This window comes from Leopardus geoffroyi, chromosome A2 (assembly GCF_018350155.1).
Source record: "Leopardus geoffroyi isolate Oge1 chromosome A2, O.geoffroyi_Oge1_pat1.0, whole genome shotgun sequence".
Taxonomy (NCBI): domain Eukaryota; kingdom Metazoa; phylum Chordata; class Mammalia; order Carnivora; family Felidae; genus Leopardus; species Leopardus geoffroyi.
The window spans coordinates 30,003,760-31,157,192 of NC_059331.1; the positions used below are offsets into that span (position 1 = coordinate 30,003,760).

The 1,153,433-nt window shown below is 41.3% G+C and overlaps 2 protein-coding genes, 6 long non-coding RNA genes and 1 other non-coding gene across 41 annotated transcripts in view; 2 read left to right on the forward strand and 7 right to left on the reverse strand.

The window, feature by feature from the left end:
- Positions 1 to 10,375: 10,375 nt before the first annotated feature.
- Positions 10,376 to 492,265, reverse strand: CADPS (calcium dependent secretion activator). Of its 29 annotated transcripts, XM_045496956.1 has the most exons (35): positions 491,111 to 492,185; positions 381,317 to 381,430; positions 367,695 to 368,027; positions 275,910 to 275,990; positions 258,896 to 259,129; positions 254,402 to 254,523; positions 206,982 to 207,093; positions 198,137 to 198,276; positions 186,548 to 186,614; positions 175,364 to 175,472; positions 167,783 to 167,995; positions 163,011 to 163,022; positions 154,652 to 154,788; positions 150,735 to 150,922; positions 148,551 to 148,709; positions 132,505 to 132,606; positions 130,718 to 130,781; positions 130,179 to 130,302; positions 127,773 to 127,841; positions 126,884 to 126,901; positions 113,751 to 113,857; positions 112,716 to 112,724; positions 108,457 to 108,477; positions 107,096 to 107,252; positions 105,891 to 106,032; positions 97,916 to 98,062; positions 94,371 to 94,526; positions 90,162 to 90,309; positions 83,105 to 83,119; positions 82,141 to 82,215; positions 81,164 to 81,247; positions 57,516 to 57,548; positions 50,542 to 50,649; positions 14,911 to 15,015; positions 10,376 to 11,622 (listed from the first exon to the last, which is right to left on the reverse strand). In XM_045496956.1, the coding sequence occupies exons 1-35, from the start codon at positions 491,558 to 491,560 to the stop codon at positions 11,443 to 11,445; spliced, it is 4,335 nt and encodes a 1,444-aa protein (XP_045352912.1). In that variant the 5' UTR covers positions 491,561 to 492,185; the 3' UTR covers positions 10,376 to 11,442. The 29 variants fall into 29 exon arrangements, with proteins under 29 accessions (XP_045352912.1, XP_045352911.1, XP_045352917.1 ...); XM_045496955.1 differs by lacking the exons at positions 126,884 to 126,901; positions 127,773 to 127,841 and adding an exon at positions 117,163 to 117,255 and having other exon boundaries at positions 491,111 to 492,188; XM_045496961.1 differs by lacking the exon at positions 126,884 to 126,901 and having other exon boundaries at positions 491,111 to 492,184.
- A 52,525-nt stretch (positions 492,266 to 544,790) lies between these two features.
- On the reverse strand, positions 544,791 to 609,036 carry LOC123605809. 2 transcript variants are annotated; one of them, XR_006715897.1, is made up of 7 exons: positions 608,858 to 609,036; positions 608,097 to 608,424; positions 601,947 to 602,070; positions 597,618 to 597,742; positions 595,206 to 595,707; positions 590,999 to 591,094; positions 544,791 to 545,363 (listed from the first exon to the last, which is right to left on the reverse strand). It is a non-coding gene; the product is annotated as an uncharacterized LOC123605809 (long non-coding RNA). The 2 variants fall into 2 exon arrangements; XR_006715896.1 differs by lacking the exon at positions 544,791 to 545,363 and adding an exon at positions 572,722 to 572,970.
- A 371-nt stretch (positions 609,037 to 609,407) lies between these two features.
- LOC123605811 lies at positions 609,408 to 654,645 on the reverse strand. 2 transcript variants are annotated; one of them, XR_006715898.1, is made up of 4 exons: positions 654,126 to 654,645; positions 650,683 to 650,764; positions 629,198 to 629,288; positions 609,408 to 609,511 (listed from the first exon to the last, which is right to left on the reverse strand). It is a non-coding gene; the product is annotated as an uncharacterized LOC123605811 (long non-coding RNA). The 2 variants fall into 2 exon arrangements; XR_006715899.1 differs by lacking the exons at positions 650,683 to 650,764; positions 654,126 to 654,645 and adding an exon at positions 637,033 to 638,139.
- Positions 654,646 to 785,669: 131,024 nt separating this feature from the next.
- LOC123605813 lies at positions 785,670 to 867,152 on the reverse strand. The gene is made up of 5 exons (XR_006715901.1): positions 867,076 to 867,152; positions 856,924 to 857,030; positions 848,048 to 848,143; positions 803,392 to 803,516; positions 785,670 to 788,197 (listed from the first exon to the last, which is right to left on the reverse strand). It is a non-coding gene; the product is annotated as an uncharacterized LOC123605813 (long non-coding RNA).
- Positions 839,938 to 852,111, forward strand: LOC123605816. Its single transcript, XR_006715904.1, has 3 exons — positions 839,938 to 839,969; positions 845,402 to 845,406; positions 852,004 to 852,111. It is a non-coding gene; the product is annotated as an uncharacterized LOC123605816 (long non-coding RNA).
- Positions 867,153 to 867,289: 137 nt separating the features above from the next.
- Positions 867,290 to 1,153,433, forward strand: part of SYNPR (synaptoporin) — a 320,817-nt gene continuing 34,673 nt past the window's right edge. Inside the window, exons 1-4 of one of the 3 annotated variants that reach the window (XM_045493415.1) lie at positions 867,290 to 867,532; positions 867,643 to 867,708; positions 1,060,585 to 1,060,709; positions 1,138,850 to 1,139,048. In XM_045493415.1, the coding sequence (XP_045349371.1) occupies positions 867,515 to 867,532; positions 867,643 to 867,708; positions 1,060,585 to 1,060,709; positions 1,138,850 to 1,139,048 (408 nt within the window). In that variant the 5' untranslated portion in view covers positions 867,290 to 867,514. Of the gene's footprint in view, positions 867,533 to 867,642; positions 867,709 to 1,023,918; positions 1,024,306 to 1,060,584; positions 1,060,710 to 1,138,849; positions 1,139,049 to 1,153,433 lie in introns of those variants that run through there. The other 2 variants (XM_045493416.1, XM_045493417.1) reach the window with 2 other exon arrangements.
- On the reverse strand, positions 1,051,027 to 1,059,677 carry LOC123605814. The gene is made up of 3 exons (XR_006715902.1): positions 1,059,161 to 1,059,677; positions 1,058,482 to 1,058,638; positions 1,051,027 to 1,053,479 (listed from the first exon to the last, which is right to left on the reverse strand). It is a non-coding gene; the product is annotated as an uncharacterized LOC123605814 (long non-coding RNA).
- Positions 1,067,573 to 1,070,645, reverse strand: LOC123605815. The gene is made up of 3 exons (XR_006715903.1): positions 1,070,105 to 1,070,645; positions 1,068,289 to 1,068,334; positions 1,067,573 to 1,067,882 (listed from the first exon to the last, which is right to left on the reverse strand). It is a non-coding gene; the product is annotated as an uncharacterized LOC123605815 (long non-coding RNA).
- On the reverse strand, positions 1,149,490 to 1,149,552 carry LOC123607784. Its single transcript, XR_006716922.1, has one exon. It is a non-coding gene; the product is annotated as a small nucleolar RNA Z39 (small nucleolar RNA).

Consider the following 1,153,433-nt stretch of genomic DNA (forward strand, 5'->3'; position numbering starts at 1 on the left):
TGAGCCCCCCAGGTGCCCCTCAGGTTGGTGAGTTTGAGTCCCATGTGGGGGGTATTTTTATTTTTAAAAACAACCAAATGAAACCTTAATTTCTATAACAAAAAAGAGAGAGACAATAGGTAATAGGTAAAGCAAGGAATGGGATGAGGAAGTGAAAGATGAAGAGATCTGGCAGAGGTTCTCAACCTTTTTGTGTGAATTGGCAGGGGGAGCAGTGGCAAACATATACCATAGATGCGGACCCCTTCTCAGAATAAAGCTTTTAAACGTATAAGATAACATATGCACAGTTCCAACGGAGACCGTTCATATTGATATACAATTATCAAAACCTTTTTTAAAAAGTGTGATATAGTGATATATATATACTTTTTTCTTAATGCTTCAAATAAGATCAATGGCAGGTCTAATAACTAAGGTAATTTAGAAGTACTGATAAGTGATATTTCAAGATATTGCAACAACTATAATGTGATATGAAAAGTTCTAAGATTGGGGCGCCTGGGGGGCTCAGTCGGTTAAACATCTGACTTTGGCTCAGGTCATGATCTCGCGGTTTGTGAGTTCAAGCCCTGCATTGGGCCTGTGCTGACAGCTCAGAGCCTGGAGCCTCCTTCAGATTCTGTGTCTCCCTCTCTCTGTCTGCTCCTCCCCGCCCTCAAAAATAAATAAACATTAAAAAATTAAAAAAATAAGATGTTTGTTTAAAAACTAGAAGAGTTCTAGGGGCGCCTGGGTGGCTTCATTGGTTAAGCATCCACTTTGGCTCAGGTCATGATCTCGTGGTTCACGAGTTCGAGCCCCACATCAGGCTCTGTGCTGACAGCTTAGACCCTGGAGCCTGCTTCTGTCTCTCTCTCTGCCCCTCCCCTTCTCATACTCTCTCTCTCTCTCTCAAAAATAAACAAACAAAAAAAAAAGGAAAAGGTCAGAGATACTGCAGATGTTAATATGGTTTGCTACCCCCTTTTCCCGCCCCCCCCCCCTTCAAGGTCCAGACCCCCTGAATTCTAGACAAACACTCTGGGTTAAGATTCTCTCCCTGGTAAGAGCACCTGAGCAGAAGGGAGGGTAATACTTAACCTTTCATCCTGTGCCTGTGACTGGAACTGAAACCAGATTCTCCATGTCCAGATGCTGCTCTCTTGGGACACTTTAAAAAGTAAATTATTTAAAAAACACTCCTTTACAAAATTTTTAATTTGAGGGGCACCTGGCTGGCTCAGTCAGTACAGCGTGTGACTCTTGATCTTGGGGTCATGAGCTCCAGCCCCATGTTGGGCATAGAGATTACTTTAGAAAAATAAAGTATTTTTCACTTGAAAAAGTAATAAATACACGTGGTTAACGTAATCAAACAACGGAAAACGGCATGTGCTAAAAATGCCTCCTTTCCATCCAAAGTCGGCTGTCCCCTTCCCCAGAGGTAACCACTCTTCTCGGTTTCTTCTGAGACCCTTCCATGTTGATCAGTGTTCTTGGTCACCAACAGAAACACGACAGAAAAGGAGTTTATGAATTGCTCATAGAATCCACTGAGGGCTGGGAAAACAGGCTCAGGGAGGAACCAAGGGACGAGTGATATAAGGCACAGCCAAAAGAGCCACAGACACAGCTGTGTGTGGGCTGCAGCTCCCTCTGGCTCTGCTGCCCCGTCCTCTGGGTGCCCTGAACGGTCCTGCAGCCCCAGTGGGAGTCCCCTCGTGCTGCCATGCTTTTGGGTCCTTCTTAAGAGTCAAAGTTCTGAGCTAGGGAACTCTCAGCCACATCCTAGTAGTCAGGGGCACACAGAGGGAACATTTCTTCCCCTTCGATTTCCATGGATTTTTGGATTTGGATTCTGGGAAGCCAAAATGACAAATGTCCGGGGCGCCTGGGTGGCTCAGTTGATTGAGCTTCCGACTTCGGCTTAGGTCACGATCTCACCGTCTGCGAGTTCGAGCCCCACGTCGGGCTCTGTGCTGACAGCTCGGAGCTCGGAGCCTGGAGCCTGCTTCGGATTCTGTGTCTCCCTCTCTCTCTAACCCTCCCCGCTCATGCTCTGTCTCTCTCTGTCTCAAAAATAAAATAAAACATTAAAAAAAAATTTAAAAACAAAATGACAAATGTCCATTGAATCTTGTGAAAATATGTGTGTATACAAATACACACACATATTTGGATAGCTTTGCCTATTACTTTTTTCATTCTTTTAAGTGCTGGTCTGTTTTTGTTTTTAAAGACCAAACTGTGTATCTTGGACATTCTACAGTATCAGCGCAAATAAACATACTTTATTTTACCTGTAAATACTGAGAATAAACTGACGGCTGCCGGAAGGGAGGGGAGTGGGAGATACAGGCTTGCTTCCAGCTATGACGTGAATAAGTTACGGGATAAAAGGCGCAGCATGGGGATTATAGTCAGTGGTATTGTAATAGTGCTGTTTGGTGACAGATGGTGGCTACACTGTGGCGACCATAGCATAACGTGCAGAGAAGTTGAATCACTATGTTGTACACCTGAAACTAACGGAATGTGGTGTGTCAACGACACTCAAGTAAAAAAAAGAAAAAGAAACCTGTACGATGAGAGTAACTATTACATGAAAATCAAAACAACCAACCCTACTTGATTCTTTTTCCTGACTCCATTGTATTCCACTGTAGTAAAGGCAAGAATTTATTTCACTGCTCTTAAAAGGCTTCCAGGTCTAGCCTGGTGAGGCGGTGTTCCTGGCGTGAGAAATGCTGATTCTGTCTCGCTGTCCTCGGCACCAACACTGACTACAGTCTCTGCCCTGGGTAGCAGAAGGGTGATTTTGTAGCAGACGATGTTAGTGTCCTGCCCGCTCCCCGTGGTCCTTAACCCCTTCGTTGAAACCAGGCCTGATTTCCTACTGCCTTTCTTGTGTTTATTTGCCTGAAGGCTTTCTGCGAGGACCAGGGGTTTTCTTTGTCCGCTGGCCCTGCAGGTCTGAAGGGCCGGAGAAATACCCTTCCCTATCCTCATCTCCCAGCTGCCTTCAGCCAAAGGCAACCAGGATTTGGGCTAGCAGCCTTCTGCCAGCCCTCACACACCTCAAGGGGGTAACTCTGAGACGTCTGTTCTGTGCTGGCTCCTGGACTTCTCCAGGCTGATCAAACGCCAGCTCCCCTCAGTGGCTGACCCTCCTCCCCATCTCCCTTCCTCATTTGCACTGGAATCCTTGTCTCAGGGTCTGTTTCTAGGGAAACCCAGATTAAAGCAGTGATGATGAAAAAGGGGAGACATGGAGAGAAAGTTATTTGTTCATTAATTAATTCCTTCAATAATTATTTACTGAGGTCCAGAGTCAGAGGAAAGTAGAGAGTGCAAATCAATGCAGGCAAGAAAGACAAATCTTCCTTTCCAGGGCACAGAAGTAAATGCTAAGAAAAAAGTGGGTCGTAAGAAGACCTTGTTCAACACACTGCTGCGCAATCCACAGCTGATCAGTTGTTCTGTCCACCAGGAACAGGTAGTAATGGAACCCATCTTCTAAAGGGCAGTGACCCACCTAGCCATACCCGAGATCTGTTCAGAGCCTGAGACGTGGCAACCTCTTAAGAACTTAAGAAATTAACAGTAAAATCTTAGCTAACATTTATTGAGCACTTAGCATGTATGCTGTTTTCTAGTACTTGACACATTTTGTCTTGATGGTAACCCAGTGAGCTTCTAGCAGTGGGTAAAGCTTACGGGATTCTTCTGGTTCTTTCTCTTTTACAGTTGAGAAAACTGAGGCCTAGGGAAATTCGTAATTGGTTCAAGGTCACATGGCTAGCGATGACCACCAATCGTCTGAAATCTGGACCAGGTTCAGCCTGACTCCAGAACCTGTTTTTTTTCCACTTGGCTACATTTTATTCTTTCTTTGCTCTGGAGGCTATTTACATCTATCGCCTCAAATTGGCTCCCAGCACATCTTTTGGAAAGCCCGATGGGCCGCTGAGTCGTCCTTCTCTTGACGGCAGGCATTGTTTTGTAGAGCCCATGCCTGCCTGTGTCTTCTCCTGGGAGGCCACTTCACTTTGACACTAAATGCTCCATCAACGAGCACCTTCCCACTGCTGGGGGCAAGGGGCCCCTCCAGGGTGCACGTGCAGGAGCACACTCCGAGGTCTGCCTTCTCCAGGTGGGAGGGGAAGGAGGTGCCCCAGCCTCCCTGGAGGGCTTGGCCAGCTTCAGCCACCCGAGATGGAAACCTTCAATGTGGAAGGGACCAGAGCCTGTGCCTTGAGCTCCACCTTCTATTCTGTTCTGTTATCCCTGTCACCCATTGTCGACAAATCCGAGGCTCCAGCTTCCACCTTTAACATTTAACTAGGGTGGTTCGAAGCCCCTTCCTTTGTAATACCAGACCTTGGTCTCTCCCCACCTCAGGATGACCTTTCTTTTGTGTATTGGGGAGAAATGGGCACTTCTTACATATCCACCCGAGTCAGTTCCTGGTTCTGCCCCTGTTCTCAGTTCACTGTGTCGAAGGCTCTTCCCTTGCATTGTCCACAGGAATGTTACCCCGAGACTGTGTGCACAGCAGCCTCATTACAGAGGTGGATGGTGGCAACAGAGATGTTAAAACTGAAAAGAAAAAAATTTCTTTTGTCTGAGAAGCAATGACGTATGGTATCAGAAGTGATGACTCAAAGTTGGACAAGAAATGGATGGGGGATGGTTTTGCTTGCTGTCAATGCAGAAAGAAACCCATTGCCTTGATTGGGAAATCACTAGTCTACGTTAACCTGCCCACGATCATTTTCTCATAACTACTCTCTGAGTTTCGGAGAGAAAGAGTTCTCCCTGTCCTGCCAACAATCATCTCATGGGAGCTCAGCTTTCGGTATCGCAAAAGTGGAGGTTGTCGTTTAATCACAGTGGCCTCTGAGAAGTTCAACTTTCCAAATACATTGTGACGTCAATACTCTCCATATGCTCTAGAATTTTTAGTCTATAGTCTTTATGCTTGATTTTGTTGAAGGGTACTTTGTATTCAGAATGAAAGTAAGAGCACCAAGGAATACTGTGGAGGAACTTATCCTGCTCAAAGCCCTGAAACTGTAGCTGTTTGAAGGTGGGGGTGAGGGATGGAGGGGACGGGAGGGGCGGGGCGGAATAGTTCAGCTGTCCTGCTTACAATACTATAGTGACATTAGAATTTGAAACCTTGTCATTGCTTCCACATAAACTGTAGTTTTCTTTGCACCAAATACCAGCCGTATTTGTCTTCTCCTGTGGCCCCTGATTTCCTTCTAAGTACATCCCCAAATTTCCAACACTTGCTCTGAAATTCGTACTGTCTTCAATTACATTTCCTGCTTGGATATTTAAGCAAAGCCTTGTTTATTCTTTGCAATTGTATTCACCAGCCAGGAAGCAAGCCAACTTGTTCTGATGGACAGAGGGAAATATGCCAACTTAATCATGTTTACAACTCTTTGTACCATTGCACCAGCAATTCTTAGGGAACAAGAAGAAAATTTATTTGTGTACTTTTGGCTTATTGTTTCCTTTGCATTCCTGTTATGTTGTGGTTGGTGTATTAATTGTGATCACTTTATCCCCCTGTGAGCTGGTGGCTGAGATGATCAGGGCAGAGGGCTCGCTGGCAGATTGCGCCATCACGGCCCTTTCCTTGTGTTTTGCTTACTTACAACAAACGCAGATTTACAACTTTAGATGAAATGCATGGTTTCATAAGAAGGAAAACAGATGATAATTTTAGGGTTTCGATGACGAAGCAAAACAACCTGGAATAAAAGATGAATATTGATTTTTAAAAATTTGTTGAGGAGATACGGCATGATGGTGCATAATTTGATTTCATTTCAGGTTCGGTTAATCGTTAATCGTGTACCGAGAAGCCCAGGCCACAAAGAGCATGCTTAGTTTGGACTCTAAAAAATGTAAGGAAAATAAACTTCATTAATGTTTGCGCAGAAGCACTAATGATCCAACTCTCGTTGGTTGACTTCCTAAAATTCCCACAGAAAGCCAAATTTATGACAGTGTGATTTAATGCCTGTGCTGGGAATTCAAGTCCCGTTAGTGGTGGGGTAGATGCTTTTCCTAAAGCCCTTGAGATTCTTCACCTTATTTAGTGATTCTTTCTTTCCAGGCAGAGTATATTGCAGTCCATTTAGTTTATGCTTTCTTGGCCCCGATCATACTCAGGTGTAATTTTCTGATGCTCATCCATTCAATTCAGCCAACATTTACTGAACGCCTACTAGATCCCAGGCACCAGACTGGCACACCCAAATGGACACAGTCCCTGACTTCAAGAAGTTGGCAGTCTAGCAGAGAGAGAGACACCTAAACAGATAATTCTAATACGGTTCAGTTAGGCTGCGATTAGATCGGGGGTGTTTCAGAAAAGCTTTAGCCACTTATTTCAAACAGTCCCACGGGTCACTTCTACAGATGGCTCATTTCCTCCAGTATGTTTTGTCCGTCCGCATTTCGCCCTGGACTTTCAGTTTACCTAACTTCACTCTCCATTGGCCGGAAAACCTCTTTAAATACAGTACAACCATTAAAAGTAATACAGAAAATCTCTATGTGCAGATACAAAAATGATCCCACACTGATAAATGAAAAATGTGATTTGCCTTAGTATGCTCAGGATGAATCCCACTTGTGAAAATATATTTTAAAAATATATAAATATATAAAATATATAAATATATCCAATTGGATATTGGATATGATTTGAACATATTTGGAAGAATATATGCCCATCTGTTAGCAATGGCTACTTTGGGGAAATGGGTTGGGGAAGGGAGAGGCTTCAACTTTTTGTTTCATGAATTCGACTTTATTTGATTTTTTTTAACCGAACAAACTTCTTTAAATATTTGGAAAAAAATAAAAATACTGCTTAGCCCTGTTATTTAGCCCAATAAACCCAAGCTAAACGAAAGTAAAAGTCCTTCTTTGGAACCTTAATCCACTCTTCCCATCTTATTCTCTCCACACCCCCTGCATAAATGTCTTTATGAAACCAGGCTCCCCTAACATACCGAGCATATCCATTGATGTGTTGCGTCAATATGTGTTTGTTGAGTGTTTACTGTGTGCACTGGGAATTTATCAAGAGAAGAAAAGAGCATTGGCCAAGGGGCACAGCCCCCTCCCCTCCCTCTGCTTTGGTCCATGTCCTTTCTCGTCCTCTCTTTGTGCTCTTCAAGGCCCACCTCCTCCAGGAAGTCTTCCCTTTCTTCTCCCTCCTCTGCATCTTACAGGATACAGTCTATACAAAGCTTTTGAAGATTCGTATCATCTAGACTAAAGGTTTGAAGAGAACAGTAAGCACATCATCTATGATTTGTGTGTTCAGTCCTCACTTATGAACCATATATTTAGTGAATACAATAAGGATAGAATAGGGAAGATGGTGCAGACCACAGCCTCCCGAAGTGGAGAAAAGCTGCAAAGAACCCATTCATGAGTAGTGAGATGAATACTAAGGAACGGAAGTAGAGAGTGTTATGAGACTATGTACCAGGGACGTGGATGCTGAACTGAGGGTAGGGTTGGGAGGGGCTTCTTTGGGGAAGTCAAATTTAGCTGAGATTCGAAGGGTGAGATGAGGTGCTTGGCGGGAGGCCCCCAAGGGGACAGAACCGAGGTGCACAGGTGGAAGTGAAGGTTGGCAGGTGTAGCTGAAACCCAGGGAGCCAGAGGGGCAGAGTTAACAGAGGAGGCTGGAGGGCTAGGTGAGGGTCAGGTCGTGTATTGCCGTGCATGGCACCTTAGAGAATTCGAGCTGCATTCTGTGACCAAGGGGAGCCACTGGATGCTATTAACTGGAGGAGGAACAAAATCACACTTGCCTTTTGGAAAAGTCCCCCTGGCTGATGAAGGGGAAAGCACTAGAGAGAGCCTGGGTGTCTCTAGCACTGCTTGGCCAGTATGTACTCAACTATTTGTGGGCTGATTGATAATACAGTGAGTGCTTTTCCATCAGGTTAACATTTCTCTCTACGTCTCCATGTCTCACCATCCATCTGGCACTTCTTCCTATGGCCTCTTCCCTACCAGTCCTTCAAATAACTCTGGAATTTTCCTCTTGTAAGAAAAAAGGAAAAAAAAAAAAAAGATTTAAACACGCACTTCACAAGAGAAGCTAACCAAATTGTCAATACACATGTTAAGAGGCAATCAACTCTATTTTTGTAATCAGCGAACCACAGTCATAAACCACTACACCACTTAGCAGAACAATGTAGATTAAAAGAGTGGCCATACCTGCTGTTTTATGGGATTCTGATACTCTGCTGATGAGAGTAGTCTGTGGTTTACCCTCTGTGGAAAACGGGCAGTTTTTCCCAAAAGTGAACATATATTTACCCTATGACCCTGCAACTGTGCTGAAAGATATACACAAAGAAATTCATGGTAACATTATGAATGTGTGAACATGTTGAACTAAATACATGTGAACATGGACAAATCGTGGTATATTCATACTATAGAGCACTGAAAGGAAATGAACTATAGCTACACCAACAATATAACGTAGAGCAAAAAGAAGCCAGACTTGAAAGAATAAATACCGTGATTCTAATTACATAAGGGCTTCAATTCAATTGACACTGTGAGAAATCAGGATAGTGGTTACCTTTGTTGAGTTAGGGAGGAGGTAGAGACTGAGAAGGGCCACAGGCATGGGTATGTCTGGAAGTGTTCCTTATGTCCTATTTCTTGACCTGTAGGCTTAGGATTTGTGCGCTCTTCTGTATGTTTGTTGTGTTTTAATGAAAAACAAACAAACAGGAAGGAAGAGAACACTTAAGATTCTATCCCAAAGAAGTAAAAAAAGAAGGCTCAAGATATCAAAATGGTCTCCTTCTCAGCTTTAAATGTGTGGCAAGGATAACCTGAGACTTAAAAAACTTGGGGAGTTCTCTCTTTCTGATCTTACCTGATATCATTTCCTTCTGCATAGCCTTTCCCCCGGGGATGCACCTGGGGGATACTGTTCAACAGGATCCTCAGCGCTAGGCTGCGCGGGGGGGGGGGGGGGGGGGGAGGGGGGATTCTCCTTTTGAAGGAATCTTTTTTTTTTTTTTTTTTTTAACCTTGGTTTTGAAGGCACAATCTTTTCATACTTGCTTCTTTCTCTTTCTGCCTTTTGGGTCATGCCCTTTCATTAGTTCTCTAACTCACTTAGCACCCCCACCCCCCCCCCCCACCCCTGCCCAGGGCTCTGGAGCATTTCTTCCTCTTCTCAACTATACTATACACTGGGCAGGCTCTCTCTCTTTACTTTGCACATTTCTGAATTGTTTGTAATTGTTGCAAAAACTGTATCATAGCTTTGGAATTAAAACTGCAAATATATTTTTCAAAAATGCTGGCTTTGCCACGCGGACTTATCTTGGTGCCATTGGGCAATCAAAGATATCTCACACCCGAATGATATACCCCCACCATCTGTATTACCAACTCTATGCTAGTGTCTCTGGAATATTGTTTCCGTAGGGAGATGTGTAACCACTGGGCAAGTGGCCTTAACCTTTCTGACCTCAATTTGTTTGTTTCTAATGAGGATCATAACAATCCTTTCCTCTTGCGGTTGTTGTGAGATTTGAATGAGGTATTATATAGAGAATGTCTGGGGCAGAATAGTTGCTCAATAAATGGGAGTTATCCTTGCAATCCCACTAAGGGCAGGAAGTACTATTGATTTGTACCTGCAGACCTGAAGGATTAAAAAAAGTAGGACGTACTATTTAGAGGAATTCATTTGTAGACAGCCACTGGTCTACCTGGTCCTAATGAAAAAATTCGTCACTTCTCTAAAACGCCCGTCAGCCCCAAGGAAAGGTCAGCTTGATTTAGTGACAGATGCAAATAAGACAGGTAAGGCTGCAAAATGTTTGATTTCTTTCACACCTACGTGATTATATCTGCTGACAAGAACTGGGGGGCAAGAAGGGTGCTCCGTATCTTAGAGAATCTTGTAAGATGCTTTAACAAATCTATAAGAATCGTATATAATTGGCACACGCTTTGTTTGGATGCAAACACTGCTGTTAAAGTAGCGCTTAAAAACAGTTTGTTGGCCTTCCTTTCGTACAGGAGAAACATTTCTCTCGTTTACACTCCTCTCTTGCTTAGCAGACCCTTATTTATCCTATAATGGAAGCATAATCTGCCCAACATGTCCAAATGCCCACTGTTCTGAATGAGTGGAGTCCGACTCAGTGGGACTTTGGGCTGCCTTTTGTGGAGACAAGCATTTGAAAACCACCCCTCCAAGAGTTTCAAGGAAGTGACCTCTTGCCTGTTCTTGACCTCCTCTGCCGGTTTGTGTGTGTTTCAGTTCTGGCTTTCCAAAAAGACAGAGGAAAAAAGACTCGGAGGCGTGTTCTGAGGACATTGAATGGTTATTTATTGAGAAGCCACAGTCTTCCACACTTTCATAACTGTAGGCTTTATATAAGGCAAAAGCAAGATGGATTCACTACTTTACACAGAAAGAAACTGCTCTGCAGAGGACCCCGGGGTCATGCAGTTATAGACCAAAATGCAATGTACATGACAGATATAAAAACCAGTGTGGAACAAAATATTTTAAATTATGGTGACAATCTACTGAAGGAAATATCCATATCTTATTATAAACACATTTATAGTCTAGGGTTGTGATTTAAATATTCCGGTTTTTTACATACACGGTTATCGAAACATAAAAGCAAAATGTGACGTTTAAGAGGGTAAACTTGGACAGATGACAGTTGCTCTGAACTGTGCTTGGTGTTTGCTCATGGGAGGATCACCCTTGCCGTGGCAAATGACAAGATCAATCCATTGGTATCTAGCCGCCTTTTTTTGTTTGTTTGTTTGTTTGTTTGTTTTTTGGCTAACTACATGGATCCGTGAAAGGATGAGTTAACAAGGAAAACGGGGGTTCAGTTTTTAGTTTCGGGGGAACACAAAGAACCAAAAAGGTGGCTTGCTGGAGGCTTGCCTTTGTTTTCCAAAAACCAAAGCAGATCTATGTGTCTTACGTTAATTTATTGTACTCGTTTAAATAACTGGCATCCACATAACGCGAAACAGAGAAGTGAAATACTTGGTGTACTTGCCCTCACATCTGTTTACCATCAGTGCATACACAGTATATTAATGAAGCATCATTTAACTTTGCTGAGAACAGGAACACACCTAGCAGTTGGACTATGTATTCTCCATGAACAGTTTTTAAAGAATGGTGCTCCATATTGCTTGTAAACATACAGACATGGAATCAGGAAATCAGTGGGGTGGAAGGTCATTTGCTAATCTTGGTACCACATAGCTAAAATGGCAATTGTATTGGTAAACATCTCATGGGCATGGTAGTTGACAGAAAATTCCCTACTGGGGTTAACTAACAGACTAAGGACATGCATTGATTACAGGACTTTGTCCCAAAGGACTCCAGGCCCTAGCCTTCTAGTCATCTTCCTCGTCTTCCTCGTCGCTGTCCTTCATGCTGATCCCCTGCAGGCCCCCACCCTCGCTCACTGATGCAGTGGCTTCCTCCACAGTGAGCCGGTTCCGGATGGTTTCATAGGTCTTGCTGTTTAAGGTTGAGTCCAGGACCCCTTGCAATCGGAAATCTCTATAGGTTTTCTAAGGAGGGAAAAGATCAGTGATAAGCGAGATCTCATCTCCACGAAGGGAGGGAAAGGGCACAAAGCATGTGTGGGTGTGAGAACGCTGACCTTCGGCTCAGTGTCTCACTTAATGCATTGTCAAATGAAAAGCCACCGTACTCAGATTTCACTTGTACTGAAAACTGAGATTCTCTGAATGACAGAAAATGAGAAATTGTGGCAGGATAAACTGTATTAGCTGAGACAAAGCAAAGAACATAAGCTTGTGTTTATTCAGTTCCATAAAGGGAAATGTTCCATAATTGTTTTGATTCATTTTGGTGTTTTTTTTTTTTTTTGGGGGGGGGGGAGGGGTCTGGTTCTTTCTCTTAGGTTGGTGTATTATAATATGATAGACTGTGTAAGGGGCCATAACACATAAATAATGGATCAAGCGATTATGATATTTTGTGATTTCCTTTGCAGTCTGGTCTTTAATATTTTTGAGGCTCGTAACGGCACATCCCTCTGTCTCATTCACAAGACAGACATATGCATGTTGGTATATGAAACCTATTACGGGCAGCAACAATTATGGGGAGACGGAGTGCTAATGCCTCATCAATATGTTGCAGGCATGTGATTCATTTCTTATCTCCTTGGGAAAGAAGCGTATCTATTCCGTTCACAACTTCATGGTCTCGGGGAAGAAATTTGGCTCTTTTTCAAGAACAATGGCTTGGTATTACTGTACCACAAAGTCTTTCTTTGTTCCTTCAGGCGATCTCTCTCGGATTTCCTGAGGTATCCCAGGGACTGTTTTTTTCTAGAAATCCCTTAGCGTTAATTGAACATGACCAGAAGCATCTGGCTGTTGTCTACTTCTTAACATTTTTTTTGGAGAAAGGTCTCTCTCTAACAACTTTTCTCATCACACTGCATATCATTTCAGCTACTGATTCTGCCGTGTGTTTCTTCCATTGATATGGGACAGCATTGATATGCCGAAGGAGCATGAGGAGGAATGTTACCCTTCAGTGCACTCCTGTTTGTGACTTCCTTTTCTTGTCATCCATCTAATGAATCATATTATCAACAATCACAGTGTCAACCCCTCTTGAAGGTTACATGTTGTAATGACCGCAGAGTTAACTAGTGAATGAGGCTCAGCTCAGTGAAGTCCGCTAATATCAGATTGTGGATAGGATGACCGTGTGTCCCCCTTTCCACTTTGACACTTAGTTAAAAGGTCCTCCTAATTATGGGCCAAGCTGCAAGGCTCTCCTAGGTAGCTAGGTAGCTACCTGAATTGTCTTCATCTTGACGGGAAAGGGTAGGAGGCTGAGTAAATTCTAGGCATGGTGTAGACCAGGTATCCAGAAGATTCACTTTTTTTTTTTTGTACTTTTCAATTGTTTGTTCTCTTTCCACTTAGGATAATATAATTGGTGCCAGAATATGATGGGAAAAAGAAAGGTAGAAAGCAGCTGGATATTCTCCCCTTTATTCAAATCCCAGAGCGGCATTCCCCAACTCAACTCTAGATGCCTACAAACAGGGACTATATCCAGTCATTTTTAAATTCTCCATCTTGTAACAGAAGGAGGAGCTCAACTAATATTTATCCACTGTTGGATGAATGAATAAATGCTTGGTGAATAATCAATGAACGGATGGATGAAGGGAGTGGATGGGAAGGCAGGAAAGAAAGCCAACTATCTTTGGAAATTCGTCTCAGAGAAGGAGGCCTCTGGTTAAGGTGCTTGGTGAAGAGGCCTCTGGTGAAGGTGCTTGTGCATTGTGCTTCTCACCTCTGTGCAGCGACACAAGTTTTGCTGGGCCTATCTCTGGCAAAAGTGAGGGAGTTCTTTTGGCAGTGACATTTGTGTCCCTTCGCTGTGGTTCATGGCTCTGTTTTGGGGTTTTTTTTGGGCAGAAGGCTAAGACTAAGCCTCCTCTCGGACTTACATTTTTTCCTTAATTACATAGTGCTAATTCCAATATTCCCGACATAGATTCACTAATATCAGTCATGGGAAGGTATTTTAAAATATTAAAATTAATCTCTTCTTTTCATGTCCACCCAGTCAGTGTCAAAAAAAAAAAAAAAATTCCCCCAAAGAAGAGTACTTATACCCGGGAAATGGAATTTAAGTGCTGAGGCAATGGCTAGTGAGCTTGCCTTCAGGAAGTGAACTTTTAAAAATATGAAAATTAGGCTGGGTCTATACTCCGAGTGCATACATTTCTTTTAAGAGCTGTAGTACATGGCTGTCGGTAACCTTCCCTGGGCAGACGCTTTGTGAGATCAAATGTAGATGATAATAATTCTCTTTAATTACACTCAACGGAACAGTAATTGGTTTTAAGTCAGCACTGGGGTGGAAGAACACCTTCAATGAAATGGTGCTAATCCTAAAGAGACTAAGAAATAGGGCGGGGGTGGGGGGTGGGGGCTGAGGGGCTAGGGGATAGAGCTGGGGCTGGGCGGTGGGGGGGACTTCTGGAAAACTGCTAAGAAATAGAAATTCAGCTACATTTTATTATTAAAATATTTTTACAGACACTCTGTGCTTTGAATGAGATTTTTGCATCTGAGTGTTTTAAACCCTCTATGGTGAAGCATCAAATGGAAACTGAAATGATCAAAAACGTATTTACCCCCTTCTGTGATCTTATTATTTCATGTAAACCACTGAGATTTCACGCTGAAATAATTATCATTAGTCCAAGGCACACACACAAGAACAGGGAAAAAAGCTACTTTCAGGGTATGTTATCTCACCTTTGTGATCCTTTCCATTTGACTGTATACACGCATTGTAAGAGAAACTAGTTCAATTAACTATGAGAACAATAATGATTTGCATCCTGATAATGATCACAGGACATATTTAGAAATAGCTGGAGGTAAATATTTCTATTACATTAATTGTGGCAAAATTTTATTTAATTAAACCATAAATGAAATTGGTAATTGATGTGATTAGCATAATGGTACCAAAAGCCAGCTTTTGAAAGTCTAATGCACAGGGCACGATGGCCGCTGCAGTATTTTTGCATGACAGATACATAAAGTATTTTTCTGGCCTGGATAAAATGTCAAATTCCTTTTTATTAATTTTTCCTTTGATGTCTGAGTAATAAATTAAGCATGCATCCCAAAGTGATTTCAGAGGTTTTTCTTGCCCGAGATGCTATTTTAGAAATCGTCTTGTTTTCTATGCAAACCAATATTCTTTGTGTTAAGGAAGTTCTGCAGCTTGACAATGAAATGTATTTCAGTAAGCTATTTGCAAAAAAGAATAATTATTTTTTCTTTTACCTTTACCATCCTAATTAGTGTTTTCAATTGATAAATGTGAAGCTGCAAGTCCATCCGGTCTGTCAACCAGGTGCAGATCACGTTCATGGAGCTGTTGTACCATTGCTGAAAAAAGAGACAAAAGTTCTCCAGCCAACACATCACGAAGCATTCAAAGAGTAGAGGGAACAGGCCACGTTTGAGCACCTGCTCTGTTCCAAGGAGAAACTAAACGGTTAAAGAGAATTGGAGAGCATAGACATCGTGAACATTAACTGACACAAAATCACAAGGTACCAGATCGGCCTGAAAGAAATGGGTTCGGACTTAGCATCTGACACAGAACTCTCCCGCGACAGACATCTCCTATACGATCGATTCATATAGACCATCTTTTGCTCTTCTGATTCTCCTTTTTTGTTGGTTAGTTTCACTCAGTTGAGATTCAAGTCACTGTCTATTTCCTAATGCCACCATTTCAGATGCCCAGGGAGATGGGGCTTCTCCACTGGACAAACGGATGTCACCTGCTACTTACCTTTTGAAAAAACCCGGACCCTGTCTGCTTAGGACAATTCTGGGAATCCGGCTGAGAGCCTTACGAATTGAGGGTGAAGTTTACCTTTAATGACCCTATTGGCATTGGGATAGAGACAATGAAGGTTTCTCTTTAAGGGCCAAATTACACTCTGGGCAGCATATATGCCCTTACGTTGGCTGTGCAATCTGTTTTAATCTTAACACCAAAAAATTATGGAAGATGAGAGAAAAAAAACATCTACAAATGAGCTCATTTCAAGCTGTTGAAATCATACTTCCCCTTAAGGGGGTTAAATTTTGCTTCTTGTCTGTGAAAAATGCTTGAAGCTGTGTCACTTTAGACTGCCACCCCTGTGGTGCAGGAAGTCTCTGGTGCGGTATAATTTTGCAGTACTGCTCATATATTCATAAATCTCACTCAGAGACATATGAACAGTGTTATGAAGTGTCAGTATGAAAAAAAATCTAATCTTTTAAACTTCACCAGGTTTCATTACGCATTGCCGCTTATACCAAACAATTTACAAATAAAATGAAAAGGTGTGGATGGACCTATATATTTATTTATAGGGCATCTATATGAACTGTGCACAGCAAACATGTAAGAAAAAAAGAGTAGTTACAGAACTGAGGCGACGCGTGCTCTCATGCTAACACACACACACACACGCGCGCACGCACACACACACGCACACACGTGCGCGTGCACAAGCACACGCGCACACACTGCGCACCAGTGGGGATTTGAAAAGCATAAATAAAAACATGTTTCTGATGGTAAACTCCACCCTTTCTCACCTAAAGATCATCCAAAATCAGTTTATGCCTAACACTCACAGTTTTTCTGAAGCCTTGTTTCTGACTTAATTTCTTTTAAAAAAAATTAATTTGGGTTTTTACTCGCAAGGTAGAACTGCCAAGTTTCACCTTGTAAGAAACGACACAGTCTCAGCCATGGCGTTCAGAAGCCCTCTTTGCAATCTTTCATTTCTAGGCTCCTTCCTCATCAGAGCCAATTGTGGCTCTCTTTGGAGCCCAGCCGCAAACAGAGACCACACTACCCCAATCAAGGCGGTATTGCAGCCTCACAGCCAACTTCTGCTCTTTTAAAGATCATGGAGGCGAAACCGTCAGTTTTAGGAACCTTCTGTCCCTCCCCAGGGAGCAGGCGGGGTGGGGGGTGGGGATTTTTTCCCTTGAGATTCACAGTTCACTCCATGTAGGAGGGGGTTCGCCCGGGGTCAAGCTGCTTCAGGCGTGGACAGGTTTTCCCCTCTAGGAGTGAGAATATCTTACTGAAACTTTTTTTTTGGCGGGGGGGGGGGGGGGGGGGGGGAGGGGAGAGGCAGTGATTATTGGGGAGTGTTTTTGGCACCTCCTGCCTTGGGATTCTGGAGCTTTTGCTGTCACTGCATCTGGGTTTGTTAAGAAGGGGTCTGGAGACAGAAATATCACCAGGTTCCTGGTGTTTCTGCAGCCCTACCTTACTCTCAGCAAGTGGGGGGCTCTCTTGTGTTCACCTCAGCCCTCAAATGCCATTTGCTGGCTTTATCTGACATGCAATCTGGGGACTCAAATAATGTAATTTGAGAGTCACGAGCATTGCTCCCCCCTCTCCTGTACCTCCTGGGGTTGGAAGATGACCTTCGAAGAACATGGGGACCTCCTGGCCAAACCTACACACCCAGGGCCACATGATGGGTGCATCTCAGGGACACAAAAGAGGAATGTGGCACTCTGGCTCCTAGGCAGAGGTGGCATTTTGCTTTGGCTGTGACAACAGGCAAACCGGCGCTGGCTTCTATCACTGCCAGCAAGCCTTGTGCAACATGCCTTTTTCTCTTTGCTGAGAGACGTGCCACCTTTCAGGGGGAAAAAAAAAATAACGACCCTCCCCACCCTCCCCACCCCCGTCCTCATTTTGTATAAGTGATTCCCATTCTTGTCAAATGGCTTTTAGAGAGCAAACAATAAAAACAAAAGTAAAAAGGTAGAATACTCTCAATACTCTGTCTCTGCTGCTGAAAGCATAGGGAGGTAGGAAATGCATACAGCGATGGCTCAGCGTGTCACGCTTGCAGATTCCCACCCCAGGAGAACAAGCAAAGCCCTGGAACATCCATGCCTTTCCTCCTGGATCTCACATCTAGCAAAAGAAGTGTAAAAAATGTATGATGCCCCATTGGCTACGCATTTAAAGAGGCAAAAGGGAGTAAGTCACTCCTTTCCAAACCTTATGCTCAGTAGATGAAGTTGGATACAGCACAGCGCTAACTTGGTTTTCCAGAAAGGCGCTTAAAGGCATTTGGATGTCGGAGAAAGCAGGAGTCACTGCCTTCTAGAACTTTAAAATGTTAGAGGTGAAAAACAGCTTCCATATTATCGTTTGTACAGGACGAAACAGAGGCCCAGAGAGGTGAAGCGACTTGAGCAAGGTCACACAGCTAGTGAGTTCAGAAGAGGCAGTTCTTCAGGATTAGGCACTGCCCTGAAACAGCTGATCGTCTAATTACTCCTCCCGAGGATGGTACAATAGTGTGCCGGTCATGAGAGCCGGTTTGGAGCACCTCTTTCCAACTCCACATTCAGGATATCACATTGACAGCTAGAAATAGGCCTTGGTGGGAGTTTTTACACCGTGGAAATTGGCAAACACCACAAGCCAGGGCATTCTCCCTCCCAGAAAGCCAGTTGTTACACGCTTACCAGCCCATTGCTGGGTATCTGGGTTCCTGCTCGTCCTCGCGTGGTCCTTATTACTCAGGTTTGCGTTATTTGAGATTGATGCTAATAAAGCAGATTGGTTATGACTCTTCAAAAGAGGAAATAACACATTTTAAGGCCTCCTATTTTGTTTCGTCTTGGGTGCAGATGTGCCTTTTCCAGAAATATCCTAACCCCGGGACACTGAGATTTTGGTAAAATGCACTCTAAACCCTTAAGAATAAAATCGTGAACTGACAACATGGACTAAGTAAGGATAATCGCGACTCCTTTGCCAGCCTCCCCTTAGTTCAGGTGTATTCACTGGGAACTCCCTAAATAAGGTCACCTTAATCCTAAAAATGCACTAGAGAAATAAAATCCTAGTACCCAGGGCCCCTTTAAAAGAAAGGGGATAATTATGTGGAGGTTTTGGAGCTAAAGCCCAAAAGGTTTCCCATCTAAAGGAAGTCCCTGGGAAAACTGGGGACTCCTCTAGGAGTTGCAAACGGATCTGAAAGTTCTAGTTAGGAGGACCTGGAAGGCTGATCGGAGACTCTGCCTGTTCGTCTTTCTTCTTCCTTTCTACAGTGTAGTCATTAACAGCATAGGCCTTACTCGTCTTTCCCTGGTTTTGTAATCTTGGGCAAATTACTTATGGTTTCAAAGACTCAGTTTCCTCTTCAGAAAATGGGGATTCATCAGCCTTTCATGGTCTTTTTGAGGGTGAGAGGAAGTAATCCTAGTAAGGCTCTCGGCACAGTACTTGGTACTTATTAAGGCTTCAATTAACGTTAGTTCCTGCCGTCATCACCACCATCACTAACCTCTCCATCACCATCACCATTATCAGCCCGTGCTTCTCTGTCTTTTTCTCACACTAAGAAATGCCACAGAACAAGGGAGAAAGGAGAGAGCAAGTGAACACAGAAACCCTGTGGTGGTGGAAAACACTGCTCGTCTTAGAACACCTCTGGAATTGCGTGTCTAAGTCTTACAGGACACAAACTCCATCTTCGCAATTCCACCGTAAAGTTGTTCAGTGGTAGATCATCACCCAAACCCATACAAGCATCCTGGGTGCATAAAGCACATTTTAAACTATACTGACCTAGATTTAATAACAGATTAAAAGGATTCAGACAAATAACGAGTGATTTTTCAACTTTGTGTGGATAAAGTACAGCTTCAGCTTGGGTTGGCTACTTATTAGCTGGATAACCTTCAAACAAGCTACTTAACTCTCTGACCCTCAGTCTCCTCTTGGGGTTAAAACCACTACCTACTTCATAGGATTACTGTGAGCGTTAAAAGAGACAATTATGTAAAGTGACTAGGAGAGTGACTGTCACATACTAAACACTCAATAAAATATCGTGACTATTATTATTACTCATAGAAACATAAAGCTGTCCTTTCCACATACAACACAAAGGAATTTTCTTGATTCATTTCTAGTAGGAGCTTAGATAATTAACATGCAGATATACTCAGGTATTGTGCCCTGTAAGCACACCGACTTTGTGCAGAGAAATCCTTATATACAACATCCCTTCTGTAATATTGGGGTGCACAATAGCCAGGATTAGGGTGAGGCTAGTGAGGCGGGGTCTTGCCCATTGCAGGATCCATGGATATTGTCTTTAATATTCTGATATTTCGTTCATCTTGGATTATTTGCCTCGGTTTTGATTTTTTAAAGATGCATTAAAATATTTTTGACCTTGACTGCTATATTTTTACAACCAAGAGGTGACTCATTACAACCAAGAGGTGACTCATTCACCTCTCCCTAGTCTCTGCCCTTGGGTTCACTGTTCCCCGGGGAAATTTTACCGCCAGGAAACGCTGCAGGATTGAGAGCAAAAATGGATAATTCACACCTCGCTGGCCAATAGAAGGTTCGAACTTCCACTTTAGATTGGGATAGTCCCTAATCAGCAAGCAACGGTGTGATTATATGGTGGCGTGGCTTTATGTTGCTTTACCTCTGCCGCCCTCAGGGCCACCTCGACGAGTCTAAATTCCTACACGGATGAGGATCTGAGTTCTATTGTTAGATCATCTCTAAATATGTATTGCCTTTGAAACTGGCATTCCCTGCCTTGATGTTAATTCGATGTCCTAAAGAGACCTCACTGTCAATGATTCGTTTGTTTTCCGAGCTACCCACATATCACGTGAGGGGCAATGACAACAAGGAAAAGAAGCCCAACGGAGAACTCTTCAGTGTGCTTCCCTTCGCACTAATCACAAGGGTAATGTATGTCCTTCACTAAGCAACCCCCTATCACACCAGACTGCGTATAAGACCTTGGAGTCTACCGTCTTAAATGAAGTACTATTGGGGCGCCTGGGTGGCGCAGTCGGTTAAGCGTCCGACTTCAGCCAGGTCATGATCTCGCGGTCCGTGAGTTCGAGCCCCGCGTCAGGCTCTGGGCTGATGGCTCAGAGCCTGGAGCCTGTTTCCGGTTCTGTGTCTCCCTCTCTCTCTGCCCCTCCCCCGTTCATGCTCTGTCTCTCTCTGTCCCAAAAATAAATAAACGCTGAAAAAAAAAAAAAATGAAGTACTATTTCGCACACGATTCGCCAACACACACACACACACACACACACACACACACACACACACGGGCACAATGAACAAAGGTAAAGGTATCCATCCCCCACTTCTCCAAAGTTTGCCTTAGGCCACTTCCCTTTTACGAAAGACCTACATTAGCACCCGTTTTTGCTATCAGAAAGAAATTGGAAGAGGACTTTGGCTTTAATGAGAAAAGGCAAAAAGCAAAAGCGGCATTCTGGGTTTGTGTTGCAATGAATTGTTATACAGGGAGCATGTGCCCTGGGCAGGGAGAGTGGCCCCACCAAACTCCTTCCGCGGGCACTATACTCAGCATCTCAGTCTCAAGCTGCCACAGGTCTGACTTGCCTCTGTGAGCATCTGTGCCTTGTCTCCATTTATTCTATGCATCCTTCAGCCAGATGTGTCCTAACGTACTAGAAGAGCCTTGGGGCGCCTGGGAGGCTCAGTCGGTTAAGCGTCTGACTCTTCAGTTTGGCTCAGGTCATGATCTCGCAGACTGTGGAATGAAGCCCCACATCGGGCTCTGCCCTGGCAGCTTGGAGCCTGCCTGGGATTCTCTTTCTCCCTCTCTCTCTCTCTCTCTCTGCCCCTGCTCATGCTCTCTCTGTCCTGCTCTCTCAAAATAAATAAATGAACATGAAAAGAGGATTAAAGAAAAAAGAAAAGCCTAAAAAAGGTTATGGTTTAGGTCTGAGAATGCTCAAAAAGTTTTCCATACAAACTAAATGGTGTTTCTTTACACCATTCCAGTTCAGGATGGTTTTCACAGGAACGCTCTATTGTTGGATAGCAAGGGAAACCTATAGTTACCTATGCAGGGAACACCGAGCCTTTACGATGTCCAAGTGCTATGCACAGCATTCTACAAGCAGTTTATCATTCAGTCATTGAGTTGAACTTTTAAGAGGTTGACACTATTAACAGCCTCATTTTGTAGAGGAGGAAAAAGCACATAGGTAAATTAAATAAGTACTCTGGGGTCACAAAGCATTAGTACGTGGTAGGATAGGCTTCAGGTTGGTTATTTACCACGACATCTGTATGAGCTGTCCCATTCAACTCAGTAATTAAAAAACGTAATGGTTTGTTTATATAGACACAACTCCAGTTCTAGGTATCTCCTCAGCAAAGCCATTCAGCTCCAAAACTCTCAAAGGAGAAGTGTGTGGGTAGGATAATGTTGTTGAACCTGATTCCCTCAGAACCTGAGCTTGACTTGGTATTGAAAAGATTCTACTTTTTGTGAGCTTGGAACATTGCTAAGCAGAGTGTGGGAAAACCACTCAACAACCTTAAAGGACTAGTGGACAGAGACCATCACTGCTGAAACTTAATGGAAATGATTAGAAAAAGCTGTATGGGAATGAGGCCATGCCATTTCTTAGCTAGAATCCATGTAATTTTTTTTTTTTTCTTCTCCTTTGTAGCCCTATCTGATCTCTTCTTTTCTTTTAGGCTAGTAACTCAGCAAATGCTACTGGGAGAAAGTTCTCACGGTGGGCAGGTTGAGTTTCCAAGGTGAAATGCAATTAGCAAAATTACCTTTATCACAATGGATCGAATTTTCTTAAGAGTTTGGAGATACAAAAGTTATAACACTGATTACAACTTCAGTGCGGAAAAATTATACATCATAAACTTTAAGGTCTTCGGTGAGTAGGGACAGTAAAATAGTAGAGCCTTGGGGAAATTTGGTTTCACGTGAAATTGAAGAGGGCACCATCAGAAAATGTTATAGAAGAAACAATTTTAGGCAGAGTCCCAAAGCCAATGAAACCAGTCTAGTGCAAAACTCAGTTCTTCCTCTGTCGCTTTTCTCTTTAAAGAAAAATTTGATTGGGGCACCTGGGTGGGCTTAGTTGGTTAAACGTCCGACTCCTGATCTCGGCTCAGGCCATGATCTCACGGTTTGTGAGATCAAGCCCTGAGTCAGGCTCTGCGTGGGCACTCTCTCTCTCAAAATAAATGAATAAACGCTAAAAAAAACATTGTACTGAAGTATAACATGCATACGGTAGTGTCTCGCTTTAAGTAAAACATACACACATATATACACATGCCAAACAAGACATGTTGTCCCAGGCCTATAACTGAGGGTAATATTTCGCCCAATATTGTAAAAATGAGCTCTTTTTGAAATTACGGTATTGGGCCTAAGGTACAATAACCACCACGCAGAAACTTCACACACCTTCTTGTATTAAAAATTTGTGACTCACTCTAATATATCCTAGGATAAATGATAGCTGAAATCTAAAAGGATTGGAGTTCTATCGTTAGTTCATTTCTAAATAAATATTTCCTTTGAAACCAGCATGGTCAAGCCATATATGCTGGGCAGACACAGCACTAAAAGCCTGGGCAGTCTGTGGCTAACTTCTCAACAGTTGAATTTCTCCTATCAGTTGTAGTCTCGTTTCACAGGGGACGAAACTGAGACTCGGAGAAGTGACCTGGGAGCTAGCAAGAGCCGGAGCACAGGAGGCTGAGAGGCAGTGCAGCCTAGTGGCTAAGAGAATGGACGTGAACCGGGCTTTCTTGTGTTTGAATCTTGGTAAGGCCCTTAACCCCTCCGAGCCTCGGTTTCCTCCTCTGCTAAATGGGGACTGTAATAAAAACTACTTAGGGTTGCTCTGGGGATTAAAAGAGTTAATAGGTCTGGAGGACTTACCACAGTGCCAGGCACATGCTACAATGTTAGCTGTTAAAACCACAGCCACGCCATCTCACCCCGCGTCACAAATAAGGAATCTTTCTAAGTGCAAGCTCTGTAGGGTTGCACAAAGCATTCTGAGAAACTTCCGTTCTTCTAAAAATGTCTGTGTAAACAGACAATGTGTAACCTCTTGATAACCATCCTGTATTTCTGGGCTGAAGAAGCATAACGAATGCTGGAAGGTTTTAATTTTTTCTTTGGAAAGTACCCTTTCTCCAACTCCACACAGCCACGCTTCAGAGAAATTGCCTCAGCACCTTGCCTAGAGTGTCTAAAGAAGGAAGGGCATTCTGTTGGTTGGCAATGAGTCAAAGAGGAAGATAATACTTTGACCACACCCATGTGACTAAGTTCTTCACTTTGCTTTTTGTGACAAAAGTGGCTTATTATTAGTTAGGGGGAAAAAACCCGCAACCTATTTAAACTGCTGTATTGAAATACTGTAATGAAATCTTTTACGTTTGAAGCTTTCAGTGCATATTTCTTCCTTACAATATGGGTAATTTAAGAGCATGTGAAAAGCATCATCCGGGGTTTCTTTACACTTCTACCAAAGTACCCATAGCTTTGTTAACCCAAGCCACAATTCCACAGCCCCGTGGGTCTCTCAGGTCTGAGGATTGCCAGGGATCTGGCTGTATTCAGTGTTCTATTCCAGATTCAGAGAGGGTCTGGTAAAGAAACCTTGGCACATTCAAGCCATGTATGCCGAATGGGCAAAGCAGTAAGCATCCGCATGCAAATTTCAAGATTTGTCAAAGTTCCCCAAGGGCTGAAGCCACATTTCCTGAAGGGCAGATCATCTGAGTGCTTTTAAAAATGGGTACGTAGTTGAAAGGCATCATCTTTCGCTTTACTCGAGTGTTACTGTAATTCAGGATTTGATTCACCAAAACAACCGTACCTAGAAATGGGTATTTCCCAGTCCCCGCTTCAGGACGCTCAGCTAAAAAAAAGCACAGAGACACCAAAAAATAAACAGACATCGAAGTCAGAGGATTTGGGTAATCAGAATGAACTTCCAGGCTGTCTCAAAAGTCCTTTTTAGTGGAGTTGTCGTTGTTGTTGCTTTTTAAAAACTATATAATTCTTTGGATGTCTAAAAACCCATTTCATTGAGGTCTTTGTAAAGCTGTCTTACTGCTGTGGCTCTTCAGGGTACTAAACTCTGGATTACCTGGCCCCAAAGTCTGATGCAATCCAGACTGATGGAGAAGTCAGAAGCACCTTGTTGAAACCAAGGCTCCAAGACCCATATTTACCCACAACCTAGTCCCAAGACCATTCACCTACTCTTTGCTGTACTGTCTTCTCGTAACGAGGATATAGTGCAGTGAAACAATTTTTTTTTTTAAAGCTTGATTTAAGTTGTCACTGTTTAAAACAGTTGAATCTTCAATAGGAACATGTATAGAACTTAGCATTTGGGAGCAACATTATTTTAACCTCCTTTGAAAAGGCCTAAATATTACCTTAATATTCTTTTTATTAAAATAAGCTATAACCTTTTCAAGACAAAATTTCACCTTTAAACCTGAAATGTGGAGAAATATCCAGCAACAAGTGTCTCTAGCACCGACATTTCAAGTGAATCATCAAAATCGTACTTGGATCCTGACCTGTACTTGCATCCTGACCTAACACACTGCCTCCTTCTCACCCAAGTCAGGCCTGTTACCACCATTTGCCTGAGGGAAAATACAAGGGAAGTAAGAGTCCTGAAGGATCCTTTCTGAAAGCAAATCAAGCAGGAGAGTTTAATTCAAAGCTAAGCTTACGTGGACTATACATTCAGTGTCTCTCTGGAAGACATTCTTTTTTTTTTTAACTTTTTTTTTTAATGTTTATTTATTTTTGAGTGAGAGAGAGACAGAATGTAAGTGGGGAGGGGCAGAGAGAGAGAGAGAGAGAGAGACACAGAATCTGAAGCAGGCTCCAGGCTCCGAGCTGTTAGCACAGAGCCTGATGCGGGGCTCGAACCCACGGACTGCGAGATCATGACCTGAGCCAAAGTCAGATGCTTAACCGACTGAGCCACAATCAGACTGCATGAAACCCCATGAATTCTGCCCAATCCCATGTCTCAATATGGCAGGGGGTAACGTGCAAGCAGACGTGACAGTCCCCAAAAGGTTTTCTTTCCTAATACCTGTAAAATATGGCTGGCAACAGTTCACCTTCTCTGAGTGAGAAAACCAGTAGATAGGTACCTACTGACAGGAAGGCATGTGATGGCAAAGCGGAGGCACTAATGTGAATTTTCAGTCGTGAATGCTATCTCAACTCAAACACAAATGCCACTCTGCCGCCAGTTCCTCAACCCAAGCAAGCACTATTATGAAAAGATAGACACCTAGCAATTCTGCTTTTTAGCACAGATGCCAAAAGATTGAACGTAGGCTCTTGAAGAGACATTTACACACCCGTGTTCATATTAGCGTTATTCATAAGAGCCAAAGATCCGTCGACAGACAAACGGATAAACATAGAGTGGTACAGACGCACCGTGGAATAGTATTCAGCCTTTAAAAGAAAAGAGATACCGTCACAAGCTACAACTGCGTGGAAGCTTGCAGCTACCAGGCTAAGTAAAATAAGCCAGTGGAAAAAAGGACAAATATTATACAATTCCACGTATGGGAGATATCTAGAAGAGTCAAATTCATAGAAACAGAAAATAGAATGGTGGTTGCCAGGGCCTAGGGAGGGGGAGATGGGAAGTTACGGTTTAATGGGTATGGAGTTTCAGTTCTGCGAGATGAAAAGGGTTCTGGAGATTGGTTGCACAATAATGTGAATGTATTTAACGCTACGTGACTGTATGCTTTGAAATGGTTAACATGGCAAATTACGTATACATATATGTGTGTGTATATATATATGTTTACTTATTTATTTATTTTGAGAGAGAGAGAATGCGTGTGTAAGTGGGGCAAGGGCAGAGAGAGAGAGAATCCCAAGCAGGCTTTGTGCCACCAGCATGGAGGCCAGTGAGGGTCTCGAACCCATGCACTGTGAGATCATGACCTGAGCCGAAATCAAGACTCAGAAGCTCAACTTACTGAGCCACCCAGGAGCCCCAACATGGCAAATTTTATGTTATATTTACTTTGCCACAATTAAACCCAAAAGATGGGAAATGAAAAAAATCACTTCCTATACCAAAAAGGAAACTTTCCTTAAGAAAGCTCAGATATATAACAGTATACATATTCTAATCTGAACACCCAACCATGTTTGACAAAAAGCCAAAAAAAATTCTTTGTAAGATGAACATGGGCATTTCACTTAATACCAGGACTGAGACAATTTCTCAAGGCCGAGTTTTGAGACTGCGAAGAACAAAGAACAAATCTGGTAGCATTTGCTCAGTCATTTATTTGGTTTATTTAAAACACGCCACAGGGCCAACATTTCTAAAACTGTGAAATAGAATTAAATGAAGCCCAGAGACGAGAACTAAGAAGGCTCATAGAGGATTAGGTCCAAACAACAAAAAAGATGCATTTGTCACAAAGCATCCTCGTATGTGTTCACAGAGACTCCCCCGTCCCCTCAGCGACCCCCGTCCCTGACTTTCCAAGCATGGATGTGATCAAGCAGCACTCCGCCCTGACACCCTGGTTCTTCTGCCCAAAAGGGCAGCAGCGACCCCATCCAGAATTACTTGCAGCACAACAGACTTATTAAGGTTTGGAATGCGTGTTCAGGAAGCCCTTATTTTAGGAAACAATTAAGTAGAATTAGGCTAATAATGCAAGGCAGGCAAAGCTTTTGCCCTTTGCTGAGAAATAACTCCTGCATGGAACAGCTATACTCATAAAAATCATGTATTTCTTAAATGCCTCAAAATGATCTTTGCACCAAGCTCAGCAATTAACCCTGCCCCACTGAGGAGCGTTTATTCCCCAGGCTAAGGAGGATTAATCTCCATGTTTGCCCGACCAATGTCTTTGGTTGGTGAAAACGCAGTCTGAGGCTTTGGGCTGGGAACAGGAATTTCTGTATGTGGGAAGTGTGCAGAAGGGCGGCAAAGTGGACACGAGGGGCCGGATGCCCCCTGCCACGGCCACATGGGGGCCAAGGATCTTCTTGGGCCTGCCTGTTCCTAACCCGAGGGAGGATGGAAGGCCTTGAGGTGGCCTGAGCCTGGTCTGCCGTGGGGATTTTCTCCACCCGCCCCACTCCACTCGGTCCTCACGGTAGCCATTCATGGGCCTTCTTCTGGGCCAGAAGCAATAGATTTCCCACCTCCGAGCCTGGGCAGGAAGTGACCGCTGGGCGAAAGGGGGACACAGACCCTCCTGTCCAATGCTTTGTCTCCTTGACAACACCCCAGCTGGTGGCCCGAGGAACAGACTTAATTTCTTTTCTTTCTTTGCCCACCCTCCTCCCCGCCCCATACTTCGTTCCCTCTTTCTCTAGACGCAAACGTACGGCATCCAACATAAAGTTGCCGAAATAGCAATCTTGTCTCTGAATATATAAATTGCAAAAATTGATATGAATAAATCTGCAAGTAGCACACTGATTGTGGCACATTTTATCAAAAAACGGCGCTCGGTCGCTCGGTGGCTGGGGAGGGGGTTGGTGTCATTACACATACAGAAAAACATCTGCAAACTCCCAGTTTCTTTACTTAGAACTGAATGGAGGCATGACCTCCTGTTCCTTGCCATGAACCCTGAGTTCACACTCATATTTTACATGTTACAGGAAGCCACAGCTCGCCCCAGGGGTGCTGCAAACAGACACGCAGAAGCCAGATGTAGCTCCCCCCCTGCTCCTTAATGCACCTGAAGAAGCCGGCAACTCGACATTCAAAAGCTGACATGCTCGTAGCTTAAGGTCACTTCAGATTTTGTAAAGAGGAGGACAAAACCAGGAATGCTTCTGGGGCTGGGCTGTCAGCGGGGAGGCGGAGGGATTACAAGAAACCTGTGACTCTGCCTCTTTCTGCCTTTGCTGGTAGTTTTTTTGTGTGTGAACAAGTGCCATACAACAGATTGAGCCTCGTATAAAGGCCTGAGACTGTGCAAGGGCCCCCCGCTGGGCCTCAGCTGTGCTTGCAATTAGCAATAGGCACGGAGTGATTATTGTTGCGGTAGCGGATGGCAATGCGAAGTGACAAGTTTTATGGGGGAAGTTGAGAGTGGGGATGCTCTGCAAGTTTCTCTTTCTTTCTTTTTCCTCTCTTTTTTTCCTCGTTCTGCAAAAACCCTTCCTCGGGAGGTTGCCACCTCCCGTTGCAGGGAAAGCTATTTCTCTCTCTCTCTCTCTCTCTCTCTCTCTCTTTCGCTTCATTCAAAAGAGCCTTAACAAAATTGGTGAAAGAATATTTTTCTCGCTGCTTCAGCATGCGGCCTTTCTGGGTCAGGGCTGCCTCGCTGCCCTATTTAATGTCAGAAATACCCATTTGCCTCAAATTAGCAGAGATCTTCGAGTGGAGGGCAGGAGATTAAGCAGACAAAATTACTCAGCAGGTGACGGTGGGGTGGATTGGGGGGTTGAGAAGTCTTTAAAACTGACTACAAGACATTATATACTTCTGACAAAAGAACATAGTAATCCTACCTGCTTGCTTTAACCACTGTTGTTTGCCTATTATTATGTGCTTTAATGCTCATGAGAGCAAAAGTGTTGCTGACAGTACTCAATTACCATAGTAACTCACACCAGTGACCTCTTATCGCGGGCTCCCAGCCCAGCTCGACCAATCCAAAGAGTCTGTATCTTTTTATTTATTTCCACGGTGACACATACTTGGACTGGAAAGCTCCAGATACAGGCCACTCCTCTCTTTGTCCGGGATAAGAACTTGTTTTGAAATTTTGAGTAAGGGCCTTTCACCTTTTCAATCCAAGGAGGGTCTGAAGTTTACGGGTGTGAGGCTGTGGGACGCCTTCAAATACATGATGAAGATACAGAACAATGCCCAATAAAAAGAAAAGAACACGTGGGCACCAAAGGCCAGCAGCCTCCCAGCTGCAGGGACGGTCGTGTGCCTCCTTCGGGCCTCTAGCTATCGGGTCTGAGGTTTGGGAGGAGGAGAACGGGGGACGCTTCCCCGGGGAATGTCTGCCATTTTATCATACCAGTGGAGCGGACCCTAGACAAAAAGGCTACCCAGAGGGAGTTAATTGCAAATTTTTAAAAGGAAATAAAAGTAATACAGGCATAGGCGTTTTCAGCTTCGCATTTTCACTGGCCTATGAATGTGTCTGTGAATCCACATATGTACGCTGTACCCTCTGTCTAAATGCCATCGGCGAGTCAGAGTCGCAGGGTTCCAGGAGCAAACTAAATGCTCAGACAAGTCCTGCAGGAAAGAAAGGCATTTCACCCTGCTTCAAATTTTCCAAACGTATCTGACTGAAGTACCACTTTCTATGACCCACCTATTAATGCCCTTCAGGGTGCTTCTGTTCTACTGAACCCACTTTGAGAAAAAGTTCTACAGTGACATTAGTATTAATAAACATCAATAACAATAACAATAAGGAGGAGAAGAAGGAGGAGGAGGAGGAGGAAGAGGAGGAGAAACGCTTAATGAGCATGTATGGGTCAGGCACCGTTCTAAGCAGTTTATGTGAATTAAACAATGTCAAGAAATAGTTCCTTTTTAAATCTCATTTTACATTTCTATCGCACATATCTGTATGAATTCATTCTCTATGAAAAAGGGAGAAAAGGAAATGTAATGAGCCATACGTAATAAATTGGCTTTTAATTTTCATTATATTTTTCCCGCTTCTGACTCTCCAGAGATCCCCTGGGGCTCTCTAAGTAAATAGTATTTTCTATAACCCCATGCCCTATTTAATATAAAGTAAACTGGGGAGTGAGGAAGAACTTCCCGCAAAATTCTTCCACCTTTGAACTTAAGGTACCCAAATGGCAAAATCCCCCTCTCTTTCGATTAGCCTCCAAAGCCTCGCTGTCCTGAAAGAGAGAATCCAATTGAACTACCAAAATGAGATCTGGGCTTGTCTGTACACAGCATGACTTCTGAAACTGCTGCTCGTCTAAGTAATTGAATAAAAACATAACCAGTGGTCAAACCCTGAATCAAAGATGGACCATGTGCCCGACAGCAGCTGTTCCAGCCCCCCCTCCCCCTCTCCCAGCTTGATGGGCAGGACCCATCACAGCAAATCAGGGTGAACTCGAGTTTCTGACTTCTGGTTATAGACAAGTTTTTCTGCAAATGTCAGAGGCTGATACCGAACTTTCAGCAAGTGGAATGGGGCGCTGTGACAGTTAAGAGAAAAAAGAACAGCTCTCTTACGTACCTGGATTTTCTCACTTCAGGCTCTTTCTTTCTCCAAGAGATGTAAATAATGAGTCTGAAGTGACTGAGCCCCGATCAGCTTCTAACCAGGCCTTTTCTGCCACCTGGGCCGTGCAGGGCAGGTGTGCAGTTTGGGCATTAAGAAACTGACCACGGATGGGGCGCCTGGGTGGCGCAGTCGGTTGGGCGTCCGACTTCAGCCAGGTCACGATCTCGCGGTCTGTGAGTTCGAGCCCCGCGTCAGGCTCTGGGCTGATGGCTCAGAGCCTGGAGCCTGTTTCCGATTCTGTGTCTCCCTCTCTCTCTGCCCCTCCCCTGTTCATGCTCTGTCTCTCTCTGTCCCCAAAATAAATAAACGTTGAAAAAAAAAAAATTTAAAGAAACTGACCACGGTTAACAATACCTTTTCCTGGGCCTATTTTCCTGGGGAGACGTTGGGGATTTAGTCCTAGGCCTCCCTGTGCACTAAGAAAATGGACCCCCATGCCTTCAGCCTCTGTCCTCTCAAAGGAACCTACTGTTTTGACAAAATGTATAGTTATAATCCAAATTCACACTTTCAGAGTCATCTCAGTCCCTTAAAGCTCAATTATGTCGAAGACCAAATTCTAGTTTTGGTGGCATATCCTACCACCCATTATCTGTGTGAGAATTGCGAATAATTTATCTGAAAACTATGCTTTGATATGCATACAAGGACTTCAGAAGTAGGAGAAGGATTCATCCTATGAACTGAATTCAGATTATTCACGAACGGCATCTGCCCACTCCCTGATTGCTTCTTAGGTACGGGAAGTGCATTTAGAGTTAAATGCATTAATTTGCAAGCAGATTGACGTAAGCAACTGAATAAGAAATTTGCATACCATATAGAAATGATTATAGAAATCATACTCTAAAATAAGGATTGTAACTCATGTACGGAACAGAAAGATAGAATGGAGTGCCAACTTTGTCATTTTAAAACCGGGTTGGTTAATCACATTAGGGGTAATTTCATAATTTGCACATATTAAACTTTCTATAGTCATGAATCATGAGAGTTCTGTGAGTCAAAGTTGAAGTTCTTATGCAGGAAAATTTGCACTGGCTCTAGCGAGTTGTTTTCCTGGACTGAAGTTGTTTTAATCATTACTCTCAATATAAAAGAGCCTGACTTTACATTAGCATAAGTTCCATGCTATTACATGGAAAACGTTCAGATAAATAGGCAAATGGGATGCTTTAGGTCAAACCACACAGCTACTTTCCAGGCAGATGAGGGAGAGAAGGACACTGATGCAGCAGCACCAAGAGGCACTGTCTAAACAAAGCTTCACGATTCTAAGGCAACCAAAGTCAACAACTGTAACTGGGCCCAGCACCTTTGTCCAAAGCCCTCCAAACGATTAAAAAATTAGACCTATGTCAACTTAGTGAACCTGGGCTCTATGGGAAGTGATTTCTCATAAGGAAAGGGTACGATCCTTTTAGGAGCCAGAGATGGCATTGAGCGGTTTCCAAAAAGCAGTCACTGAGGAAGGCTGGGGTGCAGGGGCGGGGCTCAGACACTAGTCCCGGAACTGGAAGGGAGTGCTGGGTTCCAGAGAGGGCAGGGTGGCCTGGATGCACGAGAAGAGGTGGCGGGAGACCAGGCAGAGCACGGCAGCACAGGCGAATGGCGAAGGCGTCTTAAATTCCCAGGAGGAAACATTTGCGCGTGCATAGCAACTGCCCCTTGCTACGAGGCCAGAAACCAGGTTTGGAGGCCGGGGCTCAGGCACAAGGAAGAGAAAGGCAAAGTGCTGCTTTTTAAAAGTTAACATGTGTTTTCCCCATGTGCAGCTGGGCGCTGCCTCCCAATGGCGCCCCTTCCTCTTGCTTTATTTTTAATCTCTGGAAACCATAGCCCCCTCTTACTACTTTTCACTGCGTGTGACTCTAATTTTTTTCTCTTTTTCTGGGAGGGAGCGGTGGGGGGAACCCCACATTTGCCAGATCACTTACCCAAGACTTATCCTGGGGAGCCCGCCACCCCATCTCTGGAAAAAGCATCGACTTCAGACCATTGTCCTTACACAAGACAGACCCTCGACCTTGCCGGACGCCCTTGGTATCTAGATGGTTTTGCATCCAGCAGCCAGGAGATAGGAAGCCTGTGTCAGTGAAAGATGCGGACGGGTCTGGGGCCTGAGCACATGGAGTTAAACCCTAAATTAGCCATGAGTTAATGTGTGCGGCCCGGATCACCCTGCCTTGCCATTAATGCTTCCCGTCCGCTTCGTCTCCACACCCCCCACCTTTTTGAGGCGACAGAATAAGAAATTAAACACTTGTGGGTTCATTCGAAAGAGTGAATGAAATTGAATAAGCTCTCAGTACTTGAGGCGCACAGCAAGCGCCTGAATGGGGCAAACCTCCTAAGTTGAATGGAGTGTCTTTTGGGACCAATTTGTCTCTTTTCACTCTTTATTCTTCCCTTTTTGCTGACAGATGTACAAAGGCGGAACTGCGCCGTGCAGCTTTATCCGCGTGCACCCACAGCAGCTGTCACTTTTGTCGAGCAAGTTAATCAAGCAAATGCCACCATATCCCACTTTCTATAAGGAACAACATGTTATAGACAGTAGTCTTGCTAGAAAGAGACTTTATTTTAACTTTGATTGGCTTGGTTCCCCCACCCCTCCCAACACCTTCCCCTTTTTTTCCCCCAAAAAGGAGGGAGGAAGGGGGGGGGGGTTGTCCCCCAGCCGACGATTTGGCTGTGATCATGTTAGATTTAATAATAATATTGTGCGTGGGGCTCAAGACACATTTGCAGTTCTTTCCTAAGACTGAGGGGATGCCCCAGGTCTGGGTTTTTTGTTTTTTTTTTTCTTTTTCTTTCAGTGTGCTATTGTTTGTGCTGAACTGTTAGGCTGCACGTCTCAAGTTATAAAAAGAAAAGCGGAGGGCAGAAAATAGTATTATGCCACGGATGTCTTGGATTAATTTTATTCTCTTTTCTTTTGTAAAGCAGGTTGTGTTATTTACATATTTCTTTTGATAAACCCCCTTGCCTGGCTAAGCTTACAAAGACTGTGCTAAATACATAATAGCATTTCTTTGTGCATCTTGCCGTCAGTGAGTTCTTTAAGCTGAATGCCCGAATTTATTTCTAATGTACACCAACAAATGCAAACAGGCCTCCATTTCTCTAATTCTGTGTAAAGCCAAGTAGGGAGCCTTTCAAAGAATTCCCTCACGTCCACATCCCTGTCCCCTGTGCCTCAGTCACCACAGAAGCCACAGGCAGGAGCCAGCTTCATTAACCAGTGCACGGTGCTGACCTCAGCCAACACCCCTGAGCCCCCACTCACTTAGGAAATTGAATGCCAAAAGCAGACATATTTTGAATAAACAAACTCTTTAGAAACAATGCAGAGACCACTTTCCACTGGCCAAGGGATTTGCCACTTTCAAGGATTGGCTAACAGCTAATGATCGCTCTGGTAAGCTCTTTAAAGCTTCGAGATAAAAAACAACTCTTGCTCACTCTTCCTTTTTTTCCTTCCTTCCCTTCCCTTCCTCCTTCCTTCCTTTCTTCCTTTCTTCCTTCCCTCCCCCCTCCTTCCTTCCTTCCCTCCCCGCTCCTTCCCTTCCCTTCCTTTCTTTCCCTTCCTTTTTCTCCCTTCTCTCTTCTCCTCCCTTCCTCCTGCCCGCCCTTCCTCCCTCCCTCCCCCTCCTTCCTTCCCTCCCCCCTCCTTCCCTTCCTTCCTTCCCTCCCCCCTCCTTTCCTTCCCTTCCTTTCTCTCCCTTCTTTTTTCTCCCTTCTCTCCTCGCCTCCTTTCTTCTGCCCTTCCTTCCTCCCTCCCCCTCCTTCTTTCCCTCCCCCTCCTTCCCTTCCTTCCTTCCCTCCCCCTCCTACTTTTCCCTTCCTTTTTCTCCCTTCCCTTCCTTTTTCTCCCTTCCCTTCCTTTTTCTCCCTTCTCTCCTCTCCTCCCTTCCTCCTGCCCTTGCTTCCTCCCTCCCCCCTCCTTCCTTCCCCCTTCTCTCCCTCCTTCCCTTCCCACTCCTTCCTTTCCCTTCCTTTTTCTCCCTTCCCTTCCTTCTCCCTTCTCTCCTCTCCTCCCTTCCTCCTGCCCTTCCTCCCTCCCTCCTCCCTTCCTTCCTTCCTTCCTTCCTTCCTTCCTTCCTTCCTTTCTGTTTTCATCACTTGTCACATTGTTTATTGTAAGCTTTGGCTGGAAATAAATCAAGGAAGGACTTTCAGGATACCTGATCACAAATTTTCACATCACTGACACTTTAGGCATTATTGGATAATGACCATGCAATGATTTAGTTGCAAGGGCATTTGTATTATGCAGATTGTATAACTATGCTATTCTGTATTTTTGGATTACTTTTCCCCTCCTGTAAGGCAGTGCTGATCTGTGAAACCTCATCATGCCATTGAAAACTTAGCTATGTGGTAGATGAAAAGAGTCAACAGGCCTCGTAGGAAAATCTTTGGCATTGTTATTTAATAATACCACTGTGTCAAGCTTTGCTTAAGGAACTTAAGCTGCTACCCTAAACCATTTATCAACTGTCTGGGATGTGATGGTATTGTGTTACCATCATTCCCTCTGCCCCAAAATATACCACAAAACTTGATTCTTATGGGATAAAAGATCTTAGACAGAACACAGAGGGAGATATAGACTGAAAGCTAAAACCCACCCCTCAGTTGGGCCTAGGTAGAAGTGGTTTTTGCAGCACATATGGCATGTAAGATTCCCCACTGTGCTGTGGTCCCTCTCTGCTGAGGATGGGGTTTCACCCTGAAGTGGGTACAGTAGCACTTCCTGGGGTCTCTCACCTTTGGGTCTAGGTTCTTGCTGGTGTTCATGGAACTCAAGATCAGCGACAATGTCCTCACGTTCAGGAGGACGCCTGCCCTGGCAGAGTTGAATGTTTATTAGGGGGTCTGCCTGATTAGCTCTGCAACTCCCCACATTGTAAGTGGACAAGCCGTGACTAATAAGCCACTTTCTATCAGCAGTCTCGGGATTGCAATTTCTGCCTTGAAGAACTGCTGTGGTACATGCAGGAAATAGTGACTCTCTTATACTAAAGAATTTGGAAAAATTTGGGACATAGGACAGTCAGCGGAGTGGGAGTTTGGGGCACATGTTTGAGTACTGTAGGGTTTTGTTTTGTTTTTTTTTCCTAAGGCATTATGGCTAGGTGTCTACACCAGAAAGAGAAGAGTTTGATCTAGAATTGATCACTTCACAGGCTTGTGAATTAAGTGAGTCAATTTACCTTTCACTGACCCAACTTCTTTATGATTTTTTTTTCTGAGGTTTATTTAGAGAGAGAGAGAGAGAGAGAGAGAGAGAGAGAGACAGACAGACAGACAGACAGAGTGAGCAGGGGAGGGGAAGAGAGAGGAGAGAAAAAAAATCCCAAGCAGTCTCCGCCCCGACACAGGGTTTGAACTCACAGACTGAGATAATGACCTGAGCCAAAATCAAGAGTCGGACGCTCAACCGACTGAGCCACCCAGGCACCCTTACTGACCTAGCCTCTTGATCGGTAAAAACCAACCTCCCAAGGAAGTTATGAGAATGTGAATGATCACATTTAAGCATCTAGAATGGTACCTGGCACATAGATAGTACCCAGGAAATATGGGTTCAGACCCACCCTCATAGCTGTAAGATGGGAAATATACATAAAAGTAACTCTAAATAATTACTCACTGTTGTCATTAAACGGAGATTTATTAAAACCGTCAATTAATTGGAATTATTCCACCTGTTTGCATTTGCCTTTTAGGAGAAAGCTGCCCCTTTTCCTCCCCATAAAAGTCCTCTTTAGGGTTAAATCAAGAGAGCAGCTTTCAGGTGCGGTTGGGCTAATAAACATTTGAGCTCCACCTTCCCGAGGCACTGGGGTATGACAGAAAGAGCACTGTTTATAGAGTCTGGGAAGTTATGAGTGGTGCAATCCTGGATAATTCACTCTGTTTACATCTTCACGACTGGATAGTGAGACTTGGGATTAAGTAGGGTAAAGCCTAAAAGGACCTTGATCAGGAGAATTAGACTCTTGTCTCAAAAAAGGCAGAAAATGGAACTAAGGCATTATACAAAGTGTTTCAAAATTAGAAACAGAAATGGTGTCCCAATGAATCTTCAAATTAACCAAAAAATCAAATGGACCCAAACAATCAATTCCTCATTAAATTAACCAGAACATTATATATTCAAGGCTTCTGGAAAAATCAGGTGACAAGTGTAAACATTCATCGTGAGACACTTAAAGACTTGGATTAGTATTTTTAGCTTTAGAATTGTAAACAGAAAATATCCTTGACAAGATACACAAGATACTATGAGGGGGCTGGGGATTCATCAGTACCTGTTTAACAAAGAGCTGTTGAGGGCTCACGTATGCCACCGACAGACGCGATCACTGCTCTCAGAGGTGGGGATGGAAAAAAATCATAGTTTCAGGAGTTGGGGCCCCTGGAATCTTGAGGTTCTGGGCAAGTTCCTTCAGAACCGTAGGTTCGTGTTTTAAAAATGGAAATAATAGTACCTTGACCTACCTCTTTGTACAGTTGCTATAGAAAAAAATTTTTTAAAGGTTATGAAGTCGTTTTGTAGGATACAAAGCAGAAAAGGTATTGATAGAAATAGAAACGAACATGTCTTTCAGTATCTTTTATCTCGTAAATCAGGATTCACCAAGCTTTCCACTATCAACATTTGAGGCCAGATAATTCCTTGTGGTGGGGGGCTGTCCTGTGCGGTGCCGAATGTTTACCATTTGTTCATTACATGTCAGTGACATCCATCTCTCGCTCAAGTTGTGACCATCAAAAGCGTCTCCAGACATTTCCGAATATACCCTGGGTGACAAAGTCATCCACAGTGGAGATTCACAGCTCTAAATCAATGGTTCTTGATCAGATTAAATCCTTGGACTTAAAAAAACAAAGAAAAAAACCCAGATGCCTGAGCCTTATCTTTGATCGACTGACTCAGAATTTTTGGTATACAGCTGAGATGAGTACATTTTTTAAAAATTACATAATTCTGATGTATATCCCAGGTTAAGAAGCATATATCAAAAAAAAAAAAAACCCCACATTAATATAAAAATAATTTAGCTTTTAAGGTTATGGAGCGGTTAATGCCTACAGAGGAAATATCCAGATGCCTAGATTGGAGTCCTCATAACCTGGATGAAGCCATCCTTTGTCTAAATTTGAATGGGCTTCTTTAAAAAGAAGCTCTAGGGGCGCCTGGGTGGCGCAGTTGGTTAAGCGTCCGACTTCAGCCAGGTCACGATCTCGCGGTCCGTGAGTTCGAGCCCCGCGTCGGGCTCTGGGCTGATGGCTCAGAGCCTGGAGCCTGTTTCCGATTCTGTGTCTCCCTCTCTCTCTGCCCCTCCCCCGTTCATGCTCTGTCTCTCTCTGTCCCAAAAATAAATAAACGTTGGAAAAAAAAAATAAATAAAAAAATAAAAAGAAGCTCTAAGGCTAATGATGAGAAGATGGGGGTGAGCCAGAAACGTTCCAGAGAATGAGACACTGTCTCCTTCCTTGTGCCTGAGCACAGAATCCTCTCCCTTTCTCTTTCCCAAGCCTTAGGCTTCTAGATCCAGCCCAGTGCTGTCTCCCCTGAGGTCCCATCCTACTGGGATCTTGCTCTCCGTTGGAAGAGATTTTCTTGAGGGATCCTGCAGCACGACAGGGCTCTTTGTTATTTGCTGTCACATTCTTGGACCTTTTCACCCCTGACTTTTAATGTTCCTCTTGGCATGGAATGTATCACTACCTTTCTCTCTGCTACAAAGCCACTACCCTAGCATGAGGCAAGGCTGTGTATTATTTCTATACCGGCACCACTACCGATGGAGGTAACAGCAAGGAGAGACATATGTGGAGTAAATTCTGTGCACCGAGACTGATTTATGCTGAGTGGCTTCTGCCTGTAGGCATTGCCTCATTCAGTCCTCCTAATCGAAAGAGTTAGATACTGTTTTTATCTCTGGTTTTACAGAGGAAATTGAGGCTCAGTAAGGTTAAGTTACCCAAAGTCACGCAGCTAGTAAGCGGCAGACCCAGGCATGGAACTTGGGCATGTCTCATTACAAAGCTTATGCTCTTAAGGTCTGCTTGATGTAAAAGAGCCCGTCCCTTAAAAACTTCAAGGGACATCTTCCAGCAGAAGAAAGCTGTCCTGGTTCATTTAACTGACAAGATTGGACTTTTTGTGGAAGCACGGAAGCTCCCTCGCAACTATACATGGATGAACGTTAAGTTCGAGCCAAGAAAGGTAGATGTTAAGGATTCCTTGGCTTTTATTGTTTAGATCCTTGGTTGAATCTTATCAAAAGGATTTTTTAAAAATTTTTCATTCTTTTTAAATGTTCAGTAGGCTCCATGCCCAACATGGGCCTCGAATTCGTGATCCGGAGATGAAGAGTCGCTCGCTCTACTGACTGAGTCAGACAGGGGCCCCAGGATTTTTTTTAAGTTTATTTATTTTTAGTAATCTCTATACTCAACGTGGGGCTCCAACTCATGACCCCAAGATCAAGGGTCTCATGCTTTTCCGACTGAGCCAGCCAGGTGACTTTGTGAAAAGGATTTTTGAGACTAGTTTCTGAGATGTTTGCCAAGTATCCTTGAAAAGGTGATATTGCTCATGTATGCCAAAATTTAAACTCAAACAGCCCATATCATTAAAGACACAGGATTTGTGTAGGTGGACGTATCACCTAGAGAAGGTCTTCTTAACCTCCACACTACTAGCATTTTGAGCTGGACACTTCTGTGTTGTGGGGGGCTGTCCTGTGCGTTGTAGGATGTTTAGAAGCACCCTAGAGGCTAAAAGCACTTTCCCATTTGTGAGAGCAAAACATTTCCAGAAAATGCTGAATGCTCCCTGTGGGGCAAAATCACCTGTGGATGAGTGGGACATTGACTTAGTGCTCCCCAAAACTAGTGGGGTACCTAATAACTGGATTTTTTTCTATTTCATAGGATAGTTTCCTAGACCAAATAATGAATTTTGTGAGCAAAAAGGAGTGATAATTATCTTCCTTAAAAAGTGATTTAGAGAATTTCATTAAAAAACTCATGAACTTACCTTACTTTACATTAAAAAAATTTTTTTTTTAACATTTATTTATTTTTGAGCAGGGAAGGGGCAGAGAGAGGGAGAGATAATTTGAAGCAGGCCCCAGGCTCTGAGCTGTCAGCACAGAGCCCGACGCGGAGCTCAAACCGATGAACTGTGAGATCATGACCCAAGCCGAAGTCAGGCGCTTAACCGACTGAGCCACCCAGGAACCCCTACATATTACTTGTTCTTAAAAAATTTCTTTTTACACCAAAAGTGAGAGGGGCTTTTATATCCTGGTTGGCATACAGGTCCGGGAATTAACAACACCCTCATCCTCTCACCCTGGCAAGCCCTGGAGGATTGTTGGTGTAACTGGAATTGTACCAGTGTGTATGGATGGTTGGAGTAAAAACTTTTGCCAAATGCAGTCAGGGGAAACCAACATAGCAAGTGATACTGGCGTTGTAAGCCTTCTGATACAGGGATATTCATAGAGGAGGCGAATCACTAGACTCTATTAGCTGGATTTTTATTCACTTGGCAAGAGTTTAACAGAAGAACAAGAGGCTATTAACTGTTCTCTTCTCAATTGGGAATTTGGAATGAATGAAGTATTCAAGTTGAGCCTTCTTTTCAGGTTTTTGGACACACAGAGATAACTTGTAGCCACCTGGTAGAAGCAATGACTTTTTTTTTTTTTTTTTAAACCAAGGTCTGGGTGGAATTATAAGAAGAAAAGCAATTAGGGAGGCCAAAGCGGGAATCTGTACTGCTGATCTAACACACTGCTCCAGATCCTTCTGCCAGCTCTGAGTGGACTATTCTGGGGGAGACAGTAGGAGGGTGAGGAGTTGTAGATGGCTCACAGCTTTTCCTGTAGATGCATGAAGCCCCCCAAACATAATCTACTTCTGGGACTGGCACAGCTCCCAAGCAAACTCCCGGGGTTGACAAATGGACTCTTGGTTGTTGTTACTATAACATATTCACCGTGTATGTGGTGGCGGCGGCTGGGGGACATCTGACATAAAGAAAGCAAGGGCTCCCTGCACGCACTGCACACCAACTCCTTTTCTGGTTCGTCCAGATCGGTGGCTCTCAAACGGGGGTGATTCCCTTCCCCGCTCTCCGCAAGGACACATTTGGCCATGTCTGGAGACATTTTTGGTCACTACAACTGAGAGGGGGTTGCTACTGGCATCTAGTGGGTGGAAGCTGGGATGTTGCTCAACATTCCTCAGGAGACAGACTAGCATCTAGCAACATACAGTCACTTGCCTCCAAGTGCCACTCGTGCCACAGGGGACAACTTGGTTCCAGGTATGTTTCTAAAACTGAGGGTTGTGACCTATTAGTATGTGATAAAATCAGTTTATTGGTTCCCACCACCCATTCTGAAAGATGGAATAGAAAATATCAGACTGTATCACATAGAGGGTCAATATTGTTGCATGAACTTTTGTTCTCTCTCTCTCTCTCTCTCTCTCTGTGTGTGTGTTCAGGTACTGGGCTGAAATGTTTCTTACTGTGAGTTGTGAGAAAATAAGGTAGGAAGTCACTGACCTTCCCCAGTACTTCTCAAACTTTAACGTGCATTTGAATCAACAGAGGATCTTGCTAAAATGCAGATTCAGATTCATCTGGGCTGGGGTTAGGACTGCGATTCTGCACCTCTTACAGACTCGCAGGTGAGGCTAATGTTGACGGTCCATGAACAGCACTAGAGGACATTTTAAATTCATTCATTAAAAAAAAGTATTAGAGCAACTGATTAGGACTCTGGGTATAAAGAGACAGTGAAATCTTTTGATAGTAGCCTTTTCAGAGCCCGGCAGGGAGAAAAATCGTTGGTTAATTAATGGGAAGTATTTAAGGATTTAGTACATCTCGTATCTTACAACGCAGTGTGATAATATTTGTTCCACAAAATGTGCCTTGGCTACTCTGTGTGTTTGTGTGTGTGTGTGTGTGTGTGTGTGTGTGCCCGCATGCGTGCACATGTGTGGTGTGTGTAAGAGTCTGTCGCTTACTGCCTCCATGCCATAAGTCTGCCATAAGAAAAAAAAAAAAAGCCCCGTTTCTAAGACACAAAAGTATTGTGTGGGTCATGTTAGCAAGGATACCATGACCTTAATATAACAGAGCAATCAGCCTGGCTTCTTAGAATGATTATGGGAACATTCTTCTCTGGAAAAGAAAACAAATTAACTGTATTCACCAAATGTCTCCTGGAACACAGAAAGCTGTTCTGATAAAGACACTTAGCAAAACTCTTCCCTGAACACAAGCTCCAGGGAAAATTCAAGACTGGTTTTATATAAGGTTTGCCGAAAAGTAAATGAGACCTATTTCTATGAATGGCTTCAGGAAGCAGCTAGATTAGAAAAGAACTCCTTGAAGACCTGCACTGAAATATAAATCTGTAAGGATGATGCTAACAAAAGCATAAGCAATTACTTTTGGATAGTAATAATCCATTTGACACAATTAATCCAAATAATCCAAATCTATTAATGCCCCTTTATCTTTTCTGCATGCAGGACCGCTGAAACCCTCCACCCAGGCATGGTGAGACGCATTCCTATGTCCATGTGGAATGGAAATGTGTTTCTATATCTAAGACTCCAAAAGAAAAATAATTAATTGTTATCATTTACTTGTTATGCTGAAGGCCATGCGGCAAGAGACGATTCCTACTTGAATAGGAGAGTCATGGCAAGAGGGCATCAGAGCCCTCAAAACATTCTTCTGTCCACCCCCTCCCACCCTAATAGAGCTTGCTTCCTGTCGTCTCAAAGGTTAAAATTTCTATTGTTAGTGCCTTCTTTTGGCTAAATAGTTTGTTAAAATTGCAAATATCCCAACAAAGGGAGCACTAACTCTTTACCGGAACAGAGGAAGAAATAGCAAATCTGTCAGAGGCACATTTGGATGGTGGGAAGTAGGAAAATCTAGAAGACATTCGGTCTTTGAGGGGCACTGGAGGAGTAAAGTCATGAAGATGAACTTGGAGTGTTCTAGAGTTCCCACTGGGAGGCTCTTGGGTCTGAGGTTCACGTCCACGATCTTAAATCCTGATCATTTGTGTGTGTGTGTGTGTGTGTGTGTGTGTGTGTGTGCGTGTGTGTGCGCGCGCGCGGATGGTAATATAATAATGTTGCAAATCAAGGTGAGAGGAATAGGCCCTCTACTCCTCATTTCTCTCTGACTCTGTGTCCGGTTTCCATAATCTTTGTGGGAAGGGACTCTCCTTTGTAGCTCTGCTGCAAGGCTCAGGACAAGGCTTCATTGTCAAGAATTTATTTCGGGGTTCAAAATCAGGCGGAAAAAAAAAACAATTGTTTCTCCTTTCCTGACTGCTTTTCCTAGTACATTTCAGATTTGTTTTTCTTTCCAATATATATCATCACACAGATTCTAAAGGATGTCCTTATAGACTGGACTATATGCTCTTTAGCCTCATAATTGAGGATGACAAGGACAAGGCCACAGTTCAATTAAAATTTGATCTGAAGAGTATTGAAAGCTCAGCCTCTGACTGATTTGGACGGCTTAATTTCAGATTGATAACCTCAGGGAAAATCCTAGCAGAATTAACGAAGGAACCTTCCTCAGGGTCTGGAGGCACGCATGTCAGTTACTGGTCCAGGATTGCACCGAAGAAGTCACAGGGACACAAAAAATACTGGACCACGGACCTGGATTTACCACCCCGCTCACGTATCTCTGCCTTCATACATCAAATAAAATCCCTGTAGCTCCTCACATAGCCAACTTGCATCCGGGCCTCTGACGATTTCTTGCTGTTAAACTGCTTTTGTTTTTGTTTTACAGAACCAGCATAAAAAATTCTCCTTATACAAAGAACAGCTTTAAAAATCCTTGGTTGAATTATGCTGAGATACTAATTTATGTCTAAAAGAAATACTTGGTTGAATTCAGCTAGATTTTTTTTTTTTCCTCCTTAAATCAGTTCTATGTTTAGCTAGTAATAAACTCCTCCAGTCTGCAGAACAATTGGCAGGGCGGTCCCTTTAACAAGTCAGGGCCATCAGAAAAGGGCCAGTGCAGATAAAAAGGAGTTTAAAGTGCATCACCACCAGATGTGATATGTAGCCCTGTATCCGATCCTGGTTTGCACAAACCAGATGTCAAGAATATTTTGGGGATAGGAGGGGGATTCTGAATATGTACAGTGCATTAGAAGAACATTTATAGAACAATTTTTGCCTACTTATTTTGTTAAAAAAAAAACAACAACAAAACCATAATGTATATAAGCACCTCGAGAAAGATCCCAAAGAATAAACACTCAAGTAATGATCTCTGGGTGCGGGGGACACAGCGTTTTCTTATTTTTGCTTAGCTGTATTTTCTAAAAGTCTCCGATGCACATTTATTGCATCTGTAACAATAAAAGGGATTAGTCATTTCTCCATGCTCTAAAAAAAAACTCTTCATGTTCAGAAGGTCAAATCTGATTAATATGCCAACGCAGTATGGTTTTGTTTAGGGGGTAGGGCTCAGTCATTTTAAAATCACTTAAAAGAACCAAGAATTCTATGAGATGATAATGCTGATGCTAAAAGGCTTCTTGAATGTGTGACTAGGCCAGTCCATAGCCATTACGTTATTTTGTCCTCACAACTACTGTAAGAAGTCAGTTTCGTTACAGATGGGGAAACTGAGGCCCAAAGCAGCTAACGAAGTCACCTGAAGCTAGCTCAGCCACGGCAAAACCAGGATCCCTACTCCTGCCTGGCTCACTTCAAAGCCCCAGTCCCGACTTCCGTTGTTCTGCCGGTTTCAGAACTATGTTTACCCAAAGTAGAATGGCACCGGGCTGCTGTATATCAAGCAATCTAAGCAAGTTTGGGGTTAACATCTTTCGACGGATACGGAGTGTTGTTCGACAAGACAAGAAGAGATCTGGGAAAAGCGGTTCCATTTCAGTGATGACAATGGCGAGGTGGACGTGACGATGATGGTGGTGGTGGCGGCTAACACTTACCAAATGCTCGCCCAGGGCCCGACGCTTGCAGCTGTACACGGCATTTCACCCCCATAACAACTCCACGAGAAGGTTCTGCTTACTTTCATCTCTGTTACATAGATGAATCGGCTGGAGCTCTGAGAGATTAAATACCTTACTGAAGGTCACCCAGCTTGTGAGGATCAGGGTGAAGTCTGAAGGCTCCGCATCACGGCCCATGATCACTACACCGTAGCTCCTATTCGGGGCAGTCAAACCTGCTTACTGCTTGTGGAGGAGAGAACCCACTATCTCAGTGCCCAGACGCCATATGCCTTGCCGCTCCCCACGCTGTACCTTTGGAAGTACGTTTCCCTCACCTGGACAGCCGGTGATACACCTTACATACCTAACAGAATAACACAATGCTTCCTTAGAGTCTATTCAGCCCTTACTTCCTCGAGCAGGATGACTCCTAGTTGGATTGATATCTGTTCACAAACATAGCGCTTGTGTAATTTAATAAGGTTATGGAAATAAGGTTATCTGTGGTTTCCTATGTAAATATAGCAAATGCGTTTTAATAGGCAAAGGTTTCATTTTGCAAATTACCCCTTTAATGGGAAATATTCGCACTCAATTATTGTGCTGACACAGAGAGTGGACAAATATCCGATTTGATAATGGAACAGCAAATTAAAATCCGTGCAAGGCACAGAGCACAGAGCAGCGGCCCCATCCGATCCTGACGGCGCTGCCTGATTAAGTGCTCACGAGGCGGGTTTGGTAAGGGGCCCTTTCCTGATCTGATAACTGCCAGAGAGAAGCCAAAAGCAGAGTCAATCTGCAAATACTTAATCCTCCAGAAGGCAGATTAAGTGTATAATTGACCTATATAATCCATGTATCATCCCCAGTCAAATGTTCGCCGGGCCTGGTTCACAACGGCACGGGGGCCCGAGGAACGCCAGTGCGGATCGGGCATTACCACCAACGTGGATGCCTTCCAAGTTCGAGATGGTTTTTTAATCACTCATCTCCGAGCCTGTGAGGTTTAAGCAGATGAATTCACCCTAAGCACATCTCTTTTAATCCCGATTTTCTTCTCAGTCTGTGTCTTCAAGAAGTACAAGGAGGAAAGAAAATAAATTAATTTTTGTTTAGACCTTGAAATCTTAGGTGCTTCTCCTGATGATCTGATCTCTAATTTCAAAAAGCATGTTTTTGTTTTGGGGGAAGATATTGAATTAATCACCCAAGTGGGGGGGTGGGGGGGGAGCCATCTGCATGATTTATGGACACTCAAGCTTTAAATCACTGTCTTCAAGCTATTTCTTGGGTTTGTGTGTTTCTCCTCAGCAGCTGCTTTAGGAATATAGAGATTATTTCGTATCTATGTTTTATATTTTCTTTAAAAGTCAGCAATAATTTTCCAGGAGGCCAAGCTTCCATTGGAGTCTGACAGCAATCTGATTCTCCTTTAAAAATTCAGCATCTTTAATAGAATTTAAATTCATTGCTGTTTTACGTATTGGAATATTCTCTTGCTTTAAATCGCCCAATCTTTTATTTTGAAATATTTTAAACTGTTATTTTGCAGCAACTGAAACCAGTTTAAAATCCTATGTCCTACTTTTAGGAAAATTACAAAAATGCAGATGAAATGTATAGTTGTACATCTGAAACAGTATGGGAGGCTGCATGAGGATTCTTCCCCAATCAGTCCTTGATTTGTTTTTTATTTTAATTTCTTAAAGCTTATTTATTTTTGAGAGAGAGAGAGAGACAGAGAGAGAGAGAGAGAGAGAGAGAGACAGAGTGTGAGCAGGGGAGGGGCAGAGAGAGAGAGAGGAGACACAAAATCTGAAGCAGGCTCCAGGCTCTGAGCTGTCAGCGCAGAGCCCGATGCGGGGCTCGAACCCATGAGCCGTGAGATCATGACCTGAGCTGGAGTCAGACGCCTAACTGACTGAGCCACCCCGACGCCCCAAACAGTACTTAATTTTGGACTGGCATGACTAAAAGAGTTGATAGTATTTAATAGAATCTGGACAGTGCAAATCAATTACTAATAAACAGGGAAACTTTCACTGCATTAGAAAACCTGGTTAGGCAACGTTATGTCTGATGTATTGCTTCAATAAGCCTAGAGAATGCCTGTTTAAAAAAAATGTTGGTGAAGAAGAATTTGGAACACTGTTCTTAAGTTACATAATAAAATAGATAAAAATGCAGAACATTAAATATAGAGCCCCAAATGCTATGCCGATAATCTCCCACAAGCACCCAATTCCAGCCAAAAGTACAATGACAAGGCAGAGAGAAAGCTAGATCCGAGGGAGCCCGGTTAAAACGGAAGATGCGCTCATTAAATGACCCACTATTAGTCCAAATATTCTCAGATGCAAACACACACTAATGCCATCCAGCCTTTTCTACAAGGCACATTCAGAAAGGCAAAACCAAAACATCACAACAACAACCAAAAAACCGCGTCACAAAACTAAATAGCAAGAACTTAAAGGACTTTTCAGGTAAATAAAACGGAGACTTTGAAACACAGCTGAAAGCACAACAGGAGCTCTGAGACATGCCTCTGAATGACAGATGCCAGCAGGAACTAAAAACCAGAGAATGACACCACAGTCAGAATCAACAACCCCCAAACAGCAAACAATCTCGGAGATCTGTATTTTTTTCCTCGTTCAAAATGCTAATTTCCTATTATTCATTTCTGCCATTTATCAAAATGCAACAATTTGGAAGAGCCACCTCTCAGATCAACAAGTTTTTCTCCGTAGATTTCTGCCAATTGTTTAGAAACCTGCCCCAGGACCACCATCAGTAAGGAACAGAGTTTAAAGAACAAGTTCACTGTGGCAAGAAACTGAGGGTGGTCGGTTTCAGAGACCCTCCTGTCTTCACATTTGCTTCCCCTTAGCTCAGTGGACACAAGAGCCTTGCAGAGCGTAGATGCAAAGACATAAACACCATGCTTGAGGAAACAGAAGCCGAAAATAATCAAACATGTTGGTAATCTGATGTTTTGCTGCTAGATTATAGAAAAACAGTAAGTACTGAATTAAATTACCGAGACTGCATGGTAATGAAGCTTTTTGAGAAGCTCTGGGTTTTTCAAATGACAACTGTTTTAAATCCATGACAGATTCAATAACTTTTTTTGCACTACATCAGTTAGGTTGCTTAGCACCGATATTCTGTAAATTAGGGGAGCAGGTTATTTGGAAAGTAAGAAAGTAAAAGGCAAGAGATTTATTAGCTCCAAATAAGCTATAAAAAAAAATTTTTTTTCCCCACAGGGGTGGGAGTGAGGTTCAGCGAATGATTGTAATGGTGAAGTCTTTAAAATCAGATACTCTGGGGAGTGAAATAAGACTCCCTCAGGAAACATGATTAGCACACTATGAGAGTAAATTGTGAGGATTCTCACAGAATTAAGGAGGCCGTCTTACACAGGTCAGTGTAATTCGACAAGGGGCTAGAAATACTTGCGAGTTTTTGAATGACCCTAAGCATAATTTACTTTCTGAGCAGCATATTCTTAGTAAATGTGTCTTTTCATTATTAATTCACACTAAAAGCCAGAGGGCTTGAATTTGACTGTGTTCTACAATGGCCGGACAAGTCTAGCTTTACCATCTGTGTTAGCCAAGGCTCTACTCTTATTTTCGAATAACAATTCAGTTGCACTTTCCTTAAAAAAAAAAAAAAAGCCACAGAAAAGGACAATTTGTCTTGTTGCCTTCAACAAGGCTACCTTAAAATTTTTTGTGCCCCTTGTCATTTTAATAAAAAAAAAAAAAAAAAAAAAGAAGAGGTGGCTTATCTGTGAGAAAGCGACAGGCTAAGCTGCAGATCAAACATCAAATTCATTACGAGATGTTTTAAAGTGTTAGAGAGCACAAGGTTATTCGCACACACACTCGCACAGGAGCGCACACGCACACGCACGCGAGGGCCACACAAAACTGAGAATCAGAAGATACTGATCAAAGGAAAACAAAACAAAACAAAAAAGGCAACCTAGGCATTGAAAAGAACAATCCACAGGCTTCTTGGAAAATTTGCGGTTTGGAATTTAATTCGGTGGAGATGGGCAGACTCTCCGCACTCCTAACTGCCATCTGAGGCGGCTGCCTGTCTCTGTTTTCAATGCCTATTGGATGGGTGATTGTGCCCTGGGCATTCTAGGCTCAGTACTTTCGTGAAGGCACACATGCAGAGAAGGGAGAGAACCCGCTGGTGAGTTTTATGTATGTATGAGGCATTCTCAGTGGATGTGGGTCATGCTAGAAGATGTACACAGGAAGATTATTTGATTCTAATTCATGCCACTTGATATAATGTGATAAAACATTTGACATGAGAGATAAGTTCCATTTTAATCCGAGAGAGAGGACGGGTGGGAATTAAAAAGTAAGAAAGGTTTTTCTCGAGGAAAGGTGATGCAGAGGAAAGAGCGATATTGAGCACGGAGAGGGGATGATTGGAAAAGAAAAAAAGGAAGGAGCCTTTTCAACACACGAGGAAAGCAAATGAGCTGGAAGACAAAGCATGTAAAAGTCAGAAGCTGGAGAATCCTGAGCACTGCCAACAATGAGCTCACTTAGCTATGGAACAAAAACACGCGCGCACACACACGCACAAACTCAATGTAAATTGCTGAACACAATCACAGAAAAAATATAGAAACACGGATTCCATAGTAGACCAAAACATTAATGTTCGGGCTGGCACTAAAAATATACGAAAACCTGGACAGAAGGCGCTCACGCTTCACGAGACAGAAGTAGGCTGCACAATTAGAGCCACAAGGAGACAAGTACGTCAGCTTCCATGCACTCTGGCCGGGTCTACACTGGCAAATTCAGTGGAAACTTGAAGCAAAATATCTGGCTAAATTAGGCAGCCCCATCTGCTTTGGCCTGAAAGAGGCAGGCAGTTTGAGACCAAAGCAGATTCCTTTCCCCCCCCCCCCCCCCTTCTTTTTGCCTCAGTGGCTTGCTTTGGAAGTGCAGATGTAGTCACAATGGAAATAAGACTGCTTGATAGCTATTAATCCTCAGAAATCTGCATTTTCTCCAGTTCGGTCTGGGTCCGGCAGCCTGATATACCTGCTCTTTGTATAGCCGCTTCTTCTCCCGAGTTTTCAAGTGGGTGGGTGGGCAGGGGGCGCCCCAGTTTAAAACCACACTGACTGAACAAGTCTAGTACAAGAGTTTGCCCAAAGCCAGGGCTAACGAAGCATTTCCAGGCTTCCAGAAATGGAGTTCTCTTGGAAGGGTAACAATGCACCACGTACTGTACATCTGCAAGCCACGGCTGGGGTCAGGGAGGCACCACCCCCAGAAGAGGGAGCCGGTGTCAGCCTCCCCGACGACAACACATCCCTAAAGCAAGGCCAGATTGCGAGGAGGACCATGACCAAGAAAGGTCTCTGCCAGTTACAGAGAAGCTGCCTCACAAGCTTCGTGCAGAAACGAGGCTGCTTGCTGAGAGAGGCTGTGCGTCGTCCTACGTATCACACAGATTGGGACTGAGACACGGCCACGCCAGAGTGGGTTCGGAACAGACACACGACAGATAAGAGCCTAAGGCAGAGGGAAAGGAAAAGACACTGCTCGAATCAGGACCAATCCATTTTCTCAAAATGTGACTTATCCTCCTGTCTCTTATTTTGTCACATTTTGGAGGGTCTCCTCCTTGGTCTTCAAGGAGGAGAAGGCATTTACTTACATCAAATAACCTTTCTATATACATCTCCTCATTGACCTTATCACGGAGGACATCCTGAGAGTGACGGACGAAAGTCACATAGGCGTCGGCCACGTCCATCCCGGGTTTCTGCAAAGAAACAGGAAAACATGAAAATGGAATTTTCAGACAGTGACTTCCTCGGTGACTCATGCATTTCAGTCTCCCCACCCCACCCTACCCCACCCCACACTGCCTGTGCTGGAATTTGAAGCTATTCATAATATACTGTAGAGCTATCCACAGCCTGGACTGCTAAGAACTGATATTTGAGCCTCCTGCTCTTTCCAGGAATCAAACCTGGCTAAGAAAGGGAGCTGGGATTACACGGTTTTACAGTTATTTTTTAAGCTATTAATTTCTTTTTCTGCTATAGATACTATAACAGATAAATCATCACTGGATAACCCAGAGACATCCTCTGGCTTTTCTTTGGATTGAAATCCCCATTTAAGAATACCCAAACAGACTCTGTCTTCCACTGTCTGTCCTTAATATAACATTGGAAAGGTGACAGCCTTCCTCGATCTTTTTTTCTTCTTTAAAAAATGGAGAAAATGCTAAGTAAAGAAATTATATTTTAGCGTACATCTCCTCCTACTGAAGCCACATTTTTTTTTGGGTGGGTGGGTGGGTGGGGAGGAACACTTTAACCTGAGTATGTAGTGAATATTTCCTAATCGGTTTACTCAGAGGAGACATTCAACCTCTTATCTGTCTTTGCTTCCCAGCGCAGCCTTATGGCCCCCAAATTTTAAAAAGCGGGAATTGAGGAGGAGGGCAAAGGACGTGATTTTTAAATAAATTAGATTTTCTGGAAAGGTAAGCAGGTGGTTCATCCAGAGTTAAGAAATAATTTATTGTGAGAAAATACTAATAAAAAAAAAAAAAAAAAGAGAGGCTCGGGGTGCACACTGCTTGAGATGTCGCAATCAAAGATACGTCCAAAGAAACCTATTAAAACAATGTAATATGGGTCATCAGGAGAGCTGCAACAAACCGCTTAAATTTCCCCAGTAGACATGTATGTTTGCTAATAACTAAACAAGATTAGTTTTCATTACTGTGATTTACCTTAGATCACAAAGTATCATTTCTCTACAAGACGGGACTGTCAGCCACTGCAAATTGAAGTTAGTTAACACTTCTGTGTAATTTCCAGGGTGAAAATGAGGAAGGTTTGGAAACAGTAGGACTGTATTTTTTTTTTTTTTTCATGATACAAAGCAAACAATTATCAAGGAAAGGGCCAATGCTTTGGCCCCTGGGATGCTAGTAACATTTCTTAACACCTGCTGGAACAATGACAAGGTATTAATTTGAAAAACAATGAGGACAATCCAAAGCCACAGTAGTCAACTGTTACACTTTCAAGCAATTTTCAGTGAATGGATTGAGCAGGTTCCGTGATGGTCCTATAATTGTGGCAGTTTTATGATACGAAACAATAGAGGTTCTCCAATGAGATGTGATACATATCAGTTCTAAACTGGCACCTCGCTAGGCTCCTTCTCTCCCTTTGGCAGCCGCACATCAAAGGGCATTCTCAGTAGGGATGGGGACCCCCCCCATTTGGGGGGACTTGAGAAACTTATTAGTATTGTTTCCATTTCTTCCCTGGTGATCCTGGAGGCAGATATGGCCTTTTCCTGGACTCATGCAGCCACCTTAGAGCTAAGATTCAAAGCTCAATTCAGCAGCCCTGTTAGTAACCGGCAACGTTAGTAACCTATAAGAAGGGTTATTTTCACCCACTCCTTCTCTTTCCACAAAATTTGCTGTCGTCAAAGGGCGTTTCATTTAAGTTTTAAAAACTTTGACCAAAAAAAAAAAAAAAATCAGGGTGGTTTATCTTACCTAGGTAGTTAAAAAGCTCCATGGTTCTCTACCTTTTGACCCTTCTTTTTCTTCATCGCGTGTACCAATAGCTGACATTTACTATATATCTGCTTGTTTGCTCTCACTAGAACACAACTCCACAAATATAGGGGCTTTATTTTATCTATTTTCTATTGTATCCTCAGCACACAGAATGATGCCTGGCACAGAGCAGGTGCTCAGTAAATATATGCTGAATGAACAAACCCATGAATGAATAAGCCCCTTCCCCACATCTTTTTTTTTTTTTTTTTTTTTGAGCTCTTTAGTCACACTACCTGGATTTTTATTATATTCCCCCACCAACTGGAACTTGCAAACATCATTTAAATTTCTCTGGGTCTTAGTTACACCATCTGTAAAATGGGATTAATAATAGCTCTCCTACTTACCTTCAAGGGTTGTTATAAAATAATGTAGGTCAAGATACCATAAAAGCCATAAATTGATATACAAACATGAGCCACTATGACTCTGTTCCCCCACCCTGCCCCACAATATTGTATCACTTCATAGCCTTACCCACCTTTGGAATCTACTTTGGAACCAAGAAGAAAACGGGGCTTGAGAGAAACCAACATCAAAATAAAGACGATAGAGTCTCTGCGTGCCAATGCATACAGTGTTCTTATGATACAGTCCCCAGGCCTCCACTCACCACCTTCTTCCTTTCTCACCAGCTTTACATCCAAAGCCAACAAGTTTGTCTCCCTTCCTTCAGTGGACCAGGAAGGGGCAACTGTTTGAAACGGGTGGGCTGATAACAGAGTGCCATCACTTTTCCTGACACCCTTAGCAAACTGCAGCACCAGACAGGTAGACCCAGCAACCACTGGGGTCTGGGATTATCAAGGGCAGAGGTAAGCCGCCTCTATACCTCTGGAGGCCCTGTGGGTAGCAGGTTACTACATGGCTACGGGGGAAAGACAGTCACAGTGGTGATCCTTTGTCATTGAGGGAGGGTTGAAGTACAGTTTTCTGTTTACACAGGCAGAGAAGGATGTGTAATGAAGTCTAGGTAGATTTCCAACCAAAATGGTTAAAAGAAAGACTGTTCACAGACAAGCTAACTTGCAGTTGTGCATGGAAAATATTCTTGGCTAAATGACTGATGCTATTAGATAAATGAGGCTTTATAACATTGCTTTCCTTTCCTTTCTTTCTTTCTTTTTTTTTTTTTTTTAACATTTATTCACCTTTGAGAGACAGAGACACAGCACGAGTGTGGGGAAGGGCAGAGAGAGAGGGAGACACAGAATCCGAAGCAGGCTCCTGGCTCTGAGCTGTCAGCACAGGGCCGGATGAGGGGCTCAAACCCACAAACCATGAGGCCGCTTGACTGAGCCACCCAGGCGCCCCTATACCATATTGCTTTCTAAACACAGTGGGGAAAGCTTCAGATGATGGTGTTTAGTATCTCGTACGTTGTTTATTTCAAATATGGCTTGGACAGGCCGAGGATGGAGATTTTAGCAAACGTATAAAACAAACAAATAATCTCTGTATAGTTGACTCCCTCCACCTGTGGAAGGTATCATTTGTGAAGAAGCCACTCTGTGGCTTAGGAAAAATAGGACATTTTATTCATAGCTTGCCCCTACCAGGTACTTCTGAGCTTGAAAACAAATTCAAATTTTCAGTAACTTAAGCAAGCCCTAGTTAGAAATGCAAATCTGTCATGTATATTCGGAAGGGTCAAATACTACATCTAAGACAAAGAGATAGGCTTTGGGGATTACGCAATGTTTTGAATGACTGGTAACAGCATTTCTCTCCATTAGTGCGGATAATTAAGAGACAAATCTCTAATGTAACTAACTACTAGTCCCCACAAGGAACTAAACCAATAAACCATGTGCCAAAAACCTCACAGGGCAACACAGATGAACTCGGAGACTTCAGAGCCAGAAACACCTCGGAAGATGATTTCACCCAGAGTTCTTAACCCTGGCTGCAAATGAGAAGGATCTGGGGAGCTTTGGGCAATACTATCACCAAGACCCCTCACTCCAGAAATTGTTTTAATTTGGCAAGCAACCTGGCTCTAATGCTCGTAAGGGCTCCCCAGGTGTTTCCAATACGTAGCCAAGGTCCAGACTCATGGGTTTAGCCCACTGGTTCCCAAACCTGCACTCGCCCAGATCAGCTCTTTGGAAAGAGATTTCCAGGCTCCGCACCCCTCCCCCCCTCCCCGCGAACTATTGAAGCAGAATCTCCGGACACAAGGGGCCTGAAATCTCTACTTAAAAAAAAACAAAAGACAACCCCCCTCCCCAAACACTGCCAAGTATTAACGCTGCACATTCTGGGGTGAGGACACGTGATTTAATAGGTGATCGTCCCCGGTGTGCCAGGACACTGGCTCTTCAAAATAGAAGACAGAAACAACAAAACAGAACAAAACAGCAAACCTTGACTGGTTACGCCTGCCAATCTCCACGGTGTAACTATTCCCTCCTTGGCTGAGTTCAAGCTACCCATGTGCCCCGACTGAAGGCAGAGTTGGAAAAACATGCACACAACTGACTCCTGGAAGGCAGGGCTAGCAGGCTTTCCGGAGTCAAACTGCTGGCACTTAAACCCTCACGCCCTGATTTACTAGCAGGTGATGCTGGACTTGCTCTTAACCTCCCCGTGCCTCACTTTCCTCACCTGTGAAGCAGGGTGATCCCATTTCCCTCCCATAGGGTTTCTTGGAAAAGCACACAATTACTGTAATTTACCATATGTAAACATGCACAGACAGTACGCCTGTGTATTCTGTGCTATTATTTTCCATAACATTGTTTATTTACTAAAACACAATATTCTTGCTATGATATTATGTGCAATAAAAATAGATGTTAATCAACTTGATTTTAAAGGGTATCTTTGTCCTGAGCGATAACAATTGGTGAAATCATGGGTTTGATGTGCTAACCACATTTTTTTCTAATACTCCTTAAATAATTACTCAATTATCCCAATAAAGATGTCGGTCTATGCACGAACTAAAATCATCTTGCAGATGGCATAGTGTTTAAGGGGACTGGTTTAAATCTCAGCTCTGCCACTTACCAGCGGTGGGACCCTGAGCAAATGACCATCTCTGCGCCTCAGCTTCCTCATCTTTAAACATTTGAAGTGCTTACCTTAGAACAGTGCTTAGCACACAGGGAATGCTTTATGAGGCTTGGCTGCAATTGCAATTATTATTATATTATGTATCAGCAGTGGCAAATGTACCACAGTTTGGAACACATTGCATCATTGTCTTCTGTCTCCCTAGAGGGTGCAAATTCTGCTAATTCACTTTTGTTCCCTTTCGTGTAGATGAGAGCCCCCTTTTCTTCCCCCTTAGCTTTACAATAAATCTAAACCTGGTCTGTAGGAATTAGGTGGAAACCACATGAAATCACTGATGTTTGACTTTTTGGACCCCCTCCCCAAAATAATTTGACCTCCCCAATAACTTCCGGTGATAGCGATGATTGCCAGGTCAAGTTTCTCTGGGTATTTGGAGCTTGCCTGCTGGGCACCTGTTTAAACCTCGCCGGGGAGATCACCCCTTGACTTGGAGGCCTATAGACACCAGATCTTCAGGCTGGGTGCCTAGAATTTCAGTTTCTATTAGGGCTGCAGACCCGTGCAGGTCAGGACTGCTGTCAGCAAATTCATCCTCTCTCCCTGCTCCCCTGTGCAATACAGTGCGAGCACCCCCTTATCCGCCTGCCCAGGGGCTCTGCTCCTGCTGCTGAAATGTCTAGGGAGTGCCAGGTATAGTGCTGAGAGTTCCATATATGTGTGTCATTTAATCTGCACAGCAAACCTGTGACTTGGGTATTATTACCTCTCTTTTAAGGGTGGAGAAATAGGCCCAGAGAATTTGAGTAGTTCGCTCCCTGTGAACTGAAAGTTTATACTTTGGGGCTTGGAAAAATAAATTACTTAACGCCTCTCCTGGCTGCGGTTGCGTGTGAGCTTTTTCTCTTCTCCATTATAAAGACTCTCTACGTGAAGGAGTCTGAGGTCCCTCGATGAGAAGTATTATATAAATTCAAAGCATAATTATTGATTGTACATTCTCTCATTAAACAAACAAAATGTATGCTAATGCTAGATTCACTCCAATTTTCCATTTTGCCATCCTTTGCGAAATAAGCCAATAAACGATTACACACTTAGCTTCCTGGGGAAATGAATTTAAATGTTAATATAAATCCTTTTAGAAAAAAACAAATTTTAACAAATAAGTATTTGAACAAGGAGGGCACTTAACCACGTTCAGAATGAGAAACGTTCAGTACAAGACCCTTGGTGGCTGTTGAGATAAGCTCTCTAAATTTAATATTTTATAATAGACTCACACCTCTTTTGTTAGAAATGGAGAAACAGAATCATTTTCTTTTCCCCTTTATTGGAATATATTTAAATCTCTCCAATTTTATTTTGCTAATAGGCAGGGCAAAGTCTGTCGATAAATGTATCCTGACTTATCACAGGTAATCCCACACTCCAGCATTCATGTGTAGTACTTAACCTCAATTTAAATGTAAATTTTGGGCAACCACAAGTGCTTTATCTGTGAACTTTGAGAGCTCTCTTCATTAATGAGGTCTGCACTAATTATAAGCAGTTCTGTAAGATTTCCTTAAAACAATTGCAGAATTGACCCCAAAATGAACAAATTCAGAATTTATTTGTTTAAAAAAAAATACTGGCACCCTTGTGCAAATTTCTAGCTCACAGAGACTCCCAAGGTGTGCATACAGGAGGGGAGGGGAGTAGGCCAATAGAGAATGAACTGTACCAGAGAAACCCAGGAAAATGAAACGAAAGGCCACTGGGTTTACTCTCAAACAGGATCTCTCCTCTGGATGAAAGAAACGATACCCTCTTTTCATCTAAAAAAAAAGTTTTACCATGAAATACTCTTGGCTTCTCTCTTTCTGGTGATTCAAGTCAGGAATATGCAATTTAGTAGCAACTAATGAAAACAGCATCATTAAATTTCTCATGAAAGCAAACACATACACACGCGCGCGCACACACACACACACACACACACACACACACAAAAGCAATTTTCGAATACTCACAGGTACATCCACATATTTGGAAGCTGCCTTCACCTAAGGAGGAAAGAAGAGGGCAGAAGTGAGGCTGGTGTTTATGCTTCATTGTCCACAGCTCAGTGCTGTGTCACCATCAGTTAATACAATACACTGGCACACGTAGCTGACCAGGAAACACAGAAAGGTACTAAAAAATAAAATGTGATGTCTATTCTCTTTCCCAAGCTGTAGCTACCGCTTTGGAGAGAAAGAGAGAAAAGAGAGAGGGAGAGAGAAAAGAGGGAAGAAAGGTAGGCAAAAGGGAGAGGAAAGGAAGGAAAGGAAAGGAAAGGAAGGGAGACAGGAAGAAAGAAAGGGAAAAAGAAAGAAAAAAGAAAAAGGGAAGAAAAGAACAAGAAAAGAAAGAAGAGAAAAGAAATGAAAAGAAAAGAGATGAAAGGAAAAGAAAAGAAAAAAGAAAAGGCAAGCAAATATTTACTGATTAGGATCCTGTGGCTGTTGTGGGAATTTTGCATGCTCCTCTGTCCCTTTAAAAAGTAGAAAAGTAACTAGCTAAACCGAAACTGATTAGTGGAGGGCTTGCTAGTCTAGAAAAGCAACTAAGGCCGCTGTTACTTCCTGTATTTTGGGTCTTTTTGTCCTGTGGCCACAGGTTTGTCCTAATGGAACCCTTGAGTTTCAGTTAAGAGTCTTAAAGAGGACTCGGTGTGGTGGGTGGGCATCCTTAACCCAGAGGGTGACAGGTGTCTGTGGGTGGGGTTGAGAGTACCAGAACCTCTCAAAGCCTGTCCCAAGGCTGTCGTTGTGTCTCCTGGTTTTAAATACTAACAACCCCAGACAGGAAGAGCAGGAAGTGGTTATGGAATTTATTTTCAGTTTTCGGGGAGAGAGTGCGATATAGTATCTGAGAGCATGGAATCTGGAGTTGGGTGTAGGTTCAAATCCCAGCTCTACGACTTACGAGCTGTGTGACCTTCGGCAAATTACTTCGTCTCTCTGAGCCTCAGGTTCCACATCGGCCAAAGGCAGAGATGCTAATAGATACTTACTTTAGCGGGTGATCTAAAGGTCAATGTACACAAGGTTCTGGGACGTAGTAGGCATGGAATGAATGGTAGGGAAGGTGATCAATTCATAAGCACATCTGGGGGGGGGCGCTCTGCGTGCTGTGGGAAGTCAAGAATGGCGAGGTTGGAGGAGTAAAGCCTAAGGGACTTATTTCCTTTTGACTTGGCTCTTGTTCCTCGAGGCACAGGTGAGACCAGGGGGCTACGTTTGGGGTCAGAGAGGGTTTTGAGTCTTGTTGGAAACTACAAAGACGGATGCACACAGAACAGTTAGGACGTCTTTCACATCACAGGTAGGGCTTCCTCTTGTCACTTGGCTGAGGCCACTATCAGGAATCACAGCTTCTACCCACATGTCGCCCAGTAAAGTGTCCAGGGGAGCATTTTCCCCAATTGCTCTTTTCTCAAGGCTCCTTTTCAAAATACCAACTCCCAAGGGAGAAAAGCCAGCGAACCAAAAAGGTAGGTTGGCAAGAGCCCAGGATTAAGAGTGGACAATTCTCAAAGTGGCAAAACTAGTTGACCCTGAGACAGTCATGTCAAGTCCCACAGACTTGGTCTCTAGAACTGGGTGATGATTCTGTGTTCTTCGCAGGGTTGAGAGCCTGACCCAGTGAAAAAACATATGAGAAAGTGTTTCAGAAACTTTAAAGGGCTGACCACACACATCGATGAGTTAATTCTTGAGAGGGCAATGCATCTGAACACCCAGAATCAGCACCAGCACCCAAGGTAATTCCTAGATTCTCTTGCTAAGGATGCTCTTAAAACCCTACATTTTTCTTTGCAGTGTGGACTGCAACTGTAATTCCGTAATTTTGTGCAATGTCTGTCTCCCACAGAATGTCTTGTCTTGATCACAGCTGTCTCTCTAGTGACTCACTTGGTACCTGGCTTAGAAAGGGCGCTCAGGGAAAATGCACAGAAGGAAGGAAGGAGAGAAAACAAGTGACCAGCGATGGCTTCAGGGTAGTTCAGGAATGAGCAGGGAATGGCCAGATTGAGAAGCCATTGCATGACTCAGTCTGAAAGCCAACATTGTGAAAGCTCATTCCTGCAAAGGCTGCTGGGTGAAAGGAAAATGGCCATTTGGGGCCATTAGAGGGATATGAGGAGGGGCGCCTGGGTATCTCAGTCTGTCAAGCATCCGACTTCGGCTCAGGTCATGATCTCGTGGTTCGTGAGTTTGAGCCCCGCGTGGGGCTCTGTGCTGACAGCTCGGAGCCTGGAGCCTGCTTCGGATTCTGTGTCTCCCTCTCTCTCTGCCCCTCTCCCACTCATGCTCTGTTTCTTTCTCTCTATCAAGAATAAATACACATTAAAAAAAAAGCGATATCAGGAAAGCTTTCCAGATTTTGCACAACTAATGTTTCTACTAAATGATCCCCAAAACCAAATTTCTCCTGTCCATTCTGGATGTAGAATTTAGTTTGGGCAAAAAGTTGGTTTTCCTTTCTTTCAAGTCTCCCTCACCTACAATACCTAACACTTATGCGATGTTTTTCACTTGGCAAAACACATTCATGGACAGTTTCTTCTTTCAGCCACTCTGCAAAATGAGGGCTAGGAAGCATCTCTATTTTACAATTCAGAGCACTAAAACCCTCAGAATTTATTTGCTCATAATCTAGGCCAGAAGGCAGAGATGGCAGGACTCACATGTGGTCTCCTGAACTCCCAATTTTCCCTTTGGAACTCCCGATCTCCTCACCCATTGTAGAAATGTCTGAGGGACTCAAGCATCAGTGGTTGGGGCAGGTGCTGGTAAAATCATTCTTCTCAGCTGGAAACTGCCTCTTTTGCTCTGTGGAGTCAGTGCTTGGCAGTTGGTAAGAGTTTTGCTACAGCTGAAATGATCAACCTTTAAACACGCCTACTCTCCATTTACCACTAACATGCAGTTTCAATCCAGAGAATGACACCAGTCAAATTCTTTTCCTTTCGAGGCAGTTTGGGAAGATAAGGCAAGCTGTATGTCATGAATGAAAACCATCCACTCTCCTACACACACCAGCCTTCAGTTTTTCATCAGATAACTGCTGACTTATACCTTGTCTTGTAGATGTCGCTCCCATCCCATAGTGATAGGAAAAAAACAGCTCAGAGTAAACTGTGGTCCTATTATTATTTAGAGTATTGTTTTGGTGTATCGTTTTTGGTTCTGGCCACTGAACTTTAAGAAGGAGGTTGACGAGGGGCGCCTGGCTGGCTCAGTCGGTTGAGTGTTTGACTTTGGCTCAGGTCATGATCTTACGGTTGGTGAGTCTGAGCCCCGCATTGGGCTCTGTGCCGATAGCTCAGAGCCTGGAGCCTGCTTCAGATCCTGTCTCCCTCTCTCTCTGCCCCTCCCCCACTCACACTCTGTCTCTCAAAAATAAATATTTTTTTAAAAAGTTAAAAAATAAAAAGAAGGAGGTTGACAATAAGGATCCAGGAGAGCCTTCTATAAGGGAAGTGAAAGCAGAGACATCTTGCCTAGAAAGGGAGGGCTAATGTGGCCTTAATTAAGGAGCATCCATGTAGAAAGACTAAGCTTTTTCATGGTGGTTTCAGAGCATGGAATCAGGATGGATGAGTAGAATGAAGGGCCCCCAGAGAAGGTTCAAACAGCTCTCTCAGTCCATCCAAGCACTGGTCGTCTCTGACGGTCGAGCAGCTCAAGCAGAGGCTATATAGGGTGCTCTGGATGGGAGCCTTCCCCTTGTGACAGGTTACATCTAAGGCTGCTTCCTGTTCTGACTCTAGTCTCCTTAAGAGGTAGGAAGCTTTCATCAGTTCTATCTTTTTATAGTAGATGTTGAGGTATAGCAGAGCGAATAAATTGGCAAAGCGAGGATCAGAGCTCTGGTTCCTGAACCCACTCCTGCCTACCGTCAACAGCGCTGCCTTTAAACATCACATTTATTTTCAGTATCCGTAGAATATGTTTTTGCCAGCTACGTTCTGAGAGGAAGGACCAGATCCTCCCAGCTCATGAGGGCTTCAGAATTATTGCCAAGGGTCGGAAAAATTCAAGAGGCACCAGACGCTGCCTCTAGATTAAATAAACAACAGGCCTTACAATGTACACAAGACACTTTTCCATCATATGTAAATATGATTTTAATGAATAGAACACACGTTTCTTTAAAAGTACTACCTGCTTCATAGAATTTTGTCATTCTGTATGTTTTCCCATCAGCGGTTCTAAAACATGTATGTGTGTGTCCATCGGTGTGTACAATTTTTTCTTCTTTACCTTTAAATATTTTTTAAGTTTATTTATTTTGAGAGAAAGCGCGAGAGCTTGCGAGCAGAGAGAGAGGGAGGGGATCCCAAGCAGGGTCCGAGCTCTCAGCACAGAGCTCACTACGGGGCTCAAACTCACAAACCGTTAGATCATAACCTGAGCTGAAACCAAGAGTCAGACACTTCACTGGCTGAGCCACCCAGGCGCCCCTCTTTTTTAACTTCAGAAGAAATCTTCCCAGTGAAGTGGCTAAGAGGATGAATTCGGGATTGTTGGGGTCAGAAGTCTGGCTTTGCCATTTTCTAGCTTGTGACTTTGGGCAAGTTATTTAACGTCTCTGAGCCTTCTCTGCAGATGGGACGTTCTAATAGTACTCAAAGGGATACTGTATGGATTGAATGAGATAATCCATCTAAGAGTGTAGAACAGTATTGGCATGGGGTAGAAGCTATTGAGGGTGACTTTTCTTAGTGGTTACCGCAAATACTAGCTTATTAGTACAGATGGAGTGCATGCACCTTGTTCTGGTGATGGTGGTGACAGTTTCACCCCTCACCCCCAGCCCGTGGGCCATTTCTTGCCATAAAAAGGATGCTGGAATCTCCTCAGGTTACCAGCAGGTATCTGGGCTGACTCACAGTCTGGTATACTTTCTGCCAATTTAGTGACCATCCTATGTACTGGAGAAAACCTTGAGGCACACAGCAAAGATCTGTTCCCTAATTCAGGATGGCTGAGTTTATGCACGAGTAAGAAGGCAGCTTCCCAGTCCAGGGCACTCACTTATGTTCAATAACACATACCTACAGCTCTCCGGGACCAAGCCGGGTCCCTAGGTGCTCTGGGACGCAGGAGATAAGGTTGGGGAGGTGGAGGGGGGGGGAAAGGGTTTGCCCCACAGACCGGTCTGGCACCTTTTCTAAGCAGGCACTCAACTGCCCTCAAGGGAGAGGCAAGAACTGTGACTTCAGCCAGATCTCATTTCCTGAAATCCTGATGGTCAGATGGCACGAAGAATACGCCTTCTCTAGCAGTACCATGGGCACCCACCCTCTCGCCCCTGACTGCCCAGATAGACTTTCCCAGTTCTGGGTTAGGATGTCAGAAAAAGAAACACAAGGTAAGAGAGGCTGAGGGAGACCTCAGGAACCAGAGGCTGAGGGAGACAAGCTGTCAGTGAACAACTTGTTCATGTTCTCATACGCCCGAAGCAAGGAACACTTACTATGTACAAGGCACCAGGTCAGGGGCTGTGCTCCATCAGAAGGCATTTGCTCCATGATTCCTGACCCCTTTCTTAGAGGATGTCTAAGTGCACAATCCCTCCAAACACAGAATGAGTCATGTCCATCCAACAACTAGTAACTATAAGTAACATTTCAGAGTGCTTATGACTTGCCAGGCAATGAGTCAGGGATACCACATTTGTTATACTGAATCCTCACGACAATACTTCGAGGGGGTCCTATTAATTATTCCCTTTTACAATTGAAGAAACCAAGGCCCAGACAGATGAACTTGGCTTAAAGTCGTACAGCTAAGAAGTTAAAGCTTGAGACCTCCCATCTCCTCAGCTGCCCATTATTCAGTAAAATAAACCAAACAAATATTAAACCACCTTCACTGACCAGTCATATTGAAGTCTTGTTTTGTGTGCGTGTGGGTGTAGACACAACATAAAATGCTTCTCTGGGAACAATGTATGAGGGATTTGAATAATTATCTGCACTGACTCAGGACAGAAGGTCCAAAACGGTTTCCCTGGCCTGAATGTCCCAGCTAATTGCCTCGACCCTCCACCTGACTTAGCGTGTGTAGACAGGCTTAATGGTTTCTCTATTGAGCTCTTCCATTATTTTTCAGGTGCCCAAGGTAATCTTTTCATTGAACATTCACCATCCTGGGATTTTCACAATGCTGATGACTAAGGGATTTTCTTCTGCCCCGTCCTAATAAGGGGACCTGAGTTAATCATTGTGTGGCTTTGATAGGGAGCACCGTGGGGGCTTAAACCACTTCTCTTGCTTCATTAGGGGAAAAAGCAACCCAGGTGCAGACCACGAGGACCTCAGGGTTTGATACTATTAAATCAATGCACAGACAAAAAAAAAAAAAAAAAAGTGGATTAGGCCCTTTTTGCAAACAGAAATCTGGTGGGTAAGATTCAAAGATGGAAGAAAAAAGAAATCTGAACAGATACCACTGCATTAGTGACTGCCTGAGCCCTCCTTTCTCCCCATGGTCTCTTAAGAAAACACCCACCAAGGAAATGATTTATTCTCTGCACAAGCTGACGCTACCCTGGCTTGTTTGACTTCACAAGCGCTTCGAGCTGATTTCTCTGCCTTTGCCTAGAAACTGCCAACCACAGCATCGCTTCAAGGGGCTAGCAATATTGACTTCAACATTTGGCTTTTGAGATTACTGCTGTAAAGAAAATTTTGCTGTCTTGTACCTTTCTCCATTTCTCTAATCCAGGTGATCATTAGAGATCTGGAGTATTATTATTATTTTTTGCAACTTGAGGCAGTTCAGTGTGTAAAAATGTTACATAGGGCCACCACCATCCAGAAAATGATCACATCTCTCAGGGTGAATTTTATCATCTATCACCATCCTTATGTCTATGGAAAGCAAGGACCTCTGTCTCTCTCTCTTCAGTACCTACACTGCCTGATATATGGCAGGGGATTGATAAAAATGTGTTGAATGCATGAACTTCTGGGTATGGCCCTCTGTTCTTAGAACCCAGGATAGAGATTTCTAGTATTTTCTTGCAGTTGGTGGTTAAGTTACAACCGTCTTAAAGGACATTGAAGAAAAGTGTAGGCAGGCGCCATCAATTCAAAAGGAACTGGTATTTGTTGCCTCTGTGCAAAGAGCTGAAAGGGTCTCTTGTTCCTGTGTACCACGGGCAGTCTGGTGCAGGAGTGAAGAGTGAGGGGGCATGAGTCCGACACAGAGACTGGCGTCTGGTTCTGTTCACCACCAGTTGTGTGCCAGGTAATTAACTTCTCTAAGTGTCAGCTTCCCCATTAGAATAGAGAGAGAGCGATAATAATACCTCCGGATGGGGTGGTTGGATGAATTATTAATAAACAAAGACAGATTTTAAAAGCATTTAACATGTACAGGGAACTAGTCTAAGCATTTATTCTGTATAGATGTGTTTAGTTCATGTTAAGGATTAAATGGGTTAACGTATGCAAAAACCTCTGCACAGGGCCTGGCATGTAGTGTGCGTTCAGTAAACGTTGGCTATTATTTTTACACTCTCTTTTCCTTCCGCCTCCAAAGGGGCTGATTTGATTGGTCAGGTTCTAGGGCACTGCTCTGAGGTATGTTTCCTAGCTAGCCATATATCTGCACACTTAAATGAAGTGCTTCAGGTGAGAGGGTGTGACCTACGTTGCAGTAAGAGGCCTGGCTGTCTTACTTCTCTTCTCTGCTGGCTCAGTGCCTAGACCCTCTTTCTGATTCTATTTCTTCCTCCTAGAAGGAGATCCCAGGAGAAGAGAGTGACTCTCTCTAGACTTCTCTGCATTGGAATGCGGACCCAAAGCCCAGTTCACAATGTGGTTGCTTGTTCGCAAAGAAGCTTGCCATCATTTATTTTGCTCCCTCTATGGACATACCATTTCCTCACTGAAAAGTGGAGTCTCTTCCTCTACCCCCTTGAGTCTGGGCTGGCTTGGCCTGTGACTGCTCTGACCAACAGAACATGATGGAGATGACACCATGCCAGTTTCAAGACAAGTCCTGAAAAGGGCTGGCAGCCTCTACTGCCTTACTCTTGAAAGTCAGCTGCCACAGTGTGACCCCCCTGACACCACCATGCTGCAAGAAGCCCAAGCCATTTGGAAAAGGTTGGCAGGATGAGATCCATATAGGTAGAAAGAAGTAGTATGAAGACACATCAAATTGGCAGCTATCCAGCCCCAGCCCAGCGTAGCTACCTGCTGAATGCAGCCCAATGAGCGACCCCAGTCAAAGCCACATGAACCACAGAATCTCCTAGCTGAGCTCTTCCCGGATTCCTAATCCACAAATTGCGAGCAAAAGAAAGTGATTGTCTTAAGCCACTAATTCTGGCGAAGTTGGTCATGCAGCAGTAGACAACCAAAACTTAATAAGGTGGTCCTTTATCTCATATTCCCCTACCTTTATCCATTGCATGTATTTCCCTGGAGGATGCTGTGGGGTGGTCCCTGATGGTCTAGGACAGGATTTGGGTATTTCTGGCTCTCCTGGCTATAAACACATTAATGACTAACCTGATTTTCACTTGATACTTAGTGATATTTGTTGAGCACATATGGGTGGGGTACTGTACCAGGCACTTTATGAATAATTAGTTCAGTCATCACTGTAGAACCCAGGCAGGCCCATTTCACCATCCCTGCTTAATAGAAGGATGCTGAGGCTCGACACGGTTAAGCAATTCTCAAGAGGTGAACCAGTAACTGGTGGAGCTGGAGTACAAGCCCAAATCTGGTTATAAAGTGCAGAGCCCTTTCATTATATCAAGTTGTTGCTGTTCTGAAAAGGATGTGTCATTCTAAAACCACTTCTTACCTACTGACCACCCTGGATCTGGGAAAAGGAGAGCCTATTTTGTGGAACGTGGAGAGGCTTTGGGTCACGTAGATCTTGGTTCGATTATGCTCTATCACTTATTAGTTCAATGACCTTGGGGAAAATTACGAAACCTTCTATGGCTTCTATAATCTCATCTGCAAGATGAGGATAGCAATAACAATTCAGGGGGTTCTTCTGAGGTTGAACATGTTAACACGTCAAGTCAACAGTGCCTGGTACAGGGTAAGAGCTCAATAATCATTAGCTATTATTGGTAGTAGTGTTTTTTTTTTTTTTTAATTTTTTTTTCAACGTTTATTTATTTTTGGGACAGAGAGAGACAGAGCATGAACGGGGGAGGGGCAGAGAGAGAGGGAGACACAGAATCGGAAACAGGCTCCAGGCTCTGAGCCATCAGCCCAGAGCCCGACGCGGGGCTCGAACTCACGGACCGCGAGATCGTAACCTGGCTGAAGTCGGACGCTTAACCGACTGCGCCACCCAGGCGCCCCTATTGGTAGTAGTGTTTAATTCACTTGTGGTTAGCTGGGAGTTGACTATGCCAAGTGTGTTCCCATCCATAGCTTATAGACTAAAGCTGGCAAACTATGGTCTGTGGGCCAAATCTAGCCTGTTGCTTGTTTTTATGTGGCCCATGAGCTAAGAATGGTTTTCACATTCTTCAGTGGTTGAAAGAAAATCCAAAGAAGAATAATAGTTCCTGAAATGTGAAACTTACAGGAAATTGACATTTCAATGTCTGTAAATAAAGTTTTATTGGACCACAGCCACACCCACTCATTTATATCTTATCGATAGCTGCTTTCATGCTACAGGGGCACAGGCTGAGCAGCTGTGACTGAGACCACATGGCCTATAAAGTAAAAACTACTTACTATTTTGTCCTTTTGAGAGGTTTTCAGACGTCTGGACTAGAACACGCTTAAGTGAGAGATAATGGAATGGAGGCGGGAAAAGAATCACAAAATGTAAATGCCTAATCTTAATGTGACCATTAACTAGTTGACTGATGTCAGCTACTTGCCTAACCTCAGGTCCTTATTTATCATAATAGGGTGCCAGGCTGAGGATTTTCTTTTGACTCCTTCTAGAATTAAAAAATATGTCTTTCGGATGGTACAAGGCAGGGTGGTTCTAGGAAGAATGTGGGATAGAAGTACTTCCCACACCTTGAAAAAGTTGTAAATACTCTAGTAGTAAAACAAGAGGCTTATTAATATTGTAGTATTAATAAGAGCTCTGGACATGAGGCTCCAGGAAAAATATAGTGCCCTGGAAAAGGAAAAGTACTTGAGATACATAAAGACCACCTACCTACACAAGTACCAGAGAATATAGCAGGGCCCAGTGGGTAGACTTGGCAAAGAGATAAAAGGATTACCATAGGTAGCTTGTGCTAAGTATCCACCCTGTGCCAGACCCTGTTTTCTGCGTTCTTCATCCAATGTAATATTCCCAGCACCCTCTACCTGCAGCCCTCTTCATCTGCATCACTTTGGGCTGTGGGGAGGATTCACAAAGATAATATGCATAAAGAGGCACAATACAAAGATGCGGCAAACACTCAGGGTATGCTAGCTCCTAGACTGCTACTGCTGGAATGAACAGCCCAAAGGAACAACCTTTCTGTGGCCAAAGAGTAAGCCCCTCTGTGAACCTACCCCGAGTCCCGACATTTGCCCATGTCCTTCCTCAGCTTCCGGTTTTCATTTTCTTTTTTGAGGCAGAAGTGCAGTCAGAAGGGTTGACACCTAAATGCATATGGCCCCATGAGAAGCATCGTTCAGGCCAGTGATGTGGGAGAAGCTGTGACCACATCATTGATCAGCAGATTGGAGACAGCTGGGAAAAGATATGGGGGTTTCTAGAGGGGAGCAGAGGCAGTAGAGGGAAGTGGTTGAAAGCAGAGACTTTGGAGTTGGGTCACATGGGGCCAAATTCTAGTTCTTCTCCTTACTAGACAAGGTCCTTGACTTTTCCATGGCTTGCATCCCTCATCTATAAAATGGGGATAATACTACTTTTCATAGAGTTGTTGGGTTTTTAACTGAGTTGGCAGATCAGTTCCCAGAGCATAGTAAATAAGAATTATGTGTCTGCCATTATTATCCTTCCTGCTGAAAAAACCAGCTGGTTCTCAGTAATTATATTTGTGTATTAAGCTTGCTCTGGCCCTGCATTATCCAATAGCTACATGTGGCTATTTAAATTTAAATGACTTTGGGGCACCTGGGTGGCTCAGTCAGTTGAGTGTCTGACTCTTGATTTCGGCTCAGATCATGATCTCACAGCTCATGGGTCTGAGCCCCTCGTCAGGCTCTGTGCTGACAGTGCGCAGCCTGCTTGCGATTTTCTCTCTCTCCCTTTCCCTCCACCCCTCCCCTCCTCATGCTCTCTCTTTATCTCAAAATAAATGAATAAACATCACAAAAATGTAAATGAATTCGAACAAAATACAATTAAAAATTCAACTTTGTAGTTGTACTAGCCACATTTCATGAGCCACATGTAGCCAGGGGCTGCTGAATCAAAGCAGTTAAACACAGAATATATCCACCACTGCAGAAAGTTCTATTCGACGGTACTGAGAGACTCAAGAGACATTCATAATAATAAAGGTTATTACATTTTTAAATGTTAAGAATGAAGAGATGTGCCATTCAATCCTAAGTTGACAAGAGGACAAGAGATCAGTTGGAAGAGGAAGCAGGGGAAGGAAAAGAGCACCGGTGTCAACAGCCTCCTTGGGTGGATGAAACAGGAATTAAAAGTAGGTGGGTATTATTTAAAGTTATCAAGATGCCAAGAGAGGAATGGCAATATTAATAAAACCATGACAGGAAGAGGGAGGGGGCGGGGTGTAAAATAACAAAGTGAGCAAAAGCCCCATCTATAGTAGGGAGTCAAATAATCTCTCAGACCACTAAACCAAGAAATAGCAGCATAAGAACAGTACTTGGAGCTACGATGATAAAAAGAAAATTGTTTCAAGGGGCTCTTCTGGAGTCAGGGATTAAGGCTACAAAGGGGTAGGACAGAGAACTGTTGTTTCTTTAAAAAAAGATATTGCTATGAGTGACTGTACTATTTCATTTTTAACCCTCTATGTATTCCTTCTATAAAAAAATTCCTGAAAAAAGAACAAAACGAGTGGTAGAATTTTTAACATTCTGGTGGAGAATGGCATTTTGCAGGAGGAATTTGTCTCCTCTAGAGTAACTTCTTCAAGGTTTTTGGTTGACGGGAACGGGATTCCGGGTTATGTCCTCTACAAAGGCAAAAAAAAGCAAAACCTAGCAACCCCTCCCCCTCCCCCCCATACATAATCTGGATGCTCTAAGTGCATCTTGGGAAGATGAATACATTGTTAGTGCCAACCGAGGGACTGACTGCCTGGGGGAGACAGAATGTACCAGTGGGTGGATGTACTGGGACTCTGTGTGCGGGTGAGCATTTGAGCAAACCTCAGTGGCTCCTGCTTGGGGCCAAGTGACAATCATGGTGAAAGCCCCTTACAACATTTTCTAAGGACTGGAGGAAAGTATGACCCTTGAAATATATCTGGAATCATGGACAGCATGATGGATTCCCAAGCTGTGTCACCAAGGGGATGAAACACCTCTGCTGGCCGAAGATCAAGGGTGTTTCTGGCCAATTATGAAGTGCTGTGTGCACATAAGCGCCATGTAAACGCCACAGAGAGGCACATACGTCGTGAGGCCATCTTCCCTTACTTTCCTTTTTAAGAGGGCCTGAGTTTATAAGTGCTGTTTTTACAGATGTGGGAACTGTGACACCGACAATTCTTTACGGGTAGCTCACCGGGTGGACATTGCTCAGAAAAGCGTGCATTTAAAAGAAAAGAGTGAAACACTGAAATGTTTAAAAATAAGGTTTCCCTCTGTTGCTTATAAATGGAACCAGTGTTTGAAAAAATTTTCAGATAACAGAAAGTGAATACTGGAGTCCAAGTCTGGACTCTCTTGCGATCTCAAATACTGGCTCTGTGAGTTTGGGAAAAGCCACTGTTTAGTTTTCTCAGACAACATAGAAATACCTAATACCCGATATACATGGTCATATACAGAAATATGGATGTATTTACCAATGACTGAATGCCTGACACCGCCTTATTCAATTCTTATCACAACCCGACTTCTCATCATACAAATGAAGGAACTGTGGCTCAGAGTAGTTAAACTGCTCTCCTCGCGGAACACAGGTAAGAAGTAATAGAACTAGGATCTGAACCCTGGTGGCTCTAACTTCAAAGGATCCGCTACTATATTATGCCGCCCCCTCTGTTGCCCTACGTTATTCACAGGATAGTTTACTGAAGTCTGAAGATAAAATCCAGATGATGACAGTGGAGGTGCTTCAAAAAGCAAGCAACGTCCTATAATGCTGATATTCACCTGTTACCCTGCACGAGACCTCATACATCACTATCGTGTAACCATCATGCATATTCTGAAATGACCTCTGGGGACCTCTGTGGGGCTGGAGGAAGGTGGGAGAGGGCCCAGGCTTTCCTGGAAAGCGTCCTTAGGCAAGATCACGAAAACCTCAAATTGTAGGGCTGCTGGTTGATTGCACGGCTTCTGTGCATGTTCATAAATATTGATTGTGATTAAACTATTATCATAGTAATGAGGCTAATAATGCCTCCTACAGCCCATCCCACCACACTACTCAAAGTCCCTACCTTTCATTAAACAAAGAGCTGCTGGCACTGCTGGGGAGTTGGGCAAGAGGCAGGGAAGTGATCTCTATTAAGCAAAAGCATTCTGTTTCATGCGCTGATTAAGAGCCGCAGCCCTCATTAACGAGAATTGTTCGGATCTCCTGTTGCTCAGGGTACTGTGCTCCGAGACTGGGTCCAGGAAGTGTATGTTCTCATCTCTCTTCCCCCCTGGGGCTTCCGAACAGATGCCCTATTGAAGTAGACATGTTTTTCCTTCCAGTTTCCCTCATTTCTGTCCCAATCCTTCATTCCCAGAGAGGATTTCGGCAAGGCTCAGGGCCTCCTTCAAGCCCTCCCTTTTAATGCTACTAAGACTTAGCAATGGTTGCATGCTTATTTATTATTTGCCTGGCATAAGGCTAAGCAATTTATAAGTAATTAACCCTGACAACGGAGGGCAGGATGGTGATTATCATTTATGGAAGAGGAAACTGAGGCTCAGAGAGGTTTAACAGCTTCCTAAAAGACACAAAGCTGGAAGTATCATGTGGCTTCCTTGGACCCCAGGGTCTGACCTCTTAACAAGGCTGTCCTGCTTTTCCATTTGTCTATTTACTTGGCATGCTCTCAGTTTAGGAGAAACTTGGAAGTACAAATCAGAAAATTTCAATTTTATAAAATCTCCAAGCAAGGGGGAGCCTGGGCTGCTGTGTTGGTTGAGCATCCAACTCTTGATCTCAGCTCAGGTCATGATCTCATGAGTTCAAGCCCTGTCCTGAAAAAAATAATAAATAAAATAAAATCTCCAAATAGGTACAAAGGCTTTTTATTTGATGGTAAGTAGGGGCCTCTGCCCACTTCTGGCATTTTTGGGTTTTGCTCTGCCTTTGGAACACTAACAGGCCCAACGGAGTGCAAGCTAGAAGAGGGTAAGGACCATATCTTACCTGTGTCCCTGGCTTCTGCCCGACCTTGGTGCTAAGCAAATGAGGGCCGTGCTGTCATGACACGACAGTCATGTTTCTGCACGAGGGCATCACCTGGCGGCCTGATGTCCTCCGCTTCTCCCCTAGCAGCCTCAGCCTGAACTTGAGGGCACACGTTGTTTATATCACCACTGCCAGTGACAACCTATCAGTCAGTGTAGGTCCGCTACACAGTGGAGAATTCGTCTTTTTTCTGCTTTGTCCTCATCTCAGGTAAAGAGTGGGCGAAAACGAATGGACGGGTTTTGCGTCTAAACCAGAGGTTCAAGTCGTTTTCCTTCTCTGGTCTCAGTTTACACAGCTGCAAAATAGGGCAGCGAGAAGGTATCACAAGTTCCCAAACTTCTGGCACCAACACCGCTGTCCTGATTTTGGCTATGGCCCATGTGGCGTCTGTACTATATTTTCTTATGTACTTAATTTCTTCTTTAAATTGACTCACTTTTTAAACACTTAATTATAAAGAGAAGATGGGTATCACTGCCATACACAGAAAATCAACAGTAAGGTAAAATCAAGAGCAGAAGGAGGTAAGAGTAAAAGTACACAAAACACAAAAATAAAATGACGGCATTCTAGGTAGACACGGTTGCCTGTAGGGGGTGCTGAACCCAAGGCCTGCTCGTTCTTTCTCTTTGTTACACATGAATATGTGATATTTTAGGGAAGTGTGAGAGGCAGATTATTACTCACTGGAAACTTTCTCCTTGATATAAAGATAAACATGAGAAGAAAATTAAAGAGGGGATAATTCTCTTACAATGGGATTGGTGCTATTTCATGTGGCGTTTTTGTGGCGTCTAATATCATCTCAGGTACCAGGTGGTGTATCTCCTGTGCTTGGGAAACACTCAGGGATATGTTAGTAGAAAGGAAGAGGGAGGAGGAGGAAGAGGAAAAAGAGGGAGGCAGACACCACGCCGTTTGGTAGCCTTTGCCAATTCTGTGGTGCAAACGATTTGACCATGGTCAGTTTCAAGCTCCCGGTGGGGCATCACTAAATGCAGAGCTGCGAAGAGATGTGGAGAAGTGGCTGTGCCCAGCAGGTAGGAACGGAGAAGATTCTAGTACAACACTGGAAACGCTGGACCAGAAAAATCTCAAACGTTCCTTCTGTTGTATGCCCTCTAGACAGCAACTTCCAGACAACAAGAGATAGGGTCTTCAAAAGAAGATCTCCCTATCGTTACTACTCCTAGCTTAATAATTTACATATAGCAGTCATAGAAAACATGGTAGCAGGTCAAGTGATTGGTTCTAGTACTCAGCACTCAGTGACGTAACCACAGTAATAACCACAATAACAACAAAAGCTAACAAGTATCAGATGCTTGCCTCATCCCGGGTATATAACATTTTCTCACTTGACTCTAACAACATCGCATAATTTAACTCTCATTATTATTCCCATTTTATAGGTCAGTAAGCTAAGACCAGAGGTTAATCTGTCCAGAATGATACTCCAGTAAGGGACAGAACTGGACGAACAAGTAACCTAGCTGTATAACAAAATAAACCTGATTCGACCTAAAATATGCATGGGGGATGGGTTATTCAAGTCTGGTTAACTGAATATTTTGATTCATAGGTATTCTAGAGGCTATGTGTGAATGAAAAATTCTGGAAGAATTAAAACAAAACACTAAATGCTAAAATACACTAAACTTAATGGAAAACATCTCTGATGAATCCAAGTTTTGAGTATCAGAATGTGCCGAAATAGAAGCTACAGGAGAGTCTTGGTTGATCCTGTTCTGAGTTGTGATTTGGGTTGCTTAGGAGAAATGGTTAATAAGCCAAGGACTAAACAGGTGAGAAAATGGTTGAAAGTGCTAGATCGGGTGAACCTTCTTACAGGCGTAGGCTGAAGGTAAGACTAAGAAGGGGTATTTACTGAGCTGCCACAATGTGCCAGGAGACTGCTCACTATAGTTTTTTTTTTTTTCATTTTAAAATGTTTACTTATTTTTGAGACAGAGAGAGAGGGAGACAGAGCGCAAGTGGGGGAAGGGCAGAGAGAGACACACACACAGAATCCGATGCAGGCTCTGGGCTCTGAGCTGTCAGCACAGAGCCCGATGGGAAGCTCGAACTCATGACCTGAACCGAAGTCGGATGCTTAACCGACTGAGCCACCCAGGCGCCCCTGCTCATCGTGGTTCTAATCATCTCATCTGCTCCCAGACATAGGCCCTAGCACCCCCACTCAACAGATGAAACAACTGAGGCTCAACAAATGGCCAGTAACTAGCCCGCATTTCTGTTAGCCTGGGCTTCACAATCTTCCCTCTCCCTCTCACTTTCTGGTGACCGGCGTCCCCCTGCAAGTGGTTTGGAGGTTAGGGCAGCATCTCCGACTTTTAATTTCAGAACAATTATCTCATGTTTGGAGCCCCACGTGTCTTCATTACGTCTTTCTTTCATGGCTGTCGGTTCTGTGACCTCATCACTCAGCACCTGACGGTCTGAAGAAAATACCATGTCTGTCTTGTGTTCATCTGTCTACCAAAGGATTTAAAGGGGAATGGTTAACTTTGGATGCTTATTTTTTTTTTTTTCTTCTTGTGAAAAAGCTTCTGAAGCGCTGCTTTGGACAGCAGGGTATGTTAATTGTCAGCTGTGTTTTCAAGGCATGGACTGGAAAGGAGGAGGATGTCCTACTAGGTGATAAAATTATCTGAAATAAACCCCAAAGTGGATGTCAAGTTCTGAGCCATTGGGGAGTGGCTGATGAAAGAAGTCAGTAGAAGGCATGGCAGATCGGTGCTTTACAGTTCTTGAACATGTCAGGGCATGGTGCTTTTTTGGTCTATGCGAACAAAAACCATTAGACAAAATAAGTCTTGCCTTCCGATGGTGGCCCAATGCTTCAAAACCAGACTACAAACACGACGTCAGCCGGTAACAGTAGCTGGTCTCTCGGGGACCTCTCTTCCCTTCTCCAGCTAAATTAATTTTGATAATGTCCCTTGGCAAACCCTTAGATACCATAACCATGGGCAAGTTGCTTCATGAACAGGCTCCAGACTAGCTGCTCCCTAGCTCTATCCCTACTTTAGTCTGACATTTACCCGAGTCACAATGAACTTCTGGTTCCCACAATGCATGGGACCTTCCCTTCCTCCTCATTGTCTTCGTGCCCTGCAACACTCCTTCTTCTCTTATTTGCTACACCCATCAGACCTCACCTCAAATGCCATGGCCTCCCAGATGATGTTCGGTTCCTTTAGGCTACCGCCCCATTGTATCAGCTACTTCTCCCTCTCTCTGAAAACTTGCCACGAGTGTGACTTACTTGTTGAGACTGTATCTCCCTAATAAGAATATATACTAAGAGGCATTATCCGTCTTGGTCATTGGTAAGCTCCCAATGCCTAGCAGCAAGTAAGTACTTAACAAACGTGTGTTGAATGAAGGACTAATGTGAAACTCAAGATTATCTGGAAAGCACAAAAGAACTAGGGGGATTTTGAATGTCTCTTCCTTTGGTTTTATTGCAAACCATGTGGCGGGTAAATTACTTCCAAAATACTTTTACTGGTAAGGTGTGAAAAAAATAGAGGACTCTTTCCCTTAGAAATGGTATCGGTAAGTGGATTGTTCCTGGGAGAGTCACGAATTGATTCCATTTATGAGTTTCTGTGCTTCTGTGGGGAATAACATTCTGAAGATAATAAAAGAGTAAATCTAAGGTGGAGTCTCAGTAGTTGTATGACTTTGGACAAAAAACTCAACTCTCTCATCTGTAAAATGGGGATAATAATTGTATCAATTGCATAGGGTGATTGTGAGAATCGGATGAGAAAATGCATGTAAGTCACTCAGCACACTGCCTGGCACATAATATATGTTCAATAAAGGTCAGCTATTACCAACATGGTTGGTGCTTCTGTCCAAGGCAGGCACCTCCACTCTGAAGTGGGGAAGTCAACTGACTTGACTCACATGAATTCAGTGTCTGATAATCTAAGGATGTTGCCTTCTGAAGGTAGACCAAGACCTCTCTGTCTACACCATCATCACCAGCCCATAGTATAAAAAGCCATGTCTCCTCTGCTGGGCATTCCCTGACGCCAGAGCAAAAATGGGACATCGCTGGAGATAACAGTAACAATTACGAACACTCGCCCCATGCTAAAATTTGAACTGCTTCCTGACCAAAATAGTCTGTGCACAGAAGTGAATTCTTTTGATCCAGTTCTGGCTTTTGACCAAAGTGGCAGTCTTGTTCTTTGGCATGACCTCAAGAGCTCTGCACAAAAGCCGTCTACGCTGCTGGGTGATCCGCACTAACACCAGTCCTAGTCTCCGATTCTAGCAGGAAGAAGCACGTCTACTTTGTTTCATGTCTAAGTGACAAACCAATTAAAAGGCTGGCAAATGAAGAGGGAAAAAAGGTGGATGAGGGTAATTTGAGACCTAGGGGATTGTGCATGCCGTAGTGTTTGGGCCCTTGACGGCTTTTCATAGGGCTTTACCCTGCCTGACCAGAGTGGCTCCATTGTGACCATCTCAAATGGCTGGCTTGATGGGGGAACCTGGAGTGAATTCTTGGGGCCTTCAGAGGATTTGAGGTAATTATTCTGTCTGCCAGGGGAGAGGGTGTGGGCTCCTCCTACATCATCACCCTTCCTTAAAGGCTCCGGAGGTTAGTGGGAGAGAGCATGCTGGTCGAACTAGAGGACTTAACCTCTCCGAGCCTCCGTTTCATTGTCTGCAGGCAGAAGAGCGTTGTTGGAACGGCAGCGTTCAGAGGATTCAATGAGAAAAATATATTTAAAGCACTTAGCCCTGTGCCAGGCACTTAGCAAGTGCTTAAAGAATAGCGTTGCTCCTGTAGCTATTTTAGACTTTGGAATTCATCTAATAAAACCATCATCATATTATGCCGAGGGGAATTGAAAGCCAAGGTGGGATCCCATGTTCCAGGTCACACCGCTCCGGGGTGAGGGGCAGGGCTGGGGCCCCAGCCTGGGTCTCCCCTCTCCGGGCTTTTTGCTGTGTGCCACTGGCCTCTCAGGACCACTCGGCACAGCGGAACTCTTCAGGACCTCACCGTGAGGGACCTTCCACTTTGCTCCTTCCGTTGAGTCTCCACCCCCAGCAGGTGCTCGATCTCTAAGTCCTGTCCATGCTACTTCCAAAATATGCTGCAAAAATGCCTCCTGCTTTCCTGCCTCCTGGTCATTGCAATTGCTGCCCTGTCTAGAAGATTCTCCCCTCTCTTCAGCTGTGGCTGGCCCCTCTTGGTTTCAGTCCACGTCTCCTCCTTAGAGACCTTCCGTGACCATCCTAGCTGAAGCAACACTACCCCCCACCTCCTCTCTCTCTTTCTCTCCCTTTCTTTCCACTTTGTGGCCTGTATAGCACAACCCCTACCCTATACCTTTTTTTCCCCCTTTTTTATTGTCTGTCTCTCTTCCTAAATGTAAACTCCAAAAGGACAGAGAACATGTGTCCCTTGCTCACTGCTGTGTTCCGGCACCTAGCACAATAGCACTTGGTAAATACATGCTGGGTGAACGAGTGAATGAGAGAATGAAACAGCCAGTGGATTCCAGAACTGGCATATTTGTTAACACCTGGATAGGCCCAAGGAAAGGATTTTAATTTGTTCGGAGAGGGTCCTAGGCACCTGCTTGTCGCCCTCCCTGGCCTCCTAAAAGAACAGCGTGAGGCTACCCACCAGACAAGGACCCTTCCAAGCAGGCAACCCACACAAAAGCACATCTTGCAGTCAGGGGAAATGGGCGGATAGTTGCTAATTGCGACTTCCAACTGGGCTGATCTTTCGAAAGTTCGAAAGGCGCCTGCCTCCAGAAATCCCAGGCTGCTCCTGCTGCTGAGGCTGCGGAGGGAGGAGAGGAGGGGCGCGCCTGGACGCCTCTTGGGCTGGCACGAAGAAGCCACATCTCCTCCTCCCTCCTCCCCCCCCACCCCCCAGCTCCTCTCCAAGAGAGGAAGCAATGCAGATGGAGACGAGAAATAAATATTCCTGCCTGCTCCGTGCCACTGCAGACGTTTTCCAAAATGTCTGGCTTGGACCATGAAACCAAGCCCACCCAGGAAAGGAGGCGCTCAGCGGGAGAAAGAGGGGGAAAGGGTGGCATATTTGTCGATACTTGTCAGCTTTCCGGGGGGCACAGCACATGGCTCAGCCTTGGCAGCCCCGCTGAGGTGGGGACGTGGTAAGTGCACAGTAATACTTGAAAGATTGAATCCGAGATGGGAGCAGTGCTAAGGGAAGCCTTGCCAGGGCGTCGGCACCTTCTCGACGCCTTTGTCCGGGGTCCCGGGACTCACAGCTGGCTCTCTCATCGTTGGTTCCCAGGCTCTTCCCACGACGCCTGCTGCCCCTGCTCAGCTCTTTCCCTTCCCCTCCACTCCACTCTGGCGTGAGTCACACAACTGGGCCACAGGAAGTCTTCAAAGGCCCCTTGAAATTTGGGCAGGAGCTCAGCATCCACGTGTGCAGATGGATATTCCTGCCACTTCTGAGCACAGCTCATGTTCTCCAACGCTGGAATACCAGCAGGAGATGAGAACAGAGGCTGCAAATGATAAGTGGGTGCTTTTGGCCGTGGGACGGCCAAGTGTGTGGGAGAAGTGTCACTAAGGAAGGGAAGTCACAGGCCCAGCAACAGGCACCCAAGTGTTCTGCAGTTACGGGGACTTCACTAGGCATGCTGCGAGGCTGCAAAATGTCTCCGAAAAGGGAGAGGAGAGCATGAGAATTTCAGCTTGAAAACTCCTCAGAGGATATGCTAGGCCTTCTTTGTGTCTCACCCTCTCGTGAGACTCCCCCTGGTACCCCGTCCTGCACGGCTGCCATGGACCACCTTCCGCTAGTTCTCTGGGTAAGTCAGTCATTAGGGTGGGGCCTAACGGATGGGCTGAGTTCTGCTCCATGAAGAGCAGAGGGGCTTTCCCGGTTTGCACTGGTTCGAGTCCAGGGCGGTAAAAACACTTGCTCGAAATGAAGACTCAAAGAAAGTGAAAGCTTTTGTGGGTGTCAGGGGAATGTTTTCCAGAAGAATTCTGCCTCTTTCCACCATTTCCATGACTTCACTGAGGGATGAAAGATTATCGAATATTTCCCACTCATCTGCCCATCTGCCTTCCAGTGCTAAGGCAACTGCCAGCTGAATCCCACTCTCTCCAGGAAGTTCTTCAATGGTTGGGGGTTGGGGGGGGGCGCGGGGGGAGCTGGCAGAAGACCTGGATCCCTGTCTCCACTCTGCCCGTTGCTGTGTGACCTTAGACAAATTACTTCCCCTCTCTGGGCCTTGTTTTTGTTGTTGCTGTTGTTTGTTTGTTTGTCAAAGAAGTGGCCGGATTGGTATCCTTTCAGCTGTGACACATTGTGGGTGGTTCTACGGAGTGATATTGGGTAGATTTCCTGTTGTTACCATCCTCTGGCCCGCCCCACCGTTACCACTAGATTCTGGGAACTGGGGCCGCCACACTTCTGGGGTTGAGTTCACTCCTTACACGTGGCAAGTTGAGAGCTGCTAAGTAAAATATCCTGGATATGTGGATACATGGATACTATCTAGAATTGTTTTAAATGTCTTCTGTCTACCTGTCCCTTAATTCCCAGAAAATCTAATGCGCGGGAAATACCAATGTAAGGCATATTTAGGAAGAACTTGTGTGCATGTTTGTTTGCACTGTATAATCATCATGTTTTATCATCTTTTATTAAAAGTAGCCTCCATTTGTTGAGAACTTACTTCGTGCTAGGACTATGCTAGACTCTTCACTTACATTATTATCTCCCCAACAGCTCATCCCAGCAGATGTTATCCACTCCTCACTCCCATACATCATGGTAGTTGGCCATAATTAACACACATATGCCAACACCAAAACCAAAATTATATAATAGCGCCCCTCCCCAAGGCCAAAAGCAAACCCAAAGCACAAGTGAGATTCGGAGAGGATGAGACAGCTACTCAAGATCACATAGCTGGTTAATCCTGGCAACAGGATTTGAAGCCAGTTCTGCCAGATCCCAAAGATGATGATGATATGCTACCTCCTACCCCGTGCTGGGCCTCGTCTTGGCATTCAATGCCTTTCTAGGAGATTCTTCATACATTAATGCTGTTTTAAAGATGCAGGGATAGTAGGTCTTAAATTGATTGCCTTTCTTATGTCAGAGGAAAACAGCTGGCCTCAGAGCGAGCAAAAACCCAGCTATCAGAAACGTCAAGAAAAGATACAGTTGTCATCGCCACCGAGCACAGAAGGTGGGAGAACAAGGCCCCCAAAGCAGCCCCTTTACGGTGACCATCTCCATTGGTCATTGACCTGCAGAGAATGAGGCTGGCTTCCGCCCACAGCCAAACTCACTTCTACGCCCATGCCCGATCCTGGTGCAGAATTAGAGCCCCTCACAATCTGTACGGACCCAGTCATGTGCTTCAGAGGTTGTAGACTCCGGTGTTCCCAAGCCCAGGCAGGTACACGAATGAGCAAAACAGCCAGGTGCTACAGGAAACTGGCAAACGACTGTCTGGTCAATGGGGCCCGCGGTGACCAGCAGACCACTGGTCTGAGATGCTCAGAGCTCTTAAGTGTCCCTTTTATAAAGAAAGCCTGGAATATGGACATCTCCGTGAATCCTCCCGCGTTGTAAACATAGGCAACTAATTCAGTTAGGAAAAGTGTACCTGACCCAGTGAGGACCAAATAAAACGTATTCGAAAGCTCTGTCTGACCTGTAGGTCTCTATTTGCAACGTTTAAATTTTACAGACGGGCAAGTGGTGACCCAGAAACATTAAGTGATTTTCCTGAGATAACTAACACGGGCTCGGGCCAGCAACTCTCTTTTGGATGTATACATATGGAGACGTATGTGTATGTGTGTGTACATGCATATACATAGCATACATATTGTGCATTCTCAAGTGAAAGAAATGATTTTGGATTACCTGCGGTTATGAAAGGTCCTGCTTATTGTCATGTTATATTGGCAGCTGACCTTAATTCACATGCACACACAAACCAACACCAAAATGACACATTGGCACCCCTCCCCTAAACCAAAACCCAAACCCACACTAAAACAAAAACCAGGCAAGGAAGAAGCTCTTTACTTACGGTAAATGACAAAAAAGAAGAAAACAAAGTCCCTTCGTCATATCTGGATAATTTTGCCAGTACTCCTTCCAAGATAGTAACGAACTAGTAAAACAGCAAAAAAAAAAAATAGATATACATATATTATTTCAAACTCTAACTGTTCACACTAAGGAGCAACATTCCCAACCAGCCAGAGACTAGCAGTGACCTCACTTGCTTTTGCGTTCTAAAATATTATTTGATTCCCGCTTTTGGGGAGAGGAATAGATTGCTTTCACAGAGAAATATTTGACTTATCCGGCTTTCTCTTCATTATTATGTGATTGCAAATACAGAGTGTTACAGAAGTACAAAGTGACAAAATATTATTGAGTTGCATACAGCATGCGATAATATTAAATGCACTTTTCAAAATCCAAAACTGCGCAAAGCAGTTTTTACGTTACATATTAGCACTACATTTAATCCAATCTATTTTTATTTGTATTTTATCAGTAATTTGGGGGAAACAGAAGTTTAGCACTGGCAAATATAAATGTCTTCCCATTCAGCATTACTTAGTTAAAATTCTATAATTCATGAGGGTGACTGAAATAGCTTTATCTGACTTTTATGTTTTATTATGACTCTCACTGCATGAGAAACGAGGGAAAAGGGGGTTTTCAGGATGGCAGAATTCCTTATTACCGTTTAACTTTCTGTATTTAAAATCTAACTTTGTCAGCGCTGAAAAACAAAACAAACACTTTTCCTATAACCTAGTCGGGGGACAATTTCTTATTAAGTTAACACACGCCACTTCATCAATTCATCTTCACGCGGCTTGCAATCATCAGAAAAAATCATTCTGACTTGAGCCTGGGTGATGTACGATCTTGTTTCCTGAGAAATACAAGTATCCAGCTGAACTTTTTAACGTGTTACATTTTAATGGGAATGCAGATCTAACAAAGCAATGTTCGCAATGAAACATTTCACCTGAAGCTGAAGGTTACCTTTGCAACCAAGAGTGTTATCATTTCTTTAACAGCTTCTTCAATTAGTTCATCTATTTTTGAATGGTATTGATGCTGAGGAACACAGAAAGACAAATATTAGCATGTTTGGGAGGTGAGGGCATTGCATCCGTCAGTAATTTTTAGAAAACACAATTTATAAAGCAAGCCTGGCCCGTAGACCCAGTTCATTTCCATAGTCCCAGACGCAGCCGTAAGATTCTGACTCCAGGTCTTTGATGAAGAGAGATCTGAAGCTCTTAAAAAAAATTACCAGCCACATGGCTGCTCACCCAAGGCTTTGGATGGCTTTGATATGTGTAGATACATACACACGATTACAAACAGCACGCATGGAATGGCTTCATGGCCTAGCGGTGTATTGATCTGGAACTTACAAAATAAGATAGCACAATAATTTAATACAGGGGATGAAAAGTTATCTTTGGAAAACTGCCGGGGGATGTGACTCAGAATTTGACCAAGACACTATTATGGATTTCTCAAAAACTGTTCTAAAACCCTCTGATACTTGGGGTTAACGCCTCAGAGCCCACTGGTTCTCTAGATATTGACTCAGTGTGGAGGCAACGTTTTTTTTTTTTGTTTTTTGTTTGTTTGTTTGTTTGTTTTCTGAGCCCTTGCGACAGCCACTCATTTTCTCCATTCATGGATACAGAGATCCAGGTTTAGAGCCTCTGCTAAGACTCCTGTTAAGTTTTTCAATTTCTCTAACGGCCGCTGTCGATTAAATTTAAATAGTAATGTGAAAACAAACCCCCACACAAACAAAAATCTGCTGTAAATGCCAGGAAAAAAGGAAAAGCGATTTCAACAGAAAATACTGTATGCCAGTTCCTTGACATTTATTAGATCATTTTAGTATCCATTCGAATTATTCCATATTCCTTAATAAAAAATAACAATGCAAAGCACTGCTATTTGGAAAGGAAAATGCACTTACCCACTCTTTAGCAAACTTTCAGAAGGATGATTAATTAGGAATAGAAAAAAAAAAAGGAACAGTGCAAATAAAGATTAGGACAAAAGGACACATGAGAAAACGAAAATTAAGCAAACCATTCAAAAAGCTATGAAAACATACAGAAATAATAAGCCACGGGAACGTGGTTTGATATTCTGATAACTGGCAATCAGAATTAATGAAAGTGAGTGAAGGGATATGAATTCAGTTAGTTCATTAAAAGTCACAGGGGAATTTTGTTTGTAATTGGAAGACCTAGATGAAGTCCCAGTGCAAAGTTGGGGAATCATGTAGCCTAAGAAAATGTAGTTCAGTTTCCTCATCTGTAAAAGAACAGATTAATACCACTAACTGGTCGCAACCAATGTGGGGGGTAGAAGGAGAACCAAGTACAAACACTGATCTTGGAAAGAGAATGAAGAAAACCCTGTTTAAAGATATTTAGCAGGTCTGTTCTTTTATTTATTATTTATTATTATTATTATTTAAAAGACATTTCCTGGCAGTTCTGCTCTCAGATTCAGAGATCTATTTTTTAAATGTTTATTTATTTGTGTGTGTGTGTGTGAGAGAGAGAGAGAGAGAGAGAGAGAGCGAGCATGGATGGGAGAGTGGCAGATATGGAGAGGAAGACACAGAATCAGAAACAGGCTCCAGGCTCTGTGCTGATAGCACAGAGTCCGACTCGGGGCTTGAACTCGGGACAGTGAGATCATGACCTGGGCTGAAGTCAGATGCTCAACCGACAGAGCCACCAAGGTGCCCCTCAGAGATCTATTTTGAAGGTCAAGTGAGGGTCTAAGCTGTGAAAACACGTCGTAACCATAATTGCAACTCCAATACTATTTGTTCAATTTCATAAAGTAGAGGCCAAGGGTAGGGTGATATGGTCCTTATTGCTCAACTCTCTCATTTTCATTCCCTTTCAGTTGATTAGAGGAAAAACAATAAAGCAAAAAGGGTCCATGTTGCACAGCCCTGATGAAATCAGGACCCACGCTGGCTCTCCCGCTAGCTTCATGAAGGGATTTACTAGTAAGTGGCATAAACCTGAAGCTGAATGCAAAAAACTATCTGCAGAATTCTGCGCTAGAAACACAAAGAAAGATGTCAGAGCAAAAGAATTCAGGAATATTGACAGGGCTCCAAATTCATTTTTAGGTCTTGAGATAAGATCCAGTATCACATGCTTACTTTCCTCCTCATGTGACTGTCTCACTCTGCTTGATTTTCTTTGGATTACTATAAATGATCCACGTTGATTAATTATGAGACTTAACTAACTCAGAAAAGCAAGTTGTAGGCAAAATAATACAATCTGAAATATGAAGCGGGGGGCTTCTAACCCAGCAAAGAACATCAGTGAGAATAGAAACGTTCTCTTGGAACACTTGGCTGACATGGTGAGCAGAGACCATCGTAGTTGTTATCCATGTACCGGGAGAGATACAGGCTCATGGTCTGAGGTGTTAGTAATGCCATTTTTTTTCTTGAAAAGCAAATATGCTTTCTCTTCACAGGTGGGGGAACCTCAAACCTTTTCATTCTGGAAGGAGTCCACACCGAAGTATATGGAGACATGGTGGGTGTTTGGAACCTCCTCCCGCCTTCAATTTTTCCATGACAAACTTGCCCTGACCTCCCTGCAGAGAATTCCACTGTCTCTCCCTTTCACTCTGGACAAATACTGTTATCGTTACTCTTGTCTACGTTCCCCCCCCCCCGTTATGAAAAGGTTGTTTTGATAAATAAACAAAACTTAGTTTGGGAAAGATAGTCCACCAGGGTCATATCCGCTCTGCTTAACATGCACTAAAGGGCTGGATATCAAAGCAGTCCCCATTTTTAGACAAGTAAGTACAAAGTGCACGCATTTCTTTTTACCAAATTCTCCCCAAACTTATTGATTAACCAGCTTTTCCAGGGCAGCAGTGAGCACTTCTTTCTGCTCTTTCTGGGGAGATTATCTGTTCCACGCAGATGTGAAGCTCCGTGAAGGGGAATAAATACCACTGGGGCATCTTTTAATTACCATCCCCACAATAAGATTATCTTGCCACAAAGTCTCTTGAAGTCTGCACCCCAATATGGGTACAAAGAGGGATCCTTCCTATTTTTGCATTTTCCAGTTCCCTCTCCCGGCATCACTGGATTGGCTTTACCCTAGTAATAATAATAATGATAATACCCATAAGTTATATTCTGGGGCACTAGATCATGATAATACCAAGGGAACCACTAATCTTCAATGGTATGGAAAGTTTGGAGTTTACTTCTGCTTCTGATGAGCTAGGCTGCTGCAAATTCACAATCACTTTGTAAAAATCATTCCACTTGACTTCCTGTACTGCACATTTTGCCTTGTCATGGAACAGATTGTGTGTATGTTGTCTTTCTGTTAAGACCATCTGACCTTGGAAATGAGATGAAAACACACTAGACCAAGTGAGAAACTATTTAATACACAATTTCCTTTCTACTGGTGCTTTGAAAATTTTAATGAAAAAATAAATATTTAAGATGGAAATGTATGGTTAACAAATGCTTCAACAGCTGTTTTTAGATGAGACTTTACCCTGGTGATGAAATTAAGGAAGTGATCTTAAAATTGGAGGATACTGTATCACCTGGCCAAGTCACTAGTCTAAAACACTTTGAGGGAGTTGGAATCCAGGTGGAAGCAGGTATTATAACTAGGTCTGGAATGTGAGCTTAATATCCCAAACTCACAAAGTGAAAACTACACAAAAACGTTGAACTTTCTGTCTGTTCTCCCAATTTCCAGTCATCTTTGGCCAATCTCATTTCTATAATTCTGGTGACTTTGGAGATGAATATCCCAATCCTGCAAAGTGAGAAAAATTAAGGAGAGGCTATTTGCATGAGACTTCCCATGCAAGTCTCAAGGTCACAGCCAGCAAGGTCCCTCAGAGGAAGTATAGATATACTGAAAACGGTATCTGGCTTCGTTCAGACTATTCTCGGTCATTTGGTATCCTAAGGTCAGCAGAGCCCTCTAGTCCCATGAGCTGGTCACTTAGGTGTCTCTGATTCAATTATACTAAGGAGAAATGGCATAGCAGTTCTCTCTAGAATGGTCTGGGAAACTGAGTCTAAGGATAAGAGCCAGAGACTAGAATGCAGTATTGGATGAGCCCTTAATAAAGATCATTTGGTCTTGGAGGGGGATGTGGGGGTTCAGAAAAAATAGGAAGTGTTAACCAGCCTCAGTTATTGTTTTCATAAAAAAAGAATGTTGAATTGTTTGAAAGGGATACATGATGTGTTTTCTACTTTATCAAATAGAATACTATCCTGGAAGAAGTAGGTACTGCTGTTTAACCTCAAAAATGTTACTATTTGAGCATATCCCAGACAACGTTCTAATCTGACATCCAGAAATTAGGGAGCTTTATCCTCAGCTTTTACAAGCTACATATCTCTCAAAGGCTGTGGGTTGCATGCTATATCTTTCATTTGATAAATGATGACAGTTAGGTTGTAACAGTAAGGGACTTGATCAAGGTCACAGAGTTTGGCAGCTAACGTATAGCACCCATAAGATGTACTTATTAAGCCATTGGACAACTTGTTCTTCAAGAAAACCAAGACTCCAAGGTTAAGCCAAGGTCATTTTACTGTAGCACAGAAGTGATTAGTGGTAATGGTAAGAACAGGGTCCCCTTGTGACAAAACCTACTTGCTATTTTTTATCATATATCTCCAACTGGGGTCTACGGTTAGACCTAACAAGGTCGTCATGCCCCCTGAAATGTGAAATTGTGTGAAAGTATTTTTTCCCCTGGGAATTGGTTCCATAAATTTCATCAAATTTTCAATGGAGCCTGTGACAACAACCCCTGCCCTCCAACATACACTACTGTCCCCAAGCCCCAGTTCAAAAAAAAAAAAAAAAAAAAAGATAAGCTCAGAGTGACTTGGCTTATTTGGAAGGATTACTTAGCATCTGGCCAGGTATGTGGAGTTCTTTACATGTGGCCACAACTGAGTTGATCTGAAGTCAAAAGAGCTGCTGAGGGAAAAGGAGGCCAGTCTAGTGCAACAACCCTTCTCATCCTGGAATGGTGTCATCCTTGTGAAACTCAGTTGAAATGGACATCTCAGGAAGCTCCAAGGGGAAAGAGATAAATGGGACTCCATCAAACTTAAAACAAAACAAAAACAAAACTACTGTGTTTTAAAGGATACTACCAAGAATGTGAAAAAGGCAATTGGCAGAACCAGAGAAAAGAGTTGCAAATCCTATGTTGCAAACAAAAACAAAACTACTGTGTTTTAAAGGATACTACCAAGAATGTGAAAAAGGCAATTGGCAGAACCAGAGAAAAGAGTTGCAAATCCTATGTATGATAATGGTCTAGTGTCCACAATACATAAAGAACTCTAACAACTAAACAATAAAAAGAATTTAATTTTTTAAATGGGCAAAGGATTTGAATAGATATTTCTTCAAAGGAGATACACAAATGGTCAGTAGGCACATAAAAGTATGACCAACATCACTGCAAATCAAAACCACAGTGAGATACCACTGCACACACACTAGGATGGCTATAATAAGACAGACCACATGACCCAGGAATCTCAATTCTAGGTAGATATTCAAGACAATTGAAATCATAGGTCCACACGAAAACTTGTACATTGAATGTTCATGGCAGTGTTACTCGTAGTAGCTAAAAAGTAGAAACAACTCAAAAGTTTAGGGGCGCCTGGGTGGCGCAGTCGGTTAAGCGTCCGACTTCAGCCAGGTCACGATCTCGCGGTCCGTGAGTTCGAGCCCCGCGTCGGGCTCTGGGCTGATGGCTCAGAGCCTGGAGCCTGTTTCCGATTCTGTGTCTCCCTCTCTCTCTGACCCTCCCCCGTTCATGCTCTGTCTCTCTCTGTCCCAAAAATAAATAAACGTTGAAAAAAAAAATTTAAAAAAAAAATCAAAAGTCTAACAACTGATGAATTGGTAAATATGATGTGGCATAACCAAGTAATAAAACATTATTCAGTATAAAAAGGAACAAAGTGCTGATGCCTTGCAACAACATGAGTCTTGAAAATACAATGTCCTACGAAAGAAACCGGTCACAAAAGGCCACACGAGATTCCATTTATATGAAATGCTCAGAATAGGCAATTCTTAGAGACAGAAAGTAGAGTGGTGGTTACCCAGGGCTGGGGAGGGAGGGTTGGGCAACTATTATTAATAAGTCAGGTGTCTTTTTAGGGTGAAGGAAGAGTCCTAAAACTGATAGTTGTTATGGTTGCATAGCTTTGTGAATTGAATTGTATACTTTAAAAGGCTGAAATATATGGCATGTGAATTAATGTATGGCATGTGAATTACATCTCAATTTTCAGAAAAGGAGCGCAAGGGGAGAAAAATTCATGAGGGACAGAATTTTGGAAAGTTTGAACTCAAAGGGATCTGAATGAACATGAAAAATCACCAAAAGCAGGGTTTTTCAAGTGGGATCTGTGAAGCCTAAGAGAATTCAGGTGGGGAGCAAAGAAATGCAGAGGTGGAAAGGAACCTGGTAGTTTGAGCATGAGGACCCTCTTCTTTGAGCCCCTGCCCTCTGCTTTATCCAGAGCAGCTCTAATCTTATTTGTTTCACATGCTGGCCTTTTTGGTAAGGTTTGAAGAACCGATTCTGCAGCTCAAAATAGCCTGAAATAAATTAGAATAGGGTCATCATTTTACAGATGAGAAAACTGAAGTTCAGATAGGCTGAGTGACTTAACGAGCCTAACCCAAGCCTTCCTCAGGAGGCTGTCCTTCACGTGTGACCCCTAATCGTAACTCCTCCTTGGATCCAAGCCTCCAGACCAACGATTCTCAAACTGTGGTCTCCAGACCAGCCAGCAGCATCAGCATCACCATCACTGGGAAATTGGTTAGAAATTTAAATTCTTGGGTCACACCCCAGACCTACCAGAAACTCTTGGGGTGAGACCCAACCACTGGGTTTTAAGAAGCTCTCTCAATGAGTCTGATGCCCACTGAAATTTTGAGAACCACTGCATTTGCCCCCAGTGCCTAGAACATAACCCCCAAGGAAATGTCCCTCAAAAGGAAGTCAGTTGGGAGCAAAAGTTAACAGGGGTGGCTAAGGAAGCTGATTTGTAGGGAAAGAAGGTTGGAGATGATTTTGCCAGGAAGAGAATATCACCAACCCACGTTTAAAAATGGAAGGTGCCGAAAGAGAAAATAAATAACGAATAAGGAGCAAATATAATTTAGTAAGAATTCTGAGCATGTAAGGCTGGTATCGAAAGATCTGATTTAGGAGCAATTTATGCCAATTGGCAACAACATGAGAGTTGCCAGAAATGTTTCTGAATTAATTCTAAATTGGTATATGAATATCTAGCTGGCTTGAGGCCATCGGAGAAAAATGATCATGATAGTCTTTAATCAAGCCCAAGTTGCTGCTTCTCTCTCCTTTACATTTTAAATACCACTTTGGAATTGGAAACTTAGCAAGGACTAACCTTTTGGTCACAATCAGCTCAATCTAAGGAAACTGGAAAGTCTGTCATTTCTTAAAAATTCAGAACCTGCTGGCTGGGGTTGGGGTAGCAGGGTGAAATAACATTATATATCCTGGAAGTTGCTTGATGCAAGGAAGCGAGCTCTCCTGCTGACCAGATGTTCCAAGTGATAAAATGCACTGCAAATGTGAAAATGACTTACACTCTGGCAAACAGATCTATTGGAGATACCAGCTTAATAAATAAGGTCATCCCACATCATGTGACTTAAAGGAACTTTACGGCCACTCCAACTCCAGTCAAGAATCACTTCCAAGTGACTGGCATTCTTATTAGCACGTGCCTTAGAAATTGACTTAACAAACAGATACCACACATTCATCTGTAGCTTAATCCGCAAATGTTAGAGAATATTTCTGAAACTAGCACACTGGTATAGATGGAAGGAATTTGTGAAGTTTTCTTTTACATGATCAATGGAGGGGGGAAAATGTGTATTTTTTTTTTTTTTTTTTTTTTTTTTTTTTACCTCTTGGCCCATTTCCATGCTGCAAAGTTTTGTTGATTGAGCTTTGGCATCAACCATAACATTAAACATGGTGCATATTGACTGTGGGACTCGAAAATCTGTTGATCGACTGGTTTTTTGCAGCTTAACTTCAAATGCAATCCTGGTTCTATTAAAACAAAGTAGGAAAAGACCAATTCAGCATTCGTGGCGGCAGGTGGAGGAGACATTTTCTGAGAGGTCAGTGAAAAAGAAAATTGAAGGCTGTAATCAGTTTCAATCGACAATGACTTCACATGTGTTCTTTTAAAAATGACTTTCCCAACTAAGGAAGGCCTATTCACGCAGACAGCCACGTAAACCCTTCCTTTCTCGGCAGAACACGGAACACCTGTAGCTCAGGGTATTTCTGTCTATAGTTTACATGCTATGGAGAACCCTAATTGCAGGAGAATGAATGAATGAACAAAAACCCAATTATAGCATTATAGCATATGTAACTTCTCTCACATTGGCAACTGCCTACCTTGAATCACTTCATTAAAAAAACAAAAAACAAAAAAGCAGCTTCTAATCTTCAAAATCTCATGGTGGGGGAAAAATCTTAAATGACATTTGGTGTTTTTTTTTTCTTTTGGTTTTGAAAGAGACCGAAGTAAAAAAAAAAAAAAAAAATCCAATTATTATATGGCTTTAAGGACTAAAAAAATAAGATAGGTAACTTTGGGGAGGAAAGTTCAATTAGAAGGAGTGATATCAGGGGACTTCCAGTATATTTGTTTGCAATGTCTATTATTCTGCAGTATGAGTATATATTTTTTACAAGTGAAAATGGCATAATATACTTACCAATTCAATAATCGTGTAATGGCAAAAGCTTAGAGTGACATAATTTTGACACAGGTCAAATTCTGATCCCAGCAATGTGCTTACTGCTCACAGGAAAAACCTAGTCTGCCGTGGCCAGCTGGTAATACAGGTGTGAGATTTAATCCTTGGTATCAGCATTGTAAAGGGGACCAGTTATATTGTAAAAGGTTTTAGAGAAGTGGGTCACATCATCACATGTCTTGAAAGAAAAGCGCCTGGCTAGTAAGTGGTTTTATTAAAGCTCCTTTCGTCCAATGTGTCTTTTCAGTATTGTTCACGGTCAGGTTCTGGAGATCATGCAGCCACCAGGAAAGCATTGCTTTAGGAGGTATTTGTAGCAGTTTTCTAACAGTGCATAGGAGGACCACACAGCTAGTTAGCTCGGGAAAGGATGCCAGCTTGCTAACACACCCTGAGTGCATGCAGGGAAGCCAAGTATAATTTCTAAGGTTGGAAGCCTAGTTCTTAAGAAAAAAAACTTAAAAAAAAAAAAAAAACCTTAAAACACTCCTATATATTATATGATCATGTTAAAGATAAATGTATCTTGGCTCCTAAAGGCTCGGTGCACTGAAGTAGCTTTCTAATCATGATGATCATTTTAAGCTACGCTGAAAATACATCCTTTTCTGGTTTTGTGAAAAGGATGTCTGATGGGGACTGAGCTGGACAGGTCCCTGTGCTGATCTGAGGCCTGCATGCCAGTTCCGGCCCAATTTGAGAAGGGGAAGTGCTAAATCGCTCCCTTACAAGGAAGTCACCGGCTTCTGTTTCCACAGGAGAACTGTGCACGGCCCTGGGAGGGTGGGGCTGTGCAAAGGGGGAAGCCAGAGGCAAAGTTAATGTGACTTACAGGGCTCCATAGAGCAATGTGCCAGGGACGGTGCAGTCACTGAATCTACGTGACTCTCCCCTCAGGGTTAGGGGGCAATGTGTTGGTGAAATACGGTATCTGATATAGACTAGACTGCAGGCTCTGTCACGCCCATCGAATGAATGATTTAAACTTCTTAGAAACTTGGAAATGAAGAGCACCTGATTGAAACTTTTGGATGTCATGGGGCGCCTGGGTGGTGCAGTCGGTTAAGCGTCCCACTTCAGCCAGGTCACCATCTCGCGGTCCGGGAGTTCGAGCCCCGTGTCAGGCTCTGGGCTGATGGCTCAGAGCCTGGAGCCTGTTTCCGATTCTGTGTCTCCCTCTCTGCCCCTCCCCCGTTCATGCTCTGTCTCTCTCTGTCCCAAAAATAAATAAACGTTGAAAAAAAAATTTTTTTTTTAAATAAAAAAAAGAGAATCTTTTGGATGTCGCATATTTGCATCTATGAAATCATGTCCTTATGTTGATGTCCTTCTAGAACGAGGGCCATCGATTCTGTCCCAAAGAGGAAAGAAAGCCAAAGATCTAGGCTCTACTCATGTAGATTCTATGTCTTCAAATATCCAAGGACTTTTTCGTATTTTACCCTCTGCATCTGGAGGTTGGGGGGTGATATTTGCACTTATATTTGCAGTTGTCTGCTTTTGTCTGGGGCCTTAATTGGAAGGGACATCCAGAAATTTAAGCATCCATCGCCGATGTGCAGGTGCAGTTGACTAACTTTTGTTAACGAAAGGTTACTTCACAGCTATGTACCAAACATGATGCTGGGACCCGGAGGGCCAGGAGCTCAGAGAGAATCAGATAGACTCCCTGCCTGAGAGTGCTCCACACTCCTTGGGGTGGCTGTTCCCCAGAGATTTGCAGTAAGGGAGTCACCGTCTATCTTTCACATCCACATGTCTTCCTGTGGTCTCCCTACCCTACTCCAAAGACTGGCTTCTCAGAAGGGCACGCACATCTTTCTGTACAATCGTGTGCACAGACCGGATGAGGGTAAGTGTTCATTCTAATGTGCCGTAGCCCTGAGTACAGATCAGAAGAGAATTTTTCACCACAGGGGAACTGCCCCACAAGAAGGTTTTGGCGGAATGCTTTGGCCACACGAAAGGAGTTGCTCTTCCTAAAACCGATAGAGGCCATGTAGGAAATGGCAGAATTTGAAATTCTCAGGAAACGTTTTGACCTTGGGTTTGAACAGTAGGTCTGCCTTTGGTTCTAAGAGTGTGAAGACAAGAATAAAACACAAAATGTGGGTCGCCAGGACTGTAAGCTTCCAGAAGTGCCATCAAACACCTGCCCAGATTCCCCACAGCATGTGGCTCCTTTTCTCATTCTTGCTGAGATGCTCACGTGCCTAGAACCATGCTGTTCTTTTGCCCTTGTGGTTCCCAGTTTTGATGCTATTACTTCTCTTTTCTTCCTCCAAGATATAAAACGCAGATCACTCCCAGACAAACCCAGCCCCCATCACCCACAACTGATCCATCAGCCAAACAACACAACATCTGGAGATCTGGAGTGGCCTAGGCTGCTTGTGGTCTCTCCTTTTTGTTTTGAATGGAGGAAGAATAATGGAACAATTATGAACTGGAAAAGGAACTTGGATGTGTGTCTGGGGACAGACAGGGTGATGATAACGATGTTAAACCAGAGGAATTTCATCTCTGTGTCTGATACACAGATATACATACTCCAGGAGGGACGGGCTGTGGTGTCTTATTCTTCGATGGTATGCCAAGAATGTAGCACAATGCCTGGCAGATAGGAGGAGCTAAACAATTTTTGCGGAATGGATGCATATTGTTCTCGTTTTCTTCTCTTCACTTTCTCAGAACATTCTACCTGGGAGCTTCAAGTGCTGCATGCTCACCTCAATCCTATATGCCGCAGCGACAAAACAGGCAATTTGTAGGAAATCAAAATGGCCCCTGATGGATATCTAGTTAGATTTGGGGCAGGACAACTAACAGCTGGCACACAGTAAGTGCTCAGTTCATGTATATAGACCGAATGATGTTGCTGAGGTCTTGCTCACGTTTCTTAAAAGGCATTCGATTCCCACTACCTGTACTGGATATGGCGGCTCCAGAATGACGTGTACTTCTCTTTATTTCATCTAGTTGTCCCCTCCCACATACACTTGTACCTTTAACAAATATTTATTAAGTAAATACTTTGTGTCAGATGCCGCTAGATACCAGGGACACAGAGCAGAATAAGAACACACATGGATCCTTCCCTCAGGGAGCTAAGTGAAGAAACTGGCTGCCATATTGTGTTGGGTTTGGGACAGATGGGTTTGGGGCGGGTGAACAGGAGCTAGACTTGGGTGGCCACCACTCTGGCTGACTTTGACGAGCAATCGCCTTCTCCCCTCAAAAATCCAAATTGCGGCCAATCGAATGAGTGGCCGCCTACCATTCCCCGAGTCAGAGGATAGTGGAGAGGGCATGCAGAGCCTGTCCAGCCACTAGGCTTACCTTTTGACACAAGATTCAATCATGTCACTTGCCATCAGCTTCAGCCGTTGTTCTAGGTGCTTTCCAAACTCTTCTTCGGGCCAGTGCAAGTCCCGAATGAAGGTCTGAAGGGCATCGAGTTTCCAGAACAGATCTTCTGAAGTGCCTGATCCATTACTGGCAGGATAAAAATTAGAAAACAACAGTCACCCACTGGCCTTGGGTTCTGGAAAAGCTGACACAAAGACGACTAGGCGCTAGAAGGCTTAAGGCAAACAGTGGCTTCAACATACAAAACGACGCATGTTGGCGGTGGAGGTGGGGGCAATCTCCACCGGCAGATTTTGAGTTTTACCATACATGACTTAGTCTGCTTTGTTCGGCCAATCATTCCAGACCAGTGAGAAGTCTGAGGAAAGGTGTTGCCCCACCATGACCAGGAGAAGGGTGTATGGTAAAAATCAGCCTTCTTTTAATAACCACATTAACACATGTGATGATTTAGATGAAGGCCACGAACCAGAGGGAGAAGTAAGTCTCAACAGATAATAACTACATGGCAACATGCAGTTATTAAAATTCAGGGTTTCATGCATTTCCCCAGCTCCCCTCCAGAGTGGAGGTCTCTTGGAGATTGCACAAGACTTTCAGTTTTAAAAGGACAGTGCTAACAAAGTGGTGAGCGAGGACCTGCTTTCTCTTTTGAAGAGCTGGAAAGAAACTGGGGTGACTCAAATCAAGACGAGTACACCTGGATACCTTGAGTCCAAGATTCTTGTTCGGTTTGGTTATTATTCCAATTATCATCGACCAGCCTGTTGCATAGACAGCCCCAGGACGAGGTGAGGTGTTGTGGGGGGAGGGGGCGATGAGTGGACACGGGATATTGGCAAAGCTTTAGGGCTCAAGACCTGAGCTCTTTTACCGTTGCACCACCTTACCCAGTCTCCTGTACAGATGGAGAAATTGGTCTTGATTCCTTTCTGTACAATGACGTGTAAGAAACTTTTACCTGGGGCATCCACGGAAAGCCTGTGTATGGGAAATGCTCCGCCTCTCACCCTCTTGCCCTTCTCTGGCTGGCTTTCTCTTTGGTAACAGTCCCGTTTGGAGCTCTGAGGGGTGGCCACCCACCCCCCCTTCCTCGCATACCACTAATGCTAACACGGTAATTTATAAAATGTCCAACACACCATGCATTACCACTTGTTCTGACATCGTCTATAGAAACAGATGAGAGTGGGTGTTTCTATTGTGACAGATGCCAGCTGCATTGAATTAATGCTTCAGAGAGAAATATAGCTAGTGCATAAACGCATACACAGCTACTGTGGGGTGGGGAGGGGGCAAACTCCCAACATGCCAAGAGGGAGCCTACGGCCTGGACCAACAGGGTAATGTTTCCAAGGACAGACCAGTCTGAGGTCAGTATGTAGATGTATCTGACACGAAGGAGCAGGTAACATGGAAACACGTCCTTAAAATGAAAGGTGGCAAAGGAAGAAACCGGAATTATGAAAAGATATAGAATCAGGCATTTCCTGGTGAGCGATTGAGGATCTACGCCTTCTACTCAGATACTGCCGTAAGCACTGTTCAAAAGTGGGGGAATGCATTGTTTCTCCGTGAAAGTTCAGCCTTCCCCCTGCCCCATCCTATGCTTGGGAAAAAGAAACCCCAACTTGGTCTAGTCTAAACCCCGTTTTGGAACTGCATGGTTGTATGTTTTAAATCATTAAGTACATATGAATGCAATAATTGGTATTTATTACAACAACATTTTGACACCCATCTGGTTTCAGAGTTTCAAAAAATTCTTCTGGGTTTTTTTTTTCTTTGAAGAGCTTATTATTAAGTTTTGACATGAGGAAAAGAATATTTTCTTTTTATTTTTAAGATAAACTGTTAATGTTAAGGCAATAGCACCAAGATTATTTTGATTGCTGAGCAGTTACCAAAATGTGTTCCCACTCATGCCTTAATTAATTGAATGGAGACCATTATCTGCTTTATTACAATGTCTTGATTCATATCTTTTCAGAAACAATGCCACGGAGCATGCACAAAAGAAGGTAAGAAAAGCTTTCAGATATTTATGTTTTAATTTTTAACAGATACTACCTAATCTAACTTTTGATAGAGTCATCTTAGCATGAATATGATTTACTTTTTGTAGAAGATTTTTTTTTCAGGTATAAATTTTTGGAGGTCTTAGTTCATCGTTAAAAGAAAATCAGACACATTGACCATATGATTGCATTGTGAACTTGTGAACGAACATAGGTTTTTAAAAATGTTAGGCAACTCTGAAGCAGCCAAGTAGAGCGGTCATTGAACATCCAGTTTCTACCTGGATTATTGCAAAAATAAAAATGCTGAGGGTCATCTTGATAAATGTGATTTCAACATTTCAAAACATCACTGCCAGTTTCAGATCATTTTTTATTCCTTTGATACTAACACTTCCCTTTGAAAATGTGCCAATTTATTCTTTCAAGAAAAAGCTTATCTGGCCTATAATTAGCTGTGGTCTAAGAAAAGGATCAAAGGACGGTATAGAATCACTAAACTCTATTTCACTTATTAAATCATGCACATGGTTTTAATTTCTCTGAGATAGAATTTAGGGGTGTTGGATCTTCTTGCAAAGGGAAAAAAAAGAGAGCCACTTGCCAAGCTAGAAGTGGCTGCATAACCTTGACCCTCTGAGCTGCTGCCTTTAAAGGGATGGCTAGGCCTCCAAAAAAAAAAAAAAAAAAAGACAAAAACAAAAACAACAACAACAAACCCCATGCATTCCTGGCATTTGTATGGATGAATGTAAAGAATGGTCCTATCCTCAGACCACAGATGATACAGCTACCAAAAAATTTAATTATCTGTTTTTCGACTCTTGCATTCTCAAATTTAGATAGCTTCTTGCTACCTAGATCCCAATGCTCCATATTGTATTTTGACCTTGGAAAGTATCTTTACATAACATATACATTACTAAGGCTTGATCCATTCAGAAGTTTTCATTTAGCCCTGAACATACTGTTACTATATCCTGCCATTTGCTGACACCCGAAATATGCTTTTCGGTTTAAACAGACTCTAGGAATTTTTTATTTAAAGAAAACCCCAGCTTTTAGGTAAGTGTGCTTCCCTCTTAGATTTGGATCAGGCCAGAGAGGACTGGCCAGCCCATCAGAGAGGTTTCTTGGACTATTTTTGAACGGATAACTCCCAAAGTCATGGCACTCTAATTTAAAAAAGAAAAACAACAACAACAACAACAACAAAAAACATGGGCAGAATCTTTTCGCAAAAGAATTCAGGAAGTTAAATGTAGTCCTCAAGCGTTCAGTGGGCGTAAGACAAATTGTTAGTGCTGTATATATAGCAAACGTCTTACAAACACGCTGTGTGCCAGAAATAAACAATATTGTCTCCGTATGATCAGCAAAATATGTCTAATTATCCATCTCCATCTCTGTTATATAGGATGTATAGAAATAAACAATACATATCCATGCCAAGATCACTTAAATTTAAATTAGATCTAATGTGAACTGAATACACACTCAGCATCATATATAGCAGCCATCCATGACGGTGCCGAAAAAGTAGGCATTTGTGGGATGCCTAGAGGGATGTTAACTGGTAGATTTGGTACTTTGGGAAGGTTCACATTGGGTAGGTTCACATTGGGTAGGTTACTGGTTAAACTCCTGTGGAAGAAACAGACAGAAAGAAAAAAATACCATCACAGTGACAATGCAGATGCGGCAGAAGCACATGACAGTTGTAAATAAATTGGCCAAGTTCACAGCAAGACAACAGGGAAAATGCAGGCCACACACTTCAGAAGACAGCTCACGGATGGGGCGTTGTGGTACAGCTCAGTAGTCAGAGAGAAATGACAAAAGTTAATGGGAAAAAAATTAACTACAGAGGGACTTAAAAGTGTGAAAGCTCACAGACACCTATACACAATGATCACATTATAGAAATGTCTTTGTGAGGGGGCTCTGGTTCCCAAATGCACTGCCGTGACAGTCCAGAACTTGTCTGATACTAAGAACATGAAGTGCATGGAATACTTGGCATTGGTGGGGTGGGGGCTGCCGGGGAAGTGACTGAGACTGATACAAATGGTGGCGTACTTTCCTTTTCTTACTTTTATTCGTAAATTATTTTTGAGGGAGGCACATTTCTCAAGTCAGATATTAGATCCAAGGCAGAATGGGAAATTGACCCACTTGAATGCATACTTCCCAACTGCTACTTCTGAATACAGGTATATGTGACATGGGGTGTCCTAGTTGAAAGCAAAGACGAAGGGATTGTACCAAGAAGAAGGATTAGCTTTGAGTCACTGTACAAAACACTTAAAGAAACTTGCTCTCCCAAACTAAGTCCAACTAAAATGGAGAAATGTTTACACACCTAAAAAGACACCTAGGAAAAGAAAGTTCACCTCTAGTTCTAAATTCTTGGACCGTAAGTAGATTTGAAATGTGGCCTCATGGGGCACCTGGGTGGCTCAGTTGGTTGAGCGTCTGACTCTTGATTCAGCTCAGGTCATGATCCCAAGGTCATGGGATCGAGCCGCACAGTGTGCTCCATGCTGAGCATGAAGCCTGCTTGAGATTCTCTCTCTCTGCCCCTCTCCCCCACTCACTCTCTGTCTCTCTAAAACTAAAAAGAAAAATGTGGCCTCGTGTTAGAGCGGTCGCACTTGGAAGTGAGGTAAAAACTGGAAGAAAGAATGCAGGGGTTTGGGGGGGCACTGGGGATGTTCTGTTTCTTTGTGTGATTATTATAGGGGCATGTTCAGTGTGTGAAAGTTCACCGAGCAGCGTGTTTTTCTGCAAACTGTTAAAATTAATGGAGAGTTAAAAACGTGACCTTGCATCAGCTTCTTGTTTTTTGAACGGAGATTGATCAACTGACATGATGAAGGAGAGACGGATGACCTTACGAATAAAGAGAGAAAATAAAACAAAACAAAAACCCCAACTCGAGTCAACCGTATCTCTGTGGAGGGACTGTGGCATTTACTGCTCTTCGAGCTGGCACCGTGTGCTTCTGTAGTGGCATTTTAAGGGTGTTCCATCCAGCCAAAGTCACTGGCACGGTAGAGCCCAGCCTAACTCTGCATCTGAGAGGAGCCTTCCTGTTTAAGTGGAGTTGACAGAACTTTGGCAGAGGAGTTGAGGGTTTCTTTTTGGATCTTGCAGAAAAGCAAGTTTTGCCAAAGCAGATCTGCCCTGGGCAAGCTGTGTTTGACTAACAGAACCCTTGCAAGGGCTGGGGCTGCCTGGGGGCAAGCCTCCTGATAAGTCAGAAGTCCTGCGCCCCACAGAGAGTCAGGACATCTGCCTCCCTCTAGAAACAAGTTACTCTCTCACAATGGCAATCCGGATGGAAAAACCTAGAATGCAAAATATCAAGCTAGCGTTCTTTTCCTTAAGGGAAACAGGTTTGTCTCACAGGTTTGTCCTCTGCACTTCACGTTTTGGGAAAGTTAACTCGCTTCTTTACTTGGAATGAAAGGGTGCCCTTCTAGGAATGGTCAAGAGAAGAGTAGCTAAATATGACTATTAGGTAGAAGGAACAGTGGAACTTCTTCCTCGATGCTTCTCTGTTTAACAGGAGAATCTGCCTCTGAAGTCAGTCCCTGGTGGCTCTCAGACTTAAACACTGCCATGTAACAAAACCGTTGGCGATTTCCATTAAGACATGTGTAAGCCTACATAAGCAAATGTGATCATTAGATGATACACACACTGAATAATGATCAAGGAATTAGGAGATCTTTAGAGATGGCAGCCTGGCAAGTTAAAATGTCAATTCTAAGCAAATTAAAAGTAGCTAGAAATGAATAACATACAGATGTATGCAAAAGCAACTTAATTTAAACATATTAGCGGATGGTGGGTACACAAATTAGAAATGAGCTTTGTTTTGCATATGCAAATTTGAAAAATACTTATATTAATCAAAGCATATTGTATTTGCAAAATATGACATTTTGGCTGGACTACTGCACTGGACTCGTAGAAACATTTCCTTCATGTGACATACTAGAATGCTCTACTTTTAAAAGACTGAAACATGCTTGATATTTCTGCATTCAGCAAAATAATATAGTGTCGTATTAATGTTACTAATATTTCACTTGGATATTAATAACTTGTATTAATAGTCAAAGAGGCAATTCCAAGCATAACATACATGAGAAAAGGGAGAATTTTCTAGTAGCACTCAGGTCAGATCAGGCTCCAGGAGCCACTGATGGGGATAACAAATTGCCCTTTAGTAACTACCTAAAAACAAGTCCATCACAGGCCTCTCTGTGAGAATCATAATGGGACATCTCTGGATACTATAAGAGGTGTGAATTGTAATCACAACAACTGATATATGTCAAAAATCAGACTCATTCTGGGGCATCTGTCTGGTTCAGTTGGAGGAGTGTGCAACTCTTGATCTCAGGGTCATGGGTTTGAGCCCTGTGTTGGGTGCATTTACTTGAAAAAATTAGACTCATTCATTTTAGGGACTCTGCTAAAAAAAAAAAGGGTAGCTCCCATTCAGGTTAAAGGGACTGTCCCTGGATCACTGGATTAAAAAAAGTATCATCTGCTCTCTCTCTTTCACATGGATAAATGTCACAAATGTGCATGCCTCATTTCTATGGATGAACAACCAGAGGTAGAGACATCTCTTACTTCTGGAATAAATTCTAATCAAGACTGTGTCTCCATGCAGAGAGGATATGGTTGGGTCTTCTCTCAAAGACTTCTGGATGGGGTTAGACTTGAGATTCAGAATGCCTTCCACTTTATGAGCCATTTGTTGCATGAATCTACATAGTACATCTTGTCTTCTTTTGGTGCTCTGGACACTAAAGCCTTTCTCCATGATTATCCTTAGGTCTAATCCCTGGCTTGGGGTGTGGGCACTCTTTGATACCTTCCTATAGTTTAGAATGATGTTTCCCAACCTTTTATTCATTATCACCACCAGGCCCCCAACTGCCTTCCCCGTGAGAATTTCATACCACCAATGTACTGTGTATCTGTTTATGAACTGTATGTAGACCTGTGCTTTATACATATACATAACAAGAGTAAAAATTTTTTTGCCCCTCTTCCCTGCCAAGAACCAATTTTTACCAGTCTGGGAGCTATGAAGCCCCTGTTTGAAAAGTATGACCTAGAGAATAAATTTCTAAACTTCATAGGATTTTAGAACCTCCCAATCAACTTTCCAACCTTATAGCTTGCTTCCTTCCTAATCCATGCTGGCCAAAATCAAACATTCACCGTTTCTACTTCCCCCATATTTCTGCATTTGCTTATGCTCTTTCCCAGCACTTTCCCCTCTGGAAATCTTACTCTCCAAGCCATTCCCTTTGTGACTCCTCAATTGAGATTTGTTCCCCTCTATTCCATGCTTTCATCACACTTTGTTATGCTATTTCTACATTGGTAAATATTTAAAGTCATTTTTTTTGTGTGTGTATGTTGCTCAGACCCAGCTAAATTGAGATCCCAGACCAGGGGATTATATCTTTCTCTCTTTCTCATCCCCACAGTTTCTCTATTGTATCCTTGTAATTTCCAGGCTGTATAGTTCCTTAATAAATGTCAGTCAATAAATATTTATTGAGCACCTATTGTGTCTCAGGCTCTGTTCTAGGTGCTAGGGAGGCACTGGTGACCAAATGTGGATATGGGGTGAATATGGAAAATCACATTTTCCAGAATGCTTGAAAAAGTCTTGGGTATTCAAAGTCTTTGTTTTACAAAGGAGGATAGTGAGGCTCAGCAAAGTCATCTGACTTGCCCAAGGTCACCCAGCAAGTTAATGGCAGAGTCAGGAGTTCAGTCTCCTCTCAGTCTAGTACTTTTGTATTTCATCCCAGGTCACCTACATGTCGCTAAGGTGCCTTTGGTCTGACAGTTCTTTAAGATATTGATATCTTTGACAATCTGGAAAATGAGGTTATTTTCAAAATACCTTTCATATATACATCTCAGGCAGAGAGAGGTAGAGTGCATTCTGAGAAATGAGAAACCCAGATTTTTCCGTGTGCATATGTCAAAAATAGTGTCTAGAGCAACCATTCAGAGCCCTTTTAACCTGAAATGGGTAACCACGAAGTGTGGATTCCCTGTACCTGGAGGTGTTTAAGTGGAGATTGAGACATGATCTGTCAAGGAAAAGGTGGTGTGGAGCGGGTACATAGTAGTCCTGGGGAGCTTCGGATTACTTGCTTTCTAAGTTGGCTTCCATGCCGAAGGCCACAATGACTTGACTAACAAGGAGCAACTCTGAAGAGCTGGTAGAAAGGCTGCCCAACGTTAGTGAGAGCCAAAAGCTCATATTCAGGGCTGCAGGGAGAGTTGGGGACAACCTTCCCAGCAATGGCCCTATGACCTTTCCTAATGGACACCCATGAGGGCGCTATGGGCTCTAGTTTGAGCCTATTCTTGACAGGCTGATGGCCTTCTGCTGTGGTTATAGAAGCAGTACAACGACATTTTCCACAAATGCATTGAGATGCTGATCATGACGGTTATCTGGCTTAAGGGACACAGAGATGCAGCGACCCATTCTCCCTTGCAGAGATGGAAGGCCATCTTTCTAGAGAAAAGCAGCACTAGAACTTGGCCATGTTACTCTATCAAGTAGCTTCAGTTGTATCAAGCTCAAAGGATTATATTTATGGTTTATTTTGCAGGTCTATATTTTGAAATAAGAAAATCTGAAGAAGAAAGAATACTTCTGTTTTTAGCAAACTCAATATATCAGTAGCATTTTCTTTTCAGAGTGCTGTTTTTCTTTAATAACTTGAATGCTAGTTTCTCTTGCAATAAGCTTTACAATGCATTTCTCAGTCATTTTACCTATAATCAGGTGCCTGTAATCACAACTTTTGAAAAATGGAAGAACAGAGCTATTTGAATATAACAATTATTTGAGGGAAAGGCGGTGTGTATGTATTGTCTGTGTGTGTATGTGTATGTGTGTGTGCACGCACGTCTGTGTGTGTGTGTGTGTAATGGAGGAACACGTGGTAAGATTAGAGAAGGTTGTACAAACTGAATCTATTTACCTAAGTCAGTTTCTTGTTCTTGAGTATGCATAATAATAATAATAATAATAATAATAATAAACATTCCAAAAAGAGCATTCTTTACTTGGGAAAAAAAATACAAAAAGGAAAATGAATCTCTGCTTCTTCACTAGTGGTCAGATAAGAGTTTGTACTTTCTCTTCACGTGATAGGAAGTATAGAGAGACTCATTGTTAGCACATAAAAGGAAGTCCCAAGGTCTTTTTACCCTTCATTTTGTGCCGGCCATTTCTGCAAATCTGTCATAGCACCCACGTTCTGTTTACAAATCAGCTAATAAAATGTGTGTGGTTTCAAAGAGTTGTAATTTCATGTATTTTTTAGTTGGCACTTCCAAATGTGTCCATATACTCCAAAAGGCATGTACTATTTACCACGAATTGAACAGACCACAATCACGGTCACTAACCAAGAGCACAGTTTGACCTGCAAAAAGCTACTTGAGAAGAAAAAAAAAAAAAATCTACATAAAACATTCCCAAGCTATTATTCACAACTATTCATGCTTCCCTAATGGTCAGATCTTTAAATTACTGATCCAAGAGTTCAAATTTTATTCTTTTAATCATTCAAAAGAAATCCCCAACAAAACCTTCCCTAACACGTCCATTTGTGAAAGTCATTTTGATTCTACCTTTATTTCTGATGTTATCGAGAATATTTAATGCTGTAAGAGGAATAACAGATATCTGCTTGAAGAATTTAACAGATTATAAAATGACGTCAATGACATTCTCCCAGAGCTTCATGACAATTCTCAGATACCGGGTAGGGACATTTTAAAAAGTCAGTTTTATAGAGGAGAAGTTCAGAGAGTTTCAAAGTCTTGCCTTCTGGCTGGTAAGTGGAGGGCAAGGCCCTAACCCCAGGGCCCTTGAAGAAATAGTGACGGATACCAACCATTTCCTACCGTGTTTGGTAGTAACAGCATCCACATTTAAACCCAAGTAAGTACAAGCTATTTCAAGACCATTACTATTTTGAAAATGTGAATATTACTCATTTGAACCCTTCCCTTTTCTCAGCTGTTCTCCACAGCACAAGTGTCTTGAATATAATGAGCATTTACAAAAAAAAATACAGCCCCTCGTTCACGCTTGATCATTAAGGGACCCAGTTTAACTCTCCAGCGTTAGAAGTCAGCAGGGCCATATTAAGAGAAGGTTATAAACCTGAGAATAACAAGCCAAGATTTCGATTTCTTGGTACTTGCGAATGAAGAGCAACTACCTATTAACTTGCTTTCAGTAGGGTAAGTCAAGAAACTTCTCCTGTGGCTTAGACGTGGGGGAGGGGGGCAGGTGATGTGTGGCTGAGAAAGCTATTTTGCACTCATTTCTTTGTCAGTTAGAGTCGTGCAGTGTAATATGAAGAGGAAGAATCTTAATCCAGAAAACTGTGTAGAGACAGGGCACAAGTCAAGTCCTTGAACTTGAGGGAAATGTTTTAGATATTTGTTCTGAAGTACCTCAAAGTGTGCTGTACCTACCCCCATGATGCTCTATACTGATTGTTACTTCTCAAAGATGGAAAGGACTAGAAAGAACAAAATGCTTTTCTTACAGAAAAGAAAAAACAAAAAGGAATCTGACAGGGCAAAATTAATACCAGGCTTTATTGGAGCTTTTCAAACCATACCAGAAAATTCTCAACACCTAGCGGCCCTCTACTTCTCTAGAAAGGGGAGCCTAAGACTGACCCTCCAGCATTCTTGAGTCACAGCCCTCCTTCTTGCTGGGGACACAGGCGGCACTGATTCTGCCAGACATTTCCAACGGGATCTAAGATTTGCTAAGCAATTGTGGAAATTGCCAAATTTACACCCTACAGGATTTCCGGTCGTTGGTCCTACAGGAGCGATGTCCCATTGACAAAATAAGAGGTCAAATGCATTTAGGAAGCTCCAGGTTAAACAGAGTTAAATAAGGGTCTGTATTACCATGCTCTCAGAGTTTTCAAATACGCCGCTGTGCTTTCTGCTTCTCCCTACAGGGGTGGGGTGGATGAGTGGGGTAGATGGACTTTCCTAAACATATCTGGCCACAGAGAAGTCTTCTCTCAAAGTGCGAGTTTGCTTGGCTAGACCCCTATGGAACACACTGTGGGAAACGTTAATTCCTAGGGGTATCACCACTGGAGTCAGCTACACAGTACTAACATCACAGCCAGGTTTCTCTCCCTTATTTCTTGTTTATCTTGTGCAATAAAACAAAGATTTCACTTCATAAAACATTTCTCAACCTCCTTCTCCCTCCCCCATTTGTGGGTGAGCATCACAGTTAGAAACATGTAGTGTTTGCTCTCTGTCCTTGCTAATGATAAAAGCTGTGACACCGTTAATCCATTTTTGTATGACCGTCCAGCCATTTGCACCCAAACTCCGATGATATCAAAAGAGGCTTCCTTACTTGACTGGTTCCCATGACTCCCGCTCAAAGCCCCTGTGAATGGATTGTGCAATTGAGGACTCCATCAAATCCACATATCTAACCACAAGTGGGGCAAACAGGTCTTGCAGGTGTTTGTGAAATTTTCCATTGCACAAATTATCTAGAACAGATAAGCAAAAGCTTGGTAAGAACCCACAGTTGGTTTATCAGCATACAATGTACATACAGAAGGGATTGTCTTCTATATTAAATATACCGTTTCTGGGGGAGGCGAAAAAGAAGCAGGGGGGAGGTAATAAAAGTATATGAATGGCACTGAAGCTCATGATTCAATCTGTGCGGGAGGAAAATGGAATTCAAAAACATTTTACCCGTTTGTTTTGTTCTTCTAAAAAGGGAAAGCAATCACGCTCCTTTAAAAACACAGTGAGGGGCGCCTGGGTGGCTCAGTCGGTTGAGCGTCCGACTTCGGCTCAGGTCATGATCTCACAGTTCGTGGGTTCGAGCCCCACGTCTGGCTCTGTGCTGACAGCTCAGAGCCAGGAGCCTGCTTCCGATTCTGTGTCTCCCTCTCTCTCTGCCCCTCCCCCACTCACACTCTGTTTCTCTCTCCTTCAAAAATAAATAAACATTAAAAAAAAATTAAAAAAAATTAACTCTTAAAAACACAGTGAAAACAATAATCGACAACTGTTTTTCAGGTTTTCCTTGCACCCACTCCCCTCCCTCCCGTGACATGCCCAGAAAGAAAGAGCATTCTGTCCCCCTCCCCTCCTTCTGATGAAGGAAGGTTTATTTTATGGCTATGTGTTGCTGTAAGGTACTGAAACGCTTGGGGTGTTATTTAGCTGGAAATTGTTTTTCATCTAGAAAACATCTTTCAATAAAAATTTCAAAATGTGAAGAGGTTAAGTTAATTAGCTTGTTCAAAAGCAAATAAAACACACAGGCATGGGTCCCGCTTATCACACAGCTCTTGAGTTCCCCTGCCTAGGGAAGAGAGGGCTTTCCTGTAACGGGACATTTGTTGGAAGAACGAGAATGGCCATCAGCTGTAAGCTTGTGTTGTTTTTAAAGTCATAAGAAAACTACGAAGGGGGTTCACGAGCCTGTAGTCTGTCTGGGACAGAGGAGACATCTCATTGATCTGTTTATTTACCTATTATTGATCTATTTATCTGCACACTACTTAGGAAAGTCAACCAGTCGAAGACGATACGTACAATCAGTACGGAGAAAGTCATTCAGCAGCTGAAACAGTGGAAAACTGTCCCATGTGTCTGGGGGCTGCACCTCTAACGCCGCATCCATATCCACTGCAAAGAGTGACAGGAACGTCTCCGCATGCTCCACCATCAAGTCTGACCACCACGCAAAGGCCTTTGAAATTTGGCAGAAAAACAACAGACAAAGAGGCGATGAGCTTTTCTCTCCCACTGAAGATAGGAAGTCAAGTCCTCACTGGTCAAGATTAATGGTGCATCAGCAGGGTTTGGTGACCTTATTGTAAAAAGAACAGCATTTTTCAGACAAGTGGGCTTTTACGTGTCCCGAGGCAATGCTTTTCATAATTCCAGGCCTGCCTTCAAACGTATTCTGATCTGCTGGTCAGAGGACGCAGCCGGAGGAATGGCAGACGTGGAACTTCTGTTCAGTTTACAATAATCCAGTACGTTTTGAGTCATGCTCTTTGTCACTGCCGTTGGCTAGCTCTTGCTCTAGGGTATTCAAATTTGGGAGTTTCTTCACTGTGTTTATGGGTTTTCTGCTGGTCTAACTTGAAAATTTGCAATTATTATTCACTTACATCTATACATCTGGGCTTAAATGTCTACGGTCTCATACAAGCTCAGCAACTCATTATTTCTCTATGCATCGGTAATGTCACTCCTATTTCATACCAAGGCAAAGGAAACCATTGTTGCAATTGTCACCAAACTTTTGAGTCAAAATCTCTTTCAGCAGGGAGCCTCTGGTTTTGCATCCTGCCTGTAGGGAAGATCAGGCTTACGCTAGGAAGCACTCAGTAAGATCAGGACTTACTTTTCCGGGGGTCGGACACGTATGTACATTGAAAACCAAAAAATATCAGTGAAGTAACTCATTTTCATGCACGTGGGTCCTTGGAAATCATTGTGCAGGGTCTCAGGGACCACATTCGCATCGGACGAGGCCAGATGTGAATGCCATTCAAAGGCATGCATGCATGTTGACTAATCATTTCTGGCAGGGAGCATGCAGAATGAGTGGCGGTGTCAACAGCCCCCCCCTTTTTTTTCCTGATTTCAAAGAGAGCAGAGAAACAAAAGCAAATTGGCTGCCCGTCTTGTCCCCCAGCCCCCAACCCGATGCCGTAAAGTATTTACATTGGAAACACTTTCCGGAGCATTCACCAAAAAAAAAAGATGGGAAGGCGTTTGGAAACATGAAAGATGATTATGGAAATAATTCCATAAATGAAAAGAGTTTGTTCAATGGCCAAGCTCTTCTGTGATTCATTAGTTATTTGGGGATATTCTAACAGCCACTAGGAGGCAGAATAGGGGTCCACCTCTCTTCTTTCATGAGATTTCATTTTACTTACTTCTCCTTTATCAACATGTGGCTGGTTTGCAAATTAAATGGAAAAAATCAAGTCATGGACCATTCTGCAAGGTCAGCGTGGCTGGAAATTGACACCTGCTGTTTCCATTTTAACTTACAGTAAAACCTCACCGACTCAGAGTAAGGAGAGAAGAGAGATGCTCGCCTGTCAGCAAAAAAGCCTACATTATGGGGTTTTCTAAAAAGAGATATCATTTTACTGCTTTCAAATGCAGTCAGTACTTGGGCACGAAAGTCAAAGGCATTTGCTGGTTGCCATATAAGTGTCTCATAAATGTAGAGGTTTTTTTTTTAAACTTCTAATGACCATAGACCCACTGATGCTTAAAGTGAAGTCAAAGAGATAGAAGCTTTAACTTCAGAGGTCCTGGGATAAAACTTGTGAGAAGAGCCGTTAGAATTTCCAGAGAAAGTTGAGATCATGTCAAACATTCCACTTCAGAAAAATGAAAAGAGCCACATCTGCAGTTGAATTGCCGCAAGTATTTGTGTCTGAATCGATGAGGTTTTATTGTGGTTTTCCTGCCTGGGCACGAGGGCCCTGGGGTGTGGGGCTGGCTCCACACTACCTGGCTAAATCCGGCAGAGGAAGAAATCCTCCGCCCCACCCCCGGAGCTCTCCCAGCCACCTGTGTTTTGGGCAGAGACCTTGAAAATATTGGAACTTGCTGGAGTCCCACTCCCACCCCCACCCCTAGATGGCGGGATGACTCTCATTAATCCTGATGCAGGAGATTTGCAAACTTCACAAAGACACGCCAAATGTTGGCTGGTACTTCCTCATTAGTTATTTTATGAACTTTATAGCTTCAGGGTGAGTCCAAGTAAACAGTTACTGGGAAGACTGAGTTGCCTACTCAGATATGATTTTGCTCTAGGATGACGGGGGCGGGGGGGGGGGGGGCGGGGTGTGGAGAAAAAGAAAGAGAGAGAGAAAAAAAAGAACAAAAAAACAATCCTAAATGTCTGAAATTCCAAATTTCTTAGCCCAACTTCACGCCTGGTTCTTACTAGGTTTATTGAGACGTTGCAAACCAGAGGCCCAAATAAGCACCCACTTCTATCTATAGAGAGCCTAGTCTCTCATTGGAATTTCATAAAATTGAGCAATTATCTATAGCTGTTGCATGAATAGGTATATAGATAGGTAACCCTACAAAGAACAATGACTACCATGAGATGAATGATCACTATTGAAGTCTGGCAGAGAAACTTTGGATTCTAAAGTGAAGATCATTTAAATATAATAGCTGTAGGAGAAACGAAGACCAAATCTATTTCTGTCCACCCAAGGTAATTCTTCCAGAACCACATCAGGAGGTTCTGGAGAAAAGATTCTGGCAAGGGCAATCACAACCAAAAAGCCATTATCATAATTTCAATCAAATGAACAGAATCCGTGTGACTGGGTTGGGCAAGGCAAGCTTGAAAATTTTTAAAAAACCACCAAAACAAGACCTAACAACTATATTTATCTCACACTTGTTCATACAGGTGAATGCTACTTTGGTACACGACTGAACTCAAAGTCTGTGGGCATCCGAAGCCTTTGGAGATCTTTTCCAAAGATAATAAGGAGTTGTGCTTTGGCTTCTAAATACTTACCTGCTCATTTCATTATTTAAAGGCAAAGATGTATGCTTTAGGAATACAGTCCACCACACTGAACACATTGTCTATTTTGTACACAAACTACATGTATATATGTACCCCTTCGTGTACCACAATACATATATACATATACATACGTATACATAGAGAGAGATTGGAAAGGGAGAGCAATGATACGTGAAGGCATTATTCGTGTGTATGTGTGTGCGTGCATGTGGGAATAACTTCAGCTCTCAGAGCAGAATTAAGCTGAGATTAAGAAATAAATGTGACAACTACTACCGTATCGTGCATGTGTGTATGTGTGACATAGTTCCAGCTGAGGAGAATGTTTTCTCTTGGGGTATTTAATTACTTTGTACTGGAATTAAAAATGATTCTAAGGATTGTTGGTTTTTTTTGGTGAGGGAGGCAAGTCTACTTGTCACATTCGTTTGTGTAGAGCCACGAGACGCCGTGGCTCCACGGCCGAGATCCATGCTTAGGGTTTAGTGACTTTCTTGAGTGTATCTGAGCGATCAGAGAGGATGCAAGGAGGACTGGTCAGTAGAAAAAAAAAATCTTCATACTTCATTCTTTTTGGCAGCCAAACCTCGTCTTAAACATATCAGAGCAAATTCTACTTCGTTAGCTGTAGTCCAGGGGGCTCTCGACCCAGCTCTACTTTGAAATCAGCTGGGCAGTTTTACAAATTACTAATACTCAGCTCCTCCCCGTGAGATTCTGACTCCTCGAGCTGGCTGGGGTGACACCCTGGCATCAGTAAGTTTTAAGGGCTTTCCAGGTGATTGCAATCTGTAAGTGAACGCTCCGAACAAACAGTGCCTTTCTGGATGCTTCCACCTTGAAAAGAGCCCCTTCTTCTTTCCACATATTCTGTCTGTACCTGTCACTTGACACTTTCCACATAGGTTTTGTCCTTTTTCATGATCACATACTCAATATATTTGGCTTCCTTAGCAATTCGTCCCCAAAAATGCAACAGCCAAGCTCGGCTGAGGACTTAACTACGTGCCAGGCATCACGCCAGACACTTTACTTCATGTGGACTTCCATCCCCAAACGACCATCTGAGGTAGATTCTATTATTCTCTCTCATTTACAGGATAAGAGAGGTCACGTAACCCGGTCGAGATCATAAAGCAAGGGGCAGGTAAAGCTGGAATTCAAACTCAAGCTTCTCTGACACAGAACCCGAGCTCCTGGCCACTATGCACTGTATTGTTTGAAGGTCAAGACTGCCTTATGTTTCCTTGTTCTCCCAAAAAGCACTGAGGTAGGTTGCCTCGGTGCTTAGCAGATAGGTAACTTTGGATCCATTCATGAAATTCTGTGATTGGGTGAAATTACTAATTCAGGAAATGATCCTGCACATTTCTCTAAAACCGAATCAAGTCTCCCAATTCCAAAGTGTGCTGAAGTTTTCAGTCTAACTTCTCATGGAAACAGAATTGGATTTATTCCTACCCTATTTACTTACCCCGAATGCCTTTTCAATGCATAAGATTAAAATATTTTTATGATGATGGTTATTAGGGCAGTTTAAGATGATGATTAGTGCTTACTGAGAAAAGTGCTTGTTTGGAAAAGCAAAACAAACAAAAACGTCTTCTTTGTAATATCAGCTTCCCTTTGGTACCTCTTTTGAGTAATTTAGGAAAATATCCATCCTTCCTTAGCCTGTAGCAGCCTGAGAGTATCACGTGATTACAAATGAAGCATGTCTGTCACTTTTGTTCTTCTTTTAGTTAAAAGGACAGCAGCACAGCTGTGACTGAGGAAAGCCATCCTCTTCGTATCCAGGTCTTTAGAAATGTGTAGATTTGGTTTGGCATCATGGGAAAAGCCTCAATATCCAAATCAGGGGAGGGCAGGCCAGAACCCCTGCGGAGCTCTGGAAACGATTCGGTGGACACCCAGAAAGAACGTACTTACCGTCACTTAAACCCCCAAGGCCCCCAATCTGAAAAGGATGTCCTCTAGGAGATGGAGTCGAAAAAAAAAATTATCCTAGCCCAACTTAATTTTATATGTCTGGAGGTAGGTCCTAGTTTCCAGGTTTGCAGGGGGTTGATTTGGCCCCTCTTCTCATTCCTGGCTGTGCACCGCTTGTAGGAGTTAGTTACACTCGCCTCAAAGGGTCTTCACCCCGTTCTTAGGAGGGTTTTGGGGGGAATCATGATTCTTTGACACTCTCTCTATATATAAATACTGTATATATGATTCACATACAGACAGTTGTAGAGGAAGATTAGTATCACTCTGGCTAGCTACTGGTTACTACATTCGGTACTCAACTGCTGTGGTAAAGGTAAGTACAGACGGACGTAGGAAACTAAGACAGGCTAAGGACAGGATCCAGGCAGGTAGGAGGCGCGTGTCGGGATGTAACTGCACTTGTTGTTAAGTATATCACTCGCTTCATGCACGCACAAGAGAACCCCCACATTTACCCTGCCGTGGAGGGCCATTTCACAAGCAGTCCACTGGAAGTTGCCGTTACATTCCTCGGGTCAGTGTTAGGAAGCAGGAGCACCCAGGAAAAATCCCAGTAGAAGACATGATACTTGGAAGGGCATGCACAGACTATGACAGCAGGTGGCTGGCTCATTCGGCTTAGTCACATACCTCTTTTCCCTGCCACGATCAGCCATGATTGAGTGGAACAGTAGAAAAACAGGGAGGAAATTTAAATATGCAATCAGGCATTAGTCGGGACGATTGGATTTATGGTGTATTATATATTATGTAACTATACTGTCAATTTTCCTGTATCATGGGAATGATCATTTTAAGTGCTTGAGAAATTGCTTTTATGGAGTGCCTTGGTTCCCCTCTTGCTGCAGAACTGAATGGAGAGGAAGAGCGAAAATTAGTGCAATTTTCAAAAAGGTTATTTTAAGAGCAATTTTAAATCTCGGTTTCTGAAACAGGAAGTGACAAAATAGTTTGACCATAATGGCATCTTGGTATCTTTTTTCTTTTGGAAGAGTTGGGTTAAGTCCTTGCAGTTTTGGGATTTAGTTAGCCTTGAAATCCCTTAGTTTACAGTTATTATCAAAACGATCATTTTGACAGTGGTTCGTAAAAGAAAAAGAAAAAGTAGGCTGTATTTATTCAGATGTATGTTGGAGAACCGACAAGTTGAACAACACAGAATAATTTGCTTCCGTCACTGCATTTAGCAACCTAGGTCATCCGAGATTAACCAGTGAAGGCTCTCGTGCGAGCGGAGTAAGTTACAGAGATAAATTCAAAAACATGGCCTGCGATCCACACACCAAATAAAATAAATAAAAACAACAGTGGTGGCGACAACAACAACCACAAAAGACCAAAAAGTATCGTGTGTGTTCCCGACGATAACCTTGTGCTGCTGGAATACATGTTATCTTTAAAATACACTCACCTCTTTTGCTTGTTGTTACAAACATCTGAAAACTTAAAGCTGAAATGTATAACATGTAGCCACTTTTTGTTTGTTTTAAACGACCTTCCAAGGGCTTCTCCTTGCAAAACTTCCACTCGCCTTCTCTTTGCAAGGCCAGTTAAAAGAACATGTGTGTTAAGGCATCTCGTTGGTTTGAATTGCTGGGAGGATGGGGTCTGCACTTTCCCGCTAAGGGACACCCAGAGAAACAACTTCCCACCCGGCCCGCTCACCTCCGCGTGGTGCTCCTCATTCTGTTGGAGAACCTCAATGACTAGTTCAGCAAGACGGATTGTGTCTTCGAGCTTTTTGGCAGGAGTGATTAATCGGCCTACATTTTCTGTAGTACAAGAATTGGTGTTAAAATTCAGTGAGAGCTTCGGGCTAGTTTTGCGGCCATTAGAACTAGTGGATAAGACATTTCAAATCATCACCAATTTTTTTTTTTCTCTAAAGGTTCATGCAAATGTTCAGTGCCACGTAATTAGTAGTGAGCAGACCATAAAGCCATTTTGTTATTAACACCATCCTCATTATAATACATATTAAGAAAAAGCAGTGCTCCAGCTGCCAATTTTCATAGTAAGGCTATATTAAGTTTATGACAGCCCGTTTCCAATTGAGTGACATTTTGTACACACGTTCTTTAAAGACAGCATAAATGCACTATCTTATATCACTCTCTAGACTGTGTTCGCGCTACCTGAGGCAGGACTCTGACCCCTGACTGCTGTGACGTTTGTTTCCTGGATTTGTCCCTGAACGTTTGGTACTTCAGCTTTGTTTTTCATGTTTAACAGGTATTGGAATGTTCATTTGGAACAAACAGAGTCAAACGTCTGGCTGTTTGAAGTTGTCCAGGGTTTAACAGGTATTGGATGTTTAACAGGTATTGGAATGTTCATTTGGAACAAACAGAATCAAACGTCTGGCTGTTTGAAGTTGTCCAGGGAGGAAACTGAAAGCTAACGGACATTCCTGAGCTATTAGGTAGAAGACAGGATAGAATCATTAAAAGGGCGTTGGGGGTAGAGGACTGGAGGAAGGGATGGTAATCTTTGCCACTGGTTGGTAGGATTGAAATTTTATTTGGGGGGTGGGGGGGGTGGTGGCAACAATGTACTCAAAACTGGTTCTTTGTTGTTAGTTTTTATTATGTTGAAAGCATTGTGTTTTGATCTGACCCAAGACCAAAGGGAACCCTGGTTCAGGGTGAGTCTTTCCAAGAGCGGATTCAGGAATGTTTGGTGAAGTCATTATGTTACCAAAAATGAGAAACTTTTTTTTCCTGGGGGAAATCTTTTTATTTAAAATGTAATGATGTTCCTAGCCAATGAAATTGCTTGAATTCAACCAGTCTGAACCCACAGGGGATCCTCTATTCCATGTTTAAACCTTCGAACTCTGAAGCCTCGGAGACGTTGGGAGCACACGGGGTGAAATGGCAGTAGGACCCGTTAGTGTGATTCCACAGCCAGGTTATATATGTTCACAAAAAGACTGCCAGAACTTGTTTTTATCCCCTCCTCTAAAGCAGATATATTTTGGCGTCAGGATTTTTCTAACTAGAGAAAATTACTTAAAACTTCACAGGAAGGTTTTCTTGTTGTTTATGCTGTTGTTTGGCCGGGGGGCGGGGGGCAGGGGGCGCGGAGCTGAGGTTTAAACAAATAGGTGACTGCGAATTTACAAAAGAAATTTAAAAGGGTCGTCTCATTTTCCACTGTACGTTTGTCAGACAGGCAATGAACACCAGACGAGTAGTCATGTGGGATTTAATAATGAAAAACAAATTCAGTGAGCCACTGTATAAAGGGTATTTCAGCCAATGGGAATGAAGAATGGTAGATGGGGTTGGGGAAGACTGTCGAGGTCCTGGGAGTTTCAGTCCAACAGAGTCCCACAACTGGAGCGAAAGTGGGCTTTCTGGATTCAGGCCAATGGGACACTCCATGGTTTGTACCGCACACAGGTGGAAATGGCTGGGTAGGGTTAGGGCATGAGGGGGTAGCAGGGGACATAAGTGTGCAGATCAGGCAGGGAATATCTGACACTCAGGGTGAGGACATGTGAAGAGTTTAGGGTTGATAGCTCATCGCCTGGTCCAGAGCAATGACTGTATGGAGAGACAAAGAGTGACAAGGTTGATTTCTGTGCTTTGGGGGCACCAGGTCCGTTTATAATTTCCTAAATGGGCTATCATAATTTCATCAGGAGACTTTCAGGCATTTCTACAAACATACTGTGTATATATGTTTGAGTAATATGTGTAGAATGAGGTATTTGCATTTTGATAGTAAATATGCATAAGCTACTATTTTTTATTAGTTGATATTCACATTTACACATCAATTTGCAAATTCCTCATCCTATGCTTATTACCCATTCGACACATACACCCACATACACACATCACACACTTACAGACATTTTCTAGTAACCAGACAAGCCTGCACATTAATACAAATCTGCAGGAAATCCCACTTGGGGCACATCTTTGAAATCTCTAGCTTTAAGAATAAAGAACATTGTCCTTTTGGGTGGAATACTCACCAAATCTAGGGGGAATTCTAGCTGTACGTGACACATGAGATAGACATGAAATAATTCCTACCAACATTTGTATGTACTTTTATTTAAAAAACTGTGAATGATTTTCATGTCTGGAGAAATCCAAGATGCTTAAGCTAGGACCACCTGAAGATTTGTTTTAATATGCAGTACTCTTAGATTGACTACAATATATATTGATAGATACACATAAAGTGTATATGTGCATGCAGCCATTCTATAAGTGTGTGCACATGTACACAGATATGTGTATGCCTGATGTATATATACAAACAGTATGTTTAATAAAACCTTTTGCAATTTTACTTTAACAGGCAACCATTAACATAAGCAGGTTAAGGATCCTTTAATCTAGGATGCTTGATCTTCCAATTAACCCATGGAGCAGATTTTCATTTACTATTAATTAGCTGCAATTCCATTATCTGTAGATCAAGCCACTTTGCTGAGACAAGATACTATTTTCCTCTTCATTTGCGTAGCTAACTGACTAGCTAAATGGCAAAAATTGTACTGGAAACAACTTGTCTAAGATGTTGTCTTTAAAGAAAATATTGTGCAAAATCCTGTAGCACGTCCTCCCTCCCCCCTCCCCCAGCAGAGGTCAAGGAGAAATTTGCGCTTAAACGTGACTTTTTTTTTGTCACTTCCGCTGTCTTGAAATGTATTGCAACATTCCTATCTCCCAATCGTGTACCTGCTGGAGCACTGAGGAAAGGCAACTAGAACTACAATATACTTAGTAAACATTTCATACAACAGAATTGAAGCTCATAACATATAAAAAAAAATCATCATGCAAAATGTTATGCAACAATGTTATTTTGTGCTGACATTGAGGTTTGAAAATGTTGCATATGTCAGACATAGCTAGAGACAAAAAAAAAATGTGGACATTTGGAAATAAATGCTCTCTTTCGACTGTCTCAAAACCTACAGTGTCACACTCGAGAGCCGGAGCCGCACGCAGCTCAGTATTCCAAACCGAAACAAAATTTCCAGAAGAAAAATGAACGGAAAAGCAAACTAAGCTAGAAAGCTGCTGAGTACAATAACGGTAGAAGTTTACAGTACTTGGTTTTGGCCTAGGCATGCCTTTGAGCCTCTGAGATAGCATGCTGGTCTGCGTTTGGGAGGGTGGAGGAGGCCCAGGAGGCGCTGGGGGGGCTGCTCAGGTAGGTGAGGAGAGACAGTAAAAAAAGTAAAGAGACAAAGTGACTTTTTACAAAGGTGACAAGTAAGATGACAAACTCTGAAAAGAACAACCAAACAAGCAAATGTGATAAAACACAAATGGAGAGCTGCTCCTTTCTAGGAGTCACGGCAACGTTACAGAGGCGTGACATTGTGCGACAAGGGACAGGACTCTTACCAGCGTCACCAGCACCACCCTACCGAGACACTCAGAGGCTGAATGCAAATACTGGATGCCCTTATCCAGACGGATACACATGAATGATGGTGGCAGCATCATTGGCAGAGAGAAGATACACTTTTGTTCAATGAAGAACGCCTCTGTGTTAACAGCTGCTTCCTTTTTCCAACGATCAGACTTATGGGTTCACAGCTGGAAGATCTGGCTTCTCCCCTTCAACATGCTTCCTAACCTTCTTAGGCAACCTTACACCTTCTACTTAAACCTCCCTGTGCTTCAGTTTCCTCAGCTGCAGAGTGAGAATGTTAATATCTTTCTTATGTACCTCGCAGGGATGATGCTAAGAGCAAATGAAACAATGCTGGACAGATCTCTGTAAAGCCTAAGGTGCCTCAAATGTTTATTGTTATCTCCGACACTGTGAGGAGGCAGGAATGAATTGCTCTACAAAAGCAGATGAAGGGCCATTATTAGTTCCAGTGAGGTAGGGAATATTCTTGCTCCCTTTGTGGAATTTCAACATGTCAAAATCTGTCATTTTTTTTTGGGGGGGGGGGACGGAAATGTGTGGTATCTGATTGTTTCCAGCTCATTTAATTATTTTCAGTTTGGAATTCTCGTGGCTTTTATATTGTGGGTTGAATCATATATAAAAACTTGCCAGCTTATCAAATATGTTACTTGCTATTCCAAATGTTAGAATACTGTAATCAGCACTTGACCCATCTGTCATGTGGTTTACAATATCAGCACAGCAAGCATCCTATAACAATAGCCTCTCCTTCAATACAGGCACAGAGCACTGTCAGCTTTACAATTCTCTCTCTTTAATGAGTGTCTCATTAACCTTAGACCTGCTCCTTTTTAATAGTTCCTCATTTATAAAGCAATCTGCACGGTGAGGGGGACATACTCCATTGCCAAGTGCGCTTCTGGGTTTGCTTAAATTTTCAACTGGGAAAATGAATTTTACTTCAAGCTTATAGGAAATGTAATGCTAGCAACATTAATAAAAAAACATGAGAAATAAGGATAAATAAGAATATTCTGGTGAAACCATCTATTAAAAGCAGAAGTTGATGAGGTCTTTTGATCGTGGGACCACCTCAATGTTTTGAAGGCAGGACTAAAAAAAAATTATTTATCAGTCTCTCCTCTTATTTAAACCTTTTGTTTGGAAAAGATTGTGCATAAACAGAATTTGGAAAAAATCAGTTTTGAATTAAAGCTATTTAAAGGAAGGCCACTGTGGATCCTTGCTTTAGGAAAAAGAAAAACCACTCCGTATTTTAAAGTTTTGTTAAAATCTGGTTTTCTACCCCCAGCTGTGCTGAAAGTTAGGTACGTCGCTGGTAACACACCCTCATGGCTCTTTCGATGAGTGTGTGTTACCTGAGTGTGTAACTTCTTACTCTTTTCCCCCAGGTAGCCGAACCTATGTAGAGAAATACCTAACCTGGTGGTTTATAAAACAATGAATTGTCCCTGGGCTGATCCATAACCCCCGAGGGAGCAGAGACACATTTCAGCTCAGTGGGTCTTGATGAGAATTCGTAAAGGGATTCCCTCTTGCCAAGTGCCTGTCCAGAATTCTGACAGTGAGGTTTGCCACCAGAGAAAAACAAGCTCCCTATTTTTTTTTTTCCTCACAGAGCAAAACAAAAACATCATACCTTGGTTTCCAACTTCATTTACCCAATTACCATTGCTCATGTTTACACAATTAAATCTGCTTGGCTTCCAGAGAGAGAGTTAAATGTGACTGCAGAAAAACAAAAAGACAATTCCTCCACATGCTCAGCTAAGCCAAGGAAGAGAAGCATCCAGGAGAGAGAGACGCTCCAATTAGCCCTTAAATAACCTGACCATTTCTGCTTCCAGTGAACTCATTGCCAGTCCCTGAAATACCAAATGAGAGATGGATATGGTTGATGGAAAACCCACTTACTACCAAGTTCCAGCCTATTGATGTGTTGGTGCAGGTGCCAGTGGTAGTATTATGCTATCACTGGAAATAACTAGCGGGTAGCAGTTTGCTATGATTTGGGAGCTGGGGAGACCAGAGCTAGTGTAGGAACAGAATAAGCAGATAGACACGTCCTGCTTTCCAGAGGACCCTGCCTCTCTAAAATGATCACTCCATGGACCATACATTGAACGCACGTTCACAAGTCCACATGATTTCTTCAGTGACGCTATCCATTAATACGTTTCATGTCTTACATCTTCATCACTCCCTTTCAGAAGATTTCGTCGCTAGCACAGCTTGAAGTACATGGTGGTAAAGAGGTGGGTGAATCATGCATCATTTCCTCTACTCTTTTCATTGTAGCCATTTTGCCTCTCCCCTGTAAGGACAGGATGGCGTGGCCAGTCCATTCTACCTCCAAAGTATCTCCTGATTTTATCTCCCACTGTATAACGTCATGTGCCCACACTCTTGCCAAGGGGATCGACATGCAATTCACCTCATCATCTCTACCTCAACTGTCGCCAAAGACTGCCAGCCTGCCTTCAGTACCTCTCCTCCTCTGAAGTTCATTGTCCATGCTGCAGCCAGAGTGACCTCCTAAAGCCTGTATCTGAGCCTGTCCTACTCCTGCTCAGAAGCCTTTAAGAGATTCCTTCATAACAAGAGTTATACTTTCATGTGTCATAACAAAGAGAGTGCCTGCCTTCATAACAAAGGTCCACCTCCTTTATTGGTACCTTACTGAGCACATACGGCCCTTAAAAATAGCAAATTACATTCAACATCAGTCTCTCCCTATCCCATTGAATTCTGTATTTCTAGGGGCTAAAGCAGTGCCTAACCCAGGGCAGGTCCTCAAATATTGCTGGAAGGAAATCTTCAGTGGATTCTGCCCAATGCAGTGCTTTCATGGAAGAAGAAAGATTCTGTAGTTGCAAATGCATATAAACTATACAGTAACTCTATCTCTTACCAAAAGCCTCTGGTTACTTAACAAATATACTAAACTGAATTGCTGAATAGTAAGCATCATAACTGAAACTTCCAAACCAGAGAACAACTTCAGATGTCTTGATGCAATTAAAAATGATTTAAGGGGCGCCTGGGTGGCGCAGTCGGTTGGGCGTCCGACTTCAGCCAGGTCACGATCTCGCGGTCCGTGAGTTCGAGCCCCGCGTCGGGCTCTGGGCTGATGGCTCGGAGCCTGGAGCCTGTTTCCAATTCTGTGTCTCCCTCTCTCTCTGCCCCTCCCCCGTTCATGCTCTGTCTCTCTCTGTCCCAAAAATAAATAAAAACTTTGAAAAAAAAAATTAAAAAAAAAAAAAAAAAAAGAAAAAAAATAAAAATGATTTAAGATAATTTAACTTAATTTTTACCTAAATTACGTTGTATCAATAAAGAAGAAATAATGCTATTATAATATGTTTCTTCTCCAACTTGGTATCTTTGTACCCCAAATCAGGCTTTGTCCTTAAGACTGGACAGTTGCACCTAAGAAAAAAGAACTGGGGGCGCCTGGGTGGCGCAGTCGGTTAAGCGTCCGACTTCAGCCAGGTCACGATCTCGCGGTCCGTGAGTTCGAGCCCCGCGTCAGGCTCTGGGCTGATGGCTCAGAGCCTGGAGCCTGTTTCCAATTCTGTGTCTCCCTCTCTCTCTGCCCCTCCCCCGTTCATGCTCTGTCTCTCTCTGTCCCAAAAATAAATAAACGTTGAAAAAAAAAAAAAAATTTAAAAAAAAAAAAAAAAAAAAAAAAAAAAAGAAAAAAGAACTGAATTCTGGATAGACACAGTAGTGGACATCTGTTACTCTGTTATGTACAGTAAGCTTCCTCAGGAGAACTGCCTCTTTACTCCACATGGTTCTGGTGGGAATGTCCAGTAATGTCCTACAAAGGAAGTCATGTGACCCAAGCCAGGCCAACCAAAGCACCCCACACCATCTGGGCAATAGGACTGGCTGAGAGATGAACATGTCACTCAAGCTGGGCCAAGAGGCCCTTCTCTAGAATGTCAGACAATTGCCTGGAAAGGCAAATTCTTTTTCCTCTAGGGTCATTCACTAGGATAAAAAAAATTGGTGCTATCTATAACCATGCTGGTCTCAACCCCTTCTATTGTGACTCCCACTCACATTGAAGAAGTCTGTCAGCAGTCGGAGAGATCAAAACGCACTAAATTTTTTTTATTCCTGAGTCCAGGCATTTCTTAGCTATGTGGGGCAAGAATTCCCTTTTCTGACTCAAGCTTTTTGAGTTTTTTACTTTTGTTTCGTGTGTGTGTGTGTGTGTGTGTGTGTGTGTGTGTGTGTGTCACTTACTATAGCAAGAACCCTGATTCAATAGTACTATTAAATATTCATGCAGTCCCCAAATAAGCCTTTATGTACATGATCACAAGCTCACTGGGGCAGGATGTTGGGCATCTGAAAAGATGATCAACAGAAGTAAACACTTCAACAAAGACAGGGAATACTCCAGACAGTTCCTCCTGGGGAACCAGCCCTTGACTTCCTGGACATCTCTTCCTGGGAATGCATCAAAGACCCTGGCTTAGGTAAAATCTCCGTGTGCTGCATTCCTGCAACAGTGCCTTACGTTTCCCTTTACCATAGTCAGCAGAATGGAATTACTTGTTATATGCCTGTGTTCTCTACCTTATCATAGGCTTCCAGCTAGGGACCATGACTGCTTTTGCTCATTGCTCGGGTGCCTGGCAGAGCTCCTGGAACTTAGTGAGTAGTTAACAAATGTATGTAGAGCTATACTGCAATGTTTTATTTTGACATTTATGATAAAAGGGTATTTTGACATTTATGATAAATCAGCTGCCCCCTAGATTCCATTGACATCCCAATCACAATCCCCTGATCAGCAGCTTCAGCGTCAAGTAGGAGCTTGTTCGAAATGCAGATTTTCAGGTCCCACCAGAGACCTACCAAGTCGGAATCTACGTTTCAACAAGATCTTCAGGGAATACTGAAGTTTGAGAAGCACTGTTTTATATCCCATTTCTGAAATCAAATAATGTGTCTACACTACACATTTGGATTTAGAAGTTTCCTTTTATTTATTTTTTTTTAATTTTTTTTTCAACGTTTATTTATTTTTGGGACAGAGAGAGACAGAGTATGAACGGGGGAGGGGCAGAGAGAGAGGGAGACACAGAATCGGAAACAGGCTCCAGGCTCTGAGCCATCAGCCCAGAGCCTGACGCGGGGCTCAAACTCACGGACCGCGAGATCGTGACCTGGCTGAAGTCGGACGTTTAACCGACTGCGCCACCCAGGCGCCCCTAGAAGTTTCCTTTTAAATAAAATACACAAAGAATGACAACTAATATATATAATGAATATTTACTATGTGCCAGGAAGTGTGCTAAATGCTTTATTTAGGATATGTGTTTTGATCTTTCCAACAGCCCTCTGGGGGGAGGAACCATCATCAGCCTCTTTTGTAGAAAATAAAAATGAGGGGCGCCTGGGTGGTTCAGTCAGTTGAGCGTCCGACTTCCTCTCAGATCATGATCTCGCGACTTGTGAGTTCGAGCTCCACGTCAGGCTCTGTGCTGACAGCTCAGAGCTGGAGCCTGCTTCTGATTCTGTCTCCCTCTCTCTCTGCTCCTCCCCTCTTCACTCTCTCTCTCTCTTTCTCTCAAAAATGAATAAACATTAAAAAAAAAATTTAAAGAAAATAAAAATGAAGCCTAAAGAGATTAAAAACCCATAGGAACCAAAATTGTGATTTAACTTTTTGGTGTAACAAATCCTGAGTGCTCAGGCTGGTTTTGAAGTAGTGTTTTTTTTTGGAGCTGTACATAAAAGATGTACATAAAAGAATGCTGGACAGCATCAGCTGTCATGTTGAAAACTCGGGCCACTAGGGGCACCTCAAGTGGCTCAGCCCGTTAAGCAATCAACTCTTGCTTTTAGCTCAGGTCATGACTCACCATTTGTGAGTTTGAGCCCCACATCAGGGTCTGTGCTGGCGGCGTGGGGCCTGCTTGGGATTTTCTCTCTCCCTCTCTCTCTGCCCCTCCCCTGCTCTCTCTGTCTCTGTTTCCCTCTGAAAATAAATAAATAAACTTAAAAAAAAAACTCAGGCCGCTTAATGGATTGTGGGTGGGGCCATTATCTCTTGGCTGACAGATAAAACAGCCCAGGGGTGGGGTGGGGGCTCCTGAATATGTACAGGACCTTGGACCTATAGGAAGTTTGACTGGAGATAGGAAAAGATACAGAATCTCAACCCTACAGAATCTGCTTGGCAATCCTTTGGATGCATTTGGCCTGCTCTAGCAGGTTTCTGTCAGTTGCAGACAAAAACAAGTCCTCATTTCTTTGGCAATCTTAGGGCATCTCAACTGCCCTCAGGAAGACTTCCCAGTGAAAGGAGGTGGGCAATGATCTAATCCCAGAAAGGAGTCCTCTTGTTTTTTGTTTGTTTGTGTGTGTGTTGTGGTCTTCCTGGATCAAAAGTTGTAGATACTTTTGAACTTGGCCACTGAATGAATGGAGATTGTCCCAGTTGAAAGGGCTGCATGGTAGAAAAAACAAAAAGGGATGGTGTTTGAATTTAGAAAGATCTGAGTTCAATTCCTGCTTGAGAACGTCACTTATCCTCTCTGAATCCATAAAAGGGGTAATAATAAAGCCTTATTTATAGGACTAAGGGACAGACTGAATTATCTATCTATCATCTATCTATCTAATTTTATAAATCCTTGGCATATTTGCAGGAAAAATTGTTTTATTTCGAGTTCCAGTCGAATCCTTATGATGCTCAGAAAATTATGCAAGTATTTAGCCAAGAACTGAGGCAAAACACCAATAGTAGTATAGACTTTCTCAGAGCTTGCTGGGTTCAGAATGTGTGACGGTTTAAACGAAATGTATTTAAAATGATAGAATTCATTTGCAGGAGTCACAGCTTTTCTTTTATAGAGTAGCAGCCTTTTACATGTTTTTTTTTTTTTTAAGATACTGTAATTAAATAGCACATTTAATTTCTAATAATGCCACCAAACAGAAAGCGTAAGCCCACCGAAATGCCATGTGCAGAGTCCTGTAGCCTACTGAGGCACAGCCTGACTGAAGGACTCTGTACCTGTCCACCCCAGTTTACATAGGTGACGCCAGCTGTGCCCAGCCACCTCTGTTGGTTGGCTTTGCAAATCTGTGTGTTTGTGCTTTGTTCCCTCTCGGGAGCCTGAAGAGGGAGGGGAAGGATAAGAAAAAAGATTTAAAGATCAGGAAGGAAACAATTACAGCGATGATTGTGATTTAGGTCTGTTTTGCCTAGAAGAGGCCTTGGACATACCAAGCTTCAAACCCATCTCTGCTTTGACCTTAACTCTTCTTATTTTTATTTTTATTTTTATTTTTTTTAACGTTTATTTATTTTTGAGACAGAGAGAGACAGAGCATGAACGAGGGAGGGTCAGAGAGAGAGGGAGACACAGAATCGGAAACAGGCTCCAGGCTCTGAGCTGTCAGCACACAGCCCGACGCGGGACTCAAACTCACGGACCGCGAGATCATAACCTGAGCCGAAGTCGGCCGCTTAACCGACTGAGCCACCCAGGCGCCCCAAGACCTTAACTCTTTTTAGGTCTCGTTTTATTCTCTTGCTGCTACCCAGTCCTTTCTGCCCATCACTGTATGGGCAGTATGATTTTTACGGAGTTCAAATTGCCAAGCTGCCCCCCTTGCTTAAAAAGCTTTCACCTTTGGAAGTGAGAGCTGTGGATCTTGTCCCTTGAAAAACCCATATGCATATAAACATTGGCATAGATTCTAGGTTAGGAACCTCTGGACCATGAGATACAGTCTGAACTCTATTACTAAGATGGTGCCTCCTGCCTACATTGCAACTTTCACCCATTACTGCTATGATTTCACCTTGCTTAGCAATCACACTGAATTACACAACATTTAAGAGTGTGACGTCTGGCCTCGGATTCTGGCTCTATCACTGACAGGTGACAACAGGTGTGTTATCTAACCTGTGTTTCAGATTGCTCATCTCCAAAATGGGAATGATAGTAGGATCTCCTTCATAAGGGGGTTTTGAAGATTAAATGAATGAATACATAAAAAAGCACTTATGGTCATACCTGGCACATAATACACATGGAATAAGGATTAGCTACTTTTTTAAGGATTAGCTATTTTTGTTAGCTGTACGGTTTCACGCATTTGCACATATTATTCCCTCTATCTAGGATGCCTGTCCACTTGCCAATGCCAGCTTCCTTTCACCGATTCTACTTTAGTTTTCAGGATGTATTCAAGCTCACCACCCTCGTGAGAACTTCCATGGTTTTCTGATAATGCACTCTTGCACGTCACTCTGTTACTCGGTGTTGCTGTGTACTGAGTTTGTAATTTCCACTTATACGCCCATTTGCACATATGCTCCGTAAGGTTAGCAGCTACGTCCCTCTTGTTTACTAGGCCCTGGCTTTCACAACTGTACCTGGCATATGGTAGGCTCCCACTAAGCACTTGTGGAATGAATGGATGAATGAATGAATGAATGAATGAACGAATGAATGGATAAATACTTTCTCTTTCAGGGAGAGAAAGGCTCATGTGTCTTGAACACAGGTTTGTGAATCTTCAAAGACCTATTGCCAGCGCGGGGCTTGGCACATGCACAAAACCGCTTTCTGAGTTGATCTGAGATGCAATCAACTTAGATTCAATGAAATATGTTTAGCGTTGATTGCATGATCATTACCTTTTGAGGATTTTTTCGACTTAAGAACAAGAACAATGATCAAATATAAAATAAATAAATATAAAAAAAGAGATGAGCTTTATTTATTAAAAAGTCTTAAGTTAAAGCTTTCCTCAAAATACGCTCAGATGTTTGGGGACCAAACAAGACGAAAATCTCCAAAGCCAGAGAACTTGCTAAGACCTGTCCTCCCACGACCCTTCCAGCAACAACCCCCGCTCAGCCACCCTCTGCACGCATCCTGTCTCACCACACGATACATACAAGAACAACACGGACACAACTTCTCTCCGTCTTGGCTGATAAACATTCATCAAAGAACACAAACTTCTCAATAGGGAAGGGAACAGAAAAAAGAAATGAAAAACAAAGAGGAAGAGTAGTTTGGTTCAGTAACGTATTTTTTTAAGCACGTGAGGCCAAATCACTGAAATCCTGAAACCGAAGATGAAATGGAGCTCCGCAGCTAACCAGAGTTCTGTTCCTTCAAAGCTTATGCCTTTACGGAAACTCTGCTCTACAGAGGTCAACATCTAATGTGCAAGAGATATAGTCAGACAGCACAAATTAACTCCTTAAGTATCATCGCAACTCCACATCGGTCTTTGGGAGTTCATACGTTAAGGAGCTCTTAAAAAACAAAAACAAAAACAGAAACTCAATAATAACTCCACAGTCCTGACAGTTTATAATGCATATACAGTTGGTTCACCTGCATCCTTTTGATTCTCTATTTGAAAGAGAGAGCACAACAAGGAGAGAAGAGAGAGAGAAACAAGAACACATATGCAGGATTAATGAGCAAATGGACCAAAATGCCCCCCACTTGTGTGTGATACATGATATTGGAAGGAAAAGGTTGCCCTTGGGTTCCCACCGCCCCGAAGTGTGGGGGCCAGCAAAAAAAGGCTCCTTCACAGAGGTGGAAAATGCTGCACAAATAGAAAATTAGTAAAATTAAGTTTAATGTGAAATCAAGCTATGAAACATACACGAACTCTCCAAGTGACAATTAAGTCAAATGTTCTAGCCAGAGCTTAGAGGACAGGGACAAGTCAAAATCTCCCGAGAGAATAAGGAAAAGCTTCCCAGCTTGAGAGAGAACAGACAGGAGGCATACAAGATCTAATTTTTACACAGGATGGACCACCTTGTGTGATCTTATACCCGTAATAGTTTCACATCTTCAACATGGAAAGGAAGGCATGATTTTGCCTCAGCTATCCCTTTTCTGACACCTAACGCATTGTTCCCGGCCTAGCGGCTACCTTTTGATTGTGTACCAGTGACAAGCACTTTACAAATTGGGGTTACACACAAGCAAAGTAAAAATGCATTCAGGTCACAGACAGAGAATAACTGAAAAACTTACGGACAAATCTGAGTTTATCACAAACAAATGGCTTAATTGTCTAACCTGTTTGAGGCTGATAAAAAGTGACTGAACTTCTCACACTGGGTTTCACAGACAGAATCAACAGACAAGCCAATGCTAAAAAACTTGAAGCAAGGAGAGTGAGTTGGTTTGGATCTGGATTTTCTTGAAATAATGAAAACGGAAAGAGTGAAGACAGCATGGCGAGGAGGCGGTAGGTACTCACGAATGGTTAAATCCATCACTTGGGAGGCCAAGCAGAAGACAGGATGCTCATACATTTCTCTCTTTTTCCCTATAAAAGAGGATTTGGGCATGCAAGAGGCTTAGGTCAGAGGTAAAGAGGTTAAAGGTCATAGGTTAGAGGAATACGTTACATTAGCTCAAAGGAAAATAGCCACAGAGTATTTTGGGATAAACACGGGATAAAAGAAAAAAGGAGTTTCAAAATTGGAGATCTACTGGATTAACCATTCAGCATGCCGTGAGTCACGAGAGAGATTGTGACCATGATTTTACACGTCTCTTTAGAATTGTTGGCAAGAGTACAATGACCAAAAACATCATGAGTAAAGGGAAACAGAATTTCATTGATTTAAGGCTCCAAGATACTAAGGATTTCAGACTTTAGTATCTAAGGCTCTTGAGGTATTTCTTCATAAACATAGTCTCCAGCGATATCACTATAACTTCATTCCCAAATTCTCAGGGGACTAAGCTGTGGCTCAAATGTAAAAACGTAAGATTTCTTTTCTGAGCATAGGATCAGAACCTCGTAAAAGAAAGTTGTTTGGTAGTAGCATCTCCAAAGCTGCAATGTCTCAACCTACGGTGGACTATGTTCATGAAAGAAAACCTGATACATGCAGCCAGAGGATGTTGGGTTGTCTGAATTAACAATCCCAGCATGCTTTGAAATTGGTGTCACAGCCACTTTTGCAGAGGTAATGTCAAAAAGTGGCTGAGCCAATCACGGACAAGGAAGGAGAGAAGCGGAAGAGAGCAGGTAGTGTGGAATGAGGTACTTCTCTGAAAAGAGAGTTGGAAAAAAAAGATTGGTTTCTTCAAAGAATCCCCAGACCTAAAAGTCACAGTGCAAAAGATAATTAACACAACCAAGAAGAATTGAGGCACAAAAGGAAATTACAGATCAGCTGATCTACTTTGGAAATGAATGCATTTTTACTTACAGATCTTAAAGTTTGTTTTTGGATATATTTATCTGAAAGAAGAGAGCAGATCTTACCGAAAGACTAGTAATAACTAGACCAAGGCCTACGAGGCAGCAGCCATGGCGACCGGACGTTTCTTGATCCCATCCCATCTCTGGCCTTGCCTAGAATTATTAGGTACCTGGTTGACTTTACCAAATACAACCAATCATTACGTCCTGGGAAGGTAAATGCTAGAATAATTATTTGCTAATATAGCCCTTTAATGATCTTCTTGTTCCTCTATTTTTGTCACTCATTACCAAGTCAAGAGTTGATAAACATCCTTTTAGTGCCCAATTCTTAAGTGTTTCTCCCTGGGTGCATAGCAATGAATTCATTACCACTGGTACACAATTTGCATTGTCAGACAGACAAAATTGAGAGAGGGAGGACATGTAATGTACAGAACACTGCGATTTGACATGACCTTAACCTAATTCTCTAAGGAAACAAGGACTTCGGCAGGGTAAGTGATAGGGATTTGGTGGTTGATTAGGTCTTTTTTTTTTTTTCCCCCAGTCAAGTCCTGAAGGCAGACAATGGGCATTTGCTGGTTTTAGTCAGGTGTTTCACATGTGAGAGAACATCAGATTCCAGAATGCGGACACACTGAGTTTTGCACACAGAACTTCCACATTTATACACTTACACCACTGGTCAAGTTGGGTGTGGTTTTCAAATCACCCTATAGCAGCCAACAGGGTAACAATGAAAAGTGATTAATACCTTTGCAAATGAATAGGTCCCAAAGAACCATATCTTCTCAAGTAGAGTTTACTCAAAGTGCCTTTTGGGTGATTACTTGGTCATCAGTGCCTGCTTCCCTAAAACTTGAGAGGGCAGTGGTAACAACCATCCTAGGTCTGGAGCAACAAGAAGGAATGAGATCTAAAGCAAACCAGGAGCCATCAGAGACAGCTGGACACCAACCTGCCATCAGGTTTGAAAATGTTACCCAAAGACAAGATATTCTCAAGGGGCAAGAAAGAGTAAGCAAAAATCTTGATGTTGTTTTGTTCAATGCTCGTTTTACCTCCAAGGCTGTCAACAACGGACAACAAAGTGCTTTGTTTTCCTCTATTTAAAGAAGGTAGCAGTCCCACAGAACCTCTTCTTAGGAAAACATTACTCACAGAGCAAAGTGAATGCCGACACAGACTCTCAAAAGGACCTTCGTTATCGGATAACATCCTATATTCATATTCTTCCCCTCAAAAGACTGCTGCCTGAGCCCCTGTTCTTAATTCATTTATTTGGCCGCAGCCAAGGAAGCTTTCATATTTCAAGTGCTTTCAGGTTTCAATTTAACATATTCAGATGGACCATTGTTTTCTGGTGCCCATTAGAAAAGACAGACTCTTCCCCAGGGAGGCATACCAAAATTTAAAGAAGTAACTGGGGGCAGAAGGGAGCCTTACCTTCGATTTTAGCATATTCTGAGAGCCGGGAGTAGTTGACTAAAGCAGCCTGCTCTAGACATTTCCGGATGACTGTTTTTACCTCCTCTTGTGGTACGGGGGTAACAATATCTTTCATCAAAACCTTTAGGTGGGAAAATAAAAGATTATTAAGATGGTTCAACCAAATGTGTTACTCATTTATGTTTCTTAAAGAGCTCAAATTTAAAACGAGCTGTGAATGCCTCCTTGTGACTTAATACTGATTGAGAGCCATCGCTAAACAGAACACACAGAGTTGTAATGCACAGTTAGGATGGCAAAACCCATCTATGAATCAAGGAAGGGCCAGGAACATATCTTCAATATATGCTAACTATTTGGGAGTCTGGAGATAAAATATCTAGAATTTTGACAGTTTCCCCACGTTTATTCTGGTATTTGATGAATGGTAAGTGAAGCCTTGAAAAATGACAAACTAGGTCATTCAGCCATAATATTTCATTACAATCATGTTCATGTCTATATATATGTAATCTGTCTTTTACTTCCATTCTTACCCTTTCCAAGAGTGATAGAGTAGCTTTTAAAGCCCCTTCAGGTCGACCGAATGGAAAGCAATACCTAAAAAACAGAGAACATTCTTCAGGTTGCCCAAATACATTACATTTCAGCATGAAGTATGCTGCAATTTGATTCCTATAGCAACTCTTTCTGAGGAACAGAAAATGCTTTTTATTTTGTCACGTTGTGTTATGTTAATCTGAATTCACACCATATATGTGTGTATATAATGTATATATGTGTATGTGTGAATAATGACTAAAGAGGGACTCTGCAAGTGTCTGCAGCAGAAAAGAATATTTAGAGTCATGGCATAAGGCTCTGTTTAGATTTCTATTGTGAAGGAAAACCATTTGTTAGCTCACATGTGACCTTATATATTATTATAGAGACCAGGAGTAAAAAAAAAAAAAAAAAAATTAGTTAAGACAGGCTAAAATCCTAACATATTTATTCACATCTCCAAAGGCTTTACTAGAGGAAATGAAGGAGTGTATTTTGAGCAAATTCATGCTTTTGCTAGATGTACTCTTTGACTGCAGTTTTTAATTGTCATTGGGTCTTTTGTTACTGGCAATACATCTTGCATATAGCGAATAATCAATAAAAATTTATCCCAGAGGATTTTGATGGCACACAAAGAGCTAGGTCCTGTACTCCTAAGAGTTCCATTGACTATTTGGGGCTGTCACAGGCCTTTTGAGCCACTGTTCCTCATGGTACCAAGGGACCAGCAGAGGCTACTTAAATTCAAACTATCTCCTAGGCGTGTGTCCAGCTGAGCGGTCTGGGGCAAGTTCCTTAACTCTCTCAGCTTTGGTTTACTTTTTATTTGAGACTGTGACAACGACCTCACAAAGTTGTTCTGGGAACAAAAAATCGAGTTAATGCCTAACCAGCCGTGAGTCCTGTATCTTGACCCCTAGGAAATGTTTAAGAAAAAGGATCAGTGTATTATTATAAATGTTCTTACTATTTTTGAGTTACTATCTCAGGATCTCTAGTCTACAAGCACCAGTGCAGTGATAGAAATGTCTAATTTGCTGCAAGGCAGAAGCGGGCTATGTGGTGCAAGGCTGGACTTGGACCTGCTCGCTGTGTCAAGGGCGCGGGGTAGAGTCAATCTGCCAAGGCAGATCTAAGTTTCCTTCTTTCCCTTAGTAGACGGCTAGCCCTGTTTCTGAGGTAAGAGAGAAGGTGGACACTCTCATATGGATTCCACTGCCTTCCTTCCCTGTTCATGTGATCTGATTCACAGGATTTTTCACGGGTTTAGGAACCTTGTAGAAATTTCACATTCAGCTTCTTAACAGAGATGTAAAAAATGGATTGATGACCAGGGTCAGCTTGCAAAAAGAGGGCTCTGTTCTTTTAGTGGAAGTAGAATGAGCTGAAGATGTCAAAGTCTCCTGGCTATTGCGGAACCCTGTCCTATTGGTTTTCATTTCCATTCAGTTACATTTTTTTTTGTTTTTTTAGAGGGATGGAGAGCACAAGGGAGTGGGGGACAGGTGCAGAGGAAGAGAGAGAGAGAGAGAGAGAACGAACCCCAAGCAGGTTCCATGTTCCTGACATGGGGCTCGATCCCACAACCCTGGGATCATGACCTGAGACGAAACCAAGAGTCAGATGCTCAACTGAGCCACCCAGCTGCCCCTCAGTTCAGTTATTTCTAAATATCCAACGTGTCACTGACAGGTTAACAGTTTTAGAAAGTCAAGCCCTTTATTTGCCCCACCCCAGTCTCACCCTCTTAATTAACCCCTCAACCCCAGATCCTTACCTAAAATGTGTAATCTGATTTTCCAACAGAACTCGGAGTCTCTCTTTGATTTCTTCAAAACGTTCCTTCTCTTCAACAGTCACGGTTCCGATTCCATCAGGCCTGAAAGAAGACATGTCATGAAGTGACGGGAACCTCATACACTGACATCGTCAAATCACATCTCTAGCAGGAGGAAACTGTCCACTTCAGAAGAACAATTACAATGATCGATGTGACCTTAGGAGAAGTCCTGCTTTTCAGAGGTGGCTACTAAAGGGCACGGGGTATGCTGGGGTTATCTTTTGGAGACATTTGTAGTACTGTCGCTCATGTATTGTGAAGTGGTAAAATGTATAAACTGGTGGCCAGAAAGTCCAGTTTCTAGACCTTTTGCTTGGCTCATAGCTTCTTAAGATTTTTGAACTATTTGCCAGCATTTTTTTAAAGTTTGTTTGCTTGCTTGTTTATTTAGAGTGTGGGAAAGGGGCAGAGAGAGAGCGAGAATCCCAAGCAGGCTCTATTTGCCAGCATTTTTAAAAGTGTATTTATTTACTTAGAGTATGGGAGAGGGGCAGAGAGAGAGAGAGAGAATATCCCATACAGATTCTATTTGCCAGCATGTTTTAAAGTTTATTTATTTATATAGAGTATGGGAGAGGGGGAGAGAGAGAGAGAGGGAGAGACAGAGAGAGAAAGAATCCCAAGCAGACTGCACATGGTCAGCACAGAGCCCGATGCGGGGCTCGAACCCATGAACCATGAGATCACGACCTGAGCCGAAGTTGGACACTTAACTGACTGAGCCACCCAGGTGCCCCAATTTGCCAGCAATTTTTAAAGTTAGGAAAGTTCTACAACACAATTCTTTTGAAAATTTGGAACAACTGGCATTAACTGGTGAGTAACAAGTAATAGCTTTTTAACAGGGGCAGGCAGTTAACTGTCCACATCTCTCAATTGTATTAAATATCTCTCTTGTAGGCACTTAGGTTTGGGACTCCTGAATTACGCACACAAACTTCTAGAAAAAACAGGTGCCTTGTAAATATCTGTCGTTTGTGGTGTTAAATGTTCCTAAGTGACTCAATATCTAGCTTATATTACAGATGTTCAGATTCTCTTAAGCACTAATGTATTAACTGAAGAACAAATTATAAGACATTGGGGAAAGTGAAAGACATTGATGAAAGAAATTAAAGAAGACACAAATAAGTGGAAAGATATCCTATATTCATGGATTGGAAAAATTAGTATTGTTAAAATGTCCAAACTACCCCAAGCCATCTACAGATTTAATGCAATCCCTATCAAAATTCCAATGGCATTTTTTTTACAAAAATAGAAAAAAAAAAAACCAATCTTAAAGTGTGTATGGAACCACAAAAGACCCAAAGAGCCAAAATAATCCTAATAAAGAACAAAGTTGGAGACGTCACAATTCCTGACTTAAAAGTTTATTACAAAGCTTTAATAATCAAAACAATATGGTACTGGCATGAAAACAGATGCACAGACCAAGAGAACAGAGCTGAGAACCCAGAAGTAATCCCTGCGTATACGGTCAACTAATATTTTAGACAGGGGAGCCAAAGATGAACAATGGGAAAGAATAGTCTCTTCAATGAATGGTGTTGGGGAAAACTGGATATTCACATGCAAAAGAATGAAACTGGACTCCTATGTTGCACCACTCACAAAATTAACTCGAAATGGATTAAAGACTTAACTATAAGACTTGAACCTGTAAAAATCCTAGAAGAAAGCATAGGGAAAAAGCTCTTTGACATTGGCCTTGGCAACAATTTTTTTGGATATGACACTAAAAGTAGAAGCAACAAAAGCAAAAATAGACAAGTGGGGCTACATTAAACTAAAAAATTTCTGCACAGCCAAATATAAAGGTAACCTATGGAATGGGAGGATATACTCCCAAACCATCTATCTGATAATAGACAACAGAAATATAGAAGTCATAAAATTCTATAGAAAAAACCAAATCATTCAATTAAAAAATGGGCAGAGGACTTGAAGAGACAAATGGACTTGAACAGTCTTCCAAAGGAGACATACAAACGGTCAAAAGATACATAAAAACATCACTCGTCATCAGGGAGATGCAAATCAAAATCACAATGCGATATCACCTCACAATGCCTAGTATTGAAAAGACAGCAAGTGTCGGCAAGGATGTGGAGAAAAGGGAGCCCTTATGCACTGTTGGTGGGAATGTAAACTGGTGTGGCCACGGTGGAAAACAGTATTGAGGTTCCTCAAAAAATTAAAAATAGTACTATCACATGATTTGGTAATTCCACATCTGGGTATATACCTGAAGGAAAGGAAATTACTTTCTTGAAGACACATCTGCACCCCCATGTTCATTGCAACATTATTCACAACAGCCAAGATATGGAAACAACCCAAGCGTCCACTGATGGATGAATGGATAAAGGAATTCATGGAAAAATATATATATGATGGAATTATTTTTATATGATGGAATATTATTCAGCCATAAAAGAAAGGAAATCCTACCTTTTGAGATGACATGGATGGAACTTGAAGGCACTACACTAAGTGAAATAAGTCAGACAGAGAAAGACAGAAACTTCAAGTTCTCACTTACATGTCTAATCTGAAAAAGTCATACTCATAAGAATACAGAATAGAATGGTAGTTGCCAGAGCCCAAGGGCTGGCAGAAACAGGGAGCTGTTAACTAAAGGGTACAAACTCCCAGCTATAACATGAGTAATGGTACTGTATTTATATACTTGAAAGTTGTTAAGTGAGGAGATCTTAAATGTTATCGCCCACACTAAAAAATGATAATTATGTGAGGGGATGTAGGTGTTAATTAACCTTGTCATAATAGTGATTTCACTATATATATATATATATATATATATATATATATATACACACACACACACACACATATATATACACACATACACACACACACACATATATATATGATCAACACATTAGATACCTTAAACTTACACAGGTTACATGTTAATATCTCAATAAAGCTGGGAGAAAAGAGAACAAACCACATATGATGCGTTTCCATGCTAGTGAACTACTGGTCATTTTAATAACAAGAAGGACCCTAGCAAATATAAGTAAATTCCAGTTTAAACCCAGTATTCTCATATTTCTAAATCGCCATCAGGTTTCCACACATTTTTCCTATTTGCTTTGGACTGTTCAAGTTGAAAATACAAAAGGAAGCTGCATATTTATAGCCCAAATTTATCTGTGCCAAATTAGACGTGGGATAATCTGACCCATTCAAAGACTTCAGCTTCCCAGATCCCGTAGTGACTTGTTGTGACTACTGGCTGAGCCAGTTTGCGGATTGGCGTGTCACCATGAAACTTCTACTGGAACATTCTTCAGTTTGCAAATGGGAAGTCATCTTGAGACCAAACAAATGGTCTTATTTATAGGTCTTCTCAAGGATCCAGCATAAGTTGGGAAAATCCTGTATACTAGACCAGTCTGACTGCACAAAAGACTTGGCAAATGACAGCAATGTACCTCCTGTTAGGGGTTAATTGGTCAGCTTCCCTTCTTTATAAATACTAAAAATTCCCCACTTGGAAAAAAAAAGAAAGAAAGAAAGAACAAGAAAACTTCCCCTCCCCCACATTATTAAAAACACCCCTTAACAGTAAAATTCTATAAAATCCATTTCTTCACACTCCCCTGAACTGCCCTGAAGAAGGCCAAATGGTAAATATCAGGTAGGATGTTGGAATATGAATATGTCTTTATTTTCATGTTTTCTTTTTTTTTTTAATTTTTTTTTAACGTTTATTTATTTTTGAGACAGAGAGAGACAGAGCATGAATGGGGGAGGGACAGAGAGAGAGGGAGACACAGAATCGGAAGCAGGCTCCAGGCTCTGAGCCATCAGCCCAGAGCCTGACGCAGGGCTCGAACTCACGGACCGCGAGATCGTGACCTGAGCTGAAGTCGGACGCTTAACCAACTGAGCCATCCAGGCGCCCCTATTTTCATGTTTTCTAGATAAATCCTAAATGTTAATTTACAAAGTTTATTTAAATTTTTTTCAAGTTTTTTTTTTCAGTAATCTACAACCAATGTAGGGTGAGAACCTAAAACCCCAAGATCAAGAGTCGTATGCTCTATTGACTGAGCCAGTCAGGTGCCCCTATTTAAAATTTTTTACATATGAAATGTCCATATGTAAATCTGCCCATATGTGAATCTGTAGCTACATCTCAGGATGAATTCATTGGCCTCCACAAAACATAGGTGATGCTTTTGGTGTAGTAACTTCTTATGTTTATAATCTACAACTTTCTATAGCTGTGGTTTTTATATCTAGACTTTGTTTACACAAAATACAACTCGCAATTGCACTGAACACGTTTATCTGATTGGTGTGTGCACATACTCGATTTGGGAAAGTGGGAGACATTTTAAGCATTTTGTTTCTTAGCAGGGATTAGCCCAGAGATAAACGCTATTAAAATATAATTTACAAATCAGAAAGGGGCTTACAGATCACAGGAAAAAGCATGGAAATCATTTAACATGGGAAGCCCAGAGACGCATGTGGCTAGTTTTAGGAGATAAACCTTCCTGAAGAAAATCATTCCTCACTCAGCAAGACTTCTAAGGCAATTATTAGGCAATAAGAAAGTAACTTTTAGATTCGTGTTTGAGATGATAAAAACTAAGCATTGAGGGTGTGTCTGGCCTTCTCAGTTAATCCTCACTACAAAGGGTATTATTACAAACATAAAATTCAATTATGTTTCTTTCCCTTTTGTTCTGATGATTCACAGTTGTGATTATTTAAGGTATCAGCAGCTTCCAATTCCCTGACAACCTCCGACTACTTTCTCAACACTATTAATCTCACTATTCTAAAAAAGTAAATGACAAAAAGTTATTTTTGTAGTCTTTCCTTAAATTTGTTTCTTGGGGCCCTTGGGTGGCTCAGTCCATTAAGTGTCTGACTCTTGATTTTGGCTCAGGACATGATTTCACACTTCGTGAGATCGAGCCCTGTGTCGGGGGCTGTCAGCACAGAGCCTGCTTGAGATTCTCTCTCTCTCTCTCTCTCTCTCTCTCTCTCTCTCTCTCTGCCCCTTCCCCATTTGCACTCTCTCTCTCTTAAAATAAATAAATAAACATAAAAAATTTCCTTCTTAATTGCCTATGTCAGTGCAAATAGTTTTTTTTTTTTTTTTTTTTTTTTTTTTTTTTTTAACGTTTATTTATTTTTGGGACAGAGAGAGACAGAGCATGAACGGGGGAGGGGCAGAGAGAGAGGGAGACACAGAATCGGAAACAGGCTCCAGGCTCTGAGCCATCAGCCCAGAGCCTGACGCGGGGCTCGAACTCACGGACCGCGAGATCGTGACCTGGCTGAAGTCGGACGCTTAACCGACTGCGCCACCCAGGCGCCCCGCAAATAGTTTTAACTTAAAATGAATGCAACTAAGTTTATGTCTGTAAGGTAAATAGTACAGAATTGACCAACAAAAATAGGTGATTTAAAAAGTCATGATTTTGACATCGAATGCAAATTTCTTTGTAACTGCCAGAATTGCTCTGAAATGGTACTGGGGACAGACAATGTTATTTTACAAACTGAGGAAGAGACAGGCAGGAATAATACAATTTATTAAAGATCACAGGTGGTAACTCTATCAGTTGAAAAGTAAAAATATCCTTTTTTGTTTGTTTAATTTCACTGCATTTTTTAAAGTTTATTTATTTTGAGAGCAAGCTAGCGTGAGGGAGGGGCAGAGAAAGAGAGAGAGGGAGAGAGAGAGAGAGAGAGAAAGAGAATCCCAAGCAGGCTCCACACTGCCAGCTCAGAGCCCCAGGAGGGGCTCAAACTCATGGACCATGAGATTGTGATCTGAGCCGAAATCAAGAGTTAGTTGCTCAACTGACTGAGCCACCCAGGTGCCCCTCATATCATTATTTTTGGAAATTCTGTCAAGTACCAATTTCTTTTCTGTTGTTCCCTGTAATTTGTCAATGGGAATTATACAGGCTTAGATTTCTATGGGTTTGGCTTATCACATCAGAGTCACCAGTTGTGGGTTTGGCTTATCACGTTGGGGTCACCAATTGCGGGTTCGGCTTTTGGCTTTGTCCAGCAAAGCCAAGGACAGCAGAAAGGGTTACTCAAGACTCCACAAGTCAAGAGAGGTGAGAGGGAGGCTAAGGGAAGTCTCCCCAAACTGCTCTCAAGCTCCCGTATTTATTAGGCATAAATTATAGGGAAAAAACATTGCGCAATATGACAGTGGTACGGACCAGTAAGAAGTATAGAAACCATGTAAAACAACAAGGCCTTCCCAAGACTACACAAGCGCAGATGCCTAAACCAGGATGGAGGACAAGATAAGATATTCCATAGATAACATGGTCTAAGGAATTCATGAGCACAGTAGGGACCCAATCCCTAAAGATACATTAACTAGACATTGGTCAGCTGTTTTCAGCATGGCCAGAATTCAGTGTAATGGGTTCCCTATAATCTCCTCAGCTAGGACATAGCTAATTTGATTTCTCACAAATTTCTTATTTTTTTATTTAAAAAGATTTTTTAGTATAATTTATTGTCAAATTGGTTTCCATACAACACCCAGTGCTCATCCCAACAAGTGCCCTCCTCAATGCCCATCACCCACTTTCCCCTCTGCCCCACCCAATTTCCCACAGATTTCTATGGAGCTACTAACTGAAAATCCTGGCTCAATATTTTAGGGAACACTGTTTTCAGACAAGCAATAAAATACTTTGCCTAGAGTAGTGGTCCTCAAACCTGAGCATGCCTCAGATTACCTGGAGGATGGGGCTGAGAGTTTGTTTTCTAACAAGTTCTCTGATGCTGCTGGTCCAAGGAGCCCACTTCGAGAATCTCTGCTTTAGATCAAGAAAATATCTTGTGGGTGGCTCTTCCAGTGGTTGAAAGGGTAGGTTTGATTCAGGATTCCCCAATTCCTTTGGATTGGAGTGAATCTGGAACCAGAGATCTTCTCCAAGCAAGAGGGTCCACTTATAAAGCTACGATCCCTTCTGGAAGTGGTGTATGTGCTATTTCAAAGTGCCATCCCAGGCAGTGCTGGTTGCAAAATAAGTAGAGGAACTGTATTGGTGTCTCTCAGAAGCCCTGCTTGTGTGTGTGTGTGTGTGTGTGTGTGTGTGTGTGTGTGTGTGTGTTTCTTTTCTGGAAACATTTGGAGGTGATTCTATAATTGTCATAAAACTGGCTCTGCATGGTGTTCCTTTCTCCATACTTTTAACACTTAAGGAGTCACAAAGAATGAGAGAAGAGAGATAAAGCTGGATTTTAAATTCCAAACGAGCAAATCCCAGGCTGAGATGTGTCTTTACTCAGAACATGTGTTTAGGAATCCTGAATTTCCCATTCTTCTGTGTCCTGAAGGGCGCCTTTCCTGCCTTCTTGGTTTTTGGCTTCTTAGCACCCACTGTCACTTCTTAACACCTGAATGTCCTTCGGAAGAATGACCTTGCCCACACTGCGCGTACCCTTGGGGGGAAGAGTAAACTGGGGTCCTGTTTCCTGCTGTTTATATACTGAGGGCCTTCCCACAAGCCAGTCCCCCCCTTTTATGGACACTGTGTGTCTAAGCTGGACTATGACCTAAGCTCAGTCAACTGGACACACTTTTCTGGAACCTTTATGTTGAGTAAATAACGCAAAGATAGAAGAAACAGGTGGAATTGGCTCGCCCTAGCAGCTGTGCCCTGACCAGACAGACTGTCCTCACAGGTCAGTAGTTCTTAATCTCTGCCTATACTTTGGAACCATGTGACAGCTTTGACAGTCTCATCCTCAAACTCTGATTCAATTCACCTGCAGGGGGATGTAGACATCCCCAGGTTGTCCTAATGTGCTGTCAAGGGTTGAGAACCGCTTGACAGCGGTTCTGTTTCCTGTTTCCTGTTTCCTACATTTCCATAGCTTCCTTTTTTTTTTTTAATGTTTATTTATTTTTGAGTGTGAGCGGGGGAGGGGAGAGAGAGAGGGAGACACAGAATCCGAAGTAGGTTCCAGGTTCTGAGCGGTCAGCACAGAGCCCGACGCAGGGCTTGAACTCATGGACCGCGAGATCATGACCTGAGCCAAAGTCGGACGCTTCACCGACTGGGCCACCCAGGCGCCCCTCTGTAGCTTCCTTGACTCCAGTTTTCACCTCAAAAACGGAGAGGATCCAGACTTAGTTTTTATTACTTATACTGATGTGAGTTAATAAAGCACTATCTCCTTTTTCCTAGAAGGAGGGGATATGCACATCATATAGTAAAATTGTTTGATGCCTTTGAACCTAGCTTGAGAATCTCTCTCTCTCTCTCTCTCTCTCTCTCTCTCTCACACACACACACACACACACACACACACACACAGCGACAAGGAAATGTGGTCCTGGGCCTCCGGGTCCACCTAACTGCACACTGGCTAACAACTCACTTCTAGTATATCATGACCCTGCAAACTTGAGACAAGGTGCAGGTCCAGTGCAGTCATTTTTGGAACCCCATGAGGGACAGGAAGCTGTCCCACCTGCAGGCCACCACTGCCACCAGAAGTAGGTCTCTCTGGCCACAACAGACTATATCACTTCTGACACAACGGGCATCTCCGGAATCCACCTTTCAAGTTTTCGGCAAACCATTTTCTCACTGTCCTTCACAAAGTTGACATTTTCGGCTGCACGACAGGAAAGATGTCACGTCGGCTGCTCTTCAAGTCCTTGTCACCGTGGTCAGTACCAGTTCTGTCACCTTCACTCTCCTCACACTCGCCCATCTTGAGCCATGTCACAAATAATAATTTATCTAGAGTTGTGTCTTTTTTTTTTTTTTTTTTTGTCAGACTGAAACGACCACAACCCAGCCACCCGTCTTTCAAGTTACTAGTTACGAACATTGTTCTCCCTCTCCCCAAATGCTTCGGAGCTAGACCTTGTTAATGGATGACTTTTATAGGAGGGATCTCATATGATTAAGAACTAGGCTTTTCATGTGAAACGTTTTATTTTGAGATTTGAAATTAGGGGCGAAGAATCCAGTCAAAGAAATCAAGCGGCAATGTGTTTCGTGAAAGTGACCTCATCTCCTTGGATCGTTCAATTGTCCCCCCACACCCAGGTAAGCACACAGATTCCTAGCATCTTGTCACCCTGCTGGTACAGTTCTCCACATTGTGTTGAAAGCTCGGCCGCAAAACCCTTGTTTGGAAGCTGAGCTATCTTTTCAAGAAGGTCAGAGGACTAGATTCATTCAAAGCTTACAGCGAGGGATGTGTTCTGGTATTGCATCTGTTTAGTGATCAAGTGTAGAACCCAGGTGTGAGAGAATATGTATGGATTCAAAAGACAGAAGAAGGTCTGGTCCACTTCTCTGCATACAGCCAGCTTTAAGCTCCAATCACTACCAACAAGGGGTAAAACTCCAGCTGAAGTGGGAATATACTTTCTCTCCAAATGCAAATGTCCACATATGCTGGTGCAGGCACCGTAAACATGATATATTCTCTCTCTCCAAATGGATGCATGCCTGCAGACCGCATTATGGATCCCTGAAAATGTCCTTAAACAAGCATGATAACTGAATCCTACTTGCTACTAAATTGTTCCAGCCCAGAAACATGAGAGCTTAAAGGGCCAGAGTGGGACAGAGTATCTTAGATGGTTCTTGCAATGCTCCCTAAATAGAACATGTAGACCAAAACACTCTCTTAACCTCTCTCTCTTTTGAAACGGATTTCCCCTAGCAACTCTTTATCCTTACAACTTTTAGAATGATACCTTTGAGTTTAATCCAAGAGCGGAATATTTTCTTTTGTCTCTTTCAAGTGACTAGTAACTACAAATTCAAGATAACACCAAAGCATTATCATCTCAAAAGAAGACATCCCTGCTTGCTCATCTGGATGGCTTGTATAATCTCTAGGTTAATTATACACTGTAATTAGGACTCTCACATCCAATAGTCACTGCTTCATTATGAAAGCCCAGCCTTTCCCTTTCCTCCCCTCTCCCTCCAGCCCAAGCCCCTTTTCTAATTATGCCCTGATGCCCTGGGGCTCAGACACGCTGCTAAAACAAATATATCAAAGTGTTTGTATCACAAAGACTAAGATAGGAAGCAATAGCAAGCAGTTTCTACAACCTTACAATTGAAGGCATTGAAGCTTCTTGAGGTTGGGTATTATTAATTTTTAAAAACAGGGTTGGAGGAGGCAAAAATGTATCAGTGAGATCTTCTCTGACTTGTTTCCTGTTTTTCTAAATATGTAGCTACAAGCCAAAAATATCACAAAGTATCTTTGCTCTCTATAAATATGGGGGTGATTGAAGTCTCTCTCTACCGATCAAATCTCAAAGAACATGGATGCTATTGATACAAGGACACTAGTTAAGGGGATGGTCCGGGTGCTGAATGAAGGGAGAACCCAAGAAGTGACTACAGAAGTCATATAAAATATATGCTTTGTGGGGCGCCTGGGTGGCGCAGTCGGTTGGGTGTCCGACTTCAGCCAGGTCACTATCTCGCGGTCCGTGAGTTCGAGCCCCGCGTCGGGCTCTGGGCTGATGGCTCAGAGCCTGGAGCCTGTTTCCGATTCTGTGTCTCCCTCTCTCTCTGCCCCTCCCCCGTTCATGCTCTGTCTCTCTCTGTCCCAGAAATAAACAAACGTTGAAAAAAAAATATTAAAATAAAATATATATGCTTTGGAGGAAAGCATGTATTTCTTACCCCAGAGAGGGACCAATTTCCAAAATTGGTACCACATAGATTTTTCTCTTTGAGGAACAAGAGAAGAGATGGGTTTCTTTGTTTCTAGACAAACAGAAAATTAGGCTTTGGATTCTATCCTCAACTCCCTATGTATAGACTTCTGAGTGGTCAGATCAGTAACATGTGTGGCGTTTTGGTATCACACCCACCCTGGAAAGGATGTGACATCTGAAAATATGCTTTTGCTCCAGTGAATTCAACGGACATAGGATGAGGACACATGCTGAAATTTTAGAAGGGAAATTCATATTACTTGACGGTTTGCCAGGGGACAGAAAGATTGCTCTGATAGGATAGTTAATTCAGCACATTTTACAAGATTTTATGTCTGAGTTGGAAAATCTGCTCTTCTCACGGGGAAACTTTCCTTTAGGAATGGAGTCACATGGGTTAGAATTTAGAATAATCTAAAAAGAATTCCTCCTAGGGGTGCAGACTTTTACTTGAAATGTGTTTGGATTTCCTCCCACCCCTTCTCTTACAAGTACTTCCACTTGGTGAAGCTGCTGCTTTAGAATTTAGAGAGCATGACTCAGTTACATGCAAGGCCAACACCTGCTCAAAACTGGAAGGGTGACGAGCCACATATATCTGAGTACACTAATGTCATGTGTAAGTGTGTAACATTATATCAATAACGTGGGGGCCACTGTCATCCCCCATCCACGCCTGCCTGCTACTCAAATGCCGTATTCAGAGGTCGGTAAAACAGAACTATCCCTGCTACACAGTCCTCTCTCCCTCCTTTGGGGACAGAGAGTTAAAAAGCACTAGATATAATATCATAAGGAGCGTACATGTGTGACAGACAGAGGGAGGAAGGGATAGGAAGGTGAGATTGGAGCTAAAGAGAGACATTTACATGTGCAAAAATTATGGATTTGCTTCCAGGTAGGCATTCACAAAAAAGGAATGAAAGAAAACATTATGCAACATGGCTTGGGAGTGAGGGACCAACACTGGGCATGGTGTTGCTGTGGTCCACAGGAGAGAAGATAGACGCTTGAACTCGGTAGTGGCAGTGAAGAAAAGGAGAAGTGGGTGGGCTTAAGAGATACCTAAAGGCATTGATAGGGCATAGTAACCGAAGCCTTGTGAGGTGCTGAGGGAGAAGGAGGAAACAAGGACAATTACTCACTGCCTTAGGGACGCTGGTGGGATAACAGAGGAGAAAAATGAGCTAACCGGATTGTTCAGTACTTCAGATCTAACCCAAGGGATCGCACAGTCTCTGCACACAGGCAGCACTGTGGCTCCAGATACCTCTCCCAAAAGAATCCTGGGACATGTTTTCAAAGATTTTTAGAACTCGTACTCTCTTACATCTGCTTGCAGACTCATTAATCTATGCAGCTTACTTTGGATTGGGGCGGTTGGCATTATGGATTTGTTAATTGCTGATACAATGTACTTTCTACACAGGCCATATGTGAAGAGCAGCACTGGCATTCAAGAAATGTTAAATAATAATGTAAATGAGAAAAATTTCCAATCCCAATAATAAAGGGATCCAAGGAACATTGACGCAACTTGCAATCATCGGAGCTGTTTGATTGCCTTGTCACTGTGGGACAGTGACCAAAGTGATGCTAATCTAAATGTCATCTAGAAAGAATACTAAAAATATTATGGTGAAAATTAAGTACTGCAACCTTAGGAGCTGATTTAAAAATTAGAAGATATAGAGATTTACATCTGTGGGTTTTATGATCGCCAAGTGCAACCAGCTGAACATACTCACATTTTCCTTTTCTTTCCCTCTCTCTTTGAGAAAATGGGTTGTTTTTTCTAAAGAGCTGGCCCAAACTAATGTTCCCTCAATCAGCAGTTCTTAAACGTTGCTACATATTAGAATCACTAGGGGAGATTTTTAAAACATGATACTTCGGCCACATCCCAGATTAATTAAATCAGAGCCTCTGTGGGTGGGGCTATGGCATCGGCCTTTTTTAGGCTCTCCAAGTGATTTCAGTGGTTAGCCAAGTTTGACAACCAAGGCCTTAACTAAGTGAGATCTGAAGAACAAATGCCTTAGAATTACCTGGGGAGGAAATGATTAAAAGTACAGAAGCCTGACTCCATCTAAGACTTGCTGAATCAAATTATGTCAGGATGGGATCTAGTATTCTCCATGTTAACAAGCTCCCTGTGTGATTTATATGCACACTACAGGGTGAGAACTACGGCACAAGGTGAAAATCAGTGGTGGCAACTCTTATGCCTTTAGACACAGGACAAGTTCGTGTAAAAGAAACAAAAGACCCAAGTAAAAAGGAGAAACTTAAGCCCATCATCTGGGAGTTTGGTTTTTTGGACTTTGTTTACAGAGGGCTGTCCTGTGCATTGTCAGATATTTAGAAACATCCCTGGCCTCTAGTCACTGGTGACAATAGTACCACCCCTTCCCTAGGTGACAATTAAAATGTCTCCAGACATTGTCAAATGTCCCCTGGGATAAAGGATCAAGTCAAGAACCACTATTCTAAAAGATGCCAAACATGTGGATGGTTCCATATCTTCCAGTGCCTGGAATTATAAGTAGCAGTGATCTTCCTGATTGACCAGATGTGTCTACTTTTGATTCGATGTTGCAGATTCACATAGGCATAGTTTTTCCCAAAGATGTGGCTCAGGTTTCCAGAGAAGGTGGGAGAACCTGAGTCATCAGCAGATGAGTGGCCATTAATGATTTCCAACTGCAGCAGGAAAGGGCTCTCCCTCCACCTCTGGGTATGCTGCGTTATTAATAGGTAAAAAGTTAATGATTATGTAAAAAGCTATATTTTACCTAATCTAAAGCTGCTTGTGAAATGGCAACAGGAATGGCTTCTATTGTTCAGTTAAATTCAATTAAAGGGCAATTTGTTTCCATGAGTCATGATTGCCTTCTTAATCTGGGCCAAAGAATAGATAACCTTCACATGCAAATAGTGTTCATCCTGGTTAAAAAAAAAAAAAAGTTGGGAAAATGGGTTCCCCACACCAAAAGGTTGTTCATTAATGCTCAGAGGAGACTCTGCTCTTACGTGGTCTAAAACTCCAGATACACTCTGGCTTCCTTCACAAGGCCAAAATTACCAGGTAAGCCATATTGATTTTGGACATCTTTAAGACAAAATTAGAAAACTCTTTAGTTAATTCAGATGACTGTGATAGTATCCAGCCCGGAAATGTTGAAACTCCTCTCAAATGGCTGAATTTGGCATCTTACACCGGACACAAATGCAAGCTCCAAAGTCAGACTATGTGTTTTGAACGGGGATCACACACTTATTTGCAACAGAGTAAGTGACTGAACTTATCTGAGCCTCAAACTCCTCATCTGCTACTCATCTGCTAGATGAAACAAATACTAATATTTCCCTGGGATGTAATAAGGATAAGATGAGATAATAAATCTAAACAGCACTTCACACAGTCCCTGGCATAGAGCAAGCACTTACTAAATGGCAGCAATTATCCTTAATTTAATTAAACTTTACTTATGGAATATGACAGTGGCTTATTTAATTTGTTATTATAATCTATAGAAGATAATTTTAGAGTTTGACAGGATATTACTGGTGCTATGATACTGCATGCTCATCTTGCAGATGAGAAAACTGAGGCACAGAATTAAGATACGCTAATTCTGGATTTATGCAGAACAGACTCCAAACTCAGATCTTTAGAACCTCCACACGACGCTGATGTGGTGCAAAGAGGAAGAGCTTTGGACTCAAGAATATCTGAGTGTGCCACTTAAATTTGTAGACATTCAGTTTCATCCTCTACAACATGGATGTAAAAAGTAACCTGAAGATGTTACAGCGAATGAGACGGAATGTATAAAAGGATAAACTGCAGAATGCTACATGACTGGTATTTGATACTATGATTTCATCTGCATCAAAACCTGCAATATACACATAGACCCTGGAACACACATAAGCTCATCAAAGTACCATTCAAGATCCTTTTGGATAGTTTTTCATGGCACAGGGCAGTCGCAATCAAGTGTGGCGGTTTGCTTTCGGTTTCAATGCCGATCACTCAGCACCTTGGACAGCACCCAGAGAGGCTTCTTAGGGTACCTAGGCAGCATTCTCTGTGTGCTTTCTCACTGGCTGCAAGCTACCATTCATTGCTTTGCAATCTGACTCTCGTTAGGGCAACACAAACAGAAACTTCACCTCCATCCTTACATGCTGCAACTTTGAAAAGCAGGTGTCCACATGGAATCGGGGCTTTCTTTGACCTTCCCTATCAGACCGATACATGTTGATTGACAGCCTGCCACATTCTCTAGGAACTGAAGCTGGTATTTTCATTTAGTCTGCCTACAGGTGAACTGTATATATTTCAGGACTTAGAATTATTCCAGTGAACAAATTCATACCGAAAGCGTAAAATATACCTGCTTATGAACTTTGTGTCTCTTGGTAATGCCAGGTCAGAATATCAGTTTCAAAACCACAACAACAGAACTTTAAAAGGACAATATTAATTTGTGGTGAGGATAGGGAAGGTGAGGAAGGACATAAGGATAACACTGGAAATAACTGCAGGTCTAGCTTAAAGGGGGAAAAAGCCACCAATTTGCCATTTTTATCAATTCACAATGAGAGCAGCCCTAAAGGACAAAGAAAACAGAAGAGGATAAATACAATTTTAGAACTTGCAAGTGGCTTCAAGGTGACCTCATTCTATAAGTGATTCTACTAAGAGCCATTCGTTTGGTGATAGGTTTTGCTTTGTGTTATTATAAGTCATTATCTAAAGATAGCTTTGTTTCATAAGATCAATGTGGAACTGAGAAGGGTTTGCTAAAAATGATGTAGCTACTATAAATGTATAGACCCGTCTTATGACAACCCATTCTATTTGCTCCTTAAACATAATTTCAAAATTACAAAGCACGGGTTGCTTATTATGAATGACTTGGTAAGGTACCAGGTCCTTAACTGGATGCCACTAAAAAAGCAATCTGATTCACGATTCTGTTTACACATTGCTCAGTTTTTTCAATATGAAAATGTTCTAAGAGTCACTAAACACCTGACTCAAATTCGGTCCTAATACATGGTATTTTGCCCATGCCTACGATTTTCTTTTAAAGTATACCTTTGAAGAACCTTAAAGGAACAGAGACTTCAGATATACACAAAGCTTGTTGTCTGCTAAGGTGGAAGTCATGGCGTGGACAGGGGGAACGGCATAGACATTGCAAAACACAAGCCAATAGACACGTTAACTTCTTACCTTTTGGGCCCTGGATTTGCCTGGGTTTTGCAATCTTTTCTTTTTTTGGATTCCTTTTTGGTATCTTTTTTGGCCTCTGGTTCAGATGGGGAGGGAGTTTTGCTCCCTTCAGGGTCTGTATTTGGTAGCAGCCCACTAAGATATGCATGCATTTGTTGACTTTGGAGAGGGGGTGGTCGCATGGGGCATGCACAGAGTGTGGCCAGCCACAGGAGAATCAAGAGCACACACACATGCACAAACAGAAGAAAGAAAAAGAAGGATGCATCAAACAGCAAGAGCAAATGCATTCAAACTAAAATAATAAGCAAAAAAAAAAAAAAGATGCAAACTTGCATAAGGAAAATCGGAACTGAAAAGAAAATAAGAAATCCAAAACTGTTTCCATGACAAGATGTATAAACCTAACTGTGAATCAAGTGGCAGTCTTACAATATGAAATCCAGACAATGTGTATCATAATTCATGATGATGTTTACCAGGGAGTTTACAAAAACACTTCATTATTTTATAACACTTTCTTATTCAGTAACATATGTAGAATACAGTGTGACAACCCAGAGAATATAATGCAACTTCTCTCTCTCTCTCTTTAAAGAACTCAGTCCAAGAGGCTGTAACAGACAGTCATCAAAGTGTACATATTTATAAAAAGCAGAGTTATGCACAGATACTCCCCAGGTATCAGAGTTTTCATAAATATTTTTTATGTAAATAAAAGGTCACGTGTGGGGCTAGCAAACCTTATAACAATGGGAGGTGATGAAAACCTCGTTGCCTGTTAAATATTCAAACCTACAATGCTATTGTTACCTAGTTCTAAATGTTGAGGTTGTATCTCATCAAACCTCCCAGCACTAGAGACAGGAAAAGCACACAACAAATCCCACAGATATTTCAGAGTCCTCTAGCTTGCGAAGATGAAGATAACTGACGGTCTGATTTAAAATAAATGCAGCACCAACTTTTTCGGGGTTCGGAAGCCACCTAGTTTTTCCTGGATGTGCCTTTCCTGGCTACCGGTTGAGGTGGTGCTCGAGGGAACGCAGGCTTGTCTTTATAGCAACGTGAGGCTACATACATTGGGATAGTAAACTGGCTGTGGCAATGTGGAAATTTATTCCATGTCTTCAGAGCCAAATGGTAATGTTCTTAAATTATTTGCCGCTTTGCATTATTCAGAACATGGATCTTTTCCTCCAGGAGCTGGGCAACGTCTAAAGAAAGAGAGTACTTAGTGTGGAGTTAGGAGAACTGATGTTCTGGTCTTGTCTAGAAAACCTATAAAATGAGGGGGTGGGTTACACTGTGATCTCTAAAGTTCCTCCCAGCTCTATGGTTAAACTGTAAGTGTTATGAGTATCTAGCTTCCAGCTTCACCTAGCTGCTTTCAGCTCTTGAAGTGTGCTTGGCTTTCTCCGTCTGCAGGGCATTTGTACACGCTGTTCCTTTTGCCTGGAAGCACTCAACTTCTACATGTGCTTCAGTTCTCAGCCCAATATCTCTTCCTCAGGGACACCCTCCCTGCCGTCCTCACACGCCGTCTGAGCTGTCTTCCTTTATCAAATGCTAGTAAGGAATATTACTCCTTTCTTTCAGAGCCTCACTCTCCCTGTAACCCTGCCCTTGTTCGGGGCCTTGTTTTGCTCACCATGTACGCTGAACGTATACCAGAATGCCTGGCACTCAGTAAATAATCACTAAATATTTATGGAACGAATGATAGCAACAAGAAAGGTAAACATTTATGAGGCTCTTGCCATGTACCAGGCATTGTGCTGAGCCCACATGCATCCTCTTAAACACCCCATGAGGACACTATCATCCCTGTTTTACAGATGAGACAACTGAGGCATGGAGGGTTCAGTTGCCATCCAGCATGTCTGCTAGTAAACGGAGGAGCCACGATTTGAACCTAGATTGTTCTACCTTCAGAGACCACTTTAGAAGTCCCATTTGCCATTTCTTTTAAGTTTCTTGAACGGAGAGGAAACTAAGATCTGTGTGTTCTTGTGTGTGTGTGTGTGTGTGTGTGTGTGTGTGTGTGTGTATACTACAGAAGAAACAGGAAGGGATACAGAGTTAGAGACAATTCTAAAAGCAGGACAAGTCATACACCATTGCCAGTGCCTTAAAAAAAGATCTTTTTTTTATTTTGAAGAATACCTCTGGACAAGTGCTTACCTGTTCCCATGGACATGGGACGCACAGAAGGCAAAGCTGTAGTGAAGGAGGGTGGGGTCAATCATGGCGCCATTTTCTGCCCGTTCAAGCAAGTCTCTGAGGTAGCAGAGATGTCGGTGACACCCTCGGACTCCGTTTCGGGCGCAATACTCGTCTAGGACAAACACCTGGCCAGGACTGAACCAGCCCTGTTTGGGGAATAAAGGAGAGACTTTCTTTTAAATACAGGTTTTTTTTGTGTTGCTGTTTTGTGTTTTGTTTTGTTTTGTTTTGCTTTTTGGAGAGCTGCTACAGTCGGAAGTAACTAGAAAAGGGGGTTTAAAAATTCCCAGAGCCAACACTTGCTGATTCCTTCTAAAGTCCCAGCCACTGTGCTAACCGCCTTGTGTGTGTGCTGGCTCCTTTGACCCTTGGGACAGCACTATGGGGTAGGCCCTGTTTTCCCTGTTGGATGGGTGGGAAACTCAAGGGAAGACATGGAATTTCCCTAGCATCCCAGAACTAGTAAGTGGTGGAGTCTGGATTAGCAGACAGTATGATTCCAGAAACACAATCGCACTCGCTGCTCTAACACTGAACCTTACACCTTCTAAGAATGTTGGGGTGGAGACATGGTGAGAGCTTGGTTACTGATACGAGAAAACAGTAACATGACGTCTTATATTGGTACTGTGCTTTATACTTGACAAAGAACTTTTGCTGAAGCCCCACAGCAATCCTGTGAGGTAGGCAGGGCAGGTGTATCTCCATCTCACAGATGAGGAAACAAATCAGGGCTGTCCAGGGACTCACAAATAATATAAAACAGAAGTAGCCCTGGCTTATTTCACCTCTTCTGCTTTTCCTACTCTGAAGCACTAAAGATTTTAGGATTGGTTGACATACATTTAGGACTTCATACATTCTTTCCCTCTGAAAGGAAATCTTTTTAAAATTTTATAATGAAGATACTGACCAAACTTTGCAAAGAGAGCATCGCGACTAAGTTTTCAAGTTGTGAACCAGACAGGATACAATTAAACTCCAAGGTGCTTCTTGGGCCCTGGCTTAGCATTTTGCTTTATTTTTTTTCCCCTGGCAATTATTTGTTTTCTTATTATTTGCTTGCTGTATGACCAGATGAAACGCTGCTATAAAAGAGAATCTGGATGGAATCTCTGATTCAGAGCAGTTGGGAAGCATGATGGCATAGAAATTGCTGCCTCCATGATGCCCTTAAAAAAATAGATGCTCAGGAAGGCTGAGAGACTATCCACTCAAGGTCACCCGTCAGCCAAGCCTGAAAGCAAATCACTTCTTTTGGTTTTGGTACTTTTCCGAAGCAAAAATAAAAATAAAAATAAATAAATAAAAATTAAAAAAACCCACAGGTTTCCCTCACTGTCTGAAAAAGGAATGTTCCCGTGAAACCTTTCATAAGCCAAAATGGTGTATAGTGGAGAAGCAATAATCATTTTGTACAAGCGAAAAATCCTCTTTGAATTCCTTTTGGTTATTGAAAACAAGTACTAATGGAGGTCTTTCGCAAAAGCAAAGTGGCTTAAAGCGAACTTTTCGTTAGTGGGGAGAAACCTGTGAACCAGCTTAGGTGGTATGTTGTAAGCCAGGAATTTAGAATTCTTTGAAATATAAATCTAATTTTACTTTGCGGGTCCTAAGTCTTTCGAATATTGCTCTCCGCCTTGGGAGAGAAGAGGCAAGAGACAGTGACAGGGGGCGGGTGTAGGCCACAGAAGTGCAGAGAGGGAGGCCTCTGCAATACTCTGATCTTGTATCAGTGATCTGGGGAATCTTCGATTGACAACACGCAGCTTAGCAATGCATCCAACGAAAGACGGCATCTTTCCTATTTCAAATTATAAGTTACTGCAGAGGGCGGGAGAGTAGTCGAGGCAGTGGGCTGCCCCTATAGGCAACTTCTTTGCCACTCCATCTGCTACCCCAAATGCTAAATCTTAGAAACAACACTGCTGTGAAAGATTAAAATATATTTTCTACGACTCAGATGACACCAAGTCTTTTGTAGATGCCAAAATAGCTGCTTTGAAAAGAGTTGAAGAAATATCAATTAGGAACTCAGTCGAAGACACAGAAAAATTTATGTATCCCTGCTGGTCGGTCTCCAAAACTAACTGAAAAAAAAAAAAAGATTGTAATAATGAGAAAATGAAATATATAGAGGCAGGAGATAAGGTCCTTTTAATTGCTGTTATGTTCTGAAATTTGGGGATAATGATTAATAGATACAGGTATACAAATGCAGAGGGAAATGATTTTATGCTATTCATAATTAATTGTGGGTTTTGGAGCATATTTTTAAGCCTATATGTGATTAATGTGAAGCAAGTTTCAAAATTTCACTTCTGGCTTAATTTTTTAGAGCATTTACTAACTCTTCTTAGTGACAAATCTCTTGGTGAAAAAGAAAATTGTTTTAAAAAAATGATGATGTGAAAAAAGTCTTGAAAATAAAACACTTTAAAAAATTCCTCAAGAGAATAGGAATTATACATAAAAGGGAATGATTTCAGCTCAGCGGCATATCTTACAACTTTCATGAATGCAATTTATAATTATGTGAATAATCACATAATCATAGGAAACACATTTGGGAAAAATTGCCTTGCAATGCAAGGTAAGCTTTTTTTTTTTTTTTTTTTTTTTTTTTAAAGTCAAAGTGATGTGTTCCTTTCCAATTTGGCAAAGTTCAGATTCTTCTGATGAAGTGATTCTAAACCCGAGATCATCAATGAATCTTTTATGAGACGCAGATTAATAAATTATTCCATATAATCCCGTTTCTGTTTTTAAGACTATTTTATCTACTATTTTTAATAGTTTGGCTCCTGTTTATAGGAAAAAAAACAGAATTTAAAATAAAAAGTAGTAAGAATAGATTGAAGAAATAGCGTGTCATAGGAAAGAAACACATTTCATCCTATTTATATTATCGTCAATAATATGTTAACGTTAGTAAATTATATAGTATTATAATATACAGACACATTAACCTTAGTGTGCAGAGTCAGGGATGAGGCTTTTCCTCTTTGTAAAGTCATTTCGTTATGTCCCCTCACCTTTCCCATCTATAAAGTGGGATTCATATCATTTACCTTTAAGAAATGAAGTAACAATTTATGGTTTATAGAAGGAAATAAACCGGGTCTTTTTTAGGCTTCTGAATTTGATTAGTATAAAGCCCAAAATATATCTTCAGGAATCCAATAAAGACAGAATTTTTAAAAAGACATAATAGTTGTCCCTTGAATTTAAATGATTTAAATCTAGGCTCAGAGCAGGATTTCAAGAAATGTTGATGCTCTTGCTGGAGAGCTGGACTTCCAAATGTCTAAAGCGCCATAAAAAATTCCCCCAAAGGGTGAAAAATGCTTCGAATACTATGACTAACAAGAAGCCGTCCAAACAAACAAATCCAAACCAGTTTAGCTTCTGAAAAGTGAAGTGACATTTATTTACAAATCATTTTAATTTTTGAAAAATAAACAAAAAGAACACATCCATTTCTGAGACCGAAGCACAGGGTCTTATCATCTGAGAAGGGGAGGGAGGGGGAATCTTAAAGTCTTAAGAAACCGAGGCAATTTTTACAAGTTCTCCACAAGCAGGTGCCAAACTCGATTACCCTCTTGGGAATATTTCTCATGTAGCAGCTGAAAAGGGGGAAGCTTAGATGGGGAGGCTGGGGAATTGGATCTGTCTCTACTGATAACTGCCTCCCGCTCTGTCTTCTTTGGTAAGTAAAACTATCTCAACCCAGGAAATCAAGAACACATTTACCATTGTTAAAGGGGCTCTGTAACAGAGAAAAGAGCTTTTGATATAAAGGTAGAGAAATACCGCATTAAAAAAAAATGTTAATCGTGTTTAAACTGCTGTAGACCAAAGAATATACTTGCCAGGCAAGAATAGGAATCATTAAGTCTGTGATCCAAAGTAAGGCGTTGCACCATCTCAAAGAGGGAAGCGTGGTCAAAGTTACAGGGGTTGGAAGAGATAAATTCATCCATGCCATGTTTTTGAGCTCTATCTGCGTCTGTTCATTTATACATGTAGAGAGAGACACAATTTAGAGAAACACATCACATTTTCTTTGACATTTCAAATACACAGGAATTCACTAGGCATTATGAATGCTAGCTGTTTCCCCTTTCCCTCCCACCAACATCCGCAAGATATTCTTTTTACCTCCCATTGTCAACTTGCATCACTTACTGGTGAGTTTATTGCATTTAGGCAAAAATATATTGGCATCAATATGTTTATCAAATGATCACAACTCCAGTGCATTTATGTTGTTCTTTAAAAACTAAGCACACGACCGTAACTTCGCCTGCAATTCACCAAACACTGAAAGCAGATCGGATCTTTGCTTATAAAAGCCTAGTTAGCTTTTTTAGGTTTTTAATAGATTCTGCCATTCCAGTGGTTATATCTAGAGCAATTTCTCTACAATTATTGGGATTATCTGGAAAAAGGGTTATGCTGATTTTCAGCCAAGTGACAATATTTGTATCCTCCCCTTCCAAATCCCCATTGCCAATTTGGTTTCACAAAAGATTTGGGTCCCCGCCCTCCAAAACTAAAAGAAAATAATAATAACAAAAGATTTTCATTGAAACCTGGAGAATAAGTTAAGTGGGAATTTAGTTTGTGATAGCCAAGGTCATTGCCTTATAGTGTGCTTACAATTAGCAAAGCTTATGAAAGAGACAAACAGATTTACTCAGCAAGGGCTATGATCTGCCATTTATTGTGAATTAATAGTCTCAATGTATTCACACTTTTTCTTACAGGGTGAAGGCTGCAAGCAAAACCTCCTAAGGGCTAACTAATTAATCTCAATATGTGTAACTAAAATACTCTATATTCAATCGGCAAAATAACTCAGAATTCAACTCAAGTGAGAACAAGTAAATCCCGGAGAGGTAGGAATGAAGAGCCTACACATTAAAGGAATCAGCTCACTCCACCTCATGTTCACTCACTCTCCTGCTATGCTCACTGCAAAGAAGAAGCATCGTATATCAAATTAAGCAAGAGTTTATTCATCCCCTGGTATGCAATATTCTACCGGAAGGAAGAGGGGGGACCTGCCTGGGACCAGCAATGCTGTCTGGACAGGAGGAAAATCAATTTCTGATTGAGAGGGTGTTTGGATAGATTTTCATACATGGCCCTTTATCGCAGGCAGCTTCCCGCCCCCTCCCCCCCACCTTCTATGCTTGGGGTATGACTGAAAACTTGAATTTTGGTAGCACGCTGGCTTTAAGCTGAATATTTCTCATTGCATTATAGATTTGGTGTATCATTCAGACCTAAATCCACGGTATGTCAGATGCTTGCCCTCTTCCTGTTAGATTTTCAAAATCTCTAGTCATTTTTCATAGAAGCAGCAAGTGGTCAGTGTTTGAACGGGATGTGTTGCTTATGCCCTAGACACACAGAAGCAATGGCTTCCAGAAGGCAAGTTGAAGAAAGTGTATTTTAATAGCCAAGTTGCTCCATTAAGATGATAAAACACAAGCTTTTGGAAGGAATATCACCCGCGTGAGAATTATATTAGATTATCTGAAAGAATTCTTTGCTGTGTTAATTGCCTCGGATTTGACTTCAAGAAAGTGCTTTCAGTGTGAAGTCGGGTGCTTTATCTATGAGGATTCTTTTGTTGGTTGTTTGGGCTCCAAGCTGTATTTCTCCTTTTGACTCAGGATGGCTACTGAGACAGGTGGCCCGAAGTTGATGCTGGGGAAAAAGCTAGCTGCTTCTAGACTATGTCTGTGTGAGATTCCTCTGGCCCGAGGCAAGCGTCTTAAACCTGCTCCAACTTTAAATCTCCGCCCCCCCCACCCCCACCCCTGCAGGAGGGCAAACCTGTAATCCAGATGCCACCTTTCCATCCCTCAGGACAGATGATGCCCTCCCACCCCCTTCGGGTCAGTCCCAGGTCACTTTAGTCGAGGAAAAATAACAGCGGAGCGCACTAATTGCCCATCCTTATAAAAAGCCTCACCCATCTCGTGCCTCCCAATTTTAACAGAGAGATGAGGCATTTTGGCTAGCACCAGCTTCTTGCTCTCGGATTTCTCAGAAGAGGCTGCAAGCTGACAAATCGGCCCGGGGCCTTACTTTGCCAGTTTGGCTCGGCTATTTTACTGCTCTTCCATTAGGATGGCGGAACCGGTCATTTAGCTCGGAGAGAAGGGGGCTCTTTCGTAGCTGTTAAATGTAGGACACAGGTCTCAAGTCTCTTCTTCTTTATTTGTCGAACCTCTTGAAAACTTTGCGATGAACTATTTCACCTTGCTGCCTGCCCACTCAGGAAATGCATCTGAAAAGGCAACTTGGCTCCTCCGTGGAGACCTGGATCCGGATCCTACTCCCCGCCTCCCCGATACATCACAATACAGCTTCACCGGGCTAAGTCCTGGCTTAGAGTACATCTAAAGACCAATTTTGCCTTCACTTATGTTTTAAAGGAGGCTTACAGAAAAATGTGCTTAAAATCAGCCTGTTTTCCTTCTCAGAAAGCCACTCTGTCAACATAAAAATCCCTTTTCCCTTCTTCCTTTCTTTCCTCTCTCTCTCTCTCTCTCTCTCTCTCGGTCCCAATGGAGATGAGCCTGGGACTCCTTTAGGAGGTCTGGACTCTAGTTCGAGCTCTATTTTTAAAGAGCTGAGGGATCCCAGCTTGTTGATCTCTGAGACTCAGTTTCCTTGGGCGTAAAATGAGCCGGATTTTGACTGCCCTTGCTGAGGTCACCTAAGCTCTTTGCACACCATCTACATGTATAAGATAGAGCCTAACACAGTGGGAGTTTCCAGCAGGTTAAACGAACAGCCTCTGGATTTTGCTTACTCAAAATCATCATTTACCCAGATTTAGCCTCTTGAGTTGTTGGTTCCAACCACTCAACAGCGCTTGAAAGGGGGACTGTCTACCATGAAATCTTTGAGAGTCTCGCTGAGCTTATTTTCTTCAGAAAAAGAGGAGTGGGGTGGGGAGGGGAGCAGGAACACTATTTTAAGGTGTCAGGGGAAGGGGTCTGATTTTTCAGCTCTGTCCCAGCAGGGATTGGGTACTTTTGTTCTCTGCTATATTCCCAGCACCTAGAACGAACAAGCATCTCTCAGTACCTGGTGCACAGCAGGCACTCGAGACATAGGTGTTAAAATAATGAATTTATTTCATCAAAATAAATAAAGTCACTCCTTCAACAAATATTTTCTATTTCTTAATGAAATGGTGATAGACTAAATTCAATGCAAACAGTTTATTTGAGCTAGGGTAACAGGTGGTTAAGTGGGTGGGCTTAAGGGGTCACAAAGACTGAATTTGAGGCTAGCCCTGCCATTACTAGGGATGTGACAGTGATGCAGACTGATTAGTGTTTCTGAGTGTCCTCCTCGTATGTAAACGGAGAATAGTGTTTGAGTCTATGGGGGGAAGGTTGCTGAGAGGTTCTGCTGAGAAGTACCTGGGCAGCTGGCACACAGTAAGTGCTCAATAAACCTTAGCTATGAGTGGGCAAATTTCTTAGTGCTCCTGAAACCAGCTTGATCAAAGTTTTCAGCGAGCCAAGGATGTCTCTGTATTTATGGCTAATGTTAGTTACAGGTTGTTTCTTAAACCATATTGCTTCTAGGAAGCTGGGAGCCTTCCCAGTCTCTCTGCATTGTACTTCTCCTCTGCCCCTGCACAACGAATTCGCACGTCCTATCTCTGTGTTTTTGCTGGTTTACGTTCCAATTTTCCTGTGGTCAGAACACCCACATACAAGTTGAATCCCTTGCTAGATAATATGTTCCTTGAGGGCAAGTTTCTGATCTGTTCTTTCCCCCGTCAGCTCTCAGAGGAGGCAGGTCCTGAGGAGGTGTTTATTAACTGACTTATTCTGACACTTCCATCCCAGGAAACTTCCCATTGACTTTATTAAGGAGTCACACACATGGGGATTCAGATGGCATCTTGCAAATCCAAAAGTGGGAACATGTGCTGTTCGGGGGAAAAAAAATCTTATAGAAGGAAACAGAATTCTAGGTGCAGGTGTCTTTGGATACCATTCAGATTGTCTGCCTGTGTCTCCATACATGTCTAGGACCATATGCATTACATATGTTGTCTATTTTAAAATAAAACACTGCAGTGGTCCAGCTGTTCCAAATTCTGTTTCAAAGAACTTGTGGGTGCTTCCCAAGCAACACCATATAGTCATTCTTGCACTGCCCCAGTCTGTTCTCCTACAGTGCTGAACATTACAAAATAGATGCTCCTTGCAACTCCATTTTCCCCTGTACAAACAATTGGAACTGGTTGATTAAAGCAAAACGAAACTCCAATGCTGCCGTTAGCAAGGGGAAAACAGCCCGGAGCAAAATATGAGAAAGTTACTTCCTGAATTCAGGACACCTTGGGATCGCTTCCTTTGCCAATGTTTGCCTTGTGTCAGGAGAATGAAAATGAATCCAAACATAGGGTAAGCAAAACAGAATCTGGAGGCTAAAGTGGCGGCTGAAATCTCCAATGATGTTTGGATTATCACGTGCTTTGGGAGATACATACCAATGCTCTTTTTCATTAATACGTGGGTTTTTTGTTTTTTGTTTTTTTAAGAAATCAAGGATTGGCTGCATTTTAAGAACGGACTTCAACCTTTGCCTTTTCCAGACCTGGTTGAATGGTTCCTAAGTTTTCCTTGGTCTGCAAGGGCTCCAAACGTCCTAAAAACTGGCCGTGTAATTTTATAGGCTCTGCAGGTAGGGCATAATTCAACACATCTTCCAAACAATGCTACTTGTGTTCCTTCTGGGGTTTAACTGCATAAAGATTTTGAAGTCCTGTATAGCATGGGCCTAGAGATGACTTCAGACTAATCTTCGGCGAATAAAGTTGATATACCTGAGCTACATTAAGAAATTTCAAGCACTATTAATGGCATCCATGACACAAAAGCAGGCTGATGGACACAAAGACTTCTGGAAGGCAAGTACACTTTCAAGTGGAAACTAATCAAAACTTTACCCCAAGTTTGCTCAGAAACAATTGGGTTTGGCATTTAAGGAATGTTGGGAAAATTCTGGTTCCTAAAGTGATATGATTATGTGGATTTTATACTCTCATTTAATCTACTTCATTAAAATCCAAGTGACGTCACTAATTGGTGACCCTACTGGCGATGTTGTTCTTTGATCATGATGCCTGGGTTTATTTCATGTTTGATATCTGTTTCCTTTTTCTTCCTTACAATGGAAAACATATATTTTTCATGATCTCTTGGCTTAATAACAAGCATATGTATGTGATCTTGTTTCAGACATACCATTTTTTAGATAAGTTTGCAATAATGTCTACCGAATAAAGGTAATTTTCTTGGACTAATGCAGCGTTCAAACCTTCATTTTATTGAGATTTTCCTATTATTCTAACAGCCAAGGGAATGAAGACAAAAGGTCATCTCTCTTTTTATTTTGTAATATTACATTTTGGAACATTTCATACGCTAGGAGAAAAAAAAAGTCTGCCGTTGAAAATAATTATTGTATTATTAATAAATTGTCTGAGAGAGGCTCCTTTCTCTAATGAATTCCTTTTATAATAAGCTAAAGGTAGCTGCTTTATCGCTGAAATTTCGAGCACAGTTATAGCTGTTGTTACTCCTGATGGATGCTAGAGGCAAGAGAATAGCTAATGTGACTCTAAAGTCATTGTGAACCCCAACTGCAAATTAAAAGGTGACTTTGTATCTTTCTTATATGGAAAAATGTGTGCTTGTCATATCTGCTTGACAGTACAAGAGTGAATGTATGGTTTGGACAATAACGAACAATGACAGTAGTCAACCTCATCAGAAGACATGAAATAGAGAAATGACAATGATTGATGGCAGCTGGCTGTTTACAGATTTTTCTAGAAGAGTTTTTCTTGGCATGATCAAGTAACGAGGGGATGTTGTGCCCTGACTGAGCTCTGCATAGCAAGCAAAAGATTGGTCTTCCCATGACTGCTGCCCTTGAGAAACAACTTAATTCCTTCATGGTCCCCTTGACTCAGTCAAGCTAACTTGCATGGCCAAGAGAGCATGGCTTCTCAGGAGCTATGAAGGCCCACATTGCACTTTGCAAAAATCTTGACTTTAAAACTACTATGGCAGTATACTTAAGGGGATAAACATGTGATGTTTATTTCAAGTTAATTTTTAGAATTCTTTATAAGACAGTTGCTTTGAGTAAAAAGCATAGTAGAGATTTTGTCCATGATCTCAAAATGAATAAATAAATGATCTGTAATTTCCCCTGCTGTAGTTATTACATTTTCAGTGAATTTACAGAGTGCTTGATGACGTCTTTATGTTCCCTGTGACATGAGCAAAAATAAACTTTCTGTGGTTGGCTAATTAATAATGTATCTTACTGTACATCACTGTATGACATGAGTGTGCTCAGCCGATTAATGAATAATACATTTTAAATGTGCCTGAAACACTTAACAAAGAAACGAACCTTCATTTAACATGCACTATGTAGATACTATCATGGTGTTGGGAAAATTTTTGACCTAATTGAGGGAGTCTATTCTTTTTTAAAAAGTCATTTACCTTTGCAATGAGAAGGAAAGTGATTTACAGTGTGGTTTGGGGTCATGCGAATTAATTTGGCATTGAGTTAATTCTTTAATATTGCATTCCTGCAACGTAGCAACTGCAAGTTGACAATATAAGAAGATACAGCAAAACTCTCAGTGATAAAACTATAGAAAGGAATAAAGGCAAACGACTATTTGGAAATCTACTAGGATAGCAATGCGTTGTTGTGCAAATATATGTAAATTCGCTCAGAACAGAATTCATTCAATCATCTATTCATCCATCCTTTCTTTCATTCTTTAAAAAAAAAAGTAGAGCAAAATCCTAAATTCCCGCTATATTCACATTCTACGGTAAGCTTTTAAAATGCCTCATCAGACATTCAAAGTAAAGTAAAGTTAAATTAAGTATCTGCTTGGAGTGGTGAAAAAAAAAAATCTGTCTGCTAGCCAGGGGTACATTTATGCAAAACAAAAGAAAAAAAGAAAGAGAGGGGTAAAGAAAGCAAATTAAAGAAACAGAAAGAATTAGAAGAAAGTACTGTTATTAAATGGGCAGGAGAAATGATATGACCTACGGTTTCTAAATCAGCATTCAGAATACTCAAGTACATATTTGCCTGCTCTCTTGACTGATTTATCTATTTCCTTCTAAGGTCAAGTCTTCCCTCAACACATTGGGTGGACAGCTTTACCTTCTATGAATAAAAGAATTGTAGATTCTCTTTCATCGTAACTCAGCGAAGAGAAAGGTTTTTGTAAGTTTTAAAGTTTCTTTTTTCTCTTACAGGTGTATATTAAGAGAAATTAATACAAATACAAATGATGTCAAAACAGTTATTGCTATCCTTGTTCTTGGGGGTGGGGTGGCTGGCGGAGAGACATTAGAGACCAGAGGTCCAAACCCTCTGGTGGGGCGGGGGGAGGGGGGGGTTGTGATTCAGAAGCTTTTGTGGATCAACTATATGGACTCAATCACGTCCTTAATTTCCTGTTTTTGTGCGTGGCAGTCCCATGTATTAGAGCTGTCCTTTCAAAATGAATCCTCTTTTGGGTCTTACTTGGATCACACCCTCAAGTCAAGTACAACGACCTCTTTAGTGTTCAAATAATGCATTTACTTTATCAATTGTATTCTGCACTTTCTTGAAATCTTGTTCAGCTAACCTTTTTGGGTCTCCTACCCCACCTTTCTATTTGTTACGGTATCCATGGCTACCGCCCCACAGGTACCGCTGACCATTCTAATCTTTGGAATGGGAGAGGAGAAACACCACATTATCAGAGTGCAAAATGATCTGTTTTCAGGCATTAAGCAGTCAGGTAGCTGTAAATTCCACGAAGCAAAGGCATTATTTGCCATTTTGTTGTGATGCTAATTAATATTCTTGGAATGAAAAAAATCAGGAGATGTTAATGGTTGGCTTTACTCAGAGGATCATTTGATGCCAATATGAAAGCCAAGGAGAGGAGGCAATTATGCACACATCACATGCATCCTAGTTTCGGTATGGAAGCTTACATTTCAAACCTAAGGTCAGGAAAATAACATGAAAAGTTTTACTACAAAGTCTAGACATGAGGGAGATTTAAGAGGATAGGGAGGAAGCACATTGCAGGTGTCAGATAATCTAGTCTGATTATCTGAGCTGTGCTAGCTATAGGGGAACACTTACCCTTCAGTCCAGCTAGAAGTTAGCAGGGTAAGAAGGAACAAACCAGAATAACATAAAGACTAGCAACAAGGCTCAGGAAAGCAGACAGGAGTTCTAACCTAGCAGCTAAAGTTCTTGGGTTTGAGCAAAGATTGAACAAGAAAACGTAAATGATACAAAATAAAACAAAAACCAAAATCAACCCTCCCTCCCAAACCAACAGTTACCAAGACCCCACTAACTGTTGAAGGCTGTTAGGGTGATAGCAAAAATAGAACAGTTCTCAAAAACATCCAACTTTGGGGATGTATGATGTGATTAACAGTTATTAGTTGAGAAACAGACATTAAAATGAGACTCATTTCAAGTGATATATCAAGTAATCATTGACCAAAGAGCAAAGCTTAAAATCCCCCCTCCCTCCACCCCACATGAGAACGGAGGTACTGATTGTTACTGTTCCTCTAACACAGACTGGACAGGAATCAGGTGTCTCAATGAGAGGCCACTTGGTGTAATAAATTGTGGCAACCCTCAACAACCGATTTGGACGTAGTTTCCAAGGTGAGCAATATTGGCCTTCAAAATTGGAACATTGCACATATTGATTCAAAAATATTGGACAGCTAGCCACTGACTTCATTTCTTCACGTTGTAACCAAAATGAAAGGGGAAAAATTAAATCAATGACAACACACACCAAAAAAACCACAAAAGAACAAAAAAGTTTTAAAGTTTGGTGGAACCCTCCCCAGATCATTGTAGAGTCACATACAAACGAATGAATAGCAGGATCTATTTTTTTCTTCGGTTTTTACAATTCCATGGAAATACTCCACTCCACTCTTTCTTAGACGTGTCTTTTCATTTTGAAATTGCAAAAAATAAAAACTGTACCCAGAAGTCTGTCAAACTGAATTTAGAAAGACCCAAATAAACTCATAATTACTCCCAAGCTTCCCAAACTGTAAGATGTTCTATTCTCAAGTTACCCTTGAGCAGACAGCGACAGGACAAGACTGGAGTGTTTATTTTTCTCTACCCAAAAAAACCTCTCCCATTTTTCCATAGCTTCCCTTTGCCAAGTAATACTAATAAAGTGATTACAAAGTTAACTCGCTCGAACGTTGTTCCTAAAAATTATTCACTTGCAAGAATGGCAAATATTTTGAACAGATATTGGATTTGATGAACTGTGTACAGAATTAGGTATTTAACAATGACCCTTACCTTTTGGAAGTCAAGGAAACCTTTTTAAAATGCAATACTTGATTGGTTTTACTCATTTTGTTCCAGAACCGGTGCCTGAATGTTTGCGACGTGACAATTTAGACTGAGAGCCAAATATCAGTGAAGGATCAAAGTTTGCTACTTAGTACTATGCTGTGATTGTTTTTCATTTTTCTAGAACCTTGCTTTGTAGTGCCAGGTGACCAACCTGTCCCAGTTTTCCCAGGACCAATGAATTTCTGGGGACACAGAACTTTCAGAGCTAAAACCAGGGAAGTCGTGGGCAAATCTGGGTAAGGCGGTGACCCTAAGTATGAATCGACAATGTGAGTATGACTGCTACCCATAGATCAGGCCCGATCTGTTTCATAGTGATGGTTTGAAATTAACAAACTAAGTGTAGCTGTAAAGTAATTGTGACATAATCCCCATTTTGTGGCAGATTCCACTAAAAATTATGATATATTCTCCAACCCCCAGCGAGTTTTTGGTTGTTATGCATAACTACTCAGTGGCAGTACTACAGAATGTAAAGTTCCTTATTCCTTTTTTTTTTTTTTTAATCTTTAGCATTGGTGTTATATACCCCTCACTGCAAATGATCAGGTGTGGTGCAAAAGGCTGGGTCGGTTAAAATCCTGACTGGATTCCTTTGCTAAATTATGGGAAAAGAAGCCTCACTTGCTGGTACTCTGGCTGCCGTTTTTATTAAGTGCCTAAACTAGCGATAGAAAGAATCTGGAGGGGTGCTGAGCGTCTGTTTTAGTAGTAAAGGAACTATGGGATTATTGGGTTCGACACTGTTGGATTGAAGCTCCAGGTAAGGACTATCATTTATTGGAGGGTCATGGTATACAGTTGTGCATATTGGGCACCGCACAACTCAACAGGCACCATTCACATTTTTGTCTGTGTGCAAAGTGACTAAGGAAGTGCACAATCTGCATGGATGAATGTGTTTGCTTTGTTCTTATAGAACCTGGAGGTGTAGTAGGGCCTCACACCCTTTGGAGAACCCCTGTTCCTAACAGTGATTAAGAAGACACTAGAGAAGGTGGTTCTGCCACAAGGTACGGACAAATTCCAGAGGCATGAATTACATTACCTTCTCACATATCTCTCAGTCTACCTCCCATGCTCCCTAGGGATGATATTACCTATTAGCTCCCATGCTTACCTAGGGATGATATTACCCATATTCTAACCCTTAGAATTTTGCTTTGGATTCTCCATTTAATACAAGTTCCCTATGTCAACTAGGGTGGTGACATACATCAAGCTCCTGTGCACTCAATTAAATCTTCCTGCTGATGCCTAATGACTAGCACTCTAATTTTCTTGCTAAATGAATCTTACCCACAGAGGAAAATCTAATCAAAAGCCCCTGCATATTTCCATGAGGAGACACTCATTGCCTCTTCAGCAGCCTCCACTGGTGGTCTTTTTTTCTTTCTTTTCAATCAGTACCTGGTTTCCATTGAATTTTACTCCTGAATTCCTTCCTCTTTCCTACCCTAGTGAGGAAAAAATGAGGCTAATCACAAATGAAGCAGTGATTTCTTGATCTGGGCAGATGATAGAACATAAACACTGAAAGGTAGGTGAAATGACTTCAGAAGAAATTGAGATTCTTTGGAAATAAAACCAACATTTTCCAAATACCACTGAATTCAGATACACGTTCTATGAGGTTGATCTGGATGGTGATTACAATTAGAAATTTTCTCCCCTGATGTGCACATAATTCTATTTCAGAGGAACATGATAGGATGTGTTGTTTCTAAATTTATTAAAATGGAGCCTGTCAGGCAGGGTGAAAGGAAGGATTCCATCACGGAGTGTTTCTTTAAAACAAAGTAAATAAATATTGGGTATGCTTGATCTCAAATCATGACTAAACCAGAGAAAGAGATGTTGCCTTCTCTCTTTATTGATCTCAGATAAACTTAAGTGTCACAAATGTTAGAGAAAACAAGAAGAGAGTGGGGAAGATGGTGGTGGTTACGTTCAGGAGGGCTGTCCCTTACCCCAATGTCCTTCCTCAACTTCGTCCTCCTTCTTTCAGGGTTTTCTGTATGGAAACCCATAGTGATGGTGTGATTATCCATAATGTTCCATGGGTAATACATCTTTCTTTAAGAAACCATTGGTACTGGACAGGAATTTCTTGGAGCACCTGATGGGTAGTGTTTCTCATCCAAAAAGAGTTTTTGTTTGTTTTTGCCATAAGCAACGGTGTTACAAGAACACAGAAATAGACATGGCAGTGGAATCTATTAGGAAAGAAAATTCACCTCTCTTTAGCTGTGTAGCTGTAAAATCATTCGAATCATATGCATATTTTGCTTAAGAGTGACAGGGAGAGATTATGTAGAACCACTGCCTTGAAGACCAAGTTTCTGCTGTGGGCTTTTGCACCTGCTTTCCTGTCTGCTGGGAAGGTATTTTTGAGCTGACTTCCTATCATTTGGGCTTGAGTTCAGATCATCTCTCTCTACCCAGTCACCACTGCATTATATTCTTTTTGTATTTTTCAATGTCTGCAAATATCTTATTTATTTTTTTGATTTGTGTGCTGGGATGCAGGTATCCTGAGAGCAGGGACCTCGTCTGCCTTCCTCATTTGTATGTCTCCTGGCCTGGATGGTTGTCTCTGTGAACTAGACTGAGTAGGTTCCGTGCTAAAGTAAGGAATCATCATGATGATTGCTGAAAATGACTTGTACCTGAGTGATCCCTGAATGACTTGATATTTGGGGTATGGCACAACTCTCTATTTATAGTTGATGTTTGTAACTAAAATGAATTACTTTATTTGGTGCTTTATATTTCCAGTGTTTCCACTGCCTTTGTTTTAATAAACGTCTCCAAGTGCATGCTGGATTTCACCTTGCCTCATGTATAAGAAGTGTTGGGAGAGGGAAAAAAAATCTCCTAGGTAGCAAAAAGTTATGGCAAAAGGGCAAGATATTAAAACGGATACAGAGGTAAGAGGAAAAGGAACTGGAAAATGAACCAGCAACATTTAAAGAAATAGCTTCATTGCCGGGTCCTGGTATATTTGCTCAGAATGGGATTTTAGGTACCATTTTTTTTTTTTTTTTTGTTTTTTCCACTGCATGTGATAATGTCATCATTTATTTTTAAATGGTTCTAAGTTGCAGCTTTAAATTTACTTCAAATCAAGCCCTATTTTAAAATTACTTTTAATAGGAAGAAATGAGTCAAGGACGTACATAACCTACTATATTTGAAGGACTCAAACAAATACAAGCCTGGCTGTGAATTCCAAACTCTCACCAAAACAAAGAGATAAAAATATACCTAAAATATATTTTCCTCTGTTTAGTCCTTGGGGGGAAATGTCAAGTATTGCACTTTAAAATTACTTTCATCTAACATTTTAGTTCCAACTTTTTCCCCCTGAATTAATCTTTTTTTTCCCCCCAGCAAACATAATTTTATGAATCCTTAACATTAAAGCAACTAGATTTTCTAATTCAACTTTGGAAAATTTGCTTTCCTCTACAGAGCTATTTTTAACAAATGGCATATTTACTTACAAAATTGGGAGATGGGGGCGTCCAGCTGAGGCACGTTCCCTCCCTTAGCGTTGAGTTTCTGGACTTGGGTCGGGGGCACTGGCTTATGTGACTGCCCAGTGGCCCGATACATGGCTTGGACCCACAAGATCCGATCTTGTTCGTCATCACTTGCAAATATCACGGTGTCTCCTTCTTTGACTGCATTAAAGAAGGCTCGGCCACCCTCTAACCCTGGAATAAAAGGGAATAAACACTACTAAGCTGAGCCACCATGTTCTGGGCAGAACCGTGCCCAAGAAAGGCCATTTCTACTGCTTTTCCTCAGGCCAGAGAAGGGAGGAGCAGTTTATCGGACTCTAAGATGGGAAGTCTGATACCCACTTGGCCACAGAGTGAAGCCATAATGTTAAAGAGACATTCTGAGACTGGCTCTTGTCTCTGTCTTTGTCTTCCTAGGGACAGAAGTGTCAAGCAGGCTGCCTACTGGTTGGGTAGATATCTGCCTATAAACATACTATTGTTTTTCTTATCTTTGGAAACAAACAAACCACCACCACCACCACCACCACCAAAAAACCATCTCTTGACCCCACCTCTCCCTTCGGTTACTCCAATTATTCTCTTCACAACATAAGGGGAATCTGTACCCTGGGTTCTTTTTCTTTTTCTTTTTTTCTTTTTTCTTTTAAATTTACATCCAAGTTAGTTAGCATATGGTGCAACACTGATTTCAGGAGTAGATTCCTTGATGCCCCTTACCTGTTTAGCCCATCCTCCCCGACACACCCCCTCCAGCAATCCTCTGTTTGTTCTCTATATTTAAGAGTCTCTTATGTTTTGTCCCCCTCCCTGTTTTTATATTATTCTTGCTTCCCTTCCCTTGTGTTCATCTGTTTTGTATCTTAAAGTCCTCATATGAGTGAAGTCATATGATTATTTGTCTTTCTCTGACTGACTAATTTTGTTAGCGTAATATCCTCTAGTTCCATCCAGGTAGTTGCAAATGGCAAGATTTCATTCTTTTTGATTGCTGAGTAATACCCCATTGTATATATATATACCACATCTTCTTTATCCATTCATCTGTCGATGGACATTTAGGCTCTTTCCATACTTTGGCTATTGTTGAGAGTGCTGCTATAAACACTGGGGTGCATGTGCCCCTTCGAAACAGCATACCTGTATCCCTTGGGTAAATATCTAGTAGTGCAATTTCTGGGTCTTAGGGTAGTTCTATTTTTAATTTTTTGAGGAACCTCCATACTGTTTTCCAGAGTGGCTGCACCAGCTTGCATTCCCACCAACAATGCAAAAGAGATCCTCTTTCTCCGCATCCTTGCCAACATCTGTTGTTGCCTGAGTTGTTAATGTTAGCCATACTGACCGTGGGTTCTTAAATTGTAGCCCACATGTGAATCCTGTGGGCATCTTGTTAGAAGGCAGCTTCTGATTTGGTAGGTCTGGGGCAGGAGCCTGAGATCCTGTACTCCTAACAGGCTCCCAGAGGATGGATGGTGTTGATCTGAGGACCACACCATCAGTAACAAAGGTCTTTCTCTTCCCATTCAGCTTTAAAGCTTCTCCAATAAGGCTGCTGCCCCATGGAAACTTGTCAAGGTCACCAACGACTTCCACATCACTGAATCCAAAGATCAGTTCAGAGTCTACATTTTATTCTATCCATCGACATATCAGCCACACTTGACACTCTATTCTCTTTGAAATAGACACGCTTTCTCCACTTGGTTCCAAGTCTCCCAATTTCCTCCTCCCTCCCTGACTGCTGCTTGTCAGTCTTGTTTGCTGGCTTCTCTTCCTCCTCCTGACTGGTGAATGGTGTAGCATCCTGGCGTTGAGTCCTCGGACCTCTTCTCCTCTTCCTCAATGATGCCTTCCAGTCTTAACACCATGAATATGCTCATGGTCCCTACATTTCTATCTTCACCCTGGACCGCTCCTGTGAACTGCAGACCTGGACATCTAATGGTTTCCTTGACTTCTTCACATGGATGTCTGATAGACACTAGACACCCCAAGCTTATCATATGCAATAGTGAACTCCTGGTCTTTCTCCCAAACTCTTCTCCATCTCAGTAAAGCTGAGCTCCCCCCTCTAGCTGTTCAAGCCCTCAACCTTGGGATCCTTTCTGACTCCTCATTTTCTCGCACCACCCACTTCCAATGGAATTCTGATGGCTCTGCCTTCAGAACATTATACCAAAATCTGACCCCTTCCTCCACCTCCAGGGCTTTCACTCTGGATCTAGTCATGCTCATCTCTCACCTGTACTATTTTAATAGCCTCCCACCTTATCTGCCCTGCCTCATCCTCACTCCCTATAGTCGATTCTCAATGGCAGCCAGAGTAATCAGTTTAGCGAGAGTCGAGTCATGTCACTCCTCTGCTCAAAACCAGCCAGTTGCTCCTCATTTTGCTCAAAGGAAAAGTCTAGGTTCTGACAAGGCCTTCAAGGCTCCACGAATTGACCCACCACTACGTCTACCCTTGTCTCCTCCTCCTCCTCCTCTTTCCTTCGTGCAGACATGCACGTTCTTCCCAGGAGCCACACTTGATCTCTTGCTGTTCCTGGAACACTCCAGGTATGTTCTCACCTCGAGACTTTTGCACTTGCTCCTTCCTGTGCCTAGAACATGCTTCCTCAAGATATCTGCATGATTCACATCATCACCTCCTTCATATCTTTGCTCAAACATCACATTCTTGTTGAGTCCCTCCTTGACCTTTACCCCTCAGTCACCATCTCTCTTGTCTTGCTTATCGCTTTCCAACAAGCTATGTAATTTACTTAACTTTATAAGGACAGGGAATTTTTGTCTGTTTCGTTCACTGCTGTCTCCCTAGTACCTAGAACAGCGCATGGCATAGTGTAGGTATCTAGCGAATACTTATTGAGTGAATGAATGCTCTACAGACCCATCTTTTTCCACAGGCTCTTCTCAAGGTTAAAATTCAGAGAGAGAGGTGGGTGGAAGCCTCTTTGGGCTCAGACCAAAGCTACATCGTGTCTGTCGACATAGTCCAGAAGACTGTGTATGCCAGTCACTGGCTGGAAATAAAGCTTCATATTTTCATCATCCTCCAAACTCTCAGTTTAATATGGAGAGGAGAATGAGCGGGAATATTTGGGAAGAGCATCCCCAAGTTTCCAACAAGGCCCAGTCACTAGCCTGTTTGACATTTGCCAATGGAAAAGATTTCTGGTGACATTAAGACTTCTCCGTTGTGTTGATAATGTTAATTCAGGTGTCTATTCAGCAACAGTGGGTGTGTGTTGGGGAGTTCTGCACTTAGAATTGCCAGGGTTTCTAGAACCATAAGCAGCTACTTCTTTATATGGAAAGTCTAGTGCTACAGCACTTTTAACAAAAGCTTTTTTTTTTGTAGTTATGATTATGAGAGAGTATTTTGCCTAATTCCTTATGGAGGGTTTTTAAATGGGTGATTTGGATAGGATGATATACAGTTAGCAAGCTGGGAAAACTTGATGAAATGAATGGATGGCATGATAAGAAGGAAAATCTGGAAGGGAAAGAAAGAAGAGTTCTGAGGGATGCCCGAAGCCCTGAAAAATGAACACTAAGGAGGTAAAAGAAAGAGTGAGTCAACAGACCTTCTGCAGCCCAGCCTCATGGTAACTTTTGGAATAAGCCACTTTGATACTGCCGGTGAATGCCAGGCTAGGCATCACCGGCGGGTACTTTCCCTGCCCCAACCCCCACCCTCCAGGGTGTTGGATCCCCACCCTCCTGGACTTGGGAGGCTGTGTTCCTGGAGCCACCATCAAAACATCAGTTCATGGAGTTGCTTTGGACAGTGGAGAGGTAGAGGTAGAAAGATACTAAGAAGTTTTCAGATGTTTATTTAATCCTCTCAATGGTCTTCCTATGAAGGAAGCCTTATTATTCCCATTTTATAAATGAGGAAACAGTCACAGAGAAGGCGATAACTAGGCCATGAACACAAAATAGGGCTGTAAGTATCCGCGCTGGGCTTCTCCCCCCACCGTCTGGCTCCAGAGCTAACGATCGTAACCCTTGTGCTATACTCCTGCAAAGCTGAATAGCGTGGCCTGACGCAAAGTAAAAGCTCTCTGAGAATTAGTTGTTAACAACAGAATGAAGCCTCATCGTGCACAGAGTGGGGCCCAAGGAGAAATCTCTAAAGCAGCAGAAGCCATGGCAATGACAGCAGCGGAGAGCAGCGGAGCCTTTCCAGAAAGCATGGGAGACCAAGGGCACACCAACGACAGTGAGGAGGGAGCAGAGCAACCCAGCTGAAAGGATCCCAAGGGAGGAGAAAGCAAAGTGAACATCGACACATGCTCCGAGGCAGCAGAGTTTTAGATCAGGCAGAGCAATTCCTGGGGACGGAATCTGTGGGACGTGTCGTATGGAAGTGCATGGGCGCTTCAAGGAGAACGTGGAGCACAGCCCCACAGGTATGGACCTGTCAAGAACGAGAAAACACGTCTGGGAAAGGACAGAGGCAGCCCAGGCAGGGAATAGTGGCCAGTTCCCTGCAGGGTGGAAGGGGAGCTGCTGTTCCAACAAACTGCTTGGATGGACATGGTCTATTTACTTATTTACTAAAAGTTTATTAATTCAGTTTTGAGACACAGAGAGAGAGAGAGAGAGAGAGAGAATCTCAAGTAGGCTCCACACCATCAGCACAGAGCCCGATGCGGGGCTCGAACTCACAAATGGTGAGATCATGACCTGAGCCAAAACCAAGAGTCAGGAGCTTGACTGACTGAGCCCCCCAGGAGCCCTGACATAGTCTATTCCTAACGGCAAAGTTGTCTAAGGCTTGATGTGCTTGTTTAAATTGTGCCGTTGAATTATTCGGAATGTCCTTTTATTTAGACGTAATTACTTAATCTCATAGAACTTGAGAGATCACTGTATACTCTCCAAACCATACCCAGGGAGAGTTGAAGTGAAGCATTTTCCATTTTTAGGTAAAGATGAGCACCCTGTATGTAAAATTCACACACAATGATTTACTAATTCCCCAAGTTAACATTTCAAAGATACTAAACAGGTAGAGTTGACGGGGCACACAGGCTTGTGTCTAGGTGCCCATTTCAATCAGAGCCTGGTGCAAAGGCAAGGACACGGACCCCTACGACGCTATCTGCCCCATAAACAACCTCCACCTGTTGGCTCCACTTGTGCCCTGCATAAAGCCAAGAGCAGGAGAAAGAGGAAGTACTCAGATGTCCTTCCCCATTTGCACGCTCACCTGTCGGGGGCAGTTGAGATTTTCAAATCTCTGAGGACAGGGGCTAAATTGTGCATGACTCCCTCTCCAGCTGGCAAGCGGGACCGTACATAGGGATCCTTCTACACTGCTTATTTAACTATGAGGATTCTGCCTTCCGCCCCTCTGGTTCATAGGTTAGGAGTGGGGCCCAGGAACTTCTACTTTTATTATTTATTTATTTATTTATTAAAAAAAATTTTTTTTAATATTTATTTATTTTTGGGACAGAGAGAGACAGAGCATGAACGGGGGAGGGGCAGAGAGAGAGGGAGACACAGAATTGGAAGCAGGCTCCAAGCTCCGAGCCATCAGCCCAGAGCCCGGCGCGGGGCTCAAACTCACGAACCGCGAGATCGTGACCTGAGCTGAAGTCGGACGCTTAACCGACTGAGCCACCCAGGCGCCCCAGGAACTTCTACTTTTAACAAGCACTCTTTAAGCAGTTCTGAGTTAGACTTCTTCTGACAAGTGGGAGCCTTTAAATCTCCATTTTCAGTCACACATCACTTTGGAAATACATAGGACTTCGTACACGGAAGAGCAGAAAAGAAGTGGCTTCTTATTCTCAAGAACATAATCCGTTTACTTTCCGTTTACACCTTTGGTGGAGGAATTTATAAATGATATCCCGTGGGATCAATGTGGAAAAAAGAAAAGAGGCTTTCAGCATATATGTGCGCGGCTAACTTTTGCATGTGTACAGAACAGCTTTCTCTCTGCTCCTGCCCTCCCCAGTGTAGGAAGAGAATTCTGCTTCCCTGGGCTAAAATAACAATTCGAGCTTTGCTCTAGCGATACGCATCGCTGTGTTTTCCTGCAAGTGCCAAAGAATGACGTGGGCTAGACCCTGAGTTCCAGCTCTTTTTCTCTCTTTTCAAAATGGGAAAGATGATCCTGGTCCTGTCTCCTTGGTGGGATTGTGTAAGGTCCAAATGCAACCGTGTGGGAGAAAGGAGCAGCGAACGGGCGTGGAAGGAATTACTGTCAGAAGAAGATGCTAGTGTATTTCCTTCTCAGGTGGGGCCCTTTTGCCTCCCGCTGGAAAACGCAGGTCTCTGGAAAGTTGGAATCTATTTTTCTCAAGGGAACGCGATGGTTTGAGAAGAATGCAGACTATCACAGAACCCGTGAGGCTGGTTTCTTAACTCGGGAGCCACATCCTTTCAGTGAGATGCATGCAACTGTTTCAAACCCGTAGTCTCCATTCACTAGGAAGGCTTTCCAGGCGGAAACATTCGCCTTCCGTGGTCAGCTCCCTATCACGCTCTGGCCCGAAGCAGATTACCAAGGCGGGAGGTGGGCGTTGGTCCAAATTACTCAGGGTGGCGATTCTGAAGGTGCTCATTTTCCGAGGCGGGCTGGGCCTTCCCCCGCCGCACCTTTTCAGGTTAACATCCTATCTTTTCTCAAACTCTGTTTTTCTTTTATGTGTATTTTGTTGCATGTGGAAGAGCAATATGGGAGTAGAAAAAAAGGTTTTGGGCCAAATAAAGCAGTATGGTTGGAAATGTTTCCCTTGTGCAGATTTGGCATAAAAATAAACTTCTCTGGGAGAGGGCTGTTGGTGCTTGTTGTTCATTAATATGCTGAAATGATTTCGCACCCCCCCCCCATTTTGAAGGTTCTTTGAGGCTGATTTTTATTCATTTTTTCCCCCCAGGAAAAAGATAAAACTGGGGGGGGGGGAAGAGGTGTGAGGGGGCAGGATGTAAAACTTATGAGAAATACTACCATTTGTGTGGTTCTTTTAGTTACATAAGGCTAGGAGCTTCGGTGTCTATGCTGGGGGACTGGTGTCTTCTTAGGAAAGAAGGGCTTTCTTTTCAAGTGCCATCAGCTACCCCTGAATTGTAGTTACCAGACAGAGATACACAGGACGGGCTCCCTTAGACGTGGAGACGCAGACCCTGCCAGGCCCACACAGCACTCGTGAAAAACAACACACACTGACATACACACACATAGTCCTGAGAGCGCCGATAGGACTCCCCGTTCAGTCATGTCCTTTGTAGCATTCTAGGTGGAGTGCACGTTTCCCATGCCACAGCTATGGAAAAGAAAAATGTATTATGTTTTCTGTTTGCTTTTATGAAGATCCGTTGGGTAAAACCAAAGCCCTTGATTGAGACGGCGTTCACTTAACCGGGATGGAAACTCCATAACATCAGGGCCTGTGGCTGTCCTGGTCACCTGTAAGACCTAGTAAGTCGGCTTAGTGCCCGGCACAGAGGACGCGCCCAGGAAATGTGAGCTGACCCGTGACTGGTGTCAGGGGAGAGTTCTGTGGGTGCAGAGCCTGGAGGGTGGGTGGGTACCTGGCTGGGGGTCGGTGTAATCCACAGTGTAGCCATCCAGCTGTAGAAGTTCCTGAGGCTCCGCTTTTTTCTCCCGATAACTGCACATAGCAAACGTGTATTGACTGACCTGGGAAGGAAAAGCAGATCGTCAGGTTGTTACCCGGGTCCCTGAAGAAACCCTCTCCCGTCAACCATGTCCTTGTCCCTGAGGCCCTGTACTTCGTAGCTGGGTTCAGGTTGAGGTTTGCTACCCGCTGGCTGTGTGAGTTAGAGCAAGTTACTCAGACTCTCTGGTCCTTTGTTACCCCACGTGTAGACTGGGATATAATGTGAGGACCTACCTCCCCATTGGCTTATTGTGAGAGCTGAATGAGTTCACGTGTGGAATGGACTTAGAATTTATTCCTGACACCAAGTGCTTGATAAAAGCTAGAAGTTATTATTGCTGTTTGTTATTTTAATGGGCTAAGCCACATGCAAATTGCCATTTCTGTAGCTCAAAACTGGTCGAATAGTGGAAATTTTATAGGTTTTACCTAATGTAACCTTGGCCCTGGCTGAGACTGCCCTGTTTGTACAGGTCTTTTGGTCAGCAGTTAGGGACCAGACGCTCGTTTGCTAATGCCCCAACTATTTCTTGTTACCATTTTATTTTTTGCAAGCCAATTCTCAGAGTCAAGCCACACATTTTTGTTTCCCCCTCCCATCTCCCACGGAAGGAGGGCTTCTGGTTGCTTTGCAAAGTCCTCCCTACATCTCAGACAAGCGCAGAAGTGACATGCTGTCACAAGCAATGAGCCCTTGATCACTAGGTGCCAGTCACAGTAGAGCCAGCCTCGGTCCCTGATGGCAGGGCCGCTGTCCCTGGGCAGCCCTCACCAGTGACACGGGCATCTATGCCAATGCCGGGCAAGGGCTCCACAGCTGCAGGCCGGCCTTCAGGACCCTGTCGCCATGGTGTGCGTAGACCCAGCACGGAAACTTAGCAATTCTGCATCGGGCTCATTTGCAAGGTGCCTGTGGGAGAGCAAGCACCCCTCAGGGTTTGGGCTAAAAGCTTGTGGGCCTATTTACCATCCACAATGTCAAACGTCTTGGAGAAGGAGTGCCACATCCCTTATCTCTAGTTCCCTTTATTAAGAGAGACATTTTCTAAGTGAACTTTGATCCTTGCTGGGGACATTTTTAGCCTCCTCCATGGTGAGATCTTTTTTTTTTTTTAATGGCAATTAGAAATTGGTGCTCTCCAGCCCTGTACCCATCCATCACCCATCTCCCACATCCTCTGGGGCCTGAAGGTCCTAATGGCAGATAAAGGACTGTGACTGGTTTATCTACTGCTGCCCTCTGTTGGTTCCTAGTGAAAACTTTCTTCACAATGCATATATATGGTTTGCAGAACCTGTTCCTTATATGGCAAGGCCTTGAGGGACTTCAAGGAAACCAGAAGGCCAGATCACTAAGAGTATTTTCATAAGTGGACGTTCATTATTCTTTGCAATAAGCAGAATAACCAATAGCATCTCTTTTAGGGCAAGCGTGGGGGTCACATTGGCCAAGGGGTCCATCCCAGCTCTGATAAGCTTCACCTACCTAAGTCTCAGCGTCCTCGTCCGTATTTTACTTGCATCTTACTGTTGCTGGGGGGATTAACTGAGCAATAAAGATCTTTACATACTATGTGTGACAATCACATAACAAATGCTCAATCTGTACATTTAAATAAGCAGCTTCCTTGCATTTACTGCTACCATTCTAATACAGAGTAGTTGAGTAGGTATAATTGCCTCCTAGATTATAAATCCATTGAAGGTAAGCCTAGGGAGCCAAACGTCTTGGTTATATTTGCCTCCTTATAAACAAAGTTTACCATATAAAGGGCATTTGCTGATTGAGTCTGATTGGTTCTAAAAAGTCAAGTATGTATAATCTAATAAAGATATTGGGGGGGGGGTTCCAAATTTACATGTTATCCTAAGCACAGCACCAGATCTTTCCAACTCATTGCTTGTCTGAATAAATGATCTCCCGGGTCCCCAGCATGAGACTGACCATACATATTGCCAGAACGGTTCCACAGTGATTTTTACCTGTCTCTGGCAACACAAGAGACGATGCAGTTTGTTAACGTGATTATTAGCCAGAGCGTCGCAGACACTAACTTGAGATCAGAAAAATATCACAACAGAAGGGCGTCACTTCAAGATTCATGCATTTACTATTGCTACACACCTTGGGTTTTTGATTTCCCTGTTCTATTTCAGGTGCCTGCTTCCTGGAGCGCTGTGCTCTGCTGCCCTCTTCTGGTAATACTGCAGAAGTTGTCCTGACAAAATTCGAGCTAATAGAAACTAGAATCGGTTTATTAGAAGAAGCATTTTAATTGGGAATTTGGTGACTTACTTTAGGAAGTAAAGGCAGGAAGAAGAAATTCCAATTTTTGCAAATGTGAGGGGGCACCTCAGTTTTTCTAGCGTGTTGGAAGGGTGGGGGAATAGCAAAAGGTTTGGGAATGTTTTGCTTTTTTTTTTTTTTTTTTTTTTTTTTAAGCTTCTACAAGACATCACTAAGTGAAAGGTATTGCCAATGAAATGAATGTTTCTCTGCCTCAGTAAAATTCTCTTTAAACTGAATTTTGATAAGAAGTTAATGAGATGGTGAGCACTCGTGTAATGATGGCACAGAAAGACCTAGAATGTCACAAGTCAGAGAGTTGGCCACCCCTGCCACAGCGGCTGGCCCAGAACAACAGAAAACAGAGACCCAATGATCGGAAATGACCCGCAGACATCTGAAAGTGCCCTTTGGAGAGAAAGGCTACAGGACTGCAATGTTTACATCTTTGGAATTTTCACCTGGTGCATACCTTCATATGGAATCGTGGGACCAGATGGGCTGTTGGGACCTCTGAGGGTACAGCCTTCAAGGTTTGTTTATAGGCGGCCGGACCTCCAATTTACACAGCCACCCTCAGCCTATTTTCAGGCACTATTTAAACTAGGAAATGGTTTATTAACAGCGTTTCTTAAAGAGTGGGTTGAGGCCACTTTCATTAGAGCGTGCGTATGGGAGGGTGGGGTATCAGTTATAAATATGTATATTCTTTAAGACAGAACAACAGAATCTCAGGTCAGGCTGGGTCTCAGGGATTGATATTTTTCATAACTGCTCTAGATATTTCTTAAAGCACACTGAAGCTTGAGAACCATCGTTTTAATATACAGGAACTGTCCAGAAACTTTCAGTCCCTGACTTTCAGGTATATTTAACAACTAGCACTCAGATATGAGATAAAAGGGTCAGTGCTTTCTTTTCCTTGGACTCTCCCTTCTCCTTCACCCCATCATCCCTTGAAGACTTAAGTCCTTGCACATACAACTAAAGATAGAATACATTTTGTCTAGCCACCCCCCACCCCCCTTCTTGCCTTTACCACCATTTCTTATGAATGCCTCAGCTGTTATTTTTACTGAACCCCGGTCGCTCGCCCTTGCCCAAAGTTCACATACATCCATTTTAGAAAAGAGTTCTTTATTTATGGTAGATTCATTCATTCATTTAACAAATCTTTAGGTAATACGTTTGGTGCTAGGAATATATAGATGTATTAAACCAGATATGACTTCTGCTCTCTTGCCTAGTGTGAAGGCAGACATTAATCTCATTACCTCAGAAATGTGTAACTTTAATGGGGACAAGTATTTTAAAAGGAGATACATGGTACTATAAGAGCTTAGGAATTTGGTCTAGTTGGGTGGCCACGGAAAGTTTTCACGAGGAAGCACTGACTGATGGAGCCAAGATCTGAAGATGTAGAAATTTTTATGATACGAAGAATAGAATTCCTGGGACCAATGACCATTTCTATTTTATTTTTAAAAGATGCTCAACTTAAAAATCTTTTTATTTTTTAAACAAAAGTTGATTCATTTTTGAGAGAAAGAGAGAGAAAGAGAAGAGAGAGAGAGAGAGAGAGAGGGAGAATGGGGGAGGGGCAGAGAAAGAGGGAGAAAGAGAGACTCCCAAGCAGGCTCTGCTGTCAGCCCAGAGCTGGAAGCGAGGCTTGAACCCACAAACCAAACCCCGAGATCACGACCTCAGCCAAAATCAAGAGTCAGATCTCACCTGACTGAGCCACCCAGGTGCCTCCAAAAAATATTTATTTTTAAGTAATCTCTATGCCCAATTTGGGGTTCAAACTAACAACCTCAATATCAAGCTGACTGAGCCAGCCAGGCACCTCAGGACCATTTCTAACGTGACTTGGTTGTAAATGAAGGGTCACAGAGTCTAAATCCTAGACTCCTGATTGACGTTAACATGAAGGCCACCTGGTGGAGTAGAGGGAGAATAGGTTTTGGAGCTATACAGACCTGGATGTGATGCTCAGATCCGCTATTTTCTAGGTGTGTGTGACCTGGGGTAATTCAGTTAACTCTGCTGGGACTCAGTTTCATTTTCATTAAATGGAGCCGATGATAACAACTGTGGAACATTTCTTATGTTTGAATACAGAGCATTAATTTCTCCGGTAGCTGAATGCTGATTTTACTAGACGAAATCACCATCTTTCCCACTTTCAGTCTATTATATAGCTCCTGTAGGGGTATTTGCCCCTCTAGCCAGAGGTAGGGTGGGTGGGACATACGGCCCGGCCTAGCCAATCAGCATCACATCTCCTTGGCTACAGTCATTGGTAGGGAGATGAGCACATGACCACAAGGGCCAATAAAAGCTCAATGAACTACAGAGAAGAAAAGCTTTCTTTCTTCTGGGGCTGCTAAACTGGTGTAAATCCTGACCCTTCCCAGTATTCTGCAGGGAGAGAATGTTGTTTGAGGGTGATACCTGCTCATCAGAAAACACAATCAAGAGATGGTAATGATAGAGGCTCAAAGCCGTGATGGCTTTGCCTGAGCCCTGGACCTAGCCTTGCCAGAAGAGTCTTTATTCAATTGCTAATTTAATTAACTAGCCAATACAATTCTTCCCACTTTAAAACTTAAGCTAGTTTGGGTTGGTGTCGTTTGCAACCAGAATATAAATACATATGTTCTTTAAGGCAACTGTAAATTTGAGTGGGAAAAATGGACAGAGAGTTAAAAATCACTCAACTACTTATAGGTCTTAAAATTCATTAAAACAATTTTTTTTAATGTTTATTTATTTTTAAGAAAGAGACAGAGTGCGAGTCGGGGAGAGGCAGAGAGAGGGGGAGACACAGAATCTGAAACAGGCTCAAGGCTCTGAACTGTCAGCACAGAGCCTGACCTGGGGCTTGAACTTGTGAACCGCGAGGTCATGACCTGAGTTGAAGTCGGAAGCTCAACAGACTGAGCCACCCAGGAGCCCCAGTCTTACAATTCATTTGTGGGGTTGACTTATTTAATATGGTTTCCTGAGCGACAACTACTATATTCCAAGGCACTTTACATTATCAGACAATATTTTATCCTTTTCAGATTTAGTGATTTTTCTGACAGCTAGAGCAGAGTTTTTAGTTTTTATATTATACATAGGGAATCAGCAATAGGGTAGCACTGGTTCTGTCTGATGCAAGGTAATTTAATTCTAGAACATTGTATAGGCATAAATCTCTTGGGGACTGGTCCCATCAAGTGCTTGGAATCATGGAAAGTATTTGGAGTCAGAAGACCTGTGTTAGGTTTCACATTGGCTGACTATTAGCTGTTGACCATGGGCACGTCACTTAACCACTCTGAGCCTCACTTTCCTCAAATATGAGATGGGTTAAGACTTGTCTTCATTGTATTACAGAAAGGTTGTAAAGACCAACTTGATGAACACTTTGCAAAGTCTAAGAGGCCATACAAATATGAGCAACTGTCAGCATTATTAGAAGAGCCACATAATATTATGGCTTGTATGGTGCTAGAAAGGGAAAAAATGGCTCAGAAATACGTTGCTGAAGACCAATCAAAAACTGATTCTGACCTGAAGTCTTCTGGGCATAGAAGAAAAATATTTTCATTGTATTGTATTGTATTGTATCTTATCTTATATTTTTAGTAAAAATATTTTTAAACTAAAAGGATCATAGTGATGAGACTTCCTAGCCTGGTCTGGGTGATGAGTTGGCCACTTCCATTCCTCCCCTCACCCACCCAAGCTGGAGAGCTCTAGGGAGGGCTCTACGGGATTGGCACCTTTATCATTAGCATTGGTTTGGTCAGAGTTCCTAACAATGGTAACCAGTGTGTTTGGTTCTTCCCATGGCTTCCAGGGTTTCAAATGAATTTACCAGCAACTTCTTGACTTTGGGTGCTGAGGACTCATTTCCCCTTACTCTTTCAGTTAGAGTTTGCAGCCATGTTTTTGAGACATCTATTGGAACTTAAAGGAACATGGCTGAGGAAGCTTTCTCATGTCATTTGCATATAATCATCTGTATCGATATTCTGATGCTCAGCTCCATGGGGGCATAAACTCTGAGATGGTGTGGTCTAAAGGGGACGGCAGCTTTTGCTTTTTATTTGTTTGTTTATTTATTTAAGTTTTTAAATGTTTATTTATTTTTGAGAGAGACAGAGTGCAAGTGGGGGAGGGACAGAGAGGGAGGGAGACACAGAAGGTGAAGCAGGCTCCAGGCTCTGAGCTGTCAGCACAGAGCCCAATGTGGGGCTCAAACCCATGAGCTGTGAGATCATGACCTGAGCTGAAGCCGGACGTTTAACCGACTAAGCCACCCAGGCACCCCAGGAGCCTTTGCTTTAAAAAGGACAACGACCACTGAGGCAATAATTCTTTAAAGGTAGTCTCTGGGCAACCAGCAACAGTATCTCCTGCTGTGCTTGTAACACACAGGTTCCCCAGTCTTATGCCAGACCTACTGAATCAGAACCTTCTGGATGGCACTTGGGATGTGGATTTTATTTTTTAATGTTTATTTATTTTTGAGAGAGAGAGAGACAGAGCACGAGCGGGGAAGGATCAGAGAGAGAAGAGAGCACAGAATTCGAAGCAGGATCCAGGCTCTGAGCAATCAGTGCAGAGCCTGATACAGGACTTGAACTCATGAACGGTGAGATCATGACCTGAGCCGAAGTCAGATGCTTAACCTACTGAGCCACCCAGGAGCTCTGGGATGTGGATTTTAAATAGTACCCAGAGCCGGTGGTCCGGGCCTGTACTGGAGAACACCATCTCATTGCATAGGAAGACTTAAGTCTGTGGCATAGAACTTCCCAGGTTGGGGGCAGCGTCCAGCCACATCCATCCTGATTTTAGTCTCAGTCCTTAAAAATGGGAATCGCTGCTTTGGTACAGAAGCCCTCTGAGGATACCCTTTGTCCCTGGCTAGTAGGAAGTCCATTTACAATCTATCTTTTGGTTCCCCCAAAGTAGTAACACTAAAAGGAAATCTCATTTAGGGAGAATTTTAATAGTTCTTCATTACAGACAAAAATGTAGACTCTATGTGCTTGTCTGTATGTGTGATGGGGGGGGGGGGGAGGAGAGTTGGGGGTGGAAGGGAGAGGATTTTGAGGAGACTGGTGTTAGGTGTGTTCTCTTCCTCTTAGGTTTTCCGCACTGTTTTCCTTGAAATTAAATTTAATGGAATTCATATTTGTGTTGGGAATCATGTATTACAAACTCTCTGTAAAAATACTTCCTGAGACCTAACATGAGTAGAAAGGAAGAAATATTCAGTAAGTCACTCGAGTAGCATATACTTCCTATGTGTGGTTTGCACGCTGATGTCCTTGAAGCTTGTTCCAAGGCTGCCTGGGGAGTGGGGGGCAGGCTGAGGGGAATCTGCTTCCCTCCCCAGCTCCTTCTGGCCACATTTGGCCAGAGTGGGTTCTCCTGGTTTCCCTTCTGCATTTTGAGTTTCGATGGCAGGGTTTGGTGGCTAAAAAGAAACTGGTGATCGTTTATACCTGTGACTGAAATCAACATGGCATGCAGCTCTTGGGTGCTGATTGTTACTACTCGTCCCATCATCCTTCTCTTCCAGCAGCCTCAGAGATTTTGCTTCCCTTGAACTGGGCCAGACCTGGCGCTCTTGCAACTATGGTGGCACTGGGGTTGTTTCAAAGGGGGTGAGCTTTTGGGTTATCATTGTGATAAAACACTTGCAAATGTGGTCACTTAGACAACGGAGGAGAAAGAGTGGGAAGAATCCAAAGACAATGCAATATTTTCTAGGTAGGATCAAACTGCTTTTAGACATTGTTGCCGTGAACAGGGCTCTGTGACAGTGGGCTGTCATGTCACCTGTGTTGGCCACAGAGGTTGTTAAGGGAGGAATCTGATTTAAGTTGAAACTGAAGGTTATGTTTGGACGATCGACGTCCCCAACGCACCCCAATGGCTCTTGAAAGTTATGAGAATCATGTGTAAGTGAAACCTATTGAAATCCCGAAAGTGTTCTCTTCAGCTGTCCAGGAAAGATGTGGAACTTTACACGGGCTATGTATGTCCTCTGCTGATTTTCACACGTGAGCGCGGAACTTGGCTTTTAGCGACTGTGCGATTCATGTCTTCTCATGGTAGAAAGCTCAGCGTGAAGGCCCCGAGATGTCTGTGTTCCAGTTATACCGCCTAACACAATCATTCTCTCCTTTTCAGTTCAGTACAGACAGGCTTCACTGATATTTTGGGCACATTTCCTCGTGTTTTTTTCCCTCTGAAATCGCTTGCAAAGCGAGAGGTCAGCTATTTCTCCTAAGTACGTCATCATTTCAAAGATTTTCAGAGAAAAGTCATGTGTCCAGTGGACCAATAGCTCAGAGGAGGAGGGGAGATTGTGTATCATGGTGAGAGGGCCACCTGTCCCGCTTCCTCTGGGAAGTTGTCACCGGCCACTCTCCAGGCCGTTTGATCTTTCCTTTCTCAGAACCACTTGAAGCCTAGCCTAGGTCCTTCTTCTCTCTCTTTCTTTTCCTTCTTTATTTCACCAAACGTTTTCTGGATGCCCATGCCAGGTACTGAGCTAGACGATGTGTATGTGTGTGGCGGGGGAAAGAGGGAAGGACACTAAGATAAATTGGAAACCAAACCAGCCCTGAGACAGCACATAATCTACTGGGAAAGGCCGGGCAACCTCACAAGTGATTCCAAGAAAGGCCGCTCTGCCCAGCGAGAAGCGCTGGATGGGGGAGAACTGTCCATAATCTTGCACTGTATTTTTTGGTGCACTTTGTCTCTCCATTTATAATGCCCTCTCTTTAGAGAGGACACCAGATGTTTTTGCTTGCCTAGCATCCATTTCTCCTTCTGGTCATGGCATCCTGGTTTTGCACTGGAGACAGCCCAGTGGGACTGTTAAACCAAAGTGCCATGGCCTGCCCCTGCTAAAAGCTGGGTGTGTGACCCAAGCTGAACTGATCTCTCTTTCATATTCGGCCACTGACTGGAGATACAAGGGTAGAAAATGTTCAGAGCAGACTTTGTCTTAGGACCACATCGATGACACAGCCAGGGTTCCCTCCACCTGGATTTCTGGCACTACTCTGGGTCCTGTCGTAGTAAGGATGGCTCATTCAGCTTTTTCAACATCCTGTTATTATTACCTTAATTAGCTTGGGTCTGTTTCTGCTGTTTGCATATATAAAGCACTTCTAACAGATTCCTTTCGGGGAGTGAAAGATCAGGCCTCATAGTTCTCTATGACCTACCAAGTGCCCTACACAGAGAAGATGCTCAATAAATACTGGTCAGTTGATAGGTTGAAGAAATGTATCTCAGGATGAAATATACTCCTTGCCTAGCTACGGATTATTTAGGAGTTTGGGCACAATTCCAAAGTTTTCCTTGGGCTAATTTATTCTAAGATTTTGTTCTACCCCATAGCAACCACAAAAGCAAAAATGACCTCTTGCTTATAGCCAGAGAGATGCATTTTGCCACAGTAGCACAGCAGAGACTTGACTAGGTCTACAGGAAGTCACATCTTAGAAGGTCAAGGCCATCAGGCCTAAGAGGCAGTTGCTTTATAGTTAAGATTTAGAATTGGAATGGCTCTAAATACTAGTCAATGCCTATAGTGAACATAGTAACCCCATGAACACTTTTAGCCACTAAACCACAAGTTGCCTTGCTTTGTGGCATCTTCCAGAATACAGCATATATGAATTTTTTTTTTTTTTGCAAATTAAATTACAGTGTATATGCTCTGGTGGAGACCGCAAATTAAAAAGAGGCAATGGCAGGTACCCTTATAAACTGAAAAATCCTGACGCAAGAAGCAGATGAACCAAATTTTAAAAAGGGCGGGGAGATTATCAAGGACAAGCAGCACTATTTCTGGACATTTTTTCTTAAATAGACAAGAGAGCAAAGGTACTATTTACATATTACTCATGTATTATTAATACCAATATCTACATCCACATCTGTATCTATATATAGATAGATGTTCCTTGCTGCATGGTTAATAATAGTTCCAATTGGGGAAGCCCACAAGTCCTTCAAAAAGGAAAATTCTACAGATACGTGAGCCAGAGCTATCTATGCAAACGTGGAAAAATGTCTATAGTGATTTATGTTAAAAAAACAAAAAGCGAGCTGTAGGATGACACAGAGTTTGGTTATATATATATATATATATATATATATATATATATATATATATATCTGGAAAGATATATTCCAGACTTTTTTAAACATAGTTAAAGGAGGTCAGTTAAGACTTTTGGAAGCCCTACGAATCAAGGGAGTGGCGTACTCCCCCCACCCCCAAACACCAAGGAATTCAAAATCAAACATACCGAACAGTAAAAGAGATGTCAAAAGTCTAAGTAAATTCTGACTCTTTTTTTGTAATGGTATTAGAAATAGCACATTCTTCTAAAACAATGTCACTGTTCCTAATGGCCCAACCAGGCACACGCTTGCTTCCTCCCTGGGGCCCTGCGTCATGGGCAGCTCACCTCTCCCACTTATCTTACGTATTCCTGCATTCGAGGATTCTAAAATAACGAGCATGCCTTAATTTTTCTAATTTTAAAGTGATGTAAAAATAGGGAAAAGCAAAGCAAGGGAGTGCTGTGGGTAGCGGAAATTTCGATGTCCCTCTGAATTCTAGTCACATGCTTATACAATGGGTAAGAATCCATTAAGCTAACTGCTTGAGCACTGTGTGCTCTAAGTTATACCTCAAATAAAAACCATTAATTAATCCTTAATCCAAGTCTTTAATACTGATGGCTCTTAAGACAGACAAAGTTGAAGAGTTACCTGGACCAATACAAAAAACCTCTTCTTCCATCTCTTCCAGACATTCTTACCGATGGCCCATAAATACCTAAGGAAAAAGAAAAAGACCAGAGTTGCATTAATGCTTGAGCGACCGCACTGTTTAATTCACTTGACCGTGAAGCTTGGTACTCATAAACGAGGAAATGCACATGGCTCAGAAAAAGAACACAGATTTTGGCGCTGTGTGACTGAGGATAAGGAACAGCAAGCCAAAGTTCGCTTCCACTCCCAGAAGGAATTGTGGCCCCTCCTCACACTTGACTAATATTCTTTGATTGATTCCAGAAAGCACCTTGGAAAATGTTACATTGAGACTTAATTTTTGTATGTGCTGGAAGTCTATTAGATAGGGAAACTCCTGCCAAAGCTGCACGAGAGAAAAAAAAGAAGGCTAAATCCTACAACCAGCCCCTATGCCTCATGTCGAGGCTCAGCCAGGAGCCGCCCCCCCCCCCCCACCTTTGCTCTAATTCTGTCAAATGCAGGTATATTACAGGGAAGAAATTTCAAGTCAACATAGAAAGTTCTCCCTATACCTCTCCCCTTTCCCCAAATGCTCTTCTGTTGATGGAAATTAATCTTGATACAGAAAAGTGAAATAAAAGGAGAGTTAAGAATTACAGAGGAATAACTCAAAGCTATCTGGAGATTTTACAAGTGGTCTTACTAATTCATTCGCGAATTACTCCACTGGCCTTGTGGATTGCCGCACACTAAACTGGTACTAATCAAGGAACTGAGGCCCCTGATTTTCAGGCTCTACTGAACCAAGTGAGGAGAGATCTGGTCATACTCAAAAACATTCAAATACTCAAGTTCCCAAACTGGCTTTATCTGCTATAAAAATCAACTGGACAACTTCCAAATCCTCACTTCACCTGGAATCAGACAGAATTTCCGCTTTGGAACATAAAGAAGAATGCACCTAATTAAAATTTATACCATTTGACAAATTTCAGGGGCTCTGAGAACTGGCTGGTGGCCAAAATGTGCTTAGATCTTTAAGCCAGAAACCCAGGAGTCACCCTGGGTTCTTCTGTTTCCTCCTCCTTACTCCTTCATTGCCAAGTGCAGCTGATTTTTACTTCCTGCAAAGTTCATCACTCTGCTCAGTCTCTACCCCTCACACCCTCACTATTTCAGTCCCACCCCACAGCTTTGCTTCCATGGACAATGGTAGAGGACACTTTTAATGGGTGTCAAGGACACCAAGAATGATTTTCATCCCCCTCCTGGCCATGAGATGTGGCCCACCATTTGCAGATGCTATCACACCTTTCCCTGATGAAACTCCTTCGGTGGGTCTCCCTTGTTTACATGAAGGGAGCCTCAAACTTTGGCCACTCACATTCCACTTTCATGATCTATCCTGTATCTGCCCACCTATTCTATGGTTTACTTGGCATTTTCCTTTAAATTAACTTATTTAACACAAATACATGTATTTTGAAAGAAAACTTTATATTATAGCCTTGATACACTAGTTATATATTACGTGGCTCACATGAAAACACATACATAAACATTTAACGAACATACGCTTGTCTGTACATCACTAAGATGATTGTGTGTGCCATCAGTGATATAAATCCACTCAGGGAAACTGTAGCCTATAGAGATAAAATCCAGCATCTTGACCTGGCCTGAAAACCTGTTCATTCTCTGGCCCTGCTCGACTGTCTACACTCAGCGTCTGCACATTACATTACCCGTAATCCCTGACCACACCAGGAAGTTTCACACTTGTGTAATTTTGCACGTGCTTCACAGCCTGGAATTGTCTACTCTCAGCTCCTTATGTTCAAACTCACATTCTTCCTAAGTTTAAATCCCTACCTTGATGTCATCACCCCCCCTGGGCCTTGTGGATGGCTCCTCTGTTACAATGATTACACTACTCTAATTTGTCTTTATATTTATTGTTCCTACTGGATTGTGAGCTCTTTGAGGGAAGGAACCTTATTCCTTCTTTCTAAATTCTTATTTCTAAATTCCTAGCACAGAACCTTGTTGTGCTTTTTAAATTCCTAGGATGGTTCTTGATATGTAGTAGGAGGTCAGTATATATTTGTTCTATTTCAATGGGTTTGGAAGGCCATGATCTTGGGAAACTAGAGCAACCTTTGTAAATGTTTCCGATGAGGTTTTAAAACACTGCATAAAGACATGCAACCCATCACCAAGTTCTTTGGGTTTTCCATCCAAAATATATCTCAACTGTTTCCATCCCCACTGCTGCTCCCCAGTCAAGCCTCCAAGATGTCCACCTGGGCCACAGCAACAGGCTCCTAACCCGTCTCCCTGCTTCACTCTTGCCCACACTCCACGCACTACACAGCAAAGAGAGTGACCTTTTTAATGGCTAAGTCAGATTGTTAATACACTCATTATAAATCAGGATAGGAAGCGATGGAAGGGTTTTGACCAGGGCAGAGACATGATCATATGGCTGTTTAAGATGGTTCTGGGGGCTGCTGGATGGAGAAGGCACTGTGGATGAAGGGGGCAAGAGAGAAGGCAGGGAGATCAGCAAGGACCTGGTGGCAGTGGTCCAGGTGCAAGAGACATGCTGTCTCCAGGACTGAGGCCATGGCAGTGGTTAGAACCTTCTCAAAATAATATATTCACATATTCATGGCAGACATTGACATCAAAAGGAGGTGTGGCCAGGGCTAAAGAGGAAGAGGGTTCACTGGCCCGTAATTGCTAGTGTTATTGTCTTCTGGTTCTCATTATGATGGTTACTCTGAGATGCTGGGCAAGGCGCTTAACTGTCTGGTGCCCTGGAAAAGGGAATGGTTCTTCTCCTGAAGGGTTGTTGTGGGGATTAAATGAGACGATTCTTGTGAAATAGGAGCACGAGGCACAGCAGAAAGTAGATACACAATAAATGTCAGCCTTATTATAAACTATCTCTGTGTACAGAGCAAAGTGTATCATTACTAGTAGTAAATAATAGCTAAATATGTGAAAAGAAATCTCCTCGGACATATGGACATAGGAAAACAGATGAAATGAAAATCATATGAAGAAAGTGCGTGAAAACATTTGTATTTGTAGTAATGACTGGCAAGGTTATAACAGTCTCCTACTTTTCTGGAATTATATCTGGCAGCTACTACCCATTTTCTTTTTCCCCTTTACTTGAACTCACATAGAGAAATTCAGAACAGTTAACACAGACACTACATTCGAAGTTTGTAATTTTTTTAACACTTTTTTTTTTTAATGTTTATTTACTTTTGAGAGAAAGAGAGCGAGACGGAGTGTGAGCAGGGGAGGGGCAGAGAGGGAGACACAGAATCCGAAGCAGGCTCCCGGCTCCGAGCTGTCAGCACAGAGCCCGACGCGGGGCTTAAACCCACGAACCATGAGATCATGACCTGAGCCGAAGTCGGACGCTCAACCGACTGAGCCACCCAGGTGCCATTGAAACTTATCATTTTAGTTGATGGAAATGAAAGCAGGAAAAGGAATTCACTAAAAGCCACAGAATATAACTCAAACCGAAGCATAATAAAATACTAGCTACTGCTTGATGAAGTTTTACTAGTATGCTGTGCTGTCTCAGGCACTTTACTCAAATTTACTGTACCTACCCTGAGGGGGTAAGGCCTGGAGTCTGGAGCCGTGTCGCCTTGGTGCATGGACCCGACACAAAGTACATGCTTATGGTTAGGTACTTCACTACATTATTATTCCTATTTTACAGGTGAGGGATCTGCACTCCAAGTAACCAGTTCAGGATTCCACAGCTGGTGAACGGAACAGCCAGAACTGAAACCCGGAACAGTCTGGTTCTAGAGAACCCTTTTCACTGCACTATTCTTCATTCCATTTTAGACGAAGGACTTAGGTTTCTTTTTTTTTTTTTTTAAGTTTCTTTATTTATTTTGAGACAGAGAGAGACAGAGAAATACAGAGAATTTATTTCTGTATAAATAAATGGGGGGAGGGGCAGAAGAGATGAGAGGGAGAGAATTCCAAGTAGGGTCCGCACTGTCAGCGCAGAGCCTGACACGGGGCTCGAACTCACAAATCTTGAGATCATGACCTGAGCCGAAATCAAGAATCAGCTGCTTATCGGACTGAGCCACCCAGGCGCCCCCACGAACTTTTGTTTCTTTCCTGAAATGAGAACACGAATTGCTGTTCCAATCGGACTTTTCCGGTGAAAGCCTTCTGAATGGGAAAGCTGAGTGGGATCGGAGAAAAAATCAACAATCCTCCTTTGCAAAGTATCAGTTGGTTTGCGTGAAGGAGGGGCTTTCCCTCGGAGGTTTTCCTCAGAATTTATTGCTAATTTGGCACATACCAGAAGGTGTCAAAACCGAGAAAAACTGAGGGCTGCACTGTATCATTTCTGTCTAGTCAGCTCCGGCTCTGTATTCTCTTAGGCTGAAACGCGCTCAGGAGACAGGACGCAAAGTACCTGCAGCAGATGGGAGTTCTGTCATTGCAGATGCACAGGTGGCCTTCCCCTCAAGCTCCTCACACTACAGACAGATCTATCTGCATGGGCATTAGTGGCCCTCGACTCTCTCTTCGGGCCATCGGGATGGTGGCAATCTGGATTTACAAATAAATCAGCGTTCCAGAGTCGGGAGCCAAAGTTTAGCCTGGTGGTTGTATCTCAGACTCGGGGTGGAAACACCTGTATGGGAGTTTGGACCCTGCCACCAAGTGCCCTTTGGCTTAGCTGCCTGTGCCTCCGTTTCCTCGGCTGTAACATGGGGACAGTGTGCCAAGGTGTTGTGGGGGCTGATGGGGACCATGCACGGTGAGTGTTTAGCACAGACTGGCGCATAGTAAGTGCTCGGTGACGTTAGGTAATATTGTGGCTTGTCATTATCCTTAGTAGTAGCAGTGGCCGTAGTAGAAATAGTAGTCTTAGTAGAAAGACGTCCCTGTCAGTTTCACTCTATGAGAGGCCAGAGTGAACTACAAACGACAAAACAGAGGAAAGAGAAAGATGCTCTTGGGTCTTCCATGGCCCCCTGGCTCCAGCATCCCTGGGTCTTGGGACTACTTGGCAGGGCAGCACCCATGGTGATGCTTGTAACTTGTCACTTGTATAAAAAACGGGACAGTCTTCCTTCCTCTGATGTTTGTGAGTGTCGATGAATTAGTAACTCAGTTCTATTTATTAAACATCCCCTGGGTTTAGCACTAGGTGTACGAATGGTGGGTGATCCACAGCTATTCATGGGGAAATATTTTATTGTATGTCTTCTCCCAGGATGCCTGGGGAGGAGCAGCCAGGGCAGGGAGAAGAGTACGGGCTCCCCTCAGGACCTCGGCCGGAATCACTTGCCCCTGGACCCCTTACGAAGGGGTAGGGATGGCAGAGAGGGACATGGAGACCAAGGATAGGTTGAGGTTTCAGTTTGGCAGGCTGTGGAGCCAGAAATTACACGTCTGACTTCGGCTCAGGTCATGATCTCACAGCTGGTGAGTCTGAGCCCCACGTCAGGCTCTGGGCTGACAGCTTGGAGCCTGGAGCCTGCTTCGGATTCTGTGTCTCTTTCTCTCCGCCCCTCCCCCCTTTGTGCTCTGTCTCTCTGTCTCTCTCTCTCTCTCTCTCTCAAAAATAAATAAATGTTAAAAAATTGAAAAAAAAAAGAAGAGAAGTCACATTAAGACAAAACCAAGATTCTTTCTGGAGGCATCTCTCCCTTCCTTGGAGAGTGAGTGAGAGCATGGAGGGTGCAAAGACTCCAGATGCCTGAGGCTTCTTGCCACGGCCCAGCAGGAAGATGCATGGACTGGGGAGAAGCACCATAAATGAATGATAGCAAACACTGGTAAGAATAACCTCCACCACCAGCTGTTCCACAGCTGTAGCCCTTACCATGTATCAGACCCTGTTCTAAATGCTTTACATGTAGTAACTCATTTAATTTCTCACAACCTTATGAGGCAAAACTATCGTGACTTTATGCCGAGCAAAATGAGGTCCACAGAGGTTAAGCAACTTGCCTACAGCCAGTAAGTGGTTACTGCCAAGGATTATATCCTAAGTAATTGACCTAATTGGTATTTACAGACAATAATACAACAAAGAACATAAAACAGAATCATAAAAATATTCAGTTCAAAAGAAGGCAAAGAAAAAAAAGGAAAAAAAGAAAAAAGAGGAAAAAGGAACAAAGATCAGAGAGAACAAACAGAAAAAAAGCAAGATGACAAATAGCATTTTTTTTAGTGTATGTTTATTTTATTTATTTTTTTTTTTAATTTTTTTTTTCAACGTTTATTTATTTTGGGGACAGAGAGAGACAGAGCATGAACAGGGGAGGGGCAGAGAGAGAGGGAGACACAGAATCGGAAACAGGCTCCAGGCTCCGAGCCATCAGCCCAGAGCCCGACGCGGGGCTCGAACTCACGGACCGCGAGATCGTGACCTGGCTGAAGTCGGACGCTTAACCGACTGAGCCACCCAGGCGCCCCTAGTGTATGTTTATTTTTGAGAGAGAGAGTGTGCGCACACACGAGTGGGGGAGGAGGAGAGAGAGAGGGAGGCACAGAATCCGAAGCAGGCTCCAGGCTCCCAGCTGTCGGCACAGAAGCCAATGCGGGCTCAAACCCATGAACCACAAGATGATAACCTGAGCCAAGGACAGACACTTTACCAACTGAGCCACCCAGGTGTCCCAACAAACAGCAATTTAATTTAAACCTAACTATATCAATAATCACAATAAATACAAATAGGCTAAATATTCCAATTCAAAGGCAGAGATCTTCAGATTGAATTCAAAAGGCTAGAGCCAAATCCATGCTGCATACAAGAAATGCACTTTGACTCTAATGGCATAAATTAAAAATAAAAGGATGGAAAAGATTTACCATGCTAACATTAGTCTTTTAAAAAAAATTTTTTTTAACGTTTATTTATTTTTGAGACAGAGAGAGACACAGCATGAACAGGAAAGGGGCAGAAAGAGAGGGCGACACAGAATCTGAAACGGGCTCCAGGCTCTGAGCTGTCAGCACAGAGCCCGATGCGGGGCTTGAACTCACGGACCGTGAGATCATGACCTGAGCCAAAGTCGGGCGCTTAACCGACTGAGCCACCCAGGCGCCCCTAACATTAGTCTTTTAAAAAGCTGGAGGGGGGGCTGTATTACTGTCACACAAAGTAAATTTCAGGGCAAAGAATATTACGAGGGATAAAGAACAGTTCATAATGATAAAGGGGTCAATTAATCAAGAAGTTACAATAACCTTAAATGTTTATGCGTCTCATACTAGAGCTTCAAAATAAACGAGACAAACATGGACAGAATTGTAAGAGGAAACAAATCCACAATTATACTCACAGATTACAATACTTCTCTCTCAATAATTGATAGAAAATCAGGAAGTATTTAGAGGATTTCAACAACACTATCAGCCAACTTGATTTAATCGGCATTTATAGAAAATAAGCCAACGAAGGAGATAAAATGGGACCCTAGAAATATTTAATTAGGTCAGTCATGGCAGTCTTGTTTGAGAGTCTGCACCAATCTGAGCAGTGTCTTAGAGACTTACAGGGAAGAGAGAGGAATGTGATAGTTGGAAGAACAAGACGTCTAAAGCAACAGCACAGCTAAGAAAATGGAAGAGGAACGGGGATTTTAAGAAGCATGGCTGAGACATATAAACTGTATCCCTTGCAAGTTCTGTTAAAGCATAACAGGAAAATCAGATTTGCTGTAAATTACTCCAGGTTGGGGCACGGCAGTTCACTGAATGAAACCAAAATGGAATCAGGGGAGCTCTCTATTTCATTCAAGTTTGGGTCCTCCATTTAAGGTTGAACCAGAAGGAATAATGTAATTCTAGACACAGCTCCAATGCTTATTCTCACTTGGGCAAGACTGTTCACCACCCGCACGTCTGTTTTCCATATATGTAAAGTGGGAATTCATTCATTCACGTACTCATTTATGCAACAATTAGATTAATTTATTGGGCTTTTACTACCTGGTAGGCCCTGTAATAACTACTTTGAACAAGGGAGACAAAGGTCCCTGATGACAAGGAACTCGGTGTCTAATGGGGAAGAGAGATGACAAACTAATAAACAAAGAAATATGTGATGTGTGAGTTGATGATGAGTGCTCTGCTGAAAATAAAGCAGAGTAAGAAAGAGAGAAGACACAGGTGGGCCAGGCATTCTGACATGGCACACAGACATGCAGAAATCAGGGTGAATCAGGTGGAAAGTTGGGTGAGGGAGAAGAGGCATCCAAGGCAAAAGGCATCCAAGGGAAAGGTGGGGCCAAGGGCCCTGAGGTGGGGGTGCACGTGGAGGTGGGGAGGAGCAAGGAGGCCACTGTGGCTGGAAGCGTGATCAAGGTCATATAGGTAGTGGAGTTTTTATCAGATAGGGCCTCGTAGCCATGGTAACAACACTGGCTTTGACTGTGAGATGGGGAATCATTGGAGGTTTTCCAGCATTTGAGTGGCAGGATCTGACTTGTGTGTTAAAAAAATTACTCCGACTTCATGTTGGGAGACAGACTACAGGGAAGGAAGGACAGCAGGAGGGGGGCTGCTTAATCAGTAAAGGCACAAGTGAGGGAGTTAGGGTTCAAGGCTTAGATCCAAATGGTGATATGGTGGTGGTGAGGAGAGGCTGAACTCTGGATTTCTCTCAAAGGTACAGTGAATAGAATTTGCTGATGGATGACATGAGGGGGTGAAATGTCAAAGATGACCCCAAGATTCTTGGTCCGAGCAACTGGGTGAAGGGAGAGGCCATTTATTAAGATGGGAGGATAATGATATGTAGTCCTTGTGAGGCTGTTTCAGGGAAGAAATGAGAACATGCGTGTGAATGCACGTGCTGAACTTGAAAACACCATATGGATGTAAAATATGAAAAATAACTCTCTGAGGAGCTGCTTATTGTCAAATAGGCCCAGATACTCAGGTCTTAAGGCCCCAAAATAGTGTTGACTTTCTCACTAACATTTTTCTGCTCAATAAGGAAAGTTATTCTGAATGTCCCAGTCTACCAACAAGGACTAATTTACAGTAATTCTGATTTTTCCTTTTATGTTTTAATAAACATTAAAGTAGATAAAATTTATAACCTCAGCCATGCTTCTTGAAAATTCCTTTCTTTCTACCATTCTTTAAGCTGTAACACTATTCTGATATTTCTTTCCTTCCCTACACAATGGGGCTTGAGAAAGCTTTTTTAAGTTTAAATGAAAAAAAAATTGTAGTCCATAAGAAACTCTTTTAATTTCCTTGGGTCATCCCTTGTGGAACTAATTTTGTCCACCCCTGATTTAGGCCACAATGGGTCTCTGGCAGTGTTGTTAAGAAAGCTATTGCCTACTTTTCAGGGCTACTTTAGGCTTTCCTAGTATATTTCCTGGCAGATGGGTAATTTTTACATGGGAGTCTAGAAACACGAAATAGCTGTGGAAACTGTCAGAAGTTGAGTTACATATTTCTTCTGTCATCTGCAAGGTCAAGATAGCTTGAAATGTCTCAATAATTTTACAAATGAACCAAAAGAAAAAAAAATTACTGAATTCAAATCAGTTAGTTCAGTTCCCAACAGCATAAATGAAGAGAATGTGGGAGATGGGAGTGTGTCCCCTGGGGAAATTACTCGGTATGTAGTTTGCTGTGGGAATTAGGGAGTGCTTGTAAAACTCCATACTAGGTGGGGTGAGCTGCTGATCCTATAAGGAAGTTTTTTTTAAAAAACTGAACTTTTGAGGACAGATACATCCAATCATATTTTTGTTGTCTCTCTCTTCAGTCTGTCCTACCCTCCTCATTTCTCTCTCTCTCTCTCTCTCTCTTTCCCTTGCTCACTCTATCTGCTCATGCTCCTGTTCCTTTAGCAAATAGTTACTGAGCATTTATGAGCAAGTATTTTTGCAAAAGATGAAGAATGTTTTCCTGTATGCTATAAAGACCTAACAGAATTCTCTGACCCTTTGTCTCGCAACTGGGATGTTTACATCAAGGGGGAGAAATTCCACTTAACATTTGGAATAGATGCCAGGAGTATGATCAGAAGGAGGAAAAGGCGACTTCACAAACATTTCATGACACATCTTCATGAGATGCTAACGTAACTGGGGAGAAGCTAGCTGCCCTTCATCATAATGGTGGAAAAAAGACGAAATGTGTAGCAAGGGTCTGGCTCACTCTCCCACAGCTGTCCACTGGCTGCAGGCAGAACAGCTGTGGCAAAATCCCATCTCAGTCTCTAGAAACAGCTTGGTCTCAGGATAATGCTATCCAAATTCTTCAAATCTGTGCCAGAGCTCAAGGGCAGTACGGGGTCTCCAGCTTGTTGGGAAACCTTTTCTTTCTCTGGGGTTCCCCATGCCTGACTCCCTCTGGTGCCCTGACTGGGAGGTACCTATCTTTTCTTGAAACCTTGAGCTTTCCATGTTCCTTGGAATACCAAGGCACTAACTCCCTACAACATCATTCTTTACTTCCTGATCACATGCTGCTGTGGTCTGCTCATGTGCTGGGGTGTATACTTCCTGTCCTAACCGCTCTCTCCTGGACCTCTTTAAATGCTTCTATTTGAATGTGTCTTACTCACTGGCTAGTCCCTGGGTTTGGGTTTTTGTAGCCCCTAAACCTCTAGCACTGTAGAGCACTAAGCCTCTAGAATTATAATTAATTCTCAGTTTTCATTTCCATTTTATGACTTTAAACCATCTCATGAATGCATACACCCCAAAGGGAATTAATGAGATGTTTCTAGAGGAGCTAAGCAGAATGATAGCCGGTGGCAAACGGTACCCGCAGAATAATTGAAAAACAATCCATTCCCTTCTGTTGGTTAGACATTCCCCTCTTCAGTGATATGGCCCAACTCCTTTCTAAGTGATCGCATTTACTGAGAGAGTGGTGTCCAAGCAGTTTAATTGAATAAACCATGGCATTACCCAGTTGTCAATGAAGATTTCCTGTACAAATCATTGGTTTGATCTGTGAAATGAAACTTATTTCGTTTATTCTTTTTATGCTACTTGAAATAACTGCTCATGCCTCTCAACCTTAAGAACTGAAAATGATCATATATTTCCTATGTTTTCGTCATTTTTTTAAAAGACTTCGCTGAACAGTACACTCTAACACTGATTTAACGTTAATTGTTTGAAAGTCGCCTATAGCACCTGCTCATGTCTCTTGGACGTGGTTGCTAAAGAAGGTGAGAGAGGATGAATCATAGAGTCTGAAAGATCTAGATGCCACTGAAAGGTACACAAAGCCAATGAAACCTCCTAAACCAGAATCACTTAGCATGCTTGAATTGCACTGGAAATCCTATTAGAAAAAAAGAAGGAAATCAATCTATTTTGGCAGCACAAATGCACATCCAGTAATCATAAGAATTGAGGTTTTATCAAGAAGTTTTATAAAAGTTTTATAAAAACTGAAGTTTATAGTAAATATAAAAACCAAGAATCTCTCATGAATCCTTTATATTTCCTTCCATGCAGTTCTCTGAAGATCAGCTTTTCTTTTTAAAATTTTTAAGAAACGGATAAAAACCTCTCCCAAACTACCACTTGGAGAAGAAACACTTACCCAGAATGCTTCATGTTTTGAGGCTTATCCATTCGGACAGCAAGTTTGATTTTGAGGTCTTGATCGGGGCAGTTTTTGGAGACTGTCATTTTGTGCCACTCTGACTGTTTGGGGCTGTTTGGGGTAGGGTGGAGAATAACCTGTAGGCGAAAAGGACATCCATCTTAGCCAGAAAGCGGAGACACTGTTACAGGCGTGTTGTTTTCAACGAGAAACTCTGCTGCTGAGAAGCTGCGCGTCTTGCCCAGCTCCCAGGGAGGCATTTAAATGAAACAGAGGCTTGGCCACCGGACTGCAATTCAAGGCTTCATCTACCAACCGTGGCTGCCTCGTGCCAAGCAGAGACCAGCCAGCGGGCAGAAATGGTGTTCTCCTGCTCTCCTCTCTCTCCCTGGCTAATTCAGGAAAAGTAATCATGATTTCGGTCACTCTGCTTGTGCATCTTTCTGAAATTTCGAAGTCCCAAAGCAACCCAGGACAGAGACTCAGGCTCATCATCCATATAAGAAGGCGGATGTATGAAAGAAAGACGTGAGAGATTACACAGTAGAGCACCTCTCATCCGCTCATTTTTCGCTCCTCAGGATTCCTTCCCCTGTCTCAGGAGGAGGAAATCTCTCAAAGGCCATGGGGAATGCGGAAGGGACTATATGGGATGGGTGAGAAATGAGAGGCCTAGGGAAGGGAGGGATCTGGCTGACAGTCACGCATTTACATAGACGGTCACACGCATGGGGCATCTCCTCAGGTAACAAACACCGAAATCTGTCCGGGTTTGAAAGGAAGCCCACACAGCAGGAAGGATGGGCTCTCAGAAAGCGTCTTTTTGACCCTGCGCTGCCGAGATGGGGCTCCAACGTGAGGTTCTGTCTCGGAGGCTGCAAGTGAGGCAATGAGTGGATAACTCGGGACATCCGCCTCTTCATTTTGTGACCGGAGTTCTCAGGAGCCACGTGGGGCCTGAAGAACACGCACAGGGGCAGGAGTGGAATATCTGGAAAATCCCCTGGACTGAGGGAACAGGAACTAAATGCAGGCGCGACAAAAGCTGGGCCTGCTAAGATGTGCTTTTGTGGTGGCCAAGGGCCCCGATTTGTTGCATGCTGCTCTGGCAATGTTTTCAAAGCATCTCCTTTCTCTGGGTGCAGGGGGAGGCCGCCTCTCTCCTGGGCTTCTTTCACCTCTGCAGGGGAGGGGAGGGGTTCGGAGGCTCAGAGGCGGAACCTGCGGCCTTCCAGAGGCTGCCAGCCTCACTGCCCTCATGCGCCCGGCTGGCATGTACAGGGTGGGAGCATATTGCTTCCCGTGAGGCCGCACAACAGGACCTCAGGGCAGAGCGAGCGGGTGCAGCGGAAAAGCAGAATCGGCCCGCTCTGATAGGCCTCGTTGGTGCTGAATTTTCACCTCTTTTCCCTCCGGGCCTGACCCCTCCCCGCACCCCCCTCCCCCATTAAATTCCCTGACTCTGATAAAAGAAAATTCATCCATTTTTGCTAAACACAGAATTTGAGTTTTCCCAATGTCTTACGTATGACATGATGGAAATACCAGGCCTGATTTTTCAGACCAGAGGCTGCTCAAGTTTTTCTGACCATGCCCTGTGCCCATAAAATATACTGAACAAATAGCCCAATACCTGTAAATATATTGCTATTAATATAAAAATATATCACCATCAATATATAAATATATAAAATATCATTATATATCTATGTAAGTTATATAACTAGATATCATTATATTTATATTTTATGTTTACATTATATACATTTACTTCGTATTAATATATTAGCTTATTACATATATCATAAAATACACACAAATATAGAAGTCTTAAAAATGAGCTACAGATAAAAACTATGTATATATATATATATATATATATTTTTTTTTTTTTTTTTCCCCTTAAGTTTATTTTGAGAAAGAAATAGCATGAGTGGGGGAGGAGCAAAGAGAGAGGGGAGAGACGGAATCCCAAGCAGGCTCTGTGTGGTCAATGCACAGAGCCCAACGTGGGGCTGGAACTCTCAAAACCGTGAGATCAAGACCTGAGCCGAAATCAAGAATCAGATGCTCCACCGACTGAGCCACCCAAGTGTCCCAAAAACTGTATTCTTACATGTCTCGCTAATTGTGGCGGCTTGGAACTATTATTAGCTATATTTTAGGTATCATATATATTTAGGGCAAGGCTCATTGTTAATGATACTAGATGTAAGTCTGCAGTTCACGTAGTCTTTTGTTTTTTTAAATTTATTTATTTATTTTTAGAGAGAGAGAGAGAGAGAGAGAGAGGGAGAGAGGGAGAAAGAGAAAGAGAAAGAGAAAGAGAAAGAGAAAGAAAGAGAAAGAGAAAGAGAAAGAGAAAGAGAAAGAGAAAGAGAAAGAGTGAGCATGAGCAGGGGAGGGGCAGAGAAAGGAGACAGAGAATCCCAGGCAGGCTCTGCTGTCAGAGCCTGACATGGGGCTCGATCTCACCACCCTGAGATCTCGACCTGAGCTGAAATCAAGAGTCAGACACACAATTGACTGACCCACCCGGGTGCCCCAAGCAGTTCAAGTAGTCTTGTAAATAATTTCAGAACATCTTGCCTGACACCTGATCTTATCTGATTACACTGGCAATGACTTGATCTCATGATGTGGGTGACAGAGGTCCTGCTCAGTAAGGCGATGTCAGCTCCACCATTTTTTTGTGTGTGTTTTTGCCAGGCTTGCAATAGTAGTATGTTAAGATTATAGCACTTTTTGGGGCGCCCGGGTGGCTCAGTCGGTTCAGCGTCCGACTTCGGCTCAGGTCATGATCTCACGGTTTGTGAGTTCGAGCCCCGCGTCGGGCTCTGTGCTGACAGCTCAGAGCCTGGAGCCTGCTTCAGATTCTGTGTCTCCCTCTCTCTCTGCCCCTCCCCCGTTCATGCTCTGTCTCTGTCTCAAAAAATAAATAAATGTTAAAAAAAATTAAAAAAAAAAGATTTTAGCACTTTGTAGTAATCTTTTTTAGACCATTTGTTCATTTTGTGAGGGTTGCTTTAGTTAAAATTGTATCGTAAAATGTATAAATTCATGTAACTGGTGCCAGAAGAGTATAATATGTTGTAGGATGCTGAAGGAAAGTACGTCAAGGTGCCACTGGGGGGTGGGGGTGGGGGTGCACCTCTCCCTCCCCTCAAGAGAACGCCCGTCCCTATAGGTCACTCCATATCCTGTTCCGTTTCCGGGGACCCCAGCATTTGGGAGATGGAGGGAGGTGCCGCCCTTCCTAGGGAAGCTGACCCTCTCTCCTGAGCCAGTCTGGCCTGCGAGGTGAAGGGGGTGATGTGCTGGGAAGCAAGGAGGGGGAGGGGCTGGGAAAAGAAAGCCCAGCCAGGGCCAGAGCAGCAGCAGGCAAGCCCCCGAGCCTCCTTCTGCTCCTGCCCACTTGGCAAAATCAAAGCAGGAGCCTCGCTCTGGGCGCCCGGAGCTCGTTAACAGGACTTCCACCATATGGATTCTGGGCGTGTTTCCCACCGGCAATATGGCGTCCATTCGCCGACACGAATGACCACAGCTGATTACTGGCCGCTCCACAAAGACTTCCTCCGTGTGGTGGCTCCCCGGGGAGACTTCCTCTCCAGGGTGGATGGAGAGGTGAGGTCACTGCTGTTCTTCTCCATCTTCACCCCCACCCCACCATGTGCCCGACGGGTCGACGTCTCCTTTGTATGTGTCAGCCCTGCTGAATTATTAGGGTCCTCCTGGGTGCACGTGAGCCCTGAGCAGTCCAGACACCTCATCTGGACATTCCAGGCTGCTAATCAAGCACTTTGTCATCTCAGCCGAGGCCCATGTGTGCTGCGCTTTGATGTGGTGATGCCGATGTGGGAACACAACCCACTCTGCGCAGTAAGCAGCATGCCGGCCAGCCCCAGCTTCTCTTAGTTACCTGGCCGCACAGGCAGGTCCTTGGAGGGGGGGGGGGGCTGTTTTAACCCTGAGCCTTTTCCTGGCTGATCGTCTCCGAGCTTCAGCCTGTACATCCTTCCCTACCTCCGTATCCACTTGACCTGACCCCAGGAAGGCATCCCTGACCCTCAGACTGGATTGCGTCTCCTAGCTATGCCATTCCCAGGTGTTCTTCCTCTAGCAGAGCACTTACCACATTGCAGTATAATTTCTGGTTTGTTTGTTTTTTAATGTTTATTTATTTTTGAGAGAGAGAGAGATCATGAGTGGAGAAGGGGCAGAGGGAGAGAGGGAGACACAGGATCTGAAGCAGGCTCCAGGCTCCGAGCTGTCAGCACAGAGCCCAATGCGGGGCTCGAACTCACGAACCGTGAGATCATGACCTGAGTCGAAGTCGGATGCTCAACCGACTGAGCCACCCAGGCGCCCCTATAATTTCTGTTTTTTTAGGTCTATATCCCTTATGTTCTTTTGAAGTTAAAGATTTTTGCCTGTCATTAGTCCTGTTTGCTCCCTGCATGCCACAAATGATGGGACACCATGGGCTCGCAATCATATCCAGTGAATGGAAGTTTGATAATATTACAGGGTTGGCAAGGGTGTAGAGGAACCCTCACTTTTGCCTTTTGTGGAAGTATCAATTGGCGTATACTCTTTAGGGGACAATTTGGTAGAATCTGTCAAAATTCAGATTTCATTCAGCAAAATATTTTCTGAGAAACCATCCTACGCGTATACACACATATGCGCCAAGAAATAAATTCAAGGTTATTCATGGAAGCATTGCTTACACAGCCAAAGACTGGAAATAATCTAAGTATGTTATGATACATCTATACCTGGAATATTACACAGCTATGAAACAGGAAGCAAGTCAGTACGGGCTGACGTGAACTAATCTCTAAATACACTGATATTTCAAGCAAAGTACAAAACAGTATGTATACAGTAATTTCCTGCCGTCCGTTCATTCATTCGTTCTTTCTTTTTTAGAGGGATATGTACACGTATGCTTGTGTATGCTATGCTTATACAGGCATAGAACACTAGGGGAAGAATACACAATAAATTGAAAACAAGGCTTTTCCCTGGAGAAGATACTAGGGCAAGGTGGGAACGATCACTCATTGTCACTATTATCCATTAACTTCTTTTTTACAATGCATGAATTTTTTTTTTTAGTTAAAAAGGTCGATGAAAAGTAAAACATAATGAATACGGCACAAACGAAATGTTGTTGAATGAATGAATGTAGCACTGGGATTTCAAATGTGGTTGTGTCCTGCTAAGCTTGAGAGCAATTAGAGCATAGAAACACTCCCCCAGGGGTACAAGGAATTGCTTCACTTAAAAAAAGAAAGCAGTCATCACCAGCTGCGGCCTGTGGAGGTGCTTCCAGAGGAGGGCGCCCCAGCTGGAACATGGACCTGGCAGGCCAGTTCCACGGCAACTGTTAGAAAGTGTCTCCGGTAGGAAGAGTCAATTCCTATCTAGGGGAACATCTATGGGGCTGGAGAAGAGAATGAGTTCTTAAGAAATGAATAACTACAGGGTTGTGGCAAGCTCGTGGCATTCGTCATAGCAGCAGAGCCCAGGGTTTTATTTCTGCACAGGGACGATGTGATACAGTGGGAATGGTCCTGGAGATGAGTCAACATCATTCCTGGCAAGTTACTTACCTCCTCTGGGCCCCAGCGGACTCATCCGTACAAGATGAGTAATAACTCATCAGGGTTATTATCGGTGAGATAATATAGCATGCTATAACAGGGTTATAGCATCGGTGAGAGACCGCAGAGCCTCGGGGCAGTGCCCTGGCCAATGGCAAATGTACAGGGCATGGGAACCATCCAACTGGGTGGCTCTAGGGAAGCTTCCTGCCTTCGGTGGGAATCTGTTTTCTCTTCTATAAAACAAAAGGTTTGACTAGCCCAGTGGGGTTAACTTTTCTGAGTGGAAACAGCTTTGAGAAATTGGTGAATGCTTTGGACTGGCAAGTCCAGAAAAATGTACATATGCCCCCTCGCTACCTCAACATTTGCAAACAATTTCATGGGGTTCCTGGATTCCAGGGAACCTTCTGTGGACTCAAGTTGAGCATTCCTGGACTTGTCTCTCTGAATACTAATATTCTGGTCTAAATCCTAGTAATATGATTCCAGGTCAGCTGTATAGATGAAAGCCAGATTAAGGAAGCAGGCAAAAAAGGAAGAAAAAAGAAAGCACACTTAATGTATTCTTGCTGGCGTTGTTAGAAGTGTGTGCCTGTGTGCTAGTCTCGAGGTATTCTCTCATTTTTCCATAGATGACACATCAGAGGGTTAGAGAGGTTGAAAGTTTTGGCTGAAGTCATACAGTTTTCAGAAGGGATTATGTAATCAACCAGTACAAAATGAAATGTATTGGGAGTCTCTGTGCCGGCCTCTGGGTATATAGGGTAGTGAACAAAATAGTTTAGGCTTCTATGCCCACGGGGTTTTCATCATCCAGTAGGGGAGACAGAAGCCAACATTTCTGTAAATTCTTCTCTCTTTCTCTCCTTGGCGAGAAGTTTAGTAGAGAGGGGGCTGAGGCAGTGAATGAAGGAAGATGGGCAGTCAGGAAAAGTCTCTTAGGAGAAGGCATTGATGCAAGGAAGGAGGCAGCCTTTTGAAGAGCTGTGGACAGTGGGGAGAGCGTTCCACTCAGGGAGAAAGCCCTCTGATGCAGGAAAGAATGGTTTATGTAGCAGACTGAAATTTGGCCAATGAAGCTGGGACATAGTGGATAAGGGGAAAGGTAGTCACAACTGAGGCCGAGGAAGTAGGCAGAAGCCCGATCACATGAATCCTTGTAGGCTATACTACAGAGTTCAGATTTTTATTATAAGCAGTATGGGGTGATGGAAGCATTTTAAGCTAGCAAATCTAACTTACGTCCTGAAAATACAGGCTGTTTGGTGTAGAGTCAATAATTGAGAAGTAAGAAGAAATGTCTCTATTATCTCAGGGGTGCTCAAAGGGATTGGTACCACCCTTTGGGATGTTTCAGAAATCTGGGGGACATTTTTGGTTGACAAAACGGTGCTGGGCTCTGTTGGTATTGAATGGGCGGGGCCTGGGGATTCGACATGCCATACGATGAATGAGACATTCCTCCCCAGGGAGGAATTCTCCTGAATCTCACCTAACTTCTAAATATTCCCACTGGATACGAATGGAGGTGGAAAAGCCTGTCTATAATTAATTGAGTCCAGATCTTAAATCTTTTGTTTACATATTGTTAAAAAGAAAACCAGAGGCCCAAAGTGGTGTCACTTAGACCTTATTCCCAAACCGGTGCTCAGTATGTAATCTACCTGCAGTTCCAACCTCCCCCAGAAACGTAGGCCTAACATGTCAGTCAGGAATTTTCCAATCAGCACCCATGCGTCTGCCCTCTCCATCCTCCTGCAAAGAAAGATGGGGTAATTTGCGAGATAAGACCTCTCAGTTTCACCCTGAAGGAAAGCCACCTTGCCTAAAACAATCCTTTTCTTTTTTTTTTTTTTTTTCAACGTTTATTTATTTTTTGGGACAGAGAGAGACAGAGCATGAACGGGAGAGGGGCAGAGAGAGAGGGAGACACAGAATCGGAAACAGGCTCCAGGCTCTGAGCCATCAGCCCAGAGCCCGACGCAGGGCTCGAACTCACGGTCCGCGAGATCGTGACCTGGCTGAAGTCGGACGCTTAACCGACTGCGCCACCCAGGCGCCCCAACAATCCTTTTCTTTTGCTAATAATTTTCTTGCCCCATTGGCACATCTCTTTGGAGCCCCCTCTACTTGCAGACGGGATGGAATGCTGCCTTATCCACGAATCATTACCAATGAGAACTTTAATCTTTACTCAGTTGAATTTCTGTAATTTGGAACAATATACACTCAAAGTAATTTTGGCACTTTTCCAGGGAAACCGAGGAAACTTTGTTTCCTTGGTTGATGGTTTCAGGAAATCAGTTCACTGATATGTCAGTTGTTCAGCTTCCACCCTCCACAGCGGATTTTGTGACTGTCACCTGCCTAGTGATTCTCCATATGGGAAAAAGGAAAGCATTCCTTCTGTAGGTCTTCTAGTGCAATGGTGCCTGAATCGCTACATTTTTGAAATTATTTTATTATTATTATTTTTAAGATTTTATTTTAAATAATCTCTACACCCTATGTGGGGTTTGAACTTACAACCCTGAGATCAAGAGTCACATGCTCCACCAGCTGAGCCAGCCAGGCACCCTGAAGTTATTTTATTATTAATTCCCTTTTATTTCTCTTTTATATTATGTCACTGTATCGATTTTTAAATTGTCAGGTGGTTAGGTTGTTAAATTGTCTGAGGGGCGCCTGGGTGGCTCAGTCCGTTGAGCATCCGACTCCGGCTCAGGTCAGGATCTCACGGCTCACGGCTGGTGAGTTCAAGCCCCGTGTTGGCTCTGTGCTGACAGCTCAGAGCCTGGATCCCGCTTCGGATTCTGTGTCTCCCTCTGTCTCTGTTCCTCCCCCACTTGCACTCTGTCTCGCTCTCTCTCAAAAATAAAGACAGACTAAAAAAGAGAAAAACTTAAAAGTAAATAAATAAATAAATAGTCTGAGAGTTTCACTTCAAGACAGAAGGGGCATTACAAATCTCTGCTCTAACGGGTGTCTGGGTCTGAGGGTGTTGAGAACCCCTGCTCTGTCTTCTACAATGTGCCCTCCTGGTAGCCCAGATTTAAAGAGGGGAAACTGAGGCTCGGAGAGGTTGAGGGACTGGCCCAGGATCACAAAACCGATGGAGAGTGGAGCCCGGGACTCAAACCTGAAATCAAACCTTTGAGGACTTCGCAGTGCTATCCCATGGGACTGGGGGACACGGCTCTCTGGAGCAACGTGTGATGGGGAGCGCTTACCCGTCCGAGCTCCTTGTCCTCCAAGGCCAGGACCCCTGTGCTCTCTGTGAACAGCTTCACCTTCACAGCGGGCAGTGCATGAGTTGTCGAGAAGTCGCCCTGGGTGCCCCAGCTGCAGAAAGAATCAGAGAGGTCAGTGCGGAGACCTCTGCCTTGACAATGCTACACTCAGCTGCCTTCTCCCTGCGTAGGGGGAACGCAGGGTTAACCCGAGGCAGCACTGGCTGTCGCATCCCTCCTCCCCCTCACCTCTGCTCCAAAGCTGCCAGAGTGACAAAAAGTGTTAATTAACTTGTTAGGCAAATGCAAGACAGACGCTCAGAAAGTTGCCACCGGTCTTCACAGAGCTCTACGAGGAATCACTTGGAATTAGCATGAAATCGAGTTGTGGAGAACTTTTCCCATGCATTTGCAGATACTCACAAACTATTTCAGGGTAACCACTAACACTTCCTTGCATCCTTTGAATCCCTAGTTCTTGGAAACAGTCTTAGAATTTGAGACCAGGCTTCATTTGGACAAAGCCAACACCTGACTTTAAAATGGGGGGAGGTGGGAGACCCCATTTCTTCTGGCATTCAAAGATGAGTTGTATAGAGGGATGGGTGTAGCTCGAAGAGGAGCGGAAGGTAGAAGAAGGGGGAAATGACCTTTCCCACTGGTCTGTGGGAATCTGAGTCTTAAGATCTCTTCAGAGGAGAGCCTGGCTCACCTAGCGTCTGGGTAGGGTGCCAGACTGGGCTGACAGGAGCTGCTGATGGACCCTCAGATGTGGCCTTTTCATCTACTCCTCACTGTTCTCACAGAGCCACAGCATCCATTCTGCACCTGAAATCACTGCGATTTTCCAGAAGTGTTTACTGGATTGCACTGAGCGCCTGCCCTAAAGCCTTCCGTGGCACCTATTCCATTGCACTCAGGGTGCAATCCAGACCTCGGGGTGCAGCCTCCCACTCATCTGCTCCAGTGTCATGGGCCTCCTGATGGCACCACCTCAGGGCTGTGGCAGGCATGGTTCCCTCTGTTGGCAATGGCTTCCCCCCACCTGGCTACCTCTTCAGAGCTCTGCTTCAAAAACACTTGCCCAGAGAACACATCCCTCGGTCTCCCAGTCTAAATTTGGTCCAGAGTTAAGCTCTCTGGGAGGTACTGTTTTAATTTTCTGTCCTAGCAATCCCTGGATTGGTAATTATTTATTTTTGTGCAATTGTTCAATAGCTGAATCCTCTGGGTGTTTGTTTGCTTATATGCATACCTACTACTTAGCATAGTACTTACACATAGAAGACACCTAAGAAATATTTGTTGAAAGAATAGGTGATGCCAATTATACACTCTTTTCCAGAACTAGAAGACAGGAATAGATACAGTTTTGCATAGAGATTTTTTTCACTTTGCCTTATATGATGGCCAATTTCCATAATGGAGAAGATTCATTAAAATATTATTATTACTTTTAAGTTTATTTATGCATTTTGAGAGAAAAGAGAAAGACAGAGTGCACACATGTGAGCAGGGGAGGGGCAGAGAGAGAGAGAGGAGAGAGAGAATCCCAAGCAGGCTCCCAGCTGTCAGCACAGAGCCCGATGCAGGGCTCAATCTCACAAACCGTGAGATCATGATCCGAGCCAAAATCAACAGTCGAAGGCTTATGCAACTGAGCCACTCAGGCGTGCCTAAAATATTATTTTTTAATGACTCTGTACTATAACACCTTTTAGATATGTCATAATTTATTTATTTAACCAATGTTCTGTTATTGACACTGGGCTGGACATTACTTTTTTATTTCATCTTTGATTCTTTCCTTGGCATAGAGAGCTAGATGGGTGTAAGGGATGCTCCTCTTAGAATGCTTCCAGAATTGTGCTCATCAACCAAACTTTCAAGTCTTGGGGCACCGATTCCCAAAACGCTTTCCCCAAAAGTGGCAACCATCCTCCCACCGTCTGGAAATGAGTGCAAATCACAGTGCCTCTTGCCTTCATGGGGCCTCTATTCACTTCTTCTTCTGGCTTACTTTGTCATTGCTGTTTTCATGGGTACTCCTTTGACTAATAGCAGCCTTGAATATTTTACTTGGTGGTGGTTGTTTGTATTTCTTCTTTTGTTTATGATGGGAATGACTTCTAGTCTCCATGTTGCACTCAAATAAATCCTGTTAACTTAAGGACATAAGGAATCTAGAGAAAGCGGACAAGACAGCGCCAGAAAAATGGAAGTCAAGGGGAACCCAGATGGAGACCCAAGGGCACAAAAGTCACTGAGGAAGCACACTAGTCACGACAGAGAAAGGGAGAAGACATGTGAAAGGAGAAGCGACAGAACAAGAGGCAACAGGTTGCAAACACAACAGTGCAATGTTAGATGTACAGAGAGAAGTTCTGAATTTTGGTCATCAGCTGCGGCAAGCAATCTCCTAAGACAGGGAAGGTATGTACTAGCAAAGGCAACACGACAGGGCGTAGGGTTTTGAATCAGACACCCTTAGTTCAAATCCTGGTTAATCACGTATGAACTGGAGGACTTGGGGCAAGTCATGAATGTCCCTGAACCTCAGTGTGCTCAGCTATAAAATAGCCTCATTTCACAGAGTAGTTAAATAGTAAAGATAAATAAAAGTAGGGGTGCCTGGGTGGCTCATTTGGTTAAGGTCCGACTCTTGGTTTTGGCTCAGGTCATGATCTCATGGTTCATGGGTGTGAGGACTGCATTGGGTTCCACGCTGATAGCAAGGGTTCTACTTGGGATTTTTTTCTCTCCCTTTCTCTCTGCCCCTCCCCTGCTCACACATATTCATGCGTGCTCTCTCTCTCTCTCTCTCTCTCTCTCTCTCTGAAAAAAAAAAACAAAACTAAAAAAAAGATAAATAAAAGTAAGGATTAAAAAAAAAAAGCAACTAGCAGGCTTGAAACAGCATGAGAACCCAAAAGATTTTGGCTACATTCCCTTCCCAATTAGGATATGTAAGATATATTCTAGTAACATGATGATCACTTTTGTGTTATCGATTCGACACATATTTATTAAGAATGTACTAAGTGTCCAACCCTGTGCTGGGCAAACAAGATAGACATTGACCTTCCTACTATACAAGGTAAGCAGTAAAACAGTTATCATCATCCCCATTTCACAGATGAGAAAACTGAGAGGAAACTCAAGATCTTGCCCATTTTATTCCAGTGAATTTTGACCAAGCTGGCTGGAACCCATATCTCTTAATTGCCATGTTATAGCTTTCACTGCTATTACTGTCATAATTATCAATAACAAGCATTATTAATAATTAGCAATATTGGCAAAAAACACGATCACTAATTTATTATTTGTGCTTAATTGTGTTATAAATCTCTTTGGGCAATTATCATGATTGGTCACAGAGATAAAGAAGATTCCTCCTGGAAACCAAAAGAGTTCTGGAATGAGATGCATTAATACCAAGCCACAGTGAGGCCTTGATCTCAGTGCCCCGGGGGTCCCACACACTCTATCCCTATGATACTGTTGCTGGGACTGGTTTGTAGGGCTTTTCTGGCCTGCTCAGCGGGCACTAAGTCAGTTGGCCTGCAACCCTGCAGCTATCCAAGGATGCTCTCAGCTCATTGACTGTTCAGCATGACTCAAAGTGTGGGACAGAGTGAGGCCTACAAGACCCTGTCAAGCTGGATGAATTCAAGCCTCTGGATGCTGCCTTGCCAGCCCAGTCCGTTGGGACACTGAGTGGCTTTTCCTTCCCACCAGAGCTGTAGCTGTGCTTTTGGCTTCTTCCCACCATGACCCTTGGCTCACCTCAAGTTTTTAGGTCACTGCTGGTTCCCAATTTACCCATCAGATTTCAAAATGGCAACCCAGCCCAGGGAGAAGGCCAAAAAGTCTCCAGTCTGATCAGGATCGGCTATGTCATTTTCAAGGCCTGTGCAAAATGAAATGTTGGGCTTTCTATTCTAAAAGCAGGAGAAGGTGCCACTAAAGGTACTAAAAGATCAAATGTTTTCGTTTCTCAGAGGAGTTCTGCTCAGATGCATGCTCCATTGTCCCATCAAACTTCACCTAACAAACACAGGTTCAGAGATAAAACAATGAAGAATGTCAAGACAGAAATGCAGAGCATTTAACCAAACATAGGTCTGAGCATGAGGCCTGTGCAGACGCATGGGTCACAAGCCCATGAATAAAGTTCTGAGTCCAATGACACCCAGTCTGACGACAGGCCATGCACTGATGATAGGCCATGCAGTGGAGACTGGCTATCACTGGCATTGACGTGAACCTTCACCCCTCACTATAGTTTTTGGATTTTGTAAAAATGACTCGTGACTTGTTTTCGTAGATGCTTCCTACTTGTAGAAGACCAAGGGAGATTTAGTTATAAGCACCCTTCCCTCTCCCTTTCCCCTTTTTTCCCAAAGTCATGGAAATGTCCGCTTTTTGTCTTTTTCCAGCCACAGAGAGGCCTGAATATCTTTACGACAAAAAGCTAACATTTATTCAGAGATTACTATGTGCTAAGCCCAAATTCTTCTCTTAAACGTGTTATTTGGTCATACACACATTTTATTCTTTTAAGTTGTCTTAGCCACCTTGTGAAATGCTTATAATTATTACTCTCACAGTTAGAGATAGTAAACTCAGACTCAGACCAGCTATAATGTGTCCAGGATCACACACAGGGAGCAAATGGCCATCTGACTCCACAACCCAGACTCAATGATGGCGCCATATTGCCTCCCTTCCCCGTTCCACCATCTTGCTGCTCTGTGTCTTGATCCAGTGAAATCAGTTACCTCTGTAACTCAAAGGAAGAGTTCTGTTTCAGGATTGACGGGGCCCTAGGCCACTGCGGCTTCTCAGTTTAGATTTATTTCACATGTTCAATATACCTCACCGAGTACTACCTAACCCATAGACAAATTAGCCAGCAGTGGAAGCATCAAAAGCCTTGGCCTTTGGGTGGGTCCACACATCATTAAATGAATCTCTTTCTCATTGTTACATTCTTCCCTGCTCATTTCTTTTGCTTTGCTGTGCACTGACTGTGGTTATTAAGATGAATGCGTCTTCTTAAACAGTTTCCCAGAACGGAAACACAATTGCACTTTGATTTGAAAAGACCAGAGGCTGATAAAATGTATTGCAAGCAGTAGCTGGGGAGGTTAACTAACTTCTCACTGAACACAAGGCAGATAAAGGAAAGTGGGTGACTTATCCCTCTGTTATGACCCCATCATATCTGCCACTATAATCACACTGTGTGGCTAGCTCACAAAAAAGCTAAAAATAGGCACCAATTAGCAAATGCTTAAAGTCTGCCAGGCCCTGGGCTGAGCGCTTTTCATAGATTATCTCATTTAATCCTTCTGATTGCTCTTTGAGATGTACTCTGTTATTATCCCCACTTTATAAATGGAGAAACTAGGACTTGGGGAGGTAAAGTAACTAGTCCAGGGTTTTGGGCTAACACAGAGCCACACTCCAAACTCAGAGTTTCTGACTCCAGGGCCCACGCATGAAACCATAGAGCTTCACTGCCTCTCAGTAACTCATAGCACAGTATTACAGTGTAGTTCAACTATCCGTGTGTGTACCTGTCTCTCTCTCTAGACGATAAACACCTTGGGGGGCAGGGAACATGGCATCATTTTTTTTTAATCTCTTGTACCAAGCACAGGGCCTGGCACACAACAAATACTTATTTAATGACTAGGAGGAAGTGATCAATTCAGAATAACCGTGTCACCAAATTCAGGGGATTGTGGAGATGCGATGTTTGAGATACCCAAGGGTATGACTGCCTCCTTTAAGCAAAACTGAGAGCTTTGTCTCCTTGGAGATTAGATGATTTTTAGGAGCACACCAGCTCTCCCAAGTGTACATTGTGGCTGGCAGCACGCGGTGGAGACCCAGCATACGTGGCAGGTAAGACAGCACTCTGAGGAGCAAGGTGTACATCCTTCAAGGCCAAGGATGGTCAATGCCCATTGTTATAATGCTGGAAAGGGCCACAGGTTACAAAATGAACTGTTGTTGCCACTTAGGGTCTTTTTAGCCATAAACACACAAGCATACACTATAGAATGCAACTACTCAGAGTGAAACCTCCAAATACACAGCAATGTGTATTGAGACAAGTGAGTCCACTTCAAACCAAGTGCCTTTTGCAAGAGGATGGGGGCTAAATATTTGAAAGGTCTAGCTGACTAACCTACATGCCCTATGTGGCATCGGGTGAAGCTCTGACTTCCCCCGCTGTCAGGATCATACCTCTAATCAGCCCTTCATTTCTCCCTTCATTTAGAAAGCACTTCCTGAATGTCACCACGTGCAAGTTACTGTGTTGGGATCTGTTGTGGATCCAAAGGTGAATGAGGTATCAGTACGTATGGATATTGTATTTTACCTGCAGTGTCACATGCAGAAATGATCACACTAACTAGATGTGAATTTGAGCCTTGATTTTCACATCTTTAAGATATCTTTAGGTTAAAGATAAGTTAAGAGAAAGATAAGTTATCTTTAAGAATAACACTGACCCCAGAGGATTGATGGAAGAATAAGTAGGAAATGAGCTATTGCGTATACACTGTTCAATTCAAACACTAAAATAATATGTCTTCCATTTTAGGATTACAGACCAGGTGTTGGCAAACTATGTTCCGTGGGCCAAGTCAAGCTGAATATCTGCTTATGTATGGCTGATGAGCTAAGAATGGTTTTTACATGTTTAAATGACTGAAAATAATCAAAAGAAGAAGAATATTTTGTGACACATGGACATTACACGAAATTTAAATTTTAACGCCTGTCAATAAAGTTTTATTAGGACACACTTACGTTCACCCCTTTACACATCGCCTATGCTGCTTTTGCGCTTCAAAGGCAGAGTTGAGTAGTTACGACAGAGACCATCTGGCCAACAAGCCTAAATTATTTACTTTCTGGTCCGTTGTAGAAAAAGCATGCTGACCCCCAATAGACACAGTTAAATCGCTGGCTCGATCTAATGGGAAGACTTTTATTTTCGTTAGCAGATCCGAAGGAAGTAAGCTCACTAGAGCACATCCATGAATATCAACTGTAAACACGCACATACAAGGACAGCTCAGCCCATGGTGATTCGATTTGCTGCTCTAAATTCTTCCTGGAGCTCTCACCAGCACTCTTGGTGTACTCGAAGATTGGGGATTGTGTCTCATAGCGTTTCAGACACGTGGTGCCCAAATGCTCCTTGCAGATCTACTGGAGCTGGCTGACTCATTTGGCCACACTACATCATTATTAATATCAAATAATAAACATGAGTAGCAGATAATTCATATTTGGGGGGATGGAGATGACTTTTAAAGTCACAGCACATTATTTCTCCAAACCTATGCCACAATGCCATGGCTTTGAAAGTAAGCACTTTGATCTGGGGGAGAAAATAAGGGAGAGGAATACGCTCGGGTGGAGGGAAGGAGAACTCTACTGCAAAGCAACCTTCTACTGTGTGTTTGGAGAGCATCTGCTTCACTGCAGTCACATCTCTGTTTACTATTTAAAGCCTCTTATTTGCGGAAGCCTCCTCAGACCATATGTTATCAACAAATGTTGCTAATCAAATACACACAGTAATTTTCATTAGAATTTCCTCCACCCCACCCCACCCCCCCATGAACAAAAAACAACATTTGCCACAAAGGGAATATACCTCCCAAAATGACAGTAAACATCCACTGCAAACCTTTGACAACAGAGTGATATTTACGAATGCATATGTGAATAAGCCAAGACAACACATCCACTTTAGGCAAATAAGGACCCTTGGAGAATTGGATTTTGTGCAGGTTGGTCTTGGGGGATGATGTCACTAGTTGCCATGGCAATGCTCAGCATAAGGCCATAATTCATGCCATGCAGACTGGATTTGCATTTACTCAAGGTATATGGCTCATGTGAGCTGGGTGTTAAATTGGTGTGGTTCTTAAAAATTAACTGTGAGCTTTAACAAGGGAGAATTGTCATTTCAGGGAAGGAAAGTGCCTTGGTCCTGTTGCTAAGAGGGAAAGTTAATAATTGCCTGGAGACAACTGTATTAACATCTTCTGGCCTGCCTTTCAGGCAGACGGCATGATATTCCATGCCAAGCGAATCAATTGTGCCATCGCAGTGTGTCTCATGCAAACTAATTGATAGGATGTGATTCGGGGCCTTTAATGTACCAGAAAAGCTAAACCACCTCTTATCTACATAAACGAAGCATTTGCTTTGTAGAAACTGGGTTGTCTGCGAGGCAGAGAGATGTAGGCTCTGGTTCACCTACTTGACATTTCCCCTGGAATGTCTCCTCTCCAGGAATCTGAAATCAAATATATCCAAACCTCAGCTTTAGCTTTCTTCCCTCACATCTGTGCCTCTAAGACTTCCTCAGCTTAGCCAAAGCAACTGCCAGACGGCCGGGCATCATTCTTCTTTTCTCCTCTTCACCCCATGTCCATTTCGTCACCAGATTTTTCATACCTCTTACGTTGATCACACATTGCTACGGAAGAAAATAAATCAAAAAAGGGAGGGTGGAAGTGCCAGAAAAAGGGTGGGCCAGTGGGGTATTAGCAGATGTGATGGAAGCAGAGGCTTGGAATGTGCTTGAGTGGTTTGGCTTACTCTCCAGGGCCTCTGTCATCACCATGAGCAGAGCTTACCCCAGGTAGCTGTTTTCACTCCAACTTGCATCCAAGATGCAGGGAAAGGGCGTGAACCCAGCCCACGGTGAGGAGCCAAGACTAATCAGACCCACATCTTGAAGCAGAGCCACCCAGGCGAGCCTGGCATGAATTAGCCAACCCAGTAATTTGCAGATGAGTGGATGAAATAAATGACTATGGTTTTACGCCATTGAGTTTTGAGACAGTTTGTTACATAGCAATAGCCAACTGATACAGTGCCTTTATTTGGTACTTAATCACGTCATCCTGGTTCTACTCTATGTCCTAAAGTTTGCTCTGGAGTCATCAGGTAGAATAGCATATCCTGGAGAACCCAGACACAACTTATAGTCCTTTCATACTGTTAAAAAATCTATTGCAGTCACTCAAAAAACACCTGCCGAATGACGTTGCTGCCTTGGAAAAATAGTTCCCAGCTCATACATATGTCCTCAGAAAGCAGCCTCCCTGTTTGCCAGTCTCTCCACAGTATGAGAACTGGACTGAGGCCTGATTGTGCTGATTAAGGCTGCCAAAAGCACTGTCCAGGTTCCTCTAATGAGCAAGAATGTCAACACCTCCCAAGACCAAGGCAGGCAGCCAATGTCTCTCAAACCACTTGCGGTCAAGTGCTCCCAGGGGAAGCCCTCGCCACATCAAAGGTGCCCCCGATTGAGCCTCCCACATGGAAAGCAATGACCATGAAGACAACCTCAGCAGCACTTGAGTGCCCCCAGTATTTGTGGCTCTGATTGAGTTGGCCCCCAAGCTGGGGGGGGAGCACACAGAGGCAGCACTTGGGGGGTTCAGTCATGACCATTCAGAGGTTTGGCTGCCCTCCATGCAGCCAGCCCCATCCTGGGAGACCTCCCAGTTGCCTTTGATGGAGGGGATTATGGGAACTGTTGTTGGTTTTGCTTTCATGGGCTGGGTTCCCATCATCCCACAGAGAAGGATCCCTGAGGACACTGTTGTAAGCCATGCTTGTCTTTTCCCCTGGGACTGCCTTGTGGATTTGTTCTCCCCCCCCCCCCCCCCCCCCCCCCGTTTAACATTTATGAGAAACCACTGGGAGTGGTCATGAATGCCAGGAGTCTCAAAGGGAAATGGTGAATGGGCCAGCTGGCCAAACGCCCTTCAGTACAGACTGAGGTCTGAAAGCATTGGGGAAGTTGCTCTTGAAGCCAAATGCATGGCATCGGCCCCATGTGGAGCCACAGAGTTGTCCTTCAGAAATGACAAATCTGAGTTGTAGAGAACTATCACCACTACTCAAGTGGACCATGGTATATGACACCATCTCAGTAGAGTGAAAATACCGCCTACGTTCCCAGTCAAACCTGGCTCTCCTTGCATTGGCCAGCAGGGTCCTCCACAAGGCCTTGCTATTCTTACTTTGGGACTCCCACCCAAACAACGTTAAACATGCTGAAGGGACTCCAAACCACCTTGTAAAAAATGTACAAAAACCTGGAGGAAATTGAATTTAATCGCAATCGACTAGGAGACGTAGGTTAAATTTAAGAGACATTTAATTCAAGGTTATTTTTGATTTTGCAGTTATCTTTATTTAAGAGTAAATACATTTTCTCGTGAGGTTATTTAGTTTCCTAGGCTCTTGAAAAACATCGAGCTAGGCACTGTACCTACTGGAATCTAGCAAATAAGATGACTGCCAGGCTAGATGTCTTGGGCCCAGATGTTATCTAACGTATCATGACTGACATCGGTTTTCACTCTGAAATAAGAAATGTGAAGGCTCAATGATTGACTGGAACCAAAATGAACTCTAATTTCCTTTACTTCCAACTTGCGTATGTTCCTAATAAAATCAGTTTCATGCCCTTTGCCTGGGTAAAGTAAGTGCACAGGTATTATGCTATACACTTCTGCCTGTAAGGTCCGTGCGTTCCCGTTGTCTCAATGCTAGGGAGACATAAACTTACAAGAGAGTGCTCAACCCCCCGTGCCTGGAATACCCAATGCAAAGGCCCATCCTTCAGCTCTGGACTAAGTTTTCTCACATGCTAAGGATTTGACAGTAACAAAACTTGCTTCCTTTAGCCCCCTGGGTAGATAATGGTTGTAAAAGCCTTTTAGTGCTTCTAAGGCCCTTACAAAAGTTAGTTATCTGCTCACAGTGGAGACTTTGTGGTTTGGTGTTTTTTTGTTTTGTTTGTTTTTTGTCCCATCAGCATGCCTGCTCGCTTCCTGCACCTTCCCTTCCTTGTTTAGAGAGGTGTGCAAGGCATACAATAAAATCAGCTTCGAACTCGTCAGATTCTGAGTGCCCCTCGATTCCTGCTGTTCTTGTGAGGTACTCAGTATTGCTTTTTATGGTTTCCACCTCATTTAGGCTGAGTGCTTGGAAAGTCAAGTGGCAGAAAAGAAAGCCAGGTGCCCCTTGTGAGAAAATCTGAAGATACTGTGGTTAGAAATGTGGGCCTCTCTACAGTCGTATGGAATGGTTTGAATCTTGGCTCCTTCCCTGAGGAGTTGTGTGATTGTAGGCAAGGGGCATAGCCTCTCTGAGCCTCAGTTTCCTCATCTGTAGGCTGGAGATAAGCAAAATTTATTTAGATAGCTAAATAAAAGTTAGCTGCTGTTATGAACAGGGTGGGGTCCTCGAGGCGACAGGGGTTCAAAAGGAAATTTAGAAAGCCTAATGGTCCAATTTGGGGGCTATCTCAAGTTTAGCCATGACTGAACTTGTATGACTGAACTTCTAAAAAAGACCCTTTCTTTGGCATAGCCAGGTTGTAGGACCAACCACAGACCATTAAATTCTATGCACGTCAATGGACATGTTTACAGAGGTTTATTAGCAGGATAACTATTTACGATCATTCAAATAGCAAGTGTAGTGTGATTACTTCTCTGGTTCTCCTCCCACCTCACTGGCCATACCTCCCCAGACCCCTTTGCTGCTTCTCCTCCTCTTCTCTCTAAACTTTATTACACCCAGGCCTCAGTCTGCAGACCTGTTCTCCATCCACAGCAGTGGTTCTCAGTGGGGGCTATTTTGCTCCCCTTCTCTTCCCCCAGATACAGGTGGCAATGTCTGGAAACATTTTTTCACAGTCATGACTGTGGTTGGGGGGGGGGGTGAACTGCCACTGGCATCTGGATAGGAGCCAGGGATGCCACACAACATCCCACAGTGAACAGGACAGTCCCCAGCAACGCAGAATTGGCCAGGTCAAAATGTCAAGAAGCTGAGGTTGAGAAATCCTGGTCTACGCTGACCACTCCAGTGGTGTCAGCAGGTGCTCCAACATAACATGTTTAACACTCAACTTTTCATCTTCACCCAAACTCCAAATTGGTTATTCCTGGAGTCTTCCTCAGATCGGCAATTGGCAACTCCCTCCTTCCAACTGTTCTGGAGTCATCCATGACTCTGGCGAGTCTGTTGGTCCTATCTTCAAAGTATAGGCATAATCTGACCACTTCTCACTGCTCCACTGACCCCCTTGCACTGATGGTCCAAGTCATATCATTTCTCCCTTGGTTTATTCCAATAGCCTTCTGACTCATTTTCCTGCATTTTCTGTGTGTCCTGCATGCCCCCAGAAGCTGGAGTGGTCCTTTAATATGTAAATCAGCTATGATCACTCTTCTGCTCAAAACCCTCCTGACACTTCCCCATCTCAGTCAAAATAAGTGACAAAATCCTGACGACGTAAGTTGGATCTTCACTGCCTCTGACCTTGTCACTTTCATTGTTGTTCACTCAGTTCCAGCCACACCAGTCTCTTCATTGTTCTTTAAAAAAATTCTAAACATACTTCCACCTGAGGGTCTTTGCACTTGAGGCTTCCTTTGTCTCAAATGCTCCTCGTCCAGTATTCTGCAGGAGTCAGTCTCTCAGCTTCTTCTAGGCTGTGCCCTTCTTTTGAACTCTCTCCTGACTGTCTTGAATAAAAGAGTATCCCCAGCAATCCTTAGTCTCCCTCCCTACTCTATTCTTCTCCTGAGCACTTACTGCCATCCAACATGTATTTTTCTCTTGTTCTTGTCTGTTTATTGACTGTGAAAAAGAAGCCAAGCTCTGTGAAGGCCACAGGCTTTTGTCTGCTTTTGTTCTCTGCATATCTGTATCTAGACTTATAACTGGCACATCGCAGGCATTTCATAAATATTTGTTGAATCAATAATCAATTTTGAGATGGTGATATTTGCGAGTTTTAACGTCAGAATAATTTTCACTCAATATAAACAGAATATTCCAAGTGTATTAGGCCAGTGGGGAATCTGTTCTTTGCCACTTCTATGTTGGGTAACCATGGGAGGCTATTTAAAGTCTTTGGGCCTCGGCTACCTCGCGTGAAAACTCATCAGAGTTTCAATTTCTAAGTTGTTCTGAGGTTAAATGAAATAAAGGCATATAAAGTATTTGGTATTGTGTCTATAATACACAAAGCACTGAAAAACTAGTAACAGGTGCAGTGGTGGTGATGGGGCTGTACGTGGGATTTTCTCCAGTCTGTACAGAAACCCACCAAGAATTCCCCCTCTAACTGCCCCGTTTCACAGACTCTTTCTGAATGTCCCCATCTGCCTCTTCCTTATCCATCCACAGCTAGAATTCTAGGCTAGGTCCAGGGTCCTCCAGGCTTCTGAGCCCTCTGATGCCACTTATTTTAATCCGAAGCAATTCAATAGATAAGGGACCTAAGTGCTGAAGGACAGTATTATATCTATAATGGAGATGGGTCAGTGGGTGCTAGGCAAATGACTTTTGCCGTGTACTTGGAAGATGAGAGGCGGGAGCAATAATACAGAAGTGGGGACAATAGAAAATTGATGGGGCAGCTTCCCTTGCTGATTTCTTTGAGTTTCCCAGTGCATGAGAGCAGGTTTATCGATTTAGCTTCAAAAGGGCTCCTTTGTTGTTGTCGATGTTGTTGTTTGTTGCTTTTTTTCATCTGTTCATTCATTCACAAATTCACTCACCTGCCCAATCTATGTTGAGCACCCTATGTGCCAGGTGCTGTTCTGGACTCAGGGCAAAGCCCAATGAATAAGACAGAGAAGGTCGTTGTACTCATGAAGACAACGTTATCAATAAGCATGGTGGTATCTGAAAACAATAGGACCTATGAATACAGTAGAATGGTTCGTGACCTAGAAAATGGCAGGGGCAGGGCTGTACTAGGTGCTTGGTCAAGGGACATCCTGTCTGAGGACGTGATGCTTGAGCTGAGACCAGAGAGGAGGAATCTCCATCAATGTGCTCAATTTCTCCTTGGTTCCCTCCTTTAGCAAAGTAAAGGGAGGATGGGGTTGGGGAATCACAGCTTCAAACCAACAGAAGGGAGGGACCTAAATTCTCAGTGTGCACTTTACCTCTGGCATCCAGCATCCTGAAAATATTCATTGGGTAGAAGAATGAGTCTGGTTGGATATCCACTCTCCCTTCCTCATTCCCTTTCTCTCTCTCTCTCTCTACCTGTCTCTCTCATGCTCTTTCTCAGTCTCCAGAGGTCCATGGGAGAAGATGTGAGCATGAGTTTACTTAGCAGATGTTATAAGAAAGGTCTCATGATGAAATCGGTTCAGAAAACACTGGCTAAAACAAAAACTGGTTCCTTTCTGCAGGATTTCTCAGAGCTTTTATTATGCTAATGTATATTCTGAATCTTTAAGAGGGGCCCTAGCATACAACATTTCCCAAACTTATGTGACTATAGAAACTTTTTCCCAAAGAGGTTCATGAATGGCTAGCGGGTAGTGGTAATATCTTGAGAAACTGCACAAAACTGACCAATACACCAAGGAAATTCTTGCTGGCTAATAATGTCGTTTTGGATTACCAACGTCATCTCCTACGAATGTTGGGGCCAGAATGTCCTCCTCTTGTCCTAGTATTGGTGTCCTGGTACAAACTAGTTATTACTATGTAGCAGAAAGTAATGAAACCACTTAAAAGGCTTTGTTAGAAAGACGGAAGGCAGGCCATTCAATGTGCTGTGGGTGATACTGCTGGTAGAAAAAGAGAAGATAAAGGAGAGACCTCTCTCTATTTTTTCTCCCAACTCTTCTCTCTCCTTCCTGAGTTAACACCGATCACCATGACCATGAGAGAACACCCTTTCCCTGCATCCTAACTCCCTACCTGCCACAGGGGCAGGGCTTGGGGGAAATCTCAAGTTGTTATATTCTACGCTGCACAATGCAACCATTTTAACTATTAATCACCACCATGGTCATCAGTTCAACCCCAGAGCTACCATTTACTGAGCACTCACTATGAGCCAGGCAATGTTCTGCATGCTTTCCACTATACTGTCTCATTTAATCCCTATAGTGATGCTGTGGGGGTGGTGAGTAAGTCCTGTTTCACAGATGAGGAAACTGAATCTTAGAAATATTAAATAACTTGACAAAAGTCACATGTTTGCTAAGCAGTACATGTGACTTCTTCTTCCTGATGTTTGAGTCCCATTCTTAGCCATTTTACTCTGATGACTTCATTGTAGGATCTCAGGTAGGGTTAACAGACCCTAGAGTGCTCCACACATGTGGGTAGGTGGGGAGGTGGGCAGGCAGTGGTCAGAAAACCAAGGTGAGCTGAGTTCCGTGAGCCCCTGCACCTTTCAACTTCTTCTCCAAAAGGTAAACTTTTGACTCCTCTTTGCAACGTCAGTGTCTGAGCTATGATACAGAACTTCTCATAATTAAGAAGCACAGATCTCAAAAAGAACAGTAAAGATCACTACTTTAATGAGTGATCCTTGTTGATCATGTTGGCGATTTCCTGAAGGTAAAGAGCCAAAGATCTGGCTGTTGTTTGCAAACGCTTTGTACCTCGGTAGGCATGAAGCTTAGCTCCTATTCCTCATCTCCATCATTTTCTCAGGTCAGCATTTGTTGCCTGACCTTTGTATGCATTTCTGTTTTTGATTCCTTACAGGGAGTCTCTGGCAGAGGAGTAATGTAATGATTATTGTATATGTATGTGTGTAATGATGTAATAATTATGACGCAGCGTTTAGGATCTGGAGCTCTGAAACCAGGCCCACCTGGGTTTTGTGTATCAGGTATTGATCTACACACAGATATGGCAGACCACTACCCAGCTATGTGATGCCGGGTAAGTCTTCCAACGCCTCTGAGCCTCAAATTTCTCATTTGCAAATGGAGAAATAATAATGGGTGTTGTGAAGATTAAATGAGATGATGAATGTTAGGGGCTTCGCATAGTGTCGGGCACCACTGAGAGTACGCAATAAATGTTAGTTGATGTGTAACCGAGGACAGTAACTGGTCGAGAATGTACCGAATAGATCGGAATAAGGAGAGGCCAGGGAGCATATTAGAGTTTAGATGGGACAAGATATGGGTGGCAAAATCATAGGTTGGGGGGAGGGTGGATGAGATACTGAAATAGAGATTTCTAGGCTCTATCCCATACTTACGGTATAAGAATTTATAGAAAGAATAGCCTGTCTGGGAGTGTTGACTTATTTTTTTTTTAAGTTTATTTATTTTGAGAGGGAGTGCTGAAGTGGCAGAGAGAGGGAGGGAGAGACAGAGAGAGAGAGAGAGAGAGAGAAAGAGAGAGAGAGAGAATCACAAGCAGGCTCTGTCTCATCAGTGTGGAGCCCAATGCGGGGCTTGAACTACAAACTGTGAGATCATGACCTGGGCTAACATCGAGGGTCAGGTAACCCACTGAGCCACCGAGGTGCCCCCAGGCATGTGTATTTTAAATGATCTTCTTTAGTGATTCTGCTGCTTGGCTATGTTTGAGAACAACTGCAGACAGCCTACGGCAGAGTGCTGGACAAAAGGCAAACAGGCCTACAGAAAGTACATGGAGGGACTTTGATCGCCCAGTCACAGATTTCCCCTCAATATTAGGTGGACCTCGAAGGGAGGAAAGAGTAATTACTCAGTTTCCTTGAAATAATGACCACAGGTAAACGGTCTTTTTAAGCTGGTGAGTTGATAATGAGCACACTGGAAACAGAGGCTCTTGGAACGGTGACTTTGTAAGAGTTACTACAATTGTGACTCTTGGTAGGAAGTTACAGCACGACTTTGCCACTCTCTAGCAAATAGTGATGATAATCACAAAGCTGTGACTGAATGCTTACTATGCATCATTATTCTAGGTGCTTTTACATGGAATATCTCATGAAGTAAACTAAGAACTACACCTGAGTTGAATGAACGTTGACTATCACGTGTCTCAGTTGGACGAGGACAGCCAACGTCAAGATGGTTTGATTGGTGAAGCATGTCTAAGACACCAACTTGCACTGCATTCCTAGAAAACAGATTTGGATGAAGAAAGAATGGTCTGCCTTAATGTGACTGTCTCACAATATTGTGGGAATATCAAGCAAGCAATAGATAGGAGGCCAACCTCAGAGAGAGAAGGAGAGGGAGAGGAGAAGGAGAAGAAAAAGAAAGAGAAAAAAAGGAGAAAAAGGAGGAGGAGGGGAGCATTGTTTCTGAGTAAAATGTTGCGATGAGTAAATTTGTTGAAAGACAGAGCTCAGGGACCATTAGTGTTTTAAATTCTCCCCTCATTGCCTTCAGATTTACATAAATAAGAACTTCATGGCCTTCTGAATACTGCCAATATTTTCACCTCCCTTTCCATGATGGAGGAGAGCAGAATGAACACTACACTCACTGCTTTTCAATTAAGCTCTAGCCTACATTGCCCCAAAGAAGTGTATGTGTCTTTTTTTCTCTGCCTACAGATGCCTTTCCTTCCTCCGACCTGGCTCTCAGTAGCTCAGGTTCTGGCAGTTCATTATGAGCACAATAAAATCACGTTTATTCCTTCCATCAATCATCCAAGAAAATTCACAGAACTGTGGTCATTAATTTCATCACTTTAAGTGGGGAATGATAATTTCATTATCCATTACGATTGCTTGTAAATTTTTATGAATTATTTGCATCATTAAAAATTCAACACGTGCCCAACATGAAAATGTAGAGCTGCTTGGATCACACAGACTTTTGTTTTTCTTCTCCTTCTGTCTTATGTCAGGCACAATTATTGGTGATGTTTAGGGTGTTAAAACTTCTCTTCTTCATAGAGGATGGCAAAAACAAAGCTATGTTCTGGGGCAGAGTGATAGAAAATGCCAAAAAAATCAGATAAATGACACAAATGAGGGACTGATATACGATCTAGCCCTTCCTACAGCAGTGGTATTTGTAGGGCAGCTGAAATGTTTGGCATATATTCATACCTTACCGTTAGGAGTTAGGTTACAAACTGATGGTCATACATAGGGACATTGGCTTTGTCAACGCTTTATTTGTAATAATGGATCATGTCACAGCATATCTTGCCTGTAATTACACGTCTTTGTATATTGTCAATAACATTTATGCTTACTATGTTTACTGTGTCCTAGACATGATGCCCCACACCGTATAACCATCATCTGCTTGAATCCTTGCAATGAACCTACAAGGGAGGTATGACTACTTCTATTTTACAGGTAAGGTATCCTAGCACCTCACCAAGAGTGAGGGCAGTTTTTGAATGTCTAATACCAAAGACAATTTATCATAAGATATGGTCTATCTATATATCGTTATTATGCCCACGCTGTATTCAAATCATTGAAGCATTTGAGCAACTTTAGCCACATATTTTTTACAAATAATTTTTATGCAAATGTCCCGTCAACCCTGTAAAAAATCCTGTAGAAAAATATAGACATCTTACATTTTATGGTTTTATGGTACCCTGCCACCCTAGGAAAAGATGTATGATCAATCTCTCCACAAATATTAATTGATCATCTAGTCTCTGTCTACCACAGTGTTAAGTTTTGAGGTGCTAAAAGGATATCTGGCTCCCATTTTCTGCCTTAGTTCATTTGAAGAACTGAGTAATTACCTGAACAATTAAGGAACTGCAAAGAACTAGACAGTTTAATATAGTTCAAGACATGTCCCAAGGCAGAATACAGTGAGCTAATAAATGAATGATAGAGGTAATGAACACTTTGGTTCAGGAGAGAATGAAATTGATGTGGTGGCAGTGATTCAGGAATCTGTCGTGGTGCATGTGTGTGTGGAGGGGACAACTAGAATGGATCCTAAAAATGGATAAAATCTGGATAGACAGAGAGAGTGAATTGGAGAGGGGAAGTTGAAAGCAATTGTTACTAAAAATCCTTCAGGGGGTGCCTGGATGGCTCAGGTGGTTAAGCATCTGACTCTTGGTTTTGGCTCAGGTCTTGATCTCACAGTCCTTGAGTTCAAGCCCCACATCGGGCTCTGCTGACAGTGTGGAGCCTGCTTGGGATATTCTCTCTCTCTCTCTCTCTCTCTCTCTCTCTCTCTCTCTCTCCCTCCCTTTCTCTCTCTCTCTCTCTCTCAAAATAAATAAATAAACTTAAACAATCCTTCAGTATTGTCCTTCTCTCTCAGGATAAATTTCAAATTCTGTGTTTGTTTCTTCAATTAATAGTTATCCAGCACCTACTGTGCTTAGAAACACTACACACATAGTCCCTGCTTTTATGAGCCCCCAGACTACTGGAGAAGCCCAAATGGAAGGAGGGCATGTATGGTATTTATGGAAGGGAAAGCAGAGGGGCTGAAGGATCACATAATGCGGGAGAGTATTTAATAAAGGGATAAGAGAGGGGAAGGCTGTTTAGTAACTCTGTAATAGCATCTAACACACATAGAGTCAGTTATTTACTTTCACAGAGAAGTGTTGAGAGTTATCGAGGATGATGATTCAGGGTGCTGGCTAAAGGGTAGAAATCTGTAGGTCTGGTATGATAAATGAGCTATCTCTGGACAGGCAGAGTTGGTCCAGGGAACATTGGTGATGTAGGTGAAGCTCACAGACATCTGTTATTTTTGCCTGTTCAACATCTTTGCCCCTGCTTCTAGGTACAGCATTTCAACCCTTCCTTGGGCACCATGTCTCCTTGACCTTGTTCATACGGTTCGGGTGAAGCTGACCCCAATCCTGAACTGAGACGTGGTCATTCCTGACACTGCATTTCCTAGGTTCTGATGACTAGTTCAGGGGAGGATACCTGACTCAACTGATTCAGTAAGAGTCAGCCATATGACTTTGGCTAAAACCATAGGGAAGGAGAAACATCTTCTGTTGGGGCTACTACACTCACAGAATGGAACCCATGAACTCTTGGTAGCAGACAATCACCATAAGGTATTGGCAGCCCTCTTTCAGTTACATGGAATAAAGAAATCTTTTCTCAGTCTAAGCTAGTGAGAATTAGGGTTCTGCTAACTGCCACAGAAGAAGGCATTAATAAAAGCAAAGCCCCATCTCTCTGTATTTCTTCAGCTGCCTCCTCCTTTCTTATTTACACTTCCTTTATTCTACATATCTCTTCCTCTCAGATGCTTGCTGCCTCTTACTCAGAGCCTGACCTTTGACTCTTCCAATTACGTGGGCACTACTCCATTTTTTGGACATTTCTTGAGAACTCCTCTTAATCAGACCTTACTTATCCTGAGTTCTATTCCTTCAGGTAGAAGGAGTTTCTTAATAGAAACTTCAGGTTCTTTTTTTTTTTTTTTTTAATTTTTTTTAAATTAAAAAAAAATTTTTTTTTTAATTTATTTTTGAGACAGAGAGAGACAGAGCATGAGCAGGGGAGGGGCAGAGAGAGAGGGAGACACAGAATCCGAAGCAGGCTCCAGGCTCTGAACTGTCAGCACAGACCCCGACGCCGGGCTCTAACTCACAGAGTGTGAGATCGTGACCTGAGCTGAAGTCGGACGCGTAACCAACTGAGCCACCCAGGCGCCCCAGAAACTTCAGGCTCTTAATAAAGTTCCAACTAGTCTGAAAACCTTTATTCACTGATAGATTATTGGCACCTCGTGCCCACGTGCTGTACTAGATACTTTGAGTATTAGATGGTAAAGGTCTCTGCTCTCATGGAGCTAGAATTCTAAATTAGTTACAACAATCTATGCTGACTTAGGTATCGATGACTAGGGATAGTCTAGCCCAGAGACTGCCGAAGGATGTCCTGTCGGCCAATGCCGGCCGACTGCCTGGTTTTGTAGAGACAGATGTACTGGGGCCCATCCCTGCTCATTTATCTGCACAGCATGTATGGAGGCTTTCACACCAGAAGAGCAGAGTTAAATAGTTGTGACAGAGACTGCATGGCTTGCAAAGCCAAATTATTTGCTTTCTGGCCCTTTACAAAAAAGTTTGCTGACCCATGGTCTAACCTATGTGTCCTCACAAAGATATGCGCAGCATAAATGGGATCCCAAGAGATCTGGTGTTTCAACTCAGTTCTTTCTAATGGTGGCGGGACATACAAGGTAAACTTGAATTCTCAAGAGAAATGCTACTCTGTAAGCATCACATTTATCCATAGTATTCCGATTTTAAACACCCTACACATTTTACATTCTACCCCATCACATGGTTGTTCATTCAGTATAAAAATACCGTTTCAGATTTACTAACGCGTTGATATGACAAGAAGATGCCCCCTTTGAACCCTTGTGACTTTGCGCTCCACACATGTCCCAGCTTGAAACTCATGCTCTGCATTCAGAGTAATAGATCTTTAATGTGGGAATTTTCAAGTCATAGCTTAGAGGAGGGGGGTTTTCTCGAGCCCCACGTTCCCACTTCCCCCCATTAAGGAGATGACAACAATCAGGAAAGGTCAACGCATCTAGTTGATAATTGGTGCCAGCACCTGCCCCTCGTTCCTCTTTAGAATACTGGCAATTTACAAGGATGTGAAAATGTTTTTGGTGTGCTCTATTTTTAGGTTTTTCGAAGCATTACAATTTCCCTGACAAGAGGAGACATGTTTTATGTCCTTCCCCCTAGTGACCTCTCTTAGAGGTGCTTTGTTGGAGCCCATCAATACATTATTTGTGGACAGAGGCTGCTTAAGTATGCATCGCTTGGTCTGAGGTTACACTTACGGATTCTTTTGTTGCCTTTATTTACTTGTTTGGAACGTTTGGTGGTAGCAAGATTGTTCTGTGTGGTTGGAGCATCGTCGTTACCGGTGTGCAAAAAAGGCATTCATTATTTATTGGGTGCTATTGACTTTTTTTTTCTCTTGGGGAACTGGGATCTGTTCATATTATTAGGTGTTATTCAAACATATCAGAAAGAGAATCATTCAGCTGCACAGACTCGGCCCCTTCCTCTTGGCAGAACATGGATGGTAAGTGGGGCTGTTATCATTTAAGGATATTTAGTGGTTCACTCATGAAAGACACTGACTCAGGGGCTACTGTGTGATCGGTGCTGAGCACTTTGCCTGAAGAATCTCACTGAATCAGTCCCACAATCTATGTAAGGTGACGCTTTTGCTCCCATTTTACAGACAAAGACACTGAACTTTACAACCTTTAAGCAACTTGATCAAGGTCACTCAACTAAAGGGCAACGATAATATAAATTAACATTCACTGAACACTTAATATGCGGGGCCCCATGCGAAACACTTCGCACACAGCGTCTTGTTTCGCTGTCACAGCAGCCTTACAGAGCAGGTACGCTCGTCATTGCCATGTTACACAGCAGGAAACTGAGGCTCAAAGATGTTAGAGAGCTTAATGAAGGTTGCCGGACCAGGAAGGAGAAGAGCTGAGATTCAAGCCCAGATAATTAGACTTCAGAATCATTTTCTTAAAAGCCTGTACTGGAGCACCTGCTTTTTTTTTTTTTTTTTTTTTTTTTTAGGTTTAATATTTTGCAACTTTTATTTTCTTTCTTAACACGTCTGAGGAATAGGGGACACCCTTGTCAATGACTCAGGCTTACTATACCATATCGATGGGGAGCACCTGCTTTTTTAAAAAGCAACGGGAGACCCAGTTGGTTAAGCGTTTGACTTTGGCTCAGGTCATGATCTCACAGCTTGTGGGTTCCAGCTCTGCATCAGGCTCTAGGCTGACAGCTCAAAGCCTGGAGCCTGTTTTGGATTCTGTGCCTCTCTCTCTCTTTCTGCCCCTCCCCCACTCACGCTCCGTGTGTGTGTGTGTGTGTGTGTGTGTGTGTGTGTGTGTGTGTGTGTCTCTCTCTCTCAAAAAATGAATAAACATTAAAAAAAAAAAAAGCCTGTACTAACAGCCATGCCCCTATAGGTTGGAAGCGGAACTGGGATCCAACAAAGGCAGTATGTCCCAAGTCCAATGCCCCTGGCTCTCCTATTAGTGCTGGACCTCACAACCTGCCAGAGCCGGCCCCAGGGCCACTTTCCTAACTGACCAGGAACTCCAGAATGGAAGAATTCCCCCTCCTTGTTCCTCTCTCAAGAGGCATGTGGGGAATTAGAAGGAGCACTGGAGTGAGAGTTCAGAGGCCCAAGTTCCAGCCCCTGCTGTAGTCCTGTGCAACCCAAAGCAAACTCGATGCTTTCTCTGGCCAGTGGCTTCACCTGTATAGTGAGGGGGCTAGGCGGAATGAACTCAACGCTTCTTCTGGGTCCAGCATCTTTGTTTCTGTCATTTAATCTCTGTCCAAGGCATTGTAGATTTTCCTGTGAATCCTGTGTGAAAACAATGTATAGACAAATCTCTGGCTGTGGAGGAACCAGAGTCTTCTGGGAAGAACGTCTCATTCTGGGAATCTCAAGGGACACATCTCTGTGTCCAGAGGACTTTATGTGGATGGAGGGATGAAAGGCAGGTGGCCGAGGAGCCTAAGGAGGCTGCTGGTGTGAGAAGCGGCCTACAGGAAGTCAAGAGCTGTGGATGTCACTTGGGCAGCTCATGGAAGTGCTTGCTGGATTGGCAAAAATCCCAAAGGCCCAAACTCCCTTTTCCTCACTCCTAATGGTAATCTCATTCTCCCCAACCCCCAATGGTCCTACTCACTTCCGAACCTTTCCTAGGGCTGCTTTCTTCATCACTAATGGCTCATCATTCTTCTTATACAAATCCCACTCACCCCTGCCCCATGTAAGGCTCATCTCTTCTGTGTACCTTTCCAGACAATTCTAGCCCTCATTCATCTCTCCCTCTTTCTGCAGTCACCTCTACTGCATAGAGTTTCTTTAATTCGTTCCCTTGTGTTGTTTTCAGCTTGGAGTTGGAATATCCCCCAGGGAACATGTCTCAGGGCTGTATGCCGAACAGCTCCCCCTTGTGCCCCCCCCCAATCTCAGACGGTCTGGGGTATAAACATGGGATGAAACGGAGTTAAATGTACCTGACTTCTACATACCTCCCATCGTAAAGAAATAAGTATTTAATATTTCTTGCATTTCAACAACGTGCCAGGTTGGGTTCTTGGCACTATGGATATACAACAGAACACAAGACAAACACAACATGGTTACTTGTGTACCAGAACTTTGTTCTAGTTTTCTGTGCCATTCAACTTCTTCCAAAAGCCGCACAATCAGGCCTAGATGCATATGCACATCTGATTTGTTTTCCAGAACATGATAATTGCAGACTTTCCTCTTTTAGCTAGGATTTTAAAGGTAGGGAGCAAACCTTGATTAAGAAATATGAACATGTCTTAAAATGGAATGAGCCAAACGTTAGCTATTGGCATTTTTAAGTATCCTGGTTCCTTCTTATGTAATTTTTTTGCTGTTTTTCCATGGACCGGGCTAGCAGGATACACTGGCCCATTTTATCATTTGTTCACCAATAAGACACTTTGAGACACACAAGATTCTTGAAGCCCCCCAAAAAGAGAAGTAATGATAGCATTTAGCCACTAGATGGCAATCCTGGGCTGTAAATGCTTCCCCAATTTTGTGACTATTGGACTTTCAAAAAGAGCGTTGGTAAAATTCAGCTATGGTACATTTTTATCCAGTGTTCCCAAACACATTTCCCTTTGCTGCAGAAATATTTCAGTTGAGTTGGAAATGGTCAAGGACACACTAGGTCCTTTGCATTCTTAGCTATCTTGTTAATTCATCCAAGAAAAGTTAATTAACTAATAAAGAGGATCTGTAACCAGGGTTGACTTTCAGATGGAATTTAAAAACACACCTGGATTAATTGAAACACTGGACTTAGATTCTACTTTACATGAAAACATAACAATGGTATGGAAGATAAATGTATCTCAAGAAACTTCCATCTCCTTTCTCTGGGAGGAGGCCCCTATACATGGGGTAGAGATGGGACTCATGGTTGTGTCTATACCATGTGGCTATGCCCCTTGTCTACAGCTGCCTGAGCCCAAGAGAGACCCCATGGCCAAGCAGAGCCATTCCTGGTCTCATACTTTGGAGAATCTGAAACTTAGATCAGGGAGACAGAGAGGTGGGAGTTGAATCTTTGAACGGAAAGTGCCACTTGGTTTTTCTTTATTGGGGAGGGATAACGCCTTAGCATTTAATTAATAGTGAAACACAAATCCCTCCATTTCCTCTGATTGAATCATCTGAATCGCGTTCCGTCCCTGGACACCACCAGGAAATGGACTAGACTGCAATGGATTTCTATTTATTTTTGGCTTGCAAGAAGATAATATGACTTAAATAAAGAATAAAGCCATAAATTGATGTATAATAAATGCCTAGCCTTCTTGCCTGCTAGCTGTACCTTGGTCACCATTTGGCATTAAGATGAGGAGGGTAAGATCCTGGACTAACCTTTTTTTTTTTCCTGAGTTTATCACCAGGCAACCAGACTCTATGAGATAGTCCTTAAGTGATGATATTGCCTACAAGGGCAATGGATACAAACTGTAACTCTTCAGAGCTGAACTATTCTTTTCTTAAACCACTGTTTCAGTCTGTGGAAATAAGTTACCATGGTTTGATAGCACAGATAAAAAGGATCATCAGCTAAGTCAGTGCTTCTCACCTGGGCTGATTGATTTTACCCTCCCCTTCCCGGGGGACATTTTTTGGTTGTTACACCAGGGATGGGGATGTTACTGGCATCTACTCAACACATCCTTACAGACTTCATTCTCTGGGTAGGACACAGTGTTTGGTGTCCTCCCCACTCTTCCTCCCAATCTTCATCCCTTTGCAAACCCTTCCCAGATCCACCTGTTGGAGAACTGCATGAGACCATCCGTCTCCAGGAAAAACCTAATCCAAAAACGTTTGCAAATGACTTACTCGATGCAAAGTACACAGCTGTGCAAAGAACCACTTAAACCAGGGTTGGTAAATAATTTTTTTTAAGAGGAAACTATTCCAAAATATCTCTGGCCCCTTAAAGAGTTCTTTAAAAACAAAACAAAACAAAACAGGGGCGCCTGGGTGGCGCAGTCGGTTAAGCGTCCGACTTCAGCCAGGTCACGATCTCGCGGTCCGTGAGTTCGAGCCCCGCGTCGGGCTCTGGGCTAATGGCTCAGAGCCTGGAGCCTGTTTCCGATTCTGTGTCTCCCTCTCTCTCTGCCCCTCCCCCGTTCATGCTCTGTCTCTCTCTGTCCCAAAAATAAATAAACGTTGAAAAAAAAATAATTAAAAAAAAACAAAACAAAAAAACAAAACTCTTGTTGAGAGATACAGTTGCCCATCTCTTCAATGAACTTGTTTTCTGCTTAAAGGAGACTTTGGGACTTCCTAGAGATAGATTTGTTTATCATCTTCCCTTTGTATTTTCAAGTTCCCTTCCATTCCTCAGGGCAGATCACCCAATGGTACCAAGTCTCAGTTTTTATCTGTAAAATGGGGATGATACCACCTATCACACAGAATTGTTCTGAGGTAGGTGCAGACTAGTGCCCAGCTCAGGACAACCCTTTCTCTCCAGCCCCACCTCCACACTGGTTTCACCTCCAGGGGCCATGTTTGTGGTATGTGATCTTGTCCTCCTAGCCACACCTGCTGGGGCAGGGACGAGCACCTGACCCAGGCTGTGCCAATCAGATTCCCTTACTCCAAAATTTGAAACTTAGAAGGGGGAAACCTAGAAACAGGTCATTGCTGGAGCTGGGTCTCTCTAATGGCATTTGCCAAGCATTCTTTCTCCAGTTACCATGTTGTGTCTTCTAAATGTACTTGTTCTTTAAGTTCCCTCTCTTGAGTTTAATTTTCAAGACTCCTTTTTTTTTTTTTTTTGCCCCAACTTAGCCAATATTCGTAGATTTTGTTCTCTTCCCTTTCTCTTTTTATACCTTTTTAGAACCTACACTCCCCACACGGTCCTGCTCTTCCAATACTGTAGGCGTGTGATGGACAATTCTTCCTTTTGCTGGAAGGCTTTTTCCACCTTGCAAGTGCTTCATAGCCAAATTCAAAGGCCATTTCAAAAGCTACCTCCTCCAGGAGGACTGTTTGGCTTCCTCAAAAAGAAGGAATCTGCAGTTCACCTCAGAACTGTTTGATATTCACTATCAATATGCATCACTTATTTTCCTGGGAGTGAGCATGCCTCCTAAGGGCAAGGTCTTTGCTTTTTCATTTTTTTCATCTTTGGCGTCTAGTAATGTTTTACACATTGTAGATACTCAAGTGAAATTTAACAAATTAATGAATTATTCATTTTATTTATTTGAGGCCTGGGAACTTCTTCAATAACAGCCATCTCATCGTTTTCAAGGCTGTAATAAAATGCTAATGTATATTAAAACAAAGTTCAGAGAAAAGTAAGGGCCTATTTCAAATGCTTTCTTCTCCGTGGAGCTTTCTTTGGTTCCCCCTCCCCTCCTCAAGAATTAACACTTTCATTTGGTATTTTAGTCAGATAATTCAGGGGATGAAGCCAGCTGGGGAGAAAAATGTTTTCTCTCTTTTGTCATGACTGTCCACATTCAACAGTATCACTAATTAAGTGTTTCTCATTCACTTCACTTTGCAAGCCGGCGGGGAAAGATTCACTAAGCAGAAGAGAAACGATGGAATGTTCTAGAAAAACCACCCAAGTGGATAAATGCAAACCAGAGAAATTTAGAGTATAATTAAACCATTCAACAGAGATCGAACACTGTGATTCTCAAATGTCAGATCCTGTATCTTGGAGGTGACGATTTTAGGTGGTACAAAGGTGGGGCGTCAAACAGCCTCGTGAGACAGTCCTTCTTTTCCATTCCTTCTGATTACCTCGGGAAGAAAGGCTCCGCGTGGCGGAAGAATGTCTTAAATTGGCTCATCCTCTCGTCTTAAAGAGAGGGCAGTTTTGTTGACATTTGGAGCCTCCTTCTGCAGGGAATGGTATCAACCTAGAATTTACTAACACTGTTTTATTGTCACTGAAGTTATTCTTAGGGCTACTCTCTATTTACAATCAGATAGAAAAGATTCCCCTTAAAAGTCTAAGCTTAAAAATGAGGGTAGAATTAAAGAAAACTGTAAAACAAATACCAGCACGGGCAGCATGCAGGCGTGGTGTGAGGGTGGGGAAGAATGACGGAAGATGCAGAAAGCTGTAGCTAGTGCTGCATGTATGCCGGGTGTTGAACTGCAGTGAATGTTAAAAATGTGTCGGATTTGGAAAAGGGAGGGTGACTTACAAGTAGATATATGTCCTAATTCTCCTGGAAGCCACGTTTGGAATCGATTTCTCTATGGAATCTCATCATTAATATGTATATGTGGGGATTTATTTTTACATAATGTGAAGTCCTTAATTCCTCTGAATCACTTCCATGTAACTTTTCACTTTCTTTCCAGGTCGTGTGTGTGTGTGTGTGTGTGTGCGTGCGCGCATCCTGCCTTCCACCGAACAGAACGGCAAACATTAACTGTCACATTCTGATTCTGGCAAACTAGGCAAACCTCTGCCTAATCCAATTATTCTGTATAATTAAAGCAGTTTCAAATGACAACTGAGCTCAATTTTCAGGGGGAAAAAATAAATCTCTCTTTTTAATTTTCTAGTGCCTTAGTTTTATCCAGCTTTGCAAATTGTACTTATGGCCTGTATATAAAAATAAACCTAAATGTAAATTATGATTTAAATCCCCATGGGCAAGCTGTTCTGCTTTGTTTGTTAGAAAGCAAATAAGACCTACTTCATGGACTGTTTACTAAACTGAAAATTTCAAACTGAGGGATTTAAAAGATATCAACTATATTGATGTCGTAACTAGAGAAATTGCTCAGTGGAGTAATGCTCTTAGGATAATCTGAGAATCTTTAAAACAAACCATTGTTTGATGTTTTCCTGCTAAATTCCAAAGTGATAAGGAAATTAAAAAATGTGTGTATGTACATTCTGTGTGCTTACCATCTATGCTACTGTTTAAGCAATCTAGAGTCGAAAGATCCTAACTTGTGAGTCCTGTTGTAAATTAGTTTGAAGGCAGGAGATCATTGGAGTATGCATTTATTCTCCTCCCTTCCCTATCAGGACTGCTTTGCTATCAACACTTTAAAAAAAACCAATGGGAAAAAAATAAAAATAAAAATAAAAATAAAAAAAACAATGGGAATAAATCTTAAAAAATTTAAAAAGCCCTCTCCTTAAAAAGCCATAATTATTGGAGGTCGCAAATATATCAGCCTCACACTGTCATACAAAATTCTGAGAAACCCCAGAGTAAACAACATGTTCATAAATCCGTTGAGCCATCCCTTGCCTTGAGGAAGTTTTTGCAGGTACAATCTCTTGTGCTAACAATGCCTAAATTGTTAGGGCTTCTCTGATGTAGGTGAAGAAGAGTGTTCCTCCTTCTCCATTCAGATTCTCAAATTAGGAAGGTGTTCTGCTCTGTGACTCCCTCCCATGCGCATAACCCAACTGGAAAGAAACGCTTCCTGACAGACGCAGAAGAAGAAAGCACTAGACCGGTTGTACGGCAGACCGGTTGTACGGCTACGGCAGGGAATACCCCCCGAGTCGCGTTCACGCCCGCAGGGTCATGACACAGAGACAGCAGGATGCAGATTGGACACAATTTCGTGTGCCTATTAGCCAAGCAATCATTTTCTTACAGACTCAAAACAAGGAGATAACAACACAAGTGAATCAGAGAGCTATGAATACAGGGACAACTCCAAATCCTCTACATTCGACCACGTTCTCGTGCGTGTGCAAAATTTCCTAACTAACTACCAGCAACACGCTTCCTATTCGTGGTGACTTACTTACTGGATGTAGCGACAGGTGATTAATATGCTCTCCTGCTACTCAGGAAACGGCACCACGGCTGTCTGCTCACTCCAACCACAGACCTAGGCTCTGTCCGGGATTCCTCTTCTGCCCCAACTACTTCCGCACACACGTACTTAATTCAACCGCGTCTCACAGTCTCACTCTCCAAAACAGATCTATTTTTCTTCATTGTCAATCCAGTCTAAGCTATTTTCATCTCTTGCTTTGGACAGCTCTCTACTAGTTCTGTAATGTCTGCTTTAATAAAATATATATATATATATATATATATATATATATATATATAAAATTTTTCATATATATACATAAGAAAAATTTTTTTCTCCTAATAATTCTCAAGATAAAGTTTTTTGAAGTACAACTTACATACCATGGAATCTGCCCTTTAAGTTCAGTGACCATTAGTAACTTTACAACACTGTGCCGCCATGACTATAATCCAGTTTTAGAATATGACCATCACCCTAGAAAGATCCTTTGTGCCCATTTACAGCCAGTCACACCCCCATCTGCAAACTCAGACGACCACTTGTCTCTTTACTTTCGTTATTATTTTCATTTCACTTCATTACTTATTTTATTGGCTATTCTTGAATTTGCCATGGCACCAATTCAAAACTTTCTTGTCTCCATAGATGTGCCTTTTCTGGGTATCTCATACGAGTGGGTTCACATAACATGTGACCCTTTGTATCTAGCCTCTTGTACTTATCATAATGTTTTTGAGGCTCATCAGTGCTTTAACATGCATAAGTACTTCATTCCTTTTCATTGCCAAATAGTATATGCCAAAGCACGTGTGATTTCTGAAGCATAGTAATGAAATAAATACCCAGGAAGCCATCGCTCAACTTCAAACTAGACTATTACAAAGATACTAAATGCTCTCATTTTGCCTCTCCTTCCGATCCGTTGCCCACCTAGTAACTGGCATCATGGCCATCCTTCACTTACAGCTTTCTGATGGCTCTACCTGATAAGAGCCTTGCCTGTCTCACTTATTCCTTACCCCTCATTCACATACTCCAGATCTAATGTTCTTCCTTCTGTCCCTTGAATATCGCAGCTATTCCTACCCTGAGGATTTTAAACCGGATCTATTCTCTTTCTTAAATGTTATTCTTCTTGACCTTCAGGTAACAAGGTGATTCCCACCATGGAAATCTCAATTCCAACAATGCCTCCTCAAGGAGGGATTTCCTGACCAGCCAATCTAAAGGGAATTTCTCCCAACACAGTAATTCTCCATCATATCACCCTGTTTAATTTTTTCGATCGTACCCACTGCTCTCTTACATGATTTTACTTGTTTATATACTTATTTTATATCTTTTCTCACTAGAATATAGGCTCCTTGGGGGCAGGGACTGTGCTTGTCTTGTTCATTGTTGTATCCCTTGTGCCTAGAGCAATATCTAATTCATATTTTTATGTAAACAACTATTTATTGAATGAATAAGGAAACAGGTATGAATCAGGATGTAGAAAAAATGGAATAAACCAGGATGCAAGGTGAAACCAGAGATATGAAATAGCCAGACAAGACAGTATAGCTTCATGAAAACACAGTCTTTGTTTTGGTTGGAAGGACAGTATTTTTGGATCTGCGCTTTCCCATTTTCTTTTTAAAATAAGTATTCCTATGAAGAAATTTTAATTACTTGTCCCTTGATTGGGTTTAACCTCATGTAAGGAGAGTATGTACTTCTGGTTTTCACTTGGATCTAAAAAATCAGTGCAAATACTGCTGGGTTTTGTGTGATTTACCTCCACTTTAAAAAATTTTTTTTAACGTTTATTCATTTTTGAGACAGAGAGAGACAGAGCATGAATGGGGGAAGGTCAGAGAGACAGGGAGACACAGAATCCGAAACAGGCTCCAGGCTCTGAGCTGTCAGCACAGAGCCCGACGCGGGGCTCGAACCCACGGACCGCAAGATCATGACCTGAGCCGAAGTCGGACGCCCAACCGACTGAGCCACCCAGGCGCCCCTTGATTTACCTCCACTTTAAATAAGGTGTTTCACATCAATTTCAAGAGACTTAGGGTTTCAATCATCCTGGAAACCTAGGTTTAGAATTAAGCCCTACCAACTGCCTGTCTTTTAGAGTGTCCTCAAGGTTATGTAGATTTCTTCTCTTACTTCTTAAGTGTCTGGGTGTTTTGTATTTCAAACACAGCTCAAACCTTTTTATTAGTTTACTTATTTTAAAAAGATAATAAAAGCCAAAAAGAAGAAAGAATACTTTCCTCAAATATATGTATGTATGTATGTATGTATGTATGTATGTATGTGTATGTGTGTGTATATATATATATCGTATTTATATATATAGTCTCTCAAATTATATTCATATTTTATTTTGTATTTATATTTATACATCCATTTGCTTTCTATATAATACTTTTTCCTAGACTGTAGAAAAGTTTAGGTATTAGGCAACGAAGTTAGTAGCTGATTTTATGTTACTTTAACTAACGCCAGTGGTATTAACCTTAGTCCTAAGAGTTGCTTGGCAGACATGTTTTCTCTCGAATTTGACACCCACAATATGGATATGGTGTCCTGATCCTTGGTAGGTAACAAGGACTAGGTTAGTTACAAGAAACTAAAAAAAAAAAAACCTCCATTCAAAAAAGGATTTATATTGTTAGTAGTTATTGCAAAATTCCGGCAATGAGTTTTCTGTATCTTGTGCATTGTTTCTCCCTCTAGTTTAATCTAGGACTTTGTCTCCTCCTATAGCCACAGGAGCTCCTACACAAATGTAAGGAAGGTGTCCCTTGTTTTCACTTCAATGTACAAATTCTACAAAGTAATCTGTTTACATGGAGTTTCACTCTGCTGTTTACATAATCATTCTAATTGTGAAGCTATTTATGTATCCAGACAAATGGAGCAAATTGAGATTGCTCAGTGAGGCCGGAGCATGACCTTCGCATGAGCACAATGACTTGTTTGCTGTTTGTATACAAAAAGCTCCAGTGAATGCTCTGAAGGTTGCCGGAGACAAAGATGGTATCCTGATGGGGGAAGCTGAAGAGACAGAGGTCTCCCGACAAATTCAGCAGGCGACTATTAGTCGTACACTTTCCCCCACTATGCAGGATGACGGAGGTGGAACAGAAATGTTCACTCACATAGGATGACCCACTGTTCCACTTTGCCCCAGGGCAAAGGACTTTCAGTGCTAAGCCTGGAAAGCTCTGGGCAAACTGGGATGAGCTGGTCACCCTACTCACCACTCACCAACATGGAGGAACTACCTGTGAACGAACAATACCATTTCCAGGAATTTCTCCAAGATAAACAATCATAGATGAGCAAAAAGATTTCCATACAAGCTTATCTATCATGTGCATTTATCTGTAGGTACGTAAGTACACACACTCACAGATACAGAAAAGCAACCTGGAAAGCAACACCGTGCTATTTACAATCATTGCTGCCAGTATTGGGATCATGAGCAATTTTTACATTTTTCCTTACAATCTCCCCCAAATTTCAGCAATAGACATATTAAATTTTTGATCAGAAAACACCATGTCTAATTTTAAAAACTAAGCCAATAATAAGACTGAGCACAGTGCCTGACACAAAATAGATACTAAAAAATATTATTTGAAGTATATGCACAAAATATGTATTTTCTGCCCAGATTTTTCAGCAGCTGCATCTGTTAGCGGAGTCCTGGGTCTAAGATTTGCACCGTGAAGTTGGAGTCAAGCCTGATTTACTTAAATGTAATTAAACATTATCCTCATGAAAGACTTCAAGTACCCAACACTCACATTATCTACAGAAAACTGCTCCCTTGCTCTGTGAGATTGGACCCATTGTAGGTTATTTCTTGAAATCCTTTCACATTAATACCTCCCTACCAGCAGCGAGTATTACCACAAGCACAGTGCAATCTGACTTTTAAACCAAGCACAAAATGAAACCTTGAGGGGAACGTGAATTCATTAATTTTCTTTTTTGGTCTGGTGTCAATGTCACCCTAATGTCAGCATGTAACATTCTGTAAAAGACACGTCTTTGCTAACGTGGAGAAAGAACAAATTTGGTACAGCTGTAGAGTAATCTTTGCAGGGAAGAAAAGGCCCAGCGAGAGAATGGACTGTCCCAACTCCCGGGTGTACATCCATCACCCACAAGGCTGTAAGCAACGCCAGGCTGGCATCAACTCCCCCAAGGTCATTCACCAAGACACAGGAATTACACCTTACAAATCGGCAAGCAGTGTGTACAAAGCAAGGTGGGGTGATAACGAAGAACTACACGGTCGTGAGGGAAGAGTCCAGTGTTGTATGGGGTTAGAACGTGACCTCCAGAGGGTAGAGCACTTGGGAAGAGTGAAAAACCAGAAGGCTTGGCTTGGCATCCCCATGGGTCTTGAACCCGTCCCTTTTACTCCCCTTCCTTTGCAACCATCAACCACCATCTTCTCCCACAGGGCTGTGGCAGACTCCCAACTAGTGTCCCTGCGTTCATTCCTGCCCGTTCCCCATGTAGTCAAGTTACTACACACAGCAGCCACCAAGTTACTTGCTGGCTTAAAATCCAGACTAAGTAACCTTGGTCTCCAGATCAGTGTGAAATCTGGCTTCAGCCAGCCTCACCGACTCACCTCCAACTTCCTTCCCCCTCATTCTTCACCCGTTTCTCTAGCCTTTTGTCTGCCCCTCACATGTGCCAGATTCCTCCCTATGCAGGGTCTCGAAATCTCCTTTGTCTCTGCCCAGCACGCTCTTTCCTGGACTAGCTCCTTCCTGTTTACATTTCAGCTCAATCATCCCTTCTTGGGGATACTTTCTGACCAGTCTAATTACAACAGCTTCTCCTCAATGTGGCTAATCCCCACAGAATCGTCCTCGATTCACAGCAAAGGCCCTTAACCCACATTTCAGCTGAATGCTAAATAGACTGAGGGATACAATAAATATTTGGAAAAGGCTAAGCACGGACATCACAAAATAAGCTTCTGAGAATACAGGAGTCAAATAAAATTATTAATGATTTAGTTATTATTTTATTATTGACATTTTAATAATCAAAATGTAAACTTTCGTTATTATGCTGTAGGAACAAGAATTTCTTAGCATTCTGTTTCGGTGCCTCTATATGGCATGTTAAGGTTGGACGCTAAGTAGATATTTGCTTTGAGGTTGGTGGAGGAGTGAAATATTTGGGGACCTGCTCTGCCAGTGTGTGGAAATGTCAACAGTGACAGTGACTTATTAAGCTTTTCTTTCTTCTGGATAGAACAGATTAAGGTAAGCTTTATTGTATCTTGTCTTATGTGATGAAGGCTGGTACACCAAATGGGTCTACAATGATTAGAATTCTGATACAGGCTAACCTTTATTTTTCTGCCTTGTACTATAATTTAAATTCTATAGATTTCTTAGCTCAGAAGGGATAGAATGTTCCTCCTAAAGGTATCAAGTTAACCCATTCTTTTAATAGTCATCGACTTATTTAACCATTTGAAAAGTCATTTGTTTCATTTAAAATAAACAGTTTTAGGGGCGCCTGGGTGGCGCAGTCGGTTAAGCGTCCGACTTCAGCCAGGTCACGATCTCGCGGTCCGTGAGTTCGAGCCCCGCGTCGGGCTCTGGGCTGATGGCTCAGAGCCTGGAGCCTGCTTCTGATTCTGTGTCTCCCTCTCTCTCTGCCCCTCCCCCGTTCATGCTCTGTCTCTCTCTGTCCCCAAAAAAATAAATAAACGTTGAAAAAAAAAAAAAATAAATAAATAAAATAAAATAAAATAAAATAAACAGTTTTGTAATCGTAAGGGATGACCTCTGTTCACAATTTGATAACAAGTACGTGTGTTAGTGTGTGTGCAGAACCAACGACTGACGGAATTCAACATAAAAAGCACACATAAAGATCTTGACTCTAATGTGTATTTGTAACGTTCACTTACATTTTAAAATGAGTATTAAGATATGAGCAGCAAACCTTGCCTATATTATAACATTATCACCTTGACTGGCGATGGGGTTATTTATGTGATTACATGATCACTGAGCACACGCAAATGCAGGAATGACAGAAATGACTTTGAAATAACATTTGACTATCAGGTCTTCCAAAGACAAAGCTGAAGCAAAGTTACTAGATTCTGACTGAAGAGTAAGGCCAAACCCAAACTTTGATGCAACTCTACCCAATGATCTAAAGTGGTCTTATCTAATGATTATCTGTCCCATTAGACTGTGGGTGACATAATGGCAGGATTTTGGATTTTTTTAAGTTTATTTATTTATTTTTTGAGGGAGAGACAGAGAAAGAGGGAGGGAGGGAGGGAGGGCGGGAGGGAGAGAGGGAGGGAGGGAGGGAATCCCAAGCAGGCTCCATGCTGCCAGCATAGAGCCTGATATAGGGCTTGAACTCACAAACCATGAAATCATGACCTGAGCTGAAGTCAAGAGTCAGAAGCCCAACCGACAGAGCCACCCAGGCATCCCAATTTTTCATCTTTTGTTCCCTGCTCTGTCCTCAGCACCATGCACAGTGTTGAGCATGCTGTAGGTACTCACACACAAGAAAGGAAGGAAGGGTTGATTGAATGAATGAAGTATAGTGAACAGCATCTTGTGTTTTTCTCTCTACAACCTGATGCTCCCCTTGACTTACAGATATCTGTGAGATCAGCAGGTGGCAGGCCCATGGTATGAATTCTGGTCACAGTTGACCAAAATAGCACAACGAGTCCTTCCAGAGGCTGCCATTTCTGGAGGCCAGGCTGGCTTTGAGATGTGTTTTGTGTGGGGTCTTCTAAGTAGGAAAGTGCAAAAGAGAGAAGCATTTTCCAGGCCCCAAGTCTTGATATATACTTGGCTCAACAGAAAACCACCAAGTTCTGCTGTCGGAGTGGATACTTTGTGTGATCTGATGCAGCAGGGAGAAAAACAAGGTGACAACATGGCAGGGCAGAACTGGGACTTCAAGTGCCAAGATCCCTGCTTCCAATTCCTCTTTCCTAACAGTTCTCAATTATTGATACTGCAATTCTATTGTACCTATTGTACCTATCAAAGACTTGATATGTAAAGTAACGGTAGACAAGAGCTCTCCTTTTATTCCTTTTGTCTCTCTAGTACATTTACAAAAGAAAAAAAAATCCCAAACAACAAAACCATGGTAGCCTGTTTGCTAAATGACAAGATACACCCAACTTTACACAGATGTACTTTAACTGGTGATGCACCTAGCAATTCTTTGGTGTGCATGTGTGTGTATACATATGTGTACTGTGTTCATTACTCGAAAAGTGATAGTGGTTGGATGTTTAAAAGAGTTCACGCAATGGGTTCATTTGATTTTTCATACTTTTTCTGTTCTTTTAGATATTTTGCAGCCATTTCTGTTCTTTCAGATACTTAGTACTCATTTCAGTACAGAAATCTCCACCATAATTATTGTTATGACCATTAGTATTCTAAAGAGGGTTCAAGTCCATCACAGGGACCTTCTCCTTAGCCTTTCCCAGAGCCATGTGCCATTAAGGCTTAACTTTGAGTCGATCAACATTTATTGATCATCTATGTAAGGTATTATAAGAAAGTCAGCCTGATATACAGATTTTTCCAAGCACAAGTACATAATTTACGTATAAATGAGCGCAGTCCAAGGAAAACTAAAAACATGCATCTAAACCATAAAGGGCACCTGACTGATGGCCTTTGTTACCTGTTTCCCTTTCACCCTGGCTCCACTGAAGGCAATAATAAATTACAAAAATAAGAATACCAATTCTTACACTTGTCCCAAGGGCTTTGCATATATTATTAAATTTGAAGGCTCATCAACAAGCCTATATGTATCATTAGCCTCATGTTATAGTTGCAGAAACATAGGTTTAGAAAGATTTAGTAACTCATCCAATGTAACAAGGTCCATGGCATAACTGGGATCCAAACTAGGGATGGTCTTACCCCAAAGCTTTGCTCTTATGCCTACACTGAACCTTTATTTTCCATACTATCACCAAAATGTTTCCAACCAGATTCCAGCTACGAAAGCTTCCCTGGAATAGCTGCTTCAGCCCAAATTCTCTGAACCAGAAGCTGTGGGGTGGGGTGAAAGTTTTAAGTCCTTGCAAAGGAACCCAGGGAACTTTGGGACTCTAGAGTTTAAGCACTGGAGTCCCAGAAGGTCCCAAACACCTCGATGATTGGCATTATGACAAGAAGAGCATCTGTGTTCCCCAGAGGCCCCACACTCATCTGCAGACCTGCAGTGAGGTGAGCTCTGTATCACAGCACAGGGCACTTTGCCGTAAAACGGATAACACACAGACAAAGACGATCTCCACAGCACTGTGGCCTCTCCTAACCCTTTGTTCAACAAAGGCTCTGATCCAGAAAGAAGCTGGAAGAACGGGCGTGTAGAGACCCAGGTGTAGGGGGCTGAATGATTTGGCATGTTGTGACCCTGGGTGGGGATTCGGGAAGGACTCCTGCCCTTTTCTGTTCCTCTTGCCTTTGGGAACCAGCTCTTGTATCATCCAATTGATGGCAGTCTACCCTGGGGGTCTGTCCTCTGGCTCTGGAAAGAAGTTTGGCCACCGTGCCCTTTCTCCTTAGGCAGATTTTCCCACGTGTGTGGAGTCATACAGCCTACATTTGAGGAGTTGTAGGATTTTATGGCACGCCTCTTCTCTGAACTGCTTCTTCCTTATGGGTAACGAGGGCATTAGTGGGTACCTCTTTCTTAACAGTGCCATGTAGGATTCAGCGGGATCACAGTCTGTCTTTGGCTATTATTTCTTGAAAGGTTACACTGTGTCGTTCATTGAACTCAGCTGCTAAAATGGATCATATTTTTCAACACCGAGCCCACGGGGCAGGTTGTATTGTTATCTCCACTTCAAATCTGAGGAAAGGAAGCTCAGGAAAGAGGATCCACTTGCCCAAGGTCACCTAGCAGGTGAGCGGTGGAGCTGGGATTTAAACCCAGGGGCTGTGTGACTCAACCATATGATATCAGCTAGCTCACTGGCTGGCATCTAGCAGACTTCAATGAATGGTAGGGGCAATTGTTTTTGATACTGATTCTGTCAGGAGAGATGACGAGCATTATCATTAGTGGCTCCTTCTGGAATCTGGTAAGCACCTTGAAGGTCGGGGCCACCCCAGGTTCATCTCTGGCGACTCACACAGACTCGTGTGGGTCAAATTATGCCTGCGGAGCTGAGTCTCACACAGACTCGTGTGGGTCGAATTATGCCTGCAGTGAGTTGGAGCACCCGTGTTAGTGCTGATGTGTGATGGCACATTCATCACCTTGTAAGCAGGGGCACTGATTTACCCCATAAAGTAACTGCGCTTATGGGAAAGGAACGAGCCCTGTTAGACACCTTTGCTGAGTAGTCAATGCTAATGAAAAAAATGCCTGTTTTTAGTGGCATGATTTCTTTCAGGAAGTGGAGTGGCAGCATGTATTAAAGGTACAGGCTTTGGATTTGGCTCCTGGCTCAGCTATTTCTTATCTGTGCAACTTTCACCAAGTTACTTACCCTCCCTGAATCTCAGCATTTCCATCAGTAAAATGGAATCATAACAGTACCTATCTCACAGGTGTCAGTAGGGCATTAAATAAGACACTGATTATGAAATACTGAGCACAGGACCTGGTCCCTAGAAGGTGTTACATTACTCAACAGTTAATTGCTATTTTAGACCTAGCCATTTTTTTCCAGCTCTCTTTCCTCCCTCCAAAGAAGAATGAAGTCATGATAATAATAGCCAACATGATAGGCAGGGTTTTAAATTTTTTTTTTTTTCAACGTTTATTTATTTTTGGGACAGAGAGAGACAGAGCATGAACGGGGGAGGGGCAGAGAGAGAGGGAAACACAGAATCGGAAACAGGCTCCAGGCTCTGAGCCATCAGCCCAGAGCCTGATGTGGGGCTCGAACTCACAGACAACGAGATCGTGACCTGGCTGAAGTCGGATGCTTAACCGACTGCGCCACCCAGGCGCCCTGATAGGCAGGGTTTTAAATAGTCTGCATATGTTAATTAATTTAATTTTCACAAGAACGTGGACACTGAGGCACAAAGAGTTAAATAACCTGCTCAATGTCATGCAGCTGAGATATGGACCCAGTGCTCTGGCTCCCGATTCTGTGCTCTTATCCAAGATGCCATATTGCTTCTATGCATTGATGAATCTAAAGCAAGCGTCTCTTATTTTCTTACTATTGAGGATAAATTAAGTGCTTGGGCTGCATTCCACTATTACATGTAAGAAACAATATTCCATTCCTTCCCATATTCTCCCTGGTCACTAAGTGATAAGTTCAGTGGTCTTCCACACTTGGGGAGAAATGCATTGCATTGGATTTCCACTAACCAGTGATGGGCAATCAGTCCCAATCTCAGATTACTCTAGCATCAGGTATAAGTGATGGGTAAGTTCTGGCAATGTATTTGAGGAGCTGAACCAGAAAGTAAAAGAACCTTCTGTCCCTTGGTCCCTAAAGGGCTAAGAAAAAAAAATACATCTTTGTTATATACCTGCCCTATGTTGGACTACTCATGAAATCAGAATTTTCATGAATTTTTTACATTAGGATGGAACATCATTGTGTAACTTGTCAAACTTCAGCCGTTACTCGATCATCCAGTTCTGAACTTCTACCAAGTCTAGAAACTTCACTACCTCAGTGTTACTTGAAATTCCTGAAAACTCTGTCTTAAAGTTCTGCCATTATGGCTCTTCTCTGGATCAAGTAGATGAACATCTTACAGAATTGCCCGGGGGAAAGTGGTCTTGGATACCACTCATCAGAACACGGTGAAGCTGGAAAGCTTGGTAACCTGAACAAGATGGGGTGACATATTTATGGAAGAGTCGTGTGTAATGCTCGGAGCTCTGTCTCTGAAGCTTGGTCTCTAGAACTCCATTCCTTTCTACCTTTTACAGTACTGCTTCTTGTTTTTATCAGCCGGCTTCCTTTCACTACCCAAGCAAGCCAACACAAGCAAACACAAACTGGTTTTCAATAAAAGTTGTGCTTCTGGACAAATCTTTCTGGTCTGAGAGGCAGGGCAGTCTCTGAGTATCCCAAACTGTAATTATAATTTTGCTTCTTCCCAACCCACACATCTTCTGGGAGCCTAGCAAAATTGAATTTCTGGGTCAGTGTTGGCCTTTACCATTTATGATTTAATTAACTCTGAAAGAAGCTAAGCATCCCTCTCAGTAAGAAAAACAAGAGAAGTGGTAGCCAAGTTCCCACTCAGGTACGACATAAATGCCTCCTGGACTGTGCCTTTGAGCATGGAGTTCCTCATGACAAAGGAGTGAGGCCTCCTAAGAATCACCTCCTTTCAGGTTTACCTCCCCAGGACTTTTTACTACAGCGGGCCTCTTCATTTCCTTTAGAACCGAATTACAACCTGCTATTATCTTAAACAATTATTTGTTCATTCATTGCCCATGTCCTTCACTAGCATGTACACTCTATGAGGCCAAAGCGTGATCTATGTCATTCATGGCTGTAGCCCCAGCCCAAGTTGGACACAAGGAGAGCATCCCATGTACCCTTGTTGAGGGAATACCAGGGCCCACCCTTTATAGCCTTCTCTTGCATCTAAATTTCAAAGAAGCTATTCAAGAAATACATCCTGCTTCCATTTAAATCATTCCAAGGTCCAGTATACTGAAAACATTTTTCGTTATACTGAGAAAGGAAGTACCATTAAGATGATAATATGAGTCAAGGAATTGGTGGCACAACTTCCTTTCCCCACTTTGGAACTGACTTACCGTGGGGGCGATTTAATGCAACTCCATTTGTATGAGTAATTTGGACATAATAAGCCTGGCCCACTTGGAGTTGCCATTAGGACAAACAATATATTTCACAGAAGAGAAGTGTTACAGGAAGTCATTGCATTTTGTGTTCGTGTTTTGCTTTAATGTGGTCTCATTAGATAAGGTGCCACTGAAAAATGCCAGGGCTGTAGCAAGACCTACCAATGAGGGCATCTTATTTTCTTCTTCCCCTGGAAAGTGGAAGGAAACAGTCTGGTTGTGTTTTCTAATCCGTGACAATAATGAAAGCCATCGGTCACGAAGCCCATGGCTTGTCAGGGAATAATAAACTTGTTAAAGGATCAAAGGTCAAGTGGCATCCTTGGTTTCCATTCAGAAGAATATAATTTTGGATAATTGAACACAACATTAGACGGCTAACTAAAACTGCCTTTCTTTTTAGCCCAATTACTTAAATTTCTGTGATATTTAATCCACAGGGCTTGCTTTTCTTTAGAGAGTAATTTGCACCATACAAATCCATGAAGAAAGTCACTTTGGAGTGTATCTTCTACTCAGGGAAGATCTTAGAATTCCTTACATCAATTTTCCTAAATTAATTTGCATACCATCTCCCCAATCTTTGCTGTTCCCACGTACCAACACAGGATACTTCCGTGATTATTTTTTACCATTATCTAGGCACCACCTGTGCTATTATTTACTTAATATATTTTATTTAAATCATTTCACATTTAAATGTTAATATAGTTATTTAAAAGAGAAAACTTACATCCCTGATGCAAAAGACAAAGCAGCACCACCGGCCGTAAATGGAAGGTGACGCAAATTAGAAATGATTGTTATCTTACGTGTTTCCTTGTTCATGTGTTTCCTGCCTGTGCCCTTTATGAGAATGCACACTTTGTGGGGCCAGAGCTTGACGTGTGCCATTCAAGGCTGTAGCTCCAGCACCAGGAGGACGCAAAGAAAGCATCCCCTGTCCCTTGTTGAGGGAATACCAGTCCCCACCCCTCCTATCAGCCCCTGACATCTACATTTCAAAGGAGACATTCAGAAAAGATATTCTCTTTCAATTTAAACCACTTCAAGGCCCAGTATACAAAAAAACATTTCTGGGTAAATGAGATCTAAACAATGCTGTGAAATTCTAACTGGAGGTTCCTGTTTGCAGATGACTCAGAGCCTGAGGCCTCTGGTGGAGTTAAATATCTACCAGACCCAAATAAAATCGTTCTTGACCTGATCAGAAGAACTGACACACAAATGGAAAAGCAGTTACTTCCTAGTCCCATGATTTGATTTTACTCCACGTCCTGTCTTGATAAAAACATACATAATCTCTGTTATCAGTAGAGCTGAGAGTGCCGGGCTTTTTGAAAAACACCTCGGGGTGACAAGAAAAGTCTTCTGCTCTGTTCCATGGGAGGTAGACAAATGTATCTGAGTTCTTGCATCCGCAAAGTATTTCTCTCCTCCACTCCCTTGCTTTCCTGAGATTGCCTGCCTAAAAAACACCATTTCAATTACTTCTGCCTCAGCACCTCCATTGGTTTCTCACAGAAGGAGAAACAATGTATTACAAACGGAGGCAAAAGTCTTTGAAATAAACACATTGCTTGAAAATTGTGATAACATATTTTGCTGGCTTTCCATATTAAAAACCCAGGACAGGAGGACAAGTGAATTGAGAGGGCATATAGTCTGCTTGAAAATAATCCCACAGGTAGCACACTAAAATGAAGGATGAACAGAGGACACACAGACGCATGCGTGCAGACGCCATTTTTTCCAATCAAAAAAATTCTTTAAGTCATGAACACAGCAGTCTTATGTTACACACACCGGATCCAAAATGATCATGCGGGGCAGGGCTCTGGTTGTAAGTAAAGAGACAGCACTGGCTGAGGAGGTGAGGGAGAGTTTGGAAACTCCGTGACTAGATTTGGACAATATAGACCAGCATTTCCAAAGGATGCTAATAGGTATTAGGTGAAACAAGTTTGGGAAACTCATGAACAAACAAAGCTAAGTAGGTTCATTTATATGGTTGGAAATCTTCCAAGTTTTTTAAATGCCCACGAAGATTGAATAACTCAGATTTAATGTCTTGCATTTTCCAAACTTAATCATTCTCCCTGCAGGTACTATTCTCCTGCCCTTGCTTTTATCGGAATTATCTATACACTGGAGTTCCAAAAACCTACACCCTTGGACAAAGTGGGTTATGTGACGTACTCCTCGATTCATGACTGTACTTGGTAACAACAACAACAACAAAAGACAAAAGTCAAATTCCTTGTAGACACATGAAGGATAAGATGTGGGTTTCCAGTTGCTGAGTGAAAATACTTATTAGCAGCAACAATAGAATTCAAGAGTAATAAAACAGGCTTGGATTTAATTTTGATTTTAGAATGTATAAATAAAGTATGAGGATATGCTGGTGGTAAGAATAGTCAAAGACAAGATGCAGAGGATGAATAGGGCAGGAAAAGGGCTAAGCTTGTCAGATAATGAAGTGGAGTTATTAGGACACATAGAAGATAACCCTCCAAAGGATACTTTTTGGGGTAATCAAAATCAAGGAGCAGACATGATAACTGGAGATTGGCAATGGGAAAAATTAGAAGTAGAAAAAAAAAAAGGAGAAGAAATATAAGCTTCAAAGGAAAAAAAAAAAAAATGGTAGAGAGGATTCTGAATAAGTCCACACCAGGGAGGGAGGAAGAAAAGGCCCCTGTACCAACGGGCTTGCTCCTAGTACCAGGTACCGCCAGAGGCCGAAAAAAACCTTCCAGAACTGAACTAGGACAAAGAAACTGGCAAAGAAGAGAGTTGGGAAAAGAATTATTGATTTACAAGGAAGATGATAGAGGTTGTAAACAGAATTGATACAGGAATGATAAAAAAAAAAAAAAAAGAGGGGCACTTGGGTGGCTCAGTCGGTTAAGCATCCGACTTCAGCTCAGGTCACGATCTCACAGTTCATGGGTTCGAGCCCGGTGTTGGGCTCTCTGCTGTTAGCACAGAGCCTGTTTCGGATCCTCTGTCTCCTTCTCTCTCTGCCCCTCCCCTGCTCGCATGTGCTCTCATTCTTTCTCACTCTCTGTCTCTTTCTCTCTTAAAAATAAATAGCCATTTTAAAAAAAGGATCAAAGAAGAGACAGCAAGAAACACAAGCATCGCTACATTTCAAACTCTGGGTTTATCTCTTTGGGGTGCTATAGAAATGGCAATCATGAGGTTCTTAGACCTCTTCCTCTCCTATGGCAGACATTCCAATTCCAAGTTCGTCATGCGCTATTTTCCTCTGAGTACAGATTTGGCCTCAGAACCCTTCTTAACACAGTGCTGCAGTTAGCCACTGCTGACTGATTTGACTTGACCCTAGACCTGAAATCTGCACTCTTACTGTATTTAAAAACAAACAGGCAAACAAGAAAATCCTCTGTGAGGTTTTAGTAGTACCCACTCACTGATGGAAGAGAAATGAAACTATCATACTTTTGCCTAGAAAAGCAAAGTGGTTCAGTGTGAGATGTTTATTAATATGGACATAATAATGCACATGTGGGGATAGGAGTAAATATGTATGTGAAATACGAGTATGTCAAGTAGAAAGACTGAAGTATTCCATATTTAGTTGTAAGCTGAAACTCTGTTTTGAGCATTCATAAACACATGAAGATCAGCTCATCATTTACCCTGGCAGCTAAAACCTTTTAACCCAATAAACTGATATGAATTATGTTTTAAGCTACCATAGCTCATATGAAACAACAGCCAGTCAGAATAATCAGAGCTTTCTCCTTCCTCCTCTATCTTATGACACCATATTGAGCCCAACACCTAAAAAGTTGGCAGAAACACCGAATAGGTTTTTCATCCCCCACATAACGACACGTTTTTAAAAGCATGCATAAATAATGCAGCATAACATAATAACATTGATAATGATCAGGCCATGGTGACAGGTGTGGGGAAAATTGGGATTTGTATCAAAGGCAGGCAGTAAAAAGGAAACTGCGTTCATCTTCAGTTGAAAACTAAGTTTAAAAAAAGGGAGGAAGGATCGTGTGTGACAAGTTGTATTGGTTTCCATTTCTTCTTGCTTACGTTCATTAATTTCGCCCAGCTTCCGAGCTTATTTATGCAAAGAAAAACTTGAAGGCATACAATGCCCTAGATTTTCTCTAGTCTGGGAAACATGCAGTGCTTTCTTTGAACTATTTTGTTTCAACATCCTGGTAAACTATTCATGTTCTGCTAAGCAGTTCATAATGCTTTGCAGGAGGAGAAGCAGGGCATTGCTATCGGGGGTCATCCTTTTTATGACTTCTATGAATTAACAACAATAACAAAACAAAGGTCATTAGTCTGGTTGGCATAACTGAGATAGAAAAGGAAGGGAAAGAGGCAGTGGGGTGGGAGGGAAATAGTAGTGACCTGTCAAGAATCTTTGAGGCCTGACAGTCTTCTGACCCAAATGAATTGATCATCATCACTCTTGTGAACGATTGCCACAGAATCCTAGCTGGTCTCCTGCATCCCTCCACTGCAGCCATCGTGATCTTTTTAAAACACATTTCTCTTTTTTTTTTTTTTTCAACGTTTATTTATTTTTGGGACAGAGAGAGACAGAACATGAACGGGGGAGGGGCAGAGAGAGAGGGAGACACAGAATCGGAAACAGGCTCCAGGCTCTGAGCCATCAGCCCAGAGCCTGACGCGGGGCTCGAACTCACGGACCGCGAGATCGTGACCTGGCTGAAGTCGGACGCTTAACCGACTGCGCCACCCAGGCGCCCCTAAAACACATTTCTAATCACCTATCTCCATGTTTTCCTCTCCATAGTCTAGCAAAGCCCTTCATTGTGTGGTCCCTTCCTGCCTCACTGGCAGCTTATGGCATACCTATTCTCTGAATTCCATCTCCACTGGCCTTCTTTCAGTTCTGCTTTCCTACAAGGCCTTTGCTGGCCACAGGGCCTTTGCACAAGCTGACTCTGCCTGGAATGTTCTTTCCACTCCCACCTGCTTCGCTCAACTTTTGTAATACTAGCCCAAATGTCTTGTAACTCCTAAAGAAGCCCAACTCTGACTCTTTCCCCACAAAGTGATTTGAGTCCTCTGCTGTCACTTGTCAAAGCACTCTTTCTTTTTCAACATTTATAACTATCTGTAATTATACATTAACATGATTATATTTCTGATCCTCCCACTCAATGTTAAGTATAAGATCTGTAGAACTATAGCAGTGACTACCTTCCTCTCCCCTGGGCACCTCTACCTTGTACCCACAGAGTGAACGTTTGGCAAATATGTACTGACTGAATGAATTAATGTATCTAATATAATACATTGCTTTACTGAAATAGTCATAACTGCTTTACTGAAATAGTCATAACTGTGGCACATAGAGAAAGCTTTTGAACAAATTGCTTATACCATAAACCAAATATTATTTAGTAAATCTAATAAAAGAAATTTTGTATGAAACTCTCCGGTACATTGTATCAAAGGATTGAAGATGTGACTGAATTCTCTAAGATTAATACATAAAGCCTCCAGAATGGAGATTATTTCTTTAAGTTTCCTCTGTTTTCAGCTCTTAAGGAAATGGAATCCTTACACACATTTTTTTTTTAAAGAGCAAGCAAGTGAGTGAGCATGGGGTTCCATCCCCAAACCCTGGGATCATGACCTGAGCCAAGATCGAGAGTCGGGTGTTTAACTGACTAAGCCACCCAGGAGCCCCAGGAATTGGAATCCTTATTACGGCTGCTGAATAAGAATGTAATTGAGTCATCCTGTATGGAAAATAATCAAAATATATGCCTTCTAGAACCTTCTGGGGAAACCAGACCTGTAACTTGGACAAAATGGTGGCAATGAGAGCAACCTTCTTCTGGAAGATGAGCTGTGGAGAAATAGGACTTACGTTGGTTTAGAAGCCTCGGCCTGGTCGGTCTGTAGTTTCTCTCCTCCTTCCACCTCCATGGTGCAATACACAATGCGATTGGGAGCCAAGGATTTGAGGCCTTGGACTTCCATGATCACCACCTGGAAGGAGAACCACACATGGCAGAGGTTATCCCAAGCTTGTACCCAAAGCCATGGGAAGCATCACCCAGAAGAAAATACACAGATGGGAAGAAGCCACCAAAATACCCGACAGGTATCTGGTAGCTTCTATCAGTTTTCTAGCAGCCAGCCTGGTACCAGTCTTGCGTGAAGATGCAAATTCTTCATAGTGTAACTTAGTGCCTCTCAGGTGGAAAGACAACCTTCACTACCTCAGATGCTCACAGGGGCCAGACAGGTAAGGGGAAACGGCTGCTTTTCCTGGGTTCAATGCATGATTATTTTTTCCTTTCCACAAAGAAACAGGGTCTCTCTTATCTTCTTTCAAAATAGTCTAGCTTTTAATTCAGCACTCAGGAGAGACAAAGGCCCAGAAATTCACTTTTCTCTTTGCAGTGAGGTAAGTGCTAACACAAGTGCTAAGAGCAAAGGCCATTCAGCATTAGAGTCCGGGACACAAGAGGGAGTGGTGGGGCCCATGGCAAAACGGAGGGCACGTGCTCCACGTACACAGAGCAGTCAGGACCCAGGCACACCCCATTGTTGCCTTGTCAGTCCTTAGTCCACGGCTGCCAGATACGGTGATTTTTCCTCCCAGAAAATGGAAACCTGAATCAGAACCAAAGTCAGAAATCTGATTTTGAAATTTTGACAATAATCCCCAAAGGGAGGAATAAAATACACAAACTGTGCAGGTCAGCATTGTGGAATCAAAACAAAAACATGTCTGCAGCTGCGTACTCTCTGTTCTACACTGAGGAGAAAAGCTGGCGTTTTGCTGGACCAAAATGTATCATTTACAATCCCTGGCACTGCCCACCACTACCCTTATACTCCATTCGATCACCTGCTATTCTCTGATTCATTGGGGACGCCCTGTCTTATATAAGAGGGGAGGATAGGGCAGATGCATTGATTTAGAAATCTGAAACAAATGCCCTGCATCAGGGATCTATAGGAAGCCAGGTATACAAAAGTATCACCCAATCGTACTCCAAAAGAGGAAATGGCATCACACAAGGAGAAGGGTATGGTTGTGCAAAACATGGACACTTCTTTAACGGGCTTGATTACTAGAGTTGGCTTTGAACCAGGATGTACAAGTCAGTTTTGCTGATTAATAGTCCTGTGGTTCTCAAACTTAGTATAAATCAGAAATATCTGGAAGGCTTATTAAACCCAGACAATGCCGGGCTCCACCCCCAGATTTTCTTTTCTTTTCTTTTTTTTTTTGAGTTTATTTATTTAGAGAGAGACAAAGACAGCACGAGTGGTGGCAGAGGGAGAGAGAGAGAATCCCAAGCAGGCTCCGTGCTGTTAGCATGGATCCCAACGTGGGGCTGGATCCCACAAACCCTGAGATCATGACCTGAGCCCAAATCAAGAGTCCAACACTCACCTGACTGAGCTACCCAGGCGCCCCCATCCCCACAGCTTCTAATAAGCAGGTCTGGGTGAAGCCCAAGACTTTTTATTTCTACTCATTTCCCTGGTGATGCTGATGCTGATATTGATGATCTGGGAGCCATCCTTTGAGAACCACTGGATTACTCATGTGCTACTGGGCAAATGACTTGACCTTGAAGTCCCTCCACTTTTCTGTCAAATCTCCTGAGGCCCAGGGTCTTCATCTGTAACGTGTGGACAATAACGTATATCCTGTATCCGTCTGTGGCTGTTGTATGAGGCCCAGATAAGATGATGTAGGTCATAGAAAATTTTCACACTGGTAAGAACCATACCGGTGGAAAGAAATGGGAGGCACAGTAGAAAGAACGCAATTTTTGTGATTTAAAAGATCTCCATTGAAATCTTGAATCTGCAACTTCACCAGCTGTGTAATCATTTGCCAGTTTCTTAACCTCTCTGAGGCTTGGTTTTCACATATGCAAATGGCTCAGAAGACTGTTAGGGGGATTCGCTGAGTTAACGATGGCGGAGCAGGCAGAGGCACTCCCCATATGCCCATTCTGTTTCACCAGAGTACTCCCCTGGTATAAGGCCAAGCCAGTCAGGCATCCTGGACCTCAGATCCTGGACCTCAGTTCTCTCGCTGCCGCTACCTGCTCTAGAGTGTCCTTTGCGGTCACGCAATTCTGTAACTGTCTAAAACCTGTCTTCCACCAACCTGCAAGTTCAAACCCAGTCTACCCCGATAAGATGACAGTTCCCTATCTCCCTCTTCGTGTCCCCCTGACCGTGTCACCCAACACACACTCACAAAGAGACGCACCATGATGCTTGCGGGCAGTTTTAGTATGTGCACAATTAGCGTTGCAAGTAAAAAGTATTTGGGGACGAAATGAGGGCATTTCGTTCTGTACTTGTGCTTAGAAGTTAAAGCCTGTTTGAATCATGTACACATGGGAGTGTGGCTGGGGACTCACTCACAGCTAGATTTCAGATAATCACCTGTATAATATTGAGTACTGATGAAGAATTAGAAAATTACGGATTTAAAAGCTTCATGAAAATCAATAAACCACTTTTCCCCCACTTTCTGTAGAAAGACAAGAGGCAGTGGGGGAATAAATTGCCACCTCTAATAGGCAGTAATCAAATTCAAAGACACCTAAGAAAAAGCATTCAGTACCTCAGGTGGCAGCATTAAAAAAAGAAAGAAAAAAAAGGAAGTTTCTGTGAAATTACACCGATGGTTTTTTCACACACCAAGTGCCCTATATTTAACTGAATACTGCTTCTGCCAACTGCAAAATAAACGTTGATCACACTGTAATAGGACTATCTTGATCTGAACTGAGCACAGTAAAACAAATTACAGGCAGTTAATTCACAGGAAGCCTTAATGATGTTCTAGAAAATTAATTTAGTCTTTACAAATTCTAATTAAATCTACAGAAATTTGATCTATTCTCTTGGTCTCCACAAATCTAGGGCCATCATAAAATCCTTGTGGGGTTCTGAGCTTCAATAAGTGACGAACTGTTCTCAAACTTTAGAATGCATAAGAAGCACCCGGGTGGCTCATTAAAATGCTTATTTCATGGTGTACTCCACCCAGAGATTTTTTTTTTCTGACACCATTGAGGCATATTTTACATATCATATAGTTAACTCACTTCAAGTGTACAATGCGGTGAATTTAGAAAATTTACTAAGTTGCATGACTATCATCATCAGTTAGTTTTAGAACATTTTTATCTCCCAGTAATGTCCCTCCTGTCCATTTCTACCCCCTGCCCCAAGAACCTAATCTGATTTCTGTTTCTGGAGACTTGCCTTGTTTAGACATTTTGTAGCAAGGGAATCAAACAGCATGTGGCCTCTTGTGTTTGGCTTCTTTCAGGAGGCAGAATGTTTTTGACCTTCATCTAAATCAAAGCATGTATCTGTAGTTTGTTCCTTTCCATTGCTGAGTAGTAACCCGTTGTACGGATGTACCACATTTTGTCTATCCATTTTCGAGGGGATACACACTGAGGTTGTTTCCATTTTTGGCCATTAAAAATAGTGCTGCTATAAACTTTGAACGGGAGCAAGATTTTATGGGGATGTGTGTTTTCATTTCTCTTGGGTAGATATCTAAGAATAGAGTTGCACTCTACATGTGCTATTTTTATGTTTAACTTTTTGCAAAACCACCAAACTCTTTTCCCAGGTGACTGCACCATGTTGCATTGCCTCCACCTTGAGATTTGGTCTGGGTGGTGCCAAGAATCTGCATAGAGAACCAGTTTTCTGGGCAATTCCACTACAGCCAAATCAGATCCACTCCCTCTATTATACGTATGAAAAACAAACATGTGAGCAGAAGTTATAGAGAAATGTACTGACATGTGGAGCTTTCTGCCACAGTCCTGGTCTGAAGAGTTCTTTCTTTGGCTGATGAAATAAACTAAAAAGGCTCCCCAGCAACAAGAGGCTCTCCTCTTGTGTACCCAACAGGAGAGACAACAGGAAAGAAAATCTACAACTCACCAAATGATGCTAGATTGCTTCTCTCCTAACTCTGACACAGGATGGCAACATTATAAACTTTCTCTGACACAGAATGGCAACATTATAAACTTTCTCCGACACAGAATGGCAACATTATAAACTTTCTAAATTGCGTAAGGGCTTTACAAAATCCTTGAGCAGTGCTTTAAGATGGAAAATAATGCAAGATTAAATTCAGTAGATGGTTCTTAAGACTGCATTTCCTTCAGAAAAGCATGGGCTCCTGGAGATGGGGAATCACTTGCTGATTAGCTGACCTATGCTTAGCAAGCTGTTATTTTAATAACTGCTCCTGGGGTGCAGGGAAGAAAGCAAGCTGATTGTGATGCATCTAATCACCCACGTCCTGCTGGCTGTGCCAGGAAACTTTCAAGGGTTTAGGGCTTTTTACCTCCAGGGAGAAAGACAGCACGACATCTGACTTGGAGAGCTGGTTCTCACTCTCCTCACCCATGTCGATGATGGAAGCGTTGTGGCTGCGTTTGAGTTTCTGAAGTTTGAACTCTCCACCTTTGGACACCGGCATGCTCTCCAAATTGGCCATGAGCAGGTTGACAGATGACTTCAGCTCCTCAATGTACATGTTTTCCATCTCTTTGGATACAAATTTGGGAAATTTGCGCTCCTTGTAAAGGAAAAGAAAAGTATGAGCAGAGGACTAAAAAGGGACCTGATTTACATAGAAGGTTTACATCTTACAGCCCAGAGTTACAATAACATCTACCACTGGTGAAATTTTGCCCAGATATTGTGACACTGTGCTAGAAAAATGTTCAGCCTAGTTGAGTAGACAGCTGTCTGCCTTCTAGTTATTTACAATCTCTAACAGGTAAGAAATACATACATAAACATATAGTAAGAACGAGTCAAATGTTTTATTATAGTTCAATTTTTTCCCCCAGTTTTCTCCGACAAATTTGATTTGTGGAAAGAAAAATGGGGTGATATTTTTAAAGTCTGGTTTCAGCTGAAACCGTTTTTCTTTTTAGCAAAATGCAATCCGTTGTTTTTAAGTTTGGAGACAGAAAGACACCCTATTTCTGGATACGTATAGAGATTTTCTCACATGAATAATTCAAAAGGAGCTCATTTGAGATGTTTCAAACATAGCCTGTAGCTATTTCTAAAAGAATAGTAGAAAGAATTGTTACTGTTTTCAAGAAAAATTGAAAAAATTAATGAAGTGATGAAAAACATGATTAAAATTCTTTAGAAAAGAAGATAAAGCAATTCCATATCAGAACTGACCTCTATTTTTTTTTCCTTCCTTGCTTATGAATTCAGTTGTAATAGCAACATGGTTAGCCATGCTCTTTGTTTCCTCATTACCTCTAAGTTGTCCAGGTGCCTTGAATATACTTTGGATCAATCACCTTCTCAAAGAATCATTTCCTACTTGAAACAGGAATTGCCCTCCTTAGCCTTGGTCCATACTGATCAGGTGAGGGGCAAGCCAGATGGGTTTGCCCTTTTTTGCAAGAGACAGAAAAATCCAACTCGAAACTCGCTTAAACAATGGAGGGAATTGATTGGTTTGAAATGTCCTGGGGTAGACCAGCTTCCAGCAAGGCTGGAGTCAGGACTCGGATAATATCACAACAACTGGTATTTTTCCAAATCTTAATTTGGGTTCCTCGGAGGTGGCTCCATACTCAGTCTGGCTCCCCTTAATGTCACAGAAAGGTTGTTAAAACTCATAACATCATAGCATGCAATCTAAAGGAAGAGTGAATATCTCCCCCTATAATGTCTTTGATTCCAAAATTCTCAAAGTCTGACTTACGCACATAACCTGAACAACCTTTTATGGTTGGTGATATGTTGTGTTGAGTTGCTTAGGCATGAATTATTTCCTCCATCCCTGCGGCTAAGGGTAGAATTCCACCAGGATCACATGGGATGTGAATTGGTTTGCCAATTAGGGGTGGCAAAAAAAAAAATAAGATGTTTCATACATGGGCACCTGACCCAAATCAACCAACTAATTCAGTTAAATGGCCAACAGTCAACCGGATTTACTCTCACAAGCAATTGAACTGAGAGATATTGAGATTGCAGTTAGCAGCGGAATTGAAATAGCAAGATCATGTCTACTCATGTCGACTGCCATATTGGAACAGCTGAAAGAATAAGACACTTGACGAAGAGAGAGAAAGAGGTATAGGGATAGAGGTAGAGACTAACAGATGGAGGAAGGAAAGGAGGGAAGGCAGAAGGAAGGGAACAGGAGAAAAGAAGCTATGTAGAGTCATAGAAAGGAGCTCTGACTTTTATTGGTTTTCTAATTCTTATAAAGCCCAGTATCTCTCCTTTTGGTTCCTTTGAGATTCTCTTATTTTCCTTTCAATAATTCCCTCCCACCACACATGCACACATACTACTTAACTAGAAGGGTATTTCTTTCTTTCTAACATGGAAGTTTCACTAAAATTCACATAGTAAATCCTCTGTATAGAGCTTGGAGATGCCTTTGCGCTGTGTCAGTCTTCTTCCTACCTAGAGGAACTATTCCCCTTACCCCCTTGCCTCCCTAGATAATTCTCAGCCATCTTGTCATCTTCTATATTTCAGCCTCAAAATTTATTTCCCTAGGTCGAATCTCCTTGTTCTACTTTCTTAGAACACCTAGCTCAACTTCTTGGTAACATTTACCATAATTATAATTAATGGAAAATGGTGAAATTTGTTTCTCTTTCCTGCTGGGCCATGACGTCTATCTTGATACCCTTGGTGAATTCTTATTTTCTAAAATAATCTTTGGCACATAGTAAGGATTCAATACTTATGAGTTGAGTGAATGAATGGATGGCTTGTCAAAATGTCCATGTTAAATATCAACATAGCTAAAACTCAGTCATGAGGTGGAGGTGGAGAGATGATGAAATAGTTCTGGAAGGACATTGAGATTCTGCTTTTCCAGGTAAATGAGCATGAGGGTCTGAAATCCACTCAGCAACCTTTGAGTACTGGTTCCTTCCAGAGCCTCTTACTATAATCACTTCCTGCTTTACCGTTGGGCTCAGCCCACCATGTGGTGCTTTCTAAACACACTGAGGAGCAGCAGGATGGATGCCTCTGAAACGTGATGATAGGCTGATGAGCTCAACAACAGCTAGTAATGATTCAAGGCAAGAATCCTACCTTAGTAGGTAAGTGTTAGGGAGGGATCATGATGAAAGGCTGTGGACTGTTCCCATGAAGCTTATCAACCAATGGGGAGAAAGATCTATTGAAGAAATATCAAGGTAGATACTGTAACAGCAGTGTATGAGACATGAACTCTTGCTGAGAGAGTCAGGAGCGGCTTTCCAGAGGAGGTGACCTGTGAGCTGAGAGTCTGATGGATGAAGAACACTTTACCACCAGGTTGAGTTGGCTGAGACAGGATCATTGTTCTTTCCTCCCTTCCATGGAAAATATACTAGCAACCATGAATCTAAGAAGGTCTGTATAACTGTACATGGCCACATGTATTTCCTCATCTTTTGAACATGGCCCTTATGGAGAGCAAAGATGGAAAGTCAATTCATGATCAAAGAGTGGTCCCCAAGGCCATGTTAGAAGACACCAAGCGGCAAAGGTTACGTATCATTAGCCTAAAGTCTGTTACACTGACCTCTTTCTTTCTCATGTTGGGGCCCGAATCTTATAACTACGTGGGATTCTTGGGAAGCTGGGTAAATGGTATCTCTGAGTTTTTACTGGAAGCTGCTGGCCTTGTGGTTGCCATGGAGATGAAGAGAAAAACTGTCTTGTCTGTGAAGTGGGTTCTTTCTGGCCATCAGCCTTGAGACACCTTATCATCAAGTGCAGTCCCTTTTATCACACCCACCTTTGGGACTCACTCAAGGCCTCACAACTCCACAGCCTTGACATTGTGCAAGAAGATCCAGTGGTTACAGACAATACCGCTTTGGCCCAGAGTTAGAGTACAACAAACTTTATGCAGCAGAGTATTGGAAAAATCCAAAGAATGATCACTCCTCTCAGAACTTGGACAGTTTCTAATGACATCATAAAAAGAGGCTCATAAAACTGAAGTCTGCAAGGGAAAACAAGGCCATTTTTCTGCCCTGTGTACTAAAGCCTTGAGAAGAAATAGCATTCTGTCAATCTAGGCTGAGGTTCTTGAGGGGAGTTTTTAGCAGCAGACCCATTACAAACACATTTCAAAGCTGAGGTTGTGCCAAAAACAAGGAAAATGTAGTCGTCCATTTCGATTGCTACTTTCCCAAGCATTAAAGTAAATTAGCCTTGACAAAAGCATTGTTTATTCATATCGCTGTATGAAAGACATAGCATATGGATGGAGAACGTCTTCCAAAGAAAATTTCTGCTGTCCATTAATTTTGTTTTGGGCTGATAACACTCCTCAATGGGGATGGCCTCCCAAGGACAATTCCTAACAGGGTTATTTGTGCTCGGCCACACTGAGTGATTTTTGAAACATCTTGAAAAATGGCATTTGAAAGTGCTAACAGCTCTGTCAGCCATTTACTTTTCTTTTCTGTCTTTTCATTTTTATCCATAGAGGATGAAGAGTCACATATAAAAGCTGACAAGGGTACCCCCACTCAGCGGATCCTTAGACTCCAGAGGCTCAAATGGCAAACCGATAGGTGACCAGAAGGAAGGATGTGGCAGAAGGACACCTCGTAGACACAGAGCTCACTGACAATGTTGTACTTAATACAATCCCTCAAAAAAGTCCTGGGCTCCTATGATGTGTCAGGTGTATGGATGTCATTGGGATGAAAGAGTCAGCCAAGAGGTGATGGTATGGGGTGAAGGGGAATGCCAGAAAAAAAAAAAAACCCAAATAGATGCCCTGTGACACATGAAGTAACAGAGGCATGTGTAGAGTACAAAGTTCACCAAGGGATCTTATCCAGTTCACATGAGTGAAATCAACTTGACTTTGAATCCTGGGTCTACTACTTACTAGTTGGGTGACTTTAGACAGGTTTCTTCCCTGTGAATTTTAGTTTCCATATTTGAAGTAGGGATAAGAAGCCTCGTACAGTTATTGTGAAGAGTAAAAGGTAATGACAAATACCAATACTTCTTGGCTATATATAATCAGCATATATATACCACATGTATGTACATACACATATATGTATACATATATACATACACATATACATACATGCACACACACATATACATATCCATATCCATCAGGTACCATGCTACCACCACTGCTGCTGACAATAACATTACCAATCATAATGACGGTGACTATCGTAGAGATCATGATGCTAGTTGGCTCTCACAATTGTTGTTTGTGTCCCAGACACTAAGTAAACACTTTGCATGCTTTACCTCACTTAATCCTTCCAACAACTGAGGCTAGTGCTATCATTTAGTCCCAAATTCTGGAGGAAAATGATGCATAGAAGTATATTCAGTAATCAGTAGCATGGAGTGTGAAACCTCCATTGGGCTTTTTTATTTTTAGCTATATTTGTAGCTACCATACCATAGAGAAGAACTATCTGGCTCCAAATGGCAAAGAGCCAAGGTAAACCCTAGGGGGCTTCTCAGCATCGCGTACCCTCTCGGCGTTGCTTTATCTCAGTGTTCAGCATAGGACCGATAAGAGCCGAGCCCTCCACGGCAGTGACTGTTCCACTATGACCAGTCAATGTGGACTGTGTGTTGGTGGGCATGGGGTGAAGTACAGGGAGTGATGAAGAAGGGAAGGCGTGTTAAATGAGAGAAAGAAGGTCTTGGTCAATAATTTGTGAAAGTCAGCATGACGCACATTAGAAGGGGCTTTGGGCATAGGTATGATAGCTTCCAGGACTGGCTTCTTTCCCCAAACCCGTCTTTAAGTGGTTTGGTGTTACTTCCTCAGCTTTTATGAATTAGATGGACTTCCCTTCAGTTAACGAACTTCAGAAGCTCTCGTTGGCATTTAGATTTTTGCTTGGACTCAGATTTTCCTGCGTGGTTAGCTACCTGCCAAGGTCAGAGTCAGGGAGATGCTCCCCACACACATTCTTTTAGGTAGAAAAATCAAACTAAACCCTAGTGTGTCTGGGCACTGTATTAACCTCATGACTTAGGGTGAATGCCAGGTACAAACAATTAATTTGTAAGCTGGGGGGTAGTATCATTCTCTGGTAGGAGAAGAATCCATTTTTATCTGATTTTTGACAATGCATGCAGCAGAACTTTTCCAAGAGGGAAATATTCGGATAGTGTTTCCTTCCTGGGGGCACAGTCTCATCAATGTTTGCAGCAGGACCATGGTATGAGATGATAATTTTGCTCTGTGGAGAATAGGGGTTTAAATGGCAACTCCACATTTAAGTGATAGTTTGAAAAACCAATGCTGTTTCACTCCCACACCTCTGCCATGAATACTATAAAAACTATATTATTGATCGTATATAATTAGCTCACGAATTCTGGAATTTTACCTCAAAATGTGGCCAAAAGAATTGGCAAATATCACAGGACCGCTAATGCCACAATCTGTCTGTTTAAGCTCCAGTGTCAACTTCTGACGACACAATTTAAATAACGTAGACTTAATTCCTAGGTGAAATTTGGGGACATTTTAATATCACCATGAGAGGATTTGGGAAAATGTTTGAACAGGGATTAAGAAGCCTTTTCTACCACATTTAAAAAAAAAATGCATTCAGATCTCCTCATGGAACTTTTAAGGCAGCATGTCTGATGTTCACAGTGACAGCTCCAGCAGCCATCTCTGGTGATTTGTGGGACGTTAGTGTGACTGATTCGACAGATTACAGTGTAGGGTTGCGGTGGAGGAAAACTGCCCTGTATTGCCTCCCTTCTCTTCTAGGAAGAAGGAACACACATAAGCCTTTTGTACGCGTGTGACAATGACAATGCTGCCAGCAGAAACACCAGGGTCCTTACCACCTCTTTTCCAGATTCCAACGGAATCAAAGCAAAAGGATACAGAACTCCAGGAGCCAGTTTCGCCTGACGCTATTGCTTCGTTCGGCCTTCTGGATAAACTGAAGGAAATCTAAAGTTTAGTGGAAAGAGAAGGTAGTTGACTCGAGGGGCAACCAGTCCTGTCCTGGTGTAACTAGCTTCCTGCCTGTCATATGACTACTAAAAACAAACAAAACAAACAGACATGATACTTGGAATTAGAGCACTCAACTTTCTACTTATGAGCTAAGTGGCCTTGGGCACATCACTTAAACTCTTCCATGTGCTGAACTGGGGAGAATCACTGAAACTCCCAGGATTGTAACTGATCTAAATGAGAGTTCACATGAAAATGTACAGCCAGTGTGCATAGCATTTAATGAAGGCTGAATGAGCAGAGAGAGAGAGAGAGAGGCTAGGATGAGGTAAGGTAAAGGCCTGGTTGAAAGGCATCTTGGATCTTCGCAAAGATTGGGGTGATGGAAAAAATGAGGATCTGTATTGGTGAAATTTTTTTTATCGAAGCATGTTGACATACAATATTCTATTAGCTTCAGGTATACAACATAGTGATCCGACATTTATATACATTACGAACGGATCACCGAATAAATCTATCATCTGTCACCATACGGGGTTATTACAATGTTATTATAATATGTGCTGTATATTCACCCTCATGTCTTATTTATTTTATAACTGGAAATTTGAACCTTTAAATTCCCTTCCCCTATTTTCCTCTCCCAGCAATCACCAGATTGTTCCCTGTATCCATGAATCTGTTTCTGTTTTGTTTTTTTGTTTTTGCGATTCCACACATATGTGACATCATCATATGGTGTTTGTCACTTAGCATAATACTCTCTAGGTCCATCCATGTTGTCGCAAATGGAAAGATCTCATTCTTTTTTAGGGCTGAGTAATATTCCCTTATGTATGTGTGTGTATACATACATATACATATATGTATATATACATATACATATACATAGGTATATGTATGTATGTGTGTATGTATCCACACACAACATACACACATGTATATATATATATATATACAATATATGCACACTACACACATATACCATATCTTCTTTATCTGTTCATCTACCAGTGGACACTTGGGCTGCTTCCTTACCTTGCCTATTGTAAATAATGCTGCAGTAAACATAGAGGTGACTATATCTTTTCAAATTAGTGTTTTTGTTTTCTTCAGGTAAATAATTACCCAGAGGTGGAATTGTTGGATTGCATCATAGTTGCATTTTTATTATTCTGAGTAACCTCCATACTGTTTCCCATAGTGGCTTGACCATTTGCCACCTACAGGACACAAGGGTACCCTTTACCCCACATCCTCATCAACACTTTTATTTCTTGTCTTTTTGGTGATAGCCATTCTAACAGAGAGGTGATACCTCATTGTGATTTTGAATTGTTTTTCCCTGATGCTTAGTGATGTTGAGAATCTTTTCATGTGTCTGTTAGCCATCTGTGTGTCTTCTTTGGAGAAATGTCTATGCAGGTCCCTCTACCAGTTGTGTAGTTGGGTTGTTTGATTTTTTGATATTGAGCTGTGTGAATTTTTAAAAAATATATTTTGGATATTAACCCATTATCGATTCTATCATTCACAAAGATCTTCTCCCATTGAGTATGTTGTCTTTTTTATTTTATTGATGGTTTCCTTTACTATGCAAAAGGTTTTTTAGCTTGATGTACTCCCATTTATTTTTGCTTTTGTTGCCCGTGCTTGAGGAGTCAGATCCAAAAAAATACTGCTTAAAATGATGTCCAAGAGCCTTGTGCCTATGTTTTCTTCTAGGAGTTTTATGGTTTCCAGTCTTACATTTAAGTCTTTATCCGTTTTGAATTTGCTGTTCTATATGGTATAAGAAAGTGGCTCAGGTTCATTCTACTCATTAACTATCCAGTTTTCCCAGCACCATTTATTGAAGAGACTGTCTCTTCTCCATTGAATATGCTTGTCTCTTTGGTTAAAGACTAAATGACCATAAAAGTGCGGGGTTATTCCTGGACAATCTATACTGTTTCATTGATCCATTGTGTGTGGTTTCATGCCATACTGCTTTGGTTCCTGTAGTGTTTTAGTATAGTTTGAGATCAAGGAGTGTGATACCTCCCGCTGTTTTCTTCTTCTCAAGACAGCTTTAGCTATTTGAGGTCTTTGTGGTTCCATACAAATTTTAGGATTATTTGTTCTAGTTTTGTGAAAAATACTACAGGTGTTTTGATAGGTATTGCACTGAATGTGTAGACTGCTTTGGGTAGTATGGACATTTAAACAATATTAATTCTTCCACTCCATGAGCAAAGAATACCTTTCCATTTATTTGTGCCTATCTTTCATCGATGTCTTATAGTTTTCAAAGCAACAGGTTTTTCACCTCCTTGACTAAATTTATTCCTAGGTATTCTATTCTTTCTGTTGCAATTGTAAATGGGATTGTTTCCTTAATTTCTCTTTCGGATAGTTTATTATGTGTGTATAGAAATGCAACAAGTTTAGGCATATTAATTTTGTATCCTGCAACTTACTGAATTCATTTATTACTTCTAAGTTTTTTGGTGGAGTCTTAAGGGTTTCTACACACAGTACTATGTCATCTGCAAATAGTGGCAGTTTTACTTCTTCTTTCCCAATCTGGATGTTTTTTATTTATTTTTCTTGTCAGATTTCTGTGACTAAGACTTCCAATACTATGTTGAATAAAAATGGTGAGAGTGGACATCACTGTCTTGTTCCTGATCTTAGAGGAAAAATTTTCAGCTTTTCACCACTGAATAGGATGTTAGCTGTAGGTTTGTTATATATGACTTTTATCATATTGAGATATATTCCCTCTGTACCCATTTTTTGAGTGTTTTAATCACAAATGGATATTGAATTTCATTGAATGCTTTTTCTGCATCTATTGAAACGATAATATAGTTGTTCCCTTCTTTTGGTCAGTGTGATATATCACATTCATTGATCTGCAGATACTGAATCATCCTTGCATCCCTGGAATACATCCCATTTGATCATGCTATATGGTCCTTTTACTGTACTATTAAATTCAAGTTGCTCATATTTTGTTGAGGACTTTTGTATCTATGTTCATCAGGCATAATGGCCTGTTATTTTCTGTTTTTGTGGTATCTTTGGTTTTGATATCAGGGGACTGCTAGTCTCACAGAAAGAGTTAGGAAGCATTCCTTTCTCCTCAGTTTTTTGGAGTAGTTTGAGAAGGGTAGGTATTAACTCTTCTTTAAATACTTGGTAGAATTCACCTGTAAACCATCTGGTTCTGGAGTTTTGTTTTGGGAGTCATTTGATTACTGATTCAATTTCATAAATAACAATCAGTATATTCAGATTTTCTATTTCTTCTTGATTCAGTCTGGGAAAATTGCATGTTTATAAGAATTTATCCCTTTCTTCTAGGTTGTCCCATTTGTTGGTACATAATCATCTGTAGTAATCTCTAGTTATCCTTATTATTTCTGTGGGTTCAGTCGGAGCTTCTCCTCTTTCATTTCTGACTTTATTTGTTTGGTCCCTCTCTCTCTTTTCTTGATGAATCTGGCTAAAGGTTGTCCATTTTCTTTATTTCCTCAAAGAACTAGCTCTTAGTTTCATTGATCTTTTCTATTGTTTTGTTTTAGTTTCTACTTCATTTGTTTCTGATCGATTTTTATTATCTCCTTCCTTCTATTAACTCTGGACTTTGTTCTTTATCTAGTTTCTTTAGGTGTTACAGTTGGATTGTTTATTTGAAAATTTTCTCATTTCTTGAGGTGGGTCTGTATCAGTATCAACTTCTCTCTTAGAGCTGCTTTTGCTGTGGTCCATAGATTTTGTACTGTTGTGTTTCCATTTTTATTTGTTTCAAGGTATTTTAAATTTCTTCATTCACCCACCGGTTGTTTGGTAGCATGTTGTTTAGCCTCTATGTGTTTGTGTTTTTTAGTTTTCTTATAGTTGGTCTCGAGTTGCATACCATTGTGGTCAGAAAAGATACTTGATGTAATTTCAATCTTAAATTTATTGAGACGTGTTTTGTGGCCTAACATATCATCTCTCTTGGAAAATGTTCCATGTATCCTTGAGAAGAATGTATATTCTGTTTTTGGAGTGGAATGCTTTGTATTCATCTATTAAGTCCATCTGATCTGAGGTATTTTTTAAGGTCAGTGTTTCCTTATTGCCTTTCTGTCTGGATGATCTCTCCATTGAGATAAGTGGGATGTTGATCTCCTACTATTATTGTATTACTGTGTTTCTCCCTTTATGTCTGTAAATGTTTGCTTTATGTATTTAGGTACCTCTATGTTGGGTGCACAATTATTTATAAGTGTTATATTCTCTTGTATTGATCCCTGTATTATTAGGTAATGCCCTTCTTTGTCTCTTTGTTAAAACAAAGAGACTTTGTTTTAAAGTCTCTTTTGTCTGATATAATTATTGCTACACCAACTTTCTTTTCCTTTTCTTTTGCATGAAATATCTTTTTTCCATCCTTACATTTTCAGTCTGCGTTTGTGTTTAGATCTGGAGTGAGTCTCTCGTAGGCAGCATATAGATGGGTCTTCTTTTTCTATCCATTCAGCTACCGTATGTCTTTTGATTACAACATTTAGTCCTTTTACATTTAAAGTAATTACTGATAGATATGTACTTATCGCCATTTTGTTGATGGTTTTCTGGTTGTTTTTGTAGCTCTTCTCTCTTCCTGTCTTCTTCTCTTGCTCTCTTCCCTTGTGATTTGGTGACTTTCCTTATTATTATACTTGCATTCCTTTCTCTTCATTTTTGTGTCTACTATAGATATTTGGTTTGTGCTTACCATGAAGTTCATATATAACATCCTACGTATATGGCACTCTATTTTAAGTTGATGGTTGCTTAAGTTCAAGCACATTCTAAAAGTACAACATCTCCTCCTCCCCCCATTTATGTTTTTCACATAATATTATACATCTTAATATTTTGTGTATCCTGGATTAACAATTGTAGGTCTGGACAATGTTATTACTTTTCTCTTTTCACCATACTCGCTATGCAGGTGGTTCATCCACTACTTTTACTATACGTTTACCTTTACCAGTGAGATTTTTTCTTTCATAGTTTTCTTACTTCTATTTATAAACTTTCTTTTCCATTTAAAGAAATCTCTTTAACACTTCTTGTAAGGCTGGTTTGGTGTTGATGAACTCCTTTAGCTTTTACTTGCCTGGGAAACTCCTTACCTCTTCTTCAATTCTGAGTAATAATCATACTGGGTAGAGTATTCTTGATTATAATTCTTTTCCTTTCAGCACTTTGAATATATTGTGCCACTCCCTTTTGGTCTGTAAAGTTTCTGCTGAAAAATCAGCTATGGTCTTATGGGGGTTCCCTTGTATGTAACTAGTTGTTTTCCTATTGATGATTTTAAGATCCTCTCTTTGTCTTTAACTGTTGACACTGATTATAATGTGTCTTGATGTGTGTCTCTTTGGGTTCATCTTCTTTGGGACTCTCTCTGATTTCTGGACCTGGATGCCTGTTTCCTTTGTCAGATAGGGAAGTTTTCAGCCATTGTTTCTTCAGATAGGTTTTATGTCCCTTTCTTTCTCTCTTTTCCTTCTGAGATCCCATAATATGAATGTTAGTACACTTGATGTTGTCTTGGAGGTCCCTTAAATTATTAATGTTTTTCAAATTCTTTTTTCTTTTTGCTGTTCTGATTGGGTGATTTGCACTACCCTATCTTCCAGGTTATTGATCCATCCCTCTGCATCATCTTATCTGCTGCTAAGTCCCTTTGGTGTATTTTTCATTTCAGTCATTATATCCTTCAGCTCTGATGGATTCTTTTTTATATTTTCTATCTCTTTGTTGAAGTTCTGGCAATGTGCATCCATTCTTCTCCTAAGTTGGGTGAGCATCTGTATGACCATTACTTTGAACTCTTTATCTGGTAGATTGCTTATGTCCATTTCATTTAGTTCTTTTTCTGAGGTTTTGTCCTATTCTTTCAGTTGGAACATATTCTTCTGTCTCCTCATTATGCTCAATTCTCTGTTTATTTCTATCTCTTAGATCAGTTATGCTTCCCAGTCTTGAAAGAGTGGCTTTATGCAGAATGTGTCATATGGAGCCCAATGCAAACTCCCCTAGTCACTTGAGATAGGTGCCCTGGGGGTGGGGGTAAGTCTATACTCTCCTGCTGTGACTGGGCGATAGCCCACTGTTGTGCATCTGATCTGAAGTACTGGCTGTCGGCCTAGATGTCTGTAAAGTCTGGCTCGAGGGCTGCAGGTATGTTGGTGGGTGGAATTATTGTCCTTTTGGCTGTGAAGTCCTGCTGAGGTGCAGGGTTGTACAGGGCTCTCAGTGGGGCACATCTCCTGACATAGCAGTCTGGAGGGAGGATTCCAAATTGCTGCCTACCAGGACCAGGATTAGCACAGCAGAACGAAATAGGAAAATTGGCTGCAGCCAGTGTCTCAGTCCCCAGGGAGAGGCTTAGATGTCTCCTGCCTCACTGTCTGATGTTCCAGGATTAACAAAAGTGGGTCTCCTTTACCTGTGGTCTACGTGCTTATCAATCTCATGCGTTTTGTACTGGTTGCTGGGTTGAGTGAGTCTGTATGTAAGCCCTTTAATAGCAGTTTTGCTTTCTCTACAGTTCTATAGTTTTCCTGAGTGAATTCCCTGTTGGTGTTCAAAGCCTGGTGTTTTGGGGGCCCATCTACGGGTTGGGGTTCCTGATGTGGAGCTCAAATCTCTTGCTCCTCAGTGATACTTTCTACATGGCTCAGATTCTTCTGATTTGAGTGACATGCCGCACCTAGGGAGTAGTTTCTTCCTTAGTGAGACTGTATCTCTGCCCCTTCTACCTGTGTTAGCGCTGTCCCTTGTTGTGGGGGCTCTGCTCATCCAATTTCTAGGCTCTCTTCAGACGGGACAATTCCACATACAGTTGTAGATTTGTTGTGTCTGTGGGAGGAGGTGAGCTCAGGATCTTCCTACGCCACCATCTTGCCTGTCCCCTATCCAGGAATTTCTGGTTATGATATTTACAGGAGCTGATGTTCAGCCATATGGGTTGAATTGCACACTCTCACTAAAATTCACTGTGATGCCAGAAATAGAAAAATCAGGGTATGCTAAAAAAAAAAAAAAAAAGATAAGCAGGGGTGCTTTGCTGGAATATCCCTTCACGAACTAGTCAATATCTAAAATCTCGATATTTTGTTTTAATTTTTGGCAGATACTGTTCAATTTTCCTCTGTATTAGCCAGCCTAGTTTAGGCAAAAAGAGAATTTATATTTCTCGGAACCCAACTAAACCGAGGGAAAAGCAGTTACACAGCTGAGGCTCAAGAATAAGTGTAACCAAGGACTTGAACATCCTGGGAATCTCAGTATATTCCCTGTCTCCGTCTCTCTCCGTATGTTGACTTCATTCTTTCATCTTCTTTTCCCTAATGGAAGAATTGAACATGGCTGTAGACATCTTTCTAGCATGAGAAGACCCAGCCCTATTGGCCCACAGCCCACAGTCCCCAGGGAAGTAGTTCATTGGTTTAGTTGCATCAGGGATCCATTGCTGGACCAACCAGAATATGGTCATGGCAGGCTGGGAACTGTGATTGGTTCCATGTTAGTAAAGAATGCATTTCCAGGACTAATTCGTTGTGGCAAGGAGACCATTGGCATGAATAAATGATGAAGAAGAAGACAGTCCATTTCTACAAGAACAGGAGATATTGGTGGGCAGACTCACTCATAGAAATCCTCAATACCCTAAATGTTTGGGGGATACTCCATATACTTTGAAATTATTCTCCATTCTCTATAAATAATGACCAAGATAGATTTACTTTAATTGCCTATTTCATTGTCTAAGAAAGGCTAGTTCTAAGTTGTCAATAATATCCTACTTGGGATCAGAATATCTAGTAGTATGGTCTGGGGAGAGAGTTCTTGGACCTACTGTTGTTCATAGATGAGGAATTTGGCTCACTAGATAACAGTTGTTCATGGTCTTTTAAAAACTGAAATTAGCCTACACTAGGTTCTTAAATTATCACGTGAAGCCTCAAAATAAACAACTAAAATAAAGGTGCCATGGCCTTGTTTTTGAAGTGTGTGTGTGTGTGTGTGTGTGTGCGTGTGTGTGTGTAATTTTCTTCAAATGAGATGAATACTTAGTAGTTTGGTATGTAATAGGCTAAGAATGGACCAAATGACCTCTATATTCAGCATAATCTGCTGAGGAGACACTGAGTTTACAAAAGTAAATTCTGAAGCTTTATTGATGTTTTTTCTCTCATTAGGCAGGGTTTTCCAACATAAGAGCCTTTTACGCTACCTTTCGGCAAATCCATAACTGCATCTTATTTTTATCCGACAGACTGACGCTACTATAAACTTTGAAGATGTCCAAAAACAAAATGCAAAATATTTCAATAAAGCTGCTTAAGCCCAAACGGGGATTTTCGAGCTTTTTGGAATCTCATTTTGGTTTCTCTTCCAGTAGAAGTCCTTTCCATGTGTCCAAGTCCTTAGACACTTTTCTTAATACTTTATTTTCATTTTTGAGAGAGACAGAGTACGGGGGGTGGGAGGGGCAGAGAGAGAGAGCAAGACACAGAATCCGAAGCAGGCTCCAGGCTCTGAGCTGTCAGCACAGAGCCCGATGCGGGGCCCAAACTCGTGAATGGTGAGATCATGACCTGAGCCAAAGTTGGATGCTTAACTGACTGAGCCACCCAGGTGCCCCTAGACACTTCTTTCCATAGACAAAAAGGGTAAAAGCCAGGCTCTACTAATTGGCATCCTCCTAACCATCCCCACAGCCTCCTACCCTCACAGAGACATATGTCCTGTGGTTACCATAGGAACAAGTAGGATACCATTGTTTAAAATTTTGATATTTTACTCTTCATGGGTTTTTGCATTAACTATGCTTTAAAAATATTTCATTAAAATGGTATTTACCATGCTTATGCACTTGTGGCCCCCCACGTTTAAATTTTGTACCTTACGTGAGTACCAGGCTCACCCTTGTCCCAGCCCTCGTATTTAGACAGACTTGAATTAAGGCTCCAGGGTAGTGCCTTAACCAGTACCTATCCTGCTCAGTCTTGATTTCCCCACCTCTAAAACAAAAATGATAACTGAAATATACTTAGGGGCTGTTTTAAGGGTTAAATGAGATGTACATGTAAAGCATTTAGTATGCTTGAAACAGTCAGCACTCAATGAATTCTACTAACATCACTACTGTCGCTAATAACACAAATGACAGCAACAGCAATAATAGTGGATAACTTTCAGGTTCACAGACATCAACAGTTAAGACATAATCCCAACTCTAGAGAAACCCTGTCTACCAGGAGACTCAGAAATGTAAAAAAAATAGTCACCATTCAATGAACTGTTACAATAAAGGTCTAAATGTGGTGTGAGGCCTCTCTCCGAGAGGAGAACTAGCTAAGCTCTCAGAGAAGGGGTTTTAAGTTGAGCACCAAAGGCTGAGTAAGAGGGTTTGCGAAAAGGAGAAGAAAAGAAAGGTCACTCCGGTGGGTGCACAGTCATTGAGGTGAGAAAGGGCCTGCTGGACCACTCCGAGGGAGATAGTCTCTGTAGCTGAAATGGGGCGTTCTGATGGGAAAAGCTGTGGGAGGTGAGTCTAACAAGAAAGGATCTAGTCTGTCGATGAAGAGCTTGGAATATCATTCTGAAGAGATTAGATTTTGTTCTGGGGGCAGTGAAGGATTCTACTGAAGGATTCCAAGGCTCTGTTTGTGAGATGTTCATGCGTGAGGTTGAGAATGGCAACCGTGTGGAGGACAGACTGGAGAGGGCAGGAGTAGAGCCAGGGATACCCACGAGGAGACTATCGTGAGATCTGGGCAATGAGGATGAGGGCCTGAATCAAAGCACTAGCCGAGGTGCTGGAAAGCAGTCAAGAGATCTGACCCACATTTTGGAGGTAGAATCAATGAGCTGGGCAGCTGACTACGTGTGGGGTGTTATGGGGAGGAAGGAGGAACTGAGAACACCTAGGAAGTCCCATCTGTAGTAACTGATAGAGAACACGTGACGAGGAGCCATTGCAGGTCTGCATACACAGTGGGAAGAAGAAGAAAAGGAGCTAGATTTTGAACGCATTTAACTTGGAATGCAGGGGACTATCCAAGAAGAAATGTTCTCAATAGACAGTTGGAAACATAAGGCAAAAGGAAAAGGAAAGGTGGAAAAGGGAAGGTGGGGCTTGAATATTGACTGGAACATAGAAAACATACATGCTATCTGGGAGAATTGCCCTGAGAAAGGAGGAATGAGGGCTCAGTCAAGTGATTGTCCTCATCTTCCTTCCTCTCTGCTTCTCACTTGTATCTTTCCATGGACCTTCATAATAATCAGTGTGCTTCCTGTGTGGAACTTTGGCCTGATCCCCCAGCAAATGTCCCCAAAGCTTCCTTACCCTGGCTATTTGGTCTGCCATTTGGAGACGTCCATCCAGCTCTCGTCTGATCTGGGCTGCTTGCTCATCTGGATTGTCCAGCTGCACAAAACCACAAACACGGGAGATGTTCAGTTTAGATCGCAAAAGCCAATAAACTTGTGACTTTGCATTTTACACGCCCCAATCTCTGTCCCCATGGACACATTTCACTAAAAGTTAAGAATTCTGTAACAAACAAATCCAATTTGAGTGAAGTCTTAAATGAAATCCTTGCAGGCAGAGCATCACGTGGTAGACAGTTGCTAGGAAAGACACGAGAATGAGTTTGCACAAGAATCACTTGAGAACTGCTGGGCAGGAGTGCTTCCAATGAGGGCCCAATAGTACCTCTGTTTTGGTCCAATCAACAAAGTGTTTACATGACAGACATACAAAGAAGGAGACAGTAAAATAACTATTAGAAATGTGTGGAGCAGACACAGTGCCTATCTGTAGCGTCTCCATGGCATATATCCCACAGCTGTCCCACCCCCAGACCGTGGGAGATTAATCAATCATTGCGTTCCTTCTTTTGAGCCCTGAGACTTCCTCAGCCAGTACTCCAGTTGGCCACTATCACTGAGTTGGTGCTGACATCTAAGTTGAAATCTATCCTAGTCTTCCCTGGAGTTGGAGGTTTTAGGACATAAGATTCAGCATAACTAAGCAGAAATAAACTTGGACAACTCCCTAACTTCTCTGGTTTTCCCACCTATAGAATGAAGGGGTTGGTTACATAATCGCCATCCTTACCACATCTGTCTGTGAATCTATGAAAGAGGTTGGTAAACATTTCTGTAAGGGGCCATATAGTTAATCCTTTAGGCTTTGAGAGTCATAAGATCTCTGTTGCAATGACTCAGGTCTTCGAAACAAATGTGAAAACAGACATCGTCAATCCATAAATGAATGAGCATTTCTGTCTTCCAATAAAACTTTATGTGCAACCGTAGGTGGTATGCCATAGTTGTTGATCTTTGCTCTATGAATTATGTTTCTGTCATTCAACAAACATCTTCTTTCATTGAAACACACACACACACACACACACACACACACACACACACACACAGGAATATTACTAAGCCATAAAAAAATGAAACCTTGACATTAGCAACTAGATGGAACTGGGAGATGTAGTATGCTAACCAAAATAAGTCAGTTAGAGAAAGACAAATACCATGTAATTTCAGTCATATGTGGAATGTAAGAAACAAAACAAATGAGCAAAGGGAAAAAAGTAAAAAGTGAGAGGCAAACTAGGAAATGGACCCTTAACTATAGAGAACTGAGGGTTATCAGAGGGGAGGTGGGGGGGGCATGGGCACCAAAAAATTAAGGTTCTCTACTTATTTCCAGGTAAGCCTACAATTATCCTTCAAACTGTAATTGAGTCTGTTTTGTTCAGTGATTTATGACTAATTTTATTCACAGAAAAGTGTAATAAAGAGGGAACAGTGACATTCAAATAGGATTTATTCCTCTTTATAGTACATATTAACTCACAAAAAAAGTAGCTTAAGAAGTATCTGAATTTTCTAAGTCCCTTAGCTTTATTAGAAAAAAAATTTTTAATGTTTATTTATTTTTGAGAGAGAGAGAGAGAAAGAGAACGAGCAGGGAGGGGCAGAGCAAGGGGGAAGACACAGAATCCGAAGCAGGCTCTAGGCTCTGGGCTGTCAGCACAGAGCCGGATGCAGGGCTCGAACTCACGAACTGTAAGATCATGACCTGAGCTGAAGTCAGATGCTTAACTGACTGAGCCACCCAGGCGCCCCTAAGTCCCTTTCCTTTAAAAGCCATTTTTATTTAGAAATTTTAAAATAAAAACCCAGATCCATGCTTAAAAAAAAAGAAAGAAAGAATCTCATCTATGGTACAAAATGGCATAGAAAATAAGTTATTTTTAATATGATGTAAACAAGAACACTAAAAAAATTATGGTCATACTTTTGAAGCATTGTGCAGTCTTTTTTGGTTGTTTTATAAAACACATAAAATCCATCTAGTTTTATGCATTTTTATCACCTTATTCAATTCATGAGTTGCCTTACCTTCTCCTTTCCACAGTTTTGAGGAGCAGGACTATTTCCTAGATCATAAAGACTGGATGACAACTTTTGGCCATCTATTCTTTTTTTTTTTATTATTTATTAAAAAAAAGGGGGGGTTTAAAAAATGTTTTTACTTATCTTTGAAGGAGAGAGAGACAGAGCATGACTGGGGGAGGAGCAGAGAGAGAGGGAAACACAGAATCCAAAGCAGGCTCCAGGCTCTGAGCTGTCAGCAGAGAGCCCGACGTGGGGCTCGAACGTACGAACTGTGAGATCATGACCTGAGCCAAAGTCGGATGCCCAACCGACTGAGCCACCCAGGCACCCCTGGCCATCTATTCTAAAAGTGTTCTGCTGAACAACAATCCTATCAAACAGAGTTTAATAAGGGTTCCAGAAGGCCTCCAAAAGAACGGTCAGTTGAATTTGGCAAATGGTACGTCAAAATGCACAAAATCTCCGAGAAGTTCTGCAGTAGGGAAATCTGCTAGACTGTGACCAACTTAAATATTTTTAAATTGACACTAAAATGTTTGTTTTTTGCACAGTACAGTGCCCAGAGAATGAACTGGAAAACCTGTTGTTTTTAAGCTCTAAGGAGCTGCTTTTATTCTACTCCCTTGGGAACCCACCACTTCTTCAGCTCCAGGTACAAATCCACTGGGAACATTCAGAAATGTTTTGTTCAAATACACAGGCAGACCAAACGTCTGCCTTTTTCACTGAGAAGGAGAAAAATGATTTGGTTAAAGGATAAAGTTGGGAATTCTGTCAGAAGATACGGTGTTCACAGAGATAGAAATGAAAAAGACAAAACACATCCTATAGAGCCGTCCCTATTACTAAATTTTGCAGAGACATCTGGCCCTCATCAAACGTTAACTAGAGACAGCAGAGAATGTCATCAATGAAGACAAGCCGGCTAGGTCTACTCTAGGCTTCATTCATTAATTCATGGGTTCTTTCATTTACTCATTCATTTATCAGATTTTTATGGAATGTCTTGATATGCCAACAGTGGAATACAGAAAGGAACAAGGCAGACTTAGTTGGTGCCTCCATGGAACTTAAATCTAGCAAGGACAGATAAGGTTATTTGAACATTTTGGGCACAAAAGAGAGAAGACTAGCACTTACTGATGCCTAAGTCAAGCCCTGGTATCCTATAACCTATATTTCAGTGTTTTCTAAAGGGTCTTAAGAAATAGATATTAATATGCATTCTTCCAGGAGAAGGAGTCTGGGGTCAGGAAGTGCTGCTCCCTCCTGGAACCGTATAATACATGATTAAGATTCTGAGCAATTCTAGGGGCGCCTGAGTGGCTCAGGTGGCTAAGTGTCCAGGTAAGTGTCTGACTCTTCATTTTGGCTCAGGGCGTGATCTCACCGTTCATGAGTTTGATCCCTGTGTCGGGCTCTGCGCTGACAGTGCTTGGGATTCTCTCTCTCTCTTCCTCTCTCTCTGCCCCCCGCCCCCCCCGCCCCCCCCCGACTCATTCTCTCTCAAAATAAAAATAAACTAAGAAAAAAAGAGATTCTGAGCAATTCTAGAATAAATAAGCCTATTGAACTGCATGCAATTTGTCTTTTACTCAATTATTTGATTGAAAAGAATTCCACCGTGCAGTTTGTGAAAGAGCTTTAGGAGATTGGTACCACTATTACCCCCTGTTACAGATGAGGAAACTGAATCTCAGTAAGGTTCAGGAACTTGCTGTAGTTCACACAGCGGGTCAAGTGGTAGGATCCATTAGAAACGGAGTCGGTCTTGCCTCAAACTGAAGCTCTTTCGCTCTGCCTTATGTTGGTTTCCTTCTTAAGCGCCTTGTTTGGTTTCCTAATTGGTTCTGACAATTAACTAACTTGGCGGCCTCATTTCTGTTCCTTGTATACATGAGACAGTTTACCACACTGAGCCACCACTGTGGGGCAGAGAAATGTCTACCCTTCGTCCGCTGTCACGACTGGCTGATTTCTGCCAGGGAGGCTATAGCAGTGCCAGGGCCCTCTTGAAGAAATGAGAGCAATGGATGTGTCCTTATCCTGGCTCTGCCCCTCAGGAGCTGTGTGACCTTAAGCAAGTGACTCAACCTCTCTGTGCTGCAGGCCTTTTCCTCTGAATAATCAGTGTAATAAATCTACCTAAGGTTGTCGTAAGGATTCACTGAGACAGTGGATATAAAGTGCTTAGCCCAGGGCCCGGCATGCGGTTTCCTGAACGAATCTTCAGGAAACGGTGGCTGCTGTTTGTGTTATTAAAGAAGCCTACGGTGGCTGTATTTCTGACATGGGCCACAGTGGGGCGTCAAAGATTCAGACAAGAACGTACCAGACGGGACAGTGTCCCTCTGTGGTGTGGATATAGGGATTTGCTCTGATAGTCTGCACCGTGGAAAGGAAGGGTTCAGGGGCTCCCACCTCTTGACAAATTTCCCTGGCTTCCCAGGGCTGCCAACATTCTCTGGGGTCAAATCCCTTTGCTCTGTTAGATTTTAATTAGGAGAGTGACCGGAAGGCAGACACGGCTGCCCAACAGCTAATGATCCCAAGGTGGGGGATGGAAAAGGAAATGCAGCCAAAGTTCCCTCAAACAGCCTGGTATAAGAGAGACGGCCATCCTCAATCGAGAAGCTTGACAGCCCTACCGTATGAAACCCAAAAATACAGAGAGAAATCAAGTAATCACCTTTTCAAGTGCCCGAAAGAAAAAACCCCGAGAGTGAGCTTCCATGGAAACAACGTTCTGTTCACTGCACTGGCCTTTTCCACCAAGGGAAGGAAAGATCGGCTGGCCAACCAGGCCAAGGGCAAACCTTGCCGCTGACAGCTCATTAGGGTTAAAATATGTACATGTGTATGAAGGCTCTTTACCTAATTAGACGAATAATCTTCCTACTAGCAGAGGTCAAGCAGAGGCAGCGTGGTGGCTGTTAGGATTTGCCTGCCGAGCGAAGGGACTGTTTCCCTGAACTTTTCTCTTCAAGGGATGGGGAGCTGGGCTCAGCCTTGCCCAAGTGCTCACAGGTGATCACCTAAGCCATCAGTTCAAGCCCATCCCAAGGCCTGGGTTTCTCTGCAGCTCATGCTGTGCCCCTTCAGTAAATGCAGAGACAAGAACTCAGACCAGCGTGGCTGTCGGTCGGCCCGGTTTACACCTGCAGGGAGAGCACGCGGCAGAGGACGCAGGCCTGAGAATAGGGCCGAGGGAGGTCTGTGCCCAGCTATCCCACTCCCTGGTTCCACGACCTTGTCAGGTTTCTGAGTCTCCGAGCCTCAGTGTCCTCAACTGCTAAGTGGGGATCAGTTTCATCTTGCGAGGCTACTCAAAGGACTAAATGGGACAACAGGTGGCACGTTTTGAGAGAAGTCAGGCAGACCTGGGTCCAAATCCCGGCTTTGTAATTTCCTTCCTCAAAGGGATCGAACAAGTGACTGGACCTAAGCCTCAGTTTCCTATTTGTAAACTGGGGTAAGATACCTGCCCCAGTGTGTTCTTAGGGTTCAATGAGATTGTATGTGCCAAGCACCTAGCATGGTGCAGGCACACAGTAGGTCCTATAGTTTAGCAAAGAGTTTCTAGAATTGTCCCGATTCTAGGGAGAGCACACGTCAGATGTCAATTCCCCTCCCGGCCTGTTGTGATTTATGACAGAAACCAGACACGGGGGTGGGGGAGCCCTTGGAGTGAATGAGGAGCCTGTGTTCTGGTCCTCAATGTGCCCTTAGCTGGGGGGCTTTGGGCCCAAGTCATGACCCCTCTGTCCACAGTCCCTTCACCTGAGAAAGGACAAACCCTCGCTATTATGTCCCAGGGGTCTCTGCAAAGTCTAGACGAGCACTTGTCAAAGGTATATTCTGGGGACACTAGTCCCGTCGAGAAAGGGGTATGTGGCCAGTTAGAGTCGATGCCCCCTCTCCCCTTCCTGGATCGCTACATGACACATCAGTGAGAAGGTAAACTCAGGTGGCCCTACATTTCCCAATCCTATCCCACCCTGTGTGTAAGTCATTTAAACGCCCAGCGGCACATTTTGGGATAGTCTCTCCGAAGCATTTTTTTCATGTCCGTGGATACGTCCAGCTGTTCTGGAGGGAGGAGACAGGGAGGAAGCTACGTCACTACGCACGTGGATCTATATGTCAGTTACGAGGAACCCACCTGGGAACACTGACCTCTGCGACAATGGAGAAATCATCACTGGGCTGAGGCTTGGAGCCTCCTCATTAGTCCCACAGGCCCTGGAAGATCGGCCTTGACCGTGTGCCTGGGAGACATCTCTGGGTATCACCTTTCCCTAGGGTTGCCTGCATTCTTTGGGCTCACACATTTGGGGGCAAGTCCGACTCTGGAGTGTTCCAAACCCATCATTATTACCGCCGCCAGGCAGTCTCCAGTCAAGCAAAAAGCAGACATGATTCACATAGGCGGAAAATGTAAACGGAAACAGGCAGATTACTTCATGCGTTATTTGAATAATTGTTCTACTTTCTGGAAAAATCTGTGGTATTCTGCCTCAGAATGAATGGACCAACTCGGCCTCAGGACGACAGTGAAGATGATCCAGCACTGTGGCTGCAAGGAGCATTAGAGATGATGAAGTAAGTTCAGGAGGAGGTGTAGGCCCTGCTGAGCTCTGTGGCCCGTCGGACATCACATCGCCCCCCTCAGCACAGGCCTCTGGGCTCCTCGCTGAGGCCTCTGGGAGGGGTTGTTTTCTTTGCTGCCAGGTGCTTGCACGTTTCCCACACCCGGAGCATTCTCCCCTGTCTCCTCCTTGACTCGTAACCGGTTCTTCCTCTCCATCCTTCAGCTTTGCAGCAAACTCTTCTCTGACCCCTCCAGACTTGGTGGGTTTCTCCTGCCAAGTTCTCCTAGCACGACGCACCTCTCCTTTTATTAGCATGTTTCACAGCTGTAATTTCACCTGCACTCACGTGATGCTGGGATGTCTACCTACTACACTGTTAAGCTCCTTGAGGGCAGGGACACGTGTGACCTTGCTTACCTCTGCGTCCCCAGCACCTCACACGGTGCTGAACACACAGGGGCCTCTGATACTTGCATGACCAAGTTAATTAACTGTGACCCAAAGAGGGAAAGTGACCTGCCCAAAAGTCGCACCATCATCAGCGAGGGAGCTGGGACCAGGTTCCCAACCTGCTAACTTCTAGCTTGCTTGCTGCTTAGTGACTGTCCTGGGAAGTGCCATGCTCCGCAGAAACAGGTAAAGACTGAACTTTGCTAGCCTGTCAACCCGTTTACAGTCCTAACGAAGCATCCTTGATTCCGGGCTTTGGGGGCTTGAGTCGGGTGCACCTGTCACTGGTGACAGGGAGTGCAAGCCAGAGGCTGACCTGGCTTCCCTGGATCCGTTTCCCTGGTTTCCTCTCCACTTCTGGCCCCTTGGTTCCCAGGGATTAGTGTCTGAGCAGGAGGCTGCCAAGAGCTACTGCAGAGGAGGGCGGAGGCAGCTCCCTGTAAAGTACTCCTGTCAGCTGGCACGGCCCTCCTTTTCTCCACAGCCCCGTGTTTTTTTTATCCTTCTTCACAAACTGCTCCAGCAAATGCCGCCCTCCTGGCACACTGCAGTCTGGAAAGTTACAGCCAGGACAGTTCCCCTCCAGGGGACGTGGGTGCCCAAGCTCCTGTCTCAAGAATGTACTGAGGTTGGGACTGTGGCTACAGCACTGTACTCAGGGCCTGCCTGCCACCTCCGAACTCCTTTCCCGCCAACCTGTCTCCCCCTCGTCCACCTCCGACAGGGCTGGAGAACGTGGGCAGCAAGCATTCCCTCCCTACTGTCCAGGTTCAAATCCTGACCCTTCCACTTTGAGGCTGGTCTGTGCTGAACACATTATGAGACCTCTCTGAGCCTTAACTGTAGTTTTCAACTCCCGGGACTTGTAGCAGAATGCCTGGCACACGGTCACTTTCAGAAAATCTCAGCAGCTCATTAAAAAAAAAAAAAGGTGGGGAGCACCTGGGGGGCTCAGTCGATTAACTGTCTGACTTGATTTCAGCTCAGGTCGTGATCTCACGGCTTGTGGGTTTGAGTCCCCCGTCGGGCTCTCTGCTGACAGCACGGAGCCTGTGTGGGATTCTCTCTCTTCCTGTCTCTCTTTCTCTCCCCGACTTGTGCATGTGCCCCCCACACCTCAAAAATAAATAAACATTAAAAGAAAAAAAGGAAAATCTCAGCAGCAATTACTACTGCTCTAGCCTGCACATCTCATCCTTACACCAATTCTGATTCTAATAACACAAATGGCAAGACAGGTTTTCCCTGCTTTGAGTAAAGAAACCAAGTTTCAAAAGATTAAGTAGTTTGCCAGTAGTTTTAGAGATAATCGGCCCTTCGCAGAGGGGACAGGCTTAGAAAATAGGGCATGGATTTTAGAATCAGAAAACCTGAAGATCAAACCCAACCTGTCACATACTCACTGTGTGACCAGCCCAGGGCACTCAACCTCTCTGAGCATCTGTACCCGCAGCTGTAAAGCCAATACCCTCAGAGGACTATTGTAGTGATGATCATAAGAGACATTTTCACACTGTAGGGGTTCAACACATTGCAGGTTTATTGTTCTATTTTTATTCCTGGGGGTGGCTCTCATGCAGTCTGCAGGCTTGCCTCTGATCTGTCTTTACTAGGGCTCTGTTCCAGGGTTATTTCTAGAGAAAACGTGAAATTTGGTGTCCTGTGCATACTCAATGACGTTCCGTTTTTATAAAAATCACCCAAGGAGATAGTACCTCATTTGCTGAAGAGTTAAAATAAGATCGTTAGTGCCTTTCGTTAGCATGTCTTACTTCCTCTCCAAGAGAAGACCTTGCGAAGGGTCAAAGTTCCCATCTGAGGGATGTACTTCTCTTTGACTGCAAATGCAGGGTTCAGCTCCTAGAGCTGGCCAGCCAGTAAGAACATCCTCTGCATTTGAGTCACCACTTTTATGTCTTTGCTGGCTTCGGGCAACGCCGTAAATATAACACAATAGCTCCAAATGCAGTAATTCTCTGAACGAGCACTAAAGAAATACATAAAAATACCCCAAACAGAAAACCAATTTATTCCTTTATGATCGTGCAGGGTTCTACCAGTCTTGTCCCATAATCCTCCAGGCCTGGGATGACCTCTTCTCTCCTTTCTATTTCAAATCGGACATGTCGTTCAGGGTCTGGTTTCAGATCTGCTTCCTTCAGGGAAGCCTTCCTTGATTACTTTCACCATGTAGCAGCTTGGCTTTCCAGGTATCATTAGCTGGTCCAGTATCTAAACCCTCTGTTTGACACAGGTCTCAGATTTCCCTTCCCCACCAGAAGAGCTGTAGGCCACAGAGATCGGGGACCCAGGAACCGGAAACAGTCAGATCTGGGCTCAAATCTTTGCTCTGCCACTTACCAGCTCTGTGACACTGGAAGATATATGGAACTCTCTCTGTCTGAGGCCTCTTCTGCAAAGTGCGAGTCCTAATAGTGCCAACAGCAGAGGCTTGTAATGAGAATGAAAAACAGTACTTGGAAAGCACTTAGCATGATCCCTCGGAGAGGAGGCGGGTCTGCAAGTTCAAGGCTAATAATTCAGTACTCTTCAGGGCAGACACTGGTTTTATCCAGCATGAGGGACACAGCTGTGTTTTTTATGGATCCTCTTAATAACCTTCACAGCTGGGGCAGGGAGATGGTCCGCTTCACCTGCACTATGCTGAGGACACAGGGAACTGAAGCCATTCAAAGAAGAGTGGGGCACGTTCTTCCCGGGGGGACTCGTGGCAGCTGGAGGCCAGGGTATTTTGTGAAGCAGGTGGTTTTGTTGAGGAGAGGATGTGTGGAACTAGGTTGGTTTATTCCTTCGTAATCGTGCAGTCCCCTCCTAAATATATCTTGACTCTGTCTATTCTGTTTACCTACTTCCTTAGGCCAGGTTGCCCTTGTCCCCATCCTGGATCGCTGACCTGTTTACTTGCATCCTCTCTGACATGGCAGTTCTCAGTCCTCCCTGCACATTGGAATCCCCTGGGGGAGATGAAAGGAAATCCTGATATCCAGGCTGCAATCGAACCAGCTAAATGAGACCTTTGGGTTGGGCCTGGGCATCAGTATTTTATTTTTTTTTAAATCTCCGTGTGATTCCAAAGTGTAGCAAGAACTGAGAACTTCTCTACCAAGGGCCAATGGTTCTGTAACTATGGTGCATGTGAGAATCAACCAGAGAACCTGTTAAAACGCAGAGTCGTAGGGGGGACACCAGGGTGGCTCAGTCGGTTAAGCGTCAGATTCTTGGTTTCAGCTCCAGTTACGATCTCATGGTTTGTGAGATCGAGCCCCGCATCAGGCTCTGCGCTGACAACACAGAGCCTGCTCGGGATTCTCTCCCCTCTCTCGGTACCACCTCCCCAACTCGTGTGCATGCTCTCTCTTTCTTTCTCTGTCTCTCAAAATAAATAAAAACTTAAAAAAAAGAGAGAGAGAGACTTGCTGTCATAAAAATAACAAAAAGAAAAACAGAGTCATAGGGCTCTTCCCCAGAGAGTTTTGATTCAGTAGGCGTGGGGCGAAGGCCAAGAATGTGCCTCGGTGATGATGGTGATGCAAACCACACTCAGAGAGCGAGGATTGAATCCCTGATCCCCATTGGCATCCTGCTCCTGCTTAAGACCTGTCAGGAATGCTCCCTTTTCCTTGGCAGCAGGAGTCTGAGGTCCTTCTCAAAGCCTAGGGAGTTACTGCCATCTGGTTCCTGCACAGCTCTCCAGCCTTATCAGCCAACACTGGGTCTTGCCCTCCAGGCTTGAGTCTTTCTATGCTGCTTCTTTTAGGTTCTTGAACGTGACATATTCTTTCATGGCCCCAGGCTGCTGCACATGCTTTCCCTTCTCTGCTATCTTTGTCTGGCTAACACTAACCCAGGTTTCAATATCCATGTTGCTTCCTTAGAAGCCTTTTTGTTCCTAGGCAAAGTCACTTCCTCTAGGATCCCACAGCATTCGGACCTCCTCTTTTATTGCTTCTATCACATTTGCATTATTTGCTCATGCTATGTTCTCTGCAAGACTATAAGTGCCTCCAGGGCAGAGACCTTATCTTATGTTATTCCCTATAAGGTTTGCAGTGGCTGATGTTTGGTAGGTGAGCAAGGAATATTTGCAGAACTAAATCTGAGATGGAGCTAATAATATCTACTGGGCAAGGTTGGGTTTTTCTTCTTAATTAATTAATTTATTTACATCCAAATTAGTATACAGTGCAACAATGATTTCAGGAGTAGATTCCTTAATGCCCCTTACCCATTTAGCCCATTCCTCCTCCCACAATCCCTCCGATAACCCTCTCTTTGCTCCCTATATTTGAGAGTCTCTTATGTTCTACCCCCCTCCCCGTTTTTATATTATTTGGGGGCAAGGTTGTTTTGATCAGTTTCTAAGAAAAGTTTGTCCAGGCACTTAGTGTGGTTTCTGATACTTAACAGGTGCTCAAATCATGACGTAAAGAGAAATCTGAGTGCAAATGGTTTAGACTTCTTAAATTCTTGTTGAATGTGGAACTGAAATTAAGTATTTAAGAGTAGAAGGAGTGGAGAATAATGGACGAAAATGTGGTGAATGATTGAGGTGTGAACCAATTAAACTGTGGGAGCCTGTCTCCTCATCTAGGAAATGGAATATTAATATTCAACTCACCATTTAAAACATTGTCATTAAACGCTTGCTTTGTACCAGACATTGTGGTTTGAGCTGTCAGAGTAGGACAGGCACAGACCTTGCCCTCTATGAGCTTACGGTCCACAGGAGACCTAACAGATACCGAATCCTGAGTACACCCTGTGGCCTGGCACCATATCAAGTATGGCATTCACTGTCTTGTTTAATTGTGAGATACGTATTACCATTACAATCATCACCACTTTAGAGATGAGGAAACTGAGGCTCAGAGGGATTCAAGTAACATCTCTGAAAAGGGGTAGAGCTGGGATACAGATTCAGTTCTGTCTGAATCTAGAGTGTCAGTTTTTAAACAGTTCACTGTTGGGGCCCCTGGTGGCTCATTCGGTTGAGGGTCCGACTTCGGCTCCAGTCATGACCTCGCAGTCTGTGAGTTCGAGCCCCGCGTCGGGCTGTGTGCTGACAGCTCAGAGCCTGGAGCCTGCTTCAGATTCTGTGTCTCCTTCTCTCTGCCCCTCCACCTCCTCCTCCTCCTTCTTCCCTCTCTCTCTCAAAAAGGACTAAACATTTAAAAAAATTTTTTTTAAACAGTTCACTATTGTAACATTCGGTGGGCGTAACCTTCAAAAAAAGGGTTATTTTTCAAAATTGGTAAAGTATAGCACGAATGTAAGTTATTATTTTTGTCATTAGCCGTGAATTTAGTTTTTACTAACGCCTGAACTTCTGCTGAGGCAGCTAATTTGATGGAAAATGGTCACTTTTTCAAAACGAGTCACAGAAGATTTGACATAAATATTATAGGAAATAAAATGCCCTTTATACTGTTAAATAATTTTGATATCACACTGTTGAGTCATGGTGGAAAGCAACTTATAACTGGCAAACACAATGACATCAGCAGGAAATCCAGAGAACATCCAATGAGGTCTAAAGTACCTACACGCACTAATAAAAGTGAATGTTTTTGCTAAAAATGCTCACTCTTTATTTTAGGAGGAAGCGAGTTTCATTTTCAAATATTGACAAGGTAGTATCAAAGTTACTCACAAGGACAAAAGAAAATCAAATTTTCCAGCTTCTGCAATTACGGTTTTAGTGAATGCGTATGTTCGTGCAGGTAAGTGTACGTGTGTATATGTATAATAGAGATCTTGAGCCGCAGAAAACATTCAGAGCTGTAAGTCATAGAGTAGCTCATGTCAATTAAAATTGAGGCAAAGCAGCATAATTTCTAGGGTACATGGGAACTGTCACATACAGCTCTGTTTCCTTTGAGTGGCATGTCACAAATATAAGATGTACTTAATTTCTAGTCCCAGCCTGATCATTCACAGGTAGGAATTGGGTCTATTCACGAATCTACCCACATATATCATTATCTCATTTTGCCTGCCCTCAAGAGTGTGTCTACCGTGGTGACACCATTGTTTAAAGCCAAAAATATTTATAAAAAGTGTGTTTCACCTTGATGAACACCTGTCAAAGGAACAGTTAGTTCCCGGTGTCAGATTCATAATCAAGCAGATATATTTTCTATTAGTTATTTTAAAAGTATCAGTGGGCAAGAGGAGGGGGCAGTATTAAAAAAGAGTGAGGTTCCCAGGGCCACTGGGTGGACCAGTCAGTTGAGTGTCCGACTTCGGCTCAGGTCATGATCTCATGGTTCGCGAGTTCGAGCCCCATATTGTTGTCAGGGCAGAGCCTGCTTCAGATCCTCTGTCCTCATCTCTCTACCCCTCCCCCACTTGGACTCTTTAAAAAATAAATAAACATTAAAAAAAAAAAGAGTAACAAAATGGATGAAAGACCTCAATGTAAGACAGGAAGCCATCAAAATCCTTGAGGAGAAAGCAGGCAAAAACCTCTTTGACCTCGGCTGCAGCAACTTCTTACTCAACATGTCCCCGGAGGCCAGGGAAACAAAAGCAAAAATGAACTATTGGGACCTCATCAAAATAAAAAGCTTCTGCACAGCAAAGGAAACAATCAGCAAAACTAAAAGGCAACTGACGGAGTAAGGAAAGATATTTGCAAACGACATATCAGATATGGGGTTAGTATCCAAAAATCTACAAAGAACTAATCAAACTCAACACCCAAAAAACAAATAATCCAGTAAAGAAATGGGCAAAAGACATGAATAGACACTTCTCCAAAGAAGACATCCAGATGGCCAACCGACACATGAAGAAATGCTCAACATCACTCATCATCTGGGAAATACAAGTCAAAACCACAATAAGATCCCACCTCACACCTGTCAGAATGGCTAACATTAACAACTCAGGCAACAACAGATGTTGGCAAGGGTGCAGAGAGAGAGGATCTCTTTTGCACTGCTGGTGGGAATGCAAACCCCTGGTGCAGCCACTCTGGAAAACAGTATGGAGGTTCCTCAAAAAATTAAAAACAGAACTACCCTACGACCCAGCAATGGCACTACTAGGTATTTACCCAAGGGATACAGACAGGAATGCTGTTTCGAAGGAGGTACATGCACCCCAAGGTTTATAGCAGCACTGTCGACAATAGTCAAAGTATGGAAAGAGCCCAAATGTCCATCGATGGATGAATGGATAAAGAAGATGTTGTATATATTTACAAAGGAGTATTAACTTGGAAATCGAAAAGAATGAAATCTTGCCATTTGCAACTACATGGATGGAACTGGAGGGTATTATGCTAAGCGAAATTAGTCAGAGAAAGACAAATATCATGACTTCACTCATATGAGGACTTAAAGAGACAAAACAGATGAACATAAGGGAAGGGAAGCAAAAATAATATAACAACAGGGAGGGGGACAAAACAGAAGAGACAAATATGGGGAGCAAACAGAGGGTTACTGGAGGGGTTGTGGGAGGGGGGGATGGGCTAAATGGGTAAGGAGCATTAAGGAATCTACTCCTGAAATCACTGTTGCACTATATGCTAACTAACTTGGATGTAAATTAAAAAAATAAATTAAATTAAAAAAAATTAAAAAAACTAAAAAAAGAAAAAAAAAAAGAGTGAGATCTCCAATTTTCCAAAAGATGGGAGAAATGAAATGATTTAAAAACACCAAATTACATGTCAGCATTTATTAAATGCTTTCTGCTTGCAATAAATCATCCGCTACAGATGAGCACAGCCATTAGAATATCTATTCTAATATATGTGACAACTCTTAATCTCTTTGTGGGAACATATATATGCCTACTCTTGTCATGTTCAATAAGTTGGAAGTGGTTGGGGGAATTTAGAAGTAGAAGAGTTTTTATTTTTTGATGAAGTTGGGGTCAGTAATCCCATGTTAATCACAATTGTTAATCACAATATATATGATATTATATAATATGCTCATATATGATTATATATACTAATTGTATTATTTATTAAATAATAACAAATTAACCCTGAAATCTCAGTGGCTTAAGATGACAGTGGTTTACTTCTTGCTTACCCTACATGTCCAATGTGGACTCTGAGGGACTCTCGTACACATAGTCACTCAGGAGCCCAGGCAGATGGAAACACCACCATCTTGTGGCTTTGCCATCTCAACATGTGGCTTCCAGGCTCACTGTGACAGGAGCACACAGAGCATGGACATCATGGCCTATTTGCTGGAATTAGTCATATGTCCTTCCCTTAACTGTAAGAGAAGCAAGAACATGTAAGGGAACACAGAGAATATTTTGTTAGCATTACCGCCTCTTCCACAGAAAACCACTTTGGATTCTGGGTAAAAAAGAGTAAGTCTTATATTCTAACAGAAAATCTATTTTGAGTATAGGGAGACTGCTCAATACTTTAGTTTACCTGACCTGTGTGGACAATTCTACATCAATGCAAATTAACACAAGTGAACATGGTTTGACATAATTAAATTTTCATTGTTAAAGGCAAATATGGCTGTGGCTGAGAGGAAGGAATTAAAAAAAAAAAAAAAAAAAGAAGTACTCTCCTCTGAGAGAAAAACTGCAAATAAAGACTATTTTAAGCAGTATAAATTAAAAAGAATAAAATTAAAAAGAATATTGGCAGAAATAACCAATTTTGGCACCAGAGAAGGTTCAAAACATGATGGCCCTAGGCTCTCATGATCTAATTTATTTCCGACTTGTTTACAATTGTCCAGGCTAAGAAACACTTTGAATGGTGGGCCACCATCAAGACAGATGATTTCTTGTTCCTGGAAATTTTATTTGCAATTCAGTCACAAGACTAATCCCCTGTGAAACTGTTTTTAAGATTATATAGTTCATTTACTAATGTTGCCCTTTCATATGGGCAAAAGCACTTGGGTGGAATTTTCTTAGAAAAGGAAATGCTTTATAGGGAATTTTAGAGAAACAAAACGTTGTAGCAGTTGTAGTAAATTTGACCCCATCTCATACATTACTGTAAAATCTCAAAGGGAACAAAAATTTAGCCAGGAGCCTCAATTAACCACCTTAAAAAACAAAAAAAACCAAAAAAAAAACAAAAAAAAAACCAAAACTTACTTTCACAAGTAAATTCACAACAGGATTGCGTTTTTAAATTTTTTTTTAATGATTATGTATTTTTGAGAGCGAGAGAGACAGAGCACAAGCAGGGGAGGGGTAGAGAGAGAGCGGTCAGCACAGAGCCCAACGCAGGCCTTGAACTCGTGGACTGCAAGATCATTACCTGAGCCGAAATCGGATGCTCAACCGACCAAGCCACCCAGGCGCCCCAGGGATTGGATTTTTAAAAAAGCAATACTAAATATATGTATCAGGTCAATACCCTGCTTTTTATGTTAGCATTCCTAGACACAGAATTGATTTGTAAAATGATGCCTTTCAACAAGACGTTTGTTGTATTCTAAAGCAAGAGAGTGGAAAAATACGTTTTTGAGCAATGGTTTTAACATGAAGTAAAACCCAAATGATTTTTAGGTTAATAGCTCAGCTAGTGCCTGACATAAAACGGGTGTTCAAAATATATTTATTGAGCGATTGCCCATAAATATTTTATCTTCCATGTAACAGGGAACTCTCAATATTCTAAGCTGATCTATGGGCTTTCTAAAATTAAAAAATCATCCCTTATGTTTTCTATCATAATCATGGTTATCATTAGGAACTCCATTGATTAAGAGATGATTGGATCAGCTACCTATCCATTATATTTGATAAAAATAAGGGAATGATCTAAAACTATAGGGTTCGGAGTAAATGAGATACCCAGATAGTTATGAATATCCTTTAAATAGTTGAAAGGACTGTACTGAGATTATTATTGTTGTTGATGATGGCGTTTTACCCCCGTTTAAGCCCTGTAGGCATTTTGCTGACATTTCAGCAAAATGTGTACTCCTGTAATTTCTTATTGTAAAATTCTGCCATAGAGATATCAAATCATGATGCCACAAGGTCCCTGCTGGTTTCAGACGATGTTTAATGGAGTCTGTCTCTACAGTTTGACATGTGCAGTTGAGTTGGAAATGGCTGATTAAAAAATTTGGAGTCAACATATGCAGCCAGCCTGCATGGAACAAGATAACGCCCCGGGTGACAGCCTGTGGCTTTGATGTAGGACAGTTGGAGCGGATCCTACACCCCTGATAGGAAGTCAGACTGCTTCACCCAGCGAGGAAAAAATTCTGAAAAATTCATAAGCTTCCCTATCATTCATAATTAATCTCTAAGTCAACAAGCCCTGGCAATTTATACTGGCCAGCACTGGGGAACAGCCAAGGATTGGAGCTATACTTCCTCCTGCAAACTGCTCTGAAATGATTCATTTCATGGCAACCTTTACTTTCTTATCAGGAAAGCAGGACTGCAGAAATTCAGGAGACGATCTTCAACATAAACTGTGATACTAGCCGTCATAATTTATAGGAAGAAGGCATCAGATCTCCCCTCAACAAAAGTCTCCTGGAAAAAAAAATGGTTAGATTCCCTAGAGACCCAGATTGGGATTTTTCTGACAAATTCTATGATCTCTATAGGCCAGGGGTTCTTAGCCAGGTGGAGGGGGGAAGTTCTGTTGCCCACCACCCCACCCCCACCCAGGGAACTTTTGATAAAGTCTAGAGACATTTTTGGTTGTCACAATTGAAGGAGAGAGTGCTAATAGCATCGAGTGGGTAAGAAGCCAGGGACGCTGAGAAACATAGTATGATGCCCAGGACAGACCCCACAACCGGAGTTACACAGCCCCAAGTGTCAATAGTGCTGAGGTTGATAAATTCTGCCAAAGACATTTGACCTCAGGCGAGCAAGGTGTTTGCCCTGACAACATTTGATGAAGGAGGCAAAGAGATGCTGTGCTGCTAAACTGACATGGAAGGTTAACTTCATCATGTTAATCCTCTAGCTGTTAGACACATCCCAGTATTACCAGCTGGGCTGAGATCTGAAATAATTTGAGGAAAGAAAGCGGTAAGAATGGGAATTTTGGCCACTCATGCTGTGGTTAGGAAATGTGCTCAAGAAGGTGCCAGGTTTGGAGAAAATCATCTGGACGGGTATTTGATTTAAAATCCAGAGGTGCCTCCCAGGGCCAAATCGGAACACAGAGGTAGAAAATGGAGGGAAGGGGGTGGGAGAGCAGGAGGGTAAGGAGGAGGGTGTCTAGGTAGGTGATCTTTTGATGCCTTCAACTAATCCACCTACAGATGAAAGCAGAACAGTCCCACTCTGTTTCCAATCAGGGAAAAGTCGTTGCCCTCCTTCCTCACTAAATTCCATCTACACTAATCTTCGTAGGTTTCCCAATGTCACTATTTCATAAGGAAGAAAAAAAAAATTAATGCTCTATTCTAACATCTGTGTTTCCGGGGATTCTTTCACTGGAATGAGAAACCATGCTTACCTTATAGAAAAGAAAGAGCTTTTGCAGTGAATTCATTTTAACCAAGAACGTCTTAAGCTAGTTTCTCTTCCCTAATAAGCTGCACAGCGAGCGTGAAGTTGAGATTTCTCGGGCCCAGGTTCATATCATTCTTCCCTTGTTAAAGAAATTTTTAAGCATAAATGTATGCATATTTTACATATGATTTCTGTATGAACAAAGCTGCAAAGGAGAAACACACTGACCCAAGGAACCATCTGCAACAGGCTGTCAAATGCGATTCTTCCTGCTGTTCAGGAATTGGAGACACAAACTATAGGGTAACATTCATACCCTCTGGGGTTTACTGAGAGCTGTCCAGCTCTGTCAGCTCAGATTGACCTGCTGGGTCTAATCATCATCTCATTGACCCTCCCCACCAGCCTTGCCCCATGGCTATAGAAGCAGAAGACCAGGAAAGGAAAGGAAAGGAGAGGAACTGACAGAAAGAAAGAGAACCATCCGGGCTCCTTAGCAAGTGGCGATGGCCAAGACTTTTCTTTATTATCCCTTTCACTGCTCCTCCTTCAAGAAAATAACAGAGAGGGGCGCCTGGGTGGCTCAGTCAGTTAAGTGTCTGACTCTTGATTTCGGCCCAGGTCATGATCTCATGGTCATGAGACTCAGCCCCGCATCGGGCTCTGTGCTGGGGGCATGGAGTCTGCTTAAGATTCTCTCTCCCTCTCCCTCTGCCCTTCCACACACGCACCCTCTCTCTCTAAAAATTACATAAATAAAAAATAACAGAGAGACTGGGACACCTACAGGAAAGTGAGCATCCCATTTCTCCTGTGGGATGTTTGCTCAGCAGCCAACTGGTTGGCTTCATTTAGTTGAGCAGATCTAAAACACAAAGAGAAATGGAGGAAGACAGCACAATAGGGGGAGCACCTACAGCCTATTTGTACTACCACTATTTGGTGTGGCAAAGATGCCTGGTTTTTCATGGGCCAAGTGCACACTGAGAAAGGTAGCTGAGCTACAGGCATCCTGTTGGAACTTCATCATGGTGGGTGGATGCTGGTCCAGGGAACCTGCGCAATAGGAGGCTCTGGAGTGGAGCCCTAGGGATGGGAGCGGACATGTGACTGAAAGATAAGAAGCTGAAGAAGGTCTCTCTCGTGAGAAGACCCCTCTGTATGACTAGGACCCAGAACCCATTTCAGATGTGCCCTGTCTAGAATGTTCCCACCACACTCGACTCAAAGTCAGTCCCTGCCATCTTTCCTCTGTCGGGCAGGACTCCCACTACGTCCTGTCTTCCAGACTTTTTTCTCAAAGGCTCACATAAAACCATGTACTTGCCAGCACAGAATTCAGGTTAGTCTACAATTGTACATCCATTGGTGTGATTGCTGAGTGATGTCTGTTTCTCCATTATATTGTAAGTCCCATGGTTTTTGCTCCAGATGATAATCTGAGAGAAGAGCATAGAGCCTGGTCTGTTTGGTGCTTAAATTCTCGTGGAAAGAAAGAAGGGAATGAGCCTTCTGTACATAGCATTCCTGGTGGCCCTTTCTCATGGCATTTACCACTATAGAACTTGGTATTATTATTATTATTATTATTATTATTATTTGCACATATATCAAATGCTCCTATCAGACTAGAAACGTTTGAGGGCAGGAACTGGTTCCTCTCCTGATCTCCCATTAAACCTTAAAGAAAGTAAGAAATTGTGGGCACAGGTTTTGTTGTTTGACAAATCCAGAGGAACAAAAACCTAGACTGGATTCTTCTTGTTCAGGGTTGACCCTCAGAGTCCCTACTATAAAATCTTGTTTTGAAGAATGGCGGTTCTTTAATCGCTGAATCAATGACTTCAATACGTCTACATGATCGGCAAAAATTCCTCTGCTCTGTTCTAAATTCTGTTCCAGGCTGACTGATGTAATAGGTAGGGGGGCACAAAGGGTTGCTGCCTGTGGATGAAAAGAGGAAAGAATGACACTGTAGACCTTTTGTTCTCCAGAGGGAACCTAGCTGGGGGAAAATCATATCGAAAGAGACACACTATGTTGGCACCTGGAGAGGAATTAAAAAGTATTCATTGCAGGGCTGCCTTATTAACTAATGGATTCAAAGACAGTAAGAAGATAATCGGAAGAAACGCTAGTGAGCTATTTCTGGTAGCACAAGGGACGAAGGCAATTCTGAAAGGTAGAGGCTTCCTTCTTCAATAATTGAAATCCTATTTCACAGTCCACAGATTTTGTGGCTGTGCCTTGATGCCACAATAAAAGTATTTCTGGAATCAAGGAAAGAATTCAGCTTGCTTTTTTTTTTTTTTTTGACGTTAAAGATAAGTGCAGGAGCTTTTTTTTTTTTCTTTTTTTCCCCCGCTGTTTATTCTACTTTAGCATAGGAAACCTATACCCCTAGGAAACTGGTGAATCACTAAATGACCAGAAAATGCCGGAACAGACCCACTCAGTCTCAGTTATGTGCGACACTTAAATCCTAAAGGAGCTTATGTGGGAATCCTTGCAAGGAAGCCCCGAGCACTGGGGATGTTACTTGTTCGTGACTGCCCATGTACTCCTCTAGAAGCACTCTTCCCCCACTCGGAATGTTAGTGCTTCAGAAATCATCTCTGAAAACTGTTAGTGTCCAGTGAGTCATAGGATTTTCAAACCTGTCCATTTTTATCCCCTCCCTCACTTTGCCGTTCAACAGAATTGGAAGCTGAGAGGTCAGAAAGCCAGTTTAATATTTCGCAATTCTTATTTAAGAACTCTGGACCTCTGGGAAAAAAAGGTTTCTAAAAGGGATTGTAATAGAGGCAGTTCATTCTTTCCTTCCTTCCTCCTTCCCTTCTTTCCGTAAGTATTTATTGAATATAGGTTGTACCAGGCAATGTGGTAGGAGCTAGGCACACAATGATAAACATAAATGAACTAACTGGCCATTCTTTTTTTTTTTTTTTTTTTTTTTCAACGTTTATTTATTTTTGGGACAGAGAGAGACAGAGCATGAACGGGGGAGGGGCAGAGAGAGAGGGAGACACAGAATCAGAAACAGGCTCCAGGCTCTGAGCCATCAGCCCAGAGCCCGACGCGGGGCTGGAACTCACAGACCGCGAGATCGTGACCTGGCTGAAGTCGGACGCTTAACCGACTGCGCCACCCAGGCGCCCCTAACTGGCCATTCTTTTGTGAAACGGATGACCTAATGAGGGATGCAGACATTCATTATGCACATTAATATGAACTTGCAAGTGGATTATTGCTCTGAAGGATGAGAACAAGATTCTATGAAAGAAATTTGACCTAGGGGCTCTTGAATTGAGAACAAAAGGTTAAGCAGAGATCAAACTAGGCAGAGTGGGAAAACACATTTCAGACAGGCATAGTATATGCAAAGGGCCTGTGGCAGAAGAGAATTGGGAAGCAGATTCACATGTAGCTGGAGTACACGGTGAGGAGGGGAGTTGTAATAAAATAGAGCTGGGGAGAGATACAGAGGTCAAGCCATGCACGGGGTCATGGGAAGACTGTGAATGGCGTCTTGTGGATTATGGCAGGTTATTCCTCTTTATCCTAGAAGCAGTAGGAAAGCACTAGGAGTTTTAAAGCTGGAAGGTAGGGTGAGAAATACGGCGAGGAGGGATGAGAAACTCAAATTAGCATTCCATATGGCTTATATGGAGAGTGGATTGGAAGGGTTAAGGGTGAATGGTGCTGATGGTAGCCAAGTCTCCTAAATAAATACCAAGTGCCTACATTGGGTTCGGTGCTTTCAAGTGTCCCTAAACTTCTTTAATTGTGTTTACAATCCCATAAAGAAGGACTTTTCTTTTTAAGTTTATTTATTTATTTTGGGGGGGGGGGAGTGAGCGAGCATGAGTGGTGGGGGGGGGGAGAGAGGGGAGAGGGGGAGGGGGGGAGAGAGAGAGAGAGAGAGGGAGTGAGTGAGCATGAGTGGTGGGGGGGAGAGAGAGGGGGAAGGGGGAGACGGGGGGGAGAGAGAGAGAGAGAGAGAGAGAGAGAGAGAGAGAGAGAATCCCAAATCCCAAGCTGGCTCTGGGCTGTCAGCACAGAGCCCAACGCACAACTTGATCTCACAAAATGTGAAATCATGACCTAAGCTGAGACTAAGAGTTGGACACTTAACCAACTGAGCCACCCAGGTGCCCCAGAAAGGACTTTGTCATATTTAAATAAACTTTTAATTTTAGAATAGTTTAGATTTACAGAAAAGTTGCAAAGAGAGCACAGAGAGTTCCTGTATATTCCACACCCAGATCCCCCTATTGTTAATATCTTGCATTACCATGGTGTATTTGTCAAAACTAATGAACCAATATTGATACATTATTATTAATTAACCGCCACAATTTATGTGGACTTTCTTAGTTTTCCCCCTAATGTTACTGTTTTCTGTTTCCAGGATCCCATCAAGGATACTGCATTACATTTTGCCTTTATGTTCCGGACTCCCTTGGGCTGTGTGAGTTTTTTGGGGCGTTCCTTGTTTTTGATCATCTTTGATTATCTTTGATCATCTGGACAGCATTGAGGAGTAGTGGCCAGCTATTCTTTAGAATGTCCCTCAATTTGGGAGTTTTCTGATGGTTTCTGAGGATGAACAGCACAGAAGTGAACAGTCATTCTCGACATTTATTGAGGGTACAAACTATCAACGGAACTCATCAGGGATATCCACCTTGGTCACCTGGCTAACGTAATATTTTCCAGGTTTCTCCACTATAAAGTTATTTCCACTAGACCTCTCCTCTTCATACTGCTTTTTTGGGAAGCAAGTCACTAAGTATAGCCAAACTTTTTGATAGTACTCTTGAGTAGTATCTACAGAGTTATTTGGAATTTTTCTGCATGGGAGAGTTGTCTCCCATTTGTCTCTTCTCCTTTATTTATTTAGTCATTTATTTATTACCATATGGACTTAAGGATATTTATTTTACACTTGACATTATAATAGCCCAACGTGGTATTTAATATGTTGCTCTAATTGCTACAGATTAGACCTTCAGGAGTTCTTTTTGTTGGCTCCTGTGTACTTTTTACATACGCCCATTATTTTGTGGGTTTTCTTTTTAAAGCGATTTCTTAGTTTTGGGCACTATATAATGCTCCAGGTTCATCTTGTAGAAGGTCTACTCTACCTCTAGAATTAGTCATTTCTCCAAGGAGCCCTGGTTACTTTTACGGGAGAATTGTATTAGAAACCAATTTATGGGCATTAGATGTTCTCATTGCTGCTGGGGAAAAGGATTTTTAACCTCAATTCAAATGAGAACACTAATGATTAGGAAGGTTAAGTGACTTGCCCAGTAAAGGACATAGCCAAGATTCAACCAAATGCCTTTCCTTCATTCTCCTTTGTAAGAACACTAAATTTCATTCCATGCTTACCATTTCCCTAAGCGACCCATGCACTTTGGGGAAAGGTGACCCTAGTCTCACCTCCAGGTGAGGGTCCTCCCTGGCTTAAGCCATTTAGCACGTCCCATGTACCTGGCCATAGTGACCGTATAATGGACAGGATATCTTTCATAACATATATGGCAGTTAGACACAAGATGACATTCTCTAAAGGGTTTCTGGGTAAGAGAGGTCCTAACCTTTCTGAGAGAGATGCTGGGAGAAAATTCTCTGTTCCAGCTGGATGTAAGTGAAATTGTAAACACAAACAAACAAACAGACCTGTCTTTTTCGAGGATAAGATGCTGCAGCACATGGCAAGAGAAACAGAAGGCGAAGATTTTGTTCCTGAACTCAGTAGTTTACAGCCAGAGTAGGGCATAAGCCGTACACAGTTGAGGATTCTGCTACCAATTAAAGATGGTAGGTGATTCACCTATTCTTTTACTTATAATTCATAATATACTTTGCTTCCAGAAAAGAACTGGGTGGCTTCCAATAAGGCGTGGATGCAATAAACCTCTATAAACAAGGCTAAAAAGGACAAGAATTGGCTGAAAAACTGGCAATGGTAACTTCACTCAAAAGCCGAGGCTAAGGAAACGTATTGAAATTGAGCAAAAAATAGCACTCTGAATTCCTAATCGTGAAAGGCGAAATGAAGAAAGTGACGGATGACTTTGTTTTTATAATCAAATTACAACACTGCTCGTTCTGAGCTCTGAGAGGAGCGTGTCACTGGACAATCTGCAAAGGACACGCTGAACGCCATTAGGGTCGGCATCAGAGCGCGTGGTTTCACAATGCGGGGACATTCTTCATAAGACCATTTCTTTTTTTTTTTTTTTTTTTTTTAATTTTTTTTTAACGTTTATTTATTTTTGAGACAGAGAGAGACAGAGTATGAACGGGGGAGGGTCAGAGAGAGGGAGACACAGAATCCGAAACAGGCTCCAGGCTCCGAGCTGTCAGCACAGAGCCCGACGCGGGGCTCGAACTCACGGACCGCGAGATTGTGACCCGAGCCGAAGTCGGCCGCTCAACCGACTGAGCCACCCAGGCGCCCCCATAAGACCATTTCTTATATCCACTCTCAATGAAAGCCAAGGGTATGAAGGAAATTTCTGTGAAGGCTTCCAAAAAACCTAGGGTGAACTCCCAAGTGGGTAGCCCGTTAGGGAACTGGCTCGGTATGAGAGGACGTTCTAAAGAATCTCAAGGAATAAAATAGTTAACCTGTCCCTTGGCTTCTCCAATCAACTATCAGTTGTCTTCGTTTCATTTTTAACTGGAGATTCATAGCAGATAACCTGGAAATGAAAACTGGCTTTGAGGTCAGCAGAGCATAGTTAAGAATTCTGACTGGAGTCAGAGACTTGAGTTGGGCTTCTCATTATTGTGTGTGTTTTATCCCCATTCATTGGTTTTCAAACTGTGTTCTACTGAGTCCTGGGGTCCCCTGCAGGTCTTGTAGGAGGAGGGCTGCACAGAGACCCACGGTAGGCTCCAGATTTTCCACCCGCACCTCAGACAGAGCAGCTTTAGACTTTAATCCATGAAATATTTCATTTGAAAAGAGGAGTCTGCTGCTAAAACAACTGCGTGGCAGTAACAAAATCTTTTTTTTTTTTCTTTTAGAGAGAGAGCACGAGTGGTGGAGAGGGGCAGAGGGAGAGAGAGAATCTTAAGCAGGCTCCACACTGAATGTGTAGCCCTACGTGAGGCTCAACCCCATGACCCTGGGATCATGACCTAAGCCAGAATCGAGTCGGACGCTCAACTGAGCCACCCAGGCACCCCCAAAACCTCTTTTGACACTGATATATATCCATGTGCATGCAAAAGGCAGAGAAGTAGTGGGAATACAGATGTCAAAATGTTAACTGTAGTAGAGTCTCCAAATACGTTCTCTAACAAGCCCCTCCTCCCTCTATTCGTGTGCCCCTCCTGATACAGCAAGTGCAATCTATTTCCTCTCTCTTGGAATTTGGGCTGGCTCTGTGACTGCCCTTGGCTGTCAGGATGTAGCTCAGTTACACTCTGGTGCGTCTGAGTCCATGCTTTGCATGGACTAGAAGCTTCTGTTTCCTGGCTCTTGGTGCCCAGGGCTGTGCTACGTGGAGCCCAATACACATGCAGAGGCCGTATAGAGAACTGGGACACCCAGGGGAGACCGTCAGCATTAAGTGTAAGCCGCTTGAGTGAGCCACGTTCCATGTTCCAGCTTGGTGGATGTACAGATGACCACAAACCAGCTGATACCGCACAGAGAGAAGCAGCACCCGTCTAATCCCTGCCAACACGTGAAATCATAACAGATCATAAAATCGTTCTTCTTTTGGGGGATTAGTTTGCTATACACTCAAAGATAACTGAAACAGGGGTTGGTTGTTTTCTTCCATTTAGTTTTCTGATTCTTCAACATGTTATTTTGCAACAGACATGTTATTTAATCCCGTTCCTTATTTAAAAATGAACTACGGGGTGCCTGAGTGGCTCAGTCGGTTGAGCGTCTGACTTCGGCTCAGGTCATGATCTCACGGTTTGTGAGTTCGAGCCCCGCCTTGGGCTCTGTGCTGACAGCTCAGAGCCTGGAGCCTGCTGCAGATTCTGTGTCTCCCTCTCTCTCTCTCTCCCCCTCCCCTGCTCATGCTCTGTGTCTCTGTCTCAAAAATAAATAAACATTTAAAAAAAGTTAGTTAAATGAGATATAAATGTGTATAAGTAAAGAAATGGACATGTTTTGCCTTCATGATTACGTCCTTTGGCCAGTTTTTATAATCAATAGCATGGACACTAGCCACCAAGGCATGATGTGGTCACAGAGCAGAATAGAGCTAACCAAATCTCACAGGTATTGAAGTTAACCTCCCAACACACACACACACACACACACACACACACACACACACACACCTGGCACATGTCTGGTGAAGTATAAACATACCATAGTCAAAGTAGTGATAATGTTAACGTATAGAAGAGAAGGGGGGCTTCGAACTAGTCTAAACCTAACATTTCAGTTTAGGGGTTAGTATGTGAAATGACCCATTCACTTAGCTAGGAAGTGACAGTCAGGAGAAAACTACAAATAAACATTGATGCTAAGAGAATAAATTAACTGCATTCCAGTGAATAAAAAAAGAAACCCCTATCTATTTCTGGCAAACAGAAGAGCATTTTTACTTTTCTCTATATAACATTTCAGAAGCATAATATACCTGTGCCTTCTTATGGCATGGAAACAATGGCAAATAAAACAAAACCAAGAACACTTATTCCAAGTTATTTCAGAAACTCAGGTTGGGGAGGAAGTCAGTGGATGAGCCGACATCTGCTAGCAGGAAAGTGTCTTTGGTTCCAAACAACGTAAATACATTTACGTGTTAACTGTGAACCTGATAGATATTTCTCTTCAATTTCTGAAGCTGTTGTGGGTTTTTTTTTTTTTTTTTGCAATTGGAGTTAATGTATATTACAAGTCATAATGTAAGAAAAAAAGTGATTCATCTGCAGACAAGAAGAGGCAAATGAAGGCCCAGGTGTCATCATGGTGTATGCTTGAGGGTTTACCAAAAAACACCTTTTGTGTTTGCTTTCGTCAATGTCCTGTTTATGGAGTATATTTTGTAAAGTCACCTTTGCCTATCTAGTATGGGTGGCTCATAGTAAGTGAGGTCCAACTTGGTATTTTATGTGTATTTCAAAACAACCATTGATTTAATCTTATGCAATTTGATAATACTTTTCACTTAGGGAGTGTCCTAGGATGCACTGGGTAACTAGGCAGGGATGGATTCTAAGCCATCAGGGACTAGCGAATTTGCGATCACTGCACATTCCCTGTGGTCTCACACTCCTCCCCCCTACAGAGGTGCCCAGGAGATGCTGGCCTCCTGTTAGCTCTTGGGGACACAACTGTGATAATGGTGATGGCTGCAGGCAGCCACCAAGCAGCAAAACTATAGCAGCTGTCACCACAGCCTGGGAACCGCCATCAGGAATGGGTTTCTTCCTTTATGGTCAAAGGCTTGGAGCTCCAAACAGCATGAGGAGCTTTATTTATGGCAGAGAAGAGGGATCAGCAGTCCTGTTTGTGTAGATTAGGGTTGAGGGGGGACTAAAATGGGGGCGGGAGGCTCTCCCATCTGTTCTTGTTTTTCTAAAGGGCTGATGTCAGTGAACAATTTAAAATGGCTAAAATTCCCCACTCACTGCCCTCAATATCAGTTTATCGGTTTTGAAATTCACACTGACCTCCTCGGGGAATCTGTGAAAAAGTCCCAAATAGGGCAGGAAATACTGCAAAGTGCCGTCTCAATCGAGGAGAAATCATTTCTATTAATAGCCAGGGGCATTTTATTGGGAGACTGTTAATAAATTCTAAGGAAAAGCACTTAACTGTTGCCAACTAAAGGAATTTCTTCTCGGTTTTAATTAAATGACAAGAAGGTAAATAATCAGAAAGGGAGGACTGTAAGACCCTAGGGGACCAGGAATTTAGGGCCAGGATGGATTGGCTTGACCATTTTCAATGTTCGGGAGCATGTATCATGACTGCATCTTTCTCTTACTATTATCCATTGTGCATTTTCAAATCTTGTCCTTCCAGTTCAACATGTGCACGAAGGGTTTTTATTGCTGCTTCCCCGTCACCTTTCACATTGCTTTTTGCTTCCACCTTAACATGTCTATGGCAAAATCCCTTATTATTAGTTTTTTTTTGTTTTTTGTTTTTTTACCATTTACAAAGAACTTTCAAGGACATGATCTCACCTGAACTGCACAACTGTGCAGTAGGTGGAAATGGTAGGTCTGGGAAGCACTGAAATAATTCATACCCATTTTACAGTTGAGGAAACGGAGACCCAGAAAGGCAAAGAAAAACTCCCAAAGCAAATAATTCCTCTAACCCTGTCATGAACTCATTCAACAACTGTTTAGTGACATGCTATGTCAGGTATGTCATTGCATTGGTGAGGGGCTCAAGCGCTGTGGTTAGAATATGCTTGGGAGTAGATATCAGGATTTAACAAAAATTTCCATCGGTTCATCAGGGTTTCTCAATTGCAGCACCACTAACATTTTGGAGTGGATAGTTCTCTATTGTGGGGTCTGACTTATTCATGGCAGGGTATTTCACGGCACGCCTGGCTTCTACCCAATGGAAGCCACTGGTACCCTTCCCCCCACCGTGATCACCAAAAACATTTCTAGATAGTCACAAATGTCCCCTGGGGGCAAATCTGAGAACCAAGGAGAACTGAATTTTGTGGTCTTCAGTGCCTCATCTCTAAAATGGGTACATGTATCAGTCTCTCCCTAATTGCACTGTAGAGGTTAAGGAAACGACCGGAAGTCATCAGAATGCAGGAGATGTTTCTGTGTTATCATTCCTGTTCAGATCGTCCAATATTTATGTTGTGCCCACTGCGTGCTGATGCAGACAGGAAGGTGGAGGCAGATTCGGGCCTAACTTCTAGGCCGTGCCTCCCACATACAGTGCTCTGTTTTCTCCACTGGCTGGCAACTCTTCTAAGCTCCCACCCAGCCAAGTCTCATTTTGTTCTTGGTCTCACCATCTGTAAACATCTTGTCCTAGTTTGTTACCATCTCTTGCCATCTAAGTTGTAAGGAAGCTTTCAGGTTTGGAAAGGTTTTTCTCAGGCTGACATTTTAGAACTCGCCATGCCTGGGCTTCGTGTTATCTTGCTCTCCTATCTCGTGATCAACCCAACAAAGTCCATCAGTCCTTGATGTCTGTCATCAGAAGGAGCTGGAGATACGGTAATCCACTGTCCCCAAAGTGTCCGTGTGAGCAGCGAGAGGTGGTAATGGGAAGAGAAATGAAGTTGACAGTGTGAGCAATTTTCTCTAAATGAGCCCCAGAATGTTATTATTCTAGAATGTGAATGACAGTGTGACGAATAATTTTTTTTTCACTTTCTTTGTTACTAGGCTGTGATCTGACAGCTTTCAAGAGTTTTAGTGGTATTTATTTGTAGAAAAATTTCCTAGTTCTAACAATGAATACTTCTTGAATAAGGAATGGCTGACGTTTGATTTTTTTCCGAGCCGTATTTTCTCTAAGCAAAGCAGTGCAATTAATTTTTCCATGTTGCACCTGAGCTGAGAAGAAAAAAAAAAGATAGCATTCCTCTATTCCATTTTTTTCTACCATTACCTTAGGGGGCTTATAAACAGTTTCTTTATAATAGGAAATGTGAACCTAAAGAGACTGTATATGATGAACTTTAAAATCATAATGTAAACATAATTAAGACATAATGCCAAGAGAATAGAATGTCATCTTGAGGTGATGACCTCTAACCGCTGTAGAAGTATGGAAGGAGAAGAAAACTGATGCCCAGAAACACAGGTTGGGTGTTAGCCAAGACCTTCACTTGAATGTCATTGCCCTAGGACTCCCTGAGTGATAATTGAATCATTGCTTTGTAAAAAAATATGGTCGATTCTCCATCATTCTCAGGAGAGGGAATGTAGGGCATTAAACAAAACACAACATATTAATTTGTATTTGGATGACGTATTTGCATAATCCTTTGGACATGAGTGTACTTGACATTATAGAATTTCTTTCTGCTAAGTCGCCAAAATTTATCAGACCCTTATCGTAATCTTTCAAAGCCTTAGATTTGGCTTCCGGTTGGTGAATCACTTCAGGCAGATGTGCTAATAGCTTTGCAGGTCGTCTTTCCCAGGAAATACATTTCCTTTTTTTTTTTTTAAGTTTTATTTATTTTGAAGGAGAGAGAGAGAGAGAGAGAGGGAGAGTGGGAGAGGGGCAGAGAGAGAGAGGGAGGGAGAGATAGAATCCCAAGCAGGCTTCACATCCAGCGTGGAGCCCAACACAAGGCTCAGTCTCACAACCGTGAGATCGTGACCTGAGACAAAATCGAGCTGGCTGCTCAACCGACTGAGCCACCCAGGCGCCCCTACATTTCCCTTCTAGTAACAGGAAAAGCTTCTAGAAAGAAGGAGCTCCTAAGGTGGGCGGGGTGGGTAAGATTTCAAAGAGTGGCAACGGGAGATGAAATAAGATGGCATTCTAGGTGGAGGAAACAGTATAAACAAAGCTCACAACAAAGTTTAGAAGGATGACAACTAGGTTGGTTTGACCATAGGGAAAGACCGGTAGAGAAGAATAACAGATATTTTAGCTGGAAAGAGTACTGATTCTTCCTTAGAATGGAGTCCCAAATAGGTTCCTTGTTTGCCAGGTTTAGAGTAAAGATGGGCTTTGATTGTCTCGAGCAATACACACACACACACACACACACACACACACACACACACACATCTAAATTGACTTTTAGCTTCTTCTAAAAATCTGAAAGATCTGTCGGCAATGGGCCTATGATCCTGCTGGAGCTGGTGCTAATTAGCAGCTATCCTCATTAAGGAGGCATTCATTCTCCAGTTGGCCAAAGTCCTCACCATTCCCTGTTTGAGTTCCCAACACACCAAGGGAAAATGGAAGTTGTGATTTATTGTTGAATTTTTCTTATGGTAGAGAATCACAATCTCCAATATAATGCAAGGTTGTATTGTTCTTAGAGTAGGTTGTATTTGTTCTTACACTGAGGATCGTAAACAATAAATTTGAATTTTCTTACACCAAACTCATTCCATTCGTTTCCAGTGACTGTCAGCACTTGAGATGATGACCCCTGCTTTAAATCGGGGAAGAATTTCAAAGATTTTTGGGGTAGGCAGTGACGTGATCAAAAGTATATTAATTTGGGCATGAGAAACCACACAAGATGGAAAACAAAGAGTGCTCAAAGACAAAGAAATGAATTAGCAGTTGTCTATAGCACTAGAAGCTCAACATCACAAGGGTTTGAAGCAGGCTAGGGGCACATGGACTGGACAGTAACTGAGAGGTGGGGGTTAAAGGGATGGTATTTTGTGGTTCTTATTTTAGCTTCCTTAATATATAACTTTAGAAATCAGAAAGCTGGAGGGAGGCTGGGTGGCTCAGTCAGTGGAGCCACCAACTTCTGATTTTATGTCTGTGAGGCTCCACTTCCTAGTTCACAGATGACCATCTTCTCGCTGTGTCCTTGCATGTCAGAAAGGACAAGGGAGCTCTCTCAGGTCTCCCTTATGAGGTCACTAATCCCATTCATGAGAGCTACACCCTCACGACCTAACCCCAAAAGGCCTGACTCCAAGTGTCATCGCTTTGGGGACTGGGTTTCAGCACGTGAACTTTGGCAGGGAGGACACACACATTCAGTCTGTAGCAAAGGGTCATGAGGATGCCACCAAGGAGTCAGAGAGGGAGTAGCCAGCCAAAAGGAGTAAAATCAAGAGAGCAAAGCATGAGAAATGGCAGGAAGCAGAGAAGTTTGAGATGGAAGGGTATGACCTGTGGTGTCAGTACTTTTCCCTGAGGTGGGACCAGGGAACGGGAGGACTCCACGAAGGTGACGCCAGAACCAGAGGGGTAGAGGAGAGAGTGGAGGAAGGTTATATTTAATAATCTATTAAGTGACTTACATAAAGGCTTACTCACCAGAGTTTATGAGTATCAGAGGATAAGAAGCAGAGAGTACAGAAGCTAAAGGATCAGAAAGAGTTGTTTTAAATCATCCAGGACACTTACTAGAACATTATTACAGGGAGTGACCAGTCCTTCTCGTGGCCATCAGTGACACTCAGAATCAGGCATACAAACATCCATATTTTTAAAACGAGAAAACTTGTTTGGGACTGTGTGTGGATGTATGGCTTCTGTTTTATAAATCCATCCTGTCGTTTTGGCATCAACCATGTGAGCCTCTCAAACCACTTTCACATTTCTGCATGATACAGAAGATAATGCGTACGGTGGAAAGCTGTTATTTCTTGCTTGTCCTACAGTGGTATCCTCTTCTCTGGAAATGGTGCACTACATTTCCTTTAGTGAACTACCACACCCTAATTTCATCTTGTTCTGGTGGAACAGCAGTCTCAAACAAGGTATGGCCTTCCCACCCATTGTCCCCATTCTCCTTCGTGGGCCAAAACATGGGCATAAGATGCTATAAAGCCAAGCAGACTCTCCCCTGAGAATCTTCATCATAAGCAGAGGTGAGCAAGGGGCAGAATGAAGTCGGAGTTGTGTCATTCAGGTGGCAGGACCTTGAAGACACTGCCCAACTGCACCTGCTGCTGTTACCCTCAGAGGTGTCCTGTTCCTGTCATTCCTGAGGTGGGAACTCAGCCGTGCCCTAAAACGAAATGCTGCTGTTTCAGTTAGCTGGGACCAGTTTAAGTTGCTTGCTACCCAAGTATTCTCATTGCTAATATCTGTTTAAGCAGACCCTATTGGTGAATTTTACCAACGATAAGATGCTGTAGCTCAAGACGAGAGACCTGGAGATTTGCATGATTAACTATAAACATGAATTAGAAACATACCATTACCAGTAGCTGCCATCAGAAATCCTCCTTGAGACACTCTCCTCTGGCATTGTGGGAGCAGGACCAGCGTCTGTTCTTCACTGCTATAACACCAGCGCTTGGAACGGAGCCTGGCACACAGTAGGTGTCATGCCGTGGAGGAGTGACTATATACAGCCTTAGGACCTCACTGCCATCATGGCAGTCATGCAGAACTTTATATCTTCTTCCTCATAACACTCCCCCAAGGTGACAAGCAGGTGCCTTTCTTTATGGACCAGGAGACTGAAACTCAGTCACTAAACAACTTTCTAAGGCCACAGGCGATGTCAGTGCCTGACTCGGCAATAAAATGTAGCAGCTCCAGAGGCCATTCTCATCTTTGTATATATTAAAAGAAGCATCTGAGCTGTCTCTCTGTTCACTGTAGCATTGCAGTGAGCCAGCTTCTACCCACCAAATTCTGGTTGGTACCTATCAACCTCGCTGGACCCTGGACCTTCGGGCTGCAGGCTGGAAATCAAAATCCACAGATTGGACTACTGCACGAGTCAGAGAGAAAGCAAGAGTGAGAGCAAGAGACAGAGAATCCCACCTGCCTTCTTACAGAATTTCTCAAATACATAACCACCTGCACACAGAGTAAAACACACCTCAAAAGTGATTCTTCCCAAAGCAGCCAGTAATGGTATTTCCTCTAATGGAAGTCCTTGGGTTAAGATAGCAAATGAATAGAAAGCATGATCCTTTTGACAATGTGGTCTTCTCTTTTGAAATGTATATCTAAGTGCAGATGCACGTGGATTTTTTTTTTTAATATAAACATCGTCACGTAGTGTCCGTCATCTGAAATTCTTAACCCCACTGTCTTTATAAAACCTGCCAAGGCCACGCCTTTTAGAATACGGATGATGGCATATAAGACTAGCTTGCCAAACTCTAGTATGTATCAGAATTATCTGAGAGTTTGAAAAGAAATATAGATGCTCAGAACTCATCCCAAATCTTCGGATCAGAACTTCTAAGGCAAAGGGTTCCTGCTCTTTTGCCCTACTTCAAAGAAAATTCTTATGTTCAACAAAGTATAGGAACCACTAGGCAGAAAGGAACCATCTGATCCTGAGAAGACAAATACCTGGCACACTTACTACCACATTTTTCTTCTGCATCATAACAGACATCACTAATCCATCTCTGCACTATTTCCCATCGAGCCACGAAATTGCTGACCACAGCTACAATGTGATCAGAGTTGGCTCAGGAGATAAACCTATTTGTTGGCTCAGGAAATAAAACCCACATTTTGTTCTAGTCTTATGAAAATGGGTTGGAACCAGTAGGCCCACATCCTGTTGGCCTATTGTAAACATGAACCTGATTGTGTAAGGATGTCATTCTTTTCTTTTTATTTAAAAATTTTTTTTTTAATGTTCATTTATTTTTGAGAGACGAGAGAGACAGAGTGCCAGCAGGGGAGGGGTAGAGAGAGATAGAGACACAGAATCCCAAGCAGACTCCAGGCTCTGAGCTGTCAGCACAGAGGCGAACGGGGGGCTTGAACTGACGAGCCATGAGATCATGACCTGAGCCAAAGTCAGACGCTCAACCAACTGAGCCACCCAGACGCCCCTCTTTCTTTTTTAAACTGAGGTATAATTGACAAAATTGTAATACATTTAAAGTGTACGATGTGATGATTTGATCTACACATACATTGTAATAGGAATCCCACCACTGAGTTAATTAACACAGCCATCACCTCACATATTTACGTTTGTTTTGTTTGTTTTCATGAGATCACGCAAGTTCTACTCTCTTAGCAAATTTCACCCATACAATGCAGTATTATCAACTATAGTCACCATGTGATACACTGGATCCTTACTAGGGGCGGGGGGATACGGAAATAAGGAGAGGCTGCTGAAAGGGCACAAACTTTCAGTTACAAGATGAATAAGGCTGCCGTGCTTTTTAATTCCTAAGGCTGCCATCTTGTTCCACACCACCATGATCGCTAGCCAGGACTGTCTATTAGCGTTCTACTTGGTCTCCCAGCTTTGAGTCTTGGCCCCTATACTACAGTCTCCACATACAGTTGCAAGGAAGCTTTTTTCCCTTTTAAATAACAAAATCTGTTAGTGATTTTATTAAGAGTATGTTGAATTTGTTAATTAATTTAGGGAGAGTTGATGTAATGTATATGTTTATAATGTAAAGGTCATCATGTCATACTCAGATTAGGACACATCAATGTCTCTTCTCACTTGTCTCTAGAATAATCATAGTCTCTCATAGATGGTCTGATCTCTACTAACTTGTCTAATGGCTCCTCCCCCCTCACCGAATATTTTTTCCCCATTTCTGAAATATCAAGTGTTTACCCATCCTGTAGCCCTACACTTTCTCTTTTTTCTGTCAGAGATACTCAGCCCCTTTATGTTTCCATACTGGTTCCTCCGTATCATTCAGATCCCAGTTTAAATTCACCTCCTCAGATCAAGAGGTCCTCCTGATCACTTTATCTAAACTAGAGCTTGTTACCTCCGGCCCCATTGTTCTTCATCTCATCAATCTGCTCGTCTCCCCCTGGGCATCCTGACAAGCCAGGATAATTTTGTGTATTCACTTGTTTTAGTTTTTTACTATCTGTTTCTCACCCTAGGCTCAAGCTACACTCTATAAGGACAGGGACAGATGTGTTATTCTCATCAGTGTTATCCCCATCACTTGGCATCATGCTTGGCACAGGGAAGACTCTCAACACATATGTGATGAATAAACGAATGGGGATAAAATATTCAAAATTCCATTTCCCTCCATTTCTACCACCAGGAGGAGCTATCAGGAGAATACCCAATTTTCTTCATTTGCCATTTTAGGACCACAGCTGCTAATTTATGTTCATCGGTTCTAATATGAAATGCATCCACATTTCATTCATGTTTCATGTGATGATCCGTCAAAAGACAACCACAGGAGGAGGCCATCATTGACGAGGTGGACAAAAGCACACGTTCTGTCCCTGTCAATCAGCGTCTTCCCCTGGCTACAAATGCGCACAGTGGCCATGGTGGCAGGGATAAATGCTGCACATGGCTCAACAACCGTGGACTTTCCCTCGTCAAGGCTAACCTGGCTAATGTTACTGCTGAGTGGCTAATCTCAACAATAGCAGAGACCAACACTGAGTCCTTAACATTACGCCTGAGAGGACCAGCCAGCCACCAGGGAGCAGGTTGACTATATTGGATCTTTCCATCATGGAGGGAACAAAAATTTCTTCTAACTTGATGTACATATATTGTGGATATGAATTCTTCTCTGCCCATGTTATACTGCCAGCACCAACATCCGCTGATTCCCAGAATGCCTGATCCACCATCAGGATGTTCCGCCCCAGCACTGCATCTGAAGGAGGAACTCATTTCACAGCAGAGGGAGGAGAACAACGGATTCCTGCCCGTGAAATTAACACATCTCACCACATCACCCTTACCCCTTATCTGGAAGGCACTGACCTAACTTATAGCTGGAATGGCTTACAGACTCAACCTGTAAACCTGTTTTTTGTGCAGGAGTAGGTACCTGAAAAGAATGGGGTTCTGTCTTATAGAATGTGGTAGATGCTTTCTATCAGAGAGTGAAATGGTGTGGTTTCCCTCAGCACCAGAATTCAGGGGTGTGGGAATCCAGGGAGAAAATGGGGCTGTCTCCTCTCACTGTTACTCCCCCACAGCCTGTTTCTTCCTGTCCTGGAACTTTGAGTTCTGCTGGTTTCCAAGTCTTGGTTTTTTATTCCCCTCAGTCATTTTATATGAGTTTGTTAGAGGTTAACTTTATAATTTAGTCTTTATCTAACAGAAAACACAGACGAGACTGTGGTTGAATTTTACTAGGAATTAACAGAGCCCGGAGATGGATATGATGACTGGAGTTTTGTATCCCTTCATTTTGGGGAGAAGATGAGGATTTTTTTTTTTTTTTTTTGTATGAAGGATCATTGCATCTTGTGAGATGGAAAGAGCATAGTTCTGTTATTGTACAGAAATCAGAATCATAGAAGAGTGCATTTAGGTGTTCGATAGCCAAAGAGGTGAATCAGGCCAATAATTAAGAGACCGTCCCTCAGCTCTAAACCAATTCTACACTCTGCTGTGTGATGCCGGGGCCGCGAGTCTGCAGACCCTCTTTTCTGCTTTGCCAGCTGCACCCTATGAGGTTCTGGCAGCAGCGGGAGGCTGCAAGGTGGAAGAGGGAGAAGGTACTTCCTCCCTCCTGTTGCTGCCTTTACCGTGAGTCGCACTCCAGCAAAACATCTTCTTCCTGGCAGCAACGGTGCCTTCTCTCAGCAGCTGCCGAACCCAGTGTGCGATATTTTCAACACAGGCAGAACCCATCTCCTCCCCACACCTGAGCTCCTCTGAGCTCCGACCTCAGAGACACCAGCATTGGCATCGAGGACCCTCTGAGCAGCAGCTCTGTGCGGCCCCTGCCCTTAGGCTTCTAAATCTGCGTAATTTTAACCCATTCTCTTTGTTCCTCCAACTCTAGGGGTGTTGGATGCTCCCGGCGGCCACTGTTTCTTTCTTTCTTTTTATTTTTTATTTCTTTTTACCTTTGTTTATTTAGAGACAGAGAGAGAGCATGAGCAGGGGAGGGGCAGAGAGAGGGACAAAGAGAGAATCCCAAGCAGGTTCCATGCTGTCAGCGCGCAGCCTGATGCAGGGCTCAAACCGCGAACAGTGAGATCATGACCTGAGCTGAAACCAAGAGTCGACGCTCAACTGACTAACACCCAGGCGCCCCGCAGATGCTGTTTCTATGAGATCTTAAAGTTTTTTTTTTTTAATGTTTATTTATTTCTGAGACAGAGAGAGACAGAGCATGAGTGGGGGAGGGGCAGAGAGAGAGAGGGAGACACAGAATCCAAAGCAGGCCCCAGGTTCTGAGCTGTCAGCACAGAGCCTGCTCAGAGCCCGACATGGGACTCAAACTCACAAACCGTGAGATCGTGACCTGAGCCGAAGTCGGTCGCTCAACTGACCTAGCCACCCAGGAGCCCCTAGAGTTTTGTTTTTGGTTTTTTGTTTTACCTTTGCAGTTACTTATTTAACAACTTTATAAATAGCTAGTCATCTTTTCTATTAAATCCTCTCTGCTCAAGTAATTGGCCAGGTTTCTGTCTCCTGATTGGCCCTGACTGATCCAGGCAGACAGAGGAAGAGCAGTGGGTACTGTCACGGCCTGGCAGAGCAGGTCTCGGCCCTGCGTACAGGGCAGGTGACAGCGAAAGGAGGGTCTCCTGGCAAAAGGCGTCAATTTCCTTAGTGAAACAGTATGGATATGGGGTGAAAATCCTATCAGAGACAGGGAAGGCAGATACAGCCACCTAGAGGCAGAACAGCCCATACTCATTAGCATTGCACTGTGAAGATAGGGGCCACACCTCTGTCTTTGTGCAGGGGTGAAGAGAGGCGTCCCCATCAATCGGGTGTGGGGGTGGGGCACAGGGCTGACTGACCAGAGCAGCGCTCTGTGCATGTGAGAGTGTTCTGATGGATTATATATTCTCAGGGCACCTCTCACTGATATCCTTGAATGTGAAAACTGACGTCCTATAATATATGCCGAACGTAAGTACAGTGCTTTAGAGCTTATAACCCATTTTTATAGATTATCTGATTTGATCCTTACAAAAAACCTTCAGAGAGATAGCAAAGCAGTCAAGCGCCTGGGCTTTGAAGACGCAAAGACTTAGATTGGAATCTTGGCCACATCACTTCCTAGTTACGGGATCATGGGTAAGTTACTTAAATGTTCTCCTCCTTCGTTTCCTTTTCTTCAAAAATGGAGACCCTAACATCGTCCACCTCATAGGGCTGTTCTAATAGCTAAAGGCAGAGAAAGAATACCAAGCATTTGGCACATTGCCTCATAGGATGCATTTTCAAAATGTTACATCTTGGATGAGGAAAGAGGGAATTGAGAGATGAACTGACCCACCAAAGTCACTGAGTGGTGAATCCAGGCCTCATACTTGTCTTGGATTCGAGTTTCTTCACACTTTTTATCAGCTGCATAGTTCTTCTGGAAGCCCCCTGCAAGCGGCCCAGGCCCCTGGCCTACCCAGGTGTGCCCTGTGCAGCAACATTCACACGGGGTTTCTGATGTGTCAAATGGAGCAATGGGACCCTCTTTCCTCATGAGTATCAGCAAGTCCTAGCACTGATCCAGTGTGGGTGTGATTCATGGCTCATCTCTTCACTCTGCTGGGCCTCAGTTTCCTCAAGTAGGGCGGTCACCTCCTATATCGGCGGATCGTCTTAACTCTGGCTGCACTTTGGCATCACCTGAGGAGCTTTAAAAAAAAAAAAATACTGATATCTGGGTTCTCACCCCCCAGAGATTCTGATTCAGTTGAACTGGGCTGTGGCCTAGCCATTGATCATTAAGAAAAAAAACATCCTTGAGTCTACTGTAAAGCCAGGGTTGATAAACATTGTCTAGATAGAGAGTTGACAAATGACAGCCCATGAGCCAAATCTGGCCAATGGTCTGTTTTCATAAATAAAGTTTTATTGGAACACAGACATACTTGTTTGCTGGCGTATTGTCTCTGGCTGCATTTGTGGAATCACGGCAGGGTTAAGTAGTTGCAACAGAGACCATATGGCCCATATAGTCTAAAATGTTTATTAACTGACTTTCTATAGATAAAGTTTGCCAATCCCTTATTCTAAAAGTCTGATTTCTATGGGTCTTCTGCCTCTACTATACTATGGATCCATGATTCCTATATGGTAAATTAGATAATACAGTCAAACTGGAGAAGTGACTTTCAAACTTTTTAGACCACTATCTAGAGTAAGAGATACGTTTTATATCTGTTGGTGGTTTTAAAAATGTGTCTAAAAAGTCTTTGACAGTCTTCCTTTCTAGAGGTGGAGACTCATTTTCCACCTTGTGAGTGTGGGCTGGACTTAATGACCCACTTCTAAGAAAGCGAATTCAGCAGAACTAATGATTTGTGACTTAGGAAACTCAGTGGTAAAGAGGCATTGTGGTTTTCATCTTGGTTGCTCTCTCTCTTGGATTCCTCCAGGGATTAAATAAGATAATGCAAGTCGGGCATTTGGACTACTGTCTGTTCCGTGATAAGCACTCCTTCATAAATCTTAGTTCTATTACAATTATCATAACTCATTCCCTGACAGGGGCTCACTTCTGTGAGGGGTGATTCTTGCATTTTAAAGGAAGGAATTGGGAAGCTAATTCTGCGACTCAGCGGTGTCACGAAAGTAGGCATTCTAAGACCAAGACTATAGTCTCTATTTAATTCTTACTGTGCCTCAGGCAACGTGTCTATACCTCACATGCTTTGTCTCCCTTAATGCTCAGAGTAACTCTATAAGGGCTGTACCATCATTATCCTTAGTTTATCATGGAGAAAACGCCACATGGGACTTTTTAAGCACGTCCCCAAAGCTACACAGCTAGTAAGTGGTAGAGGCAGCTTGCAGACCCTTAGTTGGATCCCAGAAACTAAAGTTTAATTAACATTATTCTTCTAGGACAAGAGAGGAAATCTACTTGGGGGAAACACTGTTAATATTAGTCTTGTGGCTGTGCGGAATGGGTGTCCAGGGCTGAAAGATCCTAGCACGAGGGCCCAGATATGCCTACCAGATGGCACAGGTATGAATTAGAATGTGGTCGGGAGCATAGCTCCTGGCCTCTGTCGGGGGACCATAATGCCCTAGGGCAAAGCGATGCTTAGATGAGATGTCTTGCTTGTCATCTGATTTCCCAGGAAGTACCCACAGGCTCATACCTGCAGGCATTCCCTTGGGGCACAAAAGCAGTTCAGAGAAGAGGGCCTTGCAGAATGACTAGGAACTACACACAGCCCATTCCCAGGCAGAGGAAGAGCTGTTCATTTATTCATTAATTCATTTGGTTATGTGAACATTTAAATACCTGTTACAGGCACAGGACTGTGGGAGACTCAAAAATAAATAAAACGTGGTCTGTGCCTTCGAGGATCATGAAGGATCATGACCAGTCCCGGAGCGATGGGCTGAGCCCAACACAGGTGGAACGAGGGAGGTGCCACAGAGCTCAATCTGGGAAGCTCCGGACCATAACAGCGAGGATGAGAGACATTGGGAGACTAGCTGACCAGTGCCATCAAGGAATCAATGGATGATGAGAACAGAAAGGGTACACACGTGAAAAATATGAACTCAGGAGTAGCTGGTGACTGACTGGATGGGAGCAAAGGAAATGCGCGAGTTACCGGGATGATTTAAAAAAAAATTTTCTTTGGGGCGCCTGGGTGGCGCAGTCGGTTAAGCGTCCGACTTCAGCCAGGTCACGATCTCGCGGTCTGTGAGTTCGAGCCCCGCGTCAGGCTCTGGGCTGATGGCTCAGAGCCTGGAGCCTGTTTCCGATTCTGTGTCTCCCTCTCTCTCTGCCCCTCCCCCATTCATGCTGTGTCTCTCTCTGTCCCAAAAATAAATAAAACGTTGAAAAAAAAAATTAAAAAAAAAAAAAATTTTTCTTTTAATGTTTTTTTTTGAAAGACAGAGAGACAGAGCATGAGTGGTGGAGGGGCAGAGAGAGCCAGAAACACAGAATCGGAAGTAGGCTTCAGGTTCTGAGCTGTCAGCACGGAGCCTGATGCAGGGCTCGAACTTAGGAATCATGAGATCATGACCTGAGCGAAAGTTGGACGCTTAACCGACTGAGCCACCCAGGCGCCCCTACTGGGACGATTTTAAGGCTGTTTCTGGTCATTGCTGTCCAAAAGAACTTTCTCCAATGATGGAAACATTTTATCTGCATTGTTCAGCATTAGGCACACATAACTACTGAACACTTGGAAGGTGGCTAGTGCAATACCCTTAGCTGTACTTCATGGATGAAGAAACCAAGGCACAGAGAGGTGATGTCACTCGACCAGGATGACACAGCCAATAAGTGGAATCTGACCTGAGACATCTTGGCCCCAGACCCCATGCTCACAAGCACCCCACCATTATGTCACAACCTGGTCACACCAATCTTTTCGTCAAAACAAACTCGAGATTCTGACAGTAGAACTTATTTACAAAGTATTAAGGCAGCTTGCTCTTTAAATGAATTCAGGTGTGAACATCCTGATTCAACTTTTTGTAAATCTATAGGCGTTTGTTCAGATGGTTCATACTCCAACGGAGTGACTCTACTTAATGAACTCTGAAAATATATTAAACGGCTTACAGGACGCCAAACCCTTTTCTACCAGAAGTCACTTAATCCAGGGAGGGACCTCTTGGTGGGAATGGAGGATGGTTCTGTAGTTAATCTGAGAGAAATCAGGGGGCAGTTTTTTGACTTCCAGTGTAAGGAACTGGCATTAGAGCTCACAGCTGGAGATGCTGTCGTGTGGATTTGAGAAAGCTCCCAGGAACACCTTTCTATAGTCCTCAAAGATTGCTGACATTTGGCCTGTCCCACCAGGAAGCTGAAATTGAATTCTGACGCCAGTTTTTTTTTCCCCCCAGTGGGATTAATGGCAAGTTGAAGAGAGAAATCTTAGAAGTGGCAGACCCTAGGGAGGAAGGAAGAATGAATGATGGGGCTCTGAGATGGATTTGAACTAGCGGCTGCTAGGGTAACGTGGCAGAGCTACAGGAGACTGGCAAAGGTCACATGATGTGTTACTCTAAGACGAAAAGCAGGCAAATCGCACGGAGATAAAATGCCAGATCATATTTTCTTCTTAGCTGCAAAAGGTGCAATTTTAAAACATGAGTAAAGACTCACAACGAGCCAGGCAGTATGTGTAACAGTGTTCAACCCAGCTGACCCATTGTTATAGCAAAGTCCCTCCCTCTGCAAGTGCCCTCATCTAGAATTAGGTGTCCATACGTGAACTCCTGGCAGCACTCATTCCTTCTACCCATTTTTTTCTTCACCTACTTCATGTCAGGCAAGATTTTAGGTCCTGGGGACATAGCATTGAAAAAATTAACGAGGTCTCTGCTTATTTGGAGCTAACATTTCAGTGGGGAAAAGAAGGCCATAAACAAGAATGTTAAACAAAGAAGACAATTTCAGATCATTATATTTGAGCTGCAGAAAATAAAATAGGATGTTATGATACCGGAGTCTAATTGTCTGGGGACATTTCTCTTGGCCTCAGTAAGAAAGGGTAACTTCATTCTTTACTCTCAAGAGAATATTGCTCTCTTGCTCTCTGAATCTGGTCTACCAATCACCACTGGCAAATTGTAGCTGTGAGATGCCTGACTTTGCTGTACTCATGGGAGTGTACATCTGACTTCTGTTTGATGCGCATATGATTTAATGACATTGAAGGAAATTTGCTGGTAATCTTTGGGGTTCTATTTATTTAAACAACTGTTTTCTTCAAATTTTGCCCCCAACTAAGGTCCCTAATTTGGCCACTCATCTGGCAGGCTTTCTTTCATCTGCCCACACTGAGTTGGACTTAGTCCTAATGATGATGGATTGGCTACACGAAAATTAAAGTTACCATCATTGACAAGCGCTGGCAATTACCGAGGATGATTTCTTCCTCTTGTACAAAGCTAATACCGGACAGACAAGGCACTCTTGAACTTTGAAAAAGTGCCATGAAATTTTAGCAGGCATAGGAGGATCTAGAATCAAGCACTCGATACTCTTTTCACAGAATTTGTGGGTGTTTTGTAGACTGACAGCCTTTCAATCAGTTTGCAAACCACAGTGTGAAAGGACTCTTTTTACCTCTTCATGGTACCCCTTCTGGAAAGCCCAATACGGGGAAATACTCCGAATGGACTCAGCAAAGCAGAAGTATCAAGAGTACAGAAAAATCCCTACGTAAGTTAATCGGGCCCAGCATACATACACTTAGATGCTGTTTGGGATTCCAGATGGGGAATGAAAATAATTTCAGACAAAGGTAGTATGCACGTGAGATGGAAGCATTGCTCGGGGAGAACACCGGGAAAACCAGCCTCCGTTGCTATGTTGTCTTCCTTACCTCAATGATAGACTTTGCCGGATTCCTTCACCATTTGTGTCACATGCTCTAATTCTGGAAAGGTAACAGTAGCTGGGGGGAGGTCATTTGGTCTCCTCTCTCCCAAGGCTTCCTATCCCTCTAGGTAGCTGGTGCAAGAGGCACACCGAGGAATTCTTCTCATTTGCCCACGAATACACACCTCCCCCAGCGCACCCTTCCTTCCTCAGCTACTTCTAATTTCCCAGTAGGAAGGCATAGAAAGGGGCCTTAACTCCCTCCCAATCCATTCTGCTGTCAACAAAATGTCCTCCTATGGCATTCTCCCTGCGTGTCTATCCAAATTTCCCCCTTTTATAAGGACACCAGTCATGCTGCATCAGGACCCACCCTAGTGAGCTCATTTAGACTTGATTACCTCTGTAAAACCTCAGTCTCCAAATAAGGTTATATTCACTGGAGGTTAGGACTTCAACATACGAGCTCTGGGGGGATACAATACACCCCATAACAAGAACTATGTCATTTTACATCCATAACACTCAACACAGTGCCTGCCACATAGCAGGCACCTAATAAACACTTTCTGAATGAGTGAAAGAGTCCAAAGCTGATAATGGGCCCCAAAGGAGAAATCCTGGATTGGTAAGTTGTCATAAAGGAGGGTGATGGGACAAGGCCTTGCTGTCAGTGACCTTGGCGCCCAGCCCCAAGTGGCTGGTGACCGATAGGAATATGGCTAGTCTAAACCGAGCTGTGCTGTAACTGCAAAACGTATTCCAGATTTCAAAGACTTAGAAAAAATGTTAAAAAAAAAAAAAAAGAAAAGTAAAATATCTTTTTAAAAAAATTAATATTCATTACATGTTGCAATGTGTTGGCTACATTGGGTAAAATAAAATATATTATTAAAATTCATTTTACCTGCTTACTTTTACTTTATTTAATGTGGCTACTAGAAACTTAAAATAACACATATATGGGGGGGTGCCTGGGTGGTTCAGTCGATTGAGCGTCTGACTTCGGCTCAGGTCACGATCTCATGGTTGATGAGTTCGAGCCCTGCGTCGGGCTCTGTGCTGACAGCGTGGAGCCTGGAGCCTGATTCAGACTCTGTGTGTCTCTCTCTCTGCCCCTTCCCTGCTCATGCTCGGTCTCTCTGTGTCCCCAAAATAAAATACACATTAAAAATTAAAAAAAAAAATAACATATATAGTTGCATTATATTTGTATTGGATAGCACTGATATAAAGAGAGCTTGGAACATAGAGAAAGTGTTGACATGGGGAGAGAAAGGAAAATGTAGCCAGGAAATAATATTTGTTTATTTGAGTGTTGGTATGCCTGTATATATGTTCCCTGTATATAGATCTATGTGTGTTTGTCTGTGTTTATCATTATGCATTCATCATTGTGCTAAGTACTCTGTGCGAAATTTTATTTAATCATCATAATCTGCTGTGGGCTGTATTGTTGTTATTATTATTACCTCCATTTCACAAATGAGGAAAGGGAAGTACCTGGAGGTCAGGTAACTTGCCCTTATTATAAGAGGGGATTTAAATGCAGCCGTTCCGTTAGGGCCCACTCCCTTGCACGTTTCTTTGTTTTCATGAGAGAACTATTTACTTGGAGAGGTCAAAAGCACTGAGAGGAGCCAAAGCCTGAGCTGGACATGTAGAACCCTACAGGGAAATGTTATTCCTTCCTGGTCTTTATTAGGATGGAGCCTAATCAGACATAATGAAGAAACCCAGCCGAATCACTTGTAACCCTGCTGTTACTGCCTCCACCGTTAGATCAGTGATGAAGTCGAAAGATGAGGAGCTGTGACATCTGCAGTAGCCGAACGGGATGAAGAAAGGGGCAGCGGCTTAGTAAGCGCATTTCTACTTTCAGGCAAGCTTCAGAGACTAGAAGTTCAGTGGAAAGCAAATGCAGACAAGACAATTAGCGCACAGTCTCTCTCTTTGCCAGGGCTCCACCCCAGAAGACAGCTCTTGTAGGATGTGAGGAAGCGAGCTCCCACACCAGAACACCTTCCTTTTCACTGCAAAGCCATTTGAAGGTACTTGCAAGAGCCAACTCCTAGCTTCCAGACACCGTATACCAGCCTCTTACAGTTAATATTGGCTTCAATTAGGGCATCTCCAGCTCCCACTTAAAGAGAAGGGTGTGTCAAAGCAATAATCTAATGAATCAGGTCAACCTCTCCTCTTCTCTTCCCCGAAGGCTAGTCCCTCCCTCTCCCCACCCCCAAGGGGGGAAACAAAACGTGAGGTCATTATGAGAGGCATGTGCTTGAGCCTCCGTTCTCCAGGTTCTTAGCTCTTGGACCTAACACAGATTGCTTAATGTCTCCAACTGCAGTTTCCTTTTGTGTAGAACTGAGTTTTATTGAATGCATTCCATCAGAGAACCATTGCTTATTATGAAATTAGATACTGTATATGAAGCACTTGGTCCAGGAGCTCATAAATTCAATAGCTAGTTATTGCTCTCCTGCTGTATGACAGAGCTCACATTATTTACTTTCCTTAAGCATTTTACATAGGCGTCAGTCCACACTTACTGAGTCAGAATCTCTGGGGTCCCGCCTGGGAGTCTTATTTGCAACATGCTCCCCAGGTGATTCTGAGGACAGACTCTGAAGCTGGAGAACCCCTAAGTTACAGGCTAACATCTCAGTAGCCATCACTATTACTTTATTTCACTTAATAAAAAGTCTCAGAACAGAGATGATCTCTGTCTCTATCCAAACTCCTTGTTAGCACACAGCTACTTCTGGACTGAATGACTGAATGCATGATTCTGCCCTGTGATGCTTCTAGGTGGTTCTCAATCTTGGCTGCCCATTAGAATCAACTGAGTGGTGCGGTGGGTGGGGAGCTTTAAAGAAAATACTGATTCCTGGGCCCTACTCCAGATCAACTTAATGAGACTTTTCAGTGGTGGGCTTGAGAATTGCTATTTTTAAAATTAAGGTATAAGTACCTAAATATATAAGTTAAATGTATGTATGAGTTAAATGTATAACTCATGTAAATGTATAAGTTAAATGTATGTATGAGTTAAATGTATAACTCAATGAATTATTCTGTATGGATGTACCCATTTAACCATCACCTAACTTAAGACATGAAATATTTTCACCTATCTAGAAGGCAGGGTCCCTCATCCTCTTCCGGTAAGTAACACACATTATCTCTGTTCCTCTGTATTGATATTTTTAAAAGGCTCTCCAAGTGATTCAAATGTACAGCTAGGTTTGTGAATCACTGATTTAGATTCTAGAACATTTGACTTCCCATCTCTGCTCCCTCCCTTCACATTTGTGAAATTCTCTTCAGGCACTTTCTTCATGAGGTGATAGAAAATAGAAAATAATGGGATGAATCTTAATTCATTATCAAGGCAAAGAAGAAACGAAACCCTCTCGGTCTAAGTCACGCTTATCATCGCTGCCTCTCCAGGCTTATCACTTCTTTCAATTCCTGATTTATGATCTCTGTGCCTATTTCTTCATGCCGTCAGGATCCCTCTGTGAAATACTACCTTTCTAAAGTCTTTGCCCCTTCTCAGAAAGTGAGTCACTCATTTCTTGCTGCAGTGGGAAAGCAAACAAGAAACAAGGTAGAAGTTCTTAATTTCTTTTGTGCCAAGTGATCCTTGGCCACAGAGTGATGGAGCTATAGACTTCATCATAACGCTTTTAAGTGCATATAATAAGATATGCAGGATCATCAAGGAAGACATCCAGATGGCCAACAGACACATGAAAGGATGCTCAACGTCACTCATCATCAGGGAAATGCAAATGAAAACTACAAGACATCACCACACACCTGTAAGAATGGCTAAAATCAACAACACAAGAAACAACAAGTGTTGGTGAGGATATGAAGAAAAAGGAACCCTGTACACCGTTGGTGGGAATGCAAACTAGTGCAGTCACTGTGGAAAAGAGTTTGGAGGTTCCTCGAAATATTAAAAATAAAATTACCACATGATCCACTAATCGCACTGCTGGGTATTTACCCAAAGACTACGAAAGCACTAATTCAAAAGGATGTATGCACCCTGATGTTTATTGCAGCACCATTTACAATAGCCAAGTTATGGAAGCAGCCAAAGCGTCCATCAATAGATGAATGGATAGAGAAGATGGGGTGTATATATATACAACGGGATATTACTCAGCTATAAAAAAGAATGAAATCTCGCCATTTGCAACTATGGACAGATGGATGGAGCCAGAGAGTATTATGCTAAGTGAAATAAGTCAGGGAAAGACAAATACCGTATGATTTCACTCATATGTGGAATTTAAAGAAACAAAACAAATGACCAAAGGCCAAAAAACAGATTCCTACCTATAGAGAACAAACAGATGGTTAGCAAAGGGGAAGCAGGTAGGAGGTGGGTGAAACTGGTGAAGGGGATGAAGAGCACACTTATCTTGATGAGCCCTGAGTAGTGTATAGAATTGTTGGGCTACTATATTGTACAGCTGAAACTAATATAACACTGTATGGTAAACCATACTGGAATTAAAATGTAAAAATAAGAAATACAAAAAAGGAAGAACAGATATAGGATTACAAAGACAACTAATTATGTTGATACACAGATATCAAAACAATTTTAAGCATCACTTGAAATAAATGTGCTTATTTAATAATTCATTAAATAACAAGACCTAGCAACAAATCTAGTATCTAGGGTACTTTTGGGATAGTGATGAGTGTAGACACTATTTCAAGGTACCTGTAGCAGCTATGAAGACGGTATGAAAGTATCTGTTAATATTATTATAGTTTCTTGTCTACATTCTTTTTTAAAATATTTTTTAAATGTTTATTTACTTTTTGAGAGACAGAGAGCACGAGCAGGGGAGGGGCAGAGAGAGAGGGAGACACAGAATCCGAAATGGGCTCCAGGTTCTGAGCTGTCAGCACACAGCCCGACGCGGGGCTCGAACTCACGAACCTGTGAGATCAAGACCCGAGCTGAAGTTGTACAGTTAACCGACCGAGCCACCCAGGCGCCCCTGTGTACATTCTTAAGTGAATGAAATGTTAAGTTTCAGGTAAAGACTAGTAAAAATAAAGATACATTTTTCCCCCAGTTGAGTTCATAGACCTCCCAAATGCAATTAATAGACTCCCCCTAAAGTCTCCCTAATCCCCTGTGTGACAGGTTCAAATCTATTCTTATTGTGACTTTCTGGATCAGAAGCCAGGAGCTATTCAGGGCGATTAGCCTGGCCACCTCAGTGAGGTTACCTGCAAGGAAGCTGAGATACAGAGGGCTGAAGTGCTGTCCAGCATCACCCAGTTGGTCAGTGGGACTGAATTTCAGGTCTCCCCCGTGTCAACACTCCTAGCAGCTTGGAATGACCTGACTGTCCTCCTGGTTTACACCAGGTTTGGCCAGTATTCATTATTTATTTTGCTATGTATTCAGAGTGTTGCTTTATATTCTAATAGCTACATGCATGCCTATTATTTCTCTCCTATTATGATTTAAAGCCCGAGACCAAGGAATTCAGTCTTGTTTTCTTTTGTGAACTTACTAGCCTGTAGTGGCTGCTCAACAGCAACTTAGAAGACCAACAGACTCTTGAGTAATAGCTTTTCAGTCCCTCTAAAATATCTAAAGCGGCATATTTTTGACTGCAAAAAAATTGTGAGAGTATGGTTATAGCAAAACTTTAAGCAATTCCTCAAATGATGGCATTTTGATGGCTTCTAAGTTTAGCTATCAAAAACAGTGTATATCGATGCATACTGTTATTTTATCTCATACAGGACATTCTGTGAAGGTGGATTACTAGAATGAAAGTATTGGATCAAAGGGTATTGAATGATTTAATTTTGACAGATATCATTTATTTGTCTTCCAGAAAGGTTGTGCCAATTTATATTCCTAACATCAGGTGTTCCAACACAAGCTATTCGTAGTCTTTATTTTTCCTTGTTGTCAATAGGAGAGGTAAGAAGTCTGACACCTGCTATCAGATACACGTTCCTTTGATTATTGAGACTATTTTCATACGCTTAATGTATTTTTGTATCTATTCAGTGTTTATGCCCTTTGCTCATTCTCTTGTTGGTGTTATAGACATGTTTCTTAGATGATGAGTTAAAAATGGAGCCCTAGGGGTGCCTGGGTGGCTCAGTCGGTTAAGCATCTGACTTTGGCTCAGGTCATATCTCACAGTTTGTGAGTTTGAGCCCCGCATCAGGTTCTGTGCTGACAGCTAAGAACCTGGAGCCTGCTTCCGATTTTGTGTCTCCATCTCTCTCTCTTTCTCTCAAAAATAAATAGACATTAAAAAATTGAAGCCCTGGGACACCTGGGTGGCTCAGTTAAATGTTTGACTCTTGATTTCGGCTCAGGTCATGATCTTGCAGTTTGTGGGATTGAGCCCCGCGTTGGGCTCTGCGCTGACAGCATGGAGCCTGCTTGATATTCATTCATTCATTCTCTCACTCTCTCTCTCTCTCTCAAAAATAAATAAATGAACAACAAAAAAAATGAAGCCTTGTTGCTCAGCCTTTAATTTCATTTCAGCAGCTTGCACCCTTAACTTGACTGGTCATCACTACTGATAAATAATATCAACAGCCAAAACTCCTTTTCAGAATGAGGTGGGCTTATAAATAAAAGACACTTTAAAAATATGTAAACTACACTGTATGAAATGTACCTCAGTTCCTCTCTTGGACTCCACCAGCGGTGTTTGGCCCTCTCTGTTTCTCTGAATCCTTGACAACTGGTCAGAAATTCTCTACCACTGTTCTCTGACATAACCTGGTATTATGAGCATCATTTTGTACAAGGGGGAACTGACCAGAAAGGTTAAGACTCAAGGTCATAAAGTTAATGGTTGCCAATGAGCCAACATCAAACTTGGCCAGTTCTGAGCACTGTAGTATTATCATGTCAGGACGTCTCTTAGTGAAGGAATTGCTAATGATTGTGTAGCTTTACATCATGACTGAAATGTTGTTCGTCTTCTCCTTTACATTAGTGAGCTCTTAAAAATGGCTACCGTTTATTGAGCTCTTAAAAATGTCAGACACCGTAAATTTTATATGTGTTCTCTTCTTAACCCTCATCAAAGCTCTGTGAGATGTATGACTGGCAGTTGTTGTGTTGTGTTTCTGTTGTCCAGACCAATCCTCTTCCTCCTGGTAAAGGACTACAGTTTCCTTAGGGGATGATCTCTTCCTCACTGTCTTTAGTTGTGGTGGAAACTGCCAATCAAGGAACCTGCCAATTAAGGAGGGATATTGTGACCCAACCCTGGCCATTATCACTCTCCAGGGACTTGGAATCTTTCTACTTAGAGATGATCCTTCTCAGGGGTTATGATGGGGGGGGGGGGGGCAATGAGGAGGGGAGGATCATTAGTTCCTGCTACTTAGATCCCTATAGTCACCGGGCTTTCAGCTTTTTCTGAACCTAGTTTCCAGCTATTTCTTAGATTATCCAAATTTCCCATATCTTTCCAATACCTTCTCCTTTGGTAAGTCGGCCAGAGTATTTATATATATTTTATTCCCATTGTACAGATGAAGTGATTGAGGCTTATCCAACTAGCAAGTTAAGGAGCTGCGAACTACCAAAAACCTGTTCTATACCAAAAAGCCCTTAAACATTGATATGCAACCAAGGTCACAGTTAGTTGGTACATAAGGAAAAGGGAGCAAGCAAACAAATATACTTTGGAAGTTTCTTTTAATTTCTCTGTTACAAAGTAGTTGAATTTACAAAGCCTTTTTGTAGTGAAGGAGTTGTATATACAGTAATAAATAGCTTTATATAATGGTTAATTGCTCATCTTGTTCATTTTTGCTACCTAATACTGTACAAATTCCTAATTTTGGAGAGATCTTTGGGGAAACGTGAATCCTCATTAGGCCAATTTTGGGGTCCTAACAACGGAGGTTTTGCCTTCCCAGTTACTGCTTTGAAACTGTGGTTTAGCTGGTGAATGGAGGCCAGAAGGGAAAGCCAGTCACTGCAGGGCTGTGGTCCCAATGGCAAGGGGAGGGAGCAGGAGTACGGGGGGTGGCAGGTGGTGGTGGAGAGGACTGCTCTGTGTAAAGCAAGAGCCTTCAAAGACAAAAAGGCTCTTTTTGCAAAATATCAGGTGGTTCAAAGAAACCAATTAGATGGGTAGAAAAAAATAAATTAAAAAAAACCCAGTATTTGACAACATTTATAGATATAAATAACACATGATTAGGCCAGAATCCTAGAGAAGATGCCCAAGAGCACAATATTCCTGCCATTTTAACTTTTGCTGATGCAAAACTTCCCACCACGTAGGACACACACATTTCCTGGGGTCAGCAAAACTTTTATTTCCAACAGTAGAGTTTCTACTTACAGATTAAAAAGAGGCTGGAGAGGTATAGTGCCCAATCACGATATATGGACCTCATCTGCATAGCAATATGAACAAACTGTAAAATAAATGTATGTACACACACACACACACACACATACACACACACAGGGAACTGCAACCACATTTGACATTCCATGATAAGAACAATTTGTAAATTTGTTTAAGGTGTGATGATAGCTTTGTGGCTATGGTAATTGGTTTGGGGTTTTTTTTTGTATTTTTATTTTTTTAAGTTTATTTATTTTTGGGAGAGAGAGAGAGAGAGGGAGTGTGCATGAACGGAGACAGACAGAGAGGAGACAGAGAATCCCAAGCAGGCTCCACAATGTCAGCTCAGAGCCAAATGCAGGGCTCAAACTCATAAACTGTGAGATCATGACCTGAAATGAAATCAAGAGTCTGGCGCTTAACCGAATGAGCCACCAGGTGCCTCTATGGTAATTGTTTTTTTTTTTTTTTTTTAATTTTTTTTTTTTCAACGTTTATTTATTTTTGGGACAGAGAGAGACAGAGCATGAACGGGGGAGGGGCAGAGAGAGAGGGAGACACAGAATCGGAAACAGGCTCTAGGCTCTGAGCCATCAGCCCAGAGCCTGACGCGGGGCTCGAACTCATGGACCGCGAGATCGTGACCTGGCTGAAGTCGGACGCTTAACCGACTGCGCCACCCAGGCGCCCCGGTAATTGTTTTTTAAAGAGCTCCCATCTTTTAAAGATATGTAGTGAAATAAAGACAGATGAAAACATGTTTGAGACTTGCTTCAGAATAATCTGAGGTCAAGGTTGTGGGCAGGGAGGAAATGAAACAAGAATGGCCATAACTCAGTGGGTGACAGGAGATAAAGGCTGAATAATAGCTAGATGGGGGCTCATTATTCCGTTCTTTTCACTTTAGGATGTGAGAGAGATTTTCCATAGCAAAAATTTAAATTAAAGTGGTGAAATGGAGTTCTTAAATTAGGTACAGGTATTCATTTTATTGTTATTCTTCAAATTGTTCATAAACAGGGCATATACCATGTTTATATGCATGGTAGATTCACGTCACAGAAATTACTTTTTTTTACTTAGCTAAGTCTGTGATATTTATTAGGCTTTGAATGTCCCTTGCATGAGTCTCACTTCTACTCAGCTACGGGACAAGTCGCTTCAACCTCTGTACCTCTGTTTTCTCATCTTTAAAATCGAGATAATGATAAAGCACACCTTATAGGACTTTTGTGAATATTACACTGATAATCCCTATAAAGTTGTTAGCCTAGTGCCTGTAATGTTACAAAAACTCGGCAAGTTAAAGAACTACCATTACAATTATTAATAATATATCTAACAAAAATGTTGAGGTATTTATTCATTCAACATGCCCTGGATGCCTGCTATGTTTTTGATATGTTTGTGGGGCTTAGTTTTTCTCTGCAGAATACTGTAAACAGAGGAGCTTAATAAATATGGGCATTAAGCATTGTATTACACTTGTTTTAGTTACAAAAGATACCATACCCACCCTATATTACAGTAAAAGATCATGTAGCTAAATCTTAGGAATCACTGCCACCTTTTAACACATGCATATTAAATATCATAAATTCTACTTAAAGATATATAACGTCTTATAAAAATGAAACGTGAAGACATTATGCTTAATTTAAAATTCAGTATAGCATTTAGAATACTCTCAGAAGATGCAAATTCACATTTATCTCTTCTTTACAGATAAGAAAACGATAGATTACAGCATGTGGTACAACATCTCAACTTATACTGTTGTAAATCTGGGCCAGGAGAGAATGGCAAGAGAGGTTCTGGAAAAATCCAGAAGTCTTAGGGTCCAGGTCTCTGATAGTTTTTTTAAACGTGAAGTCAGAACTTTATGCAAATTCAGAACATTCTGTATTATTCGCTTTCTGTATAGTCTGAGAGATCAAAGCACTCTGCCACTTTCTGAAGGTGGCATTCCATCAGATACTGTCACCCAAATGAGAAGACTTTACTGCTATTTTCTATCACTTGTCTCTATCAAAACCAAACTTTCAAAAATGACAGAACCGGGGCAGAGAGACGACACGATCTTTACCTTTCACCTCGGATTTATGGATTATCAGGCAGTTAGCTGAAGATGGTCCTTCCTCATCCGCTTGCTTTGACTATCTAACCTCTACCAAGCAGCTTGATTGAGCTTTTGGCTGAATTAGTGGATATTTTGGAGAGGCAAAGCCTCACACACTCTTGAAAATCTAGTGTTCGTGTCCCAAACGATTCTTTTTTTCTAATCTCCTGGCGGTACAAATGCCAATCCTAGAAATGTCCATGGTTCCTAAGACCAACTCTAGGTAGCCAGAGGCCATTAAAAAACTAGTGACATCCTCAGTGCAGACATCCAAGCCGGCTCTTCAGCTTCTGATTGTTTTAGAACTTCTCGGTGGCAGAGCAATTTACTCTTGCAGCAACAGCTATAACAAGTCTGCACACTGGAACTGATTGATTTCGTGTGTGTGTGTTTTTTTTTTTTCTCCTATATGCCAATATCTCCAATTCATTCGCCTATCTTTCAATGGGCCCATCACACTGAGGACTAGACAGGCAAAACAATCAATGAAGAGCTGTATTACTTGCTTATCACAAACCAAGGTGAGATTGCATCTGCTCTGGAGTTCAGCACAGAATCTCTCACATGTTGTAGCAAACACATTTTTGTTAAATGAGAGAACAGAGAAATGTCAAATGTTCTGGTAATGATGCAAATTAGTCCTGTGGCACTTGGCATTTATTATACAAATGAATACCCAATTACATCTCCAGCCCTGCATTCCATACATATTTGTATGCCTCTCAAACATGGCCACTTAGGTATCTAAGAGAAGTATGAAGGTTAATTTGCACAAAAGAAGAAATCTTGGTTCTATCTACCTCAAACCTGCTCTTTTCTCATCTTTGAAAATTACATCCATCTCATTGCTCATGTTTCAAGGCCTGGGGATCATCCTTATTTCCTCTTCTCACTCACTGTCTATATTTGGGCTAGCAGTAATTCTTATGGGTCCTAAATCTGTACTCTCTGCTGAACCTGACAGCTTTTTAGTATCTCCAGACCATCACCATCTCTCACTTGACCACGGCTCAGATACCTACCCGCTATCCCTACATCCATGCTTGCACACCTCACTCTCCAGCCCACTTTCCATAAAAAGCCAAAGTGATTGGAGCGCATGGATGGCTCAGTCGGTTGAGCGTCCGACTTCGACTTGGGTCATGATCTTGCGGTTTGTGAGACTGAGCCCCGCGTCGGGCTCTGCGCTGACAACTCAGAGCCTGTCGCCTGCTTCAAACTCTCTGTCTCCTTCTCTCTCTGCCCCTTCCCTGCTCATGCTGTGTCTCTGTCTCAAAAATAAATAAAACATTAAAAAAAAAAGCCAAAGTGATCTGCTCAAGCCATAAATGAAATCTTATTACTACTGTGCTTAAAATTCACCAATGTGTCCCATTGCAGGTAGGGCACAATCCAAACTTATTATCGTGGACTAGTATATCCTATAAGATCCGGGCCTTGCCCAGTGCTCTGACTTCATTTCTTACCATCTTCCTCCCTGTCCTCCATGCTGCTCCAACACCCAATAGCCATTTCCTCCTTGCTCTTCCTCTTCCGGAAACTTGGCTCCATCTAGCTCATGGCTGCTTCCTTCTTATTATGTAGTTCTTGTGTCAAATGTCACCTCTTTAAGTGATTTTTCTCCTGGCCACCCTAGCTAAAGAAATCGCTTCCCCTCTCCATGATACTCTATTCCACCCTTATTTTGCTCATAATACTTACTACCATCTGCAATTATCTTAATTATTTACTTGTTTACTGTTTTCTCTCACCAGAATGAAAGCTCCATAGAACTGAGAACACATCTGCCCTGTGTGTGCCTGTCACGTTCCCAATGCCCCATACAGTCTCTGGCTCACTGTAAGTGCTCAATAAATGATACCAATATAAATAAATGAATTAATGCATTAAAAATCCATCAAATACTACTCGGCAATGAAAAAGAATGAAATCTTGCCATTTTCAACAACGTGGATGGAACTGGAGGGTATTATGCTAAGCAAAATAAGTCAGAAAGACAGATATCACATGATTTCACTCATATGTGGAATTTGAGAAACGTAACAGATGATCATAGGGGAAGGGAAGGAAAAATAAGATAACAACAGAGAAGGAGGCAAAGCATAAGAAACTCTTAAATATAGAGAAAAAAAAACTGTGGGTTGATGGGGGTGGGGGGTTTAGGGAGTTGGAGTAAAAGGGTGACAGGCATTAAGGAGGGCACTTGTTGGGAAGAGCATTAGGTATCATATATAAGAGATGAATCACCAGGTTCTACTCCTGAAGCCGAGACTACACCGTACATTAACTGACTGAGTATAAAAAAAGGAAAGAGAGGGGGAGATTATCCTGGATTGTACAGACGGGTCCAATGTAATCACAAGGGTCCTTTAAAGTGGAGGAAGGAGACCAAAGGGAGGTCAGAGCCAGAGAGTGAGAGGACAATGCCATACTGCTATCTTTGAAGATGGAAGACAGCGCCAGGAGCCAAGGAATGCAGATTGTCTCTGCAAGCTTGAAAAAGCAAAGTAACTGATTTTCCCCCAGGGGCACCAGAAGGAATGCAGTCATGCCAACATCTTGATTTTAGACTTCTGACTTCCAGAACTGTTGGACAATCAATTTATGTGGTTTTTTTTTTTTTAATCCATCCATTGAGATGTTTGGGGCCCACTATGAACTGGAAACTTTTTTCCTAGGGTGCAAAGGTTAAAAACAGTGTCCACCCTTACAGAGTTTCCAGTAATTCTATTTTTCAACCCAAAGGGAAATGACCAGGGAACTGGCTGTTTTTCTGTCCAAGTTTAGGAGGCCACATCCAGGCTACTAAGATAAGCATGACAGGTGTAATACTAGTTTGAGAATCCTGGATGGTTCCCAGTTAAGTAAATTTGCTCATTTCTTCTCATCCATCTAGACACACAGACGTGAGCCTAGGCGGGCTCGATGAGTCAAATCAGTTTTGGCAGGAGATCTGGAAACGCCAGTCCTCAAGGTTAAGGAGGTGACACGTTCCAATCCTACCCGTCTGAAGGACTGAGTACAACCCACATTTCTGGGAGGGAACAGCAAACTGCCCATCACATCAGGAGCGTTTTGTTCCCTGAAGGCAGTTGTACTGCTGTGTGTGGGTATATCATTTCCCTCTCGGAGTTTATGGGAGGCCTCCTTGAGCGTGAGATGTGCAAACAGAAAGGGACACATTTGTTGTTCAAAAGATGGCTGTGGGGTTCAGGTTTGAAGAGAGGCTCGGAGTATTTGCTTTAAAATGCTGCAGGTAAAAGTATGGACCTGGGATTTCAGAACATGTCTGATGAGGGAAAGGAATCAGGAACTTTCAAAGCACAAGGACTCCACTGTAAGTTCAGAGTCATGGGCATGCCATCTGGGCTCACATGCTGACACTTGTATTAAGTCTTTCAAATCCGACAGCTCACAGTGGAGACAAAGAACCAGATACTGACCAGACCTCACTGGGAATCTGCATGGCCTGGCACCTGCCTGCCTTCCCAGTCCCATTGGCCACCATGCCTCTCTTTTGCCTAGCTCTAGCCAGCCACACAGACCTGCTTTCAACCCCTCATAATTTTAGGTCCTCTCCTGGCCCAGGGCCTTTGCATGTACTTTCTCCTTGGTCCTAAATTTTCCTCACTCCCTCCCTAGTTCACCTGTTGAATGCCTACTCATTCTTTATCTCTCAAACTGAAACATCAGTTAAGATAAGCTACCTCTGGCCCCCTAATCTATATCGGATTCCCTCACAGAGCTCTGTTGCTTTCCTTCAGAGTTTTTTTTTTTTTTTTAACGTGTATTTATTTATTTTGAGAGAGGGAAAGAAAGAGAGAGCATCTACAGGGGAGGGGAAGAGAGAGAGAGGAAGAGAGAATCCCAAGCAGGTTCTGCACTGCCAGCACAGAGACAGACATGGGGGTCCATCTCATGAACCCTGAGATCATGACCTGAGCTGAAATCAAGAGTCGGATGCTTAACCAAATGAGCCACCCAGGCACCCCCCTTCAGAGTTTTATGCGGCCGTTGGCAAAAGAAAAACTTCATCCTCCCGTTGTGCTAAATGTCTGCCTGTGGTGCTCATTTATTCTATTAGCAAAATGTTTCTAGCTCCCTACCTAAGCTAACATGGTAGGAGCCAACTTCCTAAACTTCTGGTATTGAGCGGGGTTATGTGACTAGTTCTGGCCAATGAGTTGTGAGCAGAGATGCTCTGTCCCTTCTAGGCTAGAGCCTTGATTTGCTGGTGCAAGACCTCCTAGAGCTTTCTTTTACTCTGGCACAGTGGGAACATCATTTGGAATGGGGGCTGCACCACTGGCCCGGGTCACTGAATAATAATTATTGGGAACAGAGCACCCATGGTGAACATATAATATAAAAAAGAAATAAGCCCTTGTTTTGTAAGCCATTGAGATTTGGGGCTCTTTATGACTACAGCACAATGTAGCTGATCCTGACTGACAGAAGAGTGGAATCCAAACTTCCAAGCTCAAAAAGTAACCATAACAATACCAAACAATAACAATAACCGTGATAAATATTTATTGAAAAGGTTACCACGTGTCAGGTATAGTTCTACAAGCTTTACAGGAATGATGCCCATCTCACAAAAAATGGTTTAAGGGAGGTACTATTTTTATTTCCAGTTCACAGATGCAGAAATTAGGCTCAGGGAGGCCAAGTAAATTGTGCAAGTAAATTGTGTGAGGCAGAGCCTCATCCTGCCTTAACTCCACAGCTGACGTGATGTTAATCACATGTGTGTGACCGAGAGAGAGAAAGCAAGAGAGAGGCCTGCAGAGCTCAGGCATAACTACACATGAACGAAAGAATCTAACACAGATTTACTCAGCCTCAGCACTGATGACATCTGGGGCTGAGTAATTCTTTGCTGTGGGGACTGTCCTGTACCACGGGGGATGCTTAGCAACATCACGATCTTTAGCCTCTGCCGGATTCCAGTGGGAGCCCCAGCCCAGTTGAACCAAAAGTGTCTCCGGGACAGGGGTCAAAACTGCCCCCAGCAGAGAACCACTGGTCTGGCAGCTGATTCACTCATTTGCTAAGGATGCAGCACAGTACTAGGCTCTAGAGATGGTGACGGAAAGTCACAAGCAGCTGGGCCCTTCAGGGAGCTTATAGCTTGCAGAGAAGAGCCAGGTGTTAGGCACACAAGCCTGTGAATAATTCCTCGTGGAAAGCGTTACAAAGGAAAAGTACAGAGCCTTCAGCTGGGATGAAAGATGTTCTTGGACCCGGCTGCAGAAAGTCAATTCATATCGACTAGATTTTTATCAAGAGAAGATGTTATAGGTCTCCAATGAATGCCAGTAGATTCTGCTGAACTCAAGTGTGACCAGGCTCTGAATCACCTTAAACTCTAATGTTTTTCCAGCTCAAAGGACTCTAATGCCAGCTCTAAGATTGGCAGACAGGTGAAGGGAGAGGTCCAGAGGGCATACTGCCTCCTTTGGCAACATGGGCACCGGGTGTGGGGCTGGCCTCTGTCATATGAATATGCATGAGCTAGACTCTACTATGCCTTTTATCTATCAAGTGTCTGTCAGAAGGACTCAGCGGGTTTGGGGATAATGCACTTGGATGTTTATCAGGCCAAACAGATAAAGCATCCACTGAGACTGAGGCAAGGGAAAAATATATCCCTCTAAAAATAAACCTGATTTTAATTTCAAACTGGGTCAGTTTGGCCTGGGAATCATTGGGGAGTGTGGCTGAGCTGCTCAGGAGATGAAGTCGAACCCTTGCTAATTTAATTTGCATATGCTGCTGAAAATGCTAGAAGCCTGCTGTTCAGAGCCTGGCAGCTCCTGGGGCCTGGCAGCGCCCTTTCCTGCCTCTGCGGGCTCTGTCTGAGAGGCTCTGCGGTAGCCACCGTGTCAGAGAGGTACAGCACGCACCAAGGTGCTTGGGAGAGCCTTCTCCTGGGGGCCGTGTGTCTGGGACGGGGCAGAGAAAGGGCACAGGGAACAGGGGGGCACAGGTCAGGTGGCCTCCCTTGAGTCCTGCTGTATCCAAGAGAGCTGTGCCTCCTGGTGCCCTGAGATGGGAGGCCACTGTTTCTCTGCATGCACTTCACCTTGACATATGTGTGCTCAGGGGGGATGCTCAGAGCTGCTAGGGAACAGGGTGAAACCAAAGCGAAGGCACAGCAGCAGGACTTCAGATCAATCGTCGTAAAGCACAGCGTCTGTGGAGGCCACCCTTGATCTACTCCCTCCGCCTTGATTTTTCCCAGCCACAGGTCTGCCGGCTTCTCTCACTCACTCTGAAACCTGTCTCCTCCCTTCCCTACGCATTCAGCAGCTCTCGCTCGGGCACCACTGCAAGGGTATCTAACTCCACAGTTCCCAAATTCCACGCATTAGGAAATAATAATCGTAAAACAAATTGAGGCATGTTTTCCTTTTGTCTGGTAAGGAAATCTACAAATCCCTACCTATCTCCTATGATACTGTGGGCATTATTTCTTAAGCAGAAGTCATTTTTCCATCAAAAACATAGAAAGGCAGTAGTCTCTGAATATTTGGAACATTTGGAATTCTCAGAGACACGGCCACATGTACAACGCGCGCGCGCGCGCGCACGCGCACACACACACACACACACACACACACACACACGTTTTTACCTTCCTCATTTCCCAATGGATCCGTGAAAGTATCACCATGCCATCGAGTGTCACCAGTCCAAGGGCCCGCACATGGGCACCACCCTCCTAACTTATTTCCCTGACTCTGATTTCTCTTTCATCAGTTCCCTCCACAAAGCCTCAAAAGACATCTTCCTAAAAAGCAAATCTTACCACACCTCTCCAGTGCTGAAAAACCCTCCGACAGTCCCTCAGCTATCCTCAGGATAAGGTGACACACACTTGGGGAAACGGAAGGAAAATTGACTTGCTGTTGACTGGCATATAGGAAGCACGGGCATGTTCGGTACCATTACTTGGTTCACACTGTGTGAGGCCCCATGGTTGAGTGCAGACTGGCTGCGAAAGATAGGACACTAGCCCTGCTCCTTAATCAGTGCTTCGGAGGTGTGACCCTCCACGAAGACAGGCCATCGGACGGCAGCAACGGCGGAGGCACGCCGCAGGACCTCGCCTGGCCCTCGCTGCCCTACTGGGACACGTGATCCCCACTCCCCATTTCAAAGACAGGTGACATCTCTCATGAAGAATGCTACTCTGTCAAAAGGCACAGAAGGAACGGGCAGGGGACAGAAGCAGGCTGAGGGTAGAGTCTTAGGGGGATTTTCCAGCTCTGTCCTTGGATAATTGCAGAATGGAGGAGCTGCTAGACAAGGGACTGTCTGCACCTATCGTTGCCCTGGCAGGGGGGCCAGTGAACAAAAGGCCACTGTGGCCTCACAGAAAAGCTTTCAATTCATTTGGTTGAAAGAGTAATCACACCAATTTCCTTCACAGTGCTTTACAGCATAAATAATGCATTTCTACCTATTTCCCCAAACTCAGGCTTTTGACTTTCCTATATTCAAATTTGAAATAAAACTCTGGTTCCAAGGAAACTGACACAGTCATGCCTCTTGGATTAAAAATGATCCTGAGGGGCACCTGGATGGCTCAGTTGGTTAAGTATCTGACTTCGACTCAGGTCATGATCCCGTGGTTTGTGAGTTCGAGCCCCGTGTCGGGCTCTGTGCTGACAGCTCGGAGCCTGGAGCCTGCTTCGGATTCTGTGTCCCCTTCTCTCTCTGCCCCTCCCCCACTCTCACGCCCCCCCCCCAAAAATAAATAAACATTAAAAAAAATTTTTTTTTTTTTAAAAAACGATCCTGAGATTCTCAGTAGACCAGACCTTGACCACAAATATCAGGGGACAGAGTATTGTATACTGCCTGCAGGAACCTTCAGCTCAGCCCTCATAGGAAGAGACACAGAATTATCTTATGACATGAGATATACTCTGTGGGAAGGCTAATTTGCTTTACTTTTAATTGGAGGGATCACAATTGCTTCATTTCTAGTCATGCAGGGAATGTGCAGTATCTTCCAGCGACCCATTAAATGTAGTGATCAATGGCTAATGAGAAATAATACAGGATTCTGCAAAAGAAAGTAACAACAGCATTTAGCCCAGAGTAATTAACCCTTCTGCCTCCTTTATATTTTTCCTACCCATGGACAAATAAACCCTTGAACAAAAATTCTCTTTCTAAATGGCACAATGAGATCAGAAAAATAATTCATAAGAGAGTTAGTTCTTGCTCTATGGATAGCTCTATCTGGGATTGGCAGACATATGGGTGAGCTGTGTGGCCTTATACAGGGTTTTACAGGCAACTCTGTTTGAAAAGTCATTGCTTTAAGATAACATAGGTAAGACCTGTTTGTGGGTGAAAATGTGAAACACCTAGATTCACTTCCACTGCTGGTAGCAGCATTTATTGGTAAGGCTACTTTGGAAATTGGTTTGTAGTATCTCTTGAAGACAAACATCTATATATCCATAGCTGTCACATGATCCAGAATTCCACTCCTGGGGGTCAGTAAATGAGTGCCAACGTCCATCAAATAGCACGTGTAAGAGCGCTGGGAACAGTTTATTCACAGTAGCTCCAAACTGCAAACAACCCAAATGTTCATTAACAGTAGAATGGGTAAATTTTGTCATATTTATACACTGGAATACTGCATAGCAACGACTGAGACTGAGCTACTCTTACCGGCAACAATAAAAATACATCTCATAGACGTGAAGTTGAGAAAAAGAAGGCCGACGCAAGAGGGTGTCTGCGTGTGTGTGTGTGTGTGTGTGTGTGTGTGTGTGTGTTCCATTTATAGGAAGCTCAAAACAGGTAAACCTAATCTGCCAGAACAATTTCAGGTGATGAGCAATCTGGGGAGAAACATGAATTTTCAAAGCCCAGTACCTAGTTCCTCTCTGATTTCACAGTTGTCTCCATAGCAATAGGCACAGACTGTAAAAAGGGTAGCCTCTTCAACAAGAGAGACATTGTCACTCTCAACAGCTGTCTGGGAAAGTGGCACCTGCAGAGATGCGGGGTTTCCTACACTTTTTCCCATTAGAGAAAGGTTTTGTAAATGGTAATACTCACACCACTTTGAATGACAACCCCACGGAGGCCTTTTATAAGCATTGTCCTGAGAGACAGGACTAATATTCATTTGGAAGTGAACATTGTTATTTCAGTCCTGGGAGCCTGCATTTCATCTGGTGGAAACTGGATACAGAAAATGGAAATCCCGAAGAAGCTTCCCTCCAAATACAGAGTTTGCTTATACCTGGAGTGGAACTAAAATGAGAACATTCTCTCTGCTGGTCTGGTTCTTTTTCTGTAAGTTCAGGAACAGGGGTAGGTTTTATGAAATAGCATAAATTCCACTTTAGTTCAGCTTGTGCTTGCATAGTTCTTATCAATTTATAAGTGGCCATCTATGCCTTGTGTTCCTTGACTATGTAGATGGCCCCACAAGGCCAACAGAGCACATATCACGGCTTTTATTTGGCAGGTGGGGAGACTGAGGCTTAGCAAGGTGAAATCACTGCTCAAGGTCACACAACTAGTAACCGATCGGGGCTGCAATTCGAATCCAGAAGGGTCTGTGTGCAACGTTTTCTTTTTCACCATACTGCCTGTTTCCATCAGGCATGGATTGGCCTCTTCTCAGATTTGTGCAGGGGAGGGAGACGCTATATGCTCCTTATTACCTTTAACAATCTGTTTCGAACTTAATTAGGGAAGGCTTTCTAAAATCTAACACTCATCTCACTTTTTCCTTAAATAAATTCATTTAAATTCCTTGGAAGATACTAAGAGCCACATCCCAGCTTTCTCTTTTCCCGCTATATCCTCATTCCTTTGACAATAATTATTACCAAAGATCTCAAAGAGCCCCCTCAACTATGGCTTTAAAAATTGGGAGTTTGACCTTAAAGGAGACTATGGGCCCAGAGTCATTTTATATCCAAATTGGAAGGTTCTCTTAGTGATAATAACCTGAGTAAATGGTTGAGTTACCTCATTCTGAAGGCATTTAGACATGCCACACTCAACAATTCTCAGCTAACCTCTTGGACCAAGGGAAGAAGGGAGTGAAACAAATCCCTGTCTTGTATTCCTCTTTCTTTTGGAAATAAATATGATAAATTTGACTTGAGGGCAGGCAAGTCACTAGAAAGAGATGGGTGTGTTTAAAATGTGAAGCAAGGGGCGCCTGGGTGGCGCAGTCGGTTAAGCGTCCGACTTCAGCCAGGTCATGATCTCGCGGTCCGGGAGTTCGAGCCCCGCGTCAGGCTCTGGGCTGATGGCTCAGAGCCTGGAGCCTGTTTCCGATTCTGTGTCTCCCTCTCTCTCTGCCCCTCCCCCGTTCACGCTCTGTCTCTCTCTGTCCCAAAAATAAATAAACGTTGAAAAAAAAAATTAAAAAAAAATGAATAAAATAAAATAAAATGTGAAGCAACTTCATGCACCCACTAGGATAAATTCTTGAAACATGGAGTCAAATCTAGAATCCCTCCAAAGACCTGCTTGGTGACCTTGGCTAGTTAGTTTCTTCCAGCTTCATTTCTCTCTTCTAAAATGGTGATATAACAGTATTCATCTGCATGAGATAATATATACTCATAACAGTCCCTGACATAAATGTTAGTCACTTTTATTACTGCTTGCTTTTGTAATTAACCCCCTGGCCTTAGCATCGGGGATCCAGAAACACTAGGTGTATCTGGGCTTGCTTCAAATGGAATGGCCAGAGCATCCTAATGTATTCACCTGAGTTTAGCACAGGAGCCTGTTAGTAACCAAGGACGTGGAGCTCAGTGCTGTCTCTGAAAGCCTAGAAACATTCTACTGATTTCTCTGAGCACGATCACCCCTTGATGGAGTGACTGCAGGCACTCTTCCAAATGCTCTAGGAATGGTGGGACTCATGAAGCAAACTTGTCAGGGAACGGAAGGATGGAAAAAGTTTGCCAACGCATCTCCATCATGCCTCAAACATAAACCCCAAAGGTGCAGAACAGGTTACAGGAGAGACAACTTGCTCCTCTGTCCCAATGAGAGGAAGTGATTGGCACACCCTGGCACTTAGTTATTACTCAATAAACAGAAGCTACTGCGGCACTGGAAAACGCAGCCCTTAATGCTGGGGCAGGGGGGCAGAGCGGGGAAGGAAGGTAACAAAAGCCAAGCACAAATATCACTGTCATTTGCAGGTCAGGACCTGAATACTATCGTACCTCTCAAATTTAGGTAATCCAGCCTCGTCACGGCAGTTTATTCATAACTTGCACCCCAAAGCTGATTTGCTTTACTCTCAAGTCTCAGCACAATGAAGAACCCCCTGCCCTGAGACAGCCCTGTTCTGAATCTCAGCCTCTGAAAACTACTACATGCACAATGACTCCAACTGGCACTGATTTTACAAAGCACATAAATTCCAACGGGATGTAGCAGCACAGTTTCTTCAATGCATATTTATTGAATCCTACCATGTGTCAGGCACTGGTGAGAGAGGAGAGAAAAGGACAGGCTGGGTTCTGGTCCTCATAGAGGAGGAAACCAACCATAAGCAGATAAAATAATGATGGATGGCAATGCGTGCTGGAAACGAAACAAATAAGGTGCTGGGTTGAGACGATGGCTTAGGGACCATACTCTAATATTCGGTGAAGGTCCCTTGGAGGTGGTAGCATTTAAGCCAAAACATGAGGATGGAAAGGATGTGGAGGAAGTGCATCCTAGGAAAAAGAATGATCGAGGAAGAGTAAATAGCAAGCAGATCATATCTTTCATAGACATTGCCTCATTTTGGACTTCCATGCAACGTTGTGAAATAGAAGTTTGTGGTAGGCAGCTTCTGACATGGCCCCCAGTGATCCCTACCTTGGTATGCACACCCTTGTGTAATTTCTCCCCCTTCAGTGAGGTCTGGACCTGGTGCCTTGGTCGTAACAAATCAAATACAGCAGCGCCATGGAATGCCACTTCCATGATTAAATTATAAAAGATTATGAGACTCCTGTCTTCCTAGCAGACTCTCTCTCTTGCTGGTGCAAGCTGCCATATTGGAAAGACCCACATGGCAAGAAATTGAAGGCTCAGTCCAACAGCCCACAAGGAACTGAATCCTTCCAACAACCACTGAGAGAGTTTGGAAGCAGATCCAGCCCTAGTTGGGAAGATTATGGCTCCAGCTAATAACTTGAATAGAGCCTTTGAGAGACCCTGGAACAGAGGAGCCAGCTAAGCTATGCCCAGTTTCCTGCCCCTCAGGAATTAAGAGATACCAAATGTGTGCCGTTTCAAGCCACAGTTTGGGGGTAGTGTGTTATGCAGCAATAGATAATACAACACTCATTCATTCACTCACAGATTCACTTATTCAACAAATCTCCTGCTGAGATTTCCTGCAGGACAAATAGTGGCCTAGGTGCTAAAGAAAAAAAAGATGCACGTCACAGTCCCCAGAAATTTTCCGAGGTCATCCAGCTTTTCTGATTCATTCTGCTGTGTTCACACATGATGGAGGGCATGTGTTCATTTCCAGCCTAAGACTGTCTATTTTGGCTTACAACTCTCAGAATGCTTCTCTCTTATCCTTCTTGATAATCTAAAACCAAAAAAAAAAAAATATATGAGGGAATGAATTCTTGATTGCAAAGGCAAGATGGGCAATGGGTTAATCAGGTTTCTGTGACAAAGATTAAAGTTACCCTTCCAATTAAGTTTCATAAAACAACAATCAGACTACTTGAATCTAACTCCTTGGTCCACGTGCATTTCCACATGGCTGGGGGTCACGCATCTCTACACAAACAAAGATGCTGCTGTTGGACAGAAACCGATTGAAGCTGTGCTTCAGGATGGAATTTAATTAGCAACGTAGATTAGTTACATAGAAATGTAACAAAGGCAATGATGCCAGAAGAGCATCCATGGATGCTTTGGAATATGAGAAAACTTGCCTCAGAGATAAGCCTAAGGTTTTTATTTTCGGTTTGATAATTTGCGAAACCTGCAAACCTAGAAGGAGCCTAATTAAAGTTAATGAGAAATAATCTCCATTTAAAAAGTCTTATTAATTTGTTATTTTTATACAGAGCTCTTTTCTCTTGAGTTCATATCATATATTACATTCAAAATTCAAATCTGAAAAGCCCTTATTTATAAGATTTTTTTCTTCCTCTTTTTCTTTTTTTCCTCTCATTTCTCTTATTTTGTGAGGCATAATGTATTTATTTTGAAACATATTTTATGAAGCATCCATATAGTAAAGTGCAAATCTTTAGACCATAAGTTGATTAATTTACATACGTGCATCATGTGAACACCCCCAACCCAAGATATTGAACAATGTTGTCCAAAAGAACTTGTGTGGGGCGCCTGGGTGGCTCAGTCGGTTGAGCATTTGACCTGTCAGCGCAGGTCATGATCTCACGGTTGGTGAGTTCAAGCCCCGCGTCGGGCTCTGTGCTGACAACTCAGAGCCTGGAGCCCATTTCGGATTCTGTGTCTCCCTCTCTCTTTCTGTCCCTTCCGCGCTTGTGCGCTCTCTCTCTCTCTCTCAAGAGTAAACAAACATTAAAAAAATTGAAAAAAACAAAGAACCCATGTGATAACGGAAATGTTGTCTGTATTGTCCATTCTGACAGCCATAAACCATATCGTATGTGGCTGTTACACACTTGAAATGCGGCTAGTGCAATTGAGGAACTGAATTTTAAAGCTTATTGAATGAGGGAGGCTACTGGCTACCATTTTGGACATTACAGATGTCGAACATTTCTAGCATTTGTGCCCTTCAGGCCCATACCTACCCAGTGTGTTCCATGTGCATTCTACTGAGGCCCATCCTGGAGGAATTAACAACTACCGGAGGCATGTTCTTCTCTTGGGAGACCACCAAAATACAAGGCATCAAAACTCCACTTACAAGTACATTTCAAAACCCCTCTACTTTTCAAGTCTGCTAACTGCCTATTGACAGAGTAAATGTGATGGCTAGGCCCAAAGTCAAGATATGGATAGGTTTACTTAAGACCCATAAATCATGGTAGGATGTTTAATTCCAATATAGGTGAATGAAGAATTGGGACCAATTACTGAAACGTTCACACTATTTTTTCATCAATCAAACCCAGCTCAACCAGTATCTCCGCTATGAAGTAGCTCCTAGCCAATCAAATTCCACTGTTATCTGAGATCACCAAAGTCTTCAGCTGTTGACATTCACACCGCTGTGCCACCACCCCACTGTCCCCATCACCATCACCATCAGCTACCGTGACCTACTCAGGCCACTCTTTCTTGAATCTCTAGCACATGACAGGTTCTTATTCTATCCGGTAGCTATTAATACCCGTGTTTTACAGGGAAGGTATGAGCTTGGTAAGATTACAGAGATAATAAGTAACTAAGCCTGGACTGATACCTACATGTGTCTATAAACACGATATCTCTACCATATCATTCTGCTCCTATACGTTACAACAGACTACTGTCACATACCGACTTTGTGTTGCTGGCGGATTCTGCTTGCATATTAGCTTTGTTCCTTCAAACTGCATTGCATACTTCTCGAAGGCAAGGACTTTGTATTACCCTTCTTCAGATTTTTCCTTAGCATGATTTAATTGTTGTGATTTTGAGAACTGATCCCAGACCACCAGCCCAATCTTAAACATCATTTTCATCAGAATGGAACTTTCCTAAGACACAGGAATTGGGTTAATTAATGGTAGCCAATAATAACTAGGACCAACTATATTAGGTGGGTACTATTATTCTTCTCAATAGCTATCTATATATGTATATGTGTGTGTGTGTGTGTGTGTCTGTGTCTGTGTATATGTGTGTGTGTATGTATGTGTGTGTATACAAATATATACAAAGTGGGGCTCAGAGAGGTTAGCTGACTGGCTCATGAACACAAAGTACGTACCAGAGCCAGAATGTAAACCCAAATCTCTGTAATTTTAGAGTCCTATTTTTCAGCCAGTAGTGTTCAATGCTTCATTTCTGCACAATACTACAGTTAAGTTATAACCATGATGAAGGATTTGGATATGAAATCCTATAAAGATTAATTGTTGGTAAACCCCTAATCATGGACCAAGCCCGGGCTCAAATACCAACAATAAGAAATGATAATGATAGTTTAAATTTTTCAAAAATGCATATATACCAAGCATGGTGCTAAGTGACTTATTCATTACCTTATCACAGCCTCATAATAAATGCCGTAAAGCACATTCTGTTATTATTCCCATTTTATAGACAAGCCCATTTTAGGGAAGTGACTTGTACAAGATTTTGAACGGTAAGGTCAATTCAGTGTTGAATTTTTTTTATTTATTAAAATCTACTTTCACTTATAAAACCAACCATTCAAAATGGAAAAAAAAAAAAAAGAGTGTAACGAGTCTAGTATATTCAGATGCTGATAGCACACGCCTGTCTTCTGTGTTACATGACTGTCTTCCCTTCCAACATTGTAAACAATCATCACTCTCCACTGTTCACAGAACGGATGAATGGATAGACTAAGTTTTATGTTAAAACTTTTTGGGTTGAAAAGGTAACCTCTTCTATCCATAGGGCAACTTTGGGGAAAGTCTAGAATTGTTTGTTACAATGTGACATATTATTTAACCTCAGGGGTTGAAAACCTGCAGCCCTTGGGTGAAATCCACCAGCTACCTGCTTTTGTAAATAAAATTTTACTGGAACACAGACAGCCACGCCCCTTCCTTTACATATTTCTGTGGTTGTCTTTGCTACAGTGACAGAATTAAGTCGTTGCTGCACGGGCTGCAAGGCCCACAAAGCCTAAAATATTTACCAGATCTTGGTGCAATTCTTCTTTTGAAACCTTTATAATTTGAATATTCATGAATGCTTTTGGGGGTGTTCTTTCTCCAAAGAGCAACTTTGTTTTCATTCTGGGGTCACTCGGCCCTGCCAGGAGGATACTCAAGATGCGAAAGCAGTTCCTTTTTCAAATCATCCAATTGGCCCGATTGTCCACTAGCAAGGGCAGGATGAGAAAAACAAGCATTTCCTGTCCTTAACCATCTGCTGAACACTGTGGGGCTTTAAGTACGTTTTCAAAAATTAAATCAGGAAACACATCGCATTGATCTGCCTGAACCCAAATGAGGCAAGCAGACATAAACCTAAGCCATCTCCACTGAATAAAGACACATCCAGTGAAATCACAATTAGCCAAGATAAAGAGTCCTCAGCTGACCTTTCTTTGCCTCTAATAAATTTTAGGGGGGAAAGGGCGTGGGGAGGAAGGAGCAGGCTCTACAAAAAGACACACCTAAAAGATTTAAAAAATATGTGCATACCTATCTTTTCTAGAGTATGGATAGGATCATAAGCTTCTACTTATTCTCCAGAACCTTCTATATCAATGGAACATCACAACTCTTTAGCAATTGAGTTAAAAAGTTTCTTTCAGAGTCATACAAACTTGAGTTCAAATCCTGGTTTTGCTGCTGACAGCCTGTTTGACCTTGGAAAACTCAGTGAACTTCTCTCTCTCTTTTAGGCTCTTTATTAAAATGTGGGTAAAAATATCTAGTTTACAAGCTTACTGTAGGATTCAATATGATAATATATGTAAAGCACTAGGCTTAGTGCTCGGAACACGGTAAATGCTTCATATTTGGCAGGCATTAATACGGCTCAAACGGAAGTTCGGAAGATAGATCATGAGGCCTCCCTAACACAGAAGCATTCACTAGCTGGGCAGGAAATAAAACGAAGATATTTTACGCATATTTTTAGAAAGGATTAAAACTAAAAGGATTGGGGGCGCCTGGGTGGCTCAGTCGGTTGGGTGTCATGATCTCATGTCGTGAGTTCGAGCCCCACGTGGGGTTCGGTGCTGACACCTCAGAGACTGGAGCCTGCTTCAGATCCTGTGTCTCCCTCGCTCTCTGCCCCTCCCCCACTCATGCTTTGTCTCTGTCTCTCAAAAATGAATAAGTTAAAAAAAGTAAAAAAAAAAAAAAAAAAAAACAAAACCCAAAACTAAAAGGGTTAACAAAATTTAATCTGTACACTCTACTCCACTACCCACCATTTCTGCTAACGGTAGGTCTGAATCACCAAAGAGGGAAGAAGGGTATGTGCTTCAGGAAAAAGGTAAGTTCAAATCATTACCACGGGGAGTCTGGGCTGGTGAACCATGTCAGAAGACTTGTAAAAAAAATCTTTACTTGCAAAGCCGTGTTAGATGGTTTGTAAAAGCTTCCATCATTCAGTGCAAAGTGGCAAAAGTAGAAAATACTACTTCTGTGTTTCTTTTTCTGAGAGTACACCTCTTTAACGCCTCTGATTACAATTTTGTGGGTGAGTGCTTATGAGAAGACTTTGAATAGATGAGCGTATTTGATTCCATCTTGGCAACTTAAGGAAAAGATCGCTAAAATGTCTACAGCAGTTTGGAAGGCGGACTTCATACCTAGCTCCCTGTTCTTCAGATGCAAGAGAGCCACTCTCAATTTCAACTTTCCATAGCAGTTAGTCTCTCAATAACAGCAGGTGCAGGTAAACAGAAACATCTGCCACGTAATCTAGGAAGGACTGATACAGAAGTAAGAATTGTCTGATACCCTCATCATGACAAATCATTGCTCTGGAACAATTGTTGCTCTGGGAAACTAAATACTGCTGTCTCTGTGCCCCTTACATCTTTAATGCCCTCTAATTTTGCCCCTACTAACGTAATAGAACGTCTCATGTGATATACACATCTTGACCTCTGACAATACCCCACAAATGCTGAAATTAAAGTAAACTGGCAAGTAAATCCATTGAAACCAGCAGCCCAACAAATAGCTAAAGATAGTTAAAGGTAGTGCATGATTTTAGAAAGGCAAGATTTAATTTATGTACCTCTTCCTTCAACCCTGTGATCGGAGAGAAAGGTTGAGTGTGACCCGAGGGAAAGTTCATGGCTAGAGAACCTCAGGTGAAATCCCCACTATAAAATAGGAGTATTAGTGGATTGGTATTAGTGGATTCAGATCTCAGGTTGCAATGCCTGTTCCATTGTTGCACTTTGCCTAACCAGAAAAAAAGAAAAACACCAAACACCTACTTTTATGGAAAATGGGCATTTAGCCCCAGCAGGCCAGCAATGCCTTGTCCTTTGCAATAAGTGATTTAGTTAATATTTAGTTGAACATCTACTGTGTGCCAAGCATTGTGACAAGTGTTAGCCCTATAGTAGTGAAAGCTCTTTTTTTTTTAATGTTTGTTTATTTATTTTGAGAGAGAGAGAAAGCATGTGAGTAGGGGAGAGGCAGAGAGAGAGGGAGAGAGAGAAACCCAAGCAGGCTCCACACTGTCAGCACAGAGCCGGATGTGGAGCTCCAACTCATGAACTGTGAGATATAACCTGAGCTGAAATCAAAAGTCAGCCACTTAACTGACTGAGCCACCTACGTGCCCCCTGTAGTGCTTGCTCTTAACGAGGTAGTCTGAGAGTCAATAAAAGACTAAGTATCCAAGGTAATTTCAGATTGTATTTAGTTCTAGGATGGTAATTAACAAGGCACTGTTATAAAAAACAAAGCAAGGAAAAGTTTATTATAGGCAGAATAATGAGGGAAAGTGTGTCTTAAAAAAACTTACATTTAAATTGACACTTGAAAGGGCGCTTGGGTGGCTCAGTCAGTTGAGCATCTGACTCTTGATTTTGGCTCAGGTCATGATCCCAGGATGGTGGGATGGAGTCCTGCAGAAGGCTTTGTGCTAAGCGTGGAGACTGCTTAAGGTTCCCTCCCTCCCTCCCTCCCTCCCTCCGCCCTTCTCCCCATCCCATGCTTTCTCTCTAAAATAAAATGAACATAAAAATAGATAAATTTAAAAAAATAAACTGACACTTGAAGGAGTCCCTCATGTAAAGAAACCTGGGATGAGGGAAGAACACTATAGCAGAAACTCTATGATGACACCCAGTGAGTCACATAGTCTCTTCCCTTGAGTGTGGGGAGAACCTGTGACTCTATTCTAATCAATAGCACATAACAAGAGGGAAGAGATTTTGCAGATGTAATTAAAGTTGTTAATCAATTGACTTTAACAGAAAAGAGTGAATATCCTCGGTGGGTCTGACTTAATTAGATAATCCTTTATTTTTATAGGATATTTTATTTAATTAACTTGTTTATTTAAAGTAATCTTGGGGCACCTGGGTGGCTCAGTCGGTTGAGCATCCAACGTTGGTTCAGGTCATGATGTTGCAGTTTGTGAATTTGAGCCCCACATCGTGCTTGCTGCTGTCAGTGTAGACCCCACTTCGGATCCTGTCTCCCTCTCTATCCGCCCCTCACCCACGTTGTCTCTTTCCCTCTCAAAAATAAATAAGCAATAGGAAAAAAAAAAAAAAAGCTCTCCTCTCTGTAAATACATACATACATACACCCAATGTGGGACTGGAACTCACGATTCTGGGACTGGAACTCACATGTTCCAACAACTGAGCCAGCCAGGCTTCCCCCCAGCTGATCCTTTTAAAAGAGCGTCTTGGGGCACCTAAGCGGCTCAGTCAATTAAGAATCCATTTTGGCTCAGGTCATGATCTCACATTTCATGGGTCTGAGCCCTGTGCCAGGCTCTGTGCTGACAGCTCAGAGCCTGGAGCCTGCTTCAGATTCTGTGTCTCCCTCTCTCTCTGTATCTCCCCCACTTGTGCCCATTCTCTCTCGAAAAAAAAATAAACATTAAGAAAAAAAGAGGGTCTAGAAATATTAGACTTGAAGCACCAGAGACTCTGTCTCTGTGCTGCTGGCTTTGTGGTGTCTTAGAGTTGCAAGGATGTGAGTTATGCCAACAACATGAGGGAGCTTGGAAGCAGATCCTTATCTGTTGAGCCTACAGATGAGAACACAGCCTAGTCAGAGCCACAATTCAAACCTCCGAGTCCCTAGCAAACAACCCAGCTATGTTGTGCCTAGACTTCTGACCCACAAAAACTGTGAGATAATAAATGGATATTTTCTCCAGCCACGACATCTGGGGTAAGTTGTTACACAGCAATATAATGGAAACAAATACAATAAGTAGGATAACACCTATAAAGTCCTTGGGAGGTGTGTTTAAATTTTTTTTAGTGTTTATTTATTTTTGAGAGAGAGAGAGACAGAGACAGAGCGCAAGTGGGGGAGGGGCAGAGAGAGAGGGGACACAGAATCCAGAGCAGGTTTCAGGCTCTGAGCAGTCAGCACAGAGCTCAATGTGGGGCTCGAACCCATGAACTGTGAGATCATGACCTGAGCCAAAGGTGAACGCTTAACTAACTGAGTCACCCAGGTGCCTCCTGAGGTGTACTTGGTAAGCAGGGAGGAAGACAGTCAGGAGCCATTCTATGACAAAGTAGGAAAGTTTAGGATTTACGGCCAGCATCTAACTTTCTGTGTCTAATGCATGGTAAGTGCTTCAAACATCTGTTGAATGAATGAATGAATGAATGAATGAATGATGAAAGTATGTTGCTAAGTAACAGTGTTGAAATACTAGACTGCCATTGCCACCCCCCTCAGATTTCAAAACATTTCTTCCGTAGCTTCCGTAGATATATATTGAAAGGCCGTTATATACAAAGAATCGTACTGGTGTTAGAAAGCCAAGAAATAGATTAAGAAATAGAGCCTGGCCCAAGAAGCAAATACTTAGCTAACAGATCTACTGGAAACTTCTGGATTAGGTAAAAGCTATGTACTTATATATAGATTAAAGGCTCCATAAGGAGGTATGGATAAAACCCAGTAATCCGGGTCACAACTGAAAGCTTAATAATTTGAGGTTTCTCTTCAGAGTCTAATAAACTATCTGAAAAGCTGCCAAGTGCTAATCAAGTCTAAGGGAAATAGCTCGGTAATAAGATGACCACATGATCAAAGGCCATATTGAAGATGGTTTGGAGAGAAGGAAATGAAATGTTAAGAAAATCAGTACTTCAGCAATGATGGGGAATTTACATATTGAAAACGGGGAATTCAGTATTGAAAACGCAAAGGTGTTTATGGATCAGAACACCATATTCGTGTGTTTCCAGTCAATGCTTCCAGATTACGTGAGAAAGTCCAGAAATTCAGAGAAGATAAATGAAGAGAACACTGTCGTCTTCTGTTAGCTGCATACCCGTTATCCCTGCTGGCCATTAGGCACAAGTGATGGCTGAGCTAAGGCGAAAGTCACATGCCGATATTTCCAGGAGCCGTGGATGTCATTAGTAACAGCACAACCGGAAATACCTTTCTCCAAAAGCCGAACTGAAACAGGAGGAAACAACTGACTTCCTTAATCATACTCCCCCATGAGTAAAAATTAGCTGGGTTCTTCAAGAAGAGCTCATTTGCATTTGAAAATATATGAACATACAGACCTCCCTCCTCCCAAAAAGCACCTCAGGACTGTTTTTCAAGGGAAAACACCCACATGCTTTAGAATGAAGCAATTAAGGATAACTCATACGGTTAGGCAGAGGGGTAGGTAGGAAGCAGCAGACATCTGGTCCAACTGGACATCAAACCAACTCCAGATTTGGAGGCCACTAAAGAGAAAGGGGGAGAACTGGTGCTTTGCCTTTTTAAAACTTTTTAAATACCACACCACCACCACCACCACCACCACTGTCCTCTTTGCATTTTATGAAGGCAGAAAGCGGGTCTGTCTTAGTCTCATTTGTCAACGATGCAACCCAATCTCAAAAGATGTTACCCTACTGTTAAAGTTAGGCTTCGAATTCAACTCAAGTGTTCAAATAGCTACATAAGTGTCTGCTTCCTCTCAAGAGTCTAGGGTAATAAAAACAACACAGATTTCATAACACAAGTTTCCAATTATTTTACATTGATTATTAGATTGACTATGAGCAAACTCTTCCATGAGATAGAACGGTGTATTCTCAAATACACAAAACAGACTTTAAAAATTCATGCCACAAATATGGAAGCATTTGTTAAGCCTCTCTGGGTTTCTTTTTAATGTTTTTCTAGACATGGTTCATGTTACAACAGACAACTGATACATAACTGATATAATCACTCTTTGACAAACGTCCTTTCTCATTTGAGATGGAAGCTTCACTTACTGGCAGAAAGTCATCAAGAGAGATCACGGGAACCTTCAGAAAGTGGTACCAGAAATCAGATCACAGCTTCTACTAGGATGTGATATTCATAAGAAGAAAACACTGCACGTTTCTGATTTTGGAAGCACCGGGGAATTGCTTTGCCTCATAAGGAGAAGGAGGTCCAGACAATACAAAACAAAACAGGAAACATTTTAAGCAGAGCACAGTGAGAAAGTAAGCTGTATCATTATTACTTGTGCATCTTTGCTCCTGTGAGTTGATAGACTTTTGAAGAGCTGAGTGGACTCTGTGAGAAAGTAAGTGAGTGAATCTATAATTTCTGAAATCTGATTGCAGGGCGTGGGAACACTTCATGTGAAAGCTGTTCTGGTCAGTCTGAGGCTATTTCCAGGGATGGCGTCAGAAAGTTCCATCCACCCAGCCTCAGCATATTAGGGCCCTGGTCGCCCCAGCCAGGCCTCCCACTCACTGGTAGTCACTCACTGGTGGTGTGACATGACATAAGAGGACCAACTGATGAACAGCTTCTATTTTAAGGGTTATGTTTCGCTTTAATGCATATTGTTTAACAAAAAGAATAACTAGAACATAAAGGCTGGGATGTCGAATATATCACTTCTAAAGATAAGGATAGGTTAAAAACCTAAGAATCAGTTTAATTAGAAATATTAAATAACCGGGGACACCTGGGTGGCTCAGTTGGGTGAGTGTCCAACTTCGGCTCAGGTCATGATCTCACGGTTCATGAGTTCAAGCCCCGCGTCGGGCTCTGTGCTGACAGCTCAGAGCCTGGAGCCTACTTCGGATTCTGTGTCTCCCTCTCTCTCTGCTCCTCCCCCGCTCATTCTCTGTCTCTCTCTCTCTCTCCTTCAAAAATAAGTTAAAAAAAACATTAAAAAATTTAAAAAAATATTAAATAATCATACGAGTAGCACTTGGAAATGGTAAAAATCATGAAGGTAGCAGAGTAATGGCTGCAATCTAGAAAACAATGCAGAAGATCATTTTCTCCCTATCCTATGGTTTTCCTAGCTTCCTGGTTGAGATTTTTGCCATTTGCTTCTATTGACAAAACACCTATATGTTTAGGGAAGAAAATTTGGAAACATAGAGGAGCACATATGAAAACCTTAAAAATCAACCATAATGCTATCTCTAAAGATCAACATGGTTAAGATATTGTTTTTTGCCCATCAATTACTTTTTCCATAAAAAAAGAGAGTATGCCTTCATACTGTTTCCTTGCCTGACTTTCCAGTCAGCAATATCTAGTGTACCTTTTCCCACATAGTAAGATTTCTCCTTCAACAGCTCTTTTATTGGCTAACGAGTATTCTCTCATATGGTTAAATCAATATCTAAGTAGTTAATCTACTGTTGGGAATTAGTTTCCAGTTTTTCACTGTTATATGGAACTCTGCAGTGAACACCCTTGGGCTTCATTCTCTTGTACACATCTCTGAGTATTTACACATAACATATTGCTAGAGGTAGAGCCTCGACATTAAAAGGTTTGCCCATTGCCCTGGGCAACTCAGTTGGTTGATGTCCGTCCAACTTTGGCTCAGGTCACGATTTCACGGTTCATGAGTTCGAGCCCAGCATCAGGCTCTTTGCTGCCAGCACAGAGCTCACTTCAGATCCTCTGTCCCCACTCTCTGCCCCTCCCTTGCTTGTACTCTCTCAAAAATGAACATGTAAAGAAAAAGATTTGCCCGTTATAAAGCTGCTGTACTGTAAATTAACAGATTACAGAAAAATGTGCAATAATCAATTATTCCAACAGTAAGTTCTGAGAATACCCATTCCTATACCATCTGCAGTGTATTACCACTACCAATGTTAACTTTAAAAAATGCTTTTAGGGGCGCCTGGGTGGCTCAGTCGGTTAAGCGTCTGACTTCAGCTCAGGTCACGATCTCACGGTCCATGAGTTCGAGCCCCGTGTCGGGCTCTGGGCTGATGGCTCAGAGCCTGGAGCCTGCTTCCGATTCTGTGTCTCCCTCTCTCTCTGCCCCTCCCCCGTTCATGCTCTGTCTCTCTCTGTCCCAAAAATAAATAAATGTTAAAAAATTATAAAAAAATGCTTTTATTGTTTACCAATAACTTATATAACTCAGATTATTGAAGATATGGAATTTAAAAATCATCATGTGTTTAGAATTAATGCATACTTTTTCTTTCGTGAATCACCTGTATATGCTCTTCGTCCTAATTTCTACTGATGTGAACCATGAAGCAATAATCAACTGTACTGTCTGAATAGGAGTGTAGAACATAATATCACAAGCCTTAGGGGCGCCTGGGTGGCTCTGTCAGTTAAGTGTCTGACTTTGACTCAGGTCATGATCTCATGGTTCATGAGTTAGAGCCCTGCGTCGGGCTCTGTGCTGACAGCTCAAAGCCTGGAGCCTGCCTCAGATTCTGTGTCTCCCTCTCTCTTCCTTCCCCCGCTTAAGCTCTGTCTCTCTCTCTCTCTCTCTCTCTCAAAAATAAATAAATGTTAAAAATATATATATTACATGCCTTAAATATTCTGTCCTAAGAAGTACTTCCCTTTACATTTCCTATAATTCTCTTTTAGCTCGGGGGGGGGGGGGGGGGGGGAGGGGAGCAATTATTAGTCTTCGGTGAGAAGACATTATTCTTTTATAATGTAAAAGAATTTTAATCTAAAATAGGACTGGAGGACATAAAATGGAAAATCTCACGCACGTACTTTTAGGAAAACAAAACTTAAGGCCTGGGAGAATGATTTCTTGTAAATGCCTGATTTACAGAAAACTGATAATATTGGAACTTTCTTAAATGATCAGGGATTGGTCAGGGTTTACCTCATTTCAATCTTGGGAAGTTTTGCTTACGGTTTCCAGATGCATAAAAATGAAATTATGGGTTGGTCTCACAAAATAAGCTGAATTGAGCTCTGTATGACTGGATTGGTTTCGTCTGCTCAAGAACTTTCCAGAGCTGGTCTCCAGTTGTTTTTAATTTTAATAGACTAACTAGACTCCCCCTTCTTTACATTCCCTGCTCATAAATACAGCCCATCTCAAACCCTCAGTGGACTCATCTACAGCTTGGTACAGTTTGCACATCTTGAATTGCAATTCCTCTACTGTTCCTGAATAAACTTTTGACAATTTTGAGCTTGCCTCAGTGTACCTCTTCATTTAGGTCAAGATTTCTTGACATCAGAAGTGGCATCAGAAGGAGATGACCCCTGAAGGATGACAACCTTCAGAGTCAAGCAAGCCACAATGAGCCTCCTGAGTTCACTGCTTCCATGAGTCACTGTCTACTTTCAGTTTGGTGAATTCTTTTGGATTCTGAGCTCCCTCCCCTTGGCGGAGCTTTCTGATTCAAGCTCTGTGTAAAGGCATTTTAAGTATTTAAAGTACTTATTCGAAGTACACTAAAATTTTGGTAAAATTCCATTTAAAGTTTTGAGAGAAAAAAAAGTGGAGTGATACTGGTGGGCATGGGTAGAACAATAAATGCTACAAGAACACTCACCACCTCCTTATGAGAGACCAGTCCCCAGAGCAAGATCCCCGCCCGAGGGGGTAAGTTGGTCACAGAGGGCCATAGTGACATTAGCTTGTCTCTCAACTTCAAGATAATTTCTATACAACAAGGGACACCTGGTCACCAGTTAGAAAATTAGAGGAAAGGGTGTCTGCCAGGAAAAACAAAAATGCATCTCATGAAAGGCACACGGTAAACCAAAACACCACGTCCAACCCTGAAACATACCCATCAGGCTGTTTAGTGATTTTTCTTTGGCTCTCAGGAAAACCGCTAAGTTGTGGGATCCCAATCATCTAAATGTTCTAAGGGTGGCCTTCCCTCAGGGCCTGCAGCTGGTTTTATGTTAAAAAACTATGGTCTCTCCTCATGTCCTTTTTTGACTAAATGGACCACCTCACTAAGGATAATGTAGAACTTCAATGGCTATTACCGGGAACCTTCAGTCTCCCCAGACTCGTTTTTCTCTGGACTAAATTAGAAGTCCATGGCAAGAGAACAAACAATCTGAACGGGATAGCTATTTTAATTGGTACCTAGAGGCTCTAAAAGTATTTGGGGTTCTAAAATTACCTGTCTACAAAATACAACTTTTAAGTTAACTGAAGTAAACAAGCAGTAAGAGCAAATAAAGAAGCATCTCGAGTCTCTCCCTCGCGGCGGCAGTGAGGTCTCTCCTAACGCCACCGCTCCCGCTCTGCTATACCCACCTTTGCCCTCTTATAACCCCTTCTTTTATCCCAACTCCCCTTCTTCTCTAGTGCTGAAACCTTGCCAACTGAGCCTGTTAAAACTCTCCCTTTCAGAACCAGAACTTCTGAGGACCCTGCTACATTATTAATTTCTTATGTCCCACGCACTAAAGCTGAACTTAGAGCTACAGTAACAGATTTTCTCAATGTGAGTGAGGATCCTCATAGATTGGCTGAAGAATTCAATACTGTCGTTCAAAATGATCCACCTGATGTCTCCAATCTTTATCAGTTAGTCTATATGTTTGTTGGAGAAGGTCAAGCCCAGCACTAGATGAAAGCTGCTAACTGAGAAAGCCGCAAACCACCTTTAGAATTCCAAATAAGTCAACCACCAGCTCTTTCACATGACCAAGCTTGTGTCATGTTTAAAAGGCTGCATCTGGCCATTCTGAGGGCTTTCCCTAAATTGGGAGACTGCAACACATTCAGGCATGTACCCAAAAGTCTGATGAATCTATTCATGATTACTATAGCATACTCCAAATTTTTGTAAAAGAAAATTCTGGACACCCTATAGACATTCAAGCCACCACAGTAGCCTTTAATTCAATGTTTATAAGTGATTTAAACAGAGACCTATCTCTGTTCGTCAAGACAACCCATACCAACCTTGATCTTGTCAATCTAATCAGCTAGCCCACATCCTAGAAGATGATTCCAAAAGAAGGGTAACTAAAATTTTAAATCCCCACCTTCGTCAGATGAAATCTCCCAAGCAAATTCTGACTGGACTATGTCATTATCATAAAAAAAAAAAAAAAAAAAAAAAAAAACCAAACCCAGCAATCAGAGAAAGGACTGCTACAAATTAAAAAGATTCAGATGATGAATCTTTCCAAGAGCCAAGGGTCAGATGACTCTTTCCAAGAGCCAAGGGTCAGACTCATCCCCAGGATGAGGCTCTAAGGAAACCCAGGGACTGTTTGTCATTCTGGAAACTACTCTCCAGAATGAGGATGAACCTCTTATAATATTAACCGACACAAGAACAACTCTATCAGTGCCCAACCCCATTGCAATTAAACAATTCCCTCTTGGAGTAATACATTCATTCAAGTTAGGGGGGCCTCAAATAAACCACAGTGTGTTCCTACTTACAAACATATACACTTCTGCTTGGGACATTTGCAAGATAAACTTCCATTTCAGTGAATCAGCTCACATCCAGTTATTAGGGCAAGGGTTTCCTAGAAAAGTATTGCATTACCATTTCCTTTTCTGGAAAGGGAGAAGATAACTCTTGAGTTAGACTCCTCTGAATTTAAATCCACTGAATTTAATCTTCAAGAAAATACAAACCCTGTTACTTTCACAAGTACTTTACCAACAAGGGAAGATCAAACTTCAGACTCATCCCCATTACTAGGTTTAGTACCCTGCTCTACGGGTAAAATCCTCCCAGGACACATGCAGAATTCATGGTGCCCCAAATTAAGATCCAAATGGATGCCACAAAACCTCGCCCCAGAATCAGTCAACACCCTATGAACAAAGAAGTTTATAGGGCAATAGATGTACCAGGGAAGATTATAAAGCACAGGCATTTCTTATCCCCTTGCAATCCTAATACCCCTCTCTTACCTGTAAGAAAACCTAGTGGTCAAGGATGGAAATTTGTCCAAGATCTCTGAGCAATAAATAACATCGTTATTCCTCACCATCTTGTCATTCCTAATCCCCAGAGTTACTGGCATCTATCCCTACTGAAAGCAAATTTTTCATCGCAATCGGCCTATGCAGTGCATTCTTTAGCGTTCCAGTTGATAAGGCTAACAAATATCTTTTTGCCTTTACCGAAAAGGACAGTATACCTGGATAGTAATGCCTCAAGATTTTATTGAGAGTCCTTACTTCTCACAAATTTTTGAAGCTGACCTATTTGATACAAAGTTTTGTAGGTGCTTCACCTTACTACAATAGATAGATGAATTAGTTCTCTGCTCGCCCTGTTAAGCCTCCTCACAAAAAGACAGTATGCCCCTGTTAAAACTCTTAGCAATTAAGGGACACAAAGTCTCAAAGGAAAAGTTGCCATTTGTTCAAACTCGAGTCTGATATTTAGGGTATTTAGTCTCAAAAGAACGGTTACATCTAGATCCTAATAGATTTCATGGCATCTTGAGGTTCCCCAAACGTAAAGCCAAATGTCAATGACAGGTTTTCTTGTGACAGTTGGTTATTTTTGGAATTGGATTCTAAACTTGTCTATAATGGCCCAGCACCTATGTCTTATTAAAAACCACTAAACCTGACCCCATTATCTGGGGAAACCAAGTTGACATGGCCTTTAAAACTTTGAAGAAAAACTTAGTAAATCTACTCACCCTTGGTCATCCAGACTATTAGCTACATTTTTTCCTTTTTGTATATAAAAAAGAAGGAAATGCATTCATAATACTTAGCCCAGAACATGGGAGCTAATAACCAACCTTTGAGTTACTGCAGCCAACAATTAGATCCCGTGGCCTGAGGTTACTTATCCCCGATGACTTTGGACTGGCTTTCTAGTTAAGGCCACTGAAGAAACAGTCATGGGGTTCATCCTTTACCATCTTTGTACCTCCTGCTGTCGAAGCTCTCTTAAGCTCACACTGCACCCAACACCTTTCAGCAAGCCATCTTCTTAGGAAATTCTCTTGCTAACTACCCCTCATATCACTCTTATTCATTATAATAATTTCAACAGTGCTACCCTTCTACCTTCTTCCATGAATGAAACCCCACCCATGCTGTTTGACTTTGATGGACTACCTATGAACTTCTTGTGATAACTTGTAAGAAACCCCCTCAACCAATGTTGACTTCTCATGATTTATTGATGGCTCTCACCTGAAAAATGACAATGGTCAACACTGTTCTGGATATGCAATATCAAATCCTTTTGAAGCCACTGAGGCCGCTCACTTCCTTTTGGCCACATTAGCCCAAGAAACTAAATGATATGCTCTTACTCAAGTATATATTCTTGCTAAAGGTAGAACCACAAACATCTATACTGATAGTCAATATGCCTTTGGAGTAGCCCATGATTTTGGAATGCAATGGAAATGAGGTTTCCTTACTTTCAGGGGAGACAAATATTAAAATGGTTCTTATGCCCAAAATTTATTATATGCTAGGCTTTTGCCAGCAGCTCTAGATATTATTAACGTCTTTAGGCATTCTAAGCCTGACTCCCAGGAAGCCAAAGGAAACCACCTCATTGATGTCTCCACAAAAAAACAAAAACAAAAATAAAAACAAAACATAACAAAAAAAACAACCAACCAACCAACCAACCAAACAACTAAAAAATGCTGCTTTTTGGGATTCATGGAGCAAACCTGTTATGGTCCAGAAAACGACTCACCCTCAGGCTGGCTAAAGAAAATTAAGCAGCAAAATACAACAATTGGCCCCCGAATAGGAAAAACAAAATTGGAGATCTAAAGGCTGTTGGTATCATGAAGAAAAGGAAGTCTGGTTCAGACCCAACAACAAACTGTTACTGCCAGAAATTTTAAAATTTCCATTTTTAACTACCGTACATGAATTAAATCATTGGCCAACTGTGAAAATAACATTCATGAATCAATACTGTTGGGGAAACATTGGCAACACCACAAAAAGTACCTCTTGTGACTGCTCCACCTGTCCTAAGTTTAACCCAGGGAAGCCTATCCAGATTGCCCCTTAACATTTTAATTTACCCAATGAACCATCTGAGGTTTGGCAAAGATTTCACACAATTGCCCCCATCTCATGGCTGTAATTACATCCTAGTAACAGTTTACATGTTTTCACAACGGACTGAAGCTTTCCCATGTAGACAGGTAACGGCCTCTTCTGTACCTGAAGTCCCATTAGAAAAGACTATTCCCACTTGGGGAACATCCCTTGTACTTCACAGAGATTAGGGAACCCCCTGTACTGGTCAAATCCTTCAACAAGCCATTCTGCTTGGCCAGTTCTGTAGCACTTTCACTGTGCTTACTATCCTCAGTCTTCAGGATTGGTTGAATGTACAAATGGATTTATTAAGACTTAGCTTAATTGACATCTTCCAAGTACTCTGGCCAAAAGCGTTACCACTGGTTCTTCTAAATCTTAGACCAATTACCATTGGGATACATAACCTTTTTTGCCTTTTGAAATAATTACAGGGCAGTTGATACATTTAGGCCTTGCTTATTTTGCCCCCTATAAATAAAGGGAGATATACTTCAATTTTGCAAAGGCCCAATGAAGTCTATAAAAAAGTAATCATGCTCTGATAGAACAAACCTTTCCACAGTGCTCCCAGGAGATGAAAACATCAAGCATCACACATAACAGCCTAGAGAGTTCATCTATTGGAAAATACATCTCCAAAAAGACTTTCTTCAACCTTGCTGGAAAGGTTCCTCACAGGTGTCCTTAACTAATTCCTGTGCAGCCAAATTCAAGGAATAGACTCCTGGATACAAGTGTCACATCTAAGCAAAGCCCCCAAACTTGAATGGACCCATGCCCCAAATAGTCACCTAAAACTGAAGATTTATACTCACTAAAGTATCTGATATCTAAAGTAGACAGCTTACCCAAGATATCTGCACCAGGCCTCTCTCTTCTCACTCTATATTTAGTTGAACCATGCCATTCAGACTTTCAGTTATCCTTTCCCTAGTTTTTCTAACATTATTTCCTTTAGCTTTAAACATCCTTTTACCCCACTTTAAAAGACTCTTTGATTCTGCTAACCTAATTGATTGTTGGATTTGAGCCAGAGCAAATATACTCACGATGAACCTGAATTGTTGGCCTGACCACCATCTTTAGAAGGATGGCAAAACCTAGTTGCTAAGGATATCGGATTTTCCTTTGATACTTGTGAAACCACACATGTCCTCCCTTTCAGAAAACTGGCACCAAATATTAAGGCTTTCCTTCAAGTACTCCCTAATCATAATGGAATACGCCTCACTCAGGTTTGGACGCTAACCCAAAATCATTATGTTTTGAAAACTTAATGATGGGAATGGCAAAACTCTTAGATAGCTCCCACTAAATATTTGTAACTATACTATTTTATATAATCCAGGTGAACATGAATTCACTCCCATAGGAATCTAGAAGACTGTATCACCTTAATGTATCTTTATAGTGGGGCAATGAAAACTAATAATACTAGAAAATGAGAAGCTGATGTACTCCCACTCATTGGGACTTAACTGGGAATTAACAAAAAAAAAAATGTGGGGAATGGAGGAAATTTAATTCAACTTATTTTTCTCCAGAAATCTTCTGCATCTCTACCAAAATCTTATACTAGAACAGCTCTCTCATTACTTCAGATCTACAAAAATATAAGGTGCTCACGTAGTCATTCCCATAATGCTAGTGAATCAGATTATAGTGTGCTCTGAATAAGTGACTATATTTCTGATCATGAGATCCCCTCTTTTATTCCAGCTAAAAATATCTGGGCAAAGAGACCCAACTGTGCCTTAGAAGACACTGGGTATTTCTTTTGATGCGGAAGAAACATGTACCCTACACTTCCCTTTATTTATTTATTTATTTATTTATTTATTTATTTATTTATTTATTGATGTTATTAATAGGTCTAATTTAATGCTAAACTTTAAACTTTCCCTGGAAGCAAAGTTCTCTGAATGCTTCATTCCCCCCCAAATTGTTGTACAGAATAGAAAAACAAGATCTCAAGGAAGAACACAATACTGATCTGAACACTCAGTGTATATAGCTTTAGAACATGAAAACATTTATGGTTTTTAAAATATGTTATCTCTTGCCTGGTAAAATTTTCTTAGACTACATTACCCAACAGCAAACTGTGACTAAAATTTGTCTTTCTCTCAGACTGGCTTATTTCACTTATTTCACTCTCCAGATCCATCCATGTTTTTGCAAATGGCAAGATTTCATTCTTTTTTAAGTCTGAAATATCCCACTGCCTACACTTCCCTTTAACTGGAAGACATGTTTGGGGATCACTGGCCTCACTTCTGACCCTGAAATTAGAAAAACTCTTCCTTTTACGGCTTATATACCTAATCTGTTGTCTTCTATCAATTTAAAAAGACATGTCAGAACTCTGAAGGTTATGATTTTGGATGGCTGGTTACACACAACTCTAGAGTAGAAAGGGTTTGGTGCAGGCTTCCATCAGAACCTTTTTAGCTTAGGTTGGAGTAGCAGACCTTGAAAAAGCAATTCACAATCTTTCTATAGTTATCTCTACCACTCTCAATGTTTTTATCTGAGCTTTTGAACATCAACAAACCCAAACAGATAGCCTAGCAGAAATAGCCCTACAAAAACTACAGAGCCCTTACCCTCTTCCCTGTTCAGCAGAGAGGAACCCGTGCCCTACTTGGAGAAGAACTTTGTTTTTAGGCCAGTAAGTCAGGGAAAATAAACACAAGAACTAAAAATAATGAAGGACAATATCAAGTTGGTAGCAGTAGTTGACCGGGCTCCTGGAACTTGGGACATTTTTGATCAGCTAAATATAGCAGGTGGGGAAGCTGGTCGAGAAGTGCATTTCACTCAATAGCTATCACTGGGCTTTTGGTCCCTAGATTAAGTTTTTAATTAAACGTCTACTCTTTGGTATCAGTCAAAAAATGCCTTATTCCCAAATGTATGTACAAAATAAAATTCTTTTCCTTTCAAAGACCTTTGCTAGAATTCAACTGACCGTGGGAACTAAACTGTCCTCCATCAGAGGGATATAGCTGAGATTTTTCATTCTCAGTGTTCTTGTTGTTCAAGAGAGGCAAGTGAAATTCTATATCGTCGCCCTCCTCCATGGGACAAGACCCCTGAGGATGGTCCTCCTCAGCTTAATGGGAGAAGACACCTGTGCACTACTTTCCTAAGTTCCATGGGACATAGAATACGAGCTATCTAGGAGCCAATTACACTTAAAAAAAAAAAATCTGAATGACATAATAGACCAGAGGTGTTTCCTGAAAAAGATCTTGATCAAAAGGGGGAAGGGGGAAGGAATTTCAGTCTAAAATGGAACCAGAGGACATAAAATGGAAAAATCTCAATCGTGTGTCCTTAGGAAAACAACACTTAAGGACTGAGAGACTGATTTAAATACAGCCTACTCCAAACCTTCAACAGACTCGCCTACAGCTCGCTATAGTTTGTGTGCCCTGAGTTGCAATTCCTCTGCTATTCCTGAATACACTCATCTTTTTAACAATTTTGAGCTTGCCTCAGTTTACCTCTTTGTTTAGGTCAACAGTAGTACTATATTTCTTGTCTAACTCATGGAAAACATGTTGAAATTATGAGTCTAAATCATTCATTTTTAGGGGAAAACATAGTCCTGCCACTTAACCAAAAACACGGAGATGAGACCTGGCATGGTGACACGTTCGTTCCAATAATGCTGCTGTTTGAACAAGGACAGAAAATAAGCACAATAAGCTGTTATAATAAGAAGAAAAATTAATCCCCGGAATCATTTTGTGACTAGCAGGTTTAGGAACCCTTAACCAGCTCTGTCATTCTGAGGGTTACTCATAACTCAAGCAGGTCATTTGACAACCGATATTCTTGTGGGAGAAAAGGTGGTCTTGGCGATAGGTAGGAATACCAACGCTTACCCCATTCTAAAAGTGCCATGTAGGGATGCAGCAATTATTTGATACAAAAAGAAAATTTTAATTTAATTTCATATTGAGATTTATTTGGTCATTTCAAAATATTTCTCGACCCAGCAAAGGAAATATCAACCTTTGGGTTGGCAGTCAGCATTCTGAATTGAAGTCGACTGAGTAGAAAATAGGAACATAACGTATATATTGTATTATGAAATAATAAACAGATTCCTACTTACTAAAATATCTGGTAAGTTCTGGGTGAGCCATAATGGTTGATACCAAGACCCTATCTACCAGTTAAAATAGACTGCAATCATCCATTTATTTTTTTTTTTAATTTTTTTTTTCAACGTTTATTTTTGGAACAGAGAGAGACAGAGCATGAACGGGGGAGGGGCAGAGAGAGAGGGAGACACAGAATCGGAAACAGGCTCCAGGTTCTGAGCCATCAGCCCAGAGCCCGACACGGGGCTCGAACTCACGGACGGCGAGATCGTGACCTGGCTGAAGTCGGACGCTTAACCGACTGCGCCACCGAGGCGCCCCTCCATTTATTAACTCAGTAGGCAATTATTGAGCACCTCTATGTGCCGAGAATTGTTTCATGCCACGGTTTCATGGAAATACTAGTGAATAAGGCAAAGATGAATCACCACCTTCCTAAGTGTGAGACAGGGAATAAACAGGTAAAAATAGATGAACAAGGAATAGAAAATAGTGGTAAAAGCCGGGATAAAAATGGAACAAAGGATGAGATAGAGAGTGAATGTGAGATGTAGGCAAAAAAACCCACTTTTGACGGGATGGTCTTAGAAGAGCTCTTGGAGAACTTGACATTTAAGCTGTGGCAGTCATGGAAAGGTCTCGGCAAAAAGCATTCTAAGCTGAAGGAGAAGCAAATGCAAAGACCCAGAATCAATTTGGTGTGCTGGGGAGACAGAATGAAAGCCAGTGAGCGAGCGTGTGGGAAAAACGGGGTGAGCAAGAGTGGTTCATGCACTGCCTCAAGCCTTAGTGAGGAGCTGGGATGTCACTTTAAAGGTATTGGGGTGCTACTGGAATTCTTAAACAGAAAAGCAATGTTATCCACATTATATATAATATAATATAATATAATATAATATAATATAATATAATATAATATACATGTTGTTGTTTTTTTAAGAAGGCTCCACACCTACCACAGAACCCCATGCGAGATTTTCACTCATGACCTTGAGATCAAGACCTGAGCTGAGACCGAGAGTCTGACACTTTACTGACTAAGTCACCCAGGTGCCCTAGGTCCAATTTATATTTTAAAAAACTTGCTCTAGCTGGTGTGTGGTGGGCATATTATTGTGAGGCAAGAGGGGAGGCAGGGTCACCAGTGGGGTTGACACTGTGGTCATCCTGTAAGAGATGCTGGTTCCTTGAACTAGAAAGTAGCCATGAGGAAGGAAAGAAGTAAGCCTCAAAATCCTGTAGTTCTTTTTTTTTTTTTTTTAATTTTTTTTAACATTTATTTATTTTTGAGAGACAGAGCATAAGAGGGGGAGGGGTGGAGAGAGAGGGAGACGCACAATCCAAACCAGGCTCCAGGCTCTGAGCAGTCAGCACAGAGCCTGACACGGGGCTCGAACCCACGAACCGGGAAATCATGACCTGAGCCGAAGTCTGATGCTCAACCAACTAAACCACCCAGGCACCCTAAGATCTTGTAGTTCTTATGTTAAGTTTGTATGGCACTATTCTGATACTGTCTGTTGACTTTTTGCCTCTTCTGGTAGACTATCCTATATTTTAACTGCTACCATTTATAAAGTGTCCCATGTTGCTCTGGGCTTTATACACATTGAATCCTTAGAACAATTTCATTCCAAGCTCATGGGTGAGGAGGTTCACTAACTCCCCAAGGCCACAAAACTGGCGAAGGTCATAGTAAGATTTACCTCGGTCTGTCTGATTCTGAGCAAGGCACAACTCAGCCAATACACTATAGTGTCTTAATTTAACCTATGCGAGGGGCAGAGTTAGCCCAGGGAAATTAGGGCACAACTGGGTTTCTTCAATGGTTCTTAGAAGGAGAAGGGCAGTAAAACTACCAGGAAGGGAAGCCCTAGTTTCAAGTGCCGATTCCTGGGCCCTGTCCTGAGAATGCAGAATTAGAATCTCTAGGTTTGGGGCTTGGGGATGTGAATTTGAAAAATGCTCCCAAGGGACACTTACTAAAATCTGTGAATGCTGCAAAGTATTTGTTGACTGGATAACCCCTGATCCAGAGAATATAGAGACCCACTTTGGATGGGTTCACGCAGAGTCTCAGCTAGCCCCCTCAAATCCACTTGGAATTCATAGTGTGACTAATATATTGTTAATGGTATGATACACTCCGGCCTTCTGGAAGCTTTCTATTTTAAATAATTACTCTTGATGATGAGGTACTAAGTTCAGTTGTCTCCCAAGCTGAGGAATCATAAGCCACTCACCTGGTAAGCATCATATACTTCAAAGGCAAAACAATCTTTTTTAAAAAATTATTTTGAGCTTTCAGCTTTTTCAGAAGCACAAAGGAGTCAGGCCTTACTCCTAAAACCAACCTACCTATGAGACAGGCTGTACACAGTACATAGGGCCCACAAGACTTTTAGGAGCTTGCAAAAATGTTTTCATTTTTTTTTTTTAAACCAGAAGATGAACATGAACATATTCTGGCCTAGATTATATTCAATTTTTACCAATGCAGTTGTAAAATATAACTTCTAATTAATTTTTTTTTTTTTTTAAATCAAGAAACGTCCCCTGAAGACAACAGTGCCTAAGGCATGCAGAAGTCATAATGTGACCCTACTCACTCACAGCGCTGGGCCCAGGTGACAGACACCTTACCTGGCATGCATTGTATAGGAGCTGATGTTCAAACTTCTTGATCCCAAGAATGTTCTGGAACATCTCGTAGAGTTGCTCCTTGCTCAAAATCAGCTCAGAGGCTGCGCTGGCTGTCATCCGGGCCTGCTGCTTCCTGGGGTCCTCTTCCCCACGGTAGATGGCATCAAACTTGGCCATCCAGGAGCTCAGCACGGTCTCCTTGCTGAGGCCATCTATCTCGGGCAGGCTGCGCACCCTTTTCTCAATGTGCTTCTTGAAGACCTCCCTGGAGTCATTGGCGGAGCAGCCCCCGCTCTGGACCATGCGGGCCACGCGGTCGCTCTTCAGGAACACCTAAGCAGGAACAGGGACAAGAAAGATGTCAGGGACTCAGTGTCCTGGGGCTGATTGCCATCCTGGGTACCACAGAAGGGACCAGCATGGGCTGTATCCTGCCCCACTACCTCCCCTCCTAGTTGGGTGAACTCAGAGAAGTCACTTCCGTGTTTTGTTTTTGTGGCCAAATCTAGAAAACACAAATAACAAGAGTACTTACCAGGTTGTTAAAGGGATTAAATGGGATGGTAATATCACGAGAGGCGGGATACGGTACACGGCCTCCACACTCAAACAGCCTGGGTCCTTTCTCTGCCATCTAATGGCTGTGTTCCTCTCGTCAAGTTAACCTCTTTGTACCTCAGTTTTTTTCATCTATAAAATGGGATAATAGTAGTCTACCTCATAGGTATTTTGGGGGGTTTATTTATTTATTTTGAGAGAGAGAGAGAGAGAAAGAACACAAGCAGGGGAGGGGCAGAGACAGAGGGAGAGAAATAGAATCCCAAGCAGAGTCTGCACTGTTCAAGGTTAAGCCCAATGCGGGGCTTGAACTCATGAACCATGAGATCCCGACCAGAGCCGCAACAGAGAGTCAGGCACTTAACTGAGTCACCCAGGTGTCCCTGCATCATAGGTATTTTTAAGTGAGGATTAAACGGATTAATATACGATAACCACTTTAAAAAGTGGACCAGAGTAATGCCAGATGGCTTGTTATTATGGTTATTTATTTTTTTACTTTTTAAATTGAACTACAGTCAACACATGATGTTACGTTAGTTTCAGGCACATAACATACTGATTTGACAAGTTTCTATGTTATGCTACGCTTACCACCACGTAGCTACCATCTGTCAGCATAAACCCTGCTACCACACCACTGACTATACTCCCTACGGTCCGCTTTTTATCTTCGGACTTACTCACCTCCTAACCGGAAGCTTGTATCTCCCACTCCCCTTCGCCCATTTTGCCCATGCGGCCCCCTCCCTCCCCTCTGGCAGCCATCCATTTGCTCTCCGTCTGTATGGGTCCGTTTCTGCCTTTTTGTTTATTTATCCATTTGTTTGGGTTTTTGGACTTCGCATATCAGTGGAATCAGACAGTATTTGTCATGTTGTGTTTTTTTTTTGTTTTAATTTTTTTTTTAACATTTATTTTTGAGACAGAGAGAGACAGAGCATGAACAGGGGAGGGTCACAGAGAGAGAGACACAGAATCTGAAACAGGCTCCAGGCTCCGAGCCATCAGCCCAGAGCCCGACGCGGGGCTCGAACCCACAGACTGCGAGATCATGACCTGGGCCGAAGTCGGACGCTTAACCGACTGAGCCACCCAGGCGCCCCAGTATTTGTCATGTTCTTTTGCACTGAGTTCACTTAGCAATAATACCCTCCGTGGTGTAGCCAACGGCAAGGACTCATTCTCTTTAGGGCGGAGTAATGTTCTCCTGTGTGCATGTGTGTACCCACACGAGTACCACGTTTGCTATCCATTCATTTACGGACGGACACTAGGTTATTAGCTGCTGTACCTAATGCTGCGCTGAACACAGGGGTGCATAGATCTTTTCACATCAGGATTTTGTTTTCTTCCGGTAAATACCCAGGAGTGGAATTGCTGGATCGTGTGGCAATTCTGTTTTTCATTTTTTGAGGAACCCCCACCCTGTTTTCCAGAGCGGCCGCACCAATGTGCATTCCCGCCAACAGTGCATGAGCTTTCCTCCTTCTCCACATCCTCACCAACTCTCGCAAGCCAGGGTGTCTCCGAGCGGGGCGAGCGGAGCCGAGGTGAGGTTCTGGGTGGAGAGCCCGGAGGCACTCCATGCAGGGCGTGACCTGGAGTCGGGCTGGAAACAAGGAGGGCGTTTCCCGGGGCATTCTGCACGGGGAGGGGGACCTAGCGGGGGAGGGGGAGCTGGAGCTGAAGCAGGTGTGGGCCGCGAGGTCGCGGATGACTGTGTGCAGGGGGTGCCCTAGCTCAAACTGCCCAAAGCCAAAGGGGTGTCGACTCGATGTGTTCTTGTGTGCTCTGGACCTGGGTCACCTTATCGCAGCGGCTAGAGCTACAGTCAGCTCTGACCAGAGGTATCCTGGTGCGCCCAGGGCTGGGGCTGGCTTGCGGGGAGGGTGGGGCTGGGGTGGGCTAGGGCCCCCCCCCCCCCAACCAAGAGCTTGCTGAGGCGGCAGGCAGGGTCTGGTGTCCGTCCAGACCCTGCTCCTGTCACATGGAGGGAGTATAAACTGTGCTGTCCACCAGTCTCTCTGACCCCTAGAGGATTCCAGCAGCTCCCCTGCCAGCTGGCTGCTGCGTTCTAGGGCTGGTCCCTTTGTATTATTCTACTTGCTCTTTTTTTTTGTTTTTTTCCTCGTTGCTCTTTTAAATTGCGGCTTTTTTCTGCGCCCCAGGGATCTGCTCCAGGTCCCTCAGGACTATCCCTTCGTACGGCAATTGGGAGCTTTGGGGGTGTGGGTCCCCTTCATTACCCTGTCTCCGTCTCTTACTGTTCTCTGTGTGCTCTCTTCGGCTTTTGTTGGGCAGAAGCTATTCAGTCAGCCTTCAGTTCTTCTTCAGTAGGAAATGCTCCACAGATAGGTGCAGATGTGGGTTGTCTCCATGGAGGAGGGGAGTTCAGGGTCTTCCCCCGTCACCATCGTGGATGGGAACCCCACCATGGTTGTGGTTATTACATACAAAGTACCCGGCACGATGTCTGACCCTTACCAGGTAACCATGATTTACAGCCCATTTTATCCTCTCAAGGAGACTCATCCCACCCAAAATTGAACAGGTATCACGTGAACATGTATTTAATGTCTCCCTTCTTGAAATGTAAACTCCATTAGGACTGGGCTCATCTTGTTCCCCACATTGTCACCTATCTCTGGTATAGAGCCTGGCCCTTTAAAAGGGAATGAATGAAGAAGGTAGGCATTATATTCTGCCTACCTTGGAGACTGGAAAACCAAGACTCTAGAGAGGGGTAGGTAACTCTGGTAACTCAAACTGGCTGATTATAAAAGTATGTTTTTTTTTTTGTTGTAGTTGTGGGGTTTTTGTTTGTGTTGTTTGTTACTTCACCCTGGTTCCTTCCTTCCCTAAGGGTCTCACCTGCCTGGTGGAGAACCTCTCTTGCCTGCGGAAGGACGCTTGGTTGTTTGGCTGGCGCTGGCTGGGTCCTAGAACCAAGCCACCCATTAAGAACAGTTGACTTCTGTTCCAGTACCCACCATGTGGAGATGTGCACAAGCCACGTGGTTCTGGGGTGTAAAACAAGATGGTGAAGCTGTTGCTTCATAGTCACAAAGAGGGAACATCGGCCACTTTTGAGCTGTGTCCCGATCACACTTTCACACTTCAGCAGGTGCACAAATACCCTTCAAGAGGCGGAACACACGTTTGCCACCCCCCCCCCCGGCGGATTTCAGGAAATGCACCTGTTAGCCAGGAGACGGCACTGCTTGGGGGACATCCCATTGCCTCCTGCTTCATGACAAAGCCTTCCTCAGGGAGGAGAGATGTCAGAACGCTGGTCTCCACCTACTGCCAACATAATGAACTAATTCAGAAAGAAGGAGGGCTGAGGGTTTGCTTCACAGCCAAGGGCCGTGGCCAGCTCCTCCATGCCTGGGAACTGGTGCTCAGTGGAGATCTTAGAGCTCATTTAAAAATCAACTGTAGTGGGACGCCTGGGTGGCTCAGTCGGTTAAGCGTCTGACTTCAGCTCAGGTCATGATCTCGCAGTCCGTGGGTTCGAGCCCCGCGTCGGGCTGTGTGCTGACAGCTCAGAGCCTGGAGCCTGCTTCAGATTCTGTGTCTCCCCCCTCTCGGCCCCTCCCCTGCTCATGCTCTGTCTCTCTCTGTCTCAGAAATAAATAAAAAAACATTAAAAAAAAATCAACTGTAGGGAACAAGCTTCAACTAAATCCTCAAGCCTTATGAGCGTTAATGAACTAAAGAATTTACCTGAGAATCTACAATGTTTAATGCGGATAGTTCTGCCATCTACCTAACACCTTGCGTCTCAGTTACAGGTCTGCGTCTCAAAGTACGTCAAAGTTTTGAGGCAAACAGAGGAAGTTTCTGGGGTATAGGATTGAGGCAGGAGCTGTAAACCATGGTCCGGGCCAGTTGTACTACTAACTTGCTGTGTGGCCTTGGGGAAGTCACCTCCCCTCTCTGGTTCGCCAGTGTCTTATCTGTACATGGAGACCATTGAATTTTAAAATTTTGAGGTTGCCCTTCCAGCTGTCATGTTTATACTCTTCTTCATGATCACGTTCATCGTTTCTTTGCGCACTCACTAGGGAAGAGACACTGTGCCAGGTGCCGGCAAGACAGTGGTGAGCAAAACAGATGTGGATCCAGCCCTCATGCCTCTGCGACATCATCCTAATAATGCCATAGAAATATTATAACCTGGGACAAGTGTTTTCAAGGGGGATGCACACGGGTGGTCTATTGCCAGGAATATTCCAGCAGGGAGTCAGGAAATCCTTCCTGGAGCAAAACTCCTTTGGGATGATATGGGAATGATGGGTAGGTAAAAAGAGCATGAAAGAGTATTTCAGAGAGGAGGAACAAAATGTGTCAAGACCCTGAGTGTCTGAGGAAGTAGGGAGAGCCACTGTGGCTGGGTCTGCCTTGGAGCAAGTTCCGGGTGGGTGGGAGTGAGAAGACAGGAGAGACCAGTGGCAGGAAGGAGCCAGATGGTGGGAGGCAAGGGAGGCCACATTAAGGATACCGGTCTTTATCTGAAGGGCAGCGAGCAGCCATTGCAGGTTTTAAGCAGGGACATGGCCTGATCAAATCCACATTCTCTGGCTTTAATGTGGAAAACCAATCTGAAGGGGGCAAGAGAACAGGCAGTAGGCCAGGTGGGGTGTACTTGCAGGAGCACCCATGGGTGAGAGCAGTGGTGGGGATGCGAAGGGTTGAATTATTCATTGTCAGCTCTAACGAAAATCAGAGGTAACTTAAAACATTCAACCAGCAGCCATACCCTCCTCCCATCTGTCCAGACCAGTGTCCCGCAAACCTGGGGCAGGCCCCTGTTTATAAGCTCTTAGCACCGTATTCCTTTCCTCCAAAACCCTTCCAGAACTGCCATTTGTGTCTGTGACTGTTTGGTTAATATCTGGGCTCCAGCTAGACTAGAAGTCCCAGGAAGGCAGGAGTTGTAGCTGTTTTTTTTTTCCCATTCCTTCTTCTGAGTGCCTAAGGCAGCACCTGGCACATAGTCGACGCTGTGCTTAATGAGTGAATAAGCAACAGCAACAAAGGAGATGTCTCAAAGCAGAGAGCCTATTGAGATTATATGTGGACGGGAGCAGGGAAGTAAAGGGAAATGAGGAAGCACAATATACTGGTCTCTTAAAACAAGGGGCTGAGGCTAGATTTGCCCTGGGACATGATAACGGGAGGTAAGAAATGATGATACTGGGGCTCCTGGGTGGCTCAGTCGGTTAAGCCTCTGACTTCGGCTCAGGTCGTGATCTCACGGTCTATGAGTTGGAGCCCCGAGTCGGGCTCTGTGCTGGCAGCTCAGAGCCTGAAGCCTGCTTCTCATACTATGTCTCCCCCCTCTCTCTGTCCCTCCCCTGCTTGCGCTCTGTGTGTCTCTCTCTCCCTCTCAAAAATAAATGAATGTTAAAAAATTTTTAAAAATTAAAGAAACGATGTTGGCACATTGTTCCTAGCTGGCATCTGTCACTGGCTGGGTGACCCCTGGATCCTGCTTCACGGAGCCCCTTCCTTTGTATAAAGTAGCCACTCAGTAAATATTTATTGAACTCCTAGCAGATGGCCTTAGACAAGTCGCTTAACTTCCAGAAACCTCACTCTCCTTTGCTGTCACATGGGGTTGATTCAGCCACTCTTCTTTGACAAACTGGAAGGACTTTGAAAAGCAGAGGGCTCCATCTGTCCGGAGCTAAGATACGACAGCCAGGCCCCAGATCGAGAGGAGATGAGTGGCATGTCAAAAGCGTGCAAAAGGAGACCGGAGACTAAGGAGACCACAAAGATGGAGTGCCAAACAGGAGGCAGCCATGGGGAGAAAAAGTGACGGCAAAAAACTAATTTTCCAGGCACATCATCTGTCCGGGCTTCGCAGCCTGTCAGAAGCGAAGGGTCAGAAGGGTCTGGGCCAGCCTCGCCCTGTAGCGAATACAGCCCCTGAGAACCGATGTACTTGACTGTCTCTAAAAACCGCCCTGGAAACCCATTTGTACCAGGAGCTCTAGCCGGCGTCTTTGTTCCCGGTTTTGTTTTTTGGCGACTATCGCAAGAGACCTCAGCCGCCGGCTCGGTTCCGTGTGGCACATCCATAAATCCTTCCTGCTCCTCTGGCAACTTCCCAGACAGGTCATAATGGCAGATGGAAGATAAACAAATAAATACCGAATGGTGAAGGGCAGTCAATTCAGTGACTCGGCCTCATCCATCAGTCCTTCCCTCCACTGCCAGAGCCAAGCAGCTTCAAGGTTGTTTTAGGAACACACTCGCACACCAGGTCTTAATGACTGTACAGGGTACGGGGGAAAGCTGGCCCAGCTCCCACTTCCTGATCCTTTCCAGCTCTACAAAAGCCTATCATCCCAACGTAAATAAGAGAAATACCTACATGTTAGAGTAAATAAGGTTTAAAAACATCCACCACCCACAACGGCCCGGTTGCTACTAACGAATGCCACACAGGTACTGGGCGGGGTGGACCAGAGTGTCAGACGGCCCTGGGTTCAAGTTCAGACTCTACCAGTTGCTGTTTTTGCAAGTTACTTAATCTTTCTGGGATTCGGCTGCCCCATCGTTCACACGGGAATCGTAACGACCCTCCCGTGTAGGATTTGGATGAGGATTCACCGCAACAATGCATATCATTTGGTCAGCATGGTGTCCGTAATCGTGCCTCTTACCTTCACGAAGTAACGTCATAAGAGTTAGCTGTTATTTTTAAACAGAATATCACGTAGCCATGGAAGAAGACAATATTTTTTCATTAGCATCAAAAGGTGTCCTGAAATACTGTTAAAGCAGATAATTCCAAAGGTAAGGTGAAGTTGGGCGATAGGAGTATGACCCTGGACTGAGAACAGGATAGGAGATAAAACTGATGAGAATATGTCCTAAGTGTGAGTTTTGCAGAGATAGGAAAGAAATTAAAACCCACTGTGCTAAATGACACAACTGGGTTAGCAATATTTTGTAGGAGTTCCCCTGATAGTCTTAATTTGGAAATCAAATAGCTATCTTCATGTGTATAGACACATTAAAAATACCTGAAAAGATACATACCAAAATTTAATAGTAGTTGTCTAGCATGATGGGATTATGGGTGGTTTTCCAACCATGGGCTTTAGGGTTGTTTTCTACATGGTCTATTTTTATAATCTATATATCACATAGTTATCATTTTTATATTATGTTTTACTTTATGATCACTTAAAACACCTCTTCCTACATGGAACAACTTACATACTTTACCTTCATCGAGACAAGGAGCATGTTAGTTTCTAAAATAAAATGACCTTTGGATCGGAAAGGTATCTTTCATCAAAAAGTAAAAGATCCTGGGGCAAACTTCAGAAGCAGATCTGGGACCCAGACCCGTGGTAGGGAGCAGTAGCTTAGCAACAAAAGCAGCTCCGTTTCCTAGTTCTAGACCCTGGCCCCCCACATCGACTTTGTACTCCCCACCCTACCTCATGCCCAGGGCCTGAAACTAGGGAGGGGATTGATTCTACCAACTTTCAATTCTCTCCTACTGTTTCTATGCAGCAGACGTGTGTGGACCGCCAGTCTCCTCCTCTAACCTTAATATAGTTATGATGTTACTTTCCAGGTGCCATATTTAGGGTGAGGTTTTGTGTGTGTGTGTGTGTGTGTGTAATTTAGTCCTGACAACTGTGCACGGAGGTCCTAGTACAGAGAAAGTACCTAAGGCTCAGACTTGGCCGAGGTCCCCCAGCCAGTGTGCAGAGGAACTAGAATTCAATGCCACATCTTTCAGACACAAAACATCCTCCGAATCACTCTGACCTCTGCCCCCTCCTTCCTTGCTCTGCGTTCCCCTCGGAACAAATGTCTTTATACTGGGTAGTTACTCTTCTCCCAGGGATACATCTGTTGGAAGGCCACTGAGGGGTTACAGTGGTTTTTGCATACTGGAAAATACAGAGCTTCATTTCAGAAAAATAGCCAGATTTGACCTGACTTCCACTTTTCTTAGATAAAAAAAAAAAAAAAAAGTCCACCATAGAGACTGAATACAGTACGTCACCCAGTGTTGAAGACACCTGTAGTTTGTGCCTGCCACGTGTCCTCCCCTGCTGATAATAGTCCCTCAGTCTGAGAATGTCTGTGCCACTGCACACGGCCTCAGTGGGACTGTTAGGCATGGGAGCGTGTCCTTCCTTAGCCATGTGGCAGGTTGGAACCTGTGGTTGGCCAGTGAGACTTCCCCTTGTGGGTTTCAGATCCAGAGCGGGATGGCACAAGAATGGAGTCGGGTTGGCGGAGATTTAGACCAATGATGGGGAGTCACTATAAGGCCACCCGCTTCCTGAAGTTGAGCGGCCAGGGTTCCCTCTTTTCGGGAGCTTGGCTATTTCCTTTAATCACTCTTGTTGCTGTTATTATTGTTGTGCTGTTATACTATCATCATCATCATCATCATCATCATTGCTTAATTTAACCAGCTGGTCAGTTCTTGCTGCTAGCAACTGCAAAATTCTTTTCTTTTTAAATGTTCATTTATTTATTTTGAGAGCGAGAGCGTGCAAACAGGGGAGGGGCAGAGAGAAAGGGAGAGAGAGCATCCCAAGCAGCCTCTGTGCTGTCAGTGCAGAGCGTTGACATGGAGCTTGAACTCACAAACCGTGGGATCATGACCAGAGCCGAAGTCGAATCAGACACTTAACCGATTGAGCCACCCAGGCAACCCCAAAATTCTGTCTTCTACAACAAAGTTAGTTTGACAAAACCACCCAGGACTGTGTTAGAGATTGGCTAAGAACAAAACAAAACAGAGCAAAACAAAACAAACTCAGTCAGAGCAGCTCCACTGGCTGAAGCCCAGATATCAGCTGTAAAGTTCTAAAATGGGTATGTGTGGCACCCGGGTGGCTCAGTCGGTTAAGGGTCTGACTTCAGCTCGGGTCATGATCTCACAGCTTGTGGGTTCGAGTCCCGCGTCGGGCTCTGTAATGACAGCTCAGAGCCTGGAGCCTGCTTCAGATTCTGTCTCCCTCTCCCTCTGCCCCTCCCCCGCTCATACTCTATCTCTCTCAAAACTAAATACACATTAAAAAATTTTTTTTAAATAGGGGTGTGTGCATCTCTGCCTCCCACCAATCCCCCATGTGTCCTTCCAGGGAGGCTCTGAGTGACAGAGGTTTTGTAAAATTTTTCCATCTACTTCTTTGCTCTGATGCCAGGACTGGCATGTAAAGAGCCAAAATGAAGCAGGGAAATGGGGGATAAGGGCGAGAATGCAAGGTGAGAGGGCTTACGGCATAGACATCTGTCTTAAAAGCACTGAGAGTTAGAGTTGTCCTAAACCCACTGTGTGAGTTACGGAGAAACGGGAGAGCTCTCTGATGTCTCAGGACCACAGCTGTGGGAAGGGGATGGAGTTGCCCAGCCGGATCTCCCAGATCTCGGAGCAAGCACCCACTTCAACGCCCAGCTCTCAAAGCCGGAATGGAGGAGATTATAGGATTAATCTGCTGCCCGCCTGATCGGCTTTGATGATCAAGGCCGCCAGGAAAGGATAAAATAAACCTGCATGCTCTCAGGAGCCAGAGGGAATCCTGGCTCCCTTTATCCCAGCCCAGATCAGGTCACAGGCCCGAGTGGCTTGATGCTAATGCTGGCCAGCGGGGTTCAGACTGGGCTGGATGGGCACAGATAGAAAAGGGACAGAGCCTACTCACTCCTTTCATCTAAAAAATTTTTCTTTACTACTCTAGTGTGCTGAAAAACTATTACTGCCTTAGCAAAACAAGGCCAATGACTGAAATGACTTATTCTAGTAGAATCCTTTCAGAACTGTTTGAGGAAAAGTTGTTTCCATATGTCATTACCATTAGCAAACTGGGATTTGAAGGTGTGGTATGGTGGGGTGGAATATGTGTGAGTGTGTGTGTGTGTGTGTGTATGTGTGTGTGTGTGTGTGTGTGTGTGTGTGAGAGAGAGAGAGAGAGAGAGAGAGAGAGAGATGGGGTATTTAGGAGGATATCTATTGGTTTTGCCAGCAGAGCATACATTCCAACATTCTTCTTCTGGTAGAAAGCACCCTAATTTCTCAATGAGAAACCACTGCACTTTCACTCTAGATGGTTCCAGTGTAGTTGAGCCTGCTCATAGGCTCCAGAGGCAGTATCTGTCATAGCACTGATCCCCTGGTCTAGTCCAGCCTCCATCTGTCGTGATTGGCTCCAGAAAGGCCACACGACCCATGACAGCCCAACCAAGTCACCTGGGGCCTTTTGCTGGGGCTCTCAGCAAAGAGGTCTTCTCTTTGCTGATGTGGTTGCTAAGCTGGTAGGGCAAGACCGGAATCTGCCAGAGTCCTTCACATGCAGAGAACCAGCCTAAGAATAAAACCAACACAGGGAAGAACAAAGCTGAGGTATGGGGAGAAAGATACCCATCTTCTGACATCTTTGGAGTCTCTGGATCCAGCCACAGCTGAAACCAGGTCTATTCCTAGACTATTAAGTTGCTTGAGCAAATAAATCTCATTTTTGGCTTAAGCCAGTTTGACCTAGGTGTCTGTCATTTGTAATCCAAAGAGTCTTGACCCAGACAGATACTGACAGGAAAGCAATTGGATCCTGGAGTAAGGTGGAGAAAGAAATCCTAGCTTCTCCCCTGCCCAAGAGTGAAGGGGGAGGGAGAAAGGGAAGAGTAATGAACTTGGAGCTCTCCCAAGTTAAGTGTTGATCTTGAACCTTTGATTATGGACTTTTGCTTCAGTGGATTAGACTTCCCGGGAACAAGCATCCCAAGACTCTCGAAACTTCACTAATGAATACAGTAAATAATTAATACCCTACATTATTTCCTGTCACTCAAATCTTAATATTAACTATTCAGTGATTTCTCAATGCCTATATTCTCACCAGACTAAAAAGAAGCTCTTTCAAATAAACTAGCTACTATAGAAAAAAAAATACTGGGGTCACTATAGATATAATGGCAATTTCCAGAGACTCATTAGCACATTGATAACTATTATTTTCAGTTAATTAATACAAAGAAATGGCATTTTCTTTTAATTTATGTCATTAGTCAAATGAGCTTTCTAATTAAGATTTGCAATCTACAAATTTACAGACTGGTGAATAACTCTAAACATGGAGAATTATTGCTAAGGTCTGCCTGGCCTGAACTGGCTTTCAGAACTTGAAAAAAAAGGGGGGGGGAATTAATTTCATTCCCTGGCGGTCTCTCCACAAAATCTTTTGTTAAATAGATTCAAGATATTCATTGCCATACCATCATCATGGTTCTGAATGTCATTTCCACATTGCGTTGAATTCAACTGAAATATTGCATCACATAAGATAAAGAATTAAGTCTGACACTTATCGGCAATAATATTTGTAAAATGAAAAAAAAGCTTAAATTTGACAAATATAAAAATGAACCAGACTTCTAAAACAAACCCAAACAGAAATTTCATTGAGAAAATGTGTAAAATGAGTCTGTGGCTGGACCCAGCAAACATCACAGAGACAAAGACTGTTTACTGTTAAACAGTAATTAGCAAACCAATCAATAGTATCTGCACAAAATCTAATTGCAGTCTTGCTCTACTCTCTTCATGAAAAAAGCCAAGTGCTTTAGCACGTGGGAAGGAGAGTTTTACTGAATCAATCAACTAACATTGGAGTGCCCGATGGGCAGAAGCATGTGTGTGGAGCACAGCGAAGCAGAAGCACCAGTGTTTTTATTTTGAAAATGTTTGGTACCTTATAATTAAAAACAGAGAGGAAAGAAAGAAGAAAATCTGTGAAGTGATCCCATGGAAAAAAATCAGAGTCTGGTGGATTCCTTTATACTTAGTTTATTGTTATTACCTTGAATTGCATATGGCAGGATGCCATGCGTTTTTCAATGCTTGGCAGTTGGTTTCTAATGCTTTTAACCTAGCCTTGACAATGGGTATAACATTTGGGGCATACGATCCCAAATAGAATATCTGGTTCACATGAAAACAAACGTCTTTTAAATCTTTTTTTTTTTTTCAACGTTTATTTATTTTTGGGGCAGAGAGAGACAGAGCATGAACGGTGGAGGGGCAGAGAGAGAGGGAGACACAGAATCAGAAACAGGCTCCAGGCTCTGAGCCATCAGCCCAGAGCCCGACGCGGGGCTCGAACTCACAGACCGCGAGATCGTGACCTGGCTGAAGTCGGACGCTTAACCGACTGCGCCACCCAGGTGCCCCGAAAACAAACGTCTTTTAATGACCATATAATAACTTTTGAAAAATATGCACATCAGGCAAACATTGCCCATAGGAAGGGATGGTATATCGACTCCACTAATAATGTATACACAATAGCCAATGTGCACATTGTGGAAGAATAATTATAAATTTTAAATATACTAGTGGAATTCCAAAATCTGACTTGACTGGTACATAAACCTCTGAGGACGACAGGTGAAAATTCCCTTGTGATGTATATTCAGGATATGTTCTCTCACTTATAGGTTTTCTCTTAAGAAGAGTACTGCACTTTGGATGGGGTTCTAACTCATGAAAAGAACTCACAGCACCATTTTAATAGAAAGAACAAGGAAGCGAGTGAAGGCACCATCTTAGAAGATGTTAACATCCTTTAGAAGGGGTGGAGTTGGTAGGAAAAAAAGCTCCCAACTCAGTTCAAGTCTTAGCTTGTGGCATTGTAACAGCTGTGCGACTTGGAGTAATTGACCTAACCTGTCGCAGCCTCAGATGCCTTGCTGGTAAGATGGGAATAATATCGGGACCTAACTCACGAGACTGTTGTACAGACAAAACAAGAAATCGTACATAAAGCAGACAATGTGCAGAGTGTTTTGCACACAGTATCTTGTTTAGTGGGTACACAAGTGGGTTTGCTTTAGTTTTCCCCAAACAAAATGCTGTTATTTCCAAAAACCGTAACCAATCATCAGCCCGTTTGCCTCGGGGGTGGGGGGATGGTTCTGTAGGAGGCCAAGGCTGCTGTTCCCACTGAACAATAGTCTGGCAATTCTGGGCTTTAGGCTTGGGCAGTCTTAACCTTCTTCTGCATGGTGAGTCTTACCTCATAGTAACTCTGGACGGCGTTCATGAAGGCTTCATCAGCCACAATCTGGGTTTCCCCATTGAGGAAAGCCTGAAACCGGTCCTTGACTGTTTGCAACTGCTGTTTGCTGATCTGTAAGGAACAGAGAAAGAGAGAACAGTGAGGACTTGTTCTAGACAAGGATTGTGATTGCTTTCCGTGGAAGATGCCAGTCCCATCGGTGTGCTAGACCTGGCTTGTATGGGCGCACACTAGCTGACTGTTACATTTGCAAGAATTTTGTGAGGTGGTTGTTTATTAAAAAATACATAAAGACATAAATTGTTAAAAAATTATATTGAAAACAAAGGCAACGCATATTCAAAAGTCATTGCTTCCTGATCATTTTACCATTACCTGTGCTTTTGAGGTTATTAACCTCAAAATTGTATCTATTGTATCTATCTATCTATTGTATTTGTAGGGTGGAAACGATAGATAATGGGTGCTACCATATACCTCTTCCCAACTCCACATTCCGTGACACCTTGTTGGAAGCCAGATATCAACCAGGATGGGAATATTTACACCATGGAAATTGGCAAATGCTATATAAGTCATGTGTTCTTGACTTGTCGTTTTTGTTTTGTTTTCTTTTGCTTTTTGTGAGAGAGGGTTGTTGTTGAACAAACCACCACACAGGCACCTCAGGTGGTCTGAAATACACTGCTTTCCAAATCTATAGTCATCAAAACAGTATAGTATTAGCATAAAAACAGACATATAGACCACAGAACAAAATTGAGAACCCAGAAATAAACTCATGAATATACAGGCAATGATAACGGACAAGGACACCAAGATACTCAATGGGGAAAGGACAATCCCCTCAATAAATGATACTGGAAAAACTGGATATTCACACCCAAGAGAAAGAAATTGGACCCCCTATCTTACACCACTCACAAAAATTAACTTTAAGTGAATTAAAGACTTAATGTAAAACTATTAGAAGAAAACACAGGGCAAACCCTCCTTGACATGGGTCTTAGCAATGAATTTTTGGATATGACATCAAGAGCTCAAGCAACAACAGCAAAAATCAACAAGTGGGACTACATGAAGCTAAAAATCTTCTTCACAGCAAAAAAAAAAAAACAATCAGCAAAATAAGAAGGCAATTTATAGAATGGGAGAAAATATTTGCAAACCATCTACCTCATAAGGGGTTAATATCCAAAATCTATAAGGAACTCATATAAAAGCAAAAAACCACAAAAAATCCAATGAAAAAATGGGTAGAAGACTTGATTAAACATTTTTCCAAAGAAGACATACAAATGACCAACAGGTACATGAAAGGATACTCAACATCACTTATCAGAGAAATGCCAATCAAACCCACTATATCTCATCACCTCACACCTGTTTGAATGGTTATCATAAAAACAACAACAACAACAACAAAAACAAGAAATAACAACTGTTGGCAAGGCTGTAGAGAAAATGGAACCCCTGTTCCATACTGTTGATGGGAATGTAAACTGGTGCAGCCACTATGGAAAATAACATGGAGTTTCCCCAAAAAATTAACAACAGAAGTGCTATATGATCCAGCAATCCCATTTCTGGGTATATATCCCAAGGAAAGGGAATCACTATTTGAAAGAAATAGTGGCACCCCTACATTCATTGCAGCATAGTCACAATAGCCGAGACATGGAAACAACCAAAGTGATCACTGATGTTTGAACACACACACACACACACACACACACACACACACACACTTGATTATTATTCATAAAAGAGAAAGAAATCCTGCCATTTGTGACAACATGGATAGACCCAGAAGGTATTATGCTAAATGGAATAAGGCAGACAGAGAAAGACAAATACTGTTATGTTCTCGCTTACATATGGAATCTGAAAAATGTTGAGCTCAGAAAAATAGAGAGTGGTTGCCAGCATCTCAGGGGTGGGAGAAATGGGGAGATGTTGACCAAAGCATACAAACTTCCAACTATAAGATGTAAGTTTTGGGGGATTTAATGCACAGCATGGTGACTATAATTAACAGTACTGTCTTACATACTTGAGTGTTGTTAAGAGAGTAGGTTCCACAGCCCTTTATTCTAACTACTTGTTAGTTATGATTGAATGTGTTAGATGATATGTCTCTTTTTGTTATTTGTTCATTGATGTCTCCCCAGGGCCAACTTAGTGCTTTACACAAGACAGGCACTCCATAAGCGCTTTGCTGAATAAATGAAGGCAGTGCATGAAAGAAATCTTGGAATATCCTTTAATCAGTTCTAATTTGTATGAGAAGAAAGTCAGCTAAAAACTTTGCTGTTTTTACTTTTATAAAAAGTTATACTCTATAAATTGATAATGGGATACTATGTCTAACTGTTGTAGAAGAAAGCTTAAAAAAGATCATTCTGGTCCTAGCTCCATCAACCATTGTGTCATCTTGGAAAAGTCACTTATATCCTCTGAATTGGCCAGAGAGTTAAAAGCCCTTCTGGAATAAGGCCAGTTTAACAAGTAAATGTTATACCATCCTTATTTATCTCACTTGGAAAATGGTGATAATTCTAATTATGGCCTTGGCATAGTAATAGCTATTTGATAACATGAGTTCTTTTTAAAAATTTTGAGTTTCTGTATTCATTAATGCACTGATTCATTTAAAACATTTTGTTTTGGGGCGCCTGGGTGGCGCAGTCGGTTAAGCGTCCGACTTCGTCCGACTTCGCGGTCCGTGAGTTTGAGCCCCGCGTCGGGCTCTCGGCTGATGGCTCAGAGCCTGGAGCCTGTTTCCGATTCTGTGTCTCCCTCTCTCTCTGCCCCTACCCCATTCATGCTCTGTCTCTCTCTGTCCCAAAAATAAATAAACATTGAAAAAAAAATTTTTTAAACATTTTGTTTATTTATCTTAAGTAATCTCTACACCCAATGTGGGGCTTGAACTCACAACCCAAAGATCAAGAGTCACCTGCTCCACTGAGCCAGCCAGGCACCCCATTTCTATATACATTTCAAGTGCTTTCATCATTAGAATCAATGCAAATCTTGCTAGTAAAAAATAATGTTTAGAGCTATAGGACACTGAAGCCTGGCTTGAGTTTTGATTCAATCAGGAAACAAGGAGTAGAGTTTTGAGAATGGACAGAGGTGGGATCTGGGGTGCTTTAACTAATTTTGTAACTTTGGAAAAAGTGAGACTAGTGAAGTTAGGGGCAGATGTAAAAGAGGTAGGTTTTTAACAGATTGATATTTGTCATGTCCTAGAGCACCACTGTCTCAGGTTAGCCACGTGTATAATTTTACATTTTCTGCACGTCTCACTTTAAAAAGTATCAAAAACTAAGTGAAATAAATATTAATACACTTTGTGGAAGCCAATATGTCAAAAATATTATTTTACATATAATCATCATAGAAATGGTTAATGAGATATTTTACGTTCTCTCTTTATACTGTATCTTTGAACTCTGGTGGTATTTTACACCCATAGTATATCTCAATTCAGAATCACCACACCGCAAGTGTGCAATAGCCACGTGTGGCTGGCAGTCACCGCTTTGGACAGCCGGTCCTAGAGCATGGTATGAACTCACTGCTAAGCCGTGTAGACTTTCCTGGTCTGACCCAGGATGTGAGGATCCAAGGATACTGGTATCACTGGAGTTGTACAGAAAAATCAGAGTTCTTTGTATGCATTTGAAAACATTTCAACTGAATTATTGGGCACCAGTTGATTTTCTCGTAAAAATGACACCAGAACATAAATTTCTATCAAGTAGTTCAGCCTTCACTGGTCTAAGTCACAAATCCTTACAGTATAGTATAGTACCAACCAAGGCATCTCACAGAATTTACATGCAGAATTCCTTCTAACACTGGGTTAATACCAAATCTGCACGATTTGGGGGGTGGGGTGGAGTGGGGTAATGGAACAGGAGAGGGAGTGACCACCAATACCCCTTGCTTTTGCCTTAAATCTCAAGTGATGGAAATAAAAGTAGGCACACACCATCTGAATGATGAAGATTGATTGTTGACCCAAGCCAAATCCATTATCACTCTAACCTTTGTTAAATAAGCAGAGTACTCAGTTCTTCAAGAAATATTTACGGAGCATCTATTACCTGCCTGGTTCTACCCCATGTCCTGAGGTATCAGTGGTCAATAAAAACAATTCAACCTCTGACCTCAGGGGCCAGGGCGAGGCAATAGGGAATTCAAGGAAATAAGGGATTGTTTTCAGGGACCTTGTAGTCAAGATGGAGAGGAAAAAAACACAAACCGACAAACCGACAACAACGACAACCGCACAAAAGTATGTTTTAGGATTTCAGAGGGAAGAGATTACAGAATGTAAAATGCTTAAAAGGAGAAGGACTTCAGGAACATTAACATGAGTCAAATTCGGAGAACATCCGTCATGAAGCCCCATAAAACACCCCCCACTTCCTCGAACACCTCAAGCTCTCAGTGAGAGAGTCAGGGGCACAGATTCTAGACGCAGAGCTATGCTTATGGCTGGGTTTTGATGCCTGCCAGTCCAAGTTCACTATTCTCCCTCATCACTAATTAAACAAGCAAATCACGTATTTAGTTACCTCACTCACCGTGTCTCACTGGGCAAAGGACTAAGCTCTCTACACCTCAGTGTTTTCATCTGTAAAACAGGGCCATTACTGACCTCATAGGATTGTTGTGAAGTCTAACTGGAGGTAAGTGACATATTCACTGCATAACCTGGTACAGCATGAATGATCAATAAACAGTAGCTGCTGTGATGATTAATCCTCAGCTTAGAGGCTTTACGCATACTGCTTCCTTGAAAAAGAATGCCTATGGGAAAATTCCAGACGTGTCTTCAAAATGCAACCCCATGCTCCTTCCCAGACTTTTCTGGATGGAGGTGGCTACTTTCTCAGTACTTTGTTCACAGTCCTGAGGGTACATGTGTCATACTGCAAAGTAGAAGTTTATTTAGATGCCAGAGCTCAGAGTCAGGGTCAGGAGTCAGGATTTGAGAACACAGATGGGGTCAAAGGGATATGGACTCAAATCCTGGTGATAATACTCATTTCCAAGGGTAACCTTGGGCAAACTGATTTCCTTAAGCCTCAGCTCTTCATGTATAAAATAGAATTCTAAGTCCTACTCCCAGGGTTGCTGGAAAGATAAGAAGAACATAGGAGGATGTGCCTAAGGAGCTTAGCATGTTGCCTGGCACACAAAGAGTCAAATCATACAGGGTAGACCAGAAACCAAATGGCCTTGAGGCCCCGCATGATGTAGTCTCTGTCTATTGCTGGCTTTGTTTTGTCTTACTCTGCTCTCCTCTTACTCAGCTCCAGCCACACTGGCCTCTGTTCTCTTTCTCAAGCGTGCCCCACGTTTCTTCCCTGAGAGCCTTTGCACTTGCCATTGCCCCTGTCTGGGATGCTCTGCCCTTGATCTTCCCGTGGCTGCCACCTACTCACCTTTAGGGCTCAGCCTGCCTAGCATCTCATAGGAAAGTTTTCCCTGACCACCCTGTCTACAGGAGTGCTGCCCTAAGCTGATGGCTATCACACTGCCATGGGTCCTGTGCAATGCCTTCGCAGCCATCATCATAGTCAGCATTTAACTTCTCTAAGATAAGTTTATTTAGTTGAATTATAACATGCACATGGGAAAACATACGTCATAAGCACAGAGCCTGAGAAATCTTCACAAAGTGAACTTTCTAATAGACCCGATTCTCCTTATCAAGGTGAAGAACATTACCTGGACCCCAGAAGCTCCTGTATGTCCCCTCCAAATCATTGCCCCTCTCCAAAGGGGATCACTAGCCTGACCTCTATCAGCAGAGATTCGTTTTGATGGTTTTGAACTTGAGGTCAGTGCCATCGTGCATTATGAGATTCTGCTGTGCAGGTGGGGGTAGCAATACCTCGTTCATCCTCATTGCTGAGTAGTATTTCATTTTATGACTCTACCACTATTGTTTACTCTCCAGCTGAGGGACATTTGGGCCTTCTTCCTTTATTTTAAAATTGTGCTTGCTTTTCATTACCTATCTCCGCCTAAGAATATAGGTTTCATGTGCACGAGAACCGCATCTATCTTGTTTACTGCTGTGCTTCTAGTGCCTGGCACATAATGGGTTCTAACCAAATATTTCTTGAGTGAAATCATGGGCTTATCAACTATTTAATGTATACCAGGCACCATGTTAGGCTCTGGGGATATGAAATGACCAAGGTACAATCTTAGCTCTCAGTTCTCTTACTCTCCCATATTCATCTTTGATTCCTTAGCACTCTTTGGCCTTTTGCACACCTTTTGAGTGAGTGCAAACCTCACTTAGGAGCTCACACAAATAGCCAATCTGTGGGTTTATCTCTGGTTTAAAGTTAACTGGCCTAGATAGGATTGAACATGGAAGGTGACCTTGCATGAACGCACTGAAATAATTGGCCCAGAGAAGCTGACAGTACAACACCAAATAGACAAACAGACTTCCATGGGCCACTTACAAGCAGAACTCTCTCTCCTAAGATAGAAGTCCATCTAAAAGCACTCAATATAGATAGAAGCCACTTGTGCATCAGATCAGAATTCGGAATGGAAGTAATGAGTTCCAAGAGCAGAAAACTTGAAAAGATGAAAGGTAATTATTGCAGAGGAAAGAGCTGTAGGAAGCTTTGCTGCAACTACTGAAGCATTCTTGGTTCAATCCACCTCATTAGGCAAGGCCTGAAAATTCCCACTGTGTTTCAGACAGTGTGTAATTTACTGCACATTCTGGAGAAGCATGATATGGAATATACCAGGAAGAGAAACACGCATGTGCTAAGGGCTGGTCTCAGGAGAGGCAGTGCCGAAGTCAGAGCAAGCACAGGCCAAATCCTGGCTTTGATACAAATCTTAGGGCAAGTAGTTGACTTTGGTTTTCTCCTCTATACATGGGAGATCTTATCTACCTTACAGGCTTTTTGTGAGATCACATATGCAAGGCAGATAGCATAGTATCTGGCATAGAGTAAGACTGGTTAATAAAAACAATATAGTATTATTGTTATGATTTAGTTTTGCCTTTTCCCTGTCATTAATCTTTTATGTTCTTCAATGCTTTCTTTCCCTCTGTTTATTCAGTCTTTTGAAGTTACTTTTATGTGGTGTTTTTCGTCCCCTCTTCCTTGGTCTTTCCATTTTAGAGGCTGAAAAGCCACACACTCTTTTCCCATCTCCCAGCTCTACGGAGACATGCAACAGGGACAGAAAACTACTTGGGGTCCTCTGGAAAAGCTTTTGAATAAAATCCTTACAAAAAGGAACCTGCCTGTTGACATAACCCTTTCCGCGGGTCAAGAGCATCATAGAGATTCTGGCCCTTATACTTTTGAGGGGTTGAGCAAATGTTTGGAAACGCCTATCTCTGCCCTTCTTGTTATGCGAGAAAAAATGAGTCTTGATTTTTGTTGTTGTTCAAATCATTTTGTGCTTTCTCTTTCTTGCAGACACATGCTTTTCCAATGGATACCTGAGGCTTTCCCTAGGCATGAAAGAAAGCATTCTTTTTTTTTTTAATTTTTTTTTTAACATTTATTTATTTTTGAGACAGAGAGAGACAGAGCATGAACGGGGGAGGGTCAGAGAGAGAGGGAGACACAGAATCTGAAACAGGCTCCAGGCTCTGAGCAGTCAGCACAGAGCCCGACGCGGGGCTCGAACTCATACACCGCGAGATCATGACCTGAGCCGAAGTCGGACGCTTAACCGACTGAGCCACCCAGGCGCCCCGAAAGCATTCTTACTAAGGTGCTTATTGCTTCCTATGGTTCCTATCACAGCAGCAACTGCATTATAAAAGAGGGAGAAGCAATATTTACCCTGAAAGAATGAATCTGAAATGGTAGCATTCCAAGCATAGGCTGTAGGTAGGAGGAAAGTTGTTTTGGGGTGTAAGGAGATCTTCCATTTATACACATAACTAAAGTCCTTCCCTAACATAAAAGGTAAGCATTGAATATTACAATCTAATAATATGAGCTAAGCTTTTTCTTTTTTTCTTGGAAACTGAAGTATAGTTGACATGCAATGTTATTTTAGAAGTTTATTTAGTTTTGAGAGAGAGAGAGAGAGAAAGAGAGAGAGAGAGAGATAGCGAGTAGGGGAGGGGCAGAGAGAGAGGGTGACACAGAATCCAAAGCAGGCTCCAGGCTCCCAGCTGTCAGCACAGAGCCTGACGCGGGGCTCAAACTCAAGAACTGTGAGATCGTAACCCGAGCTGAGGTTGGACGCTTAACTGACTGAGCCACCCAGGCACCCAACACACAATGTTATTTTAGTTTCAAGCATACAACATGGTGATTCAACAACTCAAAACCTGGTGTTGTGCTCATGTCAGGTGTAACTACCTTCTGTCACCATACAATACTATTACACCTATCATGGACTATATTCCCTGTGCTTTACCCTTCCTCCCTGTGATTTATTCCTTCTTTAACTAAAAGCCTGTATCTCCTACTCCCTTTCACCTATCTTGCCCATCCCCCCAGTGTCCTCCCCGCTGGCAACTACCAGGTTGTTCTATTTGCGCGTCAGTTTCTACTTTTTACATTTATTTGCTCACTGTTTTTAGATTCCACATGTAAGTGAAATCACACGGTATTTGTCTTTCTCTGTGTGCCTTTTCTTTTTAAGAAAGAAATCATTATTTGGGGAAAAAGTAGTTTTTTTAAGTTTATTGATTTATTTTGAGAGAGAGCAAGAGAGAGCAGAGGAGGGGCAGAGAGAGAGAATCTCAAGCAGGCTCTGTGCCATCCGGCATGGAGCCTGACTCGGAGCTTGAATCCAGGAACTGCGGGATCATGACCTGAGCCGAATGCAAGAGTCAGATGCTTAACCAAAGGAGCCACCCAGGTGCCATGAAAAAAGTAGTCTTTAAAACTCTACTTCAGGGGCGCCTGGGTGGCACAGTCGGTTAAGCGTCCGACCTCAGCCAGGTCACGATCTCGTGGTCTGGGAGTTCGAGCCCCGCGTCAGGCTCTGGGCTGATGGCTCAGAGCCTGGAGCCTGTTTCCGATTCTGTGTCTCCCTCTCTCTCTGCCCCTCCCCCGTTCATGCTCTGTCTCTCTCTGTCCCAAAAATAAAAATAAACATTGAAAAAAAAAATTAAAAAACAAAACAAAACTCTACTTCATTATAGAAGACTATAAGGAATGTCAAGTCAACAAGCGCTTTAAAAACCATGTTAGCCTAGAGAGAGGTGACCAAGATTTATTTAATTTCTTTTCTTTGAAGGTTATCAAAATTGATGTCGGTCCATTAATGTTATTAAAAAAATAAAATATCCTCTTTCCACAACCAGATTAGTGTCTGCCCTAAATAAAGTCTTGATTCTAGGAAATCTAGAAGTTGTATCATCCAAACCACATATTTACTTGTGTACATAAAATTCTTCTCACCTTGTATATTATGTACATTTACATAGTGCATTCCAAAAAAGGTATTTTAAGTGAATTTCATTTATTTGGCTTGAGCGAGAAAAAAAAACCTTCAAAAGACTTCATCATAGGAAATTATCACTGAATAATTCTGAAATGGAAGTTGAAGGGGCAAGAGTACTAAAGGCAGGAGAAGGTACAATGAGCTATAACCTGGGACTTCTCTTTGCAACATGGTTGCGAATTCCATCATCCAAATAACATCCTCTCCATATACCAACCGTACTATGACTTACTTTATATTTTGCCTTGAATATATAGCAAATCATTTTTTTTATTTGCAGGGGGTGGGGTGCGGGCGGGGGGCACAGGGAGAGAGAGAGAATCCCAACCAGGCTCCAGGCTCAGCATGGACACAGGGCTCGATCCCACCACCCTGGGATCATGATCTGAGCCGAAATCAAGAGTTGGATGCTCAACCAACTAAGCCACCCAGGTGCCCCATTGCATTTTTTTTAAAAAACTGAAACTTGTTCTAAGCAATGGTACCTGTGAAATCATAGGCTTTATGTTCTAGTTATAGTTAAAATAGATAGGTACTATCATCTTGCATACATCTACCACATTTTAGGAGTGCTTCCTTAGAAAAGAATTAAAAATCTACTATAGAAGTTCTTGCTCATTAAAAACATTTTTCTGGGGGCGCCTGGGTGGCATAGTCGGTTAAGCGTCCGACTTCAGCCAGGTCACGATCTCGCGGTCCGTGAGTTCGAGCCCCGCGTCAGGCTCTGGGCTGATGGCTCAGAGCCTGGAGCCTGTTTCCGATTCTGTGTCTCCCTCTCTCTCTCTCTGCCCCTCCCCCGTTCATGCTCTCTCTCTCTCTGTCCCAAAAATAAATAAACGTTGAAAAAAAAAATTAAAAAAAAAAACAAACATTTTTCTGGAATAGCAGCAGCTGAATATCATTAAGTTGTTACCACTTTTAAAAAACTAACTCTGAATTTTTAAACCATTAAGTAACAGAATGACCAACTAGCCATGTTATTCCTAAAGACCAATTTGTTCAGGAGAGAAAGAACACAGGGTTCTGTCCCCTGAGGGAAAGTGACCTTGAGACAACATTAAACATTGGTTAAGCTGGGATTCTCTCAGAAAACAATTACTTAGTACAAGAGGAAAAAAATTAAGAAAACTGAATATAGAAATGGGGTCAGGCTAACGGTTCGATTGGAGATGGGATGAGAAGAGAAAAAGGATAAAGAGAAACGAAAGGAACAGAAGATGCCCTATATACACCGCAGAGCATCTGAAAAGTTGGATCGCATGTCCTACCCCTGATTGAAACACATACAGTTTTATATTTTTATTTGCTTAAGTTCATTTATTTATTTTGAGAGAGTGAGAGTGCAAGCAGGGGAGGGGCAGAGAGAGAGAGGAAGAGAGAGAATCCCAAGCAGGTTCCACACTGTCAGCACACAGCCCAATGTGGGGCTTGGACTTCCAGAAACGTGAGATCATGACCTGAGCCGAAATCAAGAGACAGACACCTAACCGACTGAGCCACCCAGGTGCCCCACCACATACAGTTTTTAAAAACTTAAGAATATACTTTTCTAATTTGGAGGCACTTGGACAATATTCATCTAGATTCTCCTGACAGGGGGCCAAACATGTAATTTTAGGTCCAAAGTCCTCATTAAGAATTCTCCTAGTTGTGGGGTGCCTGGGTGGCTCAGTAGGTTAAGCGGCCGACTTCGGCTCAGGTCATGATCAGACAGTCATGAGTTCAAGCCTCGCATCAGGCTCTGCGCTGACAGCTCAGAGCCTGGAACCTGTTTCAGATTCTGTCTCCCTCTCTTTCTGCCCTCCCCCGGCTCGTGCTCTGTGTTCTCTGTCTCTCAAAAATAAATAAACGTTAAAAAATTAAAAAAAAATAATGCTTCTAGTTGCTACGATTCTCAAACATACTGGCGTCAAGTCTCTTGGCACTCCTAAAATTTACTGAAGACGACACGAGACTTTCTGCTTATGCACGTTATGTCTGTTGGTACGTACTTAACAGATACTAAAACTGAGCAGTTTAAAGCACTCATTAATTCATTACAATAATAATAAACTCATAATGCGTTAACCTAAATAACCCAGTTTTATGAAAATAACTAAATTTTCCAAAGCAAATATTAGTGAAATGAACGGCACCGTTTCATAGTATTGCAAATCTCCTTCGGAGATTAAGAGAAGGCTGTTGGAATCTCATCTCTGTTTCTACATTCAATCTGTTGTGATATGCTGTTTTGGTTGAAGTATGTGAAAAAAAATCTGGCCTCCCACAGATATGTTGATGGAAAAAGGAGAAATATTTTAATAAACGTTCAGATAGATGCAGAGTCTTTGTTGACATCACACCAATGTGCAACCAGTGGTATTTTCTTAAAGGTGAGTTGTGTGGAATTGGAAACCATAGTAATGAACTTTTTTGTACCCTATTACATTAAAAAAATCACTGGTCTTTCCTACTTTTTGAAACAATCTTTTAACCATGGATGCTTTTTAAAAAAATACCACACATTTGTCCTATGGAAAATACTAGTTCATTAAGTTAGGCAAATATTCCAACTATTGACACATTTCATTACACAATATGTAAAAAAAAATCATATTACTTAGAGGCGCCTGGTTGGCTCAGTCAGTTGAGCCTCGACTCTTGATTTGGGCTCAGGTCATGATCCCAGGGTCATGGGATCTGATCACACATTGGGCTCTGCCCTGAGTGTGGAGCCTGCTTAGGATTCTCTTTCTCTTTCTCTTTCCCTCCCTCCCTCTGCCCCTCTCCCTGACTTGCCCTCTCTCTCTCTCCAAAAAAAAAAAAAAATCATATTACTTAAAATCACACACAAAAAACTGGGGTGTTGGAAAACTGTCAAGCTTATAGTGATGGACTGAAAGCTCAAACGTTATCATTGGCAAAAAATACTGTCAGCTGTTTTTCTTGAAGTAACAAGCTCCCTTCATTCATTTTCCAGAAAATACCTGCAAAATGCCTACATTTGAATAACCTTGGTTTGTCTATCAGTTGTTCTTTCAAGTAAAATTGACATTGCATCAAACCAAAAAAATGACTAGTTCACTGGAAAACCAGTAACACAAGTCCCTTTTCGCATGTTCCAAAGTGCTTGATGGATATTTACTATTTCATCCTACTAATATTAAAAGGGTGGGTACTCCGGGTCAAAACTTAACGCAGTTAATAATTTCCACAGCTTTCTCATGAAGAGTACTCAGTGAACCTGCTAGTTTTTAAACAGTGGGCTCATGGCTAAGAGGAGGACAAGACCAGTGTGGTCAGGCACGAGTGCCTTGGTTTGTGCCAAGGCCCCGGCTGTTTCACTCACCACTGCTTTTGCATCATTAGGGCAGATGTCAGTACAGTTGGGAAAAAAACAATAGTGTCTTAGTATTATTAGGAAAATCATCCTAGGGGTTTACGGACCACACTTCGGGAACCATTGTGAATCAATGAACCTGACAGCTATTAATGCTGCAAGGCAGTTGGCCAGGAGGAGAGTGGTACAGTCTGATCCTGGAGAAGTAGGTGCAGGGCCCTGTGTGCCAACGTGCAGAGTCTGGGTTTAATTCCAAGCAGGATGGGAAACCACGGAAGTGTTTTAGGCAAGGGAGTGACATGATTTGAAAGCGTGCGGCATCAGGGAACAGTAATGAGTTCTCAGGTTCATTGCAGAATCAGGATAATGTTTCACGCAGGCTGTGGCATCGGAGGAGAGGAGGATTTTGAATAATGTCTAGCATCTCAGCTGGCAGAGATAGGCTCACCGGGAGAAGAGGAAGAGGCAGGGCAAGTGGGAGAAGGGATGAGAAGGGCCTTCCAGATGGGAGTACAAAACGAATGAAGAAAGATGAGAAAGTGTGGGGTCCAGTCAAGGGGAGGCGGTCAGAGTTTCTTCTGCCAACTTATAATTTAGACTCTGCTGATGAAGAGAAAGAAGATGGAGAAGAAGAAAGAGGATTAGAGACTGCTCTCAGTATAAGCATCAAGCATGCACAACAGAGCTGTCCAAAAATAAAGTCACAACAACCTATTGCAATTGAGACAGCAGACAGTTCCATTTGGCTGGAGCCCAGATTAAAAAGACTAGCGCAGCGACACATGAAATCACTAAACACGATTCTGAATCTTATGAGGTTTAATAGCGAACTTATCTGTAGGAACGATTTCCAGAGAAGAAGCTGAAAAAATCTGAACGCAGTCCTACGTATAGGTTGTGGAAGATTCTCTAACGTAACACCTCACAAACTGAAACTAGGACCTTCACCGAAGCCGATTCAGGTTAAGAACCTTGCTTTGTCAGTCATGACAGCGAGAGAAGGTACGAGCGACCAGCACTCTACTCTTCAGGCTGCTGGAATGTTTGGAGGGATGTGCAGACCTTACTTAACTGGTTCTGACAATCTCCGTTCGTGACACAGAATTGCAGAGGAAAAAAAAAATGAGACAAAGTCAGAAGGTGCTCTGCAGCTGGGAAATACTCAAAACACAAGCATAAACCCTAACATAAATGATGGACTTGAGTTAATAATAATGTACCACTACGGGCTCGTCAACTGTGATAACAAATGCACCAGGCGAATGCAAGACGATAAACAGGGGAGACAGTGTGGTGGGGAAAGGGGATATGGAGTATGCGGACACGGTCTTGTACTTTCCACTCGATTTTTCTGCAAAAAAATAAAGTATATTAAGCACATACACGCACACACACACGGAAACAGATTTTCTATAAAGGAACCCAAATATAGCAGCGCACACAATACAGACCTAGGCTGGCACAACGGAGAACAGAAAATCCCGCCAACTGACGCTTGTCCTAGAATCCAGAAGCAGAAAAGAATAAAAAGCCATCGGTGTTTTGGAGCTGCAGCACCTCATGGCCAGATGAACCAGCTGGGTCGAGCAGAGGTTCCAGGGACCTTTTCTGCACCCACAAACGAGTGCTAGCTTATTAAAATGAAATTTATCATTGATTCAACTCCTCTGCACGAGATTTTGTGTTACTGATATTTTAAAGGCATGAGTGATTCCCTCTACCGCATCTGACAGAGACACTTTTGGTTCCTTTTGGAGGCAGCCGAGAGCGTGAACTTCCCTCAAGCTGAGTCACATCACTTGTCCTATCAAGGTACAGGCAGTGTTTATTTCATGCCTTGGTAAGCATGTGGGTAGACTGCATGGAATATTACTGAAACATCTTTGAAGAAATTTCCTTTTTTAATCCCTGTAATATTCGTCTGCAATCAAGCGACAATATGTTTTTATGTTGTGCCTAGAATTTGCCCCTATGGCTGGTTAACAACAATTTGATACTCATTTTTCTGCAAGTCCTCACAATTCCATTTATGCCTTGAACTTTCGGGGCTATGAATGTCACTTTCTTTTTCCTTTACTTTCTTCACTGGGCTAATAAGTCTTACCTGTCTATCAAGATGCTGTGTAAGGCCAACTCCTTCTGATGGCTCCTCCTAGGCCCTGAGCTAGACGCCCTTTCTCTGAACTTCTTCATCCCCCGCCTCTTGGCATTTGTTATAAATATTAATGTAAATCAAGGACTCTTATGTCTGTTCTTCCTACAAGACTGCTAAAGAGGGGAACCTTCTTTTTTTTTAAATCACTGAACTTTGGGTATTAGCAGCCAAGAGACCCAATAAATTTGGGGGCTCAGCCTTTGTATCAGTATTGCCAAGGAAGCTTGTAGAAAATATTGACGCCTGTGGCCCCACAGACCCACTCACTCAGAAAGTCTGGGAGTAGAGACCCCAGTATGTACAAGTTTAGAAACTTCATGAACATCTCTTGCAAGCCAAAGTTGAGACCCACTCAAAGAAATATGACTTCCTGAATGAACTGAAGTATGGTGTATCTTTATATAGGATTAAAAGCATTTTCCTAGCCGCTTTCACATGGATTGAATAGTCCTCAACTTGATGGGAAATAGAAACTAGATTTTTCTATGCAGTTCCAGAAGAATAAACTAGCATCAGATAGAAAGTACAGGCAAGCTGATTTAGGGGCAACATGAGGACCGACTTTCTATTATTTAGAACTCTGGGGAAATGGATTAGGTTGCCCTTTAACACATAGTGTCTTGTCATTGAGAGTATTTGGCTATTTAGAAGGATTCATCATTGAACTAAGACTTGGAGTATGTGGCTACAACAGGCCCTTGTATACACGGTTTAGGGTTCTTTATTCTACAGAGGCATTTTCCAATCTTAGAAATGTATAATCAGCAGAGATGAGGAGCAGTTAATTTTAATGATAAATAAACCCATGGCTTTGAATTTCCTCCTGGGAAAGCTGCTGTGATGTGCAAAGGTCAAACAACTAGATCTCTGTGTGTGTGTTCGGGAGGGGAGAAGAATCCTGATTTGTAACTTTAAAAAAAATGTTTTTTAATGTTTATTATTTGAGAGAGAGAGACAGACAGACAGACAGACAGAGAGCAAGCAGGGGAGGGGCAGAGAGAGAGGGAGACACAGAATCGGAAGCAGGCTCCAGGCTCTGAACTGCCAGCAAAGAGCCCGATGAGGGGCTCAAACCCACAGACCGCGGGATCATGACCTGAGCTGAAGTCGGCCGCTTAACCGACTGAACCACCCAGGTGCCCCTGATTTGTAACATTTGATGGTTTCCATGATACAAATATTCCCACCATGATGGATCTCAGGCTACCAACGTGACAGCATCTGGTTCAAAACATTCCCGGAAATGTAACATTTGGTCTTGAGAACCAGGGCATGCACACCACAGAAAAGCTGCCCTCTTTTCCTCCGTCTCTACTATGTTTCCCCTCATTTCTCCCCTTCATCTTTTATCATTATATAATTCATGACTGGGAAGAATCTGAAGTTGAAACTCCAAGAAAACTCATCTCACTTCTTTAAAATCTAGAATTTTTATTTGAACCAAGCAACTGGGAAATACTCATTCGGGGACAAACTGTCTCAACGCAGAGCGTTAGTATATACCTGCAATGCTTTATGTCTCATCTCCCACTCCAATTTAATTTTTTTTTTAATTTTTTTTTAACGTTTATTTATTTTTGAGACAGAGAGAGACAGAGCATCAACGGGGGAGGGTCAGAGAGAGCAGGAGACACAGGATCGGAAGCAGGCTCCAGGCTCTGAGCAGTCAGCACAGAGCCCGACGCGGGGCTCAAACTCACGGACCGCGAGAACGTGACCTGAGCCGAAGTCGGACGCTTAACCGACGGAGCCACCCGGGCGCCCCTCCCACTCCAATTTTAATGTTAACCTCAGGTAAATGGTCACCTCCTCCAAGAGGCTGTCTCTGAACATCCAGATGAAGCTCTATACACCGATGGCTCCTTAAATTGCAGTTCTCACCACCCTTGCATTTATTTGTCGGAAGTGCAGTTTCCCTACTACGATGTGCCCATAAGGGCTAGAATGGAGTCTATTCTGTTCACTACTGAACTTCCAGCACTAGCCTGATACATAGAAGCTACTTTTTCAGTATTTGTTAGGTAAGTGAACATAACCTAAAATGCAGCTGGATATATTTTTAAAAGCCTCGGTGGGAAACCAAGAACACTGTGTGTGTTTGCTGTTCTTCAAGTGGGGATGCTGATTCTTACACCTTGGGATCTCGGACATGAAACTAGATCATTTATTAAGAACAATTATCTGAGGTGCCTGGGTGGGTCAGTGAGTTGAGCGTCTGCCTCTTGATTTCAGCTCAGGTCATAATCCCAGGGTCATGAGATCAAGTCACGTGGAGGAATCCACGCCCAGCCTGGAGTCTGCTTGGGATTCTCTACCTTCCCCGGCCCTTCCCCGGATTGTGCGCGTGCGTTCTCTCTCTCTCTAGGAAAAAAGAAAAGAAAAAAATTGTTCTAAAATTTGGAATTAAGAAGATGACTGTATCACCTTTTTTTTTTTTTTTTTTTGTCACGTAGGGCACTAACAAACCTACCCAAAGGTCCCCACACGTTACGAAACAAGTCCACATTCGTTTGATTTACTTGTTTCCATTCATTAGGGCCCAGACTCTGCAGTTAGAGATTGACTTGTAGAATATGGTAAGCTGAAAACGATGTCTGTCTGGTCCAAAAAGATAACTTTCGGGGCGCCTGGGTGGCTCAGTCAGTTTGGCATCCGACTTTGGCTCAGGTCATGATCTCACGGTCCGTGAGTTCGAGCCCTGCATCAGGCTCTAGGCTGACAGCTCAGAGCCTGGAGCCTGTTTCGGATTCTGTGTCTCCCTCTCTCTCTCACCCTCCCCTGCTCATGCTCTGTCTCTCTCTGTCTCAAAAATAAATAAATGTTAAAAAAAAATTTAAAAAAAAAAAAAAAAAAAGAAGAAGATAACTTTCAAAGCTACCCAGCTTTATTGACCTAGAGGACACTAATCAGTTGTGCATGTAACTTCATAAATTTATTTTAGCGCTTCTTTACTGACTGACCAAATAAATCTCCATTCCTCTAATACGCTTTGAGCCAGCTTTTCCATCTTGCTGGTACTTTCAGGAATAAGTTAACTACATCTTTGATTCATGTTCATTATGTATTTATATGTGAGTCATGTCCTGAACTTCTGGAAAAATATACTTTGACAATATATAAGGACTTATCATAGAACTTGGCACTTAAGGGCTACATAATAAGTGTCAGTCCCAATCCTCATCTTCAGGACTCAGCTACATGCATAAAAAGAAAAGTTGGGAGCGGGGGTGCCTGCGTGGCTCACTCAGTTAACTGTGCGACTCTTGATGTTGGCTCAGGTCGTGATCTCACCGTCCACGGGTGTGAGTTGCGCGTTGGGCTCTGCACCGACAGCATGGAGCCTGCTTGGGAGCCTCTCTCCTTTCTTCTCTCTCTGCCCCTCCCCCACTCATGCTCGCTCGCACTCTCTCTCTCTAATTAAATACACTTTAAAAAATTATTGAAAGAAAAAATTGGGCTGATGCTCATCAGGGTCCAGGGTACTTTGTGAGATAGGAGTCTGGCCGCTAACGTGAATGAGACCCACTGGAGACAGGCAAAGGAGATTCAGGAGATGTGTTTCTTACAGGTGACAGGACACAGGTTACTGTCTTCTCAAAACTTATAACCCGGAGGCACATCTCAGGGCTGACTTCTCAGTCTCTCCGGGATATGTTTACCGCCCTGAGGGCTCCTAACAGACAACCCCACCAGCCCTTTTCAACTGAGCTGACCACTGCCAAACATTAACAGCATGGAATCTGCAGGCAGGAAAAAACCTGAGGATGTGTCAATAAATTTGGCAGTTTATATTAAGTGAATAAATTCCTTCAAAGACAACTAAAATGCTGAAGGTCAGTGAAAAAGAATTCGGTTACCTAAATAGCCATATATCAAATAAAGAAATTTAGCTCCTAATTTAAAAATTTCCTGCAAAGACAATTCCAGGCCCAGATGGCTTCACCGGTAAATTTTATCAAACATTTAAGAAAACACAGAGGTGGTAAACAAACGTGGAAAACAGAAGAAGAGGAAATACTTCCCAACTCATTTTATGAAGCCACCATCACCCTACGACAAATATGGGACAAAAATGATAGAAGAAAAAGGCCAATATCCCTCACCATTACTGGCACAAAAACCATTTAGAGCATTTTAATAAATCAATTCAAATAACGTATATAGGAGAATAATACGTCATGACCAAGCAGGTTTTCCCAAGAATAGAAGGTTGATTTAACACGTGAAAATGAATCAATACAATGCACTAGATTAATAACCAAAGTATGTAGCCTTTTCACTTAGAACTTGGTAGGTCTCTGCTTATTCAGTTCATATTTTATGTCCTGAAATGTTTCACGGATTTTTTTTCATAAAAAGTTTATATATCTTCTGTTGGATTAATTCCTAGGTAATTTACACTATTTTGTTAATTCCAGAACTCATTTTTCCCCCAACAGTGCAACTCTTTCAAATCAGAATGTCTCTTCTGAGAGATGTTATCTTACAAACAATAACAAAAAGAACTATTTATAGTCAATAATCAAACTTAACCAGCATCTTTTTTTTTTTTAATTTTTTTTTTTTCAACGTTTATTTATTTTTGGGACAGAGAGAGACAGAGCATGAACGGGGGAGGGGCAGAGAGAGAGGGAGACACAGAATCGGAAACAGGCTCCGGGCTCTGAGCCATCAGCCCAGAGCCCGACGCGGGGCTCGAACTCACGGACCGCGAGATCATGACCTGGCTGAAGTCGGACGCTTAACCGACTGCGCCACCCAGGCGCCCCTTAACCAGCATCTTTTATCGACTACAACGAACACAATACCAGGTCCTTATATTTTGGAAATTCATACTAAAATATTTACAGATAGAATGATGTTATGTATCTGGGATTAGCCTCAAAATAATTCAGTAGGGAGGCAGGAAGAATATAGATAAACCGCGAAGTGACAATTAATAAGCTGGGTAACGAGTACATGAGGCTTCATTATACTGCCCTCTCTACCTTAATATATATTTGCTATTTCCATAGTTTAGAAACAGTTTTTTTTTTTTTTTTTTTTTTTTAAGTTATGGTGTGATCTAACTCTGGTGGCAGTAGTGGTTGGGCCAACGGCAGGGAGTGTCGGTGACCAGGGCTCTTTGTAACAATTGAAGTTCTCCACCGTGATACTGCTGACTCTCAACCTCCTCGCACCGTGAGTTTCGTTTTATTGTACTTTACTTTGCACACTTTTAAAAAGCCGGACTTTGAATGTCCCACACCTTAAGCCTGGCTTTTGCCATCCGGCAATTTCTTTGGTTGATAGCAAAGCAGCTTTCTTACAGACCTACAGCTCATAACGCAGTTCATTAAGTTCTTAAGAGTAAGATCTCCGGCCAATCCCCAAACTGACAGAACCCATGGAAAGAATGCAGTGTGATGCCATTAAAGACCCACGAGCTTCCCACCTCCCTTCCCTGTCTGGGGTGGTTAAGTTGATGACAACACGATTAGCATAGTGAGTAGAAAAATGGCAGAAAAAGTGGCCATTCCTATTCCTCAGCAGCCATATTCTAAGGTAAAAACAAAGATCAGCTCCTCAAATTGACCAAGACATCAGCCCTCCCCAATGTAAAATTAGAAGAAAAATATCTGATATATAGATAATCATTATCAACACTGAACCATGCTCTATATATACTGTCTTGAGACATGAGCTAATGATTCTTTAAAGCCATCACAATTAGCTAGACATATAAAAACCAAGCACCTAGAACATAAAGACAGACTCTCAAAATAAAAAAAAATAAATAAAATAAGCCGATGTTATGGAGAGAGCAATTTGAGAGCAGAAATTGCTTTAGAAATGATTCTTTTATTGTGTGATGTCAGGATGCATCCATATACTTGATGCACCTATGAAAATCTCTTTAAATATTGGAAACAATTTTATAAACATGATTAATCAGTTTTCAAAGGTTTTAAAGTAAGAGTTTTTGTAAGTTTTCAACAAACTTTTTAAAAAATGCAAAGATACAACCTATGTAGAAGAACAAAAGACTGGCACTGGGAAAGACAGCAATTTGCTAACTGGATTTCAACAAAAATCTTTGCATAATTGGTGGACAGAACTGAAACTTGGAAACCTTGATTTCAAATGTGCAGCCAGTAATGTCCATTTTCTCATTTAGATCTAAGGATCCTTCTGCAGAATCTTTGCCAGGTATGATCAAGTAGAGGAAAACAACTCAGAGCTGGGCTTTTGAGTTACCAGGCCAAACACACTGAACAAAAATTTTCAGAAATACTGACGCATGGGGCTCCTGGGTGGCTCAGTCAGTTTAGCATCTGACTTCAGCTCAGGTCATGATCTTATGGTTCATGAGTTCAAGCCCCGCATCGGGCTCTCTGCTGTCTGCACACAGCCTGCTTCAGATCTTCTGTCTCTCTCTCTTTTTGGTCCTCCCCTGTTCATTCTCTCCCTCTCTCAAAGTAAATAAAAACTTTAAAAATTAAAAAAAACATTAATTATAATAACCTTTTCACGGGATCCAAAATACTTGGATGCATTAATAAACATAACAAAATCAAACATTATTTCATCTTTGGTTCATCCTTCTTAATTTATTCCTTATATATATATATATATATATATATATATATATATATATATATATTTTATTATGTACATAGTATACTAGTATAGAGTTAGTTATTAATAAGTAAGTACAAAGAGGGAATGTCCTTGAAATGTTTTACTGATGGGTACGTGTTAAAAAAATGTTTGCGGACCATGGATACAGTGGTTAAGGGTCTTCATTTTGGAATCAGTCAGTTTGAGTTTGAATTCTGGGTCCGCTGCCCACCAGATATGTGGCCTTGGCTTCCCTAAGCCTCGGTTTTCTTGTCTATACAATAGGTACAGGAATAGTCTCTCCATCAGAATTGTTGCAAATACTACATGAGAAAATGTACAAAGTTATAGTTGTCTCCTCGGCACATGGCAGGTGCACCGGAGTGTGAGGTGCTCTCAACATCATGATCACCACGATCATCCACAAAGTAACCAAGCTGTCTGGTCACTACCATCCGAGTTACGCTCTACATAATAAAACTCAAGCAACCTTCAGTGTGTCTTTGAGGGAATCTCACAGTTGTATAAGAAATTCCATAACTTATTTTGGCAGGTTTATTAAAGGCACGGCTGCTCAACTAGGTCAGGTGTCCCTCAAGGCTCCCTTGAATGACATGGGGTGTAGGACACACAGTCAACTCCGAAATAACTGAAGGGCAGAGAATGTGATCTCCTTCCTCACTAGTTAGCTCCCTTAATTTGTTTGCAAAGTGTACAAATGAAAAAGAAGAGGCCCTCGGAAGAAATTAGACAGGGCACTGCCCGTCTCACCATACATATTCTTTTCCCGGCTTCCTCTCAGGCTCTGCTTATGCAGCTGCATCACACGGTGTCTGTGTCCCTAGGTTTCCTTAGATGACAACAAACTGAACAAAGAGGAAGTTGAGATAAGTATGCACTTTATGGTGGGGATACCTTGGAAGCTGGTGACTCAGAGAAAATTACTCATTTCTCCAGGTCCACATGAATAAGATTCATGCCTTCAATCCATGTATTTTATTATTTTTTTAAATGTTTATTATTGAGAGACAGAAACAGAGCGTGAGCATGGGAGGGGCAGAGAGAGGAGGAGACACAGAATCCAAAGCAGGGTTCAGGCTCCAAGCTGTCAGCACAGAGCCCGACACGGGGCTCGAACCCACCAACTGCGAGATCATGACCTGAGCCGAGGTCGGACGCTTAAACAACTGAGCCACCCAGGCGCCCCAATCCATGTATTTTAAAGACCTAGCAGAATGACCTGGAAGACCCACAGAGCTGCATTTTAAAATTCTGCCAAGCCACTGAATGTGGACGTAGTCCCTGTTGCAACTCCTGATTCAGTGACATGACTTGTTGCTAAAGAGACTTTTCCTGCAGACAGGGGCCTTTTCTACATAACAAGGTTATTAGTGGGCTTTCAATCAGCGGACTTGTTTATTTGAATAATCAGCTGTCTCGCTCCTCTCTGTGTGCTCAACCAGAGAGCTAATGAATACAGGCAAAATAAATCTCCTCTTACAAAGGAAAGCAGGATTTCACTCAGATATTTTTCCAAGAAGACTTCAAAAGTAAATTCTACTGAACTTCTAATGTGAAAGGCTAGGGGCATTGGGTATCTTTCACTGATCTTAAATAGGATGCAAAATAGGAAACAAGTTTAGGTTGTAATATTGATTTGGCTACATATTCAACCCTTGTGATTTGGCAGTCATTTCAGTTGATGAGAAAGTATGTTCTCAAGACTTCTGCTGAGAACAGGACTCGCTTCTGAATGGTTGGTTTTATGGAGCAGATTGTGGTGGTTTAAAGCGCAGAACTGGGCTCCAGTTAGAACAGCTCTACAGTTCTCAGCTATGTTATCCTGGACAAATTAATAAACACTCTCAGCTTCTGGGAATAATATCACCTACCTTTGTAGTTATGGTGCAGATTAAATAAGAGTATGAATAAATGCATACTTCCTGACCAAAAATAAACACTCATTTTAAGCTAGCTTTTATCAGCACCGGGATGATCATTATCATCACCAGCACTATTTACATGATTATCATGAAGTAGTCTGAGGCTTTGAAGATCCAACAGTCTTCTGGATCTCTGGCATGCCAGAGGCATTTGCTATGCGACTTTGGGTTTTATTTTCTCCAAGAGGAAAATGGCTCAATAAAATCTGCTGAAAGCTTCCCCCAAGTGGCAAGCTCAGCAAAATCTAACGCACTAATCTCTTAGAATGTGGAAGGAAATGTTAAGTCCGTAAAATAGAACCCTGGGAACATAAAACCGTACACATTCAGTTCTCAATCACTGGTGGTCATGAAGTTCTGGCATCAGTGGCCACTGTTTACCGGGTGTTCATTCTGAAGCTAGATTTGGTGCTAAGAGCTTTACGTGCACCGTCTCAGGGGCTCTTCTTGCCAAACCTGGTAAGTGGGTTCTGCTCTTCCGAGTGAGGAAATCAAGACTTGGGGAGACTGAGTAATATGCCCAACGTCACAGAGCCAGGGTAATAGATGCCAAGTTCCAAGCCAAAGCCAATCTTTTTAATAATCTCATTATATTTCTCTGCAAAGAGGAGGAGTGTGTGAGTCCAACCAGCAGATACACTTAAAAGCACTTAAAGTGGACACGTCACACCTATTATCATTTTCTTTGTTTTCCGTAAAGTCAATACTACTTTGTCCAGACTGATTTGCCCCAGTGGGTTGCATTGTTTGAGCCTAATCAGACATCAAGTGACAGGAAGGAAAATGTTTTACAAATATGCTGGAAAAAAAAAAAAAAAGGCAGAAAGCAGTTCCACAATAAATGTGTTTCAGAGATTCAACAAGGGAGGGACTCTACATGAGATACAAAGGGATAAGGTTGGAGTTTCATGTTTATTCTTAGACAGGATTCCAAATAAACTTCCAAAAGTACTGCTGTGCCATGAAAATGATTTAAAAAATGTCAAAGAAATTAATAATTATAATTCACATTTATCAAGCATCAATATGTGCCAGGCTCTGGGCTAATTAATAAATACACTCTTAAGGCCTTCTAGGCTGTGCAGATACAATCTTGAATAAAGCAGCCACAGTCCAAATCCTCAGAGAGTTTATTTTTACGTTTTCTCTTACATATAAGAGTACAAGCCTTCTGGAGGGGAATGTGAAAATTTGCATCAGAAAGCCTAAAATCTTTTAAAACATTTGACTAAGCAGTTTCACTCTTTGGAATTTATCCTAAAGAAAGTTATGTTGATTTTTCCCACAATGAAGTTCATCACACGGCTGTTTATAATAAATAAAAGAAAATAACCATGTAACTGTTGATCAGTTGTGATTCACATGAATAAATTTTGATATTACCACACAATGGAATATTACTTCAGCCACTAGAGATGATTCAGAATCTTATATAATGATTTGGGAAAATGTGCATGATATTGCAAAAGAGTATCTGATATATATTTTTTTCTGATGTGTATTTTTATACATCACACACCGAAAAATAAGGCTACATAATCACCAAATTTATAGTAATGTCTCTGAGTAACTGCACTACAGCTGATCTAAATTTCATTCTTTTTTCTCATTGGTATTTTCTAAGTTTCTATAATGAATAGGTACCACTGATACAAAAAAAGAATTACTTTATAAATCTTGCTGTCCTTTGTTTCCATTCCAGGCAATTTGTTTCTGATATCTAATGTCTCTGTGTGTATCTTTGACAGGGTGCAAAGAAATGTAAGTAAAAGTGTTATATTTTAGTGATCACTGTGTCATCCAGTTACAGACAATCCAGCGAAGAAAAAGAAAAGTAGATTCACGCAATTCAGCAACTATCACTGCGTACTTGACACCAGCTCTAACTAACATCTATTGCAAATTGTATCTCCTCTTTAAGCCTTCGTTTGCCCATCAGCAAAATGGGAGGATTGGACAAAATGATTTCTAAAGATATTGTCAACGATCAAATAATTTCCCTTACTCTGTTGGCAATGACCATGGCCTCTAGACCCCAAGGCATTCATGAAAGTACAGTCCTTGAGAGAACTATGTGTGGAGAAAAGTGACACTTGTTAAAAAAAAAAAAGGGGGGGGGGCCAGAGAATGCTGGGTTTGTAGATACATCCGCGTAAGTTTTCCAAGTGTCATTAGAACATTTTCAATAAAGTTCTGGTGCTTTTGGAGTTGTGACCAAAACTGTGGTCTTTTTAAAAACCAACAACAAAAAGTGCCTTTTCCTTTTTCCTCAAGCACTGGTGTTGGATCCTAAGTAAAAAAATATATTTATCAGTATTCTTTGTGCAATATTGACATTTCCCATCAAAGATTCATGTATCTGATATATGGATAGGATAATGTATGAAATAATGAGGAAAGTGACATTTTTCAGGCCAATGAAATAAGAATGTATTTGGGACTCTTAAAGTGGATTATTTCTCTATATTAACTTTATATTAATTTTCTGTATTATGATATTCTATAGAATATTCTATAGCAATGTGGTCCAACAGGACTTTCTGTGATGATGGAAATGCTCTGTTTAACATGGTAGACAATGGCCGCATGTGGCTCTTTAGCACTTGAAACAGCACTTGAAATGTGACGAACGTGACTGAGAAACTGGATTTTAATCTTAATTGTTTTCATGAATAGCTACATGCGGCTTATGGCTAGCACACTGGACAGCTCAGGGCAGTATGGTCCACAGACCAGCATCATCAACATTACCTGGGAGCTTATTAGAAATGCAGAACCTCATTCCCTACCTGAAACCTACTGGTCCAGAATCTGCATTTCAATAAGATCCCCCAGGTGATTCATTAGCAAACTAACTTATAAGGAGTGCAAGAGACAGCTGTTCAAATTTTCATTTCATTCCAGAGGTCAATCAAGCACCCACTGATTTAACAGTCAGCAGGTGCCAGTATCCATCCATGGCCCCAGGCACCAGACTAGGCACAGCTAGTCCACAGCTAGGGAAACTAGAGAAGGGAACAGAAAGGGCACTAGGCAGTACAGCATGGCAGATAAGAGCATGAGCTTGGGTTCGAACTGTTCTGGCCATACTCCTTTGTAAACGCGCAATTCAATGTACTTCTCTGAGAAGTTTCTCCATCCTCTAAACAGAGTTTGTGAAGATTAAACGATATAATGCACATTAAGTGCTTATTAGCACAGAGCTGGCACAGAGCAAGTGCCCGATAAATGGCCATTTTTGTTCTTAGTTATCAAGGACCTTAAGATGCAGCTACAGAAATTCCCACTCTCCAACCAGTTATTTAGATGAACCCTCGCAGTAGATGAGAGTGTAAACTATAGGCCATGTTGAAAAGACCCTATGGCTTCTCATGTGGCTTCATTCTTAAGGAATATCACTCTTCCCAAGTTCAGCAAATACAAAGAAATAGATCCTCTGTGCATGCATACATTTTTCGTTAAATGAAATATAATAACTACTGTGAATAATAAGTGTACTGTTCATTTTTTAAAGGCCACGCCCTGTGCCACAGGACCAGTTAAGGCTCACGTGGCGATCTGTTTATTTGATAAGCATTTACTGATAACTTAATTTGGGGAGGCAATACGTACAGAGATTTGAAGCACGGATTCTGGAACCTAACTACCTGGATCAGAAACCAGCTCTACCACCTACTGGCAAATTTTCCTGGTTCCTTTGTCTCGTTATCTGTAAAAGGGGAATAAGAGGAACCCAACAACCTCACAGGGCTGTGTAAAAATTAAATGAGATGATATATTTAAAATACACAAGTGTCAGGTACTTGGCAGCTCAGTAAATATAAGCTAGAAAAACACTCGAGGTGAATAAAACAAAACATACATCTACCTTAAAAAATAACTCAGTAGCCAAGTGACTTAAAAAAAAAATGCCTAAAGCTTATCTGCCTAGGGAGTGTGTGAACATCTTTTTCTTTACAAATGAGTTCTGACCCCACTTTGCTCCGTTGTTAAATCAAATGTTGCAAGAATTCATGCATGCCAGTGACGACGAGCATTTATAATGCTAGTGAAACATAACACACCAAATTGAACATGGTGCTGACTAGGCACTGGTAGTTTTTCTCTATGGTCTCTCTGGGGGTCAACGCGGCTGTTCAAAGTGAAACAGACGTCTATACGGAGCAGGCTCCTTTTGGATTCTCTGTAACTGAGTCTTCTCAGAAAGCATCTAACACAGACCCGAATTATACAGAGGCGGTTTTTTTTTTAAGTTTATTTTTATTTATTAAAGTAATCTCTACATACATGGGGCTCAAACTCACGACCCTGAGATCGAGAGTCCCAAGCTCCACTGAATGAGCCGGGCAGGCGTCCCACAGAATCAATTTCAGTGGTGCTGCTGACCAAATTTATCCATGAGCAGAATTAAAAATTATGGAAGAGACTGGAGAAAAAAATTCCACATTTGAGCTAATATATGCAGCAGACCATGCCATGAAGCATCCTTTCTCCTTTGCCAGCATTACTGTTAACGCAGAACACAGACCTTTAGACACACGCACTATTGTTCCTGGGGTCCTTTCCCTTTCCTCATCCTGACCCTGGCTGCAGGAAACTTGGTCATCTCACGTTGATTAGGGGTGGTGGTATTCTGAGGGTAGCTAGTCTTGTTTTTAGACAATTTCAACAGATATGTTCACGGATTTCCGATGTTCAGAGAAAATTAAACAAAAAACTAAAACCCTCCTGAGCACGAGGGCGTGTGTGTGTATGTGGGTGTGCACACGCATGTACGTGAATGTGTGTGCATGCATGTGTGATAATTTTGTTTCTCAGAATCGCTATTAGGAAATAGAAAGTGTACCTAACGCTGGAAAAGCCTTTGAAAAGCGGGACTGCCAATGAACACCCCGCTTTTGAATGAGCCTGTGAGCACCGTAGGCCACCCCAGAGAGCCGAAGTCTCAGTGTAAGCCACGACCTTTGGATGTCCAATATACTTACACCCCCTTTTCCTTAAAGCCCCGCAAACCGTACTCACAGTCAAGATCTGCCAAAACGAACGAACGAATAAATGGGTTAGTTTGCAACCCAGATGAGAACTCTCATTTAAATAGAAAGGGTGACAGAGCCCAGGATTAAGATCCTGGGCTCTGAAATCACTCTGGGTTCAGATCCCAGCTCTGCCACTGACTAGCTATGAAACCTTGGCAAGTTACACACAGCCGCTAAAGTTTTCTCATATTCAGAACGGGGATAACAATCGTACTCACCTGATAGGTAGTTGTGATAAGTAAGTTGGCAATAGGAGCTTGCATTTACATCAGTACCTGTGGAACAGCTGTTCTAAGCACTTTTCCTATATTGCCTAATTACTCCTCACAATGGCCCACCAGAGAGCACCGTTATCCCCTCCTCCTCCCCGTGTTGGAGATGAAGAGAGGAAGTCACACAAACTTGGTAACTTGCCAAAAGCCACAAAGCTGGTAGGTGCAGGAGGTAGGATTTGAACTCACGGAGTCTAACTCCAGAGGCCATGCATTTACCATTGTGCTATGAGTTGCTTGGCGCAGTAAGTGGCATAAGTAATCGATGCCATTAGTTTTTATTGTTACTGCATTTATACTGGACAGTAATGAAAAACTGAGAAGAAACCATTGCTAATATCCCTTAGGCCATTACTTGCCACTTCCTAGGGAACAGAGGTCCCTGCAGATATATTTTTGTGGCCTAGAAAGTCTGTGGTTTGTGTTTACAAAGCATGCAACAGCCCTTCCTAATGAATGTTCTGGTCTCTGTGGTTTCGGTAAAGAATTTTCCAAAATCTAATTTCTCCCTTCCTCTTTTGCACATCGGTTTATGGAATGTGGATGTCAGTCATTAATTAGCCTGTGGGGGGCTCTCCTTCAAATTCTTGTCTCCCTGCCAGATCCTCATGGGCTGAAAGGGGTCCTTTCTCTGGGAGTTTCTGAGTCTTCTGTCTCCGTTACTGACAAGCCACCCTTATTTTTATAAACCATTTCCCATCAGAACTCAGGCCCTCCAATTCGCCAACCTGACTTACATACGATGACAGAACTTTTTTTCCTCAAAATCTTGGACTTTGTTCCACCTCAGGGTGGAATGAGAACACCCTCTCACCAGCCGTTAGGATAGAGCTAGCACCCCTTCTCATCCTTTGGGTGCCATCTCCAAAATTTTCTTGAAGAGGTCCGCTCTCCCCATCCAATCTCAGCCTCTCTCCCTACCACCCTTTCATTACCTTCACTTGATTTCCTCATCGCACTTACCTTTTTTTTTTTTAATATATATAATCTAGGTATAATTTTTTTTTTCAACGTTTATTTATTTTTTTTGGGACAGAGAGAGACAGAGGATGAACGGGGGAGGGGCAGAGAGAGAGGGAGACACAGAATCGGAAACAGGCTCCAGGCTCTGAGCCATCAGCCCAGAGCCTGACGCGGGGCTCGAACTCACGGACCGCGAGATCGTGACCTGGCTGAAGTCGGACGCTTAACCGACTGCGCCACCCAGGCGCCCCTATAATCTAGGTATATATCTTAGAAGGAAGCTCTGTGAAGTAGCGTCTTTATTTATCTTGTTCATCACTGCACCTCCTATATCAGCACATGGATGGCTCAATAAACCATGATTCAACAAATACATAAATGTGCCCCTCTTTGCATTAGCTGTATCTCTCAGACCCATGTTGTTGCCTCCTCAGAATTGTATTTTTAAGGTCTTTCCTGCCTTGCTAATTTCCCATTTCATGCTTTTCCTCATGGGTCCTCATGTATTGACTTATTCATTCAACAAATGTTTGTTGAGTCCCCACGAATTGCCAGACCCGGGGCACAAAGATAAATAAAACACATTTTGGCCTTTGTGGAAGTTTTAGACTATTGGGTGAGGTACATGATTTCAACAGAAGATTCTCTCTACCACTGGTATTAAAGAGTACACAGGATTCTTAGCCAAACTTGTGCAGTGGATGGGGGTGAGGGTTCCACTTCCTGCAGAACATGAAACAGAAGCTGATTTTTGCAAGGCAAGTGGGAGAAAGTTAAGTAAAGAAATGTAGGGCAAGTATTCCAGGTAGACGGAACACCAGCAACAAGGGTACAGAAATCGTGATGGTGGAGCAACTCTAACTGGTTCAGTACTGGATGGTTAAGTGTGAGGAAGGAATGGCATGGGCCCAACCATGGATGGTCACGAACTTGAACTTGATCCTGTAATGGGGGGGGGGGGGGGAGCTACTAAAGGTTTTATTCAGGAGAGTAAATCTCGAGGGAAGGTATTAAGTTCTTTGGGTTTTAGGAAGCAACCGTAGAGCTTCCTTTCCTTGAGCTCGTGAGGAAGGGCAATTTGCACTTGCTCAAGTTGAGAGGGGTGATGAAGTCCAACAAGGAGTTACATAAGAAGACAAACGCTGTGTTCGAAAGCCATTAAAATCTGTTCTGCAGCAGGCATGTAGCAGACAGAGTCTGGGCATGGGCATGATTGCAACTTCTTTGGTACTGGCATCATCTGCTTAAACTAAAAGATGATTTCAGTCTGATTGGAAACCGTTTCTGATTCAACTTAAATGGCCTGCATAAATATTTTATAACCACTCAGGATCAGCATATTTTGAGAATAAGCTAGACTACTTAATAAACTTGTATGCTTCAGTGCTGCAGAGAAAAAAAATAAAATGTGAAAAAATGAAGGGAATGTTGGAATCAAAAAGATCTGTGATGGAAATTCTTTGAATAAACAAACCATTGCTGTGACAACACCAGTTTCCATTCATTTAGTATTTAGTAATCAGCTACCAATTAAATAAATCCTGGCCTAGTTCTAAATTGAACTCATCATTTCTCTTGAGACTGTAAGCGTGTTTATATTTACAATTCCACCAGTTGCATAACTTTTCCTTTGTTCTAAGAGAAAAAGAAAAGGAAGGTGAGGGTGCAAAACAGTCCAGGGAAATTAATTATGTACAGAATTAATTTGTATTATCCAACCCAAAAGATTTCCTCCCACAAAATCAAAATTTGAGATAGGGAGCTGTTCTGCAGGGAATGTCCCAGGAAGTGGCCTTTTAGCTCCATACTTTTTAATTTTCCAGGTTGTTCTTTCTTATGCAACGTGCCTGCAAACTGTGCTCCATGGCTATGCTTGATTTTCTCAGGGATAGGGATCAAATTGGCTTCTACATGACCAATCAACACCCAGCACTTTGTACATAGGACATGCTTGAAAAACACTGGATAACGAGTGAATCAGTCACTCAACTCTCATTTCCCTTTCCTCCTGTCTGGTATATAAGATAGATACTGTAAAGCAAATTTAAAAGGTTTCCTGAGGGGCGCCTGGGTGGCTCAGTCGGTTAAAAATCGACTTCGGCTCAGGTCATGATCTTGTGGTTTGTGAGTTTGAGCCACGTGTCGGGCTCTGTGCTGACAGCTCGGAGCCTGGAGCCTGCTTCAGATTCTGTGTCTCCGTCTCTCTCTGCCCCTCCCCAACTTGTGCTCTGCCTCTCTATCAAAAATAAATAAAATGTAAAAAAGAAAATTTTTAATTAAAAAAAAAATAAATAAATAACAGGTTTCCTGAAAGTTACTTATAACAAAAGACTCTTTTAGGACTTCAAAATGTACATATGTATTTTTTAAACACCATCATGAAGAATACAAGCAAAACTTCATATTTAACATTCATGCATTCTAGAAATGCTGAGTACCTACTACGTTTCTGGCACTATTCTCGGGACTATGAATACAGGGGAGGTAGACAATATGCAAGTAAGTGTTAAATAAATTAAACGTTCCTCATTTAGATAAGTTAAATGAATGACATAAACAGGGATAACAAATTTCCACTTTTTAAAAGCTGAGTCCAAGTGTTACCCATTGGAAGCTCCCCCTAATGTCCCTGGGATGTGTTAGCTATGTTTTCCTATTTTCTTCCATTAAATTTTCCATTAGGCTTTTCCCCCACATTTTCCCATTGTATTCTAATCACTTCACAATCTAATAACAGGCTGGCTTGTCAGTATTTGCACCAGAATAGGAACAAAAGTCTCACGCATAGTAGATATTCCTTGGAATTTGTTAAGTGAATAACTTGCCCTGGCTCTTAAAGTATCAGAATCTCCCAGGTGCTGATGGAGAATCCACTGCCGTGAGTCTTTCTAGACATCAGAAGGTATTTTGGGGGGGCGCCTGGGTGGCGCAGTCGGTTAAGCGTCCGACTTCAGCCAGGTCACGATCTCGCGGTCCGTGAGTTCGAGCCCCGCGTCAGGCTCTGGGCTGATGGCTCAGAGCCTGGAGCCTGTTTCCGATTCTGTGTCTCCCTCTCTCTCTGCCCCTACCCCGTTCATGCTCTGTCTCTCTCTGTCCCAAAAATAAATTAAAAAAAAAAAAAAGTTGAAAAAAAAGAAGGTATTTTGGCACCAACCTCACAGGCCACTGCTGGTGTTACCCTACAGAATCGCTTGGCCAACTTGGCCGCTTGTCATTTTCCAGCATCCTGTTGCAATGATCCGTTATTGGACAGCCCACGTGGGTCATGTATTTCTAATTGCCCATGTTCTCTGCGAGAAGAGCAGCATTTCTCATCATTGCTGACACTTTATTCCCAAGCTTTGAGGGGCTCTGCCTTTCTTAAATAAAAGGTTAAAGTGCCAAATTAGGGGGGTAGTTGCCCAGAGTTAACTCAGGACTCTGGCTTTTGTGATGCAGGAGTCATATATCCAGTGCGGGCTATATAGGCTGGTAGGAAAATGCTCCAATTCTGGAGAGAGACTGCCTAGCTTCCGGTCTACACTCTGTCACCTACTCTCCCAGTAAGTTCACTCATGAAACAGTCGCCCTTGACATCTTGGTAAGAATAAACATGACACCTTCACAGACCCAATCTAAATTCTACCTATTTTCATACAGCAACTTGTTTCTACCATGGCAAATATTTAGGTGTACGTATATTTTGTAGAGCAGCAAGGTCATGTTAGGGTGGAGGGCACAGATTCAGGAGTCAAAAAGACCTTCATACAAGGGTTGGCTCTGCCATTTTCTGCACATGTAACCTTGAGACAGTTGTTGAACCTCTGAATCTCTACTACGTTTAGGTATAAATGTGAATAATACTATCGACTTCTAGGATTTTAATGAAGGGGAGATGAGGTATAAAGGGCTCAGCCCAATGGGAAATGGGAGCTGAATAAATATTAACCACCACCACTCCTACCATATCATCACCATTGTTGGGAAGCGATTCTCCAAGGTATTTCTATGATTCTCGTACCCACTTTTGTTCCTGATACTTTTTGGAGGATGTTTATATTTTGGAAGATAGAGATAGTGTTTCTCTGCAGGGTAAAAGGAAGACTTTGTTTTTCCTGACCAGGATAATAAAGATCCCATCTTCCTCCAGGTCAGAGACTGGGGAGGTTTGCTGGCAAAACTTTATAAGATTGGGGTTTCTAAAGCCTGGGGCTCCTCAGCTGAAACACAGATCCACTGTAGATGCAGTATTGACCTGGGGTCCTCCATGCCAGCCCCACTGGACTTGAAAAACAGGGGGAACCAGTGGAAACACGAAGCCTATGCCCCTGCTGTGCCACAAGTAGGAAAGTCTTTCATCACTGACACAGAAATTTTGTATCCTCGGCCAGCATCTACAAATCTCTGGCAAGTTACCTTGTTAGCTTTCAGGCAGAGTAAAATCTTGGACCCTTCACAGTTCTTGACCACCACCACCACCATCATCATCATCATCATCATCATCATCATCATCATCATCATCCGTCTTTTTAGTGGAAAAAATGGTGAAAGCAAATATTAGTATCTTTATCCTTACTGAACCTCTTTGTACGATTCAGGGTACCACCCCCTTTGAAGGCACTAATCACTTACTTCAATATATGGACTATGACTCATTTAACATGCCTACTCAGAATCATGTAGAAAAGTAAAAATTAAATTAACTGGAAAGATATTTTCTCTTTTTAAGTAGGCTTCACGTCCAGCACGGAACCTGAACTCACAACCCTGAGATCAAGACCTGAGCTGAGATTAAGAATCAGCTGCCCAACCGACTGAGCCACCTATGTGCCCCAACTGGGAGGACATATAAAAAAAAATTTTTTTTTAAATGTTTATTTATTTTTGAAGGACAGAGAGACAGAGCATGAGCAGGGGAGGGGCAGAGAGAGAGGGAGACACAGAATCCGAAGGAGGCTCCAGGCTCTGAGATGCCAGCACAGAGCCAATGCAGGGCTCGGACTCACAGCTGTGAGATCATGACCTGGGCCTAAGTCAGATGCTTAACTGACTGAGTGGGAGGACATTTTAAATGCCAGTTAACTTTGAGAGTGTTTACTGGACATGAGTTAACCTGACTGATTATATAGCAGTAATGTTACAAATTGCAGATTTGTGTTTTCCTCATGAATATAAACAGGTCCATTTATCTCTGCTTGTTTTGAAGGCACAGAGTTCAACACAAAGTCATTCATGCAATTTGATATATTTGGATCATGTATATGCCATGATCTTGTTGAATGCGTTTCTTAATATCTTTTTATCTATGTCATTTTAGTTAAATGATTTGGAATAAATCAGAACAACAATAAAAAGATTAAAACATCGCTCCCAGAAAACTCATTTACGAAACATTCTTTCTTGATGTCTCAGTAATAAAACAATATTAGACCTAGAGCCCCCAATTTAATTTCCTTTCTATTTTTCAATGAAGCCCTCTTTTTCCCCATCAGAGGAACACATGGCCTAGCTATATTTAAGATGGCAGGCTAGGGGAGAAGGATGGAATCCCATGAGTTAAATGGCCCTTGGCTCATGTCCTCAATCCATCTCTGTTACTGACCTTGGACTGTGAACCTCGATGACCTCATCCATAAAATCGGCATTATGACACATACCTCAAAGACTTACTTAGAGGTTTAAGTGAGAACATGAACACTACTTAAAAGGGTGCCTATAAAATGAAAAAGAAAGAAGAAATGATCCATTTAATGTACATTACTGATGCAAGAATTTTTTGGCAGATGCAAAGCTGAATTAAAAATAATCCCTGCCAACACCTGCTTTTTAGCTTATGACTTCTACTTACTCTGAAAGGTTAAAGAAGAATTGAATGCATTGAATTTATATTTACTTGCCATGGAGATGAGGTTAAAGATATTTTCTTCTATATTGCTCAGTGAGGTTTCAATGAAGAGTCAGGTAAAACATTTCATTCATGCCTAACTAACTGCCCAGATAATCTTGTCTCGCTCAAGGAATGTCTATGCTTTTACTTCATTAACACTACCAGTCATATAAGCTGCCTGTTTTGCCATGGATGCCAGGAAGCTCTACATGAAATCTATGGCTTAATGTTTAAAATCCAGGAGTTCCAACTTTATCATATTATCAATGATCATGCTAGCTACCATTTATTGAGCTGCAGTCACGTGCCAGGAGTTTTTCATAAGTCATCTTGACTCTTCACATTGATCCTATGAAGCTGGGGTCATTCCTCCATGTTACAGACAAGAAAGCAGGCTTAGACAAATGAAACAATTTGTTCAGCATTATAAGGAAATGAAGCTAAGACTTGAATCTGGATGGTTCTGACCTCACAATTAAAGTTCTTTCCACAAAGTCATACGACTTCCAGTTTTGATCATCTAGGTTGTCTACAGTGTCCTGGGTCCTGATTTTCCCCTCTTTATAGTTATTTGATCCTGTAGGTATCACTCTCCCATTACACTTCGCTTGTGTTGACATGTGATTTTCTGTCTAGTGAGGCTTTCATGAAGACAAAGATACAAATTGGCAAATTTACCCTCCAAAGCTGAGCTAAAACAGCAAAAGTCTATTCTGTATAAGCAAATAGTGGATATGTGTGTGTGTGTGTGTGTGTGTGTCTGTGTGAGTGTGAGTGTGTGTGTGCGTGTGTGTGTGAGTGTGTGAGTGTGTGTGTGTTTGTGAGTGTGTGTGTGTATGTGTGTATGTATATATATCAGTGGAAATTAAACATGATTCAACTACAGGACACATAAATTCTGAATATAACCTAGTATTACACAGCAAAGGCAGCAGCCAGTGATGACAAATTAAAGTACATGTGTAGGCAATTGCACACATACAAACATAGACACCTGTTACAACACACAACCCTAGGCTTCTTGAGGTAAAGTCATCCTGTCTGCTGGGCTTTGGGTCATGGTCTCTCTCTGCCTGGAGTGCTTTGTCTCACCTAATTCATGTCTATTCACTCTTCATATCCCTGAGCAGCCCTCATATCCACTGAGCAGTTTTCTATTCTCCTCACTCCAAGACTAGGTCAAACTTCCCCAATCCCCCTTAAGAGGCACCAAGCACCCTCCCCTTCGAAGTGATGGTCAGATTTGTCACTTGACATTTATTCATGTGATTCCTTGATTGGTTTCTCTCTCTTCTCAACACCTTAAACTCCATGAGGACAGAGAAGGTAAAGCCTAGCCCACGACAAACACCCAATGCATTTTCATTGAATCAATCAGGATAACCTTGGCTACTATTCTTTGAAGGTCGTACAGTTAGAGACCTGGGTGAAATGAAAAGCACTCAAAATACCGCCTGACAACCCAGATGTTGAATGAATCAAATAAAACATACAATATTTCTGGTCACTTCTTATATGACACTCATGTTAGGTACCCTCACACTTTTCAAATCAAGAATCTGAAGCCAGCTTACTATGGTATATCATTGTTTCCAAAAGTAAGTCACAGCCATCCTTCCTTTCCCACCATCATGTGGTCCACAGTGCTGACCCAGAAAAAGGATGCACTAACCCCGTGTCCCTAACGAGGTCATCACCATCCACAGTCCTGCACTCCTAAGAGGCACTAGTTCTGACTCAGAGGTAGCACTACCTCAGGGTCACTGGGTGGTGCTGAGTGAGCTTCTGAGATGAGCGAGAAGAACTCTCATGGATGGAGAGGGCAAGGAGGCAGAGAATGTTGGTCTCCTCCATGACCTGCCTCGACTCCCACAATTCTACTCTTCCATCTACAAGACCTGTTTTAATGCTCAGGAAAGCTGAACCACACAACTCCCCATTCCTGCTCTTAGTGGGTGATTTATGAGTGTGTAGAGCCATGAAGTTCAAGTACCCACTACCTGGGGAGGGAGGGAACCATTACTCTGAAGTGGTTGATCTTTGCCAGACCCATGTTTTGAAGAAAATGCAGAGAGAGCCCAGAAGAAAGTCTGGAAGTTACCAGTGCAGTCATTACTGGGTAATGGGATTTGAGCTGTTTTAGTTCTTTCCTGTTTCTATAAAGCAGGAGTTCTCAACCAGGGAAGATTTTGCTCCCCTTTCCCCCGCAAGGGACATCTGACTCTCAGATGTTTGTCAGAACGTGTTTTTGGTTGTCACAACAGGTGGGAGAGAGGAGGCTGCTACCAGCATCAGGTGGGTAGAGGGCACGGTGGCTGCCAAACATCCCACAGTGAACACACTGGCCCCTCTCCTCGCGACCCCACCCCAGTCAATGGCGGTGAAGTTGAGAAATGCTAACATAGCTAGGTGACCTTGGGTTTCTTAAGCTCGCTGTGCCTCTGTTTTCTCATCTGTAAACATGGGTATAATAATAGTTCTTATTTCACAAGGTGAGTGTGAGTATTAAATAAATTACCATGTATAAAGTGCTCTCATCCCACAGAAAATGCACATTAAATATGAACAAACATCAAGTCGCTGCCCAGTATAAAATACATGCATTTTCCCACTGCTTTTAGAATATCTTCAAGTTCTCCATTGAGCCCATGCTCTTATCCAGGACATCTTATCCCACATACTCTCGCCGGTGAAGCCTCACTTGTCAATGTTTATTCCCTGAACATGTCCAATCTTTCCTGTCTGGGGGCCTGTGCACATGCTAGTCCTTTTCCTAGAGTACCCTTCCCCTGCCTTGAGACTGGAAAGCCCCTTCACTCCTGCTTGCCTTACCTTAACTATCACCTCCTCAAAGAGACCTTCCTTGATCAGATTACCTAAGAAGGTCTCAGGTTTTGTTTTCCATCTTGGTCCCTACTACTTTCACACCCCTGATCCCAATCAGTACTTGTAATTTGTTTGCTTACTTGATGAATGTCCCTATCCCCCCATAGACTGTATGCTTCATGAGAATAGGGACCATTATGCTTGTTCTGCCTTAGCCAAGGACTGGAGTAAAAACTCAATAATGAATTAATGAATTAGAGAGCTGGGAGGATCAGCCTTCCTTTGCAGTTGGAGGAAATGAAATAGAAAAGACCCAGAGCCACCTTGAGGTGGAGAGGCATTGTGTTTTAATAACCTCAACTTTCTGAAGACGAAAGTCTACTGTTGCCAGGGGCAACGAACTCTGGGTAGACTGTAACTCAGCTGAGGGACAGATGGCACAAAAACAGACACTCAGATCAATGGAACAGAATAGAGAACCCACAAATGGATCCACAAATCTTTGTCAGCTAATCTTTGACAAAGCAGTAAAGAACATCCAATGGAATAAAGAGAGTCTCTTCAGCAAGTGGTGCTGGGAAAACTCGACAGCGACATGCAGAAAAAATGAGCCTGAACCGGAGGCCAGGAAAACAAAAGCAAAAATGAACTATTGGGACCTCATCAAAATAAAAAGCATCTGCACAGCAAAGGAAACAATCAGCAAAACTAAAAGGCAACTGATGGAATGGGAAAAGATATTTGCAAATGACATATCAGGTAAAGGGTTAGTACTCAAAATCTATAAAGAACTTACCAAAATCAACACCTGAAAGGCAAATAATCCAGTGAAGAAATGGGCAAAAGACATGAATAGACACTTCTCCAAAGAAGACATCCAGATGGCCAACCGACACATGAAAAAGGGCTCAACATCACTCATCATCAGGGAAATACAAATCAAAACCACAATGAGATACCACCTCACACCTGTCAGAATGGCTAACAGTAACAACTCAGGCAACAACAGATGTTGGCAAGGATGCGGAGTGAGAGGATCTCTTTTGCACTGCTGGTGGGAATGAAAACTGGTGCAGCCACTCTGGAAAACAGTATGGAGGTTCCTCAAAAAATTAAAAATAGAACTGCCCTCTGACCCAGCAATTGTACTACTAGGTATTTACCCAAGGGATACAGACAGGAATGCTGTTTCGAAGGGGCACATGCACCCCAATGTTGATAGCAGTACTATCAACAATAGCCAAAGTATGGAAAGAGCCCACATGTCCATCAATGGAGGAATGGATAAAGCAGATGTGGTATATACATACAATGGAGTATTACTCGGCAATCAAAAAAGAATGAAATCTTGCCATTCACAGCTACGTGGATGGGACTAGACAGTATCATGCCAAGTGAAATTAGTAAGTCAGAGAAAGACAAAAATCATATGACTTCACTCATCTGAGGACTTTAAGAGACAAAACAGATGAACATAAGGGAAGGGAAGCAAAAGAATATAAAAACAGGGAAGGGGACAAAACAGAAGAGACTCTTAAATATGGAGAACAAACAGGGTTACTGGAGGGGTTGTGGGAGGGGGATGGGCTAAATGGGTAAGGGGCACTAAGGAATCTACTCCTGAAATCATTGTTGCACTACATGCTAACTAACTTGGATGTAAATTAAAAATAAGTAAATTTAAAAAAAGAGTTAAAGGACAGGGGAAAGTGATAAAGAGAAAAAAACCACAATCAAACTATATTTAAGGGCAGTCTTCAATTTAATGTTTACTTGCACTGATCTATTTCACATTAGTTTCATGAGTTTGTGGCTCTTGTTTCCTATAGGAAAAAGCCTCACCAGAAATGGCAGTTGCAGAAAGAATGCATTGCTCCCTGATGATCTGAAATCCCCCTAGAAATAGCTCTGTACTGCCATTTCCTTACAAATCTATAACATGTATTTGACATAAGTGCTTTAATATTGAGTACTTGTAGTTCGGATTACAACCTATCACAGTGATTTTCTATTTTTTTTTTCATTTTTTTTTTTTATTCAGGTAGCCTTGTGGAAAGACAAAGTCACAGAGTGTTGAAGTGTTTATATACATAATCTCACCCCATTTTTTATGGAAGATGGAGGACAGCTATCTCCAACTTACTGAGTAAAGAACACAACAATAATCAGGGATCTTAAGAACCAGTATCAAATAATATGCAGGCCCAAGGATGGGGATGCATAGAACAGAGAATGAGAACATTCTAGGCCAGGGGTTCTCGACCTTGGCACTACTGACATTTTGGGTCGGATAGTTCTGTGTCATGGAGACTGTCTTGGGCATAGTAGAATGTTTAGTTGGATGCCTGGCTTCTACTCACGAGATGCCAACAGCACTCTTCGTTTGTTACAACCAAAAATGTCTCATGATGTTGCCGAGTGTTCCCAGGGGAGTGGGTGGGGGTGGGGGGGCAAAATTGCCACCAGTTGAGATCTACTGATCCTGAGAGTTCACTTGCTAACATTTCTTCAGTATTTCTTTCTGTGCTGGGCATACTATCTGCATCATCTCATTCACTCAAAAGCAGCCTCAAAGTAGCTCATATCTCTTTCTCTAAGAAGAAACCGAGGCCACATCATTTAGTAACTGCCCTTGATCACAGAGTTAGGAAGGGATGAAAACACGATTCAAACCGGGATAGGTCTGATCCCAAACCTTACCTCCAAACTACTGTGCTATTAGGAAGAATCTTTCTCAATCTACATTTAAAGATGAACTCTCAACATGTTAAGAACTGTGTTTAGTCGATTTCAATTCCTTTCCCTGCACAAACATTTATGGGCACCTATTACATGTAAAGCACCTATACTAATTGACTGCATCAGGGGAGGTTGTGTTGCTCACTCTCAGTTTACTTCTCAGATCCACTTTCTCCCTTTCTCTCCTTTCTTCTCCCTCTCCTCTCCCTTTGGGTTTAGGGATGTTGATTTCTACAGACTTTCTCAATCAGCTTCCTTGTCTTCTAGCTTCCTCTTGGGCTCATCCAATGAGAGGCACCAACAGGAGGTCAGAGGGTGGGATAAGAGAGAGGTTGGAGTACTTATTCTCCTGGCTCCTTTCCTGTCCGTGGTAGTTTGGTACTTGTCTACCTAAAGCCACAGCTCTTCTTGGGTGACCCTCCTCCCCTGTCCTTAAGCTATGGAGCTAAAGCCTCCCTGCTGTCACTAGCCCCAGGGTGCTTCTTCATCCTTTGTGAGTCTCCCTTACTGTGCCCACTTTTCTGCAAATAACCCCTTCATTCTGCATACCTCAGATACCCAGTCTGAGTGAGACAGCTGTTTTCGGCTAGGGCTCAGATGACTGATACAGAGGGATGAAAGGAACTAATAATGGAATAGAACCTAACACTTGTCTTGGAAAATTTGCAACCTAACGGGACAAACCATTCAAACCAAACAACTAGAGTAATTACATTGTGAGCACAGAAAATGAGTGGTATATTAATAATAGTGATCTCAGTAGAGACCACAATTTATTGATCGTCTACTTTAAGCCTGGGTATTTGAAGTCTTTCTCTCATTTAATCCTTGCAATAATCCTGTGGTGTGAGTGTTACTGCTCCCATTTATGGTTGAGGAAACAAGATTAGAGAGATTAAGTAATTTGTTTAAGGCCATACAGCCAGTAACAGACCCTGTTAGATCAAAAGAGAGTCAAATTTGACTAACATTAACCTCATTTGCAATCAATCAAATACAATTTTTTTCCTAAGAAAGCAAGCCTCAGAAGGAACAAGTATTTTAGAGAGAACTGTTTCCAGTTGAAAGGCACTAATTCAGATGACACTAATTCAGAAATTGTCCTTACTCAGGCAAGGAATATGCAACTCTTCCTGAATGAGAAACCGGAATAATTCTTTCTTCTCTAACATTTATAGTCTTAACCGAGACAGTAAAACCGGAAGTCCAAAAGCGATCACTTTTTCAAATCAAGGGCTTTGAAATTAAGAATGACTTAAATGGGCCTTTAACTTCCAGATTAATTCATTCTTGCACTTTAGAGACAGTGGGTTCATGAGGTATTTTTGCATAAAATGGGTCTATCAGGGAATAAGACATTTTGACCCCAGAATCTGACCCCACCGTTTCAGTGCAGCAAATGTTTTGATTACAAACATTAATCAGATTTAAATCAGCACTGGAGACTCTTCATCAAGGCACTAGTTTCTCAGGTAAATGTCACTAAGCCAATTTAACTCCTTAATCAAGTTTCTGTTCTGATTTTTCCATTTTCGTGTTCTCAAAATTATTTTCATTGGGGTCAATTCATGTCTCTTTACAAACCTTAATATACATTTGCTTTTTCTATCAGATTTCATTCATAATAACTTCAAAATTTTTTTTTGCGTTTTCTCAGGGCCCTTATTTCTATCGAGGATCATTTTTCTGGATTAACTTTTGCAAAATCTAAATTTTGCCTGCAAGATGTTATTTCCCATTATGTTTAAGGCAATATCAAATTTTATTATTTGCAGCATTAGATATCCTCAGTTTTTCTCTATCCAAATATTTCTAAATTAAATAAAAATAATTCTCTGCTCCACTCCTAGTCTTTAACTGACTCAGAGCTATCATGAGGACTCAGGACCCCAATAAGTGTTAGATGCCAATCCTAGTGCTGGGCAGAATGCAGTCAAGTGATCCACTTCTAATGATCAAGGTTCAAAAGACCAAAGGAATTAGAAGGAAACCAAAGAATTAGGGAATAGTATTCACGTAACCATACTCTGTTTATAAATCAGCCTTTCTTTACCCATGACATAGTAAGTTAAAAAGGTGGATGTTGAGATATGACTGCATACAACTTCTTTTCTCTTTTTTTTAGGGGAGGGGGTGGGGGTAGGGAGCAAAGCTTTAGCTTTCATCAAACTTTCAAGGAGGCTGATGACCCCACAAAAGCTTAGAGTCAGAGATGTAAATTGCAATAAAGAATTGGATATAAGGGCCCCTGGGTGGCTTAGTCGGTTAAGGGTCCCACTTTGGCTCAGGTCATGATCTTGCAGTCTGTAAGTTTGAGCCCCGTGTCAGGCTCTGTGCTGACAGCTCGGAGCCTGGAGTGTATATTGGGTTCTGTGTTTCCCTCTCTCCCTGCCCGTCCCCTGCTTGTGCTCTGTGTCTCTCAAAACTAAATAAACATTAAAAAAAAAAAAAAGTAAGAATTAGATATAAAGTACACTTGAGTGAGTCGAGTCAAACTCTCAGTAACATCGCTAGTATTTAACAAAAAGAATGGTCTAACACTTTTACCTAATTGCTCTCTCCTCTCATTTCCTCCCACTCTTCCTACCAGCCAATCTTATGAAAAATCTGTAAAGCAACCCTTTCCTAAATTCCTTCAGTGCTGTGCAATGCATAATCACCACTAGTCTTAGCCGCTTGGCACTTTCCTTCCTCACAAGTACACAGTGTCCATTGCAAGCTTCCAGAAAATGCATTCATTTGACAGTATGGATTTATATCTGGTATATTAAAATAATCACAAAAAACAATATAAAAAACAGGATGCAACTGAATAGATTTAACAATCTTACTGGCTTTTTTCAACGGTGCATGAATGAGATACGCCAGGGATTGCCAAAAGCTCTCCATTACAGAGACTTCTTTCAATCGTGTCCCATCCTTCAAAACCCAGCTTTGAAAACCTATTATACATTCCCATGACCACCTCTCTTCCTTCTCTCACAGGCATGCCACCTAATACTTTTGCCCAAGCAACTGAACAATTGCATCAGATCATAACTGGTAGTTCACAATTATTTTCATACAGAACAAGAATTAGTGTTTATGACACGCTCATCAGTTGATTTTATTACCAAGTCCACAACGAGGACATCCATTATCTCTGAGTGTTGTAGTTGAAGCAAATTAACTTGTCAGCTGTTAAAAAAGAGAAAACAGGCTTGGGGCACCTGGGTGACTCAGTCACTTAAGCGTCTGACTTCGGCTCAAGTTATGATCTCGAAGTTGGTGAGTTCCAGCCCCACGTCAGGCTCTGGGCTGACAGCTCAGAGTCTGGAGCCTGCTTTAGATTCTGTGTCTCCATCTCTCTCTAACCCTCTCCCACTCATGCCCTGTCTCTCTCTGTCTCTCAAAAATCAATTAAATTTTTTTTTTTAAAAAGAGAGAAAACAGGCTCAAAATGAACTCACTTGTGCTAAGCTCCAAGTCAGCATACCAAAACTTAATACCTAGCCTAATCGCACTTTCAGACTCTCTAAAGGAGGGTAATCATTAGCCGGTCAATCTAGAATTACCTGGTCAGTACTAGTCAGGTAATTTGCCTGACAGATTCCTGCCTTCTCCCAAAGGAAGGTAGCTTTGCCTGAAAGAATCCACTCTTTGCTGGAAAAACTTCCTTGCCCTGCCTCCTTCAGTTAATAAAAGTCTTCCACTTTGTTACAGCTCCTGGGAGCACCTAACAGTTAGGTGGGATGCTGCCTGATTCATGCATGGTTGAAAAAAGCCAGTAAGATTGTTAAGTCTGTTCAGTTGCATTGTTTTTTGACTTTAGAAAAACAGACGAGACATTATGTTGAAGTTTGAATTAAACTTTAAAAATATTATACTTATTCTGCTTTAAAATTTTAATTTTTTTTTTTAACATTTATTTTTGAGACAGAGAGGGACAGAGCATGAACAGGGGAGGGCCAGAGAGAGGGAGACACAGAATCGGAAGCAGGCTCCAGGCTCTGAGCTGTCAGCACAGAGCCCGACGCGGGGCTGGAACTCACAGAGCACGAGATCATGACCTGAGCCGAAGTCGGACGCTCAACCGACTGAGCCACCCAAGCGCCCCTGCTTTAAAATTTTAAATTGCTTTTGTTTACCTAACTGTCCTCCCATGACTTAAATGTCTCCTATCTAAATGCCCTCCAAAAGGCTAAATATTATGTTCATCCTGTAACAAATTATATACAAAATGGAAATTATGCCATTAAAATGTTTTTCTTTCTGAAGACACTTTTACACAGTATGTATTCAAAAATTCCATTCTGCAAAATATTTACACAATAATGTCAAAATGAAACAGGCAGGATGCACCATATAAGTGTAGTATAAGCTCCACTATCAAAAAGTAACATCCAGAAATAGTTGGATGGAAATGTACAAAAATCTGAACATATTTTTCTCTGGTGGTGGGAATACACAGGTGATTTTTAAATTAATTTTATTTATTTATTTATTTATTTAGAATGTTTGTTTATTTTTGAGAGGGAGAGCACGAGCAGGGGGAGACAGAGGATCCAAAGTGGGCTCTGAGCTGACAGCAGGGAGCCCAATATAGGGCTCGAACTCACAAACTATGAGATCTTGACCTGAGCCGAAGTCAGATGCTCCACTGACTGAGCCACCCAGCCACCCTAAACTTATTTTTACATACTTTTCTGCATGAGTACATTTGATACAATAAACGTTTTAATTTTAGTGTTATCATCAAAGATCACCTTTAAAAAGTCCTTTCACCTTCCTACATTAGTTGACCTTCAACTGCGAGGTGATGTTACCCAGACAATCTAGCTAACACACCCAAGGTTAATCAGCTAGTGAGTAACATAGCTGAAGTCTGAACCCAGACACTGTCACTCTTTTCAGAAATGATTCCTTCCTGCTAGAAAAGGAGTTTAAAAAGCCATCTTTTGTAATCTGAATCACACAAGTCTTTTGGCTTCAGATGTTAATGCAATCTCATTTTAAAGGCCCCAGAAAAAAACAAGCAATTAACTAGCTCCAAATGCACCCTTTCCATAATATGAGAGAACACACCTATGCTCTTTTAGGAAAACTATGTTGGAACCCTTTCTGAATTTTAAAAGATTGCGTGGATTCCCCACCATTCCATTTGAGATGGTGTTCCAAAGCATCAGCCCCAAAGGCACGGTTCTGCAGGCAAGTGATTTCTGGATGTATATGTAAGACTTTCCCAGAACATTCTTGGTGACCCTCCTGATCCTCTGACTTCTTGGTAGAAATTACATGGGCTTTGTTCTGGGGACACAAAGCATGGGAGTAGAAGGTCACTGGTCAAAAGTGTCTCAAGCAGACCATGCTCCATAATGTCTCCCTTCCCTCCCCAGAATTTACTTTCCATATACTCACTCTGTTCTCTTGTCGCTCTCTACCACTTGACTCTAAGCTCTTTTATTTATCACTGAATCCCCCATGCTTTGCCTAGTTGTCACCACACAACAGAAGCTCAATAAATATTTACTGAATGAATGAATGAGACATGTGGGGCTCTTATCTGCAACCGGGGGCCAGGCTACGTAACATGTTTTCGTTACCTCTACATACACTTGGTGCTTCCTAAATATCTATTAATGTTATAATAAAAACAATGAAGTAACTAGGTAAAAGATAGTGGCAACCAAATTGAGCCCACATATGCCACGGAATCTGTGCGTAGATGCGAAAAATAAGTACTCAGAAAATAAGCACGTTTGAAAAACTTCTTTTTCTAATCCTGTCAAACTCATCGTTTTCTGGGCTGCACCACCGGTCTTGAGAAGGTGATGTCAAAGTTGAAAAGCACAAGAGAAATTTAATGTGAGCCACCTATGTAATTTTAAAATTTCTGGTAACTGACTTAATAAAGTAAAAAGAAACAGATGAAATTAATTTTAACACTTTATTTAATCCAATGGGTCTATAATATTATCCTTGAAAATGTAGTCAGTATCAAGAGTTGCTCCTGTAGGGGTACCTGGGTGGCTCAGTTGGTGAAGTGACCCTACTCTTGGTATCAACTCTTGATATCCTGATCTCGCCGATATCCTGATCAACTCTTGATATCCTGATATTCATGATATGGAGGCCCGTGTCCCAATCCCGAAGCTTGGGATTCTGTCTCTCCCTCTCTTTCTACCCCTTCTCTGCTGAAGCTCTCTCTCTCAAAATAAATAAATAAATAAATAAATAAATAAATAAATAAATAGGTAGATAGATATTTTTTTAACTTGTTCCTGTGATGTAATTTTTAACGATTCTTCTAACTCTGTGTTTATTTTACATGCACAGCACAGGTATACAGCTTGCCAAAGTTTAATTAAATCCCAGAAAGAAGTTATACTACCAGAGAATCTAAACTTCAGTTACTGTCAAATTTACAATTCCTGTGAAACAAGCCATATTCTGAAAATGCCAACGTGAGTTTGTTACTGCGAGAAAATGTTTCCAATGAGGCCGGAGGACGTTCTGTGTGCTCTACAGTCATTAGGGATTATCTCCATAAAACTTAATTGTCAAGCACAGGGAGTACCCACTCTCTTCCTCTTTCAACTGTTGCCATTACTTTAAAGATCAAAGCAATTAGTTGAAGATATGAATCACTAAACAAATCTTAACATTTTAAAAGCAAACTCAATTCTGAGTGCCCTGCAGAGACACAAACCTCACACAACAGATTTTGCTTTACTTCTGTCTTCTTTTGGTCCTCCTCTTAGCAGAGCTCATCAACACGTTTGAAATTGCTCTGTCCTTGAAGATGCACGGTTTTTGAAAAATAGTTCAATTTCTGTTTCTCAGATTTCAGTGAGACTACCCTTCTTCAGATACGTGGAGACAAAATATGTATGTAAACATTCACCAAAAGATATGTACGAGGTTGATCACGGCAATACGTAAGAACTGTAAGAGCGCCAAACTACAAAAAACAAAACAAAAAAAAAAACAAAAAAAACCCCAGGAACTATCCATCACCACATCACCATTCGAATGGGTGAAAAACTGAAGTATAACCAATGGAATATCCATGGGATGAACCAACTGGTGGTACACACCACAAGAGAACGAATCTCACAAACACGTTAGTAAGAGAAATGATCCAGATGCCAGGGACACCATCTTGTATGATTCCATTTTTATGAAGTTCAACAACAGGCGAAGTGAATCTGTGTTGTGAGAAGTCACAAGAGTGGTGACTCAAGAGACAGGGAGAGAAAATCCCAAGTAGGCTCCGTCCTGTCAGCATGCAGCCTGATGTGGGGCTCACTCCTATGAACCATGAGATCGAGACGTGAGCAGAAATCAAGAGTCTGACACTCAACTGACTGAGCCACCCGGGCACCCCGTGTGTTTCTGTTTTAAAGACTGGCCACCTTATGCTGCCTCGTGCTTCTGCCTTTTTCAATTTCTAAGTTAGCTGAGATATAACAACTAATACGACTTTTAGGAAAAAGGCATTTTTTCCCCCTGTGTATATCTGTGTCTTTTGTGTTCTGTCTCTTTCTCCTTCTCTCCTGAGGATACCCTTCTTGAGGTGAGCCCACTCATGAAACTTACATGACTGAATTAGAACAGTTAGCACTGTCTCTGAAAACTTCAAGTTAATCTTTTCGTGGTGGTGCCTGGGATGTGAATAGTTAGAATCTTTATCAGCAATTTCTCATTTGATTTTCCAATTTGAGCTAGAAGAGATCAATTTTTCTTCACCCAACTAGCTCCCATGGAGAATGGCCATGGAAGATGGATGTATTTTTATAAAGCCATAAATTAACACCAGCATGGTAAATACTCTGACTCTGTCTTGCTATGAATGCTTACCATATAGGTACAGCCAAAAGGACAAATATGTTACATACACCAAAATCTATATATATGTAGTGGGAAAACAGTCCTTTACCATTTCACCTGGGCCTGGACCAATGCCTCTTTAGGAAAAGGGTAATCTAGCTGCCAGCTTTGTCTGCAGTCCCCAAGGAAGTGACTACATTTTAGGCTTAGAGGATGTCCCCATTCTGTTCCCACCTATCCTCCAATAAATTTGTTTGCAGAGGTGGATATTAGTCTCTGCCTCCCACTGAAGTAAATTATATTAAAATTACCTATTTCTTTTAAATTTTATAAATATTTATTTACAATTGAGAGAGAGAAAGAGCGTGAGTGGGGGAGGGGCAGGAAGAGCCAGAGACAGAATCCGAAGCAGGCTCCACGTTCTGACCTGTCAGCAAAGAGCCTGGCGCAGGGCTCAAACCCACGAGCCGTGAGATCATGACCTGAACCAAAGTCGGACACTTAACTAATTGAGCCACCCAGGCACCCCTAAAATTGCCTATTTCAAACCATCATATGGAAACTATGGCACAGAACTTTGAAAAAATATGTTTGCAGTTTATGAGAGCCATTGAGAACACTACTCCAGGGCAAGAAAAAGGAAGAAATTTCTCCTTGATGGCAAGTTAAAAAACATAAAATAAAACAAAAATCAGGCGTGGATAAACGAAATCTTCCCGGCACTACTGGATAAGACAACCCTGCTATCTGCAGAAAGCTGCCTCAGTGCAGAATAATATGAAGCTGTGCATTCAGAAAGCCTCACGTTTTTCACAGGAGAGTTTTTAAAACGCAGTTTCCCCTGGAACAAATCAAACAGGGCTAACACATAGTCATCATTTCTTTCACATTTCAGCATCTTGTGCAAATCCTCCCTGCCGCGCGCGCGCACACACACACACACACACACACACACACACACACACACACAGGCCCCAGCTCTCAAATCTCCACTCTGCAGTGACAAGGGTAATGGAAATCTACTAGCGACCCAGAAGCTGCCCAGGTTGGAGCCTTGGATTTTCCTCCACCCTCTCTCTATCAAATGTTCCAGCCAGTGCTGTAAATGAAGTGAAGGATCTGGGCTGAACTTTTCTTGCTCTTTCTCAACCCTGACCTAGCGAGAAACAGCAGGAAATAAAACCAAAGGCAGATTAGGATCCTGGACCAAAGATCATTTGAGACTCAGGATTTGAACATCTTCCTTCCATCAGCTTTGAAATATCTCCTCTCACTTATACATGGAGAATGCAAAATTGACTGATGAGCCTTTCTCAACATTGGGATAACAGAATATTTTATGGACACTGCATAATTTGTTTGCTTTTGCTCTCTGGCTAACTTTAGAACTTCATATCTTGAAAGGTCAAGTCCAAAGTATTGAAACAGGTACTTTCTTGCTCATGAATGGTGGGCATCACAAATCAAGTGCATCCTACTTTCCTAAGAAACAGGGAAGGAAGGGCCTCTGCATGACCCTCCAGGAATCCACATCAATCTGCATTTGCAATGAGATGCGTATACCCTGCCATCTTTGTATTAGCTTATTAAGGCAGCAGGCCTCCTTGGAAAAGAGAAATAACCTACCAGGACACTTTCAGACGCCTAAGCTTGTACAAACTTTGATTCCTTGAATACTTTGATTGATTAATCCTTCAACCCCCTGAACTGATGATTCTGGACTTTTCTTTAAAGAAAAAATGTCTAGGTCACCTGGGTGGCTTAGTCCGTTAAGCATCTGACTCTTGGTTTTGGCTCAAATCATGGTCTCATGGTTCGTGAGATTGAGCCCTGCATCAGGCTCTGCGCTGACAGCATGGGGCCTGCTTGGGATGTTCTGTCTCCTTTCTCTCTGCCCCTCTCCCACTCACTCTCTCTCTCTCAAAATAAATTAAAAAACAAACTTACAAAAATGCTTTAAAAAGAAAATGTCTAAGGCTTATCAAATAATCAGGTGGAATTATTTGTTTAATCTTCTCTTTGGAGGGTAAATAGGGGTCCTTAACAGATAGCTGGTTCAAAATATTCTATTAATCAGTAGGAAGTTTCAAGGAATTGTTGAGTAGAAGCCGAACATTTTGGGTCAGGAAAGTTGTCTGCTAGACAAATTGGTGTGAAATGAATGTTAACACAAGATTCAAATTGTTTCCAAAATGATTTTACTCAGGAAAAAGAATGCAAATTTCATATAGCCTTCCAAGTTCCAGTGTCCACATGACCACATTTTCCTTTGAGGGAGGAAAAACAAAATGTGGTTTAAGATGCTCTTACAAATGAACTCAAGCTCCCTTTAATAGCTATAGTGATACCTTCTATGCAGCCCACATGTGGTTTCAGTGACTACATCCAACCGGGGAATTTTCTAGCTCAAGTTACACATTAAAATTCAGTGTTTAGTCCAGAGTGAGAAGAAAACAACACATTGGGAGTCATTTCTCAAATGTTTTCCTTGACAATCTAAAATAATCACCAGGCCAGCCTCTGGATGGGAAAATATCAAGTTATGGCTATCCAGAACGGTTGAAGTCTTAGCAGATTCACGTGTTACCCATTAATGCATGGCCCTCAAACTTGTCTGCACTTCAGAATCATGTAGGGACCCACAGAGGACCTATTGTATCAAAATCTCAAGAAAGACTAAGCCAGGAACAGTACTTCTACAATCCAATAATAAAAAGTTCAAAAACCCAGCTTTATTTTGTTTTATTTTATTTTATTTTATTTTATTTTATTTTATTTTTTAATGCTTATTTATTTTTGATAGAAGGGGAGAGAAAGAGAGAGCGAGCGTGAGCATGAGCAGGGAAGGGGCAGAGAGAGAGAGAGACAGAATCCGAAGCAGTCTCCAGGCTCTGAACTGTCAGCACAGAGCCCAACGAGGGGCTCGAACTCACGAGCTGTGAGATCGTGACCTCAACTGAAGTTGGATGCTTAACCAACTGAGCCACCCAGGCGCCCCCAACAGCCCAGCTTTAAAGATAAGCAAAAGACTTGAACAGATGCTTCACAAATGAATATGTGTGAATGACTAATAAGCACGTGAACAAGTTGACATCATAAATCAACGGGAAGATGCCAATCAAACTACAATGAAACCACTATAAGCCTATATGAAGAGCTAAAGTTAAAAGGACAGCCAACCAATGTTGGAGGGGATGTAAAGGACCCATATCTCTCACACAGTGCTGGCAGGTGTGTAAAACCACACAACCACTGTGCATAATGATTTCGCACATAAGATACACACGTACCTACCTTACAAGTCAGCAACTGCACTCCTCGCTATTTAACCAAAAGAAATGAAAACTTATGTCCACAGAAAAACTTGTAAGGGCATGTACACAGCGACTTGTATTCATCATGGGTAAAAACTAGAGAGAATCCAAATGCCCATAAGAGGAGAACAGATATATAAATTGTGTTATGGCCATTTAAGAGAAAACCATTCAGCAGTTAACAGTAATAAATTACTATTGCACACTAACATAGCTGAACTTCAAGAGCATTATTCTGAGTGGGGGAAAAACATGGGAAAAGACCACACATCACATGTGTCCATTTATATCGAGTTTAAAACAAACAATGCAAATTTTTGTGGAGAGATAAGAACAGCAAGCCACTCCAGGGGATGGGAGGGGAGGCAAGGGAGCAGGTGGGTAGAGAATGACTGTGGAGGGGCGTCAGGGAACTCTCTAGGGTGACGGAAATGTTCTACACTTTGATGAAAGTGTGGGTTACATAGGTGCACACATTTGTCAGGACAGGGTGATCTTCTGTGCATCTGACTGGATGCCCAGTCGCTCTCGATGAAGCAAAATTAAACGGAAAGAAAAGGTTCCCGAACATATTTACAACGTGAATTTATGTCTGTAAACCACCAGAGCAAGAGATATAAAGGAAAAGCACTGTGAAAGGATTTTCAGGTTTTGCTAAGAATTTGGTGATAATGCTGTCAACATTTTGTGGAAACAAGAGTTGGAATTTAAGTAAGGACAGAGAGAGAGGAAGGGAGAAGAAGGGGAAGGGAGGGAGAGGGAAAGAGGTGGAGAGAGACAGAGAGAGAGAGAGAGAATGTGTTATAGTAAAGTGTTGATTCTGCAGGTCTGAGATTTTCAAATCCTGCACATTCCAAAGAAAGATATGCATCCCCCATCCCCTTCACCAGCTCCTGGGAGATAATCTCTAAACCCTTGGAACATCCTGCCTGGTAAGAGTGTTCTTATTTACCCTGGGCCTTGTACCAGGCCACATAGTTTATACTAACAATGTGATTAATTGTGGGGCCTTGGGCTGCGCTGTAACACTTTGACCTCTAGAGAGAATAGGGACAGAGTGACTAACAGAAGCCATGTAGAGGTTCCAAGCCTACCTGACTGACACCCCAGAAAAACCCCGGATGTTGAGGCTCAAGTGAGATGGTCTGGCTGGCAGTATTCCATGTGCTGTCACACACTGTTGTATGACTCTTCTAGGACAGGGCACCTGGAAGCTGGTACTCAGTCCCTCTTGGATTCTGCCCGATGCATCTTTTTCCTTTGCAGATTTTAATCCGTATCCTTTTGCTATAATAACTATAACCACGAATGTAACGGCTTTCCTGATTTCTGCGAGTCCTTCCAGTCAATCGCTGAAACTGAGGGTCATTTTGGGGGGCTCAGAGAGACAGACAGACACACAGACACACACATTCCCACACGAAGCAAGCAAATTGAAATTCAAGAAATAAGGCAAGTCTGCAGTACAAGGGGGAGAAGCGGGTTTTGGTTATTTATATTGTGGTTATATATTTAAACAAAAGCCCAAAGCTCCAGGACAGACTATACGTTACCACCGCAGAGATACAATCTGTGTTCCGTTAAGGGAATGGTCTAGAATTTTCTCTGCTAGCCTCCATCTGAGAAGGTGCAGTGGCTACTACAGAGAGGGTGCTAAGCAGATTATTACAACAGTATACTACTGAGCACTACAATAAGGGAGACAGTGATTTCCTGAAATACTATCACAGCACGCTTCTTTTTCTTATGTTTATCTACTTTTGAGAGAGAGAGAGACAGAGAGTGCATGGGGGAGGGGCAGAGAGAAACACAGAACCCGAAGTAGGCTCCAGGTTCTGAGCTGTCAGCACAGAGCCCAACACAGGGCTCAAACCCATGAACCATGAGATTATGACCTGAGCCGAAGTCAGAGACTTAACTGACGGAGCCACCCAGGCGCCCCAAAAACACCCTCCTTGATCTGGCCTTGCCTACCTCCCCCAGACTCCATACATCACACTCTCCCTTATCAATTCCGTCCAATACTCTGTAGCTTTGTGACTCAGTCCCATGTGTTATTCCTTCACAACCCACCTTATAAACTTTAATTATCATTCTGTAGTCGGATTCTAGGTTGTTCACCTTCCTTACTGAATCTGAGCTCAGAAAGATAAGAATGATGTCTGTGAGGTCCATATTTTACCTCCGGCACCTAGGTTAGACCTGCCATTGACAGCAACACTATCTGAGAGAGAAAAAGCCTGAATAGGTTAGTTCCTTGAGTACAGCTCGCTCTTGCCTGTCTCGAGGCTTTGGCATGTGCTGTTCTTTCTGTTCGGAACAATCTTCCCTTTCTCCTTTCTGCTAGCTAGTTCTTATCCTTTTCCTCATCTTACACATCCTCCACACACAACCGCCCCCAGATTATGTAGATTAGGCACTCTTTCCATACTCTTCTGGATTCATTGTCTATTGCTACATAATTACCTCAAACGTAGGAGCTTAAGACAACACCCATTTATGTCTTATGGTTCTGTGGATCAAAGGTCTGGGTAGGCTCCACTGGGTTCTCTGCTTTAGACTTGCTGTTTTCGTTTCCTAAAGCTGAAGGAACCGAGTAGCAAAAATTGGGTGGCTTAAAAAAAAAAACAGAAATTTATTCAGTTCGGGAAGCCAAAAGTGAAAACTCAAGGTGTCGCGGCCATGTTCCAGGGGAGGGCTCTACTGGAGAGCCTTCTTTGTCTCTCCCAAGCTGTAGTAGCCCCAGGCGTTCTTCGACATTATTCCAATGTCCACTTTGGTGTTCACATGGCCATTCCCTTCTGTGTCTGTGTGTGTCTTCACATGGCATTCTTCAGGTGTGCCTGTGCCCAAATATCCCTCTTCTCGCAAGGACACCGCTCATCCTGGGTGGAGGCCCACCCTCAGGACTTTACCTTAACCTGACTGAATCTGCAAAGACACTTTCTCCAAATAAAGTTCCATTCACAGGTACTGAGGGTTAGGGCGCCAACTTATCTTTTTATGATGGACAAAGTTCAACCCGTAGCAATCTCACTCGGCTGAACGCAAGGTGTCAGGCGGGCTGAACTCTTCCCTGGAAGCTGTGGGGAAGAATTCACTTTCAAGTTAACTCGGGTTGTTGGCAGAGTTCACTTCCTTGCAGATGGAGGACTGAGGTCTCTGTTTCCATGGTGGCTGTTAGCCAGGGGCAGCTCTCAGCTTCTAGAGACCACCGGCACTTTTTATCTCATGGCCACCTCCAACTTCAAATCAGTGATAGTGCATCAAACCTTTCTTAGGCTTGGAATCGCCCTGACTCCTCCCCACCAGCTGGAGAAAATGGTCTGCCTTTAAAGGGCTCATATTGCAGTCGGTTAAGCGTCCGACTTCAGCCAGGTCACAATCTCACGGTCCGTGAGTTCGAGCCCCGCGTCGGGCTCTGGGCTGATGGCTCAGAGCCTGGAGCCTGTTTCCGATTCTGTGTCTCCCTCTCTCTCTGCCCCTCCCCCGTTCATGCTCTGTCTCTCTCTGTCCCAAAAATAAAATAAACGTTGAAAAAAAAATTTTTTTAAAGGGCTCATATAATTAGGTGAGGCCCGCTGGCCTAATTTCCTTTTTGTCAAATAATTTAACATAATCAAAAGACTGATATCCGTATTATATTCGCAGGTTCCACACGTACCCAAAGCAGAGGGAATGATACAAAGATGAGGGTTCCTGAAGGTCACTCTTATAATTCTGCCCACCGCATCTTCCTTGCCAGTCTCTTCTGTAGCTTTCGTCAAATGTCTTATTATTCGAAATTCATCTTCCATGTTAGACTGTAAGCTCCAAGAGAGTGGGGAATAAGTGTTTACAGCTGACACTTTGATCATCAAGCAAGAGACTGAATGAATGAATCAACAAATGAATGGATAGAAGGATGGATGGTTAAATACAGATGGAAAGATGGATGGATTTCTCCTGGTTCAACATAGTAACTGACCCATCAGTTTGTTCATTGCGTATAGAAACATTAAGAAACACAGTATGGGGACGCCTGGGTGGCTCAGTCAGTTGAGCCTCCGACTTTGGCTCAAGTCATGATCTCATAGCATATGAGTGGAGCCCCACCTCAGGTTCTGTGCTGATGGCTCAGAGCCTGAAGCCTGCTTTGGATTCTGTGTCTCCCTCTCTCTCTGCTCCTCTCCCACTCACGCTCTGTGTCTCTCTCTCAAAAAAAAAAAAAAAAAAAAGCATTAAAAAAAAAGAAACAAATAAACACAGTCTGGGCTGATGGGACTTTTGTTTTCAGGCAGGAAAATGGTGGAAAGAAATTGGATTTGCAGATTAAGAACCTAGATGTCAAGGTTGCGATAATGGACCCAGAACCTTGACTAATGACAGTCAGAAACTTACAAATACTTAAGTTCTGTCACCACATGAGAAATGGCCTAGCATTTATTCTGCCACTTTCTCTTGGTTTCTCCAGAAATATCTATTAACTTTTCAAAAAATTAATAGGTGCAGACAATTAATTGTATGACAGCTGAGAAAACAGTGTGCATTTTGCAGCTGTACTCACTCACTTGATATGACTTAAACCAACAGGCATACTGTGTTGCTTAGACTAAAAACCTACTACATTCAGCCCTCCACTGAATCACTAAATGGATAAACAGTCTCCTTGTAAGTACAAAATCCCAAATGAGTTAGAAAAGAAATTTTTTAAGATATACAATGCTGAATTTCTGAAGAAATCGGGCTTGTGTATTTCAAAGTTAATCACATGTCAGAAGTCTATCCTCACCGAGGGTAATACAAACGATTACCTTTAATTATATTTCCCCCTTGGGTGATTCGATGCAGTACTATTTTTAATTGAGTTTTTAAAATATCTTTTTAAAAAATATGTAAGAAGAGTGGTTGAGGGCAGAAAGCCTGCAGCTAATAGAACAGCAGACTTCAAAGAGGGGGCAAGATCAATGTGTAACTCCAGGATTAAAATACACAGCTGTAGTTTGCAAATTTGAATACATTTTAAGGCCACCTCCTCTCTCCACCCCCTTAAGGCCTAATCCCTTGACTGACAGTTACAGTTCTATCAGAAAACCAGACTGCATTTATTCCGGGGCACTGAAGGAGGTAAGCCTTAATCTGTTTAATCGTTTCATCCATGATTTCTTTGAATAAAGGAAAGCAATTACTATTTCAGTTCCTGCTGGTTGCCTTTCCTAGGAATGAACTGATTGGGGTTTAGAAGTCCTGTCAATTCCATCTTTGCTGGACCTTAGGGGACTGGAGGTTTCCAAGATGCATGACGGCCTAAGGTAACACTGCCCGTGTTTTTCTGCCCTGGCTCCTGCTGTTTTTCTCCATCTGACTTCTCTTTGCAGACATTACATAATGCACAAGGGGGGAAATGGCCTGAAATAATCTCAGTTTAGGAAGACTCGGACAAAGAACCAAATCCAAACTGACACCCAAGCCTGACATTGCCATTGCTAGTCAAGTGTTCCGACTCTGAAACACTTTTTGGCTTGTGTTTTGGTAACTGTTGCTCTAACTTAAAAAAAAAAAAAGTTAAAAAAATATATATATATCTTCAAAGATACATTTCAAAGCCCAGCCAGCTTTCTGACAGAAAGCTTAAGCTACTGATGTTTGGAGAATGCATCAATATTCAACAGTTATCACCTGTTTAAAATGCTGTCAATTACACCATTAGTTGCATCAGTGGATTCAATAAAGCCTTCAGTCTGGAAGCCAAATATGAGGCTGGACCAGGAAATCAGAGCTTTATCCTAGGCCATGAGACTGTTCTGTCGAATGTTGGAAGTCAGAGCATGTCAGGCCTCTGGAAAGGGAACTAATAAAAAGAAATCAAGGGTTGCATGCCATGTTAGGAAATCCAGGACATTGAAGATTATTAAGGTAATCCGTCAGGTTCACACCTGGGGTTTTGTCTCTTACAAAAAAAAAAAAAAAAAAAAAATCCCTGGGGGCCAAGAAAATACCATTTAAAGTGATTTTCTTTATATCACTTATAGCACAAGCAAAATATATCAGCACTATTTTTTTAAGGTAGTTCTGTAGTCTGAAGTTTATTCTATCAAAAGCTGATGTAATTTGGTATGTTTAGAAAGAATAGGCCAGGGACTGAAAATTTTAATTTGCCTCTCTAATGAGAGGTTCTCTGAAGTTCTTCTAAGAACACTTGTTTTCCTAAGCTTCCTTTTTCCACATCTTCTCCCACAGACACATGCTGAAAAATAGCACATAAGGTACACCCGCCTGGTGAAAATATTATGTGTTGGGGGTGAAGCTGGCAGATAATGAGCCAAGAAGTGTGTATAACTTACATATGTGCAAGCCCATACATTTGCACATACATCCACCATAAAACTCTAAATTTGTTTCTAGGGGGAAAATCACTTCTAAACTAGGAAATACCAATATTAGCTATGTGCCCTTGTCAAATATGCTTAATAATTTCACAGCCTTTTGTTTTACATGGCTCATTCAGTTTTTATTTTTATTTTTTTTGAGAGAGAGAGGGAGAGAGAGAGGGAGGGAGGGAGGGAGGGAGGGAGAACAAGCAGGGGAGGCACAGAAAGAGAGGGGGACAAAGGATCCATAGCAGGTTCTGGGTTGACAGCAGAGAGCCCGATGTGGGGCTTGCACCCATGGACCATGAGATTATGACCCGAGCCAAAGTCGGACACTTAACTGACTGAGCCACCCAGCTGCCCCTACATGGCTTGTTTAGATGTTAATAAGGGGGTGAATTCGTAGAAAGTCTGAGAACTCAGGTTTTTTGGGCAAGGTGGGGGGTACCTGATTCTCTATTCACTTGGAGGGGAACTAGCTTCCTCTGGATGAATCAAGTATGTTAGTAGGCACTTCATGTCCCTTATATTAAGGGTTCCCAAAGTGTGATTACAAAGAGATCAGAGGGGTTCCCAAAGCGTGACCCCTAAACAGGCAAGCAGCAGCTCCAGGGAACCTATTAGAAATGCACGTTATTTGGCCTCACCTGAGAGGAATCTGAAACGCTGAGGTGGGGTCCAGCAATCTGGTGGGATAAGCCCTCCAGGAGATTCCAATGCGTGCTCAAGTTTGGGAACCACTTTCTTATGCCACTGAAACCTTCTAACTGCCTTCTGAGGTCTGAGTTACCCTCAACATCTCCAATTTCTTAGAGATGGGGAGGTGAGGTCATTTGTTGCATAGCTGGTTGATTTGAGGCTGGGATTTAAACTCCAGTAGTTCAGGCTTCTAACCTTAAACCATTTGCATTATACCTCCAGTATAGTCACCATTGGCTATAGAAAGTAGCCACTCCACCTGGCCCTGCCCAGAAGTGAAGCAGCTTTCCAGGCATGGTGATGCCATGGTCCTTCCCTATGTGTCGCCCGCAGTCAAAACACTGCTTTTACCTTCACCCCTCATTCTGACAGACACAGAATCGCATGCTTGAGCTGAGAAGTTTTAGCAACAGGTAAAGCGGCAAGAGTGTGACCCAGGGTGACAACCAGCTCTTCAAATTTCTTGACCTCAAAAAATTCAGACTTTAGCCTCCTGACTGTATACAGACCATGGGCTTACAAGTAACTGAAACAGGGCTGCTGTACTTGATCTTATATCTTAATGTGACCCTGAGACATAGCTCTTTGCTCCATCCCAAACGTCCTGAGTCAGGTGACAGAAGAGACAGTACTGGTAGAAGTGAAAGTCAAAGAGGTTCTTGTGGAGGATTGACATTCCCAAGACCATTTTGTTTATGTTTTCAATTGATCAGGGTTATCAAAAAAGATATTCCAAAAGAGGGGTATGCTGCACTAGGATTATATTTTCCTTAAAATTGGTGTCGTGGTGCATGCATAACGGCTGAGATATGAATACGGGTGATGGACCATATTAATTTCCTGGTTGTGATACCGCATTAGAGCTGTGTAAGAGGTGATCATGGAAAAAAACTGGGTGAAGGTATATCCATCCGCACCAAAGGGAACCTCTCTGTATTATTTCTTACAAAGGCAGGCGAATTTACAACTATCACAAAATAAAAAATGAAAATATTGGTGTCATGGCTGGGTGGGGTAAACGGAGAGATGTAGGTCAAAGGGTACAAACGTTTAGTTATAAGATGAATAAGTTCTGGGGACGTAACAGACAGCTTGGTGACTAAAGTTAACAATACTATATTGTATCCTTGAAATTTGCTCGAAGAGTAGATTGTGTTTTCACCACACAAAAGGTAGCTATGTGAGACACTGAGTGTGTTAATTAGCTTGATTGAGGTGATCATTTGGTGAAATATTATACTGAGGTGATATTAGCGAAATATATATATATATATATTTGCTATATAAATATATATATTTTGCTAAATAAATATATATATATTCGCTATATAAATATATATATTTCACTAATATAAATACATATATATTTCACTGTATATATGTATATATATACATACACCTTTAAAAATTATGTGAAAAACTTAAACATATACAATTTTTATTTGTCAATCATACCTCAAGAAATGGGGGAAAAATGGTGTCAAGGTAAGAAGTGGTCTGGGGAAAGTAACCTGGGGCCACAAGATTTCAGATCCTGAAATGTCATGGCTTCCTTAGCCTTCGAGTCCCTGTAGCTCCTGAGCAACGGAAAGGGAGTGTCTCACATCATCTCACCCGGTCACAGGAGTCACTGAAACCCAAATGCTTTTGCTCTCTCAAAGACACACTCGGGGAGAGTCTCCTTGATCTGGTAATTAGGGGCATGTCTAGCACCCATCCTTAGGAGTGGTTGCTAGGTAACATGGCCACTCTGCTATTCTGGTACAGCATATCTCAACCTATTCCTTCCTCAAAAGGGGTGGACAGGTTGTGGGGAAGGATCTTTGTTGGAAAGAAAACCGTTGGTTGCTGCCTATTCAGTTTTTTTTTTTCCTTTTCTTTTTCATGAGCTGCCAGACGGAATATTTAAAAATACACCTAAGCTGTTGTTGGGAGCCACATCAACTGACTGCCTGTTAAGAGTTTTGATGGGAGCTTGATAGGACATACGGGCATTTCAGTAGATAATTTGATTGCAGACAGCATCTAACAATATGGTACAGGTCAAGGTGGAGTCTATTTCTTGATTTTTGCCCTAGTCCTATGAAGGAATCTCTCCACTTCATAACTGGAAATACAATATAGTCCCTACTCACATCTTTCCAGGAAGTCTGAAAACAGGATGGCTGTTCCCTTTAGTAGTGAGGTGTGAAACCAGGGTAGATTGGCCTCTTTTCAAGCAAAACTTGGGGCCTGGACAAGATAAAGGGATATTCCTACTGGAAACACTCATTATGTCAAAGAGATAACATTTAACCCCCACAACATTGATGAGGTGTTTTAACCCTTTTATAGGTAACTAAACGTTAGAAAAGCGAGTTAATTTACCCAAGATCCCACAGCCAATGTGGATGTGGTAGGGTCAGGCCTCAAACTGGGTGCCTTTGGACCCTAAATTCATAGTCTTGGTGGTCACACTCTGTATGCTACCTAGACTTTTCTGATCCTCGATTTTCCTAAAACTCTACGAATAATCAGGAAAGTATTTTTTGGGGGGTAGCTTTGATATTAAATCAGACACTGGTAAATGACCATTGTAGTCAACACTTTCAACAATAAGTACATCTTGGGATTTTCCTAAGAGTAGAAAGAAGCAAAAGACCTTAATGGATCAAAACAACCCTCTCGGCCCAGATGATCCAGATTAAGCCGTGTTAAAAAAAAAAAAAAATGAGAGAGATTATAGATCTGTACAGTTCACAATTTGCTGTAAAGAGCTTTGCCTTTCTTTGCCACTTAGCATAATGGTTATAATACCTCCCATGCATATGATGCTTTAGGGCTTACAAAGCAATTTCACATATATTATCTGATTTGATCTTCATAATAACCCTGTAAGCTCAGTAGGACATTTCATAAGTGAGGAAAATGAGGTTCACCCAGGGTAAATACATTGCCTAGAGCACTGCTTCTCAAAGGGGGGACTTGGAATTCTGTCCAGGACAATGCTTCATTGTATGGGGCTGTCCTATGTGCAATGCAGAATGGGTAGTAATCCTAGGCTCCCGCCTATGAAATGCCAAGAGATCTGACTAGGCATTGTCAACCAACCCACAATCTAACCATATTTTCAAATGTATTCTAGGGGAGTTGGCCACCCCCCACACCTTATGGAGAGCCACAGATAGATGGCTGGGGTCGGTGTAGGGTCACACTTTTGTAAATCATGGAGCGAAGGCTCAAATCTGGTGTCTAAAGAGCAATTCCAGCATTCTTTCTACCATATTGCTGTTTTAAGCCATAAAATGTCTAGGAGCCTAACCAGGGTAGGGTGGTCTCCAGGAAATAGTTTCCACTGTGTGAGTCATCAGGGAGAGTATTGTAAAGTACCTGGGTAAAAAAGATAAGATTATCACCAAAGAATTGAGCAAATAACCAATCGGTCATCGAGATGATCCTACCTTTGACAAAAAGTTTTTTGTTTTTTGTTTTTAACATAAATTTCTGGAATCTGCACCAACGGGCAAATGGATACAGAAGAGCCTTATATAACACAAGGGGCAGGTCTAGATTTATCTTGCATATCAGTAATCTTTTCATATTCCATTTAATTTAATGATATGTTTACATTCGGAGAGCCAAATTAGATCTTGATGTAAGTATGCTTTTAATAACACATAAATATATACAAACAGATCTTTATAAATTAGCTTTTCTACTTCTTATTCTGCTTAGAACCTATTTTATATTTCAATTTCCATGCAGAGGATCCAAATAGACTGCTTATAAACCCTATCCTACCAAGTCCCATTAAATGGGAATGTTTGCTTTGGCCCACCTGTGTTTTTATTAAGAATTTGATTCTCGGGGCGCCTGGGTGGCGCAGTCGGTTAAGCGTCCGACTTCAGCCAGGTCAGGATCTCGCGGACCGTGAGTTCGAGCCCCGCGTCAGGCTCTGGGCTGATGGCTCAGAGCCTGGAGCCTGTTTCTGGTTCTGTGTCTCCCTCTCTCTCTCTGCCCCTCCCCCGTTCATGCTCTGTCTCTCTCTGTCCCAAAAATAAATAAAATGTCGAAAAAAAAAATTTAAAAAAAGAATTTGATTCTCATTTCCTTTAATTGATCAACACATGCTCCATTTCATCAGAGTCTCCACCACTCCCAACTGTGTTCCATTTATTTTATTTTATCTTTTTTCTTATATGTATCATCCCTGTAAGCAATTGGATTTGATGGCCACATAGAGGTGCATAGTCTAGGGCTGATTATACAAGAAGAAAAGTTGAGGATTAGTGAAAATTATGGCATACCAAGGTCTTAGGGGCCTGATGCTAATGGTTTAAAAGTGTGCAGGCTGGGGCACCTGGGTGGCTCAATCCGTTGGAGCTTCTGACTCATGATTTCAGCTCGAGTCATGATCTCACGGTTCATGCGATCTGGGGCTCTGAGCTGACAGGGTGAAGCCTGCTTAGAATTCTCTCTCTTGCTCTCTCTGCCCCTATCCTGCTTGACATGCTCTCTCTCTCTAAAAATAAATAAGTTTAAAAAAAGTGTGTAGGCTTTTTACCTTCTGAAACCATGGTTTCCCAGCATAAAAAAATAAGACTGGTATTATAAGTTCACCCATGTCACGCAAAGATTGAATGAATGATGAATGGTTACACGTGAAAACATTTTGTTAAAGCTTAAAGTGCAACATGTACCCATCCACAGACTATTTACCAAGGCCTATGATTTACTAAACTCTCCTAGTTCTTAGATTCTGACCCAAGAGTAAAGAACAAATCAAGCCTTCATGGAGATAGTTTAACTCTTTAGGCTTTCTGTGCAATGTTAATGAGTACTCTACTCATTTTTGATAGCCATCTCTTTGAGAGAGGACCAAAAAAGTAGTTCCCACTGAGAAAAAAGCAAGATGGAAAAAGAAGTTGGAGGAGATGCTCGTTCAGCAACCCACTTGATTGTAACATTCAGGAGCTATCCCTGCCCAATAGCCCGCCTGCTGTCAGTAAACTGGGGCATCTCCTCAATTAAAAGTGTTTCCCTCCTTCCCGTCTTTCACTACAAAGTAGGTGGGTTTCTCACTCTTTGTTCCTAAAACATCCCGTGCTTTGCTCTATTCAGGCACCTATCACAGTATACTGAAATCATTCCATTACAGAAGACCAGAAGCATCTTCACACAATCTCACCTTGGGTAGAGGTCTGGCCCCTAGTGAATTCTCATCTCTGAGACCTTTTGAGAGATCCAACCAGTGCTGATCTTTGAAAACCATTCTTTCTCTCAGCCCACAGTAAGTTACCAGAGTTGCTTCCCTTGCTTCTGACATTTTTACCAATCAAGGTCATCTTCAACATAAAAGAGAACATTGACTTCTATCTGAGTTCCAAGATTTCTCCTAGTCCATTTGAATCCCAATCATCTGACAGCCATCCTTTCTTTCCCCTTGGACACGCTTATCAGCCAAATACATGCGCTAAGTAGGGGAGATGCTGAAAATGCTTGTGCTGATGTCTTTGCAGCCCCCTCCTCATTTTTCCCTAGAAGAGTAAATGCAGGAGAAACAAGGAGAGAGGATAATGGCTGTGCTTAGTGCTGGGAGCTAAATTAATTAGAAACTCCACAACACTACTCAGTCATAAACAACATCTCCCTACAGGAAATCCATTCTATAGCTGCATACACATGATTTAAGAAATCTTTCAATACATAGCCTTTTCAATAATGTTAAAGCTATTACAGTGAGTGATGGAGTGTGCTGAACCGGACATTTCTCTCCTAAGATAAGACTACACATGTTCTGTGGAGATTCAATTAGATTCTTAACATTAAGGAAAAAAAAAAAAATACAAGAGATGATCTCGTCCAAGCTTAGGCTACAGATGCCATAGGATATTCCCATTATGCAGTCAGTCTTTTCATAAATAGATGTACAACATCCTCACTTATCCTCATGCAAATTGTGCATTTTACCAACTGTTAGCCATGGATCAATTCCAATTTGCTAGGGAGGATTTATTCCTTCATATGCATAAATGTCAGAACTGTTGTGTTTCCTAGACATACAATTGTAGACAAGTACGTACATTTTAAAGAATATAACAAGGATATTTGCTTGATAACACCCCCCCCCCCCACCACCACCACCATTTTAAGTGCAGCAGGGCATGGAGCCTCCCTAGGGTTCTGGGCAGATTTTAGAGACTACTCACTTTTAACCAGGGGTATAATGACAAGCATCATAATAATTAGTATCTATTGTGTGCTATATGGCAGGGACTGGGCATATACTTAACCCTCACAAAAGCTCTTTGAAGTAAATATTATTCTCTTCATTTTACAGATAAGAAAACTGAAACACAGAAAGGTAAAATAACTTTTCCAAAGTCACATAGCTAATAAACAACAGAGTTACTTATTACACCTGGGCAGTCCACAATCTTATCCCCTGCAGGAGGCTGCTTCTGTGACAATAGTCCCATTGCTGCAGTAACTGGTTAGAGAATCAAGATGGTGGTTTTGGGGGCGCCTGGGTGGCTCAGTCGGCTAAGCGTCCAACTTTGACTCAGGTCATGATCTCACGGTTCGTGAGGTCGAGCCCCGCATCAGGCTCTGTGCTGACAGCTCAGGCCCGGAGCCTGCTTCGGATTCTGTGTCTCCCCTCTTTCTCTGCTCCTCCCCTGCGTGTGCTTTGTGTCTCAAAAATAAATAAATGTTTAAAAAATTAAAAAAAAAAGTTGGTGGTTTTGTCCTTTGGAATGAGCTTTGGGTACAAGTCTTAAAACCTGGATTGCAACCATGGCTTCATCATCAAATTACTGTGAAGCCAAAGATAAGTCACTTCATTCCTCTTAACCATCAGGGTTTTATTTGCTTCCAGCATTAGAAAATACAACTTCTCTGTAAAAATTAAATAAGGTCATAGATATGATCTTCTAAAATGTGACTGTCATGAACACATTCGCCCACAACCTAGAACCACAGGAGGAAGCGTTGAGTGAAAGAATAAGGCAACAATAGAAACACTGCTACCAAAAAGGCATCAAATGTAGCAAACATCTATTGTGTAGCTGATCTGACTACCGACTGCAAGCCTCACACAAATAATTTCATTAGGCCTCACGACCACCTTACATGTAGGTGGATATTATTATCTGTAGGAACAAATAAGGAAGCATGCAGAAGAATTAAGTGTCTTGCCCAAGAGTGCATGGTTAATAAGTTTTAGAGCTAATTTTTTGAGCCCAGGTTCCTTCTGGTCGAATTACGTTGGGAATACAAAGGTGAATTATGCATCTGTTTCTTTCCTAAAGGAACTTCGATCTCATTGTCGGAGGTGAGCCACAGGCAGAAAGAAAAATTTGAGACCTATTGGGTTAAAAGTTATAAAAAGCAAAACAAAACAAGCAACAGGGTGACAATAATTCAGAATGGGTTTGTCAGGGTTAGTGTTTCTAAATCTTGGATCTTCTTTAGAATCATCAGACCTTGGTACTGCTGGTTTAAATGAAACAAACAAACAAACAAACCAACAAACCCCAGGTGATCCTAATGTGCAACCAAGTTGAAAGCTACCAGTCCATGCCAATCTCTTCAAGAAGCGCTTTGTGGTAAGCCTGAAGGACTAAGTGAAGTGTCATTACAGTTTTAGAGGCAAAGACAGCTTAAATGACTTGCGCAAGACCACACTGTATATCATGCCAAAGTTAAAGCAGAATCCAGAAACCCTGCTCCTGGATCTTCAAGAACATTTTGAGATAAAGACGCTTTGCTACGTGAGACAACATAAAGTGTAACCGGGAAGGTGATTCCATTCCACCAGGGGACATTAGAGAGGATAAATTCCACCCTTGGAGCAGAGTTTTCACCGAGCATTGTAAATTCTAGCTTGACGCACACTTGTTAACCAGCAGGACGAAGAAACGGAGAGTGGGGAAGAATCTGTTTAACGCTGTCTCTCCTCACATCGCTCATCATCAGCTTGTGATGTGAAAACATGAGGCTTTGCTTAGTCCGTATCCGTGGAACCTGAATGTAAAAAGACACGCTGCTGTAGCTGAGGCACTGCCTGGCATGACAGATGAAGCCAACTATTGCAACTGCTGAAAAATCTCCCAGACTTACAGTCATAAAACTAAAGGGCAGAGAAGAAGGGCCATCTGCTTCTTGCTGGCTACGGATTCATTTCTGCTTGGATAGAGGGAAGAGCCCCTCCACTTCTTTAAAACAACAACAACAACCAACAATTTCTTGTTCATTTTTGGAGGAACTGCTCCTTCTAGGTAGGGAGTGTTTTAAACACGTGCATATGTCTAAAATCAGAAGAGAGGAGGAAAGCCACAAAGTCTTTGTGTCCCCAGTTCTCCTTCAACAGTCGGATCTTAGGAAGAGTCGAGGCTACTTTTCTAGGCTGGGAAGAGATCGCAGACTTTCCTATTATTCTTCAATTTTTAACAAATGATAGTTGCAACAATTATGGCTGCTAGTACCTTTGAATTCTATTTTTATCCTGGGGGAGATATGAATTATCTAAGTTCGGAGTCTTGCACTGGTATAATATGAGATCTTAATTAATATCAAAAGAACAAAGATTTTCAAAGTGGGGTCTGCTGAGCACTGTAGTGCTTAGGGATCCCCCATGGGGGTGTAAGGAGACAGAGAAAAGCCAGACTTGAGCGTGGGCTCACTCTTCTCCCTCCACACCCCTTCTCCCCAAAAGAGAGCATTTCCATTTTTACCTGTTTATCTCCTGGGGTTCTGTATAAGACTGTTTTTAAGAAAACTACTTCAGTTACTAAAAAAAAAAATTACTGGAGAAAATAATCAGATCACCGACCACGTGGATGGTATAATCTCATTTTTCAAGAAATGTACAAACTTAAATATGCATAGAAAAAGGTACAAGAAATATGCATATTGAACTGTCATCTCTTCAGATGTGATCGGTAATGAGTCATAGTTTCACTGATTTGCTTATTTGTATTTTCTGGGTTCTGTCTTTGTTAGAAGGAAACATAAGCATGAATGTAGGTAAAAGAAAAAGTCATGTTTTCAATTAATTTAGACCTTTGAGGACTCCTTGGCACTGTGAAGTTCAGTACAACTTAAGAGGTGCTCTTCTAGGTGTGGTGGTCGAGGACAGTGCCCAGCGGGTGCTGGGCAAGCATTTGCTTTGGGGTACTTCTACACCAAATGGGGCAAGCTGTTGGCTTTCTATTGGCCCCACCCTCCATCCCTATGATGATGGCCATTTCCAACTGGATGGAAATGGGACATCCAGTAGCAGGCAGTTCGGACTAAAAGCATAGCCTAACACACCTGGACAGATGCCCTCATTTTATAGACGAGAAAGCATACAGGAGAAGTGATCGCTGAGAGGCACCATACAGGACTCAATCCTAGTTCTTCTGAGTTCTTCTGAATCAACTGGGTGTAGGTTGTGCTTCTTCCATAACAAAGTGCGGCAAAAGCGAGTAGTTAAGGGCACCAAATCTGTCAGGGCTTCGGCACCACCCCTTACCAGTTGCAATCATAGGCAAGTTACCTATCTTCAGCTTCCTTATCTGAAACATCAAGGCCATAGCATTACAGGAGCAGGCTTCCAGCAAGGGTTAGATTCAACAACCTCATGCATGTCAGCTGACATGGGGCCAGGTCTAGTCTGGGCTCACCAAATGGTTTTTAGTCTGTTAAGTATTATTATCATATTTCCTTGGCTCAATCTGTCTCTCTGCTTTTCCTGGAAGCATCAAAATTGTACTTGGTTTTAAGTCCAGCCACATTAGAATAGCCAAGTAGCTTCCTTGGCATTTGGGAAAATGAACGCAAGGCATGGCAATATTCTCCCAGTTATAACTCTCTTACACAGATATACCTGGGTAACGGTGACTAGTCTCATCATCTGGGCTGTCATCAGAGTTTAAGCAGCGAATTTCAACCATCCATTTCCCATTTGCTTGGAAAAGAGGATAATATTTAGGGGAACAAAATTCACTGGAATATAAAAAGTATGATGAAGCAGAGATCCCTATGTAATTTAATCGGAAAGTTTCTAAACCTCTGCAAAACATGAATCCATGTTAGAAGAAACAATGCTACAGTGGAAGCTTTTGACTTGGAAGAAGGAAGTTAGAGCACATTTCTTTTTTAGTTTCATGGGAATAATGAAGATGTACAAAATGGGAGAGTTATCTTTCCCCCATTAAGTGCTATCTTGAAATAAAACCAGAAAGAAGTGATATTGTAGGCTATCTTGCAGCAAAGTAGAATAATCAGGAAATGGTAAGGAGATTGGTGTGTCAAATCCAGACAATTCCAAGTAAAATGCCATACTTCCGTTGAATTTTCAAAAAACCTATTTTGATCCCAGTATTCAGACAATCAGCAAATTCAATGTTCTTGTGTCACGTCTGTTCAATAATACACAAACACATTCGCCCTGTTACTTTTCATCTTTGAGTCTGTGATGTGTTTACGCTTGGCTCTTTATGAGGAAATAGGGGGCTGTGTAAATTAAACATCAGTTTCCTTCACCACTACACTTATACACCTTGTAATCATGAATTATGCAGGCCAGTATTGACGGTGTTATTATGAGAGAGTGCAGCTGCATGGACCTCACAAAGCAAACACAGTAAGTCAGAGAGGGGGCAAAACCAAGCCTCAGAATCTTTTTTTTTTTTTTTTAATTTTTTTTTTCAACGTTTATTTATTTTTTTTGGGACAGAGAGAGACAGAGCATGAACGGGGGAGGGGCAGAGAGAGAGGGAGACACAGAATCGGAAACAGGCTCCAGGCTCTGAGCCATCAGCCCAGAGCCTGACGCGGGGCTCGAACTCATGGACCGCGAGATTGTGACGTGGCTGAAGTCGGACGCTTAACCGACTGCGCCACCCAGGCGCCCCAAGCCTCAGAATCTTGACAGGAGAAACTGTCAGACGTTCTCCTGTTTACCAACATGCATTTACAACATTTCAGGGAAACTCAGCTGCCCTACCCTGGGCCTAGACTTGACAATGCCCAGTGGAGTTAGAAATGAAAGAGAAAGAAGCTGTAACTGTTTACATTAAATTATTTTTGAAAAGCGTTTTTGAATCCCTGGGGGCGTCCAACTCATTTGGTTGGCTCAGTCAAAAGCTAATGGTGTCCTTCTCTCTTCTCTTCCTCCTGCCCTCCTTTGTCCACAACTGCATCTATTTAGACACCCTGCCTTGAGAAGACTTATTGATTGAATGATTCAATCACTACACATTTGTTGAGCACCTTCTGGCTAATCCAGTGCTCCTTCACTTCTGGATACACACTGAATCACCTGCGGAGACTATAAAAATGTACTGATGGCTGGGCTTCTGGATCTTTCGGAGCTCCTGGGTGAATGCAGTGGATACCCAAGGCAGAGAATAACTGCTCTACACACATGGGATTTATAGAGAAGTCAGGCATTTCCCCTCCTCCCTAGGAACTTACTGATTATCCTGCAAATTCAGACCCAAATGAGAAAACAAAGCTAAGATATTCCTAAAACCACTGGAATCAGAGGGACCCCAAAAGGAAGGTCCTCCGGCCAGCCAGGATGTAGGTTTAAGGAACAACCTTTTTGGGGTTTTTTGTTTTTTTAATTTTGAGAGAGTGAGCACATGAGCATGTGCAAGAGGTGGCGAGGCGCAGAGAGAGAGAGGGAGAGAGAGAATCCCAAGCAAGATCCGAGTTGTCAGCAAATAGCCTGACGCGGGGCTCAAACCCATGACCCATGAGATCACGACCTGAGCCAAAATCAAGAGTCAGTCGCTTAACAGGCTAAGTCACCCAGGCGCCCCAGGAAATCTTTTTAAGGAGGTAAAATGGGACCTTTCAGCTTGTGCTGGAAATGGCCCACATATATACACAATATGTGTGTGTGTATACATACATGTGACTATATAAAAGCAAGGGGATTCTAGTCGAGGGAACTGCATGTGCAAAAGCATAAACAGAAGAAAGCGCTGTGTATCTTTAGAGCCATGAAGTTTATCAATGGGGCTGAAGTAATGGATACAAGCAAGACTGGAGAAGTTAGATTCAGATTCTAAGGATGTATCATTTGCCGCGCTCAGAAGGTGGGGCTTTATCCTGAAGGCTATGGAGGAGCTTCTGAAGAGCTTAAAACTAGTAAGGATTAGGTTTTAAGGTAAATCCTGGAAACTTCTTTTGCTAAAAGAAGGAATCAGGGACACATTTGCTCATCCCAGGGTGTTTACAGTAAGCAATTTCTCGGTCCATCTTTATGCCTACGTGGACACCTTGCTGCTGAGCCTGCGAACTTAAGTATCTTGGTTAAGATCACACAGCTTGTATGTGACTAAGCTGGGATACAAACTCACATCTGACTCCAAGGTTAGGGCTCTTTTATCTTTTTTTAAAAATGTTTATTTATTTCTGAGAGAGAGCACGAGCAGGGGAGGGGCAGAGAGTGAGGGGGACAGAAGATCCAAAGTGGGCTCTGTGCTGACAGAAGAAAGATCAACGTGGGGCTCAAACTCACAAACCGTGAGATCCTGACCTGAGCCAAAGTCGGACACTCAACCGACTGAGTCACCCAGGAACCCCAGAGCTCTTTTATCTTAAACATTTTACTTCCCCAACACACAGAGAGGACACCTTCTGCTCCCCCCACCCCCACCCCGAGCGGAGGACAAGTTCAGAGAACTACAGCATGAACAATCTGCTGGGGTGCCTACAGCAGCTCAATGAATACCAGTCCAAAAAGAAAGATGCAGAAAACATAGCCAGTTCCTTCTGGTTACGCTGACAGAGCATCATGAATGTTAACTGGAGTCCAGGCTTGTGGACCAACCAGAGTATTTTTATTTTCAGAGTAGCTTAATGTGCTGGATAGATTTTCCAGAAGCAAAGTGGAACAGCCCCTGATTCATAGCTTGGGTTACTCAATGTTCCAACCTCTTTATACAGCTGTTTCCTTTTGAGCTTGCAAGCTGCCCTACATCATGTTTTACAATGAATTAGCCAGTGACTCAGTGCCAGGATATGAGGATATAGCAAAATAATAGATATTTATTGACATAAGAAGACTACAAAGCAAGCTATCATGGAACAAAGAATATGGACTTTGGCAAATACAGATTTAAATCTCTGCTTCACCACTTAATAACTGAGTGGATTTGGAGTAAAAGACTTATCTTCTCTATGTCTCAGTTTCCTCATCTGCAAAATGCACGGGACTGGTGGCCAGCAGATATAATGCAAGACGGTTCAAGTCCTGCCACACAGTGAGCCCTCAACAAATGTATTTTTTCCTCCTCCGGATGTGAGTACAGATGGATTAATTAAGCATTAGTGAAAGAGCTCCCAAAATGGCCATGGGAGAGCTGACAGAGAGGATTGGCTTTACAGGCATGAACTAGATTTTAGGAAAATGGATGTCACTTTCTGCTAGGGGTGAGAAATCCACATGATCCTTAAGTATGTCGCTGAGCCGTGAGTGCTGAACACACAGCATCTGTGCAGACTTGAAAAGATGTGGCTACTCGTGGGGCACTCCAGAGACCAGCCAAGGGGCTGCTCTCACTCACTGTGTGTATTAGTGTCCTCACTAACAGATGGGTAATGAAACGAGGAGGCTTAGAGAGGCCTCCCGAATGTGTAGGTTTCCTGGTCTGGCAAAGGTGGGCAACACAAAGTGCTATGCAAAGAAAACAGTTGGTTTGTAGAAGGCAAATTAAAAAGTCAAGTTCAGGAGGCAGGAGGGAATGAATTATAAACCAAGCAATACTTAAAAGATCAGAGTCCTGAGGTACTTTGGAGGCAGGAAAACCCAATGTTAAGGTTGTTTAACTGGAGTTCCCAAGCGTGGGATTCTTCTATGGCCCTTAGAGAATCTATGAAATTCTTAACATTGTATGTAAAACAGTGGATGGGTGCATGTGTTTTGGGGGCACAAGATATATATTCTTCAGATTTTCAAAAGCGTTAAGAGTACAGATTCTATGTTCAAATCCTGACTCTGCTCATTTTTAGCTTTGTGATTGTTATGAAAATTACTAAACTTCTCTGGGAATAATAATAAAAACTTATCCCATACTGTTGCTGTGATAATTAAATGAGTTAATATTTATAACACACCGAGAAAAGTACCTGGAACATAGTCAGTGTTCATTAATAATAGTAATGCTCATCTTGGATGTAGAAGGGACCGCTTGGACCCTTGATTTCTGGGTCTTGGACAATCCTTACCCTAAAATTAATGAATATATGCTCCGCTGCACCTGCCACAGGTTTTGAAACAGGGATGCTTCACTCTCCATGAATAACCTTTGCTTGGGAGTAGCCTCAGCTGCTCCAAAACTTGATCCAAGTTTAGATGCCCAAGGGACTCAGTGGAAGGCAGCAGATAGGAAACCACATGGCATGGATGAAGAAGGATGGAGGAGAACAGTGTGGGAGAATGCCCTGAAAATGGTTGAATAGCACAGTTGGGAATAGAGCCAAGGGGAATACACCTTCACAATGGGACTGAATACTTCTAATAACATGACGGATGAAGAATTCAATCAGATAATGAATGGCTGTAAAATCCAGAAGCAGGAGGGAGACATGCACCAAGAACATCTCCTTGATGAGATCCTCCCATCTGTGGACCAGAGAGAGAAAGTTTGTGTAACTCTTTTGAAGTCAGAGAAAACCAGGAAGCATTTGATGTCATCAGGTCCAGGCGGCAGCACAAAGAACATGTGAATTGTCACTAAGTTAAATACAAAGAGAAGAAGGGGCGCCTGGGTGGCTCAGTCGGTTAAGCGTCCGACTTCAGCTCAGGTCACTATCTCGCGGTCCGTGAGTTCGAGCCCCGCGTCGGGCTCTGGGCTGATGGCTCAGAGCCTGGAGCCTGTTTCCGATTCTGTGTCTCCCTCTCTCTCTGTCCCTCCTCCACTCATGCTCTGTCTCTCTATGTCTCAAAAATGAATAATCGTTAAAAAAAATTAAAAAAAAAATACAAAGAGAAGGAAGTAAAATAAACAAACAAAAAACAAAAAACCCTACTTGACTCCTAATAGCCTACCATTGGCCAGAAGGCTTACCAATAAGAAAAAGTTGATTAACACATGTTTTTTATATGTATTATATGCTGTATCCTTACAATAAAGCAAGCTAGAGAAAAGAAAATGCTATTAAGAAAATCGTAAGGAGGAGAAAATACATTTACAGTATTGTACTGCATTTATTGAAAAAAGTCTGCAGATGAGTGGACCCGTGCTGTTCAAACACACTGTTATTCAAGGGGCAACTGTAATTATAATTAACTAGCAAGTCCAATAATGGAGATATCGTCAGAGGATTATGGGGTCACCAACGAGAGATGGTAATTCAGTTGTGTGGACGTGAGTTTCAACACCTGTCCAGGGCAGCTTTGCTTAAAGAGGTCGAACTTCAGGGGGAGGTAATGGTCAATGTCGTCCAAGCAGACAGTATTAGTAAAGGCCAAGAGGTAAGAAACACCACTGCCAAGTGTGAAGAGCCATGTGAATTCATGGCACCGGAGTCCAAAATGCGGGATAAGAAGGGGTGGGAAGGGAGTAGCAAGGTGGTGCTAGACCATGAAGGACCTGGATGCCTTGGTGAGGAGCTAAGATTCATCCTGGTAGGGAACATTAAGGGCTCACACACAGATGGGTGAATCTGGCAGAAGTGTGAAGGACAGGCTGGAGAGAACCAGACACAGAGGGAAGGAGACCAATTATAAGAGGTTTTAAAATACACAAAGAGAGAAATAAGGATGGCAAGAACTAAGACCAGAGCATTTATTGGGTTTGCGGCTACTAAGGAACAGAGGTATAGGGAACATTTAGAAGATAAACATGGGCGACACGATTGATTGCATATGGGATGCAAGAGAGACACATTCAAGGCTAACCACTGAGACTTCTAGCTTGGGTGAGAGGTGTGCGTGGCGATTCCTACATCTGAGATTAGGAGGGTGAGGAGGACCTCAAGCATACGTTTAGGGGAATGGGCAGGCAGTGATAAGCTCAGTCCAGGACATGCTGAGTTGGAGCAAATTGAGTAGGACATATTGAGTGAATCCAGATCAGGTCTCTAATAGAGATTAAATTAGATAATGCACATGGATTGCTTCGTGAACTACAAAAACTAATTACCTCATTATTACTGCCATCAGCTTACAGCACCAGCCTCTCAAGTTCTTATTTAACCTCTCACATTCTTAAATTTTTCATGCACTCCAGTGGGGATAAAAACTGCCCATCATATACATCTATCTAACTCACAAGATATTTGGGCATAAAATAACGTTGTCTGTGAAACATGGCGTTCTTTGTGGGAACGACGGATAAATCCAACATAACATTAAATGGCATTAAATTCAAAGAGACGAGACAGTGTACAACAATGAGTTCCACAATATTTAATAAGCAAAAAGACAACTATAGCTCTGGAATGCATGGTTTAACACAACAGTTACACTGTCATGAAATTTTTAATCATGTAAGTGGTAATTTAGTTTTCCTACCAGTCATATGTCTATTTTAGAGGATTCTCTCCTAGAAAACAAAATATTGTGTATGTTTTTGTATGTGTATGTTTTGGGGGGGAGGGTTTGTGTTTGGGTGTGCCTGGAAGCATGTCGCCCCTCACATTTACGGGGGAAAAAACAATTAATATAATTAACAGCCTGCATCTCTGAGGCTGGTGGGTAAATCAGACCTGAGAAACAATACTTTTTATACAAACTTTTCCCACTTCAACATAAACCCTTGAAACCCTGATCAGCAGGACTGGCTCACAGGAAATGATTAAAAGTAAAAATTAAGAACCAGCAATTATCCCAGGCAGTTGGAGAAATTTGGCTCCCAAGTAAAGCATATTCCTGTTTGTAGATCTGATTTTCTGGATTACTGCCAATCCTTTGCGATACACTGACCAAGTCAGGAAACCACGATAGAGTCAGTTAGTCAAAATTCTCTGTTGGAGTCCCAAGAATCTTGGTATTTCCGAGAATGAGACAGCCTTTATATTTATTCATCTAAAAGTCCATTCGCTTTTGAGCCAAAAGGACATCATTTATTCCATTCCCCATTTCAAGGTACTAAATGAGATTCCTAAATTTCTCTGGGTAACTCTTTCTATTCTTTAACAGCCCATATTACTGGCAAATATCTCCTCTGAGTCTCATCTAAATCCATTGTTAGATACCAACCAGCATGCGAAATGTTGAGAGGAAAATGTATTGACTAGTAGGAGCAAGAGAAGGAAAGCCTTTCAGGACAAAACAAACAAAAGGAAGGCCAGTAGCTCAGAGGACATGTGGCACACCGTATGAGCTCGTTTCACAATTAACCTTCCTGGCGAGGGAGAAGCCCTTATTTCCTAGGCACTCATGTTGGCACTTCAGTCTATAAGATGTAAAATAGTTCACACCAAAAGGGAATAAGATGGAAAATCCTATGGTCACCTGACATCCCCTTGTAATATTGGAACTTCCCTAAGAAGACACTTTGAAATGATGTCTGCCATCTATAATATTCTCTCCCAAATATGTCAAAGTATTATGTCCCTCTGCTTTGTAGTTCTCTTCCCCTGGAAGGAGGATTAAGCAAAATTATTTCTTTCCTCTAAGTGAAGGTCATTGTTCACTTACTAATAAGGTTTCTGTAACAGTTCTCCTATTCGTGGACTTCAGCAATGAGTGTAGACGTAAACAACCACTATCCTCATATTAAAACCAAACATGAAGAAATTATTTAAACCACATCCAAGAAGCAGATAATTCTATTTGAAATAAACCAAGACATCTGGGATGGTTTATACAGAAGACGAAATCTGCACAGACCTCATTCATGATCGGTCAAGAGAGCAGTGTTCACACATCTACTTGGCAATAATAAGACCTGACACTGATATAACCCTTATCAGTGCCAAGACATTGTTCTAAGGGCTTTGTAAATATTATCTCATCTAATTTTCCCAAGAACCCAGTGGGGTAAATACTATCACCCCTATTTTTCAGATGAGGAGACTGAGGCACAGTGAAGTCAAGTAACTTGCCCAAGATCACACAGCTGGTAAGTGGTAGGGATGGAATTAGAACCCAGGTAGTCTGGGTCCTAACTTTGTACTCAACCATTGTGGAGTGGGGATTTTCTTCATTAAATGTGTCCATCATATCATCAACCAAGAAAATCCTGTTTTTAATTCCACAACAAGAATGTGTGTTTAATTTTCTGCAGGATCATCTAAATTATCCATGTTATCAACATCATCATCAATATCATGTTAACAAAAACAATAATCATTAAGTGCTTTTTAATTTTTTTTAATGTTTATTTATTTTTGAGAGAGACAGACAGAGCACAAGTGGGGGAGGGGCAGAGAGAGAGAGAGAGAGAGAGAGAGAGAATCCGAAGCAGACTCCAGCCTCCGAGCTATCAGCACAGAGCCGGATGCAGGACTTGAACTCATGGACCGTGAGATCATGCCCTGAGCCAAAGTCAGAAACACAACTGACTGAGCCAGCCAGGCGCCCCTTTCCTACGTGCTTTTTATTACATGTCAAAGATGTGCTTTGCACTGTAATAGGTGCATTGCCTAGAATATCCCATTTAAGTGATTTCTTACAAAGATTCCAGCCTCATTTTACAGGTAAGGGAATTGATGCGTAAAGAAGTTCAATACCTTTCCTACAGTCAACAACAAGGAGGTGGAGAAACAGAAATCTAGACCCCGTGCCCAAAGGGTTCCAATAATGATACATTGCTCTATCGCACTCTCCTTGCTCAGAATCACGATAATTTACAAGTTTCACACTCATCTTCACGATGCTCAGGATTAGCTGGACACGTGTGTATATTGCACACATATCGGTACTACTTGGCCACGGTTCACTTTGAAGGTTCCTGGAGCTACACCCAATGAGCCTGAATAACAGTTGAGATTCTTCCTAGCCACTGGAAGGCATGGTATTTTACAAAGCGCATGACAAATGTGCTTAAAATAAAAACGACAATTAATCATCAAGTTTAGTGTCACTATCAGGCTCTGGTATAATGAACCTTTTTCATCTGTGTTTTATTAGATAATTAATTTCCTTTTTTTTTTCTGAACTGCAAAAACATTAACAGGTAATTCTATCAAGAATGATCTTTCCCATGAAACAAATGATGTAAAGTTAAAGCAAATTAATCTTCTGAGTATCATAGGAAAATACTTAATCATTTCAGTGATTGTTAGTAATCACTATTAAACAGAAAATAATTCCACGTCATTTTCTTACTCTGTTTATGACTAAAACCACCTGCATTTTCCATTATTAGTGAAGTTAATAAGTTATGAAGACACATGGCCATGAAAGAGAAATATATGAGATAATTATGTTACAGACAGCATCTCATGTTTATATTTTCAAGAGAGATACATATGAATTATAAAATATCCCCAAATAATAGTGATGTAAATAAGATAGCAGTTGAGGTGTGTGTGTGTGTGTGTGTGTGTGTGTGTGTGTGTACTGGCACACATGTACGTGCAAACTAATGCTGAAGGAAAGCAGTACAGAGGCGGACTCAACCTCACCTGGGTTGGGAAAAAAACCCGTTACTTCCATTTTGTTGCTCCGCCATTGTTAAAACAAAACTTCTGCCTTATGGTCCAAGATGGCTGCTCAAGCTGCAACCATTAGGTCTGCTTTCTAGCCAGCAAGAAGGAAGAAAGAGAGGACACTAAATGACACTTCCTGGCAGTCACTTGGACATCAGTGCTTACCTCTCATTGACCAGAACTTCGTCCCAGGGCAATATCTAACTACAAGAGTGGAGTTGGGAAGTGTCTCTATTTTGTCTGCTGTTAAAAAATAAGTCCTTACTATCATGAAGGAGAGAATGAATGTTAGAAAAAAATTGCAAGTCTCTGCCAGAGCTCTAGAACATAAAAAGACCAATACTCTTTTCCTGTAAAATGAGACATTACCTTTTGGTTTTATTGGTATTCTTTCCCCCAAAATGTAGATCTTAGGAAACCATATGAAATCTAAAAACTTAATTCACATCACATAATCCAGAGCTAAACGTAGCCATTTTATATGTAGGAGTGAAAATTACTTCCATGCTCTTTAAAAATGGCTTTCATTCAATCTTTACCACTATTGTCTAGGAAAGGAGGGGGAAAAGCATAGAGCCATACCACAACGTTAAGATTAGACTTTTTCTTGGGGCACCTGGCTGGCTCAGTCGGTTGGGCGTCCGACTTCGGCTCAGGTCATGATCTCACAGCTCATGAGTTCAAGCCCCCGTGGGACTCTGTGCTGACAGCTCAGAGCCTGGAGCCTGCTTCAGTTCTGTGTCTCCCTCTCTCTCTGTCCCACCCTGCTCATGCTCGCTGTCTCTCATAAATGAACAAATGTGAAAAAAAAAAAAGATTAGACCTCTTCTTATAAAGTTAACAAGCATAAATGTCATCCATTAGCATAAACTTCCGTTCATTAGGTTGAAAACACTGAGCGAACACCAACATACCCACAGCACTCACAGCCCAGCCTCATAGCCATCTGGGCCAGGGGGCCAGCTCTGCCCACCTGGAGGGGTCATGGCTCCACCACAACAGGAGGACACACGGAGCCCACATAAGGGACATCTCTGGAGCACCTAGCTCTAGCAGCCAGGGGGATTGTGCTTCTAGGCCTCACAGGGCATCTCCTACACCAGGCCACTCTTTCAAGACCAGGAGAAACAGCGGAAATGCCTAATATATACAAACAAACATAGAGGATTGGGCAAATCAAGGAGACGGAGAAACATGTTCCAAACAAAGGACAAGAAACACATGCAGGAAAACAAATGAATGCAGGTAAACTATCTACCTGATAAAGAGTTCAAGTCATAAAGATGTTTACTAAACTGAGGAGAGGAAGACACGAACACAAAAAGAACTTCAAGAGAGAAAATATAAGAATGTACCAATCAGAAGAATAAAATAAAATAAATGAAAAATACACTAGAGGGAATAAACAGCAGGTAAGAAAATACCAGGACAGCAATCCAGGACACAGGGTAGTAGAAATCACCCAAACTTGGGGCGCCTGGGTGGCTCAGTAGGTTGAGCGTCTGACTTCGGCTCAGGTCACGATCTCGCAGTCTTTGAGTTCGAGCCCCGCATCGGGCTCTGTGCTGACAGCTCAGAGCCTGGAGCCTGTATCGGATTCTGTGTCTCCCTCTCTCTCTCTCTCTGCCCCACCCCTGCTCGTGCTCTGTCTTTCTTGCTCTCAAAAATGAATAAAATGTTAAAAAAATTTTATTAAAAACATTTTTTTTTTAAAGAAATCACCCAAACTGAAGAGCAAAAAAGAATTTTTAAAAAGTGAGGACGGTTTAAGGGATCTCTGTGACAACATCAAACATACTAATGTTCCCATTATAGGGGTCCTAGAAGAAGATGAGAGAGAGAAATAGGCAAAAACATTACCGGAAGAAATAATGGCTGAAAACCCCCCTAACCTGGGGAAAGAAACAGACATCAGGTTGATGAATCAAAGAGCATTCTACACAAGATAAACCCAAAGAGATATACACGAAGATACAATTAAAGTGTCAGAAAGTACAGATAAAGAGAGAATCTCAAAAGCAGAATCTAAAAATCTAAAAAGAGAAAACCAATTTGTTTGTGTAATGGAACCCTATGAGGTTATCGGCTGATTTTACAGCCAAAATTATGCAAGCCAGATGGGAGTGGCATAGTATATTCAAAGTGCTAAAAAAGGGACTTACAACAAAGAATACCCAGCAAGTATTTTGAATTATCATTCAAAATTGAGGGGAAAATAAAGCACTTCCCAGACAAGCAAAAACTAAAGGAGTTCATCACTACTAAACTGACTTTATAAAAAATATTAAAGGAACTTCAAGCAAAAAAAAAAAAAAAAAAAAAAAAAAAAAGGCTATAACCAGAAATAAGAAAATACAGGAAAGAAAAATAACTCACTGATAACGGCAAACATACAGAAAAGATAGAACACCAACTGCTTATAGAACTAGTATAAAGGTTAAAACACAGACGTAGTAAGACCGACTAACTCTACAATAATTAGTTAAGGGATACACAAAGTAAAGATGTAAAATATGACATCAAAAACACAAAACATGAGGGAAGGTAGAGTAAAAGGTGGTGTTTTCAGAATGCATTTGAACTTAACCACCAACTTTAAATAGACTAGATCTACATATGTAGATTGTTATATAGGAAACTCATGGTAAGCACAAGCCAAAAACCTGTAACACATAAAATGAAAAAAATAAAGAGAAATGAATCCAAACATAAGATTAAAGAAAGACATCAAATTACAAGAGAGAAAGAGAAGGAACACAGAAGAACTATAAAAACAGCCAGAGAGCAATAAACAAAATGGGAATAAATACATACCTATCAATAATTACTTCAAATGTAAATAGACTAAATGCTCCAATCAAAAGACAAGAATGGGTAAATGGATAAAACAAACACCAAGAACCATCCACAGGCATTACCTCAGAGATATTGCAGGTTCTGTTCCAAACTACCACAATAAAGTGAATATCACAATAAGGCAAGCCCAACTAATTTTTAAGTTTCCCATGCCTTTAAAGTTATGTTTACACTATACTATAGTTTATTAAGTGGGCAATGGCCTATGCCTAAAAAAACCAACTTGTATGCCTTAATTTAAAAATATTGCTAAAAATGCTAACCATTATTTGAGCTTTCAGCAAGTTGCAATCTTTTTGCAGGTGGAGGATCTGGCCTTGATGTTGATGGCTGCTGACTGATCAGGGCAGTGACTATGGAAGGCTGGAGTGCCTGTGGCAATTTCTTAAAATAAGAAAATAAAGCTTGCTGCATCAATTTCAGAAACAAGTTCTCTGTGGCGTATGATGCTGTTTGATATCATTTTCCCCACAATACAACTTTTCTCAAAATTGGAGTCATTCTCCTTAATCCCTGCTTCTACTTTATCAACCAAGTTGATGTAATATTCTAAATCCTTCGTTCACATTACAGCAATCCTCACAGCATTTTCACCAGGAGTTGTTTCTGTTTCAAGAAACTATTTTCTTTGCTCACCCATAAGAAGCAACTAAGTCCTCATCTGTTAAATTTTTATCATGAGATTGCAGCAATTCAGTCACATCTTCAGGCTCCACTTCTAATTCTAATTCTCTTGCTATTACCACAAACCTTCAAATCGTAAAAACAAAAAACAAAACCAAAACGGTATCTATGAAGTAAAATAAAATAAATGCAACAAAACATACTGTACAGAGGGAACATACCTCAACATAATAAAGGCCATATATGACAAACTTACAGCCAACATTATATTCAATGGTAAAAAGTTGAAAGTTTTCCTAAGACCAAGAACAAGAAAAAGATGCCCACTCTCACCACTTCATTCAACATATTATTGGAAGTTCTAGCCACAGCAATTAGACAAGAAAAATAAAAGTCATCCAGGTTGGAAAAGAAGTAAAATTGTCACCATTCCCAGGTGACATAATACTATATACAGAAAACCCTAAAGCCTCCACCCCAAAACTATCAGAATAAATACAGTAAAGTTTCAAGATATAATATCAATATGCAGAAATCGCTTTCATTTCTATACACTAATAATAAACAATCAGAAAGAGAAATAAAGGAAAAAAGTCCCATTTACAGTTGCACTGAAAAGAATGAAATACCAGGAATATATTGAACCACAGAGATAGAAACCTATTCTGAAATCTACAAGACACTGATGGAAGAATATGAAGATGACACAAATAAATGGAAAGATATACGATGCTTATGGATTGGAATAATTAACACTGTTAAAATGTCCAAACTATCCAAAGCTATCTAAAGCTTCAGTGCAATCCCTATCAAAATACTAATGGCATTTTTCACAGAACTAGAACAAACAATCCTAAAGTTGGTATAGAACCACAAAAGACCCCAAAAAGCCAGAGCAATCTTGAAAAAGAACAAAGATGCAAGCATCAGCCTCTAGAATTTCAAATTATACTACAAAGCTATAAAAACCCAAACAGTATGGTACTGGCACAGAAACTGACACACAAATCAATGGAACAGAATAGAGAGGCCAGAAATAAACCCATACTTATATGGTCAATTAATCTACAGCAAAGAAAGCAAGAATATACAATCATGAAAAGATAGTCTCGTCAATAAATGGTGCTGGGAAAACTGGACAGCTACATGCAAAAGAATAAAACTAGACCACATTTTTAGACCATATACAAAAATAATCTTAAAATGGCATCACGACTTAACTATAAAACCTGAGGCCATAAAACTCCTAGAAGAAAAACATAGGCAGTCAGCTCTTTGACACTGGTTTTAGCAATATTTTTTTGGACCGGCTTCCTCAGTCAAGGACAACAAAAGCAAAAATAAACAAATGGGACTAGATCAAATGAAACAGCTTTTAAACAGTGAAGCTTTTGAACCATCAACAAAATGAAAAAGCAACCTACCAAATGGGAGAAGATATTTGCAAATGATATATATATATCTGATAAGAGGTTAACATCCAAAATATATCAAGAGCCCATAAAACTCAATTTCTTTTTTTTTTTTAATGTTTTATTCACTTTTGAGAGAGAGAGATACAGAATGCAAGCTGGGAAGGGGCAGAGAGAGAGGGAGACAAAGAATCAGAAGCAGGCTCCAGACTGAACTGTCAGCACAGAGCCTGACATGGGGCTCAAACTCATGAACCATGAGATCATGACCTGAGCCGAAAGTGGATGCTTAACCAACTGACCCACCCAGGCACCCCTCAGTTTCAAAAAAACAATATGATTTAAAATTGGACAGAGAACCTAAATAGACATTTTTCCAAAGAAGACACATAGATGGCCAACAGACACATGAAATGATGGTCAACATCACCAATTACCAGGGAAATGGAAATCAAAATCAAAATGAGATATTACCTCACACCTGTCAGATTGGCTATTATCAAGAAGACAAATAATTACAAGTGTTGGTGAGGATATGGAACAAAGGGAACCCCCATACACTATTGGTGGGAAAGTAAATAAGGGGAGCCACTGTGGAAAACTGTATGGAGTTTCCTCAAAAAATTGAAAAATAGGGGCGCCTGGGTGGCGCAGTCGGTTAAGCGTCCGACTTCAGCCAGGTCACGATCTCGCGGTCCGTGAGTTCGAGCCCCGCGTCAGGCTCTGGGCCGATGGCTCAGAGCCTGGAGCCTGTTTCCGATTCTGTGTCTCCCTCTCTCTCTGCCCCTCCCCCATTCATGCTCTGTCTCTCTCTGTCCCAAAAATAAATAAACGTTGAAAAAAAAAATTTAAAAAAAAAATTGAAAAATAGAACTACCATATAATCCAGCAGTCTACCTTTAGGTATTTATCCAAAGAAAACAAAAACACTTATGAGAAAAGACATATGCACCCCATACGGAACATTATTTACAATAGCCAAGATATGGAAGCCACCTAAATGTCCATCAAAAGATGAATGTGGTATATTCAACATACCAACAATGCAAATCAGAAAGCAGACTCTTAGTACACTACGTAGAGGAAAAGGTGACTGACTACCCTCTGACCGCTGGTGTTATTTAATTATGTAGCTAAGTGACAAACTTATTTCAAACTCCTGGCCAACCCTGGCTGGGCTATTCAAGGTTTTCGACTGCAAACAAGAGAAACGATTTCTGGTTTAACTTACAATTCTATTGTAAAAATAGTTTACAATCTATTGTAAAAATACTTGGTAGGCCCCAGGGTCTTCAGGAAGACAGAATGGGTTTGGAAAGTAGGCAAGAACCAAAGCCAGGCTGCCGAGAAAGAGCCAGTTCATTCTTGGACAGTCATGGAACATTCGCCATCACAGGGGCTTTTAACTTTCCTTTCCTCTCTTCCCACTAGACAAAGAATGCTACCATTGCTCATGGTATCAATTCTAAAGGGTTCCTATTACTTTGCTTTGACTTTTTCTCACTTCTTGTTTCAGAAGGAAATGCCCATCCTATGGGCCAATCTTAGGTCAGATTTTCAGGCCCTGACAGATAGCGTCTTGAGCTTCTATCACAGAAGATTGAGTCCTACTGTGCTGACAGTGTGGAGCCTGCTTGAGATCCTGTCTCTCTCCCTCTCTCTCTCTCTGCCGCTCCTACGTTCTCCTCTCTCAAAATAAATAAACTTATAAAAAAAAAAAAAGATTGAGCCCCATATCCCGAAACTCACATCTCTACATTTTTCCTTAAATAGAAGTGTCCAGTTGTTGGGCAGTCAAAAATATAGCCCTTTGCATAGAATCTGCAATTTACCAGATGTATGATCTTGAGCAAGTTTCTTTAACTCTGAGTCAGAGTTCCATTACCTCTGAAAAAAAAGATAATGAGTAAATATCTTATAGGGTCATTATGAAGATCAAATGAGATTATAAATGATAATGCCCATAGCGAATGTTTACTATATTGGCCTAACATGCAGTTGTGAGGAAAGACAGGAAAAATGTTTGATTCCATCAATAATAATATGATAGTGATTTTCAAGGCTGTTATTCTTATCATCACAATTATCAAGAGTGGGTTTTGAGAATTTAAATTCCAAATTCCATTTAAGCCCTGCTTCCCTTAAGTATTTGATGTAATTGGTTGAAAGATCTCTTACATTTCTTTTAATCTATCAACTTCTTATCTTCTTTCCCTACTTTCTCCCCCTTTCCTTTCTTTCTCTCTCATTTTTCTGTTGTTTTGTTGTTTTTGTTGAAGAGACCGGTGTTTTTATTCTGAAGAGTTTCTGACAGCCCGAAATTTTCTGAATTCATTCCTGTCTGGTATGGGGCATGTTGCATTCTCACTTGTATTTCCTGTAATTTTGTAGTGAGATATAGATGACTGATCAGATTCTGGTTCAATTTTCTAGCAAGAATACTCTGTAGGCAGTGTATTGTGTTTCTATCAGGAGATATATAAGTCTAGTTATTTCTCTATTCTGTCAGTACTTACGATCACTGCCTAGACCCATTAATTCATTAGGGGTTGCAATTCTATCATTCCTTCTTCAGAAGTTATTTGAAATGCTCTGCAGGGAAAAACTTCCCCTTATCCGGTTGACCTAAAGTACAGTTATAAGAAAAATGCTTAAGTCTTTCCCTTTATCAGTTTTCAAGATAATATTGGTTTTCTAACATCCTCCAAAAGCTACCAAGGAGTGTTTTTTCATACTATTTTTGCAAACTTATAGATTTGGATAAATTTGATGAGTTTCAAACCATTTCAGTTACTATCCTTACTAATGCTTAATTTGCCCCTCTTTGGCCAATCATAGCCTTTTCTAGTAGGTTCCTGGGTCTCTTCGAAATGACCTACTAGCCTTCAATAGTTTTATTAACAGCTCCTTTTTGATACGCAAAATGTTCCTGCCCCAGCATATCCGTCCCCTGGCAAAACTTCATCAGCATTGTCTTTTTTTTTTTCCCCCTGTGCCAGGAGTCCAATTCAATTCATAATGGGTGACTTGGCTCCATCATGAGACCGTGAACATTTTTTTTAGTATGATATCCTTTCTCTAATCTTTCCTCACCCACACCTCAGGAACTTACCCCCCAAATAACCTCTCATAGGCATGGTTTTATCTTATTTAAGAATCTTTACTAACTCTGTCCTCTCTTAACTATAAAATAATCCCAAATCCACTGACCTGATTTTTGAGGTTTGTCATGACCTGGCCCCAGCTAGCCCCCTTTTACTTTGACTTTCCTATAGCATATCCTTTGGTCGAGCCAAACTGGATCACCACAATTCTTTAAAAATGCCCTACACTCTTCTACCCTCATAACTTGCTTACGCTGATTCATAAGTTCCTACTTTTTGAAAGATCAGTAATATTTCAGGATTCAGGTTAGAAACTACCCCCTTCTGAGACCTTTCGAAGCCATTTTCGTATCTTATCCATATGTCTACATAGCATTGAGTAAATAACTACAAATGTACAATAACACAGATCAGAGCTATATTGCTGATTTTTTCAATATTCAAATATTCTTTTATTTAAAATAATGTTTAAAAAATACTGGACTGATAATACTTTCTGGCATCTTTTTCCCAATTCTCCAGAGATATGTAAATGCACTGCAAGCTGTAGGAAACCTACCTAAGCAGTGGTTCAAATGCTTTATCTTGCACTTGACATATTAATTTTGCACAAAGGGAATGAACTGACTTCCTAAATGAACAGCAGAACTAACAGGGGGAAACATTACTCTGATCACTGCCACTTTTATTACCTCTTTCTGTAGGCAGAATAAAAAAAAATAAAAAAAAGAAAGAAAAGGAACCTGCAAAAAATAAAATATAACTCTACCAGGTCAAGTCAACATGGATTCCATCATACTCAATCACACTGTTTTCAGTATTTATGGCCTATGGCCAAAAATACAGTGATATGCTGTGAGAGATCATCTAAAATACATAGGACAAAATAAGTAAAAAGAAAGACTGAATTCTTTCTTCTTGACGTCATCTTATGCTCGAATTGTGGATGCTCCATTGGCATGCATTTCAGGAGATTCAAGGCCATTTATTATTTTTTTTAAAAAGGCTTTTTGAAGTGAACTAAAATACAGAAATCTCAGCTCATAAAGTTTTTAAAGTGACTTGCTTTTCAACAACTCCAAGCTACAATTCCACACTTATTAAATGACACAAATTGACAAATAGGCTCTTTGTGGTTGGAATGGAGAGAATACATTATCAATATTCCTGTCTAAACAGTAAGTTTCTCTCTGTACATGCCTTTCATAGTTTCACCCTGTGAAGGTCATAGCCAGCAATCAATGTATCTGGTGGCAAGCACATTCATCTTTTTTGGTGCAGTGAATTTTATTCCAGAGTTACTAATATAAAGAATATAACTTTAAGCTTCAAATTACACATGTCTGAGGGAGGACACACATTACTAACATCTGGGAAATGCCTATAGGATTGGATGCTCTCAACTGTCAAGGAATATGAAGAGTAAGAAAAGTGTTATTGGCTATCTTAGGGGTTTGATACGTTACTTTCCAACATGTATGTGGGTGAGAAATACCACCAGGTTAGGAAAAGTCTAGCTTGGAAAAGACTGCACTATATCTTTTGGTTGGCTGGGATTGCGCAGTCTTAGCTAAAACGGCGTTCTGTTTTCCTTACCTCCTTCCCTATACAAGCTCCTATTCTGAGCCTGAAAACATTTCCCCTTTGTGCATGACAAATTAATTAAAAAGACAAATAACAGTGAAATTAAAATGGACATAAAATGCTAATTTCTTGATTTTTTGCAAGTTGAATGCTTCTTATATTTTATACATTTTTATTTCAAAGACTCAAAAATGGAAGTATTTATTCAACACATTTTAAACCTTTTAATCTAAACCAAGCTATTTAGAATGAGCCCTCTTCAAAATAAACATAGATTTCAGCATGGAAATTGGACTCCTCTCTCTTGGGGCATACTTAATTTCACTAGATGTAAGTTCCAATTATTTTCAAAGAAAACTATAATAAAATTAATTGTCCTGATTTAAAATTTTTCAAAGTTGATGTACCTGAAAGTGTAAGCATTGTGTTATTTTGTCATGTATAGTAGTCATAGAGAAGTCAATGTTAACAAATGAAATTAGGAGAAAAGATAAACACATGAGGGGATAAAGCAAAATTATTATTTTAATTTGATAATTTATTCTCAAAAAACACCAAAAATGGCTTAAAACTATTTAGAATGACAAGTAATGAATATAATACGTATATATAATATTCTTTGTGCATGCCAACAAAAAGATAAAATACTGCAGAATTCTTCTTATCCAATGCAATCAAGATAGTGTTTGTTGAAGTAATTTTAAAAAGATAGTTGTAGTAGAGAGTCATAACACATAAGGCAACAAACATCTAATTTTACTTAAAGTTCATAATTACTTGTTTGCTGACTTTTGGTGTAGGGACACAACCTTGCCTTTGAGGTATAGGTTACCTGATTAAAGTTCCACATCCTTATTAACAGCTAATATGTGGTCTACGATTTCCAGTTTTTATTTCTTTAAAAAGGAGTAAAAAAGATTTAAAAACTTACGAAGCAATCTGACCAAAACCCTTTAGATTTGTATGACTTTTCCAGTAACCAAAATGTTACTATAGCTTTGCCCAACTAGAATTTAATGACATTTTAGAAATGTCATTGAATTTTCCCAAGGCAATCAATTTGGTTAATATAAACAAAGGCTATCCCTTGCTTTCACAATCATATCTATTGTCATATAATATTTAATTGAATTATGAAATTAGAATAACTACAGAAACTATCTTAAACAGGTTTCAGAAACAATTACCCTTGATGAGCATACATCTCAGCTGATGGGAGTGGGGCAGAAATACTCAGGTATGTTAGAGAGTAAATCATTAGTCCTGAACACCTATGCTTTGCAGAAGGAATGGAGTTTTGGTTAATGCGGGGCATCAGGGAAGGGTACTCAACTAATAAATGTTATAGTTTACTTAGGAATAAATTTAACAATAAATATTTAGGGCATATGCTTTAAAGTACAAAAACAAACTGAGACACATCAAAAATATTTAAATTAATGCCAAGATATTCTTAGTTTTAGCCAGAATTATTCAAGAGCATAAAGCTTTCTCTACATAAATCTATAGATGCAATGGAATTTCAATCAAAATCCAAATGATCTTTTATTTTCAAACTGACAGAATCATTAAAAAATATTTTCCCAAAGAATAAAAATTCCAAGAAGAGCCAGGGATATTCTGAAGAAGTGTAATAAAAAAACCTTTTTTTTACATTAATATATCCTAAAATCCATCATAAAACTACAGTAATGAAATCATAGTGGTTACAGTACAGAAACAGAAAGTTAGATTAATGGCTTTCCACCAAGAACTAAACAAACCTATACATTAATAAGAATTTTGTGTATTTGATAAGGAGCCACTTAACATAACTGGAAAGCAAATAGGTTATTTAATCCACAATATTGAGACAACTGGCCAGTTGCTTGAAAAGTAAGTTGGTTTCATATACTTCATTCATTACACCATAATAAATTTCACACAAGTCAAAAAAGTAAAGACAAAAAATGAAGCCGTAAGGTAGTAGAAAAAAATATGTATGAACAGTTTCATAATCTTTGGGTAGAAAAGGTTTCATTACATGAAACCCAGAAGCCATAAAGAAGGAAAGTAGTTAGATCTTACTACATCAAAAAGTTCTGTTCAGTTAAACAGAAATAGGCCAACAATGTAAAGAACATAAAAAAGATCCAACAACAGAAGACAAAACAAATTTCATGCATATGACAAAGTATTAATACCACTAAAATAGAATGAGCTCTTAAAATCAAAAGATAGAAAAATGGATGAGATGTGGCAGGGAATTTGTAAAGAAGAAATATAAAGAGGTAATAAACATGTCAAAAGAAAATACAATTACAGAATTAAAAAAATTACCCATCAGGTTGTCAAAGCCGGAAAAAAAAAAGATGCCCATTTTTAACATGAAGAAAGAGACTATGTCCCACTAGTGGGAATGAATGTAAATATTTACCGATGCTGTTGAAACTGGTAACAAAACCTTAAATGAATATACTTTTCATATTAAGTACATACATACTTGGAGAATGTAGAAATTTGGAGAAATTGTACAAATACATGCACACAAAGATGTTCACTGTAGAACGCAGACAGTAGTAAGAAGCAGAAATCAATATATAACTAGTTGAATAAATTATGGTGCATCCATACATTCGATTGCTACAAGCTATTTAGAAGGAGACATTTTTATGTTTACTGATGTGCAGAGATTTCCTTTGTATACTGCTGTGCAAAAAAACAGGTTGCAAAACTATTACAGAATTATTACTTTTATGTAAAAGTATATATCCAGGTAGATAATATAAATATATTTTATGTGTAAACTGTATGTCTTTGGATAGTGGGATTAGGGGATTACTTTAAATTTTACTTCATATATTTCCATATTATTTTTCTGAAGGTTTTATTTTTATTTTCAGAAAAATATGTAAAAATACTCAATTTAAGTCAGACTAAGAACAACTATTTCATTGAACTCACTTTATTTTTTTAGTTACAATAAAAGCTGAGCTTGTGCTAAGACATGATTTATACTAATCAACAAACATTTTTGGCCAAATTATACAGAGTTGGAAGGAAAGAATTCTTATTTTGCTTCTTACATGGTAAATAGAATTATATTTCTACTTATGGCTGAATCTAAATACGCTAAATAAATTAAAGACTTAATGCTTGATAATTCAAGTCCAAGAATCCCTGTTTTTATTTTTTTAAGTTTATTTATTTTTGAGAGACAGAGAAAGAGAGAGCAGGGGTGGGGCAGAGAGAGAGAAAGAGAGGGAGAGAGAATCCCAAGCAGGCTCCGCACTGTCAGCACAGAGCCCAAAATGGGGCTCGAACTCAACAAACCATGAAATCGTGACCTGAGCTGAAGTCAGGAGCTCAAGGAACTGAGCTACCCAGGCACCTCCCAGAAATCCTGTTTTGAAGAGAAATACAGCATAAACTAGTTTGGGCCAAAAGTAAGGAAAATCCCATTAAAAATGACTTACACAAGGAAGGAATTTACTACAGTATTAGAAGTCAATATGATAGGTGGGCTCCAGGTCTAGCTGAATGTTGTGGTCCAATACTGTCATCACAAACTTAAGTTCTTTCTGTATCTCAACTATTTCATTACCCTTAGGCCTGGCTTCAGCCTAAATTGGATCTCCTCATGGGTCTAAGATGGCTGCCAGTAGCCATGACAGCTATGCTTCCATCGTAAGTCCATCAGCAGAGGGGGAGTAAAACTCTTCTCCCAAACATAAAATACAAGTTCTTCCCTTCAGTCTGATTGGATCAATTTAGGTCACATGGTCAACCAGGGGCCAGTGGTATTTCCAGTACAATGTCATTTTTGATGGGCTTACACTAATCTGCATCTATTTCTGAAGTTGGGGGTTGGGGGAAATTATGTGAAAAAAAACTGTTTGGAATTGGAGAGTGAATAACAGGTAGATAACCAAGTTTCTACTACAAAGGATATGTAGACTTTTTAGTATTTATAATGTACAATGGAAAGTTTCATTTGAATCATCTCAATTGGCTGGTCATACTGATTAAATTCACTGGTTAATTCTACAGATTACCCACATCACTTTAGTAATATGTGTTGCTTATATGAGTTTGGGTCATGGAACAAGTGAAATTTTTCATCCAACTTAGCATAAATGTCTCATACTGTTGTTGTTCCCTAAGATCCCAAAGGCATTTCAAGTAGGCAAATAAATGTGGTGTAAATAAAATTTTAAAAAAATACTGCATTCTCTAAATATCTGTGTTGTTATTTTATTTGTAGAAAATCGTAGGCTTTTTTTTAATCCTAGAAGTGAATTATTTTTGTTCTGAAAATGTAGCTCACTGAGAAAAATAATATTGAGTAATAGGTTGTGTAGAAACAAAAGAGTGCGCCAAAGGGTAGTGATTAGAGAAAGCCTTACATGGAAGCATTTGGATGAGTACCCAACAGAAATGCAGAGTTCTAACTGAGCAGAGAAGAAAGAAATGTGGTAGATCATAAATCTCCTGAAATTTTGGTGTATACAATATGTATAATGTTGACTTTCCAACAATGTCATTTATTGCCAGCTCATAAGGAAGTAAACATACACTTAATTTGGCATATTTAATTCATGCTGCAGCAAACCTGTATTTCTTTAGTGAAAAGTGGTGAAAGCAAATAACTACCTTATGCTCTTCTGTAAGAGCTCAACACAGCCTTCCGACTCAAATCCTAATTGAATATTGACTAAAAGATAGCTTTGAGCTCTCAGCACATAGAAATTAAAGGACAAATATGAAAAGCTCATTGAACTAAACAGCAGATCCACAATTGTTTAGAAATGCTGCTCTGGGGAGGTAGGGTGGGTGGGGAATGTGCTTCGGATTAATTAAAACAACTACAAATCTTAACCTATGTGTGTTCGCTTTGAAGGTCTATAATGCTGAATCATAATACACAGCAATATATATAGGCTGCCTGTGAAAAGTAGATAGTAGAAAGAAATCTTTTTTTTTTTTTTCCCCTCTCCAGGGAAACAGGAAGGGTGGCAAACGATGCGGAGCCATTGCCAAAGCTCATAGGAAGTTGTTTCTAACTTGGTCATGGAAAAATGCTATAGCAAATCATGTCCTTTGCAAATGAGACATTCTGCTCGTGTTGACAATATTCTTTGGAAATTCTGAAGCCTCAAAATGCCTCATAGGAAAAGACGTCACTTCAAGACAAGGTCAAGGCCAATCACTCCCCATCTGGCAATCATCCAGGTGCCTGCATTATCTTTGATTGGTCCTTTGCCTCAGTTCGGTGCTATTTCCACTGGAGCTACTAGGAGTACAAATCATTTTCAGAGGCTCCTGACTGCCTACCAAATAAAGGACAATAGACAAAGTTCAATAGTATTCAATATTTACCACTCCCTGGTCCCAACCTGCCTTTCCAATCTTATTCCTTGTGAGGAATAAGGAATTCCTTGTGAGGAATCCTTTGTGGTCTGGCTTTGTGTGGCTTCTGTGCCTTTGCTCATGTGGTCCCTAGAATACCTGTTTTCCTGCTTCCCCATGTTCATTCAGATTCTATCTATTCCCTAGCTGCAACGCAGCCTTCTCCACCACACCAGCTGTGACCCTCTGGCAATTAATGTGGTTTGTTGAAGCCTTTGAGATGGTGTAATGACCTGAAGACCCAGGAATACAGGCATCTTATCTTAGACCAAAGTCACCTGTCTTCTCAGGAGAACTATACACACAGATAACAGTGTCAAATGAAAAATAAATTCCCTCTTTATCATTAGAACTTTGGAAGAGTAGACCACAGTATGGAACCTTTCTCTACCCCTATGTCCACATTCAAATTGTACCATCTCTATTAATAGATAAAAGATGATAGTACCCAAGAATGTGCGAGAAGAGAGACTACCGGAAACCATATGCTTCCCTTTCAACGTGAGAGACTCTGACCACTAATAAATAGAGTCTAATAACTTTTCTTAGACATTACCACTAAGATCACAATCCTCCCAACTGAGGAGGATTAAGGAAGGAAAGAGAGTATGAATGTTCCTTACTCCCTGGATGCCTGTGAAAACCTAGGTCAGGTTTTAGGGTGGAATCCTACAGTGGTAGGGACAAACCTAAGAGTCTCTCCTAGTCTGTTTGGGCACCTTTTAAAAAGTTTTTCTTCCCAGAAAAGCCACCAGCCAGGCCCCCTCCCCTGTCTTTCTGTGGGCTTGACATAAGCCTGGGCTTACTCTGGGGCTCATGGCCTTTTGGGGCCAGATTAAGCTCCATATGAGTCCTCAAGGTCAGCCTGGAACCTGAAATGGAATCACGTGTACATTTTCTGAAATGACACTGGGTTTACTATGATCTTTGTCCAAGAGTCATTATGGTTTTCACAATGTTAGGCAGAAGTGTTTTTGTACCTGCGTGGGAAGGTATTAGAATATTGGTCACTGAAATTAAATACAAAGGGCAGGCAATTTGTTTCACATATTTAAGATTTGTAAGAACAGAAATGAACACTTATATCCCACACATTTATGACACATACATAAAAATTACTCTGATAAAATCAACGCAGTAGTCAACAACTGTTCTAGCGAAATGCTTTTGAGCTAGTGATTCAAAACACTTCTACATATAGGCATTCATTTTCTGAGATTTTCTACAAACTTCCCCACAATACTGTAAAGATGATCTGTGCTGGATAAAATGTCCAGGCCTAATTGGCGACCTTTTCTTACAGTGTGAAGACATTTACACTCCTCCTTTCTCCTTTCTCCATGCTTTCCACACACTTTGCTTAGATTAATCTTCTTAAAATATTACAGTGGTCATGTCTCAGTTCTGCTCAGAATTCTTCAGCGGTTCTTCACCGCCCACCAGATAAAATCACCCCCATGCACAGCAAAGGAAACCATCAACAGACGAAAAGGCAACTGACTGAAAGGTAGAAGCTATTTGCAAATGAGCTTTCTGATACAAGGGTAAGATCTAAAATATATAAAGAGCTTATGCAACTGAAACCAAAGACCAAATAATCCTATTAAAAAATGGGCAGAAGACCTGAATAGACATTTTTCCAAAGAAGACACAGAGATGGCCAACAGACACCCAGAAAGATGCTCAACATCACTCATCGTCAGGTAAATGCAAATCAAAACCACAAATGAGATATCACTTCACAGCAGTCAGAATGGCTGGTATAAAAAAGACAAGAAATAACAAGTGTTGGCAAGGATGTAGAGGAGAGAGAAGTCTAATGAGGCAGCTCCTGTGGAAAACAGAATGGAGGCTCCTCAAAAAAATAAAAATAAAATAGCATACAATCCAATGAGTCCATTACTGAGTGTTTACCCAAAGAATCTGACAACACTAATTTAAAAAGACACGTGCAGCATTATTTTCATCACGGCATCATTATTTATAATAGTCAAAACATGAAAGCAACCTAAGGGGCTAGCCATAAATGAATGGCTAAAGAAAATGTGGCATATCTACACAATGGAATGTTGCTCACCCATAAAAAGAATGAGATTTTGCCATTTGCAAGACCATGGATAGACCTAGAAGATAGTATGCTAAGTGAAATAAGTCAAGGCAGAGAAAGACAAATACCCTATGCTTTCACTTAAGTGTGGAAACTAAAAAACAAAACAAACAGAAAACAGAAACATACTCATAAATACAGAGAATAAGCGGGTGGTTGCCAGAGGGAAAGTGGTATGGGGATGGGCAAAATAGGTGAAGGGATTAAAAGGTACAACATTCCAGCCATAAAATAAGTCCAGAGGATGAAAAGTACAGCATAGGGAATGAATAAATAAATGAATGAATGAATGAATGAATGAAGCCCCCCTCCCAATACCTGTACCCTGGTGTTGAAGGATATCCACCGTCCTGACCAACCTTTATTCTTATTTCTTTTATCTCTGATATCAGAACCTTATTCAATCATATTTGTTCAGAGGTCCTCAAACTTGCTTTGCATTACATCATCTCTGAATACTTGAAAATATCTACCCTTCCCTCCAAAATACATCGTGTTACTATCCTTTGATTTTCTCAGTCAGCTGGAGGCTTAATTCAAATGCCACTTCTTCCATTAAGTCTGGAGGAACTCTATTTTATCTGGTAATCAACAAAGGCATGGTGACCAGAGTCTTGAAATTTCCCAGGAGCCTAAAGAAAGGTCTGAGACCTTAAATAAAATGTATTGTCTCCAGTATCTACAACTAAAAATGAAAACTCAAACCTAAAAATGTTCAGGTAAATGACTTCCAAACGTTTGTTGACTTCATTAATTGTTCAGTGTAGTACTCCTATCACTAGAATTGAAAACAGTTGGTGAGGATTCCTGTGAATGCACCATAATTCCTAAGGAATCATAGTCATTTACTAACCAAGTTATATAGACAAATAGTTTTAAGGCAAGATTGAAATAACCCTTCCAGTTTTATTAAGAATACAAAAATAAATGAATGTGAGGTATATTTTAGTAAGTTTACTAGGAGATGGGGTAGACCTTCAAAGGTCTGCAATGGCCTCAGGCATACTTTGTGTGAACCAAAGACCTACAGCATAGCAGTGAGCCCTAGATGCACTCAGGAGGTCAAGGCTGGTGCTCTATAGTTTTGCCCAGCCAGTGGGACTTCCCCATACCTCACTTTGCCTGCCACAAAAGAGGGACGTAGGATGGATGCCCCAGTACTCAAAAAGGTTGTTTTAAAGAAAAGATGAGGGGCGCCTGGGTGGCTCGGTTGGTTAAGTGTCCGACTTCAGCTCAGGTCATGATCTCACGGTCCGTGGGTTCGAGCCCCGCGTCGGGCTCTGTGCTGACAGCTCAGAGCCTGGAGCCTGTTTCAGATTCTGTGTCTCCCTCTCTCTCTGACCCTCCCCCGTTCATGCTCTGTCTCTCTCTGTCTCAAAAATAAATAAACGTTAAAAAAAAATGAATAAAAAAATACAAAATAAAAAAAAAAAAAAAAAAGAAAAGATGAGATCATCTCAGTGAACATGCTATAAACGGTAAGGAACATTTATTACTGTTCTCTAAATAATCACGAATTCAATAATCATGAGTTCTGCATCAATAATCTATTGAGTTGTATACATATTGATCAGACACCAGAGGATACTAAATGAAATCATCTCTGTAGAGTCAGGAGAAAAAGAACTGATCTACCTTGAAGTTAGGTGTGCTAAATGCTTCAATATAGTTACTAGAGCATATGGCTCAGAGGGCAGGGCAGAGTCAGACCACCTGGGCCCCAACCCCTCTCTCTAAACTAAATGTGTGACCTAAGAGAAGTTTCTTTACTGCTTTGTCTCTTGGTTTTCTTGGTAGGGTTGAGATGATTAATAGTTACCTTACAGAGCCACGGTAAAGATTAAATGAGATAAGGCTTATAAATTTATGCAGCAGTGACTCCACAGAATAAACATCCCATAAATAGTCATTATTTATTCCTGTTCTTTATAATGACTGGGTGCCATCATCCACCTAGAGAGTGATAGAAGGCAAGTGATAGAAGGCAGTGCAGGGATGCTAAGTGGTTTAATAGGCTGAAGTTGAGGGTATGTGCAGAATTGCAAGAGTAGAGCCTGGCTGGGGAGAGAGGATCCATTTAGGCCACGCAAATGAGTTTATAGTGTATCTTGTGCAAGAAACAGAAAGCCACCCAAGAAGTCTGAGCAGAGAAAAGTCCTGATTGGGTCTGTGCTGCAGAATGATCACCTTGGTATCTGGAGGAATGTGGGCAGGAAAGGAGGCAGAGAGAACAGTTAAAAAGATATTGTTGCAAAAGCCCACACAAGCAATCGTGAGCACCCAAAGCAGGGCACCAGTAATGAAGATGAAGAGAAGGAGAAAGACGAAAACTTGCACAGGAGGAACATCGACAGGAAGTATGTGGCCTTTGGTGGCTAGGACGACCAACAGTAAAGATTCGAAGTTGAGTTGTGCCCTACCGTGTTGAACAGTTCAGTTATATAGTAGCACCACTAGGACAGTCAGTGAATCAGAAAATAGAGGAGAAAGAGACTTGGTGAGAAATTCTATTGTTGGGTGGGCTGAAGACATCCCATGGGACATGTCATGAAGGTCAATGTTCTTCCAAGTGTAGTCTGCAGACCTGTGTCATCATCCATGAACTGCTGGTTATTGGTCCTTACCAAGATAAAATACTAGTATGAGAAATTACATCAACTTCATCATTAAGCGGGTCAATCCAGCTGACATTTGTGTGTGTGTGTGTGTGTGTGGCAAGACTTTCTTGAAGAAAGTAGTGAGTTAACTTACATTCCAGTGCAGTTCCTTATCTCATTGTAGACCCATGATGAAGTGCTCACTGACTTGAACCAGTCTCAGACCACACCTTTGACAGCCTGATGAATGGGTCTGGAAGCCTGGTGAGAGACTCACGCTAGAGTCAAAGATCTGAGCATGGGAGGTGTAGGGATGTCAGTAGCTAACACCATCATTAGTGGTGAAATGGCCCGGAGAGATGATATAGAGAAGGGGGCTGCATTAGTCCAGTATGGCGGCCATACGAAGTACCACAAACTAGGTGGCTTAAGCAGAAATTTATCCTCTCACAGCTCTGGAGGCTAGAAATTTAAGATCAAGGTGTCTGCAGAGATGGCTCCTTCTGAGGCTGTAAGAATATATTCCATGCCTCTCCCCTAGCTTCTGCTAATCTTTGCCGTTCCTTGCTTGAAGAAGCATGACTTTAATCTCTGCCTTCCTCTTCACATAGTGTTCTCCCTGTGTCTCTGTGTTGAAATTTCCCCCTTTCAATAAGGACACCAGTCGTAATGGATTAGGGTCCACTTGACGGACCTCATCGTAACTAATAACATCTGCAAGGACCTTATTTCCAAATAGGTCACATTCTGAGGTACTGAGGATTAGGACTTCGACATGAATGGGGCACGTGGGGGTGGAGCAGGATGGGAAGGGGGACTCAATCAACCCATAACAAGGGCCAAGGACGGAGACTGAAAAAACACCAATATTTAAGATTCAGACACCACATCCTGCCTTATAAGTTACATTCTCTGTTGGTGGATCTCGACTTCTCAACCAGATTGGTAGGTTCTTAAAGATCAGGAAGGCTGCCTAAAACGTCTTTGCATATTTTGTCTCCAGGATTTAGGGAGTTTCTTGTATGTAGAAGTGGCTCAAAACAATGTTGTTTGATGATGTATAACAAACAAAAATTGAATATGGAAGAGTCCTCAAGAAATGTTTTGAACACAGTATGTTATGACACGCCGCCTTATAGACAACAGTTGCTGCACTTGTCAGAAAAATCACCAAAGTCGATGTTCAAAATATATTTTAACTCATTTGCTTAAACAACTCTATGCCTACCATCCACACCAAAAGGCTGTTTTTCTGCATGGGCAACAGAAGGCACAATTATTTGTGAAATTTTTCAATGTGTTTTGTTTTCTTAAGCGATACAGTAGATTCCCTGTTCCACTCTGCATGTTTGCCAAAATCCCATTGTCTTTTTGAAAGCAATACAGCCCCTGGTGGGTATGTAACTTAGCATGCGCTCCTGGAACACTTAGGGATTTTTTTCTTTTAAAGTTAACCTCCAAGCATCTCGCAACTTTCCTAGTGCACGGAAGTGATCCAGAGAAACACCACATGACAGGTTGATATGTTCCTCCCACAGGCTGCTGAGAGGACATATATATGTTATCAGGTTATTCCATTTCTCTCAATTCTAGAAAAGTAGTCAGAAGCTGGGAACACTGGGGGGCTTGATAATTCTTTTTTTTTTTTTTTTTTCAAAACTCTCAATGTTTGCCCTGTTTGTTAAAATGCAGAGAGTGGGTTAGCAAAGATAATTTTCCCCTTGACTAGTGAAAGGCATCAGAAAAATCGATACCTCAGCAGTTTTACTGTTTTATAGACACCCATCCTATTCTTATTACCACATCCAGTATACAAGAGCACTAGCAGGATAGTTATTATTTATTTATATCCTAACTATACTCAGAAAGGACTTTAGACAGCTTACAATAAGAGAGACAACAGTCCCCAAGTCCCCTAACAGAATAAAAGCAGACAAAATCATCTTTATTAATGTTTTTAATGTTTATTTATCTTGAAAGAGAGAACGAGTGCGCCTAAGCAGGGGACGGCAGAGAGAGAAGGAAAGAGAGAATCCCAAGCAGGCTCCAGGCCGTGAGCACAGAGCCCGTAGCAGAGCTCGATCCCACAAAAGGGGAGATCATGACCCCGCCAAAATGATGAGTCGGAGCCGGGCAAACTGAGCCACCCAGGCGCCCCCAAGTATATTTATGTCTAAACACGTAGAACTTAGAGATTCTTTTCTAAAACCTTGGCAACAATGATGCTAATATTTTAAATAGTCTTTCACTAAAATGCTGTTGACTAACCATTCTTTTTTTTTTTTTTTCCTTCAGAAAGAGCTAAATCAAATAAAACTTACTGAAGAACATATACCCAATATGGAGATTCAGTTCTGACTTTGGTTCTTTGAGACTTCATGTTTGGCCATTTAAACATGCCCTATGGTGATTCAAGTTCGGCAGGGATTCAACCATATCAAGAAATTCACAATTGCTTCTAGTCTTTAAAAGAAGACACCTCTAGAATATCTCGAAATGTGTCCATTGTTGGTATAAACAAGCGAAGCTGGGAAGTAACTGATGGTATGTTTCTGCTACATAAATTATTTTGAAACCATTTGGTAATTGGTCAACTCTTCATGTTTTCCATCGAGAAGTTTTTATAAAAATAAATATGCTGCGTATCTATAATAGAAGCAGACTGTATTTAAGACTCTTTCACTTACTCTCCTTAGAAGCTCCCTAGGAATTTCAAGTGTGGAATTTCAAAAATAATGTTTACAAGTACCTGCTTTGTGCCAAGCACTGTTTTGGGAAATGGGTAATCAAAGGGCAGTAAATGTGGTCCCTGTCTTTGGGGTTCTTACGGTCTAGTGGGAGAGAGGCTACACACATAAGGTAATTTAAATGTAATGTACAGGAAGTAAAGTAGAAATAGAGTAGGGAGTTGAGAAAGCACTTAGATTTGGGTAAGGTTTCCTGAAAGAGAGAACACTTGAGTTAATCAAAATACAAACGAGAACAAATGAGGCAAAGAAAGGTGAGAAAGGGGCGCCTGGGTGGCTCAGTCGATTAAAGTATCTGACTTTGGGGCACCTGGATGGTGCAGTCGGTTAAGCGTCCGACTTCAGCCAGGTCACGATCTCGCGGTCCGTGAGTTCGAGCCCCGCGTCAGACTCTGGGCTGATGGCTCAGAGCCTGGAGCCTGTTTCTGATTCTGTGTCTCCCTCTCTCTCTGCCCCTCCCCCGTTCATGCTCTGTCTCTCTCTGTCCCAAAAATAAATAAATGTTGAAAAAAAAAATTAAAGTATCTGACTTTGGCTCAGGGCATGATCTCATGGTTGGAGATTTCGAGCCCCACCTCGGCCTCTGTGCTGACAGCTCAGAGCCTGGAGCCTGCTTTGGATTCTGTGTCTCCTTCTCTCTCTCTGTTCCTCCCCCCCACTCATGTGCGTGCTGTCTCTCTCTCTCAAAAATAATAAACATTCAAAAAAATTAAAAAAAGAAAAAGGTGAGAAAGATGCTCTAAAATAAGGAACAGCGTGAGCAAGGGCACTGTACTACAAAACAGTATGGGGCATCTGGTGGACAAAAATGCAGGAATACTACTATTATTGTTACTGATAGCATCTGTTCAATATTTACTCCATATTAAGGAATTGTTAAGCAATTAACATGCTTTTTTCTTGTAATCCTCAATATTACTCCCCCGCTTTCCAGATGAGGAAACTAAGACTTGAAAGAGATTAGATAGTGTTCCCAAGGTCATACAGCCACCGGGTCACGATAGTGACTAGGGATTTGTTTTTTTGTTGTTTTTTTAAAATACGAAATTTATCGCCAAATTGGTTTCCATACAACACCCAGTGCTCATGCCAACAGGTGCCCTCCTCAATACCCATCACCCACCCTCCCCTCCCTCTCACCCCCCGGCGCCCCCACCCCGAGAGTTAGTGAAATGTTTCAGTACAAAGAAAATAGGGATGTATTGGACCCTCAACTCCACCCATTCTGTAAGACGATGCCACAGTGATAGATAACCACTGCCTTCTAGGTCTATTTAATCATGTCAATAATGATGATCACAATGATAAGAGCAATAGTGAATATAAGGCATGCTACGGTCAGTACTTTACATATATTAACTTTCTCAGTCCTTTTACAGATAAAAACAACACGACATGGCACACATCAACTTGAAATCATAAGAACATTTATGCAGCACTTACTACATGCCCAACACTGTTCTAAAATGTATTATCTAGTGTATTATCTCACTTCATTTTTATAAGAATCCAATAATGAAGGTACTCTGACGAGTAAACTGAGTCACACAGAGATTAAATAGGTTGCCCCAAATCAGAGGCAGTTTGGGGTACAGCCAAGGGAACAAATCCAGGCATTCGAGTTTCTGAATCTATGTCCTTAACTACCGTTCTTTACTGTCCATCATAAGTCAAGTGCAATGAACAGACTTACAAACACTGGCTGACTTCATCCCTCTTTCTTTACCTGCTATTAACAGAGAACTCTATCATATACTTGGATGGAAAACTGAAAAAAAATAGCAAGGTAATACGAATCATCAGCTCTTCAATTCTGCAGAAACTATAAATCTGATCCTAACAAGGAAACTGTTGCCAGAGACAGAGAACATAGAGCTCCAAATTCCAGATCGTTTTCTTGGATGTGTTCCAGGGGCCAGGGTCAGACCATCAATATCTGTGCAACAATAGCAAAAAGAGATGGTGTTGGAAAGAACCAGAGAGCTGGTGTCTTCCCATCCAGATGCATATAGTATCTATCTTGGAGCGAGCAGAATTTTAGTTAAAAATGATCAACACTTCATTATTTAGGTGATGGCTTGGGAGTCTCATTTCTATTGCTTTTTGCAAACTCATACAAACTCAAACCCACCTTCATCCTCCAGTTTTCAGAGAAGCCAGAAATACAAATTTTTTGGCGAAGTAAGCTCATGGTTTTATATGTGGATAATTAGTTCAAAAAATTGAAAAAATGTAGAAAAAACAAAATCTACCTGTGGTTCCCTTTTGGCCCACAGGTCCCAGTTTACAAGCCCTCCTTAGTTTATAGTCTTCTAACTTTTTTTTTAAGTTTATTTATTTATTTTTGAGAGAGTGAGAGAGAGAACGGAGGAGGAGGAAAGGGAGAGGGAGCAAGAGAATCCCAAGCAGTCCCCACACTCAGCAGGGAGCCCATGGTGGTCTCAATCCCATGACCGAAAGATCATGACCCAAGCCGAAATCAAGAGTCTGGCCCTCAACCTGAGTCACCTGGGTGCCCCTGCAGTCCTACAATCTTTTAAGATCTCACCTCCTCATCTGAAAATATAGTTGGACAAAGTGAGCTCTAAATTCATCTTCATTTCAGACTCTTTGAAGATACTGCCTTACCATGTAATGTAAAAACATAGCAAAGAGAAGTTTGAAGGAAATTAGAAGTCTTGATCATGAGTAACTGCATTGTTCAGCAAGGACTATCAACTACTACACAGAAATGGCACCTTGGAGATTATCTGAAGCTTCCCCATCCACCTCTTCATAGGAAAGATAAAGAAATTACCCAGAGACAGAAGTTGACTTGCCTACAATCAGAGGTGTATTCGTGGTACAGACTGAGCTCAGACACAGTGTCCTTTCTCTTCATTATCCAGGCTTCTTCATTCTGTCAAAGAAGTCAGGTCCAGCCAGGCCTGTAGATCCCTGCACTGGATGTTTTCCTGTTACATACGCCAATAAATCTGTCCCTTCCCCTTTGTGTTCCTTTTGATTTAGCCACTTGAGTTGGGTTTTTGTAACTTAGAACCAAAATAATTTGACTAATAGTGTCCCACAAACAATGGCTCCTTTCCACATTCCTGCTACCTCATGCTCTTCTCCAGAGTGGGATACCTGTCCTTCCTTATGCTTACACAAATCACACAAACTCTTTTAGACCTAACCCTAACCCATTTCCTCCATGAAGATTTTCCCTATTCTTAAAACCAATCCCTTGTGTACACATGCGCACACATTCTCTTCCCTTATACTTTAGTATTTGTAATCAGCATCTTACAATTAAACACTCGCTTATTCTCAACTTATCTGACATGTATAGATGTTATCTTCCAGACTAGAACATAAGCTCCCCAAATCAAGTACCTATCTCACAGGTATCTTCTGGTTCTGTAACCAAGCCTGGGAGAGTGCTTGGTGCAAGGAGTAACGACTCATCTATTTAGAACTTATTTCTAAGTTAGTAGAACCCTCTTAATCATAGCTGTATAGACATCTGGCCCCAAGTCACAAACACTGATTATATTTTAATGCAATAGCCTAGGACTATATATTAAATTTGCTTTTGTAGGGAGAAGATCTATGAATCATTTGACTTTCCCACTTTACACAGTACAATTCTTCAAGAATGAAGGATTTAATTTCCTTTGTTCTTCAGTCCAGTTTTAGGGAAGCATAAGGCTATTCCAAGAATGTAATGAAGCAAGAGCCCTCTCTGATTATTTTTTTGGTGTTCTTCATCTTCAGAATTTCTCTGCTAGTACCAGTGCGAAACAGTTCCTGCCCATTTCACCAAGGAGATTGGGAGGAAAATGCCAGAAAGCATATATAAAGACTTCAGTTCTTCTTCTGATAAAGAGAGAAACAATTCTGTTTCAAGGAATCCTGGCTTAATAGCCATTTCATTCTCTCAAAAGGTTAGAAGATTTATTTTTTAAAATCCAAATCATATGTTGCATTGACAAAGCAACTCTTAAGAATTCTGAATAGTAGAGCTAACCCAAATGCCCCAAAGCATATCTGAATGGACGAATCACTATTATGGATTTGAAGCATATACATATACTGATGCACATACATAGGTAGCTAGGACTAGGTCTTAACTTTTAGGAAAGGCATGGGCTCTTGAGTCACGACCAATTAACAAAGCCAAATAAGTAAACGAATAAAGACAGAATTTCTGTGGCTAACAATGACTCAACATTAGCCATAATTTCATGGCAAGATATAAGATGAATCACATAGAAATGGGGAACTTGAACTTACAACACATTTGATCTAGTCATTAAGTCCTCTTGAATGAAACAGGAGTTCATATAAAATAAACATGATTTTAGGATTGCCCCGTCCCTCATCATACACACACGCACGCATGCACACACACACACACACACACACACACACACACACACACACACAGATATACATGTACGCAAATGTATATATGCACCCAATATTCATTTTGGATGTTTATAAACCAGACATAATCCCTACTAGTATATTAAAAAATTGGCCATGCCAATCTAAACATTAGAACTGTTTACAGTGCCCGCTTTTACATTCCCTCAGTTACTTCTAGAAGTAGCTAGTTCACATGAGGTAGCCACTCATCACCGTTACTACACAATTTAGAAACATATGGTGCAGCTTTACCATGTGAACCACTGGGTATTCACTTTCCCATTATGACAAAAGAGGGAAAATAAAAAGCACAGAACAGTTTTACACATTGTCGTTTATGAGCTGCTAAAACATTGTGATAGTTTGAAGACTAGATTTTTGTTTTTGTCATTAATTACCTACTAGCCTGTTATATTTAGTTTCACTGTAGTACAAGAAAAGTAGACCTATAAATGATAAAATACGATTACACATGGTCTAGTTAAAGTCCCTTCTTTTAACTAGGGAGATTATTGGAATGACCAGGCACTCGTCCCCAGGAAAAGCAAAATCAAAGTAATTAACTAACAAAATGATCCAGGAATGCTACCTTCTCTCCCTCTGCCCTTTTCCAACTGTTTTTCTGAACTAAAATACCTTTTTTGGTTTTTTGCTTGTTTTTTGGTTTTTTGTTTTGTTTTGCTGTTTGTTTGCTTGTTTTTGTTGGTCTTCAGCTCAAACCACATAGAAAGCCTGACCATAGTCTGGTGTTCCGATTTACCAGCCAATAACGGCCCATCTCTCTCCTTCATATTCTTTATGAGGTTAATACCTAAATGTCCATTTTGTCTATGTTGATGATTTGATAGGTACCCAAAGGGAGAGGAGCGGATCTCTCTAAACTCAAATAGAAATAACTCTGGGTAAAAGAAAAAGTACACCTGACATGTTGTCAGGATGCTAAGATTCTATTTTTCACTCTAGAATATTTCTGGCCCGTGTTACATATTAAAAAGACAGGATTTGAAATCAGAATACCCCATGCCTCAGTTCCCACTCTTCCTCCTATCCACATAGTGGTTCAGGCAAATTATAAAACATTCTGAGTCTCAGTGTTCTCTTCTGGAAACAAAGATGGTAATTCCTACGCTGTTAGAGTTAGGAGAATTTTAAATGAGCAAAGAACAAAAAACCAAATTAAATAAAAACTAAGAGAATTTCAATAAATTACCTATTTGTGTTAATTATGCATCAATATTGGTTCTTTAACTGGAACAGATGTAACATACTATTGTAAGATATTAATAGGGGAAAACTGGGGCTGGGGCATATGGGAACTATTTTCTCAATTTTTCAGTAAATCTCAAACTCTTCTAAAAAAAGCTTATTTTTAAAAAATGATCTAAGTGAAGTGCCTTGCACATAGTAGGCACTTGAAAAATTGCAGCCAATGTATGACATAGAGTATTTGGTTTCAGAAAGTGTATATTACACTCCGCATGATATTTTTCTTCACCTATATTGGGATATAACAGACATGTAAGATTGTATAAGTTTAAGGTGCACAGCGTGATGATTTGACAATACAATCTCTTCTTCTCCCCAATCTGGCAACTTTTTCATAGGCAGTTTTCTCTGGCTCCCTCCATGTCATTCTATTTCCTTTTTTGCATCATTTTTCCTCTAGCTCTTTCTAACTCATCCGTTTCTATGTATAGTTTACAACCGGTTTCTATTTCTCTGAGACTCATTTAAGTTTATCAATCTTGTTTGTTAACAGGCCTTAAATTTTATCACAGCGCTTATGCAAACATTTCAGTTACTTTCATTTAAAAGAATACATCAAAGTTCCAAGCTTTCTGCTTGGAGAAAAACAGCAAAACATCCTTTCTAAGACACTAAAAACGTGAAGACACAGAAATGGAAAAGCTTGTTTTCTTTTGTAATAAGGAGATAAATATTCAGCTTCCCAGTAGAGCCAAACAGCCCTGAGGCAGCTTTGCAGGAATATGCATTTAGCACTAGTTTGCTGCAATAACTAAAAATAGTTGGACCAAAAGCCAGTGTTATCTATCCATCCTGTAGTCTCTTCGATGGTAAGGTCATGCGTAAAAACAGAACCCGCCTGCCCCTCAAAACCACAGCTTTGAATTGATTCAGATAAAACATGTAATCAGACCAGAAAAACTTAACCTCACGATGACTTTTCAGGTGGCTGGAGTTTCTGTTTAGAAGAAATGGGCCACTGTGAGAATGGATTTCTCTCCCCATTCCAGTACCAAATGTAAGCCTCTATTCAAAGGACAGAGCTCTAGAGCCTTTTGACTGATAAAGCAAAGTTTGTTTTATATTTTTCTCTTTAAATCACAACAGTTTTCATTACCAAAGGAATAGGACATCTTTGGTTGGTGCTGTCATGAATGGGATAGATTTTAAAGATGACATTTCCCCTGCTACCCCACAATTACCATAAAAATCACAAGCTAAAGCTTGAAATATCAGGCCCTGTATGTGGATCCAACACCCAACCTTGATAGGAAATCCAAACACTTTTATTGTTGGGAGGATATTCTTGTCTATGATAGTCCAAAATAGAGGCTGAAGAAGCAAGGGGCCCCTGATGAGGGGCAGAGTGGAGGGAAGCCCACCTGCTATTCCCCAACCAGGAAATGAGTCGGATTTTTAATAAAAGTGATAACCCAACCCACCATTCTGGTGGCAGAAATAAATCATCAGCGCTAGCTGGGGTGTGTACATATAGAAGCAAAACAAACAGAAATCTGTGCTCACTCAAGATAAGGGTGGGTAAATGTAGGAAAACCTAACACTCTACTACCGCAACATGTAATTCAGTCTTAAATGGCAGCAACCAAGAAATTCACTATTTTAAGACCCCGTCCCTGTGGGGGCTTCACCGGCTATTATCTCAAAATGAAATTGGCAAATTCACTTAAAAGAGACAACGGAATGCCGACTTTCTTCACTAACTCACTCCAACTGGGGACCTGACCTCTTCTCTTCGGGTCCCGCCACTGCTTCTTATCCTGCAGTAACCTCCCCCCCCCCTCCTTTCTCTGGCTGCAGAACAGCTGATGGAAATAGGCACTTTTTCACATCAAAGGCAGTCCGGAGCCGCCTCAGCCGTGCCCCAGCCTCAGACACAAAAAGCTTTTGATGCTTGTAATTGCGAAGCTTTTTGCAGCTGCACTTTATCAAGCCAAAAGCGGCTGGGCTTGGAGGGCCTTGAAGAGCCAGAAGGTGGCGGCGAAGTCACCTTGGGAAGAGGAGAAGAGGGTCAAAGGGAGGAAGGTGGAGGAGCTGACCCTGGCAGAGGGACCGGAGGGCTTGCCCCGGCTCTGGGGTCACGGAGGAAGGGGGAGGAAGGAGGGGTGGAACAGGAGCCAAAGGGAAGCGGTGCCGGGGGTCCCTTCGGCGACCCTCGTCGGGATCAGCTGACCCCAGTGAGGGGAGGAGGGTGCCCTTCGCGGAGCGACTGGAAGCTTCGCCTTCCGGGCTGGCTTTCTCCCGCCTGCCCCTGCGGCTCTCTCGGCCCGGCGAGCCGAGCGCTGCTGCCAGGCGCTCTTCTCGCTCCACACCGGCGCCCCCACCTGCCGGGTGCCCCCGCCCGCCGAGCGCACGCCCAGGAAGGCGGGCCCGGAGCTGAGCGCAGCCGCCCGCCGCTGGAGAGTGCCGGGAGCCCGGCAAACGAGCAAGGCCTCTCAGCGCGCCGCGGGCTGCAAGTCACTCCCCGAGCCTCCTGGGCCATAGAGCGGGACCTGCCCGCCTAGCTCCCCCGCTCGCCCGGGTGGGGACACGCGGCGCTGAGGTCCGGGCCCCTCGCCGGTCCCGGGCAGCTCCAGGCGCGCTCGGAGCTGGGCCCGGCCCGGCCGCGGAGAGGGGGCCTCGTAGCCCCTTCCCCAGGGCGCGGTCTCCTGCTTCTGCTCCTCCTCGCCAGCTGCGCCGCCAGCTCCCATTGTTCGCCCCGCCCGTCTGGCGACGTCCCGGCGCCGCTCCCGGGGCCTCCCAGGCGCACCTACCTTCTGCTGCCGGCGAGCCATGTCGGTGGGCTGCTTGGCGTTGAAGGGGTAGGCGATGCAGCGCATCACGAACACATAGAGCTGCAGCCTCTTCTTCCTCTCCTCCTCCTCCTTCTGCAGCCGCTCCAACTCCTCCTTCTCCTTCTCGCTCACCACCGACGGGCTGGGGCTGGAGGGCCGGCCGCCACCGGCGCGGGTGCTGGGCTGCAGCCCCCCGGCCCCGCCGCCGCTGCTCGCGCCGCTGCCCCCACCGCCGCCGGCGCCCACCCCGGCTCCGGCGCCGGCACCGCCGCCGCCCCCAAGCCCGGCGCCGCTGCCGCCGCCCGAGCCCTCGCTGGTGCGGCTGGGAGACAGGCGCGCGCCGGACGCGGCCGAGCCGAGCACCTCCTTGCCGCTCTCCTCCTCCACGATCTCATCCGATTCCTCTTCGCTGGACGAAGGGTCCAGCATGGTGGCACCTGGGGAGGGGGGTGGTCCTTGGAGCCCCGGGCTAGGGGTGCAAAAGATGGGAGGCGCTGGAGGCAGCTGGGGGTCGGCTCCCCGGGATGGGCGCTTCTCCCCAAATCGGGGAGCGGGCGCTGCTGCTCAGCCGCCGCCGCCGCCGCGACTGCTTCCTCTGCCCGGCGATCCCGAGCTGGGCTCAGACCTAGGAGCGCGAGGGGAGGAGGGGAAGGGAGAGGTGCGTCCGTGGACCCGAGGTGGGCAAGGGGGAGAATCAATTGCGAGCCCCGAGCTCGCAGCCGGATACCATCTGCAGCCGCTGAAGGAGGCGCCTCCAGAAAAGATGCCGAGTGTTGCAAGCTGTCGATGCAGCCAAGAGCCTAAGAGGCATCTTGCCGATTGGGGAGGGAGCGGCGCTTACGTGTTTATTGGCTTAACTCTCCCGTGTCCGCTGCGTAAAGGGTGGCTGCAGAAGGCTAGAGCCTGGAGAGCGTGGAGCGGCCCGCTAGTCTCAGAGCTTCAGTACCGACCCTAACACTTTCCCACACTCCTCACTCTCTCCCCGTGGTGGATAATTTCTTTCTTGATAACCAGTTGTCATTGCCTCGACCTGTCTCACCCTCCCACGGACAAAAAGTTCTTGGGGGAGGAAGAAATAGACAAGCCAGAGAAGACTTCTTGTTAGCGAAGAGTGGGCGGTCTATTTGGAGACGCTTATTCCAGAGGTCTGGCTAAGAGGAAGTCGGTGAGATGCCTTATGAGAAAGAGTCTACCTCCTTTCCCCCAGGCTTCTTCACACCTGGGGCGTGGGGGCAGTGGGGCTTAGCAGCATGTTGGTCCCACCTGTGTAAACTTTGATTCCACCAATTTACATACACCCGTTCATTAAAATAAAAGTGAATCAAATTTTGAGTTGATTGGTGTAGGGACCATGCAGCTCAACTGTTTAAGTAGAAGCCCCGCCCTTGCCCACCCCGCGAAAGCTATGATGAATATTCTTCAATTCCAAGAACTGGGAACACTTTCTGCTGAGGTAAGCATACCAGAGAAATGGAAGGGTTTCTGGTTGCTCAGCCCTTTCTCTTTTCTGGCTGCGGGAGGATTTGGGTGGAGGAGTGGGGACCCTGCGATCAGACAAAGACACCCCAAGAACTCAGCGGCGTCAACATCCGATATGTTGACTCTGTCCTACTGTCTTCATCACTGCTTCTCGGTTATCTATTAATTCAAAGCAGCAGATGGTGCCTTCCTGCTCCTTTCACTTAGGCCAATAAACCCGGCGGACAAGGGAGCTGGCCAGCGTGCTGAATCTAATCAGCGACCCGCAGATGGATTGAAAACAAACCAGCGCCAGCCACCCTCGGATCTTAGGCGATCCAGAGACCTTTCTCCACCTCCTCCCGCCCCCATCTCCTATATTTATGCATTTTCTAATGCTCTGATTATTCCTAGATACTCGTGGGAGTTTATTGTAAAAGTGCAGCGTGAATTTAAAGTTTACATCACATTCTGTCTTGATGTATTTTCAAATTTACCATGAGTTTTACAGTAGGCTTTGACATTCAAGTGAAGCTTTCTAGCTAATTTGAGAGCTAAGAAGGGACGCAAAACACCATTTAGCTCCACATTAACTCCAACAATTCTGTTTGAGGTTTTGAAATAAGTAATATACATATAGCTTATATTTGACTTCACGACCATTCTCATCGTGAGGACCTAACTGCTATAGCCATCACACATTCTGTATCAATTTAAAATAAATAATCCAGCAATGTGGAAGTTACTACAATTTTGCAGTCCTCACTTTTTAATCATTCTAAAGAAGTGAAAGATACTCAAATCATGGGGGACTGCTTTCCCTGGAAAAGAAAATATAGTAGGCCGATCAATCAACAACCTGTATTCAGCACGTTTTCATGGAGTGAACATTGTTCTAGTTGCTTGGGGTAGATGGAATTTTTAAAAGACATTCTCCTAAACAGTCTATAATCTCCTTTGGGAGATACAACATAAACATGTGAAAAAGATTGACAGCACTTATTTCAAGGCAACATATCAACAAATCCAAGTTAGTAAACTGCTAAAAGCTTGCATGAATGAGACAGCCAGGAATGGAAAAAAATCCAGTGTTTCTCAAAGAAAAGAGTTAAATTTCAAAGGAAGGAACCATATGAATGAATGGCAAAGAGAGAAGACATTACAAGTGGAAAAAGTATTTGCAAACCCATACTGATAAGACAAGGGACCAAGTAAGATACAGAGTGCTATGGAGACGGGGTATGGGTAGGTAAGGGGGGGTGTGAGGAAAATAAGAAGAGCTGAAATAATAATGCATTTAGCCAAGGGGAGGGATTATGTTTAGGACACAAAAATGAACTAAGTTACCCAGGGAGAATATGGTGATTTGAGGAGGGAGTGCTCTTCAAGGCCAAACAAAGGCCATTTACCGGTTAAATTTCTTCTTTAAGCAAGCTGAGGTATTTAAGTATTACCACATTAGACACTGGGAGAAGAGTGACCATGATTCTGTCTTCAGAACCTTTTGGAATTTCTCAATTGCTATAATAAAGTTTTGTTTACCGTAGTATTTTTACAAATTCTTTTGCCATTATATGGGGTATTTTCCCCAATTATACTCATTAAAACAAAAATTCAGTGTCTATGTTTTGTTAATCATATAAACCTATGATTTGGATATTAAAGGTGACATTGTTTAGATACAATCTAATGATCTTCTCAATCTCATGGGTTTTCAATCAGAGAGGCTTACAGAAATTTTATAAGAAATACTTAAAAAAAATTAAAACAAAAGGGGGAAACTGGATGGCTCAGTTGGTTAAGCATCCAACTGTGGCTCGGGTCATGATCTCACGGTTCGTGGGTTCAAGCCCCATGTCAGAGTCTGTGCTGACAGCTCAGAGCCCAGAGCCTGCTTCCAATTCTGTATCTCCCTCTCTCTCTACCCCTCCCCCTTCCTCTTTCAAGACAAGAGTCTTTTAAAACGTACATCCTTTCAAAGATATCTTTTACCTTAGCTAAAAGTTAACTCAAAGTCCTTGGGGATATCATAGCTCTTTGCTACTGCTAATGGTAAGATATGCCAACCAGAGCTCCTTAGACACTTAAACCAAGAGTCGTGGCTTTCCTAGATACAAATTGTGATGAACAAGAACAAAAATAACCCCAGAACACATCCAAAGGCTCTTAATATCTGTCTACCTTTTGTTAATATCCATGTTTTTATTTTTCAAAATATAATTCTACCATAGATTCTGATACAGACAAGTATCTATATCCTCAAATAAGTTATTTTATTTATTTTTCTCTTAAATGTTTATTTATTTTGAGAGAGAGATAGCATGTGAACAGGGGAGGGGAAGAGAGAGAGGGAGAGAATCCCAAGCAGGCTCCACACTGTCAGCACAGATCTCATGACTCATGACTGTGAGATCATGACGTGAGCCAAAATCAAGAGTCAAACACTAAACTGTACCACCCAGGTGCCCACAAATAAGTTATTATAGATGCTTACATGTTTGCCCCCCACATCCAGTTCTGCTTTGTAGGAAATTTGAATAACCTCAAGGTGATGGAATAAATTTTAGTCAGGCATCTGGAAACCATATCATGAAAGCAGAAGTTATAATATTGATTTTTGAAGTCTCCCCTACTGAAAGCAAAAGTCTAGAGGATGGAAATGACTGAAACACTAACCCGAGTTTTTCTTATTTCGACCTAGAGTTTCTCCATTGTTTTCCGAAGGGTTTTCTGTGATCATGTAAAAGGCTACAAGTATGAGGAGATATCAGAGTTATTGGCAACTGATAGACGCTTTGATGTCAGTTGTATTCACTTTCCTTGGAATGACAAGAAAATTAAATTAAATGTTATATTAAAAGTATTTTTCAACAAATTAAAAATAGAATTACCATATGATCCATTAATTCCACTACTGGTATTTACCCAAAGAATATGAAAACATTAATTTGAAAAGTTCTATGCACTCCTATGTTTAGTTGCAACATTATCTACAACAGCCAAATTATGGAAACATCTCAAGTATCCATCAAGCGATGAATGGATAAAAAATATGTGGTATACATATACAATAGAATATCACTCAGCCATTAAAAAAAAATGCCATCTTGCCATTTGCAATGACATGGATGGAGCTAGAGAGTATAATGCTAAGTGAAATAAGTCAGAGAAAGACAAATACTATAGGATTTTATTCATATGTGGAATTTAAGAAACAAACAAGGGGAAAAAAAGAGGCAAAAAAAAAAAAAAAAGACTCTTAACTACCGAGAACCAGTGATGGTTACCAGAGGGGAGGTGGGTAGGGAAATGGGTGGAATAGATCATGGGGATTAAGAATACACTCATCATGACAAGCACTGAGTAATGTGTAGCATTGTTGACTCACTATATTGCACACCTGAAACTAATACAACAGTGTATATTAATTATACTGGAATTAAAATTTTCAACAGATTTTAGGTTTGAACATTTTTTTCAACTGGTGAGAGAAGGACTTGTAATAAATGAGATGACCAGAACTTGGGCACGGATAATCAAAAGGAAAAACAACATTAAACACACCAAAAAATCCAGGAATAGATCCTTAAATAATATTAATTTAATCCTTAAATAAAATGATTAAAAAATAATCCTTAAATAATATTTGCCTATTTATTTAATTGATCTCTGTCTTGTTTTGGAAAGTATTTTCAGGGACTTAGACAAATGGTTATTTTCTGTGAGAAACCTACCCTTCATCATTACTCTTTATCATTTGATCAATCTTACTAAAGTTACATGAAGGGAGTTATGATGGAGTGAAAGGATAATCATAGAATTAAAAATAATAAAATCAAGCCACACAAAAACATTGTCTTTCACTCCAGGCAATAAGACATGTTTTAGAATGATAAAATAATACTACTTACAGGAATTGCTTTTGGAAAACCACCTTATTAGTTAAGATAACGAAAAATGGAAAAACATATTTTACAATAAACATTTGACTTGAATTCTGAAAGCCAACTATTCACAAGGGTAATCACATTTCTTACATATACAGTATCTTTTAATTGAAGTGGGGGGCTATGGTGTAGAGCGAAATGCAACATATTCTAGTGTTGACAGGGCACTGTGTGGAGAATTGAGTCTTTTGCATTGACATGGATATGGCGATATGCCAGCATATCAAAGAGAAAAAAAGGACCCTCATATCTGTTGCCATATAAGATATTAAGTAGATAATTTACTGGATTTGCCAAATTCTCCAATTTGGCTTACTTTGGTAAATGCTGCTATCCTTATGTCTTCACCTTCTCAACAAGATTTTCTGAGTTGATGATGTGAGTTATATTTAATTGTTTCTAATTAGCTTTAGACTGGGAAGTTTTCTGGGGATCGTACGTAGGAATGACTGAAATCAGGGTGTTTTTATATTAACACATTTGATTTCAGTTTTAAATAATTGAAAATAGCAAATTCCTTCAGTTTGGGCTACCCTGAAACATACAGCTCTTTTAAATACCTAATCTTTTAGAGGAAGAAAGGAAAGGAAAAAGATTGAGAGAGGCTTGGTGAATGAAGAGAAAGTAAATTAAAATGTAAGCATGGGTTCTAATGAAGGGGGTCCTGATACTATCATCTAGGTCAGGCGTCTATGAAGATGCACATATTGGGGAAAAATGCTCTAAATTAGATCTACTCACCTTCATGCCAAACCAAGCTAGTAAAGGGAAATTTCATAGATTAAGGCCTGGGTTTTGCTCATAAGAGTGTCCTTCTTCCTCTTTCTCTCCTTCACAGAGTGACACCGATTCCGCTTCCATAGTAGAGTCCATTATTCCAGCCCCTTGTCGGTAAAAGTGCCATAATTCTTCTCTTGTTTCTTTCATCAGAAGGGACTTCCTGCCCGGTGTGTTTCCAAAAGAATATTTAGGGAGATAATGACATGCTTACAAGTTGTACCTAATGATTTATCATGAGGAGCAGTGGACTTCTATAAGAACCTAAGGTTCCATTGTGACAGTGTTTGGGATACTCCAACCACATACTTATGAGTGTACAAATCCTGTTCTTTCACCATCCTTTGTCCTGTATAGCTCTTGTGAGAGATATGCAAGGGAAAAATGCCAATGAATACCACAATGCCACTATGATGATTACTGGGCCCCCTGCACAGAACTCTGATAATGCTCAAGTGAAATGTATATTTTATACTTTAAGCAGAACCTCTACCTTCATAGTGCAGAATGCATATTTTGATGTTTTATTACTTTCTGGCCAGTTTCAAGACACAGGAAACCGAAATAATAATTCATACCATTAGGCATGCCTGAAAAAAAAAAAAGAGATAGGCATGCCCCAAGATTGCAGGCCTTGAATCCACTCACTCCAGTCACATGGAAAAAGAAAACAGAAGAGATATATATGGGTGCCATAGCTCTTTAATGCACAGTGACCTGCCCACTCATAAATATGCCTCAACTGGCGTGTATCATCTAATAAATCTGATTAATATGCCCTCTTCTTGAGGAGATAGGAAGTAGGAAAACACCCTGGCAGAGAGCCAGAAACTTGCCTTTCTCCCTGCAAGATCACAATCCAAGCTACTACCTTTCATCAAGGGGCTCAGGCTCTCAGCTCCCTCCCTGATTATCCTGCAACCAAGAATCTGGATGAACCTCTGTACGTGTTTTTTAATAGTGGGTCTCTACCAGGTATATTTATTTGGAACTCTGGCACTTTACTTGACAATGTCTTTGAAGAAGATGATGAATTAATGCATGAATGTGCTTACAACAAAGTCTAGCTCATAGTAAGCTTCCAATCAATGCCAGTGGAGATGGTGATGCTTTTGATAACCATTACAAAATTTTATTCCGAATAACAAGGCCAGGCCCTTGGTTTTTGTTTGTTTATTTGTTTGTTTGTGTTTGTTTTTGGAAGGTGGGGAGGGGACATAGTTCACTAAAGCCAGTGAAAAACCTCTTGCCCCTCAAAAGAGAGGCAAGTTAGCTCTGGAAAGCTGTGGTAGGCTATGAGAATCAACACAAGAGGGACAACACAAGTCTTGGAGGGAGTGGATGTTGTGATCTTCCAATGTAGATTTAATACCCACCCCCAACCCCTGCTCTACCCATTCTGATATTTTGTTCTACTACATTTTTAGAAGGTGTTTCAGCATAAGAGAAGAGTTAAGTGAGAGATGGGGCAAAGTGGAAAACTTGAAGAGTTGGCTAGGATTTTAAGGAGAGCCCTTGGAATGTGTTTGAGCAGGCACATCAACTACCATAGAGATACTTTTCTCCCCTTCTTTGCAGGGCAATATTACTTCATGCCATAAAACCACCCCTGTACAGATTTCCCCCAAATTAGTGAAAATCTTTTTTTTTAACTTTTTTTTTTTTTAGTGTTTATTTATTTTTGAGACAGAGCATGAACGGGGGAGGGGCAGAGAGAGAGGGAGACACAGAATCGGAAGCAGGCTCCAGGCTCTGAGCCATCAGCCCAGAGCCCGAAGCGGGGCTTGAACTCACAGACCGCGAGATCGTGACCTGAGCTGAAGTCAGACTCTTAACCGACTGAGCCACCCAGGCGCCCCCCAAATTAGTGAAAAACAATCTGCATTTCATCAACTCATCACAGGAAATGTGATAAATGTTTAAAGAATATTCTGCACTCAAAGTCAACTCACAGTGGAGACACTGCAAATAGACCGAAATCATAAGGCCTTCTCTTTCTTTGCATTATTATTTATACGGCACAACAAAATGAGACTCCTATGAGTCACCAGTACTTTTTCTGTACTGTCTGCCAGTAAGACGTTAAAACAGCGCATTTACCCTGCAGTGGCCATAACCCATTTGATTGCTTCAGAAAATGTGCGGAAAAGGGAAAACAATGCGTGTGTGATGATGCCTTTAGGCAATAGGGTGTGTAATCACATAAAACGGAGTAATCATTTTTTCCCCTCCCATGCATGAGTATAACCTCTAGTGACTTGACAGACAGCGGGAATGACTTCATCATGGAGTAACTTCCCATCATGGGGCTCAATTATTTTTTCAGGGCTATCAAGGGTGACTGAGTCTTCAGTTCCTAGCTGACATCTTACTAGCTGGCGGATGAAAACGGGTGAATGTTCAAACTGTGCCCACATTCATGATACAAAATATATGACTTTAAAATTAATCTGCCAAAGGAGGAACTAGTTAAAAAATAGGAACAATTGTAGCCTGCTAAGGGTTTGGTTTTTTACCTAAGTTTGCCCAAGTTAACTGGCATCTATCTAGGTGATAAAGGCAAACTGCTAACATCTGCATATCAACTTTATATTCCATAAGTACTGATATAGTCCCAGAGTCAAACATTTGGTCTTTTGGGGTGCATAATTACCTTTGTTATTGCCATGGTTTATTGTTTCTCCAAATTCTTAAAGAAATGACTCACTGAGTAAAACATGCCTAGGTACCTCCTGTTTTATTAACTGAGTTGTTTCTCCAAAGAAAGAAGATACGCAAACAGAATCTAAAGATACGCAAAAGAATCTAAAACACCAAATTTTGCATTTGAACTTGGGTTCAAATCCTGGTTCTACCAGCTATGTGACCTGGTAAAAAAGACAGTTGCTTCTTTGATCCTCAGTTCTTCAACCTTTATCATTTTATTTTTCTTAAAATTTTTTTCAATGTTTATTTATTTTTGAGAGAGAGACAGAGAGAAAGCAGGGGAGGGGCAGAGAGAGAGGGAGATACAGAATCTGAAGCAGGCTCCAACTCTGAGCTGTCAGCGCAGAGCCTGGGGTGGGGCTTGAACTCACTAACAGTGAGGTCATGACCTGAGCCAAAGTTGGGTGCTTAACCAACTGAGCCACCCAGGTGCCCCTCAGTTCTTCAACCTTTAAAGTGGCAACAAAAGTACCAATTATGCAAAGGATTTTTGTGAAAGTTAATCAAGTTTATCATCTAAAATGCTTAGCACAATATGTGGCACATGTTCAGGAAATGAAAGCAATTATCATTATATATGAATTTCTGTCCACTGAATGGGCAGACTAAAAGAGATATGTCCAGCATTTGCCTTCCTCAGGGGACAGGTCCTATTGGAAAAGTTTCTACAAAAATTCCACTTTGTTATCAAGAACATTACCTTCCGGGGCGCCTGGGTGGCTCAGTCGGTTAAGCTGCCGACTTCGGCTCAGGTCATGATCTCACGGTCCGTGAGTTCGAGCCCCGCGTCGGGCTCTGTGCTGACAGCTCAGAGCCTGGAGCCCGTTTCAGATTCTGTGTCTCCCTCTCTCTGACCCTCCCCCATTCATGCTCTGTCTCTCTCTGTCTCAAAAATAAATAAACATTAAAAAAAAAAAATTAAAAAAAAAAAGAACATTACCTTCCAACCTGAATAAAGTGCTTCATTTGAGACAGTGTATACAAATACATGAAGTTATCGTTTTATATTCTGTCAAAATTCATCTCAAGAAGAACTTATTTGCCAAAGGACCATGAAATAAGGATGTTATAACCAGACATGTAATGAGGTTGACATTCCTGGAAGAAAAAAAGAAAGAAAAGGCCATTCAAACATTGCTTTTTGAGGGCTCAGCAAAATCGCTTTCACAAAGAGCTTCCCCTAGCTTATATTTGCATAATAAAAAGATTCCCCCACCTTCCTATAGTCTTATTTGCAGATCCCAAATGGAATATTTATTAAAGTCTAGATGCAATTAAACCTTTTGTGAAATTTGTGTTTGATCATGAATAGGGGTGAGTCAGAAAGTCTGTGAACATAAAGTCTGTGGAACATAAAGGGAAGTATACAAGAAAGCATTCTTATCTTATATTTAGCAATAACATTCAAATGACAAAAAAAGGAGAGAAGATTTTAGAGTAAGATGAAGTTTTCCATTGAGTGCATTCACTGCTAATCTTGGTTTCTTTGTTTATTGCTCTCATTAATTCAACTAACATATGCTAGATGTTGGAAGATTTGCTTATAAAATGGTGATGGGAAAGGTAGTCTTTGCCCTAACCTAATCTGTCTGGATTCTGAGAGTGCTTTTGTATGAAAGGAAAATATAGTGAGTCCTCAAATCGTAGTGTGTGTTTCATTAACATAACAAAAAACCGTGTTTTAGATTACTACAAAAAGATGCCATAAAATCCAAGCTTTTTTATTTCACTCCAGAAACTTAAAAGGAAGTCTGTTCTCACCTCCATTATTGTTCTGAATTAGGATTTTTTTTTACAGTCTATATTTTACCATGAATATTTCAAAGAGGTGTTTCCTAAAGAGTTTACCTTAATCTGGAAAGGTATTTGGGGGGTGGGGAAGGCGGGTATCAAGCAGGGTGACTTTTTTTTTTTCATAGTATAAAAGAGGTCTTAAACTACTCAAATAATTTGCCCATAATTCTAAGGAAACCAGAGCAGAGTTATGCATTTGGATAGTGTGACTGAGTAAGAGAGAATAAATTTCCTTTTACTATGATTTTGTAGACTTAAATTTCCCAAAGCAATTTTTTTTGCCACCTGACCTTATTTTCTTTTGCAAAGGCAAAACAAATCAACTTGAGAGAAAAAGGGAAGGAAAACAATAATCTATGTTTTCATGTTCCTGGGTTATTTGATTCCCTGGTAGGTTTGTCTCACTTACTTATCATCATACCAAAATATTCATAATTTAAAAAGTTGGCAGGAAATGAGACTGCCACCCTTCTGTCCCTGTTGGAGCATATCAGGGAATCAGGATTTTCTCTTACCCCAGAGATTCCTTTCAGCATGAGCCAATTTTCAAGCCTGGGGATGCTAAGTGACAAGAATTATATGTGAAATCTTAAATAAGCCAAGAGTTCTGGTGGATGCACCCTGAAAGTATGTTCCAGAACCTCAAAGGCATTTCAATTCCGTTCATTAAAATGTGGATGTGTTTTTAACCACTGGGACCAGCATTACTTGTCATTTAAGTTAGATGTTGTGAGCTGAGGCTCCGGTAATCCTTATCATTTATGGCAGGTATATGGGGACTTCTAATAACTTGTTAAGTAACTCTTGACGTTAGAGTTCAATGATTTTTTTCATCGATTTATTAAAGATGCATCGGGCCCCTATTATATACCAGCTTCTGTGTTAGATCTTGAGCCAAGTGTTTTGCTCCCAAAGGACTCACAGTCTATTTGGGAATAAAGACAATAAAGGAAAAAATGATAATGTCCTCTGGAAGGTTCAAGGATAGAGCTATAGACCTTGAGTGGTCTATAAGAACTAGACCTTGAGTGGTCTATAAGAACTAGACCTTAAGTGGTCTATGACGAACTAGAAAAGCAGAGTTGACAACAGACAACAGGCTCCAGTCCCGTATGTCGGAAAGATAGAAAATGTACCAAAGGTGGTGATCTGGGGAGACTCTCTACTTTGAAATATGTCTCTATGATCGTTCCAGAAAGAGTTTAAGGCAATATCTTTCTAAAAGAAGGGGAACACGGGGATTTCTGGGCAGGGAGAAATATGTGAGCAGAGGCTCAAGGGCAAAGACCAGAACTGGATATGGAAGGATCTGCTCAGATACTGGAATCAGGCCTGGGCTCAAAACCCTCCTCTGTCACTCTCTAGCTAATACTGAGCCTCTAGCGAATACTGAGCCATGCAGAAATTTCCTACAGCAGTTGAATCTACTCACCACCTGCTTTGTTTTTCTATTTTTAATCTAGACTTTCATTGTTAACTCTAGAGAATTCTAAGATTAAGCAACCTTAAAATTTGACCCCTTTTGGGAATAATAGTAATGATCACAATGATAAATGTGGATGATAATAATGATGACGAACATTATTATTATGGGGTGCTTGCTTAATCTGTGCAGACACTAAGGGCTTTATGTGTTGTCTCTCACTTTTTTGCTAACAAGTGCCTTGTGGTCTTGATTTGAATTTGCGCTGTTAGACATCTCAGTACACTGTAGGGCAGATGAGCTTCAAGGATTGCTCCTTGCTTACAGTTTGGATTCCACTCATCATAAAGTCTACCATTAGCACAGTAACCTGGATTCAGATCCTGGCCACAATACATGATAAATGCCTGTGTCTTCAGCAAGTTACTCAATGTTTCAGGTCCCAAGTTTCCTTCGTTATGGTATTTACTTCATAGCATCATTCTAAGGATTAAAAAGTAAGGGTCAGGAAATGGATGTACTGGATCTCATCATAATCATCACATACTTTTTTTTCTCCATACTCCTGGTAGATTCAGCAACTTCCAACAAGAGCATAGCTCAGGACGCTCCTTTTGCTTTTTTTTTTTTTTTTTTTTTTTTTTTTTTGCTTTTCAATTTCTTCACTTTAGGGGAGGGCTTCTTAGTAAAGGTATTTGATATTGTGGGGTCAGGCATTTTACCACTTTTATACTGACTGCTTCCATGAGACACCGTTCAAATTATTTTAAACTTCATTTGAGAGAGAGAGCATGAGTGGGGGAGAGGGGCAAAGAGAGAGAGAGAGGGAGAGAGAGAATCTGAAGCAGGCTCAGCACAGAGCCTGATGCAGGGCTCGATCCCACAATCCTGAGATCATGACCTGAGCTGAAATCAAGAGTTGGTTGCTTAACTGACTGAGCCACCCAGGTGCCCCGAGACACCATCAAAATACCATTATGGACAACTCTTGCCTTATCCTGTTTCTTAGAAAGACCCTTCAGTTCAGCTCACATCTGTTAATCATTTTGTACTCCATATCCCTTTAATTATTTCTAGTACCTATTTCCCAACCTTTCCAAATTCCAGTTAAGAAATCTTGAAACAGATTTTCAGTTTTCCTTTGTCCCTCCCACGGGCCTTATTTAGCCTCAGAGCTCAAAAGGTATGGCTGTAAAATCACTACTGTCCCCACTACCAAAAATGCAGAGTATGGTCTGTAATAAGATATTTCTCATAGCACACTGCCATCACTGGTGGCACAAGAGGCAGCCAAACCTTTAAAGTCCACAAATAGTATTAACCACAAATTTCATGAAAGTGACTTTGAGTTGAATTTGGAAAGAAACTTGCAGCTTCTGGAATTGCTTAGGTAAACCTCTCCCCATGAACTAGGGAAAAACAGGACCTAACTGCTCTGATAATGAGGTGGGAAGAAAAATACAGAATTATAGGACTTCTGTCCTTAGTTTCTTACTCCTCCCCCCCCTCAAATTCGAACACCACACCTTCACGTGGGACTTCCCATGAACATCAGAGGGCGTTAGAGGCCTCTACTCTGCATCTGCTCATGGCAACTCAAAACACCTGTTCTTACCATTGGGTTGTGGGGTTCAAATTTGAGTGCGCATAAAGGATGCCTGGAAATAATTTCAAAGATGGAAATTTCTGGGCTCTGTCCGCCTAGTTTTTGATGTATTAGGTCTGTGGTGGGTTTTTGCAATATGCATTTTTGTCAGATGCCCTGGGAAGAATTGCTGCCAATAGTCTACGTCTTCCCTCTGAGAAACACCGCTTAGGGGATTTTCATTACCATGACATATGGATAGAGGAGATGGGATATAGATCCCAAACTATTGCTTGTACAGGAAATGCTGTATAGAACATGGAAGAAAGACATTTTCTTCTGCGTATGTAGGAAAGAGATTCCTTGAGGGGAAAAAACAACCACAAGGGGTCTTAATGTCAGTGTCATGCTAGCGAGTTAGAGGAGATACCCAAGCCCAAGAAAATTACATTGTCCACAGATCACAACCAGTCCTGAAGGGTTTGCCTTCTTCTGAAGATTGGTTTCTTTTCTCTTTCCTCACCACTCAAGCCCCAGGATAATCTAAGCAGCCAGAGGACTTCCCTGCCCTGTTCCAAGTTGTCATTCTTGGCACTCCAGGCCCTACTTCTTATTCTCCAGGTTCCAGGTTTCAGTTTGATGGGAACAGGATGTGAACACCAGATACATCGCTCTTGGGCTCTAGGCGAAGTGAGTCTGGGAGCCTCTGTGGCCTTGCCCCCTTTCCAACCTGAGGGAGGAGGAGGAGCTGGCTCACTAAGGAGAACCAGGAAACCCGGGCTGGAGTCTCCACTCAGGAACGGAACCCCTGTGCACAGTATCCAGGCAAATAACCTCCCAGTATACTAAAGCTTCTGTCTTACTCTGTTTCAACCATGGAAAAATGAGTCAGGGCCCAGATAAAAATTTTCTTCTGGGTGCTGCTCAATGGGAAGTGTATTTTAAGAAGGAAAAGCTATTTTTAAGGATTACTTTTATTAGTCTATCGATTCCAGACTCAGAAATGGGTCAGCTCTCCTCCTGTGCTGCTGACAGTATTTTTGAGAAGTCGTTAAATAAATGCAAAGTCACTAATTTGCCACTTGGAGTCCTGACCCACTCTTATGCTCTGCCGAGGATAAGAGATGATTTTGCTCTTAGCCTATTTTGCTGTCAGCCTATTTTTCATTCACTGAGATTCTCTGACCTCTCCGTCCCAGGTTAGGCAGTCAGCAGCCCCGCGGGATTCTCAGACTCAATCTACAGTTATTTTAAGAATTTAAATTACATAAGCAAAGCCCTTTTTAGAATCCCTTCCTAGGGTCAGCCCCACACAGGACATCATTAAAATTGCTGCCATGAGCATGTGAGTAACTTTTGCCATTTGGTCTTTTATGATTAGGGTTCCAGAGGCTGCTACCATGGGAAGGGGGGTGCAGGTCATCTGGCCTCTACTCCTGCAGAGTTGCTGGGAACAACACCCTTAGCACGAAGAAAATGGCAGAGGGAACATCCTGCTTTGGTTATAAAAAACAGAAACTCAACTCAAAGTGGTTTAAGTAAGAAAACGGAAGTCTGGGCTCATCAACATAAATGTAGCAACAGAACTTCAGGCACAGGTGGGCCAGAGCTCAAGAGAAGTAAGTCTTCCAGGGTCAGACCCTTTGTCTTTCGGTGCTGCTTTGCTTTGGGTTGACTCTACTCCAGGTCAGGCCTTCTCCATGTAATGCCCCCTGGCAATTCCAGATGATGTCCTTTCTGTATACGTCCTTTGCAAAGAAACACATTCTTTCTTTACAGGAGTTTCCCAGAAGTTTTGACTTGAACTTCATCGGATTGATTTGGGCCAAATGTCCCTTATGCTCAATTGCCATGGCAAGGGCGTGCAGTGCTCTGATTAGTTGGTCCAAAATCACATGCCTGCTCTTAGAGTCAGAATCACCTACTGAAGGATGTGAATTGTGAGGGGAGGTATGGTTCTCCAAAGGAAATAAGTGTTTAGTCCTCAGAAGAAAATCAGTGGAGTTTGGGAAAAAAGAAAAAACAACTACTACACGCAACTTGATTAATACAGAACAAATGATGATTATGAGGCCCTTGATGAACTTCTGGATTTGGGGACACACCCACCACCCCCAGAGCCCTCACATCCCCAAATCTCATGAAGCCCCTGAAATGTGGCCAAGAGAAGAGAAGCAGAAAAGCAAACCCTATCATGGAACCACCCGCCTGTCCTGCCAGAGAATCCAGTATGCAGAAGGCCAAGATTGCAGCAAAAGTTTGGTCCATTTTATCTCTGCATATCACATGATATCATTCAACAAGAGAAAAACTGCTATTCATTAGTGAGTGCCTACTATATCCAAGTGCTGTGTCAGGTGCTATACACACACACATGCACACGTGCACACAGGCATAAGTGCGCATGCACACACACACACACACACACGCACAGCAAATATTGCTGATCTATACATATGATTTAGATTCATACTGCTTCATCTATGTATACTACTTAAACTCATTGGATGGGGGAAGTGTAATAAATAAAAATCCTAAAGACATAGCAGTAGTAAAAAAAAAAAACTTCTTGAGGATAGGAAATATATCTTGTTCATTTCTATATCCTTATTATTTTTACTCTATTCTGGGCACTACGTAAAGTACTTTTAAAACCCTCACTCCTTACAACAATGCTATGAAGTAGTTGTAGTTTTTAAACCCCATTTTACAGAAAAAGAAACTGAGGCACAGAGAGGTTACACAGACAGTACATGGAAGAGCTGGGCTTCAAGCCTAGACGGTCTAACTTCACAGTTTCTCCTATGAAGTTTACTAATTCTTGGGATGCCTGGACGGCTCAGTCAGTTAAGCATCGGACTCTTGATCTCAACTCAGGTCTTGATCTCGGGGTCATAAATTCAAAGCCCTGCACTGGGCTCTGTGCTGCGCATGGAGCCTACTTTAAAAAAAGGTGGTGGGGAGGAGGGAGACTAATTCTTATTCATCCAAACATGGAAATAGGGATCTAGCTCCTGGACTCACAATTCTGGCAAAATCATACAGCAGAGAGATGCTCTATACCTGTACTGTCTAAAATGTCATTGGCCACACGTAGCTATTTAAGTTAAAACTCACTTAAATTAAATTTAGTTCCTCAGTTCACAAGTCATTTTTCAGATGCTAAATAGCCACATGCAGCTAGTGTATATATAGAACAATTCCATCCTTACAAGAAAGTTCTACTGGGTAACAGCAGTAGATCGATTCTAAACGCCATTTCCAATCTTGATACGGGAGATAGGAACTGACTGTTTTGGGTAGAGCATCCCTACCAACCATGCTGACTTCCCTTCCCCATTTTCAGTCCATTCCCCCCTCAGTGTAAGCAGCCATGTGTTTCCATGCCCACTCCCTATACATACCGTCTGCTCTGGACATATTCAGAGTCACACAAGGCTGGACATGTTTACAGTCACACAAGACGGAAAACTATAGTCCATAACTGCCACCCTTTCTTCAAGTTCTACTTGAAGTTTTAAAGCAGGAAATCTCGGGGCGCCTGGGTGGCGCAGTCGGTTAAGCGTCCGACTTCAGCCAGGTCACGATCTCGCGGTCCGTGAGTTCGAGCCCCGCGTCGGGCTCTGGGCTGATGGCTCAGAGCCTGGAGCCTGTTTCCGATTCTGTGTCTCCCTCTCTCTCTGCCCCTCCCCCGTTCATGCTCTGTCTCTCTCTGTCCCAAAAATAAATAAACGTTGAAAAAATAAATAAAGCAGAAAATCTGGCTACATTGTAGGCAGGAAGCTCTGGCAAAGGTGGAACTGAACATAAAACTCTGGGTTTGATATCCTATAAGATACTGCCTGTGTGGTGAAAAGCCCAGTCTTTAGAGACATACAGACCTGGGTCTGAATCCCAGATCTCACATATATATGAAAGGACCTTGGATAAGTGGTTTGGGACTCTGATCCTCACCTGTAAAATTGAGTTAATACTTCTTAGCTCATATTAGCATTGATGTCCTTGACATGGCATCTAGTAGGCAAGAATTGGCAGCTGCTGAGGTCACTATTATGATGATTGCATAACTCAGGTGACCCATAGTTCTCCATTCTTCTGTCTAAAACCAATAAGACAATATCCTGAGTCAACTCTCAATAGACCATGCTCTTCTTCCTAGGTAATTTCTAGGACAAGCTGAAGTCAGTTTTGGAGACTTCCTGGTACCCCTTCGAATTCCTCTGTCCTGGACTACGTCTTCAGAGCAACATGGCTCAATTGTGTCATCTTATGATGTGTTTCTCTCTTTGTTTTATTCATTCCAAGCATAACCACAGGCCCTTCTTTAGACCTTCAAAACACAATGATAACTAGGTCAACTGTGGTATTTAACAGATTAAGGAAGAAATTACAAAGCAGAAAATAAAAATTTAATATTGGATAATAATTATTACTATTTTTAGTGTCTATAGGTTGTGCATCTCCAGAAAGGTCTCCCAGCCCTCTGATCTATCATCAAGTTACAAGGGCCATCCAACCTCGTTCACAGAATTATTTTGACCATGACCTTATTACCCATGGCTTAAGGCCAGAGCTATCCCTTATCCCAGAGCTAAAAAGAATAATCCTGTTCAGCCCAACCCAGTACAGATTGGCCTCCATACTTGTCCTGGGAAGACTGATACAGGCAAATAACTTCTACTTCCTAATCTTTTTATAAAACTAAATTTAAGTTATTTAATTTTTTGAGTGAGAGACAGAGTGTGTGCACAAGCAGGGGAGGAGAAAAGAGAAAAGAGAAAAGAGGGGGAGATCCACACCTAGCACAGAGCCCAATGCAGGACTCCATCTCATGACTGTGAAATCAAGAGTTGGACACTTACCCAGACTAAGCTAACCCGACACCCCTCTACTTCCTAATCTTGAGGAAAATAGGAAGAAAGCAAGATGACATGGTAGCTAGTGAGAGGCTAAGACAAGGGAATACATTTGCTGATTCCTTAACTCCCTCAAACCCACATACTTATGTCCCAGACCTATCTATTCATCTCAAAGTAGGTTGAAGGAAATTTCTCTACTTACATGTAATCCTATTTGCTGTTCTTTGATCTCCTGGTTTGTTCTGGGCTGCAGAGCAATCAGGAGTTAATGTGGTGTTCACACTGTGGCCTGTGTAGGTGCCTGGGGCTCCTGAGTGTTGGCTTCCAATTAAACCACAGACTGGATTTCATGTTCGCAACCCTTTTCTGCAGCTTTGATTCTAGTACCAAGGCCCTTATTTATCTCTCAGAGTCTGGGCAAATGGGCCATAACGAGAACAGAAGGCTCAGGAGAGGAAAGCAAGCAGCTATTGAATGGAAGAAAATGCTTAAGTGACCTCAGAGAAGGGCTAAACCTTCCTTAAGGAATTATCACATTCGAGTGGCACTTTCTGAGCACCAGCTCTCATTTACTGAGAGCTCACTATGCATCAGGCACTGCGCTTGCACCTTGGAAGGCACGATCCTATCTCATTCTCCAAATGGTCGTAAAAGTGGGTATAATATCCCCTATTTGGAAGCTGAAGCTCAGAAGGCAACTAATAGGATCAAGATGACCCAATAGTAATCAGGAAAGCCATAGTCAGAGGCTGGTTGACTCAGAGTCCGTGTTCTCAACTTCTATTCTTATACTGGCTTTAGTGTTCTCCCACATATGTTAATTTATTGAATGCAGTGAGGTAAGGAGACCCGGGACAGTATTAGACCCATTTTGCTGAAAGGAAATGAAAACTCAGAGAGTTTACACGACTTGCTCCATGTTCCCTAGATCTCCTGAGTTCTAGTCCAATTTACTTCCATTATACTGAACAGAAGTGGCTAAGTACCAGCTACGATTGTTATAATACAAATTCTTCTCCACTGTGCATTTGGAGCACTTACAGGGGCTAATCTGTCTTCATAGGTTTCTACTGAGGTAAAACATCAATAATCATAAAGGAACTTTGATATTCATTATAAGGATTCCAGTATCTCGATTGGGCTCCAATTGAAGAAAATGACCTTCTGCCCTCTCTCTAGTAAGCCTTCCTGAGGTCAAACAGTGCTACAATGCCCTACAGATAAGTGGTCCCTTTCCTTTTGTTATTTTTATGACCCCTAATTAATTATTTAGAAAGCTGCTGCTATTTCCAAAGGCTGCAACAGCCCCCCACCCAAAAGAAGGGTCTAGTCTTACCTTTTTAAAAAAAAACATTTAGACACCTTGATTCTTCAAAATAGGAATAATTAGTGGTGGGTAAATCTCATAATTCCAAGGACAGGACAAGCACTCTGGCTAAGGCACTAATAGAAACCTCTTTTCCTTATTCCCCTTGCCAAGAAGTTGTTATGTGATGAAAATGCACCTTGATGGAGAAGACCCTCATGAAGTTACCTTCACACCTTGGTATATGAAATCTCTGTTAAAAGCTCTTTCTGTCAAGCCCATCTGGGGACTTCGTTCGGTCCTATGAGGCGGAGGGTATTTATACCAATAGATTTACTTTGGATTCTGCTGGTTATTGTCTTTTTATGTTACTATGGGACTCTGAAAGTGTCCCAAATATTAAAAGAGGAAAAATGGATACTTGTGGTTACTATTGCCTTTACATTTGGAATGTAAAGTGGGTTTCTCTCTTGAGCCAATGATCTCATTTTTGGATATTTCTCTTACAGAAGTAAAGCATCTATGCATATCTATTTATATAAAAATGTAGATATCAAATATATAAATAACTAGAGATATTTACTGTAACACTGTTGTGTGGAAAATAAAACTGGAAACAAAGTCCACCAATAGAGGGATGGTCAGTTGGTTGATTAAATGATGGCACATTTATACCATGAAGTACAACATAGCTATAAACAAAAAGAGTACATTAGATCTGTATGCATTGGCCTGGAAAGATGTTCATGATAAAACTTACAAAAAAAAAAAAAACAAAAACACAAGTTTTAGAGTAGAGATACAATCCCATTTTCATAAAATACTATATCCCAAACCTATTTATGAGCATTTAGGTTTTTACTTTTGAAGGAGTACTGATACCATGTGAATGATACCCACTAACCTATTAATGCTGGATTGGTTACTTGGAGGGTGTGGGAAGGGATGCTTGAAGGAAGGGCATATTAGAAACTTTTGTTGAGTATAAAACTAGGGGAGGAGCCAATATGGCAGAACAGCATGGAAGGTTTTTTTGTGCCTCGTGTCCATGAAATACAGCCAGATCAACACTAAACCATCCTGCACACCTAGAAAACTGACCTGAGAATTAACACAACAATCTGCACAACCTGAACCACAGAACTCAGCAGGTACATGGTGCAGAGAAATGAACTGGGGGAGAAGCCATGGAGGGCAGAGAGCTGTTTTTGCTTGCAGAGAGGAGATGGGGGTGGGGGGGAGAAAATGGCAAAAGCACCCCCCCCCCCCCACAAAAGCAGCTGGAGAGAAAGTGGAAAAGTGGAAACAACTGCAGGGACTGAACTAAAAAGGGTGAAAGGAGAAAAGAGAGGGTTTAAATTCCATTAAGATTCTATAAACAAGGGGAGTGCAGAGTCTGAAACTCCACAGTGTGATACCTGGCAGTGCTCTGGTGAGAAGGGCAAATCCCCAGGAGCAGAGTGAAATCCGGGAGTCTTTGGGCCACACGGGGAGAGGTGATTCCCCTGCTGGGAGGACATCTGGTAGAGGCTGTGTGGCCCCCTGCCATAGGCAAAGGCCCCAGTGGACCCAGGAGAACAACTACATTCATTGGTGCTGGAACAAGGTCTTTGGGGGTGAAGCCTGGTGCCAGATGTGTGTTGTGATTTTCCATAATCCATGTAGCTGCTGCTACCCAATAGCATGGACTTTTTCTGGGGTGGGCTGGCACCCAGCCTCACTCTCTGGGCATTGGCAGCAGCACAGTCCGCGAATGTTCCTAGGTGCAGCCAGCACCTGGCCATTACTCGGTGAGACCCTCCCACACAGGGACAGAACGGGTCAAAGCCGCTGTCCCTCAGAAATAAGGGGTCAGGAAAAACAGCCGCAACTGAGATAAAACTTATGAGGGAGGTGCTGCCTGGCACTTGGTCATGGACTGTGTAAAAGCAGGGAGTGGATGGAAGCCGAAGACAAAGGATGGGTGTGCAATTGCTGATCAGGGAGAACAGAGTTCGGATACTAGAGACCGGGTAACAGGGGGATGCCATTTTCACTGCTTCCGCACATGCACATATACACCTACAAGCACCACAACAATCCACCCCAGTAAGCTAAGCAGTGCCATCTAGTGGAGAATGGAGCTGTTACAGTAAGCCCCGCCCAACTGGTCAAGCCTCGCTCTTCAGGAACACAAACCTCTCTGCCTGCTTAGTTTATGAACTATAAAGTGCTTCATAGTTTGACTTCTAGATAAAAACAAAGTTATTTCAATTGTATTTTAGTCTGTTCAATGGTCCATCTATTCAATTTTTTTCTTTTTTTCGTTTATTTTCTTTTTCTTGAATACTAAAAGAGAAAAAATTTATTTTTATTTTCAATTTTTATTGAAAATATTTTTCTTTAATTTTTTTCTACCATATTTTTTACTTTTGTGTAAATTTTTTCAAGTTCTATTTACTTCCATCATTTCATTTTATTCTATTTCAGTGTATACATTTTTTCAAATTTTCAAATGATTTCCTTTTTTTTTTCCTTTCCCTTTTTTTCTCTAATCTATCAAGCCCCTTTCAACACCCAGACCAAAACACACCTAAGAGCCAGCATCATTTATATGATTTTTGTGTGTGTGGGTGTTGTTCTTAATTTTTTAATTTTAATTTTTTTTACCTCATTAATTTACCTTAATTCCCTTTCTCCCTTCAAAATGATGAAACAAAGGAATTCACCCTAGAAGAAAGAGGAGGAAGAAATGACAGCCAGGGACTTAGCCAACATGGATACAAGCAAGATGTCTGAACCAGAATTTAGAATCATGATAATAAGAATACTAGCTGGATTCAAAAATAGATTAGAATCCCTTTCTGTGGAGATAAAAGAAATAAAACCTAGACAGGATGAAATTTAAAAATACTATAAATGAGCTGCAACCTTGAATGGGTGCCACGGTGGCAAGGGTGGATAAGGCAGAGCAGAGAATCAGCGATATAGAGGACAAACTTATGGAGAATAATGAAGCAGAAAAAAAAAAAAAAGAGGGAGACTAAGGCAAAAGAGCATGATTTAAGAATTAGAGAAATCAGTGACTCATTAAAAAGGAAGAACATCAGAATCATAGGGGTCCCAGAAGATGAACAGAGAGAAAAAGGGGTGGAAGGGTTATGGGAGCAAATCATAGCAGAAAACTTTCCTAACCTGGGGAAAGACACAGACATCAAAATCCAGGAAGCACAGAGGACTCCCATTAGATTCAACAAAAACCGACCATCAATAAGGCATATCATAGTCAAACTCACAAAATACTCAGGCAAGGAAAGAATCATGAAAGCAGCAAGGGAAAAAAAGTCCCTAACCTACAAGGGAAGACAGACAAGGTTTGTAGCACAGCTATCCACAGAAACGTGGCAGGCCAGATAGGGGTGGCAGGATATCTTAAATATGCTGAATTAGAAAAATATGCAGCCAAGAATTCTTTATCCAGCAAGGCTGTCATTCAAAACAGAAGGAGAGATTAAATTTTCCCAGACAAACAAAAATTAAAGGAGTTTATGACCACTAAACCAGCCCTGCAAGAAATTTTAAGGGGGACTCTCTGAGGGGAGAAAAGATGAATATAAATAAATAAATAAAGACCAAAAGCAACAAAGACTAGAAAGGACCAGAGAACACCACCCGAAACTCCACCACTACAGGCAACAAAATGGCAATAAATTCATACCTTTCACTATTCACTTTAAATGTCAATGGACTAAATGCTCCAATAAAAAGACAAAGGGTAACAGAATGGATAAGAAAACAAGATTCATCTATATGCTGTTTATAAGAAACCCACTTTAGACCTAAAGACACCTTCAGATTGAAAGTAAGGGGATAGAGAACTATCTATCATGCTAATGGTCAACAAAAGAAAGCCAGAGTAGCCATACTTATATCAGACAATCTAGACTTTAAAATAAAGATGTATCAAGAGATGAAGAAGGGCATTATATCATAATTAAGGGGGTTATCCACCAAGAAGACCTAACAATTGTAAATATTTATGTACCAAATGTGACAGCACCCAAATATATAAATCAATCACAAACATAAAGAAACTCATTGATAGTAATACCATAATAGTAGAGGACTTCAACACCCCACTCACAGCAATAGACAGATCATCTAATCAAAAAGTCAAAAAGGAAGCAATGGCTTTGAATGACACACTGGACCGGATGGACTTAACAGATATATTCAGAACACTTTATCCTTAAAGCAGCAGATTATACATTCTTCTCCAGTGCTCGTGGAAAGTTCTCCAGAATAGACCACATACTGGGACACAAAACAGCCCTCAACAAGTACAAAATAATCGAGATGATACCGTGTATATTTTCAGACCACAACACTATAAAACTCGAAATCAACAAGAAAAAAATTTGGAAAGGTAACAAATACCTGGAGACTAAAGAACATACTACTAAAGAATGAATGGGCTAAGCAAGAAGTTAAAGAGGGAATTAAAAAGTACATGGAAGCCAATGAAAATGAAAACACCACAGCCCAAAGCCTCCGGGATGCAGCAAAGGCGGTCATAAGAGGAAAACATATAGCAATCCAGGCCTTCCTAAAGAAGGAAGAAAGTTTTCAGATCCAAAATCTAACCATACACCTTAAAGAGCTGGAGAAAGAATAGCAAATAAAACCCAAAACTAACAGAAGACAGGAAATAATAAAGATTAGAGCAGAAATTAATGCTATTGAAACAAAACAAAACAAACAAACAAAAAAAACCCCAGTAGAACAGATCGATGAAACTAGGAGCTGGTTCTTTGAAAGGTAACAAAATTGATAAACCACTAGCCAGTTTGATCAAAAAGAAAAAGGAAAGGACCCAAATAAATAAAATCAAGAATGAAAGAGAAGAGATCACAACTAACACAGCAAAAATAAAAACAATAATAAGAGAATATTATGAGTAATTATACACCAATAAAATGGGCAATCTGGAAGAAATGGACAAATTCCTAGAAATATATACACTACAAAAACTAAAACAGGAAGAAATAGAAAATCTGAACAGACCCATAACCAGTAAAGAAATCGAATTAGTAATCAAAAACTCCCAAAACACAAGAGTCCAGGGTCAGATGGCTTTCCAGGGGAATTCTACCAAACATTTAAGGAAGAGTTAACATCTATTTTCTTAAAGCTGTTCCAGAAAATAGAAATGGAAGGAAAACTTCCCAACTCTTTCTATAAGCCAGCATTACCTTGATTCCAAGACCAAACAAAGACCCCACTAAAAAGGAGAACTGTAGACCAATTTCCCTGATGAACATGGATGCAAAAGTCCTCAACAAGATATTAGCCAACCAGATCCAACAATACATTAAAAAAATTATTCACGACAACCAAGGGGGGTTTATACCTGGGATGCAGGGCTGGTTCAATATCCACAAAACAATCAATGTGATTCATCACATCAATAAAAGAAAGGACAAGAACCACATGATCCTCTCAATAGATGCAGAGAAAGCATTTGACAAAATACAGCACCCTTTCTTGATAAAAACCCTCAAGAAAGTAGGGACAGAAGGGTCATATCTCAAGATCACAAAAGCCATATATGAAAGACCCAACACTAATATTTCCTCAATGGGGAAAAACTGAGAGCTTTCCCCCTAAGGTCAGGGATGAGACAGGGATGTCCACTCTCACTACTGTTATTCAACATAGTATTGGAAGTCTTAGCCTCCGCCATCAGAAATACAAAGAAATAAAAGGCATCCAGATCGGCCAGGAGGAGGTCAAACTTTCACTCTTCACAGATGACATGATACTTTATATGGAAAACTCAAAAGATTTCACCAAAAAACCTGCTAGAACTGATTCATGAATTCAGCAAAGCTGCAGGATATAAAATCAATGCACAGAAATCAGTTGCATTCCTATACACCAACAATGAAGCAATAGGAAGAGAAATCAAGGAATCAATCCCATTTACAATTGCACCAAAACCCACAAAATACCTAGGAATAAATCTAACCAACGACTTGAAAAATCTATACACTGAAAACTATAGAAAGCTTATGAAATAAATTGAAGAAGACACACACACAAAAGGAAAAAGATTCCACGCTCCTGGATAGGAAGAACAAATATTGTTAAAATGTCAGTACTACCCAAAGCAATCTACATATTCAATGCAATCCTTATCAAAATAACACCAGCATTCTTCACGGAGCTAGAACAAAAAATCATAAAATTTGTATGGAACCAGAAAAGACCCTGAATAGCCAAAGCAATCTTGAAAAAGAAAACTAAAACAGGAGGCATCACAATCCCAGACTTCAAGCTATACTACAAAACTGTAATCATCAAGACAGTATGGTACTGGCACGAGAACAGACACTCAGACCAATGGAACAGAACAGTGACCCCAGAAATGGACCCACAAACATATGGCCAACTCATCTTTGACAAAGAAGGAAAGAACATCCGATGGAATAAAGAGAGTCTCTTCCGCAAGTGGTGCTGGGAAAACTGGGCAGCAACATGCAGAAGAATGAACCTGGACCACTTTCTTACACCATACACAAAAATCAACTCAAAATGCATGAAAGACATAAATGTAAGACAGGAAGTCATGAAAATCCTCGAGGAGAAAGCAGGCAAAAATCTCTTCGACCTCGGCCCAGCAACTTCTTACTCAACACGTCTCCAGAGGCAAGGGAAACAAAAGCAAAAATGAACTACTGGGACCTCATCAAAATAAAAAGCTTCTGCACAGCAACAGAAACAATCAGAAAAACTAAAAGGAAACTAAGGAAATTGGAGAAGATATTTGCAAATGACATATCAGATAAAGGGTTAGTATCCAAAAATCTATAAAGAATGTATCAAACTCAACACCCAAAAAACAAATAATCCAGTGAAGAAATGGGCAGAAGACATGAATAGACACTTCTCCAAGGAAGACATCCAGAGGGCCAACCGAAACATGAAAAAATGCTCAACATCATTCATCATCAGGGAAATACAAATCAAAACCACAATGAGATACCACCTCACACCTGTCAGAATGGCTAACATTAACAACTCAGGCAACAACAGATGTTGGCGAGGATGCAGAGAAAGAGGATCTCTTCTGCACTGCTGGTGGGAATGCAAACTGGTGCAGTCACTCTGGAAACCAGTATGGAGGTTCCTCAGAAAATTAAAAATAGAACCACCCTACGACCCAGCACTTGCGCTACTCAGTATTTATCCAAGGGATACATGCACCCCATGTTTATGGGAGCACTATCAACAATAGCCAAAGTATGGAAAGAGCCCAAGTGTCCATTGATGGATGAATCGATAAGGAAAATGTGGTGTGTATACACACACACACACACACACACACACACACACAATGGAGTATTACTCAGCAATCAAAAAGAATGAAATCTTGCCATTTGCAACTACGTGGATGGAACTAGAGGGTATTATGCTAAGCAAAATTAGTCAGAGAAAGACAAATATCATATGATTCCACCTATATGAGGACTTTAAGACACAGAACAGATGAACATAAGGGAAGGGAAGCAAAAATAACATAAAAACAAGGAGGGGGACAAAACATAAGAGACTTTTAAATATGGAGAACAAACAGAGGATTACTGGAGGGGTTGTGGGAGGGGGGATGGGCTAAATGGGAGTAGATTAAGGAATCTACTCCTGAAATCATTGTTGCACTGTATGCTAACTAACTTGGATGTAAATTTAAAAAATAAAATAAAATAAAAATAATTTAAAAAAAACTTTTGTTTAACTTGCTATTATACGTGCATATTACACTTATACCTGAAAAAGCAATCCAAGAAAATAAGTTCAGTAATAAAGGGGAAGGAGTGCTTTAGAGTAAAGATGGGGCCTGCATGTTGCTTCTCTGCCAGAGTTATCTGGGAGGCTAGCACGGGAACTGCTGATGTCATTTTGGTCTTCAAAAGTGACATCTTATGATTAAAACTAACCCCAGGAAAAGGGAGGGAATAGGCTGTTATCTGCTAAAGCTTGCCTTCATGATGGCTTTTTCTTTTTTTCTTTTTTTTTTAATTTTTAATGTTTGTTTACTTTTAGAGAGAGAGAGAGAGAGCACAAGTGAGGGAGGGACACAGAGAGAGGGAGACACAGGATCTGAAGCAGGCTTCAGGCTCTGAGCCATCAGCACAGAGCCCGACGTGGGGCTCAGACTCAAGAACCATGAGATCATGACCTGAACCAAAGTCGATGCTTAAGCTACTGAGCCACACAGGTGCCATTTTGATGGCATTTTCAATGAGACCAGTTGAATGGTTACTATTTAACAAGGACCACATAGACAAATCTATTATTTTTTTCTTCCCTCTTGGGAAGCATCCTATAATTGGAGTGTTTCTCAAACTCAGCATTCCTGGAAAAGCAAAAATGCTATAAGCATTTTGAGTGAAAGAAGAAATGCTTATGTATTAAATTAAGTCCCTGGCAGTGTCTGTTTTTAACAGATCTGTTCTTCTCTCCTTCCCCTCCTTCCACACTCCTTTCTCTCCAATTCTCCATCTTTCTTGCTTTCTTTTCTTCTTTCTTTTAAAAGAATTTTTTTTCTTAACGTTTACTTATTATCGAGAGACAGAGAAAGATAGATCATGAGCATGGGAGGGACAGAGAGAGGAGGAGACACAGAATCCGAAGTAGGCTCCAGGCTCTGAGCTGTCAGCGCAGAGCCTGACGTGGGGCTCGAACTCACAAACTGGGAGATCATGACCTGAGCCGAAGTCGGACGCTCAACCGACTGAGCCACCCAGGCACCCCATGTTCTTTCTTCTTTTTTTTTTTTTAAATATTTCATTTATTTAATATTTCAAACTGAGAAAATATTATACTGACTCAATTCTTTGGCTTGGGCAATTTAGTCCTTAAATTATATTTTTCATTGATTTGTAGTGAGAGTTATAGTCATACACATAATGATGAAGAGCATGTACCCTCTTTATCCCAGATACATTATGGAAGAAAACATGGAATATTCTCTATCACATTACATTTAAAATCAAAAGTCCAGGGGTGCCTGGGTGGCTCAGTCAGTTAAGCATCCGACTCTTAGTTTTGGCTCAGGTCATGATCTCACAGCTTCGTGTGTTCGAGCCCCACATTGGACTCTGCTGGCAGCACAGAACCTGCTTAGGATTCTCTCTCTCTCTCTCTCTCTCTCTCTCTCTCTCTCTCTCACTGCTCCTCCCCCACTCATGCTGTCTCTGTCTCTCTCAAAATAAATAAATAAACTTAAAAATGTTTTTAAATCAAAAGTTCATTTGGATGTCTATCACATGTTAGAATGTACACACTTCCCTCAGTTTATGCTGAAATCTGTTTGCATTATAGGTTTTTTATCTCACATTTTGGAGTATCACATACATTTGAGCAAATAGGTTGTCTCTGTTGGACAGTTTATTACAGACATTTTTCTAAAAAGTGTTAATCACTCTTTAAGTAAAAGGAATTATATATATATGTATAATATGGAGTTATATATATATAATAGATATATATGAATGTGACTAGCACATAGTAGGAATCTAGTAACTAGTTGATATTAAATGATAAAATTTTCAGAAAACAGCATCAATATCCTAAATGCATTTTAGATTTTCCCAGCTATGAAAACTTTTTGTGTCTTTCCTCCCCTCTTGTGAAGAGAGTTTGAATTTGACCAATAATTTTTTTTTCCACTATGACCTCTAAATTAAACAGACACCATAGTAGTTTTCTGACTACTTTGCCTTTTTCCTAGAAAGCTCAGCCTTTCACCCTATGCGATGTATACATTTATGTAATATAAGCGTTTTTATGATCATTGATTCTTGAAAGCAGGCACAACAGTTATGGACTGATCAATATCCTTAAATGTCAAGACAATCAGGATTACAAACTGGAATATTTCCCATGTTCTAGTGTTATAGATCCCAAGATACCAAGTGCCGCCAAAAAAAGAAAAACTGGCGGGACTGCCCTCTCCGGGCAAAGCCCCTTGATTGGGAACCAAGGTCACATTTGCCTGCTAGTTCTTCCTCTTCTCTCGTAACCCCAGCATTGGTCACAGGATGCAGGCTGCTATGGTGTCAGAGGAAGAGAACACTGAATTGGAAAATCATTATAAAAATATTGCAGGGGGCTATCAAGGGTATTTGAAACTAACTTTTTAAATTTTTGCAATAATGAAGCTGCAAAGATGACGACAGGGCATTCCTGTCCCTGTCCCCTCACTCAGTTTCCTCCCTGGATATTATTACCACAGTACGTTTGTCCAAACTGAGAGACCAACACTGGCGTATTACCATCAACTAAACTCCAGACTCCATTTGGATGTCACTTGTTTTTCCACTAATGTCCTCTTTTTAATGTTCCAGGATCCACTTTAGGGATCTACATTGCATTTAGTCATTATACCTCTCACGTCTCTTGTTATGGTTCCAAATTGCCTGCATCCTATGACAATATCCTAGTCTCCCTTTATTTAAAAAAAAAATGTAATCCACCCAGAATTTTATCAAAGTTTCCTTCTTTGAAGTGGACCTGAGTTATCACACCTTTGTCTTCTTTTGTGCTTTGTGCTTTTTTGGTGGTTCTTTGGAGGACAAAACATGTCTTAGGACTCTCATGACCTGGAAAATAATGTTTCTGGTTTTGTCTTCTTTGTAGTAATCGTTTGACTGCAGGAGGTCATGACCACCAAGAGGGGGATGTTTCCGGCTGGGAATATTTTCCTTCTGCTAGGCATATCATCTTAATTCTGCTTTAATTAGTTTTACAAATAATTTAAGCCTCCAATTTCAAAATATTCAAATAGTTTCATACCACCATGGCATATTATGTGAGATAGGTTTCCCCACCGCCTACTTTCAGTGGTCTACACATAGACAGTAGTTTCCTTTAACAAGATTCTTTAAACCATCCGTTTGGTGCCACCCCACAAGCTCCACACCCCAATCTGTTACATGAGCTCCAGCAATGCAAGTGCTAATCCCTCTTGCTGTTTGACTTTTGTCACCACCTCTCCATAAGACCTGCTTTGAATTCTAAATTGAACACTTATTTTTGGAAAGCTTTCTGTTATATTCTCTGTACATTAAATAAGAGTATGTATTTTGGAGGCAAAAGAGACCTGAGCTCAAATTCCAGCCCTGCCACCCACTGTGTGGCCTCAAGCAAGGTAATTACCTTCTCTGAACCTCCATTTCTTCATCTGTAAAATGGGGAGACAGCTTCTTTCCTGGATTTGATTTTCAAGGCCTTTCATGTTTTCTGAGTTGTTCCTTTTATAGCTATTGGCTATCATCCCAGGTTCAGCCAGGAATGAAACAGTCTAAAAATAGAGATAGCTGCTTCTCATTTCCCTTCTCCTTCATTACCCTCAAATACCTGAAGAATAAAAAAAGGGGGGTAAAGGTAAGAGGGTGGCATGACTGTGGGTGAAGTATTTGCATTCATTGGCCTCATATGGACATCTGGAAAGGGGCTGGGGCTTCTATACCGGTAGGTAGATAGGAGAATTTTGCAGTTAATTTTGAGGGGAATAGTCAGGAGATCTTCTCTAGTCTGTGGAAACTTGCCTCAAGTTTGTATCCACTGCCGCTGGGTTAGACATGGTCCCCATGTTTGGATTCTCTCCCTTGAATAGGGCTCCCTTCATTACTTCCTGTCCACAGGACCGCTCCAGCCATCTTCTCTGTACTCTGGAACTACTTGACTTGACAAATGAGCCATATAATTTTACTCTGGACCCTGCCGCAGATCTCACTCACACTTCGTATTTTAACTAACACACTTTTGGATGTTATTTCCGGTGATATATAGACATAATCATGAGCTACATCTACAGTCTAAAAAATAAATGGACATCTTTGCACTATTGCTTTTCCATCCAACAGTCCACGTTCGTGAAGAATATTCTCACAGCCTTGCCGTTCAGGAAATTGACTCACTACGAATTTCGTGGAAAGTAACAAAGAGAGGACTCTTTTCGCTGCCCCCCCCCCTTCAGATCTGTCACCCGATGCTTCCTACTTTGAATTATTAGTTCAGCTGTTTGATTCAGCATATATTTAGTGGTAATTATTCTGTGACAGGCTCTGTATGAAGGGCAGTGCTAGTGTGTTAATTTAAGAAATAACTATGGAAAACACTTAGCACAGTTCATAATTCACGTTCAGTGCTAAACATTTTTGCATTTACTCCTTTTCTCCTTTGTCAACAATCATCAATCTGTGATCAGCATGATTAACAGTGTCCAGGGCAATGGATTTCCATGCTTACAGAATGCATCAAGGAAGAAACGTTGAAATACTCATCTTACTTCTCTTTCTCACCCTCTTCCAATTACAGAAAATGCATGCGGTCAACAAAGCCAGGAATTAACAATGCAGACGATAGTGTCGAGCAGTTCCTGTTTGAATCCCACTCTGCTCCTTGCCACGTGGGTCAGCTTGGGCCAATTAGTCAACATTTCTGAGCTTCAGATTCCTCACCTGTGAAACTGAGATTACAACAGTCACTACTTCATAGACAGGTGAAGACTTAAAGGGATAGGTGTAGAACCTTGAGCATAGCGGCTGACATATAAATAAGTATTGGCTAAATGGCAGGGGTTGTTATTACCCTTACTATAAATATGCTCTGGGAAATGGTTACTACTTCTTTCATAAGGACTTAATAGAATAGCTGCTCTAAGAGGGTTGTGTAAAAGTTGATCTTTCCAGGAGAATCTGTTAACTTAGTCTAAATGTTCCGTTTTCAAAATAGGCGCGCCTACTTTCCCCCCAACACGCCACAGGAGAATCTCCACTTGCGGGATGATGCTATTCACTCCTGGGACCCATTCTCCTCAGTGTTTGATTAACTTGTCATAAAAAGAGAGCAAAAGGGTAAACACAGAGTTTGTGAGGACAACAAGTTTGTTGTCTTTCTTGTCAAACACCACGTGGAAGATATTTCTACGGTGGGCGTAGGAATCACAACAGTTGTCTATTCCCATTGAAACGGAAATATTGCCCTCACTTAGAAGATATTATTGTCTAATTGAAACACTTGACGAATGAGTTGAAGAAGTAGTAAGGAGAAAGAAGTGTTTGGTGGTATTAGAAATAAATTAATAAAAGATTAAACTTCAGGAAGATTAACTTGAAGACAATTTGTAGTATAGATTAAAAGAGGGGAACTCCCCAGAGGAAGATTGTTAAGGTAATTATTTGTCAGCTAATCTGATTTCCTTTTCTTGAGTGAGCCACTAGACTGGTAAACTGGGGATTTTAGTAAATTAATTAATATCCTGCCTAGATCCTTAATGGATTCAGAGTGGCTGAAGACCTGAAATAGTGTTCTCATTAGAAACTTTAGTATTTTATACTCTCAGTTTTATTATACTCTCATTCATTCATTCATTCATTCAATCATCCCACAGCTATTGATGGATGGTCTACCGCCTGCCAGGCACTTTGCTATTGTTGAGCATATATTTGTTGATAATGTCATGGCCCCTGGCCCTGATGAGCATACAATCGTGTTCTAGTCGATGAGAAACTCTGTGTACTTGACTATTTGGTTCTTTCCCGCATTTGAGCCAACCACGTAGCACGGTGTAAACGTTTAACAAAACTGTTTTGGTTCAGAACACTGATGTACGTCTAGTTATCTGAAGGTGGCAACGTTTTGGAGAGAAGCAGATTATTCCAGAAAGATGCTGCTCATATTAGGAGCACCGTGGAAGACTCAAGTCTCAGGAGGCGATCGATCATCATGATTAGTGCTGCCAAATGGCTAAGGTTAAACTGTCATTTAGAACCCAACTAAATGTGATTCAACAGACAGGATGACTACATATAACCACAAAAACTGGTTTGACTTCCCCCATTTCCAGCTAGTAAATCTTGACATTTTAAGTAACACTTTAATTATATAAGCGAAGGTTCTTTCTAGTGTAACTCACCAGGAGAGTCAAAATAAAGAGGCTAATCAATGGTGTGGCGAATTTTACTTACCCCCTGCAGCCAAAGGTGGTAGAGGATAGGTAGAAAATGAATACAGTATTAACATATGGGGGATATTATTAGTTGTGGTAATTATAAGCTGTAGCTAACATTTACTGAACACATTATACTCAGCACTGGGCTGAGTGCTTTATGCACATTATCTTCTTAAATCCCCAAGGAAACTCCAAGATGTAGTATTTTATTTAACAGAGTACACATCTTAGGTTCAGAGAGTTTGAGTAACTAGTCCAAAGTCACATAGCCTATAAGTGGGCGAGCAGGGATTCCAACCCAGGTTGGTCTGACTGTGACACTTTGCCTAAGTATTATATACAGCTTCCTTCTGTGCTCTTCCTTCTCTGGAATAGTTTTCTACCGATGGCCAGTGTACCTTAAAAAGTTTTCCAGATAGTGGGGCACCTGGGTGGCTCAGTCACTTAAGAGTCTGACTCTTCATTTCAGTTCAGGTTATGATCTCAGGTCATGAGATCCAGCCCTGCATCGGGCTCCATGCTGAACATGGAGTCTGTTTAAGATTCTCTCTCTCCCTCTCTCTTTGCCCCTCTCTTTCTGTCTTGAAAAAAAAAAAATAGAAACAAATTTCCAGAAAGCATCTAACATTTATTTAACTCGTAGATTCAGAAACATACTCAACAGAAAATACTCAGTATTTTACCCAGTGTTATGTTAGAAAGTATTCAGGGTAGGGAGGGCTCAGGAGAAGTCTGGGATGGCTACAGGAGAGAGCTAAGACTTGAGACAAGCCTGGATGGGTGGGTGGGGCTCGACCGGGTGGGAAGGAAGAGAAGGGCACTGCTCCTGGGAGCTGAGATTAGGAGCTCCAGAGGCAAAAGCCAGAGGCTGAGCCAGCCAGGGCAGAAGGCTCAGGCTGGAGCGTAAAGGCAAATAACATCAGATTAGGACACAAAGGGACACCTGCGTGGCTCACGAGGTTAATCATCCGACTCTTGATTTCAGCCCAGGTCATGATCTCAACGTTTGTGGGATCGAGCATTGTGCGGGGCTCTGCACTGACAGTGTGGAACTTGCTGGGGATTCTCTCTATCCCTCCGCCACTTGTGCTCTCTCTTTATCTAAATAAATGAACTTCAAAAAAAGAAAGATTAACATGGTGAAAACAGAGTCTTGAAGGCCTTCCGTGCCACGAAGAGGACATAGGGGAAAAAAAAACAAAAAAACGAAAGTATTTATGGGGCATGATTGCATTGTGACCGCTATTGACAGCCTCCTTGTCCCTATTGCCTTTCATTGTGACCTGGCAGCATCTCTTACCAAGAGCGGGAGTCACGTTTCCTACCTGGGAATGCGGGCTTTCCTGTAGCTTGCTTTGGCCAACAGTATACGGCAGACTAAGTTTCTGAGTTGAGGCTTCTCAAGAGAGTTTGCTGTTAAGTGGAACTGTGCAAGGCAGCTTCCGCTGCCTCTTTTGGACTCCTCCCATGCCTTGAGAAAGAGCTCAGTCCGGCCGGCCAGAGGGGGTGAGATCGCGTGGAGGAAAGACCATCCCAGACTAGACAGCCCCTAGCTGACTCACCAGCAGACCACAGACAGGGGTGAACGCAGTTTAGATCAGCTGAGCTCAGCCCCACGCAGCCTACCCACCCAGCTGACCCACAGACTCATAAGCACAAATAAACGTCAATTCCTGTATACCAAAGAAGTTTGGGGTTGTTCACTCTGCATTACTGTGGCACTAATAGCTGATATAATATAGATTTTATGGAAAAGATGCAAAACCCTATCTTTTATTCCCCCTTTTTAGTTCATTTAATTATTTATTTTTAATTTTTTAAATGTTTATTATTTGAGAGAGAGAGACAGAGACAGACAGCAAGCAGGGGAGGGGCAGAGAGAGAGGGAGACACAGAATCAGAAGCAGACTCCAGGCTCTGAGCTGCCAGCACAGAGCCCTACACAGGACTCGAACCCACAGACCCTGAGATCACGACCTGAGCTGAAGTCGGCCACTCAACCGACTGAGCCACCCAGGCGCCCCATCCCCCCCCCGCCGGTTTTTTTTTTAAATGGGAGCAGTCCAGGAAATTAAGAATTAATTTATCTTTCTAACCCTCTGCCATTTAGGAAAAATATATAGGGTCAGCACAGCCAGGGATTAAGGTAGCAGGCAACAGTATCAGGCAGCTTCAGGTTGAATCTCATTCCCTTGCTAATTGAATCACCTTGAGTAAATTTCTCAACATTTCTGGGCTTCAGATTTCTCATCTCTGAAACTGAGATTACAACGGTAACTACTTCCTAGACAGGTGAAGACTTAATAAATGGATAGATGTAGAACCTTTAGCATAGGGTCTGCCTTATAAATAGTATTCACTGCATGGTAGGTGTTAGTATGAGAAATACTGTGCTCTGGGAAATGGTTATTATTTTGTAAGGTCTTACTACTACCCTAGGCGGGTTGTTTCACTTTCCAGAGAGACAGTTATCTTAGTCTAAATGTCTTATTTTGAAACCAGCTGCACTTACCTATTTTCCCACCACGTGCCATAGGAGGATCTCCACCTGTGAGATGATGTAATTTGCTCCTGGGATCACCATTCTCTTCATTGTCTAGATAGCTTATAATAAAAAGAGAATGACTGGGTAAATAAACAGTTTGGGAGAGACTTGTTTTTCTTGTCCAACAGTGCATTTTTAAGACATTTGGGCAAAAACATCGTAACAGTTGCCTACTTGCCTTGAAATGGAAATATTACCTTTAAAGACATGTCAGTATTGTCTAATTGAATTGACTAGGAAAAGAGACAGACATGATAGGTGGTGTCAGGAATAAATTACTAAAAGATTAAACTTCAAGAAGATTAATTTGGAGATGATTTGCAGTGTAGATTAAAAGGGGAAAATCTCAAGAAATTCTATGCAAGCCACCAGTCGGGAGTCAGGGGACTGTTCCAGATAAAGCGTGTCTGGAATGTGTCAAATGAATGTGACAAAATTTGTCGTGAAATTCAGAAAAAAAGGAAAGAAAAAAATGGACAGAGCATCATACAGGTAAGTGGTATAGATTAAACACATGGTTCCGGGAGTGCAGTTTAAGCGCATCCATGCCAAGAAGTCCACGTAATTATACGTGTCTTTAGGAGGGATTCTGTCGACACTTTTGACAATGACATGTTACTGTACAAATCCATAGGTGACACAAAACTGGGGAAAATTCTGTGCAGTCTAACAGATGTTGACCACCAAAGAAGGTGAAATAAAATATATTTGGGGGCAAGATCATGGAATGTTCTTTTTTTTTAATGTTTATTGATTTATGAGAGAAAGAGACAGAATGCGAGCGGGGGAGGTGTCCCCAGGGTCCCCCCTCCCCCCGAATCCCTTTTTCCTGGGCCCCTCCCCTGTCTGTTGTGTGAGCCACCATCTGCATCTCTCTCTGGCTGGGAACCACATGAGCTGCTTCCGGTGAAGACGCAGAAGTCCTTGAGGGGTTATGTCACCCTCAGGGCACCTTTTAGCTCAGGACTGCCTGCTGTGGGGTATGAAAGCCTAGCTCTCCAGCCTCCAGTAGGGCAAATGCTGAGAGACAATTTAGAGCTCAGACTGGCAGGGCCAGTGTGAGACTGAGATTTTGCCTGAGATAGCGCCTGTGATTGGCTTTTACCCCATCCCCTCTGCTGATTCCCCTACTCCTTCACTGTTTTCTCCTAAGAACACTGAATACGTTACCGGCAAATGAATCCCAGTCTTGGGGTCTCCTTCTGGTGAGTCTGACCTAAGACAGCCAGGGATCTCCTAGAAGTCAGACTGTGAAGTTTTCAACATCTCATCCCCAGGAGGTGGCAGAATGCCAGGCATAGGGTAGGTGGCTCATGAAATCTTGGAACAACGGAAGGAAGGAAGGAAGGAAGGAAGGAAGGAAGGAAGGAAGGAAAGACAGAGGGAGGGAAGAAGATAACCTGAGGGATTGTCAAGGAAAAATACGACACAGAGATGTGAATAGAATGTTTCAAATACATACTCAGAGGTATTAGCAAGATTTTTGTGGGACATAATCCAGGCATGTGAAACTTCTAAGGATAAGAAGAGAGAAGAGAGGAAGGTTGAAGAAAGGCAAACACACATCTATGGAGGGCTATTCATTCCCATTTGGGAAGTATTTATGGAGCACCTGGTACGTGCCTGTTTTTGGCGCTTGGTATACATCAATGAACCAAATAAGGACCCGCACGCTGCATTGGACTTACATTGTAGTGGGAGAAAACGAGAAACAGGAAACCTGAAAATAAGTCAATAATATAGTATGTAAGAAAGTATGTGTTTGGGGCGCCTGGGTGGCTCAGTCGGTTAAGCCTCCAACTTCAGCTCAGGTCACGATCTCACGGTCCGTGAGTTCGAGCCCCGCGTCAGGCTCTGGGCTGATGGCTCAGAGCCTGGAGCCTGCCTCCGATTCTGTGTCTCCCTCTCTCTCTGCCCCTCCCCCGTTCATGCTCTGTCTCTCTCTGTCTCAAAAATAAATAAAACGTTAAAAAAAAAAAAAGAAAGTATGTGTTTGGAAAAGACAAAAAAGTTGAGCTAAGGAGCTCAGAGTGGGTGGAGGATGGGGGGCAGAGCTTGTAGCTTTGAACAGGTCCAAATAACTTTCACTGAAACGATGAGACGTGAATAAAAACTCGAGATTGAGGGGTTATGTCGAGTACTGGCGGGACAAATGTTCTAAGAGGGGAGAAGAGCTAGACAAATGGTATATCTCCAAGGAATAACGAGGAAGCCAGTGTGGCTGGAATGGCATGAAGGAAAGAGAAGATTGCAGAGGGGAAGGTGGGGGCCAGAGCATCCAAAGCACTGCAGACCACTGTAGGAATTCTGGATTATGGCAGTTTCACTCAGAGCTTTAAAGATGGTAGACCTCAGTCCGAATCTCCATTCTGCTCCTCCTACATGACTTTAGCCAAATGATTTCTCCTCTTTGAGCCACTGTTTCTTCATCTACGAAACGGGTACAGTAATAGTAAGGTCATTAGGAGAATACAATGAAATATTTAGCAGGTAAGAGAGCTCAATAAAATGTTGGGTAAAGTAACATGGATCTGACAGCTCAGACTTAGGCTCAGTCAGCGTCAAGTCTTGATGTCCCTCCCTCCCTCACCCTGGAAGTGATTCTGTAAGAAGAGGCAAGAAGTGACACTTAGACTCTCAACAGCTATCCTATATGCAAAAGGATTTAGCAAAGACGTCAGGGCAAGTGGCCCTTTGTTCACCCAGATGGAGATTATGGGGCAAATAGAGAGGAGATCATTAACCCAGTCACTACTAGAGCAAGCAGGAGTAATAAGCCTTTTCCTTTTTTTTTAAGGAGAGGCAGATGCCCCATGCATCCAAACCAAGGTTTAAAAAAATTTTTTTTTCAATGGCTATTTATTTTTGAAAGAGAGAGAGACAGAGCGAGCCAGGGAGGGGTAGAGAGAGAGGGAGACACAGAATCCGAAGCAGGCTCTAGGCTCTGAACTGTCAGCACAGAGCCCGATGCGGGGCTCGAACCCACAAACTATGAGACCATGACCTGAGCCAAAGTTGGACGCCCAACCCAGGCACCCCTGCATCCAAACCAAGCGTTAATTCTTCCAGGGTTGGGTGTCCATGGGGGTGCTTCCTTGCATCTTGTCCCCTGCACCCTCATTTCAGGGAAGCGTTTCAGCTCAGTGAGCCTCAGACATTTTTTCTTGGAAGTTCACCATTTGCTCCTCCCCATCTGCCAGCGTCTATAGGAAAATGGTCAAACAGACCAGATTATGGGTAGCTTTTTCAAGGTATGTTAATTGCAAATGCAGCACCCAGGAAGGGAGAAAGAATCTTCTTAGTGGAGGATGTCAGGCACAGAGGTGGAAGGCAGACTTTGGAATCTGTATCTCAGCTCTAACACCTGCTACTAGGTGGCTGGTAATGCCCTCATTTCTTTGTTGGGAGGTGATCCCTTGCTTAGATGGGATGAATTCCTTGCATAATAATAATCACAGCTAACATTTAGTATAGGAATTGTCAGGTCCCAAGCACTGTCCTAAGTGTTTCATATTTGTTAACTTCCACGATCTTAAAATCACGTCATGGATATACTCTCTGGTTATCTCCATTACAGAAAACGCGGGACAGGGAGCATGAGGTCAGTTAGTAACGGAGGGGGTGATATGAGCCCGGGAACTCTGTGGCAAAGGTGATGTGGCCTACTGTTGCTTAGAAGTTTTTGTCGTATTTCCCTTTCTTCTTATCAGTATTCTAAGTGGGAGCTGTTGCAGACTTTACTCTGACTTCTGATTTATTCCCTTTCAGCTCTAGATGATATTTAACAGTATCATCTAATATTAACCCGCTAATAAACTGGTTTAATTGGATGACATAAACACTGTGCAGTCTTCTGAAACCAGAGCACGAAAACATTGCCACCAGCCTGGCAGTGACTTTCTAAACATACGTAGCACAGGAGCTGCATAAAATTGCAGCAGGAGTCCCATACAAGATTGCTTTTTGGCTCAAATTGCTTGCAATCTTATTCCGAAGGCAATCAATGGTCCTAACAAAATATCACAGCATTTGGTTCACTGGCACCTCACAACACAGGACAATCTGAATCTCATTGGACTGAGCTGTGGGTGATCAATTCTGTGATAATTGTTCTCTCACTCTCCAGCTATTTCTATGAATATGGTGCACTCCCACAAGTTTTTTAACAAGTAGCAATTTATAGTACTGATATTTTGTGGGGAGAATGGCTGTTACTTCCAGGAACTCTCCAGGAGCTCCAAAATTGGTCATTATCGCCAGACACTGAATCACAATGTGGTTTTTGCTCTCAGATTTCCCCAGCAACTTCCTCCAAGAGAGGCAGGTTTTGGGGTGTGGAAAGAATGTGAGACCGGAAGCAGGAATCTCAGGTTCTGTCCCAGCTTTGTTTTCACAGTTCTATTCCCTTCAGTGAGTCTCAGCTTCCTTGTTCGTTCATTAAAAAAGGCATTAGACAAGGCACAGGTCTTACAAACTGGCATTCGTTCATTCTTTCAACAAAAATTCACTGTGTACTTCTGGGGGTCAGTTCTCTCTAAGACAAGGGAATCAAACAGGTAGCAAAACATGCCTGATTTCTTGTCCTCATGGCATGTATACTTTGTGAGAAGATTTTATTTCCCCAAAATGGTCCCAGCAGTTTTTCTAGTCCCACGTGTTTTTCCAGAACTTTGTCACTGTCTGTCCAACATGAAGCCTATTTCTCTCCCCTTGTACCTGAGTGGGTTTGTGACTGCCCCAAGCAACAGAGTGTGACAGAATGATACTATGTGATGCCCAGGCCAGGCCACCTTCCCTGGTGCGCTCTCTCTCTCTCTCTCTCTCTCTCTCTCTCTCTCTCCCTCTCAATGCTCGCCCTTGGGACATAGGCACTTGCACAGTGAGGAAGTCTAAACAAACACATGTACAGTGACCATATGAATATGGCCTGAAATGTAATAAATGCTTACTATTGGTTATCATTACCTTAGCATAAAGTAGAGAAAAAGATACTATTTTTAGCAAGAAAAGAGAGATATCAGAGGCAATATAGACCTTCTCATCTTAGAACAATCTTGCATCTCCAAAGAGAAATGAAGAACCAGGATCAGAGACGTGAATTAACCTGCTCAAGGGTCATACAGGTAGTAAGAACAGAATTTTGCTGATAACTCCAATGTTCTTGGTTCTAAGGGTCCTTCCTACTACATGATGGAATTAAATGCCCACGAGTAGGCCTGTACTTTATCTCATAGCTGTATAACTTCTATGCCTTCGTTTTTAAGTTTAAATTTTTGTGAAATACCGAAGAGTATGCTGTAAGTTATACTTCAAACATCCAACTGGAAATGTAGCCATGAACTAAACAAACGAGTTGTGTTAGTAAATAGGAAAGTTGAGCAGCATGTTACTCAGCAAGCGACAAAGAATAAATATTGAATATTCTTCAATTCAAATATGGCATGCAAATGATATAAATGCATAGTGTTCTGTGCATTTAAATACAAACAAGAGTTTCAGAGATACTGCCAACCTTTCATCAGAATCTGTCTCTAATTAAAGACACTTTCTGTAGGTGTAGCCCAACGCAGCTTGTAAGTAGGTACCCAGTCTGTTGGGACTGAGTAATTGGCATTTTACTTGCCTTCATTCTCTCTGCATACTTGGACTTCATTTATCGGTGTTTTTTGTGATTGGCAAGAGTCCAAAAGGTCAGCTAAGAGTGGGGAGCACACGGGGCAGGAGGAAGGACGCCTGGCTTCCAGACCCAGGTCTGTCTCTGACTCACCATATGACCTCGGGCCAGTCATTCCAGCTCATCAAACTTCAACCTCCTCATTTATAAAATGAATCGAGGTAGATTAGCTTTGAGAGACCAAATATACTTATTGTATGCACTAACTCTCATTAATTAATAACATGTTCTGAAGGCTACGTTGTGAAGAATTCTCAAGACAGTCCAGGTTGGGCAGGAACAAGCTTCATGTCTGATTAGCCACATATGCCCCGGAAGAAGGATAAAAAGAGGAAACACAAATGCCTTAAAGTAGCAGTGTGATTTGACAAATTGAGAGAAGATAGGTGGGGATTCTCGGCAGGGGAAACTCCATGAGCAAAGGCAGAGGGTAGAAATTTGCTGCTGGTCCTCGAAGAGGAACCAATAAACCAATCTGATGAGATTGGCCCCATTTTTCCATATTTCCATCATGATACTTTCCATTTGCATTCAATGATAATTACACATCTATTTCTCCTTCTGGAGAGTGAGATGCTTGTGGACAGGAACTGTGTAGCTCTTACTCTGGAGATGTAGTGGAACAATGGCCCAATACTTAGATGCTGGGGTAAGATCCGGGTTTGAATCTTGACTCTGCCATTTATTAGCTGTATGGTGCTTAGGAAGGTTGATACCTCCTTTAAGTTTTGGTTTCATCAGCTGTAAGATAGATGATAATAACACTCACCATCCATACTTATGATCCACATGAACGTGGTTAGTGCGAATAAATTGCTTAGCTTGTGTTTAGGCTGTTAGGCAGTTAACAGACATAAGCTACCATCATCATTAGTCCTTGAATGCCTAATGGCTAGAATGGGGATGGCACATGGTAGGAAAACAATAGACATTCTCTGCACAAATACTTACATAAGCACATACATGCACGCAGGTGTGAGTGAATGGTGAAAAGGAAGCTTGGAGCTCTTACATTTCAGGTCAATTTTCAGCTCTGGAGGGACCTGACTATCATACTAGCAATGTGGATTATATCTTGAAAGAAATAGGGCTGTTAAAGGTTTGGAGCAGGAAGATACACAGTAGCCCTGAGTCGTCTCTTAATTGCCATCAGCAGGGGAAAGGGTGGAGGGATGGGACCAATGCTAACCCTAGGCAAAAGGGTGGAGCCATTAGGCACCAGGGCCCTGTCGATCTTCAACACGGAGTCAGTGTGGAACTGAAACCAGCAATCAGAGAAGACAAATCACTTCTAAGCAATACACACACACACACACACACACACACACACACACACACACATACACGCATGTATATATTTGTAAATTTGAATTTTGTGGGCTGACTGTTGATCAAATTACCTATATAACAGTCATTTCCACCTTCATTGGGGGTTGTATGGATATAGTCTCTTACTGTAAGATTGATTGTTGTCAGATTGTACGTTGAAGGAAGGAAAAAGCCACACAACTAGAATCTGGACTGCTTTCATAGTCCCAACACTTTCATGAGGGCTTAACATTTTTGCTGCATCCCCTGCTGGCCTCATCAAGAGACATAAAGCACCAGGAATAGAGGACAATGAGTCTGGGCAAATCCCTGGTTTCATTTACTAGTAAGGTGACCCAGGACTATTGCTTCAATCTCTTGGAGACTCAGTGTTTATATTTGCAAAGAGTATAGAACCTGTAGAGTGCTGGTGAGGATTCACACTTATGGTGACCACAACCAGTGAATTATCTATCTATCCTACTGCTTCTGGGCACACAGAGGCCCCCAAATAATAATAATAATAATGATAATAATAATAATAATAATAAATGATTTATTTTATATTTGTATGTTTTATACTATAATGATTAAGCCTAAGTTTTTATATATTATAATTAATTAATTACATCAGCTGTCAGGTCCTCTTAGGAATTTTGTATACCTCCTTCCCTACTTGCAAAATCAATATTTATTTATCAACATCATCCCTGACCAAACTGTTTGCTTGAGCCAGAGAGCAGTTCGTAAAAAGGAACTGAACCTGCTCCAGCTTGCTTGAGAAAAGGGAAATTTACTGCAAACGAAATACACAGATACAACAGGCAATCTCACAGACCTCCAAGGCTCAGAAGTAATAGTCTGGCCATAGAGGGACTAGAGGTGGAAATGTAGAACACGAACTTACATGCTTTGTCCATCAGTGACTTCAACGGGTTCCATTTCTCTCCATTTCTTGGGGACTGGATGGTCCCTCTCATACTTACTTCTGACCCTCCTGACTTACTGATTCATTTGCCATTGACCCATCGTGGCCAATAGCTACCAGATGACGTACCCTTATGGCCGCAGCCCACAGTCCCCAGTAAATGAAGACTATGTCTCTTAATACCTGTCCTCAGGCTGGGATGACTGGCTCAGCTCCAGTCCACATGCTGTTTCCTCTTGACGAGATGTTCACCCTGGTCTGAGCTAGGGATCGAATTGTATGTTGAAAGGCCCCTGCCAAAGTCATTGGGAGAGAAGTGATTCCTGAGAAGGCAGTGTGCAGAAGGCAAAGACACTAATGGACCCATCCTCTGTATAGAACAACAGTCTTCAAACATTCTGGACTGTGACTCTGTAAGAAGCACATTTTAAACATCGTGACCCATCAGGCACCCCTCTCCCCAAACAAGTACTTACTAAAGTAACACTTAAATGCTAATATATACTGATATTTCTTAATTTTTTTCTGTTTCATGCTTTAACAGCACTGGCCACAACCACTTAAATTGATTTCGCAACCCGTTAAAAAGCTGTGACCCACAGAACTAAAAAAAGTGACATGGATCATTGGAATAGCCTTCTGATCTTCCCCTTCTTGTCCATTCTGCAGACGTCTGTCAGATTAACCGTCTTTGAAGCCCAGACCCTATGAGATCATCAGAGATTTCCTAGTAGCTATGGAACGGATTCATCTTAAACGCCTTAGCCAACCGTGGCTCCTGTGCTCTAGCTTCATCACCCCTCTTCAGCCTTATTTCCTTGACACAAACTCTACACTCTGGGAACTAAATGTGCTAAATACTTTTCTACCTCCTCACTTGTTCCTCCTGCTTGGAACATGGTTCCACATATGGCTTCTTCCCAATCTTGCTCATCCTTTAGGGCTCACCTCCAGTCCTGCCTCCTGCATCATCTTCCCTTAGTTTCTCAACCAGATGTGCCTTCTCTTTCCTCTGAAACCATTTCTTTCATAATTTCATTGAAGTAATGCTCACTGTCCAACAAGTCTTGGGATTATATTATAATTGCATGGGTACTCGCTTTCTTGCCCTACGTTGAATCGCACTGTGGGATTCAGGGGTTGGGAAGAAGTAATATGTCTAGTTAAATTTGAATTTCAGGTAAACAATAAATCTTTTTAGTAAAACCTTATCTCAGTATTACATGGGATATACTATTCTGCCATTCCAGCTTTTACTGGATGTCCTGTATTTTATCTGGCAAATCAAGCCCCACTGGATTGTAGCTTTTTGAAGTTAGGTATTATGCTTGGCTCACCTTTTTACCTGCCTTTCAGGAATGAAAGTGGCCTTCAAACCCCTGAGAGAGAATCAATTCTCCTTGGGTATACTCGCTGTTCCCCTGGATGCTTCTTAAAATCTTTTTATTTACTGAGCGCCAGAAGTCATTTCAAATTTGTCACCAAATTACCCCCACAGTAGGAAAGGAAGACTGTGTGATAGGGAATAATTAGCTCCCCTCAAGTGTACACACACACACACACACACACACACCACACAATTACTCTTACAAGGATATAACAGCTCTGTTTTTAATGTCTTCAATTGCTCACCAAGGAATACAAATTGATGCTAAAAAAATTTTAAAGGCTCTTTTTACCTTGTAACTTTGCATAACTCCCGCACACTGTTGCTTATCTCTGGAGCGATCCCAGCTGAAGAAATACCAAGTAGGTTGGATTGTGACACAGTTGGGAGAGGGAACAGCCTGGGGGTGGCTCCGGAAGAAGATGGGCCGGGGAAGTCCCAGGCACAGAGCTGTGTCTCTTGAGTGGGAGGCAGGGAATAAAGCCAGCACAGTGTTTCCCAAACCTGCCGTATCAGGAGACTCACCTGCTAGACTGCCTTGAACATTTTGTACCATTAGGCAACTTAGAGACACATGGGCATGGGAGTCAAGAGCCCAGGCTTCGCAATCAGAAAAGGATCCGTTTCCTGACTCCTAAGCTTACCAGCTGGCTATGTGGTCATGGCTAATCATCCCACCATTCTGAACTTCAATGTCCAATAAAATGATGATTAGAATAGTTGTTTGTTTGTTTTTTAGAAAAGTTGCCACTACATGAAGCTCAGATTCCCACAGGCTTTCCCTGGATCTGTTTGTTCTGGAACAGTGGTTCTCAAAACGCCATGCTCTGACCAGCACTACCATCATCATCTGAGACCTTGTTAGAAGTGCACATTCTCAGGCCCCACCCCAGATCTGCTCATGGAAACTCTGGAGGTGGGGCCTCCTCATCTGACCTGTTTCCACAAGCCCTCCTGGTGATGCTGATGCACTGCCGTTTGAGAACCACCGCTCCGGTGCCTTCTCATGTGGCAAATTATCATTGAGCAGATTCTTGCTATTTTCTGCATCTTTGAGGGATCAATTCAATGGACTAACCTAAGCCAAGATATTCAAATGAAAGGACATCTTTTTGATATCAGCGTCTATTTGAATTTTTTTTCTAGCACAAGTCGGGGAGGGGCAGAGGGAAAGGGATAGGGATCCGAAGCGGGCTCTGTGCCGACAGACTGACAGCAGGGAGCTCAACGCGAAATGGGGCTCAAACTCACGAGCCACGAGACCATGACCTGGGCTGAAGTCAGATTCTCAACCTAGTGAGCCACCCAGGTGCCCCAATGTCAGCATCTATTTGAATTCAAATCTCTTTACCATGTATTTGAACTCAAATCTCTTAACCAAAAGGAATGAGGAATGTAGTCTTTCAGGAAACAGTTCTTTGAGTAATTTAATGATACATTCATTTATCCAAGTACTTTATACTGTGCGGGCTGCTGGTAACAGTGGAGTGAAAAAAAGAATCAAAGAGCATTGCACTCTTGGTCCTGGTCCCTGCCTTCATGGGGCTTCCAGCCTAGGGGGCCAGAGATATTTCTCCAAAATCCACAAAGGGGAACGTCCAGGAAGACAAGGGATACGGAGAGACATGAAGTAGGGAGAGTGGCTGCAATCAAGGGTGAAATCCGTTAAGGGAGGATCTTAGTGTCATTTCTTTGAGAAAGCGCCACTTGAGTGAGCCCCGAAGGATAAACAGGGCTTACTGTGCCCACAAGGTGAGCGAAGGCCATCGCACACAGGGGCATCAGCTTGTGTTAAATCCGTGGCAGAAGGGAGCGTGGCTGGAGCAAGGAGAGCAGGGAATACAGGGTCTGAGATCTAATGGACAGGCAAGCTGGGCCAGACCGTGGTAGCCAAAAAGGCCAAGTTTAGATATCACATCTTTTTCTCAAGAGCAGTGGGAAACACTCTTGCCTGTTCACGGTTAAACTCGCACACTGAGTACCCGCTGCATACAAGCCCTGTGGCTTTGCTTTGGGTCGGTGGTCCTCAACCAGGGGGCTTTGCCTCCTTGGGAACATTTGGCGATGTCTGGTGATATTTTTTGATTGTCACAGGGTTGAAGGGACATCAGGGATGGGGGAAGCTGAACTGACATATAGTGGATAGAGTCCAGAGGCTGTTGAATATCCTTCAATGCACAGGACAGTCCCTCACGGCAAAGAGTGATCCAGCCCCAAACGTCAGCGTGCTGAGGCTGAGAACCCCTGAACTAAGCGAAGAAATATAGGTAGGTGTCTATTTTTCTAATTAAAAAGTTGGGGGGCACCTGGGTGGCGCAGTCAGTTAACCATCCAGCTCTTGATTTGGGCTCAAGTCATGATCTCACAGTTCCTGAGTTCTAACCCCACATTGGGCTTCGTGCTGACGGTAAGGAGTCTCCTTGGGATTCTCTCTCCCCTGTCTTCCTGCTCCTCACCTGCTCACACACACACACACACACACTCTCTCTCTCTCTCAAAATAAATAAAGATTAAAAATAATTTTCCTCCAAAGCGCATACCACTGCCCTATGAAAAACCAACCAAAACCAACAAAATTTACTGGATCTCCACGGCTCCTCTCTAAAAGACATACCGTAGCTCAGAAGGAGAATCCGGTCTTTACAAAACACACACTCACGCACACGCACCGTGGCTCCAAATGTAAGCTTTTGCATTTTCTGATTCTATGCCAGATAGAAAAGCATTCGACGTAGACACGAAGCGGCACGTGATCCCGCTTCTGCAGGGAATTTGTCCCTTGAAAACATATGCACACAAATACATTTTAAAAATCCTCTGAAGTTTGAGAGAAAGAAAAAAGAAAAAGCCTCTCGGGCACTTCCCTGGTAGGAGAGTTGCAGTGGACGGCAATAGAGTAGGAAGTATTCGCTGGCAGGTGAAGCCAGGAGGATGGGGGACGGATTTTGAGAATAGTGGCATATTCCTTATCAAGGCGGCCTTGGTGCAGCCAAAAGCCATCCCCAGACTGTGTTCAAGAGGACAGGGGACCTCACCATTCACCACAGGAGGCGTTTGCCAAGGCGTGAGAGCGAGGCCAGGTCCTTACCTCTTCGGTTTGCTCCAGGAAGAGCTGGCCAAATGCCCAGTGACCGCGGCGGCCTTGCTCGGCCGTTTCTTTCAGTTCGTTTGGCAGCTTGCTTCCTGGCCGTGTTTGTCTTCCTTTCCCTCTGTTGGCTCAGTGGACCCACCCAGACAGAATGGTGTTTGAGCAGACCGCGGAGATCTGTGGGCTCCTCGGAGCTCCCGAGCGGGCCCTCCAAAGACAAAAGAGAGACCGGAGCTCCTGAAGGAAGAGAATGCCTCAGCCACGGCCTCAGGGACTCAAGAGAGATCTAGAAGCATGTCAGCTTTTGGCTTCGGCCATCTGCCCACATCGCTAATGCTAACGTTTCCGGCGGCTGCGGCTGAAGCCGGCAGAGAGGGGCCCGGACCGTGGGCCCACCGTGACTTCTTCCTTTCCTATTTTGTGGAGAGTACATCCTGGCATTAGCTACAAAATAAGGCAAGCGCGAGTTCCAAGGCAGGACAGATTCTGCGATAATCTGAGAATTGATCACATCTTTAGGTCAGGTGTGATCAGGCCAATCAGAATTGGCCTTTCTTCTTCCCCTTTTATAACCAAGGATCCAGGTTGGAAGAGAGAGACCTTAGTGTCCTTGTCCACATCTACCTCTATGACTTTGCTGAGCCCATTTTTCCAACCTCCTTGTGGAAAGAAGACCTTTCTCCAGACTATCCTCAGGGTCAAGAACTTTATTTGGATCCTGAATACGGTGCTGAGGGCACTGCCATGCCAGTTTTACTCTAGAACACCCTCTATTCTTGGCTGTTTGTTTGTTTGTTTAGGGGCTTGAAAATATTCCTTTTGTGAGGGATCAGAAATACCAAGGACAGGCAGTGACTTTGCCCTGCTTCGCTTGCTGAATGATACCTAATAGCGCCTAAACTCTGTAAGAGTTAAGAGTGCAAGCAGTCTGTGCCTCAACTGCTTCACCGCTACAAGGGGGAGAGAGCTTCAAAATGGGGGCCTACCTCATAAAGTCGCTATTCGCAGTACGCGAGATTGCGCACATAAAGCCTTTAGCATGGTGCGAAGCCAATAGTAGAGTCTGGCACCTATTAGTTATTATTTTATTAGCACACAGAGACTTCGGGCAAAACCAGACTAAGCACATCCATCCTGGTGGCTGCCACATCTGTTCCCACCACTGACAGGAGGAAGGCCTTAGGCAATGGTGATGTCTCTACTGTGCGTCCTCTACCACTAGCCTCAGCCCTCCCTCCCTCCCTCCCCCCCCCGCCCCCCACTACCTGGTTTGGACTAGGAATGAGCACAGCAACCAATCCACTCTGGGAGGCTCCGTGTGACAGGGGCTAGCAAAAGAACCCACAAGCAGACAAACACACTTCTCCGGCAGTAAAGACGAGCTCAGGCATCATAATTAACTCTAGCTCCAGGACTTTGGATTGGGAAGCATGGAGCCCCCGCCTCCCCACGTTGCTAATGGCCCCAGGTGAAGCTGAAAGAGCCTATGCAGAGGAATGGGGTCACGAGGAATCCAAGTATATGGAAGAAGCTAGGTGTGAGCATGGGGAAGTCACAAGAAAACAGAAGCCCTGAGAAACAAACTGTGAGGTAAAGAGAAACAGGGAGCATTGGGCAAGGAAGCTTGACAGAGAGAGGAGAGGCAAAAGTCCACAAAGATGGGACAAAAAGTAGTGGGGTCAGCCTCTGGAGGGAGCATGGGAGGGAGCACCTGTACGAGTCCGCCGCTGAGATCGCAAGGCGCTCTGACTCCCCCTCTTCCTCCTCTCAGGCTCATTCACACTTGGGTTTCTATTTTGAGGTCTCTGTCTCCCTGACCGTGAACTTTCCCTTCTTAATGTAGTCTGAGTCTCTTCCTTGTGGCCAAAGAGTTAAAGTAAGGCAAATGCCCATAGAACTGTGCGAATATACATACACAGGGGTTCCCCATACGCTGTCTCCTCTCCTCATTCTTTGTTCATTTCTTGTTCATTACCTACATTTTTCAAAGGGATGGGCCTTGTTCTTTGGTCTGCTTTGCAGGAGTTACGGCAGTCACCATGTCACCTTTTATGATCCCTGGGTACCCAGGATCAGAAAGAAATAGGCACTTCCTATTCATTGCTGCAGAGGGGTGATGATATATTTTAGAAGCCAGCCACTTGTCATCACATGGTATTTGTACCCTCTAAATTCACAGAAGTCAAAGTTCAGCTTTTGAGACATATTTCTGCTCTCTGCCCCTCCCCCATTCATGCTCTGTATCCCTCTCTCTCTCTCTCTCTCTCTCTCTCTCTCAAAAATAAATAAACATTGAAAAAAATTGAGACATATTTCAGCATTTTTCCTCCTAATTCTGAGGTGAGTTACAGCATGATGGAGGAAAAATAGCTTGGGCTCTGGAAGGCAGGAAACTAGAGGTGAAACCCTGACTGTTTCAAATCACTTCAGTGCTTTGCACTTGATACTCCCGGGGATGTCAGGAGAATTAAATGAGTAAACTTATGTAAATGTCCTAGCAGGTAGAAAACATTCAATGAATGCTGGGTTCCTCCCTCATTTATCGCAAGATTAGGACACTTGGGGTTGCAAGCAACAGCAAACAATTCTAGCTATCTTAAATACACTGGGAAATACATGGTATAGATGCAGAAGCAAATCTCTGAACTCAAGGGAAGAGATGCCACTGGACTTATCAGGGTTTGAACTTCCGGAAAGCCAAAAAGAACAGGAGTAGTATTTGGTTGATATTAACAGTTGTAATAATAGGGGTGCTGGGTGGCTCGACTTTGGCTCAAGTTATGATCTCACAGGTGAGTTTGAGCTCTGCGTCGGGCTCTGTGCTGACAGCTCAGAGCCTGGAGCCTGAGGGATTCTGTGTCTCCCTCTCTCTCTGCACCCCCCCCCCACTCATGCTCTGTCTCTCTCTCTCTCTCTCTCTCTCTCAAAAATAAATAAACATTAAAAAAATAGTAATAATAAATTAATAAATAATATCCATTTAATTAACAATATATAAATAACATAACAATATATATTTATATCTTTATAATATTTAAACATAATTTATAAAGATTAGGAGGATATTTACAAAGTTCTATAATAAAGCAAAAGGCACTTTAGTTTTAAGAGGGGACCCTAAGAATAAACAATGTTAAGTACCAGTGCTTTATTCAGAAAAACCTGCAAATAAGATGCCTTTGGGACTGCTAACACGAGTGAAATAAAGTGCGAAAAAAGGTCAATTACAAGCACAGTAGTGAAGCAAGTAACAGGTACATATTCCAGTAGTATTGTCTTATTTTTCAGATTCTACAGGTTTTCTTAAGTACTGAAATAATTGTATTTATAAAGAAGTGGGAGAGGATGTATGTCTCCAACATTCCTGTTACTATTGAGGTTGCCATTAAATCCCTGTTTCACCAAATGTTATTTAAACAAATTCAAAAATGGTTTGAAAAATATGCAAAACTTCTCTTGGCACGTACTTTTAATTCTTCTTCCCTCTGCCATCCAACTTTTCCTGCTACTCAGTCCCACATCATATGGAGAATATGTCCATCCAATACTTCTCAGATTATATTTCTTTGTTTTGAAGTTAACATAGACTAAACAGCGGTATCTAAAATCTCAATTCTGTGTTTCCAGAACTACCTCTGTTAGTCCTTCTTGGATAAGGTATCTAACCATAATAATAGTAACCAAGATGGCAGGGTCACATATACCAAGCATGAGCCAACCTGCATGAGAGATACAGGTAAATGGATGTGCAAGGCTAGCAATTGAACATGGGTTCTAGAACTGGACTCCTGAATCTGATTTCTACTTTCACCATCTCTATATATGTGAAGTTGGAAAAGCTCTTTGATGTTGCAAGTCTCAATTTCCCCATATATAAAATGGAAACAATAAAGCCTACATCACAGGCTATTGGGAAGATTAAATGAACTGATCTGTGTAAATATCTTAGCATGGTGCCTTGTACCCAACTGTTAAAGAGTGGGAGGCAGACACAAGAAGGTGTCTATTATAACTGCATTACAGTACGTTTTGGTGACTGAATTTTAATTCCTCAAAAACATGCATTAAGATGCCAAGACTATTAACTCCAAGAATATACAGAGCATTTTGTGGGGCTTTCATAGTTGGAAATCCCAAAGGCTGATTTAGAATTTCATTGAAAAAATAATCTAGTAATTTGTTCTTTTATTTTGAGTGCGCCAATTCTCACATAGAAATTACAGATTAAATGAGGTTATTAGCTCCAGAAGAAAGCCTTAAACTCTGCTCAAAGCATGAATAGATCTCAGGTAGAATAGAAGCTTGGTATCAATGACAACCCTAATCCATTTCTGTAAAGAGACTTTTAAACAGAATTCATACACACTCTTTGCCTTTAATGTACATTTTGGATTTGAATTGGAAAGTGACATTCTTGCTTTAGATGCATCCTGGATTTAAGATTTGTCCACGGCCATTTTGCCCTGTCATTATAATAAATATCTTGCCTTATGAAACATAAGACTCCATTCACCCTGGGGCTGGAGTCACTTTTTTATACGATGTTAGGCATTTAGGCAGGGGCCCTAATTCTTTCAAGTCAATTCTTTTCAGGCTGCAATATTTTTCATCTACTGCTCAGGGAGACATAAGCTTTGGGGTGAATTAGGTCCATAAAAGCTTCCTCTGAAAGACTCATTTTTTACGGGTATTTGGATATAAAAAAAACGTGAGAGAAATGTGGTGATGTGTGTTTGTCAGATATGTATGTATCTTTGCATGGGTGGATAGATGGCTAACTGAATAGATTGAGAGATGGATGGATCAATGGGTAGGTGGATGAGTGGGTGGGTGAGTGGCTGGCTGGCTGGCTGGGGGGATAGATCACACAATGGATATCATCCTTTTTTTTTTATTGTTCAGCAGCCAACCATGGCAAGGTGCCATGACTATCAAAACTTTTTATCCTCTTAGAAATGTGCCACTGTGTGCATTCTTGGGAACCAGAAAGCAAATGGGTCCAAATTCTCTTTCTTGTCATTCTGGAAAGTTCAGGGGCAGGCAATTGAGCAGTCTCCTGTAGCACTTGGAATTTGAGTAAGGGCTGTAGGGTGTGGTGTGGTGGCATTTGGAGGAAATCATCACCTCAGCAGCCGTAGTGGCCTGGGGATCCATGAATGGACCTGTTCCTGCTGGAAGAACTGTTCTGGTTCCTGATGGCTGGCCCTCCAGAGGTTGCTTGTTGTGGACTTGTTTTTGAAGCCTGTTTTTGCAGTATTCCTGGTCCCCTCATAAATTTTATTTTACTCAAGTCAGCAAGATTATTTCTATTGCAACCTAGGAGTCTGACTGATATAGAAGTGAGAAGTAATGGAGCCCCAGGCATATTCTACTTAGAATTTTCTTCACTTAGCCATTAATTTATTTGATACTCACAATGATGTTATGAGTCAGTTACTTGTATTACTCCTGTTTTGCAGAAAAGTAAACACAGAAAGCTTCTATCATTTCCCCAGATTACACAACTACTAGGAGCAGAACTTGCACTTGAATCCCGGTAGACTGACTCTAAAGTACTTAACTCTGCGTTCTTAACTATTATGCAAATATTGCTTTTGCAAAGATGAGAGAGTGATGGAGGGAAGGAGAGAAAGATGTAGCAGAAACTATATGTCCACTAAAACCTTTTCCTTTTTCCTCCTGGCACACAGTTACACTATATTTCTCTGCCTCCTTCACACCTGCATGGAGACACATGACCGAGTTCTGGCCAAAGTAGTGAAGATGTGAATGTGCTTTCCCTATGTCCTCTTCCCAACTGCCGGCTGAATAGAGAGGATCTGAGGGCCTCTGAGGAGGGTGGAGCCACAAGATGGAAAGACCCAGCAGAACGAGAACACCAGGGATTGTGATATGAATATGAGATAACCTTGATTTTGTTACACTACTGTAACTTTAAGGTTATTGGGTGAAGCCTCTAACCTAGCCTGCTATGGGCATAAAAATAGAGGGTGGAGAGAGAGAAGAAGGAACAAAGTGAAACTTGATCCCAGTGTAGGGAGATCTCTGCCATTTTCAGGGGCGGGGGCTCTTCTGCCTGGAGGCAAAATTCTAATTCCTTTGAGAATTCTTTCTGTCAATCCCACTGCTCCATTATCATTTCCATCAGTGGTTTAAAAAGCCCTGATTTTCATAGTTTTCGCTCTCCCCAAATGACTGCATTTCTTTTTCTGCTGCATCCCAAAGCAGATGGGATTTGGAGATTGACTCATATTTTAAATCTGCCTTTTGGAACTTGTCCAAAGGCTTTGATTAGCCTGAACCCGTAGTATCAGCTCTCAAGCACTCTTTTGTTATAAGTCATATCTTGCATTTTAGAAGTGAACATTTTCCTCCGGGCCCACAAATTTTGGTGCTAGGCAAGAATAAAATATGGTAATTTCATGACATTGAGTTTGTTAAATTATGCACTGATGAAGCTTCATATTTCTCCTTCTAATTAGAGGGTAAGATTTGAGTAATAGCAAGTAAATTGCTACAACATGTCTAAACGTATTATTTTATTTTGAATGACACCTAGTAATAAAAAGGGCTAGTTTCACAACAAATCTCTTATCTCAAAGGTCAAAATATTATATATTTTCAAAAGCTTTCCTACCTGTAAAACATCTTCTGGGAAGTATAATACCCTGCCTTATGGGGAAATAATTAGCAGGGGATATGGATGCTGTCTATCAAAGAATTGTTAAACTTGGAGGAATTATATAAAAGGGCTTTTTTTCTTTGCATTTGCAAAATTGTACAAAAAGATTTTCACTAAATGCAAGTGAAACTACCACGGGTAATTTCCAAGGTTCTTCATCAGAACGGGGGCAGGGATACTCAGGATCATAATAGAGGTTGTGAACAACATCTTTGATTAAGTTAGCTCAGACATTTGCCCTGGAGCTCCATCAAAATGAAGATACGGAGTATAAAAGCATGCTTGTATATTCTCCATTTAGATAGGAGACTCAGAAGAAGGATTAGATGACTTCTCATGGCCTCTATAATTGTAAGTACTGTATAATTCACCTTTTTTACCTATTAAAAAGTAGGATGGCCAGCACCATTTATTTTGTCAATTAAAATTGGGTCCATTTAAAAATTCTACGGAGTCACTAATGCATGGTCAATCACAAGATCACAAATCTGTAAAATCTAAAAGAGATGTTAGGCAGGCATCTGATCTAATGCCTTTATTTTATAGATGAAGACAGCAAAGACCAGAGAAATAAAGTGATGTATTCAAGGTCATCTATCAAGTTATTGCTTAATATAACTGAGAAGTCTAAAAGTGAAATCCAACTGAGTTATGAAATGGCTGGAACCAGGAGCTCAAACATGTCACTGGGAACCTGTCACTATCGGTCGTTTGACTATGCTTTTCTTTGCTGTTTTCTTCTTAGGCATATGGTATTCTTGCACATTGCTGGGAATATTCTGGTCTTTGGTCCTTCTATTTCAGTGGCTCCATCCGAAAGGCAGCTTCTTTATTCTACTGGTTCCAGTAAAGTTTATTGGCACAGTTTGGGACATAGTCGTTCTAAATGAACCACTGGCCACGGTGTTCCACATTCTGATTTTCTTGATCTGAGACCAGGTACCCATCAGCAAGGCAGATCATTTTCACCTAACCTATATGGGACTGTGGCTGGGAGAGGGTAGCTTCCGAAACAGGCTCCAGGCAATGTTGCTGGAAAAAAGAGGTTTCCTGTTGCATGGACAAAAGCGATAAATGTCTACTACACATGGCAATGCCTCATGAATCTCCTTGTCAGTTTGTTATGCAACTCCATTATTTTGTTCATGGTATGTCATAAAGAAGTGATTTTATTTTAAAAAATATTTAGGTCTATACTGTATAAGAAAATAACATTTAAAATGATCAACTGTAATCACTTTATATGTGAAAATAAATGCCAACTCCTTTAAAAAAGGGTAGGCACTAGTTAATCTACTTGGAGATAATTCTGGAACAAAAACAGAGTTTAAAAGGACATCGTATCTTATTTAGTTTAAGGATTGAATGCTTACTTAAATAGAGACTGGGATTTAACAGGTGTTACAGCATCAAGAATAGATTTTAAAAAATGGCTTCATGACTCGATTGTTTGGACTGCTTAGATTTTTCACTTAAAGTTAACTGGTTTATTTTTAATGTTTTTCTGCTTTGTTTCCGAATGACAAGTTAATAAAAAATTTCAGGGCTTCTACTTACAACATTTCTCTGCAAATAACCCATCATATGGATGGTTATTATTATCCCCAATAGATCAAAAGCCAAATGAACTATAATCACCACTGAAGTTCTTCTATTGAGCAATGGAAGCAAAAGTAATATGGAAATCCTGACATGTGTGGTTTACTTGTTCTGATAAGTCACTATATGAGTCTATAAGGTATCAGTTTGAAGGGAAATTGTAGATTATCATTTTCATGATCATTAATGTCTTATTTTTCTCATACTCCCTATCTCTTTCCTGTCTAATAGTTTAGTATAAACTAAACAAGATGTGTATAAACAAGAATAATCAAAACCAAACAAACTGTAATCATAGAGTCCATGTTTGAGTCAATAGCATTTAGCTGAATGAAAGCGATCGTGTACCTTAAAAGTGCCCATGATAAAAGCTGCAAGGCCTCACACTATTCTGTTTTAACAGAAAAGAATTTCACCCAATCACTTTATTTTATGGCTTTAAACAAAATCAAAATGAATTGCAGAGATCCCAGCATCTCTAACAACATAAACCCTCAGAACATCTCTAGTGACAGACAACCTCAAGGGTATGCAAAATGCAGGCTGGCAAATATCGGATACTCCTTGCTTTCTCCCATGTCATGGTGGAGGCTGTTCATGTCTGAGGATGGCTACTCCGTCACTTGAGGTAAAAACCAGTTGAATACTTCAATAGTATTATTGGTGTCGCCACTTCTCCACTTCGTAATTAAAAGGAAAACCCCAAGCGTGTGCCTCTCGTGGGTCGCTACGTCATGGGTGCTCATGTGGTGTCACAGTGGAAGATGGCATTTGGAGCCAGACAGAACTGGGAAATGCCAGCCCTTTCTGCTGACACTGGCCCAGCTTTTCACCTGCTCTGAGACTTAGTCTGGACCTATGATGGAGCCATGAATTTCACTTTAGCGGTGAGCTACCTGGCTCATGATTGACACTGTCTAGGCTTAGACCCCAACTCTACTATATGCCAACTGTCAGCATGTGACTTAACCTCTCCAAGCCCCAGTTTGCTTGTGTGAAATGGGATAAGGGTAGCACAGGTCCCTTACGGCTTTTGCAAAGATTATATAATGTCTTGTGTGCAAGATAAAACCACTGCCCCTCAAATCCTCTTTTTACCCTTATTCTACCAAATTCTGTACCTGGAAGACTAACCAAGAAGGACTACATCTGTGGACTCTCTCATCCACTGAGTTCTGCTTGACTGGTGGAAACACCAGCAGGAGACCTGAGGGCAGAGGAGCGTGAGATTTCTCCAGTTCCCCCCCAACCCCCGCTTCTGGGTGGCCTCTAAGGAAGACCTCTAAGGAGCCCTCTCAATTGTTGACTCTCTTCTTCCCAGGTTCTGGTGACCTACTCCTTCCACCGGCAGCTTCAGGCCTACCTTCCTTCACTCCTTCACTTCATTCCTTAAACGTGTGCACACCGTGTGTTTCCCAGCATATACACCATGAAAAGTGCTTCGCCAGGTACACAACAAGTGCTTATGTGCATTCCTTGGCATACGGCCATCTCCCTCTCTCTCTGTGTCTCTGCTCCTTATAACAACACCAGCAACTGGATTAAGGTCCAGTTTATTTTAACTTGCTTACATCTGCAGAGACCCTATGTCCAAATAGGTCACATTCGTAAGTTCCAGGGGTTTTGGACTTGAATGTATCTTTTTTGGAAGACCAAATTCAACCTGCAACAGTCTCTGAGTTTATTTGGCTTTGTTATTATTCTGTTATGTTTTCTATTTGTCTACAAACGAAACAATACCGAACTGTCTTAATTACTAGAGATTTATATGATGCCTTGATATCTAGAAAGCATGTCACTCTCCCAAACTTGTTTTTCTTTAAAAGTGTCATGGCTTTAAGGCGCTTGGGTGGCTCAGTCAGCTAAGCATCCGACTTCAGCTCAGGTCATGATCTCGCACTCCATGAGTTCAAGCCCCGCGTTGGGCTCTGTGCTGACAGCTTGGAGCTCGGAGCCTGGAGTCTGCTTCAGATTCCGTGTCTCCCTCTCTCTCTGCCCTTCTCCCCTGTTCATGCTCTGTCTCTCTCACTCTCAAAAATGAATAAATGTTGAAAAAATTTTTTTAATTAAAAAAAAGTGTCATGGCTTTTCCCTGTTCCCTTTTACATAAACTTTAGAATCAGTTTCTACTTTTTCCAAAAAACAAAAAAACAAACAAACAAAAAAACCCCAAAAACCACAACTCCTGTAGATTTCTACAGGAGTTTAGATTGGAATAGCACTTAATTCACAATTTTGGAGAGAACTGACCACTTTATAACGTAGAATCTTCTTTCTGTTCATTAACATAGTAGTAATTCTTTTAGCTTTACTCACTAGCATTATAAAAAATGTTATAAATGGAAATTTTAAAATGAATTTTCTAAATATCGGATGTTGGTGCGTAGATTTATTTTTGCATATTGATTTCATATCCAACCACCCTTCTTAAACTCTCTCATTACTTCTAATGATTTGAAACCTCTTTGGAGCTTTTCGAATTTTTGTCATTTAAAATTTCATTTCTTCCTTTCTAATCCTTATAGATTTAATTTCTATTTCTTGTCTTACTGCATTCACTGAAGCCTCCAGGAAAATAGAAGCTAGAATGAATATCCTTGGGTTTTCCTTGATCTTCAGAGGAATGCATCACCATTAAGTATGGGGCTTGCTCCATACTTTTGATAGGTAACCTTTACCAGGTTAAAGACATTTTTATATTCCAAGTCTCCATTCATTCTCTGTCATTGTCCTTTGATGCAACTTTTCCTTTAGTTACCAGTTTCGTTATACTCAAATCTCCTCTTCATTTTAAAGTGTTTAGGATACATGAACTAGATAGATTTGTGCTTTCAGTCAAGTATGATCAAGACACTGACACTCTCAATGTCTATCTTTTGAAAGAAGCAAAAATAAGGGTGTTACTTACACGTCAAGAACTCCCTGCCAGACCTCCCAAAAGGTAGCATGATTCAATGAAAAAGGTTCTAGGCTTCGAGTTACGAGACCAACGTTCTCATCTTGACACATAGATGCAGACTTTGCCAAAGGCCTGTTTGCAGGTCACCTACCTTCATTACAGGTGGGCCACCATTTGGGGCATTTGAATGAGGTGGAAAGCTGAGTTTGGTGGCAACTGGGCTTCCGCTTCTAGTTTTTCTCTGAGACATTATTGTACAGAAGACGCAGGATCCGCAGCTGTCAGGAGACTCTTCTCCTCTCTCTCAGCCTGGGAAGATGAACCAAAGCCTAACTGGAGCAAGGAGGAAGACACAACTCCAAAGGAGAAGGGCTCTGCTCAGACTTGAGAGGAACCACTGTCCGCAATATGTCAGACTCTCCATGTGAGTGAGAAACAGTCCCATGGGGCACTGTTAAGTGTACTGGGATCAATCCACTGTAAGCAGGAAAGAGATGCTTCCTTGGGTGGTCTTAGAAGAGCAGGCAGTATCTGGAGGGAAAACCCCGCGCCTTGATATTAGCAGACATGTGATTCAGAAAAAGAGAGACTCAGCTCTTTCCGGGAGAGAAGGGGCCACGGACATGCAGCGATGATGTCTGAAAGGGGATTTAACACTTGTGCTCCCCGCGGATGGTAGGAGTGAAGAAAGGGTACTTCTCTTCCTGCTTTTTTTTAGTGACTGCTGATGCTACTAATGGCAAGTCATGTAGGACTCTTAGCATATCATGCAGCACCACGGAAAGAAGAGTTGATTCATCCACCATGACAACCTGGGGGATTTCATATCCTCCTTAGAGACACTTTATGGATGAACTTTTTAAATATTTTTTACATTAAAAAAGCTTTTTCCCAGGGCGCCTGAGTGGCTCAGTTGGTTAAGCATCTGACTCTTGGTTTGGGCTCAGGTCATGATCTCATGGTTTGTGAGTTCAAGCCCCACATCGGGCTCTGTGCTGATAGCATGGAGTCTTCTTGGGATTCTCTCTCCCTCTCTCTCTGCCCCTTCCCTGCTCGTCTTCTCTCTCTCTCTTTCCCAAAATAAATAAACAAGCATCAAAAAAAAAAAAAAAAAAAGCTTTTCTCCCTCTCACTTGAAAAGCATCTGTCCATCCATGTGTCCATCCATCTATCCACCATCTGTCACTGAGTCAATATTTGTTGAGTATTATTATTATCACCAAGAGCCAACATTTGTTGGGCTCTTACAACAATTCTCTAATTTTACATGTACTTTCTCATTTATTGTTTGCAAACAGCCTGTAAGATACTTACCACTATTATTCCATTATAAAGATAAGGAAAGTGAGGCACTAGAAGGTCAAGCCGACTTGCTCAAAATCTCAGAGCTAATAATTGAAGAAGTTATGACTCAGGCCCAAGAGCCCCTTCCAGTGGCAACTGAAGTTAGATCAAATCAGCTCACAAAGAGCAAAATGTCCCATATTCAGGACTTTTGAGCACTGGTTGTTAAATTCAGCCATTATTAAAGATTAAGTTAGATAAACCTACAATCAAATAAATGATGTTAAAACAAAGGTAATCAACACTCAGCTCTGCTTTCTAATTATTTTGCTATATTCTACTTTATCTTCATTCTTAAAGTTATTTCTATTGAACCTTTCTGGTGGAAATATTACGTAACAATGCGCTATGGCATATCTTTTTCACAAATCTGCATTGAGTCACATTAGTAGCTTGAAATTGGCCATAGTGAACTACTTACACCATGGAGATCAGCAAATGCTACAGATTGGGACTTCTTTCTCCCGCAGAGCCCATTGTTAAATATTTACCGGCACCTTCGTGGCCCTTTCTCTCAACCGCTGCGGCGTATAACTTCTACATAACGCCATCATATTATGTACCAGGCACTGTGCTGGATACAGAAAATACAAAGTTGAATCAGTCACAGTAAGAGTAAGGAAGAGAAAATCTCACCCACTGGAAATGGAAAGGTTGTGGATGTCTCTTAATTCCAACCTGAAACATCTCTTCAAATACGTTATCCAGATATAATTGTATGTGTGGTGAAGTAAGACCTACGGTGATGAGGAAAAATGTAATCTAAAAGGTTTCAGTGGAATCATGTTGTCAGTCTCTCCTTACTTTATAGAGAACACAAAAAGAATCCATTGCAATGTGATGTGGACCCATTTCAGGTACAATGTCAGGTATCTTGAATGAGTCCTATTGGTTGATTTGCATCTTCTGAATACATGGTCCTTTGACCAAGGGAAACTCTTTTCCTCATCCGGAACACTTGTGTTTAAGAATCAACTGAGCCTTTAACCAGACAGATGCTTTGTACAGTCAGGAAAAGAATCCTGTAAGAAACAGTTAAAGCTCATTGATATGGTAATTTTCATACCAGATATCTTTCTTTTTTTTTTTTTAATTTTGTTTAACGTTTATTTATTTTTGAGACAGAGAGAGACAGAGCATGAACAGGGGAGGGGCAGAGAGAGAGGGAGACACAGAATCTGAAACAGGCTCCAGGCTCTGAGCTGTCAGCACAGAGCCCGACGCGGGGCTCGAACTCACGGACCGTAAGATCATGACCTGAGCCGAAGTCCGGCGCTTAACCGACCAAGCCACCCAGGCGCCCCCAGATATCTTTCTAATAGAATTTCACACCAGCCTGGACAATATGGTCAGCCAGATTCATTCTCAACAACCCCATGGAAATGGATGCACAGAAAGGTGAAAAGCAAGGAAGGAGGTAAGAGTACCGCATTCAGGACACATGGGTTTAGCCCTAGCTCTGCCATTTATGGGCAAATCACTTCCCTATTCTGCACCTCAAAAGCCCTGTTTATAAAATGAGGAGGTTAGACTATCCACATTTTTTAAATAAATATTTTTTAATGTTTATTTTTGAGAGAGAGAGAGAGAGAGAGAGAGGGCACAAGCAGGGGAGTGGGTAGAGAGAGGGAGACACAGAATCTGAAGCAGGCTCCAGGCTCTGAGCTGTCAGCACAGAGCCCAATGTGGGGCTTGAACCCATTAGCTGTCAAGATATAGACATTTAAAGATTTTTAATTTGCTTGACATCCTGGATGGCAAGTCTGCACATATTTTTATTTTTTTAAATTTGAGCCCCGCATCAGAGCTTGAACTCATGAACCGTAAGAACCGTGAGATCGTGACCTGGAGTCAGACACTTAACCAACTGAGCCACCCATATTTTTTTCCCAAGTTAAAGCCACATAAGCATCACCAACTGAGCTAATTAATATACAATTCTCAGATCCCACCTACAGACCATTTGCTCATTAGACCAAGGCCATGCCAAACAATTTGCATTTGAAGCCAGCACCTGAGTGAATTCCCTTCCCAAAGGTCGGCCCTATCACACATCCACATCACTAGACTAGGTGATCTCTATTCCTGCCTGAATGTACTGTAGTCTTGAGGTTAAAAGCAACGTATTTTCAATGTTAGTGAATAGTTTTTTTTTAATCCCATGAACTGTGCATTAAAAAAGACATATTTTGTCTTGTGTTACCAATTGGTTTACTTCTTCTATTTGAGTCTTACTTGTTATTTTCCTAATTTGATAGAAGTCATTGATATTCTTTTACCATTTATAGTTCAGATAGGCCTTAATATGTACGTAAGTTCATGTTATTTGAAGGACAAAAAAATCAACCGCTAGTTTTAACGGCTAAGAAGCATTCTAGTAATGGGGTTACTGAAAGGAAGGAAAATATAAAGCTATTACCATGTGCTTGATGGGAATGATTCTGAAAAGAGTGGGAAAGCAAACAAAACCTGAATTATTGGACCATTGAATTCATCAGTATAGTAGGAAGTAGGAACATTGGACTGGCTTTTAGATAGATAACTTATATCTTGAACTTGTCCAATTGAGGTTTATCCTGTAATAAAAAATAAGATTTGAGAATAAACAATATAGTTTCCCTAATCTTTGACAATTTTCTACTATGAAGCAAGAGGTAACTATTTCCATCTTTTCCTTAATTGGGTAAGTGCTATGAACTTCTGCGATTTTCATCTGCCTGCCATCGGTTCACCCTTCTGTTGGTAATGGCACCCTAGTTTTCCTCTGAGCTATACAGCTTCCCTCACTTTTAGATCACATGCTGTGATCACATGTTTCGTGGGAGGAGTGAGGGAGAGGGAAGCGTGTGTTCTGGGGGCAAAAGGACATTGCTTTTGGAACAGTGATTGGCTCAGGGATGGGTATGAGACAATATAGACCAGTAAGAAGTTAGCTTCAGGCTTTCCTTGAATAGCTGGGGAAGAGAAGCACTCTTTTTCATTTTGCTAGATTTTAAGCCAGGTGGGATGTGGGGCTAGAGCTGCTGACCATGATTTTGTCACTCCACAGACTCCAAAAATGGAGGGAAACTGGGAAACAGAGTGGAACAGCAAGTAGGAGGGGGAGAGGGAGAAAGGGGGAGGGAGAGAGGGAGAAAGGGGGAGGGAGAGAGGGAGAGAGAATATGAATGGTCAAGACCTCAAGCTGTGTTTGAGGCTGTCAGATCTCTATCCCCTGGATGTATTCCCATGAAGTGATTTCTTTTCTTTTTTTTTCTTTGCTTAAACCACCTTTCTTTTGGTCACTTGAAACCAAACTAATCCTGATTGACTTAACAATTTGCCCAAATCATGTAAAGTCTGTCCACTGCAAGGGTTTAGTTTTAGCCTTAATAAGTGTATGCAAAATAAGGGTATAAATTAGAAACAAAGATCTTTAATTCTCTCAAGCTGTAATATATATGCATATACAAGAAAAGAAAGGATATGTAAGAAAGTGATAATGGCGTTTCCTTTGAGGAATGGAGAATTAGAGCTGAGAGTGAGACAGTTCATAGTATATCTTTGTGTACTATTTGTCTTTTATTTTTATTATGTGTACATTTTGCCTACTAAAATCCCAATTACATGATTCTACAAAGCTAACTCCTTCCTTCCTTTCTTTTTCTTTCTCTTTCTTCTTTCTTTTTTCTTTCCTTCCTTCCTTCCTTCCTTCCTTCCTCCTTTCTTTCTTCCTTTCTTCCTTCCTTCCTTCCTTCCTTCCTTCCTTCCTTCCTTCCTTCCTTTCTTTCTTTCTTTCTTTCTTTCTCTTTCATTGAAGTAGGGGTGCCCGGGTGGCTCAGTTGGTAAAGCATACGACTTTGGCTCAGGTCATGATTTCACAGTTTGTAAGTTCCAGCCAGACATCGGGCTCTGTGCTGATAGCTCAGAGCCTGGAGCCTGCTTCGGATTCTGTGTCTCCCTTTCTCTCTGCCTCTCCCCTGCTCTCATTCTCTCTCTCTCTCTCTCTCTCTCAAAAATAAATAAAACATTAAAAACTTTTTGAAGTATAGTTGACATACAATATTATATTAGTTTCAGGTATGCAACATAGTGATTCAACAATTCTGTACATTACACAATGCTCACCGTGGTAAGTGTAGCTACTGTCTGTCACCATACAATGTTATTACACTATTATTGACTATGTTCCCTATACTGTACTTTTCATCTCCATGACTTATTTATTTTATAACTGGAAGTTTGTAACTCTATCCTTTTGACCACCCCCCACACCCCTACCCTTTGGCAACCCCCCAGTTCGCTTTCTGTATTTGTAAGTCTATTTCTGGTTCATTTGTTTGCTTTGTTTTTTAGATTCCACATATAAGTGAAATCATATGGTACTTGCCTTTTTCTGTCTGACTTATTTCACTTAGCAAAAGACAATTTCTCTTTATTTACCATTTACTTACTATTTATATACCAAGTTTGCCTTTGGAGTTTACTAGTTGGTAGCACTGTAGCAAGTGAATAAATGCTCAAGTATAACCTTTGTATTTATCAAAATTCTTTCTTTCCCCAAATGTGCTAAATAATGACGATGACATAAACATCTAATCTTCAGATACACCAAAATACAGTATATACTTTATTCTAGTAGAAATACTTTCTGAATGTTGTAGACAATGTGTGTCTCCTCCCTCGTTTTCAGAGTATTAATTTATCAAGATGCCATCTGTTCCATTCCTCTAATCCTCAGCTCACCTATTTTGAAGATGAGATGTCTCAAAGTAAATGCATCATTCAAATTGAGGACTTAGAGGAAGCTTATGTAATTCCGTTTCATTGCCTCTTCTAGCCTCAGGGATGGGTTGTGCCATTTCATTTTACTTCCCATTGTCCCCACATCACCTTACTGTTTGGTTTTTGGAGAACAAAGCTTACCGAATGACTTAAGTGAACCTTCTGCTCAGAGGAACAGAAAGACAATACCTAAAAATGAGATCTGTAAAGATGAATATTTTTTTAACATGAAATTTATTGTCAAATTGGTTTCCATGTAAAGATGAATATTAATTGGGTCCATTTTGATCCTCTTTTTATTTTCTTTATCGTCACAGAATTACATGTTAGGGTCAGAATGGGGTGATCTTTGGAGGCTTGTTCCATCGTTCAGCTATTAATTTCCTACCTCCTTCTCCTTCAGATCCTGATTGCAAAATCACTCATACTTTTGACCTCAACCAAGGACACCGTAAGGACTTAAGGATCCAAGGGTACCTTGGTGGTCTAGACCCAGTGTTACAAATTGACTCCAAGGTGGTATAAGGTCATCTAACTAGCATTATGGGTAATAAGATGATAAACACTAATAGCTAATTTTATTTAGAACATTATGTCATGTCTTTTATCAAATATTTAATGCCCATTTAATTCTCTTAGTGTCCCTCTTAAGCCAATACAATTAGTACTCCCACAGTACAGATAGGAGGTACATAGAGCCCAAGCTGAATAACCTGTCCAAGGCCCCACATGTGGGAAATAGTACCTGGGAGGTGAACTCTGGTAGCCTGATCCCAGAGCCTATTCTCCTTATTCCACTCAGTGGGCTCAGACTCTACAGAGGCAGATGACAGCTTAAACAGATAAGGCAAGGCACAAAGGTAGATCAGAGGAGGGAATGATTAATTTTATCTGGAGAGGCCAGAGAGGCTTCCTGGAGGAGGTGATACAATAGGTGGGTTTTGAAAGATAAATGGGTGTTTATCTGGCAACCACAAGGGTATATCAGGAAACCACAACTGCATGTGCAAAAAAGGAAAAAAAAAGCAATTTTATTCACTGATCCCTGAAATTTAACTTCAAATTATCATAGCATATGTGTACAAATTAGGGGACAAGAGGCTAGAAGTAAAAATAAATTTCAGCATCAAAACAACTCATAGCTACCTTACTGAAAGAATTAATCGTCTTCCATCCTTAGGGATGTAATTATATATATGAAGATATATAATAGTGCATTGCAAAACATAGAACGTCAGAGAGAACTGCTAGTTCTTGTTATGTAACTTTATATGGCACATTGATTGCATTAATGACCCCCATTCTTTTACTTTTTTATTTCTTTTTTATTTTTTAAAATTTACATCCAAATTAGTTAGCATGGAGTGAAACAATGATTTCAGGAGTAGATTCCTTAATGCCCCTTACCCATTTAGCCCATCCCTGCTCCCACAACCCCTCCAGAAACCCTCATTTTGTTCTCCATAGTTATGAGTCTCTTCTGTTTTGTCCCCCTCCCTGTTTTTATATTATTGTTGTTTCCCTACCCTTATGTTCATCTGTTTTGTCTCTTAGAGTCCTCATATGAATGAAGTCATATGATTTTTGTCTTTCTCTGACTAATTTCACTTACCATAATACCCTCCAGTTCCATCCATGTAGTTGCAAACGGCAAGATTTCATTCTTTTTGATTGCCGAGTAATACTCCATTGTATATATATACCACATCTTCTGTAACGATTCATCCATCAATGGACATTTGGTCTCTTTCCATACTTTGGCTGTTGTTGATAGTGCTGCTATAAACATGGGGGTGCATGTGTCCCTTGGAAACAGCACACCTGTATCCCATGGATAAATGCCTAGTAGTGCCATTGCTGGGTCATAGGGTAGTTCTATTTTTAGCTTTTTGAGGAACCTCCTTTTCCAGAGTGGCTGCACCAGTTTGCATTCCCACCAGCAGTGCAAAAGAGATCCTCTTATTCCGCATCCTCACCAACATTTGTTGTTGCCTGAGTTGTTAATGTTAGCCATTCTGACAGGTGTGAGGTGGTATCTCATTGTGGTTTTGATTTGTATTTCCCTGATGATGAGTGATGTTGAGCATTTTTTCATGTGTTGGTTGGCCATCTGGATGTCTTCCTTGGAGAAGTGTCTATTCATGTCTTTTGCCCATTTCTTCACTGGATTATTTGTTTTTTGGGTGTTGAGTTTGATAAGTTCTTTATAGATTTTGGATACTAACCCTTTATCTGATATGTCATTTGCAAATATCTTTTTATTTTGATGAGGTCCCAATAGTTCATTTTTGCTTTTGTTTCGCTTGCCTCTGGAGATGTGTTGAGTAAGAAGTTGCTGCAGGCAAGATCAAAGAGGTTTTTGCCTGCTTTCTCCTTGAGGATTTTGATGGCTTCCTGTCTTACTTTTAGGTCTTTCATCCATTTTGAGTTTATTTTTGTGTATGGTGTAAGAAAGTGGTCCAGGTTCATTTTTCTGCATGTTGTTGTCCAGTTTTCCCAGCACTGGTTGCTGAAGAGACTGTCTTTATTCCATTGGATATTCTTTCCTGCCTTGTCAAAGATTAGTTGGCCATACGTTTGTGGGTCCATTTCTGGGTTCTCTATTCTGTTCCATTGATCTGTCTGTTCTTGTGCCAGTACCATACTGTCTTGATGATTACAGCTTTGTAGTATAGCTTGAAGTCTGGGATTATGAGGCCTCCTGCTTTGGTTTTCTTTTTCAAGATTGCTTTGGCTACTTGGCATTAATGACCCCCATTCTTTACGCTCTCCTGTAGCCCCAACTTTCACCAGGTGACTTCACAATTCCTTTCAGTAAAGAAGGCACAATCTACTTCCTCATTTTTTTAACGTTTATTTAATTTTGAGAAAGAGGGGAGGGGTGACAGAGAGAGAGAGAGAGTGGCGACAGAGGATCCAAAGTGGGCTCTGCATTGACAGCAGAGACCCCAATGCAGGGCTCAAATTCATGAGCCATGAGATCACGATCCAAGCTGAAGTTGGATGCTTAACCAACTGAGCCACCCAGGAGCTCCTACTTTCTCATTTTTGAATCTGGGCTGTCTTAGTTACTTGCATTAGCCCTAGGGATATTAGCAGACATGACACAACAAGATCTTAAAAACAAAACAAAAAAAAAAACCAAAAAAAAAAAAACAACATCTGGGAAAAAACAGGGGAGGGATTTAAGACCTATTTTGAAAAAAACAATGAGGAAACAAAAAAGCACTTGGGCACTTTTGCTTGTGCTTGCTCCCTCAGCAGGAGAACACGTGTAGGATGGTGTGCTATAGGATGAAAACCATGTGGAGCACAGCCCCTGGCCGCTTGGTTTCAGACGAGGCTACCCTGCAGTAGGGCATAGTCAGCGGAGCCCTGTGAGTCAAAGTGAGTCAGGCTCAGATCAGCCACGCCCAGCCCGATCAACCGCAGCCTGCAGACCCAGGAGCTCACTCAGTCCTTACCATCGCAGGTGCTGAGTTTTCTATGTGAGTTTCCTCCACTTACAGATAGTTTGAGGGTTACAGTGACGGAGCCTGCAATTACCCCAGGAAAGACGTGAAATATTCTACTCCCAAGAAAGTTATATGGCTGTGTCAGTTTTGCCTAGTTATGTCATATCACTGTGACAACTGACAACTGATACAGTATAAAAGACCATTGCATAACACCATCAATGTCAAAAACTCTTGGAAGTCAGTGTCTTCTATTTATTTTATGCTCCAAATAAAAGCAGCAGCAACAGGCACAAGATACATGTTTTTAGAAAAAAGAAAGAAAGAAAGAAAGAAAGAAAGAAAGAAAGAAAGAAAGAAAGAAAGAAAAAAAAAAACCCAACAGGGATCTAGCTTCTTTGACAGTAGTAGAATGTTTCATGTTTATCCCCGGGGGAACTGTAGGGTGAATTACTGTAACCCATCACTTGTCAATAAAATCACAAACTAACTTTACACAGAAATAGCCAGAAGCTAATTTAAACATTTTTTGGAACCAGGAGGTAGAAGAGATGGGCGTATTGTAATTCAGCTTTTTTCTTTATCATTCTTTAAGGAACTTCAAACCAAAGTTCTTGCATCAAAAAGGCTTTCAGCTTCAGACAGGGAGGAACTGAAGTTATAATATTAAGAATGTTTTTGAATGGTTAGTAGCCCAAGTTTTTCAAACCCCTTCACATATGGGTAAGAGAGGAGTCAAATAAAAGTTAATTCGAATAAAGATTATTCCATTTTTCCTAATTGTAGCGATAGATTTGTTCAATATAGAAAGTGGGGAAAATACAATGAAAAGAAAGCAAGTAAAACTATTTCCACCATTAAAATAAAATCGCTGTCAACACACTGGTATCTTAAAGGTACTTTAATCTTATTTTATTTTAGTAATAGTAGCACACTTTGAGGGACAACGCTAGGAATTTTACATTCATCTCTTGCCTTAATTATCACAACCCAGTGAGTTGGTATTGTGTCCATTTCTAGGTAAGGAAAATGAGAATATACTAACAGAAATGATCCTGGCACGGTAGCCTCTCCCTGCTGGTAGAGAAATTCAGCACTCCTTCCCTCCAGTTCTTTTTCTTTTACTTAACCTTGGAATATGGAAAATTCAAACTTAGACAACGGTAGAGTGACAAGCATCTTGAGCTTGTATGCCTCCATCGCCCACTTTAACCATTACCAACACATGTCAGGTTTGTTTCACAACCTCTACCCACTTGTGCTCCCTGCCTTTTGCTCCAGCTTCCCAGGAGAACTTCTGTATGGGTAGATCACTTAAGGATAACTCTCTCTGCAGATCCTCAAGAATAAACCTGAAAGAGTCTCATACTTTCAAAGAGGCAAGTTTGCTCTGTCAATTTTGCCCAAGAAAGAAAACATGCTTCCTGCCTACTGTAGCTGGCTGAGCTTTGATTACAGTGAAGACAAAAAGGAGGGAAGGTACTGAGTTCCAGGAGCTGAGCCAACCATGTAGACACTGACACGAAATGTACATATCCACCTACAAAATAAGAAGGAATAGGATGCTACATAGTTGCAAAGCACCCTCGTGTGTTTCATCATATGTGATGGAACTTTTCCTCTTTGCAAACAACTGCCCTGTTCCAGGTATTACTTCCCTGGCTCCCAGAGAAAGCCTCTGAGGTGCTGAACTGGACTCTTCTCCCCTCACTTCTTCCTACCCAAGGACCAGGTCCTTCTTCAAGAACAAGGCTCACATGCTTGGCTGTGCTACCGTCATTCACCCTGAAATGTATAAGTGGTTAATATTCATGAGGGCTTCTACCAGAAAGTCTGTAGGGGCATATGGAAACCACAGCCTCTGTTCTTAGCAAGTTTGCACCAAAGCGTCTGAGTCTATTTACTCACAATTTGCTGATGTTTTGACATTTCCCTGCTGATTTGCCTCTTGAATGAACGCCTCATGACACATTCCTGATCAGAAGTGATATCCCAATGAGCCAAAGATTGGCTTCTCCTGTTGCCATGGGCCATCCCATCTCATTTTCTCACAGAATACATGTTGCACTCCAGGCAAAAGAAAAAAGGTGGCAGCCCTAAATGTCTCCAATTTCTGTCTCTTCCCCCTAGTCTCTGTAGCTGACAAAGGAGAGAACCGCCACGCGCTCTACAGCAATTACTTTTGTATGATAACGTCTTTCACTCCAGTCTTGTGAGACAAGAATAAAGACATTACTATCATACTATTTTTTGATTTTTTAAAAGATTTTAAGTAATCTCTATGCCCAGCATACGGCTCAAACTTAGGACTGCAAGACCAGGAGTTGCATGCTCTATTGACTGAGCCAGCCAGACACCCCATACTATTTTCTGATTTAAAAACTAAAACATGTTTGTTGTCAATACAACGCAAAAAGTGTAAAAAGTATAAAAACCTGGAAGGCAAAACTGCCTCTTGCATCTCACTCCCTAGCCCTATTTACTTAATTTTTTCCCTTAAAACTGACTACTGTGCATCTGACGTGCATATTTCTAGGCATTTTTTCAATGCTTTGAAATATACACCTATATATGTTTGTAAGTATAGCTATGCGCGGTATAAGAGAAACATATATCAACACATCCATTCACATATGTGTGTGATTCATTCGGCACGTTGCATTCAATCTAAGATGCCGCTGAGTATAGGATCTGTCATTATTTTATGTATACCACCAAGACTGTTGCCTGATCCATAGCAATTGTAAGACACCATCAACTATAAGACTCTACTTATAATAATGTGAAAGGTGAAAAATGCCCACCTTGGAATCAATGAAATATGATCTGTATCTTCTTCTTTTCCTCTACAGTATAGCAAAGATACATTTCCGCTTCAGTGCAAATGGTTCCACCTTTTTTTTAACTGCCTCACGTTAGAACAGTTAGCGGTCCTACAATTTATTTAGCCATTCTCATACCACTGAACGTTTAAGTGGCTTCCTGATTTACTATTAAGATAGTGCTGGATGAATACACGCTGGCATAAACTTTCGCATACTTACGTGAAAATTTTATAGAGCGTAGTCCTACAGGTATAATCGTTGAGTCAAAGGTTACGAGCCACTAAAATGTTTATGGGTACTGAGAAACTAGGAGCTTCCTTTTCCCAGATAAGAACACCGTGGTTCTGAGGAGTCAAGTGCCTTGCTCCCACTCATGTGGTCAGTCAGGCACAGAGGTTGCCCACTGTTTTCTGACTGGGGCAGTCCTCTCAAATACACACTCACCCTCCTCTGTCCTTTCCATTGTGGATTCATCTTTGACAGAACATCAAATAATTCATGACTTTAACGAGCATGCGTTTTAGCCCTTGGAGTGAGGATTTTTTTTCCCCCAAGTCCCTGAGGCTGACATTTTTGGGAACAGCATGTTGTGGGCATTTAATGACCTGCAAAGACACCTAAATTATTTGTACACACATGTGAGCAATCAGATTCAGGGCTGACTGGTCCAGCTCAGTCAAAGCTGCTGCCACTTTGTGGGAGAAAAGGAAAAGAAGGCATGGGAAACTTCGTGGTTCTCTGGAGTGCTGTGATTACTTGTGAGTTGTGCTAAGTTAGATTGTCCAGACTTCATGGTCTGTCCCAATTTTGTAGACTTTGAACTGATCCTCCTCTCTCCACCAATAAAGAGGAGTGACTGCTGTAGACCTAGTCACATAAAACCAAGCAAATTTCTGCTATCACGCTCAAGCAGTGTTAAATGGAAATAAAAGCTTATTTTATTAAAAAAAATTTTTTTTAACGTATATTCATTTTTGAGACAGAGAGACAGAGCATGAATGGGGGAAGGTCAGAGAGAGAGGGAGGCACAGAATACGAAAGAGGCTCCAGGCTCTGAGCTGTCAGCACAGAGCCCCATGCGGGGCTCGAACTCACGGACCGCGAGATCATGACCTGAGCCAAAGTCAGACGCCCAACCGACTGAGCCACCCAGGCGCCCCTAAAAGCTTATTTTAAAACCCATACAATTATTCTGGTTCACAGTCAACACAATCCAAATCTCCTAAAACAGTACTTCACAAATTTTACTGTGCATATGAATCACTGGGGCCCTTATTTTCATAATTCAGATTCTAATTCAGTAGGTCAGGGATGGGGCTCAGATTCTGCATTTATAGTCTGGGTGATGCCTATGCTGCTGGTCCACAGACCCCTCTTTGAATAGCAAGGTTCTAGGGCAGCAGTCAGCAAACTACAGCCTACTAGTAGGTCAAATATGGTTATCAGTTTTATAAATAAAGTTTTATTGGAACACAGCCCATTGTCCATTTGCTTATGTATTATCTATGGCTATGCACTGCAATGGCAGAGCCAAAGTAGTTATGACAGGGACTTTATGGACTGCAAACCCTATACCTGCTGGTTGTGTGTGTGTGTGTGTGTGTGTGTGTGTGTGTTTCCTTCCTGGCTGTTCAGAAAGAACTGGAGCTGAAGGGGACTTTTCCTCAAACTTTAAAAGAAAGATTTCACAATTCAATCATGGCTCCTGTCATCGAAACCATTGTTTTGATTCCGAGACCAAAGCAGGAACAGTGCTCTTGGTTCCTAAAATGAGCCTTTTCTGTGTTTCACTAGTTGCTTAATCTGCCATCAGTGAGGTGCTAATGTTGACATGGCCCCTGGTGAGAAAGGGTGGAGAGGACACAGGATGGCCTTACTCTCTCAGCAAGGGAGACAGCCTTTGATGGGATTAACTAACAACTCCCTATGGTAACCACAGACAGCCACTATGCTAAAATCAGCTGAGGTGAATTTTCATTATTTATTCACTTTCTTTTTTTTTTTTTTTTTTTAATTTTTTTTTTTCAACGTTTATTTATTTTTGGGACAGAGAGAGACAGAGCATGAACGGGGGAGGGGCAGAGAGAGAGGGAGACACAGAATCGGAAACGGGCTCCAGGCTCTGAGCCATCAGCCCAGAGCCTGACGCGGGGCTCGAACTCACAGACCCCGAGATCATGACCTGGCTGAAGTCGGACGCTTAACCGACTGCGCCACCCAGGCGCCCCTATTTATTCACTTTCAAAGGAAGGTTGGAAGAACCAAAAAGTTCTCTTTGGGTCACTGGAAACCTGCATGCATGTTTATGTTTATGTTATTTTGTGTATGTACTGAATCTTTACTAGATTATAATTCTTCATGGTCAGGAATGACGTAGCCCTTAATTTTGTTTCCTAAGAAGCAGATCTCAAAGCGAAGATCTGAGTGTAAGTAGTTTATTGGGTGGCGGGGGGAGGGGGGAGGTCAGGAAACCAGTAAGGCAGTGGATAAACAAGAAGAGAAGGCAGTGAATGAAGAGAAGGCAGTGAATTCTGGGCGTGTTGTTGCTCGGAAGGTAACATCCACCTGCCTCCCAGTGCTCCTGAAGTGTCATCCTGCTGTGGAACTCTGGGAAATGAGGTGAAACTCATCAGAATTATCCCATGGAAAGCTGCAAGTGCTGGAGATTTTCTATACCAGTTCTCACCCCTCAATTGTTGGTTGAAGGGCTCCTGGAGTGATGTATGTTAATTTTCAGGCGTATCTAAGAGGAGGCAGCTACTGTCCATTGGAAGCAGCCAGAGGGCACTGAGGGTAAGGCCTGAAGGTACACACAGGGCACTGTGAGCCTCTGGATGGCTTAGCTATTTCCACCTGCCATGCCTGAGGTTTGCACAAACGTGGTGCTTACTAAGTGTGCAGGGCCCTATTCTGGATGAATCTAGACATACAAACCGAGCTGTCCAGAAGTTTGCATATGAACCGAGGGTTGAGACTGCTGAAGTGAATTTGATCACTTGTGGGCAAGAGAATGACAGAGAATGCTTCATTCTATAGTGATTGGGAAGAGAAAGAAGAAAGCTACCTTGGTGCTTGATGGGGTTCAGGACACGCTGCCCCAAAATATGGCCCCTTGGCATATTGAATAGTTTGAGCTGAAGGAGTTTAAGAAAATGGGAGAAGCAGGAAGGTCATTTCCCCTCCCATCCTTAGTAGGTCATAAAGCACTTGTGTGAGGGGGGCCCTCCCTGCATGCAGAGGAAAGGAGCGTCCATACCTCCAAAGATGAAGGGACGCCAAGAAGATCCAGAACTAAAAGGCCTAGTCTTTTATTTTAGTCTCTGACCTATTGTATTTCTTCACAACTCTTTATCAAACCTAGCACAAAAAATACTCAGGTTTAACTGTTTCTTCAGAACTTCTTCTCCTTTTGAAGCCTCCTGTGTCTTGTAAAACTTATTTGAAATAAATTTGTATGCTGTTGGCCTGCCAACCTCTTTGTTAGTCCCAGCCAGGGACGCTCAGAGGGTTGATGCAAACTTTTTCCTCCCCTACAATGCTCTAGGTACAAGAGGGAGGAAGCTGACAAGCTAATGAAACGAATAAATTGAAGTTCTAATTCTTCACTCTTTCCCAAGCCAAGCATATAGTTTTCCTTGGTAAAATGCCATACCTGGGGTTATAGTAGCCATTGGAGATGATAGTCAATAGATGATATAAAAATTGATACAAGAGTGATCAGGGCTCATGTTTCAGGGACAAGAATTTTGACTGAGCGTCAAGGATTGGATTCTCAGGACACAGTTGCTGAGACAGAGTTTACCATGTGGGAGGTTTTATCTAAGGAGCATCCTTGGGACCGACACCTGTGGAAGGGAGGGGAACAAAGCAGGACTGAGCAGAGAGAGAAACCACGCTGAGATGCAGGCCCAGTAACAGCTTCTGCCAACTGTCCAAGGGGCTCTGCAGCTAGACAGGCCCTCCTGAGGTGTTCCCAGCAGGGCTGAGATGACCGAGCCATTGTACTCCTAACCATCTCTTTCATATTGGACCCAGAACAGACAAGTGATCCCTGTGGCCAAGGCCAGGCTGCAAGGAGTGGACAGCCAAAGGTGGTCTGCTGCCAGCATTGCTGGCAGCTGGGCATGAGCCCTTCACTGAAGACAGAGCTGGTGGTGCCCCACCACTGAACATTCTCGGCTTCCCCCTCCTTCAGTACTCTGCCCCCAGCACAGGCTGTGACGATTCTCCAGGGTGAATCACCAGGGTTACAGGATTTAAATTTGATGTGATTCTCAGGCTTCACGGCCTTTTAGATCTTCTGGAACCCGCTCTGCCTTCACCGCTGTTTGGGTGCTATGGGACTATATAATTGATCTTGTGGAGGCTCAATTTATTACACATCACCATAGACCACCTGTGTTGTGGGGTAGATAGGTACCTAAAATCTGTTGTGCTTGCCATCCAAGTCCTGATATTCAGATTTCCATAGTCTTAGTTACATCCTCTTGGACTGCCAGGAGGTGTCTGCACGGACGGTCTGTATTTAGACACCACAATGATCTGCAATTCAGATCATACAACGTCACCTCAGTTTTCCTTTTCCTGGAACTTGCAGGGGGAGGCTGTCTTGATAACTATTTTGGATTTCATGGAGTTAGGCATACAGCATACAACAATGATGTGTGTGTGTGTGTGTGTGTGTGTGTGTGTATGTGTGTGCGCGTGCACGCGCGGGTGTTGGGGGGCAGGATTCCTGGCCTGGCACAAGGAAGGGAAGAGTCCCAAGAAGAGCTGGGGCTGAACTGTGAGCAGCACAATGTAAAATGGAGGCTGAGAAACATCAACATGGGCTATGCTTGTTGGGAGGAAATATTTTCAGTCCTGCTTCACCACTTAGGGCCACGGTGAGTCCTCAATATTTATTATTCCATCCAAGAAATCTTTGTCAAAACCAAGGTAACCAACATTTACTCCTATATTGTCTTATGTGAGTCTTACAGTTTTATCTCCTACTTTTTGGTCTATGACCCGTTCTGAGTTAAATATTATGGATGGCATGGGAAGGGGGTCCAACTTTATTCTTTTGCATGTGGATATCCACTTCTCCCAGCATAATTTCTTGAAAAGACAATTCTTGTCTGCCATTGAATTGTCTCAGCATCCCTGTCAAAAACGAATTGACTATACATGTAAGGGTTTATCTCTGTATTCTTTAATTTTTTTTTCTTTCAACGTTTATTCATTTTTGGGACAGAGAGAGACAGAGAATGAATGGGGGAGGGGCAGAGAGAGAGGGAGACACAGAATCGGAAACAGGCTCCAGGCTCTGAGCCATCAGCCCAGAGCCTGATGCGGGGCTCGAACTCACGGACCGCGAGATCGTGACCTGGCTGAAGTCGGACGCCTAACCGACTGCGCCACCCAGGCGCCCCTGTATTCTTAATTCTATCCCACCTGTGTGTCTATCCCATGCCAGTACCACACTATCTTATTACTGTAGCTTTGTACTAAGTTTTGAAATTGGAAAGTGTGAGTCTCCCAACTTCATTCATTTTTAAGATTGCTTTGCCTGTTCTGGGTTCCTTAAATTTTCACATAAATTTTACCATCAGCTTGTCAACCTCTGCAAAGAAGACAGCTGAGATTTTGATAGGAATTGTGTGGAATTTATAGATCAATTTGGGGAGTATTGCCATCTTAACAATATTGTTTCCTGATTCATGAAGTGGAGATATCTTTCTATTTATTTGGGCCTCCTCTAATGTCTTTACAGAATGATATTCTGTAGTTGTCAGAGACTCTATTTTGCCCTGCTTTGTTAAGGTTATTGCTGGGTATTTTATTCATTTGGATGCTGTTTTAATAGGAATTGTTTTCCTAATTTCATTTTTTATTATTCCTTGCTGGTTGTCTCAGCTAGCATTGCTATAACAAAATACCACAGACTGGGTGGCTTAAATAACACACATTTATTTCTCAGAGTTCTGGAAGCTGGGAAGTTAGAGATTAGGTTGTTGGCATGATCATGGTCAGGCTCTGATGAGGATCCTTCCTGGCTTGTGGATGCCTGCCTTCTTGCTATGTCCTCACAAGGGAGAGGAAGAGGAAGAGGGAAAGAAAGGCTGGGGAGAGACAGCGAGTCACTCTCTGGTTTCTTCTTATAAAGGCACTAAGTCCATCATGAGGCCCTTACCCTCTTGACTTTATCTGAATCTAATTATCTCCAAACCCAAATATAATCATATTGAGGGTTTGGGCTTCAACATATGGATCTGGAGGGAGCACAAACATTCAGTCAATAATGCTAGTAAATCGAAATACAACTGAATTTTGCATATTAACCCTGTACATTGCAAATTTGATGAGCTTATATTTTCTTATCATTTTGTAGTGGGCTTCTTAGAATTATCTCTAAAGATAATGCCATTGGCCAACAGAGACAGTTTTAGTTATTCATTTTATTATTATTTTAATGTTTATTTATATTTGAGAGAGAGAGAGAGAGAGAGAGAGAGAGAGAGAGAAAGTGTGAGCAGGGGAGGGGCAGAGAGAGATGGAGACAGAATCTGAAGCAGGGTCCAGGCTCTGAGCTGTCAGCACAGAGCCAGATGCAGGGATCGAACTCATAAACTGAGATCACGACCTGATCCGAAGTTGGACGCTTAACCCACTGAGCCCCCCAGGTGCCCCAGTTACTCCTTTCCAATATAAATACTTTTTATTTCATTTTCTTATCCAATTGGACTGGCTAGAATCTCTAGATGATGTTGAGTAGAAGTGGTGAGAAAGGATGCTTTTGTCTCATTCATGATCTTAGAAGGAAGCATGTAGTCTTTTACTATTAAGTATAATGTTAGCCGTGGGTTTTATCAGGTTGAGGAAGTCAACCGACTAAGCCTAACTGACTGAGCCAACAAGGTGCCCCAAGGGCATTAGATTTCTAAAATGTTTTTTCTTTAGCTATTGAGATAATCACGTGGCTTCTGTTTATTCTTTTGATATGGTGTTTTCACACTGACTTTTGGATGTTAAAACAACCTTCAATTTCTGAGATAAAACTTACTTTATCATGGTGAATCATTTTTTTTAATGTTACTGGATTCAGTCTGCTAGTGTTTTGTTGATGATTTTTATGTCTGTCTTCATAAGAAGTATTGGTTTGTAATTTTCTTTTCTTGTGATGTCTTTGTCTGAATTTAGTGTCAGGGCTGTACTGGTCTCACAGAGTGAGTTGGAGAGTGCTTCTTCCTTTTCTGTTCTTTGGTAGAGTTTGTGAAGAAATGTTATTCATTTTCCTTAAGATATTTAGAAGGATTCACCTGTACAGTCCTCTTCCTGTGTGCTCTTTCTTCGTACAAGTTTAAAATTACTAACTCAATCTCTTTACTTATTATGGGTGTATTCAAATTTTACATCTCTTATAGAGTGAGTTTCAGAAGTTTGTGTCTTTCTACGAATTCCTCTATTCCATCTAAGGTATCAGATTTGTTGGCAGATAGGTTTTTTAAAAAATATTTTTCTTTACGATCTTTTTTCTTTCTGTAAGATGAGTTTTGATGTCCTCTCTTTCATTTCTGATTTTCGTAATTTGAATATTTTTTTTTCTTGATCAATTCCCAGGATTTAGATTAGAAAGAGTAGCATCTTTGGCACTAAACTCATCTAGGTCCAAATCCTATTTTATTTACTATGTTATTTCCCCTCCTCAAACCTTGGTTTTTTAGTCTATAAGATGGAAATAATTTAATCTTTTCATTCTTTTAACAAATATATGTGGAACACCTACCATGTGCCAGGCGCTATTTGTGTGTGTGGGGGGGGGGTGAGGGGCTCAGCAGTGAATGAAACAAAGTAACTTCCCCTCATGGAGTTCATATTTCATCTTGTCATGAAGTTTAAATACAATACAATGATAATATAGCATTCCTGGAATATAGTAAATGCCCAGTGAATGATGGCTACGGTAACTGTATCTTTTCCTCTCTGTGTTATTGGATGCCAATTCAGGTTCTCTAGGGGAAAGTGTTGGATGGCTTGCTTGAAGTCTGAGGTCTTTCTCACATCTCATCATAATCAATTTTGCTCAAATACAAGCATCATTGCAGCATTTCCTTTTATGTCTAACTTCTAATTATCTATAAACACATGCTTTTATGAGATGGTTCTCATCCTTTGATATATGATTTCACACATTTAGCTAGTCAAAACTTTACGTGACTAGCAAGCTTGCTGCATTAAGACTCAAGTTGCACAGGGACACCTGGGTGGCTCAGTCAGTCAAGCATCCGACTTCGGCTCAGGTCATGATCTCATGGTATGTTTGAGCCTGGCATTGGACTCTCTGCTGTCGGCACAGAACCTGCTTCATATCCTCTGTTCTCCCCTCTCTCTCTGCCCCTCCCCTGCTCATGATTTCTCTCTCTCTCTCTCAAAATAAATACATAAACTTTAAAAGAAGGACTTAAGTAGCACAAACCTGTGGTAGACTCATTTACAGACATCTTAATTTGCATGTTTTTCCCATGTATTTTTTTTCTTTTCCCTTCCCTCACTCATGCAGATGGCAAGCTCTCTTGCCTCTTGCCACACACACAGAAGGGTGTGTGTGTGTCTGTGTATGTGTGTGTGTCCTTAGCAGCAGAGAATGAGGCTGTCCTGGAAGTGCCCTTGGTTGATATCCAGACTGCCAACGGGACTAAACGCTTAGGGTCCCTGGAGATACCAGAGACTCCAGCCTTCCTAAGAGTTCCAGTTTCCAAGTATGGCCCTGAGGCAGGAGTCCCACCAGAACTAAGGGATGGTGCGAGCTGAAGGCACTGTGGACTCTCAGTGGTAACCACGATAGGTTAAAGTTGATGAGCAGAGAAGCTATCCTGAAGTTGTGATGCTACACAGCCTTTAGGATGTCTATTATCTTCAGAAAGGAGTCTCTCTAATAGCCCATCCACCACCAGTCAGCCAGGAGATGTGGACTCTGAATTGGAATCGAGTGGCTTTAAAAGAGATAAAGAAGGGGCGCCTGGGTGGCTCAGTCGGTTGAGTGTCCGACTTCGGCTCAGGTCACGATCTCGCGCTCCGTTGAGTTCGAGCACCGCATCGGGCTCTGTGCTGACTGCTCAGAGCCTGGAGCCTATTTCGGATTCTGTGTCTCCCTCTCTCTCTGACCCTCCCCCGTTCATGCTCTGTCTCTCTCTGTCTCAAAAATAAATAAACGTTAAAAAAAATAATAAAAGAGATAAAAGAAGTATAAGTTTTTTTCAATGTTGGTTTGGTGGGTTTTGTTGGGTTTTTGTTTGTTTTGCACAGGTAAGCTCATGAACTGAGAGTCATACTTGCTAAGTTAGCCATGGGTCAGGAACTAGTTAAAACTCAGGACTTATGACTCTGTCCACTTAGCACATACCTCTCTTCTGAGAATCTGCAGCTAAGAAGTGTGGGGAATTCTCTAGCCATTTGACTCTGTGCTCCAGTACTTTCCAGCATCAGTTGGCTTTGACAGAGTGATCTAAAATGAGAAAGGGATGCGGAAAGCCAGCACAGAGTATGATTCACATGCAACCCTAAACAAAGCAGTGGCTGAGTGATTTTCCTGGAATTCATTAGATAGTGATGAGGCAATGAGGGGCCCATTTACTGTAACAGATGGCCAGGGACATTCAGAACTTGAGAGCACTTCAAATCTACCTTCCAATTTATAAACCTAGTTCCCAAAGGCTGTGGGTTCACTGAAGGCAGGAATTGTCTTTTATTGGCTCCCCACTGTGGCTTGCACAGTGGCCGGCATAGGGCAGGCATCAATATATACACACAAATTATAATTAATTAACATATTAATTACATATTAATTAATTATAATTTTATATTGTGTAATTTATATACATTACATATATAAATATATAATTACTTGTATATAATTATATGTATTAATTAATTAAAACATCTCATTATTGAAAGCCTACTATGTTCCTGAAATTGCTCATGGCACTGGGACATTCAATCCTATAAACAACACTGTGAGGTAAGTTGCTCAAAGTCTGAGTAAGCGGCAAGGTTCTAGGCCTGGTCTGACTTCAAACTCACCATTTCTTTATGTGTTTGAGTCTCTGTAGGATAGTGGTAGATCTTGTCATAGTCAATTATTTGGGGTTTAACTTGCAATATTAGGGAATCAATAAGGAAGCAATTCTATTTCCTCCTTACTCATCCTTTTAACCATTTATCAATTCAGTGAAAGAGTATATATATTGAGTTATACATGCCTGATACTTGTCCCTCTAAATTACTGTTCAAATCAGTAGGAAATTTACAGAACTGAGAGGAGTAAAAGAAAGAATATTCAGGTTCCAAAAATATCTAGTTTTCTATATCTAGACTTCTTGCTGAGGCTGCCTAGGCTGATGGAAAGGTTTTACGATTTGGAATCAGGAGACCTGTGTTTAAACATAGGGTTTATAATAGCTAGTAAAATCAGAACTAAGAGCTCACTGATCAAAGCTAGCTAGTTTTTGCACTGGGGAAGTTAATTATCCTGAGTCTCAATTTTCTCATCTATACAATGGGAATAATATTCACATGTGCAGAACTTGTGACGTAACAGATGGTATAATTTGGCAACAAAACCTAAACACACATAACCTTTACTATCATCACTGTAATTATAAGAAAAGGTGTATATGCACTCACATATAATAGACCTTGGGGACAAGGTCACATTGGAATTTGATAAATTCTAAGGTTGGCAAACCTTAGAAATGTTTCTGCTACATATGAGGAAATGTAGAAGGAGGCTAGGGTAGGAAGACAATGTACAGTTGTGTACTTTTGAGGTGTACAAGATCACCGGACCTGGGGAGGTGGGGAGGTGGGCTGAAATACAAGTGATGCTTGTTGAGAGGCATCTATAAGAAACATATTTTTCCTTTTCATAAATTTTCTACCAGAGAAGGCTCCTATTTGCATTAACACTGGGAGAATCTTTCTATAATTTTCTGTTTCCCTTAAAAGCAAATCCTGAAACAAGGACCTGGATGCAGATAGTTTATTTAGGAGGAGATACCAGAAAGCACAGTGAAAAAGAAAAAAGAGTGAGACAGGAAAGGGGGAAGTCAATTATTTGTGCACTGTTAAAGTACATTATTAAACTCATTTGTACTTGGGCAACCAGAGCGCAACCCCCACTGAGGTCCCTCTGTGGAAAATTTGGAGAAATTGTCAACCTAAGAATGAAAGACTAGGACAGTTATTCACTGACTTCTATCCCTCATTGGTTGAGGACTGTCTCTGGGACACTACTTACCCCACATTTTAGAGCCTGTTCACTTGGCAGAAAAGTGGACAGACTACCCCACTTACACTCTTGAAATGGGACATGGGCAACGCACATGGAACTGTCCATCACAGCGGTTCTGAAATTGGATGGGCTAAAGGAATGTGTTGCAGGGCACAGCTTGAGGCTGAGAGTTTTGCCAAGAATGCTCAAGCAGATGTGGGTTTAGAGAAGGGGCATACTAGGGAGGTCCCCTGAATTTACACTGATGTGGCCAAGAAATGTTGTTATTTAGCACTCATTTTCATTCCATTTTCCTTCCACTTGGTCTCGTGCCCATGAATCACACAGAACTTGGAATCAACTCCTTCCCCTCTTCCCTTAAAAAGCCATCTGTGTAGCCATGCATATGACTAGGTACAGAGGACATTTAAAATGATGACCTGGCTGTTCGTAGATGAATGCAGACCTGCTGACTCATCAAACTGCTTACATACCCCAGCCAAATAATTCTACCATGAGCACAGTCTCCAAGGGCTCTGAAGTATTTCTCTCTCTTTCTCTGTATCCCTTTTTATTTCATTTACATACAGTAATAGGAGATTATGGTCTGAATAACTGTAACAATTTCTAATTAATTGAGGTATTTATTCATTCAAAAAATAGCAAGTGTTTTTGAGTGCCTGCATCATGTCAAGCTCCAGAATACAGAAGAGAACAAAGTTTAAAATTTCTGCCTTCATGGAGTTTACTTTCTATTGGGGAATACAGAATGAGAAGAATATAATGAAAGAAACTGAGTGATGGGAGACAAAGTTTCCAGTGTAAAAAAAGGAGATTTCAAAATGGAGCAAGCAAGCATAGCCAGGACAGTCTCTTTTTCAAGTAGGGTCAGGAGGCCATATGGGAAGAGAAATTTATGCACATGCTCACTGCAGAAATCATGAACTTTTAAAAAAAGTCTTCAGCCAGCTGCAAGCCCTCAGCCTGCAGTTAACTTTCTCCTCACCATGACTCCTGAATCATCTGCATTCATCACTTCTGAAGGAGCCAATGCAATTGAACAAATTTCAATCCCTCATTTGCATATTAGCTCAACCAATCACAGTTAATTTAGTTCCAGTTCATGTTTTGCATAGAAGACCTGAATGATAACTACATTTGTAGTCTTTGCCTATATAACTTTGCCCCCTCTTTGTCATCTGTGGAACACAATTTAGGTTTCTACTTAAATCTGTGACCCTCAAATTAGAATTCTATTTGCCGAAATAAATGCTTATTTGCTTAAATTTTTTGGTAAATTCTTTTTTGGTTGTCATCACTTAATGTGTCCAGAGCCACTGACTCTAACCCCCCAGCACTGCTGCGGACACAGGAAAGATACTTCCAAAGACCACTGTTCTCTTGCATAGTCCCCAGGCTCCTTTTAAAGTTAAACCTAATGAAGGAGGCTGTGGGGCTTCATGAATGACATGGGAGCAATACCATCGCTTTAAACCAGCCTCTCTTTCCCCATTTCCTTCTTTCAAAAGAAAGATATATTTTTGGAAATAATGGAACAGCACATTAAAAAAATTCAACTTAGCTTCTGGATTACACAACTTCTTTGAAGTTTCTAAGGCAGTGCTGAAGGGGTTCAGAGCAAGTTTCCCCCAAATGTGCCACTTTGGCATGTGGACTATTTTGAGCTGACCATCAAGTAGCTATAGTCCTCCTACTCATCTGGTTTTGTCTGCCTGCCTGGGACAGACAGTTCAGTTCTTTCTTTTGGTTACCTTCGGGAGTGGCTCTGGACCTCAGGAAGGTAGTACCTTTTGCTCCTTCTTTGGGGACCTGTCTTACATCCAAGGGGTGGTTATTTAACGCTGCCAGAAATATTTGCTATTTGTCCTGGCTGAAAACTGGCAAGAATTTTTTAGGTAGCTGTGTAGTCAAAAGTTGGTTGGATTGGAAGGTGATTTTCATAACCTGATAGGAACTCTTTTGACGCCTTCTTCCCTCAAGTAAGATTAGGACTATGTAGCTGGAAGGAAAGGCTCCAATTGAGGATAGTATAGTTGGATGGGTGACTCAACCCATCGTATCATTCAAGTTGTAATTTAATTCTTTGAGGAATTGGGACCAAGTGTTCTTATGTCATAAATCCTTACAAAACTAGAAATGGGACCCCAGAAACAATTCAGTCCTTCTGCCTGTCCATTGCATCAATCCCCACACTTCCCCTATTTGTGTTATCTCAGAAGGCTTAGAAGCTCTATAATGTTATAACCTCTCTGAGAACTCTTATCTAGATCATCCCTAGTTCTCAAGAGTTAAAAAAAAAAAAAAAGGAAAAGAGGAATTTTAAAAAATATAAATGGCTATAGAAGTACCCTTGCCCAAAATCTAGCCCACAATTTCCATAAGGTTACTTTTCAAGGATAAATGCAAATCTTAAGTGTCTTCTCCACAAATAACAGTAGAAAAATCCTTAGCCATCTGAGCAAATAACTTTAATTTGTTGCACCTGCCAAAAAAAATTAAAAGTTTGGCTCCAACTGTTCTATTTTTTTTTTAATAAATAAGTGAGTTTTGCATTAACATACTTCTCTCATGGCTAAAAAATTTAAAACAGTAACTGTGAGATTCCTGTTTCTGCTTATCTGTATGTTCACATATGCTGTAAGTATGTGGTGTTTTCTACCTCTGAATGACACCGCTGAAATTAATTTGTGGAAGAGCTTTGTTTAATTGGCTTAAAAAATCAAGCACTTGAATAGATTTAATATTCACAAAAATTGTCAAAAACCTAATACCAACCCAAATAAGTTTCAAGTTTATGTGATCTATGAAAATATTCAATTATTAGTATAATTATACTAACCATGTTTTTTGAGTTATCAGCACTAAATTTAAAACTTTTATTCTGCCTCTGTTTACTTAAAATTCAAATAAATTGATGATATCTGTCACAGAGTGTTTTTTAAAAATATCTTGATGACTGGCTTTGATGTCTCATGAAGTTTTAATGAGTAACCTAAGCATAACTGTTAAAAACAAGTAAATTGAACTGATGCAAATAAAATTTTTAGGAAAACTTTAAATAGCTTCCCAAATCTCTTTGGTGATCTAAAATCTTAAAGTTTTACTGAGTTGGTTTAAGTGATGAGTTAATTCATTAAACATGTAGATCATTTCCAAATAAGACAAAACGCTGAAACATTAATTAGTGACCATTGGCTTATCTAATTTTAGCTTTCTCATTACAGAGGAACTAAAGATAAATCTGGATCTCTTAGTAAACATGCTTTTGTGCAATACTAGAAGACTGTATCATAAAAAAGCATGTTTCTAGAAATTATGAAATGTACTCATAAGTTTGTTAATCTAAAGAATGCTGGTGTAACGGTTCACAATTGCTTACTAGTTTTACTTGGTTTGGGTTTTTGAGGGTTAAAAATTCTAATTAATATATGTAACTAAAGCCACTGGAAATAATAAGGGAAATATTTTCTTATGCCAGGAAAGTAGGATGTGTGTTCTTGGTTAGAAAATATGAGGAATGGAAATATGTTTTTGTTGAGGGAAAAGAAAGTAATTTTGTCCTCAAGTGAGGCTGGTTATTTAAAAAGGGAAAAGTTAGAACAAAATCTGATTGTAAAAAATATTATAGAAAGATTATGGAAAAGGAATCTTTGGGAAGAAACTTTCATATGTTATCCAACTGACTCTTATGCAAAGGCAGCAGTAAGACAACCTATAAAGATCGTGGCACGTAGATAAAGTCCATTCTGCTCTTGCGGAAAAAAAAAAAAAAGGGCCCCTCATTGCCGGACTTCTGCCATTTTGATGTCTTTGTAACATGGCAAGTCTGCTCCTGAATCAGAGAAATTAAGGTAGGTAAACAATGGCTGTAAATTAAACTAATAGTTGGAACAATGGGAAACTTGGGTCTTCCTGGCTCCCTGGAAAACCTCATTTTTTTTTTGCATGCCTTCACCCACCATAAGGCATTTAAGATGACTTAAATTATGAATAGACATTGGTGGGGAGACTCCTACAATATTGCACAGTCTACCAGCAATTTCTGACTTACCACGTTCATAACCCTGGAAAAACTTTTTTTGTTCCTAAAGACCTCAGCCCTCCTCCTTTTGATCAGTCCTGCAGCTGGACTTTATTCAGTTGCCACTTAGTATAGGTTATCAATATGTATTATTGTACTTTATTGGACATTACTGTATATAGGTCTTCTACATGGGTTGAAACCTTCATCTGCTGCAAGGCTGATGCCCTCACAGTAGCAATGTAAGTGTGAGAAAATGTGTTTCCCACTTGGGGTATACCTTACATGATCCCCAGTGATCAAGGCACCTATCATATAAGCATGAGCAAATCCTATGAGCCTTAACATAAACTTTGCAAACTTTTTGTAATTCTATTAGAGTCAACCTTCTGCTGACCTCTTGTTGTCTCATGTATGACCAGCTACTATAAATTTCTAGTGTCTTATACTCAAGCTTATCACCAGGTTACAAAAAAAAAAAAAGAAAGAAAAAGGCTTCCTGCATCCCAATTTAAAGGATCCTGTTGGACACAGTTTAGTGCCTGGTGATTGGGCATTCTGGAAATGTCATCAGAGGATGGCAGCACTTGAGGTCCATTAGAAAGGACCTTACCAAGTGCTCCTAATCACTGACTGTGCTGCAAAACTAGAAGGCATTAAGCCTTGGGTACACACAGCTAAAGAAGGCTCCATGTGACACCTGGTCCTGTACAGATTTTGGAGACCTCCAAATCCAATTGACAAGGAAGAGATGTAGTTGACATTGAGGTGGACTGCTTCTACCCAAGATGACAGATCAAGACCTAATACTTTAAACACAAAATCGTTCTCCTTATTTTCCTTTCCTTTACTCTGGCACTGACCTGGAAAGATAACACCTTCATCTGTATCTCCCAAACCACTGCTAAGAGGGGTAATCTTTGGAATTTAGAACATTTTGTTGAGTATAGTTGACACATCATGTTACATTAGTTCCAAGTGTACAACATGGTGATTTGACAAATTTACACATTATGTCATGTTCACCATAAGTATAGCTACCACCTGTCCTGTTACATTGCTATTACAGTATCACTTGCTGTATTTCTTAAGTGGTGTGACTTTTATACCCAGGATTTATTCATTCCATAACTGAAAGTCTGTATCTCCCACTCCCCTTCACTCATTTTGCCCATCCCACCACCTCTCTTCCTTCTGGCAATTACCAGATTGTTTTCTGTATTTATAGGTCTGATTCTGCTTTTTGTTTGTTAATATTTTTTTTTCCTTTAGATTTCACATAGGAGTGGAATCATATGGTATTTGTCTTTCTCGGTCTGACTTATTTTACTTAGCATAATACCATCTAGGTCCATCCATGTCTCAAGTGGCACAATCTCATCCTTTCCTCTGGTGGCATAATATTCCATTTTATATATATATATATATATATATATATATATATATATATATGTGTGTGTGTGTGTGTGTGTGTGTGTGTGTGTGTGTGTGTATACACACACACATCACATCTCCCTTATCTATTATCTACCAATGGACACTTAAGTTGCTTTCATATCTTGGCTATTGTAAATAATGCTATAATAAACACAGGAGTCTATATATCTTTTCAAATTAGTGTTTTCGTTTTCTTTGGGTAAATAGCTAATAGCGGGATTAAGAAATCCTATGGTATTTCTTAACTTTTTATGGAATCTTCATACTGTTTTCCACAGTGGCTATACCACTTTACATTTCAACTGACAGTGCATGAGGGTTCCTTTTTCTCTGCAACCTTGCCAACACTTGTTATTTCTTGTCTTTTATTTTAGTCATTCTGACAGGTGTGAGGTGATATCTCATTGTGGCGATTTGTATTTCCCTGATGATTAGTGATTTTGAACATTTTTTCATGTGTCTGCTGGCCATCTATATGTCTTTTTTTTGGGAAAAATGTCTATTCAGATCTTCTACCCATTTTAAAATTGGACTGTGTTTTGGGAGTTGAGTTGTGTAAGTTCTTTATGTATTTTGGATGTTAACCCCTTATCAGATATATCATTTGCAAATATCTTCTCCCATTAAGTTACCTTTTTGTTTTGTTGATGGTTTTCTTTGCTGTACAAAAGCTTTTTATTTTTATGTAGTCCCAATAGTTTGTTTTTGCTCTTGTTTCCCATGCCTTAGGAGACATATCTAGAAAAATTTCGTTTTGGCTAATATCAGAGAAATAACTTCTTGTGTTCTCTTCTAGGATTTTTATGGTTTCAGATCTCACATCTAGGTCTAATCCATTTTATGTTTATTTTTGTGTGTGGTGTTAAAAAGTGGTCAAGTTTTATTCTTTTACATGTGCCTGTCGAGTTTTCCCAGCACCATTTACTGAAAAGACTTTTTCCCATTCTACATTCTTCCCTCCTTTGTCATAGATTAATTGACCTTATTATTTCTGTGCTCTCCATTCTGTTCTATTGAGCTGTGTGGCTATTTTTGTGCGTGTGCCATGCTGTTTTAATGACTACAGCTTTGTAGTATATCTTGAAATCTGGAACAGTGATACTTCCAGCTTTGTTTTTCTTTCTCAAGGTTACTTTGGCGATTCTGGGTCTTTTGTGGTCCATACAATAGAATTATTTGTTCTAGTTCTGTGGAAAACACTGCTAGTGTTTTCATAAGGACTGTGATGAATCTGTAGATTTGCTTTTGGTAATATGGACATTTTAGCAGTATTTGTTCTTCCAATCCATGAGCATGGATATCGTTCCATTTGTGTCATCTTCAATTTCTTTCATCAATGTCTCATAGTTTTCAGAGCACAGGTTTTTTACCTCTTTGGTTAAGTTGATTCCTAGGTATTTTATTCTTTTTGGTGCAATAGCAAATGGTGTTCTCTGAATTTCCTTTCTGCTACTTTATTATTAGTGTATAGAAATGCTACTGATTTCTGGTATTAATTTTGTATCCTACAACTTTACTGAATTCATTTATTACTTCTAGTAATAATAACTTCTAGTAATAATGGTGCAGTCTTTAGGGTTTATATATATATATATATATATATATATATATATATATAGTATTATGTTATCCACGAATAATAGGAATGTAACTTCTTTTTTTTTTTTCAACGTTTATTTATTTTTGGGGCAGAGAGAGACAGAGCATGAACGGGGGACAGGCAGAGAGAGAGGGAGACACAGAATCAGAAACAGGCTCCAGGCTCTGAGCCATCAGCCCAGAGCCTGACGTGGGGCTCGAACTCACAGACCGCGAGATCGTGACCTGGCTGAAGTTGGACGCCTAACCGACTGCGCCACCCAGGCGCCCCAGGGAATGTAACTTCTTTAACAAGATGGATGCCTCTTTTTTTTCTTGTCTGATTGCTGTGGCTAGGACTTCCAGTATGGTTACAAGTAATGAAATTATATTAGTAATCAAAAAATAAAAGCCTAGGACCAGATAGATTCACAGGTGAATTCTGCCTAAGATATTGATTGATTCATTGATTGATTGAGAGAGACAGAGAGCGAGCATGAACAGGAGGGGTAGAGCGGGAGAGAGAGAATCCCAGACAGGCTCCACTCCCAACGCAGGCCTCAATCTCACAACTATGAGATCATTACCTAAGCCCAAATCAAGAATTGGATGCTTAACTGACTGAGCCACCCTGGTGCCCCCTACCACATATTTAAAGAAGAGTTAATACCTATTCTCTTCAAACTATTCCAAAAAAATAGAAGAGGAAGGAAAGCCTCTAATACATTCTATGAAGTCAGCATTACCCTGATACCAAAACCAAAGACAGGACCAAAAAACAAAAACAAAAACACAACAGAAAAACCTATGGTCATCACTGATAAATAAAGGTGCAAAAATCTTCAACAAAATATTAGCAAACCTCATACAACAATTCATTTAAAAGATCATTCACCACAGTTATGTGGGATTTATTCCAGAGATGAAGGATGGTTCAATATTTTCCAATCAACATGATATATCACATCAACGAAACAAAGGATGAAAATCATATGATCATCTCAACAGATACAGAAAAAGCAGCTGACAAAATTCAACATAGATTCATGATAAAAACCCTCAACAGAGTGGGTTTAGAGGAAACAAACCTCAACATAATAAAAGCATATATGAAAACCCACTGCCTACATCATATTCAATGGTGAAAAACTGAGAGCCTTCCCTCTAACATCAGGAACAAGATGAGGATGTTTACTCTTACCACTTTTATTCAACACAAAACAACTTTTTATTTCAGGTTAGGAGAAACTGTGACCCTCACTTTCATAAACAGAGCAAACTATCTCATAGGTTAACTGCCATGAATTTACATAATCCAGTTAGAGAGAGGACCTACCAGCAGGCTTTCATAATTCAGGATCCATTCCTTTGGCAAGTTCCTACTTTCCTGGTTAGGGATAAAGTAAATGAGGCTAAAATCAAGAACCTCTTCATTCTTGAAATTGTTGCACAATCCACTGTTAAAGCAGTAGCTGCCCAACAAAGATTCTTAGAGTTTCTGGCCAAAGCCGTTCTTGGTAATAAGATAGCCCCTGATAATCTTTTAGCTGGGCAAGGAGTCTGTACCTTTTGCTGCATATGGATAAATACTTCACAACAGGTAGAATTAGAAACTACTAAGCTACTTAAATTGGCCAAGTCCCTAAGGGACCTTCAAATTTTCCCTCAGGAAAGTAACTTTGTACTTTCTGGTATTTTTAGTTGGTTCTCTTCAGGACTTGGGGTTCTTTTGCATTCAGATTTACAAGTTATACTATTAGTCATTAAGCTAATCTGGATCTTAATTTTTATGTTTAAGTTGTTTATAATGTGGATTTTCTGATGTTGTTCTGCTACCCAAAATGCCAAAATAATGGTTGTTCAAGGACTTTAAAATATTCACCCAACATACTTTTTGACAATAGGAAATGAAACTTTACTTGATGTAGCCTAAAGTCCTTCTCCCTAAAAGGCCTCTTTGTTACTCAAATGTGGTCCTAGGACTCCCACATGACAGACATAAATATGTATAAGAACATGAGACTCCTCATTACAAGGGACATGATGGACCCAGAGCAGGTACTAACCATTCTAGCAACACAATGGAACCAAACAGAAAGGATTCATCATTGAAGCTTCTTGTCAAAAAACAAAACAAAAGGAAAAAACAAACAAAAAACAACAAAACAGACAAACAAAACTCAATCAAAAGGGGAAAATATACAAGAAGTTTTCAATATGGAGCAAGCAAACCTAGCTCTTTTAAAAACAGGGTCTCTTTTTAAAGAGAGCCTCTTTTTAAAACAGGGTCCAGAGGCCATATGAGAGGAGGAATTGATGGACATCCTCTTTGCAGAAGCCATGAACTTTTTAAAAACTTTTCAGCCATCTGCAAGCCCTCAGTCTGCACTGAAGTTCCTCCTCACCAGGACTCCTGAATCATCTGCATTCATCACTTCCAAAGGAGCCCGTGCAATGTAACAAATTTCGATCCCTCATTTGCGTAGTGACCTAATCAATTCCAGTTAACCTGGTTTCAATTTATTTTGCACAGAGGACCCACATAAGAACTACATTTGTAGCCTTTTGCCTATTTAACCCTGCTCCCACTTTGTCTTCCTTTGAACACAGTTTAGGTTTCTACCTAAATAGGTGTCTTCCAAATTGAAATTATAATTGCCCCAAATAAATGCCTGTTTGCTTAAATTTTCAGTGAATTCTTTCTTGGTTGACACTGAGAGGTCCTTTTTTTAGATAACCTGGTCAGGGAGGCCATTTCAGAGGGGCTAATAGACCAGAGGCATAAATGACAGAACCACCTTCTTATGCAGAGGGAAATACAAATTAAAAGGCCCTGAGTGGGAAAGGGCCTATTCTGTTAGAGTGTCTGAACCAGGCAATATGGTTTTAGGGATTACAGAACAGTGATTAATTGGGTGGGCTCTAAAGCCAGATGCTACCACTTAATAGCTCTGTGATCTTGGGCACACCATTTAACCTTTGGGAGCCTCAGTTTCTTCATTTGTAAAATGGAATAATAGTTACTACCTCGTAAAGATGTTGTAAATATTAATAATGTATGTTAAGTGATTATCACCATACTTGCACATGATAGGGACTCTACAAATGTCATTGGGTTGGTCATAACTCCTTTTCTCTCAAAAAATTCAACTCAAAGTGAGCTGTGTTGTTTCACATAGCAGAGCGTTCTATGGTAAGTCAAACTTTCAGGTGTGGTTTGATCTAGAGATTTACAAGGGACTCTGGCTCTCATTTCCCTTAATTCTTGTAGTTATGTCCTGGTGAATCTACATTTTCATGACTAGCTCCCCACATAATGACAAAGGAGGCTGCATCTGCTATGGGGCTTATTCTGCACATTCCTGAAGGTGGTCTAGGCGTTAACTGACATTCCATTCTGTCTACAGAAAGAAAACAGGTTGGGGGTGGTGGGGAGCTGCATGGCTCAGTCAGTTAAGTCTCTAACTCTTGGTTTCGGCTCAGGGCCTGATCTCATGGTTTCATGAGTTTGAGCCCTACATCAGGCTCTGTGCCCGCAGTGTGGAGCCTGCTTGGGATTCTTTCTCGTTCTCTCTTTCCCTCTCTCTCTCTGTTCCTCTCCCATTCATTCTGTCTCTGTCTCTCTCAAAATAAATAAACTTTAAGAAACAAGAAATTATATGCAAGAACATCTATTGTTGAAGTTCATCAGAGTCATCTGATTGGATTGTTCAGGGTCATGCTACCCTGAACAAATCACTGCAGCCAGAAGGTGGCTTAACTTAGGTCATGTGCTCCTGGAGTTGGGAATGGAGTCAGATTTTAAAGACCCTATGGATTTCCAATGAAACTTGGGAGCCGATGGGAAAGCAGAAGGGGAAATGATGCTGAAGATACAGCACTATATCCAGGGATATTGTATTTTATTATCATCCTACCTAGAAATTAGAACATTGGCTTGGGGCAAATTAACAGAACTGTGTTGTAATTTTGATCTTCTTGAAGCTCTAAGACTTACATACTCAACTGACCCTTAGAGCATCAGATTCCTCATCTTAAATTTATTCGCTCAACAAATTTCTTAAACCTCTATGATGGGCAAAAAATAAGCAGAACTATCCTGTCCCCACCAAGCTAATGTTTTAGTATGGTGGGACTTAAATATGGATTTTATAGCCTCAGCAAGCAGATGTTCCAAACATCAAGGTACAATAAAATTTGGTGCAATCTGTTATTTTGCCCTTGTGTCTTGATTCTCCTATTTTACTTTGCATGAGGGCAGAAACTGAAATATAATACCAAAACTGTTAAAAAGTTCATTTTAGCTTCCTTTTTTTCTTTTAAACTTTTCAATTCAAGGGAATTTGGAACCAACTGGAAATCATTCTTTCATGATTACATTTTGGTGTTTAATTAACAACTGGTTTCCATAAGCATTTGTTATGAAAAAGGTTAGGTTGTAAAAGCAGAAATAATACCACAAAAGTGCAATTTATTTGTCAAGAAAGATAAAAAGGTAAATAAAGATTTACAGCTTCCCTTGGGGGGAAGTGTTTGATTTAATAAGGAATCCTAATTAACTGGTAAAAATCAATCATAGAAAATAAAGCATGTAATTTGCAACCTGAAACACAAACTTTCATTTCTGTTTTTCTCTTAGAGCTAGTTGGAGATGTTTGCTGGTTTTGTTTTACACAAATAATCTTTTTCCCCACTGAAATTTACTGCTCCTTATAAGAGCTGAGAAAGGTAAATTTTGCAGTGAGTTCCCACCACAGAGATTATTACTGTCACTGGAGACAAGGGCCAACAAATTATGATAATGGAAAACGATGGGATGTCTTCTTTGGCCATGGCTACCATTTTGAGGGAAGACTGATGAATTCCTTCTTCTGACCAGTATAAATGACAAGCACAGGGGCGCCTGGGTGGCTCAGTCGGTTAAGCGGCCGACTTCGGCTCAGGTCATGATCTCGCGGTCCGTGAGTTCAAGCCCCGCGTCGGGCTCTGTGCTGACAGCTCAGAGCCTGGAGACTGTTTCAGATTCCATGTCTCCCTCTCTCTGACCCTCCCCCGTTCATGCTCTGTCTCTCTCTGTCTCAAAAATAAATAAACGTTAAAAAAAAAAAAATTTAAAATAAATAAATAAATAAATAAATGACAAGCACATCCAGCTTATTCTCCCTTTGCTTTGTAGTACGTGAGCCCTACTTCTGCCCTTTATTGGACCAATGTCTCACCAACCATAGTATCATGTAGGACACTTACTACTTCTGAAAAAAAGTTTTTTCATTAAGCTTTATTGAGGCATAAATGACCTATACAATTTTTAGATATCTAAGTGTACCTTGTTGTGATTTGATACATGTATATACTATGAAAGGATTTCCCCCATCTCGTTAAGTAACACACTTATCACCTCACAAATTTATCTTTTCTTTAGAATGTAACTGTTGTCACAAAAAAAGAAGAAATTAAGTCATATCAAAATTTGACCCTGGCATTAGGCATCCAGAGGCAAAGGCTGACTTCTCACTTGATATTATCAGGGAGCACAGAATGGCCAACATCTTTAGGTTTCCCTAAGAGCAAAAGTGGCTCGGGGTGAGCACCTGGGTGGCTCAGTTTGTCAAGCAGCCAACTTTGGTTCAGGTCATGGTGTCACAGTTTGTGGGTCCGAGCCCCACATCAGGTTCTCTGCTGTCAGCACAGAGCTGGCTTTGGATCTTCTCTCTCTCTGCCCTTTCCCTTCTTGCAGTGTCTCTCTCAAAACTAAACATTAAAATAAAAAAGGCGCAAAAATGATTCATTAGGCTGGGATGTTGAACTTCCTTGGGGACTCCTCCTCCAGTCTCCGCCAAGAGCTTCTGAATGAAGCAGATTCCACCCCAGCTCCAAGGGTAGATCTTGTGACCCAGGCCTCTGCCCACTGAAGACTGTTCCCCTTGCCTGTGCTTTTAGTTCATAAATGGGTATGCACTACCTAATCAGCCCAATCAGAGATTCAACTAGAGGCATTTTTTTTGGTAAGCTCCAAGAAGAACAAGCACTCTCTGCCCCACTGGACACAAACGAGGAATTCTAAATTCTGAAAAGTGTTGATGCATGTGTTTGGAGCACAGGGAGTGAGACTGCCAAAACCAATTTTCTACAAGGAGAAACGAGAAGAAATGGAAACAGAAGCTAAAACCTGGTAACATATCTTAAGCGCCTGGATCAAAGTTTACCTGAAGCCTGCTGGGCTTTTCAATGACATGAACTAATAAATATTTCTTTATGTTTCCAGTTTGCACTGGGGTTTCTTCTGCCTTCAACAAAAAGATTTTTTTTACAGAATGTTTCTCTTTTTTTTTTTAATTTTTTTTTTCAACGTTTATTTATTTTTGGGACAGAGAGAGACAGAGCATGAACGGGGGAGGGGCAGAGAGAGAGGGAGACACAGAATCGGAAACAGGCTCCAGGCTCTGAGCCATCAGCCCAGAGCCTGACGCGGGGCTCAAACTCACGGACCGCGAGATCGTGACCTGGCTGAAGTCGGACGCTTAACCAACTGCGCCACCCAGGCGCCCAAAAGATTTTAATGGATATGCTATAAAATACCAATAACATCATGTGAGTCTCCTCTTTAAAAATCCCCCAGTAGTTTCTTATTTTCTTCAAGATAAATTCAAACTCGTGAGCTTAGCACAAGTTCTGACCCCTCTTATACTCAGCATCTTCCCTCTGGAAATACCCAATTTCTTTGGATTTTTTTTTAACCTGTGTGCTTCGCATGCATCAGCATAGCATAGCTTGGGGTCTAGAGAAAGTCTCAATTCCATTAGCTGTAAACTGGGGATAATAGCAGCTTGTTCCCTATAGGTTGTCCTAATGGTTCCTGTGAGATAGTTAATATGTGTAAACTATTTAATGCATGGCTCCTTCTCAATAAATATTTATTAAATGGAAAAAAGTGACTGACAAATTATTATTTAAGGAAGCAATTGTCTGAAATCCAGGATGACCCACGTGGTAAGTTAAGTGTTTCTGAGGAATATGTACATTTCCAGACCTTCTGCCCACCATGTTGGAACTTTTACACTGGAATGATCCAAACGTAAAATTTCTAACAGTTAAACATGCCCTCAAATGTAAAGGGGAGAGGTGATCTATTGGCTCCCTTAACCTCAGAGGTAATCACTGTTTCTCTTGTATAGTAAGTACTGTCGTTTGCTTCAGAAGTCCCAGGTGTCTTTATAGATTTGTTCATTCTAATATTATATTCTTTGCTTCTGCTGGGTACATATTCTTTGCTGCTACTGAGACTCCATTCTTTTTTTTAAATACCAGTATAGTTAACACAGAGTGTTCTATTAATTTCAGGTGTGTAATATAGTGACTTAACAATGCTATACATTACTCAGCGCTCAGCAATATAAGTGTGCTTTTTTAACATTTATTAATTTTTGAGAGAGAGTGCAGGTGCACAAGTGGGGGAAGCGTAGAGAGAGAGGGAGACAGAGGATCCGAAGCAGGCTCTGTGCTGACAGCAGGGAGCCCAATGTAGGGGCTCGAACCATGAGATCATGACCTGAATAGAAGTTAGACACTTAACGAACTGAGCCACCCAGGTGCTCCAATACAAGTGTGCTCTTAATCCCCGTATCCTATCTCACCCATCCCCCCACTCAACTCCTCTCTGGTAATCAGCAGTTTGTTCTCTACAGGGGAGAGTCTGATTTTTGTTTTGTCCCCTCTTTCTTTGTTCATTTGTCTTGTTTCTTAAATTACACGTATGAGTGCGATCATATGGTATCTGCTGAGACTATTCTTAATGACTTCACCGGATTTTTCATTGAGGCCCTTTTCACATGAGTCCTGATGAAATTTATGGGTCTACCCCACGCCTCAGTTAACTCAGCTGGGGAGGAGCCAAGACGCCCCAAGTGACCCGCGTGAATCAGAATGTGGAGCTCAATCCTCATTCTCCTGGCGTCTACAGACCTGGCTTTGCAGCACTCTGACAAGGTCAGAGTCATGATAAAGGATGCAGAGTGTAGTGGTTAGGGCTTTGGCTCAGGAGCTGGGCCCACCAGTGCTCTAGGTGCAAGCTATGTGTAGTCCGCTGACTCCTTAAGCTGTGGCTGCTGGGATTGCGGAGTTACATTTTTTATTTTATTTACTATTACATTAAATTTAAATTAAAATATAGATACCCCGTCCAGTTACAGGAAACTTTTAACTACACCTAGAACCATTTGGGTATGTGCGTCTTCTTTTTCAACTCTACATTTCATGAGATCTAAGTACAGATTAGGTATTTCTGCTGAAAATTCAGCATTCCGACGGAGATGCGCTCTAAGTGTAAAATCGTGCTAGATTTCAAAACTTAGTAGGATTAAAAGGAATGTTAAATATCTCATTAATAAACATTACATTGATTATACATTAAAATGATAATATTTTGGATATGTTGAGCTGAGTAGAAAATGCTGCTAAAATTAATTTTGCCTCTTTTTAAATACTTGAAAATTAAAAATTGTACGGCTTGCATTCTATTTCTGTTGGATAGCACTGCTCCAGGTAAACTCATATAGTTTAAATCTTCGCTCTGACATGCTGTGTGACCTTGGGCATGTCGTTTAACCTCTCTTGGCTGAGTGAGACTTTACTAGTGATGTTCATCTTTTCCTATTTTTTTTAGGGAGGGAGGGAAGGACAGAGAGAAAGAGGGAGGCAGACAGAGACGAGGAGGGGAGGGGCAGAGTCCAGCCTAGCATGAAGTTGGACTCAGGGCTTGATCTCACAACGCTGAGATCATGACGTGAGCTGAAATCAAGCCAGAGGCTCAACTGATTGAGCCACCCAGGTGCCCTTACTCCCCTATCTTTTTAAGGAAAACATGACTTAATGCATACTTTGTGCTTCATACAATGACACATGATAGTATGCAATAACCATTAGCCTTAATGTATTTAATGTGTATAAATTACTATTGCTTTGCATATTTATTATCCATGCTACTATTTTCATTTAGGAAAATACCAAAAAGTTATTACTATATTTTTCCATTACATGGGACCAAGTTCTTGTTTGTTCTAAAAATATTAACAATATTAACCAAAGCACTTAGGAAACCATGTGGTATGTTAGAAAGAACATACCACTAGGTGGTATGCCTGTCAGAGTCAAGGTACATGCCTGTTCGTCCCTCATCTTCTATAGTCTGTGTGACCTTGTTCCACTCACTTTTTGTGTCTGGTCTCCGTTTCTTCTTTTAAAGTCACTGATGCTGGAGATGGTGATGTCTCAGCTCCCTTTCAGATGTAAAATGCTGGAATTCCTCTGAAATTAAAGGGCATGAAGTCATATATACATTGGAAAGAAACCCAGTTGGTAAATTGGGAAGAGGGAAAGACGAGTGGAGTATTTAAAAATGTAAGTTCTTTCAATGGGGCTCTCAATATAGGTCTTTTCCAAACCAGTTCTGCTCAAGTTCAACTTAACTCAACTAAGGAGGACCCAAGATGCATGAAGTGGCCCTGTGTGAACTGGGTTGTAGGATTCAGTTCTCCTTTTCTCAGATTCTATCACTCTGTTAGCGTAGCATTAAAGAGGTGGAGTGGAAAGGTGGTAGTTTACCTAATAATACTAATAGTTAATGCACGGATCCCTTACTATGAGCCAGGCACTGTTCCTTCAATTGATAAATACTCACAACCCTATGAGGTAAGTTTTCGTACAGGGTCTAGTTCCTGAAGGGACATGCAGGCAAAAGAATTTAAACTAACTGCCCAAGGTCATCCTTCTGGCACTGAATTCAAACCCTGGTGGTCTTGAGTGCAGTGCCTTCCTGCTGAACACTGTGCAGTGCTGTTCTGGCCTCCTAGTGCCAAGTACCACGTCAAGTGTTAGGGTTACTGGGGAAAACGTGACATGTGGTTCCTGCCTCATAGAGGTTAGAGGATTTTTGCAGAGTTGATACACATTAAATACACTAGGGAGCTACTGTCTATTTCATATTCATGAGGTCCAAGGCATCATGTGATGAGTATGTTATAGATCATCTCCTGTTATTTTTGTTACAAAAAAGGGGGAGGAAATCTATCATAAATACTAGAAAGATTTGGTGAGTAATGTAAAAGTATAAAACTGGGGACCTTGACCTACTTTAGGTGCATGAAGAACATCCAGGGACTTCCTCCTTAAGAAAGAGAAATTTCATTTGACATCTGAGGTTGCATAAGAGCTAAACAGCAGTGTGTGTGTGTGTGTGTGTGTGTGTATGGCTACTAGCAGGAATCATGGAGAGTATTCTGGGCAAACGGCCTCGAAGTGTTGCACTCAGTTTCTGTGGATGCAGTTTGTAAAATTTCAAGGGTGTTTTACATTCTAGCATCATTCTTTTGTTACTGTGCTTTTTTTTTTTTTTTAAGTAGGCTTCACACCCAGTGCAGAGCTTGAACTCATGACCCTGAATTCGAGACCCTGAGATCAAGACCGGAGCTGAGATCGAGTCAGACGCTTAATCCAGTGAGCCACCCAGGAGTCTCTGTTACTGTGTGTGCCTGTTTGTGTATGTGTTCTTTTTTTTCAATGTTTGTTTATTTTTGTGAGAGAGAGAGAGAGAGAGAGAGAGAGAGCAAGCAGGGGAGAGGCATAAAGAGAGGGAGACAGAGGATCTGAAGTGGGTTCTGTGCTGACAACAGAGAGCCGGATGCCAGGCTCATACTCACAAACCATGAGATCATGACCTGAGCTGAAGTCAGCCACTTAACCGACTGCGCCACCCAGACTCCCCCTCTGTTACTGTGTTTTTAACATCAGCCCCACTATCACATCTGTGGGGAAACGGTCTGTGACTCTCGCAGTCATGTCAGTTCCCCCTTTTGATACATCTTCATAGGGCTGTGCCTGCCTCCTTCAGCTCTGAATGTCACGTTTCAGTTGACTTGCAGGGCTCTTTGATTAACACCTGACATTCACCAGACTTAAAGATCCATCAGGGCAGGAACCAAGTTTCTTTTTGCTCAACATTCTATTTGTAGCACTGAAAATTTCGTTAAATAAATCAATCAAGAGGTATTTTCAGAATGAGATTGTTACTAGCTTAAAATGATCACCATGATGGGGGGTGGGAGGTGATGGGCACTGAAAAGGGCATCTTTTGGGATGAGCACTGGGTGTTGTATGGAAACTAATTTGACAATAAATTTCATATAATAAAAAAAAATGATCACCATGAGTTCACATTTATCTCTTAAAGCATACGACCTCAGATGAAATAAAAATGAATTTTGGATTATGGATCATTGTAATCTGTTAATAGGACACAAAGAGTGGGTCCCGTTTGCCTTTCTAGCAAAGCCTTTAAAAATGATCTATATTCACATTGTTTTCTAAGTAATATACATTATGCAAAAGCACACTGACAGGTCTACGAATGAGTTGGTAAAATAGGTAATCTAAAAGTTTCTTTATTCTTTGAAGAAAAATGGGTAACTGTCTTCTAAAAAATAAATTATAGAACACTTTTCACTGATTCTCTGATTTTTCTAGGTAGCGAATCAAATATATTATTTATAATTAGTGTCTTTTGGTTACTTTTCTGCATGGTTTTCCCTTTTATAACTCTCTTTTTAAATCTAAAAGATTAAGAAGTAATGTGTTTTCGGGGCGCCTGGGTGGCGCAGTCGGTTAAGCGTCCGACTTCAGCCAGGTCACGATCTCGTGGTCCGTGAGTTCGAGCCCCGCGTCAGGCTCTGGGCTGATGGCTCAGAGCCTGGAGCCTGTTTCCGATTCTGTGTCTCCCTCTCTCTCTGCCCCTCCCCCGTTCATGCTCTGTCTCTCTCTGTCCCAAAAATAAATAAACGTTGAAAAAAAAAATTTATAAAAAAAAGAAGTAATGTGTTTTGTAATATGTCAAATGAAAGAACCGGATGAAAGAGTATATATAATTTTATGCATGTGAAGGCCAAATAGGCCAAACTAATCCACTGTTAGATGTCAGGTGAGTAGTGACCCTTTAGAGAGTAGACCCTGGTGGGTTTCTTGATCAGGGTCCTTGTCATGTGGGTGTGTTCAATTTGTGAACAGTCATCTAGCTGTACAATTATGATGAGAGCACTCTTCCTGATATATGTTGTACTTCAATAAAGTTATACAGGGGTGCCTGGGTGGCTCAGTCGGTAAAGCGTCTGACCTTAGCTCATGCCATGAACTCACGGTTTGTGAGTTTGAGCCCCACGTTGGGCTCTGTGCTGACAGCTCCGAGCCTGGAGCCTGCTTCGGATTCTGTGTCTCCCTCTCTCTCTGCCCCTCCCTCACCCGTGCTCTGTCTCTGTCAGAAATAAAAAATTAAAAAAATAATAAAGTTATACAAATTCAGACACATAACGAGTATTCTGAAGCAGGGAATTCATTGTGTTTTTGGAGATTTCCTATGACTTAGATGGAAGGCCCTATTAAAATAACTGAGAGTTAAATATCTCAGGAAAATGGTGTCAGAGAGGTTAGTTGAAGGAACGGCATTTGATTCTGGTCAGTATCTTTAAGAAGGGATGCGGTATGCTCCTCCTCCCTCGAGTGACTAACTGTGGTGTCCAGGAACTTTAGAAACTATGGAGAGACTTGGAGGCGGTGTTCCAATCCTGGCAGCCTGACTCCCGACCACAGCACTTTATTGAGGGCAATGCCCCTGGTCCTGCAGCCTGGCTGCAATTGAAAGTACCTGGGAGCTTTAAACAAACAATGCCCACCTGTAGGGATTTTCAGATGAAACCCATGTGGGACCTGGCCATCAGGATTTTTTAAAGCTGCTCTGGTAATTCTGATATGAAGCAAAGTTTGAGAAATACTGTTCTTTTCTATATGATCATACAGTTGCCCCTCGAACAACACAGGGATTGGGGCACTGACCGCCACTACCCAAATGAGAATCCACTTAACATTTCTGACTTCCCCAAAACTTCACTACTAATAGCCTACTACTGTTGATCAAATAAATGCCTACCTAATAACAGTCCATGAGGTTCCATATTTTGTATGTTCTATATATTACATACCGTATTGTTACAATAAGGTAAACTAGGGAAAAGAAAATGTATTAAGAAAATCATAGGGAAGAGAAAATACATTTACAGTACTGCACCGTAAAAACTCCACCTATAGGCAATGTGCCCAGTGATCTCTGGATCTGTCTCTTGCTTCAAAGTGTATGCACAGAACAGACTCAGGGATGTCCCTTCCCTGAGGTGCCTCAGGGGTGCCTCCCACCACCCTCCAACCTCTTTTCCTTCTTCTTAGCCATCCCCTGACTTCGAGACCAGCCAGCACCATCTTCTGAGCTTAACTCCTTACTGCTCATCAACCAGGAGCTTCCAGATTTCTCAGAATTATTCCAGAGGTGGAAGCTGTGGCCAACCACTTGGTCAACCTGTAGGCCTCCTACACTTACCTTTCTCTGGGCTTCTCTTTTCACCTTGAGGATGTGGCTCTGGAGGGCATGGGACACTCATTCCAAGAGTTGGCTGAGGAGAACCTTAAGGGCACCCGGCATCTTTTGAAGAAACCAGTGCCCTCTTCGAGGACTTGCAGAAGCTGTTTCAAGATGAGTGGGGTAAAACCTTGAGGTGAAGAAAGTTACCATGATCCTAGAGAACCTGAAACAGGCGCTTTGGGAGCTGCATGCCCCGGGTTCTGTAGCTTCTGGGAGAAGTGCTTTCTGGATGAGGAAGTGAAACTCATCAAGGAGATGGCGACCATCTGACTCACCTCTGCAGGCTGGTTTGGGCAAGTAGCTCTTCGAAAGGCTCACCTTCAAGCATGAGTAAGAGCCTCAGGAGCTTGGCAGCCCTGGAGGGTCCCCTCTGGCATGACCCTGGTGTCGGGGCTGCTGCCTGAGTGTCTTCCTGTAGCCACTAGGCAGCTTTTTAACCACCCTGGAGCGCTCTCTCTAGCTGTGGACCAAATGGAAACAATAAAGCTTTTTGCAGAAAAAAAATCCAAGTATAAGTGGACCTGAGCAGTTCAAACAGTTCAAACCCATGTTGTTTAAGCGTCACTGTACTAAATTATATCATACTTTACTACACTATAATACTACACTATGCCATGCTGTGCTATGGAATGCCATGCCACAGTACAGTATACAGCTACCCAATGCTATTTATTGCCTAAAAACACATACATATGTAAGATAAAGAAATGCATGAAAATGATAAGCCCCACATTCAAGATAGTGATTACTCCTAGGAGAGAGGAAGGGGGCTGAAACCAGGAAGGATACGTGGGTGAATTCAACATACATACGTACATAATTTTTATTATGTTTATGTCATATTCTTTATAACTTTCTTAAGCTGGAACGTGCGCGCTGATAAAGCTGACATCAATCATTCGTTAGTTATTTGTTGAGCCCTGCCTTGTCTCAGGTTTTTTTTTTTTTCTAGGTTCTGCAGGAAAAAAAACAAAAAACAAAAAACAAAGAACAAAAAAACGACAATACCCAAACAGACAAAATCCTTGACTTCACGGAACTAACATTTTAGTTATGGCAACCGGGTAATAATATACAACTAAATATATACTTTATGTGGTCAGTGTTATGGAGGAAAACAAAGCAGGTTAATGGGATTATGAAAGGTAGAGACTGGGGTGGGCCAGAGATGGCTCCTTCATGCAGGGGTTATGAGGAAAGGCTTCTCTGATTAGCAGAGACCTGAAGAACTCAGGGAAGGGAGTCAAATAGATATTTAGGAGAAGAGTGTCGAAGGCAGAGAAAGCTCTAAGTGCTAATGCTCTGGGAGTGAACACGGGGAAACAAGAGGAGCGGGGGGGGGGGCAGTGAGAAGGGGGAGAATGGTTGGCAGGTGGGGGAAGTGTCTCACGAAAGGCTGGGAAGCCAGCATTTTGTTCTCCATGAGACAGGAAGCCTTTGGAATATGTTTCATAGAAAAGCCCCTATTCTTTGTGCCTGTTGTATATGCCTTCAACATTTCTAATACATTTTTAAAAATAGAGGTGTTATCACACACAGACACGGCAATGTTAATTATTTTATTAGATTCATCATCTCTGGTATAATAAGGGCTGGGAACAATTTGAGGGCCCCATGAAGGTAAATCTGTTAAAGGTGGGGCAAATGGACCCAAGGAGGGAGTGTGTGGGTGTGCATGTGTGTGTGTGTGTGTGTGTGTGTGTGTGTATAGGGAGCAGTTGCCGAATACAAATTGTACTTTCTCAATATGACAGCGTGCAAACAATGTTCAGGGATGTGCAGGGAGTCCTGATCTCCAGGCAGCAGGCTGGTGCAATTCTTGGGAGACCAGAAGGCATTTTCAATGAAGGCAGAGAGGGATAACAACTCAGGTCAGCACACAAACAGGACAAACTGCCTTTTTTTAAAGCTCCTATTGTAAATGTTTCCCATTGCTTCCGTGTCAGTTCAGCTACGATTGTGGAAGAAGGGCAGGTATGTTGCATTAGAATTCGAAATGACTCGGCTGTTCTTAGAAGAGACTCTAGTAAATTAACTTTTTACAGCCTGACACCACGTTCAGTCCATTTGCTTTGGGGCCAGCACACTGCTCTGAAGAATTTCCGAGCATTGGAAATTGGTACTTTCCATTTGAAGGTCCTAAGGAATATATTGCCTTTGCTACACTCCCAGCTCCTACTCAGGGGAGATGGAGAATTCTCAAAGCCACAGGCTGAACTGCTTACTTCCCTTAGAGGTTTTCAGACAGCACACACAGGTTCTGATGCAAAGCAGAAAAAAATCCACGAAGAAAGCGCTGTTATCCCCAGCCCAATGCATACTGTCTCCAAGCTCTGTTAAAATATGCTCAAGGAAACTAGAAATGATCACCTGTTACATTTTCACCCTTTGTTCCCTTATCTTTCATCTTTTTCTATCAATTGTGGGTATGGAAAGTGGTGATCAAGCTGCCAGAGTGTGAAGAATCCATTTAAAACCGATATATTTGTTTATGGCTGTGGGGAGGGAAAAAAAAGTCGATTAATAATTTCGTTTTAATGTCAGCCTGCCAGCTTGGATGAAGCTGTGAGTTTACAGTCCACAATGAGTTCTGGCCCAGTGATAAATGTCTGCTCTTCAATTCTAGTCTTATAACTGATCATCAAACCTAAGGAAGTCAGAGTTCACACTGAATACTGTATAGGAAAACACTGTTGATCGTTGCAATGATGAAGGAATTTTCAGAAGACGAAAGACATGCACAGTATGGTAAAGAAGTGCACCCATCGTGTGGGAGAGGATGGAACTCAATATTATTCATATGTCTAAAATTTTCCACAGAATAATAGCAGTGGATATTTATCGAGCATTTACTGTATGCCTAGCATGTGTAATATGCTTAAGATCCACGTTTCAAACAGTGATGGGGTGCAGGTCACATGGGATCTTGCTAAAAGGTAGTTTCTGATTCAGTAGGTTGGGGGTGGGGCTTAAGATTCTGCATTTCAAAGACTTTATTTTCTTATTTTTTTGGGGGGGTTACAATACACTCTTTTTTTAATTTAATTTTTTATTTTTTAAATTTACATCCAAATTAGTTAGCATATAGTACAACAATGATTTCAGGAGTAGATTCCTTAGTGCCCCTTACCCATTTAGCCCATTTCCCCCTCCCACAATCCCTCCCGTAACCCTCAGTTTGTTTTCCACATTTACGAGTCTCTTCTGTTTTGTCCCCCTCCCTGTTTTTATATTATTTTTGTTTCCCTTCCCTCATGTTCATCTGTTTTGTCTCTTAAAGTCCTCATATTAGTGAAGTCATATGATTTTTGTCTCTCTCTGACTGATTTCACTTAGCACAATACCCTTCAGTTCCATCCACATAGTTGCAAATGGCAAGATTTCATTCCTTTTGATTGCCAAGTAATACTCCGTTGTATATATATATATACCACATCTTTTTTTTTTTTAACGTTTATTTTATTTTTGAGACAGGGAGAGACAGCATGAATGGGGGAGGGTCAGAGAGAGAGGGAGACACAGAATCTGAAACAGGCTCCAGGCTCTGAGCTGTCAGCACAGAGCCCGACGCGGGGCTCGAATTCACGGACTGCGAGATCATGACCTAAGCCGAAGTCGGATGCTTAACCGACTGAGCCACCCAGGCGCCCCTATACCACATCTTCTTTATCAATTCATCCATCAATGGACATTTGGGCTCTTTCCATACTTTGGCTATTGTTGAAAGTGCTGCTATAAACACTGGGGTGCATGTGTCCCTTCGAAACAACACACCTGTATCCTCTGGATAAATGCCTAGTAGTGCAATTGCTGGGTCGTAGGGTAGTTCTATTTTTAGTTTTTTGAGGAACCTCCAGACTGTTTTCCAGAGTGGCTGCACCAGCTTGCATTCCCAAGATTCTGCATTTCTAACAGGCTCTCCAATGATGCTGACAAGCTGGACCTCTGTCCACAAGTAGCCTAGCAAGGCATCATACAATGCATTCTACAATCCAATCAGAGCACAGTCCAGTGAGGTGGTGAATATTAGCATCTTTTTTAGAAGTCAGGAAATCAAAGGTCAGAGAGGTTAGGTGCATTGCCCCAGGTCTCAGCTAGGACATGGCAGACTTCATTCTGACTCCAGAGCCTCAACGTGCAACATCTTTTAACTCCCTTTTATCAAAATGGAATTCCTCTTGATGGCTTTTTCCCATAATTAATGAAAGACTTTTAATAGGTAATAATATGCATGAGCCTTTCAGTTTGGTCAGGTCAGTTTCCCTTCATCTTAATAGGTTTCTGCAGCCTGAGTAAAGCTCAGTTTATTAAAGGGAGCTTGTTTTCTTCCTTTAGACCAGCTTGTAATCACACACCACACTGACATTTCTGAGACCACTTCTGGCATACTAACTGTTTTAAATGTTAGTCTGCTTTCATGGGAGATATTAAGGAGAACATCAATCTCAGCTGAGAAATGTGCCCTGCATTAAAATGCAGGCTGGAAAAAAATTGCAGGCTGGGTAAAGGGTTCTTTTAGCATTTCCCAAGCTAATCATTATGGATAAGCACATTTTAAATGTTCATATTTGCTATTGAAGCAATTTGTCTACATTCAGTTCAAGTGCAGAAGCATTTATTAAGCACCTACTAGATTCTTGATGCCGTGACTCGGGCTACAATGGAGGCAGACATAAATAAAGGTAAGCCAGGTTTTCCTAAGGTCTTATAGTAGTGGCCTCAACTCTCTATGCATCTGAATTTTGTGTAATTAACATTACTGTTAAAGTGTAAGAACCAACCACGGGCACGTTTTGAAATGGGGCAATAGGAGTGCCTGGGTGGCTCAGTTGGTTAAGCATCCAACTTCAGCTCAGGTCATGATCTCATGATTTGTGGATTCAAGCCCCGCATCAGGCTCTGTGCTGGCAGCTCAGAGCCTGGAGCCTGCTTCATATTCTGTCCATCTGTCTCTCTCTCTCTCTCTGCCCCTCCCCCGCTCATGCTCTTTCTCTCTCAAAAATAAACATTAAAAAAATTAAGAAAAAAAAAACAGAAATGGGGCAACAGCTTCTTGTGTTAGACACACTTGATTTTAAAGAGTCTTGATTAACAGGTATAATCTGTTGATGGGATTCCTTGCCTTCACCCCAAATGAATCATTTGCCTTCTGCAGAAATATTCAATTGCTCCTGTCTTTTACTAGCTGAAATTCATATCTACTTAAGTTGAAAAAAAAAGAGTCTATGTATATCGTGGGTAAGGACGTTGGAAAGAGAACAATGGGTATTATCTGTGAGCATAAAAATTCATCCAATCAGCTAATGTGTATTGAATACCTGCTAACTCCAATATCATCAGTCAAGTTTTGGAAAGGACAATAAATGTATTAGTCATTGCCCTGTCCTTAAGGAACTAACAGTCTAACTCAGTGATACCTAAAATCTCATGTGCATAAAAAACACCAAGGGCATATTCATACACTCAAGTTCTACTTAGTGATAATAAGAAATGAACTATTAATATGCTTGGCAATATGGATGCATCTTAAAATCATTATACTAGAGAAAGAAGTCAGACATCAAAAGTGTATCCTGGGTGTACTCATTAGCTATTACGAATACACCAGACAACTGTCTAAGAGCCTCATGATTTTGAAGCTGTTTCCTAGAAACTATCCTTGACTACTCAATCTAAAAGGGACCTTGTCAGTTTGTTTTCTTTGTAACATTAACCATAAGTTGTAATTATATGTTTATTTACTGATTTACATGTCGAGCTCCTGTCTCTGTTCTAGACTGTAAGTTCCAGGAGGACAGGAATTACATGTTCATTGTTTGCTACTATATATCCAAAGGCTTTTACAATGTTCAGTATCAACAGAACGCTCCCTAGGTATTTGTGGCAATAATGATCACAAAGTCCTTGGCTCATTTTTCTTTGTCTCTCATAACTGACAGTGAAACACAAAGGGGGCTTTCAAAAATACTTTTTGAATGAAAAATCACCAGAAACGATTGTATAGCTCATCTAGAAACAAAGAAAGTGATGTAGGATTCTTTAGGGAATCCTAAAGGGTCTGAAGGGAAATGAATTCATTGAGTAAATGATGCAAAACAAGCCTTTCATTTAAGCTAATTAATGAAATAAATAATTCAAAAGCTGCTCCTTTAAGTTAATCTTTATTTTACACATTTCTGAAATTAGCAGAGTTTAGATAAATGCTCCTCAGTCCCAACTGCACATAGAACCACCTGGAAATCTTTGTAAATTGCAGGTGCTTGAGTTTTCCCTCCACCCCCTGAGGCTGTGATTGAGATGTTCTGAATGGGTCCTGGGTGTTAGTTTTAAAGACTTCCCAGTTGATTCTAATGTGTTGTCAGGGCTAAGAACCACTGTCTAAGGAAAAAAATGTATATACAATATAACGTAGGCTTTGGTCAGAAATCACAGGATTCAAAACCCATCCCAGTCACTTTGTAGCTGTATAGATTACTGAACCTCTTGGAGCTTCAAGGTTTACATTTACAAAATAGTATACTAATGTCTGCTTTTTAAGGTGGTGAAGATTAGAAATTATATAACGTTCCAGTAGGCTATCATAATTGGTCACGTTTGTCATTTCTATATGTAGGGAAGGTGATTTTTACTTGCTGTCTTCAGTTTAATCCCAAACAACTCAGGTGCGTGTACGTGGAGCATGGGGTGATAGCATCTTACCTGGGCTGTGGAAATGGAACTTGCAACTTTAAGACATCAACTCGCAAATAAGGTGACAGCTTTATTATCAAAGCGAACTTTTGAGTGGTAGACCGCTCTCAACTCACACTATTCCAAATGAGATCTAAAGAAATAAGGTAAATTGATAATAACAGAAAATCAGTAATGATATTTAACCTTTCTTATGTATTCACCACGAGCTATAAGCTCTCCATTTCATTTAATCCTTAAAGCATCCCTACGGTACTGGGTGCTTTGGTACTCTTATTATTGCCTCATCTACAATTAAGGAAAATGAGGCACAAAAGATGAAATAATTTGCCTAGGTCCCTCAGTTGGTAGGAGGCAGGGCAGAGATTTGAACCTCAACAGTCTGATTTCAGTTGTCCTGTTCTTAATTCCCCCACCCCGATCACCTTTTTCCAAAAGATAGCCCTACTATATAAGTATATCTACAAATCCAAGTAAGGGAAATGATACCTAACTAGTCTGATAAAACATATGTTTGAGGATTGGGTGACTAGGATTTCAAAAAAAAACAAAACAAAATGGACAGTATGTGAAATTACAGAGAATTTTTTGAAAGCTATCTGTTGAACAATCAATTTTGCATCTAAGTTTTTATTTGTTTTGTTTGTTTTTGTTTTTTGTTTTGATAAAGAGCATAAGTGAGGAAGGGGCAGAGGGAGAGAGAAAGAATCTTAAGCAGGTTCCACGCTTAGCACAGAGCCTGATATGGGGCTCAATCCCACAACCGTGACCTGAGCCAAAATCAAGTCAGGAGCTCAACTGACTGAGCCACCCATGCACCCCAACATCTAAGTATTTTTTACATGTAGTTTTCCTTGGGAGATAAGAAACGTCTTCGAATACATTTTGCCATTTTAGTATTTTTGGCTATAGCTCTCCCCTCTTTCTCTCAAGTGAATTGTGTCTGAGACAAGGGCCAGGAAGGTGTCACTAATGGAGGTGAATCTCATCTACATTCAAGCATCTTGTCAGGACAGCCCTATAATTACCCTGAGCTCCTTTGCCCACTTGATGTCTAATGTACATGTTAGGGTGGGTGGACCAGTGATGACAGTTTGGAATGACTCTGCTTTTTAAGTGAATACGTAGATGTTTCTGGAAACCAAAGTGTATCTGCAACTTTTATCTCTAGAAATTGGCAGCAATGTGTTGTTCCCCTGAAATTTGAAAACTGCCAAAGGGAACATAACTTTTGGTTGAATTCTCTTATTCTCTCATTCAACAAAAACTAATTGATCAATAACCTAAGGCCTGACTGTAGTAGGCATTGGGTATACAACTGGAAGGAATGTAGTGTCTTCTCCAAGAAGCTCATAATCTGGGGTGAACTCAAAGTAAAGGACTTACGTTCTTGTTCTGTGGCCCTATTAGGCAACCTTATGAAAAAGGGAAACTAAAGGGTGTTGGGAAGGCTAGGTCCTCATCCTGCCTCACCACTCATTGTAACCCAGTCCTTCCATCTGCTGGAGTTAGGCCGTAGGAGAGAGGTCTGCAGGCCAGTGGAACCTGGCCAGAGTCCCTGCTCCTCCCCTTACGACCATGTCATCCTGAACAGCTCATTTAGCCTCTCTAGGTTTCTCATGTATTAAATGGGGGCAACAAAAAGCCCTTCTCTCAGTGTGACAATTCAAGAGTTGCCATGTAACGCTTTTATCCGGGTATGGATACTTGGATACTTGGTAAAGGCTCAGGATGATGATTTATTGTGTGTGTGTGTGTGTGTGTGTGTGTGTGTGTGTGTGTGTGTTTCTCCTCTGCAAAGGAGATCTCTGAGATTTCCTCACTTAGAACAACCTCAGATTCCCCAACATCAAACTAGGAAACAATGGCTAGCAAATTGCAAAAGGATCAAAGGACCCCTATGGCAGTCATGGCTATGAAAAGGCCTTAAACCCTGAATATTGTCTAGCTGGAAACACTGCTGAGCCAATAGTGGGAAATAAAGATACATTATTTTAACATTTTAAGAAAATCAGTATCTCTGCTGGTGGGTTAGTAGTAAAGGAGCTACTTCTTGCTAATCGGGGCTTTATTTACTTACATATTTGAGACATTTTCTGGTTTGTCCCTCACACAGTAGAGTGTGGTGAGTATGCGGTATGGCTTTATTTTACCCTATTGAAAACAGACTTCCCTGAGGTTTTGGGCAACAGTCGAACTTGGTGTTTTTATTTATGGCATTCTCTGCTGCATGCCTGACTGACGCCAAACACAGGAGCCCTGATTAATTTTGTGCTTGTCTTGCAGAGTGATTTACAATAATTGAGGCTCTTCAGATTCTCAAGAGTCATTTCCTTTGGAAATGAATACAGTTTGGGTCTGGACAAAGCAGAGCAATTTGAAAGTAATGGAGTGCCTTACGTTTTTTTAGAAGGCTACATTTTGCAAACCTTTGGAGTCTGGGAACTGGTGGGCCTCAGTGAATGTCAAAGGTCTGGGTCACTGAAAAAATATGGTCCCTGTGCTTAATGGATGGCCCCTTGGGAGTGCCACCCCTTGGCTTCACCCTCATTTCCCAATGCTTTGAGTTGGGTGCATAATAGTTTGCTGAAGAATAAAGTGCAGTATTGATAGAGTGTAAATCTGCTGCTAAAAATTCAACTCACCAGCTCATTTCTCTCTCCTTGGTATTATTTCAAGGGGCTCCTAAAGGGCCAGACACATGCAAACCACCCTGCCTTCTTCCCCTACCTTGCCTACCCCCACCCCCAGCCTCTGGAGACAGAGACTGGGCTCTAAAGAGGAGGGAGGCCCCGGGTCTGTGCCTACAAACTCACAGTCCCCTGGGATGATTTCTCTCCTGAGAGTGACAAGCTGCAACTCCATGATTCTGCTCCTGGGATTTGCTGACTAGGTAAAGTGGCTAATGGAGACAATACCAACTAAGGAGAAATGCAAAACCACAGAAACACTGTCGAGAGTCTGAAGACAAACTCTACGTACCCTTTCTCACCCTTTTTATTTTTGCAAAGAAAATAACATTCCTCTATTTAAGATCTCCAACCTGACCACCTTCTAGTAAACTTCTACATATCCTTCAAGACCTCGTGCAAATTCCACCTGTCCCCAAAGCTTCACTAACAGCTGTTTACATGCTTACAGCAGTTATCTCCCCCCACACCAGCAGGTGACCCTTTTCAGGACAGGGACCTGTCTTGTTCAACTTTCTGTCTCTGAGCATTTTACTGGACAGGGAATGTGAACTGACACTCAGCTCATGTCTGCTTCACGTCTGACATGGTGGCGTGGGCTCTCTCTTTCTCTCCTGTGTCAGGAAGCTTTGGCAGCTCAGGGGCTAGGCACTAAGGATGTCTCACTTTCTCTCTCTTTTTTTTTTTTTTTTTTTTTAATTTTTTTTTCAACGTTTATTTATTTTTGGGACAGAGAGAGACAGAGCATGAATGGGGGAGGGGCAGAGAGAGAGGGAGACACAGAATCGGAAACAGGCTCCAGGCTCTGAGCCATCAGCCCAGAGCCCGACGCGGGGCTCGAACTCACGGACCGCGAGATCGTGACCTGGCTGAAGTCGGACGCTTAACCGACTGCGCCACCCAGGTGCCCCTCTCTCTCTCTTTTTTTAACAGGTGTACAACTTAGTGATTTGACAGGTTTAGGCATTATATGCTCTGTTCACCACAAGTGTGGCTGCCATCTGCCCTGTTCCCTCCTTATTACAGTATCATTGACTGTATTCCTTATGCTGTGCCTTTTATTCTTGTGTCTCACTCATTCTCTAACTGGAGGCCTGTATCTCCCTCTTCCCTTCACCCATTTTGTCCAGCCTGCCACCGTCCCCCCCCTCCCCCGGGAACCATCAGTCGGATCTTGGTATTCGCAGTTCTGATTCTGCTTTTTGTTTGTTTATTCATTTTTTTTTTTAGATTTTGTTTATGAATGAAATCATAAGGTATTTGTTTTTCTCAGTCTGACTTATTTCACTAAGCCTAATATTCTCTAGGTCCATCCATGCTGTCTCAAATGGCACAATCTTATCCTTTATTATGGCTGCATAATATTCCATCGTATATTTACCCCACATCTCCCTTAGCCATTTGTTTAATGATGGACACTTGGGCTGTTTCCACACATTGGCTGTTGTAAATAATGCTGCAATAAACATAGAGGTGCATATACCTTTTTGAGTTACTGTTTTCTTTTTCTCTTGGTAAATATCCAATAGTGAAACTTCCGGATCATGTGATATTTCTATTTTAAATTTTTTGAGCAACCTCCATACAGTTTTCCATGGCTACCGCAGTTTACCTTCCCACCAACAGTGCATCAGGGTTCCTTTTTCTCCACATCCTCACCAACATTTGTTGTTTCTTATCTTTTCAAGTTTAGCCATTCTAACAGGTGTGAGGTGATCTCTCATCGTGGTTTTGATTTGCATTCCCTAATGATTAATGACATGGAACATCTTTTCATGCATCTGTTGGCCATCTGCATGTATTCTTGGGGAAAATGCTTGGCTACTTTTCTTATCCCTGGTAGGTATCCTTTGGATTCACTTTTTTTTATATAGTAGTGGTCAGACCTCATTCACTGGTGGGCCTGGGAAAGAGGTCTGGGAAATGGACAAGAGAACATTTCTCACCAATCATTTGATTCCAAGTGTTTAGGTGTTTCAAAAAGACATCTGGGATTTGTTTTAATCAAATATGGTAACGCATGCAACCATGGAAATGATGGTCATGAAGGAAGAATTTGTGGTACTCACAGTTACCTAGAAGTAGGAAGCACATCACTCCATGAAGGGCTACATGGGGAAACAGCAGCATTAGTCAGGAGGTAGAGGGAGCCAGGGGGAAACATGGCAAGAGCCCCCATTGTGGTTTCTGCAGGAAGGAACTTGTGAGGCACGTAAACAGCTTTAGGATTGGCCAATTAGAGTAATTTCAGTGGATTCTGCAGCAAAGAGGCTGACTTAGTCCTCCAGCTTCTAGCTCTGGGGTGATTAGGGCTAGTGGATATTGGGCTAGAGTATAAGCTAGACAAAGGAGGTGAGTGTGGAATATGGACTCTGCATTGGTTGGTTTGCATATGAAAGGTACACTCTTGAAGAGGTTGTTTGCTTTCTGAAGGAATTAGCTAACTTTGGGAGGGACAATCTCTTCTGAGTGAGCAAAGTCCCATGATGTCAAAGCATCAGAAGAAAAGCCCTTGAGAACCTTAGACCTAAGGCGCGCACAGGAGGCCACCTTTGCTTTGTCTTTTCTGAGGAGAGTTCTGTATTGAGTTTTGGACCTAACATCATAATGACACTTTGGACTGAAAAGAAAAAAAAAAATGAAAAGGAAAGAAGAAAGGAAGAAAGGCAACAAGGAAGAAAGGAAGAATTTACAAAAAAACAAAGAGGGAAAAAAAACCTGATCGCACAGTACATACTCAGAGTATAGCTGATGAATAAACAAATAAGTAAATAAGTATCAGTCTATCTATCATTTTCCTATCTCATCATAGTGTATCATTACTATGAATGCAAGTTCCTGCGGTAGACCCAACAAAGATATTTGCAATTTAAGCCTTATGTAATCAGAGCCTTTGTGTGCTGTAAATTTGTGCGATCACTGAGCAGATGGATGGATGTATTTTCCATAAGCCCTAAAATTATAGTTTATAAGGAGTAAGCTTGCTGGTCTACTTGGAGGATAGTTTCTTCATACTCACTTAAGGGACTGTTCAGTCAGTCACTTAATCACTGAGTGTAGTCTGTAGGTTTAAGAATGACACTTGTGATTCTAGGTGAAATCTCAGTGGAAACACTGCTCAGACTCTCAATCCTGATTCTACCTACGAGTATACCCAAGGATGTCTCCATTTTTTTTTTTAAATCTTCCTTTCCAAGGCAGACAAATGACTTCAGCAAGGACGTGACACTGAGTTGCTTTACAAATAAACACCTCCAATAAATGGAAGTGTTTATTTAAAAATCATTATAAATCAGCTTGTCAGACAGGCTTGGACCGGCGAGATCTGGGAGCTGAGAGTTACAAGATAGCCGAGACTCACAGATCTTGCCATGATCAATCAGCAGTGACGAGAACACAAAAAACAGGTCTCTGAGGAAACAGGATCAATTTACAACAATGTCACCTACATACAACTTTTTAAGTTTACCTCTGCAGGGTGGGGTTCTCGGAGATGATGGTGGAGGTGAGACAGGGACGCTGCATTCAAGTAGCTGGAAACTTAATTTTTCAATCCTTAGAAAGGACGTAAGTAACTCTTACGGTCAACAGTCAATCTTCCGGAAATTTGCAACAGATGACCCAGATATGCGTAATAGGGGACTGGAGTGCGGACACCCTTTCTCCTCCATGCAGGCACTGACTTGCATAAGTTAATGCATGTGGCAAATTGAATGCAGAGTTGTCCTTAGTTCTTCATACCTCCTCTCCCTTGTCTTCATGCCCATTGCGTGGCCAGTGCTTGTCAACAACGAACTCTGGCAAATAGAAAGTGATAGAAGAGACAGTGTGCCAGCTCCATGCCGAGGCCTCGAGGGGCCCGTGTGCCTCTGTTTTCTCTCTTGGGAACCCTACTGCACCTGGCAAACAAGTCCAGTCTGCGGGATGAGGAGATGGGGGCCCTAGCATGTCATCGTTCCCGTCAACACCCAGCCAGCCCTGACTGGCCAGGCCCCAGAAGGCCCTGCCTGCACATGCATGAGCAGACCTAGCTGAGGTTCTCCCGGCCTGGCCCAGTCCAGCAGGGCTACCTGACGGCTGAGTACAGTCACAAGCAAAAATTAACTTTTATTACATGCCATTGAGGGTTTCATTGCTGTTTACTAGGTAGCATTATTACGGCAACAGCTGCTGCAATGTGCAGAAGCGCTTGGCTCTTGGGCGGAAAGAGGAGAAGGTATGTGCACTCACGTTTCAGTTCTGATCAGTCACCAGGCGGTGCTCATCTTATGTCACGGAACATGTCCACGGCTCATCATCCTCACTGCCACTCAGCCCTGAAACTTCTTGAGCTGTCTGGTACCACTGGGCACCTCCCTCCATGTATCATTATAATCTGCTCCCGTTTGGGAAGACTTGGAACCCAATTTTATTGAGAGAGAAGGGACATGGGTTAACATTTATTGGGCATCTACTTTATTGCAAGCACTTAATTAAGCTTATTACACATATAATCAGACTCATAATAAAACAGCAGACAATATTTATTGAGGACTTTCTATGTGGCAGGCCCTAAGTTAGGGACTTCTATGCTTTACTTCACGCTTCATAAAAACCCTAAGAGGTTGGTGTTGTCAATGTCCCCATGACAGAGTTAAGGGAAGGAGCTTTCCTAGTTCCTCTTTAATGTGGCCTAGGTCACACAGCAGGTAAATGGGAGAAGCAGACTCTCTCTCTCTCTCTCTCTCTCTGTCTGTCTCGATAGATAGATAGATAGATAGATAGATACTCTCACTTGATGATCTCTATGAAATCAGATCTCGTCCAAACATGGCATCACTCCTGTTTGATTTGTGGTGGTTGCTAAGGATCACACGTTCATGTATTCAAAACCCCAGGCTTCTCCTCAAGGACAAAATACATGTATTTGGGTAGAGAGGGAAAAGGAGAAATTAGGAGCAAGGAAATAGCTTTTTCCCAGATGCAGAGGGAAACTTGTGCTGAATTGGTATGCCTTTATATTTTCTGCAGCTTAAAAAAAAAAAAAATTAGTCATTAGAGCAAAACAGGTAGCAGAACTCCCGAGATAGATATTCCACGTTCTGCCAGGGACTCCCATTCCCTCTCAGACTAAACAGTTTTGTGTGTGTTAGGGAGCCTGGAAAAGGAGCCTATTGTTGTACTTGAGCCAATAGCAGCAAAGACCCCCAACTTCATGGGCACTATGGACACTCTGCACAGGCACACCTGTGTTCCTCTGAGCCTTATTTTCACAGTCACCGGGTTATTACCCCAAATGTGAAAGACCTAGAAGAGTGGTTTCCTTTTCCTCGTGTAGTGCGCTGGTTAGTGGGAGAGAAAATGTGGTGAGCGGGGAGCCATCGAACCATCTGGTTATGGAAGCTAACAAAGCCCGGGCTTCCTCGTAGCCTCCACTTTTCTCTCATACCCTAATTTTAATGCCTCAGCAAACCCTGTCAGCTCCACCTTCACGGTGTGTCTGGATGTGACCACCTGTCACTCTTGCTACTGCTCTGCCATTGACACCGTCTTCATTTTGCCTAGGTGGCTGTCGCAGCCTGTATGCTCATCCACCTGCCTCAAAAACATGGGCACAAGGATACTGTTATAATATACAAAGCCATTTATCTGCCTCAAATGCACCCATGGCTCCCAGCTCATTCTTAGAAAAGCCAAAGTCCTTTCAGGCCCACAGGGCCTTACAAGCTGTGGCCAGCTGCTCCCTTCCTCACTCGGTCCACCCCAGCTACATTGACCTCCTTGCTATTTCTGTAACACAGCTTGCTCCGACCCCAAGGCACTTTCATTTGTTGACCTCCAGATAACCCTTAAGGGCCCTGCTTCACTTCCTTCAAGTCTTTGCTCAATGCCACCTTTGCTCTGTAGCGCTTCCTAAGACCGCCATGTTTATTTTGTTTCAATATAACTTATCGTCAAATTGGCTTCCACACAACACCCAGTGCTCATCCCAACAAGTGCCCTCCTCGAAGGACCACCATGTTTAAACACTGTCACCTCCCACCGTACTCCCTACCGACGGTCATGCTTTTGCTTGCTCTGTGGCACTTACCATCTTCCAATTATTATACAATTCACTTGTTTATTGGCCTTCTTCCTCTACAGACCAGAGCCTCATGAAGCCTTTGTCTCTTTGTTTTGGTGGCAGTGCCTGACACATACTATATGTTCAGCAAGTTTGTGCTGAATTAATGAGTGAACTTCAACAGGGCTTACTTTAGTGCAGCATTTAAGAACACATGCCTTGTGGGGCGCCTGGGTGGCGCAGTCGGTTAAGCGTCCGACTTCAGCCAGGTCACGATCTCGCGGTCCGTGAGTTCGAGCCCCGCGTCGGGCTCTGGGCTGATGGCTCAGAGCCTGGAGCCTGTTTCCGATTCTGTGTCTCCCTCTCTCTCTGTCCCTCCCCCGTTCATGCTCTGTCTCTCTCTGTCCCAAAAATAAATAAACGTTGAAAAAAAAAAAAAAAAAAAGAACACATGCCTTGGAGCCATACCACCTGGCTGAAAATTCATGCTCTACCGCCTGCTAGTCTTGGGGCACTTATCTCCCCTCTTGAAGCCCACTTCCTCATCTGCAAAATGGGCAGGATGAGAGAACACAACTCAGAGAGAGGATGCCTACAGAATGTTTAACTCAGCATCTGGCATATATTAAACACTCAATGTACATATTAACTGCTACTATGTATTTTGAGAATCAGTACTCAAATGCTTCTTTGGCCTTCTTTGGAGGTGATTTCAGAACAAAAGTGAAGTATGGAGGAAGGGTATTAGTATTCAATGAACACCTCAGCTCATCTAAGCCTCACAACCCTCCTATGAGACAGTGCTATTTTCCCAGTTCAAAGAATGAGGCCATGGCATCTCATGAGTGAAATGCCCAAGGTCACACAGAGGCAGAGCGGGGCTTCACATCCATCTTTGCTTTACCCTCTTGGCCTTACTCTTGCCACTGCAGCAGGCTTGCTTCTCTACCCTTGCTGTAGCAACTTCCAACATCTTCACTTGCCCCGAATACCTCTGAAATCCTAGTCCCCTTGAAATCCTCTCTCTTCAGTCCCTGCTCAAATGCCTTCTGCTCCCATCAGCCCTTCAAAGAGCCCTCAGATTTAACCCCTTCCTCTGCTCTACTTAAGACATTCACTGACTTCTCCCTTGTGCTTTCATTACGCTTCTCCCCCATGAGGCTTCCTCCCACATTCAAGGATGCCCTTGAATTTGGCAAGTGCACTAGGATCATCTCAGGTGTCTCCCTGGTGCCTGGTGCAGCACAGTGGAGTCATAACACAGGCAAACCCAACTTGCAGGCTAGTGTGCAATGTCACCACTACACTTGTTATTTTAAACAATCAGTGGATGTAAGTAAGCCTGCTGGAGTGGCCAGGCAAATAGGTCTTGATATAATAATATCAGTATCCTCAAGGGAAAAAAATCAAGTGCTTATTGTTAGTCATGGAGTAATATTGAGTAAAGAGAATATAGGTAAACTGCTATAGGGCTGTAAACACAAAAGTCACAATATAGTGTGGTACACATTGGGTGAGTAAGGAGAATTCATAGGTAATTTTAGCATATGCGGTTTTTGTCTAAACAGAATACACATTCAATAAATGTTTGCTAATATGTGGAGTTGGTTTGAAGTGAAATAAGCCATACATGTATGACTTTGAAATTGAGAGGATATGAAAAAACACCCAGAAAAGAAAATTCCATTCTATCCCTTATATAGTTTTCCATAATTTGGTATATAAATAGAGATAGATCTTGAACACTAAAGACAGCACAAGTAATGGAAGGTGGATGGAAGGATGACAAGTGACTTGATTAGAAAGGAAAATTCATCTTGTCACTTATTACCTGAAATCCAAATTTATGCAAGACCAGCCAAAAGGCAATTTTGGTTTTATTCAGGACAAACCAGAGCTTAAGCTACCAAAAGCTGGTCATCTTGAATGTCACAGTCACTGAAATAAGTTGGTGTCCTCTTGTTATAAGTGTCAAGACGCCTTGATTTTTTAAAAATATTGCAGAGTACGATCTCATTATAACAGGATTTGCTATAGGATGACACTTCATTTGCTGGTTGTTGAGTTACAAAGACTATTGTATCTTTTTGTAAGGCAGACAGTCTTGGTGGTCCTACGTCATGAAACTCCTGCCTGCCTAGGACAGTTTTATGGTGGGACATTAGTTGTGTATTGATTTCCTGCATCCTTTATGTGACTATTTCCCTTAATTGATGTTTCAACAATGGCAGATCATCAGCAGCAGCAACATCAACCCAGCTCTTTATATCTCATAATGGCTATTTTCCTTTGGCCCTCTGTACACATTTCTACCCTTCTCCACTGGGCTTTGCACCTTGGGTGGCTGGTCCCTGTGCATACAGCATTCAGGATCCCCCGCCCCTTGGCTTCTGATTGGGTTCCACTAATTATGGGGCAATGGGAGAGGTTAGAAAACAGGAAGAGAATGATTTGGGGGTGTGTATTTCTGATGAGACATGATCTAGCTGGGTTTTGTTTGTTTGTTTGTTTGTTTGTTTTGTTTTTAAACCACAGCCTCTGCTGAGCATCTCTCTTACAACTATAACAACACATTCCAACTTCCAAAAGCTCCTCCCTCTCCTTGGGCCTCCATGCCTAAACGTGGTAGAGGGACCATCACTAGCCCTTTTCAATTTCTTTTAATCCTACCCACAGCTTTGTAATCCCTCATTAAACTCTCTTCAGTACCGTCACTTAAGTGTGCCATCTGTTTCCTAATAACTGTGTTTGGTACGTGCCCTAAAATCAGATGACGTCAATAAAATAACAATGAAATGCCTACTTGTACAGTGTTTTCCCTTATACTTACTTCTTGAAACAGCCCATGATTGTCTCTGACTATATCTACAGTAGGGGACTGTACCTTCCACCATGTCACCCTGTTTATTTTTCTCATAGCACATACTACTCTCCAGTGGTATATTATAGATTTATTCTTTTTCTTTCTCATCTTTTTCTTTCACCAGAATGTAAACCTCATGGTGCCATGTATCATATTTATTTTGTAAATTGCTCAGTAGTAATTGAGACCCGGTAGAAATAAAATTTCTATCTGACAGAATCAATAGGTAAAACAGGGCCAGTTACCAGTTCAGGCTTGGTCAGAAAACCTGGAATCAAACAAACACATGGTCATGAGCTAATCTTCAGGAACTGTGCCGGTCCCAGTCTCAAGGTCACCTTTAGGGGGGAAAGGACAGTAATATTTAGGGTTCTCTGCATTCTAGATTCAGGTTCAAGTTTGCACCAGTCTATCCATTGTTAGAAATTATAAAGAAGAAGGAAGAATGAGATTCCTTCAGGCTGGAATGGCTGCATAATGACCTTTAAACAACATTTGACTTAGAAAAGAGGTTTAACAGATATCCTATTGTAGTAACTGGAAACATCACTGGTACACGAGATTTCGAAGGGAGAACAAGTGGGGCACATGTGTGGCTCAGTCAGTTAAGCGCCCAACTCTTGGTTCAGCTCAGGTCATGATCTCACGGTTTTGTGAGTTCGAGCCCCGCATCAGGCTCTATACAGCTGGCAGCGTGGAGCCTGCTTGAGATTCTCTCTTTTTTCCTGTCTCTGCCCCTCTCCCACTCACATGGCCTCTGTCTCTCTGAAAATAAACTTGAAAACAACAACAACAAAAGAAAAAAAAAAAAAACAAAGGAAGAATCAGTTATAGCATCTATGACCAACATGGGAGTCCAGAGGACTCACTACCATGTAATTCCTCAATGGGAAGATTAAAAATGTTCATGTGATTTCAAATGATTGTCATGGGTATTCTAAGAGGTTGTGGCACAGTGGTACCTAAGGGCTTTACACGCGAAGGAATGCCATCCATACACCTATCTGATATGGGATACCTTCTCCGCTGAGACAATTGGAGAATTTTCTTTCCACCAAACAAATAAGCAAAAACCACTGTGAAGGTGACAGTCCAGATGCAGAACATACAAGTAGAATGCAGAGAGGGCTCAGAGAGATACCAAAACCTGCAAAGGCATGGAAACTGAAAGGGAAACCATTGCTGGGTTAATGGGCAAAAGGCAATTTGCAGAATGCAGGAGAGGGAAGCAACGTCAATTTTTAATTTAGTTGATCAAGACTTTATTGTGCTTCAAGTGAACTTACCACATGGAGATTCATAATATCAATAGAAAAGCATATCGTGAAGGTCAGAATAAAGCAACTGGGGACTTGAGTCCACAGACTTCCTCAGAAACAGATAATTCAAGTTCCGCCTTTAATGTTCCCTTGAGAATCAGCCTAATCAGTGTAAACGCTTTACAAATGCTGCCTGATGTGCTTAGGTTCCTTTCTGTAGGACTCTTAGAGCTGAACCATGTCTCTCTTAATAATAATGATGAGCACTTAGCAGCATCTAACAGGAGGCCCTTTGTCTCTTCTGCAGGACCTACATCACCATTATAGATGAGTGTTTACCAAGGCTTTCAGAGAAACGCCAGGTAAACTCTGAATCTAGGGCATTAGCCATACTGAAGCTTAATGGGTCCCTAGGAAAGGGAGGGGTGCAGATTGAAACTAAAAATTATGGATGAAGATAGAAATTGGGATCATGCTATTAAAGGGGTTCACTTTCCTGATACGTTATTTAATAGCCTTTCCCCCTCTCTTGGATCACAGGTTCTAGGCATCCCAATTTCTACTTGGAAATAGAGTTTTGCAAGTATAAACTGGCATTTACAAATCAAAACATCTTGCTTTCGGGGCTCCTGGGTGGCTCAGTCGGTTAAGCATCCGACTTCAGCTCAGGTCATGATCTCACAGTCTGTGAGTTCAAGCCCCGCGTCAGGCTCTGTGCTGACAGCTCAGAGCCTGGAGCTTGCTTCAGATTCTGTGTCTCCCTCTCTCTCTGCCCCTCCCCTGCTCATGCTCTGTCTCTCTCTGTCTCAAAAATAAATAAAAAACTTTAAAAAAATTATTTAAAAAGGAAACATCTTGCTTTCCCATTTTCTCATCTAACTGCAATGGGTGGCCTTGGTTATATTATGGTAAGGCACGGTAGGCTTCTAAATCGTTAGGAAGAATAGATTCTCTATGTCATTGGATCTGTTGGGAAAATGACTTGCCTATTACTCTCTTTCTCTGTTTCTTTCATGGAGGGGAGAATGGAATACCTTAGGAATTGCCCATAAATGATGAACGGACATTCTACCCATCACGTAACATCACCTTGCACTTTCTCAAGAATGGAGACCACTTAAAAAAAAAAAAAAAGGAATGGAGACCATTTAAATTCTTATCATTCCATTAGGTTTGTTGATCTTAAAAGCTTACCAGTTTCCTTGTGCAGTATGAAATTTCATCACTTCCAGTTTTAGAAAAGGTTCATGAAAAAATAATATATGAAGATGAAGCATTCAGTAAGATGTCCCCCTAATCCCCCAACTCCTTCAAATGAAATCTTTTAAAACTTTTATGCTATCAAGTGACTTGGCTGTGAGTGCATCAGTAGCAAAGATGGCACTCAATGCATCCCAAGTGTTGCTACTTAATTGGATTCAATAAGTGGGTTGAATAAATGAAATATAAATCTATATATAGTCATTCTGAACTGAAATGTATTCTATTAAGTTTATTTATTTATTTTGAGAAAGAGAGAGAGAGCATGAGTGTGTGAGAGGGGCAGAGAAAGAGGGACAGAGAATCCCAAGCAGGTTCTGCATGGTCAGCACAAAGCCCAACGTGGAGCTTGATCCCACAAACTGTGAGATCATGACCTGAGCTGAAGTCAAGAGCCAGACGCTCAACTGACTGAGCCACTCAGGCGCCCCTGAACTGAAATGTCTTTTAGTCACACTGTGTTCATACCACCCAATTCCCCCATTCTTTTTCTCCCTACTGAGCTTGATTTTAAAAGCATGAAGTGAGTTAAAATTTAATAATTATCTGGTTAATTTAGCTAGAAGACACGGCTTAAGTAGATGAATGCACCAGGAGATTGATATTTACCTGGAATATCATCCATATGATCAAATCAAAATCAGTTATGCCCATACAAAGATTGTACAAGAATGTTCATAATAGCTGTTAATAACAGCTCCAAACAGGAAACAACGCAAATGTCCGTCAACAGAAGAATGAATAAGCAAATTGTGTCTATCCACATGATAGAACACTATTCACTAATAAAAAAGGAGCTAACTACTGATACATACAACTACTTGAATAAGTCTTAAAAATGTTTTGTTGGGGTGCTTGGGTGGCTCAGTCGGTTAAGCATCCAACTTTGGCTCAGGTCATGATCTCACGGTTCGTGAGTTTGAGCCCACATCAAGGCTCTGTGCTGACAGCTCAGAGCCTGGAGCCCGCTTCAGATTCTGTGTCTCCTCTCCCTGCCCCTCCCCCATTCACACTCTGTGTCTGTCTCTCAAAAATGAATAAACATTAAAAAAAAATTAATGTTTTGTTACATAAAAGAAGCCATACACAAAGAACACTCACTGTACAGTTCCATTTATACAAAGCTTGAAACCAGGCAAAACTAATCCATGGTGATGACAGCAATGAGAACCAAGGTCCTTGCATGGGGTGATGTGACCTGCTGACAGGGGAATTTGAGAGCTGCCTGCTTCTACCAGGCCAGGAAAGGGACAGAAAATCAGCTTCCTCCTTGACCCCATGGACATCAACTTGGGCCCAGTGAATCAGAGTGCTGCTTGCTGCTTAGATGGGCATTCAGCTCCCTGTCTGACTTTGCTTTAAACCCTGAAAGGGGGTGACTTTGGAGAGGGTGCATTTGCTCTGTTGGTGTTTGGTTAGCATAGGGTGGTCATTATCCAAAGGTTTTCTGTTGCTAGTCTGCTCTTTTCCTGGTCCTTTGGTTAGGAGAATAGGCTTTTATTGGAGTTTTTTGTCTGTAATATTTGGTAGTTCAGAGCTGAAGGCTCTGATGTATGGATGTAGGGAAGCCAACAAGGGAGTCCAAGGAACTCAGCGATATGTTATTCTTCAATTCCCAAGGTCCTTGGGCAGCCCGCCCTCTTCTTTGTACTTTTCAAAGTCATCCTGTACTGTTTATTATGTTAAGTCCAGAGATTTTTAGTTGCAAGAGGGGGGCCCCAGATGGAGTGGGGCTACTCTTTGGGGTATGTGAATTACAGTCCTATGAAACTGTAAATTGCTACAATTATCTTTATGATCTTGATGCTTGCCCAGTGAAAACAAAAGTGTGGGTCTCCATAGAACTGTTCTTGTGATTTTTTTTTCCTTGTATGGGAAGTTGTATTTTCAGCAGGTGCCTCATAATTTTCCAAGGCGTTTCTAGTTTTAACATTCATAATATACTTTTACCCTTTGTGTGTGGGGCAGCCCGTAAAGAGGAAGTACATTGTGCCTCATTTTAACCAGTGCAGTGAGAAGAATAATAAAACTTCTCCAGGGTAACACCAAACAGGAGCTCTTGAGAGAATGATGCACCCTCATCCCCGTTGGAACAGCACCACACTCAACATTAAAGGGAATACACTAACCAAGGCGTTAAATGGATTTGCTTTAGATTGTACATTTTCTCATTTTCTTATACACTACTTTAAAAAGGCGGTGGTGAAATTATAAAAACCCACACCTATTACTGACCCGGACCTATGAGCTTTCTATTAAGCACAAGTGATTCAATAAAAAAAAAAAAATAACTATTCAAGGAACTCTACGTGCTCCAGCGACCAGCCCTCCAATGGCTTTGATATTTTCATAAATGTCACTGAAGACAGGACACACACAACTCATGGGTTCCTTGCTGATTCTCACCTCATCGGCCCACTATCGTGGCCTGACCAGGAGACCACCAAGACTAATCGTGTGAGGCTCTACATGACACGTTGGCAAACTACAGTCCATGGGTTACGTGTGGCCCCACCAGCTGCTTTTGTAAATAAGATTTTATTGGAACACAGCCACGTTCATTCTTTTATGCACTAAGGCTTCTTTCAGGCTGTAACAGCAGACTTTTGTAACAGCACCGGAGTGTGTGTGGCCCACAAAGCCAAAAACACTTGCTATCTGCCCCCGACCCCACTTGCTTTACAAATAAAGTTTTCCGACCACTGGTCTGCATCTTACTCACCAACGTCACTGTTCTCTTTGCTTCCTTCTCTTCATCCTCCTGACTTATGAGCTCTTGAGTCTTCCAAGGAGTAGTTCTTACATGTCCCTTCATCTCTTCTGACTTCTTAGGTCAATGGTTCTTAATCCCAAGAATCACTTGGAAAGCTTTTTAAAAATATTCATGACTTGTTGTCATGCCAGAGGTTTTGATTTAATTAGTCAGGTTGTGGCTCAGTCCTCATTATTTTCTGAAAACTCCCAAGGTGATCCCAACGGTATAGCCAGGGAGTGGGAACAGTTACTCTAGACGATCTGGATTAGCTTCAAAGCTTTATATTAACTACCTATCAACAACTTCCAAATTCTATCTCCAATACCAACATCTCCTCTGAATTGCATATTCACGTGTCCAGCTGCTTCCTTGACATGTGTCCACCTGCATTTCTAACAGGCATCTCAATCAGAACACATGGAAATCAGAACTCGTGATTTCCTCTCCTTCTCTCAGTGAATGATATTCCATTCTTTCAGTTGCTCAGGATAAAAATCTTAAGGCATTTTTGACCCCTCTCCCTTTTTTAATGTCCCACCTGTAATCCACTAGCAAATCCTACTGTCCCTTCAAATTACATGAGAGTCCACCTGCTTACCATCCCTCCTCTTGTCCTGTGCCCCAAGCTATGATCATGTGTCGTAGGGTTCCTATTGCCACGGTCTCCTGGTTTCTGCCCTTGGCCCCTCTGAAGGTTTTGTTAAAACAGAAGCCAAAATGACTGTGATAAATAATGAGTCGGATCAAATCATTCCTTTGGTCAAAGACTAAGAATGGCTTTCTAACTTTCTCAAAGTAAAAACCAAAGTTATTACACTGGCCTCAAGGACTTGAATGACGCAGCTTCCTGTTATGTCTCCCTCTGTCTCTCCTCCCACCTTGTTTCTCCTCACTCTGGCTGAGCCACACTGGACTCTTGGACAGTCCTTCAATATACCCTCTCCCCAAGAATATCTGCATCTTCTCCCCGGAGTGCTGCCTCTACCTTTGGATAGCCTCATGATTTCCTCTTGAGTATTACCCTATAAGGGATGCGTGCTCAGACCACAAAATCTCAAATAGCTTTCCTAAATATTTTCTTTCCCCTTATTTTATTTTTTTCCTCAGAGCACTTACAGTGATATTGTTTGTTTAGGCTTTGTCCCCCCGCTTACTAGAATGTATGCTACAATTAGAGCATAGCTGCTGTGATGCACAACCCCAGTGGGTGCACATCATTGTCTATGTGAATGTGTCCCTGAGAATTGTGCAGTGCACAGCATGAGCAGCTGCATGTAGTAACCATGCATCAAAGCAAAGAGCTTAGTTTAGTTTGCTGTATTTCTGGGGCCTTGAACACTGCCTGAGGCAAAATAGGCTGCTATGTTTTGTAGATGAACTGTTGAACATATACCATTTATAATTTTGTCTGGATTGATATTCATGGAAAAGATGCTTTGAGGTACTTTTCTACACTGTTTACAATATGTTCTCCCTCATCTTGACATTTTATATAATTTTATGTAATCCATATAATATATAATTATATATAATTTTATGTAATATATAATTAATGATTTATATTATAAAATTTGTACAGTTTTAGATGAAGTTTTTTCTTCGTATTTTTTAATACTGTGATATCAATACCTATTTTTCTCTTGCTTGTTTTCATGAACAAGATGAAGTCTTCCATAAGTTATTTGACTAGCAGCCCCTATCATTCATTAACATTGAGTTCCAACTTTAAAAAAAAAATCACATTGGGGTGCCTGGGTGGCTCAGACAGTTAAGCATCTGACTTCAGCTCAGTTCATGATCTCATGGTTCATGAGTTTGAGCCCTGCACTGGGCTCTCTGCTGTCAGCACAGAGCTCTCTTCCAATCCTCTGTCTCCCTCTCTGCCCCACCGCTGCTCCTTCTCTCTCTTTCTCTCAAATAAAGAAATAAAAACTAAAAAAAAAAATTAAATTAAAAAAAAAATCACATTTTTAACCTGTCATCATAAAAATATTATTTATGGCATGCCTGGGTGGTTTAGTCAGTTGAGCATCTGTCTGACTCTTGATTTTGGCTCAGGTCATGATCCCAGGGTCATAGGATCCAGCCCTGGGTCGGCCTCCACACTGAGTGTAGAGCCTGCTGAAGATTCTTTCTCTCTGTCTCTCTGCCTCTCTCGCCTATCTGCGCGCTCTCTCTAAAATAAATTTTTAAAAAAACTTACTTATTTTATGTCTCCCTCTATAGTGGACAGTAAGCTCCAGGGATGTAAAGATTTTATTTTGTTCACATCTTGGTCCACAATAGGTGCTCAATAAGCATTGGTTAAATGAAGAAGGGAAAAGAAAAAGAAGGAAGGAAAATTAGAAGGAAGGCAGACAGATATAGAGGAACTCAGAGGGATCAGAAAAGTTGGTACTAACAGAGCTGGAGTCTTGTCTATTAGTCAGTGTATCTGATTCATACACAGACCAAAATAGAGTCTGTTCTCAGCCAAATGGGTTCATGGTCTGTATCAATCAAATTCCAAAGATTATTTCCAAATATTATCTTCTGAATCAAAAAAGAAAAACTAAATATGTCCCCATTAAGATCATAAACATTTACAGATGAATGGATGAAGAAGAAGTGGTAATATATACAGAGAAAGATTATTCACCCATACGAAAGAAGAAAATTCCACATTTGTGCCAATATGCATGGGTCTTGTGAAATAAACCTAGTATTACTTATAAGCGGAATCTGAAAAGAAAAAAAAAAAAAGGGTCAAACTACAGGAACAGAGAGTAGAAAAGTAATTGCCAGGGGCTGGACAGGCAGGGGTAGAGACAGGGAGAAACTGGCCAAAGGTACAAACTTTCAGTTAAGATCAACAGGCTCTGAGGACCTAATGTAAAACATGGTGACTTGAGACCTCTGGGTGGCTCAGACGGTTAAGGGTCCAGCTTCAGTTCAGGTCATGATCTCACAGTTTGTAAGTTTGAGCCTGCCTCGAGCTCTGTGCTGATAACTCAGAGCCTGGAGCCTGCTTCAGATTCTGTGTCTCCCTCTCGCTCTGCCCCTCCCCAGCTCACACTGTGTTTTTCTCTTTCTCAAAAATAAATAAATATTAAAAAAACAAACAAACATGTGACTTGCTGGTAACCCTGTATTATATCATTGAAATCAGCTATGACAGTAGAACGTAAATGTTCTCACACAAAAATAAAATAAATAAATAAATATGTAAGGTGAAGGATATGTTAATTAGATGGGGGAGGGAATCTTAGGCTATGTATATGTATATGTGTATATATATATATATATATATATATATATATATATCCAGTCACCATAATGTGCACTAAATATCTTACAATTTTGTATGTCAAATGTACTTCAATAAAGCTGAATTTTTTAAATGAAGAAAAAAAAGACGAATTAGCTGGAGAATCACAAAAGGAAGAGGTTAAGGGAATATATTTTGCAGTCATACTGACCTTGCCATCATTGCCACTTAAAAAAAAAAAAAAAAGATAAATACTTGATGGTTTTGGAAATAGAATCAATGGGGATAGTCAAAATTATATTAAAAAGCATATTTTTAAAAAATTCACTTATAAAATCTAACTTGTTGAATACAGGAGAAAAAAGTTAATGTCATTAAATAATTAGAAACAATATTATAAAAATTAGGCCTGGTCAGGCTCTGGGCTGATGGCTCAGAGCCTGGAGCCTGTTTCCGATTCTGTGTCTCCCTCTCTCTCTGCCCCTCCCCCGTTCATGCTCTGTCTCTCTCTGTCCCAAAAATAAATAAACGTTGAAAAAAAAAAAAATTAAAAAAAAAAAAAATGGGGCGCCTGGGTGGCGCAGTCGGTTAAGCGTCCGACTTCAGCCAGGTCACGATCTCGCGGTCCGTGAGTTCGAGCCCTGCGTCAGGCTCTGGGCTGATGGCTCAGAGCCTGGAGCCTGTTTCCGATTCTGTGTCTCCCTCTCTCTCTGCCCCTCCCCCGTTCATGCTCTGTCTCTCTCTGTCCCAAAAATAAATAAACGTTGAAAAAAAAAAAATTAAAAAAAAAAAAATTAGGCCTGAACATAGGTCCTTTGCGTCAAATAAAACTCTAGATACTTAGTATTCTGGAAATCACATTGATTTTGTTTATTTGTTTATTTTTCTAATGCATTTATTTATATTGATTATCTTGATGAACTTTGTTGTTATTGTTTTGATAATTTGCCTTCTTTTCTTTCTACTTCTATCTTGAAAAGATGCATCCCCTGAATTTAAAGACCAGGATGATGGACAGGAATCCACACGAACCAAAAGCTTGAGAACACATTTTTCCCCCCCAGTGACAGCAAATCTTGATCTGCTCCAGAAAAAAAAATTCTTCCTTATGATAATGAAGGGAAGAACAAACAAACTGATATACAGGAAAGGATTATCCCACAAAGGTTGAAAAGAAATGGTGCTTTCTAAAATTTTTCCCAGTGTCCTTATATTGCTTTCATGTTGAATTCTGCATCTTTTCATGAAATGTCACCGATGACTTTTCTCCAGTCAGCTTTAACTGCTATATCTGTGAAATTTTTGTCTTGAGCCACATAATTGCAAATTGTGAGCAACTCATCTTTCAGATGCTAGAGGAAAGAAACTCAATCTCCAAATGATACTTTTCTTATCTATGGATAAGGGGGAGAAAGTCTTATATATACTGTCATGTTTCCTCAGAAAAACTGCCATCTCTTTAAAAAAATACTGTTTGAAAGCAGTAAATGGTACAGAACAACAAGCTGTCAGAGGAAAGACCAGGGATATTTTAAGACCTGGCAAAACATTTGTAGAAATTCTCAGCACCGGAGTAGACATCATAATCTTGGGAAAGGGTGCACTGAATTCAAATGACTGATCTTCACATGGATGGAAGGGTATTTCTCTGCCTTAAAGGAAAAATTTTCTTGATTGGAAAAGAGATCTGCTCAATTTATGCCTTTTTTAGATTCTTTGCTTCAAACAGATTGTTGTAAGACTGTTAACTGATTTTTTTTAAAAAGTCTGTTAACTGATAATATTTTAATCAGTTTATCTGAATTCCTTCAGGCAACTCAAGGACAGGAAAGACTAAGCATTACTGGGATATTAGGAGTGGTGATGGGGAAATATTTTTTTTTTTTTTCTGCAAGAAGCCAAACAATGTAAGGAAAGAAGAATAAGGTGCAATTAATGATTACTTTTTAATGTGAACAATGAAGAAACATGTCCAGAGGGAACATGTGAATTTTCAGATGAGAAGAAAGTGATTACTTCTCTTATACGAATTCTCTATCTGTAATATAAACATTTAATTAACTACTTTATCTGCCTTTGAGAAAAAGAAAAATAGAAGACTGAAAGAGATAAAAACTAAATTATACTGCAATCAACCAGGAGTGAAATACTAAGTAAAACTATAAAGAAAATGCCTCACACTTAAATAGAACGAAATACAGACAACAATGAGATGAGAACATTTCCCTTATTTCCTTCTTTAATTAACCAACCTGCGCTGGTAGCAAGATACTCTGAGTTCAAAGTGTTGCAGGAGACTGAAAGTGATCCACCTTCACTGTGTGATCCTTTCACAAAACGATGGGCACTAAAGAAAACCGTCTCTAACAATGAGAAGTCTATCATTTCTCACAATCAAGCTTTCTACGCTTGTACTGCAAGTTTTATCTCTAAGTATTTTTACACCTATTGTCTACTGGATTGGACAAAACAAAGGGGAAATATCCACAAAGCTAATGTTGGTGAGTAATTGAAGCGATAACTAAGTTCTGAGTGGCATTTCCATTTCTGTTCTGCTAAAGTGAATGATGGTAAGTAGATGTTAAGTCGAAAACTCTAATTGCTTTTGAGATGGGGATTAAATCTATCAATGATTTTTGCCCTGTTCTCTTATTTTAGATATGGTTGTGTATCCTATATGAAAGTATATTCCTTTCCTCTTCACTCCCACACATTCATGCCACACACAAACTCACGTATACATTTACGGTTTTATATATGGTTTGCAGACACATTACCTTATAGACAAGGCAAGTAACATAAAGGAGGAAAAGCCTGTATATGAGACAAGAGTGAGGACTGCAGCAAACTTGAGTAAGTCAATCACTTGAGGGGATAACTCCTAATTATCTCCAGTCAATTACTGACACAGGAGAATGTAAGTCAGTGCTGCTAAATTTTCTTATTTTGCAAGAGAAGCCATGAACCCATATGTTTTATAAAATCTCTAAATATTTATACAGTGTCAATTAGTTCAACCTAACTCAACAAACAAACAAGGGAACAGAACACCTTCCTCACTAAAAGCTTATGTCAGTAGGTTGTTTTTAATCAGTTCCCTATCAGGATATTGCCTCTGGCTTGGCAGAGAATATGAGGAGGCTTATATTTTAATTTCTCCTTTTCACTCCCCTAGGCTGGGAGGTCTTGGACAAGTCCTATAAATATAAGGAATTTGTATCACAAAAATAAACTGATTTGATGTTTTAAAAGATAAGAGAACTTAGAGAACATTTTATCCCACTTATTTATTTTAGAGATGAAGGTATTCAAGTCTAGATAGACTGCTTGATTTATCTAAGGTCCTAGGGGAAAGTAATGTAAGAGTTTACACTAGAAACATAACTTCAGGACCCCAGTCTATGGAGCTACTCTTGTTTAAAGCAATGAGAATATTCAGGTCAAGCAGGGATGAAATCATAACTATAATTTTTAATTAAAAAAAATTCACTGTTTAAGAACCACTAGAGAACCTCTCCAGCAATACAGCATAGTCTCTATCACAACCTTTTTTTAGAATTATTTTTTAAATGTTTATTTATTTTTGAGAGACAGAGTGCAAGCAGGGGAGGGACAGAGAGAGAGGGAGGCACAGAATCTGAAGCAGGTTTCAGGCACTGAGCTGTCAGCACAGAGCCCGATGTGAGCTTCAGATCTGAGCTGAAGTCAGATGCTCAAATGACTGAGCCACCCAGCTGCCCTTCTATCACAATTTTACTCTGAAATCTGCACTGAACGGATGAATGAGTAAATGAATCCATTATGAGAGAAATCATTGTAGTCAGGACAAAAAAGTCGTCATTAAGAAGCCAATGACCAAAACAACGGAGGGAATCTGTGGTTCAGGGATAAACCGAACTCATGAAAATGCCTTACTTCTCACTGGAAACAGTATTAAATAAAAGAGAACAAAACAGCTCCTTCCTGATGAATCTCTGATTTAGAGCTGAATGGGAATGAATATAGTCTTTCCTAGATATGATTTCTGACGGCTCTTTACTAATGCTGGAAATTCAATTTATTGACTCTATCAAAGTGCCCTGCAGAGAAGAGTATACGCCCTGGCTGAATGTAGGAGATAAAAAGAAACCCGATATTAAAGATGGTTTACATGATAGGCCACAGAAAATATAGCCAAGTCAAGCATGCCCTTGCTTGTGGCTTATTAAAATTCCTTTCTTTTTTCAGGAAAATGTATATACTTTATGGAGCTCTGGCCTAGAATTTAATGCACGTTGTTTTTATATTCCCTGTGAATTCCCGCCGCGCCCAAGCTCAAAAAACTTGTCTCCTGCCTTCCTCTCCAGTTGGTCTACTGATTAATTTTTCTCTTTTATGAAAAATTGAAATGCGAGACGAATAAGACAAGCATTGTCCAACTCTTAAAAATGTTAAGGATTGGTTTGAAATATTTTTATAAAGTATCAAGCAGAATATATAAATGATACAGATGACAGTCAATGAATATGATAAATTATGCCATCAATATTCTAGTTTGATGTAACAGGGTGAAGCTCCCCTCTGTAAAATATTTCTTGTTGCATAAAATTTTAGCTATCATTTTTCCACCTTGTCCTTTAACACCCCCATAAAATGGGGTGTTAGTAGAACACGTAAGAGAGGATTGTAAATTTTATTTACGATTATTTGGTTTTAGATTTGTAGGTAGCTGGCTGGAAAGGTCAGGTATGAAGTCTGGGTGGAAATACGTGACGCGTGAGTCAGAGCCATGGTCAATGCCACTGTAGGACATCCACACAGTGCCTACACTCAGTATGAATGCTTGTGGAGTTTCTGCCCATTGTGGTTCAAATCACAGAAATGGGGATTTTGAGTCAATGCAAAAAAGACCCTCTACTGAGATGAGAAATGCGTTGCATTGGTTCATGCAGGTTCTTTGCTTTGTGTATATGTTTGTTTTCAGGTCTCCTTTTCCTCGAGATGAGTGTAAGCAGATATTTCAACTCATGAATATCTATCAGTTGGCCTATGTGTATCCCATTCTGAGACACAATGGCTACTCTTGGAGGCTACGAACCATTCTTTGGGAAAGTGATAACTGGCATTTATTGAACACTTACACGTGCTAGGCACTAGGCACTAACTTCCATGTATTATCTCTTGTAAATCTTATAATAACTATATCAGTTTGAGTCTACTGTCAACTTCTTTTAGCCTAACACTTAGGTTAAGCCACTTGCCCCATCCAGATCTTTCTGCCTAAAATGTTAATCCTCGCAAGGTTTCAACTTCATTCTTTAGTGTCACGATCGCAGAATGACTCGGGACTTGGTAATGGTCATAACATTACGATCATTCATTTCAGCCATGAAAATAAACTCTGGAAAAATACCTGAATCTATCGTGAATTGGACAAGAGCTTTAAATTTGTTTTCTGTCCTAGGTTCTTAATATCCTTTGGTTTTATTTCCATGGGGATTTATGCTGTATTGGCAGCCACAGCTCACTGTTGACTCAGAGTATTCCTACCAGCCATTAAAATCTCCATCCTTTTTTTTTTTTTTTTTTTTTTAAATCCATGCTACTAAGAAGTCTTGTTTTTTCCCTTCTCTACTCACACTGGAGGAACTTTTGGACATAAGTGCTGAATTTAGCTTCGTTAACAATATTCATCTAAATTTTTCTGATCTTTGTTTTTAAATAAATTATAGACAGTTCTAGGAATTATGATGTTTTGGTATTTTCTTGATCTTCAACAGCAAAACATCCATGGATTTTGGCCATTTTTGAACTGCCCAGTTTGAGCATCGTTCCTACTTGGAGTGAATTATTAGTCTAAATCATGGTGGGAAGCAGATCCCCCAGCCTCCGATTATAGAACTCAAAGGAGGCAGAGTCCCTCTCCCTGTCCCTGGCAGCCTGAGCATGAGCCCGTGACTGGGACTGACCATTCAGATGATCCTGCCAGGGCCCGAGAATCTTTTTTTTTTTTAAACATTTATTTATTGTTGAGAGACAGAGAGAGACAGAGCATGAGCAGGGGAGGCGCAGAGAGAGAGGGAGACACAGAATCTGAAGCAGGCTCCAGGCACCGAGCTGTCAGCACAGAGCCCGACGCGGGGCTTGAAGCCACGAACCGCAAGATCATGACCTGAGCCAAAGTCAGCTGATTAACCAACTGAGCCAGCCAGGGGCCGCGGGGCCCGAGAATCTTAAGGGAATGATATGGAGATGTAGGAACAGTGCAGACATACTCACAGGGAGGTGGCAAGGCAGAGGATGCAGCTTTGAAAGGCCGAGGCATGGGGCTGGCTCCTGCGTTTTCACAGCATGGCCTGGGCTGGTTCCTGCTGCCCACGTTTCTTCAGTTCTTGAGCATCCAGAGAGTTGTTTCTTCAGCCTTCACATACATGCCTCTCCCACCCCCGCAACTCTCTTTGGTGCTAAAGATAGCCAGTCACTTTCCAGCACTTGCAACTGCAACCCCTGACGGAGGCAGTTCACCCCTCTGGTCTTCTGCTCTCACATGAAAGTGAGAGCCCGCCATCTCACAGCTGGACCAGAGCCACAGTCTCCTGCCTCTGCGTTCCCACACACCATGATCTTCATCCTGCAGCCCACTGGGCCATCACTTAAAACTGCAAGTCGTGTGAGGCCACTCATCGCATAAAACCCCTCAGTGGCTTTCCATCACATGAGGACCCAAACCCTAGCCTTCTACCTTGATTGCCTCCATTTTCAACCTCACATCCCTTCACTTCCTCCCACCCCCAAACTCCAATCCTTGATTACACAGAGCCTGGGCTTACTTCTGAGTATTTATGCTTTGGGGCGGTTGCTAGATTTAAAAAGCTCTTTCACTATCAGGAGGATTAAAAAAAAAAAAATCAGTTGCTGTTTACCTGGAATTCAAATTTTACTGGGCGTGTCCTGTATTTTTGTTTGCTAAATCTGGAAACTTACACCTGCGGTTCCTCAGCCTGGCCCTCTCCTCTCTCACTTCCTCACCGAGGCCTCACTAAATCACCTCTCCAAAGATGCCACCCCCCCACCAATGATGCTGCCTTTACACCATATTTATCAAAGCACTTACTCTCTCTCCAGTTACCTTACACTTCCAGTCGCGACTATATATAGGCTTACCTGTTTTGGATGTGTCTCCAACTAGAAAGTGAATTTCATGGGGACACTGGTCTTGACTGCACTGGCCTCTGCTGTACTCCAGCACCCAGAACTGTGAATGGCAAGCGGGAGATGTTCCATAAATATATACTGGAAGAGCAAGTGAAATTAATGTCTGATAGGAAGCCAAAGAGGGAACCCAAAATTCAATCATTTTCCAAGGAAAATCTTTCTCTTTTCCTTTTTAAAAAAAGTTTCTAACTGCGTGCCAATTACCCCCGAACTTTAAAAGTAATCTATATAGTAATAGCACTGGGCTTGCATAAAAGTCCACTTGCAATAAGGCATATTACCCAAAAACCATGGTTATTTCATTAGGAATACTCAACGGGACACTGACTCCTAGGAAGCTATGTGTAGTTTCCTTTCTCCTCAATGAAGGTAGGATCATTATACCATTTTTCAAATCTAATTTGCTTTGTATCCTCTCGCTGAAAGACAAGAAAGACACAATGAAGACTTGCCTTATTGTTTTTCTATTTTTGTTTGAACACGGATTTGAAAAGGATCCCTCACTGTTCCCCTTATTTTTCTGACGCCCCGAATGTTCCTTGTGCTACCTCCAGTATGATGAATGGGACGCCAGGACCGCATGAGTTTATTACATAAGGAGGCATCTGTTTTTCCCCTTTTCAGCCCAGCTTCATAAGAGCCATCAGTATTTTAATAGAGTTGGGTATCTACCTGGAGGTTTATAAACCTGGGAAAATGAGTTTGTGTTCCACAATGTAGACATGGATAGTTTTATTAATTTGGAGAACTGATCCCCCTGGAGAATGAGATTCTGTTTGAGCTGTCGGCTAGCCTTTCAGTCATTCTAAAGTCCTATGCTTCTATTTTGTGAATAGAGCTGCAGAGCCTACAGAGAGATGCAACCTTTCTATAATTTGGAGAAGGATGGGGCCAAATGTGAAGTGAAATTGAGAATGCACATCATTGTGACAAGAGCCCCATCCAGACTGAGAGAGGGAGGGAAATAAAGGCAGGAAAAGAGGGGGCAGGTGGGGAGGAAAGAATTTACTGATTCTGTAACTGAGAAGTCTGGAGGTAGGTCTGGCTCAGGTATGGTTTGATACAGGGGTGCATCTCATGCCATCTCACTTTTTCTGTCTCCAACTTCCACCTCCTTCTTGTCTGGCTCCATTTTTGGTAAAGTTGTCCATAAAACAGTGGCATGATGCCTGCCAGTCTCTCCAATCTCTATTTCGTCCAACTAGTGACCCCAGCAGAAATAAGAACTTCTCTTTGCTAATTCTGTCAACAAATGTCCCAGCGCTGATTCTCGAGAGGCTAACAGCTGGCTCAAGTGCCTTCCCTTGAAGCCATGTCTGTCACCAGGGGGATAGAACATACTCATTAGCCAGCCCAGGTCAATCCTGCCCCTTGGTCAAGGAGGAAGTGGTAAGTAATATTGACTGTGAGTGGGGAAGGGCTGATTTATTGAAGAAATTTGGGGTGCTGTTTCTAAATAAAGAAGGAATGATTATATAGCCTTCTTCTCCGCCCCGCCCCCACTTCCCCTTTCCCCATAATGCTCTACTGCTCTTACACTAATGACTTCCTAATAGCTCAGTACATTTGGAGGCCCAGAGGCTGCCGTCACTTCATTGTACCAAGACGAACACTGCAGACATGTTAATATAAACTGGACAAGATGTGCATTTGGCTTTCAAAAGACTAGACAGCAACCAGCAAAGTATATTCCTGAAGGTGTTTTCTTTCAGGCAACAAGTCACAGAGCAGAAGAAAGACCCTTCCTTTGCAAGACTTTCACATACTACATGTTTCCTCATCCTATTTCTCTCAGTTCTCTCAAATTCAGGAGTGTTTTTGGAAAGAACAACACAGCTTCGAGTAACAATAGGGACTGCCTACATTATTCATCTAAATTTAACTTATAGATGAAATAATGATTATGCCCCATTCCTAAATGTATAAAACCATCACCGTGCATAATAATGATAAGCCATCTTGCTGTGTGCTTCCTATTCCCCAGTCACTAAGTGAATAATGCTACAGCAACCTTATGGGGCTGGTCCTATTATTACCTCCATTTTACAGGTAAAGAAACTGAGGCACAGAGAAGTTAAGTAACTTATGCCAAGTAACACAGCTATGAAATTGTAGAGCTGGACTCAAACCTAGGCAGTCTGATTTGGGCACCTGTGCTTTCACCATCAGATTTTGTGTCTCTTACCACGTTTTGAATTTGCACGATCATCCTCCCTGAAGTGGTGTATCTGAGTCTTATCAGCCATACTCTGCCAATGATGGAACCAAGGCTTAGAGAAGGGAGGAGGGCAGGTTTCAGATTTTCTGACTCCTATCTTAGCATTGTCAGTAATTCCTGGCTCGTGTTCTAAGCTGTCCTGCCTGCACCGTGCTCTCCCATCCCCCTACCACTCCTTCCAGGCAAAACTAGCGTGGGATAAACAAACGTCAGACCAACCCGTGACGTTGGTGAGAACAAAACCATTGGACCCAGACTGCTTTCGTCTGGATGCCAACTCCGTCTCTTACTCCCAGGCCCATCACCCCCAAACTTTAAAAAAGTAATCTGTACAGTAACAGCATAGGTTATGACTCCTCTGGTCTTCAGTAAGTGCCCCCAAGAGTCCCTATAAATAAGGATGAAATGAATTACTGTCTATAAGAGTGTTGAGAACAGTGCCTGGCACACAATACATATTCCAGGACCCATGTGTGCAGGGCCTTTTACTATTAGTTGTCAGGACTTCATACTGTTTAAAACACAAATCATCCCTGCCACCCCACACAGGACATGTGGTAGTGAATTTACTTTGTATTCTAATGATCTCTCTCTTTCAATATCTATATCTACACTCAACCTTTTTTTACTAGTGTTCTTACTCCAACAGAGAGAGTCTCATGACTCTGGCCATTTTCTGTCAAGTTAATCTGCTGACTTGGAATAACAAGCATGAGGAGGTGTGGGAGACCAAAGCCTAGGTGTGGAACAGTCAGGAGAAGTGAGATGGAATCTGAACCCAGGCACCTAAGGACCTGTGTGATCTTAGGAAAGTTACTCGACTTCTCTGAATTCCACTCCGTTCTGTGAAAAATGAGACTAGGAACACTTCCATAGCCGAGTGATGTGAGGCTGACTAGTGCATGTACTAAAGGCATGGCACACAGCCGGAAGTGGCAGCCGTTACCAGTAATGATTCAGCAGGCCTCCAGTTCTTATTACAACAGTGTTTTTCTGATTACGTGCTTTTTGCCTGTGAGAGCAGAGTCTTTGGAAGGTCTTTCAGAATTTTGCCTGCTTTGTGATGGTCTTTGCAGGCAGATGGTTCAGAGCAATGTACCTGTTTACTGTCCAGCTCTTTAGTCTCCAGACATAAGCATTTTTATATTTACTCTTCATGAATATAGCAGTTATGTGATGTTTTAAAACTGTGGCCCAGTAATAAATGCCCAGCAGCCCAGACTCAGCTTCTATTTACTGAATCTCTGTGTGCCAGACATTTTACTATCGTCTATGCACTGAGCCTAGGACACTGGGAATTATGGAACAGGAAATGCAACTTGCCTAAGTCATCGAGTTCCAAAGATGGGGGGCCAGCTCTAAAACTCATGCTCTTCCAGTCTATTAATTATTTTCCTTCCTCTCCTTCTCCCTTTCCCTCCTGTCTTCCCTTCTTTCCTTCCTGTCTTCTTCACTCGCTCTCCTTTCTTCCTCCTTTATCACCTCTTCTTTCCCTCCCATTCCCCCTCCCTTTTTTTTTTTATGTTTATTTATTTTTGAGAGAGAGAGAGCATGAGTAGGGAAGGGACAGAGAGAGAAGGAGACAGAGAATCTGAAGCAGGCTTCACGCTGACAGCCGAGAGCCGATATGGGGCTCGAACTCACAAACCAAGAGGTCATGACCTGAGCTGAAGTCAGATGCTTAACTGACTGAGCCACCCAGGTGCCCCTCCCTCACCTTCTTCTTCATCCAACAGATGTTTTCTGAGGACCTACGAGAATGTCAGGGTCTTGCTGATGTCTGGAACAAAAAAAAAAAAAAAAATGAAGGAAACACTTCCAGATACAGGTGACTTACTAGTCTCGAAAATCATTTTCTTGGACAATCTACTAGGTGTCATCCCAGATGATTTCAAGTAAAGCTCTTTGTTTTCTTTTGAAACGTTGACATGTAGGCTCTTGCCAGGAAATTTGAATTTAGAGTATGGATTTTATTAATGAAAGAAACAATACAAATATAAAAAGTAGAAACATCTAAGGGTGAAAATTAGGCCATGAAACTATCAGTATATTGGCGCTTAAAAGAATATTACTGTGGTATCATATTCTATGCCCATATAACTTTCTTAAATCCATTTGTATAGGCCTGACAAAGAGAAGGAAAGGTAGAGTGAGTAGAAGGGAGATGACAGAGAGAGGACAATGTAAATAATGCAGGAAATGTAAGCCGTACTCCATCAGTGTCCGCCTTGGATTGAGCTTGGGATCTGATGGGAAACCACTATTTCCAGGCTTACCTCACAGTGCAGGTACCTTGCCATGCTTAATGTGATTCTAGAGCTTAAAAGTATTTTTTTTTATTATACATGTCCCCTAAATGCCAAGGACCTAGTGCTTAAAAAAAAGTGGGGGGGGGGGGGGACGGTGATCTTAAAGGCTGTGCAAGAGTGACGGACAACAGCATGTTGATCTCTAATGCAGTGCCATTTAAGGGCTTATCAAGATGGTAATTTTGATGGCACACATCTTTCAGCTTACGTTCTGACTTAGGAAGCTTACTGTCTTGTGGTAAAACACACCTCTGCAGTATGTTTAAAATCAGCGTCTGCTAAGCTCCCTATGTATTATATAATGGATGTGCATTTGCAAATTGTAATAATCTCTAGAAGGAGATAATTTGCAAGGACATTAACTTGATAGGCAGGGCACCATTAATTAGAAATCTTAGCATGTTGACTTCCAAATGGCGAATTAAGCCTCTGTTGAGATCAACTGCAGGTAAGAGGCAAGGAAGAACAACCCAGGAATATGAAAATAGTGTTCACCTTTGAATTTGACTCAGCTCAGAGAGACAGTAAAGTCCAGGAGGAAAGCTGGGTAAGAAAAAAGTATCCACCAACATATTAAAAAAGAAACCACAGGGAAAAATAAAAGCTTTCAAAATTAAAAATAGAATCCATTACCTGTTGAAACACTTGCATCACTGCGAGATCTGAAAACACTGTCCGGATTGCTTTTTTAAAACAAGTGTGTAAAATGTCTTGAAATCCTCCAGAGACACACCAACCATTTTACTAGATTTAAATATTTCTTATATAATTTGACATTATGGTGTTTTTCCCCACACATCACAAGAATGTAAAGTGATACCATTTTAACTGTCAAGAAATAGAGAAGCATCACACTTATATTTAAGTCCTGCCATTTTGTCACTTCTTTCTCCCTTTTAAAAATTTGACGGGCATCAGGAACCTCCATTCCTTAGTTTTAAACCTATCCATCACAACCTGGATTTGGACGTTGCTGAGTATGTGCCTTTGAGAAGTTTTACCGAGGGTTGATCGGCGGGGAGGGTGCGGGAGAGGGGAAAACGGGTGATGGGCATTGAGGAGGGCACTTGTTGGGATGAGCACTGGCTGTTGTACGTAAGCGATGAATCATGGGAATCTACCCCCGAAACCAAGAGCACGCTGTATGCACTGTATGTTAGCCAACTTGACAGCAAATTATATTTAAAAACAAGAAGTAAGTTTTGAACTCTTCAATTATTGATCATTTGCTACAGTTTCCTGAGTAGTTTGGACTGAAAGCGGCAGGCTTGCCCGGAATCACCAAGAAGAGGGATGGCTGGTAAGGCAAAGGACGCCCAAAGTTTTCTTCTCTCCTTCACGGACCACTCTCCAGAGGCGCGCTGGGCAGTAAATAAACAAGCTCCTCTTTTCTTCTGACTCTCACAACCCCAGGTAAAACATGCCCCTGAGAAGCACGTTAGGGAACCGACAAAAGAAAAGTACCCCTCTCTCAGACATCTTATTATTTAGAAACCAACAAACCGTCAGGTAACCATTTCACAAGTTTTTGATTAGAGTTTTCTCAGTTTTAAGCGACAGAACAACCCCGGACCTCTTTCTTATCTTAGGCAAGAGAAGGCGTACTCTGGAACCATAACCTAGAGAAGGTGCAGGCGCATGATAGAGGCTCCAAGGCAACTTCGAAAAGTGGTGACCCCAGACACATTATTACTAGGGAAGGGGCAGGCGGCCATAGGGCCTTTGCTGGGGGAAGTCCCACTGGCCCTTCCTCTGCTCCTTCTGCCATGTCCTCAAGATTCAAACACCTAGGACAGAGAGCCTCAATGTCAGACTTTAGGTAATAGGACTGCCACTTCCAGCCCAATCCGGCCTTCTAATGAACTCTGAGTTATAAGAACTGTACTAAGTTCTCTCTTTTTTTTTTAATTAAAAACATTTTTTTTTCAATGTTTATTTATTTTTGAGAGACAGAGAGAGACAGAGCGTGAGTAGGGAAGGGGGAGAGAGAGAGGGAGACACAGAATCTGAAGCAGGCTCCAGGCTCTGAGCTGTCAGCACAGAGCCCGATGTGGGGCTCCAACCCACAAACCGTAAGATCATAACCTGGGCCGAAGTCGGACGCCCAACTGACTGAGCCAACCAGGCGCCCCAAAGTTCTCTTTTAAAGCATAAGCAAGAGCTAAATTTTCCCACTTTCAGTTACCTGTGTTCCACTTGCCATCAACATTCCTTAAACATTTATTTTGGGTATGTAGATAATAAATTGGAAACATGTTTATTAAATGACAACAAATAAGCCATTACTAATTAATTCTCCTGATTTGGAGTTCATTTACTGATATTTGAAGTAAAATGTGCATTTTCTCCAGAGAGCTACTGAAGATAAATTGTTTTCTAAAAGAATGGGAACAAAAATTTGTCATGCAAATTTTTTCACTCATTTGCGGGAGAAAATCCTCATGGCTGACAAAGAGTCTTATTTCAGTGGTTTCTTATAGTGTTCTGATGAAAGAGCCGGTTTGAAGCTGCAAAAATATGTATAGAGGGGCCCCTGGGTGGCTCAGTCTGCGAAGCACCCAACTCTTGGTTTCAGCTCAGGTCAAGATCTCACGGTTCATGAGTTCAGGCCCCACATCAGAGTCTGCGCTGGCAGTGAGGAACCTGCTTGGAATTCTCTCTCTGTCTCTGCCCCTCCCCCACTTGCACTGCCTTCTTTTTCTCTCAAAATAAATAAACTTTAAAAAATATGTACAGAAAATATGAAAACATATTTTTATTATAATGGGACACCACTCAACGGGATTCCACACAAGGTGAGCCGGGGACATACCTCTGCTCCAAGTACAACATAGCATTCCAACAAAAACTGAATTGTTCTAAACTAAATTGACCCCAAAGGCTGGTCCTGGAGGAAAGCACCTGTGTCTCCATGAGTCCACAAGGTGGTTCTGGAAGAAGTACTTGTCTGGGACTAGGGAGCCTCCCATCTGTTTTATCTTCCACTCTCAAGTGTCTCAGTGTTAAAGTAAAAATTCTGGGCTCTATGCCTTCTAATTCCTCTTCATCAACACTAGACTTAATTATTTACATGTAATTTGTGGGAAGGTTAGCGCTTAATTTTTAAAGCAAGTGATCATCAGTGCCTTAACAAGTCATGTTTCATACCGATGGGGGTGTAAAAAATGCGAACTATTCAGTCTCCTGTTTTTCCCATAAAATGAAAAAAATCTGAAACCACCTATTTCCCATGATCTCGTCATAACCCACTCCCTTACCTTCTGTTTACTGCTAGTGTTGAAATTGGCATGAACCTGGCTGGATCCCTATTCAATGAGCTGTGTAGAGATTACATGTCATAGAAGGAGTCCAACAACAATTATGTGCCAAGAACTCTCACTCCAGGAGCCTCCCACCTCTGTGTGGCCATGGAAGAGTGGGGGACATGTCACAGCAGAGTTTCCAGTTAACTACATACTATTACAGTCTTATAAATATCAATGCTGCCACGTTCTATCCATTCTTCTTTCTGATTTTCAATATTTTCCGAATGGCATGCAATATGAAAAACTTAAGGCACATCAGACCCAGGAGAAGTGGGAGAGAACTTCATTAGACATACTAAAATGTGTTAACATAAATATTACTGGATTTGAATATTAAATTTTACCAGCATATAGCTTGTGAATTTAACACCTCTGCTGAAAATGACCCTGCTGGAAGCTTGCCCTGTGTGTGTAATTCTAAGAAAGAGATTCAAGAGTTCTCCTTCATAGAAATGGAACATCTGTCATCATATCGCTAACTGGACTAACTAGAGAGAGCCAGCACTGGGGACTTTGCATTTTTATTTTGGCCATTTTAAAGACTTCTCGTGTCTTTTCCCCACCATAAATATCTCCATTTCCTCTTACACTTCCTTCTTCCTCCTCTGCTGCCGCTTCTCCTTAGACACAGCTCTGTTCTCATTTCCATGAAACTCTTGTCTAACATCAGTTAAACATTCTCTACAAGGCCTGGAGCTCTTTGGAAAATAGATGTTATATAGATCTAATGAATAAATAAAAGACCAGCTATATCCTCAGGCCCTCGCATTGCCTACTGCTGATGAAGTTAGCAATTTTCTAGGATTTGACTAAGTATGTTACTGCAAAGAAGACTATGAAACAGAGTAAACTTCATTTAAATGAGGAGAGGAGACTTTGGGGATAATTCCAACCACAGTAAGGGTCTAATCATATCGTCTGTACTTATTCCTTTTGTATTTTTATATTTTTGGCTAAGGTATCTGCATCCAGCTCTTATTCATAAGACATTAAAATGCATTTTATAAACCTTCACTCCTTCTGTATTGCACTTCTATTTTTCTGTGGGAATAACACATGCATAGTTAGGAAGCCTGTGTGTTTATGTAATTATATTTGGGTTTCTGGAAAATTCCTCTAGGGATACTTGATTGATTTAAAATAAACGAAAGATCATTTGTAAGCTTATGGGAGGCTTGGAGAGTTGAAAGCAGCGGTATGCTGAGTACAGACTCTGGTATCATTATAAGAGGACCATAAACATTGCTGTTTCGGCTTTGCTGATCCCTCAATTGCCACAGATTCTCCACTTAATCACATATCTCAACATCTAAAAATTCGAAAAAATTCTCTTTCTCTTTTGTCCCAAACATTAGGCCTTTTTATTATTCAAGCAAAGGACAGTGATGTCTCTGGAAGTGACAATTTATTTCGTGCCTGCTTCTCTCCACAGTGTCAACGGCTGGAGCAAGGGAAGTGATGTGAATTGCACTCTGTGAAATAACGAAGCAAATAAGGGGTGTCTTCAGATGGGAGTGAGCACATTTACATTTGTAAATATTTCCTATATGGGTGCTTTAATTGTGTGAAAATAATTCACTGACATGGACATAATGTGGAGTGGAAAGGGGAGGAACACAGAAGGATTTTATAGGCACTCCCCTTGGGACAGTTTTCTTGGAAAGAGTCAGGCCTAGTCTCCTAAGCTATATGGATGATGCGTTTTATTGGCTTTCCCTGTCATTTTAATAAGATGATTTTGGTCTCAGAAGTATGTCTTTGTTTAATATATTGGCCGGTATGGTAATGAGCTACTGCTTAAAAAAAAAAAAAAGTGGTATGCCATTAAATGGGCTCATCTCGGAAGATTTGCATTTTTCTCTGGAAAATATTTATAAAGTAAATTTCCTGAAAATTGCCTAGTACATTTAATCACAGCTGATTGGCCTAAGAGTGAGCATCTGGCATACAGTTAGTCAAGCCATAACAACTAATAACCTCTGAGATAGCAGAATTCAGCAATGGAAAAAATAAAATGAGCCCCTGTGAATGTCTATCTCTTGGGAGTTTCAACTGGGAAAAGCGAGAGAAGGAGGTAACTAGGAGTCAAGTCTGTAAGTCTGAATAGAGAGGCCCTAACAGGGTTAGACCATGGCAGGTGGTGGCTAGGAGGGATCTCCAACCACGAGAAAGTGCCAGCTATATGATAAAGATAGTATCATATCAACAGGGCACAAAGTTAGAAATCACAGTTGGATAGGGAATAAAGCTCAGCACAAGTATTTGCTATATTATCCCCTTTTTCCTTCCTTTTCCTCTTCCTTTCTCTCTTCTTTCCTTTCTTCGATCTATCTTCGCTTCCTTCCTTCCTGCCTTCCTTCCTTCCCCTCTTCCTTCATCGTTTTCTTCTTTCTTCTCTTCCTTTCTCCCTTCTATTTCTTTCACAAACATTTCCTAAAACTGTATCTCAGGAGGCAGCCATAATGATAAAGAAGACAGACATAGGTGCTGCTTTCATTATGGGGGCTTTAATCAAATAAAGGGAATGGACAAGTACCAGGTCCTTGCTCTAACCTTGGTCTCCAGATTCATGGAGTAATATAGGTGAAGGCATTTGGTCAGATGGCAGGATCTTAGGGCATACAACATGGACAGGGACACAGATCAAACCTGAAAGAGCAGGGAAAAGAAGTGACAAGTGCCAGAATGACAACCTCCACCAGCCTACTCTCCACGATCCCACCCCACTCTCCCTCCTCTCCATGCAATTTTCCAGAAGACACAGACCGTTTCTGACAGGTGGTCCCTGTATCATGAGAGATCATAACTCGTCCTATAATATCCTAAAGAGGCCATGGTTAGATTCCTTGGATCCTGTGGCAGAACTCGAAAGTCTTAGAACACTCTGCATCTGATAACCCTGATGAGTTACTGGAGGTGTCCTCAGTGTATAGTAGAGTGTTATGGTAGAGGGTCCCTGTTGTGCCAGGATATCTACTGAGTGGATGGATGGATGGATGGATGGATGGATGGGTGGATGGGTGGATGGATGGATGGATGGATGGATGGATGGGTGGATGGGTGGATGGTGAGACTGGAGAAGCAAGCAGAGGCCAAGCCTGCACCCCACTCCAGCACAGATGGCAAAAAGCCTCAGGCCATGCAATCGGGGCATGCCTTCTTCAAGGTGTATAAACCATGGGCATTTAAGGGCAAAAATCTCTACCAATGGGATTTTTGTTCCTACTGTCAAGATTTCAAGGAATGAAAATGATGGTTTGTTTTAAGCATAATAGGTTTCCTACACCAAGAAATCGACGATATTAACTACATCTTGCCAAGAATGCTGGCTGCACCTGAAACTGCCCATTGGAAAGTAAAGAAGGTATTGAATAAACCTTAAATCCAGCCCCTTTTTGGATGTCATTAAGGTGGCAACTGAACATTTATCTGATAATACAATCAATGCAGAGACTCAGTCTGCCTATTTCAGGCCCATGTTTTCTATGCTCACATTTTTGGGTGTTTTAATTTCCCAGTTAACTACCTCCACTCTCCTCTGTAGTGGTTTGGGGTGGACACAAATTTGTTTTCCGAATGCACAGAACACCCCATCATTGGAAATGCCTTACTAAAGAGGAGAGCAGTTCCAAGGAGGTATTTATGGAACACTGGCTGTGGGCCAATCATATGCCAAAGTGTAAAATATGTATATAATCTCATTTAATCATCTGGGCACTCCTACTAGATGATTACATGTAGTGCCATGTTCAAGGTCACACATGGAAGGAATGGTCGGAGTAGATTTTGAACCCAAGAAGGATACAGAGAAACACACAAAGCAGGCAACCTTGTGGAGACAGAGGCAGAGACGAGTTCAGCTACCACAGCCGAGGAATGTCTGGGGCCACTGGAAGCTGGAATAGGCAAAGAAAGATACTCCTTCAGAAACACTGGAGGGAGGAAGCCCTATCAATACCTTCATTTCAGACTTCAGGCCTTCAGAAATGTGAGAGAATACATTCTTATGTTAAGCCACCAGAGTTATGGCAGCCGTGTTATGGCAGCCCCCAGAAACTGGTATGTTCCCCATCAAAAAGACAAGCAATAAACAGACATAGATGGATATATAAGTGAATGACTTGAGGAGTCAGTGAGTGGTAACTAATTCTCTACATCAAACCAGGGACTTTTAGAAATTTACTGGACAGCTAGATCTTACCAGGTGGGTAAAAGGAGATATAAAGAGGTGAAAACACCTGCCTGAGGTCCCAGGATGAGTTAAGAACCCATTATTTCTGGACTCCCACTCTTTCCCACCTACCACCAAGTTTTGCTGGCACTCTGTTGTCAGATTCTAAAGCAACTTCTTGTAATTACACTTGATCTCTGCAAGAGCTTCATAACGGAGGCAGAATCAAAGTAGGCTAGGCATTGCGATAGATGAGCTAAAAGCTAAAAAGGTGCAATTAAGAATCTCTTAACTGTAGTGTCAGTTGCAAAAACTCTTCCACAAGCTTGAAGGCTGCAGAGTGGGAGGCTGATACGTCAACGCTTTTCTCTTCTTTGCTTATCTCAGCCAATGTGATATTTTGTTCCTGTAGGGGAACGTGTTTGCTCTGAACCTCTCCACCTCTCTGCCTTAGCCCACGCTGTACCCTCTGCTTGGATTGCCTGGCCTGTATGTCTATATATCAAAATCCTACTCTCTTTAAGACTAAACTCAAACACCGGCTCTCCTCTGACCTTTTGAGCTCTGAGCTCTCTAGCATTTAGAGATGTCAGCAACTTCTGGGTCTTAGCTTGCTGGACTGGCTTTACCTTGTACTAGCCAAGCAACCATGATTAAGTCTCACTTAATTTCTCTGAGCCTTACTTTGTGCTAATTCATTCAATCACACAATCTTCAGTATTTTGTGAGCAACCAATATGTTCCAGGTAATGTTCTTAGTGCTGGAAAATGAGGGAAAAATACAGACAGACTAGGATCCTGCTGTCATAAAAATTGTATTTGAGATTGGGAGGGGCAGATAACAAACACATAACAAATGGCATAATATCACGTAGTGGTAAGTGTTATGAAGAAATAAAAACAAGCTCTCTAGGAGAATGGGGGCAAGGAAACTGGAGGTTTAAAGGGGTATTCATGGAGGAAATGATACCCTGGAACCTGATGAGGAAGAGCCTATCTGGAGCAGATATGGAGGAAAAGCACTCCCTGCAGAGACAGGAACAATAGCTCCAGTGTGGAACCTATCTTAGTACCTTCAAGGAACAGAAAGACCAATATAACTGGATCAAAGTGTGATGGGATAAGGGTCATTGGAGGTACATATGAAGAAGTAGACAGAGAAGATGCTGAAGGACCTTGTAAACTATGGAAAGGATTTTGGATTCCATTCTGTAAGTAGTAGGAAGCCATAAAAACATTCTAAACAGGGTGCTGTCATAATCTGATTTACTTTTTAAAAATGACTCTGGCTACTAAGTGCAAAATGAGCAGGGAATTAACAGCGGAAGCAAGGAGACCATTTAGAGGACAATGTCTTAGTCTCAGTAATAGATGACGACTCCTGAGGTCGAGGACTATGCGGTGGAGCTGGAGAATGGTGGCCAGATTTGGGATACGCTGTCGAGGTAGAACTGACACAATGGACTGGAGGTTGGCGGTAAAGAATGGTGCAATCACTTAAGGATTACCCCTAGGTTTCTGACTTGGGCCAGCCGAGATGCCATTTACTGAGTGGACACTAACTCCACACCTCTTTACTGTCATGATCCAAGCAGTGGCATCCCTGGATTTGTGAAATCTGTATTTGTGAGGAACTAGAATGTAGCAATTAAGAATTTGAGCTCTGGGGGCGCCTGGATGGCTCAGTCAGTTAAGCGTCCAACTCTCGATTTCATCCCAGGTCATGATCTCATGGCTTGTGAGTTCAAGCCCTTCACCAGGCTCCACGCTGATGGTGCAGACCCTGCTTATGATTCTCCCTCTCTCTGTCTCTCCGTCTCCTCTTTCAGTGCTCTCTCTCTCTCTGAAAATAAATAAATTAATTAAAAAAAAAAAGAATTTGAACTCTGGAGGCAAACCTAGGGTTGAATCCTGGATCTGCCATTTCCCTGCTGTGTGTGTCCTTGGATAAGTGTATCGACTTCTCTATGGCTCAGTTTTCTCAACTGAAAAATGAGCGGTAGAGAACAGCTGTTATTTTGAGGATTTAATAAGATAATGTGTGTAAAGGGCTTAGTACAATTCCTGGGACATTAGGCATTCAAAAATGTTGGTAGTAATAGTCTTTGCTGCCCTCATTTCTTTTTTGTTGTACTTTCCTGGAAGAAGTATCCCAGCTCTTAAGACTTCCAGGGCCCCTGTGGTTCTTTCTGATTCTCCTACTCTCTGTACTATATAATGCTTCACCTAGGCTCCTCTCTCATAACATCATTACTCCTTGTCAAAACTCACTTGTCTCATGCCTAGCTCAGCCATTGTGTTGGCCTTCATTACCAGTTCCATTTGTACAGCTTCAGATACAGAATATAAGGGAATATTCATTGAACTTGGAGTCAAACATCTCATTCACTAAAGCACAAGCCGGAACTTTAGTTTCCAACAAGGTAAAATAATTTTTTAAACAAATCCTTCTGAACTTGTAAAGCTGAAGTATCAAGAATTTAGAGGAGAAATTTTGTTGGGATAAGGCAAGAACTATTATTTACTACTCTCATCACCCTCAGAAATGGACTGGCAGCACAAGTTTAAATCCCAGTGAGACCAAAACAGCCCTATGAACTAGAGCTTAATGCAAGGCTTTGTGTATTGTAGGCACTAAATAAATACCTAATCAATTGGTTTGAAGTAAATGTTTGTGCACGGCACAATTGTACTATGATTGAAGAGTAGGCCAGACTAGAGATACTCAAACAAGACTTCATTTGTACTAAGTAGTAGGGCAAAGTTTACCCACTTGCTCTATAATTTTAATTTTCACCAAGCCTCAAGTCAATATAACTTAATATCACAGACCCAGATTTTTTCCTGCATAGTCCCCATGATGAATTACTTATCTGCATAATTTAAAATAATTTTTACTGTCATGAAAGAACAAATGGTAATTAAGTGAGGTTCTGGCATTTATTAAGCCTTTGAGATTCGGTCTGTGTGAGTGACACTTAAGTCTTGTCATTGTAGCTAAAACTCCGCTTACTGAATTCCAGCTCAGTTCCCACAATGGTTTAGTGATTGCACCACAGCTAAAACAATTAAGCACATTTCTTGGAAGTCAAATGGGGCTTGGAACAAAAGTGGAAATCTCTGAGTTTCCATTTGAATGGTGAGTTCAAAATGTAAATGACTTTCTTCTGATAAATACGAAGAGTAGAGAATGACAGGCAAATTTCTTACCTAATTAGGAAATACTTTTTACTGCTATAAAGTCTCTAGATTTAAAATTAGACTGGTTGTCAACCTATGGAATTGGTTGAGTCATGTAGACGTCTAATACAATAGAATTTGGATCTTGGCTTCTATATTTAGCTTCACTCAAATTCACTCTTTCCTATTTTTACATGCATTCAGCCCAACTTAGTAACTGGTAATTACTGCATAAGATAAGAGATATCCAGGGTTTTTCTTAGATTGCAAGAAAGGCCTTGTCTATAGAATTATATTTCTCCGTTAATGAATTCTAATGAGATTAAAACTTGACTTTGACACTTTGTTTGACAGGTTCACATAGAAAAAGACTGAGTCTGTATGGCCATTCACTGTCCCCTTAACCTCAATCTAGCCACCTCAAAATCCATGCCCTTTACCATGGCAGTTCAAGTCCTTTTTAGAGAGATTAAAGTACCATAACAATTTAAGAATTTTTTTTTTCTTCACCGTAATTACTAGCAGGAGAAAACTCAATGCACATGTTTGGTTATACTCATGGGTCTTCGGTTGTATCTTTTTATAAAAAGTGTCAGGTATTTTAGGTGAGACTGAGATGGTCTTACATGCTACCTATTACAGAATAGGTGGTAAATGTATTCAGACATGATCATGAATAATAACACCTCTCTAAAAGAGCCAAGCATATCCTGCTACATTAACAGCATAATTTAGAATTATTTAGGGTGCTTTATGAAATGCCTCATTTTGTATACTCCTTATTTATCCTTCACAGTAAGGTAACATTTAAAGGCAACAAAATGATTATGAACACCAGATAAAGGAAATGTGTTGGCCACAGTCATATTGCCAGCATATTTACTGTCTTTATGAAAGCTCTAAATGGGAAAACACATGGTATTTATTTGTCTTCCAATCCCAACATATCTTTAAAATAAATCAACCTTGACCACATGGGCAAACTGCATTAAAAATTCATAAAGACTCTTTTTCAACAGGGCCAGCTGTTCTCCTTTTGATTCTAATGATTTTACTCAGGACAGGCACTGGGCATTTCCTACCACAAAGAGAGGTTCACATGTCTGTAACAGAATCTTTTTTTTTTTTAATTTAATTTATTTTTTAAATTTACATCCACGTTAGTTAGCACAGAGTGCAACAATGATTTCAGGAGTAGATTCCTTGATGCCCCTTACCCATTTAGCCCATCCCCCTCCCACAACCCCTCCAGAACCCTCTGTTTGTTCTCCATATTTGAGTCTCTTTTGTTTTGTCCCCCTCCCTGTTTTTATATTATTTTTGCTTCCCTTCCCTTATGTTCATCTGTTTTGTCTCTTAAAGTCCTCAGATGAGTGAAGTCATATGATGTCTTTCTCTGACTAATTTCACTTGGCATAACACTGTCTAGTTCCATCCACGTAGCTGTGAATGGCAAGATTTCATTCTTTTTGATTGCCAAGTAATACTCCATTGTCTATATATACCACATCTTCTTTATCGATTCATCCATCGATGGACATCTGGGCTCTTTCCATACTTTGGCTATTGTTGACAGTACTGTTATAAACGTTGGGGTACATGTGCCCCTTCAAAATAGCACACCTGTATCCCTTGGATAAATACCTAGTAGTGCAATTGCTGGGTTTTGGAGTAGTTCTATTTTTAATTTTTTGAGGAACCTTCTGACTGTTTGCCAGAGTGGCTGCACCAGTTCGCATTCCCATGCAACAGAATCTTCACTTCAGTGGCAACATCCAGAGCAAAATGGAAGTAAGCTTAAAATAAAGGGAGGTGGATAGAAATTCCACAAGACCATCTCAGCTGCAGGTTGCCAAGAGAACAGACGAGCCTGCCTGAGAGCTCAAATGTTTTTCTTGAGTCAAATGAATATGCTACTTGCTCTTCAAACAGATTTTACATTACCTACCCATTTAATAGTTTGGGACTAGCATTGCTGGACACCTTACACTTGGGAATAAAAGCTGTCTTACTGAATGAGTAATAGCAATTAAACCTTCCATCCTGGGCACGGAGTACACCAAGATGAGTAGCAAGAAAGGTTTATAAGAAGAAAAGACATGAAAAATATGCATTGAAAATGGACAAAATCAATTTCATGTTAAATCATTAGATAATTCCTTCAATTGGAAATATATTCTCTTTTTATTCTTGGCTGGGAAGCCTTATAGACCACAGTTTCTTTTAAATTTTTTTTTTCAACGTTTATTTATTTTTTGGGACAGAGAGAGACAGAGCATGAATGGGGGAGGGGCAGAGAGAGAGGGAGACACAGAATCGGAAACAGGCTCCAGGCTCTGAGCCATCAGCCCAGAGCCTGACGCGGGGCTCGAACTCATGGACCGCGAGATCGTGACCTGGCTGAAGTCGGACGCTTAACCGACTGCGCCACCCAGGCGCCCCAAGACCACAGTTTCTAAGCTTTACCTTGCAGTACATTTCATCTAAAAATGCTAACCTCTCACTGACAAAGACAATTCATGGTTTCATTAGCATCCTCTTCTTCTCCAGACATGTACATCCTTAACATTCTCAGGCTTGAAAAACTCTGCCAGGCGACTCAACTAGTCAGGAGGAAAATCCATTTCCAACGAGCTTCTTTTCCTTCAACTCTCAGCTCCCGGTGTTGTCTTGCTGCATTTGCCACCTGTAGCTTCTCATTTCAGGGGTCTGTCAACAAATGCCAGTGCTTTCAGGCAAACAAGCAAGGTTTCCAGGCCTGCTGTCTTGGGGGTCAGAATTACCTGTCTCTAAATATTGGCCCTGCCACATTTCCACTTAGGGACTCTGAATAAATTACTTTTAACCTCTATGCTTTAATTTCCTCATTAGTAAAAAATAACATACTAGTACTGGCTGTTCTCTCTACTCAGCACACTCTTGACCAGCCCCTCCTTCTCCTAGTTAACTTATGTCATGTGTCTCTTCCTCTACAGCAGCGCTAACAACAGTAGACAAATTATGGAAAGAGCCCAAATGTCCACTGACTGGTTCCTGGATAAAGAAGATGTGGTTTATATACACAATGGAATACTACTCAGCAGTGAACAAGAATGAAATCGTGCCATTTGCAACAATGTGGATGGAACTGGAGGGTATTATGCTAAGCAAAATAGATCATTCAAAGAAAGACAGATATACGATTTCACACATATGTTGGAATTCAAGAAACTCAACAGATGAACATAGGGGAAGGGAAGGAAAAATAAGAAAACAACAGAGAGGGAGGCAAACCGTAAGACTCGTAAACACAGAGAACAAACTGAGGGTTGCTGGAGCGGGGGGATGGGTTAAGTGGGTGACAGGCGTTAAGGAGGGCACTTTTTGGGATGAGCGCTGGGTGTCATATGTAAGAGATGAATCACTGGGTTCTACTCCTGAAGCCAAGACTACACTGTATGTGAACTAACTTGAATATAAATTAAAATAAAATAAAATAAAATAAAAAAAAGCTCCCCTGACTTTCCTGATGAGGTCAACTCCTCTGTTACAGTAGGTAATACCTACCTAACACTTTAAACACTAAGAACACCTGCCTAATCAATTTTAGCTGTTTTAAAAAAATATTTTTTATTATTTTTAAAGATTCTCTGCCCCACCCCAAACAGCACATTATAGTGGAATATATACAATCACAATGGTAATAATAATACCAAACATTGATTGAGCCTTTACTATGGATGAGGCAGTTCTAAGCGTATTATGTGTATTAGTTTATTCTATATGACTCTTTCACATTGTTCTATTATTATCCACAGTTATCGATCAGGAAACCGAACCTCAGAAAAGTTAAAAACTTGTCCATGCTCACATAGTGAGTAAATGGTGGAGGCAAGAATTAAGTCCAGGTAGTCTGGAAACTGCTACAATGTATAGTGGTAAAGTTTCTGGGTAGAAATCAGCAGACCTGGGGTCAAGCCCCAGGCTCGTCACTTGCAAGTTGAACTTGTGAGTTCAATCATTAAGTGCATCTCTCTGCACTGCAGCTTTGTCATCTCTAAAATGAACATAATTGTTCCCTATGTATCTACAAGATATGACAAGGAGTAAATTGCAATAGTTTGGAGCACTTGATTAGCTCTCACGGGTGTGGATTCTTGTTAATCTTCCGTAATGTTTGTAGAAGGGTTTTATAAACTCTAGAAGAGCTATTTAAATGTAGAGATGCTGCTACTGCTGATCACACTAATTCCCAAAGAGACATGATCACGGCAAGAAATTGAGAAATGAATCCAGGCTGGTCTTCTTACCACTTGGGTGTCTGGGTGCTTTTTCTTCTCTGTAATGTAACATTTGGGGAGATTACTTCACTGCTCAATTCAATAACAAGGATGTTGAAAACTAAGTGTCCTGAGGTCATTTCACTTACGCCATGACCTCTGCCTGCTAAAAAGAAAATTGCTGAAGACTTCCTTGTTTTATGCCAAAAGTCCATGATGAAAAAGGTCTTTCTATAGGAAAGTGTCTTATTAATCCCTACATCCAGGGTGATCTTTTCATAATCCAAATCTGAGTGGACCATCCCCTTGATCATTACCCTTCAATGTGTTCATTGCTCTGGAAATAGAATCCCAAATCTTAATCTGCATGCCCAGCATGGTGGTCTTCCTGTCTCCTTCTTCAGCCACAGCACACTCATTTTCTGTTCTCACCACGATGGTCTTTTAAATCCCTTTCCCCATAGTGCTCTTGCAACCGCTGTTCTATCTGCCCAGCACTTCTTGCCCCAACCTCTCCTTCTCCTAGTTAACTTAGATCTTGTGTCTCTTCCTCAGAAAAGCTTCCCTGGCCTTCCTGATGATGTCAACTCCCCCGTTACAAGCTTTTGTTGGACCCTAAAGCTCCCTCCACCATTCTCAATGTAACTGTATGTTTTTCAATATGATTACGTAACTTAGGACTCTCTCCTCCAGTAGAAGGGATGTTCCAATAAACCCATCAAAGGGTCAAGCCCTTTGTGCTCAAGAAATATGTGTCTGTTGCACAAATGAACAGGAATATTCTTCCATCTTCACTGATTTCTCCATTCTCATTTGAAAAACAAATAATTACAGCCAAGCTCCCCTGCTTTTCATCCTCTTGAATATAAGACGTGCTTCCTGGAAATGGCAGAATTGGGAAAGGTAAAGAAAAACACAGAAAGCCTTCCAAGATTTTCCAAATAGAATAATACAGAAAAAGCAAAAGAAAAGTGATATTTTTCTCCCTCTGTATAGACACAGTAGAGAAGAAACAAAGTAAAATGATTAAAGAGAAGGTAAGCATATTAAATTATAGTGACTTCCAAGAAGCTGTCAATCAAAACTTCTTTTTGAGAAGAAACTGGAATAATGGGAGCAATAAACATAATGGGATTGTGAGTTTTGATGAGAAAATGTAAGAGAAGGAATCAACCCTTCATTTTCTTTCACGGTTTTAATTTGATTTAACATTCTGTCATAGTTGGCATGTTTTAGAAGAATGTCTTTCGGGAGTTTGTTTATGTTTCCCATGTTTCCTAGGCTGTGTGGCACACTAGTGTGGAGTGGGGATTTGGGGTCAGATCCACGTGTATTCTGCCTGCCTCTGCCATCCACTACTTAAGTGACTCCAGGTAAGTTACTTCTCCCTCCGGAACTCACTTTCTTTGTCCATTAAATGGGAATAAAAAGTACCCATTTATGCGGTTACTCGGAGGAGCCAGTGAGATGAAGTAACAAAGTCTTGGCACACTGCTTGGCACATAGAAGGCACTTAATAAGTATTAGCTATCAGTATTATTATTGGCACTTCATGGTTATCTTTCAATATTCTAACCTAGAGACCTTGGTTTGCAGGTAACTTCATGTATGTCACATGCTAGGTCACAGTGTGGAAGCCCAGGTGTAGATTCATGGCCTTTTATTTATTTTGAGAGAGAGAGAGAGAGAAAGAGAGAGAGAGAGAGAGAGAAAGAGAGAGAGAGAATGCATGCATGCAAGCAGGGAAAGGGCAGATAGAGAGGAAGAGAGAGAATCCCAAGCAGGCTCCGTGCTGTCAGCGCAGAGCCCAGTGCGGGGCCAATCTCACCAACTGTGAGAAAATGACCGAAGCCAAAACTAAGAGTTGGGCGCTGAACTGACTAAGCCACTCAGGCACCCCTAATTCATGGTCTTCTTAACAATACTGTGAGCTTACTCTTTCAGAGCAGGATCCATGGTTTATGCCTCTAGAGAATAAACCAATTAAATTACCTAATCCTGAATCTGGGGGTCTCTCTTTCTCTCTCCTTCTTCTGAATGCCTAAGAGAGTCTTCTCCTCTGGCTTACTGCATACTGAAAGAAGGATTTTAGAAGAGAACCTTGGGTTTACTCAAAGCAGTATAGGTGATTCACTTGAAGACTCACATATATGTATGCATGGGATTACTTACGAATAGAAGGTATTGTTATTACCCTGTCAAATCTAAGATTAAGGAAAATGCTTTCATCAGAATAACCAAAGGATTGGGTTGGAGAACAACTAAAAAATCATTCCATCTACTATTCCCAAACCTGTCTCATTATTAGAATCGCCTGGAAACCTCTAGCTCTCCAGGCTGACCCAAACTACTAAATGCGATTTCAATAAATTTGGAGCAGACAATCTGATGATCTATACCTCTCCCTGGAGGACTGTGGTGATTGTTTACGGTTGAGAATTACTAACCTGGAACAGAGCTGGCAAATGGGTATGATCCCATTGCCCACAGTGGGGACTGGGGTAGCTACTCGAGTGCTGGAATAAGAAATATTTTATCACTATTTCTGGGTCCAGTGAGAAAGTGTGCTGTGATCAGTCAACAATATTTCATATGGTCTCGGGTTAGGAAAATGGTGGCTCCTGTGCTTTGTACTTAACAGCACTGATCTGATTCAAAACTCTCATTTTCATAATGTGGAAAGAGAATCAGAGAAAGAAACTGGGTTACACTACCGGTTCACTTCAGCTATTTACAAACCCTCCCCAACATCAATGGCTTAAAAAAACAATCCTGTATTTGCTCATAATTTTGTGAGTTAACTGGATGGATTTTCTAGTCTGGCGTAATTGAGGCTGGATAATCTAGAATAATCTCACTCACATTTCTTGCACTTGGAAGACTTGTTAATCTGGTGGTACATCATTCACAATCTGGCTATAGGCTTAAATACAGCATCATCCAGCTGGCTAGTCTGAACTTGCTCACATATGGCAGCATGGATCTCAGCAGCAAGACAGAGCAAGGCCCAATGTGCAAACACTTTTAAAGGCACTGCTTGCATTGTATTTGTTAGGGTCTCATTGATCATGTCACTTAGCCAAGCATCGCTTTAGGGGATTGAGAATTAAAGGACATCTCCTGATGGGATGGGATACAAAGTCACACTGCAAATGAGTTTGCACACAGACATGAGAATTCTTTTGATCATTTGGCTATCTCCAACACCTGCCTAAAATCACATGCTTGATTTATAGAAGAGCTAGGACTAGAACTCAAGATGCCCAATTCCCAGATCAAAGTTTTTGCCTAAATTGAAACTAAAAGAAGTACTAGGCATATATAGCCTCTCTATGATATTTGGCCCTCGAAAGTAGGGCAGGCTTGGCAGAACTGGGGTTACAGATGGCCAGTTAGACTGTAGGGTATAGAACTTGTCATCACACAGATAGCCTGAAGGAAAATCTCCAATAGGTTATAACAGACTTAGGTTTATGTGAACCAAGGTCATATCCAATGACACCCAGCTTCATGAGAGGGGTGTGGCAAATGGAGATTCCTACATAGTGGTTGCTTGGGAGCCATAGAGTGATAACATCATGATTCTAGGTGGTCCCAAAACCTGCCATCAGGATAGGGCCAACCTGGAAGGCAAGAGGGTGGATATTGAGAGCTATATAAGTCGTTGACTTCTAGGGTAAGTTCCTCCAAGCTTTCCAAAGTTTAACTCTAAGACAGGCCATTCATTTGGACCAAAACGTGAACGGCATATCCTGGAGTAGTATTGGGCAATATGGTGGCCCTGGTTTCCTATTCCAATCAGGGAACTGTGGTGCAATCAGGAAAACAAAGTATTTTCCTAGTCAGATAAACCAAGTGAAATCTCTCACAACAATACTTCAAGCACTTTGGATACAACAGGATATGCATAGGTTTGGAAGGTAATAAAAATGCTAAGAGCTATCATTTATCATCACCTATGTGCTAGACAAAAACTCACAGAATGTCAGTAGTTTTTTCAAAACCTATTCTCTAGATGAGAAGAATAAGGCTCAGAGAAGTCATGTGATCTATTTGCCTAAGGTAACACACTAACTAGTTAGCAAAGGCCAAGTCAGTGGCCACTTGGACACAGCCTACAAAAAAACCAGCATAGGCATCTGCTAATTTGCCTCTCTAACCAAGGTTTGTTTGAAGCCAAATCCTGAGCTCTTTTCTTCTACAGCATCTTTCCTCACCTCAAATACACTTTAATGTAGCTTTCTGTGCCTGAACTGGATCATCACCAAGACCATCAGTGATCCCCTCTTTCAGGTATGGTCAACCATTTTCCCCTCAAATGGAAAAATGACTAGCTTGAAAATATATTACTTCGGCTCCCATTGAGGAAGATAAAATAGCAGAATATTTTATTAAAGTCGTGAGTCTAAAAAGAGAAACTAAAAAAAAAAAAACCTCTAAATATCATTTTTGCCCAGTTACTTGGAAATAAGGCAATTATCACATGATTACTCAGGCTGGTAATGAAATTAAGATAAAGTTTCATCAAAATAGCATATGCAATTTTACAGCCGCAACAGAATTGGTGTAAATATGAGCAGATGTGTCTGAATTTCTCAGATTTATAAATACAGAAACATTGTTCCCATTTGGGGTAAAAATCATTCCTTACTCTGGATATGGGAACAGTATAGCTCAGGGCCTTGATGCTGGCAGAGATGGTGGGGAGTCATAGCCAAGAGGCCTCCTTGTTCTCTGCAACTTCCAACGGCAGATGCTCTTACCTGGGACAATGTCTATTTCTGGCAACAACGATATACATTGGGGAGCGGAGATAACATGGTGAACTATGTATCAAACCAGAGGGATTTTCCACATAATACACTCCTTTTTCTCTTTCAGGAAAGGAAGCAAAGCCATGCTAACGATGTCTTGAGTTTAAACTACAAGCAAGTCTGGGGCTCGAAGTGTATTATACATCAAAGGTAGCTTAGTCAACGCGAAAGGACTTTACCCGGAAGTATGTGTGCCTTTTCCCCCTGGAACTTGCCTTCTTGCAAAAGAGTTAGCAGCTGAGCTATTAGTAAGTAACTTCTATTATTCCTTAACAGGGTTTAAGGAGAAAGGAAGGCAAGAAAAAAAAGAAGAAGAAGAAGAAGAGAGAGAGCGAGACGAGAGAGAGAGAGAGAGAGAGCGCTCCCAGCTTCTGATATAAAGACTCCTGAAGGGGAGGCATCAGGAAGAATCTGGGTCTGCTTAGAAAGCCTAAAGACGTAGGGGTCAAGAACACCGGCTCAGAACGGCCTGGGTTGTGTCACTTAACTTCTCCATGCCTTCTTTTCTCATCTCTAAGATGGTATTTTGTGTGTCTGGCAGCCAATGTGCATCGGAGAAACACAAGCCACTATTATGCTGGTGACCTGGGGAAAGGAAGGGTAAAAGGTGGAAGTCCTTACCACTGTACGTTTCTTGCCGGCTGTAGGTGTTCCATCCTCCCCGTCTGGAGCCTCCTTCAACTCCCTCTTGAACAAGACTTTGGCAGAAGACCAGAGCAGCTGAGTCATCTTCAAGGAGGAGTTTTTATCACCACAGCCACTAAGCACTTCTCCAGTGGAAAAATACCCGGTGCTTCCAAGCAGCAGTCCTGAGCAGAGGGGTGGGAGTGTGGGGGCTTGAGTGACTGATGCGGCTCCCTTCTTGTCCCCAAGTCCCAAATAAGCAAGTCCCTTTCCCTCTGCCATGCCTTAAGTTAAGGGGGGCGAGGGTGCGGGGCAAATCAGTGTCTGCTTGGACACAGGCTACAGAAAACTAACATAGGCACCAGCTAATTGGCCTCTCTAAGAACCATTCTTCAACAGCCAGGCTTTCCATCCAGGCCTTTGCTCACCCCCGCGAGGAAATGCTGTTCGGGGGAGAACACATTTTGGTGCAAATATAAGCTCAGATGGGCCATCAAGAAGAAGCCCTCGTTCTTCCAACTCACCCTCATAAATATTGGAAGCCCCAGAGCTCCAGCTCTGGTTTTCTTTTTTCTTTTCATTTTTTTAAATGTTTCTTTATTTTTGAGAGAGAGAGAGAGACAGAGCATGAGCGGAGGAGGGAGAGAGGGATGCACAGAATCCAAAGCAGGTTTCAGGCTCCAAGCCGTCATCACAGAGCCCCACGCGGAGCTCGAACTCACAAACCGTGAGATCATGACCCCAGCCGAAGTCGGGTGCCTAACCGACTGGGCCATCTTGGCGCCCCCCTCCAGCTCTGGCTTTCAAATCGCAAGATCTTATGTGACCCTCTCCCCTCAATCTCCATTCCTACACAACTGTCGCCTTAAAACCTCCACCTGATTGGTTAACAGGCATTTCAAACTTAACACATTCCTCCACAATCTCCTAACTCCCCATCCTGGCCTCATGCAACTCTCTCCTCTCTCTTCTAACTGCAGTTTCCCCCTAGTGGCTCCAGACAGAAACTTTGGGGTCACCCTCAATTCTTTATTTCTCTCATCTCAAGTATATCCTACTGGTTTTACCGTTAAAGTATTTCCAGAATCACATACTTCTTTTAACCTTAAAAAATAAAACTGCCAGTTATTTTACCAGCAAAAAAAATGAGTTTACTGGATAATAACAGAATTGCAATCCAGAGCAGGCCAGCTGCAGCAAAACCACAGTCAAGTGAGTGCCAGGAACAAAAGAGAAAACACCCCGTTTTGCAGACGAAGAAGGAAGTTGTGAAGCGCCTATAAACAAAAACTCCATTGGAGTAAACTGGGAGTTGGAAGTATGGTGGCTTCTCATTGGCTGAGCTGTGACTGCCTCTCATTGGCTGGGCTGTGACTGCCTCTCATTGGCTGGGCTGTGACTGCCTCTCATTGGCTGGGCTATTGCCGGGGGAGAAGGAAAGCCTTTCTTCCCCTGCTGGGAGTAGTAAAGTAATAGTTAAAGTAACATCCTGAGTAAGATTCATTTCTTCCTGCTTGATTTTCAATTAACAGGAAGTGGTTGGGCCTGAGAGCTCCTCCTTCCAGCCTCCCCACTTTATTTTAGTGAGGTCTCCCTTTATTAATTTTTATACTTCTCACTAGTGAACTAAGCCAACATCTCTCTCATTGGGGTTCTGGAGTAGCCCCCTGTCTGGTCCTCCCTCTAGCTCTCCTGCATTTCTTAATCTATTCTCAACCCAGCAACTAAAGTCCTCCTTTATTTAAAAAAAATTTTTTTTAATTTATTTATTATTATTTTTTTTAGTTTACATCCAAGTTAGTTAACATATAGTGTAATAATGATTTCAGGAATACAATTTAGTGATTCATCACTTACATATAACACCCAGTGCTCATCCCAATAAGTGTCCCTCCTCCAAGGGGCAAAGCCCCTTGCCTGTTTAGCCCATCCCCCACCCAACACCCCTCCAATGACCCTCAGTTTGTTCTCTGTATTTAAGAGTCTCTTATGGTTTGTCTCTTTCTCTGTTTTTATATTATTTTTGTTTCCCTTCCCTTATGTTCATCTGCTTTGAATCTTAAATTCCATATATGAGTGAAGTCATATGATATTTGTCTTTCTCTGACTGACTTGTTTTGGTCAGCATAATACACTCTAGTTCCATCCACGTTGTTGTAAGTGGCAAAATTTCATTGTTTTTCATCACCAAGTAATATTCCATTGTGTGTGTGTGTGTGTGTGTGTGTGTGTGTGTGTGTGTGTGTATCCATTCATCAGTTGATGGACATTTGGGCTCTTTCCATACTTTGGTTATTGTCAGTAGCGCTACTATAAACATTGGGGTGCATGTGCCCCTTCAAAACAGCACTCCTATATCCTTTGGATAAATTCCTAGTAGTGCAATTGCTGGGTCATAGGGTGGTTCTCTTTTTAATTTTTTGAGGAACCTCCAGACTGTTTTCCAGAGTGGCTACACTAGTTTGCAAAAGAGATCCTCTTTCTCTGCATCCTCGCCAACATCTGTTGTTGCCTGAGTAGTTAATGTCAGCCATTCTGACAGGTGTGAGGTGGTATCTCATTGTGGTTTTGATTTGTATTTCCCTGATGATGAGTGATGTTGAGCATTTTTTCATGTGTCTGTTAGCCATCTAGATGTCTTCTTTGGAAAAGTGTCTATTCATGTCTTTTACCATTTCTTCTCTGGATTATTTGTTTTTTGGGTATTGATTTTGATAAGTTCTTTATAGGTTTTGGGTACTAACCCTTTATCTGATATGTCATTTGCAAATATCTTTTCCCATTCCCTCAGTTGCCTTTTAGTTTTGCTGATTGTTTCCTTCACTGTGCAGAAGGTTTTTATCTTGATGAGGTCCCAATAGTTCATTTTTGCTTTTGTTTCCCTTGCCTCCAGAGATATATCAGGAAAGAAGTTGCTGCGGCCAAGATCAAAGAGATTTCTGCCTGTCTTTTCCTCTAGGATTTTGGTGACTTCCTGTCTTATGTTTAGGTCTTTCATCCATTTTGAGTTTATTTTTGTGTATGGTGCAAGAAAGTGGTCCAGGTTTATTCTGCATGCCGCTGTCCAGTTTTCCTAACAGCATTTGCTGAAGAGACTGTCTTTATTCCACTGGATATTCTTTCCTGCTTTGTCAAAGATGAGGTGGCTGTATGTTTGTGGGTCCATTTCTGGGTTCTCTATGCTGTTCCTTTAATCTATATGTCTGTTTTTGTGCCAGTACCATATTGTCTTGATGATTACAGCTTTGTAATACAGCTTGAAGTCCAGAAATTGTGATGCCTCCAGCTTCGGTTTTCTTTTTCAGGATTGCTTTGGCTATTCGGGGTCTTTTCTGGTTCCATACAAATTTTAGTATTGTTTGTTCTAGCTCTGTGAAGAATGCTGGTGTTATTTTGATAGGGATTGCATTGAATATGTAGATTGCTTTGGGTAGTATCGACATTTTAACAATATTTATTCTTCCAATCCATGAGCATGGAATGTTTTTTCATTTGTGTGTGTCTTCTTCAGTTCCTTTCATAAGCTTTCTATAGTTTTCAGTGTATAGATTTTCCACCTCTTTGGTTAGGTTTATTCCTAGGCATTTTATGGTTTGTGGTGCAATTGTAAGTGGAATTGATCCCTTGATTTCTCTTTCTGCTGCTTCATTTTTGGAGTATAGAAATGCAACTGATTAAAGTCATCCTTTAAACGTACATCAGACCATGCCACCCCTGTGTCCCGACGCTCCCATCTCATTTGGAGTAGGAGCCACTATCTTCTTCATAACCCTCACAATCGGCCCCTGCCTTACATCTCAGGTGTCTTCTATTCTTCTCCTCCACTCACTTCCCTCAGCCACCTTGGCCTGCTTGCTCTACTTGGAATACAACATTGCAGTTTTGATTCTGCTCCAAGACCTTTGTACTTTCTGTTGCTTGTAACTGAAATACTCTGATCTTTTAACTCCTTCAGGTCTTCATTTAAATGACATCTTCAAGCAGACTTCTCAGATCCCTGTATTTCAAATTACAACCTGCACCCACAGAACCCCTTGCCTTCTTTCCCTGCTTCAGCTTTTACTGTAGCACTTACAATCCATCATCTGTCAGGTAAAAGAATTTAATTCCTCATTTGTTTATGACCTCTCTACTTGTCCACTGGGATTTAAGCTAAAGGAGGGTTGGGTGTTTTGTCTTATTTTGTTTACTGCTACATTCTTGGCACCCAGACCAGTATCTACACATGGTAGGCATAGTAGACATGCAATAATTATTCACTGAATGAATTTTTTAAATCCTATCAAAAGGCCCTACAGAAGGGATGTGCTATTGGCACTGTAAAAGATGATTGAATTCTGATTCTTCGACATCTCATAAAATCAGAAGGCTCTTGAATGGCCTAACTGTATGTCCCCTTTCTGACTCTTCTCTGTAGAAAAGTTCTCCTAGCCTTGTTATCCAATGGACCAAACACAGTTCGTGTATATCCCAAGTGGTAGGTTTCAGTTTCCTGCCAGCCCATGGAATTACTCAAATAAGCCAACCACACCCTCCCACTGGAACCAGGGGTCACCCTAGTCTCTTGGTAATACAACGCCTGCTTCTCACAGTCTCTGATTATTCACTCTGTTTCCAAGCACAAAGTAAAACCCCCATGTGGCCGTGCAGCATGTGGTGTCCTCTTTCCCCAGATTGTGAATATATGTGATTAGCAAATGGCTGTCACCTTCACCTGTCTGCTGTTGGGTGTCATGTGTTTGGTCATTCCCATAGCCCTAGGGTGAAGAGTGGGTGATCAAAACAGGTACATTCCAGGGGTGCCTGGGTGTCTCAGTTGGTTAAGCATCTGACTTTGGCTCAGGTCATGATCTCTTGGTTCATAGGTTTGAGTTCCACGATGGGCTCTGTGCTGACAGCTCAGAGGCTGGATCCTGCTTTGGATTCTGTGTCTCCCTCTTTCTCTGCCCTCTCCCCTGCTCATACTCTCTCTCTCTCTCTCTCACTCTCTCTCTCTCAAAAATAAATAAGCTTCAAAAATTTAAAATAATTGTTTTTAAACAGGTACACTCCATAATAAAATAATTTGTCGTACTAACTACCTTTTAGAACAAGCTAAAATGTTCAAAGTTGAAATGAAGATGTGGTATTATATAATGGCTCTGCTCCAAGTTAAGAGACAAATCCATATGACCTCAAATTTATATATCTGTATGGTCTCAAGCTATATTTTAATATTGTATGCACCCAGACTTCGTGCCATTGAATGACTATTTTCCTAGCTTTAGATATTTCAAGAAAAAAAGAGCGACAGGGCCCAGAGTTTCACTTGATAGCTTTGACAAACATAATAAATGTAAGAGTCAGGAATCAATTGTGTAAAGTTAATTGATTCTTGTTTGGCTGTAACACATTTTAATTCAAATGTATCTGCTCAGATTATAACTTCAGTTACTGTGTCTAATAAGTGAGTCATTGTTCTAGATGGTAAGTTAGACCCACTGGAATTAATTGTTAAAATGTAAAAAGCTGGGCAAGTACTCTACTGACCTGTCCAAATTCCTTCTCTGAAATTCTTTTGAAAGCTATAGGCAGTGCACCCTGGTAGTAAAAACAAATTGATACCTCTTCCGAAATTCTTACTTTGCCATTAGAAAGTTATAGAAAAGCTTTTGGTCTTTATAGTGCAGCTGTATTACTTATATACTACTGTGTAACAAATTGCCGCCAAACTAAGCAGCCTAGACCAACAAAAATTTATTATCTCACAGGTTCTCTAGGTCAGGGATCTGGGTGTGACTTCACTGGGGGGCTTGGCTCAGAGTTCCTCATAGGTTGCAATCAGGCTGTCAGATGGGCTGCTGTCATCTCAAGACTAGATCCACTTCCAAGGTCACTTCACATCATGATTGGCAGGCTCCAGTCCCTTGTTGGCTGTTGGACTGAGTCCCTTGGTTGGTCTCCAGTCCCTTGTTGGCTGTTGGTCTGAGAGCCTCAGTCCTTTGACATATCTCATGGACCTTTCCATAGGGCGGCTTATCACAAGACTGCCAGCTTTCCCCAGGACAGAGAGGAAACAAGGGTGAACACAACACCGTGTGTGTGTGTGTGTGTGTGTGTGTGTGTGTGTGTGATCTAATACCCTAGAAGTAACAATCTATCACTTTCACCATATTCTATTCCTTAGAATCAAACCATTAGGTCCAGCCCACACTCAAGGGAAGAGAATTACATGAGAATATAAATATTGGGGTGGGGCAGACTAGTGGGGTCATTTCAGAGTCTGTCCACCATGGTATATATTGCTCCTATACATTGCACACAGCATTCCAGTACATATGAGGCCATCCTACCTCAAGAACCTGCAACTCCCCGAGAGCTGTCTTTGGCCACAGGAGCATGCCTGGCTTACAGGTGGGACAGATCATAGGGCAGGGGAGTTAACACCTCCAGGAACAGGCCTCAATTAGTAAAGGGTAGGAGGGAGTAGGAATAAATATTCCACGCCCCCGAGGCCACATTGTATCCCCAGTGTCCCTGAGGGCACTGAGCTCTAGTTGCCACAGTGGTAACCTGTTTATGAAAGCATCCGTTGTTAGCTTTCTTCCAGGCCAGCCCTATTTTGAGTCCTCTCTCCTTTACTGGCATCTCCAGGAATCACCTGTCAAGGTACTTAACTCCAGGGCTTGTCGCATGAACTGCTCCCAAGGGAACTAAGAAAACCGCAGACGGTAAACATTTCCTACACATGACAGCAATACCAGAAGAAATTGCCAAATGCCAAGGAATTACACAGTTGTTTCAGTGGTTCTTTCTTCACTTAACAATTACTTACTGAGCAATTGCCACATGCTTACACATACTGCTAATGTCCTGGGCACCCAAAATTTTTAAAAATTTATTTATTTATTTATTTATTTATTTATTTATTTATTTATTTATTTTTAATATGAAATTTATTGTCCAATTGGTTTCCATACAACACCCAGTGCTCATCCCAAAAGGTGCCCTCCTCAATACCCATCACCCACCCTCCCCTCCCTCCCACCCCCCTTAAAGTTTTTTTTAATGTTTATTTATTTTTGAGATAGAGCTAGAGTGTGAGTGGGGGAGGGGCAGAAAGAGAGAGACACACAGAATCTGAAGCAGGCTTCAGGCTCTGAGATGTCAGCACAGAACCTGATGCGGGGTTCAAACTCACGAACCACAAGATCGTGACCTGAGCTGAAGTCAGATGCTTAACCAACTGAGCCACCCAGGCAACCTCTGGGAACCTAAAATTTTAAAAAGTCATTTTCTTCACTTTAATGGGGTGCTTGAAATAAAGAAAGAATAGAACTCCACACTTATACTTAGCTCTCATGTTAGTTGCAGAGTTGGGAAAGAAATCTACAGGATGTTAATGTTTGTATCTATTCACTATTCTAACTTTGAGGACTATTTATTTATATATTTGGGGTGTGTGTGTGTGTGTGTGTGTGTGTGTGTGTATGTGTGTATCTTTGCATCACCTCGCACACATTTTGAAAGAAATACATGTCGTGTTTTTGACAATCTCAGCATCCATGTGCATGCTTCCCAGGGTCTAATCCATTCCACCTCTGAAAAGTTGTTGGGAAGGAAGCAGTCTAGGTAACCATTAGGGTCAACATGCCCAGCAGCCTTTCTGCCAAATCTGTCACCATATGGAGAACTGGTCATGGACAGTCATGCAGCCAGGAAACTCTAGGAATGAAGTGAATAAAGGAAATGGATGGATGATCCCTGGCCTTAGCCTAACAGGATGGGTGACACATTCTAGAATGTTCTTCAGTTATTCTGAAGTCAGGAGATTCTGCTTTTTTTAAATGTTTATTTATTTTGAGAGAGAGAGAGAGAGAGAGCGTGAGAGAGTAAACAGGGGAGGGGTAGAGAGAGAAGTCCCAAGCAGGCTCCACGCTATCAGCACAAAGGCCATTGCAGGGCTTGGTCTCACCCACCATGAGATCACGACCTGAGCCAAAATGAAAAGTCAGACACTTCACTGACTGCACCACTCAGGCGCCCCAGCAGATTCAGCTTTAGAGTTTCCTGTATCTTCATGGAGGATGTCAATGAGGAATTATGGGGTGGGAATCCTCTCAAGTAACATAGCATACTTTGACCTACATTTCAGGGAAAGCAGTTTTCTCAGATACGCAGTCATCTCTGACAATCTCCTGAATAGGGAATTCCTCTAACTTGGAAAACTTCTCCAAAATATCCCACACCTATTGATCAATTCAGAAGGTGCCCGTGACTACTATGCTTGTAATCTCAAAAGAAAATAATAATAAAACCTCTCCAAAACAACTACAAAATAATTCAAACAGCATGATGTATTTCAGCAAAATCTCTGCCCATGTTAAGCTAGCTGTTGTGAGGTTTGGGATTTCCACAGTGCCATGAGTACAAGATACCTTGGACAGGTTCTTTGTGGAATGGGGAATGTCTCCTGTCTTACACTTGCTCAACTCAAAATGACTGAAAGGATTTTCCTCGGGGTGTTTTAAAAACACCCCCCTTGAGCTGAGATGCAGAGTGAGACATCCCAATTTGAAAAGAGGGGCTGTTTACAGGAAGTGGCAGACACAATTATTATGGAGTTGCTTTCTCACCTGTACTTGGTGTTAGTATGAAACGATCGCTTGTGTGTGGAGACTCTCAGATGTATTCCGTATTATCCTACCTCCTTCACAAAGCACTTCAGACAAGTAACAAGGACCCCAAAAGGCAAGGAACTATTCATGGCTGTTGCTGAGAAAAGTAGTGGACAATTACTGCAGGAAAAGTATAAACTTTGGAGTCAGACATATTTGGATTAGAAATACAATCGGGCTATGTTCTCACCTGCATGGCTTTAGAAATTCATTCCAATTTGCTGAGCGTCAGTTTCCTCATCTGTAAAGTGGTAATAATGATACCTCCTTCTCAGGGTTGAGAACTAAATAAAGAATATAGGTAGAGATGCAGGCTATCACCCTTCCGTCCATCAGAGAAGCTGCCCTTCAGACTTTTATACATTTAGAAGTGATTTTTAACTGAACTGGGAAATGCCATCTGGTTTGGGCCAGTCATATTATAGCAGCCTTGACAAGAATTTAAAATAGTCTGAAGACTGGAGCACCCGGGCAGCTCAGTCGGTCAAGCATTCAGCTCTTGACTTTGGCTCAGGTCACGATCTCATGGTTTGTGAGATCAAGCACCGCATCAGGCTCTCTGGAGCCTGCTTGGGATTCTCTGTCTCCCTCTCTCTCTCTCTCTCTCTCTCTCTCTGCCCCTTCCCTGCTTGCTCACTTGCTCTCTTTCTCAAAAATAAATAAATATTAAAAAAAGAAAAATAAAATAGACTAAAACCTAGTCACTTGACCCAGTGTATCAAGAATGGATTCCACGGGGCGCCTGGGTGGCTCAGTTGGTTGAGTGTCCGACTTCAGCTCAGGTCACGATCTCATGGTCCGTAAGTTCGAGCCCCGCGTCGGGCTCTGGGCTGATGGCCCAGAGCCTGGACCCTGCTTCCGATTCTGTGTCTCCCTCTCTCTCTGCTCCTCCCTCGTTCATGCTCTGTCTCTCTCTGTCTCAAAAATAAATAAATGGTAAAAAAAAAAAAAAAAAAAGAATGGATTCCAAATGGAAGAGTGGCTTTGAGAAGGAAGAGACTGTTCATGTCATCTTCAAAGTTTTCCAATTTCTGTACAGTGAATCCCAAGAAGTGTGACTGATTGGGACTTCACTTCCCAAGCCAGTTTTAACTCCTCCAGACTTAAGTGATCATCTGCTACTTTTGCCTCTCTGGCCCCATTCCTCCTTTTTAGTAACGACATCTTGGTTTTATTGTGGGGACTCATTTTCCCCTTAATTTCAGATAGTAGAGTTCAAGTGGGATTTGCTCCAGTTCACTGCCCCTGAGCTAGGAGACAGGAGTACGGCCTGGTCCTTAAGAAACAATTAGTTGGGAGACAGTTAAGTAAGAATTTTAGCTCAGTGTGTGCCAGGATTATAATTTTCAGTGAAACTGTGGGGAAAGGATTCTCTTCCCAGGGGTAATGTGCAAGCTGCTAATGAGGACTCAGATTCTTTTTTTTTTTTTTAATTTTTAAAAAAATGTTTATTTATTTATTTTGAGAGAGAGAGAGACAGAGAGAGAGAGAGAGAGAGCAGGGCAGGGGCAGAGAGAGAAGGATAGAGAATCACAAGCAGGCTCCACACTGTCAGCACAGAGCCTGGACGTGGAGCTTGATCTCACAAACCATGAGATCATGACCTGAGCTGAAATCAAGAGCCAGATGCTTAACCAACTGAGCCACCCACGCACCCGAGTGCTCAGATTCTTGATAATGGAAGTTGATCCACCTTCTTCTGAACCTAATGATTTCCTAGAATTGTAAGGTATGTGAGTCTACAAATTTCCATTTTATTATTATTTTTTTTTTTGTCTTATGTTTTGCTTCAGCCTGTTTAGGTTGGTTGTCTCTTGCTTAAAACAAAGAAAAATTGTTGTCTAATACCCAGATGATGATGACACTGTATAACATTTAGTGAGCACTTATTATGAGCCAGACGTTGCTTGAAGTCCTTAACAAGCTTTCTATTTCATTGACTCTTTTAAAAAATGCAGTGAAGTGGGTACTAATATTAGATCTATTTTACAGGAAAGAGAAATGAAGTGAGATGTTTTTAAGAAAACTGTCTGGGTCAACACAGCTACTCAGTACTAGAGCCAGAATTTGAGCCCAGTTCTGTCTCATTTCATGACATGCTCTTTATGATTAATAAAACATTCTGACTAATAAAAAGGAGCAGTGGTGCCTGGGTGGCTCAATGGGTTAAGCGTCCGACTTCGGCTCAGGTTGTGATCTCACAGTTCCTGAGTTCGAGCCCCGTGCCAGCCCCTCCCTTGCTTGTGCTCTGTCTCTGTCTCTCTCTCAAAGAAATGAATAAATATTTTAAAAAAATTTTTTAGGGGCGCCTGGGTGGCTCAGTCGGTTAAGCGGCCGACTTCGGCTCAGGTCACAATCTCGCGGTCCGTGAGTTCGAGCCCCGCGTCGGGCTCTGGGCTGATGGCTCAGAGCCTGGAGCCTGCTTCCGATTCTGTGTCTCCCTCTCTCTCTGCTCCTCCCCCGTTCATGCTCTGTCTCTCTCTGTCTCAAAAATAAATAAAAAACGTTAAAAAAAAATTAAAAAAAATTTTTTTAAAGGGTGCCTGGGTGGCTCAGTCCATGAAGCATATGACTCTTGGTTTTGGCTCATGCCATGATCACATGGTTTATGAGATCTTGCCTCATGTGGGGTTCTGCACTGACAGTACAACACCGGCTTGGGATTCTCTTTCTCTCTCTGCCCCTCCCCCACTCATGGGCGCGTGCGCGTGCTCTCTCTCTCTCTCTCTCTCAAAATAAATAAACATTAAAAAAAAGCGCCAATGTCTTCACACATAATGGACAAGAAACACTTGTCATTCCATGTGTTTATCCAGGATATAAAGAATCACTTCCAAACCACATTCTTTTTTATTCTGAAAGCAGTTTTTAATTCCAATCATCTGGGTTCTTCACTGAGGATGGTCTTATGGAAAGGACTGTGGCTAGCAGAATTACAACTGTGGCAACTATAGACTTTAGCCAGCATATGAGGACAGAGAAATGATTGTAGTCAAAGGTTGTCCTTGGACTTTACCAATTTCTCGTGTGTGTGAAAAGGGAAAGGGGAGGGGAGTGGAGGTGGAGTATTTATGGGAAAATGTGGGCAGCTTGTTGAATTTTAGTGTTTTAAAAGCATTTGCTTTACATTATTTGCACTAATTAAAATGAAAGGTTCGAGGCTCCTGAGAGTTGACTCATTCCCATCATCCTAATATAGATGAATCGAGTTCCATTTGGTTGACGGTCTGATGGTCTGTACCAAATTTCTCAGTGTTGGCTGACAGCCTTGGAGAGATCTGTTCATTTTTACATTTCGGTGAGTCATTCCACACACATTGCCGGCATTGGTTCCCTGAGGAGAGTGGGGAGGAGGCAGAAAGTTTTCCAGGCAAAAGTGATGGGCTTGGAAGTTCACTGGGGAACAGGAAGCCATCAGCTTCTATCCAGTATGAATTTGGGGTTTAGGTTTGAAGCCTTTATTCCTGAGCTCAGTATTTATTAGCATGGGCATTGTGCTCTTGGGACAATTCAAATCATATTATCTTCAGAGGTGAAGAAAATGGGTTTCTTTTGTTAAAAATCCAGCTGATTGGTCTTAACAAATCACACACACACACACACACACACACACACACACGTGTGTGTGTGTGTGTAGGTGTTTATGTGTGTGCATGTATGTGTATGTATATCCCTTCCCACCCAAACAGTTTCTTTCATATATGAAACACAATTTGCCATACTGGAAAAAAGTAAGTGCTGTGGAATCAAACAGCTCTGGGTGTAAATCACAGCTATTCCAAGTATTATCTGGCTTTAGGCCACTTAACCTCTTGGAGGCTCAGTTACCTTCTCTTGAAAATACAGATGATCTTTGGGGCGCCTGGGTGGCTCAGTGGGTTGAGGGTCCAACTCTTGATTTTGGCTGAGGTCATGATCCCAGGATCTTGGGATCAAGCCCCATGTTGGGCTCCATGCTGAGCATGGACCTTACTTAAATTTCTCTCTCCCTCTGCCCCTCTCCCCTACTCTCTCTCTCTCTCTCTCTCTCTGAAATAAAAAAAAAAAGTAAAATAAACTTATAAAAACCAAAAATAATAAAATGGAGTTGATCTTTACCTCTCATGCACATTTGTGAAAATTAGAAATGGTGTTCTCTTTGTGCCCAATACATAGTAGGCACTCAATAAAGCAGTAACTCATGGCATTTCGAATCCGAGAGACTTTAATATTTATTCTTTATTTCTGACTCTATCCTTCGGTAGATTTTGATAGCTTGGATTTGGGCAAGTTATAGGGCCTGTCTCACTCTGTTTCTGGTTCTGTAAAATGTTCTGTAACAATACCATGTATGGTAATTGGGGGATTCAGTGATGCATTGCCGCTAGTAATTATGAGTCCCTTTAATTCCTTTCACACAATGCACATAAAGCATTTCATACAGTTTCTAACACATAGTAAGAAGTGAATAGAGTAGTTGTTATTATTAGGTTAAATAATAGAAATTGCTATTATTCAACCATTTGGACCTGCAAAAATGGCAATTTCATATGGTTCACCTGAATATTATTGTTCCTAAAGGGTACCTGTAATTGTGGTCAAAGCTCTGTGTTTAGCACTCAGTAGCCTAGATGCTCTTGTTTTGTTTGAGCCGTAGAAACCTGAGATTAATTGCTACCTTTCTTCCCCCAGGACTTTGGGCCGTGATTGATTGAACTTCACAGGAGTCTAATTAATTCACCAGGTTCCCGTGAACTTCTCACGAGCTTAAGAAGCCACGTATCCCTCCCAGTGTTACAGGGGTAGGAAAGTAACTTTAGAGAGAGTGGCTACGCTTGTGACCTACTGCCAGGGGATGGATGGATGCTCATGCTCCTCCAGTGCAACAAACACTCAAATTCCTGAATCTCAAGAATTCTCAGATTGTGCCTTGTGCTGAGAAAATGCATGCTACAGTGCTTCGATTCCTCTACCTTGCAGTGAATTCTCCTTGGTCGAATATGATCTTAATGATCTCCACGGGAAAAAGAGTGATGATGTCAGAGGACATGATGGCTTGAACTAGGGTGATGGAGCTTTGGCAGTCAGGGACAATTGTGGAGTGTATGATATATTTAGTAGGTGGGGCCAGTTTGGCCACGATTATTGAATTATTTGGATATGGGGATAGGATATGAAATAGAAGAGCAAACTCATATGGGCATTGAGAGGATGGTGGTGCCACTTCTTTAGGTGGGGAGGACCAAGGGTATGGAGGAAATCAAAAGAGTCCTATTTTGGCTGTGCTAAATGTGAGGTGCTTGCATGTTAGTATCTAAGTGGAAATGTTAGGAAAGCAGTTGAAGATACAATGTGGAGAGTTCAAGGCATAAGTTGGGGCAGGGGATTTATTGAACATCACTCTGTGTTCCCCATTATGCTACATTTTGGTAGTGGTAGAAACAAAGACACATAGTTAGAGAAAACATTGATAAACAGAGAAATAACAGGAAAAGAGAACCAAGAGACTGAGCATCTGAGAGCAAAAGAGATAATGGAGAACAAAAAAGAACTGAGTGTCAAACACCTCTTGATTTGAGTTTGTAGAACGTGCAAGGCAGCGGGCTGGGTACTCTTACATTCAATAGCTTGTGTAATGCTCACGGCAACCTCTGTTTCCCCTGAGAAAAGTGACACTCGTGGAGTTTAAGTAACCTACCTAAGCATCACAGCTCGTCCAGGGCAGAGCCAAGACTCCGAACAATCGACCTGTCTCAATTCAAGCCTGTGTTCAGAATGAATAAGATGTTTATTCCTCCTTGTCAGTAAAATAATACAATTTGTTAGCAATGAACAAGGAACAAAGCTTAAGAAAAACACAGGTTCGAGGCACCTGGGTGGCTCAGTCAGTTGAGCGCCTGACTCTTCATTCTAGCTCAGGTCATGATCTCGCAGTTTTGTGGGTTCAAGCCTTGCGTCAGGCTCTGGGCATGCGTGGAGACTGCTTGGGATCATCCATCTCCTCTGTCTCTACCCCTCCCTGCTTTCTCTGTCTCTTTCAAAATAAATAAATATACTTTAAAAAAAAAAGAAAGAAAGAAAGAAAGCAAAGCACAGGTTTTTCCTGGCCTGCAAGATGCCAGTCTGTAAAGCCTCATCCACTGGAATTCATGCCCTTTGAGTCTGCAGATTAGACACATCATTTGGAGGCAGTAGGGGAAAAAAGAAGTAAAAAGAAGATAACAATTCAAAATAGGGTCACTTGTTTAGAGTAGGGAGCAGAGATTTTGTTTTTATTACCACATGCAATCTCTATTTTCTATATAACTTCTTTCTGCTTGGGTTGCTCTAAACACACCTTGCCCTTCCACTGGGAATTTTCTGACCGGCTTATGGATTAAAATTGTCCTTCCATCCATTCTAGGCAGTCAATTATAGCTTATTATATTTAGTTGTTCCATAGTCTCAGCACATTGGTACCTTTGGTACTGACTTTTTAGTGGTATTTCTCCGGGAATTCATTGGTTTCCTTAACTGGAATGTCCAAGGGACGAACCTCTTTCAGGCACATATGGATTCAGAAATTTAAATACTATTGTCAGGGACTCTGTCTCTCTCCCCAGCTCTAGGCTACACATCAATCACTTGGCTTCTTTTTCAGACAGGTTTTGTATCTGTGATGATGAGACTGTGTCTGGTTCTGCACTCCAGTCTTCTTTATAGTTTAGGATGATGAAGGGAATAGAGATTCTGTCTCTCTGTCCATCTGTCCATGTTGACTCTCATAAAAGGTTTTCCTGATTGCACCACATGTCATCTCTGCAGCCAATCACACAGGAAGATGACTGGCTATAAGGGATGATGACAAGGTGTAAGGGAGGCAAGCCCCTGGGATTTACAGTTCGACGGGTACCATATGGGACGGAGGAGGGCAGTTTCCCAACATAAAAACAATAGACACGCATTTCAGTGCTTAGATTGGATGGAGACCATTGTTGCTATTAGCTTTGCTGCTATTTTTTGCCAGTCTGGGGCAGTGTCGAAAGCCATACAATAAATCCGAGATTAGCAGCAGGTCCCTGGTTTGATTATTGACAGAGGAAGGGTCTTATTTGCTTTCTTTTTTGAGAGCATTGCCTCAACCCTGAGCTCCAAGTAGCTCTGCGATCAGTTTCTGAGATCTTATCAGAGGAATGACAAATCAACTTGGAAAGCAGACCTATTGAAATGTCTGAACAGATTCAATCCTCTCCCCGACCTAACAATTCAACTTTCTCTTTAAGTCCAAGGCCAGTTGTGTGGAGAAGTCATTCCTTTTCTTCTTGAGTCTAGGAAGGCCAATCTGGTTGATTATATCTTCAGGATTCAGTGCTCACATTATAATGGCTTTTTGATGGTCCTTTTGTGAGTTTCCTATAAGACGAGCCAGCAAAATGGGTAGTTAATTTGGGGCAGAGTCACACAGCTGTCAAGAACTCCCGAACTGCAGCTCTCAGAATTGGCCTGAAGATATGTTTTGTTTGGTATGCACAGTGTTGTAATGATTTGATTTAGTTTCCATTATTTTAAAAACAGGTGGTCTCACCTTAAAAAAATACTGATTTCTACTTTAGTGGAAAAGGTGGCAACACTGGGCGCACATTCCCACATTCAGTAGTTGGTGGGAGCTGAATCGTAGCTGCCTCTCTAGTTGGGCCTTCCAGCAGTCAGGAATGCATTCTGCTGCAAGTAATAAAGGTTTAACCCATAGGCACATGTATTGCTTGCTTAACAAGGAATCTGAGAAAAGGCTTGTTTAGGCTTCATCTAAGAGCTCAACAACAGTATTTTTCTATCTTTTGCTGCCATCCTCAGTGTAGTAACATTGTTCCTTCTTCCTTATCCTATCAGTCTGAAAGGAAAGAGGCCATTCAAGGGAGTGGTCCTTGCCTGTTTATCTCTTTTTTAAGGAAGGGAAAAATTTCCCAGAAGCCTCCTAGACGTCTTTCCCTGGACCTCATTGGCCAGAGCTGGGTCACACAGTCACGTCTATCTGCTAACAAAGATATCGGGATTACCATGATTTGTTTGCCCCAATCCTGATTCATCCCCCAGGGTTGAGAACGTTATGACCTGAACAAAGTCGGGGTTCTGTTAGCAAGGAGAGAGGGTGTCAGGAGTGACCGTGGTGGGCAATCACCAGGTACCGCCCTGGAGGCTGTGCTCTCCCTCTTACCACAGCTGTCTTCACTTCCTGTGGTCTTACCCTGCCACCTTCACTCCTTTAATTTTATGTGAATGGCCTTTGTAGGTGTTTGCATTTGTGGCGCCAGGTACAGAAAACAACCTTTGTTGTTTTTTCTCGTTCTCATTTGATTCTGGCAAAGCAAGATGCCTGGTTCGTTAAATTAGAAGAAACTTGATCCTAAGCTGCAATTGCCCACAACTAGCTGTGTGACAAGGGACATTGTGAATACTTTCTGAGATTTCCTTACATACAAAATGAGGGTGCTTTATTTAAGTGTTAAAATTCCCAGATCTTATCTTAGTACCTGGTATCTAGTAGTTATTTAAGAAATACTTTGCCTTTTCTAACTCTTAAGAGCTTTGAAAATACACGAAAAAAGGGGCGCCTTGGTGGCTCAGTCGGTTGAGTGTCTGACTTCGGCTCAGGTCATGATCTCGCAGTTCATGAGTTCAAACCCTGCGTTGGGCTCTGTGCTGACAGCTCAGAGCCTGGAGCCCGCTCCAGATTCTATGTCTCCCTCTCTCTGCCCCTTCCCCACTCATGCTCTGTCTCTCAAAAATGAATAAACGTTAAAAAAATTTCTTTAAAGAAAATATGTGAAAAAAAAGAACATCTTTCTTATCCTAGAATATTACTTTGGGGTGATGGTGTTACTTTTTCTATATAGAAGTATTCTGGTCTACATATAATACCTCCCCATTTAAGAAGCATGTGAGATAGAGGGAATTACAAATTATTTTGGAAGATTTTTGTTTGTTTGTTTGTTTTTAAAACAAACTAAGGGACAAAGAGATATTTTAGAATATAAAAGCTGTCAGTGAGAAAGGTGATATAATTAGAATAAAAAACATTTTTAGGTTTCCAATAAATTTATTTGCTCTTATAACAGAACTAAATCTCTGAAATCTTATTTGGTGGCAATCAGTTGTTTAACATGAACATTTAAAAGTGGTTTCTTTAGTTATATCAAATATATTTGGTTATATGTTATTCATAGAACCACATTATTTCTCTCCCTTTATTGTTTTAAGATCTGACTGTTTAATTTTTTTTCCTATTCACATGGTATAACCAATACTAACTTCTAGTGAGCAGTGAGGGCTTACTGTATGCCACACTCAATGCACAGTATGCAATAGGTACACCATAAATAGCTCTTAAGGCCAGGCAAATGAATTCAAAGCAAGTAGAAGAATGTGGTCTTGGCCCTTCAGCCCTGACCTAAATAAACACATAAGCGGGGTGGCACATGTACTGAGAGATACCTGGGCACAAAAATCAGATTGCCCTGGATTTGAATCTCCATTCTACCATATTTGCTAATCATATGTCTGCAGGCCAATCACTTCACTTTTTTAATAGAAGAAGAATTCCCACCCCTCCAGGTTGCCTAGGAATTAAAACAAACCATGAATGTTAAGTCCTTACTTCAGTGCCTCGCACGAGGTGAGGGCTCAATTGGTATTAGCTGCTCTTAGTAGCCTGTCAACTACTGTTCAGCAGTGCTGCATAACAAACTGTCCCACAACTCAGTGGCTCACAATAATAAGCATTTCTTTTTCTTGCCTGTGGGCCTGAGGACCAGCTGGAATGGTTCTCATGTTGTGGGCTGACTGGGTCTGGCTCCCTCGAGGCTATGAGTTGGGTTCGGTTCTGCTCATCCTGTTTGGATCAGTGCCTGCCCAGGGACGTTCCTCTTGTGAAGGAGTGCAGGAGAGCAAGCCAAAGCATGCTAACATATGAGAAGACTTGGTTTACTTCATGTCCACATTGCATGGCCAGGTCCCAAGTCAGTGGGGCGGGCAAGTATCCCACTCAAAGTAAATGTTTGCCGAAAATAATTGGCATCTATCACGTTTTGTAACTTTGGCACCCGAGTAAAGCAGCCTGTTCTCTAAGTGTCCATCTAACTCTGAACTGCATACCTTTTGCTTCGCCAGGGCATCAGTACCCCTACATTACATGTAGGTGGTCTGTGACTTTTTCCCACGTGTTCATGGAATTTGGTTGCTTTGCATTAAGTCATACCAAGGCAATAGTAATTTGTGTTTCCCATGATACTTTGAAGCTAACTTTCTTGCAGGATCAAAAATCATGGGAATTTTATGTACTTTTCATGCTTTGTCTCCACTTCAGCAATGTTGATGTGTTTCCTGGGAAACACAGTATCATTATGGGATGATTGCATTAGTGAGCTGAACTACCTAATTGGTCTGGTATTAACCCCAAAGTTCTAATAAGTCGCTCAGAGGATTATACAATTTTATGTACAGCACTCTGTGGCTCAGTGATGTTTGGAATTACTTTGCTGCAGGCTTTAATATGCTTTTGTCTGTGTCACAAAGCCAGATGATATCTCAAGGATGTTCCTTCTGAAAGTTTACTATGTCACTCCCCAATTATTTGTCAATGCTGCATTACATCTGCATATGGATTTAGTATTTCGGTTATTTGTAAGTGACTCTGAAGGTGGATCCTATCAAGGAACTTTAAATTTTTCGAGGATACAGATATGAATCGTGTGGGGAATGAGTCACCTAGCTAGCGAACGAACCTTGCTCAACACCCAGCAAATATGGTTAAGGTGCTTTGCTATTCTGTACTCATCTCTGCAGAAGCTATCACTTTCCTGATATCATTACTTTCCAGAGTTTTTTTTTTATTATTGTTTTTTTAAGTCATAGCTAATGTATATTGAACATTTACAAAGTGCCAGGCGCTACATGCTTAAAATGAATTGTCCCATGGAGATAATTGCCATTACACCATTTTACAGATGAGGAAAACAAGGCTCACTGAAAAGAGGTCTCGTCGGATTCACACAGTACTAACTGGAGGAGCCAGGATTATAATCTGGGAAGTCAAACTCCAGAGTCCCATTCGTTATCTACCACTCCTAGCAGTGATGGTGGACGTGAAAAGCTTTACAAAATCGGGAGTTCTAATCTGGAAATTACATGTATTGGAGACATCAAAGAAGAAAATGTCATATTCGGCAGTGAGTCAGATCTCTGCACTTTCTATTAGGGAAAACAAGAAAAAAATGATTTGTGAAATTGTTTCAGTGAGTGGTCCAACCAGTATTTATTTTAATGGCCTTGTAAATGACTTTTGTCCCATATTTATAGAATCAGTAAAGACTGAGGGGATTATTTATAGTTTCTCAGTTATGCTTTACTGCATTTTGTGGGGGAAAATATAATTCAAAGAGATATATCTGAGAACTTGGTGGTTTTCAAAGGGTTTGGAATACATCCCACTGGGCTTTCAAGGGCTCCTGTATTTCCATCATTATTTCTTCTTTTATACCATAGGGTCTACCTTCACAGAGGGGAATATAGATGTAAAATACTCCACACCAGGAATATAATGTCAAATCCCTAGCACATGGCAATTGTTCATGTATTAGAACTCAGAGAGTCACAATTTATCCCTCAAACTTGAGTTGTTAAGGTGCCATATGCAGCTGTAGAGGTAGAGCAGATTGGCAGGGCTTCTGTGTTCAGAGTCTGGAGGAATAATGAGAAAGGACAGTGAGCTTCAGGGCTGGCGACAACAGCCAGGGAGGCATCCTTCAAAAGTGAGATATTTCCAAAAAAAATCTAATGGTGGTATGACAGTCATTACAGCCATAAAAAAAAAATAGTTTGGGGGCACCCGGGTGGCTCGGTTGGTTAAGCATCCGACTTCAGCTCAGGTCATGATCTCATGGTTCGTGGGCTCAAGCCCCGCGTGGGGCTCTGTGCTGACAGCTCAGAGCCTGGAGCCTGCCTAGGATTCTGTGTCTCCCTCTTCCTCTGCCCCTCCACCACTCATGCTCTGTCTCCCCAAAATGAATAAATTTTAAAAAGAAAAAAAATTTTTAAAAAGAAAATTTTGGGGCAAGGTAGCAAAATAGTAAGATGATGAGGTAGTGAGACAAGTTGCTCTAAAACTGGTACTTTTTTACAAGCTTGTGATCTCAGTAAGCATTAACCTCTACCTCTCGCCTGACCTTCAGTCTCTACAGTTCCTCTTCTTTTGGTTCCAGTACCTAATTTTCTTTGGGGGCATGATTTCTCCCCCAGTGTATGCCATTTTGGTAGAACTATCATTCAAGGTACATCTTCTCCCCTTGCCAAGAGATGGTTCCATAACAGAAGCTAAAAAATTATACTTTGTTTCCCAGTATTCTGATTCTTTAATGAAGTAATGTGAAGGCAGCAAAAACAGTTGGAGCTGGTTCATCCTAGCTGTGGTGGCTGATGAGTTGGCCAATTTGCTCTTGCTCCCAGGATCCCCAGAGCATCACTGGTTCCTGGTAGCCTTTTTGCTGTCTGGTTTTCCAGCCTTTCCCTCAAATCTGAACTCTTCTCCTGGCACTCCCAATGAATTACTTTGTGCTTAAGTTAGATGGACCTGATCAATTTCTGTTGCTTGCTAACTAAGAATCCTAACTGAAATAGTTGGGTTTGTTACCATTAGCTATAGAAGAACAGTTTTAAAGATGAGATTTCTGAAAATATCTAATAAGTAGTTTCAGAAGAATAGCATTATCTAAAATTCTGAATATAAAAATATAGCAAAATTTTTGCAGGAGCTTTTCTACTGTATGTTGAAAACACTCTACAGGGGCACCTGGGTGGCTCAGTCGTTTAAGCGTCCGACTTCGGCTCAGGTCATGACCTCGTGGTTCATGAGCTCGAGCCCTGCATCAGGCTCTGTGCTGACAGCTCAAAGCCTGGAGCCTGCTTCAGATTCTGTCTCTCCTTCTCTCTCTGGCCCTTCCCCTCTCGAGCTCTGTCTCTGTCTCTGTCTCTCTCTCAAAAATAAATAAACATTAAAAACAATTAAAAGAAAACACTCTACAACTCAATGGAGGTCTGAATTATAGAACTGAAGGGGTGCCTGGTGGCTCAGTTTGTTAGGCCTCTGAAGCTTGATCTTGGCTCAGGTCATGATCTCACGGTCTGTGAGACTGAGCCCCGTGTCAGGCTTTGCACTGATAGCACAGAGCCTGCTTGGGATTCTCTCTCTCTCTCTCTCTCTCTCTCTCTGCTCCCTGCTCTCAAAATAAATAAATAAACTTCAAAAAGAATTTACAGTGTAGAACTGAAAACACCTTTCTAAACTGATCTCTCCCTGGTAGTTATCACAGGAACAGAGAACAAAAATTCTGAATATAAGAAAGAGCTCTCCTAGCCCTTCCCCACCCCCATTTATATATAGGTTTCTCCCACTACCCAAAAGTAGAGCATGTCTATGTAAACTTTCCCAGGCTGAAATGAGACAAAACACAGACGCTATTATCATTAATTTCTATGGAAAAATGTTTGAGCATTCCCAGACCCCCAAAGTACCTTCTCTTAGGCTTTTCTGATACCTTAGGACACATCTTTCTAACGGATTCACAGAATAAATGAACATAAAGCACAGATGTCCACAGACACAGTTATGGTGCTGAGATCTTGATGCTGAGATGCTGAGTGTAGTTCTGGGGAAGAAACTCACTGGAGCCGCTCTCACTGCTCAGAGTGCATGCTGCGTCGATAAGGGCTCACTGCAAAACACAAGCTGAATGCTATTTTTACTTGTCACCTTTTCCCGGTAAGGTGAAAATCCTCTTTGGATTTCTTTTGGTTAATGAAAGTAGGTACTAATGTAGGTCTTTCATAAAAGTGAGGTGGCTCAACATGAGCTTTGGAAAAGCAGGAGAATGGCTGTATTGAACTTATTCTCCAGCCTTCTTCTCTGAATAACAGTTGTGTCTTCTTCCTTCTGTGTTCATTCAACAAATGGTTTTCTTTGCTTTCTCTCTTCAGGTCAGGGAACAAAGCATTAGCTACTCTAAAGTAAAGTTGACTCAAGAGTAAAGCTACTCTTTATTCTTGGGTACTTCTGAGAGCCTATGAATTAGTTTGGGGGTTAATCAACAGAACACACAATGGAATGATCTCCATCAGATTGTCCATCAGATTGTCATAAATAGATACATCCTGCAATTATCATCAGAATGATTTGTTACCATTTGCAAGTAGATGAAGAAGGGAGATGCCAGTTACTCATCAACATTCAAATCCCAAGAAGCAGTTTTCCATTCATTCACTTTTCCAGTAATTCTTTGGGTCTGGCTGGTTTTGCTTGGCTTTTTCCACTCTTTCCCTAGTTTCTATTCTGCCAAACATCTAATCATGCTCGGATGCATTCTGCATAATAAACATACACTTTGCACTTTCTATGACTAGTTTAGTACAATAACATTTTAATATTAGTCTGTTCCTTCTCCAAATCCTTCTTTGGAATAACTATTTAGGAGTTGGACTGAATCTGTTTTTAGAGTGAATGGTAATAATAATAATAATAATAATAGTAATAAGGTTTCCACCTCGTGCTTGATAACTGAGGGCATGTGTATTAGTTTGTGCATCAGATATGGAGGAATCCATTCTAATTTAAGCCCTCACTTGATTCTTTCAGATACTTGACTGGAACCTCTTCTTTGATGTAATCTGAAGGCGACTATCAGCACTTAATATTTCTAAGAAAAATATGAGCACAGCACATGATTTTTGCAATTAGACACACATGGGTGTTTGTTTTGGTTTTCCCAAGCAGATCTCTGAGACAAGGATTACAGGACTGATCCTTTATACAGCAAGTGGTCACAAGGAACACTCATAGAAGATGGGATCAGGAAGGAAACCAATGAAGGGAAACCTCATGGGCCCGTCACCACTGTGGACATCTGGAGCTTAGTGCTTTGGAAGAACCCCGAGAGACAGAATGTGATCCAGGTACCCCAGTGGAGAGGAAGGAAGCTGATGCATGCATCTACCAACTCCCCAGCTGACTTTGAGAGCTGCCTTAGGGGCATTCATTCTCCAGTTTTCCACCTGGACATGCATGGGCCAAGTATGCTCCCACAGCCAGACAAAAAAAACCCTCAGAAAGAGGCTCAGATGTTCACAATAAGCAGCTTTCAATGTGAAAAGACTGGTACTATGGGCTGGGCACGGACAGCATCATTTATCCACTTTGCAAATCTCAACATACAGGAAGTGGGGGTGGCTGCTCTCTGAAAAGACCACATTAGCTGCTTCTAATCACTATGTTTTGAAAGGAAAGACATCCTTGCTCCAAGATTTTTTTTTCCTGGAGATATTCAGAGATTTCTATATTTCAGAAATATAGTCATTAGAGAATAATTCCTTTGGGTTAAACTAATGGAAATCCACCCTGAACCACCGTCATCAGAATTACCTGGGAGTGCTTTATAAAAATTCAGATTCCTAGCTCTTACTCCAGACCTGCTGAATCAGAGCCCCTGAGGGTTGGAGGACAGAAAGCAGTTCTAAGCAATATTTATGACCTCCTCAAATTTGAAAATCCAGGAGTATTGCTATGCCCTTTTCCTGATGACCTTCACATTTTTAAAAATGAAAATATACCTTACTTTTTGCATTACAATGTCAATACATACTCACATCTATGTATGACCTGCCTGTCTCATTTCACCTAGATCTCTGCCGTGCTTACCTAGCACGGGCCTGTCACATAGTGAAAGCTCAGTAGATATTAGTCAAATGAGTGAATGCTCATTATAGAAACTAGAATGCAAGGGTTTTTGGTGATTGAGTGACTCACACCTTCGTGTGAATAAATTTGTCAACTTTTTTCCTCTAAGGAAGGAGGGACAGATGCAATAATAGAACACGGGCAGCCAGAGGGAAAGAACTGACAAAAATGGAATAAGGATCAGTCTTGCCAGCTACAAGATTATCCATCTGTAAAATGAGGATATAGGGAGCACCTGATGTTTCAGCCTGCCTGGTGTTGGTTATTTTGCCATTGGATACTCATGCTGATATTCCTTTAGGAAACCACTCCACCCCCATTCACAGTCCATAGTGCTTGCTTGTGAGGGTATGACTTAGACCTGGCGAACCATCTTGTTGCATCTACCTACAGGTGATTGACTTGGGAATGAATCTGTGATCCAACTGAGATTGGATCTTATATTAGGATTTAATCCGGGTAAGAAATAAAAGAGACACTTTCTCAAATGTATAGACAAGAGATGCTAAATGCCTGTTGGCTGGGCTCAGGTGATAGCATATAGGCCTGTAATGGGTGGTGGCCATCATTTTCACCACATGGGCGAGAGGCTGCTTAAGACTGAAATCAAAAGGGAAGGAAGGAGAACCAAGAGATGGAGAGGGACAGACTCATAAGGACATTGTTGAAGCTCCTGGATCTAGCCTTGCCTGAAGCTCTTATAACTGGCATGCCTGGCCATTTACATGAGGCAACTTTGGTTTTATTTTTGTCACCTGAAACAAGAAGAGTCTTGACTGGAAAGGAGAGCTTGAAACTAAATGCTCCAAGGAGGATTACCAGATTACCATTGAATGGTTTTGGCTGTCTTTGAAAGAGTTGAGCCTGAGCCCTTTCTCTACTACTTTCTATCTGGATGAAACTTGAACTATTACTTAGTGGTTGTAGTCCTCAATTTTCTTAATATAGGGAACTTGGAATATTGTTTACCTCATTGTGTTGTGAGGATTACATGCATGTTGCAGCCTTGAAGGTGCAAACAAATGGTACAGTTATTCGTTAAAATTCTTTCATATGAATTTTTCTCACTTCAGGAATCCCTTGGTTGTATCTAAGAAAGACATGTTTAATAACTCCAACATCCTCCATTCACTATTATTGCTGATGAACTGACCACATGGAAGGGTAATTTTTTTTCTAAAAGTATTCAATACGTTGGATAAGTTCTTTTTCTCCTCATTTCCAGGTTATGTGAGGCCGGCAGAGAAGCTTGTGGCCTCTTGCAAAGTAATGTTCAATATGATGAAATAGGGAAAGTATGGGGTTGAAGATTGTGGCAGATTGTATTTTCCAAAAATCAACACAACAGTGTCTCCCTTCCCACATGTTCTTTAGCATTGTGACTTTGTTGCTCTCATCAAGAGGTAGCATCTAACTCACATTGCTTGCTTGTGAAGGTCTGGGCATTTGTTAACTAACTGGGCATTTGTTAGTGATTCACTTGTACCATAGAATACGAAGGAAGCAATGCCATATGATTGTCAAATATGAGTCTGATGACTTGAGAGATTGCTTGTTCTCTAGATGCCCCTAACTGGAAGACTACTCTCAGTACCGAAATGCCATGCTGTGAGAAACCTGAGCTACATGCAGAGTCCACACGTAGGCGTTCTGGTCCATGGTACCACCTGAGCCCAGACTTTGATTAATTCCAGCCCAAGTGCTAGGTATGTGCATGAAGACACTGTTAGATGATTCCAGCCTTTACACAACACAGTCATCCCCTAGCCCCAAATATTCTTAACTGGGATCCTAAATGTTGTAAGCAGATGAGAGCTGCTCTTGCTATGCCCTTTCCAAATTCCTGATGCATGGAATCTGCTGTTGTTTTATACTACCCAATTTTGATATGGTTGCTAATTATTAGCAATAGATAGCTAGAACATAGGGATAGTATGGCCATCAAGGAGCATTCTTGAGGGTTGAAGATACAATATTCACTGGGCCAAAGCTCTGTCCAACAGGACATGTATACAGTGGCAAAAAATTAAATAAACAAACAAATGGAAAACAAACGGACAAAACCCATCAGAATAGAGCTCAGAAGCTTAGGTTGCTAGATTTGAAAGTATGTTTGAGGATCATCATACAGACTCTCTTGCTTATAAAAGAGAAAAATACTCGAAGAGTCAGTGTTGCAATGGAAAGAGCTCCTGTTCAAGAGCAAAGACATCTAAATCTGTACTTCCATGTAGGCCATAACAAGCAAAAGTGGATAGCATAGCTTGAGCCCTGAAGTCAGCCAAACCTGGGCTCACATCTTTCCTTCAACCCTATACTTGAGCAAACTTTAACAAGCCTCTTCACTAGCCAAAGCTTCACTTCCCCCACCTACCGAATGGAGACACCAATACCTACTTCATAGAAGATACTTTCAGGATTAAATTAGATAAAAGAGCACTTAATGTATTGCCTGTAACGCGACAGTAAGCATTCTATGTCTTAACCACTACGTGAAAGTAATTAAATATTACGCGCAAAGCTCCTTTCCACATTCTAACACACGAGGTAACTCTCAATAAATATAAAAACACTACTCCACAGGAAAGCATAATAAGAGTTGCAGCTATTATGGATTAATATGCACATTGTGCCCAAGTTCTTTAAAAAAATTATGTCCCTTAATGATCACCACAAGGCTGTGTGTCAGGTACCATTACTTCCCGTTTCAAAGGAGGAAACTGAGGCATTACAAGTGTGGGTACTGTGCTTCAGGTCACACAGAGTTTAAATGGTAATCAGATTCCAGCTCTTAATCATTCTGCCATATCATGTTTCCCTGTTAGAGACACTCCCTTTCATTTTTCAGGTGGGGAGTCTTCTTTTAGGTCAAGTCAGCACCATCTACACTAGCAGCGTGATCCGTGGCCCTGCCAAAATACCAGGTCTCTCAGGGTTACCACACTGCGGTGTAGACAAGCGACTCCCTTAATGTACGCAACAGACTGGCTGAAAGGAATGGAGACGTAGCTGAACACAGAATGAAGACGGATTTATCTTGGTGCCCCATGGGTGATTCAGCATTTTCAAGGTGAATTTAATATGGGAAACGTTGCCAGTTCCCGTTCATTGAAGACCTGGTGCCTGAGGCCAAAACCACTTAAGTGACTCAGGAAAATCTGTCCTTACCATTTTGCGTTGGGTATGGCTTCTAAGGATGGAATTGGTCTCTTGCTTTGATCTTTGGCTCAGGCCGGCAAACATCTCAAATGGTTTTATTTGTTTTTTTTTTTAATTTTTTTTAATGTTTATTTATTTTCGAGAGGGAGAGACACACAGAGTGTGAGCAGGGGAGGGGCAGAGAGAGGGAGATGCAGAATCCGAAGCGGGCTCCAGGCCCTGACCTGTCAGCACAGAGCCCGACGCGGGGCCTGAACCCGCACGAGCTGTGAGATCGTGACCTGAGCTGAAGTCGGACACCCAACCGGCTAAGCCACCCAGGAGCCCCTCATATGTGTTTTTGAAGGATTCTCAGGCTATAGTCCACTTCCTAACCAAGAGGTGAGGCAGTCAAAAATATTCACCAGACTTGACCTGCCTGCTCAAAGTGTGACCCGTGAACTATTGGCATCAGTATCTCCTGAGAGCTTGTCAGACACACAGAATTTCAAGGCCCTGCCCCAGACCCACTGACTCAGAATTCGCATTTTAACAAGATCCTTATGTGATTCATATACACGCTGAGATTTGAAAAGCACTGTTTTAGACACATATTTATTGAAAACCTCCTATGTCATATACTTTTCTAAGCTTTAAGGAGGCTGATCAACTTTCTGGAGTCATGGGAGACACTGTACAGGAATCAAATAAAAAAATCATTCCACTTCTTAATAAGTATTATGAGGAAAATAAGAGTCACTGAAGCTTCTGGGAAACTTTATTTAGCACCATCAGGAAAGGCTACTTCAAAGATCTGAAAGCTAAATGAATAGAACAGGCGGCCGCGAAAAGCAAGAAGGAAGGATGCTTCAGGCTGAGAGGGCAAAGGCAAATGCAAAGACCAGAATGAATCTGGAGTATCCTAAGAACTGAGGAAAATCAGAAGAGTGAGTGACAGCAAAAGTCCCAAGAGATAGGTCTTCATTCAAATGAATGCACACTAAGTGCTAGGAAATGTTCTAGAGGCTGGAAACACTGCAATCAACAAAACAAAGGTCTTGTCCTCGGGAAGGTCATGTCCTAGTGACCGAACCAGGTAAGTAAGAAACAAACGTGAATAACTAAATACAGGATATGGACATAGGGAGTTATGGAAAGAATCTTATCGTAGGGAAGGTCTTGGCAAACTATGGCCCATGGGCCAAGTCCTGATGGCCACCTGTTTTTGTCAATAAAATTTCATTGGAACACAGCCATAGTTGTGAACTTACACATTTTCTAGGGCTGTTTTCCTACAACAATGATAAAGTTGAGTAGTTGGCACAGAGATGGTATGGTCTCCAAAGTCTGACATACTCACCCTCTGGCTCTTCACAGAAGAAGTTTGCAGGCCTCTGTCTTAAGGGATAGGTCAGGGGTGGGTTGAGGGGATGGCTCCCTGAGACGATGATTGAGCAAAAATGTAAGCAGGACCCTTGAGGAGTCTGAGTTTTAGGCACCACAGAATGCCATCGGATAGTTTTCAACAGGAGAGAAAATGATCGAATACATCTTTTCAAAAGCTCACTGGCAGTCCATGGCATTCCAGCCTTGTTGGATTTTTGCCAATTTTCAGTCACCAAAAGCACCTGGAGAGGAGAGCTGAGGTGTTTTCCTTTTGATGTTGGCTCTGTCTCGGTGATACGGATTTTTGGCCAGAGTAATAGCCAAAAGATGCCTAATGCAGAGGAGACAGTCCCCTTTCCCAGCCTTGCATTTTATCATAGCATTATGATTAATAAGGGCTTTGTACGATTCCTTATGAGTGACTGATTTGGAACAATTCTTTGAAGGGGATGTAGTAATTTAGCCCCGTCGCATGTCTACAGAGAAACAAAGCTGCCTTATTTTTAGCTTAATGCCACGATTACTTTTGGATGTGTCTTGGCTGCATTTATTCATTCATCTATTCAACAAATATATATCGAGTGCCTATTATGGACAAGGCCCTGCATTTGGCAGGGGAGATGAAAGGCGTACCTTAGAAAGGTCTTAACTGAAGACTCAGCTCTCCGAGAAATCACCAGGCGAGTATCACATTCAAAGGGAGGCTCTCTAAAAGGATTAGAGCTTTGATATTAAAAAGAGGAGGTTGAAAGGGGATATAATTGAAACCATTCCAATCCTGAAGGGCATGGACTCCTTCAGCAAATCCAGAAATATTAAAATGAGGGTCACATAACAGGATAAGATGCTAAGAGTTCACATACCTGACATTTATGTAGCACATAGTATTTTTCAAGTCCTCGAAAGTAGATTAATTTAACCCTCACAATAATTATCGGTAATGTTATTACTTTAAGAATAATAAAAAACAGAGACAGACAGAGCTTGAAGTAGCTTTTCCAAGATCACCCAGCTTCTAGTGGTGGAGCCAGGACTGGAAACCAGGGGTGTTTGACCCCCAGGCTGATAAGGCACATTATTCATTTAGTTGCTCATATCCTAGGGAATATTGCTAGATTCAGGAAGAGATCTGGGGGGGCACGGGGAAGGAAACTGGAAGTATTGTACCTTTGCCTTTTACAGTTGATTGTAAGGAAGACGGGGATCATCTTTTACAGCTTTTTGTTCTTGGCACTTTTAACAGGGAACGTGTCCTGGCCCAGAGTAGAAATCTTTATACTGTGTGGCAAAAAAAGTTAGAGGTATGTGAATCACCCTGTTCTGTGGCTCAGAACTGAAAATCCAAGCAGTGAAATTTTTCCTCTAGACCCAGTCTAAAGGCAATCGAAGGTTACAGGCCAAATCTAAGTTTATTATTCACAAGAAGTAATGTATAAAAGCATCAACAGATGAAGACAGTTTGAGAAGCTAATGAATAACAGTGCTGGCTAAAATGTATTGAATGGTTAATAGGAGGTTGGTATTGTGCTAACCACGTTATGCACATTATGTGCAAAACTCTCATGAGTTCATTATTACCATTATGCCTGAGACGAAGGAACTGAGGATCAGGGGTGTTGTTCATCTAAGTCTTAGGTGACAGAATGAGGACTTACACCCACCTATGTGTGAATGCAAACAAAGCTTACGCACTCTCTACTAGGCTAGCGCAGTTTTCTACGCTGCTGACAGCATATTCCATCCACGGACATATACCGATGTGAGTTTTTAACCTTTAATTCAACTGACCTGCCGGACTCTTGGCAGGGCAGCCAAGAAGGAACACAAACGAAGGTGGCTAATCTCTCTGATGTGCAACTCATGATCGATAGCTCCTGATATGCCTTCAGCTGTAAACTGGAGCCATGCTGACCTTTCTATCAGGGACTTGGGAAATGAGTCAGCCCAAATTACGCTCCAGAGGAGGCAATGCCCATTGCAACTCCAGATAGAGCAAGACATAAATAGGAAAAGCAGACTGACTAATTCCAGCCATACCATTTGTTAGTGATGAGTCATGTTAGGGACCACAGGGAGAGAAGGGACAGAGGCTTTCATTACTCTGCAATAAATCAGCCACTGTAAAGTCTATCTCTGTAGAACTCCCTTCACTGGGGTTTTATGCTATTGAGGTAGTGACAGAGTTCAAATGATTGGCTGATTGATCCATCCATTCATATATCTGTCCAGGAAATATTTATTAAGTCTAACTATGTTCTAACTTGATATTCCATTTCATCCAAGTCTGTGGCCCTAGAAGTGTGGTCCTCCGATCAGCAGCATCAGCATCACCTGGGAACTTGTTAAGAATACAAATCCTGGGTCCTCCTAGACAATCAGAAAATGTGGGTGGGCTCCTGCAATCTGTGTTTAAGAAGCCCTTCAGTTGATTAGGATAGGTGCTAAATCACTAATTTAGGCAACCCCTATCCCCAAAAGACTTCCCCAACCCCCCTTTCTCTCTAGTCCTGACTGGACCTTGAAAGCAGGATCCTGTTTCTCTCCATCCCTGCTGGGTCTCTAGTGCCTAGCACAAGACAAAGCACATTCTACGCCCTTAAAAATATATGCTAAATGGATGAATGAACAAAGGTATAAAGATATATACATGTAGGGTACTGATCCCATCCAGTTTCAAAATTTATGAAGAAGAGACCCAAGATTAGAAAGTTGGAAGGTCTTAGTCAAGATCTCAAAAAAATCTCAGCACATCAGGGTCACAAGTACTAAATGAATGTCAACCAAGGGGATATAAATGACTTTACTCCATATTCTTCCTTTTTTTCTCTTTTGGAGTTGGACATCATGACCTAGCTCTTTTTCAGAGAAAATCACCAAGACATAAAAACTTTAGAATAAGTATCTTTGCTACGATTTATGATTATACGAAGGACTCTGACATGGAGCTGCTACCCACCTGTTTGCCATTCATCTCTACTGAGGACAGAGCAAGAGATAATGTACTTTAGAATAAGAGAAAATAATCTTAGAGAAGAAAAAAAAAAACCTTCTAACCTTGGGGGAAAAAAGTATAGGTTTTTTTTCAGGAGGCTCTTATTCATTCACTCATTTATTGACTCATTCATGCAACAATATTTACTGAGCATCTAACTATGAGCCAGACATTGTGCATGCTGCTGGAGACACATCAGTGAATAAGACAAATAATTACAAACATGGGTTAGTTTCGAGCAGACTAAGTGCTATAAAGAAAATTATATGATTCTGTGAAAGTTATTCATATGGATACCTAAACTATTCTGGAAGGGTAAAGGCACGCCTTGGAAAGTAACATATAGTCTGGGACCTGAATGGGTAAGTAGGAATCAGTGAACTAATAAGAACTTCTTTCCTGGAAACATTATGTGTTCTTATCAGGATGGTTTATCTAGATTAGGGGGAAGGTATAGGCAGAAAATAATTTGTGCCCAAGGGAGAAGTCATTGGTAACTTCTCAGGGCCCTTTTCCACCTGACTATTTAGATTTTCTGGTTACAGCAGTCAGAGAGAATGTAAACTAAAGGCAGGATCCAGGCCAAGGGTAGGTCATCTTTTGTTTGTTTATGAAGGCAAACTTTGGCATAATGACCATGATCAAATAATCAATGACCACGTTCTTAAAAGACAGAGTGTGCTGTGAAAGATAAAGATGACTGGCTTTGACTTTCTATGTCAGCTGGTGCCTTGGTTATTGGAAGAACCTGAGGACAAAGATTTGCTCATGGATAAATATTCTGAAAATGCAAAGTCTGTATTCTGCAGAAACATCGCTTTTTACTTGTTTGCTTATTTGTTTGCTTGTTTGTTTCAAAGTGAGAGTGTGATGAGACGCAGAAGAAATAAGAAATAGAAGAGTGGGGAGTTTAATTTTCACACACTGATTGCAAAAGACAGACCAAGAAAATGAGGATTATCAAAACTTATGCTCAGGAAAGCATGTGGTGTTGACTGGGAATGGGACCATCCCACTGGGCATGGGAATGATCCCTATGCCAGTTAGAAGGAAAACATCTTGTGGGTGCAACTCAGTTTGTTATGATACATACGCTGTTAACCTGGGGTCAAATAGTACCTAATACAATCCTGCATAATTACTATCTCTTGCAATTGAGTCTGCCCATGCTATGGTCATGTCCTGTGCACTAGCACTGTAATTATTCAGGAAGATCATGAGGATATTTGTTGCAGCTGTAATTACTAACAACTTCACCTTGCAATGTACATAAGTGAATCTTATTGTCAAGTGGCAGGCTGAAGTTAATAGATGAGAAAACATTTAGCTTCTTGAAGGCAAGGATGGTGGCTTCTTCCTATTTGTATCTTTTGTACCCAGAGTGCTTGACACTTTGCATCTAGAGAGTTGGGAAAGGAAGGCTTGGGTAGGTGGGTCTGGGGAGGGAAGGAAGAAAGAGACGGAGGAAACCTAATATGAACTCTAGACAGGTGATTTTCAACTCTGGCTATGTACTAGAATCATACAGAGAGACTAGTATTTGTATTAATTTTTACTGAATATTACGTGCACAAAGAGAAGTGTCCACATCATTAGCATACAGCTTGAGGGATGCACATCAAGAAACAGACCCCTATTAGCATCTCAGAAGCTCCTTCTATGCCCCTTAGCATAGTCATAATGCATGTCATTACCCCTGACAAAGGGTAAACAGTTTCCAGACTTCTAACACTATAGATGAAACATTTAAAATAAATCCTTTATTGTGAAAACAAAACAAAACAAACCCACTATAGATGAGTTTGGGCTATTTTTGACATTCATATAATTAGAATAATCAGAATATAATCTTTAGTGTCTGGCTTCTTTTACTCAACATTATGTGTGAGATTTCTCCATACCATGTGGATGATTAGTACGTTGATTCTCACTGTTTATAGTGTTCCTTTGTGTGAATATAAAGTTTATCTATTCCACTCTTGCTGGACAATTGGTTCCTCTTCTGCTTTGAGCTATGTTAAATAGTGCTGCTGTGAACATTTTTGGACATGTCTTTTGGTGTATGTAGGGAAGTTTTAGTTGGGATATATTTCTGTTGGGAGTGGAATTCTGTTGGGAAACGTCACAGGGCATTTGCATGTTCAGCTTTAGTAGATGCCCACCTGTAGTGTGCAAGAATTCTAGTTCCTCCATGTCTTCCTCTATACTTGGTATTGAGTGTCTGTCATTTCCACCATTTTAATGGGTATGTAATCATATTGCTTTGTGGTTTTAAGGTGCATTTCCCTGATAATTAATAGAGTACTTTTCCCTATACTTATTGGTCATTCATATAACTGCTGTTTTAAAGTTACTACTCTAGTCTTATACCCAATTTCCTATTGAATTTTGTCTTATTCTGTTGGGTTTGTGGGAGTCCTTAATACATTCTGGATATGAAGCTCTGTTGGCTTTGTGTTTTGTAAATATCTTCCCCCACTATAGGGCCTTCTTTTAACATTTCTTAATGTTGTGTTTTGATGGACAGTGTTTTTAGTGGCAGTTCATGAAATTTTTACTTGTTCCATGTACATAAATATATTTTCTTACTTTTTTCTTCTGGAAGTTTTACTATTCTATTTTCTTTATTTAGCTATGCAATCCACTTGGGATTAGCATTTGCATACAGCATGAGGTTAGAGTCAAGATATATATATATATAGATATATAGATATATAGATAGATATACAGATTTTTTTTTCTATTGGGGTGTCCAGTTGACCCAGCTTAATTTACCTTTCCCAATCATAACAGTCTTTCTTTGTCATAAATGAGGTGACTATATATGTCTGGGTCTGTTTCTGGACTCTTTTTCCTGTTCCATCTTTCTATTTGTGTATCCTTGCACCAATATCACACTGACTTAACTATTATAGGTTCATAATAGGTCTTGCTATCTGAGTGTAAGTCCTACAGATTTATTCTTCTTTAAGACACTCTTGGGGCACCTTGGTAGCTCAGTCAGTCGAGCATCTGACTTTGGCTAAGGTCATGATCTCACGTTTTATGGGTTGGAGGCCCACATCGGGCTCTGTGCTAACAGCCTGGAGCTTTCTTTGGATTCTATGTCTCCATCTCTCTCTCTGCCCCTTCCCTGCTCACACTCTGTCTCTCTCTCAAAAGTAAATAATAAAAATAAAACTTAAAAAAAAAGATACTCTTGGTTACATGTGACTTATTAGCATTAATTTGTTGGTTTCTACCAAAACAGACCTGCTGGGGTTCTGATTCAGATTGCATTGAATTGATTGGTTTAGAATTGACAACTTTAGAATATTGTCTTCTTCCCACTCATGTACATGATATATTTACCTAAGTCTTCTTTTACAGCATTTTATAGTTTTCAGTAGTAAATAGTCTTGCACATCTTTTGTTAGATTTCTTCTTTGCTATTTGGTACATGTTGATGCTATTGCAAATGGCACCTGTCCAGCTTTTAAAAAATGCTGATGCTTAGACTAAACTGTTTAGAGATTCTGATATAATTAATCTGGGATGAGGCCTCAGTTTTAGTGATCTACACAGCCAAGTTTGAGTCTAACTCTTTGCTTGCTCTTGGAAAATCAGTAAACCATTTGAGCAGTCATTTTATTATTTGAAAACATGGGATAAGAACATCAGCCTTATTCTGTGGTTATAATTTGATGCCAAATGTAAAATTCAGATGCATAATTAATTTGACCTAGATATTTTATTATTCTAAGGGTAGATGGTAAGATTGATTTTATTTACAAAATACAGTAAAACCACACTAATTGAATGTTGATTTGATCACATTATCCTAGGGCCTAAGAGCTCTTAAGAGTGAAAGTAGGAGTCATCAAGATGATGTAATTATTTCCCCTAGACAGAGGAGAAGCCTCCACTATTTCATTCAGAAACTGCTTATTCATACATTCAAAACCATTCTAACAAGCTTAGTCACCTAGCTTCCCAGACTTCAACTGAGGGAAGAAGCAAGAAGGACAGAATAGAAGGCAAGACTACAAGAAAGAAGACCATAAGCATCAGAAAAAGTGACTGTGAAGAACAGCAAAGATAGATGAACTCAAAGAAGAACAGGCTGGAACCATTCAGTTCAAGTTTGGGGGCGGGGGGAGGAAGAAGAGAGTTACACTGGAGAGCATTATTTTGTTATACACAGTCTTGTAACTAATTACCATCATTTAAGCCCCAAAGCAGCATAAAAATGCTGTGCGCTTTTTATAAGATGGTAGGGGGAAAATGGATAATATATTTTAAAAAAATTGTGTCCATCAACTGATGAGTGGATAAATTGTTTATATACACATGGCAATGAGAAAGAATGAAATATGGCCTTTTAGAGCAACGTGGAAGGAACTGGAGAGTGTTATGCTAAGTGAAATAAGTCATACAGAGAAAGACAGATATTGTATGTTTTCACTCTTATGTGGATCCTAAGAAACTTAACAGAAGACCATGGGGGAGGGGAGGGAGAAAAAAAAAGTTAGAGAGGGAGGGAGCCAAACCATAAGAGACTCTTAAAAACTGAGAACGAACTGAGGATTGATGGGGGGAGGGAGGGAGGGGAGGGTGGGTGATGGGTATTGAGGAGGGCACCTGTTGGGATGAGCACTGGGTGTTGTATGGAAACCAATTTGACAATAAATTTCATATTAAAAGAAAAAAATAAACTTCAGATATTTGAAATTTAAAATAAGTAAATAAATAAATACATTTTAAAACAATGCTTAAAATAAAATTTTGGCATTTCTGCCATCTGAAAATATACTTCTTTTCATCTTTTTGAAATATTAGACTAATGTTATTTTTACTTACCACCTCTCTGTGGGTAAAGAGGTAAGCACTTATAAATCTTTTTCATTGTACTCCCACCTTATGGGAAAATGCTATTAATTACCATCTGCCTGGCTCTGTCATGAGGCTGGCACACATCTAAAGTCTCCCCTGAAAGAGTGAGTGTCCCAGATTTAACCCTGTCTTTATAACCGTATTTGTCATTTAAATAGTTTAGAGCTAATGGTGTTACAATCTTGCCTGACTCACACATTTGATTTCCCTATGTTGCCTTCAGGAGCAAATTTAGAAACAGAATATTTCCATGGGAAACTGAATTATTTCTCCCTGGAATTGCATTTCGCCAATTCTTGCTCCAATATCTCTGTACCAAATACCAAAATAGAATGATCAATACTGCATTTTATCTGTGAAATTAGATCCTATGAAACCATTACTCAGCACAAAAGAAGCCCAAGCACTTGTTTACTCACAGTGAAGCCAACCAACCCCAGATAAGTATCCGCCAAACATCTGGGAAAAGTCTAGGGATCTGGGTGACAGATGTTGCCTTCTGACCACAAACAAGCAAAATACTGTAGGAGCTAGACCTTTGAGTGTTTCTCTACCTGAACTCAGCAAACATCGATTCAGTCAACAAACATTTATGTAGGTACCTGCTTTGTGTCAGCTGCTGGAGACATCTGGTCGACTGAATCATGTCTCTGACCTAAAGGCCTATGAGCTGGTGACCCAACAACTTACCATATTGTTAAATTTCTCCAGTGTTAGTATTACAGGGAAATTTACACAACATTGGAGCTGCTCTATTTTCTGACAGAAAGATGCCTAGCGCATTAGGAAAGCTGAGATGTGCTTCAACAAAAGGCCAACTTAGCCATCATTTGGTTTGGCCAGTGACTTATTACTGAAGGCCATCTGGTTTTGTGACCGATCATAACCTGGAGTTTCACTCCTGGGTCCAAGGCTTTACCACCTATTAGCTGTGGGCACATTAATAGCCTCCTTTGGTTCTCAGCCTTCTCGTCTATGAGATGGGAATAACAATAATACCTTTCTCATAATTTGTTACTAAAATTATTGAATGAGTTAATATATGTAAAGCATTTAGGTAACTGCCTGGTTCTTAATAAGCTGTTACATCCAGTGGCAAGGCGTGAGGGGTGGTGATTTCTTTACGCTAGGTACCATGCCAATTTCTTTAAACGCCATATTTTATTTCATCTTCACACTAACTTTATTAGGCATATACTTCATAATCTTCATTTCACAGATGAGGAAACTAAAGATATATACAGCAGGGTTTCTCAACCCTGGTACTATTGACATTTCGAGCTGGATAATTCTTTGGTGGGGGCGGGGGGAGTGTATTCTGGTCATTGTGGGATGTTTAGTAGCCTCCCTGGACTCTACTCACTAGATGCCATCGAAACAAGCTGTCAGTTGTGAAAAACAAAAATGTCTCCAGATACTACCAAACATCTCCCAGTAAATAAATCCCACACCCCAACCTAGTTGATAATCATCGCTCTACAGGAGAAGTAATTTATCCACTTCCTACCAGCTAGTAAGTAGCATAATTCGGATTTTTAACCCAGGCACTCTTAACCATTAGGTACCATTAGTAGCAGCGTACCATGCACTGGTTATCAACCCCAAGGGCGTACAGTACTTGTTACCCATCCCAGGGAGGACTCTAAACACTTCTGCTCATTGCATCTTGATATCAGAGTCACCAAGGAAAATACAATGCAGTCAAACCCTGGATGAAACAAGGCTCTATTCACATGGAGGAGAGACAGAGCAAGAGCCACTTCAGTAGTGGGGGTGGACAGATGCCATGAGATGCACATTCTTTTTTTTTCAATATAGGAAGTTTATTGTCAAATTGGTTTCCATACAACACCCAGTGAGATGCACATTCTTGAAACAGAAACAACAGAGCACTGATTGAGCCTCCAAGAAGGAAAGACATTCGCCCACACACTGCTAAGCGAGACACAGGCTGTGTGGCACTTTACCTCCTCGTGTTCCAGGCCCAAGATCCATTCTTATGCAGCCTGATGGGGGTTGAAAGACCCTGCACCTGAGACCAACTTTCTCAACAATTACATCCCCACCCAGTGTGTGGTTCTCAAAGTGTTGTTCCAAGACCAGCTGCATCAACATCACTTGGTAACCCGTTGGAAATGTAAATTCTTGGGCCCCATCCCAAATGTACTGAATTAGAAACTCTGAGGGTAGGACTTAGCTCTGAGTGATTCATTTGAGAATGAATATTGTTCAGTGGTTCCCAGCCTAGGCTTCATGTTAGGTTCACCCAGGTAGCTTTCAATAAAACAAAAACAGAAACAAACAAACGAAAACAGTCCCAGACCTCGCTTCAGACTTGGTCCTGAGAATTTGTGTCCTTATATTTTTGTCTGTTTTGATTTAAGCTCCCTCTGGTAATTTTATTTTATTTTATTTTATTTTATTTTATTTTATTTTATTTTATTTTTTTCAGTTTATTTTTTTATTTTTTTATTTTTCAGTATATGAAATTTATTGTCAAATTGGTTTCCATACAACACCCAGTGCTCATCCCAAAAGGTGCCCTCCTCAATACCTATCACCCACCCTCCCCTCCCTCCCACCCCCCATCAACCCTCAGTTTGTTCTCAGTTTTTAAGAGTCTCTTATGCTTTGGCTCTCTCCCACTCTAACCTCTTTTTTTTCCCCCCTTCCCCTCCCCCATGGGTTTCTGTTCCCTCTGGTAATTTTAATATGCAACCAGCTTTGAGAGTCAGTGGTCTAGTGGAAAAAAAAGTGATGGCTATTCAGACTAGAGTTCCCATCTTTATGTGATCTTGGACAATATTCTTACCGTTTAGACTGCAGTTTCCACATCTTTAAAAAAAGAAATGTCACTTGTGGTGAGCGTAGCATAACATATAGAATTGTTGAATCGCATGCTGTATACCTGAAAGAAATGTAACAATGTGTGTCAACTATATGTCAATTAAAAAAAGAAAAATTAACTATTTAATTAATTTAATAAAGGGGCCAGATTAGATGTTTCTTTCATTTTCATTCTCTGGCTCACATTTCCAGGTACTAAACTCTTTGTGTTAATTCACCGGTATTTTTTTTTTTTTTAATTCTCAAGTTAGTTAACAAACAGTGTAGTCTTGACTTGAGGAGTAGAATCCAGTGATTCATCTCTTACATACAACACCCGGTGCCCATCCCAACAGGTGCCTTAATGCCCATCACCCATTTCCCCCACCCCTATTTGTTCTCTGTATTTAAGAATCTCTTATGGTTTGCCTCTCTCTCTGTTTTTATCTTATTTTTCCTTCCCTTTCCCTACATTCATCTGTCAAGTTTCTCAAATTCCACATATGAGTGAAATCATGTAATTTCTGTGATATCTGTCTTTCTTTGAATTATTTTGCTTAGCATAATACCCTCCAGTTCCATCCACATTGTTGCAAATGGCAAAATTTCATTATTTTTAATTGCTGAGTAGTTTTCTAGTGTGTGTATGTGTGTGTGTGTGTGTGCACGTGTGCATCTTAATCCAATCATCGGTTGATGGACATTTGGGACCTTTCCTTAATTTGACTATTGTTGATAGTGCTGCAATAAATATTAGGGTGCATGTGCCCCCTTTGAATCAGTATTTTTATATCCTTTGGATAAATTCCTAGTAGTGCAATTGCTGGGTCATAGGGTAATTCTATTTCTAACTTTTTGAGGAAACTCCATACTGTTTTTCAGAGTGGTTTCACCAGTTTGCATTCCCACCAACAGTACAAGAGGGGTTCCCTTTCTCCACATCCTTGCCAACATCATTTTTTTTTCCTGAGTTGTTAATTTTAGCCACTCTGACCAGGGTGAGGTGGTATCTCATTGTGGTTTTGATTTGTAATGACGTTTGATGTTGAATTCACTGGTATTTTAAATGATCTATCATTTCCATTTATAATGACTGTGGATAAGTTTCTTACCCTTTTTACATCTCAACTTTTTTCATCTGGAAACCCGATAGAAATACCGGGGTTGGTCAGAGGATATGACTTGGAGAGAGAAAACTCTGACCAAGTAAGTCCAAGTAAAGTACGTCTTCTTGCTCTGAGGTTTGTCTTCTGCAACTGACTCAGTTACGAAGCAGGTGGCCGGGACCATTTATCTCTGCCTGCATGGGCTTGATGTGGGCACCATTACAGCTGGAGCTGTGCCACCCATGAGGCTCAGAGGTAGTGAAAAAGAAAACAAAAAATACAAACCTCTTCTGTGGGCAGTCTGGCTAGACTTAAAATGTTCTTGACCAACCAAGATATTCTGGGCATGGCAACAGCTAGAACTCTGGATAAATGCACCCAAAGGAACCTGAGAAAGGAGTAGTTGGCCGAGATGTCATGCCTTTCTCTCTCAAGGGCTCAGAAGACCTTTTCCTAAGCAACCTAAGGTTTCCTCTCTTAATCATTTGTGCTGTTGCTGTGTTTCTTCTCAGGATGCCCACAGAGGGAGAAATGGGCTGTACTGATACAATCCCGAAACAAAGGAATGAGAGGAATATGACGGTATTCTTGAGAGAGAATAAAGAAAGAAAACAGAAAAAATGGAGGAAAGGAGGGCCTCTGGGAGTTCACACTGGCTTGCTCATTTCTTCCTTTGGGTAAAAGAAAACCTGAGCTAATATCCCTATACACCATAAAAGGAAATTAATTTCCAGTAGTGCAATAGTTGATAGAAACCCTCTAGAATAGTGCCCAAACTTATATTCATGAGAATCTTCTATGTATATATGCATATACATAATAAAATGTATGCATCTGTATGTATATATATATATGTACACACACACACACACATGAACTCTATTTACATGCCCACCTTAGAAAGTAGAATATTATAACTTTTGATGGTCCTGCAACCCTCCCTCTAATGAGCATTCCCTTTTCTCACCTCTGAGAGGAACCACTTTCCTAAATCTTGTGTTTATCATTCTCTTGCTTTCTTTACAATTTTAATCTATGTGTATATACAAGAAAGATTATACTACTATTGCTTGTAATAACAAAGAAGTAGGCAAACCCCAAATGTCCACCAAAAATAAAATAACCAACAAGTTTCAGCCAATTCATACCAAAACAAATTAGGCATGAATGAAATAAACTACAGATATATGAATCAACAAGGATGAATCTCAAAAATATAATTCTGGGTAAAAAAAAACCCCAAGTGGCAGAAATACAATATGGTCTCATTTTTAGAAACAACAAAACCTAATAAATAATATTATTTAGAATAAAACACATTGCTATTTTACTATGTAAACTGAATTATCAAAAACCTCACAGCTTGGGAGGCAGGGGGGATATGGAACAATTTGGTCAGCTGTCTCTAGGATCATGATGGCCGTGTCATGTCAATGGCCTTTAGAATTTTTCTCCCGGTGACCTAGCTCCCTTTTAGAATTTGCTTCACTTCCCTGGTGAATGATTTGAAGTGAAACTGGTATAATTTCCCCTATTTCTGAGAAGTCATTTGAAAGATGGTGCTGGCTGCCCCTTGAAGTTTTCTCGACTGGTTCCAGAATAATAAAAAAAATCACCTGAAGTTCGTCTCACTCGAAGTCTTGAAGAGGATGTTATTATTTTGCAGAGGTGCTGAGAACTGATGCAACACATCATGTGATTTATGTAAAGGCTAAATTGCAGTTATTATCAAGCTAGCAACGGCTAGCTAGTACAGATGCTGATATGGATGGGTGCGATTTTTAAAATCATCAGCTGGTTTTTATTCTTCGGTATTGGCCTTTTCCTCTCCTCCAAGGGTACACATTTCTGGAACTACAGCTATCCTGATGGTTAATAATGTAACAGCAACACTAACAGAGGACTCATGACCTTCCAGGTATTGTTCTAAGGACTTCACATGTATAGAGTCACTTAATCCTCACAATAACCCCTGTGAGGGAAACTGAGGCATGAGAAGTTAGAGAATCTGTTCAAAGTCACACGGCTGGCAGACAGTCCATGCTTACAATAACCACAGTCAGCTATCTGCACAAAGCCAAAGATGTTTTTGTCTGTTAAATGTGTAAACGTATTTTGAAAGAGACAGTAGAAAAGATCAGATCATATAATATATATTAAGTAGACTCTACGCCCAACATGTAGCTTGAACTCACCACCCTGAGATCAAGAGGTGCATATGTTGTACTGACTAAGCCAGGCAGGTGCCCTTAAATATATTTTTAAGACACAAGTTTTGGGGCGCCTGGGTGGCGCAGTCGGTTAAGCGTCGGACTTCAGCCAGGTCACGATCTCGCGGTCCGTGAGTTCGAGCCCCGCGTCGGGCTCTGGGCTGATGGCTCAGAGCCTGGAGCCTGTTTCCGATTCTGTGTCTCCCTCTCTCTCTGCCCCTCCCCCGTTCATGCTCTGTCTCTCTCTGTCCCAAAAATAAATAAAACGTTGAAAAAAAAATTAAAAAAAAAAAAAAAAAAAAACCCAAGTTTTTATAATTTTCCAGCTCAATAAACTCAATCTTCAGTTAAGTAACTTATGCTTGTGGAGATAAAACAAAGTGTTGCTAACTAAGACTGTTCTCTTAAATGTTAGGCTGGCTATATGTTAGACCTTAGGTTTCACTGGGCAGCCAAGAATCACGTGAAAAGAATTAATCCTTAAAAAGCTCCAAAAAAAAAAAAAAAAAAAAAAAAAGCTTTAATTAATCTACATAAGGAGAAGCAACAGCAGTCACACGTCTCTATTGTTAATACCTTCCCAGGTCAGGGCGCCTGGGTGGCTCAGTTGGTTAAGCGTCTGACTTCAGCTTAGGTCATGATCTCATGGTTCGTGAGTTCGAGACCCTCATCGGGCTCTGTGCTGACCGCTCAGAGCCTGAAGTCTGCTTCGGATTGTGTGTCTCCACCTCTCTCTGCCACTCCCCTGCTCATGCTCTCTCTCTCTCTCTCTCTCTCTCTCTCGATAATAAACATTAAGGAAATAAAAATAAAAAATACCTTCCCAGGTCCCCCTTTTCCCCAGTCTGCCAGAGTTAATGCATGTGCTCAGCCAGAGTTAAGAACACTATACTAGTTAAATGTGCTTCTCAAAGAGAAATCCTTGAATTGCCAGGATCAGAGTCATTTACAGTACTTATTAAAGAATACAGTCACAGGCTTCCCGAGTCAGATTCTCTTAACGGACACCTACATTTGAGGGTCACACTTCCAAAATTAGCTTTGTCTTCAAATGGAGAGGTGTGGCGAGAAACAGTCCCCAGATGCAGGCAGGGTAGGAACAGGGTGAAAAATAATTGTAATAAAGACATTTTCTTAATTTCAACTGAGGTTGATTATCTTATATATGTATTGGTCTTATGAATTTCTTCACTTGAAATACTTATGATTGCCTTAGACCAGGTTCTATTAGTTTCTTTTTCTTTTAAAAAAAATGTTAATGTTTATTTTTGAGAGACAGAGAGAGAGACAGAGAGAGGGAATGAGTGGGGGAGGGGCAGCGAGAGAGGGAGACACAGAATCTGAAGCAGGTTCCAGGCTCTCAGTTGTCAGCACAGAGCCTGACGTGGGGCTCGAACCCATGAACCAAGTAGGACACTCACCCGACTGAGCCCCCCAGGCTCCCCATAATTTACTTTTCTTTTACACATTAATTGGCAGGTATTTTCTATTCTGAATTCATTCAGACTCCGGTAGGTATTATTGAGCTTGGACCATGGTGCCGGCACTGTTGCAGGTGCTGGGGGTACAACACAGTGAAAAATGGCAAGGTTGCTACTCTCATGAGGGTCTGTTCCATAGCTGTATGGGAAACAGACAATAAAGTATACAGTAGATACTCTAATACTAGATTTGGATAAGCCCTACGATGGAAATGATCTTAACGTAATGAGACAGAAGTAGTACAAGAGGGGATAGTTGTGCCAAGGTCAGCTTGTCCTAGCTGGCAAGAGCTAAGAAGTTAATTTTCAGGAGTTTTTCAAGCTGGTTGCGGAAGGCAGCTCTGATTAAAATTTAAAACACATAAATTTACAAGTAAATGAATTGTGTTGAACACAAAGGTAACTTTGTGAGTACTCAGAAAGTAGTTTCCTAATTACTTGACTGCATTCCATCTATTGTCTTTCCGTGTTACGGTGTATCTCTTCTGAACTCTACCTTCAGTGATGTCGCTTGAAACAAGACATCTTGGGAGTATGTACACCATGAACTGCCAAACACTAAAAACCAGGGCTTGATTTATTGTTTTGTGGATTGTCTAAATTTAATAAAGTTATGGGGAGAATGTTAATAATGCAAATTGAGCTGAAGAATGTGCCTTATAAGTAGCTGTTACATTGTGATTATCACAAAAATTGAGAAAAATATTCTTTCGATATTTGTAAGCTATTATCCAATTCAGCACTTTCTGTGGACTAGGCCATCAATATTTTCTTCCACACTCCTATATACAAACTCGTCCAAGTGTGGAATTCTCTGGGTTATTTAAAAACAAATACAAAACCAAAACACCTGGTGAGAAATGTTATCAGCTATAAAGTGGTCTCTTCTCCATGTGACTTGGCTGTTCCTTCTTTGGCTGAGGCTGTGGTCCCCATTACAGCTTAATAGGCTGTATCTGACAGAGCTCAGTGATGATATCAACAGTGACTTGGGTTGTTTCCCATTCCTGCTGTCTGTCAAGCTTCCTTTAGATTGGAAGCTCTATCCGTCAAGTCAAGAATGTCCTGGAGATGGCTTTGATTGAATAAGCCTGAAACTATCCTATAAGAATGTCATGTCTTGGCCAACTCTATTGAGCTGCCACATGGCTTCCACTTGGATTCTACTTTCTGTTTTTTCCAACTGTTATCAGTTATATCTTTCAATGAAGAGGTTTTTTTTTTTTGTTTTTTTTTTTTTTTAATTTCTGTGCCCAGAAGTGCTATAAAACAGGAAATAATTGAAGACATGGAAACCAAGGTTTCTATTTTCTAGGTTATTAAGATTGGGTTGTTGAAACAAACTGGGTTTGTGTATAACTTCAAGGTCATTGCAATGGCAGAATTTAATAGAATCTATTAGAATACTGGCTCAGAAAAATTGTGTCACTATGAATTAAAACAATCAGGAGTAATCTAAATACAGATTTGATGAAAATCAGAGCTTCAATTCAGATTTGCCTCCATTAACAGGGCATAGGAATATCGTGGAAGATATTCCAGTAAGAGGGAAAAAGGTGTCATGAATGGGAGAGGTCATGATCACAGTGGATGCCAGGTATACGTATGTACCTGCATGTGTTGGAGAGGGTGAACAAAAGAAGAATGAGGAATGATTCATTCATGCTCTTTCCTCTTTTTCTTTGACTCTCGTCCTGTCTTTATTTTTCTTCTTGCCTTTCTGCTCTCTGAAGGCACCAAACATGGAGAATTATTGTTGGAATTTATCTCTTGGAAGTGGTGGAAAAAATTTAATTTCCCTAAAGTGTAGAGATACATTCTCATTCATTTCATCTACTCAGGGACCTTCCACTTCTGGGCTGTGTGACTTTCCTCGCAGAGTTAGAATGAATTAATTCATATTATGACACTTTCACAAATGTCAATTTTTCTTGTGAGATTTTTTTATCCATTAAATAAGTGGATAAATAAATTTATATATGTTAAATAAATTTATCCATTAATTTATTGCTAGGGACCATTTTACTCCTACAACCTCTCTGTTCAGCTTTGTTCTTCAACTCTTACTTGGAATCTGTTATGTGGATGAAAGATGGTCAGTTGAGACATGATGAAGAAATGAATGAATGGGTGGATGGAGCCAGAACCACCCTAAACTCTTGTTTCAATAGAGAAGATATGAGAGAAGGTTGTGTGTCACTGTGCATCCTTATTGCTCCCAGTTATCTTTTGTTTTTTTTTTTAACTGTAAGATCACAGCAGGCCTTGATCACTATTCCTGCTCTAATGCAGAATGACTTCCAGGACACTGGCTGAGATAAAATAACAGAATGTGGCTTTGAGTTCTGTGAACAAAAGAGCTCTGAATGCTGTTCTAACAGTATTTTATGACATTATTTCTCCCATTGTGTGCTGCTTCCTGCATCTTTGCTGCTGCATATTGATTGAAAGTATCTAAAAAGAGTACTGAAAAGGGAAAATGGAGTCAGCCTACGATGTGTCTCTTATAGAGCATCAGACAGAACAGTAGGAGGGAAGGAAGGGAAGCAGATATAGAATAAGGCAATTTGGACAAGGGACAAAAAGGAGAGTAGGAAAGAAAGAAAGAAAGAAAGAAAGAAAGAAAGAAAGAAAGAAAGAAAGAAAGAAAAGAAAAGAAAAGAAAGAAAGGGCATTATAGTAGCAGGACTAAAGGAGAAACATGTAGAAAATGTTCTTTTGTCAATTCTTAGAATCTCAGGGCCCTAAGGGAGTTTCTGAACTCTTTTTGTCTGGATGTTAGGAAGAGATCTAATTTCATTTTTGGCAAGAAGGCCAAATGACAGAATTCTCAGGATTGTAAGGGACTCTATGTTCCAATAGTATAACCAAGAGCAGTGGTAGTGTCTCCTCTGAACCATTGCTTAATAGGTATCAGAGCTGTACTTGCTTGCCTACAAACGTCTGGAGCTCACTACATACAAGTATTTCATACTTGTTCTTCCCTATGCTGAGCTGAAATCTGTTTTTCATCATTTCTACCTGTTTACCTTATATGCAAGTTCCACTGCTTACTGGGTAATCTTTGGAAAGTTATAGAATCTGGGCTTCGGTTTTTAATCTATACAATTGGTATAACAGAGGGACACCTAAAATCAAGAGCTTCCGACTCTTGATTTCAGCTAGGGTTATGCTCTCAGGTTTCATCAGTTTGAGCCCCACGTTGGGGTCTGCACTAATGCGAGGAGCCTGTGTGGGATTCTGTCCCCTTCTCTCTCTGCCCCTCCTTTGCTTGCCCTCTCTCTCGCAAAATTAAATAAATAAACATTAAAAAATTAAATAAACATTAAAAATAAACAAATAATAAAATTGGTATAACAGTATCTAGTTCATCCAGTCATGGTAAGAATGAGATGAAAATAATCCATTTGAAACAGTGCCCATCTTCAGGTCCTTCCATATTTTATTTTCTGTGGTTTCCAGTTTTCTACTCAATCAAAAGTCTTTTGGTTCTCCTATCATCCTTCAAAACCCTTCCCAGATCTAATATCCCATCTAAATTATTTGGTGACCATTTCCCAACTCATCAAATTTTGCATCACCTGCTATAGAATCTACAGAATTTCAAGAATGTAAAATGATGTAATTGACCCAATCTATGGATTGATATTGCCTGCTATTAAGATAAAGGTCTCCTTTGCTCTCTGATGAAGACTGAAACTTCCACTGAAGCCCTGAGATCATTTAGATAAGCTACCAATGATTCCAGAAAAACATATAGAGTGGGATCTATCTGCTTATTTTATGTTATCTTATAAAAAGATGCATGATTATGATAGAAAAAAGGAGAAAATAAAGATGAATAAAATATCTAACTTAGACAAAATATCCACATAAAATTGTTTTAGGGATTTTGTTTAGATCCCTCCGGACTTTAAAAACAAATTTGTTAATACACAAATAGAAAATGTAAGTGTTTTCAAATGTATGAGCAACTAATCTTTGACAAAGCAGAAAAGAATATCCAATGGAATAAAGACAGTCTCTTCAGCAAGTGGTGCTGGGAAAACTGGACAGCTACATGCAGAAAAATGAACCTGGATCACTTCCTTACACCATACACAAAAATAAACTCAAAATGGGTGAAAGACCTAAAATTAAGAAAGTTAGCCATCAAAATCCTCAAGGAGAAAGCAGGCAAAAACCTCTTTGACCTTCTTACTCAACACATCTCGGGAGGCAAGGGAAACAAAAGCAAAAATGAACTACTGGGATCTCATCAAAATAAAAAGCTTCTGCACAGCAAAGGAAACAATCAGCAAAACTAAAAGGCAACTGATGGAATAGGAGAAGATATTTGCAAAAGACATATCAGATAAAGGGTTAGTATCTAAAATCTATAAAGAACTTATCAAACTCAACTCCGAAAAAACAAACAATCCAGTGAAGACATGGGCAAAAGACATGAATAGACAATTCTCCAAAGAAGACATCCAGATGGCTAAAGACCAGTGAAAAAATGCTCAACATCACTCATCATCAGAGAAATACAAACCAAATCCACACTGAGATACCACTTCACACCTGTCAGAATGGCTAACATTAATAACTCAGGCAACAACGGATGTTGGTGAGGATGCGGAGAAAGAGGATCTCTTTTGCACTGCTGGTGGGAATGCAAACCCCTGGTACAGCCACTCTGGAAAACAGTATGGAGGTTCCTCAAAAAACCTGCTTACACTACTACCAAGGGATACAGGTATGCTGTTTCGAAGGGGCACACGCACCCCAGTGTTTATAGCAGCACTATCAACAGTAGCCAAAGTATGGAAAGAGCTCAAATGTCCATCAATGGATGAATGGATAGAGCAGATGTGGTATATATATACAATGGAGTGTTACTCGGCAATCAAAAAGAATGAAATCGTACCATTTGCAACTACGTGACAGAACTAGAGAGTATTATGCTAAGCGAAATTAGTCAGAGAACGACAAATATCATATGACTTCACTCACATGAGTACTTTAAGAGACAGAATAGATGAACACAAGGGAATGGAAGCAAAAATAATATAAAAACAGGTTGGGGACAAAACAGAAGAGACTCTTAAATATGGAGAACAAACAGAGTGTTACTGTTTGTGGGAAGGGGGTTGGGCTAAATGGGTAAGGAGCATTGAGGAATCTACTCCTGAAATCATTGTTGCACTATATGCTAACTGACTTGGATGTAAATTAAAAAAAAAAGGAAAAAGAAAATATAAGTGTTTTACAATTTGGGATTATCCCATACAAACTGATCAACAAATCTTCTGTTTTCATTCTACCATACGGCTTGAAAGTTCTTTGAAGTTCAATGCATATTCTTTACAATTTTTAGTGCCTGGATAATATCCCCACGGTTATTTACTCAATTGCCTACAGGTGTGCAATTGTGATTCGAAATCTGTGATTTTATAAACAAGTGCTGCAATAAGCATTCTTGCACATCCATCTCTTTGCACTTATGTGCACTTATATTCCCTTAGAATAAATTTCTTTATATGGAGCTAGTGGTTCTAAATGTGTGTATTTTTTTAGGCTATTGATTCCTATTAACAAATTGACACCAAGAAAGGATGCATCTAAATCATGTAAAAACATGCTGACTTCCTCACATATTCTATGATTATTAAAAAGAAAGAACTCAAGACAGTGGCCAGCCCAATAAATGTTAGTTATTGTGGTCACTGTCAATATTATTCTATTACTGTTGTGTTTTCTTCATGTTGCCGTCATTTTCCGTCTCTTCCCAGTGGATATCTTGTGGTGTAATTAAAATGGAATACTTACTTTTTCCCTACAAGTATCCCACACTTCAAATCTCTATATCTTGTTCATGTTGTTTATTCTAATTGTAATGCCTTTTCCTTTCCTCCTCACCTGTCATTATCCTCTGCAGCCTGCAAAGTTTATGTCACGTAAATGAACTTAAATTCCTTTGTTGTTGTTGTTGGTTTTTGTTTTTCCTAAGCTCTCAACAAGCTCTATTGTTTGAATCTCTAGTAGAGTTCAGGATATCTCTTTCTGAATCATGCTGTTTTGCATTCTTGATTCGGGGTGTAACAATTAGAGTGCAACTTATCTGACTTTGAGGAATGTCTTTTTTTTTTTTTATAGCTGCATCCCCTGTGGTGCCTAGCACTCAGACAGGGACATAGTACATGTTAAAAATCAAGTGTCAAATTGAAGGGGCTACTACCCGATGCTAATGCTAATACCTCATACCTCGTGCTAATGATGTATTATCATCTCAAGCACCTTTACAATAACGAGTTGTTTACTAAAAAGAAACTAATTAGTAGGCAAATCTTTATAGAAGATTTACAATCTCTCTTAACTGTGTGTGTTGGGTTTAGAGACTTTCAGCGAGGCATAGGCACACTTAATCATCGTATTTGAGGTTGTCTTTATGGAAATTTATATGCCAAAAGATAGGTTTATATGGAACTGGCTTCCCCAGGGCTCACAAATCTGACCACTGTCCTACTTTTTGTTGTTTACGGGACATTTACATTGAAGGATCAAAAATGATTTGCCACACAGAAATCAATGAAAACTGTTTTGATAACAATGAAAATCCCTTGCATTGGCATGGAGGTGTTGAGTTTATAAAGTGATTTAACAGATATTGCACACTTTCAAAAGCCATCTGAATAGGCTGCAAACTCCATGGTTAAGAAAAAAAAGATTAACAAAGTTTTCCATTTCTTTTGATACATCGGGTAGCATTAAGTGTGCTTCTCAGTAAATATGGTTGTCCACCCATCAGGACCTAAAGACCAGAACTCAGGGGCATCCCAAACATCACTACATTTATACTAATTTAAACACTCACCCTGAATCCTAGGTCTGTACTCCTTTCTCATCCTCTAGCCAAGACAAAAAGGATGAGTGTGAGTAAGGAGGTGTCAAGCAACTTCAATACCTAATGACTTATATTCATTCCTAAAAGCCAGAGATGGGGATCATGGTTAATCCAGCTCTAAAATATGCTTTTTCAGGTTAATCTCCCAGGCCAAAGTTGTTTTTGTAGTAGTAGCTTATACACTAGGCTTTTTGAAAAGTCAGAAGGGGGTTTAGGGGATTTACAGAGAAAGCTCAGATCCGGACAGCACCTAAATTCTAGTTCAGTCCTAGTGTTTGATGATCTGCCATTTCAGCCAGGTCCCACTAGGATATGCCTTGGCTTGAGAGATTGCGATTGGATCAATACTTCTCACTGCAGTGTTTCAAGGCAGCAGTTCTATGGTGTGGGTGGAAGGAGGCTCAGGGTGTTATTAAGCCCCAGGAAAGAGAGGGGGGTCTGGAGAAAAGGGTTGTAGTTTGCAGACCCAGGAAGCCTTCTGGCCTCAGAGTGGTGGACAAAAACTTTTGTTACCTTCATATGAAGATGTGCTCTCTATGGATTATGTAATTATGAGGGACTGAATGAAATGCCCACAGTAATACACCTTCTGTTCTTCTATAGTTCAGTTAGACTTGTTTTAAGAAAATGTAATGAAAGATGTCTTCGACTACATTACTGATATTTTGTTTCTTACTTGGAGGAATGAGTACACAGTTTTCCTCATAGTATATTTTATAACTTGTGCTATACTTCAAATATTGCATAACATATTTTAAAGGAAAGAAAAAATATGATGAATGGCTTTATATAGTTGGCTGATAAATGATTGATTAATGATGTTACAATATTTTTCCTTTACACGTAAATTCCATTTCTAGTGATACAGACCTAGCATGGGTTGGGTCCGAGAAATGGATTTCGGGAGTGGGAGAGAGCCATTATATCTAGATTTCATATTCATGAAAGTCTAAAGTTTAGTCATTTATGATTATGTACACATAAGGTTATCATGTAGTTTTGAAGGCACAGTGACAAGATTAAAGGAAAGACTCATCGTTCAACCTTGAGTTAATGCCCCATTACTGGACCTCATTGCCTGAAGTACACTGTGAATCGTTAATGTATGTATATATTCATAGCTGCACCACTATTGTTTAGAATCATGTATTGGTATTTATCATACTCCAAACATTGGAAGAGGCTGGCCCTTCTCTGACTGGAGCTGAGCCCTGCTAATGAGCTGCTCCATGCAGAGAAAGATCTCTGAGTTGGAAGAAAAAGTTCAATCTCAGATTCACACCAAATGGACCACGCAAGTCAGTTCTTATAGCCTTCCTGACTCTTCTACAGAACCATACACAATGAAATGCATGCTTCTGGTGACTTGGGACTCCTTGAAGGGTTTAAGCATGATCTGTATAGTTTTAATAATGGCTAAATTTGATTGAGCTCTTCTTATGTTCCAGAGCTCTTTAATTATATTGTCTCATTTAATCTTCCCAACAGCACTATGAAATAGGCATTATGATTATGCCCATTTTACTGATGTGGGCATTGAGGTTTTGGACGGTTAATTAACTTGTCCAAACTTCCACTATTATTAGTCTTCTTAGCTGGTATTTGAGCAGAGGTCTGTCTAACTTCAAAGCCCTATGTGTTTAAACAATTTGGAATTCTATACCCATTGTGGGTAATAAGAAGACGCTGGTTGATTGGTTGCTTGACTGTGGCCTAAAGATAAAAGGCTCCGATCATGTCCAAGTACAGTCAGGGATTTCTACAATCCCTTCATATTTCAGCACTACCTGTCTTGAAAGGACTTATACACATTAAACTAGAGGCTAATGGTCACTTACTAGTAACATTCCTAAACCATATGCCAGAAATGCAACTTTTTTGTAAATACAGTAAAACCTTGGTTTGCGAGCATAATTCATTCTGGAAACATGTTTGTAATCCAAAGCATTTGTATATCAAAGCGAATTACCCCATAAGAAATAAGGGAAACTCAGATGATTCGTTCCACAACCCAAAAATATTCATATAAAAATGATTACAATACTGTAATATAATACAAAGTCATCAAGAAAAGACAAAATATAAAGAAAAATAAACACATTAACCTGCACTTGCCTTTAAAAACCTTCATGGCTGGTGTGATGGTGACAAGAGAGGAGGGTTATTGTGTAGGACGAATTACACAATCACTAACAGAATCACTGCTGTCTGTTGGTTCAATGGAATCTTTTTCTTTTCCTGTAACTTTAACAAGGAACCTATCCAATGACCTAGAATGAAGCAAAGCATTCCTAAGCTTACTCTTGTATGCTTAAAGCAAAGGACTGTCCACAGGTGCTTTAAGTGACAAAAAATACAATAGTGCCAGTTGTGGGCACGTTCCAACGTTCGGAAAAGTCACTGATTTCTGTAAAACATCACGGCCTGAGACTGAGCATCCGAGCATGGGAGACAATCACCCACAATCCCAGAGAGAGAGGAAGAGAGAGAGAGACAGAGACAGAGAGACAGAGAGACAGAGAGAGAGAGAGACCTATTGACTCAGTTTTGATCATGTGACATTCAGTGTCACGTACTACTCCTATTGCAAGACATCGTTTATCAAGTCAAAATTAATTAGAACTGTTTGCTCATCTTGTGAAACACTCACAGAACAAGTTACTCACAATCCAAGGTTTTACTGTATTTTGCTAGAAGAAGGTAGAGATTCTGATTATAGCACAATTTGGGAAACTATTCTATAATGTTTCTCTTATTATTTTTTCCAATATATTTTAACAATAAACAATAAGGAGAGAGGAAGGAAAGACATTTCAATCATCTGACAAATACTGTTGAAAGAATGCATTCCTTTGGGGTATGTAAATCTTAATCAAGTGTCTTCTAAAATTCAAATGTCCTTGGGTGGGATGACTCACAATATTAATTGATAGGAAGTCAAGTCTAACAGAATAGTTATGCACCTGGGCTGTGGAATATTACAACTCTGGGTACAAATTCAGCTGCCCCCTAATTGATGATTGGTGTAAAAAGAGGATGGATAAGGGGTTCCTGGGTGGCTCAGTTGGTTAGGCGTCCAGCACTTGGTTTCGGCTCAGGTCACGATCTCACGGTTCAGGAGTTCAGGCACCACATTGGGCTCTGTGCTGACAGCATGGAGTCTGCATGGGATTCTTTCCCTCTCCCTCTCTCTCTGCCTCTCCCCTGCTCACTCTCTCTCTCAAAATAAATAAATAAACTTTAAAATTTTTAATTAAAAAAAAAGAGGATGGATAAAGCAATTCAAACCATCCTATAACCCAAAGTACTTGCCCTACTAGTGATTACGTATGTACTATCTGTACCCATTATAATTTTCATAAATGCAAGTAACAAAAAATTCAATTCAAATTCATTAAAAAAAGAAAAAAAAAAGATTTGTCCTGCTTTAGGCTCAATTCTGAAAATTATTTCCCTGGGATCCAGGTTCTTTCTCTACTTCTCTTGGAAACTCTTTGCTCTCTGTAGGCTCCTTCCTTATATGCATTCTTCTAATGGGGTGACAAGATGGCTGCAAGTGGGTCCAGTCTTATATTCAGTTTCAAATTCAGACCTGGAATGCCTTCTTATTTTTTTTTTTTTTTGTTTTAAAAGTAAAATGCTAAAATAAGTTTTGATTTAACACATTGGCTTAGCCTATACTATGTTCCCATTTCTCAACCAATCACTCAGGTTAAGAGAATAGGGTGCTTCAGGAGTTTGTTCTGTGCCCTGCTCCCCCACATATCATCCCCCACAGCATAGGGGAGAGTGATTTCCTAGAGACGGTTGGAGTACTTTTATTAATTATGGGGGTTGATAAATTGTAGGCAGGCAAAACAACAAAATTCTACATATACACCTTTTCTTTAGAAAGATCTGTGCACTCCTGGATACAAATAAAGTGCATTCCCTCACTGGGGAAGAATATACATTCTTCCAGAAGAGAAAATTGCCAGCCACCTGATGGATGAGACTGCTGCTTTCCAGGCTGTTCTGAGCTTGGCTCTAGCTGCTGATTTGAAAAGTCCCCTCTTGCATAACAATTACACCTGGCACACTCGCTTGGGAACATGAGGGAGAATTTTCTTCATCCTTTCTTAAAGATGCAATTGTTTCTGACAGCCAGTGTCATCTGCGGTGACAGATGTCACTTCTGACTCTCATTCACAGCAGACTGCTGAGCTCAAGGAGACTGCTAGTCTTTGATGATGGTTTTAACCCTTACCTAAAAAAGCCAGAGCACTGAAAGGTTCGGGTTCATGGGACTCTGTTGGTAATACATGTAGTAAGTCAAGGGCTCCTGATGCCACTGACTTCAAGTACAAGCCCATGTACTTCCCTAGTTGTCAGCCACCACATGGTCTACAAATACACATGGTTGTTCAAATACACTACAGTGTAAATGCCAAGAGGGGAAAACATTGGGTTTTGTTGTTTGCTTTATCTTTCGTGGTTCTGTGTGGCTAGCACAGCGCTGGACAGGTAGTAGAAGTTAAATAAATATTTGTTGAATGGCTGAGTGAATGATTGAATATAAGAATTTTAAATGATATTTAGCACTCATATGGGTATAATGTGTGTGTGTGTGTGTGTGGTCATACACGTATATAATGTGACTAAGGTCTGTTATTTTTTATATTTTTTTATTATTTATTTTTTGAGAGACAGAGACAGAGCATGTGTGGGGGAGGGGCAAAGGGAGAGGGAGACACAGAATCTGAAGCAGCCTCCAGGCTCCAAGCTATCAGCACAGAGCCCGACGTGGGGATCCAACCCACAAACCGTGAGATCATGACCTGAGCCAAAGTTGGACGCCTAACCAACTGAGCCACCCAGGTGCTTTCGGGTCTGTCATTTTAATCTATTGTTCACATGGGAAATTGAGGCACAGTGGTTAGGGAATTTGCATAAAGCCCAACAAGCAATTAACACCATGGCCGTAATATGCATTGTTTTAAAACTATTTTTGAAGTCTCTTATGGAAATTACTCAGCTGTTTCAAATATCTTTCCTTTTTTATAGTGTTTTGCAATCCATTTATTACTTATTTCATTCAACATATACTCACTACAGAATTATTGTTTTCCAGACATGTTTACAATCTCATTTTTACGCTGAACCCCACAACTAATAGGTGCCATCCCTCAACCTACAGGGGAGGAATAGACACTGAGCAGGTAACGTGACTTGTCCACAACCCAAAATAGCAAATGGCAGCCTCAAGAATCAAAATGAATTCTTTTAATCCCATGTCTGAGGCTCATCTCCACTGGAAAAAGGCATTCTGTAATTTATTGAGGTTGGGGTATTGTCTGCTCCCTTTAAGTACCAGTACCTGCCCTCTATTTACTGAACTAGGCATCTGACATGCCCATTACTAGGCTTGGATGATGCATAGTTTTGAAACAAGGGCAGTCAGGCATATTATTTTCCACAATTATGACTGATGCCGAAATTGAGTCTAGACTTTGCTGTTGATTTCTCAATCATTCTTTTCAGACGTAAGTTAATGAAATGGAGTATAAGACAACAGGTCACAATAAGCACAACTCTTCGATATTGAGATCTCTGAGTCACAATTTTTCAATGACTGATCTGGCAGAAACACAACTTTGGATTTTGATCAGCTCATCAAAAATAAGGACAGGAAGGTAACAAATTTCGAGTACAAGAAGAATCAGATTTCTCTGTCTACATGCCTCACTTGGGCTGTTTTCTCCTCTTATGTCAACCCTTGCATATCTGACTTCTTAATCAAGGTTATTAAGAAATATGATATTTTTGAACTCTGAGCTCCATTATTACACTACACAAATTTTCTTAAATGTGTGTGCTTTGGAGATTTCAATCATAGAGGATAAAAACAACACAGATAGTGTTAAGGGCAAATAACTATAATTTCGTGACTCTAACTAGTATTTTCCTTCCAATGAGGTCAAAAAATCCCCATGGTCTATTTTATTTTTCATGTAGTTTGCTTATTTCCCATGTGAGCAAATTAGGGCATGGAGAATTTGAGAAAAATTTCAAAAGGAGACATTTTAGATCCAGAGGCATGTCCCTAGGTTCTTATCAACTCCACTTTCCCAGGCTGCTAGTTTGGGTTATATATATTTTTTAATAAAAGGAACAGAGTCTTAACTAAAACAATCCAAGTAAGGTGAGGAGCGAACTATCATAAGACTATTTGGCGGAATAATAAGACAGGAAAGATAACATGTAAGTAACAAGTAAGTAGATGCTTTGCTTTGTTTTAACTTCCATGGAACAGGGTTTTGTTTTCATTCACCACTGCATCCCCAGGGTGTAGATGACTGCCAATGTTAGAATCTCAACATATAATTGAATGAATAATTTAAAAATAATAGTATGAATGAAAACAGCTACCATTTATTGAGTATTTACCATGTGCCAATTACTATGCTAAGACCCTTACCATGGATTAGTTTATCTTTGCAACAATCCACTGAAGCTGGTACCATCATTATCCCATTTAACAGGCAAGGAAGTGGTCTATTCGTTAATTAAATAGCTAGCTCAAAATTACAGGGCTAGTAGGCGCAAGAACTAAGATGGAAATACAGGACTACAGAAAGCCAGTGTTCTTAGCCACCACCAGAATCCCAAACAAAAACTACTGGAGACAACTAGGTCTGGCAAAAAAATGGAATTTGAAAGACACTTAGTTTCATCTCAGACCTTATTTCTCTCCCCATCTCTCTCTGTATCTCATGGACCACAAATTCTTCTATCATTTTTGCTCATTTTTGGCTCATCTCTCACTCTTGACTTGCCCTATGCCTCCCCTCTTCTCTGAATATCTTTTCTATATTTCATGAGCTCTGTTTCCTAATGGATTCAACTGCTTCCTAATATAGAGTTACGATGACTCTTACTCCCTCATTTTACCTCAGAGGACTAAATCTAACTCATACCCTCATGTTTAAAAAACAAACAATAAACAAACTAATAATTTAAATTTCAGTTCCTATTGCCAAAAATCTTAGTTAGGGCTACTATGAAAAAGCACCATAGACTGAGTAGCTTAAAAACAATAGGAATTTATTTCTTGCAGTTTAGGAGGCAGGAAATCCAAGATCAGAGGGCCACGTGGTGAAGTCTGGTGAGAACCCTCTCCTGGTTTGCAGATAGCTGATGAATAACCTCTTATTGTATCCTAAAAATGGTGGAAAGAAAGAAGAGAAGCAAGCTCTCTTGTGATTCTTATATGGGCACTAATCCCATTTGTGAAGGATCTGCCCTCATGACCACATCTAACCCTATTTACCTCCAAAAGACCCCACCTCTCAGAACCATCACATTGTTGGGGTAGGGTCAAAATTACAAATTTTGAGGGCACACAAACATTCAGTCAGTAACACCAACCATCTCATCTCTTTTTGAGTGTCCTAAATCAAATCTGTGAGAGCAAGAATTCTGTTAATCCAGCTCACTGGCTGACCTCACATCCAGTGTGAAACACAGGCCCACTCCGCTGGGGTTTGGGTGGGGCACTCATGAGCCTTGGCATAGAGCTCATTCAATGGTAGTGTTTAGAAGTTTATATGTCTCTAAGACATCATCCATTTTGGGCTCCTTATCAGCTGGGACACGTTTACTTGACTGTGACTTTTTTTAATCCAATATAAAAAAAAGCAGTTTAAAAATAAAAAGAAATATATATGCTTATTTAGAGTATTAGCTGTGTTATCAAGTACCAGTGTCTTTCTCTCTTTTTCCATTGGCTCATCTTTCTCGTCAGTGTCACTACAGGTAAAATCTTTCCACATATAGCCCATAAAGGCTGAAAGCTTACACTTTCACATTTCTAAATGTAGAAAAAATGAGGAACTACACCTCTACCTTGTCACAAAACATGAAGTCCTAGCAAAAAGAACCCAGATTGTGTCTTAATGTCTTAATGGCTCCTACTATGGGTTATGTGCACATTTCTGATTCACTTGTAGTGGTTGGGGTGAGAGTGGAGGCAAAGTAATGCTCAGATAGGTCAGACTGAGTAACCTGCCAGAGATGAGTTAAAACTAACGCCACATAAATATTGTAGATTCTAAGTGGGTCTGGGGGATAATTTGAAGGAAAATCAGGGGGCTTCCCTCAGCAGAAAGGTGAATGAGTGCTGGGCCCGTGGATTTTCCAATTACAGCTTAGGATGCTGTGCTAGGTTTGAGTCTGAAAAGGAAGGAAAGGCTCATGCTGTCCATTCTAGATCACTAGTGGCCTTATCACAAATGAAATCAGGAGAAATGAAAGACATGAAGCTTTCCCTATATGGACCCTGGTTTTAAGGCCTGTAGCAAGACTTCTATTTCAGAACGTAGGAGGGTGACAGATCCTCAGCAGAAATGAACCTGTGAACTTGGTCATAACCTCAACTGCTAAAAGAAAGCCCAGTTTCCTCATCTCCCAAAGTGGTTGGATGAGTTCTGCTGTTCATTATGAGAAGAAATAAGGTCCTTTAAAGGAAGAAGTTTAAATCACATGGGAAGTAAACACGGAAAAACAGAAATGCTGAAGTATGAGAAGAGGCAGATCATCTGGAGGAAATGGATTTTTAAAAGTTTGGGTCCCACTCCTGATGACTTGTGTGACCTCAGGAGGATTATTTGATAATTTTGGGCATTAGTTCCTCTATCTGAAAGATGATAGAATTGGATTCGTTGATTCTTTCTCCTACTTATGTTTGGATTTAATTTGTGTTTCTTTTACTAGCTTCTGAAGATGGAAAATTATGCAACTTATTTTGGAGCTTTCTTGTGTATGAATACATGCATCCAAAACTATATATTCCACCAAAAGCACTACTTCTACTGCATCCCACAATTTGCTATGTTTTTAGTTTATTTCACTTCAAAATATGTTTTAATTTCCCTTGAGATTTCCTCTTTGATCCATGGATTATTTATAAGGGTGTTGCTTAATTTCCAAACACACCAGTATTTTCTAGACATCTTATTGTTAATAATTTCTAACAACACCATTATGGTTAAAGAATTTCAATACTATTAAATATACTGAGATTTGATTTATGACCCGGCATATGACTAAGTGATGTGCATTCGAAAAGCATGCAAGTGGTTGGTTATAATGTTTCATGTTTATTATGTAAAGTTTGTTGATAGAATTGTTCAAAATTTCTCTATGCTTACTGGACTTTATTTTTGTCTGTGTGTTCTATTCATGAAACAGAAATTGTTTCTATTTTTTTCTTTAGTTCTGTCAAATTAAAAAAGAAAATGTCTACTTATTTTTGAGAGAGAGACACACACACAGAGTGTGAGCAGGGGAGGGGAAGAAAGAGAGGGAGATACAGAATCCAAAGCAGATTCCAGACTCTCAGCTGTCAGCACAGAGCCCAATGTGGGGCTCGAACTCACGAGCTGTGAGATCATGACCTGAGCTGAAGTCAGACGCTTAACCAACTGAGCCACTCAGGAACCCCTGCTTTGTGTGTTCTAAAGTTTGGAAGTGGATGCATACAAACTTAGAATGTTTATGTCTTTTTGATAAGTTGACCCATTTTAATTAATTTTTTTAATTTGGTCTCTTTATGTCTCCTTATACTCTTTTTCTTATAGCTGACTTTAACTAATAATATTGTAGTCCCTGCAGCTTTCTAATGCTGTTTGCATAGCATATCTTTTTCCAGCCTTGTATTTTCAACCTGTCTGTGTCATCATATTATGGTGCTTCTTCTAAACATCATTTTTAAAATTGCCTGATAATCTCTTACTTTTAATTGAGAATAGAATCTGTTTACATTTTATGGAATTGTTGATATAGTTGGTACTACCACCTTGGTACTTCTTTTCTGTTTGACCCATCTGTGTGTGTGTGTGTGTGTGTGTGTGTGTGTGTGTGTGTGTGTCTCCTTCCTATCTTCTTTGGACAAATAGATGTGGTTTTAGAATTTCATCTCTTATTAAAAATTTTTAGTTTTATATGTTCATGTATTTTTTCAGTGATAGCTCTGGAGGTCACAATATTCATTTTTAACTTAGTGCTGTCAACCTTCAATACTACCATACTATGTCATGAAGTAATACCTTACAACAGTATGCTTCATTTCCCACTCCTATCCCTTGTATGCTTGCTGTCATATTTTACTTCTACACATTCCATAAAACCCACTAAATACTGTTATTCTTTGTTTTCAACAGTCAAACATTGTTTAAAGAAATGTATTATTGTAGATACATAGATAAGTAGTGAAAAGGTCTTTACATTTACCTACATATTTATCCTTTCTCATGCCATTCACTCCTTTCTGAAGATGCTATCCTTCCAGCTGATATCATTTACTTTCAGCCTGAATAATTTCTTTTAGCATTCTTATAGTGCAGGTGTGCTAAAAACGAATTGTCTCTACTTTTATTTATCTTTCTTTTGCCTTTGGTTTGGAGGATATTTTCACTAAACATAGTACTCTAGCTTAACTATTTGTTCTTTCCATACTTTAAAGATGATGTTTTATTATCTTTTGCCTTTATGTTTTTTGTAAGAAGCCAGCTATAATTCTCATTAGTATTACCTAATATGTAACATTTCTTTTCCTTCCTTTGCTTCTTTTAAAATTCTTTCTTCAAGGGGTGCCTGGGTGGCTCAGTCAGTTGGGTGTCCGACTTCAGCTCATGTCATGATCTCACAGCTTGTGGGTTTAAGTCCCGTGTCGGGCTCTGTGCTGATGGCTCAGGGTCTGGAGCCTGGTTTGGATTCTGTGTCTCCCTCTCTCTCTGCCCCTCCCCAACTTGTGCTCTGTCTCCCTCTCAAAAATCAATAGACATTAATAAAATAAAATAAAATAAAATAAAATAAAATAAAATAAAATAAAATAAAATTCTTTCTTCACAAAAAAAAAGCAAAAAAGGGGGGCACTTGGGTGGCTCAGCCAGCTAAGTGTGCGTTTTTGGCTTAGGTCATGATCTCACGGTAAATGAGTTCAATCCCCACATTGGGCACTGTGCTGTCATCTCAGACCCTGGAGCCTGCTTCAGATTCTGTGTCTCCCTCTCTCTCTGCCCCTCTCCCACTCATGCTCTGTCTTTCTCTCTCTCTCAAAAATAAATAAACATTAAAAATAAATAAATAAATAATAAAATTCTTTCTTCACCTTTGCTTTTTTAACAGTTTTATGTCTCTGTGTCTAGTATGGTTTCCTTTTGATCGACCCTGCTTTTGAGATCTGTAGGTTGATGTCGCTCATCAGTCTTCAAATATTTCTTCTGCCTTATTCTCTCTGCTTTTTCTGGGACCCCAGTTACATATACAGTGGACAATATTTGATACAATTCACAGATTGCTGATGCTTTCTTATATATTTTGCATTCTTTTTCTTTTTGAGTTTCAGTTTGGAAAATTTCTCTCTTGGCCTGTCTTCAAGCTCACCCATATCTTCATCTATTGTCTTCAGTCTGCTGTTAAACCCATCCAATGAATTTCCCATTCCTATCAATTTATTTTTATTTGTAGTATTCAATTTGGGTCTTTTTAATGGTTTCTGCTGAAATTCCTCTTCTGTTCACACACATTGTCCACCATTTCCTCTAGATTTTTCACCTATTTCTTTCATTATTTTAAGTTGTCTTGTACTATTAATACTTGGGTCATCTCCAAGCCTTCCTCTGTTGATTATATCTTATTTGACTACATGTCATGTGATCTTGCTTCTTCAAAAGTCTCACAGTTTTTTATTGTGTCCTACCTACTGTGTGTAAAATGCCAGCAGAGGTTTAAGTAAACATTATTTGTCTTCAAAAATGATATGTTCCTTATTCTGTAGGACCAATAATGTTGGGAGCTAAGACAGTCTAACCTATATTTAGCTTTGATGCAGCTCTCATTAGATTCAATTCACCTGAAGGATTTTTCTTTTAGGACTTGAGATCTGAGCATTGGCAAGTCATTTGGGATTTCTGTTTTATAGCCTCTCCAAACATTTGGAATCTCTGAGACATTATTTTTTGCTCTCCAGTACTGTATACCTTCTGGAATTTCTCTCAGCCCTCTGCTCCACCTGAGCCTTTGGAGGACCACTGAAGTGCAATTTGTTGAACGTCCCTTGGAAGAATTGCCATCAGCTCTCTTGCACTTTTCCCATTCTTCAAGCACTCAGTGGAAGCCTGTGGAAAAAAGTTGATGAGTGCCATGTAGAATCTTTCTGTAGTTGAAGCTTCTTATAATTCTAATCTCTCATGCCAGGCATTAATAGTTTGTTGTCTTAATCCATGTTTTAACAGATTCCTCTCCCTCCCACAGTTCTACCAGAGATGAAATAACTGTTTGTTCTCTCCTCCCTTATCATTTTCTGGAATTTCGTTCATTGGGTTTCCTTGTACCATCAGCTCTCTGTAGCTTATCCAAGAAGTCCCTTTAGGGTCATTTTAATGATAGCTTTCAAATTCTGAAGACACCGGAAATACAAATAAACTGTTGGAGACAAGATGGGCATGGTACATTTGTATAATCAGAATGTGTCTCATAACTCCCCTTTTTGGCTACTTTTTGGTAGTTGAATAATAGAGTCAATTAACAGCACAGCAGCCAATGGCAATAAAATGGTGATGTAAGATGGCATACCAAGAGTCACTTAAGGCAGTCCCATGCTGGTACTCAGCACTGCTGAAGCACATCATGGTTTTTCTGCTTTATTTTTGTTACTATCGTTGTTTTCTGTAATAAAAGCTGTTCTGTTTGAGTAAAAAAAAAAAAAAGTCTTCCTGATATGACAGATGTCGAGGTGGTTGTGTTTGCTTTCAGCAAATGCATAGGAGGACAATCTAAACTACATTCTGTGGAGAGGAGGTAATTGACCAAATATCAAGCAGTTAGGTCATAAATGGAGACAGTGTCCCTGCTGCGTTACAAGGGGTCTATTTATTTTGGATCTGTTGCAGCATTGATGCATTAGGAAGAAAGAGAGAAAACACTTTGTATCCCAAAAAAGTGAAGGCTAGAAGCTTGACTGAGATCTCAGCTTTTAGTGAAGCACTGCCTCTTGCTTACCCAAGAGTTCAGAGCCCTCAGTACCCTAGGTCCAATTGAAGTCCCTAAGATAATGCCTGTTAATTAAGTCACCCAGTTCACATAGCCATAAAGAGATTTTACTTACTTCCAAAAAAGTCTAAATTTCCTTGTATAGTCTCACATCTGTCAATATTGCCCTTTTATAGTATGAACACTTAGGTCCCCAGAAAGTCTATTAAATCACCTACAAGGGCAAATGAATGACATTAAGTGCAAGGTGAGTTTGCAGCAGAATTGATTATTTCCTCAGCTGATATCAGTGGAAATCTACTGAGTCTCTACTGCATTCATGAAAAACAGATCATGTTTGACAAATGTGGCTGGATATTTTTATACATTTCCACTATTGCCTGATAAGTAGGAGTGAGGGAGGTGGAATTTCTCTGAATATTTGCAAAGTGCATGACATTGAACCCATAGGTGGAATGATTTATAAAACCAGAAATGCTTCCTTTCTTGGAAGAATGGGAGTCATCTAGCACAGTGCTTAGGAATATAAGCTTAAAAGTCAGACTTCCTGGGTTTGAGTCCTGACTTTATCGTTTACTGGGGTAAATGTATAATGCCCCAGTCCCCAGGGTTTTAGAGGCATTTATTGCCTACTTCTTGTTATTCTTATAAACACAGTGGTATTTTCACAGAATTTTGCACCCTGTCTGGCAGTTGCTGCTTAGTAAGTGGTAATAACTATAATATGTGAAAATTACATCCATGATAGGAGGCTGCAAGAAAACCCAATAGCTAGTATGGTAATAACTCTTAAGGGTTTTCTCCAATTGCATTTGTATACTCATGTTATTCTAGCCTGGGGGTCTGATTGGACATTTTTTCCTACCAGTACAATTGACTGGCAGAGAATTTGTTGCTCAAAACCTTTTTGTTCAACTTTGTAATGCATGGTAGGATTTAGAAGAAGTGCATTGTTTGCTGTTCTATTTAGTTTTTTCATAGTTGAAAATTAATAGAGTTTGTGTCCTAGTGGGAAAAGAGGATGAGAGACATTTGGCTCCAAAGTCCTCTGGGTGTTACAGTAAAACCATCTGGAATCCACAATGTTACTGTGGATAACTGAGAGCTGAATGTCTCAAGGTGCAGGAAATGGGAGACTAAGGTAAATGTCTGTTATTTCTTGGGATAGTCACACCAAGATCTCAGCTACCAAGTCTAATATTTATGCCTATAACCCAGATAGGAATGCTGCCAGGGTTTGTTGGTAATGGATCTTACATAACGATGCCAAACAGAACACAGAAGTACAGTTATTAATCTTATCTCTGGGTATTTAAATATTTCCTTGCCTCCTTCCCTTTTCCAAAGAGAAACAAGACAAGCTAAGAGGTTGGAGTCAGCCTGGATTCGGATCCTACCTTTGCCTCATTGTAGATGCTAAGTCTCAGACTCCCCATCTAAAATTCGGCAGAATCAGCGATCACCTGAGATAAGATATATAAAATATAATGTTCCACAATTCTTGACTCATCCTATTAATTCATAAAAGAAAGTGTAAACTTATACATTCTCCCTCTTGAGGCTCAAGATGTATGAAGGCCCAGACTTGGGTTGGGGTTATTGGGTGCCATAAACCTTGTTTTCAAAGGAGGCTCCATCCATCTTCCTACTTTCAGCTGTATACCTACAGTGGATTTCACTGGGAATCTGCTGAAGAGAAGTAAAAAAGACCAACTTGGGAGCAAAGGATAAATAACGTGGCTTTCTTCCTTTAATTCAGATTGAGTACACAGCTGTGTGAGAGGCTTCAAACCCTGCAAGATGTCATCAATGTCAATGTCCAGGCCAGGAATAAAACAGTGCCAAACCATCGACAGCCGCTCCTGCTAGGCAAAGCGTTGATCAGTGAAGGCTCAAAGCTTTGAGACATGTGGTGGGAGCTGCTCCTGGGTAAGAGAATCAATGGTGATAGAAGCATCAAGCCAGCATTAGTGTGCCCATCCTTCCACTAGAGATGCCAGGAGGGTCAATAGGGACCACAGGCCTGCTTGAAGCAAATATCCACACTCCGGGTATTTCACTCTGTGAGCTCTTTTGTGGCTTCCCACGATTTCTGTATTTCATTCAGGAAAGTTTGGAAATACTGGCTCTACCATGCTAGTTACAAATAAGTTAGAAGCCCAAGACAACAGAGTGGAGTCTTAACACTCACCTGTATCTCATTTATCATTGTATTCCTCAGGGATTAGCACAAACCCTAAAATATTGATTATTTCTTTTTAAATTTGGTCACCATCTCATTCATATTCCCTTTCTTGTTTGTGTAGAGAAGCCATCCAATCCAACTCATCAGGCCCATTATACAGATAAGAACATTAAGGCCAAGAGAGGAGAAGGAACTGGCTCAGGATCACATCCCTACTCAGTAGTTGGGGATGACTGGAGTTCTTTGGAGTTCTTAGCAACAGCTATTCAATGTACTAAGTTAAGCAATAAACAGATAAATAGACAGACAAGTAAGAATGATACCATACAACTCATAAATTAGAAGAGCTAAAGACCTAGGCGTTGAGGGAGATATGAGCAAGCATACTCAGTGGTCCTGGTGGTAGTAACTCATTAATAGTCTCTCCAGGATTCTACCATCATATCATTCAGCCTCAGCCACTTCAAGGATGTGGCTGATCAAGATTCAAATTCCTGGAGAGAAGACTTCATTTGTCATCAGGTCAATTCTTGTGGTCGGTCTGGACCCCGTGACTGACACCCCACTAGAATCACATGAGTTCAGAGTTAGGGTCAAATTCCCAAAGGATATTGAGGAAAAAAAATAAAAGAAAAAAATATATGAAATAAGTGTATATTGCACGTTTAAAACAAGACAAACCATTTTCCAAAAGCAAAACTATTTCAACTATGTAACTCTTAACTTTCTAGAAAGTTCAGAAACAGGCACCTTCTTGGTATAAAATGGTTTCTTTAATGTAGCTTCCATCTGACAGAAGATGATCAAGGCCCTTGGGGCTGCCTCCAAATTTTCTTCTTGGGACCTGCCCCTGTTTCTGTATTGGAAGTAAGGGAACTTGCTGTTCCAAAGCTTAACTTAATCTAGAGAATGATGCAGACACGATGTAGAAGGTTCTCAGTATATATCTTAGCTCTCAATGCACATTTCAATCCTTTGGAAAATCATATTTGCAGGATTTTATTTTTTTTTTTTCAACGTTTATTTATTTTTGGGACAGAGAGAGACAGAGCATGAACAGAGGAGGGGCAGAGAGAGAGGGAGACACAGAATCGGAAAGAGGCTCCAGGCTCTGAGCCATCAGCCCAGAGCCTGATGCGGGGCTCGAACTCACAGACCGCGAGATCGTGACCTGGCTGAAGTCGGACGCTTAACCGACTGCGCCACCCAGGCGCCCCAGGATTTTAAGAAGCTGTATCAATCATATGTTGGACGGAGTGAAGTTCAGCCTGAAGTACAACTATGGCCCAAGGAGAAGGTACCATTGCCTGAGGACACAGAAGAGTAGCTTTGGGTCCTGTCTCTGATATTTGCTAGTTTAGACAAGGCAGCTTTATGTTCCCTCATCTCGGGTTTTTGTTTGGTTTCTTTTTTGTTTTTTTGAATCTATGGAATGAAGATGTTGAACTAAGGGCTTTCTAAAGAAATAGTAGAACAAGTGTTCATGTAAATGAATTAATGTTTTAATGTTTAATTAATGTTTGAGATCCTATGGCCACTACTGTCTGTTCAGTGATGAAGGTGTGATTGTCTTGAGCACCCCTTCTCTTCATTCCTCCTTCCCTGACCTGAAAGTTGCTTGGACAATCTGGTGGACACAGAGGGTCAGCAGGCCATCCAACCTCTGAGCCCATTTTTATTATTTTATCAAGAGCAGAAATGGTAGGAAATACTGTCTTTCAATCACAACTCTCTGATTTTATTTGAGGCACTTGGGCAACTTCTCTTAATGGAAACATTAAACAGCAAGCAAGCATAATTTCTGAAGAAAGAGAATTTTTAGAGGGATCTTACAGATATTATATATTTTATTTCCTTTTTTATGTCCAATTTAACTTCTTTGGTGGGGCCCATAGAGTTTAATGGCCATATTTTGTTAATATTATTCCAGGCCCCTGCAAGGGAGAGGGAAAATTAACCACATCAGATATCAGGAGCTCTACAGAGAGTCTCCTTGAATAATCCAGGCACTCTCCTGGATTCTAAATATAGACTCTGAATCCTTGCTCTCAAGGAGCCCACAGATGGTGGGGTAGGGAGAAGAGCTGCTTTCCATCATCCATTCAATGCGTAATCTATGGGTGTAATCAATACCTACCTGTGAGGTTGGCTAAAAACCACCCAGTGCACAAGCAAGCACGGCTAGGAGCTCACTGCCCTGTTTTGCCAGCTGTCCATCAGGTTAGGAAGGAGGTGAGGCAGATATAGGAGATAGATTCCTTGTCAGTATGTGTTACATCTCTCATCTGCAACTTTAGGAAAAGGTTTTTTCCTCCCAGGTCCCAGCAAAAGAACTTCACCAAAAGATAGCCTAATGATCAGACTTAACTGCCACTTCAATATTGTTAGACTCTGGGGAGGAAATGTCTCTCATTATCATAAGAGAGAATTATGGAGGATTTCTCTATGAACCATAGACAACCTCATCTCCATATTCATTCTTCCAGGCAGCTGTGTTGAACATGTAAATATTCCCCCTGCTGTGATTGTTAGTGCAGCTGGCCAGAGATGTTTTACTTTCTAGATGCAAGAAGATAGCAGTTATGAAGAGTACTGTACCAGGTAAGACCGTCCCTGTTGCCAGGTGCTGGTTTAGAGAGTGACAGCACCGGGTTGGGACAAGGCTGAAGTTGTACATCGTCTTAGTCAAGGTTTATTTGCTGTTACAATTCACAAATGCCTTCCCAAATTAGCTTAAACACGAAGGGGGTAATAGGAGAAGGATACAGAAGCATTTTATGGAACACAGAGGTGTTAATTATAGTCTGACCTCCAAAGAGACTGGGTGGAGAAATCAAACATCGACTCTCTGTCTTCTGAGACCATACGGTCTCTCATTTCCCCTCATTTCTGCACCTTGGTTTCACATTTTTCTCATTTCAACACTCCTGCTTTATCTCCATCTCTCTGCACACAGCAGAAGATGTCTGTTCTCTCACCCCCTCCCCCCTTCACCGTCCATCCCCTGACTCATTCACCTGCCGTAGACATTCATAGGTTGAGCCTGAGTAAAGACTGAAACTCTAATATCTTTGACGCTAAATTCCCAGGTGAAGAATCTCTGATCCGCTGAGTGTGGCCTCTTTTATCCACCTACGATCCAATGGGTATTGGAAACCTTAAAGCCCAAATATGGACCCGCCCAAAAGTCAGGCCTCATGTTCAGAACTCTTCACTGGGTACTGTGGTGAGCCCTCCATGGGCATGTCTTTGTCTGAAATTCATAGAAACCCTATTAAGTAGGGATTATGATCCCACTGCACACATAACAAAGCAGGTTAAGTAATTTGTCCAAGATCATACATTTGTTAACGGCAGAAGTGGAATTTAAGCCCAGCCCTCCTCAACTTCAAAGCCTGTGCTCTTTACCACTACCCTCACCTACTCTAGAAAAAGACTTCTCAAATTACAATCAGCATCAGAATCACCTGGAAACTCCTTAAAATCCAGATCTCTGGGCCCTATGCCCAGAGGTTCTGATTCTGTAGGTCCAGGATAGGGCTCACTTTGCATTTCTAACAAGCTCTACTACGAACCCAGTGCTGCCAGGCGAGGACCCTACTTCAAGTAGTGCGAGCACACCAATCAATCAAGAAGCTAATCTCATAAGTTAACAAATCGGAGTTGTGTGAACATCCCAAAAGCAACTAGAATCAAAGAGGTTCTTGTGAGTTCATTTACTTGCTTTCTCGAACCCTGATGTTTTACATATTCTGCTTTTAACACAACTTTCTAAGAAAGGAAACCCTTGCTGATACAGAGCACTTGCACTCTGAGAAACTCTCAGGAGTCCTGGAGACATACATAATGCATAATCTTTAGAGGTCATTGTGGGAATTATCTTCCATATGTTTCCCCCTCGACCCTCCACTCAAATAAAAAACCATTTTGATGCTCATCAGAGAAGTAATTCTGAATTCTTGCTGCACAGGGAGATGGCAGAGGTCAGTTTCCTGAATGAGGACACACATAAACTTGACTCTTTTTACCCCACATATTTTTTTTAAATATTATCTTTTCAAAAAAATTTTTGTTTATTTATTTATTTTGAGTGAGAGAGAGAGAGAGAGAACAGGGAGGGGCAGAGAGAGAGGGAGAGAGAGAATCTCAAGCAGGTTCTGCAATGCCAGCACAGAGGCTGACACAGGGCTCAAAATCACAAACCATGGGATCAGGACCTGAGCCAAAATCAAGAGTTGGACACTTAACTGACTGAGCCACCCAGATGTCCCTATCTTCTTTTCTTTTTAAACTTTATTTATTTATTTTTAAAGAGAGATAAAGTGCAAGTGGGGCAGGAGCAGACAGGGAAGGAGAGAGAGAGAATCTCAAGCAGGCTTCGCACTGTCAGTGTAGAGCCTGAGGCTCGGCTAGAACTCACGAACCATGAGATTGTGACCTGAGCCAAAGTCAGATGCTTAACTGACTGAGCCACCCAGTTTTATCCCCCAAATATTTAAAAAAAATTTTTAATGTTTATTTTAATTTTGAGAGAGAGAGAGAAGGGGAGTGGCAGAGAGAGAGGAAGACACAGAATCGAAGCAGGCTCCAGGCTCTGAGCTGTGAGCTGTCAGCACAGAGCCCGAAGCTGCGTTTGAACCCATGAAACCATGACCTGAGCCGAGGTTAGATGCTCAATCAACTGAGCCACCCAGGAGCTCCCCCACCAAATATTTCTTAAAAGTTGTTCAAATCTGGGGCGCCTGGGTGGCGCAGTCGGTTAAGCGTCCGACTTCAGCCAGGTCACGATCTCGCGGTCCGTGAGTTCGAGCCCCGCGTCGGGCTCTGGGCTGATGGCTCAGAGCCTGGAGCCTGTTTCTGATTCTGTGTCTCCCTCTCTCTCTGACCCTCCCCCGTTCATGCTCTGTCTCTCTCTGTCCCAAAAATAAATAAACGTTGAAAAAAAAAAATTAAAAAAAAAAAAAAAAAAAAGTTGTTCAAATCCAGCAATGAGAATGAGCTAACTGCTACTATACCCTACATTGTGGAGAATCTCAGACATCAAATGTTGAACAAAAAAAGCCAAACCAGGTAAAGTACATACTGCATGGTTGCATTTACGTAAAGTTCTAAAATATGCCAACTCCTCTATGGGGATAGAAATCAGGATAGGGGCACCTAGGTGGCTCAGGTGATTGACCAACTTTTTATTTTAGCTCAGGTCATGATCTCATGGTTTGTGGGTTCTGAGATTCTGTCTCTCTCTGCTGCTCCCCTGCTGGTGCTTTCTCTAAACAAACAAACAAACAAACAAACAAACAAACAAACAAACGTTAAAAAAAAAAAAGAAATCAGAATAGTGGTTTCTCATGAGGCAGGGTAACAACTACAGGGCGTGGGGATGGCAGGGAAAGGATGGGAATGACCTTCTGTTTCTTGATCTGCATGTGGGTCACACAGGCATGTTCACTGTGAAAATTCATCAGATTGTACATCTATGAACTAAGCACTTTTCTGTATGTATGTTCCAATGTAAAGATTTGGAGGAGGTAATAAGAAATCAATTGTGGGCAAGCAGAATATAAAACTATATTGAAAGGTTTGTCATAAAAGTGCTAAACTTTCACACCTAGAAAGAATAAGTTTGAGGGGTGCCTGGGTGGCTCAGTCAGTTAAGCATCTGCCTTTGGCTCAGGTCATGATCTCACCGCTCATGAGTTCGAGCCCCGCATGCTGACAGCTCAGAGCCTGGATCCTGCTTTGGATTCTGTGTCTCCCTCTCTCTTTGCCCCTCCCCTGCTCACACTCTGTCTCTCTCTCTCAAAATAAATAAACATTGAAAAAAAATTTTTAAAGAATAAGCTTGAAAGGAAACACCCCAAAATGTTAACCATGGCTGCCTCTGGGCTGTGAAAATATGGCTGAATTTATTTTTTATACTTTTCTGCATTGCTTACATTTTCCACAGTATGCATGTATTACATTTATAAAGACGTTTTAACCTACTAAGTTTTTATTTAGAAGCTTTTATTTAAAAGCAAATCAATTTTATTAAGGTAGGAACAAGTAAGAGGACCCAGTCCCAACAAACTCAGAAACAGAAATTCCAGGTCTACAAATGCCTATCTAATACAAATGTCAAAACAAAAGTGGTCATGGGAATTGAGGGACCTTGACATTCACTTTATCCCCCACAAATGATTACTTCCCAAAGTCCACTTTCAGCTTCTACTGGTATTTGTGAAGCAAGATTCATGAGAAAAAGGCACTTAGCAAGTGAGGAAATGATCATTTCATGAGGTTTGCAAAACAGGATATGAGTGCCCAAGGACCAAGTGATAAACAGAGTGATAAATGACATTTTAGACCAAAGCTCAGAGATGCTAAAAAATCCAGGAAACCCATCTTGTGCTTCCTAGTACTTTCAAAATGTGTGACAGTGATAAAATTGAATGAAACGATAGATGTGTCTGTGGCCAGAATTTTTAAAGCATTCTTTCATCATTTCCCCTTGAAGCTCTAGAAGGGTAAAGTTTTTCAAAGAGGTTATACTTTTTTTATGTTAAGAATCTCACGCGTGTTTGACTAAAGGAAAAATAAAAGTTTCTTGAGCCAAAGAGAAAAAAAAGAAAGGTGGTGTGATTTTCCATTCTGGTCTCCAAATGTTTCCTAAAGCTGCAGTATGTGGCAACATCAAACACACATAGAAGGAAAAGGAGTCAGTGGGGAAGAGAGGCCAGTGCCGAACTGGCTGGCAGGAGCCCACTCCTTTGCTCCTTTTTGGAGGCAATTTTTTAGAGCTCCATGGTTAGGTCCCCTTCCCTAAAAAAAAGAGGTAACTCTCTCCAGTTGGCAATGAGTTAACCAATGATACGTATATGGTATAAAGACATACACATGCATGCACACATGCACACACATGAAGTACTATGTTTACATGTGTATATGAGCAGTGGCACAGCCTACCAGGAAGAACATAGGCTCTAGAATCAGTCTCCTTGGGCTTGAATCTTCCAGTCACTATATGTGTGACTTTGGGAAATTTATTATTATTGTTGTTTAATGTTTGTTTTTGAGAGAGAGAGACAGAGACAGAGACAGACTGGGAGCACAGGAGGGGGAGAGAGAGAGGGAGACACAGAATCCAAAGCAGGCTCCAGGCTCTAAGCTGCCAGCACAGAGCCTGACAGGGCTCGAGCCCACGAACCATGAGATCATGACCTGAGCCGAAGTCAGATGCTTAAGCATACCGACTGAGCTACCCAGATGACCATGGGCAAATTATTTAACTTGTCTGAAGATCAACTTCCTTGGCTATAAATTCAAGTAATTTCTAATTCCTTCCTTCCTTACTGGGTTATTATAAGGATTATGAAAAATTACACATAAGGCAGTTATCAATTGATTGCCTTTCAGCTCCAAATTCACCCTTCAGTACCTGCTCTGCATTAATGGATGGAACCTCTTTAAGCATTTCTCCTTTACAGTAAGCACAATGTTAAGCTTTCTCAATAAAGGGCCCTGGAGGGACACCGCAAGAGGAAAAGGGCTCTCCTGCTAGTTCCAAAGGCTGCACTAAAAGTCACTGGTATGGATAGGAGGACATCCAGTGGGGATCTGCCCCTATTGTGAGCACAGAATGTGGGTTCCTCTATGGCCTCACAGCTCCAGTTAGCCTCACCTTTCAAAGGTCCCTTCAATATGACACTTACACTTAGACTCCCCCATACACACCTCCCCAACTCCCTCTACTAGCTTGCATACCCAGTCACCAGTTTCAACCCACCTTGTCCCAAGGGTTGCTTCCTATATTCCCAGCAATTACAGACCAGCTCTGGCCTAACAAACCAGGGAACTTTTCTACCATCTAGTGAGCAGCAACTATACTTTCTATAGCAACTATACCAGACCCAGTGGGGTCTGAACCCCAGCCTTGAAAAGGGGGCCCAAATTTGTCCTTTTGTGGGTACTCTCTCTCAGCTTTTCTACCATATAGAGTTATTTTATATTTCATAGTTAATCTTTTATCATAGGAACCAGCAAATTTTTCATATATACCACAGAGTGATAAAACTAGGAGAAGGTCAGGATCAATAAAAGACAGCCCCAGAGTCCAATCTAGATAGGGGTCTCTTTTTACACAGCCTGTGATCTAAGAATGATGTTCGTATTTTAAAAGAGTTCAATGAAGAAGAACACTAGGTATATTTTGTACTTTCCTATGTGTAGAACTTGACCTTTTGAATATACACCAATGGATTAAACAGATACATATAAACAGCTTGTCTTTTAAATAAAAAGAGCAGAATAATAGTCACTAGAGGTGGGAAGTGAGGTTGCAAGTTTGTATGTAGATAATTTAAAATTAGGTATCCGCATTTTTGGGCTTAACAAGTCCTTTAGCCATTTTTGCTAATTTGAACACCAGGCATCAGTCTTTAGCCCAATTTCTTTTTTTTTTAAATATGAAATTTATTGTCAAATTGGTTTCCATACAACACCCAGTGCTCATCCCAACAGGTGCCCTCCTCAATGCGCATCACCCACTTTCCCCTCCCCCCACCCCCCATCAACCCTCAGATTGTTCTCAGTATTTAAGAATCTCTTATGGTTTGGCTCCCTCCCTCTCTATAACTTTTTTTTTCCCTTCCCCTCCCCCATGGTCTTCTGTTAAGTTTCTCAGGATCCACATAAGAGTGAAAACTTATGGTATTTGTCTTTCTCTATATGACTTATTTCACTTAGCATAACACTCTCCAGTTCCATCCACGTTGCTACAAAAGGCCAGATTTCATTCTTTCTCATTGCCAAGTAGTATTCCTCTGTGTATATAAACCACAACTTCTTTATCCATTCATCAGTGGATGGACATTTAGGCTCTTTCCATAATTTGGCTATTGTTGAAAATACCGCTATAAACATTGGGATACAAGTGCCCCTATACATCAGTACTACTGTATCCCTTGGGTAAATTCCTAGCAGTGCTATTACTCAGTCATAGGGTAGATCTATTTTTAATTTTTTGAGGAACCTCCACACTGTTTTCCAGAATGGCTGCACCAGTTTGCATTCCCACCAACAGTGCAAGAGGGTTCCCGTTTCTCCACATCTTGGCCAACATCTATAGTCTCCTGATTTGTTCATTTTAGCCATTCTGACTGGTGTGAGGTGATATCTCAGTGTGGTTTTGATTTGTATTTTCCTGATGAGGAGTGATGTTGAGCATCTTTTCATGTGTGTGTTGGCCATCTGGATGTCTCCTTTAGAGAAGTGGCTATTCATGTCTTCTGCCCATTTCTTCACTGGATTATTTGTTTTTCGGGTGTGGAGTTTGGTGAGGTCTTTATAGATTTTGGATACTAGCCCTTTGTCTGATATGTCATTTGCAAATATCTTTTCCCATTCCGTCAGTTGCCTTTTAGTTTTGTTGATTGTTTCCTTTGCAGTGCATAAGCTTTTTTCTTCATGAGGTCCCAATAGTTCATTTTTGCTTTTAATCCCCTTGCCTTTTTTTTTTTTTAATTTTTTTTTTCAACGTTTATTTATTTTTGGGACAGAGAGAGACAGAGCATGAACGGGGGAGGGGCAGAGAGAGAGGGAGACACAGAATCGGAAACAGGCTCCAGGCTCTGAGCCATCAGCCCAGAGCCCGACACGGGGCTCGAACTCACGGACCGCGAGATCGTGACCTGGCTGAAGTCGGACACTCAACCGACTGCGCCACCCAGGCGCCCCTCCCCTTGCCTTTTTTAGCTCAATTTCTTGACTCTGTTTTCATCCATTGTTGACTCACTGACCTCTAACAAATGAAAAAAACAAACAAACAAACAAAAACAAAACAAATAAAAAAAACCTCCTACTTTATTATAAAGAGTAGTTCATCTCTCTGTAGGTTAACTTCTAAATTCAGTTTGGAATCTCCCTTTGCACATCCAGAGATTCATTAATGTACTCATTTAACAGAGAGCCTTGTTCTCCAGAGAGATAAGTAACATAGACTGTGGCATCCACAAAGATGCATTGCCCGATTAGCCTATCAAAGAAGGACTTGCTGTCCAGCTGTGGGAGAACAAGGTCAGCAGACAAGGTTGCCGTCAGTTGTAGAAAGCCTCCCTACCTGAGATCATGCCCTGCCTGGGGAAGCCTACATCGAAAGATTCAGCAAGGTGGCAAGAGGAAGAGCCAGCCATCTTAGTGATTCAAGGCATTCTCAATAGGCAAAATTTGCTCCCAAAATTCCGTGCCAAGTTGGCAAGTTTTGTTAGGCTTGCATCACAGTTTGACTTATACCTCTGCCCAACATGGTCCTTTCTCTTCTCTTCAGAGGTGTTAATCCCTCATAAAAGTCTTGCACACTAAACTGTGACTCAGAATCTGCTTCCAGAGATTACAACCTTTGACAGATTTATATTCCCATTAAAATAAAATAATCTATATTTATTCAGCACATTCTTGAGTCCCTATTTTATGTCAGACATTATACTTAGTAGTGGTGTTATAGTAGTAAACCAATTTATCTGTGGTTTCTGCCCCATGGAGCTTGAGGTCTGGTGGAAGAAACAGACAAAAAACACAAACAAATGAATAAGCATAGGTGGGTGAATGAAAGAAGTGTTTCCATTTATGTTGTGGTTGACTGGTTAATATTATGTATACCTTCAGTAAATTGACCGAAGCCAACTTGCTTTGAATCTTTGGACAGAACTCGCTGATGGAATGTTGGACAACCAGTTATCACTTTTCTTTTTTCAGCTCAATGACTTTTCTCTCTGCCTCCTTATTCTTCATTAAGAAAATCATTCAGACTTCAGCTTTCTAGTTTTAGACATCCCCACTGGCAACTGGAGCATCTAGTCTGGGGACATAATTGAAAAGACTAAAGAATGCACTGAGGACCTTTTGCCTGATAGATGCTGAAAATGAAGCCAAGGTAGCTGGGTCAAGGTTTCTGGAATACCAGAGTTTCTAATTACAAGAGATAGTTATTTATTTCCTACTGACTCAAACAGTGGCAAGGTTTTAGTCAAGGTGATTTAAAGATTAGAGAGAGAGAGGTGGATGCTTGGGGCATACTGGAGAGAAAATTGGTTATTCTGCCATTAGCTTCTACTCTGCAATGTTTTTTGCTTCCAAAAACACTTTAATTGAGTTGGACTTTTTGTCCCTTGGGAATTGGGCAGGCTCCAGAAAGAACACATGCAGATTAGTTGTACATTTTCTCATTAAGTGTTATCTTTGTAAGCTCCCTAGTGGCAAATTAGCTAGTTTTGAAGAGTTATTATTGCATCCAAGCCATCATGGATGCTTTGGGTTTATGATGTAACCCAGAAATATTAACGCCCTCATGTGGGTGCTTAGAGTCTCGGCAAAGTTTACCCTAGCTAGCCAATGTTTGAAATAAATACATAAATAATAATAATAGTTAACCACTATTGAATGCTTACTATATGCTGAGCACTGTGCCAACCACATGATACATACACTTGCCCACTCGATCCTCACAAATATCCTATATGGTAGGTATAATCATCATCTTCATTTTATAGAGGACAAAAATGAAGTTTGGATAGGTTAAATAATTTACCTAGAACATATAGCTAGTACACAGCAATGCCAATATGAGATCTTAGTGTGCCTGATTCCAAAACCACTGTCACGTTCATAATAAAGTAAGGTCCTATTCATTTGGAAGCCACCAAATCAAAGTTTCTAATGTAATTGTTCCATATTCAGCAACTAATGACATCCTGTTTATATACTGCTTGCAATACTGTTTAATCGGCCTCTATGTCTAGAGTAAAAAAATGGCCCAGTCCAGTCCATTTTAATTCAATCCATTAGAAGATTCATATGGCCCATGGAGTGCTTCAGTTTCTAGGGAGGGAGAGGAAGACAAAGGTGAATAAGACACATTTCTTGCCCTCAGTGAGTAAGAGTCTATCAGGGGATTTTAGTCTTTATCATCTTGGAGTCTGTACTCCCCATTTCTAATTCCTTCTCTATAGAAGCTAGACCAGGAAGGGAATGAAAGAGACTCACTTAAAGCTGAGACAACAGTTCAGGACTCAGTGTGATATTTGGCAAAGAAATAAATAAATAATAAATCTCCCTGGCTTATATGAAAATGGAACTCAAGGCCTCTGCCTCAATCATACTATTAGTATTAAGGAGGCAAAGCCAGTCCATTACATGATTACACTATAATGGACACGATTTCCTTTGTGATATGGTTCCAATCACCATTTGATCAGCCCGATCATTCAGGGGACGCTGCCTTGCAGAAAATATGCCCCTAGCAGTCATATTTGAACTGCATAGTCCTATCCAAGCCATAATTTGTTAGTCAATGAATCAACAATAATACAAGCTGAGCCAATCAGATTATTTTCCCTGGAATTTTTTGTATACCTTATCCTTGTGAGTGGCTGAACCAGTAACACCGAAACTTGGGGGCCACGGGGTGGCCATACATTTGTATGTGACAAGGAGCAAAGAAAACCTGTCTGCTTCTAGAAGACAAATACTACTGATGTGAAGGGAAATTGCCAGGAGAAATGGAGAGAAAGTGATGAAAGTGTTTGAATTTCTGGTTTCTGTTTGTTTTTCTAAATTCTGGTTACAGTCCCCAAATCATTCCTTTATTCTTACAATAAATTCCCATTTCTGGGCATAAGCTAGCTTGAGTTGGTTTCTGTCACTTGTCATCACTGACAGTGCAGAGGACCAAACTTAATCTTCACCAGAGCTGCCATGTACACTTAAAATATTGCCCAACATTAGGGGTGTTAGTTACCTCCTAGTTTGCATTATATAACCACAGGCAGAGACACTGACCTTCAAGGTGACTGAGTCCTTGAGCAATATATTTCCTGTGTTCAACTCAATTTATCATAGATTTATTGAGTACTTATTCTATGCCAGAGACTGTGCTAGGTTTAAGATACAAAGATAAAAATAAAAATGGGTCCATGGGGCACCTGGGTGGCTCAGTTGGTTGAGCACCTGACTTCGACTCAGGTCATGATCTCATGGCTTATGGGTTCAGGGCCCACATTGGGCTCTGTGCTGACAGCTCAGAGCCTGGAGCCTGCTTCAGATTCTGTGTCTCCCTCTCTCTCTGCCCCTCCCCCACTCATGCTCTGTCTCTCTGTCTCTCTCGAAAATAAATACATGTTCAAAAAAAATTTTTTTAATAAAAATAAAAATGGGTCCCCAGGGTCATAATCTAGGAAAGCAGACCAATGAAAAGTGGTCACAACTCAACGTGATATAGATGACACAGAAGAATTTCACAGGGAAAAGTCAATGACTGCCTCAGAAAGGATCAGGGGAGGCTTCATAGAGGAGGAATGCCTAGGCAAGTTCCAGTAGTGGGAACAGCAGGTGTAAAAGTATAAATAAGTGGAATAGCATGATATGTGTACAGAACTCTGGATGGTTTCCAGTTCCTGAAGGTAGAAGGAGAGTCAAGTATGGTGCAGAGCTAGAGAGAGGAGTGGGTGCCAAACCACAAGGAGTTTTGCCTACCAGGCTAAGCAGCTGTGTATTATACTGTAGACTAAGGCTTCTCAAATTGCAATAAGATACAAATCATCTGGCATCTCGAGAGAATGTAGATTCTGATTCAGCACACCTGGGGTGAGACTTGAGTGTCTGCACTTTCTAACAGACTCTATGGCCATGTCTGTGTTGCTGGTGCATAGACTGAACTTAGAGTAACAAGGCTTTAAGCGATAGGATACTGAAGGCTATGAAGTGGAGAATAATATGGTATTCCAGAAAGTCACCCTGCTGTACTGGGATGGTCATATTAGACATAGGAGGTGAGGAAGACTTAGGCAGGAGAGCAGTTAGGAAGATATTTTAAGATCCACATGAGAAATGATGAAGAGAGGAATTACTCAGGTTTACTTAGTATGCAGAGTTAGAAGTTAAGAAGAGCTATCCCCTTTTTTTTTCCTGATTCTGTCTGGACTTATGCTACAGAATAATTAATTTTAGATTTATGTTATTAAATTGCACAATATGTTCATTGTTTATTTTTTTATCCATTGCATTCTTAAAACCCATTTTAAAATTGTTCTCATTTTAACTTACAAAATCCACTCGGTAATTTGCAATCAAGTGGTTTTTTCAAGTGGGCTAGATTTGGTGCTAAAATGGGTTTGTGATGAAATGAATTCTTCGACAGGGAAAAGGAGGGTGTTGTCATTTTAACTAGGGACAAATTCTGGCTCCAAGCACACCAGGGATGAGGTGGCATCTTGGTTTGCATAAGAATCACCTAGAATGATTATTAAAAATGCAGACTCTTCCTCCCCTCTTTACTTTCCCCCATCCTTATTTTGTATGCCTTACTTGGGCCCAGACAGCTGCATTTTTAAGAGCATCCTCAACAGAATCCAATGCAGGTGAAATATCCAGGAGAAATTGAGAAATACCAGTCTAGCTCGTTGTGGAGAAACTAACTGCCTTCCTATATTGTGTTGTCTTTACTCGTTACTGACTAATATACCAAATACACAGACAAGATGGACTCTTCTCCTAAGAGTTTATTTTCTCAATGAGTTGGGTGATCAGGACATTTTATATCTCTAACCAAGATCATTATTCCCACACCATGCTTATAAAGACTCTTGCATTTGGAAAGGCCCGCATTACATAACCATCATTAATAACCCAAAAGCAACTTCAGAGTGTTCTAATATTCACTGTTTTATTTGATTCTGTGAATTAAATAATGAAATTCTTACTTTCCAGATCTGGGTAGAAGAACCTCAGAAACAGTACGGGTCTTTCTCAGCATCACAAAGCCAGTTAAAGGTAGAAACAGTACATTAGAATTTTGCCACATCCTCAAAGCAAGGAAGACAAGGAACCAGAAATTCTTTTAAGTTTATTTATTTATTTTGAGAGGGGGGGAGGAGAAAGAGGAGGGTGTGGGGGGAGAGAGATAGGGAGACAGAGGACCCCAAGCAAGCTCTGTGCCATCAGCATGGAGCCTGACATGGGGCTTGAACTCACAAACTGCAAGATGATGACCTGAGCCAAAATCAAGAGTCATATGCTTAACCAACTGAGCCACCCAGGTGCCCCAAGGAACCAGAAATTCTTATGGTCAGTCACCCCTCTGGGTATCCCTGAAGATCTGTGGTTCTCAACCACAGCTAATGTCAGAATCACCTTGAGAGCTCTTAAAAATCCTGATGCCAAAACCACACTCCAGAATCAGATAGGAAACAGTATCTGTATTTTTAAAAAGCTCCCCAAGCAATTCCAATGTGCAGCCCAGGCCAAAAATCCTCGAGAAAGAACCTCGCCAGAGGTAGATTTGCTGTGGATTTAACAGAGCTTCAGCCTTACAGGTTTTCATTTCCTCATGGATTGCTTACAAGGATGCATATTTAAAATTGTATTTATGACTTTATTTTTCTCCACAAAGGCTCCTTGTGTCAGCTGAGGTTCCAGTTGGGGTTCTCTGAGAAGCAAACACAAAGAGATGTGCAACATGTTCCCTGAGGGAAGAGTGGGGGTGGGGGCAGTGGGAATAGGTAGGCAGAGGCTTCAGATCTCAGCGCAGGTCTACCCCTTGTGAAGGGAGAGAATAAGGAAGAACCGGGACTGGGATGGAAGGCAGGAGAATCAGGATTGGGTAGGAAGAGCCTCAGAACATAGAAAGGTATGGATGGTCTTGGCCAATGGGCCATCCCTGAACACGGTTACTAGTTAGATGGGTGTGGCATGGAGCAGGAATAGTATGGCTTTGGCGCCTCTCTTGTGCTCAGTCCCTAGCTGGAACAGCCAGACCTCAGCAAGGATGTCACAGCAGATCTGAGATGCTGTCAGCCCATTACGATACCTCCTGCAGTTTCCCTTGAAGGGATATCTAAGTGGCACTCGTCCATAGCCACCACACTCCCATCTGTAGAAGCTTCATACCCCCACATCTAGATCCTCCCCTTTTTCTGGATTGTCACTTCAGGAAGGAAGGCATTGATCTGACAGCACCATGGTTAATTTTGAGACTTTGCACTAACAATTCATGGGCTGCATATACAACCTTTTTCTTTCTTTGTTAAAAAAAAAAATTCACTGAGAAAGCTTAGCTGTGATGTGCAAGTGTTTTCTCTTCAGTGAATAAACGTTAAGTGACTAAACACCACCAAGGTGGTGATCAATCTGTCAGCCTGTTGTCTTTAGGGACCTGCCATTTAGGAAAACAGGTGAAACTTGGATTTATTCATTCAGTTAGTCACACAACAGTTTTCCCTAGGTGTTTTCTAGATGACAAACACTATGTGATGCTGGGTGTTCAGGATACAAAATCTGGTTCTTGTTCTCATGAAACTTATATCTTGGTAAGAGAGATGGACCAAAACCAATGAATATATAAATAAATAAAATGATTACAGCTCATAACAAAAGTGTTAATAAGGATACAAAGTGTTTTGACAGAGACTAATGGGATGGGGAGCTATTTTAGATAAGCTCATTAGAGAAAACCTCACTGAAATAGGGGACATTTAAATAGAAACTTGAATTGGGGCGCCCGGGTGGCTCAGTCTGTTAAGCGGCCAACTTCGGCTCAGGTCACGATCTCGCTGTCCGTGAGTTCGAGCCCGGCGTCGGGCTCTGGGCTGATGGCTCAGAGCCTGGAGCCTGCTTCAGATTCTGTGTCTCCCTCTCTCTCTGCCCCTCCCCCGTTCATGCTCTGTCTCTCTCTGTCTCAAAAATAAATAAACATTTAAAAAAAATAAATAGAAACTTGAACTCTGGGGATCACGGTAGGACAGGGAGGAGGGAGGGTAGTGTTCCTGATACAGAGGAAATCTTGGGTTTGCTCTAAGTGTTGTTCTAAATCCGCTGTGACTAGAGCACAATGATTAATAGGAACTTGGTGAACAGTGATTTTGGAGACGTGAGGAAGTCATACAGACCTCATGGGCTATAATAGGAAGTCTGAATTGTATTTTAAACGCAAGAAAAAGTCATGGCAGGATTCTAAGTAATACAGCAATGTCAGTGAGATTAGAGGTAACATGATCTATCTGTTTTAGGGGGATTACTTTGGTTTGTGGGAATGGATAAGGGGGAAAGAGGGAAGAAGAGGAACCAGTTAGCAGACTGAATCTTGAGATGTGGTATTAGGTAGATGGCCCAGAGGCAGTGGGAGCACATTAAATTCCTCCAATATCATTTTTCTATAGAATATCTCAGTAGCTTTGAGAGCAACCAGGTTTAAAACATAGTAAGATATCAGTTCCAGAGTGCATTTGAGGGCAGCACTAAAAAATAACATCTATGAGTTCTTTTACAGATTAAAAATGCTTCCCATTATAATGTGTTAAACTCATTTTTTGATCTTGATTTTTTACAGTATAACTTGAGTTAGATATTTTTTAGTAGATAACACTTTATATTTCAGTGTTTGTAATTGCTTGTGATATTAGCTCTATGTTGCAAACAAAAAAGAAACACTATAATTTATTGAGTTCCTACTATATGCAAGGCACTATATGAAGATATATAGGTATAGATACAGATAGAGACAGACGAAGAGGTAAGGAAAATCAGCCCTGAACAATTGAGGAAATGTCCAAGATCATATCACTTACATGCTACAGAACTAGGATTGGAACCCTTGCCTACCTTTCAAAAGCTTGTTTTGAACTACTAAAAATATGGCCTACAGATCATTTTGCATCCTTGTTTACCTTAAAGTGTAGGAAGGAGAGCTTTTTATGTCAACATGGAAACACCACAAGTTTTTAAAGGATTCCTTTGCCCAAATCCAATTCTGTCTGCATTAGGAAAAGGCACGCTTCCATGTGTGAGGGGCCTGTCTCCATAAACTGGAATTCGCCGTCTGAAGTTTCTTCTTGCTGATCTTACCACACACTGGCTGCCTTCTGAAACCAAACCACAAGTTCCTGTGTCATAAGAAGACAAACCTCAACATCCCTAGAGATATCCCTCAATATCCCACTGGTGAAATGTGACTTGCTTAGCATGACACTAAACTCTTCCCAGAGGTAGATTTGTGGTTCGTTTGAAACATGTTCCATCTTATTCCCTAAGAAAAATAGTCATCTCCTTAAACATACCTTATATTAGTATAGTGCTTTGCAGCTTGCAAAATACTTTTACTTTATATCATTTGACCTTTTAGGGACAACTAACACAGGCACTATCATCCTCTTAACAGATAAGGAATCTGACTCTCAAAGAGATAAATGATTCTTTCAAGCAAGATTCTACATCTAAGAAGGGTAGGGCCAGCAGGAGTATAACGATTTCAACACTTTTACGAAAACTAGAAGTAAAGAAGTGGGAAGTGGTTATAACCATTATTATCTAGAGTAAGTTAGTCTTATAGATAGACTCATCCCCATATCAGGAGGAACTTTGGACCTCTTGGGGAAAGGGCTGGCTGGTAAAATGTCTGTAGATATTTGCAAGAATGGTATAAATAACATAAATGTGAATCTTTTCTATACTTAGCTCCTCCTGGCAAGATCACTACTGATTTCCTGTCACTGTTTCCATTCACTGTTCCCTTCATTCACAGCTGGCTTCTGTCAAGGATTCTTTTTCCTCCCATGCATTAAATTCCATTCCATTCAGAATCATCTTGAATCAAATATAACCAGGAGACGTGCCTTATGGAGAATACCGAGGCCATGCCCATGCTTTGATTTGCAATGAAACACAGAAGGAACTGAGGCTGTTGAAACTACAAAAGAGCCAGACAGGGTATAAACTCATTCTGCAAACAATGAAAGGGAGCTCACCAAACATCAGAACCAAGTCTTTTTGGTAAAGCCTAAAAGGTGGAATCAAAAGCCATGAATAGAAATCACAAGCCATTCCATCCACTCATCCATCCAACAAACTCTGAAAGAAGAGTCCCCAAAATCAGTATTTTAATCTAATTGTAGACTCATTAAAGACTTTCCTAAGGAAATGACATTAAAATTGACTCCTGAAGGAGGCCTTTGTCATAGCCAAATGAAGAGCAGGTACACGCATTCCAAGCAGAGGTAAGTGGAAAAGTGCAAAGAACTTGGTACTTTCAAGGAGACCAATGAAAGCCGGTAGCTTACATAACAAGGGGGATCCTTGGAAGAGAGAGCAGAATGACGCAGAAAGCAGACCACAGAGGCAGGCCATGATAAAGCAAATCAATGTTAGCTGAGTGTAAAAAATATAATTCTAGCACACAGCTCTGTCCAAAAATGGACAGGGCTTCTGATGAACAAGGATGTAGAAGAAGCTGGGTGATCCTCAAAGAGAACACAGGTTAAAGAAATGAAATGTGAGACAGGGTGGAAGGAGGGGGAGTGGACTGGGTCACATGATGTATCAGGTCTCTTCCAGGGCTGAAGGTCTATAATTCCATTATTCCAACAAATATCCAATGTGGCCGTATGAATTTTTGAGAAATTCCCAGGTTGCCTGTCTACCTATAGTAAACTTCACATGCAACAAACCTTGGGGCTTTAGATGTTGTAAACAACAAAAAATAAATAAAATGGTGAAAGGGGGAGAGACGTACGGTGGTGGATAAAGGGGCGTAGATGGTGTGGCGGTGAAGATTATAGACTTGAGGTCAATGCTTTTCACGTGGGGTTCAAATTCCAGTTTCTAGATCGATGACCTATAATATTACAGTCTGGTAGCTAAGCATATGGGCTCTTATTTGTTTACGGCTATACTCCAGGCCTTAGAACAACACCTGGCTCTGCAATAAATATGCATTTAATGAAAGAATAAACAAAAGCTTCTGCTCTGGTGGTCTGCTCAAAACTGGCCCTCAGCTGTTGCAAAATGGAGATTTCCTGATTGTGTCCATATATTCCTGGTAATGACTGAGAGAGGCAGAGAAAAAGAAGTAATGAGATCCTAAGTATAATCAGCCCATAAGCCCTTCATTCCCGGGGAAGGGAAATCAGCTGCCCTCGCTCCCTTTGTGTCTCCCTGAGGCTCAGCTCTGGTCATTTCTCTTTTCCTTCAAGGCTGCCTGTGATCTTCATTTGACCTGATTTTCCCTGCACAGTGTTACGACTGATGATTAGCAGGCTTGCCCTTGCCTGCTTTTGAAGACCCAAAGGAGACTTTGCCTGTGGAGATCCCTACCTCCAGCATAAACATGCACTCACTTTATTGGCTCAGAGTACAGAGCATTGCACAGTCATGGGCATTGTCTGATGCCGCCAGTAGAGAGCTCTGTGCTGTGAGCAGCCAAGAAGAAAAGCTGAGCAAGGAAGCAGAGTGCCTGGCAGTACATTCTTCCTCTAGTGCTTCCTGCCCTGGACCAGATCCCAGGTATTCCAGCAAAATCTCTGCATGATCTAGAGCTCCTGGAAATGGCCCACTGAGGACAAGACCCCCTGCCTGGTAAACAATAGTACAATGAAAAGGGCAGAGTCTCCTCTGATTGTCTGGGTTTCCTGAGGTTCGCTCTGTGTCCGCTGGTTTCAGTCTGGGTTCTCTGCAGTCTGAAGATTCAGACAGTAAACTTGTCATGATTACTGTAAGAGAGATCACAGGAATGCCATAGGAAGAGGCCTGGAGCCACAGCCAGCTAGTGACTATTATTTATTCATTGCCCGTGAGGTGCCAGGCACATACATCACGTGTGATTGTGGCAAACACGGTGATGAGCCACCCAGATCCCCCTTCAAGCTGCTGCTGCTGCTGGATGTGCTGCTGGCAGGCAGCCTTTTCTCATCTGCCCTTTGTGACTTGCCCCAGCAGCAGAGAGCCGCCTTTCCCCAGTGACGCACAAGCATGACGGATCAAGGTGAATCTATAAAGGCTGGGCCATCAGGACGGCTCTGACGGGCCATTTTGACTCCAGAGCTCCCTTGGGGTCGGCTGAGGCTGTCACTGGACTTGCACGGCAGTTTGACTTTTCCCTCTGCCCAATCCTGCTTCCTTCCCCTCCCTTCATTAGGTGTTTGTCCCAAACACCCTTCTTTAAAAAACCTTACTTAGGGGCGCCTGGGTGGCGCAATCGGTTAAGCGTCCGACTTCAGCCAGGTCACGATCTCGCGGTCCGTGGGTTCGAGCCCCGTGTCAGGCTCTGGGCTGATGGCTCAGAGCCTGGAGCCTGTTTCTGATTCTGTGTCTCCCTCTCTCTCTGCCCCTCCCCCGTTCATGCTCTGTCTCTCTCTCTGTCCCAAAAATAAATAAACGTTGAAAAAAAAAATAAAAAAATAAAAAACCTTACTTACATGTTAAACTCTGCCTCAGAGTCCACTTCAAGGAGAATCTGACCTGTGACAGCAATGGCGGGTTAAAAGAATCAACACATGACTTGCCCCATGCCCACCAAAAAGGATTCTGGACTTGCTCATTCAGTCTCCTCTCCTCAGAAGAATCCCATAAATACGCAGGAGGAAGAAACCATTGGGAAGAAAGGGGGATAAGAGGATTCAGGATGCTGCAGGCTGGTGGTAGGTGACTGGAGAAGACCCGGAAACTGTAAAGGATGAGGATATCTTCTCCCCCACATATTTCCATAGTTGCTTAAAATACAAACAAATGGCTTATTGTTTTGAAGTTATTTTTCAATTTCCAGAGGAGTGTGTTCTTGGGTCACGGTGCTACTTGTAATCTTGGCTGTGTGGGTCAACAGGGTTACAATGACAACAACCTTCAGTGTTATGTATTATTCTTTCCATTTTATAGATAAAGAAACTGAGGCAAGAGAGGCTACCTTCTAGGATCCATTTTGTTTCTGTGTGACCTTGAGTTTTCATTCAACTTTCTTGGATTTCATGGCTGAAAGACAAATCTTAAATGCCAACAATGCAAGGAAATGAACTAAACATTGAAATCTTTTACAATTTTAAGAACTCAATTCTGTATAGAATTAATAATTTTAAAGTATTTTCCTGTGTTCATTGTTATAGGGTTATATGCAATTAATGAGGTAGTTGCAAGATCAGTTTTACTTCCTTAAGCAATGCCTACATCATATACTTGGATTATCTCTAGTACCTCATGAAATATGCAGGGGTGTACTGCTTTCCCAACTCACATTTAGAGAAACTCAGGCTGGGAGAAAATAATTTATTAGTGCAAAGATACTGCTGCTTAATTTTAGATCCAGAACACAGACTCAGGTTTCCTGATACTTTTCTAATACTAATCCCATACTATTACACTAATTCTCTCTAGCCTTGTATTAGTTGTCCATTACTGCACAACAAATTACCTTAACACTTACTGACTTACAGCAACAAACATTACTAATTTCCCACAGTTTCTGAAAGTCAGGGAGAGGCTGAGCTGGATGGTTCTGGCTCTGAGGCTCTCATAAGGTTGTAGTAGGGATGTCAGCTGGGACTACGTTCATGAAGGCTTGAGTGGAACTATAAAGTCCACTTCAAAGATGATGCATTCCCTTGGCTATTGACTGGAGGCCTTCATTTCTCCCTGGTTATTGACAGGTAGCCTTGATTCTTCACCACATGGTCCTTGCCATAGACTGCTTGAGTGTCCTCACAACATGGCAGGCAACCTCCCCCAAAATGAACGTTTCAAGAGGGAGAGCAAGAAGGAAGCTAGAGTGCCTTTTATAACCTAGCTCAGAAGTTACATACAACTATCCTTGCCATATTCCATTCATTTGTCATGATTTATTAAATCCAACCCATATTCAAGAGGAGTGGAATTCAGCTCCAGATCTTGAAAGGAAGTGTAAAGGAATTTATGGGCAGATGTTAAAACTATCCCAGTCCTGTTCTTTGGATTAAAAATTCCTTATTAACGGGGGCAGTGTTGTTTCCCCCAGGAAATTCAAGCCATCAGAATGAACCAGGGAACCAAAATTTTACTGCATGGGAAGTTTTTTCGGTGTCACATTAAATGGCAGTTTGATAGCCCTTTATTCCTTGGCCAGAATTGGCTTCTAAAAAAATTCAGACAATACTATAATAATAATGCAATGATGGGGAACATCTCTAGTTTTTGCCTGTCCAGAATCCATTCTCATTCCTCTAATCTTACCTTGGGAACCCCCATTCACTTCTAGTCAGAGTGGAACTAGTGATTTGAAGGCATTTCCTTCAGTTCCAGAGATGGCCATGTGACCCAGGCCAACTGGTATATTCTACTACCCTAACGACAAAGATTTGTTTTGAGACAGAAATCAAATGGGTTCAGTGATAGTCAATACCCACATTTTGTTGGAACTATGGGGAGGAGTTTTCTTTCTACAGGGTTTGCTAGGCTTCTTCCATCATATGGGGAGAGTTTGTTTGTGGATGAAATCAGCACAGAGGGAAATGATACCAAAACATGGAGAGAGAGAGAGAGAGAGAGAGAGAGAGAGAGAGAGAGAGAGAGAGAGAGAGATTTTGATAATATTATTATTTGCATCTAGAAAATCCAGCATGATTCAGGCTAGCTCTATCCCTGGACTTTTTAAGCCACAAGCCAATAAAATCTTTGGTTATTTTAGCTGCAATCAGAAAGTCTTAATATACTATTTCAAGTAGTAATACCTATTTCTTATAGAATATTTATTATATACCAGCACACGTGCTGTGCTAGGACCTTAGTATCTTCTATTTCTTAAAATAATAACATTTTGAGGGAGATACTATTATTCTCTTTATAGATGAGGGTCAGTAAGGGTAATAAATGTATCATTGGTCACCCCCCTGAGGAGCAGAGAAGTTTGGATTCGAACTAAGACTTGTGTGACTAGGCAACCATAATCCTGGCACTGTGCTGCCCTGCTTTCTCTCTCTATATCTATCTATCTATCTATCTATCTATCTATCTATCTATCTATCTATATCTATATCTATCTATAGATATATCTATAGATATATCTATATCTATCATCTATATCTATATCTCTATCTCTATCTCTATCTCTATCTCTATCTCTATCTCTATCTATATCTATATAGATATATAGATATAGATAGAGATAGAGATAGAGATAGAGATAGAGATAGAGATAGAGATATCTATATAGATATAGATAGAGATAGAGATAGAGATAGAGATAGAGATAGAGATATAGATATCTATATAGATATCTCTATCTCTATCTCTATCTATATCTATATCTATCTATATATATATAGATATATAGATATAGATAGAGATATAGATATAGATATAGATGATATAGATATATCTATAGATATCTATAGATAGATATAGATATATCTATAGATATCTATAGATAGATATAGATATATCTATAGATATAGATATATAGATATAGATATAGATATACATACATACATATATTTTTTAAATTATATTTTAAATTTATATTATAAATTTAAATTTAAATTATATTTTAAATTATAGATAAATATCTATATCTATCTATATCTATATCTATATCTATATCTATATATCTATATCTATAGATATCTATATATATCTATAGATATATAGATATAGATATAGATATAGATATACATACATACATACATACATACATATATTTTTTTAAATTTACTGAGCCAATTGGTTAGGTAAGAGTAGTAATTACTACCAGCTATTCAGAGCCTGGTGCTATACTAAACTTGCATCCATTGTTTAATTCAATCCTCTCATTGGTTTTAGGATGGAAATTCTGCCATGCCCATTGCACAGATGAGAAAGGTGAGGCCCAGAACAGGTGATTTGTCCAAGGTTACAGAGCTAGTGTTGGTTTGCAGATCTCTCAGGAGCTTCCTGCGTAGAATCTTAAACCAGCTCCTGTCCTCAGAGGGCAGGGGGAGGCCTAAGAAAGAGGCAAGTCACTCCAGATTAATTGGTGGCAGTTTTAATAAGCAAATAGAATTTACAAACAAGGCTTGTCTTGGGTAGCAGCAAGATGAATGGATCCCCACACTCACCCAACAAATCTTTAAAGTTTATAAAGTGGCTTTTATAAACTTGACTGGGTTCAGTCAAATATACTGCGTTGGTGTTTTCAACACCACATCACTATCTCAAAGCTATGTCCCGGAAGCAGCCTCTGACGGTGGGAAAGACAGGTGGAAGCCCCATTCCAAGGACAGGGGAGGGGATGAGGAGCCTCTGATAGCCGGGACATAGCTCAGTGGTCAATCAGTGGTCACATCTTTTCAATGACCTCTCCCGATAATTAGTAAGTAGTAGAACTAAGTTTTTACCAAACTATACTTGATGAGAATCCACACATATTTACTTTAATTCCAGTGAAGATTTGACAATTAATAGAATCCATGGATATTTTAGAAAGAACACCAGGGTGCAATTCAGGATATTTGAAAAACATTTTCTCTTCTTCCATTAGAGTGACCAACACATCTTGGCTTCCCTAGGACTTTCCCATCTTTAAAACTGAGAGGTAGGCTGGTCTCTCTACCTTCCACAGACAGTGGCAAATAAAAAGACTAGGCTGTTTGTCCTTGGCTTGTATACAGAAAAGGGAATTGGGACTGAGACTCCTTGCCACCCAATCCCCAGAGAGACCAGACCTGGCTTCAGGATTCAAGAAAAGTTAAGAAAGCAGAAGGTGCTGGGCTCCCTTAGCCGTTCATCCACAGGATAAGTTTGGAAGGCTGAACCCAGGATGTTCCAGTGTTGAAGGTAGTCTGAGCCTCCAAGATATACTTAGCTAATCAGCACCTTCAGTGCTGGGAGGCTGTGGCCTTTGCCAATTAAAGCACCTTACGAGGTGAGGACCTTTTTTTTTTTTTTTGGAGTAACTATGGGTAGTAGACAGCAGGTCATGGAATCAGAAATCTTAGGTTTGCACCCAGCTTGGCCACAACTCCTGTATTACCCCTGGGCCTTGATTTCCCTATTCCAGAGGATACAGTGGGTAGTGACCCCTTTAGAGCTCTGCAGTGCAGATTAATGCTTTAACATACAACAGCGCTTTGTACGCTGAAATGTTCCTGAATAAAATGGATGCTGCTACTGATGATTTTTTTTTATCACATCTTGAAATCGGTATCTTTCTAGCTAGGTTCTCATTCTGTTTTTAACTACGCACTCTTTTGAAGGATTCCATCCAAAGACTAAGAACTTATAAATTGCTCTGTGTGGAAAGCAGAAGAATGGGCCTTAAAGATGTCCATGTCCTAATCTCTAGAACTTGTCCTTACATTGTGATAGATGGAAAAGGTGAATTCAATGTGCAGATGGAATAAAGTGGATAATCAGCTGTCATTAACAAGGGTCCTTAAATGTGGAAGAGGGAGGCAGTAGAGGCAGTGTCAGGGTGATGCAGCATGAGAAAGGTGTGACCCGCCATTGATGGCTTTGAAGATGGAGGAAGAGGCATAACCAAGGAATGTGGAGAAAGCCCCCAGAAGCTGGGAAAGGAAACGGATCCCCTTTAGAGCCATCAGAAGGCAATGTAGCTCTGGTGACACCTTGATTTTAGTTCACTGAGACCCATTTGAGACATCTGACCTCCAGAACCATAAGATAATTTGTGTTGTTTTAAGCCATCATGTTTGTGATAATTTTTTCTAGCAGCAATAGAAAATGAATACATTCTATAATCAAAACAATTCAGCAAGAAAAATACACAGGATTGTCACGGGAGGGGAAGCAATTACTCACTGGGAGGCAGAGTGTTTACTCCTATTTCTCTGGGCAGTCTGAGAGTGAGCCTTTTAAGATTTTAAGGCATGGCATTTGATGGAGGCATCTCCAGCATTGCCCTGGGGCATTGTAATCCACAGAAGACACAGAGGTGGAGTCTTGAGAGGTAAACATTGGTAAAAACATCATCACCCATTTCACTTCTAGTGTATGCTTCTAAAGTCATCCAAACTGCTCTTGGCCCTGTCCTTAGGTTTACTGGAATCAATGTTTGAGGATAAATAGCACGCCAGCTGGTGTTTCTTATGAGTTGGTTTCAATGTGTTTTTTTTTTTTTTTCCCACTCTCTCTAAAGAAAAGGCAGCGTAGCAAAATGGCAAGAGGACCATTTGCAATTAGACTGACAAGGTTAAAATTGTACCCCTACCACTTACACCCCGTGTGACCTTTTGCAAGTTATACAGCATCCCCAAGCCTTTTCTCATAGACAAAAGTGGGCTGATAAGAACAGCTCCGTGAACGCTTCAGGATGTTAAACAAAATAATGAAGGTAAAGGGCTTCACATGGTGCCTGGCTCATGATAAATTCTTCAGAAATGTTAACTGTTTTGCATTCCCCATTTCTGATCTGGAAGAAATGAAAGAAAGAATCAAAGCAGCCCAGCATGGGGAGTGTCCTATGAGAGGGTGGGCACAGTAGGATAATCAGAGGCAGAGTGGAATCCAGGAAACAGAGGGTGTTAAGCAGGTAACTGACTCGGCTGTTGGCAGATCTTTGCAATGTGGCTAAACTCAATTCTGATGAAAGGCTTGTTCACTCTGTCAGTCTTCCCAGACATGGCAAAACCTGTGTTTAAAGAACAGCCAACTAGGTGTTTGTGTACAGTAAGTATTCATTAAAACTCATTTGCAGCCCTGGTTGCTAGTTCACTAGAACACATCTTACTGAAGGCCTTTATGCTGTTAAGAGGATCCAAGGGTTCTACCAGGAGTCTGGGTAATTTAGTGGGCAGGGCAAGGGCCTTGGAGTCACCCAGACCTCATTTTAAACCCTGGCTCTGCCACTTTCCAGCTGCCCCTGCTTCTTGGCCTGTGCAAGGGAGATAATGTTACCCTCCTTCCAGAAATCTTTCCCAGAGTAAATGTGAAATGCAGGTAAGGGGCTTGAATAACCCAAGCTGGACCTTGTCATAATAGTTATGCATCGTTGATACATATTATTTGGGCCCAGAAGGCTGGATTCTAGTCCTGGCTCCGTTACATAATATGACCTTGGAGAAATCCTAAACCAATTCTGAGGTTGTTCCTCCTTCAACACAAAGAGGATAATAAAAAGTGAAGCATCTACTTTATAGGGCTGTTATATACACCAAATGAGACAAGGCTGTTATATAAAAATGTTATGTTTGGAGTTCATTAGAATATAAATTTTTCTGGTTATGTAAAATGGCCCCAATATTCCCATTTTTCTTCCCTGTTTGCCTGCCTCAGTGGATGGCACATTCATCAATGAGTTGTGTTAAGGTGGTGAAGTTTTAGCACTTTGGACCTCATGGATAATGTCCCATAGGGTTGAGCTCAGTAGACACAAGGTAGGGAGGTGATGAAAGGGTAGGGGAGAGTGCAATCAGCAGACAATTGATGTCCTCCTGTGTAAAAAGCAGGACTAAGCTTCTGGATTCCAACAGTAGCATAGGAGCATCAGCATAAGTAATATAAAAGCCTGAACATACAGGGAACTAAGCAGGGATTAACTTCGTATGTTCCAGGCACTAAGCCACACACTTTCCCAGATAATCCCAATTAATCTTTCCAACAACCTTGTGAACTAGAAATCACTTTCCTTGTTTTCTAGCAGAGAAAATTGAGGCCCAGAGAGGTTAAGTAAACTATCCAAGATCACACAGACAGGGAAGAGTCCAGATGTATTCTGGGTCCAAAAGCAAGGCTCTTTCCATGCATCCACAATGTATCCCTGAAGTCCAGTTTTCTGATTCTGTGACTCTTCTGAGACCAAGGTTAGCCTGCACATCAACAGGATCTAATAGCATGCTTAAATCATTAAGGCAGAGAACTTTAGGCGATATATTAGAACTTCCGATCCAGTGGGAGCCTTGGAATAGTCTTAGAATTGCTCACTTAGCAAATTTCATTGATTGTGGTGTGCAAATATTGACATACTTATATACCATTTCCCAAGGTAGATCCCATAAAATATTGTATTAATATTGTATTATTATCATCAGTAACATCAACAAAAACTGTAACTACCACAATTAAACTACAATTAAACAAACAACTATAATTCCAATTTACTGAGGACTTCTAAGCCAAGGCACAACTGAAATGCTTTAAATACACTATCTTACTAAATACTTAAAATGTTCGTTTGACCTAGATACTATTATCTTTTTTTTTACATGTGAAGAAACCAAGTCTTGACATGATTAATTATTAATATGAGAAAAAATAAGTTATTCTCTCAACTACATTTTTAAACTCTTTAATTAAACCAAGTTAAGCTGGTCTGCTTACTACAGGACTTCTCAGAGACTTAATGGACTCTGAGGTTCTCCAAGAAGGGAAGACCTATTCAGTGATTGCCTAATGTATATGGCATGAGTTGCTTTCTCTATTGGAGATCTTTTGGGAAATTCTACCCTTCTTTGATGGCTAGGTTGTCTGCTCTCCCTGGGCAAGCAGAGCTCATGCCTTCTGCTCATGCTGTTCCCTATCTGTTCACCTTGAAGAGCCACATTTTTTTTCCTTTCCCAGAAGCTCTTCATGTTTATGGACTCTGAGAGGGGTAGAGGGAAGTGTGAATTTCTTTTTATAGAGAACTGAGTCACTGATAGTTGGACTTAACATATGAGTTAGACAGTGGCTGTCTATTTCCTGAGGAGATGTCGAGCTTAGGTTTGAAACAAGGAGGTGAAGTGAGCTTTCCATTGTGTACATTGTAGAAGTGCTTGTAGGTGAGAAAGAAATGGAAAAAATGGGTTTGCAAAGGTTTTGAATATGAATGACAATCTGGGAATGTTTAAGGCTAGAGGCAAATTGCAGGCATGCATGGTTTCTTTCATCCATTCTCAATTGACTTTATAGGTCTGTCAAACAGCTCTGGATAGTATAGAAAATAATGTAACTGTGGGGGCTTTCTGCCCTCAAAGGCTTTATATCTGTAAGTTTACATGAAAGAAGAAATAAGACAGGAGTAACATTTTATTTAAACGCTCTTAATTTTAGTTTTCATATGTATCTAATTAATGTAAAAATCACCTGGTTGTAAATCAGTTGCGTTGGCCACTTAAAATCTATTTCCTGGACTTCCAGTTTTAAGGTAATAATATAAAGTCAGCTTCCTCCTTTTGAAAATCACCCCCAGAACATGAAGGAATACAGAGACATAAACTCCATCTTGGATTACATCATGTTTGATTAAATTAAATGTATAACTCCCAAAACATAATATATGAAGACAGAAGGCAGTTGTAAGAATGATGTTAGATTGTAATGAAGAACTTCATAAAAGCTCAAGAATTGAGGGCACCTGATTTTTCAGATGGTGACAATCAGGCTGAAAACAGGGAGGTGGCTTTGAAAGTCGGTATAAAAACCAGTTGGGGCACCTGAATGGCTCAGTCGGTTAAGTGTCCGACTTCGACTCAGGTCATGATCTCAGGGTTTGTGGGTTCAAGCCTGATGTCTGTGCTGACAGCTCAGAGACTGGAGCCCACTTCAGGTTCTGTGTCTCCTTCCCTCTCTGCCCCTCTTCCGTTCGTGCTCTGTCTCTCTCTCTCAAAAATAAACATTTAAAAATTAAAACAACAACAACAATTGTACTTCTAGGTACCTAGACCGCTACTTCTATGACCCCTCACAAAATAGAAAGAAAGGTCCCTGAGGGCAGTGAACCAAAGAGGCTTCAAACCCAGGAACTCAAACAAGCACAGAGGAAAGTGAGAGAGGTATGAATAGAAAACAGAGACCTGAGTAAAACCTACTCACTGCAATAAGATACATACCTCATAGCTCTGTCCCATCCAAAGTTCTAACAAGCAGGCCTCTACTGGCTTAACCTTGCTCCATGTATAAGATTGAGGGATCCTTCTCTGGAGAAACTGAACTCCCCCTCACAAAAGGTCTGCTTGGGGATCTCAAATAAAATCCCAAACAAAATACCCAGCTGGCCGTGAAATTTAAAATGAGCCCATTAGGTAACAAGCCCTAACCCTACACAGAAACTTTCCACTCACCATTTTCGTACCTAACTCAAGAAATGAAGCAAATATTTGACAGAAGCCATTAATCTATAAGAGAAAGGGAAAAATAAAGTAAAAGATACTAGAATAAACAGAGACAATGCAAAGAGAGGAAGAAAACTTAAAACAAATTTTTAAAATATCTCCAAATAGGTAAGACAGTGCATTCATGAAACAAGAAGAAATGCCTATATAAAAGGAACATTTATTGGAAATAAAAAGTATGATGGTGGAAAAATAGGAGATATATACAAGGAAATCTCTTCCTCCAAAAAGTAAAACAACAACAATGGTAGCAAACAACAAAGGGGTGGACAGTTGGAGGTATTGGAGGTAAACAATAAGAAAATTAGAAGCTTTCTCAGGTAAGCTCATTAGTTGATTCACTAGAATTCTAGAGAAAGAGTACTGAGAACAGAAGAGACGGCTTGGTTTGGGATCCCTCAGAAGCTGACTCAGATGCGGATTAGAGCTGAAGTTGTTAATTTGGGAGGTGATCTCAGAACAACAGTAGGGTTGTGGGATGGGGAAGCAGGGAAGGAAAGAAAGCTGTTAAAGTACAGATGGTCCCCAACTTTTAACTTCAGATTTTTCGATTTTATGATGGTGTTAAAGCGATACACATTCAGTAGGAACCAAACCTCAAATTTTGAATGTGGACCTTTCTCTGGGCTGGCGATATATGGCACAATGCTCTCTGGTGAGGTTGGGCAGCTGCGGCGTGGCAGCTCACAGCCAGCCCTGCGATCACAAGGGTCAAAGAACACAACCATTCTGTACCCATACAGCCTTTCTAGTTTTCATTTTCAGTACAGTACTCAGTCAATTACATGAGTTGCACAATACCTTTTATAAATGAGGCTTTGTGCGAAATGATTTTGTCCAACTGTAGGCTAAGGTAAGCAGTAAGGTAGGCTAGGCTACACTATGATGTTTGGTAAGTGAGGTGTATTAAATGCACTTCTGACTTATGATATTTTTAACTTATGGTGTGTTTATCAGGACTTACCCCACTGTAAGTTGAGGAAGATCTGTATGTGTTATCAAGCTAATCACTATGATAGGCAACTGGAACTCAGTCCATTTGGGAGAGTCTGGAGGGTAGTATAGAACACCCTCGAGAGTTGTCAAAACAAAGGTGAGTAATTTGGGATATTAACCCACCATTCCTCTTACACCACTGATGGATGGTGGATTCCAGGCATATTTGGTTTGTTCGTATGCAAGCCAAATGTCCTCCCATGATGTGGAAAAAAAAAAAAAAAAAAAATCCCTCCTGACAGAGGTCCACAATACGTAGCTGTCTAAGTTTTCCAGAACTACTGTAACAAATTGCCACAATCTGATTGGCTTAAAACAACAGAAATTTATTTTCTCATGGTTCAGGACACCAGAGGTACAAAATCAAGGTTTGAGCAAGATTGGTTCTCTCTGACGTCTCTGAGGAAGAAACCATTCCTCATGCCTCTCTCCTTGATGTTAGTGGTTGTTGGCAATCTTAGGCATTCCTTTGCTCGTAGACCTATCACTTTAACTCTGCCTCCACTGTCACATCACCTTCTCTTTGTGCCTGTGTCTTTGTGTGTCCTCTCCTCTTTCCATAAAGACAGCAGTCACTGGATTTACAGACCACCCTAATCCAGTATAAGCTCATCTCAATCCTTAACTAAATCCATGTTCAAATACCTTGCTTCCAAACAATGTCACATTCTGAGCTTCCAGGTAGACATGAATTTAATTTTTTTTTAATGTTTATTGATTTTTGAGAGAGACAGAGTGTGAGCGGGGGAGGGGCAGAGAGAAAGGGAGACAGAATCTGGAGCAGCCTCCAGGCTCTAAGCAAGCTGTCAGCACAGAGCCTGACGCGGGGCTTGAACTCACAAACTGAGAGATCATGACCTGAGCCGAAGTCGGACACCTAACCAACTGAGCCACCCAGGCATCCCAGGTGAACACGAATTTCGAGGGGACACCATTCAATTGATTATAGCAACCTTTTGCATAGAGGCTGATGTTAAGGAGATATGGACATGGACAAGGAACTAGCCTCTCTTCAGAAATGACTGAGGAATGTTGTATACTTTGGAACAAAACAGATCTAGATTTTAATCTCAAAAAAAAAAAAGCAGTAGAGTTTAAAGTTGGGTAAAATGAATGTGCATCACTCATTGGTCTGTCCAGATTTTAAAGTAACAAAGTATCATTCCACTTAGAATTTTCGCGAAAGAATATGTGAGGCTACCGTGAGGACCACACAAGATATTCGAAAACAGTGCTTAGAGTGAGGAAGCTCCCAGTGCAGTAACACACATGAAACAATAAAAGAGTGGCACAAAACAATAAGCAATAAGCGATAAAATGATCAAAGTGTAGAATTCACTGCCTGAAGTTTGGCAGTAATAAAGAAAGAATTTTATGAAATTTTCAAGGACTTAAAAACATGAGTGTCCAGGCTCAAATACCCCACTAAGTACACATCACAATGGAAGTAGACAGACCCAGGGTGAAGCATCATTATGACATTTCAGAAGGTCTGGATGAAGAGAAGAACATACAATTTTCCAGAGTGAGTAATGGTACACTTCACATAAAAAAAAAATCAGGAATCCAAATGGCATCAGGGTTCTCAATAACAAGGTTGAAAGCTAAGAGACAAGGAAATAATAGCTTCAAATTCTGGGGGGAAATTATTTTCAGCCTAGAATTCTGTGTCTTCCAAACTATCAATCAAGTATGAGAATGGGGGAAAAACAGTTTTCGGGTTTTTGTATTTCAAAGTAATTACCTTCAATGCACTCTTTGGCTTTATTTCAGTAAAATATAAAAATGGACTACGAAGAATGGAATCCAGAAAAGATGAACCACAACCCAGGCTAAGGGAATCCCCCAAGTGTGGCTAACAGAAAACTCAGGGCTCAAGTGGCTCTAGAGGGATGGTGGTCCAGCTTGGAGTAGAACGGTGGAGAAATGTCTTCATAAAAATATTGAAATCAAGAGATTAAAATTTTATATTGGAAAAAATGTATTGAAAGTGTTTTGAAGGTTTATTAGAATGTGTGGCAAGAGTTCATTGATTTACATAAAACTGAGCAATAAAAAGGAGTCCATTTTAACTTCAGGTAAGACAAAAGTAATATAAGAAATTAAATGTAATGATGGTACACCACGTCATTGAGCAGTGAGAAATATTTACATAGTCATAATAATAAAAGCACTGATGTATAGGTAATCAAAAATTGTGATATAATTCTACTGTAAGGGGTAGAGGCAAGGGAAATGGAATGTGATAGAACTAAACTCTTCATCTACCTAAAGAGGAAGTGAGTTGGTGCGCCTGGGTGGCTCAGTCGGTTAAGCGGCCGACTTTGGCTCAGGTCATGATCTCACGGTCCATGAGTTCGAGCCCCGCGTCGGGCTCTGTGCTGACAGCTCAGAGCCTGGAGCCTGTTTCAGATTCTGTGTCTCCCTCTCTGTGACCCTCCCCTGTTCATGCTCTGTCTCTCTCTGTCTCAAAAATAAATAAAACGTTAAAAAAAAAAAAAAAAAAGAGGAAGTGAGTGGACAGTGTCTACATTGGAGATTTTGAGAAAAAAATAGGTTAGGCTTAGTTTTTAGAAATATAGGGAAATAGGGGCGCCTGGGTGGCTCAGTCGGTTAAGCATCTGACTTCAGCTCAGGTCAGGATCTCGCGGTCCATGAGTTCGAGCCCGGCGTCGGGTTCTGGGCTGATGGCTCAGAGCCTGGAGCCTGCTTCCGATTCTGTGTCTCCCTCTCTCTCTGCCCCTCCCCCATTCATGCTCTGTCTCTCTCTGTCTCAAAAATAAATAAACGTTAAAAAAATTTAAAAAATAAAAGAAATATAGGGAAATAACCACATGAATTAGCTAACGGGATTATGGTAGTCGCCCCTGAGAGATCAAGAGACAATAAGTGATGTGTTTTGGGGGATTGAATGCTTCCTGGTGATCTGAGGTTCTGGTTCTGTTCCTTGAGTCCCAGATTTCTCCAGGTCTTCTTCCAATTCTGTGAGCTGCCTCAGTTTTCTCCCTTGCCATGTAATTCAAAACATATTCTTTCTTACTTAATCCACCCTGAATTAAGATTCTGCCACAACTCAAAGAGTCCAGGCTGTTACAATGATAGATGTGGATCCCATTAATGCACGTATCCTGACTAACTCGCTTTAATAAACTAGTTCTGATCTATGCCCAACGTATAATCTGTTCCAAATGTTTACTGAAAAGACCAAGCTCCTTATTATGACATCTGGCATCTTCCCCAGATTTACCTCCCAACATCCCTCTGTTTCACACCACACTCTAGTCAATACCAAACTTCTTTCAGTTCCCCCACTATGACCCCTACTTCCCTCCCCTTACACATTCTCCTCCGATGCTTTTCATACCTCCTGTTCTTTTTACATCTGAATAATGCTTATTTACTCTTAAAGACTCAGATCAGCTGTTCCCTCCCTCAACCTTCTCTGATTTAGTAGATTGGCCTTAATATTCCTCAACTGCACAGCTTAGTAAGAGCACTTAAAATATGTTGTAATTCTGTGATTCTACTTCTGTATCTTCCTTTAGAGAAGAAGCTCCTTAAAGGCTATACCTGTGTATTAATCATAACCAGTACTCATAGTAGTTGCTCAATAAATGTGTATTGAACTGAACAACTTAGCTTATGACCACATGGAGCAAGACAAGTGTGATTATCTTGATATTTCGGTTATCTATTGCTACATAAAATATCACTCCTAAATACAGTAGCTTGAAACAATAGCCACTTATTTTCTTATGATTCTGAAATGTGAGCATGACACTTGGTTACAGTTTGTCACTACTTTATGTGTTACTGACTGAGTCACACACATGCCTTCAAGCGAGAGCTGGAAAACCGAAGATTCATTCATATGTCTGGTGCCTTATTGGGGGTGATAGCAATGGCTGGGACTGGCTGGGCCTCTCTTCATGAGGTCTCTCATCGTTTAGTAGTAGCACCTGAGATTCTTTACAGGGGAACTAGATCCTAAGAGGACACAACCGAAAGCTGCTAATAGTTTTAAGGGCTCATTGTTTGGGGTTCACAGTGCCACTTTTGTTACATCCCATCAGTCAAAGCAAGTGGCAGATCCACTTCAGCTTAAGAGAGGGAGAATAGGTCCCACCTCTTGGTGGGAGTAGAGACATGTGCATACAAGGATGGGGAAAATTGTTGGCGTCCATATTTATAGATAAGCCACATTTGTTAATTACTTGCTATGGGTAGCTAAGCCAGATAATCTCATTCTTACATGTCTAAACCAAAATACTTATTTTTGTGGATTATTTTATCCTTGAATAAGTCAAGAAGTGTGACTGGGGAGGAAGCAAATTGTTTTACATACGTTATTTTAATTACGAAGATAAAAACAGATCGATCATTCATGATATCTGAATAGCCATGCTCAGACACAGATTTCTTTCCTTTTTTTTTTTTTAATTTTTGAGACAGAGAGAGACAGAGCATGAACGGGGGAGGGTCAGAGAGAGAGGGAGACACAGAATGTGAAGCAGGCTCCAGGCTCTGAGCTGTCAGCACAGAGCCCGACGCGGGGCACGAACTCATGGACTATGAGATCATGACCTGGGCCGAAGTCGGACACTCAACCGACTGAGCCACCCAGGCGCCCCCAGACACAGTTTTCTGATGCAGTTTTCTACAAATTATAAAGTGATAAGTTGCATTTGTAGAAAGCTAATTGAGACGGAAGGGGCTAATGTGGCTCTACGATAGCAGGAAATTTTCATGAAAAATTACCTAGATAATATTTCTGAAAATATTAACTGCCCTCCGACAATATTTAAAATAATGTCCATGTTTAAAATAATCCATTATATGGAGTTATTGTTTTGAGACATACTTTTACATATTAATGTTTTAGGGGATATGGAATTCTAACAGAATAATGAATGCATATACCTGCATTTTAGACACGTCCATTACACTAATTACAATCTAGTATGACCACAGGTTTTTAATTACTTTCCATCATTGCTGCAGTCAATGAAGCTAGCTTTATTACCCACTATAATGCCTCACTTATAATAAATCTTCATAAAACCTGAAAAGAGTTTCCAATTACAAAATTCCAGAGACAGCCTTTTCTGTCTGGCTTTGCTTGGAGCAGAATGCAAAAATAAGCCTTATTTGCTAGTTAACCTGAGAAGACAAACAATAACATTAAGACTAACTAGGACTTGTCTCTTTTTCTATTCTACAGGACTATCCTCTTCTTGCATTTCAGTGTATTTTTAATCCTTTGTTGATAACAACTAACCACCTAGGACAGGAGAGTCAAGGCATCTGATATCCTGGGTTCTGGTTTTGGTTTTGCCACACATGAGCTGCTCTTAAGTCTTAGCCAAGTCCCTTAAACAACCTGACTCTTGTTTTCTTCAAGTGTATAAAAAGGATGAGCTCAGCTTTTCTGCTTCCTTCACAGAGAAAGACAAAGAAAGAGCTTTGCAAACTGCAAATCTCTAAGCAGATGGGAGGAAAGAAATTGATGAAACAATAAATGAGATATTGGAAACTATAAAGAATCAAAGGCCAATTTGGGCATTCATTATTTTGTAATTTAGTATTTATCGAGTGTCTAGTATGTGCTAGGCATCATGTTCAGGGCTGGAGATTAATAATGAATAAGATGGGTGAGGTCCCCCTTCCCCCTCCATCTCTGTGGACCTTGCAGCCTGACAGGGAAGACGTGTATTAAACAAGTAAGCAGACAGCGAATATCTCTAAGTGCTACAGTGGAGGAAACAGGACGCTTTAAGAGAAACAAACAGGGAGAGCTAACTTGGTAAACTTTCCTGGTATGGAAAATTAAGTCTGTTGGGCGGTATAAAGTCAGATCAACAGATAAAGGGGTACATAGGCAGGTGCAAAGCAAAAAGCAACTGAAAAAACACAAGTATGCCTTGAGGATTCTGAGGAAGAGAGGGAGAGAGATAGTCACACGAGGTGAGAAACACATAAGCCATGAAAGGGTTTGCCTTGGATCATAAAAGCCATGGAAAGGGACTGACGGCTTCTAAGCAGGAGATTGATGGGATTGAGGCTTTCGCTTCACAAAGGTCATTTTGCCGCTGGGCTGTAAAGGTCAAGGATGGGCCTTGACCTGCTGCAGAGCAGGAGAGTGAAGATGATGGCTTAGGCGGGGACAAGCAGTAGAAATTGTGGGGATTAGATTAATTCAAAATATATTTTGGAGGTAAAATTGACAGGATTTGTTGATAGGATAATTGTCAGTGCAGAGAAAAAGGAGACTCCAAGACTTCTGGCTTGAGCAGTTAGAAGAATGGTTCCGCTATTCACAGAAGTGGAGAAACTGGAATAAGCTTGTAAGGGAAATAAAAATATACCACTGCGGCAGGTTGAAATGGACAGTCACATGCAACTACCAAGATGGCTGGAGAATCAAGATATGGGCTAGAGAAATATGTAGGTCATAAGAGTACTGATTCCTGCTTCCAAATGTCCTCTGGTGCAGACTGAGGGAAAAGCCATCAGCTTATCATATTGCATGCCATGCCTGTGACTGGCTGGGTAAGTGCTTGTCAGACCAGGATCAAGCCTTCCCCGCTTCCTCTTGAATATCCATCCCCATCCAAGTTGCAAGTTTTATCCAATGACCTGAAGATAGGATGTAGTTTTCAGACAGATATAATATTGCCCTTCTTGTGGAAAAAGCAATTGGTGAAACTTCTCCTCCCTCCCTCCCTCCCTCCCTCCCTCCCTCCCTTCCTTCCTTCCTTCCTTCCTTCCTTCCTTCCTTCCTTCCTTCCTTCCTGTTTGTTTTTCAGAACCCAAAGACACTGTTTTAAGAAGTGGTAAAATTAGTGGCTAGTTGTACAGGGCTAGGTTAAGTTCTGTTGAACACCTAGCCTAAAGCACCTATTCCATACTTGAGCCTGAACCTCACCACAGCTCTGTTAGGTAGGCAGGGAAGGTTGGGGATACTGAGGCTGGGGTAGGTGACATGATGTGCTCATAAATATCAGTCCTGTTATTTTGGTTTTACCCTCAGTGCTATTTCTAATGCCTTTGGGACTAGGAGAATTGGAATATAGTAGATCCTAAATTCATTATCATTCCTGGTTTTGACTATTTGTGAGCAACCTGAAGCTTCTGACTTGCAGCATGTGGTGTGTGTGTGTATGTGTGTGTGTGTGTGTGTGTGCATGTGTGGTATATATTTTAATTTTTTGAAGCACGAATCTGAATTGCTGCAAGGCTGCTATGTGGGAGTGTGCGTACTGGACATCTGTTATTTTTGCCTGACTGGCATGTATTTTCCATTCTTTAGCAACAACTCCTTGGGTTTACTTTGGGGCTCTGTGCGTCACCCTTTGGATACCCCCTTAGTGGGAATGTTAGCCGAGGAACCCAGCTCAACCCTGGAAAAGGTCCGGGCATATCAACCCTCAGTTCATCAACCCTCTCTCCAAGGAATTTGAATCTTTGAAACAAGAGATACAAGAATTGAAAGTGACTGGGGAAGATCCAGCCCTGCCATGATATCCTGAAAATACTGTCCATTCATTCCCATTATTTTGAGTAGAGATTGCCAAGCTTTTTCTGTAAAAGGCTAGCTAGGAAATATTTTAGGATTTGTGGGCCATTTGGTCTTTGTCTCAATTACTTGACTCACAACTTTTCCTTTTTATCCTGTGATCGCCCCACTTCTAAATAAATTCCTTTCTCTATTTAATGTTGGTAGAGTTAATTTATGTTGCTTGACACCAAAGAACTCTACTGATGTAGAGTGACTCTCTTGGCTGATGAGTGAGTCTGGTTTACTGCCCAGCATTCACATACCCTTGGGGCTTTCTCTTTACGCCTCCACTAGTGTATGGAATAACAATTGAGAAGCAATTGCTAGAACAGTGTCTTGGTGAAAAAGAGCTAGGTCTGAGGATATAAACAAAGGAGAAGTGAAGAATCTACAAAAAAGATGGTGCTGAGTCAGATGTTTAGGATATATTTAAAAATAGGATGTTGAGTTTATAAGTGGTTCAATTCAATGACTTGAATAAGTATTTTATAATGAAAAAAATAAGTGGTAAGTTGATAACATAGCTTTAGTAAGTGTTCCAAAGAGATTTTTTTTAAGAGTCAAGAGAAAGATTTAAACTGTTTAAAAAACAGTCTTTGAAAATTATTAAAACAGGGTTTATCAATGGTATAGGTTAATCCTAGGAATCCTGAGCTTTCCATATTGGAAGATCCTAAATCTGTACAAACATTTTCATATTGTGAACCTAGGGTTATGCATGGGTCTCAGAGATATTCTTCCAGAGTGACAAGATTTCACTTCTGTCAATACTTCCTCTTCTCTCTGTCCCCCACTGTTCTAACATAAAAGTAAATATTGCTGGACATCCTATTTAGATCAAGTAGATAAAATCATCAAGTCTTTTCACAATCTGGCACTAACAGGAAGACAAGACGAACACCAATCCTGCCCTTAAATAAGTGTCCGTCTCACTGAGATGAGGGCATTACGCACCCAGGAAATTTCTGAGCAGTACGAAGTGGTCAGATCCGTTCAACACAGAATGAATGGGTCACGCAAAGCTTCCTAATGGTGCTAAACACAGAGATACAATAAAACTAGCTTCAACTCAAGCAGCATCAGAATGCTTGCATTCCAGAGGTAAAAAGGATCTTAGAGGCCAGTTCCTTCATTTCCCACAAGAAACACCAAGACACAAGGAAGCTAACTCTGTCTAAGATCCTACTTCTGATTAGTGTGTCAACTCAACTTCACAATAATCCTGTGCAAAAGGCACTATGACTATTTCCTTTTTACAGATGAGACAGGCACTACAAGGGTAAGTAATTTGCCCAAGGCCATACAACTAGAAGAGGTTTAAACCCAGACTATGCGGTCCCGTATTGTGTTCTTAAACACAAATCCCTACTTTGATTCCAAGAGCATGAGTTTGTCTGCACACGGTTAGTTTTGAGATATGAGACAGAGGGAAGAATCTATTAAATATGGGTTTCCTTCTAACAATATGGCTCCCTTTGATCAAGCTCTATTGATAATTTTATTTTCTGGGTGTTTTGCAGACACTACATTTGATTGTTGTGGCAACACTGCAAAAGAGGTATTATTGTCCTCATTTTCAGAGGAGGAACCTGGACTGATTTGTCCAAAAACACTATAATAATAAGATGCAAAACAGAAATACAAACCAAGCCCTAGCTGGTCCCAAAGCCTATGCTTTTTATTGCCTTCCAAATCCAAGACTCTGGCTTTTTTATTGTTGTGCTCCAACTTACAGAGCATTTTCTATACCTCCATCCTTATGCCTATAATCAGAAATGAGTTGGATATTCTTACTGAACAAAATGCATAGTATTCCAGCCAAGTAGTTCAGCCTTCAGGGTTCCCCATAGCCAAATTAAGCAGTATTTGGAATGGAAGTAAGACAACAAATCCCACTGTAGTGGATTGAAAATTACAACCTAGCTGGGTTGGTGGCTGAAAAAATAATACGAGACACACAGATAATAAACAGCAGATTTTGGATGGGAAAGCATGGCATTAAATAATTGAAGCCAGTGAAAGTGGAATGTGGGGCCAAGTCTACACAGCTATTTATGAAACTGAGAAACGGAATATTGATGTTTGGTACCAGTACTGAGAGCTTTTTGGTTAATTACATTCCTGGGTGAAGTCAGAAAAATATGATACTTATATATTTGACAAAATAATTTTCTGTCATTCACTGGGAAATTGGTTAACTCTATCTAGCTTATCTGCTGTCTGTAAAACCTGGAAGAGCATTCTGTTGACTGTGAAACACTGAATTTGTGGTCTTGATATGTCCTTCTTGTTTTACAAGTTTGTTGAGCACTTGCTATGTGGCAGGCAAAGGTTCTTCTCAAAGCTCATAGTTGGCCGAAGAGACACAGGGACAAATAGATCTACATATGAAAACTACTAGAATAAGATCCCATTCCCTTCCCCATCAATCACTACCTTACACTGCTTTTTTTTTTTTTTTCAGAGTATTAATCAATACAGATTATGTATTTATTTGCTTATTTGCCCACTGTCCAATGTCCCATTGCCCGAAGTAGAATGTAAGCACCAGTGAATCAAGGATTTTGCTTGTTACTGTTTCCAACATCTAGAACAGTTCCCGGCATATAATAAACATCAGTGCCAAATGCAATAGACACAACAGAGGAGGAGGTGTTCAGATTTGTCCAGAGTGGGCTGAGGAAGGCACCAGAGCGGGCAGTGTTTCAAGAAGGGTGCTGGAAGGTGCAGAAGGGTTTATCTGTGGAGGAGTTGGGTAAGAGCATTGCCAGCAAAAGGAAAGGTAGAAATGGAAAGATGCATGAAATTGCATGATGCGTTTAGGTAGTCACCTTTAGTTGTAAAAACTGAGTCTAGGGGAGTGACTGTAAACAATATATAGCATGGCCAGGTGAGGCCACATCCAATATACAGCAATGATACAATGTGTTAATCCCCATTCACCTGCTCCCACCTGGCTAGGCACCACCCACTTCCCCTACTCCCACTTTGGTTTCCAAAAGTACTCACTCTCTCAAGGGAGCTTTCAACACCTTTGGCTGGGCTCTCCTATGTTAACTAAGCACGCGGTTCTCTTTGGCAATCTCCATTCTACTTCCTTCAAACTTGGATACATTTACTTGCTCTACTCATCATACGATTATATCAGAACTTTCAGTTGACATTCCTAGTCTCAGAACTGAATTAAATTGCTTTTGATGGTGAAGGTTTCATTAACCTCAGATAACTAGGCAGTCCTTGAAAGGATATGGAGAAGCATAAGTATTCTCCCTATGTGTCAAAATCCATAATGTGTCACTGTTTGGCTTGTACTTTTTTTTTTTCTTTTTTCTTTTCACTAGCACTGCTTTTTGAATGAGTGCCAAGCTGTTTAGAGTTAAAATTCTTAGTCACAATTAACAGAGCACAACAAAGCTCAAGTCATAAAAGGGGGAATTATTGAGAGAACACTGTGTTATCCATGCAACCCCAAAGCAGCTGGGCCTCTCAAATGACTTCAAAAAGAAATGTGAAACTTAGGCAGTTTTTAATCTCTTAAAAACATTTTTTTTTATTAGTTTTCTTTATTTTTGCAAGGCAGAGAGAGACAGAGCGCATGTGGGGGAGGGACAGAGAGAGAGGGAGACACAGAATCAGAAACAGTCTCCAGGCTCTGAGCTGTCAGCACAGAGCCCGACGCGGGGCCGAACTCACCCACCGTGAGATCAAGACCTGCGTGAAGTGGGTCGCTCAACTGACTGAGCCACCCGGGCGCCCCAAGCAGTTTTTAATCTCTTAATCTCTTGCTCTGTCTCTCCTTCCCTGCTGCTAGCTCTCTCTCACCTTTGCCTCTGGCTCTGTCTCACATTCCTTTCTGTCTCTTTCTCTATTGTTCCTGTTTCCCTCCACTTGCAGTTTCTCCCTCCATTGGCCTATCACTCACTGTCTTTATCATTCTCTCCTCTCATTATTCCCCCTCCAACAGGCTTTCTTTACTTTTCCATATTCATAGCAAAGCCTTCCCTAACAATTCTCCAGATTATACTGCCTTCACATAAGAGACCAGCTCAGATGACTGGCTAACTCCCTAAATCTCTCAGATTTCACAATCCATAGAAAAGAGAGCTGATTGGTCTAGCTTAAACGAGGTATCATCCTTGGTCCAACTAACTGTGAGCAGGAAAACAGCCACATGATACAAGCATGCCTAGAGAGTGGGGGGCACAGCATTCCTGTGGGGTAAGGAGAAGAATATTCTTCAAGGAGTATTTGTGAGTTCAACATACAATCTAAAAGGTGTCTGCTACCTTCAATCACAAAGTTTGGATGAATATTGACAGATGTATTAATGTTCTTTTTAAACTAATGTGAGTTGATGAAGAAAGCTTGATGAGAGATACTATAAGGAAAGTTAGCACTCGTGGATCCTTTTTGCGAAAATTGATCAAACTTTTGAACGTTGAACCATTTTGCAGATTTGTACAGTTCAGGTTCCTAGGTCAACAGCCTTTTGACATCACCAAAGGCCAGAGAAAAAGACAATAATATGTGATGATTTGTGTTTCCTTTAGTTCAGATATGCTGAGACTCCCAATGGAGGCAAAAGAGACCCCTCGAGGTCTGGACTGCTTGGGGAAGGAGCTGCCTGCCTAATCACAGCTCACATAAACACTTGTGCTTGCCAAGCCTTCTGAATCCTCCTCAAAGCCATTACAGCTGAACTTGGGATCCTATTTTTATTTTCTAGGTAGTCTGAAATTAGATTTGCCGACTTTGCAGCTCCTGTCAGATGTCTGCTTCTCAAAGGAGAGATTTTTCAGACTTTGAGCCAAAGACTTTCAGCTCCCAGGGACTGTGGTTACTTTTTTAATCTCTCAAGGCAGAGCTCTGAATGGTGCTTGAACCTCTGGGCACAAACCCCTGGGTCCCTTTTCCCAGCTGTTAACAGTGGAGGTGCTGCCCAAGCATTCAGCTCTCTTTTGTAGGATCTGTCAGTATGAGAACCCCAGAGCCATGGACAAAGTCCAATGCAGTGGTGGTGAGATTAGGTGTAAAAGGTTTCACCTGGTAATGACCAAACTGTTTAAGATTCATCCGGGCATTTTGTAGAGAATGGAAAAATAAAGATGGAAAAGGAATGGAGATGCTGTCAGTGAGAAGACATCTTTAATTTTGTCCCTCCCTTTCTTCATTCATTCAACAAATGCTCATTGAGTACCTTGTGTATTCTAGCTCTTGCATGTTCATTTAGGGCTCCCGCAGATGCTGGGGAAGCAGGAATATAGACACATGGGTCACCCTCCTGAAAGGAAAGACAGGCTGACCAACATATGAACATCAGTCTGGGGTTGTGGTTGGGATTATCTATGTTCCCTCCTGATCTCCCTTCTTGACAGTTTATTTCCATTTATGTCTACTCCTGGAGCCCAGATGAGACCTGGATAAAGGTAGTGGTGCTGACAGAGATGTGATGGGCATTTCTGGATTTAGGATTTTCATGGCTGGAAAGTAAGGAAGACATTCCATTTGTAAGAACTAGCATAAGCAAAGTGTATGGTATGTTTGAGAGAGCAAATGGATAGGGATAGAATATTCATCACCATGTTATACTCTATATTTTCTTTCTCTTGCTTACCCACTATTGAACATCAAATGCTTGAGCATTTGTGTGCTTGTTATCATAAATAAATGTTATGATATAAACATTGCAGATACATAAAAATATACACCCCAATCCTATTGCCTCCACTGACTTCCCCATTTAAGAAACATAAAGCAATTCTGGCTAATCTAAGTAGAATTAAAATTTGTTAAATGATATTGCAAAGCTCAGATAATCACTAAGAGAACAAAGCTTGAATGCCAGCACACAGGAACAGTGCTCAAAATCAGTCCACAGAACTGATTCCATGAAGGTGCTGCAATTGTTTCTACTGGGTACACACACTACATTGTCTCGTGGACACCACAGAGCTTGTACCACTGGACATTTCCTCTACGACTGTCACTGAGGCCTCCAGCAAGAGCTGCCATATCTACACCACTTTCCTGGAAAGGAATTAGAGCAGTTCTACTTTTTAATATCAATCTTTTCAATTTTGAGCCTGGGTTATCCATCTGATTGGTGGAGTCTAAGTACTGCCTGTGTCCCAGCTACAAGAAAGGCTAGGAAAGCCAGGATCTGATGTTTTCAGATAACTTTGAGAAAAGACTTTGCCACAAGGGGAATGATTTCCCCAGGCACAAGAATGGATTTTGAGTGCTGTACAACTCCCCCCCCCCACCAAAAAAAAAAAAAAGAAAAAGAAAAATGTTCAATATATACACGTATCAAAGGCATTGGCCATTATCTCTTTACTTCTCCAGATTTTCTTTTCCATGTAGCTGTATAAACATTTGAAGTAAATCCTTCTATATCTAATTTGTTGAAAGTTTTCTCATGAAAGGAATTTGAATTTTCTCAAATGCTCTTTCTGCATCTATTGAAATGATCAAGAGAATTTTATCCTTCATTCTGTTAATGTGGTCTACCATGTTAATTGATTTTTACAGTTGAACCATCCTTGCATTCCAGAGATAACTCCCACTTGGTCATGGACGACAATCCTATTCAATGTATGGTTAAATTTGGTTTGCTAGTATTTTGTTGAGGATGTCCTCATCTATCTTCATCAGTAATACTGGCTTTAGTTTTCTTTACTTGCAGTTTTTTAAAATCTGGCTTTCATGTCAGGATCATGCTGGCATCATAAACTGAGTTTGGAAGTTCCTTCTTTTCAATTTTTTGGAAAAGTTTGAGAACAATTGGTGCTAATTCTCCTTTAAATGTTTGAGAGAATTCACCAGTGAAGTCATCTAGCCCTGGGGAGAATTTGATTACTGATTCAATCTCCTTACTCATCATTGGTCTGTTCATATTTTCTGTTTCTTCCTGATTCAGTCTCAGTAGGCTGTATGTTGCTAGGAATCTATCCATATCTTGTAGTTTAACCATTTGTTGGTATAATTGTTCATAACAGACTCTTACAATCCTTTTTATTTCTGGGTCATCAGTTGAAATGTCTTCTAATTCAATTTTTATTTTTTGACTCCTTATTTTTTCTTAGTTAACTAACCATTTATCAATTTGTTTATCTTTCAAAAAACCAACTCATTATTTTGGTGATTTTTCTCTCTTTCTATTCTGTATTTTATTTATTTCTGTTCTAATTTTCATGATTTCCTTCCTTCCGCTAACTGTAGTCTTAGTTTGTTCTTTTTCTAGTTTCTTGGGGTATAAAGTTAGGTTATTTATTTGGAATCTTTCTTCTTTTTTAAAAATGTAGGCATTTATCACTATTAAATTATTTCTTATGGCTGTTTTGGCTGTATCCCATAAATTTTTATATATTGTGTTCAGCTTTTGATAAAATTCTTAGAAGAAAGTATGAGGGAAAAGCTCCATGTTAATAGCGTAGGCAGTGATTTCTTTGATATGATACCAAAAGAACAAGCAACAAAAGCAAAAATTGTCAAGTAGGACTACATCAAACTAAATAGCTTCTGCACAGCAAAGGAAACAATCAATGAGGTGAAAATGTAACCTATGGAGGGGTGAAGATTTTCTAACCACACATCTGATAACGGTTAATATCCCCCAAATATAAGGAACTCTTATAACTCAATAGCATAAGAACAAATAACTCATTTAAAAAATGGGGGGAAAGAAGCATACCAATACCCAACAGGTATATGAAAAAATGTTCAACATCACTAATCATCAAGGAGATACAAATCAAGACCACAATGAAATATCATTTCATACCAGTTAGGATGGCAATGATCAAAGAACAAAAGATAATAAGTGTTGGTGAGAATGTACAGAAATTAGAATTCTTGTACACTGTTAGAGGAAAAGTAAAATGATTTGCTCACAATGAAAAATAGTAACCTGAGCTCCTCAAAAAATTAAAAATAGTACAGTAGCAATCCCACACTTGGGTTTATACCCAAAAGAACTAAAACTGGGATCTTTAAGAGATATTAGCACTCCTGTGTTCACTGCAGTATTATTCACAATAACCAAGATGTGGAAACCACCTACATTTCTATCAACAAATGAATGGAGAAACTAAGGTATATACACACAATGGAATATTATTTGGCCTTAAAAAGAAGGAAATCTTGCCATATGTGACAATATGGATGAGGACATTATGCTGTGTGAAATTAGCCCATCACAGAAGAACAAATTCTGCATTGTTCAATTTACATGAAGTAGCTAAAATAGTGAAACTCATAGAAACAGAGAGTAGAATGGTGATTGCCAAGGGCAGCAGAGAAACTGAGGAGTTGCTTTTCACTGGGTATATAAAGTTTCAGTCATCCAAGACAAATATGTTCTAGAAATCTGTTGTCTTACAACACTGTGCCTACAGTTAACAAAATTGTGTGTCACAACTTAAAATTTGTTGAAAGTAAATCTTGTCTTAAGTGTTCTTACCACAGTAAAAAAATAAAGTAAGTCCATTTTCTCCGGAGAAAATAAAAAATGATTTATTCTTACTTTCTACCACTCTTAAGAATTCTCAGAAGCCAAAAACCTCACAACATTATGAGCACTATCCTTCTAAGAAATGGAAATATTCTTCTGGGAAGCATAGGGCCTGCTATCTGGGAAGCATAGGGCCTGCTATCTTTGACATGAAACAGATCCTTCTGGATAGTCTAGGCTTTTCAAAGGCCCATGAAGAAACAAAGGGCTAGGCTGCCTCTCAAGAAGTCTGCTGGTAGTCTCTGAAGACAAGCCAGGGATTCTTCCCCTTGGCCTGGCTGTCTTGGAGGGCAGCCATTCCCTGCAGCATCTTTACAGGCTAAGTACTGCCCAGGATGATCCTTGGGTCTGCTCCAGGCTATTATTTCAAAATACTATGTCCTAAGGAAATGCAAAGGCCACTCCAAAGCTCCATCCCTCCTTTAGAATGCAAACTGCTTCTTTAGGCAGGGAGAGGCATCTGGCTAGAATGAAAGAAGCCCCGGGAGTTAAGAGACCCGGACTTGGATCCCTGCTCTGCCAGTGTAACCCTCACCAACTCATGTAGCCGATCCTGGTTTTAGTCACTTTCCTAGCCTGGAAAATAGATAATCGGCCCATCTCTAGGGCTTGAGCATTTAAAACAGACCTGAATTTAAATCCTTGCTCCAACATCCATGTGACTTTGGACAGACAATGTTGCCTGTTTGTGTTTCAGTTTTTTCTTCTGTAAGATAAAAGTCAGAATACTACATCACAGCACTGTTGTTATAAAGGAAAATTCTATAAACAAAACTGTTTTGTCACTTGCTGTTTCAGGTTAAAACACTTGCGTGGGTTTTCCACCGAATTTGGATCTATGTTAGTTGGATTGCCTGACTTAAAATTTGACCATGTGACCATATGGGCATTTATACATGGCATATTCCAGGGTAAGAAATGATAATGAGGGCAATCACTCACTGGGTGTTTACTGTGCTTCAGACATTGTACTCAGCACTTGACATGCAGTATCTCTTTACTATCATCATCCACCCTTTACAGAGAAGGACAGAGCAGCAGAGACTTATTTAACCCTGGGAAGAATAGATCGTAAGTTATATAAACCCCTTAGCACAGTTTCTTATACACCTAGCATAGTGCTTGGAAACTGGCAGTAATTATTACTAAACTGGTTGGTAAGTAATTTACTCTAATATCATATAAGAAATAAAATAGCAGCTATCTGTGCAATAGGTTATGTTAGACTTTTGATTTTGTGCAGATTCAGTGAAGACATTATTGAAGAAAAGACATCTGAACTGACCTTGACAAGTAAATAGGGTCTCCTATGAAGACAAGAGCATTAACGGTGTATGGGGAGGGTGTTATACAAGCAACGAGAAAAGGCAGAAACAAAGGCATAAAGGCGTAAGAATACAGGATGTGTTTAGAAACTGCAAGTGGTCCAAGGCTGCTGGAGCAGACTGCACCAGGGATGAACAACAGGAGACCAGCCAGGATGTCAGCAGGTCTCTCAGGCCGGGAAGACTCTGAAATTTACCTTGTGGTCACAGACCTCAAACTGGTGGCCCACTGGCCATATCTGGCCAACGTATCTTTTATGTGTGCTACCCAGAGCTATTTTCTTTTAATTTGAATTAATTATCAACATTTAGACATCTGATGTTTTCAACCAAATATCCCAATTTCCAGATTTTCTTAAAACTTGGGAATATTTGGCTCTATTGATTCTCCTTTCAACATGACATCTAGGGCTGAAAAGTCACTGCCCCGCCCTGCCCGGCAGCTCACTTTTCCCTGTTGTTGCACTCAGGAAACTTCTTTCCTCTACCTTACCTGTCTATTTCCTATAAGCACGTGGATAGGCAACCACAGCTGTGGGCAATGTGGAGTAATTAAAGGTCATCTAATGTCATCTACCTCTCTGCTAGAAGCAAAGAAATGTATTAATCATTGTTGTTTTCTTTAAGGAACTGCCACTCTAGCACTGGGCTGAACAACATGGCCACTTGCCACATGTAGCTATTTAAAATGAAATGAAATTAAAAAATAAAAATAAATAATAAAATTAAATGAATTAAAATTAAAATTTCAGGTCCTCAGTTGCACTAGCCACATTTTAAGTGCCCAGTGGCCACATGTGGCTAGTGGCTACCATATTGAGCTACAGAGATATAAATATTTCCCTCATGGCAGAAAGTTCCATTGGACAATGCTGCTCTAGAGAGCAACCAGAGCTGACACACCCGAAACAGAGGAAAATCAACATAAAATACCAACCAATTGGCTTGGGTAGTGATACGGAGGTTGAGGAGGATACAATTCCCATGACAGCAAAGAAAGCGTTATGATGGAGCTAGACTAAGGATGGATAGGATTATAGTAGAACAGAGGAAAAGGGCAAGGTATGAGTAAGGAAAGAAGGAGGATAGTGTTAGAAATGCATTGTTAGCAAATTATAAAATGAACAATTAATTGTAGCTTAAGCAAGGAGAAGTTTAAGTTTCTTACCTAACACGAAATCTGACTTTGGTTCAGGGACTCAGTGATGTCAGGGCCAGCATCTCTGAGATTCTCGTGGCCTTTCCCTAATTATTGGAAGTTGAATGTTGAAGATCCAGCCTTTGTATCTTCAATAAATGCAGAAAAAAAGGAAAGAAGGTGTGCTGGCAGGTTTCCGTTCATTGGCCAGAGAAGGTTGAGTTCCAATCTGGAAATGGCCATGGCCATGATTGGAGACACATGGTCCTGGCAGCAGAAAGCCAAATAGGAGCAAGAGAAGGAGTGGGCAAAAGTCACCATCAAGAAGGAAGATCTGCAGCTGATAATTAGAGACTGAGATCTCATGTAGCACAACGGAGCTTGAGGGAACACAAGGGCAACATGGTAGAGGCTCTTCTTGCCCTAACTACCTGATTTGTGGTTTCTCAGACCTATCTGCTAGATTAACTTATTTCAATAAAGATTATTTATTTATTTATTTATTTATTTTGCCGTAAAAAACAAATAAACATACCACATATCATTACTTGCAAGATGACATGCAAGCCAACAACAATGCATCTCTCTGTGCCTTTCTTCTGTAGTCAGACCCTCCCCTGATTGGCTTTTGCCTCCTTATTCTTATAAAGACTTCCATGATTACATGGGCCTACCTAAATGATCCAGGATAATCTCTCTATTTTAAATTTATCTGAGTAACACACTTTATTCTATCTGCGATGTTAATTCTTCTTTGCCATATACCCTGATGTTTTCACAGGTTATGGGAATTAGGGCACTAATATCTTTGAGGAGAGGGCTGCATGACTATGACTTCCATGTGGATGTTGGCACAAGCTAACAGGAGATCAATCCAGAAAGTCTACTTTTAGGAACTATCCAAGAAATTAATAAGACAATAAGTATATATGCACTGTAATTTGTTGTGTAGACATTTAGAATAGCAAAAATTGAGAAGGAAAATCAAGGTCTATGAAAAGGCTGGTGCTGAAACAAATCATAGCTCATCCATCTGATGCAAAACTCTGCAGCCATACCTATTTTCTGATATGAATGGTGTCAACAGTATATCCAGTGACAAAAGCAGATTGTAGGATACTTATATGATATTATCCCAACAATACAAAATATATGTGCAAACATAATGCACGCATATACATACACTGAACTATTAATGGTCATTATTTCTGGAGAGGTAGATTTGGAACATACGAATTTTTCATTAGATATTGGCACTTTTTAGAGTAATTAGATATTATCAGAGTAAAATTAAGCTATGTCCTTTAGGAAGAACAACTTCAGTGTTGTAAACTATTTTACCATATCTGTATTATTCAATAGGTACTTCTACTGAGGACATCCTTCTTTTCCACTTGGGATTTGAATAATAGAGTCTAAAAGAAAAACAAGGCGCACTACTATGAGGCATTGTGTGTGTGTGTGTCTGTTTGCATTCAAAAATCACGTACAAATCATGATTTTGCCACTTTAATTATCTCACTCTTTTAATTTTGTTTTATAATCATCTACATGCTGTTTCCATTTGCCATCCTAATATTTCAGAGCTCATTCCACCCAGAACCTCGGAGTTCATTTAGTCATTTCTCACCTATGAGGTAGATTGTTTAACACTGAATTCCAAGTGTCTACAGACAGATGCCCTGTCAACTACCAAAACTTCGTAAGAGCCTACAATGTGCCAGTTGTGGTTTACAGCAGGCAGGTGCTGTCTTTGGGGGCGAGTTGTTGAAAGAGATGTGATCTGAACAAGTTGGTGAATTTCAAGCAGGCACATTAGAGATCATCATACACAGGAGAAAGTGACAGTCAGGTCTGCTGAAGCCTTGCTGTCATTTGTGTACTTTATTCATTTGAGATGTTTCCTGTATTCATTCCTTAAAGAATATCCTTTCCTTTGTTGCATGATTTAGAGTGTATTTCCCTTTGCAACAGGATATGCCCTAATTAAGAGAGTCAGCATGTCCCAAATTGCTTTTTTCAGTACTGGTACTCCCTGTGGGGTGTATAGTAAATTATTTCTCTTTTTTAATTTTTTAAAATTTATTTTTTAAATAATTAATTTATTAATTTTTAGTAATTGAGACCCTGTTGTAGGGCTCAGACTCACAAAAGGCAAGATCATGACCAGAGCCAAAGTCGGATGCTTAACTGACTGTGCTACCCAGGGGCTCCAGAAAGTTTTTTTTTTTTAATATTTTTAATTTATTATTTTTTAAATTATTTATATTCCAAATTTACATCCAAGTTAGTTAGTACATAGTGCAATAAAGATTTCAGGAATAGATTCCAGTGATTCAACCCCTATGTATAACACCCAGTGTTCACCCCAAAAAGTCTTCCTTAATGCCCCTTGCTCATTTGGCCCATTTCCCCCACCCACAATCCCTTCAGCAACCCTCAGTTTGTTCTCTATATTTAAGAGTCTCTTACGTTTTGTCCCCCTCCCTATTTTTATATTAACTTCCTTTCCCTTATGTTCATCTGTTTGGTATCTTAAATTCCACATATGAATGAAGTCATGTGATATTTCTCCTTCTCTTTTATTTCACTTAGCATAATACACTCTAGTTCCATCCACATTGTTGCAAATGGCAAGATTTCGTTGTTTTTGATTGCTGAGTAATACTTGTGTGTGTGTGTGTGTGTGTGTGTGTGTGTGTGTGCGCATCCATGGACATTTGGGCTCTTCCCACACTTTGGCTATTGTCAATAGTGCTGCTATAAACATTGGGGTACATGTGCCCCTTCAAAACAGCACACCTGTGTCCTCTTAATAAATACCTAGTATTGCAATTGCTGGGTCATAGGGTAGTTCTATTTTTTAATTTTTGAGGAACCTCCATACTGTTTTCCAGAGTGGCTGCACCAGTTTGCATTCCCACCAGCAGTGCAGAAGAGATCCTCTTCCTCCGCATCCTCGCCAACAACTGTCATTGCCTGAGTTGTTAATGTTAGCCATTCTGACAGGTGTGAGGTGGTATCTTATTGTTGTTTTGATTTGTATTTCCCTGATGATGAGTGATGTTGAGCATCTTTTCATGTGTCAGTTGGCCATCTGGATGTCTTCTTTGGAGAAGTGTCTATTCATGTCTTTTGCCCATTTCTTCACTGGATTATTTGTTTTTTGGGTGTTGAATTTGATAAGTTCTTTATAGAGTTTAGATACTAACCCTTTATCTGATATGTCATTTGCAAAAATCTTATCCCATTCCATTGGTTGTCTTTTAGTTTTGCTGATTGTTTCTTTTGCTGTGCAGAAGCTTTTTATTTTGATGAGGTCCCAATAGTTCATTTTTGCTTTTGTTTCCCTTGCCTCCAGAGACATGTCTAGCAAGAAGTTTCTGTGGCCAAGGTCAAAAAGGCTTTTGCCGGGGCGCCTGGGTGGCTCAGTCGGTAGGGCGTCCGACTTTGGCTCAGGTCACGATCTCATGGTCCTTGAGTTCGAGCCCCGCGTCGGGCTCTGCGCTGATGGCTCAGAGCCTGGAGCATGCTTCCGAGTCTGTGTCTCCCTCTCTCTCTGCCCCTCCCCCGTTCATGCTCTGTCTCTCTCTGTCTCAAAAATAAATAAACGTTACCAAAAAAATTAAAAAAAAAAAAAAAGGCTTTTGCCTGCTCTCTCCTCTAAGATGTTGATGGCTTCCTGTCTTATGTTCAGGTGTTTCATCCATTTTGAGTTTATTTTTGTGTATGGTATAACAAAGTGATCCAGGTTCAGTCTTCTGCATGTTGCTGTCCATTTTTCCCAACACCATTTGCTGAACAGACTGTTTTTATTCTTTTGGATATTCTTTCCTGCTTTGTCAAAGATTAGTTGGCCATACGTTTGTGGGTCTATTTCTGGGTTTTCTCTTCTGTTCCATTGATCTATGTGTATGTTTTTGTGCCAGTACCATACCGTCTTGATGATTACAGCTTTGTAATACATCTTGACGTCTGGAATTGTGATGTCTCCAGCTTTGGTTTTCTTTTTCAGGTTTGGCTACTTGGGTTTTTTTCTGGCTCCATATAAATTTTAGGATTGTATGTCTAGCTCTCTGAAGAATGCTGGTATTATTTTGATAGGGATTGTATTGAATATGTAGATTGCTTTGGGGAGTATTGACATTTTAACAATATTTGTTTTTCCAATCCAGGAGCATGCAACATTTTTCCTTTTGTGTGTGTGTCTTCTTCAGTTTCTTTCATAAGCTTTCTACAGTTTTCAGCGTATAGGTTTTTCATCTCTTTGTAGGTTTATTCCTAGGTATTTTATGGATTTTTTGTGCAATCGTAAATGGGATTTATCGCTTGATTTCTCTTTCTGCTGTTTCATTATTGGTGTATATAAATGCAACCAATTTCTGTGCATTGATTTTATGTACTGTGACTTTGCTGAGTTCATGGATCAGTTCTAGCAGTTTTTTGGTGGAATCTTAGGGTTTTCCATAGAGAGTATCATGTCGTCTGTGAAGAGTTGAAGTTTGACTTCCTCCTTGCCAATTTGCATGCCTTTTATTTCTTTGTGTTGCCTGATCGCTGAGGCTAGGATTCCAATACTATGTTGCATAACAGTGGCGAAAGTGGACATCCCTGTCATGTTCCTGACCTTAGGGGAAGCTCCCAGGTTTTCCCCATTGATAACGATATTAGCAGTGGATCTTTCATATATGGCTTTTATGATAATGATGTAGGGTCCTTTTATCTCTACTTTCTTGAGGGTTTTTATCAAGAAGGGATGATGTATTTTGTCAAATGCTTTCTCTGTATCTATTGAGAGGATCAATTTTATTTATGTATTGTATCACATTGATTGATTTGCAGAGATTGTACCAGCCCTGTGTCCCAGGTGTAAATCCCACTTGATTGTGGTGAATAATTCTTTTAATGTATTGTTGGATCTTGTTGGCTAGTATCTTGTTGAGAATTTTTGCATCCGTGTTCATCAGGGAAATTGGTCTATAATTTTCTGTTTTAGTGGGGTCTTTGGTTTTGGAATCAAGGTAATGCTGGCTTCATACAATGAATTTGGAAGTTTTCCTTCCATTTCTATTTTTTGGAACAGCTTCAAAAGAATAGTTGTTAAATCTTCTTTAAATGTTTGGTAGAATCCCCCTGGAAAGTCATCCGGCTCTGGACTCTTGTTTTTTGGGAGATTTTTGATTACTGATTCGATTTCTTTACTGGTTATGGGTCTGTTCAAATTTTCTATTTCTTTCTGTTTCAGTTTTAGTTTATATGTTTCTAGAAATTTGTCCATTTCTTCCAGATTGCCCAATTTATTGGCTTATAATTGCTCATAATATTCTCTTATTATTGTCTGTATTTCTGCAGTGTTGGTTGTGACCTCTCTTCTTTCATTGTTGATTTTATTTATTTGGGTCCTTTCCTTTTTCTTTTTGATATATCTGGCTAGGGTGTTATCAAATTTGTTAATTCTTTCAAAGAACCAGCTCCTGTTTCTATTTATCTGTTCTACTGTTCTTTTGATTTCAATAGCATTGATTTCTACTCTAATCTTTATTACTTCCCATATTCTGCTGGTTTTTGGTTTGATTTGCTGTTCTTTTTCCAGCTCTTTAAGGTGTAAGGTTAGGTTGTGTATCTGAGATATTTCTTCCTTCTTTAGGAAGGCCTAGATTGCTATATACTCTCTTCTTACGATTGCCTTTGCTGCATCTCAGAAGTTTGGGCTGTAGTGTTATCATTTCCATTGGGTTCCGTGTACTTTTAATTTCCTCTTTAACTTCTTGGTTAACCCATTTGTTCTTTAGTAGGATGTTCTTTAATCTCCAAATATTTGCTGTCTTTCCAAATTTTTCTTGTGGTTGATTTTGAGCTTCAAGTATTGTGGTCTGAATATATGCATGGTATGATCTCCATCTTTTTGTACTTGTTGAGGGCTGATTGTGTCCCAGTATGTTATCTATCCTGGAGAATGTTCCGTGTTCACTCAAGAAGAATGTGTATTCTGCTGCTTTAGGATGAAATGTTCTGAATATATGTGTTAAGTCCATCTAGTCCAGGGTGTCATTCAAAGACATTGTTTCCTTGTTGATTTTCTGCTTAGAAGATCTGTCCATTGTTGTAAGTGGGGTGTTGAAGTTCCCTACTATTATTATCAATGAGTTTATGTTTGTGATTAATTGATTTATGTATTTGGGTGCTCTCACATTGGGGACATAAATGTTTGTAATTGTTAGATCTTCTTGGTGGATAAACCCCTTAATGATATAATGCCCTTCATCTCTTATTACAGTCTTTATTTTAAAATCTAAATGGTCTTAAATAAGTATGACTACTCCAGATTTCTTTTGGTGACCATTAGCATGATAGATGGTTCTCCAACCCCTCACTTTCAATCAGAAGGTATCTTTAGGTCTAAAATGGGTCTCTTGTAAACAGCATATAGATGGATCTTGTTTTCTTTCCATTCTGTTACCCTATGTCTTTTGATTGGAGAGTTTAATCCACTGACATTTAGAGTGAGTACTGAAAGATATTAATTTATTGCCATCGTGTTGCCTGTAGAGTTGGAGTTTCTGGTAGTGTTCTCTGGTCCTTTCTAGTCTTTGCTGCTTTTGGTCTTTTTTGTTTTATTTCATCTTTTCTTCCTTCAGCATGTCCCCCTTAAAACTTCTTACAGGGTTGGTTTAGTGGTCATGAACTCCTTTAGTTTTTGTGTGTCTGGGAAACTCTTTATCTTTCTTCCTGTTTTGAATGAAAGCCTTCCTGGATAAATAATTCTTGGCTGCATATTTTTCTGATTCAGCACATTGAATATATCCTGCTACTCCTTTCTGGCCTGCCAAGTTTCTGTGGATAGGTCTGCTGTGAACCTGATCTGTCTTTCCTTATAAGTTAAGGACTTTTTCCCCCCTTGCTGCTTTCATAATTCTTTCCTTGTCTGTGTATTCTGTGAATTTGACTATGATATGCCTTACTGATGGCTAGTTTTTGTTTAATGTAATGGCAGTTCTTTTTGCTTCTAAGATTTTGATGTCTGTGTCTTTCCCCAGGTTAGGAAAGTTTTCCACTATGATTTGCTCACATAAACTTTCTACCTCTTTTTCTTCTCTTCATCTTCTGGGACCCCTATGATTCGGATGTTATTCCTTTTTAATGAGTCACCGATTCTTAAATCGTGCACTTTTGCCTTACTTTCCCTCTTTTATTTTCTGCTTCATTATTCTCCATAATTTTTTCTTCTATATCACTGATTTGCTGCTCTGCTTTATCCGCCCTTGCTGCTGTGGCATCTATTCGAGATTGCATCTCATCTCAGTTACAGCATTTTTAATACCATCCTGACTAGATTTTACTTCTATCTCCACAGAAGGAAATTCTATGCGTTTTTCAACCTCAGGTAGTATCCTTATTATCGTTATTCTAAATTCTCCCTCAGACATCTTGCTTATATTAGTATTGATTAAGTCCCTGACTGTCATTTCTTCCTGTTCTTTCTTTTGGGATGAATTCCTTTGTTTTGTCATTTTGGAGGAAGAAAAAGAATTAATAAAATTAAAATTAAAAAATTAAAAACAACACAAAAAATGAAATAAAGAAAATTAGATCCTAGGTGTGCTTTGGTATGGTTGTTGAAAGAAGCTTGATAGAAAAGAGAAACAAGGGAAAGAAAAGAAAAATAAGTAAGAAAACTTTTAACAATTTAAAAAATGTATACAATAAAATAGAATAAACTGAAATGAATAAAGTAAAATAGAATTTAAAAAATTACAAAAAATGAAAAATACAGTAAATTTTTAAAAATATTTTTATAAAAATGGAACATAAAAATAAATTATTTCTCTTTCTGTATCCATGAATAAGAAAAGAAAAAGAAAAAAAAATGAATAGATGGCCAATGAACAGAATGAAATCTGAAGCACTTTACAGTCCGCAAACTAAGCAGGTGTAGAGACTTGTGGTGGTCCTCTGGAGCTTGATTGGCACAGTTGGATGGGGCTTAGTGTAACAGCTCCATTTTCCACTAGGTGGCACTTCTTAGCTTACTGGGGTGGATCGGTGTGACATGGGTATAGGCGTGTATGTACCTGCACAACAGGGGTGAAAATGGCATCACCCAGTTTCCCAGTCTCTTGCACCAGAACTCTGAGCTCTCACCAACCAGCAATCAAGCACCTCTCCTTTGTCTCCCACTCCTGTCCACACACCACTTATACACTGTCTGTGTCCAAGCCATCAGCCTGCCAGGCAGCACCTCCCTCCCAAATTTTATCTCAGACGGGACTGTGTATCCAAACACCTCCCTTTTTTTTAAATTTTAATGTCTATTTATTTTTGAGAGAGAGTGTGTGAGCAGGGGAGGGGCAGAAAGAGAGGAGACACATAATCTGAAGCAGGTTCCAGGCTCTGAGCTGTCAGCACAGAGCCCGATGTGGGGCTTGAACTCATGACCTGCAAGATCATGACCTGAGTCAAAGTTGGATGCTTAACTGACTGAGCCAGCCAGGCACCCCTCAAACCCCTCACTTCTGAGGGCTCTGTGGCTTGGACCTGCTCTGACCCTCTAGGGGTGGGTCTTGCCGAGGAATGGCTGGGTGCTTGCTTGCCTCCGGGGAACGTGAATGCAATCACACTGCTGCAGAGGCTCAGAGATTGTGGCTGGATGTGGGCTTGTCTGAGAAAAAGTCCATGCAATCTCATAAAGCAGCAGTTGAGGGGTTATGGTAAATCATAATACACAAGCAGCACCAGGTTTCACCGCACCTTAGCATCTTTGTTCCAATACGAGCAAATGTGGCTGTTCTCTGGGGTCTGCTGGAACCTTCGCCTGTGGGGATGCCGTACAGCCTGTACCAAATGCACTCCTAGCAGGCAACCACTTCTCCCTGTGTGGCCAGTGGACCCTTTGGACCTCACTGTCTGCTCCTAGGGATTTGCCCTTCCTACCACATCCCTGCTAGGTATTGAGCTGCGGAATTTCCCAGTCTGGTATCTCCTGTTTGTAGAGTCCTAATGATACTGAAACCCTCTCCTTTCTCATTTCTCCCTTTCTTGTTCAGTCACTTGTGGGTGTTTCCACTCTTTCACAACAGCTACTTTTGGGGGGAATACTTTCCCTGTACTCTCCCCCTTGTCTCTGTCCTCTCTCTGCGAAAACAGCTCTCTGCCCTAACTTCTCTCTCCCCCAATTCATCTCTCTGTACCACATACCTGCTGAGTTCTGTGGCTCAAGTTATTCAGATTGTTGTGTGAATCCTCAGATCAATTTTCTAGGTGTCAAAAATAGTTTGGTTCTGATCTAGCTGGATTTCAGGGATGAGAGAAACAGAGAACTTCCATGCTGCTCTGCCATCCTGTACCACCCCCCTCCCCAAATTATTTCTATAGAAAGATAGCATCATTGATTTCTTTCCTCCAAAGTTTCTTTAATATGTGTAAGTGTATGTGTGCATGTATGTATTATGTATGTCATAATAAACATAGAAAAGTGACTTGGGAAATAATATGCCATTCCCAGGAACAAAAAGAACTTGAGAGGCTCCAACCAATTCATGAGTGCATGATAATAATCTGTAAAATGAAGCCTGAGACACATTTGCCAGCTAACCCTGGAGCTGTAAACCATCCTGTTGATGATCATTGGTCTCTGTTATATATCTTAAGCCTTATCATGGGGACATATTTGTGATATTATTTAATTTGCACATATATTAAAGAAAATAATAAAATGTTAACCATTTCTTGCCACAATTACTTCATCTACAAGTACATTTTACTTTAATCTTATTATTAATTTTAATTCTTAGAACTTTATATGCTCCATCAATCTACTATAAACTTAAAAGCAGTATGATCAAACAATTCTTGAATTGTTGGCTATAAATAAGAAGTGCAACGTTTAAGAAGGGTGGTGATACATAGGGCTGGGCAAGTCATAAAAACTTTCTCATAATACCAGACTGCAGCGGTACCCAAGCCTGAACATGGATGCCTCACGTGGGCAGCCTATACACATATAGCTTGTCAGACTCTAGATCAAATCTAATAAACATGAGTCTCCTGTGGATGGAATCCAGGAACCCTCAATGTTCAAAATCTCTCTTGATGATTTTCCTGCAGTATGTCCAAAGACTCAGTTTATAATTTATGAGTATATTCTATTTTGTTATGATTATAAAGGAAATTACTCAAGATGAAAATAAATAAAGGCTTTACTAATTTGAAGGGTACCGTGAACTAAGCAAGTTTTGCAAGTGAACAAATAAAATGCAGCTCTCCTTGGAATGTACAATAAATATTCATTAGTATTACAACATGTTTAATACTTGTTATTGAATGGTACAGCCTACAACACAGGCCTTAATCGAATTCTGTTTAAATTATGCCAGGCAATTAAAATGCACCCATATCAGCAACAAAGGAAGCATTAATTATAGAACATCATTTTGATTGGCTTCCTAAATCAGTACAGCACCTTTGGAAAGTGGTTTGGTCATATATACCAAGAGTCTTAAAAATATTTACTATCTTTGCACCAATAATTTTCACTGCTAAGAAAGTCCTCTAAGGAAATAATCTGAGAAGTGGACAAATATTTGTATTTAAAATAGGTGATGGCATTTATGCTATCACAAAGTGGGAAATAACCAAAATGCATAACTATAGGAAACTGTATCAATAAATGATCATGTATTCACATGACAACATATTATGGAGCCATTATAATTACATTTGTAACATACTTAGTGGCAAGTGAGAAAATGTTGTACCATCTAATGCTGACACAAAAGCTTTCACACCCAAGGGATGCCTAAAGCTACCAAATTTGCTAGACATAGTAAAAGACATCTAAAAAGGAAGCTGGATTTTGTTTACTTAATAGGAGGAGTGAGGCATGAACTGGAGAGAAAGTGCAAAACGGTTAAAGGAAACACAGTGGGAAGTGAGGAAAGAAAAGCATTAGGTACTAGATTGAACACTCAGAAACCACCCTCTACCCCTATCCTAGCACACACACACATCTAAAGGTCTAGACTAGTGTTTTTCCACCTTGGCTTCACATCATAGTCATCTTAAAAATCCTGATGCTCAGGTTCTGTATCAAGCCCATAGAGTCAGAATCTCCAGTAGTTAGGACCCAGGCATGTGTGTGTGTGTGTGTGTGTGTGTGTGTGTGTGTGTTTTAGCTTCTTAGGTGATGCTATGTGTGGCCAAATTAGAAATCTGATTAAAGACAGTTAACACTGGGAGCTTACCCCTTGTGTAGTACAAAAGAGAATGATTAAGTCATGGCATTTAATGTTTCTTTTCTCCCTCCACCCTCCTGTGCCCTCAGTAGAGCTTTGAAACTATTCCCTAAACCTATCAGTGAATAACTGCTTAAACTTGCAACAAACTTTGTTCCAGGAAAGACAGGAGTGGAGGTGTCCTGTGGGCTCCCCTCTAGAAGCCCCTTGTCCCGACAGGGGACTGGATGATGGCCCAGGAAGATCTTTTCTACAGTCTTCTCCCAAAGGCAGCTAAAGGCACACCCTGGTCAGTCAGCCCAAAGTTCCAGCTGCAGACTGCCATTGGGTTACAGAAGCACTGATCAGTAGTCGATATATTTCCTATTATGTTAGAAGATTTACAAGAATCAGTTTGTAGTCTTAAGGCTGGTTCAAGTATATACACAAGCTTGGAATTCAACATTTAAAACTCCAGGAAAACATATCCACTTTGCCCTTTGCTTTAGTAGAAGATTTGGATATCGGTCAGAAGGAAAGATGGCCCATCACAAAGAGATCTGAAAGATGCCTCAGCTGCAAAATGCATGAATGAACCTAACAATTATTTTTTTAAGTTTATTTGAGAAAGCATGAACATGAGTGGGGGAGACGAAGCAAGAGGGGGAGAATCCGAAGCAGGCTCCATGCTATCAGCACAAGGAATCCCACGTGGGGCTTGATCTCATGAACTGTGAGATCATGATGTGAGCCAAAATCAAGAGCCAGACACTCAGCCGACTGAGCCACCCAAGCTTCCCTAAAAATAATTTTAAAATAAAAATTCACTGTTCCCCTAAACTGGGACTTGCAAACTGGCATCCCTAGGCCACATCAAACCCAAAATTGTATGGTGTGAAGCACACACGTTTACAAAATATTTGAATGTGAATCCCTTTAAAGGGGGTGTGCAATTTCAGCTCATCCCACCACAATTCTCACTACTATGCCAAGGCCACTTGAACCATCTGTGTCACATGATTGATCTCTGCCATCATCCAGTGTTTGATTCATGACCATTTTATGAATGGCCATTTTAAAGATGGGAAAATTGAGTCCCAGAAGAGGAGGGACTTGCCCAAGGTTATAGAAACTTTGTGTTCATTTTATGTACACATAAAACTTTGTGTTTTATGGTATCTTAACTTTGAAACTTTGTGTTCTTTGGTATCTTAAATTCTACATTCTCCACAAAGATTAGCAGGTAACCCTAACTGTGTTACAGAGGTTCCAGTCAAGAACCATCTTCTCTCTCCTCTCTGTGAAGGATCTTGGACACAAACTTGGACCAACTTGTGACTCACTGGTCAGGGCTGCTCTGAGAAACAGCTTTCAAGCTTTGCAGAAATGAACCCAAACAAATTACAGAATTCACCAGGGACAGGACCTGTAGCTCCATCTGACATCACTCTATCAGAGTACCAGCTGCCAAGTTCTGCTTCTGGCCACACGAAAGCTGGGTGGCAGATCATCAACAGCTACCCCACAGGGCTAAGATAGAGGGGAGCTAGCCAGGGTGCTGGCCCTGTGCAAGGAGGACCCATTATTTCCTGCATGAAACCTTTTCCTTTTGAAAAGAGGTCCACAGTGAAAAGTAATAAATCTCCCCCTTGTGTAAGTGACAGGGAAGTTTGTAACTGTTACTTTCACTTTGAAAAGCCCACAGAAAAGGAAATGTAAATCTTCACTGTCTTGGCAGCCCTTTGTTCAACAAATAGAATTCAGTAAAGACATGGTTTACAGAGACAACGTTGTCTCCCCACGGGCCTCAGAGCACTAATTGATACATTAAAGAATTCAAGGAATATTAGCTGAATGAATGAATGGGAACTATATAGAACTTACCCTCAGTCTAGCCCTGTATACTCAAATCTCTATTCCTCAAGGAAATGCCCCAAAGTTGCTGCAAATGAAATCTGCTGTGTGTTTGGAGGGGGAAGTTTTCTTTTTATTAGAGGGCTTTGGGAAAGATTTTTAGAGGAAGTGGTATTTGAGCTGCACCTGGAAGGATAAGGAGAGTCACAACAGGACGATGTGCAAATCAGCAGGACTAGAAAAGTGAAGAATATTTTGAGGTATGAGCAAGGACCAAAGGAAGCTGCTATGTCATAACAGGGAATCCACTTGTAGTGGGAACCAAAATCTCATATGTAATGTAGGGAAATTTGATCGAAAATGTATTCCAAAAATAAAATAAAAATTTTTAAAAATAAGGTTAGCTTATAATGATATATTTATATATTAGGATGTGTCAATTATCATCACTGAATTTTAAACAATGGATCAAGGCTGGGGTGTATGTGTGTGTGTACTTTTGACCAAATTTTATGGTAACATGAGATGACCTCTTGCACCTTATATTTGAGTTTCACAGATTGGCCATGAAGAGGTCATACCTGCAAAAATATTTGAGAACTCAATTAATTTCTCCTATATCATTTTTATGAACCTCATAAAATGTTTCATTTCTTGTCATGTTCATAGGTCCTTTGGCAATCAGTTCATGTTGTATTTACCTTGTACTGAAGGAAGTTGACAGTGTCTGATAATCAATGAGAAATCAAGGGCAGATAACTCAAAGGGCAGAGACGCTAGAGGAGGTCTTAACTTTATATGTTTTTTTTCCTTGGTAAATATTTTTCCTATTCTTATAGCTTTGACTTTCTTTTGGAATATCATTACTATGGAGATTCTGACAAATACTCAGGTTATAAGGATCCCTGATAATTGACTTTGGCTAGAATGTAAGATCTACTTTTTTTTTTTTTAATGTTTATTTTTGAGAGAGAAAGACAGAGCCCGAGTCAGGGCAGGGCAGAGAGAGGGAGACACAGAATCTGAAGCAGGCTCTAGGCTCTGAGCTGTCAGCACAGTGCCTGACGTGGGGCTCAAACCCATGAGCCGGGAGATCATGACCTGAGCCAAAGTCGGACGCTTAACCGACTGAGCCACCCAGGCACCCCTGTAAGATCTACTTTGAGAGGCTGTGGGTAATAAGGATGGCAAGGTTAATGAGGCCTTGAACACTGGTATGAAAAGGTGAGGGCTTTCTTTATTTTCTTAATGGACAATAGGGAGCCAGTGAAGGTGTTTGAGCATAGGAGTTAAGTAAACAAAACTATCCTTTAGGAAGATGTGTCCGCAGTGCTGGGGAGGATAGGCTGCAGTGAAGGCTACAGGTATGTGTAAAGTCAGGAGGCTGATGTAATCCATCAACACTCATGTTTCCTCACAGAATGTTTGTCTATGGGGAAAGGCAAAGACGTCTCGTTTATCAGTGCTTTCTGTCCTCCTTTGACTTCTATTGCAATTGATGGTGATACACACCTTCATTTATCTTTGTAGGATGAGAGACATTTTTCAGAGCCATTTGCATGTTTTAAGCAGCCCACACAGAGACTAATGTGATTGGCAATTTGGAACATATTGTCTTTATTCAGCTCCAGAATCATGCCTGAGGGAAGAAGGGTTAAGGACGAAGGAAGACAGCCCCCCTTGCCACCTCTATGAAAAGTTGAAATTAATTTTTCATCTTGTGATGTTTACTTTAGAAGGAAAATAAATGAAAAGGCTAGACTTTTTTTTTTTTTTTTTAAAGGCTAAAGGCTTAATGAAGTCCCTGAGATTAAGAAGGGTTGAGGTTATTTTTTAAGCCTTCTTTCTGAAGCAATTCATTTAATACAACTATATGCCATCCTTTTGGAGCCTCCAATGAAGTGACATTAAGTCCTGCACTTTTTCCAGAATGTTACATGAGAATACTTTTTAACTATGGTACTTAAATAAAAATCTGAATATATCCACACTTCCCTTCATTCTTCCTTTCACAGCTCCCTAACCACCCCCATCACACACACATACTCACTAAACAAAGGATGTGTTCTAGTAGGAGGAGGATAAATGAAGGTTCAGTGGAAGAAAATTAATGCATCCAAAGAAGAATTTTGGAAGTTAGGCTTTCATTTTCTCAGTTGAAGGCTCTGAAAGTCTGTATTTAGCCACCATAAACCAGTAATAGGTCTATTTCCAGAACAAATGGTAACAATGACAAAAAAAAAAAATGGGGTGAGGGGAGAATAGGGCAAGTGCCCCCCTTGAAATAACAAATGCTTTGGAATGTTTCAAAGGGTGTTGCTAGAAGGGCCTCAAGACTGTTGGTCCATCTCTCATTCTCTAAAGCTTCTGGGGCTAAGATTTTGCAATGATTTTTGTAACTCTTCACTGGCTTCTATCCAGAGCCTTCTGCAATTTCTCAATCCTGAATCCTATGAAAACCAGAAAAATCCTAAATTGAACATAACGATGATTTCTTTACTTTTAACCAAGTACTTTACCTGAAACGCTCAGCAACTAGCTCTTGGCAAGATAATGAAGGCAGCAAACACACTTCCCACCCCTTTCAGGCAGGCAACACATATATAGAGCTCCGACTTCATGCTGGCAGTGTTCTGGCAGTGACTAAGGCAGAGAGGTTCCTGCCCTCACAAAATCGAGGGAGGAGCAGAACAGAAACAAACGACTGCAATAAATTCCATTACTGCTTAGCGCAATGAAAAGATGGGAGCAGAAATAGGGGTTGGGAGTAGGGGGGGGCTTATCAGGGAAGACCTTGCGGAGGAGGTAACAGGCGAGTAGGACTTACTTGACAGGGAAACCTAGGATAAACTAGGCAGAGAGGGAAAGGTTAGGACCTGAGGTCCCTGGGTGGGGGAAACACACATTTTAAAACTATGCTGGGAATGTCTGACCTTGAGCAAATTCCCTCAGGCGTAAAGTTTCTCTTAAGAATGTAATAAACACCACCTAGACCCCCTCAGGTTTCCCTCAGGAATGTGACAAAGGACCCAAATAAAAATAAGTACTGAACCATAAAATGTATGACCCATGAGGAATGGGAAGGCTACTGACCACCTCTCCTACAATGGAAGCGAGCCAATCAAAAAGGAGAGAGTAGGGATTTAGAGTTACCTAGCCAATAAGGGTAAAACCGGAGAAGGAACAAGGGGGAAGGTAAGGGGCGGACCCAAATCCTATAAAACAGAGTCCCTTGCCTACACTCCAGGGCCATTCACTTTCGAATGCTCCCATTCTGTAAAGAGAGCTTTCCTACTATTCCTACCTCTGATCTTATTATGTTCTAACAAAGTTTTGCCGGCTGCTCCTTTATTTTGTATCCACATCTTCATTCTTTGAAGTGGAGAGACAATGAATCCGGGGTAATGAGGTAAAAAAAAAAAAAAAATCCTGCAACACTTACACATATTTGGCCTCGAATTCTTATTTAACAAAGTCAGGATGAGCACACTGATCTAATTTGAGTCTTCCCAAAACAAAATCTGCATTTCAAAACCTGGTATTTTATCTTCCACAGCCTCACAAAGGTGCTTTCTTTCCACAAGCAAGAAATGGAGCCACTTTGTGGAGTAGGACACTCTCTAACTAGTCTTATAGGAAAGGTTAAATAAATGAACAATTGTATGGGGTTTTGGGGTTTACTATCCCCATATGACAGATGAGGAAATGGAAGTCAGAAAGGTTAAGTGAGTTCACTGGCAAAGCTCATATGTGCAAAAGATAGACGAAACTTGGTGTCTTAGTACCGTGTTTCGGTTGCAAAATAGTTCTTCCATTTTGATGATGTATTCGTTCTCCTTTGCTACGTGACAAATTATCCCCAAATTTAGCAGCTTTTAACAACAAACATTACCTCACAGTTTCTGTGAGGCACAGCCTCTGACTCAGTGTCTCACAAGATTGTCATCACAGCATCAGCAGGGCTGTGGGCACCTCAAGGCTTGACTGGAGAAGGATTCACTTCCACCATCACTCTCTTGGCAGTTGGCAGCTCTCAGGCCCTCATGGGCTGTGGCCAGAGGTCTCAGTTCCTGCCACGTAAGTCTCTCCATAGGGCTGTTCACAATATGGTGGTTCAATTCCTTCAGAGCAAGGATATGAGAGAAAGAGAGAAAGAGAGAGAGGGAGAGAGAAAAGAGAGAGAGAGAGGGACAGAAGGAGCATAAGAGAAAGCAAACAAGATGGAAACCAGAGTTTTCGGTAACCTAATCATGTTAGTGATATCCCATCACTTTTACCACAATCTATTTATTAGATCTGAGTCACTGAGTCCAACCCACACCTAAAGGAAAAAAAAAATACAAAAGGCATGGGTACAAGGAGGATAATTGGGAACTATTTTGAGGCTGCCTACAAAAAGGGTTATTTTTAAAGAAGTCTATAAGTCAAAATAAATTTTTCATTAGACAGCTATTTAAAAATTCAATATTATATTTTGGTGGACATGATTAAATTGAATACCTCATCAAACCAATGATTAGAGATTAAAAATAACTTCATTGTTAAAATGGAAAAAAAAACAAACAAACCAGCATTGATAATAATGCTAGCCTGAAATCGAAAGATTCAGACTGACAAGTGAAACTTAAAACATGTAAACATCTTTTCATTTTATTATATTCAACATCATGAATTTAATTCCAGGAAAACAAAATCATTCATCCATTAATGTCAATTTGGATTTTATAGACCGACTGTTCTGGCTGCCTTTATTTGTAAACCTCACAGAATAGGTGCTACAATTGCCCTCATTCGACAACTAGGGGGACAGACAGCACAGTAAGGCAACTTGCCCAAGGTCAACTGCGAGCAGTAATTACAATTTAACATAAAAAAAAAAATCTGACTCCAGAGCCCACACTCTTAATTTTGGTGAGATCCTGAATCATAAGGAAAATAAACAATTTAACACAGGTTGCCAGCTCACCTGTGAAGGGATTGGCCCACATCTATTTGTTGTGGTACACTGGTTGGGAACCAGATGAACTCATTTCTACCTCCATTTCCTTTCAATCCAGTGACTTCCACTTTGCACTAGCAAATAATTAAGCTAAAGGAACATGACTCTCCTGATTTGTCACACATCCAACTATCCAACTGGCCAGCCATCCATCCCTGAACTCATTCATCCATCCAACACTCCTGACTCAACTACACATCCATCCATCCATCCATTTTTCTAATCTTCCTGGTTCACCTGCCCTCAATTCCTGTTTCTCAAACACCAGGCGTTAACACTCTGGCCTCAGTATCTATAGTCATATCTATATACTACTTATTCAATTATGATTTATTTAAAGATTTTAAGTGATCTCTACATACAATGTGGGGCTCAAACTCACAACTCTGAGATCAAGAGTCACACATTCTACCTATTGAGCCTGCTAGGTACCCCTCTATTATAATTTTTTAAAATATCTACTTTACTTTAAAAAATATAGGAGTGCCTAGGTGGCTCAGTTAAGCATCTGACTCCTCACTTCAGCTGGGGCCATATCTCATGGTTCCTGAGATCAAGCCCCGCATTGGGCTCTGTGTAGACAGCAGTACGAAGCCTGCTTGGGATTCTGTCTCCCTCTTGCTCTGCCCCTCCCTGCTTGCTCTCTATCTCTCTCTCTAAATACATTTTAAAAATAATAAACTTTAGAAAATATAAATGCCTCATTTGAGTTTACTCTAATATTTGTGAATTTGAGAGCTTTATATAGAAGTTTATTTTTCTCCAAATATATTTGGAAATAAATTCACGAGTTAATTTTTTTTAAGTATTTTACTTCTCAAAGGTACCAAACCTTGGGATTCAGTTTGGCCATCCTCAAGTGTTAGAAAGAGGAGAGGAACAGATGTACCCCATTGTCTTTATTTCAGGACCCACCCCGCAGTTTGAGGTGGGCAGAGAATCTGGACACAGGGATCCACCTTAGCCTGAGGTTCTGGGAAGCGAGGGGTAAAGGACTCTCTCCCTGCCCCCACCCATCTATCCTTAGGCTTTGTGCAGTTGACTGGCTACAAATGAGATTGTTTTCCTGAACACCTGTGGGGCCATCCTTGAGTCAATATTTCATATTCATTAACTAATGAACAGCTGGAGGCCGGTAAAGCCTTTCTGTGAACGCTGCTTTCAGAGTGTGCTAAATCAATACCCCTCCCTTGATTGTTCTCCCTTCCAGTAGCTGCATTTGGCTCTCCCCTAAATATTCACTCCTGGGTGGACTTGTAGCCTCTGTTGACATTGTCTTATGCCTAGTTGGGGCCTCTGAAATATGTATATTGGGGCTGTTAGGGTGCATGAAAATACAAGGAAAGCGGGTCACTCAGACCCTCTCTTTCCTCTCCCTCCTTCCCCTCACCTTCTCCCCCACACCCTCCTGGTCCTCTCCTTCTTCTTTCTCTATCTGCTTAATTCAAAAACAATTTCTTAAATAATCTACCTGTTTATTTCAGGCCATATATCATGATGGAGAAGACTGGAGCAAGTGAAAGAGGTACTAGTTAAAACGTTCCCTTAGTTTACCAAAGGTTTGGGAGGGGGGGATTTGAGTACTTATCTCTAGGAGTTGTTGTAGAATATAAAAAAAAAAAAAAAAAAATTATGGTCATAAACATGTATTTGATATATGGAAAATTCCTCTATACACTAGTTTTGTTATTTCTTTCTCCATATCCATCAAAAGAAGTAATTTCTGATCATCCTTTTTTTATGATGCCATGTGACAATCAGATTATTATTTGGGAATACAAACATTTTAACAGATACTATTTTTTTTAGGCCTTGCCTTTTTCTGAGAGACTGACTTAGGCACGCTTGATCTTTATCCCTAGTCATGTGGCTCCACAGAATAATATGAGTTGCAAAACCGACCATGCTCTGCTTTTCTATGCCTGAGAGGAAGCGTTCATTGTAGTATTTAAAGGTGTAAGAGATGCTCTTTGTCGCTTCTTAAATATTCTTAGGGCGCCCTCTTCTGTTTCCTAACAGTAATACTGCAAATGATTATCTTCTTTTAGGCTGAAAAATCAGATGCAATTATTCTGATGTGGGGAAAGTAGGGTAGTGTTAGCATCACCTCTAGCTGGCAGTGAAGCCAAAGGAGGCAGAGAGGAGACCGGACAGTCTACGTAGGGTTGTCAGAGCATTGTAACAATCACACTGCTTGTCAAAACTCTCTAGCAAATTTCTTGTGTCTTTTCTATAAATTCACAATGTTTGCAGAGAAATGAGGTATTATGATCCCTTAGTACAGGTGAGAAATGGGAGAAAAATTTTTCCTACTATTTATGGACTCTCCCAAGAGAGAATTATTCCTTGGTTGTTTAAGATGTAAGTAGTTGGAGGGGGTGCCTTGGTGGCTCCGTTGGTTAAGCATCTGACTTCAGCTCAGGTCATGATCTTGCAGTTTGTAAGTTAGAGCCCCTCATTGAGCTCTGTGTTGACAGCTCAGAGACTGGATCCTGCTTCAGATTCTGTCTCCCTCGCTCTCTGCCCCTCCCCCACTCACGCTGTCTCCCTCTCCCTCTCTGTCTCTCTCTCAAAAATAAATAAACATTTAAAAAAAAGATGTAAGTAGGTGGATATTTTCCTTCCTTCTTAGGACTGTTTGATTGTAAGTAGATGACACCAATGGAATTTAATTTGAGCAAAAGGAGGGAAATTATTACAAGTGTAGGATCCAAGGACAGGCCCCAAGAAGGGCCATTTTGGTATGTGGATTACTTAGAGCTGAAGGCAACTGATACCCTGTGGGCTCAAGAGAAATTTCTGCCACTCCCTTAACTACATAGAAGAATCTAAATTCGAAGCTCTTTTCAGGATAAGGGTTATTATCAGAGATAAATTTTATCTAAGTAACTCATCTATATGGCAGGGCAAATATTTGTTTACCAAACATTTACTCTTTTTCATCTTCTTGTGAATTAATATTCTTTCCCTCTGAAGTCTCAGACCCTACCTCCCTGCTCAGTTCAGAATGATGTATACATCTCATTTTGCCTGTCGTTGGAATTTCCATGTGTGTGTGGATTCTCCATATGTACACTATTGAATTTTGATTTTTTTTCCTGTTAATCTGTCTCATGTCAATTTGATTCTTAGTCCAGCTAGAAAGACCTTTGAGAGGAGAGGAATTTTTGCTTCCTGGCACAAGATACAAGGGTGTCTCAGGGAAGCCAAAGACAAAGGCGTCTCCGGCAGAGACTGGAACTTGACACGGCTGAGCCACCAGGACTGACATTCTACTCTCTGCTATTTCTCACTCAGATTCCATCTGCCCATCTTTCTGCTTTTTAGTTTCTTCTGATGCCTCTGGGTTTTATGTCTGTATGTCTGTGACTTTGGGGACTCTCAGAGACCGACACTTTTCATCTCAGTCACAAATTACTGGGAGACAGAGAATCAGAGAGCCCTTGTTTGAGTCTGGTGTCTGGCCCTGAACCAATATGGCCAGAGGAGCAGCATACGTGGAACTCAGCAGAAACACGGAACTCACTCCTGCATAGTTGTGAGAAAGAGTTCTTCAATCAAAAACTGATGCCTGAGCTACTTCAACAACTGACTAGAAGCCGGAGTTGGGCTTAAGTATATTCTGTTGCTCCAGGAGGAATTTCTGAAGCTTATAGCCAAGCCCTTCCCCATTCAGAGTGGCAACATCCTGATCAGTGAGGCCACTAAGGGCAAGGCCAGAGATAGGGATGTCCTCTGTAATCAGCAGCCACAAACCAAATATCTAAGGACATATTCCTAGAACCCTCAGGAGAATAACAAATAAGCTCTTACCTAAGTCTGGAAAGCTCCTAGTATGATAGGAGAAGGTAGGATTCAGTAGGCAGACAGGGAAAGATTAGGGCCAGAGGTCCCTGGGTGGGGAAATGAACCTATTTGGGGAAAATGCTAGGAATGCCTGACCACAGCAAACCCTCTCAAGGCATAATGTTCCTCTTAAGAATGTAACAGACCCCACCAACTCCCCACTCTGATTTCCCCTCAGGAATTTGACAGAAGACCTAAGTATGGCCATAGATCACCCCTACCCCTCATACAATAGAAACAAGCCAATCCGGAATGGACAACCTGGCGCCTAGACCTATCAAGCCAATAAGGTTAGAACCTGAGAAGGAACAAGGGGGAAGGGAAGAGGGAGGGCTGACCAGAACCTTATAAAACAAGGACACTTGCTGATAGTCCATGGGCATTCACTTTTGAATGTCCTCTCTCCGTAAAGAGAGCTTTCCTACTATTCTTACTTTCTAATCTTATACTCTAATACACTTTTGCCCACTGCTCATTTTGTGTCCACCTCTTCATTCTTCGAAGCAGTGAGACAATGAATCCTAGGTGTGGAGTAAAAAAAAAAAAAACCTGCAACATTAGAAGCATTACTCCAATAGAGAGTGCTTTTTCGGTGAAATGGTAATACATTATTGTTGTTGTTATTATTATTGTTATTAAAGCAATACATATTTTTCACTGTCCCCAAACCCTATGGACAAGTAACACAACAGCCATTGAAACCCCCTCTAGTTTCTGCCCTATCCCAAGAAACACCTCATGATAACACTTGAAAATATATCATACTCTTACAAAGAAACAGGCCCAAAATGGAGTCACTTATGTTAAGCCTCACCAAGCCTACCTAACCTAACTGCAGTTTCAGCCTCTTCCAGGAATGGAATTTTAAACCAATCTTTCTGGAATTTCCCAATCTGCACTAGTCAGGTAATCCACAGGGTGAGTCCTTCCTCTAAGGGAAGGTGACCTTTCTTTTCTTTTGCAAATAACTTGTTGCCCCATCTTCCTTCTTATAAAAATCTTCCATTTTGCACAATTCCTCAGAACTCCTTTCTACTTGCTAGATGGGATGTGCCCAATTCGCAGATCATTGAATAAAGCCAATTAGATCTTCAAATTCACCCAGTGGAAGTTTGCTTTTTAATAATACTGAAATATTTGGGGCACCTGGGTGGCTCAGTCAGTTAAGCATCTGACTTCCGCTCAGGTCATGATCTCACAGTCGGTGAGTTCGAGCCCCGCGTCAGGCTCTGGGCTGACAGCTTGGAGCCTGGAGCCTGCTTCAGATTCTGTGTCTCCCTCTCTCTCTGCCCATCCCCTGCTCATGCTCTGTCTCTCTCTGTTTCTCAAAAAATAAATAAATGTTAAAAAACATTTAAAAAAATAATAATACCGAAATATTTTCCTTTGAGTAAATGAATTCGTATATGAGAATCCACCGTGATGACATAAGACAGAACTTGAGGTGCAGGAACCTCAAGTTTTTCTAAACCAATCCAGTCACTTGCCAGGGTTTGGTACAACATCTCCTCAGACATTTTGATGTGTGTGCATACATGTGTGTAGGTGTAGAAATATGCATACATATTTCTGCATACAGAAATACGGGGAAAGGTTTCTGGTCTTCAGTCCACTAGAGTCGCTCTCCTTGGGTTCTCAGCTTGATCTCCATGCTTTCTGTGCCAAGTCTGGGGTTGAGGTTCCCAAGCTCCATGCCCCAGACCAGCTCCCTGGGCTTCAGTTTATGCTGCTTTGCCCTTTCATGGGACCTGTGAGTGCTTCACAGGGTCGTTACCATTCCTAGAACCATTTAATGCTTCAATTCTCCCAAACTCCAGAGAACTGACTTTCTTCCTCAAAGCCCCTTCAGATAAGCCCCTAACCCCCACAGCACCGCTGCTACCTTTGGGTATCAATTCTAACTTGCCACCATATGACCTCCTGAAGGAATTTGCCTTTGAATGAACCACAACTGCAGGTAACTGTGGGGTAACCCAATAGCATGGGGGCCAGCAGGATTGGTGGTCAAAGAATTCACCTGAGGCAGAACAAAGGAGACAAAGTTACTGAATACAATGCAGGGCAGCAGCACAGCAAAGGAGAGACTGTCTACCATGAGGTGGTGATGAGAGGCTGCAACTATAGGGTGCAGTGAGGCAGTATGGGGATCTATGGAATTTTCTCTTTTTTATTACTGTGCCTGGTTTTAAGTAGCCCATCGGTAAGTGAGGGCCTGTGGCCTAATGAGCCTCTTTGCATCCGGGTCCATATTCACTGTGGGCCCTCTTCCCTTGCTCAAGTGTCCACTGTTGAAGCCTGTTGCCTAAAAGCAGCCTCTATAATAATTAAATCTGGCTGTACTCTACCTAAACCTACTTCTTTATAGTATGGTCATTTAATAATTTGACAGTTCTTGAGTGTATGTACAGTATGTAAATAATTACTTAAATCTATAGTTTCGTGTTATTTATAGCAACCATTTTTGAAAGTCCCTTATGATCCAGGCACTATGCTAATTTCTTAACCTTCATTAGTTTTGATCCTTACCACAATTGACCTATGGGCAATTCAGTCATTTACCAAGGTTATAGTTGTATTATCAAATAGAAATATAATGTGAGTCACAAAGTTTCACTTATAATGAGAAGTTTTAAATTTCATAGGTAATTTAAAATCTTCTAGAGCTTATTAAAATGTATAAAAAGAAAAATTAATTTTAACATGTTTTAACTCAACATATCTAAAAGATTATTTTTAAAACCAATATAAAACTTGATGAGCTATTTTACATTTTTTACACTAAGTTTTCAAATATGCAGTGTGTATTTTTCATGGACAGCACATTGCAATGCGGACTAGATGATGAAAACTTCAGCTAAATAGTTCTACCTCATCATTACTAATCATCAGGGACATGTAAATCAAAACCACAAGGAGATATCACCTCACACCTGTTAGAGTGGCTATTATCAAAAAGACAAGAGATAAAAGGTATTGACAAGGATATGCACTGTTGGTGGGAAAGTAAATTGGTATAGCCACTACAAAAATGGGATGGAAGTTCCTCAAAAAATTAAAAATAGAACTACCATGCGATCCATTAATTCCACTACTGGGTATATACCCGAAGAAAACAAAACCTAATTTGAAAAATTATTATTATTAGTATTATTAAAGCATCATTTACAATAGATAAGATATGCAAGCAAGCTAAGTGTCTATGAGTGGATGAATGGATAAAGAAGATGTGGTATATATACAACGGACCATTATTCAACCATAAAAAAGAAGGATATCTTGTCATTTGCCACAACATGGACAGACTTTGAGGGCATTATGCTAAGTGAAATAAGTCAGAGAAAGACACTGCATGATCTCGTTTATATGGGATATCTTAAAGAAAAACAAAAATAAAGATGAACTCAGAGATACAGAGAACAGATTGGTTGGTGGTTGCCAGTGACAGGGGTCGAGAGTGGGCAAAATGAGTAAAGGTGGCCAAAAGGTACAAATTTCCAGTTATAAAACAAATAAGTCCTGGGGATGTCATGTACAGCATTGTGACTATAGTCAGTAATACCATATTGTAAGTAGATCTCATCACAAGTAGAAAAATTGTAACTACAGGTGGGAGATGGATGTGAACTAGAATTATAGGGGTAATCATTTCCCAGTATATACAAATATCAAATCATTATATTGTATGCCTGAAACTAATATAATCTTATATGTCGATTATATCTCAATAGAAACCAACCGACCAAAACCAAAAAACAAATAAATAAAGAATTCTGCCCATGCTTAGGCCAATGGAATTTTTGGTCTTTGCTTTTGTTTCTTTATGGACTAGGAGAGGAAACACAATGGCCTTGGTATTCTAGAAGGGGAAGAAAAGATATACAAAGCACATACTAATATACTGAGATATAATATTACCGCTCTATCTGTTGTTGCCACTTTTACCAGAGCTCCTCTGCTGTGCACTGAGGCCAAGCAGAAGTTAACTAAAGCCTGGCCAGCCAGTGGGTAATTATGATTCAATAAGGCCTTGCTTAGTCAGTGAGGTTGCCTCAGGAAGGAGCCCAGCTCTTTATAGCTATGTCTGAGATGCTGTACTCTTTCATGGAATTTTGTTAAACTTCGTATTTAAGGAAACAATCAACAAAACTAAAAGGCAGCCGACGGATTGGGAAAAGATATTTGCAAATGACATATCGGATAAAGGGTTAATATCCAAAAATGTATAAAGAACTTAGCAAACTCAACACCTGAAAAACAAATAATCCAGTGAAAAAATGGGCAGAAGACATGAATAGAGACTTTTCCAAAGAAGACATCCAGATGGCCAACAGACACATGAAAAGACACTCAACCTCACTCATCATCAGGGAAATACAAATCAAAACACATTGAGATACCACCTCACACCTGCCAGAATGGCCAACATTAACAACTCAGGCAACAACAGATGTCGGCAAGGATGCAGAGAAAGAGGATCTCTTTTGCACTGCTGATGGGAATGCAAACTGGGGCAGCCCCTTTGGAAAACAGTATGGAGGTTCCTCAAAAAATTAAAAACAGAACTACCCTACAACCCAGCAATTACACTACTAGGAATTTACCCAAGAGATATAGAAATGCTGATTCATAGGGACACACATACCCCTGTGTTTATAGCAGTGCTATCAACAATAGCCAAATTATGGAAAGAGCCCAAATGTCCATTGACAGATGAATGGATAAAGAAGATGTTGTATATATATACAATGGAGTGTTACTTGGCAATCCAAAAGAATGATATCCTGCCATTTGCAGCAACGTGGATGGAACTGGAGGGTATTATGCTAAGTGAAATAAGTCAGAGAAAGACAGATATCATATCCACTCCTATGTGGAACTTGAGAAACTTAACATCATGGGGGAAGGGAAGGGTAAAAAAATAGTTACAAACAGAGAGGGAGGGAGGCAAACCATAAGAGACTCTTAAATACAGAGAACAAACTGAAGGTTGATGGGGAGGGGGGGTAGGGAGAGGGGAAAATGGATGATGGGCATTGAGGTGGGCACTTGTTGGGATAAGCACTGGGTGTTGTATGTAAGAGATGAATCACGGGAATCTACCCCCAAAACCAAGAGCACACTGTATACACTGTATATTAGCCAACTTAACAATAAATTATATTTTAAAAAAACCCAGAGGTATTAAAAAAATTTTTTTAAGTAAGTTTCATACCTCATATGGAACCCAACAAGGTGGTTGAAGTCACGACCCTATGATCAAGACCTGAGCTGAGATCAAGAGTCAGACACTTAACCAATTGAGCCATCCAGGTGCCCCTAAATTTTATTTTTATCAAGATATAATTTACACACAGTAAAATTCATCCTTTTCAGCGCATGGTCCTATGAGTTATCATAAGCACCACCCCAATTAAGACACATAATATCTCCTCCCCAAATTCTCATGCCCCTGTGCAGATAATCCCTAACCCCACTCATGCCTCTAGCAATTAGTTCAGTTTTTCTGCCTATTCCAGAAAGTCCTAAAAACATATTTATAGAGGACTGTAGAGCAGCCATTTGATTCTGCCTCTTTCACTCAACATCATGCTTTTGAGATTTATCCATTTACTACTGCTTAATATTCCGCAGTATGGATATGTTACATTTTTTTTAGCCGTTTATTAGCTGAAAGATATCTGGATTGTTCTAGCTTTACAGATCACAAATAAAACTGTTATAAACATTTGTATACAAAACCTAGAGGCATTTTTATTTGAACTGTATAAGTTTTATAATTACACAGTACTTCAACCACATGCTATGTTGGCCTCCCCAAGATGTTAAATCATATACATGTACACACACACACACACACACACACACACAATATTTAAATAACATAAATAGCCAGGGCACCTGGGTGACTCAGTTGGTTAAGTGTCCAACTTCAGCTCAGGTCATGATCTCACAGTTCTTGAGTTAGAGCCCTGCATCAGGCTCACTGCTGTCAAAGCGGAGCCCGACACTGTCCCCCTCTTTCTCTATCCTTCCTGGACTCTCTCTCTCTCTCTCTCTCTCTCTCAAACATCAAAAAATACACAATATAAGTAGCCATATATACTTGCTACTTTAAAAAATGTAAAATTAGTCAAATATTTTCAGTTGTTGACTCCTGGAACATCCAGTTCAGGATCAACAAGAGCTATCCATTTGAGATATTGAGCTTATGTTTCCCCCCATATATTCTCTTACTGACTGGTATTCACACACAGCAGTAATATAATAAATATTTCCCTTTGTTTTTGTTCCACATCACACTGACCTTATTTGCTAACCCCCTGCACTGCTCTGGACTGGGGCTGAGATCTTCAATCGTTGGCAACATGATGATTTACAACTGCCTGTCAGTGTGCCCAAGAAGTAAAGAAAAATGAGATCCTTCTGAAAATGTTATTTTGCTATTGACCAGGAAACTCTTGGTACATCTGGTGGATTTCACTTTTACTACTTGCCATTGAATTCAGAGATCCAGATTTCCAATCTTTCCCAGAATCCTAAAAAGAATGGCCTTGACAAGTGCTATGATCTCAACTGTCATGCTAGACAACTGGCTAGGACAAAGATTAAAGCTTCCCCATTGGCTGCATGGTTAAGTATCTTAGTTTTGCTCTAGAAGAGAAGCTGGCAATTGAGTTAAAATGAGCATGCTTTGCAAACTTCACACCTTGTATGTGACATCTGTAAAGCATGGACTCCAAGTTATTGGATATTTCTTGATGGCTAAAAATAATTCTTTTGCCTTGCCTTCTTGATGCTTACCATATTATTTCCTGACTGTTTAAGGGAGGAGGAAGATTTATCAGAGAAGAGCCTTTTCTTCTTTTATTTCTATACCCAAGGACTGGGTTTCTTGTTGCACACTTTCAAGTATCAGAAGGCTGAAACTCTGGGGTGCCTGGGTGCCTCAGTTGGTTAATAATCTGGCTCTTGATTTCAACTCAGGTCATGATCTCACAGTGCACGGGCATCAGGCTCTGTGCTGACAGTGCAGAGCCTACTTGGGGTTTTCTCTCCCTCTCTCTCTGTCCCTCCTTCACTTGTGTGTGTGTGTGCGTATGTGCACACACAAACACACACTCTCTCTCTCCCTCAAAATAAATAAACATTAAAAAAAAAGAAGAAGGCTGAAGCTCTGTGATTATGAGTGAATCAGATTTGAGGTTAAGTGTCCAGAAAAAAATGGGGAAAAAAACCCGTAAACAGCAATAATAATTGATGTCATTTATTGATCGTGTGCTACTCGGCTGATACTGTGCAGAGTCCTATATATTCATTACAGTATTTATTACTCGCAGAAATAACCCCATATAGTAAATGCTTTTATATTACCCCCTTTTTGTAGATGAAAACACTGAAGCTTACAGAGGTCAATGGCTTGCTTAAGATGACACAGCCAGTATATGGCAGAGCTGGGTTTGGAATATAGTTGCATTGACTCCAAATTTATGCTTATTAATGACTAACCTTTAATTGCCTCTAGGTCTGTCCAATATCCCCTGACTCTTTCATCTGTTGGTAATAGTGGAATTGATATGGCCTATATGCTGGACTGAATAATTGGATTTTCTTAAGCGATTATTCACGGACCTGTGCCCCATGATGCCTTCTGTGGAGTCCATTTGTTATCTACTCCATATTTTCCCAACGTATTGCTTAATGATACTTCATTTATCTCCAGATATTAGAAAGACCATGGAGGACAGGGTTTTTTTTTAGATTAAGTTTTCATAGCTAACTGTCTTTTGGATACACAGGTGGCATTTGATTTCTGAAGCTACCTTAGGTTGGATGCGGAAGTGCAAAGGAGCCAGAGAAAGGAAGGTTAAGTGTACAGGCTGAGAGCTTTGATGGGCCAGCAGCCATAACGATATGATGTAAAACCTCAGTTGCTTCCCAACTAAAATTTGAGTGAATATCATCCTTTATTTTACAGATGAGGAAACAGAAGCTCAGAAAGATGAAGAAACTTGTCCAAGGTCCCTTGGCAAATAAGCAGTGGGGGGCTTAATTTAGACTTGTTTCTTTTTTAAAAATTTCAGACTTTCCCTTCATTGAGCTGCTTCCTGAATTGGAGAAAGGATACGGACCCTAATTTCTTTGTGCCGTTTACTGCCAGGGTGGTGGTGACAGTGTGAAGGCAGCTCCTTAAGCACACTGAAAGGTCTATCTTTCTGAGATAAGAGAACATTGGGAACCGGTTGTGCTTTTACTTTGGCCGAAGCGGGACGACATCAATGTCCCGTCTCAACAGAAGAGGCAAAATGGGCCAGTAGGAGGTGGGTGCAAATGAGTAAATCTAGATGTGTCCAGGCGGTATCGCTCCTACGTAACGTCGATGAAATTATATCTGGAAGTATACGTTTTAAGTGTGGATTAGGTTCTCAGAACTAACTGGGAAGAAGAAAATTGCAAAGAGACAAAATTATCCCTAAAAATTCCTGAGTAAGGAGACATGGAGACCGAACAATTGTCTTAAGCGTTTTCTCAGGCTGATGATGTTCCAATGTTAGAACAGATTGCTGTGTCTTCAGTGGAGCACGAGGTGAGAAGCTGGTTTGTGGGAAGGTGTCATGTGGCATGACCACCACTTCTCTTGAAGCGTCTGTAAGATGTGTACACGAGGAGAAACCCCATATGCATCTCTCCCGGGCTCAACTCATGATGGGGCAGAGTCAACACACTACTGCCATCTTCCTTTCTGCTGTGTCCCAACATCTTGCCTGCAAGGCTGATGCTTGGGGGCAGAATCAGGTATGCAAGACATGTATTGTGTGGAGCAGGAACGACAGAACAACCTAAGACTTATTTCCATAGATGCATCAGGAAGGATTTTTAGCAGCCTGGATAGTAAAAAGGGCAGAGATAGCAAAAGACACCTCTCCTCTCTTAAATGGGTGGTATGGATCGGGAGATGTCTTTTTACCTACGACCAAAGACTGCAGAAGGGAAGGAGAGAGAACAAAAAAGAGCCAAACCAGATATTTTCCAGAGTAATTTTCTTAACATTTTATTGTTTAAAGGAAAAAGAAATTCCTCCACCAAGAATAGAGAACTTACAATGAATATATGAACGTGTCAAAAGAGATTTTTTGTGGTCACTTAAGTAATTTATGTGTTACATGGATAACCAAAGCATACAACTTTACAAGGTATTTACTATTTGTGGATTTTCCCTCCCCATTTTATTGAATTGGTTTATTGAATTAGTTGCACTCACAAAGAACTGCTATGTGCTACTGAGATGCTTGAATTCGTTGAGCATTTATGGGGGATCTTTTTTATATTAGTGATTAATGTCTGGATTCAAATGCTATCAAGAGTTAATGTAAAGGGGCGCCTGGGTGGCTCAGTCCGTTAAGCCTCCCACTTCGGCTCAGGTCATGATCTCGCAGTCCGTGAGTTCGAGCCCCACGTGGGGCTCTGTGCTGACAGCTCAGAGCCTGGAGCCTGTTTCAGATTCTGTGTCTCCCTCTCTCTCTGACCCTCCCCCGTTCATGCTCTCTCTCTCTCTCTCTCTCTCTCTCTCTCTCTCTCTGTCAAAAATAAATAAATGTTGAGAAAAAAAAAATTAAAAAAAATACTAGAAAAAAACAGTTAATGTAAGTTTTTTAAAAGCCTTGAAAGACATATTTCAAGAGGAGGCAGGGCTGAGAGGAAATACCTTGGCTCTCCCTCCTGCTGTGCTATCTCATCTTCTCTGTGGCTTTGGTTCAATCTCTGGCCATCTAGGCCGTCATTTATTTATATATTTTTTTAATGTTTATTTTTGACAGAGAGTGAGAGAGACAGAGCATGAGTGGGGGAGGGGCAAGAGAGGGAGACACAGAATCGGAAGCAGGTTCCAGGCTCTGAGCTGTCAGCCCAGAGCCCGACGTGGGGCTCGAACTCACAAACTGCCAGATCATGACCTGAGCCGAAGTCGGATGGTTGAGACTGACTCAGCCACCCAGATGCCCCGGCCTTCATTTATTTATAAACAAAATGATCATTTTGTACCAAATGACCAGAATCCTTTCCAGGTATAGCACTATCTTTCTTGGTTACATTTTGAAGTCTGGGGCTACCCATTTCAAGTCACATTTGAATATGCCATTTGAAAAAGCATTACAACTTCTTTTTTTTGTTTGTTCAGAAATACTTTTTCCACACTCTGCCAGTAGAATTGCTTGAGGGCAGATCTCTCAAATGAGGCTCCGATGGGAGAAGAGAAGGGGAAGGAAGATTTGAGCTTCACAGATTGAAAGCAGCTATTCCCCCAGCAGGCCATGCACGCAGGGAAGAGAAAAACTGCAGGGCGGAATTTAAACTAAGTGTTGGGTAGCATTTCTTGGTTTGGAAAGTGGAGCGAGGGCACAAAAATATTATTTTTAAAAACCTCTCAGCATTTCCAAAAGTGAATCCCTTGAAAAGTTAACAGGTACTTCTTACCTACTTCAGGTTTTGATTCAGCCCAAGGATATTTCATGGTCCAACATATTTGGAAACTGAGGTTGAAGTCTTTCTTTACTACAGAACTTCCGAGAGACGATAATACGTTAACGCATATTATGATTCTGCAAGCAAGAAGAAACACCCCAAGAAACTTAGAACTTCCAAAACTTCTTTGACCATGGAATATTTTCTATAATGTATTCTCAGAACTAGTGTTCCCTGGAACACAATTTGAAAATATGTTTCAGGGGCGCCTGGGTGGCGCAGTCGGTTAAGCGTCCGACTTCAGCCAGGTCACGATCTCACGGTCCGGGAGTTCGAGCCCCGCGTCGGGCTCTGGGCGATGGCTCAGAGCCTGGAGCCTGTTTCCGATTCTGTGTCTCCCTCTCTCTCTGCCCCTCCCCCGTTCATGCTCTCTCTCTGTCCCAAAAATAAATAAACGTTGAAAAAAAAAAAAAAAAAGAAAATATGTTTCAGCTGTCCAGTATTAGCCAGTACAGAAAACTCGATTCCTGTAATCGGGTGTAATGGGAGAGAAAACTGTGATCTAATTAGGTTGCCATTTGAAATATCAATGACTCGGAATGCTGGGTAAGTATAATTCTTGCCACCTTCCTTCATTTGCTGAGCAATTCAAGTGACCAAAACAAGTGACCAAAAAGTAAGCTTATCCTCTCTCACAGGACCCAGCCATTATTGCTATATTGGTTCAAAACATTTATCTGCTCCCCATTGTTTTTAAAAGTAAGACCTTTAACAAGATCTTCAAGGCCCTGTGTGGTCTGGCCTGCCCTGCACTTCAGCTTGGTTTAATGCCATCTACTGCACACACGTTTCCGGGGGCTGTATAACAAGTTACCACAAAGTGATGGTAGGGCCATATTCCCTCTGAAGCCCTTGCCTCTTCCAGCTTCTGGTGGACCCAGGTGTTCCTTGCCTCACGGCAGCCTAACGCCAAGTCCTGCCTTTGTCCTCACATGGCCATCTTCTCTCTGTGTGCCTGTTTCCAACTCTTATATAGACACCAGTCACAGGGAACCTGCGTGGTTCAATCGATTAAGCGTCTGACTTCTGCTCAGGTGATGATCTCGCAGTCCGTGACTTTGAGCCCACCCTGGGCTCTGTGCTGACAGCTCAGAGCCTGGAGGTGCTTGGGATTCTGTGTCTCCCCCTCTTTCTGCCCCTCCCTGCTTGTGCTCTCTCTCTCTCTCTCTTCCTCCCTTTCTCTCAAAAATAAACAAACATTAAAAAAAAAAAAGATACCAGTCACATTGGATTAAGGAACCACTCTACACCAGTGTGACCTCACACTAACCACTTCCATCTTCAATGACCCTATTTCCAAGTAAGGCCACATTTTGAGGTATTGGAGGTTAGGAATCAACACATTTTTTTGAAGGATACAATCCAACCCAGAACTATACCCTTGCTCTCTCCTTCATCAACTTCTTTAATTGCCTAGATCTCTCCCCCAAGCTCCTCATCCCAAGACAAATAAGTACTCCTCCTTTTGTTATTCCACCTTACTCCACCGAACAATTTCACCACCTCTGACCTTTCTGACAGGGTCGTTTCTCCATCTTCTAGCATCTCACAATGTATTCCAGGCACTGAGCTCACTGGTAATTTTATATGATGTCTGTAACTATTGTCTTCACATTTGTCTTCTCCATTTTCCCTTTTCATGGACAGGTGCTACGTCAGTTTCGCATTCAGGTGTATCCCTAGCACTTAGCATAGTTCCTGGCCCAGCTTAAAACAAACTGTGCCTTAATATTTTTAGAACAATATTTTAAAATAGACAAATGAATCACTAGATCAATCAATGAAATTAAAACCTTTCTGAACAAATGTTCCAGAAAGGCATCTCTGCTACCTTTTCATGACTGCCAAAAGACACGTAGCCTAGGGCGGAAAGGGAGGGGAACAGAAACTCCCTGTGTGGCATGTTCCTCCTCACTCATGGCGGGTTGTGCCTGTGAAATTTTGCAGTTGCTCTGAAACTCCTGTCATTGTGAAAGCTGACTCTTGCAAAACAATGTAACGATCATCGCGCTGCTGACTCTGAGTGCAAGATCATTTATGTAGCCGCTTTGTGGAGTGTGTATGTTCTTCCCCTGACAGGTGCTTGAAAAGAGAGTCTGTGCCATTTTCATTCAGCCAATCTCAGAGGAGAACTGAGCTCTCTGCCTGATTGCAAAGCTGGCTTTGCCTTCAAAGCCTGAAAGAGCAGCAGGTGTCTCTAGCGTCAGCCTGGCAGAAGCAGGGAGCACGTTACCTTCCTCCGTTAGAAAGTCTTATCCGAAGTGGGATGCTGCATCTAGTTTCATGAGAATAATCGGACATTGCTAGCCACAGATCCAAGGAGCATGTTAAATACAGTGAAAATCCTCCAAGAAAGTTTGGTTTGGGAACAAGGGTTTCATGGTTCTCCTGGTGGTTGAAAAAGTTTATAGCAGGGAAAGGATTCCCTGCAAATAACAACTGGCTTTCTTCTGTTCTCCTCTCTATTGAATACCCTTCTCTAAAATCTTAGCCCTGTTCCTTTTGTTTCCCTTTTATTTAATCTAGACCCATGTTTCTCAAACTGTGGCCCACTGACAATGGAATCACCTAAAAAGAGCATGGACAAATCCTTATTTCTCCCCAGGCTTACTTAGACTTTCCAAGGTAGGACAGAGGAGTACTTACTTTTTTTTCATTAAAAATTAAAAAAATATGTATTTATTATTTTTTGAGAGAGAGAGACAGAGTGTAAGTGGGGGAGGGGCAGACAGAGAGGGAGACACAGAACCCAAAGCAGGCTCCAGGTTCTGAGCTGTCAGCACAGAGCCTGATGCAGGGCCTGAACTCACGGACTGCAAGATCATGACCTGAGCAGAAGTGAGATGCTTAACCGACTGAGCCACCCAGGTGCCCCGAGGAATCCTTATTTCAAACAAAATCTATGGGGGAATTCTTACGTACCCTAACATTCAAGTACCACTTGCTTAGATTGGCAATCTATGGTAAGAGTTCTCCAATGAACATTCATAAATAAATCCCAATAGAAAAATCACATAATATTTAGGTTTTATGTTATTTAATTATTTAAATATTACTGTTTCAGCTAAAACTTTTTGAATGTAACAGAGATGTATGTACATTTAGATTCAAAAAAGCATGAAAAGTGTAATGGCAATCATCTCGTGTACTATGCCTCCCCTTGTGTGAACAGCAGAGCAGATGGGCCATTGATCTTGACTACAGCTGATGGCACTAGAAGCACATGACCTGAGCTGGGCCAATCAGATTCTCTATTTTACAAAATCGAAATTAGCCCCAAGAATAGGATTAGGAGGTGATGCAGATCTAGGGCTGTGGCTGGACTTGGAGTCATGGCTGTCATCTTGTCTAACTGCATGGTGGAGTAGAGGAAGTGTTAGAAGGAAGACAGAATGAAGTTGACATGCATTCATGAGAGGAAGCACTGGTCTTTCAGGGAGGAAATTTAGTTACTGGTCGTCCAGTTCTAGGTACCAGCTCCTATTGGCAATGCACAGTATTTTCTGGTAAAGAAATGACATTTAGTTTTTGGACTCTTGTCATCCTTATAACAAAGGTTATTGTCAATAAAAATGCAGAAGGTACTCAGTGATGAACGATGCAGAGAGACTATGGAGGAGTATCACTTTTCATTGAGATTTTTTACTCAATGATATGTTCCAGGACATGGGTCAGCCTGACACATATTTACATGTTCTGACTCAATATTAATTTTCTTCTATAATGTGTTCTGATCTGGTTTCTCCTGTCATATTATCTGACAACGCTACTATTCTTAAAAGTGGATTTGCAATCAGGGACCAGAGTAAGTGGATATAACCTTTGACTACTTTATGGCATTGTCACCTAAGGGAAAATGACTCATAGGAAACATTTGTCACTAACAAGATTACACATTTTAATAAACATTCTTGAGTATGTTTTATGTACCAGCACATCTTCGTTATACAGATTTATCTGAATTAGGTCATCTTTGGTATCCTTCTAAATGAAATCACAAAACAATCCCCATAACTCAGTGTGGTGTGAATCATGAGAATCTACAAAAAAGAGAGCTCTTGAGAAAAAGAAAAAAAGTTCATCAGAAAGGAAAACTCTGAGAGGCCAGAATTGAAAGACAAGTGATGATCGTCTCGTCTCTCTTAATCCTGTATCAGGAAATTTCCTAATTATTGTCTGTAGCATTTTAGAAAAAAAACATCAAAGAAAAGTATCTATTCAAATCCCAACATCAAGCATGATGAAATTTAATGAGCCTAAAGTAATAGTAATAAGGCCTTTTCCACTGCTCTACCCCAGACAAATTCCCATTATCTTCTGTTATTTTTGACGTTTGTTCTCCTGGAAGAACACTTCAGACAAGATCTTGGGTTGGAAATGGTCAGAAGATAAGGGAAATTTTTCATTAGTTCTACTCTTTCTCTCTCTCAGAGCCATCAACTTCCAGGATGTACATTTGTTTTCAGAATGAAGAGATGGTTGTCTTAATTAGCCTCACAACTAGAGTGACAGGCTTCTTTGAATTAAAATTGCATCAAAATAGACACCACAACAGGACTCAATTATTGCATAATTGGCATGAGTTTTAGATTGCTTGGGAAGCATTAACTGACCTGTCTCCAGAGTTGGTATGAGGAAAGATGTGGGTTTCTGATGCTTGTCATGAGAACTGTCTGATATTGCTGTCAAATCCAGCACATTTCTCACTGTGGGGCACACAGGGTCTTTTAATGATGCTTCTCCTACATTTTTTGAAAAGGGCATCCTACCACATATCATCTGGTTTGTCCTCCAGGAAACACAGTCTGGTCCGGCGTTGTTTAAAGTGTGTTTCCATATAATGCAATCTAAGTGTTTTGGGGATACCTAGTACTGATTCTTCTAGACAGAACTAACAGGCATGTCTTAAATACAATTAGGTGAGAGGTTGCACTTGAAAGAGAATTCTGTACTCAGCTAAGATTGGGAAGTCCCGGAAGCTCTATTTACCTCTTGGCAAATCACAATCTATGCTGCATAGAACTGTAAACTCCGTGATGTCAGGGACTGTATCTTTCATAGTCTTTTCATATCCCTGTGTTCAGTATAAGACTGGAGTATTCGTGCAAAAAAAAAACAAAACCCATTCATTAGATGGCATAGTAAAGTTTCGGAGGAATCCTTGAATAAGAATCTGTTTACCTTTATTTAACCTACTATTTCCCCCAAAGGTTTGATCACAGAACTCTTCTGTTTTTAAGGCAACACCACATTATACCCACAGATCACAATTTGGCAAATGGTGGCCTCCATCATCATCCCTCCATGTTTTCCTAAGGTTTACCTGCTCCCTTCAGTAAAGAATTTAAAAAGTGTAGAACTGAGCCATTATTTAAAAAGATACATTTACACATTTTATATTTTAAAGTTAAGGAAAAAGGAAACAATGGGAAAGAATTTGAAATGGCTAAGTTCTCATACCCCAGAATCAGCTATGCCACATGTCCAAGACTTTGATAATTTTCATAGACAGTGAAACACAGAAACTTCTGAGTAATCTGGGCATCCAGCTTGAAAACAAAACATAGCCATGGAAAGCTGCTCATACTCTTACAGGCTTCAGTCATTCTCTCAGACTACTTGGGCTACGTCTCCCTTCCTGTGGGGGTTTAGCCACACTGCCCTCCTTTGGTTCCACCATTTTGTTCTACTCCTTTTCACGTTGGTATCTTCACACAAGCTGCTTGAAAACCACTGTCCTCCCTATTCACCTAGGTAAATTTTCCTTAGCTTTCATATATGGGTTCAAGCATAATTTATTTTTCAGGGAAGAATTTCTGAATCTGTAACTTCAATGCATTCTAAACTTGTCCATTGTAGCATTCATCATAATCTTACTCAATTAATTAGGTAATGAGTTGTTTAATAACCATCTCCTCTTTACATTGGAAGCTCCTGGAGACATGGAAAATGTTGGTCTTGGATCAGTGTGACCCAAAATCATGTGTTCGGGCACTCGATAAATATTTGTCAGATTAATTTAGACCTTATTTTGCAACTAAATAGGCCTTAGAAAACTTCACAGACCACATGTTAGCTCACACGCCTTTTTCTCTAACAGGACATTGTTCTTACTAAAAGAACAAACATAACTGTAGAAACCATTCGCATATTTAAGTACATTATGAGTGTTAATTTTGAATAACCAACGTGGAGATTCAGTTCACTTGTACCTTTTATTCACTATGAAAATTATTCTTTTCTTGATTTCTATATCTCTGGCCAGCATTAGTTATTAAATAGTTGTATTTAATTCAACTGCAGGATCTATTATGTGCTGGATGCTGAGGATAATGAAAATGATGTTAGCAGTCCTCTTCCTCAAGGAATAGGTCAATATGGCTAAAATGGAAGAGTTCCTATGAAACTAGGGCTGATTAGCATCCAAGAGAAATTTCATTCAATTGAAGTGAAATATATTGTGGACAAAAGTGGTCTTATACAAGGTCTTTCCTTTTAATCCCCCTTTTTCTCTTTATCTCAGAATCATCAGTTGCTCTAAAGTTGCAACTAAATTATGTTCACTACAAGCAAAGTGGATTTGGTTGGTCTGGTTTCCTAGAGACCTTACTTATTTTCCATTTTCTTTCCTTCTCTTTTCTCACAATGCCTTCTGATGTCCCTGTCCAAAGAACTGAGAAACAAAAGAATGGCTGAAGAATGGCGTGAATGGAAAGAAGGAGGTAAAACCACTTAGCAGGTATTAGTAAAAAAATTATGTCATCCATATTGATTTTCTATAAGCTATTTCCATTGTTCTTTACTCTTCCTTCTTCCTTCCCTCTTTTATTCCCTCCCTTCTTCCCTCCCGTCTTTCCTTCCTCCCTTTCTTCCTACCCTTTTCTTTCTTTTATCTTTCTTTCCATATTTCCATAAGTCCTTCCTTTTGATCTTCTTAGTATATACTGGATGTGTGTTATAGCTGATGCCTCTCACCAACACTATGAATATTGCTTTTGTGGATTCTCAAGTGCCTATATGCCCAAGAGATGTTCCGATCAAAAACTGAGTATTAAAGATGAATTATTAGCTAACTGAGGATTTCATTTATATTCCATCTGTCAAATCACATGTAAAAATTTCTCTTTATTATTGCTGTCTTTTTAATATCAAAATCTCTGCCTAATACTGAAAGCTGTAATCAAGCCATGAGGCTATAGGGAAGTTAACAAATGTAATGGGGAAAAATACCACTTCACAAAAAAAAAAAAAAAAAAAGCCCTAATTCCAGATGGTAACCATCTTTAGAGGAATCTTAGGCATGGTTCGTTTTGCATTGGAAACTCTCCCAATTCCAAATTCCAAAGAGTCACACTTAGAATCTGGAGACATAGTCATAAATCACCTAGAACTGTGATTTTCACTCTTTTTAAAGCAGTGGAACCCATTTTTCAGACAGGAAATTACAATATTAAAATGACAGATTGGAGCTGCTTGGGCTGGCTGAGGGGTGCAGGATACGTCCTCTGCCCATTCTTCTTCTCCCTTGTCCCCTAGATAAATTGTAAATTCCACAGATCCCATTCTAAAAACCACTCGTTTGATTTTATACTAATTGTAGATGACTAACACTTCTGCTAATCTAACTTCACACTTGACATCTTTATGTGTGCTTCACTGATAACCTCAAACCCAATATGTAACAAATATATTCTTGCTGCCACTGTTCAGCCTCCTCCCTAGACTTTGCAAATCTAATGAGATTTACTTTCATAAATTAGGCTGGTGGGAAAGGTACCACAAGGCCTTCCTGTATTTTAAATTTGTCTCCATCCTTTAGAATGGTGCTGTGGTCCTAGAGCAAGGAGATCCAAGGTTACAGTCTTCTGCAAAAACAGTATTCTGTGGAAATCACTGTCTCTCCATAGGTTAATCCTGCTGTTATTTTGTTGTAGGTTGTTCTCTTCCTTAGTTTCCATCTGCTTTGGTAGATGACAAGGACTTTCGAGAGCTCAAGCTGTTTTCAATTTTAGGGGAGAAGAAAAATTAGCCTGCCATTTAAGCCTCCCAGGGTCTATAATGAAGCACTCTGCTGAGAAGTCAGGTTTTAGAAAGTGGCTTGGATCTTTTCTTTCGTTTGAAATTTATGAGGACAGATTCCTTAAAATGTGCTGTGGTCTTGGAAGGGCACACTGCTAAATCAAATTTCATTTTATTTGCGGTAGACTTCGTCAACTCCAACCCAAAACATTTCTTAAACTGCTCAGTTATGGGAGGCTGCCTAAGACAAATGGCGGGTCCATGCCCCCACTATCCTTTATGAGAGAAGCCTCAGCTACTTCAATCCTTATGCCTTTCTTACATCTCTTATTGCCTCTTAGCATCTTATTTCTCTCTAGTTATTTCATTTGGGCTGGTTATTTTTCCACAATTAGTTTTAGTATTCTCAAGGGCAGGACCAGGACTAATATCTACTGGCAGGCTAAGCACATGAGAGATGGAGAGATGAAAAATGATACATATTTTATTCGTCGATAACCCCATCCACTAGTGGTTAATATAGTCTATGCCAGAGTTATGCTGTCAATATTTTTCCATTATTCTCTGCAGGCTGTTAGCAATTTATTTCTCCAAAAGATAGACAAAGGGAGTAAGTAAAAATATGGGAGCTAACATTTATTGAGAACCTACTATAGGCTGCATATGGTATCTAGTATCTTGTGTGTGTTAATTTCATGATCTCCTCCCAACAATCCTGAAATATCAGAATTATAACCTTGATTTGACAGATAAGAGTTATCATTGGAATCTAATCTCTTTAGAACTCACACCATACCTTGTCTCTAACTTTGGATGCCGCCTGGGGTCTCATAAAAAGGACCTGTAAATCCTTTGCCCTTTGCCCTGAGAGAGTAAAACTTAACTCTATGTATCTTCTGCTTCAAAGGTCTTATTCCTGGAGTTAAACAGGGTCAGAGAGGATCCCAAATGAAAGCTTGTGTTACCCAATGTGTACTGACACTGGAACATGAACTCCTCAGGAGGGTTGAGAGGTATCGAGAATGATCTGTGACCAAATAAGTTAGGCATTGCTGGGCTAAACAACATTAAACTGAATTCTAAGAACTTTTAATTGACTAATTCATTCTATAAATATTTATGGAGCACTTGACACTGCTTTATGCTGGAATATAAACATGATCCCACCACTGCTCTTCTGCAACTTAGTCTGATGGAAAAGACATGTTTAATAAGCAATCAACTATTTACTTGAGATTATAAATGAGGGCAAATTCTATGAAGAGACTGAAGAGGAAGAAATGATAGAGACTAATGAGGTAGAGGAGATATATCTGTATCTATCTATATCTATCTATCTCTACCTCTATCTCTATCTCTATCTCTATATCCATATCTACACCTATAGTAGTCAGAATTGGGAATTCATATTTTAGCAGGTACTTGAATAGTGGGATAAAGACTTGCAGAGTGAGTTGAAGATCTTTTTAGCCAAAGAGAAATGAATGTGTGAAGGCCCCGAGCAGGAAAAGATTTTGGAATGTCCAAGAAACTAAAAGTTGCCAGTGTGTCAGAATATATGAGGGAAGGAAAATGACACCACCAAGAAGTCTGGAGAGGCTGAAAGACGTCAGATTGAACCTAGCTTTATCCTTTGGCTTTTGTTCTATTTGGAACAGGAAGGGTTTAAGCAGGTACCCAATTTAAAGTATACTTTAATAGCGGCTTTGTAGTCATGTGAGTGGCTAAAATTGAAGCTCCATAAAGAAAGGACTTCGCTATTTTGTTTACTATTGTCGTGCAAGTGCCCAATAAACATTTGTCGAATGAATGTATAGTCTGGAGGTAAGCATAAGGTAAAATGAACAAGTCCAGTAAGACAAATATTGCCACAATCCGGGGTATAGGTGATAGAGCCTTGGATCACGTTTAGGATGGGAAAGAGAGGAAAAGGCGAACAAAATTAAGGACTACTTCAGAGACAGCAATATTAAAACTTCTGAGTGGGTTTGGTACTGGAATTAGGCAGAAAGAAAGAACGAGGGACACTTCAGTGCCTAAGTCGTTAAAAACCAAAGGGCTGATTATTAGGGTATTGTCTCTCTGTAAGTCCACTCTCAGCAGTCAGCAGAATGACACTGGGCTTGGGATAAGCAAACCAAGTTCCTGCTTTCCAGCTGCTCCCTGTGCACCTCTGCCATTAGGGGTGCCACAGACTGAACAGCAGGAAGAAGGGACTTAGTCCCTCCTGATCACTTTCTGTGAGGCTTCTGTTCCCATGAAAGTCACCCCCAGCCTCCCTGCTCTTTACCCTAGCCTCCTTCTTCCCATAGCAGAGGTTAAATCTAGTTTGCAGTTTCCCACGCTGACAGCTTCACTGCGTTCCTCTGAGGCACCAGCACTAACTGCTGCTCTCTTCTCAGATGTCTGAGCCTCATCTCTGCAGGTGCCACCTTTTCCAGCGTCGCATATTAATGAACTCCGACCTTTTCTCTTTGTTCTCCAGGCCTACAGCTGGTGGCTGTTCCTTTGACTGCTACTTAGGTAACAACTTAGTGTTCCGTCGTCTTTTCAGTTATCTAGCCAGCAACTTTATATCTAGCTAATTCTTTATATTTGATCAATTCTCTGTTCAAATAACTGATTGGTTTCTCTCTCCCAAAGAGACCTTGATCAGTGCACTCGGATTCTGATTTGATTACATGACCATGGGAAAGACTGGAAGATACATGAATCAAGTGCAGAATGAAGAAATGAAAAAAACTAGATTTGAAGGTCTTAATTTTGAGATGCCCACAATAACTGTTAAGTGGAGATGCCAGGCAGGCATTTGGGTAAGTAAGTTTAGCACTCCAAGGAGAAGCTTAAACCTGAAATATAATTTGTGAATTCAAGAACTTAGTTGTTTTTTTTTTTTTTTATAATTTTTTTTTCCAACATTTATTTTATTTTTGGGACAGAGAGAGACAGAGCATGAGCGGGGGAGGGGCAGAGAGAGGGAGACACAGAATCGGAAACAGGCTCCAGGCTCTGAGCCATCAGCCCAGAGCCCGACGCGGGGCTCGAACTCACGGACCGCGAGATCGTGACCTGGCTGAAGTCGGACGCTTAACCGACTGCGCCACCCAGGCGCCCCAAGAACTTAGTTTTTAAAGCCACAGGGTGGGGTGATTTTACCTTGGGAGAGAACATAAAGAGATACAAGATTGGACTTAGAGAAGAAAAAGGGGCTGGAGGACTGCATTTACTAGGCTTATATTCATTATGAATCTACAATTGTTAAGGGAAAGAGCTGAATACATTTTAGGAAAAATTGGTCTAATCCTGTGCTCCCTTGTCCATGCAAGGGACTCTGCAGGGAAGGCAGTCCAGTGGGCAACCAGGTCCTCGGGTATCCTCTGCACCCCTGAGAAAACGCTCCCCCTTGAGGGCTATCTTGGACTAACTGCATTCTTGGATCCAGATGCCGAAGGACAGCACCCCACGAAAGGAAAGCAGGGAGAAGAACCCCATGTGCACCGTGTGAAGACATTTAGCTGTCAGCTGGAAGAAATGATCCCCTGGCTGTGAAATACAGCAGACATTAGCACCACTTGACCCCACCCAAGTCCAGTCTTCCAGTCTTCTCTGCAGTTTGGCAATTTAAGAAAGACATAGGTTGGGGGTGTGGGGGTGCGGGGCGCCTGGGTGGCTCAGTCAGTTAAGTGCCCAGCTTCGGCTCAGGTCATGATCTCACGGTTTGTGAGTTTGAGTCTTGTGTCGGGCTCTGTGCTGACAGCTCAGAGCCTGGAGCCTTCTTTGGATTCTGTGTCTCCCTCTCTCTCTGCCCCTCCCCTGCTCACTCTCTCTCTCTCTCAAAAATAAATAAACATTAAAAAATTAAAAAAGAAAGAAAGACAGACATAGATGAACGCCAGTCCCTGATGGAGAGTCTTCTTACAGAAAGCGGAAATTCTTCTGTAGTGTGAAAGGGGGTCACTGGGAGGATCACAAGGCAGTTCAGTGGGCTTGAGGGCACCACTGGTCACCTGTATGACTCACCCTTACCCTCTTGCAGGTGTGCGGGCTGCACCCTCATCCCTCACAACAGGCCAATGGCCCAAAGAATTGCTGATGTAAAGGAGGTTAGCTTGGCATCTTCTCAGGCACAGTTGTAAACTGTCAGCTAAAACCTGGCTGATGGGGGGGGGATATCTTTGAGGAAGTTGCTGCAAGAGCCATTTAACATTGAAATCAAGGGGGAAACTTAACTGTGATGTACTAGCTTTAAAATGCCATTTTCTTCCTGAAAGAAAAGACTACTGAGTTACTTTTTTTTTTTTTTTAATTTACTTAAAATGCACCTTCCAAACTATAAAAGCATCTCCTGTGTTGGGCCTTCTAGGACCCAAGCAAAGCACTAGGCAGCTAAGACATATACAGATGGGCTAAGGGGAGGAATATCTCAGCACTGCATTTGTGACTCTGTTTCCCCAGCTGGAAGTCAGTAGACTTCTGTGATGAAATGTATGGACTCCTTAGTCAGCAAAACCAGGTTTGAATCCCGGCATTGACATTACCTAGCTGTAAACGTTTAGGAAAGTTTACCTTTTCTGAGCCTCAGTTTCCTTGCTTGGAAAATAGATATAAGAATTTGAACCACAAAATGCTGTAGGGATAAATAAATTAGAGAATATCTCTGAAGACTTAGTTAGCATTGGGCCAAGCATATTGTTGATGGGCAATAAATGGTAGCTGATGGTAGTGGTTGAGGCAGCAATCAATGCAGTAGTGGAAGAACATCTTATATGGCTGGGTGAGACATCCTACCAATTGTTTCTAGCAACATGCTGAGGGGAGTGGCTACTTAATATAATCTTCTTGTTTAATGGCAGGTATGTGTCAAGCATCTGCCATTTTAAAGACCCTTTAAGCAAAATATCCTTCCTGATAAAGAGAAGAGCAATGAAGACCTGTGAGCATGGCTTTGGCTTCCAAATCAAAGAGGTCAACTCATGATACAATCTCCTGCAAAGTCTCCAGATGATTCATGGCTCAGCCAAGGTGATAAATGACAGAACCTAAGAATAGAATAATATCATGAAAATTTAGAAAGACTGATTCAGAGGAAGGAAGAATTGGTGTTTGCCTTGAGTTTGAGTTGAAGGGTCTATTTCAAAGTTTAAAGTGATTCTCATTCTTTATAAAATGCCTCCTAACTTCTGTGAGTTTTAACTAAAGCTGTAGTGGGGAGTCAATACTTGGCTTAAAAGAGACCAGTCACCTTATTTGTATCTTGATGAGCAAAGAGCATTTGAAATAAGTGCCAAAATGACATTCTGTGTGTGGTCAGAGCCCCGTATTAAGCAGGTTAGGCTAGCTTTAGGCATCGTAATAACAACTCCCAAATCTGAGTGGTTTAACACATAAAAGTGTATTTCTGGATCGGCCAAAATCTGATGGGAATCGGGCACTATCTTAGGCTGCTACACCCCATTCAGTGACTCAGCAATCTTGTGTCCCTCATCATCTCAACACCTGCCCTCCATATTCCTCATGGAAAGGAAAGAGAAAGACTCAAGAGATGCATAGGGAGATTTTACTGCTTGAGCCTGGAAGGAACACAGGGACCTCTGTCCTCCATTTCATTGGCCGGTATTGGTCACATCACGCTGCCAAATCCCCATAGATAGGATATGTGTTCTTCTGTGGCCCAAGAAGGCAGGAGCACCATGACATGAGCAAGCCGTAGTAAGCCCCGCTAGAGACCCTGAGGTGATTTCAGGTACCAGTTCCCAGTTCCTAGATCCTCTTAATTTATTCCTTTGTTTAACAATTCTTGTAAAGTTACTCTGCTGTGCCCTGGTATTGGTGACATTTTGATTGCATGGCCTCTTGACCTCTCCCATGTTTGAGAGTTTTCCAACTGATAGGCCACCATGAGAGGAGGACATGGTACCAGCCATGGCTCTCATAGTACGTGGCGACCACAACAGCGTTGTCATCAGGCGCTGCCATGATTTTTGCTGAGACACGGACCCTCTTTGTTTTCTAAAACTCATTTTCTGGTCTTCCTGGAAATTCTGTGAGCCAACCCCCCTTTAAAAACAAACAAACAAACAAACAAACAAACAAGCAAACAAAAAAAAAAGAGTTGACAGCTGGATTATGTTGCTCGCTTTCAAGAACTTGACTAGCAAAGCAACGTTCTAGATATCCTGCCAAGAGAGACCATCCAGCCAAAAGGACTATCCCCTTCTTTATATTCCCATGGAATTTTATTTCCTCTCACTACATCACTTTTTCTTCTCTCGACGGTAGTGTTTTTTTGTATACAATGTCTCTCTGCTAGAATTAGGATGAGTTCCTGGAGAGCACAATTCATGTCTGAATTTGTTAATTTTTGCACACCCCATGACACCTGTCATAGTGCCTTGCCTGTGGCAGATATTTAATATATTTTTGTTGAGTAAGTGAATTTTTTCTTTACTTCAAAAAATACAGTCCTTGCCTTCAAAAAAGTTTACCATCTGTTAGGGATGCTAGACATGTAAATTAATCATGGTTCAAAACTGAAAGAAATGAGTGTCTTCTAGTGCAGGAGTATGGTAGAAGATGTGACTCATCTTTATTGGGAAAGGAAGGTTAGAAAAAAAAACAAGTTCAGTATAGATGATGGTTGAACCAAGAAATATTTGTTAGGCAGAAAAAGCAGAACAGAGGAATAGCCTTGAATTTTAAAAGAAGACATGGAAGTTCTTGGAAACTTTCACAAACTTCAGGTTGTCCATTGTGGCCACAGCATAGAGTCTGTAGAGCACTTCGTCAGGGTGTGGGGCCTGAGACATAACCAGGAACAAGGTTATGAGGTCCTTGACTACCATGCCAAGGAATCTGGGCTTTATTCTTGAAGCAATTCAGAACGTTACAAAAACTGAGGTGGGAAGGATGATATGGTGGCAGGACCCAGACTGCCACTTCAAGAACTCTGAGCCCTTGGGGGCCAATGCTTTTCTCAGGCTTGTCTGCTGTACTTTCTGATTGCACAGATTGAGCAATGGAATGTCAAGTGGCCCTCAAGTTAGACTAGATGCCAAACATACCCCTCCTTGTTCCCACTGTGTAACAACCCTACCTCTTCCTGATAAACAGAGTGCTTACCCTGTTAGGATAGTGACATCTGTTCTTTCTATTGATCTCTTGTCATGAGGATTCTGATGTTCCTTGACTGTATCCATAACTTTTGCTCAATGAGAGTCTCACTATGTCTCTTCACAGAAGAGTTCCACCTTTTGGAACCAAACCTATAAACCTTCAAATGCCAGGGATATGGGAGAGTGAAGCATAATTTCCCCCAATGGGGTCACTGGGAGTGATCGAAGCTAGGGATCCATGTACTCTATATGTTGTTGACATAGCATCAATAAGTGCCACTTGTTTTCATTGCGAGATGGATAAAGAAGATGATCACACACACACACACACACACACACACACACACACACACACACAATGGAGAATTACTCAGCCATAAAAAGAAGACAATCTTGCCATTTGTGACAACATGGATGGACCTTGAGAGTACTATGGTAAGTGAAAACAATCAGACAGAGAAAGACATATATCATATAATTTCACTTATATGTGGAATCTAAAAACCAAAACAAGTAGAAAGAGACCCATAAATACAGAGAACAAACCGGTAGGTGCCAGAGGGGAGGTGGGTGAGGTGATGGGCAAAATAGGTACAGGGGATTGAGTTGTACAAACTTCCAGTTACAAGAGAAATAAGTCACAGAGATGAAAAGTACACCACAGGGAATATAGTCAATAACACTGTAATAGCCATGTATGGTAACAGATGGGAATTACACTTAGCATGGTGATCATTTGGTAATGTATAGAAATGACAAATCACTACGTTATACACCTCAAACTAATATTGTATGTCAACTATACATCAACAGAAAAGGAAGTGTCTATTATTTAGGATGTACACTGTAACCTGGGGGATGGTGAGCCCTCATTGAGAGGATGGTCTCTGACCTGTAATCTCTGCTATGCCTTCTACAGGTCATTCCATTGTTCTGTCAAACCAGTAGTTCATGGTGATGCAGCATGTGATATGACCAATGGCTATCTGTCTTCCATTCACCAACAGTGACAGGATTCTCACTGGTTGGTGGAGGATCCATTTCCAGGGTCTCATCTTAGCATCCATTTTTCAGACCACACATGGCACTAACTCTTGAAAGTTGGTCTCCCTAAGAGGAAAATTCTGAGATGGTGATTAGCATTCAGGAAGTTTATTAGAGACAGCTTTGGGGTTTAATACCTTTGAAATGAAATAGAAGGGAAGGGAAGGAACAAAGCAGAACTGGGAAGAGAGAGTACTTGGCCTATGATACAGTCTCATCAAAAGCCTCATCCAACCCCACAGTAATTCTGAAATTGGGAAAGTCCTTCGTGGCTATCTCCTTTTAGAAGGGGGTAGGGCATTTATATCCCTGAGTCTTTATGTCACTGCATGTGTGCTGGAAAGAGGATGCTACTTGGGGAAAGATGGCTTTCTTCAAGTAAGGGCATCCTCTGAGAAGTCTAAGAGCTGAAAGCTGTCAGTTAACAATCATCCCAAAAGCTGGGAAAATGTCTTTCCACTTTAAAAGGAGGATCTGGGATGCACAGCACACTATATCTACAACATGCAGGATGATTAAGAGGACAAAGCAAAAGATAAAACCAGGAGCGCCTGGGTGGCTCAGTCAGTTAAGCATCTGAGTCTTGATTTCAGCTCAGGTTATGATCTCACAGTTCATGGGATCAAGCCCTGCATTGGGCTCTGTGCAGACAGCACAGAGCCTGCTTGGGATTCTCTCTCTCCCTCTCTCTCAGCCCCTCCTCCGCTCGTGTTTTCTCTTTCTCTCTCAAAACAAATAAACTTTTTTAAAAAGATAAAACCAGAGAGATACTATAGTATAAAAAATTACAGTTAGCAACTTGAGACAAAAAGACAACAGTCACTTCACCAAATATAGATGTATTTTTAACACATTAGCAAAAATCTAGAAGTAGGTACTCCAAGCTAATATCACATTTCATGCTATCGGGGCCTCAAGATCCTTTTAACTTTTGCTCCTCTATATTCAGCATGCATGTTTCATCCTCATGGTCATGAAACAGCCACTCTACCTGCAGTTATTATATTCCTATTCAAGGCAGGAAAAAGACAAGTGAAGGATAGAAGACCTACGTAAGCTGAGTCTTTCCTTTTCTGAAATGATGGGAAAGAGTAGTTTTTTCAGAAGGATCCCACCAAAAGTCTTCCACTTATATTTCATTAGCCAGAAAGGAGTCATACAGGTACTCCTAATGCCAAATGAGTCTACAGAGTTGAGGGTCTGTAATTGAGCTCCTGCTGTCATAAGCTCTGGTTCATAAGAAAATTGGAGTTCTGGTTCAAAAGAAAAAAGGGAAAATTGACACGATACTGGATGGTCAACCAGCAGTGTTGACCAGAGGCCGGTGGACACCATATCATGTAGGATCATTTGTATACATTTAAAGGAAAGAGTTTAGATTTTATCCTGAATGCAATGGATGCCCATTGAAAGGTTTTTAGGGGTGAGTGATGCGACTTAATGTACTCAGATGGTGGGAGGCAGGATGAGTTATAGAGAGGAAGAGAGAAAGAAGGGAAGCCAGCATGGATGCTATTGTAGCAGGTCAAGAGACAGATGAAATGGCTGAGAAGACTGGGTAGCAGAGCACGGGGGGCGGGGGGGGGGGGTGTTAAGGAGATTCTGAACTTCAACATGCAACTGCCATCTTGGCTACATCCATCCCTCCAGCTCAGAATCCTTCTACCATGTGGGAAGAGAGGATCCTGATATGTAAATATAATATCCACTTGATTGGCCGCTTTAATGGAATCTGTGGTCTTGGAAGGGGAAGCTAGCCTAAGTGATCACATCATCCTTACCCTCAGGCAAGTAAGGAGTCATTATCTTCATTTTATAGATGAAACCGTTGAAATTGCAAGCGACTGTACCACCTCTTTAATTTGTAAGTAAAGGCAATTAGTTGAATTTGTTTCTCAATCTGACATTTGTGAAACTTTGCTGGGTATCACATCTGTTTCCTTCCTCTATCCATACAATCTCTAGCTTTCTCCTCAGTTTCATTTTTCCTTTGTTTATTTTCTCCTCAGTTGACTGCATTTTCAAGATTTCCAGACTGTTCTCAAAAACTTTTTATGCGTTAAGCCAAAATTGCAAATATTTATAAACAACAAAGAGGAGAGAACTCTCTGGTAGTCTTACATAGAAAAAACATTTCTGGACTGTTTTCTGGCTTCACATAAACAAAAATAGACCATCTGGCACCACCAAGTGGCCACTATGAAAATTGCATATGGAAAAGAGTAAAACTGGGTTTTGCTTTCTGTCCACCTGAGACTCTGGTAAAAAAGCAGATCATAGGGGCGCCTGGGTGGCGCAGTCGGTTAAGCGTCCGACTTCAGCTCAGGTCACGATCTCGCGGTCCGTGAGTTCGAGCCCCGCATCAGGCTCTGGGGTGAGTTCGAGCCCCGCATCAGGCTCTGGGCTGACGGCTCAGAGCCTGGAGCCTGTTTCTGATTCTGTGTCTCCCTCTCTCTCTGCCCCTCCCCCGTTCATGCTCTGTCTCTCTCTGTCCCAAAAATAAATAAACGTTGAAAAAAAAAAAAAAAAAGAAAAAAGAAAAAAAAAAGCAGATCATAATTTGAGTGCATCCATCCTGGAGTGATGTTATTATTACATAAGTTTCCTGAACGCTGGGATCCTCTCGTGTATAGAGGAGAGCAAGCACTCTTTATATGATGAGGGAAAGGATCATTGCTTTAGATGTCTTTGATTTGCTGTATTCTTATCCCCATATATACCGAATCCCAGACAGTTTCCATGACTTATCTAAGGTCCTACAGCTAGCAAGCAAGAAAACTGGGATTTGATCACTTCTCTGTGGCTCTTTGTCCAGTGTTCTGACACCTATGATATAGTAAAATTACTGTTATATATAGACAATAGTGGCAAGAACAAATTGTGCACTTTCAAGCATAAAATCAGCCTATGCAATGATGATGGATACAATCTAAATTGCCATTGAGGACTCCTCTGGCCTTGATTCCTGCACCATTTACTGGCATTCTCCAGCCATTACTAACCTCTACATGATAAGAGCTCACAAAATATATTTGGAATGAATTTATGAATAAGTTTCTTTTCCATTCATAGTAGATGAAGTGAAAACAAACCCTGCCTCAAGCCATTTTATCTAAATGGTGACAGTTCACACCTGAGAAGCATTCAGGTGATCATGTACCCAAAATAGTATTTAACTCCCTTCCCATTGGGTTTGTCTCATAGGCAATTCCTTGATGCAGGAGAACTATGGAAATATGACAATTATGTTTGATTTAAGCAATCAGCCATAGGCTTTCTATATCAGCTTACTGTGTCAAATTGTCAAGTTGTTGCATGATACCAATCGATACTGCAGAAAATGTCTGAACAGTTATAGATGTGTGGGAACAACTATTCAGAACCCTGGGATTATCTCAGTAGCTTAACTTTTGAGAAATCCTTTCCAGTAATTGGCAGGAGATACAGTGATGGGACCTTAGCCGTGAAAATTTAATACTTCCTCTCAAACTTGGCCAAATCCTAACATTGACCACCAATGGGTATTACATCATCATTTCTTTTAACCTGACAGCCTTTATCCTCATTAAAGAAAATCGTGCTGAACTTACACCTACAATTCTTTCTTCTATGCCTATGTCTGTTTAGAATTCCCCACTTTTATTGTATCAGAAGACATGGCGGCATAGTAGAAATGATTGGCGTATTGGAACCAAAGTGTTCTGGATTTGAATCCTGGTATTACCCCTGAATGAATTTGTGGCCTTGGGCAAAACCTCAACCTCCCTGACCTTCAGTTTCATCAACTACAAATTAGGAGTACTCATATCTAATTTTCAGAGACACTGAAAAATTAGAGATAAAGTACAGCATCTGATGTATACACACACATACATATGGAGACACACACTAAGTGTTAAATAAATGGGAGCAATCCACATCATTATCACTATTGTTATCATTAATATAATCACCAAAAACAGCTGTTTACAAATCTACTTGTTCTAAGTTGGCCTGGGTATGTAGGGTCATTAGGAGGAATGTGGTTCTCTGGGTGCGGATACTGTACACCAGGTAAAAGATCAAATGAGGGTATTGCGCCTCTCTGCACTATCACGTAACAGGAACTAACTGGTTTCTGTTCATGATCCTTTGGACCACTCTTCTGTAATGTGCAGTTTTCTCACAATGTGCAAGTGTAAACAGTGTTACTAGTGAAAATCTGCACGAATGCTTGCTGCTATCAAAAATATCCATTGTAGGGGCGCCTGGGTGGCGCAGTCGGTTAAGCGTCCGACTTCAGCCAGGTCACGATCTCGCGGTCCGGGAGTTCGAGCCCCGCATCAGGCTCTGGGCTGATGGCTCAGAGCCTGGAGCCTGTTTCCGATTCTGTGTCTCCCTCTCTCTCTGCCCCTCCCCCGTTCATGCTCTGTCTCTCTCTGTCCCAAAAATAAATAAACGTTGAAAAAAAATAAAAAAAAAATATCCATTGTAATTGTACCTTTATGATCTATTTTTTTAGCTCAAGTACTGATGCATTCAGAAGAGCTTTCACTTGGGGTAGTTCAAATCAACTAAGTTCATAATCGTGACAGCATTTATGTACTTTTGTAAATTGGTCATATGTTTACTGGTAAGAGGTATTAATTCAGTCCTCACTGCTTATCAAGTGTATGTGTTCTCAGATCCTTTGTGATAACTCCAAGGTCTTCTAGGTGTCCACTGTCCCGGGAAGGCACCCCCTGATCTGTTCTCCCCCTCTCAATTTATGGTCAAAACTGCTCTGGATTAGAGGTATGAAAATGGCTTACCAAAGTTCATGTGGATAGTCCATTTCAGAGCCAGAAATTAGACCCAAGGGCTGGAGCCTTTCTGTCAGATGCTGGTTGTGCCAGAGTGAAGTTTCCTAAACTCCAATCACTCTTGTACAGCACCTTCAAAATTCTGTCCGTATCTTTTTTTTTTTTTTTTACTTTTTTTAACGTTTATTTTTGAGACAGAGATAGAGCATGAATGGGGGAGGGTCAGAGAGAGGGAGACACAGAATCTGAAACAGGCTCCAGGCTCTGAGCGGTCAGCACAGAGCCCAACGCGGGGCTCGAACTCACGGACCGCGAGATCATGACCTGAGCCGAAGTCGGACGCTTAACCGACTGAGCCACCCAGGCGCCCCCTGTCCGTATCTTTTTATCACTATTAATACTATTCACTTAATACTTTTGTATCAAATTTAAATTTTCTCATTTCTTAAAACTTGGCCTTGTCCTGAGAAATAATATCCACACAATCACTGGTTTTAGATGCTAGGTTTTCCCTTAATCCCTATTAAATTAATATACAACTGTTGAAATTTCTTTATAAAAATGAATTTATGTACCATCTAGAATCATCCCAGACACCACCAGTGGTATACGGACCACCTAGTACACAAATGCCCTACTGTCTCCCCGGCCCAGGAATTTCATTGTTTCTCTTTCTTTCCAATGATTTTCTTTTCCCTCTTGCATGTTTCAGTCAGTGCTCAGGATAATCATTAAAGATGGAGCTTTAAAGTATTAGGAATTGAGGCACCTGCCCTGATGCCCCCCCACAAATGTGCTTTAATATATATCTGAAAAAAACATCTGTCTCTAATATGAATGTGCACAGCATGTCTAGGTTTGGGTTCTTTAAATACATTTGCTATTTATTCTTTCTGTTCCCAGAGATTGTGAAGGAAGGAATCTGGTCTGCTACAGTAAATAGAGCATGAAAATCAGGTCTGGCTTGAATTTTATCCTAGACATTAACCCTATCTCAGCTTTTGTAGGCTTATTCTTACTGGCTAAGGTATGGTTCATGATTAATCCTTTTCCCCTTCTGAGAAGCCCTTAACCATACAGAGAAGATTGATATGCATCATGTTTTAAAACACTAAATGGGGTCATCCACATAAGTATTCACTGGATACATTTCTCTCTGTGTTGTCTTACTAGGGGCTGTATGTAAGTGAAGCATGGGGGCTGGCTCATTCACCGGTTTTTTTTAATGTTTATTTATTTATTTTGAGAAAGAGAGAGCGAGCACACACACAAGTAGAGTAGGGGCAGAGAGAGGGGGAGAGAGAGAATCCCAAGCAGGTTCTGTATTGACAGCGCAGAGCCCATCACAGGGCTCGGTCTCACAAACCGTGAGATCGTGACCTGAACAGAAATCAAGAGCGGGAAGCTTAACCTTAACCGACTGAGCCACCCAGGTGCCCCTCTAGTTTTTTACTATTAGCTCCTTACCCTACCTGAGTCTCAATTTCATCATCTTAAAGTGGGGACGATACCAGTAACTACCTCATAGGGTTACTATGAAGGATAAATAAGATCTTATGGATAAACATCGTAGCCTGATGCTTGACACTTACCAGGACCTTGGCAAATTTAGTTATTAGAATAGTCAAGGCTGGTTTGCACATTTAGGAATTTGGAGTTTTACAACCCATGTTATACATAAGTGGGATGCTTAAGAGATGCCATTTTAGAGGGCATGAAATGACTGGTGAATTCTCGTTAAAAAGGGGAAAATACAGATTACTGCCTAGTGACTCTTTATGCTCCAATTAAATTCCTAAGTCTTTCATCTTAGGAAATCATCTCCATCACAATAAGGAAATAACAGGATTGCTATTTCCTCACAGGGATAATACCACTGTTGGGCCTGCCAAACACTAGGCCCTAGATCAAAAGTGGCCCACAGCCTTCTAAGAAAAGGCCACTTTTTTCTTTTAGCAGATCTTGGGGGGAGAGAACCATGCCAAAAAAAAGCACAGGGTTCCACTAGACATTAAGCCAGTCGGTAAGGCAAATGCCACATGTCAGAAAAAAAGAAGAGGGAGGTGGAAGAAGAGGAGGAGGGGGAGAGGGGAAGGTGGAGGGGGAAAGGGGAGGGAGGAGGCGGAGAGGGGAGGGAGGAGGGGGAAAGGGGAGGGAGGAGGGGGAGAGGGGAGGGAGGAGGGGGAGAGGGGAGGGAGGAGGGGGAGAGGGGAAGGGAGAGGGGGCAGGGGAGGAGGAGGATGTGGAGGATGAGGAAGGGAAGGGAAAATTCAACCCTTATGCACAGATTTTTTTTTTTAACACCAAGACCACTTAAAATATAAACTGGCTGATTAACTGGAGCATTTGGATCTGTTTCTCTTATTTTAACAAGATGAACAAAGGAGGCTCACCCTGCTCTTTTTAATCCTAATTCATGTGGTCCCTACTTGGGAAGCAATGGTTCTACCATTTAAAACAACAACCAAAACGTGTGTAAGATGAACTGACACAAATCAAAGAGTCATAACTTGGAACTTAGTCTAGATCACTGGAAAACAGAAAAATAAAAATGAGGAACTTCATCTAACAGAGGGTATATGAGATTTATAGTCATTAAATAGGGTTACTTCAGAGCTCTCAAAGATGTTTCAAATGAATCTTTCGGATTCAGGTTTTGTTGGCACTGTAGCTACAGGAACTACAATGTGATAACGTAGTATTCCTTTTTCCACCTTTGGCTCCCCCCAAATTAACTTGTTAATAAGATGCTTTATAGGAAATGATGTTGAATTGATGGGCAGGCCACCTAGGATCTAGTCTCAACTCTGCTACTAAGTATAGCGACCTTGAACTAGCTTCCTCCTGGGGCTCATGTCCCTTATTTCTAAAACAGGGAGGGTGGGCTCCATTATGGCTAAGCATCCTACAGTGGCATCACCCAGAATGGCAGTGTGTTGGCAACTGAGAAAGTATTTTAATGTGAGCAAGTCATTTGATTAAACTAGAAAACAAACAAAGAGGGAATACATCAGTTTTCTAAATAACGTCTTTTGTAACATTTTCATGTGAAAGAAATACCACATTAAAAAAGGTTTTAAACCTCTGATCCTTTTCTTAAGAGTCACACAATTTAAACAAATATTGTTCAAAACTCAAAGTTTTTATATGCTACCCTCTAGTGGAGACTAGAACCTACTCTATTAGTTCTGTCTGAAAGTGCATTCAGATCTTTTGTTCGTAAGATAGAAGAGGAGTTTTGCTTACTGCAATCATTTTTAGTCCTTCTCAAAGTATAATCTAATGACCTGGAATTAAGTGGTTAAACACACAGTTTCCTAGAGCCCATGAGAATGAGGCCTAGGAATCTACATGATTTGAGCCCACTGGAATTTGAAAACCAATGATCTAGCTTCTTGAGAGGCGTGGTATAACTGTAGGCATTATCATAAATCTAGTGTCTAGCGAGGGTGCAAATCTCTACATCTTGAGGGGACATATATATTAAAATTCTCTTTTCTTTGTTCCAGGGTTTAAAATAAGTAGAAAGTAAATACTCCATCGGTTTCATATAGATTTAAGAATAAGGATCATGGGGGCACCTCAGTCAGTTGGGTGTCCGACTTTGGCACAGGTCATGATCTCACCGTGTGCTGACAGCTCAGAGCCTGGAGCATGCTTCAGGTTGTGTGGCTTCCTCTCTCTGCTCCTCTCCCGCTAGAGTGGCAAAGAAGGGACGGGACAGGACGGGACGGAAAGGAAAGGAAAGGAAAGGAAAGGAAAGGAAAGGAAAGGAAAGGAAAGGAAAGGAAAGGAAAGGAATAAGGATCATGTTCCTTAGCACAGTACACAAGGCTCTTTACAGTCCAGACCCTACTTTCCCAGCCACCAGGCCCTGGTACTTCCATTAGTTTCTTTGTCTCTGCCCCATATTGACACCACTGCCACCACTAAATTCCATATGGAACTCTTTAATAATCTATGAAATTGATTCTACATTTTTTTAAAGGTTATTTATTTTGAGAGAGACAGCACATGAGCAGGGAGGCTCCATGCTGTCAGCACAGAACCCAATGCGGGGCTCAAACCCATGAAACTGTGAGAGCATGACCTGAGCCAAGATCAAGAGTCAGGCACTTAACCAACTGAGCCACCCAGGCTCCCTGACTTTACATTTTTAAACATGCTATTCACTCTGCATGGAATATGCTTTCTCCCAACTTAAATTTAATAATCGTATCATTTTTGGTTATCATTAATAGAATTGAAAGGAGAGTGCTCCTTGAAGTCAATATCAATGGCAGGAGCATCAAGAATTGTCCTGTAGGCTGTATTTAGACTCTCCCATCTTCATACGCTGCTTTTCCCAAGTACGTGTGGGGTTTATTGCTATGCAAAGACAGCCTACAGAAACGGTGCCAATGGCCATTCCCCCTTCCAATCATCTGGCTGACCCTAAAGCCCCTTTCTTCTTTACTGAGTTTAGAAATACCTGTGAAGTAGACCCAGGACAAATATAAACAAAGATTGAAATGTCAACTTTATTTCTGACAAAAGCTTGGTTGAAGACTAGATCTCTGGAGACCAATGAAGGGAAGGTTTGGGACTATCGAACAAGCACACTAACCAAGAACTTCTGGCCTGCATTGTTTTGGGGTCAACAATGGAAGAAAAGGAATCACATTCTGGTTGTAGATTAGCTCTCCCCAATTTAAAAAATGAACAAGAGTTTCCTCTAAGAAACCCCAGCTCTGTAGATACTCTGGAGTTGCCCCTCTGTGACACTGTTAGAAGAGAGAAGCAGACTTTTTAAGCTCTAAAATATATTTTTCATTATCTATTCAAGGATTCTTGACTGAACTTAACAGAGTTCAGTACGTTCTGCTCTGAGCCAGTTGGCCTGGGCCAATCTGGTTGTTTCTAGTAAAGATGCTGTTTTGTACGTTACGGGAGATAGTTACATGTGATAGTAAAGACTTCAAGTATTAATGTGATAGTGAGAGGCTATTTCCTTAATGCAGTTTTACTGAGATAATTGTAGATTCACATGTGACTGTAAGAAATAATACTGAGCAATCTTGTATACTTTGCCTAGTTCCACCCAATGGAGGAAGTCTGCAAAACTATAAGTAACACCTCGGTCAGGATATTGACATTGATACAATCCACTGATCTTATTCAGATTTCTCCAGTTATACTTGTACCCATTTGTATGTGCTTATAAATGTATATATGTGTGTACTAAGTTCGTTACAATTTTATCACCTATGTAGATCCTCTTTGTCAAAGTATACTCATCTGTGTCTACCATCAATCGAGATACTAAACACTTCCAACATCACAAATACGCATCATGTTTCCTTTTTAAAACCACATTCACCTCTCTCTTTTCCCCTAGATGCTCCCTCTACCCCTAAACCCTGTCAACTACTAATTGATTCTCCATTTCTAAAATTTTGTATTAAGAGATCTTTATATGCTAAATACTAGTCTTTTGTTATATGTGGTTTGCAAATATTTTCTCCCAATGTGTAGCTTGGCTTGTCTTTTCATTCTCTTCATATGGGCTTTTTCACAGAGCACAGGTTTTTAATTTTGACGAGGTCAAATCTACTGATTTTTCCTTTTACCAATCATGCTTTTTGGTGTTAAAGTCTATAAAATCTAGACCCTGAAGATTTTCTCATATTTTTTTCTAAAAGTTTCATAGTTTTATGTACTATATTTCGGCCCGTGATCCATTTTGAGTTATGTTTTTTATAAGGCATATTAATCTGAAGTTCCTTTCGAAAAAAAATTTTTTTAGTATATTTATTTTATTTTGAGAGAGAGAGAGAAAGAGAGCATGCATGTGAGAACTGGGGGCGGGGGGGGGGGGGGAGAGAATCCCATGCAGGTTCCACACTGTCAGCTCAGAGCCCGATGCAGGGCTTGAATCCATGAACCATGAGATCATGACCCAAGCAGAAATCAAGAGTCAGACGCTTAAGTGACTGAGCCATCCAGGCACCCCAAAATTTATTTTTAGACTATGGATATCCAATTGTTCTGGTGCCATTTGTTGAAAAAGCTGTCTCTTTTCCACTGAATTGTTTTTTTCATCTTCATCAATAATTAGCTGGGTGTTTGATTTTGTATTTGGACTCTCCACTCTGTTCCATTGACCTATGCCTCTATCCCTCTGCCAACACAACACTGTTCCGATTACTGTAGCTATACAGTAATTCTTAATACTGAGAAGAGTAATGTCTCCCACCTCTTTTTTTTTTGGTCTAATTGCTTTAAGTATTCTAGGGACCATGCTTTAAGTATTCTAGGGACCATGTATATAAATATTACAATCAACTTGTCTGTGTCTACAAAAACCTTGCTGGAATTTTGACAGAATTGTATCTATAAGTCTGTAGGTCAACATGGGAAAAACTGACATCTTCACTATGTTCAGTTTTCTAATTCATAAATAGGGTATGTCTTTCCATTTAAGTCTTCTTTCATTCCTTTCATTAGCATTCTGTAATTTTCAGCATATAGATCCCATACATGGTTGTGTTAAGTGTATATCTAAGTATTTAATTTTATTTGGAGTGACTGCAATGTTATTGTGCTTTAAATTTAAATTTCCCCATGTTAATTGTTAATATATATAAATGTGATTGATTTGTACATGTTGATCTTATAACCTGAAAGCGTGCTAAACTCACTTATCAATTCTAGAAGTATTTTGTAGGTTTTTGGGAGTTTTTATTTAAACAATCCTGTCATCTGCAATAGAGATTGTTTTATTTCTTCCTTTCCTGATCTTTAGGCATTTTACTTCTTTACCCTGGTAGCTAGACTTTCCAATATTACATTCAATAGGAGTGGTGAGCATAGACATTTGCTTTATTCCTGATATTAGGGGGAAAGCATTTGGTATTTCACCAATAAACACGATGTTAGCTGTGGATTTTTTTTTGCAGATGCTCTTTATCAACTTAATTCCCTTCTACTCCTAAATGCTGAGAGTGTTTCTTATGAATCGGTGTTGGATTTTGTCAAATGCTTTTTCTATGTCAGTTGCTATGATCATACAATTCCTTTAACTTGTTAATATGGTGATATATGGGTTGGCTTGGGTTTTTTCTTTTGTTTTTGTTTTTTGTTGTTGTTTTGTTTTTTTGCTATTGTTTCACAAATTCCTGATGTTCTGTTCACGTTTCTCAGTCTATTTTCTCTCTTATTTAGACCAGCTCAATTCTAGGGTGCCTTGGTGGCTCAGTCAGTTAAACGTCTGACTTCAGCTCAGGTCAGGATCTCACAGTTTGTGAGTTTGAGCCCCATGTCGGGCTCTGCGCTGACAGCTCAGAGCCTGGAGCCTGCTTCACATTCTGTGTCTCCCTCTCTCTCTGCCCCTCCCCTGCTCATGCTCTGCTCTCTCAAAAATAAATAAACATTAAAAAAAAAAACCTTAGATTGGCTAAATTCTACTTTTGTGTCCTCAGGTTTACTAGTTCTATCCTCTGCCAACTTTATTCTTGAGCCCGTCCAGTGACTGATTTATTAGCGTTGTTGTATTTTTGAGATCTCTAGTTTCCGCTTTTAAAAAATAATCAATTTGATTACTCTGCTGAAGTTTGCTATTTTTTTCACTTCTTTCAAGTAAATTTATAATTGATTACTGAAGCATTTTTATGATGGCTGCTTTGAAACCCTTGTGAGATAATTCTAACATCTGATTTATGTTTGTGGATGTTGGCATCTGTGGACTGCCTTCTCTCCAAGTTGTGATTTTTCTTTGCGTATGATGGGTGATTTCACAATGTATTGTGGACACTTTATTTATTATATTAAGAGACTCTACATCTTATTTAAATCTTTCATTTTAAATACCTGTTCGGGTTTAATTTATAGGTCTTGGCCTACTTTTGTGGGCTGTGGTTTCATGGTAGTTTAATTTTCACAGCCTTTGTGGTGTTACTTTTGGTCTGCTTGGTTTGTATGATCCTCCTCAAACTCCCACTAACTCCTGCTGGTGCTGCCTAAGGCCTCAGGTGGCTCAGGGAAGGCTGAAGAGTCTCAGACTCGGCAGAAAAGGGCTGCTTATTTTTGGTGGGGTTCCCAGGGGACCCTCCTTGCCGGTGGACTTGGGTTTGCCTGATGTTGCCAGCAGAACTCTTTTTCTATCTGGGGGGAGAATGAGTCTACAAGGCTGCCTTATTTTGTTAGGTCAGGGGTTGGTCAATGATGAGTCCTAGTCATCTGCCCCTTTTGGGTGAAAGCCTGCCACTATTTTGTGCCTTAACTCCTGGGGAAACCATCTCACTTTCCTCTTACAACCTTTTAGCCTTCTCCTTTGTTGCCCCCTGCCTCATGTCCAGAGTTAATATTTGTGCCTAGTGAGGAAGAGCAAGAAGGAACTCACCTACACCATCTTGTCCTGACCAGAAGTCAATCAATCTCTTTTCATTTCATTTATTTTTTAAATATTTATTTATGAGAGAGAGAGAGAGAGAAAGAGAGAGCACTGGTGAGCATGAGTGGGAGAGGAGCATAGAGAGAGGGAAATGCAGAATCCAAAGTAGACTCTAGACTCTGAGCTGTGAGAGAGCCTGATGCGGGCTCAAACCCAGGAACTGCAAGATCATGACATGAGCTGAAGTTGGATGCTTACACGACTGAGCCACCCAGGTGCCCCAACGTCTTTTCCTTTTAAAGAGATTCCTGTTTAAACAAGTAATTCCAAAAATTTTTTTTTTTGTTTCTGTGAGTCAGTTGCTACCTGCCATAGAGAAGACACAACATTGGCCTTACTGGTTTGGGCTTACTTTTCCCTTCAACAGTCTCTCTTTTTCTGTCTCCGTCATCAGTTCCCCTCATCCCTCCAGCCCCCGCCCCCCCCTTCCCCCCCGGATCTCCTCCCATCTGCTGAGGGATAATTTTGGAGTGACTTTCAAACAAATGAAAAACCAATGGCAGGGAATGAAGACAAAAAATGGAATGGCCTTCGTGTTAGGTTAAACACAAAGGGAGCTGTAAAACAGAGGTGACAGCATCAGTGGTTTTCGAGTGCTATTAAATTAATACTGTGGTTTAAAATAAGAAGAGATTTGATGTTAATTCAATTAATTTAATGACTGATGGGGCTTCTATGTTTCAACATTCTTAGAGGTTATTTGTATTTAATACAGATCAAAGTGAAACAAAACAGATTAGCCTTAAAGGCATAATTTCAGAGAGCTATGTGAGGAAGTTATTTCAAAGCAGCAAATTGTGAAGTGTGGTTGAGGGTAATTCAGTACACTCATTTTGGAGGAAGTTGTATTTTCTTTAAAGAACAGATTCTAGGGGTGCCTGGGTGGCTCAGTCAGTTAAGCATCCGACTTCAGCTCACCTCATGATCTCGTGGTTCATGGGTTTGAGCCCCACATTGGGCTCTGTGCTGACGGCTCAGAGCCTGGAACCTGTTTCACATTCTGTGTCTCCCTCTCTCTCTGCCCCTCCCCTGCTCATACTCTGTCTCTGTCTCTCTCTCTCTGTCTGTCTCTCTCTCAAAAATAAATAAACAAATTTTTAAAAAAGAACGGATTCTAAAATTATCACTGCTTTGTTTTTAATCACAATATTTCATTTACTTTGAACTTTAAAAAATTAAAGTGGAATGAAGATATTTAGGCTGGATCAAAACCAAGAATGAGCAGTACTGTTTTAAAGAATAACATGACACAAACTCCAGCTTACTATGGGGATGACCGTTAATTAGGCTGTAAGGTACAGGCTCTTGTACGTGGAGTAGGAACTGTGGTACTGGTTTCCAGCTCTCTTTGCAAATGCGACCTCCACGTGTGTCTTTGCGGACATTCACATTTAACGCTCTGACGCTATTCCTTCAAAACCCACCTTTGCTCCCCCTTGACAGGGGAAGTGTGACAGGTGTCATGCACCTGTTCTACCATTGTCAAGCAACTGTTTAATGTTTAAAAGACTTATGAGATAGAAGAAGGTTATGAGATGGACTTAGGTCCTTGATTATCTTATTTATCTCTTTATATCCCTGTTGAGCTAAGGAAATTCAGGTTAATTAGGCTGGGGTCATGTGTGAGATGGGGCAAATGTCTGACCTACTGCACTCCTTCTCTCCCTTTGTATTTTATCTCCTCACTCTTCACAGTTTTCTTTTTTGAGTTTTTTTAAAAATATATAAAACACAGGGGCGCCTGGGTGGCTCAGTCAGTTGAGCGTCCCACTTCAGCTCAGGTCATGATCTCGTGATCCGTGAGTTCGAGCCCCGCGTCGGGCTCTGTGCTGACAGCTCAGAGCCTGGAGTCTGTTTCAGATTCTATGTTCCCTCTCTCTCTGCCCCTCCCCCGTTCATGCTCTGTCTCTGTCTCAAAAATAAATAAACATTAAAAAAAATTTTTAAATAAAAAAAAAATATATAAAACACATTACATCCATAACATGCAAAACAATCAATATTGACAAGAGAAGAATTTATTTATGAAAATAAAAATGTTCATTAGTGCTTTTTTCCTGTATTCACAGCACTCATCCATCTGAGCAGAACAGTCACCTCCACAGTCGACACTCCGACAGAAAAAGCAAATGTTTTCCCTCACCATCTAGAAAATGTTAAAGGCAGTTTTCCCTGCATTCATGAAAGGAGACACAGATTTTCTTGTGGCTTCTGATTTGTGCTCTGGATATATGGTCTTCTGAAGTCTAGAAGGAAATAAAAGAGGAGACGAATCTTTTGTGTGGAGGTTATAAAGACAGTGTGGAGGTGTGTCTGCAGGTGGAGAAATAAATGACATGACTGACAAATACGAGTGACCTCACCTTGGGATACTTGTCCAAGAAGGCACTGTCCCATAACCCATGACATGCCCGGTGAGTGAAACAACGGAAAGAACAATGCAACAAACATTGTCTATGATCCACAATGCCTTGGAGTCACTGCCAGTTACCCACACAGCCTTTGCCCGTTGGGACTCCAGTCTGTACCAGGAGGAAACCCTATTCAACTCATACGAGCACATCACGAACTAACTGCCCTGTGGTGACAACATTCCACTATGCTGTAATATTCTATACTGCTCCCATCCAATTATGCCCATGCATGCACCTCTCAACAATGCCACGGGACTTCTGATAGACCAAGTTTCTAAAACAGGACAGTGATGAGTATGGCCCCTATTTATCTCAGCGGTGGTTCAGTATGAAGATTTTTTTTTTAATGTAGGCTTTTCACAGGCTGCAAGGAGGTACCAACTATCAGGATCCACGTTCACTCTTACAGGAGAGACACAGAAATAATGGTGGCCTCCAAGATTACTTGTGCTTTACCAGAGGCTGGGGTTGGAAAAGGAAAGAGGGATGGCAACCGGAGGAGTAAAGGACCCCAGAGTATGGACCTCCAGGTTCTCTCCTAACACTGTCTCTGAGTGATCGGACTTTGTCCCACAGCTATTTGCTGCTCTCCAAGGTCATAGATTCCTCATATTGTTCAGTCATTGGGTAACCTTGCATTTCAGGGAAGCCTGGACTCATTACCAACCCCAGAATGAGTCTAACTTGATCTTTGCCATTTGTGGTAAATCTATTTCCCTTCCTGATCATTGGTTTGAGTGTGGGCATATGACATATTTTTAATCAATGATATATGATATATATTTTAATCAATGATATATATACTTTGATATATCAAAATATATGATCTATATTTTGATATATATATATCAAAATATATGATATATATTTTTAATCAATGATATATGATATATATTTTAATCAATGATATATATACACCCCTAGGACTTCTGGAAATTCTTCCTGTCAAAAATAGAGGCCTAAGGAAGAAAGAAATTTTATTATCCCCTTTCCTACATCTTGATATATATTAAGGTTGACATGCCTGGAACTGCCACAGTAATCTTATAACCATGAGGAGAAGCTAAGAGATTTCATGAGGAATTTGAACTGGAACAAAAATGAGGGTTAGCCACTCAGTTAACCAACTCTGAAAAGGCTCTATTTGTAGCTTCTGGATAGATCAGAAAATAATTCTTTCCTATTGGTTAAGCCAATTATAGTTGAATTTTCTGTTACCTCAGCCAAAAAGCATACCAAATGAATAAATAATCTGATGGAAAAAGAAATATTTTGCATCATTTCATGAACTCCTTGTGGATTCATGATCAGCTAAGAATCATATAACTTTCTTTCTGGTAATGGGTTATACTACATCCCCTTCCAGATGTTTCTGAGAGTGCATACACTATACTCTTTGCAAGAATCTTTCTATAATTATTAAGTAAAATTTCTTTCAACATGGTCAATATGCAGAATAAAACTGAGGAAAGGGCACCCGTAATTAGAACCCTTAATTAGAATGAACTCATAAAATATTATTTAAGAAAATAAAAGATATGTGAATATATATGCAAGTTTAAAACCACAAGAAGAAACTACTCATTTTGAGAGTTTGCAAAGCAAATTCAGATCAGAGAGGTGGGAAGGATGTTAGGTTAAAATATATTTGAGTATTATAAGAAGCAGATACAGGTTCTAATAGCTGGATTTGGGTGTTTGGATGCCAGTGCAGAGAAGGCAGTCTAGGACAGAGGACCTATTCATTCATGGAACTAGAGTTGAGATACCTACAATAAGCCATGAGTCACAGGGAAGACACCACCTCTGCCAGGTGGGGAAAGCAGCAAAGAAGCTTCTTGTATATCTAGGGTTGAGATAGAAAAAAGTAACTTCCTCAAATGCAAGCCCCCCATCATGTGAATGAGCAGGTCCAAATTCACACCAACAGTAGGCAGCAAAAGCTCCTAATGGAGAAATCAACATAAAAATTGACCCAGAGCAATCCTTATCAAAGTAACACCTGCATTCTTCATGGAGCTAGAACAAACAATCCTAAAATTTGTATGGAACCAGAATAGATCCTGAATAGAAAAAGCAGTCTTGAAAAAGAAAACCAAAGCTGGACGCATCACAATCCCAGACTGCAAGCTGCTTTACAAAGCTGTAATCATCAAGACAGTATGATACTGGCACAAAAAAACAGACACTCAGATCAATGGAACAGAACAGAGAATCCAGAAATGGACCCACAAACATGGCCAACTAATCTTTGACAAAGCAGGAAAGAATATCAAATGGAATAAAAGACAGTCTCTTCGGCAAATGATGCTGGGAAACTGGACAGCGACATGCAGAAAAATGAACGTGGGACACTTTCTTACACCATACACAAAAATAAACTCAAAATGGATGAAAGACCTAAACATTAAGACAGGAAGCCATCAAGATCCTCGAGGAGAGCAGGCAAAAACCTCTTTGACTTCAGCCTCAGCAACTTCTTACTCAATGTGTCTCCATAGGCAAGAGAAACAAAAGCAAAAATGAACTATTGGGACCTCATCAAAATAAAAAGCTTCTGCACAGTGAAGGAAACAATCAGCAAAACTAAAAGGCAACCAATGGAATGGGTTGCAAATGACATATCAGATAAAGGGGTTAGTATCCAAAATCTATGAAGAACTTATCAAACTCAACACCCAAAAGCAAATAATCCAGTGAAGAAATGGGCAGAAGACATGAAAAGACACTTCTCCAAAGAAGACATCCAGATGTCCAACTGACACATGAAAAAGTACTCAACATCACTCATCAGGGAAATACAAATCAAAACCACAATGAGATACCACCTCACACCTGTCAGAACGGCTAACATTAACAACTCAGGCAACAACAGATGTTGGTGAGGATGCGGAGAAAGAGGATCTCTTCTGCATTGTTGGTGGGAATGCAAGCTGGTGCAGCCACTGGAAAACAGAATGGAGGTTACTCAAAAAATTAAAAATAGAACTACCCTACAACCCAGCAACTGCATGACTAGATATTTACCCAAGGGATACAGGCGTGCTGTTTCGAAGGGGCACATGCACCCCAATGTTTTAGCAGCACTATTGACAATAGCCAAAGTATAGAAACGGTCCAAATGTCCATGTATGGATGAATGGATAAAGAAGATGTGGTATATATTTACAATGGAGTATTACTGGACCATTAAAAAGAATGAAATCTTGCCATTTGCAACCACGTGGATGGAACTAGAGATTATTATGCTAAGTGAAATTAGTGAGAGAAAGACAAATATATGACTTCACTCGTATGAGGAATTTAAGAAACAAAACAGATGAACATAAGGGAAGGGAAGCAAAAATAATACAAAAACAGGGAGCGGGGACAAAACATAAGAAACTCTTAAATATAGAGAACAAAGGGTTGTTGGAGGGGTTGTGGTGGGGGGCGGGCAGGGAGATGGGCTACATGGGTAAGGGGCATTAAGGAATCCACTCCTGAAATCATTGTTGCACTATATGCTAACTTGGATGCAAATTTAAAAATTAATTAATTAATTTTAAGAAATGGACCCAGAAAGAGTGAAACCATGAACTCTCAGAAAAGGCAAAGCCAATATCCCCCAACAGGGTTATTTTCATAGCTCAGGGAACCCGGAATGCCATGGAAATCAGTCTCAGCTGAAGATGAGCTCTCAGTTGAAGATTCAAACCACAGGAGGGAGTGAATTACTGGGATGGAGTGTTAGATGGTATAACAAAAAGAAGAATTTACACATTAAGAACAAGAAATAGAAAATCATCTGAAAGGGACTTTAAAAAGATTATTTTTAAATTTTTTTTTAATGTTTATTTATTTTTGAGACAGAGAGAGACAGAGCACGAACAGGGGAGGGTCAGACAGAGGGAGACACAGAATCTGAAACAGGCTCCACGCTCTGAGCTGTCAGCACAGAGCCTGACGCGGGGCTCAAACTCACGGACCGCGAGATCATGACCTGAGCTGAAGTTGGCCACTCAACTGACTGAGCCACCCAGGCACCCCTAAAATGATTATTTTTAAAATATTTAAATAGGTAAAGAGAAAATAGAAAGGATAAAGCAAGCACAAAACAGTATAAAAAAAGAACAGATATGGAAAATGGAAAAGAATACAATGAAAATCTTAAAATGAAAATCATAACTTACTACAATTTAAAAAAAGCAACTAACTAAACAACAAAACAAATACACAGGAAAAAAATACTGTATATATTGGAACATAGATCTAAGGAAATGACCCAGAATGTGTAACAGAGAAATAAGAGAAGTTGAGTCATGGAAAATAGGAAGACAGGGTCTAAACTATGTCTGACAGGAATTCTAAGATAAAATTAAATGAACATGGGAGACCTGATGTTACAAAAGAAAATGGCTGAGAATTTTCCAGAATTGAAAAAAAAGTCATCAATCCTAAGATTTAAGGATCACCCCAGGACCTAAATAGGACAGCTAAAAACAAATTCATATCTAAAAGAATCATTGTTAGCAAAACTGCAGAATATTAAACAGAAGCAAAATTCTTAAATGCTACTAGAGATTAAAATACACATTCCTACGAAGGAAAAACAATTATATCGACAAAGACTTATAGTCAGCATAATAGCTGATATTTACTCAGTGACTGATGTGGGATGGACATTGTTTTTTGTTTGTTTGTTTGAATTTTATTTGAGAGAGAGAGAGCTCATGTGTGGGGGAGAGGGGTCGAGTGAGAGAGAATCTTGAGAAGGCCCAGGCAGAGCTTAATCCTACAACCCTGAGATCATGACCTGAGCTGAAGTCAAGAGTCAGATGCTCAACTGACTGAGCCACCCAGGCACCCCTGGACACAGTTTTAAGTATCTGTTACTCTCTTACTTAATGTTCACAGCAGTTTGATGGGGAAGATGCTGTTGCTAACCCCATTTCACAAACAGATATGGAATAATGGATAAAAGACAATGGAATAATGTATTCAAAATGGTGAGACATAATTCTATCCAGAGGTCTCTTCATCAAGAATGAAGCTGGGGTTTGTTTATTTCTTTCCTGACAGATGCATTTAATAATCCATAAACATTTAAAGAGTTGAATAATAATACAGAATATGTGTTAAAAATAGCCACACCAGACATGTCACATTGTCATAAGTTCCTCAGAGTTATGTATGTGGTCATTTTGTGTGTGGTGAGCACAGCAGAAACTGGTAGAGCAGATAGTTTTTAACCAAATCTTGGTTTTTCAATGCCAAACCAGACTGAGTTTCAGAAGCTGCAAAATAAAATATGCAAGTTAAACTGGCACAGTGATTCCTTTCCAAATATGTCTACAGCACAAAAGATGGTCTTCTGTATCAGTAAAACAAGAGCCCTTTAAGTATTTCAAACACACAAAGAAATCCAGTACGAGGAATTGCTTATTTACTGATGGAAGAGCTAAAGAACCAAAGAGCACTATGAAGTGACCTTACGTTTAGCAAAAGCAAGGTGGCTCCCACTCACCTAGGGCTGGAGTGACAAAAGCAGGAGGTGGCTATACCAGAGTTTAGGAGTCAGGGTCACCTGGTGGGCCTGTCTAATGGGAACTGAGATCATCGAAGGGAGCGACATCCTCTAGGAACTGGAGCCACACTGGTATTGCAGCAACTCTCGGCGTTGCCACCTGAAACAGAGCCAGGAGCAGTGGGGGATATCCTGGCTTTTATCCTTCCCTAGCTCTCCAGGCTTCCAGTAGAGCGTTCCATTAGTGAAACCCATCTAGACAGACGGCAAGAGAGCACAGGAAATGTAGCATCCTGCAATGCACACAACAGGCAGAGGATGCATGGTTCTCCAACTCTTCCGTCTGCCTGAGTTCCTCCACTTCAGTTCGCTAGTCAACGTAGGCCTGAAAGCGGCAGGTACGCTTTGTGTGGCAATGACTGAGCTGACCCCTCTTTCGTGCAAAGGCAGTGCTTCTTTCCAGTCAGCGTCCTGTTCTACAAGCTCGAACTTTACTTAAGACCATCTACCTATCGAGCTTTTTTGCAATGCCTACGTCCTCTCAAAGCTACTCTGCCCAGAAGCTAATAGAGGAATGTAAAAATAGCTTTAGCGGTCTTTCAGCACGGATTTTCTTATTTGTATTCTAAGTAACTCATTTGGGCAGACCTAGAAAGCTTCTTATTTGCATTTGTTTTGCCCACAGAAAATTCACAGTTTGCCACTGCTTCATGTCATAGAAATAATCAAAATACAAATTGCTTGAACTGTAAAGACAGCAGCTCAGAAAACCTAGGATAAGGAAGAAAAATTAGGGCACGTTTTAAACATGAGTGAAAGGTGTTTTTGCCATGGCTATCTTCAACTTCTATCTGTAAAGCACAAGCAGAAAAGAATTTTGAGAATTACTTAGTTCACAGAAACTTCATCTTCTCTGAAATCTTATTTTTGACCAAGTGAACCAGAAAAGATGTCAATGTTAAATCTGTTTTTATCTAACGTAGATAACCAGAATCTATATAATTTTTCTTGAATTACAGTTAAGCAATAACTACTAGTCATCTTTATCTACCATCAAAAGAAAAGCATCTGAAAGAAGAATATGCTATTGATCAAATGAAGAGTGTTTGTTAACTTTCATTTTAAATATATAATTATCTATAATATTAAATTTTAGCCATAATATTTTTATTCATCTATTAGCTTTCATAGAGATTAATGGTTTAATGAAATATTACAGTATTAACTCTGTTGGGCATTTTTTGGTGATAGAAAGTATTTTTGGTGGTAGTGTAGTCAATTGTTAACTACTGTGTCCAGAACTGAGGTAGATTTTATAAACTGTCCTAATTTTGAAACTGAGATTGCGCCCTGTATAGGGCTCTGTGCTGACAGCATGGAGCCTGCTTGGGATTCTCTCTCTCCCTCTCTCTCTGCAACCTCCTCCACTCATGCTCGCTCTCTCTCTCTCTCTCTCTCAAAATAAATAAATAAACATTTAAAAACAAATAGAACTACCCCACAATCCAGCAATTGCACTATTAGGTATTTACCCAAAGAATACAAAAACACTAATTCAAAGGGATACATTCACCCCAATGCTTATAACGGCATTAGCTACAACAGCCAAATTATGGAAACAGCCCAAATGTCCACTGATTGATGAATGGATAAAGAAGAAATGGTGTATATATATAATACAATATTATTCAGCCATAAAAAATAATGAAATCTTGCCACTTACAACAAAGTGATGGTGTTAGACAGTATTATGCTAAGCGAAATAAGTCAGTCAGAGAAAGACAAATACCGTATGATTTCACTCATATGTGGAACTTAAGAAACAAAACGAACGGACATAAGGAAAAAAACAGAGAGGCAAACCAAGAGGCAAACTCTTAATTATAGAGAGCAATCTGATAGTTACCAGATGGGAGTTGGGAGGGCAGATAAGTTAACTAGGTGATAGAGATGAAGAAGTTCACGCGCTGGGATGAGCACCAGGTGTTGTATGTAAGTGTTAAATCACTATATTGTACACCTGAAACTAATATTACACTGTATGTTAACTGGAATTTAAATAAAAATGGAAAAAAAACAAAAAAAATTAAAAAAAACTGTTCTAACTTTTAAAAACTTTTGTGCTATCGGGGTGCCTGGGTGGCTCAGTTGGTTTAGCATCCAACTCCTGATCTCGGCTCAGGTCACAATGTCACGATTTGTGAGTTCGAGTCCTGCTGTAAGCACGGAGACTGCTTGGGATTCTCTCTCTCCTTCTCTCTCTGCCTCTCGCCTGCTTTCTCTCTAAATAAAACTTTAAAGTAAGAAATTTTTGTGCTATCAATAAGCAATTATTTCGACTCTTGAGCTGCCTATGTGTATACATTTTCTTTTTAACGTTCAGTGCATATATATAGTTAGTATCACTTGATCAGTTATGTAAGAAAGCTTTGTGGAGTGAGTGTGAGTGTATTTGTGTTTGGTATATTTCATAAGGAACATTAGCACCCTCTTCTGGATGACTCTGGAGGCTGTAATGAAAATATTCTGTCAATCTCTTCCCATTTCCTAACAATGAACAGCTTGAATTGTTCATTAAATTTGCTCCTGATTAAAGCACAACCTTTGAGTAATTTAATTACACGATATATTTCTGAAACACTGATAAGTGCTAGCATCAAAAAAAACACTTCATTGCTAAATGTTACCCACTGGGAATAAGTGTTTGGCTTACGAAAAGGAAAAAAAAAAATGCTGTTTCTACATTTCTCAGATTGAGTGTCCCCAGTGACTTTTGAATATACATAGCTATGCAAGGAGGAAGGAGCAGAAGGACAGACAAGGAGAGCAGGCTTGAGCATTCTTCTGCCAGCTGTCAGTACTTGAAGAGCAAGTTTATGCCCTCCTATGCTTTAATACCAGCCACTGACATAATGCAATAATCTTTTATTCAACTGGACTTTTAAAAAAAATCAGATACCTTTTCAATCACACTGCCTGGAATTCCCCAGATGCTTCTGTGATAGATATCGTATGAGACTGGTGATGGAGATGGGATGTACTTGCTTGATTCATTCATTCACTCACTCACTCACTCACTCACTTATTCATTCTACAAATATTTAGTGTGCATCTACTGTGTGGCAAGCACTCTTCTAGGTCCTGGAGATCTGGGGAACAGACTCCAGCTCCCGACTTCATGGAGACTACATTTCTGAGCGAAGAGAGATACAATGCAGAAGTACAAACGTGGTATGTCACATGATAATAATTTCTATGTAGGAAAATGAGACAGAGTAAGTGGAATAAGAAGTGTTGGTAGGTGGTGGGGGGCGTATTTTATACAAAGTGGTCAGAAAGTACTATTGATAAGGTGACATTTGAGCAGAGACATGAGTTAAGTGCAAGTTTAAACCTTGTGGGTATCAGAGAAACAGCAATCCAGGAGAAGGAACAGCAAATGTAAGCCCCTCTGAGGTGTGGCCCTGGATTCCTTTTAAATATTGCCAATGCTGTGTAGCAACTCAGCATGTAACACAAGTTATGAGCCTGCTTGAGCTTTGGAATTCAAAAACTTGGGTAAGATGCTACATATTAGCAATTGACAAATTACTTAAAATCTCTGAGTTTTTGTTTTCTCTGCTATAAAATGGGGATTTCTACAATTTCTTTCTTCCCAGGGATATTGTAAAAATTAAGTGAAATATTGCAGACAGGTATAGCACTGCTCCTGGCACTGTGCTTAGTTCAGGAAGTGTTAGCTCTCAAACGGGAAAATGCTTCTCAGGGACACTTGAATTTTCTGCAACATTTATGTATTAAATGGATCACAAATGTTAAACTGGAATGTTCTTCTAATAGTAGTCAAAAATCATAATGTAAGCAGAAATATTTCTTTTTCTGGGTTGTCCTGGACAAGCTGCTTTACCTTCGTGAACCTTAGGTTTTGCAAAACGAGGATATTAAATCAGTCACTGCAGTCTAAAGCCTCCAGGTCATATGAGGGCTACTCTCCCTGTTTTAAACCCCCAAATAAAATTACTTTTCATAAGGATAATGAGGGGCTAGATGTTCAGGCTTGCTTTGGGCTGAGTTATGAGGCATGGAATTCAGTGGCTGAGATCTCTGGCTATGGATTGTGACAATCTGGCCAAAGTGCTATCCCGAAAAGTTGTTCAATTTACATTTACCTGAAGAGCATTGCTTTCCTCAAACTCCTGTGTTCTTCAGATATTTTCAAGGGCTCCATTATCCAGATCTAACTCAACATCTCCACTACCAATGAGCCTCCTTCACAGGATTAATTCTCTCTCAATCCCTTCTTCCCAAATTCCATTCTTTCTCTTTCTGCCTCTTGAGGGAAAGCCCCTTTCCAAGCTCACTCTGTAAGTCAGCTAAATACGGTGAGATGAAGTGTCTGAAGACTGTGAGGGGTGACTGAAGAAGCAGAAAGCAGAGAAATGATCCCTCCAGAACCATTTCCATGGGGGAAATGAGTCCAAAAGATGTGGTGGAGAATCAGGAATCCAGTCTATTCCTCCTAAGGCGTCTTTGTCCAAGTTTGAAAAATTGTCAGAGGGTCAGGTAACGCAGGCTGCCTTACTCATCCTTAGAAATTTTAAACAGGATTAAACAGAACTGGTCAGAGCATTGAAGGAACAGCTAGCTGCCCAGAGGCAAAGTAACGTAGAGGAGGCCTTGGTGTGGCTAGCTGTTAAGTAGCAAAGTCTATTCGAGAAATTGCCCAGCTCATGTTAAAAATCTCCCTCCTTTTTCCTTGCAGAATTTATCAGAACCCCCAGAAGCTGTTAAAGCTGATTCTGGAATTTACTGGATTTTGACTCTGGGCAAGTTGTTCAGCCTTTTCTGAGCCTCCGGCTCTGTTTGTAAAATGGGGGTGGATGACAATTAGCCAGGAGAGTTGCCTGGCACACAGTATGGCTTCAGGGCATGGTAGCGATTATCAAGATAAAGGGGCAGCATGGTGGTTCTAAGGAGTTATGCATATTGTAAGGCACTTGCTAGCTGGAAGACAGTATGCTAATTTTGGTAAGATACAAGTAAGTATGAAATAAGAAATATACAAAATGGGCATGAAGAAGATCTGAAGACTGAAAAGTCAGATATTTTGGATGTTACATAATTAAGGTGTGGAAAAACTAATCATGCAGTTGGCAATCAGGCCTCATTTATTCCTCCTGAAGTTCCTACATGGCACCAAATCTACTCTAGTGGAAACTCGGAAGCAGTGACAGCACAGGACATGTGAAATGGACACTATGCAATCACCTGCATTGAGACCAAAATCCATTGTACTAATCAGTTACTGGGGTCTTTGCATAATTACACATGCTCATGGGACATTTACTGACTTTGTTAGCTCTCGTGGCTGCTAACATGTGACCCTTGGGACAAATACCATCCTGGTAAGAACTAGCTTTTTCTTTCCAGTGTGGCGATATTACAACACAGTCAGAGCATAATTATTAGCTGTGTGTTGGTGACTCAGTTTTTCATTTTCACTTTTCTTTTGTTCTTAACCCTATATAATATTTATTTGCTGTCAAATGAAGTAGAGACTGGGAAATAGTTGCATTAAATTCTATGTAATCCATTTCCCAAAACAAAAATAAACAAATATATAACTCTTAAAAAGATTCTATTTAAACCACCTGAGGATTATTTAACACAATCTTTTTCATGTCAATAAGCATTTTAGGGAACATAAGGTGCAAAGGGCTAAAACAATGTGAGAATAGGTTCAATTTCTTTTGTTTTTGGTTTTTTAATAATTTTTTTAATGTTTATTCATTTTTGAGAGACAGACCATGAGCTGGGGAGGAGCAGAGAGACAGAGGGAGACACAGAATCTGAAGCAGGCTCCAGGCTCTGAGCTGTCAGAACAGAGCCCGACACAGGGCTCAAACTCACAAATGGTGAGATCATGACCTGAGCCAAGTTGGATACTCAAGAGACTGAGCCACCCAGGCGCCCCAAACTCTCTTTGAATTAAAGGTGGAAAATCAGAAAATCAGGAAATAATACTTGCAGTTAACAGACTGAAAAAATTTAAATATGTGATAAAATCCTAGTGGCTAAAGCTATGGAGAAGCAGAACTTTTTATTTTATTTTATTTTATTTTATTTTATTTTATTTTATTTTATTTATTTTTGAGAAGTATGCACTTCTGTACAAGATTGTGGTGGTATAACCTTTCCAGAGGGGAAATGTTGTCCTATCCATCAGTATTTAAATGATACTTTCCCTTGCACTTTCTCCTGGGAATTCCAAAGCTAGGACTTTTATTGTCAATATTCTTCCATAAATTTTCAAGCTGATGGACAAAGATGGTTAATGTGGCTTATAACAACAGCAACAGCAATCAATGGAACAACAGAAATTACTACCTATATTTCACAAATAGGACATATATACATGTGATGAGATAACATTTTGTAATATTACCTGTTTTGGGGGTAAGACTGATTATCTTTTTCACCTGGTGTGGTGGGTCCCTTGCTTCAGGGGACAAATGGCACAGCAGAATGCAAATGACAAATACGTAGAGAACACTTGGCTTTTGAGTTTCAAATGCCTAGACCCTGATATTTAGAAGCTTGTGCAGTAAACAAGAGAAACCTATTTATCTGCCCTCCAAGATAAAAACTTCCTGGGTTGGGAAAAGGGAAGGAGTTACAGGAGGAGCATGTATGTGCACTAGAAAGGAGCCTTCCATTTCAGGCTGAATCCAGGGACGGTTAGTAACAAAAGCTACAGATCATTTTGCTGAGTCTAAGAGAAAAGAAAACCTGCCTCTTAGATAGAGGCCTGCATGGGACTAGAATCTACCCCCACCCCCAGCCAACTCCCATGACCACCAATTTTGACAGCATCCTGACATAGTGCTGAAAAAACAGAATAGGAAGGAATGGCTCCCAAATGCCAGCATGGTTCAGTAATCCCGTGTGTCTGAGAGTGGCGTAGACACATCAGGGAGATCCAAAGAATCTAAGGGAATTGGAGTAGGAGTCAGGGATGATCAACAGAGATCTACATGGAGCAGTGCTTGAGGACCAGGAGGAACAGAAGACATCTTAGCATCTGCCAGCACAGAATGACAATAACAAGACATCTTGTTAGATGCCATACTCATGTCTTAGGACTTCTGCTCTACATACGTCTCATGGAACTCAGATAAATGCCATGCGGAAAAACCCTGAAGTAGCAGAGATTCCGTTTTTGACCACCCATGGGAATTGAATCTTGAGATGAAATTAAGTTGAGCTAAAGAGAAATAAAGATAATTGAACGTCTTCCTTACCTTAGTTATTGGAATGAGACAGTCTCTCACTTCACATACCATGGAGTAATACGTATGGAAAATAATGAGGCAAGCAAATATGCTCCAATGTGAGATCTGCAAGATAAATTTTACATTAAAAGAGGGAAAAAACAATTTGAAAGTACGCATTCATTTGCATAAAAATGTTGTATGTGCTAAATGTTTCAAGGATATGAAAGAAATGAGTAACTGATTTCCTCTAGACACTGAGACTTTTCATTTTATACCATTTTCTAAAGATTTCTTTTAAACCAAGAGCATATATTACTGTTATAAAACATATTTATAATGCATAATAAAATATCCTTTTCATCTTTATACCATGCTTTGTGATCCATTACATTGAATTAGAATTCCATTTATGTAGCATTTATTTCAATAATTTCAGAATAACGGATGAAAATATGGGTCTTAAATATCTTTTGAGTGTGGCATAAAGCTGTCAAAGAGAACTCATTTGGTTTTCTTTTTTCAGTGACAAAGGGTGTTGCAATGTGCCTTTAAGGAAAACAACTCTTTCTCCATCGTTTCTGTAAAAGTCAACACGCAATTTTTCTCACCACAAAACTACAAAAAGTTTTTCTTAAAATGTGTTGATAATCAGAACAAGGACATATGATTTGAAGAACTGGGCGAAGTCATACATTTTCATATGCCCTAGCCTATGGTCATACATGTAGGTAATAGACACTGAACATATCACCAGAACTTAAATATGCAGAAAAGAATGGCTACCTTCAAAGTCATCCTGCAGTTATTCTAAGCCATGAAAACTATTTTGTAAGCCATTGTTTTGAATTGCTGTTAGAGCGGATAGCATATTATTTTGATTGTTGTAACAGGTGCCAAGTAATCACCATTTGAGGGTGGATTTAAATTTTAATAGCAGCTAAAGGCCATTTAGAGTCAAGTATGGTAGGACAGTTGTTCAATTGAGATAATAAATTTACAATTAAAAAACAAGTGGGGTACTATAAAATAACATGATTGTTCCACAAACTCTGAAGGAAAGAATGTCTATTCCCCCAAATAAACTCTTTTTTAAATGTTTATTTATTTATTTTGAGAGAGTGCACTCAAGTGCACACATGAGTTGGGGTGGGGGAGAGAGAGAGAGAGAGAGAGAGAGAGAGAGAGAGAGAGAGAGTCCCAAGCAGGCTCCACATTGTCACTGGGGCTCAATCTCACAAACCATGAGTTTCATGACCTGAGCTGAAATCGAAAGTCGGACTCAACCAACTGAGCCACTCAGGTGCCCTGAAACTCTTGAATGTCTGCAGCATCATTTGAACAACTGTATTGCCTTCCTACCAGGCTACTTTAAAATAATAATTTTGGTGAATGAATTTTAGCCTCTCTGTTAAAAATCAGTCTAATGACTCATGGTGGTAGCATTCTATATATCATAACTTTTCAAATATGGAACTACAGGATTTTAAAAACCAATTTAGTGGGTGCAACCAATATTAAGAATATAGAAAAGAAAATATCAGAGTTTATGATATGTAGTCAGGGAAGCACCATTTTATCAAACTTTGTTTCAGTTACGTATTTTTAGCCACACATTCGTTATTCAGTAAAAATTTATTGAGCCCCTGTTTTGTGCTAACCCAGGGCTCTAGACCAGAGTCTTGCCCTTGTTCAAATTTTGGGCCAGGTACTCCTTTATTGTGTGTATGTCTAGCAAGGAGGAGATTGTCCTTTGCATTGTAGGATATGTGGAAGCAACCTAGGTGTTATGGGCTGAACTATGTCCCCCATATTTCATGATCACTCCTCTCCAGGTGAGTTTGGCCATGAGCTTCTAGGACTTCTCACTTGCATGGGCAGCTGGGTTGGTTAGTAGAACAAGAGAGAAGCAGAAGCTTCTAGTTTCTTAAGAGTCCAGAACGTGACACAATGTATCCCATTGACAAGGTAGCCCTAAAGCTAAATTAAATAGGAGGGAACATCAGCTTCACACTTTGATGAGAAAAGTGTCAAAGAATTTGGGGGTCGTGTTTCAAAACTGCCACATCTTCAAACAACCACATGAGGTGTATTTTCTATTAATATGTCCTAATCTTACAGACAACTAAAACAAAGAGAGATTAAGTAATTTGCCCAAAGTCACATAGCTTTTACATGTTATCTTTTGGTCTTCAAAGACAAACCACAGCAATTCCGCTGTTCTGTCTCTACTTGCGATTAGCACATATGAAACTCCACATCCTTCAGGGGTGCCTTGGTGGCTCAGTCAGTTGGGCCTCCCACTCTGGATTTAGGCTCAGGTCATGATCTCACAGTTGGTGGGATCACAACCCACGTCGAGCCCGTGTCAAGCCCCACATTGGGCTCTGCACTGACAGCACAGAGCCTGTTTGGGATTCTCTCTCTCCCTCTCTCTCTGCCCCTTCCCTCCTCATGCACAAGCACACACTGTCTCTTGTTCATAAGTAAACCTAAAAACAAAAAAAAACCACTCCACATCCTTCATAATTTAGAGCCTGGAATAGCTGTTTGAGGGCAAAAGACACAGGGGTTCCATAAAATGAGAAAAATATGAATAGAGATTTTATCTGATGGTGGGCAGATTAAAAGGTGAAGGAACTCAGTAATCTGTGCAACAAATATGGAACGATTAGAAGATATGTGATCAACACGATGCTTGAATTTAAGCAAAATAATAATACATTAGAAAGTCTCTCCGGACCTGAGGTCTTTTTGAAAAAATTATTCCAAAGTTGCATATGCCCATTAAGCATGCAGCGAATCTTTGAGCTTTTACGAGGAAGTGCTCTAAGTAAAAAGTAATTTTATTAAAAGCCAAAGCAACTCCTATCAGCACATAGCAGGAGTATGCGTATTTTTTTATTGTGTCTCAGAACTGAATGCTAAATAGAGTCTAGTATTTTTTTGTAATGTAAATGTAAGTGGTACTTAGCCATTTAACACAAAACCCAGTTCTGCCCTGTAAGAAAAGCCCTTCCTCTCTAACAGAAAATATAGAAATGTTTAAAATTCAGTGGAGGGCACATTACTGGCTTATTGACCAAACAGGTATCTTCCTCCAAGGAAGACACAGGAGCTATTCAAACTCATAGATATAATTCAAATGCATTCTTAAGTATACAGTGTACAGCGGCAGTTTGGTTTCCAATGACACTCTTCAATTGAAATTTGTGCTGTTTAAAACAAAACAAAACAGGGGCGCCTGGGTGGCGCAGTCGGTTAAGCGTCCGACTTCAGCCAGGTCACGATCTCGCGGTCCGTGAGTTAGAGCCCCGCGTCAGGCTCTGGGCTGATGGCTCGGAGCCTGGAGCCTGTTTCCGATTCTGTGTCTCCCTCTCTCTCTGCCCCTCCCCCGTTCATGCTCTGTCTCTCTCTGTCCCAAAAATAAAAATAAAACGTTGAAAAAACAAAACAAAACAAAATTTCCTTTCCTTTTTAACCTGAAGAATCGGTGTAAGAACAATGATTATTTTCTAGCCAGTGATAAATACTTCTGCGTCCATGATATTCAGTATACCAGCAAGTAGAGAAGAGGACAAGGTATTTGATCACTGAACTTCTACATTCCACGTGGGCTGGGAACCTGCCTGATGCATTCACTCTTGTAACCCCACTCCCTAGTACATTTGTGTGGAGTAGACATTCAACAGACAGTTCCTGAATAAATGAGATGTTTCTTTTGCTCCAAGAAATAATATTTAGTCAGAGTGCGTGTCCACTTAATGGACTTAAATCAGATTTATCAATACTTAAAAATATATTTTACCTCACTTCCTTAATTGTTATGGAGCAGCAGGGGCATTAGAGACAACTTCTCTTAAAATTTTTAAAAAATTATTTTACTTTATTTTGAGAAAGAGACCGGACACACACATGGGTGAGGGGCAGAGAAAGAGAGAGAGAAGGAGGCAGGAAGGGAGAGAGAGAGGGAGAGAAAGAGAGAGAGAAAGAGAGAGAGAATCTTACGCAGGCTCTACGCTTGGCATGGAGCTGGACGCAAGGTTTGATCCCACGACACTGGGATCATGACCTGAGCTAAAATTAAGAGTTGGACACTCGGGGCGCCTGGGTGGCGCAGTCGGTTAAGCGTCCGACTTCAGCCAGGTCACGATCTCGCGGTCCGTGAGTTCGAGCCCCGCGTCGGGCTCTGGGCTGATGGCTCAGAGCCTGGAGCCTGTTTCCGATTCTGTGTCTCTCTCTCTCTGCCCCTCCCCCGTTCATGCTCTGTCTCTCTCTGTCCCAAAAATAAATAAACGTTGAAAAAAAAAAAAAAAAAAAAAGAGTTGGACACTCAACCAACTGAGACACCCAGGTGCCCTTAAACTTTTCTTTTCTTTTCTCTTCTAGTCTTTCTTTCTTTTTTTCTTTCTTTCTCTTTTTTTTTTTCTTTTTTTTTTTTTTCTAATGAAGAAACTGAGTCTAGAAACACGGACTCTAGCGTACAGGGCCAAAGTTCACAGATACTGCAGAGACCCAAACCAGAGCTCCCCATCCAAGTGGACACAGACTTTGCCATACTCATTTTTTTAACGTTTATTCATTTTCTGAGAGACAGAGCATGAGTGGGAAAGGGGCAGAGAGAGGGAGACACAGAATCCGAAGCAGACTCCAGGCTCTGAGCTGTCAGCACAGAGCCCGACGTGGGGCTTGAACTCACAAACTGTGAGATCACGACCTGAGCCGATGTCGGATGCTCAACTGACTGAGCCACCCAGGCGCCCCTTGCCATACTCATTATTATTTATTTTTTTTTTTAATTTTTTTTTCAACGTTTATTTATTTCTGGGACAGAGAGAGACAGAGCATGAACGGGGGAGGGGCAGAGAGAGAGGGAGACACAGAATCGGAAACAGGCTCCAGGCTCTGAGCCATCAGCCCAGAGCCCGACGCGGGGCTCGAACTCACGGACCGCGAGATCGTGACCTGGCTGAAGTCGGACGCTTAACCAACTGCGCCACCCAGGCGCCCCGCCATACTCATTATTAATGCGAAAGGAAACACAACTATATCTTACCAACTATACCAACTATATCTTATCAAGTACATGCCCATGTTCCCCCAGGTGGGGCTTGGCCCAGACAAGAGTAGAATCTATTACATAAATGTGTCCAAGCATTTGTGGTTTCTTTTTCTTTTTCTTTCTTTTCTTTCTTCTTTTTTTTTTCAGCACTATTGCCCTGTTATTTTTTTCACTACCTTTATATCACCTATCTGACAACATTCAAATGCTGAAAACAACAGGTGCCTGTTGTGTTTATTAATACAGTGCCTAGTACGTGATAGGTGCTCAATAAATTGTTAGTAGGAGGAAATAAAAAAATAAAATTATGTTACAACATCCTCCTGAGTCTCACTTGTTCAATATATTGGTTAAATCTATGCAGGTTTACCCAGGGCTGGCTTCTCCACTCAGGCCAGGGGCACAATGCCTAGGAAGCATGAAGAGGCTCATAAAAATGTTTCAGTATCCTTTAAAAATTAGAAGAAAAAATTTATATGATCCAGTCTGGATTATATTCATCTTTACGCCAATGCAGTTATAAAATACAAATTTTAGTATGTTTTTGAAAAGAAAGAGCCAGGAAGGCAAGTCGCTTAGGGCCCACAAAAGTTATACTATGGCCCCGGGCTCTCCTGGGATGCTTTAAGAGCTGATGCATGAAACTACAGACCTGCACTGAGCTCACTGAAAACCTACAGACATGAACGTGGAGCTCAATGTGTGTACCCAGCAGTTGGAGAAAGTGAGCTGGTGTCTGGCTACTTGCTGAGAAATATACTGGGTTAACTAATGGTAGAGATGTTAAAGTCAAAGATGGAAACTCTGGGGTGAGCTGCTCTCTCAAAGTTTATTGGGGAAAAGGATTCACAAGTTTTTTTCTGTGGACCACCCATAAGCCACATGTAATGGATCAGTTACATGTACATTACATGTTACATTACATGTAATGGATCCTCTTAGCCTGGTCCGCTGCCAGTTTCCTAAGAAGCTGCAAAGAGAATACGTTACCAGTGGAGGCAGGAGCACACACCTTAGGTCAATGACAGCCAGGTGAGTGGTCCCTGATAGTAGAGATCGGGAGTGTCCTTCTGAAAAAGAGAAAGTCTTCCAGGCTGAGAGGGAACGAAGCCAATTTACAACAGTATCAGTCAACTAGGAGCCTTCCTACTCACTGACACTGACCCCTCTTCATTTCTGCCAGAAACCTGTTAGCAAGGGAGAGAGGAGGAGCAAGGAAAGAGCGAGGGAAGCAATCCACAGCATCCTCCGCCATGTTGGTTTGGGCTTAGGGAAAGATTTAACTTTTACTCAGTTTTGCTACTTTGATTATTAAATGAGATTGGAAATTACAAATTTCAGAATCAAGAAAATTGTAAATAACCTATAACTTTTTGTTGAGAGAGCAATTCAAAATCATGTCTGAGGTTTCTTCCAGGGGCCTGGGGCAATCATGGGAGACAAAAAAATAAGGCAATTTGTTCAGTATCATCCATTTCAGTGGAAATATTCTCAAACAGTCAATACCTCCACAAATGGTTTCACAAATTCAGATTTCCCATCACTTGAATGTTCATTATTTCACACTGTGGAATAATCAATCTTCATATAAATAAGCAAATAAAATGAGCATAGAATTTAATTCATGATTCTATATGCCAAGTCATAAGTGAGGGCTGAGAGCTCCCACAGAGCCTTCTGAAAGAGGAAGATACTGGTCAAGGACTACATGACATGCAGGCAGCAAAAGGAGAGGCCTGGGTGATATTAAGGAAATTTCCATTTCATGTTGCAGAGTACTGATCACATCAGTCAATCTATTCTGGATACATACAACACATGTGTTTGTGATTACTTCTGTTTATATACAAATATTTGTGGAAAATATGGAAAATTTAGAGAACTTAATATCAACCTGTTTTCATATGGGGGAGTTGAATAGAACTGTTGAGGATTCAAAGTAAATGTCCCAAATATGTTATTTTTTGAAGTTTCTTCACTGTGTCAACCTAGAAATTTCTTTTTTTTTTAAATGTTTTCACCATCTGCCACATACAGTTATTACAATATTATTGACTATATTTCCTATGCTGTACTTTTCATTTCTGTGACTTATTTATTCTATAGCTGGAAGTCTGTAGCTCTTAAGCCCCTTTACCTATTTTGCCCATCCCCTACCCCACCCCTCTGGCAACCACCAGTTTGTTCTCTGTATTTAAAAGTCTGGGTTTTTTTTTAGTTTGCTTGATTTCTTTAGATTCCACATATAAATGAAATCATGTGGTATTTGTCTTTGTGTGACTTATTTCACTTAGCATATCAACCCTAGGTACTTCTCTCAATTTCTATATAATTTTAATATACAACATATTTGTGAAGGTATTTTGCAAATAATTTTAATGATAATAAATGAGAAACCATTTACATATTTAAGTATCCCACTTATCTATTTCCCCAAATATAAGCATAAATTCTGTTTTCTTAATAATCTAGGATATGATTTGCTTATGTGTTGCAGACTATGAGTTTGGAGTTCTCTCTTGTCCAGCAAGAGAGCTGACGCAGAACTGAATATGAGAGAGGCTAATGTCCAGGAGGAGACAAGAACCCCAAATAGGGGTTTCATCTCCATATTCACTGAGCTCACAACATATTACCCACGTGGTGAATGTGAAGAAAACAAGATCCTACACATGTGAATGTGGAGAAAACAATCAGACAGTAATCATTAACATGTGTGTGTGTAAGAAGCAAAGAGCCTGGGGGACATGTGGAGTTTGTGATCAAAGTACAATAGTATATTGGCGTCAGATGGGAAGTAATTTCCTGCAGGTGATATAACAAGTTACTCATGATCCCATTCTAACCCATTTGTGTAAGTAGAACCTCTTTCCCCATACCTAAAGAAATTAACTAATGATGAATTTGCTCACAAACGCTTGACCATGGAAAGGTGGGTGTGAGGTTTCGAGTTGAAATGAAAAGTCACACAACTGCTTTTAAGGTACAGAAGACTCATCTTAGAATTTATGTAACAGCCATTCCTGTCTGGTTCTTTTTTTTACTGTTACTTCCAGTGGTTATTTCTCAGAAATAAAGAAATGTTAACGTATTTATTGATGGAAACACTGGCAGGTAAGTCTTTTGTAAGACTTTTTGCAAGACTTTTGAAGATCCTGTTCACCAAAAATACCTACCCGCGGCCCTTCGAGGAACTGATGTTTTAAGCCCATCCTATCTTTTCCAGTAGCATCCCATTCAAACCTAGTTTGTTGCATTCTACATTTACAGGCCACCAAAGGGGTGCCAGACACCAGGCTTAGCAATGAATGGGCTAGAAATATGATTGATCTATATTTCCTACCTTTAAGGAGACCATTTATTTATCCAATAAGCATTTTCTGTGAGCCTATGATGTGCCACACTTCCTGTCAAAGTTGGAGATACAGGAGGCAGCCAAGATTCTGCCATGTGGAGCTTACGTAATATAGTGGGCAGGTAAACAGTGACAAGGTAAATTGGATCATAATTGTTATACAGAAGTAGAGGGTATTAAGATAGCACAGGACAAAGGCACCTAACTTAGTCTGGAATATTAGATAGGCTTCTTTGTTAACATCAGACATTACATTACAAGAAGTAGAACAAAACCAGAGAATTATAAGCTGGAAGAAACATTTTCAAAGTGAAAAGAGCACTGGGATATGAGTGGCCAGTTCTGATTGGTTTATGACTGAAGGAAGTGGAAATCTAGGCTTCCCAGAATAGATGCCACTGGAACTGAGCAATGAGGGACATTTTATTATGGTACAGTCTAAGGCAATCTAACAAACTCCAAAACATAATGGCATGAACAAAGTACTACCTTGTAACAGATCAAAGATCAGATGATGCTATCATCCTCCAGATATGACCTTCATCCTTGACTCCAAGGTGGCCACTACAGCTCTTGTCATCACATATGGATCCCACCTGGCCACAAGAAAAAAAGGACGCAGATTGGTATGTGGAGACAAGGAAAAAACCCTGTTAAAATTTAAAGTGAAAAAAGTAGGTTGTGTAATAATATACATGGTATTAACTCACTTTTATTAATGATAGCATATATGCGTCATTTGAAATAGATATAACATATACATTATATTTTTAAAATATATTCATATATATGCATATACATATATTCACATATATACTTCTATATAGAAAATTGTATATTCCTGTAAGCAATGGAAGTAGGAGGTGGGAAAAAAAAATCTTACCTTAGGTAGTTCTAGATTATTTGAAGTTTTATGTGTATTACTTTTATAAATATGTGTAACATATTATGTGTTTTCTCTTCATAAGCTCTCATGAACACAAATGCACACAAAATATACATAAAACCAAAAAAAAAAAAACATTACCTTTAATTAATCTTCATATAGAAATAAAGCCATGCAGAGAGAATTACATTTCTCTTGCTTAATTTATAGATCATGCTAAGGAAAAAGTAATCCCATATTCATTTCACTACTCGAAGAGTTGTAGAAAATTGTGTTGTTATTCTATCATTGAGTATGATGGGTTCCTGGCTAGTAAAATAAAGGCACTAAGTAATGATGGACTTTTTTTTGTTTTAACTTCAGGATGTTAACCTATGGTTGCTAGATCTATCATTTTTTTTTTTAATTAAGACTATTTTCTCTTCAGGGAAGTTTTAGGTTACAGCAAAATTGCACAGAAGGGACAGAGATTTCCTATATACTCTCTACCCCAACACAAGCATAGCTTCCTTTATTATCACCTTCCACTACCTGAATGGTAGAATTTTTACAATTGATGACATTACACTGACACACTGTAATCACCAAAAGTCCAGAGTTTACATTACAGTCATCCTTGGCACTATATATAACATAGGTTTGGACAAATGTAAAGTGACATGTATCCATCACATGATATCAAACGGAGTATTTTCACTGCTTGAAAAACCCTCTGTGTGTCACTTATTCATCCCTTACTCCACCACAATCTCTGGCAAACAATGTCATTTTTACTGTCCCCATAGTTTTGCCTTTTCTGGTAGGTCATATAGCCAGAATCATATACTGTGCTGCCTTTTCCGATTGACTTCCAATGTTTAATAGGCATTTAAGTTTCCCCCATGCCTCTTCATGGCTTGATTAATATTTTTAATCAAACATGCTCCTATCACCTCATTTGTACTTAACAACCTATAACACTATGGTAAAATAAGGAATCCTTTAAAATAAAACCTTTAGAAATCTTGAAAATAAATGGGAAAAGTGCTCTGCTCAATAATAAATGACATTGCAAAAATTACTAGTAGCGAGATGAAAACTAGTAGGACATACGAGGATTGAGAGTGTGGAATACTTGGGAATAAACTTAAGCAGGTAAAAGACTTTTACATTGAAAATTACAAAACACTGAAAGAAGTTAAAGAAGACATAAATGAATGGAAAGAAATGTGTATTTGCGTACTGGAATATTTAGTAATGTTAACAATATCCGTAGCGCCCAAGGCAATCTCCAATCAATGCAATGCCTATCAAAATCTCAATGGCAGGGTGCCTGGGTGGCTCAGTAGCCTGACTCCTGGCTATGAGTGGTTTCAGCTCCAGGTCATTGATCTCACAGTTTATGGGTTCAAGCCCTGCATTGGGCTCCATGCTGACAGTGCAGAGCCTGCTTCGGATTCTCTCTCTCTCTCCCTTTCTCTCCCTCTCTCTCTGACCCTTCCCCACTCATGTTCTCTCTCTCTCTCTCTGTCAAAACAATAAACTTTAAAAAATCCCAATAGAATTTTTCACAGAAATAGTAAAAACAATCCTAAAATTCATATGGAACCACAGAGACCTTGAATAGCCAAAATAATCTTGAGAAAGCACAAAGCTGAAGGCATCACACTTCCTGATTTCAAAATATAAAGTTACAATAATCAAAATAGTTTGCACTGACATACAGACAGATGTAGATCAATGGAACATAGAGAGCTCAGAAATAAACCCAAGCATGTATGTTTAACTGATCTTCGACAAGATTATCAAGAATACCCAATGGGGATAGGACAGTTTCTTCAGCAAATGATGTTGTGAAACCTGAATATCCACACGTGTTCTTTCCACAATTAAAAAAAAGAAGAAGAGAATGTGGATAATCGATGTATATTTTATATTTTGGATAATTAGAAGGTATAAAATTAGTCCAAGCTCTCAAGAGTTACTGGGTACAGGGCCACCTGAGTGGCTCAGTAGGTTGAGCATCCGACTTCGGCTTAAGTCATGATCTTGCAGTTCACGGGTTCAAGTCCCGCATCAGGATCTCTGCTGCCAGTGCAGAGCCTGCTTCAGATTTCCTGTCTCCCTCTCTCTCTGCACCTCCCCTGCTCATGTGCACGTGCTCTCTCTTTCTCTCTCTAAAATAAACATTAAAAAAAAAAAAGAATTATTGGCTTCACTTCCATTTAGCTGTATGAACTTGGGCAAGTCTTCAACTTATCCATGACTCAGTTCCATTATTTGCAAACTCTGGATAATACTAACTAATTTGTAGTGGTATAAGAAGCTTACCACAGTGACTGGCACATAGTACATCCTCATTAGAAATCACTTCTAAGAAAGCTGTCGATATCTGCTGACCATGATTTGGGGAAAGGATTCTTTCATTTTCTGTCTTCTTTCTCTCCCTCCCCACTCTGTTTCTTGTCTTTCCTTCCTTCCTTCTCTTTTAGTGACTTTTTGGGTTTTAACCTGTCTTCTATTTCTGCCAAAGAACCTATGTAATTATACCTTTCTTCTGGGTATTATCTGCCAAGCAGGTGCAAAAGTGCAGTGCAGTGTAATTTAGTAAAGATCTAATTTTAGGTATTGGATTGTGTTTGTCTGTGTGAGTGGTCCAGCAGTGCCCTCACACACACTCGTCAAGCTGTGTGAAAGGACCTTGGCCAGCAGAGACTACAACCATGAAGTGACAAAAGGGTCAATTTTCCAATGTCTCGTGTTTGAATTAATCTGAGTTTGTTTTTGACTTAAAGGTTCATATTGGTAAGGAATAAGTAAATGTGTTATAATTGTTGAATAGGATGGGGTTTTCTTTGGACTCATTTAGAGTAGATACAAAAGCCATTTTGTCATACTGAGGCATGAGGTCTATAGACCATCTGGAGAATTCACTAAAATGACAAGCATGTAGTGTCTAATGTGGATTACAGACTTTTATTAAAGATAGGAAAGAATTCATCTGATCTTTCCTATCTTTATCATCTGTAAGGGTTTTATAAGAATATGTATGTAACTGTTCCCTAAAACAAGGATAAAATTATTGGAGATTGCAAATATTCCCAAGTAAAACTATTTTTTAAGAACATCCTAACAACCCTTGTCAAAGCTCTACTTGTAAACATCAAAGAAATAAAAAAAGACTTTCACATTGAATTGTATGTTCTTGGAAAGTGTATGTATATTGGGAAGCCTCCCAAAAAGAATGTTACCAATGTTCTTATCAACCTCCCGAAGAAAATTCCCAAGATTAAATGACAAGCTTGGAGTTTAAGGAGAAAGGAAAAAACAAGAAACATTTGAAGGAAAAAGAAATGAGAATTTTGAAAAGAAAAAAAGGAGATAGAAGAAAATAAATGATTTTTAAGTGTTTATAAGTCGTGGTGTATGATAGTCACTTGGGATGCCAATGTCATAGGCTGTCTCCCTACCATTGTGGTAGGTCTTATGTCTTGGCTTTATAGCAGCTTTCTGTACCAGATTCTCTAATGCCAGGTACTACTCAGGGTCCTTTACTTGTGAAAACTCATATATCCCTCCTTACAAAGCAATGTGGATGTCCAGTTAATCTCCATTTTGCTATAAGGAAGCTAAATGAAAAGAGTTTAAGAGCCTTGCTCAAGGTCACATAACAAGGGAGTGGTAGAGCCAGGATATGAGGAGCACAATCTGTTTCCAGAATTTGAGTAATCCTCTCTTATGCTAGACCCTTTTTTCAGGCAGTAACACTTTAGTCAAGATGTATCCATTCTTTGGGCTTTATTTACGTCATTCAAAACTTGCAGTGGGTGACATGAGATTAACGCAAGGCGGGTGTGATTTATGAGTCTGTGAAAACATGGGAGTGATCCAAGAAGAATGTCAAGAAGGATAAGCATTTTGGAAAATGCAGTTAATGATGAAAGATAAAAATAATTAGAATGATTGAGCCTTTGAGAAGGGGAGGAGTTTCTTCTAATTAGGTTCATGGAAAAACAGTGGTAGAAGTTGTATGTGGAGTCGACAATGGTACCCATCTTTATTTCTTCAGAGACATTTCGTTTATGTTTCAGCAAGAAAAATATTTTTGCCTAAAGCTTGTGACATTTTCAAATTTGCAATGGAAACTGCATAGTATCTTTTTTCTTAGAAAGTTACAAGGATAGGAGAAAAATCATGACTCTGCTGTTTACTGTCTATAAAAGCTTAGCTGAGATTTTTCATTTCTCTGAGCCTGTATTTTCTTGTCTACACAAGGCAAGAAAGTGATACAGACTTATGAGGTTGATGAGGATACTGAGTTATGCCAATAGGGGCACTCAGCATTCTATCCAACATCTACTTAATACTGAGAGTCATTATTATGATTACTGTTACAATTCGTATTCCCTGAGGTCAATGGTGAATCTTTGGACATGCATTTTGGTCTTCTAAATTTGCACGTGTTCAAGCCAGGCCATATTTACACAGACATCTTTTGTTTAAAACAAAGATGCAGGGGCGCCTGGGTGGCTCAGTCAGTTGAGTGTCCGACTTCAGCTCAGGTCACGATCTCGTGGTCTGTGAGTTCGGGCCCGGCGTAGGGCTCTGGGCTGATGGCTCAGAGCCTGGAGCCTGCTTCCGATTCTGTGTCTCCCTCTCTCTCTGCCCCTGCCCCGTTCATGCTCTGTCTCTCTCTGTCTCAAAAATAAATAAAACGTTAAAAAAAAAATTAAAAAAAAAAACAAAACAAAGATGCAAATAGAAATAGTGAAGGCATTTTGTGATGTGAGTCCACATCGGTCTTGACATTTGAATTTTTGCATCAGTTATGATTATTTTTTTAATGTTTATTTATTTTTGAGAGAGAGAGAGAGAGAGAGCATGCACAAGCAGGGGAAGGGCAGAGAGAGAAGGAGACAATCCCAAGCAGGCTCCGTAACATCAGCACAGTGCCTGATGCGGGGCTCGAACCCACGAACCGGGAGATCATGACCTGAAGTGAAACCAAGAGTCGGATGCTTAACCAACTGAGCCACCCAGGTGCCCCTATCAGTTATGATTATTAATTAAGAATGATCCTGGGGCACCTAGGTGGCTGTCACTTAAGCATCTGACTCTTGATTTCAACTCAGGTCATGATATCATGATCCTGACATGGAGTCTGATGGGGCTCTATGCTAAGCATGGAGCCTGCTTGGGATTCTCTTTCTTTCTCTCTCTCTTTCTCTCTCTCTCTCTCTCTGTTCCTACCCCAATGAGTGTATGTGCATGCACACGTGTTCTCTGTCAAAATAAATAAGTAAATATTTCATAAAAAAGAATGATCTTATTTGAATGCTAGTAATTCCATAGACGCCTATGAAATCTTATTTTGTGATGAAGTTTCAAGCCAAGTAAACATGCACACATCCTTGTATATTGTATTTCAGCCAGTTTTTTCAAAGTAGGCTTCAAGCCCAGCACAAAGCCCAAAGCAGGGTTTGAACTCACAACCCTTTGATCAAAACCTGAGCTGAGATCACGAGTCAGACACTTAGCTGACTGAGCCACCCGAATGCCCCTATGTTGCAGCCATGTAAGACTGAAACATAAATAAAGATGGCTTTACTTGATCTGTGTGTTGACAGATAATACTGCCACTTATTGTAAAATTCGAATTCTTGAAAATATTTCCACACCAACTCCTCGACTGTGTACCAGCCCCATGCAAGCCAAATTTATAAGCAAATAATTACAGAGACATGCTATTGGGCTTTGCTTTTGTACTCACTAGTCAAGGAAAGATTTGGAAAGTTTAGGTTAGTAGCATAAGCAGAGAGTTCAATATATGACATTTGACTTCCACTCATTACTTACTTCCAGTATTTTAAAGGTCATAACATATGGATAGTATTTCCTCCTGTATTAAGGTGCTATGGATAAAATTTTAAATTACTTTTTCCTCTTTGCCAGAAGAGATATAGGAAGATGAAACCCAAGCATGTTATTTATTCCCTGTTATTGAGAGCAAGATTTAATTGCGTGAATAATTCAAGTTCATCTACTGCAGTTTGGTACTTCAGTTTTTGTAATGTTGATCCCCTGTGAGAGTCAAAATGGTCGTTTTTATAACTTAAATTTTGTTTATTTGCTTGTTTTACCACATGTTGACCTGGAACATATTGGATTTGTAATATATCCCACTACAGTGTAAACTCTGTGAAGGCAGGGATTTTGTCAAGCTCTTTATAGTACCGAGAACAGTACTAGCACATAATAAGCATGCAGTCCTTACTTGTTGAATTACTTGTTGAAGTCCTAACTTGTTAAGTCAAGGTTTCTCAACGGAGGCACTATTGACACTTTTTGAAAAAATCTTTGTTGTGCGCAGCTTTCTTTTGTATTGTAGGAGGTTGAGCAGTATCCTTGGCCGCAACACTTTGGATGCCAGCAGGTGCCAATAGCATCTTTCCACCCCCCCTTCCCCCACCCAGTTGTGACAACTTAAAGTGTCTCCAAACAATGCCAAATGTCTCCGTGGGGAGGGAAGGACCCAAACCTCCCTCTGTTGAGAACCACGGCAGTAAATGAATGAATTGCCTTGGCACATCAAAGGAAGTCTTCATCAACCTAAGTCCCTGGTCGAAAATAAAAGAAGAATTTGGAAACTGATTTACATAACCAATACAGGCCACTAAAATGGATTGCTTACGCCTCACCCTACTTAACATGATTGTTGAGCCAATGCAAAAATCTGTTATAATAAGAAAGAAGTTATCTTTTGTCTTCTTGTGGCAGAAGAGAAGGTGGCACCCTCAGCCACTGAGAATGATATTGTGGCAGTGTTTATTCCATCCCTCCTACTTCTCCTAGCCTACCTCTTTAGGGAACCCACTGTTATCTCTGGGTCTGAAGACAGAGGTTCTAACCCCAAAGTCTACAAAACATTTAACATTGCAAATGTGATACCGAACTCTGGGTTATTTTGGTGATACAGCTGTCGGAAGCTCATACATTTACGGAACGTGAAAAGCATCCTGTGACAATGTGTAATTGTTGTCTAAGCTATGACACATTTGCCATTTGCCACAATTCTGGCTTCCTTCACATAGTGTTTGGAGGACTGGAAAAATCTGCCACCATATTAGCGAGGAGAGATGTTGGGTGTGAAGAAAGACCTAGGGGGACAGGCTCAATAATCACACTTCAGCTGTGTCCACTCCCCAGCTCAAATGAAATGCTAGTGGGCAACAGCGTAAATAGATCACTCTCTCTGTCGAAAGAGCCACGTTTAGATGTTTATGTTTAGATGACCCTGGGCAAGGTAGCTAGCCTTTCTAAGACTGGATGCACTATCCATAAAAGAGGGGATTGAGGTGAGGTTTAAATGATGTATTTAAAACACTCAGCACAATGTCTGGCATGCACTGAGAACTGAATTAATATAAGCTATTATAATTATCATCATTAAGCAGGAGATGTTATAGCCATAAGCTAGTTGACTGTGATGGAAAGAGCAAGGATGCAAGGACAATGAGGTCATACAGATTCAGGCAGAATCATGGTTCAGTTACTTCCTAGCTGTGTGAATCCTCGTATGAATCACCCCAGGTTGTATTGCGTTGCAGTCACAAAAGACCTAAAAGTCTCAGGTACTCGCAACCCCAAAAGCATTTCTTGTTCGGTTCCATGTTCAAAACGTCCAGCTGCTGCTCTGCTCTTCATCAATATGTTTTTTTTTTTTTTTTTAAGTTTATTTACTTATTTTTAAGAGAGAGACAGCGAGCACAGGCACGGGAGGGGCAGAGAAGAGAGGAAGAAAAACATGAAGCAGGATCTGTGCTGTCAGCGCAGAGCCCCGTGCAGGGCTCGCTCCCACAAATGGTGAGATCATGACCTAGAGCTGAAATCAAGAGTCGGATGCTTTCATAGACCGAGCCACCCAGGTGCCCCTGGTCTTCATCAGTCTTATGCCAGGACTCAGGCTGTCAGAGTAGCCTCTGTGTAATAAATTGTATTCGTGGTGGTATAAGGAAACAAACAAGATGGCAAATCTCTAAAGGTTCTGAAAACTCCTGCCCAGAATGCACACATCACCTCTGCCCGTATTTCAGTGGCCAAAGCAAATAAAATGGCAGCTCCTGAGTTCAAAAAGGCAGGGCTATGTAAAGGAGGGGTGCTGTGGAGAGTGGCAAGACTGTGCTACAACTGACCACAGCTCCATGGAGAACCTCTGAACTTTCACCTTTGCTTTTTGTTTTTTTTTTTAATTAGTGTGGGCACTGAGAAATATAACTAATACACGTGGAGAGATTATGATGTGCTAGACTGCCTTAGATACATTATCTACGAAGTCTCATTGAGTCCTGGTAACAAACAGCCGAGGTAGATATTGTTGGCTCCATTTTACAGATTAAAACGACAAGTGAGGTCTTGAAGAGGCTAAGCAACTTCACACACAAGATTATATACACAAATGTCAGGTCACATACTAAGTACTTGATAACTGCCTTCTCTCCCCCTCCCCTTGTTAAGTTGCATAATGGCTTATTTTTGAAACAACTGTTTCCAATTGTTTTAGACTGTGTATGTAGGAAGAGCAGTAGGAACAAAACTGGCTGACTGCAGATGGTGCAACTGGCCCTTGGGAGTTCTTACGAAATTTCTAGTCTTCTCAAACAAAATCCATGGGCGGGGGGCATCTACTCTGGATGTGCTCTTTCTTACCCATATTTGGCCTGCGGGCTCCCCTTAGCAGACTCCTAACTACTCATTTCCATTTTCATCCCCCACTCTTAACTATTAGTCACTCCCACCCGCCCCCCAACACACACAAACTCCAGACCTTTTTGGCAAATCTTCGTAGTAAACAGATGGGGTATCTGTGTTGCTCGGAGACCACTTCATATGTGGAATCCAGTCCAAAGCGAGTGAGAAGGAAGGGGCCTATCAGCAACATGACTGAGTGGTTAAGCCCTCTCCTCCTCCTCCTTTTTTCTTCCTCCCCTCTACCCCTTACCCCACTTCTCTTTTACTGCCCTTCTGAATTCAGCTCTGGCTTCGTCATCTATCAACTGTTTAAACTACAGCAGACCACGTCCCTTCCATGGCCCTCAATTTCCTCACCTCTAAAATGAGAATAGTGTAGTAACCCATGGGGGTTTTGTGACTATGTGAAATGCTGTTTATAAAGCCCTTTGCGCAATTTCTGACTCACAGAAGGAACTCGTTTGGTTGTTGTTAGCTATTATTTCGGGCAAGGTTAGCAGCCCATGGGAGGGAAAAGGTAGGAGTTTGGGAGGCAAGGACTCAGCAACTACAGGATGAATTCGGAGGAGCTTCATTGGGGGTTATCTGTTCGCCAAAGGGTCTCGGTGGAAGAGCATGAGCTGAGAGGAACTTGAATTTCCATCCCTGTTTGGCCCCTCACGAGCTGTGTTACCTTGGCTGATTCGGCCTCTGTAAGCCTATTTTCTACCTTTAACGTGGGCATGACCTCACACAGTGGCCTCGAGAATTAGCCTGCTGGCGCACAGTCCCCTATTCAAGCTGACTTTGAACCCCCCCCCCCGTCCCTTCCAGCTGCGTGCGTCGGTCCCGACCCTCTCCTGGTGCTGGGGGAAGGGGCCGCGTTACCCCGTTCTCGGTTGCATTCCGGCACCCGGGCTGCCTGGCCGCGCCGACGGCGCCCCCGGAAGGCGTGTGCGGACCAACGAGTCAACAGGCTCTCTTCGGCGTTCAGAAGTCACCGGACCTCACACACCTCCCCAGGTAAGGGGTGGGTGCCCTTCTCTCACCTGGAGCCCCCGTCCTCAGTCTGGGAACCGTGCTGCCGACGGAGCCAGCCGGCTCTCCCCGCGCCCCGAGGGCAGCGGGCGCGCGCGGCGAACGCACGGCGGAGCGGGGCGCTCGGCCTCGCCCGCCCCCCGCCCTCCCCTCCCGGCGGCAGCTGGCCAATGGCGGCCCTCCCCGGGCGCTCCCCCTCCCGCCGCCTCTCCCCCTCCCCGCGCCCTCCCCGCCGCCCGGCTGCCTCCGCTCGCAGCCGGGGCTCGCAGGCTTGGCGGAGCGCACGGCCGGCCGAGCGTCAGCCAGCCCGCGCCGGCCCCGCTCTCCCCGGCCCCCGCCGGCTCCTGCACGCCCCGGGCCTCGCCCCTCCGGCGCTTCCCGACGCGGGGCTCCTGGCCCCGAGGACCGCGCGGCGGCGGCCCCCGAACTTCATCTGAAAGGGAGGAGACGATGGACCCCGTGAGTCAGGTAGGGCGGACCTGGGTTGCGGAGGGGGGGGGGCGCCCCGCGGTCCGGAGAGGCGCCCCAGCCCCTTCCTCACGCTCTCTCTTTCTCTCTCTCGTCTGGCCCGTCCAAAGCTGGCCTCCGCGGGCACGTTCCGGGCGCTGAAGGAGCCCCTCGCCTTCCTGCGAGCGCTGGAGCTGGTGAGTGCGGGCTGTGTGCGCGGAGGGGGGCCGGGCGGCGAGCCGTCAGGTGAGGCGAGGTCCGCAGGGGCGCCCTCCGCTGGCTTCCGCTGCGAGCCCGGGGTTCGGCCCCCGCTGCAAAGACCTCCCCACTCCGCAGGTGCCGTTCTGGGCTGGCGGGGACCTGCTGGAGGGACCCAGCTTGGCCGCGGGAATGTGGACGGGCTTTTGCAGGCGCCCCGAGGTGTCCTCTCGCCTCCCGCTCGCACGCGCGCAGGGGCTGCTGTCGGGAGCCCCCGGGAGATGGAGAGGTGGGAAGGGGAGCCGGTGGAGGTGAGGCTCCGGGCCTCACCTGCACTTCTTCGCGGGGTTGGGGGGGGGGGCGGTGAAGGCTGGAGAGGAGGGACTCTCTGAAGGCTGGGCCTCCACTTGGCGGAGCTCGAAAGTTGTTCAGCACTGAGGCAGCTCTGCGCCCGGACTGGGATGCTGGAAGCCTGCGGTCAGCCTCCCTGCGGGAGCTCCAGCGAGGCGCTTCCAGGCTGTCAATGCTGTTGGTGGAGGCAGCAGGAGTTCTTCCTTCCACGTTATAATTTCTCTACCCCAGCCACTCCTCGAGGGCTCCAATGATTTTTCCCAGGACAACCTACCACCCCCCCCCTCCCCCGATGCCCCCAGCCTTCTTGGTATAGCTTTCTTCAGCCACTGGGCTCTCCGAAGTTTTGTTACTCTTTGGCTTTGTACCCCTATTAAAAAAACATTTTGCCAGTCCTCTGGCAACCTGTCTGTTGACAAGCAGGGAGGCACAGAAACAGCTACTCACGGGGCCACAGAGCAGTGTTGGTGTTGTTGGCTGGGATGATGGTTATTCAGAGTGAAATCTGCAGGTCGCACATTCTCTCTTGCTAGAAGCTCTGAGAGGCAAGCGGACCTATCTGGACAGAAAGTTCAAAGCCCGTCATGTAGCATTAATCACAGGCCCTACCACTGACTAGCTGGGAAATTATGTAAGAGCGTGCCCCGTCCTCCCTGATCTTAGCTCCAAGGGCTAGCGTGTGGCTTTGGCTACACAACTGTGGTGCGTTTACACGGATGATCTACAGGGTAATCACGTTTGCCTTGTTTGTGGACCTGCATTAAAATGCAGGAATGTATCAGTTTGACATACATCAAGACAGCATTTGGAAAGCTTGAACTAGTGTTTCAGGATGGCCATTATAAAACAGTGGCCCTTACAGCCAGGTTAAACAAAGCCAGCAGGGCTCATGGTCTGGGAGGCTTCCGGTCGCTTTCTCAGAATTCTGCCCTCATTCATTCATTCAGACATTCAATAAACATTCCCTGTGGAAAAGCAGGGTTTTTTGATCAAAATCAGAACTCCATTGCCAAGCCATTGTGTCTCAAAACAAAATTCAAAGAGTTGACATCAATTTTCTGGTATCTCTGATTGTCTCACATTGTCATTTACCTGACACATTGATCTGTATTCTTTTCAGTCCTGTGACAGCATCATTCCATGTCACTACTCACCACACAGCCTCTACCAGTATGTTTCCAAGTACAGTAAACCTGGGTGACTTTGTTTCAAATGCAGATTTCTGGACATCAGTTCACAATATTGGGAAGATGGGTGCCCGGGAATCTGCATTTTAAACAAGCTCCCTAGATAATTCCTGTGCACTTTTAAGCTGGAGGACCACTACCCTAAGCTATCCAGCTTTCTTCCAAAACTCAAAAGCACTCTAAGTTTCCCTTCGTCCTCACACCCCCAGGCCTGGAAACAAATGTGTGTCTTTTAACCTCAGCTTAAATATTACCTTCACGAAGTTGTCTCTCATATTGCCTCCTTTTCCTTTCCTCTACCCCAAACAGAATGATTCAACCCATTCTTTGGGCTTTCATTACATTTTATTCATGAGAATTTATCACACTGCATTATAGTTGTTTTTTTCTTGATGTGCGTGGTGAGAGAGAGAGAGAGAGAGAGAGGGAGGGAGAAGGAAAGAGAAAGGGAGAGGGAAAGGATTAGTAGAACATTTATTACACCTAAAATATTTATAGTCTTTCCTCTCTTTTAGGCCTCTAAGGCTATAAGGTGGAATAGCTTATGCTTGCAGATCAGTTACTACATTCTCTTTGTGGAAGAGAGCCTGAATAAGGGACAAAGACAAACAAAAAAGAAACAAGGGGACAAACCAAAACAAAGCTTAAAAAGTCAGAGAAGTTAGTTGATCTACCTTTTTGAAAATCTTTTTTAACGTTTATTTATTATTGAGAGACAGAAAGAGACAGAGCATGAGCATGGGAGGGACAGAGAGAGGAGGAGACACAGAATCTGATGGAGGCTCCAGGCTCTGAGCTGTTAGCACAGAGCCCGATGTGGGGCTTGAACTCACAAACCCAGCGAGATCATGACCTGAGCCGAAATCAGATGCTTAACCAACTGAGCCACCCAGGTGCCCCTTGATCTACCTTTTATAAGTGCTAAGGTGAAGAGGTGAAAGCAGAGAAATAGAAGAAGGTTAGTTACTGAGCAAGTTTAACAAAGTGGAGAGAGAGAAGGAATATCTATGTTACCGTATGCATTAGTAGAAGGAGCCTCTCTGAGCCATCTTTTTCTGTAGGAGATAGTGACAATGAGAGAGCGTGTGATCTCTTAGCAGGAAACTTGTTCTGTTTGTCTCTGTGTTCCCCCCTAGTGCCTTTCAGAGTTCTTGGTAAATAGTTAAGTGATGAGCTAAAGGTGAAAATCAATGATGACAGAGCACTAATAATACCCCAGTTTCTCCTTTTCTATGGAAAGCAGCTTTAAAGTTGGTGCTCCTTAAAATTTTTGAACTATAATCCTTTTGTTTTTCAGTATTTATAAATAAAAGTGTGTATAAAGATATATGTTCAAGGATATTGACTGCAACATCATTTGTAGAGGAAAGAGCTGGAAACAGTAAGTCCATTCATAGGAAAATCATTAGTGTGTGATTCGTATATGTTATGAAATATTATACTGCCATTAAAAAGAATGAGTTAAATTAATGTGCATTGACCTTAAGGTCAGTATATGTAATTGTCTTTGATAAAATTGTCAAGTGCAAAAAAAAAGGGTTTCATTCTTAATATTTGACAAAATTAAATTAAACAAGTTTAATTAAGTTCCATTAAATGGAAACAAGTGGCTTTCATTTTTTTTTTTTTTTAATTTTTTTTTCAACTTTTATTTATTTTTTTGGGACAGAGAGAGACAGAGCATGAACGGAGGGAGGGGCAGAGAGAGAGGGAGACACAGAATGAGAAACAGGCTCCAGGCTCTGAGCCATCAGCCCAGAGCCTGACGCGGGGCTTGAACTCACGGACCGCGAGATCGTGACCTGGCTGAAGTCGGACGCTTAACCGACTGCGCCACCCAGGCGCCCCTGGCTTTCATTTTTTTAGTCAACAATTTATTCAATCAGATTTCAAAGTAATGCGCAGAGTATAATACTATTTTTGTAAAAAATAGAAAAAGGGACATATAGTTGTGTGTGAGAGAGAAAGAGAAACAGATTTGTTTGAGCATAGAGAAAAGCATAGATGTGTACCACAGAACCATTAAAGCTGATTTTTTTCCAAAGGGTGTAATTTGAGGTGCAATGGGAAGAGGAGGGGGTGAAGGAAAGCTATGTCATACAGGAAGAACCACAGGCATGTCACTTGTCTGCAGTTGTGCACAACTGTAATTTTTTAAAATAACTTATATTATGAATGATTTCCTATGGATTGGCCATATGAAGTTGTGTTACTTCTAAAGACATCCACTGATTTTGGATTTATAGCCTTAGGGTGAAACATGCACTTTATGTGCTCTTTGCTTAGGAAAGGCTCATGGATATAGTAGATTTAAAGTTTAAATAATGTATAAAAGCTAAGCCTTCAGGGGAAAGCTTTAGCCAATTTCAAAGACTTTGAAGCAAAACTTGCAATTCTTAATCTCTACTTAAATGAGGTCAAGGACTTCTCACTATCTTTTGAGTCAAACTCAAAATTCAGGACATAACACTGATCCCAGTGGTCTGTTTCATTTATTCCATGATGATAGAATAGATCCAGCAAATCTCTTAAACTTTGATTTGGAAATGGTAAAAAAAAAAAAAAAAAAAAAAAAAAAAAAAAAAATATTACATTTACCCCATTTCTCAGTCTTACTCTGAAAGCTAAGTTAATAGAATCCTGCCTTCCACTGATCACTCTTACTTTGCTACTTCAGTTCTTTGCTAGTTGGACTTTGGTCTTTTTTTTTTTTAAGTATCGTCAGCACATTCTTTCTTCCCTGTACTATTTACAAAGCTCTGAATATACACCTGTGGATTTATGTGTACTAGAATGTGGCAGACCCCAACACATCTCCATCACCCAGGACTAGTGTAGATGTAAGGGCATCAAAAGGACTTCAGCTCCACAAATGATATTCAGCACAGTCTTCCAGCATCATGATCCTCAAGTCCAAATTCTGTCCCTATAGAAATTACTGCTAGGTAAAATTGCCTGATTCCTCTAATCCTTAATCTTTGACACCCATCTCAAACTGTGCTATACCATTTCTGCAACAACCCTGAACTTCACATTTCCATTTCTGCTTTTCCTTTCTGGAAGCCAGCCAATCCAGAGATGCAGTGTGTCTGACAGATGAGCCATAGGGGCTACTACTTCATGTAAATGGAGGCACCTGCTTTGCATAAACTTCATCCCTGAATCTAAGTTCTCAAATATGTTTTCCAAACAAACAGAAGACAACATTCTGCTTACTTGATACTAATAGCGTTTATAATCATGATTGGTAGTAACAAAATAAAGCAATAATATAGTTAATAAGATATATATAATTAACATAATGTATCACCATTCTGAACACTTAATGAGAAAAGGAACGAGAGCTACCTTTCTCATGCAGGCTTCATGTGAGGCGCTATATTTTAGTGCTTTAATACCTCAGCACATTAAAATCTATATGACTAATATTTCCATTTCACCATGAAGCGCAGGGACTTAACTAACTGATCAAGAACAAAATTGTGGGAAGTGGCAAAGCCAAGATTTGAGCACTCTCACTCCCAAATGTATTCTCTTAAATGCTGCACTTTTCTGCCTTCTTCAGTGTGGCAGGCACCTGCTGTATCTTATCTCTAATCCTCAAAGAAATGTTAAAAAGCAGATACTGTCCTATTTGCAGTGTTTATCTCACCCACTAAGATATATTTTTGAAGGCTTTTCTGAAAATGCCAAGGAGGGTTTGCATTTAGAGACGAATATAACAGACATCAGTTGTCTTTTATATTGTTTTATTTTTTACGTTGGTTATTAATTAACCAAGGTCGAATAGGTTCTAATTAAAAATTAGTATCTCTTCATTTAAAATACATAGAAAAAGACTATGATTATAAAGCCAATAACTTAATCTCATTTTGTGGTCCTTTTTTTTTTTTTTCAATTTTCTTAAAAAAAATCTGTGTGCATGAGTCAGACAAGTCTTTCTTTTTTTCCTAAGTATAAACAAGACAGGGAATTCTAACATGCGAGATATTTAAATTATGAGCAGCAATCTGTCATTGAGGGCCTGATGTAATTTCAAAGCTACATTAATGTGGATTTAATTATAACTTTCTAGCCTCTCAATTAGTGACAAAAATCATGTGTGATTGGAATATGAATCAATAAATACACTTATCATAAAAGAGCAACTCCCCAGTATGCTAATGGATTCATCACTTGATGCACTTCCAAGTTTATTAAGACTGTTGGTGTTTGGCCCCATAAATACAGAAAAAAAAGAGAAAAATGTTACTTATGGATTTGAATCCTGATTTTATTTTTCACTAGCATGGTGACCTGGGACAATTTATTTAATTTCACTAGACTTTATTTTTCTCATCTCTAAATTGGATTGATAATGGCTCCTACTTCAAAGGGTTGCCATAATGATTAAATGACTTAATGAAAGTAAACCACCTTGCACGGTGCCTGGGCTATAAAAAGCGCTCAACAAATTATGAAGGTGGTGATGATGATGATAATGATGATAATGATTTGGGTGATTCTGGGGATGATGAAAAAGGAGAAAGTAGAAATCCATTGGAAGGTAATTTAGAACATTACGGAAACCTCTTGCGAGTTAGAATCTTGGCAAAATTCAGAAGTAGAAAATCTGTATTCACCTTGCATGTACCTCTTTAAGCCCCTCTCTCTGTATACCATGCTGTCATGGTTGGGGTTTTTTGTTGTGTTTTCTTTATTTGTTTTTATCATTGCATAAATGATTCTTCAGGAACTTGCCCTTGGAGTATCTGCATTTCAAAGAACATTGCAGAGAGGTCAGTGTGGAACCTACAGGAAAAGGTCTCTTGAAAGAATTGCAGGCAGTTGGTTCTCCAGAGTTTTTTGTTGAGGTACAGGGAGAGAATCTTCCTCATTTTTCTTAAATCATAATCCGTAGACATTGCTTATGTTTGGAAGAGTTACATGTATCCAACTGAATTCTCCAGGTTGTAGATGAAGGCTTTCATAGGATCAACCTCAGGCAGTTATTAACCACACCCTGATACCCAGCTATACCTGGCATTTGGGAGTCTCCCAGGGTAGGGATCCTGCCTTCACGCTCAAGTAGAGACATTGTTCTTAGTTCTCTGTTCCCCAGAGGATTTACGTCTCTTCCTGATCCAGGTAAGGGGGAAACAAACAAACAAAAAAGTCCCGTCCCCTGGGTGGCTCAGTTGGTTAGGTGTTCGATTCTCAATTTTGGCTCAGATCATGATTTCACGGTTTGTAAGATCAAGTCGCGATTCAGCCTCTGGGCTGACAGTGTGGAGCCTACCTAGGATTCTCTCTCTCTCTCTCTCTCTCTCTCTCACTTTCTCTCTCTCTCCTTCCCTCTCTCTCCCTCTCCCCACTCTCAAAGTAAATAAACTTCAAAAAGAAAAGAAAAGGTCACGTGTTAAGAGAAAAAAAAATAGTCCCTAAGGAATATGTGTAGAAATACATGACTTTTCTTTGAGTCTTCATCTTCTTCAGGCATGTGTTTGACTTTGGCTATATTTGTAATTATTCTTGTTCATTCTATTATCGTATCCTTTCTTTGAGAACCTCAGTTTCCTCACCTGAATACTGGGGCAATACCCTTTGCTTCTCACAGTGTTGTAAATTTTAAGTGAGATCAGGCATGTAAAATACTTTGTAAACTATTAAATGTCCTCTAAAAGTAAAGATAATTGTAATCATCATGATGGTAATGATAAAGAAATACTTTTTTCCAGTCTAAATGACTCTGGGCAGTGCCTGGGTGGCTCAGTCTGTTACGACTTCAGCTCAGGTCATAATCTCGTGGTTCGTGAGTTCGAGTTCCGCATCGGGTCCTGTGCGGACAGCTCAGAGTTGGAGCCTGCTTCAGATTCTGTGTCTCTCTCTGTCTGCCCCTCCCCAGCTGGCACTATGTCTCTGTCTCTCTCAAAAATAAATAAATGTTAAAAAAATTTTTTTAATGACTCTGGGCAGCATAAGATAACTGGCCTAGTGTGAAGGTTGAGGCATAAAGTGTGAGCGCCTGATCTCTCTCTATGAGTGGTTGAGTCCTTCCCAACCACCAACCTCCCTCCAGTCTCTCATATTGAAATCCAGTTTCTTGCTCTGTACACATTTCACATTTCTTAGATGTTTTGGTGATGGTTTCTTGCTGATCTGATGGACTTTTGCAAATGTCTCTTCCTCTGCATGGAATACCACCATTTTCTTCTAACCCAGCCCTATTTAGATGACAAATTCCTCTTGTCCCTTGAGGTGTCAGCTTAGATGTCACTTCTCTTGGGAGGACCTCTCTGAGTAGGCTGGTTCCACTGGAAGAAGTCAGGCTCCTGATGGCTCCCCAAGCACATTCTTTTTTTCTTTTTAAGTTTATTTGTTTATTTTGAGAGAGAGAGAGGCAAAGAGAGAGGAGGCTTCGTACTGTCAGTGCAGAGCCCGATGTGGGCTTAAACCCATGAACCGTGAGATCATGACCCAAGGCTAAATCAAGAGTTGGATGCTTAACCTACTGAACCCCCCAGGTGCCCCATCCCAAGCACATTCTTTAATGGCTTGTTTGCATTTTAGCTTCTCAGGCAGACTAAATGCTCCATGAAGACAAGTTGTCTTGTTCATTACTAGATTCTAAGTGTCTAACACTGTGCTTGACACAGAGTAAGAACAACTCTTACTATGGAGATGTTTACAAATCCCATCAAAACATCAGACAGTAGGTGCTCAGTAAGTATTAGGTGAAGGAAGAGGGGGGAAGAAGAGAGGGAGGAAAGAGAATAAAGACTGAATAAATGAATCCTTGAGAACACATTGGATGTGGTGTAAATTCGCCTTCATGATTTTCATCGTGAGGAGGAATCCTAAGGACTCCTATAGGAATAATTGTTCAGCTGTTACTTTTGGTTGTGGAGCAGAGTAACTCACCTAGGCCGAGTCAACTATTAAAAGAAAGACAGGAGCTGTAGACATCCTCACTGTACAATAAAGGAGGTGAACTCTTATAGCAATACAAGTGTGAGGGCAATAACCAAAACACAACAAAAGTGTGAGGAAGGAAAGAGGCGTAGGTCTCATGTCTTGTGTTCAGGACAATGAGGACAACTGCCTTACCAAGAATGTTGCCGTTATTGTGTTTTGACCACTGTCCTGCTTCATCTCTTTGTGTTCCCTGTCTCTTCCCATTTACCCCATTCTTTCCCTGATTCTAATCTAATGTCCTAAGAGAAGGGATGTGATCGGTTCAGCTAATATTTCTTTCAGTGTGGACACTGCTATCAGCCCCAGGCCATGGCAGGCTATGGATTGGCTGCCCATGGATCAGATGCCCACTGTTGGCTCTGTCCCTTACAGCCTGAATGAAAAGGATCATGAGACTCAAAACATGTCTCCCTACATTGTTCTTTCAGGGGAAGAGTGGGAGGGATAATTCTTGAAGTCACCGGCACGTTCGGCATAGTAAGAAGTTTACATGTCTAGTGGAAGAATACATCATTTGTTTTATGAGTACACCTTCCTTTAAGGTAGTGCTGGCAGTTTTCTCAAGATGTTACGTCTTTGATATCTGGGACCAGCATCCTGGAATTCTCTATGATGAGATCATTTGGTGGACTCACATTGGTAATGTTATTCGAGGGGGTGTACCTTTGGCTCTTCAGCTCACAGGGCTCCAGAGCTTAGGCCAACTTGTTCAACACCTCTTCTTTAAAGGAATGATGAGGTCTTGTCTGTGATTAGATAATCCGTTTGTGAAGGAAAATGTATTCCTTCAAACCACGTGCACTTCATTTTTTTTTTTTTTTAATTTTTTTTCAACGTTTATTTATTTTTGGGACAGAGAGAGACAGAGCATGAACGGGGGAGGGGCAGAGAGAGAGGGAGACACAGAATCGGAAACAGGCTCCAGGCTCTGAGCCATCAGCCCAGAGCCTGACGCGGGGCTCGAACTCACGGACTGCGAGATCGTGACCTGGCTGAAGTCGGATGCTTAACCGACTGCGCCACCCAGGCGCCCCTACACTTCATTTTTTTTAATTGAGCTCTGGCCCTTAATGTTAGAATACTACATTAATTACTACATTAACTAGTTCTTGTGCTTATTCCTGTGGTAGAAAACAGGAACGCACTAATGTGGTTTTTTGTTTGTTTTTAGTTTAAGATTCTTATCCCACTTAATTTTTTTTTGTCCTGAATATCTACTCATGAAAGAGTCATTGGCTTGCCTGGTGTGATAGGTGCTGTTTGTTTGAGGGAGAGGAGGAGAGAAATTGGTTGACAAGCAAGAACCACCATGAAAAAAGGCAGCATGGTGGGTGAAGGAGCCTGGGCTTTGGCATGTGCCTTATGCTGGAAAACTGGCTCTTCTTCCCAGCCATGGAAAGAGGAGGTGACTGCATAATCATGCTGTTCTTCAGGGTCTGCAGCCATCGAAGGAGGAATATAAGTGTCACATCTTTTGGTCACTATAAGGGTTAAGTAAGATAATGTTTGCAAAACCTTCAGCACAGTGTCTAGTCCATACTAAGTCTTCCTAACTGTAACTAAGGAAGAGATCGTTAAACTTGATGATATGTTACCTATAAATGAATTTAACATTTCTAGCGCAGTATAAACATAAAGTTTGCTCAATTTATTATTGCCGTATTATCTTTTGTTTCTGTTATTATCTCTCTGTTGTGAGCACATTGATTGTGAGATGATCATAAAATAGATACAAGTAATATGAATACTAATACGTAGAGACAAGCACTTTAATAAGTGCTATACATGTATTATTTCATTTAATCTCACAATCACCTTTGAAGGACCAAGCAATAATTCCTTTTTACAGATGAAGAATCTGAGGCCTAGAGAGATCAAACTACTTGCCTAAAGTCATACAGCTAGTAAGTGACTAGAGCCAGGATTTGAACCCAGGCAATTGAATGGCAGACTCCTTCATCTTAATCATTTTTTCCGTCTTAGCTCGCATTAATAGCGACTACTCATTACCCTTAGGTCTTGAAATTAAATGATTTCTCCAGTGAAAACAGTGGGAACAATATATATCATTCCTTCTTAAAGTCATGTCTTCTCAATCCCAATTCAGGTCCCTTTTCACTATCATGCTACCAGAGCACAAACAAAATTTAAATGTCTCCATAATAACTAGGGATGTCCAAACCCTCTTAGGGACCTTTTTACTCCTCAAAAATATTCCCATTCCCTGATAAAGATTTGCTGATCTTGGGTCTCTTTTCTAACAAAATCTTTTTTTTATTTAATTTTTAATGTTTATTTATTTTTGAGACAGAGTGTGAGCAGGGGAGGGGCAGAGAGAGAGAGACACACACAGAATCCGAAGCAGGCTCCAGGCTCTGAGCTGTCAGTGCAGAGCCTTATACGGGGCTTGAACTCAAGAATTGTGAGGTCATGACCTGAGCTGAAGTCGGACACTCAACTGACTGAACCACTCAGGAGCTCCTCTAACACAATCTTTATTCACTGATCTATTGTATACAGAAATCACGTTCAGGAATGTGTTGTGAAAACATACTTATGAAGAGTTCTGTAGAATTCAGAAAGGATCTGGATATTTAGCAAGATGTGAAGACTTAAATTCTTTTTTGGTGCCTGATAAATTACTCAAGCCAAAGGTTCCATCGTGGAGGCAGAAGGAGCAAATGAATTTTGTCTTTCCCGTGTGTGTGTGTGTGTGTGTGTGTGTGTGTGTGTGTGTGTGGGCTGCCAGTCTTTGGATTTGTTATTTTGAAGGATTTGTGTGCCAAATAAAAAGACATACCCCCTATGGCTTTAACAAGAAGTGCTCACATATCCATCTGGTCTACCATGAGACTGCCTGGCTATGCTTTCATGCCCTTAATTCACCTGATGGTTTTGCCTGCACCTGATAGACAGTTGGCATCCCCCCTGGGCTCCTTCCTGAAGCTGGGATCCAAAAGAACTGAGAAGGCAGAAGGGTTAGATTGAAAGAAAGAGCAATACCAGGAAATTACTAGGTATGAACCCATGAACTGAGTGAAGAATGGCAAATCCCGGGAGATATTTAAGCTGGAAAATGGTGTAGCTGGATAAGTAGGGATTATCATGATGACTTAAGAGTGTGCTCACTTAGAGCCACAAGCTTGAGTTCAGTCACAGAACTTGGATGAGTTCATAGGCAAATCAGGTTTGCTGAACTTCCAATTTCTAGGGATTTTACCTACAGCAAAAATATGTTTAAAAGATAAAAATGAATCAGTGGCTCAACGTTTAGACAATTCCCTTCATCTCCTTGAGCTATAAAATGAGGATAATATCCATTAACACAGTGCTGTGGAATAAAATGAATTAACATGCATGAAGTTCCTATCAGAGGGCTCAATAAATATTGACTAACCCTGAATCTAGAACACTAGACCTCAGGTATCCAGGGAATCTTTCCTCTTTGGGCAGTGCCTGATGTGATACCTTTAATGTTCTTCTCTGGCTGCAGTTGTTTGAGGAAAGGGGGGAGGCTTATTTGCATGTTTCATAATCCTCCACTAGAATTTATATAAGAACTTCTATTGCCAGAAAAACATTACAAATTCTACTTATGAAACAGTTGAAAGCAAAAGCATGATTATTACATATGAATGTGAAATTTATCTTAAAAGATATGTACTTGTTAAAAAGAATCTGTATGAAATTGTTAGTGGTATTGTAGCTATTTTAGGGGAAGACACCAAGTTTACCAGCCACAGTAGGTAAATTTGAGGTGTAAGTATTATACTTTTTCTCCTTTTAAAATGATTTTAAATTGCAGACTGATTTGTGTGTGTCTTTTCATGTCTGGCTTTATTTGCTACCTTTGCCTCATCTGGTACAGACAGAATACCTGGGCTTGGGGCGCCTGGGTGGCTCAGTTGGTTGAGCATCCGACTTCGGCTCAGGTCATGATCTCGCGGTCTGTGAGTTCGAGCCCTGTGTTGGGCTCTGTGCAGCTCAGAGCCTGGAGCCTGCTTCGGATTCTGTGTCACCCTCTTCTCTCTGCCCCTCCCCTGCTCATGCTCTGTCTCTCTCTCTCTGTCAAAAATAAATAAACATTAAAAAAGAATACCTGGTCTTGACTGTCAGCCCTATGACTGAGAAGCTATGTGACTTTGGACGTATTATTTAACCTCTCTGGTCCTTGCATATTTATACCAGTGAAAATCATGATAACTAGCAGGCAGAATTACTGTGTTCATTAAACAAGATAATATTTACAAAGAGTAATGGCACATAGCAAGCATTCAATACATACTTATTTTCTTTCTTTCTTACCACCAATGTGTAGAAATAATAAATTGGAAAATTCACGAGTGTGATTTTTTTTTTCCTAGACATTCCTAGATATCTTCCCTCCCTTCCCCTCCCCCCATACATGCACACATACACTCTTCATATTAAAGGCCATAAAGATCAGGTCTTCATAACCCAAATGAGTTTGAGTGGGATAGTAAAATTTGGCAGGTGTGGTTTGAAAGGAAAGAACGATTAGACTGGACTGTCAAGTCCTAGATCAGTGTCCCAGACACATTGGAGCCCCAGGCTGCCTACAGGCTTTGGCAAGGTGACCATGCATTTGTGAAGCTATTTTCCAAAAGGAATAACATACTTCTTTGTTTTAAAAAAGGACAAAGTTCCCATAAATAGTGGGAGTTCACTGTAATGGCTGTAAAGAAATGATCTCTTGCTGTGTGTCAGGTTGTATATGTCAGTGCTACCTACATTATGTACACAATCTCATTAATACCTTACAATGAATGACCTTATAAGGCTCATTTGTACACAAAATAAGTAAATGACCAAAGGAGGATTTCAAGCCATGTCTGTAGGACCCCCTGCCCCTTCTCTGCCTGCCATGATCCAAACATACTGAGCATATATGTATTCTGAGGTGAATTTTTTTTGACATGTTATCTGGAGCCATTTTATGTAGAAATAAAATGTTTATTAACTTAAAATCACAAACATTAGTAAATAGAAATTACCCAATGTCCTTCTGCTGAGAGATAACTAACACTGATATTTGGAAAAGTATACTTTCAGACATTTTCATGTTCATGTATCTTTTTTCCTGCAAAAATGATACATTCGTTTGGTAGGGTTGCCATTACAAAGCACCACCAACTGGGTAGCTTAAACACAGACACTTAGGGTCTTCTAGTTCTGGATGGTACAAATCCAACCCAAGTATGGATAGGGTTGATTCCTTCTGAGAGTCTCAATGGGCAACCTGTTCCATACCTCTCTCCTAGTTTCTGGTGGTTTGCTAACAATCTTTGGTATTCCTTAGCTAGTAGATGATATGTTGCCTCAATTTCAGCCTCTGTTTTCACATGATGTTCTCTTGTGTGACTGTGTCCAAATTTCCCCCTTTGTATATGACACCAATCATAAGGCATTACAGCCCATCCCGCTGCAGTATGACTTCATCTTAACCAATTACATCTGCAGTGACCCTGTTCCCAAATAAGGCCACATTCTGAGGTACCAGGAGAAAGGACTTCAACATTTGAATCTTGGAGGAAGGACAGGATGGACCCAATTCAACCCATAACTGATAGGTAGGCACTATTTTATCACCTGTTTCGTTCCCCTTAATATGAGTGTATTTCCAGGCTACTAGATAAAATGTCTTTGTCCATAATTTCTGTGGCTATATATTATTATATTGTATGCCTGTCCTGGAAATTATTTAACTTGTTTCTAGTTTAAGTACTTTTCAAATGTATATTTGTAATAATTTTAACCTCCAAAGAACCAATCCCTCCATCAAAATAACTGGTTAGTGTACTTTTGTTATTACTTGCTTAATTTCTGGATGTAGAATTTCTGGTTAAAAAGGTTATATGTTTTTAAGGTATTTGAAACAATTGTCAGGAATGAGGTAGCACCAGTGCACCTATTATCATTTAAATGTCCAGTTTTACAGATGGAAGTGAAATCTTGGCTGAGTATGTACTTAATGGTGCAAAGAAATTGCACATTTTTTCATAACGTTGGATATATTTTTACTTTCTTTTGGAAATATTTTAATGAACAGAATGGATTTATAAAGAAGTAGCTGAGGGTGCCAAATTCATGGTTCTATCCACGTAGACTTTTATATAAGCTGCTGTCTTAATCTTTCTGGGTCATGGTACTACTCCACCGTTTGGAAATTATTTAGATTGCTATACTCTGACTTGGGTAGAAAAGGAAATACTAAGCTATTCTTTCTCTATTTCATTATATAAGAACAGATTTATGTAATTTTTAGAATGCTAAAGGTAATTACTATTGTTATAAAACCTTTATGAGTAGTTTTATCATATAAATTTACTATTCTATTTGCATTTTATTTATATTGTTAATATTGAACTTACTTATCACAAACAACTTATTTTACTTTAAATGATACTCATAAGTGCTCAGTACCTTTCTGAAATGTGAAACTCATGTATATGTGACTCATATATAGTGACTCATGTATACAAATTTATACCATACCTTCTTCAGGTTTGAGACATTTAGAACTTTAACAATTGTTTTGAGGGAAAGGCAGAGTGGATAGTGTCCCTATACCCTGTGAGGAATCCTGGGGCATATCTGGCTGGAGATTACAGAACTCCCCTTTGATGAAGTAAAATAAATTCAGCAGCTGCCTGATGCCACGGGCGTTTATGTCCTCTCTTTCTTGGATCACATTCCTGACCACACTTGCTATCATCAACAGCATCAGCATTATGGATGCACTCTGCCTCTGCCTTACATATGGCTATTTTGGGCCACCTTGGCCTCCCTGTGAATTAAAATAACAGCTGTTAGCATTCACTGTATACTTACTGAGCTCTAGGCACTGTGTGAAATGCTTTCTACATGTTATGCCATTTAATTCTAACAGCTCTTTTAGAACGTATGCATCATTATTTTCCCATGTTTAAGGGACATGACTCTTAGAAAAACAAGTAATGTGTGGAGCGCCTAGGTGGCCCAGTCAGTTAAGCGTCTGACTCTTGCTTTTGGCTCAGGTCATGATCTCATGGCTTCGTGGGTTCGAGCCCCGCACTGGGTTCTGCACTGGCAGTGTGGAGCCTGCTTAGGATTCTCTCTCTCTTCCTCTCTCTCTCTCTGCACCCCCCACCCCCCGACTTGTGCTGTCTCTGTCTCTCTCAAATAAATAAACTTAAAAAAGAAAAAAGAAAAACAAGGAATGTTTAATTGTGTACAGTAGATAATAGAACAGCTGAAATTTGAACCCAAGTCTTCTGTGTTTAAAAAAGACCATGTGTGCTTAACCTAGCAGTAAGAGAGACAGAAAGTTCTGATTCTCTCCCAGGGACCAGATCCCTAACAGGAAGAGCCATCGTAGCCAACAGGTGTGCCATCCACAGCTGTAAGTGAACCAAGGTTATACCTGAAGACAAGCCCCACCATCTAGCCAGGCCATTTGTACCTCTCGGGGGAAAAAATATCCACCAAGGTGGATTCTGTGATGGGCAGACAGAGCAAAGTTCTTAAATTCTCTGCAGTTCAAAGACAAGGCCTTTTTTTCAGGAATTGTTTTTTGTTTTGTTTTGTTTTTTTGTGGTTTTTTTTTAGAAGTCCACTTGATAAAACAATAAAGGAAAGGATAGTTTTGATTTGCTTTGAATTGGCACACTGGAACATGGATTTCTGCTTATAGGAACATCTGCTTTGCCAGCCAATTCTTTAGTGGGACCACAGACCCAATGTTTCCATATAATTCCACTTTTCTTGAGAAAATAGATAAGGATTTTGGTGCTATTCTTGGCAAGTTTTAATAGAGGGAGTATCTTCGATTTTTCAAACGTTATAAGAGCCATCCTTTGCAGAATAAACAAAACATGGCTGAATTCTGGATATGGCCCATAGTCTCCAGCTTGTTCCCACTGCACTACAGCATTCTGGCATCCTGGGAGCTTTGTCTCTGCACCCCTAAGGACCTAGCCAAGTTCTCTTCTTGCACAAGAGATTTTCAGGAGCAATTTGTCTGATGTTCCATCATTTCTGGTGTTCAGAGATTAATCCTAACTTGGTTTTTTAAATGATGGAATGAGTGAGTCCACAGGTCCCTTTTGCCTTTCTTCAGAGAAGATAATTTTTTTTCGCTAAGTGTCAAAAGCATAGAAATATCGGGACTATTCTTGGGCCAAAACCTTAATGGAACTGAGGTGGTGGCTTGTATTGTTTGAGTAGGCAGTTAGTTAGGTTCTAATAGGATACCTGGAGGCCAGCAGTGAGGAAGTCATGGACAACTGTTAGGGAAGTCAGAGACCTTGTCCTGGCAGCACTCCACAAGAAACCAGGTCAAACCGGACAGGCCCAAGTTGGTGGGTGCCAGGAGAGGAGACCCCTGACCAAATTAGGAAGAAAAAGTGGGAAACCCTGCATTCCCACCCCAAGTAATGAATAATCCACCCTCTGATTAACAACTGTCAGGAAAAGATAGAAACCCCACCCCCAGGGTGTTCTCTCTCTCTCTCTCTCTCTCACTTCTGGAGAGTGTACTCTTGCGTTAATAAACTTTCCTGCTTGTGTCACTCATCCACTGTGTTGTGTGTCTGTCCTTGAATTCTTTCTCACGTCAAAACCAAGAACCTTTGGTGACACTTTTGGGACAGTCTGGGTCAAGCCACCAGGAGAGCCGGGGGTCTCCCCAGTTGACGTGCAACAACAATGTAGGGGAAGTTGGTAATACAGATTTGGGTACTTGGTGAGGCATTGAGAAGAACTGAATTTCTCAGTCAACCAGTATAATCTCAAAGAATTCTGTTCATAAAAAGTACAGTTTGATTATTTATAGCTTAAGGAATCAACGAATGAATGAATCCTAATGGGAGAAGATTCTGGGTATTTATGCAGAGTAGGACTGTCCAATAGAACATTCTGCAATAATGGAGAGGTTTTTATCTTCACTGTTCTATGTAGTCATCACTAATAGCCACATGTAGCTACTAAGTACTTGGAACTAAAGAACTGTGTTTTCAATTTTATTTATTTTTAATTAATTTACCTTTAAATAGCTGGTGGTTACTACCTTATACGGTAGAGTGGTGAGAATTAGCCCATCCATCTGGTTTACAAGGAGGGGGGTTGTGTTGAACTATAGTAAATAACTTAGATAGAGACTGGCTGCTAGGTAGTAGAATATATTCATTGTGAAGTGGCTCTGCTCTTTAGAAATTTCATTTTTACATTTATTGTTTAGTGCGCATCATATAAAGCTGACCGCCAGGAGTTTTTCAAACCAACTTGCAAAGATTTATTAGACTACACATTCTCCAAATTTTACCAGTTCTTTAGTTTATGCTTTTTATGCATTTTACCTATTTTTATGTGCTTATGAATTTTTTACATTTATACATATATTTTGTACATTGAAGTAAAAAGATGAAACAAATGAAAGAGTTTCCTATTTGCCCCCGATAATGAAGCAAGATGACAGTTGTCAAAGTTTGCATTAATTTGTCAGCACAAGAATATCCCACAGGATATTAGGATTTTTTAATGAGGTTATGCATTTTATTTGGGGAGCAGGATAAAAACTACAAAGACTGCTCAATATTATGTGATAGAGAGAAATTAAACATTTTCTTCAAGGTTTAGTTAGCAGGAAATCGTGCTGAGACATTTGTTCTACGATTAGCAAGGTAGTGTGGTAATGTTTTCACAGTGGCCATATGAACAGTACCATCAGCATTCAGGGGGACATATAAGAGGAATAAGAGAACGGTAATCAGATTAAAGAGAGCGACAGTGGTACAGCTGCGTCGAGGTGGTGGTGTCAGCCATATGGACAAGAACTGGGAATGTACAATCCCGTGTGTATCACACACCCCATCCCATTTAGTCACTCAGAGAGAGTATGGAACTGTAGAGATGGCCCAAGTATCCTAGTTTTGCAGAATCCTAGTTTGATTCCCCTGTGTGCAAAACCCAAGTCAAAGGTGGCGTCTCTGAAGGTAGTGTATTGGGACGTGATACCAGGGAGCAGGCATGAGAGACCAGGAGAGGGAAATGGAGATAGCGGCAAAATAATTGAAGGGCGCATTATAGAGTTGGTCCTCCTTGGGAGAGGTTGTTGCATAAACTCATGGGGCTTCCTGAGTAGCCTCATGAAATACATCTCAGGACTTTCTACCCCCAGGGGACAAAAGTAACCCCTTGGCTTCCATCCCTCATTAGTCAAGGGTGGCTTTATGGAAGTTAACTCCTGTTAACTCCTTTTGTTCCCCAAAAGCAGACTGAGAAGGATTCCTGTAGTTTATTGGGGAGGTAATCCTAGGAATCACTGGTAAGGGAGTGGAGATGTAAAACTGAAAATGAACAGTAAGGCAAGAGAGAGAATACATTTCAGATGTTACCACTATTGGCAACGGCAGGTTAATCCCAAGGGGAGACTCTGGGGACCAGTGTGGAACACCTGTTGGCTCTAATTGTACCACCTGGCTACCCTGTGTGCAAAAAAAGAAAAAAAAAAAAAAAAGGCTGGGAAATGTACTTTCTAGCTGGGCATGTTGCCTCCATGACAAAACCATTACTAATAGAGATAGAATGGATTTTGAGGAGAGATTTACCAGTCTCTGACAAGATACACAATAGATGTTCTTCAAATATTCTTTAAATGTTGCTGCATTCACCCCTTTGCTTTGGCTGAGCTAATAATGACAATAAAAATAATAGCAACAACAACCACAAAAAGATTCCATGCTGGTTCTTCAGTGTATCAGAGATCATCACACAGAAGTCATTTGACTGCAAGGAACAACCCATTCAAACTGGCTTAGAAAGAAAAAGTAGAATAGGAAGGTATAAGATTTATCAAAAGGTAAGAGGTAAGTCAGGCCTCCTGAGGGAGAGGGAGAGGGAAAAAGCCCTGGGAGCTGGAAAATTAGCGGGAAGTGTTTTTCTGAGTCATCCTGCTGAGCCTTTGTTGTATCTTCTCTTTGCTTCTCTTTGTGTCTTGGCTCCATTTCTCTGACTTTCTACTGTAAATATCTTGCTTTGCTTTTTTGTGTGTTCAAAGAAGACATATCTGCCCAAAGCCCGATTCTGACCTCACAGTTCAGGTGTCCAACGCTTTTGCTCTTGGCATAAATTCTCAAGAGAGGGAAAATGGTTGACTCAGCTCCACCTATGGCATGGTTCACCCAAGGGTCCTGTTGCTAGATTTGGGGTGAGGGGCAGGACCATGTAGTATACAAGGCTAGCCAGGTTTTTTTTTTTTTTTTTTTTTTGGCGGTGGGGCGGGGAGAAATTCTTCATGAAGGAACAGTGAGGTAGGGAGAAAATTGTTGCTACCTCGACCTTACTAATACTAACTTTTTTCAAGTATGATAAAATGCAAAGTTGATAAGGAAGCACAGTCCCAGGAATTTGGTAATCAAAGCTGAATCACAAACCCCCAGGAGACTGATGGTAGTGGTTTCATGATAATTGAGAAACTAGCACAAAGGAGGTATCTCTGTGGGTGGTGACAGTCATTTAGATGTTGGGGATACTAATCTTCAGACTTATCTCCTGTGCAGCAGGATGAGGTACTTCCATGTCTTGTCTTCAGCTTCATTGAATTCATTAATCATTAGAGGAGCTTGGTATTAAAATTAGCAGTAAATGTTGAGTGTCCTTGATTGCAGAATCGGGATATGTTTTTCACCTGCGCTCAAGAGCGATTCGGATATTCTTTGGCTAACTCTTCCAAGTTTCTTTTCCAGTTTCAGAAGAACTTGTCAGAAAAGAGCTAGTGGGTGAACAGAGATGGGCGGCAGGGGAAAGAGGGACTATGACTTGGCTTCAAATGATTGAATTTTACTTTGTCAATTAGCATTTAATAAAATGTGTTACCCAGAGCCCCCTTTTATTTTATTTTCTAATATGAAATTTATTGTCAAATTGGTTTCCATACAACACCCAGTGCTCACCCCAACAGGTGCCTTCCTCAATGCTCATCACCCACTTTCCCCTCCCCCCCCCACCCCCCATCAACCCTCGGTTTATTCTCAGTTTTTAAGAGTCTCTTATGGTTTGCCTCCTTCCCTCTCTGTGACTTTTTTTTTCCCCTTCCCCTCCTCCTGGTCTTCTGTTAAGTTTCTCAGGATCCACATAAGAGTGAAAACATATGGTATCTGTCTTTCTCTGCCTGACTTATTTCACTTAGCATAAACTCTCCAGTTTCATCCACGTTGCTACAAAGGCCAGATTTCATTCTTTCTCATTGCCAAGTAGTATTCCATTGTATATATAAAGCACAACTTGTTTATCCATTCATCAGTTGATGGACATTTAGGCTCTTTCCATAATTTGGCTATTGTTGAAAGTGCTGCTATAAACATTGAGCTACAAGTGCCCCTATGAATCAGCACTCCTGTATCCCTTGGGTAAATTCCTAGCAGTGCTATTGCTGGGTCATAGGGTAGATCTATTTTTAATTTTCTGAGGAGCCTCCACACTGTTTTCCAGAGTGGCTGTGTCAGTTTGCATTCCCACCAACAGTGCAGGAGGGTTCCCGTTTCTCCATATCCTTGCCAGCATCTATAGTCTCCTGATTTGTTCGTTTTAACCACTCTGACTGCCCAGAGCCCCCTTTTAAAACGTACTTATATTCGGAGTTATGAGTGTGAATTCTGGAAGGTACATTGCATCTATCTATTGTTGGGAACAAAAATTTTTCCCTGCCTATCAAAGTTCTTGTGGCTGGTCTAAGAATTAAGTTGATAGGAAAGAGGTTAACAGGAGAAACACAGACAAAAGCTAATCACATGTATAACTACTGTATACATGGTAGAGACCCAGGAAAACTGAGTAACTTCCCAAAATGGCTGAAGTCATTACCTTAAATACCATCTTCAGCTAAAGACAAGAAAAAAAAGCTGAGGATGGGGAGCTGGTTCTGGGAGGTTGCCAGGAAAAGCACAGATAAGGTTTTCATGCAGATTTAAATCCATGCCTTCTGCACTGATAAGAGTTTCTAGAGATTGGCTCATCATCCTCTTCCTGTACTCCCTTACAAATGAAGATTTCTCTTATAAATGTGAATGTTTCTTACAAAATAACTTCTACTCAGTTTTCAGAGCTTCTCCTGTGTTTGCAGTTTCTTTAAAATAATCAGCCTAAAATGATGCTTTGCCAAAGACATATTTTAAGGTGCTGAATTCTGCTATCCTACTCTCCCTTTCTGTCTGCCTGACCATCCATCCATCCATCCACCCACCCACCCACCCACCCACCTACCTATATGTCTTCATTCTAAGGTTACATCAGCACAGAACTGCTGATTCCAATGCTTTGGTTTAAAAAAAAAAAAGTGTCATGGTGCTGGTATTCACCAGCCTGGTGCCAATCTTCAGGTTGCTTTAAGGATCAAGTAATTATGGTGGACTCTGTCCTCTGCCCAGATCCCTTTATTGAGCTAGTGCACAGCCCTCTCCTCCTCCCTCTGCTGTTGTGAATGTTGACTGCCAACAGGTCAGAGCTGCCCTTTTCTCTAGAGAATTACCTTTGACTGAGTGGAAGTCATCACACCCGGGAACTTACACTCTGTAGGGAAACGTACAGCCACTAACTGTCTAATACAGAGTACAAGAGGCTGGTTCCCTTCCCTCAAGGAGGGACCACTTTTGGTATGGCTCACACTTCGGAGCCCTTGGTGAGGGCAGACTATAGCTCACTTCTAGCTGATATCATGTCCTTGATCACCTCCTCCTCCTCTCTCCTTCTTTTTCCTAAAGAGCACACCCCCAATAAATGAAGAGCACCTAAATCTTTTTCTCAGGTTCTGCCTCTAGGGAATCTGATCAAAGATAAGAATGTTACTCTAGAGAGACCTCATTTATAAAAAAGTGTATTGGCAAATAAAGCTGTAGAGGGGTCTGTTTCTATGAAATCCTTTTATTCAATGCAGTGGAATATGATTTAGTGAAAAGAGAACTAGATTTGAAAATTGAGGCCTGAATCTTTGTTTCCCCATAGGACCTTAAATCACTTTCTGAGTGTCAGCTCCCTTGTTGGAAAAATAGGAATACTATTCTTTTGATATGCCCCGATTCGAGAGACCCCCCGAAAACAAACCACCAGAGTCCAGAATCAAAGCCAAGCGGCAAGGGTCGTTTATTGCAGGTTCGAACCCGGTCTTCCGCGCACTCGTTGCCCGTGAGGCTAAGAGGCCCCGAGTAAGGATCTTACAGCTTCTTTTATAGCCCCGCACAAACAAGTTAGGGACCTTTTTTAGAGGTTATAGAGCTGTTGTTGGTTAACATTTAAATTTGAACGCTCAGCAGAACTTGATTGGTTCCCGCCTTTATTTCAAACCATTCAGCAGAACTTGACTGATTCCCGCCTTTATGTCAGACTACAATCTGGCACGCCCTGGCTGGTTTCGGGAACGGGGCCATGGGGAGGAGGGGAGTCTTTTCTTTGCAGTTGTGAATACACCTGGTAATTTTTCTCTTAGTCTCACTTTCATGCTCTGTTATTAATCTGGCGTTTTGTAGACCTAGACTTTCTTTTCAGTAGTGTTACACTGACAAGTTGGAGAAATACATCTGGATATTTAGATGTTTTGGATAACCTTTAGGTATGAAATGTGCTTAGCACAGGACCTAATATACATCGATATGGAACATTGTTTGGCCACCTCATACTGAATTTGATGCATATACCGGCATTCATTATTTTGAGAAATTTATTTTTGTACTGAAGTATATGAACAAAATGCGCTTAGCATAGTACCTAATATACATTGAGGGCCCTCAGAAAATGTGAATTTTGAGTACTTATTTTTAAGTATCTACACTTAAAAAGACATATGTTTGTAAGTATTGACTGACTTAAAAGACAGCTCAAGCCATACAACAAAATCTAGAAAAGTCTTGTTAAAAAACAAAATTCAACTGAATAAATTTGAAGATCAAGTTGGCTGTATTCAATGATTCATGAATTGGGCACATCTCATCTAGCAAGTAGAAAGGAGCCTGAGGAATTATACAAAATGAAGGTTTTTATAGGAAAGAGGGTAGGGTAAGGAAGTTATTAGCAAACCAAAAGAAAGGATTGTTTGAGGCAAGGTCACCTTCCCTTAGGGATGAGGACAAGGGTGTTTTTTGGGTTTTTTAGGTGGATTACCTCATCTTCCTTGGGTGGAGGAGGGGACTGACAGATTATTTCATTGAGGCAGACCAGGAAATTCCCTAAAACTACATTTCTGGGGTAAGTTGATGCTGTAGTTAGGTTAGGTATTAAGTACTAGTTTGGTGACTTACCCTAGTATAAAAGGATTCCATTTTGTGGTTTTCTTTAACAGGCTCCAATACAAGGATTTAGCCTTTGTTTTTTAAGTTGGATTGGTATGGAAGAAATAGATACAGGACATTGTTTGGCCATCTCATATTGAGTTTGATGCACATACCAGCATTCATTATTTTGAGAGATATTTTTGTACTGAAGTATATGAACAATTAAAATTTCCTATAATATTCCTTCACCAAAGTAAGATTTTTCTGTCCTGAGGCTACGATGTGAATCTTCTGAAAATGACATATTGTAATTTATACAATTCTTCTAAATTCTCTGCAGCAGTGTTTTGCTTAAATACATATGACTTAATGAGGAGAGCTGAACTATTTTAGGAAATTCTCTGTAGAAACTTAGCAATAACTAGCAGGTGTATGCTTATGGCATTAATTCATGTCATTTCTTGACACTTCTGGATTTTGTAAAGTTCCCATCTTGCCCTCTACAGCACAAAAAGATTCAAATGCTCACCTGATGTCAAATGAATTAACTTCACTCTAATATTGAATGTTACACATAAGCTTCACTGGAATGTATGCTCCATGAGGATGAGCTTGTCTGTCAACTTCACCTCTACAATTCCATTACCTAGAGCTGTGCCTGTTTCATGATAGGCATGCAAATATTTCCTAAATGAATGGATGTATGAATAAATGAATTAGTCATTTTTCCACCTGGAATGCCATTTTTCATCAACATCCCTTGTTTCATTATTTTCTCCTCTGTTGAAATTTTACCCATCCTTCTAGAACCATCTCAAACTCCCAGGTTGTTCCTTTACTTCTTTGAACTTTCATAAAAGAAATGTCTTCTATATTGGAAGACTCATGGCTTTCCTGTATGCACTCTTGAGTTAGGCTGGTGTTTCCCACCATAAACTGGGCTTTTGCCGCAGGAACCTATTTTTACCATTCATATAGATTAGTGGGAGGGAAACAACACTTTTTAGAGCATTTCCTTCATGGCAGGCAATATGTGAGGGGCTTTATGTTTCCTCATCACTCCTTGAAAGGTTGCCATTATTTTGTAGATTAGGAGACTGAATTTTGGAAATACCATTATGTCCAATGCCATGTGACTATAGGAACAAAATTTAAATCTCAGTGGGCCTGACTCTGAGTTGATTATACTCCCCTCTATACCGCTTTATTGCAATGGTCTTCAAATTATCTAGGCATGTGATATATTACATTCTTCAGTGAATGAGATTATTTTATCAAAATTTTAATGAGTTTATTTTCATTATTGAAATAAACCATCAGTAGTATTCAACAGCCACACTGAATAAATGTGCATACTTTATCATCTTTTCTTCAAATGTGTCTTTAAAACTATTTTGGAGGGACCCCTGGGGAGCCTCAGTCAGTTAAATGTCTGACTCTTGATTTCAACTCAGGTCATGATCCCAGGGTCGTGGGATTGAGCCCTGCATCTGGTTCAGCACTGAGTCTAGAGTCTGCTTGAGATTCTCTCTGTCAAAATAAATAAACAAACATACATATATGTTTGTATATATATGTATATATGTGTGTGTGTGTGTGTGTGTGTGTGTGTGTGTGTGTGTGTGTGTTGTTTTTCTAGATACAAATATAATGGGTAGTCCTCATAACAAGCTTAGAAATTAACAGTGAGTTACAGGAAGGCATTTTATGTATATTTTCAGAGGTGAAGATTATTAGTTATAAGAATTTGCAAAGTATTCATGTAGAAATACTCGCTTTGGAGATATTCTACCTTGTAATTGTGAAGTCAGAAAAAAACTTGAGAATAAAATACTCTATATGAACTTAACACTTGTAAACATCACTGCTGTGTTCGTGGTGCCCTGGTCCAAGCATCTCTTTAATGCAGGTTGATGTAGAGGGAAGGAAGCCTGAGTTTATTCCTCAAAAGACCTTGATCTGGGTCCTGTCTTGGCCACTTACTAACTGGTGAAATCCTGGGCAAACCAGTTCCATGTACAAGCTTCAAGTGTACATACTGTGCAGGTGTTCAAATGTAGAATAAACTCATTAATATCTGTTTAGCCAATTTGCCAGATGTTGCAAATCAAATAGCATATGAGCCCTTCGTGCGAGCATGCCTACTAAGCGGTAACTCATTATATCCGTAGAAGGTACTTAATCCTCTGGAGCCAGAGAAATTCATGTTCAGGTTTGAGCTCAATCACTTCCAAGTGTGGAAGAATTTTTAATCTTATGCATCAAATTGGGATACAAATACCTACGTCATATATTTATTGTGAGCGTGGAATTTTAAACTGTAAAAAACTAAGGACAGGGTTGACTCTTGGTAAGTACAGAGGGTAGCTGCTATCAAGAGTTATGAAAACACTGAATGTAGACTTTAGTTTCATTTATTTCCCCCTTTAAAAAATTCATTATCACTTCACAGACATGATCTTTTAGACTCTACCAGCAATTTTTCCTGAAGTTTTTAAAGAAGCCACACCACTGTTTGGTGTTACCTGGTGTTCTCCCATAAAGCAGAGTGGTTCTTTTGAGTTGACCAAGGGAAAGCTGAATTATCTGGAGACACTGTCCATCATGATCTACTGTGAGGGTTAAGGGACATAGGGTTCATGTCCCAAGGAAGTCCCATGTAATTAATTAAACCCTCTCAATGGGTACATCTGGGCAGTTGAGGAGCAAAACTATACTGTCACCAAGGGCTGTAAAACTGATCCAACATAAAAACGTGCTTCCACTTAACCTTGAAACATCACATGAATTCTCCAAAGAGTGCTTATGGCTTTTCTGCACTCTTTTCCTAGTTTAGGTCTGTTCAAAAAAGCTATTCATTCCACAGTCGGTGATAATGTTTAAATGGCAAATTTTCTCAGAAACAGTAACAGCTGGGTTAATTTTATATTGTATTGTAAATGACTTCTAGCAGATCCTTTTCTCCAAGTGGGTTCTCTAACAGGGGAAAACATTTGGGAACTGAGGGGAGACAAAAAGGCATCACCAAGGCCAATCCAACTCCTGAAACAGTAAGACCTTCAATCAGCTTGAGAATCAGGTGAATAAGAAAAACAGGAGTGTGTGTGTGTGTGTGTGTGTGTGTGTGTGTGTGTGTGTGTGTAAAAGAAATCTTAAGTTCCTGGTCATTTGGATGTAGTTTTCCTCTCTAAACAATATCAGAATTACTAACAGCAAAGGAAAGACCAATCCAGAGAAATGGCATAATTTACAAGGGAATTGATCCTCTAAATTGCAGGGCATGCTGCAGTTTTTTATTTCTTGTTAAAAGATTTTGTCTTTCTCTCAGTGCCTCCCAGCTGGAATTCTCTGATTTAAAAATATCACAAGTGAGAATCGTATGAATGACTCATGCAAAATACTCAACATTTTCTTCCTCTTGGGAGTATCAGTATCACAATCTCCCCCTTCTACCCCACCACCTTTTTTTTCCCAATAAAAATATCACATGTATCTTACTGGAAGAAAAGGAGAGGATTCATAACGAAGGGTTCACCTTTCTGGAAATTAAATTTATGTTATTTAATTTTATTTAACATTAAATGTATAATTTTATTGTTTAGTGATGAGACAAATCAGTGTCTTAGTAAATATGAGTTCATTTGATAATTTTTATTCAATGTTTTTTGTGAAGAAGATTAGTGTAGTGATTACAAGGTTTTGGACAAGTTAAACATCAGGTAGGTCTTGATTTTGGTCCCCATTCTGCCATAACATTACCTGTAGAATGATGGGGAAAGTTATACTCTTTCTGAGCCTCAGTCTCCAGATCTATATAATGGGTCCAGTTTAAGAATTACAAGAGTAGCCTCCAAGATGGCTTCCAATGACCCCTACCTCCTTGGTAGTCACATCTTTCTTTGTGTAGGCCCCCTCCCACACTTCCCTGAGTTGGTCTGCCCAATGGAGAGACCTGGGAGGCAGGAATCAGAAGCCTTCAGCCAACAGCCAGGGAAGAAATGAGGCCTTCAGACAATCACATGAATGTCCTCTCTAGCTGGAGTTGAGCCTTGAGATGACCGTAGCCATAGCTGACAGTTGACTGCAATATCATGAGACACCCTGAGCCAGAACCATCCAGCTGAGCCCTTCTGGGTTCCTGACCTTCAGAAATTACAAAAAGTGGTAGATAATTATTGGTGTTGTTGTTATTGTTTTTCATTATTTATTTTAAGAGAGAGAGCGAGAGAGCAGGAGAGGGGCAGAAAAAGAGAATCCCAAGCAGGCTCCGTGCTGTCCGCACAGAGCCCAACGCAGGGCTTGAACTCACAAACCATGAAAGCATCACCTGAGCTGAAATCAAGAATCAGACGCTTAACCCACTGAGCCACCCAGGTGCCCCTAAATATTTGTTGTTTTAAGTGGCTAATTTTTGAGCTGTTTTGTTACAAAGCAGTTGATAACCAGTATTTCCTGTCGGTATTATGACAGGAAAAAGAGAATTCCTTATACTATAAACAACTGAAAGCCTGTTGAGTATTTAAGTAATGAGTATATGAGATGTGTTTCAGATTTTTTTCCCTTATACAAACCCTATATTCTCTGTGGTTTTCAAACTATATGATGATTAATAACCTCCCGGAGAACTTGTTTAAAACACATACACCTAGGGGCGCCTGGGTGGCGCAGTCGGTTAAGCGTCCGACTTCAGCCAGGTCACGATCTCGCGGTCCGGGAGTTCGAGCCCCGCGTCGGGCTCTGGGCTGATGGCTCAGAGCCTGGAGCCTGTTTCCGATTCTGTGTCTCCCTCTCTCTTTGCCCCTCCCCCATTCATGCTCTGTCTCTCTCTGTCCCAAAAATAAATAAACATTGAAAAAAAAAAAAAAAAAAACACATACACCTAGGCCCCACCAGCCTATATTCTGATTAAATCAGGGGTAGGGCTGAGGCATCTTTATTTTTTTTCTCTTTTTTTTTTTTTTTGTTTTTTTAAATTTAAATACGTTTATTTATTTTTGGGACAGAGAGAGACAGAGCATGAACGGGGGAGAGGCAGAGAGAGAGGGAGACACAGAATCAGAAACAGGCTCCAGGCTCTGAGCCATCAGCCCAGAGCCCGACGCGGGGCTCGAACTCACGGACCGCAAGATCGTGACCTGGCTGAAGTCGGACGCTTAACCGACTGCGCCACCCAGGCGCCCCGAGGCATCTTTATTTTTAACAAGCATCCTAGGTTTTGAGATACAGTCACTCACTCACACATCACCTCTCAGAGACTGTCCTTTGTCAAAGTAAGCTGTTAGATACTCTCAGAACCAGCTCCCGCCCTTCTTGTGTATCCTGGGATGACAACTCCCCCCAGTTTGGCATGGTATTTCCCCATCCCAACGCTGAAAGGCCTGTGTCCTGGGAAACCCCTCAGTGCTGGGTAGACTGAGATGATTGGTCATTTAGCATCTTCCCATAACCACTGCCACCAGAATGCCCTGTTCACCCCCGATTTCTGCACCTCCTCCTGCCAGTGTCCAACTCAACATTCAAGGCCCAGTGCAAATGCCCCTTCTCCATCCCAGACAGCTTTTCATATTCTTCTCCATTGTCCTGAGAACCTTTGAATTCTCAAAGCATGATTTCTTTTACTATATTTTATAAGAATAACATTTGCACCTTCTATATCCTTTGTAAATCCTTCGGGGCAAAGACTGCTGTCTTATTCATCTCATAATTGAATGTCAGCCTCCTTGATTTGAAATGTCGATTTAAGTTCAGGTGCCAGCTTGCTGCAGCCCTGAGGAGCAAGCCTTTGGGGCAAGGGAGAAAGCATCTCTCTTCAGTGAAGTTTCTCAATACGGTCCCTTTTGGTATGTTTGAATTTAACGCAATCCAGTGTTCCTGATTCTAGAAACATTAAATAGGTTGCCATTATAAATAGGACTCTGCACTAGGGCAGGTGACTTTTTTTCTGGCACCTGATGGTTCCCCACTGGCAGAGCAGACTGACAGGTTCCTAGGGACTTTCACTTATATATACTTAACATCTGTCGGATTTACCAATGATGAAAAACAATATAAAATTAATTTGTAGATGGCCCGTTAATATTTGCCAAGGAGTTCGTTATAACGATAAAGATCAAAGTAGCAGGGAACTCAATATGCTTAATTAGGACTTCAAAATGCAAAGAAATCAATCACAGCTCCCTCTCACTCATCCTTGAAAATGATTCAGTTTTCCTTGCCCAATTTCAGATCGATTCATACAAATGGAAGACTGCTTTTTGGGGACAGGTGATTTTAATGAGGGATTTCACACCAAGTCAGTTTAGACTTGAGGAAGGCAATTCATTCAGTTCATCTAGGGAAGGGAGGGAGGGATTGTTTTCTTTTCAACTGTCATTATTTTTATTGCGCTTATTCTCCTAAACTGTAAAATTTATACTCTCCATGGTGAAGGCAGAATAACTGGAGGAGGTTTCTAGATGATAATAATAGTAGTTGTCATATATTAAATACTTTGTGCAAGGTTCTGTGCTAAATGAAAGCATCTCTCTTTAGTAGGGTTTCTCATTATGCTCCCTTTCTGTATGTGTGAATTTAAAGTAATCTTGTGCGTTATCCATTGTTGCATATTGCATTATCCAACTTACTTTTCCCAGTCATACAAAGGAGGAGATATTGTTAAGGTCTTCATTTTATAGATGTGGAAATGGAGGCTCCAAAGTTAAGTAATTCACCTGGGATCCCACACAAGTTACATGAGTGAGGCAGGATTCAAAGTCAGGAAGCCTGACTTCCAATCCAAGTTCATAACCACTGTATTACCTTTCCTAGCACCTTCACCACCTTCTTAAACAAGAGCTTTCTATTGAAACCAACTTTATTTTTGGAAAATCACTTTAAAAATTGTTACTAGGGGCACCTGGGTGACTAAGTCAGTTAAACACCCGACTTCAGCTTCAGCTAAAGTCATCATCTCGCAGTTCGTGAGTTTGAGCCCCACATCAGGCTCTGTGCTGACAGCTCAGAGCCTGGAGCCTGCTTCAGATTCTGTGTCTCCCTCCCTCTCTCTCTCTCAAAAAATAACTAAACATTAAAAAAAATTAAAAAATGGTTACTAATAACAAAGTGCTGAATTTACTTTAATTCCTTCATTCATTATATGTATGTTTCCCCAGAAGTTGTATACTAATTTATTCATATTTTCTCGTTGACTGACATTATAATTTCAGAAATGTTTCATCCTCCTCCGCCCTTTAATTAGCAGCTTCCTCAGCTGTTAGCTAGCAGTTTTACGATCTTTCCTTTCCATGCCATCCCCTCACCTCAGCCTCCCTGTCTGATCATTTTTTTTTTTTCAAGTTGAAGGAATTCTTCGTGAAAATCTTTTCTAATGCAGACAGTCAGCTCTCAATTTACAAGTTCTTTAAATTTTGATTTTCATATATTAAGTTGTCTTAAAAAGAGGTCACACATGGAGATGAAGTGGTCCTCATCAACAATCCTGTGTTGATAAGATTCCCAGGAGGGAACCTATTTAGAAAGTTCACTTTCAAGAAAAAAAAAAAAAAAAAAAAAAAACAGACTCTGGTCTAATTGCAGTTGGTATTAAGAGACTAATAGAGATCTGATATCAGACTTGAGAAGGACATAGTTCACAGCTTTTAATCTGGCTCACTTTAGGGGAAAATAATGAATAAGGATTTTTACCAAAGTAAAGGATTTTGAAGGACACAGAAAAAGAAGATTATATTCAATAATCCTAGGAAATGTTAAGGAAGAGGAAGAGAGTGCATCTTAATATCCATCATATATGAGGAATAGTAGAACCAAATCCTTCATTTTGCTTTGGCATTTAAGTTGAAAGATAAAAGAGGCAACTATTTTTTTTGTGTTTTAATTTTTGGAGCTTTTCACTGTGGTCCCTATTTATTTATTTATTTATTTATTTATTTATTTGAGAGAGAGAGAGAGAGAGAGAGAGAGAGAAAGAGAGAGAGAGAATGAGCAGGGGAGGGACAGAGAGAGAAGGGGAAAGAGAATCTGAAGCAGGTTCTGTGCTGACAGCAAAGACCCTGGTGCAGGGCTCAAACTCACTAAGCATGAGATTGTGACCTGAGCCAAAGTTGAACGCTTAACCAACTGAGCCACCCATGAGCCCCTCACTGTGATCTCTCTGATCTCATTGTAGTTGGAAAGCCATTCTGGGACAAGGAATCGATCCAATCAGTGTTGTTTTCATACAGATAACAGATCTTCAACAACGATTTCCTTAGGCAAATTTTATTTACTGACACGTATTTTATTTTTTAGCACTTTATTGAGGTGTAATTGACATATAATAAATGATATTATTACTGTTTGTCGTGCTTCTCATTCCTGTGCATAGATCCACATTTCTTTCTGGTATCATTTCTCTTCTGTTTGAAAGACTTTAATATTGTTTGTGTGTGTGTGGGGGGGGGCACAGGTCTGCTAGTGATAAATGTTTTCAGCTTCATTTTGTCCGAAAAAGTCTTTATGTCATCTTTGTTTTTTGAAAGACATTTTTGCTATGTATGAAATTCTAGGTTGTGAGGGTTTTTGCTTTCAGCATTTCGAAGATATTGTGCCACTGTCTTCCACTTGTTTTGGAAAATTTCCATAATCCTTATCCTCCTTCCTCTCTACATAATTTGTCTTTTCTCCCTGGCTGTGTTTAATACATTCCTCGTTGTAATGACTTGAGCAACTTAATTGTGGTGTATATTAGGTGTAGTTTCCTTCATGTTTATTGTGCATAGGACTTCATGAAGCTTTTTAGATCTATGGGTTTATAATTTTGAGCAAATCTGGAACATTTTCAACAATTCTCCAATTTTCTTTTCTGCTCTTCCTTTCTCTGGGGACTCCAATTCTTATGTTAGGGCTCTTGCAGAGGTCCCACAGATCACTGGTGTTCTGTCCATTATAAAATTCTTTATTCTGTGTTGCATTTTGGGTTGTTTCTCTTCCTATGTCTTTAAATTGACCAATCTTTCCTTCTACAATTCTAACCTGCCATTAATTCTATCAAATATAGTTTTCATTTCAGACACTACAGTTTTCATCCCTAGAAGTTCAGGTTGAGTCTTTTTTTTTTTTTTAATCTTCTATGTCTCCATTCAACTTCTTGAACATCTGTAGTACAGTTACAGCTGTTACAATGTCCCTGTATGCTAATTCTAACATCTGTGTCACTTCTTTGTCAATTTCAATAGATTTTTCTCTTCATCATGGACTGTATTTCCCATTCTGTTTGCATGTTTAGTAATATTTGCTTGGATACTAGATATTGTGAATTTTACCATGTTTGATGATGGGTTTTTTTTTTCCTATAAATATTATTGAACTTTATTCTGGCAATGGGTTAAGTTATTTGGAATCAGTTTAATCCTTTGAGGTCTTGCTTTTAGGATTTGTTAGTTAGAACCAGAGAGATATTTGGTCTAGGGCTAATTATTCCCCAGTTCTGAGGCAAGACACTTCTGAGTCTTCTATACAATGCCTGCCAGCTTTTCCACTCCTGCCAGCAGGCTCAGGTACAGTTCCCAGCCCTGTGTAGGCATCAGATCCTCTTTCCTTTAATCTTTGAGGTGGTCCTTTCTCCTCCATGGGCAGCTCACTCACATACACGTGTTGATGAGTTCTCTACTGAATATTCAAGGAGAGACTTCTGCCGATCTCCCTCAATGATTCTTTCTGCCACTCTTTCCATTCCAGGGTGGTCCACTCCTGCAAACTATAGAGACTCTGGTCCCCTAGACTCTCCTGTGCAATGTGTATGAGACACAAATAAGTGGCCTTCTTCTGCTGCCTGATGGCTTCTAGATTTTTGTCTAAGATGAGATTTGTATGACAATAGACAATACCTTAAAGTTTTGTTCTATGCACCCACCTACCTCCTGCCCCTAGGTCTGCTCTGCTGAGTGAATGTTTCCTCATGCAGAGACCCAGTGCCCAGCTGGGTTTAGGGAAAAGCTCCTCTCCGTGTCCCACCCTCTACCTCCAAGGCTCAGCCCCAGCTCCTCCCCAACCCTACCATCCTAGATCCACTTCTTTGTCCCTTTGATGGAGTTGAGATGGAATCTATCTCATCTCTCTCCATCAGTCTCTTATTTATTTGGTTTCTTCACAGAACACCTTGACTTTAAGGAAGAAGGTGGACTCTTTCTGTTTTGTCGAGTTAAAAAAAAAAGTAGTAACATCTACACTTGCTTATAAAACAGGGAACCTACTGGCTTATGTGTCTGACAAGTCCATGGTTAGAACTGGCTTCAGGTCAGAAGTTCAACTCATGGTCATCCAAATTGATTAGATTTAACCATATGAACTTAATATTATTTGACAATATTCACTTTCAAAAAATGGAAACCTCATAATTTTAACCTCATAATTTTTTGTCTCTCAGCTCTGCTTTCACTTGTGTTGGCTCCCTCTCAGACTGATTCTTGTTACAGCCCCCCCCCCCCCCCCCCCAGCTTGTGTCTTCTCAAGTCCAAGTCTTCTGTTCTAAAGACTCAGCAGAAGGTTCATGCTGGCCCACGGGCTCTGACGTGTGCCATGCTGAGCCAATCTTGAGGCCACTGGCGGCACACTGGCCAGCTTAGGCTTGGTCCATGTTCCAGCTCTGGAACAAGCAGTGGGCTTACAAGGAGAGCTGTTTTTTTTTTTTTGTTTTTTTTTTTTTTAATTTTTTTTTTTTCAACATTTATTTATTTTTGGGACAGAGAGAGGCAGAGCATGAACGGGGGAGGGGCAGAGAGAGGGGGAGACACAGAATCGGAAACAGGCTCCAGGCTCTGAGCCATCAGCCCAGAGCCTGACGCGGGGCTCGAACTCACAGACCGCGAGATCGTGACCTGGCTGAAGTCGGACGCTTAACCGACTGCGCCACCCAGGCGCCCCAGAGCTGTTTTTTTTTTTTTAAAGAGAAATCAGGAAGGAGACCCATGGGATGTGTTCAGACCATGAGAGTATCTTGCCTCGGATGTTAGGGTTAAACTGGTAAAGACCAGTGCATTAGAGGGGACACTGATGAGTTCCCTTCACTCCAAACTCCTCTAGCTAGCTCAAGGCTATCTAGAAGATACATAAATGCCATTTAATGCAGGTGTCCTTCCCACATTCTTTCAAAAATCAGATGTGTAAAGTTGAATGTGCATGAAGGAACAGAAGGAAGGCAAGAGAAGGCGGTAGTATTTTTGTTTTGTTTTATTTAAAAGTCTCTGCTTTTTTTCGTGTTTTTAATTAACTTCTGGTTCTCCCCTTAACACATCACTATAAAAGGCAATTAGGTGTAATTGTATTTTATGAATCGCAGTTGTCAGTTTGAGAAATTTTATCTGTGCGCCTGACAACCACTGGCTATCCATGGGATAATAGTGGTAAAGAAATGACCTGATCGACTTCTGTAGAAGTCCTCAATATGGTATCTGTAGAGATGTAATCTGGAAGATAAAAATAGATAATGTGTGTATGCAATCTAGATTCAAAGTTGTGTGTGTATGTATGTGTACGCATACACACACACACACATATACACACACACATATACATATATGCATACATGGAAGTATCATCCTCAAACAGGATATGTCTTTATCCAAAAAGTGCCTTCAACACCCAGGTTAGACAGTCTTCTATATGTTATTTTAAATTTAATACTCTAAAAAAATTTAAAAAAAAATTTTTTTTAACGTTTATTTATTTTTGAGACAGAGAGAGACGGAGCATGAACAGGGGAGGAGCAGAGAGAGAGGGAGACAAAGAATCCAAAACAGGCTCCAGGCTCTGAGCTGTCAGCACAGAGCCCGACGCGGGGCTTGAACTCACGGACCGTGAGATCATGACCTGAGCCAAAGTCGGACGCTTAACCGACCAAGCCACCCAGGCGCCCCTAAAAAATTTTTTAAAAGTAAATAAATTTCATACCATGTCTGAATTTTGCAGAGGAAAGACTCTCGGGTAGGAGTTAGGACACCTAGGACCCACCTAGGACTGTAGTTAAATCCTTAAAATACTTTTTAAAAAGGAACTTCCTCTTTCTGGGCCTCACTTTTCTCATATTTAGAAGAAGGTATGGGGCACCTGGGTGGCTCAGTCCATTAAGTGTCCAACTCTTGATTTTGACTCAGGTCATGATCCCAGGGTCGTGAGATCGAGCCCCATGTTGGGGGAAGGAGTAATGGGGGGGCTCCATGCTCAGTACAGAGCCTGCTTGGGATCTCTCTGTCTCTCTCTTTCTTTCTCTCTCCCTCTCCCTTTGCCCCTCTCCTTCTGCCCCTTTACCTTCCTTGCACTCTCTCTCTCAAATTTAACTAACTAAATGGAGAAAGTAGGACAAGATGATCCCTTTGAGACAGAAAATTCTGCAGTTCTCTAAATGCCTCCCACCATTGGCAGTTGATAAATTCCAGTGGTGTGCAAATATGAAATAAATCTAACAATGAAATGAGTCATACGAAGTAATTCAAACAATAAAGAATAAAATATACATCAGAATCACTCACCCCATAAACCAATGGTGCTTGACATATTGGTTAATTTTCTCCTAGACATCTCTCTCTGCCTATGTGCCCAAAGATATATGCATATGATTCTACGTAAGTAAGGTCAACTGTACTTCCTATTCTGTAACCTTCTGACCAAAGACTTAATTAGCTGTTATTAAAACTGTAAATCCACAAACTGAGACCTAGGTGCCACCCAGCAGTCTCTGTTTCCTTAGTCAGCTCTCTCTCTTTCTTCCCGCTGTTCTTCAGAGGGGCTATTTCAAACTGGACCACGTCTCCTTAAACTTCTGTTACAGCCATCTCTCCCTTCCCTATCAGCAGATGCACTCATTTCTTACTTCCAGATAAAAGTAAAGGCATTTCCTTCCACTTCCTGTGGCCAGACCTGCTTACCTAACTTACCAGTGTTCACACACATCCTCTTCTCCTTCCTTCTTGACATGATGAGCGATGTTCCTTATCCTTTCATGCCTGACCTTTCCACTTGTGCTCTGGATCCCTGCCTCTTCCCCATGGCATGGCTCAATGCAAGTCTTTGGTACGGAGCTCCCAAAAGCTCTACCCACTCCAGGACCAATAGCCTCTCAGTTCTTTGAACAGACTGACTGCTTCCCTGCCTTAGGACTCCTGCCCTTGTTCCTGCTCCTAGAATGCTCTTTTCTCCACTTCTCCCAGGGATGTTGCTTCCTGTCCTTCAGATCTTCATTTAGATATCCTTTCTTTGCAAGAGCTTCTCTAATGGTCTCTGTGGATGCTTGTTCACCTCGATAGATTTTACACCAGAACCATGCTTGTTTCTTTCATAGCACTGATCACAATAGACATTATTGGATTCCTGGTTTGTTCCATTGTTCATTCTCTGTCTCTCTCACAAATTTAGAAACTTTGTAAGGCCAGAAACTCTGTTTTAATCACTAATGTGTACTCAGAGCCTAGCAGAGTACCAAATACTATTACCATATATTGATTGAATGAGTGAATGAATGAATGAATATCTTCCTAATTTTTAAAGCCATTTCAGTTGAAGAAAAGCTGACCTAATGTTTTATCTGGGGCCAACCTTATAAACATTTAGAGATTAAACTTTGTGGAATTGCCTTGAAGACATCATGGTTCCAGTCTGGGTCTTCTTGAACAAGGTGCACAGTCTTCTCAAAATTAATAGAAATCCTCATATACAAGTTCACATGAAAAGTAAGATATGAATAGACATTTTAATGTTTACAAGAATGTAGTCTTTTTTCTGAATTGTGTGGTGAGAAATACAGAAGATTTTTTTTTACGAGATAGCCCTTATTTCATGCATACAATATAACACCGGAAATTTCTTTTGGCTGACATAAAGCTTTGCAGGGTGAAGACCTATTTCAGCCTGATGCAAGACATCATAAATGTCAGATTTTCACAGACTATGAATTTAGGGTTTGGAAAAATATTTTTATTTTGTAATGCCATGTTATTTCTATCACCACACATGTAAGAACTATTTTCAGTATTGAAGTCAACAAAGAAAATCGTATTTGAAAAACACTTGTTATTTATCTATAAGATGTCTCAAATAAACACTGGCATGTAATTCAGTCACTAAATAAGGAAGAAATCCCTGTAATTTACATTTTTTTACAGTGGTCCAGCTAGCATGCAGTAATGCAGTACTCAACCTAGCAGTTGCTGATGGGGTATTGTTTAACATTTAGTTGAAGAATTATGAAGAAGTTAAATGGTTAGGTCATCATTTGCACCTCCCTTTACAGAAATTTAGTTTTTACTGAAATAACTTCTATTATAGGAAGCAGATTGGCATAATTTTTATTTAAATGACAGCTTTTTTTCCCCCCTGATCACTAAAATGACAACCATTGTTGTCAAAATTGGGAAAATACAAAAAAACAAAAAGCAGAAAATAAACATCACTCATAATTATAACATCCAAAAATAATGCCCGTTGTTAGACCATACTGTGTATATATGTCCTACATAATTAGAATTATGTTATAAATATTATTTTATAACCTTGTATTTTCACATATCATAATGTGAAAGTTTGTCACTGGGAATTTTTCTAAGATTACTTTTTTTAACGGCAGGGTGCTCTAACATATTGCTATATAATAGTTTAATGGATCTCTAAATCATAAGGAAATGAAGTTTTCACTTTACTATCTTATAAATAATGCTATAGGGAACATCTTCCCCCCCCCCCCCACCCTTGAGAGAGAGAGAGAGAGTGTGAGAGCAAGCAGGGCAGAGGGAGATAGAGAATCTTAAGCAGGCTCCACACTCAGTATGGAGCCTGACGTGGGGCTCAATACCAGGAGCTTAGGATCATGACCTGAGCCCCATGGGAACATCTTAAGATAATACAGCTTGGGGTGCCTGGGTGGCTCATTTGGGTAAGCCTTGGCTCACTTCGTGATCTCACAATTTCATGAGTTTGAGCCCACATCAGGCTCTGCGCTGACCAGAGAGAGCCTGCTTGGAATTCTCCCTCTCTCTCTGCCCCTACCCCACTTGCACTCTCTCTCGGTCTCTCTCAAAATAGACAAATAAACTTCAAAAAAAAAATAGATAATATGTCTTCATGCACATTTTTTATATTTCTTAATTATAAATTCTTAAACAACGACCCTTGGTTATTTAAAATGGAGGAGCATCTGGGTAGCTCAGTCAGTTAAATGTCTGACTTCAGCTCAGGTCATGATCTCATAGTTCACGGGTTCAAGCCCCGTGTTGGGCTGTGTGTTGATAGCTTAGAGCCTGGAACCAGTTTTGGATTCTGTGTCTCCCTCTCTCTGCCCCTCCCCTGCTCATGCTCTCTCTCTCTCTCTCTCAAAAATAATAAACACTAAAAAAATTATATGTCAAGGGACACCTGGGTGGCTCATTTGGTTAAGCATCTGACTCCTGATTTTTGCTCAGGTTGTGATCTTAAGGTGAGATCGTCCACAGAGCCAGTTTGGGACTCTCCCTCTCTCTCTACCCCTCTCCTGTGCGCTCGCTCTCTCTCTCTCTCTCTCTCTCTCTCTCTCAAAATAAAGAATTAAATAAAATGGATGTCAAGTTAAAGTAGAAGGAAAATAATCTTATGTATGGCTACCATATATTCTGAAAATATTCCTGTTCTTTTTAGTAGATATTTGCAGATTAAGTGGAAGAAAACTATATTCGACTTGCAGTGCTATAATAAAGGTATGCCTTGTTAAAAAAAAATAACTCATTATAGAGAACTTTGAAATCCAAGAACTTAATCTATATTTCTCTACCTCTTGACCAGGAAGACAGGGTCCACGTACAGGTCCCTGCCCTGCCTGGTGTCCGTAGAATTTAGAGAATTGTCTGGCACATGGCAGTAAGTTAGGAGGTACCTAGTGAATGAGTGAGTGAGTGAATCAACCATCATTGTTAACTGACTGGCTTAACAGAACTTTTAAAACCCTAACAGCTTGTCTACACCTTTTGGGAACTGTGCTCCTAATTTGTTTACTGACTTTCTGAATGGAAATGGCATCACTTTGAGAAGCAGACACAAATGTTCATCTTAGCACTGTGTTTTCTTCTGTGACCTTGTTCTTAGTTTTCCTCCTCTGTAAAATGAGGGTACAGTACTTAGTTTTCCAGAAATTCTTGCCATTTCAAAGAAATTGTAATCTAAAAGCTGTTCTCTTTTCCTCTCCTTTGATTAAATCAATATTTTAAGGTTAAAAGCCAGGAGCATTAATAGTGCTAGAAAACATGTGTTCCAGTAAAAGCAGGGAGAACAAAGAGTATTACTTGGGAAAGCATGCTAGATATGGATTGGATACTTAACCCAGAAAAACCTAATTACTCAGGCTGTATTTTTGAAGTATATGCCCTCCAGATATTTCTTTCAAATATGGAAAAGACTTTATATGTTTTAGAACTTTTTTTGGAAAAAATCAATATTTTATTACAGCATTTTCATTTTGTCAAAATATGACTTCAAGAGGCTTAGTGCATTTCTGACCTTTAAATACAATAGCACTTTTTCTTTATAGTCTTAGTATAAGAGTAAACCGTATTTTATTGTAGAAATGTGGGTCCTGGAGAATAGTGCAAAGACGAAAGTGTGTTTCATTCTCTCCCTAATCTTGCTTTGTTGAGGATGGTGGAGACGAATATTTACATAAGAATACATTTCTATTTCTGGAATAGAGTACGATGATTACTGTTAACAGTGGTTATGAAAGTCAAGTTATATATGGGTACAGATAAAGGAGAAATTAATTTTGAGCCCCTAAAGGATGAGTAGTACATGTGTCCAAATCTGTGACTTTGGTGGGGGCTTAAAAATGAGGACTGTGCTTTATTTGCTCTGTAGTTTGAATACCAGTTCATTGCTTAGTGTATAGTGGGTACTTATTCTTCAGTATCACCTAGGGAAGGAGAAACTCTCTGCTCCTCTTTTAGGGAGGAGAGCCTAAATCTCTAGCTTCATGTACCCATATGAAAGTTCTCTGTATGTTTATACACACCTGTTCACAGGGATAGCCAATCAGAACATGAAGAAACCTCCCCTTGAATAAAATGAGCTGAAGGTTTTCTTGCACCCTACAGTAGAAAGCTCCCATTTAACCTTCTGAAGTTCCCCTTGAAGGGGTCAGCCAAAAAGCAGCCATGTCAGGCTGACTGGCAGGGAATTAGCAGTTCTCAGCTCTGAGAAGGCTCAAGTGTTTCCTAGTGTGTTTTTTAGTGTAGCTGTTTTCTAGTGTGTTTACAGCTTGCCTGTCACCAAGGGAGTCCACTGTTATTACTAACCCAATTAGGTCTGTTACAACAGTAAGTGAGGAGAGATGTTGCCTTCTTGCAATGTCCCTGCTTGGCCAGAATGAGGAAAATCTTCCTGATGGAGGAATAGTATGAGAGCTGACGCTGATTGGAGAAGTACACAGCAATTCTCTGCATTCAGTGCTTAGAGGAGTATAGGGTTTTCATAATGTTGTCCATAAATGTTTGTCATGAGCATTCTACAATGTAGGTGCTGGAGATATGAACACATGTAAACAGAGGAGATGGGCTTACACTCTGGAGTGTCACAAATGGATTAGGTACTGTGCTAGGCACTTTGCTTTCTCTAACTCATTGATTTTCCATAGGTTTTCAGGCACGTGGTCTTATTTCCACTTTATAGATGAGGAAACAAAGGCTCAGAGAGGTTAAACACTCTCCTGAGGTTACAGTTTGAAGTGATCTCAACATCTTCCCTACCCTTGAGAAACTCATCAAGGAGATGAATATACGGAGATGCAAAGAGATTTACAAGTCTCCATCTAAGACTTACTTGCTCACTAAGAGTGATATTTTCTGGAAGAGCCTACTGAGTTAGTGTAAGGGCCATCGGTGCCATAGGGCATTTATCCTCCATAAGCATCCCCTTAAGGGATAGGGAGAGGCTGTTCATTGGGGATTATCCAATGAGAGCTTCCTTAGCCAGGCACTGCAAAGATAGGAGTGGAAGATAAGACCTTAAACCTCAAAGAAGCCTCTTTTCCAAGATCCAGGAGAGGCTCAAGAGAAGGACTAGTTTAAGCACATCAATAGTATTCAAAGTAGCAGGGCTCTAGTTGCAGAGTGTGGTATTTGTCAGGGCAGAGCTTTTGACATTTGTTTCTTTTGAAGCAATGACAGAGCTTTTGAGTCATCAACAATGCTTTTTCTTCAGGGCAAAATTCTTAAAAACTGGCACCAGAGGAAATAAGAAAGGGCCACATGTGATATTATGGATTGGCTCAAATATTAGAGATACTCACTTTCAAAGGGACAGTCCCCCTTCTTTCTCCTGACTTTATAGCTTCAGTTCCTAAAGCTCTGGGTCCTTTGGTCAAAGGGATGGGAACTGGGTAAAACAGTTCTGTGAGCATTTGCTGAGGTCCTACTATGAGGGGATAGAAAGATGAAATAGATTGAGTCTCTGTCCTCAAACTTGATCATTTCATTATTGAGATAAAATATACACAGTCCAGAATGCCTCAGTTCTGTTGGAAAGGTACTCCTTTAAACTTCCAGAGTGGTTTATTTCAGAGAAGTTGTTTCCTGCTGAGGCATCCGGAAAGGCTTCCTGGAGGAGGAAACATTTTTGAGCGTTTGATCTGGGTTTAAAGACTATAGGACCCAGAGAGTTATAAAAGGAACATAAGGTGTGTAGGGTGGTTCTAGAATGGGGGTGGGAATTAAAACATGCAAACAAGAATGTACACGCAAAGAGAGTGTATTAAAGTAAACTCACAATAGCACAGGAAATAATGCTTGCTTTTCCCTCAGCACTCACTTTGTTCCAAGAATAATGTTAAGCTTTTCATATGCATTCTCTCATTTAGTACTCACAGCATTACCAAGAGGCAGGTATTATTATTTCCATTTTACTGAGGTGGACAGCAAGGCCCAGAAAGGTTAAGTAACTTGCTCAAATCACACAGCAAGTAGCAAAGTCATCATTCAGGCCCAGACACTCTGATTGCAAGTCCTAATGTTTAACCACTTACACTGTACTGCCTCACTATAGTTCACGGTTGCTGGAATATTGGCCAAAAGCAGGAAATAATACTGAAAACTTAATAGTAATGATTATAATTGTCACTTAACCTCCAAAGGATATTTTCAGTGCTAAAGTACTAGGCACATTGCTTTAACTTAATCCCGACCACAGTTGTGGAAGTGTCATTAATCTCATTTTAAGATGAGTAAACTGAAAGAATAACTAACCTGATAAAAGAATATTAAGGAAATAATAGATCTGAGCTTTGAATCAGTATCAGTGACCTCAACCATTACATTACATTGCTTCCCAAAACTAAGACCAGATGGTAAGAGTCTTGAAAGCTAAGCCAGGAAATTTGCATTTGTCTGTTGCCAACATGGCAGTATTAAATGTTTATGACCTGGAAGGTGAGATGGCTTGATCAGGGCTTTTGGATGATTAACCTGGAACTGACATTGGGTAGACTATAGACAGCTTATAGAATGGAAAATCAAAAATAGAGGGGCCAATTATGGGACTATTGGAATAGTCCATGTAAAAGGTCTTGGTGAAATGTGTGGTCTAGTCGAATGGTCCTAAAAGGTCAATATAGACTCAAGGAGGTGAGAAAGGAGTTGCATAGTATTTATTGGGTTTGTGAATGGTTAGGGTGCTGTTTTGGTGCTTTGAAACCTGGATCTCTTGCTGGAGAAGGAAGCTGCCCATAGTGAAATATGTTGGCCAGGCAGCCACTTGAGCTAGCTATTTATCATGGAGACAACTGGGAGCTATGATTACCAGACCCTGGGTTGCAGCTGCAGCCACCCAGAATTAGCTTGGCCAGATGGTGATGGGTGACTGGCTGTTCTCCATAGATTTCAGGAGAGAGCACAACAAATATCACAAGTGAGAGGCACATGGCTTCCTATGAACACAGAAAACCTGTGTTGTGATTTTCTGATTCTCTGAAGATATTTTATTCTCATGTCTTCACAGTTAAATTAACTGAGGTTGATAATGGTAAAGAATGCTTTATACAAATCAGATTTTTTTTTTTTTAATGAGGCCATCTGGTGGGTAGTCTGCATTTATATCCTAATATCCAAAAAAGTCCTCCCAGCAGGTTAAAGGCTGAAATTTTCACTGCTAGTACAGTGTTAGTAGGCAGTATTTATAGCGTGGCAGAACAGCCGCCACCATGATTACAACTTAATTCTTGTGTGACAAGAGACAGAATGTTAATTAGATCTTCCAGATAATAGTAATGACCATTTATTTGTACAAGGCATTTTCCCAAATGTAACAGGTATGAATTCTCAGTATCACTCGTTTGGGTATACAAGAAACACAGTGTTAATAGTTTCTTTAATAAAATAATTCGAACTCACAATCTCCCTAGTGGTCAGAACATCACCTACACACTTCTAAAGAAGGTCTGATCCAGAAATGGGTTGGTCCAGGTTTGAAATTTGATCATGTTCAGAAGCCCCCACCCCATTTATTCTCCCTTTTCACCCAGGGAGGATACTAAGCCCAGAACATCTCACAGGTGCCAACCTGGTGACAGTAGGAAGTGGGTGTCCTCTTTGTCTGGACCCACCCAGCAGGCCCTCTGCTGGCCTCTTACTCTCAACATGAATTTATTTAGTCAGACCTTGACACACCTCCACATGGAGACCAGACAATGTGCCAGTTCTGACCCACCCCCATTGGATGCCTGGCTCAGATAATCTGGTAAGGTGAAGTCCAATCCTCTCATTATTCCCTGTGGAAACTACCCATGTAGCTGACATCTACACATAGTTTTTTGTGCCCACAACATGATCCTGTACAAGTCCATGCATCTCTCCTCCTCAGTCAATGTTCATGTTCCCCTCAAGACCCATGGGAAGTTTTGGATGTCCTGTCCACCATGCTACAGGGCTCCAGGAGTCTTGGATCAATAAAAGGGGATTCATGTTGTCTTCATACCTGGGTGTCTGAGTTGGAGCAAGGAGCTGAGAAATTGTCATTTTTATTAATTGGTCCAATTTTAAGGAATCTAGCTCCAGGACAAATGGTGACCCATATCTCCCCACCTACATGGGCTGAGATGGGGAGAATAAAAGAAAGAATTGGTTAATACCTCAAATTATGATTCTGCCACACACACATACATGATCTCTAACTTCTGCAGCACTTTGTACTTTCACAGTGAGAAAAATGAGGTTTAGAAAAGTTGAGGGACATGTTAGAGGCCCCACTGAAGCCAAGAGTAGTACAGGAGTTTGGACCCATCTGTCTGACTGCAGAGGGTGAGCTCTTACCCAACACTCTACACATAGCAGAGGCTGAGGCTGACTTATGGGACCTCACTTAGAACTTAGCTCTCAGCACACATATTTGAGATTGTTATGTGATCAAATTACCTTGCAATGGATCTGTTTTATTCTTTTTTTAAAAATTCATTTTTTAATGTTTATTTTTGAGAGAGAGAGAGAGCGTGCGAGCTGGGGAAGGGCAGAGTGAGAGGGAGACACAAAATCCAAAGCAGCCTCCAGGCTCTGAGCTGTCAGCACAGAGCCTGATGTTGGGCTTGAACCCATAAACCATGAGATTATGACCTGAGCTGAAGTTGGATGCTTAACCGACTGAGCCACCCAGGGCCCCTCTGTTTTATTCTTCCATTTTCAGATATTAGGGGCAATAGGTGAGCCATGTCTACATTGTGTAGGTCTCATAACAAATGGAACCATACTGAGATTCTAGGGAACATGTCCATATCTTGGGGATTAAAAGGAACTCGAGCGAATCACTGATTGGGATTGCATTTTCTTTTCTTTTTTTCTTTTTTTTAAATTCCAGATCCTTGAGTGGCCAGTCTTGTCCTGAAGGTGATTACCTGTAATGACAATACTGGAAGGTTGAAGTCCTAGACTCTGGTCCTTGGTCTTTCACCTTCTCACAGTGATGCCCTGAAATCAGTATCTTCTTCTTCATCCATTGATGTCTCTCTCCCTGTTACTAGCAGCAAGAAAGCGAGTTGCAGTTATCACTGACTTTAAGATCTTTACAAGAAAGCAGAAGTTCATGGCAAGAATTAGACTCAATAACTCATGGAAATACTTGAGAGGTTGTGCTGGTACTCTTTCTAAGTAAGTATAGATAGGGCTAGTTTTAGGAGGTATAAGATGGAAATATGTTGGATTTAAATGGCCATCAGATTCTTTTCTGTGCTTCTAAATTTTACCAAAATTAATAGTAATATTTCTCAATCCATTACAAGAGTAAATCTCTTACAGAAATAAAATGAACCACTCACGTTTTATTTTTTAGCTTTATTCCCCCAGTGACAAGATGTATGTTGATTACTAGCTATGTTAAACTTGCAATCATTCATGCAAATTGGGAGGGGGAAAATAAGTCACTGGCTGTGACAAATGGAAAATGAAGATAAATACACACACTATAAAAGTAAATGACTTTTCCCTCTGCCAAAATGACTAAAATGAAAAAGACAATACCAAGTGATGGCAAGAATATAGAAGAATTAGAACTTTTTTACACTGTTTAGGAGAATAAATTGATGTAACTTTGAACAGCTGTTTAGTGGTACCTACTAAAGTGAATACATAAATGTAGGTTTATTTTGAATATATGTGTAAGTGTCATATATATGTAATAAATGCTCATGAACTACATATATGTATATGTGTATATATTATATATTATTATTACATACAACTGTATATAATACATCCCAGTAACTATTCTGATGTGTATGTTTCCCAAAAGACACAAGTATGTTCCTAACAGCCTATTTAGAAAACCACAAATACCATCAGTAGTATGATGACATTGTGGTGTATTTATACAGTGGACCACTTGCAGCAGAAACAATGAACAAACTGAGAGTTCTCACAACATTGATGAATTTCATATTTTTTTGTATGTAAAAAAATTAAATTTTGTATGTAAAAAATTAAAGAAACCAGATGCAAAAGAGCATATAGCATACAGTTCAATTTTTAAAAATAATCTATGGTCTTAGAAGTCAAGACAGTAGCTAACTCTGGTAGGAAGAGCATAGCATACTTCTCAGGTTCCGTTAATATTCTGTTTCTTGATCTAGGAACTGAGTAGGTAGGTGCATTCACTCTGTAAAAATTCATTGAGCTGTTTTGCACTTCTCTGTGTGTATGTATATGTCCAGAAATTTGCTTTTGAAAAGGCCATGTGTGAAAAGGACCAGGAAAGGTGCAAATGGGACCAGAAGCACAAATTAAGTACCGTTAACACATTAATTGGGCATAAATTGTAAAATGTTATTCAAATGTAGAATATCACGTATGCTGAATCTAAAGAAGATTTTAGTGGCCCCATCACTGTGTCTTAACATTACTTCTAAGAAATTCCACAAATCTCAAATCTGTCACAAGACTAGTTATATCATTCAAGATGCTCAATACTGAGCCCTAACAACAAAACTTAGTACACCCTCAAAAAAAACTATGATGGAAACACAGTGGGTGTTTCTTCTCATTTTTCTCCTCATCTCCAGGTTCTAGAAGCTCAGAGCCCTTTCTCTTTGGGTCTGTCCAGAATCTTTTATTCAGGCTGCACATTTCACCACAATTAGGTAACCTGTTTAGCATTACTAGCCTGAGTCAGCCCATTTTGTATCAGATGAAACTGGTCTATATTTAAAAGAAGGAATTCATAATGTACCAGCATAATCTAGGAATTTAATCATTAGGTTGAGAGTTCCAGGCCCCAGTCCCCTGACACGCCTATTCCCTCTGGCTTTGACTCACAATCATGTGTTTTCAAAATGGACAAGAGAATGAGCCCAAAAGCAAAATTGCTGGTGACTAAGAATAGGAGCCAGCAGTCCTGGGAAGAATGCAGGGCTCTGGAGCTTAGCAAGAAAGCTGTAGGAGCTTGTGCACTGTGTTCGTGCAAAATGAGCATCGGATTGGAAGACTGATGTGAGTCTGAAGCACCGAATTCCCCAGAGCTGGTGTCTGAATCCACTGTGATTAAGTAAACTTGCCATATTGAGTGGCTTGCATTTAAACACAAGCATCGTATAGCTTTATTTTTTTCTTTTATTTATGATAATGTCCATGAGAGGCCAGATTTGCTGTTTTCCCGAATTGACTGCCACCATCTCCGGGATTTATTAAATCAGATGTACTATATGAACTGCTCAATATATTTTTTATTTGAATGACTTGAATATAATCTTTAAGTCAAATGCAACCTGAAGGTTATCTCAGCTATTCCATTTTTCTAAATAGGGGTAGTCCTTACACAAGTGAGCCTGGGAGAACGCAATGTCTGTTTAGGTAAACAAATGAAAGATTTTGACTGTTTGGCAACTAGCTCTAGACCTCTCAACTCACAAATGTTTAAAAAACATTTAAAAACTTAAATATTAAAAATAATAACCACTAATAATTAAGAGTTTACTACTTGTCAGCCACTAACCTGGTCACTTAACCTACATTTTAATTATCACAACAATCCAATGGAGTAGCTGTTCTTCTTAGCCCTATTTTACAGGTGAAAAAACTGAGGCATGGAGAGATAACTTGTCCCAAATGACACTGATGCTTAGTGATCAGCCAGGATTTGAACCCAGGATCTAACATTGATTACCACAGGGGTGCCTGGGTGGCTCAGTTGGCTAAGTGTCCGACTCTTGATTTTAGCTCAGGTCATGATCTCATGGTTTGTGAGTTCAAACCCTGTGTTGGGCTCTGTGCTGACAGTGCAGAGCCTGTTTGAGATTCTCTCTCTCCCTCTCTCTCTCTCTCTCTGCCCCTCACTGTGTGTGTGTCTGTGTGTGTGTGTGTGTGTGTGTGTGTGTATGTGTGTGTGTGTGTGTGTGTGAGTTCGAGCCCTAAGGGCTCTGTGCTGACAGCTCGGAGCCTGGAGCCTGCTTTAGGTTCTGTGTCTCCCTTTCTCTGCCCCTCTCCTGCTTCCACTCTGTCTCTCTAAATAAAAATAAACATTTAAAAACATTTAAAAATATATAAATAAACTTTAAAAATTAAAAAAATGAAATAGATTAACACAGTATATAAAAAATAGTCTAATCCTTTAACCAACCTGCTTTGCTAACCTTTGCCCTGTCGTCATGATGTAGTAATTTTGGAGTAAATGGAACCAATTTGATCTTAATCTGAATAATTTCTTGAATCAGATCAAATCTCCAGAATGTAATGTGGTTGTTTTCTTCTCTTTTCTTTTCTTTATATATATCTCTATCTATCTATATCTATCTATATTGATATCGGTATCGATATAGATATAGATAGATAGATAGATATATAGAGAGAGAGAGAAAGAGAGAGAGGAGAGAGAGAGAAAGCAAGGGAGAGGGACAGAGGGAGAAAGAGAGAGATTCCCAAGCAGGCTCCACGCTCAGTATAGAGCCCAACACAGAGTTCAACCCTACGACCCTGGGATCATGACCTGAGCTGAAGTCAAGTGTCAGATGTTCAACCTGCTGAGCCACCAGGTGCCCCAATATGTACATTTCTAGAGGAGAGGATTGTGCCCTCTCAGGAGAGATTGCATTTCTTGGGGCTGCCCTGGCTTACACCTGGTCCTGGAGTAATTCATACTGTCTGTCCTCACTCACTAAAGTGTCTCTATACAGTAAATCATATGGTTACCCTGTAAACCTGCTTGTCTTTGCCTTCTCAAATAAGCTCAGGTGTCTAGAATAGAGGCTAGATCAAGGATGAGACTGGTTTCTTCATCTGACCCAGGACTCTCAGGATCAAGACTAAATTCTTGACCAGAAACAAGTTGTCCAGGCACCTCTGGGTTTTGCCCAGAAAGGTCATCCTTGCTTGGCCAAGCAGGAAGTGAAGATATCATTATTAGAGCAGGAAACTAAATGCCATAGGATAGCCTTCTGAAATCAGGTGGCATGCCAGGAGGACAGGTGCCTTGTTTTCAGGGTGATGGGCATTCCTGCTGCTATTTTAGCCTCTATTTTGGCTGCCTGGGCTGAGAGAATTCTGTGATCTGGCACGTGTAGGCTCAGCTGTGCCCGGTATTGTCTTTCTGGGCTCCAAAGTGCTTCTTAGCCCTCCAGAGCCTTTTATCCAGCGAAGTCCCCTTTGGAAAAGCAGTCCTCGGGCCCCAGTCATTCTTGTTCCTGGGACCGGTCAATCTCCCCTAGGTACTTCGGGTGCATTTTTCTGGAACACATGACTTCAAGAACAGACCTCTACATGGGAGTTAAAAGTCCCTTGCAAAATAGTGAAGGATCTGATAATTGTGAGTGTCCAGAATATTCCTCAGATTTGCTTAGGCACGACAAACAAACAAAAATATCCTTTAAATCTAGGTTTGGATTGCCATGTGAGTCATGACTGGATCCAGGATTTCACATGGTATTATTAGGATCTGTCTTTCTATCTCCATCTTTTAGCTATTCTCTTTGTATTTATAACAGAGCTTCACCACACACTGCCACCATGATCACAACCAGGTTTGAGCTTCTGTGATTCTTGAGACCTCAGAAAGAGAATGACCACTTCTCTCCCAGTGTGCAAGTCAGTCCTTAGATAAATGCCCTAACCAAAGTAGGGACATAAGAGACGGTGAACACTTAAAAAGTGTTTTTGTATGCTAGTCACACTTCAATACTTTATATGTATTAATTCATTTAATCTCTCCATGCATCCTGTGAAAGAGGAATTATTACTATCTCCACTTTACATATAAGGAAACTGAGGTACAGAGAGATTAAGCAACTTGATCAAGGTCATATAGCATGTAGTTGCTGAGCTGATATTTGAACCCAGGGAGTCTAGCTATGCTCTTAACAGTCCATTTTAGTAAAGAGGCATATAACAGATAGCTGGCATATGATAGTGTATAATGGATGAGGACCGAACCGTTTTCTAAAATAAAACTTTCTGCTTAGGCAAAAGTTAATAGTATAGTATACTAATTAGTGTACTAATCTTGTACTCGAGATGACGATTACACTTGTACAGGTCACTAAACTCTGATCCTTCAGCATCACTATAAGGAACATACTGGTCTAGATGAGGGTCAGAAATACACAACACACATGCCACTGCCACCATTAAGCCCATGCTGTTCCTATGGCAGACATCGTTACTCAGTCACCACACTGTCTGTCCTTTAAATCTGGGTGCAGCCTCAGGATCCTTTTCAACACACTAATCCAGGCAGCCTTGCTAACTGGACACAGTTTACATTAAAAATGAAACCTGTTGCTATTTTAGGATTAAAAGATTTCTGGGGCGCCTGCGTGGCTCAGTCGGCTGAGCATCCAGCTCTCGATTTCAGCTCTGTGGATGATCCCGGGGTTGTGAGATCCAGCCCTGTGTTGGGCTCCTCGCTGAGCATAGAGCCTACTTAAGATTTTTCTCTCTTTACCTCTGCCCTTGTCCCCTGCTTGTGGGTGCCCTCTCTCTCCATAAATACATACATACATACACAAAAGATTTCTAAAGACGTTTCCAAGGCTAATGTTTCAGAATTCTTCTGAGGCAGCAGAAATAAAAGACTTTGGTTTTCAAAGTATAATCACAGAAGTTTATTTGGTGTTCATAAACAAGGGCAGTCCTTTGAATTCTTTAAAAATTCCCTCATCGGGGCGCCTGGGTGGCGCAGTCGGTTAAGCGTCCGACTTCAGCCAGGTCACGATCTCGCGGTCCGTGAGTTCGAGCCCCGCCTCGGGCTCTGGGCTGATGGCTCAGAGCCTGGAGCCTGTTTCCGATTCTGTGTCTCCCTCTCTCTCTGCCCCTCCCCCGTTCATGCTCTGTCTCTCTCTGTCCCAAAAATAAATAAACGTTGAAAAAAAATTTTTTTTTAAATAAATAAATAAATAAATAAAAATTCCCTCATCTATGCTCCATGTCATCCTGTGGACCTTTTCTCATCCTCTTCCAATAAGAACAGAAATAGTGATAACATACTATAAACCTCTTCTAATGTGCTCAGATACATTTACACCCACTCTCTGAAGTGCATTCCATCAGGACCACTGAGACAGGCCAGCAATCTAGAAGGGTCCTAGGGCTCAACTATAAAGGCACCTAAATATTTTTTACCTGGGGGATCTTGAAAAACATTCTTTACAGGGCATAAACCTGTTCTTAAAGCCCTGGGTAGTACACCCCTCTCACTTTTGTTATGAGGAAGTTAAAACTCAGAGAGGTTAAGAGATTTTTCTAAAGTCATACAACTGAAAGTGACAGAATTGGGTCCTAGACCTCAGGCATCTAGCAACAAATCAATAAATATCTAGTGAGCTTTTATAGTCCAGTGCTAGAAGCTGAGGGTTTGGAAAAGGCTTGTTAAGCCAGTATGTCTATCCTACCACATACTTTTTAATTGTCAAGATGGCAAGAATCTAAAACACTGATGAGATAAAAAGTAGGTGCTGTATGATTTCTCAAGTTACCGTTAGCTGATAGGCAATCTTGAGGGTCATGCTTCCATCCTCTCTGGGGTGTGTTCCCTTTCAAAGTACACCTAGCATATAGATCTAGAATATAGATCTAGCATATAGAAAAAGTTTCAGAACCTACCCTAAGGGGAGAAGAAGAAGGGTGAGTTTTCTAGGGGGACTTCAGGAAGTCTTGTGCCTCTTCCCACCTTAGGAACTCGAGGCTTGTGGTTCCCTGTTCTTGACTTGCTCTTCCTTACTCTTCTTTACTTGCTACTCTGACTTATCCATTACATTCAGCGCCAAGGTCCCTTCCACAGGAAGGTGTTCCTGATGGCCGCCTTCCACCCCTGCTCTCAGGTTTGGTTTACCTTATGCTTGTGTGGTTTTGTAGAGTTCACCCAAACTACACTCCTGAAGGAACTTATCATTTAATGACTGTCTCTCACACTGGAATGCAAACTCCTTGATGGTTAAAATATGTTTGTCCCTTCCCCTGTTGTATCCCCAGGGTTTAGTTCACTACTTTGCTAAGAGTGCCCCCTCAATGTGTTTACTGGGGGAAGAAAGGAGAGAAGGAAGAGAAAAGAGACATGTATACACCTTAAGGTCTGAACCTTGATAATAAGTATGAAAATGAGACGAGTACTTATTGAGCCATTATGTCCCAGGTTTCTCTCATTTCCCTGGAACGTAGATTTCATCATCCCTATTTTATAAATGAGAGAACAAAACCCAGAAAGGTTTAGTAACTTGCCTCAAGTCGCTCAGCCATTATGTGAAACACTGAGGATTTAAACTCAGGCTGACTCCAAGGTTCTTCTGGAGTCTCTCTTGTCCAAGCGCAGGGTTTCTCAACGTTGGCTTTATTGGGCTGCAGAATCCTTTGTTGTGGAGGCTCCTGATTCTTTGTGCGGTATCCCTAGCCTCTACTCACAGATGTCAGTAGAACCGCCCCCCCTCCCCCCGCCAGGCTGTGACAACCAAGAATGTTTCCAGACATGGCTAATGTTCCTAGAGGAAAATCATCTCTGGCTGAGAACCACTGCCTTAATCTGCTGCATCCTTAAAGAAGCAAATTAAAACTCACACTTCCTCAAAAACAGGGTTTGTTTGTTTTTTTTTTTCCTAAACCTTAAAATTACCTTAATCTTGCTTCACTGAATTCAAATTAAGGAAATTTTCAAATCTGGTGAACTCTTCATTGGTTATATACTCTCTCTCTTGGTACACCTTTCAGAAACTTAACATACAGCCCCCTACCCCCAGCCTTATGTCTTCTTTGAATCTAAAAAGAAAGAATAGCCTTGGTTTCAAGGGAAGGCAAACACAAAGTGATGGCTCATACTTAAATGGGGAATTTTTGATTTGCTATCAGATTAGCCCTTTTTTGTTTATAGCAGTCCACAGTCCAAAGATAGTTGTAGAATTAAATGTGTAATTAAGCTTTGTATTCTCCATTCATTCACTGCATACGGGAGTTTTTTAAAGACGAAATGTTTATTAAGACATTTTCTAAACAAACGGTATTAAAGAATGAAGCGATGGTCTATAGTAATAGAGAAATTGGTGACACCTGGTGGTGGATTGTATAAAACTTCTTAGAGTTTAAACAGGGTTATTATTATTTTTTTAAAGAATAATCTGGGCTATTTCAGTCAAGTACTATGAAGTATTTTTGGCTCACAGCTGTTTTAATGAACAGGGCAGGAGTGTATAATTACAAATGGTTTAGCTATGGAATTCAGAATAGCTAATACAACCCCCCTTCCCCATGTAAAAGCTTTGTGCAGGCAGGAACGGTGACCAGAGGCATATCCATATGCTTATAACACCTCCATCAGGAACTAGCTTTGGTTCTTACAATCAGAATGTTAACCTTTGGTGGGTATGGAACGTGACCCACCAGGAGAGGATATGTCTTAGACATGGTTACTGTAAGAGAGGGTTCAGTGCGAGGGGAGATAGATGCTGCTTGCCAAAGGATGTAGTCAAGAGAAACCAGGTACACGTAACAGCCATCCTCATAGCTAGCTTTCATTAGCTCCTCTGCTGAAATTCAGCCTGAAATATCCAGGTAATTATCTCAAACCTGTGTGTGTGTGTGTGTGTGTGTGTTTGTGTGTGTGTGTGTGTGTACGCATGCAAGCAGATGGTGGTAATTACAGGTCACTTCACTAGTCCCAGACACTCAGAATGCAAGCTGGCTGCCTTAGAGGTAAGTGCTTTTGTGAGGATTTGGAATTCTAGGCTGATTGATAATTGGTTATTTCCCTGCAGTCACTCCTGACCCTGCCTCTTGCTGATGAGCATTTCCTTTGACTCTTTGTAGCTGCTAAAATTAGTTTCTGTACGGCATGCTTGAAAAACCTGCTACTGGAAGATGGTTTAATTCCAGGATGGAGACTGAACCCCTGATATGTGCCTTACACTGTCCCATGTCTGGGCTGTGAAGGCAACTGAGACAAAGCCCTGTGCTCAGGGGTACAAAGTCCCAGAGGAGACAGTGATCACATTGATGTGATTTGTAGGGGGGCTCTGGAGCTAATGGCCAGGAAAGAATTCTTGAGATGTTTTTGAAGCAAAATGGTGTTTTTATTATAGCACGGGGACAGGACCTGTGGGCAGAAAGAGCTGCATTATAAGCGTGAGGGGTGACCAATTATGTAAGATTTTCTATCCTATAGAGGGGAGGGTGATGTTAGGGCTCCAGGAAATTGAGTCTATAGGTTTCTGGAGGTCTTACTTTTGATAAGGTTGCTTTTTTCTGGTAAATCACTTAAGGCAGTTGCAAACTGATGGTGACTGTCCTGCAGGACTGTGATCTCTATCAGTTAACCACTTGTTTTGCCCTTCTCTCTGTTCTTGGGCAGCCAGGAGTGCCTGAGGAATGTCACACATATCCCATCTAGAGGGGGCATGGGGGGGTGGGTGGAGGTTGTTAACTTGTACTTTGCCCTCAGCTTGCCTTTGGCTCCCTCATCAATATCAGTGTTGGGTTTGGTGCTACGGAGACAGCACAGATATGCACATGGGACATGAAAGAGGGCAGGGCCAGTAGAAGCCACCATACCTGGAAGTCCACAAGATTTCCATTCTCCTTGAGTTTAACCAGAGTCCTAGAAGTGGTTGCACCTTTGGGAAATTGTTCATCTGAGGGTGTCTTCAGATCTTGGTAGCCTTAACCCAAGTAGTATTCTCTTTCTCTTTTTTAAAGTATTCCCTATGCCCAACATGGGGCTGGAACTCATGACCCCAAGATCAAGAATCGGGTGTTCCACCGACTGAGCCAGCCAGGTGCCCCAACCTTCTCTTGATGTACAAAACTCCCTCACCCTTCTGACCTTGTACCTTCTCTCTGGGCCGCATTTCTAAATCTTTAAAGGCCACTTTCTGGCCTCACTCAAGTCCAGGATAGCTTCCTTTCTTATGTCTCATTTAACAACAAATAGAAATATTGGAAACAACCTAAATGTCTGACCATTAGAATTTGGTTGAATATATCATGGGGTCATATGCAATGACAAAAAAAAAATGACGACATAGAAAATTGCTTAGAAAAAATATTCACAATATTTGATTAAGCAAAAATTCGATAGTAAAAGAGTATGCATAGTATTTTTCAGTGGCCACAACCATGAATTGCTGCTTTAGGATGAAACCAGAAATTATCCCAGGAAAGTACTGACTAGGGGGACTATCAAATAGAGTAGGATTCCAAAGATGTAATACATACACACCACATGAAATGGAATAAAGATTTATGAAATATTCACCAAAATGTTACCAATGATCACCTCTGGGTATCCATGAGCATGTAATATTTTATAATCTAAAAAAGTTTATTTATAGAATCTAGCCTCAAGTCTTCCAATAGGGAAAAAATAGTATTTTCAACAAATAATGCTGGAAAAATGACATTTACATACAAAAAAAAATGAATCTAGACTCTGACCTCTTTTAGAAAATTTAAATCAAAATGGGTCAGAGACCTTAATGTAAGATGCAAAGTTATATAACTTCTAGAAGAGGACATAAGAGAAAATCTAGGTGACCTAGGGTTTAGTGATGACTTTTTAGAAACAACACTGAAAGGACCATGAAAGAAAAAATGGAAAAGTTGGACTTTATTACAATTAAAAACTTATTCTCTGTGAAGCATATGGTTAAGAAAATGAAAAGGGACCTCACAGATTGGGAGAAAATATTTATAAAACATATATCTGATAAAAGTCTTGTATCCAACATATATTTTTTAAAAACTCTTAAAACTCTGATAACAACACAACTCAATTAAAAGCTGTTTAGACACCTAGCCAAGGAAGAGATGCATATGGAAAATGAGCATTTGAAAAGATGCTAACATCAGATGTAGTTAGAGAATTACAGATTAAAACAACAGTGAAATAGCACTGCATTCCTATTTGGATGGCTAAAATGCAAAACACTGACAACATCCAATGCTGGTAAGGACATGGAGAAACAGGAAATGTCATTCCTTGATGGTGGGAATACAAAATTATACAGCCACTCTGGAAGATAGTCTCTACTTACAGTCTACCCTGGAAGGTAGTTTATCTGTCTCTTACAAAGCTAAACCTCATCTACCATATAATGAAGCAAACGTGCCCTAGATGTTTACCCAAATGTGTTGAAAACATGTACACACACACACACACACACACACACACACACACACACACACACTGCCCACAAATGTTATAGCAGATTTATTCACAATTGCTAAACACTGGGAGCAGTCAAGATATCCTTCAGTAATTGAATGAATAAGCAAACTATGGTACCTCCATACAATGGAATATTATTCAGAAGTTAAAAGAAATGAGCTATCAAGCCACAGAAGTCATGGAAGAAACTTAGATGTTTATTGGAAAGTAAAAGAAACCAATCTGAAGAGGTGATATACTATATGATATTAACTATATGACCTTCTAGGGAAGGCAAAACTATAGGGACTATAAAATGATCATTGGTTGCCAGGGCTTCCAGAATAATGGGGGGAAGGAGGGAGGGATGAATAGGTAGACCACAGGGGATTTTTAGAGCAATGAAACTATTCAGTGTGGTAGTGAAATGGTGTCTACATGACGTTATGGATTTGACAAAACCCACAGAATGTACAATAGCAAGGGTGAACCTTAGTGTAAACTATGGACTTTATTTAAAAATAATATATCAATATTGGTTATCAACTGTAACAAGTGTACCACACCAATGCAAGATACTAATAATGGGGAGAAATATGTTTTATGGTGGAGGGAGGGGGTAGAGAGTTGGGACTGTGTGGGAACTTCTGTTCAGGTTTTATATAAATCTAAAACTGCTCTAAGTAATAAAGGTCCATGCGTTTCTTACAAAGAAATCTAGCTTCCAATAAACCCTTTTGAAGACTCTCTTTTGACATTTGACCCTAGTGGCCAACCAATTTAACTTCTCAGCCAATCACTTCCCATAAGTCGCAAATGGTGGAAAGTCTAGATGTCTAGTCCCTTCAAAATACCAAGGGAAGTGGGGGTGCCCAGCTGGCTAAGTCTGTAGAGAATGGGACTCTTGATCTCGACATTATATGTTCAAGCCCCATGTTGGGTGTAGAGCTTACTTACAAAAATAAAAAATAAAATGATTAAGGGTTAATATTTTAAAAAATACCAAAGGAAGCATTGGTCGCAGCAGGGTGGGGAGTGGTTGTCTGGCTTTCTTGGTCTTTTTTCTCTCCTTTTTTGTGTATCTTTAAATATTCAAGTTGATGGCAATGGAATAAATTTCTAAGCAGAAAATCTGGCTGCCTTTGGAGTCAAATGCCTTCTGAATATTTTTTTCCGAAGATTCAGACAGTCTATCATTGCAGACAGTCCAAAGTATACGCATTATTCGAGAACCGTGGACCAGACTCTACGAGTTATGTATACACGGAGGTAGTGTTATTAATTCCATTTAGAGTTGAGGAAAAGGGCAGCTCCAGGGGTCTGAATACTTTGCCCAGGGACACACAGCTAGGGAACATACATAGTGACATTGCAGAGACGCGTGATCACAGTCTTTACTCTGTCCAGACAGGCTTCCCAGAAGTGGAAACGTTTCAGAATCCAGCAGTCCCACCACATGTCAACTCATTTTCTGGCTTACTTTCTCCCCTTCAACTCTCGTTTTACATTGTGGCTTCATCACTGTCGAAAGAGGGGTGACAATGTCATGAATATTATGCTAGCCTCTTCTTTCTCCTTAAAGAGACACTATGGATGCTTCTGAAGGTTAAGCAAATAATCCATCTTCTAGAATCCTTGCCTCATGCTTTTGCTTATAAATTCCTTAAACACAATGACTTTTCTTGGCTTTATCTTGATTACCTGGTATGCTGTCAGGTGCTTAGGTACCGTTTAGTAAACTCCTATTGAATGAATGAATGAATGGATGAAACCATGCCTGTATCATAACAGTTATTTGATGCTGACATGTTGTCATTATTGTTTATTAAGCACATTTTTTTTTATTACGTACTCCCTAGCCCCCAGGGAATCATGATGGAGTTCAGCAGTGAACAAGATAGACAATGTTCCTGCTCAGGTGGTATTTGCATTCTATTGCAAAGAGAAAAGTGGTGAGCAAATTAACAAATTTCATAGTGCACTTAATTTCTTAAATTGAATTTTTATTGAGATAATTGTAGATTCACATGCAATTATAAGAAACAATAGAGAGAGAGAGACCTCCTGTACTCTTTACCCAGTTTTCCCCAGTACAAACATCTTGGAAAATTATAGTAGGATATCATAATCAGGATAGTGACATGGATATAATCCACCTGTCTTTTCCTGGTTTCTCCACTTTTACTTGTATGTACTCGTGTGTGTGTGTGTGTGTGTGTGTGTGTGTGTGTGTGTGTCTACTTCTATACAATTTTATCACATGTGTAGGCTCATGTATCCACCACTACAGTCAAGTTAGAGAACATTTCCATCACCACAAGGATGTGGTGATGCCCTTTGATAACATACCCAACTCCCTCTTCTACCTTGTTTTTTTTTTAATTTTTTTAAGATATTTATTTGTTTTTGAGAGAGAGCAGGCAAGCTGGGGAGGGCCAGAGAGAGAGGGAGACACAGAATCTGAAGCAGGTTCCAGGCTCTGAGCTGTCAGCACAGAGCCTGTCGCAGGACTCGAACTCACAAACCATGAGATCATGACCTGAGCCGAAGTCAGACACGTCGGACACTTAACCCACTGAGCCACCCAGGTGCCCCTCTTCTACCTTGTCCTTAACTGCTGGCAACCAGGAATGTGTCCTCTTTTTCTATAATTTTCTCCCTTTTAAGGAAGTTATATAATGAAATCTTATGGTGTGTAACCTTCAGGGATTGGCCTTTTATTTTCACTCAGGCTTTCCTTCAAATTCATTCAGGTTGTTCTGTTACGGAAAACTGGTCTGGATCACCCAGCAGAAGAACCAAGTGGCACTCGGAGATCTTGGAAGGAAGGAGGTTTGTTTTACACCGGTGGGCTCAGAGTAGATTATTGTCCAGAGATCTGAGCCCAGAGCATCAATGGAGGAGACAATTTATAGTCTGTTACTTCCGCATCCCTCATTAGTAGTAATTGGGTGCCGGTGGCAAGCAGAATAGGAAGGAAATCCCGGAAGGGGTATCTTCTGACAAGGACTGGAATTCCCTTATCAGTCCTGTCGGCCATCTTATAACAGATTTTTCCTATGTATCAATAGTTCTATGTATCAATAGTTCAATCCTTCTGACTGCTGAGTCTCGTCGATGGTATAGATGGAGCACAATCTAAGAATTCACTCACTGAAGAACATTGAGCCTCTTTTCAGTTAATGGCCATGATGAACGAAACTATTATGAACATTTGTATATAGGTTTTGTGTGACAAGTTTTTTCTCTCTCAGTCTTTTATTATAAAATGTTTCAAGCATACAGCAAGGTTGAAAACATTTTAGTGAATGTACCCACCACCTAGATTCTACCATTAATTGTTTTAGTTAATACGCTTTATTTTTTAGGGCAGTACTAGGTTTACAGATAAAATTGGCCAGATAGTTTAGAGAGTTCTCATATAGTCTTCTCTATAGAATTTGCCTTAACATTAACATCTTGCATTAGTGTGGTACCTTTGTTGCAATTGATGAACCAATGTTGACTAAAGTTTGGAGTTTACGTTAGGGTTCCCTCTGTGTTGTGCATTCTGTGGTTTTGTCACATGCATAATATCATGGGTATACTTTCACAATGTCATACAGGATGGTTCCACCACCCTAAAAACCCCCTGTGCTACACCTTTTCATCCCATCCTTCCTCCCTACTGGAGCCCATGGCAACCACCAGTCTTTTACTGTTCCTGTAGTTTTACCTTCTCTCCACTATCACACAGAGGACGTCATACAATATGTAGCCTCTTCAGACTGACTTCTTTCACTTCTCAATATACATTTAAGGTTCCTCCGCATATGTTTTGGCTTGATAGCGGCATAAATGTGTATTTCTTTTTAGTGCTGAATAATATTACATTGTTCGGAGATACCACAATTTATGTATCCATTCGTTAATGAAGGCTATGTTGGTTGCTTCCAGTTTTTGGCAATTATGGATAAGGCTGCTATAAACATGTGTGGGCAGCTTTCATGTGAACATGTTTTCAACTCATTTGAGTAAATACCTAAGGACACATTTGCTGGATCGAAGGGTAGACTAGGTTCAGCTTTGTAAACTCCCAAATTGTGTTCCAGAGTGTTTGTCCCATTTTGTATACCCCCCATCAATGAACGAGAATTCCTGTTGCTTCACATATTCACTGGCATTTGGTGTCGTGAGTATTTTGGATTTTAATCACTAATAGATATATTAGTGATTAGTGCTATCCCATTGTCACTTTATTTGTAATCCCCTAATGACATTCGATGTTGAGCGTCTTTTCTTATATTTCTTTTCCATCTGTATTTCTTCTTTGGTTAGATGTCTTTTCAGATCTTTTGCCCATCTTAAATTGGATTATTTATTTTTTTAATTGGGTTTTAAGTGTTCTTTAGCAGATATGTGTTTGCAAGTATTTTTTATTTGGTGTCCCGTCTTTTCTTGAAAGTATCTTATACCGACAAGTTTTTTTTTTGTTTTTTTTTGTTTTTTCATTTTAATGAAGTCCATTTAAATATTTTTTTTCTTTCATGGATTGTGTTTTTGGTTGTGTACCTAAAAAGTCAGTACCAAATCTGAGGTCACTTAGAAACATTTTCTCCTATGTTATCTTCTAGAAGTATTATAACTTTGCTTTTTATATTTAACTATATGGTCTATTTTAAGTTGATTTTGTGGAAGTTATAAGGTCTGTGTTTAGATTCCTTTTTTTTTTTTTTTTTTTTTTTTTGCATATGAGGTCTAGTTGTTTTAGCACTGCTTGTGGAAAATACTGTCCTTTCTCCATTGAATTGCCTTTGTATCTTTGTCAAAGATCACTTAACTCTAATGATGTGGGTCAATTTCTGACACGGAGCTCAGTGCTGGCCTGGAACCCAGGGACCATGAGATAGCTGAAACCAAGAGAGAGTTGCTTAACCAACTGAGCCACCCAGGCACCCCAAAGAGGTTCCTTTTTAATCCTGGTTTGCCTTAGAGTTTTTAATCATAAATGGCTATTGGATTTTGTCACATGCTTTCTCTGCACTGACAGGTATGATCATATGATTTTGTTTATTTTACTGACATGGTGAGTTGCATTAATTTTGAATGATGAATCATATTTGCATACCTAGAATAAATTCCAGGTACACACTTGGCCACTTGGTCATGATCAGTGACCAAATAATTACCCGGTATAAGTTGGTCATGGCATATAATTGTTTGTTTACATTGTTGGACTCAATCTGCTGATGTTTTGTTGATGATTTTATGTATAAGTTCATGCAAGATATAAGTCTGTAGTTTTTATTTTGTGATGTCTTTGTCTGGTTTTTGTGTCAGAATAAAGCTGGCCTCATAAAATGAGTTGAAAAGTATTCCCTCCTCTTCTGTTTTCTGAAAGAGATTGTCTAAAGTTGGTGTTAATTATTTTTTGAATGTTTGGTATAATTTCTAGTGAAACCATCTGGGACTAGAGATGTCTTTGTCGGAAGCTCTTTAATTACAAATTCAATTTCTTTAATGGTTATAGCAGTATCCAGATTGTTTATTTCATATTGATTGAGTTTTGGTAGTTTGCTGTTTTGGAGGAATTGGTCCATTTCTTCTAAGCTAGAATTTATGAGAATAAAGTTATTTGTAGGATTCCGTTATTATTCTTTTGCATTATTTTAAATAATGATAATTGCAGTGAATAAAATAAACAGGAATGATAAGAAAAGACCTCTCTGAGGAATTGATACATGTGTGAGTTGATATCTGAAGGAGTCAGCCATGGAAAATTGCAGAAAGCACTCCAGGCAGAGAGAGGTTAGTGCAAAGGCCCAGAGAGAGGGACCAGGTTGGCATTTTTAAGGAAGAAAAGAATTGCTGGAGTAGAAAAAGCAACAGGGAAAATGGTTGGAGTTGAACATGGAGAGTACAGAGATTAATGAATGCGGTGGCCTGGAGCTATGGGAAGGACCTTAGATGGTATTATAGGAGAAGCGGGATATCATTGTGATGAGGTTTTGGGGTGATCCTGAGTTTTGGAGCTGACAGCCAAGAAAGAATTCTTGAAAATGTCTTTGGTGCAAAAAGGTGATTTTATTATAAAGCAGGGAGACAGGACCCTTGGACCTAAAGAGCTGCACTGGGGTGGTAAAGAATGACTGGTTAAATACTATAGAGTTGGGTGGGGGAGGTAAAGTCAAAAGGGAAGTTTCCAAAAAGATTTTCATATGCTAAAGACTTAAAGATTACTGGAGGCCTACATATTGTCAAGATAAGTTTGTTTTTCCCTCTAGCAAAGCTTTAAAATTAATACAGTAGGGGGTTCCTGGACTTTAGGCTATTGATGAGATTGCTTTTTTTTTTTTTTTTTGTAATTGTACTAAAGTATTTGTAAACTGATGGAGACTCTCAACAGTTTAATAACCATCTGTTTTCTTTCCTTTCCTTTGTTCTTGGGCAGCCATGAGTGCCTGAGGAATATCACACATAATCCCACTTGGGGTTGGGGTCGGGTGGGGTGCTAGTTTATGCTTGGCCCTCAGCTTGCCTTATTGTCCCTCATCAATTGGATGGATTCAGATAGGACAAATCATGCCTGGATTTATATTTTCAAAAGATCATGATGGTTGCTGCATGGAGAAAAGATTGTAGGAGAGCCAAGAATCAAAAGCCAAGTGATAATGAGTTTGCAATCGTTTCTGCAAGATGATGATGGCTTGGAAACTGGGGGCCGCAGTGAAGATGGAGAGTAGGAGGCAGAGTGGGAACATGGCTTGAAGTTACTATTTCTCTCTTTGACTGTTGGCCTAAATGCCTTTTCCTTAAGGACTAAGAATGACCACCCTTTTTTGTTGAGCATTCAGCAGAGTTAATCTGTGAAGTTTAAATAAAGTTGAGACTATCAAAAATCATCTTAGCTAGGGGCTCCTGGATGGCTAGTCAGTTGAGTGTCTGACATCAGCTCAGGTCACGATCTCATGGTCTGTGGGTTCAAGCCCTGCATCAGGCTCTGTGCAGACAGCTCGGAGCCTGGAGCCTGCTTCAGATTCTGTGTCTCCCTCTCTCTCCGCCTCTCCCTGACTCATGCTCTGTCTCTCTCTCTCTCTCTCTGTCAAAAAACATTAAAAAAATTTTTTAAATCATCTCAGCTATATTTTGACTTTTCTTGTTCATGTATTCTGGCTGCTGCCACAAAGATACCATCGAATGGCTGGCTTATAAACAGCAGAAATATATTTCTTGGGACACCTGGGTGGCTCAGTTGTTTAAACATCCAACTCTTGACTTCAGGCTCAGGTCTTGATCCCAGAGTTGTGGGACGGAGCTCCACATTGGGGTCTGCACTGACAGCAAGAAGCCTGCTAGGGATTCTCTCTCCCTCTCTCTGTTGCCCCTTCCCTCCATCTCACTCTCTCTCTCTCAAAAAGAAAAAAAAAGATTCTCTCTCTCTCCTTCTAACCCCCCCTAAAAAATTTTAAGATATATATATATATATTCTCTCAGTTTTGGAGACTGGGAAATCAAACACAAGGCACCAGCAGCTAAGGTGCCAGGTGAAGGTCCTTTCCTTGTCTATAGATGGCCTTCTTGCTCACTAGGCAGAAGGGTGGGAAGCTCTCTGGGGTCTCTTTGTAAGGCCATTAAGGCCTTTCATGAGCTAATTACCTCCCAAAGACCCCACCTGTAAATACCATCACAGTGGAGATTAGGATTTAACATAGGAATTTGTGGGGTGGGGCGGGGTTCAGTCTATATAATACAAGACCACCTAAACCCATGAAGTCAAAATAAAGTTCAGACTATCCGAAATCCTCTCAGCTAGATTTTGGCTTTCTCCTACAGTGTAAATTACCCGAAAAGTTTTGTGCAGGCTCATGATTCACTGCCTAACTTTGGAGGGTTTCTTGAAAAGGCTTTGGCCATTTGTTCTGTCAGAGGCTTGGGCCATTGTTCAGAGTGTTGAGAGATAACAAGAGTACAGTTTAATGTGCTACAGATGTCTGGGACGGTGACTCAGGCTCCTGGCAGAGATCCAAGGCAGGAAACCTGCTGCTGCCATTCGTATTCTCTGTGTCTATGCCGGAAATGGCTCGAGCTGTAATTTGCAGAGTTTATAGTGATGTAAATGCAGCCAAACCCCAAGTGAAGCCTCGCAGATGTACATCATTAGGAGAGCTCTCAGCCTCTCTTATATGCTGTTCAGAGGCGATTCATTTGCAATCAATTTCAAAGACTCTGTGGACGGGAAGAATGTTCTCTCATATTGTCTAGCTCATTTTAAAATCTGTCCTCCTGACATTTTGATAAAAGGTAATAACCAAACCTCTTGTGTTCAACAGAATGTGCTTATAATAACAAGCCTGGCATTAAAAAAAAAAAAAAAAAAAAAGACCCAAAGTATCAACAGCCCTTTAAAAATGGAATGCATCATTTTCCATTTGACTCAATTGTCCAACTGTCTGCAGCACCTCTTCTGCCTTTACCTATTTTATGATTAGTTAAGGAGATCGGCACTTGCACTCATAAGGCAGAAAGCTTTGGGTACAAGTTTTAGAAGCTCTGCTTGTTTCCTAACGTGAAAATCCAAAGGAAAAAAAAAAAACCCACCATTTTTTTGTTCTACTTAAATATATAAGCTCTTAGAAATATAAAGGAAATGGTTAATATGCAATTGTAATAATTAAATGTGAAAATATTAATATTTAATGTAATTCCTTATGTAGTATATTTAGATCCCAATGGGAAACAGATACATACTCAAACAAGATAGTTCATTATAAAGGGAGCATTAATAAAAGCATAGTTGGGTATAGGGGAACCACAAGGGTCCGTGCCTGGGGTCAGTAGCAGCAGTGTTCCTACCCCTAGGCCTGCCTCTTATGGTACAGGAAGAAGCAGCTGTGTAACCTGGGAGGAGGGAACTGTTAAGAGTGGTGGCCTCCAGTGAGGGGTAGAGACTGGTTGGGCTGGCCTTTCAGGAACAAAACTGAGGAACCGACACCCTGACTTCACTCTTCTGCTTTCCCCCATCCTCTGATCTTCTGGGCTCCACTGGCTGAATCCAGACCAAACCAGAGGCCAAGAGAGGCCATGGTCATAATCCATCCGAGTTACCTCCTGGGAGAGGGCAGGGGGAAAAGAGGTAGGAAGTAGATCTGAAGGAACAAATTCATATGTTTTTAAAGATTTATATCCTAACATATTAATTTCGAAATATTGCCTTTGCCTACCCCAGCATTTCCTGAAACTATTTCATTTGTACTCTTTTCATACATTAATTTTGTTTTCATCACTAGAGCCTGTAGAGGCTGCTTTTAAGCAAACAGACTTGAGCAATGGAATGTAAAAAGGGTCCACGGTGACCACCTGGCTGAATACAGACAGGCCCATCAGGCGACCCACCTCAGGATACCCATAGACCCTAACTAACCAATGGACTACTTACAACGAGGCAGTTAACCAAAAAGGAAGATTCCATACATCGCCATACCTCCTCGTCTTCCCTTCTTTAAAAACACCACTACCTTTTGTTACACACAGCCTCTCCTCTGCTGTCCTGGACGTCCTCTGCCGTCCCTTGTGGTGTATTCAGTAAACTTCTTTCTCCTCTGTTCTGCCTCTAGTGAATTCTTTATTCACCGCCCACACCACTGCCACCAACTTCCACCTGATCGTCGTCCCACATTTGGGGCCCCCATCCAATCGAGGGACAGACACTGCATTTAGATACCGCAGAGCCATCTTTGAGTCAGCTAATACAGCTTGAAGAGACCTTCATTTTTTAAATACAGAAATCTTTTTTTTAATTTTTTTACTGTTTATTTTTGAGAGAGAGACAGAGAAAGAGCATGAGCAGGGGAGGGGCAGAGAGAGAGAGGGAGACACTGAATCCAAAGCAGACTCCAGGCTCCAAGCTGTTAGCATAGAGCCCCATGTGGGGCTTGAACTCAAGGACCGTGAGATGGTAACCCAAGCCGAAATTGGATGCTTAACTGAGGCACCCAGGCACCCCTAAATACAGAACTCTTAAATCTTTCTATGATCCTTTACTGGAATTTTTACCCATGTCACAAATATATATTCATATGTTATTATGACAATTTTGACTCTTCTTGTAGGTATGTTTATATACGTCACCATAGCTGCTTACTGTTTTACTTCTAAAAATGATTTTAAGAGATTATAATGATATTGTTCTTTGTACTCGAGAAGTCATATTAACAGAAAATACAATGAAATGCGTGCAGGATTTTTTTGCCTTTCTTTTGGCCAGTTCTATCAGCTTACCTTAATAATAGCATCCAAAAGTAGGATTGATTGTGGTCACTTCGGAAATGTTATGTGTCCCGCAAGGGCCACTTGGTGATGGAGTGCTCTATAATTTGAGAGACTCTGTAATGAAAATGAATATAAGGCTATTACTTTTTACTTCAGGAATAATGTTATGGAGGGAAACATTGTTTTGTTCAGGCATATATAATGCTGAAACTGTCTAGATCTCAATTTCCTCCTCTCTGGAATAAAAATAATGCTAGTATTTACCTCACCAGAGTTACTGAGAAAAATTGAACTGATGTAATTAACACAGAATTGAGGACGCGATAAGTGCTAGGTTTCATTTGGCTTATGTTAATTATTTATAAGGTTTCTAAATGGCCCTAAAAATCCATTTCCTTAAAGAACTATCTTCTTAACTGATGATTGCTTTTTTTCTTATTCAGGCTGGTAGGTAGTAGATTAACAGAGTGATTTGGCAATAATGAAATGCAAACTTGTCGTTGAAAAACCATTTTCATCTGGTTGGTGTGGATAAATTTCAGCATTTCCAGTTTGAATTTCAACAGGAGGCCGGCTTCTTTCTGGACCATTAGAAAGAGTTGATGAAGACCGGTTTATTCCCTGTCTGAATTCCACACACACACCTATTACCTTTTGTTAAGCACACTGTTGCTGAATCAAGGCAGATTTTTTTTTTTTTCTGTTGGCTGGAGAACTGAAGGCTCTTCTGCCTCATTGTGAACAACCGCCTCTGCCCAGTAGGTGGCGAGAGCATAGAAGATTTATCTGTACCTGCCGGGTAACAAATGGTACCATTTTGACTCCATTTTGATTATTTATCTTTAGTTTCATTTTGCTTCCTTTTTCTGGTCTTTTCATAAAGGTAAAATGCAAAAAGTTAGAATAATCCTTTGAGTTTGTTGAATTGTATTTAAGCCGAGGAAACTTAAAATGTAAGTTCTTAATAGTCTGGCATTATGATTCTAAACTGCAGGTCTTTTGCAGCCGCTGCACATTGAAACTGGTAAGAAGACCTCACATCATGATTTTACATTTCAGTATCCCATCTACAGCATTTTAGGAAAGGAATCTTAATTCAAAAGACACCTTCCACATTTAGAACTATACTCAGTGTTTATAAATGTTAAATGGAAAGGAAAATATGTACATTAGTCCCTTCCTACCTACCTATGCACCACACACACACACACACACACACACACACACACACACCACAATTATTTTGAATGTTTATTTTTTTTATTTTGAGAGAGAGACAGCGTGAATGGATGATGGACAGAGAGAGACACACAGAATGCAAAGCAGGCTCCAGGCTCCGAGCTGTCAGCATAGAGCCCCACGCGGGACTTAAACCCACAAACCATAAGATCATGACCTGAGCTAAAGTCAGACACTCAACCAAGTGAGCCACCCTGACACCTCCCGCCTTTTTTTTTTTTAATGTTTATTTATTTATTTAGAGAGAGATGTAAAGAGCATGAGCGGATGAGGGACAGAGAGAGACACATACTTTTCCTTACAGCAAGCGCCTATGTCACCCTAGCTTCTCACTTGCTGGATCTAGTACAGCCCTGTGCTGGGGGGATGGGAGACAGGAAATAGGGGAGCCCTGTCTGGTTCATGTTTTCTAGCAAATGAGGACTTCATAGTATATACCGTGATGGAGGCAGAGAGAAAGTCCACATCGCACAAGATGTGTGTGTGTGTTGGAGTAAAGAGGAGAGAGGTGTTGCACCATTATGCAGAACATCCCAAAGACATTAGACAAAAGTATAAAGTCATGCCTGCAGGGGCTGGGCAAGTCACGTGAATGCACGAAGCAGGCTGGCCATTAGAAAAATCATCAGTGTGCTGTCTGGAGAGGACACTTGCACTCAGTACTGACATCACGATTGGGAGTGTGCGTGTAAGTGCATAAGAGACACAGACTGTGGCCAATCTGAGAGCCGTTGCCCCTCCTGATTGATAGGTTAACCAGCTGTGTGTGGACCAAAACATGTGTATAGTTTGGATCTGCTCCAGAGCCCTTCATGAGTGATTTCTTTCTTTCTTCCTTTTTTTTTTTTTCAGTGAGTGATTTTTTTTTAGGTTTATTATTTATTTTGAGAGAGAGAGAGAGCATGCAGTGGAGGGGCAGAGAGAGGGAGAGACACTCCCAAGCAAGCTCCACGCTGCCAGTGCACAGCCCCACTCCGGGCTTGATCTCATGAACCGTGAGATCGTGACTTGAGCCAAAATCAAGAGTCGGACACTTAACTGACTGAGCCACCCTGACACCCCTTAGTGAATGATTTCTTGACTTCACATCAAGGTGCAGTTGCTCTGAGGTCACTTCTTACTCCCTCCTTGTTTTACCAGTGAGGAATTTGATAGCCCTCCTCCCCAACTAGGGATACATTAGGTCCTATCCTTATTCTCTTGAGTGTGCCCCTTCTGATACTGTGCTTCCTTCCTGCATATTTTCCCTTCTATTTGATCCTACTTGTTTCTTGGGTTGTCCTAAAGTGACCACTTATCCCTGATCTTCGTGGGTCTTATGGGAAGAAATGTGCTCAGTGTCTCAAAGGCCAGAATTCTGAGTGATCCGCTCAATTGGTCTTGGTGGATTTAATCTTCAGAACAGAGAAGCACCATGAGTAGCACTCATTTACTTGTTGTGGGTCTTGCTCTTTTCATCTGCTTACTTCATCTGGTTTCAGGGATAATGTGACACTCCATGCCTAATGGGTTTGACAGTTTGAGTTCAAGCTGCAATATTGCATAATTCCAGTAGAGGGCACCTGTGCTTTTCAAATCAAGTGTGAGGGCACTGTAGGGAGAAATCATTTATGCTGACCTGATGCTCCAAGAAACAGGAATCCTTGCTTTGTTGTTGTTGCTTTAAGGAAATTTAGGCCAGATGTTCCTTAGCTGAAGAAATTTAAAGTAGAAACAGTGGTGCTTTTTTTTTTTTTTTTTTTTTTTGCACTTTCAGAGAGATCAAAGTCTGGGGCAGTGAATGATACACTGAGGAATATTATCTGAGATGACAAATTTATAAAGGTCAATGTGACATTTGGTTTTATTAATCCAAGGCTGTTTTTAGAGTAATATCATATATAGGATAGTGTTCAAAGATTTTATAATATTCATGGATTCCATTTATCAGTATTTACTAAGAACTTGCTATGTGATAAGTAAAGTTCTAAGATACTTGGGGATACTTCAGAGACAATAGAAGGCTCATCCCTGCAGTCACAGAACTTGAGTTCCAAGTAGAGGAGAGGTAGAACAAATAAACAGATCAGTGGTGACCCAGTCAGTTAGTGGTAACTGCTGAGATGCTCTGGTAGATAGTATGGAGGTTGAGAAGCAAAGTGGGACAGGTAATATGAAACATGTTCTCTGAGGAGGCAACATTAAAGCTGACCTGAAGGAAAAGAAGGAGCCAGCCATAAACTTGGAGGAGGGAGTTCCAGGCTGAAGGGATAGCAAGAATGAAGGTCCCAGAGTGGAAATGATGAAAAGAAAGCCAGTGACCCTGGGGTAAAGTAAGTAGAGAGATGAATTGGATGGAATACACTGGAAGAGGTGATAAGGAGCCCACAGTCAAGACTTGTAGGCTTTGGCAAGGGGCTACAGTTGTGTTCCATGAAATTGTAGACTTGTAGTGTTGGAAGGGACCTTTGAAGTCACCTTGTCCAGTTGTTCTCAAAGCTTGCAGACGAATCTCCTGAGGATTTTGTCCATAGGACAAGTCTGCTGGAAATTCTGATTCTGAAGTCCAGGATGAGCACTGTGGATCTGAGTCTTTAAGCTCCATGGTGTAGCGATGTAACTGGTCCTTGGACCACATTTTGAGAACATACTGATTTATCAGTTAGGGTTCTGCGGTTGCAAGCAACAGAATTCAACTGTAACTAACTGAAATACTGAGAATTTATGGAAAGAGGCAGCTGGGGAGCTAATGGAACAAGGGAAGGTGATTTGACAAGTCCCAAAGGTGCCCCAGTCATCTGGATTTGCAGAAACAACAGGGAATTTCTTTTTAAGACACTACAGTTTAGAGATCAGCTCCAACCCAGGTTCTCTGCCTCCCAGTGCATAGTATTTGCTCATTCATTACTACATAGCTATTAGGCATCTACCAAGTATCAGGCAGTACGTAGATGCTGATGGGACAGTGATGAACAAGATAGTTCTGAGTCATTGTGCCCTTTCTAAACCACATCTTTCTTTCTCCATATTCATTGAGCAAATATTTATTAAACACCTAGGTGCACACAAGGTGCTGTGGGTGAAATAGAATTCCACACAATAGTCTTCATCTTCAGGAAACATATAATCTTGTAAGAAGGGCACAGATAGAATGTTACGGGAATTCAGAGGAGTAAGAGGTTGCTGTCAACCCACAGGAGCTGAGATGTCTTCCCAGGAATGAGACGGATCATCTTTATTCATCTTCACCGACAATGAGGGAAGCTTAGAGAGACTGCCTAGATTTCAGAATGCCTTGGGCTACTTGCTAAGATGGAACCTCTGACTTTGGCCTTGAACCTCCTGTGTTTTAAGCAGCACATTCTGGGCCTGTTCTCGACATTCATGATGGGTTATAAGGTCTTTGCTCTTCTGGCCCTGGAGTAGAGATTTGGGAGTTAGCCAGTAGTTGGATCACGATGTGGACAGATCAATCAGATGATTCAGGGCCTCTGCAGTCACACTCTTGCCTGACTCACTGATGACTCCAGTCTTCTCATCTAAGCTCCACTTTTAGGAAACTGTCCCATTCACTTACAAAACTTGGGTTTTGCATCACTCCAAGCTGTCAATACATCCAGATAGGTGGTTGAGGCAGGCTACTTAATGCTGAGGGTGGTGATATGGTAGGATTCCAGGCACAGGCATTTTCTTAGCTTGAAGATACATTATTTTTTGTGTGAATGTGAATGCACAAACACGTACTGCTGTCAGATTCTCATTTTTCACTCATTTATTCTTCATGCTTTGTGTTACATTTAGAAAGACCAGCAGACACTTTAAATTTGAAGGATGTGGCTTTCTTTTTTCTTTTTTTTTCTTTTTAATTTAAATTCAAGTTAGTTAGCATACAGTGTAATCTTGGCTTCAAAAGTAGAACCCAGTGATTCATCTCTTACATATGACACCAGTACTCATCTCCAGAAGTGCCCTCCTTAATGCCCTTCACCCATTTAGCCTATCCCCCCACTCCAGCAACCCTAGTTTGTTCTCTGTATTTAAGAGTCTCTTACGGTTTGCCTCTTATCTTATTGTTCCTTCTCTTCCCGTATGTTCCTCTGTTTTGTTTCTTAAATTCCACATATGAGTGAAATCATATGATATCTGTCTCTCTCTGACTTGTTTTGCTTAGCATAATACCCTCTAGTTCCATCCACGTTGCTGCAAATGGCAAGATTTCATTCTTTTTCATTGCCAAGTAGTATTCCATTGTGTGTGTCTATATGTATGTATATTATACATATATATGATATCATATATATCACATTTTCATCTATTCCTCAGGTGATGGACATTAGGGCTCTTTCCACAATTTGGCTATTATTGATAGGGCTGCTATAAACATTGGGGTGCATGTGCCCCTGAAGGATGTGGCTTTCTTATGAGGCTTTTTAATGCATGAAAGACAAGAACACAGATTCTTTTTTTATTTTTTTAATGTGAAATTTATTGTCAAATTGGTTTCCATACAACACCCAGTGCTCATCCCAACAGGTGCCCTCCTCAATACTCCTCATCCACCCTCCCCTCCCTCACATCCCCCATAAACCCTCAGTTTGTTCTCAGTTTTTAAGAGTCTCTTATGTTTTGGCTCCCTCCCTCTCTAACCTTTTTTTTTTTTTTTCCTTCCCCTCCCCCATGATCTTATGTTAAGTTTCTCAGGATTCACATAAGAGTGAAAACATATGCTATCTGTCTTTCTCTGTATGGCTTATTTCACTTAGCATCACACTCTCCAGTTCCATCCATGTTGCTACAAAAGGCCAGATTTCATTCTTTCTCATGGCCACATAGTATTCCATTGTGTATATAAACCACAATTTCTTTATCCATTCATCAGTTGATGGACTTTTAGGCTCTTCCCATAATTTGGCTATTGTTGAAAGTGCTGCTGTAAACACTGGGGTACAAGTGCCCCTATGCATCAGCACTTCTGTATCCCTTGGGTAAACTCCTAGCAGTGCTATTGCTGGGTCATAGGGTAGATCTATTTTTAATTTTTTGAGGAACCTCCACACTGTTTTCCAGAGTGGCTGCACCCATTTGCATTCCCACCAACAGTGCAAGAGGGTTCCCATTTCTCCACATCCTCTCCAGCATCTATAGTCTCCTGATTTGTTCATTTTAGCCACTCTGACTGGCGAAGAACACAGATTCTGAAGTCTCACTGCCTTGGTTAAATCTCAGCTCTGACACTTAGTTGCAAAACCTGGGGCTGAACGGCTCTCTGCTTTAGTTTCTTCATTTATAAAATGAGCACTAATAATGATAACCATCTTATAGAATGTATCAGTTAACAAGTGCTATAAAAATGCTGCATAACAGGCTACTTTACACCCCAGAGATTAAAAACAATGATCATTTGCTATTTCTTGTATAAAAAAGAGTTCACTTGAAGTTGGTGGCTCAGGGTGAACTTGGCAAGGCTAGTTCTTCTTCACATTGCACGATGTGCCCCACCTGTTCCTCAGACCAGCAGAAGAGCAAAGGAGGCTTTTCTCATGGTGATGGCAGCATCATAAAGAAGGCAAGTGGATATACATGAGGCCCTTTTAAGACAGAGGCTTGGAATTGGCACACCATTATTTCTGCCTTGTCCTGTTGACCAAGGTGAGTCACATGGCCAAACCCAAAATCAAAGGGCAGAGGAACTGCAAAGTTACATGGCAGAGGGAGTGGCTGCAGGAAGGAGGGAAGGATAGGAGCAAATAATGCACATAACACCCAGGGTTATTTTTGAGAATTATGTGTTTTAATGTATGTTAAGTATTTAGAAAGATGCCTGGCACATAGTAAATACTATGCAGTATTTGCTTTTATTATTATTCTTTGCAGATGTCTTCTCAGTCTAGAAAATATTGCAGGAATGATCATTAGCATCTTGAGACAGAATGGAGCCTGCTCTCTAAGCTGTTGGTGTGCATATTTATAATAACCACCGTCAGTATGTGTTGAGTGCTTTCCTATCCATTATCTACCTTGACCTTCACAGTCAAGCCGAGGAGTAGGTATAACTTTACCTTTTGGAGGTGAGAAAGTACAAGCTCACAAATGTAGGCCAACTTACCCAAAATCACAGAACAGTAGATCCTAGGATTTCACCCAAGGTTTGTTCGGTTCAAAGATTACCTGCAACAAGACCAGCATCTGCGGTAGACCCTAGGCTCCCGCCCCCCAGATCATTCAGATTTCCAGAGCTAGGACAGCTGCCATTGGCAACAGCTTCCCCACTCATGGTCCCACATCCTCACTGGCCGGCACCCCAGTCCATTCTATACTCCTCAGCTACAGTGATAGTTTCAAAATGCAGTTTTGATCATACTAGTCACCTGAATAAAATCCGGAGTAAATAACTACTACTTTCAGAAAGCTTAAGATTCTTAACATATCCTACACGACCTTGATATGGAGTCCTGCTTTCCTTTTTGTCCGCCATCCCCTCCCACGCTCCCACAGCTAGGTGTTCTGGTCCTTGCTTAGATCCCTTCCCTGGCACAGGAACTTTGCAGGTGTTGCACCCATGGCCGGGCCTCTGTCCCCTCTTCCTCTGGCGCTCCCCCTAGTTAACTTGGACTCATCCACCATGCCTACGCTGGAAGACCACTTCTCAGGAACAGCTTCCCTGACCTTACTGAAGGTCACTTTCTCATTTCATGCATTTTCTTAGTGCTGCCCAGCCACCCTAACAGCACTTGTCATAGCTGTGTCCCTGTGCTGGTAACTGTATGATGTGAGTATCTTGAAAACCCACATAACTGCTTTAGAATCTTCAGTACAGGTGTGATGTGGCTCCCCTGCCTGTGACCTTCTGTACATGCCACCCAGCCTTGGGACTCCACATTCCCTCCTACTCCTCTTTGGTCTCAGCTCAGGCCCATATCCTCAGGGAATAGGACGTGGCATTTGTCTGGTGATGTCACATCCTTCCCCCCGCAGTACTTTACACACTTACTACTTTTTCGTTCAATGCCTGTCTTTTATGGAAGTCTGCAAGCTCCGTGAACCCAGCAAGGACTAGTGTGTTTATTGTACTTCTAGCAGCTAGCACAGGGCCTGGTGAAGAAGCTTGGTTAGAACTTGTTTAACCAAGTGACAGTGGAATCACCAGGCATCAGGAATGTGCTAACCATCCTGGTCTATTTGGCTAAACTTCTTTCTTTCTTTCCTTATTACTTATTTATTTTTATTTTAGAGAGAATGCAAGCAGGGGAGAGGGATGGAGGGGAAGAGAGAGAGTGCCAGCAGGGGAGGGGGCAGAGGGGAGGGAGAGAGAATCCCAAGCAGGCTCCACGCTCAGTGCAGAGCCGGATGCAGGGCCCCATGGTCCTGGGACCGTGACCTGGAGCTGAAATCAAGAGTCATTTGCTCAACCCACTGAGCCACCCAGGTGTTCCTATTTGGCCAACTTCTGAACTTCTGTGGTGCTGTTTGGAACATTGTTCAAGGCCTACAACAACAGCATGGCATCTATAAAATACTACATGTTAGAAACTATGCTAAACAGTTTACAAATATTACCTCATTTAATCCTTAGAATAACCCTATTAGGGTTCTCTTCTCATTATCTCTACTGCAGATAGAGCAATAAAACTGAAAGATAGGTTAAATAATTTGTTCAAGGCCAGTAGACAAAGGCACCTTCTGAATCTGCAAGAATAGATTAGTGCTGTCCCCAGTTTGCTGTGTTCCCAAAGAGCGCGAGGCTTTTGTCATTGTCATTATTATCCTCTCCTCATGAAACTTTGAAAGCCAGATGGTGTCACTAATCTTTCTAGCCCCCATGTGAATGTCCCTGGCATATATTAGGTACTCAATTAATGTATACTGAATATGAAATATATTTTTCCTGATATAAACCCATAAGCAGTTTTAGAAATGGAAAAGGAGGGTTTTCCTAACAGATTGAAGCAAAAAAAAAAAAAAAAACAAAAAAAACAAACAACAATGGAATCAGCCAATATGAGCAAAGCAGGAGTCAAGGGTTAAAATGTAGAGGTTAAATGATATGGCGCTGTACCCCAAAAAATCTGTGTCCCAGTCTTGCCTCTTCCGCCTAGCTATATGAATGTTGGCAAGATATTTATCCACGATAGGCGTCAGATTCCCCATCTGAAACATGAGAGCAAAAATATTATCTATACCCTTGTAGAATTCTTGTAACATTGCTATGATTCAACATGTGAAAAAAAATGCTTAGAATAGTGCTTTCACATAAAAAAAAAAATAGTACAAATAGCAACTATTACTACAAATCTTTGTGACTTGGCCCAAATGCTCAACATTGGTGCCCTGGTTTCTCACATCTCTGGAATTGGAGTTGGCTTTCTTGGCTCTGGCAGAGTTCAGACTCTGTATCCTGGCTCTGTTCCTGGTTGTGCCTGTAGGGTGAACAGCCCTCATCTAGTTGCCGTCTGGGCTCTCACCCCTTCTCTGTTCCCTGGCCCCATGGGGAGGTGCTTCACTACCTGAGACCCAAAGATCCCTCCTGCTTTAGATGACCTGTTGCCATCGTCCCTGGAACCTCCGTTTGTATCCTGGAGCCTGGCATAGCTACTTTGTGGCTAGGTTAGGATGGTGACCAGGCATTTTGACTTTAGAACCATTAAATATAAGCACTTTACAATTTACCTCTCCTTCCCCAAGAGTCTAAAAGTCATGTAGTGTTCTTCTATTTAATGTTAATACTTTTGTTCTTCTATTTAATGTTCTTCTGTTAACTTTATATAGCACTAAGAATGTCTAAAGACTTCTATTTTTTATTTAAAAATTAAAGTATTTTCCAGGTTTTTTCTTAAAAAAAAAAAAAAGCCTTCTTTTTATTCAAAATTAAACATCACCCGGGTACCAGACACTGTGCTGGTCTCTGGGGAACATTTGAATGAGCAAGAGAAGCCCCTCTCTTTTTCTTCCAGGTAATAACCTATTGAGATCCTGCCCTTAAATATAGGAATCCACAGAGCCTTATTTTTTACTTTGTGTAGATAAATCTTATCAGGTTCTCCAAACGAGAGTGCATCAACCTCTGAGAATTTTGCTGTGAATTAAATTTCTGTACCAGTCCAGAGAACAATAACTTTTCCCTTACTTGTCAACCCTTCTGCTCTCCTGTTGGGAGAACTGAGCCAAGAGTTGAGTTGATTGTACATTTGCAACAGAGAGTCGGTGTAAAATAACAGTGTGCTCCCGAAGAAGAAAAAGTAAACTCCTTGTTGCTTTGAGATGCCTCTTGAAATTTCAGGTTGGTAACTGCTGGCTCTCCTAGAGAGATGCCCTTTTCTGTTTGAAGTTGTGCCTCTCTCCTGCTTTTCTTTGCCACTGTGAAGTCACTTTGAACAGTGACCCCTGGCCCCAGGCCTTTGAAGACTTTTTGCTAAAGAGACCAGGCAGGTAGCAGCTGTGCAATATTCTGACTGTAAGAGACGTGGTATCTTACAAACACACTTGGCCTCAAGACCCAGCTCTGCCCCTTGTTATCTTTGTGATTTTAGTCAGGTTACTTAACTTTACCAAACTTTGTTTCTGTATGTGCAGAATGGAGATAGTGTTGTAAGCAACAGAGACTTACTTTGAGATACAAGATGTAGGATTTATTTGAAGATCATGAGGTAACGTGTAGGTTCAACAAAAATATAAAGAAGAAGAAAGAATCAGAATCAAGCATCACTGGAGATTTATGAATTAGGAACTAATGGCTAGTCCCATCAGCTTCTCAAATATACATCCTGGCCCCTACCCTTCTTCTGATGTGACGTCTCCACCTGGAGGTATAATCGGCAGATTCATATTCAAAACAAAACTATCCCCTCACTCCCTAGCAATCCTGACTTCTGTAAACATACTCCATTTCACCCTGTTCCTCTAGCCATTTTCTCATCATCTTTTTTTTTTTTTTTAATGTTTTTGTTTTAGTTTTGAGAGAGAGAGAGAGATAGAGGGAGTGGGGGAGGGGCAGAGAACGAGGGAGACATAGAATCCGAAGCAGGCTCCAGGCTCTGAGCTGTCAGCACAGAGCCCAACTTAGGGCTTGAACTCCTGAAGCATGAGTTCATGACCTGAGCTAAAGTCAGACGCTCAACCGACTGAGCCATCCAGGCACCCCCATCTTGTCATCTTGTAGCCATCTGTCATCTTCTATTTACACCTTACATCCAGTCTATCAGCAAAGCCTTTCACGTATCCCTTCCACCTGTATCCTAATTCTAACCACTTCTCACCTGTCACATGTCACCCACAGGCCAGGAAGTCCTCCTGTCTTAAATGGATGGTGGACGTGATCTCTTTCCTCTTCTCCCAGCTGTGTTTCTCACCCCTGCCCCACTTCTATTCTGCACATAGCAGTCAGCTTATTTTAAAAATAAAATCAAAACATGTCAACCCTCATTGAACTTCCTAATAACTATCCATTGCATTAAAAATAAAATCCAGTATTTTAATTTTGACCTACAAGACCCAACGTTATTCAGACATGGGCTACATCTCCACACTCATTGTGTAGCATTTTCTTCCCCATTGGGCACATTAGTCTCCTCAATATTCCTTCAAAAGGACAAGTTCATCTCCATCTTGGGGTCTTGGTGCTTTCTGTTTCCCCTTGGCCTAGAATGCCATTCCCTTGATAGTCACATGGCTGACTCCCTCACTTCATGCAGGTCCAGAGTCACCCTCTTAAGAGGAATTATTAACTATTCTATGTAAAACAGCCCCCTACTTTCACTGTATTTCCTGTAAACTCCATGAAGGCAAGAGATACATGTGTTTGGTATATTGCTAAAATGCCAGGGGCCTTCTGGGGCACATGGGGATAATAAATACATATTGGAATAAATTAATGAATATGTTCAAGTGTTACTACTGGGGTATACAGCTCCAACTATTTTTCCATTCCATCTTTTAGAGGTTTTCAAATTTCTAAGTGTCTCAATGACCTGTTCTGAGTTGTATGCCCATCCCTTGGTCAGGGGAAGACAAGCCTCTGTTAAGTCACACCCACAAGGCCTTGTGCAATGAAGGACTTGTGGCTCACTAAAGACAAATTGGAGTGGTCTTACCAAGAAAGGCAGAAAGGATACTAGGCATTGAGTTCACATTATCTCCTCACAGGACTATTGTGAGGGTTACCTGGGATACTGCATGTAAACCATGCCCCAAAGTACAGTGGGTGTAGCTTTCATTGCAGTCATGATTATCATGGGACACTAGTAACTGGAAACTCCCACTGGGTCTTCCTGTATACATACACATATGAGTATATGCAAATATTATATACAAACATTATACAGTTTTATAAAATAAAAAGTTGGTAGCCTTAAGCTACAACACATGAAAAAGAGCTGATATTATTAGAATATGTTCAACGATTGTTTTGGTGGTAGATGAGATTTTATTAATGTTCACCCATATATAATTCTTTAATATTGAGTACAAGAGGGATTTTTCCCCCTATTCCTTTGAATTTGAGTGTAGTTAATTGGCTAGTGTGGCCAATACAGTGTGGGTAGAGTGTTGCCTGCCCTTTCTGACAGAAGCTTGAAAGGGCCGGGGCAACGTCTCCCTGGCATCTTCCTCCTGCCACCGTAACTAGAGATGTTTCAGATGGTGAAGCCAGTCAAACTGAGTGTGTGTGTGTGTGTGTGTGTGTGTGTGTGTGTGTGTGCGTGTGTGAAGCAGAGCCTCCAATGCATGATGGACATATAATGTAAGAAATAAACCTTTGCTTTTTTAAAACTGATTAGATTTGGTGGTTGTTTGTAATATAACCAAGCCTATTCTGACCTAAACAAGGAATTTTACCTTTTTTTTTGCTCATATTAGCTGAGCAACCACTAAGTGACAAGCACTATGTTAGGAAGCAGGTTTCCCAAGATAAATAGTGCAGCTATCTCTCTATTCTAGTTTCATGGATGGGTTTAATAAAATTAGAGGAGTGTTCCACATTGCCAAGCTTGATACTAAGCTCTGGGAAAATAGAAGAGAACAGATTCACATTTACCTTTAAGGACCTTACAGTCTGGTGGGACTTACACTGAATAATCACACAAAGATAGGAGTCACAATTGTGATGAATGCTATCGGAAGCAAGTACTGGATTCTGGGCATTAAAGGGGTGGGAATGTCAAGGAAGGCTTCCCTGAGGAGGTAGGTAACATTCTTGCTGACACCCAAATAATAAGCAGTCATGTCTCAGCCTCTAACTGGGGATGCTGATATAATGACTCTACTTTCCGAAATCTGTTCCTTTCAGTGCCCCGATTCTAAAATTGTTCTGTATCTTCAGCCTCTTACTAGACAAGTAATAAGACAAAATTTCATAGAGAGCCAAAGCCATTAACTGAATGATCCTAAGGAAAGCAACTATCGACACCAATAGAATCATCTAAACAATTTCCTGAATATGGAGACTGGATTAGTAGTAAGTATGACACCAAAATTTCTATAATTTTCACACAATACTACTAATCTGCGAAGTGGCAAATACAACTTCCAGTTTTTATGCCATCCAGAGTAATGTTAACTATTGAAGGCCAGCACCATTCTCCATAATTATTTCTTGTGCTACAGTTTTAAAAATTTCCCTTTGCATGACACCTGTGTTACAGTAGGAAATATCAGCCCCTTGGCATTTAGATATTAAAGCATCTTATTCTAAGGAAGATTTGAGAGGTAATAATGATAATTCCTCGTGTTTAATTACCCATTATCTCCTTTGAGTGTTAAAACCACCTTTCAAGGTAAGCAGGACAGGCAACATTTATTTTTCAAATGAGAATACTGAGACTTTGGAAGTTTCTCAGAGATCCCCAACGTCTCTAGTTGGAAGGGACTGAACAGTAAAGCAAACTCAATTCTCTTGATACTGTGGTTAGAGACAGATGAAGTGTATTCATGATCTGGCTGCAGAAATACATGGCTGGGACTGTTGTTCTTACACCGACTCTTGATCTTAAGCAAATCACTTAGTCTTTCTGACCCTCATTTTCCTCATTTGTAAGGTTAAGAGAATGATAGCTAACTCATGAGGCTATTGCAGGGATTAAACACGATTAGCTACTCCGTATTCATGTAATCATTTATTTACTTACATTTAGATATCATTTGAATTCTATTCAGTGCCAGATACTGTCTGAATACTCAGAATGCAGCCTTGGATGAGACAGTGTTTGGGTTTATGTCTAGAATAGCAGGTAATAGTGAAAGTGCCATAAGACTCATGTAATAGTGTTTCCTTCTGCCCAGACTCTTTTCTATAAACACCTGTATAGACTCATTGCCTGCACCAAGTATGACAACTATGCATGGTAATGAGGAGGAACATTAAGTGTTAAAAGGAAATTTATTACCTCTACCTTATTACTACCATTGCCACTATTATCCCTGAAGAAGCAGGTTCTTTGATTTGGATGGATGAGAAAACGTTAAAGGGTAATACTGGCTGATAACAATATTGTAGTTATCATCTGCAGAAGCTTTCCCACACTTTATTTTCTCTGTCAGAGAGTGACCACAAATCTGGAAAGGTAAAACACACCACTGCTAAGGATATTGAAGCTCCGTAAAGGTGAGGTTCAGAAATCTAGATTAGTCCGTTTGTTGTGTTCTGGGTGAATTGCCATTTTGTGCAAGATATTAAAAAGAGCTTTTCAATTTGCATAGATATTGGTGATGTTTTATAAAGGAGGAGGGTAACTAGATAGTACAACTTCTAGATTCAAGAACTTAAGGTCAATCCAATGCCAAATTCTAGGACAGATAATCAAATAGATAGATGGCCTATAAGCACATAGAGAAGGAACAAGGCATACTAGAAGTACTGACCTCGCTGCCTTTAAAAAAAAATAGGGTTATAGAAATCTTATATTTTTTTAAATTTAAATTTTTTAAAAAAATCTTTATTGTTTATTTTTGAGAGAGAGAGAGAGATCGGAGTATGAGTGGGAGAGGGTTGAAGAGAGAGGGAGACACAGAATCTGAAGAAGGCTCCAGGCTCTGAGCTGTCAGCACAGAGCCTGACACGGGGCTCAAACTCACGAACCACGAGATCATGACCTGAGCTGAAGTCAGATGCCCAACCGACTGAGCCACCCAGACGCCCCAAGAAATCTTTTAAACAGATAAATCTGGATGCAACTAGGATTTGGGAAAGCCACTCAAGAGATTCTTGTTTTCAGGCAACAACCTCTTTAACCTCAGCCACAGCAACTTCTTACTTGACACATCTCCAAAGGCAAGGGAAATAAAAACAAAAATGAACTATTGGGACCTCATCAAGAAAAAAAGCTTCAGCACGGCAAAGGAAACAATCAACAAAACTAAAGGCAACCGACAGAATGGGAGAGGATATTTGCAATTGGCATATCAGATAAAGGGTTAGTATCCAAATCTGTAAAGAACTTACCCAACTCAACACCTGAAAAAAACATAATCCAGTGAAGAAGTGGGCAGAAGACATGAACAGACACTTTTCCAAAGAAGACATCCAGATGGCCAACAGACACATGAAACAATGCTCGATGTCACTCCTCATCAGGGAAATACAAATCAAAACCACATTGAGATACCACCTCACACGAGTCAGAGTGACTAAAATTAACGACTCAGGAAACAACAGATTTTGGCAAGGATGTAGAGAAACAGAAACTCTTTTGCACTGTTGGTGAGAATGCAAATTGGTGCAGCCACTCTGGAAAACAGTGTGGAGGTTCCTCAAAAAATTAAAAAGAGATCTACCCTATGACCCAGCAGTAGCACTGCTAGGAATTTATCCAAAGGATACAGGAATGCTGATTCATAGGGGCACATGTACCCCAATGTTTGCAGCAGTGCTTTCAACAATAGCCAAACTATGGAAAGAACCCAAATGTCCAATGACAGATGAATGGATAAAGAAGATGTGGTGTATATATATGTATACACACACACACACACACACACACACACACACACACACACAATGAAGTATTACTCGGCAGTCAAAAAAGAATGAAATCCTGTCATTTGCAGCAATGTGGATGGAACTGGAGGGTATCATGCTAAGTGAAATATGTCAGTCAGAGAAAGACAGATATCATATGTTTTCCCTCCTATGTGGAACTTGAGAAACTTAAAAGACCATGGGGGAAGGGAAGGGTAAAAAAATAGTTACAAACAGAGAGGGAGGGAGGCAAACCATAAGAGACTCTTAAATACAGAGAAAAACTGAGGGTTGATGGGGGGAATGGTGGGGAGAGGGGGAAATGGGTGATGGGCAATGAGGAGGGCACTTGTTGGGATGAACACTGGGTGTTGTATATAAGTGATGAACCATGGGAATCTACTCTGGAAGCCAAGAGTATACTATATACACTGTATGTTAGCTAACTTGACAATAAATTATATTTTAAAAAAAAGGTAGGGGTGCCTACGTGGCTCAGTTGGTTAAGCGTCTGACTTTGACTCAGGTCATGATCTCATGGTTTGTGAGTTCGAGTCCCGCACTAGACTCTGTTCTGACAGCTCAGAGCCTAGAGTCTGCTTCGATTCTGTGTCTCCCTCTCTCTCTGCCCCTCTCCTGCTTGTGCTCTGCTTCTCTCTGTCTCTCAAAACTAAATAAACAGTAAAATTTTTTTAAGTAAAAAAATTAAAAAAAAATTTTTTTTAAAGGAATTCTTGTTTTCAGTTTGGATAAGGTAATTTAGGGGCACCTGGGTGGCTCAATCGGTTAAGCAACTGACTTTGGCTCAGGTCTTGATCTCATGGTTTGTGAGTTCGAGGTGTGCATAGTGCTCTCTGCTGACAGTACAGAGCCTACTTGGGATCTTCTCTCCCTCTCACTCTGCCCTTCCCCTTCTCTCCTTTTCCCTCTCTCTCTGCCCCTCCCCCAACTCTCTCTCAAAATAAAATAAACTTAAAAAAAAGAATTTAGTAGAGGATAGAGTCAGTGAATTCTTCATTGATTGAACTGTCAGATATAAATTACGGATTCATATAAACCATATGACAGATGATCTCTGTCCTTGGTCCTGACTCATTCACTGCTACAGATGACTTGTATTAAGACCTCATGTAGTGGTTCCCACACATCCAAATCAGCTGGGGGTGCGAGGGAAACACAGAACTGCTTGGACCTGCCATTGAAGATTATGATTCATTAGGCATGAGATGGGACCTGGGATGTTCCACTTTAAAGAAGTTACCTTCATCAGACTTGTCAATGACATTAGTTGGAGGATGAATAATATATTAGGTGACTGAATTATGACCTCAAGTGACTGAATAAACTGCCGTGAAGACCAGTTTTAGTGAAATGACATTTTAAAAAACAAGGATAAACGAAAAGCTGTACTTCAGAGGTTCTGAGAGCTATCTGCACAAGTATATATAGGGGGAATGATAGTTTAAGGTTAGTAAGTATAGAAAATATTTAGAAGTTAGCTGACTGCAAGATAAACATGTGCCAGCAGAGGGCTGTGGTTTGCAATGCAGCTGATGTGAGCTGAAGCACAGGATATTGGCGAAGGGGTGAGAGTTCAAATGTATAATTCATAATTCCCCTCACAGATTCCAACAAATGACACCACGGCTTTGAACGTTGTGTTAAACAACCAGAATGTTGTTGAAAAATAGAATTTAGAGCCATCTCTAATTCTATTGGAATGATCTACAGCCATCTAGTCCCAACATATTCAAACAGGGTTCCATGGATTGCGGGCTCCACAGAGAGTCTTCCTGACTGGCAGCGGGAGGGCTTAGGTCTAGGAGGGAGTAGGTGGAGCTCAGCACCCCCACCCCAAAGGAAGTTCCGACCAGAGCAGCTCTGCCATTATGTGTTTTACATTTTATGTGTCCACATATGGGGACTTTGATTTTAAATTTGGTTGGTTAAAATTTAAATGGGGAAATAAAGGTGAAGAATTATTGAAGTTTGTCAGCCATACAATTTGTTGTCAAAAGTATCATCATGGCGGGGCGCCTGGGTGGCGCAGTCGGTTAAGCGTCCGACTTCAGCCAGGTCACGATCTCGCGGTCCGGGAGTTCGAGCCCCGCGTCAGGCTCTGGGCTGATGGCTCAGAGCCTGGAGCCTGTTTCCGATTCTGTGTCTCCCTCTCTCTCTGCCCCTCCCCCGTTCATGCTCTGTCTCTCTCTGTCCCAAAAATAAATAAACGTTGGAAAAAAAAAAATTAAAAAAAAAAAAGTATCATCATGGTATATTTCCTCAAAAAGATGCTAAAAGAGGAAAGAAACATATTCAGTGTCTCTTTCATTAATTTGAGGAAAAACTGTTACCCAGGGCAAAAAAGGCCTGTGTTTCTTCAAAGGAGACACATATGTATCTATACAGATAGATAGATATCTTTATTTTGTGTGTATCTATATCTTGTGTGTGTATATATAAATGGATAGACAACAACATTTTTTTCGTTCACTACACTTTCTATTCAGCTGAGAAGTGATGGAAACATTTTGACCCTTGGTACCCTTTCAGAGTGATGAGTCTATTACTAGGGATATACCTCATATTCTGATTATTTTCCACATAAACAGGGTGAGCAAAGCATCTGTGAGATGCTTTTGATGTTCTATTCCCCGATTTCCTTTGTTGCAATAGCTCTTTGCTATTTTAAACGGCATTGAATGTTGTCTGTATAATTCATAAATATTTGCATTTAGTAATTATATCAATAAAAGATCTGGAGGACTGAATTATGCTGAATCCATTTTATTTTCTGTAAAAGAGGCAGAATCTTAATTAGCTTTACTTCTAATGCTCATTAACCCACATATAATCTCTGATTATGTATTGAAATCAAGTAGAGTTTAAATCTTTTAATTGAAAGACTTTCTTGGGATAAAGTTGAGGGGTTTTCCCCTTAAAGGTTTCTTTTTCTTCTAAAATGCTAATTTTATGGGGGGGGAGTGTCGTTAAGAGGAATATGTATGGTTTTAGATAAATTTAGACACTCACTGTTACTATAATAATAGGGCTAGAAGAGAGTAGCTTCATTATGCTATGAAAGAAAAAAGGCAGAGTATGATATAAAGCAAAAGCCATAAGTCACCCTCAGGAACATTCTGGATCACAACCTCAAATAAAGAGTGGGCGCTTTTATAGATAACAGTGTTACCTGGTAAGTCATTCATTGTCACTCACTGAGCAAGGGTTTATTGTGTTTTCTCTATGCTATTTGACCCTGTTGGGAAAACAGAGTAAATATAAGATATAGTTCCTTTTTGCTGGCAGCTCATCAATCTAGGTTAGAAAATAGAAGATGGATACACTTGTAACACACTTAGTTTTACGGTCTCTATCCAGGAGTTACAATGAGTGATGCAGAGTAGGTTATTGTACCATTATTGAGAGCTCACTCTGTGCCAGGTACTGTAACGTATATGTATTATCACAGGCACTCCTTACAACACCCACTTTGAAAATTGAAAACGCCTGAGCTATAGAGTGGTTAAGAAAAGTATCCAAGGTCATACAGTTAGTGTACAGAGTGAAGATTAAATGAATACTAGACACTAATCACAGTGGCTGGCATATGAAGTGCTTCATAAGCATTAGCTCATAGATCAGCCGGTGGTAGTGACAGTAGGAAGGGTGTGCCAGTGTCCTTCATAACAGCCCTGTGAGCTGGTTACCTAATTATTCAATTGGGAAACAGGCCCAGAGAGGGTGAATGATTGGCTTGGGGACACCAAGCATTGAAGTAACAAAGTAGGAATTCCAATCTGTAATTTTCCTCCAGTCTTCCCAACTCCATAGCTTGGATTTTAGTTTTCAGAGGGTCAGTATACCCACTGAAAAATTTCTGCAGGGAATGACAGGGAGCATACTGGTAATTAAAGGTTAATGTGTTATGATGATATTCTGGAGCGACTGGGTAGTAAGGAGCCAGTATGGTGGAGATTAGAGAGAGAGGGTCAGTTTGGAGGTTATCACATCAATCCAAGTGTGATAAGATTGATGTAAGAGGATACAAGATATTAGCATATGGAGAAAAGGGAACCTTTGTGCACTGTTGGTGGGAATATAAACTGGTGCCACTGTGAAAAGCAGTATGAAAATTCCTCAAAAAATTAAAAAAATAGAAATACCACATGATTCAATAATTCCATTATTGGGTATTTTCCCAAAATAAACAAACACTAATTCAAAAAGATATATGCACTCCCATGTTTATTGTGGCATTATTTGCAATAGCCAAGAGGTGGAGACAATCCAAGTGCCCACTGATAGATGAAAGGATAAAGAAGATGTGGTGTGTGTATGGAATATTACTCAGCCATAAAAAAAGAATGAGACTTTGCTGTTTGCAACAACATGGATGCAACCTGGAGGATGCATAAGTGAAATAAGTCAGACAGAGAAAGACAAATACTATATGATTTCACTTATATATGGAATCTACAAAACAAAACAAATGAATCTATAAAATAAAACACACAAAAAGCAGAAGCAGACCTATAAATTAAGAGAACAAACTGATGGTTGCCAAAGAGGGAGTGGGGTAAAATGGGTGAGGAGTGGAAGATAAAAGAAAGAAAAGAAAGAAACAAGATGTTGGCTTTGACGGCAAAGAATTGTTAAAAAAAAGAGAGAAAGAGGGATATGGGCCTCAGGGATGTTTGAAAGGAAGGACTTACGGAATCTAGTGATAGGGTATGGAGCACGAAGGGAGAGCTTGCCTAGACCAAGAGCACACTGCAAGGCTGAAGACTGTGTCTGTCCCATTCACCCGGTATCTGCATGGCTTAGCACTGTGTGAGCCTCCCAGCAGGTGCTCAATAAACACATGCATAATATGTTCATGAATGACCAGAGAGAACAAAAGCATCAGGCCTGAGGAGTGTCCCACACAAAAGCAAAGAGAGTGCAGGAAAGGGCACTGGTTTGAAATAAAGAGGCAAGATCATTTGCATGTGCTGAGTCTGAACTGAAAGTTGCAAATGAAAGGACTAGAGTTGAACGTTAAGAGACCCAAGTTCTGAGGCAGTTCAGGGAAGGCAGTTCAGCTACCTAGTAGGAAGAGATGGCTCAATCAGTTGAAAGGGCACAATGTTTTCAAGGAAAGTGAGAACAGAGCAGCCTGGAAGAATGAGACTGAACCTTAGCAACAAGAGCAAAGATAGAAGGGAGAACCTGGAAGGAATAACAAGAAATCTTTTAGCGTCATGTCCCCAAGGAAGGAATGCATTTCCAAAAGGAGGCAGCAGCAATGGTGTCCAGTGTTACTGAACCAGGGGAAGTAGAACGTGGAAATGGTCTTTGAATTTGGTCAAAGGAGATTATAAACAGGTTTGGATGGAGCTATTTTATTTATAAGGTGTTGCTTCAAGTCAGATTGCAAGACTTGATACAGTGATCGAGGATGAGAAAATGAGGCCACTCGACAGATATTCATTCAAACCCGACCTGAGTGAGGGAGTTACGTAGAGTTGAGAAGGAAGTTTTATAAGATGCTGTTTTTTTCAAGATTAGGAAAAAAAAAGGGGCGCCTGGGTGACTCAGTCAGTTAAGCATCCAACTTCGGCTCAGGTCATGATCTCACAGTTTACGAGTTTGAGCCCTGTGTCAGGCCCTGTGCTGACAGCTCATCGCCCGGAGCCTGCTTCGGATTCTGTGTCTCCCTCTCTCTCTGCCCCTCCCCCGCTTGCATTCTCTCTTTCAAAAATAAGTAAACATTAATTTTTTTTTAAATTATGAAAAATAAATCCTCCATGCTTATGGTTTGTGTTCTGGGCCGAGTTGTGTCTCCCCTCCCTCCCCCCGCCTACCCCTGCAAATTAACATGTTGATATCCTAACTCTAATTCAGACTGTAACCATGTTTGGAAAAAAGATCATTAAAGAGGTGATTGAATTAAAATGAGCCATTAGGTGGGGACCAAATCTAATGTGAAAGGTGTCTTTATAAGAAGAGAAAGAGAGAGGGAGACACAGAATCCATCCAAAGCAGGCTCCAGGCTCTGAGCTGTCAGCACAGAGCCTGATGCGGGGCTCGAACCCATGAACCATGAGATCATGACCTGAGCCAAAGTCCGTTGCTTAACCGACTGAGTCACCCAGGTGCCCCTAAACTTCTGTTTTTTAAACCCCCAGTCTGTGGTGTTTTGTTATGGCAGCCAGGGCTGACTAAGGCAGTCTTCCAGGTAGGAGGTGAGGATAAGCATGGAAAGGATAGCCAGTATAGTGGAAACAGACCACAGAGAATATATGTACATGCAAAGACAATATAAAGTCAGTCGAGAAATTAAAACAGGTAAGTGTTGATTGCCAAGTAACTTGTCCTGTGTGATATTTCTTTACCTTTTACTTTTCTTGAAATCTTTTAGTATTTGTCTTTTGCCCCCTGAATCCACCAATGCACCCTGTTGAAATTTGGAACCTGGTGATCAAGCTCTGTAAAATCTAATCTCTATTTCCATTCTGCTGCCTTTTTGTTGTTGTTGCTTTTAATAAATCACCACCTACTAGTGTGAAGGTGGAGGAGAAAGGGGATGTTGCTCTCAAGGCCTGCCATGTCATTATTTGTTATTTGGTGGTAATTCGGAAAATCACTGATCATCTAATACCCTATTTTACTTGTGGTTTTAAAGCATTTTTAATTAAAAAAAATTTTTTTTTTTTTTATTTTACAAAGACAGAAAGCTCAAGCAGGGGGGAGGACAACAGGGGAGAGGGAAAGAATCTCAAGCAGGCTCTATGCCCGGCATGGAGGCCAAAGCAGGATCCCGCAACCCTGGGATTATGACCTGAGCTGAAATCAAGAGTCAGATGCTAGCCAACTGAGCCACCTAGGTGTTCCGTTTTAAAGCATTTTTAGTCTGTCTCCCTTCTTGTTTCTTTATGAGTGTATGGAATTTTAAGATTGATTTGGGCTAGTGAAGACGAAGAATTGCCTTCCTCATCTATGGAATTTAAAAGCTGAGAAATGCAGAGTGCATTCAAACCCTCCTCTTGTCCCATGACCATTTGTGAAGAGTGTTGTGGATAGACCCCTTCAAGTTAGCTCATTTGAATCTTACTGTCTAAAGCAGACAATAAAATTTGAAAGCAGTCTGTGTGGCTCCATCCTTGGGAATCAGCCATATTCTTTCTGATTTTTGAAATAAATTATTTTGCCGAATAGTCAACAAGTGTCTAGACGGATGGAGGTGGTGGGTCAGGGAAGGGATACATTTGTCGACCTCCGTGTGAAGTGATATGTTAATCCACTTTCATCACCTGAGTTCTTTCCCCTAAGGGAGAAGCTTTCCCCAAATCTAGCCCAAGATAAGGACAACCATATTTTAAAAAGCTTAGTCAGATTTCTTTAGAAAACCAGGTCCTTGGGAGTGTTCCAAAAGGATTGACTCTGCCTCTATCTGGGATTTCTTTAATCTTTTCATCGTCCTTTAGTGAGTTGAAAAACAAAAACAAACCAGGGTGCCTGGGTGGCACAGTCAGTTAAGTGTCCAACTTTGGCTTGGCTCAGGCCTTGATCTCACCATTCATGAGTTCGAGCCCCACCTTGGGGCTCAGAGCCTGGAGCCTGCCTCAGATTCTGTGTCTCCCTCTCTCTTGGCTCCTCCCCTGCTCGCACTCTGTCTCTCTCTCTGTCTCAAAAATAAATAAACATAAATATTGACAAGCTGTGTAGTGTGCCAATAAAGACTCTATTGGATACTTTCTTTTAATAGAACTTCATAATCTCTCTTCTTTAGAGGTCTGAAAACAAAATTTTTGCTCATCCAAAAAATTATACTGGAACTTAACTATGTCCATTTCACATTGTGATGTTTCAAGTGGACCAATACCACATGGCCTTTTGTATATTATTTGTGGGCATAGCTGGAAGTTTCTAAGCCAGAGGCAAAACTTCAGGATGGTTCTCTTAGAATTTTGTGGGGAGTGGGGTTCAGAATAAGTATATCTTCTGTTCTGCAGCAATTTGGATATTGTTTAGATGTTATTCAGGCCCACTGGGGAAAGGAGGGAGGAATTTTATATTCTATACAGTCACATTGAGCTTTCAATTAATGAGTGAGAATGCTGTAAAGTTTTAGAATGTTGAGTTACAGAAAGAATCCTGTATATACCTAGTGCATTCAAAAGCTCAGAAAAATCCTCCAAGTCCCATTGTTGAATTAGAATTCCAATTCTGCCATTTTGATTGTATGGTTAAAGCACTTTTAGACACCAAGTCTTCAAATCCTTCAGTTTCCAGTTACACTTATATGATATTTTTAGTATAGTTGTGAACCTGGAAGAACCTACCATCAGTTTTTGCCGAGGCCTTAGGTTTGCAGTTAAACTCTACACATGCTCCCTGAAATGATATTTAATGCCAGTTTAACAATTTCGCTTAGTTCCACTTTAAAAAATATTAACTGGACGCCAGTCTGTCCAAAATTCCTATCTCTAACCCTGACTTTCCCTTTAAACTCCAGACTTGAGTATGCAGTGATCCACTAGGTGTATCCAATTGGGTGTCTAAAGGCATCTGCAAATTTACATGTCCAAAAAGAGGGACACCTGGGTGGCTCAGTCGGTTAAGCGTCCGACTTCGGTTCAGGTCATGATCTTGTGGGTTCGAGCCCTGCATGGGACTCTGTGCTGACAGCTCAGAGCTCAGAGCCTGGAGCCTGCCTCAGATTCTGTGTCTCCCTCTCTTTCTGCCCCTCCCCTGCTTGCACTCTCTCAAAAATAACTAAACATTAAAAAAAACAAAACAAAACAAAAAAAAAAACCTAAACTAAACTAAACATGTCCAAAAAGGAACTCTTGATTTCTACTTTATCCTGCTCCTATGTTGTTCTTCTCCTGTCAGTAAATAGCAACCAACAAACCAACAAACCAACCAACCACCCACCCAACTAAACAAACACCAAATCTAGAGGTCACCTTGGTTTCTCTCCTCTTATCTCCCTTCACATCAAATTCATCAGCAAGTACCGTCAATAGCACCTTTTGGACATATGTCAAATCCATATGCTTCTCTGCTTCACTATCCCTGCTCTAGTGGAAGCCATCACCATCTGTCAAGAGGACTCTTACGATAGTCTTCTAACTTGAACCTTCTTCTGGTCTTGTCCCACTAAATCCATTTTCTATATCATATAGCTGCAAAAACAGTCTTGTTACAATTTCAGTAAGTTCATATCACTCCCATGTGAAACATCTAATGGTTTCTCCTTACACTTAGGATAAAATACAAACTCTTCATCACAGTCTACAAAGTCCTTCGTGAAGTGGCCACATAGCTGTCTCTCTACGTCATTACAGACCTCTCTCTACCTCAGTAACCATTCTCCCACTACTCTGAGCTGCTTTCTGTTTCTGTAAAGGGGCAAAACTTCCTAACCCACTGCCTTAGCACTTGCTGAATTCTCAGCCCAAAATGGTGTCCTGCCTGCCACTCTCTCTTCCCCCACATCCTCACATGATCCATCAAGTCTTCCTCCTCCTCCAGGCTTTACCTCAGGTGCTAACTTACAAGAGTGATCTTTCTTGATCCTCTCATCCAAAGTAGCTATATATATCACCTTCTCTTTTTATTACTTCCCTTTTGTTTGATTCATGCAGCTAGTTACTGCCCAAAATTATTTCTTTATCTCCTTGTTTGTTGACTCTCTTCTCCATTACAATGTAAGCTTGACCAAGGAAAAGACCATACTTGTCTTATTTGCTCTTACATTCTTAGTGCATAAAACAGGTCATGGTGCATAGCAAATGGTTCAATGAAGAAGCATCAAAACATTAGTATTGTAGTCTCACAAAGTCATGCCTTAGACTAATTTCCCTCTGTATCTTTGTCTCCTTAACTGAGTAAAACCGACTTAGCCATGTATAAGTTTAGGTGATGGTTTCATTGTTACATTGTCAACAAAAAGGTTAAAAGAAAAACCAAAACTAAAATATGTTGGTAGAGCCGGTAGAGTCTGATTCTATGTCATAGAGATAGCATTTATAAAATATATCTGCTGTTAAATAAATTAAACATCTATTTAATAAGAAGCACACGCAAATACTCAATTTACTTAAAAGCACTAGAAAAAATGTTTTATATTGAAATATGTCAGCAGGATATGGCTTTTTTTTTTTTTTACCAGCTTTTTAGCCAGGAGACTTCCTGAGGCTTAAACAGACATAGTTTACGGTTCTAGATTTATAAGGCAACTGGCTCCTGTTTTTGAAGTCACTTTCAGGTAAGAAAAGAAGTCTTATAAGTATAATTATCAGGTTTAATTGAAACTGTCAGCCTGGAAAGGAACAATAAAATCGCTTCAGGACAATAGCAAATTTCAGTAAAGTGATGCCAACCTATCATCTTTAATGAAATCACGTACTTTGAGTTAAAGTCTTCGTTTTAGTGTACTATAAAAGGTGGAAAAACATTTTTTAAGAGTCAAACAGCAAGGAAGAAGCAAACCAAGTGAGATACATTTTAGATGCTTTAAAAAAAAAAAACGCTGCTTCACAAAGACACAATGCAGAAAATTGGAATCTATGTTATTAAGCAAAAACATTAATTACATGGTTTTAAACTTAGCAGAGCACTGTAGAGTTATCATACAGATTGTTCTGTATTTCGTGGTGTTATCCTCTTACTGCCAAGTTGAATCTCTAATAAAACAAGTATAACAGAAATTAGACGAATGTAAGAACCCTGGACTGGCAGAATACACAGACACACAATATTGCACAGATGAACTTCACTGAAAAAGTCTCATTAGTACTGGCTCAGCAAGTAAAGAATAAAAAGTTCAAATTATGATTCTTTAGAGTTGATCTATGGGCCTATACTGCATTTACTGTAAGAGCGTAAAATCAAACATTTTAAAAAGAAAAATTGTACAATATAGTGGAATATATTATATGGAGTTACAAAGAATAACTCCATAGATATTTTTGTATGTGAATAAAGATCTTTAGAATGTGGGTATTATAATTGGGTCAATGCTTGTAGTTTATCTACTACAGTCTTTCATGATGGGCTTTAAGTTGTTTAAAGTCATTGCATTAAATCACATTACATAGAGTGAGAAAGATAATCACCTTCAAATTCTTTCTCTCTTTAATACCCTTTATTATGGAACTGTGTAAACACAAAAGAGAGGAGTGAGGAACAAACCACCGTATACTGATCAGCCAGGCTTACGTCATTTACTAAATTTGAGAAATTTTCAGCTATAATTTTTTTTACCTACTTTTTCAACTCTCTCTTTTTCTCTTCTCCTTCTGGGACTCTAATGATATGAATGTTAGATCTTTTGTTATAGCCCCACAAGTCCTTGAGGCTGTGTTCAATCTAGCAAGATAGATGACTTTTGCACAGTAACTACTCCATATCATTCAACACCACTGAAGATAGCTGTGGCCCCAATGTCCACTCCCACCAGCAAAGGGTGAGTGGGAAGCCTGGACTTCCAAATGAAGAACCCTAACTACCTGTCGCACCCCCCTTCCCACCCACGATTACTGAATAGGCACCCCGACTTTCATGCTTGCTGGGCAGTAACGAAACCCCACCCCCAGTGCAGAGTCAGAGAATACTACCTGAGGAGCCGTGATTCCCACTCTCACCCGAGCAGCATTGCGTCATATCTCCTGCGGGAGTGGTATCAGAAGCTGGGACAGTGGGGACTTTGCGCCCTGCCTAGTGGCGAGGAGCTCATCCCCACTCCGGTGGTGGTAGTGGACAGAACAGTCACAAGGCATTCCTCCTCCTCCAAGCCAGGGTGCTAGCACCAGAGACCTAGAGGGGAGCTGGATTTCCCACTCCCACACCTACTATCACCAACACTAACAAGTATCCCTTCTGCTACTTGGGTTTCAGTGGAGGCCAGGTGGGGAACCAGGGCCTCTACGCCCACATAGCGGTAACGAGGCAGCATTCGTTCCCCCTTTCCTGCCAAGGCAGTTTCCAAGGAAGCCGGCTAAAACACATATGGGCCATCATGCTATGAGACTCTGCTCTTTTCCTGCTCCTTTGTCTAGAGACAGTAGGCTTTTGTTAGGAATTTTTGTTCTGTGCTCCTTGGTGTTTTCCGGCCGCTGGTTTCTTCATCTCATCGTCTGCGATATATGAGGCAAAAAAGAAAACTCCAGAGATCTGCCACAGGATAAATGGAGTTATCTGCTGTAGTGAACACCAAATGAGGGAGGGTGAAAGGCTCAGGTAGAGGGTAGGTAAGGGGAAAGCATTTTCAGGGGTGGAACAGCTAGTGCAAAGGCCCTGAGGTGGGCTTGTGTGGGTATGTCTGAGGAGCAGCTGAGGAGAAGCCAGAGAGGGGAAGGGTGGGAGGTGGAGCCAGAAGGGCCAGCTAGGAGAAGAGTGGGAGCTGAGGTCAGAGTGGCCAGCAAGGCAACCAGTCACATGCGTCATAGGGAAGGGGGGCCACGGAGGCTTCTGGGTAGAGGTGGGCTTGGCTCCCCTGAGAGGGGCGAGATTGCAGGGAAGGATAAGGGTAACTCAGACCTGTCACCCCATGAGCTGAGCCTTCCCGGGGGGCATTTGTATCGCTGGCAGGACCCCTCTTGTTTTATAAGATTCTTCCCATAAACATGTTCAGAATAAACAAGTAAGAAACCAAAAAAAGAAAACTCCAGGAGCTCAACTCCATGTTGTTTATTCAGTCCCGGTGTCTCTAACCAGTTTGCCTTTCTCTTTTCTCCTTTCAAGAGTCTTCTTACGTTTGTTTCATATACAATTTCTAGGGCTTGTCATTGTACTAAGCAGGAGGAATGATGAAAACTATTTCTATTCCATCTTCCTCCTGGGCTGGTTTCCACTTTTTCACCTCTTCCCCTTTTTGTGCTATTTATTTATTGAAAAGTGGAAAGTTTTCCTTTTTTCTATTTGTTTTGAAGAATTTCCAACATTCTGGATTGCTGATTGCATTTTTATATATCACTTAATCGATTATTCTATTTCCTGTATTTCCATAAATTGCTAATTAGAGCTGGAGTCTGAATTAGCTTCACATTTGATTCTCAGAAGAATTATTTTATAGATGGTGCTGTGAACTTCACCCCAGGAGATGCTAAACATCTGGATATCCCACTTTTAGGGAGGTAAAGATCTATCAGGAAGTTAAGAACTGATTGGCCTTGCTTATCAATTACACAGTTTCCCATCAACATCTCCGAAGGCATTCACATTCAGTTTTCTTTCAGTCTTCTAGACTAGCACACCTCACCCAACCACATTCTGAACAAACTGGTAATAATATTATGGAGTAGCATATGGAAGTCAAGGGTTGAATTGGGGAAGACAGCTTCGTGGGAGACTTAGTAGCTCCCCAGAGAAAATAGAGGGTCTCTGCCAAGATTGTTCTTTATCCTTCCCACATTTATCAAGCACACAAGTCAGTCCACCTCTCGTGCAACAGCGTGAGCCACGGAACAAAAGAGGCCGTGAGTCACACTAAAAGAACTGCCATGTGAAGTGACAACACCCCTCCCTACACTGATGTCAAGAAGCACATCTTGGCTTCATATCTATCTCCTCTATAAGAGTTCAATAGATAACTGGCAGTAAGATTGTGCTACACTTTATTTAGTCAAATGTTTGTTTTTTACAGGACTTCAATTTATGTCATTAAGATGCCAGTCTTTAATAATCATAGTGATGGTGGATTTTTCCTTTGAAAAATAAACTCACCAAAGTAAAAACATGAAACAATTTAAAGAATAAAAAGATATATAGTATAGTGGAATATAGATATGACAACAACTCTAGCTATGTTACGTAAATGCTTGATATTTGGGAACTTGTGACTAAATATCTAATGATTTTAGTGTAGCACTCAGGCAAAATGCCTTCTCCAAAGTATCACATCATTTGAGGCACTTGTCAGGGCCTTTGCACTAGCTGTTCCACCCCTGAAAATGCTTTCCCCTTACTTACCCTCTACCTGAGCCATTCACCCTCCCTCATTTGGTGTTCACTACAGCAGATAACTCCATTTATCCTGTGGCATGATCCAGTGCTGGATATGAAATTCAGTTACTTAATGCCTACTTAGTTGCTCCTTTCCAAGTATGCTTTTTCCTGAACAGGTGCTAAGAAGATTGTGTGACCTGAGGGCTAGTGTTCTAGAACATTTGATTAGACTACTGTGAAGGCGGGGCCTGGGTCTCTCTTTTTATTGCTGTATCCCCAGAATCAAGTAGAGAATACAGAACAGAGTGAGTGCTTAAGAAATATTCTGAAAATCTGAAAATTTGAAATTTCTGTATACTAGTATATACCCTGCAGAATATTATCTTTTACTTCTACGTAGAGCGTCCTTTGTTGAGATTCAGTTAAGATCAAGTTCTCACCTCACTCCCCCTTCCCTAAAGTCTGCCTGTTTATGACAGTATCTTTGTGAGACCAAAAGGTGTGACTTTAGGTTTCCTGTATGTTAACTAGTCAGTCTTAGAAATAAGTCTTGTAATGCCCTAACCATGTTAGGATTTGTCCTGGAAAAAGAAGGAAGAGTATGTCCTAAGATAGACCAGTCAATTTCTGGTGGTGAGAACAACCATTCATTGTAATATGAGAATATTCAAGTGTTTGGGAGAGTTCTGATTCTAAACCTTTCAATCAATATTTTTCCAGCCTATTAAAGTATGAATAACAATAAAAATTGTATGTATTTAGGTTGTACATGTGATTTTTAAGTGTACAATGTGATGATTTAATATTTAATGCATTGTGAAGTCATTACCACAAGCAAGTTAATTAACACATCCATTGCCTCACAGATTCAAGTATTAAATCACAAATTTCAAGTATACAATTAAGTATTTTTAGCTGTAGTCATCATGTTGTACATTAGCTCCCTAGACCTTGTTTGCCTTATACCTGGAAATTTGTACTTTTTGACAAACCTCGCCCTAACCCCCTAGCTTCCCGCCCCTGAAAACCACCCTTCTCCTCTCTAGTTCTAGGAGTTTGACTTTTTTAGATTCCACATGTAAGATCATACAGTATTTGTCTATCTATTTCTGGGTTATTTCACTTAACATAATGTCCTCTAGGTTGATCTATGTTTTTGCAAATGGCAGGATTTCCTTTCTTTTTTATGACTAACATTACAGTGCGTGTGTGTGTGTGTGTGTGTGTGTGTTTGTATCAAATTTTCTTTATCCACTCATCTGTTGATGGACCCTTAGGTTTTTTCTGTATCTTGGCTATTGTGAATATGCTACAATGAACATAGGAGTGCAGATATTTTTTTGAGATACAGATTTCATTTTCTTTGGATATATATACCCAGAAGTGGAACTGTTGGATCATATGGTAGTTCTATTTTTAAATTCTTGAGGAACTTACATACTGTTTTCCATAATGGCTGTACCAATTTACATTCCCACCCACAATATACAAGGATTTACTTTCCTCTACACCCTAACCAACACTTGTCTCTTGCCTTTTTGATAATAGCCATCTTCACAGATGTAAGGTGATATCTCATTGTGGTTTTAATTTGTATTTCCCTGATGATTAGTGATGTTGAGCACCTTTTCATGTATGTTTTGATCATTTGTATGTCTTCTTTGAAAAAAATGTCTATTCAGGTCCCTTTCTCCATTTTGTAGTCAGGTTTTTTTCCTTTCTTTCTCTATCTTTCTTTCCTTTCCTTTCCTTTCCTTTCCTTTCCTTTCCTTTCCTTTCCTTCTTTCTTTCTTTCTCTCTTTCTCTCTTTCTTTCTTTCTTTCTTTCTTTCTCTCTTTCTTTCTTTTGCTGTTGAGTTGTGGCAAAATCCTTATACGATTTGGATGTTAATTCCTTATATATATGACTTGCAAATATTTTCTCTTATTTCTTGGATTGCTTTTTCATTCTTTTGATTACTTCTCTGGCTGTGCAAAATCTTTAGATTGCAGATGATTTAGTTTGCTGTTGTCCCACTTGTTTATTTTGTTGCTATTGTTCCCTGTGCTTTTAGAGTCATACCCAAAAAAATCATTGCCTAAAACAATATCAAGGAACCTTTTCCCTATGTTTTCTTCTAGGATGTTTACAGTTCGGGGGCTTACATTTAAGTCCTTAATTCATTTTGAGTTAAATTTTGTGAGTGTTGTAAGATAGGAATCCGGTTTCATTCTTTTGCATGTGGATATCCAGTTATCTCGACACTATTGCTCATTGTGCGTTCTTCGCACCCTTGTCAAAGGTCAGTTGACTGTAGATGCATTGATTTATTTCTGGGCCCTTGATTTTGTTCTGTAGGTCTATGTGTCTGTTTTTATGCCCATCCAATACTATTTTGATTACTGTAGCTTCGTAATATAGTTTGAAATAAGGAAGTGTGATGCCTCCAGCTTTGTAATCAGTATTTTGAGCTGACGTTTATGGAGCTCCTATATCTGTGGGACTGTGCTAAATGCTTGATATTGATTTTTCTCATTGAAACACAACCCCACCCTTTGGCTTAGATGTGATTATTTTCTCCTTTTCTAGAAGCTAGATTCTGGGGGTTAGGGATGTTAAATAACTTGTCAGTAAAGCATAGCTAGTAGCATTGAAGCAGCACTCAGTATCAGATTTTCCTAACCAGATAGGAGAGCTCTTAACCTCGACCCAGACTTATCCTTGAAATGCTTTAATTATTTCGGAGGTATTCTTGAGGTGGAAAGAACGCAAGATTTAAATGTGGGAGGACCCTTTGTGGCCAGCTCTCACACTTCCAGCTTTATGGCTGGATGCAAGTATGAATATGAACTTCAGTCGTCTAAAACCACATCCTCAGATTTTGCATGTGTTGATACCGCGTGCACCATTTACTTAGTATATACTTGAAACTCTTTTTTAAGTAGAGAACTCTGAGGATAAATACAGCAAAGAAAGCAGTTGTTTTTTAAGAAAATACTAAATACAGCACAATGCTTTGAAGGTGACAAATTATGTGCCCCCCCAACCCCTTTATTGCTTTCCCTCCCTTCTCCTCCCACCTCAGAGGTTGTCAGTACGTATTATGGAGGTGTTAAGGATGTGCTAGCACCAGACTGGGACTTTCTCCTGGATGTGATAAGTAATACTGAAAAAAATTTTAAAAAGGAACAATTTTTGGATAGTGTGTTTCAATGTCATTTAATATTGTATATTATGTAATATCACCTCTTATCCTGAGAATTGCCCCACACTTTGAGAATCACTGGTTTAAACTCTTTGAGGGGACAAAACATAAGACACTCTTAAATATAGAGGACAAACAGAGGGTTGTGGGAGGGGGGATGGGCTAATTGGGTAAAGGGGCATTAAGGAAAACACTTGGGATGAGCACTGGGTATTATACATAGGGGATGAATCACTGGAATCTACTCCTGAAATTATTGTTGCACGATATGCTAACTAACTTGGAGGTAAATAAATAAATGGATAAGTAAATAAATAAAATTATAAACTCTGAGGAGTTTTGTGACAAAGGAACGGACAGGAAATCACTCAGTGAACTGGAAAGTTCTTTTTTTTTTTTAACATTTATTTATTTTTGAGAGACAGAGAGAGACAGAGCGTGAGTGGAGGAGGGGCAGAGAGAGAGAGGGAGACACAGAATCGGAAGCAGGCTCCAGGCTCCAAGCTGTCAGCCCAGAGCCCAATGTGGGGCTCGAACTCACGAACCGTGAGATCATGACCTGAGCTGAAGTCGGACGCTTAACCACCTGAGCCACCCAGGCGCCCCTGGAAAGTTCTTTTACAGCTCTTCCCTTTAGACTAGAGAAATATAAACTCATAATTTGACTGTAACATTAATGGCACCTCTAGCTCCTCTCCCTGCAAGCACTAATTTATATTTTTCCAAAAAATCATCTAGAAAATGTTTTAAAATATTGCAGAGGCTGAGGACTTAGGAGTATGTGTCTAGACTTTATGTGAGGTCCCAGAGATGAAAGCCTCCTATCACAGGTTTGGGAAGACATGCATGCTACATGCCATTTACTATTCTAATCGTGGACTTCGCTCTTCTGAAGGACACGCTATGTGTAATCACTCTGTGGAAAAGAACCAAATATGGTTCTTAACCTCACAGACTGTGAAAGCTAAGGGACTGAAGACCAAATGTTAGCTTTGTCCAGACCTTGCTGGTTAATTGCTGAATTGTCTCTTGAGAATTGTAAGTAGCTAGAAGTTGATTCGCCTCTATTTCATCTCATGACACCTACTGGGCCCCTGTAATACATCAAGTGTATGGTCAGCACTAATTAGTTCGGTAACACATATACAAAGTACTTACTACAAATGAGGCTGCATAGTGTTTGGCTTTACACATTTCCCATTACCATCTGTTATTCATCCTTTTTAATAGATAGGAAATGGAGGCACAGTGCACGCATGTACTAAATGGCTAGGTGGAACTCGAACCCCGTTTTGATTGGACCCCACAGCTTCTGCCTTAGCTGCGAAGCCTCACCCCAAAAATAGAGAAACAAATTTCTTCTGCCCTGTAGGAGTCCACATGTTCCATGGCTGCCTGCCATCTTAAAAGGCACGGGGCAGTGCTGAGTTCTGGAGTAATGACAAGGTGTCTGCCTTCCTCGTTAACATGCTTTGTTTGAATTGTTTAGGTGGCATTCTTAATGTTCCTGAAACCTGCTTTGTGTTTGTTTAATTATAATATAGTCTGGCACTTTGACATTAAATTTTCTTGTTTGGCTGTAATTATCTTCTATGAGAATAAGAGCAGAGTTGGATTATATTTACTTCCTTTCTCCCTTTCTCTCTCTCTCTCTCTTTCTCTCCCCCCCCCCCCCTTAACATGCAATTCTGACTGTGACTCACTGTGCTCTGATGAGCCTCCACTCTGGGTGACTGACCTGGGATCAGCCTTAAGGGATGTGGCCACGCAGCCAGCCAGGGTCGACCTGGTGGGAGCTGGAGGCTGGTCATGCAAAACACAGCGTGGTGCTGCCGTAGGTCAGCGCATCTGTCCGGGCCGCAAAGTACGCTGTCTGTCTCCGTGGCTGATGGTGTGCCTCAGGTCACAGGAGAACCTTGACCACGCCACGGGGACCCTGCTAAGTGGCCTCTGCTCTTCTTTCCAGATAATTAGGGTTTTTCAAAACAAATGGCCGTGCCCCTCAAGAATCCCGTTTCTCTGGGGTCAGGCTTTATTTGGCCCAGTAGTCCTCTTAGGAAAACCACCATTTCTTTAGTACTAGCCTTTAGTACAACATTCCATAGAGCAAAACAGATGTTTTCTGCTCAAACACAGTGTTTATGTTTGCATGATGCTCTCACCCAATCTTCACAACAATGCCTTAAGAAAGGGATACCTATAATTTAGCTCTTTGCATAACAACCTTTGCAGTTTTCACCATATCCGCGTACTACCTTATATCCAAATACACAACATTACATTTTGTTTCAATCAGTGTAATTTTTAAAACTTAAAAAAAAAACCATGCAATTATGTCAGAACTCCAAAATATTTAGAAGGGAGAATATAAATCTGTGATTTTTCTCATAGATAGACTTAACCTTTAGAGTTTTCCATTGGCACGTTCAACTTAATGATCTTTAAATACCACCAGGCACTGCAGCCCCCCCCGCTTTCCATATTTAGGTTTACTGCTGGATAAAAAAGATTTTAGCGTCACTGTGATCCTGTGTGATTAGAACAACTTTGAATGTACCCTCCTAAGTCGTCCCTCATTCCTCTGGCAAACCAAAGACTCCTCTTTACTAGCCCCATTTCAGAATTTGATGAGTGGTAGAGACAAAGGGGGTGGAGGAGATGGGAACTGGGTTATAGTCAAAGAGGCCAAGTTTATCAAAGGGCTGGGCTAAAAGAGCGAGGGAAACAGGAGGAAAGTCTTATAGGGTGGGGGCTGTTGAGGAGGTTTGGAGCTTTGAAGCAGCAGCTATGGGGTGTGAGAGATCAAGGGGTGGGAAAAAGCTTTGAGGATGTACAGCTATCTGTTAAAGTTGAGTTTTGCAGGAAGCTGACCCTGAGTCAGTCTCATAACTAGGACACTTATCAGAATGGATTTGGATCAACACATGGGGATAGGAAGCAGGATCTAGCAGAGGAAGATGAACTACAGTGTAGTCACAAGAAAGACTTCAGCTGACTTTGTAGGAACTCTAAAGATAAGATGACCCATCACAGCCCTCCCCAGTTAGGACCAGAGGCCTGGATTTTATGCCCATGCTCAGTCTTTGAGTGTCACTTGTCGCCAGAAGAGGGAGTGACTTTGGGTAAGGCTGCTCTCTTCAGCTGAGGCAAGCTGGGAAGGGGCTGACAGCTGGGCACTGTCCTCCAGTGGCATGATCTGCAGCTAGAGTATTATGTCCCTTATTCCTGAGTGCCTATCAGGATGGTACATCACAGCATCCACAACGAACTGGACCCCATTGAATGTTGTTGATAAGCCCAAGTAAAGCTTGGAGGTATTTTTAAAACTATACGTATAGTTTTTGCATGGTGCTTTAAAGTGTGACGGTGCTGAGTGAGTCCCAGGGGATTCCAGGAGTTATTAGATTTATACCCAGAAACTTGATAGTAAATTCCCAAAACCATTAATTGATAACTGCTCACACAACACAAATTCCCATAAAAAGGAAAAAGGAGATGAGGAGAAGTGGTTTTTGTTATATTTTAACAAAACAATTGTCCTGATCGCCAAAATTAGATATTTTGGGACTTTACATGAAGAGGCTACATCTGGACTTTCCTTTTTACCAAATTATGATCAGCAAGGGTAAGAGTGGTGATCTCTTTGGAGTTCCTGTTAGAGAAATTAGGAATAAAAGAAGGTGGTTTTTTTTGAGTCCCCCTTGTACATAGTTCATTAATTGGGTAGAGTGTGAGTTTGGGCTCCATTTGTAGACAAATACTTTTGATTCCAAATAACCAAAATATACCTGAAGCATAAAAAAGAGAGGGAAGAGGGAATTGTTAGGCTCAACATGACTAGGGCACAGTCCATTTGATGTTATCGGGTTGGCTTCATTGTTAGTCAGCCCTCCCAAAGATCTGTTGGTAGTTCTGTGCTTACAACATCCCAGGTTAAGTACTGAGCAGAAAGAGTATCTCTTCTACCAATGGGTCCAGCCATCTCAGTGGGATTGATGCTCTTTGGCTCTGATTGGCTCCCTTAGGTGATGTGCCCATCCCTGAACCAATCGCTGTGGTTGGGGGGAGTAGGGTACCGTCAATGACCAGGCGGGTGTTATGTGGGAATTTGGACATCCCATCAGCCTCTCTGGAAACATGTACATTGAGAACGCAGTAGGGTGACTCCCCAAAGGAAAATAAACATGTGGTCAGCATAAATAAATAAATAAATAAATAAATAAATAAATAAAGGTATGTGGATGCCAGACAAAACCATCTGTCTTCTACTTTTCTTTCCCAACAAAGTGAAAATTCTGCCTCTGCCACTTTTATTTGGCAAGTGACGTCCATTCTCTTTCTCTCATTGTTCTCATATATAAAATGGGGCCGATAATTCTGACTTGGCAGGATTGGTGTAAGGATAGTTATTAATGTGTACATAAAAGCCCTTTGGAACATAGGAGGTACTCACTAATTAAGAACCATCATTATAGTTAATAGCAAGCACACTCTGGGCTCTATACTGGCGTTTCCACAAGTATTATCTCACTTTCGATTAGAAACCTATAAAAGCTTTTAAATTGGGCCAAGCACTAATGACTTCCACTTCTTCACAAGATATTTAATATTGTCTTAGCACCATGAAGAGAAAAGCATGTGATACATCAGCATTTTCTACCCTGCACACAAATTGGCAGCAGGAAAATAGGTCTCTCTCTAAAGATCATGATAAACAAATGTGTTTTGTAGCCTAATTTTGAATCTTAATCAAAAGATTGAATAGAAGTAGATAGAGTTCCAGTCAGGCCTTTCTCTTGAGGGCACATTTAGCAAATCAGAGTCTCAAGAATACATCCTCCAAATGGTACTCAGGTGGCTATTAAATACACCAAAGAAAGTCAGGAAACCCAGGAAAGTCTGAATGACTGAAATTCAAGGGTGACAGGTTTTGATGTGAGGAACTGAAAGGTTAGCAATAAATGAGACTGTGTACCTGAAAAAAAGATAACCTTGCTGATCCTTATAGGAAGATAGGGCGCCACTGACAGTCGCTTCCTGGGGACTGGTATCTCATTGCCAAACCATGCCACCAGCACCATGTGAGAGGAAATAGAGCAGTCTTTCAATCAGACAGACTTGGGCATCCTGTTGTGTGAACTTGGGCAAAATGTTCTAACGTCCTAAGAATGGATTCTTCATTCTTTCATACGTCCCTAATGACATGCCAGCTCCAGCCTGATTGGGGTTTGGGGCACCTGGGTGACTCAGTCGGTTAAGTGTCCGACTTCCACTCAGGTCATGATCTCATGGTCCTTGAGTTCGAGCCCCGTGTCAGGCTCCGTGCTGACAGCTCAGAGCCTGGAGCCTGCCTCAGATTCTGTGTCTCCCTCTCTCTCTGTCCTCCCCCATTCTTGCTGTGTCTCTCAAAAAATAAATAAACATTAAAAAAAATTTTTTTTAAATCTTTAAATGCAGCCTTCTCCAGGGCCTTTCCCCATGTTCCCTCTGCCTGGAATGCTCATATCTAACTTGTCCCGGCTACTCACCAAGCCCTCCTTCTTCTTGGAAGTTCTCTCTGCTCTTGAATTTCCTTATGCCTCAGATGCTCACTTATACCCCCAGAGCCCCCTGTCCTCTTTCTTGCCCTCCTGCCCTTAGATTGTCAGCCCCACGAAGCTGGGGATCGTATCTGATATGTTCCTAGTTATATGCCCAGCACTAAGGATAGTGCTGGACCATAGCAAGTCCTCAATATTTATTTAATGGATTAATTAATTATCATTAAAATGAGGCTCACTGTATTCATCACAAACCAACATCTTCTAAGCAGTTTTTGTCCTATTTATGGGGGAAAACATGGGGGATAACTCTTCTTAGAATTCTTTCCATTGCTATTCAGAGCTCTGTCCAGGCTTCAAAATAGTCTTAGTGGAGCTTCTCTCTCCCACCTCCCCTTCTCAGTCTCTCCCTGGGACCCACCTTAGGCCACTACAGTCTGCCTAACCAGGACATGGAAAGTCCATGAAACTTGCACCAATGTGTCTTTGTGACAGTGTGTTTCATATAGGCATTTGTTCTGGCTTCCTGAGGACGTTTGTGTTGTTAGTCATTCAAGTAACAGGCATCTACAGAGTATCACTTTGCACCTCTCCCTGGACAGAGGGACTCTGGCCTCATGTTTGTCTGAATCTGAAAAATTCTCTTTCTGGAGGTCAGTAGTATCAGTAGCACCATTAGTGTCCCTTTTCATTTATTGAGCACTTACTCTGTGCTGCGTCCTGAGTTAAGGGCAATAAAAATTGCTAACACCTGTGAGAATGTATGTGCCAGAGACACAAACACATACTTTATATATATTAACATACATATGAACCCTCACAACAGCACTAAGGTAGGCACAATTATTACCTCATGCAGATGAGAAAAAACGAGACGAGGGAAAATTAAGTAGTTTTTCTACAGTTATATAGGAAGATAGTGGCAGAGGTGAGCTGTGAATCAAGATGAATGGGTTCAGAGTCTGATTTCTTGGCTGTTTTGCTAGTCCCATTTTACAGATGAGGAAGCTGAAACTTACAGAAGTAGTTTTATGTATGCAAAATCTCATGGCTAGTAAATAGCAGAGGCAAAATAATAATTCAGGTGTGCCTAACTGTAGTGCTTTGACCCTTGATGACCATGCCCTTTGCCCTTTCCTAAGCTATACTGCCTCTTCAGATGTGAGTAGTGAGCAGAGCCTTCTAAGTGTGACTCATATTATAAATAATCTCCAACTCCATTAGGACGAGCAATTCTATTGCCTAACTAAAATGCACCATTAATAAGTGAAATTTGGTGTGCCTCGGTGGCTCAGTTGGTTAAGTGTCCAACTTCGGCTCAGGTCGTGATCTCAAGGTTCATGAGTGTGAGCCCTGCATCAGTCTCTGCTGTCAGCACAGAGCCTGCTTCAGATCCTCTGTCCACCCCCCCTCTGCCCCTTCCCTGCTCATTCTCTCTCTCTTTCTCTTGAAATAAATAAACTTAAAGTAAATAATATTTGTATAATGATAAATATATCATGGAGAAGACACGAGAATCTGTCCCAGGAATGGTACCACAGGTCCCTACTTCTTCAAGGTCTTACATTAGTAGGTGCAAAGTGGAGTATTAGATTGCCGAATTCCAGGCAGTAAGAGTCAGCTTTTCAGAAATGATACGGCTCTTTGGTTTCAGAGGCAAAATCAAATAGATTCTCAGGTTACACCATTATACACAAATTCTTCAAATGGCCATTTTCCATCCCCATTTGTTCAACCAGAGGGATAGCATTATATATACAAAAGAACCTCTAAAATCAGGCTACTTACGATTTTTGAAGAAACGGTATTGTGCGTATGTGTATGTCTGCTTGTGGAATCCTGGAAATGTGCTATCTTTCCCATACTCTTGAACATCCCCTTGGGAATACAGCTGCATCCTCATAAGGCTTTTGTGGGAATCCGTGGAGATAATGTATCGGGAAAGTACTTTGAAAACGGCAAAGTGCTGAACAAATGGAAAGCAGTATTATTATTATCGTCCCAGGAATTCAGTTATACCTCAAGTGCCGCACAGTTCAGCCATAATATCCAGCCCAAGCAGGAACTTCTTTTTCTGGAAAGTGGGGATGAACTAAGCCTCCATTTCTTATTGGGGGATGCTGTCACTCAGAAAACAACATTTCCTTTTTCTTTTTATTAGCTTTTGTTTACACAAGTAATTTATGATTGAATTTATGTGCCAGAAATTCCTTTTTTTTTTTCCATTTATGTAGGGGAATTTTCCATTTTTTCATTTATATGGGGGAAAATGTACTAAAATATCATAGGTAAATTTTTAGTTTTTCTTGACTCACACCCTGTTCCCATCTGCCCTCTTTCTTCAGAGGCAAGCACTGTAGTGAGTATATTGTGATTCTTCCATGCATTTTTTTCTCTTCTATATATTTTTAGTTTTCCTATACATGCATATGGCCCTGGAAAACTAAACAGTGTGGCTGAGCCTAACATAATTGATAAAATTCTGTATGTGTTATTCTTCAACATGGACTCAGTCATATATCACTGAAAAATAGGTCTTGGATGTTTATTCATTAGTTTTACATAAACCTAAATCACTCCTTGGAAAACTTGTGTGATATTGAACAGGATCAAGTACACCAAAATATATTTTACCCATCTCCTTACTGATGAATATCTCTGTTATTTCCTTTTTCTTTCTTTCTTTCTTTTCCTTCTTCCTTCCTCCCTTTCTCTTTCTTTCTTTCTTTCTTTCTTTCTTTCTTTCTTTCTTTCTTTCTTTCTTTTCTTTCTTTCTTTCTTTCTTTCTTTCTTTCTTTCTTTCTTTCTTTCTTTCTTTCTTTTTGTATTATAGATAAGGCTAAAGTAAATAGTCTCATTCATGTCTCCTTCTGCATGTATGTAAGTGTGTTTCTAAGATACAACACAAGAAATACAGTTATTGGTTCACAGAGTATACAGGTCTCCAAAGTGCCTGCTCATTTCGTATTTACTCCTTTCACTAGTATTAAAGAGTGACTGTTTCCCCACATTATCATGGAACTGTTGCCAGATTTCTTCATGTTTGCTAATTTGATGAATAATAAGTGGTATTCTGTTATAGCCTTTATTTGTCTACTGAACTTTTTATTGATTTGTACAAGTTCTTTACATATTATGGTTAATAAATTATATATATACGTGTGTGTGTGTGTGTGTGTGTGTATCACACAAATACTTTCTAAGCAGGTATAATTTTAATAGCTATCTAAAAGTATATGCAAATAGGATTTTGGGAACTATAATACAGTGTAGATCCTTTTTTTTCATCCTTCATGCCCCTACATAAATATCTTCTCCTCAGAAAGATCTTTAACTTACCGGATCAGATCAGGTCCCTTGATATACCCCTTCATGATTCAGTATGCTTTTACTTCATTGCATCTGGCATAATGCTAATTAATTATTTGCCTAATCATTATTTTTATACCTATTTCCCCTGTGAGAATGTAATCTCCCCAACATCAGGATTTTTTTTCCCAGATCACAGCATGACAGATAGTAGTATAAAATAAATATTTGCTCAGCAATCAAATGAGCTTTGGAATAGGGCAGACCTGAATTCATGTCTTTCCTCCTCCCCTTTCCTGGTTGTGCAGCCTTGAACAAGTATCTTAAACCTCTCTTAGCCTAAGTTTCCTTACTTATGACACATTTCATAATTCTATTTTCTGATCATTCTTTCTTTTTTAAAAAATTCTCTATTAAAGTCTAGCTTTAACCCTACTCATTCTAACCCAGACTCGGATGTAAATTACATCTTGTTTTGACTCTGTCCAAGAGATTACTACTAGAAACACTGGAAAGCTGTGTTCATATCAAGCATGTCCTGGTCTGGTCCCCACGGACAATATTAATGACACCCTTTGTATACTTAACATTTGTTCTTGCTTCCTTAAAAATTGGGCAATTGCGTCCACACACTTTTTTCTTTAATATGGCAAAAATCTCTTACCTTTAAAGCAAATCCACTCTCAACTTTTCTGGATCAAAGAGGCCATTCAGCAATCTTCCAAAGAGAAAATGCTCCGCAGATTTCCCTGGGCAGTAAGTATGCTAAATTGCTGTAAGCCACACTGCCAAGATATAACCAAATAAAGCTGAAACACCAAGTCGCATTCTAGTTCAGAATTACTTCTGCAGAATTTCATCTGAGAGAATAGAAATATGTTCAAAGAAACAAAAATGCCTTAAGTAATCATGTTTTAAGCATTTTTTAACCAAAAACCAATATTAACCACTAAAACAATTGTGAGTAATAGCATCAGAAAAAAAGTTTGCAACTATCTCATATATATGAGGCGAAATTTATCTAATAAAAATCTTCGGTATAAATAGGTGCATCCATCAAGATATGGATTTACTAGTCTATACCACCATGTGAAAAACAGTGTGCTCTTATAATCCACACATGGTGAGTGATAATAGGTTTTAAAAGCTCTAAATCAAACTTGTTTCAGGGCCTGACCACTAAACAGTTCTGAGGGGAAAATCATACTGGGTGCTGGTTTCTGGCTCCACTTCCCCAGTACTCAGAGAGCTGTTGGATGGCCATCCTTGTTTGCCTGAAACACGGGATTGTTGGAGATAACGCTACCAAAGGCAATTTGCACATTGCATCCGGACTCCGTTGGATTATTTCCTTATCATAAGTGTTCAAAAGTGGAAATAAGCCTCTTTATGACTTGTAGTATGTGAATTTATCTTGATGTCTTTCCAGAAGTGTGGCACACATTTTCAATGCTGCTGGCAAAATATGTGCAGTGTGCATAGTATAACAGCAACAAGTAATTATAACAGTAACAAAATAATGATGACATTTAAAATTATGGTCATCTAATACTAATCATTTAATAATTATAACAGTAATAAAATGGCCAGCTCTCATATGTTGAGTGGTTACTGTGTGCCCGGCCCTGTGCCAAGCACTTTACACACATTATCTTATCCGAACCTCACAACACTTTGAGGTATGTACCATGACTCAGCCTAGTGCCAGATGAAGATACTGAGATTCAGAGAACCAGAGAGACTGAGCAAGTTGCCTAGGGTCACACAGCTTCATTACATGTGAGATAATAATAGTAATAACTAGCAATAACGGATAACAAACATTGAATATTTAATATCCACCAATTACTGATTGTATAATACATCATATTCTATGTTACATATACAACATTATCTCTTTCAGTGTATGTGGCCTTATCACTATAACTATCTGCATCAGGTGTTCTTTAAATTAATTTCCTTTCTCCTTCTGTTTTTCTTTTTTTTTTTTTTTTTAACCTTATTTATTTATTTTGAGAGAGAGACAGAGAGCCAGCAGGGGAGGGGCAGAGAGAGAGAGAGAGAGAGAGAGAGAGAGAGAGAGAATCCCAAGCGGGCTTGGCCCTGTCAGCCTAGAGCCCAGCGTGGGACTTGAACTCAGGAACCGTGAGATCATGACCTGAGCCAAAGTCAAGATTCGGATGCTTAACCTACTGAGCCACCCAGGTGCCTCTTCTTCTGTTTTTCTTACTTAATGGGTACAAAATCATTTCTTGGGATTTAATTTTTTGTTGTTGTTGTTAATTGTTAAGATGAACATCTCTTCTATTTTACTGCGCCAATGATTAAAATTCTAGAAATGCGTTGCATCCATCTAAAAGCTTAGGGGCGCACCTGGGTGGCTCAGTCAGCTAATGTCCAACTCTGGCTGCTGCTCAGATCATGATCTTACAGTTCGCAAGTTCCAGCCCCGCGTGGGGCTCTGTGCTGACAGGGCCGAGCCTACTTGGGATTCTCTCTGCCTGCCTCTCTCTGTCCCTCCCTTGCTGTCTCTCTCTCTCAAAATAAATAAACTTTAAAAACTAAAAAAATAAATAAAAGCTTAGCTCTCTTACTTAATCTGTCTTCACCTCTATTTCCTCACCTCTGGTGATGATTACATGACTGAAGACATGTAAAGCATTCAGAGCAGCTCCTGGCCCATAGTAAACAGCCTCATAAGGGTAGCTGTTAATCTAGTAGTGAGCCCACAAGTTTAAGCAGCCATCTAGGCTCGAACTCCTGACCAAACATGGACTAGCTATCATTGCATTGGTTGCATACATAACATCCTTGGGGTGATTACACCTGCACACTGGACAGTCCCTTGTATGACATCAGCTCCACAATTAATTATTTTGGGGACTCTCATGCCCTCTCTGTGAAAGGACTTTCTTCTAAGTGCCTTCAGTTCAGTGCTTCATCATATCGGAAGGCTCCTCAAGGTTTTGTTTTGTTTCCTAAGAAAAACTGTTAGCTTAAAAATGAGGCTTTGAGAGCTCCCTTCCTGATGAAACAAGTTTTATAGAAGTGAAACGTGAGGAAGAAAATGATAAAACCAACTCTGTGGATAAGTCAATATCCCTTGTCTAGGAAGGGAGAAGGTTTCAATCACTCCTTCTTGAGACATCTTAAATCAGTATCCCTTTTAGAAATAATATTAGTTCAGGTATCACCCCTTTTTCAGTCAACATCTTTAGTTCCCAGATTGACAGCATCCTTTTTTCTTAACATGTCAAGAACACATTTGGTTAAGTCTCTGTGCTGTCAGGTTGTTAGTTGGAAAAGATGTGTGAGGGAGGGGCCCAGGTCACCCTCCAGCTCAGGGACCATCCATACTCAAAATGTGACAAAAAAGGCAAACAGTAAAATTTAAATATTTCGTGCCTCTTTTTTATTTTATTTCCCGTGAGAGCTTTCTGCCCATGATTTATTTCAGGCTTCTCTAGTACTAGAATAAGGGAAACATTGACATGGAAAACGTGGTGGGGTGGGCTGGCTCTTGAAGGCTTTAAAGGAGGGAGAGAAGAGAAAGTGCCCTGTTGGGTGACAGGTGTCTGGGAGTAGTCTTGGCATTGCCATTCACTGAGACCTGGGCCAACCACCTAAACTCTCCAGAATCCTAGACCTGGAAGATGAGAGTCAGTTCAAATTGGTAGCTTTTAAACTCCTTAATGCAGTGGGACCTTTTAAAACAATCTGAGTTGGGAGTCCGATGTATGAGACAGAAATCGAACTGCTCTGGTTAAAATAGAACTGAGGGCTCAAAGTGCTACATACCTGGCCTCTGTTTCACTTACTCCTCCCTTCCTTTCCCCTGCTCTACTCCGTCCCTCACTCTCCTCTTTCTGGCAGCTTCTGAGGCGTCTCTGAGCTACTCTTGGACTCAGAGGATCATGGTAATGAAATCACTGCTTTCAGCAAACCCTAAGGCCGCACTGGTTCTGAAGATCTAGGCTGTCAGAAGCTTGGTGAATACTGGGCCGTACATGGTGGAGAATAAAGCGTGTCAACCTGGGAATTAGGCAGACGTAGGTTTCAATCCATGCTCTCTCACTGACTAGCTGTGTCACTTTGAACAAGTCAGTTATCTTCTTTACAAAAACTCTTTTCTGAGGAAGATGATAGCTTCCTCAAAACATATAATAATGTCCTATGAACAGTTTTCAAGAGATATTAAGTCTCTTCTTTTCTGTGTCCCGAGGGTTGTCTTTAAAGAAAATATCCCTGGAGATAGCCAGGGGAGGGAGAAGCTTTTCACTGCTTCAAGAGGGCAGGATGAAGAGGAGTGAAAGGTTTTTTTCTGAAAAAACCTGAGTTGCAAAATGATCAAGTGACCGGTTTGCTTCTGGGAGCATGACTCACCCCAGGTTTGATTGTTCTTCTTCACCTTCTGTAAATGAAGTCAATTCCAAAACCAAGAAGGGCTCTCCAGTTCAAGAATGAGGAAGTGACTGCATAAATGGAGGATGGGGCAAGCAACAGTGTCTTAAAAATAAGAGATTCTGAGTTCGTTGGTAAAGCAGATAGAATCTGAGGTGCCGTTAACAAAACCACGGTCCCTATGACAAAGACATAAGCTCTTTATTCTCTGCTGCTTCCAACACACACGAAGGGCTATATTTGAATCTGACCACGTCGGAAGTGTACTTTCAGAGGAATTTCTGAGATGATAGCAAGTGAATGATGAGGGAATCAAAACCACATCCAAGATGAGTGTCCAAAGGGCCTGGAGACCCAGGCTAGGAAGCAGGCAGAAATGAAACGAAGTTGCTTCTCAGAAGCTGAAACACATGAGGGCTATGATTCATACTAGGAGAGGCCTCCTTGGGACCTACAGCTAGAACGAATGAGGTGCAAAATGCCGGAGGAAGTTTCTCCAACTGTACACCATTTCGCTTGAGATCCAGAGTCCTGAGGCTACCATCTGATTAGATCAGCTCAGGTCACAGTGTTTGTGCCACTAGAGTCTAAAGGGTCTGGCATTATCATGGCAGTGCTTTACTCCCTCCCAATAACAGAAGTAGAGGTCCGCGGTCTTTACCACGTGACGTTGCAGTTTCTCTCACTAAAGGACATACATTTGCACCTTGACTTTGCATTCAAATATGTAACTTGCTTTGGTCAACTGAATGAGGTAGAAGTGAAAGCATGTCTGTTCCTACTCTAACCCTTAAGTGGATTACCTTATTTATGTTTGTTCTTTTGTGCCTCTGTCATTTCCATGGAAAGAAAATGCCTAAACCACCTCTGAGACAAGAGTGGAGACAAGAGTCCCATGAAGCAGAACCATGTATTTGAGCCAATTCCCAGCTCATTCTGTAGAGGGATTGTTACGGAACCAGGCTGGAACGCTGGCGGAAAAACCAAGCGGCACTCGGAGATTTTGGTGGATTGGAGATTTATTTTACACCGGCGGGCTGTGTCTCCAAAGGTCTGAGCCCGGAATGCAAGTGGGGAGGGTAATATTATAGCTGACAGCCTCCCTATCTGTGGGGGTTTTCCCCGCGCACAGCAAACAAAGGAAGAAGGAACCGGAGGAGGGGTCTCTAAGCTAGAGATCAGAGTTTGTTTTAGTCCATTCAGCCATCTTTGGTGTACTTTATCCACTTCTCCAACAAGATGGGTGAGGATGTTGATCCCAGCCAAGATCAACACAGCCATCCCAGCTGACCTGAAGATGCGCAAGGAAAAGAATGCCAGTATTTATCAGCAGATAAGATTCTGGGGCTCTGTCACAGCAACAGCTTGTTTGCCTAGTGAAAAACAGTGTATTAGTTCTCTATTGCTGCATAACAAAGTACCCCAACATTTAAAGGCTTAAAATAACAGTAAGTGTTTATTATCTGACACGATTTCTGTGGGTCAGGAATCCAGAAGTAGCTTCCCTGGGCGGTCTGACTTATGTTTTTCATGTGAGGCCACAGTCGAGATGTCAGGCAGGCTGCAGTTTACCTGAAGGGCTGGATAATTTGCTTGCAAGATGGCTTACTCACATGGATGGTGAGTTGGAGCTGTCTCTTGGCAGAATAGCTCATTTCCTTGCCATGTGGATTTCCCTATAAGGCTGCTTGCTGGTATGTCCTCATTGACATGGTTGCTGACATTCCCCACAGCAAGAAGTCCCCAAGAGAGAGAGGAAGAAGGAGGCCACAGTGCTTTTGGGGGTTAGCCTGTGAAGTCACACACTACCACTGTTGCAACATTCTGTTCCTTCAAAGAGAGTCACTAAGTTTAGCCCACACTTAAGGAGAGAAGAATTAGGCTCAACTATTAAAAAGAAGATGTGCCAAAGAATTTGTGGACACATTTAATTTATTTATTTGTTTGTTTGTTTATTTATTTATTTAGAGAGACAAAGAGAGAAAGCAAGTGGAGGAGAGGGGCAGAGGGAGAGAGAGAGAATCTTGAGCAGACTCCACATTCAGCTTGAGGCCTGACATGAGGCTCGATCTCACGACCTTGGGATCATGATCTGAGCTGAAATCAAGAGTCAGACACTCAGATGGAGCCACCCAGACACCCCTGTGGACACATTTTAAAACCACCACAGGCAGATACTAGATTATGTGATCACTGAATTGAACAAAATGGGTGGGGGAGGTGGTTTCCCAAAATAAATAAGGTAATTCCAATAAATAAATAAATAAATAAATAAATAAATAAATAAATAAGGAAGTAAGTAAATAAATAAATAAGGTAATTCCCCCAATTAAAATATTCTGATAATTTCCCGAGATAAAATGCTATAGGAAGGGGAAGTAGAAGCGGAACAGTCAATAAAAATAAAATAAACACAAACGGAGGGAATGCCCACTTGAAATGTCATGCAGAGTCAGCTTAGACTCATTTGGTATGACCCAAGGACAAGGACTAAGGGCTATATCAGGGGTGCCTGGGTGGCTCAGTCAATTAAGCATCTGACTCTTGACTTCAGCTCAGGTCATGATCTCATGGATCTCATCCAGATCCACATTGGACTCCACCCTGAGCATGGAGCATGCGTGGGATTTTCTCTTTCTCTCTCTCTCTCTCTCTCTCTCTCTCTCTCTCTTTCTCTCTCAAAATAAATAAACATTAAAAAATGTTTTTTAAAAATGAGCTATAGGGGCGCCTGGGTGTCTCAGTCGGTTAAGCGGCCAACTTCGGCTCAGGTCATGATTTTGCGGTCCATGAGTTCGAGCCCCGCGTCGGGCTCTGTGCTGACAGCTCAGAGCCTGGAGCCTGTTTCAGATTCTGTGTCTCCCTCTCTCTCTGCCCCTCCCCTGTTCATGCTCTGTCTCTCTCTGTCTCAAAAATAAATAAACGTTAAAAATTTTTTTTTTAAATGAGCTGTAATAAAACAGAATGGCTTGATATATGTGATGGAAGATCCTCTGAGATTGTCTGGAAGCAAAGCAAAATTGGCAGTAGAGTGACTAATGGCAGAACCAAGGTGGGGGGTATAGGAACCAGAGGTAATACACACAAAAGGTTTAATTATGATGCTGACTAAGAGGCCCCAGTGTGAGAGGGAGAAGTTTATGAAACCTGCAGTGCTTTGAAACCTCTAATGCAGGTGGATAAAGGAAGAGAGATAGAGAGATGGAATTCATGCACTCATAAAGGTATTATGAGGAAATCTATGAGGGGAACTACGAGTGAAATGGCAAAGGAAGAACTGAGAAGATAATTGCATTTGCTGATGAGTGGCCTGCAGGTGTGCACTCAACAGACTGGCCATGAATCAAATAAAGGCTTGTTGAGAGCCCTTCAGTTTAGAGCATGTGATTGCTGTAGTCAATTACAAGTAAGAAGAAAAGGATGGTGATGCCCATTATGTTTACCACCAACTAGAACTGTATCAAGGTGAGGCTAGGAAGCGCTACTCTAACCACAGGGCATTGGTGGTCAGGCCTCCCTACTTCATATCGCAGGTGAACTGGCCTCAAGACAAACAGCAAAAGGATAGGGAGAAAACACAATAAAGCCTGGTTGTCTGAACATTGGCTTACCCCAGTTGTCTGTGCAAAGTGTGACTGTCATTAACTGTGAACTTTTTAGAGAGTCGTATGTCTAGGGCACAGCAGGAAGCAAACTGTAGGATCAGGTTAATAGCAGAACAAAAGACTTAGCTATCCTATCATGAAGGAATAGCACGTATCTGGTACTGTGACTGTGTTTATGGTGGACATCTCTAGTCAACTGAATGTGGCTTTGGGAATCCTCATGGGCATCAAGATGGTGCTCCAAACAGCTTCTGCCAATGGATCAGAGCTATGATGCAGGGTGAGCTTTATTTGCCCTCTATAGGATCAGACAGTAGGAAATGAGGAAAGCAGTGCCCTTGGCAAGGGAGACAAAGTATTCTCCAATCTGCTGACTCTCAGAGACATACATTGCTCCCTTGAGACAAAGAGGCCCCTGCTATTCATCCTTAATTTCATATATTCAAACCTATCTGTTTATAAAGGAAAAGAACTATTGCAAAGGAAGGGGCCCCCTACTGCCCTAGTTAAAGATGGAGTCAGAAACAGGAGAGAAGGGTTTGAAAAAGACCACTTTCCAGATCAGGTAACAATGGCATTTTGAGCTAGACACTTTTTTGTTGTGGGAGCTGCCCTGTGAGTTATGGATGTTTAACAGCATCCTACTCTCTAGATAACAATAGCCAGTCACAACCAGTAAATTGTGACAATCAAAAAAAGTCAAATTTCCCGGTGGGGGGTGAGGGAGGGTGGATTATGTACAGTATCTCTCCAAGTTGAGAACCACTGCTCTAGATGATAAAAATTATAGAATAGAAATCCAACATGAATTCCAGTTCTCATCTTGAAAATAAAATCATATTTTATAACTCAGTTTTCATGATGTTAAGAACTTGAAGGATTCTAGAGAATTCTTTCAACATTTTATCTGTATTAACTCCTTATGGCAAAACCTTAATAGGAAAAAAAAAAAAAAAAAGGCCAGCCTATTTGTGACCGTGGGCGTAGCTGGGGAGACTCCTTCTCATTCTGATAATTCCAAGTAGAGGATGTGGGTATGAGTGTGGGTGTGGACTGTGTGTCCACTGAATGAGAGGGAACAAGTGGTGCCACAGGACTTAGGTCAATCCCACCTTCAAGCTTTGCTTTAGCTATTTCCTGGGCCTGGAACTTTCTTCCCTCAGGTCTGTGTATGGCTAGTCCTTTATAATCAACAGGGGTCAGTTCAAATGTCATTATTTAAGAGACCACCCAACCAAAGGTAGTACATCCCTCAAATACTCTTATCCTATTATAGTGTTGCATTTTCTTTTTTTTCTTTTCTTTTCTCTTTGCTTTTAGGATTTTTAATTATTTTTATGTTATTTTATTTTACTTATTTTTAAGTTTATTTACTTATTCTTAGTGAGAGAGAGAGAGAGAGCACAAACAGGGGAGGGGTAGAGAGAGAGAGAGAGAGAGAGAGAGAATCCCAAGCTGGCTCCATGGTACCAACGCAGAACCCAACATGGAACTGTATTTCATGAACTAGGAGATCATGACCTGATCCAAAATCAGGAATCAAATGCTTAACCAACTGAGCCTACCAGGCACCCCTAGATTTGTTATTATTTTTAAGTAGTTTCTATACCCAATGTGAGGCTCAAACCTACAACCCCAAGATCAAGAGTCACATGCTCCACCGACTGAGCCAGCCAGGTACCCCTGCATTTTCTTCATAATATTTAATCTCTGTATTTGTTTTCTTAATTTGAGCACATGCTTATTTCATATCTCCAGGCACTTACCAGAGTATGAGCCCAACTGGAGCAAGGACCTTATCTTTTTCACTCATTGCCACATCCCCCCATGCCTGGCACTGAATGGCAGCTCAAGAAGTATTTGTTGCACAAATGAATAAAGTGTGGCACGCTTGACATAGAAGTGTTATGGTAATGCTAAAAGTCTAGGGGGCTGTGGGAGCACACAGCATGGAGACCTAAACTGTCCTGGAACATGAAGGAAGTCTTTCTAGAAAATATGGCCTCAAGTATGAGAAACCAGAGGACTTTGGCCAGGATGAGAGCCCATTAGAGTAAACATTTATAGATAGAATAATTATAGATCTCAATGTGTATTTTAATACATTTAATCCTCAGAATAACCCCATGAAGTGGGTATTTAACAAATGAGAAAACAGAGGTACCCCCAGGCTAATAAGCTGGCTTGCTCAAGATCGTACTGCTCATAGTATGGAGAGAAGAGATAGAACAGAGGATGTTCTAGTATCAGAGTGTACATCCCTAACCATCACGCTGATGAAGGAAGACAGAGGGGGCATGGCTAAAGTCCCACAGGCAAGAGAGAGCATGATTCTGGGAAGCTGGAAAGAATCCAGGATGTGTCATGCAAAGAGAACAAAGAAGAGGATAGCAAGGGTTGAAGTAAGTCAGATAGAAAGAAAGGAGCCAGATCAAGGAAGACCTCATCAAAAAACTATGCATTAGCAAACTCTTTGAGTCGTTTCTAATCAACACAACTCTTACACTGCAGATTAACATCAGCAATCCCACAAGCAATTGGATGGATTTAATTTCTTATGACCAGGTCCAGTTTCTCAGTTGACAATATTTAGAAAAGTGTTCGTGGTAGCTGTCCACCTCCAACCACCATTTACGGGGAGAACAAAAACAGTGAGCCCAGGTGTTTAGCATCCTGGTTTGTTTTATTTTTTGAAGAAAAGGCAACAGAGCATTAGTTTTTATCCTGGAATAGATGGTTTGTCCAGCTGTAGATGCTGTAGAAAGGAAGCTGAATGTTAATTAGATGTCAACAGTAATTATGGTGATTATGTTTTTTGAATAGCTATTGGGAATAGCTGGAGCCACATCTAGAATGTGCTGTGAATGACATTTTAATAGTTTTTTAAAAGAAAAAGAGAGCAGCCTGTTACTAAGGAAATTACAGTGAATAGAATTATAGTAAAATAGATTTCTTAACAAAGAACTGTAACAATGATAATAGTCACATGGGAGGTATCTACTGTATATTGAGGAAAATCATGAAAAAAACTTTTGAGACAGGATCCCTTATTTAAAAGAAAACCAGTTATCGTGTATCTCTGCCTCAAGGTTTCACTGGAATGTTTTAGCCTAACTCTTTTTGATTTTCCTTAGAAGTGGGTCAGATCACAGTTTTTCTAAACGTATCATTTTAATGATATTTTAATTACATGCTTTTATCTACCAAAGGGACTCTGTACTGCAATAACTTGTATGATCATCCACTTCATAAGAAGTTGGTATTGAATTAATTTATTTTAAAATAAAATAACAGTTTGGAGTATTAACATTTAAGGAGCTATTTATCTTATTTTTTACATTGAAGGATCTTTCCTTTTTATTAAAAAAGAAGTTACTTGGTTCTTTTAAATAGAGCATCTGCTCCATAGATTTAACACATGCCATGGAAATCTTGGGGGTAAGAAGAGATTAACCTACCCTCTCAAGCCAGAATTTAAAAACATACAGAAGGGAGAGGCGTTGCACTAACTAATTGGTAATCATAAATTACAAACTAGCATTGTAGAGGAACGTACTAGCATTTGTTTAGTTGTGCATGCAACAAATTTTTGTTGAGCACCTACCACGAGTCATGAGAGATGAGTGGACAGTAACCTGCATTATTTGGTGACATTCCTAAGGGAAAGGACGTATTTCCATCAGTATAAGTGACTCCCTACCTCAACTACTGCAGCCCTGGGTGCTCTCTGTGTCTCCCTACTGCCGGCTGAGAAATGTGGCTATACACCACGAAGAACAAAACAGGCTTTGTCCCTGTATATAACTGTCTATGGGAGGGCATCAGAATTCAGTGGGCAAATGGTAAACAATGCGATGGATAACCTATCAGAGAAAATTCATGAAGCAGAGAGATCACATGGAAAGCATGCAACATGGGTTAAGGAAACCTTCCCAGAAGAAATGTCCCATGAATTGTGAAGAAGGTGGTACCAGACGCAAAGGTAGGGCAAGAGTGAATAGCAGATGCAAAGCACTGAGGGCAAAGAGAGTGCAGCACAGGTTCAAGGAAGTGAAGGCTGTTCTACGTGGCTAGATCCTGCAGGATGGAGGAGGCCATGGTCAGTGTTGAGGCTGTAGACATGTTTAATGTTGAGTCCAGGTAAGTACATGGCCTGTGGATGACGTCAAAGACAGGACTTTATCTTCAGAGCAGTGGGAAGCAGATAAAAGGTGTTGAGCATGAGCGTGAAATGATCACATTAACCTGAGAAGGATCCTTCAGGCTGCCGTGTGGAGAGCGGTTTAGAGGGACCAAGACTAGCAGCAGGGAAAGCAGGCTACTTACTAGATGATTCTGGGTAAGTCATGGGCGTGGCTTCTGTTAAGGCTACAAAAGAATAAATGGATTTGAAAGGAAGATTCAGTAATAGAATCTACAAAATTTTGTTTACTATAGCTTGAATTCTGTATCCGGAGAGCATTTCAATATGCTTGTTTCAATAGCAATAGCAGCAATCAAAATAATAGCACTTACGGGGCATTTACTCTATGACAGGCACTTGCGGTCAGTCCTTCTCATTTAATCTTCACAACATCACCATGAATTAGATACAGTCATTTTGTTCATCCTACCTTATAGAGAGAAAACTGGGGATCCAAGAAGTTGGATTTCTTGCCCAGGATCAGACTACTAGTAGGTTGCAAAGCTGGGATTTGGGCAATGGCAGTCTGACTCCAGAGCCCAGGCTCTTGCTGGAAATTAATATTGGAGAGCAATAATGAGATTTGTATTATGTCTGAGTCTTGAGGTATGTGGGTTAAGAGAGTAGCTTTTTTTTTTTTTTTTTTTTACTACTGATACCCTGTGTACTTGTCCGGAACAATATGCCTGTGTTTCAGGGAGATTTACTCCTTTTGCTGTAGAGAAAAAAGAATGTAGAAATCAAATAATTAGAACAAGCAAGGGCTAGCTAGATATCCCATACCTTCACTCTACCAGCTGATCTTCTAGGTGCTTTTATTTTTTTCTCACTGTGCTGGATTTAGGGAATGCATTATTTTTAATCTTCCAAGCAACTCTAGGAGACAGGTGGTGTGGTTCCTTTTGATGAATTCAGAACCTAAGATCGAGAGAGCTTTAGCTGTATGTCCAAGCTCATTCCCTCAGGACAGGGCAGGGCCCAGCCTGGGTCTGGTTCTCTTTTAGAGCATACTCCTGCCCCTCAAAGAGGAAAGGAAGACAGAGATGCACAAGGCAGGTAGACATTTGGGCAAAAAGAAACGAGGTGATTCAAAAAGTGAGAAAGAAGAAGGAAAACTTTATTGAGTATAGAACTTGGAGCCAGGCAATCTTACAAGCAGGTCTCATTAGAGTACCAGGGGCCTCTTCTATTCACATCACTGCCAAGTTCCTTGATAGCAGGAGTGTGTTCTGTTAACTTTAGTGCCCCACTTTGAACTCCACAACAATTAGAAGTCAAAACCAGAATGTAAGTTCCAGTCTAGATATTTTTACTGCTGGTAGAAGTGATCCAGTCACATTTGGGTTGTCACAGATCAGTCCAGGTTGATTAATTGAGACTCCAAGGAATGTTAGCTTGCCTCTGAATTTTCTTGGAATAGAGTATTATCACGGTGCACCTGTCCTAGTCCCAGGATCTAATAATTGGAGGACTGAAAATATGTAACAAGTAACAGAGCACAGGCAGTTTGAATGATTTATTTAGTTATATAAAGTCCCACATGTACCTGGTGGTAAAGTTTGCACAGAGTTATTTCCATTGCATCTTGGTTTTCCATGGAGAAATCACATCAACAATTTAGGCTGGAGCAGTAATGAGCCATTGCAATATAAACCAGGAGTGGCTCAAAAGTAGTAATGCTGTGGACAATTGGCTTCTCTATCCCTGTGATTAACACAGTGACTAATTTATAGAAAGCCTTCCAAAAAAACTGCTTGCATGAATGAAGGATAGCAAGATCAACTTATTCCTGTATTTTAAAGGGACACTATAGTATAGTGGTCAAGCCTATATGCTGAGCTTAGACTGTGTCCAAATCATCCTAGCCACATGCTTGACATTTAGCACTCTTGACTTCAATTTTCTCATCTATAAAATTGAGAAAATACTATTGTAAGATACTCCACTTAAACTGCTTAATAGGGCTTCACATATGGTAAGTGCTCATAGTGTTAGCTGTTAATTTATAAGCATTAATAACCTACAAGTGAAATGTCCTACTTTATAATCTTATATAATTTCCCAAAGATATATTTGCTGAAGAAAGAAAAGGAATACAGATGCAGAAGTCATTCCTTTGCAAGCTGTGCAATCTAGTCTTATTGGGGAGCAAGACAAATGCAGTGAGTAGAAAGGCTACTCAGAAGTTAGACTGTAACCCAGAGTGGGTGTCTCCATTTTTCCACCCAAATACAGATGCAAGGGCTCTCCTTTCAACACCACTATTTTGACACTGATAGCCTGTCTTGCAGAAGATTAGAGTACCCAGATTCATTTGAAGGGGGTAAGAATGGCCACTTGGATTGGTGCTCAGCAAAGTAATGGGCATACTAGGCATCTTTCTTCTGATTGATTCATAAGAGTCTTTAGAAAACTGACTAATTTGTCTTTTCACAATGGCAACATGGTGCTCATCCAAATGCCAATGGAAGTTCACAGATTTTGGCTTGGTTCCCATTGACTGCGCACACATATCCTTCACAGCCTCTGTGCTAACTCTGTCTTTCTGCTTCTCTTTTTGAGGTCTCTTCTCTCTAATCCCACCAACCTTTCCCAGGAATTTTGAGCCTGCTCACTCCCTTCTTCTCTTTCCTACCCCACAAAACCAGGTGACCTTTGTCTTGTCTCCCTCCAGATCAATCAATCTGCAGCTTTCATTCCTCTTATTCCCATATGATCATAACATACACCCAAATCCCTCATTCATTTCTCAGGGACTTCCATTGTGATTCTCAAAAGCCTTCTCTTCGTTCAACAAAACTCCTCATATATCAAGAACTAGGGCTTTTGAAGCTATTATTTTTGATGTGGACTTCAAGAACATATTTTGAAATTCAGAAAAACTAAACATCAATTTTGTTGTTGTTGTTCTCTTCACATTTCTCCCGTAACCACACCAGTGCTCCTTGAGGCGATATGCTGCTTGTGGCTAGCAGGAGGAAGGGTCATAATCAAGGGAGGAGAGAAAAGGACAAAGACTGACTCCTTATGATCATATCTTGCTATATCACATTCATTCATGTGGGCTCCCACTTTCAAGTCTCAACAAATGGGCTCCTATCTTTGACTCATTGTTGACGATGGTCCCTGGACTCTGCCCTCTTACCACTGCTATGAAGATGTAAAGTGAGGACTGTGGCCGTGAGGTTCTCCTGGAATTCATTTGTTCCTCATATCATAATATTCTTTGTAAGATTTCCAAAGTTTCAATATGTTTCATTAGATACATGTTGGGTGTTTACTATGTATGTCTCATTCAGCCTTCACAACAATCCTGTGAGGTAGGTACTGTTATTTCCTTAGTTTACAGATGAGGAAACTGAGATTCAGAAAAGGTGAGACCATCATTTTTGCTATTTTCTCATGTAATTCTAGCTCTTGTTTTGAGGACTGCAGCCCCCTTGGAGTTAGGTATACCCATATAACGTGCTTTAAGTAAGTAAAATATGAGTAGAAATGATACATGTCATTTCTGGGTGGAAGCTCTCAGGGCCAATGTCCGATCCACCATGCCATCTTTCCCTGTGCCCCAAAGATGTCCCAGACAGTGGGAACTCCATTCACTTGCACCCTGGAATAAGGGTGACATGGAAAAGAGCCCCATCCGTACCTTTGTAGACAGGAAGCAACCTGCGACAAAGAAAATTTTGCCGTTTGAAGCCACTGAATTTTGGAGGTTGTTTGCTAACACACCTTAACCTTGCTCATCTGATTAATACAGAAGTCACTCATGGAATTATTTATCCATTTATTCATTCAACAATTATTCAATATTTATTATGTGCCAGATTTGTGCCAGGTAATGCAATAGCAAGCCATGATACTTGTTTTTAGAGCCTCTGGTAACTTGTTCACCAAAGCCAAGCCCTTAATTAAATGATGGAGTCAGATTTCAAACCCAGACCTTTGGCTTTCAAAGTTTCTGCTTTGGAATCCTACATTCTATCTTAAATAGAAATTTCTACAATAGTTTCCAGTTGGTTTTAACAATCTTTCAGGTTCTAGGTCTGGTCTGTCTCAGACAGAATAATAGGCTGAATTGCTTAGGAGATGTCAGTTCAGTTGTGATGAGCAAAGCAGATAGGCTGAGGTTCACCACTGAAGAAAAGTTGAACAAGATACCAAAGTTTTGACCATCATTTATAGAGTGGGTGTTGGCCATGTTTTCTGGCTGCTTAGCGTTTTTAAATACCATGTTATGTTTCCAGGATTTTGCCACTTGATGAGTCCCATCTCCTTGGGGTGGGAGCCTAAAAACTCAGTTCCAGCCCCCTCTGCAGCTGGAACATAAGCATGAGACCCTTCTCCACCAATTCGATTCACACCAAATTCAGAAATGAGCAATCTGAGGGAAAAGGCTTACTGTGGACTCCATTTAGCTGATGAGAGCAGCGGAGGGCCTGGCCTTAAAGACAGTGATGGCCGAGTTGACTGCCTGGCACACGTGGAATATCTGTAATGAGGTATAGTGTGGAAAGTAGCTCATTCAGTAGTACCTGTGCTGGGGTGGGCTGTGTGGGGGGGGAGTAGCCTTCCTCTTATTGGGCTAGTTTTGGAACATGATTTTTGGGGCATTATTCCTGGAAATTTGGCATCAAGCCCAGTTCTGTAGAACTACCCGCTGTCCTTTAATGAACTTTTCTGCTTAATCAGCCACAGTCAGCTTCTGCTTCTTGCAAGTAGGAGCCCCAACAGATTCAGTGCAGAAGCTGAGTCAGAAAAGTTTCGAGCCAGATCCTGGGAAAAGAGAACAGCAAATGGCTAATCTAAAGGTTTGGCGTGGATGGACGGGTGGAAGATTAAAGTCCGGAAAATCTGAGATCAAAAGTAGTAAGGGTTCAAACGGAGGTGAGCTTCAAGTCCACCGTGAACAAATTAGAGTGGCAGCATCCTTCCGCAGGCCTAAGTCCTCTTCGATCTGTTCATTCAGTCATTCAATAAATATTTATAGAGTACATACTCTGTGCTTGGCCTCATGCTAGGTGGGGCATATCATGGTGGGTAAGTCAGGTATAATCCTAACAGTTTTATGTAGTGGAAAGGCTGATCATAATCAAATGATCATATTACTGAAACAATATATAATTACAAACTGATCATGAAAGAAAGTTCTATACGACGTGCATATGATAGGATGACGTGACCAAGTATGGGCGATCAGGGAAGGCTTCCCGAAGAAATGATTTTGAAGCTGAGATCTATAGGCTAAAGAAAAGTAGATGGTGGGAGAGAGCATCAAAGCATGGCAGGAGACGTGAACCTTGTGTGCAAAGACCCTGGAGACACAGTGAGTGTGGCACATGGGAAGAACTGTCATGCTGAAACTAAAGTGAAGAGAAGAGGTGAGAATGGAGTGACATAGGGCTGCAGTGGCACTGGAGAGTTAGGGAGGATCATGCAGTCTGGAAACTCTCTTAAGGCTTTTGATCTTCTTCCTAAAATCAGCAGGAGGCCCCTGAAGAGTTTGAAGCCAGGTGGTAACACTGTCAGTTCTGCATTCTAAAATGCCATGTTGACTGTAGTGGGTTCAATGGATGGGGTGGGGAGTGGAGTGAACAGAGGAACGTGGATTAGGATGCTCCTGCAATAGTCTAGGATAAAGCGAGTTGCTCGATTAGGGCAGAGCATTGACAGGAAAGAGAAAAGGAACGTCAGTGACCTTCACAATGAGTTAGATATGAAGTGTGTGGTGACTCCAAGCTTTGCTCATGTGGGCAATTTATGCAGAGACCATTGGAGTAACATCAGATTGGGCAGCAAACAAGACGGGATTATGTCTTCTGTCTTGTACATATTGAAATCGGAGTGGTTTTATAACTTCCAAGAGAAGACTGTAAGTAGACAATTGGACAGGAATGTCTAAAGCTTCATGGAGAGTTTTGCACTGGAGATGTTGCTCCGTTGACTTTAAAAGAAAAATCTTCTGAAGGTGGGACTGCAAAAAAAGCAAGTTTGCTGCATTCATCCATTTATTCAGTGCAGTTTTACCCAGCATATTTCTTGCACCTAGCACTGGGCATATGGAGTCACAACAGGGCCACTGACCTAGAGGAGCTTATAGTGTAGTTGAGAAATGGGTCAATACAAAACCATGATAAAATATAAGTAGTGGATTATTTTTTATTTATTATTATTATTATTTTATTATGTTATTAGAAATAAGTAATTTATATATTTATTATTTTTTCAGAACTGCAAAGGTTTAGAGACATAGAGCAGTAAGTACATTGCTCTTAAGGAATAACCATCATAAAATATGGCTAAAGTAAGGGAACTGGGCCGTAGATGAGGCTACAGATGTATGCTGGTGTCAGCAATCCTATAAGCATTTTGAACTTTAACCTAACATTGCCAGGTGTGGCTTTTCATGCAATGAGAGAATGGAACTTAGGTTCATGTTTTAAGTAGATAACTCTGCTGGAGTCATGGTGGATGGCTTTAGTGAGAGATCAATATTCAATATCCAAACTTGCTATCTGCCTCTTTTTAGTAGGTGGATTTTACGTTTATTAATGTTTTAGGGTTCCACGTGTTCATGTCATTATCTTACCTCATTTGCAGCACAAATTGGAAAATGCTACAAATCAGTGTACTGTTTATTCTTTATCCTTTTCAGGATTAAATTAGATAATGATCACAAAATGGCAGTGGCTTGCTCACTTGTTAGAAACCATAAAATAACTTTCCTCGTTAAGTAACCATTTTCCTAACACGAAGCAACAAAATACAGTGTATATTTAATCTCTTTTTAATTGATACACATTGCCTTCTATCATATTTCATGACTTGACTATAAGTGACTTGAACTATAATGGTTTCTTATCTTTCTTGTCACCATTTGCAAAAGGCTCAGAGTAGCTGTCAATGAGAATGTTGAGGTAAAAGTTTGGGTTTGTTTGGTCTCAATTTAAATAATGAGTAAATAATTGAGAAAGAATTCTAAGGTGTCCCTGAAGGCTTATGCAATGGTGTATTTGGTCTACAAATAAAGCAAGATAGAAAATTAAATTCTGCTAGTTAAACAAAAGCCATTTTATTTGCCTTCATTAACACAGGGGTGATGAGGACAAAAATCAAGACAAGACCCTTGGAACAAATACAGCCCCAATACCACTTAAGCAGAAAAGACTTATGCTAAGCTAGAACTTTAAGTAGCAATACTAAGGCTGCTTTTGGCTTATCCCATTCAAATCACTATGAGCTATTGTCTTATTGTCTATTGTTACTTGTAAATTGCTGGCTGTGGCTGCTTGGGGAAGTAAGTTCCCCCACCAAATGTTTTCCTGGCTACCCAGATGCTAAGGTTCTACTAGTGTGGAAAGATAGTGAGGGGAGTTGAACATTAACAAAAAAAGTGACCTTTTAAAAGCTAGGAGCTGCAGTATCATCCATTAAGGAGTCTTTTCCATGCATTTCCTTAGTAACAATCGGAGGTGAAAATAAGAAACCTTAACACAAAATATATCTGAAATAAAAGCTGGCTCTGGCTTGTTTCTTTTTCAGTCAGTAACTTGAGTTATCTTGATTGACAACCTCTCTTATGAAGCCAATATCGTGAATAAAATAATGATTCTTATGTGGGAAGAAAAGCAAAGAAGGCGTACGGTGATTTAATAACAGCTTTCTGCTGGCTAGATAGCTGAAAACTTAAAATATAGTTGACAGTAATTAGTTTTGTGTTTCTTTTTTCTTAAAAATATAAAATGTTAAATATCTTTTTTAAAAAAATCCACAAACAGTAGAGACCCACCTGACGAATTCCTTACTCTTTAGAGTCTTTATTAGGCTGTGAATATTTCACCTCAGCCTGGCTTCAAGTTTATTAAATTGGAAGAAATGTAAAAAAAAAAAAAAAAAAAAAAAAAAAAGCCTTTGCCCAACAAACAGCCAAGTGCCTTCTTCATCATGGGAACAGTGATAGTGAGATATCAGCAATGTTGCAGAAACAAACAAAAAACTATGTTTGCCTTGGGGCGCCTGGGTGGCGCAGTCGGTTAAGCGGCCGACTTCAGCCAGGTCACGATCTCGCGGTCCGGGAGTTCGAGCCCCGCGTCAGGCTCTGGGCTGATGGCTCAGAGCCTGGACAAGCCTGTTTCCGATTCTGTGTCTCCCTCTCTCTCTGCCCCTCCCCCGTTCATGCTCTGTCTCTCTCTGTCCCAAAAACAAATAAACGTTGGAAAAAAAAAAAAAAAAACAACTATGTCTGCCTCTTCATTATTGCAATTCAGAAATATTGTATTTGGTCTGCAAATACAATCTGTGAATCTAAAGATTCACATTTATCACAAAAACTTTCAAAACCAACCTCCACTAATGAAAAGACTGAAAAGTGTATCCACTAAATATTTGGAAACAATTAAGGTGAAATCCACCTGCTACTGAGTTTATTTTTCTTGAAGTTAAAAGAAAATTTATTTGGGGGTAGACAATATGTGAGTCTGATTGCCGACTATATAACCTATAACTTTTCAGCGTAGATATATCCTAGTTACAAGCAATAGCATTTGCACATACATTTGTGATTAAGTCTTCCCTTCAAGTACATGTGTATATTTTTAAATTTACCACTTTCTAACTTATGGTATGATGGCTAAGTACTTTTCCTTTTATCTCCAAGCAGTAAAACATTTTTAAACCCAGTGATGCTTGCACTGTCTCACTAAGAGCCAACTGTTAAGTTTTCAAAGATTTTGCGAACTGCTTATTAAACGTGGTTATTATTAAATTTTAAATCTTATAAGCTTACAATTGAATAAGTTACGTAAAGAAAAAGTAATAAACACTTAAAATTCACCACTTTCTACTTATTTTACTATGTCTTACTGTTATCTGTGCCCTTGAGGTATCATGTATGTCATGATTCATATCTGTGTATCGTATTCATACTCCTATCTGTATGGTAAAAAATATTGTCAAATGGCATGATACTGCACCCTTCTTCTCAACACTGGGTTTGACGATGCATGTTGGTACCTTAAAATTGCTCATGCTTGGAGTATTTATACCATGGAAATAGGAAAATGCTACAAATCAGAGTTTGATTTATTGTTTTGTTGACTGTCTGGACTGGAGATTAGAAAACTATGTCCTGAAAGCTAAATCTTGTCCCAGAAAACTAAGAAAGTTTTTTACATTTTTAAGGAGTTGTTTAAAAAAATATGACAGACCATATGTGACAGACATTTTCTGTGAAGGGGCTGGTAGCAAATGTATCAGGCTTTGTGGGCCATAACCTCTCTGTCTCTGTCACTACTACTCAACTCTGCTGTTCTAGCACAAAAGCAACCATAGACAAGATGTAAACAAATGGATATGGCTGTGCACCAATAAAGATTTATTCACAAAAACAGCTGATGGGTCTGATTTGACCCTCAAGCCATAATTTTCCAACAACTGATGTAAATTCTAAACAGGAATTTCTAAGTCTTTGTTCTGCAAGTGTCCCTGGAATCAACAAATGATAATGGCAATAATCTTTGGATCTAGGCAATGCCCTTAAGGAATTTAAAGTATCAATGACCTTGAGCTGCAGCATAGCTAATTTGAATCCCTTTGCAATTGCACTAAAGGAAAATTTCATCTCTGAAGGCTCTTTGGTCAATCTATAATGGCAGTTGTGAAGTGAAGCTTTGTGGTTTTAAAGGCCCTCTAAAGTCGCTTGATTCACTAAGCCACACAGGTAACTCTTAAAAAGCAATAGAAGGTTACCAACAAGACACAGACATGTCTATATATTCAACTTACTGAACATTTAAGTGATCTAAAGGCGAATATTTGGGAAGTACGCTTAACTTTACTGAGACTCTTTTCTGTTGAATCATTGCACATTACGTTTCGGTTCACATGGTAGTAGGAAGCTTGGCATTATGTTGTATTTCATTCTGTTTTATAGGAGTATTTTTATGTGTCGCCACAAATCCATATCCATACATAGGATATATAGCAAATATGCCCAAGGCACAAATGTTATCACTATGCTTAATCTTTCCGCCTGATAATCTGGAAAGTCTGGTTGGTTATAGCTGCCCAGATGTGAGGCTCAGAAGCCACTAAAAATTAATGGAATGTTTCGTTTAGAGCCTTAAGAGTTTAGATTCATTTTTTGATTTCCTTTTCAAGGACAATATTTATGTGCCTGCATGTTCTTTCCACTTTATCCAGAGTTCCTCTATATGACTCCTCAAAAGGATCAGTAAGCAGCTCAACAGTTTTCCCACCTGTCAAACAAATGTATTTATTTGACACCTTGTGGGAAGGGTCACTGCCTGTGCCTTGAGGGCTCTGTAAAGTAATCAGGCAATATAAGTAATGGTAAATCTGCCACATGTGTAAATCTGCCACCTGAGTCCAAAGCCTAGTCTTGCCTCTGGCTAACTGTGTCAACATGGGCTAGCTGCTCCCCTGTCTTAGCCCCAAAATTGCTATAACTATGAAAACTGAAGTAAGACCAGACAAACCCCAATATCCCTTATAGTTCACACTCTGTGAGATCAGATACTTAGAGCTAAGAAAAGTCCCCAGGCACATTGTTCCTGCCCTGCTCACCCCCGGGGGCTAGGGGAACTTGGTTCAGGGCCAGAAGCTAAACAGAGTCTGGTGGTGCCAGGGACACCCCAGAGGTTTACAATTGGCACCCCTCACATCTTATCGGGTCTCAGACATGCTTAGTTTGGTCCATATAATATTCAGTGATTTTTTTAAAAAATTGTTTGCCAATGTTTAAAAGTCAGAAAATTTCACATTGAAATTTGGATTGTCAGCTTTTCTTGCAAAATTGGAAGATCTAGCAACCTCTGTCCCCACATTTCCTATCTGGAGCCTAGTAGCAGATGCCCTCATTAAGTGGGTCAGGGAGGTTCTAGAGTAACCATATCTTGAACACAGACTATGGCTGATGATTTTTCAGGAAAGGCATGTGAAACTCTCATGTGAGGGATCACAGTGAGCTCTACTTTGTAAACACAAAATAGAGAAAATATCATTGTAGACATCAGCTCATGAACAATGCCAGGAGTAGGTACGTTTTCTTTGTTGAAAGTATCCACTTGGAGAGATGCCAGTTTCTTCACATTACAACTTTTGTAGGGAAATAGCTATGGTAGTTTGCATAAAATTTTAAGACCATATCTACCTAGGAATAAATCTAATAAAGGAAGTGCAAGATCTTTCTGGAAAAAAAATTCAAAATGTTACTAAGACATAAAAAGAAGACAAGAGAAGGGGTGCCTGGGTGGTTCTGTCGGTTAAGCATCCAACTTCGGCTCAGGTCATGATCTCACAGTTCATGGATTTGAGCCCTGTATCGGGCTCTCTATTGTCAGCATGGAGACTGCTTCAAAACCTCTGTCTCTGTCTCTCTCTCTCTCAAAGAAGAATTAAACAAACAAAAAAAAAAAAAAACTTTAAAAGAAGACAAGAGAAATTGATTAGATTTAGTGTGCTCATGGGTAAGAAGATTCGATACTGTAAAGATGTACATTTTTTCCCAATTCGTCTATAAATTCAATGCAATTTTAATTTTGAAAATGCATCAAAATTTTTAAGGTAAACTTGTTATCAACTTTAAAGGGTAAGATCCAGGAAAGGCCAAGATAATTCTGAAAGAGAAGACAAAAGAGGAGAAAATATCATAAATGTCCTATGAAGCTTACTGTAAAGATATTATAATTAAAACAGCATGGTAGGTTCAGTAATAATCAAATATGCCAGTGCATCAGAATAGAAATCTGAAAAATAGATACATAGGGGAATTGCATATAGGTGAATTGCTATATGTATCTTTGAAAATCAGTGGAGTAAGGATGAACTATTTGATACGTAGAGTTAAGAAAATTGGCTTTCTTTGTAGAAAGATATTGTATTCCTACCTCCCTTTATACAAAAATAAACCCTAAAAGCATTAAAAGTTTAAGTGTGAAAAACAAAACTGTGAAAACTCTGAAACTGATTTAAAAAATAAGAAAATATCTTTATAGCCTCAAGTCTTAAAACAAGTAATAAAATCAAATATTATTTTTTATTTATATTTTTTAAATTTATTTTGAGAGAGAGTGAGTGAGTAGGGGAGGGCCAGAGAGTGAGGGAGAGAGAGAGAATCCCAAACAGGCTACATGCTGTCAGCACAGAGCCTGACACAGGGCTTGAAATCACAAACCACTAAATCATGACCTGAGCCAAAATCAAGAGTCGGACGCTTAACCCACTAAGCCACCCAGGTGGCCCTCAAACATTATTTTTTAAAAGATAAGTTACTTAGACGTTATTAAAATTAAAATTTTCATATGTCAAAGGATATTTTAAATAAAGTTGAAAGATAATAGTCAACTAGGAAAAGACATTTCCTTTACCTAATAACAGGCAAAGAATTTATACTCAGAGTAAATAAAGAACTACAAATCAGTGAGGGAAAAAACCCACAAATAACCCAATATAAAAATGACAGAAGATACTAAGGGGCAATTTATACGAGAGGACACCTAAGTAGGCCATAAAATGTGAAAAGATAATCAATCTTACTAGCAATCAGGAAGATTCAAATTAAAATAAGAGAAATGAAAATACATGTTCATACAGACTTACAGCTTTACTTGTAATTACTGAAAACCTGCCACCCAACTGTCCATTAACAGGTGAAAGTATAGACAAAGTGTGGTATATCCATACACTGAAACAAACCAAGTACTGATACACAACAATATGAGTGAATATCAAAAACTATTATGCTAAGTAAAAACATCCACACACAAAAAAAGCGTATCTACTGTATTTCAGACCAAAAAATGATATACTTTGGTTAATGTACTTTAACAATCTAGAAAATAAAAACTAATCTGTGATGAAAGCAAGCAGATGAATTGTTGCCTGGTATATTAGCTTTTTATTGGTGCATGGTAGATGATAACAAGCAACACACAGGTATTATCCCACAGTTTCCGTGGGGCAGCATGAAGCTGGGTTATCTGCTCCGGCTGAAATCAGAGCTGGAAACTTTGCTGAGGCTCTGGGTGGTCTTTCAAGCTTTCCATTTCCTGGCAGAATCCAGCTTCTTGCAGCTATAGAATTGAGGCCCTGAATTCTATAGGCACCTGTCATTACTACTACAGTGGGTTCTTCAAGGCCAACAGGAGACCTTGTCTGCTTTATCAAATCTTTGTGGCTTCTGTCTCTGACCTTTAGAACCTCTTTTGAAGGACTCACATGATTATATCAGGCCAGCCTGGGATGACCTCCCTTTTGATTAACTTAATCAAGTCAATCAACTTGATTAGAGACCTTGAGTCAACTGATTAAGGACCTTAATTTCATTTGCAAAATCTCTTCACCTTTGCCACACAATGTGACCTAATCACTCCAGTGTTGCCCTACCCTATATACAGTTCCCATTCACATTCAGGGTGAGATAACACAGGATATGTATGCCAGGGGGTGGGGAAACTGAGAGTCATCTTAGAATCTTGTTTACCACACCTGGGTTAGGAAGTTGAGAAAGTGATGAATTACAAGGAGAAATGAGGGAATTATTGGAGGTGATGGAAATATTCAGTATTTTGATTGTACTGCTAGTTTCATGGGTGAATGCATCTCAAAATTTATCCAAGTGTGCCTATTAAATATGTGTAGTTTATAATTTATCAGTTATGACTCAGCAAAGTTGTAAGTTAAAAAAAAAACTTCATCAGATTGGCAAATTCCTGAAAGTCTAAAAGTAACAAGTGGAAGCAATGATGTGACATAATAGAAACATCCACACACAATGCTGGGGCGAGGGTATGGAAACTGGGGAGGAATTGGATCTGATCTATAAAAAATATGAATATGGCCCTAGCCTAAGACCCAAAAATTCCACTGCTAGATATGTATCGTAGAGAAACTCACCTGTCTTCACCAATAATAAACACAGGATGCTCTCCCTGTACATTGTTGTAATAACAAAACTCAACAGGTTTAATGTCCATCATCAGAAAAATGGACAATAGCTGATTCATAAAATGAGACACCATACAGGAGTTTAAAAATGAATGAACTAAGTCTGTGTATATCAACATAGGTCTCAAAAATCTAATGTGTCTACAGAAAGCAAGTTGTAGAATAATTGCTCATTATGATAACATCTGTACAATAGAAATGTAAAATACTACCGCACATCACTTGTTGACAAATCCATGTAAGAAACAAATGTAAAAACATGGATGAGAAAAATACACATTGTGGGGACAAAAGGGAATGAAACTGAGGAGGGATGCAAAGGGGACCTCAGTTTCATTGCTTACTTTTTTTACTTTAAAAATTCCAGGGGCACCTGGGTGGCTCAGTCGGTTAAACTTCGGACTCTTGGATTTGGCTTAGGTCATGATCTCACAGTTTGTGAGATCGAGCCCTGCGTCAGGCTCTGTGCTGGCAGCTTGGGATTCTCTCTCTCCTTTCTCTCTGCCCCTTCCCCACTCACACTGTGTCTTTCCCAAAATAAATAAACTAAAAAAATTTTTTTTACTTAAAAAATAAAAATTCTGAAGCAAATATGGAAAACATTAAGGTTTCTTAATTCTAGGTGGTGAGCATTGAGTGAATGTCATTTTGTCTTGTTTTTAAATTACCACCCATAACCCCTGTCTAACCATGAGAAAAACATCAGAAAAATCCAAACAGGGATATTCTATAAAGCACTTGGCCAGTTCTCTTCAACAAGTTCATCAAAAATGAGGAAAATCTTAAGGAACTGTCATTGTCTGAAGTTGTCTAGGGAGTCACAACGACTAACGTAGTTCAGTTTCCTGAGTGGGATTCTAGAACTGATAAAGGACATTGGATTAGCAACTAAGGAAATAGGAATAAAGTATGAACTTGATTTAGCGATAATGTATCAGTATGGGTTCATCAGTTGTGACAAATGTATCTCGGTAATATCAACAATAAGGGAAACTAAGTGCAAAGTATGAAGAAACTCTGTGCAATATTCTTGCAACTTTTTGGTAAATCTAAAACTATTCTAAAATAAAAAGTTATTTAAAAAGTAAGTATTACCTATAGCACCAGGGAAACAGCTTTGGGGCTGGGGGAGGTATAGAGAAATGCCACTTTGAAGGCCGGTGAATCTACATTGAAATCCTGGCTCTAACACCCACTGGCCTTGTTGCCTTTGACCAGTCATATACCTACCTCCAGCTTTCATTTTCTCTTTTGCAAAATGTGGACAATCCTACTTTGTAGAATCATCTGGACGTTAAATGAGACAATGTGTAAAGCATTTAGCACATAGTAAGGGCTCAATAACAAGTACTTATCACTCTAATTTTATTATAATTGCTACATTATTACTACCTCAGATATGTTTGTGTCAGGTAAAAAAAAAAAAAAAAAAAAAAAACTATAGTATCCAGAATCCATATTTATTAAAAAAAAATCAATCTTGAGTTGTCTGAGTTTAATATACCAGTGTTCTGGGACAGGTTTCTAATCACTCTATTAAAAAACATTTAAAAAAAAATAGACACAGTGTTAACAGTCCCTTTGACAATAGGGGGCACTTTGGAAAGTGGAGGCACATTAGTAAATTATACTGGATATTATAGTTAGGCAGGAGAATTTTCTTTCCTGCTCTTCATACGTCCAAATCCCGATTTCATTATGCCACTCGTTATCCAATGAGAGAATACAAAGGAAAAAGTGTGAGTGAGTGTGTGTGTGTGTGTGTGTGTGTGTGTGTGTGTGTGTATGACAGTCATCTGCCTATTTCAGCCAAATTAATAGAGGGGGACAAAGAGAAAGCAAGACCGCTATGTGTAAATTCTTAGCACAATAATCCTTACTTGTGTCTGTGCCTGATGCCAGTCACATTAGCTGTATCCTCTTAGGCAGGAGGAAAGAAAAGGGCAGAATCTGCCCACTTTTTTCCATAGTTTGTCTGTAAAATGAAATCTTATGCTGTCAATGAAGAATCCTGTTCTCATAGATAGTGCAGGGGATGGAAAAAGTGCAATGGTATAATCATCAGGAAGAAAAGGCAAGATTAAACCCTATTTAACATTTTGGTTGAAAAAAAAAAAAGCCAATACTTATTTGCTTTTATTCTCTTATAGAGAAAAGACTGGAAGGATATACTCTCCATGAAAGGAGTGGTCATTTGAATGGTGGAATTTAAAACCTTTTCTTTGTACTTTTCTGTATTTCTCAGACCATAACAGATATTATTTGAAAGAGAATGGAAAGAAATAGGTAAAAGTTAATTTATTGTTAGGGGTATATGCACTAGCAATCATTAAAAGGCAGTATGAAAGTAGCTTATAGTCCAAGCAGAAGGCTCCTCATGTAAGTATTCAACTCAAGGTGCTCCTCTGCCAATAATGGTACTAGAGCCAACATTTCTGAGCTCTCACTATTTTCAAGCACTTGATACAGAGTGTTTTATTTAATCCTTATGGTAAATTTGTAAAGCCCTATTCACTTTGCCTAGTTGCTGTAGGGCTTTGGAATCAGCCTGCCTAAATTCAGATTCAGGCTTTATGCCATTCAACCTGTGTCACCCAGGCAAAGTATTGAAGCTCTCTGAGCCTCAGTTTCTGCATCTGTAAACCAGAGATAATGAAAGCACGTAAAATGTGGAGTTATTATAGGTAATAAATGAAATAATAGATACAAAGTCCCTAAAATACCTTGGCACATGGTGAATGTTCAATGTCCTATATGTGCTATAATTACCTGTTATATGGATAAAGACATTAAGGTTTAGAAAAGCTGAGTTATTTTCCAAGGTCACATGCCTGTAAGTGGGGAGCATTCAAACCCTTATCTCCTCAAGCATCATGCCTTTCATTATACTAGGGATTATTGTCCTTGCTAAGCTATATGATGCTCAAGACTTTATTGACAAGTGACTCAAGCTGGAATTTTTCTTTTTGTTTCAGTAAATAATTTTGTTGCTTTGTGCTTGAATTCCTTCAAATTAATTTAAAATAATTTTTAAATAACTCTAAAACCCTATCAAGCCTTCTAAGTCTACCAAAATAAATATGCTTGTTGGGTATATCTATCTTGATGGCTCCATTTTTTTTTTTTTTTTTGAAGAAATCTCATGACAGAATATTACCTTCTTAAACCTCGAATTTGGAAGACCAAGAAAGTCTCATACTATTTGTTTGAAAGGATGAGTTATACAGAGTGGTAAGTTCTCTATCTAAAAAATGTATTACAAAGCCCCAAGGAGAAAATAAAATTTAAAAGAACTTGTTACCTTGATTTGATTTACTGCTTTTTTTTTTGAAAGCTAACACTGAGCTGTGTATTAATATACTATATAAGATAAACCATTTCTTGGTGTATTTCAACTTGTCAGAAAGTCAGTTACATTGGTTACAGTTCAGAGGACATGTTCTCAGTTAAGAATAAAACATGTATTCACATTAATCATTTCCCTGGGGTATAAAGTACGTATTGACTAGTACGAGGCAGAAGCTGGCCTTAGGAAAAGTAAGTACTTAGAACAAGGGTCTTAGCGGATTTCTGTCCTTTGATGAACTTGGGATAACTGTCCTAGTTGTATGCCATGTGAAACCTTGGCTCAGAAATCCCACGGCCTGAGTTCTAGTCCCAGCTCAGCCATTGATCGACTCTCTGAGGAGCTTTGAGCTTCCTATTTAATCCTTTTTTATCTTTATCTCCCACCTGAAAAATGACCAGTGGGTGGATAATAAAGCAGTGGCTCCCCAAACTTACTGTGCATCAGAGTCTCCTAGGGGAAATCTCAAAACATACAGATTCTTGGGTCCAGCTCCAGATCTACTGAAAGAGAATCTCTGGCTGTGTGGCTTCAGAATCTGCATATTAAACAAGTTCATTAACTCATTCTTACATAGCCCACTTGGTTCTTGCCATGCACTAGTGTTTGATAACCACCAGAGTGATGAATTCTGCTTTACAAGGTCCAGGTCAGTCCTACTGCTACAGGACCCCGAGTCTTTGATTCTTCTCACCTCAAGAGATGGAAACTGAATAAATCCACAATTACCTCTAGGTACTGGTTTTCTTTACCTCCATCGGTGTCTGTCTGCTTATTTATATTTAACTTCTGATATTGTGATACCACAAGAAATATATATTTGGCCTTCATCCCCATTTCCTTGTACAGAGCTCCTAAAATCTTATAACTTCCTGGGTAACTGGGGTGATAGGAATGTCTTACATAAATGTCTCCTAAATCTGTTGGAATTTTCTGGGTGATAGGAGGAATTTCTTGGATGACATATTTTGTGGTAATGGGGCAATTCTTGCCATGACACCTGACACCTTCAGGTTGCTAGCAAGACCAGACCTTGATTAGAAGCTTGGAACTTTGAGCCCCACCCACCCTCCCACCCCCCACCCTCCGGGGAATGGAGAGTGACTGGGGATTGAGTTAATAATAGATCATGTCTACATGAGGAGACCTCTAGACAAACCTCTAAAAGATGGGGTTCAGGGAGCTTCTGGGTTTGTGAATGCATCCATGTGCTGGGAGGGTGGCACACCCCAATCTACAGTGAAAGATGTCCCCGTGCTTAGGACCATTCCAGACCTTACCCTAAGTACTTCATCTGGCTTTATAATATCTTTATAATAAGCCAGGAACAGTAAGTAAAGTGTTTCCCTGAATTCATGAGCCATTATAGCAAATTAGAAGACCAATAACCTGTGCTTATTGCATTCCATCTTGCCTCTTCCGTGTAACTCTAGATTATTTAAATATCTGACAACAGAGGAAACATTTATTTTTTATTTTTAACATTTATTTATTTTTGAGAGACAGAGAGAGAGCATGAGCAGGGGAGAAGGAGAGAGAGAGGCAGACACAGAATCCCAAACAGGCTCCAGGCTCTGAGCTGTCAGAACAGAACCCGACGCAGGGTTTGAACCCACGAACCATGACCGACTGAGCCACCCAAGTGCCCCCAGAGGGAACATTTAAATTAGATATTGTATATCCACTGTATGACATACTAGATAGCCACTAAAAGAAACATGATTTATAACATAATTACCATTAGGGCAACTAAATGCATGCATATTGTATCAGCTATCTTTGCATAACAAACCACATAAAACTCAGTGCTTACAGTAATAGGTACTTACTATTTCTTGTGAGTCTCTGGATAAACAAACTGCTGATGATCAGCTGGGCTTGGTCTTGTATCTGAGGTCAGCTGTCAAGTTGGCCGGGATACCTACTGGTCTAGGGTGACTTAATTGACATGTTTAGTGGTCAGCTGGCTGTTGGCTGGGCAATGGGGGCAGCTAGACAATGTGTCTTTTAAGTGTCATTCAGCAAGCTATCCCAGGCTTATTCTCATGCTTGCTGGGGAAAGTTTTAAGAAAGAGAGTGGAAACTACAAGACAATTGGAGAGCAAGACTCAAAACAGGTGAAACTTCATTTCTGCCACATTCCCCTGGCCGAAGGAAGTTATAAGGAGAGCCTAGATTCAAGGAATGCAGAAATAGATTCTATATCATGCACAAGAAGAGCTGCAATGCCACACTGAATGAGTGTGGATACAGGAAAAGGAGTAACGGGCTCAATTTTGCAATCAGTGTACCACATATGTATGCAAGAACTGGAAGGCATATAAAAATACAGAAACTGATCTGTTGGCAAGTTAGGGCTGAGGGTATTCTTTTCTTCTTCTGTATCTTTGTTGTTTCATGGAGGTAGCTGTAGCATTGTCGGTGCAATAAACAATGACTGAAAGCAAAAAAAAAAAAAAAATCAAAACAATAAGGGGAGCCATGGTAAGAATAAGGTCAACAACTCCATTACTCACTGTACTGAGAGAATTGTATCTGTAATTTGTATCAGTAATTTGCATGTCAGAAACCAATATAGCCTTTTGTCCTGTAGTGCATTCAGGTGGGTAGCAAGGTAAAGATTCTCACATTTCCAAAGCCAAGTCGTCCCCTAAGATGCATCCAATAGCCTTGGGTCTCAAGTGGAATCTGGCCATAAGATACCCAATTATTCTTAGCATATCTGCACACTCTGCATATTACAAGGGCTCGCACCATCACAGGGCTGTAACACTTTAGAAATCTCTAGAGCCCGTAGGGAACACTTCTTTCTTAATACCCATGATTTCTGACAGTTGAAGTTTTGCCCATGTAAGAACCAAGATTCCAGGTTTTTAAAAAAGATTGTAGCTATTCTGAATAGAAGTTATTCTTTAAAAGTATGAGTTGTTTATGTCCTTGTGCTTTAAAAGAATTGGTAGAAAACATTTTAGCAGCTTTTGACTATTTTTTTTTTTTTACCATAATGCAATGCCATTCTCAGAGCCCGTGGAGCAAGGCAAGGTTTCTTTGCCCTTACATAAAGTATTCTGAGAATTTATGCTTTAAAGTTCTCATTTATTTATTTCTGTTCTCTCTTGCTCCCATGAGCTCTAAGTGTGCCTGTGTCTGACAGTTTGTTCCATTTTACTTGGCTTCTTCCAATATGCTGTCATCTTAGAAAAAACAACTTTATTAGGATTTTTTGTAAAGTAAGAGAATTATGTTCTGAGTAAGGGCCAGGGAGCCTCTAATCTGAGTAAGGTGCATCATCTGTAGTATATACCTAGTGCCTTGCTCTTTGGCTGATTATTTCCTGGTACTTGCCTATATCCAGAGGCAGGCAGGAGCCAGATTATTGGAAATCCAAAACCTTGGCTCACAGCCAGGTGTTGAGGTCAAGATATGAGTTACCCAAATGGGTAAATAAAATAAATGCATTATAGGTGGACCAGTTGTTTGCAGGACATTAAGCATGCCTTCATCTGATGTTGTCGAAGGTTAGTTTGCCGTGTAAAATTTGAACTTTTTCAAAGCATTGACTCAGTTTTACATTAGATTTTTGGGTGTGAGCTGAGTTTTTTCACCCATCCCATACCTTCATTTATTAATTTCTGCACTGAGGACGCTCACATGCACACAAAGACACACACAATGCTAGATATATGTACTCGCTCAGGGTCTTAATAAATCTTCACAATAAACCTCAATGAAGACGTATATACTTGTAAAATAGTTTATTATGTAAAGGATGTGGTTGGCAATAAGGACTAGCAAAAAGTATGTACACTGTGTTGTCTGAGACACTTGGATTCAAATCTTGATTTCATTACATATTACCTAGGTTTTTGCTTAGCCCCACATTTCTTTTCTGAAAATGGGGCTAACTCCTGCCTTAAAGTATTGTTGGGAGAATAAAACAAAAGAACATTAGTAAAATGCCTTACACAGTGCCTATAAAAGAGTAAGTGACCCACAGATGTCACCATCTTTCCTCTTTTCCTGTTCACAGAGTAGATGACAAGTGAGCTGGGTTTTGAAGGATGCGTAGGAGTTCACAAACCAAATAATAACTCTCCAACAGGGAAAGGGTCCTTTTTTGTTTCTGAAAATGGAGGGTGATTTGTGAAGCTGTTGGCACGGCCTAGCAGAGCCAGAATGCTTTTCTGTTTCTTTCTTGGTCTTCAGGAATGTTAGGTCACTGACCTAGTGGATTTGTCAACTCACCTGTACCACTTCACGAATAAAACGTATTTGAGCCAGCATCGCAAACAAACAGTGATGTAGCGCTTAGGAAAAACAGGGAAGAAAATGCCAGAAATCAGTAACACTGAAGTAACAGAATTTTGAAAATGCACAGAGGGAACATGATATCCCTTCCACAGCCACAGCCACATCCCAGCGTCTGAAGCGAAATCGTATGTAAACTTGAAATCTCTTTATTTAGAAGTGGTCTATCCATCTACACAGTAGACACTTTTTGAACACCTATCACTTGCAAGATCTTGAATTAAAGTGGGGAGACAAACATGAAGATGGCAAACTATGACCCAAGGAGAAGGAGGGAAGGTCTACAAATGAAAAAAACCTTTAAAGGATGGCAGTGGCAATTTCCTTGGCCTTCGAAGGACAGGTAGGGTCATGGTTTTCCAAGAAGAAAAGTGAGGGCATTCTATTGCAGGGAACAGCATAAGCAAAGGGGCAGAGGCGTTAAAGCAAATAGCTGGAAAGAGCAGCCTTGTATGTCACCTAAATCACCAAGCCCATTAAAAACAGAACAAACACAAAGACAATTCATGCTGGCAAAGTAGAGCCAAAACCAACACAATCTTTCCTTGGAGCCCTCACAAAAATGTTATGGTTTCCTTCTTTCCATCCCCCCCCCCCACCCCCTACTTGTGATGTAGGCCTTTCAATGGTACCTGTAGGCATTGCAGCATTCACTGCCAAGGCCTTGTCGTGTGCACGTGGCACTTAGTGATCTCGCACAGGACCTCAGCATCCTCCTGCAGGGACTGGATCCCTCAGCCTAAGGGCTTTAGGCCATCTAGCAGGATAGGCAAGAAATGCAGGGGAGGAGATTTAATGCTTGTGGGAGCCAACAAGGGAAGGGAGTTGGAGGCGAGAAGCATCAGCTTCCTGCACCTTGTGGTATCTGCTTATTAATGCATTACCTTTGCTTCCTTGTCTCAATCTCTGCTCCCTTTCCTGGAATCACTTTCCAAATGAACTGCCTTCGCTTATATCCTTGCATCAGGAGGAACCCTGCAGGAGAGGGCAACCAAGGTGGCATTGCTTACGACTACTTGTGCTACACAGGCCAGCAGAGTTGGTAAACTGACGTCGAGAGGGAGGGCTGGTTTGAGAGAAGAGAGCAGAAGCCAAGCTGATGCTTAGGAGGAGCATTTCTGCTGTTCAGGGAGCATTTCTGGTGGTCATTGGGCTTTGAGTTTTTAGTTTGTTGTATTTTAAGGAGGAATAAATGGGGGTAATTCGTATGAAGTATTTAGACAGGGCCTGACGCATAGATATCAGCCGTGATTGTTACTGCTGTTACTTCTATAGTGGTTTTCTCCTCTTGTTTGTGTGCATGAGCACGTGCTTCCTCAACGGGAAGACAAGACCCAAGACACGAAAGAGGTATGAGGAGAGGGGGGCATGAGGGCTCATTAAGCATACCTCTACCCCCCTGGAACAGATTCCAGAAGGCAACATTTCTCCCTTGAGATGAGACTCCTCTTCCTACTCGGAGCCTTTGCTGAATAGGGAACTCATCTTCTGTGACAAACAATGGTGGCCTTGTGGACTATAACTGGACTCCAGCACTGGCTTTGTGCGCTGTGTGGAGATTCTCTGACACCTGTGCCCTGGCCAACTCACACTGGCAAGAGGTAGTTGAGGGCTCTCCTGGATTATGATTCAGGAAGTCTGAGTTCGGAACTGATAATTCATGGTGTTTATAAGCTGCCCAGGTGATTTGGATGTGCAGTCAGGTGTGAGAAGCATACTGCAAAGTAACTTCTGTCTCCAGGATCCATATCTCAGAGCATTGCCGTGGCATAACAGAACGCACAGAATCTCAGGCCGACTCTCCTCCTCCAGCTAATGTCAGACAAGCTGTGTTATAGCCCCTTCCAGGGAGTTTCTGTCTCCACAATTTACATAGAGATGAGAGGAAAAGAGCTGCTCTTGGAGTTGAGATAAGTGACATTCTGGAAATATCAGAATGTCCTGTTCTTCAGATTCACTCTCTTAATTTGTATCATGCAACAACTTGGGAATGGCTTGAGAAGGAACTAACATTTTAAGGAAGACATTGGTAAAGCATTCTATTTTAAAAATAGATTCACAGCTGAAGAAGAAAACTGGTTTCTCTCTGTGTGAGTGCACATGGCATTTTGAACTGTTCTAAGCAGGTCTGCAGTAATAAATAATCAACGATCAGGGGAAGAACGTTTGCATCTTAGGCTTATGGGGGGAAACACTGAGCACAGGAGCTCCAATTAGTATTGCCAGTTTCAGTTCTCAAAGTACTTCCACAGGAACTGTCCCTCATTGGCATCCCAGATGACCTGTGAGGTAGCCAAGATTATAGCATCTCTCCTTGTACAAGCTCTGAATCCAGACATTAGGGAAAACTATAAAGAATGCAGAGGCATCCTCCAGAGTGGAGGGGTTGTTTTTGTTTTTTTTTTCCGGTTAGTAATATTGCAGGAGATTTTATTGACCAAATGGGTTTTGTTGGTTAACAAATTCTTGCTTTAAGCTAAATGGCCAAATCCTGTATCAGAGGAATCCAAAGACATTTTTGGCATAAGACAGACTCAAGGCAAAAGAGAGAGATTTTTCAAAGATTTCGTGAGCCCTCAAAATACTGCCCCAGGTCCCCGTGACCAGCTCCATTCTCTTGCCGCACAGCATCATAACCATATACATCCTGAAGGTGGGGGCTGAGAAGAGGGCAGGGAGAATGCTTTCAGATGGAATCATGACCAAATAGACCATGATTAGTGTCCTTGGAGCTAGTGTGGAAACACTCATGTTATAAATTCTACATTTGGAAAGCTGCATGGAGGGAGACAGATTTTATCCTCTTTCCTACCTGTGCCCTATTTTATTTAGTAAGACTTGTAATTTGTTCTGGTTTTTTGGAAGCATGCTGGTTTAACAGAGGGATTTTAACTCAATTTGTTGGAAGGAAAGGAAAACCAGAAAGCCATTTTGGAGGCATTTGAGTCTTAGATCTATCTTGCATTAGCAGGGAGAGAGAATGCATGTCACTTATGTTGTTAGAATTACCAGCAGGCCTCAGAGCCTGGAACCTACTTCAGATTCTGTGTCTCCCTCCCTCTCTGCCCCTCCCCCACTTGTGCTCTGTCTCTCTCTTCTCAAAAATAAATAAACGTTAAAAAAAATTAAAAAAAACAAAAAGGGGGGGGGGGCGCTTGGGCGGCTCAGTCGGTTAAGCATCCGACTTCAGCTCAGGTCATGATCTCACGTCTGTGAGTTCGAGCCCCGCGTGGGGCTCTGTGCTGACAGCTCAGAGTCTGGAGCCTGCTTCTGATTCTGTGTCTCCCTCCCTCTCTGCCCCTCCCCCACTTGTGCTCTGTCTCTCTCTTCTCAAAAATAAATAAACGTTAAAAAAAAAAAAGAATTACCAGCAGCCTTCCTTCTGTGTGTTACTTATGCAGCTCAGCATTATCATTCCCATTTTACAGGTGAAGAAATTGAAGTTTAGAAAAGGCTAAAAGGGTCACACGAGTGTGCAGAGTTGGCTATGACACCTCCCTTCATAGAGAAATTATCAGTGAAAAGCTCATGTAGCTCTTGATCAAATTTACTATTCATTTCTCAGTGTACTGGGCAAGATTATTGAAAATGGTCTTCATGTTTTTCTTCTCTTGCTCTTACTAGAGTGCTAACAAGATGCATGCAAAAAATGGACCTCGGGGATTCTTTCTGATATAAAGTCTTAATCCTTAATCATAGCAACAACTATTCATCTTGTGGTTCCACACCAGGCTTTAAGAAATATGTGTCAGGAACAGTCAAATTTGTAAGCCATCTATTTGTTGATGGAGCTCTCTCTATTATAAAAAATGATAGGAGGAAAACAGAGAGCTGCATCTTTGCTTTTCTGACTAGAATCACAAATACAGTCTTAAGCAAGCTTTTATTCATTTTTTTTTCTTTTTCTTTAATTATTTAGCAAAGACATAGCTAGTCCCTACTGTGTGCAAAGCAGTATTGGACTATGCAAGATAGAAGGAAGAATGATTGTACTGTCCAGAGGTTTATCGTGGGACCACTTTTATTTATTTATTTTTTTAAAAATTTTTACATTTATTTATTTATTTTTGAGAGACAGAGCACAAGTGGGGGATGGGCAGAGAGGGAAGGAGACACAAAATCCCAAGCAGACTCCAGGCTCCTAGCTGTCCGCACAGAGCCCGACGTGGGGCTCAAACTCACAGACCGCGAGATCATGACCTGAGCCAAAGTCGGAAGCTCAACCAACTGAGCCACCCAGGCACCCCATCGTGGGACCACTTTTAATGCCCAGAACGTTTAATTACACCGGAGCAGCAGGTGTAATCACCAGAAATTATGCAATTCAGATACATCATTGCTTTTGCTATCCAGTGAGTACTCAGAGAGGCGATGTTCAGCTGCCCACCTTGTATATGATAAACACATTAACAAGGCAAGTAATATGGGAATTTACAGTCAGGACTTTTGAGTCAGACAACCCAGCTTCAAACCCTAGCTCTAACACTTTTTTAGCTGTGCAGACGAGGGCAAGTTCTTGAACTGAGCTAAACCTTAGCTTTCTCATTTGTAAAATGAAGATAACAATAGATTCTGGATCACAGGGTTGAATGATAATCAGATGAGAGAGTTCACGAACAGAGCTTAGGCTAATAGGCAGGAATAAATATAGCATCTTTATTTGTATCAGAAAGATTCACTGCAGGAAATGACAATTGCCAAATCTCTCCATTAGATCAGCGGTTCTCCACGCTTTTTTGTTTAAGATGTAAACTTTTTGTCCAAGTGCAGTCATGTACGGAAGCCTGGGATACAGAACAGCAAACAGTGGAGTGGTTTCAAGCAGAGAAGATGGAACCCCTTGCACCTGCTTCCCATCTCCTTGCACCTTCTTCCTATCTGCCAAGGAGCATCTCTGTTGCATGCTTGGCATTCAGCTTTAAGCTATGATAGCAAAGATTATCCTTATATATTGTAATAGAGTTGTATGGGGACAGATCGTAGATACACTTGTGGTAAGCATAGTATAACATATAAAGAGAAGTATGCCAGGCATGTGCATGAATGAATCATGTGCATCATAATCACAATGAATATGAATCACCATATTATACACCTGAAACGAATGTAATATTGTATGTCAACTATACCCAACAAATTCTTCCTTTATTTTTTTAATGTTTTTTATTTTATTTTTTAATGTTAATTTATTTTTGAAAGAGAGAGAGAGAGAGACAGAGCACAAGCAGGAGAGGGGCAGAGAGAGAGAGGGAGACAACAGAATCCGAAGCAGGCTCCAGGGTCTGAGCTGTCAGCACAGAGCCCGACATGGGGCTCAAACCCACGAACTGTGAGATCATGACCTGAGCTGAAGTTGGATGCTCAACCGACTGAGCCACCCAGGTGCCCCTAATGCTTAATTATTTTTTAAAGGCTTTCTTTTTTAAAAGTTTTTTTTTTTTTAATGTGTATTTATTTTTGAGAGAGAGAGAGAGAGAAAGAGGACAGAGAGAATCCCAAGCAGGCTTAACGCTGTCAGCCAGGAGCCTGATGCGGGACTAATTCCCACAACCATGAGATCATGACCTGAGCCAAAATCAAGAGTCAGAGGCTTAACTGACTGAACCAGGCATCCCTAAAAAAAATTTTTTTGAAGATTTTCCTTATAATTATATTGTGAGTTGAGATGTTTTGGTCATTTGAATGTGCCATCTATATTCTAGTACATACAAGAATTTTGTCCAAGTATTTATTTTACTGTGACGTTTTATATTTTAAAAATTATAAGACTAGGGCAGTATGTTATGTGTTTCCTTTATAATTAAGAAATACGTCATAGAAGTTCAGCATTATTCATTCAGTAATTCAGCAAATATGTGTTAAGCATTATTTATACACCAGGTAGGATCTTGCTTATGCAAGAAAAATCGGAAAGATCCTAAGTTCGTTTTGGGCAGGAACTGTGTGTAACTTTTTCACAACCAAATCTGCAGAACTTAGCACATGCCTGGCATAGAGCACACACTCCATAAATAGTTGCTGAGCTGAAATTTTTAGGCTAATGAATGATTGCCCTCTCACTTCAGGAGATTAACAAAGTTTCTGTGGATTTGAGAATTGTTCTTCCCTGTTAAGAACATAAGCCTTCAGGTAGGCTTTAGCATGTAAAACCTGAGTCCTCTGCTCTCTCCAGAGTCAAAGTCTTTCTGGGATATTGAATGGGACGAAGCAACTCCATTGGCTTGGAAAATTTAATTAGAGCAGGAATGAATGCAGGAGATAACCCAGTACATAAAAAATGTAGAGATTTTGCCTGAGGTCCAGGAGATCATGGATGGACATCCAGGAATCCATAAACTCCACCAAGTATCAGAAAGATGCAGCTGTCCACATACATACCTGCTCTATAGGCTGGGTAGATTGACCAGTAACCTATGAACATTCAGAAATATCAACTCTCAAAATCAATTTTCAGCAAATATTTATTTGCTTTAAACGATATGTCTCAGTGTCATTTCTCTATTCCCTCATATTCAGGGAGGAAAATCTGTTCTATCTTTCTGAACAGGGCATGGGCTCTCCTTTCCACAACATGATAAGCTTTTCTCTCTAGAGGACAAAGGAAAGAGCCGTGCATCAAGTCTAAGCAAACAGTAGCTGGCAAAGATCGTCACTATCAAGGTTGTAACTGTCATTATTGTTGTTATATGCCAGATGTTTGCTAGGTACTTAGCAGTCTGTATGTATTAGTTTTCAAGTAGCCAATTTTATAGGTGAGGACCTGTGACAAGACTACATAAATGGTAAGTTAGAGAACTGGAGCTCAAATCCACCTGTTTGTATGGATGTCAGGTTCCAGGTGGGAAAGAGCTAGGGCACTCAAACTAACTAATTGAGGGGAATTTTTAAAAAGAGGTGAATTAAAAAGATATGGGCAGGGGGCGTCTGGGTGGCTCAGTTGGTTAAGTGTCCCACTTTGGCTCAGGTCATGATCTCATAGTTTGTGGGTTCAAGCCCCGCGTCGGGGTCTGTGCTGATAGCTCGGAGCCTGGAGCCTGCTTCGGACTCTGTGTCTCCCTCTCTCTCTGCCCCTCCCCCACTCATCCTCTGTCTCTGTCAAAAATAAATAAAAACATCAAAAAAAAAAAAAAAAGATATGGGCAGGGGACACCTGGGTGGCTCAGTTGGTTAAGTGTCTGACTTCAGCTCAGGTCATGATCTCACGGTTTGTGACTTCAAGCCCTGTGGCTTTGGATTCTGTGTCTCCCTTTCTCTCTGCCCCTCCCCTGCTCACTCTCTCTCTTTCTCTCTCTCTCAAAAATAAATAAACATTAAAATAAATTGGAGAAAAAAAGATATGGGCAGTGTTTTAGTAAAGCAGAAAGGAAGGGTGCATGTGCCATACCTAGTAACTAACTAAGAGGAGCTGTTACTACCCAAGGCAGGAAGGGTCAACTGTGGGGGGAGAGAGAGAGACCAAAAAATTGTATGGAGAAGGCAAACTCACAGCACCTGTGGCCTTTGCCAATGGGATGTAATCAATCAGTGACCCATCAGGAGGGATTTAGAGAATAAATACCCAGACTTCAGTTTCCTCCCACTCTGATCTGACTGTATGTATTTCCCACTGCCTGCACCTCCCATTGGGATGGTGTGGGGAAACGTTGTTCATTGATGTGGTCATTTAAGTTAGCCTTGTGGGACACAGTAGGTGGAAAAGGGGATCTAGAAGGAAAAACAGAAGCCGACCAGCACAATGCCTTCCTAAAGGGGAGTGCACATAACTATACATATTCTGCCCTCTAGATGATTCTGTCCATCCCTCATTAAGCAAATCATGATTGCTTGGCTGCCCTGTGTCGGGCACTTTGCTCTGGGCTGGGGACACGGAGATGAGTATGATATTATCCTCCCTTTGAAGAGCTTAGACTCATGGTCTTCAGAAAATGGGTCTTGAACATGTTCGATTAGCCATTTTAACTACCATTTTGTCTCCTTTTCCCTCCCAGGTGGGGCTACATTTCCAACCAAATATCCTAACATTCCTCAAACCTTGTCCCACTATATTTCTTAGCTTCCCCTGTTTCTATAAACTCTTTTATGTTCAGCTTCTTTTAGCCAGCCTTGAACTCTAGTGAGGAAAGCTAATGACCTAATAAATGTGTTCAAGTGATACTGATTTTATTTTGTCTCAGATATTTGAAAAGGAAAAGATACAGAGTTGGAGAAAAATATTCTTTTTATTACAAAGGAAATAAAAGACAGGGAGTTTAGAAGGTTCTGCCCTGACTCTGTATACCTGTTTACATTAGAATAAATTTCATTTACCTGGGTAGGAGTTGTGCTCAGTCAGAGCGAGGAAGGCACCATTAAAGATGTCAAGGTTGTTCCATAAGTGGATTGATTTTAAGTGCTCTCATTGCTATAGCTTGAAAGAGTTGTAATTGTTTTGGAGGCAAAATGGAAGAAACTTAGCTAATTCCCTTACTCCTTTATTAGTATGGCCAGAATAGTCTTGTCTTTGACTACCTCCCTTCCCCCACAGGAAGGGAGAGATACTTATGGTGCTGGAATTTTCCTCTCTGTGTTTGCTAAGTGCTTAGAAAGCTAAGTCTCCCACTGTCTAACCCAGAAGCGGGGAGGCCTGAAAGGACTCCTAATGAGAGGCCAGATGTTTAAGACTAGAAGCTGTAAGGGAGAGGAACTGTTACACGCACCAGAAGGTGTGTCCACCAAAGGAGAGACAAGCTTTCCAGTTCAAAGAAAAAAAAAAAATGTGTTTGAAGCTATCTGAAGGCCATGCTCAGTTGAAAGATCAGAGCTGAGGATTGGACCATATTGGAAATTAGCATTGCTAATGAGATCTTCAGAGACTTACAGATTATTTTAATCTACTTAACCTTCTCTATAAATACTCAATTTAGAAAACACTGTACTTCTATTTTTAATAGCCTAATAATAGGTAAGCATTCTTTTTAAGGCAGTAGCAACACTGTTAATATTACTTTTCAAAAAAGAACCCTCAAATAATGGCGTATGGCATTATTTTTGTCAGTTTCAATGGCATGTTAGAGAGTGATAGCCAGTTGTCTAAACTATCTGATAACGTGGAGGGTAAGGACAGTTGAAGTGGCTACCTGACAGGACTACTTGCTCTCTAATGACAAATGTACAGTCAGGTATCCAAATATCAGCTTCTCTGTATGGGCCTAGGTGCTCTGAATCCTGGGATCCCAAGTTTCTATAAAACATCTGATCGGTGTGGTTCACAATAGGAGTACTCCACTATCTTTGACATGACCTGACTTAATATGATGCTGAAATCTGAAGTCTTTCAGGAATGTTCCCTGGGTGAGGAGGTAAAAACAGTCTGTGTCCACTAATATGAATGATCCAATCACCCTTGTTCACCTGCCCTGCATATGAAGGCTAAGCTTCTCTCATTTTATTTTGTTTTATACATATATATATATATATATATTTTTTTTTTTTTTTTGAGAGAGAGAAAGAGAGAGAGAGAGAAAGAGAGAAAGCACTCACAAGCCAGGGAGGGGTAGAGGGAAAGAAAGAGAGAATCTTAAGTAGGCTCCACACACTGCACAGAACTCAGTGTGGGGTTCAATCTTGCCACCATGAGATCATGACCTCAGCCAAAAATCAAAAGTCAGGTGTTTAACTTACTGAAACACCCAGGTGCCCTAAGGCTAAGCTTCTTTTATGAACTTAGGTTTCTTTGCCTCTGTCTCAAGCCTAACTTGTTTTCATGTTGATTGATTCATTTATTTATACATTTGTTTAATCCAACAAATGTCAACTGAGTATCTACTATGTGCCAAGTACTCTGTTAAATGCCAAGGATATAGTATTGAGAAAAACCAGCTTCCTACTTTCATAGAGGTTATCTCCTAGTGAAGGAAGGTAATAAATTAAATGAGTAATAAATAAACAAGGGCATAACAGGCGGTATGAAGTACCCCCAAAACCGCATCTCCATACACGCACGCACACACACATCAATGACAAAGAAATAATGAAATAGGGTAATGTGAAATGAGCTGGCTGGGAAAGAGAGTTTTGTGGTTTTTTGTTTTTGTTTTTTAGGGTAGGAGGTCAGGGAAGAAGAACCCTCTACAGAGCAAAGTATAGCTAAGAAGTGAATGACAGAGGAAGAGATAGCAGGCAAAAGATCTAAGGAAAGAATGTTCCAGGCAGAAGGAAGAGCACGTACAAAGGTAGAGAAGGCCAGTGTGGCTGAAGAGTAGGGAGGGAGAGGGTTGGAATTAGATGCAAACAAAAAGGTATGCAAGAGCCAGAACACATAAGGCTTTGCAGCCATGGGAAAGAATTTCAGTTTTACTTTAAACCTACTAGACAACTATTGAAATATTTTTCTCAGATGAGTGATATGATTTGATTTATACTTTTAATAGCTCAATCTGAATAATATATGGAGAGTGATTTATAGGGATGGGGGCAAAAGGATGATCTGTTGGGAGTCTATTGCATTGGTTCAGGTGAGGGATGATTGATGGTAGAATGGTAGCAAGGGAAATGTAGAGAAGGTTAATGGTTTATTTGGCACAAAATATAGGGCAGAACAAGGTAAGTCAACCATCAGATGTGCATTGAACTTTTAGCCTTACACCCTTATCTAGTGAAAGGTTGACCCAGGAAAGCCTTTAGAAATCATTCAGTGGAAACCCTTCAATCTAAACATGAGAAAAACTGAAACATGGACACATTAGGGGACACAAAGGTCACTGAGAAGACTACTAGCAATCCCAAGACTGAGCCTCATGCCTCCCCTCCCACAGGATGTTAAATAAGGTGGCCAAGTCCATACAAAATCAACAGAGATTGGGCGTGGGACTTGTCAGCTTGGTACACCTTCTGTCTACACCAGGGTTCCCAGTCTCTACAATGTGAATCCACACAGTGGGAAGAGCAATGGAGTTATTTCAGGGTCTGTGTGTACATATGTGGATTACTCATACTCTGTAGGCTAAATAAATAAAAGTGTAGGTACAATCGTGTAGAGTGGCATGGTTAACAGCTTGCTGTCTGGCATCCAAGTTAGGTTCAAATCTTGGCTTTACCAATTATTAGACTGTGTACCTTTGAATAGATTACTTAACTCTTTGGGTCTTGATTTTCTCTTTGGTAAACTGGAATGAAAATAGTAACTCTTCCTAGTTTTGTGATGCCCACTTAATGTAATCCACTAAGAAAGAAAGAAAGAAAGAAAAGAAAGAAAGGGAAGTAGGAAAGAAGGAAGGAAGGAAGGGGGAAAGAAAATAAATCACTTAGTAGAGTAGGAAGAAGGAAAGAAAAAAGAAATTGCTTAGACCAGTGACACAGAACAAATATTCAAGAAATGTTCACTCATCATGTGGGAGACAACAGTTTTCTTTCTTTTACTTGAAATGGGGCCTTTAGTATTCAAGGCTGATGAGACTGAGTCACTCTCCACCCTGAAGAAAGTATTAAATGTCATTCTCCCCTATGGGTGTGTGGCTAGAACAGCGACCTTCTCAACTCTGCTCTCACACTGCTCACCAGCAGAAGGTAGGAACTGTGGCCTTCAGCACAGGGACCTTACTCCTTCACTCAATTTTTCATTCATTTATTCAACAAATGCTTACTGAGTGTGAACTTAGATACCTGGTGGTTCTTAGCCTTTTTGTTCTGCTTCAACTGTGTTCACTTGCTTAATTTACTGCCTTGAGTACCTCCCTCATTGAAATGCAGTGATTTTTCAATTGGCAGGTGAGGGGTGGTGGTGGAGGGAGTAAGGGGGCATAAGGTTCCTATGAGAATTTCAAAGGGGCCATGGGGTGTGTACAATCTGAAGCATTTGTAAGCACCCTGAAGGCTTGTGTGCAAGGAACAAACAGAACAAAGCTGGAGGATCCTTGTCCCAGGTTGTCTGTGTGTAGGGTGGGTTGAGAAGTGCTGCCTTAGCCTCTTCCATTTGTTCCCCACACTTCCCCACTGACAGTGCCATGAGGTGTTAGCATGCCCATTTTACAGAAGACATACTGAGGCTCAGAGATCTTAAGGAACTTCCCAAGTCCACTTGGCTGGCTAGTAAGCGGAGGTTTGGAACTAGACCCTGGTTGCCTGACTCCTCATCATATTCTGTTTGTTTGTTTGTCTGTTTGTTTGGTCCTACAACCTCCTACATGCCCAGCTGCCTTTCCCTTCCCACTGATTTATTAATGTGAATGGAGAAGGAAGGAAGGGAATCAGGGAGGTGGTGAAGATATGATGATGTGATGCGATGTAGTGGTGGTGGTGGTGGTGGTGTGTGTGTGTGTGTGTGTGTGTGTGTGTGAAAGAGATAGAGACAGAGGGGTAGGAGAACCCAGAGAAAGACTGGACAAATCCTGAATTAATAATACCCACCAACAAAAAACATAGTCCATCAAGGTGAGTTTCAATCTGCACCATCACCAACTGCACAAAAGATGAAGCAGACACACCTGGGTCAACTTTACACCATTTCTGCACAGAGTGGGCCCTGAAATTGGGAGCGGGAAGGGACGAGGCATAGAGGTCTCTTGGGCCATTGTTGTGGTACAGGCCATTGAGAGAGGTCACCCTCAGGAAGCCAGTGTGACAGGAGCATGGAAACCTCTCCGTGAATTCTGTGCCAATCGTCCCCAAACCTACTGCTTCAGGATGCCACGATTTCAGCCCCTGGAACTAGCCAAGCTAGTCTCCTCCCGCAGAGGCCCATTTGTAGAAAAAGCAGCCCCGGGTTATGTTTAAACCTCTGAAACCTTTTCAGTTTTATGATTTTGCAGAAGGCTCTAAGAAACACTCCTGTGACAAATGAGCAACCAAGTTGTAATCTGTCCCTTTCCCAGTTGCCAGAGCCTGAAAAGTCTTCCTGTACTATCCCCTTAATGATTATTTATGGCTGGTACATGCATTTCCCAAATGGGTCTCATGCATAACATCCAGGCATTTCCATAAAAATGAGGGCAGTTTTTTTTTTTTAACAAACATATAAACATTTACCTAATCTATGCAAATCTATTCATCAAGATTTTGTAAAACCACCACCTCCCACCCACACCCCCAAGCCACAAAATCCTGGCTCCTTTTTGTTTCCCAGTTTGTTTCTAAGCGCTGTGTGGAGGGAGGAGGGGGCTCCCGGAGTAAGGGGGGAGTTGGTGCTCTCTTCATGATGCAGCCTGCTTGCGCACAGCAGCCCTGTGCTTGCAGTTGTGAGCAAAGAGCCAAGTGTGGGAGCTCACCATGATGTTAACCACCTCCCCACAAGGCAGGCAGCCTTTCACCAGAGGGAAGTATCAGGTTGCTGTAGTTCGGCTGTGGGTTGTCACTGTCTAATAATATGACCGTTTTTCCATCTCTCTGCAAATAAGGCAGAAGCTGCTACCTGATTGGTATAACATCTCACTTTCCCTCCTCATTGATTTTCTTGTTCTCCTCCTTGGCTTCATAAAAAGAGGGACAAGTGGCTGGTGCTGTGGACAGAGAAGCTTTATTTTTAGTATGAGACAACCTCTATTTTCTTTCAGGAGAGGGAAGTTGGATTATCAATTCTTTTGTAAATGTGTATGGTGATATTTGCTCCGGTAAGTTTATATCTCTCTTGATTTACTGCTGGCTGTGGAGGTGTGTGTGTGTGTGTGTGTGTGTGTGTGTGTGTGTGTGTGTGTGTGTGTGTTTACATGTTTACACGTTTAGGCTGCATACTTTTCTTTCCAAGTGTCTTTTTTGAAATCTTTGGTGGTAAAATCTTGTTTTTTTTTTTTTATTTTGCTTTCTTATATTCATATTTTTAAGTCAAAGAGGCTGTGCTATGTGATAGTGCGATGCTTACCTTAGTTGTGGAAGGATGTGTCGGGTTTCTTTTAACATAGTAAGGAAACTATTTAAGCAAACTTATATTTGGCTTTATAAAAATGTAATGTCATTCTACCCACCCCTCCCCTTTGGAGTGTTTAATGTCCTAAGTCTATTCATTTTGCTACAACCTCCTTACCATTTTAATTAAAGTTTCTTCGTCAGTGTCAGAGCAAGAATTTCTTAAACTCCATAAATAGCTAGCAGATATCCTATGCAGTGCCAAAAGGGGTATGCTAATTTCATAAGGTCTTATAAAGGTGTAATGAATGAGATGAGTTTCCCTGTAAGATCGGGTATGTGCACCTTTAAATGAACTGAATTTATGAAAAGTATTCAGATCATTAAAGTCATATCTCTAGCATTCCGTGAAAAGATGGAATCACAAGTGGCTGTTGCTTCTCTTCTGTCTTTCTTTGCACTGTGTATTTGTGCCACCTTCTGCCAGATGCCCAGCCCTGGCTCTCATGTTTTTGTATCTGAAGATGATTAGGACAAAAGTTGCTGTTATTAAGTTCAAACTAGTGATGACTTTTAAATGCATTACCTAGTTAGCTGCATTATTCTTTTGTTTCCAGAGAGTATTAGAAGGTCTGAGTTCTTTGTTATTAATTCAGAAGTCTGGGAGAAATTCTGTTAATATAATTACCCTAGACAGAGATGATAAGATGATTAAGTAATTGCTCTAACAGAAACAAACTGATGCCTTAAGTTTCTCTTTATGTTACACAACCAAGAAGTCTGCACAGGGTTTTTCATGGTGAAATGAATTAGAGAATATATTTATAATGAAAGTTAAAGGCACCCTTGAATGAGAAACAAGATGAGGTCTGACTACATATTTTTCAAAGATTTTGAAAGTCAAGATGGGAATATCATGTGTATGCCCAGACCTTTTATGTGTAGAATCTTCAGAATAGCAATTATTCAGATCCTGAATCTTCTAAGGGCAACTCATGGAACTAGTAATGAGTGTCTAGGAATGCACTGATCCTCAAATCTACTTTCTTTGGGGCATTCTGCCCCTCCCACACCCTTTGCGTGCTGGAACAAAGTTACTCTTTCTTACAAACAGAATTTTGAATTCGATTAATCTAGTTCAGCCTCAAAAACCCTACAAACCCGCATGAACTTCTGTTGCCTGTTAGCAGGGTCACAGTTTTACTAACAACAGCTTTCGATGCCATAAATCCTCACTGGAACCAAGTGTTCTTCTGCAGATCATTTATTGAAAAACAAACAAAACTTTTATCCTTGGGCTGTTGGCATTTCTGGCTAAACAAACGCAAGAGCATTGAACATCCCTCTCCCTCCCCACATACCCTCTCCTCCAACATCCCTAATGCCTTTTGTTATCCTTCTCCTTTCATGGCTTTGTAACAGGTTACGTACAGAGTTGTTAGCTAAAAATGGAGCTTATCATCACCTGAAGCTGTGCAGTAATATAGATTAATGAAGATGTGAGGTGGATAGCACCCCGCGCATAAAAGCATCTGTTTTTGCCTCTTGATTGCCAGTTTACAAAAGTGTTAAGCTTCCAAGCGTGCTTGGACTCACTGATGTAGGAAGGGCATTGGGGCATCTGTATCTTCAATAGGTCAGGACCCTTAGTTTGACTTCGGGTTAGTGTGCATGGTCTTTAAAAGCATCCCTTCAGAAAACTCCAGCATGCCATGGCCAAAAAACTGTTGTAATCTATTCCAAGGAATAAAAAAACCGTGCCATGTTGGGGAAGGTAATCCAGGGAATTTTTGTTTCACAATGAGATAATTTATTCTTTTTAGCAAAATAAAGAATGTTAATAGTGGTTTCCATTTAGTAAGTACCTACTGTATGCTTAACTGTGCCAAGCATTTTACATAGTTTATTTAACCTTCACAACAATCCCACGAGGGAGATAACACAACCCTCCCCCGCCCCCCCCCCCCCATTCTTCAGATAAGAAAACAGACCTAGGGCAAGTATGTAACTTGTTTGGGGCAACACGATGATGATGATGATGATGATGATGATGATGATGATATTATTGATGATGACAGAACTCAGAACCAGGTAGGTTCATTCTAGAGTCATGCTTTTCATCTCTACCCTCTGTCAAGGCTTCACTTTAACTAGACCATCTTCAATCAACTCCTAGACTGGAATGCTTTGCTTGCTGGGGCTTACAAGAACACACCATATTTTCATTACTGTTCTCCCCACCTTCCGACACTGCATAACCTCCTTTTTCTCAGGCAGTGCTTTTGTGACTCCAAGCTAATTATGTGCTTGAAACTGGAGAATGTGTGTTTTATTTCCACTCAACTTGTGTATCTACAAAGATGTGGACTTGACGAAAGGGAGCCAGCCTACGGAAAGATATATGCAGAAGTGGCTAAATTAAGGTAGCTTTTTTAACTTATCAGAAGAAATCCATCCCTTTGACTTTCAATCTTTTGAACATAGGGTAAAAATAAAGATGGGATGATAACTTCAAAATCTCAAAATCTCAAGCCTGGTTTGTCGTTGATGCAAATGTAAAAAGCAATTGCAGCCGAATCGATTTATTTGTGGAGAACTTTGTAGAATTCTCATCTTCCTTGTACTCACCCCAGCATGATTTTCTTTCACTTCTGGCTAGCTGGAACGGGCTGAGGTGGCAGTTCAGGTAGAATATTGCAAAGTGACTGTACCACCTGGGTCATTAAAAAATGAACACAGCTGCCGATAAGCATGCTGAGAAGCGTGACAAAGTTTAAATCCAGAGTCCCCAAATGCATTCTTTTGCACCTGAGCACTGGGCTGCCCATTTGAAATCCATTTAAGCCAATAAAATTTGGTTGAGTCTTATAGGGGGGAAAAATGCAACTGACATAGAATCAATATGTTTGAAATTTCTTCTCAACTGCCAGTTTTCGGACTGGAGGCAGGGCACACTAGTCATGAGGTGAGTCTGTTAAATGCTGCATTTTATTCCCTCCAGTGAGAGAGAACAGATTATGAGTGATGGAAATGTTACCAGAAGCTAGAACCCAGCTCAGGACACCCTTACTATATTTCACCAAAAACCAGAGGGATCTGAAAAAATGAACAAAGAAAAAAACCACCCCCCACACAATGGGCACACAAAGAATTAAGGTTTGAGGTGTTGACACATATTGACTTCTTCGTGTGACTTGCTGTGTCTAATAAGCAGTAGCCTTTGAGCTCCCCACCTCCCGCCCTGGTGTAGACACCCAGTTAATTAAAAAGAATTCCGAGTGTAGTACACAATCTAATGTTTCCAAAATGATAGTCATTTTTGTCAGAGGCAAGCTTGGAAACTTATTGATTCTCTATTACTTCTTTTTCTTGCTCTTAAAAAAATAATAATTGGATGGTTTAATCAGAAAGTGTGGCATTAGAGCCAGTCAGGATAAAGACATTTAAATCCATCTGCTTTTTCCAACAGTATTTATGAAGATTCTAAATATATTAAGAGACAGCAAATGAGCACTTTTACTGTAATGAAATATGTTGTGCTCAGCCACAGTGCTCATCAAATACAGGCTCTTCCTTAAAACTAAACTTAAAGACAGTTTTATGAAGCATATCGTATTTCGGTCTCCATCTGCAAGATACAGCTTTCTTCACAGAGATGATCAAATCCAAAATAAAATAGCAGTAGAGGTTGTACCTGATCTTACCTATGTTTCCTTCTGTTTTTTTTTTTTTCCTTTGGCTGTGGATACATCTACTTAAACACACTGATCATTAAGAGCTTAAAAATGATCTATTAAGAAAGGAGAAAGCAGCTGGTGTAGGACGTAATGAGTGTTGGAGTAGTCCTGAATTTGTCATCAAACATTCTAAGCTGGTGCTACAAACAGAGCTGGTGGTCCTGTTCCCTACTTGTGTAAGAAAATGGAATCAGTGAGGGTTTTGAGCTTGATGTGAGTACATGAAGTGCTAAATCCTCTAGAAGAGGTTTTTGGTCATGGGTGTCTCTTTAAATGTTTAAAGATTAGGGATGAGTTGAAAATGGAAACACCTCGGTCTTTCTACTCTGCCGACTAATGGATCTGCATAATTAATATGTTTTACAGTGGTCATTTTTTAACACAGATTCTAGCCAGAAATACTAATGGAAAATCGTTCTGGGGCAACTTGAAACACATTCCACTAGTTTCTGGAAAGCTTATTTCCAACACAGGGCAGTCAGTTCACTGTGGAGCTTTGGGCTGGCCAATATAACTGGATAATCACTGACATTATGGTCCTTTGGGGGACTGATGTGTTGGACACAAAAGGCTTCTACTGATATAGTCTCCACGTGACCTCTTTAGCCCTGCTTACGGAATCTTCAAAACCTCCCACCAAGTTATGACACTGTCTCAGTGTAGACTTTCTGGCAAAGATGTGACAAATATTTCAGGTTCATTTTATTTTTGGTATAACACGGCCTTAAGAATGTTTGTGTCCAGAGGCGCCTGAGTGGCTCGGTTGGTGAAGCATCCAACTTTGGCTGAGGTCATGATCTCAGGGTTCATGGATGAGGTCATGATCTCAGGGTTCATGGATGTGATCCCTGTGTCGGGCTCTGTGCTGACAGCTCAGACCCTGGATCCTGCTTCAAATTCTGTGTCTTGGTATTTTTCTGTCCCTCCCCCACTCTCTCTCTTGTCTCTCAAAAATAAATAAATAAATGTTAAAATTTTTTTTTTTTGAAAAAAAGAATGTGTCCAATACGAATTATTATTGCAAGGACTTTTAAGTCACAATATTGTTATCTGCGTCTCAGTGATGAACCCATATATCTTTATCTGGTTTTGGATCTCCATAAGGGAGAAAAATGGATACAATTTTTCAAGACCTATGGCATTCAAATTGCTTTCTTGTGAATTGAATGGTCAAGACTTAAAACAAATTTTTTTAACTGAAAAATTAAAAAAAAAATTTACTTGGGGGAAGATATGAGAGAAAGATTGAAATATTGACTTCATCAGGCTTTCCTTCATTCATCATATATTTAAGGATGCCTGCCATGAGCCAGACACCATGCTAGGCATGAGAGATACAGTGATTAACAGGTAATATTTGCACTCCCAGAACTAAATGCCTTTTATTTTCCATTTTCTCACCTACACCTAGTTTCTATTTCATGGCCCAGGATGTGTCTTCTTAAAAGCATAATTGAACTGTTTTAGTAAGACATTCGCAGAAAATATGTGCTTTTGGTCGTATCTGTTCATGCTCAGAGAAGGAATAAGAATGAATCCATGTATTTACTCATGTGATTACTGTCTGGCTGAAATGGATGGTTTGAAGGGGGTAGCTGAAAGAGTTCATGCAAAGCATGTGTCTTATAAGCATTATTTATTGCTTCTAGGGATTCTCAGATTTGATAGGCTGTGCTTATTCTTACCCAGTGTTGGGGTAGAAAGAAAGGGAAGAAGATTCGACACGGCAAGAAAATAAAGAAGATGACGCATAAACTGAGAGGGTACCTAGAGGATCTAATAAGCCAGGATTTTTCAATCTGAACACTATTAGCATGTTGTCCCAGATAATTAAGTGATGTAGCGGCTGTTTTATGTATTACAGAATGTTTCCCACCACGCCTGGCCTCTACCCGCTAGATATCAGTAACAACTACCCCCCACCAAGTTGTCACAACCAAAATGATCTGCAGACAATGCCCAGTAACCCCGGGTTTAGAACCACTAAGCAAGAAGCGTCAGTGATCATCATCTGCTTTGACCCAAACTTCCCATTTCATTTCTACTCTTCTTACTTTCAGATGCATTGCTGCATGGTTCACCCCAAGATTATTGCGTTGTTTTCCCCAAACATTCTGTATAACTTGCCCAACAAATACAAGCAAGATATCTCTAAGTCTTTTTTACTATTATTATCTCATACTTCTGTATAGCACTTCACCACATTCACTTGGCTTACATTGTCTCATTTCATCCCAGCAATCAGCAAACGAGGCAGTACTAAAATATTACAAACTTTTAGCAGATGGAAAAGAATGGACATTTAGAATGGCCATATATCTAAATTCTTGCAATTAATGATGAATAGAACTGGGATTCACGCGCGCATACACTGACTAAAATTCCAGTGTTTTTCTATAGAATTATAGTATTTAAAAAGGGGGAGGGGAGTATATTTAAAGCACACCTTTTTGAGGCTATTTTGGAAATAAATGCGATGTAGTAGTGGATGGAAAGCCTAGATTTCACTTCTGCCTCAATATTTATTAGCTAAGGAGTTTGGGACAGTTCATTTACACTCTTAGAATTTCCTCAGTAGTTCATGGAATATAGGGTGATACATTACAAAAGTATCAGAAAGCCCTAGAGATCAGTCTAGCAAGTCTAGCTTTTGAAGTCAGATGGACCTACTGTATGAATCGGCATCCCATCAGGAAAATATGACACCCCCAAACTGTCTGACCTCTTTTTGATGACTGTAAAATATCAAAGCTTAATTTCTTTAAGTCTGAAAATTGAAGCCCTAAGAGGTGAGTTGAGTTTCTCAAGACCTGCTGGTGAATTTGGCACAGAAGGAAGACAAAAGCAGAGCTTAATGTCCTTCCAGACAAATGACCTGAAAAATCATTTCAAATGGGGAAAGGCCAGTTTATGGATCTGGCACATACCAGAAATGTACATGTTCTGGGTTGTTGCCAGATGTCTAGGTGCCTGAGTTAGGTCCCTAGTTGTTTAATTGAGTACACCCAAGAATCTTTGGGGTGAGTTTAACCATGTTTCTAGCCTCATTAGAAGCTCCAGAGTAATGGAGCTCCTTGATGGATCTTAGAAGAGTGAAAGACATTGAGAACACACGAAGGGTGGGTGGTAATTTTCCATAGCACTCATCATACATGCTTCTGAGCTTGAATAGATGCATGGCTTTTCCAGAAGGAGGGCTCATATTGTACCTGCGCCCATATCCTTGTTAAAAGTTATCGGTAAGGGGTGCCTGGGTGCCTCAGTTGGTTAAGCATCTGACTTCAGCTCAGGTCACGATCTCACAGTTTGTGGGTTTGAGCCCTGCGTCAGGCTCTGTGCTGACAGCTAGGAGCCTGGAGCCTGCTTTGGATTCTGTATCTCCCTCTCTCTCTGCCCCTCTCCCGCTCGTTCTCTGTCTCTCTCTGTCTCTCTCTCTCTCTCAAAAAGAAATAAACATTAAAAAAAATTTTTTAGGGGCGCCTGGGTGGCTCAGTCGGTTGAGCGTCCGACTTCGGCTCAGGTCGCGATCTCACTGTCAGTGAGTTCGAGCCCCGCGTCGGGCTCTGGGCTGATGGCTCAGAGCCTGGAGCCTGCTTCCATTCTGTGTCTCCCCCTCTCTCTGCCCCTCCCCCGTTCATGCTCTGTCTCTCTCTGTCTCAAAAATAAATAAAACGTTAAAAAAAATTTAAAAAAATTTATTTTAAAGGTGTCAGTAAGTTTTGAGACCCTTGGCACATTTGCCAAGGTAAAAGGCTTTGTAAGCATATTATTCTGGCAGAATGCCCATCAAGAAATGTCTCCTGCCTGTACTATCTTGCACTGTCTTGGAGAACTGACTTGGAATGAAAGGTCCAAATCCTAGCTCTGCCACTTATGCTCATGCATGGCTTTAGACCATTCATTTGCCTGCTCTGAGCCTCAGTCTCTTCATCTGTAAGATGGAAATAATGCTTGTTCTCCCTAGAATTGCGGAGAGGATTGCTGTCATAGACAATATAGGAAAGCCTTGTGAGACCTTGCAGGCCTAGATGCTATTGTGCCTATCTGCTATCACTACTGTCACTATCATTAATTCCTTTCTTGTGCAGGCAAAGGCCATTCTGCTATCAGTTTTCATTCACTCCATGCCCTGATGAATGCAAGAGGTTAGGGGAAATGTTTCCTCAGTCTACCAGGAAAATGACTGCAGTTATGGGATGTGTCTAAAGTAGTCTGGAAATGCTTTGATGGGCAATTCCATCTCAAAGGGAGATTTATATCCATATTATAAATTGCAGAGACAGTATCATCGCTGAGGAATAACTGTAATAAAACCAAATGCAATATGGGTAAAGCAATTCCCTATGATCAATTCATCTTAAGAAATGACCCTGAATTTTTCTTTCTACTCCCTTGGAACCTTCTCATTCTCTTCCATCCAGGCATAACCCATTTGCTGTGTTGAGTGAGAGAGTAGGTCAACATGACCTCTGACATCGGTCCATCATGTTCTAATACTTGTGTGACCTTAATCCTCCCCTCTCTCTATGTGATCCCAGAAGCTCCTTGAGAGAATTGACAAATGCTCATTTTCCCCTCTTGGGGGACCAAAGCTCAGGGAAAGGCTCTCAATGCCTGCCCTGGATTCCATGTTAGCACCTAATGCAGGAAATTCACAAGTTTCTCATTTCTCATATTTTATTTACTTCTAAGCACCTCCTGACACATCTGATCAGAAACCTCAGTTCGCTCATATTTTTTTCCAAGACCATTATTTGCTGGCAATCCTTCCCCAGATTCCTTTCCCTCAGCTTACCTTTTCACCCCAAGAGTGGTATTCATAAAGTCCTCATCCTCCAAGGAATTTGGGAAACACTTTCTCCAAACCTCTCCCAGACCAGTTCCCCAGGATAATTTTTCCTCCTCTATCCTCCAGCAGAGTGTTTCTCAGCTTTTTTTCTGTGGAAGACAAGGATGTTTTCTCACTCATTCACTCATTTACTTGTTCATCCAGCCGTTCATTTATGCTATCTACTCTATTTATTGAGCAGCGATGATGTGCCTGGCTCAGTGGTAAAATTTGGGATACAGAGGGACGCCTGGCTGGCTCAGTTGGTATATAGCATGTACCTCTTGATCATGGTCATGGGTTTGAGCCCCATGTTGGGTGTAGCATTACTTAAATAAAATCTTTTTTAAAAATTGGAGATACAGGGGCGCCTGGGTGGCTAGTCTGTTGAGCGTCCGACTTCAGCTCAGGTCATGATCTCACAGTTTGTGGGTTCAAGCCCCACGTCGAGCTCTGTGCTGACAGCTCAGAGCCTGGAGCCTGCAGCCTGCTTTGCATTCTGTGTCTTCCTCTCTCTCTCTCTGTCCCTCCCCCACTTGTGCTCTCTGTCTCTCAAAAATAAATTAAAATGGTAAAAAAAAAAATTTTTTTTAATAAAAACTGGAGATACAGAGGTAACTAAAACAGATGTAGTCCCTACTCTCCTAACATTTGCAGTCTAATGGGGGAAGAGTCCATTTAAAAATCCCTCAAAAGTGATTTAATTACCCTCGTAGTAAGGGCTAAAAGCTAAGCCATCCTGGGTACTAATTGTGTGACAGGCACAGCGCCAAGTGCTTTATGCATATTAATTCATTCACTCTTCAGAACAACTCTTTGAAGGTGTTAAAAGGAGGAAGAATTGGAGCCCATAAAATCCTGAAGGACCTGGAGTCCTTTCATAAGTGTAGGGATATTGAATGAGGGTCACACACAACAGGACAACATGCCAAGAGATCCTATAACTGACATGTATGTAGCACTTACCACGCACCCAGCTCTGTGCTCTCCATCTCACATCAGCAGCGTCTGGGAGCTTCTTGGAGTGCAGAATATTGGGTTCCAGCCCAGACTTAGTGTCAGAATCTACATTTAGATGATCTCTAGCTGATCTGACCTGCATAGTGAAGTTTTAGAAAGTCAGCTGTAGAACAAGTTAAAAGATTGGGCTTCCAGCCCTGGTTTTGATGCTCACTGACCGGTTGTTTGAGCTCCCCAGATCTTCTTTGCTTTGCCTCTTCAGCGAGGATGACCTCAGCCCTCCTCGTGGATGGTATCAAGGGTCACCTCCCTGCCACCACCTCTCTCCCCACCATAAGAGCCCTAAGCTGCTGGGAAAAAAGATTCTATAGAAACTGTGAGTCTCTTTTACCTCCAGGATCTTTTTCACCTAGCATGGACCGTGGACCATCTACATCAGAATCACCTGGGGAGTTTATTATAAATGATGTTTAGGGGCACCGGGGTGGCTCAGTCAGTTAAGCGTCCAACTTTGGCTCAGGGCATAAACTCATGGTTCGTGGGCTTGAGCCCCACATCAGGCTCTGTGCTAACAGTGCCAAGCCTGCTTGGGATTTTCTCTCTCTCTCTCTCTCTATCTCTCTGCCCCTCCTCCGCTCTCCCTCTCTCTCTCTTTCAAAATAAATAAGCTTAAATTTTTTTTTAATTAAATGATGTTTAGGTTAAAAGTAGACTTCTCAGAGCAGCAGTAATACCAAAATATAGTGTAATAACATCTTTAAACACTAAGAGGAAATGACTGTCAGATTAGAATTTAAGATGTAATTTATGCAGCACAAGGTAAGGTATTTATCCAGAACAAGGATGCAATAAAAACATTATCAGACAAACATTATATCACATTTAGTTTTTACCTTTAATTAATCCTTTTTTTGGGAGAAACTATCACTGTGGAATGTATACTTTGGATCTATCCAAACTTTGGATTCAAATTCTGGTTCCCTTTCCCCACTAGCTGTGAAACTGTTAGTCCAGTGGTTTATATTTCTTGAACCTCAGTTTTCTTATCTGTGAAGTGAGGAAAGAATTCTCCCCATGGGAGAATGAGGGGCTGTCGTAAGGTTCTCAATAGTATTTATAAGTATGTGGCATATAGTACTATACTAACTAAATCATAATTGTTATTATTGCTTGTTAAACAAAATGAAATTTCACGAAATTACTCTCAAATTATCTATAATATCATGACATAATCATGAAATTATAGTTTAGTTGCTATAAATAGAAACCCACTTTGAAAATTGTAGAAGTGATGTTTAATTTAATTTCAGCATGTAGATCTTATCATTTCAATCATTCATCTATTTAGTCATTCAACACATGTTCATTAAGATTCTACTAAGTGCAAGGAACTTTCCCAGTCACTGGAAATGCAGGAGTGTTATGTATTATTCAGAGGTTTGGAGATGGGGGAGGAGGGCAATAAACAAATAATAGAAAATGTTGGATCATGCTAAAAGCGATAGAGAAATATACATCAGGTCATTCTTTCAAACCCATATTTTTAAAACTTAAATTTATCAAGAGAAACCTACAGCAAACCTACATTTAGAACTGTAAATAACTATTTTTTTATCTTTGTGAATTTTCAGATTTTCTCTCTAGGATTTCCTAAAAATCTAGAATTATCCTATTTGAAGAACTGAAATTGATTCAAGGCTTGATGACCAACTGGTACCAACCTTCCATCTTCCCATAGAAAGTTTGACAATGGCAGGTTCATGGTACTGAATACTTGACTGTGATGTGTCATTCCATGTGATACTAACAATACCAAGGAAACAAGTAGATTAATTGTATATTGAGTTTTCCATCAATTAAAGTAAACTGTAGCTTAGAAAGTTCATTTTCATGGTGAACCTGGGTAACTCAGTAGGTTAAGCATCAGACTCTTGGTTTTGGCTCAGGTCATGATCTCACGATTCATGGGTTCCAGCCTGGCATTGGCTCAGCACAGAGCCTTCTTGAGATTCTCTGTCTCCCTCTCTCTCTCTCTCTCTCTCTCTCTCTACCTCTGCCCTGCTTGGGTGCTTGCTCGCTCTATCTCAAAATAAATAAATAAACGTTTTTTAAAAATCTCCCTTTCTCAAAAAAAGACCACAAAAGATTCATCATTTTCCATTGACTAGGGATTTAGTACTGGTAAGTAGTGATGTGAAGAATCCAACTCAGGTCTTCTCTCCCCAAATTCAACATGAATTCTACTATAGAACATCTCTTTAATTGACAATCCCTAAAAGCCTCATAAAAGAAAGGTAAGGGCTCCAGGATAGTGAATGGCCTGTGTAATGTCATTGCTCTGCATTGTGGGGACTTGTTGAGGTTATTTAGGTTTAAATTATTACCATTGCCTAAATATGATGGTATTAAGGATGAAAGTGAAATAAATAATATACAAGCAAATAGAATTTATGAGCCATGGAACATCAGCTTCCAGATAATTGTACATATGTTTTTTTTAAAAAACCCACAAACCTGTTAGGCTATTATGGAATTTTCCAAACCAATTTTACATTAGGTTTAGAACGGGCTTTTAAAGCATTCTACTCCTAATATCTTTTTTTTTTTTTAATACCCTCTGATTTAAATATAGGAACAATTTTATTCTTATTCACTCAAAATTGAAATTATATCTTAGTGAATTCTATGAGCTAAGTGTCCAAATGTACCTTAAAGATGTAACATCCCTCCTTCTCATTATCCCACTAGTCCACAAACAATGCTACCATCTAATAATGAAAATATTAGAGACAATATGTCAAAAGAGAAAAAAAATATCAGAGCTATATCTAATTATTATATTAACTCTTCTAGCACAATTAGAACACAACTGGGCTCCAATGGAGCCATGTCCACTCCTAGACTCTAGTAATCTGTGCATCCAACATGGGGCTCGAACTCATGACTCCGGACTCAAGAGTCCACCCCTAGACCCTAGAACAGCCTGCACAGTGTGCTCTCCTTTGCTGTCTCACAGGGGCAGCCCAGCTGGGTGTTAAGGAAGGACTGCTTAAAGACCTGGGCCTTTCTTTGAAAGTTTCTCCCTACATGGGGTCATCACTCTCCAAGCTAAGAATGCCTTCTTTAGCTGTCTCAGAGTACATCTCCAGAAATTATCTTAGGCTGTGATACATGATCAGAGCCCTCTTGTTTTGTCTCCTAAGGTAAGGACTAGCTTCCTGGATAATTCCTCAGTGCTAACTTTACAAGGATAGTTTTCATTTTCCATAAGTTGTGTTTTTTATTCTAGTAGCTCCATTCTATCAAATTGGTATGTCGACTTAGAAGGATCCCTTTTTATTATTTTATTTTTCTTCCTTAAGGTCTTAACAGGTCCCTGTTTTCCCCCTAAACCTTAAGAACAGCCAAGAACTTACCAATGAACATAGCACCAGAAGCACAGAAGGTACATTTTAATGAGCTCTTCAGTGATGTTTCTTGCATATGCCAAAGTAAATTAGGTCAAAATAAGATTGAAATCAGCTTCAAGTTTTTCATCATCTAACAAACTACCATTATCATCTAGAAAGCAGGAAGAAGTGGAAAGGATCTGAAGAATAAGAAAGTCATTAAATTCCTGTACTTAATAAAGGGTCAAAAGTCTCAGTGGAGCAAATTCTAATTTGTAATTCCCACCTAAGAAGGCAGGAAGAGGTTCTCCTGAAGAACTACATAGACCCACAGAGCTCAAACCATATTTGGAACACATTGAATATTTAGCAAGCATTCGTCCAGGAAAGAGGAAGTCTCCACGACCTGACTGGGTTCCTGCCTGGCAAATGGAGGATTACTCCTGGCTGATGCTTTGGGTATTACTGATGACATCTGACATGATAAATTTGATATTAACTTGTTCCTCTTGCCTTTGTTCACTCTAAATGGTAGAAGTGTCAACCCACTTCTTATGAATCATTCTCTCCTTTCAAGACCCTCAATTAATTTTTTTTTCTCACCTTGTCTCCTGATCCTAATATGCATGCACCTTTTGTGAAAATCAGGGTATTTGAGGCATTAACACTTTGTTTGCTTTTGATACATGATGAGGTAATTGAATTACTGCTTTAATAAAATCTTGTAAAATCTGCTAGTTAGGTTAATTCTTCCTTGAATTTATGTGATTTACTTAGCACTGCCCTCTGCTTCTCTCTGTCTCTCTGTCTGTCTCTCTGTCTCTCTCTGTCTCTCTCTCTCTCTCAGAGTTTCTCTGTCAGTTAGCTTTTGTTGCATAACAAAATACCCCAAAACTTAATGGTTGAAACCACACTATTTACATAGCTCAAGATTCTGTGGGTCAACAATTTGGCCTGAGCTCACCTGGGTAGTATGTCTGCTGGTCCTGACTGGGCTCAGTCATGATGCATTTATGGTCATTTTCTGGTTACTAAGGTGGCTGTCTTTTTAGGGGTTAGCCAACTGCCAGCTGGGAAAATGTGGATGACTGGGCAACTTATCTTTCATCACTTATGAGGCTAGCTTGTTCTCATGGCAATCTCGAGGTTCTGTGGAGTGAGCATGAAAGCTGCAAGCCCTTTTAAGCTTAGGCTTGATATACCTAGAAAGTTACTTTCATCACATTCTGTTGCTGAAAGCAAGTCATGGGGTCATCACAGATTCAAGGGTTGGGGAAAGAGACCCCATCTCTTGATGGGAGTAGCTACAAAGAATTATAACCATTTTTGCAGTCTATTGAGTACCCAACTATCATTTTATTACTGTGTTGCTTAATTCGTGAGTCCAGTTTTCTTATCTCACTTATAGAATATGCTCACTTGATTATCACAATCTCATCTGAACTTGGCCTCTTCAAAACAGGGCTACCTATTGTCTCCCTTTCCTCATAACCCATTTCTGGCAGCAAAACTGTCATTTTCCCAGGCTCTTCAATGGAAAACCTTATACTCCTTCCACACTCTTCTCTCTCCACTTTCTTTATAGGCAAAACTACCAAATTCTAGGAGAGTCATACTGAAGCATCTCTCAATCTCTCCTCCACACAACTCAGATTTCTTTTTGATTTCCTTGCTTCCAGTTGTTCTTCCATCTGAAATCTCCAGCACATTCTTTACCTATCTTTACCTATCTCTTCTTTCTCCTTCTCAGAAACTTACATGGCTCCCCAATATCCTACTATACAAGATCAAACTTCTCTGCCACACCCCACTTTCTGATTTGGCCCCAGGCTTACCTGTCTAGATTTATTTCCACTATCCACCAGTTTGGATTTCCCATTTCAGTGAAATGAGACACTTTACCGACTAATATTCCTTAATGGCTTATGTTTTTTTATTCACACTGTTTTTCTTCACCCCCCCCCCCTTTTTTGTCTTTCAAACTCTAAACCACATACAACCAAGGCCAAGTTCTCCTTCCTATAGCAGCCAAAAGGCAATAGTCACAACAATTTCTCACCTTCCTGTTGTTCAGTTTTTTATTTTGCCAGAATGATATAATTTGCTCTGCAATTATGCTTTATGCTACGTAATCCTAATATTCATGTGTGCTAGTGTTGTCTTCTCCAAGCTAAGTTGGTTATCCTCAAAGGGAAAGAAATATATCACATCTTCCTTTTGGATTTTCCAGATTTCATAAGACCATGGTATGGGCAAAATAGAACATATTTCAACAGAAACATATTATATTGAGTTAAATCTCTAATTTAATTTCATTACTTCCTTTTGAAGATCAATTTATCTGTTATTTGAGGAAGCAGAAAGGCTATATGATCTATCAAGTGCACACAGCCTAATACTTAAGGGGCCTGAATGGAAATATGAGATCCTAAACTGATCTGAACTGATCCAGTGTTCTTTACATGGAGGCTGTGGCATCTTAATCTAACAAAATGATTTCTGCTACCAAACTATAGGAAAATGCTGTATTCTCTCATTCAATAAAGTCACCCTTGACACCTCCCTCACCCACCAACACCCAACTCAGCTCTAAATCCTGTCAATGTTGGCTCCAAAATATCTCTCAATTTGTATACTTCTCTCCGTCTTCACTCTTAACCCTGTCTCTCCCTTGGACTATTGCAACTTCCCATAAGGGGTCTTAACTGTTCTTCACTCTCCTTCCCACATACATTTCCTTCAAGCCCTTCTCCATGTAGTGATGAGAGTGACCATTTCTAAATTCAAGCCTGCTTATCCATCTCTCCTGCTTAAAATGTTCTAATAAATTCTCATTGTTGCTAGGTTAAATGTCAGTATCCTGAGCAGGATCCCATAAGGCACTGAAGCATCAAACGCTTGCCCATCTCTCCAGATCATGTCTTCCAAAATGCCCCTGATTGAACTGCTTCATCCAGTTTGGTTCTCCAATATACCCTGCTCCACCCTCCCATGGAGGCTTTACATATTCCATTCCTTCTGCCCACTCTGATGGGTATGTCATCCACTTCTACACATCCTTCAGTCAACTCCAGTTATTTTGGAGATTATTGAATTAATGTTCACCTCTTCCATCAAATTGTAAGCTTCTTGAAGACAGAAAGCCTCTGTTTATGCTCTTTAATGCAATTACTAAGTATAGCAATGTCTGGTGCATATTAAACACTCAATAAATAACATATTTGAATGAGTGAATGAGCAAACAAGTAAACGAATGAATGAATGAATGGCTATCTATGTTCTAGCTCTTTGTTCATGCATAAATTTGCATGAGACACAGTTCCTGCCCTCAAGAGCTTACATTTTGATTAAGAGAGGAAAGTATGTGAATTATGAAGTGTAGAGGGTCTAGTAGAAGTTTGAAGACAGAGGGATCAATATTCCCCTGTGATAGAGGGAAGGAGAGACAGGAATGTGTATGAGTTTAGTATCATCACAGTTACTACAAATTGCCACAAACTCAATGACTTAAAAAACACAAATTTATCTTACAGTTCTGGAGGTGAGACATCCTAAAATCAAGGTGTCCGCCTGGCTGCATTCCTTCTGGAGGCCCTAGGGGATAATCTTTTTCCTTTTTCCAATTTCTAGAGGCTGCTTGCACTCCTTAGCTTGTGGCCCCTTCTTTCATCTTCAAAACAAGTAGCCTGGTTAAGCTATCTTTATTTATTTATGTTTTTTGAGAGAGAGAGAGAGAGAGAGAGAGTTGAGAGTGCATGATAGGAGGGAGGGAGGGAGGGAGAGAGAGAGAGAGAGAGAGAGGGAGAGAGAGAGAGAGAGAGAGAGAGAGAGAATCTTAAGCAGGCTCCACACTAAGTGTGGAGCCTGATGTGGGCCTTGATCCCACAACCCTGGGATCATGACCTAAGCCAAAATCAAGAATCAGATGCTCAACCAACTGAGCCACCCAGGCACCCCAGCTATCTTTAGATCCATCTCTCCCCTACCCTCTCTGTTTTTGTCACCACATCTCCTTCTCTGACTCTGACCTATCTGCCTCCCTCTTATAAGGACCTTTGTGAATGCATTGGGCCCACTCAAATAATCCAGGATAATCTCAACTCAGGGTCTTCAATTTAATTGCATCTGTGAATTTCTTTTTACCATGTAAAGTATTTATATGGCAGGAGATTAGTACATGGGCATCTTTGGGGGGGCCATTATTCTGTCTACCACAAAATTACAAAGTGATATAAGAAGGCTTCATGAAGAAGAAAAAGACACTTGAATTGAGTGTAAAAGACAAAGATGGGGAAAGCCCTCTAGGAAATGACAGCAGCATAGATGAGAGCTTATAGGCAAAGAACGGCCAAGATTTTTTGTTAGGAGGTATGATTGTAAGTAATTCATTGTTCACTATAGACAGAGAGAAGCTGGAGAAGCAAGGACATAGGTCTTGCGTGCCATGCTTAAGAAGTTACACTTTATCTGGTAGGCAGTGGAGAGCCATTGAATGGTGGTAAGTGGGGAAGCGGAGGCAGCATAGTCAAATTTGTATTCTAAGAAGATCACTCTTGCGCAGAATAGAGTCTGGATGTCCTGAGACAAGGCTGGAGGCAGGTGCAGCTGATGGGAGACATTACCTTTACCCTGGGCAAGCGATGATGGTAGCCTGGACAAAGGCAACAGCAGGTGAATGGAGAAGGGAACATAGCTATTACCATTACTAGGAATACAGGGGCACATGGGTGGCTCAGCCAGTTGAGCATCTGACTTCAGCTCAGTTCATGATCTCATGGTCCGTGAGTTTCCTGCATCGGGCTCTGTGTTAACAGCTCAGAGCCTGGACCCTGCTTCGGATTCTGTGTCTCTCTCTCTCAAATATAAATAAACACTAATATAAAATTTAAGAACACAGAACCAGCAAAGCGAGGAGACTGAGTGAGTAAGATGAGAGAAAGAAGAATGCAGGATGGCTCTCAGGGTTTTGATTCTGAGGAGGGGACAAAAAGAGGTACCACAGGCTGAGGCTGAGCGTATCTCAAATGAGGCTATACTCATGGGTTCTAGGAGTGTCCCTAAAAGGAACACAGCCTTTTCATCCTCGTTAAGCCCAGTATCCTAATGTCATACCACGTTTATTGTTTCATTCCCAAGACTTCATTGGACTTGTGGTGTTAAGAAATGAGAACAACATAAAAATCATAACCATTAAGGAGAGATGCTTCCTGTGAAGCAAGCTCTACATTATCCAGCTCTTTCCATTTCCCTTTGGCATTTGTCTTCTGTTCTTCCCAAGAAACATAAACATATCAACTGATAAAAGCCAAATGTAGCAGCTTCCTCCTTTTACTTGAGCAAGTCTGTCACCTTCTTCCATCTTTGTTCTGGCCTTTTTCTGGACTTGTGTCAAAAACGTTGCTTCTGATCTTTTCTCCACAGACCACTGGTTCTGTTAGGATTTTGGATTCTATTTCAGCATCTGCCAAATACAGTGTTAAGTCTGAATGAGTTCAAAAGGAGCTCAGGTCCCTCCATGTTCTACTCCAAAGGCACGTTCTGCTTGTCTTCAAATGCTTCTAGGTTTGGATGAGATTCAAGAGGAGGATGTCTCTGGATCTTGCTAAGTATTCAAGTCATACAGTCTAGGATTCAACTACCAGTTTTACCATTTACTGTGTGATGTTAGAGAAGTGACCTTGTTATGGCTCTCCGTTTCCCCAATGTCGAACCAGGGTAGTACCTATCTTTCAGACCTGTTGGGACGATCATTTCAAATAATGCATGTAAAGGACTTTACTCAGGTCCAGCATGTAGTAAATGCTCCCTCAGTATTAGCTATTCTTTTGATTATGAGTATTTTGTTAATAATTACTATAATGTTGGGGCGCCTGGGTGGCTCAGTCGGTTAAGCGTCCGACTTCGGCGCAGGTCATGATCTCGTGGTCCATGGGTTCGAGCCCCACGTCGGGCTCTGTGCTGACAGCTCGGAGCCTGGAGCCTGTTTCAGATTCTGTGTCTCCCTCTTTCTCTGACCCTCCCCTGTTCATGCTCTCTCTCTGTCTCAAAAATAAATAAATGTTAAAAAAAATAAAAAAAATTACTATAATGTTACTCATAGATCAATAACAAACAGATTTCATGTAGTACGTCTGGACTTATGAGGACTTGTCTGGTCCTGCCTCAGACCTCAACTTATGCCATTCCTCTTCTTACCCATGGCAGCCACCTTTCATTTCTTCAAACCTGCCAAGCTATTGCCCTTCTCAGAATCTTCTGTCTGGGATTGTCCCTTTATCCATCTCTACCTGTTCCCAGCACTAGCTTCTTTTCAGTCTTTGGGCCTGAGTGTTGCCTTCTTAAAGAAGTCTTTCCTGTTCATCTTATCTAAGAAGGCCCCACTGTTGTTCTCTGTCACTGTACCTGCTCGTACCTTCATCTCCTTTATCACAATTTTGAATTTGTTTATTCATTTATTGCTTATTGTTCCCACCATAGTATCAGCTCCAAGAGAGTGGCATCAATCTATCTATCTATCTATCTATCTATCTATCTATCTATCTATCCTCAGCACCGACACACAGGCACTCAGTGGGCAGATAATAAATATTTACATTTAGAGGATGATGCTCATTTTTTTTAAACTTTAAGAAGAAAGTCCACATACCTCTGATAAAGTTGCATTAGATAATAGACTGTCCCCTGAAGAGCCATGTTTCAAATAAGCCCTGGAATTCAGTGGTGTGAGTTTATTCTCAATAGCCTTTGTTTTAGGTCACTGTATTACACCTTATTTCCAGATCATAGGGGACCCGCTTCCCAGAGTTGTTGATAACAGAGATCATTAAAAGATGCCTTTCCTAAATTGTGCATTGATATAAAATGAGCTGAGACTTGTCTCTCAAAGGGTGATATCCTCTCACCTCTATTAAGATTGGGAAGAAATGAAAACATTAGAGTGGGAAAGTATCCTTTGCATACTTCAGTGTGCATCCATTAAAACATGCATTTCCAACCAATCTCTGCTAAGGAAGTCAAAACACCCTAAGGTTTCACTGGTCTCAAATCGGTCTCTTGGGCATCCCTTTGGTTTCCTGTAAGGGGAAATGTGCTGGTGTATGACAACCAGGGCTCTCAGAAAAATGAGTGTAGGTAGGGCTCAACCATTCCTGTGGGGGCTTTTCTACTCTGCAGATACAAGTCCAGCCGCCATGGCCTCCACCAACTACATTCCTTGGAGACAGCTTATTTCATTAGAAATGGGCTTGGGGGGCACCTGGATGGCTCAAGCAGTTGGGCATCTAGCTCTTGGTTTCGGCTCAGGTCATGATCTCATAGTTCATGAGTCCGAGCCCCATGTTGGCTCTGCACTGACAGCCTAGAGCCTGCTTGGGATATTCTCTCTCTCTCTCTCTCTCTCTCTCTCTCTCTCTCTCCCCCTCAATCCCCATCCCCTCCCTCCCCCCACCTCAAGATAAATAAATAAATATTTTTAAACAGCAGGGGGAATGTACTCAATGCCACATACAGTCACTTAGGTCTTCCTTGTGCCAGTGGGTTTCCCAGAAGGTTTCTGTCACTTTCTTCTATAATTGAGGGAACAAGATAAAGTCCCTGGCTTTATACTTTACTGTGGAGCATGTTGTAGTTGATCTTTTCAGTGAAGTGGTTTCTATTCAGGTTAGCCCCCTTGTAAGAAGTAGCCAGATCTTGCTCCAAAATCATATTAGGCAGAGTTCTAGTATACATGGAAATAACAAAAAAAAAAAAAAAAAGGAATTAGTAACATAATTCTAAAGGAGGTGACTTACGATAAGTATTGAAGACAGCTGGAAGGAGTGGGAGATACTGGAAAGTGCCTAGGAGATCGTAGTCGCCTGACAGGTAACTGGAATACAGGTGAGGGATAGGTCTTAGTAGGAGGCGTGGATGGTCTGCCACCAGCTGTGGTTTCTGATAAGTTTTTCTCTTTAAGGACAGTGAGTCTTAGCCTGAGGTCTTTGGATAGCTGAGTGTGGTCTATTAGAGAGCCTCAAAGGGTCTCTGAGTCCACAGCGTCTGTGTGATAATTTTTTTAAATTTTTTTTTTAACATTTATTTATTATTGAGAGATAGAGAGAGACAGAGTACAAGCAGGGGAGGGACAGAGAGAGAGGAAGACACAGAATCCGAAGCAGGCTCTAGGCTCTGAGCTGTCAGCACAGAGCCCGATGCGGGGCTCGAACTCGCAAACCGCGAGATCATGACCTGAGCCGAAGTCAGATGCTTAACCGACAGAGCCACCCAGGCACCCCTGTGTGATAATTTTTAAATATATGTGGTGATGAGAATTTTTCTATGAAGGAAGTTCACAGCCTTCAACAACTTCCCAAAGGGTAAACTGAGGTAGAATACCAACCCACAGATACTCCCCATAGCATCCCTTTAGGACTTTCCTAGAAGACAACTATCAAATTTCCCCCCAAACAAGTTCATCCTGTTCAACAAATTAATATCAAATACCTGCTATGAACTAACCATCGTGTTTACCCTGATGACAGTTCTGTCATGTTGCTCTTTATTTACATTCATCAAAGAACTTAGAAAGTTCTCTAGCCCATACGAGTCCCATCTTTTAGAATTATGTCACTATTTTTTTGTTTAACTTAATTCCCATGAACAAATAAGGTGACTCTCCGAGAGTATTCTAATCTTGCTAGATGGGTTAGAAAGTGGTATCTGTATAATATGGGAGCCAGAAGCTAAATTTTTTAGGAAAGGTCACTTGCTCTGTCTTTCAGTCACAGAATCACTAGATGGCTCCATATTTGCAGTCTGTTTTGCAGGGCTGAAGTTGATAGGCTAATATTTATGTCTCTGCTTATCAGCTTGGCCTATATGAACTCCATTTAACAATATTAGTACTCAGAAACTAAAACCAATATATTAAATATTAAGTAATTTGATATATTTTATTACCTCTTGAATTTAATCAATAGGAAGACATTATTGAACAATGGTGAGGATTTTTGTCTTATTGTCTAGGAAATAATGTCCTTTACATGGCATGTATGGTCCTTTAGGCTATGGTCATCCTTCATCTCATTAAAACATAATGAGAAAAAGCTGGTCTCTCATAATGAGGCAGAACTAAATGGGTTCTTAGAACAATCAATAAAAGATTATTAAGAAAGAAAATTTTCTTAAAAAAAAAAGAATATATTTTCCTCTAAGTCCTGCAGCGTTATAATAATAGAACAGGGTGAGACTTTCTTGCTTTCAAAAGCATACCACTCAGGAATTTAATTAAGATTATTTTTGAATATCTTTAAAAAACCATGAAAACTGTTCACATATATATTAAATTTAAAAATAGTGAACTTTGTCTATACATATACAGTCATATCTGGATTCATTTATAACATGATCTCAATTGTTTAAAATATTGAATAATGGAAATTTTCAATCACATAAAGACACAGAATAATTTACAAGACCAGTGCTCTAACCCCTGAGCTATGGAGCCTAGACACAGAATAATTTAATAAGCCTCTCTTTACTCATGGCTTAGCACCAACAATAATCAACTCATAGCCAGTGTTGTTCCTTCTTATGCTCCTATTACTACACCTTCTTCCCAGGCATCATATCATTTTTCCTATAAATAAACTGGTATGTATCTCTCAAAGGTATTGAATACAAAAACACTATACTACCATATCTCACATTTTAAAGATTAACAAGAAGTCTGTATCATCAAGTATCTACAAATTCCCAAATGTCTCATGTAATTTCATGATTTTTTAATAGTTTCCTTAAATCTGGATTAAAAAAAAAATCCACCATTGGATTGATATATCTCTTAAAACCTTTTTAATCTGTAAACTCCTCTGTTTCAATCTCCTCCTCTATACATTTTCCTCTCTCTCTGTACATTTTTGTAGTTTGTTTTTGTTGTTCTTGAATAAACAAGGTGTTTTCCCCTGGAGAGTTTCTCAGGGTCTGGATTTTGCTGGTTTAATCCTTATGGTGTCATTTTACATGTTCCTGCTCTTCTGGGTTTTTTGGTAAATTGGGCATTTGGGCAGAGAGGCTTGCTCAAATTCAGAGTTTGATTGATTTTTTTTTTTTTTTGCCAAGAATATTTCACAGTTGGTGAGGTCTTCTTCCATTAGACTAAGGCTAATAATATCTGTTTGTGGCTCTTTTTGTGTTACCAGTTAGCACATATAGTTAGTTTATAACCATATCAGCATCCTATCCTTGATTTTGGCTTAGGTCATGAGCTCACGGGTTTGCAAGATCAAGCCCTGCATTGGGCTCTGCACTGACAGCACGGAGCCTGCTTGGGATTCTCTCTCTCTTCAGTCTCTGCCCCTCCCCTGCTCGCACATGTGCACACTCCCTCTCTCAAAATAAATAAATAAACATAAAATAAAATTAAAAAAATAAAATAAAATAAAATAAAATAAGATAAAATAAAATAAGATAAAATAAAATAATGGGTTTGTTCACTAGTACCCTCTAACGGTGACCAATTAAAATTTTAATTTTAGTTGTTTCTTTTAGTATAGTTATGAACTCATGGATTCAAACTATCTGATTTCCCTATCTGAGTGGCCTTGGACAAATCACTTAACACCTCTAAGCTATGGTTCACCTTGTCCTAAAATGGGGATGATGATTGTGCCTACTTCACAGAGTGATGAGCCTTCAGAGATAACAATGTTTTTACAGCACGCAGCACACTGCCAGACGCAAATAGAATCTTGCTAAGTCTACTTAGCAACAGTTGTGTTCTTACTATGATTTGAATTATAATCAGAAAATAGTACTTTAAAATCTACTTCAAACTGCTCCTATAGAACTTCTACTTTATACTACTTGTCAATATGAACAATACGCTGCCTTTTAACTGCCTGTTTTAGGTTTGCTTTTTTTTCCCATTATGTAATCAAAATAATACAGAGTAGCAAGTTCTCTGTTAGGACAGAGGTGATTTAATGACGATGCTTCGTGTTTGAGAGGTTCAGAGGTTTTGACCTGGAAATCAAATGGTCAAAAAATTCAGAGTAGTCAAAACAAGTTCATGAATACCATAAAGTATCAACAGTGTAGACATGCAACTTTGCCTGTGAGGTGTTCAAAAGAAGTAGAAGAAGAATGGGAAGGCCTTCAAATCTCTATTTATAGTTATTTGCATATTTCAAAATTCTCTGACCATCAATAGCTCTATGATTAATTCTGGGTTCCTGCCTCTTAGATCATGAGCTTGAATATGATGCCTGTTTATACTCATGGCTTGCGTTTGGTCAAGTCCTAGATTTTATTTAATATAGCCACAAAACACAAAAAAATACAAAACTAAGCAAAAGAAAAAACCAAAATCACCTACTGTACTATTCTTTCTTTGGATTCTGTGCTTGCCTTTCATGAAGATGAAGCTGAATTTACAACAAAGTAATTTTGTTTTAAAAAGGAGAGTGAGGGAAACTTCTTTTTTAATGACCATGCAGTCTAGTACAAAGAATTAATTGAATGTACTCAATTGGTTAGGATCAATATTGTTTTTCCAAAATAATCTGTGTTATTCTAATTTGCTTTAGGGTTATAAATACAACTCTAGTTCACAAAATGTTTGGATTTTATTTTATTTATTTATTTTTTTAATTTTTTTTCAACGTTTATTTATTTTTGGGACAGAGAGAGACAGAGCATGAACGGGGGAGGGGCAGAGAGAGAGGGAGACACAGAATCGGAAACAGGCTCCAGGTTCTGAGCCATCAGCCCAGAGCCCGACACGGGGCTCGAACTCACGGACCGTGAGATCGTGACCTGGCTGAAGTCGGACGCTTAACCGACTGCGCCACCCAGGCGCCCCAATGTTTGGATTTTAAAGAAGAGGTGTCAAATGTAGTGAATTCAAGTGGAGTAGAATCCCAACTTGACTTTAATTTTCTGGATGTGGTATCTAAGGCAGACTCTTTTTGAAAAATAGGATATAAGGGTTTGACTTACCTTCACTTAAAAAAAAATCTAGTCATGAAAGCACGGCTTCTGGCCAAGAATAGTTCATGCCAACATATTCAATACATGTTACTGAACTATAGAGTGGTGGCTATGTTCCCTGGCTTTATCTTGCTTTAATTTGCCTGTCGAGCAGAAGTGTGCCATTAAGATTTTCTTCAGTGCTGTAGAGAGATGGTTATGATAGGCAAGAAAATTCAGGAAGTCCGTATCACAGAAAAATGTCAAGTTCAAAAACACTACAATAAGCAACAAATTAATTCGCAAGACTCTAATCAGATGTCAGAGAAGTGGTGTTAGTTCTGGGTGAGAAGCTCTGCTGAATTTTTATTTTTTCGTGTGACTCCATTAAGACAGATATGAGAGAATTAGAGTTGATTCCTTTAAAAATAATTGCCGTCACTGAATCTGATGAAACATAAGTCGAACTTTTTGACTTACTTGCTGATGGACCGTATACTTGAATCCTAAGTTCCCTCAGTGTATTTTGAAATGTTTTTTACCTTGATTCTAATGAGTGACTTTGTAAAAATATTTTAACAACTAAGTGGGTCAAAAATGTTGTTCCATTTACATCCTCTGCAAACATAAATAATTTGAAGGGATTATTGAAGACAATTCCAGAAGAGAGTGGGTTTTTTTGTTATTTTATATATTTTTTCATCCAAATGGAAGTTAAAAACAGTACCACCATCTAATGACAGGCTCAAATTACTTTGCTCAGGTTACCCAGAGGTTGTTAAGCATCCAACTTTGGCTCAGATCATGATCTCACAGTTTGTGGGTTTGAGCCCCTCGTCGGGCTCTGTGCTGACTGCTCGGAACCTGGAGCCTGCTTCTGATTTTGTGTCTCCCTCTCTCTCTGCCCCTCCCCTGCTCATGCTCTGTCTCTCTCTTCCCTCTCTGTCTCTCAAAAATAGAGAAATGTAACAAAAAATTTTTTTAAAGATGAACACCTTTCTATACTGCTCTTCATTCTTTATAACTATTGCGTAATATTCCATTGATTGAATATCTCAGAATTTATTTGGTTATTCTATATTTTTATAAGCATGAAGATTGTTTCCAATTTATTTTTACTATTTCAACTGTGCATTTTACTTCGAAGATTTGTCAGGCTTTATCATGGAAAATAAAACCAAAGCAGAAATTTACATTTCAATTTACGGACATGTGTTAAATTAAGCCTATTGCATATAAAGCATAGGATTTTCTAGGCACTGTCTAGGATGTCGGAAATGGCCACTTAGTGAATGGGCTTTCCTACGCTGTCTTTATAAAATGCCTTGAATACTTGTTTTTCTTCTTTCCCTCTGTCCCATAAGTTCCTATGGCAGACAGTGGAGACTGACTCACTCAGCAACCATTCTCAGCCTTTGTCCCCTTGCTTACCTTCCCTACAGAGCCCGGGAAAGTAGAATATTCACTTTCCAGTCTCCCACACAGCTAACCTGTCCAGGGACACAACAGCCATTTTGTGACTATGAGGCAAAGACCATAAGAACCAAAGAGATGTCTGTCCAGACGTCATCAAACTTTTATTGTTTAAGCTACTATAGGTCACGCTTTCCATTTTCTGTGACCAAATACTTTACTAACTGATCCAGTCTCCAGGCTGCACATTTAAGACAATGAAAACAGAAACTTCTTTTACTGTCTAAGTAATTTGGAGCTCTCTTTCTGCAGCACCTGGTCAGAATTCCTCAGGTAATGGTGTGAAGTACCAATTCTGTGAGGCCGCTCTTGCCTTGGAGGATTTCACACAAGTCACAAAGTTTAGAAGGGCACACTATCCAATATTTGACAGATGGTGTGAAATGGAATGCAGTATGGAAGGTACTGGTGCTGGTTAAGAACACGGATAGTTATGTACAACGACAGGAGAAAACATAGCTCTGCGCAAGAAAGCTTTCTGACAGTAGCTTTCAGTGCCTCCCAATAAGATCCAATTATGTTGCCTTCCAGGGACAACTTGCAGTTTTTATCTTCACATGAATGTCCTGTCTGAGGTTGTACAGGGTTATTCACAGAACCTTACTGGGTCAGAATATTGCTGTAACCATAAACTGATAGTAAAGAAGGTGCTTGGTCAATTTTCTTGGAAAAATCCAATTATCAGCAGGAGAAGACACACTAGAAGGAAGAAGAATTAGACAAAGATGAGAGGAAATGGAACATTAAGTTTTAAAGGTGTTCATCCGTTTGCTGGGGGCCTCCTGAGTAGCAAGTAGGGTATGAGGGAAGCCACAGTTCATCAAAAACTCGTTCTGCATCAGAAACTAACTTGACAATATGTATTCTTCATTTTTCCGGGGCTACTGTTGTGGTGTAATCAGCTCCTATAAACAACTGTGTTCCCAGAAATGCTCTTCAGGGGTTCTTGGGACAAATGGCTCATCAGGCCAAGATAAATCCTAAAGGAGAAGGGGCAAGAGGGGTTCATCAAAGGAAGTGGAGGAGGGGAATTGGGTCCCTTCAAACCTATAAACTGTTGAATGATGACGATGTATGAAAGTGAGCAAGCCACCAGCCCTGCCGTGGCTAACAGGTAGGAGGGACTTGGGCGGTGAAATTGACAGAGCCTTACTCACAACAAGCTTTTGAAGTGTTCCTGTCATGCCAGACTCTGACTCCCTTCCCCTGGTGGCCTGTGATGCTGCAGGGGGAAGGTTTGGCTTGCTGAAGCAAAATACATGAGCTACCACTGGCATCCATTATGATCATCAGGGCTTTGTCCTATGGATGGTTTCTTTAATCCTCATTTGGCTTTCTGAGTATCAATGTGATGGAGAACACCTTAAAATGCCCATCACTGACATTTCTGTATTAGTCTTTCCAAAGCATGTGCTGGCCAAGAGAGACCCCTGTCACAGCCCTGGGAAAGTTGAGAAGGAGGAAGATAAACTTTAGAGAAAGGCAGATCTGAGTTCAAACCATGACTACTTTACGTACCAAAAACCAGTGTGACCTTGGGCATGCTGTTTAACCTCAGTTTTATCATCTATGAAATGAGGGATTGGGGGATTGTGTCTCTACTTCAGGGGATTGTTAAGAGGATTAAATACACCAATGTAAATAATATACTTACTGAAGAGATGGGCACAGAGAACCAAATATAATTGTTTTATTGTTACAATTATCATCATAATGTTTACTGTTTTCAGTGCCAAAATACGGGTTTCTCTCATCTTCTCTTGCCCATTCATTCATATATTCATTCACTTGGTAACATTGATGAGCCGTGTATGATGTTTTGGTGCAGCAAGTGATATAAAGAAAACTGGGACATGGTCCTTTTGGCACAGGGTCTGTAGACCTTAGAGAAGTAAGACACTGCTGGTCTTCCAACCCTAGTCCGTCCCTGTCTCAGTCCACACTCTCCATGGCAACCACCACAAAGGCCGGTCTGAAATGCAAATTTGTCGTGCCTCTCCCCTGCTGAAATCCCAATCCCCTCATAAAATCCGAGTTTCTTCGCAATGACAGACTGTTTCTGTAAGGGCCAGATAGTGAATATGTTTGGCTTTGTGGACCAGGATCTATGTTGTCAGTATGCAATTCTACCATTGTAGTGTAGAAACAGGTATACATCCATGAATAGATGTGACTGGGTGTGGCTGGATTCGGCCCAGGGGCTGTAGTTTTCTGATCCCTGCTAGATGGTCCCTGCTTACCTCTTGAACAGTCAGCTCCTTTCTTCCCAGCTTGCAGTGTCTGCTCCAGCTGTGCCAACTGCACAGCCCAAATGTGCGTCACTTGCTCACTTGAGGCTCTTTCTTTGACTTGCTGCTGTCTCTACTTAGAACACTCTTCTTCTCCCTCTTACTTGGATAAATCTGGCATGCTCTCCTGATTTCTCCTTAGCTATCCATTTCTGCAGACAGCTGGTCCTCATGTCTCCTCCAATCCTCTGCAAGCACATACCATATGTACCATAGAATATGTGCTATATTTTCCTCTAGTGTGTTCCAGTTACACAGTAAAACACTGTCAGAGTGCGTTTTCATTCAGTTGTCTGTATCTCCAGATAGACAGCAAGTTCCCTAGAGGTGGAGGAGAGAAATAGCTCTACTTCGTCAACAAGTATTTAGGGAGCACCTGCTTCATGCCAGGCCTTGCACAAGGTGGTAGAAATCCAGCAATAGACAAAGACAAGTGTATTACCTTTCCCCAAGGAAGTGGTCAAACAAAACACAAACTGGTGACTACATAATGCCAAAAATGACAGATTTTAGAACATTTGCTCACATAAAAACAAACAAGCAAACAAAGACAGGGAGTAATGGGGCCAGCCGGGGTGGGGGCTGAGATTAGGAAGCCCGCTCTGGATAATGTGGCCAAAGAAGGCTTCCTCTTTACACAGTAGCTCAACTTATTTAGAGAGGGCTGGGGAGATGAGGGTGTGAAAAGCTTGAAGCTGAGAGGAATGAGATAAGGTGGGTCAGGAGGTACAATTCCTTTTAGTAAGGCAATCCTAGAGCACACTGCAGTGCCTGAAAAGTAATAGGCCCTTGGTCAGGGTTTGATAACTGTCTCAGTTGCATTCCCCCAAAGCAGGTCCTGAGACAAGAAATTTGGCTCACAGAGTTTACTTGAGAGGCGATGCCAGGAAGCACAATGATGAGACATTGTGGAGGGACGCCCACTATGGATATTAATGGGCAATGGGGACTCAATCCCAAAGGGCAGCCTCTGAAAAACTATGCTGAACACACTTCAGAGATTCCCCACAGAGGTGGTTGTGTCCACCAAATTCCATCCCAAATTGAAAATTGCAAGATGGCAGAGAATTCACTCGAAGGGACTTCCACCATGCCCCAGTCCCAACGCTGAGCATATTCATGCCTCCTGAGAAAGTCCTCAGCAGTGAGGCTTGGGTGTTGGAGGGGGAAGCCTTTGGGGTGGCACAGATCAGACTGCTCCTGTGAAGCTGCACTGCAGGTGGCCTCTAGGGTGAGCTGAGGGGATATAGGCAAAGCATCAACCACCTCTGCTACAATAACTAAGTGAATAAATGAATGAAAGGGTGAATAATTGAAGTCGAGAAAAAAAGAATGAAGTACTTACTATGCAGTAAGCCCAAGGTGAGTGATATGAAGTAACAGGAAATATGAACGAAGAAGGGTGAATCAATGAAAGAAGCCCAAGGCTCTTGCCCCAGGGAGCAAGGAAAGTCCCTTGGGAGCAGTGGTTTGCTGGAACTCAGCTGACTGTGCAGCTCTCTTTCCAATCAAGTTTGGAGGTATTAGGAGGGTGGCTTGGAATTGGCCATAATGGGAGTTTTACACCATGGAAATTGGCAAATCAAATACTAGATGCCATTGCTTTATGCCCTGGAGATCTGATTGTCAGCACACATAGCTCAGTGGCAATATGAATACCAACACTTGGTTTCAATTTTCCAATCCCTTTCATACTAGTGTCCTTACTCTCACTTATTCTTCCAAGGTATCCTTCATGCCTGAGGTTGTGTATCAGGTCATGGAAGATGTCCCCTCCCTAACTTTTCTGCAGACCACAGGTCCCTATGAGAGCCATTAATCAGCCTGATTTCCTGTCCTCCTCCAACCTAGTGCTTTCAATTGTGCCTCACAAATTAACCAGAAGGATTAATAGCATCTTTCATTGATATTCCTTGTGTGATTCAATTAGTTCCAAGGAGGGAACTGCTTGCCCTCTTTCCAGGGAACAAAACCTTTGGTATCATTAACTGTGCAAAGATATTCCTGCTATGGGTGATTTTGGTTTATGGATGCTTATTAAGCCAGAAAGTGCAAGGCAATGCTTCTGTCTCTTTCACCTGAATCTATTTCTAATCAGTCTGCATGCCAGGGAAATCTCTGCTGGTTAATTTTGTCCATTTAGAGAATAATTTTTTGTTGTTAGGAACAGAGCTGTAGATCATCCAAGACGGTAGTGAAACGAGAGTTCATTTCAGGAGATTTATTTCTGTCTCCTGAATTCAAGGGGAGTGAATGATTGGGCCAGTGGTTATGATATTGATTATCTTAGACTGTACCAGAGGGTGAGGTGTCTGCTTTGTTTGAGAATGGGAAGCTTGAGGGAAGATAGCAACACAGAGGTCTTGTAATTTCCCTTGGTTGGGTAAATGGACTTTTGCCCCAGTGTCTAGGAAGGTGAATAAGTAGGTTGCATTGCCAGAAAAAATGCAGTGTTAGCTGAGGATGAACACACGGAGCCCAGGGTTCAGAGAAATGACACGTGTGCGTGTACACACACAAACGCCATGTTTTCACCTCTCTCATCAAGGTGCATGTAGTCACTGTAAAGTCAGGCTCAGATGGAAGTCTTTCTCTCTAGTCCCTTGCTCTCATCTCTTCCTGGCACCCCACATCCCCAGTCCCCTAATTCAGGCTCTTTCCTCTCCTCAGACTTGCAAGGCCCATGCCCACTTCTCATTCCATCATGGCCACATAACACAGTTTTCCCTCTTCCATCTCGCAGCATTAGTCTTGCAGAGTCAAGCATCTCCAAGACACAAACTTTCCTCTTGCTAATTGTAATGGTCTCTCAGAGAAACCATTGTCAAGCTAAGGAAGTTTCTGTCTCTTTACATATTCCAAGAACCTCGTTCTAAAATTCTCCACCCTATCAAGGGTAAAAAGGAGGAAGGAAGGAAGGGAGGAAGGGAGGAAGGAAGGAAGGAAGGAAGGTATGAGAAAGGAAGGAGGGAGGGAAAAGGAAGGGAAGAAAGGAGGAAGGGAGAGAGGGAGGGAAGGAAGGAAGGAAGGAAGGAAGGAAGGAAGGAAGGACGGACAGAGGAAGGAGAACAAAGAGAGCACAAACCATCCATTCTGCTTGGCTAGTGAGCTTGCCATTCTGTGCCCATGAGACCCTCAGAAGACATGGAGAGCCTCAGGCCACTAAAGCACCGTGGTGCATTTCTGGGCAAAGACTAGAACATTTGACAGTTATCTCCCACCCAGATGGCCAGAAATTGTTCTCCCTGCTGTTGTAGAGCTAAGCAGAAGAATGTTGACTCGGGGAGTCCACACACCAGGATTCTGGTTCCAACTCTAGCTGAGTTGGGGCAAGTGAACGTTCCTCTCGAGTTCTCTGTCTTCACGAGTGTAGTTCTAATAACAATAGTAATAAATAGTAATAGTAGCAGAGGAAGAAGGGGAAGGAGAAGACACTTCAATGTTTGTTGAGGGCTGTGAGCCCGGTGCTTTACATATGTTCTCTCAGCTGAAGCACACAAAGTCATGTGAGGTAAATAGTATTATTCTCAGCCTCTTTCACTGGGCAGTTGCCACGCTGACCTCGCACTGTCCAGCTTTTCCTCTCTGGGGGTTTCACTTGAGAGGTTTTCTCTGCCTGGGGCACTCCCTTCCACTCCCCACCTCCTTTTTGCATGGCTTCCTCTTCATCCTCAGGGTCTTAGCTTACATGTGACTTTCCTCAGGTGTAACTCCCTGTCTAGAAGAGCTTCTTCCCCACAAAACACATAACACAATTTGTAGTTGTTTCATTTGTATATTCTCTCTGACTGTCTCCCCGATCCAGCAGTGGGCTCGCTAGTGGGCTTTCTTTGTCTTTTCTCCTTCTTAACTTTTTGTTCCCCACCAGCTGGCACCTAGCAAATGCACCATTAAATGTCTGCCGAATGAACCAATGGATTAGTCCTGATTTAGGAGAGGTAGGAACTGAGAGGTTTGGAAGTTAAATAACTTGCTCCATGTCAGACGGCTAGGAATTGGACTCAAACTCGGGTTCTGCCTGACTTCCAAAACCACTCTGCCCAACCACCTAGGGAAAGTGGCTGGGCAGACCTCTGGGAGGGGAACCCGTGAGAGCGTTTTGCGAATCCCCTCACACTCTACATTTTTCTTCAACACCAAGGGAATTTTGACCCGCCAAAGAGCTTTCAGCCCCCTCTCCCCACTCTGTCTTGATGTATTCCAATTACAGAACTAGGGCCCTGGCTGATACACTCTAAAGGAGTTGATTTCACTCTCCCAAATATGGAATCAACCATGCCTGTAATACGTTATTCACTCGGCAGGATCTGACTCTCCCAGAGTTGTACAGACATTATCTGTTTAATCCTCACCAAACCCATGTGAATTTGATATCGGTCACACAGTATGATTTCCCTTTAATCAGTGACGAGTGGGGGGAAGGGAGAAAGTTAACCAGAAAGCCCATAGGTGTCATATTCAACTCAAATACAATGTCTTATGTTTTCAGAGCTCAATAGACATTAAAAGAAAAGATATTGGTGTGTGTGGTTTTAACAGTCTGACGCTTTCCTTCTATGCATCTAACATTTTGAATAGTTAAATACATAATTACCATTCCATGTTAAGTTCATTACATGGTAGTACTAATCATATCTTACTGTATATAAAGGACTTTAATGGAAGATGAAAATCCAAGGGTATTCCCTTATAACTATCAAGCACTGAAATTAACAGGACTTATCTTTAAGTCCCTTCAAGTCTAACTTGCTATTTGAAGCCATTTTGCTATTCTGTGACATCTTTAATATAGAAATGGTAAGCTACACACACACACACACACACACACACACACACACACACACACCATTGTTGTTAATAGATCATATCACATATGTTAATTGCTGGGCCCAATACCTAGCCCATAGTAAGCACTTAATAATGGCAAGAATGGCCAATTCCTCCTGACCTTTATGTGTACTAGTGTTGATTACACACTTGGGACCCTTACCCCATCGAAGTGCATATATATAGCTTCCACATAAATCTCTGCATGAATTGAAAGGTGCTGCACATAAATACATATTCCATCTCATTTAATCCCTCAGTGACTCAAGAAGATACACAGGATGTCTTACAGGTGAGGAAGCTTGGACAGGGAGAGGCCTATCTCCATAGCCACACCACAGAGCTCCGGGCTCCGTTACTCCACTCTTTCTTCTGGAAGAAGTCTTACCAAAGGCAATATTCTGACATGGCACAAAGGGCTGAGACATCCAGGATTATATAAAGCAACTTAGATTTAAGCACGGAGCAGTTAACATCACTTCCTCCTTATTCCTACCGACAGTAAGAGCTGATGGAGAGCATTCGGTCCTGAGAAGTGAGCAGATGCATGCCACAGGAATAAAACTCATGTTCCCTTCAGCTGTGGTGTTCCGTGTGTACGAGCCCCAGCTTGCAATGGGGATTGCGGTAGCTTCTCAACGCCTCCTCAGATCCTATAGGCAAATTGGGAAGAGAAACAAAGCAAAACAGATCAGCATTTCTGGAGCTCTTGGATGCTGGGTCCCTGGGGCCGATGGTCATATAGATTTAGCTAGGGAGTAAGTCTAAATTTCCTATTTTATGGCCTGGAACATCTTACTAAGGAGCTCATCCACATCTATTTACAGTAATAGCTTTCATTAACATCTATTGAGTACTTATCCTGTGCCAGGATCTGTTTTAAATGCTTTACACAGATTAACACATATAAACATAGTTTTCTCCTACTACATCTACTGTTTCTTTTGGTCAAGTTGTTTCCATTTTTAAAATACTGGTTTTAAAAACTAATCACTTAAAACTGCCACACACGGAAACAAAAATGACCCACAAAATATTACTTTACCTTTGAAGATTTTATCATTAACCAGTCTTTTCCTATTAAAGTTAGACGGCCAACTCAGACCAACAGCCCTGATACTCTTTCACCACCGAGTGAGACTGACATGGCAGGTGTTATGATGGATAATACTCACTTCGCCTTCTTCACTTTCTGAATAGACTTGGTGACATTGCCAGTTCCAGCAGCTTTCTTGTCCACAGCAACTTTCTGTTTTATATGATGAATCACAGAATGACCCAGTGGAGTTGTTATCAATGCTGTTTTACTGTTGAGGAAACCAAAGTATGGGGAAATGAAGCAACCTTTCCAAGGTCTCATTCCAGAGCCCATGCACTTAACCCTTAACAATAATTCTGTTTTCTGTGTAAAGTGGGCTAGCATTCCTAATGGGACCCCAGACCACCTAAAGAAGCTGAATTCCAAAATGAAAATAAAATAAATGGGAGTATTACAACATGAGGCATTGTTAAGTGCCTTTGATTGACTTTCTTTGGAAATGAGCAGGAAATACTTTTGAATTTAGCCAAACTAAGCAAAGTTGAGCATTTGCTTCTCATCTTAGGCCATCCTTAACCTCCCAGATATATATCTTCTTTCTTGAAGACTTCCCTGATTTCCTGCTCCTAATTTTTAGTGCCTAATTTCCACAGATCCATGTTCTACCCCAAGATGGACCATGACATTAATTGGTAACCAGTTGAACCTTTTAATAGTTGACATAGAGCAGCTAACACAGAGTTTTAACAACCAGGGAGGCTTTGAGGTTGACATATACTGAGATCTTGTGCTCTGAAATAGTGCGTATTAGATACTCACCTACTCTCCCTCAGCCCTTTAGGTCTTAAATTCTGGGGCTCTTGGGTGGATCGGTCAGTTGAGCTACTGACTTTAGCTCAGGTCATGATCTCGCAGTTGGTGAATTCAGCCCCGCGTTGGACTCTGTGCTGACAGCTCAGAGCCTGGAGCCTGCTTCTGATTCTGTGTCTCCCTCTCTCTCTCTCTGTCTCTCTCTGCCCCTCCACTGCTCATGCTCTGTCTCTCTCTCCCTCTCAAAAATAAATAAACATTTAAAAAAAATTAAATTCTTACTATGGCTTAAAAAAAAACCTATATTACTCCAAAAGATAAAACATGTTTATTGCAGAAGTTACAGGCAAGCAAATTAAAGCAAGGAGACATCTCGAATTCTTCCCACCTGGAGATATCTGTCATTAATCCCTTAGTGTGTAATTTTCCAGATCCTTTGATGTGAGATTACATCTCTACTTTCTGAGGCACGATGGCTCGTTACACAGTCAAACACGGGTATTTTCTCCTCCTGTTCAGTTTTTCTCCAAGCAAAGTTACACCAGTTTGCCGGACTAGTTTTTCAAACACCACTTCCGTGGTCCTCATCCTCCTCCTGGCTTCCATCTCCCAGCCTGAACCAAATACAGTGCCACATTTTGGAAGAACGTAACCTCTCCCAATTCAGACACTGAACTCTGATTGATGTATTTCACTGGATTAGCATCATTCCAATGACTCTCTTCTTTCTTGCTTCTTTGTTCTCCACAGCTTTTTGCGATCTTTGCGTTTGCAACATGCGGTGGCTATTCCGGAGGCCTGCGGCTGAGTGTGGACTGTGCCAACAAGACGGAAAGTAACCTCAGCATTGACATAGCATTTGCCTACCCATTCAGGTAGGGAATGGCAGCTCGTGCTCATAGAGAAGGCACCTTCTTCTTTCTGTGGTTTCTCAAAAGATAAGCAGTTTTCTAGAGACTTAGGGGTTAACAGAGAGGAGTCTGTCTGAGCCCACAGAACACCCGAACAAGTAAATGCCCACCTGCCACCCCACTTGGGGAGGATTTGTGAGTCCTACTGACTCTTCTCCAAAACATTGATACTGTTGGCCCAGTATTCGGAGCTGTCAGTAGGAGACCTCAGATACACAATTCCCTCCTCCCCATGCTTATTTCCTATCTTAAGTTCTTCCGAATTCTCTCTAGGATTAGTGTCACCTCTAATTTCATGTTGACGGTGCAATCTTGGTTGATAATGCCTTTAATAATATTAATATCTAATATTGCTTCCATCTGCCAGACACTATACTTAGCTGCTTACTTGGTTATCTCATTCAGTCCTTTTGTTTTTTTTTTTTAATTTTTTTTTTCAACGTTTATTTATTTTTGGGACAGAGAGAGACAGAGCATGAACAGGGGAGGGGCAGAGAGAGAGGGAGACACAGAATCGGAAACAGGCTCCAGGCTCTGAGCCATCAGCTCAGAGCCCGACGCGGGGCTCGAACTCACGGACCGCGAGATCGTGACCTGGCTGAAGTCGGACGCTTAACCGACTGCGCCACCCAGGCGCCCCTCATTCAGTCCTTTTGAAGGGAGGACAATTACTATCAGCGTTTACAAATGAGGAAAGTGAGGCACATACACATTTGCCCACATTCCTCAGCCAGTACATGGCAGTCAAGGTTGAGCCTCCCTGGGTTGAGCCCAGATCGCATATTTCTATTGCTATACTTAAATTGCCTGAGATCATTCTTTCGATCTCTTTATAAATTCAGTCTGAAAGGTACCTTATATGTGTCTGGTAGATGACTAGACACCTACCAGGGCTTTTTCCACATTGGATATCTTGTGATTCTGACCCATATACCCAAGTGGATGAACTGAATTCAATTTTAAAATAATTTCTTTCTGTAAAACTCCCAAATACTTGGCACCAAATAACCGGTATTATTTTTTAAAACAACTTTCAGCACAATGTTTCGGAACACTCTCTTGTTCATTTCTATTTAACACACATTTATCGAGTAATCACCTTGTGCCAGACATGGTGCTGGCTCTGGAAGTACAGAGAAAAGTATAAACTGATGCCTGAAAACTCTTCTTAAGTAGGAGAGTACAATGTTTTCCAAAATCTTTCCCATGGAGCCCTAGATATTTAATGTTTAATGAAGAAAAGAAGGAGGGAGGGAGAGAAAGGGTGAGGAATCATTTAAAAATTATGTGGTCAAATAAATTTAAGAAATACTTCTTAGCACTCTGCTTTTCTAATGCCCATTTCGAATCACCAAGAGAAATACAATGTTTCCCAAATACATTTGACCGCAGACACCTTTTCTCACTGAGCATCTCAGAGGATCTGTATATCATGGAACACATCCTTGTTATATTGATTTAGTGGACTTTCCCTAGCCTAAAACAAAAGTGCCTCAGCTTAGAGGCAATGAATCATGGGAAGTGGCATTTATACCAACATACCAAAGGGTTTTTAAAAGTAGAACTGATAAATGTTGCAAACACCTGTGCTCAAGTAGACACTCTCCACACTAATAAGAGAGTGCAAAGCTCAGAAATACTAAGCACAGAACCCCTAGTAATTTGGTGTAAAGAGCTACACGTGTGGGTAGAAATGAGGCTGAGTTGGGGATACTTGACACTTCTAAGTTCTGGAGGAACTCCTTGGTTTATTAGGGAGAAAGGCTAAGCCACTGCACACTCACGGGTCAGTATGTGGGATCTAGGATAGGAGATCAGAATGGCTGGTTCTAGGAGAGGAGATAAGAACTACCAATGGCTGGGATCTAGCAGAGGAGAGAAGAAATGTCAATGGCTGCACAAGAGAGGTAGCATGCATAGTAACATTAGTCGTGAAATTGTACGGTCTGCATTGCCTTCTACGATGATTTCGTACCAAAAAAAAAGTGGTAGGAACAGATGACTTCAAGGTCCGTCGCTTAAGATTTGAACATCATTAGGTCACCAAACGTTGAACACAAGTCCTTCTGTCTCTCAAACTGGAAGAGAGTGATCAAGAGACCTGTTTAGACAGGAAAACAGGGCCCGGTTGTTTGGGCTTAGGAGGGTGGAGAGCAGGGTCATGTTTAATTTCATGCAATCCTTGGCTAAGTGTACAATTTGAAAAGACACTTGAAGCAAATAGTTTCCAGTATTGGGCTTAATTTTCTTCCCAAGACATATTACCCTGGCCCAATAAAAGGCAACTGAAGAAATTGGATAAAAATGTTTATTGCCACCTATGAGCACAGTGGCCCTCTTATTTGAGATGTTTTTACTTGGTTTTTGAAACAAAGATGACCAACCATTATTTTTTCAGTAGCAGAAACTTTTCTTCCAAACACTACCTTGCCCAAAAGCTCTGTATATAAAACGGACAGGAGTCCCTGAGAAAGTTGAAGCAGGTTAAGAAAGGGGCTTGAACCATCCAGCTGGTCCTCCTTAGCCTTCTCCCTGCCACACACACAGCCCATCCCCTGCTGCAGAATCTCTAGTATCTCCTTAGAACCCTAGTCCCCTACAGGCATTATAAAAACCCACTGTTCTAGAAGAAAGCAAGAAAGCTTTTCCCACTCCGTTTACCACATCTGTACAACATTTAGTGTCGACCAGTTAGGAATGGAGATTAGCCTACCCATCCCACAGAATGTCTTGCACTTTTGTCCCATCTGTGTCCATCTAGGAGATACACATACCATTCCAGAGAGACCCTGTTTTACTAGACTTGCAAGTTCATTCATACATTTAGATGCTATAAAATGTTATGCCATGATCTTCTCGGGGAAGATGTCAATAGTGAGTGAACACATCTAGAATTTATACAGATTATTTTGACGTCATTTGTTTCAGAAGAAATTGGGTTAGCAAGGTGCTAATGATATAAATCATTAAAAAAGTTATTTTCTCCTAAAACTTTACAAGCCAATGCCAATGATTTCACCATAATCTTAGAAATAAAAGAAGAGATTCAGCAGCTTCTAACTCTTCAGTTTATTGCAAACACAAGGAAGACAATGAACTCTAAGGCCAAGTCTGTAAATGACAGAGCAAAAAAAGCTACTTCACTTACTTATCAGATTATCAGATGTGGGATGAAGTCAATTTAGAAAATGCTAGATAGGGGCGCCTGGGTGGCTCAGTCAGTTAAGCGTCCGACTCTTGGTTTTGGCTCAGGTCATGATCTCACGGTTTGTGAGATCAAGCACAGCATTGGACTCTGCACTGACAGCATGGAGCCTGCTTGGGATAGTCTCTCTCTCTCTCTCTCTCTCTCTCTCTCTCTCTCTCTCTCTCTCAAAAAAAAAAAAAATGCTAGATAATTTGCAAAATATTCACGTGCTGCTTCTGTTAAATATGCCAAAGCATGTGACTCCTTTATACCACCACACGTACATATTTTTGATTCACATCAGAAGGAATTTACATTCAGCAGTATATCCTTTTACTATCATCCAACCTTCCTTTTGATTCATGATTAAAATGAGCAAGTAATAGCTATTTTCTCATCTATATGTGCTAGTTTGGTAAAACAACAACAACAACAATTTATTTGCTAATTTGGGAGGGGGGGTCTGGATTTAAAATTTCTTGTACTTTCTTTATACACAAAAGTGTGAAGTAGAGTTTTTTATTAGAAGGAATTTAATATATTTGCAGAAAGTGTAGTCAAAGAATGCTAATCAACACTCTGCATGGATACCTGATTCATGTCAAATGAAAGATAAAGGAGGTTAGAAGAGAGACTTTGGGGGCTATGGGAGAAAAGGTTTTCATAGCATAGATGAGTTCTGATGGGTCTGAGTGATGAATGAATAAATATGCAAATACGTATCTCAAGCCCATAATGCACCAAAACTGCTGGCCACCTTCGTGTATATCCTGTAATCATTACACCAACCCGGTGAGGTAAGTTACCATTACATTGCTTGAGAAGACTGAATGGAGAGAAATTTGGTCAGCATCACACAGAAAATCAATTGCAAATTTTTGGATTTCATATGATCTTCTAATGTGAATAAAAACTGAAGATAACAATGTTCAGACTGTTTGAAGCATGGTGAGTAGAGCAAAAAATATGACAGAGAAAAGTGATAGAGGTGGAAAGGTAGTTTTGGGCAAGATTTTAGAACACGTTGAATTTCTAAGGAATTGAATTAGGGAGAAGGAGTTAACGATGATAAAAAGAGAATAATAAGGAAAATGATTTTGAAGCAGAGAATATAGATTTGAATTTGAACATGCATTTTGAGGTGTTTTCTATCCATAAGTCTTGTGCTAAAAGCCCCATGTAAGGAGAGAGAGGTGAAGCCTGATTGGGGTTCTAAAGAGTCATCTTCATGCAGTGAAACGAAAGTCCTGGGAGAAGGGAGGTCACCAAGAGAGATGTAGGACCAGGAGCACAGGGCTCAGGCGTGGGGGATGCCCGCGCTTATAACAAATGAAGGAGGGGCGCCTGGGTGGCTCAGTCAATTGAGCGTCCGACTCCAGCTCAGGTCATGATCTCACGGTCTGTGGGTTCGAGCCCCGCGTCGGGCTCTGTACTGACCACTCAGAGCCTGGATCCTGCTTCCAATCCTGTGTCTCCCTCTCTCTCTGCCCCTCACCCACTCTCTCTTTGTCTCATTCTGTCTCTCAAAAATAAATAAAAGTAAAAAAAAATTTTTTTTAAACGAAGACGGAGACAAATGAATGAGGAAATCCAAAAGAGCCAAGTGCAGAGGAAGTGGGACAAAGTGTGTGCTTCACAGAAGGTAAGAAAATGTCATGCGTGCTACCAGTCAGCACAAGTAGGACCACTGAGTATTTCAGAAAGTAAAGGAGTGAAAACTATGAAAAGGCCAGTGGATATAACTAATGGTGGTGATTAAGGACTTTTCAGTAGAAAAGAAAAGCATACAAGGCTGTTGGAGAATGGGAAATAGAATTTGATGTTTTCCCTCAGACAAGGAAAGTGCAAAATTCTAAGGATTCTAACCATCTTACGTTAAGCCTGCATGAGATGATGTTTGTGGAGAAAGAGACCAAGTTGTTTAGTCACCTTCTCATAGAGAACTAATTACTGAAAGTAATTAGTTCATTTGATGACATGGTGGTAAACTTCCCACTTTGCCTAGACAATAATAAGGTTTCCAGTGTATAGGAATCATTTGAGAACAACTGAATATAAAGAATAAAAGATTTATCATGACAAATCAACTATTATGTCACTTACATGTATTGAGATCCCCCAGCAAAATTTAAAATATTAAGTTTGCTGTCAATTTCAAGTTTTCTTGTAGATTGGAGGGAACTGATCATTGCTTTAGGTAGTTAACACGATTACCCTTGATTAATTTACCCTAAAGAAATAACCAGAGATATAGAGAAGGAAGTAGATACAAAGGTATTTATTGTTGAATTATTTTAAGTTCTTCAAAATTAGGAATAACTTATGTCTAAAGATAGGGAATCAGTTAAATAAATTGTGGGACATTCATAAAACGAAAGACATTAAAAGTCATTTTCTCTGGGAATGCAAGCTGGTGCAGCCACTCTGAAAAACAGCATGGAGGTTCCTCAAAAAATTCAAAATAGAACTACCCTACGACCCAGCAATTGCACTACTAGGTATTTAGTACAGGGGGTACAGGTGTGCTGTTTCAAAGGGACATATGCACCCCCATGTTTATGGCAGTACTATCAACAATAGCCAAAGTATGGAAAGAGCCCAATGTCCATCGATGGATAAATGGATAAATAAGATGTGGTATATATATACAATGGAGTATTACTCAACAATCAGAAAGAATGAGATCTTGCCATTTGCAACTACGTGGATGGAACTGGAGGGTATTATGCTAAGCGAAATTAGTCAGAGAAAGACAAATATCATATGACTTCACTCATATGAGGACTTAACGAGAGAAAACAGATGAACATAAGGGAAGGGAAGTGAAAATAATATAAAAACAGGGAGGGGGACAAAACATAAGAGACTCTTAAATATGCAGAACAAACAGAGGGTTCTGGAGGGGTTGTAGGAGGGGGGATGGGCTAAATGGGTAAGGGGCATTAAGGAATCTACTCCTGAAATCATTGTTGCACTATATGCTAACTAATTTGGATGTAAATTTTTAAAAAAAAATAAATTAAAAAAAAAAGTCATTTTCTCAAGTAACATGTTAAACATAGGTGAAATCCTCTAGCATTGTATAAAGGGACTAACCGGGATATAAAACTATACATATGTAATGGTTCTAATTTAGTTTTATTTTTTACTAGCTGGCTGTGGCAGATACTGCCCTGCCCATATCTCCCAGTCCCTCGCCATTCATCCCTATACCTTTCATTGCAAGCTTTTATGACTATTAGAAGTCTTTCTGGGGGCACAGAAACTTGTTTGGTCAGTATGCAGGACAGGCGAAAAATTCTGGGGAGTTGCTCTCTCCTGGAGCAGCCTTCATCCAATAATACATGTGAGTTGGAGGATAAATATCCCCATTACCTCACCTCTAAAGGGATACAACTCTAAGGCACGTTCCATACCATTTCTCAGAGGCACCCAGCAGGATAGCTCTGCCCATCATGGAAACCTGGTCAGTAACACACCTTTTATTCCTTCTTTCCCTTCTTTCCCTTTCCTGTCTCAATTCGCCACTGCCTTATTGGTGTTTCCAGGGATGAAGCCTCCAGAAACAACTTACACTCATATCTTGATCTCAGGTCTGCTTTGGGGCAATCCAGCCTAAGACACTAGTATTGCAGAATTGTGAACATTAAGAAACATGGATGGATAGATGGATGGATGGATGGATGGATGGATGGATGGATGGATGGATGCATGGATAAAGATAGATCCCTATTTCCTGTCACTCTAAATTCATCTTGTATAATGTTGATCGTGTGAAAACCAGCTTGGTTAGAAATCAGTACCTTTAGTTCAGAACATCTTCCCTTACGGTTTGTAGTTCAGATTTCATATATGAAGCCACAGTTGTTTTTCTCTGTTCATGGTATCTTAGCATACATGGTAGCTCTTCCAATTGGAAGTCATACTAGCATGGACTTTGACCTCAGTTTCTGAAAAATAAATGATAGCTTAGATTTTGGAAGTGATCCATAACACCTCCAAAATAAATTTTGTATGAGACATAGTCTATACTTTGTCAGTCCTCCCCAAATATGTTCTCTACATGTGGTGATTAACCGCACATCTTTTCTCATGGGATACCCAAATAACAAAAACTAAATCATATTTATGGAGATTATGTCATGATCATTGCATCAAAATATTAATTTGTTTCTTGGTGGTGAGATTATGAATGAATCAGATATTGTTTTTATACTTGCCACACTTTGCCGTGTGATTCTTCTTCTACAATATGATTTTATGACTTTTAATACTGTTAATCTACTGAAACAACATAGTGTAGCTTGAGCTATAAAGACGGACTGCCTAAGTTCAAATCCTGACTCTGATACTTACTGGCTATGTTTTGTTGAGAAAATTGCTTAGCATGTTTGTTTGTTATCTGTAAAACAAAGACAGTGTTACCCATTTCACAGTAAGTAGTTTGTATTAAGTGGGAAATGCTTAAAATAAGGTCTGGAATTCAGTAATTTCTCTTTTAGTATATTATTTTTACTTTCAAGAAAGGAATTAAAAATAGCTAAAAAAGATCATTATTCTAGTTAATTAACAACATTACCCCCAAGACAACAAAACAACCCCTTTATTATATTTTACCCAGAATGGTAGCTTCCCTAACCGTCTCTCTCCCATATGCAAACATTAAAAAGTATGTACATATTTAACTGTTTCATATTTATTAACTTGTTTTTACTCTTGTCTTTAATCCTATGTGGATTGTCCTTGAAGGTATCATCAGATCTGTATTTTTTTTTTCTCATTAAACTAATGGGAAAATGAAGCCCTCCCAAAGTGACAGAAAGAACAGTGCTCAGTGACACTAGCACAGCCCTTCCAAGGTTGTGTGGCCTGAATGGGATGGGAGAATGAGATTCTGAGTCCGATCTTCATGATTCTTGAAAGGGAATTTGAAGAGGGGTCTTTGTATTGAGGGAAAGGTGAGCTGGGGTGCTCAGCTGGGCACTGGCTGCGTAAGCCCTGTTCCCCGTTTATAAATGTTGCCACTTGATCTGATTCTGCTATTCCTGTTTGGAACATGGGGACAGGTGGAGGTTGATGCCAGGAAATCTGTGGAGTTTGGGCCATTACCTAGTAAAACTAGCTCTGTTGGGGGAAAAGCATTTTCTAAAATCCATACCCTAGAGCAGTGGTGATAAACTGTTCTTTTTACCAGAAGGGCCAATTTGGGGAAAATAAAAATGTTAAGGGCTGTAATGTTTTATTCCTTGTGTTCAGGAAATGCTGCATTTGCAATTACATTTAAGCATTTGTTTATTGTTTCTCATTATCAAAGGGTTTCACTCTTTTTGGCTAACATTTCAGAAAAACTTTATAACTACAGTATCTCATCATAATGTTGTGCATTAAAATAAATTTCGTGTGTGATGAGACCTGGTAGTTCTATGGGGCAGGGAGAGCTGGGGAGATTCAAGGGTGGTGTAGCCTAAGGGTTAATAATGTATCTCTAGCCAAACATCTGGCTTCGAATCTAAGCTGTGCCACCCAGCAAATGGGCAAGTTATAACCCCTCTGGGCTTAGGTTTCCTTATTGTAAGAAGGAAATAGTACTGGGGCACCTGGGTGGTGCAGTCGGTTAAGCGTCCAACTCTTGATCTCAGCTCAGGTCATGGTCTCACACTTCGTGAGTTTGAGTCCCACATCAGGCTCTGCACTGATGTTGAAGAGCCTGCTTGGGGTTCTGTCTCTACTTCTCTCTGACCCTCCCCCACTTGTGCTCTCTCTCTCTCTCTTTCTCAAAATAAATAAACTTAAAAAAAATTTTTTTAAAAAGAAGGAAATAGTACTTTCCTCTTAGAATGGTTGTGACCATTCAGGTAAGTCATACAAGCTACTTGTGCAACACAGAGTCTGGCACACATGAAGATCTCACTGAATTATAGTGTCCTTGTTGTGGATATGATTCATAGTTTTATTAATAGAATGTAGTACAAGGACCTGGCACCAGAGTATAGCTGTAGACCAAGGACAAGGACAGCCATATTTGGAGATTTCTGCAACAACACAAGAGCTGTCATTTGTAGGGACTGTCTGCAGAGAGCACATAAAATGGTGCAGTGGCTGCTGGCATGGAATAGGCCAAATGGAAAAATTAGCGAATGACAAATTACTCCACCCCCACCCCACAATTCACCTCCCAGCCTGTGTAGATTGGAGCACTTGTGTTGCAACACTTCCCCACAGGTGAGTGGTGATGAGGACTTAGAAGGATGCCTTAGTTTGGGTTCTCCCAGAAGCATGCTGAGACAAAGATCTGTAGTTGTCTTGGCAGGTGATCCCTGGAAGCACCAGTGAAGCGTGGAGAAGGGGAAGAAAAACAATAATGAGTAGATTTATGGGTAGGGTACCATCATGGGCAATTGAGGCAACTGAGACTTCCAGGAAAACACAGCTAACATCCTTCACAGTAATTCTGTCAGGCAAGTGAGGAAGTTGGGGTAATTATCTACCAACTCCTGTTGGCCATTGGTCAAAACTACTCCTGCAACTTCTGTTAATTCCCTGGTGCTTCTTGTGGACCAAGCATGCCCTGGCAGCCCAGCTGAGCCTTCAAGCAGAGATCTCAGATGACTATATTAGAAGACCATCACCTATAGAAACCCACAGAGATGTGGATGGGTGACCCATGGCTTCTAATACTAAAATTCTTTAATCATCTTTCCTACACCTGTGAATGACCCCATGTTGTATCATTTAGTCATTCTCTCAATAAATACTTATTAAGCACCTACAGTGTGCAAGGCTGTGAACTATGTGGGCACATGGTATGTATTAGTGAAGTGCACATAGCCGCCTCCCCCATAAAATTTACAATTACATGGGGATGGGAGAAAGACATTAAAGATGTAGACAAAGAATACACACACAGAAAGAGTAGTGTTAATTTGCAGGAAGAACGTGAACATTGTATGGAGAAGTAAAATAAATGTTGGTGGGATGGAGAGAGTTACAGACACCTATATATAGAATGATCCAGAAGGGCCTCCCTGAGGAGATGGCATTTCAGCCAGTAAAAAGAGAAGAGGAAAGAATGTTCTAAGCAAAGGGAACAGCATGGGCAGGGCTGACAGTAAATTCAGAAGATAAAGGGGATAGAAGGAGGAGCCATGCTGTGTTAGATTAACAGGTTGGGGAAAACCTCCTTGAGAAGTGACATTGGAGTGCAGACCTGCAAGAATTGAGAGAAGGAGAGATCGTGAGAGAGCTTGCCTCAAAGACCTGAGGGGTATATTCCTGGTAAGGGGACGAGCAAGTGTAGAGGCCTGATGTCCCAGCGTGAAAAGACTGAAAATCAACCAGAAGACCAGCCTTGCTGGGTTGGAATAAGGAGGAGGGAGGGAGGCAGGAGATGAACTTGAAGAAGCGGACAGAAGCTGGATCACATACGGTCTTGTGGGATCATATGAAGAATTTGGATTTTATTTATTTATTTTTTTTATTATATGAAATTTATTGTCAAATTGGTTTCCATACAACACCCAGTGCTCATCCCAAAAGGTGCCCTCCTCAATACCCATCCCCCACCCTCTCCTCCCTCCCACCCCCCATCAACCGTCAGTTTGTTCTCAGTTTTTAACAGTCTCTTATGCTTTGGCTCTCTCCCACTCTAACCTCTTTTTTTTTTTTTTTTTTTTCCTATTTTCCTCCCCCTCCCCCATGGGTTCCTGTTAAGTTTCTCAGGATCCACATAAGAGTGAAACCATATGGTATCTGTCTTTCTCTGTATGGCTTATTTCACTTAGCATCACACTCTCCAGTTCCATCCACGTTGCTACAAAAGGCCATATTTCATTTTTTCTCATTGCCACGTAGTATTCCATTGTATATATAAACCACAATTTCTTTATCCATTCATCAGTTGATGGACATTTAGGCTCTTTCCATAATTTAGCTATTGTTGAGAGTGCTGCTATGAACATTGGGGTACAAGTGCCCCTATGCATCAGTACTCCTGTATCCCTTGGGTAAATTCCTAGCAGTGCTATTGCTGGGTCATAGGGTAGGTCTATTTTTAATTTTCTGAGGAACCTCCACACTGCTTTCCAGAGCGGCTGCACCAATTTGCATTCCCACCAACCGTGCAAGAGGGTTCCCGTTTCTCCACATCCTCTCCAGCATCTATAGTCTCCTGATTTGTTCATTTTGGCCACTCTGTCTGGCGTTAGGTGATACCTAAGTGTGGTTTTGATTTGTATTTCCCTGATAAGGAGCGACACTGAACATCTTTTCATGTGCCTGTTGGCCATCCGGATGTCTTCTTTACAGAAGTGTCTATTCATGTCTTCTGCCCATTTCTTCACTGGGTTATTTGTTTTTCGGGTGTGGAGTTTGGTGAGCTCTTTATAGATTTTGGATACTAGCCCTTTGTCCTTTATGTCATTTGCGAATATCTTTTCCCATTCCGTTGGTTGCCTTTTAGTTTTGTTGGTTGTTTCCTTTGCTGTGCAGAAGCTTTTTATCTTCATAAGGTCCCAGTAATTCACTTTTGCTTTTAATTCCCTTGCCTTTGGGGATGTGTCGAGTAAGAGATTGCTACGGCTGAGGTCAGAGAGGTCTTTTCCTGCTTTCTCCTCGAAGGTTTTGATGGTTTCCTGTCTCACATTCAGGTCCTTTATCCATTTTGAGTTTATTTTTGTGAATGGTGTGAGAAAGTGGTCTAGTTTCAACCTTCTGCATGTTGCTGTCCAGTTCTCCCAGCACCATTTGTTAAAGAGACTGTCTTTTTTCCATTGGATGTTCTTTCCTGCTTTGTCAAAGATGAGTTGGCCATACGTTTGTGGGTCTAGTTCTGGGGTTTCTATTCTATTCCATTGGTCTATGTGTCTGTTTTTGTGCCAATACCATGCTGTCTTGATGATGACAGCTTTGTAGTAGAGGCTAAAGTCTGGGATTGTGATGCCTCCTGCTTTGGTCTTCTTCTTCAAAATTCCTTTGGCTATTCGGGGCCTTTTGTGGTTCCATATGAATTTTAGGATTGCTTGTTCTAGTTTCGAAAAGAATGCTGGTGCAATTTTGATTGGGATTGCATTGAATGTGTAGATAGCTTTGGGTAGTATAGACATTTTGACAATATTTATTTTTCCAACTCATGAGCAGGGAATGTCTTTCCATTTCTTTAAATCTTCTTCAATTTCCTTCATCAGCTTTCTATAGTTTTCAGCATACAGATCCTTTACATCTTTGGTTAGATTTATTCCTAGGTGTTTTATGCTTCTTGGTGCAATTGTGAATGGGATCAGTTTCTTTATTTGTCTTTCTGTTGCTTCATTGTTAGTGTATAAGAACGCAACTGATTTCTGTACATTGATTTTGTATCCTGCAACTTTGCTGAATTCATGTATCAATTCTAGCAGACTTTTGGTGGAGTCTATCGGAGTTTCCATGTATAATATCATGTCATCTGCAAAAAGCGAAAGCTTGATTTCATCTTTGCCAATTTTGATGCCTTTGATTTCCTTTTGTTGTCTGATTGCTGATGCTAGAACTTCCAGCACTATGTTAAACAACAGCGGTGAGAGTGGGCATCCCTGTCGTGTTCCTGATCTCAGGGAAAAAGCTCTCAGTTTTTCCCCATTGAGGATGATGTTAGCTGTGGGCTTTTCATAAATGGCTTTTATGATCTTTAAGTATGTTCCTTCTATCCCGACTTTCTCAAGGGTTTTTATTAAGAAAGGGTGCTGGATTTTGTCAAAGGCCTTTTCTGCATCGATTGATAGGATCATATGGTTCTTCTCTTTTTTTTTGTTAATGTGATGTATCACGTTGATTGATTTGCGAATGTTGAACCAGCCCTGCATCCCAGGAATGAATCCCACTTGATCATGGTGAATAATTCTTTTTATATGCCGTTGAATTCGATTTGCTAGTATCTTATTGAGAATTTTTGCATCCATATTCATCAGGGATATTGGCCGGTAGTTCTCTTTTTTTACTGGGTCTCTGTCTGGTTTAGGAATCAAAGTAATACTGGCTTCATAGAATGAGTCTGGAAGTTTTCCTTCCCTTTCTATTTCTTGGAATAGCTTGAGAAGGATAGGTATTATCTCTGCTTTAAACGTCTGGTAGAACTCCCCTGGGAAGCCATCTGGTCCTGGACTCTTATTTGTTGGGAGATTTTTGATAACCGATTCAATTTCTTCGCTGGTTATGGGTCTGTTCAAGCTTTCTATTTCCTCCTGATTGAGTTTTGGAAGAGTGTGGGTGTTTAGGAATTTGTCCATTTCTTCCAGGTTGTCCAATTTGTTGGCGTATAATTTTTCATAGTATTCCCTGATAATTGTTTGTATCTCTGAGGGATTGGTTGTAATCATTCCATTTTCATTCATGATTTTATCTATTTGGGTCATCTCCCTTTTCTTTTTGAGAAGCCTGGCTAGAGGTTTGTCAATTTTGTTTATTTTTTCAAAAAACCAACTCTTGGTTTCGTTGATCTGCTCTACAGTTTTTTTAGACTCTATATTGTTTATTTCTGCTCTGATCTTTATTATTTCTCTTCTTCTGCTGGGTTTGGGGTGTCTTTGCTGTTCTGCTTCTATTTCCTTTAGGTGTGCTGTTAGATTTTGTATTTGGGATTTTTCTTGTTTCTTGAGATAGGCCTGGATTGCAATGTATTTTCCTCTCAAGACTGCCTTCGCTGCGTCCCAAAGCATTTGGATTGTTGTATTTTCATTTTCGTTTGTTTCCATATATTTTTTAATTTCTTCTCTAATTGCCTGGTTGACCCACTCATTCGTTAGTAGGGTGTTCTTTAACCTCCATGCTTTTGGAGGTTTTCCAGACTTTTTTCTGTGGTTGATTTCAAGCTTCATAGCATTGTGGTCTGAAAGTATGCATGGTATAATTTCAATTCTGGTAAACTTATGAAGGGCTGTTTTGTGACCCAGTATATGATCTATCTTGGAGAATGTTCCATGTGCACTCGAGAAGAAAGTATATTCTGTCGCTTTGGGATGCAGAGTTCTAAATATATCTGTCAAGTCCATCTGATCCAATGTCTCATTCAGGGCCCTTGTTTCTTTATTGACCGTGTGTCTAGATGATCTATCCATTTCTGTAAGTGGGGTGTTAAAGTCCCCTGCAATTACCACATTCTTATCAATAAGGTTGCTTATGTTTATGAGTAGTTGTTTTATATATTTGGGGGCTCCGGTATTCGGTGCATAGACATTTATAATTGTTAGCTCTTCCTGATGAATAGACCCTGTAACTATTATATAATGTCCTTCTTCATCTCTTGCTACAGCCTTTAATTTAAAGTCTAGTTTGTCTGACATAAGTATGGCTACTCCAGCTTTCTTTTGGCTTCCAGTAGCATGATAAATAGTTCTCCGTCCCCTCACTCTCAATCTAAAGGTGTCCTCTGGTCTAAAATGAGTCTCTTGTAGACAGCAAATAGATGGGTCTTGTTTTTTTATCCATTCTGATACCCTATGTCTTTTGGTTGGCGCATTTAATCCATTTACATTCAGTGTTATTATAGAAAGATACGGGTTTAGAGTCATTGTGATGTCTGTATGTTTTATGCTTGTAGTGTTGTCTCTGGTACTTTGTCTCACAGGGTCCCCCTTAGGATCTCTTGTAGGGCTGGTTTAGTGGTGACAAATTCCTTCAGTTTTTGTTTGTTTGGGAAGACCTTTATCTCTCCTTCTATTCTAAATGACAGACTTGCTGGATAAAGGATTCTCGGCTGCATATTTTTTCTGTCTAGCACACTGAAAATCTCGTGCCAATTCTTTCTGGCCTGCCAAGTTTCAAAAGAGAGATCAGTCACGAGTCTTATAGGTCTCCCTTTATATGTGAGGGCACGTTTACCCCTTGCTGCTTTCAGAATTTTCTCTTTATCCTTGTATTTTGCCAGTTTCACTATGATATGTCATGCAGAAGATCGATTCAAGTTACGTCTGAAGGGAGTTCTCTGTGCCTCTTGGATTTCAATGCCTTTTTCCTTCCCCAGTTCAGGGAAGTTCTCAGCTATTATTTCTTCAAGTACCCCTTCAGCACCTTTCCCTCTCTCTTCCTCCTCTGGGATACCAATTATGCGTATATTATTTCTTTTTAGTGTATCACTTAGTTCTCTAATTTTCCCCTCATACTCCTGGATTTTTTTATCTCTCTTTTTCTCAGCTTCCTCTTTTTCCATAACTTTATCTTCTAGTTCACCTATTCTCTCCTCTGCCTCTTCAATCCGAGCCGTCGTGGTTTCCATTTTGTTTTGCATTTCATTTAAAGCGTTTTCAGCTCCTCGTGACTGTTCCTTAGTCCCTTGATCTCTGTAGCAAGAGATTCTCTGCTGTCCTCTATACTGTTTTCAAGCCCAGCGATTAATTTTATGACTATTATTCTAAATTCACTTTCTGTTATATTATTTAAATCCTTTTTGATCAGCTCATTAGCTGTTGTTATTTCCTGGAGATTCTTCTGAGGGGAATTCTTCCGCTTGGTCATTTTGGATAGTCCCTGGCATGGTGAGGACCTGCAGGGCACTTCCCCTGTGCTGTGGTGTATACCTGGAGTTGGTGGGCGGAGTCGCAGTCAGACCTGATGTCTGCCCCCGGCCCACCGCTGGGGCCACAGTCAGACTGGTGTGTGCCTTCTCTTCCCCTTCCTAGGGGCGGGATTCACTGTGGGGTGGCGTGGCCCGTCTGGGCTACTTGCACACTGCCAGGCTTGTGATGCTGGGGATCTGGCGTATTAGCTGGGGTGGGTAGGCAAGGTGCACAGGGGCAGGAGGGGCAGGCTTAGCTCGCTTCTCCTTAGGTGATCCACTTCAGGAGGGGCCCTGTGGCAGCGGGAGGGAGTCAGATCCACTGCCGGAGGTTTGGCTCCTCCGCAGAAGCACAGAGTTGGGTGTTTGCGCGGAGCGAGGAAGTTCCCTGGCAGGAACTGGTTCTCTTTGGGATTTTGGCTGGGGGATGGGCGGGGGAGATGGCGCTGGTGAGCGCCTTTGTTCCCCACCAAACTGAGCTCTGTCGTCGGGGGGCTCAGCAGCTCTCCCTCCCTTTGTCCTCCAGCCTTCCCGCTTTCCGAGCAGAGCTGTTAACTTATGACCTCCCAGACGCTAAGTCGCACTTGCTGTCGGAACACAGTCCGTCAGGCCCCTCCGCTTTTGCCAGCCAGACTCGGGAGCTCTGCTTGGCCGGCGAGCCGCCCCACCGCCCCGACTCCCTCCCACCAGTCCGTGGAGCGCGCACCGCCTGTCTGCCCTTCCTACCCTCTTCCGTGGGCCTCTCGTCTGCGCTTGGCTCCGGCGACTCCATTCTGCTAATCCTCTGGCGGTTTTCTGGGTTATTTAGGCAGGTGTAGGTGGAATCTAAGTGATCAGCAGGACGCGCGGTGAGCCCAGCATCCTCCTACGCCGCCATCTTCCCTCCTCCTCGAAGAATTTGGATTTTATACAGAGTGAGATGTAAGTGTAGGTTTTGAGCAATAGAGCCATGCAGCTTTGTTTTTTAAAAGATCTTGCTTGTGGCTATAAAAATAGTCTTAAGGGGGCAAGGGGCAGTGGTGAAACCAGGGAGGCCAGTTAGGAGACAGCTGCAGTCATCCAGGTGGTGGAGGCATGGACAGGGGCAGAGGCAGTGGAGAGGGTGCTGTGTGTATGTAGCATCTCATATTTGCATGGCCATCTTTGCCTCGCTTCCTATGGGAATATGCATCCAGAACCCAGCCCTGTGTCTCGTTTTTTCCCTGCTTTCTCCATCGCTTTTGCCAGTAATGTTGGATAGCATTTGGTCAGTATGGGGGCCGACTTCAGTCTTTTAAGTTTCTTGTCCTGACATTGGTTTAGGGGCACCTTTTGGGGCCATGAGTTTTCCAACACTGCATGAGAAAGTCAACCAGAACTGCCAACAACACACACATAGGCAGCTGGCTGCCTTAAGTGGAACCTTCCACAATCCCACTGAGACATGTTTACACCCACATTTATGAGAGCCATAGGACACATATGAAGTGGACAGCAGTTCTACTTCATGAAATACCATTGTAAACGAGTCATGGCCTATATCAGTCAAGATCCAGTCAGGAGAAGAGAGCTCATCCCCAGTGGCTCAATTTTTAAAAGTTAAGGTAGGGAACTAGGTAGACGAGGACCAAGAAGCAATCCAGAGGTTAGCAACTGTGGGATGCCACCACCGCCTCTAAGGCTAGAGCAGGGGATGGCAAGGTAAGGCTCTCGAGTCAAATTCAGCCAGTGCACTGCCTGTTTTCACATGGTACGTGAGCTGAGAATGGATTTTATATTTTTTAGTAATTGCAAAGCAGCAAGAGCAAGAGGGGGAGAGACTCCTTGGTTTCTCCTTTTTCTGCCTTGCTCCAGGTTCTGAACGAGAGCCTGCCATTGGCTGCACCTAACTGGAAGCCAGTTGATAAGCAAATCAAGCCCCTGGGAAGGAGCAGGGCAGAGAACTGAGAACAGGCAATGACCAGCCCAGAGTTCTTCTTTGAAACTGTTTCCTCATCTACAAAAATGAGAAAACTGAATTAAAGCCTTTTTTAAGGAGAGAATTAGACCCCTAATTCTACAAAAGTAGAAATATATTGACTGCATTTTTTAGGGGAACAGTTGTACTCGGACTTGGCCAGGAACCCTGATGATGCCCCTGCCACTGCTGCTTCTGAGGGAGCAGAAGGAAAGGTGAAGATTCAACAAAATTACTTATACAGGTCTCTTTCTTTCAACCTCATAGGGCTTGCTCTGATATTTGTCCTATTTAGGTAAAATCTGAACAGACTTTTAAAGACCAGGACTGGGGCACGTATTGAGAATGATTGTAGGTTATGTAATCAAGGCTGTTGTTTCTGTTGAGCTCCCAGAGGGAGTTGACAAGCAGCGGAGATGAAATGAGTGTATGCTGAATGAGTCTTTTATGTAGTTCTTGGTCTCACTGTGTGTAATTTTACAGAGCAGGCATGGGGGAGTGTGGTGGGCAGAACCTCATTACCTGGGAGAAGCCCTATGCCCCAGAAGGATGTTAACGTGGCTTTTTTCAAAGTTACAAAAATTAGTGCTGGTTCTTTCTTTTATCTGTTTTCCTTCCTAGAAGTAGAGACACAGAGACTGAGACTGAGGTGCTTAGAAAAGAACAAAGGAATTTGGCTATAGTAATAGCTAAGAATGTCAGAAGGAAACATCCCACTCATATCTGTATGTGTTTCCTGTCCTTTGAAAATGTTCCGTCTGTTCCATGGCCCCATCAACCTCTGTCTCTGCTTTCTTCTTTCCTGGAAACAGAGAAATGTGAGAACATTCTTTGCATCCCCTGGAGCTATCAAGCTGGTGACCAGAAGTCACATAATATACTTTACCAGGTCAAGCTGGTGTCAGTTGAGTGGTGGTGACCAGTGTTCCCTCTCCTTTCCCAACCCCATCCATCCTTGAAAGAATGGCATTGTGTAAGCCGGGAGATGAATTGAATTGTCTGGGGGCCACAAGGCCAAACAAAAAGGAGCCACTTGCTCCAGCTGCCTGCTTGCAGGATGCTCTACAGTCGGAACAGGAAAGTAAAAGCCTCAGGGCCGAGGGTGTGAAGAAGTAACAACTGTAAGGCTGGGAGTCCCATTCCTGATTCCCCTTCCAGGGTCCAGCTGTGGGAAAGCAGAGGCCTGGACATGACTCAGGACGTTAGAATGTCTTTTGGTGTAGGTTCAGGGACCCCTTACCTGTGTCTGTGTCATGTAGAAAGTTTGGGAGGAAGAAAAGAAAAGAAAAGAAAAGAAAAGAAAAGAAAAGAAAAGAAAAGAAAAGAAAAAGAAAGAAGAGAAGGAGGGAGGAAGGAAGGGAAAAAGAAAGAAAGAGAGGGAGGGAGGGAGGAAAGAAGGGAGAGAAAAAGAAAGAAAGAAAGAAGAAAAGAAAGGGAGGGAGGGAGGAAGGGAGAAAGAGAAAGAAAGGAAGAGAGAAAAGAAAGAAAGAAAGAAAGAAAAAGAAAGAAAGAAAGAAAAGAAAAGAAAAGAAAAGAAAAGAAAAGAAAGAGAGGAAGAGAGGGACGGAGGGAGGAAGGAAGGGGGAAAGAAAGGAAGAAAGAAAGAAAGAGAGAAAGAAAGAAAGAGAGAGAGGGAGGGAGGGAGGGAGGAAGGAAGGAAGGAAGAAAGGAAGAGAGGGAGGGAGGAAGGAAGGAAGGAAGGAAGGGAGGGAGGGAGAAAGAGAGAAAGAAAAAGAAAGAAAGAGAGGTAGGTTGGTGAAAATGGAAATTCTGAGATCCCACCACAGACCTACCTACTCAGCATTCCTGCCAGGTGAGCCCAGGATTGACATTTACTAAGTCCCCATGTGATTTTTAGACACACAGAAGTTGGAGAATTGGTGACCTAGGGAGAGATAGGTAGAGCTTCAGTTTGCAGTTGTCTAATATTTTGTGTTTTAACACTGATAGATTTTTTCCTAAAAATATTTGAGGTTACACTTTGGTTTAAGCAGACACTTGCCTTATTTATTATACTTAGTATGATGAAATAGAAAAGGAAAGTTAGCATAAATAAGCAAATGGATGTTTCTATTTTCTGTTACTTCCAAATTTTCTGTTGTGGCATATATTACTCATAGAATAAAGAACAATAAATGACAAAAAAGCAAATGTGGCGATATAAATTGGGTAGTAATGGGTGAACTGTAGCAGTTTCACTACCACCCCATTATGTGCCTTTGAGCATGTTGCCCCCAGACCCTACCCCCTGGCAAAAAAAGACTCAGGTGCTGGTTGCCTTTCCCCACTACACCAAGTGGAAATGAAGGTAGAAATCAGAACGTAGGATGGATATGTTAATTCTTCCATCTTCTTTTTTTGTAATTTTTTAAAATATTTATTTATATTTGAGACAAGAGGACAGAGTGTGAGTGCAGAAGGGGCAGAGAGAGAGAGAGGGAGACACAGAATCCGAAGCAGGTGTCAGGATCCAAGCTGTCAGCACAGAGCCCTTACGCGGGGCTCGAACTCAAACATTGTGAGATTGTGACCTGAGCCGAAGTCGGGTGGCCAACCGACTGAGCCACCCAGGCACCCAATTCTTTCATCTTCTGTGTGTGTGCGTGCATGCACGCGTAATTATTGGTATGGTCATTATCCTCTTGATTGTCCGACAACACAGTAACAAGGGCTGAGCCAGAGTATTTTTATTCCCCTTTTTACAGAGACTTAAAGTTTTTCAAGATCACACAGCTAGTAAAGGTGAAACCTGGAAACCTGTCTAAATCTTTTGATGCCCATGACTGTTTCAACAAAGTTGCTTACAGCCACCCCAAACCCTCTTCTAACAGGGATGATGATGCCTATGGTCATAGGCATCATCAGCATCAGCATCGTTATGGTCAAATAAAAGGTGATTTTACCATAGAAGAACTGTGCAAAGCATATCATATATGTTATACTCTAGCATCCCTGAGAGATAACATCCCTATGAGACAGCAACTCTAAACTTCATGTGACAGGTGCACAAATGGGCTCATTGAGGTTGAATGACCTGCCTGAGGTCACACAGCTGATCAGTGGCAAGGCTAGAATTTGAATATCTAAGCTTGATGTACCTCAAGGAGTCTTCACCACTGTCCTGTAAGCAACCACAGTGATGTCCTTAGGTTAGCAGACCCCCATGATCACAGTGACTCCTTCCTTCCCTCCCACATCTATAGCCTCTTCCCCACGGACAGGCAAGCTGGGCAGGCAAGAAGGATTTAGGGAATGGTTCTCAGAGATTGTATTCCTTGGGATTCAGAATTACTGGCATTCGCTTTCCAGTTAATTTCCCAAGTCCAGGAATAAACTGTGAAGGAAACACAGTTCCAGGCTGGAGCTGTAATGATCACCCCTTTCCCTTTTTGCAGCTGGCTGGAATCTGAAATAAATGAGCTGTTGCCAATGCAGTTTGTAGAACTTTTCACTTTTTATTTTGAAAGATTCCGTTCCATAGTAGCAGCTGCCACTTGGAGGGTAGGTGTTAAGGAGTCAAACAAATGACATAGTTTTCTAAGAATAAAGTTATTCCAAAGGATGTACTGCTATGGCAGATCCTCATTTCCCTGGCAAAAGGTAGATTTGGAAAGAAGCAGGAATCATTGAGCTGAGAGTTCCCACACACTAATCAGGGAGCTTGAATATCTTTGATTACAATGAAGGATTTGTAGTTGTCATGCTCCTTAAGGCTAGCACTGAGATATCAGAAATAAGTGGAAAGTGCAGAGAACCACTTGCAGAGTTGGGACCTCTGAGATGCAATTGATTAGCTCTTGGCGTCTTTAGAAATTAGCTGAGAATTATGCTCAACAACCTCTACATTCATGTTTTGTTTTAGCATACCTACCAGCGGTTGCGTTCTCCATCCCTTCTTCCTCTGTCTTACATCCCCTCATCTAAAACAGTCACACTGTTTCCTACTTATAACCACATTTTAAAATTTATCTTTTACTTCACTAGAAAAAGGAACATATTTTATTTTCTGTCACTGTACAGAAGTGAATGAAGTAGAATATCAGAATCTCCTTTAAATGTAACTTCTCAGAGACAATCGCTATCAAGAGTTCTGATGGATATTTCAAACTTTTTCTTTGCATGTACTTATTTTTTTTAATATGTATTTATTTTGAGAGAGAGAGCATGTGCATGTGAAAGAGGGAGGGGCAGAGAGAGAGGAAGAGAATCTTATGCAGGCCCCACACTCAGCACAGAGCCCGACTTCGGGCTCTGTCTCACCACCGCGAGATCAAGACCTGAGCCGACATGAAGAGTTGGAGGCTTATGGGGCGCCTGGGTGGCTCAGTCGGTTAAGCATCCAACTTCGGCTCAGGTCATAACCTCACAGTTTGTGAGTTTGAGCCCCGCATCGGGCTCTGTGCTGACAGCTCAGAACCTGGAGCCTGCTTCTGATTCTGTGTCTCCCTCTCTCTCTGCTCCTGTCTCTCTCCTTCAAAAATAAATAAAAACATTAAAAAAAAAAAAAAAGTCGGAGGCTTAAATGACTAAGCCACCCAGACACCCCTGCATGAACTCATTTTTTATACAGACTGATTGTAGTGTAAATATTATTTTGCAAATTAATTCTTATTTTTTTAAAAATTGTTTTTATCTTTCCATGTCAGCCGCTAGGGATCTACCACACTCTTTGGCCTCATCACTATACCACAGTTTATTGCACAACTATACTATAGTTTATTAAGCTAATCACTTGTCAATGGACATTTAGGCCATTTCAGTTTTTCACAATTATAAATAGTGCTACAATTAACACAGTTTTATAGCTTCATGTGTAAGGTAAGTTCCTGGGGCAACGGTATAGCAAACCTTAAATTTTTATAGATTTGTCAAATCTCTCTTCAGAAAAGAATTTATACGCCCACTAAGAGGATATGAAGGTGCCTGGTTCTTCACATTTTTCCCAATATAGAATACTATAAATGCACTTATTTAATCATGGGAGAAGATAAACACTTTGGTATGTAATTATAAGATATTTGTATTCCTGGCAAAAAAATTTTGGAGAACCCTGTGTCCGTCTTTCTTTGTACCTGATTCCTGGCATAGGTACCTCATCACTTGCCCCCACCCCAGGTGTTTTATTAAATCGGCATTCTTAGTGCACTCCCAGAGATTTATTAATTGATACAACAAACATTCGTTATGGTGCCAGGCATCGGGCCTGACCATGAAGGAAATTTAAAAATGAAAAGAGGGGCGCCTGGGTGGCGCAGTCGGTTAAGCGTCCGACTTCAGCCAGGTCACGATCTCGCGGTCCGTGAGTTCGAGCCCCGCGTCGGGCTCTGGGCTGATGGCTCAGAGCCTGGAGCCTGTTTCCGATTCTGTGTCTTCCTCTCTCTCTGCCCCTCCCCCATTCATGCTCTGTCTCTCTCTGTCCCAAAAAATAAATAAACGTTGAAAAAAAAAATTTAAAAAAAATAATAAAAAAATAAAAATGAAAAGAGATTCTCTTTTCATGGAGCTTAGTCTTCAAAAAAAAAAATACTCAACATTGATGAAATGGAGACACAGAGAGTTTACATGCCTCATTCAAGATCCATAGCAAGTCCTCAACTATACAAAAGCTCGCAGTCATTTCCCTGAAATCCTTACCTAATATTACCGTCACACAGAGTCACAGTGCAGATAATTAGAATTAAGGCTCTATTAATCGTTACTAATGAAAAGGAGGTCTGTAGCAAATTGCCTAAATTAACAAACTGATATTTACACAGTGTGATAGAACTTGTTAAGAATTCATATATCAAATTAATTTACATCATGGTGCTCGTCTTAACAAACTCTCATAAAATGTTGGCATTGAAAAGAGTCTGCCCAATAGTAGTTTCTAACTCCTCTTACTTCACAGATACAAAAATACCGTAAAGATATTTGTCATCTCTTAAAAACTGAGAATAAACTGAGGGTTGATGGGGGGTGGGAGGGAGGAGAGAGTGGGTGATGGGCATTGAGGGGGGCACCTGTTGGATGAGCACTGGGTGTTATATGGAAACCAATTTGACAATAAATTTCATATTAAAAAATAAAAATAATAAATAAATAAATAAATAAATAAATAAATAAATAAATAATTTTTTAAAAAAGATGTTTGTGGGGCGCCTGGGTGGCGCAGTCGGTTAGGCGTCCGACTTCAGCCAGGTCACGATCTCGCCGTCCGGGAGTTCGAGCCCCGCGTCGGGCTCTGGGCTGATGGCTCAGAGCCTGGAGCCTGTTTCCGATTCTGTGTCTCCCTCTCTCTCTGCCCCTCCCCCGTTCATGCTCTGTCTCTCTCTGTCCCAAAAATAAATAAACGTTGAAAAAAAAAAAAAAAAGATGTTTGTCTTCAGGGTTCATTTTCAAGAACTTATTCATATTTATCTCTGTATGGAGTTTATTGCTTGCCCAAATCAGAAGGGACTGGTTTCCCCTTGTCCTTTTGCAAGTTACCACAGTAATTGTTAAGAGAGAGTAAATGCTGTGGTTAGTGAACCATTAAATATGATTCTTTTGTCAGTTTAAGCCATCATCTTAGACTGACCTGAACGTTGCCATTTCCAAACCTGAAATTACTACCCACCCTGATTACCATGGTCTTTAGAGATGGGATTCAGTCCCTCTGCAGAATGAATGTTCTCTAAAGAATGATAAAGTTTATTGTTTCCTTTATGCAGATAAAAAGTAAAGCATAAATGTCCCACATTGGAGCAAACGGTGCCACAGAAGAAAATGAATGTAAATGCCTTATGGTGTGCAAGACTAAATGAAAATGTAATGTGAATTACTTTCTAGCTCAGGCTCATCACTAGTGCCCAGATGACTATGTTTCTGTAGTTTTAAAAATCACTTCAATTTTCAACCAAATGCCGCTAGCCAAATAAACAGTGTGTCTCTAGCACTTTTTATAATGCTTTCTGGAAGAGAAACAGAGACAGTATGAAAAAAGGCAAAGCATACTCAGCTCTTCTTTCAGAGTCTTACTGTGCATCACCAAGAGCCTACAGAGACTGGTTGAACTCTTGAACTTGTCCATTTACTCATTCGATCAGTAAAGGGTGCCAAGAACATAACCAGATGAGTACTGGGTGCTTGCCCTCTGCTACAGACCCAGCCCATGTGCAGCCATGTTTCAGTCCTGGGCCCCACCTCTTTTAGCTAATTGGATGATGGATAGACAGTTATTAGTTGGCCAACACTCTGTGAATGGTTGCTGGAACCAAAGGAGGCTCATTCATTCACTTAGCCCAGTTTTGAATGCCTACTCTGTTCAAGGAAATGGTTTTGATGCTGGAGATCCAGTGGAGCACAGGATAGATTGGGTCTTTGTTCTGGAGTTTACCATCGTAATAAGGGGAAGGAGCGAAGGAAGAAAACAAACAAACAAATCAAAGACCAAGATCGTGTCAGATAACAACAGGTACAATGACAAAAATTAAACAGTGATGTGGTGGAGAATAACTGGGAAGAAATGGACAAGGAAGTTCCTCTTAGGAGAGGATATTTGAGCTGAGACCTGAATGATGAAAAGGATGAGCCATGTGAAGATCTGGAGAAGAGATTGCTGCAGACAGAACAGAAGTGCAAAGGGAATAGGGGACTTGGTGCAGGAAAGGAGTAGGTAGAATAGTCCAGCAAGAACACAGTGGATAATGGGGAAATAATGGGGAGATACTGGGATGCAGTGAAGCAGGCAGGGAGCCAACATCAGATAAGCCTCATGAGCCATGTAAGGCATTTTATTCTAGATGCAACAGGAATCCTTTGCTTATAAGTAGGAGAGTGACATGATCTGATTTACATATTTTAAGAATTTAAAAAAATTTTAATTCCAGCATAGTTAACATATAGCATTATGTTAGTTTCAGGTGTACAACATAGTGACTCAAAGGTCCTATCCGTTGCTTAATGCTCATCACGATAAGTGCACTCTTTAATCCCCTTCACATATTTCACCCATTTCCATCACCCACCTCCCCTCTGATAACCATCAGTTTGATCTCTATAGTTAAGAGTCTGTTTCTTGGTTTGTCTTTTTTTTTCTTTGTTCATTTGTTTTGTTTCTCAAATTCTACATATGAGTGAAATCATACGGTATTTGTCTTTGTCTGACTGACTTATTTCACTTAACATTATACCCTCTAGATCCCTCCATCTTGCAAAGGACAGTTTCATTCTTTTTATAGCTAATATTCCTTCCGATATTTTATATTCCACATCTTTTTTTCTAAATGTTTATTTATTTTTGAAGGGGTGGGAGGGAGGGGCTGAGAGAGAGGGAGACAGAGGATCTGAAGCAGGCTCCGTGCTGTCAGCGCAGAACCCAGCAGGGCTTGAACTCACGAACTGTGAGATCACAACCTGAGCCAAAGTCAGACCTGAGCTGAAGTTGGACGCTTAACTGACTGAGACACTAGGCTCCCCTATTCCACATCATCTTTATCCATTCATCTATCTATGGACATTTGGGCTGCTTCCATAATTTGACTATTATAAATATATCTGCAGTAAACATGGGGGTGCTTGTATTTTTCTGCATTAATGTTTTCATGTTCTTTGGGTAAATACCCAGTTGTGGAATTACTGAATCATATGGTAGTTCTATTTTTAATTTTTTGAGGAGCCTCCATACTCTTTTCCACGGTGGCTGTACCAGTTTCGTTTCCACCAACAGTGCACAAGGGCTCCTTTTTCTCCACATCCTTGCCAACACTTGTTGTTTCTTGTGCTTTTGATTTAGCCATTCTGACAGGTATGAGGTAATACCTTATTGTGGTTTGAATTTACATTCCCCTGATAATGAATGCTGTTGAGCATCTTTTCATGTGTCTCTTGGCCATCTGTATGTCTTCTTTGGAGAAATGTGTATACATGTCTTCTGCCCATTTTTAATTGGATTATTTGCTTTTGGGGTATTTACTTCAATAAGTTCTTAGTATATTTTGGATACTAACCCTTTATTGGATATGTCATTTGCAAATATCTTCTCCCATTCAGTCGGTTGTCTTTTGGTTTTGTTGATTGTTTCCTTCACTGCGGAGAAGCTATTTTTGATGTAGTCCCAGTAGTTTATTTTTACTTTTATTTCCCTTCCCTCTGGAGACATAGCTAGAAAAATGTTGCTATGGTCAATGTCAGAGAAATGTCAGAGCAACTGCCTATGCTCTCTTCTAAGATTGTTTTGGTTTCAATTCTCACATTTAGGTCTTTAATTCATTTTGAATTTATTTTTGTGTGTGGTGTAAGAAAGTGGTCCCATTTCATTCTTTTGCATGTTGCTGTCCAGTTTTCCCAATACCACTTGTTGAAGACAGTCTTTTTCCCATTGCTTATCCTTGCCTCCTTTGTCAAAGATTAAATGACCATGTAATTGTGGGTTTATTTCTGGGCTGTCTATTCTGTGCCATCAATCTATGGGTCTATTTGTGTGGCAGTACCATACTGTTTTGATGACTATGGATGTGTAGTATATCTTGAAATCCAGGATTGTGATACCTCCAGTTTTGTCTAGTTTTTTGTGTTTGATTGTTTTTTGTTTTTTGGTTTTTGTTTTGGGATTGCTTTGGCTATTTGGGGTGTTTTGTTGTTGCATGCAAATTTTAGAATTATTTGTTCTAGTTTTGTGAAAAATGCTGTTGGTATTTTGATAGGGATTTCGTTGTATCTGTGGATTGCTTTGGGTAATATGGACATTTTAACAAATTTTTTTTCTTCCAATCCATGAGCATGGAACATCTTTCCATTTGTAGGAGTCATCTCCAATTTCTTTCATCAATGCTTGATAGTTTTCAGAGTATAGGTATTTTACCTCCTTGGTTAAGTTTATTCCTAGGTATCTTATTTTTGGTGCAACTGTAAATGGGACTGTTTTCTTAATTTCTCTTTCTGCTACTTCACTAATAGTGTATAGAAATGCAATGGATATCTGTACATTGATTTTGTATCCTGCCACCTTACTGAATTCATGCATCAGGTCTAGTAGTTTTTTGGTGGAGTCTTTAGAGTTTTCTATATATAGTATCATGTCATCTTCAAATAATCAAAGTTCTACTTCTTCCTTACCAATTTGGATGCCTTTTATTTTGTTTTCTTATCTGGTTCTTGTGTGTAGGACTTACAGTGTGAATAAAAGGGGTGAGAGTGGACATCTTTGTATATTTCAAGAATTGTTTTAGCTGCTGTGTAAAAATATATATTTTTGAGGGGAACAAGGAGAACAGTTAATCTAGGCAACAGATGATGGTGGCTTAAATTAGAGTTTTGGCAATTGAGAAGGAGAGAACTGGGAAGATTTAGGATATATTTGATGGTATGGTCATAGACCAGGCTGATGGAAAGGATACATGGGAAGAAGGTAAAGCAAAGAAGAATCAAGGTTTGGGGACAAGAACTGAGACAATAGGGGTGGAGTGTTGGTGGGACATGAATCAGTTGTTCTATATTGGACGTATAAAGTTGAGATACTAATTAGATGCAATAATGTTTGGTTGTTTTTTAAAAACAAATGATTTAATGACCTATTTTAAAGAGCAGTGGTAGACCAATCGGATTCCCTATTTGGAGAATTTGCACCAAGAAGCCAGAGAGAGGGAGAGATCTGCAGAAAATCACAGGTGAAATATAGTCAAAGCCAGAGAGGCTAGAAAGAGCTAAGAGCCAAAATTGTAAGGAAACAAATCTGAATCAGAAAGGAAGCCAGTTAGAAAAGGAAAAAATATCAGAGAGAAATAGAAAACCATGTGGATACATTTCCCGAGGTGGGGGGGGGGGGGGGGATGAGCAATTTATCCCCAGAGCTGCCTCTATCATTTTTACTTCTAGATCTTTCCACACATGTCCTTCCAAAAAATTGCTCTTTTTCTTGATGTAACATAAGTGGATCTCTGTTCCTTTCTAATACACTAACCTAATTGAAATAAATCCCTCATCACACTGAGGACCACCAAGATGAGTAAGATAAGGTCATTGTCCTCAAGGAGTTCACAGCACAGTGAAGAAGAAAAGATAATAATGCAAAAAAATGTTATGTAAAGTCCAAATGGAATAATGCTAAGGGTATAAAATACTATTTAGTCACCATTGGTACCACATGTTCTTTTGTAAGCAAACCCAAAATTAACGCACAACCTGTGCCTTAGAATCTGCACCAAGTAATAGAAACTACAAGTAATGATTTCTATTAGGAAATGTATGGCCTTATATAAGGGGGTCCCTCCCAAATTTTGGTGAGGTTTTTACCATATGTACATACCACCTGGGCTATTATTTACTTAACATTTTCATTTGGTTAAACTCACTTTCGTAACCTAATGCATACTTTAGCCTCATCCTAAGCAATAAAGCCCTTGAAATAATAGTTTGCTGTACTCTTTATACATTTTTCTAATATCTGTAAAGATAAATATTGACTATGAAAATAAAGAGCAGTCCTGTGTGTGGTTAAAATCATATCACAGCCACCAGGGCTACCCATACCAGATTCTTGGAAACATTCTTGAAAAGACTCAGGTTAACACACTGTGACTTTGGACTTGGCTTTCACCAAGGAGCTACTATGCAATCCCGGGCAAGTCAATGAAATGAACATATATTTTCCCTGCCCACCTACAGTGATGATAAGTATCAAATAGCCAGAATATGTTCAAAGCTTTGCAAAAGAAACAGTACTCAACAAATGACAGTACTTATTATAAATGCCATTGTTGATTGTAATGTTTATATATGTGGGTTCCTGATATAAGTGCCACTTGGGTGATGCTGACATATAAAAGCCAAAAAAAATTTTTTTTTTCTCCTCTAATCCATGTTCCAGAATGCTCCAGCTCTTTCTACGAAACTTATCTTCACTTATTGTCAGAACCACACAATTTGGACTGTGCTCAAAATCATTTATAGTTATTTCTAGAAAGCAAGCCTTATTTCCCAAGTGTATAAGGGAGTCCCCAGAAAAAGCACCTTTTGTCCAGAATGAGTTATGTATAAATAGACCATACAAAGTAAGTAACATGGCTTGAGCAGAGATTTAGTGCCACTTATTGGCTTCTGTCTTTGTATAAGATAATTAAGCTTTCACAGTCTATTTCCTGATTTGGAAAAACGGAATTAATAATCCCTACTTTATAAGGTTTTTGTGAAATTTAGTGAAATAATGACAGTTAATCACTTAGCATTAGTGTCTGACCTATTGCAAGCTCTAAATGAGTACGCATTGCAGGAGGGATGAGAACACTATTCACATTGGTGAGATCTGTATTAGGAGTCTACCCTTGTTAGGAGTTTTGAGAATCATAGTACCCACCTCATAGCAATATCCTGATAATTAAGTGAAAGTTCTCACATGTGAACTATGTAAACACATGCTAAGTGCTTAGTAAATGTAAACCTTTGCTATCATCATCAGACATTGTTACCTCCATGTTTATACTTTGGATAAGTGGGATATAATGACTTGAAGGATTCTTAGTTGTAGAAAATTCCATGTTGAATGAAAATTGATTGTCTATGTTGTTTTGTTTTCTATGGTCTGTTGTTCAAAATACTGTAAGAATTTAGCATAATGTTAGAAGACAATAGATGTTCAAAAGATACCACTTAGTAAACAGGAGAAATTAACGTCCGGTTTGTTTTGAATACCCAAAGGTCTTTATTGATAAAGATCTGAACTTGGGCTATTATAAACTAGCTACATGTGGCTACTGAACTCTTGAAGTGTAGCTAGCCAGAATGGAGCTCTGCTGTGTTACATGAGATTTGAAGGGCTTCATATGAAAACACGTATTAAAAATTTCATTAAAGATGTTTTATATTGACTAGATGTTGACATGGTAATATCTTAGATTTATTGGCTTAAATAGATTCTTTAAATTAATTTTACGTGTTTCTTTTCACTTTTTAAATGTAGCTACTAGAAAATTTAAAATTACATATATCCAGGTCCCATTGTGGCTTGCATTATGTTTATATTGAATGGCTCTAATCCAAGCCATTTCATAGTTCAAGTGTTGACAAAATATTGCAGCTCATCTCATAATTGTGCAATATCAGAGTGGCCTTTTTGCACCTTAAACAGTAGTAAATTTTTTTTTTTTTGAAAATTTAATGTCAATTGTTTTCATAAAACTTTTTGTCTGTTAAAGCCACTTTTTAAACTTATTGTGTGTCACAAGCCATAATTTTAAGAGGGTAGTTTGGTCTTCTAGTTTGTTTTTTTTTTTTTTTTTTTTTGAAGATTTACATTTTAAGTAATATCTACACACACTCACAACCCCAAGCCCAAGAGTGGTATGCTCTACCAACTGAGCCAGCCAGGCATCCCTGGTTTCAGTTTTGTTACTTGTTTATATCTTGTTATATTCAAAATGCATAAAATAATACATTGTAACATGTGTTACAAAATAGTAACATAACCAAAATCTAAGATAGTCATTTCCACTAAATTAAGGAGGATAGAAAATGAAAGTGCCCCCCAAACTAACAAAATACGACACACAAATGAATAATGTTATAATTATATAAATGAGTCTGAGTCAGTGGGGGAAATTAGGTGATGAGTCTGAAAACACTATCAATGGTACTTTGATTAATTTATATGAATCGAATATTACTTCTGGTCATACCCAGCAATGGTGTACATGCCCTAGCCAATATTCCATATTAATTTGTGAATCCAGGGGACTTTTACTAAAAATAATCATACATAAAATACATATTCCCAAATCCCCATTAAGTAGACAGTATGTATAACAGGGTGACCTCTTAATGAGTTATCGTAGGTCACTTTTGAAATGAAGAACTTTGCAAAATAATGTGTTGTAGCTTTTAAAATCTTATATGAATGTGTGTGTTTTGGCCATGCATATTTGGACCTATGAGGAGTTTATAAAATGAAGAGCCCTTGTCAGCTAAGAGTAGAGAGAAACTAGTTATTTCATGGAGATCTTGCAGGCAACATTCCAGAAAGTACTGTCGGAGCACCCAAACTAGTTTTTCTGTAAAGAGATACGAAGCACCAGCTTGCTTTAGTTCAGGATTTGTAATTCACAAAATAAAACAAACAAGGCATCATTGGTTCTTTAGTCCCATCACCTGCATCTTCCTCCTTTGTTCTTACCTTCTGATCTCCAAATTTACAAATTAATGGCTTCCCCAGAGTTCATTTATAAGTCATCATTTTCCTCTTGTACTATAAGGAGAGTTAGCTTCCAAGGCTAGTCCCCTAAAGCTACTACATTGCCAAAATGGTATGCACTTATAATAAACAACACAGATGCCAGGTAATTAAATAAAAGAGGGTGCTACAAAACCCAGATATAATCTTTAAAATGTGTCTGGAAATCCATGCTCGAAGAAAAACCATTTTTATTTGGCAACTGAAAGGAGAGTAGGTGAGACTTCTGTGGATGTTCTGAAAGCTGATTGGGGAACTTGGAAGGACTGTGGAGGTGAACACCAAAGATTCTTCACGACACCTAATAGTATTTCTAAATGTTTGACAGCCTTATCAAGTGATAGGGATATGTCCCCCGCATTACTCTTATATTCACAAAGGGTGTGATGAGATTCCTTTGTGGCTCAAGGCGACAGAGGGTGGAAGGGAAAGGACAGAAAGAAAGCAGGACAGTGTTGACAGATCTCTGAGATGGTTAAGAAAGAGTTGAAAGGTAGAAGAAGGAAGTTATTAAAGTGATTGTGTGTGAATAAAAGACAGTAACTGAACTGGGAAGGAACGAAGGAAGGAAGGAAGGGAGGGAGGGAAGGAGGGAGGGAGGGAGGGAGGGAGGAAGGAAGGAAGGAAGGAAGGAAGGAAGGAAGGAAGGAAGGAAGGAAGGAAGGAAGAAGAGAGAATACGAGGGACATACTCTAAGGGGTCAATGATAACAATTCTCATCTACTGAGCTCCCATTCTGTTCTAGGACTGTGCCAAGTGCTTCACACACCTGTAATTTTCACAGTTAAAGGCACTCTAGTCCCACTTTTAAGTGAAAAAGCAAAGTTTGGAAGTTAGGTGTTAGGCTGAATCATATGAAATTGCAATTTGAACCAATCAAACCCACAGAATGTTGGCAATTTCATGTGGTTCAACCTAATACCTTGCCTCAGGACACAGAACTAGTAAATTTTGAAATGAGGATTCCAATACAACCCTACCTGTCTCCAAAATACTAACTCTTTTGCCCACTTACCGCACTTATACACAATATTGGGTGGAAGAGAAAATGTGTTATGGGAGAAGCTTGATTCAGACAGGACCCTATTCTCGCCATGACAGTCAGGTGACCCCACTAGGGAAGAAATGACTGATAGTTTTTCAGAACAGGTTGAGTATTGGGTCAAGAACAGGACCAGTGATTTCAATGCAGAGGTTATCTGAATGTCTGCTATTTGTATCTTGAAAGGTGTCTACATTAAATACTTTATACGTATTTAAAAAATTAAGCCGTATAGCGAAGGCCATTTCTACAATAGCATGCTTACGTTGTAATTTGGTTTAGATACATGATAAACATTTAATCCCTCCTCACCCTATGAAAGATTTATTGGTTGTCAATAGCTAGTGTCTTTAAGCAAATTACTCAATTCCAACTGGCTCTAAGTTTCAGGGAACAGCGAGATGAGTTCGATCGATGACATTAACATCTTGTAAAGGGCCTTCTGTAGACCATTTTGATTGACTTTTATATTTACATGACCCCAAAGATTTCATCCCTTAGCTGCAACCTCTAGCTGTCAATAAATGCACCTCCATCTGTTGTTCTGGGCTTACTTGCCATTCTTTCTGGATGTTATCACAGACCAGAGATTAGTCTTGCATGCATTACCGCCTTCAAACTTAGATGCTGCTCTTTTCCTCCCTCCTTTTCCCACTTCCTGATTTCAAACCTGTGAGAGGAATTGTTGGTTGGACATGGGCCCCAGTAGCTGGAGCAGACAGTGGGAAAAACCTGAGTGGCTGTTGGAGAAGATGTGCTTCTTCCCAAGTTTGCAACTCCTACTTGTCAGCACTGTGCCCAGAAAGGAAATACTTGTCACTTGCATGCCACAACATGTCCCAAATGTGGAGGAACACTGCTTTTCCCCCACTACATAGATAAGTTTGCCCAGTAATCCTCAAAATTGTTTTTGAGAAACGTTAGTCCTATTAAATGCTCCTCAAAGAAAGGACCAACACAATCTCGAACAGGTATCTGTATTTCTGTGTTCATCACAGCATCATTCATAATAACCAAGACATGAATAGATAGACACTAGGAAACCGGGGGAAGGATATATATTAACTCTGTATAATTTTTTGCAAATTTTCTGACAATCTGAAATTAGTTCAAAATAAAAAATTAATAAAATAAAGAGCAGAAAAACAAAGAGAAAGAAATGAGACTGAGCTATTCCAGCACTAACTTATAAAAATACAGTGTGGGGGCACCTGGCTGGCTCAGTCTGTGAGTTTCAGGGTTGTGAGTTTAAATCCCACGTTAGACACATAGCCTACTTAAAAAAAAATATGTAAAGAAATACAGTGTGAGACATGAATATGAGTCACATATGTCATTTTAAATTTGCTAGTAGCCAAATTAAAGGAAGCAAAAAGATATGGGTGAAATTGATTTTAATAATATCAAAAATATTATCATTTCAGCATGCACTCAATATAGAAAATTACTAATGGGGGGCGCCTGGGTGGCGCAGTCGGTTAGGCGTCCGACTTCAGCCAGGTCACGATCTCACGGTCCGTGAGTTCGAGCCCCGCATCGGGCTCTGGGCTAATGGCTCAGAGCCTGGAGCCTGTTTCTGATTCTGTGTCTCCCTCTCTCTCTGCCCCTCCCCCGTTCATGCTCTGTCTCTCTCTGTCCCAAAAATGAATAAACGTTGAAAAAAAAATTTAAAAAAAAAAAAAAAAAAATTACTAATGGCATAGTTTACATTCTTTTTTGTCCTAAGTCTTCAAAATCCAGTATCAATTCAGATTAGCGCTTTTCAAATTCTCAATAGCCACATGTGGTTCGTGGCTATCACATTTCCCTATGCATCTTTTATTTCTGCTTCTTTCTACAAGGGTTTTATTCTTTCCTGCTATAAAGTCCACCTTCCTTCTTTCCCTCACATAGGAGCGTTAATATGTTCCAGGCATTGTTCTGTGCACAAAACTGACATAAATTCTCAGCTTCCTGGAGCTCCCTTTCTCAAGAGGAAGTGATTGACATAAATAGTAGCTATTGTAAATAAGTAAATTATAGTAATTAGGTAAGTGTTATGGGGTTTCCGGGGACAAAGGTGGGTGTCGTGACTCAGATATGCGGGAGGTAGGAAAGTTAACTGAGGTAGGGTCTACTTTTGAGCCTGGATCACCTTTGGCTGCATTCTGATTCTTTCCATTCTTGAGTTTCAACAGATTCTCTGGAGTGGAGGGAACAATGAGCGAGTAAAAATTATGCCTTGCTTTTATTTATTTGGTCCTTAATAATGAGTCAAGTCCAGCTCAGCCATAGAGTAGATGCTTGATTGATGTTTCAACATCTTTTTTAAAGGAGTTAATGGCATTATGCACTGCCAGCCTGGCAGCTTTAGCAGAAATATGCATGAGCTACCTTGTGAGGATAAGGATATTTCAGCAGAACACAGAGGGTTGTGAAACTATGCAGCCCACTGCAATTTCTTGATGTGAGTCTAGAGAGGTTTGATCAATAAAGTTTGATTCTTTCCTTGAAATTTGAATAATTGCTTACAGCCTGGTGAATTAAACGTATCTGAAAAATTGATTGCTTCTCTCCAGAAGAGTGTGAGTTTTGTTGACCTTCTTTGTAACAGAGCATGAGGTTCCTTGTTTGTGTTTTAAACCTCTGGTCAATAATGGCTATTCATCGAAATGCCTCCCAACCTCCATTCCTTATGCTCTAGGATATTACAATAGAGTGAAGCCAGAAATATGTGTAAGTAATCCCACACCTCAGCTTTTCAGAATTTGAGATATCTTTAACAAGTTAAAGGACAGGAGGCATGGCAGAGAATTGAGAAAGAGAGAGAGAGAGTGAGTGTGTGTGTATTTGTCCTGCATCTGATTATGTAAGGTGCTGCATGGAATGTATATTATTGGGCCTGGCCCCAGATCACCAAATTCCAAATCTTGGGGAGGAGGGAGAAACCTGAGAATCTGGGTGGTTAATAAGGTTTCCGAGTTATTCCTATGCCCTCTGGGTATTGAGAATCGTGGACCCGGGCACCAGAAAGGCCTGCGTTTGAATGCTGATGCCCCTGCTCCCCGGCTGGGGTGCTCAGAGGGTCTCTTTTAGGGAAGTGATACCGAACTGCCCCTCGCATGTTGGTGGCCTTCCTACCCATGAGGCTTTGTCACAAAGAGAAAGCAAGGGAATTTGGATCCAGCATACCGCATCCCACCGCACCAAGTCCAGCAGGATGATTCTTTGGAGTTCTTAATTGTGACATTTTAACAAACTATTCTGCTCTCATTTTTTAATGCAGTTGGAGTCAAGGCTGCTTTTGTCTCTTTGTTTTGCTAAGAGAAATGCAGGCATTTGTTTCCTCTCCTTTTCTTTTAACTTGGATTCCTATAATGCACGTATTTATAGTCCGAGGAGGCCCGAAAGAGAATGAGGACACACGTGCTTTCGAGGCCTGCCATGGGGGCTGGACAGGAACATGTCAGGCCCACAAAGATGAGCCAGCAAGCTCTTTGTTTGTCTTTCTGAGCACAGGCCTTTTATCATCTGTGGTCCCATCTAAATGGCTTTCTTAAAGGATAAAGGGCCTAAGAAGCAACTTGTAATTATGGGCTCTCCAGTGGACTCACATACTATTTAAAAGCGCCAAATCAAAGAGAAACATATGAGGTTTCTGCTACTTAAGCTGGACCTAGGAGCCCGGGGTGAACTTACTTTTAACATAGCAGCCTCTTATCTTTTTTCTTCACTTTTAAAATTACACAGGTAATATATTATACAATATTCACATAATACAATTAAGTCATAAATAAAAGCTACTTCATACCAGCCACTTTAATTCTATTACCTGTGATTCTTTCTAGATTTTTCTAGACATATGTAAATATATATGCTACACACACACACACACACACACACAAGTAATTGAGACTCTTTACATTGTGAATGACAGAAACACAATTCAAAAATGTTTGAGACAAATGGGAGGAATCTCTTCACGTACACGATCATATTGAAGTGAGGAAACTGGCTTCAGGAATGGCCAGCTCCAGGAGCTCCAGAAGGGTAGTAACCATTTCTCTCATCTCCCTAGCTCTTGGCAATGCTGCATTTTCCCCTCCTCAGTGGGCTTTTTCCATGTGTTAAAAAGGATAGCTTTCAGCAGACTTGGGACACAATAGTGCCCATCCCCCAGTGTCATTGTCATCTCTGTTGCCTGACATGGTAAAGGAGAATTCAGATTGGAAAGGGAATTAAAATTTTTCATCAACTGACCTTACGCTATGGATGTGATGTTGGATTATCTCGGTGGGCCCAAAGGAATCACAAAGGTTCATAAAGGTGAGAGAAGTAAGTAGCGGAGTTAGAGTAGAGGATGCGATGATGGCAGTAAGGTTGGAGAGATGTAATGTTAGAAAGAGTCAAACTGCTGTTGCTGGATTTGAATATGGAAGAACGGCACCATGAGCCAAGGAAGCGAATGGCCTCTAGAGCGAGCCAGCTGGAAGAGGCAAGGACCTGGATTCTCCCGTAGAGGCTCCAGAAGAGAACACAGCCTGACTGACACCATGAAACTTGTGTCTGTTCCTCACCTACAGAAGGATAAGATAAGAACTTTGTGTTCTGGGGGCGCCTGGATGGCTCAGTCCGTTAAGCGTCTGGCTTCGGTTCAGGTTACGATCTCACGGTCTGTGAGTTCAAGTCCCGCATCAGGCTCTGTGCTGACAGCTCAGAGCCTGGAGCCTGCTTCAGATTCTGTGTCTCCCTCTCTCTCTACCCTCCTCCACTCCCACTCTGTCTCTCTCTCTCTCTCTCTCTCTCAAAAATGAATAAACATTAAAAACATTAAAAAAAAAAAAAAAAAAGAACTCTGTGTTCTATTGGGCCACTAAGCTTGTGGTACTTTGTTCTGGCAGCCATAGAAAACCAATCAGAGCCTAACCAGCAAGAGACTTTTTCCTCCTCAAAAATCCACATTTTAAAAGTCTTTGGAAGACTTCTGACTAGCCAGCTTGGTTTTTGCCCCCATATCCATCCCATCACCATGTTTAGCAGAATAGGATACTATAATTGTCTAGATCAGGATACTCTTTATGGCAGAGAAAGGGGATTAAGGGACTGATGGGCAGTCCCCCTTCCCAGAATCACATAACTGATATTGCAACAGAGAAGTGCCCAAAAGGAAGATGGTATTTGTTGTTTATAGTTTGTTCTTTTAATGGGTTTATGACATGCTTTTTGTGCTATAATTTGCTTAATTAACTTTGCAACATATCTTGGAGATACTGCATTTCAATTCATATAGGTCCTACTTTGTTCTTTTTAGTAGCTGCATGTTATTCCATTGGGTAGGTGAACCAAATTTATTTAACCAAGTCTCCTGTTGATGGATGTTTCCAATCTTTGCTTACAAAGAAGACAGCACACCATATTCTCTATGCATGTTATAGTTGTTTTTATTGTGCTCAGTATTGGTTACGTGATGGAGAAGAGGGCAAGGACAAATGTAGTGGGTTGAAAAGTGCCGCCCCCAAATATGTCTAAGTCCTAACCCCCAGCACCTGTGAATGTGATCTTATTTGGAAATATGGTCTTTGCTGATGTAATTAAGTATCTGGATTTAGGGTGGGCCCTAAATCCCATGATGAGTGTACTTATAACACACAGAAAAGGAGAACACAGGGAAAGGCCATGTGAAGATAACAGGCAGAGGTTGGAATGATGCCTCTATAAGCCAAGGAATGCGAGGAATTTCCAACAGCCACCAGAAGCGAGGGGAGAGGCATGGAACGGATTCTCCCTCAGAGTTTCTCGTAGGAACCAATGCTGCTGATACCTTAATTTCTGAGTTTTGGCCTCCAGAATTGTGACAGCATAAATTTCTATTGTTTTAAGCCACTTAGCTTATGATAATTTGTTATGGCAGCCCTAGGAAACTAATACACAGGTTTCGAAAACAAGCAGTTCTCCTGCCCGCCCTCATTTGGCTTGTGTCCAACTGCTCATCACCTGGGAAGATGGACCTGGTAGGTCAGATCATGTAAAGCTGTATGGCATACAGGAGTCGTTTTGCTTTTTGTTTCTGGTGAATGTGCTTTGTTATTTTTATTTTCTAGTGCCATTTGGTCTAAACAAATGACAAAATTAGTTTACGCTTCAGAGTCAGCTCCCAGTGGATATATGGCTGAGAAGCAGACCTGGTGTATGACAAGTGGCAGAGCAAAGTGAAGAGTTAGGCAGAGTATTTCTCTCCAGTGATCCATAGCATCAAAGATCTTTAGTGGTTGTGCATAAGAGAAGTGAGTAATTAAAGGAAGGAAAGAAGGAGAGGAGGAAGGAAGGAAGGAAGGAAGGGAGGGAGGGAGGGAGGGAGGGAGGAAGGAAGCAGAAAGGAAGGAACGAAAGATAAAAAAGACTATGATGATGACAAGTGAGGAACCTTTAAGTGCCCAGTAGGATATCCTGCTAAAATGAATCCCTTTATATTTAATTCATCAACCCAGCTGAAAATGCTCATGATGTGCTTGGTGTCCACTGCAGTGACACAAGCTGGCCATCTCCCATTCTCACCACCCCACCATTACTGTTTCAAGTCAGATGTCAGAAATGCAGTGAACAATAGTCAAAGCAGAGAGCTAGGAGCTAGGAATCTGACACTTTTTTGATCAGTCAAGCACCCCCCCCCCAAAAAAAGGCAATAAGGCATATGCATACACAGGCATGATCAAAGTACACAGGTATGTCTCCTGCATTGCACTTTTTCTCATCTGCCTTCTGACATGTGTGAATTTGGAGCCAGGAAGCTTGTGCTTGGTAATTGACAGCTGTGTTTTAACTGCAGGTCTGAATGTTTCGGGTGCAGAAAAGAAAACAAGAAAGAGACAGTGAGATGCCCGTTTACAGGACGGGCAGTATATCACGGCACACCTTTAAACCTGCTGAAGGAGACAGACCAAGTCCTAAAAGTCACGGAAAGTGGCGCAACTCTACACAATTTCTACATGTCGTACCTGCTGAAGTGTACCTACTTTGGCCTTTGACTTCCTGGCATATAAATGGCCTTGGCTCCTGTCACTCCCACTGCTAGATTCCCTCCCCTCATCAAGTCTTATTGCAAATACCACCTCCCCTCTTCTTAACCTGGAAAGAACTTCAAGGGAACAGATCACACACCTTCCTAAGTTGGAAACGTTAACGCATATGGTGGGATGGGGCCATTTGGAGCCAGTAATTAAGGAAGAAGTAAACCAGTATTCACAAGAATTGGATCAACCAAGAACTACAGGTTCCCAAATATGCCTTTTTTGCATTTCCCCTGAGCTCCTGATGAATAACCTTCCACTCTTGGGAGGCCTGAGACTTGCTCTTTTGATAGCCTCTCATGTGCTTGTTTTCTCAGTGCATTTAAATTTGATCACAGGGCAGGGTCTGGCCGGTCCTCTATGGCTTCCCCCAAGGACGTTCGTCTGTGATGTATGTTTAATGTTTTCCCTCTGTTACAGAGATAAATGTCATCGGTAATTCTGATTGGCAGGCCCAGTGTTGAAGGTCTGTAGAATTATGGGAGTCCCAGAATCACAGGAATTTCTCTTCATTCCAACAAAGCATACTTAAGTGGATTAATGATGTGGACTTCTAGAAGCAATCTGGTTTTGTGAAAATTTTCAGCAGCTTTCCCCTCCTCCATTTCTACTAATTTTCTTATTCTTTTTTCCCCTTTCTCTGTCTTTTTGATTTATAATTTTTGCTTTCAGCCCTCAAAACCTCTCTGAGCTGATTATGATACTTCCTTGCACTGAATGTCTCATTTGGCCTCTCCTGTTACCACCCCTCTGTTGTTTTCATCGCCTCAGTACCCAGAGGCCCCCTCATGCTTCTCAGATTAAATCTTTCACTTTTGCCATTGTCCTCCTCACTTTGCTTAATTAGATAATTTCAGAGACAGCTTTGAGGACCCTACATGTTGCCCCAGTGCTAAATGGGGTTTTTACAATTATTATCTGGAAGCCTGGCCACCATATCATCTGCTTCTTTTCTCTTCTTCTTTTCCCTTTCCTATCATCTGGGTATGAATAATGAAAACAGTCTTTCCTTAAATGGAAAACTTATAATATTGTTGAGTTCTTTTCCCTGAGTTGGCTATTAATGGAAATTGAGGCATATCTCTGTGCTTTTGGCCTGGGAAAGGAAATAGGGAAGGTTAAGACATGGCAATATGCATTGTCAATGATTAGCATCTTTGAGAGTTTTTTTTTTTTAATGAATTCTGTTTTATTACCAAACCAACAGAAATACATAGGGAATTTGGATAATTCAGAAAAGCACACAGTTGAAAATACATGTCATGTGTGTTTTCACCTTACAAATTTTGTGTGGGTGTATGTGTATGTTATATCAATATTAATCTATTTTTACACACAAAAATGGGTCAGCCTGAACATAATGTTTTCTAACTACATCTTAAGCTTAATGAATTCTGGACATATAAATTAAATTTTTTTACATAACATGACCATAGAGCCCCTTTTACACAGATTTAACTAGTCCCCTATGAACAAGTATTTGGGTGCCTTAGTCCAACAATTAATTGTACTCATATAAACAATGCTGTAATCAACATCCTTTATGCATAGCCATGACAGTTTTTTTAAATAATTATTTCTTCAATAAAAATTTCTGAAGTTAGATTTGCTGTTCAAAGATATGAAATTTTAGTGAGCATTAGGTATTCAGGAAGACACCCAGAAGATTGAGCTAACTCATGCTGTTATATTGGCTTGGGTTAGAAGAGAACACCCCATATCAAACAAGCTCTTTCCCAGTCTTTGGTCATCTTGGACAACAAACACTGGATTATTCTTTTTTCTGGCTACATATACTTTAGAAATGTGAAAGACCATCGCTTTCCTCCCTTCTAGAACTCCCTTCTACTCCTCAGTCTTGCAGCTTAATGGATCACAGCAGAGTTCCAAACACCATGATTAGTCTGCACCTAACTTAGCTCTATTTATCTTCTGTCAATTTTTTCTATTTTTAATATCAGCTTGGTATGCATTTGCCTTTCCAAGTGTTAGAAAGCGACTTTTCTCTTGTTTTACATGTGGTTCGTGTTTTCACTAGAATCCTTGATATATTCAAACATTCTTCTCTTTTTCCCTATCAATATATGTTCATGAAATCTTTGAATAGTATTGTAAATGGGATGTCATTTAACCTTCCTTGCAAAGACTGTAAAAACAAGACCTGTTTATTCAGGGAAGTTAACATTCTGACTCAAAGGGAAAATACCTGAGGATCTCAGAGATCTACCTACATGTGTATTGACTGAATGCTGAAACTGAGTTCTGACATATCTAGACCCAGATATTTTACAAACCAAACAGTGGACTGGATGACTCATCTCCATAAACTGAGAACTCTAACGAAGATGATGACACTATGGCAAAGGAGTAGAAGCTCAGATAGACACTAATACCTACTTGGAGAATCACTATGATGGTTAAATGAGCCAATATGCTTTCAAGTGCTTTATAGGGTGCTTGGCACATGAATTACAACTCAGTGTATGATCATGGAGGAAAAGATATTTTAAGAAGCAGAGAAAATCCTACATTAAGTGACTTTGTACTGGAAAATCATAAAAGGGATATAAGAACTGATTCTCCTAATATAGAAATCAAGGATATGGTATCCCCTTTTTTCTTTACTATAAAAAGTGCTGTGAAGAATCTAGAACCTTCCTCAACTTAATCAATTACAGCAGAAATTCTTTACTTCTTATAGAACCATGTCCCCCCCCCCCCCCCATATGAGAATCTTTTAAAACTTTGAATTCTCGGGGCACCTGGGTGGCGCAGTCGGTTAAGCGTCCGACTTCAGCCAGGTCACGATCTCGCGGTCCGTGAGTTCGAGCCCCGTGTCGGGCTCTGGGCTGATGGCTCAGAGCCTGGAGCCTGTTTCCGATTCTGTGTCTCCCCCTCTCTCTGCCTCTCCCCGTTCATGCTCTGTCTCTCTCTGTCCCAAAAATAAATAAACGTTGAAAAAAAATTTTTTTTAAATAATAAAAAAAAAAAAAACTTTGAATTCTCAATAGAAATATGCACACTCACATCACATTTTGCATCTGGGGCACCATCCTATACCAGGTGAAACTGCCCCAAAACACAGAGATTGTAGGACATACTTTCATTTATCTGAATGAAGTCAGAAAGAAGAGGTTAGAGCCATCTCAGGGCTGCAGTTGGTATACCTGATTTCAGAGCCAGACATTCTAATCATTACCATGTGCTGGATACATCCCATGCCTTTCAGCACTTACAACATAGAAAGGAAGATAAGTAGGGAAATAAAGTAGTACAGTGCAGTGCAGCATGTACTGAAAGGAATGACTTAATGGGAGTGGGGTACAGACATCACGAAAACACCCACTTTGCCTGGTTTCACAAGTGCACTAGTGGTCCCTTGGTCTTTCAGAATCTTGGGAGATTCCGTGGACCATGTGGCATACCTTATGTCAAAATCGGAGTGCCAGATCAGAGGAAACTTAAAGATTAACCCATGTTCTGTCCCTCTCCGTCCATCCCCCTTCTCTATATGAGAGACATGAGCAGGGGAGTATAGGTGAACAGAAGCTTACCAGGAGACAAGCCTTCATCTTTTGCTTAGCAAGTTTGAGCCCATTTGTAATAATCTATAATGTCTATGATACCCACGCCAGACCGTGAAATCTCTGAATTCTTGATTCCAGAAATCCAGAGGAGGGAACAGACATCCTTCACCCCACACACACAACCTTGTTTATAGAGTGCTCTAACAACATCCCAGGCCTGCTTGTTCAGCAAAGGGTTCTAATTTGGACAAGCAAGAAGGAAATGGCCTGGCCATTCAATTACACTCAAGTGATAGCATGATATCTCCCACTTCCAAGGGCATTGCTAACTCCATTAGCATAAGACCATTGCTGCTTAGTATTTTCCCTCACACACACCTAAATTCAAGTAATTGCCTTACCACCAACCTGCCTTGTTGGGCAAGTAACTTAATGAGTTAACATGTACTGACTGCTGACTATGTATGTGGTAGTGTCCTTACTGTTTTACATAGGTGGACTTGGCCCACCCTCCCAACTCTTTGAAGAAGAAATTATTATTATTACCCCTGGATATTATTCAGGATCAACAGCAAGTGAACAGAACTGGAAACAGAGAGCAGGCTATTAATCCTGAAGCCCATACCCTCACGCACAAGGCCATGGTGCCTCCAGTACAGCAGGTCAATTTCAACATTTGTAAAAATGGGATGATGCTGATCATTCTCCAGAGCAATATTAGGATTAAATAAGGTTGGTTTATTTAATCAAATAGTGTCAAGTAATGGGGCCTCTGCCCATGAAGGGAATCCTTTTGGAAGAATGCACAGGTGTAGAAGTCAGGCTTACCCCAGATAGTACACAAACACCTGTGACTACAGCAAGCAAACCCACCCTCTATATCCACAGTGCTTTTTATTTGTTTTCTTTTTCTCATCTTTCTGCCTTCTCTTCTTGTCTGCACTTGCAAGTGACTTCAAGTAGGTTAAAATGATGGTATTCCATTTTCTTACGGTCTTCGTTTCTGGCTATTTGGATCATTTTTAGTCAACAAATGAGTTGGCTTTCCCCAAACTGCCTGGGTTGATATTTTTTGTTTGAACTGCAATGTTCTTTCAAAGGTGAATGACCAGAAACTATTGTCTGAAAATCAACGATACACTCCGAGGCAGAGAGCCAATACCGTTTTGTTTGTTGCTTTAATTACTCTGTGTGTGTGTGTGTGTGTGTGTGTGTGTGCGCGCGCGCGCGCGCGTGCACACGCTTGGATTTTTTGGATTGCTGTTATCCTTGCTAAAGGAATTGAACGCATACAACTGACTCTTCCATAAACATTGTTTGAGCCCTGCATAATGCAAGGCTAGCCCTGAGCAAAGAGCAAGGGACTACCAGACAGCTCAGAAGTGAAGTTAGTTTCTAGCATGGGGCAGGTAGTAGGGGAAGGACAACAGGCTGAGAAAGATATAAAAGACAGAGCCATTAGAAAGGTGAAGGTAATGGGCTGTGGTGGCTCAGAGAGGAGAGGGATTGCTTCCATCAGGAATGATCACAGAGGACTTTCTGAAGGTAATGCCAATTTGAATGGGACCTTAAACAACATAGAGAATGTGGACTATGGTGTGGTAAACCAGAAAGGGTGAAGGACATTCCAGCTCACAGAACATATCTGGAAAGTAGCACAGGATTAAAGAGACTTTAAGAAGAAGGTTAATTATTATAAAGAAAATTGATCTTTTTGCTGAGGAAATAAAGAGGGAATTAATCAAATTAACAGCCCTGAACTCATTTCTCACCATTGTTCCCTGGCTCACAATTCCTCCAGTATAATACTGCCTCAGGGCCTTTGCACTTGCCATTCCCTCTGAGCTGAACACTTTTCCTGGATCTTTGCTTGGCTGGTTCTGTTTTGTCTTTCACATCTCAGTTTAAGTAAACCCTCTTAGAGAGAGCCTAACCTCTGTGAGGAGGTTGTTCTCCCGAACACCGCCCCCCAGTCGTGCCACTCTCCCATCTACCCACACAGATACACCTCCTCAGCATGCTTGATTGTTTCTTTTTTTTTAAACCTTGTTTGTTTCATAGCACTTTCCATACTGTCTTGCCTGGCACAGAGAATCTCAACTCCAACATATTCCTACCCCGTGTATCTATATCACATCAAAATGCTAGTTTTCATGCAATCCCAGTGAGCTGAAACTCTTGATTTTTCATTCTAGAAAAATGGATGTGAAAATGCTTACTTCCCAGGGTGCCTGGGTGGCTCAGTAAGTTAAGTGTCCAACTCTTGCTCTCAAAAGCTCAGGTCATGTCTCGCCATCATGAGATGGAGCCCCGTGTCGGACTTTGTGCTGACAGTGCAGAGCCTGCTTGGGATTCTCTCTCTCCCTCTCTCTCTGCCCCTTGCCTGCGTGTGCACATGCTCTCTCTCGCTCTCTCTATCAAAATAAGTAAACTTTTAAAAAAATGCTTACTTCCCTTCAAGCATTGGTTCTCAGCCTGGCACATATTAGAATCACTTGTGGAGCTTTTGAAACCCGCAGATTATTGAGCCTTAACCCAGAGTAATTAAGCCCAAATCTCTGCAGGTGAGGCCCAGTCTGCCCTAAATAGTTCTAGTGGACAGTCCCAATTGAAACCCAATGCTTTGGAAACAAAACACAGGGGCAGGCACCTTTGCCGATGATATTCCCTGCTTGCTCTGGCAGGGTGGGGGTGAGTTGCAGGATCAAGGGCCACAGGTCTGGAAAGCGAAAGCAATATACATTGCCTTCATTCCACAAAGGGTTAAGGCATATCTGCCGTGTGCCAGGCACTGTCCTAAAGGGGTTCAGAGTGGAATGAACCAGACAGAGTGGCTGGCATTGTATCTGCCCCATAAAATGCTAAGCTTCTCTTGGAGACAATACTGTTAGACTGCAGGATTTGGTCATGAACCAAGTAGAATATTCTAATCAGACCTCCAAAGGAATCTTTCCTTAGATCTTCACTAAACCAATGACATTATTTACTAGAGGGCAATAGCATGTTCCAGAAGTGCCAATCCCTTCAGAGTATGATTCAGAGTCATTGTCTTGGTCCATGAGGCTTGTCATGCTCTTATCCTCTGGCCTCATATACCAGCACCCCTCCCATCCCTTGGTACTCTCCAGCCACACTCCCCCATAAGCCTCTACTTTCATATAATTGCACAATTTCCTCTTCCCAGCCTCTGCTCAAATATCACCTCCTCAGAGAGTCCTTCCCTGTCCTCTTGATCTAAATAGCATCCTAATTCCTCTCCATCTTTTTGCCCTGCTTCCTTTGCTTTATAGCATTTATGTATTTATTATCTCTTCATTTTCTGTTTTCCCTAATAGAACATAAGCCTAAAGAGAACTGGACCATGTCCTTCCTGTTTATCGCCATATCCCCAGCACCTAGCACAGTGCCTGGTACATAGTAGGTATATAGTAGATGCTCCTTAAGTATTTGCTGAATGGATGAATTTAATAAGGTTTAATTCTCATTGCAATTCTCATTGCATTCATGTGTATGGTTATCTTCTATTGAGGGCAAGTTGAGACTAGGTTTCTAATTAGAAGTAAATGGTCTGCTTCTTAAATGAGTTAGTATAAGGAACAAGGGAATCAATATAAAGGAAAATAGCAAATAAATAGAAGTGTAAATGGTAAGAGGGTGGCTGACATCTGGGAAACCCTAGTCTAGAGCAGATCAGGAAACAAAGAGGAAAGAACAAGCCTGGAAGTCAGGGGACTACCATTCAGTCATCCACATCAGGATGCTGAATGACAGCAGTCACCTACCCCTACCCACAATCTTTTGTTATGTTGAGGTGCAGTTTATCTAGTATTCATTGAGTATCAGTTGTGTGCTCTGTGCAGTGCGGGGGTAAGCATGATTTAGAATCCAATTCCATCTTCAAAGGGTGAACCACAGAGATAGCCATGGGCACCATGATGATTGAAATCCAAATGTGATAAATAGAAGAAAGGCCCATAAAGGCCACAAAAGAGCAGCGTTTGTTTCTCCAGCGGAGACCAAGAAATCCTTTTCAAAAAAAAAAAAGACAAATTTGACAGGACCTTGAAAAAAATGGGTGATTTCAATAGGCAGGAATGGGAGCTAAGGCATTCCAGACAGAGGGGACAGCTGGAGTAAAGCCAGGCAGAATAGTGGCAGCAAAAAATTGGGGGGAAATGAGATCACAGGACACAATGGAAAAAATGTGTGGGCTTTACTGGAAAACTCACGTAGGACTTTCTGTTTGCTGGCTTTCGTTTGTTATTGCACCCATGTCCTCACAGAGAGGAACTTCAGGAAGTTATTTCTACTTCCAAATAACCAATCTCAAATCCATTTTCTTTCTATAAAGAAGATATCTGGAAAACCCCATCCTGCCATTTCCATTGTAAGCACGCAGGCAACAATCAACTGCTGCCCTAGATTTACATTAAAAGGATGCCTGACCTTGATTAAAAAAAAAAAAAAAAAAAAAAAAAAAAAAGAACCCTCCAAAGAATGGTGGCCTTGGTTGCCAGAGTCCCGAGCAGCACTATGGACAGAGAACTGCTCTCCATTAGTACCAAAAATCCAAATAAATCTACCCTCGGAACTATCAAGAATCCAGCCAAAGCAAAAAGGCTCTTGAAGCAGTCCTTCATCTCAAGGGGGAAAGAATCCTTGAAGAGAGATTTCCCCTGATAGGCAAGTGCATAAGCCTTCCTGCTCCCTCTCTGCAGCAATCTCCTGATGGGTAATTAATGTCCTTTGCATGGCGATAGCCTGCTACTTCGCAGTATTGTGCCCCCCATGTGTGAAGCTCATGACCTCGGTGTCAAAATTTTTTTAAGTTAATATGATTTAATGTGGCACTCTATCTTCCCAATGTGCTTCAGAGTTAACATCGTACTTAATTTTATCAAAAGTCTTTGTCTTGAGTTACAGCCTGGAAGAGAAGATTCTAGGGAGGACTTTATGATATTAAATAATGCATAGAGAAATTAAGCACCCTTCCCAGTGGTTCAAAAGCTCTGGATGGTCCCTAGCTCCCTTCCTAATGCTAATATCTGATTTCGATCTTGAGAATACTTCCACTTGGAAGATAACAGTAGGAGAGAAATATTCTCGCCTCCAACCTCCCTCCCTTTCTCTTTCTGAATAATAATTAAAAAAAAATCCATGGAGTCTCCCTCTTGATCTCCTTTTGTCATTAACATCTCACTTTAAACTAAAGTGTGTTTCACAGAATGTTAATGGCTGTTACACAACCTCAATTTAGAGCCAAATAAACTTTAGGGAAAACTGAGTTAAACAGTTAAGTAGGTATATTTACTGAGGTCATGTAATAAAACCTTTCATAAGTGACTCTGCACTATTAATATTCAAGAGGGCTGTGTATAATTTGTAGCATTTCCCAAATTTAGTGTTTCCATGGAACCCTTTTTTGATGTAGTGTCTGGAGAGATACGAGTTCATCAACCAGTGTTGAAATAGCAAAAAAGAGGCTGTCTCTGTGACAGAAGCTCAGATGTTCCCCTAGAAATTGCAACTCCCAGGACAGTTAGGATTGTTGCCTGAAAAACCACGAGGTAGGTCACATCACAAGAGCTGTGTTCAACCAGGCCACCTTCTCTCCAATTTTCTCATGTATATAATGGGGAGTCATAATACCTGCCTCTCAGAATTGTTAATAGAATTGTTCAGGTGACTAATTTGGAACAATGTAAGTAAGTATCCTCAGCAACATAGCAGAAGGGAAGCATGCATTCAATGAACACTAACTGGTAACCCAATGTCCTCTAGGAAGTGCTTCTCTAATTTTACCATGCATCTAATCTCACCAGTTTGTTACAATGCAGATTCTGATTCAGGAGGTTTGGGATAGGAACTGGGATTCTGTGATCCTGTGCTCCTAGTTTGAGGACCGTAATTTGAGAAGCAAGTCTTTCAGAGATACAAAAGCAACAAAACAGAATCTCCACTTTTTTTTAATGTTTATTTATTTTGAGAGAGAATGCATGAACAAGCAGGGGAGAGGCAGGGAGAGAGGGGAAGAGAGAATCCCAACACAGAGCCTGATGTGGGGCTTGATCTCATGAACCACGAGATCATGACCTGAGCTAAAATCAAAAGTTGGATGCTTAACTGACTGAGCCACCGAGGCGTCCCAAAACGGCGTCTCCACTTTTAAAGAGTTATAATGTTTGGAGAGAAATTAGGTATGCCATGAGCTAACTCAATGGCAAGCAGAGACGGGTACAAAGAAACTACTTGGGAGGACAAGGTTATTCTCAATCACACTAATTCACACTTGCTTTAGAAAGGAGTTAAAGCTGACTTTGAATGATGAGCAGGCCAGGAATCCTGGGTCCTGGCTGTGCCAGAAAGGGAACACATTCGTGCAGGTAGGAAAGCATATGGTTAACTTAGGAGATGCTCATAGTTCTAGGGAGCCCCGGCATAATGGTGAAGAAGAGGGGCAGGTGTACAGTGATCCATGGACCTGGATGTCTGTGTCACAGGTATCAACAAAGCACAGGATAAGAGAGTTATAAGTAAATGTATTCGTTTCCCAGGGCTGCCGTAACAAAGTCCCACAAGCTGAGTGGATTCAAACAATAAGGTTATTATCTTATAGCTCTGGAATCTAGACGTCTAGATCCAAGTGTCAGCAGGACCGTCCTCCCTCTGAAAACTGCAGGGGAATCATTCCTTGCCTCTTCCTACTTCCTGGTGGCTGCTGGCAATCTTCAGCATTCCTTGGCTTGCAGCTGCCCCTCTCCAGGCCCTGCATCCCTCATCATGCAGTGTCCTCCCTGGGTGTCTCTGTTTTCACATGGTCATCTTCTTATAAAGGCACCAGTCCTATTGGATTAGGGGCCACCCTACTCCAGGATGACCTCATCTTAACTAGTTTCCAAATAAGGTCACATTCTGAGGTACTGGTGGTTAGGACTTCAACATACATTTTTTGGAGGACACAGTCCAACCCATAAAAGCAAAACTGTATGCGCTCATTAGGTCCAAGCAATCTCCTGTGCCCTGATCAGATTAAGCTTCAAAAGTAGCCTTTTCTCAGTGAGCATTGGGAACAAATGAAGGATCATATGTCTGATGACCCTCTGCCTTCTCCATGTTCACCCCTCCCCATGCATGACAAGGATCTTTAGGACATTCTGGGGGGTCACTGAACTAAGCCGAAAATGCAGGACACTGATATTAGAAAAATAAGGGCAGCATTAGAATTCCTCATGAAGCCTTCTTTCCTCTTTCTGCTTATTTCTGTAGGAATGTGAGGTCACTCTCAAGGAGTATTTGGGAATGTGAGCCCCTTCAGTTTCCTTACTGGTGTTTGCACACAACAGGATTCAATAAACAAGGATTTCCAATGTCTGTCTATCATTAGAAGTAGTGACCTTCCAGTCTTTCCGTTTGCTCTTTCCCAATGGAAGACTAATGTAAACACTGTCCAGAATGTGAATTTTGTAGGCAGGCAGAGGGGTCAGTGGGCTATTTTATCAAATTAAACCACTCTCTTAAAAAAAAATGGAACTACTAAAAAATAAGTGGTTTTTCCTTTTTCAATTATATTCTTTCTGGCTAGATAGATGAATTCATTGTCACCTAGGTACATAACGTTTTGTGTTTCAAATAACACTGCTTCCTCACATCTTAGAGGTTACCAGCATGAAAGGAACATTTCACACAAAACCTCTACAAGTATGGCCATGAGCAGTAATAAGTTTTTCAAGCCTGTTCTTTTAGGCTGATTGTCCATCCTCGATTAATTCACAGCCACCCTTTCTCTGCTAAAATGAAGAAGAAAGTTGACTTCACTGTGTGGGCAGAAAAAAGGAAGATGTGAAAATAAAAGAATATGAAATGAGTATCTTTTTCAAGGCAATTGAAAACAAGTTGCAGGTTCTGTCCTTGCTACTGTCTCCATCTAAAGAAAATAAGCCCAAGCATCTCCTTGGCGCTGGTAGTTAATTTTAAGCCGTATTTAAAGACTGCTAAGAAACACATTGGTGCCAATCTAGGCCAAGGCCAGTGGTCATTTAGTCCCACTGACTAAAAAGATGAAAACACTAGGCCCCAGACATAGTAGACACTAGCAAGTTCTGACATCCTTACCTTCTCAGTCCTGTCCTAAGCAATTTACTACATTGCCCAAGAAGACATAACCCTTGGAAACTGTAATATGCTATGCTAAGAGAAAATAAACTAAACTTCTACAGGTCAGGCTTAATTTTGCAAACTCCATTTCATGGAGATAATTGGCCACCAGGCGCTTACAGGAGGATTAGCCAGCTCGAAATCTCATCTCCAACCCTTAATCCTCCGCAATCCTTCCAGCCTGAATTAATCTTTCCTCCTTTGTGCTCCTATAGCACTTGATCTGTACCTCAATTATAGCTCTTATCACAGTCTCTGTGGCATTACTCTTATTTCTGCGGGTCTTATCGCCCCTAGTAGACTCCAGGCTGTCTAAGGAACAAGACTGTGTCCCAGTCATTTTTGTATTTCTGGCATCTAGGACAGGGTATGGCAGGTCCTCAATAGGTATTTATTGAAGAACTGAAGGATGGAATCGGAAGAAGGACTTTGTGATTTTTCTCTATCATTATCAAATGTCACTTTCTCATATCCAACAAGGTCTTAATAAATCCTTTGAAGGAGAGTTCTGGAACACTTAAGAGATTCGGGACTTAAAGGGAATAGGAGAGTTTCAAGAGAATCTAAAGGTGAGCCTTCGGTGGAGATTAAAGAAGTCCACAAATACATATGGAAAACTCACTAGAGGAGACCTACCTGTTTTGGAGGGTCTGGGAATGGTCAGGGCTGGAAGCAGACTTTGTATCGCTAAGAGTTTTTGAAGTTGCAAGTAACAGAAGCTGCCTTTGAGTAACAAAAGTGAAGTCATTTATTGGGAGGGCATAGGAAAGTTCACATAAAGAAAGGGAACCCTCAGGAACTGGGCTTAAAAATACTAGAAATGGGGCAGTTCAAGACACATATACAGCAAAAACTAAGGAATGGCTTTAATTCATAGTTCAACCCATGTGTTGCTGCGATGCATGATTCAACTCAGCCCCTCATCTCATCCTTACATCACGTCATTCAAGGCCCAAAACCCAGAAAAATAATCTTGTTGGTCTCAGTTGGGTTTTACACTGACCTCTTGGCTTGCGAATGTCCCTTCCATAGAGAAAGGACAATCCCCCAAGAGATGTGATTCCCTGAAAGGAAATCAAGGTGCTATTAGCAGAAAAAGGAAAAATGAGTGCTTGACAACCAAAACACGGCTAATGACGACTACAGTCTTCCCATGGAAAATAGGCACATTAGAAAAGTACTTTAAGGAATAAAACTATGTCATAACTAACGAGAAAGATGAGACCCTAGAACACTTTTACTTATCAGTAGATTAGAGCTGAAATTCAAGTACAACACACTTGGACATGTGCCGTCAAATATTTTATCCACCATGCGTATTGCCCACATATTTTAGACAGTTTTTTACCCTGTTAAATTGCTTAGAAAGCCATCTTTTTAATAGAAAAATCAAAGGAATGACGTTGGAAAAAGTCACCAAATAATGACTCAGAAATTAAGGTAACTGAATTTCTGTCAGCCCTTTTCTACTTTCTATGTGAGTAGGGAACCAAATTACAGCTAGAAAGAAAATTAACAAACTGAATTTTTCGGTGAACTAGAACTCTAGGAATTACTTATTGTCCTTTTCGTTTCTCACTGTAACACCTGAAAATTACATTTTGTCAGCAGATACTTTGGAACATTTCCTACCAATACTAATGGTTAAAGCTTTTTTTGATTTGGGGTTTTTTTCAAGTAGGTCTGGGAGAATATAAAGAACCTCAATGCTTTCCTTCTTGTTCCAGTCCAGAATATTAGACCTAATAATGGTTTATTAGTCAAGCTTTTTTTTTTTTTTTTTTTTAATTTTTTTTTTAACGTTTATTTATTTTTGAGACAGAGAGAGACAGAGCATGAACGGGGGAGGGGCAGAGAGAGAGAGGCAGACACAGAACTGGAAGCAGGCTCCAGGCTCTGAGCCATCAGCCCAGAGCCTGACGCGGGGCTCGAACTCACGGACCGCAAGATCGTGACCTGGCTGAAGTCGGACGCTTAACCGACTGCGCCACCCAGGCGCCCCTTAGTCAAGCTTTTTAAGTGCTTCTGCGTATCAGATGCTGTACTGAAATCTTTACATGTGTTTCTCATTTAATATTTATAAGAACCCAATGAGAATATACTCTTGGTATTAGGAAACTAGGAGTCAAAGGAATTATGTAACTTGCCCAAGGGTGCACAGCCAGTAAATGGCAGAACTAAAGTAAAATACATAAAACATTGATGCAGAAAATGAGTACACACATACATTCATACATACAGTTACAGACATAGATATTAACCTTAAAGGTTATTTTCTGAAGCATTTAGATCACCTGTCCTTAAAAAGGGTAGGTCCTCAATAGATGTATACTAAAGGCAGGAATTTATAATGTGATTCTAAAAATATAACTTCCAGGAAATTTATGTGGGTAGGGAAAAAGATCTATCAGCATAAAAGAATATTTTAAATAGAATATGATGGTCTGTTATTCCTTCTGACTCTGAAAATGGTTGTCAGTTGTTATGTTAGGACTAAATTCAAAGGGAAAAATGATTGATTAAATATTTTTGACCTCTGCATCTTTTTTCCTCCCGAGTAGCTTATTAAAAGCAGTGGTGGGATGTATTTCTCTGACTTTTTTTTTTTTTAAATCAGGGTAATCAAAAAAATGTGGTTGGTATTAGCATACAGATAAACATATAGACTAATAGAATAGAGTTGAGAGTACAGAAATAAACCTTTACACTTTATGACCAACTGATTTTCAACAAGGATCCCAGCCATAGTAATGGAGAAAGAATAATCTTTTCAACAAATGATGCAGAGACAACTGAATACCTACCTGCAAAAGAATGAAGTTGGACCCCCTACCTCACACCATATATAAAAATTAACTCAAAACAAATAATAGACCGTGTAAAATCTAAAACTACAAAACCCTTAGAAGAAACCATAGGAATAAATCTTTATGTACTTTAGTTAGCCAATGGTTTCTTAGATATGACATTGACAGCATTAAGTAATAAAAGAAAAGAATAGATAAATTGTATTTCATAAAAAAAAAAAACAACTTCTGCACTTTAAAGGACACAAGAAAGTGAAAAGACAGCCCACACAATGGGAGAAAAATCTTCTAAATCACTTATTCAAAAAAGGACTTTGTCTAGCATGTATATTCTAACAATTTATATATATATATATAAAGAACTCTCTATAAAAGAACTCTAAACACAAGAAAAAACAATTCAGTTCTAAAATGGGCAAAGGACTTAAATAAATGTTTATTCAAGGGAGACATACAGATAGCCAATAAGCACACAGAAATATGTTCAACATCATTAGGGAAATGCAAGTCAAAACTATATTGAGTTATCACTTCAAGTTCATTAGGATGGCTAAAATAAGAAAGACAAACAATAACAAATATTGACAAGGATGTAGAAAATGGTATCTCTCCTGCATTGCTGGTGGAATTGTAAATCATGCATCCACTTTGGAAAACAGTTTAGCAGTTTCTCTAAATGTTAAACATATGATTATGTTAATGTTAAACAATATGATCGAGCAGTTTCACTCCTAGGTATATAACTAAGAGAAATGAAAACACACACACACACACACACAAAACCTATCTACAAATGTTCCTAGCAGCTTAATTCATAAAAGCTCAAAACCCAGATGTCCACCAACTGATGAATGGATAAACAAAATGTGGTATAGCCACACAATGGAATATTATTCAGCAATATAAGAGGAGTGACATGTTCAACAACTTGGATGAACCTTGAAAACATTATGCTAAGTGAAACAAGCCAGGCACAAAATGCCACATATTGCACGATACCATAAATATCTATCATATGCTAATTCATAGAAACAAAGATTAGTAGTTCCCAGGGGTTAAGGGATGGAGAAATGTAGTGTGACTGCTAATGGATGTGAGAGTTCTTTTGGTGGTGATAAAAATGTTCTGAAATTAGATAGTGGTGTGGTTGCTTTGTGAATATACTAAACTCTGTAAATATACCAAAAACCACTGAACTGTATACTTTAAAAAAGTCGGGGCGCCTGGGTGGCGCAGTCGGTTAAGCGTCCGACTTCAGCCAGGTCACGATCTCGCGGTCCGTGAGTTCGAGCCCCGCCTCGGGCTCTGGGCTGATGGCTCAGAGCCTGGAGCCTGTTTCCGATTCTGTGTCTCCCTCTCTCTCTGCCCCTCCCCCGTTCATGCTCTGTCTCTCTCTGTCCCAAAAATAAATAAACATTGAAAAAAAATTTTTTTTTAATCAAAAAAAAAAGTGAAGTTTCTGGTACTACGTTATGGTTAATTCTATTTCAATAAAGCTGTTGCTTAACCATAAAAACTATGACCAGCTATTATCTGTCTGAGATGGTAAGTTTGTGGTGTGCCTTGTAGTTCCCCAAACTTTCTATTTTCATACATTTCTGTAACTATCTACACACTCTACTCTTTGTGTTCCAACTTCTACCCACTTTCCCATCCCCATTCTAACCACTTTCCTGCTGGGCAAATGTGTTCTTTATCTTTCATGAATTGGCTCAAATCTCATCTCTACTAGGGAATCTCCCAGAATCCCTTGTTCCACTTTGAGCTGCATTTATCTGAAGATTCATCTGAACACTATTCACATTTTCCATGGTAATTATCTCTTTATGTGTCTGTCTACCCTCTAGTGTGTAAGCTCCTTGGAGCATTTGTGTTTGTGTTTTGAGGTATGGCACAGTGTCTCACACGTAGTGTGTACTTAGAAATGCTCACTGAATGAGTGAATGAATGAATGAATGAATGAATGCTTAAAGATAGAAAACTAAAGAATATCTCCTAGTTGAAACATCCTATGATGTCAGGACATTGTCTTACCATATAAAGTGTCTTAGATTTAAATCTTAAATACTTTGTGTGTTAAATTTAGACTAACTGTGGAAATCAATACTACAATGAATAAATATTTGACTTCTAAATGTGAGATGTCAGTCCTCAAGTGTCCTAGGATAAGCTGAGCTTTCTAAGAGAAACAAGTAATTCTTGCCACATGGAATACTCTTGCACAATTAACTAACTATGTTGCAGGGTCCTAAGACATTTCACTGGAGCATGTAGACTTGGTTGTCAATAAAAACCCAAGATATTTTAAAGGTTGAATCAGAGTCTGTTGTAGAGGGAAACAGAGCCTCCGGTGAATAAATTTTATCCAGATTACTGTCCTTCTGTAACAATATCTCCCTGCTCGACTACTTAAGCTTCCTGTGGTTTGAAACATCTGAATAAGATTATCATATAGACAAAAGGATTAAGAATTTACAACGAGTTTTGATCTATAAATCTTTCTGGTGCAGAAATCCAAATACTTAATTAACTGATGGCAGTTATCATCTGATCCAAGAGATAAGTTAACTCTTATCCAAAAGATAAGAAACCACCCTCAATGAAAAAAACAGACCAAAAATAATTATCTGTATCGAGTGTACATCATAGAAGGTGAGGAGATGTAAGGGAAATATAAGAGGGTAGTAATTCCAAGCAGAAAAAATAATTAGTGTAAAGATGAGAATACATTCGGTGAAACGAAAGAAGCCGGGGTGACTGAGACATAATGGACATTAGCCAGCAGTATGGTAATTAATATTGCCTGTGGTAGACAAACTTATTGGTCACAATTCTTCATTCCCTTGCCCCAGTAGCATTTTGAAAAGCCACCTTTGCCTTGGTCTCACAGAGACAGGATCTGTTTCCTTGCCCCACTGAAGCTGAGTGTGGCAAATGACTTGGCCTTGGTCAATGGAACATGGGCAGAAATGAAGGCGTGTCATTCCCAAACAAGACCTTAATGGGCATGACATGTCCCTTCTTGTCGTCCTTATGCCTCTGTCATCAGCAAAAAAAAAAAAAAAGGCCTCCTTCTTTTAGATGTGCTCCCGCTTCACCCGGAGCCCCAGAGTGAACAGGCAGGGAGCAAAGCTACTGCAGCCAACGTGTTAGACACAGCGTTAAGAATACATAGTTGTTATTTTAAGTCACTGAGTTTGGAGGTGGTTTATTCAGCAGGATTATCATAGCAGTGTTAACTGATACAGTCTTCGATACTAATCTTACACATTATTAGTATACCTTTCTATTGTTCACTTTTCTAAACATTATCTTATTGGTCATATAGTCTACAGTTGCCAGATCATTTCTGGAAACGACGGGTTACTTGTAAATCACAAAACGAACCTGAGCCTAGCTATCTGGATTTGGAAAGAATAAACCTCATCTGACCAGACTCCTGATTTGTTCTAGCCATGTGTTTAGTTGAAAGAAAGCAAAGGCCTTTTCTCTCTTTTCCACCTCTGCACCAGGATATCTGTTTTTTCAGGAACATAGTGTTAAGTTTTTGCATTCCTGAAAAAAATATATATACAACTCTGTAGCTTGTGGTTTATATTTTGGCATCTTTGTGTGTTAGTACTAGTCATTCAATAGATGGGCGATTCCTCAACAAAGTGAAATCCACCAAGTGAAGTGTGAAGTCACTTTTATAAACAAACCCAATTTGTGGCTCATTTTCACAAGTTTCAATTCCGAGGCTAAATTTTCCAAAAGAAGTTCAAGCTTTCCTGCATGTGTATCCCAAACTCGAACCTAATAGCGATGTAAATAGCAAATTAATCTCATCAGCTGTGGTGAGAAATATCATAGCGCTTCCTTCTCTTGAAGTACTAAATTTTTTTTCCTCAAAATATATCACTTATGCACCAAGTAGTTATTGGGTGTCAGTCCAGAAAGCATACCAAACAATACAGAGCTACAAAAAAAAGGGGGGGGGTTGACCTGCCCTCATAAATGTATCCCAAGAAATGACTTTCACAACGGAGACTGTTGGGACCTGTCTTAATTTGAATTCCCCGAGGCAGACCTTAAGACAAAGAGTTGGTACAGGGAACTTAGTGTATGAGGTGAGCCCAGCAGGCACAAGCAAGGAAGTGGGCAAAGTGAGACCGAAGAGGGAAATGCCAAAAAGAAAGAGAGACAGAAAGAAAGGAAGGAGGAGGAGAAAGAGAAGAACAGAGAAGAAGTCAGGGCGAGGGAAGCAAGCCAGTATGGGCAACTGAGGTTCAGTCCTGCTGGAGATCCTCTGAGAAACTGTGCGGAACCCACCCAAGAATCCTAAGACCGGATAGCAGGGAGCCTGAAGCATTTGCACGTTGATTTTTATCCCCCAGTGTTGGAAGGCTGCATCCAAGAGGGTTAATTCCCACACACCTCCAGCTGTGCCTACTTGCAGCAGAGAAGGCCTCCTCGGGCCAAGGAAGGCCCTCAGACAGGGAGGATTAGGTAAGGTGGGAAGTTTATCAACATCGGCAACAGTTGCCTGAAGTCAGGCGGGCCTAGGATATAGGGTGCAAGGCATCACCCTTGTCTGCTACAGGAACACAGCTGTTTATTCCATCAAGTGTAACAAGAGTCCATATTTACCGAGCACTTAATCTGTACCAGGCACAGTGCTAAGCCTTTTACAGATATCGTATTATTTAACCCTTGCGACAAACCCCGAGAAGTAGATACTATTACTATCATCCTCTACAGACGAGGAAGTTAAGAGGTTTGCTCAGGTGACAAAGCAAGTACATAGTGGAGATTTGAATGTGAGCAGTCTGATTCAAGGACTCTGGTCTAAACACTTAACTCACGAAGGGCAAGGCACAGAAAACAAAGACACCAGAAAGTCAAAGATGGGGAAAATAGTGAGGCATGTAACGCTCTGGGGAAAAAGTGTACCTGAGTAATACTTTAAGAGTGACTAAGTAGAAAAGTGCAGAAAAAGAAATGAGCTTGTGCATGATAAGATGGGGAAAGGGGAAGGAGGAAGGGGGCTGTAACATAATGGACATGAATTCAACAAAATGTCCGCATTGGAGAGCACACAGAGTTGTCCTTGTTGCAGGGATAGGCATATATAACATGGCATGTAGCTCAGTTCATGTAGCAAATATGTATCAGGTGTCTGTGTTATACTTGGAATGGGAGGTACAGAGATTAGAAAAAGGAAAAATAGACATGATCTAGGGAAGAGATTTACACAGTAGATCTTCCTTGTTTCTGTTTTCTAGTACTGGAACCCTTTTTCTCAGTGAAGAGTCCATTCAGTGACATGTATGTGGCATGCCATCTCCTCTTACACCTTACACTCTCACATACACATTCACACACATGAACATGTATGCACACCCACACACGAGCACACACGCTGGGCACTTGACTGAAGCCTGGCCGGCTAAAACACCCTGTGGCCTCACTTTCTGGTTTTGACAGGAAGTTGTGACCTAATTTGGGTTTTTCTATTGAAGCTGGGAGGGGAGTTGGCCTCTGATGATCAGGGGTACCAAACTGGTAAGATATAGGTGTGAGGCTATCATCTTACCCAGCCACGTGGAGAAAGAGTAAAGCCAAGCAGAGGCGAGCATATTTGAGGAGTGGAAAGTGTCCTGCCAATTTTTTTTTAACTCTTGGGGTCAGCCTGATGGTAAACAAGAGGTAAATCTTATCTCAATTTTTTTCAGAAGAAAACACTTTAATGGCACGTGAAAGAAGGAAGAGATTGTCTAAGTGAGCTCTTTTTAACATGGCTTCTTCTAAAACTTGACCACCCAAAGAGGCAGGATCATAATATGTTCTCATAGTCACTCTGCAGGATACCAGGATGCATGCATCCTTTCTACTGATCTGAGTTACCACAGGCCATTGGACCCACTGAATCTTTATGCAAGTGGGATTCTGAAATAGTCCTATAGATTTCAGATGGAAATCTGAATAGGTTAGTTTTTCCTTTACTGAAAGAGCCAAATCTGTTGAGTACAAAATTCTGCTAATTATAATCCTCCTTTTATAAAACTCTTTCTCTTCTCAGTCATTCTCCTAATCCACTTTGGTTCATGTTCCTTGGCTCCAGATCCAGACTATGAATGTTGGCACAGGTTGGCCAAATGTAAAATTTCTTTCCCAAGATTTAGGAGCCCAGAGAAGCTAAACATAGAAATGCAAAGTTAAAAATACTTTCAGAAAAGCATGCTTTTGAATCAAGCATCATATCCAGTGTCCTGATAGAACATAGTTACCTTCTCAAGAGGGTACTTGGAATGAAAGTAAAAAGCCAGAGGAAAGGTACAAGGCAGCAGCATAGAGGGAGGGTAAATAAAAGAAACAAGAAGAAATGGATCTTATCAAATTTTTGATATGCTATTGGGCATATTCTGCAGCTGATGCCTGTTTAAGATAAAGGATGAAATGGGCCTCTGTTTCTATGTGAGATGCTCCAGTCACTTGTAAAGCAGTTAGATTAAAGTTAATTGATTCCGTAAATACTTTTGAGCACCTGTAATGTGCCAGGCACCATGTTAGGTGCTAGAAACAGAATAAGGTACTAGAATCTCTTTCCCTACATGTTCTCTTCTGTATTAGCCTCCTTATCCTAGAGTAGGATTTAATATGCCTGTCTTTAATTTTTAAGCTCAGGAGATGAAACATGGCAATTTATCATCTCTAGATATGATGCCCAAACCCAAAAATCAAGGAACTCTTCAGATGTTCTCAAGGGTCTCTGAACCATAGTTTGAGGAGTTCTGATCTAGAGTTTTCAGAAACATTATTTCTAGGATGCTAAACAAAAATATTGGACATAAAATTCCCTGCAAGACTTATTTGTAGCCTTATGTTCACATGGTTTAGACCTTGATTTTTAATTATCAGAAGGGGAAGCTAGATTGAGCTCCTGTTCCCTTCCCTTCAAACAGTGTGTGAATCGAGAGGAAATATGGGGCGTCTGGGTGGCCCAGTCAGTCAGGCATCCCAGGACTCTTGATTTCAGCTCAGGTCATGATCTCACTGTTGTGGGGTTGAGCCCTGTGTCAGGCTCTGCACTGAGTGTGGAGCCTGCTTAAAATTCTCTCTCCTCTCTCTGCCGCACCCCCCATCTCTAAATAAATAAACACTTCTTAAGAAAGAGGAGATATAGGGGCGCCTGGGTGGTGCAGTCGGTTAAGCGTCCGACTTCAGCCAGGTCACGATCTTGCGGTCCGTGAGTTCGAGCCCCGCGTCAGGCTCTGGGCTGATGGCTCAGAGCCTGGAGCCTGTTTCCGATTCTGTGTCTCCCTCTCTCTCTGCCCCTCCCCCGTTCATGCTCTGTCTCTCTCTGTCCCAAAAATAAATAAACGTTGGAAAAAAAAATTAAAAAAAAGAAAGAGGAGATATAATCATAGGAGGGTTTTTTTTTTAATTTTTGTTTTGTTTGAGATTTTTCCAATGATTAAATACCATTTTTCTGTATAAGACCTTATTGACCCTTCTATGAATAAATTGCAGTCACTGGCCTCATTTAAGAATTCAAAGTCTTGGGGCGCCTGGGTGGCTTGGTCGGTTGAGCGTCCGACTTCGGCTCAGGTCATGATCTCACGGTCCGTGAGTTCGAGCCCCGCGTCGGGCTCTGTGCTGACAGCTCGGAGCCTGGAGCCTGTTTCAGATTCTGTGTCTCCCTCTCTCTCTGCCCCTCCCCTGTTCATGCTCTGTCTCTCTCTGTCTCAAAGATAAATAAACATTAAAAAAAAAATTAAAAAAAAAAAAAAAGAATTCAAAGTCTTTCCAATCAATTCCTTGCCTACCATGTATGAAACTGCCTTTCTTTTAAGATTGGGCCAAACTGGGGCACCTGGGTGGCTCCGTTGGTTAACCATCTGACTCTTGATTTCTGCTCAGGTCTTGATCTCATGGTTCATGAGATGGATCCCTGTATCAGGCTCTGCACTGACAGTTCGGAGCCTGCTTGAGATTCTCTCTCTCCCTCTCTCTGCCCCCACCCCCAATTCTGCTCACTTTCTCTTTCTTTCTCAAAATAAATAAATACACATAAAACTCAAACTGGGATGATTTCGCAGAGACAGAAGTTCAGAAGACTGGCTTGGATAAGCAGGAAGGGTTGAGGTGACACATGAAGGATTGCCTGACACCACAAACATGCATATAGACTCCAACAGGGAAGGGACGGAAGCCATCTCTTTCCTTTTCCTGGACAGTTTGAAGGATTAAGTCTCATTCTCAAGGCTAACTTCACCTCTGTAAGCAAGAAGAAGATGGCATTGGCTTCAAAGTTATCAAGTCATTCCCTAAGAATGCTGTTCCAGGAACAGTGTGGGGTGGCCCTGAGTCCCAAAGTTAATTCTCACCAAAACCAAATATGCGGGAAAACCATTTCCCTAGAGCCAATTTTCTAAATAATGATTTTGCTGAAAGATTTTTCTCTTCTAAAATATTTTCTATGTATTAGCTGCACTGGGCCAACCCCCCCCCCCCCCCCCACACACACACACACACTCATCTACATTCTTACCAGCCTTCACATTGAGGAACATCTTCAGTTTAAGACATGGTAGTGAAACAACTGGGGTAAAATCTCCTTGACAGTTTCAGGTTAATTGATTATTTGGCCAATTGATTTTTTCAGCCAATTAATTTTTAACAAATGAGTTTTTCTTGCATCAGCCATTCTAAAAAATTTGCACAGCTCCTTCCTCTGCAGGCATATATGGAACTGACATAGATGGGCCCCTGAGGAAGGCTGAGGAAACGTCCGATCTGCCAGAGAAGCATAAAGCATTCGTCAGGGAGGCAAAAGTAAGACTATACCACTGTGCAATGAGAATCCCTCTGGACAGAGCAGTTGTAGTTGGCTGACTTCCTATATGCTCAGCCTCTGTCTCCTCATCTGTAGGGATTATAATGATAATACCTCTCATGGCTCTGGTGAAGAGTAAAGGAAATACAGCATGTAAAGCACATAGTGCAATGGTTAGCACAGAGACAGGGATCAATACCTACTAGCTGTTATTGTTAACTGTTGTCAACAATGACAGAAAACAGTTCCTCAAATGATACCTTTTCACCTCCAGGCCTGAAAGCCTCACTCCTTCAGCTCTCTAGCCACCAAACCCTCTCCACCCTCATTTAAATGTCAGCTCAGCCAACAAGTCTTCTCTGGTCCTCTAGACTCGCTTAGGGCCCCTATATATCCCTGGCCTTAACCTCATTGCCACTTACAGAAACAGATTCTTCAGTTATCTGCCTTTTCTTAAAATAAATACCCTGGGAGCAGAAACCATCTCCATATCGTGTACTCTGATAGGCATAAGCCCTAGCACAGTGCTTGGCACTTGGTAGATGGATGAATGAGTGAGTGAGGCATCAGCTGGGAGCATGGTCCTGAAGCTTGGTCCTGCCAGTGGGAGGATGCCAGCACACAGCTGCACAGGTCTGACTTAGACCACAGGGTCTATGAGAAAAGCCTGAGAAGGACTAGAAGGGTTCTGTTGAGCTTCTCCAGCAATCCCCAGAAGCCTGAGAGGTGGCTTCCATTTTTGACTTTTAGACCCTATGGCTTTTCCAACCTCTAAGCATGGGCTCTCTGGGCCACTGAAGAGTCTCTTCCCCATGGGAATTACAGAGTAGTAGAAGGTCCACTGATCTAGAAGCAGAAAACTTAAGTTGTGTTTCTTTTACTGTGTGACATTGATCAAGTGTCTTCACCTCTCTAAGTCCTGGATTCCTCTGGTAGAACAGCTGAGGCATCTCTTTCTACAATCCCATGAGGGAAGAGCAGGGTCCGCTTCCAAGCATATATCTGTTCTAAGAATTTAATGAGATCTATCCTTTCTCCTTCTATCCTTTCTGCTTCCCTCCCTCCCTGCCTTTCTTCTTTATTTGACAAATACCTTTTGAGTATTTACCCTGAACCAGATACAACCTAGAATTCAGTTATAGAGAGGCAGACAAAATAAATGGGATCCTTGCCTTCCTGCTACGTATAGTCTAGGGGAAGAGACACAGATAAGCAGGATAACGTCAACCATTTAGATAATCAGAGCACCAAATAAAATAAACGCAGTAAAACGAGATGATGTGATAGAGAATGACATTGGAACACCCTCTTTAGATTAGATGGTCAGGGGAGGCCTCCCAGAGATGGTCACATTTCAGCTGAGACCCAAATGAAGAGATGAACTTGACAGCAGGCAATATGAGCTTAGTTCAGAGGCCCCAGGACTTGCGTGGGGTGGGGCAAGTGCTAGGAAGCAAAAGAAGCAAGGTGGTGTGGTGATAGCAAACAAGTGGGCAAGATGCAAGTGACGTTGGGTTGGTCCGTGTGGGCCATGGTCAGGGGTTTGGATATAGCTTCAAGTACAAGGGGAGGCACTGGAGGGGAGCTCGATGCAGGGGAGCGACATGTTCTGATTTATGTTTTTGAAAAATTTCTGGTCGCGGTGCAGAAAATGAATTCCTACATGTCATGTTCCAAGTGCAGCTTGAAAATGGTGTGATTAATCCCCTGGTTGCTGGCAAAGCACCAGAAACATGGGTGACATTATATTTGCTGATAATAAAGGGCACTTTTTCCATCCTGAGCTGATAAATATGTTGAACAAATGGTTTCTAGTTAACTAAAATGAACAGTGTTGCCTTGTGCCTTCAGACATTTTTTTTTCCCAAAAAGGATTTGTGTGTTTATGGTAATATTAATAACTGAAGAATTGGAAATTTACAATTCCATAGCCACTTGACGGAATAATAGCTTTTTGGTGGTTTAAAGGAGATTGCATTTTGTTCTATATGTATAAGCAGTTACTGTTTATTTTGTTATAATCTGGCAGATATATTGAATTTCCTGCCCACCCAGGGTTCTGCCAGGTTCCCTATCCTGAACATTCAACGAGGCCAGCTATTATGTGCAGAATGAAATGACAGCAAGCAACAACAGATGACCAAATAGTGCTTGATAGGGTGCTTTTTGACAAAGCAAAATAGTAATAGAACACGCCGTGTTTCCAGGTCTTTGAAGTCTACTTTTTGAAAGCATTTTGGATTTTTAAGGTCCACTTTAGTAATTAGGCCTACACCTTGAATTTTGAACTTTGGAAACTCTTGGCACACCTAAGAATAGTGACAGTAGTTGCCAAATACATGCCAACTACAATAAACACAATGTTTTCCATTATCTTAGTTGAGCCTCACAAAACACCTATGAGAAATAGGCAGTGAGAAAGCTGAGGCTCAAAACTGCTACAAGATTTGTCTAAGATCACATAGCTGGTGCTTGGTGGAGTTACTTTATCTTGCCTTCCAGTTGGAAGAAAAACAAGTAGAAAGGTGGTGCTCCATTGGGTCCCAATGGAGACAAATAGAAGAAGGTATGCTAGGGCTGTAGGTATATTAGAAGTCACATCTCATTGAATGGACGAGTTGTCAAATATTCTGCATGTTGTCCCCAGGTATAAGAGTAGATGAGGTAAATAATGGGTAGGGTGAAGAACCATCCATTGGACAAAATGTAGACCCATGAAATAGCCTGAACAAAATCTTTAGAACCCAGCTGTTATTTCCACTTAGAGCACTAAGTCACCAAAATCAAGATTAGTAAATCTTAACCCTTTTGGAATTAGGAGACCTATTAAGAATCTGATAAAGTCATGAAACATGACCCATATAAGTGATGTTTTATGATTATGAAGCTATCTGAAGTTCATCATGAACCCCTGAAATTCATCTGTAGACCTCCTAAGAACCCTTCAATCAGCCCCTCATTTTAAACTTGAGAACACTGAGACCCAGACAACAGTCTTTACTTAAGATCACACACAAAAAAAATTGGTGCACAGGTAGGCCCCAGAATCTGTTCTCTCACTTTTAATAGTTCCCAGATTCTTTTCTGCAGGCTCTAGACTCTGGGAGCTCTTCCATTTGAAATGACTGGCTCTCATCCTAAAAGTTTCCCCTTCTGCTTTTGGGGTATCCATATATCTTTTGCTTTATGAAATGTTGATGATATTAAATGATAATTACTGTTCTTAATTATAATTTTTGTTTTGAATGTCCTCACCTCATCTGGCTAAATAAAAAATTGATAACTCCCTCTGGTAGGTACCAAATTTCTCCTGGAAGTTGTACTGATCCAAAAACTCTAAAATGCTGGGAGTCACTGCTCTTATTCACATGCCTCTCTATCTCCTCTCATCGCCCACCTGAAACAGGTGCAAACCATATAGGAGTATCAGTCTTATCGTTGAATCTGATGCTTAACAGAAGTGAGGGGGCTCTACAGGGCCAGATTCCTTCTGCATATTCATACTGCACATATTGCAACGGGAAAAAAAGAGGGAGGAAGAGTCTAGGTTGAAAGAGATCAGAGGGATATATCAACCAAATGCAATGTACTAACTTTTCTGGGTCCTGATTCACATAAACCCACTTAAAAACATCTGAGACAGTAAAGAAAAGTTGAACACTGGGCAGATAATTGATGATATAAACAATTAACTATTTTGTTAACTTTTTAAAAAACGTTTATTTATTTTTGAGAGAGACAGAGCATGAGCAAGGGAGGGGGAAAAAAGAGGCAGACACAGAATCTGAAGCAGGCTTCAGGCTCTGAGCTGTCAACACGGAGCCTGATGCAGGCCCAAACCCACGAACAGCGAGATCATGACCTGAGTCAAAGTCAGACACTTAACCGACCAAGCCACCCAGGCACCCCAAGAATTGAGGTTTGAATTTAATAGTGTTGTGGTTGCATTTTTAAGAATTCTGATCTTTTAAATGTACATACTGAATATTTACAGAATATGGAGTTATATGATGTCTGGTATTCATTTCCAAATGATCCACTGGTGGGAAAGAGGTGATGGTGGGAGGCACTGGGTGGTAGTTGAGATAAAAAAAAGATTGGCCATGAGTTGGGGATGGTTTATCACAGGGAACAGAAACATGGAGGTGATAGTATGATAGTCTCTAGTTTATGTAGATTTGATATTTTCTATAATAAAAACTTCTTATTTTTATTTTTTTAATTTTAGTTATTTATTTTGCCAGAGAGAGAGCATGAGCACAAGTAGGGGAGGGGCAGAGACAGGGAGACAGAGAATCCTAAGCAGGCAGCTTTTAGAATCCTACACTGTCAGGGGTGCCTGGGTGGCTCAGTCGGTTAAGTGTCTGACTTCAGCTCAGGTCATGATCTCATGGTTTGTGAGTTAGAGCCCCACATCAGGCTCTGTGTTGACAGCTCAGAGCCTGGAGCCTGCTTCGGATTCTGTGTCTCCATCTCTGTCTGCCCCTACCCCTGTTCACGCTCTGTCTCTCTCTCTCAAAAATAAATAAACATTAAAAAAAAAAAAAAAGATTATAGAATCCTAAACTGTCAGCTCAGAGCCCGATGCAGGGCTTGAACCCATGAACCGTGAGATATTGACCTGAGCCAAAACCAAAAGCTGGACACTCAACTGACTGAGCCACCCAGGCACCCCAATAAAAGCCTGTTTAAAAGAGAAAAACAGGGGCACCTGGGTGGCGCAGTCGGTTAAGCGTCCGACTTCAGCCAGGTCGCGATCTCGTGGTCCGTGAGTTCGAGCCCCGCGTCGGGCTCTGGGCTGATGGCTCAGAGCCTGGAGCCTGTTTCCGATTCTGTGTCTCCCTCTCTCTCTGCCCCTCCCCCGTTCATGCTCTGTCTCTCTCTGTCCCAAAAATAAATAAATGTTGGAAAAATAAATAAATAAAAGAGAAAAACAATAACAAATGGGACAACCTCAGTACACTCTTCATGGGAGTGCAAATTCCTACAACCTTTCAGCAGGGCCTTTTGGCAATTCCTACCAAAGACCCTAGAAATCCATCCATACCCCTTGTGATAGTTAATTTTATGTATTTACTGGGCTAGACTATAGTGATCAGGTTTTTACCAAACACTAGGCTAGATGTTTCTATAAAGGTTTTTTTTTTTTTTTAGATATGAGTGACATTTACAAGCAGTTGATTTTAAGTAAATAAAGCAGTCTTCTCCAGGGCGTGAGTCACTCCATCCAATTAGTTGAGGATTTTCATAAGCAAAGACTGAAGTTTCCTATAAAAGACAGCATTCTATCTTCAGACTGCAATGCAGAAACTCTGGTTTTCTTGGCTTTGGACTCAAGACGGTAACATCAACTCTTGCCTGAATCCTTTGCCTACCAGCTTGCACTATGCATTTCAGACTTGCCAGGACCCACAATCATATAAGCCAATCCTTTAAAATAAATTCCTTGTATTCCTTAAAATATATATCTTTATTAGTTCTGTTTCTCTAGAGAACCCTGACTAATCTACTCATTTACCCAGAACTTCTGCTTGTAGAAATTTATCCAAAGAAAGTTATCATACAAAGATTCAAAAAAAAAAGAAAACCATGTTCAAGGCATTGTTTTAACAGAGAAAGATTGGAAACAATCAAAGTGTCCACCATTGGGGGACCCTTTAAAAAATTATTGTGAGGGGCACCTGGGTGGCTTGGTCGGTTGAGCGTCCGACTTCGGCTCAGGTCATGATCTCACGGTCCGTGAGTTCAAGCCCCGCGTCGGGCTCTGTGCTGACAGCTCAGAGCCTGGACCCTGTTTCAGATTCTGTGTCTCTCTCTCTCTGACCCTCCCCCGTTCATGCTCTCTCTCTGTCTCAAAAATAAATAAACGTTAAAAAAAATTAATAAAAAAATTAAAAAAAAAATATTGTGAAACTGCACAACGTGACTATACAGAAAATTCTGGCCCTGTAACTCATCTATCCTATGCATATATTCTATGACTGTTAAAAATAAGGTAGATCTTCCTTTAAAGAAAACACATGTATTAACCATACTATTAAATAAACAGCAAGTTAAAAACCCTGTTTGATTTTCATTATTGTAAGTTGTTAATACTGAGGATGGAATTATAAAGGAGCTTACATTTTCCTATTAACATTTCTATATTGACTGAGTTTTTTAAATAGCGTATTTTGACTGAATTAATGAAGCAAATCCATTTGACCTATATTTAAACAAAAAGTAAAATCAGACAGATTTCTGCTGCCCTCACCCATGCTACCTTGTGTTTATTAATGTTATAATTCTCTTTTAGTCAAGTCTTTTACATTGTTTTTTCATAAAACATTTCTATACCAACCAAATAAAATGGATAGATAGACAGTTATGTGGACATTTAAGTTTAAGAAAGAAAACTGTGGAACTATTTTTGTTTCATAATTCACTTGAGTACAGTACCACAGTTCAAGGAAGGCAAACAAGATAGGAAAAAAGGATTTTCTCTGCAATATACAGATAATGACCTCATTATCTATTTTAATTTGACAATGTAGAGTCAGTCTGAGTCCTCTATGACTCAAATTCTATTTGAAGAAACTAAAATTAATAAATCATAGCTTCATGAGTATGGCAGTGCCTCTTTGCAAGCCATTTTAATGGGTTTTATAGAGTTTCCTTCTCTTGGTTCCACTGTAGGACATGCCATGACCTCCACCAGTCCATTTCTTCTTAATCACCTTGTAGTCTTTTTATTTTGAAATGTTTGTATAAACGCAAACTTGCGGGGAGGGGGATGAAATTTGAAAAGATCCTTGTTAACATAATACATTTATAGTAAATCGGATAAGTATCTTTTTGGCCATTAGACATGAAAGCCACAAACTGGTTGGGGGTGGGGGTGGGTGGTGGGACGGTCACTTTCCAGCCATGTCCTCATGGGTACAAGCACAAGAAATTGTGCAGAAGAGAGCACTGTTTGCAGTAACCTTGATAGCATTTTCCAGTGTCTAACTCAGTTCCCTGTGTTCAGGATGTATTATTACTGTCCTTCAAAAAATTACCTTCTCTAATGGTAAAGTGGAGAGCACAGAACATAATGGAAAGTTCCTCCTATCAGGGCACCTGGGTGGCTCAGTCAGCTAAGCCTCTGACTTCGGCTCAGGTCATGATCGTGCAGTCCGGAGCCCCAGCCCCACATAGGGCTCTGTGCTGACAGCTCAGAGCCTGGAGCCTGCTTTGGATTCTCTCTCTCTCTCTCTCTCTCTCTCTCTCTCTCTCTCCCTGAAAAATAAATAAACTTTTTAAAAAGTTTAAAAAAAAAAAGAAAGTGCCTCCTATGGAGACAATAAACTTTAATACATTTGATACATAATCACATCAAGGAGAAATGCCCTTATTTTGTTGAAGAGCCGAAGTATAGCATTTTGTCTTTCACTTTGTTTTTGTCTTTTAAGATAACACTTTTAGTGAATATATGCTGTTGTTACAAGAGATGAAGCTGATTTTGATTCAACTCAAGTTAGGACAAAAATGTCTCAAAAATGATTCTGGCTGGCAAAAAATGCCATTTACCTGAAGATAAGGAAGCTGGAGATCTCTTAGTTCTAGCAGACGGGAGTACAGGTCCACCGACCTTCCTGGGAACAAACAGCATCATTAGAATCCCTGAGGCACGCCTAGGATGTTTGTGAAATAGATTGTTTTATATTTCTGCTTGCTTTGATGTTGGATAGAGTCTGGTAATGACCCTTTTAGTCAGCAGAGGCATCCTGCATATACTGATACTTCCGGTCAGTATGTCCTGAGTCTCGGACAAACTCCATCCCTTCTCCTTGGCAAGCTGAGGACGTCAACTTCATGCTGAAGTTTCCAACTTTAGCAACCTAAGTCCAAGTACTGGAGCCTTCTCTGAGTTCTCACTGCAACTGGCATAGTTCCCAAGACTGTTCTGAGTCCCCATTTGTCCCCATCTTCTGCCCTTTCCACCCCAAACAGATCCTATACCTGCAGCCCTGAGAAGTCATTCTCCCCAGATTTTGACCATAGCATAGAAACATGCCTCATAACGAGCTGGTGGCATAAGGGAAAACCTTGCCCTAATCAATATGCAAGTCTTTAGAACCAGTTTGAAATCACCCATGAGCCAGGGGAGCAGCGGAACAAAAGGCCACAGCCTCCATACGTTCATCCCGTGACCACTCATCTGTTGAAAAACAACTGAAAGCGGCAAAAGGGAAAGCCAGCCATAGGAAGGCAATCAGAAAATCCAGCAGTTGTCCAAGAAGTCAGTAGACAGGTGAGGGATAAAGAAAAAATAATAGCACTGTATTTGTTTCATATAGGAGCTTAAGAGTAAAAGCTTTGAGGTCAGATAGTCTCTGTTTTCAGGCCCTTACATCAACAAGTCACTTAACCTCTCTTCCCCTCACTTTCCTCACCACTAACAGAAGAGAAATAGTACCCACTTCATCAGATTTGAAGGTCCAAATGAGATAAGATGTGAAGGCATTTGGCATAGTGCCTGGCCTGGCAATAAGTGTCATTGGTGATTGGCATCCAGCAGTGGCAGTAGTAGTGATAGAATCGTCATTATCCCATATAGCATTGTCCCATGCCCTGCTCCAGGTACAGTAAGAAAATCAGGGACATGGCAGACAGAAGGACTTGTCCTTTTCATCCTCCTAGAAAATCTCAACTCCAGTGCCTCACAACTCATTGCTTGGCTTCTCCAATGACTGGCCCATGGGGCTCAACCCATCCCTCTTGAAGGATTGAAGGACTTGAGCATAATGGAGAATTCAGTAGTTTGGAAAACTTAGAGGTGGAATTTGCATCATAAGAAAGAAAAAAACACCTCAGAGCTGGTTTCCAAGTTTGCTCCTTCTCTATGCCAACTGGGTGATCTTTGATGATTCTTTCAAGATGACTGAGCTCCAACTTCCTCATCTATAGAATGGAGAAGGTTGCTGGAGAGAAAAAAAGGAGATCTAGTGTGTGAACGTGTTGCTAAACTCTCAGGATTTTGTAGTGATTTATGCTGTGAATCATCTAGGCTAAGCAAGCAGAGGTGTGTGTGAGTGTATACGAGCACACACAAACGCATTTATTATGCATACACATATGGCTAGTGAAAGAAAAGTCAATCTAAAACCAGACAAATGCCAATATTTTATACTGGGAAGAGAAAAAGAAGGAGCAAGAGGATTAAAGTCTCTATCAGCTGATAAAAGGATATTGAAACAGGGGCTGTGGAAAATGATCAAGTAAAGAGAAACGTGCTTAGCACCACAATTTGCCAGTTGCCCTCTGATTGTCCCTTGGCGACTTTAATTCTGGGGATGAGAAATTCTGTGACAGCAGTTTGCTCCCCAACACCCTTGATGCTTCCCACATTTGCTCCTGGGGGACCACCACCATTAGGACATGTCATTCCTGTCCCTCCCTGAGCCACCCCCCAGATACATTGTTAGGGGCATTAGTCCTCTTTTCTTCTGCAGCAGGTGAAAGATAATGTCAATAATTTCAAACTCTTATTACCAGATGCCCCTAATGGTACAGTGCTGCATACACATGAATCTGTGTCTTCCTGTACTGAATACCTCACTTTGTGTAAAGAACCACAGGTCCTACAATGATCACAATTTCGGTGCACGAGGCATTCAAGTTCATTTGCCCTCTGCTTGCTTTGGAAGCAAATGTTAGAATGACCTAGATCAAAACTTGTTCATGGGAACCTTGTTTTTTTAATGTTTATTTTTGAGAGAGGAAGAGAGAGAGCATGAGTGAGGGAAGGGCAGAAAGAGGGGGACACAGAGAACGTGTGGGAGAGAGAACGCCAAGCTGTTTGCACAGAGCCTTACACGGAGCTCAGTCCCACGACCATGTGATCATGACCTGAGCTGAAATCAAGACTTGGACACACAACCAGCTGAGCCACGCAGACACTCCGAGATGGCTTGGTCATTTTTATAGACATTCAGCTGGAAATCTAAGGATGCCGTAACTTCTGAGAAAGAGGGGCAGAAACGTACAGTAGTTATTAGTGTAGGCTCCACCTAATCTCCTTGCATTCAAGCCTCGTCCCTGCCCTCCACTAGCTACATGACTTCAGGCAAGCTCACTGCACACTCCAAGCCTCAGTTTCCTCATCTGTGTATAACGGTCATAGTAATAGAACCTACCTATGAGCGTTATGAGCATTAGATGAGAATCATGTCAGTAAAGAAGCTAGCACAATGCCTGGAGGCTGAAACATGTCAGTGGTTGCTATTGTAAATATTTTCATTAATAAAGCAGTGCCAACTTGCTTAATATTTTTCCAGGCCCCACAAACAGAACTAAAAGCTGTGGGTGCCTAGCAGCCCCTTTCGTGTAAGTGAAGCAGCAGTGAGATGTTTACGTGTTGTTTATGCGTTGGTAAAAAATTTTTTAAAAATCTACTCTACCATGGACGCTTTTCTTTGGTAGACACAATGCAGTAAGACCCAACGAAATTCAATTACCCTTTGACTGAGGCCCACCATGAAGGGAATTATACATTTGAAATCAACACAGTTGGATTTGGTCCCTTTTGCAGGTTCAGCAGTTGCTTCATGACGATTTCGTCACGGGATCAGAGGTGGTCCCCTTGGCTTCCAGGTTCTGTCAACTGACACACTCTGGCTATACAGAACAGTTCTTCCCTTGTTTAGGTTCTAAATGAATGATACTTGCTTCCAAAATTATTACAGCTGCTGAACACTTGCTGACTATAAACTCTCTTCCTCCAGAATAAAACATACATATCTACGCATGTATATCTATCTGATGCTTAAAAGACCCTCTCTGTTAAAATATGTGTGTTGAGCAATATATACCAATCGTATGGCATTAAAAATGTTCAGTCCTATGAATTATTATGCTCAGACTATTTTGAGCTGACGTGCTCGTTCTTTATAAATGATCCCTACTCCCTTCCACGGACGAGGCATTAGCTTAGAACGCACTTCCTTTTCCCCTCTTTCCCTTGATTTCACCCCAGTGTGACTGGTGGGCCAAATACCAAGCTGTAAATCACTGGCGTTAATAAGTGCAGCAGATTTGTTAGTGATTTTTGCATGCCTGTGCCTTGTACAGATAACCACAATTAACATTTACTGTAAATCAACGTAATAAGTTAGCGATAGGGGAAATGATATTCAGCTGATTGCACAGGGAAAAAAAATCCAACACCCAATTCTTTTATTCTCCTGCTGCCTGCCACCCCCACCGCAGACCAACATTGCAGACCCAGTCTGTGCACGTCAGCTGAGGGAACTGGCGTATCAGAAGCACCGTAATCCTGGCGTCTGGAAAGCAAGTGTGCGTACCTCTGAATAGTTGCAGCAGGTGACATAGCCCTGCCTGCTATTTTTGTTTTACATGTTGTTCATTCTAGGAAAATCTTTCCCATCTTTGACTTAAGATAAAGACCCAAAACTATAACCTGGCCCACAATACCCCACAGTGAGGGCCCCTGAGGACTTCTCCATCTCATCTGAAACCACTCATTTCCTTTTCCCGCCATGTTCCAGTTTTCCAAGACATATTTCATCTCTCCCCATGTGCTGTGTTCCTGGCCTATGCAGGGTCTTGGTGCATGCTCTTTGTGGCCTATGTTTTAACAGCTTTACTGAAATGTAAGTCACATACTATACAATTCATTCACTTAAAATGTACAACTTTATGGTTTTAAGTATATTCACATCACCACATCCATCATCACAGTCAATTCCACAACATTCTTGTCACCCAAAAAAGAAATCCAGGGGCACCTGGGTGGCTCAGTTGGTTGAGCGTCTGACTTCAGCTCAGGTCATGATCTCACAGTTCATGGGTTTGAGCCCCGCATCAGGCTCTGTGCTGACAGCTCGGAGCCTGGAGCCCGCTTCGGATTCTGTGTCTCCCTCTCTCTCTGCCCCTCCACCACTCATGCTCTGTCTCTGTCTCTAAAAAGTGAATAAAACCTTTAAAAAAAAAAAGAAAAAAGAAATCCTGTAACACTTAGCCATCATTTTGGATTCTCCCATCGTCCCCCCAGCCCTAGGCAAATGCCAGCCTACTCTTTGTTTCCATAGATTGGCCTTTTCTGAACATTTCATACGAATGGAGGCATACAATGTGTGGTCCTTTGTGACTGACTTTTTCCACTTAGCAGAATGCTTTCAAGGTTTGCTCAGCACTCCATTCCTTATTGATAGATAATATTCCATTGCATCGATATGCCACATTTTATTTATCCATTCATCAATCGATAGACATTTGTGTTGTTTGTTGTTTTCAGTTTTTGGCTATTATGAATACTGCTGCTGTGAACATTCTTGTACAAGTTTTTGTGCAGACAAATGTTACCGTTTCTCTTGGGTATGTGTCTAGAAGTGGAATTGCTGGATCATATGCTAACTCTATGTTTAACCGTTTGAAAAACTGCCAGACTGTTTTTTCAAAGTGGCTGCACCATTTTACATTTCCACCAGCAATAGATGAAAGTTCCAATTCTGTCTAATTAGAATTTGTTATTCCAGTCTTATCTTGTTATTCTTACCCAATCTTGCCAACACTTGCTATTCCAATCTTACTGGGTTTTTTTATTATTATTATTATTATAGCCACCCTGGTGGATGTATAGTCATATTTCATGGTGTTTTGATTCTTAACTTTCTATATGGATCATTTCTACCCATTTTTCAGGCTGCAGCTTAAAAGTCACTTCCATAGGGTATTTTACATTGACCACCCCGCCCCAGGCTAGCCTCAGGCTCCTCTCAGGAAACCTGTATTTTCTCTCTAAACTTGAAGTTCAACACGGGCAGGGGCCATCCTACGTTTCTCACTCTACCACAACATCTAGCCATTGTATGAACTACTGGCCACTTGCTAAAAATTTGTTGAATAATGACCTATTATGAAATCATGAGAGAAAGGTATGCATTACCTGAAAAGCACCTATTTGAGAATCATTGGCACGATTACCTTTTAAGTCCATTTCATTTTTCAGCCTTCCCACAGACCAAACCATGGAGAAATGTTTTAATCTCTCTGGCAAGGGGAGGAAAGGAACTGCACAATGTGACCATGACGAATGCTTCTCTTTTCCTGAATTGGGCTACAAAGCAGAACACCTTTCTGGTGGGTGAGAAGCAGGAGGAGCCTGAGTAAATACAAGCAGGATCAAGTAGATGGTGTAAACAGCTCTTTCTCAAGTCAGGCAATAGTAGAAAAGACTGGGTTTCTGAGAAATAAAAAGCTGAGGGATACTGCACGTCCCTGCATTAGCTGTCAACAGAGCCACGTCCCTAGAGATTCGGGTTCACTAGATCCAGCACAAGGCCCTGGAATGTATGTTTGTAGCAAGGCCTCTAGTGATTGCGATGCCAGTGGCCCATGGGCTTCAAGCTCTGGAGTCAGGCACAGATTTAAATCCCTGCCCAATTTACCAGCCTTGTGGTTTAGGATGAACTACTTAATCTTTCTAAGCCCATTTCTTATTCTGTAAAGGGGAAGGGGGCAATAAAGTGCCTACATCATAGGGTTGCCATTGGGCATTCAATTAAACAATGAGCATAAAACACAATTATCTGGGCCATAAGAAATGTTCCAATGTTAGTTTGCTATTGTCATTACTATTTTATCATTATAGTATTATCTAAAGTCTAAGAGAATATACACGACAAATCTGTTTTAAAGGCATCAAGTTTTGCTTAGTTAAAAAAAAATACTTTCTATGCATAAATTGGGAAATTACCAGGTTCACCGATGGCTTTATCATTATTGTTACTTTCGTAGATAATTTTCCAAGTGGCACTTCGTTGATATCGTTGCTATGGCTATTTTCAAATGCCTCCCTAATACTCAAAGAATAATTTAGTCATTTCTTATGAAGCACAATTTTGGCTCCTATATTAAATTACAGTTTACCACCTAGTTGACAACATGAGCTACTGTACTGGCTATAACATACTTCCTTAGGTGTCATTTATTGAGCAGAAAGTATTAGCCCCCAAACCTTATTTTTCTCTATTAGGTAACACACTGAGCCTGAATGCTTTCCTAATAGAACTTACTCTCTAAAATAGAAGTTCTAAAAGTTCAATCAAATTAGTATCGATCCGTCATCTTACAGAATCAAGAATGTTCATTCATTTATCCAAGTCCTATATACTGAATGCCTAACAAGTGTCAGTCATTCAAGATATACAAAGAAGAAGAAAATCAAGATTCCATCACCATGGAAGGGGCAGTGAAGACAGAAGAAAACAAGGAATTAAATACATCACCAAAACAGTGTGGCTAGTGATGAGTGCTATGAATGACGTTAACCAGGGCAATGGGATAGAAAATGTCTACAGGAAAGGAACTATTTTAGCTTAATGGTCAGAAAAAGGCTCTCCCAGAAGATGACCTTTGAGCAGACACAGGAATACCAAGAAGGAGCCAGCTATGGAAAATGTCAGGGGACGGAGTGAGGAAAAGGGAACATTGAAATGACCACAAGTCAGGACTGTGCCATAAGGACCTGATGTAAGACCCGCTGGGTCTTATTAAGGAGTTAGGGATTGAGTCCAAGCACAATGAGAAAGCACTGGGGAAATTTGAGCAGGAGGATGTTATATGGTGTAATTTATCGTCATTTCAGGTTCCCTTTCCCTCCCCTCCTCCCTTCTGTCTAGAGTGACTAGCTACTGGGAAACCCAGTGGAATGATGTTTTCCTGTGACATTTCTTCCATGTTTCCAGCGGTAACCTCAGTTTCTTTAATGAACTTCTCCCAGAAGCATGCCGTAAAACTCCCCAATCACCCCTGCTTTGCTTTAGAACATGTAGACACCCAGCCCCTCACTTGGTCTCCATCGCATTGTAAAGAGTCTCCTTCATCTGGCACTTTAGGTTACACCAGGTGACGTTTGAAGTGCCCACCTGCGAAGGGAAGGAGCAGCAGAAGCTGGCATTGACTGGTGACTCCTCATCTTCCGCCGAGTTCTTCGTCACGGTTGCTGTCTTCGCCTTCCTCTACTCCCTGGCTGCCACCGTCGTTTACATTTTCTTCCAGAACAAGTACCGGGAGAACAACCGCGGCCCGCTCATTGTAAGTGGCTTATTTCTTGATATAACTTGTCTCTGTCCCCTCTGATTTCTTGTCCGCGGCTTGAAGGGCTTTGGAGTTATGCAAGCCCTCGGGGCGAGTATTTTTTTTTTTTTTTTAATCACATTCCTTTTCATCCACACCTCTTGGATCTGAGACAGAAGCATGATGTCTGCCATTCCTTTGTGCCCCTGAACTGGAAAGGTATCACAAGACTTACTGGAAACCTCTGAAATAAATGGTTGGAAATCTCATGAGATCAAGGGAAGACAAGTGAGGCTTGCTGTAGATTTATTTATAATTCCAGCATTATGGAGCCAGTCAACCGTTTTTCTCACTGGTTATTCAGACAGTGTGACTTGTGCTTATCTGAAATGCACTGGTTTGTTAGTATAGGATAGACTGGGCATAGAAGTTTCCATCCCTGAATACCCCACACACACCAGTCTCTCCTAATCTCTGTCTCTTTCCACCACCAATCCTCCTCCCACTTTCTTTTTCCTTGTACACTGATCCAAGGACTCACATGGGTGAAACGAGTACAGCCCAGAATACCCAGATGGGGACACACACACACACTTATAGGAGCACAACAACTCTTGGAGGGGCACAGTGGCCGGGATAATGGTTAAGGAAATAAAGTTTCAACTTCTCAACCTTCACATGTACATTTGCCTAAAATTTATGAGAATGTTCTACATGTGAAAATACCCCGCTGTCTTCTTTCTTAATTACCTATTCACATTTTACAAAAGAAAAACATCCTTCCTTTCCATCCCAGGTATCACCACACAATACATTGCTAGGAGGCAAAACCATTCAGGTGCTAATTAAAAAGGGACCATTTGAAATATTGATGTTGTTGGCGATGAAAGCAAGTGATTCTAATGCCTGAGTAATGCACTTTTTTGCATATAAGGAGGTTAACTATTTCTTTATTTCAATAATATTGAAAAGTCCTAATCTACTCATCAGCTGATGGACCATTAAAAAACAATTTCTGATGACAGATAACGATGTGATCAGGACATATAACTCAGAAGGAATTCAAAGAAATTAATGGCATTGCCATAACAAAACTCCATCTGTTCTCATCTACTCATTTATGCAAGCAAGCTTTCTCAGCACATCTATAGAATGAAAAATGGGAAGAGAATTTAGGCTGAATCATAGCCCATTCTAGAAATAAGTAATATTTGTCCCCCCACAAAAATATGTAAACTAATTGAAGAAAAAGCCCCACACATTTCTAATAAAATGTTTACTTTTTAAATTTAATAATTATTAAAATGTATAATATATTTATATTGTTTGGAACAATTGTGCATTAAAAATATTTACTAATAATATCACCCAACCCAAAATAAATTTTTGACACTTAAAACATTAGGGTCGTGGGTAAAAGTTATTTAAACTTACAAACGTATATATTCATACATATAATAGGGTGATTGATAAAATGCTTTCCAATATAAAAAATATTGTATTAGGGTATAATTTTGTGATGGAAGTACAATGGAAACACAAATCCATACCAAACAAAAATCACATGTAAAATTTCCAACTGCTAAAGAGGAACTCTTTTAAAACTTTTTAATGGAAGATAGAGATTATCGAATACTCCATTGGATTCATTTAAAAATGGATACAATGGGTATGTTTTAAAATAGAAATATGTATTGCCAGAAATTATGTTCTTTGAACTATTTAGATTTTTTGTTTGTTTGCTTACTTACTTATTTTGAGAGTGGGTGGGGAGGGGCAGAGAGGGAAAGATAGAATCCCAAGCAGGCTCCACACTGTCAGCACAGAGCCCGACACAGGACCCGATCCCACAAACTACAAGATCATGACCTGGGCTGAAATCATGAGTCAGAAGCTTAACCTACTGGCACCCCAAGAACTACGTAGATTTTTAATAAGAACAAAATTAGATGTCAACTATATAGAAGTGGGAACATAATTTTTCAAAATTCTTTTAGGGATTGTGTAAATAAATTTTACAGATATTTAACCTAATCTATATATTATGGAGACCTGAACTTTAAAATAAGCACAGTTTGAAGGATAACTGGATGAAATCCCAATTTGCAGAGCTTTGTGATTCAGTTTGAAAGGACCCCCCCAAAATTCAAATTTGTAGCCCTTTAATATGTTATCTTGGAAAAAGAAGAGTAATGCACAGAACTTGAATCTTTGAACAGGTGTCCTTTTTTTTTTTCTCCCAAATTGAAGCTACTAGTCTTTATGGTTTTAAATTACCTTTAAGAGAGTCACCTAACCTGGGCTTATCCCTCATGTGATGTGCAGATATGCGAAAAGATTGCTATATATGTACCACAGAACCAACATGCATGCATCCGTGCATGAGTACATGTGGACACTGTTACAGAATTCTAAAGTCAGAGGAAATGTCCTGACTTCCTGAGAGAAGATGTTGACTCACCTAGTTTGCTCACCAAGTGGAAAAAGATGTATTTTGTTATATAAAACCACATTCTCCTCATGTGAAATAATCTTGTGAAGGTATGCTGCTTCATCTCTGTGTAAATAGTGTCTCCCATCCAGCAGGATATAATGAAAACCTGAATTGTGTACTACATTGGGTAGGTTCTGTTTTATTACATGGTGGAAGAAGGGGAGGGGCAGGAGAGATCTTTCTAGTAATAAAAAAGGAAAGGCTCCTAGATGAAACTTCCGTGATATTAAACAACTGATATACTCATTACTTAGCAGATGAAAGTTCATTGACAAATGAGCCTGAGTCCTAAGAGTCACAGAAGCAGAATGAATGTCAAGGATCGGTATGATGCCACTACAACTGCAAATGGCAAGCCATTTCAATTCTGACCCCACCATGAGGAGGCCACAACTGGGGGAGAAAGAGTGGGCTATTCTACCCACCTCTAATTGTGAGTTGGCAGAGGACAGAAAATCGACACCGTGAGCAAGGTCTCAAGAAGGTGGTTCAAACCTAAGAAAACTTTCAAATGCTATGTAAACGATGATGGTACTCGTTTTCAGTCCATCCTGTTTATTCAGAAAGATGGCTACTGATCATTACTTGGTCATCTCAGATCTTGTTACCATCTACTCTTTTTTTGTTGTCGCTTTGTTTTTAACAAAACACACATTATTTCCTTCATTTATTCGTTCTCCAAATCAATCTTTTCCTATGAAACAACCAAGCTACCATATTACAGTGATGTGAACTAATTCAAGCAGTTTAAGGAAGTCGGGTATCATTTTAAGCTAGCTCACATCTACAACAATTTCCCATCTTGCTCTATAGTCCTCTAGGACATGATGTTACACATCAAGCATAGATAAGATCAGTGTATAGGAGAGTGATGAGATTGGTAATGATGTTGGTAATAAGAACAATAATGTCTACTGGTATTGATTGAATTTCTACTAAGTGTGAAGCTAATAGTCACAACAGCCCTAGTTTATGTTATTATTCACATGTAGAGATGAGGAAAGGGAGGCTCGGAGAGGTACCTGGCTCTCCCAGGTCACATCCCTAATAAAGCATAGAGAATTCGAACCCAGGTTTCCAACTCCAGGGTCCGAATTCATAACCACCCTGCAAGAGGGTCCAAAGTCCTGACAGGCATTATGCTATGAAGTTCGAGGGGTGGGGGCGGGTAAGACCAATTGGTTGATACACCTGGACCACTCCTAGACTGTCTTACCCTGGATACAGAGAAACCAGACACTACAACCCCTAGACTTTTCTATTCATTTGATGCCATCATGGCTTTTTATTTGCCTTTGAAATCTATTTGGAGTCCTGGAATGACTGCTATAAATCTCTGATGCTAGAATAACTAGAAGGTTCTGTTTATCTCTGTTGCACATGGAAGATGTCAATGATAGAAAACAAGCTTTAAAAGTGTCCAGGATCAGTAGGTATTATAAATCAGAGATTCCCAGGACTGATTCCGATATATTTGCAAGCAGTTGTGAGCAATTTCAGACAGAATGGGGCCATGCTTACCAATGGCTATTTTTTTTTTAAAAAGTATCTCTACTGAATATGTTTGACAGGATGGTACACCTTTAAGTAAAACTGAAAATATGAATGCCTTCAGAAGTAACGTAATTGTTAATGATGCTGAATGACGCAATAGCAAGAAAGTCGGGCCAGAAGAATCAACCAGCCAGTGGACGTCACTACAGTGCATGCGTTCTTGTACAGATGAATAAATTACAGTTCTCAGAAAGCAGAAAGGGCCACCTGAATGGTGGCATGGTTGTGAATTGAAATGTCATATGTGGTTAGATCATTTTGTCACGTTCCTTAGAGTACAGTTTTAAAGCCAATCTTCTGCCTGGATTTCTGTGTCAGGATATTCTGAGCCATTTTCAGATCTCATGTCAAATAGTCACACTGTGAGGCTTTGGGGTTTTTTTCATATTAATGTAAAGTAGATTAAAAAAAATCTTACAGGGCTGTCAAAATGCTCTAAGAATGAGTGCATAACAAACACTGCCCCCCATTTTGGTGAATCCTTGTGACAAGAGGTTTGGTTTAAAGTAACTACTCTAGGAATTTAGGAGGATCAATATCCACCGTAAGATTTTGTGGAAAATGAAAAAGCTGCATTATTTAAGCTCTGCTTTATCCATAAATGTTGACCGAAGGCAGTGTATGGGACCAGCAGTGTTTACCCGTTGCAGGCACAGAGTGGTGTTGTGGCTCACATTTGTTTTATGCTCAATGCCTTCCAAATATTTTCTCATCTAGCCTCAGAACAACCCTGAGAGAGAAGTAGAGCAATTAGGATCAGCCCCATTCTACAGATTCAATTTACCACCTCTTTATTGAGCACCAGGCCTTGGAAAATGTGTCCCTGGGAGATTAGAGACCTTGCCTGTTGTCAGAGAAGTTAACGGCAGAAGAAGGACTGAGACTCAGTCCAGTGATCTTATGGGTAATGGCCAAGCACCAGAGTCCTGGATTTTAACCCCCCTGCATGACCTAGTATTTAATAGTTGGAAGCCTTACTTCACCTGTAGAAAGAAGCTAATGATAACACATGCCACAGGGCTGCTGAAAAGAAAGGAGGAGTTAATGCCTACAAGGCACTTTGCACAGGGAAAGGCGTACAGTAAGTGATAAATTAATGGCATCTAATGGCCACACTATTATTGCCAATAATTTTTTAAATGTTTTTATTTTATTTTTGAGAGAGAGAGAGAGAGAGACAGACAGAGCACAACCCGGGGAGGAGCAGAGAGAGAGGGAGACACAGAATCAGAAGCAAGCTCCAGGCTCTGAGCTGTCAGCACAGAGCCCGACGCAGGGCTCGAACTCATGAACATCGAGATCATGACCTGAGCCAAAGTTAGATGTTTAACCTATTGAGCCACCCAGGTGCCCCTATTGCCATTAATTGTAATCATTCTCCCACCCACTACTGGTAGGACCTTAGCCCAATAAATAAAAATTGCAGGCAGCTTCCTTTAATTGCTAGCGGCCTTCTCAATTCTTCTTTGCTTAGTGCCTCTACCCCACACTCTCTCCTCTCTCCAATTCCCCCGAGGATGGAGCTTGACTCAGGACTTCTTCCAAGACCACAATTGCTAGGTTGAACCACCCAGTTAACCTTTCTGTTCCTATGATCCCACTCCATTAGACAACTAGAAGGTGGATTTTTAACCCCCAAAACAAAATAAGGCTCCCTGTTTTCAAGTGTGGGCTAAGGCCATCGCTAAGAGAGGACAAAAGAAGGCAGGCAAAGAGCTGATGCTCGGAGTCTCCAATGCTGGTTCCTCCCAACTACATCTTTCTTAGCTGTAATCCAAGATGGAAATCAGAACTGCAGCCTCCGAGCTGAGAAACCTTTCTCCCTCCCCCTATCTCTCCCTGCTCCATCTTTTCTCAACTTGTCAATTCCACTTCATTTCTGTGTATTTTCTTTTAATAGATCATAAGTTCTTCCACAGGCCAAGCAACATGCATTTAGGGGTGAATTTAGAGCATCCAGTCTGGTGGAAATTATTGAATAATTATGACTCTCCTAGAACTGACCTGCTTTGGTAACTGACAGCAGGTGTACCTCTGAGGTCCACGGGCCAGGGCGCGCCCTCCCCAAGTGGGCTGGGCTGATATTCAAGACAACTCCAGAGCATTTCGTGCTTGGTGAGAGGATGCGTAGAGACTGTGTTTGAAGTTCTGCCCCAGGTACACTGTATTTGATGCTAAAAAGAATAACATTATTTGAAGCCCACAAAGTATGTATCTTGTTAGTCAGAGGCACACCTGCCAGAATCTGACACTCCAGCCTCTGGGGTGTGTGTGTGTGTGTGTGTGTGTGTGTGTGTGTTTCCTCCCCACTCTTTGAGACAAGAAGTGTAGACGTTGCAAAAGGGTATGGACTTAACCTTAAATGAACCTTTATCCAAACTACTACACGTTTTGCATCAACAAATATATTTTTCCAGAATTGTACCACAGAGGAAGGGAAATAAAGTAATCCATTTAGAATGTTCCCAGCACACCATCTCCACATTTTATCAGATTTTATAGTCTCAGCTCTTTTCCAGCTTCTTATGATTAGCAACTCCTTAATTTAAAGGAAGGTTAATTGCCACTGTATTTGGTGCCATGTTTCTCCAATTACCTTGTTAAACGTGGTCCAATAGCCTTCATAAAGGCAGTGAGTGGCCCCCACCTCTTCTTATCTGGGGTGGGAGCCGGGGATTCAGAGGGTAGTTTAGCACGTCTGTCCGAACTCCAACTGTTTTTGTCAGATTTCTTTTCATCTCAGAGAACTCATCATTCAGTTAGAAAAACGGGGACCTGGGGGAGACGTGGCAGAGCCCCAAATGTGTCTTTCCTGCGTGTTTCTTTCTTCCCTTTAAAGCAATATGAAATGGGAAATTTGTCTACTCCGTGGCCTACCGCACCCAAGAGAGATCGTTCCCTCTTTCTCAAATGGAATAGTGGTTTTCAGCTGGCGGGCAGGAGGGGGGCACATTTGGCAGCCTCAGGAGACAGTTCTGATGGTTACTACTGGGGGGAATCCAGGGGTAGAGGCCTGGGATGCTGGTGAGCTTTCTGTAGTGCACAGGACACCACACCACAACCAAGAAATATGGGGCTGAAGATGTCAAGAGTGCTCGGGTTGACAAACCCCAACTCCTAGCAACAATCAGCAGCTGTTGAGTACCTGCTAGGCGCCGAGGACTATACAAACTCTTTTCACGTCTTCTCTTTAAAACTTTCTTAAATGCTTTTATTTATTTATCTTGAAAGAGAGAGAGAACGTGAGCGGGGGAGGGTGGTGTGGACAGAGGATCTGAAGCAGGCTCCAAGCTGAAAATCAGGAGATCGTGAGCTGACGGTCCAAGTCGGGTGCTTAACCCACTAAATCACCCTAGGGACCTTTCTCTTTAAATCCTTAAAGTAACCTTTCAAGTTTGATATTTAAATTCCCATTTTTGAGATGCAGAAACTGAGGCTGAAGAAGTGTAAGAGACTTGCCCCCAGGTTTCTTGCCCCAGAGGCAATTCAGGTCATTCTGACCTCTGCTCAAAAGTTGCTTCGTTTTTAAATCTACTTCTCGCTGTGCTCATTTCTTGTGATCTAAGGACCTCACTCACCCCTGGCTGTTGGCTACTCTCACCCTGTCTTGTGTTTCCTCTTGTAGCTACCACCAACACATACACACACACACACACACGTCTCAGTGTTAGAACCTTTATCTCCAAAGCTCTGCTTTCTGATCTAGCTGCCAAACTACAGAGGAAATGGTGCCATATCCAATTCTTTAACCAATTTTAGATGTTAACCTGGAAATTAACTCTTGTATTTCTCCCAGAAGACTTCAAGAGCTTTTATACTCGTTCTGACTCCATCTCTAAGTATGAAATTGAAGCCAGTTTGAATGTTTCCACGTAGCTCAGGGCATGAGTTTAAACTCTGGAGTACAAGTCATTTCGTGGGACTCCCAAAGTGGTAGAAAGTTGGGAAGGAAGCGGGCAAAGATATTTCCAGTTCAATTAACAGCTATCCGCAATTTTTAAAAATAATTCATCCTCTGTTTGTTTCTCCTTCTAGTACCCTCAGACACTGTTGGCTTTTAGTTTTGTGTTTCACTCAAACTAAAGTTGATGTGGTATTTCCTTTTTGATTCCAAGACAAAGCTCTTTCTTGGATTCAAGAGTAATGATCTTGGGGCGCCTGGGTGGCGCAGTGGGTTAAGCGTCCGACTTCAGCCAGGTCACGATCTCGCGGTCCGTGAGTTCGAGCCCTGCGTCGGGCTCTGGGCTGATGGCTCGGAGCCTGGAGCCTGTTTCCGATTCTGTGTCTCCCTCTCTCTCTGCCCCTCCCCCGTTCATGCTCTGTCTCTCTCTGTCCCAAAAATAAATAAACGTTGAAAAAAAAAAAAAGAGTAATGATCTTGGCTGCTTAAGCTCTTGTAGTTCCCAGGCCCTGAGCTGGGCACCCGAGACACATAGGTCCTGGCCTCAGGCTATTTGCTTTACTCTTAGTAGCCTTGATCTCTCACGGAAGATAGTAAGGGGCCAGTGGTTATGAATTGAGGCTCCATACCCAGACTGCCTGGGCCCCAATCTTGGTACCAGCAGTCATCTGTGTAACTTTGGACAAATTCTAGAACCCCTCCATGTTTCTGTTTCTTCACCTGTGAAATAGAGGTAACGGTGATTCCTAACCTCTTAAATTGTTGGTCAGATGAAATGAGTTAGGACACGTGAAGCTCTTACAAGAACGGCAGGTGCTCATTAATGCGAGCCATCGTTTTCATCAGCCCTATATTATTATCTACCCTGGTGTTTATTAAATCTCAATGGGTTGATCAGCTGCAAAACAAACCCACTGACTTTCTCATCTTTACAAATGCTTTGGAAGTCTTCCTGTTGCACTGTCAACACCAAACCCTCTTTTACATTGTTTCTTATTCTTTGTGCCTCCAAAGCATAAGCTGCTCTCCTTACAGAGAAATGCGGTCAATTCTAAGGTGGGGTTTCACACTGTCTGGCCTTTACATCACTCGCTTACCCCTCTCTTTGCTCTCCTACCCCCAGCCTGGCACTCAGATCTCATAATTCAGGGAAAAGGGGAGAAAGAACAGAACCCCATTAAACTAACCAGGCTCCAGAGAACTGGAGCTTGAATCCCTTCTCAGCTGGCAAGTCTGAAAATAGCAGGAGAGTGTGAAGAGCCCCATTGTGTAACAGGAAGAAACTTGAGGAAATTTGATTGTTTGGGGGCATCCAGCTGAGAAATGAGGTTCAGACTTTCACCCTCCTCCTATCATTTTTTGAAAGTGGTGAAATCTTGCTCACCCCACTCCACCCCCACAAAGGCAAAAATATCCCTACTATTTCCTAAGTTTATTTCTTGGATTCCAGAAAAAGCAGACACTCACAAAGAGGCGCAGCTTTGGATTCACTGGGGCTCTCAGCCGTTTAAGGATGCCTTGCACCAACACCCACGGTTCATTAAACTTTCAGATAATTGGCACAAAGTCCAGAGCTTGATTTTTTTTTTTTTTTTTTTTTTTTTTTTTGCAACCCTCTGAGCTCCTTCTCCCTGCTGGGCATCTTCATTTCCATTGCTTATTAGTAGGACCCTAATCAAAGCGGCAGAGCCACACAAGGAAATGCTTCAAAATTTGCCCTGGGAACACAAAGGAAGTAACGCCAGATAAAAACTAGCTTGGATCCCTTGGCGGGGGTGGGTATTGAAAATACCTGAGAGGCTGGCCCAGCTGTGATTTCATCTTCACTACCTACTACCTACCTATCTGAGACCTATCGCTTTGAATCTGCCTCCATGTGGTTCCAAAACGTCTAAGAAACCTTTGAATGATTCATTGGCTGTCTCAAGGAATAAACAACTAAGCCTGAATTGTAATGAGTTTTATTGGTGGCCAGGTGGATTCACTAGCCAATTGGCTAGCCAAACTTATGGGCAGAAAAATAGGTCGATTTTGGCAACCTAGAAGTTACAAGGCTAAAAACAAATTATTACAGTGGAAAAATAACTTAGGAAGATTGCAGTTGAGCTAGAGAAAAGCAGGCTGAGATGTCTGGCGTTTTACCACGGTGCTTACTGCCACCCCAGTGTTGCTCTTGGAAATAGGAAAATGAAAATCCAAAAATGTCTATCAGCTTCTGAAGCACCCACTCTGTGTGCAAGACATATGGGGACTGCAGTAGCATGAAATACAGACTTTTATATTCATTATTATAAACTACTCTAGTTGCTTCCATTTGGATGGCTATATAATATTTCATTTTATAGAGATAATGTGAATTATTTAACCAATCTCTTATTGTTAGACTTTGAATTTTTCTCTCTCACAAGCAAGGCTAGAATAATCAGCCTTGCGCTCCAATCTTAACACGTTTTAAATCATTTCTTTGGGATAAAAACCCAGAAATTTTCTTTTCTTTTTTTTTTTTTTTTTACATCCGAAAGCGTTTACAGTATCATGACTTTATTCATACTGATTTGCTTCATCATATGCAAAAAACCCAGAAATTTTCTTACTGGATTTTAAAGCAGAAATTTCTTTAAATCCGTGAAAAGCGTGTCCTTTAACAAATTACCTCTGAACTGAGTGAAAATTGGGATTCCAACCCTTGACTCTACCCTAGACGCTGCAGTCGTATTGCTGTTGGAGAAAAGATCTCCCAAAGAGATCAGCAAAGAAAATTTTCTTCCCAGAGAGGAAAACAATAACGCAAAACTGTCCTGAGGATGCTGCCACTGACACATTGGCTTTGAAATTGAGATACTGAGGGGACATCAGAAGTCGATTCAAGCCATATTTAAGTAGGCAGAAGCTGGGGCTTTAATTACCAAGGAGAAATCCCCAAGACAGGCATTAATCTGCATGGCAGCGTAAGCTTAGCCCCGTCTCTGGACTCCTCCTTTGGCAGGTATCCTTTCTCATGGAGGCTCAGTAGTGAAGTTTCAGGTCATTAATTACTCCTCAGGCCACAAACAGAAGAAGGAAACAAAAATACAGAAATTCCATGACATGAGTTTTTAAAATAATGGAATGGCTTACAGGTTTCATCCTGGGGTTTCTCCAAAGGCTGACGTTCCGTATGTGGCAAGCCAGCGGCTGCTTGGGGAACCGCAAGATCAGTAAGAGTCTGGCCGGCCCTGTCGGCTGCCCGGCAACCTCCTGAGCGCCTCTGCATAAATCTGGTGGCTCTTTGGGGCGCCTGGGTGGCGCAGTCGGTTAAGCGTCCGACTTCAGCCAGGTCACGATCTCGCGGTCCATGAGTTCGAGCCCCGCGTCGGGCTCTGGGCTGATGGCTCAGAGCCTGGAGCCTGTTTCCGCTTCTGTGTCTCCCTCTCTCTCTGCCCCTCCCCCGTTCATGCTCTGTCTCTCTCTGTCCCAAAAATAAATAAACGTTGAAAAAAAAAAAAATTTAAAAAAAAAAAAAAATCTGGTGGCTCTTTTCAAACCCCCAAGTAAGCTGTTTCCCGCAACTTGCCTTGGCTCTTTTTCCCCCACTTGTGTCAATTGTTGATGAAGGATTGAAAAAACCAACAGCAAACAACATGGGATTAATGTCCCTGTTTAGAAGATCCAGCTCTGGGGGAGCCCATTCTGGGCTTTATGAACCCCTCATGCCTTAGAGATCAGCACAGTTACGGGGAATGGGCTCAGGAAGGGGCTGCAGAAAGGTCAGAGTTGATTCGTATTAGGTTCTAGGTATGGAGACTTTTTTTGAGAGAGACAGAGCACAGACACACGCATGCTAGCAGAGAAGGGGCAGAGGGAGAGAGAGCAAATCTTCAGCAGGGTCCACGCTCAGCACAGAGCCCCATGTGGAGCTCCATCCCATGACCCCAGGATCGTTACCTGAGCTGAAACCGAGAGTCGGCTATTCAGTCAACTGAGCCACCCAGACACCCCCATATGTAGATTCTTAACGAAGGGGTCTCCTACCTCCTGTCTTCCGTTTTTCTAGCCATCATTTCAAACATCTGTAGTTTGTGGAAATGAAGACTGGCTCCTCACTCCAGCATTCAAGGCCTCCAAAGCCATGACCCCTTCACCTACTTTTCAGAGCTGTCTGCTTCCAATCCCTAATCCCTTGTTTTAGCCAAACTGGAGCCCTTATCATTCCCCAAGATAGTTACTGCACCTCTGTCTGCCACTAGGAATGGTCTTTCTCCTCACCTCTCCCATCTCAGCCTATCAAAGTTAGACCCCTCACCAAAGACTCCTCTCCAATGCCGTGTGTTCCATGAAATATTCCTTTACCTTTCAAATCTGCCTTCACCTTCCACACCTTTCATATTCCTGAAGATCTATGAATTCCTGCTTTTCAGACCTCCACGGCTCTGTGTGAAAAAGGTTTTATGTATGAAAACCATTACTACCTTGTATTTTAGTTGGACGTGGTTTTATCTGATTCCCCGATTCATTATTAAATATCTGAAGGGCAAAGACTATTTCTAACACAGCTATAGTTCCCTAACATCGGTATTAAAAGTGAAATGGGGTGCCTGCGTGGCTCAGTCAGTTGAGCATCTGACTCTTGATTTGGCTCAGGGCATGATCCCAGTCCCAGGGTCGCAGAATCAAGCCCTGTGTCAGACTCCATGCTGAGTGTGGGGCCGGCTTGGGATTCTCTCTCTCTCTCTCTCTCTCTCTCTCTCTCTCTCTCTCTTCCGCCCCCCATGGGAAATGAATGACCTTTCATGCTAGACCTCAAGAATAGTGTCTGTTATAACCCTTCGCACATTTGTCGAATTCCTCCTTTGTGCCAGGAACTGAGGTCAGCACTAGCTGCACATAACAAATGTCTCCTCCAAGAGAAATATGAGAATTCCCAAAATCTCCAGTAGGGGTGTCCGTGGCTCTTGAACTAGAACTTCAGTCCCCACATGCATTTGACTTTCCATTTAGACCAATCATACATCTATCTGAGAGTTCCTCATGCAACCCTGTGTCCCAGGATAGCAAAGCAAGCAACATGGAAGCTATAGTTCAACTCAATGTCCTTCACTGATTTTTTTCTACCTATTGAACCAGATTGTTCTAACAGGACTTCGTTTTCATCAAAATTCCACTTCTAACTATGGGGTTTTTTTTTTATATGTGCTCTTAACTATGTCTTTTGCTACAAGATTATTCAGAGCCTCCTCTCCTATCTTAAGCATTGTTCTTGCAACAAAGACTGATACCTGCTGACTTTGAGTAAGGCATTATGCTAGACACAGTTGCCTAACCCTGCGTCTCTGCATCCTCTTTTGCCCTCTCATTTCATAGTTTATCTCTCCAAAACAGAAACACTTTCCTTCCCCAAAGCTGTGGAATTAGGGACAGAGGTCAGAAATTAAATGCTATCTCATCACTCTTGTTTAGAAATACAGAATCCTTATTGGTGTGTGAAAGTGGGAAATAGGAACCCATTTTTCCCATCTAAAGTTGAACAACAGCAAAGTAGAAGTGAAGGGATAGATTTAAATTAGAAAGACTATATTAAATCAGACCAAATCAAAGCCGATTTCACTGCAGGAAATGTATGCAGGAAAAGGTGTAATTATGAAAACTTGATATTCTGCTGCCTTTATGCATATTCACTTTATGAACTTCGACCTCCAGAAGCCACCTAGGACTGCTTCCCCATTTTTAATAAGTATTGAGAATGAGGCATTTCCTGAAGGGATTAAAGGAGGGAGGAGGATTTTTTTTTTTTTTTTTTTTTTTTAAGCTTAGCAGCAACATTAAAACAAAGGAACAACTATTCTTCTGGGTTTTGTGTGTGCTTTAAAAATCTCCAAATAAAATGAACCTTTGGGGAATCAGCAAAGAATTATGGGGTGGCAATTAGGGGGAACACTGACCCATCAGGGGGGAAAAAAATCTCACTATTAATTGCAACTTCTAAAGAACATCAGTGAGTCTCTTGTGCAGTTGCTGGGAATACTTACCTTGGGCAAAGGGGGTTTTCAGAGGGTTCCCAGAGGACTCAGTAACTTAAAGACCCGGGCTAACAGCTGGATCATGTTCCAGTCAATAGGACACCACAGCGGTTAATGCAAAACCGTCCTGGAGAGGGGCAAGCTGGGAATTAGTTCGGACTGGCCCATTCATTCATTCATTCTATGTGGCTGCCAGCCTCAGAACGATACTCCGTGGGGTTTTACCACACTTTAGGGAGCCTGTTAAGCAAGGGCGTCAGGACTGTTGAGGGGCTGATTTTTGTATGCCATCTCTCCCACCCCCAAAATAAAAATCAATGCTGGGAACCCCTGAATTCTATCAGTCTTCACGGATGTAAAACTGCAGGTATAACCATGAGTGCTGTGAGCTGCTTCGAAATCGTTACTCCTTTTGTCCTCCATCTTACCAACGGGGGCCCAGGGAAGTTGTCATTTGC

What these genes read in the sequence shown, in the direction of transcription:
- CADPS (XM_045496955.1), bottom strand. Translation starts at nt 491,560, where the DNA reads ATGCTGGACCCTTCGTCCAGCGAAGAGGAATCGGATGAGATCGTGGAG. An exon ending in CCGTCCAGAGTTACTATGAG is followed by an intron (nt 368,028 to 381,316) that starts GTAAGACTCACC and finishes GTTCCTGCTTAG; the next exon opens with GTGTTCCTGAAGAGCGACCG. An exon ending in GGTTTTTTGTATTGGTCCAG is followed by an intron (nt 175,473 to 186,547) that starts GTAACTCTTCAA and finishes TTTCCTTCCCAG; the next exon opens with GTCAGTCAATACACGTTTGC.